Source organism: Dasypus novemcinctus, chromosome 8 (genome assembly GCF_030445035.2).
Source record: "Dasypus novemcinctus isolate mDasNov1 chromosome 8, mDasNov1.1.hap2, whole genome shotgun sequence".
NCBI lineage: Eukaryota > Metazoa > Chordata > Mammalia > Cingulata > Dasypodidae > Dasypus > Dasypus novemcinctus.
This window is the reverse complement of record NC_080680.1, coordinates 89,526,642-90,627,925: the sequence shown is the minus strand read 5'-3', so window position 1 is coordinate 90,627,925 and position 1,101,284 is coordinate 89,526,642. Positions and strand designations below refer to the sequence as shown.

The 1,101,284-nt window shown below is 43.3% G+C and overlaps 12 protein-coding genes, 2 long non-coding RNA genes, 3 other non-coding genes and 4 pseudogenes across 53 annotated transcripts; 10 read left to right on the top strand and 11 right to left on the bottom strand.

Moving 5' to 3' along the window:
- Window positions 1-137,639: 137,639 nt before the first annotated feature.
- ZBTB43 (zinc finger and BTB domain containing 43) lies at window positions 137,640-158,833 on the top strand. 4 transcript variants are annotated; one of them, XM_012528498.4, is made up of 5 exons: window positions 137,640-137,885; window positions 140,985-141,108; window positions 141,803-141,868; window positions 153,201-153,290; window positions 153,528-158,833. In XM_012528498.4, exons 4-5 carry the CDS (start codon window positions 153,281-153,283, stop codon window positions 154,952-154,954), a joined length of 1,437 nt encoding a protein of 478 aa, XP_012383952.1. In that variant the 5' UTR covers window positions 137,640-137,885; window positions 140,985-141,108; window positions 141,803-141,868; window positions 153,201-153,280; the 3' UTR covers window positions 154,955-158,833. The 4 variants fall into 4 exon arrangements, with proteins under 4 accessions (XP_012383952.1, XP_012383953.1, XP_004467289.1 ...); XM_023591349.3 differs by lacking the exon at window positions 137,640-137,885 and adding an exon at window positions 138,170-138,261; XM_012528499.4 differs by lacking the exon at window positions 153,201-153,290 and having other exon boundaries at window positions 137,641-137,885.
- Window positions 158,834-173,917: 15,084 nt separating this feature from the next.
- LOC131279589 (uncharacterized) lies at window positions 173,918-176,771 on the bottom strand. The gene is made up of 2 exons (XR_009186988.2): window positions 176,683-176,771; window positions 173,918-174,552 (listed from the first exon to the last, which is right to left on the bottom strand). It is a non-coding gene; the product is annotated as an uncharacterized lncRNA (long non-coding RNA).
- Window positions 176,772-176,831: 60 nt separating this feature from the next.
- On the top strand, window positions 176,832-199,409 carry ZBTB34 (zinc finger and BTB domain containing 34). Of its 3 annotated transcripts, none has more exons than XM_071216990.1 (3): window positions 176,832-176,916; window positions 179,732-179,852; window positions 197,845-199,409. In XM_071216990.1, exons 2-3 carry the CDS (start codon window positions 179,821-179,823, stop codon window positions 199,367-199,369), a joined length of 1,557 nt encoding a protein of 518 aa, XP_071073091.1. In that variant the 5' UTR covers window positions 176,832-176,916; window positions 179,732-179,820; the 3' UTR covers window positions 199,370-199,409. The 3 variants fall into 3 exon arrangements, with proteins under 3 accessions (XP_071073091.1, XP_023447119.1, XP_071073092.1); XM_071216991.1 differs by lacking the exon at window positions 176,832-176,916 and adding an exon at window positions 178,584-178,655; XM_023591351.3 differs by lacking the exon at window positions 179,732-179,852 and having other exon boundaries at window positions 176,841-176,916.
- Window positions 191,877-192,396, bottom strand: LOC105746972 (cytochrome c oxidase subunit 4 isoform 1, mitochondrial pseudogene; annotated as a pseudogene).
- Window positions 199,410-222,134: 22,725 nt separating the features above from the next.
- RALGPS1 (Ral GEF with PH domain and SH3 binding motif 1) lies at window positions 222,135-691,849 on the top strand. Of its 14 annotated transcripts, none has more exons than XM_058302893.2 (22): window positions 222,135-222,389; window positions 232,895-233,110; window positions 253,737-253,816; window positions 322,171-322,292; window positions 326,892-326,999; window positions 344,989-345,039; window positions 467,539-467,622; window positions 472,470-472,559; window positions 475,822-475,914; window positions 498,891-499,017; window positions 633,552-633,689; window positions 638,840-638,933; window positions 643,936-644,003; window positions 661,998-662,124; window positions 663,380-663,537; window positions 665,955-666,006; window positions 676,840-676,923; window positions 678,831-678,936; window positions 680,817-680,909; window positions 681,111-681,216; window positions 683,472-683,563; window positions 687,316-691,849. In XM_058302893.2, the coding sequence occupies exons 4-22, from the start codon at window positions 322,236-322,238 to the stop codon at window positions 687,343-687,345; spliced, it is 1,758 nt and encodes a 585-aa protein (XP_058158876.1). In that variant the 5' UTR covers window positions 222,135-222,389; window positions 232,895-233,110; window positions 253,737-253,816; window positions 322,171-322,235; the 3' UTR covers window positions 687,346-691,849. The 14 variants fall into 14 exon arrangements, with proteins under 14 accessions (XP_058158876.1, XP_058158880.1, XP_058158883.1 ...); XM_058302901.2 differs by lacking the exons at window positions 222,135-222,389; window positions 232,895-233,110 and adding an exon at window positions 222,877-222,926 and having other exon boundaries at window positions 690,504-690,564; window positions 690,812-691,849; XM_058302900.2 differs by lacking the exons at window positions 232,895-233,110; window positions 253,737-253,816 and having other exon boundaries at window positions 222,178-222,389; window positions 690,504-690,564; window positions 690,812-691,849.
- On the top strand, window positions 256,422-271,247 carry LOC101445678 (coiled-coil domain-containing protein 25-like; annotated as a pseudogene).
- On the bottom strand, window positions 370,235-371,920 carry LOC101446434 (hydroxysteroid dehydrogenase-like protein 2). The gene is given in 3 exon segments (XM_012528497.3): window positions 370,235-370,766; window positions 371,153-371,511; window positions 371,513-371,920. Coding segments are annotated over 3 exon segments (1,257 nt in total). The 3' UTR covers window positions 370,235-370,276.
- Window positions 513,910-548,576, bottom strand: ANGPTL2 (angiopoietin like 2). 3 transcript variants are annotated; one of them, XM_058302907.2, is made up of 6 exons: window positions 548,041-548,477; window positions 541,629-541,828; window positions 534,231-535,096; window positions 520,060-520,253; window positions 518,279-518,549; window positions 513,910-515,704 (listed from the first exon to the last, which is right to left on the bottom strand). In XM_058302907.2, exons 3-6 carry the CDS (start codon window positions 535,045-535,047, stop codon window positions 515,505-515,507), a joined length of 1,482 nt encoding a protein of 493 aa, XP_058158890.1. In that variant the 5' UTR covers window positions 535,048-535,096; window positions 541,629-541,828; window positions 548,041-548,477; the 3' UTR covers window positions 513,910-515,504. The 3 variants fall into 3 exon arrangements, with proteins under 3 accessions (XP_058158890.1, XP_058158891.1, XP_058158892.1); XM_058302908.2 differs by having other exon boundaries at window positions 541,629-541,718; window positions 548,041-548,415; XM_058302909.1 differs by lacking the exon at window positions 541,629-541,828 and having other exon boundaries at window positions 548,041-548,576.
- On the top strand, window positions 555,546-568,444 carry LOC139439513 (rab GDP dissociation inhibitor beta pseudogene; annotated as a pseudogene).
- A 1,357-nt stretch (window positions 691,850-693,206) lies between the features above and the next one.
- On the top strand, window positions 693,207-909,086 carry GARNL3 (GTPase activating Rap/RanGAP domain like 3). Of its 8 annotated transcripts, none has more exons than XM_071216986.1 (30): window positions 693,207-693,354; window positions 719,545-719,715; window positions 746,722-746,791; window positions 803,462-803,536; window positions 821,788-821,887; window positions 823,385-823,503; window positions 829,490-829,554; window positions 832,656-832,719; window positions 836,410-836,436; window positions 842,484-842,559; window positions 843,248-843,346; window positions 849,329-849,432; window positions 857,180-857,288; window positions 859,831-859,876; window positions 860,704-860,810; window positions 864,925-865,040; window positions 866,835-866,939; window positions 868,041-868,115; window positions 871,936-872,047; window positions 876,581-876,679; window positions 877,029-877,145; window positions 878,144-878,319; window positions 881,684-881,842; window positions 884,827-884,893; window positions 899,843-899,950; window positions 901,922-902,040; window positions 903,915-904,053; window positions 905,025-905,240; window positions 906,463-906,589; window positions 908,316-909,086. In XM_071216986.1, the coding sequence occupies exons 2-30, from the start codon at window positions 719,573-719,575 to the stop codon at window positions 908,488-908,490; spliced, it is 3,114 nt and encodes a 1,037-aa protein (XP_071073087.1). In that variant the 5' UTR covers window positions 693,207-693,354; window positions 719,545-719,572; the 3' UTR covers window positions 908,491-909,086. The 8 variants fall into 8 exon arrangements, with proteins under 8 accessions (XP_071073087.1, XP_058158871.1, XP_058158870.1 ...); XM_058302888.1 differs by having other exon boundaries at window positions 693,221-693,306; XM_058302887.2 differs by having other exon boundaries at window positions 693,284-693,354; window positions 719,519-719,715.
- On the top strand, window positions 700,077-701,086 carry LOC101431562 (nucleophosmin pseudogene; annotated as a pseudogene).
- LOC101431119 (developmental pluripotency-associated 5 protein-like) lies at window positions 776,438-776,788 on the bottom strand. Its single transcript, XM_012520138.1, has one exon. It carries the CDS (start codon window positions 776,786-776,788, stop codon window positions 776,438-776,440), a length of 351 nt encoding a protein of 116 aa, XP_012375592.1.
- On the bottom strand, window positions 907,400-912,111 carry LOC131279588 (uncharacterized). Its single transcript, XR_009186986.2, has 3 exons — window positions 911,844-912,111; window positions 911,077-911,161; window positions 907,400-909,856 (listed from the first exon to the last, which is right to left on the bottom strand). It is a non-coding gene; the product is annotated as an uncharacterized lncRNA (long non-coding RNA).
- A 352-nt stretch (window positions 912,112-912,463) lies between these two features.
- SLC2A8 (solute carrier family 2 member 8) lies at window positions 912,464-922,376 on the top strand. 2 transcript variants are annotated; one of them, XM_058302884.2, is made up of 10 exons: window positions 912,464-912,605; window positions 912,694-912,856; window positions 913,131-913,337; window positions 914,746-914,845; window positions 917,686-917,885; window positions 918,692-918,838; window positions 918,978-919,086; window positions 919,906-920,079; window positions 920,519-920,664; window positions 921,737-922,376. In XM_058302884.2, the coding sequence occupies exons 1-10, from the start codon at window positions 912,550-912,552 to the stop codon at window positions 921,872-921,874; spliced, it is 1,440 nt and encodes a 479-aa protein (XP_058158867.1). In that variant the 5' UTR covers window positions 912,464-912,549; the 3' UTR covers window positions 921,875-922,376. The 2 variants fall into 2 exon arrangements, with proteins under 2 accessions (XP_058158867.1, XP_004479809.2); XM_004479752.4 differs by having other exon boundaries at window positions 912,487-912,605; window positions 918,695-918,838.
- Window positions 922,377-924,699: 2,323 nt separating this feature from the next.
- LOC111760976 (small nucleolar RNA U13) lies at window positions 924,700-924,803 on the bottom strand. Its single transcript, XR_002794481.1, has one exon. It is a non-coding gene; the product is annotated as a small nucleolar RNA U13 (small nucleolar RNA).
- Window positions 924,804-938,339: 13,536 nt separating this feature from the next.
- On the top strand, window positions 938,340-951,118 carry ZNF79 (zinc finger protein 79). The gene is made up of 5 exons (XM_004479761.5): window positions 938,340-938,509; window positions 944,455-944,540; window positions 947,255-947,381; window positions 947,935-948,027; window positions 949,789-951,118. Exons 1-5 carry the CDS (start codon window positions 938,494-938,496, stop codon window positions 950,955-950,957), a joined length of 1,491 nt encoding a protein of 496 aa, XP_004479818.1. The 5' UTR covers window positions 938,340-938,493; the 3' UTR covers window positions 950,958-951,118.
- Window positions 951,119-952,196: 1,078 nt separating this feature from the next.
- On the bottom strand, window positions 952,197-955,650 carry RPL12 (ribosomal protein L12). The gene is made up of 7 exons (XM_004479760.5): window positions 955,520-955,650; window positions 954,905-954,978; window positions 953,946-954,044; window positions 953,551-953,632; window positions 952,771-952,857; window positions 952,400-952,512; window positions 952,197-952,247 (listed from the first exon to the last, which is right to left on the bottom strand). Exons 1-7 carry the CDS (start codon window positions 955,554-955,556, stop codon window positions 952,242-952,244), a joined length of 498 nt encoding a protein of 165 aa, XP_004479817.2. The 5' UTR covers window positions 955,557-955,650; the 3' UTR covers window positions 952,197-952,241.
- Window positions 952,937-953,066, bottom strand: LOC111760975 (small nucleolar RNA SNORA65). The gene has a single exon (XR_002794480.1). It is a non-coding gene; the product is annotated as a small nucleolar RNA SNORA65 (small nucleolar RNA).
- On the top strand, window positions 955,626-1,018,362 carry LRSAM1 (leucine rich repeat and sterile alpha motif containing 1). Of its 9 annotated transcripts, none has more exons than XM_004479763.5 (25): window positions 955,626-955,789; window positions 957,863-957,964; window positions 958,735-958,791; window positions 959,727-959,771; window positions 960,811-960,888; window positions 962,471-962,539; window positions 979,239-979,323; window positions 980,269-980,390; window positions 982,393-982,483; window positions 985,974-986,104; window positions 989,927-989,956; window positions 990,327-990,449; window positions 990,811-990,950; window positions 992,324-992,368; window positions 994,202-994,272; window positions 997,348-997,441; window positions 998,837-998,924; window positions 999,968-1,000,042; window positions 1,001,730-1,001,810; window positions 1,003,426-1,003,521; window positions 1,012,502-1,012,600; window positions 1,013,428-1,013,559; window positions 1,014,830-1,014,911; window positions 1,016,052-1,016,197; window positions 1,017,609-1,018,362. In XM_004479763.5, exons 2-25 carry the CDS (start codon window positions 957,893-957,895, stop codon window positions 1,017,732-1,017,734), a joined length of 2,178 nt encoding a protein of 725 aa, XP_004479820.1. In that variant the 5' UTR covers window positions 955,626-955,789; window positions 957,863-957,892; the 3' UTR covers window positions 1,017,735-1,018,362. The 9 variants fall into 9 exon arrangements, with proteins under 9 accessions (XP_004479820.1, XP_004479822.1, XP_012375586.1 ...); XM_012520132.4 differs by having other exon boundaries at window positions 955,769-955,906; XM_004479764.5 differs by lacking the exon at window positions 955,626-955,789 and adding an exon at window positions 955,962-956,131.
- Window positions 961,119-961,225, bottom strand: LOC111760974 (U6 spliceosomal RNA). The gene has a single exon (XR_002794479.1). It is a non-coding gene; the product is annotated as a U6 spliceosomal RNA (small nuclear RNA).
- A 1,322-nt stretch (window positions 1,018,363-1,019,684) lies between the features above and the next one.
- On the bottom strand, window positions 1,019,685-1,069,308 carry NIBAN2 (niban apoptosis regulator 2). The gene is made up of 14 exons (XM_058302879.2): window positions 1,069,159-1,069,308; window positions 1,038,894-1,039,024; window positions 1,034,785-1,034,913; window positions 1,032,507-1,032,612; window positions 1,031,084-1,031,251; window positions 1,026,815-1,026,930; window positions 1,026,209-1,026,313; window positions 1,025,955-1,026,117; window positions 1,024,694-1,024,881; window positions 1,023,626-1,023,781; window positions 1,022,977-1,023,093; window positions 1,022,646-1,022,753; window positions 1,022,388-1,022,499; window positions 1,019,685-1,021,939 (listed from the first exon to the last, which is right to left on the bottom strand). Exons 1-14 carry the CDS (start codon window positions 1,069,211-1,069,213, stop codon window positions 1,021,356-1,021,358), a joined length of 2,238 nt encoding a protein of 745 aa, XP_058158862.1. The 5' UTR covers window positions 1,069,214-1,069,308; the 3' UTR covers window positions 1,019,685-1,021,355.
- Window positions 1,069,309-1,101,284: the final 31,976 nt, after the last annotated feature.

Here is a 1,101,284-nt window from a genome sequence, read left to right as displayed (position 1 = left end):
AGTCCCGGGGCTGCAGCTTAAGGAGGCAGTAAAGGGCCAGCAAATAAAGAGCAAATACAGAGCTTTATTGCTTAAGCTGGTTTGAGTTTAGTCTCTGTCACTTGCCACCAAAGAGTCTTGGCTAAAACCTACACCATCTCACAGGGTTACTGGATGAATAAGTGAAAAAATATTTGCAAGTTTCTGCCATAAAATCAGTGCTCAAAAAAAAAAATAGTAGCTAAAATTATTCTCAGCAGACTGCAGTGACGACCTCTGCACCTTCCTACCGATTTTAAACATCCACCCCACTTTGTTTATACAAGTATGGTTTGTGAAAACTACCTAAAAATGTGCATGCTTTTCAGCTGGTGTTTAAGAGGAGACACGTTTGGGGGCATTCTCTCTGCAGATTCTAGTCAACTGGATATTATCTGAGATTTCCTGAGAACAAATGAAAGCGGTGGTTATTGGCATAACATACACAATGGATGCCACCTGTCGTCACTGCAAGAGCAGTTCTTGCTACCCAGGCTCGTACGCCTCGTGTGGGAGTGCCAGTCCACGCACACGTGGTGCAGGGGCCCCTCCAGTTCAGCCCGAGGTGAGACTGGGAGGCTGCGCGCCAGGGGTAGGCAGTGGGGTACTTCCTAAGCGACAGCGCTCACTTGAAGAAGTGAATTACTGGTACCGAGTTACTAATAAGCAACCAATCACGTTACACCCATCACAAAAATGTCCACAACACGAGCAATTGTGCTAAGAGCAGAAAACCGAAGTCATGCTCCGCCAAATGAAGAGAAGCTCCAATTCTAGAAAGGCAACTAACTGCAATTGATCTTTCTGCTTATAAAATGACCTGTCGACAATGAATAGCAATGGCAATAATGATATCCACAACAATGATAATCGCTGCTGTGAGCTGAGCACTTGTGGGCCTGTGCTCTGTGCGCATTCTCTCATATAATTCTCAGCTCTCTCCATGAGGTAAGTATTCTAATTATTCCCGTTCTATAGATGACAACACTGAAGCTCTGACGGGTAAAGGTCATAGAGCTAGTGAGTGGCAGTTCCTGAGAGCATGTCACCAGTATAAACAAATAATTGTGCCTAGAAGGAAGGCAGAACAGACAGGAAAGTCCTAAATTTTCTGTAATTCTGCTCCTTGGAGAGGTGGGGCAGGATTCACCGGACCAGGCTCTGAGCCAACAAGTGCCTTGGAGTGGATTGAGGGATAGGTGGGGAGACTGCTTCCCAGGGGAACAGAAGTGAGGACTCAGCAGTGGGGCTGAGAGGCATGGCCCAGCCGAAGCTGTTTCCCAGGCACTGGCCAGCGGGCTGGCTCTGACATGCCAGGACAAGAGAAGTGGGGAGACAAGGAGACTGATAGCCAAAGAGCCACCCTCCTCTCATGGCCCAGCCCAGCCCTGGCGCAGGTACCATCTTGTGCCACTTACACTAGGGCTCAGAGTAGTGAGAACCTTGGTAAAGTCATACAACGAGTCAGCACAGATGGGAAGGTGTGAAAGGAAGGGGAGGAGAATGGGTTCATTTTCACAGCTTTAATACCTCTGCTCCCAGAGAGTCCAGGGATTAGATTAAGAGCCCAGAACGTTAGTGAACATTAGGTAGGTCAGGAGGAGAAGCTGGAAGGAGTGGGTATCATTCACGGGGAGACCAGATATAGGAGCAGGTGTAGCTGTCGTGTGCTCAACTGGGTAGATGGACAAGGCCAGCGAGGACGAGGCTGAGGATGCTGTAGAGTTGAGGGAGCCACAGAGGCTTTCTCAGAAGCCTCAGCCAGCCTGAGACTCCTGGGAACTGGACATTCCCTTTCCAAATCACTGGCAAAGGTGGGTACTTGCCTTCGTGGTGACTCCTCAAAGCCAGAGCACTGCTCAGGAGTGGACCTGGCAGGCGACACCACTGCAGGGAGGGATCTCGGTTCACTGAGCAGGAAGAATATTAAGACAAACCACTGTGGTTTTTTGTGTGTGTTCCTCCTTCCCTGGAGTTTTTTCTTTATTCAGTTGACTGCTTTGTTGTTTGGCACAACAAGGTTTATAATTGTTCTATCTTCTTCAGGGAGTGTATCTTTCTTCACTAAATAATGTCCCTCTATGTCCTGCTTAATGCTTTTGGCCTTGAATTCCATCTTAATAATAATATTGCTGCTTCTGCATTCTTTTTTTTCTTTCCTTAACTACTATATCTTTCACTCAGCCCTTTATTTTGCAATCCTTATCATTTTTTGGTTGTTTCTTGTTGTTTAAAAAAGCTTATAACTGGAGTTTATTTTTTAATTTTCATTATATTTGAGACACACAGAATAGAAAATGTAAGCTGATATACATACAAAGAAAAATAAAATGAACACCTATGAAGCCATCGCCCATGGTAAGAACCAGAATCCCACTGAGTCTTCCTGTGTCTTCTGCCCCATCCCATTTCCCCACCTCACCTCTGAAGATAACCACTATTTTGTGATTTGTGTTCATCACTGCCTTTCTTTTAAAAAAGCTAACTCTCGGTTCCCTAAAAAATATATTATGTAGCTACACTTGTTTTTGAACTTTATGTAAGTGATCATACCTTGTGTAGATTTCTGCTAGTTCCTTTTTTTACTCAACACTGTTTCCAGCATTCTCTACACGGATGAATGTAGGCTTTATTCATTCATTTTCATTGCTATATAACATGTAACATTCCGTTGTGTGACTACGTCACAATTTATTTATTCATTTTTACTATTTCAGATATTTGGGCTGTTTCTAGTTCTTCACTATAATAAACAGTGCTGCAATGAGTATCCATCTATATGGGGCTCCTAATGTACATGTGCCAGACTTTTCCAGCACATAATCTGGGAGTTACTGGGTTATCAGGATATGCACAGAATCAACTTTATGAGACAAAGCCAGTGTTTTTCAGTGTTTGTATTCCCACCAGCAAAAATGATATTAATTTGCTGCTTCCTTAATAATGAACATCACATCATATATATATTCTTGTTTCCCTTCTGTGAGATGCCTATTTATGTCTTTTGTTCAGTTTTCTTTGAATTGTTTCTCTTTTTCTCATTTACTTCTTGGATTTGTTTCTATATTTGGGATACAAATCCCTTGCTAGTTATATGTGTTACAAATAATTTCTCCTAATTTGTGTCTTTTTACCCCTTTTGGTAATGTATCTTTTGAAGAAAAGAAGTTCTTCATTTTAATGTAGACTAATTTCTTCTGTATTTCTATTAGCGCTTTTTTTTGTCTTAGTTGCAAAATCCTTCCCTATCTGAGTCATTAAGATAGTCTCTTACATTTTCTCCTTAAATTTTAAAGTTTTAACTTTCACAATTAAATCTTTAATCCATTAAGGATTATGAACCAAGCTCATATTTTTCTATACATATAATCAGTTGTACCACCATTTATTGAATGATCAATCCTTTCCCAGTAATTTGAAATGCCAATTCTATCATACATCGGATTCCTATGTATGTGAACAATTATTACTGTTACATTGTCTATTAGTCTAATCCTGTGTTAAAACCACACTACCTTAACTATTAACACTTTATAATAAGTTTTGATTGCATTTAGGGCAAGTCTTCCCACTATTTTTTCTTTTGGAGTGTCTCAGCTAACCTTTGTTATTCCATATAAATTTTAGAACCAGCTTGTAAAGTACTTTAAAAGATCTTGTTGAAATTTTTATTGAAATTCCTATTCTCTATAGCACAATAAGAAGAGAACTGATAAAATGTGGATAATGAGTCTTTCCCTTCTGGAACAGGATATCCCCATTTATTTATGTCTTCTTTAATGTCTTTCAATAAAGTCATATCATTTTCTGCATCAGGTCTTGTACAACTTTTGATAAATTTATTTTTAGATTTCTTGCTTTTTGTTGCTATGCTAAATGTCCTCTTCTGACTTGTTTAATTTTATATTAAGTGTAGAGGAGAGAGATTTGGTTTTGAATATTGATCTTATATTCCACCATCTTGATAAATTCTCCTAATAATTCTCATAGTCTCTCAGTGGATTATTTTGGATTTTTCTGTGTAAATAATAATTTCATCTGTGAATAATGACCATTTTGTTTCTTCCTTTCTAATTATTATGATTTTGTTCTTTCATTCTTTCCTTTCTTTTTCTCAAACACATTGACTAGTGGATCCAATGAAATGTTAAAATGTAGATTAGGAGCATATTGATTGGGTTCCTGGTCTTGTTCTGTCAAGAAGAATGCTTTTTACTTTTCAGTACTAAGTATTATTTTGCTAAATATTGCAAGTTAAGAAAATTCTCCTATATTCCTAGTAAGGTCAGAATTTTAATCATGGGAGGATGATTTTGATTAAATGCTTTTTCTGCAGTTTCTCTTCTTTAACCTGTTAATATGATATTGTGTGGGTGTGTATAATATGGAATATAATATATATTAATGTTAAACAATCTTTATACTCATTGTATAGTCACAGATTGGTTGTGTTATTTTTATAGTTTGTTGGATTTTTTCCTTGACTTTTGCATCTATATACATGACTGAGGTTGTCCTAGACTGATTTTAGTTATAAGGTAGTACCGGTTTCATAAAATGAGCTGGGGAATGTTTCCCCTTTTCTAGTCTCTGGAATAGTTTCTATAAAATTGTAATATCTGTTCATTGAATGTTTAAAATCACCCAGGCTTGGTATTTTCTCTATGGAAATATTTTAACTACCAATTCAGTTATGTTTAATGGTTATAGAACCATGCAGGACTTTTAGTTCTTCTTTAGTCAATTTTGATAAGTTGTTTTTCAAAGAATTTGCCATTTAATCTATCTTTAAAACTTACCAATGCAAAGTTGTACAAGATATTATCTTTTTTATCTTTTTCATCCCAGCTCTATCTGTAGTAATACCTCCTTTCTTGTTCTTATTATTATATTCATGTCTTGTGTCTTTGTATTCTTTATCAATTTTGCCAAAACTTGATCTATTTTATTAGCCTTTCAAAGAACCAATTTTTGACTTTGTCAAATCTCTACTGTCTTCTTTTTCTATTTCATTAATTTGTGGCCTCCCTTATTCTATTTTCTTTGCAGTTTTTTGTTTGTTTTTTACAATTTATTAAGTTTGATGTTTAGTTCGTTAATTGCCAGCCTTTCTTTTTTTAATGTAAGTATTTAAGCTCTAAATTTCCCTTAAACTACCATTTCTGCTGCATTACACAAGTTTTGATATGTAATATTTTCATTCAGATTCTAAGTACTTTCGAAATTTCCATTGTGTTTTTTTCTTAATTTGCAAACATGGAAATTTTTTCACTCGTCATTTTTACTTTTTAAATTTTTAAATTTTTTAACTCTTTATTTCAACATACTTTCAAGCTGACAGGACAGTTGCAAAATAATATAAAACTCACACAGAAAACTCCAACATACCCCTACCCATCAGATACCCAGATCTCCAATTTTATTTAACATTTTGCTACATTTGCTGTATCATTTATCTATCTATCTATCTGTCTGTCTATCTGTCTGTCTGTCTGTCTGTCTATCTATCTTATTCACAATATTGTGGTACCCTCACCACCTTCCATTACTAAAACTTTCCTATCTCTCAAAGAGAAACTCTATGCCCATTATTTATTAGTTCCCATTCCCCCCATCCCTTTCAACTTATACTCTAATTTCTGTCCCTATGTGCTTGCATATTCTCTGATATTTTATTTGTAGCTACCGTGGGGTTCAAATTTAACATCCTAAATCTATAACAATCTCATTTGCTTTGATATTAACTTAGCTTCAATAATATGTGCAAGCTATGTGCCTATTCCCGTCTGCCCCCCTACCTTTATGTAGTTCTTTCAACAAATTATACATTTATATATTGAGTTCAAAACCACTGATTTCTCATTACATTCTATGCATTTGCCTTTTAGATCCTGTAGGAAGGAAAAAAAAATGGAGTTACAAATGAAGATTGCAATAGTACTGGTATTTATATTTACCCATGTAGTTATCCTCACTGGAGATCTCTCTTTACGTTGCTGCTCTCTAGTGTTTATTGTCCTTTCCTTTCAACCTGCAAACTCTTTTAGTTTCTCTTGCAGGGCCTGTTTAGTGGTGATGGATTCCCTCAACTTTTGCTTACCTGGGAATTCTTAGTCCCTTCCTTCTTTTTTGAAAGAACTTTTGCCAGATATGGAATTGTTGGTTGACAATTTTTTTTACTTTTAGCATTTTAAATATGTCTTCCCACTGCCTTCTTGCCGCCATGGTTTCCCACGAGAAATTAGCACTTAAGCTTATTGAGGCTCCCTTTTGTTAATATGTGACATGTCTCTTCTCTCTGGTGGCTTCCAGAATTCTTTATCTTTGTCATTTGACAGATTTGATTATAACATGGTACAGTGTGGGTCTATGTGAGTTTACCCTGTTTGGAATTTGTTGAGCATCTTGGATTTTTATATTCAAGTCTTTTGTTAAATTTAGAAAGTTTTCAGCCATTATTTCTTTGAATATTCTCTTTCCCTTTCTATCTTCTCCTTCTGAAACTCCCATAGTGCATACGTTGGTACACTTTATGGTGTTCTGTAGATTCCTCAGGCTTTGTTCACTTTTCTTCATTCTTTCTTCTCTTTGCTTCTAAGAACTAATTATTTCAACTGTCTTATCAAGTTCTCTGATTCTTTCTCCTGCCAGCTCCAATCTGCTGTTGAACCCCTCAAGGGAATTTTAATAACTATTACTGTGGTCTTCAGCTGTTTTGTTCCTTTTCATAAGTTCCATCTCTCTGTTGATATTCTCTTTGTGTTCATCTGTCAATTAATGACTTCCTTTAGTTCTTTGTCCATGTTTTCCTTTAGCTCTCTGAGCATATTTAGGACCATTTTTTTAAGTCTTTATCTGGTATGTTCCAGGTCAGGTCCTCTGCAATGATAATTTCTAATGCCTTAATCATCAGCTTTGCCTGGACCACCACTTCCTGTTTCTTTGTATATTTTGTAACTTTTTTTTTCAAACCTGGGCATTATGATTTCTTTGCTTTTGTTTTTGTTTTTGTTTTTTGTTTTTGAGGTGTCAGGGGCTGGGGATTGAACCCGGGACCTTGTATGTGGAAAGCTGGCACTCAACCACTGAGCCATGTTCACTTCCTTGATTTGGTTTTTTCATTTTTTTTCTCTGTTTTTTTTAATTGTCTTTTATCTTTTTAAAAATAAACAGATCACACAAAATGTTACATTGAAAACATAAGAGCGGGGAAGTGGACTTGGCCCAATGGAAAGGGCATCCACCTACCACATGGGAGGTCCATGGTTCAAACCCCCGGCCTCCTTGACCCGTGTGATGAGCTGGCCCACGCACAGTGCTGATGTGTGCAAGGAGTGCCCTGCCATGCAGGGGTGTCCCCATGTAGGGGAGCCCCACATGCAAAGAGTCCAACCCGTAAGGAGAGCCGCCCAGCATGAAAGAAAGTGCAGCCTGCTCAGGAACGGTGCTGCACACACAGAGAGCAGACACACACACAAAAAATGACACAACAAAAAGAAAATCACAGATTCCCATGCCACTGACAACAACAGAAGTGGACAAAGAAGAACACGCAACAAATGGACACAGACAGAAGACAATGGGGGGCGGGGGGGTATTTGGGGGGGAAAAGGGGGAGAAATAAAATAAATAAATAAATCTTAAAAAAAAAAACATAAGAGGTTCCCATATACCCCACTCCCCACTCCACCCCTACTCCTCCCATATCAACATCCCCCTTTATCAGTGAGGCACGTTCACTGCATTTGGTGAATACACCCTGGAGCACTGCCACACCTCATGAACCATAGTTTACACTCTCCCCCAGTCCATCCAGTGGGTTATGGCAGGATAAACAGTGTCCTGCATCTGTCCCTGCAATATCGTTCAGGACAACTCCAAGTCCCAAAAATTCCCCACATCCCAGAGAAAGCCAAAGTAAATTTTCATTTGTTTTTGCTTGTTGTTTGTTTAAGTGGTTTTTTCAGGCAGCACCGGGAGCCAAATCTGGGACCTCCCATGTGGGAGGTGGGTGCTCAACCACATGAGCCACATCTGCTCCCTATGATATTTTAATGTATTATCACTAGAATTTAGAGTCTGGGGTATCTGTTCCTTAAGTTGTATCCAGTTAGTATTATGACAGAGCTTTCCTTGATTTCCAGGAACTGAAGAAGAAGGAGGAGGCAGAGGAGAAGGAGGAGGAGGAGGAAGAAAAACACCTTTCCCAGTCTTTGCAGATTGACCTGTATGAGTGCTCTCCTTCAGGGCTTAGCCATACAATGAGTTTAGAGAATAGCGCCAGGCCGTGTGCTTTGTCCAGCCAGCAATCCCTTGCCCCAGGCAGCACAATTTTGACTTCTTCCCCACAGCATGTGGGATCCACACGAGCAGTGTAGGCCAGCTCTGTTCTGAGCTGGTGAGGGACAGAAGAGAGGCCAGCCAGGATGCCACTAGATCCTACCACTTTTAAGTAGCCTTTTTTCTTTTTTTGAAAGATGCTTTAGATTACATAAGTGTTACATTGAAAATATAGGGGGGAAACAGCTGTGGCTCAATCAGTTGGGCTCCCGTCTACCATATGGGAGGCCCTGGGTTTGCGTCCCGGGGCCTCCTTGTGAAGGCAGGCTCGCCCGCACGCTGCAGAGAGCCACCCAGCCTGCAGACGTGGCGGAGCACTGACTCAGCAAGGTAATGCAACGAAAAAGGGAGACAAGCAAAACAAAACACAGAAGAGCGTGCAGCAAATGGACACGGAGACAGACAGCAAGCAAGCTGCAAGAGGGGCGGGGAAATAAAAATAAATCAATACAGACACAGAAGAACACACAGCGAATGGACACGGAGAGCAGACAGCATGCAAAAAAAGCCACAAGAGGGGGATTAAAAATATATATATAAGGGGATTCCCTGATAGCCACTCCTCCCCCTCCCATACTTTCCCCGATGAACATCTTTCATTAGTGTGGTACATTTGTTACAAATGGTGAACACGTATTGAAGCACTGCTACTAACCAGGGTCTACAGTTTCAGGTAGCCGTTTTCTTGGTTCAGCGCTCACCCCGTGACTGCAGTCCTGTAACTGTTTTCTGGAGCTTTGAGAAAGATGTTTCTGCCAGTTCTTGCTAGTCGTTCAAGGTTTCTACGGGTGGATGAAGCTCCAAAGCATCTCAGTGCCCTCTCTTGTATGGGGCAGGGATCCTGTCATTGACTTTTCTCCTCATACTTCATTTTCTGAATGTTTTCAGTGGGCACACATTACTTTTATATTCAGAAAAATGCAGCTATTTTCATTTTGGAAAAAATTTCATTTTTTAATGATTAATTAAACTTTAAGCTGGTATAAGAAACCAGTCTCTCTTATATACTACAAGGTAGGGTTATAAATGCATAGCACCTTGTCAGATGGAAATGTGGCAATTGTTAGTTTGCCTGAGCTGCTTTCACAAAGATCGCAAGCTGGTTTTGGCTGAAGCTACAGGAATTTATGGGCTCACAGTTGTGAGGCTAGAAGACCAAAATCAAGGCAGCAGCAAGGGGATGCGTTCTCCTTAAAGTCTGTAGCATGCTGAGTTCTGCTGCTGACTGCTGTCAATCGCTTAGGTTCCTTGGCTCATCTCCCGTATCCTGGTGAGGTCCCCTCCTTTCTAGCTTATGTGACATCTGACTTCTCCTCTTAAGTCTTCTAGAGATCTGGATTAAAGTCCACCCTGTTTCAGTTTGCCACTTAACTACAAATAACACCTTGGAAAGGGCCTATTTACAATGGGTTCATATCCACAGGGATGCAAATTAAGATTAAGAATACGTGTTTGTTGGATACATAATTCAACCTACCAGAGTAATACATAATAAAAATAACGTATAATAAACCTGAAGTTCAGTTGATGCCACAATTATTCTTCTGGGCATTAATTCTGAAAAACACTAACATATACCCACAAAGTTATATGTTCAGAAATTATTATTATAGCGTCATTTATTCTAAAATATCTGAAATAACCTAAATTTCCAACAGGACACTGGATGCCCATGGAATAACCTTACATGATATTTACAGCATATTTTTGAAAAACTTTTAATGCCATGGGAAAATGGCTAGATTATAGAAATAGAAAAGGTACATCTTGTATATACTAATCTGTATTTAAGTCAATCTATCCACCTATCCATATTTCTACTTATCATCTCTTTTTCTTTTTAATTGTTATTTTATTAGCGCAGTTGTAGGTTTGCAGAAATGACATGCAGAGAGTTCAGAGCTCCCATTAGCACCCCCCTCAATGCAGTTTCCCTATTATTAACAGTTTGCATGAGTGTCGTACCTTTGTTACGATTCATGAAACGATATTATAATCATTATGCTATTAACTTTACCCCACTGTTTACATTAGGGTTCCCTCTTTTTGTTGCGCCGTTCTATGGGTGTTGTGTATGTGTGTGTTGTGTGTGTATAATGTATATAGACTTAAATTTTGCCTTTTTATTCCTTTTCAAGGATACAATTCACTGATGTTAATTGCAAACACAAGTTTGTGCCTCCATCTCCATCACTCATTGCCAAAACTCTTCCATCACTGCAAATAGCAACTCCATACCAAGTGAACTTCCCATCCCCCTTCCCCACTCGGCCCCTGGTAACCTCTATTCTAGTTTCTGACTTTACAAAAATGCGTATTTTGCTTATTTCATATAAGCGAGATCACACAGTATTTGCCTTTTGGTGTCTGGGCTTATTTCACTCAACACGATGTCTTCAAGGTTCATCCACGTTGTGGCATGCATCAGAGCTTCACTCCTTTTTATAATCCATCGTATGTATATACCACATTTTGTTTACCATTCATCTGTTGATGGACACATGGGTTACTTCCATCTTTTGATAATTGCACACTATGAACATCTGTGTGCAAAAGTCTGTTTGAGTCCCTGCTTTCAACTCTTTGGAGTTTATACCTAGAAGTGGGATTGCCAGGTCATACAGTGATTCTATACTTAATTTTCTGAGGAATCACCAAATTGTTTTCCACAGCAGCTGCACCATTTTACATCCCTACCAACAATGTACAAGTGTTCCTGTTTCTCCACATCCCCTTTAACACTTGCTATTTTCCTTTTTTTTTTTTAACAGTAGTCATCTCCTAATTGGGTGTGAGATGGTAACCTCATCATGGTTTTAATTGGCATTTCCCTGATGGCTAATGACTTTGAGCATCCTTTCCTGTGTTTATTGGTCATTTGTATATCTCCTTTGGAGAAATGTTTTTTCAAGCCTTTTTCCCATTTTTTAATTCCCTGTGTCTTTTTCTTGTCCCATCATTGACTTTTTTTTTTAGGAGATCCCAGGGATTGAACCCAGGACCTCGTACATGGGAAGCAGGCACTAAACCACTGAGCTACGTCTGCTCTCCAGTGAGAGTGATTTTTTCATTTGTTTGTTTGTTTTCAGGAAGTTCCAGGGATTGAAACTGGGACCTTGGACATGGGAAGCAGGTGCTCAACCACTTGAGCTACATCTGCTCCCCTGTCACTGGTTTTTTTTTTTTTTTTTTGAGGTACCCCGGGCAGGGGATTGAACCCAATCCCTGGACCCTCTTTGTGGGAAGCCAGGACTCAAACACTAAGCCACTAGGGTTGCCCTGAATTGATTTTTCTATTTTGCTTATTGTTTCTTTGATTTTAAGAGTCACTGGGAATAGAACCAGGGACTTCCTATGGGGAAAGTTGGTGCTCAAGCACTTGAGCCACATCGGCTCCCCGTTATTGACTTTTAACCTAAGTTAGAGACACATGATCTGTATGATACCATTTATTATTTTTCTGTAAAGATTTATTTATTTATTATTATTTTTAAAATTTCTCTCCCGTTCACACCCCCCCTTTGTCTGCTCTTAGTGTCCAATTGCTGTGTGTTCTTCTGTGTCCTCTTGCATTCTTGTCAGCGGCAACAGGAATCTGTGTCTCTTTGTTGCGTCATCTTGCTGCGTCAGCTCTCCATGTGTGCAGTGCCACTCCTGGGCAGGCTGTGCTTTTTTTGCACAGGGCGGCTCTCCTTACAGGGAGCGGTCCTTGCGCGTGGGGCTCCCCTACTCGGGGGACACCCCTGCATGGCAGGGCACTCCTTGCGCGCATCAGCACTGCACGTGGGCCAGCTCACCACACAGGCCAGGAGGCCGGGGGTTTGAACCCTGGACCTCCCATATGGTAGGTGGACACTTTATCAGTTGAGCCAAATCTGCTTCCCTGATACCATTTAATTATAACTTCTGAGAATTTCTTTATGTTCTAATACTCATTTTTTGTAAATATTCCATTTGTACATGAGAAAATATGTATTTTCTAATTGTTAGATTTATGATTATATCTACATCCATTTGATAAAGTTTGTTAATTGCATGGTTTAAATATTCTATATATTTTCTGATTTTTTTTCCTTGACATATCAATAATTGCAAGAGAAGTGTTAAAATCTTCCATAGTAATTATGGCTCATCATTTTTTCTCTAGATATTGTTCTGTATATTTTGAGGTTATTTTATTAGCTGTATTGGTATATTTTCCAGGTGCACTAAAACTTTTATCATTACGGGGACTTTTTAAAATCTCTTACAATAATGTGTAACTATTTTGTTTTATACTAATAAAGTGACTCCAACTTTATTTTGGATGGTATTATTCTTTTTGAATACTTTTATTTTCAGCCTTTTGGTGTCCTTATTTTTAGGAGTGACTTTTTTTAGGAGTGACTTTTATTGATAGCATGTAGCTAAATAAAATCTGATTATCTGTCTTTTGACTACGGAGTTTAACAGATCCATATTTTTTAAGTTTAGTGATAAACTTAGACTTGTGTCTATCATCTAACTTGTACTTACTTTTTGATTCACCCATCTTTTCCACAGTCTTTGTTTCTCCTTTCTTACCTTTAAAAAAAAGTAATTATTCTTTCCTTCTACAGTGTACAGATTTGGTAGCTATATACTTTTTTTTTTTTTTTTTTCTTTTTTGAGGGTCCAGGGCCGGGATTGAACGAGGGATCTCGTAAATGGGAAGCCAGCCAGCACTGGACCATTAAGCCATATTGGCTCCCCTGAGTTGGTTTTTCCATTTGTTTGCTTGTTGTTTGTTTTTGTTTTCAGGAGGCACTGGTAAATGAACCCGGGAACTCCCACTTTTCTTTTCTTTTAGTAATTACTCTTGAAACTTCACCTTGGAAACACAAAAAAGGCTAAAATTAACCATTACCTTATACCCCTTCTGAATAATATATAAAGGCCTTAAACCTCATTAACTCTAGTCACCTCCTCCCAACTTGTATACTGTTGACATCCAGTATTAGAGTTTGGCCATTTTTTTTACCCACAAAATAAACAATATTGGTGCTATTTTATATAGATCATTTTTGTTTAGATTTACCTACATGTTTACCAACTTCTTTGCTTACCTTTTATTCTTGTATATCAGACTTTCCTTTAGGATCATTTTCCTTTTTCCTGAAATAAAGTCTTAAAATTTCCCTTAGTGAAGGTCTGACATTAGTAAATTCCCAGTTTTGTTCATGTGAATATGACTTTATTTTGTTCTCATTCTCAAAAGATAAACTGGGTATACAATTCTAGGCTGATTATTTTCTCTCAGCACTTTGGTTATATTTTCCTATTTCTTATGGCTTTCCATTGTGACTGGCAATAATTCTGCTGTTGGTCTAAATGTTATTCTTTTGTAGCTGACATCTCTTTTCTCTGGTGGCTTCTAAGATCTTCTCTTTGTCTTTGATCTTCAGTAGTTTCAATACAATGTGTCTAGGTATGGATTCACATCTTTTATCAGTTCTGAAAAGTTCTCAGCCATTATTTCTTCAAATATTGTCTCACCTTTGCTCTTTTTATTCTCTCCGTATGGGTCTCAGTTGTATGATAGACCTTCTCAAACTTCCTTCCATCTCTCTTAACCCTTGTTTCCTATTTTACATCTCCCTTTTTTCTCTATGCTCTATCTTGGGTAATTTATTCGGATCTATTTTCCAGTTCATAATTATCCCTTCAGCATGTCCAATCTGCTATTTAATCCATCTAATGAGATTTTTATTTTATATAATCAATTGCACTTTTATCTATAAAATTGTATTTGATTTAGTTTCAAATCTATCTGGTCATTTTTTATAGGATTTTATTCTTCATTCATTTTTTGTGTGTGATACCATCTCATAGTTCTTTAAACATTTTATTTGTTAAGTCCAATATCTGAGGTATTTAAGGTGATCTATTTTTTTTTAATTTTATTTATTTATTTCTCCCCCCCGCCCCCCGACCCTGGTTGTCTGTTCTCTGTGTCTATTTGCTGTGTCTTCTTTGCCCGCTTCTGTTATTGTCAGCAGCATGAGAATCTAAGTTTGTTTCTTTTTGCTGCGTCATCTTGCTGTGTCATTCTTGGGCAGGCTGCACTTTCTTTGGCGTTGGGCGGCTCTCCTTACAGGGCGCACTCCTTGTGCGTGGGGCTCCCCTACTTGGGGACACCCCTGCGTGGCAGGGCACTCCTTGCGTGCATCAACACTGTGACTGTGCATGGGCCAGCTCCACACCGGTCAAGGAGGCCCGGGGTTTGAACCGCGGAGCTCCCATGTGGTAGACGGACGCCCTAACCACTGGGCCAAGTCCGCCACCAAGGCGATCTAAATATGTTTGTTCTGGGAGGGGGGAGAAGGGGAGAGAAATAAATTTTTTTAAAAAATCATAAAAATAAATAAATAAATATGTTTGTTATTTCTGCTGACTCTTACTCACAATGGCCTATTTCCTTGTAGTTAGGTGACCACTGATTGTGTGCTCATATTTTGTTGAGCTTACTCTGTGGGAATCCTGAGGTCCTAAATGGGAGGTACATTCCTACAGAAAGCATTTGCATTTGCTTCCTTCAGGAGCCAGGGGCTGCTACTCACCTGGGACTCCCTAAAACCCTTTTAAGAGATCCTTGCTCAATTCAGGAGTCTCAAGTTAAGTTCTCCCAACTTACATCTGCCCCAGACTTAATTTGCCTATCACAGTGCTCATTTCAATATTTAGCCTGACTTTCCTGTTGCCTATTAGTCACCACTCCATGCTTTTGCCATGTTTTTCTTGGCAGAGGACATTTATTCCTTGGAGATTTCCCTTACTTTCTAGCAAGCCCAGCAAAGCATTAAAAATAATGATTTGTTCTACATTTCGTTTTGCTTTTGTAATTCATGCAGAGTCTAGATGTATTTTACTGGGAGGGCCCTTCAGAGCACTAGCCCATCATAACACCAGAAATAGAAATCCTGCAGCGCTACTCTTATCCCCATTTTACAGATAAGGAAACTGAAGCTCAGAAAAATAAATGTCTTGGTCAAGACTACAGCGCTAACTAATGGCAGAATCAGGACTAGAACCCAGACTGCATGACTTCAGAGCTGATTGGTAGACCAGAGGTTTGCAAGTCCCCAAACGGGAAGAAACATGTGTACAAGCTTGCCACCTCAGAGGCTAGGCTGCAGAACCAGGTAAACACTCTGGAATGAATGCACGAGCTTCTGCTGGGGAAGGAATGAGGAGACTTAGTCTGGCGCAGGGTGGGCAGGCCCCAGCTATCTCAGCACCAACTCAGCTGGAGCCTACGGGCACTTAGCCGGCAGCTCCCACCCTGGGAAGGGAGCCAGCAGGCGCTTCCTGCACTTGGGTTTCCATGACAACCAGTCACTCCACAAGGCGATGCCGAAGCCACAGGCAGTGAGCGGAGCATTCCTGAATCTCGATTCCTCATTACAGGTGGATCTTCGGCAGCCTTGAAGAGACTATGAGAGGAATCAGGAAAGAGAATTTGTGTGAAGGGGTAATGTTGAAACTAGTCCACAATTCCATTTGCCAATCTCTTTCTCCTCACCCACACCCCAGTGCTGATGCTTCAGGTCTGAGGGAGTCTAGAATCAAGCTGGGGGTTGCCTGGTACTGGGTCCCCCAAAATACCATGTTTCCCCTTTTCATTCAAAACTATCCCTTCATGTGTCCTCCAGCCAGATTCTCAATGAACCTTCAACAAATGAGGGCGCCTGCCACTGGTGAGCAATCAGTTTAGTGCAAGACCCAGACATTTCTAACAACCCATTACAAACCAGGGGGAAAAGCATATTCCAGGGATCACAAGAGGCTAGGAGAGCACAGAAAAGAGGGTACTGCCAAGAGGTCTTCCCCGAGCAGAGTCATTTGAGCTGGGACTTGAGGGGTGATGAGAGCTTAGTTCTTAGAAGGGTTGGAAGGGTATTCCAGGAAGAGGAAACCACATGTGATAGGCTCAGAGGCATGAAAGAACACAGCCACTCTGTGGTAAAATGCCATGAAGGAGGCAGGGAAGGCAGCCACAGAGGAGATCCAGGCCAGAGCTTAAGGGCCTGGAACGTGATGCCGTGAACTCTGGCTTTATCCTGGAAGTAATGGGCAGCCCTTAAAGGGTTTAAAGGGGGGATAACACGCTCAATTGTCTTCTCAGTGTCAAGAATGGATGGGAGTGGGAGAACCAAGCAAGGAGTGCGTTGAACAATGCAGAGGAAAGCGGTAACCAGGACTACAACCGCAGTGGCAGGGATGGGGAGGAGGGGCCGATTTGAGAGATATAGAGAAGGGCAAATCGACAGGACATGGTGAGCGACTGCATGTGAGAGTGTGAGAAGGATGGCGCGTTAACCAGGACAGGGAACGCGGGGCGGGGGGCATAATGGGCCCTATCTGGGTCACACGGAGGTGACCAATTTTCCTCACACAGATGCTGGTGATCGAGCTCCCTGGAGTGTGATATCCACGAAAGCTCCTCCCCAGGCTAATCGAGAAAAAGAATGTTCCCAGGCCTTCTGCGGCGCGGAGGCTCCAGCAGGCTCCCTCCAGCAGGCTCAGGCTTGGCACCCTGCTCTGAACTCACCAGCCGGGGTGTCCCAAAGCCCCTTCAGGGGACAACCTGGGTGGTTGGCATCTCCGCCTGCTAAGCACTGGCCCCCTGGATCTCCCAGGTCAGGGGACTCAAATTTCTTGTTTCCTTCTGGTTATATGCTTGTCACAAAGTTCTGTGGTAGTTGCTCGGTTGTGTAGCCTAGGGCTGTATAACAAGAAGTAAATTGCAGGGGAATCAGATTGGTAGTTCAAATCTGGAGAGAGTGGCCGGGGCACAGACCTGAGAAAGACAGAGCTGGGTTCCAGTCCTGACTCCACCCGAACTGGCTGGCTATCTTCCGGCAGTGCCTCTCCTTCACTTAACTGGATCCTCAAATACTCGGCGCTTTTCTGCTCCTACTTCTCTCCACCCTCAAGCTCCTTCTCCTCTCACACTCCACTCCCTCCTTCCTCCCATGCACCTCCCCTCTCCCTTCACACCCCCTTTCCTTTTTTCACAATCCGTCTCCTGTTCACACTCTCTCCTGTTCACACTCCCTCCTGTTCACACCCCTCTCACCTCCCTCCCCCTCCTCCAGGTCACACTCCTGCCCACAGGCACACATTCCTCAGAGTCAGTAGCTGCTGGTGCTGAGATTGGGTGCGGCCACCCGGGGCAGAGGTCCCTCCACACTCTTCCTCTCTCTAGATGAACCCCGGTGCCAAGTGGTCTTCTCAGACTCCTGAGGGAACAACAGTGTTGGGGCCCAGAGGCCCCACTCTACTCCCTTCATTCCAGCCCCTAACCTAATCTCCGGGCAGGTGATAGGCCTGGGCATCAGGGACCAGAGAAGCCTGCCTGGCTAGACGGGCACACTGGACTGGGGGCGTGCAGGCACCGTCCTGCCCCCAGGGGAGGCTGGTGGAGCCGGCGACGGGCTCGCAAGGCTGGCCTCCACTTCCGTCTCCTTAGTGCCACCTACCCCACCCCCAACACTCCGCCTCCTTAGGCCCTTTCCAGCAAAAGCCGGGGAGCCTGAGGAGGGAGTGTGGCCCGGGCCGAGCCCCGCACAGGGGTGGGGCCGAGCTGAGAAGATCGGAGACCCTCCCCGCCCTACGGAACCAGGCAGCCCCCACCTACCCCAAGAGGGCCCCGGGGAGCCACACCTGGGCGCTTGCTGGGCGCCCCGAGGCTGACCCGCGCCCTGCCTGGCCGGGCTGCCCGGCTGGGGGGAGGTTCCCAGACCCCGCGCCCGCTTCCTCCCCGGGGTGGAGCCGGGCGGCCACGGGCCAAGCGCCGTAAAATTTAAAGAGGTGAGAGAGACACTTCGCAGAAACCTCAGCAGCGCGGGGAAATGAAATAAGGCCTCCCTTCGGGGAGCCCGCCCCCGCCCGTGCGACCCGGGCCCCGGGTTACCCTGGAGGGTCCAGGTGCGGGCCCCGCACTCGACACCCCTTCCCCAGGCCTGGGGAGGAACACGGGCCCCCCTCCCCACCCCGCCCACCGCGCTGTCCCCCCGCGTGCGCGAGCCAGAGTCCCGCACCCCAGGAGCTAGACCCCAGCAACCTGCCAGGTGTCCCAAGTCTGGTCCCTGTCCCCCACCCCCTCCAGGGCAGAGGGTGCCTCACCCCCACGTGGTAAGGCGGACCCAGAAATATCCCTTCCCCAACTGTCTCGAGGCCTTTCTCGGGTGTCCGACGGTGGGTCTGGCTCCCGCCGCCCCCTCCCTCCCCGCGCGGTCTGAGAGCCCCCCTCCTCCGCACAGTCACCCCCTTCCCCCATGATGGATGGAGCCTTCAGGGAGCCAGCGCGGGCGGGCTCGGCTCAGGCGGAAATGAAGAGGATAAGATCTGCGAGCCGAGCAGCCCGTGACACTGTGATATCCGCCGCGCTCGCAGAGCTCCAGGTGATGGATGGGGCGGAGATCCTCACCCCCACCCCGACAGGCCGTCCTGCTGAGGATCCCCGCCCCCAGCGAAGCTGGCGCGCCCACACGCGCGCGCACACTCCACTGCGCCCCCGCCGGACAGACCGCCCTGCGGCCACACACGTGGTCGCCAGACTCCTCACCCCGCCACCCACAGACACACTTGCTGCGGCCGCCCACGCATCTGACAGTGCCGCACCCGGCTTGTATGGGAAGCGGACCTTTCCTCTGGCACTCACATGAGCAAGACTCTGTCTTACAACAGGCGTGTAAACCACACCTGCCGCTTTACCCTTGCGCATCCCGCTGCCTCTCCCTGCAGTGTGATGGACGAGGGTGTAAGCACATACAGGCACATCCAGGCAGGCTGTGTCCACCCCCTACTCGCATTCTGTGGCCCTTCGAGTTCGGTGACCCGGACCACTCATGGAGAGGGTGGGATCACTGCGAAATTCAGCCCAGGGCAACGGTGTTGGAAGAAGCAGGACTACAGTTAATTGCAGTGGGTCTGGGCTTGGCAGGGACAGGGGCAGCTGCAGGGCCAGTACTGGCCAAAGAGGCCTCACCATCAGTGTTGCCATGGTTACCATCTTCCCAGCACTATCACTCCAACTACATCACAGTTACCATGGTTACAGGCACCCTCATCCCCTCTCCCCCTTCTCTACTCCCTCCCACCCCCACAAACCCCCCAACCCCCATGGCTATTTGCTTTCCATTGCTATCACCATGCATTCATTCATTCACTCATCTCAATTTATTCAGCTGGGGATACAGAAGTAAGTTGGTCCCCATCTTTGGAAGCACATAGCTGAATATGGGAGGAGAGAGATAAGCAGCCAGCAGTGTTGCACATTCTGCAGAACTCTGAAGAATGGTTGGGCCTTGCCACATAGATGATTTGGTAGAAATGAGAGGGAACACCCTGTGGGGAGGACAACGCTACGGGGAAACACGCGAAGCCCCAACAACATCATCGCCACCAGGGCTGCTCTGTGTGTTTGGAGAAGAGTCCACTCTTTGGGGCGTCATGGGCAGCCTGCAAGGATGAGGTGAGTTACAGCTCAGAATGAAGGGTCTTTAATATCCCAAGATTCCCAGTGGGACAGTGGTTAAGAGCACAGGTCCGCATGTTTGACAGGCCTGGGTTTGAACCCTGACTTTGTCATCCTCTAGCTTAGGGACTTTAGGTGCATCATTTCTGCACAGTTTTTGGCAACTGCAAGTGCTCTCTGGAAGTCATTGTTTTTTCTACTGTTATTTTTAACCAAAGGAGCTTAGATTTCTTTTTATGGGGAATCACCAACATGAACACATTTGGCCTCTAGAGGGAGCTCGAGTCCCTCTCCTCAACCTACCTCCCACCATCAAAAGCCCCAGGGTGGAAGACGCGTGGTTAAGGCCAGGGCCATTACTGGATGGTGAAGGCTGAGAGTGGGGTTTTTTTAATAAACCAGCCCACATTTGCTAGTTCTCTCCTTTGTCTTTCTGCCTGCTGCAGGACTAGGAGGACTGCAGGCTGTTTCTCATGGGGAATAACCTCCCAGCCTGGCACACGCAAGGTGGGTAAAGGCTTGGGCCCGCTCGCCAGGCCAGGGATTCAACATGGTGATTTGAACCCAAGACCTCAGGAGAGTGTTCTTTAACCAGGGTGGCCCACTGGGAGGCTTTTTTGAAATACACGTGTTAGACTTAGCAGATCTGGGTAGAGCACAGAAGGACGCTTCTAGGGGATACTGATGTACATCTGGTTACTTTCCCAGATGTCTCGGCTGCTTATGTCCCTGGAGACCCTGTGGCAGCATGCAGTGGGCATCTTTGGCACTGTCTGAACAATTCCCCTCCCTTCTTGAAGATGTATATTCATGGCTATAGTTAGCTGCTATGTTCTTACCTGACTCAGTTCATTGGTCCACAAAGGAGCAGCTGACCCAGATAAGCCAATCAGAATCCTCTCCTGGGATTTTAAGAAATTATTTTTATAAAAGTTTAATGTGATAAAATATTTCAAACATATGAGAAAATAAGGAGTGATATAATAAAGTCCTTGTGCTCATTACCCATTTTTAGCAAGCATTAACATTTTGCCACATTACTGCTATTTTGCCTCCTCTAGATACCATTTCACAACTTTCTTCCCCAAACATGACTACTCTTCTTAATTGGCATATATCCTGCCCATCCACATTTTTATACATTTACTGTATATGCAGGTGTCCACAGAAATATAGTATTACCTTGTATACTTTAATTGTCTTATGCTGCTATGTACATATTTGCATGAATGAATCATACTCAACTTTTTTTTAGTCAGTGTTATTTTCTGAAATTTATGCATGTTGACATGTAGCCCTGGGTCATTCATTTTTTTCACCTGATGAAGAGTAGCCCATTGTATGAAAACAGCATAATTTCCTTCTTTACTCTGCTATTGATGGACAGATTGTTTCCTGATTTTGTTGCAATTGCAAAGGATCCTGCCGTGGGCATCCTTGTGTGTCTTTTTGTGTATAAGAGAAAAAATGTCTCTGGTGCATATAATAAGGAATGAAATTGCTGGGTTCTGGAGTATGTACATTGTCAAGCTCTATTTCCAAACTGCTCTCAAAATTTCTTGCACTAACTTATCCTAGCAGCAGAATGTGAGAGTTTTCATTTCTCCACACCCTTACTCAGTCCTGCCAGACTTTTCTATTTTTGCCCATTTGATGGATGTGATATGGTACGTTGTCACTATTTCTGTGTTTCCCTAATTATTAATGAAGTTGACTACCTTTTCATTTTTTATTGGAAATTCTGTTTTCTTCTTTGCATATTAGCTGTTCATATCCTTTGTCCACTTTTTGCTGGTTGTTTGCCTTTTTCATATTGGACAGAAAAAATTCTTGGTGTAATCCGAATATTAATCCTTTTTCAGTGTTTTACTTTGTGAGTATGTTCTCCCACCTTGTGATTTGCTTTTTCACTTTATTTGGGATAACTTTATATTTGCACAGGGATAAGCAAATAAATCAATGGAGCACAAAGGAGAGACAAATTTATCAGTCTTTTCCTTTATGGTTGGTGATTTCTTTTTTCCTTCTTTCCTCCTCTTTCCCTCTCTCTCCTTCCTTCCTCCTTCCCTTCATTCCTTTATCTTTTTTCTTTATTTTTTGCCATGTTTAAGAACTCTTTCCCTAAACAAGAACATAAAAATATTCTCTAATTTTTTTTTCTAATTAATTCAAAGTCTTTGCTTTTTAAATTTAGGCCTTCAAGACCCCTAGGATCTATTTTTACATATGCTTTTCCACTACTATATATATTATTATATATTGGATTCTATATAGATAGTCAATTATCCCAGCCCCATAAATTAAATGGCTTCCCACTGTCCCACAGATTCATGAAGCTATCACTGTCATATACAGACTTCCTATACATGTGTAGCAGTGTTTAGATTCTGCTTTCTGTTCTATTGATCTATTCCTATTCCACTATCACATGGTTTTGATAATTATACCATTAAAAGAAACCTTGATGGATGGCAGGTGTTAAGACTCTTACTCTTATTCCTGGGGCCACAGCAGGGCTACATCTCACAGCCTCCCTTGAAAGTAGGTGTGGCCACATACATGAGTTCTGACCAATGGTGTGAATGAAAATAATGTATATCTTTTCTATGCATAGCTGATAAAAACCACTTGTGCATGATCTCTCATGCTTTTTCCCCTTCCACCAGCTTTATACAAATAAGCATGGTGATCTTGAAAGACGGGAGTCAAAAAATGGAAGGAACCTGCACCTCTGAACCTGTTTGAAGCAGAGCTACATGCACATCACAAACACGTCTTGAATTTTACACAAGCAGAAAATGAACTTCTATCATTTTTGAGTTTTATATATGTTGAGGTTGGTTTGTTTCAGCAGCTAGTGTTATCCTAATACAGTATGGCCAGATCCCTCCCTATCCCCTTGTTCTTCCTCTTTAAAATCATCTTGACTTCTTGGTCCTTTTCCTCCTAGTAATTTTGAGATCAGTTTGCTCTGATATTTTAATTGGAAATCAAATTCTTTAGTGATTTTAGGTCTACTCGAGTGTTCTATTTTTTTCTGAAGTTCTTATTCATAATTTTTGAGATTTCTTAAAAACTTATTTCATATAAGTTTTTAAATGCATTAGCATAAAGTCATGTGAAGTGTTCACTTACAGTCCTTTTCATCTCTGCTGTCTGTACTTATGTCCCTTTTTTATTTCTCTCCTTTTTCCTTGATTAATCTAGCCCCAATTGTCTATTTTATTAGTCTTTTCAAAGAACAAACTTTTGATTTTGTTAGTAATTTCATTTGCTTCTTTATTTTCTAGTTAATTTTTCTATTTTCTTGAATTGAACATTTGGTTCAATTATTTTTAGTCGATTTGGTTTTTCTCATAAAGGTATTTAAGGTTGATGGCAACCTATAAATTTTGATAGAGTTTTAATTGTTCAGTGATAATTTCTGTTATAAACCCATTTTTAAAAATGATGTGTTCATTCTCCCTATTCCAGATTTATTTATTACTTTAAAAAAAAAATGTATCCCCTCCTTCTTCCCCAGATGGTTCTCTTTATCTGTTTGCTTATTGTTTGCTCACCTTCTCCAATAGGCACTGGGAACAGAACCTGGTACCTCCCACATGAGAAGTGAATACCCAACCACCTGAGCCAAACCCACTCCCCACGCTGGGCTACAGAGTCTGCTGGCCAGTGGCACCTGCTCATTTAAATACCTGCTCGTTGCAGCTGGTTGCGGGTTTTTGCTTATCTTCTTTAGGAGGCCCCAGATGGAACCAGGGACTTCCCAAGTTGTAGGCGCATGTCCATCTGGTCGAGCCACATCTGCTTCCCTGTTATAATCCCTTCTTTAACTCATTGGTTAATTAGAGTTGTTTCCCCCACTCTGACTAACCTTTTATTATTAAATTCTAATTTCATGAAATCTGTATGATAGTGCTTATTATTTTTGAGTCTTTTTTTGTGTGTATTATGGGCCCATTTTTTTAAACATTCCACCTACAGATGAAGAGAGTAGGTATTCACTCTTGCTGGGTTCAGAATTCTACACAGGGTCTTTAGATTGAGTTTGTTAATTCTGTTGTCTATTCACCTTGGGCCAGACGGCTGGAAGTGAGTTCCTTAGCCCTCTGCCATCCAGCTCGTTCCACGTCAGCGCGGTCCACTGCCAGCCTGTGCAGCATGTCGAGATAATCGGCCAGATCCAGATCTGGGTCCTCGTCGTGGTCAGCGGGACGGTGAAGTTGGAGAGCAACCCTCAGCGCAATTTCCACCAGACCTTCATCTTAAAGCCGCTCACCTGGTCTGAGGACACTGAGGGGAAGACTGCACACTGCTGCTTCCGGTTTCAGGACTGGGGGCAGTAGGGCAGGACCCCGTGCCTGTCTCTCTTGTGACAGAGCTGCAGCAGCTCTGAGGTACAGCCTGTCTGTTGAGGAACCTGCTGATTATTATGGTTCCTTACTGATGTTTTCCCTTTCCATCTGTTTCTCAAATGAGTTAAAGAATCCCAGTAAAATTGTGGATTTGTTCATTTTTGCTTAATGCATTGTAGGTTATATCAATTCAGGATTATATTTTTGTGGTAAATCAATCTTTACATCATTAACTAGTCATCCTCTTCTCTTTTTTTTTTTTTTTTTTAAAGATTTATTTTTATTTATTTAATTCCCTTCCCCTCCCCCGGTTGTCTGTTTTCTGTGTCTTTTTGCTGCGTCTTGTTTCTTTGTCCGCTTCTGTTGTCGTCAGCGGCACGGGAAGTGTGGGCGGCGCCATTCCTCGGCAGGCTGCTCCCTCCTTCGCGCTGGGCGGCTCTCCTTATGGGTGCACTCCTTGCGCGTGGGGCTCCCCTACGCGGGGGACACCCCTGTGTGGCAGGGCACTCCTTGCGTGCATCAGCACTGCACATGGGCCAGCTCCACATGGGTCAAGGAGGCCCGGGGCTTGAACCGCGGGCCTCCCATGTGGTAGACGGACGCCCTAACCACTGGGCCAAAGTCCGTTTCCCCCTCTTCTCTTAATATTGCTCTTTGCCCTAAAGTTTAGTATTAATATTGCTATCCCAGCTCACTTTTGTTTAGTATCTACCTATTACTGTATGTCTCTTTCCATGTATTTATATGTCTCTTTCCATACATTTACCACAACCCATGTAATTGTTATTGGTGTGTTTCTGGTAAAGAGCATATGTAGCTGAATTTTTTTAACCAATCTGAAATTCTCTACCTTTAATTTATTTTTATTATTTTATTTGGAATTATTTCTAACATCTTCTTTTGTGTCTCTGTGTGTGTCTCAAAACAGTTTAGGAGGTGCAGGAAATTGAACTCAGGACCTTGTACATAAGAAGCAGGCACTCAACCACTGAGCTACACCTGTTCCCCACTTTACTATGCTTTTGTTTGTTTGTTTGTTTCTTATTTCCTTCTTTTCTGCCTTATGTTGAATTAATCAGTTTTCCTTACTCTTGACTTTTCTCCTTTATTGGTTCATAAGTTATATATTCAGTTTATATTGTTTGAGTAGTTGTCATTAAATTTTTAACATCAGTAATGGACTTAATAAAGTCAAGTTATTCAATATAGCTATTCTTTTCTATTTTCCATAATTATATAAGAACTAAGATTTTTAATTCATATATCATCCCCCTTCATCTATATTTTTATTATCTAGAATTTTAGTGTCACCTTAGTTTTCAAACATTAGTTAGTTATTTGTATTTTATAGCAAATATTTGCCATATTTTATCAAACCTAAGATATCGTAAATAATAATAAGTATTGTTATTTTGTGAAACTAAAAAAAAATAGAGGGTAATGGCAACAAAAAATGGATGGCAGAGTAAGGACCTCTAAAAATTCTCACCTCTATAAATGCAATGAAAACCCTGACAAAAACTGTCAGAAACAACTTTTTTTGAAATTCCAGAAACTAACCAAAGGCTTGATGCAAACCAGGAGTGTTGATTAGACAAAACAAAAAAATGAAAATAAAAAACACAGCTGAATCTCAGTAAGAACAGTCACTCTTGTGGTGTTTTAACTTTCTTCATTCCCATACTCTGCTTCCCAGCTCTGCAGTTACCTTTTCACAACAATTACAGTGGAAACCAGCAGCCCAGTAGCCACTGGACAGAGCAGAATGGGTTTGGAGCTCCTTCAAAGGCCCATTCCCATAAATTTGTCATTATTTGACCTGACCGGTGGTTCTACAGAATATCCCACTTGCAAAACTGTCATAATTTGCCCTGACTCAGAGCTCATCCCATGTAAAGAACCTTTTCCTAGAGGATATATATATACAATAATCAAAGGCAATTGTTGAACATCATGGTTGCCTGAGCCAAAAAAATTAAAAAAACATTTGGAGAAAAAATAAAAAGCAAGATGTTTAAAAGGAAAATCAGAAGAAGGAGATGTCCATAGGGAACTTAGAAAATCTCTGACATATTTCAGAATCTAGAAGTACACACACATGCATGGCTGTGAAAGACCTGAAAAGACCTTAAGCTTTCAGCTCTGGATAACCTTGAGGCTCTGTACAAGCAGGGAGTGATAGCTAAGGCAGAGTTGTGTACTTCCTGGCTGTGTTGAAGGCATTCCCCGACATATACACAGAGTACCTTGAAAAGACTAGAGATTAATTGATTCTAGGAATGTAAGGGAATCTCTGTCCAATTATTATCTGACAACTAAATTAACTGCGCAGAGATTTCCCACCTAGAGGGAGGGAGTGGAATCTGATGTCCAGAGTTACCACATTACATTATAATGAAATGTCCAGTTCTCAGCCAAAAATTACAAGACATGCCATGAAACAGGAACTATGACCTGTAAACAGGAAAGAAAGCAATCCACTGAAACTGTCCCTAAGGAAGCCCAGCCATTGGACTTACCAGAAAAAGATTATATTATCAATTATTTTAAATATAGTCAAAAAACTAAAGGAAAACACATGAAATCACTAAATGAAATTACAAGAATGATGTCTCATTAAATTGAGTATCAATACAGTGATAGAAATTATATAGAAAAGAAGCAAATAGAAATTCTAGCCTTTAAAAGTAAAATAACTAAAGTGAAAAATTCACTAAAGAAGTTTAACAGCAGATTTGAATAGGTAGAAGAAAGAATCAGTAAATTTGAAGATAAGTCAATTGAGATTATGCAGTCTGAGGAACAAAAATAAAAAAGAACTAGAGAGACAGAAACAGAATAGCACCTATACATGGCAGGGGAAGCATGGATTGAGAGGTGATGAGGTTTTTCCTTTGCTTTTTTTTTGTTCGTTTGTTTATTGGAATAATGAAAATGCTCTAAAAAGGATTGACATGATTAATGCACAACTATGTGATTATACCGAATACCATTGATTGTACGCTTAGGATTGACCTGTGTGGAACTGGCCCATGCACAGGGCTGATGCACGCAAGGAGTGCTGAGCCACGCAGGAGCGTCCCCCAGGTAGGGGAGCCCCACACGCAAGGAGTGCACCCCGTAAGGAGAGCTGCCCAGCACGAAAGAAAGTCCAACCTGCCTAAGAGTGGCACCGCACACATGGAGAGCTGATGCAGCAAGATGATGCAACAAAAAGAGACACAGATTCCCATGCCACTGACAAGAATACAAGTGGACACAGAAGAACACACAATGAATGGACACAGAGAGCAGACAACTCGGGGTGGGAGGGAAGGGGAGGGAAATAAATAAAAAAATAAATCTTTTAAAAAAAGGTTCAAAGAAATACAAATAGGATAAACTCAAAGAGATTCACACCTAGACATATCATGATAAAACTGTTGAAAGACAAATAGAAAGTCTTGAATGCAGAGAGAGAAAAGTGGCCCACCATGTACATGGATGTCTTGATAAGATTAACAGTTGATTTCTTTTCTTTCTTTTTAGCATTTATTTTTTATTGTATTGTTTTGAAGCTACATAGATCACAAAAAATGTTACATTGAAAAATCTAAGAGTGATTTCTTATTTGAAATCATGGAGGCCAAAGGCAATGGGGTGATATTTCAAAGTACCAAAAGAAAAAATACAAGTCAACCAATAATTGTATATCCAGCAAAACTATCCTTGAAAACTACCCTTTAGAAATTAATACAGTGCCAGATATATACTAAGAGGAAATTTGTTGCTAGAAGACATGCCTACAAAAAACACTAAAGGAAATTCTTGAAGCTGATATGAAAGGATCCTAGATAGTAATACTCCAATCCATGTGAAGAAATAGAGATCACTCATAAAGGTAACTGAATAGGTGAATGTAAGAGAGTATAAATGTATTTTTGTTTATAACTCTATTTCTCCTTCTTATTTTATTTAAAACACACCTGCATAAAGCAATCATTATAAATCTGTGCTGAGGGTCACTCAATGAATAAACATGTAATTTTTATGACAATAATAGCACAAAGGAGGGAAAAGTGAATGGAGCTATATAGGGGCAAAGCTTTTGCATTATATGGTAATTAAGTGGGTACTAATATAAACTAGGTTGTCATAAGTTAAGATGTTAATTGTAATCCCTAGGGCAATCACTAAGAAAATAAATAAATGACAAGTGAATGAAAATGGTACACTAGAAATATACATTTAATTACAAAACAAGGCAGTAATGGAGGAATAGAGGAATAAAAATGTGATAAAACATTAGAGACAAATAGCAAATTTTCAGATGTAAATACTGCCTTATAAGTAATTACATTAAATGTAAACAGATTAAACACTTCAATCGAAAGACAGAGATCGGCAGTATGGATTTTAAAAAATGACCCAACTATATACTGTCTTAAAAAAGACATACTTCAGAACACACAAATAGTTTGAAAGCAAAAGGATGGAAAACAAATAACAAAAGGAGTAGCTATAATAATATTAGACAAAATGGACTTTAAGACAAAAATTGTTACTAGAGACAAAGAAGTTCATTTTATAATGACAAGAAAATATGACAATTATAAACATATATTTACCTAACAATAGAGTCACAAAATACATGGAGCAAAAATTGCAGAACTGAAGGAGAAATAGGCAATTCAACAATAACTTTTTTAAAAACCAACAATAGCTGGAGAATTAGTACCACACTCCCAATAATGGATAGAAAACCTAGACATAAGATCAATATGAAAACAGCATACTTAAACACACTTTATACCAAATAGACCTAACAGACACCTATAGAACAGGTCACTCACCAGCAGAATACTCATTCTTCTCAAGTGCACATGGAGTATTCTTTCCGTTAGACCATATGTTAGGTAACAAAACAAGTCTCAACAAATTTTAAGACAATGCATACAAACTATCTTCTCAATCACAATGACATGAAATTAGAAATCAATAACAGAAGGGAATTTGGGAAATTCACAAATACATGGAAATTAAACACAATAAATGTTAAATAACTAATGGGGCAAAGAAGATATCACAAAGGAAATTTTAAAACATTTCGAGGGAAGCAGATGTGGCTCAACAGATAGAGCGTCCACCTACCATATAGGAAGTCCAAGGGTTTGATGCCCAGGGCCTCCTGGCTAGTGTGGTGAGCTGGCCCACACTCAGTGCTGCTGCACGCAGGGAGTGTCGGCCCATGCAGGGATGCCCCAGCGTAAGGGTGCCCCCCCCAAGCAAGGAGAGGCCCCTGCACAAGGAGAACTGCCCTGAGCAAAAGTGCAGCCTGCTCAGGAATGGTACCACACACACACAGAGCTGATGCAACAATATGACGCAACAAAAAGAGACACAGGATGGAGGGGGCAAGATGGCGGCTGAGTGAACATCCCTGTTAGGGTCTTCTGCAGGGAATCGGCTGGGCGGCGTTGGAGACTCTTTGGGACCGGATTGTTTCGGGATTTTTGCTGGTCCGGAGGTGTCTGGACATCGATTTGGAGGGAAGGTAACAGAGAGGATCCGTCTGTGAAATATACACGGAGATCCCAGGTACCTGTAGAGGATTCCCTCCTTGGGTAGGCGGAGACGAGGCATCTAGCCCCGCTCGGTGGGGCTGAGCCAGGCCGGGCCGCAGCGGCAGACGCCGGAGCCGGGCCGGGCGGGGCCGAGCCGGGCCGAGCCGGGCCGCGGCGACGTGCGGAGCCGGGCGGGGCCGGTCCAGGACGCGGCGGCGAGAGGCGGACGCCGGAGCCGGGCCGGGCCGCTGTAGCGAGCGGAGCTGGGCGTAGCCGGGCCGGGCCACAGCGGCGTACAGAGCCGGGCGGGGCCGGTGCAGGCCGCGGCGGCGAGAGGCGGACGCCGGAGCTGGGCCGGGCCGCTGTAGCGAGCGGAGCCAGGCGGAGCCGGGTCAGGCCCGTGGCGGCGTACGGAGCCGGGCGGGGCCGGTCCAGGCCGCGGCGGCGGGAGGTGGACGCGGGAGCCGGCTGGGCCGCTGAGCGAGCGGAGCCGGGCAGAGCCAGGCCAGGCCGCGGTGGCGTAAGGAGCCGGGCCTCCGCGGCGGGCAGCGGCGGGCGGAGCCGGGCCTGTGGAGGGGTTTCTGATCTTTGTTTTTTTTTTTTAAATTTATTTTATTTAATTTTTTTTTTTTTTTTTTTTGAGCATCTGCAGTACTGGGGAGTTCGTGGGCCCTGGGCGGCCTATTGGGGGTTTGTGGGAAGGGAGGTGCTTGCAGACCCATTTGGGCAGACAGACGGGGGGTTTTAGGGCAAAGCGGGGGGGAAGTTGTTGTTTTAGATAGTGTTGCAATTGTGACACGTGTATACCTGTATCTCTCTTCCCCCTATCCGTTCCCCACCGTTTGCCCATCCTCTTTTTCTTTCTTCCTTTCTTCTTGTCTTTCTTTTTTTCTTTATTATAATTAGTTTTTTTTTTTCGGTTTTCTCTTTCCCTCTTGTCCCTCATCTTCCACTTATTTTATTTTAATTCAAGTATACAATAGGTGCTACAGGGAACACCTCACATTTGCTGGGTTTTCCCATCCTCCACTGCCTCATTTCTGTGTGAACTGATTTAGGCTACCTACACTATCCCCCTTCCCCTGCATCTTGATATCCACTATCATCTACTGTCTCTCCTATATTCCACCCCCCACCTCCCGTTCTTTGATCCACAAAGTGTCTAACTCTTAATTTCTAATACCTTTGTTCTGTTTTCTGTCTGTTATCCACTCTTGAAACTCCTACCTTTCTTTTCTTTTTCCCTCTCTCATGAAAACAATAGCTTTGTAGTTCATACCATATTCCTCCCATATTCAGTCATCTACTTCATAAAAGGTACTCTACCTACAGCTATAACTCTATACAATCTACATGAATCTAACCTCCATCCTCCCAGATCTCATATTCTTGCTTTGTTAACATACATCACCAATACTACTTTACACTTTTCCCTTGCTTACACAATTGCCTTTCCCCAACACTAATACTTTCCTCTAAAGTGAACTTAACCAACAACAAGTAACTAGAATAAGAAGAAAAAAGTGACAAAGAGAAGATATAACACCTATGCAAAAATAACAACTAATTAACCTCCAAGAGCAGACAAAGAAGCTAAGGAACTGATTAAATCTGTCAAAATAAAGAGATGACCAGAAAGCAACAAAAATCTACAAACCAAACCAATAATCAGGAAAACATGGCTGAATCCAATCAACAAACCAATAATCACGAAGGGGAGCAAAACTTGGCACAAGCAATGAAAGATCTCAGAACATTTATCACCGACAAATTTGATGCAGTAATGAAAGAGGTTAACAACATGAAGACATCACTTGGAGGGGAAATTGCAGACATACGCAAAAACATAACAGATATGATGGGAATGAACACCACAGTTCAAGAAATCAAAAATACACTTGCAGCAAATATCAGCAGACTAGAAGAGACAGAGCAGAGAATTAGTGATGTGGAAGACAGTACATCAGAAATCAAACAGATAGTAGAAGGGGTCAATAAGAAGATAGAAAAAATCCAATTAGGATTTAGGGACCTGAATGACAATGCAAAACGCTCAAACATACGTATTATAGACATTCCAGAAGGTGAAGAGAAGGGAAAGGGGTCAGAAGGAGTGTTGCAGGAAATAATGGCTGAAAACTTCCCAAATCTACTGAAAGAGACAGATGTACATATCCAAGAAGCACAGCGCACTCCACAAGTCATAAACCCCAACAGGCCCACCCCAAGACATATACTTGTCAAATTATCCAATGCTCAAGACAAAGAGAAAATCCTAAAAGCAGCAAGAGAAAAGAAAACCATCACATACAAGGGAAGCTCAATTAGATTAAGTGCTGATTTCTCTTCTGAAACCATGGAGGCAAGAAGACAGTGGTATGATATAGTCAAGGTACTAAAGGAAAAAAATTTCCAACCAAGAATACTCTATCCAGCTAAACTAGCATTCAAACATGATGGAGAGTTCAAAATATTCGCAGACAAACAGAAACTGAAAGAGTATACCAACAAGAAACCTCCCCTTCAAGAAATTCTAAAGGGAGTTCTGCAGGAAGAAAGGAAAAAACAGGAAAGGCAAAGTTGGAGGAGAGTATAAGACCAACAACAACAAAAAAAAAGACAAAAAAAAATATACAAACAAAATATGACAAACACAAATCCAATCAAAATATGGCTAACACAAATAATTCCTTGATAGTAATAACACTGAATGTCAACGGATTAAACTCACCTATCAAAAGATTCAGACTGGGACATTGGATAAGGAAATATGACCCATCCATATGCTGTCTACAAGAGACACATCTTAGACCCAGAGACGCATGGAGATTGAAAGTGAATGGCTGGAAAACAATCATACAAGCTAACAATAACCAAAAAAAGGCAGGAGTAGCTATATTAATATCAGACAAAATAGACTTTAAATGTGAAACAATTGTGAGAGACAAAGAAGGATACTACATTTTAGTCAAAGGGAAAAATCTGTCAAGAAGATCGAACAATCATAAATATCTATGCCCCTAACAAGGGTGCCTCTAAATACGTCAGGCAAACGCTGGAAAAACTAAGTGAAAGAATAGATACATCTACAATTATAGTGGGGGATTTAATACACCACTATCAACTCTGGACAGAACATCTCAAAAGAGAATCACCAAAGAAACAAAACATCTGAATAGTATATTAGAGGAGCTCGACCTAATAGACATATATAGATCGCTACACCCAAACACAGCAGGATATACATTTTTCTCAAGCGCACATGGATCATTCTCCAAGATAGATCATATGCTAGGCCACAAAGAAAAGCTGAATGAATTCAGAAAGATTGAAATCATACAAAACATTATCTCTGACCACAGTGGAGTCAAGCTGGAGATTTGCAAGGGACAGAAGCCCAGATTTCACACCACGATTTGGAAATTAAACAGCACACTCTTAGAAAAACAGTGGGTCAAAGAGGAAATCTCAAAAGAAATCAATGACTACCTTGAAACAAATGATAATGATAACACAACATACCAAAATTTATGGGATGCAGCAAAAGCAGTACTGAGAGGGAAGTTTATAGCCATAAATTCATATATCAAAAAAGAAGAAAGAGCAAAAATTGAAGAACTAACTGCACATTTGAAGGAATTAGAAAAACAACAACAAAGTAACCCAACAGGAAGAAGAAGGAAGGAAATAACAAAGATAAGAGCAGAACTAAATGAAATAGAAAATAAGAAAGCACTTGAACAGATAAACAAGACCAAGAGCTGGTTTTTTGAGAAGATTAACAAAATTGACAAACCTTTAGCAACACTAACAAAGAAAAAAGAGAGAAGATGCAAATACACAAAATAAGAAATGAGAAAGGCGATATCACCACTGACCCCACAGAAATAAAGACTATCATAAGAGGATATTTTGAAAAACTATATTCCAACAAAAATGACAATCTAGAGGAAATGGACAAATTCCTAGAAACACATAAGCAGCCCATATTGACAAAAGAAGAAATTGATGATCTTAACAAACCAATCACAAGCAGAGAGATAGAATCAGTTATTAAAAATCTCCCAACTAAGAAGAGCCCAGGGCCAGATGGCTTCACAGGTGAATTCTACAAAACATTCCGGAAAGAACTGACACCAATCCTGCTGAAACTATTCCAAAACATCAAAACAGAAAGAACATTACCCAACTCCTTCTATGATGCCAACATTACCCTAGTACCAAAGCCAAACAAAGACATCACAAGAAAGGAAAATTACAGACCAATTTCTCTAATGAACCTAGACGCAAAAATACTTAACAAAATACTTGCTAATCGTATTCAACAACACATTAAACGTATTATACACCACGACCAAGTATTCATCCCAGGTATGCAAGGATGGTTCAACATAAGAAAATCAATCAACGTAATACACCATATAAACAGATTGAAGGAAAAAAATCACATGATTATATCTATTGATGCAGAAAAAGCATTTGACAAAATACAGCACCCTTTCTTGATAAAAACACTCCAAAAGATTGGAATACAAGGGAATTTTTTGAACATGATAAAGAGTATATATGAAAAACCTAAAGCCAATATTGTTTACAATGGAAAAATCCTAGACTCCTTCCCTCTAAACTCAGGAACAAGACAAGGATGCCCACTGTCTCCGCTCCTATTTAACATTGTCTTAGAAGTACTTGCTCGAGCACTGAGGCAAGAACCAGAATTAAAAGGCATTCAAATTGGAAAGGAAGAAGTCAAAATTTCATTATTTGCAGATGACATGATCCTATACATAGAAAACCCTGAGAGATCTACAACGAAGATTCTAGAACTCATAAATGAGTTTAGTAAAGTCGCAGGTTATAAGATCAATGCGCAAAAATCAGTAGCATTTCTGTACACCAATAATGAGCAAGATCAGGAGGAAATCAAGAAACAAATACCATTCACAATAGTAAATAAAAAAATCAAATACTTAAGAATAAATTTAACTAAAGAGGTAAAGAACTTATACACCGAGAACTATACAAGATTGTTCAAGGAAATCAAAGAAGACCTAAATAAATGGAAGACTATTCCTTGTTCATGGATAGGAAGACTGAACATTATTAAGATGTCTATCCTACCAAAACTGATCTACACATTCAATGCAATCCCAATAAAAATCAACGCAGCCTTCTTTAAGGAACTAGAAAAACTAACTATGAAATTTATTTGGAAAGGAAAGAGACCCCGAATAGCCAAAGACATACTGAAAAAGAAAAACGAAATTGGAGGAATCACACTACCTGACTTCAAAACATACTATAAAGCTACGGTGGTGAAAACAGCATGGTATTGGCATAAGGAGAGACACATAGACCAATGGAATCGAATTGAAAACTCTGATATAGAACCTCACATATACAACCACATAATATTCGATAAAGCCACCAAACCCTCTCAACTGGGAGAGAGTGGCCTATTCAACAAATGGTGTCTGGAGAACTGGATAGCCATATGTAGAAGAATGAAAGAGGATTACCATCTCACACCTTATACAAAGATCAACTCAAGATGGATCAAAGACCTAAATATAAGAGCCAAGACCATAAAAACCTTAGAAAGCAGTGTAGGGAAACATCTACAGGACCTTGTAATAGGAAATGGATTTATGAATATCTCACCAAAAGCACGAGCAGCAAAAGAACTAATAGATAAATGGGACTTCCTCAAAATTAAAGCCTTCTGCATCTCAAAGGAGTTTGTCAAGAAAGTAAAAAGGGAGCCCACACAGTGGGAGAAAATATTTGGCAATCATATATCTGATAAGAAACTTATAACTTGCATATATAAAGAACTCCTATATCTTGAAAATAAAAAGATAAACAACCCATTTAAAAAATGGGAAAAAGACTTAAACAGACACTTCTCCGAAGAAGAAATACAAATGGCAAGAAAGCACATGAAAAAATGTTCCAAATCTCTAGCTATCAGGGAAATGCAAATCAAAACTACAATGAGATACCATCTTACACCCATAAGATTCGCAGCTATGAAAAAAACAGAAGAATACAAGTGCTGGAGAGGATGTGAAGGAAGGGGAACACTCATCCACTGCTGGTGGGAATGCAGAAGGATCCAACCATTCTGGAGGACAGTATGGCGGTTTCTCAAAAAACTAGCCATAGATTTGCCATATGACCCAGCAATACCACTGCTGGGTATATACCCAGCAGAACTGAAAACAAGGACACAAACCGATATATGTACACCAATGTTCATAGCAGCATTGTTCACTATTGCCAAAAGTTGGAATCAACCCAAATGCCCATCAACAGATGAGTGGATCAATAAAATGTGGTATATACACACAATGGAATACTACTCGGCTGTAAGAACAAACACACTACAAACACATGTGATAACATGGATGAATCTTGAGAACCTTATGTTGAGTGAAGCAACCCAGACATTGAAGGACAAATACTACATGACCTCAATGATATGAAATAAACAAGCTGCCCTAGATAGCAAGAGACTGAACAATAGGCTTACAGGAAATCGGAGGGTGGAGGAAGGATATGAGCCGATGTTTGCAAGGGTGGAATTTAAGACGAGATGGTGGTAAGTATGAACACAAAGAAGAGATAAAAGGGGGGCAAGGGGTTGCCTTTGGTTGGGGCTTTGTGGGTTTGAGGGTGGCTGGGGAGGGACGGATGGGTAACGTTGCCCAAAAGTGGGGGGAGGGAGGGGTAGCATACGAACACAGGAGAGGGTCAGGTGTTGGTGGAGAGTAAAATGCCTAGAAAATCATATCAAAATATAATAAAGAGGGTTACCTGTTTAGAATGCTCGGAGGGGAGGGTCTGATGCAGGACGGGCTCCTGGGGAATGTCTAAATGCTCATTCTGCCAGAGTGGGTGACACCATGGGGTAGAAACCCAAGTAGTGAGAGTGGGGGTGGACCCACATCCTGGGGAGGACTAATGCCATCAAATAGAGGGAACTGTATCCCTCGAGAGAAAGGGTGGCTCCCAGGGCATTGGGGCAGTTGAGCAAGTTAGGCCCTGAACACTATTCCATCTATCTCTGGAAGTGGCTCCTCAGGAAACGGAGGTTGGCTGTCACTGTGGGCACCAAGGTGGAAGGGAAAATGGATGTTAAATGTGTGGAACCAAAGTAAATGGGGGGTAAGAGAGGAGTTTCTTGAGAGTACACAAGGATGGATATAAAACATGTAATATTACACCATAACATATAGGAGATGACAGACTGATAATGTAAACCATAATGTAAAACATAGGATAACTAAAAATGTAAAGAACTGTGTATCCTAAAGTATGCACCATAATGTAAGCACAGATGTTACCTTGTTAGAAATCTAATGTCTCAGACTCTGTACATCACTTTAAGTAAATATGATATGAATAGGGCGTAAGAGTATCACTGTGGAAGGGAAAAGGTTTTCTGGTGGATGTGTGGGAGTGCTGTATATTATATATATACATTGCTGTGGTCTAGGACTCCTGTGAAGAAAAGCTGAATAATTAGGGGGGGGAAAAAAAAAAAAAAGAAAAAGATAGAATGTGGAATTTTTTCAAGTCAACATTCTTTATCTAAGTTCTTTATCTAACTTTATCCAAGTTCTTTATCTATCCTTTAAACCCATCGCTATATGCCATTCCCTAGTAAGGGACCATGACATTATATTGGGCTTCAAATTTCGGGGAGTTCTGGATCACAGAGTGTTTCAACAATGGCAATGGAGGGATACTGGTATGGGATACCAATGACAGGTGATATATGGCTGACAGGGAGCTGTACAGAACATATGTCCAGGGTGCATGGTAATGTTTGGATATACTCATAGTGGCAACAATTAAAAACCACAGCAGGGGGGGTACTGGGTTCCTGGCCAGTGGTGCTCTGTCGTGGTCCCTAGGGGAGCAGCAACAGTCTCCCAGGTACAGTGGCGGGGACCGGGAGGGAGTGAGGGTTCAACAGTGAGCCCCTGATGCTAATGACTATGCTTGTGAGCTGATAAACCTAAAATAAGAACAAGGCCTAGAGCAACATTGTGCCTGGGAATTTCCTCCTGTCAGCCTTCATGTTACTCAAATGTGGCCAGTCTCGAAGCCAAACTCAGCATGTAAATGCAATGCCTTCCCCCCAGCGTGGGACATGACACCCGGGGATGAGCCTCCCTGGCAACGAGGGACCACTATCAACTACCAACTGATGATGCAACTGGAAAATGACCTTATACGGAAGGTTCAATGCGGATCAGCAGAATATCCACGTCTACATAAAATACCATGACTTTAAAATGCTGTTTGACCTAAAGTAAGGGGGAAATGGAAAGGAGAAATGAGTTTATATGGCTACGAGTTTCTAAAAAAGAGTCTGGAGGCTGGCAGAAGGATTGCCCTCATGCACAACTGAGCAGAGTCAGAGAGACAGATAAAGCAGATACAACCCCCAGATATTGGTTCCTTTGAGGGCTAAAGAGACCCATGGGAGTTATGGTCATGGCCGATGGGGTTAACTACCAGGGCAGATGGCCCCTCTTTGGAAATGGTGTTTATGTGTGATGAATCTGGACTCAGATGGGATCTCCCTTCATAAGACTTTCATGCTAATGTGCTGGAGGTGCAGTTAATGTTGGGGTTTAAGATATATTTAGGGGATTTGAATCTCTGGACTGACAATGTGATAGCCAGGTCCTGAGCCTCAACAGACTCCAGCACCTACAATCTGATCTATTGGACTTACCACACTCAGCTAAGATGGAGTTGAAGAAGGACAACCACCACACCATGGAGCCTAGAGTGATTACAACTGAAAATGGGAGGATTGCATCCAGCATCCATGTGGAATCTGAGCCTCCTCTTGACATAGAGGTGCAATGGTCACAACCAATCCAATGTCCACATAGAAGAGGTGGCATTGGATTGGGAAAAGTGGACATGGTGGACGATGGGTATGGGGAAAGGCAGGAAGAGATGAGAGGTGGAGGCGTCTTTGGGACATGGAGCTGCCCTGGATGGTGCTTCAGAGGTAATCACTGGACATTGTAAATCCTCACAGGGCCCACTGGATGGATTGGAGGAGAGTATGGGCCATGATGTGAACCATTGTCTATGAGGTGCAGAGGTGCCCAAAGATGTACTTACCAAATCCAATGGATGTGTCATGATGATGGGAACGAGTGTTGTTGGGGGGGGGAGAGGGGAGGTGGGGGGGTGGGGTTGAATGGGACCTCACATATATATTTTTAATGTAATATTATTACAAAGTCAATTAAAAAAAAAAAGAAAAAAAAAGAATTCATCATAATTTAAAAAAAAAAAAAGAGACACAGACCCCCAGTGCTGCCTGATGAGAATACAAGTGGACACAGAAGAACACACAGTGAATGGACACAGAACACACAGCAAATGGACACAGAGAGCAGACAGGGGAGAAGGAGAGAAATAAATAAATCTTTAAAAAATAAAATAAAAATAAAAACATTTTGAGACAGATGAGCACAACATACCAAAATTATGTAATACAGCTAAATAGTCCTGAGGGAAATTTATAATTGTTGATGTTTATATTTAAAAAAAAAGAAGAAACATCTCATATCAATAACCTAAGCTTCCACCTTAAGAAATTAGAAAAAGAAAAACAAACTACACCCAAAGCAAACAGAAAGAAGGAAATAATAAAGGCTAGAATAGAAATAAATGAAATACAGAATAGAAAAACAATAGAGATAATAATGAGATCTTTCTTTGAAAACGATCAACAAAACTGACAAGTCTTATCAAGACTGACCAAGAAGAAAAAGATAGAAAAGTCAAATTGCTAAAATCAGAAGCGAAAAGGAAGACATTATTACCTACCTAACAGAAATAAAAAGGATTATAAAGGAAACCTAACAAAAATTGTATGTTAACAAATTAGATAGCCTAAATGAAATGGACAAATTCCTACAAAGACACAAACTACTGACTCTAACTCAAGAAGAAACACACTATCTGGATAGACCTATAATAAGTAAAGTGATAGAATTAAAATCAAACACTTTCTAAAAGAAAAGCCTATGGGAGCAGATGAGGCTCAAGCCATTGAGCACCTGCTTCCCACAAGGGAGGTTCCAGATTTCATCCCCACTGCCTCCTAAAAAAAAAATTTTTTTTAAAGCAAACAACAAGTAAACAAATGAAAAAAAAAAAAAAACCCAGCAGTTGAGTGCCAGCTTCCCACAAATTAGGTCCCCAGTACCTAAAAAAGAAAAGCCTGGGACCAGATGGCTTTACTAGTGAATTAATCCAAACTTTTAAAGAAGAATTAACTCCAATCCTTCAAACTCTTCCAAATAATAGAAAAGGAGGGAACATTTTGGAATTCATTCTGTGAGGCCAGAATTATCCTAATACCCAAACCAGACAAAGACATCACAAGAAAAGAGAACAATAACGTAAGGTGCAAAAATCCTTCAAGATACTAGCAAACCAAATCTATCAACATTTAAAAAGGACTATATGCCATGACCAGGTGGAATTTATTCCAGGAATGCAAGGTTGGTTCAACATATGAAAAAGAACATATGAGCATATGATAATCACCATTTTAAGAGGACAAAGAACAAAAGCCACAGGATCACCTCAATAGATGCAGAAAGAGCATTTGACAAGAAAGAATAAGGCTGCCAAATAAACCAATATAATGATTTTATTTTATAGGTATTGTAAGACTCATTTTGACATAGATACTTAGAATATATTACATAGATGACAAACATAAGCAAATACATAAATACATAAATGACAAATATAAGCAAAATAAATGTATTAATGTATTCCTAAAACTTCTTTGCATTTCGAGTACAAATCTTCAGAATCACTTTTCAACTCAGAACCATCAATATGCTCCTTCATGCCATTAAGAGCAATAGTGACGCAGTTTACTTTTTTAAAAACAATTTTTCTTTGATTTTATTTAAAGCTTTTAAAATTTTTTTTAAAGGAGGTACCAGAGATTGAATTCAGGACCTTGTACATGGGAAGGAGGTGCTCAACCACTGAGCTACATCCACTCTCCATGTAGCATACTTTTAAAGGGTACTTTCCTATTGTCTTGGGGGTTTTCTTCCAGTCTTCTGGCACCATTATTAAAGTTTTAATGTTGGCACTTTCCTGTTAGACTAAACTTTATTTTTGTCCTTGTCTTCTACTATGTCATTTGTCTTTAGCAACTTTATTCAAAGTCAACAGGAATTTCCTGACAAATGAATGTGTGAGTCATGAATTAGTCATATAGACTCTCATTGATTTGAAACTGTTAAATATATTCCATATAGAAATTTCTCTTACCTTCAGTTTCCTCGTTTGACATTTATTTCAACAGGTGTAGTACAAAAATTAGACATAACTTTATTATGGTGATGACAATATGAACAATTCTAATCAAGTTTTTGCACATGTAGGTATATATATCAATTACATCATGACTGCTCTCTGATAGCAGCAGAAGACACATCAATTGGAATAGGCACCCCAATTTCAGTAATGTTAAAATGTGATAGAAAGTATCTTAGAATCTATAAAATATAGGCATTTTATACACCAACTTTTGAAAACCAGTTTCTTTGTTCACCATGGTTGTTGACATCTACTTTTTTCCTCTAGGTCAACTCTCTTTCTTAATGAAATAGTTCTTTCAGCAAAGAACATTAAGTGCCTCTCCCCCAATTCTTTGAATTTCTTTCTTCTGGAATTCCTATTAAATGTAGGCTAGATTTCTCATTCTTGTTTCCAGGTCTTTTGACTACTTCTTCATATTTTCCACCTCTCTCTTTTTGTGCTATAGTCTAGATGATTTCCCTAAGTTTGTCTCCCAGTTCACTACTTATCTCTTCAGGTGTATCTAATCTGCTGGATAATTCATGCTCTGAATTTTTCATGTCTTGGTGTTTATTCCTTTCCACCCCCACACATCTTCCTATTCTTTTTTTTTTTTGGTATGGGGGATTGAACCTGGGACCTTGTATATGGGAAACAGGCACTCAAACCACTGAGCTACACCCACTCGCCTACCTGTTCTTTTTTTTAAGATTTATTTATTTATTTATTTCTCTCCCCTTCCCCCCACCCCCACCCCAGTTGTCTGTTCTCTGTGTCTATTTGTCTTCCTTGTCCGCTTCTGTTGTCACCGGCACAGGAATCTGTGTTTCTTTTTGTTGCGTCATCTTGTTGTGTCAGCTCTCCGTGTGTGCGGCACCATTCCTGGTCAGGCTGCACTTTCTTTCATGCTGGGCGACTCTTCTTACGGGGCGCACTCCTTGCACGTGGGGCTCCCCTACATGGGGGACACCCCTGTGTGGCAGGGCACTCCTTTCGTGCATCAGCACTGCACCTGGGCCAGCTCCACACGGGTCAAGGAGGCCCGGGGTTTGAACCGCGGACCTCCCATGTGGTAGACGGACGCCCTAACCACTGGGCCAAGTCCGCCACCTACCTGTTCTTTTTTATGTATTCTCTTATTCAAAAATTTTTATTTTCTTCTTTTATCTCTTTTACCTTATCAAACCTATTTACTTTAGTGTCTATTTCAGTTGTAAATATTCCAGTTTGTTGCACTTATTTACTCTCTGCTTCATATGGTTTTTAAATATCTTATTATGACCATATCTTTAGTGAGTTCTGTGAAGGACCTAGTTCCCTGAATGGTGAAAATGTCACTACAGTGTGGTTTTGCAGGAGTCTAGGGGATTTCAATGGTTCAGGACCATTTTTTGTGTGTTGTTAACTTTTGCTCAGGGTTCTCACATCACCCGAGTTGTATAAATCCCAGTACCACACACACATGGGATAGATCTGAGGTTTTGATTTATTGCAGTTGACTTTTCATATTTTTTCCCAAGAAGTAAGAGAGATAGCAGGCTTTTGCTACCTCACTGAGCTGTTGGGAAGTTTTTCTAGTTCTATCTCCTTGGATGAGACAGATGCTTAAGGCTCCAGGCTTGACAGAGGGGGCTCACTCCCAGGATCCCACATCATTGCGCTTGGAGGCTACATTTCCTGTTAGTACATGAATGTTAAATCCAGAGGACCGGGTCTAGAACATATGTCAGGCCTGTAGGCTTGCCTCAGAACTAGCTCCCATTTACCCTCTGGCTTTGATTTCTCTCTTTATTTCTGGCATCTGAGATTTCCCTTTATCTCTATCTTGGCTCTGCATTAAACATTTTTGTAGTGAATGTTGTTATATTTTCTCTGCTGTTTCCATATGTTTGTAGCAGGAGGGGTGCTCTTCCATGATAGCTGGGTCCATCATGTTGCCGGAAGTGTTCCCTGTCATTATTTAACTAATGAATCAAGATCTCTTGTAGCCTGAATTGAAGATGCAAGACTGAGGAGCTGTTTATGGCCATGTTTCCGGCCTCTCAGAGGCAGCCAATATGCTTTCAGTCAGAGAAACAAAGCATACATGCAAAGGAAAGCAAAGAGAGAGAGAGACTCTGAGCGGTGGCATACTTGTTCCCAGATCTCATTGCTCCTGAGCCCAGTCGTGTCCCTGCATCTCGTGGAATCTGGTTGTTTAGGCTTTCTCTTGATTATATGCAATTCCCCACTCTCCTTCCTTTCTCTCCGCATGAACTGGTTTTAATTGAATTTCTGTCACAACAGGAAGAATCCTGTCTAATGCATAGCAGCAAAGCAACCAGGTGAGGATGCAGGGTGGAGTCTCTTTTTATCTCATCAACATTTGATTTAGCTCATCAAGGGAGCAAGAAGATGCAGAGAAGACAAAGTCCTACTGTGGTAAAGTGGCTAATCACATCTTGTGTTAATCTGGTAGCAGATTATCAGGCAGAGGTGGCTGTAGGTTTGGGGGATAACATCCTATGCAAGCAAGACCTGGTCTGGATGGTGTATCTATAAGATGGACATAACAGTAGTTCCTATCCTCAGAGGGATGCTGTGAGTGTTAAATGAGATAACATATACAAGCTTCATGGAACAGGGCCTGGCATATTTTAAGCCCTCAGCGATGGTGACATGATAATAAGGAGGAAGAAGAGTTGGAGGAAGGTTGTGGCGTTATTTTAAAAAATGACCAATATCTATTCAGCAATTGCATCACATAGGCATATGTAATCATTTATATCTGTTATAGTATTTAAGCCTGAAAGCTAAGTTTAGTGCTTTTATCCCCATTTTACACAAGAGGAAGCTCTGCTCAGAAAGATTCAGTGCCTTGTCCAAGCACGTAAAGATAGTAATGGCACAGGAGTTAGACTCGAAACCCAGGTCCTTCTGATGCTAGAGCCCATATTTCTAACTTTCAAGCCAGGGTGCCTCCTGAACTGCAGTGTTCGGTGGGTAGGCTTTGGCTCAATCGAGTCTGGCATAGGTAAGTGGCATGGCTTTCACATCTCCAGTGGTTTTGTTTGGAGGGATATCCTTCCCCCTCCCCAGTTTCTCAGTCAAGGAGGAGGAACAGGCATTTTACTACAGGAACATAGAGCCACGGCCTACTTCAGCTATAAAGAGTGTGTGTTTGTGCAGCTATCAGAGTTTTCAAGAGTCCAGGAGAATTAGAAAATGGTTAGAGAGTAAGGCAGGAGGTGCTCAGGTCTTACTGGGCTCCAGAGACATGGGCTGGGGAGACACTTGGAAGGAGCAGTGTCCTGGGCTAGGAAAGCTGAACAATCTTGCTGGAGCTGGAGAAATATGGGGAGGAGAGAAGAGACTGACTTGTGGAGCTCCCTGGCCCCTGATGCACTTACAGTGTTGCCTGCAGGAGTGTACAGGACGCCACACTGCCTTAGCCTGCTCGGTGGCAAGTTTCAGAAACACACTCTTGGGAGTGGGAACATAAAGGGTATATTCTTATAAAAATACCTGCTGCCTCCTGGAGCCTTGGGCAGGTATGCTGCCTGGCCACAGAGGAAAGGGAAGCAGAGACCAGGAAACTGTCAGGCAGAGAAGTCCTCTCTCTCCATCTCTCATTTCTGCTTCTTCTCTGCCTCTGCTTTATTCCTCTTTTTCTGCAAACTGACATTCTCTGCTTCTCAGGCCACTGGGGGAGTTTATCCCTCGGGGATCAGTCAGGAAGGAGAGTTACTCTGAATGTTAGGGAAAAGGGATTTATTATAAGACACAGACCTGTCAAAATCGTGGGAGGAGCTGGGAAAATGAAGTTCTGGAAGGGGAAGTTGGAAGATGAGAGAAAAAGTAGCTCTCCAGCTCCTCTGGAGCAATGGCATGGGTGGGCACATCGGAGCTTTCTAGGGCATCTAAGAAGTCAAGGTATCCCAGCCACTCAAATGGAACCATGCAGAGGGAGCTCGTGGAGAGGGTTGTGCAATGCTGCCGCCTCTGTAGAACGACTGCCTTTCCAAGGCCACTGCGGAGCATCTGCTGGCCTCGCCTGCTGTTGGCCTACGGGATCAGAAAATGAGAAAAATGTGGATCAGCAAAGAGAGAGGATAAGATGAAGCAGGCTGGGCAGCTCTTCAGCTCTACATCACCATATGTGCCTCCATTTTTACTCCCAAATGTCAGGCAGGTTTCTCTTTTAGCCAGTTTTTTTCCCTAAACAAAATCATTTTTTTATTGTCTTTTTAAAAGAAGATAAATAGATCACACCAAATGTTACGTTAAAAAACATAAGAGGTTCCCATATACCCCACTCCCCACCCCCACACACACTCCCCACCCCCTCCACCCCACCCCGCTCCTCCCACATCAACATCCCCTTTCATCAGTGAGGCACATTCACTGCATTTGGTGAATGCACCCTGGAGCACTGCCACACCGCATGGACCAGAGTTTACCTTGTAGTTCACACTGTCCCCCAGGCTATCCAGTGTGTTGTGGCAGGATAAACAATGTCCTGCATCTGTCCCTGCAGTATTGCTCAGGACAACTCCAAGTCCCGAAAATGCCCCATATCACACCTCTTCCTCCCTCTCTCTGCCCTCAGCAACTTCTGTGGCCACCATCTCCACATCAATGGTACAATTTCTTCCCTTGCTAGAGTCACAACAGTTCTATAGTAGAATATCAGCAAGTCCACTCCAATCCATATTATATTCCTCCATCTTGCGGACACCGGGATGGTGATGTCCACTCCACCTCTAAATCGAGAGGGGGCTTAGAACCCACATGTCTATTAGCCAGTTTTAACCTGGGACCTTATAAGGAAGAGGAGCCTAAGAAACACAGTTTCCAAATAAAAATAGTAAAATCACACTTGCCCCTAACATGATGCAAACATCCGTCATACAACTGATCACACACTAACCCTGTTGGGAGACACTCCACCATGGATCTTTTGTTGGGTATAATGAAAATGCAAGGCCCTGGCCACCCCTTACCTAGGCCATTTCTCCAGGTTGTGGTTGGAGCAAGCAAACTTGAGGGATGAGGTAATCTCTCCCGCTGAGAAAAAGCAGGTTTGCTTACTAGCTGCTATGAAGCAACAGGCTCCCCCAGCTCGTTGTCCTCTCCTGCAGAGCCGTGTGCTTCACATCTCCTGCGATGTCATTCTGCACTTGATCTTAACCAAAAGGCCAAGAAGCAACTGTGATGCCATTCTGATTACAGCTTTGGCTTTCCTGCCCATTAGAGTAACCGTGCCCACCCTGTCTCTGGAGGTCATGTGCCACCCTTTGACCCCATCTCCCCAGAATTCCATCATCTCATTGAATTCAGAGTCTAGTTCCTTGGCAGCATTTCCTACTGTCATCTCTGCCCTGCCGAGAATTGACACTACAGAGCTCTTCAGAATTTCTGCGGCACCCCTCACCGATGTAGTTTTCAAAGCTTCGGTGAGCATGTCTTCTGGGCTTCCCTAGGGGACATAGGAAGGGGATGGGTGCACAGAGCTAACATAATAAATCTGCTAGATCATTCTAATCTCTCTAACCTTCAAATATCAAGAAGTCCTGACATCTCAACTTTATTCAGTCTGGGCCATATTTGAGTTCAGGTTTTAATCAATCACCCGAGCAAACTGTTAGAGGCACTAATACAGTGGCCCCAGAATCTCTGCTTAGTCCATTCATATCATTAATTTCAGCCAGGTCCAACATTATATCTTTTCCACCATAACCTGACACTCTTATGATCCATTCTCATACGTATTCTCCTATCAAAAAGATGTTTCCAAATCTTGCTAGTCTTTGGGTCTGAATGATGCCTCCTCGTGCCACTTTGTACCTGATTCCCTGAAGCTCGCTGGGTGTTGAGTCTGGTTATGCGTACAAGCCATGGGGGGCAGGGGTAGGTCTTGGGGAAGCATAGGTCTGCAAGGATACCACCTCAAGAAAATTTATTGGAGGTTCTTCAAGCAAGGGGAGAATAACTGCTCAGAAGAGGAGGAAGGGTTGCTTGCACTGACAAAAGAATTGGCAGCATTTGAGAAGTCAAGGTGCCCATCTTCATTAAAATCGACCCGTGGGTTCCCATCCCACTTTTGAGGGTCCCACTCCTTCTCAATCAATGTCCTAATTTAACACACGAGGCCCTCCAAGATTGTAAATTCAATTGGTGTTGTAATTCAGCCACCCACAGGATTAACTGCTGGGTCTGGTTTTCAGAAACCTCAATCCCGTGGCTGCAGGAGATAAGGGTTTCTTTGAGGGCAGACAATGATTTCTGGATCTTTACCCATTTCTTGCTCTGGGAATTTAAATCCCTGAGCTCATCACCTTCTTTCTCCAAATTTTCTAGTGTACTTAGAAGCAATTAGCCAATCCCACAGGCTTTTAATCTTTAAACCACTGAAATATTCTGTCGCAGCAGCTACTTGGTCACCCAGAGCCTTCTATAGGCACTTGACTGCAGGGGTCTGATGGAGATAGTTTGAGTAACTGCTTCACCAGCACATGCTGTGGACCAGCAGTGTCCCCTTTGGCCCTGGCAGCAGGCTCATTAATGCCTCTAGATCTACTCAGGTCAGAGAACCTGTGCCCGGTTCCCATCCTTAAGGTTCTGTTCCCCTGGGGCCACTGCCAGTAGCAATAACTATCCCAGTCAAGGCTTGATCAGGGAAGCCAAGCCCCTGTGAGTGTTATGGGATATGGATTTATTACAGGGATTAGACCTGACACAACTGTGGGAGGAGCTGGGGAAATGAAAGTCCAGAAGAGGGAGTTGGGGGATCAAAGGTAAAGCCTCCTGTAAGCAATGGCTCGTGGAATCTAAGAAGCCCAGCACATCCAGCCTCTGACGCAGGACCACCAAAGGGAGGCTTGTAGGGAAGTCTGTGGGAGGTTGTTTCTCTGGGTAGTCATCTCCTCTGTGTGGACCTGGAGCTGCTCCTGGTGAGCGGGAAGAAGAGCCGGTTGTGGAGTGGAGGAGGGCAGGCTGGGCCCCACTGGACACCTTGGCATCTTTCTGTCCCCACATTTGATTACAAAGACCACCAGAGAACAATGGCAGCCTCTGCGCTTCCAACGCCCACATCTCAATCCCCCCTCTGGCCAACTCTACCTGGGAAGGGAATTCTAGAACAGGTGGTTCCCTGCTTAACCAAGTTAACTACAGAATAATCCAGCACAGGATATCTATCTAGAGTGGCTTCACAACTCAAAAGTTTGTTACGAATGTACCACACTAATGCACGGTGCTGGGGGTGGAGACTGGGGTTATAGGGAAACTATTTTCTGCATGATTTTTCTGTAAGCCGATAACTTCTCTAACAATAATTTTAAAAAGCTTTTAAGTTACTATTTCAAACATAGAGTGAAACTAATTTGCTCTGTTAGAGCTCCAAACTGGCATGGAGAGAATCTGATCGGCTGCTTGGCTTAGCTTGGGTCATTGTCCACACCTGATTCAATCAGCTACGATCAAGGAGCGTGAGGCTCATGGGGAAGCGTGGCTTTATTGGCGCTTTTCTGTGAATCAGTTGGTTTATAGACCGTCACAAACCCTACTAGAGCAGGGGTTCTTAACCTTTTTTGTTCCACGGACCCCTTTGCCAGTCAGGTGAAAACCACAGACCCCTTACTAAGTCCATACTATATTGTGTATTATTTAATAAATGTATCACTCGCACCACCACGTCCCCACAAGAATAATGTTTTTTTGAATTTCAATTCAAGCTCATGGGCCCCTTGTTAAGAATCCCTGCGCTAGAGATTTCTTCCTCAAATGGGATTGTATAAAAAAACCAAGAACTTTGGAGAGTTGCTCATTTTAAATGTGGAAATGGGGAGCGGATGTAGCTCAAGTGGTTGAGTGCCTGCTTCCCATTTACAAGGTTTTGGGTTCAATCCCTGGTACTTCCTGAAAAAAAACAAAACAAAACAAAAAAACAAGGGAGGTGCCCTGCTCCCACGAGAATGAATGTTGTTTCCATAGAAAGTGAGCACGCTCCATTCAACCTGTGGTGCCCAGAGGGCAGGAAAGAGGGAAAACTTGATCGATTTTTACTATGTGCCAAGCACTTTTTAGATTAGGAACCCACCCCTTAGGAGTTTCCATGGAGCTTCCAAATGAGGAGATTTTAAGTAGATGGGGATGGCTCAAAGAAGGCAGCAGAAAACTGTGCCAGGGAGACAGTTTTTCAACTCAGCAGGCTCACAGTCTGAGACTGCTCAGCCCCGTCGCCACCACCTACACCATCAGGTCACATCACTCACGCTTCACTCAGAAAATATTTCCCGAAGGCCTGTGGCCACAAGGTCCCAGGAGAGTGAGGGAGAGGATGTGACAGGAGCAAAACCTGAATCAGAGAAACAGACCCAGCGTGTGTTTTGTTCCCTCTCTCCCTCGCTCTCCCTCCCTCCCCCCTTCCCTTCCACTTTCTCTCCTTTCTTTCCTTCCTTCCTTCCTCCCTGCTCTCCTCACCAGGAGAGAGGAGCCTGGGGCAGCGTGTGGCTCCGTGGTTAGCCGTTATATATTACTGGTCACATATTTTACACTCGGCAGCGCGAAAAAAAGGCATAAAACTGCAATTAAATGTCTGAACTGTTGCTATTTTGGAAATTAAAACAGCCCACATTATCCTCCGTGCAAGTACGATTACTGACTCAGGGCGGAGGAGCAGTTATTCCCACCACTTTAACCGACTTCTTTCCCATAAAAACCCATTGTTAATGGGTCCCTAGGGACCTCTGAAAATAACAAGATCTGTAATAAAGAAATTAATAACATGCAGAGCAGGCCACAGCTAAAAAGCTTTTTAGAATACATTAATGGTTCTGTTCTGAATGAAGAATATCGCACCCAGATACCTCCCGCGTTGGACTTCTGATTGGTGTCGGGGAGGTGGGGCGAGCGGGCTCCCTGGCTGCGGTGGTGGGTGGGAGCATCTCCCCGCCAGGGCTCTGGGAGGAGTGGTGTACCCCCTGGTGTCAGGCTCCCTGCAGACAGTGGAGCTTCTGCAGGGTTTTTCTGTAAGCCTCCAACTTCTCTAATTAAAAAAAAACAAAAAAAGTTTTGCTCTGCCTCTTTGCTTCCTTCTGTCTTCCCTCGCATCGTTCGCCCTCGTCCCATCCTATCATCTCTCTCTCTCACTCCCCCTCTCCCCTTCTGTCTCTGCCATCTATTTCTGTCTCCAGTCTGTTCCACCCTTTCTCCTTTTCCTTCTCCCACTGTCCTTCTCCCCCACTCCTCTTTCTTGGCCTCTGCTTCTGCTTCTTTCCTTTGATTCCTCCTTTGTCATTTCTCCCTCGAATGCTGCTTCTGTTTCCAGGCCTCTCTATTTCTCACTGTCTTTCTCTCTCACTTTGTTTTTCTGTTTTCTGTCTTTATCTCACGAGTCTAACTTTCCTCAGTTTCACTGTCTCTGCTTATGATTCTCTGGGGCTCTCTCCCCCTCTCTTCTCACTCTCTCGCTCTCTCTCACTCTCTCCCCCCCCCCCATCTCCACCTACCTGTCCTATACACCTACCTCCTTATCAACCAATACTTTCCTTCTTCGCCTCCAGACTGTCCCTTGAATTAGGTAACACCTATAGCCTTAAATACAAAGGTTGTCTGGGGCAACATGACTAGAAAGCAGCAGACTGGATTTAGGTACAAATGTTATTTTGAAATACAAAAGTATGTCAGAATTTTCTTGGGGAATGAATGTAGCTCAAGTGGCTGAGTGCCTGCTACCCATGTACAAGGTCCTGGGTTTGAGCCCTAGTACCTCCTTTTAAAAAAAAAAGCATTTTCTAAAACTTTTGTTGTGGTATCATGTATACAACACAAATTTTCCCATTTTAACCACTTTCGTGTGTTCGATTCAGTGATATTCATTACATTCACACTGTTATGCCACCATCAACAGCTAGCGATGTAGTATATTCTACAATCTGCTTGCCTGGGCAGCCCAGCCCCTGCCTTCCTGGCTCTCTAATAACAGCAGACCCACACTCGGTTGTCCCTATTCGTGGAGAGGTACCGATGACTGGCTCCTTGGGGCAGCCCAGGGCATGCAGCTGGCCCTCGTGGTTGCCTTTGTACCTACAGAGACCTGCAGAGGCCAAAGGCCTGACCCTGTCCGCCCGCTTGTGGAGGCCTCTCCCCCACCGTCGCGATGCATCTTACGTACCTGGAACTGGTGAGAATCCAAAACCCTTCGCTGCCCTCTTTGACCAGAGGGCCTCCTGCTCTCCTCACTGGGTCAAGGAAGGATGGGAGGCGCACCTCCCTAATCTGTGAAAGGCTCATGATTTCGAGGGAAAGATAAATTCACCTCTGGAATTAGAAAAGGATTGCCAGGAATCCTCTTTTTTTATTTTTATCTTTATCCATCTGAGAGTCCCTTTTAGGTTTTGTGTTGTTATTTTTTTTTCCTTTTTTTGTTTTTTTCAGGTCTCTGTCTTTTGACAGGTAACATTTATTGAGATTCTTGTATATTTGGGATGATTTCTGCCATCTTTTTTGTTTTCCATTTACCTTGCATTTGTAGCTTGCAAAAACGGGCACAAATTATTTACCTCCCTAGGTCTGCCTGCTTCCTTTTACAGGTGACTTCATAGCATCTCCTATCAAGGGACGGAGACTATTTCTCCACCCCTTGATCTTGTGACTTGCTATGACCAGTGGAAAACAACGGGGAGTGGGGTGTGCCAACTCTGAGCCTGCGCTTCCACTCTCACTCTTGGGCCTCCTGCCATTTCCACGAGAACAAGCCCGAGTTAGCCTGCTGAAGGCTCCACAGCTGCAGGGGCAGAGACCAGCCGTCCAGCTAAGCCATCTTAGATCAGCCCGTCCTCAGCCAGCCTGACAGCTGACTCAGTGAGCCCAGCTGAGATCAGCCCGAAGCACTGGCCCACAGAATCAAGAGCTAAGGGACTCATTATTTTAAGTCACTAAATTGGGGCGGGGGTAGTTTTTCAGCTTCTGTCAATTGATCAATTTTTAAAATGCTGTCCTCTGTTAGTTTGAAAGTTATACACTCTATATCTGTTCTTTTAATGGTTTATAAACTTAATAAATTTTTGACACCCATTATAAAGTATATGCTTTTCATAGAATGCCAAAAGTTAATCAGAATCTCTATGATTCACCCAGAAAAAAAAGAAACAGCATTTTCCTTTTTTATTAAAGTTACAGATTTATAATAAAATCATGCATAAAATACAGAGTTCTCCATACACTGCCCTATTATTAACACCTTGCATTAGTGTGGAATATTTGTTACAACCATGAATGAACATTTTTATAATTATCCTATTAGCTGTAACCCATCATTTATGATAGCATTAATTATTGGTATGCAGTTCAATGTGGTTTTTTTTAATTGTTTTTATTCTTGTACCAGATTTAAAACCTAAAATTTCCTCTTTTAAAAACACAGTTCAGTGCAAGAAACTTAAGATTCTTCTGATTCTTCTACACACACACACACTTTCAGTGTTGGAACTTAAACTATTCCAGCTTGTTATTTAAAATATTTTTTACTATGATTAGTTGTTGAAAATTGCCAATATATTTTATTGTTTTATTACTTTGCCATTAATTCATGTAGCCTGCTACTTCCCTCTGGGATCCTTTTTTTTTCTTTGCTGGAAGTCAGTCATCTTTTAGTAGTTCTAGGAAGGCCTGTGAACGGCATACTTTCTGCTTTCTTGTATATCCGAAATGCCTTTATTTCACCTTCAAATTTGAATGATGGTATGGAATTCTAGGTTCAAAGTTATTTCTCATTAGCATTTTAAAGATATTACTAGACTTTTTTCTTTCATTCAGAGTAGCTGATAAGAAGTCTGATGCCAGTTTGAGTATCATTTCTTCATAAGTAATTTATATCTTTTTCTTGGGGGGAGCATCACTTTTATGATTTCTGAAACTATAGTACACAGATGTTTACATTTTTGGATCAAGGGCCATGTTTCCTAAACTCTCTCTCATATTTTCCTTCTCTTTTTCTCTTTGTGTTATGTTCTGAAAAATTATTTCAATTTCAGCTTGATCTTCCTTCTCACTAACTTATGCTTCAGCAAACTTTTTGTAAAAACGTCAATAATTATATATATGTATATGCGTGTATTCATATATGTTTCTTATTTCCAAGCTCTCTGATTGAGTTTTTGTCATAAATCCATTTTCATTTCACAGCTTCCTAATATTGTTCCATCTCTGATAAGATAGAATATGCATCATTCAAATATCTTTTCTGATGGCTCATCCATCTGTTTCCTTAGGTGACACTCTTTACCTGTTGAGCTCACTGCTCCTCTTCTGTAGTTCTGGCCTCCTCAGGTGTTGTGTGATTCTTGGGTGTTAAGTGATCCCCAACTGAGGATCACTTAACACCCAAGAATCTTCCTTAACCTTCTTGCCGGGCCTTTCATCTTTCTTCTTTTAAGGGTTCATCTGTTTCTATTGTGCAGATGATTATCTTGCTTGCTTTTGAGGACACTTTGATTTTTTTTTTTTTAAGGATGTTTTGATCTCAATGAATTCATTTACTTTTCTATCATTTCTACGATTTGAGGAAAGACGGCAAGATTTTAGCACTCACTTAGTCTCTGACAGGAAAGCAGATTTCCTGACCCAATGGTGGTTGAACGTTCAGCGAAAGTGTGATGTCCAAAGACGCGAGGGGCGGGAAGCGGACTTGGCGCAGTGGTTAGGGCATCCGTCTACCACATGGGAGGTCCGCGGTTCAAACCCCGGGCCTCCTTGACCCGTGTGCAGCTGGCCCCTGCGCAGTGCTGATGCGCGCAAGGAATGACCTGCCACGCAGGGGTGTCCCCCGTGTAGGGGAGCCCCACGCGCAAGGAGTGCGCCCCGTAAGGAGAGCCGCCCAGCGCGAAAGAAAGTGCAGCCTGCCCAGGAATGGTGCCACACACGGAGGGCTGACACAACAAAATGACACAACAAAAAGAGACAGATTCCCATGCCACTGACAACAGAAGTGGACAAAAAAGAAGAACACGCAGCAAATGGACATAGAGAACAGATAACTGGGGCGGGGGGAAGGGGAGAGAAATAAATAAAATAAATCTTTAAAAAAAAAAAACAAAGATGCGAGGGGCTGGGCTGTTTGGGCATCCCTGGCGTGGTCCCATCTACCCCTCCATAGTTAGGGCCCGGAGTCCAGGAAGGCCCGCTGGCCTGGGTAAGGTCACAAGGACCCTGGGAAGAGCAGAGCGTCTCTTCCTCCCTCTGTTCCTCCCCCTGCTCTACCACCATCTCCTCCTCTCACTCCTCTCACTCCTCGTTTCCGATGTTCTTGTCCCTCCTCTGCCTCCAGCCCTATCAAATCCTCCCTGTATTAGTTAAAACTCTGGGCTCCAGTTGTTTTTTTAAGACTACCGGTCTGAGCGAGAGGGAAGATGCCCTGGAGGCACCTTGGAGAAGCGGTGAACCATCAGGCTCGGGGCAGGAAGTGGACTGCTGTGGGCTTCTCTTTGCATTTCTTGCCGTTTCCTCACACCTGCTTCAGCTTCCTCTCCTACTACACTTTCCCATGCCCCTCAGTCCACTTGTTCTCGTGACAGACACCTGACACCAAGGGCTCCAGCATTGGCCGTGTTACCACTCCACTGTCCAGAGAGAGTCTTGCTTAACTCTGTCCAGATCCAAAATCCTAACCCTGGAAAAGGACTGATTGGTTCAGCTTGGGTCAATGGCTGTAGCAGACACAGAGAGGCCCTGCTCAGCGCTCCCTTCAAGGAAGAGCCAGCTGCCCTGCCGCAAGGACGGTGACTAGTTGCAGCCTCCAGTTGGTAATTGCTTCAGGTCTGCCTCAGCTTTGAGCCAAAGTGTTTTGGTTTGCTAAAGCTGCTGGGAGCAAGCTACCAGAAATGAGTTGGCTTTTATAATGGGGAAATTTATTAGGGGAAAATCTTACAGTTCCCAAGGCTGTGAAAGTGTCCAAATCAAGGCATCATCAGAGATGCCATCTCACCAAGGTCAGCGGCTGGCAATCCTGGACCACTGCCACGTGGCAAGGCAAAATGGCAGCCCTCCCTCTCGTCTCTGCCTTCTCCTCCAGGCCGCTTTCTCCCTGAGCTCAGCTGTGGGCGATTAAGCACATGGCAGGGCTCGGCTCTTCCGCTCTGAGCTGCTGTGGGGGACTAGCCTGTCAGGCTTCTCTTTCTGTGCCTCTGTGCTCCCCTGAGTCCAGCTTCCAGCATCTCTCTCAGCCTCTCAGGGCTCCCCTAGCCCTCTCTCATGGCAGGGAAAATGCAGCTGTCTTTCTCTGTGTGCTTCTGCTTTCCGTTCTCTGTTTATCTAAGACTCTAGCAAGAAGGCCAAGAACCAACCTGGGTCACACCTCACTGACATAGTCTAATCAAAGACCCTAAATCGAGCTAATCAAAAGTGATCCAATAAAATTTCCCTTAACAGGAAATTTCTAAGGCAGTCAAAGGGTCCCTCACCCATAGGAATGGGTTCAATCAAAGAACATAATCTTTTTAGGGATTCACAAGACTTGGAACTGTCACACAAGGTCATGCCCCTTCTAGGGTCCCCCCAGCCAGTGACTGTGCAAGCTGTGATAGAAGTGCCCAACATGGTACTTCTCTAACTGGCTATCTTTGTTCTAGAACTCTCCATTGAGCCAGCCCAGACTTTGTCAGGTCTGCATCATAACCTAATGGCTCCCCTGACCATTGACACTTCCTCCGCCTTTCTCCTTTCATAGGTTGGCTCCCCAGTAAACCATTTTCACTCCTTGTTCTCAATTTCTGCTTCTACTAGGGTCCAAGTGACACAAGAGCCCCCCACACCCCCCCTTGGCTATCCTCTGAGTTCAAGGAGTTGAGCTCACATTGCACAAAATAGCTGGTCTCATGGAGACCACGTGATTGAGAAGTGGGAATTTCCCAGAATAGCAAGAGGTTAGGACACTTCTTCTCCTGTGCCCACCCCCCAGGTCTTGACTTTTATTAGGATGGACAACCAGCCATCCTCCTGACAGGGTGGGGTTTGGTGTAGTGAATTCTGTGGTGAACTTCAGGACCAGACACTCCCTCACCTTCCATGAGTGTTGCAGGCCACGGACTAACAACTGAATCTCTCTCCAGGAATTGCCCTTGGATGAAGAGACCTGCCTCTCCATCCCCCTGGGACGGCCCCCATCCAGTGACTAGTCGACACAGAGGTAAGAGGCCCAGCCTCCTTGCTTCAACTCAGGGCAGCTCCGAAGAACCATCCCAGCTCCAGGGCTCCTTGTGAAATCAACTGAGGTCTCTGATGTAACTAGATCACAGTTCACCTTCTCCCTCTGCTCAGTCCAGCTTCCCTCACTGCCTCACAGGGTACTCTCCAATACACTGCCTTCATGCAAATCCCCATCTCAGGGTCTGCTTCCCAGAGAACTGTGCCTTTAACACTGAGTTTCCCAAGAAGCCCACTGACTGACGACCCATGGCTCTAAGTGTGGCCCTGGGCAGCAGGCCTGATAGAAAGTCAGACATCCAAGTACCACCCCAGAACCACCTACTGAGAAGTTATCAAGAGCAGATGTTCAAGTGAAAGTATGCACCAATCTCCCCCAAGGGATTCTGGTGTGGGGCGAAGTTTGAGAACCTTTGTGCTAAACACTAGAGCAATTCCAGTTGGACTTGTGGGAGTTTCCAAGCGTCGGCAGCTGCCCAACCTTACAACTCTGGTGTTCAGACACCAGATTTCCTTAACAGGCTCTCTTCCCACCAGTGTGTTCCCAGGACCCAGTCAGCACAGACCCTTGGAGGCACTGATCCACTCCTGTTTACATTTCTTTTTTTTTTTTTTTAAGATTTATTTATTTCTCTCCCCTCCCCATCCCCATTGTCTGCTCTCTGTGTCCATTCACTGCATGTTCTTCAGTGTCTGCTTGTATTCTTGTCAGCAGCACCAGGAATCTGTGTCTCTTTTTGTTGCATCATCTTGCTATGTCAGCTGTCCATGTGTGTGGCACCATTCCTGGCAGGCTGCACTTTTTTTTCACACAGAGCGGCTCTCCTTATGGGGCGCACTCCTTGTGCGTGGAGTTCCCCTACGCGGGGGACACCCCTGCGTGGCACGGTACTCCTTGCACACATCAGCACTGCGCATGGGCCAGCTCACCACACGGGTCAGGAAGCCCTGGGGTTTGAACCCTGGACCTCCCAAGTGGTAGGCAGATGCTCTTATCAGTTGAGCCACATCCGCTTCCCCCGTTTACATTTCAGTTCACTGACGACCTGAAAGGGATGGGCCTGGCCTGGCACTTGGAGCAGCACGGGCATTCGCCTGCTCTTATACTAGTAACGCCTAGACGTCTAGGAGGTTTTGGTTCTATCAAAGGGGACACCTCTCCACTGCCCGTATCCTGAGGTCCACCTTCTGTTCATCCAGGTCTGCCCAACAGTCACAACGGAAAAGCCCCAAGGAACAGGGGAAGGACTAGGGTGAGGCCAGCAAGGTGCCTGCGGCCCAAAATGAAACACCCTCAGAGCCCGGCCCTGCCCCTGCATGCCCCTGAGAGTGAGCGCCTCCTCCTGCTTTGCTCCCTGTGCCCCTCACCTGCCTTACCTAGTCCCAGCCCTGCCTTGTAACAGTAACAACAACATCAACAACAGCAAACTGGACATTTGTTAAGCAAGGACTATATGCCAGGCACTGAGCTAGTCACTTTGCAGGCATTAAATTATTTCATGCACATGACAGCCCTATGAGATGTCCTCATTTTATAAATGAGGAAACCGAGGCACAGAGAGAGACACTGCCAAACCTACACAGAGATTCACTCTCTTCCCGGCCTGGCACCTGGCTATCCTGACCCTGGAGCGGGATCCATTTGTGTCCACCAAGCTACATCTTATTCCCTGAATGCTCCTAGATGCCTTTGCACTGCCAAGTCTCTGCACACACCGTGCCAGAAACCCAGAAAACACTTCTCATGCGACATTTTCCTGAATCCTCACAGCAGCCTTGTGAAGTGGGTGCTCTTGTTCTCCCCCATTTTACAGGTGAAGAAACTGAGTCTCAGGGAGGTATGGTGGTTGCCCGGGGCCACCCAGGGCGTCAGCTGCAGCACTGGAAAGGACTCTCTTCTCCTGTTCCCCTCCCCCAGGACTTCTCTGTGAGACCTTCCACCAACCCTCACCTCATCAGGTATTTATGGTTTTGCCCGTTAAAGGACGAGCCATCCCAATAAGATAGAAACGTTTTATGGGGCAACAAAAATATAGATAAAATTTTATAGTGCAAATCAGGGGGAGGAAAGTATTAAGTTCCACAAACACCTTTAAATTTTAAACAACCCCCATTGCAAGGTCCCCAGAGCCAAACTTAAATAATGGATCAGAAAAGGGATAAATCTCTCTGGTCCCCTGTGTGACAGTGGGAGAGAGCTGATCGACAAACAGACAGGGAGGGGGAGGGCGCGGGCGGTCGCCCGCCCGGTGCAGAGCTGGGCCCTGGCAGGCCGCAGTGCGGGCAGAGAGCCTTGTCTTTATTGTACTTATAAAATATACATGGCCCTTTATTGAATTGCCTGCTGTCGAAATCTGCAAGAATGTTATTGCCTTTTACTGTCCTGGAGAGAAGCAGAGCAGCAACATCTGTGTAATTTCATAAGATGCAGGAGCCATAAATCTGATTGTGCCGGATATAAGATCGATCGTAAAAAATCACGCATTGAACATAGATTGGGGATGCAGGAAAGCAGCAGGGGCCGGAGCAGTTTCGAGGGGCGCTGCTCCCCCATCCCCACCCTAGCGGCTCCAGGTGGGGCGCTGGCCAGCAGGTGCTTAGAGGAGCAGGACCCACTCTGTGGGATCAGAACCTCCCTGAGATCCTGGGCTTCTGTGGGGAAGGAGCTCTTTATGGAGCCAAAATCCGCATTCGGCTCATGGGAGACCCACCCCCAGGAGGGGAGCAAGAGCTGGAGTGGGGGCAGAGGGGGTAGTGTTGCAGGGAAGCAGGATTCACTGTCCTATGTGCGTAAGAGGGGTAGAAGGTTGTAGAAAGTCCTCACTCGTGGACGCCTCCAGTATGAGGGACACCTTGACACACATACCTTTGAACAGAGCTACAGACAAAGGCATGTGCCCTCCAGCCCTCGCCCAGCTCCCCTGGCTCCACCCAGGATCCAGTTGGCTCACTCTTCCTTTCTATGAAAACTTGCTCTCTGTCTTCATTAAAATCGCCATCATTTTGAATACATGTGTTGATGTTTGGGGAGGGAGCGACAAATAAAACCCCTCTCTTTCCCTCCTCATGTTGATTTTTGGAGTGGGAGCCACAAATAAAAGCCTTTTCTTTCCCTCTGAGCTTGGAACCAGTGAGCAACAAGGCACACAGATAGATGAGAGATTAAAGTATCAGCTGAATTACTGATCAGGCCAGATTGGAGGGGGCGGCTTAGACGAGCGAGCTTCCAGTGGGCTGCCTCACACTCCTTCTGAAGGGAATGTCCCCCTCCCACCTGCAGAGCCTTCGGGGAAAGCTTACACCCCCATGAGCAATCCAGCAGCCCCTCTCCCTGACGAGCCATGGGGTCAAGCGCTCCAGAAGGGCTGAGTGGGGCGTGCTCAGTTCTTGTTCCAGAATGTGCCCGTCAAGTCTCACCTCCCTTGAGGCAGCATACGTGAGGGGTACAAGAGAGGCCAGGAGGGTTACTGAGCTGCAGGTTCCTCGTGGAGATGAGAGTTCACATAGCAATGAAGGGATCTACATCCCAAACCTCTCCCCTGAGATGAAGTCCTAAGAAACTCATCAGAAAATGTGAGAAGATGGGGAAGATTTGCACAGAACCTCTCTGCTCTCTGAATGCCGGTGAATAAACTTTAACTGTAAATCACTTCTACTCTTGCCCTATAGATGTGTGAAAGGGGGTAATTTGAAGAGCAGGGAAATGATACAGAGCTAGGGTTTGGTTGCTTCTAAGACACTGGCTTTACAATGGCATCATATTATCCATTGCTGTATAACAAATTACCCCCAAAAGTTAGTGGCTTGAAAATAGTTTCTGAGGGTCTGGAATCTGGGTGTGGCTTAGTTGTGTCCTCTGTTCAGGGTCTCTCAAGGCAATGACCAGGACTGCAGTCATCTCAAGGCTCACCTGGGAAGGATCTGCTTCCAAGCTCACACATGTGGCTGTTGACAGAAGTCTGTTTCTCACGGGCTGTTGGCTGGTTCCTTGTCACATGGGCCTTTCCAACATGGCGGCTTGAGAGAAAGAATATCAGCAAGATGGAAGTCACGGTCTGTTGTCTCCTAATTGCAGAAGTGGTATGGCATCACGTTTGCCATATTCTATTCATTAGAAGCAAGTCACATTCAATGGGAGGAGATTACACATGTGCACAAATACGAGGAGGCAGAGGTCATCGGGGGCCACGTCAGAAAGCTACCTACCACAAGCATGCTGCGAGAAGCTTCTCTTCTCCAGCCACAGTCAGGACCTGGAAGGATCCCTGAGGTTCTGGTTCACGGCATTTCATTTACGATGAGAAAGCAGACATAGTGAGGTCAAACTGGTAAGTGCCATCAAAGGCTACTATGACCAGGGCCAGGAAGAGGTGACCCTGAAATCAAGAGAGGAAGTCTTTAAATCGAAGCATTAGATCTACCTTTGTGGGTAGATGTTATAGCAGGACTGTTCCTGGCTAACCGATCAGCCATTGCCAACCCCATCTTCCCTTGCCACCCTTCACTGTAAGCCAGAGAGCTGGTACTCTTTTTCCAGTCTCCCTTGCAACCAGGATGGTTATGTGACCCAGTTCTGACCAATGAACATAAGTATGCTGGTTCTGGGTAAGAAGTGGCTAGTGCCATCCTTCTCCCTCTCTGTCTTGCCTGGAAAACAGGCATGTCTAGAGGGACAACAGCCTCCTTGTGGCCAACCATAAGATGACAACCATGAGGAGAGAGAGACCCACCTGCTAAGAATATTGAAGCAGAAAAATAGAACTTTGTAGGCATCACTGGGTGTTTCAACCACCACAAGCAACCATCTTTCTCCATGCATCTTTTCACATAAGAAAATAAACATTTTGTTGGAGCCTATGTTAACTGAGTTTTCTGTTATCTACAACCAAACACACCCTCTATCTGGGTGACAGAGGTAGCCAACAGGAAAAAGAAAGCTTTGAAAATGGATCTCCCCCTCTGCAATGCTATGTAGCACACCAGTATACAGATGCAAAAGGGTAGAGTGTGATGAAAGAATTTAAAAAGGAATGCCATCCAATTTGGCAAGAGTGTGGGAAAATGACCATTCCTATGCACAGTTGGTGGAAGAATAAATTGGTTCAGTCTTTTTAGACATAATTTAGCAATACCTATTACACTATAAAATACATAAATTCTCTGACCTAGACAACCTCACTTCTATAAATCTATCCAACAGGCAATTAGACAAGGAAAAAAAAGGCATCCAAATAGGAAATGAGGAAGTAAAACTCTCAGTATTTGTGGATGGCATGATCTTACATTCAGAAAATTCTTAAATATCTACGACAAAGCTACTTGAGCTAATAAACAAGTTCAGCAAAGTGGCAGTGTACAAGATCAACACGCAAAATAAGTAATGTTTCTGGGCGGTGGACTTGGCCCAGTGGTTAGGGTGTCCGTCTACCACACGAGAGGTCCGTGGTTCAAACCCTGGGCCTCCTTGACCCGTGTGGAGTTGACCCATGTGCAGTGCTGATGCGCACAAGGAGTGCCCTGCCATGCAGGGGTATCCCCTGTGTAGGGGAGCCCCACGCGCAAGGAGTGCACCCCGTAAGGAAAGCCGCCCAGCGCGAAAGAAAATACAGCCTGCCCAGGAATGGTGCCGCCCACACTGAGAGCTGACACAACAAGATGACACAACAAAAAGAAACACAGATTCCCGTGCCACTGACAACAACAGAAGAGGACAAAGAAGACGCAGCAAATAGACACAGAGAACACACAACCAGGGTGGGGGTGGGGAGGGGAGAGAAATTAATAAATAAATCTTTAAAAAAAATAAGTAATGTTTCTGTACGCTAGTATTTTGAACAATCTGAGGAAGAAATCGGGGAAATTCCATTTACAATAGCAACAAAAAGACTCAAATACCTAGGAATCAATTTAACAAAAGAAGTAAAGAGCCTATATTCAGAAAACTACAAAACAATGCTAAAAGAAATCAAAGAAGAAATAAAAATGGAAAGACATTCTGTGTTTATGAATTGTAAGACTAAATATCGTGAAGATGTCAAACCTACCCGAACTGATTTATAGATTCAATGCAATACCAATCAAAATTCCAACAGCCTATTTTACAGAATTAGAAAAGGCAATTACCAAATTTATTTGGAAGGGAAAGTACACCTGAATAGCCAAAAGCATTCTAAAAACAGAAGAGCAACATGAGAGGACTTTCAAAGCCTGACTTTGAAACATACTACAAAGCTATAGTTGTCAAAATAGCATGATATTGGCATAAAGATAGAAACATCAATCAATGGAATAGAATTGAGAGTCCAGAAATAAACCCTCACCTCTATGGCCAACTGATTTTCTACAAACCTACCAAGTTAATGTTAACAGAACAAAACAGTCTTTTCAACAAATGGTGCTGGGAGAACTGGATATCCATAACCAAAAGAAGGAAAGAGGACCCCATCTCACTCCCTATACATGAATTAACTCAAAATGGATCAAAGACCTACATATGAAAGGACCATAAAACTACCAGAAGAAAATGTAGGGAAACAACTTAAAAATCTTGTGATAGGTTCCTTGGATTTTATACCCAAAACTCAAACAAGAAAAGAAAAAATAGATAAATGGGAACTCCTCAAAATTAAAAACACTTTTGTACCTCAAAGTCCTTTATCAAAAGGGTGGAAAGGGAGCCAACTCAATGGGAGAAAATATTTGGAAATCACATATCTGATATAAGAGTTTAATATCCATGATACACGACAAGATGCTACAGCTCAGTGATAGAAACAAATGACCCAACGAAAAGATGGGCAGAAGACTTGAACAGGCATTTGTCCAAAGAATAAACACAAATGGCAAAAAAATGTTCAGCATCACTAGAAATTAGGGAAAGCTAATCAAAACTACAATGAGATATCATTTCACACCTATTAGAATGACCACTATTAAAAAGACAGAAAACTACCAGTGTTGGAGAAGATGTGGAGAGATGGGAACACTTACTTATTGTTGGTGGGAATGCAGAATGGTACAGCCACTGTGGAGAACTGTTTGGCAGTTCCTAAAGAAGTTGGATATAGATTTGCCATGTGACCTAGCAATACACTACTGGGAATACACCCAGAAGAACTGAGAGCAGGGACATGAACAGACATCTGCACACCTGTGTTCAGAGTGGTGTTATTCACAATTGCTAAAAGTTGGAAACAACCCACGTGCCCATCAAATGATGAATGGATAAACAAACTGCGGTATATACACATGATGGAATATTAGGCAGCTGTAAGAAGAAATGAAGTTGTGACACATATCGCAACATGGATGAACCTGGAGGACATTATGTTGAGTGAAGCAAGCCAGACACAAAAGAGCAAATACAGAATGAGTGCACTATAATGAACTAAATATATTGTATAATATATTACTACATATGGTATGATTCCATTTATATAAATGTATATATATTTATATAAATGTAAACTTAAATCAATTTATAAAGATGAAATTAAATTAGTGGTTATATAGGGCTGAGGAATGTTAGAGGGATTGAGAGGTGACTGCTAAAGGGTGTAGAGTTTTTCATTTTTGTAATGAAATTGCTCTAAAAATTTTTGTGGTGATGAATGCACAACATTGTGATTATACTAAAAACCATTGATGATACACTGCATAGATTGTATGGTATGTGAATATATCTCAATAAAATTGCTTTAAAAAAATCTATCCTACAGAAATAATCACATGCATGCATAATGTAATAAGCATAAGAATGTTCAATGTAGTGTTGTTTACAATAGCAAAAATTGAAAGCAATCTAGATTTCCCAGTAGTTCAAATTGAGATGTGCTGCAAGTAAAAAATAAATACTGGGTTTCAAAGATTTAATATTTTTAAAAGAATATAAAATATCTCATTAATAATGTTATATTGTTTACATTCTGAAATGATAGTATTCTGTATACATTTGATTTAATAAAATATATTATTAAAATTAAGTCCACTTGTTTCACTTTATTTTTTTCAGTGTGGATACTAGATTATCTTAAATTACATGTGTGGCTCACATTTTGTTTTTATTGTACAGTGCCATTTTAAATATAAAATGGAATACTATATTATACACACATATATAGCATATCCTGATGGATCTAGCTTAGGATCTTTCCATCATCCAAAATGAAGCCGCATACTCATTCACAGTCATTCCCCATTTCCCCTTCCCCCAATCCTTGACAACCACTAATTTACTTTCTGTTTCTATGGATTTGCCTAAACATGTCACATAAATGGAATCACATAAAATGTGGTCTTTTGTACCTTGCTTCTTTCACTTAACATGTTTTCAAGTCATCCATGTGGCAGCACACTTCAGTACACTTCTTTTTATGGCTGAATAATATTCCATTGTAAGGATATACCACATTTTGTTCATTCATCAGTTGATGGGCCTTTGGAGAAGTTATTTCCACTTTTTGAATATTATGAATAATGTGCGTAAGAACATTCGTGTACAAATTTTTGTGTACATATTCTTCTTACCTTCCTGTGAAATCCCTTTTAAAGACTCCAAATTCTCTAGCCCCTTCCACCACTCTTCCCTTTAACATCCCAAAACTCCGATATGAGCCCTCCTCCCACTCTGTCATCAGGAAGGACTGATTCACTGATTTTCTGTGCTTGGGAAGAGCGGGGATTTCTAAGGAATGCTCACGTGCTCCACACACCCATCTGCCCTGAAGTGGCCCACAGTCTCAGGGTTTTCTGCCAGGCGTCCCTTGATGCCTGTTACCTCATCTCTGTGGCTCCCTCCTCAGATTGCTTTGCCCCAAATGTGGACACAGGCACCCCCTCAAGTCTCTCAAAGCAAGCTAACACCAAACACATAACAGAATTTTACTGAAGACTTGAGGGTGGGGCTCAGGAGAGGTGTGGAGACTGTGGAAAACATTAATACTAGATGTGCGACGTCACTGCTCTCAGCGTCTGCAGGGCACAGGAGGGAGGGCGCCCTGCTGGTGGCACAGTGTAGTCAGATGCTACCCTCTGACATTGAGGAGCGAGTATACCAAGTGATTAGAGCAGTAACGCAGCCTGACTGACTCTGATTGCAGGCTTGGAAAGGTTATTAGTTTCTGATTGCTGCTATAACAACTTACCACAAAGTTAGTGGTTTAAAACAGCACAAATGAATTATCTGGCTGTTCTGGAGGTCAGAAGTCTAAAATGCATTGGGAGGGCTGCATTCTATTTGAGGGGAGAATCTATTCCCAGGCCTTTTCCAGCTTCTAGAGGCTGCCTTCATTCTGTCCTGGCCCCTTCCTCACTTCCTCCCACCTCTGCTTCTGCCATCACATCTCCTTCTCTGACTCTTCTGCTTCTCTCTTACAAGGACCTTGTGATTACACGGGGTGCTGGATAATCCAGGGTAATCCCTCCATCTCAAGGTCCTTAACTTAATCACCTCTGCAAAGCCCCTTTTGCCATGTAAGGTAACACATTCCTAGTTTTCAGGGATTCAGACATGGGCATCTCTGGGGCCATTACTCTGTCTAACACACAAAAAAGGGGCACTAAAAAGGGGAGGGTGGAAAAGCATCACTGCCAGGAATACAGACAGGGAGAGAGAAGGAATATGGACTTGTTAGGACCATCACAGGGAGGGCCTGAGCAGTGCTGACCAGGCCTGCCCACCCTAAGAGCTCTGGAGCCTGCTGGACCTTGGTGGTGTCTCGGGACCTGCTCTGTTGACCCACCTCATTTCCGCCGGTATCAGCAATAGAGCCCTCAGCCAGCAAAGGCCTCAGAGGTCTGTCTCTGGGACTAGCAGGAAGTGGGAGCTGGAAGATCACACCTGAGTTCTGTGGGAAGGGTACTCCAGAGGATGGAAAGTGGTAGGAGTTAAGGAGAGGAAGGAGAAAAAACTGAGGCAAGAAATGGATACACAGAGCAGGCCTGGGCCTGAAGAAAAGTCCTGGGGGGTCACAAGCAGGAACCCAAGCGCTGAGCAGAGTGAGCCCCAAGACTGGGGGCTGGTGGGGACAGTAGCCAGCCCTGGTCGAGCACCAGGAAGGGCTCTGGGTGGGGGCGACTGTTCCAAGGAGCAAAGAGGCATCTCAAAGCGGAGCACAGTCACCCGAGTCTCACGAGGGCTGCATGGACCAGTCTCAGGGTTTTGCACACTCTGAATGTGGTTCCCTTAGTTATTGCAGCTAACAAGCCAGGAGAGCACGAAATGGGACAATTACAAGCATTATGGGCAAGCCAAATCACACCATATGGGCAAAATCATGGAAACAGGAGACAAACTAGGGTTTGAGCCCTGATTTCATCACTTGTTACCTGAGTGAGTGAATAATAAAACCTCCTGAGCCTGTTTCCCCATCTGGAAGAGGGGTATAATAACGCCTATTTCAAAGCATTGCCAGAAGGATTAAATGAGGTCATAACGTCGACCGCTGGCCCTTTAGAGCACAGAGGGGCGCAGCCTGAGACTGTCAGTCCTCTCGAGGAGGGAGAGGAACACAAGGGAGTCTCAGGGACGGAGGCTTGGCTAGAGCCAGAAGCACACTCTGAGCAGGTCTGGGGCACCCAGAGAACTACAGGCCGTTCTTTATAGATGAGGGACAGGTACATAGAACCTCGTCTTGTCCCACCTGGTAAAGAAGAACCTCTTCTGTCATGGGAGCTTTTGGTGAGACGTCACCTGAGACAGGAGTATTTTCAGGCTCTGGACTCATTCTGAGAAGTTTTTTTTTTTTTTTTTTTTTTTTTTTTTTTTTTAAATGTAGGAAAATATTTTTTTTTTTTAATTTTTTTATTTTTTATTGAATTTGTAATAATATTACATTAAAAATATATATGTGAGGTCCCATTCAACCCCACCCCCCCACCCCCCCTCTCCCCCCCCCCCCAACAACACTCGTTCCCATCATCATGACACATCCATTGGATTTGGTAAGTACATCTTTGGGCACCTCTGCACCTCATATACATTGGTTCACATCATGGCCCATACTCTCCTCTATTCCATCATGTAGGCCCTGTGAGGATTTACAATGTCCGGTGATTACCTCTGAAGCACCATCCAGGGCAGCTCCATGTCCCTAAGACGCCTCCACCTCTCATCTCTTCCTGCCTTTCCCCATACCCTTTGTCCATTATGTCCACTTTTCCCAATCCAATGCCACCTCTTCTATGTGGACACTGGATTGGTTGTGTCCATTGCACCTTTATGTCAAGAGGAGGCTCAGATTCCACCTGGATGCTGGATGCAATCCTCCCATTTTCAGTTGTAATCACTCTAGGCTCCATGGTGTGGTGGTTGTCCTTCTTCACCTCCATCTTAGCTGAGTGTGGTAAGTCCAATAAATCAGATTGTAGGTGCTGGAGTCTGTTGAGGCTCAGGATCTGGCTATCACATTGTCAGTCCAGAGATTCAAATCCCCTAAATATATCTTAAACCCCAACATTAACTGCACCTCCAGCACATTAGCATGAAAGTCTTATGAAGGGAGATCCCATCTGAGTCCAGATTCATCACACATAAACACCATTTCCAAAGAGGGGCCATCTGCCCTGGTAGTTAACCCCATCGGCCATGACCATAACTCCCATGGGTCTCTTTAGCCCTCAAAGGAACCAATATCTGGGGGTTGTATCTGCTTTATCTGTCTCTCTGACTCTGCTCAGTTGTGCATGAGGGCAAACCTTCTGCCAGCCTCCAGACTCTTTTTTAGAAACTCGTAGCCATATAAACTCATTTCTCCTTTCCATTTCCCCCTTACTTTAGGTCAAACAGCATTTTAAAGTCATGGTATTTTATGTAGACATGGATATTCTGCTGATCCGCATTGAACCTTCCATATAAGGTCATTTTCCAGTTGCATCATCAGTTGGTAGTTGATAGTGGTCCCTCGTTGCCAGGGAGGCTCATCCCCGGGTGTCATGTCCCACGCTGGGGGGAAGGCATTGCATTTACATGCTGAGTTTGGCTTCGAGACTGGCCACATTTGAGTAACATGAAGGCTGACAGAAGGGAATTCCCAGGCACAAAGTTGCTCTAGGCCTTGTTATTATTTTGGGTTTATCAGCTCACAAGCATAGTCATTAGTATCAGGGGCTCACTGTTGAACCCTCACTCCCTCCCGGTCCCCACCACTGTACCTGGGAGACTGTCGCTGCTCCCCTAGGGACCACGACAGAGCACCACTGGCCGGGAACCCAGTACCCCCCCTACTGTGGTTTTTAATTGTTGCCACTATGAGTATATCCAAACATTACCATGCACCCTGGACATATGTTCTGTACAGCTCCCTGTCAGTCATATATCATCTGTCATTGGTATCCCATACCAGTATCCCTCCATTGCCATTGTTGAAACACTCTGTGATCCAGAACTCCCCGAAATTTGAAGCCCAATATAATGTCATGGTCCCTTACTAGGGAATGGCATATAGCGATGAGTTTAAAGGATAGATAAAGAACTTGGATAAAGTTAGATAAAGAACTTAGATAAAGAATGTTGACTTGAAAAAATTCCACATCCTATTTTCCCCCCCCCCCCCCCCTAATTATTCAGCTTTTCTTCACAGGAGTCCTAGACCACAGCAATGTATATATATAATATACAGCACTCCCACACATCCACCAGAAAACCTTTTCCCTTCCACAGTGATACTCTTACGCCCTATTCATATCATATTTACTTAAAGTGATGTACAGAGTCTGAGACATTAGCTTTCTAACAAGGTGACATCTGTATTTACATTATGGTGCATACTTTAGGATACACAGTTCTTTACATTTTTAGTTATCCTATGTTTTACATTATGGTTTACATTATCAGTCTGTCATCTCCTATATGTTATGGTGTAATATTACATGTTTTATATCCATCCTTGTGTACTCTCAAGAAACTCCTCTCTTACCCCCCATTAACTTTGGTTCCACACATTTAACGTCCATTTTCCCTTCCACCTTAGTGCCCTCAGTGATAGCCAACCTCCGTTTCCTGAGGAGCCACTTCCAGAGATAGATGGAATAGTGTTCAGGGCCTAACTTGCTCAACTGCCCCAATGCCCTGGGATCCACCCTTTCTCTCGAGGGATACAGTTCCCTCTATTGGATGGCATTAGTCCTCCCCAGGATGTGGGTCCACCCCCACTCTCACTACTTGGGTTTCTACCCCATGGTGTCACCCACTCTGGCAGAATGAGCATTTAGACATTCCCCAGGAGCCCGTCCTGCATCAGACCCTCCCCTCCGAGCATTCTAAACAGGTAACCCTCTTTATTATATTTTGATATGATTTTCTCGGCATTTTACTCTCCACCAACACCTGACCCTCTCCTGGTTCGTATGCTACCCCTCCCTCCCCCCACTTTTGGGCAACGTTACCCACCCGTCCCTCCCCAGCCACCCTCAAACCCGCAAAGCCCCAAGCAAAGGCAACCCCTTGCCCCCCTTTTATCTCTTCTTTGTGTTCATACTTACCACCATCTCGTCTTAAATTCCACCCCTGCAGACATCGGCTCATATCCTTCCTCCACCCTCCGATTTCCTGCAAGCCTATCGTTCAGTCTCTTGCTATCTAGGGCAGCTTGTTTATTTCATATCATTGAGGTCATGTAGTATTTGTCCTTCAATGTCTGGGTTGCTTCACTCAACATAAGGTTCTCAAGATTCATCCATGTTATCACATGTGTTTGTAGTGTGTTTGTTCTTACAGCCGAGTAGTATTCCATTGTGTGTATATACCACATTTTATTGATCCACTCGTCTGTTGATGGGCATTTGGGTTGATTCCAACTTTTGGCAATAGTGAACAATGCTGCTATGAACATTGGTGTACATATATTGGTTTGTGTTCTTGTTTTCAGTTCTGCTGGGTATATTCCCAGCAGTGGTATTGCTGGGTCATATGGCAAATCTATGGCTAGTTGTTTGAGAAACCGCCATACTGTTCTCCAGAATGGTTGGATCCTTCTGCATTCCCACCAGCAGTGGATGAGTGTTCCCCTTCCTTCACATCCTCTCCAGCACTTGTATTCTTCTGTTTTTTTCATAGCTGCCAATCTTATGGGTGTAAGATGGTATCTCATTGTGGTTTTGATTTGCATTTCCCTGATAGCTAGAGATTTGGAGCATTTTTTCATGTGCTTTCTTGCCATTTGTATTTCTTCTTCGGAGAAGTGTCTGTTTAAGTCTTTTTCCCATTTTTTAAATGGATTGTTTATCTTTTTATTTTCAAGATGTAGGAGTTCTTTATATATGCAAGTTATAAGTTTCTTATCAGATATATGATTGCCAAATATTTTCTCCCACTGTGTGGGCTCCCTTTTTACTTTCTTGACAAACTCCTTTGAGGTGCAGAAGGCTTTAATTTTGAGGAAGTCCCATTTATCTATTAGTTCTTTTGCTGCTCGTGCTTTTGGTGAGATATTCATAAATCCATTACCTATTACAAGGTCCTGTAGATGTTTCCCTACACTGCTTTCTAAGGTTTTTATGGTCTTGGCTCTTATATTTAGGTCTTTGATCCATCTTGAGTTGATCTTTGTATAAGGTGTGAGATGGTAATCCTCTTTCATTCTTCTACATATGGCTATCCAGTTCTCCAGACACCATTTGTTGAATAGGCCACTCTCTCCCAGTTGAGAGGGTTTGGTGGCTTTATCGAATATTATGTGGTTGTATATGTGAGGTTCTATATCAGAGCTTTCAATTCGATTCCATTGGTCTATATGTCTCTCCTTATGCCAATACCATGCTGTTTTCACCACCGTAGCTTTATAGTATGTTTTGAAGTCAGGTAGTGTGATTCCTCCAATTTCGTTTTTCTTTTTCAGTATGTCTTTGGCTATTCGGGGTCTCTTTCCTTTCCAAATAAATTTCATAGTTAGTTTTTCTAGTTCCTTAAAGAAGGCTGCATTGATTTTTATTGGGATTGCATTGAATGTGTAGATCAATTTTGGTAGGATAGACATCTTAATAATGTTCAGTCTTCCTATCCATGAACAAGGAATAGTCTTCCATTTATTTAGGTCTTCTTTGATTTCCTTGAACAATCTTGTATAGTTCTCAGTGTATAAGTTCTTTACCTCTTTAGTTAAATTTATTCCTAAGTATTTGATTTTTTTATTTACTATTGTGAATGGTATTTGTTTCTTGATTTCCTCCTGATCTTGCTCATTATTGGTGTACAGAAATGCTACTGATTTTTGCGCATTGATCTTATAACCTGCGACTTTACTAAACTCATTTATGAGTTCTAGAATCTTCGTTGTAGATCTCTCAGGGTTTTCTATGTATAGGATCATGTCATCTGCAAATAATGAAATTTTGACTTCTTCCTTTCCAATCATTCTGAGAAGTTTATGCATAGACATGTTCTCCAAATCTTGTCATCAATTCTAATACTGTAACTAAGACTAAATAACACCTACTGAACACTTCTTATGTGCTTGGTGCTAACCTAGCACTTTACATATATTACTTCATTTTTTTAAGGATACATAAATCACACAAAAGGCTACGTTAAAAAAATAAGAGGTGCCCATATACCCACTCCCCACCCCCACTCCTCCCACATCGACAACTTCTTTCGTTAGTGTGGTATATTCATTGCATTTGATGAATACATTTTGGAGCACTGCTACACTGCATGAATTATAGTTTACATTGTAGTTTACACTCTCTCCCAGTCCATTCAATGAGTTATGGCAGGATATATAATATCCTGCATCTGTCCCTGCAATATCATTGAGGACAACTCCAAGTTCCCAAAATGCCCCAATATCACACCTCTTTTTCCCTCTCCCTGCGACTCCTGTGGCCACCATCTCCACATCAATGATACAATTTCTTCCATTGCTAGAGTCACAACAGTTCTATAGTAGAATACCAGCAAGTCCACTCTAATCCATATTTTACTCCTCCACCCTGAGGACCCTAGGATGGTGATGTCCACTCCACCTCTAAATCAAGAGGGGGCTTAGATCCCACACAGCTGATGAATGGCATTCTCCTGCTTGCAGTTGAAGACTCTCGTGGTTCCTTGGCATGGTGGTTGACCATCCTCACCTCCCTGTTAGTTGACCTGGGTAAGTCCAACGAACCAGAGAGTGGTTGTTACAACTCTGCAGAGACTCAGGGCCCAGCTGGCACACAGACAGTCCAGAGACTCAAGTCTCCTGAGCATACACCAATCCCAGCACCAACCACAGGTTCAGTAAAGTGACAGAAGAGGCATGTGTAGATAGGTCACATTTGAGTCTAACTCCATCACGCTCAGGAGTACAAATTCCAAAGCAGGGCCCACTGGCCAAGGCACTGAACTCCAGAGCCATCTGCCATGACCATAGGACTTGGGTGTCTCCATAGCCCTCAGGAGCACCACTACTTGGGGTTGTATCTACTTTACTATGACCCCTTGATGTCAGTAATTTTATCCCTATTTTAAAGATCAGGAAACTGAGGCACAAAGGGATTAAGAAATTTACCCGAATGGTCTATTGTTCTAATTCAAGCCTTTAACCAAAAACAAAAATTGAGAGTGGCTCAAACATTGGTCATTGCCCAGGAGAAACTAGGGAATGAAGTTGCTCTAGTTCTCAAAGTTCTGCCTACTCCCTTATCCTAAGCAAAAGTCCAGTTCTTGCTGTTACTGTGCAGTAATCTGCAAATGAGGATCATGTCCTCAGATCTTTTAATCCTCTGACTGCTGGTCTTAAGAACCCCACCATCACCAATTCCATGAAGCCATGGTCATAATTTAAAGGGAAGGTGGAGGCAGGACAGATGTTGCATACTACACATGTAAGCAACTTGTTCATACCAATTTTGTTTAGTTTTTAGGGTCTATGCAGCCTGTCCAAAATGTACTACTTCATTTCTTGCTAGTAGACTCAACCTTGTGGCTCAGCAGGTTAGTTAACATCCAGTTTATCATGGACAATTGGACATGCCTGATATGAAGATGATTCTTACTACCCTCCACTCAACAAGACCCACCCAATAAAAGCTGTGGCTCTTGCTAAAGAAACACAGCCAATCTGTGGTGACCCAGAAGGGAGTGATTCAGAGGAATAAAAATCTTGATCACACATTCCTCTTTGCCTCCTTTCACCCAAAACAAAAATGAAGTCAGAAGGGGAGCCTGCTGATCTAGGCCATCCAGCTCAGCCTCTGGGGACCCAGAGCAGGGTGGAAGATGGATCTAGAAGGGCAAACAGAAGGTCTCCAGCACAGAGACTTGTCCTTCCCTTGCTCCTGGGAAAGCCCCTCTGGTCAATCTTGGGTAATAAAATGTCCTACAGTTACTTTAAGTCACAAAGCACAGTCTCATTGAGAAATTAGGTTGTCTAATGCTGAAGTAATCCAAATTTCAAGTCTGTTCTAAAGTTACATCTTCTTTCTATCCACATCTTAGTAAAGGTGCAATCAAAGTCCTGGTCAATGCGTTCTTTGTTTTTGCTCTTTCCATTCTCCTACATTCATCTGGCTTTGGCTCCTTCAGGCTCAAGGGTGGAGGCAAGGAAACAGAAGTTAAGAGTAGCAAACAAGTTATTCCTTGACTTTGCTGTTGTGAGTTGACATCATACTCTCAGGCAAGGCAGGTGGCCAAAGCTGAGCTTATTTATTGGGTCTTCACATGGGTTCTTCAAACACCTTCAATCTCAGGGTTCTCCCTGCTTGGTTCCCTTGACTCAAGCAAATGGATCTCTATTCCAGCTGCTAGCTCTGAGGAATTGGGTAATGCCTTTAGCTCTTCTCTACGGTGGTTTGTTCAGCCTTCCACAAGCCCTCTTCATGAGGGCCCAAGAAAATCCCATGTCTGGTCCACAAGAAGCAGCTATATATCCTTAGCCATGACAAACCATGGGAGTGAAAACACTCACACAGACCCCTCTCCTTTGGCTCCAGTAGCCAGCCAACCAGGGTTCAAATGCAAGTCCACTGTGGCCCCTAACTTAAGGACCTACATGGCAAGCTATCCAGACGGTTCCATTGAAGGCTTTTCTACGAGGCATAAAGTGAGATCGGCACCCCCTGTATCACCTCACTGGGGAGGGGGGACACACACCACACTAGAGCTCCCTCTCTTGTCCCTTCATACATTCCATGTGGTGAGAGGTTCTAAACAGTTTCTTGGTCACCTACTCTCTCCAGGTCTCACAGGGTAGTTGGTCTCCTAATTCCCATTGATATCTGATACATGCTCAGGACTTGGCCAAAACTTCCATTTAAACATCCTGTAATACTGCTGTTGGCAGCACAATATAAGAATCAGAACTACAGGGAAAATAGCTACCAATTTCAGTAGACAAAACTGGTCACTGACAAAGGAAAGAACAAAAAATTGTCAGCAGACACCTCATTTAACATGCTGAGTGAGAGATAGAATACATTATTTACAGAGTACTGAGAAGAAAGAGTTGTGATGCCAGAATTCTACACCCAGTCAGCATAACATTCATATGAGAATACAAAGAAAACTTTAGATGTACCACTAATATATCCTTTCTGAAAAAGTCATTCAAAGAAGTATCCAGTCAAGATAAAGACTTAAACAAAGATGTGTTCTGCCACAACCATGGGTGAGAAATCACACTGTTAAGCTTGTGGTTGTGAAATTTTGTGCAATCTTTCAAAAAGAATTCTCAAAATACAAGAGGCATATAGTAAAAAAAAATCACTAATAATGCATAGTTTACCTTTTATGATAATTTAATGATGTTTGTGGCATTTGAATGATAAGGAAAGAGGCACCATAAAGCTCTAAAGGACAAATGTAGTTTGAGAAGTAGAGTGGAGGTTATAGATACTGTTTAATTCTTAACGTTATTAGAAATATAATTTCAAGTGTTTGTTAATTTTAAAAGAACACTATGGGTGGCAGACTTGGCCCAGTGGTTAGGGCGTCCATCTACCATATGGGAGGTCCGCGGTTCAAACCCCAGGCCTCCTTGACCCGTGTGGAGCTGGCTCATGTTCAGTGCTGAAGCGCGCAAGGAGTGCCCTGCCACGCAGGGGTGTCCCCATGCAGGGGAGCCCCACATGCAAGGAGTGCGCCCCGTAAGGAGAGCCGCCCAGCGCGAAAGTTCAGCCTGCCCAGGAATGGCGCCGCACACACGGAGAGCTGACACAACAAGATGACGCAACAAAAAGAGACACAGATTCCCATGCCGCTGACAACAACAGATGCGGACAAAGAAGAACATGCAGCAGATAGACAAAGAGAACAGACAACTGGGGCGGGGGGAGGGGGTGAGAAATAAAATAAATAAATAAATCTTTAAAAATAAATAAATAAAAATAAAAGAACACTAGTAGAAAGGCATATGTAGTTACCAAATAAAGAAAGGAAGAAAGAGATGAACTATCAACCCAACAAAAATCAGAAAAGTGAAAAAGGAAGCCACACAAAAGTAAAAGAAATAGAAAATGTAATACAAGATGTCAAAAGACCAATTATTAACAACTATAAAAATTTTAATGGGGAAGCGGACTTGACCCAGTGGATAGGGTGTCCGTCTACCACATGGGAGGTCTGCGGTTCAAACTCCGGGCCTCCTTGACCCTTGTGGAGCTGGCCCATGCACAGTGCTATTGCGCACAAGGAGTGCCCTGCCACGCAGGGGTGTCCCCTGTGCAGGGGAGCCCCACGCGCAAGGAGTGCACCCCATAAGGAGAGCTGCCCAGCACGAAAGAAAGTGCAGCCTGCCCAGGAATGGCACTGCACACAGGGAGAGTTGACACAGCAAGATGACGCAACAAAAAGAAACAGATTCCTGTGCTGCTGACAACAACAGAAGTGGACAAAAAAAAGAAGAACACACAGCGAATGGACATAGAGAATAGACAACTGGGGGTGGGGGCTGGGGGGAAGGGGAGAGAAATAAAATAAATCTTTAAAAAAATTTTAATGATTCCACTGTCCTATTAAAAAACAAAGGTTCTCAGATTGGTAAAAAAAAAATCTAACTTTATTCTTGCTTCAGTGATCCATTACTAAGAAAAACAAGTCATCCCAAAACTTAGCGGCTTAAAATGGCAACGAGTGATCACTTCTCACGATTCTGTGGTCAGTCAGGATTGTGCTTCCTCAAAAAGTTAAAATATAAAATTACCAATGGTCTAGCGATTCCATTCCTAGGTATTTACTCAAAGAAATTTAAAGAAAAAAAAAAAGGACTCAAACAGATACTTGTACACCAATGCTCAGAGCAGCATTATTCACAATAACCAAAAGGTGGAAGAAACCCAAGAAAACATCAATAGATGAGCAGATAAACAAATTGTGGTACAAACCTACAATGGAATATTATTTGGCTGTAAGAAGGAATGAAATTCTGACACAGGCTGTAACAAGGATGAACCTTGAAAACATTATGCTGAATAAAATAAGCCAACACAAAAGGACAAATCCTGTATGATTTCATTTATATGAAGTATCTAGAAGTAGCAAATTCATAGACAGAAGGTAGATTAGAGGTTATCAGGGGATGGCAGGAAGGGGGAATTGTTATGTGGGTAAGGGTATAGAGTGTTTTCAAATTTTGGAAATTTTGTAACAACATTAATTTTTTAAAGCTGGAAGAATGACATTTAGAGGGTGAGTTTCTAATATTATGTTCCTCTTTTATGACCTAGGTTTAAACCAAGGGTGGCCCCAGCAGGGAGCTGTGCAGCAGGTGCAAGCAGCAAGACCTCCAAGAGAAACCCATCTTCCTGGACAGAGAATTGAACAGGGAATCTGCTGAGTCAGACAGTGTGGCGTATCTTATTTTCTGTTTTTGCTCTCTAGACCCTGCCCAAGGGCGAACTCAGGTACAAGATTGCACTTTGGTGGCAGGGGCAATCACATGGATACCGAAAATCCCAAGAGGGCTGTGTGGCTTCAAGAATTAAAAAGTAATATTAAAAAAAGAAGTGAGAAATTTCCTTTACTCTTCTCTGCATTTGCATGAGTGTAGACAAGTCATATGGAACAGTGAAGCAGCGCAGATGGCTAAAAGTCTAAGACAAACTCCACCTTTGTAGTCAGAAAGGAGTCTCTGTGAGCCAGAGAGTGTAGGCTAAATCTCAGATAGAAGAGATCTGGAAAAGGGGATCCTCTGAGTCTGTCCATGAACAGATAAAAATTCCAGGGTCACAATGAGTTACAGGTGTGTGGAATAGATCCAAAGTAGCAAAGCAGGGAAGTAGAAGTCACTCCAGCCATAGGGCTTCTGCCTACCATATGGGAGGACCCGGTTTCAATCTCTGAGGCCTCCTGGTAAAACTGAAAATGAGAAAGCATGCCTGCACAGTGAGCCAGTGCCTGTGCAGCAAGCTGAGTGCCCATTTGGCAAGCCATTGACCATGCGAGTGCCTGTGCAGTGAGCCAGTGCCCATATGGCGAGCCGAGTGCCCGTGCAGTAAGCCAAGTGTCCCTGCGGTGAACCAGTGCCCACACAAGTGAGTCACACAACAAGATGATGACACAACAAAAGAAAGATAAAGGGCAGAGTCAAGGTGAAGTGCAGCAGAAACCATGAACTAAGGTGGCACAGGTGACAGGGAACCTCTCTTCACATCAGAGATCCCCAGAATCAAATTGCGGTGAATCCTAGAGGAGGAAAAAAATTAAAACAAAACAAAACCTAAAACAAAACAAAACAAAACAAAAGTAGCAAAACAAAGTCTTGGAAATCTGACCTATAATAACAGAATCACACAAGTCCCAGAGAGACACATGCACAAAAGAGATGTACAACACAGTAAAGGCTCTAAAAAGAGAGCTGTCATATCTACAAAGAGTGTGACAGAACTTGCCACCTGAAATTAACCAGTTTGATTGCCCGCAAAGCCAAAAAAAATAAGCATTCTCTAGGGAATTTTAACAACAGAATCTCACAACATAGTATTCAAAATGTCCAGGATACATGGGAAACGGACTTTGGCCCAGTGGTTAGGGCGTCCGTCTACCACATGGGAGGTCCGCGGTTCAAACCCCAGGCCTCCTTGACCCGTGTGGAGCTGGCCATGCGCGGTGCTGATGCGCGCAAGGAGTGCCGTGCCACGCAAGGGTGTCCCCGCGTGGGGGAGCCCCACGCGCAAGGAGTGCGCCCGTGAGGAGAGCCGCCCAGCGTGAAAAGAAAGAGCAGCCTGCCCAGGAATGGCGCCGCCCACACTTCCCGTGCCGCTGACGACAACAGAAGCGGACAAAGAAACAAGACGCAGCAAACAGACACCAAGAACAGACAACCAGGGGAGGGGGGGGAAATTAAATAAATAAATAAATAAATCTTTAAAAAAAACAAAAACAAAAAATGTCCAGGATACAAACCAAAAGTACTCAACACCGAACAAGGAAAATGTGACCATTCTCAACAGAAAAGACAAACGATGTCAACACCAAAATAACCCAGATGTTGGAATTATTAGATGGAGACTTTGAAACAGCTATTAAAACCATTCTCCATGAAGCAAAAATGAGCACTTTTGAAATAAATTGAAAGACAGATGTTCTGAGCAAAAAATATTTTAAAAGAATCAAAGAAAATTTTAGAATGGAAAGACATAACGTATGAAAACTTAAAATTTACTGAATAGGCAATAACAATAGAAATGACAGAGATAAGAACCAGTGTTTTTGAAAATAGAGTGATAGAAAGTACCAATCTTAGTCAAAGAGAGGAAAAAAGATGTAAACAAAATTAACAGAGCCTCAGGAACATGTCAGACAATATCAAAACATTGATATCTTAGAGTCCAAGAAGGGAAGGATAAAGAGATTAATGCAGAAAAAGTATTTGAAGAAATAATGGCCAAAATTTTCTCAAATTTGGTCAAAGACATACATTTTAAAACAATTCAAACAAGACAAACTGAAAAAAAAAAAGCTATGAGACATATTAACCACCAGACACATTATAATCAACCTGCTAAAAAAGATTATAAAGGGAAAAATCTTGAAGCAACCAGAGAAAAATGTCATATTATATACAAGGGAATAATATTCAAATGATTGCAGATTTTCCATCAAAAGCCAGAGAGGCAAGAAGATGTGCAACAACATCATTAAAGTGCTACAGAAAAAAAAAAAAACTGTCAAACAAGGATTGCATATCCAGCAAAAATTCCTACGGGAGAGTCAATGAAATAAAAATATCCTCAGATGAAGGGAAACTAAGGGAATCTGTTGATAACAAAGCTGCCCTAAAAGAAATGCAAAAGGAAGCACTTCAACCTGAAGGGAAATGACACCAGAGGAAAACTGAACTTTAGGAATAAAGTAAGAGTAAGTGAAATAGTAAATATCTGGGTAAATATAACAGACTATATTTCTTCTAACTTACTTAAAATGTATAACTGTTGAAAACAAAATTATGGTATTATGCAGTGGGGTATTCAAATGTATAATCATGTAATGCATATGAAAATTGTAACATAAAAAGAGGAGGGTAAAAGGACCTAAATGGTTCAAGACTTCTACATTTTATTTGAAGTGGTAAAATATTAATTCTAAGTAGAATCTGAAAGGTTAGGTATGTATTTGATTATAATCTCTAGGGTGGCCACTTAAAATTACGAAGAAATATAGACAAAAATCCAAAAGATGAATTAAAAGGGAAAACTAAAGACATATTCAAATAATCCAAATGATGTCAGGAAAGGGATGACTTTATGCCCTTAAATACTTTTATTAACTAACAGGAAAGATTACAAATAAACAAAGTATTCAACTCAAAGTTTTAGAAGAAAAAGTAGGAGAAAAGAAAGAATAAATATAAAAGCAGAAACTTCCTAGGTTATATAAATCTCAGCTCCATCACTTATTAACTCTGTTCTTACACAAGTCACTGACTAATTTGGCAATTTGGTTTCTTCGTCTGTAAAATGGAATAATAATAGTACCTAACTCATAAGGTTTCTGTGAAGATTAAATGAATTAATAGAGCTTAGAACAGTGCTTGGCATACAGTCAACACTAACTTAATGTTTGTTATTATATTATCATAATAATTACTACACTACTAAATTTCTGAAAAGTCTGATAAAAAATAAAATGCAAAAAGGCATAGTGACTATGATAGGATTTTTAAAAGAGAAATACAGAGAAAAAAACTTTAAATTATATACTAACATTAATTATCACATCATGCTAATAAATCTGAACTTCTCTAGATAAATGTGATAATTATTTCAGATAACTGAAAGAGATGTTCTCGGCAAAAAAATTATATTCAGGAAACTATAAATGACTGAAACTGACTCAGTAGAAAGAAACTAGAAAACACTAATAACATAGCAAACAAATTAAAGGAAATTTTCAAAATCCCCAGGACCAGAAGGTTTTACAAATGAATTTTTAAAAAATCACATTTTAGGAACAGATATTGTCTAAATTCTTTAAAAGTTTTTCAAAGCACTAAAATATATGAGATGTTTCCAGTTCATTTCATGAATCCTATATAACTCTGACACCAAAAGTTAAAAAATGCATAAAAAGGAAAACTGTTAAAAAAAACTTACCTAAATACAAAAATCCTAAATAATATATTAGCAATAGATTCCAGTAAAAAGAGTAATACACCATTACCAGATTTATTACTGGAAAGCAAGTTTGGCATAAATCTAAAGCGTGGGTTTTGGAGTCAAACTGCCAAGTTTTTTTGTTTTTGTTTTTGTTTTTTAAATTATTTATTTATTTAATTTCCCCCCCTCCCCTGGTTGTCTGTTCTTGGTGTCTGTTTGCTGTGTCTTGTTTCTTTGTCCTCTTCTGTTGTCGTCAGCGGCACGGGAAGTGTGGGCGGCGCCATTCCTGGGCAGGCTGCTCTTTCTTTCCCGCTGGGCGGCTTTCCTCACGGGCGCACTCCTTGCGCGTGGGGCTCCCCCACGCGGGGGACACCCTTGCGTGGCACGGCACTCCTTGCGCGCATCAGCACTGCGCATGGCCAGCTCCACACGGGTCAAGGAGGCCCGGGGTTTGAACCGCGGACCTCCCATGTGGTAGACGGACGCCCTAACCACTGAGCCAAAGTCCGTTTCCCCTAAACTGCCAAGTTTTGACTCTGGCTTCACCACTGACATGGGTAAGTGACACACCCACTCTACGGTTGTTTTCCAGTTTGTAAAATTGGTATAATAATATCTAATTCATAGGCATAGAAGAATCGAATTAAAATAATTCATTTGAAGTACATAACCAAGTATTTGATATACAGCACTCAATTGTTAGGAATCAATAATAATTTTAAGAATAATTTTAAAGCCCCTTGATGATGCAATTGGGAGTTGGCTTGAGTACTTCACCTAGACCAAGTCCTCAAGAGGGGTGGATTAAATTCAATTTCTGCATGGCAGGAGTGGAGGGGAGGGTGAGACAGGGTAGGAAATTCAGACTTAAGAAGAAGGAGGCAACGGGCGGGTCCCTGTGTTCCCAGTACTCTTCGAGTCCGATATCCCCAGCTTGGGTTGACAAAATTAGCAGCAAGTAACCCAGAAGATTCCTGGAGCTGCTCCTGCTATCCTGGAAGTCTTAGCTAACCACAGAACTCAGAATTGTCCCCAGGGATATTTAAACCAGAACAGGAAACAACCACCAGGGGGCAGCAAACTGCGGCTGAGGCAGGGGCATATCCGCTGCCCAAGTCAGACTCCACGAGTACGGACCTGTTGGGAGAGCAGATGTGACTCAAGCAATTGGACGCCACCTTCCCACACGGGAGGTCCAGCTTTGGTCCCCAAAACAACGACCGGGGGAAGGGGAGGGGAAGAAACAAATAAATCTCTAAGAAAAAAAGAGTGCCTGCTGGGGCTGGTTGCTCAGTTTTACCTGTTTTATTCCATTAACATCACAATCATGAAATCTTGCAATTATCCTATGGACTATTTTGAAACATATTTAATGCACTGTGGAGGAGTTTCACTATACCATTTAAAAAGAGGAAAAGAATATGACCATCTCCATGGATATTTATAAATCATTTGATCAAATTCAACTTTCTTTTTTAACTTAAAAAAAAAACTGCTAGTAAACCAGGAATTGAATAAAATAGTCTTACCATGATATCTATTCATTCACCCAACAATTTTTCCCCCAGAATTCACAGCAAATATCAGACTTACCTGTAAAACCTTAGAGTAGCATTTTCAACACTACTCTGTGGAACACTGTCCCAAGAGTTGTTAAACAGTAAAGCATGAAACAAGAAGATTTGTGGGGGCAGGTGTGGCTGAAATGGTTGAGCTCCTGCTTCCCACATGGGAAGTCCACATAGGAAGTCCTGTATTTGTTCCCTGGTTCCTCCTTTTTAAAAAAGGAAACAAACACTAAAACCAACTCAGGGAGCCCATATGGCTCAGTGGCTAAGCACTGACTTCCCACATACAAGGTCCAAGATTAAAAAAAAAAAGAAGATTGATGGTCAAATTTATTAAGGATATGCTACTTAGCACATCTCCCTCCTGGATATCCACAAGGCACATTAGAGTCAAATTCTTTGAGAATCGTTGAACTAAAGAAACAAATTTGTTTCTTTGTTTACCTTCTTGTATTTAAAAGTATTTGGGCCCAGAACAGTTTTGGTTTTTTTTAATCAATAAAGCTATTAGCATCTGTGGATCCTTGTTCTTCTGATGCTGGCTTTGGAAACATTACATTAGAGTCTTTCTATTCAAGGTCTCAACATTTGAAGAGTGCCCGCTCTCACAGTTCTTACTTGGCTTCATTCTGGAGGTGCCAGACAAGGGAATAAGAGAACAAAAACAAAAGAAGGGCACACATATTGGCAAGGTAGAGACAAAATTATTATTTGCAGATGATGAGATTGTCCAGCCCAAGAAGCCAAGATAACAAACTGAAAAACTATGAGAACTAATTAGAACATTGAATAAAGAGCTGACAGAAGGAGATAAATATAACTTGATCAATGTCTGTCCTCTACACCAGCAGTAACAAGTTAGAAAGCGTCAGGGGAGGTGGGAGAATATGCTCGGCAAAATATGAGCAAAGATATATGATGAAGTTGGGTAAAGGACATTAAAAGAATGACTCGAATCAATGGAGAAATAGATCTTGCTCCTAGGCTGTATTGTAAAACTGTCAATCCTCTCTCAAGCAATCTATAAATTTGATGTAATTTCCATAAAAATCTTCATAGGAATTTTTTATCTTGAAAAATTGATTCTATAGTTCATCTGGTAGAGTAATTGCACAAGAATAGCAAGAAATTGAGGAAGTAAAAGAATAGCGAGGGGGGGTACATACCTCACAAAGTTAGTTAAATACCATAAAGTTAGAGTAACTAAAATACTGATAGAAAATTTGGCAAATAGACCAACAGAGCTAAAACAAACAAACACAGAAATAAAACATTTTTGTAGCGATAGTGTCTTTGTCAAGGCTTTAGGGATTCCAAGGAGTAGGAACACATTCAAATTATTTTAATCAAAAACAGGAAATTATTGGAAGATTGCTCTTCCAGAGTCCAAGGTAAAGTTGTACAACCGGAAAGGGCAGGAACCAGGGTTGTTCCAGGGGTGTCAGCAACCAGAAACTTGTGCTCCTCCATCAACTCAGCCCTTATGATCATCTCCTCTCCCTCCATCTGTCTTTTTTTTTTTTTTTCAGGTTTTTTTTTCCCCTTCCCCACCTCCCACCCTGCTGTTTTTGCTGTCTGTGTTGTCTTCTCTTCTCATTTTCCCTCCTCTGGAATTCACCGGGATTCAATCCTGGGGACCTCTGATGTTAAGAGAGGTTCCCTGTCAATTGTGCCACCTCAGTTCCTGGACTCTCTTGCATTTCACCTTGACTCTCCCTTTGTCTCTCTTCTGATGCGTCATCATATTGCTGCGTGACTCACTTGCACAGCCACGGGCTCACCACACGGACACTGGCACAGACACTGGCACACACGCTCACACAGGCACTGCCTCACTACGTGGTAACTGGCTTGCCACACGGGCATGCTTTCTCTTCTCCTTTTTCTCAGGAGGCCCCAGGGATTGAACCCAGGTCCTCCCATATGGTAGGCGGAAGCTCTATCACTTGAGGCACATCTGCTTCCCCCTCTTCTGTCTTTCATGGTAAATCTCAAGCTGCTGATTTAGCATTCCCTGGGCCAGGTATACACTCCTGATCCCACCAGCTACGGGCTGAGGTACAGGGACTTACCTCTGGATGGAGAGGGGGACAGTTCTCAAAGAAGAAGCACATAGGGACCTGGATACCCCAAACGATGCCTGCTGGATATTCCGGGTTATCGTCATAGGCATTTCCAACTCCACTTGAAAAGAAAACTAAGCATGAGATCTTTCCCCACAAACCTGGTCCTCCCCGTGTTCTCTATTTCAGGAAGATACCACTATACGCCCAGTCAGGAACAAGAGGCGCCTTGGCCTCCTTGCTCTCCCCCATCCTGCACAACCAACTGAGCCTGAAGTCCAGCTGATTTTACTTCCTAAATTTCTCAGAAGCTTCCGTCCATCTCTCCTGCCATCATCCTTGTTGAAGGAATTATCCCATTTCACCTGGACCACTTCAGTGTCCTCTTTGCAGGCACTCTTGCCATCTTCCAGTATTCTCCAAGCTGCACTGGTGATCTTTTGCACATGCAAAGCTGATCAAGTTACTCACCTTCTGAAATCTCCCACTCGGCCAGGAAGCCTCTTGCCGATCTCTCCAGCCTCACCACTCTCCTCTAAGCTCCTGGCCCACTGGCCTCCCTCCACCCGCTCGAGTACAGCATATGCCTTCCTGCCTCGTTCCTTTGCTCAGGCCAGGAACAATTTTTATGGTAGTGGGGTCCCCTAGAGTTGTGCAGTGGGGGCAGCTCTGCTCATACCACCCCACCTTCCCCCAGATAATATTTACTCATTTTTCTGAACTCAGCTCAGCACCATTTACCCAGGTGGTGGTTGAAGCTGAATGTACTCCAGAAAAAAACACGCTCTTACATTCATTCCATTCCTGTGATTGTGATCCCATTGTAAGGAGGACCTTTCGATGAGGCTACTGCAGTTAAGGTGTGACCCACCTCTGTCAGGATGAGTCTTAACCCTTTTTCTAGAGTTTCACCTAACTGGGATGAAATTCAGACACAGAGAGACACAAAGTCATGGGAAGCAAGAGGCTGGACGTTGATGGAACCCGGAAGAGAAGGAGACACCGCCTTGTGCCACGTGACAGAGGAGCCAAGGATGGCTAGTAGCCAGTTCCAGAATCCCACAGTCTTTGGGGAAAAAGCATCGCCTGGATGACGCCCTGATTTGGACTCTTCCCCAGCCTCAAACTGTGAGCAAATAAATTCCCATTGTTTAAGTCGACCCATTTCATGGTATTTGCTTGAGCAGCCTAGGAAACTAAAACACCCAGATATGTCTCCCCTAATCAGACATACTTGCTTTCATTGTTGCCAACTTAGCATATCTCACACTGTTAAATGCGTAATTGTTGTATATAATTTTAAAGCAAGTTTATCAAGATAAAATTTGTATACAATAAAATTCACATTTTTTGGATATAGAAATCTATGAGTTTTGATAAACACATACGGTCATAAAAATACCACTCCAGTCAGGATATAGAACATTTCTGTCTCCCCCAGAGCATTCCCTAGTGTCCTTTTGGATTCAATCCCTTCCTCCATGCCCAGACCCTGGAACCACTATCTCCTTTCTGCAATTATACTTTTGCCTGTTATAGAATGTCACGTAAATGGAACCCACACATCACAGCCTTTTGAGTCTGGCTTCTTTCACGTAACCATTGTTAAGTGTTTCTCTTCCCTGCCAGAATGCAAGCTCCATTGAGTGAGGGACCAGGTTTGACTCAGTAGCTATTGTATCACCATAACCTTACACAGGTTTTCTCAACCTTTTTTTCACTATTGCTCTTCTAAGGAGAAAAAATTAATTTAATTTAAACTCTAACAAAAGAGATAAAGAACTAAGGAATAACATTTTTGTCAAAAGCGGTCAAGCTTTGGAGGGCCACAAACCATTCTAATAAAGTTCTTCACCCTCCCCAAAACAAATTTTCACCCCGTTGAACATACATGGCCTAGCACATATTGGGTGCTCAACAAGTAATTGTGAATTAATGAAAGACCGCTCATGACATTGTCACACTGTCAATGTCAGGAAAGCCACCTCACCTTGTTGGAAGGCAGGTCTGGGAATGACTGTCCACCTAGTTGTCCACTCAAATGCTCACTCTTTTCTCTTGAAAACCCCACCATTAACTACAAGGTGCCATGTTAATTTCTTCAGAACTGAAGCCCGGGATCTATATCCTCAGGACAGAATCATATTCGTGCTTCCTGGCTCCAAGCAGGGGAATAGATTAGAGTGGTGAAGTCAGAGGTGGGGTGTGGTGAATAAGAGGCTGATGCAGTAGCCTTGGCAAGAAACGACAGTGATCTCTCCTTGGCTAGTGGCAGTGGAGACAAATGGATGTTGAATAATCATGAGAATAATTTTAAAGCAGAATCAATAGATTTGATATTGTAAAGAGGGAAAGAAAGGCATAAATTCAGATTTCTAGAACAGAGACCTGGGGAAATATGGTTCCAACTACCAAGTTAGGGAACCTGGCTTGCTGGAGACTGAGAGTAGCATGAAGTTCAGTTTTGGACTCTTGAGGTTGAGGTGACTTTGGGTGATTCAAGTGCAATGCCTAGTTGGCCACAGACTATACAGGTGAGAAGTTGAAGAGAACTTTCTGGGCTAGAAGGAAGGATTTGGGAAGTGAATCTAGATGATAACTGAAGCCATAGGAATGGATGACCTTGTCATAGAGCATGAGACATGGGAAGAAGAGATGATGCAGGCTAGATACCAGGAGGACAGCAACATTGAAGGGTGCACAACGTGAAGAAGATATACCATAGGGATATTAACATTTGCCCTGGCATTTACATTTAGATTCTATCCAGTTTTGTTGTTGTTGCTGTTATTGTTGTTGGTTGTTTTGGGTTTTGCTAGTATAAACAATGCTGTAATGAACATATTTGTGTGGAAAGCTATTCCTGCATATAGGTTTATTTTCTCAGGATAGATTCTTGGAAGTGGAATAACTAGGGCAAAGGGTAAGAGCATCTGTGACCATTGATGTAATCTGCCACATTGATTTCCAAAAGCTTATCAATGCTTCCAAAGTATGAATGCACTCTCTTCAACATGGGCAGTCTTCACTCTCGTATATTTAAAAATTCATGACTAATCTAATAGACAAAGAAAGTGGGTGGATGGGTGAAATCCACAGAATTTGGTGAGTGACAGAGATGGAGAATTCAAAGAGGCATCCTTGGATGTCCACTTGGGCCCCTGGGTAGATGCTGGGATGGATAGTGAGGAAGAGAAATTGGTTTGGCATAAAGGCGATGCAGTTTTGTTTTGACCTCTTTGAGTTTGAGGTACCGGTGAGGCATGCATTGGGTCAATTGTGTTTACAGATCTGGAGCTCAGAAGAGATGTCTGGCTTCCAGAAGGGAAGGACTGCAACAGCGGCCTCTCAGCCTGACGTGGAGTGGAGCGTCGCAGTGCAGAGGACAGGTTTCTGAGGAACCCAGGACCCTCCATCCCATCCTCTCTGGTCACCTCTGACTTCAGAGCAGCTGAAGCAACTCCACCTCAAGCACGCTTGACTCATCTTTCTCCAGCACCATGGTTTTATCTGCCTGGAAACACGGGGAATTAGTGCCCATGGGACATCCTTCGCCCAGTGGAAGCAGAAGCCAATAAATACTTCACCCCCATCTTCCAGCAGACACTTCCTGCAGGCATTCTGAATACTTCACAGAGGTCTTGGAGGAGTCAATCCCTTGATGCAGTCTCTCTAATACATCTTTGTGTTGACTTTTCTTCCTTCCTTGCGTCACTCTCCCTATCCCCTCACTCCCACTTCCTGGGATCACATCCCAAATAAACTACCTGCACCAAGTCCTTGGCTTCAGCTGTGTTAAAGGGAAGCCCACAATTCTGGAGAGCTGGCTTGACTGTGCCTTCTCCCCTCCCGTTACAGAAGAAACTGATGCTCCTCACTCCCAGATGCCCATTCCCTTTTGATACCTGCAGAGCAGATATGTCACTGGGCAGGGCAGTTTTTCCTTCCTTTGGTGGGGCCAGCTTTTTGGGGGGAGGGGGCACAGCTGGAAAAACACTCCATCTGCTAGTGAGGGAAAATTGTCAGGATGCAAATACCAGTGCCCATTTTCATCCTGGTATAATTAAGAGTGACAGGTTCCTGCCTCCATGTCTGCACTATGTTGGACACCAGGGCATAGTTTGTGGACTAGTCCTGGTTCTCTGATCTAGTACGGTGGCATGCCATACAGAGGAGACTCATTTCATTCACTCATTCATCCATCCATCTGTTTATTCATTCAAAAACTATTTAGCTTGCTGGCACACATGCTCCCTGGCTCACAGAAATGTTGGGCTCAAACCCCATGACCTCATCGAGTCCTAGAATATTCACCCACGTTCTGCACTTTATCTCCACAGTTGCCTTGAGACATTCATAATGTAGTAAACATATATTGGAGTGTTTTCCTAAACTCTGTCTGTAGCACACATGCCTCCTCCTTGGCCAGAGGTAAACTCTGACAAGGCTGGGCCATCGAGATTCTTCCCTGGGACTATGACAGTGGGACACGAAGGCCTTAGTTGGCAGGATGTTGGCACAAAACCCAGGCTGGGAAGGCCATTTGTCGCCACGTGCAGATTTCAGCAGAGAAAGGCAGTCTGCAGAGGGAAGGAGAGAGGAGAGCCATTTCTCTTGCCCAGATTCCAGTTCCTTGTAGGCGTCCAGTCCCAGCTGCACATGCTGCTCTCTGATTCCATGTCATAGATCTATATTATTCTAAAGATGGCTTCACCTTCCCCTAATTTGAGTCCATTTCTGTTACTTACAAGCGAACACCACTGGCCTCTGTTCCTCCTCTCCCTGACCCCTACTTACTTCCCCCCATCCTGGATCACTGGCCCTGGTAAGTGATTAGAAGGCCTTGGAGGACCAGAGGGAGGTGGAGCACACCTGGGGCTGGACCAGCCTGTGACCCTGCCCTACTCCAGGCCAGGGACCTCCACGGTCATGTTGACAGACCCCGGGACGAGACTCATCCGGCCTGAGGCTCACCACGAAGAAACCAAAGCGAGGGGAGCCCCTCCTTCAACAGGCCCACCGAGGCTTATCTGCCCACGATCCCAGAACCCTGGTCCCGAGTCATTTCCACAGGAAGCTGATCTTTATGCAGCGGTCTCCGGGAGGGGGCAGTCTTGCTCCTCCAGGTGGGAGAGGGTGAAGAATTTCCAGCCTCGGGGCAGTGCTTTTCCCCCAGGCCATCGATGTCTCTGCCTTCCTCCCCGGCTCTCCGTTGCCCCTGGGGTTGGTGAGCCCTCCCCCTCCAATCTCAGGCTCAGCCCGCATCTCTGCGCTGGACCAACAGCAACAGCGCCACCTGCAGCCACCCTGGAGAAAGGTCTTTTCTGAACCCCAGGGTGCTGGCATGTCGGGGTGAGGTGGGAAGGTAGGATGGCAGGGGCTGGGTGGACATCACAAGCCGATGGTGTTGGGGAACCCACTTCGCCTCTCTGAGTCCCATTGTAAAGTGGCAATACCCCATGGGGTGGCTGTGAGGCTGCAGGAAGTTAACCGCTCACACTTAGAACGAGCCTGGCACCACCAAGAGTTCTCTTATAATTTTGGACAATGTATTTGCTTTCGAAAAGCCCCCTAGGTCTTACGAGAAACTTACATAAGCCTTTGGCCCCCGTTTCTTTCATGTTTTTTTCCTTTGCTTTAGACCTTAGATGCACAGAATTAGATTGAGTACAATCCTCAGTTAAGTTCACAATCATTATAGGTCTCATGTGGGTCCTCTTGTGTTTTTGTTTGCTTAATTTTGTCTATTTCTCCAGCCTTCTCCCCATAGGCAAACATTCTTAAGTTGTCAATGTGTGTGAGTGTGTGTATAACCATGAAAATATATATTGCCGCACATAAAAATACTTGCCAGACATCTTGTTTGACATTGCACTTTTATGATCTTCCCATGTTAACACATGTTGTTCTAATTCATTCTATTGAACTGCTGCATGGTCTTCCACCATTTGCATACGCCACCTACAATTTACCCGTCCCTTTATGAGTAGGGTGCTTCCATCTCTTGGGCAGGGCTCTTTGTATACCTGGGTGAGTGTTGCTTTAGGATGTATGATCAGAAGCAGAATTGCTGGGCACGAGTATATGCCTCAACAATGGCTGTGGGACACTCCTGCTAGGACTAGGGTTCCAGTGTCCCTGTGTCGTCACCAGCATGCACCCATCTGATAGTTATAAAGTGGGAGTCCCCTGCCAGTTCCCTCTCCTTTTCTATCCTGGCCATCCCTCCTGGAAGGGCTGCAGAAGGAACCGATGGTGCCCCCTATATGCCATGTGCTCAGCTCCTTTTTAAGACAAGTAGCTCCTATTTTTTAAGACAAGTAGCTCCTACTGCTGGATGCACACACCCGAACCCCTGCCCCATCACTTGCTGTCATCCATTCACTGTGCTCCGTTAGAAGGTGATCCAAGGCACCAATTTGGCCACAGCCAGTTGGATAAGAGACGTTGCGGGAAACGGACTTTGGCCCAGTGGTTAGGGCGTCCGTCTATCATATGGGAGGTCCGCGGTTCAAACCCCGGGCCTCCTTGACCCGTGTGGAGCTGGCCATGCGCAGTGCTGATGCGCGCAAGGAGTGCCGTGCCACGCAAGGGTGTCCCCCGCGTGGGGGAGCCCCACGCGCAAGGAGTGCGCCCGTGAGGAGAGCCGCCCAGCGTGAAAAGAAAGAGCAGCCTGCCCAGGAATGGCGCCGCCCACACTTCCCGTGCCGCTGACGACAACAGAAGCGGACAAAGAAACAAGACGCAGCAAATAGACACCAAGAACAGACAACCAGGGGAGGGGGGGAATTAAATAAATAAATAAATCTTTAAAAAAAAAAAAAAAAAGAGACGTTGCATGAGCCTGAAGACAACCAGGGTGCCTGACAAGCCCCAAAATGGCCTCATTAACTCTGCCCGAACTGAGGGGTGCTTGCATTAATCAATCAAATGCCGTTTGCATGCCCACCACCTCTCTCGAGGAAGTCATATGGGGAAAACACCAGTGATGTGGGTAGTTTTGGCTGCTGTCTTGAGCCCCAGTGAGCAATTTCCTTGGTTGTCTATGACACATGGGGGGCCACCGCAGTGTAGGATGACCTAAGGCCTGGAACTGGGTAACAGTGTCCCCTTCAAGCTCACCCGTATCCAAATCTCTGTAATGCTTTTGCATATAGACTTTCTGAATCGCAGGCTGTGTCCAGAGTCAAATGCCCTGGGTTCAAGCTCCAGCTTAGCTACCTCACAGGGCAGTTGTAAATGACAAGGGCACCGTGCACAGAAAGTGCTTAGCAGGGCTCCTATGGCACATGGGAAGCCTCAGAAAAGGTGATTTATTAACAATTTGTCACATAAGAAATAGACTCTCCACCTTACAGATGATAGAAGTGACACCCAGAGAGGCTGAGTAACTTGCAGGAAAACAGACTTCAAACTCCTCTTCGTCTGCCTGACTCCCTCTACTTCCATCTTCTCAGGCTCCCTGATTTTGTTGAATCCGATCTTCTGCAAAGACCCTGGGCTGGGTCTAGTGCTCGATGCCTTCAAGGGGGTTCCAGGCCCTGGACGTCTTTCTAGATCAGGGCAACAGGCCCTGCAGGCTATCTAGGCAGGGTCCCTTGGGGAGCGGGAGGTTCAGGGCAGACCTGGCTACAGGAGGTCCCCAGGTATTGGGAAAGGCGGCTGCCTGGCAGTTCTCCAACCACATTCAGAGCTGACCCAAGGGAAATTCCGATTCTGTCAATGCTGACTCGCCTGGGGCACACGCATTGGAGACATTAAATATTAAACATGTCGGCCGGCTTCCAAGCTTGGTAATTAAAACTCTTATTTCATATTTTACACTGGATGGACAGGGAGGTCGTGGGGCTGCTCTAAGATGTTTCACCGCTCCCTCGTTCACAGATGAAGTGGCTCTTCTGAGGAAAACCACCTTCTCTCTTGGGACCGAGCTGCCCTATTTATAAAATGATTTCCTGGGAGGACCAGGAGTGGGGGAGGGGGGTGGAGTTGGGGAGTCTCCAGGGTGTGGGGTCCCAGTCAGGGCTCCAAGTTGGGTCTCAAGCTTTCTTTCTACTTCTGCAAACTGGGTTCCTGTTCCCAGGAGCCTGGGGAGGCCTCGTCCTCAGGCCCCTCAGCGACTGCCGTGGCAGCCTGGCTGCTGGAGCTGGCACTGGAAATGGGGACAGGGAATGCACGCCGAGGCAGCACCCTGGCAGGGCCGGTGGGAGGGGGAGTCTTCCCTTAGCTTCCAGCGCCATCTGCTGACCGTGCCCTGAACTGCATTTCTCCCAGAGGCCCGTGGGAGAATAAATTTGAGTTCTGTGCCCCAGTGAGAGAAGAGGGAGCAAGGAAAATCAGGTCTGGTGCTTCCAAAAACAATTTTGAAACAAGTTTAGTGTGAATTTTTCACTCATTCATTCCCCAGGGTCGAGGAAGAAATCAGATTCAGGTCTTTGGGGGCCCAGTCCAGTATGATAGCCAGGAGAACATGGTAACCATGGCAAACCATCACTGGAGCCTACGTGACCTGCATCCATCCTCTCCTTGCAGGGGCTCTGATTGTGCTGTTGTGCCCATTTTACAGGTGAAAGCACTGAGGCCAAGAAAGGACCCCCAAATCAGAAAACAGTTGCATCTTTGATGATCCCCTTTTGTCACCCCCATAGTCAAGGCCTTTCCTCCAAAACCTACATGAACTTTCTCCCATGTAGCTTCTCAGTCCAGGCCACTCTCCCCTCTCTCCTGGACCACTGTGAAAGCTTTCCCCCAGCAGCCACCCTGCCCCCTACAATCTATTCTTCACACAGCAGCAAAGGCAATCTTCTTAAGACGTGAATCAGGTCCATTGGCCTTTGCTCAAAACCTTTGCTGGCTCCCATTGCCTTCAAAATAAAATCTAAGCCACTTGCCATATTTTTAAAAAAGCACTCTAAGCCTGGATGCAGTGTTCTCACTGGGCTCACTGGGTGCAATTCTTCCCTCTCTCCAATCCTATCCCCATGGTCCATCCATGGGGGTCTTTCTGTCCCTCAGATACACCGAGTGTTTTCTGACTTCAGCGTCTTTGCAGAGCCTGCTCCCTTTGCCTGCAGCGCTGTTTCCTTCGTTCCTTCTCCTGTAACTGAAAGTTTTCCACGTCACAGGAACCCCACAAAGAGGTCCCTTCTAACTTCTCTCTAAAGAAGACCTGCCCTGCAATTTGCTATCCCAGTCTCTTGTTCTGTTTTCTTCACAGAACCTATTGTCATTTGCAAGAATTGTTTCCTTTTGACTGTGGGTTTTGTTTTGTTTTTATTACCTCCCCAACTAGAAGATAAGTTTGAAGCAGGCCAGGAGCACAGCTGTTTTGTTCACCATTGTGTGCCCATTGACTGGCATAGGGCCGGCACATAGTAGGTACAACATAGGTATTTGTCGAATGAGTGAATAAGCATTCTGATAGGGCAAGGTCCCTTGGGAGCAAAGAGGAGGGGGGTCAGAGGAGGTGCCCAGAGCTAATGACATCTACACTGATACCTGAAAAATAAGTAGCGGTGGCTCGGGTGAAAAGGGGGTGACCGAAAGGGGCACCCCAGTCAGAGGGAATAGCAGGTGAAAGGGAGGGAAGGCAGGAAGATGGTTGTCCCCTGCCAGAAATTAAATGTGGAAAGAAAACCAGCATGTCTGGAAAGGAGCGCGAGGGAAGGCCCACGATGAGGCTGTGGCAGAAAGCCTGGGCCATTGACCCTCAAGAAAGGAGCATGGCCACCACTGCTGGCTGAGGGGCAGGGAGGAACCGAGCAGCTATGTGTTTGTAAAATATCTCTTGGGGGTGAAGCTTGCAGGGGGCAGGCTGGAGGCAGGAACCAGCTGGGAGGCTACCGCTGTGGTCAGGTGAGAAATGGGGGTGGGGCTCCTGAGCTACGGTGGAGGAAGCAGGAGTGGAGATGAGGAGATGGATGGAGGTATACCTTGGTAGTAGAGTCTTGAGGCCTTGGGAACATATCTGATGGAGAGTCGTGGGAGAAAGAAAAGTATTAAAAGTTACTTTGTATGTCCTTACAAAACTGGACATACGGAGGGGCCTCCATTGAAATGAGGCACAGGTTGTGAAGAGAAAATAAGTGTATTGGCTCTGATTCTTTATGTTGCTGAACATAGGAAATCTAATTCAAATTGGCTTAAATCATTGCAAGTCCAGAGGTAGGGTAAGCTTTGGGGTTTGTTTAGTTCAGAGGCCAGTGATGATCTTAAGGACCCTGTTTCTTTTCTTCTTTGGTTCCGCCTTCCACAGTATCAGTATCTCCCTGAGGCTGCTCTACTCATCGTGGCAACATAGCTGCAGCAGCTCCAGACTTCGTATCTGAACCCACACAGCCTAGAAGAGAAAGAAAAGGGGTGTGGTCTCTTCAGAGGAACAGGATGAGTCATTCCCTAAAGTTCCAGCAAACTTCCCTCACGTCTCATTTGCCTAAACTGGGGCTTGTGCTCATATCTGTTCCAATTACTCTGGCCCGGGGAATACCATGGCCTGAATGCTTTAGACCTGGTTACTTGAACCACTTACCAATGCCAAGGAGAGAAGAGTTTCCTGAGTGGGTTAAAACACACTCTCCATACAGGTTGCACATTAGCCTTTGGGGCTGAGGTACAGGCCAGGGTATTTGATGTAAGGAGCTCCTCGGGTAATTCTAGTCTGTGCCCTGGGTTATCAAACCAGAGCCTCTTTCTTGAGCTATACAAAGGGGAAGGCTAAAAAAAAAAAAAAAAAAAAGAACAAAAGAACAGTAATAATAAACAAAGGAGAAGGCTGAAAAGGAGGTTTAAAAGAAACCTCTGCATCCAACCCATTTCATCTGAGAGAACCTGAATTGCCTATGGACTCCCAATGGCAGGTGTTGCATAGCGTTGCATGAATTCAGGGCTGGGATATTTAACTGGGTGCTTGGCACCTCATCATCACACAATTATCATTAGCAATTAATACCTGACATCTTTTTCAATAACTATAACCTCATTTTATAATTGAATCAATGATGTTTGTATGCCCCACCCACCTGCAACGTTCTGACTACTGATAGAAGGAAGCAATTTTGTGTGGGTGGCTGTTTGGGGATCAAAGCATCTCTGAGCCCTGATCATTGAATTAACTTGTGGTCCCACTAGTCTGAAAGCCATTTGCATTCCAAGATGCAGTGGCATGCATCCCCAAGTGCATTTCCCAAGATGTAGACTGAGCTAGCAACTGCCGTGGTGATATCATCCTACGTGCATTGCATATTTTCCAATTTACCCTGTATCGGTTTTGCTATTACTGCTTAATAAGCCACTCTAAAACCCCGTGGCTTAGAGCAATGTCGAGTCATCATCACTCACACATCTGCGGGTCCACTGGGTTCCGCTGACCTCGAACGGGCTCAGCCGGTCAGCCCTGCCTTAAGCGCGAGGGTCTGGGCTGCTCCACCTCGCTGGCGACGGGGGCAGTTCTGCTTCACGTCTCATTCTCCTGGGCCCAGCAGGCTATGGCCGGCCGAGCTCAAGAGAGCGAAGGGAGACACAGGTGGCCCCTTCCACCCCTGTGTCATTGGCCTGAGTCAGTGGCATGGCCAAGATCAAGTCAAGAGGTGGCGGAACACACTGCCCTTTGTGGACAGGACTACAAATTCATATGGCAAAGGCCGTGGGCACAGGGAGGAGGGAAGACCTATGAAACCCGATGAAGCACAGTTTTTATTTGTTCTAAGTCATCGATGATATCCAGAGATAAAATTGTGGATATTAGAATAGCCACAATCTCCTCCCACACACATCCCCTCCTAAAGAAGCAGCAGCTTTGCTTGCTGGGTCACCTCCCTGGCTGCCCTTTGCTTGTGGATGATTTTGGATAATTGGTGAGTCACGTGTAAAGAAGCCCAAGAGGCTACGGTGATCTACAGAACAGATACGAGAGGAGTGGGAGGCTGGGAAGAAAAGCTCCTGAGCAGGGAGAAAGAATTCGCCTGGTTCCCGGCAGCTTCTTGGGCCCTGTTCCAGGCCTTCCAGCTAAGGTCTAGTTGAATTCCTGCACTTACTTCCTTTTAATAAGTCATTAGAGGATTTTAGGCAGGGAGTGATAAGATTTTTTTTTTTTAAGTTTAATTTCCTTTTCTTTTTTTTTCCTTCCAGAGACTAGTTTTTCTTCAGTCTTTAAGGACGCAGCTTGTGGGGCAGCACCCGCAGGTCTAAGTCAGGGAAGGGGGTTCCATCCCCCCGGGCCTCCTGAGAGCAGGCTCTGACTCCCTTGCTGCGAATGGCACCACTCGTGCAGTAATGCCGTTTCCCACACAGCTTAGGGAGCACCGAGGCGTCAAAGACACTTGCTTCGACAATGTCTCTGGCGGCTGCAGCCTCTGTTACGTTTCTAATGATGGGCTTCTGAACGGCCTTATCCTGGGGCCCACGGCAGGTTCATGCAGCGAACAGGCCTTACGTGGCTGTGGCTCTTTCCAGTACCACCGTTGTTCCTTCTTTGCTTTGCCATCTTGGAAGCAAACACCTGAGACAGGAGTGATAAGACTTTTTTTTTTTAAGACTTATTTATTTATTTATGTCTCCCGCCCGCCCCCGGTGTCTGCTCTCTGGGTCCATTCACTGTGTGTTCTTCTGTGTCCGCTTGTTTTCTCATCAGGCGGCACTGGAGATCTGTGTCTCTTTTTGTTGCGTCATCTTGCTGCGTCAGCTCTCTGTGTGTGAGGCACCTCTCCTAGGCGGGCTGCAGTTTCTCGAGGGGCCGCTCTCCTTGCGCAGGGGCCACTCCCTGCACGGGGGGCACCTTTACGCAGGGGCATCCCCATGTGGGCTGGCACTCCTTGCGCGCAGCAGCACTGTGTGGGGGCCAGTTCACCACACGAGCCAGGAGGCCCTGGGTATCAAAACTTTCAACTTCCCATATGGTAGGCAGGCGCTCTGTCTGTTGAGCCACATCTGCTTCCTAGTGATAAGACTTGAAGTGGAAGGCTGGGGTGCAGACAAGCCCTATCGGTCAGAACGCTCTGGCTGCAAGAATAAAAACCCCCCTTGAATCAGCTAATGACCCAAAATGGGAATTCTGTGTTTCAAACGCCAAAGATCAGAAATGCCACCAGGCCTGGCAGGACCTGCAATCGGGCATCAGAGATCCAGTGGGAACCCACCTCCCAACTTTCGTCCTCCTTCCTTCTTGATTCTGGGTCCATACGGTCACTCCTCTCGGCCGCTCCTCAGTCCGCTGCCTCTCCAGCCACCTGCGTGCAGATGAGTCCCACACCCCGAGCCCCAGCCCAGTCCCCGCTCCTGACTCCCAGACTCTCATGCCCAACCACCTCCCAGATACGGCCATCAGGATGGCCGACAAGGACCTCAAACTCGGCATGTCCCTCCTGTCCCCACCTGGTCCTCTGACCCTGTTCCCATCCCAGAGAGCGACATCACCTTCCATCCCCTTGACCCCGTCACTGATGCCAAAAATCTGGGAGTCACCCTGGACTCCCCCCATTCCCTCCCTCCCCCATTCAAGAGTCACCAAGCACTATCACTTGTTCCTCCTAAATCAAATCTACCCCTTTCTCTCAATCTCCACAGCCACTACCTTAAAAACTTCTCACATGAGCAACCACAGTAGCCTCCTTACCAGTCTCTCTCCACCTTCAATCTTAAAACACAAAGTGGGTTATGTTCCTTCTCTGTTTAAAACCCTTCTTAAGGATAGACATACCATTCAATGGGCTAGAATTGAGTACAGATAATAAATCCACTCATTCATAGTCATTTAATTTTCAACAAGGGTGCCAAGATAATTCAATGGGGAAAAGTATAGTCTTTTCAACAAATGGCACCAGGAAAACTGCATAGATAGCCACACGCAAAAGAATTAAGTTGGATGTCTACATCACATCACATCCAAAAATTACCTTAAAATGGATCAAAGGTCTAAATGTAAGAGTTTAAGCTATAAAACTCTGAGGAAAAAAAAAAAAAACAACAATAGTAAATCTCTGTGACCTTGGATCTGGCAATGATTTCTTAGATATGACACCAAGCAACCAAAGGAAAAATAGATAAATTGAACTTCATCAAAATTTAAAACTTCTGCCCTTCAAAGGACACTGTGAAGAAAGTGAAAAGACAACCCACAGAGTGGAAGAAAATATTTGCAAATCATAACTGATAAGAGACTTGTATCCAGAATATGTAAAGAACTCTTACCCCAACAATAAAAAGATAAATAAACTGGTCGGAGGCCGAGTCCCAGTCTGCCCACCCCAGCAGTACTCAGATGACAAGGAGGATGAGGAGCACGACGTGCAGGGCACCACCTCTGCCACCAAGGCAAGCGGGAGGGGTCAGGAAGCCAGGGTTCTTGAGTCACCGCAGACGGGCAGCTGTCAGTGCTGCAACCCCACACCTTCGCCCCGGCCAAGAAGCTCAAAGAGAGTCAGAAAGACCTCTCGGGTCCTCTGCCCATCAGGACCCACAGCGGGGCCGCAAGTCCGGCTGAGGCAGTGCCCTCGCACGCGCAGCCCTCGCCCACCCAGCAACGCGCGCACGGACACGGTCTCTGAGATCAGCAGTGTCTTCACCTCCCCACTGCCCGCCGCCCATCGGCTCGGCCAACCCAACGCAGCCCTCCAGCCCTGCCACCTCCCGCGTGTCCAAGGTGTGTTTCGGTGAGGACAACAGCCTACTGCCTGTTGCCTGCACACGCTACAACTGCGCTGTATGCGACCTGGGTCCCATCATCTGCACAGGCCCACTGCGTCTGGCCAAGGACGGTGTGCCCAGTCTCCTGGCACCGACAACGTGTGGGAAGGGCTCCTCACCCACCATCAGACCAAGCCAAGGCAACCAGGAGTCTGGCAGCCCAGAGGATGAAGAAGTGGGGGAAGCAGCGGACAGCAGAGAGGAGACAGGCCTGGTCAGGCCGGGGGAGCCTGTAGGTGGGGAGGACTCCCCAGGGAGCTGCTGGCACTGCTAACTGGTGTGGGAGGCTGAGACTGCACGCTATGGGGCCTGCCTCAAGGGAGAGGTGGAGAAGCAGAGGAAGCTCGAGACCGATGACCAGAGAAGGACCCACCACGACAACAAGTTCGCCTGCACCTTCTTCTCCTTGCAGGCCCAGGAAGGGAAGCTGCCAACCTTGTGGAGCAGAACAGCTCAGGGCAGCAGTGCCGAGGGGTTGGCATGGGCCGGCTCCGCAAGAGCAGAAGCCTGACTGGCAGAAACACTCACACCCCTGCAAGGCCAAGCGCCAGTGAGGATCGCAGGCCCTGACTCTGCAGCCTGTTCTAACCATGTGGCTCCCGCCAGGGTCCCCCTTCCCTGCCCTCCTCCCCTTTCTCCTAGTATTACTGCGTAGTTCCAGCCAGAGATCCCTGGCTTTGGGAGTGGGAGCCAGGCCAGGGGTGCACTGCACCCCGGGGCAGGGGTGGTGGGGTCCTTAGTGCTCAGGAAGCAGCAGTGGAGCAGGGCACAGTGATATGCTGCAGGTACCATCACAGCTGGCTGTGGAGCAGCAGGGCCTGCTATAAATTTTATCTATCAAAAACTCTATTATTCTGGGCTCCAACCCATCTTGCCACCGCTGTGTAGACATAGCCAGGAGTGCCTACTGGGCCCAGGCCCCTGCTTCATGCCAGGGTCATGACTGCAGGGTCGCAGCTGCTCTGGCCCCAGTCGCCAACCTGTTCCTATCATAAGGAAGCCAGGTCTGCTCTCTTCATTCCTCCAGGGAGAGCTCCAAACACAGGGACCCAGCTGTTGGGCTGGTTTGAGGGTGGGGTGTCCCAGCGGGGATGGGAAAAACAGCCTGCTGAGGTCCCCTGGCCTGAACAGAGAGAAGGGGTTGAGCTGTTTCCAGGTGGGCTTGTAGAGACTGCTCTCTGTAGCAGGGCTTGGGCTCCTTGCTTTCAGGGTTGTGGCTCTGGCTATGGGACCACCTTGGTCTCCTGGTGTTTGTTCCTGGAGCCTGGGAGCTCAGAAGAGCCTCTGCCCAGGCCCTCAGATGGCATGAGATACCATTTCACAACCTCTAGGATGACTGCAATAAAAAAAAGACAGGGGGAGCAGATGTGGCTCAAGCAGTTGAGCACCCACCTCCCACATAGATGGTCCTAGGTTCAGTTCCTGGTGCCTCTTAAAGAAGATGAGCAGATGTTGAGCAAAAACAATGAGCAGGCAACGAGCAAGACAAAGAGCAGACAACAAACCAACAATGAACAAAGAAACAAGCAGGGAGCAGATATGGCTCGAGCAGTGGAGCGCCTATCTCCCACATGGGGGGTTCTGGGTTCATTTTTGATGCCTCCTAAAGAAAAAACAAACAATGAGCAGACAGCAAGCAAAGAACAAGCAAAAACAAACAGCAAACAGAGGAGGAAGCCATCTGTGGGGGGATAAATTTTTTAAAAAGATAGTGTTAGGGGGCAGATGTAGCTCAGTAGTTGGGCACCTGCTTCCCATGTACAAAGTCCTGGGGTTCAATCCCTGGTAGTTCCTAAAACAAAATAAACAAAAAATTTTTTTTAAAAAAGACAGTGTTGGTCTGCTACTAGGTATGTAAAATGTCCCAGTCCCTTTGGAAAACAGTTTGGAATTTCCTTAAAAAGTTAAACACAGAGTTACCATTTGGCCCAGCAGTTCTGCTCCCAGGTATGTACTCAAGAGAACTGAAAATATATGCCTGTATAAAAACTTGTATACAAATGTTCATAGGGAAGCAGATTTGGCTCAATGAATAGAGCATCGCCTACCGCATGGGAGGTCCAGGGTTCAAACCCAGGGCCTCCTGACCCGTGTGGAGCTGGTCCACGCGCAGCACTGATGTGCGCAAGGAGTGCCGTGCCATGCAGGGGTGTCCCTTGTGTAGGGGAGGCCCATGCGCAAGGAGTGCGCCCCTCAAGGAGAGCTGCCCAGCGCAAAAAGGGTACAGCCTGCCCAGGAATGGAGCCGCACACATGGAGCTGACGCAGCAAGATGATGCAACAAAAAGAGATAGAGATTCCCTGTGCTGCTAGCAAGAATACAAGCAGACACAGAAGAATGCACAGGGAATGGACACAGAAAGCAGACAATGGCGGGGCGGGGGAGGAATTAATTTAAAAAAACAAACAAATGTTCATAGCAGCATTATTCTTAATAGCCCAAAAGTGGAAGCACCCTAAATGTCCATCAACTGAGAAAGGAATCAATAAAATGTGGTATGTCCATACGATAGCATATTATTCAAACATGAAAAGAAATGAAGTACTGATACACATTACAACATGGATGACCTTGAAAAAAACATTATGCTCCGTGAAAGAAGTCAGTCACAACAGGCCACGTATCATAGAATTCTGTTTATATAAAATGTCCAGAAGAGGCAAATCCATAGAAACAGAAGGTAGGTTGGTGGTTGCCAGGGGCTGTGAGGATGAAGGAATGGGGAGTGACTGCTCATGCGCACAAGGTTTCTTTCGGGGGTAATGAAAAGGTTCTTGAATTAGATGGTGGTGATGGTTGCACAACTCTGTGAATATGCTAAAACCATGCACTAGAAAAGGGTGAATTCTGTGGTAGTGAATTATAGCTCAATTAAAAACCCAAAGCCTTCAGTGGCTCCCAATGGCCCACAGGACCTGCCACCATCTGGTCCCTGCCCACCCTTCCAACCCCAGCCTGTGCTAGCCCTTCCCTTGGCCACTTTGCTCAGAGAAGCCGAGCCCTTCGAGTGACTTAGAAATACTAAGGATGTCACACAGGGAGATGACAGTTGTGGGAGCTGGGTGAGCCAGTTTTGTTAGTCTGCTGCTCCTGCGTAGCTCGCGTGAGCCACAGCAGTGCCTGACTAAGCGTGACCACGGCTGCTGCTTCCTCTGCGCCTTCCTAATACCAAGCAGTCTTTTGAAGCCAGACCCACACAGAGAAGGGCACTCTGGGAAACAGTTCCAGCTTCGCTCAGCTGACATCCTTCAGAGCCAACCAGCCTCTGTCCTCACCGGCTGCTCCCCGTGCCGGGAACAGTCCCCGCCCCCCTTTTTCACCCACTCCTGCCTCTCGTCCTTGGAATCTCAGCTTCCACCAGGAAGCCTCTCTGGCCCTTCCTCCAAACTCGGGCAGGGCCCTCCTCTGAGCCCCCAGCCCCCTTGACGAGGTCCACCCCCTCCAGCCGTGGAGGTTGCACATTCACGGTCATTCTAGACACGTGTCTGTAGATGGCCCTGTCCCCGCAGGTGGCGGTAAAAGAACTGGAGCGAGGGGCAGCCTTTTGTAACTCTGACAAAGGAGTTCACCAGCCGTTTCAGGACTGACTGTACTTCCCTTACCTCAGAGGATTGCGCCACCTTGCTCCCTGGCTGTTTCCCTGGCGAGGCGGCGAGCCCCGCCTGGCGGGGACCACGCAGAACTGCTCGATGGGGGTCCCCAGCCTTTAGCAGAGGGCCTAGCACACAGCAGGCACTCGCAGAGAGATGGGTGAGCAGGAGGCTTCAGGAGGTGGGCTGGAGGCAGAAAGGAGAAGGGGCACGGCAGGATAGTTTAGAGCACAGGTTCGGGAGGATGGCACCCATCTTCATCTCCTACCGGCTGTGTGACCTCACGCAAGTTCTTCACCTCTCTGTGCCTCAATTTCCTCATCTGTAAAATAGAGCTAATAATAGCACCTCCCTTGAGGGATTGGTAGGAGAATTCATTAGGCTAATGTTGGTAAAATGCTTAGAATAGCACCTGGCACATAGATAGCAGTAGAGAAGTGTTTGTTAAATACACACAAAAAATAAAATGAAGGAAAGATGAGTCATTTGTTTCTCAGGCAAAGCCAGGGAGAAAGGTAGCCCCTTTAGAGAAGCTGCTGCTGGGGCCTCCCATCTGAGCAGCCAGAAGGCAGTGTAGTGCTCCTACTCTGAAAATATGTAGGTTTAAGAGCATCAAGACAAATTTCCGGGCTGGTAAGAACATCTAGACTAGAGGGTATCACATTAACATACGGTTAGTTAAGGAATTATAGCTCTTAGGATACCAGCTTCTGCACAATAAAATGATTTTTAAAACAACATTTTAAAAACCCGATTAAAACATAATGCTCTGTTTAGTTACTGCCACAAAATGTTTCATTTGCAAATTACAGTCTGGCGGATTTAATTTACTTTCTGCTGACACCCATATTAGACATGATGGACCAGGCAGGCGCTGCAAGGCTGTAGACTCGAGAGCGGCACCGTTGGGACATAAGCTTATTTGGCTCCACTACGGAGTCTTCTGGGAGAATGTGGCATGACCAGGCCCCCCTCCTCCTTGGGCCCTGAGGGTCTCACCAATGGCCTGCACACAGTGGTCCTTATAAAGAGCCGCTTCTTACTTTGGTAGCATTTGGGGCTTGATAGGACACTGTGCTGAGAGCAGATATAGAAAAGTGGTCATCTACAGATCAAGTTCAGCAAACTGATTGTTTACTTGGCTCACACCAGGATTTCTAAAAGTTTGAGCCTACGTATAAAAATCAGGAGAGCTCACTTAATCTGGATGTCTGGCTACTCCTGAAAACTAGGAAGAGCTGGCAACACTGGACCACCGTTGTCATGACAACAAAAGACTGGCACTTGAGAGGTCATGTCTTTCCAGTTTGTCACAGTTCACAACCATTCTCTATTGTCTCCCTCACATTCAGGCTTTTGAAACGCAAATCCAGTTTGTTTGTGCATGTGAGCTGGTTTTTTTGATGTTGCTGTTGTTGTTTGCTTTTGGTAGAGAAGAATTCCCTGTCTTCTGTCTCTCTCTCTCTCTCTCTCTCTCTCTCTCTCTACACATATAATTAAGAGTCCCCGCAGGAAATGGATGGCACACTCAAGTTGGGCATTTGAGGAGGGTTCAAGAATGGGACTATATACAAAATTGTGGACAAGGTTTAGAGAAAGCTACAGGGTATGACATAGCATCCTGGAGCTGGCCACAGTGGGGAACCGTTACCTTGGGCTACAGGGATGCAGGGAGGAGACCTGGAGGCTGCGTCAAGGGGTGCAGCCAGCTCATGCTGACCCACAGGAAAGGAAAGGAACCCAGAAAATAATCCCCAAAGCACCCTCCTCCCTCCCAACAATCCCCTCCAGTGCTCCCCATGGGTCACACCGACTGGAAGCCAGAAGGCAAGGGAGGCCACATGTTTAGCATCCCAGGACAGAGATTGGTGGGGTGGGGAGTGGGGGTGAAGGGGGGATCTGGAGGGCTGCAAATGGCAGAGGCCCAGCAAGCTGCATGTCTATCCAAAACCAAAACCCGAGAAGCAGACTTGGCCCAGTGGTTAGGGCGTCCATCTACCACATGGAGGATCCGCGGGTCAAACCCCGGGCCTCCTTGACCCATGTGGAGCTGGCCTATGCGCAGTGCTGACGCATGCAAGGAGTGCCCTGCCACGCAGGGGTGTCCCCCGCGTAGGGAAGCCCCACGCACAAGGAGTGCCCCCCATAAGGAGAGCTGCCCAGCACGAAAGAAAGTGCAGCCTGCCCAGGAATGGCGCCGCACACACGGAGAGCTGACACAAGATGATGCAACAAAAAGAAACACAGATTCCCGTACCGCTGACAACAACAGAAGCAGACAAAAAAAAAAAAAAAGAACACACAGCAAATGGACACGGAGAACAGACAACTGGGATGGGGCCGGGGGGGGGGGAATAAATTTAAAAAAACAAAAACAAAACCCAAAACAGTACAGAGGACTGAATGGTAATGGAAAACGAGCGTGTATGTCTAGGTGTACAAGTTAAGAATACGTATTCTCGTGTGCTAGCATGCAAATGCCTGGTCCACGCCTCTCATTCTAATCACCCACAGGCACGCAGTGACCTTGGGAAAGTTATCCCCCTCCCCCTGCTCGCTCCCATCCAACCACACTCTCTTTTGGTTTTATTTTCATTCTTCGTCCATTCCTCAAAGAGAAAAGAGCATTAGAGGAAGCGCCCCATCCTCCTCTCCACTCCCTCATCTGTGTGGTCAGGTGGGGAACAGGGCACAGCTCGGGCACAGCTCAGATACCACCCCCGGGACTGCCCCCGCAGACAGTCTGTTCCTTGCTCAGCAAGTGTGGGGGGCCTGCCGCGGTCCAATGGCTCCCCCATGGTTAGGAGAGAAATGCAGTTCAGGGCAAGAGGAGCAGGGAGCGCCGTTGTGGCCCCACGTTCAAGCTGCATTCTCCAATTCAGATTTCCCTTTAGTAAGACTGAGGCCAATATCCCCCTTTGGTCTCAGTTCCTTGTGCCCTAATTTGAACATTTGGCTTGCCTTTTGGCTGCTCGGCCTCAAACCCCATCCTGTGTTTGAGGAATTCCCCTGCCACCCCCACTTTATGAGACTTGGAGGGATACAGAGCCCACCTCCCACTGTAGAAGCCAAACCAGTTAGTTCATTTCCCAGTCGCCCCTGCAGCTAAGAAGCCGGTTTAGGACCAGGCTTGGACTCTAAATTGGTAGCCAGGGACACAGGGAGGCAGCAGTAGCAGCTGCAGCAAAATCTGCTTCGAAGGCAGCAGAGGCAGCGACAGTGCAGACCGGACAGGCCAGCAGCGGCAGTGGTGGTGGCAGTGCCAGTGGCAGCCGCGTCCTGGCCACTCCAGTTCTGTGACCTGATTATGAGTGTGGTTTGGTTGCATAGTCATGGAGCCTGATTTTCCAGCCCATCCAGGGACAGTGCGAGCTACCCCCTATCTTTTTAGTGAATTTCTTTCCTGTTTAAATCAAACAGAGTCCATTTTTGTTCCATACAACTTAGAACTCTGATACATATGCACATGGACTCCGAAAGCTAGACCCTGGAGGAAAAAAAGGGAGAATGGCACCCCAAACACCCTCCAGAGCGACCACCTCACAGATTATATTTCAAGGAAGACTATCTTGATTGTGAAAGTCAAAACAAAACAAAAACAAAGCCTCAAACTGATGAACTTTATTTATGAGACTTTATTCAAAAGGATTTGTGAAGAGAAGAGGTTATTTCAATAGAGGGAGGGGACTGTTGCAATCGGGAGAACACTTGTGTCCCCACAGCCCTCAGCTCCCACACTGGATTGGAATTTCCTTTTGAGTTGTCTGTCTCTCTGCTAGACTGCAAACTTAGTAAGGGCCAAAATTGTGACTGTTGCTTCATTCACCACAGAACCCGTGAGTCTGGCACAGGGCCTGGAATATTGCCAGACCTTACTAAATATTTGCAAATTTTCATTAGTTTCCTTTTGCTGCCATAGCAAATTATCACTAATGTAGGGGCTTAAATGATGCAAATATATTCTCCGGCAATTCTGTAGGTCAGCAGTCCAATATGGGTCTCACCATGTTGAAATCAAAGCATCAGCAGGGTGATGTTCCTTTCTGGAGGCTCTAGGGGAGGACCCGTTCTCTCTCCAGGTCGATAGCAGAATTCAGTTCCTTGTCGGCTGTCAGCTGAGGGCCACTCCCAGCTTCTTAAGGCCACCCACATTCTTTGGCTTGTGACCACCTTCTTCCATCTTTAAAGCAAGCAACGGCAGGTCAAGAGCCTCTCTCACACTTCACATCTCTTCTTCCATCCCATCTTTCAGACCCAGTGGAGAAAATTTCTCCACTTTTCAAGGACTTGTGTAATTAGATAAGACCCACCTGGATAAGCTAGGCCAGGGGTTCTTAACCTTTTTTGTTCCACAGATCCCTTTCCCGGTCAAGTGTAAACCAAGGACCCCGTACTAAGTTTACACTATACTGTGTATTATTTAATAAATAAATCACACCTGCACCAACATGTCTCCACAAGAATAATGACTTTTGAACTTCAATTCAAGCTTACAGACCCCTTGTAAAGAATCCCTTAATAAGGGATCTAGAATATTCTTCCCATCTCAAGGCTGTAACCATAATCACATCTACAAAGTCCATTTGTCCATGTAAGGTAACATATTCACAAGTTCTGGGGATTAGAGTAAGGGTATCTTTGAGGAGCCATTATTCTACTTACCTCATTAATGAATGAAAGTCAATAAAAAATTAGCAGGATGGAGAAAGAAGCCTGGATGAAGGCAGGACACCCACAGGTAGAGTCCCAATACCTGGAGCAGAGCCTGCCTGGCTGGGTTGACAGAAAGGTGGAGGGGGCTGTGGGACCCAGGAGAGGCAGAAGGAGGTGAGCAGGGAGCTGGAAAGGAAGAACCTTTTCCATAGAGAGTAGAATTCTTTGGGGCCAGTGAGGAGGGAAGGTCAAGAAGAATGAAAATTCCACGCAGAATGTCAGATATATGAGTTTTACTTCCCTTGGACTAGAAATTGATCTTCCCAGTTATAGCCCAGCAGCCAGCCAAGCCCCTTAAAATACAAATATGACCTGCTAAAACCTCTTTTATTCTGTGGAGAGTTCAATGCACTTCCAAGTCATATGCTCAGTCATGTGACTTGTTTTCCAATGGACTTCTGTCTTCCATGAGAAGAGCTGCCCCTGGGTAGCTGATGTCCCTTCAGTCTGGCCCCCAGAATAAATACACATGAGCTGAAAATGAGCCAAATCTGCAATGAGTAGCCAAGCCCAGATGGACTTACAAAGTTGAAGCAAGGCTGCCCAGTGAGTTCAGCTTAAATCAGTCAACCCTTAGCAGGAAAACAATTAAAGGACTGCAATAACATTGAGTGCCAAATCAAGAAAATGCACTTTCAAAAGCTGTAGAGATGCTTCTGGCACCCTTGCTGGCAGTGCCTCCCTCACTCCCTCCTCTGTGCACTGTGGAGCCAGCCTGCACTCCCAGTTTGGGTCTTTGACCCTGTTCCAGAGGGAGCAGAATGGCCCTTGTACACATGCTGGGGTGCACGTATGTAACAGTCAGAGGGACTGAGCCAGGAACCTTGTCTCAGGTGTGCCCTTCCACAGTTCGTCCTGAGGGCAGAGAAACAGCTTGCAGGCAGCTGGGGCAGTTGAAATGGTCTAGGGCAAAGGACAACCTCCATTAAGTCGCACAATAGAGCATACAGGAGAGTGTGAAAGTCTATTTCAAAGGAAATAGAGGGGGAATTTGAACTCCTATAAACTATAAACCAGAGAATTCCTAAGGTCAGGAGAAAGCACAGGCCCAGGAAGGGAAGCAGACTCCAGGGCACCACTCGGGTTCAGACAAGACAGAGAGACCCCTGCATTTCACATTTGCCTTAGGCTGATCTTAATAGGAGGGCTAAGCTCTGAAGGAAATTACCAGTCAATTTGCAAACACTGTGAAAGGTGCTTTTGGTTTGGTTTATTTGTTTTGGTTAGCTCTTGGCACTCAAAAAAATCTGTGTCATAAACTAGTTGATACAAACTTAAGGAACAGACAGCTCAAAGATTAAATCCCAGAGTGAGCACTTTAAAACACTAAAATGTGTGCAACAGAACAACTACACACACAAAAAAAAAGAGAGAGAGAGAGAGAGAAAGAAATAAGAAATGATAGTCCATCAAAAGAAACAAGCTAAAATCAGAAATGATTTTTAATCAAGAGGGCCAGACTTTGGACATATCAGACATTGAATTCAATGTAACTATAATTAATAGTAAAATTATAAAAATGTTCTTTCATGAATTATAACAAATATATAACATTAATGCAAGGTGTTAATATTAGGATGGTATATTGGGAAAAAAATACACTTTAATGTAAACTATGAACTATAGGTATATCACAATTATACTTTTAAAAAAAAGATTTATTTATTTATTTACACCCCCCCACCTCATTGACTGCTCTCTGTCCATTCGCTGTGCATTCTTCTGTGTCTGCTTGTCTTCTCTTTAGACAGCACCAGGAACTGATCCTGGGACTTTCTGGAGTGGGAGAGAAGTGCTCAATCCCTTGTGCCACCTTAGCTCCCTGGTCTGCTGCATTTCTTATCATATTTCCTCTGTGTCTGTTTTCATTGCATCATCTTGCTATGCCAGCTCTCCATGTGGTCCAGCACTCCTGTGTGGGCCAGCACCCTGCTTGGGTCAGCTAACCAGGCAGGCCAGCACTTGGCATGGGCCAGCTCTCCACTCGGGCCAGCTTGCCACATGGGCCAGCTTGCCTTCACCAGGAGGCCCCAGAAATTGATCCCTGGACCTCCCATATGGTAGACAGAAGCACAATCACTTGAGCCACATCCACTTCCCTATAATATAATTTTATCAAAAAAATAAAAAAAAAAAACAAAGCAACAAAACAAAAATAAATAAATAAGACAAAGCAACAAAAAATATAATTTTATCAATTATAACTAAGGTACCACACTAATGCAAAGTGTCAATAATAGGGGAGGGGTATATGTGAACATTGTTGCTATTTTTTTTTTAGGAGGAACCACGGATCAAACCCAGGACCTCATACATGGGAAGTAGTTGCTCAACCACTGAGCTATATCCACTCCCCTGAACAATGTATTTTTACATAGTTTTACTGTAAACCTACAATTTCTCTAATTAAACATTTTTAAATGATCCTCAATATGCTCAAAGAGGTAAAGGAAAACACAGAGAAAAAATTAAAGGATATAGGGAAAACAATGAATGAGTAATAAGGGAATCTCTTTGAGCGTCTCAATAGGAATGAAACAGAGACACTAGAGTTAAAGACCTCAATAACTGAAATGAAGAATTCCTTAGAGAATTTCAAGAGCAGATTAAAGATGGCAGAAGAATGAATCAGTGATCTTGAAGACAAAGACAAGACAATTGAAATGATTCAGGCTGAGAAGCAAAAAAAAAAAAGAATTTTTAAAAGTGAAGAATGCCTTAGAGACCTGTGGACACCATCAAACATACCAACATATGCATTATGAGATCCCAGAAGGATAAGAAAGAAAGAAAGGGGCAGAAGGAATATTCAAAGATATGATGGTAAATACTTTCTGAATTAAATGAAAAATGTGAATATGTGCGCTGAAGAATCCCTACAAACCCCAGCAGAATAAACTCAAAAAGGACCATGCCAAGTACATAATAATTAAACTCCCAATGCCAAGGACAAGAAGAGAGTTCTGAAATCTGCAAGAGAAAAGCTACAAATTATGCCCAAGGGACTCCTAATAAGATTAAATGCCAATTTCTCATCAGAAACCATGAATGCAAGAAGGCAGTAATACAAAATATTTAAAGTGCTAAAAGAAAAAAATTGCAAACCAAGGATTTAATATCTGGCAAGATTTTCTTTCAAAAATGTAGGAAAGATTAAGACATTCCTAGATAAACAAAAACTGAAGGAGTTCATCACCACTAGATCTGACCTACAAGCAATCTTAAAGGGAGTTTCTCAGACTGAAAGGAAACGACACTAGATGGTGAACTGAAGAAGCATAAAAAAATAAAGATCTCTGGTAAAAGTAACCATATGGGTAATTATAAATGCCAGTAATACTATCTCATATTTTTTGGTATGTAACTCCACTTCTTACTTCTTACAGGTTCTAAAATGCAAAGACATGAAAAAGTAATGATAAACATACAGTGTATAAATATATAATTTGTAATGAGTGTGGGGTCAGAGGTGCATAGGAACAATGTATATGTATGCTATTGAATTTAACTTGGTATATAGTCAAATATGGTTGTTATAGATTTAGGACATTAAATTTTAATTCCATGGTAACCACAAAGAAAATATATTATAAAATATATATAGTCAGAAAGAAATGAGAAGGCCCTCAAAATGGTACAATACAAAAATAAATCAATAAATACAAAAGTAGGCATTTACTGAAGAACTGAGGGTCAACAAAAACATATAAGAATTATCAAGACAAACTAGCGAAATGGCTTAAGTCCTGTATTATTGGAAGTTACTTTAAACGTAAATTGATTAAACTCTCCAGTCAAAAGGCAGAGGTTGGCAAAAAGGATAAAAAGGCATGACTCAACTGTAGGTTGTTTATAAAAGACTCACTTCATTTTATTTTATTTATTTATTTTTTTAAGTTTTATTTATTTATTTTAATTCCCCTCGTTTGTCTGTTCTCTGTGTCTGTTTGCTGTGTCTTGTTTCTTTGTCCGCTTCTGTTGTCGTCAGCGGCACTGGAAGTGTGGGCGGCGCCGTTCCTGGGCAGGCTGCACTTTTTTTCGCGCTGGGCGGCTCTCCTTATGGGTGCACTCCTTGTGCTTGGGGCTCCCCTACGCGGGGGACACCCTTGCATGGCAAGGCACTCCTTGCGTGCATCAGCACTGTGCATGGGCCAGCTCCACACGGGTAAGGAGGCCCGGGGTTTGAACCGCGGACCTCCCATGTGGTAGACGGACACCCTAACCACTGGGCCAAGTCTGTTTCCCAAGACTCACTTTAAATTGAAAGACACAGGTAGGTTCAAAGTGAAAGGATGGGAAAAAATATACCACGCAACCAAAAGAGAGCTGGTGAAGTTATACTAATATTAGATAAAACAGTCTTTAAGTCACAATTTGTTGCAAGGTACAAAAAAGTTTACCTAAACTGATAAAGGGGCCAATTCATAAGAAGAGGTAACAGTTAAAAATATATATGCACCTACTGGCAGAGCCCCCAAATTTATGAAGCAAATATTGAGAGATTTGAAGGGAGAGCAGACAACTGGCGGGAGGGCGGGGGGAAGGGGAGAGAAATAAATAAAATAATATATATATATATATATATATAAAAAAAAGAAATCAATCAGCTCGACAGAAAGATAAACAACACAATGAAAAATGGACAAAAGTCTTAAAAAGACATGTCTCCAAAGAAGATATACAAATGGCCAATAAGCACATGAAAAGATGCTCAACATTAGCCATTTGAGAAATGCAAGTCAAAACCATTATGAAATACCATATTACACCCAATAGAATTGCTGCAATTTAAAAATGGAAAATAACAAGTGATAAGGATGTGAAGATTTAGGACACTCGTTCTTTGTTGGTGGGAATATAAAATGGTTTGGGGTGATGGAAATGTTTGGTAATGGGTGATGGTGATTGTAGCACAGCATTGTGAATGTAATTAGTGCCACTGAATGGCATACTTGAAAGTGGTTAAAGGGAAAATTTTATATGTTACCAGAATTAAAAAAATTTGTTACCATAAAATTGTACAACACTGAGCCATAAGGTAAACACTGGACTATAGTTAACAGTATAATTATAAGAATATTGTTTCATCAATTGTAATAAAATCTTGACACTAATGCAAAATGTTAATAAGAAAAACTGTGTGTGTTAGGGGTGTATATAGGAACTCTGTACTTTCTGTATGATTTTTCTGTATACCTATAACTTCTCTAATTAAAAAAATACAAATGAATAATTACAAAGTAATTACACAATTGTGATAAGTGCCTTGAAGAAAGAACTGGTTTTGATGAGAAAAATGGGAAGCTACAAAATGAGGAAAATGATAGCATCTGCCTTAAAGGTTTGTTTAAGATTAGCATGGGGGGCTTTAAGGAAAATGGCATCAAAGTAGGTAGGCAGAGCTCAACTGTCTCACGAAAAACAACGGAGAAGGGGCAAAAAGCCTACCTGAGGAACTTGGGAATTGCCCTGAATGACATTGCAACAACAAATACAGACCATTATATAGCTTACCATAAATATAAAATTGTGCAGGAGAGAGTATAAACTACAATGTAAACTATTATCCATGCTTAGTGGCAATGCTCCAAAATGTGTTCATCAATTGTAATGAATGCATCATACTATTGAAGGATGTTAATGTGGGAAAATGTGGGAGGGGTAGGAAGAGGGGCATATGGGAATCACCTACTTTTTTTTATGTAACATTTATATAACCTAAGAATCTTTAAAAAAAAATTTTAATTTTAATTGAAAAAAAAAAAGAAGTGACAAAGCTGCACTTGGAAAAAGAAAAAAAACAACAGGGGAGTGCTGCGCTTCATCCAGGAGGAAGAAAGACAGGGAGACAAAGAGGCCAAAAGAAAACCATGAGTTATTCGCCCCTGTGGCTGGGAACAGCACATACCTCATCCCTGGCCCACAAGGCAAATAACCTCAGTAAAACCCCTGGCTCACTGCAGCCAACTGAGTGGGAAAGAATGTTCCCCGGGAGGAAGAGGGGTCTCGCAGAGGGTGGAGAGGGGTTTCTTTTCAATGAGTTTGGCAGCTGAGCCCCCTTTGAATCTCAAAAAAGACCCTGGCCAGCACTGAAGCAGCCCCAGGGAGAGGGGAGGGGGGATCTGATCAGACAAGCTGTCCCAGCCAGTGGCCCTGGGAGAGAGAAGAACTAGGTCAGTGAGGGGGCGGAGACAGGCACCTGACTAGCCCAGCTCTGGCAAACTGTTAGAAGCCCAACTCACCTGAGGGCACTGGAGGTGTGAAGAGCCAGCTAAGCTTTCAGAAGCCTACTTAACCTGTGTGGTGGGAATAGCTCAGTGAAGGCACTTCTGCCTTGCATATACAAGGTCCCTGGTTCAATTATTCCCTGCACCTCCTAAGAGAAGGGATCCTGAGAGTGACCCACTGGATTATCAGCCACCCAGCTGGCATATTATGACAGAGGGTGTAGACTGAGACTTTTAAGTTTTTTTAATGTTTTTTTTAAAATTTTTATCTTTTAAAAAAAATTCTCTATTTTATTTGCTAAAACTCGGTACCTCATTTGTGGAGGGCAGGCTGAAGGGTGATTGACTGATGAGCACCAGCCACCTGAGATGGTCCCAGGGGCCTAAGAAGGAAGCTTGTTTTCCCTGGGTTGTTTTTGCTTGTCTGTTTGTGTATTAGTTAACCAAAGGGATGCTAATGCAAAGTACCAGAAATCTGTTGGCTTTTATAAGTGGTATTTACATGGGGTAGAAGCTTACAGTTACAAGGCTCTAAAGAGTCCGACTCAAGATTACTTCCTCACCAAAGTCTGTTGCCACATGTTGAAGTAAGATGGCGGGAGACCTCTACCTGGTCTCTCCTTCCTTCTTCCTCTGAAGGCTCTGTGGGCCGTGCTTCTTCCAATCTCAGCTGTGGGCTGGCATAAGGCTTGTTTCTCCTCCTGGGGCTTTGGCTGTTTGAGCCTTCTCCTTCTTGTCACATGGCAGGACCAAAATGACCAAGTTTTCTCCTCTTCTGTATCTTCTTCTGTGTGTCTTCTTGAGTAAGTTTCTGTTTTCATCAGCCCACCAAGGGGGCAGGGACTTAACCCTGAGTCATGCCCAACTGACATGGTTGAATCAAAGCCCTAATCTTAGCATAATTTAATCAAAGTCATCTTAACTGAATCTAATACAATCAAAGGGTATCACATCCAGAGGAACAGACCAGTTTATAAACATAATCCACATGTCTTTTTGGAATTTATAAATAATATCAAATTGCTACAGTTTGTTTTGTTCTGTTTGTTGTCTTCTCACTTTGTTTCCTTTTTTTCCCTTTTACTTATTTTTTCTACTCAATTTCTTTTCCTTCCTTCATTTTTCCATCTTCTGTTTTCTGATGCTTTTCTTTCATTCCACCTCATCTTGTTTGGTGTACATTTTTCTTTTTCTCTTTTTTTCTTTTCATCTTTCTGGCCTTTTAACTTATTCTGTTTTTCTATTTTATTCTTGTTTCATTTTTTGTTTTGTTTTTATTTATTTTTATTTTTTAATTCCATCTTTTTTGTTCTTATTGCTTTGTATTTTTAGTGATTTTTTTAAACTCATATTACTTGTTTCTTTTCCTAGCTGTTATTACAGTTCCTCTTCTACCTTTTAAAAATTATTATTACTATTATTCTTTTTCTCTTCTCTCTTTCCTTTTCTTTGGTACCAATATTTTATTCAAGGGAACACAGACAACTATAAGGATGTAGAATAAGAGGAACCAAGTGTCAAAAAGAACCTTAACACACATACAAAAAAAATAAAATAAAAAATAAATCCCTAGAGTAGAAAGAGAAGCTAACCAACCAAATAAGCCCATCAAGATAAACAACAAAAATTTACAAACCATACAAAGAAACAGGAAAACATGACCCTGTATAATGAGCAAACTAAAAAACCCAAGGAGATAAAGAATGTGGAAAAACTAATCAAGGATGTCCAAACAAATATCATGAAATCAACTTAATGAAGTGAAAGAAGAGATAAAGGATATTAAGATGACACTGAGGGAACATACTGAAGAAATCACAAACATGTGAAATGATAATGGATCTTATGATGATGAATTGCACAATGCAAGAAATCAAAAATATGCTGGAAGCACATAACAGCAGAGTTGAACAGGCAGAGGAAAGAATCAGTGACTTTGAAGACAGCACATCTGTCGGACAAATAGAATAGATTTAAAAAGATAGAAAAAGTCCAGCAGGGACTCAAGGATTTGAATGACAACAAGATTAGCATGGCCTCTGGCACACACTGAACACTTAGTAAATTGTAATTTAACATTATGATGAAGATGATTATGAGGATGGTGAAGTGGTCTCAAATCTGAGGGGCTCAAAGGCTACTACAATACAATGTACAGACAATGAAACCGAGGCACAGAGTTTAAGTGATCCACTAAATATCTCACAGCTTATAAGTGGTAGAGTTGGAATAATGAACCCAGGAAGCTCAATCTTAGCCATCACACTAAACTCTCTCACAACAGTTGCTTTATTTTTGTGTTTCCCTAGCACATAGACATGTTGCTACCACAGCCCTTATTTCATTATATTTTTACCACATTTTACTGTGCCTGTCTTTCCCACTAGACTCTGAAATCCCTTATGCCACCTTTTTATTCTTGTGCCTAGACACCTTGTCTAACATAGAGTAGATGCTCTTAAAACTATTTTAGTAAAAAAAATTTTTTTAAATACACAAGCATAGGCTTAATATATGCTTGCAAGGTAGGGCTTCCTCTTTAGCCCCTGATATCATTGTGTGGTGAACTTCCTCAAGGTAGCTGCTGTCCCTTCAACCTGAGACTGAATGAACACAGGTAAAGCAAATATGACCTCAATGTACAGAGAAAAGCTAAGCCCAGCTAGTGATATAGGTTAAGGAAGAGGAAGAAAATTAAAATATTATTATTTTAATCCACCAATTTGGGATGGTTTATTATTCAATAATAGGTAACTTATGTACTTGCCTTTCACCTCTGCAGCCTCTACTCTCAAACTCTGCTCCAGACTGACCATTGCAGAACACAAACATATTGAGGTCTTCAGCTAAACAGAAAAACCTTCCTGAGATTATTTCCTCTACCAAGATATGTGATTTCATACACTCAGATATGACCACTTTGGAAGGTGGTCATGTTTCAGATTACAATCTTTTATTTTCTATTACTAATGGTTTATCAGTTGGAAATATATTTGCTTGCAATGGAAATCTCCTCAAACAGTGGGCTAAACAAATAAGGCATTCTCTCTCTACCCGCCTCCCCTCTTGCTGTCTATAGATCTTACCAATTTGCCAGAGATTTGTCAATCTTTTTATTTATTTATTTTTTAAAGATTTATTTATTTATTTCTCTCCCTTTCTGCCCCTGCCGGTTGTCTGCTCTCTGTGTCCATTCGCTGTTCTTCTGTGTTCTTCTATGACCACTTCTATCTTTATCAGCGGCACTGGGAATCTGTGTTTCTTTTTGTTGGGTCATCTTGTTGTATCAGCTCTCCGTGTGTGCTGCGCCATTCTTGGGCAGGCTATACTTTCTTTCACACTGGGTGGCTCTCCTTATGGGGCGCACTCCTTGTGCATGGGGCTCCCCTACATGGGGGACACCCCTGCATGGCGCAGCACTCCTTGCACGCATCAGCACTGTACATGGGCCAGCTCCACACGGGTCAAGGAGCCCTGGGGTTTGAACCACGGACCTCCCATGTGGTAGGTGGATGCCCTATCCATTGGGCCAAGTCTGCTTCCCTGTCAATCTTTTCAGTCTTTTCAAAAAACTAACTTCGTGCTTTATTGATCCTCATTATTGAATCTCTGTTTCTATTTCACTAGTATATGCTCTTATCTTTCCTCTGTCCTCCTTTCTTTGGGCTTACTTTTTTTTCCTTTTCCTAGCCTTTTAAGTTAAGTGATTAGCTCATTAACTCCAAGCCTTCTTTCATAAGAATTGAGGGCTATAAATTTCCCTCTTAAAACTCTTTTTGTTGATAGCACAGAATGGAATGTAGTAATTTTTTCACTATCATTCAATACTAAATATTTAATTTTCGTTATGCTTTCTTTTTTTTGGCATGTTAATTATTTTCATTTGTGTACTTATATGCTTAAACATCCAAATACAGAGAATATTTTTTTTGACTCATTTCTTTTTTTCTTATTTTATTTTTGGGGGAGACAGGATTTCATTTATATGCATACACCAGTCATAAAAAACATTCCAATTGTAACTGAAATGTCTGAAAGCCCTCTGGCCTTTGGGAGTACCATTTGCAATATCCAGATAAGATAGATCCATCCCACACACAGTGGAAAAACATTCAATATCCTCATGGTCTTCTACGGGAGTTATATTTTCTTTTCTTTTTTTTTTTTTTTTAAAGATTTATTTATTTATTTAATTCCCCCCCTCCCCTGGTTGTCTGTTCTCTGTGTCTATTTCCTGCATCGTTTCTTTGTCCGCTTCTGTTGTCGTCAGCGGGACAGGAAGTGTGGGCAGCGCCATTCCTGGGCAGGCTGCACTTTCTTTCACGCTGGGCAGCTCTCCTCACGGGGCGCACTCCTTGCACGTGGGGCTCCCCTATGCGGGGGACACCCCTGCGTGGCAGGGCACTCCTGGCGCGCATCAGCACTGCGCGTGGGCCAGCTCCACACGGGTCAAGGAGGCCCGGGGTTTGAACCGCGGACCTCCCATGTGGTAGACGGACGCCCTAACCACTGGGCCAAGTCCGCTTCCCTATATTTTCTTAATCTTCTTACAATGTAGTCTAATTTCTAACCATTACTCTTAGCCTCTCTTACTGATTCTCCTTTATGATTTACTTTCCTTATGTAAGGATGGAGCAGGCAGTGTAGTATATGGGGGAAAGCAAGTTGAGAGAAGATCAGATTCCAAGTACCTACTCTGTGATTTATTATTACTACTCATAAACTAAATATGGAGAAGCGGTTGTGGCTCAACTTATAAAGAGTGTCCTCCTACGATATAGAGGGTCCAGGGTTCAATACCCAGGGTCTCCTGACCCGTGTGGTGAGCTGGCCCATGTGCAAGGAGTGCTGTGCTATGCAGGGGTATCCCATGCATAGGGGTGCCCATGTGGAATGAGTACACCCCACAAGAAGAGCCGCCTGCACAACAAAAGTGCAGCCTGCCCAGAAGTGGCGCTGCACACATGGTGAGCTGATGCAGCAAGATGATGCAATAAAAAAAGTGACACAGTTTCTCAGTGCTGCATGACAAGAATGCAAGCAGACACAGAAGAACACACAGCGAGCAAATGGACACAGAGAGCAGAGAATGGGGGGGAGGGGAAAGAAATAAAATAAATCTTGAAAGAAAAGATTAAACATGGATTAAATTAAATACGGTTTTTTGAAATACATAAAATTATTTTAATGTCAAAGTCACCTTTTTATTATATTTTACCTTGACTTTAATTTTTTATTTAATTATTTTTTATGTTAAGGTTACAAATTAGTAATTTAACACAAGAAATAATTACAATAACAATAAATCCACTTCAGTCAGTGGCTATGCTCCCCCTTTATTTTTGTTCATTCCTCAGTCTTGAGGGATTAAGGACAATGTCTACTCTGAGAGCTTCAGACTAAGAAGGGACATAGATTTATGGGGCAGAGGAATGGCCTTGTTTTGCTTGCAGTTGAAGACATTCCTTGCTTTCAGGATAGGGCCGGTCTATCATCATCATTTTATTAGTTTTCCAGGGTAGGCTTAAAGAACTGGAGAGTGGAAGTTGACAGCATACCTGCTCAGTTTCAGGGCTCAAATACCAGAGGAACAATCTGGAGGCTTTAAGTCTCTGAGAAATAAAGTCAAATAAATTGAAAATTATAGGTTCAAACAAAAAGTAGAAGAATCATGATTAGGATTTACAAATGAGTATAACTATGTTATCTTGGGGAAATAGCTTTTCATATAATCCCTGACAGAGCCTGTGGAGGGAATTTGATTTCACGTAGCCAGCTGGCTGGTTTATGGTGTCCAGATGTCCCTAGGGCCCTCAGGAACACTTTAGTTTGAGGCTTTGCTTACTGTGGCAGTTAGTGAAATCTGGCTGAGAACTGTGTACATCTAACTTTCAGAATGACCTTCCGACTCTCTTTGAAATCTCTTAGTCATAAAACTCTGTTTTATTTAATATTTCCCTCTTTTGAGCAAGGTATTTCTCCAACTGCTTTGCTGATTAACACTTGGTAATAATCCCTTGGTGCAAGGGATGCTCACCCCTGGGAGTGATGTCCCACATCAGCGGGAAGGCAAGGAGTTTATTTGAAGAGTCTGGCTGAGAGAGAGGTCATACCTGGGACTTGTTTCTTTTTGTTAACAATTTCTTACTTAATTTCATTGTGGCCAGACACATAGTCCATATAACTCCATTTCCTTGAAATGTGTTAAGGTTTGCTTTATGGCCTAGAACCCAATCAATTTTTTATAAATGTTCTAAACATGTAATAAAATGATGTACATTCTCTAAATCTTGTGTTCAGAGTTCTATATATGTCCGTTAGACCAAAATTGTGTTTTATTTCTGCTTGATCTGTCAATTACTGATAAAGGTGTGATTTTTTAAAAAAAACAACAACAAATAGTGCTGCAACAACTGGCTATCTGTATGCCAAAATAAAGGGGAGGAGGAGGAGAAGAGGAAGAAGGAGGAAGAGAAGGACAAGGAAGAAGAGGAGGAGAAGAAGCTGAAGCCCAATATCTACCTTGTACTACACAAAAAATTAAGTGGAAATGGATCACAAAGATTTGTGGGTTAGGCAAAAAATTTTTATATGCAACTCCAAAAGCATAATCCATAAAAGAAAACAAATTACTAATTAGACTACATAAAAAATAAGATCATCTCTCCAAAAGACATTAAGAGATTTAAAAGTTAATACATTGAATAAAAGAAAATATCTGCCAATCACATATCCAATAAAGACCTTACATCCATAGTATATAAATAACTCTCAAAAATCAATCACGGGAAGTGGATTTGGCTCAACTGATACAGCATCCACCTACCATATGGGATGTCTAGCGTTCAAACCCAGGGCCTCGACCCATGTGGTGAGCTGGCCCATGCACAGTGCTGCCCCACACAAGAGTGCCGAGCCACAAAGGGGCATCCCCCACATAGGGGAGCCCCACGTGCAAGGAGTACATCCCACAAGGAGAGCCACCATGTGTGAAAAAAGCGCAGCCTGTCCAGGAGTGGTGCCACACACAAGGAGAGCTGACTCAGCAAGATGACACAACAGATTCCCAATGCCAGTGACAAAAATGCAAGCAGACACAGAAGAACACACAGCAAATGGACACAGAGAGCAGACAATGGGGGAGAGGGGAGAGAAATAAATAATAAATAAATAAGCCTCAATCATGAGAAATGAAACAATCTCATTTTAAAAGGTCAAAAGATTTGAACAAACACTTCACCAAAGAAGGCATATGGATGGCAAATAAGCACATGAAAAGATGTTCAACAATATTAGTCACTAGGTAAGTGCAAAACAAAACCAGAATGAGAAGTCACTACATACTTATTAGAATGCCATTGTTATTTTTTTAATTGTGAATACCAAGTACTGCTGAAGATATGGAACAATCAAACACTCATACATTGCTTGTGGTAATGTAAAGTGTTATAATCACTTTGGAAAACAATTTAGTAGTTTCTTTAAAAGTTACATACTATGGGCTGGTAGGGACCAGCTTCCTTCCATCCCAATTGGATTGCAGCTCTAGCCTAAGTCCCAGTCCCACTTCCGGCAGGGAGGAAGCTGGCAGGCCCTGCACCAGCCTCTCCAGGTAACTGCAGATACATTCAGCTGGCACAGACTTAATAGCTGGAAGTTTACCCGGGCACCTGTGGTCATTTTGGACCTGCATAGCATAGGTTGCTGCCCATACCTGCAGCTCCATTCCCACCCCAGGGAGGGGAGGAAATGATGTGAAGCTTTGTAGAAGTTTGATATTATTGATGAATTCCAAAAAGAAATACTGATTATGTTTGTAAACTTGTCTTTTCCTCTGGCTAGTGATACCCTTAGATTGTATTGAATTCAGAGGTTTCACTTTTACTTGATTAAATTATGACTAGGACTTTGATTGGGCCACGTCAGTAGGACATTGAGTCCCCATCCCCTTGGTGGGCAGGGACTCACAGAGTCAATGACGAGTCAGAGGAGAAAGTTAGAATATTAATGCCAGAGCCCCGAGAAGTAAATACACAGAGAAGCAGATACATGAGGAAAGAGAGAAGGCTCCATTAGACATGGCAGAGACCCCAGGAAGAGAGACGAGCCCATTCGCCTGGTAGTTTTACAGCTGGTTTTGTGTAGAGAGTAGAGCAGCTGAGTCCAGAGAGAAACAAGCCCTGGGAGAGAGATAAAACTTCTCCCAGCCTGTGGCTGAAATTGGAAGAAGCAGGGACCCTGGAGCCTTGGGAGGAGGAGGAATACCAAACCCTCACAGACATTGCCCACCATCTTGTGTCAACACATGGCAACACCCCCTGGGTGAGAAAGTATCTTTTATGATACCTTGAGTTTGATTCTTTAGGGTCTTGTGACTGTAAGCTTCTACCACAAATAAACACCCTTTATAAAAACCAACCAATTTCAGGTATTTTGTATCAGCACCCCTTTGGCTAATACAAGCTTCATCAGTCTCTTTGGGCAACTACAATCTAGGCCTTCATGACTTAGTTTATTACACACAGCTGTGGCTCTGCGTCTACCCCTGGCAAAGGAGAAAGTTGGGAGAAGCCTCATTGGTCCCTGGGGCAATGTTGGCTGCTTGAGCCTCCATAGTTTACAGTACCAACTACATCCTCAGCTCTTACTACATAATCAGCAATGGAGAAAGGGCAAGAAAACCCTAAACTAAAGAGAGAAACTGCACCCAGAATAAATACACCTAGTAAACCAGATGCCAAGACACCCAACAAAAAATTATAATCCATACCAAGAAACAGGAAGATAAGGCCCAGTTAAAGGAAAAAGATAAGCCTCCAGATGGCATAAGGGAGTTGAGGAAACTAATCATAGATGTTCCAACAAATCTCCTTAATAAATTCAAAGAGATGGCTAAAGAGATTAAGCATATTAAGAAGCCATTGGATGAGCACAAAGAAGAATTTGAAAGCATACATTGAAAAACAGCGGATCTTATGGGGGTGAAAGATGCAATAAATGAAATTTTAAAAACACTGGAATCATATAATAGCAGATTTGAGGAGGCAGAAGAAAGGATTCATGAGCTTGAAGAAATGGTCTCCAAAAGCTAACATATAAAAGAACAGATGAAGAAAAAAAATGGAAAAAATAAAACAGGGTCTCAGGGAACTACACAACAGCAAGAGACATACAGGCCTATGTGTCATGGTGTCTCAGAGAAGAAGAGAAGGGAAAAGGCGCAGAGGAATATTTGAAGAAATAATGGTAGAAAATTTCTCTATCCTACTGAAGGACATAGATATCCATGTCCAAGAAGCACAACATACTCCCATTTGAATAAATCTGAAGACACCAACTCTGAGATGCATACTAATCAGAAGGTCAAATGACAAAGACAAAGAGAATTCTGAGAGCAATAAGAGAAAAGTAATGCATAACATATAAGGGATACCCAATAAGATTAAGTGCCGATTTCTCATCAGAAACCATGGAGACAAGAAGACAGTGGTATGATATATTTAAGATACTGCAAGAGAAAAACTTCCCACCAAGAATCTTATATCTGGCAAGGTTTTCCTTCAAAAATGAGGGCAAGTTTAGAATATTCACAGATAACAAAAACTGAGAGAGGTTGTAACCAAGAGACTGGCTTTGAAGGAAATACTAAAGAATGTGCTACAGTCTGAAAAGAAAAGACAGAAAAGAGAGGCTTGGAAGAGAGTCTAGAAATGAAGATTATATCAGTAAAAGGAACTAAAAGTCTCAAAAGACTGGTGAAAAAATATGACAGATAAAACCCAAAGGGAAGTGGACCTGGCCCAGTGGTTATGGCATCCATCTACCACATGGGAGGTCCATGGTTCAAACCCTGGGCCTCCTTGACCCGTGTGGAGCCAGCCCATGCACAGTGCTGATGCGCACACGGAGTGCTGTGCCGCACAGGGGTGTCCCCTGAGAAGGGGAGCCCCACGCACAAGGAGTGTGCCCCCATAAGGAGAGCCACCCAGCGCGAAAGAAAGTACAGCCTGCCCAGGAATGGCACCACACACACAGAGAAGTGACATAACAAGATGACGCAACAAAAAGAAACACAGATTCCCGTGCCACTGACAACAACAGAGGCAAACAAAGAAGACATAGCAAATAGACACAGAGAACAGACAACCAGGGTTGGGGGGGGTGGAATAAATAAATAAATCTTTTAAAATAAATAAATAAATCTTTAAAAAAAAAAATCCAAAGGTCAAAATGGGTAATGTAAGAACTGCCTTTACGTAACAACATTGAATGTTAATGGATTAAAGTTCCCAAACAAAAGACACAGACTGGCAGAATGGATAAGAAAATATGAGCTACCTAAATACTGTCTGCAAGATACTCACCTTAGACCCAAGGATACGAAGAGGTTGAAAGTGAAAAGCTAGAAAAAGATAGTCCATGCATGCAGTAACAACAACAACAAAAAAATTATATCAGATGAAACAGACTTGTTTTTTCTCTCCCCTTCCACCCTCCCCCCAGCTGTCTGCTCTCTGTGTCCATTCGCTGTGTGTTCTTCTGTGACCACTTCTATCTTTATCAGCAGCACTGGGAATCTGTGTTTCTTTTTGTTGTGTCATCTTGCTGTGTCAGCTCTCTGTGTGTAGGGTGCCATTCTTGGGCAGCTGCACTTTCTTTTGCACTGGGCGGCTCTTCTTACGGGGCACACTTCTTGCGTGTGGGGCTCCCCTACACGGGGGACACCCCTGTGTAGCAGGGCACTCCTTGCGCGCATCAGCACTGCACATGGGCCAGCTCCACACGGATCAAGGAGGCCCAGGGTTTGAACTGTGAACCTCCCATGTGGTAGGCAGACACCCTATTCATTGGACCAAGTCCGCTTCCCAAAATAGACTTTAAAAGACAGTAGTCATGCACAATATGAGGAGGACATCAGAGGAAAAAATCCATTTACAATAGCAACTAAAAGAATCAAATATTTAGGAATAAACTTAACCATGATGTAAAGCACTTGTATTCAGAAAACGACAATGCTTTGTTAAAAGAAATTTAGAAAGACCTAAATAATTGGAAGAACATTCTATTCTCACAGATTGGAAAACTAAGTATCATGAAGATGTTAATTCTACCCAAATTGACATACAGATTCAATGCAATCCCTATAAAAATTCTATCAGCCTTTTTGAAATAAAAGGAAAACATAATTGTCAAATTTATTTGGAAGGGTAAGGGGTCCCGAATAGCCAGAAACATCTTAAAAAGGAAAAGCAAAGTTGGAGGGCTCTCATAACTCTCACTTCCAGACTTTAAATCATACACCTAGTTAGAGTCGTAAAAAAGCAGCATGGTACTGGCATAAAGACAGACACATAGACCAATGGAACTAAGTTAATGGTTCAGAAAAAGACTTTCACATCTATGGTCAAGTGATTTTTTTTACAAACCCAGCTTGGGAAGAACATCTCTTCAACAAATGATCCTGAGAGAACTGGAAATCCATAGCCAAAAGAAAGAAAGAGGACCTGTATCTCACATCTTACACAAAAAAATAACTCAAAAAGGTTCAAAAACCCAAATGCAAAAGCAAGAGCCATAAAGATTCTAGAAGAAAATGTAGGAAAACATCTTTAAGACCTGGTAATAAGTGGAGGATTCTTAAAGGAGATAAGGGGACTAAAATGATTCCTAATGCTTAATGTATACAGCAGTTTTAATTAGCTTTACTATAAAAGTGTGGAAAAATATAGAGTTGATGGTAAAACATTATTGTGAGTAACAGCTGGTTTATACATGGGAATGTGGCTAGAAAGGGTAGTTTAGGGATGTAAATGTCAATTGAAATAAAGCTAGAAAATAACCTAAGGACTAAATAACAGTAAATGCATAAGTGGATGAGAATTGTGTCCTTTTTTAAATAGAGCACATGTACATCACTACTGCAGGGTGGTGGGAATGTGGAGAACCATAGGAAAAATACAACTGGAGTGACCTATGGACTGTGGTTAACAGTAGTAATAGAATATTCATACCATCTAAGCCAAAGAGGTAATGTGTTGATAATGGGGAGTATGGAAAAACTGTACCAAATGTTCGCTATGGACCTGGTAATAATCTGATAATATCTCATAATCTGTAACAAATGTTCCACCACACTGTAGTGTGTTGATAGAAGGGTGTTGTGTGGGAATTTTGCACATGCACATGATTGTTTTGTAAGTTTACAACTTCTGTAATAAAAATATATTTTAAAAAATAATAAGGTGGATTGGGGGTAAAATACACCAAACGTAAGATATGGACAAAAATCTGTGATCACCTTGGCACTCTGCTTCATGTTATCTTCATTCTGGGACCCAAACTGATGAGGTAGCTGCCATCTGGAGCATTGCTGATCTCCATGCCAGAGGGAAAGAGGGGGTGATGAATCATGCCCTGGCTTTTAATGTTTCCACCTGGAAGTGACATGCATCATTTCAATTCATATTTCATTGGCCAAAGAAAGCTACAAGGTGACATCTAAATTGAAGGGTAGGCCTAGTGTATACCAAGGAGGAAAACTGGAAATACTTGGCAGACAGTACTAATGATTACCATAATCTCCACTATGATGGTAAAATTGTCCATTTTTTCTTATAGTTCTATCAACTTTTACTCTATACTACAGTTTGCAGCTATGTTATTATGTGCATACAATTTAGAACAATTTTGTCCTCCTGGTGAGTTGAACCTTTTCTCATTATAAAAAGTCCTATTTGTATTAGTCATCTTTCACTAAGTTTTGCTGCAGTAACAACATGATAGCATGAATCACGCACTGGCTCTCAAAGCTTTCACCTGGAAGTGACAGGTGTTTCATATTACATTAGTCAAAGAAAGCCACATGGCTACACCTATCTTCAAAATCTCAGTGGCTTATACCAATAAGAGTTCATTTCTCACTTAAATTATTTTGTCCTTTTTGGGATCAGTTGTGGCTCTACCCATTCATCATTCTCTGTTATCTTTCTCCAAAAACAAAGACAAAAGGGAAAACCCATCTGGGACATGCTCTTTTTGTGACAAAGGAAATGAGCAATGATTCTTAAAGCGTCTGCTCAGGACTGCACACAAAACTTCCACTCACATGTCAGTGACGGCCAGGATATGGGAAGTACAGGCTATTCATAGAAAGGGGAAGCAAGTTATTGGGAACAATAATGGAATTCACCATTGTGGAAGTTTGGAATTATTTTATGTATCCCCAAAAGAGAAAGATTGTCTTTGTAAACTAATCTATTCCTCTGGGTTTAACAATTTTAGTCTTAAAGTATATTTTGTTTGAAATTAGTATAGCCACTGCCCTGCAGCTCTCTTTTGGTTGCATATTTTCCCTTTCATTTTACTTTGATCCTATTTGAGTTCTTTCAATCTAAACTGAATGTCTTTTAGAAAGCATATAATTGGGTAATTTTTAAAAAATTCATACTGCCAATCACTTCCTTAATTGGAGACTTTAATCCATTTACATTTAATGTAATTACCCATAAGGTTACATTTATGCCTCCTGTTTTGCTATCCATTTACTATATTTGTTGTCTTTTTCATTCTATTTGTCCCTAACTGCCTTTTTATGTTAAATAGATATTTTCTAGTACACCACTTTAATTACCTTGTCATTTGCTTTTGCTACATAATTTTTAGTTATTTTCTTAATGTATGCCCTGGGGATTACAATTACCATCTTAATTTATAATGATTTAGTTTAGATTAATAACAATTTAATTTCATTAATATTAAAAACTTTGTTCTATTTAGCTCCATTTCCCCTTCCTTTAGGAAATTATCACAAATTACATCTTTATATATTTAATTGTACCCATGAATATAGCTTTATAATTATTGAATTATGCAGTTTTCTTTTAAATAAGATAGGAAAAAAGGAGCTATAAAAATACATTTATAATCTCTTGTATTTACTTACATGTTTACTGGTACTCTTTATTTCTTCATGTAAATTCAAGTTACTTTCTAATTTCTTTCATTTCAGCCTGATGGCCTCCTTTTAGTATTTGTTAGTGATAAACTCTCCGTTGTTTTAAAATCTGGGAATGTCTTAAATTTTCCTTCATTTTTAAAAGCCAGTTTTGCTGGATATAAAATTCTGGTTTAACAATCTTTTTCTTTTGGCATTTTGAATGTTATCCACCTGCCCTCTGACTTCCAAGGTGTGGCAGTTTGCGATTATTTTATAACCAAAACAGAGAAAGATTATGTTTTTAAACTAATTTATTCCTCTGGGTGTGGTACCCTTTAATTGACTGCATTAAATTCAGTTGAGGGGCCTTTGACTAGATTACTTGATAAAATCAATTTAGGCTTTCGCTTGGACTACATCAGTGAGGCATGACTCAGGTTGAGTCTCTACTCCCTTGCTGGATCTGATATAAATGTAAACACAGAGAAAGGTTCTCTCAGGCACAGGAAAAGAAAGCTGGGATATTTGATTCTGCAACGTGAGAGGTCTGCAGGAAAACTGAAGCCATGAGAGCTAAGGTCCAGAAAGAGACAAGCCCTATGCCTGATAGTTCACAGCTGAGCTCCAAGAGATGCTAGAATCCAGAGGGGAAGACAGAGACCTCTGCAGAGATTGGTGGCCATCTTGCTTCACCACACAGCAACAACACCAGGATCAATAGGACTTGATTTTGGTGAGAAAGCATCTCAGCCAATGCCTCAATTTGGACATTTCCTGACCTTGAAACTGTAAGGTTTACCCCCAAATAAATGCCCATTATAAAAGCCAACAGGGAAGCTGATGTGCCTCAAGTGATAGGGCCTCTGCCTACCATACGGGAGGACCCGGGTTCGATCCCTGGGGCCTCCTGGTGAAAAAGAAGAAGGGAAAGCATGCCTGTGTGGTAAGCCAGTGCCCGTGTGGCAAGCCACTGCCCATGTGGTGAGCCAGTGCCCACGCGAGTGAGTCAGGAAGCAAGATGATGACAAAATAAAAGACAGTCAAGGGGGAGAGTCAAGGTGAACTGCAGCAGAAACCAGGAACTGAGGTGGTGCAGCTAACAGGGAACCTCCCTCCACATTGGAGGTCCCCAGGATTGAATCCCAATGAATCCTAGAGGAGAAAAAATGAGAAGAACGTAAAGAGAAATAGATAAGAAGATCACACAGTGAATGGATACAGACAGCAAAAACAGCAGGGCAGAGGGAGAGGGAGGGGAAGGGGGGGAAATTAAATAAACAAACAAACAAACAAACAAATAAATAAATAAATCATTTTTTTAAGCTAACAGATTTCTGGTACATTGCATCAGCAGTCCTTCAGCAAACAAAACAACCACCTATTTCTAACAATGGTTTTTGCCTTAAAGTCTATTTCATCCAATGTTAATATAGGTAAACCAGCACAGAATCACTTTTTCCATTATTTAACTTCAAAGTTTCTATGCCTTGGTGTTTTAAACAGGGTATAGTTTGTTTTTGTTTTTAAATATGATATGACAATCTGTCTTTTAACTAAAAGGTTTAGTTTTGTTTATATTTATTGTGATTACTGATACATTTGGATTAATTTTACTATCTTTTTAAGATTTATTTATCCCTCCCTCTGCCCCATTGTCTCCTCTCTGTGTCTATTCGCTGTGCATTCTTCTGTGTCTGTTTGTCTTTTCTTCACGCAGCACCGGGAACCAATCCCGGGATCTTCTGGAGTGGGAGACAGGTGCTCAATCTCTTGCGCCACCTCAGCTCCCTGGTCTGCTGCATCTCTTATTGTCTCTCCTGTGTGTCTCTTTTTGTTGCATCATCTTGCCGCGGCAGCTCTCCTCTCGGGCCACCTTGCCATGCAGACCAACACTCCTGCGTGGGCTAGCACTCCACTCATGCCCAGAGGCCCCAGGAATTGAACCCTGCACCTCCCATATGGTAGATGGGAGCCCAATCACTTGAGCCACATCTGTTTCCCTGTCTTATTTGGTGCTTTGTATTTTTCACACCTTTTCTCTTCTTTTTCCCTGCCTTTCTTTCCTTCCTTCTTTTCTTCCTTTTTTTTTTTATTCTATTATTTTTCTTCTTCAGGTTTAGTTTATAACTCTATTTCTGTTCTTTTGATGATAATCCTTGAAATTTTAACAATAATATTTAATTAAAAGCCTAAAGTTAATTTATATTTTTATGGACAATGAAAGAACCTTGCATTGATTGCACTAATGGCTCCAATTCTTCACCTCTCCATGTATACAAACCTTTTTCCATAAACTTTTGTAGCTCCTTCCTACTCTAACTCTGGGATCAGTCATATGACTGGCTTTGTTAATAAGACAGAAGAGTCTTGAAAAAATGTGCTTGTGCATTTCCATTTTCTCTCTTTTGTGCCTCTGCCATTGCCATGAAAACATGCCCAGGCTAGCTGGCTGTTGAGTGAGAAACATGTGGAGGAGAATCAAGGTTCCCGGTCAAGGCCATCCTACATCAGCTGATTCCAAACATGTGAGCAAACCCAGCTAAGCTCAGCAGAGCTTCCTACCTTCACTGACCTCCTCCTCAAAAAAACTCCAGATGTGGGAAACAGATTTCGCCCAATGGTTAGGGTGTCCGCCTACCTACCACATGGGAGGTCCAAGGTTCAAACCCAGGGCCTCCTGACCCGTGTGGAGCTGGCCCATGCGCAGTGCTGATGCGCGCAAGGAGTGCTGTGCCACGCAGGGCTGTCCCCTGCGTAGGGGAGCCCCACGCGCAAGGAGTGCACCCTGTAAGGAGACCTGCCCAACACGAAAAAAGTGCAGCCTGCCCAGGAATGGCATCACACACACGGAGAGTTGACGCAGCAAGATGATGCAACAAAAAAGAGACATAGATTCCGGGTGCTACTGACAAGAGTACAAAGTGGACACAGAAGAACACACAGTGAATGCACACAGAAAGCAGACAACTGGGGGGAGGAGGGGAGAGAAATAAATAAAAAATAAATCTTAAAAAAAAAAACAATTCCAGATGTGAAAGCAATAAACACATAGTTATGTGCCTCTGAGGTTTTCTGGCTGTTTGTTAGGCAGCAATTGATAACTGACACTTTATAATGCCTTAATTTCAATAATCCCCTTATAATATATGTAATCATTGCATGATTTTAGTTTTTTCTCTTTTAACCTCACAAATTTTAAATTTTTATTGTTGGGGTTTGGCCCTTGATGGTTTTTTTTTTTAGATTTTTATTTTTATTTATTTCTCTCGCCCCCACCTCCATTGTCTGCTCTCTGTGTCCATTCGCTGTGTGTTCTTCTCTGTCCGCTTACATTCTCAGCAGCACCGGGAAAGTGCGTCTCTTTTTTGTTGTGTCATCTTGCTGTGTCAGCTCTCTGTGTGTGCACCGCCACTCCTGGGCAGGCTGTGCTTTTTTCACATGGGGTGGCTCTCCTTGTGGGGCGCACATGGGGCTCTCCTACATGGGGCACCCCTGCATGGCACGACCCTCCTTGCACATGGCAGCCCTGTGCATGGGCCAGCTTACCACACGGGTCAGGAGGCCCTGGATATCGAACCCTGGACCCTCTGTATGGTAGATGGATGCTCTACCAGTTGAGTCACATCTGCTTCCCTTGGTGTTTATTTTTACTCACATTTGCCATTTCATTTACTTATCATTCCTTATTGTTCCTCAGATCTTCCTCCTGAGATCATTTTATTTCTTCCAGATATATATCTTTTAGAAGTTTCTTTAGTTATGTTTTCTTGGTGTCAAATTTTAGTTTTTTGTTTTAAAGATTTATTTATTTATTCCCACCCCTCTCCTCTGCACCCTGCATTGTTTGCACTTGCTGTCTGCTCTCTGTGTCCGTTCGCTGTGCATTCTTCTGTCTGCTTGTCTTCTTTTTTTTTTTCAGGTGCAATTTTTTATTTATTTTTAAAAGATATACAGATCACACAAAATGTTACATTAAAAAATAAAGGATATTCCCATATGCCCCACTCCTAATAACCCCAGCTTTTCCCACATCAACAATTTCTTTCATTAGTGTTATACATTCAGGGCATTTGATGAATATATTTTGGAGCATTGCTACACAGTGTGAATTATAGTTTACATTGTAGTTTACACTCTCTCCCAATCCATTCATTGGGTTATGGCAGGATATATAATGTCCAGCATCTGTCCCTGCAATATCATTTAGGACAACTCTAAGTCCAGAAAATGTCCTCACATCACATCTCTTCTTCCCTCTCCCTGCCCTCAGCAACTACGGTGGCCACTTTCTCCAGATCGATGCTACAATTTCTTCCATAACTAGTCACAATATTTCTATAGTAGAATACCAATAAGTCCACTCTAATCCATATTTTATTCCTCCATCCTGTGGACCCTAGGATAGTTATGTCCATTCCACCTCTATATTGAGATGGGGCTTAGATCACACATGGTTGATGGATGTGACTCTCCTGCTTGGAGTTGTAGGCACTCTCGGTTCTCTGGTGTGGTGGCTGACCATCTTCACTTTCCTGTTAGCTGACGTGGGTAAGTCCAACGAACCGGACAGTAGGAGTTGCAACTCTGATGAGGCCCAGGGCCCAGCTGGCACATGGCCAGTCCAGAGATTCAAGTCTCCTGGGTATATACCTACCCCAGCACCAACCACAGGTTCAGTAAAAGTGACAGAAGAGGCATGTGTAGAAAGGTCACAACTGAGTCCAACTTCATCACACTCAGGAACACGAATTCCAAAGTCGGGCCCTCTGACAAGGCACTGAACTCCAGAGCCATCTGCCATGACTGTAGAACCTGTATTTCTCCATAGCCCTCAGGAGCACCAGTACCTGGGGTTGTATCTACTTTGGCTGTCTCTGGGATCCTGCCGAGGTGTGCATAAGCATGACCCCTCTGATGACCTCCCGACTCTTTTTTGAAGTCTCTTAGCCATACAATCTCATTTGTCTTTATCATTTCCCCCTTTTATTCAAGGTCTTTTTCTAGTTGCAACACCAGTTACTGATTGGTAGTAATCCCTCAGTGCTAGGGAGGATCATCCCTGGGAGTCATGTGCTTGTCTTCTTTTTAGGCACTGATCCTGGGACCTTTCAGAGTGGGAGAGAGGTGCTCTATCTCTTGCACCACCTCAGCTCCTTGGCCTGCTGCATCTCTTACTGTCTGTCCTCTGTGTCTCTTTTTGTTGCATCATCTTGCTGTGTCAGTTCTCCATGTGGGCCAGCACTCTGTCTGGGCCAGTATTCCTGCACGGTCCAGCATTCCGCATGGACCAGCACTCTGCATGGGCCAGCACTCCACACGGGCCAGGACTCCACGTGAGACTTGTCCCACGTGTATACTTTGCTTACGCCAGCTTGCCATGTGAGCCAGCTTGTCTTCACCAGGAGGCCCCAGGAATCAAACCCTGAACCTCCTATGTGGTAGATGGAAGCCTAATCACTTGAGCCACATCCCCTTCCCAAGTCTTAGTTTTTGCTGATCTGAAAAGTACTGTGTTTTCATTCTTGAAAGATACTTTTGTTGAGTATACAGTGCTCAGCACTTATTTTTTCTCATATTAATGCTATTATTTCATTAATGATATTATTTCATGATATTATCATTGCTTTCATTATTGCCATGACAAGTCAGGAGTTGGTCTCATTGTCATTCCATTGCAAATTACCTTTCCTCTGTATCTGCTTTAAAAATTATCTCTTATTCTTGGTGTTTTGCTGTTTCACTACAATGGTCTCAGATTTTCCTTTTCCTTTTCCTGCCTGGAACTTACTGCTTCCTAAGGATTCTTATCTTTCTTTAATTCTAGAAAATGATCACCCATCATTCTTTGACAATTGCCTTGCCCATATTCATATTATCATCTCCTTCTAATACAGTGATAAGCATATTAAGGGTCTTCTCACTTTTTTCCATTTCCTTGTCTCTCTAGGATGCATTTTAGGCTATTTTCTTCAAATCTATCTTTCAGTTCACTAATCTGTCTTTAGCTGTATCAAATTTGGTATACATAGCCCTTCCAATGACCTATACATTTAAACTGTTTTAATAGGCATTGCCTGTAACTCTTATATGGTTCTTTTTCACACTTACCTGATAATTCTGGAGAGTTGTTTGACCCTCATGTTTTTAGTTCTTTCTTTAACAGGCTTATTTTATTTTATTTTTTACAAGTATACAGTGTTTTATTTTTTATTTATTTATTTTTTTGCATTTCCATAATAACTATTTACTTATTTTTTAATGTTACATTAAAAAAATATGAGGTCCCCATATATCCCCCACCCCCCTCACCCCACTCCTCCCACAATAACCACCTCCTCCAACATCATGGGACACTTCACTGCACTCGGTGAACACATCTCTGAGCACTGCTGCACCACATGGTCAGTGGTCCACATTTAACTTTACACTCTCCCCTAGTCTACACCATGGACCATTGGAGGACACACAATATCCAATAACTGTCCCCGTAGTGCCACCCAGGACAACTCCAAGTCCTGAAAATGCCCCCACATCACATCTCTTCTTCCCACTCCCCACCCCCAGCAGCCATCATGGCCATTTTCTCCACCTCAATGCCACATTTACTTCCATCACTAACACAACAATTTCAGAATAGAGTATTAGCAAGTACAGTCCAGTCCATACTCCACTCCTCCATTCTGTGGACCCTGGGATGGCTATGTCCACTCCACCTCTATATCAAGAGGGTGCTTAGATTCCACTTGGATGATGGATGCTGTTCTCCTGTTTGCAGTTATAGGCACTCTTGGCTGCCTGGTGTGGTGGTTGACCTTCTTCACCTCCCTGTTAGCTGGTTGGGGTAAGTCCAATAAACCAGAGGAGAGGAGTTGCAAGTTAACAGGCTTATTTTATGTTCTATTTCTAGAATGTCTAATATTTAAAGTTGTTATGAATCTGCTTCTACTGCTTATCTTCTCTGCTTACTTCCTCATGGGTTTTGTGGTTTTTGATTGTGAGTTCACATTCATTTGGAACACTATCTGTGGGAATTCCTTGAGACCTGGGTTGACAGTGAATTCTTTCAGAGAGGATTTATGTTTGCTGTGGCCAAATGCCAGAGGCACTACTTACCCAGGTCCATTTTAAATTAAAATGCTCAGCATGTGAGCTTTAGGACCATGCAAACAGTGTAAATTTATCCCTTAAACCAGTTTTATTGCCAAACTTTAGTCATGAATCCTCTAGAGGATTATTTTACCCCTCTACGCAGAGCCAAGGCAAAGAGGAACAACTTCCCTTTCTACTGGCCTCTGTAATACAGATTTATTTTTCTAGTTTATCCTTCCCCTGAGGATGTATTCCTTCTTTGGTCTCAACCTGATGTTTTGATTTGGCTCTCATACCCTTGTATCTGGTAGCACCTTCAGTATCTCCAGACATGATTTTCAAGATTTTGTCACTATAGCAAACCAGTCAGAACAGATGCAGACAGTACCTGTACTATCCTTCTGAACATCGACTCTGCCTCACTTCCTAGGCTTGTGTTCCTGCTTTCTTCCTAGCCTCAGATGATTTTCCTGACTTTCTTGCAAGCTTATCCATGCATTTATAGGGTGTTTTCATTATTTGTTCTAGCAATTTTATATAATTTGCTGCAGGAATATATAGTCCACACTATGACTGGAAATAGAAGTCCAAGTACGAAATTCATTTGGCCCATGGAGTAAAACATCTTGAGGGTGGGAAGTGTATGTGGCTCATGCAGTTGGGTGCCTGCCTATCACACGGGAGGTCCCGTGTACAGTCCCAAATGCCTCCTAAAGAAGTTAAGCAAGGCAGCAAGCTGACTTGATAGGCTGGCGCAGCAAGCTGATGCAACGAGATGCTGCAATGAAGAGACACAATGAGGAAACAAAATGAGAGACACAAGTGAGAGTGGAGGTGATTCAAGCTGTTGGGTGCCTCCCTCCCACATGGAAGGTTCCAGGTTCAGTTCCCAGTGCCTCCTAAAAAGAGGATGAGCACACAACTAACAGAGACAGAGAACAGACAGTGAGCACAAATAATGGGGTGGGGGGGGGAGGGAGGGAGAGAAATAAATAAATAAAAATAAATCTTTAAAAACAAAGCAAAACACCTGGGGGCATAAAAGCAGCCCAAGGCTGGAACTACAACTTAATGCCTTATGCGACCTAGGCATTCTTAATCTTTCTACTTTGCAGGCCTTAGTATTTGGCTTATCTCTTAATAGGTACATGATAGTGGCTGAACTTCCAGGTTTCATGTCTGGTTATGATATGATATGATATGATATGGAGACACATCCAGATGTGTCTTTAAAGTCAATTCCCGAGACACCGGGATTTCAGAGAAAAAGTTGTACAAGCAAAGGAGCACAGTAGGCCTCATGGCCAAAACTGCCTGTACAATTTGCAGAAATTCTAGTATTTTATAACGTCAGGAGGCCAGTGAGTAATTGGGATGGCATTTGCACAGTTTCTTTCATTAATAAACATTAAGGGGCTGAACAGGGGTGGTGATAGTGGTGGAGTTAAAAGTGAAAACCATTTTAAGAGATCAAGGCCAAGGTCAGCTACAAGGTTTTTCATATGGATATCATACAGAAGGTTGGAGTGGTCACCCTTTCAATAGAAATGTCCATATACAAAGGTCAGATCGGTCTGGAGAATTCATTACAATGGCAGGCTTTCAGTTGGAAATGACCACATACAAAGGGTGAATGAAGTCAGTCTAGCCAGTCTTCCGCTAATTTAAAAACTGTATTTTGTGTGATCTATGTATCTTTAAAAGATCTTTAAAAGAAGATAATAAATTTTAAAAAGAGAGAAAAAAACTATAGTAATTGTAGCTATTTGTTAATTCTTAATCTTGTAGCACAGAGGAGGCAAGAAGTAACAGTGGCAAAGCACCTCAAGAGCACACTCAACTAGAAATCCTAGCCCCACCCTTCTAAAGACTTTACAGAAGCCCCACCAAACGTCTTCTGCTAATTTATTGGCCAGAAGTTGGTCACATGATGATACCTAGCCCCATCACTGGTTAATAAGAATGAGACTCCTGAATTATGAGTCATCTCCTCTGGCCTGGGTGAAAGGATCAAGGGATGTCATCCACTATGACAAAAAAATGAGGTTTGTCCTAGTGGGGCTAAAAAGTGAAGGGGATTTACTCGAAAACCCCATCTGTGAGAATTCTTAAGATGCCTGACTTGAGGGTTTATGCCACAGTAGGGCTGGTAAAGGGATTGGAGAGTGTGTCCTTGAAGGAGAATTCTTAAGATGCCTGACTTGAGGATTTATGCCACAGTAGGGCTGGTAAAGGGACTGGAGAGTGTGTCCTTGAAGGAGAATTTCCTTTGACAAGCTGTTTTGCTCCCATCCCCGCTTCTGTGTTTCAATTTCTTTTCTTTGGTTCTGTTTCTCGGAATTTCTTTGTAGAATTCTCTCCTAAGGGCCTAGGCTCCTCTCTGTTGCACTGATGGAAAATGGGATTGAACTCGCCTAAGGATCAGAAGCAAAACTGGCACGACATTGCAAAGCTGGAAATTGGGCTGTTTAAGCTAAGACAGAAAAAACTGAAGCGGCGTGTCCCTCCGACCAATTCCCTGCTGCATTCCGGATGTCACGTTAATACGAATTTGCTCTTTGGAAATGAGCAAACATGGTTAAGAGTCACACCACCTAAAATCTCTCTTCTACACTAATGTGTGTGTATGGGGCCGGGGGTGGGGGGGTGGGGGGGGCGGTTTAAGGAGTATTGGGGAAAAAGGAAATTATGCCGTAGGGGAAGCGTTCCTCTCCCATGATCTTTGTGAACTCGGCGCCCAACACAATGCCAGCCACACTGATAGCACGGATCCTTTCAAAGAACATTTATTGAGCACCTATGTGCCAAAAACCGAGGTGGGGTCTGTGGAGGCAGAATCAAATTTGGCAAAATCTGCTAGACAAACCGAGATGTGTCGAGGTTTAAAAAAGGGTTTGAGGACTCAGCGTCGGCGCCCCAGTTCTGATTAGTGGAACCAGATATCCTAAACCCGAGTGACCAACTCCAGGCCGTTAGCGCTGCACGCTCTCCCGATGCCCCACCCCCGAAATGAGGCCCGCATGCGCATACAGCTATCGCTCGGACGCACCCCCCGGAAGCACTGGCAGTTTCAGGGCGGGACCGGGAAGCGCTTCCGGGGGCGGGCGGCACAGGCTGAGGCGGTCGGCTGCGACAACTTGAACGGGCTGGGTGCTGCCGGCGGAGAGGGCCCCACGGACGGGCTATGTGAGCGCGAAGTCCTTGGTAGGTACGGCGGGGTCCGGACAACGGGTAGGGCGGGGAGCGAGGGAAGCCGGGAATGTTCAAGGGCTTTTCTGTAGGCCGTCGCACTCACCCTGCCTGGCCCATTCAGCCGCCCGGGATGCTGAAGTCGCGCGCGGGCGGTTGGCGTCGCGGACTCCCGGGTCCGACTCTCGTCGTTTTCACCCGCCCCCCGGCGCGCGAGCCGCGACACCGAGGTCCCCGGGGCATCGTCTCGCCCAAGGTCACCCCGCAGCGACCGAGCTCCGCCGTCCGAGCGCTTAGAGATCCCGCCCCCGTAAGCCGGTCGTCTTTGCGGGGGCGTCCGGTGGGCGTGGCTTGGCTCCGTTGGGTTGGAGCCCCCAGCTCGCGACGTCTGGTGAGCCAAGGCCTAGAACAAGGCTGTTAGGGACTTCACTGATTTGTCCCTCTCTCCCGTGTTTCACCTCTGTCACTGTCACCTGTTGCCACCTGCCATTTCTTCCTCTCAACTCGGCCTCTGTCAGCTTTGTATTTATCCTTACTTTGTCTCTGTGCTCTGGAGCTCATCTCTGTATGTCTGGACCCAGTTGATATTTGTCTCCACCCTGCTTCTGTCTCTCTGGAACACGTCTCTGCCTCTCAGCTCTTGGCTTGTCATTCCCTGTCTTTGCCATCAGTCTGTTTCTTTCTCTCAATGTCTGTATCTGCCTCTCCTGTTTCAGTTTCTTCTAACTGGGTGGGGCGGGGTGGAACAGGCCTGCCTGGACCTCTGAGCCATGGAAGGTGACTCATGACCCTGTAAAGCTCCCTGTACCGGTGACTTTCTTGAGTGACTCGGCCAAGTCTGGCCTCAACTCTGACAGGTGGCGCCCATTTAACTGTAGGGGTCAGGAGCACTTGGTGGGCAGATAGGAGGCCTTCTCAGGGCCAAAGCCTGAGATGATCGTTCCTTGCCTTTTCTTGCCTGTGACTTTTCAGGCCTGTACAGCTCCCCACATCCCTTTGGCCCATCCAGTTACCCAAGGATACCCTCCAGGCTCCCAGGAGCTTGCTCTTTCAGTTAGAACTCCTTAACCTGACCTTATTATAGGCTAAGGAAGAGTTCAAGCTGAGCTTTTCTGCCTCTGGGGCTCTTGGAACAGTAGCAGGATTTCTGGAAGAGCTGCATGCTTAGTTCAGAGAATTGTGTCAGTATGTGCAGTTATTAGAAACCTAATAATTAGGAGTTCATTCTTAGCTTTACAAAAGTACTTGCAGGAGACTCCTGAAACTAACAAGCTTTTAAATTACATTTAAAATATGATTTTAAAAAATTCATTCTGTAGCTTTTAGGAATATTCAGTTACATTTACCTTTAGGTTCAAAGTACAGCCAATGGTACAGCAGTGGGTCCAGCTGAGGAGAACACTGAATCTCCGTAGACAAGGAGGTTGGTTAAAACAAAAACAGATTCCTACCCTGACTCTCCTCCCTCCACCTGCCTTGGGTTCAGTGAAAGAATCTGCTACAAGCAGGAAACTTGAGGAAATTTTTACTTTTCATGTGAATAAAATTTGGGGTTGGAAAAATAGCCCTTTTATTAGCATAATGCAAAGCTAAATGTTATTTTTTGTGTGTTTTCTGATGGGGAAGCCATTGTTTTATGTTCTCATTTAAACTCAGTTTGCCTATAGGATAGTTTGTCAAGCTTTCTTTTAAGATGGAGCAGCTGAATTACTACCATATTTCATTGACTCCGAGGTAACGATTGTAAATTTTTATACCACTGAAGAAGAGAAATCACTGCCCATTAAACTATGGCATAATGCTTTCTTACCTTATAGCATAATGCTTTTTATTGAAAAACACTTTTAGACTTATTTAGACATACCTAAAATGGTAATATTCTAATGTGTATATATATATTTATATAAAGGGAAAAAGTAAGTGAAATAAATTGGTTAAAGTGTTCATTAAACTTCTTAGCATCCAAGTCTAAAACTTCTGAATACTTCTGAATTCGGGGTCATTATTTACATCCATGTTTTTCCACACTGGCTATCCTTTATGCCATTAAAAATATTGATTAGGCTCTCAGGAGTGCTCTATCATAGTCTCAGGCACTGGCAGCTATATTAAAACTGCCTCCTTGCTGTCACAACCAGATTTCAGAAATTTTAAAATGTGAAAAAATATGCGTCTTAGAATCAGTGGAATATGCATTATATGGTTTTCATGAACTTTTCCTTATCACCTTATTTATATTTGCATTTAGAATTGAAGGAATTTTGTTTCTATCTGTAACATGTTGGAGGATAAAACTTTCCTTTTATTTGTTATTATGTAGTTAATAATTTTCATGAAATTAGTGCTGTTCCTGCCTTGTGCTTTCTTGAGTTGAGCCACTTATTTCTGAATTCTAATTAAGATAATGATGTAAATAAAAATGTTTCCTTAGCTTTATTGTTTGTTATTGGAGGGTGACAAATAAGTAGGGGTTAATGCCTAGAATAATGCCTTCCCTTTTGAGTCCCAAAGAATTTACCACAGTGAAATTTTTGCACTGGAAGGTTTAAATAAAACATTCAGCTGTAGCTTAAAATTTAAGGGAGTCATGAATCAAACTTCATAAAGTAGTTGTCTTGGCTTTTTTTGTATGTTTCTTTTAATCCCAAAATAGATTTTACCAAGTTTTTTGGCTAAAGTGTTCCAATTAGGAAACCGTGTAAGAATACTGATAGACATTGGTTAGGAGACCAAAATGCTCTTCTGAAGGATAGTTTAATTCTGCAAAATTACAAAGGCATTTACCAGTGTTGGTTTCTTAGTTTTGACAAATAGTAATTTTTTCCATACAAATCTAAGTTGTTAATATTAAAGGAAACTGGGCAAGGAGCATACAGGAACTCTTCATTATCCTTGCAACTTTTCTGTTAATCTAAAATTATTTCAAAATAGTCAATTTTAAAATACCAAGGCAGAAGCTGAGAAGGTACAGAGAAGTTAATATAACCAAAAGTACCAGTCTTGGTTAATTTTCTTTGTCCTATTCACATATGTGTAGTATTTGTTAGTGAGATACATGTGCACAGTAAATGGCACTGGCATCTCTCACATTTTCACCATGACTTTTCCTTTCAGAAGTCGATGTTATTTTAAATTGAAGCAGCACCAAGAAATGGATCTCTTTTCCGCATTCATTCTTACTGCTTTTTGATGACCATGACATAAGGAACTTTATGCCAAGAATACATCTTTGCATTAGGTAAGCTATAAACTTGCTCATAATTACAATTTTTAACTGTATTTATTGCAATGGTTTCTTTTTCAACCAAAATAATGTATTTTTAAAATTGCAGCAGACAGGAAGTTTCGTTACTTATATCTTCTCTTCTGAAGAGGAGATAGGGATTTTTTTTTTTAAATGCTTACCAGGGATTGAATCCAGGACCTCAAACATGAGAACCGAGCTACAGCTCTTCCCCAATGAGAGGTTTTTTGGTTTGTTTTTAGAAGATACTGGGGATTGAACTCAGGTCATGGGAAGAAGGCGTTCAACCACTTGAGCTACAGCTGCTCCCTGCTATGGCACATTTTAAGGCTAATCAGTGCCATACTTTGTACTAAAAGAGTATTTCAGAGAAACTTTGCTGTTAAGTGGTTTTTTTTGAGCACTTAGAAAATTAGACCTTTGTCTGAATCATGACATACAACTTTTAGAATGTGTGATCTTATACAAGTCTTTAAACTTCTTCAAGCTTTAGTTAACTCATCTTTAAAACAAGTAGGGTGAAACAAGCAGTGTTGCAAGACCGACTTTACATAATGTATTCTGTGAACTGTGAAGCATTTGATTAATGTAAAGAATTTTGGTAGGTGTGAGATGTTATTTTTGTGTTTTTGTACCAGTCTTTAAATTTACTAAAGCATTATGTATTGTGCTTAAATGCTTTTTACAGTAAGCATTCAACTTACCATATGCTCAGATTAAAGAAATCCCTGGAGGACTTCAAGACAAGTAGCTGGTAGGTCTCTTTCCCTATTATATTGCTGTCATCTGTGTTTTTATGATGTTTAATTGGTGGTTTCAGTAATATATAAAATTTGACATACCATTCCTAAGCTGTGGCTGCTAACAGTGGCTGCTTTTAAACACATAAAAGTTGGAAGGGATTTTGGAGGTGATTTAGTTCAGTGATTCTTGAATCTGTTGCCTTCTGTTCTCTGCTTTAATAAAGCTATATAGCATCCATGCTGTATGGAGTGAATCCGCTGAAATTGTGTTTATTTTAGAAAGCATGTTGCTACTGGCTTTTAAAAAACAAAACAGGAGCAGATGTGTCTCGAGCAGTTGAGTGCCTGCTTCCCACATGGGAGGTCCTGGGTTCATTCCCCGGTGCCTTGTAAAAACAAAAAAAAACAACAAGCAAACATATGAAAAAACCAGATCAGGGGAGTCAGTTTCAGTGGTTGAACACCAGCTTCCTACATATGAGGTTCTGGTTCCTAGCACTGGTACCTCAAAAAAAAAAAGAAAACAACTCTGTTCAAGGTGACCTATAAAATTGCTAGGACCTTATTAAGTCTGAGGATGGTAAATCATTTGCTCTGAAATTTAAGAATGCATTGTATATTATAGATTATTTGGGTTATTTATATTTGTTTATAAAGATAGTATTCACTTTTTTTTTTTAAGATTTTATTTTTTATTTTTTTCTCTCCCCTTCCCCGCCCCCCCCCCACCCCCCCAGTTTTCTGCTCTCTGTGTCCATTCGCTGTGTGTATGCTTCAGTGTCCACTTGTATACTTGTCAACAGACCCGGAATCTGTGTCTCGTTTTGTTGTATCATTTTGGCGCCATTCATGGGCAGGCTGCACTTTTTTCGTGCTGGGCAGCTCTCCTTACGGGTTGCACTCCTTGCACATGGGGCTCCCCTACATGGGGGACACCCCTGGCGTGGCACGGCACTCCTTATGCACATCAGCACTGTGCATGGGCCAGCTCATCACATGGGTCAGCTCATCAAATGGGTCAGGAGGCCCTGGGTTTGAACCTTGGACCTCCCATGCGGTAGGCGGACACCCTATCTGTTGGGCCAGATCTGCTTCCCAGTATTCACTTTTACCTTCCATACTATTTTACCTCCCATGTTAATGGGCTTGAGCAAGTGCTTTGAATTTAAGACCCAACTCACTACTAGTTATATGACCTTAAGCAAGTAGCTTTGCCTTTTTTATTTCCTGTCCCATAAGAAGGGAGTAAGTTAGATAGAATATTTAAAGTGTTTTGTATAAACTCTAGTATGATGTTTGCATTTAATAAATGGTAGTTACTGATATTATTCCTACTAATAATGATATTTTTCCTAGTCACTCAGATGTGACACTTTAGAGTTGGCATTGGTACCTTAGTTTACCTTGTGTTACTCTTTTTAAAACAGCTTTATTGAGATATAATTCATATACCATACAATAACAAATTTAGAGTAACAGTTCATAGTTTTTTAGTATCTTCACAGGATTATATACCCATCACCCACAATCTAATTTTAGTGTTTTCATCCCCCTTAAAAGAAACCCCATCCCCACTCCCATCTCCCAGCTATAAGCAGCACTAATCTACTTTTTCAAATGGATTTGCCTATTTTGGAAATTTCGTATAAACGGAACCGTACAAAATGTGACCTTTTTTTTTTTAAAGATTTATTTATTTATCTCCGCTTCCCTGCCCACCCCAGTTGTCTGTTCTCTGTGTCTATTTGCTGCATCGTCTTTGTCCACTTCTGTTGTTGTCAGCACGGGAATCTGTGTTTCTCTTTGTTGCATCATCTTGCTGCGTCATCCCTCTGTGTGGGGGGCACCATTCCTGGGCAGGCTGCACTTTCTGTCATGTGCTGGGCGGCTCTCCTTACAGGGGCACTCCTTGCACGTGGGGCTCCCCTATGCGGGGGACACCCCTGCGTGGCAGGGCACTCCTTGTGCGCATCAGCGTTGCATGGTGGGCCAGCTCCACACTGGTCAAGGAGGCCCGGGGTTTGAACTGCGGACCTCCCATGTGGTAGACGGACGCCCTAACCACTGGGCCAAGTCCACCACCCAAAATGTGACCTTTTGTGTCTTGTTTCTTTCACCTGATATAATGTTTTCTAGGGTCATCCATGTTGTAACATGAATCAGTACTTCATGTATTTTTATTGCCAAGTAATATTCTATTGTAGGAGTATACCACATTTTTTAAATCCAATCACCAGTTGAGGGACATTTGGATTGCTTCCACTTTTACTGTTATGAATAATCCTAATATAAATATTCATGTGTAGGTTTTTGTGTGGAAATTGTATGGTTTCATTTCTCGTGGATATACACTTAGGAGTGAAATTGCTGGGGCATATAGTAACTCAATGTCTAACTTTGTGAGGAACTTCCGAACTGTTTTCCAAAGTGGTCACATAATATTATATTCCCACCAGCAATGTGTGAGGGTTCCAGTCTCTTCATAGCCATACCAGCCCTTGTCATTTGCCTGCTTTTTTGCTTATGGCTATCATCCTGAGTATGAAGTAATATCACATGGTTTTTATTATCATTGTTATTAGAAAAGTTGTAGGTTTACAGAAAAATCATGCAGAAAATACAGAGTTTTCATATACCCCTCTCACACATACAGTATTGCCTACTAACAACACTTTGCATTAATATCATACCTTTGTTATAATTGATGCAACAATATTGCTCTAATTATACTACTAACTATAGTCCATTGTTTACAGTAGGGTTCACTGCTATACAGGTCTATGGTTTTCAAAAATTTTTTATTCTTGTAACATAGATACAACCTAAAATTGCCCCTTCTAACCAAATATACAATTAGTGGTGTTTAATTGCATTCACAGTATTGTGCTACCATCACCACCATTTATTACCGAAACTTTTCATTACCCCAAACAGAAACTCTGTACCAGTTAAGCATTAACTTCCCATTCCCTGCCCATACCCTAGCCCTGCTAACCTGTATTCTTGTTTCTGATTCTGGATTCGCTTATCCTAATAATTTTATACCAGTGAGTTGATACAATATTGGTTATCTGCTGTCTGATTTATTTCACTCAACAGGATGTCTTCAGGGTCCAGCCATGTTGTTACATGTATCAGAACTTTATTCCTTTTACAGCTGAAAAATATACCATTGTATGTATGTACCACATTTTGTTTATCCATCTGTCGATGGACGTATGGGTTGCTTCCATCTTTTTGCAATTGAATAATGCCATTATGAACATCCATGTGAAAATATCTGTTGGAGTCCCAACTTTCAGTTCTTCTGGGCATAAACCTAGAAGTGGGATTGCTGGGTTATATGGTAATTCTATACTTTACTTTCTGAGGAACTGGCAAACTGTTTTCCACAGTGGTGTACCATTTTTCAGTCCTATTATCAATGAACCAGTATTCTTATTTCTTTACATCCTCTCCAACACTTATTTTCCATTTTTTAAATAGTAGCCATTCTAGGGGGTGGTTATTTTCATTGTGGTTTTGAATTGCATTTCTCTAATGACTAACTATGTTGAACATCTTTTTATGTGCTTCTTGGCCATTTGTATATCTTCTTTGGAGAAATGTCTATCCAGATCCTTTGCCCATTGGTTTAAATAGACATTTTACTATTGGGTGGCAATAATTCTTTTTATATTGTGGGTACTAGATCCTTATCAGATAGCTGATTTGCAAATATTTTCTCACATTGTGGGTTGTCTTTTCAATATCCTCATATTTTTACATTGCATTACTCGTTCATCTTCTTGCTATCAATTCAGTCAATTTCATCAACTCTGCCCTTCTACTTTCCATACTCACTGTTATTTTCATTCCTTCAAACCTAGACTATACTTGTTGAATTCTTGTAATTAATCTTCTCTTCAGACTTTCTCTTGCTTTGGCCCTTCAAAAGATTAGCTTCTTGAAACTTGTCTCCCAGTAATTACTCAGAAGTTTTCAGTGCTGCTCCCAGTGTCTGTATTTAAAGCTCAAACTCTACCTTCATCAGGGTGGCCCCTTTGCAGGTGTATCTCCCACCATTCCCTGTCACTTGTAGGTGGAAGCATAGGTCACCAGGGGTGGTCTTTATTGGAAGAGACCCAAAAAACACCTTGAGCAATGGCCTTATCTTAGTAATTTTATCTTGGTCTAAGATGTTGCCTTCAGTGTGATAGAACCATTAGTTCAGTAACTTCAGTGTGCCACACTTAAAATACACTCACAGGAGATGGAGTAAAAAACTAGAATGCCACAGATTTCTAGTTTTTCTTTCTATATTGATGAGTGAAATTGGCTTGTAGTTTTATTTATTGTTTCATTTTTATACCAGGATTTTATATAAAATTAATAGAGAGCCAGCTTCTGCCTTTATTCTGTCTCCTTTACCCCACCCCCACCCCAAACAGTTCATATAATATGGGAATTAACTCTTTTCACAGAGGTTTCCTGTAAAACCTTTGAGCTTCATATGCTTTTGGAAATAATTTTTAAGTGTTTTCTCATTTTCTCCACAATTAGTGATCTATTCATTTTTTTTTAATCGCCAGTTCAATTTTGAGAATTTGTATTTTTCTATAAAACTTTTTATAAATAAGATTTGAAAAATTATTGTGTGGAATTATCTTCCTTTATTTCAGTAAGTTTCTATAATGTGATTATATCCCATTTTTTATTCCTAATTTTGTGACTTTGGTATTACAATTTTGATATCTTCATTTTAAGAGTTAAGAATTTTGTTTAGTTTCTGAGTATATGGGTTTTAAAAAATTGATAATTTCAGTATTTTCTAGTTTATAATTGTGTAATCTCATGTAATTAAATGTGCCCTTTGCTTTTCTGCTTTGGGAAATATATTGGCACTCTCTCTGTGACCACTTAAAATGAATATTGTAAGTGTCCTGTAGACACTGGGAAAAAAGATATATTTATAGGATACAGAGGTTAATATATTTCAGTTAAATTAGCTTTATTAATGATAGCAATATGAACTTCCTGATCCCTATCTTTTTTATAAGGATTAGAAGAGAAATAGCTATTTCTTACTACAATTAATTTTCTATTTTTTTAAACCCTTCTACATTTGGCACATACAAGTTCATAAGGTTAACCCCCCCCCCACATTGTGAATTATAGAATTCATAATTAGTAATAGGTTTTGAGGGAATGGATGTGGCTGAAGCAGTTGAGTGCCTGCATCCTACACGGGAGGTCCCGGGTTCAGTTCTATTGCCTCCTAAAGAGAAAAAGAAACAATAAGAGAAAAAGAAAAAAGAAAACAAACATAAAAAACAAAGAGCGAACACAATGAGCAAAACAGACAGGGGAGCCAATTTTAAAAAAATACTTTGATGTATCTATGGCCAACTGATTTTCGACAAGGGTGCTAAATACATTAATTCAGGAAAGAATAGTCTTTCCAATAAATGGTGCTGAGAAAACTGAATATCCACGTGCAAAAGAATGAAGTTGGACTCCCACCTCACACTATATACAAAAATTAACTCTAAATGGATCAAGGACCTAAACATAACAGCTAAAACCTTAAGGCCCTTAGGAAAAAAATATAGGGGAAAACCGTCATAACCTTGAATTTAGCAGTGATTTCTTGTAGTACACCAAAAACACAACCAACAAAATAAAGAGTAGATTAAAAGGACTTCATCCAAATTAAAAATTTTTGTATATCAAAGGACATTACCAAGAAAGAGAAAAGACAGTCTATGGAAGCAGGGGGCATAATTGCTAACCATGTATCTGATAAGGGTTTAATATCCAGGGTATATAAAAAACTGCTACAGCTGAACAACAAAATGACAAATTACCCAATTAAGAAATGGGCAAAGGGCTCAGTAGACATTTCTCTAAAGAAAATACAGAAATGACCAATAGACACATGAAAAGATGCTCAACATCATTGGTCATCAGAGAAAAAACAAAACAACACATAAAATCTATTAGTATGACTTTTAAAATAAAAACAGAAAATAACAACTGGAGTGTAGGTGAGGATGCAGAGAAGTTGGAGCCCTCATACGTTGTTGGTGGGATTGTGAAATGGGTCCAGCGACTGTGGAAATCAGTTCGGTGGGTTCCTTAGAAAGTTGAACATAGAAATACCATGTGACCCAGCAATACTTGTAGGTTTATACCCAAAAGAATTGAAAGCAGGGACTGAAATAGATATTTGCACACTGATGTTGATAGTGATGTTAGACTAACCAAAAGTTGGAAGCACCCAAGTGTCTATCAACAGATGAATTGGATAAACAAAACGTGGTGTATATAATACATAAAAAGGAATGAAGTTCTGATAAACATGGAAGAACCTTGAGGACATCGTATTGAGTGAAATAAACTAGACACAAAAAAGACAAATATTGTATGATTTCACTTATATAAAATACCTAGAATACGTAAATTAAGACATTGTGATACTGGGGGCCTCCTTTTGTCTCTTTGGCCCAGCTGGCAAATAATAACTATGTCTTTGGTTCCTTTCTAGGGCTACAAAGCTCCACCTTCTCATGTCAAGATTTTTTTTTTCTGGTGAGGCAATGTGCAGTGTTTGGTATCCTAGTGTAGCCACCTCTAATGTAGCCAGTCTGCAGAACCTGTCCCAATGGCCACCCTGATGTATCACTCGGCCTTCCAAATGAAGGGGGTGTTTGTCACTCTCTGCCAAAATTGCTGCTACTTGATGCAAGTGGAGTTTAACAACAATATCTCCCTTTAGTCTGGCCTGGTCTCCACTCTATTTTAATTTCTTAAAAGGTGGTGGCATGTGCATAGCACCATCCCCTAGTTTCTGGGACTTAGGCCAGTTTTTCCATACTTCATATATTATTTCAGTCTGTATGTGGTAGATGGGAATAATTCTATACCTACCTTCAAATTGTCATCTTAACTCTGGTGACACCAAAATTTATAGTAATCAGAAATATAACTAGAATAAACCAGGTCCCTTCTTTTGAATTCTTTCTGGGTTTGTAACTCTCTTGTGGTAGTTGTTTCTTTTTGTTTTTGTGTGTGCATGTATGTGTGAATAGTAAACGTTTAATGAGCATTTATGATGTACCAGTTGTGGACATTGAATAGAGTCGTTAAATGCACAAACAACTTTATGAGGTAGGGACCACTATTGGTTTCATTTTTTCCCCTTGTGGTACTTTTATTAGGCTTTGCCTTGAAGGACAGTATTGTGCACATGAGGTTTTCTTCTCCCTTACCAGATTATACTCTTTCTAATGACAGTGACCTTTCTTGATCATCTCCAAATTCCATACCATGCCTTAAATATAGTGTTCTAAAAATTTTTTTTTAGTGAATTAATTTTAATTGCCTCTGGAAATCCTTTAAACAGTTGAAAAAGCACCTATGTTCTTAATATAGGTCACAACTGCCTCTGAATTTGTAAATGTTGCTTATGTAGCAGGAACACTTGTAGGAGAGCTTTGGTCTTTGGATGTTACTAAGAGCAGGTAAAATGTAGATGAGGATTGGGGTGAGGGGGTGGGGGCTATATGGGGACCACATATTTTTTTAATGTAACATTTTAAAAAATAAATAATTTAAAAGATTTAGAAAAAGGAAAGAATAAAAAATAAAATGTAGAAATTTCACTCATCCCAAATTAAAGGCAGAGGTCAAACACAACATATATTTTTGTAGAACCGGTTTTTAAAATCTTATTTTCAGTCATTTAAAATTCCACAGCAGATATTTGAAATCTATGAGGAAAGGATGGGTTATTAATAAATGGCATTGAAAAAACAGGTTAGGGAAGTGGATGTGGCTCAAATGATTGGGCTTCCACCTACCACATGGGAGATACCTAGTTCAGTTCCCAGTGCCTCCTAAAGAAGACAGTGAGCTGGCATGATGCGCACTTGCCAAAAGTTGACGCAACAAGATGATGCAACCAGAAACACAAGAAGAAAAATGTAATGAGAGATACAACACAGGGAACAGAGGTGGCTCAAGCAATTAGTTACTTCCCTCCCATATCAGAGTTCCTGGGTTCAGTTCCGGTGCCTCCTAAAGACACAGCACACAGCAAGTGGAAACAATGGGGTGGAGAGGAGGGATAAATAAATCCTAAAAAAATATATATATATAATATAGGAAACACATGAAGATTTATTTCAAAAAACAAAACCAATTTAGCCATTTTGGAGAGAAAAAGGCTGGGTCCCAGTCTTAGTCCTTAAACCAAAATAAGTTCTTTGTGTATTAAAGGGAAAAGTTTGAATAATTCCTTTTTATTATATTTGCTTAAATAATCTTTGAGTGGAGTGGTCTTTCTAAGCCTGACAAAAAGCCTAGATGCCATAAAAGCAAAGATTGATTACCTTATTTAAGTTTCATTGTGGCAAAAATATTCCATATGGTCAACAAACTAAAAAAAATTGCAACATAGGACAAAGGGTTAATTTCCCGAATTTACACAACAAACAAAAAACACGGGGCAAAGCAATAAGAAGAGGACAGCGCAACATAATTGAGCAAAGGATATGACTGATAATTTATAGAAAAAAGAAATTCAAACTGCCAGCAAATTCAGTTAAGGAATGTCGGTGTCTTTCTAATTAAGGAAATGCAAATCAAAACAACAGTGAGGGAAGCAGTTGTGGCCCAACTGATAGAGCGTCTGCCTGCCATATGGAGGGTCCAGGGTTTGATACCCAGGGCCTCCTGACCTGTGTGGTGAGCTGGCCCATGCACAGTGCCGCCACGCACAAGGAGACAGAGAGCAGACAGTTGTGGGGGGGGGGGGAAGGGGAGAGAAATAAATAAAAATTAATAAATCTTTAATTAAAAAAAAAAAAACCAAAAAACAGTCAATCGGCAGTGGATGTAGCCCAAGTGGTTGAGTACCTGTTTCCCACATACGAGGTTCCAGGTTCAATCCCCTGTACCTCCTAAAAACTAAAGAGATAAGCAAACGAGAAAACCAATTGGGTGTAGCTGGTTTAGCTCAGTGGTTGCATGCTAGCATCCCACGTGCAAAGTCCCAGGTTCAGTCCCCAGCCCTAGCACCTAAAAAACAAACCCCCAAACCAACAGTGTATCATGGACTATTCATTTTAAAGTTTTTTGTTGTTGTTGTTATTTTTAAGATTGATTGATTTATTTTATTTATTTCTTATTCCCCTCATTGTTTGCCCTTGCTGTCTGCTCACTGTGTGCTTGTCTTCTTTTTAGGAGACACTGGGAACCAAACCCAGGACCTCCCATATGGGAGGGAGGCACCCAGTGGCTTGAGGCACCTCCACCCCCGCTTGTTGTATCTCTCATTGTGTTTCTTTGTTGTGTGTCTTCGTTGCATCATCTATTGATTCAGCTTGCTATCTTGCTCATCTTCTCTAGGAGGCACTGGGAACCAAACCTGGGACCTCCCATGTGGTAGGTGGGCACCCAACTACTTGAGCCACATCCACTTCCCACTTTTAAACATTTTGCAAACCTTTTTTTTTCCTTGTTTTATAACAGCCAGTGTTGGCAAAAGTGGGGGCAAGTAGACAATGTCATTTACTGTTGGTTGGGATATACCTTTGTGCATCTTTTCTGGAAAGTAGTTTAGTAATGTAAATCAGGAATGTCAAGTGCATAGCCCTTTGACTCACCTAGAAATTTATCCTTCAGATACTTCCAGAAGGTATACCAATGTAGTTATGCGCAGATGTCCATTGCAACATTGTTTGTAATTTCTAAAACCCAGACAACTGTAATTTCAGAAGAAGAAAACTGCTTAAATTATGATACATTCATGTAGTGGAAAGTTATGCAACCATTATAAAAACGGAGTTAGGTCTTTTTGTACTAATGTGAGAAGATTTCCAAGATATATATAGTAAGTGACAAAAGCTAGGTACTGAATAGAGTGTAGGTAGTAAACCCATTTGGGTAGAGATTTTTGAAGATGTATACATGATTTATTCTGATGTATGTTTAGAGAAGTTTTTAGAAGTATATACAGGAGTTAATGGTGATTTCCTTTGGGGAGACTAGGAATGAAAATGGTGTTTTTTTTTTTTTTTTACTTGTGCATATATTATCCCTGTTCCTTTTTTTTTTTAAATAACTAAAAATGAAATTCCACAGTGGTGAGATCTACCAAAGAATCTGTTCACCCAGATGTAGTTCCCAGAATTTACATAACTCTAGTCTATCCATTTATATAGTTGACTTTTCCTTCTCTAATTAAAAATACTTAAATAATTTGTTTCATGGTCTGTTTTTGTTTTAAATTATTGTGAAATGTTTTAAGATAGATAAAGCCATAAATTGATACTTCATTCTCAAAGCACTCTTTCCTCTTGAAATTGTTAATAACCAATGATCTGGGATTTTGGCATCTTCTTAGAGGAGGCAAAGTGATAGGATCAGAAAAATAGCCTAGGCATTGGAGTCAAATCTCAGTTTAAAACAAACTAGCTTTTAACTTTGGGCGAGTTATTTAAAATAGCTAACTTGAGCATCTGGATCCCTACACTTGCAGAATCATTAAGACTAAGTTAAAAAGGTATACTAACCCTGCATTTAGTAGTTACTCAAGAAACAATAGTTTCTTTTCTATGCATCTCCTTATCACTTGTCTGTTTGGGTTGTTTGATTCTTTTATCTCAAACTTATTAAATTTGATATTTAGAAATGTTTGGGTATACTGTCAGAGCAAGATGACAAACAGCACTGATAAATTTGTTTTTTGTTTTTTAATTTACTAAGGAATTATTGGGTATGAGTAGGATCTTTAGCAGTTTATCTTGATCATTGTCACAAATTATCTGCAATGCTTGATTTATTCCACAAAATATATACACAATCATAATGCAGGTAATCCTTATTCTTTGTTAAATCTTTATCTTCAACTTGATGTTGTTCCATGACAGGGACAATATTTACTACCTCTCTCTGAGAAGTTTTGTGGAGACTACCAGATAAAAATAATATCTAATCTGCTATTTCATTCTTCTTCACATCATCAGAAGCTCTCTCTAGAGAGCTAAGATTCTAATATCAGCTAGAAAATCTTTGTTTGGGGCCTTAGTAACTGCACCCTTTCGGTGCTCAAGGCACAATTGGTCTGGTCCCACCCCTCCAGGCCCCTTGCCCCTCGCTCTCTCATTTTACTCTAGTGGTCTTTCAGATCAGTTCATTCCTGCCTCAGAGCCTACACATATGCTTTTCCTTCTTTACACACATTCCACTGTCACATACAATTTGGCAAAAGTGAGTGAATCTGAGACCTTTAAAAAGTTCCATCATTTTAATATGTATCATGTTTGTTTTAACCAGAAATATTTACTTTGTTTTTCTTAGGGAATTTGTATTGCTTACAAATCCACTCGTCTGTGGATTCTGTTTTCTTACCTGCAGAGGCAAAATCAAGAATTAATGCTATGAAAAGTGGTGAGTGGTTCTGGTTCCTGCTTTGGGCAACATTCACATCTGCAAGCCTTGCTCTGGGCTCTGAATCCTTTAGCACAGATCTAGAAAGGAGGAAAGTGAATAAATGTGCCACCTTGCTAGTGCCCACACATGAGGGAACTACATGGAACTTTGGAACTTATTTTTCTTGATTCAGAAGGGGTTAAAATAAGTTCCTCTTTGAGCTGGAATTAATACTAATTTTTTTTTCTTTTGTAGCACTGAACAAAATTTGTGATGAAATGGAGCCTGGAACAAACTCTTTTCGAGTAGAATTTCCTGATTTTTCCAACACCATTTTGCAGAAACTGAACCAGCAGCGCCAGCAAGGACAGTTATGTGATGTCTCCATTGTTGTCCAAGGCCACATTTTCCGGGCACACAAAGCTGTTCTTGCTGCCAGTTCACCCTACTTTTGTGATCAGGTACTTCTGAAAAACAGCAGAAGAATTGTTTTGCCTGATGTAATGAACCCAAGAGTGTTTGAGAACATTCTTCTATCTAGTTACACAGGACGTCTAGTAATGCCTGCTCCAGAAATTGTTAGTTACTTAACAGCAGCAAGCTTCCTCCAGATGTGGCATGTGGTAGACAAATGCACTGAAGTTTTAGAGGGAAACCCTACAGTCCTTTGTCAAAAACTAAATCATGGCAGTGACCACCAGTCTCCAAGCAGCAGTAGTTATAATGGTCTGGTAGAGAGCTTTGAACTGGGCTCTGGGGGCCATACTGATTTCCCCAAAACCCAAGAACTTAGGGATGGAGAAAATGAAGAGGAGAGCACCAAAGACGAGCTTTCGTCTCAGCTCACTGAGCATGAATACCTTCCTAGCAACTCATCCACAGAGCATGACCGGCTGAGCACTGAGATAGCAAGCCAGGATGGGGAGGAGGGGGCCAGTGACAGTGCAGAGTTTCACTACACCCGGCCCATGTACAGCAAGCCCAGTATAATGGCTCATAAACGCTGGATCCACGTGAAGCCTGAGCGCTTTGAGCAGACTTGTGAGGGCATGGACGTGCATGCAACCTACGATGAGCACCAGGTCACTGAGTCTATCAATACCATGCAGACTGAGCATTCAGTCCAGCCATCGGGAGTGGAAGAGGACTTTCACATTGGAGAAAAAAAAGTGGAAGCAGAGTTTGATGAACAGGCTGATGAAAGCAATTATGATGAGCAGGTGGATTTCTATGGCTCTTCCATGGAAGAGTTTTCTGGAGAGAGGTCGGATGGGAATCTCATTGGGCACAGACAGGAAGGTGCCTTAGCATCAGGCTACAGTGAGAGTATTGAAATGGTAACAGGGATTAAAGAAGAAGCTTCCCACTTAGGATTCTCAGCCACTGACAAGCTGTATCCTTGTCAGTGTGGGAAGAGTTTCACTCACAAAAGTCAGAGAGATCGACATATGAGCATGCACCTCGGTCTTCGGCCTTATGGCTGTGGTGTCTGTGGTAAGAAATTCAAAATGAAGCATCATCTTGTCGGTCACATGAAAATTCATACAGGCATAAAGCCATATGAGTGTAATATCTGTGCAAAGAGATTTATGTGGAGGGATAGTTTCCATAGGCATGTGACTTCTTGTACCAAATCCTACGAAGCTGCAAAGGCTGAGCAGAATACAACTGAGGCTAACTAAAAATAGGATCTGGCCCTTGAGTGGCAGGCACAAAAATAAACTATGGTAATTATGCAAATCTGGGCACAGATGATGCGTGCTACTTGTTATTATGAGAAAAGCTTATAAAAAAAAAAAGGAAGATATTTCTGAAAGACCAGCTCTAAGTAGGCTGATTTAAAAATCTAATTCCTTAAGTTTATGTTCTAGTCCTGGCCTGGAGGGAGTAAGGGGGTATGTTAACTCATCTCAGCTGCCACTGTAAACCTTCAGGCCAGTTGTGATTGAGGCAGGTGGACTTTTTATGATACAGACACCTGCAGTTGGAACTAGACTTCAACCCACTGGTTCCGTTTCAGGTGACAGCAATTTTTAATCATTATTAGAAGGTTATGTTGAAATTTTATTTTGCTCTTACTATAGATCGGTGGTGTGGATTTGTTTTGGTAGCTGCTTCACTGAATGAAATGCTCCTTATGTAAAAGCTACAAATAATGTGATCCCTAGAATGAGAAATTGATTAACAGAGCTCTCTAGACTGGTTTCATTCTTTCTAAAGGGTATTTTCACTGAAACTATGGAGATGCTAAGAGGGTGACATTCTAAATATGAAACAACTTATGGTACACGTTTTAATTTCTGTAAGATGCCACTGTCATAATGTGTTTCAGACTTTTGATAAAACAAAGTTTTTTATTTTAGGACTGACGTTTAGTTTGAACAATAGTATCTAGCTGTAATTCCTAGGGTACCAGAGATGGGTATTTGTAATTTGGTTTGCTGTCCCAAATCCTGTTTGTTTAATTGTAGCATCTACAACTGTGGGATCCATTCTGTGACTAGTAGATATCTAGCCTGTGGGGACTCTGATCAGGGTACCATTGGCTGCTCTACCCATTGCTCTGCCTCAGATTGTGGTGCTTCCCAAAGAGGTCAGTCAGTGATCACAATTAATGGGAAGGAGCCAAAGGTCATGACAGTTATTTGTGAATTTCAGAAACTAATATGAATACTCTGGTGGCACTCCAGTTGTCAGAGGAAGTGTTACAGAGAAGTAGAATTATATGAGTGGCAGGTTATACTTGAGGGGGTTTGAAAAAAAAAATGCCCAAGGAAAGAGGAGTCTTGAAAATACACCGGTGTGTGGATTGCTCTTTTAGGGGGTACACTGAGCTAATACTGCCCATTCTTTGAGTGCTCAAGTGTATTTTAAAAGAGGGAAGGAGTCCTAATTTTAGCAAAGTAGTCTACAGATTCATGCTCCCAAATTATAGATGAAGCTGCATAAATTTACAAGTCCACATAGCTGTACCTACCAAGAAACAACAAGAAAAGCAGCTATTCTGAGACCTTTCTTTTCTGTTCATCAATTAGATGTTTCAGATTTAAAAGAAGAGTATATCCAGAACGCTTTTAAGCCATGTAGTATGCCTGAAGTTATCACCTGGGTAGGACAGGGTGCTGCTGTATGTCAACCTTTCCATAAACTTATCTATTACCTCTAAATTCTAAGAAACTTTTTTTTTTCCCTTAAAATAAAAATAACTTTCTTGGACTTGGGCTGAAATTTTATTTTGAAAGTCTGGCTTTGCTCTAATGTGATAGACATTGCTGGCAGTGGCCTCTGATCCTCGAGCTACTGTGACACCAAGGAGTTTACTGTTGGGCATTTTCTAGTAAGAGGAAAGAAAGTAATTATGTATCAGTTAACTGTTGTAATCAAGATTTACAAAACAGGGATCTATTCACTAACACTGTATCATTCTCAATATATAAAAGCACTTTGTATTTAAAACTTTATATATAAATATATATATATATATATATATTGTTTTTTAACCTAGAAACTAGATAATACCTCTTGGTTGTTTGTCACATTAATATCATCTTCTCTTAGTGTTGATGTCATCAACAGTTTCTTCTCTATGTACTTGACAGAAGTATATAGAGGTGACTGTACAATCCAGCTCAGTTGCTCTTTGTTTTCTCATTTTAGAGGCTGGTGGGTTTTAGGTACTGTCCTAGCTGTTATGTATGAGAATAAATTGTTTTATACTACTAATTTCAGTACTAAGGCAGTGAAACCATTTTGATCTGCCAAAAACTGATTGTCTTCTCCCATAGAATTAGCAAAACATTGTTTGAAAGATTTTATGTGCTGTTTCCCTTTAAAGATTATGTTCAAATGAGCATTGGGACATTTGGGGGAAAAAGTTTGAGAGGTAAAATAAAAATATTGTGGAAAAATCATGGTTCTTCAGTTATGTTGAAATCAGCACAGCAGCCTTGCCATGAACAATGATGAAGAACTTTTGTTCAGTCAGGAATTATGGCTGGCCCCTAGGGGGGGAAGTTTTAGAACCAGTTTTCCTGAGACTTATTTATGTTTTGTGAGGAAGGAACTATCTTCTGTTGAAATCCTTGTACACATCAGCTACTAAATGTAGCTAACTATAAGTTCCTCACATCTGCTATTTTAAGTTTTTTATGACATTTGAAGTTTTGGTAAAAATTGGGTTTGCTAATTGGGTCAACCAGATGATCTGAAATGCTGGCCATGTTCAGAGAGATAGGGAAAGGGGAAATTAAAAATGAATTTTTATAAACTGCATTTTAGGGTTAAGAGATCATCCTACATTACTACCTTTCCTCCCCACCTTGGGTTGGAGTGATAGTCTCTCCTTAGCCTCAATACAGCTTTAGAAAATTTTTGTCCTTCTAGATCAGTTTAAATAGTTATGAATAACATTTTCCAAACAATCTTTCAGGGATCGTTTCAGTGGCCTACAGCCGAGATGTTTTTCCCCTTACTTTGAGTCGTAACTGTTTTCTCCAGTCCTCCAGTGGTATTTAATATTAGTGCATATACCATGCCTTTAATTTTAGATAGACACATTATGGTAATCTACTTGGTAAAGTAGGTATCACTGTCTAAGGAAGGACTGAGATAGCCTTTCCTCAAGTGTGGGTTGCCCTCAACTCCTGGACCCCATCCTGTTCCTTCAGTCTCTTCTTTTGGCCACAACTTTAAAAGAGTCTGCCCAGTCGGGTTCCCTCCATTCTTGTAGGCATTTGCTAACTAAACTGACCCTAGGTTGGCTGCTGGCTATTTGGGAAAGCTGCTTAGCCTTAGTGGCTCCTTTCTTTGGAGGCAAGTGCACCCCCAAGCTGTGCAGAAGTGAAGTTGAGACAGAGCAGAAACAGCGTAGCTGTGCTTTCCCTGGGAAAGGGGATATGCTGCAGCCCCCTGTGACAGAAGGCTACATCATGCTAAATCCAGGTGCTTACATTTATAAGGTCTGATAAATTAGGAATGCTGGAAACCAGTTAACATGCACACACCCCAAATCTGTGCCACTGAGTTTGTAATTTAAGTTGATCTCATGGGTGACTTTGTCCAGTGAAACCAGGGTTTGTATTTTTTGGTTTTTATTTTTGTCTCTTTTGGCTACTTATATACTTAAAGGTACAAGTTTCTTCATATTTCTACTGATCGTGCCCTGTGGGAAGATGCTGGAACACATTTTATAAAATGTGACTTTTTTTGTTTTTAGTTTTGCTTGAAGCCTGTGTTATAATGTCAGTTGCTGCTGCCTTTTTCCTTTTATGAGGTCCCCAAATGTTTCTTCGGGAAAATTACTTGATTTATGCAAGTCAGATTACTCTGAGGCCACAAAACCATTTGATGATAAATAGATTATCATTAGGTACATATCTTACTGATATTTTGTGAAATGTTATGCCTGTGTTGCAGAAGTTGAATAGTTTTGTCTTTATATATTGCTGTCTTCAGTGTACAGCATGGTTTTACTTAATTGAATGTTACTGTTGAATATTTTCTTCTTATAGAAGAGACCATGCCCTTTTGTATGACATGTTTTAATAAATGTTATCTGTCAACTTTGTAAAAGTTTTGTTTTTCACTCTGGGTGAATGACCACATATATTTGTTTTCATTCTGGCTTTTGCCCCTAAGAATAAAAGTTGTATTGTGGCCTTTTGATAAATAAATGCCAAATAGATAGTCCTATCAAATGGGCAGTGACTTAACCATTTATTGTGCCAGGCATTTATGATTATTTTCTCATTTAAAACTCCCACCAACCCCATCAGGAAGTTAAGTGTGCTGAATATTCTCTGCTCCTCAGGATCTCTACCCCTGTGCCTCCAAGAGACTGGCCTCTCTGGACCTGTCCTCCTGGCTTCTGGTCAGGTTCCAACAGAGATGCTGGAAAGAGATTGGCTGATGAGAGGATAGAGAAGTCAGGGAATTTATTCCCCTGGCTCCCTCCTGCCAGGTGGGTTTGCACTGGCTGGGTTTCTCTGCCAAGGGCCACAGCTCCTATCAGGCAGCCTCTGGGTTTGGTAACCACACCCTCCCCTTGCCTCTTCAAGTTGAGGGGTGGCCTGACTCCCTGCTTTTGCCAGCCCTTGGGTATGTCTCTGACCTCAGTTCCTTTAACCCTGCCCACACCCTTGTAAATAGTCCCTTTATGAAACTCTCCTCAGTCACCCCGTTTGAGTGTGCCATCTGTTTCATGCCAAGACCCTGGCTGATCCCTTGGGTATCCTCATTTCACACATGAGCCAGGTCTGATTCAGAAAAGTTACAGCAAATACGGGGTGGAGTCAGAATTCAAGTACAGGACTTCATGGCTACAAGGCATCGTGGTTACTTTTCCCACTGCTAATGCCTCTGTGCTCCTTGGGTCTCTACCTCAACTCATTTGCCCTTTCCTGCCCACCTATTCCACCTCCACCCTCCCCGCTCCGCCCCTCCAAAAAACTGAAGAAGCAGCAGCAATGTTCTTTAAAAGTGCTTTAGGCACTAAGGGCCCCACATATTTCCTAACAACAGCTCATTACCAGAGACACTGCTTGTTTTAGACCAAACTTAACCATCTTCCCACGCAAGCCTTCTGTTACCACTGTTTGTTGTGAAGTTCTTTTCCCCCTCCCTCTGCTGGTTTTGAAGCAGACCACAGATTGCCTTAACTAGCTTAGCCATTCTTTGTAGAAGTTGAGAAGGACTATATCTAGCCTTTATTCATTTCATTGTCTGAGGCAAGGCCTGTCCATCCTGGCAAAGGGCAAGAAAGATCAGCTCAGGCCCTGTGGCACACTGACCTCTCCTACCCCCGTTTTCACCCCCCTTGGGTACCCTCCCTAGGCCCCTGTTTACCAGCAGTCCAGCAATGCCCACCTAGGAAACAGGTATCCCCACAGCACACATCTTCCCCACAGGTGACCTCTGGAATGTGAAGATAAAAAGCACTGTGTTTTTTGTCAGGAGAAAGGAAAAAAGTTGAGTTTGCTCATTTCTATTTGGGAACAGAAGGGGTGGGGGTGGGATGTGAGGGGTGCTACCCATATGGAGCATATAACACCTGTGCAGTTTATTTAGCTTTCCCCATAGTCAATTCAGGGCCTGCTGCTTCCCACCAAACCACTGAAGCATTCCTTGAGGCAGTCTCCATGATGGCATATTGGAAAGGTGCACTGCTCTAGAATGTGCCCACAGTCAATGAACTAGTTAGCAGGTCAGCAACAGGAAATGAGGTAAGCTTGAACTTGCTGTAACAATTATTATTTGGTGAATGATTTTAAATATGCTTCTTGGTGCAGATAAATAAAAGATAACTCTGTGCCCTTCCAAGTCTATTGTTCTTTTTAAGAAAAGTTGGTCAGTGCACTGTGAATGAAGATGACCACAGATGGTTACCCCTCCCCGCTTGAAAAGGCATGGAGTGGGAGAGAGGGTGACGGAGCGGGGGAGTCTCTTGGTCTTTTCTGTTCTGAACTGGTTTGACTAGCTTGAGTCAACACCGAACGATTTGAATTTAAATCTTGTACCACTTTTAATTTCTTCCAAACAGATGAGCCGTTGTGCCTTGCAAGTAGCTTGATGCAATTACAGTACAGTTAGAGCTGTCCTTTCAGGGAGTATATGGGCTATATAAAAATAAGATAATTCATGAGCAGTATTTTAGGTAAATATAGGTTATTTTTTTAAGTGGCATTTTACTTAGACTTTTATGATTACAAGTACTATTTTTTCTTACCAATATTCCAAAATAAACCAGGAGTAAAGCCATTAAGTGTATTTATAACTTAATAAGATACTAGTTACTCCCTGGAGTAAACTGGTCTGCCTAACGTCCCAGCTAACCTTTATTAATGAGAGCTAAAGGCTGCCTCTAGAACTGCCCCTGTTTTGTTAATTTGAGGTCAGCAATGATATGATAAAAATCTTTCTTGTTAGAGTTCTCCACAAAGATCCACAAAAGCACAGCACTCTACTCAAGATGAATGGGTGAATGCCAAGTTGGTAAACTCTGTTAGAATTCTCTGCCGTATCTGGCATAGCTAGAAAGACTTTAAAGTGACAGCAAAGTGACCTTGAGCCGAGCTAGAAAAGATTATTTTTACCTCATTTATATAGAATGGCATAAGTATGAAATAACTTGTCTAATGACTGTATGAAGAATACAAGGGAAAAGGGAGAATTTTTCTTGGAGAGATTTTTTTTTTTAACTGCAGTTCTGTTTATTTATATGTTCCACTTGGGTTCTCAACCCTCTGAACACCATACTACTTGAATAGGTCTGAGAAGAATTGAGATTAGGGAATGAAAATAAAAGCTAAGTGAAGTTTCTTTGCATGCTTAACATGTGCTAAGTACTTAATTTACATTAACTCATTTATTCCTCACAAAAGTTCCATGATGTAGAATTTTCTTCCAGGCTACTTCATGTAGCAGGAAAGGACGGTAACTTCCTATTCTACTGGGGAGATACTTTTTGCCCCCCAGGGAAGCTCCTTTTCTGGGCTAGCAGGAATGCCTCTTTTGAGGGGAGAGATTTGCATAGATGTCCTTCCCCTCTGCAGGGCACAGCCAACAGCTCCTCAGAAGCTTCCCACAGGTCTGCAGGCAGTACCGTCACTCCTTAATATAGCTTACTTTCACCAAATGCCTACTGTGTTTGGCCCTGTTCTGAGCACTTTCTGTGAATTAACTTGTCCACAACACAGGTGCTAGTGCCATCCCTATATCGCTATATAGCAGGGGCAAACTGATTAGCAGAGATAGTGAGAAACTTGCTCATGAGTTGCAGAGCCAGAATTCAAACCTAAGCAAGTCCTGGGCCTCTCACTGAGCTACAGGTGCTCTCTTGATATCCTGTGACTAAGGGTTCAGAACATACAGAGTAAACCCCACTCTGCCTTTCGGTGCCCTTGGTGTTAAATTTTGAACTTAAACTATCAAGGGTTATAAAAGCCAAGGGCTTATCTAGGCCCCTGACCACTGCCTTGGTGTTTATCTCCAGGAGATTGTGGAGCTTAGCACCAGTTGTATCTGCTTTATCTCTTATTGTTGGGCCCCAAGCAGGCCCACCCTATTCCCTTCAGCCTCTGGGAATAGCCAATCCCTCCTAACAGCCTCCACTGCACTCCTACATTGGTTTCCTACTGCTAGTCTTCTCCAAGTCATTCTCTTTCCTAAAAAGACCTGATTTTATCACCTGGCATAAGTCCATCTGATGGGATCTTAACAGCTTGGCATCCAAGGCCTTTCCCAATCTAACATCAGCCTATTTTTCTTTTCTTATCTGCTACTCCCTATTTGGGCACTGGACTACATTCTTTCAGTTTCTATTTGTCCTTGCATGGGAGGTTTTCTCTGCCTTGAATATTCATTCCCTTTTCCAGCCACTTGCACCTTTGTCCTTCTGGCCAACTCCAGACTCTGCAAGCTTCATTTTTGTGACTCTTCCCTGAACAGCCCCCCCAAATTATTCACTCCAGTCCTAGTGATCCCGTTGCATTTTTAAAAAAATTTTTGTTTTTCCATTGCATTTAGAACTTAACTCTGTTTTATCACTTGCCACTGTGTTGCCTATACACCATCTATTCTTCACCCTCTTTCCCTCTCCCTAGGAATACATGTGCCCTGCTGGACAGTGAGTGCCTCAGAAACAGGGACTATGTCTTAATTATCTCTCAACGGCCGTTCCTGGCACTGTCCTGATCCACAGTCAACAAGTACTGCTGACTTTTAAGAGAGAGAGAGAGAGAATGCAGATTCACTGTTGAGTCCTTATCCACCAGTTACAGCCATAGATGTTTTGATTAATCAAAGACCTTAGAAAATCTAGGTACCCAAAAATCTTATCAAGGTGCACTCTTCTCAGTGTCACCTAAATGTTGCAGAAATCATCTGTTAGCTGAGATTTCTGAGGTAAATATAGGTTCTCCTTCCTAGACCAAATGAAAGGTTTTATATTAGAGCAGGTAGTTCACTCTAATGCTGGATACTGATTTATTTAAGTAAAGTCTTTCCGTGTTGGAAAGAGGCACCCAATCGCCTGAGCCAGCTAAGCTCCCTGCTTTGTTGTGTGTCTCATTGTCTTTCCTCTTTGTGTCTCCTTGTTGTGTCACTGTGTTGCATCAGCTTGCTGTGCCTGCCTGTTGTGCCAGCTCACTGTCTTGCTTGTCTTCTTCAGTACACACCAGAAACTGAACCCAGGACCTCCCATGTGGTAGGTGGGAGCTCAATCGCTTGAGCCACATCACTTCTCTGACAACTTACTTTGGAAGTCAAACAAACTGAGTTGCCACTCTCATTAAATATACCCACCCTATTGTTAAGAAAAAATGACTAATTTTTTTGTTAGTTTCTGCTGAGAAGTTTGTTCTCAAAGAAGGCATATTTTTGGTGAGGTTTTGACACAATCTAAAATAGATGGTTACATGTTATTTGGTGCATCATCTAATACTAAAATTTGTGGCAGCTAAGGATCAAAGTTGCTTTGGGGCAACTTTCAAATTGTGCTTATGCCAGCCTAAGCTTTAAGTAACTACAGAATGTAGTCTTAGAAAACACAAAATATAGGTGGACAGAGGATGCATGCAGTACAAACCATGTATTTAGTGTGAATCGGCCCCAAGGCAGCATGGCATGGGCCTTTTCTAATCATTTGAAGTTAGATAGGATGGCAGTGAAGTCTGCAACCCACTCAAGAAACTGTTTGTCAAGTAGGTATTATGCAGTTCTGCTGGAAGCAATTATTTCTGAAAGTACGGGAAGTATGGATTCTGTCCTGTAGAAATGCAGGTTGTGGTGAAGAAAACGCCACTCTAAACAGACGGAAAAATGAGAAGGAAAGCATGGAGGTGGGAAAGTGTGAAAGGGAGCTTCAGAAATACAACAGGAAAGGTAGGTTGGGAGCCGGCTTGTTACCGAGGTACTAGATATCAACTAAAGAGCATTTACTGCATGCCAGGCTCTGTCCTAAGTTCCGCACAAGTGCTATCTCATTAGATCTTTACCACAATCCAGCTTGATAAGTAAGGTGAAACTGAGGCTGAGAGAGGTTAAGTGGCAAAGCAGCAATTATAACCACGTCTGCCTGACTTTGGAGCCCAAGCTTGTGGAAGTTACACCATGCTGGTGCCCAGCATCATGAAAGACAATAGATGCCAGGTCAACACGTGTGGATTTGATTTTATAGGTAATGACCAGAGCTGTCAGGAAGATTAACTTGATGTGGTATTTGTACTGTGTTCCCTGTAGGGGATAGGTGACTAATGATAACCTTGCCAAAGTGATCTCCTGGGTGTGAAACAGGTGCCTGAAGGGAGGAACCACCAGGTGCCTAGTTAGATCAAGTTCAGAGTCATTAATGGACAAGGCAAACCAGACTCCTAGCAGCCCAATGGGGGACTGTTGGTAACGTAGGTAGGGCCATCTGAGAACAAGAACTGTAGAGGTTCCTTCTAAACTTGGTTTTCTTCCATGGGATTTTTTGTCTCTGGCACTAGTCATATACCCTCCAGTCAAGCTCCAATTAGCAGTTCCTTCAAAATAATTAAAAAATTGCCCCACCAGTGTCCCCAAGAATAGGGACCTTCTCTCTATGAAGGATGTCATGAGCTCACAAGTGGTAGGGCAACTAGCAGGAAATCCCAAGAACCATGCTCTGCTCGCCCATAGATACTCAGTCAAGGTCCAATTCCTTAAAGACTCAGAATGTGGCTGCCACCACCCCTGTCCTCATTATCTCTCACCTAGATTATTGCACCAGCCTGATCGTCATCCTATACATTTATCAGCCTCACTTTTCCATTGTATCTAGACTGCTCAGAAACCTCTATGGGGTCCTCAATTCCTACCAATGTAATCCCAAACTCTCCAGATTGTCAGTTTAGACTCCTTTTCTGATTATTTCTTCCTATTTCTCCCTCCTACCAACTCTCCCCTCCGGACAAATCCCATATTCCTTGAATTTGCCTTAAACTTCTCTATATCTTTGAACCTTGCTGATACTGTACTGTCTGCTGAGGATGCCCTCCTTTTCCTCTCCTCCTGCCAGAATTCTGCCCATTATTCAAGATCATTTCTAAGGTCAGGTCCTCTCTGAGGCTTTCACTCTTCTTCCTAGGCAAGTGACATCTCTCCCTTCTTAGAACTCCCATAAAGCTCAGAATTTATCACTCATGCAGGCATCATTTGCATACATATTTTAAAATTCTGTGAGAGCCAGAAGGGTATAAAGACCTGCTTATTTCTTTGTTCCTTACAGCATTGGGCCTGGCACCCAGCAAGTGTTTGTTCGGTTGAAATCAGAACAGTCTCCTAAGGTCTTTAGAAAAGCTTAAGTGTGGCAATAGCAAAGGGAGAGAGAGATTGGGGAGACTAGCATACTCACTGAGATGAAGAGACACCAAAGTCTTGCTCTGGTGAGAGCTAAAAATGTACAAAACTGTTCTGTTCTCAGTTGTATTTCCTCCTCTTGTAAATTCAGTGGGACACTGCTGCACTTCCACTGGCCTGTGAGCAACTGTCACAGCTTATGGTGCGTAGGACCAAGAAGAGTAGTCTACCAGGTCATATACCAGTCACACCCATAGCTAACCTGCTTCTGTTCCTCGTGGCTTCTCCACCCTCTTTGCAAATGGAGGCCTGTAGTAATTCAACTTAGAAAAATGAATAGCTTGGCTGACTTTAAAAACATGGTCTCACCCTTGTTCTTTGAGTAATCTTATCAGAATCACAGACAGCTCCTTTTAGAAATTTGGACCCCAAAGAAACCCCCTGCCATTGGGTAGGATGAAAGTCATCTTGTTATTCTAAATAATGCCCAGAAGGCAGCTTATCCTGTGATCAGAGTGGCACTTGGGGCTAATTCTGCAGGATGGAAGGGCAGTCTCAGAATCTGTGGTTGAGAGCCCCTCCCCGTATATGACCCTTATTTGCCCCAGGTAAAATCGTTACATCTTCTTAAAGATTTTCTGCAGATAATAGCTGTACTGTCTAGCATCTACTGACCCTTGGCCTCCATCAAGAGTAATGATATAGAACTTGTACAGACAGTGATCCAAGGAAAAGATCCTGTGTGACAGTTCCTCCTCTTGTATGCTAGGAAAGTAAAGTTTTTTCTTGGTAATTAAATGACCCCTATGGACACAAGACAGCTGGGTTGAGTATGCCATATCTGACGTTGCTCTCTGAGTTAGTTTAAATGTAAAGATATTTCCACAAAAGCTTGCATTATCATTGTGTCATTCAGTCTTGGATCAGGATTTCCTGCTGGTCACACTCACTTAAAAAAAAAAATTGAAGTATAATCAAGCATAAGAGAGCAAAAATCAAAAATGTACAACTCAATTAATTTTCACAAAAAGCTTACGTATGTCACCAGAACCCAGATTAAAAACAACAACAATATGGAGCTCAAAAGCACCTTCATTACCCTTTCCAAAGGGAACCCTATCCTGGGTTATGGAACCATAGATTTCATCTTTGAACTTTTGATATAAATGGAATCATACAGGGTATGCCCTTTTGTGTCAACATTGTTTTTGAGCTTTATCCCTGTTGTTACATGTGATCATCGTTCTCCACACATTTTTTTTCACAGTAGTTTATCCATTTTTAACAATTTTATCGTGGTAAAATATAGGAAATTTGCTGTTTTAGCCATTTTTAAGGGTACAGTTCCATGGCATTCATTACATTCACAATATTGTGCAATCATCACCACTCTCTGTTTCCAAAACTTTTCATAACCTCAAACAGAAATTTTGTACCCATTAAGCAATAATTCCCCTTTTGTCCCTCCCTGCAGCTCCTGGTAACCTCTAATCTATTTTCTGTCTCTGTGAATTTGCCTATTCTAGATACCTCATATATTTGTCCTCTGTGCCATGCTTATTTCACTCATCATAAATTTTTCCAAGATTCATTTATATAGTAGCAAGCATCTTTAAAAGACCAAATAGTATTTCATTGTATGTATATACCATGTTTTGTTTATTCACCTGTTGATAGACACTTTGGTTGTTTCCACCTTTTGGCTACTGAATAATGCTGTTATAAACGTTGGTTTACAAGTATCTGTTTGAATCCCTGTTTTCAGTTCTTTTGGATCTATACCTAGGAGTGAAATTGCTGGGTCATATGATAACTCTATGGTTAACTTTATGAGGAACTGCCAACTGTGTTCTATAATGGCTGGACCATTCTGCATTCTCACCAGCCATGTACAAGGGTTCCATTTCTCCACATCCTCACCAACACTTGCTATTTTCTGGCCTTTTGTTTTGTTTTGTTTTAATAATAGCCATTCTAACAATTGTGAAGAGGTATCTTATTGTGGATTTTATTTGCATTTCATTTATGACTAATGATATTAAGCATCTTTTCATCTGCTTATTGGTCATTTAAATATCTTCTTTAGAGAAATGTCTATTCAAGTCCTTTACCCACCCACACTCATTTTTTTTTAAGGAGGGAATGGGAACTGAACCTGGGACCTCCCTTGTGGTAGGTGGGTGCCCAACTGCTTGAACCACATCTGCTTCCCCCACACTCATTTTTAATTCATTTATTCTTTAAATGGTCCCCTAAAACTGCAGCTCAAATCCCATCAGAGTACCATGCTTTACAGCAGGCACAGTTTCATCTATGTGTGAGATTGTCATACATAATCCTTATTCTGCTAAAAACAACATTCTTCATCTACAGGAATTTGACACAAACGAGGAAAACAATGTCTATTAGGAGAGATTCTTGGGTGAAACAATGTGGTTTGAACTCTGTTGAGCAAAGAAAGGGTCATGTTCATACTTTTGTCTCCATTTTATTTCTTCTGGGTTTCTGTGTCTCCTGATATGTAGGGCTAAGTTCAGGCTCTCTTTGGAGTGTACTTTAGAATTCAAGAGGGCCTTTCTGCTGAGGAAGTTTAACTGGGAGAGGGATCCAGAGTTGGAAACATCAGCAAAACTTTCAGAAAAGCTTGTACCTTTTATTGAAAGGTCTCTGGAATTCGTTGTTGGTATAAGATTGTTACTGGGAGAGAGGTTGCCACAGGTGACCCTAGGCTCTCCCCCTGCGAGAGAGAATGATGTCCGTTGCATACAGCCCTCAGCTCCTGGGGCATTGCTGTTGATTGTTTCTTAGAAGTTGACCATTCCTCTCTTTCAGTTCTGTGGAAAAGCAGGTTAAGCAGCAGTTTGGGGAGGAGGCTGCAATGAGGACTGTAGAGGGCTGGGTGGTCAGGGATGGTTGGAATGCTCAGGAGGGCTCCATGAACCTGTGTTCCCCAGTTTTGAACCATCTCTGGCAGTGCCCTAGTGGGAGCCAGCTGGTGCCTCCTCTTTATGTCCTTCATTTTTTCCTTATTTTAAAACGTATGGTGAGCATTTGCCTTGTGCCCATCTGCTGTTGAGCAATGGGACCACAATGGGAAATAAGACACAGTCCCTGCTGTCTAGTCAGAGGAAGCCTCTGACAACAGGAAATGTTGGTAACTTCCAAGAATTGTGAGAGAGCGAGACAAGGTCCCTGTTGTTCAGCTGCTTGTGCCTGACGGACTGGTCAGCAGATGTCCAGGAATCTGTGTGATAATTCCCAGGTGAGTTGGACATGATCGAAAAACTTCAGCAGGCAAATTACACCTCCTACTAATAAGCCCCAATGTAGACATCAGAGCTACTGTTTATTGCATGTTTATCATACACCAGGCCCTTTGTAAAGTACTTTGCAATCATTATCTCTGTAATACTCCCAATAACCCTTTAGAATGAGGACAATTATTATCTGTATTTTACAGATACAGAAATAGAAGCTCAGAAAGCTCTTTTAACTTTGTTCAGTAAGTTTTGACCATGTAAACTGTGTCTCAGTTTATTGCTTCTTCAGAAGTTGAACTGCCCCTAACAACAAGATTTCAGGCCTGAAAGTTTGTGGTCTGCGTAAGAAACCAATGCAGATGACCATGTCCACTTTTGTCAAAGCTCAAGAAGATCAAGGAAAAAGAAATGATAAGAAGTTTAAAGGGAGAAGATAATGGTGTCTTACATTGCCAGGGCTGCTAGAACAAAGTACCACAAACTGAATGGCTTAAAAGAACAGAAATTTATCTCATAGTTATGGAGGTTAGAAGTCTGAAATCAAGGTGTTGGCAGGGCCATGCTTCCCCTGAAGGGAGAGAATCTGTGCCATGCCTCTCTCCTAGCTTCTGGTGGGTAGCCAGCATCCATGGTGTTTGTAGGTTTGTGACACCATCTCTGCCTCTATCACATGGCCATCTCTCTCTCTCGCACTCTCTCTTTCTCCCTCACCCCCTTTCTCTCTCTCCCTTTTTCTCTCACTGTGTCAAAATTTTCTCTGCTTATAAGGCCATCAGTTATATTGTATTAAATGTTCACCCTAATCCAGTCTGGCCTAATCTTAATTTACAACATCTTCAAAGGTCCCAGTTCAAAAAGGTGTCATATTCATGGGACCATTGGTTGGGATTTAAACATATCTTTTTGGGGACATGATTCAATCCATAACAATGAGTACCTGAATGTAAATACAGGAGGCAGATATTGGGACAAGTCTTTCTACATAAATTGCCAGCTAAATCATACAGGCTTCCACTCTAGGGAAATAACAAAAGTGCTTTGGTTCCAACCAGGAGGAGGGATCAAGGCACAGATACTGAGATTTTCTCTGTGCAAAGGAGTCCTTTGAATGAGTTTAAGCCACTGACTGGTTTGCCCATGCGTGCCAAGATTTCTGGGAGTTCCAAAAAGAGAAGAGAAAAAAAGTGCTAGAAACAGGGCTTTAGAAACATACAAAAAAGGGCCAAAATTCCCCTGTATTCTTGAGTCTTAACTGACAAGAAAGGCATCCTTCCCTTTGAACACAGACTGTTCTTTAGGCTATGAAGGTGGGAGGGAGGGAGAGATCATTTGAAGAGTTTTCTCATTAAGTGGCCAGAGGGAAAGATTCCACAGAGCTAAACTCCATGATGAAAGGGGAGCTGAGAGTGACAGTATATGAGGTGGGATGCAGGTGGAGGCGTCAGGAGGAGCAGGAGAGACAAAAACAGGGCATATCTCCTCATTGCATTGACCCCTATGCTGCCGCTGCATTGATGCCCTTTGCTCAGCCCCTCACATGTTCACAGCTTCTGTTGATTCAGCACCCATTAAGTGCAAGGCTTTGCAAACTATTTCACCTCCATTATCTTATGGGATTTTCACAACCACCATATAGGGCAGGTGCTATCACCATACCCATTTTACAGATGAGAAAACTGAGGTCCAGAGAAGCTGATTAAGTTACCCAGGTCCTCGTGGTTTTTACCAACTGTGCACTGAATCTGAAACAAAACTAGCCAAGTACTGGGCCAGGGATGGTGGATTGTACCCTACAACAGATGTGGGCAGAGGGACACAGGAGATTTTGGAGGAACCAAACAGATGAGGATTGATGAGAATGGGGCCCCAGCTCAGCATCATCAGGGAGGAAAATCACAGGAAGACAGGTACCATGAACCCCCATTTCCCTGGCCTTTGAGAACATCCTCTTGTCTGATATAAAAAGGTAAGAGCAGAAGTAAGGTAAGAATTGAAAACTTATGTTACAACTTTCTTTTTTTAGGTGGCCTAGTTTCTTCCTTTCCTCCTTCTTCCCTGATTAATTTTTCCATAATGCTCCTCACATCTAACATATAATATATTTTATTTGTTAGTTTATGCTTCTCTTTCCCTGGTGGCATATAAACTCCTTAAGAGGACTTTTTTTTTTTCTCATCTGCTGCTGTATCCCCAGCATGTACATCCCCAGCCATGTTTGGCACTTAGCAAGCACTCAATAAATATCTGTTGAATGAATAAATGTGAGACAGTAATTTTTGTGTTGGGTCTCCTTGGCATTGTGTGCCTCCACTGCCCAGCTGATTCTGCTTTAAGTGTGGTAATCTCACCTCTGCTAGAGGGACTCCCTCAGTTACTGATTTCTGCAGCATAAGCCAGCAAGGCTGAGGATGCAAGGAGACTCTAGGAGGACAGATCAAAAACCAGATGGCTAGATGCCATCTGCAATTTAGAAAGGCAAAAATCAAAAAAGCAAAGTCGTGGTGGCGTTGGTAAAAACTCATTATACTTCAGTAATGTGGATTAAGGGGGAGAAAAAAGCAAAGATTGGACTCCCCTCCCTCTTCCATAATACATGGGACCATCCCACAGCTTCCTGGCGACCCTGTTCCCAAGGCTTCTCTCCATTCTGATTGTTTTAAGGAGAAAGGAATAAGGTAATAGCAGAAGAAAGAGAGGGGGAGAGACATTAAAGAGACTTCCACTCTCCAGATCTTCATATTTGAAATCTTTAGTAAGGCCATCAAACAATCAGATGCCTGATGTTTATTTTTAAAAAAGCTCCCAACTCTTAGAAAAGCATCGAAAGCATGTCTAAGGTCAAAGGAACTATTTGCTCCGGGAAAATTCACTTAGGGGGACAACGTTCAGTTTCCCCAGGCAGCTTTCTAAAGAGTCTTGGTCATCAAAGTCTTCCTGAAAAGGCCTCTGATTTCTGAATGAAGGTGAGCAGCATTTCTGATCTAAGGTTTGATAGACAGGATGTCAGCTTTATTTTAAACCCCTGTGGCGGCGTGAATGCTGCGCACATGCAGTTTGCTCACTTCATTGAAATCCAAGGGGTGCCCAAAGGGCCTGGTTTATAACACTTAGGACACACATTCACTTTTTTAAAACCAGACTAAATCTTTGCAGATGTCTTCCCTTTTCTGACTTTAGTCAGACATCTGCCTGTGAGAAAAAATGATGTGAGTTACAACAGTCCACCTCAAGACATAACTATCAAAAATGCCATTGATTCTGAGATATACTGTGGATTTAATAACCACTTTGGGGTCAAAAAGAAAAAAAAAAACCTACCAAAACCAACACACCCATATTAAGTGTACACATTGATTGTAGGGTGACTTCTGGTTTCAGAAATATTTAAATGTGAACAAGGATGCACCTTTTATTAAGAGGAAATTCAGTAATGTTAGAACCCATTTTCAGAAGAGTAAGAATAACTCAAAATGCTTGTTTTGCACAAAGCAACTGTAGACTCCTCCACGTTATTGACCAGAACACAATACCACAGTATATGTGAGTGCGGGTATGAAACCTTGCAATTAATGCTTTTGCTGAAATCTGGGAGGAAACTGCATTGGGCAAAAATGTAGTTGTGTATCTCCTGGAGTGAAGGCACCCTTTCTGAGAGGGTGGGTGAGTCCTCTGCAGGAACTAGGTTAGAGAGGACCCATGAAGATTTCATGAAAACCTTACTTTCCAAGCAAGGATTCCCTACCATGCAAGGATTCCCTACAAATGTGGAAAGCACTTCTCTCTCCTCTTACCTATCATACTTAGGAGTCAAGGGAAGCTGCAAGATAGGGACTGGACAGCATGAGACCATTTACACAGGTCGGGAGGCCCAGTCTTAAGATATAATGTAGGTAAAAAGGTAAGAGAGATGAGGTTCAGTCTTGCAGTTTATTCATTGTTTCGTTTAGCAAATATTTATTGGTGCCCACTCAGTACCAGGTTCTCTGTGGGGTATAGAGGAAAGTGATCATTAAAATAGTCCCTGCCCTCAAGAAACATAGCCTTAGAAGCAAAAACAGGCAAATGCTCATTATCCCTTTATTCAACAAATACTTATTGAGTGACAAGCACCAGAGAAACATCAGGAAAGAAGTCAGACAAGGCTTCATCCTCATGGACTTAACAAGCTAGTGAGGAGACATAGATATTAAACACATAATTGTACAGATAATTCTGTGGTTACTGCAAAGGAGAAGTATAGAGAGCCAGAAGAGTTGAATACAAGGAGCAATGTTGAGGAACCAGCAGGAAACCAGGAGAGAGCAGACCAGGAAGAAAATTATGTCAGAGAAGAATTCCAGAGCCTGTGCCTGGGCTCCATGGTGTTCAGCAGGGATCAGGTCAGAGGGAGGCTGGGTCTACCTGGAAGCTGGGTAGGTGAGACAGGAGAGGAGCAGGTAGGAAACGGCCTCATGGAAGTGGATGGGGCTCTTGAGGCCATCATTTCTCCCTTGCTTTCTTGCTGACCAAGAATATTTAGTGAATGTGCCATGTTGGAGGCACTGTATTATTATCTTATCTAATAATCCCAACAGCCCACTGAGGTAGAGCCCATCACCCTCCCTACTCAGATGAGGAGGCTGATGCTCAGCGGGATGACATGCCTTGCCCGAGATCAGATCACTGCCTCATGCATAGTCACCTTCTCTAATGCCCAGTCTTGGCTGTGGGAAGGGAGACTCCAAATCACACCCCAAAGCATAATCGCCATTTGAAAGATGAAGAAGGGAAGGCATGGAGAGGTGAACTAACTACCTGGTCCCCATCATACAGGAAGTGAGTGCAAGAGGGGTCCCCAAGAAGGAGTGCTCTTCCTGGTCAGGTGAAAGGAACCCGGACCCACTGGGGATGTTGTAGAAGTAAGTGGATATTTTGAGACTGTTTGGAAAGACAGGCTTCTCCTGCTGGCCCAGAACTACTCAGGTGGTGAGGCGGTGGAATGGGCACACCAGTGGGTCCTGCAGAGGGGAGCGGGAATGAGGAAACTTCACATAATTCACAGAATATCTTAGTGTAAGGGAGACTAATGAGTTATTTTTTTAAGAGATTTTTATTTTTTTATTTCTCTCCCCTTCCCCCGCCCCCTCTTGTTGTCTGCTCTCTGTGTCCATCCGCTGTGTGTTCTTCAGTGTCTGCTTGTATACTTATCAGCAGCACCCGGAATCTGTGTCTCATTTTGTTGTTTCATCTCGGTGCCATTCCTGGGCAGGCTGCACTTTTTTCACGCTGGGCGGCTCTCCTTGTGGGGTGCACTCCTTGCACATGGGGCTCCCCTATGAGGGGGACACCCTGGCGTGGCACGACACTCCTTGTGCACATCAGCACTGCGTGTGGGCCGGCTCATCACACCTAGGACCTAGGTTTGAACCTTGGACGTCTCCTGTGGTAGGCAGACGCTCTATCGGTTGAGCCAAATCTGCTTCCCGAAACTAATGAGTTATGTGCTCCCTGTAAAGACTCTGAGAAGTGTCAACCACAGAAAGTAGGTTTTGCCAACCTCTGGGGATTTCAAGGTAGGCCAGAGCCAAATAGGTGTATCCCAACTTCTGGCAGAAAGTGTCTCTTGGTGGGAGCCAGAAAGAGGAGAGACTGAGATCAGACAACCTTGCCATCTTGACTCTCCAGGAGCTCAGGAATCTTGAATAGATGAAAATGAGAGATTTGGGCTGCATCAGTCATAGGAAGGGGGAAAAAGGAAAGAAGGGGAAGAAATTAACTTTTACAAAGGACACACATATGTCAAGCACTATCTTGATTGACATGTGACATGGTGAAGAGGCTGGGAGATGCGGGTTAGCTGTGTGCCCTGAAGAAGAGAGCACAGAAACTAGTATTGGGTGACAAACGCTTGTCACTGTCACAAATGCTGACCCACATTGTGGCAAAACCCCTCCTTGACTGTGAATTGAAGGTTGGCTCCAGACTTTGATGCCCTGTGAATCTGATAATTTCATACATATTACTGGGAAAACTGGATAACTGTGTGGAATAAATTAAAATGAGGCCTGTACATCACCCACCAGACTCTCTTTTTTTTAAACTTAGACCAGTTGGTCTTTAAATACTTTTTTTTTTTTAAGATTTATTTTTTATTTCTCTCCCCTTCCCCCCCCCACCCCAGTTGTCTGCTCTGTGTGTCCATTTGGTGTGTGTTCTTCTGTGACCGCTTTTATCCTTATCAGTGGCACTGGGAAGCTATGTTTCTTTTTGGTGTGTCAGCTCTCCAAGTGTGTGGGGCCATTCCTGGGCAGGCTGCACTTTCTTTTGCACTGGGCAGCTCTCCTTACGGGGCGCACTCCTTGCGCGTGGGGCTCCCCTACGCAGGGGACACCCCTGCGTGGCACGGCACTCCTTGCGCACATCAGCACTGCGCATGGGCCAGCTCCACACGGGTCAAGGAGGCCCGGGGTTTGAACTGTGGACCTCCCATGTGGTAGGTGGACACCCCATCCATTGGGCCAAGTCCGTTCCCACAATTTAGTCTTTATGGTCATTAATGACATGCAAATACTCTTATCAGCAAATTTAGCAAAAATCAGGTAAAATGGTAAAGCCCAAGGTCTAGAAAGAAACCGGAACTCATTCCCTGCTGTGGACATGCGAATCGGCCTAGTGCTCCTCAGGAAACCTGGCCTGACAAGGTAATGCATTCCTGGGCCCCGGGTCCACTAGTTTCACCCTTGGGAAACATCTTAAGGAAATAGCTCAAAGGAGTAACAATTAGAGAATGAGACTGTCCGTCCCAGTATCTACAGTTAGAGACTGGTTACCTAAAATTCTATACTTGGAATGTTCTGTTGCCAGGGAAAGTAGAGTTCACTGTCTGCAGTCAGAGAGACAAGGGAGTCTATTACAAATTTGCCATGTATTAGCTATGCGACTTTGGATAAGTTACTTAATCTCTCTGAGCCTCAGTACCCTCCTTGATAAAATGGGGATACTAATAGATCACTACTCCCTGGGGTCGTGTAGTAAACGAGGTCATGTACAAAAAGTGTTATCACAGCGTCCTGCAGTGTTTGACAAAGGATAGCTGATATTTGGAAGATGACCACTCAGAAATAACCTAAAGAGAAGAGTTGCTGCTTGCAGATGAGGTAGCATCAGAAGTTTCAACTTTGCATCTTGAAAAGGAGCTGCTATCTTTGACTCCTCATTCATTTTTATTATAAAGTAAAAAAATGAGAAAAATAAACCTCTGCCACAACTACTGAGGAGCCCATCAAAATTCAAAAGAAAGCTATTCAAAGATAGTTAAATTTGTCCAAAGCTGAGATGATGGTTGTGGCCCCCAATCTTACCCCAGGATGTGAAGATAGGGGTGTTTCAGAGTCTGAAAATGCACAATTTTTTTGAGGCTTGCTCTGTACCCGGGGTTTTATAATACTGAACAGGGAATTTTTATCTCCGTTTTGAGGGACAGGAAACCTGCCCAAGGTCATAGGTTAAAGGACCCCATAAAGTAGGTCCCCAGACCAGCGCTCTTAACCGCTGCACCTTACTGCCTTCGCCTGCCCGGCAGGCGCGGCTCGGGTAAGGGGCAGACACCTGAAGGGCCGCGGGTCTGAGGGTCTGGGAAGGAGAGGGCTGGGCGGAGGTCTCCAATAACCGCGGGTCGAGGGTAGTGGGTTCGCACCCAATCGGTTCCGGGAGTTCCGCGGCGCGCCCCACGAAGGGGCCTCCTCCAGCCAGCAGGGGGCGCGGAGGAGCGCATGGGGCGGAAGGCCTTGGTTCCCATAGCCGCGGCCGCACCCGGAGACTGGGCTTCGGGGTCGCTATCAGGGCCACCCACTTACCAGCCGCGACAGCCCCCGCCTCCCGGCCGGGGCCTGAAACCCAGCACCCAGCGCCGCCACCCGCCTCCACGCCTGCCCGGAAGCGCTGGCGCCGAGGGGGCGGGGCCGGGAAGCGCTTCCGGGGGCGGGGGGCGCGGGCTGGGGCGGCAGCCGGAGCTGCGGTGACGGGCTTGGCGCCGGCGGCGGCGGAGGGGGCGCCGCGGGCGGGCGATGTGAGCGCGGCGCTCTCGGCAGGTGAGGCACGCCTGTTCTGGGTCGCGGGCGCCCGCCGAGGCGCGGGAGAACTGGTAGGGCTGGTGGCAACCCCAGGCCGCTGTCCGGCTCCCTCTGGGCGCGGCGGGGCGGGCGCCTCCGTGCCTGGTCAGTCCAGCGGGTGGGAGGCGCGGGTTAGAGTCGAGGCCGGGCGGGGTCTGGAGGCCCCGGGCACCTGCTCGGGCCAGGCCTGCCTCCCCGCGGGAGCACCCGTGCTCGGTCCTGGAGTCTGGGCTCCGCTGGCCGGCCCAAGGGTCAGACTCGGACAGCCGCCCCGAGTTCCCCAGTCCCGGTCCCGGGCGTCTCGGGTCCCTGGCTTCCAAGCCTCGGGCCTCGCGCCCCCGGGGCGCTCCCCTTTGTACCTGGAGACCGGGTGGTTGAGTCCCTGGAGAACAGGGCCCGGCCGTGGGGTCGGCCCTGCTGGCGGCTGCTGCGAAGACCTTGCCCTACCGCCGCCTTTTTCCAGGTAAACAGGCGGCGGCGGCGCGTTATGCTTGGCCCCGGACATCTCCATGGTCACTCTCGCCCTCAGCAGTCCTGCCACTACGGAGGGCTGGGCTGGTGGTGTAAACTGTGCCCTTCTAGGCTAGGCGGCATTAGACTGGGACTGTCTTGGGCTCTGAGCAAGCTTCTTCGCTGGGCCTCAGTTTCCCAATCTGATCAGCAAGGATTTTAGATTAGTTCCCTAGCGGCCCTCCAGCGCTACCATTCTGTGTCGGTCTGAAATTGGAAGGGTTGTCCCTGGCTCAAAAAATTGGACAGTTTCACTGAAGACTTTGCAAATGAGGACTTTTTAAGCCACTTAATGAAGTTTGTTTCAGACAGGCTATAGCATGATTCCAAGAAGCATGTTTAAAACCTTGCTTTAATCATAATTCACCTCTTAATTTTGTCCCTAGTAGTATTCATATTCTGTTGATTTTTTTGCATGCAAAATTTTTTGTTGCTTATATTTGCCAGTTTTCTCTTTGTTTCACAGTCCAAATCCTCTTTGCTTCACATCTGGATTATTGCAACAGCTTCTTAGCTGGTCTCTGACTCCAGCACACACATACACACACACACACACACACCCATCCTTCCTTTATGCTAATGCCATACTTCCTATATAGTAAGTTAAAAAAAATAGTGACTGCTTGTTGCTTATTAAATATCAAAATGCTGTTCTCTTAGGTAGGAGAAAGTAGTAAAAGGTATACTTATAGCCCCCAAGCAGCTTTACATTGGGTTCTGAGACATTACTTGTGGAGTTGATTGATGACACAAAGCAGTAGGATTAAGAGGAAGGAGAGATGGAAGTCACTGTAAGCAGTTTAGTGAGTTTGAGCATAGTTTTAAAGGATGAGTCAGATTCAGATAGGAAAAGAGGTATCAGGCCCAGTGATTATATGGAGTTAGTGAATAGACCAGTCTAGTTGCAAAGAAAGGTTCATTTAGGCAAGGTTGATTGGGCCAGTTCCTGAAAGACTTGGACGCTAGTCTAAAGGCATTAGTGAACGACTTAAGACAAGGGGTGCTTCATGATAATTTGGTGGGAAGGGAGAAGAAAGGCTAGAGGCCAGGAGATCAGCTGGGAGGCCAGGGTAGTTATACCACTGTTCCAAAGTGAGTAATGACCTCTTGCCTGCCACATTGTGTCCAGCCATTGCCCACCCCGTCTTTTCAAGGCTCTTTTGGTCCCACCCGGCCTGGCAGAACCTTATTCCCAGCTTCTCCTCCAAGTGAGTACAGTACTGCCCTTAGGGCTTTACTCCGGTTGTTCTCCTTTCTCCTCTGTGCAAATTCTCACTTCATTTCCTTTAAGCCCCTGCTGAAGATATACTTCCTCCAGAGAGTGTTCCCTGACTGCCCTACCCCCATGCCTTTGTGGCACAGAATCTGAAGTACAAGATTCAGCACTTGTTCCTTGATTATTTAACTTGTTCTTGTTCCAGCTGAAGTGGGACTTTCTTGAGGGCATTGTGCCTTTATACTTACTTCTCTTTGGGTCCTTACAGCATCTTGTTCTGGAGTGGGACTTTTCTAATAGGGACTCAATGATAAATACTTCCTGATTTTTTGGGGAAACTATTTTAGAATCTGCCTCTTTTTTTTTTTTTATGAGAAACTTAATAGTTTTCATCTTTCTCATATATCGCTTATGTGTAATGCTGCCATTCAAAGTGGATATTTTCAGCATTCATTCTTAGGGTACAGGTAACTTAAAATGAATATTTGAAACATTGAAATGTTTAATCCTGATAATGGAAAAAGAAAGAAGTCTTGTAATTTCTCCATAGGAGGCTGTGTGGAAAGAACATCAGATTTGGAATCAGGCAGAACTTAGGTTTGAGTGTCAGCTAAGCTACTGCCTAGCTGTGAACTTGGGCAATTTATGTAATGCCTCTGAGCCTCCTTTTTCTCATCTGTAGGTGGGGATAACAAAATCCATTTCATAGGATTGCTTTGAGTTTTAAATTGAAATAAGTATATGAAGGAGGGAGCAAATTTATAGTGATAGTAACTGCTTAATATATTTATCAGCATAATCATTATCATTATTACTGGGTATAAATTTATCAAGGTAGAGAAATGCTAGACTGTTGGACCTGTGTGTATCCACTAAGTTATAGATTTCTGCATGTGCCTATATCCCACTTCTACCCTCCAGTTGAAGTGCTTGTCAAAAATGTCATTATCGTGAATCCAGAATGCCATTAATATGTTTTATTCTCATTAATTTTCATGTTGCTGTAGTTTAAATTCTGCTTACTTTTTTTTCCAGACTTCTTAATTGTGTCCATTTAATGTTTTGTAGCTGACAAACTGCTGAATTTAGATTAGTGAAGGTCATCAACTGAATGCAGTTTAATTTCTAATGGTTATTTTCTGGTTGATGTTGATGGCATGGAAAACCTCATGGAAGAATGCAATTCAAGGTGAGCTTTTCTAATCCTTTTGTCATAAGAGGCAGTACTTAATGTATTTTCCAGTTCCAGTGCCCCCTGAAATGTCAACAATTAGCAGATAAGATGATACTCCTTAACATTTTTTTGAATTCTTTATCTTAAGAAAGCTTATTCTTTTATCTGAAACAATCCTTGTATTTGTGTAATAAACATGATTAGAATTTGAAACGTCTATCTGGCTACTTCACTGACAGAAGTGAAAAGAATGGACGTTTTGCAGGGAAGTAGCTGCAAACCATAACATATTATGATCCCTTAAATATCAGTGGGTCAGATCCAGCCTGACTTTGTTGGTATAGTGATAAGTCTTTAAATGAGAATTCTCTTTCCACTCAAAGTCGATCCATAAGAATCTGACACCAAAAAAACCCCTTGCATTTCATGAGTATGTCTGGATTAAAATCTTACTCTTATAAGAGATGAGAGTTCTGGCTTTGGAGAGTGGCAAATGTAGGTTCAAATCCTGGCTCAACCACTTAGCAGCTATGACCTCTGATAAGTTTCCTTAGTCTCTCTGAGTTTATTTCCCCACCTATAAAATAGGAATAATTGCAGTATCTATCTAATAGTGTTGTCATGAAGATTTAGTAAACTTATTTAGCATACAGCACACAGTAGGCATCAATAATTGTTAGTCCTTACCATTGCCAGTAACGTAAAAGAGGCCATTCTTTCTCCCACTAGGAAAGCTCAGAAGAGGCTTTTGATATTTCATATAGACTGAAGGACAAATGGTGCTGTCTCAGAATTAGCAGTGTATCTGAGCAGACCTGGAGAATGTTAACGCCTTAGTAGGAAATGTAACAGTTTGGATAAAAATGTTCGTTCAGGCTCACATGAATTAATGCAGTAAGAACTCTAGACTTGTTTTCTTTTAAATTAGGATGAGTGCTTCATGAATATCCATCACAGAATGCCATTTTATTTATTTTTTTCTTGCCTTGGGTTTCAGTGGCACCAGGATGTTTTGTACAGGCCTGGTGTTATTTGGCTGCTGCTTTCTAAAGGATTTGATTGTAATTCAATGACAGCTCAATTTTAGTTTTCATCTAGTCCCTGCAGAAATACCTAGAAAAGTTATTTTTACATAGTTGTTACTGCTGTTACCATGGCTGTCATCTCCAGTGCTTTAATCTGTGGCCTTTTTAATGACTTTTTGTATGAGAATAAAAATTAAGGATCTTCAGGTTTTCAGTGCCTGATAGAGAATGCCTAGTTTTATTTCTGTCTCGGGTATCTGTAAGAGACTGAAGCCAGCAGCTGCAAATCTGGGTTTGGAATCATGAGCATCTTGATTGAGAGTAATTGGTACCTCCTGGTGCCTTAAACAACTTCCAAGTTTGTAACTTTCCTTTCCTTTCTTAGGTGACTAGATATTTTTAAATGAAGTGTAGCATCTTGTGGAGCAAATCAAAGTTTTTATAAGTTAGGTGGGAATAAGCCACCTTGTTAATTTTTGCCTGCTGGCAAAGACTATCCCACATCTCTTAGGTCTTTAACAAGAAGAGTCGGAAGTTGAATGATGTAGCTGTGGCGGTGGTGGTTGGTGGATTTCAAGTCGCCAGCTTGATTTAAGTTGAATCAGCTGTCAGCAGACTTGTGCTGAGAGCTTCTCAGTGTCATACACTGCTGGGCTCTGAGCACACAGTCCCTGCCCTCAAGAGAGTTACAGAGCATGAGTGTGAAAGTTCAGTAATATGTGGAGGTTCAAAAAGTCAGCCCATCTCTAATTAGTTTTTACACTTTTAGTTTTGTTCTGGTTGTCATTGTGGGGAAATAGTTCCAGGGCTTTACCTAAGAATGTTGTAGAGGGTATTTCAAGGCCCAGGTGGATGGTTTGCCCAGATGACATTTAAGGATTCTTTCCCATTTTTAGGTTCCCTTCAAGGTGGATTGACAGTGTGAGAGGATGTCTTGTGTTTAGGATCTGGTTTTGTTCAGATTCCTCATAGCTTACAGAAAGAATAAGCAAAATTCTACTTAAAGATACTAGTCAGTGGAAATGATATTTTAGGGAAAGGGATAGGTATGGATGTTACCCCTTTCATCAGATACTATGTTATAATGTGATAGGAGCAAACACCTTTTCTGTTCTTAGGTCTTTTTTTTTTTTATTTCTTTTTCTGTCCGTGAGTAACCTCATCTTACCTGCTCTCCTGTTACTACTGTTTTTTTTTTTTTCAAAGATTTATTTTTATTTATTTCTCTCCTTCCCCACCCCCCCCCAGTTGTCTGCTCTCTGTGTGTTCTTCTGTGCCTGTTTGCACCCTTGGTGGCACCAGGAAACTGTGTCTCTTTTTTGTTGTGTCATCTTGCTGTGTCAGCTCTCCGTGCATGCGGTGCCATTCCTGGGTGCGCTGCACTTTTTTTCACGCGGGGCGGCTCTCCTTGTGGGTGCACTCCTTGCGTGTGGGGCACTCCTTGCGCATGGCAGCTCTGAGCATGGACCAGCTCACCACACGGGTCAGGAGGCCCTGGCCTCGAACCCAGGACCCTTCCATATGGTAGGCGGACGCTCTATCAGCTGAGCCACATCCACTTCCCAGTACTATTTTTTTTGTCACTCCCAAATCAGTATCTCCAGGTCTAACATTTCTCTACAGCTCATATTTCCAACCACCTGTTGGACAACTCCACACAGTTGCCCAGAGGGCAACCTAAGCTCAACTTGTCTGAGGCTAAATGAACTAACTGTCCTTCTGGACTGATATCTTCCCTCAGTCTCTTAAGTCCTGTTGAGTCCTTCTTTGGACCATATCCACTGCCACCAGAATTTGGTTTGAGTTCTCTAATCTAGTATTCAAGGACCTCCACATTCTGACTGCGGTGCTCCTCTTTCCATTGTCACTCCTTGTACCTGTCCCCTGGCCACTTGTTTCTGTTTGCTATATTCCAAATACCAAACATTTGAAAATTCTTTGCTGGGCTTTGCTTCTGCCATTTCTTCTGTCTATAGTGTTCTTTTCTTTCTTTTCCATTTCAAACACAAGGCCCTATTCAACTATCACTTCCACTGTGAAGTTTTTCTTTGCCCATTTTTATTTTATTTTTTTTAAATCTCTTAGGTCAAAATAATTAGTCTTGTCATTGCTTCTCATAATTATTTATTCCTGCCACTATAATTGTTTGCTTTATACAATAGTTGTCTTTACCGCCTGTCTTTCTCCTCAAGATTCTTGGGTTTGAAAAATTATACATTTTTAGATAAAAAGCTATACTTCTTTACCTTTCAGAGAGACGAATAAGCTAGATGTTTAGAAAATTCAAGAGGTATAAAATAGTCTGTATCCCTTCCCTCTCCCAGTCTTTAGTCCTTCTTTCCAAAAGTGACTGCCATTAATAGTTTCATGAATTCCTTCCAGAAACGTTTTTATGGGTACAACAGCATATATTCATCCCATTAAGAAATGTAGACACACAAATTCCCAATAAGCACTTGAAAAGATGTTCTGTATCATTAGCCATTAGGGAAATGCCAGTCAAACCACCATGAGATTCTACTTCATACCCACTAGGATGGCTATGAAAAAAATGGAAAGTAACAAATGGAGAGGATATGGAGAAATAAGTACTTCTTACATTGCTGGTAAAATTGTAAGTGGTGTGGCTGTTGTGGCAACAGTTTGGTGGTACTTCAGAAAGTTAAACATAGAATTGCCATATGACCCAGCAATTCCATTTCTAGGAACAGATCCAAAAGAACTGAAAATAGGGACTTGAACAGATATTTGCACAGTGATGCTGATAGTGGTGTTTGTCACAAAAACCAAAGGGAGGAAACAACCCAAGTGTCAGTCAGCAGATAAATGAATAAATAAAGCATGGTATATACAGACAATGGACTAGTATTCAACTGTAAAAAGGAATCAAGTTCAAATGCATGCAACGACATGGGTGAGCCTTGAAGACATGTTAAGTGTAAGCTGGGCATAAAAAGACAAATATTTATTTATTTCACTTATATGAAATACCTAGAATAAACAAATTCATAGAGACAGAAAGTAGATTATAGATTACCAGAGGTTAGGAGGAGATTGGATTGGGGAGTTATTGCTTAATGGGTAGAATTTCTGTTTGAGGTGGTGGAAGTTTTGGTAATAGATGGTGGTGATAGCATAGTATTGTGAATTGTCATTAATATCACTGAATTGTATACCTGGAAGCGGTTAAAATGGGAAATTTTGTTGTATATGTGTTATCAAAATAAAAAAAATTAAAAATGTACCCACAAAGAATTACATATATACATACATATTATTCTGTATCTTGCTGTTTTGGGCTAACTCTTAGAGCTTTTTCCATATTTGAGCACCATATCTATCTCTTCTTAATCGTTGTGTAGTATTTCATTTGTTGATTTTTAAATTTTTAAACACTTTCCTTTTGATGGTATTTGAGGTTCTTCATCTACCCACCCACCTACCTTCTCTTATTTTTCCCCAACTATAGTGAAGAAAAATTTAGTGGATATCCTTGTTATGTATCTTAACATACTTTTGCAAGTATTGTTTATTTGTAAGCTTAATTCCTAGCAGCTAATTGTGGATCCAAAGTTTATGCCTTTTACATTTTGATAGATATTACCAAATTATCCCAAGAGTTATACTTGCCAGCTATTTTAAGATGTGTGTGTTTGGTAGGTGAAAATGTTTTCTTTTTATAAATTTTGTAATTTCCATGTCTTTAATTCCTGTATCTTTTCATAAGTATTTTTGTCATTTTTCTTTTCTTTTACTTGGAACTGTTTGTATCCTTTGCCCATTCTTCCTTTGGGTTGTTTGTGCCAACCCAATTTGTTTGATTTATAAATTAAGGACTTTAGAAAGTAGCCATTTGTCAAGTGTGTTAGATGTATTTTTCCTCAATGTGTCATTTATCTTTTGGCTTTTTTGGGGGGAGGGGCATTTTTTGTCATATATTTTAATGTTGTCAAATGCATTTATCTTTGCCTTTATGACTTCTGGGATTTGTGTCATGCTTGGGAAAGCCTTTCTTATGTTAATATTACAAATAAATACACCCAGGCTTTCTTTTAGTTACTTTTTGGTGATAGGCAAATGTTTTTAAATATTGGCATAGGAATATAATGGTATTAAATGGAAAATAATAGGACCCTCCGTACATTTCTTGGTGCTTTATAAGAAATTGGTAAACTTGCAATACCTTCAAAAACTCAGGGGGTTGTGTTTTCCATTAACTGGTTGTTTCTTTTATGTGCACCAATTGAGTTACCACATGTAAGGGTAGTCATTGCCTTTTTTGTCTTTTGCTCAAACTTTTTGCGGGAGTGGGTTAAAAAGAAGAACAGGGTATTGATTAACTGGTATCTATTCACTCTTCTCAGGAACAGCTGTTGTCTTTTGGTCGTCTGGTTTCCCTGTCTTTGCAAAGTAGCTTTCTTGATTTAAAACTTCTTCGATAAAATGTGTTAAATTTGTAGTGAGCTTCAGAACCTGGATTAGGGGCATCATTCCTTGTTCGTTGTGTTTTATAGAAGCATCTCATCTTGTTTCATGGAGAAGGTGATGTATTCACTCTATAGCTTTTTCAAGTGACAACTTGCAAAGAATTTTTCAAGCAGCTTTACTTACTTTGCCTTGTTGTCATATGATCATGCATCACATCTTTTTTTCTTTTCAAAGCATGCATGCATGTTTATTTCTAGAACTCTGCTCCTTCACTTTTCACTTCAGATCTTTGGGAGGAATGTCCCAGGCTAGCTTATACGGTCATTTACAGGACATTATGGCTTTCCCGTGTGGCTTGTGCCCACAGTGCCTCTCTGTGAGTGACCTCTCTTCCAGTAGTTCAATCTGCCTTAACTTGTGTACGTGTCCATTTTCTTTCCAAAGCTCCTCACTCTTCACTCTTGATCCTGTGCCTGTCTTGTCGGCTTGGCTTTGCTTGTCTGCTATTCTCTGGTACTTTCAGACTTGGCTTCCTTGCTGCTTGGTACTGGATAGCCCCTCATAGATTACTCTTGCTTTTTGAAGACCAGTCTCAGTGCTGCTTTGAATTCTCTTGAACTTGGGCTGACTTCTGTGTCTTCTTGGTAGCATCTGCTCTCTGTGACTTTGACCTTCAAACGCCAAATGACCAACTTGAGTCTAAATCAGTGGTGGTTAATTAATTCGAGGTGTTAGTATATAAATATAGTTTTTTATTTAAAGCAGGTAAAATGACCCAGAGTAAGGGACTCTGAGGGAGAAAAGAGAATAAAACCTTGTGAGTATGGAAGGCATAACATGCTTCAGTAGAACCACCTGGGACTTTTTTTCTTAGGACTCTTATATCTGCTTGTGAGTTTTTAAGTGTAGTAATAACCCCTTCTCCTCAACTCCTTCCTCACAGAGAAAGAAGTAGGAGCCCTGCACAGCAATAGGAGGATGTTTGTGCCCTTTTCTTTTCCTTGGCTACTGCCATAGGGCAGGAATGTGATCTTGGACAAGCTGCCTTTTCATTGAGCCTTTTCCTCAGCTCCTTCCTACCTCCTTCTGCTATTCTCCCCCAGGGCAAAATAAACAAGGATAAGGAGTTATTGTGAAGGGGGTCCAGATGGGTAGACTTTGGAACCATCTGGGAAAATCAGCCTCTTGAAGCCTGTTTCTTCATCTCTAAAATGAGGGTAGTACTTCCTATCTTATTGGGGGAGGTCAAGAAGATTCAGTGAAATAATGCATATAGAACCTTTATAACATGCCTAGCATGTATCAAGCATTCATTAAATTAAATAGTAGTTATTAAAAATGCTGCTCCACCTGCTTCAGCTAGAAGAACTTTCCCAAGTAGAGAAAAGGGAGAAGGCTACGTGTGGTAGGAGGTGGCATTGGTCCCCTCTTGCAGTTGCTGAGACCGGCAAGGGGTGGCTGGACACATGGATGAATGTTGGGACTGCCCACATTAGGGGAGGTCCTTCCCAGAACCTACCCCTGAGACCAGCAGTGGCAAAGTCTCATCATCTGGCCACATCAGAGGCAGCCTGTGAAATGAAGGCTGCTTTCACGGGTGTGAAATTATTTTTTCTTTGTAAGAAAGAAAGAAATTCTAAAGTAAGAAATTAAAGACATTTAAAAAGCACGAAGCTTGTTTTTCCCTTGGTTGAATGAGCACTCGTTGAAATTGGATTGTGAAGAAGTTGAGACACTGACAATTTCGAACTTTCCTAACATACCATTTCAATTAAGCCCTCTCCATGTATGTTTTTTAAAAGAAGTTTTCACACAGAGTATACTTAAAAAACAACAAAATAAGTATTGTTAAAATACTAATGGTGCTGAAGAAAAATAACCAGTTTATGTAAGCTTGTTTTTTAAAATTAAAATATAGCCATTTATTTTAGGTATATGCCTAATGTAATTAATACGACAGAAAGACCTATATACTGAGTTAGAGAATACTGATTCAGATGTTTTTGGTGCGTGGAGTAATCAAATTCATAATTATTTTCTAAAGCAGCTGAAATCGTAATCTAAAGGAAAACTAATATAAATCACTGCTCTGCATTCTCAAAAATGAATTCCATTCCCACTTCTCTCTGAGTTTGATATAAGCCTGTATCAAAACACAAGACTGAGACTCTTATTCATCTTCGAATTCCCTTCAGTTTTGTGCATGTAGGAGATTGTTATTGAATGAATATTTCCTATAAATGTTGGAAAAATAATTTAAATCCCCAGTCAATGTGCCATTTAGTGACTGAAATTAAATCTGATGCTTGCAGCATATATGACAAAAGGCTAATTTCCTTAATTTACGAAGAACTCTGACAATTCTCTAACAGGCAAATGTGGCCAAAGGGTATTAATAGGCAATTTAAAGAGAAACTTATACAAATAGTTAATAGACATGAGAAAAGATGATGGACATCATTGATTATTAAATAAATGCCATCAAAACAATGGGATACCATTTTCACCTATCAGTTTGGTAAAAACAAAAATGTTTAATACCCACTGTTGTCATTTACGTGGGGAACATGTTGTTACTGAAAGGGTAATTGCTGATACCTTTTGGAGGGCAATTTGGCATTATTAATTGAAATGAAAAAGTAACACAACAATTCCTTTGCTAGTTGTTGAGGCTACAGATTGATTTACCAAAAAAAAGGCTAAGATATATGTAACATTTATGTAGCTATTAGATGTGTTTGTCATGGCTATTTAGATGGTTTCCTGTTTTTTATTTTTGCTTTGTTTTATTGCTATCAGTTTAGAACTGGTTAAGTAAATTGTGACACAGCCATTCTGGAATACTATGAAGTTGGGAAAGATAATGAGACAGATGAGTATGTGTTACTATGGAAAGATTTTTAAATTCTCATAAATAAAAATTTTGAAAGCAGGAGTGCAGAACTGTTTAAGCTAATATATGTTAAACATTTTCTCTGAAAGAATACCTAAAACCTGTTACAATGTATTATCTTTAGGAAGAGGGACTGGGGATTGAGTTGGGGAAGTGTTTTACTATTCGTTTTATATTTTTCTGTATTAATATTTGAAGTTCTGCTCATTCATATATATATTTTTAAAGATAAGATCAATTAAAAATTAAATTGAACTTAGGTGTAGACCCACTGTCATTTTATGCAGAGGAAATCAAAATCTAGGGTAAAACAGTGAGTACCTCATGCTGGGAAACTGCCAATACAAAGGAGTGGAGGATCATGTTTGAACTTGATGTTCTTACAGAAGGCTCTGACTTCCTTTATCTTGGGACCATTGGACCTGATAAAGCAGGTCATTCATTGAGTGTAAAACTTGTGATTAATTATGCCTTTTGCTCCTTTTAGCCTGATAATGTGCCTAGGACTAAATTAACTGCAAATTCACTGTGTGTCAGTCTTTTAGAAGACTTTAACTCAAGAGTGTTGCTTATTAGCAGCTTTAGGGAGGAGGCTTTGAATCTCATTGTCACTGTGGAAAGGAAGTGTTAATGTTAGGGAGAGGACAGCAGAGCACTTCCTTTCTCATTTTGCAGAAAAATGGAATCCCTTTCTTAGGTGTTAATCATGGTGTTTCATTTTTCTCCTCAGTAATTTTTTTAAGTGTAGTTCTCTACTTTTCTTCCAAGAAGATAAAGGCCAAGCAGGAGAGGAGGAAGTTTCATTGTTGTACAGCTGTTTTCAGTTTTACAGACTATTTCAGAAATACTTTATTGCTGTCCTTTCTCTGCTGGTTTTTGCTCAGTACTCCACACCTTAAAAAAGCCTGGACCCAACTTTCTTTGGTCCTTTAATTCTTTAAGTCACTATTTACCCAACCTTATGTCATGAAAATAACATCAAGAATAGGTAACATTTGAGCACTTATTAGGTGCCAGGCAGTATATGTGGATCTGGAAAGCAGTTTGGTATAGTTAGGAGCTGACCTCTGGAGCCAGTCTAAGTTCATCTGTTAGCTATAGGATCTTTGGCAAGTGCTATAACCTCTTCCTCAGTTTCTTCACCTGTAAAATGAGAAGAAGAAAAAAATCCTGTATCTGCTCTCAGAGTTGATAAGAGGATCAAATTAGTTAATACATATGAAGTGTTTGGCATAAGGTGAGTACTTAATCAATGTGAACTGTTGTTGTACATAGTCATTGCATGAATTTCCCTCATTTAATTATCGCAGCAGTTATGTTGGGTAGTAGGGCTTCCAAGCCCTTTACTCGACAAGGAAATAGAAGTAAACTGATTAGTCCAAGGCCACAGAGCTGTTTATTTATTTATTATTTATTTATTTATTTATTTCTCTCCCCTAATTTTTATTTTATTTTTTATTTCTCTCCCCTCCCCCCCCAGTTGTCTGTTCTCTGTGTCTGTTTGCTGTGTGTTCTTCTTTGTCTGCTTCTGTTGTTGTCAGCAGCATGGGAATCTGTGTTTCTTTTTGTTGCGTCAGCTCTCTGTGTGCGGTGCTATTCCTGGGCAGGCTGAACTTTCTTTCGCTCTGGGCGGCTCTCCTAATGGGGCGTACTCCTTGTGCGTGGGGCTCCCCTATGCGGGGGACACCCCTGCGTGGCAGGGCACTCCTTGCGTACATCAGCACTGCACGTGGGCCAGCTCCACATGGGTCAAGGAGGCCCAGGGTTTGAACTGTGGACCTCCCATGTGGTAGATGGACACCCTAACCACCGGGCCAAGTTTGCTTCCCTACACAGAGCCGTTTAAATGTTTGGTGTTCTTATTTTTGTTAGAAAGTGGCAGAGCCAGGGTTCATATCCAAGTCCAGCTGCAAAGCCAGTTTTCTCTATTATACTATATGGTCTTTCTTAAAAAATGTCTGTAATAGCTAAACTTGAAATCTTTGTGCCAAGTGCTAAGTGATTTCTGTACATGTGTTCCTTATAACAGCACTAAGAGGCAAGGATTATTATCCTCATTTTATAGAGGAGGAGACTGAGACTTGGAAATGTTATAAAGTACCTTGCCCAAGATTTTATCCGTGGAAAGCAGCTAGCATTTGAACCCAGATCTGACTTCAAATTCATGGTCTTAATGGTTATATTATGATCCCTTATCTTTTTAAAGTTTGGGTGAAGTGTTCTAAAATTTTGTTAATGTTAATTGTTTCTCATAAATATGGCTTAGAGATTTTAAGAGTTCAAAAAGATTCAATGGAAGCTGACAGGCTTTCCCCAGTCCCTTCCCAAGAGGCAGTCAGTGTTACTTATATTTCATGCATCATTTCCAGAAACATTCTGTACATACCCAGAGACATTCAAGGTACTGTGTTCAGATAGGTATATTTTGACACAGTAGTGTGTGTGTTTTCATCTCTCTTTACACAGATAGCATATTTTATATACTGTTCTGCAGCTCTCCTTTTTCATTTAGCGGTATAGTGATTGTTCCATATCAGTGTTAAAAGACCTTCCTCATTTATTTTTTCTGGTTGCATAGTAGTCTTTAAATGGACGTATTAACCAGACTTCTCTTGGTGGATATTAAATCTGTTTCTAACTTCCTTTTTATAAACAATGCTGTAGTAAATTCCAACAGTTGAAATTGCTTGGACACAAGGGATGTATAGTTGTAATTTTGGAGTTGCCTTCCAAAGTATTTGTACCAGTTTACTTTCCACTGGCAGTGTCTGTCAGTTTCCGGTCTAATAGGGATTTAAAAATATTTTATTTTTTGTCATTTTAAGTAATATGTGATCACTGTAGAAAGTTTGGGAAATACAGAAAAGTACAAACAAGAAAGTAAAAACCATCTTTAATCTTATGTGTACTGTAAATATTTTGATATATTCTTTAGTATTATCTGTATATATATATATTATATCTTTATACACACTCTTTTAAAAAGATCCTACTTTATAATCTGTTGTTATCTGGTTTAACAGTTTCTTGAGGTATAATAAATTTATAAAATTGTGCAACGATCACCACAATCCAGTTTTAGACCATTTCAGTCACCCCAAAAGAGCTTGCTTATTTCCAGTCAGTCTGTTACCTGATTTCTTGCTGTGTTATTAAATTCGTTCAGCAAATAGTTTTTGAGTGTCTGCTGTGTATCTGGCGTCAATCTGGGAGCTAATTAATAAAACAGATAAAAATTCCTGCCCACATGGGGCTTCTGTTTTGTGGAGCAGGCATTGTATTACTCTTTAACACCATTTTAATAATAACATAGTATTTCAGGATACAGATATACTATAATTTGATAATTCCCTTATTGTTGGACATTTAGATTGTCTCCATTGTTTTGGTATTGTAATCTATTTATGGATAAATTCTTGTTCCTATATTCATTATTTTTTTATGATATGGAATGTTGAGTGAAGGGAAATGCCCATTTTAAGGCCATTGTTACTTTTGCACTCTAGAAAGGTCATTCTGTTATGTACTTTTCACAGTAATGTATGAGAGCACCTGTGTCCCCATAACATTGCCCCCAGGGTTGCCTTTTTTTTTTTTAAGTAAATTGGTAATTTATTAGCATCATTACTGTTTTATATATCAGTTTCCAGTAAATATGTTGAGTTGCATGGAGGTGACAGAACAAGTTAAGTTTCAGATAAATGAACAGGAGGCTTTTATTTTTTCCCACTCATTCTTGAAGTCCCACTTGGCAGAAAACCCCTGGATTGGGCTGACCTTCATCGAGCATCCTCTTGGTCTGCTTGTCCACCCAGTCTTCTTCAAAGGTATGCCAGATGGGGCCATGCACATGGTGCTTCTCCAAGACCAGTATGAGAGCAGTGAAGCCAGTGAGGAACAGGGCAGTGCCCACAACCATCTTCCACTTGTTGGTGCTTCTGTCCATTTCAACAAAGCTCTCATTGAATTTAACGCAGTACAATTTGACTTTTTCATCCATGGAGAGGCTGCTCCAGGAAGTCTTCTCTTTCAAGACTTTCTGGCTGGCAGAAAGGTTCTTGACGTGTCACATCAGGCAACGGCAGTCACACCTGTCAACATTAGTTGGGAGAGCAGAGTCTTCACTCTTTATGACACTTCTGTGTGCTTGCATACACACTGAGGTGGAAATTGCTCGCTTGCCAATTAGGCTAAATACCCTGGTGGCCAACATTTTGCTGCTGCCTGCCACTGCCCGCTACTGCCCGCTGCAACTGCCCTCTACATCCAGCTGCCTGTGACTGGATGGGTTGGATTTTTAAAAATCTTTCCTGACTTGAGAAAGAATTGTGTCTCATGTTAATTTTTGTTTCTTTATTGATGAAATTTTGTTAAACATGTTTCCCTAAGTTTAGTGATTTTTCTTTTTTTAAACATCTGTCCATATTCTTTTGTTACATATGGATTTTTATCGATTTGTAAGAGTTTTATACTTCTCTGCCTTATATGTTGTAAGTATTTCTTATAATTTGCTTTTATCTTTTTGGTGGTAAAAGGTATTTTTTAGACATAAAAGTTTTTGCTTCTTTACTAAATTTGTCTCCTTTACTAATGCCTATTTTTCTTAATTTCTCTTGTTAAATCTTTATTGCTTCTGGTATCAGTCTCTGTGTGCTTAGAAATTCTTTCTCCAGAAGTTAGTTTTGGGTATGCTGTGAAATTATCCAAGCAACATCAAATTATCCAGGCAGCATCTATTTCAATAATTTACCATTTTTCACTGATTTGAAATGTCCCACAAGCCCATTTTGGTCTGATTTTTACCTATCTTGATAGCCTGATGTGGCCTCTTTCCTTCCCCTCTGCCCTTCCCCTTCTCATTCAAGCTCTCCTATGATATTTCTAATTCATCCTTCCTTTCTGTCTCAAGTTATTTATTTCTTAGTACATGTGATGCCTTCTGTCTGGAAAGTTTCCCTGCAATACCTCTCCTCCCCATCCCAACCCACATGTGTATCTGACTGACCTTTAGTCATCCTTCAGGTCTCATCTAAAATGTTCTTTGTCCAGGTTGGCCTTCTCTGACCACTCCTCCATTATGAAAGATCTCATAGTTCTTATCATGATTTATAATGATAGAATTATAACTCACCTGGATACCTAGTGCCTGGCACATAGAAGACACTCAGCATATACTTACTGAATGATTCATAGCCTAGTCATACATTTTGTTATTTAAATGTTCTGCTGTATACTTCTTTTTCTAAAATTTCTTTACTATTTCTTCTTCTGCACTGGCCAGTATAGTAGCCAATAACCACATGTAGCTGTTGAGCACTTGAAATGTGGTTAGTCCATATTGAGACGTGTCGTAATGTGTAAAGTATACATCAGATTTTAAAGACTTAGTATGAAACAAAGAATGTAAAATATCTCATTAATAACTTTATATTGATTACATGTTGAAATGATGTTCTGGATATATTATGCTAAATAAAATATATTACCGAATATATTTTATGGTGTATTTTATTTTTTACTTAAAAATAACGCAGCTACTAGAAAGCATTAAATTACACACATGGCTTGTATTACCTTTCTGTTGGGCAGTAATGTTCTATGAATTTTAAAGTAATTTTGTCAAGTATCTAAGAAAACATTCTAGTGGGCTGCATTATATCATAAATTAATTTTTTGGGGAAAATGTCCATCTTTATAGTATTAAATTTTCCTACCAGAAATGTTTATTTATGCATTTTTTTTTGTTCTTATAAAAGTATTATAGTTTTCCTCTTGTGGACCCTATTTCTTGCTTATCCTTCCATGTATTTTATACTTTCTCCTGTTATTATTGTGACTTGTCCTTTTCTTTCCTAACTTTTTATGTGCAATTATTTTGAAACCCTCTCTGTAGTAGATTCTGATTCTAACAGGTTTAATTTCAAATGATCTTGTGTTTTCTGTATCAATAATCATATCTGTGTACAATGGTAATTTTATCTCCTTTTTTCTAAATGCTATATGTCTTAATTTCTCTTGACTTACTGCTTTGGCTTAAACTTCCAGAACAATGTTAACTAAGAGTAGGGATGGCAGGCAATCTTGTATTGTTCCAGACATTAAAGAGTTTACCTTTCTTTAAATGTTCACCTGAGTGTGCTCCAGGGAACACTATTTCTTTGGAATATTAATATATGTACTTTGAGAGAAGAGGTCCATGGTTGAATTAAAGAGAATTCTTTTCTATTGGATTTTTCTTATAGATCATACTAATTTTTTTTTTTAAGATTTATTTTTATTTATTTCTCTCCCCTTCCCCTCTCCCCCATTGTCTGCTCTATGTCCATTCACTGTGTGTTCTTCTGTGTCCGCTTGCATTCTTGTCAGTGGCACCGGGAATCTGTGTCTCTTTTTGATGTGTCATCTGCTGTGTCAGCTCTCTGTGTGTGCGGCGCCACTCCTGGGCAGGCTGCTCTTTTTTTTCCTGCGTGGGACAGCTCTCCTTGCCAGGTGCACTCTTCTGCATGTGGGGTACCCCTATGCAGGGGGCACCCCTGCATGGCACGGCACTCCTCGTGCGTGGCAGCACTGAGTGTGGGCCAGCTCATACCCAGGTATTGAACCCTGGACCTCCCATGTGGCAGGCGGATGCTCTATCAGTTGAGCCATGTCTGCTTCCCCTCATGTATTTTTGAGTCCTGAAGATGTAGGGATGTTATGGCATGCTCATGGGCTTTTGTTCCAGTAAAGGCATTTTGGGAAATGTGGGCATAATGTTTCCTTTTTGAGGATGATGTTGCCATTTGTTTGCAGTTGATACTGTTTATTGCATTAAGAAAATATTGTTCTTTTCCTTTTTTACTGGCTATGTTTTCCTTACTCTGAAAGGACATTTAACTTTCTCAAATGCATTATTGATATGGTATTGATTTTGTCATGTGATTTTTCTCATTTCATTTCATACTTGTATTTTCCTAATACAGAGCCATCTGTACATTTATGAAGCAGCCTTACTTAGTCATAATATATTATTTTTTTAATGTAATAGGTTATATTTGCTATTATTTTCTTTGGGACTTTAAAAATCTATTTATTTAAGTAAAATTGACAGTTTTTGTCTTTATCCTGTTTGTAATCTTCTGGTATCAGAGTTACACCATGTAAACTGAGATTCTTTCCTTGTTTGCTTATGCATCTAGAACAGTGTGAATGGCTTGAAGATTATTTGTGCCTTGGCACTTCTGTTCCTTTTTTATTCAATTCTGCCAGTTATTCTAAAAAATATGTCCATACTATATAGATTTCAAGTCGTAACCCTAGAATAAGTAAGAACAGAGTATTCTTCCTCTTTGACTAAAATGTTTTAATGCCAAATTTTTTTTTCTGACATGATCTAGCCATACTGTTTAATCCTTTTCTGTCAAGAGTCTTAGTCTGGGAGCAGATAAAGCTCAAGTGCTTGAGCACTTCCCATGTATGAGGTCCTGGCTTCAAGCCCCCGTATCTCCTAAAAAAAAAAAAGTCTTAGATTTGTTGTACATTACCTTTTTTTTTTTTAAGAGTAGATTTTTAATTTTTATTCTTCTCCTCCCTATACCATCCTGCTGTTTTTGCTGTCTTTGTCCATTTGCTGTGTAATCTTCTGTATCTATTTCTCTTTTTGTCTTCTCTTCTTGTCTTTCTCCCCTAGGATTCACTGGGATTCGATCCTGGGGACCTCTGATGTGGAGAGAGGGTTTCTGTCAATTGCGCTTCCTCAGTTCCTGGCCTCTGCTGTGCTTCACCTTGACTCTTCCCTTTACCTCTCTTTTGTTCTGTCATCATCTTGCAGCGTGACTCACTTGAGCGGGCACTGGCTCACCATGCGGGCACTCACGAGGGCACTCAGCTTGCTATGTGGGCATAGATATGGGCACTTGACTCACCACATGGGCAGTCGGCTCACCACAATGGCGCTCAGCTCGCTGCATGGGCACTTGGTTTACCATGTAGACACTTGGCTAACTGTGTGGGCACTTGGCTCGCAATGTGGGCACTCGTGTGAGCACTTGGCTCACCACATGGGTGCTTGGCTTGCCATATGGGCACTTGCATGGGCACTCGACTCACTATGTGGGCACTCGGCTCGTCATGCGGGCACTTGACTTACCGCGTGGACACTTGACTCACTGCGAGGGCACTTGGCTCGCCACATAGGCACGCTTTCTCTTCTTCTTTTTTACCAGTAGGCCCCAGGGATTGAACCTGGGCCTTCCCATATGGTACATATGCTTCCCTGTACATTATCTTATAATTAAAATTTTTTCTTTGTGATTTTATCCAATTTTTCCGATTAATTTTTCCTGCTTTTTTAGGGATTGTTCCTTTTATAACCCTTGAGGTATTTAAATTATTTTTATTCTTATTTATTTTAAGGCATTGACTTTCTCTGCTACAGTTTTGTTGTTTTTGTTTTTTAACCCCACCACCACCACCAATTCATTATTAAAAATTTCAACTGTACAGAAAAATTGAGAGGATTTTTCAGTAAAGATCCATCTACCTATCTCCTGGGGCCTCTAATTGTTAACATTTTATTATGTTTACTTTATCATAGCTATCTGTCTCTCTCTCTTTTAAAATATTTATTTTGAAATAATTTCAAACTTAGAAGACCATTGCAAAAATACAAAACCCCTACAGAAAACTCCAACATACTCTCCACCCAGATACCCAGATCTATTTTATTTATTTTTTTAATGCACCTATAAGTGGAAGACAGAATTTAACTTTACTCCTAAATCTTTTTGATATGAGTTTCTCATTTTCTTAATAGTTTTATTTCATTTTGATTTTTTTCTTTGATGCAATGATTATTCAGGGGTGTTAATTAACATTACTATTGGTTGGGTTTTTGAAACTAAAATGTAATTGTAAGATCTAATTTTGTTGTGTTTTGGCCAGAGAATGAAACCTGAACTATATATACTTCAATAGTTTTGAGTGATTCAGTTCCACTCATATCAGTCAAGTAGAAGGGAACTATCCTAGGGTGTGCCAGGGCTGTGCACAGCAGTGGAGAGCCTTGCACTTTGATGTATCCATCATTTTTTCACTTTTGCTGTTTTAAATAACTCTTCATTGAAAGTGACTGAACATTGCTCTATGAATAATCAATCCCAAGAGGATATAAAGGTGTGCAGAACTGAAGGGGGAAAAGTGAACCTCAAGACAATACTTAAAAATGGTTATGCAACTCATTGTAACCAATGTGCTATATGCTTATAAGACACTGATCAGAAATATAAAAATAAGGCAAAATATTCTTTTGAATATATTTAGATGAATTTATTTATTTTTTAAAATGTACTTCAAATACTTAATAGTAGATGAAACGGAAAATGTTTTCCCAAAGGATACCAAGTTCTCAATTAGAGCTGAAAAAGCACTACTATGTGTAAGATGTTTTAATTTTTATTACGATTAATATTAGACAATTAGAAATGAAGCTAATTGAACATTAGGTTATTTGACTTTAGGTGAATTAACTGAAATTTGAAAGACTAATAATAAGCAAGAGGAGGAATGCTCAGACATACCTTTGAAGGTACTGTAATGGTGGTGTTCTTGCAAGTTTGTGTTTATGCCACTTGTTCTTAGTGAAGAGTCAATGGTGAATTGTGAAAACTCTCTCTCTCTGCAGATTACGCTTCATGTCAGTAGAAATGGACAGCAGCAGTTTTATTCAGTTTGATGTGCCCGAGTACAGCAGCACCGTTCTGAGCCAGCTAAATGAACTCCGCCTGCAAGGGAAACTGTGTGACATCATTGTCCATATTCAGGGTCAGCCATTCCGAGCCCACAAAGCAGTCCTTGCTGCCAGCTCCCCATATTTCCGGGACCATTCAGCATTAAGTACCATGAGTGGCTTGTCAATATCAGTGATTAAAAATCCCAATGTGTTCGAACAGTTGCTTTCATTTTGTTACACTGGAAGAATGTCCTTGCAGCTGAAGGATGTTGTCAGTTTTCTGACTGCAGCTAGTTTTCTTCAGATGCAGTGTGTCATTGACAAGTGCACGCAGATCTTAGAGAGCATTCATTCAAAAATCAGTGTTGGAGATGTTGATTCTGTGACTGTTGGTGCTGAAGAGAATCCAGAGAGCCGTAATGGAGTTAAAGACGGCAGCTTCTTTGCCAACCCAGTTGCAATCTCCCCTCCATATTGCTCTCAGGCACGACAGCCCTCTGCAAGCAGTGATCTTCGGATGGAAACAACTCCCAGCAAAGCTTTGCGTAGCCGCTTACAGGAGGAAGGGCATTCCGACCGAGGAAGCAGTGGAAGTGTTTCTGAGTATGAGATTCAGATAGAAGGGGACCATGAACAAGGAGACCTGTTGGTGAGGGAGAGCCAGATCACTGAGGTCAAAGTGAAGATGGAAAAGTCCGACCGGCCCAGCTGTTCTGACAGCTCCTCTCTGGGTGATGATGGGTACCACACTGAGATGGTTGATGGGGAACAAGTTGTGGCAGTGAATGTGGGTTCCTATGGTTCTGTGCTACAGCATGCATATTCCTATTCCCAAGCAACTTCACAGCCAACCAGTGTATCAGAAGCTTTTGGAAGTTTGAGTAATTCCAGTCCATCCAGATCCATGCTGAGCTGTTTCCGAGGAGGTCGTGCCCGCCAGAAACGGGCTTTGTCTGTCCATCTGCACAGTGATCTGCAGGGTTTGGTGCAAGGGTCTGACAGCGAAGCTATGATGAATAACCCTGGGTATGAGAGCAGTCCCCGGGAGAGGACTGCAAGAGGTCACTGGTACCCATACAGTGAGAGGTTGATCTGTATTTACTGTGGAAAGTCCTTCAATCAGAAAGGAAGCCTTGACAGGCACATGCGACTCCATATGGGAATCACCCCCTTTGTGTGCAAGTTCTGTGGGAAGAAGTACACACGGAAGGACCAACTAGAGTATCATATCCGGGGCCATACCGATGATAAACCATTCCGCTGTGAGATTTGTGGAAAGTGCTTTCCATTTCAAGGTACCCTCAATCAGCACCTACGGAAAAACCACCCAGGTGTAGCTGAAGTCAGGAGTCGCATTGAGTCTCCTGAAAGAACAGATGTATACATGGAACAGAAATTAGAAAATGACGCATCAGCCTCAGAGATGGCCCTAGATTCCCGGATGGAAATTCACACAGTATCTGATGCTCCTGATTAAGATGGTAAAGAAGTGCACCCAAACAAAGCACATTAATCAATGCATATTTGTGATTTGCTTTGTTGTAATCTTTGGTTTTCCCAACCATTTGGAAATCTCTTGGTCTCTTGGCAGATTTTCTAAGGTTTCTGTATGGAAAACTTCATTGTATTAATCCTTCTCCCCACCCTCCTCTCCCAAGGAGCTCAAAGCATGAAGGGCAGTGTATCCAGGGAAAACACAGGCTGACAGTATTCCTCTTTGGCTGAACTTTTTTAATCCAAAATCTGCCAGTGATTTAACCATGCTTGACTGGTTGACCCTACATTCTTTGCCAAGAGGCACACACTGTGTGTGTGTGTGCTGGCACCAGTGCATTTCCATGGAAAAAGAGTAGGATACTGTCAGCTGATATAAATGGGTAATCTTTGTAATTTAAAATTACTTTTAGGGGGTAGTTACACAATTTTTATATATATATATATATATATAATAAAGTGATTATTATATATATATAGCATATATACATTCTCAAATTTGATTTTATTCTGGTTGAGGTGAATGTAAGAGGAATATATAGTTTAATACAATGTGAACAGGGCTTTTGACTCTGTCTCATCCCTACTTAATATGTTAGGGTTTTGCCCCTTTATTTCCCTTATGAAAGAATGTTAATGGGTTTTCATATATATTAATCGTTGTGTCCAAAAGCAAGCAAAGCAAATCACAGTTTTCATAGCTCTGCTTCATAACAAATACATAAACCAAATGCCATAAAATCTACTCAACTCTAGTTGGAAACCATTTGGAATTTTTGTTAGTTGTCCAGTAGGAAAGCTGGATAACCTGTGGTGCTGACCTTTTTACATATTGTAGTGTTATCTTAGCCAACCCCAAAGGAGCAGTGGTTTTCAATGTTTTTACTGGCTTACAAATCTACCTTCATTCCGTACTGTAGAAACATACATACCAGGTAACTAAATTGAATCACTCTCTACCATGAATGAGTTAGCACTCGCACTAAAGGAAAGGAATTTGTAGTTCTGTCTACAAAATTCTCCAAGCAGTGTTGTGTTTTTTGTTTTTTGTTTTCTTTCTCTTTTCAAACTGCCAGTTCAGGTGCACAGCAACTTTTTTCTACATGCAGTTCCCAGGGAAACTGCAGAACTTGGAATTTGTACTTTTTGTAAAGATATACTCTATGGGAATTGCAAGCAATATATCTATCTTAGTATTGTGTGTGCTAATGAGAGCCTCAATGGCTCCTCCACTCTCTCAGTGTTTTCTGCTTAAAGAAACCAACAGTTAAAAAAGCCCTCTAAAATATTCTGTGTGTCACCAAATCTGTGTCACCATTTTTTTTTTTTTTTTGATCATGTGGTGCTATTTTTATGTTAAATATCTTTTAGGTCAGTATAGTGTAGAAATGTGAAATCTAATGGTAATAGTGAATTACAATTTTTTTCCCCCTCAAAAGAGACCTCAAAAGCATGTGCTGGCAAACACATTACTGTATAAAAACATACCTGAGTCCTATTGGAGTAATGTTTTATTAGTACTTTAGGAAATGTCTTCAGTTCTATATTTTGCTCACATGTGTTTCTAGTATACAAAACAGGCTTTACAAGATTGCTTTGGTACTGTATACTCTAGCAGAGAGTAATTTTGTAAATAATTTGGTCCTAAGTTTGCGCTGCAGGCTGCTGTTGGGATGTCAGCACTCCAAACTCTGTTTGAGAACCGTGGCTCCGAAACTCACAACCAGTGCCTCCACAGGAGAACAGTACAACCACCTAAAATGAAAAAAAAAAAAAGAACAGAACAGCCTTCTAGGCTATGAGTTAAATTAGAAGAACACACAACAAAATAGATGTTTGCTAGTTTTCCATGCTTTTTTGGCTCTTAAAATACAAATAATGGTGGGGTTTTTGTTTTGTTTTGTGTGTTTTTGAGAAAAAAATCATTCAAGCCCTTTGTGTGTAATAGCCCCTGGGGGTGGTAGCTGTGCAGTAGCATCTCTTTGGCACACAGGATCTGCTCACGTGTGAACTGCTGCACTACACATCAGTGTTACTACGTACAGATTACACTCTAAATCGCACTGCTCCAGAGGAGCAGCTTTTGCTAAATCGGGTATATAGTATGCCTTTTTCCTCATCAAACTGCCTAAGTAAGGGGTTTGTTTTCTCCTTGAAGCACTTGTTCAACTTCTGTTAAAGCTGCGTGCCTCAAGGGGAGACTGGACCCCAAGTGTTTACCCACTTAAATATGTTCTGGGGTTTCAGGTAAAATGTTTGTGATTTTTTTCCTTACATGAAAAAGTCTGGTTTTGATTTTTTTGTTGTTGTTGAAGAATTAAATGCAAAAAAAATATTGTTTTTTAATACAAATTAAGTTTGTGACAAGAAATGTCCAAATCAAGGACATGAGAGGTCAGGCTCAGGGAAGGAACCTCCTTTTCACTCAGGCTTGGGGCCTTCAGCAAGGTCTCCAGAGCATTCTGTGGTATGAGACAAGTTAGGAGGGGGAGGGCACTTGGGCGAGCACCTTGAAAGTCCTGGTTCTTGTCATTGTGTTAGTCTTAACCTTATTTACATGGAGTTCTTTGTATTTGTAAATTTGTTTAACTGGTTTGAGTTTACCAAAGAGTGACTTATCCAAAATTGTCTCTGACAAAACTATACATTGCTTTGATTGTACAGTTCAGGTTCAAACATTGTAATGGGACTGTTAAGGGGCAGAAAATTGATTGAGTTTCTCTCTAATAATCATGATTCCATATTTTGCAAGTTCTACTTGCTCCCATTCATGTTGCTAACACTTTACCCTTTCCACTGCTAGCAGTGTTAAGAATGAATTCTCAAGCCATAACACAGTACTGTAAAGCTCCGCAGGGCTTCGAGGGAGGCAGTGCGTAGGCCAGCACAGAGCTATGTAGCCTCTCTGAGCATTCGTACCATCATGCTTCCCAGTGTGCGTGACTGGTGAAAGATGAACTCCATTCAGATCGGGCAGCAGCAATTAATTGTGCCTTGTCACATGAGGATGTGCCAGGAGGATTAACGTGACCACAGAACAGAAACATCCTCTCCCCGAAGTTCACTTCACGTCTCCGCAGACGAAGTACGCTGTGTGACTCCTTAGAGCAACTCTTTTTGGAAAGCCAAGTCCCTATTTCTGTACAGTTTTAAGTTAGAAGTTTCATTTATAACAAATGCAGAAATCAATTAAGATAAAGTAATATGTGAAAAAATCTTTTACAGTAAGATATATCCTGAATTCATATAGGCTTGTTCATAATTGAGTCTCTTCTTGAGCTACCTTTTTCAATATGTAGACAATGTGAAATCAGTGACAGCGTCCTTTTCTATAGATGTTTAACCTATTATTACAAACTGTGAAACAAAGAATTTTATACTTTTCCTAATGTTTGTGGTTATTTTCATCCTAATCAGTTTTCCGTCCTATACTTTCTACTAAAGCTATAAATACATTTAGAAATTATATTTGTAAATACAGTATAAGATGACAAGTTAATTTTTTGGTCAGTGGAAAGGCTCCCAATTGGCTCTGCCTTCCTTAAAATAAAAAAAAAGAAAAAAAAGAAAGGATACTGTCAGTTCACTGTTAAGCAGAATATACTGTAAAACTAAATTGATAGTTTTTAAATAATCTTCCAGAGCATGAGTAGATGTATTTTCTAATGATAGCAGTCATAACCAAGTCTTTGTTTTTCCTTTCGCCCAGACCATAGGCCTGCATATTTCTGCGTGTGGTTTTATTTTTATTTTTGTTTTTACAGCCTAGACTCTAGAAGAATTTGCAGGAACACACACACACAGAAGGGCTGGGAGGAAAATCATCTATGTGAATGAGCTTTACTTTAAAGAGATCGGAATATTTTATTTTAACAACTTTTTCTATTAGTTACTGTGATTTTTATGTTGTTGTTGTCATTATTGTTAAATTCTGTAATGGTTTCCTGTGAAGCCTCCACTGAAAGGGACTCAAATATGCAACACCTAAACTATTTTCCAAGGGCACATGCCCCTTGAATGGTGCTTTCTAGACTGGTCAGGGTTATTTATTAAATTTTATATATGAAAGTACTGGGGAATTATGTAAATTCTTTATATGAAACTAGTACATAAATCATAGATTTCATAATACTCAGTGCAACTGAACTAAAGGTTCAGAAAAGTCATTCACTTTGTTCCAAATTTGTAATGGTTGTCACGTCACATACATCTTTTTCAGTAAGTGCCAGAGTGTTTCTACTGTTTCTGCCCAGTGCTTGACTCCTCAGCCTAGAACCTATTTTCTCTGGTTCCCTCCCTGGGTCTGGCACAGACAGGGCTATTGTAGTTCTTGACCAAGTCCTGGTATAAACCTTGCTTGGCATTCCTTGTAGCAGATTCAGTAAACAGACCTCTTGCTGCCCCTTAGTGACAAGTATGCTGTGAATTCAACCTTTGGACTTGGCTGCCCAAGTCTTTGGTTGCTGCCCCAACTAAAGTAAGAGGTAAACTTACCTGGTTTGTTCGAGAATGACCATTTTCCTAATGTGAAAACCATCTCTCTCACCACTTTTATTAGTAGGGCTAACATTTTTTTCCGTTATAAATGGTTGAGCAATTTGAATGACTTAACACAGTGTCATTATCTTGCAATATAAACTGGTAACCTCACAACTCCACACTTCATCACCATATGAAGTAAATGAAGCTAGCTAAGCGGATGCTGTCTCAACTAGTAACTTGCCATCAAGGATTATTTTATAGCATGGATTTAAGACTATTTATTCAAATGATATTTTACTCTTGTATTCATTTTGTTTCAGATTTGTGACAAATATTTCAGTGCTGCTTAATTTTGTTCTGATGAATCCTTGTTTCTTGCTTGTAAATGGCTTTTTTATGGTATAAAGTCAATGGAAATTGCTGTTTGTAAATAAAAATGCTGCTAGAGCAAATGTGCTGTGGTCTCTTTCTGTATTTGCCCTTTCTGGCCTCTGTGAGATTCACTGGCTTTAACAAACATCTGCCATGTCATAGTCTGTAACCACTGTTTTTGAAAGGTTAGGATTTCGTAAGAAACCCTTATTGCTACTACTGTGATGGGAGGAAGAGAAAAAAACAGGTGTGCTTCTGACCTTTTTCTTGTGTTGTGAAGCCTGGATTGTCTTGGGTCCTGGTCTGTGCCCAAGCTTCCCCAGAAGGATTTGCTAGTGAATCCTTTCCCACTTTCCCTCGAAAAGTACCCCACTGACTCCTTTGAATGTTACTTGTTCACGTCTGTTAGAGTTGAGAGTTGCACATGCTGTTTCTTCTGTCTCAAACTGTTTTCACCCTCTTAGCTATTTCACTCCTCCTCCTCCTCCTCCAGATTTCATCTCAGGCTGCACTTTCTCAGCAGTACTTCCAGGCCAGGCCCCTTTAATGTAGACTTTTATGTACTGTGTTGCTGTCTTTCAGAGCACTTATTTCAGTTTGTAATTGCATGTTTATTAGTGTGATTATCCAAGTAATGTTTCCTGAGCCTATAGACTCCAAGGAAACAGGGATCCTAAGCAGTTTTCACTCACTACTATAGCCTTATCACGGGATCAGGCATCATAGTAGGTGCTCAGTAAATATTTGCTGCTTATTCCTTGGGCTGGTATAGTAGCTCAACATCAAGGATGAGGGGTGAGCCTCTTGGGCAGGGTTAAAGGACTATATAAAGAGGAAAGGGAAAGTCCTGGAAGTAGGAGTATCAACTGAAGCAGATACACAGAGTTGGCTCTTCTTTTCATTTGCCTTATCTTTGATTTCTTCCAGTTATAATTCATAGAATTGTTGGCCAAGCCTGCTTGGCTTCAGGGATGTTTATGATGTCCTTTATAATGTCAAAGGACTACCACAGGTCCTTAATTGCTGCTGATGTCCATCTCTGTTACCAGGGTCATTTCCATGAAAGCCCCCCCAAACCTCATAAGATCTTGTATATTTCATAGCAGGCTTAGCTTGCACACCTCTTGTCAGCAAATAGGATTCAAAGCTTTTCAGACTACAAAATAAATGGTAGAAAGAGGACACTGAGAAGGAAACAAATGTAGAACACATCAAGCTTGGGATAATGCCATGGAGCTTCACTGGGTGATTTCTGTCGTGATTGACCAAAGGTGGTGTACAATAAAGCTTGCTGCTCTGAGGGCATATGTGTGTGTGATTTACACACATACAGTGAGTTAGAACGTAAACATAGGGCAATTCTGAGTTGGCTACAGCAGAGTTGCCTTCCTTTCTTCTCTGCTCCAAAAGAGTAAATAGGTTCCTACTCCATCCCTGCCTCTCCTACTTTGTTGTCTTTGAGACAAGTTGTTGATGGAACCTCTAAGGGATAGCTGTATTCATCTTGGGGTGAAGCTAGGTATTGCTGTTGGTTTTGTTGCCCACTCTGGCTACACAAATCTTGCCCTTGTGGCACAGAGAAGCCCATTTCAGGCTTTGCTGCACAGGCTGTGAGGTTGCAGGCACTCAAGGCACTCATCCTTTTTGGGCCCAGCCTTGGTACTTTGATAGTCCTTGCATACTCTGCATTTCAACACGAGCTCTGCCCCTGTTTTTGTCCTTTCCTAGGCTCCCTGGGCTCAACCGATGGTTTTGCATGGCTGCTTCCCATCTTATCCATGACCCAAGCCTCCGAGTCTCCAACAAGCATGAATTGTGTAAGTTTGCTTTTACCACCTTTAGGTGCTCTGTGTGTGTGTGTAAATGTACAAATAAGAGGGTAAGTAATTTTGAATCCTCTACCCTTACAATAGTGGGAAGGGGCCTCTTAGGCTACTACTCCTTCCCCTCTCAATATGGTACACCCATAGTGATCCACATAAGTAATCCTCCACCTTCTGCTTGCTTATGGAAACTGGCTACCTTCTAAGGAGACTGAATCTTTCACAGCTTTCAATGCTAGAATGTTCTTACTTCTGCACCCAAACTCTTCCTCCCTGGAGCTCACACCTTTAGCTCTGTTCTACTCCATAAGACCACTGAGTGCTTTAAACAATGACAGCATTCCAGCTTGACTAGCCCTCTTTTTGGGCTTCTCTAGACTAAATGTGACTCTGGGATATTTTCTTTTCTATAGTCTAGGCCATAGGGACGTATTTCTTTTTTCTGTCTGCCCCTCTTTATTTCAGGGCTTTAACACATATTACTGTGGGACATGTTTCTGGGAAACAATCAGAATTTTGTTGGCACTGAGGTGGTGGAATCCATAAATTGGACGAATGCCTCTTTGGCAAGCAAATTACTTTTGTGTGACAGTTATTTTAACTAGACTTTCTCTCTGCCAGATGATCTGTTCAGCACACATCTGGGTCCCTGGAGCTGTTTCTAGTTGCTTTTTTTCCCCTCCTCAGCGCCTTCACTCCTCCCTTGCTTCTCCAAATATTAATGTGAGAATTGAAAGTCATCCATCCACCTTTACCTTTGGAGGTCTAGGCTTTGAGCATGGATTTCTGATCTGAAATTCCTCTGAGGCCTCACATCTGTTCCCTTGAGAGCTTCTCTTCCCTTTGATGACTGATTCCCCTTGCTCTCCAGGGGTGCTCTGGCTTTCTCAAGGAGCTGAGTTTATGCTCACTGACGCTGGCGCTAACTCAGCTGGGAAAAGGGATTCCTGCTTGCTTGTGTATCATCTCTGCAGAAGGAAGGCACTTCAGCCAGTTGCTGGTTTCATACCACTTCCTCTTTGCGCTTTCGACACAACTTCTTCCCCACACTCTGGCCTCTCACCCCTTCTTGCCTCCTGCACCCTGGCCGGTCTGATGGTGAAATGGGAATATGATTAGGTGTTCAGTAACTTCTTTCCCTCCACTGCACTGTCCCCCTTTCCCCAGAAAGGGCTTCCTGGGGCCTGCTGCCACTAGGCTCTGTTGAAAAGCCCCACTTCCGACTCTGTGGTCAGGGGATGACAAGCTGCATGTGGGCCCTCCCACTATGAGTAAGCCCTGCACCTCTCTACCTACAGCTTGACTCGTGCAAGTGTTTCCTGGGTAAACACCCTTTGTAAAGTGTCAGGCACTATCCAGATACAAAGACTTCAGTCCAGAGGCAAAGGGTTGGGTGGTCTCCCTGGGGGCTCTGTGTGGATAGATAAGGTTTACAGCCTCATTGGTTTCCCTGCCTGCCCAGCCAGCGACAGAGCCTGGTAACTCCCAAGAACTCTCAGAGGGCAGAGGATCCAGGGACAGGGTATTTTGTACCTGAGCTGCTCTTTTGGTCCTGGAGGGCAGAACTCAGGTAGCCAGACCATGATTCCAGGACATCACTTCCTCCTGCTTTCTCAAGAGAGGATTACATTCTTCATGAGCCTTTGCCTGCCCTGGTGCACTGTAGGAATGCATTGAAATGCTGCTGGTCCCAGTCTGGGCTGCAAATTGCATCCTCTGGCTGGAGCCAGTGGACACATCATAAGTGGAGAGCTCAACCTTAAAGCAAAATCCCCTGGGACTAGTATTTGAGATCCCTTGAGAATCTGTTACATCTTGTTGGAGGGAAAAGGAACCGGGAAAGACCTAGTCTGAGGGAGGAGTCTTAGCTAGGTGAAGAGGAAGCAGGGACGTGAAACAAAAATCAGATAAATTAAATAGTTAAATGTAGAAAAATGAAGCCATGAAAGAACTAGAGAAAAACAAAGGGAGGTGAAGATTTATTTGCTTTTGCAGTGAGGAAAACCTTTAAAGGGTTTAAATCCTAAAGGAAAAAAATAAAGTTGAGTATGTACAATTTAAAATATGTAAAACCAAAACTACAGAACATAAACAACATCTTCACAATGCTGTAATATGGAGTCGTTTAAAATGATGATATAAATGTGTAAACTCTGTGGAATGGAGAAATATCCATGACATAGTGTTGAGTGTAAAAAAGCAACTTATAAAAGAACATGTGTAGGTAGTGGATGTTGCTCAAGTGGTTGAGTGCCTGCTTCCCACATGGGAGATCCTGGGTTCAGTTCCCTATACCTCCTAAAAAAAAACAACAAGCAAAACACAAAAAACCAACTCAGGGGAGCTGATGTGGCTCAATGGTTGACTGCCAGCTTCCCATATACAAGGTCCTGGTTTCAATCCCTGGCCCCAGTACCTCAAAAAACAAACAAACAAAAAAACCCCAACCATGTAGAGCATGTGTAGTATGAGACTATTTCAGCTAAAGTATTCATATTTCTCTACAACAGGTATTTAAATTGCATAACAATGGTTCCATATTGGCCTATATATATTAATACCTATAGATATCTATAGTCATTTAATGAGATAATGTATGGCATGTAGTAAATACTTTATAAATGCAAGCAATTAGGAATGAGAGTGGTAGATTGGAGGCAGATGTGGGGTATATTTTATTTCAAGCTAAGAAATTTGGATTTTACCTTGTGGCCATCAGGAGGCAGTAGAACTTAATTTAGTGAACACCGATGGAGCTTCTACTATAGAAATGTCAAAGTTGAAAAGGTCTTTTCCTAGAGAACATTGCTACAGAGAATGAGGTTTGTACCAAGGGAAGGTCAACAAATTGACTCCCCATGGTAGATTGAGGAAATAATCAACTAAATTGAAGATAGAAAGAAGTCACGCTTTCTTGCCTTGATGACTTTATCAGGGCCCGGGGGTAGTTCACAGCCTCAAACACTTAGAAACTAGACTTTGGAACACAAGGGAAATGGGTCTGAATCTATCTATCACAGTTACTAAGTGTAAAGACTGATGTATAGAATAAGACTGTTGTCATATTAAGTTTCAAGGAGAAATGAATATGGTAGCATTCACTAGAATGCTAAAATGTGACATGCTTAGTACATTAATTTTAGACAGATCAACATGGACACAACTGCTGCTATTATTGCTACTATAACAAATAATAGTATTGGCTGTTCTTTAATGAAACAATATACTTCTCATGCATTATTTTACTGGATTCTCAGAGCAAGTCTGTGAGGTTATTATTATCATGTCCATTTTTCAAGAGAGGAAACTGAGACTTCCAGAGATGAGATAAATTGCACAAGGTCATGCACCCTTCAGGTGGGACGTGACTCCCTAGCTTGCCCTACTTTAGGTAGTGTCAGTTATGTGCCAAACTTGTGCTAGGCATTGGGGATACAATAGTGAGCAAAACTGACACAGCCTGGGCCTTGTGAACAACAGTGGAGACAGACTACAGCCTCATTAATCATGTAGCCATACAAGTACATAATCACAAAATGTAATGAAGAAAAAGCAAAGGGAGCTCTGAGAACTTATTGCAGAGGGACTTGACCTCAAGCAGGGATCAGAGAAGGCTTCCCTGATCAAGTGACGTATAGAGACTTGATTATGAGTAGGAGTTAATTAGGTAAAGGGGATGGTGATGAGGAGAAGAAGAGCATTCCAGGCAGAGAGTACAGCATGTGCACAGACTTTGAGCCTGGAGGAATCCTGGCATTTACAATACATTTAAAAAGGCTAACGTGGTTGGAGCACAGGGGGCTAGGAGGAGAGTGGTTTGAAATAAGAGGAGTGGAGGGCAGCGATGATACTGGCGTGAGCTCTGTATTTCCAGTGTTTGCTTTGGTGACCTCAGACCTTTACTATGCTTTGGGGCTAAGCAGTCGGCCTCCTAATAATGCCATTCCCTCCTTAGATATATTACATACACATTTTACATGTTGATACTTAAAAAATTAATTTTGTCCTGAAATTTCCAAAATTTAAAAACACTCTCTACCTCCTAAGCAACAACTCCTTCTTCCCCACTCACTCTATCCCCTGTAATTTCTAATCTACTTTCTGTCTCTACGAATCTGCTATTTCTACATATTCATTTAAGTGAAATCATATGGTATTTGTCCTTATGTGCCTTACTTCTTTCACTCAGCTTAATGTTTTCAAGTTTCATCCACACTGCAGCATGTCTCAGAACTTCATTTTTTCTTTTGGCTGAATAATATTCTGCTGTGTGTATGTACCACATTTTGTCTATCCATTCATTTGTTGACAGATACTTGACTTTAAAGTTTAAATTTCAGGGAATAATCTAACCTGTATGCTTGTGTTTCTGGGGTGAGGAGAGGTGCCTTACTCTAGCCCCAAGTCCTGATACTGCAGTGCTGGGTACTGTGGCCACACAAATGAAGTTTCTGCCTCTGAACTGCTAACAGACTAGTGGGGAATTCAGATTAAAAAATAATTTGTGGGGAGCAGATGTGGCTCAAGTGGTTGAATGCCTGCTTCCCACATAGGAGGGCCCAGGTTTGGTTCCTGGTGCCTCCTAAAAAACAAAAACAAAACAATAAGCAAACAAATGAAAAAACCAACTCAGGGGAGCTGATGTGGCTCAGTGGTTGAGTGCCGGCTTCCTACCTACAAGGTACCAGTTTCAATCCCTGGCCCCAGTACCTAAAAATAAAATAAAATAAAATAAAAATTTTGTGGTAGAGCAGGTGTAACTCAGTGGTTGAGCACCTGCTTTGCAGGTACAAGGTCCTGAATTCAATCTCTGGTACTGCCTGAAAAAAGTAATTTCTGGGATGGACTTGGATTTATGACCTTTGTTAAAACTCATCAAACTATATATATATATAGTTTATATATATATATATTTTTTATTAATTTCTCTCCCCTTACCCCTGCCCCCCAGTTGTCTGCTCTCTCTGTCCATTCGCTGTGTGTTCTTCTGTGACTGCTTCTATCCTTATCAGCGGCACCAGGAATCTGTGTTTCTTTTTGTTGCATCATCTTGCTGTGTCAGCTTTCCGTGAGTGCGGCACCATTCCTGGGCGAGCTGCACTTTCTTTTGCGCTGGGTGGCTCTCCTTACGGGGAGCACTCCTTGCGTGTGGGGCTCCCCTACATGGGGGACACCACTGCATGGCCCGGCATTCCTTGCGCGCATCAGCACTGCGCATGGGCCAGCTCCACATGGGTCAAGAAGGCCCGGGGTTTGAACTTCGGACCTCCCATTTGGTAAGCGGATGTTCTGAGGGGGCAAGGTGGGAAGCCTCATACCTCATCCGAGCCTGGGAATTGATGAGAAACTGTCCCCTGACAGCCTCTTGGGTGAGATGGAGAAAGTGAGTGGGAGATGGCTGAAGGCAACTCCTTACAAGCCTCCCAACCTCTTGTGTTTCAGGAGGATCACAAGCATTCTTCCAAGACCTGGATAAGCTGCAGTTCAGGCTTTTGCCTGCATGGCCTATGATATGTGCAAGGATGTCAGAGTACTGTGGAGGAGCCTTATCCCCTACAGTTGGATCTATTGAGCAGGAAGTAGCAAGTGCCTTAGATGCCTTAGAAAGGTAAATATGAGCCAGATGGTGGAAGATAAATCCTACAAAGATTTAGGAGTCCACACCTCAATGAAGTTTCTGAGCATTCATTGGTCTGAGAGACTGTTAGGATATTTCTTCCAAAGCAAATTAGAAATTTTTTGCCTTATACTGCCTATTACTAAAAAGAGGAACAGTGCTTGGTGGGTCTCTTGGATTTTGGAGGCAATATATGCCATATTTGAGTGGGCTGTCCTGACCCACTTACTAGGTTACCTGTTGGGCTGCTGGTTTTGAGAGCAAGGGAAGGCTCTGAAGGGGTGCAGGTCACAGTGCAAGCTGCCCTGCCACTTGTGCCTTATGATCCAGCAGATTCTATGAAACTTGGAGTTCCTGTGGCAAATGGAGTGCTCTAAGGAGCCTCTACCAAAGCCCCAACAGGAAAATTATATTGTAGTTCTCTACAAAGCCTGCAGATAATTTTCTTCTTTTGAGAAATAGCTCCTGTCTTGCTTCTGAGCCCTAGTTGAAACTGAACACTAAATCCTGGAATGCTGAATGACCATGTGACTAAGCTGCCCATCATGAACTGGGTATTATCTAATCATCCAAGCCATAAGATTGGATTGGGCAGAAGCAATATGTCATCAAGTATAAATGATACGTAAGATATTGGATTTAAGAGTGTCCAGGCAATACAAGTAAGTTGCATGAATAGATGATACAAACACCTATAGCTCTATTCCTGCTGCATTACCTCCTCACCTGCAATCCAAATGCATAGCCTCAATCTATACCTATGCTGGTACTAACTGGAAACGTATGTTGAAAAATTACAGCTCCTCCCAACAGTGCCCCTGAAAAACATTGTGAAGAGAAATCCTCCCAGTGGGCAATGCAGCTGATTGTTCATTTTCTGTGGACTGAGAGATGGCCAGCAGTACAGATATACTGAGATTCATAAGCAATAAATAATGGTTTGGATGGTCAGGAACCTAAAAAGAACAGGGCTAGAAGATGGTCACAGGAAGGCTTAGGGAAGAGATATGTCTAAGATCTCTCAGAATGCACACAGAATGTGAAGACACTTGTATTAGTTATCTATTGCTATATAACAAACCACCCCTCAAAACTTAAAGCAATAACCATTTCATTTTCTCATGATTCTGTGGATCAGCATTTGGGCCAGACTTAGCTGATTGGTTCTTCTGTTGGTTTTGCTTGGAGTTACAGAGTCACCCAACAATTTATCCGGGGCTGGCTGAAAGCCTGTGATGGCCTCACATGCCTGGCAGTTGGCACTGACTATTGACTGGGCTCTGTGCCTCCAGAAGAATAGTTTGGGCTTTTTCACAAGGCAGTAGAAGGGTACCAAGAGGGCAGATGCAGGGACTGCAAGGCGCTTTGAGGCCTAGACCTGGAAGCCTCACAGTGTTGCTTCCACGCCCTTCTATATGTCAAACAAGTCCCCAGGCCAGCCCAGATTCCAGGTGTGGGAAATAGACTCTACCTCTCTGTGTGAGAGTGGCAAAGTCAGAATGCAAAGGGCCATGCATGCAAGGATGAAAGGAATTATGGTGGGAATCTTTGCAAATCATCTACTACAATATTAATATCCTATGTGAAGCCTCACCAAAGGGCATCCACTTTAGAGTAGGGTCTCCCTAGTCAAGTGGACAGGATGAACAGGATGACAGATTTTGTTTAAGTCAATCATCCTCTTTCCTCAACCATCCCAGTGCTTACTCAATGGATGCATGGAAAAGTGGCAATGGTGGAAAGGATGGCTGTACATGGGCTGCACAATATGGACTTACTTCACCAAGGCTGCTCTGGTGATAGCCACTGCTGAGTACGTAACTGACCAAAAGCAGGAAGCCCAATATGGCACCATTCCCCAAGGAGAACTCCTTGCTCCCTGGTGTTACATTGACTGTATTAGACTCTTTCCACCATGGAAGAAGCAATGATTTGTCATCCCTGGAAAAGTGTTCTGAGTATGTTTTTTTCCTTCCTTTCCTGCAATGTTTATGTCCACACCACCATCCATATATTTAAGGAGTGTTTCATTCACAATCATTTTATTCTATTCAATATTGTTTCTGATCTAGGAATTAATTTTACAACCCCACAAAATTGGGCAGACTCATGCAGATGACATTTATTTATTTATTTATTAAAAAGATTATTTATTTTATTTATTTCTACCCCTGTTCCCCACTCTCTGTGTCCATTTGCTCTGTGTTCTTCTGTGTCTGCTTGTATTCTCATTAGGCAGCTCCAGAAACCGATCCTGGGACCTTCCAGAGTGAGAGAGAGGCAATTACTCTCTTGCGCCACCTCAACTCCCTGTTCTATTATGTCTTCTTATTTTCTGTCCTCTGTGTCTCTTGTTGCATCATCTTGCTGTGCTGACACTCCTACATGGGCTGGCACTCTGCATGGGCCAGCATGCCCTCACCAGGAGGCCCTGGGCATCAAACCCTGGACCTCCTATATGGTAGACAGAAGCCCAATTGGTTGAGTCACATCTGTTTCCTGGGATAGAATTTATTGGTCTTACTATGTATACCCCATTCCCAAAAGCAGCTGTCCTGAGAAATGATGGAATGACTAACTGAAATCTCCGTGTGTGTGTGTATGTGTGTATTATTGTAGGTGATTAACTTTATAATTAATTCTTTGGATTAAAGAATATTTAGTTTGACTGTGACTGAATTAGAGGAACAATTATTATTGCCCAGAGATATATACCATGGCTTTTGTTCAGAGATGGTTACTATGACAGTTGAGGATTTTTCTTTTTTTGGGGGAGATTGTCTTTGCTACCAGCAAAAGAGTTGCATCTTGTTTGGTGAAGATACAAAGTTGTTATGGCATGGACATTCAAATATTTGTAGAGTGGTGGGTGTGGAGTAACCGACAGGGTGGATCATGTCAGTTATTTAAGCTTTGACTCACAAAACCCACCATCTACACCTGTTCTGTAGTACTGGAGGTGGGACTCTGAAAACTGCATTTCTCCTTTGACAGGATGGCCTGTTGCCAATAGGGAATATTAGAAGGAGAATGAAAGTCAGAAGGGGAAAAGGAATTCTGTTTGCTTGCTGTTTCTAGCAACATCAGCCAGCAGATGGCCCTCCACACCGGCAACGGCAGTTGTTTCCAACTTTCAGTTTCTTGTGGACTCCCGGAATCAGGCTCATCATTCTCCCTTGGAGATACCAGTACCAGCTGGGCAGTGCCCCTCTTCTGAGTTCTGAGTCACAGCTTCAAGGAGCTTTTTTTTGAACTTCTAGGTTCTGGTAACCCTAGCCTCTTTCCTTTATCCCTTCAGCTCTAGGAACAGGAGCTGCTTCCTTTCCATGTACCTCATTGTTTCATCTTTGTATTTTCAGCCCTTCAACATCTGTCTAACCAATTCCCTTTTTATTAATACTTTTTTCTGTTTTAAATGCCTTGTGTAATTCCTGATTTCCCAAGTGGACCCTAATTAATATATCCATGTTTTGCCAGATTTCAGGTCTCAGCAGCCTATTGAAGAAGATGGGGTCATGTTGTAGGAAATATTGCACAATCCAACCATTCCTCACCACCTCCACTTCTACTCCAATCCAAATCACCTCTCATCTGGATTATTGCACTAGTCTCTTATAAAGTCGCCTGCTTCAACCCTGGTCTCCCTCCCACCTCAATGCAACCACCAGAATGATCCTGTTTGAATATAAGTCAAGTCATGTTACTCTTCTCAAAAAAGTCTTTAATGGGTTTCCATATCTCTCATCACTCAGAGTTAAAGCCAAAGTCATTACCATTGATCATTCACAATCTAGATTCCTGTGAACTTACCTATTATAACTTCTGTCTTCTCAGTCCACTCTAGCTACCCTGGTCTCCTCACTATACTTCCCACCTTGGGGTCTTGAACTTGCTGTTCCTCTGCCTGAAATGTTTTCCCCTAGATATCTCTCACTTTTCTTCAGGTCATTATTGGAGTGACTTCCCCTATTTAAAATTAAAGCCTTACTTTCCTGCCTCTTAAAAAATCAATGGTACTATTACCAATTAATATATTACATCATTATTAAGATTCAGTGGGATCCTCTGGTAAGAGTGCACCCTTTTGGGAGAGCAAGACTGCCAACCTTACAAACCCCAGAGTTGCAGGGAAGGGATACACAAAATCCTTCAGTGGATCATCAGAAATAATGGTGAGGCCACTCTCTCATTCCTGGATCCATGCATTCTTTCTACTGTACTGGTGTCACAGCACCATAAAGAGGTCCTTGATTTAGTAAATACTCTGTGTGTATCCTGAAGGATAGCAACCCATCCTTTCAGAGTGTTTGTTCCCAGGTGGCATTTCAGTTCTACTTTTAAAAGACCATTCCAGCACCCTGTGAGATCAGCTGCCTCTGGGTTTTGTGGTATGTGTTACAATTAGTGGATCCCATGATCATGGGCCCATTTCTACACTACTTCTATTTTAAAGTGAGCTCCCTGATTGGATGCTATGGCGTGTGAGGTTCCAAGCTCATGGATCAGGCATTCTGTAAGCCTCCAGATAGTAATGCTGATTGAGACTCTGTGGGCAGTAAAATAAAACCCATAACTGCAATAGGCATCTCTCCCTGGGTAGATGAAATGCTGGTCCTTTCAGGATGTAAGGAGGCAGTTGTCACTAAGTGACAGTAAGTGGCCAGTTGGTCTCATCATAGAATAGTGCTACAGTGGGAGCTCAGTGTTGGTCTCTGTGGTTGACAAGTTAGGCATTCAGAAGCAGCAGTAGCCAGATTGGCCTTGGTGAGAGTTCACACTGTCGCGCTCCTATGTAGCCTCCATCTCTGCCTCTATGACTACTCTTCATGTACCCATTGTTCCATCTCTGGGGTGGTTGATGACAACCTGTCAACTAGCCAGGTTATTTTGTCTTCTTCTTTGTTCAGTGCCTTTTCCATGGTGGATACTTTCTGGTAGGTATGGACATGTAATATAAAAATCTTTACACTTCCTGGCCATTCCCATATATCTGTCTACATGCATCTACCCTAGATTTCTTTGTCTCTGATTTTCCAGTCCTTTTTCTTCCAGGCAGCCAGGCCATTGGCCACTGCCCAGGAGTATATATATACTCACCTTGAGCTACTTCTCTTTCAACCATTTGTAGCTTTGCCCATGGGAAGATTTTTGCCCTTCAGTATAGTTTAGGAACACTCCTGAATGTGGCCGTAGTACAGTATTTTTCAACTTGTATCCATATATTGAGTCAATCCATCATAATCTGAATTTGGGCTTTTTCTTTTGTTTTCAACTGGTCCTTTATAAACTCCCCCTCTCTCCCTTATGCACTGGTGAAATCTGGGGGTTTGGGATACCTTATTCATGCCTTCTGGTCCTATACCAGCTTGGTCCTGGATGTACCATTTCCAACTTATGATGGGTTGCTGATGAGCCTGTCTGACTTTATGACCTGCAGGAGCCAGCAGAACTCAGTTCATAAATGGGCAGTTCTGGACACATGGTCATTTGATATCCTGTAGTCAAGTGTTCTGTCCAGGGCCCAGTAATACTGGAAGAGCTGTATCTCAAAGGTGTCTAATTCTCTGCTGTGGATGGCATGGTTTTGCTCCAGAATTCCAGAACCCTGCATTGTGATTCTCCCACTGTAATTTGCCATAAACTCCATATTGTATCTTTATTTAAAAGATTTATTTATCTCCTCCCTCCCCCCACTGTTGTCTGCTCTCTGTGTCCATTCGCTGTGTGTTCTACTGTGTCTGCTTCTATTCTTATCAGCGGTATAGGAATCTGTGTCTCTTTTTGTTGCATCATCTTGCTGCATCAGCTCTCTGCGTGTGCAGTGCCACTCATGGGCAGGCTGGATTTTCTTTCGCGCTGGGCGGCTCTCCTTACGGGTGCAATCCTTGCGCGTGGGGCTCCCCTATGTGGGGGACACCCCTGTGTGGCACAGCACTCCTTGGCGTGCATCAGCACTGCACATGGGCCTGCTCCACACAGATCAAGGAGGTCCTGGGTTTGAACTGCGGACCTCCCATGTGGTAAGTGGACGCTCTATCCATTGAGCCAAGTCCGCTTCCCCATATTGTATCTTTTCTCACTACTGACACCTCTAACACCTCTAACATTGGACCTGACAGATCATATGGCCCAAGCAGAAGGGCTGATTGCACCATAGTCTGGATCTTCTGCAGAGCTCTTTCCTGCTTAAGGCCCCATTAAAAGCTGGCAGCCTTCTGTGTCACCTGGTATATGGGATGGAGAAATATTTTTAAGTATGGAATATGTTGCCTTCAAAACACAAAAGAGGCTTATCAGACACTATGCTTCTTTCTTGGTTGTAGGAGTAAAGGTTCAGTAATTTGTCTTTTATTCTGGAAGAGATATCCCAGCACATCTTTGACCACTGGAAACCTAAAAACCTCACTGATGTAGCCAGTATTTGATTTCTCATGTGGTTTTACTTCTCATCCTTTGGAATACATGTGCCTTACCAAGTAAACTAGCCCCTTTTTCACCCTGTCCCAATCAGCATGATGTTTTTGATGTTAATAATCAGTTTGATGTTCTATGGGGTGCTCAAGAAGCCCAGATGTCTTTATCAGAAGAGTTAACATGGCCCTGAGTAAAAACTGTACATGAATATTGTCTACGTGAACTGTTTCTGATCTCTTTTATAATGGGAATAGAAAAGAACACATTCTCCATGTACCTGAGGCCTTATTAATCTGCTCTAGCAATAATACCACACTTGACACTGGAACTGTCACTGGTATTATTACTTGGTTAAATCTGCAATATTCTATAGCAAAGGTCAGAAAACTATAGCCTGAGACCAAATGTGGCCTGCCGTTTGATTTTGTATAGCCCATGACCTAAGAATGTTTTTTATCTTTAGTATAGCTGAAAAAAAATCTAAATAAAAAATAATATTTATGAGCCATAAAAATTACATGAAATTAAAATTTCATTGGCTAAAGTTTTTAAAAAAATACAGTCACACATTCATTTATGTATTGACTACAGCTGCCTTTGTACTACAGTGGCAGAGTTGAATAGTGTGACAGATTATTTGACCCAAAGCCAAAAATATTTACTATATGGCTTCTTGCAAAAAAAGTGGGGTCACCCCTGGCCTACAGTTATTCTTCAAGGTCTACCTGGTGTCTGTGGGAGGTGGACTGATGAAATAAATGGAGATATAATAGGAGTCCTCACTCCTGAATCCTTTTAGTGGCACTAATTTCCTCTATCCCTCCCCCCTCCCCCGAATACAATATTGTTTTTCATTTGCTTAGGGTGAGGGGCAGTTTCAGAGATTTCCCCTTGGCTTTCCCCACTATGATAGTTATTCAACAGAACAGGGACCCAATGTGGAATATATTCCAAGTGCCAAGTATATCAGTCCCAATTATATACTCTAGGAGTGGAGGAATGACCACCATGGTGAGCGCGTGGACCCAGTGGGTCTTCTATGTGCTGGACTTTAGCCAGGACTTCATTTATTTCCTGGTCCCCTTAAATTTCCATTCTGAGGGAAACCATGATGATACCTTGGGTCTCTGTATGTCAATGTCACCTCAGACCCTGTGTCCAGTGGTCTCTAAATGTCTGGCTATTTTTCCTCTTCTCCAGTGCTTAGTCATTTGAGTAAATGGCTATAGATTCCCTTGGGGAAGGACTGAAGGAATCATCATGGTATGTGCTTGCCATGGTGTTGTCCTTTCGCATAGGTCCTTCCTTCTAGGACCTGACCATCTCTTCAGTCAATGGGTTTTGGATGTGAAAATTGGCTCAGGTCTGGGAACTGAGCAAGGGATCATGACTTTTTAAAAACTGTGTTAAAAATACATATACCATAAAATTCACCATTGGCATTCAGAACTTTCACAATCTTGCATAACCATACTACTATCTACTTCCAGAACATTTTCATCACTCCAAAAGGAAACCCCATACCTGTTAAGCAGTCACTCCCCACTCCTTTCACCAATGTCCCCAGTCCCACTAATCTGCTTTCTGTCTCTATGGCATTACATGATCTTTCCTCAGGAGAACCGTGTGAGGAAGGAACTCTGAATATTACCTTCTTCCAAACAATAAAACTGAGGTATAGAGAAATAGGAACAGTTATCCAAAGCCAAGTTGCTAGGAAATGGAAAAGACAGGATTGTTTCCTAGAGCTGACAGAATTCAAAATTATTCCAGTCCTTCCCTGCCACACTTGCTTCTCCTGAAAGCCCCTTGGGGGCACCTCACTATTGCTAGCTGTACTCCCATGGTGGTGTTCTTTTTCTGCACCCTGTCCTCTGTCTCCTGATGCCTTCAAAGACATCAGTCCCCAGCATCTAGAGGAGCAATGTGTTCCAGAATCCTTGTGGCATCTGGGTGCTGATGGCCTCGGCATAGAAGCTGTCTCTTGGGCAGCGTGGACTGGCTCCTATGTTAGTTATCTATTGCTATAGAGCAATTTAATACACATTTAGGGGCTTAAAACAACACACATTTATTATCTCATAGCTTCTGTGGCCAGGAATCTGGGCACAGCCTGGCTAGATCCTCCGCTCAGGGTCTTACAAGGTTGGGACTACAGTCAAATCTGAGGCTTATCAGGGGAAGGATCAGCTTCGAAGCTTACATGGTTGTTGGCAGCATTCAGTTACTTAGAGGCTGCTGGACTGAGGGCCCCAGTTTCTTGCTGGCTGTTGGCCAGAGGCTGCCCTCAGCTTCTTGCCATATGGCATAGGGCAACTCACAACATGGCAAATTGCTTTTACAAACCCAGAAGAGAGAGTTTCCTAGCAGAATGGGTTACAATCTCATGTAACATAATCATGTACATCCCATCACCTTTGCCATTTTCTATTTTAGGAGTAAGTCAGGTCCAGAGTGATATTCAAGGGAAGGGAAGACAAAAAGCTATGGACACCAGGAGGTTGGGATCATGGGGACCACCCTAGAGTCTGCCCACCATCCCCTTCTTATTGACCAGCATTGCTAATGAGAACAAATCCTTAAACTGTCCCATAGCCTGGCTCTCCATAAGGTATGAGTTCATGTGGTTGCAGCTGGGTTGGGGAATTGCCCCTTGGTGATTTCTTCAACCCCCTTTTCCTCCTGTGGGTCATATGTTTCTTCCCTTTATGGAGAGTGACTCATACTCCTAAAATATGCATAAACACAATAAAAATAAAGGATGTCATTTAATAAGCATATATTGTAAGCACTGTGTTAAGCTTCTGGGCTTGCCCAAAGTCACACAGATAGAAATAATAGTAGCAAATATTTATTGAGCTCCTGTTAGGTGCCAAGCCGTCTTCTAAGTGCTTTGCATGTATCATCTCATTTAATCCTCCCAACAGCCTTTCTGACGAGAATGCTACTTTTAGCATACTCGTTTTACAATGAAGAAACTGAGGCACAGAGATGTTAATTAATTTGTGCACATGCACACAGATTGCTGATGGCAGAATAGGATGTGGACTCAGGAATCTAGTCTGTCTCTGGATGTTCTGTACTCAACCCCTACCCTGAGCATTTTTAGTTCAAAGGCTGTGTGCAGAATGGTTTCTTGTTCTCTTTAAGTAAAAAGCATCTTCTTTGCTGATGGTTGTTTTCTAATATAAAATGGTAGAAATCTTCCTCAGTGATCCTATTTACTTAGAAATAGTTTCTCACTTACTCTATTTCTTTTCTTTTCCCTTTTTTTTCACCCAAAGGCTTTGGGAAGCACAGTAGCAAAATTTTTCCATACTCTGATATTACTGCAGAATGATGTTCTGCTTGACTATATGTTCAAGAATGATTGGGAGTAAGGCACGGCATAGGGCCTCCTTTCTGTGAGAGGCAGAAGAGAGTTTTGCTGTGGTTCAGGACTTTCACAGACCTGGCTGTGACTCTCTGCAACTTATTATCTCTGATTATCTAACTTATTTAAACAAATGACTTAACCCCTCTGCTCACCTCATTGTGCTGGCACAGAATAAAGGATCTGCAAGCAAGGAGACAGGAGCCAGACTCATTTCCCGGCTTCACCCTTGTGTGGTCTTGAACAAGTGCCGTCACTCCGTAGGGTCCAATTGTACCCAGCTCTAAGTGGGTTGGACCTGAGGGTTTCTGAGGCCAGGAACGTCCGGCTCTGACGTTTTGAGCTCTGTGCCTACCTCCGCGTTGTAAAGGTGATGTCCCTCTCAACAAAACATTTTTTGTTGAAAATGGTAAGTCCTAGGTAGGGACTTAAAGGGGATATCTCTCGAGTACTGGAAGGACGAATGCGGAATAGGTGTATTGCTCTTTCCAGGAAGGGATGGGCGTGGCGGGGCGCTGAGTGGGGTGTGCGGGCAGCAAAGCATCCTTGCAGGCTGGGAGTGCGTCTACTGACGAGGGCGAAGGCCCAGGTCAGGAGGACCCGCGGCTGCAGCAGCTGCGCACTGGCGCAATCAGCGGGCTAATTTGCGTGTCCCCGCCTCTACGATGAGCTGGTTGGGTAGCTTGGTCTGACACCGCGTGCCGATTGGTTCTGCGGCCCGCTCCTCAGGCCCGGGAGCGGACCGTTCCTACTGCGGCGGGGCACCGGCTGGGCTCCCGCGTCAGCCCGCGCTCCAGCTGCGCCCGGCCCGGCCCCGGCTCGGCTCGGCCCGGCCCCACCTTCCGAGAGAAGGCGCCGCTGCCGCCTGGGCCGCTCCCAGGGTCATGAGGAGGCGGCGGCAGCCACTGCGGCCCGCGTCAAGGTGACCGGCCGGGACTGCGGCGGGGCGGCGGCGGCGAGAGCGGGCGGCGAGAGCGGCGCCCGTGGGGCGGGGCCCTGAGGGCCGGGCCGGAGGGAGCTGCAGGTGCGGGGGGCGGGGCCCGGAGGGGCAGCCGGGCCGGGGAGGGGCCTGGGAGCGGGAGGCGGGGCCGGTGGCGCGGGGCTGTGTCCGGCGGGGGTTACGGGCACGGGGACCGGCTGGGCTCGGGGCCTCAGGTGCACAGGTCTCGGTCGGAGGGTCAGCGGGTGCAGAGGTGGCGGTGGGGAAAGGCCGTGGGTTCGGAGGGCGGGGTTGGGGAGGCGGTTAGGCGGGGCGAGGGGCTGCAGGTGCTGGAGGAGGGGCCAGAGGGATAACAGGTTTGCCAGTGGGTGGGGGCTGCGAGGTAAGGCCAAAGTGGCTGGAGAGCTAGGGCCCGAGGAAACCACAGGTGCAGGGGGCGGGTCTCGGGGGCCCTGCAGGGGCGGGGCCCAGAGTGGTTGCAGGTTCGGAAGCGGGGGTACAGTGAGGAGCGGGCGAAGGGTGAGTGGTCGCTGGCGAAGGGAGAACGCCCTCCGCTGCTCAGGGGGGCTTGGGTGGGGGCGGGAGCTTTGAGCTCTGTGAGGATTCTGGAGACTTCTAGGGTTGCCACTGGGCCAAAAGGGCCGTCCAGGCCTGCTGGTGCCTCTCTTGAGTCGGAGTTGGATCTCAGCTATCCTGGTTTACTAGGCGGCCTGCCTCCCCATTGCCGCGCTGGGCTCTAAGTGGGGCACGCTGTTTCTCGCATCTCAGGGGCTTGCACGGGGCATGACTGGATGGGGTTTGGGGTGGGTGGGTGAGAGGATCCGCTTTTATTCGGTTATTGGCTGTTGAGAATGTGTGTGCTTGAAGAATAGCTACCAGGAACCTTGGAGGGATACTGGCTTTTTGGTTCCTGGTACCAGCTGCTGCTGCAAATCTTAACAGAGCAAGTCTCAAAAATATTGAAATGGCAGCCTGGTGAGGGAGAGAAGAGCAGGAATCAGGATTCAGAGGCTTTTGGTTCTGTGTTTCCTGGAGAATGGGGGGTGTCTTTCACCTCTCTGAGCTTTGTGTCCTTTCCGAAATGAGCATACTGGTGCCTGCCCTGTGTGCCCCCAGAGGCCTTGTGATGATAGGATGAAACAATGCTTAATGAGCACATTGTTGAATAAAGTTGTGTAGTCTCATTCTTCTTGTGCTATCGAGCAGGTAGGGTTCGGGGATTGGGAAGTCTTAAGAGGATTACTAGTCAAGGCATGAGAATGGACTTCTTTCCTGTTACTTGTGATGAGGTTTGTATTTGGGCCCCCAAGAAGACCCAGTCCTATCTCAGGTGGTGACTGCTCCTTCTTGTGAGGCTTCTGATGGAGCTGCTATTCACACAAAGAGCTATGGCAAATGGCGAGCAAAGGAACATTTGTTTGCTGACCTTTAGACCCCAACCCCAGTGAGGGCTCTGCGCTGGAGCTTGAGGTTTAGGCCTGAGTCTTGTGGAATTTCTCTTTTCATCCAAGTAAGAACCCCTATTTTATCATATTCCAGAAGGATGTCACCGAAGAGAAGGAATGCCAGAGCTTCATTAGGGTTCTCACAGGGATGGGGAGAAGAAAGTGAGATGACAGGGTGTTCTGTTCAGAAGAGTGTCCCATGCCCATGTGCCTCTGCTCACTAGCAGTTTAACCAATCCAAATGATATTTCCTCCTATCTCCATTCCATGGGCAGAAGAGAAGGTGAGAGAAGGAGGCTTCTTCTCTACTGCCCTGCATTTTTATCCTTTGGAAGCTCTGGGACTTAGGGGAACATCCAACGTGGTGCTGGATTCCCTTACTACCTATTGTTGTCGTGGTGGTGACCCACAATTGGAGACAGCATCTCAGAAATAGGTCCTTATGGAGCCTGTGCTTTGTGGCAGGTTCCCTGAGGGTCAGGAAGCAGCAGTTCTTCCATTCTGGCCTAGCAAACTGTATAAATGGTTTTCATAGACTTCTGCCCTCTGGATAACTATTTTGCTTTCTAGGTTAAACAGGAAAGCCAAAATTTGGTGGTAAACAAGAGCTAGAACGTGTGCTGGATAATGAGGGGATTGACTTTTTGATTTGTTATTATTGGAGTGGCAACATTCAGGGTTGAGAAATAAACTGCATTAATGGGGAATATTTCATCCTAGGTTCTCTGTGATCTGGCCTGGGTCTACTTTTTAAAATTGATTTTCCTTTACAGTGTACTGTGGAGGGTAAGAGCTCTGACTGGGAAGTCAGACAGCATGTGTATGAGGCCTTACCTCCTGGCTGTGTGAACCAGCACTGGTTTCTTAGTTCTTCAGAGCTTTCGTTTCTTTATTTGTAAAACAGAGATAATCATGCTCACCTTGTGAGATTGTTATGAAGAATAAATAAGACTAGATATGATAGGTACTCAGTGCTAGGATCCCTTTCTGCCTCTTCCTCCTGCCCATCTTTCAACATGAGCTGCTCAGAATAGCACGTAGCATGTAAGGAGACTAGGACTGGGAATTCTGAGGCCTTTACTTCTTGTGTAACCTGGAACCCTTTCCCTCTCCAGACTTAAGATTTCTTAGCTGAGCGAGGAAGGGGTTAGACCATAATGATGTCAAGAGTCATCCTAGCTCTGGAGTTCTGATTAGCATGCTGCCATATTTTCCTGAAAAGCCGGGAGGGAGCAAACTAATGACCTGTTGCTTAGCTTTTCTTTTAAAAAAATCTCTCTAGCACTTTGCTCAGCACATAGTAGTACTCATTAAATACTTGTCGAAGGAACAGATGAAGGTCGTTAGGAAGAAAGGGTGGCAAATTATCCCTGCTGCTTGTATGTATGTTATATCTGTACCTTCAAAATGCATTCTATTTATTACACGAAAAATACTTTAACTTCATTAGTGAACTTAGTGAACCTCAGTGTGAAAGACAAAAGTTTTTTCACAGTTCTGCCTCACCACAAATTAAGTACCTTCGGCTTTTGTTCATGAACATATATAATTTTTCTTGAATGTAATCACATGAATGTGAACATCTGGGAAAGGCCTGGTGATAAATTGTTTTCTTTAAGGGATGTTTTTATTTTATTTTAAGAAGTAAAAAAAAAAAAAATCGCATTGAAAAAAATGGCAAATAATCCAAAGGGAAATAAATTGAGAAGAGTCTTTTTCACCTCAAACTGCCAGTTTCCAGTCCCTCTCCCTAGAGGCAATTGCTGTTACCAGTTTCTTGTTTATTATATATTCTTTATTTTACATAAAACAATAGCATTCTATATATCTGCTTTTCTCTGTTTATGCACTTAATAATATATATTGGAAGTAGTTCCATATTGGTACGTACTATTTCTCCTTAATAAATATTTTTGATTGTTACTGTAAACACAGTTTTGTATTGTGTCACCATCCCCCATGATATTTACTTCGTAACAGTTAATCATTATTTAGAAGAATAACAAGAGATATCCCTTGTTATTCTCTGGGAAAGAAATGTCTTTGGTCCCAGTGATCTTTAGATAATCTGGATGTGAAGCAGTTAGTTGTGATTTTCCTGTATACTACCATATTCTTAACACTCTGTAAAACAGTATATACTATTAACCACAATCTTCATCCACCACTGAAATCACTGTTATACATACCCTAGATTGTTCTCTATCTTCCTTTCAATCGACATTTACGTCCACAGACTACCCCTTTCATCCACAGTCTGATTTATAAATCAGTAGTGTTAACTATACTCTCTTCATTTTCACATTTTTATAATAAACCTTATTAAAAATTCTACATACATTGAGCATCAGCTCCCATTCTCAACCCACATTCTATTTCCTAGTAACCTATACTTTAGTGTTTACCTCCATGAGGTTACTCATCGTATTTAGTTAATATTAAAGAGACCATGCAATATTTGTTCTTTTGTGTCTGGCTTATTTCACTCAGTATATCCTCAGGGTTCATCCATGTTGTCATATGCATCCTGATTCATTTCTTCGTACAGTTGAATAGTATTCCATTGTCTATATATACCACATTTTGTTTAGCTATTTATCAGTTGATGAACACTTGAGCTGTTATCATGTTTTAGCAATTGTGAATAATGCTGCTATGAACATTGATGTGCACATGTCAGCTTGCGCCCTTGCTTTCAGTTCTTCTGAATATATTCCTAGTAATGGGATTGCTGGTTCATATCACAGTTCTATATTCAGCTTCTTGAGGTACTGCCAAACTGTCTTCCACAGAGGCTGCCCTATTCTACTTCACCATCAACAGAGGAGTGTTCCTGTTTCTCCACATCCTCTCCAGTACTTGTAGTTTTCGGTTTTTTTTTTTTTTTTTTGATGATGGCCATTCTATAAGATGTGAAATGGTATCTCATTGTAGTTTTTTTTTTTTAAGATTTATTTTTATTTATTTCTCTCCCCTCCCTCACCACTGTCTGCTTTCTGTGTCCATTCGCTGTGTGTTCTTCTGTATCTGCTTGTGTTCTTGTCAGGCGGCACCAGGAATCTGTGTCTCTTTTTGTTGCATCATCTTGCTGCGTCAGTTCTCTGTGTGTGCGGCGCCACTCCTGGGCAGGCTGTGTTTTTTTCGCACTGGGCAGCTCTCCTTATGGGGTGCACTCCTTGCGCGTGGGGGTCACACCTACATGGGGAACACCCCTGCGTGGCACAGCACTCCTTGCACACATCAGCACTGCACGTGGGCCAGCACATCACACGGGTCAGGAGGCCCTGGGTTTGAACCTTGGACCTCCCATGTGGTAGGTGGATGCCCTGTCCATTGGGCCAAATCTGCCTCCCTTTTGCCCATTTTTAAATCAAAGAAGACTTAAATAAATGGGAGAATATTCCCTGTTCATGGATAGGAAGACTAAAAATCATTAAGGTGTCTATCATACCCAAACTAATCTACAGATTTAATGCAATCCCAATAAAAATCAACACAGCATTTTTTAATGAACTGGAAAAGCTATGAATTTTATTTGGAAGGGTAAGAGGCCCCAAATAGCCAAAGACATATTGAAAAAGGAAAATGAAATCAGAGGAATCACACTACCTGACTTTATTTAAAACATACTACAAAGTATGTTGTCAAAACGGCATGGTATTGGCACAAGGATCGACATACTGACCAATGGAACCAAATTGAGAGTTCTGATATAGGTCCTCACATATACCGTCATCTGATATTCAACAAAGCCACCAAGCCCACTCACCTGGGAGAGAATGGCCTCTTCAACAAATGATGCTTGGAGAACTGGATATACATAGGCAAAAGAATGAGAGAGGATTACCATCTCACACCTTATACAAAATCAATTCAAGATGGATCAAAGATCTAAATATAACAGCCAAGATCATAAAGACCTTGGAAGACAATGTAGGGAAGCATCTATAAGACCTTATAAAAGGTGGCTTCGTGAACTTCACACCCAAAGCACAAGCAGCAAAAGAAAAAATAGATAAATGGGATCTCCTCAAAATTAAAGCCTTTTGCACCTCAAAGGAGTTTATCAGGAAAGTGAAAAGAGAGCCTACCCAATGGGAGAAAATATTTGGTAGCCATATATCTGATAGAAGCCTAATATCCAGCATATATAAAAAAATCCTATATCTCGAAAATAAAAAGACAACCCCTATAGTTTCTAAATATTTTCTGCCATTGAGTAGGCTGCCTTTTTACTGTCTTGACAAAGTCTTTTGAAGAACAGAAGTGTTTAATTTTGAGGAGATCCCATTTATTTATTTTTTCTTTCATTACTCGTGCTTTTGGTGTAAGGTTTAAGAAACTACCACCTACCATAAGATCTTGAAGATGTTTCCCTACATTTTCTTCTAGAAGTTTTATGTTGTAGCTTTTATGTTTATTTCCTTGATCTATTTTGAGTTAATTTTTGTAGAAGGTATGAGATAAGGGTCCTCTTTCTTTCTTTTGGCTATAGGTCCAATTCTTCCAGCACCATTTGTTGATTACACTGTTCTGACCAAGCTAGCATGGGCTTGACTGCCTTGTCAAAAATCATTTGACTGTACATGTGAGGGTCTATTTCTGAGTTCTTGATTTGGTTCGATTGGCCAATATGTCTGTCTTTATGTCAGTACCATGCTGTTTTTATCACTGTAGCTAAGTAATATGTTTTAAAGTCAGGAAGTGAGAGTCTTTCAACTTTGTTCTTCTATTTAAAGACATTTTTGGCTATTTGAGGCCCCTTACCACTTCCAAATAAATTTGATAATTGACTTTTCCATTTCTGCAAAAAGGCTTTTGGGATTTTTTATTGAAATTGCGTTGAATCTATAAATTGGTTTGGATAGAATTGACATCTTAATGATATTTAGTCTTCCAATGCATGAACATGGAATGTCCTTCCGTTTATTTAGGTCTTCTTTGGTTTCTTTTAGCAATGTTTTGTAGTTTTCTGAATACAGGTCCTTAATATTTTGTATTTATAGTTTTCTTAATACAATACTGTAGTTTTGTAGTTTTCTGAATACAAGTCCTTTATGTCCTTGGTTAAGTTTATTCCTAAATATATGATTCTTTTAGTCACATTATAAATGAAATTTTTTTTTACTTCCTCCTCAGATTGCTCTTTAGTAGTATATAGAATGGTACTGATTTTTCATATTAACCTTGTATCTTGTCTGTTCTAGTAGCTTCCTCAGTGAATTTTTTTTTGGATTTTCTAGATATAGGATTATATCATCAGTGAGTAGCAATAGTTTTCCTTCTTCCTTTCCTATTTTGGTGCATTTTATTTCTTTATCTTGCTTGAGTCTTCTAGCTAGAACTTCTAGCACAGTATTGAGTAACAGAGGTAATAGTGGGCATCCTTGTCTTGTTCCCAATCTCAGCAGGAAAGCTTTCAGTCTTTCACCATTGAGTACAATGCTAGCTGTGGGTTTTTCATATATACGTCTTACCATGTTGAGAAAGCTTCCTTCTATTCCTATCTTTTGGAGTGTTTTTATCAAGAAAGGTTGTTGTTTTTGTCAAATGCCTTTTCTGGATTAATTAAGAGGATCATGTGATTTTTCTTCTTCAGTTTATTAATGTTAATTAAACTAATTGATTTTCTTATGTTGAACCTCCCTTGCATATCTGGGATAAAATCCAGTTGATGGTGGTGTATAATTCTTTTAATGTGCTTTTGGATTTGGTTTGCAGGTATTTTGTTGAGGAATTTTGCATCTATATTTATTAGAGAATTTGGTTTGTAATTTTCTTTCTTTAGAGTATCTTTACCTGGTTTTGTTATTAATGTTGGCTGCATAGAATGAGTTCAGTAGCGTTCATTCCTGATCAGTTTTTTGGAAGAGCTTGAGCAAAATTGGTATTAGATCATCTTTGATTGGTAGAATTCACTAGCAAAGCCATCATCTGATCCTGGGCTTTTCATCTTTGGGAGGTTTTTGATGACTGTTTTGATCTCTTTCCTTGTGATTGGTTTGTTGAGATCTTCTGTTTCTTCTAGGGTCAATGTAGGATCAGTGTAGATTGTTCATGTGTTTCTAGGAATTAGTCCATTTTGTGTACATTGTCTAATTTGTTGACATACAGTTGTTCTTAATGTCCTCTTATGAGCTCTTATTTCTGTGGGGTTTGTTCTTTCATTCTTCCTTTCCTTTCTCCAGGGATTGAACCTGGGACCTCATACATGTGAAGCACGTGCTCAACCACTGAGCTACACCTCCTCCACATTTTTCTTTGTTTTAAATGTAAGCATTGAGGGCTATAATTTTCCTTCTCAGCACTGCTTTTGTTGTATCCTATAAGCTTTGATATGTTGTGTTCTCATTTTCATTTGTCTGCAGATATTTATTAATTTCTCTTGCAATTTCCTCTTTGACCCATTAATTATTTAAGAGTGTATTGTTTAATCTGCATCTATTTGTGAATTTTCGCATTTTCTATCCATTATTGATTTCCAGCTTCATTCCATTATGATCAGATAAAATATTTTGTATAATTTCAGTCTTTTTACATTTTTGAGAACTGTCTTGGAACCCAATATGTAGTCTATCTGAGAGAAAGATCCATGAGCACTTGAAAAGAATGTATATCCTGTTGGCTTGGGGTATAATGCTCTAAAATGTTGGTTAGGTCTAGTTCATTTATCATATTATTCAAGCCCTCTGTTTCTTTATCCTCTCTCCAGATGTTCTAACCAGTGCTGAGAGTGGTGTATTGAAATCTCCAGCTGTTATTGTAGAGACATCTATTTTTCCTTTCAGTTTTGCCAGTGTGTGCCTCATGTATCTTGGGGCACCCAGGTTAGGTGCATAAATATTTATTATAGTTGTTTCTTCTTGCATTGCCCCTTTTATTATATAATGACCTTTTAAATCTCTTTAACAGTTTTGCATTTCAAATATATTTTGTCTTATATCAGTATTCCTACTCCAGATCTTTTTAAAATTACTATTTGCATGAATTTTTCCCCCAACCTTCCACTTTCAACCTGGTTGAGTCCTTACTTCTGAGGTGAGTCTCTTGTAGACAGCATATAAATGGTTCATATTTTTATATCCATTCTGTCTGTGGGGATTTCAGTCCATTAAGTTTCATTGTTATTACTGTAAAGGCATTACTTCGTCCATGTTATCCTTTGGCTTTCTGTTGCCAGGGCTGGGGATTGAACCCAGGACCTCATGAGTGGGAAGGTAGTACTTAACCAGTGAGCCAATAGGCTCCCCTGAGTTGTTTTTTTTTTTTTTTGCTTGTTTTTTTTTGTTTTTGTTTTTTGTTTTTTTGGGAGGCATCAGAAACCAAACCCACGACCTCCGAACTGCTCGAGCTCCCAGTAATAATCTTCATTTCTACACTCTTCTCCATTCTCTCACCCTTGTTTTTTCCTTTCAGGCTGTAGCATTCCTTTTAGTATCTCTTGTAAATCTGGTCTTTTGGTAACATGTTTTCTCAGTTTTTGTTTGTCTGTGAAGACTTTAAACTCACTTTGAATGGCAGTTTTGCTGGGTAAAGAATACTTGGCTGCCAGTTGTTCTCTTTCAGTACCTTAAATATATCTTATCATTTTCTTCTCACCTCTATGATTCTCTGTTAAGAGATTGGCACATAATCTTATTGAGGTGCCCTTGCATGTGATGCATTTTTTTTCTCTTGTTGCTTTCAGAATTCTCTCTTTATCTCTGGTATTTGTCATTCTGAATAGTAGGTGGCTCAGAGTAGGTCTATTCAGATTTATTCTGCTTGAAGTGAATCGTATTTCTTGGATATTGATATTTGTGCCTATCATAAGGGTTGGGAAGTTTTCTGCCATTATTTCTGCCCCTTTTCTGTTTTCTTCCCCTTCTGGGATACTGCTAGTGCATGTTTTTATGCATTTCATGTTGTCATTCAATTCCCTGAGACCCTGTTCCATTTTTTCCATTCTCTTCTCTTTCTGTTCTCCTGTCTTTTCAAGTTAGACTGTTCTGTCCTTGATTTCACTAATTCTTTCTTCCATCAATTTGACTCCACTGTTACATGCATCTAATGTTTGGAAGTACTGGGGATTGAACTTGGGGCCTCATACATGGGAAGTAGGCATTCAATCACTGAGCTACACCTGCTCCTGCATCTAATGTATTTTTTTTTAAGATTTATTTATTTCTCTCCCCTCCCCCCACCCCCAGTTGTCTGTTCTCTGTGTCTATTTGCTGCGTCTTCTTTGTCCGCTTCTGTTGTTTTCAGTGGCATGGGAATCTGTGTTTCTTTTTGTTGCATCATCTTGTTGTGTCAGCTCTCTGTGTGTGCAGCACCATTCCTGGGCAGACTGCACTTTCTTTTGCTTGGGCAGCTCTCCTTACAGGGTGCACTCCTTGCACGTGGGGCTCCCCTACGCGGGGGACACCCCTGCGTGGCAGGGCACTCCTTGCGCACATCAGCACTGCGCATGGGCCAGCTTCACATGGGTCAGGGAGGCCCAGGGTTTGAACCACGGACCTCCCATGTGGTAGACGGACGCCCTAACCACTGGGCCAAGTCCGCGGCCCTCCATTATGTCTTTTATTCCCATAAGCTCTGTTACTTTTCTTTGTAGACTTTCAAATTGTTCTTTATGTTCACCCAGTGTTTTCTTAATATCCTTTATCTCCTTAGTTATGTTTTCCTTCAACTCCTTAAAGTGATTTAGGAGATTTATGTGATTATCATTAATTAGTTGTCTTAAATACTGTATCTTGACAGGATTTTTGGTTTATCCTTTGGCTGGGCCATATCTTCCCATTTCTTAGTATGGTTTTTAATTTTTTGCTAATGTCTAGACATCTGAATATGTTGGTAGGTTTTCTCTGATGATCAGTTGCTCTCTCTTGCCTAGTGGTTTTGTTTCATGGCTTTTCTTTGATTTTTGGTTCAATTTATCCTAAGTCTTTAACATTTCCCAGCTTAAGTTATCAAAATAGGGCCAGGGACTCCCTAATAGGGTACAGACCAGATTGCGGAGACTAGGACAAAAGACACTTACAAGTGGTTTCCTCCTTGCAGTTTCCTGGCTGGCCAGCAAATGGTGCTTCTCATTGAATCTTTTCATGGAGGTGACTCTTCCAACTTCCACTTGCCTGTGATTCTGTTCTGGCCAGAGCTGAGATTCAAAGTGGGTTCTGCTGGCTCGATTCACTGAAGAGAAACACTCTCCATCCTCCATTGCCCCCTCCCTCTTCCCAGGGAGGAAGATGTCTGCTCCCCTCTCCGTTGGCTGCAGTGAGTCACAGGTTTTCACCTTGAGGGTGAGGGATGGGTGCCATTCCCAGCTGTGGTGGCTATTAACTCACGGTTTTCATGTTAGCTTCTTTATCTCTCTATTCCTTGCTCTCCTGGGGGGTGTGCAGCATGTTCCTGGACTGCAGAGTCCCAAAGCAATTAGCTTGGACAGCTTTTTGCCCTTCCTCTGTTTTTGTGAGAGAGTTGAGCTCTGCCTACCTATTGTTTTTAAATTAAAGTTAATAGATCACAAGGAGTGTTACATTAAAAAACATGAAAAAACAAGAAACATAAGAGGTTCCCATATAACCCACTCCCCACTCCCCACCACGTCATTTTTGTAAATTGTACTTTTTGACAATATATACATCACAAAAAAAAAAGTTATACTGAAAAAATTTAAGAGGTTCCTGTGTAACTCCCACCCTCCCTCCCCACTCCTCCCACACCAACAACCTCCCTCATCATTGCCTGCCTACTATTTTGATGCCATCTTCCTGGAAGTCTTTTTTCTCAAAACCTTTAAATCTGTTGTGGTGTTCTTTACAGGAGATTTATCTTCTGAACATCAGAGAGGTGGATATGGTGGTGCTTTTAAAGCAGAGTCTAGTGTCAGACTATGGGGGGTTGTGTCCTGACTCTACCGTGTATAAGCCATGTAACTTTGGGAAAATGACCATATTTCTGTTTCTTCATCTGTAGAAGAAGTGTGGTAGTACTTACTTCCATGTGGTTCTTTCAAGAATGCAAGGAGCTGATACGGTGCAGACTTAGCATAGTTCTTGCACATTGTGAGCACCCAGTAAACAGGAATTAAAGGGTTTTAGGGATGCTATTTTGGGTACTTAGCTTTTGTGGTTATTAATTGTCCATGGAAGTTCTATGAGAGTTATTGCAAAAGGAATGTGTAAAACTTGGAAAAACTTGGTGGTAGGGACTGGCAGGAACATCCAGAAGAGCAGGCAGACCTCATTTTGAGGTGGGATAACAGATTGGAGGCTTGAGTCCCACAAAGACATTAGGGTACTGGTGAAGGAAAGGATTGGGTCATCCTGGGGACAGGGCTTCTGTCTCAGGCTGGTTGAAAAATGGGGGGGCTGGCTTCCCAAGTTCTTTCTGTTTGATTTTCTGTGATTCTATGTCAATAATGGGTCTCTTTAGGATTTAAATGTTTGTATTATAAAGTTTTAGTTTAAGGTAAAGACAATTATTTGAGTAATAAGAAAAAAATTTAAATGTTTGGCTTCTACATTCAAGGGTTTCTTTGAAAGGTGTCTTATTAGAGATGAACAGAAGAGTAATTAAACCCTTGTTTATTGGATAAAATGATTCTCATCTGCTCTTATATAGGCCTGTTAACTAGGTCAAGGGAAATCTGGGTTTTCAGAATAATTAAATATTTATGGAAAACAAGTTAATAAATTCAGGAAAAATTTGCTGTGTTGCTTTTTGTGGCCATAAAGTTTGTTATGTTGAATTTGTGACTTTCACTATTTTGAGATATTTCTTATCTTGGGTCCTTTCTGTAATCCTCTCTAAAGTGCCCCCCTCCCTGGCACCATATCCCCAACAGTTTCGGTCTACTGGAATTTATAGATTATTCCTACATTTGACTCCCACAACACTCTCCACACTGACATGGCATGTAGCATGTAATAATATGCGAGGCCATGAGGACCTCCTTAGGACTCCCTCATTAGACTCTGCACAGTTAAGAGTCTGCCTTTGTACTTCACACCATGATTAGGACTAGTATACAACAGCCAGAATTATCCAAGCAGGTCATTCCTTCTCCTTAAGACCCTTCAATGGCAATAGAATGAGGTTAGAAAATGGAAAGCTGAGATTAACTTTGTGCAGAATTGGTAAAAAGGCTGTTTGGAAATGTTTGGAAATGAGTAGAAACGGTGAAAGTACATAAGAATGTTTGCATTTAGTGCTAATATGTGGGTGTGATAGTGGTTGAAAGGGAAAGTCTAAGGTCTGTCTTTCACTAGAAGGAAGGCTAAAAAATGAAACACAGGATTTTAGTATAGTGAACCCTCTTGTGAAAAATGAATATGGTTAATATGCATATGGAAAAATGTTTTTCCTTGAAACAGAACAAATGTATGTTAATGTTACAAGATATAAATATCAGGGTGATATTTGGGCAAAAATACAACCAAAGGACTTCCTGGGCAACATTTCTGAGCTATAGGATCAGGATCTTTCATGATAGAGCCAATTCCCTTCTTTCAGAGCACTGACCCCAGGGTGTAACTATATGTCATTTTTTTGTGAGTGCTCTTTTTTTTTCCTTGGGTAAGTTGTAGCTTTACAGAAAAATCATGCATAAAATACAGAGTTCCCATATACCACCCTATGATTAATGTCTTGTATCAGTATGGTACATTTGTTACAACTGATGAAAAAGCATTTTTATAATTGTGCTATTAACTATAGTCCATAGCTTATTTTAGGGTTCACTCTGTTCACTCCTATAGATTTTTTTAAAAAGTTTTTAAATTTTTGGGAAACGGACTTTGGCCCAGTGGTTAGGGCGTCCGTCTACCATATGGGAGGTCCGCGGTTCAAACCCCGGGCCTCCTTGACCCGTGTGGAGCTGGCCATGCGCAGTGCTGATGCGCGCAAGGAGTGCCGTGCCACGCAAGGGTGTCCCCGCGTGGGGGAGCCCCACGCGCAAGGAGTGCGCCCGTGAGGAAAGCCGCCCAGCGTGAAAAGAAAGAGCAGCCTGCCCAGGAATGGCGCCGCCCACACTTCCCGTGCCGCTGACGACAACAGAAGCGGACAAAGAAACAAGACGCAGCAAATAGACACCAAGAACAGACAACCAGGGGAGGGGGGAAATTAAATAAATAAATAAATCTTTAAAAAAAAAAAAAAAAAAGTTTTTAAATTTTTAATGAAGTATATCATTTATACATGAACACACATAAACAATAAATGTATAGTAAAAATTGTGAACTTACAAAATAAGCATACATAACATCACACAGGGGTCTCATACATAAGCCCTCCACCAACTCTTTGCATTGTTGTGAAACTTTTGTTACAAACTATGCAAGAGCATCATCAAAATATTACTACCAACTATAGTCCTTGTGTTGTTACATTTGGTGTATTTTTCCCCCAACCCATATTATTTTTTAAAAATATTTTTTGTTACAGCTATTATGAACTTGCAATCAATCATACAGATGTGTAGATTTCCCATACAACTCCACACCCTGATGGAACAATTTTTACAGATAATGAGACAATATATCAGACTATTACCAGCAATCATGGTCCATAGCATAACTTTGGCACACTTTTTCCCATATACCTCCATTATCCACACAGTACAGCTTTGGCACTGATGCAAGAATATTATAGTATTGCTGTTAACTACAGTTTATAGGTCACACCAACTGTAGTTTTCCCATGATTCTCCATATTCCCATCACCCTGCAATAGTGATGTACATCTATTCTAGCTCATAGAAGAACTCTCTTGCATTTGTACCCTTAACCACAATTCTCAACCGCCTCTGGGTTCACTGTGTTATTCAGTCCCTAGCTTATTGTTTAACTTTCCTTCTTTTGACATTACTTCCCCAGACTACCTTTTTCAGCCACAATTCCATTTATAAACCAGTTGGTACTCACTAAAATGTGTGACTATCAAATCTACCCATCCCCACAGTTTTACAGTCAAGTTAATTAAAACTTCTACATACATTAATCATCCATAGTTCTTCTCAACCCTTCTCTTATCTCCTAATAACCTATACTCTAGGTTTTAATTCATGTGTTTATTATTTGTATTTAGTTCATATTAATGAGACCATGCAGTATTTGTCCTTTTGTGTCTGGCTTACTTCACTTAGTATAATGTCTTCAAGACTCATCCATGTTATCATATGTCCCAATTTCATTTCTTTTTACTGCAGCATAGTATTCCATCATATGTATATACCACTTTTTAAAAAAAGATTTCTTTTTTATTTATTTCTCTCCCCTACCTCTCCCCCCTGCCTCAGTTGTCTGTTCTCTGTGTCCATTTGCTGAATGTTCTTTTTTTTTTTTTTTGTCTGCTTCTTTTGTTGTCAGCAGCACGGGAATCTGTGTTTCTTTTTGCATCATCTTGCTGCATCAGCTCTCCATGTGTGCAGCACCATTCTTGGGCAGGCTGGACATTCTTTTGCACTTGGCGGCTCTCCTTATGGGGTGCACTCCTTGCGCGTGGGGTTCCCCTACGTGGGGACACCCCTGTGTGGCAGGGCACTCCTTGTACACATCAGCCCTGCGCATGGGTCAGCTGCACACAGGTCAAGGAGGCCCAGGGTTTGAACTGCAGACCTCCCATGTGGTAGACGGACGCCCTATCCACTGGGCCAAGTCCGCTTCCCTATACCACATTTTGTTTATCCTTTCATTGGTGGATGGACACTTGGGTTGTTTCCATCTTTTGGCAATTGTGAATAACGTCGCTATGAACATTGGTGTGCAGATGTCTGTTCATGTCATAGTTTTTAGTTGTTCTGGATATATTCCTAGTAGAGGAATTGCTGGACCATATGGCATTTCTATATTTAGCTTCCTGAGGAACCGCCAAACTGTCTTCCACAGAGGCTTTTTATTTTTACACTTCCACCAACAGTGAAGGAGTGTTCTTATTTCTCCACACCCTCTCCAGCACTTATTGTTGTTTGCTTTTTAAATAATGGCCATTCTATGTGGTGTTAGATGATATCTCATTGTTGTTTTAATTTGCATTTCCCTAATAGCTAGCAATATGGAACATTTTTTCATGTGCTTTTTGGCCATTTGTATTTCCTCTTTGGAGAAATGTCTATTTAAATCTTTTGCCCATTTTTAAAATTAAATTGCTTGCTCTTTTATTACTGAGTTGTATGATCTCTTTATATAGAATGAAATGAGACCCTTATTGGATCAGTGGTTTCCAAATATTTTCTCCCATCGACTGGACTGCCTTTGCACCTTCTTTTTTTTTTTTTTTTTAAGATTTATTTATTTAATCCCCCCTCCCCCCCCCCCCCCCCCCCCCCGCCCCCGGTTGTCTCTTCTCTGTGTCTATTTGCTGCATCTTGTTTCTTTGTCCGCTTCTGTTGTCGTCAGCTGCACGGGAAGTGTGGGCGGTGCCCTTCCTGGGCAGGCTGCACTTTCTTTCACGCTGGGTGGCTCTCCTTACGGGGCGCACTCCTTGCGCGTGGGGCTCCCCTACGCGGGGGACACCCCTGTGTGGCAGGGCACTCCTTGCGCGCATCAGCACTGCGCATGGGCCAGCTCCACACTGGTTAAGGAGGCCTGGGGTTTGAACCGCGGACCTCCCATGTGGTAGATGGACGCCCTAACCACGGGGCCAAGTCTGTTTTCCCCTTTGCACCTTCTTGATGAAGTCCTTTGAATCACAGAAGTGTTTAAGTTTGAGAAGGTCCCATTTATCTGGGTTTTCTTTTGTTGCTTGTGCTTTTGGTGTAAGATTTTATAATTTTGCTGTTAACTCTAGTCCTTAGCTTATTTTATTTTATTTATCTATAAATTTATTTCTCTCCCCTTCCCTGTCCCCCACCCCACTCAGTTGTCTGCTCTCTCTGTCCATTCCCTGTGTGTTCTTCTGTGTCTGCTTGTATTCTTTTTTTTTAAAGATTTATTTATTTATCTCCCCCCTCTCCGCCATGGTTTTCTCTTCTCTATGTCTATTTGCTGCATCTTCTTCTTTGTCTGCTTCTGTTGCTGTCAGCCGCATGGGAATATGTGTTTCTTTTTGTTGTGTCATCTTGTTGTGTCAGCTCTCTGTGTGTGCGGCACCGTTCTTGGGCAGGCTGGACTTTCTTTTGCCCTGGGTGGCTCTCCTTATGGGGCGCACTCCTTGCACGTGGGGCTCCCCTATGCGGGGGGCACCCCTGCGTGGCACGGCTCTCCTTGCGCGCATCAGCACTGCGCATGGGCCTGCTCCACACGGAGTCAAGGAGGCCCGGGGTTTGAACCGTGGACCTCCCATGTGGTAGACGGACGCCCTAACCACTGGGCCAAGTCCTCTTCCCATGCTTGTATTCTTGTCAGCTGCACCCGGAATCTGTGTCTCATTTTGTTGCATCATCTTGCTGCATCAGCTCTTCGTGTGTACAGTGCCATTCCTGGGCAGGCTGCACTTTTTCCACTCTGGGCAGCCCTCCTTGGGGGGCGCACTCCTCACGCATGGGGCTCCCCTATGCAAGGAACACCCCTGTGTGGCATGGCACTCCTTGCGTGCATCAGCACTGTGTGTGGGTCAGCTCATCACTCGGGTCAGGAGGCCCTGGGTTTGAACCTTGGACCTCCCATGTGGTAGACGGATGCCCTATCCATTGGGCCAGATCCGCTTCCCCCTTAGCTTATTTTAGGGTTCACTGTGTTGTTCACGTCTATAGATTTTTAAAAAAAATTATTCTAGTAACATATACAACCTAAAATTTTCCCTTTTAACCATATTCAAATATATTTTTCAAGGCTGTTAATTATGTTCACAGTGTTGCACTACCATCATCACCATCCATTACCAAGACTTTTCATCACCCCAAATAGAAACTGATTATATGCTTTTTAGTGTGATTGCTGCACATTACCCTAGTGCAGAGTGATGCAGTCCTTTGTTTGTTCCCCAGTGCCTAGCGTAGCATCTGGCACATAGCAGGTACTCCATAAATGTTTGTTGAATGAACAAATTAAGTAAATGGGTGGGTGTCCAGTGATTGATTTGAATTTGTAAAATACAAAGATTGGATTGGATCTGAGGTTCCTTACATTATAAAGGATCTCATTAAGTACAGTACTTTACAGCTCTTAATATCTGTTATTTTCCTCCTCATACTGATTTTGCAGGGGTAATGGGGCAGGCTTTGATGTGCAGAGGAGAAATCTAATGGCAGAATTGCCCTAGATGTAGCTATGGGATAGCTGAGGGCTGAGAGATTCTGGGAACCCTGTTTTATCAATATAGCCAATAGTAATAGTGGAACAGATTGAGAGAGGAGCCTGGTATTAATAGAACACTGGATATGAAGCCAGAATGCCATTGTATCAGTTTGTTTTAAGACATCTGCTTTCCAAGTAAATAGGAATATCCCTGCTGTGTGTGCCTTCTTTCTTCAGTAGGAAAGCCTGTTTGAGAAACCATTTGTAAGATTTGAGACTTTCATGAGTGTTGAGTCAGAGTAGAGAGACCTGTATGATTTTAAAGGCTTGTACCAACAAATGAAGGCAGCCTTATTCTTCATTCTTCCCTGTCCTGCCAGATCTGTGTGCCTGCCAGTCTGTCCGTCCATCCATCCAGTTTTTATCAGGTCTTACTACGTGAGTTTGGGGCTACAGTGGAGGAAAAAGACAAAACTGGTCCTTGTTATCTTGCAGTTTCCAGTCTAGTAGCAAAGTTAAATGTAGAAATAAATGTGTGAACAGTAATAAGTCTACAAAAATTTAGTTATGATTTCTACAAATGAGAAGTATAAGATGCTAAAAGACCATAAATAAGATGGTCTTACTTGGATAGGAGTGTCAGAGACATTTTCCCAGAGGAATGGGCCTTCAAGCTGACATAAATTGGAGTTAGGCAGGTGAAGAGGTGGAAATTGCATCTGTACTGTTCCCATTTGGGATAGGGTCATGTGAATTCAAAGAAGTAACACAAAGTCGTATGGCTGGGAGTGAGGAAATGATTAGTGTCTATGCCTCTGGTCACTGTACTGTTTTCCTGAACTATGTTGGAGATCCCTGACAAATTTATATAATTCTGACTCTTCTTTTACAGAATTCTCTATCTCTTCCCAAAAGTATCTATTACTGAAACATTACCTGCATGGTTTCCAAGATAGCAATTGACCTTATTTTATTGCTTTAAAGATTTGTCTTGGCTATTTGAGGGGGTAGTAAGATAATTTGCTCTCATTAGAGCTTTTCATTCATTAAGTAAAATTTTGCTAGCATATAACTGAGCTAGACCACTGCAGTCCTTGCCTTCAGGAGCCCCACAGACTTGACAGATATGAGTAAATAAATAACTAATGCAGTGTCAGGGGTGTTACAGTAGTGGAAATAGATGTTCATGCGACCAAATAAGACTGCCAGGATCTTAAAGAAAGAATTTCAGTTTTCCACGTGAAGAGGGGCATAGGCAGAGGAAACATTGTACAGATTGTACAGGAGGGAAGAGATAGCGTGGAGTGTTTCAAGAATGGTGAGAAGTTGGTGTTGCTGGAATAGGAGGTCCATGGTGGAGGAGGGACGAACTGGTAGGAGAAAAGGCTAGAAAGATAGCTTGGGAACAGTATGCAGAGGGGCTTGCAGGCCATGCTAAGGAGTTTGCATGTTTTTCTGGTCAATGGAAAATTGTTCAAGACGAGTTACAGGAAGAGAGAGGCACAGTGATAATCTGGTGGCAGAGTGGAGGATGGATGGTGTGGGAAGAATATAGAGAATGGGAGATGAGTTTGGAGGCTGTTGTGGGAATCTGGGTGGTAGATGATGGAGTGTTGGGCCTGGCCATGAGAATGGAAAGGAGGAGAAAAGTTTGAGATAAACTGAGGTAGAGACCTCTCCTTGGAGATTTGGTAGGAGGGAGGGGGAAGAGAGTTGAGGATGATTTCCAGGTTTTTCCTTTGTGGATATGAAATGGTGCGGTCATTCAGTGGGATTTAGAACATGATGTGGTATTGGGTTGGGAGAAGAAAGAATGAATTCAGTTTTAGCCATTTTGAGTTTGGAGTACCTGTGGGACAGCTTGGTGTAACTGTGCATTTGGCAACTGGCCTGCTAGTCTGGAGTTCAGAGAGAGGTCTGGGCTGGAACAGTGGGTCTCACATTTTGGTGCTTCAGAATCCTCTGTAGATTTGGAGGAGGGAGACTGGTCATCTGTATATTTAAGATTTTCACAGATGTTTTTGGTGCCTCCCTGGGCTAGGGAGAGAGATGTGGGGTCATTGTATAGATGATACATGATGTAGGAGAAGAGGGGATTACTCAGGAAGGTTATGTGTAGTGAGCAGAGGATCCTGGTTGTACTGCCAGGGAGTGACAGCATGAGCATCTGTTTTCTGTGCAGGCCAAATAGGAGAGTTGAATGGTGATGTGGTGGGAATCACCACCCCTGCATTCTTCAAATCCTTGATGGTGGCACTAATTTCTGCAATCCCTCCAGGAATCTGGTATTGCTTTTGGTTTCCTATTTTGCTAGGTAGGGGCAGTTCTAGTGGCTTCCACTTGGCCTTTCCAACCATAATAGCCCTCATTCCACAAGTCAGGGATCCAAAGTGGGGATTCTGCCAGTTACTATGTCTATTCCAATTATGCATTCTGGAACTAGGGAAATAACCACAGAATGGGTCCGAGGACCCACTGGACCAACTATGAGATGGACCTGAGCTAAAACTCCATTAATCACCTGACTTCCATCAGCCCCTTCTCTTACTGGTGGGCCACAGTGATGTTTTGGGTCTCCTGGAATTAATGTTACTTCTGAGCCAGTGTCTAATAATCCCCCAAATGTCTGATCATTTCCTTTTCCCCATTGCACAAATGGTAAAAGGCCATAGATCTCCCTGTGGAAAGGTGGGAGAAAGATTAACAGTATAAATTTTGGGCAGTTTAACAGGATCCTTCCCCAAGGAGACCCTGCCTTCTCCTCATTCAAAGGGGCTCTGGGTCCATAAACTGACTCAAGTCTGGGAATTAAGGGTTCATGACTCTCTGTGTCTGTAATTTGAGTTAGGGTTTTGTTCACTCAACCTAGAACTCTTCTGTTTATACAGATCCAGAAGAAATTTAGTAGACTGTCCATCTGTTTCACTTCTAGGTACCCATGATGTATTAGCCAACGCTATAACTCTACAGTGACTCAGACTATTTTGAGTTCTTTTTTGAATCTGCCTTTCATTGTGGTAGCCACGCCCACCTTGACTTTGGCGATTAACTGCCGATACTTGACTTTTACCAGACAGACATCTGATCATCCCCATAATGTTTAAGGATTCTAATTCCATCACAGCCCTCCCTACAGTAATATCTGGACTACAGAGAAGAACAACCACAGACCTCTTCAGGGAAGATGGAGTTAGTCTTACAAATTTATTCCTCACATTCCTGGTTAAAGGTGTGTCCTCTGGACATGCCTGGGGTGGATGGGCAGCTCTCAAATGGTAAATCCATTCTAGCATTCCATTCTTCCTAAACCTTTGAATTCCCTTTTCTACTGTATGCCAGGGCAAATTAGGCATCTCAACCTCAGACATGCTAGGCCATATTTAGGTCCATGTTTCAGCCACCCCAACAAACTGTTAGAGCCCTTTCTAACCCCTCAAGTTATAGCACTGAATCCAGAATTTCTGCTTAGTGGGCCCATATCAATAAATTCAGCCTCATCCAACTTTATATTCCTTCCACCATTATCCCATACCCTTAGTATCCATTCCCACACACATTCCCCTGATTTCTGTCTATATAAATTGGAAGACTCCTGCAGTTCTGAGTATACCTTACTTCATCATGGGTCACACTTTGTATTTCACCTTTGGGGGCTTGTGATTTTAGTCTAGTAATAGATCTTGAAGACAAGAGAGGTGGTGGGTGTGGGTAAGGAGAAGGGTTAGAATTCCTTGCAAGCTACTGACCTCAGGGCATTCCCTTGCATTTTCTTCTGGTGAGACAGGATTAATTTCTTCAGGCAGAGTTTGGAAGGCAGTTTCCTCAGGGCAGACTGGAGGCTTGGCAGTGCATGCTGGAGTTTAGCTGGTGCATGCCTCAGGGCTGGGAGGAGGCCCAGACTCCCTGAAGCAGGCTGGAGGCTGGATGATACAAAGTTGATAAAGTGTGGTCTCCACAGGGCAGGCCCTGGCAGGCTTATCTGGTAAAGTCTCAGCAGAATTCAGGATTCCAGTGCCTCCATCAATATCATCATCATCCCATATATCTCCATCCCAATTCTCGGGATTCCATTCTTTTTCAATTAATGCCTTCACTTTAACTGCAGAAACCCTGTGGGGTTGAGATTTTAGTTTTCTTTGTAACTCCACTACTTGTACAATGAGAGTCTGAGTTTGGTTCTCAGATATTTTGAGCCTGTGGCTACAGGAGACAAGATTTTCTTTCAGAGCATACAAAGAAACTTTCACATCATTCATGCGGTGTTTAAGTTTCAAATTTGAAGACTTTAACTCATCTCTTTCTTTTGTAACCGTGTCCAGTATATCTAGGAGGACCCGGCCAACATTATTATACTGTTTGACTCCATAAAACTCCGTTAAGGTGTTGAAAACACTCTGACCCAGATCCTTGCTTCTTATAAGCTTGGAAGTAGGGGAATCCAGTAATGATATTTTGTGTATCTTGATTGCCAACTCATGCCCTGGACTGTTAACAGCCTCTTCATTATTGGAAAGGGAGTTGTCAGTACCCTTGAGTCCAATGAGAGTAGAGAGCCGATTGCAAAACTCCCAGAACCACCTCAGACACTCCATGTTTAAGACTCTGTTCCTCAAGAACCACTCCTGGTACCAAGCTGTATTAGTCAGTGTTCTCTAGGGAAACAGAATCAATAAGAGGTATCTGTCAATAGTATGCATTTTATAATAGTCTCTAATACAACTATGGGGATGCACAAGTCCAGGTTCTGCAGGGAGGCTGCAATCAGGGACTCCAGTGAAAGTTCTTGATGAGTTCTGGGAGACACTGGCTATCAAAGGACAAGCTGGGAAATACTCAATGCTGGAATTACTTCCACCTTTAAAAAAATTTTTTTTATCCCCCCACTTGCAGCTTTTTGCATCCTGTCTGCTCTCTGTGTCCATTTGCTGTGCATTCTTCTGTGTCTGCATTTTTTATTTCCCCTCCCCCCCTTGCAGCTTGCTTGTTGTCTGTTCTCTGTGTCCGTTTGCTGCGCACTCTTCTGTGGTTTTGCTGGTCTCCCTTTTTTGTTGCGTCACCTTGCTGAGTTAGCTCTCCATGGAGCTTGCAGGCTGGCAGCACTCTGCAGTGCTTGCGGGCCAGGCAGCTCTCTGCAGTGTGTGGGCGAGCCTGTTTTCACAAGGAGGCCCTGGGACGTGAACCCAGGGCCTCCCATATGGTAGATGGGAGCCCAACTGGTTGTGCCACAGCCACTTCCCTACTTCCCCTTTTAAGGCTTTCAACTGATTGGATACAGCATCACTCATTGCTGATGGCATTCTCCTTGATTGATGTAATTATAACTAGCTATCTATGATTTACCACTGCAGTAAAGTCAATGGTGGCTCAAGTCCATAAATGCCCTTGTATTACAGTTAGCCCAGTGATTACTTGACCAAACAATTGGGCACAATTACTTGGCTGAGTTGACACAGTTGCCTAAACATCACAGTTATCTTTGCTCTTGTGTGCAAAAGACTTTGAGAGAAACTTTTTCCCGTAGTAGTTTTCAAAGGCTATTTAGCATCCCTCAACGTGGATCTCCTCAAGCAAGTGTTCTATTGCTGGTCCTTTGGACTGAAATCTCTAGCTCCTAAAACTGGAAAGTTGGGGCCACCAGTCTAAATATCTGGGTTTCAGAATGAGTCTAAAATCTTAGTGGAAATGTGTGTCTAGACCCTAGGGAAGACAGCCGATCAGAACTGTTGAAGGAAGTTCTAGGTAAGTGACATCATCATCCAGACTGGACAGATGTGGTATGGGGGAAGGGAGCTGTGTGACTTGGGGTGCATCCTCCGTCCACTGTATATCTTGAGCCTGGGTAGCTGTGAAAAGCCTGCTGTAGAATTTCCAGAATATTGGGGGTGTTAGAGTTAGCTGGGATAAACCAGAATACATGACATCTACCCAGACTGCTAGGTAGATAGGATTGGTCCTGAATTCTCAGTAGTGGAAGTCAGTTCTCCTTGTCAGATTGAGATCAGTTTACAGGACCCAGGTGAAGAGCCTTTAATCTGAAAGATCCAATGGGAAACTGATCTGTGAGCCAATGAGTATCTTGTGATTGTTACTCTGAAGCAGGTGTAGGATGACACAGAGAACTGGTTGTCACTGACCCTGGTGCTGAAAGCCTCAGTGGAGGAATAATGAGATAAGGGATAACTCAAGGGAAGTAGCTGGCCACCCTGGTATTAAGCCTTTTGCTCCTGGAGAAAGAAAAAAGAAAAAGAATGAATGTTTGTTGAGCTGAGAAACCTGAATTCTTGGGCAAAGAGAAGGGAACTGATGGCTAGAAATTGGAGGCAGGATAATGGAAGCACATGCATAAATACAGGACGTGGAGTGCTATTCAGCTTTTGTGGGATGGAACATAATGAAATAGTTAAGAATAGGGGGCAGACTGAGCTGGGTTCAAATATCTTTTCCCAAGGACATGCAGCCTATGTGTCTTTGGATAAGTTGCCCTAAGTCTTTGGGCCTCAGTTTCCTCATTTTAAATGGATATGATAACAGTACCCACCAAGAGAATTATTGTCAGGCCTAAGTGGAACCCAGGAAAAGGAGACAGTTTGCGGGGATACAAGCTGTATGAATAGATTAATTAGCGTTAGGCTTGTACACCTTAAACCCCAGGCAGGCAAGGATACTAACATAGGCTCAGGGGGTTGTTTATGTTTGATCTTCCATGATGTGGGTCATGGGCTGCTGGGAAATCATATCTGGTTTTGGGATTGGGCCCTAAGGAGTGGAGCCAGCAGACCAGTATCCAGTGTCCAGTATCCCAAGGAGAAAGGTGTGTTATCCTTGGGCAGATAGTGTCTGGGAGGTAGTGTCCTGTAGGGGCAGGGGTGAAGCATAGCATGAGAGGGCACACTCTTGGCTGGACATGAAGGCAGGCAGGTATGTTTTGGTTCTTGGCAACCTCTGTATTCATGGGATAGTCCTAGCCTATAACCTGTAAATATTATTGCAGGATCTACCGTATTCTTCCCATTTCCTTGGAGGTTGGCTGTGGAGGGATATCAGGATTTAAAGGGAGTTTATGAGTGGAAGTGAGACCTGAAGTCCAGATGTTGTGGTTGGGCTGACACCCTGTGGCTGTTGGGGAGGCACACACTGAATTCCAGAGGATACTGAGTGCCAGTTCTGTATCAGTGAGAGGAAGCTGGTGACCTATTCTTACTGGTATGTCCCCAGCCACTCAGCAGATGGGGATTTGTGCAAGGGAGGCTCAGTGACTCAGCAGGGGAGATATGGCAGGCCAGGGCGGGTAGCTTGGGCACCCTGCAGAATGATAGTGCCAACCAAACCTCGCTGGGACAGTCTGAAAAGATGGGGTATTCCTAGGAATTGGCTTAACAGTGGCCTCAGGTATTCTTTTTATCTGCACAGCATTTTATTCACTAGGAAACAAATGTCAAGGCATATTAGAGAGCATAGAGATAGCTTTCAAATCTTTCATTCATCTCATTTGAAATAGTGCTTTGTGAATAAATGGGCAGCTAAAAGAAGAGTTCTAGACTCAGCTGATTCATTGAAGTCTTGTGTGCCAGGTCCCTTATGCCTAATCTCATTGCTATATCAATCTTACAAGTCATTATTATTAATCATATTTTACATTGCACCTCAGAGACAGTGTATCATGGTGCTCGGGAGTACACACCCTGGAATTACACTTCCTGGGTATGAATTCTGGCTCTACTCCTTGCTTTGTGAAATAGGGCAAGTTACTTCACTGTACTTTAGTCTTTTCATCTGTTCAATGGGGATAATAACAGCATTATTGTGAGTATTCAGTGAGTCAATACATGTGAAGTGTTTCTAATAATGCCCAGCTTGTACAGTGTTAGTTATTACTGTAGGTCGTTTTTGGTATTATCATTATCAGATAGATTAAGAAATTTGCTGAAGGAATCAATCCAAGGCCTCTCCAGTTCTGAAACAGCAACCCCATTCTACAGAGACCATGCCCTAACTGTATAGCACAGAGTAGGTGCTTGATCTGTAGAAGTTGAAGTGAGCCTGTGTAAAACCACTCTTTAAAGCTCAGAAGAGACTTTGCAATGAAGTGGCTGAAATTCAGTAAGTTAAAAATAACTTTTCCATACATCTGTAGTCACTTGATTTTCAACAAGGATGTCAAGACAATTCAGTGGATGAGAGAATAGTCTTTTCTTTTTTTTTAAGATTTATTTATTTATTTATTTAATTCTCCCCCTCCCCCGGTTGTCTGTTCTCTGTGTCTATTTGCTGCGTCTTGTTTCTTTGTCCGCTTCTGTTGTTGTCAGCGGCACGGGAAGTGTGGGCGGTGCCATTCCTGGGCAGGCTGCACTTTCTTTTGCGCTAGGCGGCTCTCCTTATGGGGTGCACTCCTTGCGCGTGGGGCTCCCCTATGCGGGGGACACCCCTGCATGGCAGGGCACTCCTTGCGCGCATCAGCACTGCACATGGGCCAGCTCCACACGGGTCAAGGAGTCCCAGGGTTTGAACTGCAGACGTCCCATGTGGTAGATGGATGCCCTAACCACTGGGCCAAGTCCGTTTCCCAAGAATAGTCTTTTCAAAAAATGGTATTGGAACAGTGATATCCACATGCAAAAGAATAAGTTGGACCCCTATCTCACATACAAAAATTAACTTAAGGGAAGTGGTCTTGGCGCCGCACACACGGAGAATTGACGCAGCAGGGTGATGCAACACAAAGAGACACAGATTCCTGTGCCGCTGACAAGAACAGAAATGGACAAAGAAGAACATGCAGCAAAATGGACACAGAGAACAGACAACTGGAGGAGGGGGAAGAGGAGAGAAATAAATAAAAATCTTAAAAAAAAATTAGAATCAATTAAGGACCCAAATATAAGAACTAAAATGATAAAATTCTTAGAAGAAAATGTAGGTAAAATTTTCATGACCTTGGATTAGGTATAACACCCAAAACACAAGCAACAAGATAGAAAAATAGATAAATTGGACTTCGTCTAAATCAAAATCTTTTGTGCACTAAAGGGCTCTATCAAGAGAATGAAAAGGCAATCCACAGAATGGGAGAAAATATTCACAAGTCAGATATTTGATAAGGGTCTTGTATCCAGTATACATAAAGATCTTGTATAGCCCAATAATAAAAGACAAAGAACCCAATTAAAAATGAGCAAGGGACTTGAATAGACATTTCTCCAAAGAAGATATACACATGGCCAATAAGCACATGAAAAGATGCTGAACAGTATTAGCCATTAGAGAAATGCAAGTCAAAACCACAATGAGTTGGTATTTCATACCCACTAGAATGGCTGTAATTGGAAAGGTAGACAACATATTAGTGAGGAAGTGGAGAAATTTGAACCCTTGTACATTGCTGGGTAGGAATATAAAATGATGCAGCCACTTCGCAAAATAGTTTGGCAATTCCTCCAAAAGAGAAACAGAATTCCCATATGACCCAGCAATTCCACTTATAGGTATATACCCAAGAGAACTGAAAACATAAAAAATTTTGTTCTAACGTTATTCATAATAGCTAAAAAGTGGAAACAATCCAAATGTCCACTAGTAGATAAATGGATAAATAAAATATGGTACATACTTATAATGGTATGTTATTCAACCAAAAATGTAGTGAAGTACTAATTCATGCCACACATAGATGAACCATGTAAACTTTATGCTAAATGATAGAGACCAGACACAAAAGGCCACATATTACATGATTCCATTTATATGAAGTCTCCAGAAGAGGCAAATCCATAGAGACATAAAGTAGATTAGTGGTTGCCTAGGATAGGAGAAAGGGAGAAATGGGGAGTGACTGCTAATTGATACTAGGTTTCTAATGAAATGTTCTGGAATTAGATGGTGGAAATGGTTGCGCAACTTAGTGAATACACTGAAAACTTGAATTGTGCAGTTTGAAAGTGTGATTTTAACGGTTTAGTATATGAATTATATATCAACTAAAAAAAATTCTCACTGTTAAATGTTAATTGTAAAATTAGCAGTTGTCAACCATTTGAAATAGTTTCTTTCATAAAATGAAAAAATAAGTTAATTGTAGAAAAAGAAGAAAATGAAGATGGATCAAAATAAGGAAAATTAAAAAAGGAAAAAGCCATCACCATTGCACTGTTAATACTTGGGGTATAACATGTCCAGACCTTTTCCTGTATGTTTGTCTCAAAGTTAGATTGACAGACCATTTTATTCTTTCTTTTCTGTTACACATGGTGTGTTGGGATTAACATAGTATACAAGCTTATTCTTTTACTTAGTGCTTTAATCTTCCCCTATTGTTAGGATATTTATGTTAGAAACAGTATTTGGCTACCAGCAGAAACAGCACCATATTTAGAGCCAGAAGACCTGGGTTCCTGCTCTGACTCGCATTAGGTTTGCATGCTTAAGAGAGGCACTTGACTTTACTTATCTATAAAAAGGGACAGTCTCATACTTTGTGATATTTCATCTGCCAGAATAGCTAAAATGAAAAAAGATAGATAATATCAAGTGTTGGTGAGGATGTAGAGCAACTGGAACTCTCATACCTAACTGGTAGGAGCATACATTGGTTTAACCACGTTGGCCAACCGTTTGCCATCATCTGCCAAAGCTGAATGTACACATACCTTATGATCTAGCATTTCCACTCCTAGGTATCCACCCATCAGAAATGAATATGAATGTGCACCAAAAGGCACGTGCAAGAATGTTTTTAGAAGCACTATCTGAACTGGAGGCAACCCACTGTCCTTCAGTAATAGAGTGGACAAATACATTGTATACTCCCACCTGTAAGAATGAACAATGGTTCCATACAAAAATCTGGATGAATTTCACAAATGTAATGTTCATTCACACACAAAGGATTATATACTTTATAATTCCATTTATGTGAAGTCTAAAAGACTATCCTGTTAGTAGTCAAAATAGTGGTTACCCTTGGGAAGTAGTGACAGAAGGAGGTACAAGTGGGCTTCTGGGGGGCTGATGATGTTCTATTTCTTGATCTGGGTACTGGTTACATGAATCTATTCACCTTGTGAAAATTCTTCGAGTCATACACTTATATAATGTTTATTTTTCTGTATGTAATACTTCCATAAAAATTATTTGAAACACTAAAAATGAAGCATATAATCATTGTTCTCGCTATTCTTAAATAATGAGAATGAAAATCTTTATATTGATGAATAAAAATATTTTGAAGTTTATTTAATCTTTGTCACTTCCTTTGAACCTTTGTTACTTGTTCTATAATTTATGTAACACATCAATACATTAGAGTATATTTAATTTAAAAACAAATGTACATATTTTAGCAGTGTTTGCTTAATTTTTTAAACTGTCATTAGTGAAGGATCAAAAAGTTTAGTGAGGGGAGCAAATGTAGCTCAGTGGCTGAGTGCCTGCTCTCCATGTATGAGACCCTAGGTTCAATCCCTGGTACCTCTTAAAAAAATTTTTGATGAGCAGTAGCTCAAATTTGTAATAAAAGAAGGTAGTCTGAGCAGAGGCCTGGCTCTGGGAATCAGCCTGGTGAGTAGGTGACTTCAAGCGGTACAATCAGGGTATCTGTTCTGTATTGGTTTCTTTGATGCAAGAACATAAATGTATGGGAAAGAGCAGAGGCAGCAGGTGAGGCTGAAGAGGGAGGCAGAGGCCAGGCTTCTCAGTGTCTTGGGGTCCAGGGGAAAGAGCTGAGAGGAATCAGGAAGAGGAAGCTCCGACAGGTGAGAGGATGGCAGGTGTCTGAGCAGAAGAGAGAGGAGCCAGCACAGGAGGCCAAAGAGCTTAAGGAGATGGGAGGAGAAAAAGAATAATGAAGTCATTATTAGCAGTATCCTGATTGAGCTGATTTACACCTTAACTAAAGTAACCATGTTAAAAGGTCCTTTTTATGTTGGGTTCACAGGAATGGATTAAGTATAAAAACGTTTTTTTTTGGGGGTGGGACACTTAGCTCCAAGCCACCATAGCTATCTCTCCAAGAGTTAGGGGAGGATTAGGCCACTAGACTGGGCAATTAGGAGGGTCTGGTGACTGGGAGGGAGCAGTGTGTGCCCTGGAGTCAGGTAGGAGGTTACCAAGTGGGTGAGTAGTGAGATGATATGGTGAAGAAGTCAGTGGTGTCTGATGGGAAAGCGGCCTAGAGTTCAAGGGTCAGAGCTGTTTTGGAGAATAAGGGGAATTGATGATGTTCTTGGGCAGAGGAAAGGATCAAGGGAGAGGAGGAGATTGAAATCGCAAGAGAAAACCTAGGTTGACAGTGGGAGCGAGAAGCAGGAATGGCTGGACCTCCCAGCCCAGGGCAGGCTTAGCCCTGGGTCTCAGATGCATGCCTTTTTGTCAGAAGTGAGAGAAAAGGACCAGGTGAAGATGTGGAAATATTTTAGGTAGAAAGAAGCATCTGAGAAGCTGAAGCCACATGAGGCATTTTCAGTGAAGGAGGCGACGGGGCCCCCTGGGTATGGGCAGATGTGGAGTTCCCTTCTTGCCAGTAGTGTCTGAGGTCTTGGTTGATATTTGTTGGCCTGCCAGAATGCATCTTCCCAGGAGTCAGTGATATTCTTGGTAGTAGATTTCCTCTGCAAATCCTCACATGCTCAATGACCATAGCCTGTAGCCATAGCGTGATGGGAAAAGAGAACAGCAGCCAAAGAGGATATATCTATTAAACTGATTTCAGTGATTTTAGGACAGGCTCTTCTACCTCATAGGCTAATGATGATATTAATTTTTTAAAAAAAATAAAGATTTATTTATTTATTTCTCTCCTCTTCCCCTCCCTCCACCAGTTGTCTGTTCTCTGTGTCCATTCGCTGTGTGTTCTGTGACCCCTTCTATCCTTATCACCTGGAATCTGTGTTTCTTTTTGTTGCATCATCTTGTTGTGTCAACTCTCCGTGTGTGTGGCACCATTCCTGGGCAGGCTGCACTTTCTTTCACGCTGGGCGGCTCTCCTTATGGGGTGCACTCCTTGCGCATGGGACTCCCCTACGTGGGGGACACCCCTGCGTGGCAGGGCACTCCTTGCACGCATCAGCACTGCACACGGGCCAGCTCCACACGGGTCAAGGAGTCCCGGGGTTTGAACCACGAACCTCCCATGTGGTAGACGGATGCCCTATCCATTGGGCCAAGTCTTCTTCCCAATATTAAATATTAATATATGGAAATTATATTTAACATATCAAAGAAGAGGTTGAAATTAGATCTTTTTTTTTTTTTTTTTTTTTTTTTTTTTAAAGATTCATTTATTTATTTAATTTCCCCCCCTCCCCTGGTTGTCCGCTCCTGGTGTCTATTTGCTGCGTCTTGTTTCTTTGTCCGCTTCTGTTGTCGTCAGCGGCACAGGAAGTGTGGGCGGCGCCATTCCTGGGCAGGCTGCTCCCTCATTTCACGCTGGGCGGCTTTTCCTCACGGGCGCACTCCTTGTGCGTGGGGCTCCCCCACGCGGGGGACACCCCTGCGTGGCACGGCACCCCCCGCGCGCATCAGCACTGCGCATGGCCAGCTCCACACGGGTCAAGGAGGCCCGGGGCCTGAACCGCGGACCTCCCATATGGTAGACGGACGCCCCAACCACTGGGCCAAAGTCCGTTTCCCTGAAATTAGATCTTATAGCACTATATATGGCTGAGCTTTGAAAAACAAGTGTAACTGTATGGAACATCAATCAAATCAAATTGTTTCCTCTACCTTTACAGTGGCTACTGTTTGGAAAGAGACGGGCTGGGATGGTGTTTCCTATTGGCCTGGGGATTATGAAGCCAGATATGTGTTCCTGGTAAGTCAGTTCACTGCTCTGTAGTGGGGTGTGCTCTCTCAAGCAGATGACATGCTGTATAGGTTCCCAAAGGTGCACGCTGGGTGGTGTTGCACTCAGAGAAACCGCCTACAAATGGAGCCTGAGGACACCCAGGGGCTGCAGAGTGGTTCTTGGGACATCTGGCATCCTCAGTGAGCTTCATGTGCAGAGGGTGCTTTAGGGGCTGCTTCTCACCAGAGTAGGGTCTGGGTTTTTTTTCTGTTGGTTCTCATAACTAAGAATTTCTTCTTTTTTTTTCTCACTCTCCCTCTTTCTTGTGTATACCCCTCATTGCTAATGTGTCATACTGTCACACTTTTGTGTCCATTACCCAGAAGGCAAATGTTCTGTACCTGACTCCCCAGTAGCTGGGGTTACTTGGGAGACCTCCTTGCTCTCCACCTCAGTTGGGTCCCTGGGCCTAACACAAACCCCTCTCCTTTCTCTTTTTCCAGTTAATCTCCCCTCCTCATTTTCATCTGTCCTTTCTGCAAACCCTGATCAGAAAGTACCAGGTCACTATGTAAGCTGTGCTTGGCCTTGGGAGTCAGGTAAAGAAATACAAAAACAAATAAGATGTAATCATTGTCTTCAAGGGACTACAATCTATTGGTCAGCCTCCCCTTCCCCTTCTTATTCCCCAAGAGTCTGTCTTTCCCATTTGGCCCTCTTCTGAAAATGCTCTTCAGTTCTCCCCAGCTGATGGGAACTCTTCTTTCTTCAAACTTTCGTGATACTTGTTTTAACCTCCTGTCATGGCCCTGACTACATTTTGCACTGCATTATGCTTTTCTGATGTACCCTGCACCTCTTTCCTTATCTCCTGGATTAGACTTTAAGCTCTTTTAAGTCAGAGCTGTGTCTTGCCCATTATTGTATCCCATGTTGTTCCTTACTCAATGTCTTACACATAGTTAGAGCTTAATAAATGTAATAGGATTGTAATCAACATGGAATCTGTTATGACTCCTGTCATCTATCCTATTTGTGGCCATGGCCCTCAGATCTTTAGATAAATGAATTTGGCAAAAGGCAAACAGTGTGTGCCTGCAAGAATCCTAGGAGATTTTCCTCAGGTAGAAGCAGTCACAAAAATATTAAAGCTGAAGTATTACAGTATTTTTCAGATTCTCCTAGTAGCCTCACCTTCCTATCACCCTACTGTTACAAAAGAGGCAGAAAATGCAGTTTCTGATGCTTTCTGTCCAGGGGCCTATTCTTCCTTGATATTCCATGATTAACTGTACCACAAGCAATTCATATAATGTAGGGGTTCTTAACCTTTTTTGTCTCACAGACCCCTTTGCCAGTCAGGTGAAATGAATACTACTGTAATTTATTTATTGCATACATAAATAAGTGAAGAAAATGCTAGATTTCATTCACATGTCAGAGAAAATAAAGATAATAAGTTGATTTTTTTTCAATTCAAGTTCATGGACCCCCTGAAATAGTTCCACAGACCTCTTGGGGGGCCATGGACCTCTGGTTAAGAATCCCTGATACAGTGCTTAGAAAAAGCACATTACATAAAACTTACATATTAGTGGGATTGGTTGCCCTATGGAGTATAAATATTAGTTTATAACAAAGACCATATGAAAACAATGAGACTCAGATAAGTAATTTCCCTGAAGTCACATAGCAAGTAAGTGATAGAGTTGGGATCTGAATCTAGGTCAGTCTGGTTCTGGAACTGGAGTTCCTTTTCACCGTCTATGATCGTGAGTCTGATTAAAGCTGAATTCCATAAGTAGAACCGCAGCTGCCCACTTGATTCATATGCCTGCTTGGAGGGGCTGCACAATCCCATTGACCCTGCAGGTCTGAGCTGAACTGCTCTCAGTCCCTGCAGCTGGGAGAGGACTGCCTCTTCAGAGGGTCTGCTCTTAACTTCTGAGCAGGAGGATCACAGTTTGCCAGCTCCTTTCATCTGAGCCCATTTGAACAAAGACTGTCAAGTTGTCTAGAGCCTCAAGTTTGCCACTACCCTAGAAGTGAAAGCAGCCTATCAAGAAGAGGGAATGAGAGAACCTGCACAAGTCAACAGGCAAAGGCAAAAGATAACACATTTAAAGGCCACGCTTCACAATCAAAACAGCGGCTCCTTTTAGGTAAAATGAATGGAAATATGCGTAAGAACTTGAATTTGGGAAGGGGGTCTCCTAAGGAGATGAAAATGTACCAGAGGCTTTCTGATAGTAGAAAACATGACTTTTGCTTTTTTTTCTTTAAAAAAATTAATAGAAGAACTGAAATTAGTGGTTTGGAAGGGCAAATGGAAGAAATATCCTATAACCCGGAACAGTAATCAAAAGAAATGGAGAGATGAGGGACAAGATGGTGGCTGAATAAGGAGCTCCAAAAAGTCAGCTTGACCTACAGGGCAGTTACTAATCACCCAGAGCTATCTAAAACACCTGTTTGGGGGGCCCAGGAGACCAGAAGAACATCCTGCGACATCTTTGAAAGAATGAAAGGAGGATGCTGCCTATCTGCAGTGAAATTGCATGAGTAGAGCATTCTGTGCTGCAAAGGCTGGTACCCAGCCTTCACTGATGGCACAAGCCTCCCTGGGACCTATTCTGTGAATAGAGCTGGAGCTCCATTTCCCAAAAACAGGGAAGGAAGAGATGGTTGGTCACTGACTTCAGCTATTGATTAGTAAAATTGGTTAGCTAAAGTATAATCCTAAGAATGGCTAAAGTTTGAACCTCTCCAAGTTGGAAAGAGGCTGGCAGCTGCCATTTTAATTCTACTCCTGGCATGAGGGGAAGCAGGGCTGATTGAAAATCACAGTGATGGAGGGACCGGTTTCCTTCTATCCAGATTGAACTGTAGCCCTAGCCTAGGCTCCAGCCCTACCTCCAGCAGGGAGGAAGTTGCTGGGAACTGCACCAGCCTCTGTGGATAACTGCAGGCACTTTTGACTGGCACAGTCTGAATAGTTGGATACCTGTGACTCCACCCCCACCCCTGATAGGACAAGAGGGGCTTGGTGTTTCCACAGCTTCTCTGGGTAACTGCAAGTACTTTTGGCCCACACAGACTGAATAGTCCGACACCTCTGGTCCATCCCCACCTCCAGGTAGGATAGGAGGGGAGCTGTTTTCCTTACCCTCTCAGGATAATGGCAGGTACTTTTGGTCTGTAAGGACTGAACTGTTGGGTACCTGTGGATCCACCCTCCCCTCCCCCCAATAGGATAGGAGGGGGCTGGGGTTTCCTCAGCCTTTCAGGGCAATGGGGAGCACTTTCAGCCTGCATAGACTGAAATGTTGGCTGCCTGTGGATCCACTCCCATCCCCCACTAGGATAGGAGGGACCTGGGGTTTGCTCAGCCTTTTCAGGTAACAACAGGCCCTTTTGGCCTACATGGAATGAACTGGTGGGTGCCTGTGCTTCCATCCCCACCCCCTAAAGGGTAGAAGGGACAGTACTTGCTCAGCCTTTCAGGGCAACTGCAGGTACATTTGGCCCATATGGATTAGATTGTTGAGCTTTCCAGAGGGTCCCCTCCCCTGGCAGGGGAGGAAGGGAGCTGGTGCTATGTCAGTCTATCTAGGCAACTATGGTCGTTTTGGACCCACATGGCATAGATTGTTGCCCACACCTGCTGCTCCATCCCCTCCTCAGACAGGGGAGGAAGGGGTGTGAAGCTTCATCAGTCTCTCTGGGCAACTACAGATGGTCTTGCCTGCATGACTTGGACTATTACATATGCCTGCAGCTCTGTTCCTACCCCTGGCAGAGGAGAAAGGTGGGAGAAGCTTCATGAGTCTCTGGGCCAACGTGGACAGCATCAGTCTCCAGAGCTTACAGTACCAACTACATCCTTGGCTGCTTCTGTACAACCAGCAAGGGAAAAAGGGCAAGAAAGCCCTAAACTAAAGAGAGAAACTGTGCCCAGAATAAATACATCTAGTAAGTCAGATGCCAAGACACCAACAAAAAATTACAATCCATTCTAAAAAAGAAAAAGATATGACCCAGTCAAAGGAACAAGATAAGCCTCCAGATGGCATTAAGGAGTTGAGATAACTAATCATAGATGTTCAAACAAATCTCCTTAATAAATTCAGTGAGGTGGCTAAAGAGATTAAGGATATTAAGAAGACACTGGGTGAGCACAAAGAAGAATTTGAAAGCATAAGTAGAAAAATAGCAGATCTTACAGGAATGAAGGGTGTACTAAATAAAAAATACACTGGAGTCATAACAGCAGATGTGAGGAGGCAAAAGAAAGGAATGGTGAGCTTGAAGTATTGGCCTCCAAAAGTGAACATAAGAAGAACAAAGGAAGAAAAGAATAAAAGAAAAGCTTCTAGCCAAGAACCTTATATCCAGCAAGATTATCTTTCAATAAGGATAAGTTTAGAATAGTCATAGATAAACAGAAATGGAGAGAGTTTGTAACCAAGAGATGAGAGAGGGGGTTTGGAAGAGAGTTTAGAAATGAAGATTATATCAGTAAAAGTAACCAAAAGTGTAAAAGAGTGGTGAAAATAAAATTAGATAAAACCCAAAGGTCAAAATGGGTGAAATAAGAACTGCCATTACAGTAATAACATTGAATGTTAATAGACTCCCCAGTCAAAAGACACAGACTGGCAGAATGGATAAGAAAATATGAGCCACGTATAAGCTATCTACAAGAGACTCACCTTAGACCCAAGGATACCAATAGATTGAAAGCAAAAGACTGGAAAAAGATATTCCATGCATGCAGTAAACAAACAAACAAACAAACAAAAAAGCTGGGCTAGCTATACTTATATTTGATGAAATGGGCTTTAAAAGCAAAACTATTATTAGAGACAAGTAAGGACATTATATATTAGTAAAAGGGGAAATTCACCAGGAAGAAATAACAATGATAAATGTATACACACCTAACCAGGATGCCCCAAAATACATGAGGCAAACAGTGGCAAAACTGAAGGGAAAAATAGGTATCTCTACAATAATAGTTGGAGACTTCAATATACCACTCTCAGCACTGGAAAGAACATCTGGGCAGAGGATCAATAAAGAAACTGAGACCTTGAATAATATGATAAATGGACTAAGCGTAAAAGACATATATAAAATATTGCACCCCAAAACAGGATATACATTTTTCTCCAGTGCTATAGATCTTTCTCCAGGTTAGACCATATGTTGGGTCACAAAACAGTTCTCAATAAATTCAATGAGATTGAAACTATACAAAGCACTTTCTCTGATCATAATGAAATAAAGTTGGAAATCAACAAGAGGTAGAAAAAGGAAAATTCACAAATATATGGAGATTAAATAATACATTCTTAAATAATCAGCGGGTCAAAGAAGAAATTGCGAGAGAAATCAATAAAATATCTTCAGATGAACGAAAACGAGAACACAACATATCAGAATCAGTGGGATACAGCGAAGGCATTGCTGAGAGGGAAAATTATAGCCCTCAGTGCTTAAATTGAAAAGCAGGAAGTGGATGTGGCTTAAGCAATTGGGCCCCCGTCTACCATATAGGAGGTCCAGGGTTCAATGCCCAGGGCCTCCTGGTGAAGGCAAACTGGCCCGTGTGGCAAGCTTGCCCACACAGAGTGCTGGCCTGTGTGGAGTGCTGGCCTGTGCAGAGTACTGCCCTGTGCAGGAGTGCTGGCCCACATGGAGAACTGGTGCAGCAAGATGATGCAATAAAAAGAGACATAGAGGAGAAACATAAGAGATGTAGCAGATCAGGGAGCTGAGGTGGTGCAAGAGAATGATCGCCTCTTTCCCACTCTGGAAGGTCCCAGGATTAGTTCCTGGAGCCGCTTAATGAGAATACAAGCAGACACAGAAGAACACTCAGTAAATGGATACAGTGAGTAGACAATGGGGTGGGGTGGGTGAGAAATAAATAAAATAAATAAATCTTTTTTTTAAAAAAAGAAGAAAGAGCTAAAATCCATGACCTAACCATACAGCTGGAGGCACTAGAAAAAGAACAAACTATTCCCAAAGCAAGAACAAGGAATGAAAAAACAAAGATAGAGCAGCAATATATGAAATTGAGAACAGCAGCAACAATACCAACAAAACAATAGAATTAACAAAACTAAAAGTTGGCTTTTTGAGAAGATTAACAAAACCCACAAACCCTTACCTAGACTGACAAAGAAAAAAAGAAGATGCAAATAAAATAAAAAATGAAAACAGGGACATTACTACTGACCCCAGAAATAAAAGAGATCATAAGAGGATACTATGAACAGCTGTATGCCAATAAACTAGACAATATAGATGAAATGGGAAAATTTCTAGGAATGCACAAACAACCTACACTAACCCTAGAAGAAATAGAAGACTCAAAAAACCAATCACAAGAGATTGAAACTCACCAAACAACTCCCGAATTGAACCCAGGACCAGAAAGCTTCAGAGTTGAGTTCTACCAAGCATTCAAAGAAGATTTAATACCAATCTATTCAAGTTCTTCCAAAAAATTGAGCAAGAAGGAACACCACCAAACTCATTCTATAAAGCCAATATCACCCTAATACCAAAGCCAGGTAAAGATATTATGAAAAAAGAAAATTACAGACCCATTTCCTTAATGAATATGGATGCAGAAATCCTCAACAAAATGCTTGCTAATCAAATCCAACAACACAAAAGAATTATTTATCGTGATAAAGTGGATTTTTTATCCAGCCAGCAAGGGTGGTTTAACATAAGAAAATCAGTTAGCGCGGACCAGCAGAATATCCCTGTCTACGTATAATAACAGGAGTTAAAAATGCTGTTTGACCTAAAGTAAGGGGGAAATGGAAAGGACAAATGAGTTTATTTGGCTATGAGTCTCTAAAAAAGAGTCTGGAGGTTGTCAGAAGGATTGCCCTTATGCACTGAGCAGAGTCTCAGAGACAGATAAAGTAGATACGACCCCAGGTATTGGTCCTTTTGAGGGCTAAAGAGACCCACAGGTTTTATGGTCATGGCAGATGGGGTTCACTGCCATGTCAGTTGGCCCTTCTTTGGAGCTGGTGTTTCTGCGTGATGGAGCTGGACTCAGATGTGATCTCTTTTCACAAGCCTTCCATGCTACTTTGCTGGAATTGTAGTTGGTGCTGGGGCTTAAGATATATCTAGGGCATTGGAATCTCTGGACTGACAATATGATAGCCAGGCCCTGAGCCTCAACAGACTTCAGCTCCTACACTCTGATTTATTGGGCTTACCCCACTCAGCTAACATGGAGTTAAAGAATGTCAACCACCACGCCATGGAGCCTAGAGTGCCTACAACTGAAAGCAGGAGGGTTGCATCCAGTATCCATGTGGAATCTAAGCCCCCTCTTGACATAGATGTGGAATGGACACAACCAAGCCAAGGTCCACAGGAAGGAGGAATACAGTAAGGATTAGAGTGGACTTAATGATATTCTCTTCATGAACTATTGTGGTTAATAATCGAGAAAATGTGGCATTGGTGTGGAAAGGTGGCCATGGTGGCTGCTGGGTGTGGGGAATGGGAGGAAGAGATGAGATGTGGAGGCATTTTCGGGACTTGGAGTTGTCCTGGGTGGTGCTGCGGGGACGGTTGCCAGACATTGTGTGTCCTCCCATGGCCTACTGGATGGAACATGGGAGGGTGTGGACTATGGTGTGGACCGTTGGTCATGGGGTGCAGCGATGCCCGGAGAGGTACTCACCAGATGCAATGGATGTGTCATGATGATGGGGGAGAGTGTTACTGTGGGGGGAGTGGTGGGGTGGGGGCAGTGGGGGTGAATGGGGACCTCATATTTTTTGAATGTAATATTTTAAAAAAAATGAATAAATTGAGTAGAATTTGAAAAAAAAAGTTAAAATAATAGTACCCTTAAAATAAAAAAAAAATAAAAAAATCAGCGTACTACACCACATTAATAACAAAGAAGAAAAATCACATGATCCTATGAATTGATGCCGAAAAGGCATTTGACAAAATATAGCATCCTTTCTTGATAAAAATACTATAAAAGGAATTGAAGGAAACTTTCTCAACATGATAAAGGCCATAACCTCCTCCCCCAGCTAACATTGTACTCAGTGGTGAAAGACTGAAAGCTTTCCCACTGAGATCAGGGACAAGTATGCCACCATCACTGCTTTTGTTTAATATACTGCTAGAGATTCTTGCTGGAGCAAGCAGGTAAGAAAAAAGAAATAAAAGGCATCCAAATTGGAAAGGAAGAAGTAAAACTTTTGCTATTTGCAGGTATGCTTCTATTTCGAAAGTCCCGAAAAATCTACAACAAAGCTGTTAGAGCTAATTAAAGATTTCAGTACAGTATCAGGATACAAGATCAATATACAAAAATCAGTGGTGTTTCTATACACTAGTAATGTGCAATCTGAGGAGGAAGTCAGGGAAAAAATTCCATTTAACATAGCAACTAAAACTAAATAAAATATTTAGGAATAAACTTAACCAAGGATGTAAAGCAATGTGAGAAGTGGACTTGGCCCAGTGGTAGGGCATCTGTCTACCACATGGGAAGTCTGTGGTTCATACCCCGGGCCTCCTTGACCTGTGTGGAGCTGGCCCATGTGCAGTGCTGATGTGCGCAAGGAGTGCCCTGCCATGCAGGGGTGTCCCCCACGTAGGAGAGCCCCACGCGCAAGGAGTGCGCCCTGTAAGGAGAGCTGCCCAGTGCGAAAAAAAGTGCAGCCTGCCCAGGAATGGCACCGCACACAAACGGAGAGTTGACAGAACAAGATGATGCAACAAAAAGAGACACAGATTCCCGTGCTGCTGACAACAGAAGCGAACGAAGAAGAACACACAGCAAATGGACACAGAGAACAGACAACTGGGGTGGGGGAGGGGGAAGGGGAGAGAAATAAATAAAAATAAATCTTTAAAAAAAAGTAGGGATTAAAAAAAAAAACCCAATGCATTGCTAAAAGAAATTTAAAAAGACCTAAATAATTGGAAGAACATTCCATGCTCATGGATTGGGAGACTAAATATCATTAAGATGTCAATTCTACCCAAACTGATATACAGATTCAATGCAATCCTGATAAAAATTGCACCAGCAGTTTTTAAACAGATGGAAAACACAATTAGAAAATTTGTTTGTAAGGGTGAGGGGCCCTGAATAGCCAGAAACATCTTACAAAGGAAAAGCAAAGTTGGAGGACTCTCACTTCCAGACTTTAAATCACATTACCTAGGTGGTAAAAGCAGTATGGTGTGGGCATAAAGACAGACACATAGACCAGTTGAACCGAATTGATGTTTCAGAAACAGATCTTTACATCTATGGTCAAGTGATTTTTTTTTTTTTTTTAACAAATCAATTGTATTGTTATATATTAATATAGCATAAATCCATCCAAAGCGTATAATCAGTGGTATTTGGTGTAATCACATATTTGTGCATTCATCACCCCAGTCATTCCCAGAGCACTTTCATTATTCCTACTAATAAACAAAAATCATCAAAACAAACAGAACTCACCACCTCTCAATCTATGCCTCACCTGCCATACATAGGTATTTGTATTTGTATTTATATTTCACATTTGTATTTATATTTTGTAAAAACAGTCGTATATACACTATCCCCCATATTCATGTTTTACATGAGGTTTTACTACCTTATACAGTCCCATCTTACAGTTTTTAGCTTTCCCTCTGGTCAAGTGATTTTTGACAAGCCTCTCAAACTCACCCAGCTGGATTAGAACAGTCTATTCAACAAATAGCCAAAAGAAAGAAAGAGGACCCCTATCTCACACTTGATACAAAAATTAACTCAAAATGGATCAAAGACCTAAATATAAATGCTAGAACCGTAAAGTTCCTGGAAAAAAATGTAGGAAAATATCTTCAAGACCTGCTGGTAGGTAGTGTATTCTTAAACCTTACATGAGCAATGAAACAAAACATTGATAAATGAGACCTCCTCAAACTTAAACACTTTTGTGTTTCAAAGGACTTTGACAAGAAGGTGAAAAGGCAGCCATTCAGTGGAAGAAAAAATTTGGAAACCACATATCCGATAAAGGTTTTATTTCCATGCTATATAAAGAGATCATAGGGAAACGGACTTTGGCCCAGTGGTTAGGGCGTCCGTCTACCATATGGGAGGTCCGCGGTTCAAACCCCGGGCCTCCTTGACCCGTGTGGAGCTGGCCATGCGCAGTGCTGATGCGCGCAAGGAGTGCCGTGCCACGCAAGGGTGCCCCGCGTAGGGGAGCCCCACGCGCAAGGAGTGCGCCCGTGAGGAGAGCCGCCCAGCGTGAAAAGAAAGAGCAGCCTGCCCAGGAATGGCGCCGCCCACACTTCCCGTGCCGCTGACGACAACAGAAGCGGGTGCCGCTGATGACAACAGAAGCGGACAAAGAAACAAGACGCAGCAAACAGACACCAAGAACAGACAACCAGGGAGGGGGGGAAATTAAATAAAATAAATAAATCTTTAAAAAAAAAAAAAAAAAAAAAAAAAAAAAAAAAAAAAAGAGATCATACAACTCAACAATAAAAGAGCAAGCAATCCAATTTAAAAGTGGGCCAAAAACTAAATAGACATTTCTCCAAAGATGAAATACAAGTGGCCAAAATGCACAAGAGAAAATGTTCCATATCACTAGCTATTAGGGAAATGCAAATCAAAATGACAATGAGCTATCATTTCACAGTGTGTAGAATGGCCATTATTAAAAAGCAGAAAACAGTAAGTGCTGGAGAGAAAATGGTGAAATATGAACACTCCTTCACTGTTGGTGGGATTTAAAATGATGCACCCTCTATGGAAAACAGTTTGGTTGTTCCTCAGGAAGCTAAATACAGAACGCCATATGATCCAGCAATGCCTCTACTACGAATATATCCAGAAGAACTGAAAAAATGTGACACAAACAGACATTTGCACACAGATATTTATAGAGGTGTTATTCATGATTGCAAAAAGATGGAAACAACCAAGTATCCATCAACCAATGTCTGGATAAACAAAATGTGGTATTGACGGCGGACTTGGCCCAGTGGTTAGGGCGTCTGTCTACCACATGGGAGGTCCGCGATTCAAACCCCGGGCCTCCTTGACCCGTGTGGAGCCAGCCCATGCGCAGTGCTGATGTGTGCAAGGAGTGCCGTGCCATGCAGAGGTGTCCCCCACGTAGGGGAGCCCCATGTGCCAGGAGTGTGCCCCGTAAGGAGAGTGGCCCAGTGTGAAAGGAAGTGTGGCCTGCCCAGGAATGGTGCTGCACATACGGAGAGCTGACACGACAAGATGATGCAAATAAAAAGAAACACAGATTCCCATGCTGCTGACAACAACAGAAGCGGACAAAGAAGATGCAGCAAATAGACACAGAGAACAGACAACCAGGGTCGGGGGGAGGGGAGAGAAATAAATAAATAAATCTTTTAAAAAAATATGTTCATACGATGGAATACTATGTTACAATAAGCAGAAATGAAATTGGGACCCATGTAATAACATGGATGAATCTTTTAAAAAAATATTTCTCTCTCCCCATCCCCCCATCCCCCCAGCAGTTGTGTGCTCTCTGTGTCCATTTGTAGTGTGTTCTTCTGTGACCACTTCTATCCTTATCAGTGGTACCGGGAATCTGTGTTTCTTTTTGTTGTGTCAGCTCTCTGTGTGTGCGGTGCCATTCTTGGGTAGGCTGCACTTTCTTTCGTGCTGGGCGGCTCTCCTTATGGAGCGCGCTCCTTGTGCGTGGGGCACCCCTACATGGGGGATACCCCTGTGTGGCATGGTACTCCTTGCGCGCATCAACACTGCACATGGGCCAACTCCACACAGGTCAAGGAGGCCCAGGGTTTGAGCCACGGACCTCCCATGTGGTAGGCGGACGCCCTAACCACTGGGCCAAGTCCACTTCCCATGGATGAATCTTGAAGACATTATGCTAAGCAAAGTAAGCCAGGTATAAAAAGACCAATATTGCATGGTTTCACTAATACGTACTAAATAAAAAGAATAAATGCATGGAGTTAAAACCTAAAATATAGGTTATTAGGGGATAAGAGGAAGGCTGTGAAAGAGTCCTGATGCTTAATGTATGTAGAAGTTTTAATTAATTTAACTGTAAATATGTAGAAATGCATAGAGTTGATGGTAACACATTATAGTGAGTAGCAGCTGGTTGATGGTAACACATTATAGTGAGTAGCAGCTGGTTTATAAAAGGATTGTGGTGAAAAGGGAAGTCTAGAAATGTAAATGTCAGTTGAAAGAAAACTGGAGAATAATCTAGGGACCGAATAACACAGTGAACCCAGAAGTGGATGAGAGTTGTGGTTAATAGTACAAATGCATGAATGTCCTTCTGTGAACTAGAACCGATGTATGTCACTGTTGCAGGGTGGTGGGAATATGGAGAAGCATGGGAAAAATACAATTAATGTAAACTATCAACTATAGTTAACAGCAATACAGTAATATTCTTGCATCAATGCCAAAGATGTACTGTGTTAGGAGAGTGTAAACTACACTGTAAACTATTATCCATGCAGTGCAGCAGTGCTCCAGAATGTATTCACCAAATGCGATGAATGTGCCACAATGATGAAAGAAGTTGTTGGTGTGGGAGGAGTCGTGTGGGGTGGGTGTGGGGTATATGAGAACCTCTTATATTTTTTAATGTAACATTTTTTGTGATCTATGTATCTTCAAAAAAATACAATAAAAAATAAAAAATAAAATAATAGGGGGATATTGACCATGAGGTGCAGTGGTGCTCAGAAATGTACTCACCAAATGCAATGAATGTCTCATGATGATGGAGGAGGTTGTTGTTATGGGGGGAGGAGTGGGGTGAAGGGGTGGGGGGTATATGGGGACCTCATATTTTTTTAATGTAACATTAGAAAAATAAAGACAAAAAAATAATAGGGGGATATGGAAAAAATATACCAAATGTATGCAGTGGACCATAGTTAGTGGTAATAGTCTGATGATATTATCTCATAATCTGTAAAAAATGTTCCACAACCATATGGTATATATTAATGAAGGGTTGTTGTATGGGAATTCTACACATGTGCATGATTGTTTTGTAAATTCACAACTGTGTGTGTGTATACACACATATATAAATGGAAATGAAAAATTAAAATGTGAGACATTTGGAGGCCTTATCCAGTAGACTTGGCATGCAAATGAATAGATAAAAAAGTAATAGAAAAATAATAGAAAATTTCACTGAGCTGAGGAAATACTTGGTTCTTCAGATTAAATGTATTCATCAGCTCACACTAAAACCAATACTTAGACATTCTTTGGTGGAATTCTTAAACTTCAAGAAGAAGGAGAAAATTGTAAAGTTTTCTAGGAAGAAAGAATAGGTTGTTTGCAAAGGAAAGTGAGTTAAGCTCTCATTGGATTTCCCGTATGCAACCCTGGAGGCTGGGAGACAGTGGGGGGTGTCTCCAGGTTGTTAAAGGGAGAGGACTGTAGTCTTCCGTATGTCCAGCAAGATATCACTCACATGTTATTGCAAAAGGAAAACATCTTCAAACATGTGCAGACACAAAACATGCTCTGTCGAATGTACCTGAGGTATTATCCAGTGAAATTCTTTAACCAAAAGATATTTGAAGCAGAGCAGAGATACTGAGATGGGGGATAGAAGAGTGCAGGAAATAGTGAGGAACAGTGTACCTTTTAGAACATATTCTTTAATATAAATGGCTATTGCTACTATGAATCGAAGTTTTATTATGTATTAAGAATTTTAAAAATAGAGGATATCTACAATAGGGGAAAACACAATAGGCTGAAATTAAAATTCTAAACCATTTCTGCAAGACCTAAGGCTTTGGGAAGAAGGAGGAGAGAGTATAGAAATAGTTTCACCTTTAGTCAATTAAATTAACATAGATCAAATAAAATATGGGGCATAGTTATTTATTTGTGTTATAGAAAGAGAAATAAGTGTTCCATTTTGACTGTTCAGAATTAGAAGGCATATTAGTTAGGACTAGTTTTGGTTGCGTATAATAGACAACTCCTGGATAACAATGGCTTAAACATATAAAGGTTTATACCATCATATAAAGAAGTACAGAGGTAGGCAGTTCAAAGGTTGATATGGTGGGATCAGAGTCTTCATGGACCCAGGTTCCTTGCATCTTGCTGCTCTTGTACCATCGAAGCTTTTCTTCTGAGCCAATATAGCTGCTTGAGTTCCAGACATCACATCTGCATTCCAGAATCAGTAAGGAGAAAGTAGGGAAGAAGAGTTTGCCCTCTCCCTTTGAGACATACATCTTAAGAGTACCACACAGCACCTATATTTATATTTTTGGGTAGAACTTAGCTACATAGAACTGCAGGGGAGCCATAGGGAGTGCTCAGCTAAAAATAGAAGTTATTTTGCTAAGGAAGAAAAGGAGAATGAAAGGAACTTGGGATCCCTGTCAGAAGCTGATAACTAGAAGAATGCAAATCAAAATATTGAGGAATCTTTTTCACCTTTCCCTTTGGTAAAAAGTTATATAAGAATTGATGAAACCAGTGTTAGCAAGCGATTGGGGGGCAGGAGTAGTGGGTGCTCCTATACATTGCTGGTAGGAATATGAATTGTTCCAACTTTTGGTGCATGTAATTTGAAAATATCTAATAAATATTAGAATAGTCATACCTGGCAACCCAGCTATCACACTTCTAGGAGTCTCTCTCGCAGAAATGAAGCATCAGTGCAACCAGTGCTACATATACAGCTGTTTCCTGTACTGTTGTTTGTAGTGGCAAAAGGCTGGAAAGAATGGGAGTACCCACCTGCAGTATATTAGGTAGCAATTAGAAGAGCCAGTTCTGTATGTATTTACTTGAAGGAAGGTTTAAAAATAAATTGCAGGGGAGTGGACGTAGCTTATGTGGTTGAGTGCCTGCTTCCCATGTACAAGGTCCTGGGTTTACTTCCTGGAACCTCCTAAAAAAAAACCCAACCAAACAACAACAACAACAAAACAAATTGCTGAGTCAAGTCTCCAGGATTACAAACTGGTGGCGCATAGCGGCAGATAATAGTGTGTGCCAGGTTTTATGCCAGTATCTTGTTTATTTCTTACCAGACACTTACAAGATAGGCCCTATTAGTATCACCTGTTTTCTCAGATGAAGAATTTGTAGTACATAGAGACTAAATAACTTGTTTTTATGATCCACCACCCAATAAACAGTGGGCTCAGGATAAGACCAGGGTTTCAGAATCTGAGTTTTTATCAACTCTGCCACCCTGCCCTGGCAACTCTAATTCCACTCCCAGATGCTTTGTGTGGCCAGCTCTATGACACCTGCACCTTCACCACTGATGTGGTCTGCCTTGGCCCCAAGGCGTTTGAAGTCCAATAAAGTATAATTTAAAATAATTAGATATAGAGAACCCCCTAGAGGCTCCTGATACCTTGAGTTTCCAGAGTTGAGTGCAGCAGCTCTGCACAGGAGTCGCTGCACTGCCACAGGGATCATGGTATTCTCCTTTACCAGCAGCAGCATTAATTCATCTGCTTATATTATTTACATGAGAAAGGATAAATATGAAAATGAAGATCTAATAAAGTATGGCTGGCCTGAAGATATTTGGCTTCATGTGGACACACTCTTTTTGGCTCATATATATCTTCAATTACCTAAAGGGGAGAAGCTAAAATACATTCCAAAGGAAGTGCTGGAGGACTGTGCACATCTTGTGAAGGCATTTAAGGCTGCAAGGTGAGCAATGTTAATGTGGTCTAACCTAAGAGAACAACTGAGATGGATGTGGGGCAGACAGGCTTTCACAGGCAAAAGGATGTTAAAATTGTGACAGTGCAGAAGAAAGTGAATGATATATGGAATTGATTAGAAAAGACCAACAGGGAACAGCTCCCAGACCTGGCAGCAAAGAGAGAAGGCAGAGACTGTGAAGAGAGGGATGAAAAAAACAAAACACAACAAACCAGGGAAGTGGACTTGGCCCAGTGGTTAGGGCGTCCGTCTACTACATGGGAGGTCCAAGGTTCAAACCCCAGGCCTCCTTCACCCATGTGGAGCTGGCCCATGTGCAGTGCTGATGCGTGCAAGGAGTGCCCTGCCATGCAGGGGTGTCCCCCACGAATGGGAGCCCCATGCACAAGGAATGTGCCCCATAGGGAGAGCCGCCCAGCGCGAAAGAAAGTGCAGCCTGCCCAGGAATGGTGCCGCCCACATGGAGAACTGACACAACAAGATGACGGCAACAAAAAGAAACACAGATTCCCGTGCCGCTGACAACAACAGAAGTGGGCAAAGAAGAAGACGCAGCAAATAGACACAGAGAACAGACAACCGGGGCGGGGGGGAAGGGGAGAGAAATAAATAAAATCTTTAAAAAACAAAAAACAAACCCCAATTCAGGAAATGAAAAAGAGAAAAAAAAAAAAGAAGAAGAAGGAAATGGATGCGCTTAGGAGCTATTCATCATTAATGAAAGTTGAGAATATGTCTTCAAATCAGGATGGTAATGATTCAGATGAACTCATGTGAATGGTGAAAAGGATCTTTAAAAGATGTGAATTTTGGGACAGTTGCAGACCTTTTGATTTCACCTATGTTCTATATTACCAAAAACCAACAAAAATATTAATTTCAGAGATTTTTTAAAAATTCCCCTTTTTTGGCTGACAGAAGCTAATCATATATGTGTTATATAATTGGACTTGAAGACAGCATGTAACTTTAGGAAAGTGAAAATATTTTTGCCAGAACATCTCTTCATACCTCATGAAAGTTGGCTGCCCTCATTTTTGAGATAGGCTTTAGAAAGAACCAACTCTGAAAAGTATTTGTCATTGTGGTCTCCCTGAAAACAGATGTCTTGAAAAGCTTTTCATATTCTTAAAATATCTTCTCCAAGAATGTGTTGGTGAGCAGTATATGTGAATGTTCCCCCCATGCACCTGATTCCTAATGAGAAAAAAGGAAGCATATGGCTTTGAAGATGATAGTGTTATTTTCAGAAGATTACTGGCATTAATATTTGTGTACCGTTGTCTTAGTCTATCTAGCATAGTGATCCTCAGGCTTTCAGTGTGTCCTAGCTTCTACATCTTTGCTTTTTCTGAGTGAGGGTCTCTATTTTAGTTCCATTGTATTTAAAGAAATAATCTGTGCTAATCAAGGCTGGACCTTGTGGGAGTTTTTACTTGAGCACCAAGTAACCCAAGCCATATACATTACTACTTCCAGGCTCTGGAGTCATTTCTCCGCACTTGAAGCAGGGAAATAGGAGAGGAAGTGCTCTGTGAATCATTTTGTAAATGTAGGTTATGTGCTTTTTTGTCTTGGGATATACCATAAAGCAAAAGTCTACATTATAATTATGATTTTAGAAAGAATTAAGCATTTCACTAGCCAGCCAAATTTTTTTATATATCTTGAAATAAGACATTTTAAGTTGAAACCTGGGGGTTCAGATTTTTCAGTTGTACACTCAGTGATTTAAGGTGTAACATTATTACTGATTTGAACCAACTATCCAGTGTGATTTTGAATAGAAGATATAGTCTTTCTTGCAGAGCATAAGCCAACTCCTGTACAAAGAACAAACAAACCCAAAAAACCATGAGGCAGAAAGAGAACAAAGCTTACAGGACAGGAGGGGCACAAAGTCATATCTAACCACACCCTGAGCTCTATGCACAGCATTCTCATTCTTAACTGTATTATAATCCAGCAAGAATCTCCTACAAGAAATACTCTTCCTGTAACAGCACTTTGATACTGTGGATAAAACCAAAAGACTTCAGTGTTTCAATGTATCCCAAGTTTGTCTGTGGGGTTCAACTGGAAAATTCCCTTAGGGGATTTTGAAGGGGGTATGGAAGATAACTCCAGAGATTAGTGACTGTGCGTGTATCAGTATTCATTCTGGAGTTCTGCAATTTAAGAAGTTATTATAAAGTGTCTTTTTATTTTTATTTTTAAAAAGGAACACCCTAGATAAGCAACTATACCTTTCTTTCTCTCCTTTGTTTCTTCCAAGATTGTCTTTATACATGTCACAATTTAAATAAGAAGACTTGTTTTCCTTTGTGTGAGATGAATCTTTAGGCTGTCAGCTGGGTTAATGTCGGGCATCTTCCTGTTTTTGAACATTTCATTCTTTAACCGAAGCATAAATAGCAGCTCATGGTCCTGCTTTATCAAGAGGGAACTCTGGTCCCATCAAAACATGAGTCAGAGATGATTGATGTGGAGTTGCTCAGAGAAGGGTTCATGAGCCGTGGCAGCCATGAGCTGCACTCCTGACTCTGTGCAACTCTCTCTCACTGGACAGCTGTAAAGGCAGCCAAGACTTTGGCAACAGCTCTGCCAGTCCAGTGAGGAAGATGGGCACATGATTAATGACACATAGGAGTGCTGTGGAGAATTCTGGGTGCTCTGAAAGCATGTGAAAGAATATAATATTGTCCATAGTATTGGAGCCACAAAAGGGCTCACAGAGGAAGTAACACTTAAAATGAAAGTGGAAAAGAGTAAGAAAGAGCCAGGAGAAGAGGAGGGGTGGTGGGTTGGGGAGGGGAGATATTTTAGGAAGAAACCAGCCCCTGTTTAAGCGGGGCAGAGAGGCAGGGGAGCAGTAAAGGCGGTAGGGTGGGTGTGGTCATGGGTGTGGTCCAGCCACAGTGCTGGCCCTTGTTCTTGTCTCTGCCCATCTCTCTTTCCTTTGCTGGGCTGCACATATGGTGGAACCATGTGCCAGGGACTAGGTGGGGAGAGACTGCATGTTTCCAGCACAGAACCTGTTCCTCATCAGGGTCTGTGATTCTCAGTGAGCCTGCTCTAGGGCTAGCATACCTGCGTAGGATGGGTGCCTCTAGGCTCTCCTCTCAGACCCAGCCTGTCTCAATGACCTTGTCTATTGCCCGTCCACTGTAAGGACCAGGGCCTGAGCATTTGGGACTGCGTTGGAATACAGGCAAACAGGGAGAAAGCAGATAGTAAGGACAGGACATGAGCTTCATTGGGAACACTGCAGGGGTACTTGCCTCTGCCACAGCCACCTTTTGTACTTCTATGCCTTTTGTGCAGTCCTTGAGCCTTTTATTGGGCACAGAACCAGGCAGCTGGGGGTGTTGTTGGGGTGTCTTAAGCCTCAGAGTCTTGCTCTGGCCCTGTCCCTTTCTTTGCCATATTAGGTTGGATGAATGGTTCATTTTTATTAAGATTACAACAGACTATACTGGGAACTGAAGATACGATAATATTTGAGACCCTATGCCACCTCCTTATAGGTGGCTTCGATTAAGGGACTTAATACTTAGAGCAGTACTCCTAGGTGCCAACACTTGTTATTAGTTAATCTTTGCAACAGTGGCGTGAGGATGGTACAATACTATTATCCCCACTTTACAGAGGGGAGAACTGAAGCTTAGAGGCTCTTGCCTGCAGTCACACAAATCATAGGGGGCAAAGCCAGGATTGAAACCCAGGACTGTTGGACTTCTAAGACTCGCCCCTCTCCAGTGGTGAACAAGATAGACATGACACTCATTTACAGAGCTCATGGTCTGAGGGAGTAGAGATGTGCATAGAGAAAGTAGTAATTCCATGTCTGAGTGGTAAGGACTACAGAAAGGTAAGAGCAGAGGGCATGCATAGCAGGGTTGCTCAGCCCAGACTTGGGGGTAAGGTAGGCTTCCCCTAGGAGGCAATCTGCAGGGTGAAGGGGCAGGGAACAGTATTCCAGACAGGGTCCTGGGTGTAATCAGTGTCACTCCTCACCCAGGGGTTTTGTCTAAGGCTTCTCTGGGCTTTGGTCAAGAGGCACTTGTTCAGCGGTCTGTGCACCTACTCAGTGCTAATCATTTGAGGGCAGGGATGTAGCTACTTCTCCCAGTCAGACTCCTGGGACCTTTACCTCCAGTTACTCCCACTGAACAAGGCCTCTGCTTCTCTAGCTTGTACCAAGCAAGGTCTACTCACGCTGCTTTATAAATCCCCCGAACTTCTTGGGGACACGTGCAAATGTCTTGAGTCATGGATTTGTGCTACCTAACTCACTTTCACTCTACTTCTGTCCAGCAAATGAGTACATTCCACTATCCCATTGGACTGTTCCATTGCACAAGTAGAAATAAAGGATTGAAACGTCATAAACTTATGCTTGAAATTCCAAGCAAAACGAATTCCCCCATGACCTTGCCACCCCAACAAATCAAACAGTGTTTACACACATCTCTTTCCAGTCTCTCTCCATAAGACAGTTTTGTTTGTATATAATTTTATACAGTTTTGCATCTTGCCTGTTTTGCTACCTTGACATGATCAGAAAGAAGATGGAGCTGTCAGGTACATGACCACCAGGTGGCGCCACAGCATCAGGTGTTCAGATCCCTTCTGGGCTTGGGCACCTGGAGAATCTCCAATACCCGGCTCTGAGCCATCCTTGCAGTGCTTGTCTGTGGAAGTTTATTTTTCAATTTTCTCCTATAATGCTTTGATGGTCATGAATGTTTTCCTTGCTTGTTTTAAAAGAAATTAAGCAATACTGAAGTGTACAAAAAATAGAAAGTAAAAATACCTTATGATGACATCTTAATAAGGATATTCACAGTTTACCGTCTATACTTTTATGTGTGTGCTCACAGGTATGTATCAATATTTAAAACCATGTTCAAATGGACTTCTCAACCTCCCTCCCCCATTTAAAGTTATAATCCTGTCCTTTTTCCATACTGCATATCCCCTTTCCCTGCTTTATTTTTCCTCTCCATCATTTTATTACCACCTGACATGCCATATATTTTCCTGAATGATTTATTTCCTATCTGGCCTCCCACTAGAACATACTAAGAATGGGAATTTCTGACTTTTTCTTCACCGCCCTATCCTCAGCACCTAGAAGGGTGCTGGCATACACTAGACTTTCAATAAGTATTTTATGAATGAATGAATGGAATTGGATATGCCCCTGGGTTTGTAGATATCCTTCTCTGTCAGTAAATACAGATTGCCTCATCCTTTTTAACCACTGCTTTGTCTCCCATTGAATGCATGTACTCTAACTACCTGTATCAAAGCACATTTATGTTGTTTCCCAGTGTGTTTTTTTTTTTTTTTTTTTTTGTAGACAGTGTTTCAGGAAGTGACAATCCTGTAGCATACCTTCTGGTCAGCTATCTGATGATTTCCTTGCTGTGTTCAGATCCTGAGCCTTACAGATAGTCTCATTTAATCCTCACAATAACCCCATTATTTGCTTCTCTCCATTACAGACCAAGCAAGTTGAAATTTAAGAGAAGAAACTGCCTGCCTAAGGTCGGATATCTGTTAGTGTTGAGCCAGGGCTTTTGGAGGAATTCTTTTTACATTAAGGGTATTACTTCATCATCTCTCATGTTACATCACAAATACGCTTTTCCTGGTTTATTGCTTCCTTTATCTTTTTTAAGAGATCTTTTTGTACAGAAGTTTTGCTTTTTGATGTAATTAAACCTCTTAATAGTTTCCTTAGAAAGGACTTATTGACTGCAAGATTGCTGTGGTTTCTGTAATTTTTTAAATATATTTTTTTGTTTAAATTCTTTATCAAAAATTTATTCTTATGTATGATGTCAGGTAAGATATTAAGTTTCCTTTCCAAGTGAATAGTAAATTGTTTCAGCAGCATTTATTGAGTAATCCATTCTTCCTCACTGTTTGAAATGCCACCTTGATCATATATTAATTTTCACAAATCCTTGAGCTTATTTTCTGGACTGTGTTTTGTCCTGTTCATCATCGAAAGAGATGATGTGCCATTTATTGGCTATGTCTTCCTAGCAGATCAAGTCTTTTTCAAAAACTTCTTAGCTAGTTTTATTTATTCTTCCAGACGTAATTTTGAATCCATTTGTTGAGTTCCACAATGAAGCCCCTTAGGGTCTGGATTGAATTTATCCTTTATTTGTGATTAACTGGGGAGAATTCATGTCTTTGACAATATTGCCATCTTATTCATGGGGAGTGAAATGTCTTTAATTTAAATTTTCTGTGTTTTTGTAAAATTTCATAGTTTTCTTCAAGTAAGTCTTACACATTTATTTTAAAGTTTATTTCTAAATATTTCTTCCCTTTTGTTAGTGGACTCATGTGCCATTACGTTTTCTAGCCAACTATGGTTTGTACAGAGAAAATGGGTCTTTTTATGGGATAACACTCAGAACTTTTTCCTCAATCCAATTTTTCTTGCTTCTAATCTTCTAGGAATTCTTAATAATATCTGCCTCATTGATGACATCCTTCCCTGTACTTCAGTGCCACATTGGATTTTTGTCATATTTTTTATTTCTTTGGTCATTTTAATAATATTTAGAGAGAGGTAAGGCAAATGTGTGAATCTAGTTCACTATCTTGATACCAAAATCTACTCATGCAGTTTAATATGAAAATCTCAACCCCTCTCCTATACCTTCTACTTTTAGCACTTCCACCCCATCCCTTATTCCCTATAGCATTCTCCATGGAATGTAAGATTATATTTGAAGATAATCTGAAATTAGGTGGAAATTTTCCTCAAGCTTTCTGCTCCAACCTCTGGTGCTTGTGGTTTATTCCTAAGAGACTTCCTCATGCTGCTGCCCAGATGATTTTTACTCCCTTTCCTCCAGACTACCTTCTTCCTATTTTGGTGGAAAGTGCTAGGCTGTTCTTTTTTGAATATAGAGTTTATTTAGGTAAGGACTTGATAACATTTGCCAAGAAGGCCCAAGAAGGTGGGTATCCTATTCCACAAACATATCCCTCCTGCCTCAAGGTTTCTGTGCCTGATCACAGAAGGAACTGCAGCAAAGGAGAATCTAAAGGGAATTAAAGGAGCACTACTATATGGGTTTGTATCTACTTTGTCTCTGAGATCCTGCTGAGATGTGTGTAAGCATGTCCCCTCTGATGATCTCCTGACTCATTTTGAAGTCTCTTAGCCATATAAACTCATTTTTCTTTACCATTCCCCCCTTTTATTCAAGATCTTTTTCTAGTCGCATCACCAACTGGTGCTTGGTAGTAATCCCTTGGTGCCAGGGAGGCTCATCCCCAGAAGTCATGTCCCATGCTGGGGGGAAGGTAATACATTTATATGCTGAGTTTGGCTTAGAGAATGGCCACATTTGAGCAATTTGAAGGCTCTCAAGAGGTAACCCTTAGGTACTGTGCAGCTCAAGGCAAGTTGAAATTTCAAGTACAGAGGCTCATAAGCATAGTCATCAGTATCAAGGGCCTATCAATGGACCATCTGTCTTCACTGGTCTTTGCACTTGCACTTGGGGGATTTTTGTTGTTCCATTGGGGAATGCAACAGAGCTCCCGAGGTTGGGAACTCAGCACTTCCTCAGTTGTGTGAGACTACCCACTGTCAATACCCAGCGAAAATCTGAACATACATATATACCCTATATGCATGCCCTGGTGAACTTCCTCCCACCCATGGATCTCCCATCAATGACACCCCACGCCAATGTTCCTCCCCAAGTAGTGGTACTCCTGAGGGCTACGGAGACACCCAGGTCCTATAGTCATGGCAGATGGCCCTGGAGTTCAATGCCTTGCCAGTAGACCCTGGTTTGGAATTTGTGCTCCTGAGTGTGAAGGAATTGGACTCAGAAGTGACTCTTCTACACATGCCTCTTCATCACTTTTACTGAACCTGTGTTTGGCACTGGGGTTGGTGTATGCTCAGGAGACTTTAGTCTGTGGACTGTTCATGTGCCAGCTGGGCCCTGAGCCTCAGCAGAGTTGCAACACCTACTTTCCAGTTTGTTGGACTTACCCAGGTCAGCTAACAAGGAAGTGAGGATGGTCAGCCACCACACCAAGGAACCAAGCGTCTACAAATGCAAGCAGGAGAATCCCATCCAACAGCCATGTGGGATCTAAGCTCCCTCTCAATTTAGAGGTAGAGTGGACATTACCATCCTAGGGTCCTTAGGATGGAGGAATAAAATATGGATTAGAGTGGACTTACTGGTATTCTGCTATAGAATTATTATGACTCTAGCAATGGAAGAAATTATATCATTGATGTGGAGACAGTGGCCATGGGGGTTGCTGAAGGGAGGGAGAGGGAAAAAGAGGTGTGTTATGAGGGCATTTTTGGGACTTGGAGTTGTCCTGAATGACATTGCAGAGACAGATGCAGGACATTATATATCGTACCATAACCCACTGAATAGATTGGGAGAGAGTGTAAACTACAATATAAACTATAATGCATGCTGTGTAGCAGTGCCCCAAAGTGTATTCATCCAATGCAATGAATGTACCACATTAATGAAAGAAGTTGTCGATATGGTAGGAGTGGTGGGTGTGGGGAGTGGGGTATATGGGAACCTCTTATATTTTTTAATGTAACATATTGCATGATCTTTGTATCTTTTAAAAAAATATAAAAAATAATAAAAAAGAAATGATGACACATTTACAGGCAAAAGAACAAATTCTCGTAACCATTGGTGAAGAAGACCAGCTCTGGAATTACAGGACAAAGGCTATTTAAAATTATCCTCAATATGCTCAAAAAAGATAAGGAAAATACTGAGAAATAACTAAAAGATATGAGGAGCTTCTCATCAGAGACTATGGAGCCTAGAAGGCAATGTGTGATATATGTATTATTGAAAGACAAAGCATGCCAGTGAAGAATTCTTTACCTGGAAAAACTGGTCTTGAAAAATGTGAGTGAGTGTAAGGTCTTCACAGACCAATAAAAACAGAGATTGCCACCAAGAGACTGATTTCCAAGAGATACTCAACACAGTGCTGCAGACTGAAAGAAAAGATAAGTGTGAGAAGCATGGTAAAGAGTGCAGAAATAAAGATTTTAAGGAAGGGTAAAAGAGGTTAAAAATACAGAATTCAGCAATATATGAAAGAAGAAAGCCAAAGAAAAAATGAAGTAATGCCTTTACAGTAATAATGTTGAATGGTAATTGATTGAACTCACCAATCGGAAGACATAGACTGCAAGAAAGAATGAGGTACTGACACACACAACAACGGGGAATAATTATGAAGACCTTATGTTGAATGAAGTAAGCCAGTCACTGAAGGACAAATATTGTATGATCTCACTAATATGACCTAAGCCTATTGAGCAGACTAATGAGCTAGAGTCTGGAAAATAGGTGAACAGGAGTCAGAAAGGGAATAAAGTGTGGTGAGCCAATGCTGAATATGGTCAAAACCTATGATATGGTGCAAGTGGGTGGTTTGGAAATGGAGAGGGGTGATAGTGATTCAGGGACATGAGTGAGCCCAACAGTGCTAGAATATGGGAGGATTTGAGATGGACTATCCATGGAACTGAGGGCAGAACTGGAGGAAGGAACAGGTGAAATCTGGGATGTGTAGGTCTGTGGTTGAAAACTATAATCGTGGGAATTTTTTGGCAAATATGACAGGGGAGGGTCACTGTTGCAGGGTGTTGGTGGAGGTGGGGATATATGGGAAAGAATACATCCAGGGCATGCTTCTATTGAAAATGAATGTGTTCATCCTGACGTGTTCATTTTGACAAAGGGTATTATCTCAGTGGGTGGAGACAATAAATCTTAATCCCCCCCCCCCAAAAAAAGGGGGGAATTAAAGGACTCTCATTAAGATCTGGGCCAGTATCTGGCAGAGCTGGGTTGGAGCAAGTGACTTAGGCTCATAGCCCCAAGGGGGACCTCCCACTCCCCCAAACCTGAGTGCATCTTGGGCCCTTACCATCTTCTGGCTGTCAGCAGTCTGCAGAAAACTGGCAGGCATGAATAGGGATGCATGTGGGAGTCAGGATTGGGCCCAAGGAGGGGCCTGGTTCACCATACAGATCCTGCAAAGAGAGTGGGACAGATGCTCCTGTTAATGAATGTGGTCCACTGGGTGATCTGGACTGTCCCCAGTCAGATTAGTAACTCCTCTGCCTTTGGCAGGGATTCGGAGGGAGGGAGGAAAAAGAGGGCAGAGCTCCTCTGCAACTTATAGTGATCCGTCTCCTGTCTCCATCCACTGTTCACCTTAGATGGTGTATGTTTAACCCACACATGGTGGGCATAAAATGCTTGAACATCAGCACTCCAGAGCTGCAAACCAAAATTAATGGTTTTGCAGAGGAAATGTTGAGGCCTCTGTTTTTAGGCCTGGTTTTGAGACTGTGTGGGTGTGGGTGTGTGTGTGTGGGGGCAACAGGGTGGCATGTGAGGGTGTAGAACACCTTTTTATTAACAGTTATTTCAAAATGATTTTAGATTTACAGAAAAGTTGCAAAAATAGTACAGACTATTCATATATACTTCCTACCCCCTTCCCCCACCCTGCTGTTTTTGCTGTGTCCATTCGTTGTGTGATCTGTATCTATTTCTCTTTTTTTGTCCTCTCATCTTTCTCCTCAAGGATTCATCAGGATTTGATCCTGGGGACATCTGATATGGAGAGAGTTTCCCTGTCAATTGTGCCACCTCAGTTCCTGGTCTCTGCTGCGCTTCACCTTGGCCTTCCCCTTCGTCTCTCTTTTGTTGCATCATCACCTTGCTGCATGACTCTCTTGCACAGGCACTCAGCTCACCACGTGGGCACTCGTTTGGGCACTCAGCTTGCCATACAGGTGCTTGGCTTGCCGCTCGGGCATACTTTCTCTTCTTTTTTCACCAGGAGGCCCCAGGGTTTGAACCCAGGTCCTCCCATATGGTAGGCAGAGGCCCTATCACTTGAGCCACATCCACTTCCCTGTATATACTCTTCACTTAGCTTACATGTTTATAGCTTATATAACCATGATACAATGATCAAATTAACATTGATAAATTAATATAAGTTCAATGCTATTAACTAAACCACAACCCTTTTTCAAATTTCATTAGTCTTTGTCTCCTTTTTCTGTTCTAGGATCCAATCCAAGATCCCTCATTTATTCAGTTGTGTTTTTTTTTTTTCATTTCCCATTTCTTTTTGCCCCTTCCCCCATGGCACCCTTGGCTGTTTGCGTGTTGTTTTTGCTTATTGTTTTTGCTCATTGTCTGCTCATTGTCTATTTGTTTCTTCTTTAGGAGGTACTGGGAACTGAACCCCAGACTTTTGTGTAGGAGGCAGGAGCCCAACTGCCTGAGCCACATCCCCTCCCAGTTGTTGTTTTTCACCTCTTCTAATTGGTGACACTTTCTCAGTTTGTACTTGTCTGTCCTGTTCATGACCTGAACTTTTTCTTTTTTTCAAAATTGAGCTGTAATTCACATGCCATAAAATATATCCCCAAAGTTTATAATTCAATGATTTTTAGTATATTCACAAGATTTTGCAGCCATCACCACTATCTAATTCAAAACCCCTTACTCATTAAGCACCCAGTCCCTATTTTTTCTTCCCCCAAGGCCTTGGTAGGCACTAATCTACTTTAAGAATCTCTATGAATTTACCTATTCTGGCCGTTTCATATAAATGGAACCATAGAATATGTGGCCCTTTCTGCTTGGCTTCATTCATTTAGCATAATGTTCACAAGGCTTGCCCATGTTGTAGCATGTATTAGTACTTCATTCCCTTATTATTGCTGAATAACATTCCATTTATAGAACATTTGGTTTACCATTCTTCAGTTGATGAACATTTGGGTCCTTTCCAACTTTGGACTATTGTGAATAATACTGCTATGAAGATCTGTATACAAGTTACATTTTTTTAAATTACAGAAGTTGTAGCTTTACAGAAACATCATTCAGAAAGTACAAAATTCCCATATACTCTACCCCCCTCCCCAGTTTTCCCTATTATTTGTATACTAGTTTTTGTGGACATATGTTTTCAGTTCTTTTGGGTTTGTATCTAGGAGTGGGATTGCTGAATCATATGGTAACTTTTTGAGGACCTGCCAAACTGTTTTCCAAAGCAGCTCTACCATTTTACATTCCCACCAGCAGTGTATGAGGGTTCCAATTTCTTCTCACCAACACTCATCATCATCTGCTGTTTTGATTATAGCTGTCGTGGTGGTTGTGAAGTGATACCTCATTGTAGTTTTTTTTTTTAAACCTGGCATAAATCACTTTAATGAAGTGATCACAAAGTTAATAGCACCAACAATGGACAAATTGATACTTTTTGTCCCCTGAAAAGTATTGAGAAGAGCACATCATTTCTTTAGTATTCCCATCAAAAATGCGTAATCTCAATCTAATCATGAGGAAATACAAACCAAGCCCAAATTAAGAGATATTCTATAAAATGACTGGCCTATATGCATCAAAAGTTTTAAGGTCATAAAGGACAAGGAAAACTGATTAACTGTTCCAGATTAAAGGAGACTAAAGAGACATGACAATTGAATACAACTTGTGATCCAGAATTTTCTTCTTATAAAGGACGTTTAAAAAACTATTTTGGGGGGAACGGATGTCGCTCAAGTGGTTCAGCGCCTCCTACCCATTTACAAGGTCCTGGGTTCAATTCTCGGTACCTCCTTTAAAAAAAGCAGAATTAAAAAAAAACTATTTTGAAATACTTTCAAATTTACAAGACAGTTACAAAAATAGTACCCTATACAGAAAACTGCAATATACCCTTCTCCCCCCCAGAGATCCAGATTCACCAATTTTAACATTTCACCACATTTGCAATGTCATTCTAGCTAGCTTTCTTTTTTTAAAAAAATTATTTATTTTAAAAAATTACATTCAAAAAATATGAGGTCCCATTCAACCCTACTGCCCCCACCCCCCACTCCCCCCACAGCAACACTCTCTCCCATCATTGTGACACATCCATTGCACCTGGTAAGTACATCTCTGAGCATCACTGCACCCCATAGTCAATGGTCCACATCATAGCCCACACTCTCCCACGTTCCATCCAGTGGGCCCTGGGGGGATCTACAATGTCCCGTACTTGTCCGTGAAGCACCACACAGGACATCTCGTCCCGAAAACGCCTCCACATCTCATCTCTTCCTCCCATTCCCCAAACCCAGCAGCCACCATGGCTACCCTTCCCACACCCATTCCACATTTTCTCTGTGGACATTGGATTGGTTGTGTCCATTGCACATCTATGTCAAGTGGGGGCTTAGATTCCACATGGATACTGGATGCACTCCTCCTGCTTTCAGTTGTAGACATTCTAGGCTCCATGGTGTGGTGGTTGACCTTCTTCAACTCGATGTTAGCTGAGTGGGGAAAGTCCAATAAATCAAAGTGTAGGAGCTGAAGTCTGTTGAGGCTCTGGGCCTGGGTGTCATATTATCAGTCCAGAGATTCAAATCCTCTAAATATATCTTAAACCCCAGCAGCAACTACAATTCCAATAAAGTAGCATGCAAGTCTTGTGAAAAGAGATCCCCTCTGAGTTCAATTCCATCACGCTCTAGCTAGCTTTCCATCATGCTATCAATTCTTCTATCTTATCTACCTATTTATCAGTCCATTTTCTGAACACTTGAGTGTAGATTTATACATCATGCTCCTTGAACTCTTAACATTACCATGTACTCTTCCCAAGAACATGGTTGTTAAAATTTATGAAATTAAGCATTTATATAAGGCTTAGAGTCTATATTCCATATTTTCATATGTCCCCATGATGTTCTTTTGAACCTTCTCTTCTCCCTTATTAGAACCCATCCAGAATCATGGGTGGGATTGACACTGTCTCTTTAGTTGCTTCTTCCTTTTTTCAAAATTGTGAGAACATATTTACAGCATACACTTTCCCATCTCAACCATCCCCAAGCATTACATCCAGTGCAACTAATCACATTCACTATGTTGTGATACCCTTACCACACTCCATTACTAAGTCATTCCCATCTTCCAAACAGAAACCCTATACCCATTTTTTTAAAAAATTTTTATTATCTTTTTTTAAAAGATATATGGATCACACAAAATGTTACATTAAAAAATATGAGGTACCCATGTACCCTACTCCCCACCCCACCCCCCACTCCTTCCACATCGACAACTTCTTTCATTAGTGTGATACATTTATTACATTTGATGAGTACATTTTGGAGCATTGCTACACGGCCTGGATTATAGCTTATTTAAAAATGTATTTAAGTATATAACTCATACATAACACAAAAAATAAGTGTATAGTAAAAGTTATGAATGTACAAAGCAAACATGCAAAACATCATACAGGGCTCTTATATCTCACCCCAACTACCATTACCTTGCATTGTTGTGAAACATTTTTAAGAAATGATTAAAGCACATCCTCAAAATATTACACTAACCAAAGTATCTTACATTTGGTGTATTTTTCCCCCAACCTGTCCTATTTTTTAATATCATTCATACGTAAACATACATAAACAATAAGTATAGTAAAAATTATGAACTTACAAAACAAACATGCATAACATCATATGGGAGTCCCCTATATCAACCCATCACCAACACCTTGCATTGTGTGATATTTGTTACAAATTATGAAAGAATATCATCAAAATCTTACTAAAAACTATAGTCCATATCTTACATTTGGTATATTTTCCCAACCCACCCTATTATTATTCTTTAAAATGTTTTGTTATAGAAGTTGTGAACTTACAAAACAATCATGCACATGTGTAGAATTCCCATAGAACACCCTTTCATCTACACACCACACAGTGGGAGAACATTTGTTACAGATTATGAGATAATATCATCAGACTATTTCCACCACTCATGGTCTATAGCATACATTTGGCACAATTTGCCATGCTCCCCCATTATCAACACAGTACATCTTTGGCATAGATGCATGAATATAACAGTATTACTGGGAAACAGACTTGGCCCAGTGGTTAGGGTGTCGGTCTACCACATGGGAGGTCTGCGATTCAAACCCTGGGCCTCCTTGACCTATGTGGAGCTGGCCCATGTGCAGTGCTGATGCGTGCAAGGAGTGCCCTGCCACATAGGGGTGTTCCCCGTGTAGGGGACCCCCACGCGCAAGGAGTGCACCCCATAAGGAGAGCCGCTCAGCGCGAAAAGAAAGTGCAGCCTGCCTAAGAATGGTGCCACCCACACAGAGAGCTGACACAACAAGATGACGCAACAAAAAGACAGATTCCGGTGCCGCTGACAACAACAGAAGTGGACAAAGAAACAAGACGTAGCAAATAGACACAGAGAACAGACACACAGGGTGGGGGGGGGGAGGGGAGAGAAATAAATAAATCTTTTAAAAAAAAAGATGTTTAAAACAAAACAGTATTACTGTTAACCACAGCCCCTAGGCCACTTCAGTTGTATTTTTTCCCTGCTTCTCCAATTCCCACCACCCAGCAATAGTCTATCCACTCTAGCTCACAGAAGGACATTCTTGCATCTGTACTGTCAACCCCAGTTCTCTTTCCACCTCTAGGTTCACTGTATTCAGTCCCCAGATTATTCTCTAGCTTTCTTTCAGTTGACATTTACATCCCTAGACTACCCTTTCTGGGCACATTCCTGTTTATAAACCAGCTTTTACTCACTGTAATGTGTTACCATCAACTCTTATTTCCATACTTTCACAGTAATGTTAATTAAAACTTCTACATACATTAAACATCAGTAGTCCTTCTCAGCCCTCCTCTTATCTCCTTTTATAATCCACCACCTACCACTAGGACTTAAAGATGTTTTCCTACATTTTCTTCCGAAAGCTTATGGTAATTGCTTTTATGTTTAGGTCTGTGATTCATTTTGAGTTAATTTTTGTATAAGGTGAGTAATAGGGGTCCTCTTTCTTTCTTTTGGCTATGGATATTCAGTTCTCCCAGCACAATTTGTTGAATGAACTGTTCTATCTGAGCTGGGTGGATTTGACAGGCTTGTCAAAAATCACAACCATAGATCTGAGGGTCTGTTTCTGAACCATCAGTTCAGTTCCATTGTCTATATGTCTGTCTTTATGCCAGTATCATGCTGGTTTTTTACCATTGTAGCTAGGTACTATGATTTAAAGTCTGGAAGTGAGAGTCCTCCATCTTCGCTTTTCCTTTTTAAGATGTGGCTGTTTGTGACCCATTCCCCTTACAAATAAATTAGATAATTATATTTTCCATTTGTTTAAAAGATGCTGGTGCAATTTTTATTGGGATTGCATTGAATCTGTATATCAATTTGGGTAGAATTGACATCTTAATGATACTTAGTCTTCCAATCCATAAGCGTGCAATGTTTTTCCAATTATTTAGGTCCTTTTTAATTTAACAATGCATTGGCTTTTCTGAATACAATTTGCTAACATCCTTGGTTAAGTTTATTCCTAAATAATTAATTCTTTTAGTCGCTGTTGTAAATGGAATTTTTTTCTGACTTCCTGCTCAGATTGCACATTACTAATGCCTTTTAAAGTCCATTTCATCTAAGTATAGCTACTCCTTTTTTTTTGTTACTGCATGTGCAGAATATCCTTTTCTAGACTTTCACTTTCAATCTATTGGTATCCTTGGGTTTAAGGTGACTTTCTTGCAGACAGCGTATAGATGGCTCATATTTTCTTACCCATTCAACCAGACTGTATCTTTTGACTGGGGAGCTAATGCATTAACATGCAATGTTATTACTGTAAAGATAGTTCTTATTTCACCCATTTTGACCTTTGGGTTTTATCTTTCATATCTTATTTTCACTAGTCTTTTGACACATTTAGTTACTTTTACTGATATAATCTTCATTTCTCGACTCTCTTCCAAGACTCTCCTGTCTTTTCATTTCAGGCTGTAGCACACCCTTTAGTATTTCCTACAAGGCCAGTCTCTTTATTATAAATTCTCTCAGTTTCTGTTTATCTGTGAATGTTCTACACTCACCCTCATTTTTGAAAGACAATCTTGCCAGATGTAAGATTCTTGGCTGGAAGCATTTCTCTTAAAATATCATACCACTACCTTATTGTTTCCATGGTTTCTGATGAGAAATCAGCATTTAATCTTATTGGGTATACTTATATGTTATGCATTGCTTTTCTCTTGCTGCTTTCAGAATTCCCTGTCTTTTGTATTTGACATTCTGATTAGTATGTGTCTCAGAGTTGGTCTATTTGGATTTATTCAGATGGGAGTACGTTGTGCTTCTTGGACATGGATATCTATGTCCTTCAATAAGATTGGGAAATTTCCTACTGTTATTTCTTCTAATATTCTTTATGCCCCCTTTTCCCTTCTCTTCTCCTTCTGGGACACCCATGACACATATGTTTGCAAGTCTCTTGCTGTCATAGTTCCCTGAGACCGTGTTCAATTTTTTCCATTCTTTTCTTCATCTGTTTTTTTGTATGTTCACTTTCAGAGGCCAGTACTTCAAGCTCACCATCCTTTCTGCCTCCTCAAATCTGCTGTTATAGGACTCCAGTGTATTTTAAATTTCATTTTTTATACCTTTCATTCCCATAAGATCTGCTATTTTTCTGTGTATGCTTTCAAATTCTTCTTTGTGCTCACCCAGTGTCGTCTTACCATCCTTGGGAAGTGGACTTGGCCTAATGGATAGGGCATCTGCCTATCACATGGGAGGTCCACGGTTCAAACCCTGGGCCTCCTTGACCCATGTGGAGCTGGCCCATGTGCAGTGCTGATGTGCGCAAGGAGTGCCGTGCTGTGCAGGGGTGTCCCCTGCGTAGGGGAGCTCCACGTGCAAGGAGTGCACCCCGTAAGGAGAGCTGCCCAGCGCGAAAGAAAGTGCAGCCTTCCCAAGAATAGTACCACACACACACAGAGCTGAAACAACAAGATGATGCAACAAAAAGAAACACAGATTCCGGGTGCCGCTGGTAAAGATAGAAGTGGTCACAGAAGAACACACAGCGAATGGACACAAGAGAGCAGACATCTAGGGTGGGGCGGGGGGGGGGGGGGAGAAATAAATAAAAAATAAATCTTTAAAAAAACAAACAAAAAGCATCCTTAATCTCTTTAGCCATCTCATTGAATTTATTAAGGAGATTTGTTTGAACATCTATGATTAGTTGTCTCAAGTCCTTTATGAATCTGAAAGCTTATCTTGTTCCTTTATCTGGTCATATCTTCCTGTTTTTTGATATGGATTGTAGTTTTTTTGTAGATGTCTTGGCATCTGGCTTACTAGATGTATTTATTCTGGGTGCAGTTTCTCTTTTTAGTCTAGGGCTTTCTTGCCATTTCTCCCTTGCTGGTTGTATATTAGGAGCCGAGGGTGTGTTTGGTGCTGTAAACTGTGGGTGCTCAAGCTGCCTTTGTTGTCCCAGGGGCCGATGAAGCTTCTTGCACCTTTCTCCTTTGCCAGGGGTAGGGACAGATCTGTTTATAATAATCCAAGTTGTGCAGGCCAAGGCAATCTGTAGTTGCCTGGAGAGACTGATGAAGCTTCATGCCACTTCTTTCCCAGATGGAGCTGCAGGTGTGGGCAGCGATGTGTGCTGTGCAGGTCCAAAATGACTGCAGTTGTCCATGTAGACTTCCAACTATTCAGTCTGTGCTTGCTGATTATACCTTCAGTTACCTGGAAAGGCTGATTTAGGTCCTGCCAGCTTCCTTCCTGCCAGAGGTGGAGTTGAAGCCTGGGCTAGGCTCCATTCTGATCTGGTGGAAATAAGCTGGTCCCTGTTGTCACTATGATTTTCAGTCAGCCCAGTTTCCCCTTATGTTGGGGGTGGAGTAAAAATAGCAGCTATTGACCCCTTTCCAATTTGAGCAGGTTCAAACTTTAGCTGTTCTTGGGGTTATACTTTAGCAAGCTGAATTTACTAATCAGTAGCTGAAGTTGGTGGCCAATTATCTTCTTCCCTTTTTTTTGGGAAATGGGGCTTCCAATTACAGCCACAGAATAGCTCCTGAGGTGACTTGTGCCACCTGAGTAGGATGAGCACCTGTGTGTGGTGTAGTTTCCTGGAGAGGCTGGTGCAGATCCCCCACTTTCTCCCTGCTGGAGGTGGGGCTGGGGCTTAGACTAGAGCTGCAATCCAATCTGGGTGGAAAGGAGCACTGTGATTTTCAGTCTGCCCCACTTACCCTTATGCCAGGGGCAGAGTTAAAATGGCAGTATCGATCTCTTTCTGACTTGGATAGGTTCAAGCTTTAGCTGTTTTTAGGATTATACTTTAGCCAGTTGAATTTACTGATCAGTAGTGGAAATTGGTACCCAACCGTTTCTTCCTCCCCCATTTTTGGGAAATGGAGCTTCCAATTCCAGCCATGGAATATCTTCTGAGGCAGCTTTTGCCACCAGCAGAGTATGGACACCAGTCTCCACAGTGTGGAGTGCTGTACTCATGATTCCTCTCTGCAGATGGACAGTCTCCTTCTTTCATTCTCTCAAGGATGTTGCAAGATGCTCTTCTGATCTCCTGGATCCCCAAGAGTGCTTTAGATAACTCTGGGTGATTTCTAACTGCCCTGTAGCAGAAGCTGACTCCAGGAGCACCTTACTCTGCCACCATCTTGTTGGTTATCCCTGCACCCATTTTGCATTAACTCTCTGTTCCCTCTATCACCCATCTCTGTTCCCTCTATCACCCAGCCCTGGAAACCTGTACTCTAATTTCTGTCTCTGTGGGCTTACATACTCTCTGATGTTTTCTTTGTAGTTACCATGGGGTTTAAGTTTAAATCCTAAATCTGTAACAATCTCATTTGCTTTGATACCAAATCAACTTAAATAGTATGTGCAATATATGGTCCTGTAATCTTTCATTCCCCCACCTTTATGTAGTTGTTTTCACAGATTACATATTTGTGTATGTTGAGTCACAAACTGCATTTGCCATTTAGATCCTGTAGGAAGTAAAAAGTGAGTTACAAACCAAAAATACAATAGTACTGGCAATTTATGACCCAATTGTTACCCTTACTGGAGGTTTTTATTTTGTCATGTGACTTATATTTATTGTCTTTTGTCTTTTCCTTTCAACCTGCAGAAGTCTCTTGAGCATCTCTTGTAGGGCTGCTCTAGTGATGATGAACTCCCTCAGCTGTTGTTTGTCTGGAAATATCATAATCCTCCCTCATTTTTGAAAGACAATTTTGCTGGATATAGAATTCTTGGCAGTTTTTTCCCTTTCAGCACTTTAAAATATGTCATCCTACTGCCTTCTTGCCTCTGTGGTTTCTGTAAGAAATCATCGTTTAATCTTATTGAGGCTCCATTGTACATGACACTTAGTTCTCTCTGCAGCTTTCAGAATTTTCTCCTTATCTTTGGCATTTGACAATTTGATTATAATATGCCATGTTGTGGGTCAATGTGGGTTTATCCTGTCTGGAATTCATTCAGTGTCTTGGGTATTGTATTAGTCAGCCAAAGGGGTGCTGATGCAAAGTTCCAGAAATCTGTTGGCATTTATAAAGGGTATTTATTTGGAGTAGAAGATTACAGTCACAAGGCCCTAAAGAGTCCAACTCAAGGTACCATAAGAGATACTTTCTCACCCAAAGTCACTGGCCATGTGTAGAAACAAGATGGCAGGTGATGTCTGTGAGGGTTCAGCCTTCCTTCTTCTTTTTAAGGCTCTGTGGTTCCAGCTTCTTCCAGTATCAACTGTAAGCTGGGATAAGTCTTGTCTGTCTCCTGGAGTTAGTTCTCTCTGGGTTCAACTGCTCAGGGCTCTGGTCCTTGCAGCTGCAAACTATCAGGCAAATGGCTCCTCTCTCTTTCCTGGGTGCAGGATCCTGTCTAATGAACTGTCTTTCTTCCTCTGTGTTCTCTTTCTTCATGTATTTACTTCCTGGGACTCCAGCACCAAAACCCCAACTCTCTCCTCTGCCATGTCATTTTCTGTATGAGTCCCCACTTGTTAAGGGCACGGGGACTTGACGTCCTACTGATGTGGCCCAATCAAAGCCCTAATCATAATTTAATCAAGTAAAAGTGAAATCTCTGAAGTTAATACAATCTGAAAAACCCAGAGTAACGGACCAGTTTACAAACATAATTCAATATCTATTTTTGGAATTCATGAACAATATCAGACTGCTTCAGGTGTGTATATTCAATGACTTTTGTTAAATTTGGTGTTTTCAGCTGTTATTTTTTTGAATATTCTTTCTGCTCCCCTTTTGTTTCTTCTCCTTATGGGACTCCCACAATGTATATATTAGTATGCTTGGTGGTATGTCACAAGTTCCTCAGGCTCTGTCCACTTTATTTATTTATTTATTTAATTTTAATTTCTCTCCCCTTCCCCTCCCCCCCAGTTGTCTGTTTTCTGTGTCCCATTTGCTGCATGTTCTTCTTTGTCCACTTCTGTTGCTGTCAGCAGCATGGGAATCTGTGTCTCTTTTTGTTGCATCATCTTGCTGCATCAGTTCTCTGTGTGTGCAGTGCCATTCCTGGGCAGGCTGCACTTTCTTTCGCACTGGGCAGCTCTTCCTACAGGGTGCACTCCCTGTGCATGGGGCTTCCCTACACGGGGACACCCCTGCGTGGCACGGCACTCCTTGCGCGCATCAGCAGTGCGTGTGGGCCAGCTCCACACGGATCAAGGAGGCCTGGGGTTTGAACCACAGACTTCCCATGTGGTAGATGGACACAGTATCCATTGGGCTAAGTCTGCTTCCCTCTGTCCACTTTTTGTCATTCTTCTTTTCCTCAGACTAGATGATTTCAATTATCTTCAGGTTCACTGATTCTTCTGTCAGCTCCAATTTGCTATTGAATCCATCTAGGGAATTTTAAGTTTCTGTTGCTGTGGGCTTTGGCTCTATTTAATTCCTTTTTATAATTTACAGCTCTTGATTGCTATTCTTTTTGTGGTCATCTGTTATTTTCCTGATTTCCTTCTGTTCTTTATCCATGTTTTCCTTTAGGTCTTTGAGTATAGTTAGGGCCATTTTTTAAAAAGTCTTTGTTTGGCATGTCTCAGGTCTGGTCCTTCTCACTGATGGTTTCTAATGCTTTAATCCTCTCATTTGCCTGTGTACCAGTGTCTTTGTACATCTTACAACCTTTTGTTGACAACTGGACATTATGATATATTAATGTGTGATTGCTGGAATTTAGACACTGAGATAATCTGTTCCTTAAGCTTGAATCCAGCTAGTGTTATGACAGAACTTTCCTAGAATGCTGGGAACTAACAAAAGAAAAAAAGAAAGAGAAGGAAAAAAGAAAACATCTTTCCTAATCTTTGCAGATAGACTTCTTCCAGTGCTCTTCAGGGCTTATCCATAGAGTGAGTTTAGAGAATAGCTTGAGGCCCAAGCATGGGTTTCTCCCTGATCCTTTCTGAGCAGTTGTCTTGTTTTAGGTGTGCACATGTGGCCATAGGAGTTGCCCTGCTTACACAGATAAAAATGTTTCCCTTCTTCTCTAGGAAACAGTTTTCTTATGGTCCTGGGCACTGTACTCTGTGTCCTACAGGCAGCATAACTTGAATGCTTTACTACAGTTTTCTGTAGGAGAGTTCTGTGAGCTTCCTTTTACATTCAGGGTAAGTTCTGGGATGTCAAGTCCCAACTTTGTCATACTGGTAAGCATAAATTCCAAAGTAGGGCCCTCTGATAGGGTGTCAAACTCTGAGCTGTCAGCCCTGCCTATAGTCCCTAGAGCCCTTAGGAGCCCTGCTATTTGATGCAGTATTTACTGTGGCAGTCAATGAGATTCTGATGAGATGTGCATAGGCTCCCCCTCTGGAATGATCGAATGATCACCTGACTCATTTTGAAGTTTCTTAGCCATATAAATTTATTTGTCTTTACCCTTCTCCCTTTTGGTCAAGGTCTTTTTCCAATTGCATTGCTAGTTGGTGCTTAGTAGTAATCCTTTAGTGCTAGGGAGGCTCATCCCCGAGAGTCATGTCCCATGCTGGGCGGGGAAGGTAATGCATTTATATGCCGAGTTTGGCTTTAGAGAGAGGCCACATTTAAGCAACAAGGAAGGACTCAGGCGATAACTCTCAGGAAGCCTATAGTACTAAGCTAAGGTCCAGTTTAAAAAAAAGGTTCATAAATACAGTTATCAATATCAAGGGCCTGTCAGTGGGCCATCCTCCTTCACTAGTCACTGTCCCTGTACTTGGGGGATTCTTGCTGTACCATTAGAGAATGTGGCAGAAGTCCCCAGGATGGGAGTTAGATAGTCTTTTGTTATCATTTGGATCTCCACCCTCTATGACAGTGCCCCATGAACACTTGAACTCATTTATATGTCTTATTGGTAGCCCCAGGTGAACCTCTTCCCATGTATCTCCCATCACTGACACCCCACACCAGTGATCCTCCCCTGCCACAGTTGTAACCCTTCTGTGATCCAAAATTCTTCCCAAATGAGGCCAATAAAATAGCCAAATAAAATTAGTAAGAAAATGAAATGATAGTTTTAAAAATGACAAATAAAATACAAAAAATTAAAAATAATTTGAAATAATAAAATAAAATTTAAAAAACTTTTGGCATTATATCTTTCATCATTATAAGATCTATTGTCATGTATGTACAGTGACATTTTTTTCCATTTACTGCCCCAGTGTCTTATTTTTTCATTTTATCTTCAAAAAAGTTTGGGTTATAGAAAAGTCACATTTAGAATATAGGGATTCCCATATACTCAACATTCTCCTCCTTTTCCCCTTTCCCCTATTAAGAACATTTTATGTGTGGGTGCTACATTTGTTTTAATTCATGTACAAATATTGAAGCATTGCTACTGACCGTGATCAATGATTTATATTATGGTCTACATTGTGGACCATACACTTTTATACATTTTGATGAAATTTAACATGGTCTGTATCCATTGCTGCAAGACCATGCAGAACAACTCTAGCACACCAAAAATGCCCCACATTCCATCTATTCTATTCCTCTCTCCCCCTCCCCTCAGGACCACAGCAACCACCAAGGTTTACTCTTTGAAGAACAAGATTCATAGTTACTTGCAGTAACATTGAGGGCTTGACATACTGGCCTTTCCTCCCCTTTAAGGTACTGCCTGTGCTCTTGAGAGACTCCATCCCCTCTATTTGAGAACATAGCAGGACTCCCCAGGATGGGAGTCCAACAGCTTCCCATTGATTGTGTGGGCCTCCACTCACTGATGCAACATACTATGACATGATGAACACTCACCTACTCCCTGGAAGTCTGCCCCAGGTGTGTCCTGTCCCACATGCCTCCCCACATCCAACACCCTAAACTAGTACTGCTCCCCTGCTGTGTGTGCCAAAAAAACATTCCCAACATTGTAGTTTGAACCACATACTGCAAATCCCCAGACTTTATCTGCTTCCTACCCCGACCCTCCCCCCAATTCCATGGACAGTGCAAACCCCTCTGTACCCCCCTCACAAGCCAGCACCACCTAACCCAATAGCATCACTGCACCACTGTCATGCATCTACTGCACAACTATACCCTTCCTCCTTATAATTGATTTTGCCCATATGGGCATTGACTCATAACTCTCTACTCCCTTTCTGTCTCCTGTAAACTTGTCTTTCAGACTCAGCTCTATAAGTCTGCTCAGTTTGCTTAATTCACATCCTGATACTACTTTAAGCCTTTCCCTACAAGTGTTCCCAGACCTTCCCATTTTCCCAGAATCTGCTTCCCCTCCCTATGGAAAAATCAGTTCTCCCTCACTAGATGGTGGTTGCAGGTGGGATATTTTTTCTTCCTTCACCTGTATTCTGCTGCCTTGTTTTATAAGAACCTTTGGCTTCAGGAATAGACTGGGTTTGTATGGGGAATGGGAAAGCTCTAGCTGGCCTTTCCATTGGGGTTCTAAAATGAAACCTATCCTGCCAAAGAGAAGATTAGTTTACCTTTGGAAACCCTTTCTTGGTTTTATGAGAAATGAATTTCTTCCATTGCCTTAATTTCCAGTTGATTTCTTGTCCTGTTCAGAAAGCACTGCTGTTGCCCATTCCTGTCCAAAGGGGGGCGAAGGTGGGGGAGAGGTGTTTTCAAGAACAACTGACATTTATTGAATGCTTGCTACATACCAGGCACTGTGCCAACCGCATCTGCATACATCATCCTATAAACTCCTTGAACCTACTGTGAGTGTGGTACCATGATTCCTCCCATTTCATAGATGAGGAAAGGGAGGCTTGGCCAGGTGACACTAAGTGCACAGTAAGTGGTAGGTGAGAATTCAAACCCTGATTCATCTGTTTTCAAAGCCTTAGAGAGATACCTGGGTTGTTTGATTGCCTCAGAGATTGCTCTGTAGTTGTCTTGTTCTTAGCATCTATCGAGCTTGTGATTGCCAGGCCATGGGTTGTGAACCACTGGTGGGTGGATGGTGCTGAGCTACTAGTTATAATAAGGTCTCCCCAAATCCAGGTGTGCCCTGAGCACTGTCTATAGACCGAAGAAGCAGTGCCATAAATATGTCCCACGTTTTCAAATGGGTGTAGATCTATGATTATTAAACCACATGTTCATTTAAGAGTGTTGGTGATTTTACAGTATAGCTTTTTTTTTCAAGGGATTTTTCTCAATCAACAATTGTCAAAAGTATAACTAAAATATTTTTGTGTTGAAAAGGAGGGCCGCTAAAATGTGTTTGTGTGTGTGTGTGTGCATGTGCTCATTAAAATGCTACCCTACACTATAACTGCGTAACTTTGGGGAGAGGTATTAGGGACTGTGGGGAGAGAAGACTTCCTTTTTTATTTTATATCTTTTTATGTAGTTTAAATAATTGTAACATGTACATCTACTGTTTTTATTTTAAAAATTAAGAAAGTCCTCTTATATAAAAGCATTAAGGCTCCCCTAGGCTGAGTTTTGCATTTTCTGAGGATGAGGGTAGGACCTTCTTCATTTCTGCCTTCCCAACTTTGGCACACAGTGCCTGGGACACTCAGTGAAGCCTGATGTATGAATATGCAGATTATTGCCTGTTGGTGCTGGTCCTCACTTAAGTTCCATTAATGTAGGTATTTCCCTTCCCCAAGAAGATGCTTTTCTTGGCCTTTACTCAGTGTTTTCTCAATTTTAGAAATTTTTTCCCTTTTTCACGATGTCTGTGCAGCTGACATCATGAAAAAGGACATCATGAGGTCTTGTCTGGAGACAGACCAGACCTCTCTCCAAGACTTTACTGATTTCTTTCCTCCATGCAGGCATAGCCACGTGTGGCATTTTGGACACAGCGGTGCCTCCTCAGCCATCTAATCTTCTCTAGTGCACTATTTCTTCCTCAGTGAGGAGGAGAGATCTTAGATGTTGAACATCTGGTAGGGTGGTTTGAAAGGAGTGGAGGAGGGAGCTGGTGAAACTGCAGTGAGTGATGGCATTTCAGGTCTCACATGTGCTTACGTGGCCAGGACTTCTCTTTGAAAGCTGCTAGACGCTGCTGCCTGCCAGGGAAAGATGTTTGGAAAGGATCAGGGAGAGGGAGAGATAGCAGCACTGCTGTCCTCACAAGGGGGACCTTCTTGGGCTTTTGGCAGGTGGTCCAGCCCTAGAGTGATGCTTACCCCAGTGGGGAAAGTCTTGGCAATAAAAAATCCTGTGAGTGGTAGCTATGGTTTAGAAAGTCTGGATGTGTGTGTGTGTGTAAGTACGCTTAGGGTTCACAAAGTCAACCAAACAGTTGGAAGGGTTGCAGACTGAGACCCTCTTTGTTTCTTTACTCTTCGTCTTTGTCACAGTTTCTGTTTAAAACATAGGGAGGAGGAGCAAGCTGCAACTGAGTCCACTAAAAGCAGCATGCCCCCGACTTGAGGAAATGGGCTCTTAAATGGTGCTGGGATCCATTTTCATACTTGTCTGAAACATTTGGAAGAAATCACTCTCTTGTAATTCAGCATTCCTGGATGTGTGTATTTTCTTTGAAACAACCTTCATAAGCTTAGGAAAAAGTGATTATTCTACCTTCTCAACAGTGGTCTGTATCAGGCTGTCTCATGTTTTTTCTTGGTTTCCTGAAGCTGAAGCGTTGAAGGAGAATTCTGAAAGTTTGGAAGGAAATCAACATTGCATATGGGATTTTCTTTTCCCTCTTCAGGAGCCCACACACAAGACCAGATTCTGTCATAAGGAGAAAAAAGAGATGTGGGACTGTTCTGTGGTTCTGATACAACTGGCACATTCTTAAGAAGTTACATCATGAGAATTGCTTTTTCTCTTGCACTGTTTTGGTTTCAAGGAGGCGTTGGTGGTTGTGGTGGTGGTGGTGTGTGTGTGTGTGTGTGTGTGTTTAAGAGGTGAGAGAGGTAGATGAAGGGTGAAAAGATTGGGGTTTTCGATGTGGTCCAGATTAATTTGCCAGCACTCAAAAAGCTGGTAAGGACCCAAAGTCCCACTCTTACCATTATGCCAGACTGTTTCCCTGTCTTCTAGGGACACAGAAGTGCAGATGTATAAAAATGTATCCCTACATTAAAGATTAATTCATCTCTCTGAGTCTCAGTTTTCCCATGTGTACAACAGATATTTTATTTTTATTTTATTTGCATGTAAAGCCCTTAGCCAGAGCCTGGCACAAAGTAAATGCCCAATAAATTGTGGCAATGATGATGATCAGACTATGTGAGTTCCTCGAGGCTAAGGACTGATCTGATTTCCTCTGTACAGAACAGGGCCTGGGAAAAGTTTTTACAAAGTTTGCTGAATGGATAAGGGACTGAATAGGAGGCAAGATGCTGTTGCAGTGGTTGAAGTGTTAGATCCATCCATTAAAACCCAAACTCCATGAGAAATGGCCTATTTTATTTGCTTCAGTGTTCCCAACACCTGTCTTAATCTAAGATGAACACAGACCTGGTGTCAGTTGAGAAGGGGAACCTACAGCCTGTGCTGCTGGTACCCTGGCCAATTCACACATCCTTTCATGCCTCTGTGCTTCTGTACATGCTCAGGATGCCTTCCCCATTCTCTGCCACTCTTTACTTGAAACATTCCCACTCATCCTTTAAGACCCCGCTCAAATAATTCTTCTCAGTGATGTCATCTTTGACCTTCAAGTGATCTATTATAGGCTGTGTTCTGTATCTACTTAATCACCTTTCTCCTTCCCACTACACTGCAAGACCTGCCATCTTTGACTCTGAATCCCCAGAGTTGGTACACCAGAGATACTCAGTAGATGGGTGTTGATGGAACAAATGAACAAATGAGTGAACTACTGAGCAGCATGTGACTGTTAGGGCTTCCACCTACCCATTTGTAACATTACCAGACTTAGAAGCTATCCATGATTCCTTTTTTCCTCTCCCCTCACATGCAGTCCATCAGCAATTCTTGCCTATTTTATATCCACCACACATCCCAAATCCATTACATTCTCCCCATTGCTAGAAATTCAAGCCATTGCCATCTCTAACCTCCAGTCTTGCTTCTCAGTTTCCATTTTTGACCTCTAGATTCTTCACATAGTAGCCAAAGTGATCTTTAAAAACATTGCAGATCAGATCATATCACTTCCCTGCTCAAAATCTTCTGATGTAATAGAGAGTTCCCATTGCTTCAAATAAAATCCAAACTCCTCACCATTGTTTACAAGTCCCTTCCTGCTCTGGTCCCAGCCTGCCTGTCTGTTTCTTCTAGTTCACTAAGCTCCAGCTTTGGCCTTTGTCTCCATCATAAAACTGCTAAGCTAACATCCATTTCAGGGCCTTTGTACTTGATTACCTCTGCAAGGAACACTCCCACTTTTTATTTTTATTTTTTTTTATTTTAATGTTACATTAAAAAAAATGAGGTCCCATATAGCCCCCATCCCCCTCACCCCATTCCTCCCACTTGTTTTTATGGCTGACTCTTCTTAACTTTTAGCTCAGATACCACATCCTCAGAGAGTTCTTCCTTGACCACCCTGACAAATAGGGTCTTGCATCCTTTTTTAGTTCTTCAGTGCATTTAGCAGTATTTTAAGTTATCTTTTTTGCTTGTAAGTATTCTCTGATTCCTGCACTAGAATGTATGTTTTTGGAGAGGAGGGACTTTATGCATTTGCTCACCTTCATGTCCTCAATGCCTGGTACAGGGGTTCTTGACCAGATCATCTATGAATTTGGATGGGAAAAAATGATATCTTTATTTTCGCTAACTTCTAATTGAAATTTAACATTTCCTTCAGTTATCAGACAATGAATCATAGTAATTTTTTTTTTTAAAGACTTATTTTATTTATTTAATTCCCCTACCTCCCCTGGTTGTCTGTTCTTGGTGTCTATTTGCTGCATCTTGTTTCTTTGTCCGCTTCTGTTGTCGTCAGCGGCACGGGAAGTGTGGGCGGCGCCATTCCTGGGCAGGCTGCTCTTTCTTTTCACGCTGGGCGGCTTTCCTCACGGGCGCACTCCTTGCGTGTGGGGCTCCCCCACGCGGGGGACACCCTTGCGTGGCACGGCACTCCTTGCGCGCATCAGCACTGCGCATGGCCAGCTCCACATGGGTGAAGGAGGTCCGGGGTTTGAACCGCGGACCTCCCATATGGTAGACGGACGCCCTAACCACTGGGCCAAAGTCCGTTTCCCTGAATCATAGTAATATTAACAGTACCAAGGACTTGTTCACTTAAAGAAGTCATTGATTTTCATGTTACATAATAACAATTGTTATGGGTCTCAAAATATTTATGTGCATAACTACTTTGAAATTATAGTAATCATTAGATCCATCAATAGATCCTATTTAAAGCAATAAATACATATTCCTTCCCATGAAGAATATATATAACTATATTATATATTTAAAAGATATTTTGATAACTACATTTAATATAATTGTTTTCCTAGGTAGTCCTGGGTAATTGGTTTTGAGTAATTTTATTTTATGCATTTGAAAATACTTCTGTGAAAAGGAGCCCATAGGCTTCACCAGAGTATTAAAAGGATCCAAGGGGGAAGCAGCTGTGGCTCAATCAGTTGGGCTCCTGTCTACCATGTGGGAGGCCCTGGGTTTGTGTCTGGGGGCCTACTTGTGAAGACAGGCTCACCCGCACACTGCGGAGAGCCACCTGGGCCCAAGCGCTGCAGAGAGCTGACTCAGCAAGGTGACACAACAAAAAAAGGTAGACAAGCAAAAACACAGAAGAGCGCATAGCGAGTGGACACAGAACAGACAGCAAGCAAGCCTCAAGAGGGGAGGGGAAATAAAATAAAATATAGACACAGAAGAATGCACAGCGAATGAACACAGAGAGCAGACAGTACGCAAAAAGCCATGGAGGGGGGGATAAAAATTTTAAAAAAGGGATCCAAGGGCAGAGTGGGTATAGCTCAGTGGCTGAGCTCCTGCTTTGCATGTAAGAAGTACCAGGTTCAATCCCTGGTACCTCCTAAAAAAAAAAAAATTAAATGGGGGAAATCACTTTTCCATTCATTCTTTTTAAAAAAGATTTATTTTTTATTCATTTCTCTCCCCTTCCCCCACCCCCGTAGTCTGCTTTCTGAGTCCATTTGCTTTGTGTTCTTCTGTGTCCACTTGAATTCTTGTCAGAGGTACCGGGAATCTGTATCTCTTTTTGTTGCATCATCTTGCTGCATCAGCTCTCCGTGTGTGCAGCGCCACACCTGAGCAGGCTGCGCTTTCTTCACATAGGGTGGCTCTCCTTATGGTGCACACTCCTTGTGCGTGGGGCTCCCCTTCGCGGGGGACACCCTCGTGTGGCAAGGCACTCCTTGCGCGCATCAGCACTGCATGTGGGTCAGCTCATCACATGGGTCAGGAGGCCCTGGGTTTGAACCCTGGATCTTCCATGTAGTAGGCGGATGCTCTATCCATTAAGCCAAATATGCTTCCCTCCATGCATTCCTTTAAAAAAAAAAAAAAAAGGGTCCAAGGCACAGAAACAATTAAGAATTCCTTACTGGAACAATGGCTAGCGCGTGGTAGAACTGACTGACTGACTGAATAATTGAATGATATCTATCTCCTTTCAAATGGCTGTGTTTTCAGGGTCAGGTTTTTAGTGGCTTGGAATAAACTTGTTATTGAGGAAATAGCCTTGGTTGAGGTCTTTTGGAAACCTACTCTAACTACTTGAAATTGAAAAAGAGGCATTTATTACAGATCCCTGAGGTGTCCCATTGGCCCCTGAGAATGGGAACCAGAGATGCTGGTTCTTTACTTAACTTTCTGAGAACTGCCAAATTGTCTTCCAGAGCGGCTACACCATTTTACATTCCCTCCAACCATGAATGAATGTTCTTCTTTCTCCATAGCCTCTCCAACACTTGTAATTTTCCGTTAAAAAAAATTAGTAGTGGAAAGTGGATGTGGTTCAGGTGACTGGGCTCCCACTACCACATGGGAGGTCGCTGGTTCGTATCCTGGTGCTTCCTAAAGAAGACAGTGAGCTGGCATGACAGGCAGGCATGGCAAGCTGACACAAGAGACACAACAAAGCAGGCAGCAGAGGTTCCTGGTGCCTCCTAAAGAAGACACGATGGGCACTTGTGTCAAGCTGGTACAACAAGATGGCACAACGAGAGATGTGGGGAGAAAAAACATAATGAGAAACCCAACAAAGCAGGGAGTGGAGGTGGCTCAAGTGATTGGGCATCTCCCTCCAACGTCAGAGGTTCTGGGTTTGACTCCCATTGCCTCCTAAAGAAACAAGGAAGATGAACAGACAAAGCAAGTGAAAAACAACAAGGGGGTGGGGAGAAATAAATAAATAAAATAAATCTTAAAAAAAAATAATAACCATTCTAGTGTTGTGAAATGGTATCTCATTGTGGTATTTATTTGTATTTCCTAATGGCTAATTATGTTGAACATCTTTTTATGCTCTTTTTGGCCATTTATATATCTTCTTTGGAAAACAGTTTATTCATGTTTTTTACCTTTTTTTTTTTCATTGGTTGTGTTTTTGTTGTTGAGTTGTAAGACTTCTTTATATATTCTGGATATTAAATCATTATCAGATATGTAGTTTCCAAATATTTTCTCCCATTGCGTAGGTTGTCTTTTACTTTCATAAGTCCTTCGATGCATAAAAGTTGTTTTAATTTTGATGAGGCCTCATTTATCTATTTTCACTTTTGCTGCTTGTGCTTTGGATGTAAAGTCTAAGAAACCATTGCTTAACACAGGTTCCCAGTACCTTCAGGGTCCTGAAGATGCTTTCCTCTGTTTTTTTTTCTAAGAATTTTATAGTTTTGGTTCTTATATTTAGGTTTTTGATGCATTTTGAGTTGAATTTTGTATATGATATGAGGTTGGGGTCTACCTTCATTCTTTTGCATATGGGCATCCTGCTTTCCCTGCACCATTTGTTGAAGTGACTATTCTTTCCCAATTGAGTGGACTTGGCACCCTTGTGAAAAATCAGTTGGCTGTAAATGTGAGGGTTGATTTCTGAACCCTCAATTCCATTTCATTGGTCTGTATGTCTCTCGTGCCATTACTATGCTGTTTTGATTACTGTTGCTTTAAAATAAATTTTAAGATGGGGAAGTGTGAGTTCTTCAACTTTGTTCTTTTTCAGGATGGCTTTTGCTATTCAGGACCCCTTACCCTTCAATATAAATTTGATGATTGACTTTTCCATTTTGTCAAAGAAGTGTGTTGGAATTTTGACTGATATTCCATTGAATCTGTAAATCACGTTGGGTAGAACTCACAATATCTTAACAATATCGAGTCTGCCAATTTATGAACATGGAATATCTTTTCATTTATTTAGGTCTTCCTTGATTTCTTTTAGCAGTGTTTTGTAGTTTTCTGTGTACAAGTATTTTACATCCTTGATTAGATTTATTTTGGTTCTTTTAGTTGCTATTATAAACAGATTTTTTTTTCTTGATTTCTTCATCAGAAATGTATAGAAACACTACTAAGTTTTGTGTATCAATCTTGTATCCTGCCATTTCGCTGAAATTTTTATTTTGGTTTTAGTAGCTTTGTTATTGATTTTTCAAAATTTTCTGTGTATAGGGTCATGTCATCTGTAAATAGGGAAAGTTTCCAGTGTGGATACCTTTTATTTATTTCTTTTGCCTGATTGCTCTACCTTGAACTTTAGCATAATGCGAAATAACAATGGTGACTGTTATCCTTGTCTTGTTCCTGATCTTAGGGGGAAAGCTTTAGTCTTTCACCTTTGAGTATGATGTATGCTCTTTATCATGTGGAGGAAGTTGCCCTCTATTCCTAGTTTTCTAAATATTTTTATGAAGAAAATGTGCTGTATATTGTCAGATGCCTTTTCTGCATTGAAATGGTTGTGTGTTTTTTCCCTTCATTCTGTTAATGTGTATTACATTAATTGATTTTCTTATGCTAAACCACCCTTGCATACCAGGGATAAATCCCACTTGATCATGGTGTATACTTCTTTTAATGTGTTGTTGGATTCAGTTTGCTAGAATTTTTTTTTGAGGATTTTTACAGCTTTATTCATAAGGGATATTAATCTGTAATTTTCTTTTCTCGTGGTGTCTTTATCTGGCTTTGGTATGAAGGTGATGCTGGCCTTGTAAAATGAGTTAGTGAGTGTTCCCACCCCTTCAATTGTTAGGAAAAGTTTGTGTGGGGTTGGTGTTAGTTCTTTTTGGAATGTTTGGTAGAATCCCACAGTGAAGTGATCTGGTCCTGGGCTTTTCCTCATTGGGAGGTTTTTGCATACTGATTCAATCTTTTTACTAGTTATTGATTTATTGAGATCTTCTGTTCCTTTTTGAGTCAGTATAGGTAGTTTGTTTCTAGGAATTTTCCATTTTATTAAGCTATCTAAAATTGTTGGTGTACCATTTTGTTGGTGTACAGTTGTTCATGGTATCTCTTATAGTTTTTCTTATTTCTGTAGGATTGGTAGTAAGATCCCCTTTCCATTACAGATTTTAATTATTTGTGTCTTCTCTCATTTTCTTTGTCAGTCTAGGTAAAGGTTTGTGATTCTCTATTGTTTTTTCCTCTCTTTCATGTATCTCCACCCTAATCTTTATTTCCTTCCTTCTGTTAGCTTTGGCTTTAGTTTATTCTTCCTTTGTTAGATCCTCCAGTTTTGAGATTAGGTCTTGGATTTGAGATTTCTTCTTTTTTTATGTAATAAGCATTTAGAGCTATAAGTTTCCCTCTCAGCGCTGTTGTTGCTATTTAATACATCTCATATGTTTTTGTATGTTGTGATTTCATTTTCATTCACTTCAAGATATTTAGTAATTTTCCTTGTGATTTCTTCTTTGACTATTGATTGTTTGAGTACATTGTTTAACTTCCACATAATTTGTCAATTTTCAGTTTTTCCCTGTTATTGATTTCTAGCATCATTCCATTATAGTCAGTTGAAGATACATGGTATAATAATGATATTTTTAAGATTTTGAGACTTGTTTTGTGACCTGTCATATGGCCTATCCTGGAGAATGATCCATGTGCACTCAAGAAAAATGTGTAGTCTGTTGCTGTTGGGTGAAGTGTTCTATATATATCCATTAGGTCTGGTTGGTTTAGCTATTGTTCACATGTCTTCTGTTTCCTTATTGATTTTCTGTCTAGATGTCCTGCCCATTGTGCATTGAAGTCTCCTACTATTATTTCTCCCTTCAAATCTATCAATATTTGCTTCATATGTTTTGGGACTCTTCAAAATATATATATTTATAATTGTTATATTGTTTTGTTTAGTTGACACCTTTATCATTATACAATAACCTTTTTTGTCCCTTGTAATCATTTCCTTTATAGTTTATCTGATATTAGTATAGCTACTCCTGCTCTCTTTTGGTTACTATTTGCATGGTGCTCTTTTTCCCCCATCCTTTCACTTTGAACCTACTTATGTCTTTGAATTTAAAGTGAGTCTCTTATAAATGGGTTAGAGATGAGTTGTTCTTTTTATCCATTCTGCCAATCTCTGCCTTTTGACTGGAGTGTTTAATCCATTTATATTTAAAGTAATTACTTGTAATGCAGGGCTTTCTTCTGCCATTTTGCTATGTTGTCTGTGTAAGTCTTATTTATATTTTCTTTTTAATTACCAAGGGATTAAAATTTAATATCTTAAATCTATAGTAATCATATTAGACTTGATAGCAACTTAACTTCAATAGCATATACATATACTGTTTCTTTTTTTTTTTTTTTTTAAAGATTTATTTATTTATTTAATTTCCCCCCCTCCCCTGGTTGTCTGTTCTTGGTGTCTATTTGTTGCGTCTTGTTTCTTTGTCTGCTTTTGTTTCTTTGTCCGCTTCTGTTGTCGTCAGCGGCACGGGAAGTGTGGGTGGCGCCATTCCTGGGCAGGCTGCACTTTCTTTTCACGCTGGGCGGCTTTCCTCACAGGCGCACTCCTTGCGCATGGGGGCTCCCCTACGCGGGGGACACCCTTGCGTGGCACGGCACTCCTTGCGCGCATCAGCACTGCGCATGGCCAGCTCCACACGGGTCGAGGAGGCCCGGGGTTTGAACTGCGGACCTCCCATATGGTAGACGGACGCCCTAACCACTGGGCCAAAGTCCGTTTCCCTACATATACTGTTTCTTTACCCCACCTTCTTTCCACCTTTTTTTGGATTAGTTATAAGCTATATTGTTGTATATTGTATGCCTCAAACCATAGATTTTTCATTACTTTTTATACATTTGCATTTTAGCCCCTACAAGAAGTAAGAAGTGGTGTTACATACCAAAATATACAATATAATGATACTGGCATTTGCAGTTTCCCATATGATCACATTAACTGGAGGTCTTTATTTCTTTATGCCACTTTGACCCAATGGCTAGTGTTCTTTCCTTTCTATCTGAAGAACTCCCTTTAACATGGCTTTTAGGGCAGTTGTAGTGGTAAGGAACAATTGTAGCTTTTGTTTATTTGGGAATGTCTTTGTCTTTCCCTCATTTTTGAAAGAAAGACTTGTCAGATATTAAATTCTTGGCTGGAAATTGTTTTTTCCTTTGGTACTTTAAAAATTTTATGTAATACCACTGTCTTCTTAAATGGTTTCTGATGAGAAATTAGCACTTAATCTTATTGGGATTCCCTGTACATAACGCATTGCTTTTCTCTTGCAGCTTTCTGAACTCTCTCCTTGCTCTTGGCATTGAACAGTTTTATTTCTATGTGACTGGCATGGTTCTTTTATAGTTTATCCTGTTTGGGGTTTGTTGGGTTTCTTAAATGTGCATATTTGTGTTTTTTGTTAAATTTGCAAAGTTTTCTACCATTATCTCTTTGAAATATTATTTCTGCCCCTTTCTCTATTGCTTCTCCTTCTGGGACTTGCATAATGCATATATTGGTATACTTGATGATGTCCCTTAGGTCTCTTAGTCTCTCTTTATCCATTTTTTAATTATTATTTTTTTGTGCCCATCAGCCTCAATCACTTCAGTTGTCTTGTTTCTAAGATCTTGAACTTTCTTCTGCTACCTCCAGTCTGCTGTTGAGACTGTCTAGGGAAATTTTCATTTCAGTTATTATGTTCTGCAACTCCAGTATTTGTTTGGTTCCTGTTGAGAACCTTAAAAATATTTCCATTATTTATTCATTGTTTTCCTCATAACTTTTCATTCTTTCTCCATATTTTCCTTTATCCTTTTGAGCATATTGTGGGTCATTTTTCAAATCTCTGTATGGAGAAGCAGGTGTGGCTTAAGCAGCTGGGTTCTCACCTACCGCATGGAAAGCCCTGGGTTTGTTCCTGGTGCCTCCTCAGGAGAACAAGCATGACAGCGAGCTGATGTGATGGGCTGGCATGATAAGCTGATGCAGCAAGATGATGGCAATAAGATGATGCAACCAAGAGACACAGCCAGGAAACACAATGAGAGACTCAACAAAACAGGGAGTGGAGGTGGCTCAAATGATTAGGCATCTCCCTCTCACATGGGAGGCCTCAGGTTCGGTTCCCAGTACCTCCTAAAAAGAAGACGAGCAGACAGTGAGTGCAAACAATGAGGAAAGGGGAGGGAAATAAATAAATAAGCAAATTTTAAAAACAAAAATCAATTGCTTAAAAAAAAGTCTATGTCTGGTAAGTCCAAAGTCTAGTCCTCTTCATTAATGATTTCTGGACTTTTTTCTTGTTCCTCTGAAAGGCCCCTCATTTTCAGTTTCTTGTCTTGTAATCTTTTGTTGCACACTGTACACTGTAATATTTTAAAGTGTTCACTTTGGGATTTAGTCCCTGAGCTGTCTGTTCCTTAATTTTGTATCGAGCTAGTGATATAACAGAGATTTTCTTGAATGCCCGGAGCTAATCAAGACAAAGCTATAGCAAAAATAATCTTTCACAGTCTTTGTACATTGGCTTTCCTTTGTCTGAAGGTTTCCTTCTTAGCTAAGCTCTCCAATCAAGAAGATCAGCTGGGGAAGCAGATGTGGCTTAAGCAGTTGGGTTCCCAACTGCCATATGGGAGGTCCAGGGTTCGATTCCCGGGGCATCCTGGTAAAGGCAAGATGGCCCACGCTGGGTGCCAACCTGTGTGGAGTGCTGGCCTGTGCTGGCCAACACTGGCCCAAGCAAAGAGCTGGTGCAGCAAGATGACACAACAAAAAGAGACAAGAGGAGAGACAATAAGAGACACAGCAGACCAGGGGGCTGAGATGGTGCAAGGAAAATTGAGCACCTCTCTCCCACTCTGGAAGGTCCCAGGATCGGTTTCTGGTGCCGCCTAAAGAGAAGACAAGGGAGACACAGAAGAACGCATAGCAAATGGACACAGAGAGCAGACAATGAGGGGTGGAGTAAGAAATAAATGAATAAATCTTAAAAAGAAAAATAAAGATCAATTAGAGGCAAATGCAAAATGCAGGGACTTCTCAGTCTTATCTGAGCCTGCTTGGCACTCTGGAGCCTGCTTTTCCTGGGCTTGTGCTTGCTGCTTGCCTTCGTAATTCCCCTATTTACAATTTATAAGTTAGAGTAAATGCCTTCTCTACTCCCTTTGAAATATACTTTCTCCCCCTCAGGGGTGCTCTCTTGTGTGACTTAATGCAGATAGTCCTTTGCCCCAAATGTCTTTGACTTAATTGTTCTCACACTCTCCTAGTTGCCTACAAGCTGCTTCTCTGTCCTCAGGACAAACTCTGTGAGGATGAACTAGAGAAAAGTTCTTTGGCTCTGTCCCTCAGACTTCTACCCAATAAATTTTCGGATTGGTGCTGACATACGTGAACTCTGGTATGTACACAGAGGCTATTCTGCCCCCTTTGGAAAGGGCCCAGGACCCACAATGGAATTGCAAGCTGGGTCCACTCTGAATTGTAGAAGGTGTGGTGGAGAGTCCAGCAAGGGCACCAGGAGCTTCTTCTATAGTTTTTGAGGCAGCACAGTTAATGCAACCTTTTAACAGTTTTCCATAATTTTGAGGAAGGTTGTTCCTTTAAGATTCTTCTGCCACCTTGCCTAAGGGTTTGATACAATGGCAGCCCTCAGTGCTGAACCCTAGCAATCCAAAGTAGCTGATCAAAAGCCGTAAGCAGTGATCAGACCACATACCTGCTTCCCTGGAGTGTGGAGAACTAGGTCTTTATGTTTCACCCTGGCACGGGCAAGCTGTGCCAGGAACCCTAACTGAAGTCCCCACTGCTGCCTACCGTGAGGCTGAGGGATGGGGAATGTCGCCGCTGCAGGGAGGGTGGAACTCATCAGTATTGACTCCAGTTTACCAGTCTCTTTCTCCCCCTTATCTCTGGATGCTGCACAGTGCTCCACTAGACTCCAGAATTTCAAAATAGTTAATTGTATGTTCCTGCCAGTTCAATAGTTATTTTGGTAGAGAGATTGAATCTTGAATTCCACCATCTTCCCACTTTTTTTTTTTTTTTTTTTTGATAGATACTTAGGAATAGAAGTGCTGGGTCTTAGAGTAAGTTTATGTTTAAATTTTAAGAAACTGCCAAACTGTTCTCACAAGTAGATGTACCATTTTGTCTTCCTACCATCAATGTATGAGATTTCTTTTTCTCTTCATCCTTGTCAACACTTGGTAGTGTTTGTCCTTTATTGTTATAGTCACCCTAGTGGGTATGAAGTGGTACCTCATTGACATCTTGATTTGCATTTCCCTAATGGCATTTCCCTTGTTTGCCGTTCTTATGTCTTCTTTCATGAAATGTCTGCATTTTAAACTTGTGCAGCCATGGTATTCATGGTCCTTGGTGATTGGGAGCATCATCTCTCATGGCTTTATTTGGTAGGACCATAAATGGTTAATAAATGAGTATTCTCCATATGTCCCCTCTACCTGCTTATGAAAGAGGATTTTGGCTTTTCCAGCTCGAGGATGGTTTCGCCTTACCTAGCCGGTTCTCCTTTTTTTCTCTTCTATTGTGAAAAGTATCCAGTATTTAGGAAATTTGAAAGACTAATACAATATAATACTGTATACCTTTTTATCTAGATTCAGCATTTAACACTTTGCCATATTTGCTTTATCTCTATTTACATGTATTTTGCTGAACCATTTGAAAAAAATTAAGTTGCAGACTTATTTTATCTCTAAATTCTTTTGCATGCTTCACCTTAGGTTAGGACCTTCTCCTACTTAACCACCACACCACTACCACACCTATGAAAATTAATAGTAATTCAATGATATCATCTAATACTCATATTCAGATTTCTCCACTTGTCCCCAAAGGTTGTTTATAGCTGGTTCTTTTGAGTGTTTTGGGGAGGAAAAGAGAGAAGATAGAATGCTCATAGACTAGTCAGTGCTAACAAAGGGGACAGTTGAAAAGGAAGATATGGGAGCAGTAGTGAGAAGTGAGGAAATGGCTTTTGGCAGTTTGGGTGACATGCAAGGAACCAGCCTGGGTTATTTATTTATTTATCTTTAATTATATTTTGTATTGAAGTATATCATTCATACATGAACATGCATAAACAGTTAAGTGTATAGTAAAGATTGTGAACTTACAAAATAAAATGCCTAACATTATACATGGGTCTCATGCATCACCCCTCCACCAACACCTTGCATTGCTGTGAAACATTTGTTACAAACTATGCAAGAGCATCATGAAAATATTACTACTAACTATACTCCCTACCTTACATTTGGTGTATTTTCCCCCAACCCACCCTATTTTTTTAAAATGTATTTTTATTACAGAGATTGTAAACTTACGAAACAATCAAGCACATGTGTAGAATTCCCATACAACACCCCTTCACCAACACACCACACAGTTGGTAGAACATTTTTTGCAGATTATGACCACCAACCATGGTCTCTAGCATACATTTGGCACACTTTTTCCATATACCTTCATTGTCAACACAGTACGTCTTTGGCATTGATGCAAGAATATGATAGCATTGCTGTTAACCACAGTCTATAGGTCACACCAATTGTAGTTTTCACATGCTTCTCCACAATCCTACCACCCTGCAATAGTGATGTACATCCTCTCTAGCTCACAGAAGGGCACTCTTGCATTTGTACCCTTAAGCACAATTCTCATCAACCTCTGGGTTCATTGTGTTATTCAGTCCCTAGATTATTCTTTAGCTTTCTTTCAATTGACATTTACTTCCCCAGACTACGCTTTTCAGCCACAATCTTATTTATAAACCAGTTACTACCCATTACAATTACCATCAACTCTATTTCCACACTTTTACAGTCAAGTTATTTAAAACTTCTACAGACATTAAGCATCAGTAGTTCTTCTCAATCCTCCTCTTATCTACTAATAACCTATACTCTAGGTTTTAACTGTATGTGTTTATTCTTTGTACTTAGTTCATATTAATGAGACCATGCAATATTTATCTTCAAGATATAATGTCCTCAAGATTCATCCATGTGTCCCAACTGCATATTTTCTTAGAACAGCATAGTATTCCATCATATGTATATACCACATTTTGTTTATCCATTCATTGGTTGATGGGCACTTGGGTTGTTTCCATCTTTTCGCAATTGTGAATAATGCTGCTACAAACATTGATGTGCAGATGTCTGTTCGTGTCATAGTTTTTTTTTTTTATTTTTTTTTATTTTTTTTATTTTTTTTTTATTTTTTATTTTTTATTTATTTATTTTATTGACTTTGTAATAATATTACATTAAAAATATATATGTGAGGTCCCATTCAACCCCACCCCCCCACCCCACCTCTCCCCCCCCCCCCCCCCCCCCCCCAGCAACACTCGTTCCCATCATCATGACACATCCATTGGATTTGGTAAGTACATCTTTGGGCACCTCTGCACCTCATAGTCAATGGTCCACATCATGGCCCATACTCTCCTCCATTCCATCCAGTGGGCCCTGTGAGGATTTCCAATGTCCGGTGATTGCCTCTGAAGCACCATCCAGGGCAGCTCCATGTCCCAAAGCCTCCACCTCTCATCTCTTCCTGCCTTTCCCCATACCCATCAGCCACCATGTCCACTTTTCCCAATCCAATGCCTCCTCTTCTATGTGGACATTGGATTGGTTGTGTCCATTGCACCTCTATGTCAAGAGGAGGCTCAGATTCCACATGGATGTTGGATGCAATCCTCCCACTTTCAGTTGTAATCACTCTAGGCTCCATGGTGTGGTGGTTGTCCTTTTTCAACTCCATCTTAGCTGAGTGTGGTAAGTCCAATAAATCATATTGTAGGTGCTGGAGTCTGTTGAGGCTCAGGACCTGGCTATCACATTGTCAGTCCAGAGATTCAAATCCCCTAAATATATCTTAAACCCCAACGTTAACTGCACCTCCAGCACATTAGCATGAAAGTCTTATGAAGGAAGATCCCATCTGAGTCCAGATTCATCACACATAAACACCAGTTCCAAAAAGGGGCCATCTGACCTGGTAGTTAACCCCATCGGCCATGACCATAACTCCCATGGGTCTCTTTAGCCCTCGAAGGAACCGATATCTGGGGGTTGTATCTGCTTTATCTGTCTCTCTGACTCTGCTCAGTTGTGCATGAGGGCAATCCTTCTGCCAGCCTCCAGACTCTTTTTTAGAAACTCGTAGCCATATAAACTCATTTCTCTTTTCCATTTCCCCCTTACTTTAGTTCAAACTCGTGTCATAGTTTTTAGTTCTTCTGGATATATTCCTAGTAGAGGAATTGCTGGGTCATATGGCAGTGCTTCCTGAGGAACCGCCAAGCTGTCTTCCACAGAGGCTGCACCATTTTACAATCCCACCAACAGTGAAAGAGTGTTCCTATTTCTCCACATCCTCTCTAGCACTTTTTGTTATCTGTTTTTTTTAAATAATGGCCATTCTATGCCGTGTTAGATGACATCTCATTATTGTTTTGATTTGCGTTTCCCTAATAGTGATATGGAACATTTTTTCATGTGCTTTTTGGCCATTTGTATTTCTTTCCTCTTTTGGAGAAATGTCTATTTAAATATTTTGCCCTTTTTAAAATTAGATTGTAAGCTCTTTTATTGTTGAGTTGTATGATCTCTTTGTATAGAATGGAAATCAAACCGTTATCAGATATGTGGTTTCCAAATATTTCTCCCATTGAGTGGGCTTCCTTTTGACCTTCTTGATGAGTCCTTTGAATCCCAGAAATGTTTAAGTTTGAGGAGGTTCCATTTATCCATGTTTTCTTTTGTTGCTTATGCTTTTGGTGTAAGGTTTAAGAATCTGCCACCTACCACTAGGTCTTGAAGATGTTTCCCTACATTCTCTTTTAGGAGCTTTATGGTACTTGCTTTTATATTTAGGTCTTTGATCCATTTTAAGTTAGTTTTTATATAAGGTGTGAGATAGAGCTCTTCTTTCTTTCTTTTGGCTATGGTTATCCAGTTCTCCCAGCACCATTTGTTGAACAGACTGTTCTGTCCCAGGTAGGTGGGTTTGACAAGCTTGTCAAAAATCACTTGGCCATAGATGTGAGGGTCTGTTTCTGAACCATCAGAGTGGTTCCATTAGTCTATGTGTCTGTCTTTATGCCAATACCATGCTGTTTTTACCACTGTAGCTAGGTAATATGAGTTAAAGTCTGGAAGTGAGAGTCCTCCAACTTCAGTTTTCCTTTTTAAGATGTTTCTGGCTATTCGGAGCCTCTTACCCTTCCAGATAAATTTGATAATTGTGTTTTCCATTTGTTTAAAAAATGCAGGTGGAGTTTTTATCAGGATTGCACTGAATCCGTATATCACTTTGGGTAGAACTGACATCTTTTTTTTTTTTTTTAATGTTACATTCAAAAAATATTACATCCCCATATACCCCCCACCCCCCTCACCCCACTCCTCCCCGCATAACAACAGCCTCCTCCATCATCATGAGACATTCATTGCACTTGGTGAATATATCTCTGAGCACTGCTGCACCTCATGGTCAATGGTCCACACTGTAGCCCACACTCTCCCACAGTCCACCCAGTGGGCCATGGGAGGACATATAATGTCCGGTAACTGTCCCTGCAGCACCACCCAGTACAACTCCAATGGCCGAAAATGCCCCCACATCACATCTCTTCCTCCCACTCCCTACCCCCAGCAGCCACCATGGCCACTTTCTCCACACCAATGCCACATTTTCTTTGATTACTTATCACAATAGTTCATGAATAGAATATCAGTAAGTCCACTCTATTCCTTCATCCTGTGGACCTTGGAATGGTTGTGTCCACTCCACATCTATATCAAGAGGGGGCTTAGCTTCCACATGGATGTTGGATGCAATTCTCCTGCTTTCAGTTGTAGGCGCTCTTGGCTCCCTAGTGTGGTGGTTGACCTTCTTCGCCTCCATGTTAGCTGAGTGGGGTAAGTCCAATAAACTAGAGTGTAGGGGTTGCAAGTCTGTTGAGGCTTAGGGCCTGGCTATCATATGGTCAGTCCAGAGATTCAGGTCCCCTGGTATACATTAAACCCCGGCACCAACTACAGTTCCAGTAAAAGTAACAGGAGAGACTTGTGGACAAAGATCACATCTGAATCCAGCTCCTTCACACAGAAACACAAACTCCAAAGTAGGGCCAACTGACATGGCACTGAACTCCATCTGCCGTGACCATAGAACCTGTGGGTCTCTGTAGCCCTCAGAAGAACCAACCCAGGGTTGTATCTACTTTATCTGTCTCTAGGACTCTGCTGAGGTGTGCATAAGGGCAACCCCTCTGATAACCTCCTGGCTCTTTTTGGAGACTCATAGCCATATAAGCTCATTTGTCCTTTCCATTTCCCCCTTTTCTTCAGGTCAAAAAGCATTTTTAACTCCTGGTATTATATGTAGATTGAGATATTCTGCTGGTTCGAATTGATCTTTTATTCAGGGTCATTTTCTAGTTACATCATCAGCTGGTACTTGGTAGTAATCCCTCGGTGCCAGGGAGGCTCATTCCTGGGAGTCATGTCCCATGCTGGGGGAAGGCAACACATTTACATGCTGAGTTTGGCTTCGAGACTGGCCACATTTGAGCACCATGGAGGCTCTCAGGAGGTAACTCTTAGGCACCCTGCAGAACTGACATCTTAATGATATTTAGTCTTCCAGTCTGTGAGCATGGAATATTCTTCCAGTTATTTAAGTCTTTTTAAATTTCTTTTAGTAGTACATTCTAGTTTTCTGAATACAAGTGCTTTACATCCTTGTTTAAGTTTATTCCTAAATATTTGATTCATGTAGTTGCTATTGTAAATGGATTGTACATTACAATTGTATGGAAACAACACTGATTTTTGCGTTTTGATCTTGTGTCCTGACACTGTACGGAAATTGTTTATTAGCTCTAGCAGTTTTATTGAAGACTTTTTGGGAATTTCTAGATATAGGATCATGTCATCTGCAAATAGTGAAAGTTTTACTTCTTCCTTTCTGATCTGGATGCCTTTTATTTCTTTTTCTTGCCTGATTGCTCTAGCTAGAACCCCTAGTACTATATTGAACAACACTTCTGACAATGGGCATCTTCTTCTTATCCCTGATCTCAACAGGAAAGCTTTCAATCTTTTACCATTGAGTTCAGTGTTAGCTGTGGGTTTTTCATATATAGCCTTTATCATATTGAGAAAGTTTCCTTCAATTCCTATCTTTTGTAGGATGAAAGGATGCTGTATTTTGTCAAATGCCTTTTCTGTGTCAATCAATAAGATCATGTGACTTTTCTTCTTTGATTTATTAGTGTGATGTATTATGCTGATTGATACATTCCTGGTATAAAACCCATTTGATTATGAATAATAATTATTACTTTTTAAAGATTTATTTATTTCTCCCCCCCCCCCTTGTGTGCTCTCTGTGTCCATTTGCTGTGTATTCTTCTGTGTCCACTTGTATTCTCATCAAGTGGCACTGGGGACCTGTGTCTGTTTTTGTTGTTTTTGTCTTGCTGCGTCAGCTCTCCATGTGTGTGGCACCACTCCTGAGTGGGCTGCAGTTTTGTGCAGAGCAACTGTCCTTGCACAGGGGCCACTCCTTGAGCAGGGGACACCCTTATGTGGGGGCATCCCTGTGTGGGCCAGCACTCCTTGCACACATCAGCACCGCGCATGGACCAGCTCACCCCATAATCCAGGAGGTCCTGGGTATCGAACACTTGGACCTCCTGTATGGTAGGCAGATGTGCTATCTGTTGAGCCACATCCACTTCCCAATAATTCTTGTAATGAATTTGATTAGCAAGTATTTTATTGAGGATTTTTACATCTGTCGTCATTAGAGGAATGGATCTATAATTTTCTTTTTTCATAATATCTTTATCTGGCTTTGGTATTAGGGTGATAATGACTTCATAGAATGAGTTTGGTAGCATTTCTTATTCAATTTTTTGCAAGAGCTTGAGTAAGATTGGTATTACATCTTCTTGAATGCTTGGTAGAACTCATCTGTGAAACCATCTGGTCCTGGACTTTTCATTTTGGGGTGATGTTTGATGACTGTTTCAATCTCTTTACTTGTGATTGTTTTGTTGAGGTCTTCTGTTTCTTCTAGGGTCAGTGTAGGTTATTTGTTTCTAGGAATTTTTCCATTTCTTCTGTATTGTCTAGTTTTTTGGCATAAAGTTGTTCTTAGTATCCTCTTATGATCTCTCTTATTTCTGTGGAGTCAGTAGTAATGTTCCCATTTTCATTTCATTTATTTGCAACTTCTCTCTTTTTTTCCTAGTCAGTCTAGCTCTAGCTAAGGGTTTGTCAATTTTGGTAATCTTCTCGAAGAACTAACTTTTGGTTTTGTTTATTCTTTCTATTGTTTTGTTGTTGTTGTTGTTCTCAATTTCATTTATTTCTGCTTGGATCTTTGTTATTTCATTCCTTCTACTTGCTTTGGGACTAGTTTGCTGTTCTTTTTCTAGTTCCTCCAGCTGTGTAATTAGGTCATTGATTTTAGCTCTTTCTTCTTTTTTAATGTAAGCATTGAGGCTATAAATGTTTCCCTTAACACTGCCTTTGCCGCATCCCATAGGTTCTGATATCTTGTGTTCTCATTGTCATTTGTCTTGAGATATTTATTGTTCTCTCTCTTTTTTTTTAAAATTATTTATTTATTTTTAAAAATTACATTAAAAAAATATGAGGTCCCATTCAACCCCACCGCCCCCACCCCCCACTCCCCCCACAGCAACACTCTCTCCCATCATCGTGACACATCCATTGCACCTGGTAAGTACATCTCTGAGCATCACTGCACCCCTAGTCAATGGTCCACATTATAGCCCACACTCTCCCACGTTCCATCCAGTGGGCCCTGGGGGGATCTACAATGTCCCGTAATTGTCCATGAAGCACCACCCAGGACATCTCCTCGTCCCGAAAATGCCTCCACATCTCATCTCTTCCTCCCATTCCCCAAACCCAGCAGCCACCATGGCTACCTTTCCCACACCCATTCCACATTTTCTCTGTGGACATTGGATTGGTTGTGTCCATTGCACATCTATGTCAAGTGGGGGCTTAGATTCCACATGGATACTGGATGCACTCCTCCTGCTTTCAGTTGTAGACACTCTAGGCTCCATGGTGTGGTGGTTGACCTTCTTCAACTCCATGTTAGCTGAGTGGGGTAAGTCCAATAAATCAAAGTGTAGGAGCTGAAGTCTGTTGAGGCTCTGGGCCTGGGTGTCATATTATCAGTCCAGAGATTCAAATCCCCTAAATATATCTAAAACCCCATATTGTTCTCTTAAATTTCTTCTTTGACCCACTGATTATTTTAAAATGTGTTGTTTAATCTCCACATATATGTAAATTTTCCCTTTTTCTACCTCTTGTTGATTTCCAACTTTATTGAATTATAATCAGAGACAGTGCTTTGTATAATTTTGATTCTCTTGACTTTATCAAGGTCAGCTTTGTGACCCAACATATGGCCTATCCTGGAGAAAGATCCTTGAGCACTTGAAAAGAATGTATATCCTGCCGTTTTGGGGTGCAGTGTTCTGTAGTTGTCTGTTAGGTTTAGTACATTTATCATATTATTCAAGTTCTCTGTTTCTTTATTGATCCTCTGCCCAGATGTTCTATCCAGTGCTGAGAGTGGTATATTGAAGTCTCCAACTATTTTTGTAGAGATGTCTATTTCTTCAGTTTTGCCAGTGTTTGCCTCATGTATCTTGGGGCATCCTGGTTAGGTGTATATACATTTATGGTTGTCATTTCTTCCTGGTAAATCATCCCTTTTATTAATATGTAAAGTCCTTTCTTGTCTCTAATAATGGTTTGCTTTTAAAGTCTATATCATCTGATATAAGTGTAGCTAACCCAGCTTTTTTTTGGTTACTGCATGTGTGGAATATCTTTTTCCAACTTTTCACTTTCAGTCTATTGGTATCCTTGGGTCTAAGGTGAGTCTCTTGCAGACAGCATATAGATGGCTCATATTTCCTTATCCATTCCACCAGTCTGTGTCTTTTCATTGGGGAGTTGAATCCATTAACATTCAATGTTATTACTGTAAAGGCAGTTCTTATTTCATCCATTTTGATCTTTGGGTTTTATCTGTCATTTTATTTTCACCACTCTTTTGGCACTTTTAGTTATTTACTGATATAATCATCATTTCTAGACTCTCTTCTAAGCCTTTCTCTTCTGTCTTTTCTTTTCAGGCAGTAACACTCCCTTTAGTATTCTCTGCAAAGCTGGTCTTTTTATTATAAACTTTCTCAGTTTCTGCTTATTGTAAATATTCTAATCTCGCCCTCATTTTTGAAAGATAATCTTGCCAGATATAAAATTCTTGGATAGCAATTTTTCTCCTGCAGTATCTTAAATATATCACACTACTGCCTTCATACTTCCATGGTTTCTGATAAGAAATCTGTACTTAATCTTATTGGGTATCCCTTACATGTTATGCGTTGCTTTTCTCTTGCTGCTCTCAGAATTCTCTCTTTGTCTTTGACATTTGACATTCTGATTAGTATGTGATCTCAGAGGTGGTCTATTTGGATTTATTTGGATGGGAGTACGTTGTGCTTCTTGGACACGGATATCTGTGTCCGTCAATAGGGTTGGGAAATCTTCTACCATTATTTCTTCAAATATTCCTTCAGTCCCTTTTCCCTTCTCTTATCCTTCTGAAACACCCATGACACATGTGTTTGCATGTCTCTTGCTGTTAATTTAGTTCCCTGAGACCCTGTTAAAATTTTTCCATTCTTTTCTTCATCTGTTCTTTTGTATGTTCACTTTCAGAGGCCATGTCTTCAAGTTCACTGATCTTTTCTTCTCCTTTCTCAAATCTGTTATATGCCTCCAGTGTATTTTTTTCTTCCCCTCCCCCCCTGCTGTTTTTGCTCTCTGTGTCCATTTGCTGTGTGATCTTCTCTGTCTGTTTCTCTTTTTATCTTCTCTTCTTGTTTTTGTCCTCTAGGATTCACTGGGATTCAATCCTGGGGACCTCTGATCTGGAGAGAGTTTCCCTGTCACTTTTGCCACCTCAGTTTCTGGTTTCTCTTGTGCCTCACCTTGACTCTCCCCTTTGTCTCTCTTTTGTTACATCATCATATTGCTGCGTGACTCACTTGCACAGGCACTGGCTTGCTGCATGGGCACTTGGCTTGCCGTGCGGGCACTTGGCTTCTCGATCAGTCACTTGGCTCGCCACATGGGCACTGGCTTGCTACATGGGCACGCCTTTTTATCAGGAGGCTCCAGGGATCGAACTCAGGTCCTCCCATATGGTAGGCAGAAACCCAATCACTTGAGCCATGTCCACTTTCCTCCAGTATATTTTTACTTTCATTCCCATATGGTCTGCTATTTTTCTGGGTAAACTTTCAAATTCTTCTTTTTGCTCCCCCTGTATCTTCCTAATATCCTTAATCTCTTTAGCTATCTCATTGAATTTGTTGAGATTTGTTTGAACATCTATGATTAGTTGTCTCAATGCCTTTATGTCATCTGCAGGCTTATCTTGTTTCTTCAACTGGGCCATATCTTCCTGTTTCTTGGTATGGATTATAATTTTTTGTTGGTGTTTTTGCATCTGGCTTGCTCGATGTATTTATTCTGGGTGCAGTTTTTCTCTTTAGTTTAGGACTTTCTTGTCTTTTCTTCCTTGCTCATTGTGTAGTAGGAGCGGAGGATGTAGGTGGTGCTGTAAGCTATGGAGGCTGAAGCTGCCCATGTTGGTCCAGAAAGTGATGAAGCTTCACCTACCTTTCTCCTTTGTCACTGCAGCCATGTATAATAATCCAAGTGGGGCAGGACAAAACTGTGTAGTTTTCCAGAGAGACTGATGACGCTTCACACCCCTTCCTCCTCTACCTTCAGTGGGGATGGATCTATCATTGTGGACAGCAGTCTATGCCATATGGGTCCAAAAGAGCACAGTTGCCCATGTAAACTGATGTAGCACCAGACCCCCTCCATGCCAGGGAAGTGAATAGACTCTCTGAAGTGCCCAGCAGTCTAATCTGTGTGGGCTGAATATACCTGCAGTTGCCCTGAAAGACTGAGGGAGTACTGTCCCTTCTTCCCTTTATGGGGTGGAAATGGAACCACCAATGCCCAATAGTTCAGTCCCTGTAGGCTGAAAGTACCTCTCATTGCCTGGAGAGGCTGAGGAAACACCAACCCCTTCCTATCTTATTAGGGCATGTGGTTGGATCCACAGGCATCCAACACTCCAGTCCATGCAGGTCAAAAATACATGCTGTTGCCAGAAGAGTCTGAGGAAACACCAGCCCCTCCTATCTTATTGGGGAGTGAGGGTAGTTCCACAAATACCCACCAGTTCAGGCTGTGTGGTCCAAAATCACCTGCAGTTACCCAGAGAGGCTGGGCAAACACAGTCCATCTCTTGTCCTATTGAGGATGGGGGTGGAGCCACAGGTGCCCAATGGTCTCAGTTTGTGCAGTGGCCCTGTGACAGCCTGAGGGAACACCAGCCCCCTCTGTCCTGTGGGGGGCAAAAGTGGAGATGGACTTGAAAGCACTCAACAAACTAGTTTGTGTGGGCTGAAAATGCCTGCTGTTACCTGCGCAGGCTGAGGAAACCCAGTGCCTCTCCTATTCTATTGGCATGCAGGGATGTAACCCCAGGTGTCTGACTATTCAGTCTATGCTGATGGAGAGCACCTGCAGTTGCCTGGAAAACCTGGTGTCAGTCTCACCAGCTTCCTCTTTGCTGGAGGTGGGACTGGAGCCTAGGCTAGGGCTGCAGTCTGATCTTGGTGGAAAGAAGCCAGTCCCTAATGTCACTGGACTTTCAGTCAGCCAGGCTTCTCCTCGTGCCGGGGGCAGGGTCAAAATGGTAGCCACAGACTCTTTCCAACTTGGACAGGCTTCAAACCTTGGCTGTTTCTAGGAATAATACTTTAGCCAACTGAGTCCGCTAATCAGTAGCTGAAGTCGGTGGACAACTGTCTCTTCTTCTACCATTTATGGGAAATGGAGCTTCTAACTTCAGCCACAGAAGAGCTCCTTAGGTGGCTTGTACCACTAGAGTAGGAATGAGCATCGGCCTCTGCAATGTGGCTTGCATTTTCCCAGAGAGGTGGTGCAGGTCCCCCCAGTTTCCTCCCTGCCAAAGGGGTCTGGGGTTTAGGCTAGAGCTGTAATCTGATCTGGGTGGAAAGAAGCTGGTCCCTACAGCACTATGGTTTTCAGTCAGCCCCGCTTCCCCTCATGCCAGGGGAGGGAGTCAAAATGGCAGCTACTGGCCTCCTTCTGGCCTGGACAGTCTCAAAGTTTAGCTGTTACTAGGATTATACTTTAGCCCACTGAATTTACTGATCAGTAGCTGAAGTCGGTGCCACACCGTGTCTTCCTCCCCCGTTTTTTTGGAAATGGAGCTTCCAACTCCAGCCACGGAATAGCTCCTAGGTGGCTTGCGCCACAGGCACTGCCCTCCACAGTGTGGAGGACTCTACTCATGAATCCTCTCTGCAGATGGGCAGTCTCCTTCTTCCATACTTTCAAAGATGTTGCAGGATATTATTTAGGTCTCCTGGGGCCCCCAAACGTGTGTTAGGTAGCTCTGGGTGATTACAAATTGCCCTGTAGCACAAGCTGACTCCAGGAGCTCCTTACTCTGCTGCCATCTTGGCTTCCCTGCCTGGGTTATTTTGACATTCCTTTTTGATTGCTAGACTCTGTTTTTTTTTTTTTTTTATGGCACCCTGCTCTATGATGGGATTCTGTGGCTGAGGCGTTTGTGAGGATTACAGACCGATTCAATGTTGGACTGACACTCTCTTCTTGGTCTACACCATCTTTCCTGGTGATCTTTGGGCTATATCTTGCTCTCCAGAGTTGGGGTTTTTTTTTTTTTCATAGGTACCATGGACTCAGTATGTCCCAAGTTAAATAATCATCTTTTCTCACAGATTTGCTCCACTACCTCTTTTCCTTTCCTTGATGAAGGACACACCATTCTTTGGATGCTTAAGCCAGAAACCATCTTATCCTGAGATGTTCTTGTCCATCACCTTCTCATCAATTTCTCCTGACTCTGCCCTTACTGTCTCTCAGTCTGTCTTTTTTCCTCTGACTGCTTCTGCTACAACCTTAGCTCAGAGAACCCTCCTCATCTTTTGCCTGGATAATTGTAATTGTCTTCCAATTGGTGTCTTTGTCTTCTCTTTCCCTTTAACCACCTCTACTCTCCTGGTCACTTTCCTGCTTAAAAGCTGTTAATGTCTACAGTTCACCTATAGTGGTAACTGTTCTACAGAGGTGTGTATACATTGGTGTAAGAGCAGCTGATTCTGTTTGAGGTGGTCCAGTCATGACAACTAGAAGTAGTATTTGTGCAGGGTCTTGAAGGATGATAGGATTGTGGGACAGCATGAGCAAAGACACCAAATCATGAGCTGCTTAACTGCTCTGTGCCTCAGTTTCCTCACATGAACTATGGATGTAATAGTAAATCTACTTCAGGATTGTGAGGGTTAGATGAGTTAATGTATGGACAGCGCATGGCACATGAATGCTCCATGGGTTTTAGCTATTATCAGGGTTTATTTTTATGATTTAATGGCAACATGGTAGTATCAGTTTGTCTTCCTTACCTGGTTGCGTTTTAAAACAAAGGTCACAAACTAGTGCCTGCAAGGGCTAGGCAAGTACTAAAGTGGTTGCACAACTTTTTCTTGCGGGTAGGATTAAGTTGGTTTTGAATATTGGTTTTTATGAGTTTTTATGAGTGTCTTTGCCTTGCAGGACTTCTCCAGACAGGTTATGTCACCGGCAGAGGCTGCCCTGAAGCTCCCTGCGGCCCGGAGACTATGTACAAGAGGAATGGTCTGATGGCTAGTGTGTTGGTCACCTCCGCCACTCCACAGGTACAGAGGCTGTGAGGATCGGGACAGTGGGTGGAGGGCCCTTTCAGCTGACCTAGGCCCGAGCTGAGCTTGATGAATACCACCACTCTTAGTACTATTGAGGCCCCTGGCCACACCAGGCATGAGATTTGGGAGGTAGTCAGCCCTGAGGATCTGTATATTTTCTGAAGTCATTCCCTTCAAAGAAAAACAAATACCTGCCTAGTCCAGATGTAGCAAGTGCCACATTCCATTTTGGTGGCAAGAAGGGATGGATCAGACTTCCCAGGAAAAGCTGCTGCTGATTATAAATAAGTCACACATTCCGGAATGAAGTCAGACAGAAGTGATTCCAACTGGCCCTGTGTTCTTATTTACCTTGCTCAGTAAGGAATGGCTATAAGGACTGGTGGTCTAAGAGTGCCCTGGGCTAGGGCCCCTGCCATGGGGTTTTGGAAGTTTGCTTTCCAAGTTCAGTAATGGAACAGAAGTGTGCAGGAGGAGCAGCTGTCATCTGAGGCCTGGCGATGACACCATGTCAAATGTGCAATGCCTAGTTCCTGTGGCACAGTGGAAAAGCAACGCACAGTGTTTTGAGCTCACAAGGCCCTTAGAGTCAAGCTGGGTTGTGTTTTTTTTTTAATTAATTAATTTTTTTTTTATGGTCTTTTTTTTTTGAAGATACATAGATCACACAAAATGTTTCATTAAAAAATATAGTAGGTTCCCATATATCCCACTCGCCACCCACTCCACTCCTCCCACATCAACAACCTCTTTCATCAGTGTGGCACGTTCATTGCATTTGATGAAATACATTTTGGAGCACTGGTACACCGCTTGGATTATAGTTTACATTGTCAATTACACTCTCCCCCAGTCCATTCAGTGGGTTTTTTAACCAGCCAGAAAAGCACAGGAACCAATTTATTTCTTATAAACTTAAAAAAAAAATTCCTTATTTTGTTTCCTGATCCTCAAAGCAGACTTGTGGATATCTTTTTTTTTTTAAATTTTATTTATTCATTTTTTAAAAAAAATATTACATTCAAAAAATATGAGGTCCCCATTCACCCCCACCCCCCCACCCTACCACTCCCCCCCACAGTAACACTCTCCCCCATCATCATGACACATCCATTGCATCTGGTGAGTACCTCTCCGGGCATCGCTGCACCCCATGACCAACGGTCCACACCATAGTCCACACCCTCCCACGTTCCATCCAGTAGGCCATGGGAGGACACACAATGTCTGGCAACCGTCCCCGCAGCACCACCCAGGACAACTCCAAGTCCTGAAAATGCCTCCACATCTCATCTCTTCCTCCCATTCCCCACACCCAGCAGCCACCATGGCCACCTTTCCACACCAATGCCACATTTTCTCGATTATTAACCACAATAGTTCATGAAGAGAATATCATTAAGTCCACTCTAATCCTTACTGTATTCCTCCTTCCTGTGGACCTTGGCTTGGTTGTGTCCATTCCACATCTATGTCAAGAGGGGGCTTAGATTCCACATGGATACTGGATGCAACCCTCCTGCTTTCAGTTGTAGGCACTCTAGGCTCCATGGTGTGGTGGTTGACATTCTTCAACTCCATGTTAGCTGAGTGGGGTAAGTCCAATAAATCAGAGTGTAGGAGCTGAAGTCCGTTGAGGCTCAGGGCCTGGCTATCATATTGTCAGTTGTGGGTATCTTTTAAAATTTCCTGATGGTACCAATACAGATTTAAGTAAAGTTGCTTCATCATCATCATCATCATCATCATCTGTGAATCTATATTTAGTTCAACTTTTCCTTAGACAAGGTCTCTTGTATGAGTGTGTATTTGAGGTAAATGCAAAGGGTTGTTACTGTACAAGTGTAAAACCTGAATTCTCTTCTTTCCTAAGAAACTGGCTTTGTTTGATAATTAGAGGAATCAGACCTGTTTCCACCTACAATTTTCACTTCATCTAGAGTAAAATTTCTTTCTTCTCTGGTCTCTCCCTGTGTGTATGTGTATGTACAAGAATGTGAGTATATGCATATATATGCACACATGTGTGTATACATATATACAATTTTTACATATATGTGTGTATATGCATATATGCATGTATGGATTTGTCCAGCACTTGGTAGGTACTCAATAAATATTTGTTGAATGAATGAATGAATACATGTTTAACTGAAGTGTTCAATAAATTTTGGTGACTGAATGACACATTTATACATATACATACCCATAATTTAGTGCTTACTATATGTCAGGCACTATTTTTGTGTGTTCTACAGTTTTTTCTCATTTTATTTTCACAATACCCCCCATCAGGTAAGGTACTTTTGTTTTATCCCCTGTAATAATAGGTGATCTCTAGAGAAACAGACCTGACAGGATACATACACACACACACAAGTAAGTTTTAAGAGATTTATTGTAGGAATTGGCTAACATGCCTGTGCAGATTAACAAATCTGAATTCCATAGGGGAAGCCACAAATTGGAAACTCAGGTGAAAGTGACATGGAATTCCTCAGGGAAAATGGGCTGACTGAAGTAGAGATAGCAATTCTTCTTTCTGATTGCTGAAAGCCTGCGTTATCCCTTTAAGTATTACGAATTGGATGGTGAGACTCCTGTCATTGCTGAAGGCAATCTCTTTTGTTGATTGTAGGTGTAATCAGTTAATAGATGTAATCACATGCATAATGGTAAAAGTGCCTCTAGAAATAACCTCACAGTAACAATCTGGCCAGTTGATCTAGTAACTGGATACTATAACCTAGCCAAGTTGACATATGGAATTAACCATCACACCCCCATTTTACAGATGAGGAAAATTAGATGTGGAGAGCTGAATAAACTGGCCTTGAAGCACACAGCTAGTCAGAGGTGGGTGAAGATTCAAAGCTAGTGCTTCTAACCATACTACACTGTCCTGGAGAAAATCAGCCCTGTGACCCTGATTTAGCCTTCCAGGAATGGAAGGTGGGTGCAGGTTATAAATAATCGTCTCCTCAGAGTCTGTTTATAAGGCTGGGGGGTAGAACAGATTGCCAATTCCAGAGGCTATCAGTAATTGTGTTTATTACTTTTTAAAAATTTACTCTAAAACAATGATTCGCTTCAGGGGAGAATGTACCAAAATCACCTGTGGAACTTTTAAAAGAGCCATGCCTGAGCCCATCCCAGGACTCTAAGCAGCATCTGCTGGGGAGAGAGATTCTGCTAGTTGCTGTATAAGCTTCATTATATATAACCCATACCACAACCCTGGAAAGTAGGTTTTATTTTACAAATGGTAACTGAGACTCAGTAAAATGAGGTAACTTGCCTTAGGTCAAACAGCAAGTGGTATGGAGTTGTCATTTTGGCCAGCCTGTCTGACTTCAGAGCTCTTAACCACTATGATATATGATTCTTAAGATCATCTTAAATGTTTTTGGTACAGTGGACTCATTTGTAAAACCTTTTAATGACATAGGCCTATTGAAATCTATAGGTTTAAGTTCCTGCTCATCTTTTTAACCTCCCATTTTCAGTTTTTGTTATTGGCTTCTCTCACTGGACTAAAAACACTCTAGTTTTCAGTAAGATTGCAGAGTTTTTCCAGATATAGCCATTTTGGAAAGAGTGAAATAAAGAGGAATTAATAAAAGCATATTCACTAAATCCTGGTCCAAGATGTTGAGGTTAATGGAAACCACAAAATCCCTCTTCATGAGTTGAGACGAATAAAACCATTTATTAATGGGGCACAAATTTTGGGTGGCAAGCATGAATGGTTCACAAAGGTAGAGCTTGATGAAATTAAATGAAATGGAAGAGAAAGTATGTTTAACATTTTGGGATCCTCACAGGGTTGGGTTTCATGACCAGCCACATTTGGGGAGTTTTAATTGCTCTTTTATGGGAGACACTTCTTTACATGCAGGACTCACAGTGCTCTTCTTAACACAAGGAACTCTACTAAATATAACTTTCATGACTGTCTCCAAAGCCATTTGGTTACCTCTCACTTCATCAGTTTACAGGCTTTGAATTCCAAGCAGGCCATACCTGAAATCAGCCTGGGGAGCCAGTTTTACATTTTATGTAACAATTTCCTGCAATGACTTCAAGTAGGAAATAAAAAGGTTGAAATCCAGGTAATGTTTGAAAGATATAATGTAACAAATAATCTCCTCAGGCCTACTAAAATAGGAATGCCTGTTCTCTCTGAAGGAAGAATGTGATGTATCTTTTTACTCTACCACTGCACTGCCAGCTGGAAGCAGTAAGGATGTAGTGATGGAGACTATGTGTTTTAGAGTGAGATAAATAGGAAACTAACTTCAAATTCTAGTGGTTCTTCAGTTTCCTAGTTGAGACATCTTGGAAAAGTAACATTGCTGTCACTTCCTTATCTGTAGAGGTGGAATAATAATAGTGTGTACTCACAAAGTTGTTAAGATAATTAAATGAGATTATTTATTTAATTGCTTAAAGCCCCTGGAATAAAGTGCTAAGCAGTATAAGCTTTTATCAATGTACAGTTCTGTCACTGTAACATCCACAGTTCTAAGGAGGTTTGTGAGTGATTCCAAGTCATACTGTTCATTTGGTGCCATCTCTTCCCAACTTCCACAGGGCAGCAGCAGCTCAGACTCTCTGGAGGGCCAGAGCTGCGACTATGCCAGCAAGAGCTACGACGCCGTTGTCTTTGATGTCTTGAAAGTGACTCCTGAGGAGTTTGCCGTAAGTAACACAGAAGTGACAGGTACTGGGTACCATGACAGGGCACTAGAGGGGGTCTTTTTTTTTTTTTAACCTTTTTTTTTTTTTTTTTTAAAGGAGCTTTAGATTACATAAATGTTACATAAAAAAAAATAGGAGATTCCCATTTTTCCATCCACTCACCCTCCCATACTTTTCCCCCCATTAACAACATCTTTCATTAGTGTGGTACATTTGTTACAATTGAGGAACACATATTGAAGCATTACTACTAATATAGTCTGTAGTTGATATTATGGTTTACTCTTTGTACCACACAACTTTACAGGTTTTAATGAAATATATAATGGTTTGTGTATCTATCACTGCAATATCATGCATAACAATTCCAATGTCCCCAAAATGCCCCATGTTATACCTATTCTTCCTTCTCTCTCCCCTCAGAACCTCTCGTGACCACTGTCTTTATATCAGTGTTACAAGTTCTTCCACTACTAGAATAATAAGTCTACTTTAGTCCATAGTTGCATTTCCCCCTTGTGTCTGTTCATTACTCAGTCTTGAGGATTTTGCGGTAGTGATGAAGGACTTTTAGCTCAGATTAGAAACAATCCATAAACTCATCAAAAGGGGATTGTCGAATATAGTAAAGTATATCTTTTATGTAATACTATGCAGCATTAAAAAGAATGATGTCAACTTAGAAATTAACCACCTTGGAAGAAATTCACTGTATTTATATAAATAGTGAAAGGAGCAGCTTATGGCACAATTTATAGAGAATAATACCATGTACAACACAATGCATTTATTTGTGTAATAAAAGGTCTAGATCTTACGTTTACATATTCATAAATATCTGGATATATAAAGCCAAACATATTATTTACAGTAGTTTCTGATTATAGGATTCTAGGTAATTGGAATTTGTTTTTTTGTTCTTTTTGTTTATTTGTATTTTCTATGTTTTTCTAATAACTTTTCTATAGTGATAAGCAATATTACTTGAAAATGATTTTAAATTTTATATGTTTTAAAATCATTTTTTCTTTAACCAGTGTGTTGCCACTGGTCTGGCCAATGGACTCTGATCCTTGTGGTAGAGCATAGCTGGCTCCTTGTTTCTTTATTTCTTGGTTTCGTTCTTTTGCATTTTGAAAGTGGAGGGAGTATATTGGTTCTGGGGTGATCTTGAGTCTGATTCTAAGGGCTGTGCGAGAGCTATATTTTTCTCCAGAACTGTGGAAGTGTTTCCCACCTGTGCTTACTTCTTCCCTGCCCCAGGTGCTAAAGAGCTAACTTGAACCCATCTCATTGCTTTGCCATCATTGGCTCCCACTTTTACTTTGTGCCACACTACACTGAGCTTGGCACATGCATCATCCTTTGGTGATCAGGGATCCTTTTAAAACTTGCATAAAACCCTCTAGTCGTTTCCTCTTACTAGAATGAGATCCAGATTTCCTCCTGAGTCCTCCAAGGCTCTCTGTAATCTCACCAAGCGTTCTTTCCTGTGCCTTTATCCTTGCTCTTCAGCTATGCATTGGTTGCCACTTTCTTCCTCAGACTCCCTGGGTACCCTTCAGCTTCAGGGTCCTTGTGCTTATTCTCTTTCAGTCCTAACTGCTGTCTTCCAGGTATCTGATAAAATAGCAGCCTTTAGAGAGGACATCACTATCTTTCCCCTCTCTTGTCTGTTTTCTTCAAAAGCTCTTATTACTACTCAACATTACATTATATGATACTTATTTTTATTATCTATTTTCTCCCTTGGAATATAAACTCTCTAAGGCAGGAACTTTACCTGATTTGTGTATTGTTCTTTCCCCATTCCCCAGAATAGTACCTGGCTCATAGTAGGTGCTCCATAAATACATGTTGACTGAAAGAATTCAATCCTCACAAAAATCCACTGAGGCAGATTATTAGCACCTGATATTCTGATAAGGAAACTAATGATATGAGAGATTAATTTACTTGGCTGGATCATACAGTCAGCTATTTTCTTTTCTTTTTTTTAATTAAAGTTAATAGATCACAAGGAATGTTACATCAAAAAACATCAAAAAACAAAAAACATGAGAGGTTCCCATATAACCCACTCCCCACCCCCCCACCACATCATTTTTGTAAATTGTATTTTTTAAAAGATACATACATCACAAAAAAATGTTACATTAAAAAATATGAGGTTCCTGTATATCCCCCATCCGCCCAGCCCACCACTTCTTCCACACCAACAACCTCCTTCATCATTGCGGCACACTCATCACACTCAGTGAACACATTTTGGGGCACTGGTGCACTACACAGATAATAGTTTACCCTGTAGTTAGCACTCTCCCCCAGTACATTCAGTGGGTTATGGCAGGATATATAAAGTCCAACATCTGACCCTGCAGTATCATTAAGGACAACTCAAAATCCCAAAAATGCCCCCACAATATATCTCTTCTACCCTCTCCCTGCCCTCAGCAACTACTGTGACCACTTTCTCCACTTTGATGCTAAAATTTCTTCTATTACTCATCACAATGGTTTTATAGAATAATATCAGTAAGTCCACTCTAGTCCATATTTTATTCCTCCATTCTGTGGACCCTGGAATGGTGATGTCCTCTCCACCTCTAGATCAAGAGGGGGCTTAGATTCCACATGAATGATGGATGCAATTCCTCTGCTTACAGTTGTAGGCACTCTTGATTCCCTGGTATGGTGGTTGACCATCTTCACCTCCCTGTTAGCTGACCTGGGTAAGACCAACAAACCAGAGAGTAGTTGGCTGCTGAGGCTCAGGGCCCAGCTCAGCCTCTATTTTCAAAGCCAGGTCTGGAGCCCTCAGCTCTTGATTATACACTTAAGCCTGAGAGTTAATAATAAAAGCAGCTCCCATTTTTGGATACTCACTATGTCCAAGTCTTGTGCTAAGTGTTTTACATACATTATCTAATTTGATTTTTACAACAGCCTTATAAAAGTAGTTATTATTTTTATTCCCAATTTACTGATGAGCTCACTCAGAGAAGGAAGTTATCTGTTCACAAAAATAGTTAAGTGGCAAAGCAGGGCTTTAAAGCCAGAGCTATTTGATACTCTAGACTATCCCTGTTGAGTAGAAACATAATCCAAGCCACATATGTAATTTTAAATTTTCTAGTAGCTACATTAAAAATGTAAAAGAGGTGAAATTACTTTTAATATATTTTATTTAGCTCGTTATATCTAAAATATTATTTTAACATGTTATCAACATAAAACTACTGGTATATGTATACATATATATATACACACACACACATATATATAAAAACTGAGTCTTCAAATTCAGATATGTATTTTATACTTACACCACTAGCTACATTTGGAATGCTCAATATCCACATGTGCCTAGTGGCCACCAGCTCTAGAATCTGCATTCTTAGCCACAAGCTGCATTGACTCTCCTTTGGAAGACTTCATGAACCTTACAGACTGATGACCCAGCTTATATATTCAATTTACATTTGTTTATTATTATTTTTATTTTAGCTTCATGAAAGGGGTGAACCAGTATTGAGATTTAAAAATCCCTTTACACCATGTAATGGACCCCTATCATGCTCTTTTAAGAAAAAAAATCCTTTACAGTCATTCATCATGCGAATGGCAGAGTTGGGCTTCATTTAGAACAACATTGCCCAGCAGGACACAGTCAGATTTTGGGCCTAGTCTTCTAACCTCAGCTTTAGGGCATTGTTTGGCATGCCACTGGACCGTTCTCTGAGGCTGAGGAAGACTCTAGGTGGGGATAGTGGACGCTTTGAGGGTGCCTTTGGCTGCCCCTGCTAGAACCAGTGTGTTTTTGGCTTAGATGCAGAGCCATGTCCCTTGGAGCCTTTGGTCTGTAGGGAAGCATTGAAATTGACAGAGGTCAGAACTGAATCAGACAACTTGGTATTTTGGTTTCCTGTCTAATAATATGAAAGTAAGAAAGGAAAAAAACCAGGCTCAATAGTCCATTTAAAAAATTAGTCAGTGATTCTGGGAAGATGATAGTGACAGTGGTTTTTAAAAATTTCCCTGAATCCCCACAAATAAACATCCAGAACAACAAAATAGCAAATGCTTAAAGACATGGGCAATATTTGCAATAAAACTAGATGTCAAAATATCCCCATCAATACCAACACCCAAATGGTTGAGGACAAACCATTGACAGTCACAAGACCTGCAGGGTATCACAGTCCATTCAGGAGAGAGCAGAAATAAGGAATGGGACATCTGACAGCCTTGAGAATAGGAAACACTAAAATTACCAATGGATTTTCGCTGGAAAGTTTGCCAGGTCAATAGCACCTGAAGTGGGAGAGATTTTGACCATTCATATAATGGGTGAGTGGAAAGGATCTGTGGTCTAGTCCCTAAAATCTCTAGAAATAAATCAACTAAGATTCCCTTCCAAGACAAGACTCCATACTAAAGGGAAAATGCTGGGAATAGAATCACATTATCAAGATATGGACAGGTATGGTACATGAAAAATAAGGTCTAAATTAAACTGTGTATGTGTGGGTGGGCAGTGGAATGATGTGGTGTGGTGTTTGAAGGTATATGTACCCAAGAAAGACATGTTCTTAAATGAGATCCTTTTCTGTGGGTGTGAACCCATTGTAAGTAGGACCTTTTGATGCAGTTACTTCAGTTAGGATATGACCTGCCTCAATCAGGATGGGTCTTAACCCTATTAGTTGAGTCGTTTATAAGCAGAATGAAATTGAGACAGAGAGAAAAAGCCACAAGAAGCCAAAATGGAACCCAGAAGAGAAGGAAAAGATCAGGAGGTGCTGCAATGTGTGCTACCATATGGCAGAAGAACCAAGGATCATTGGCAGTCAGCCCCAGAATACCAGAGTCTTTGGGGAGAAAGCATCGCCTTAATGATGCCTTGATTTAGACTTTCTTTAAGCCTTAAAATTGTAAGCAAATAAATTCCCATTGTTTAAACCTGCCCATTTCATGGTATTTGTTTAAGTAACTTAGGAAACTAAAATAGGTTAAGTGGAGAGCAGCAGCCAAGAAATTTCAAAAAATAACTGCTAGGAAATCTTGAAAAGCAACCGGTATGTTTTTGAACACTATGTGAAAACAACCAACTAGAGGGTTGTGTGAAGTTAGAAAAACTAACCTGAGCAATGTTCCTTCTGAAAGTTTGGGAAAAAGAATTTTATAGAAATATAAGTAACAAATAGTATTGAAGCCAAATATCATTCGAAGTTATTACAAGAGAATAGCATCCCTATGGATAATGAAAGCATGCCAGAAAGATATGCCACAAAACAGATAAAAATTTAAGCTATTTGAAAATGAACTAAGAACATAAAAACATGTTATAAAACATGAAAAAAAAATCAGAATTAAAGAAATGAGATGACAGAACTTAGGAAAGAATTGAAAACAAAAGAAAAAAATTCTTTCAGAAATGAAGATTGAATTAGAAGAGTGAATACAAGAACAGATAAACATAATACATAATGCCTTAAGGGAGGAAAATTTTATACATCAAATTAAATGAAAGAGATAATAAAACTTTGAGAAAAAGTGACAAAGATTGCCAAGCAAAGAAATTCCAACATAAAGATATTAGGAATCTCTGAAAAGAGTGACAAAGCAAAGGAGCTGAACAAATATTTAAACTATTAATTAAAGAAAATTTTCATGAAATAGGAGAAGACTTGAAAGTACATTTTGAAAGAGACACCATGAAACTGAGAATATCAACCAGGAATGACCAATTCCAAAGACATGTTCTTGTTAAATTATTATATTTTAAGGAAAAAGAAAAATTCCTTTGGACATCTATGCAGAAACAGCAAATGATTTATAAGGGAAAGAAAATTAAATTATCATCAAATCTTGCCCTCAAGCCCCCAACTAAACCCCACACCTTCCTCTTTTGGAAAACTGTCTACTTGGGAGTATTTAAACTTGTGGAGTAGGAGTACTCATTAGCAACCCTTTAAATGTGTTTAGGTTTGCAGTAAAAGGACATAATATTTATAATGTGGTAATTTTACCTAAGTAGCTTGTATCAATACATTCTTGTTCTGGACACTACGTTTTTGTTGGTCAGAGTTGAGAAATTAGATATCAGATTTTTCTGAAAACTCAGATTATGTGTTAAGGACCAGATAGTCTATTTTAAGTCTGATGGACCTCTGTTGTTGTTTGTTTATTTTGAATAAAACACCTGAACACATTTTCTGACTTAAGCTCTGATGAGGGATCAGAATATTTGAAAATTGGAGCCATTAAAACAAAATCTGATGGGCAGTGGACTTGGCGCAGTGGTTAGGGTGTCCTTCTACCATATGGGAGGTCCGTGGTTCAAACCCTGGGCCTCCTTGACCCGTGTGGAGCTGGCTCACTCGCAGTGCTGATGCGTGCCAGGAGTGCCGTGCCAAGCAGGGGTGTCTCCTGTGTAGGGGAGCCCCACACGCAAGTAGTGCGCCCCGTAAGGAGAGCCGCCCAGTGCGAAAGAAAGTGAAGCATGCCCAGGAATGGTGCTGCACACACACAGAGCTGACAAACAAGATGATGCAACAAAAAGAAACACAGGTTCCCGTGCCACTGACAACAACAGAAGCGTACAAAGAAGACACAGCAAATAGACACAGAGAACAGACAACCGGGATATTGCGGCGGGGGGTGGGGGGGAGGGAGAGAAAGAAAGAAAGAAAGAAAGAAAGAAATCTTTAAAAAAAAAATCTGAAATGAATGAGGTTGAAAGGGGAAATTTTAGGTTGTATATATGTTACCAGAATAAACATTTTTAAAAAACAATGTAGGGCTGTACAGCACAAGTAGAAAACCCTAATGTAAACTATGGACTATAATTAAAAGTATAATTATAATATTCCTTCACCAACTGTAACAAAGATGCCACATTAATGTAATTAGGGAAAACACTGTGTTTGTGGAAGTGATGGTGGGGGGAGTTCAGCATGATTTTTCTATAAATCTACAACTTTTCTAATAAAGAAAAGGGATGCTGGAACTTGTCTTTATTATTCATCAATAGATCATTGACATCTTTCCAGGTCAACATGTATATTTTAATTCAGTTTTTAATAGATTCAAAATATTTCAGAGACTGGATATATGATAATTTTTTCAAAAGTCCCTTTTGATTGTCACTGAAGTTGTTTACAGATTTTTTGCTACTACAAATAGTGGTAAGGTAAACATCTGTATTTATATTTCTCTATCTCTTTCTAAAATCTTGTATATCAGTGCTTTTCTTTCCATAGTTATAGGGATTTTTGCATAAAAAATATGCTCATTTCAATTTTTTTGAGATAATATTTAAATGCTATGCATGATTCAAGATCAAGAAAAGTTGCTGTAAAGAACAGTATTGTGATAATTGGCAAAATTTGAATATGGTCTGTATAATAGTGTATCAATGAAAAAATTCCTGAATTTAATGTTTTGCCATAATTTTATCATTATGCAAGAGGATGATCTTGTTCTTAGGAAATCTACACTGAAGTATTTAGGGCTGAAAGTCAGAATATCTGCATCTTACTATCAAAAAGTTCAGAAAAATGTGTGTATATAATTATGTACATAGATACAGATAAAGCACATGAAGCATATGAAGGATTGTGAGAGTTCATTATACTGTTCTTGCAACTTTTTTGTAAGTTTGACATTTTTAAAAAATAAAAAGTTCAAAAACACTTTTATTTGAGAAACTGCCAGATTATTTTCCAAAAATAACAGTTCTATTAGTAGTGATGGCACTGATAAACAGTGAGTGGTAGTAATGGCACTGATGGACAAAGAATGTTATTTTCCTGTTTTATTTTGTGTATCTCTGACTACAATTCTAAAATTGTCAGGTATGTGCTCCTGTGGAATGAACAGACATTAGGGGGGAATGCAACTATGGACTAAAGTAGACTTATTATTATTCTAGCAATGGAAGAACATGTATCATTGATGTAAAGTCAGTGGCCACCAGAGGTTCTGAGTGGAGGGAGAGGGAAGAATAGGTGTAACCTGGGACATTTTTGGGAATTGGAATTATACTGCATGACATTGCAATAATGGATACAAGCCATTATACATATTGTCAAAACCTATAAAATTGTGCAGTACAAAGTGTAAACTATAATGTTAACTACAGACCATGATTAGTAGCAATGCTTCAAAATGTTTTCATCAGTGGACTAAAGTAGGCTTATTATTATTGTAGCAGTGGAAGAACTCTTATCATCGATATAAAGGCAGTGGCCGTCAGAGGTACTGAGAAATGGGAGAGGAAAGAACAGGTGTAATATGGAGGCATTTTGGGACATTGGAGTTGTCCTGCATGCATTGCAGTGACAGATACAGGCCATTGTATATTTTGTCATAACCTACAAATTGTGCAGGTCAGAGTGTAAACTGTATTGTAAACTATAATCCATAGTTAGTAGCAGTGCTTCAATGTGTGTTCATCAATTGTAACAAATGTACCACACTAATGAAAGATGTTAATAGGGAAATTGTGGGAGGGCGAGGGGATGCGGTATATGGGAATCTCCTACAGTTTTTCCTGTAACATTTATGTAATCTAAAGCTTCCTTAAAATTAGAAAAAAAAAATAGATTGAGGATTAAAAATAATAATAAATGGAAACTTTAAGATATCCTTAATTTTAAGACATACCATTTATTTGCCAACTGTTTTTGTTTGTTTCTTTAGGGGCTTGGAGGTAAGGGGAGAAACACTATGTTCAATATATCCAAGAAACATTTTTTTTTCCTTTTTGGCTAACCAGGGAGCTTTCTTTTATTCATGTAATTAATGCCACCTTTTCCTTTAAGTCCTCGTTGTACTTTTTTAATGTGTGGAGATTGATAGTTTTCTTTAAAAGCTTGGAGTTTTAGGGGGCCTTGTCTAGGAGGAAGGGGGAGAAGGGACTCTGATTAAGAAAGGCACTACCAGCTAATTAGTTTAACTAGACATCCTGTATTAATGCATTTGTTTCCAAAAATAAGGCTCAGCCATTGAGTTTTTCGAAGTATCTTGTGTTGATACTTTGGAAACTATATCTTTTTTGGTCAGAGTTGAGAGGTTAGAAATGAGAGAGATTTTTCTAGAAGCCTTCAGATTTTATGAAACCTTCAGATTGTATGTTTAGGACTAGGTAGTCTATTTTAAGTCTGGGGACCTCTGTTGTTTACTTGTTTTGACTAAAGCAACCGAACACACTTTCTGACTTAGGATTTGAGGAGGGATCAGAATATTTGAAAGTGAGATCATCAAAAAATCTGTAATTAAGATCACTATTTTAATAAATCACTTGGAAATTCAGTAGCAAAATCTAGAACTGATGGCACGATGGACAGGAGGTTTTCTCTTATTCTCTTTAGCAAACTTTTTTTTTTTTTTAAAGATTTATTATTTATTTAATTCCCCTCCCCTCCCCCGGTTGTCTGTTTTCTGTGTCTTTTTGCTGTGTCTTGTTTCTTTGTCCGCTTCTGTTGTCATCAGCGGCACGGGAAGTGTGGGCGGCGCCATTCCTCGGCAGGCTGCTCCCTCCTTCGCACTGGGCGGCTTTCCTTAGGGGGCACACTCCTTGCGCGTGGGGCTCCCCTACGCGGGGGACACCCCTGTGTGGCACGGCACTCCTTGCGAGCATCAGTACTGCGCATGGGCCAGCTCCACACGGGTCAAGGAGGCCCGGGGCTTGAACCGCGGGCCTCCCATGTGGTAGACGGACGCCCTAACCACTGGGCCAAAGTCCGTTTCCCACTTTTGGTTCTTTTCCTAAATGACATTGCAAACTTCCTGTTGGTTCTTCTGGATAGGGATTTAACTTGCCCACTGGAGAGATTTCTAAGGCCCTCTGAGCTTTCAGCTTAAATCTCCTGTTTTCACAAGGCATTTCTGTTCCCTAGGATGACAGACTAAATCCAGATATAAGGAGCACTTGGTTTACAGTCTCAGTGGGACTGGCAGAAGCAATGCCAGTCTGTTTGCACTGTCCAGGACAAAGCTCTGGGTCCTGTGGCCCAGACACAGGCCTATAGGCCTTTGGACCTTACTAGCCACTCCACATCCAGATCATGAGTGCCAGATCTATGTTGTACTAATGTCAAATGCCTCCTTGTCATTGGTGGGTGGAACCCAGAGGTGGAAGGGCTCAGATTCCCTCCAAGTGCTTTTTTTCTTCCTGATGCAATCCACTATCTCTACTGAGCTTCTGTTACTGGCAGCCTTTTGCCACTGTGTCTATGAAGAACAATAGCCCTTTGGAGGGGAAAAAGGGGCTTTTGCTGAAGCCACCTGCTGATTTCCCTCTTCTCAGCCCTGAGGATGATTTGCTGTGGCCTGCATCCTGTGCTTTTCAAAAATCTACTGACCTTGCAACACCTTTGAATTGTGCCAGGAGCTGCCCACAATTCCACACCTAAGCTCTGAATTATGGTCACCCTTCACATGCTTGTGTGTATTGCCATTTTTCTCTAATGTATTCTCCGCCCCCCCCCACCTTTTGATTAAATATACATAACGTAAAAATAATTTTAACCAGTATTCAAGTCCTTTGCCTGTTTTTAAATTGAGTTGTTTGTCTTTTAGTTGTTGAGTTGTAGGAGGTCTTTATATATTCTGAATATTAAATTCTTACCAGATACATGGTTCCCCAATATTTTTTCCCCACTCTGTAAGTTGTCTTTTTACTTTCTCCCTATCACATCCTTTGATGCACAAAGGTTTTTAATTTTGAAGTCCATTTTATCTATTTTTTTCTTTTGCTACTTGTACTTTTGATGTAAAAGCTAAAACTCCATTTCAATTGCTCCATTAATGCCTTTTTTTGTGTGTTTAGGTGTTTTTTTGTAGTGTACCATTTTCTTTTCTCTATATTTTTTAGTTTTTTTCTTAGTGATTACCTTTGTAGTTACATTTCCATCTTAAATTAATAATAATCTAGTTTGACTAGTACTTCGTTTCTGTAGATATACAAACTCTCCTGTATATCTCCTTTCCTCTGCCTTTATATGGTTATTGTCTCAGATGATATATTCATACACTGTATGACCTTTAGCCTATACTTAAAATGTTATTTATTTATTTTATTTTTTTTAAAGATTTATTTATTTAATTTCCCCCCCTCCCCTGGTTGTCTGTTCTTGGTGTCCATTTGCTGCGTCTTGTTTCTTTGTCCGCTTCTGTTGTCGTCAGCGGCACGGGAAGTGTGGGCGGCGCCATTCCTGGGCAGGCTGCACTTTCTTTTCACGCTGGGCGGCTTTCCTCACGGGCGCACTCCTTGCGCGTGGGGCTCCCCCACGCGGGGGACACAACCTGCGTGGCAGGGCACTCCTTGCGCGCATCAGCACTGCGCATGGCCAGCTCCACACGGGTCAAGGAGGCCCAGGGTTTGAACCGCGGACCTCCCATGTGGTAGACGGACGCCCTAACCACTGGGCCAAAGTCCGTTTCCCTTAAAATGTTATTTTACACATTTGCCTTTTAAGTCATGGCAGGAGTGGGGGAAATATTACAAACCAATATTACAGGATTTTATATTTACCTATGTAGTTACCTTTACCAGTGTTTTTTATTTCTTCTTCTGGCTAAGAGTTACTATCTGGTATCCTTTTATTTCAGCCTGAAGGACTCTTCTTTAGCATTTCCTGTAGGGCAAATATTCTGGTAACTTCAAACTTTAGGGTTTTCCTTATCTTCAAATGTGTAATTTCTCTTTCATTTTTGAAAGATAACTTTGCCATATATAGAATCTCAGTGGACAGTTTTCTTTAAGGATTAAATATGTCATCCCACTGTTTTCTGGCCTTTAGGGTTTCTGATGAGAAATCCACTGTTAATATTATTGGGGATCCCTTGTATGTGACAAGCTGCCTTTCTCTTGCTGCTTTAAAAGCCTTCTTTGTCTTTGGATTTTGACAGTTTTCTTATGTTTCTTTGGATGGGTCTCTTAAGAGTCCACCGGCTTGTAGTTCATTGACCTTTCTGGATATGTATAGTCAAGTCTTTCATCAGATTTGGGAAGTTTTTGGCCAGTCTTTCTTTTTTTTTTTTTTTTTTTCTTTTGGCCATTATTTCTTAAGATACTTTTTTTGTCCCTTTCTCCCTTTCTTGTTCTTCTGGGACTCCAACATGCTTATGTTGATGTGTTCCATAGGTCCCTCAGGCTCTCTTCATTTTTCTTCATTAGTTTTTCTTTCTAGATAATTTAATTTTTTTGTCTCCAAGTTTGCTGATCCTTGCTTCTACCTATTGAAATCTGTTGAATCCATCTAATGAGTTTTTCATTTCAATTACTGTACTTTCCAGCTCCAAAACTTCTGTTTGGTTCCTTTTTATAATTTCCTTTTGTTCAGATAATGTTTTCCTAATTTCCTTTAGTTCTTTGTAGGTGGATTTCTTTAGCTCATTGAACACATTTAAGACAGTTAATTTAAAGTCTTTGACTAATAGTTCCAAGATATGAACTTCCTCAGGGATGGCTCCTGGCAAAAAATTTTTTTTCTGTAAATGGGCCATATATTTCTGTTTCTTTTGTGTTTTGTATTTTTTTTTTTGCTGTGAATTGGACGTTTGGAGTGTTATGTTGTTATAATTCTGGAAATTTTGTTCTTCCACTTCCCTGGGTTTGTGAGTTATTTATTTATTTATTTATCTTTTTGAGGGCTGGAGCCATCAATTTGTGACTTTTCAAAACTATGTGTGTACCCAAAAGGAGAAAAGGGGGAAAAATAGATACTGCCTCTTTAAGACTCCTCTGCCGCTTTTGCCTGCGGGGGGGGGGGGGGGGTTGAAACAAAGACTGCGCTCCAAACAACCCCCTAGGGATTTGAAGAAGTTGATTTAAAAGTAGTAATCAATGAATAAATCACACATCCCTGGATTTTGGAGGACTATGTCCTTACAATGCATCCTGGCACCAGCAGGCTGTACCAGGAGCATGGTCTGCAATCCCCACTGCTGCCTGCCATGCAGCTGGAGAATGGGGGGTGGTAGCTATGTAAGAGAAGGTGAAATTCCCTGGTATTTACAGCAATTTACCAGCCTCTTTCTCCAGCTCTTCCCTGGATGCTTCCCAGTGTTCCACTAGGCTCCAGTGTTTCAGAAAAGTTGATTCAGACAGTTCCTGCCAGTTCAACAGTTGTTTTGGTGGGAGAACTGATTGCTGGAGCTTCCTACTCTGCCATCTTTCCACAATCCTCCTCTACTGTATTCTTAATACATTGTTTTTCATAACAGTGTTTGTTGGCTCAATGTAACAGCCTTTTTTAAAATTTTCTCTAGAGCAACTTCAATGCATGGATATTCAACCAAATTAATGGTCCCGTATTTCCTAGCTCGTGTATTGGTCAGGAACCATAAGTTCACATACCAGTGCATGGGCCCATCTTTGTGACTTCCCTTTGCCAAACACAAACACACACACACACACACACACACGGTGGAGGGGAACTGTCAAGTGCCAGATATTCTGCATCTTGTCTTGAATTTTTACAGAGAACCTGTAAGATAGAAATTATTGTCACCATTTTCTAGACATGATATCTGAAACTAGGAGAGGTTAAGTCAAGTGTCAAAGAAAATATTTCTGTTAGTGATAGTATCTAGACACATACCCACTGATTTCAGAGCCCTCATTTGCTCTGGATCATATTGTCCAGGTGACTTTGTGTTTAGTGGACAGGGTGTCTTCTCTCATTAACAGGCATCCAAAGACCTTCAGCTCTCCTTTCCTTAGCCTGTCATAAGGGCATCTGTTAATTGACATTTGTTATTCTGTGTGACATATGGAGGTATATCAGCTCAGTCCATCCTGTGGTTTGCAAAATTGTCAGCACAATGCCTTCTCCTACTTCTGCCAGATGAGCCTCCAACAATGGGAACAGCCTTTTTACCTAATGTGTGTTTTCTCTATTAATGATACTAGTGCTTCTCAAGCTAGCTGTGATAAGGACCAGTTTTTTCACTTCCAATCTGTTGAGGATTGATATATATATTTTAAAAATACAATAAAATGTTGCCTTCACCAAAGAAAAGTCCCGGACCAGATGGCTTCACTGATGAATTCTACCAAATATTATATAAGAATTAATACCAATCCTTCTCAAACTTTTCCAAAGAATTTCAACAGAAGGAACATTTCCTAATTTATTTTGTAAGGCCAGCCTTACCCTGATTCTAAAGCCTGATAAAGATATCACAAGAAAAGAAAATTATATACCAATTTCCCTTATGAATATAGACGCAAATATACTTAACAAAATATTAGTAAACCAAATCCAATGGCATAGTAAAAGGTGATTCACCATGACCAATAGGGATTTATTCTAGGAATGCAAGGGTGGTTCAACATATGAAAATCAATCAGTGTAATACACCATATAAATAGAATGAAGGAAAAAATACACATAATTATCTCAATAGATGCAGAAAAGGCCTTTGACAAAATCCAGCACCCTTTCTTGGTCAAAATTCTCCAAAAACTAGGAATAAAAGGGAACTTTCTTAACATGATAAAGTCCATTTATAAAAAACCCCACAGATAACAACATTTTCAATGGTGAAAGATTTAAAGCCTTCTCCTTAAGATCAGGAACAATACAAGGATGCCTACTTTTATTACTGCTGTTCAGTATTGTACTACAAGTTCTAACCAGAGAAATTAGGCAAGAAAAAGAAATTAAAGGTATCCAAATTGGAAAGGAAGACGTAAAACCATCTCTAGTTTCAGATGGCATAATCTTATATACAGAAAATCCAACAGAAACATCCCTATTTGCAGATGACATGATCTTAAATATAGAAAATCCAATGGAAAATCCACAAGAAAACTACTAGAGCTAATAAACAATTTCAGCAAAGTGGCAGGGTACAAGATTAACACTCAAAAACCATTATCAATGAACAATTCAGAGAGGAAATTAAGAAAACAGTTCTGTTTCAATAGCATCCAAAAGAACAAAATATCTAGGAATAAATTTAACCAATGATATAAAAGACATGTATACTGAAAACTATAAAACAATGCTGATAGAAATTAAAACCTAAATAAAGGGCAAGAATTTCCATATTTGTAGATTAGAAAACAATATTATTAAGATGTCCATATTATCCTAAGCAATCTACAAATTCATGGCAATCCCTATCAAAATTCCATCAGTCATTTTAGTAGAAATGGAAAACCCAATTCTCAAATTCTTAAGGCAAGGGGCCCATGTGGTGGTTTGAAGCTGTGTGTTGCTCAGAACAACAAAACATGTTTTTAAATTTAATCGTTCCTAAACCGTAATAAGTAGAACCTTTTGATGAGGATACTTATATTAAGGTGTAACCCATCTCAACCTGAATGGGTCCTAATCTTCTTACTGGAGTCTTTATAAGAGAATGAAATATAGACAGAGAGAGAGAAAACCATGGAAACAAGATACCGAAGTCAGCAAAACCTGGGAGAGAAGGGAGAGACCAGCAGGTGCCACGATGTGCTTTGCCATGTTGCCGAGGAGCCAAGGATGCAGCCAGTCTTTGGGAAGAAAGCATTGCCTTGATGTTGCCTTGATTTAGACATTCTGATGGCCCAAACTATAAGCTAGTAAATTTTCATTGTTGAAAGCCAACCCATTTCATGGCATCTGCTTTGAGCAGCCTAGGAAATTAAATCAGCCCCAAAAAGCTAGACAATTTTGAAAAAAGAACAAAGTTGGAGGATGCCCACTTCCTGATTTCAAATTGTGCTACAAAGCTACAGTAATGAAAACAGTATACTAGCATAAAGATAGTACTAGCATAAAGATAGACCTACAGATCAAAGAAACAGAATTGGAAGACCAGAAATAGACTTGCATATTTATGGCTAATTGGCTTTTTTTTCTTTTTTGTAATTTTTTTGGTTATTTTAAAATACTAATTGTTTTTTTTTCCTCTTACCCTACCCCCTGTCCCTCTGTTTTTGTTGTCTGTGTCCATTTGCTGTGTGATCTTCTGTGTCTATTTCTCTTCTCTTTTTGTCTTCTCTTTTCATTTTTTCTCCTCTAGGATTCACCGAGATTCAATCCTGGGGACCTCTGATGTGGAGAGAGGTTCCCTGTCACTTGTACCACCTCAGTTCCTGATTTCTGTTGCACCTCACCTTGACCCTCCCTCCGTCTCTCTTTTGTTGTGTCATCATATTGCTGTGTGACTCACTTGCGTGGGCACTGGCTCACCATGCAGGCACGCCTTTACCAGGAGGCCCAGGGATTGAACCCGGGTCCTCCCATATGGTAGGCGGAAGCCCAATCACTTGAGAGCCACATTTGCTTTTAATGAGGGTGCTAAGTACATGCAGTATGGGAAAGAATAGCCTCATCAACAAATATTATGCACATGCAAAAGAATGAAACTAGACCCTTACCTTACTCCATAAACCAAAATTAACTCAAAATGGATCAATGACCTAAATATAAGAGCTAAAACTATAAAACTCCTAGAAGATAATATAAGGGGCAAATCTTAATGACTTGGGATTTGGTAATGGATTCTTTGGTAATAGATTCTTAGATATGACACCAAAAGCAAAATTAAGAACTTTTATGCATCAAAGGACATTATGAAGAAAGTGAAAAGATAGCCAACAGAATGGGAGAAAATAGTCATAAGCCACATATAAAATAAGGGCTTAATATCTAAAATATATGAAGATCTTTTACAATGTAACAACAAAAAAAACTCAATTTAAAAATGGGCAAGTGCTTGAATAGATATTTTTCCAAAAATACACAAATGGCTCAACATGATTAGCCATCAGGGAAATGCATATCAAAATCACAATGAGATACCACTTTACACTCAGAAGGATGTGTATTATTTTAAAAACCAGAAAATAAGTGTTGGAGAGTATGCAGAGATATTGAAACTCTAGTGCATTATTATAGGAATGTAAAATGGTATAGCCACCATGGAAAGCAATATGGCGGGTCCTCAAAAAATTAAATTTAAAATTACTCTTCTAGGATATACCAAAGAAAGTGAAAACAGGGTCTCAAACAGATACTTGTACACCAATGTTTACAGCAACATTCATTATTCACCATAATCAAAAGTGGAAACAAACCAAGGGCTCTCAATAAATGAATGGATAAAACAAATGTGGTACGTACATATAATGGAATATTATTCAGCCATAAGAAATAATGAATTCCTGAGACATGCTGCAACATGGAAGAACCTTAAAAATTATTCTATAAGCATGTCACATAAGGACTGATATTATATGATGTCACTTATAAGAGATGCCTAGAAATAGCAAATTTGCAGGGACAGAAAGTAGATTAGAGGTTACTAGGGGATGAGAATTAGGAGAAGGAGGAGTGTATTTTAAAGTGTTGCAACAATATCAAATTGCTATAAAAGTTTCCAAATGCTTGATGTCAGTTTCTGTACTTATCTTCTGGATTGGTGGAACAAGCAGTTGGCAGACGAACACTGGTCTGTGGATGCATCCTGAATTAGAACTCTAATGTATAATTTAGGGGAGGCATAAGCATTGGAAAAAATGTACATTTTATATAAACCATAATTTTAAAATAAATTTAAATTTAGAATAATGGTGTCTCTGTTTAGCATTCTTATTTTCAATGTATGTCTAGAACTTTTAAGAATTACAAAATTAATTCATGCTTGAGATGAAAACTCAAATAGTAGAAAAATGTCCAAACTAAAAATGTTCCCTTTATGCCCAGTCCCATTCAATAAACAACTATTATAAATTATTAAATTGAAAGTTCTTCTCACATTCAAGAAAGAGGGTGTGGATCAAGATTTATGAAGAGGGAAGAGGTGGAACAGACATTTTAAAAATTTACCCTATTTTATACTCGAGTCTACCTTGTTTTTTCATTTCAAGGGGGAATGTATACCTTTTATAAATGTGGTATTACACAGTATTGATCAAAAGTAATATGAAAATTATCTTTGATTTACAGTATTTTCTAACACCAATTATCCTTTTTTGCAGAGCCAGATTACATTAATGGACATACCTGTGTTTAAAGCCATCCAGCCGGAGGTTTGTACTTTGTCCTTTATATTCCTATGTGAAGGTTATAACTGGGAAGAGAGGGTTTACTCAGTCAGTTTCTCTCTTAAAGTCTCCATAAATGCAAGTTATCAATTTTAAAACTGTTAATGAGAGCATCCAGGAACTTTCCATTCTTGACAATGCTCATTCTTTGAGTTTGTATTTGGGTTCTCCAGAGAATGTTATCTCGACCAGTACATGATTGTCAGGATGGAAGCAGTTGGTGCCCACAGTTCTCCATACCTGCAAATCAGGCCATGCCATGCTAATTCTTTTCCTAGGCTTCTCCTGCCAAAAACGTTCACTGCCAAGAAGGTGATGTGAGCAGAATATTTTTCTAGAGAACTTTTCTTCTGTTTGTTGATCCCATATTCTGGTGGTTGCCTTGTTTCTGTTTTAGAAACCAGTTGTCACAGCAAAACCCACACACATGTACATTAAAGGCATATGTATAGTTTTGGAAACAGCTTATTTAATAAAGGGAAAAAGTTGATTCTCATCTTTAAAAAACCTGAAATGTTTAGCAGTTGACAACAAGGCTTTACAGTTATTTCAGTCAGGATTCTTTTTTTTTGTTAGCAAGTAACAGAAATCCATTTCAAAGTTGCTTAATGGAGAGAAGAAGAATTTATTATAAAGATAAAGGGCATCCTTTACATAATTCAATTAGCCTGTAGAGCCACCCAGAAACAGGCAGTCTCTGCTTCTAGACTCTGTTTTTCTCTTTCCCTCTGTTTCCTGCCTTCTTTCCTGTCCGTGCATGTGGGCCAACTTGGTCTCCCCGAAGAGCCCCCATTTACATGTTCCTCATTGAAGCCACTGTCCTAGACTGAGACTTGCAGCTCAGTCCAGCCCAATTTAGCCACGTGGTAAGTACTGGTTCAGTCACCTAAGGTCAGTAGCGTCGGGTCAGGATGAACAAACATGATTGAGGTGACCCAGCCTTGTGGGTGAGGTTCAAGTTTCAGCGAAGACAGGTGTGGGTGGAGAGATATGTCAGAAGGTGTTTGCTAAAACCACAATTTGATGGACACAGAGAGCAGACAGTGAACACAAACAACGAGCAGGGGGAATAAATAAATAAATAAAATAAATCTTTTTTAAAAACCACTACATTTAAAAAACAACAACAACAAAAACAACAAAAACTCCACAATCTGAATCCCAGAACATTCAATGTAATGCCCTTCTTCTTGTGTTACAGTGACTGTAAAGTCTTTAAGAAAGACTATATTTTAACAAAGCCAGACAAACTACCCAGGCCTTCTGAGATCTGGCATCTAACCTATTACAAATGAGGAAATGACTAGCAGTACTAGCTGCCTTCAGCATTTTGTGTGAAGTGGCAGTAATTTGTATTATTGTGTGTACGTATGTGTTTGTGTGTTAAATTTGGGGAACAGAGCTATACTTGCTCTTTTTTTGTTAGAAAAACTGTAGGTTTCCAAAAAGTCATGCATAAAATATAAAATTTCCATATATTACCCTATTATTAATACCTTGCAGTAGTGGGTATATTTCTTAAAGGTAATGAAATAATATTTTTATAATTGTATTATTAACTATAGTTAATATATGGTTTACCTTAGGGTTCACTGTTTTAAAAATCCCATGGATATTTTAAAGAATTATTTATTCTAGTAACATATACAACCTAAAATTTCCCTTTCTAACCACATTCAGATATATAATTCAGTGCTATTAATTACATTCACAATGTTTTGCTACTATCATCACCATCTTCCATCAACTGAAATAGAAACTGTACAATTTAAGCATTAACTCCCCATACCCCTACCCTGACCCTTGGTAACATATATTCTGGTTTCTGACTCTCTGAGTTTGCTTACTTTAATTATTTCATATCAATGAGATCCTGCAATATTTGTCCTTTTGTATCTGGCTTATTTCTTTCAACATGATGTCTTCAAGGTTCATGCATGTTGTTAAATGAACCAGAACTTCATTCGTTTTTATGGGATGAATAATTTTCCATTGTATTTATATATACCACATTTTGTTTATCCGTTCATCATTTGATAGCCTTGGATTGCTTCCTTCTTTTGGCAATTGTGAATAATGCGTCAGTGTGCAAATATCTGATTAAGTCCCTGTTTTCAATTCATTTGAGTGTATACCTATATATTTGTTGGTATAAAGTTGTTCATAGTAACCTCTTATTGTCCTTTTCATTTCTGAAGGGTGGGAGGTAAGGTCCCCCCACTTCTTTTCTGATTTTGGTTACTTGTGTCCTCTTTCTTTTTTTCCTTTGTCAGTCTAGGTAAAGGTTTGTTGATTTTCTTGATCTTTTCAAAGAACCAACTTCTGGTTTTGTTGATTCTGTATTATATTTTATTCTTTATTTTATTTATCTCTCATCCTTTTTGTTTCCTTCTTTCTACTCTTTTTAGGTTTAGTTTGCTCATCTTTTTCTAGATCCTCCAGTTTTGAGATTAGGTCTCTGATTTGAGGTCCTTCTTTAAAATATATGCATTTAGAGCTATAAATTGCCCTCTCAGCACTGTCATTGCCACCTCCCATAAGTTTTGGTTTGTTATATTTTCATTTTCATTCACCTCAAGATATTTCTTACAAATTCATATTTGTAATTTTCCACTTCTCCCTTTGTTATTAATTTCTAGCTTCATTCCATTGTGGCCAGAGAAGATACTTGGTATGATTTCAGTTTTTTTAATTTATTGGGACTTTTTTTGTACCTACCATGTGGTCTGTCCTGTAGAATGACCCATGTGCACTCAAGAATGTGTATTCTGTTGATATTGGGTGAAGATTTCTATGTATGTCTGTTAGGTCTAATTGGTTTAGAGTGCTGTTCAAATCTTCTATTCTTTATTGTTCTTCTTTTTAGATGTTCTATCCATTATTTAAAGTAATATTGGAGTCTCCTATTATTAATATAGAGCTGTCTATTTATCCCGTCAAATCTGTTAATATTTGCTTCATATGTTTTGGGACTCTGCTGCTAGGTGCATATGTGTTTATAATTGTTATGTCTTCTAGTTGAATTGGCCCCTTTATCAATATATAGTGAACTTCTTTGTCCATTATAGCAGTTTTGGATTTAAAGTCTATTTTGTCTGATATTGGTATAGTTACTACAGCTCTCTTTTGGTTACTACTGGCATGGTATATATTTTTTCCATACTTTCACTTTTGACCCATTTTTTTTTGTTGTTGTTGAATATTTTTTTTTTTTTGTTGTTTGTTTTTGTTTTTGTTTTTTTATTATTATTTATTTATTTATTTTAATTACATTATGAAAAATATGAGGTCCCATTCAACCCCACCGCCCCCGCCCCCCACTCCCCCCACAGCAACACTCTCTCCCATCATCATGACACATCCATTGCACCTGGTAAGTTCATCTCTGAGCATCACTGCACCCCATAGTCAATGGTCCACATCATAGCCCAGACTCTCTCACGTTCCATCCAGTGGGCCCTGGGGGGATCTATAATGTCCCGTAATTGTCCGTGAAGCACTATCCAGGACAACTCCACGTCCCGAAAACGCCTCCACATCTCATCTCTTCCTCCCGTTCCCCACACCCAGCAGCCACCATGGCTACCGTTCCCACACCCATTCCACATTTTCTCTGTGGACATTGGATTGGTTGTTTTTGACCCATTTTTGTCTTTGAATTTAATGTGAGTCTTGTAAAAAGCATATATTTGGGTCATGCTTTTTTTAAAAAAAAATCTAATCTGCCAATATCTATGTTTTGAATGGAGTGTTCAATTCATTTAAATTTAAAGTATTTACTGATAATATAGGACTTTCTTTTGCCATTTTGCTGTTTTGTCTTTGTAAATCATACATTTTTTGATACTTAAATCTTCCATAAAGCCTACTTTCATGTTTATTTTTTTGTATTGTACCATTTGTGTCCCTTTTCATTTCTTTCTGAATATATTTTTCAGATATTTGTGGTTACCAAGGAATTGAAATTTAATATCCTAAATCTATAACAGTCATATTTGATTTGATACCAGCCTAACTGAAATGGCACATACACACACACACACACACACACACATACACACTCCTTCATGGACTCATATGAGGCATATATTGGTACACTTGATGGTTCCCAAAGGTCTGTCTCTGTTTATCCATCCTTCCTTCCTCCCTCCCTCCCTCCCTCCCTCCCTTCCTTCCTTCCTCCCTCCCTCCCTCCCTCCTCCTCCTCCTCCTCCTCCTCCTCCTCCTTCTTCTTCCTTCCTCTCTCTCTCTCTCCCCCCCTCCGGCCCTCCCCCCCTCCCTCCCTCCCCCCTTCCTTCATTTCATTTTTTCCCATATAACCCACTCCCTACCCCCCACCACATCATTTCTGTAAATTGTATTTTTTAAAAGATATATACATCACACACAAAAAATATGAGGTTCCTGTATACCCCCTATCCCCCCACCTCACTCCTCCCACACCAACAATCTCCCCCATCATTGTGGCACACTCATTGCACTCAGTGAACACATTTTGGGGCACTGCTGCACTACATAGATAATAGTTTACCCTGTAGTTAGCACTCTCCCCTAGTACATTCAGTGGGTTATGGCAGGATATATAAAGTCCAGCATCTGACCCTGCAGTATCATTTAGGATAACTCAAAATCCCAAAAATGCCCCCACAATATATCTCTTCTACCCTCTCCCTGCCCTCAGCAACAACTGTGGCCACTTTCTCCAACTCGATGCTAAAATTTCTCCTATTACTCATCACAATAGTTTTATAGTAGAATATCAGTAAGTCCACTCTAGTCCATATTTTATTCCTCCATTCTGTGGACCCTGGGATGGTGATTTCCCTCTCCACCTCTCCACCTCTAGATCAAGAGGAGGCTTAGATTCCACGTGGATGATGGATGCAATTCCTTTGCTTGCAATTGTAGGTGCTATTGATTCCCTGGTGTGGTGGTTGACCATCTTCACCTCCCTGTTAGCTGACCTGGGTAAGACCAACGAACAAGAAAGTAGGAGTCACCACTCTGCTGAGGCTCAGGGCCCAGCTGGCACTTGGGCAGTCCAGAGATTCAAGTCTCCTGAGTATGGACCATCCCTAGCACCAACCACAGGTTCAGTAAAAGTGACAGAAGAGGCATATGTAGAAAAGTCACATCTAAGTCCAGCTCTATCACACTCAGGAGCACAAATTGCAAGGTAGGGCCCTCTGACATGGCACAAACTCCAAATCCATCTGTCATGACCATATACACCGTGGATCTCCGTAGCCTCCAGTAGAACCAGTACCTAGGTTTGTATCTCCTTTGGCTTTTTCTGGGGTCGAGCTGAGGTGTACATAAGCACGATTCCTCTGATGACCTCCTGACTCTTTTTGGAAGACTCTTAGCCATATAAACTCATTTGTCTTTGCCATTTCCTCCTTTTTATTCAAGGTCAAAAAGTTTTTGACACTTGATCCAACATGTAGGTTGAGATATTCTGCTGGTCTGAGTTGACCCTTTTATTTGAGGTCTCTTTCTAGTTATTCTCCAGTTAGTGATTGATAGTAATCCCTTGGCGCCAGGGAGGCTCATCCCCAGGAGTCATGTCCCACATTGGGGGAAAGGTAATGCATTTACATACTGAGTTTGACTTAGAGATTGGCCATATTTGAGCAACATGGAGGCTCTCAGGGGATAACTCTTAGGCACCCTACAGCTCTAGGCCTAGTTCATATTTCAAGCACACAGCTCCTAAGCATAGTCATCAGTATCAAGGGCTCATTATTGGACCATCCTTCCTTGTTGATCTTTACTGTCACACTTGGGGGATTATTGTTGTTCTATTGGGGAATATGACAGAGCTCCCCTGGGTGGGAAATGAGCACTCCCTGAGTTGACATTTGTAACTATAACTTCTATAAAAATACCCAACATATAACATATTTATGTCCCCAATATACATGCCCTGGAGAACTCCCCCCCACCCATGTGTCCCCTATCAATAACACCCCACACCAAAGTTCCCTCCCTGCCATAGTTGAACCTCTCTGTGATCCAAAACTTCTTCAACAATGAATCCTAATATATTGCCAAATTCAATTAATAGGAAATTGAAATATAGTGATGGGTTTAAAGTTTAGAAATTGAAGACATAGTAATTTAGAAATACTAAAATAAAGTAAAAATAAGTTGGTGTATTAATAAAATGAAAAATATTATAAAGCTTTGTTTCTAATGTTTTGCCTTTCATCACTGTAATAGGTGTTGCCCTATTTGTACAGTGGCAAGGTTTTCATTTCCTCCTCAGTGTCTATATCCTTTCTTTTTTTTTTTTTCTTTCTAATTTTTAATTTTGGTTTAGATCACAGTAATTCACATACACCATATAGGGAACTCCCAGATATCCAACATTAAACCCTTTTCCCCTTTCCCCAGCAATGATCTTTTTACGTGTTCATGTTGTATTTGCTTCAGCTGATGTACAGATTTTGAAACATAGCTATCAAACATGATTCTATTTTGGTTTACACTATTGTTTATATTTTAGACTGTACAAATTTCTAAATTTTTAGTTTCCTTATGTTTTACATTATGGTTTACATTTTAGTTTATAGACTTTTATACACTTTAGATGTAAGTTAACATGTTCTGTATCCATCATTTCATGATCTTGTGGAGCACTTCCATGGCCCCCCAGTTGCCCTGCTTCCATCCATGCTATACCTCTCTCCCCTGCCCCTCAGGGCACACCGTGACAAACAGTCTCCACTACTTGAGGGACCAGATTTACAGATACTGAAACAATGCTGAGGGCTTGACATACTAGACTGCCCTAACTAATTGAGAGCCAGCGAGTCTCTGGAGAGACACAATTCCCTCTATTTGGGAACATCAGGTCTCCCCAGGATATGGGTACACCCTCACACTCATTGTATGGGTCTCCGCCCAATGTTATAACACACTATGACAACATGAGCACTCACATGCTCCCTAGAAGCTTGCCTCTGTACCAGATGCCCCCCCACTTAAGCACCTTAAAAACATGACCCTTCCTCATTATATTTTCTAAATAATTTTCTCAACCGTATAGTTTCAACCATATACCTGACATTCTCCCATATTCAGTGGTTCCCCCCAGCCCTTCCCCCAAATTCCTGGGGTCATCTGACCCATCCTCCCAACTCTAGCCCCCCTCAAGCCTGCAAAGCCCCACCCAAAGGTATCCCTATGCCCCCATCTTATCCCTTCCCTGTACAAATACTTACCTCCAGTTTATCATAGACTTCACCCATGTAGACATCAGCCGACAACCTTCCTCTCCCTCCCAAATTCCTTCAAGCCTGTCTTCCAGTCTTTAGCTATCTGAGACAGCTCGGTTTGCTTATTTCATATCAGAGGGGTCATGTAGTATTTGTCCTTCAATTGTTGGCTTGCTTCACTCAACATAAGGTCCTCAAGATTCATCCATGTTATCACATGTGTTTGCACTGTATTCCTTCTTATAGCTGAGTGGAATCCATTTGCATGTATATACCACATTTTATTTATCCATTCATCCACTGATGGGCATTTGGGTTGATTCCACCTTTTGGCAATAGTGTATAATGCTGCTATGAACATTGGTGTGCATATGTCAGTTTGTGTCCTTATTTTCAGATCTTCTGGGTATATACCTAGCAGTGGAATTGCTGGGTCATATGGCAAATCTATAGCTAACTTTTTGAGAAACCACTAAACTGTCCTCTAGAATGACTGGATCCTTCTGCATTCCCACCAGCAATGGATGAGTGTTCCCATTCCTCCACATCTTCTCCAGCACTTGTAGTCTTCTGTTTTTTTGATAGCTGCCAGTCTTATGGGAGTAAGATGGTATCTCATTATAGTTTTGATTTGCATTTCCCTAATAGCTCTTGATTTTGAGCATTTTTTCATGTGCCTTTTAGCCTTTTGTATATCTTCTTTGGAGAAGCATCTGTTTAAATCTTTTCCCCATTTTTAAAATGGATTGTTTGTCTTTTTATTTTCAAGATATAGGAGTTCTTTATATATGCAGGATATAAGTCTTCTATCAGATATATGGTTACCAAATATTTTCTCCCATTGTGTAGGCTCTCTTTTCACTTTCATGATAAAATCCTTTGAGATGCAAAAGGCTTTAATTTTGAGGAAGTCCCATTTATCTATTTGTTCTTTTGCTGCTCGTGCTTTGGGTGTGAAGTTCATGAAGCCATTTCCTGTAGATGCTTCCCTACATTGTTTTCCAAGGTCTCTATGGTCTTGGCTCTTACATGTAGGTCTTTGATCCATCCTGAGTTGATTTTTATTTAAGTTGTGAGATGGTAATCCTCTTTCCTTTTTTTGCATATGGATAGCCAATTCTCTAGACACCATTTGTTAAAGAGGCCATTCTCTCCCAGTTGAGTGGGCTTGGTGGCCTTGTCGAATATCAGATGACTGTATATATGAGGATCTATATCAGAATTCTCAATTTGGTTCCATTGGTCAGTGTGTCTATCCTTGTGCCAATATCATGCCGTTTTCACTACTGTAGCTTTGTAGTATGTTTTGAAGTCCGGTAGTGTGATTCCTCCAGTTTGGCTATTTGGAGCCTCTTTCCTTTCCAAATAAATTTCATAGTTAGTTTTTCTAGTTCATTAAAAAATGTTGTGTTGATTTTTACTGGGATTGCTTTGAATTTGTAGATCAGTTTTGGTAGGATAGACAACTTAATAATAATTAGTCTTCCTATCCATGAGCAAGAAATATTCTTCCATTTATTTAGGTCTTCTTTGATTTCCTTAAACAGTGTTGTGTAGTTTTCTGTGTATAAGTCTTTTACATCTTTGGTTAAATTTATCCCTAGGTATTTGATTTTTCTACTTACTATTGTAAATGGTATTTTTTTCTTGGTTTCCTCCTCAGATCACTCATCATTGGTGTACAGAAATGCTACTGATTTTTGTGCATTGATCTTATACCCTGCGACTTTACTGAACTCATTTGTAAGTTCTAGAAGTTTTGTTGTAGGGCTTTCTATGTAAAGGATCATGTCATCTGCAAATAGTGAAATTTTGACTTCTTCCTTTTCTTTATATCTGGGTCTTGCCCTCAGTGCTTGAGCAAGTACTTCTAAGACAGTGTTAAATAGAAGGGGTGATAGTGGGCATCCTTGTCTTGTTCCTGATCTTAGAGGGAAAGGTTTTAGGATTTGACCATTGTAAATGATGTTAGCTGTGGATTTTTCATATATGCCCTTTATCATGTTCAGAAAGTTACTTTCTGTTCCTATCTTTTGCAGTGTTTTTATCAACAAAGGGTGCTGTATTTTGTCACATGCTTTTTCTGCATCTATAGATATGATCATGTGATTTTTTTCCTTCAGTCTGTCTATGTGGTATATTACATTGATTGATTTTCTTATGTTGAACCATCCTTGCATACCAGGAATGAAACACACTTTGTTGTGGTGTATAATTTGTTTAATGTGTTGTTGAATATGATTAGCAAGTATTTTGTTGAGGATTTTCGCATCTAGGTTCATTGGAGAGATTGGTGTGTAATTTTCCTTTCTAGTGGTGTCTTTGTTTGGCTTTGGCATTAGGGTAATGTTGGCATCATAAAAGGAATTAGGCGATGTTCTTTCTATTTCAATTTTTTGGAAGAGTTTAAGCAAAATCATTGTTATTTCTTTCTGGAATGTTTGGTAGAATTCACCTGTGAAGCCATCTGGCCCAGGGCTCTTCTTAGTTGGGAGGTTTTTAATGACTGATTCTATCTCTTTACTTGTGATTTGTTGAGATCATTGATTTCTTCTTTTGTCAATGTAGACTGCTTATGTGTGTCTAGGAATTTGTCCATTTCCTCTAAATTGTCTTTCTTGTTGGAATACAGTTTTTCAAAGTATCCTCTTATGATAGTCTTTATTTCAGTGGGGTCAGTGGTGATATCACCCTTCTAATTTCTTATTTTGTGTATTTGCATCTTCTCTCTTTTTAAGAACCAGCTCTTTGTTTTGTTTATTTTTTCAAGTGCTTTCCTATTTTCTATTTCATTTCTTTTTTTTTTTTTTAAAAGATTTATTTATTTATTTAATTTCCCCCCCTCCCCTGGTTGTCTGTTCTTGGTGTCTATTTGTTGCGTCTTGTTTCTTTGTCTGCTTTTGTTTCTTTGTCCGCTTCTGTTGTCATCAGACGGCATGGGAAGTGTGGGCGGCGCCATTCCTGGGCAGGCTGCACTTTCTTTTCACGCTGGGCGGCTTTCCTCACGGGCGCACTCCTTGCGCATGGGGGCTCCCCCACGCGGGGGACACCCTTGCGTGGCACGGCACTCCTTGCGCGCATCAGCACTGCGCATGGCCAGCTCCACACGGGTCGAGGAGGCCCGGGGTTTGAACCGCGGACCTCCCATATGGTAGACAGACGCCCTAACCACTGGGCCAAAGTCCGTTTCCCTCTATTTCATTTCTATTTCTGTTCTGATCTTTGTTATTTCTCTTCTTTCTTCAGGGTTGGTTAGTTTTATTTATTTTTTTCCTAATTCCTCCAATTGTTCAGTTCTTCAATTTTAGCTCTTCTTTTTTTATGTATGAATTTGTGGCTATCAATTTTCCTCTCAGTATAGCTTTTGCTGCATCACATAAGTTTTGATATGTTGTGTTATCATTTTCATTATTTTCAAGGTAGTTATTGATTTCTGTTGAGATTTCTTCCTTGATGTACTGTTTTTCTAAGATTGTGTTGTTTAACTTCCATATCTTGGTGCCAAATTTGGGCCTCTGGCCCTTGCAGCTCTCCAGTTTCATTCCACTGTGGTCAGAGAAATTATTTTGTATGACTTTGATCTTTCTGAATTCATTGAGACTTTCTTTGTGGTGTAAGATGTGGCCTAGCATGTGGTCTCTCTCGGAGAATGATCCATGAGCACTTGAGAAAAATGTATATCCTGCTGTATGTGGGTGTAATGTTTTGTATATGTCTATTAGGTCCAGATCCTCTAATATATTATTCGAAGTCTTTGTTTCTTTATTAATTATCTTTTGAGATGTTCTGTCCGATGGTGATAGTGGTGTGTTAAAGTCCTCCACTAAAATTGTAGAAGCATCTATTCCTTCACTTAGTTTCTCCAGTGTTTGCCTCATGTATTTGGAGGTGCCCTTGTTAGGGGCATAAATGTTTATGATTGTTCTTTCTTCTTGAAAGGTTATCCCTTTCACTAATATGTAGTGTCCATCTTTGTCTCTCACAACAGTTTTGCATTTAAAATCTATTTTGTCTGATATTAATGTAGCTATACCTGCCCTTTTTTGGTTACTGTTTGCCTGGAAGATTATTTTCCAGCCATTCATTTTCAATCTCCTTGAATCCCTGGGTCTAAGATGAGTTTCTTATAGGCAACATATCGATGGGTCATATTTCCTTATCCAGTCTTCCAATCTGTGTCTCTTAAAAGGTGAATTTAATACATTGACATTTAGTGTTATTACTTTCAAGGAATTACTTATATTAGCCATATTTTCTTTGGATTTGTGTTTGTCATATGTTGTTTGATTTTTTTCCTCTTTTTGTAGTTTTAGTTGTTCTTATACTCTCCTCTAACTCTTTCTCTCCTGTTTTTTTCTTTCCTCCTGTAGAACTCCTTTTAGTATTTCTTGAAGGCCAGGATTATTTTTGTCATACTCTCTTAGTTTCTGTTTATCTGTGACTATTTTGAACTCTCCGTCATTTTTGAATGCTAACTTTGCTGGACAGAGTATTCTTGGTTGGAAATTCTTTTCTTTCAGTACCTTGACTATGTCATACCACTGCTTCTTGCCTCCATGGTTTCAGATGAGAGATCAGCACTTAATCTTATGGAGCTTCCCTTGATTGTGATGGTTCTCTTTTCTCTTGCTGCTTTTAGTATTTTCTCTTTGTCTTGTGCATTGAATAATTTGACAAGTATATGTCTTGGGGCAGGCCTGTTGGGATTTATGCAGTTTGGGGTATGTTGTGCTTCCTGGACATGTACATGCATCTCCCTCAATTGGTTTGGGAAGTTTTCAGCCATTATTTCCTCCAACACCCCTTTTGTCCTCTTTCCCTTCTTGTTTCCTTCTGGGATGCCTATAATGCATATGTTTGTGCATTTTGCATTGTCATTCAGGTCCTAAGTTCCTGCTGGATTTTTTCTATCTTTTTATTGATTAATTCTACTATCTGTTTGATTTCAGATGTATTGTCTTCCACATCACTAATTCTTTCCTCTGCCTCTTCTATCTGCTGTTATTTGCTAGAGTGTGTTTTTGATTTCTTGGATTGTGCTCTTGATCCCCGTCATATCTGTGATCTTTTTGTGCATGATCACAATTTCTTCTGTATGCTCTCCAAGTGTTTTCTTAATATGGTTAATCTCTTCCTTCACGTCATTGAATTGGTCCATGATACATGTCTTGAGAGCTTTAATTACTTGTTCAATGTTCCACTTCTCTTCCTGGTTTTTAGTTTGTTCACTGGATTGGGCCATGTTTTCCTGATTATTGGTATGGTCTGTAGTTTTTTTGTTGCTGTCTGGTCATCATTTTATCTTGTTGGATTTATTCTGTTGATTGTCTTCTTTGTCTAGTCTTGGGTTTAATTAGTTGTTGTTTTTGTGTGCATGTTAAGTCTTCTCTTTGTCACTTTGTTCTTCTATTCTATTTCCTTGTTGTTTCCTTGAAGGAATATATTAGGTCCAGAGAAAGCAAAAGGGGCAAGAAAAGAAAACTATAGTAGTAGTATTGGTAGTGAATGTTAGCAGAAGAACCATGTGAAATCTAGGAGAATGGATATTGAACTCATGTAAGCTGTGTATAGTTATAACCATAAAAAAGTGGAGTACCTATAATGAGATAGTAAACTGAATATGGGGAGGAATATAATATGAATAAAAGGTCAGTGTGGTCAGGAGAGAGGGAAAAAGAAAAGAAAGGACAATAATATAAAGAGTGAATAAATGATAGGAAACAGATTAGAGATATTAGAGATAAAAAGTCAGAAATATTGGGGACTAAACGGAGGTAGAATGTAAGAGAAACAATAAATGATGGAGGAGAGAATGATATAAAGGAAAGGGGATAGCTTTGGTAGCCAAAATCAGTACACACAGAAGAGAGAAAATTGAGGATGAGGAAGCACAGCAAATAAGAAATGTTGCCTGCAGCACTAATATAAAAAAAGAAAAAAGAAAGGAAAAAGAAAGAGAGAAGAAAAAAAAAAAAGCAGAGCAAGAACAAGAGAAGGGAAAAAAAAAGAAAAAGAAAAAGTCAGTGAGGGGGATAAAGAGGAAGGAAATACAAGAAACCAAACCAGCAAACAAGACCAGACAAGGCCTCAGGCAAAGAATCCTCTTTGCAATTGAATAAACTGCTTATTAGTCTGACCTTCCCCCTTTCTCCCTTCCTCACTTCCCTCTCTCCCAAGACAGCAGGAAGGCTGTGTGAGGGCTCCTGTAGCAAATTCAAATGGGTCCCTTGTGAACCAACTCACCTGAGAAAATAATGTCTCTTAATTTCTTGAGAGAGCACACACCCCTTGCCAGGAATCCTAAATATGCTATTGGAAGCCTTTAAAGCACATCCTACTGTCCCTCTCCCTTAGATGTGCTACAAGGGGGCTAGTTAATTTTCTGACTCCACCTTCTCCCAGAACAAGTTTCCTATCCCAGAGTGTTTAGGTAAATCGGGCTCTCTCACCAGATTCGCCTCTCCTCTCTTTCTAGGCTCTCCCCAAGACAGCGGATATGCTCCTCTAAACTCATTAAAAGGAGGGGGGAGGGGACCAGAAAATTGAACGTACACTCCTTGGGCCCCTCTGCACCTCCCACTTAAACTCTCCCACTCCTGGAGTTAGTCTGAGACCAGAGGGGTAGGGCAATGCTGGATTTCTGGGAGTGCTGGGCTCAGGAAACAGAGGCCTGGGAGAATGTGGACTCGGGGTATGTAGGTCTGTGAAACGTGGGCCGTAGGGGTTCAGGGGACAAAGTTTGGGGTTCATGCCTTTGGGGAACATGGGGCTTGGAGACTCCACACCATGACCAGTAGATCTCAGTGAATGCTGAGGCTCTTAGCCCTAGGGGGAAGGGATTTACCTTCCCACGGCTTCCAGGTTCAGTGTTAGAAACCCGCAGTTCTACCTGGAGCAAGCACCAATTCTGCTGTAGTCTCGCTAGATTGATGTCAGACACCTCCCTCCCTGCAGGTTCTTGAAACAGCCTGCTCTGGCAGGACTCCATCACCACACAGCTGGTCCGCTGTGAAGCAGAGTGCAGCCGCTGGTTCCCAAAGCTCTCTGGCCCCCACGGCCTGCCCTGTCCGCAGTGTCTCCAGGGCGGCTTTGTCTGGAATGGCTGCCTGTTTATTCTTTTTTATTGCTGTTTTCTTCTGCCTGTCAGCCTAAATCATTTCAGTTGTTTTGTCTTCAAGATCACTTTTTCTTTCTTCTTGCCTTCTAATCTGCTGTTGAAACTGTCTAGGGAATTTTTTATTTAAATTATTGTGTTCTTCAATACCAGTATTTCTATTTCTTTTCTGCCGTGAATCTTAAAAAGATTTCCATATTGTATATTCATCATTTTTTCTCATGCCCTTTAGTTCTTTCTCTATATTTTCCTTTATTTCTTTGAGCATATCATGGATCGTATTTTAAAAGCCTCTGTCTAGTTAGTCCAAAGTCTAGTCCTCTTCATTGATTGTTTCTGGATTTTTTCTTGTTCTTTGAAGGGCCCCTCATTTCCTAGTTCTTCTTTGTTTGTCTTGTAATCTTTTGTTGCACACTGTATATTTTAATGTTTTAAAGTGTTCACTCTGGGATTTAGTCCCTGAGCTGTCTGTTCCTTAAGTTTGTATCTAGCTAGTGGTATGACAGAGATTTTCTTGAATGCCAAGAGCTAATCAAAACAATAAGAAAACTATAGCAAAAATAATCTTTCACAGTCTTTGCAAACTGGCTTTACTTTGTCTAAAGGTTTCCTTCAGAGCTAAGCTCTCCAATCAAGAAGATCAACTAGAGGCAAATGCAAAGTTCAGGGTCTTCTCAGTCTTATATGAATCTGTTTGGTGCTCTGGAGCCTGCTTCTTTTCCTGGGTTTGTGCTTGCTCCTGGCCTTTGGAATTCCCCTGTTTACAGTTTACAAGAGCTGTAGTGACTGTCCTCTCTGCTCCCTTTGAAATATACTTTCACCCCCTCAGGAGTGTTCTCTTGTGTGACTTAAGGCAGGTAGTCCTTTGTCCCAGGTCTCTTTGATTTGTTTCTTATACTCTCCCTGCTGCTTGTAAGCCACTTCTCTGTCCTCAGGACAATCTGGGAGGGGGAGCCTGAGACAAGTTCCCCAGTTTAGTTCCTTAGACTTCCACCTGATAGATTGGGACTGACATACATTCAATCCAGTACAGGGGCCACTCTGCTCCCTCTAAATGAGATCCAGGGACTCACAATGGGAGTGCAGGCTGGCTCCACCCTGCATTATAGGGGATATGGTGGAAAGGCCAGCAAGAGTGCCAGGAGCTTCTTTGTATGGCTTTTGAAGCTGTCTTTTCTTGGTTAAGCACTTGCAGACCTTTAACAATTTTCCATAGTTTGAGGAAGGTAACTGTTTTTTTTTTTTTTTTTTTTAAAGATTTATTTTTATTTATTTAATTCCCCTCCCCCGGTTTTCTGTTCTCTGTGTCCATTTGCTGCGTCTTGTTTCTTTGTCCGCTTCTGTTGTCGTCAGCGGCACGGGAAGTGTGGGCGGCGCCATTCCTCAGCAGGCTGCTCCCTCCTTCGCGCTGGGCGGCTCTCCTTATGGGTGCACTCCTTGCGCGTGGGGCTCCCCTACGCGGGGGACACCCCTGTGTGGCAGGGCACTCCTTGCGCGCATCAGCACTGCGCATGGGCCAGCTCCACACGGGTCAAGGAGGCCCGGGGCTTGAACCGGGGACCTCCCATGTGGTAGACAGACGCCCCAACCACTGGGCCAAAGTCCGTTTCCCAAGTAACTGTTTTTAAGATTCCTCTGCTGTCTTTACCTGAGGTGGCTTGGACCAATGTCTGCCTTGAGAACCTGCCTCCAGTGATCTGAAATAGCTAGTCAAAGCAATGATCAGACCATAAACACCTGGAGGTTTTAGAACTCGCTGTTTATGTTCTACCCTGATACCAGCAATCTGTGTGAGGAGCCTGAGCTGCTGTCCCTACTGCTGCCCCCTATGAGGCTGGGAGATGGGGGGTTATAGTCACTGCAGGGAGAGTAGAAGTCACCAGTATTTATTGCAGTTTACCAGCCTCTTCCTCCCTCTTCTCCCTGGATGCTGCACAGTGTTCTGCTAAACTCTAGAGTTTCAAAATAGTTTATTCCTATAGTTCCTGCCATTTCAATAGTTGTTTCAGTGGAAGAACTGATTTTTGAAATTTCCTACTCTGCCATCTTTCACTGTGGTCAGTCTTTTGAATTGACTGGCTTTTTATGTTTTGTTCTAATGTGGAATTATCCATTCTTTTTTAAAAAAAATTTATTTTGGTTACACAGTGCAATTTTAAGTTTCCCATTTTAACTATTTTTCAAGTATACAGTTCGGTAATACAATAACATTCACAATGTTGTGCCACCATCACTGTCATCCATTACCAATTCTTTTCCATCAACCAAAATAGGAACTCTGTACCAGTTCAGTGTTAACTTCCCATTCCCCGTCCCCACTCCTGCCCTGGTAACCTGTAAAACTATTCATTCTTTCTAATTAAAAAATAAAAACAAATAAATTCACTAGTAAGTCCATTGTATTTTGGGGGCTTTGGGGGAAATAGTTCTGTGATAATTGCCTTTGTTCTCGACTGATGCTGAGATAATTCTCTCTGATCAGGTTTTCTCTTTGAGTCTGATCTGGGCAGTTTAGGTCAATCGAACTATATTCTTTGTACTCAGCATCAGGTGGCAGACCAGCCAGTCGTGAATCCTGAATGTAGAGTTTCTAAATGGGGTTGTTTTGTGAACTGGTAACTCCTTGACTCACTCTCTGTGCTTAAAGAGGCTGGGATCACTGCCTAGGATAATTGTAGGAGGGAGGGAGGTCTTTCTAATCAGGGACACTATTAGGACCAGACCAAGATTTTCCCCTGAGCACTCCATTTGGAAGGTACCTCATCCAAGTCATATCTTAATTTTCCATCTTTTGTTTTAAGTTGTGATACGATATTAAAATGGAGATTTTTTTATTTTAAGGATTTTAGTGTGGAACAGCAGTTTTCCACAATGGTTGCATATTAGGTTTGCCCTGGCAGCTTTTAAAACATAATATGCTTAAACCAACCCTAAACCATTAAATATCAATCTCTGGTTTGGGAGCTGGAACCCAGTCAACTTTATTTTGTAAAAGCTTATCAGTTGATTTTTAAAAATCATTATTTATTTTAAATTTTATTGAAATGTGTCATTCATACATGAACATACATAAATAATAAGTATATAATAATCACTGTGAACTTAGAAAACAAACATGCATATCATCATATAGATTGCCAGTTGATTTTGATGCATGCTGAGAATGAAGAATTGCTTTGAGGTATCTGGAGGAACCCCAGATCTGGGATCTATATGGTGTTAGCTATAAGATGGAAGTATTTGCTTCTCATTGTCATTGTTAAAATTGTGGTTAACAGGAGGGCCTGGGGAAAAGATTCACCAGATCTTTTGCTGTTATTGTCGTTAGCAGAGTGAAAACTGGAATTTTTCCTCGTGGGGATGCCTGCCATTTATGGCTGGACTACCCCAGAGTTGGAAGGACACAAATAAAACAGTTGCAAGTTTCATGCTGGCAAGGCTTTACAGGAAGCAGAGGTCAGCATCTGAGAGCAAAATGGAAATTGTGAGTGACCTGGACTCCTAGGAAATCAGGAAACCTGTGGACCGGTACTTTTCAACACTGGCTGTGCATCAGAATCAGTTGATGAGCTCTGTGACAATACAGATGCCTATACCCTGTCCTTGAAAATTCTGATTCCATAAGTTTAGAGATGGGCTGGGGATCTGCTTTTAAACAACTTTCCAGTGGTACCTAGGCCAAGATGAAAACCAGAGATACAGATGATTATATATTGATAGTTTGCTTCATGAAATCCTTGTTTCATAATGATTTGTTCTTGCCTAGATACTAACTCAGATTATTCTCAATCCAACCCCACATAGAGAATGAGAATGGTATTGGCCATGGGCCATGAAACCAGGACTTGAATCAGGCCTGTCTGAGCCTAGAACCCAAGCACAGCCTCTACTCCATGTGGATATGGCTTGACTAGTGCAGATGGCTTGACTAGTGCAGAACATGGTGAGTTCTCACCTCCTTTGACATGGATACTGTCATTCTTCTAGGTTTCCAGGCTCTCCAAGGACATTGTATAGTTTTCCATTGTCTGAGAAATACAGCTTATGAGCTCTCCATAGGCCTTTAAGATCCTCCACAGTGGTACTGATGCTGCTGGGTTTGGATGTGACATCTTGGATTTCTGACTCTGGGTGCCATCAACTCTATCTCCTAGTTAGTCATCTCTCTAGTCCTGCCTCAAGTATCTACTTCCTGCATTGTTTGGGTATTGCCAGCGTGAAATTTGCCAATTCTGCTTATTAATAAGGGGCTAGGGCTATTTATCTTGAAGAAAAGAAGGCTCCCAATGGACATGAGTCCCACCTTTGTAGATCTGGAAGTCTTTGAGCTGGGCTGTGAAAAGTTACAGTGAGACCTGGAAGCTTTTGGATGGTATTAGTGATAGTCTTGGAAGAAGAACATTTCAGGCAGAGGGATTAGCATGCAAAGAGGGTGTGGTCAAGGAGACTTGCTTTGATGGGTGCTGGGGGAGATTTGAACATGATGGCTTCTAAAATCTCACAGCCATGGGGGTTCTTTGAGTCTGTGGTGTTGCCAGGTGGGCAGCTTACAATGACAGAGGAGTGGGCAGTCTTTGCCCACTCATGCTCTTTCCTCTGTGTCCTTGGTTGGTTCTAGCCCCCCAGAGCTCAGCCCTGAGCACCCAATGGCTCACTGCTTAAGTATGGGTTTGGAAATGGGTAGGTACTGATGAAGACTCTGTTACTGGGTTCTCAGTTGAGGTGTCCCATTAGTAATGATATAGGTTCTTGGGTGAACAGGCCTGGGTTGTTCCCATTTTCCTAAGCACTTAACTGTGTGTAGGTTCTAGGCTGGGCACCTTAGATGCAGTATATCATTTAATCCTCACAACAACCTTATGATGCAGCTATTCTTATTATCTTTGTTTTATAGATGAGGAAACTGAAGCTCAGATATGTTAAGTATTGTAACTTATTCCATGGTTACTGTATTAGTCCTTTACAGTTGTGTAACAAATTATCTCTAAATGTAGTAGCTTAAAACAACAAGCATTTAATATCTCCCACAGTTTCTGTAGTTGGAAAATACAGGAGCTGCTTAGCTAAGTGGGTCTGGCTTAGGGTCTCTCACGAGACTGTAGTCAAAGTGTTGGCAGGGCTATAGCTATTTGAAGGCTTGAGTGGGGCTGGAAGATTGGTTCCAAGGTGGCTCATTCACAATCCTAGCAAATTAATTCTGGCTTTTGGCAGGAGACCTCAGTTCCTTGGCACATAGACCTTTTCATAGGGCTGCTTGAGTGTCCTCATGACATAGCAGGTTACTTTCTTTAGAGAAAGTGTTCCAAGAGAACAAGACATAGCCAGCATGACTTTTATGATATAGCCTCAGAAATCACACTTGGTCATTTTTGTAGAATCCTTTTGATTACATAGGTCAGCCCTATTCAGTGAGGGAGGGACTACAGAAGAGCTGAATATCGAAATAAGAATCACTGGAGGACTTATTCAAGGATGCCTACACACAGTCACTCAGGTCAGACATTCAAATTCAGATCATCTGATTCCAGAACTTCAGCAATTCTGGCTCTGCCAGTGACCAGCTATGTGATATTAGGTAAATTGCTTCATCACTCTGGGTTTCAATTTCCTTATTCATATAATGGGAATAGTAAGAATACCTCCCTCATAGGGCTATTTGGAGAATTAAATGAGAGAATGTGTGTAAAGCACTTAGTGCAGAGGCTAAAATCTAGTAAAACTTAATAACAGCAATCACAATTGCTATTTTTTGAATGTGTGGCTTGTATCAGGCATCTAAACGTTTTACGTGTGTGTTATCTCATTTTTATCTTCAGTTCATCCTAGTAAGTGCAATTATTACTCTGTTTACACAAAGAGAAAACTTAGGTAGAGGGAGATAATATAACCACCTGGGTAACTTGCCACAAGTAAGTGATAGGAATAAGGTATGAATCCAGGCAACAGGAATTCAGAGTTTATAGCTATTTTTACTGTTGTTATCTTGCCCATGAGTGTCACCTACTAGTACCTCTTTGTGTCCATCTCTGGCTTACTCTAGGATAAATGCCTTCCCTTCTTATCCCCTCTCCCTGCCTTTCTCCTATCCTTCTGCCTCCCAGTTCACTTTCTTCTCCCTTCTCTTCTTTGTAATGTTTATTATTATTAGAACTTTTAAAGATAACACATAAAAAGCAGTAAAGTGAACCGCCATACACCTATAACTCAGATTGAACAATTACCAAGTTTTTGCCATACTACTTCATCTGCCTCTTTTTTTTCTTTTTTTCCTGAACTTTAAAGTATCAAACACCTAATATTGTTTTATTTTCCTTTTTTCAGACTACAGACGCAGCTTTTAAGAAATGGCTATTCCCTAGCATAACCACCATGGTATGATCACACCTAACAAAATTAGCAATAATTCCTTGGTATCAGATAATCAATTGAATTTCAGATTTCCCTAGTTGTCTCAGAAAGCAAACAAAAAACAACAAAAGCAGCAATTACAGTGCCCACACATTGCATTTGGTTGTTATATCTCTTAACTTCTCTTTTTTCTTTATAACATTTAAATTTGAAATAATTTCAAATTTACAGGGGAGTTGAAAAAATAATACAAACATTAAACAGAGAACACCAACATCCCCCCACCCAGATCTACCAATTTTAACATTTTTGCCACCTTTGCCATATGATTAATTTTCTCTCCCTCCCTTCTTTATCTCTTTCCCTATCTCTATCTCATCTATTTTCTGAACGTTTATGTGTACATCGTCTTCCTTGAACACATGCTACTTCCATGTACAATTTCTATGAACAAGGATATCCACTTATGTAATCACCTTATGTGCAGTTATCAGGTTCAAGAAGTTTAACATTAATAAAAATTTATATTCTATATTCAATTTTTTTCTTATTTCCCCCTAATGTCCTTTTGAGACTTCATTCTTAGATCCCACCCAGTAACATGCAATTTATTTAATTACCATCATCTCTTTAGATTCTCTTTCTTTCTTTTAAATTGTGGAAGCATATATATAACATAAATCCTCCCATCCCAACCCCTCCCAGGCAGTCCATACAGTGGGTATAATCACATTCACAATGCACAATATTGCAGTATCCACACCACTATCCATTTTTAGAACTTTCCCTTCACCCTAAACCTATACCCATTTTGCATGAACTTCCCCACTGCCCTGGTCCTCCCCTCTGGTAATCTGTATTCTGCTTTTTGTCTCTCTGGGTTTACATGTTCTCTGATATTTTCTTTTTGGTTACAATGGGGCTTAAATTTAATATCCTAAATCAATAACAGTCTGTTTGCTTTGATATAACTTAATTTCAATAGCATACATAAACTATATTCTCTTATTCACTATCCCCCATCTTTATGTAGTTCTTGTCACAAATTACATATTTATACATTATGAGTTTAAAAACATTTATTGATCATTACATTTTATATATTTGCCTTTAGATGCTATAGGAAGAAAAAGTGGAGTTACAAATGAAAAATACAGTAGTATTTACCTATGTCATTGTCTTTACTGGAGATGTTTATTTCTTCAGGTGACTTCAGTCAATTGTCTGGTGTCCTTTACTTTCAATCATTTATCTAGTGCCTTTTAGCATTTCCTGTAGGGTCAGTCTGTTGGTGGTAAACTCCATCTGGGTGTGTCTTAATCCCTCCCTCACTTTGTTTAGCTTTTTTTTTTCTTTCAGCACTTTAAATATGTCTTCCCACTGCCTTATTGCCTCCATGGTTTCCAATGAAAAGTCAATATTTAATCTTATTAAGGTCTCTTTTACATGACATGTTGCTTCTCTCTTGTGATTTTCAGAATTCTCTCTTTATCTTTGGCATTCAAATGTTGGATTATAACATGGTGTGGCATGGGCCTATTAGAGTTTATCCTATTTGGAGTCTGTTGAGCATCTTCAATGTGTATGTTCATGTCTTTTATTAAATTTGGGAGGTTTTTACCCATTATTTCTTTGAATATTCTCTCTCTCCCTTTTCTCTATTTTTTCTCCTTCTGGGACTTCCATAATGCATATATTGTATGCTTGATGGTGTCCCATGAGTTCCTCGGATTTTGTTACTTTTCTTCATTCTTCCTTCTGCTCCTCAGAATGGATGATTTCAATTGTCTTACTTCATTCAAGTCCACTGCTGCTTTCTGACAGCTCTAATCTGTTGAATTCCTTCTAAGGGATTTTAAACTTTTGTTACTGTGATCTTGAGCTTTGTTTTGGTTCTTTTTCTTAATTTCCATCTCTTTTCATTCATCTGTTGTTTTCTTGATTTTCTTTAGTACTTTGTTCATGTTTTCCTTTAGTTCTTTGAGCATATTTAGGACTGTTTTTTAAAAGTCTTTGTCTGAAATGTCTCTGGTCTGATCCTCCTCATTGATGGTTTCTTTTTTTAAAAAAAAGATTTATTTTTTAGTTTATTTCTCTCCCCTTCCCCCCGCCCCCCGTCTGCTCTCTGTGTCCATTTGTTTTGTGTTCTTCTCAATGGCATTGCATTCTTGTCAGTGGCACCAGGAATCTGTGTCTCTTATTTTTTTTATTTTGAGAGAAAATTATTTTACTTTTGGATATTTCTTACATACTTTTGAATAGGATTCACAAATAGTATTTCTTAAGTAGTTTACTATGTGATTTCAGTGTTAATGCACTGTACAAGATTTTCTTTTTTTTTTTTAAAGGAGAATGCAAAAGAACTTTATTTTTTTTCTTCTTTTTTTTCTTATTATTTATTTATTTTTTCTTATTAATATTTATTTTTTTTATTGATTTTGTAAAAATATTACATTAAAAAAAATATGAGGTCCCATTCGACCCCACCACCCCCACCGCACCCCTCCCCCCCAGCAACACTCACTCCCATCATCATGACCCATCCATTGCATTTGGTAAGTACATCTCTGGGTATCTCTGCACCTCATGGTCATTGGTCCACATCATGGCCCACACTCTCCCCCATTCCATCCAGTGAGCCCTGGGAGGATTAACAATGTCCGGTGATTGCCCCTGAAGCACCATCCAGGGCAACTCCAAGTCCCAAAGGCGCCTCCACATCTCATCTCTTCCTGCCATTCCCCATACCCATCAGCCACCATGTCCACTTTTCCCACTCCAATGCCACCTTTTCTCTGAGGTCCTTGGATTGGTTGTGTCTGTTGCACCTCTATGTCAAGAGGAGGCTCAGATTCCACATGGTTACTGGATGCAATCCTCCTGCTTTCAGTTGTAGGCACTCTAGGCTCCATGTTGTGGTGGTTGTCCTTCTTCAACTCCATCTTAGCTGAGTGAGGTGAGTCCAATAAATCAGATTGTAGGAGCTGGAGTCTGTTGAGGCTCAGGGCCTGGCTATCATATTGTCAGTAAAAAGATTCAATCCCCTAAATATATCTTAAACCCCAATACCAACTACAATTCCAGTAAAGTAGCATGATAGTCTTATGAAAAGAGATCCCATCTGAGTCCAGTTTCATCATGCAGAAACACCAGCTCCAAAGAAGGGCCATCTGTCATGGCAATGAACCCTATCTGCCATGATCATAGAACCCGTGCGTCCCTTTAGCCCTCAAAGGAACCAATACCTGGGGATTGTATCTACTTCATCTGTCTCTTAGATTCTGCTCAGTTGTGCATAAGGGCAATCCTTCTGACAGCCTCCAGACTCTTTTTTAGAGACTCGTAGCCATATAAACTCATTTCTCCTTTCCATTTCCCCCTTACATTAGGTCAAACAGCATTTTAAAGTCATGTTATTATATGTAGACAGGGATATTCTGCTAGATCCGCATTGAACCTTCAATTCAAGGTCATTTTCCAGTTGCATCATCAGTTGGTACTTGATAGTGATCCCTCGGTGCCAGGGAGGCTCATCCCCAGGTGTCATGTCCCACGCTGGGGGGAAGGCATTGCATTTAGATGCTGAGTTAGGCTTCGAGACTGGCCACATTTGAGTAACATAAAGGCTGTCAGGAGGAAATTCCCAGGCACAGTGCTACTCTAGGCCTTGTTCTTATTTCAGGCATATAGGCTCACAAGCATAGTCATTAGTATCAGGGGCTCACTGTTGGACCCTCATTCCTTCTCGGTCCTTGCCGCTGCACTTGGGGGACTGCCACTGCTCCCCTAGGGACCACGGCACAGCACCCCCAGCCAGGGACCCAGTACCCCCCCAGCTTTAGTTTTTAATTGTTGCCACTATGAGTATATCCAAACATTACCATGCACCCTGGACATATGCCCTGTATAGCTCCCTGTCAGCCATATATCCCCTGTCAATAGTATCCTATACCAGTATTCCTCCGCTGCCATTGTTGGACCACTCTGGGATCCAGAACTTCCTGAATATTGAAGCCCCAATATCATGTCAGGATCTCTTACTAGCAAAATGGGATATAGCGATGGGTTTAAAGGTTAGATATAGAATACATGTTGACTTGGAAAAATTCTACATCCTAAGATTTTCTTTATAATAAGTATATAAAAATCCAAAATACCATTAAGATTTTCATTGTTATATAATCCAAAACTAAAAATGTTAAGCAATTGTTAGAGAGATTACATTTTACAAGAGAAGCAGCTATAGAAAAAACTAATTTTATTGCTTGACCCTGATTAACTGCTCATAATAATATTCTTGGAAGAAAAGTAAATGATCAGAGGGCAAACCCAACACAGAATTCCACTTAATGAAGCTTATGTTTGATTAGCTAGCTGTTTTAATAGCAACTTTAAGACTTATAGAGATTAAACATGCATATCCTTATAATACAATAGAGAAGAAAACAAACATTAGATTTTCAACAGGTAAGGTTTTTACTTGTTGAGCTTAGGGTGGACAGCTTTGTGGTTTTTGTTTTTTGTTTTTTTCCCTTTTCCTTCACAGTCTGGCATTAATCTGATTCATTAGTTTCTCCAATTTGATTGCTAGAGAGAGATTACCGTTAATCTTTAATTTTCCTGACATGAATGCTATTGTTGGTTTTAGTTTTCCTGAAAACATTTTTACAAAATCATCAGTAGACATACTCATTACCACATCTGACTGACCAGAGCGCTCTCCATATCCAACATTCCCACCTTTGCTTTTAAGATCAAGAAACCATGTTCCACCATCTTCACCTGAGAGTTTAAACTTAAAGATTGCTTGAGTGGCTTTGACGACATCGTCACTGAGAGATTCCTTAACAATTCTAAATGCTTCTTCCACAGCTCCAGAATGTGATTTCGGTTGTGGCTGTTGCTTCTCTTCTTTAAATGCTGGAATAGCACTGTGTGATTCCATTTTCTTGGCAATTGTATCTGGAATTTCATCTAAGAAGAAATCTAGTAACAAAGGATGGCCTGGCTTAACTGCGTAGACATCAAAAAATTTTTTTTTTTTTAAGATTTATTTTTTTTATTTATTTAATTCCCCTCCCCTCCCCTGGTTGTCTGTTTTCTGTGTCTTTTTGCTGCATCTTGTTTCTTTGTCCGCTTCTGTTGTCATCAGCGGCACGGGAAGTGTGGGCGGCGCCGTTCCTGGGCAGGCTGCTCCCTCCTTCGCGCTGGGCAGCTCTCCTTACGGGTGCACTCCTTGTGCGTGGGGCTCCCCTACGCGGGGGACACCCTGCATGGCACAACACTCCTTGCGCACATCAGCACTGCGCATGGACCAGCTCCACACGGGTCAAGGAGGCCCGGGGCTTGAACCGGGGACCTCCCATGTGGTAGACGGACGCCCTAACCACTGGGCCAAAGTCCGTTTCCCTCAAAATTTTTTATTCCTTCTTCTCTGAAGATACTTTCGTCAATAATAAAGTTGCCACTAAAACTTTTCGGCTTTTTGAAAATGGAATATGCAGCACCTGCAGTGATATCAACTTTTCTACATTGGCTTTCAATACCAGATCCTCCCAGCATATTCATAGCAGCAGTGTGTATGGCCGTTTTAGGCCATAAGGCATTGACTGCAATTTCACCTTTAAATTCTTCTGCTATTCCAAGCACACACATAGATATGCCATACTTAGCAATGGTATAAGCACAGTGTTGTTTGGACCACAAAGGATTTAGATTCAGTGGTGGGCTAAGATTAAGGATATGAGCAATTTTAGTCTTTGTCAAATAAGGGATATACAGGCTTTAGATGTAAGGGAGGTGCTCTGGTGTTGACATTCATCATCAAATCCACTCTCTTAGTAGGTGTTTCCAATGTGTTGGTCAAGCTAGTAGCACTGGCATTATTCACCAAAATATCAATACCTCCAAATTTCTCAACTGCTTTCTCCACTGCACTGCTGATTTGCTGTTCATCTCTCACATCAACAACACATGGCAAGGCCTTTCCTCCAGCTGCTTCAATTTCTTCAGCAGCAGTATAGATTGTGCCTGCAAGTTTGGGGTGTTCCTTGCTGGTCTTCGCAGCAATAACGATATTTGCTCCATCTTTTGCAGCTTTTAATGCAATAGCCTTGCCAGTGCCATGACTTGCACCTGTGATAAAAATGGTACATCCTGCTAGCTTCCCGGGGTTGGGTAGCATGGCTCCCAAAGACCAGAGGCAGCGGTAGTGACTGCAATCCTGTGTCTCTTTTTGTTGTGTCATCTTGCTGTGTCAGCTCTCCGTGTGTGTGGTGCCACTCTGGGGCAGGCTGCGCTTTTTTTGGCGGGGCAACTTTCCTTGTGGGGTACACTCCTTGCGCATGGGGCTCCCCTATGCAGGGGACACCCCTGAGTGGCACGGCACTCCTTGCAAACATCAGGCTACTGGCCTCTTTAGGATTTGGACAGGTTCAAACTTGAGCTATTCTTAGGACTGGACTTTAGCCAGCTTAATTTACTAATCAGTAGCTGAAATCAGTGCCTGACTGTCACTTCCTTCTCCTTTTGGGGGAGTGGAGCTTCTAACTCCAGCCAGAGAATAGTTTTCAAGGAGGCTTGCACTGCCGGTGGAGGATGGGCACCAGCCTCTGCAACGTGGTGTGCTCTATTCATGAATCTTCTCTGCAGAGGAACAGTCTCCTCCTGTTCTTCCAAAGATGTTGCAGGATGCTCTTCTGGTCACTATTCTTTTTGATGCATAAACTGCTTTCTTTAGCCAATAGGGCCCTTTAATCATGTCTCCTATAGCCTTTCAATATGAACCCTTTAGACTTTGATAGGTTGCTTGCTTTCAGGCCCAACAAGTTATCCCAGAGACATATTTTATACTTCCTGCCATAGACCTATGTTTTAGTTTCCTAGGCTGCTTAAGCAAATACTGTGAACTAGTTTGGCTTAAACAGTGGGAATTTATTCACTCATGGTTTTGAGGCTGGGAAAATATTCAAATCAGGGCAGTGCTTTCTTCCTGAAGACTGATGGCCAGTCATCCTTGATTCCACTGCCTCATGGCTAGGCACATGGCAGCATCTACTGGTCTCTACCTTCTCTCCCAGGTTTCACTGATTTCAGCTTCTTGCTGCTCCATCTTTGGCTTTCTCTCTCTTTGTCAGAATTTCATTCTCTTATAAAGGACTCCAGTAATAGGATTAAGACCCATCTCAGTTGAGGTGGGTCACATCTTAACTGAAGTAACATCATCAAAAGGTCCTACTTACAATGGGTTCACACCCACAGGAATGGATTGGAGTTAAGGACATGTTTTTTTTCTGGGATATATACAGCTTTAAACCACCACAACCTGGTATCAGGCATTCCTATAAGGGGTACTGGTTTCTTTTAGTGGGGAATAATACTTGGAAAACACAATCTGGGTAAGGGTATGCCAATTGCTACTGGATTGCCATGCTTTTACAACCTTCAGTGGACACATCTAAAAAATGAGATCATAGTTATTTTAGATGGTATTATATCTATATAATTCTTCCTTCCCCCTTATCATTGTGAAAGCTTCCTTTTGGATGGTGTGTAATTCCTACTTCATTGACTTTGGGCTTGGTACTATGACTTGATTTTGACAATAGAACATGGGCGGAAATGGCTATGTACAAGTGCTGAGCTGCTGTGGTAAGGGAATAGCAAGCTGCCACCAACCCTCTTGGAACTTCTGCTTTCTACCATGTGCTGGTAGCTATTGCTCTTATAGCCTGAGTCCCCAAATAAGATCATTATAGATGACCTGAATCTGATCCAAAACCTGGGTGCCAGGCTAAACTAGCCAAGCTCAAGGGAAGCCAGCAGAAATCAGCTGAACTATAACCACTCTATAGGTAAAAGTGTGAGATAAATATTATTGTAAGCCATTGAGATTTAGTGATTGTTTGATGTACCATGTTATATTATAGAAACCTGACTAATATAATACTGATCTTTCCAATTCAAATCTAACATTACAGGGTTGTTACTTAACTTCTTTTATATTATATGTTTTCTTTGACATGGATAATTTTGGTTCCTAATAACATTAAATAATTACTTTTTTGCATTATGTCATAGCATATTATTATCTTTTTCTTAAAAGATTTATTTTATTTATTTATTTCTCTCCCCTTACCCCCCACCCCGCTTGTCTGTTCTTTGTGTCTATTTGCTGTGTCTTGTTTCTTTTTCCACTCCTGTTGTTGTCAGCGGCACGGGAATCTGTGTTTCTTTTTGTTGCGTCATCTTGTTGTGTCAGCTCTCTGTGTGTGTGGCACCATTCCTGGGCAGGCTGCACTTTCTTTCACGCTGGGCAGCTCTCCTTACAGGGCGCACTCCTTGCGTGTGGGGCTCCCCTTTGCAGGGGACACCCCTGCGTGGCAGGGCACTCCTTGCGCGCATCAGCACTGCACATGGGCCAGCTCCACACGGGTCAAGAAGGCCCGGGGTTTGAACCACAAACCTCCCATGTGATAGATGGATGCCCTAACCACTGGGTCAAGTCCACCACCCCCTGCTGAGTGTTCTTTTTGTCCACTTCTGTTGTTGTCAGCAGCATGGGAATCTGTGTTTCTTTTTGTTGCGTCATCTTGCTGCGTGAGCTCTCCGTGTGTGTGGTGCCATTCCTGGGCAGGCTGCACTTTCTTTCACGCTGGACGGCTCTCCTTATGGGGAGCATTCCTTGCATGTGGGGCTCCCCTACATGGGGGACACCCCTGCGTGGCATGGCACTCATTGCGCTCATCAGCACTGCACGTGGGCCAGCTCCACACGGGTTAAGGAGGCCCGGGGTTTGAACCGTGAACCTCCCATGTTGGATGGATGGCCTATCCACTGGGCCAAGTCTGCTTCCCCATAGCATATTATTAAATACTTTCAAAATAATTTCAATATTACTACTAACCAGCAGATTGCTGATTAAAATTTAGCATTTCTTTATAGTTCTTTTTGTCCTTAGTTCCTTTTCTTATCTTCTCTCCCTCCTACCACTTATACACCCTGGTGGGCCTCCCTTCTTGGCTTTCCTTCCAAAGATCTTTGGAAGTACTTGGGAAGAAAAAAGATAATTATGCTCACTTGTTCCTGGAGGTCTGCGTCCTTAGGGACCCCATTGTAATCCCACTGTCTGGAATATAGTAGATACTCAACAAGTATTTGTTTTTTTTGGTTTTTCTTTTTTTTTTTTCACTTTATTTTTTTCCAAATTCTACTCAATTTATTCATTTTTTAAAAAATATTACATTCAAAAAATATGAGGTCCCCATTCACCCCCACCACCCCCACCCCACCACTCCCCCCACAGTAACACTCTCCCCCATCATCATGACACATCCATTGCATCTGGTGAGTACATCTCTGGACATTGCTGCACCCCATGTCCTATGGTCCACACCATAGCCCACACTCTCCCACGTTCCATCCAGTGGGCCATGGGAGGACATACAATGTCCGGCAATTGTCCCTGGAGCACCACCCAGGACAACTCCAAGTCCCGAAAATGCTTCCACATCTCATCTCTTCCTCCCATTCCCTGCACCCAGCAGCTACCATGGCCACTTTTTCCACACCAATGCCACATTTTCTCGATTATTAACCACAATAGTTCATGAATAGGATATCATTAAGTCCACTCTAATCCTTACTGTATTCCTCCTTCCTGTGGACCTTGGCTTGGTTGTGTTCATTCCACATCTATGTCAAGATGGGGTTTAGATTCCACATGGATACTGGATGCAATCCTCCTGCTTTCAGTTGTAGGCACTCTAGGCTCCATGGTGTGGTGGTTGACATTCTTCAACTCCATGTTAGCTGAGTGGGGTAAGTCCAATAAATCAGAGTGTAGGGGTTGCAAGTCTGTTGAGGCTCAGGGCCTGGCTATCATATTGTCAGTCCAGAGATTCAAATCCCCTAGATATATCTTAAACCCCAGCACCAACTACAATTCCAGTAAAGTAGCATGAAAGGCTTGTGAAAAGAGATCACATCTGAGTCCAGCTCCATCATGCAGAAACACCAGCTCCAAAGAAGGGCCAACTGACATGGTAGTGAACCCCATCTGCCATGACCATAGAACCCGTGGGTCTCTTTAGCCCTCAAAAGAACCAATACCTGGGGTCGTATCTACTTTATCTGTCTCTGAGACTCTGCTCAGGTGTGCATAAGGGCAATCCTGACAACCTCCAGACTCTTTTTTTAGAGACTCATAGCCATATGAACTCATTTGTCCTTTCCATTTCCCCCTTACTTTAGGTCAAACAGCATTTGTAACTCCTGTTATTATATGTAGACAGGGATATTCTGCTGGTCTACGTTGAACCTTTAATTCAAGGTCGTTTTCTAGTTATGTCATCAGCTGGTACTTGGTAGTGATCCCTCGGTGCCAGGGAAGCTCATCCCCGGGTGTCATGTCCTACGCTGGGGGGAAGGCATTGCATTTAGATGCTGAGTTAGGCTTCGAGACTGGCCACATTTGAGTAACATGGAGTGTGGCCGCTGCTGCGGTACCGCGGGCGGATCGCTGCCGGGAGTCAGGCCGAGCCCACGGCCGGACTGGGGCGGCAGCGGGCGGCTCAAGGCTTGGTGGGGACACGCGGTTCGATGGAAGAAAAACCACGGAGACGAGGTCTATGCGCAGGTCTGATTTTATTAGGGAAGTACATGGGGTTTTATAGTCTCGTGGAGGCGGGGAGGTTGTGGGAGGGGCATGTCTGCGGGGCAGCTGAGGATTGGCTGCAGAGGCAAGGGCGGACCTGCGGTTTAGGGCGTAAGCCATTGATGGCAGGGGGGTTGTTTCAGAGGTTGTGCCGGGACGGATACGGGATGAGGGCGGTTGAAATGAGGCAGGGAGAACAGCGATCGGCTGGGAGGGGGAAGATAACAGTGGCTGGGAGGAGGGGCGGAGGGAGGCAGCAGTGTAAGCTACTGCTGAGAAGGACCATAATACAGAGAGGTTACGAAGAACAGGCGGGTAAAGTTTAAGGAAGCGAAAAGCAGGGTGGGAGCAGGGGACAATGGAGGCTGTCAGGAGGGAACTCCTAGGCACAGTGCTGCTGTAGGCCTTGTTCTTATTTCAGGTGTATAGGCTCACAAGCATAGTCATTAGTATCAGGGGCTCACTTTTGAACCCTCATTCCTTCCTGGTCCTTACCGTTGCACCTGGGGGACTGCCGCTGCTCCCCTAGGGACCACGACAGAGCCCCCCCACCCCCGGCCAGGAACCCAGTACCCCCCCAGCTGTTGTTTTTAATTGTTTCCACTTTGAGTGTATCCAAACATTTCCATGCACCCTGGACACATGCCCTGTATAACTCCCTGTCAACCATATGTCGCCTGTCAATAACATCCCATACCAGTATTCCTCTGCTGCCATTGTTGAACCACTCTGTGATCCAAAACTTCCTGAAAAGTGAAGCCCAATATAATGTCAGGTTCCCTTACTAGTAAAATGGAATATAGCGATGAGTTTAAAGGTTAGATATAGAATACATATTGATTTGGAAAAATTCTACATCCTATCTTTTTCTTTTCTTTTTTCCTAATTATTGAGCTTCTTGTCACAAGAGCCCTAGGTCACAGTAATTCATCTATACAATATGTAGTCCTCCCACATATCCATTATAAAACCTTTTCCCTTCCACAGCGATAATCTTTTAACTTATTCATATCATATTTACTGAAACTGATGTACAGATATTGAGACAATAGCTTTCAAACAAGGTAACATTTGTGTTTACATTGTGGTTCATACTTTAGGCTATACAGTTTTCTAAATTTTTTAGTTATCCTATGTTTTACATTATGGTTTACATTATTAGTCTGTCATCCCCTATATGTTTTTGGTGTAATATTACATGTTTTATATCCATCCTTGTGTACTCTTGTGAAACACTTCTTTTGCCCTCACATTTACTTTGGTTCCATCTATTCAATATCTATTTCCCCCTCCCCTTGGGCCCCACAGTGACAGTCAATCTTCATTTCTTGAGGAGCCATGTTTAGCGATACTTGTAGCAGTGTTGAGGGCTTGACTTGCTCAATTGCCCTAATGCCCTGGGAGCCACCCTTTCTCTTGTGAGATACAGTTCCCTCTATTTGATGGCATTAGTCCTCCCCAGGATGTGGGTCTACCTTCACTCTCATTATATGGGTCTCTACCCAATGGTATAACCCACTCTGGCAAAATGAGCATTCAGATATTCCCTAGGAGTCTGTCCTGCGTCAGATTATCCCCTTTGAGTATCTTAAACAGGTAACTTTCCTAATTATATTTTGAAAAGGTTTTCTCAGCATTTTACTTTCAACCAACACCTGACAATCTCCTATGTTCATATGTTGCTCCTCCCTCCCCCCAATTTCTTGGGCGATATTACCCATCCGCCCATCCCTAGCCCCCCTCAAACCCGCAAAGCCCCACCCAAAGGTAACCCTATGCCCCCAAGTATTTGTTGATTAAGTGGAGAATGAATGAATGGCTGAATGAGAGAGGAAGCAAATAGCAGAAAATTATTTGGCTGTATTAAGGCACGGTGCGAAGGGGACTGTACCAGTTGAGTGACTGTTATCACCAGGATGCCTATTTTATGGTGTAAGCACTTCCCCCAAAGTAAGGGCTTCGCCTGGTGAGTTTAGCTTTTTGAAGATGTTACTGATAGCTGAGGGTGGAAAAGTAGTTTGTTGTGTCTTCTTGTTTCTGCAAGGGGGACCCAAAAGCATCATCTCAGGGTTGGGAGGAAGCCAGGCAGATGGTGATTTAAGGCTTAGCAGGGAGCAAGGAAAATGGAAGTCAACAATATGGAACCATAACTTCCTGGCTTCCTGGTGACTCTAACAGGTGGCCAATTTTATAAAAAATTGGTGAGTTAACCTAAATAAATGTTGCAGCATAATTGCTCACAGCTGTTTAACTTACAAGTTGAGTAGTGACTGGCCTAGAACACCATTCCCACCATGGCAGATTGGGTTGTGGGGACTGAGTGGATTGCTGGCTGCCAGGACTCTGGGCATGGGCCACATTGTAAAGGAGGTTTGTCTAGGCCTTCCTGGTGGCAATAATTTCTCAGGAGCCAATTTAAATGTTTTTATCATTAGTTTCAGTGTGGGGCAATGTCAAGGGGGAAGTGTTATTCTTAGAATGTGATGAAAATGAACACTGGGTTTACTCAGTTCAGGATTCTATCAAAACTGAGTTCCTGGGTTCACTAACCACTGACAGTACACTTAAGAGCATGGACTCTGATCAAAGTTGGCCTTGAATCCCACTTCACCCTTCCTAGCTTCAAGACTTTGGACGAGTTACTTTTTCTCTTTATGCTTCAATTTTCTCACATGTAAAATAGGGAAAATAAAAGTTACATGCCTTACAGTGGGCATGTAAGAACGTAGTACAGTGCCTGCATGCAGTAATTTCTTAATAGATTAGGCTACTATTTTTCAGCAGCACATAGTTTGAATAAGCTCTGGCATCATAACATGAAGTCATTGCTCAACAAAACATTCAGGACTGCATGCGTGGGGCCAGTGCCCCAAAGACTTGAGGGACAGAGTGGTTAAGAGCATTGGACTTGGAGTCCTTGAGATCTGGTTCATATCCTGGTACCTAGGATAGCGGGAAAGCTGAAGTACAGATGAAGACTTATACCGTGGCATTCTGAGGGCTCTGGAAACATTGAAGATGAAGACACTCATTCTGCTTTGGAGTCTGGAAAGACATTGGCACTGAGCCTTAAAGGATGAAAGGGATTGTGTCTTATTGGTGATGTGGGGAGTTGGGTGGGAGTTTGGAAGGGAATTTCAGGCAGAATGAACAATCTGTTGAAAAGACAAATAATGCATTTGACAAAATTTTATTTTCCTTTTTTATTATTTTTAAGAAGATTTAGATTATATAAATGTTATAAAAAATATAGGGGCTTCCCATATACCTCATCCCCTTCCCTCCCACAGTTTTCCCCATTAACAGCATCTTTCATTAATGTAGTACATAGAGGTTTTTGTTGTTATTATTGTTGTTTTTAGGAGGACTGGATATTGAACCCAGGACTTCGTACATGGCAAGCAGGTGCTCAACCATTGAGCTACATCTTCTCCCCAATGAGAGTTGGCTTTTTGTTTGTTTGTTTTTAGGAGGGAATAAACCTGGGACCTCATACATGGGAAACAAGTGCTCAAACACTTGAGCTGTATCTACTCCCTGATACATAGCTTTTTTTTTTCTTTTTTTACAAATCAATTTTTTTAATACATAATAAAGCATACATCCATCCGAAGTATATAATCAGTGGTGTTCAGTATAATCATATAAGTTTGCATTCATCACTTCAGTAATTTTTAGAGGATTTTTATTTTTCTAGTAATAATAATATTAAAAAACAAAAACCAACCAACCAAACAGAAACAAACAAAACTCATCATGGATGCAAATGTAGCTCAGGAGATTGAGCTCCTGTCTACCATATGGAGGGTCCTGGGTTCGGTTTCTGGGGCCTCCTGGTGAAAGTGAGATGGCCTGGGTGGCAAGCTGACCCACACAGAGAGCTGGCCCATGTGGAGAGCTGGCCCAACAAGATAACACAACAAAAAAGAGACACAGACACAGCAAACCAGGGAGCTAAAGTGGCTCAAGTGATTGAGTGCCTCTCTCCCACATTGGAAGGTCCCAGGATCAGTTCCCCATGCCTCCTAAAGAGAAAACAAAAAGAGAAGATAAGCAGACAAAGAAGAATGTAGAGAGAATGGACAGAGAGAGCAGACAGAGAGCATAGCAGTGGGGAGGGGAGGGGGGGGAATAAATAAATCTTAAAAAAAAAAACAAAAAAAACCTCATCACCTCTCATTCTTTCTTTGCTTCCCCTACCATATATAGCTGCTATCCTATTTCCTTCTCTCTAGTTTATTTGTATTTATATTTTGTAAAAACAGTCTTATATATGCAATATCACTCATATTTGTATTTTACATGAAGTTTCACTATACAGTTCCTTGTTACATATTTTGGCTTTCCTTCTAGTAATACAAATGTCCTTAGGCCTTCCCTTTCAACCACTATAATAGCTCTGCTAGTCACAAACACCATGATGTGTTCTTACTGTTTCCTTTTTACAAACAACCATCTACCAGTTCTTTACAGATTAACCATCAGCTTTCCATTCTCTACTCTCCTTCTATTTTCTGGGACCTATATTCTGATTATTAATTCCATGAGTTTACATAATATATTTCATTCATAATAGTGCAGTCATACATATTTTTCCTTTTGCATCTGGCTTGCTTCACTGAACATAATGTCCTCCAGGTTCATTCATGTTGTCATATGCTTCACAACTTCATTTCTTCTTACTGTTGCATAATATTCCACTGTGCGTATGCACCACAATTTATCCTTTCATCAGTTGTTGGACACCTGGGTTGTTTCCAGCTTTTGGCTATTATGAATAATGCTGCTATGAACACTAATGTTCAGATGTCTATTTGTGTCACTGCTCTTCGTTCTTCTGGGTATATACCTAATAATGGTATTGCTAGGTCACATGGCAAGTCTATATTCAAATTCCTTAGGAACTGCCAAACAATCCTCCACAGTACCATTCTACATTCTCACCAACAGTAAATAAGCGGTCCTATCTCTCCACATCCTCTCCAACAATTACAGTTTTCTGACTTTTTAATAGTGGCCAATCTAATAGGTGTGATATGATATCTCATTGTAGCTCTGATTTATATTTTCCTAATCGCTAGTGATGTTGAATATTTTTCCTGTGTTTCTTCGACATTTATATTTCTTCTTTGGACAGGTGTCTTTTTAAGTCTTTTTTAGATATGTGATTGCCAAATATTTTCTCCCATTGAGTCAGGTGCCTTTTCACCCTTCTGACAAAGTCCTTTCAGGTACAAAAGTGTTCAAATTTGAGGAGGTTCCATTTATCTATTTTTTCTGTTGTTGCATGTGCTTTGGGTATAAGGTTTAAGAAACTACTGCCTAATACAAGAGCCTGAAGATGTTTTCCTACATTTTCTTCTAATAGTTTTATGGTTGTTGCTTTTATATTTATGTCCTTGGTCCATTTTGAGTTCATTTTTGTATAAAGTGTGAGGTAGGGGTCCTCTTTCTTTCAGGTGTAGCTATCCTGTTCTCCCAGCACCATTTGTTGAAACTGCCCTGGCCCAGCTGGGTGGGCTTAGCAGCCTTGTGAAAAATCACTGAACTCTGAGTTATTGATTTGGTTCTTTTGGTCAGTATGTCTATCTTATGCCAGTACCATGCTGTTTTCCCCACTGTAGCTAATTAATATGCTTTTAAGTCTGGAAGTGAGAGTCTTCCAACTTGGTTCTTCTTTCTTAAGATATTTTTGGCTATTTGTGGCCCTTTACCCTTCCAAATAAATTTGATTATTGGCTTTTCCATTTCTGTGAAAAATAAAACTTTTGGGATTTTTATTGAGATTGCATTGAATCTGTAAATCAGTTTGGGTAGAACGGACATCTTAGCAATATTTAGTCTTCCAATTCATGAACATGGAATGTCCTTCCATTTATTTAAGTCTTCTTTGATTTCTTTTAGCAATGTTTTGTAGTTTTCTGAATATAGGTTTTTTATGTCCTTGGCGAAGTTTTTTCCTAAATATTTGATTGTTTTAGTTGTTATTATAAATGGAATTTTAAAAAATTTCCTCCTCAGATTGCACATTAGTAGTGTATAGAAATGCTATTGATTTTTGCATATTAATCTTGTATCTTGCCAGTTTGCTGAACTCATGTATTTGACAAAATTTAATAACTCTTTTGGTGCCTGATGTTCTGAGGAGAAGAAAAGGATAGTCTGTTTTTCTCTTGGTTCTGTGCTTCTCAAAGTCATCATTGCCATGAATATTGGCACAGGCCAAGGGCTTACCAGAAGTCAGTGTGTCATCCCCTTGCCAACTGGCAGTATGCAGAGTCACAAAGGGAAGTGGATAGGTGTCTAGCAGGCCCAAGTGTACCAGAAAAAAAATTCAGCAGGCACCTAATTCAGTAAGGTAGAAAGCTTCTCTAAGTGCTTGTGTTTTTTCCTATCTTCTTGCTGCTCCTGCCAGCATTGCTTTATCCCCATTCTCAGTAGAGAATGGTACAAAATTCTAGGTAGTCACAGATGCATCTCCCCTCCTTCCCTCCCTCCCTCCCTCCCTCTTTCCCTTCATTCCTCCCTCCCTCTCTCCATCCCTCCCTCTCTTCCTCTTTTCTAAATGCTGGGGAAATGAAGATGAAGGGGATTGGCACAATTCAGTGAGGGGTGTGGGGCAGACATGCAAATAAATAGTAGCCAAAAGGTATTTCGGTCTGTCTAAAGAAGCATCAAGGAGAGAGTGGGCATCAGGATGGGCAGGAGACAGGGGTAATTTCCTAGAAGAGGTGCATTTTTTTTTAGGAGGTACCAGAGATTGAACTCAAGACCTCATACATGGGAAGCAGGTGCCCAACCACTGAGCCATATCCATTCCCCTTGGAGGTGAAATTTTCATAGAAGGAGAAGGGAGGAGGGTGGCCAAGAACTTGAGGAAAAGTAGAGGTTTGAATGTACATGGGTATTTAAGAGCACTGAGACGTTTATTATGACTAGAGAAATGTACATGGGTCTCTCCTGCAAGAAAGGGGACAGATGACCATGAAATAGAAGGACAAATGGTGAGCTGAGTAGCAAAGGAGGTAGCAAGAAGGGAGTGAGCTGCAAGACTTGGGGTCAGAAAGATCCAGAGACTCAGCACTGAAATCTGGGATTGCAAGGTGCTTGGCATCTGTGAAGAACACAGACACATCTTACAGGAGCCAGGCTGAGTGGCTTGTGGATGTGGGTTGGTCAGGGCAGGGTAATGGGGCTTACGCTGAGCTAGGCTGAGTTTGGACTTAAAAGGAGAGTGACATGGACCTATTTGTATTTTAGGAAGTTCACTCTCACTGCCTGTGTCAGAACTGCCTGGAGTGAGGGAGAAGGTTAGGAGGCTTTGACAATGGTTTATGTGAGGCAAGGGTGGTAGCAATGGAGAGAAGGGGAAAACCTGGCATTAGACTAGTTATGAAGCTGCTGTGAGAGCAGAGACGAGAAAAAATAGGCTGTAGATGTAGAAAGTGAAGCGGACTGTGCATTTAGGTAGGAGAAGGATGGAAAAGGGGTAGAGTGGGAGGCAGAAAAAATGGCCCTCGAAGTAAGAGGAGGCCCCAGGATTATAGTATCTTGGAAACCAGTAAGAGAGAGGATCAAGCAGAGCGATCAGCAATGTTTTGGCTGGGGAGGGTGGCCAGGGGCCAGAAAGGCTGATGGCCTGGAAAAATAAAGGACAAAGAGGCCAAAAGTCGAGAAGGGAGCAAAACACAGATTTTGTGAGGAGTATGCAAGTGGAAGGGAGACCAGGAGGTAATGGAAGGAGGGGGATTTCAGAGTTCAGCATCTTTGGGTATGGAATAGCTTGGTGACTGTGCTTGAAGGTGTGATGGCTGTGCCTTTGGGAGTAGAGATGTAAGTCTTTTTGGAGGAGGCTGAGTCATGGTGTGACCGAGAGGTAGGAAGGCCCACCACTCACTTTTGTGAAGTTCATGGAGATGATGGCAGGAGAATGGGTGGAGGGAAAGACCATGTACCAAAACTAAAGGCAGGAGAGCATTATGGGATTAAGAACTGATCCCAGTGTGAGGTGTCAGGAAATAACCTGGGCTTCCCTAGAAGAATGACTATGGGCCTCAACTGTGAGCCACATGAAGTAAGTGACCAGAGTCTCACCAGCACCTGCTATAGGTTTGAGGTACAAGCTCAGTGCTGAGTATTAATTGAAGGCAGGGAAGAGGTGGTTTGGGTGGGCATGCTGATTCTCTTCTATACACTTCACTGCCTGTGGCCCTGGAAGGAAACCTGGTAAGTGATGTTTTAAGGAAAAGGCAGACAAGTTTAGAATAAGGAGATGGGAGCAGGATTTACAGAAATGTTTTACGACAGAAGAGACACTATCCAGATTGAACACATGTCCCTGTGGGGCCAGTGGAGCACTTACTACTATGATTTTGCTTACTCTTCCTTGCATCAGGATTGGAGCTTGAGATCCTGGAACGTGACTTAACCAGCATCTTTTGGGTCCCTTTCTGGTTTGCAGAAAGCCTGTAGGAATGGAAGGCTCCCTGCAGATATCCAGTTTCCTCTGAGCCACATGACACGTTGCAGTTCAGGAAAACACTGCCTGTGGGTTCAGGAAACTGACCCTCTGGCTTTTTGTCTGGATGCCGTTCGCCTGCTCTGAAGCAGCGGGCATTCCAGAAAGCCAAGGTCAGTGTTGGATGTTGGACAAACCCTGTGTGTCTTTGCTGCTCCTTGGAATCACAGTGTTTGGCCCTGCGAGAAGGGAAGTGCATTGCCAGCAGGCAGTCATTTGTAAAGAGGAGATCAGTTTCACTGACATCATTAAAGCCCCTCTCTCAAGTCACATGCTGGGCAGTTTTCTCAGACCATTTCTCTCCACTGCACTGACCTAGTTTAAGCCCCTGCCACCCTTCCTCTGTATGATGGCAGCGGTCATTTCCCTGTCTCCCTGTGTTCAAACCCATCCTCCAACCTCTTTTTTGTAGCCAGAGATAACATCTTTCTAAATCCAAGGTCTGCCTTTGTCCCTGTCCTGATTAGAATCCTCTGTGGCTCCCCACTGCTCCTAGGAGCAGGTCTGCCTCCTTTATGCAGACTGTCAGACAGCAGACCTCCTGGCCTCATTTGGTTCTAGTCCTTTATTCCATGTAGCACTCTAGTCTCACATATTTGCCATCCCATCTCAATGCTTTCCTACATGCTGTACCTTCAGCTTGGAATGCTCTTGTCTTCCCTCTTACAGGCAACTTCTCCTTTCCCTTAGGCGATGGAATGAACTGACTGGAGCTATAGGTTAGCACAGGCTCCCTCATTTACTCTCCATAATACTATCTTCTACTTCTCGAATAGCTCTTTTCATCATTACACTGAAATATTATGACTTTATTAAGTTTAGCTAAATAATTAATTGTCTAAAGTCCATCTCCCTCATAGATAATAAACTCCATGAGCACAGCAATCATGCCGATACTATTCACCAGTGTCCTGTGATCTAGCACAGTGCCTGATGCAAGTAGGTTCCCATTGTTATTTGGTGAATACGTTTGGATGTAATAGTAGTAATAATAATAAGATCACATTGAATTCTCTTGAATACTATGCTATACTGCTTTCTTCTGTTAAAAAACAAAACAAAACAAAACAGCTGGATTAGTAGGCTGGGCAGTCCAGGTTTCCTCAAGTTCGGACCAAGGCATGGAAATGATGGTTGCCAGCATAAGACTCATCAGTGTTGTTGTTAGCACTGGAAGCCTAATCAGCTGTCTCTCTCATCCGTTATTGCCCTGAGACTGCTTGTGTTATTTGCACCTAATTTCCTAGTAATTACTCTATGGCAATTATTTCTTGTCACACTGGAAACAAAGTGGAAAGGGGCTCCATGTCCCCCAACTCCATTCGTGATGGGGATGGTAAGGATAAGGATGTTGGAGTCCCTCATTAGGTCCTAGAAAGGAACCTGCCTGAAGGGTAGGGAACACTCACTCAGGCAGGGGTTGAATCTGGCTGCAGACTCAGGCCGGCAACATAAAATCCAAGGACGCCAGCACTTTAAAACTTTGACACATTTTTTTTTCTTCCCTTCTTGAGTGTGGATGACATTAGTGCTGGTTAGACACCAAATTTCCTTTTTAAATGAATTAATAACACAAAACAGAACCTTTGGTGAACAGCTGTTTTCATCCATGGGAATTTGGTGCCTGGTTGTGATTTTGTTTGCAAGGAAACGAGAGTTGGTTTGGACTCTGGTCATAAGAGAAACTGCATGATTCCAGGCAGTTTGATGTTGCGGGGGAGATCATAACCTTTGGAGGCAGGAAGGTCTGCATTTGAAACCTGGCTCTGCTACTATCTAGCTGGGTGATCATGGGCAATTTCCTTCACTTCCCTGTGTCTCCATTAACTCATTTGTAAAAAGTAGTGTTGGGATGATTCAAGAAGACTGCACAGGCAGAGGGCCTAGTATTGTTGGCCTGGTACATGTTGGAAATGTATAAATTATTTAGTCTCTTTTTGGAGAAGTTGTGAATGTAATAAGGAGAAAATCAATATAGAGTCCTTATAAGTTGGACCCAGCAGTGGGTAAAGCTCCCCAAAGGCGGGACCTTTTCTGTCACTGCTGTATCCCTGACCCTAAGAGCAGTGTCTGGCACATAAGAGTGCCTTGGTCAATACTTGTTGCATAAATGAGAGGCAGGTAGGAAAGTTTTTCTATCTGTATGGCTCAAAGCTTAAGAGTTTGGGACCTGGACTGAGAAGCTTGTACATTCGTATTTATGTGATCTTGATCAAGTTACTTAAACATTCTTAAGTTTCAGTTTCCATCTCTATAACGTGGAAATTATAAGATGACTATCTCAAAAATTGGACATGAGGAATGAACAAGTTATTTTTCAGCTTTATTGAGGTAAAATTGACATATAATAAACTGCATATATGTAAGGTCAACAATTTGATGATTTTTGACATATGTATATACTTGTGAAACCATCATTAAATCAAGATAACAAACATACTCATCACCCCCAAAATTTTTTCTTGTCCCTTGTAATCTTTCTTTCCTACTGCTCCCACTCCCTCTACTGTCTTCATGAAATTAGGTGGTCCAAGTTTTTAAAATTTGTTCTATTTCAAAGTTGTTTTGGCTATTTTAGTCCTTTGCATTTCCATATGAAGTTTAGAGGGAATAGCTGAAGGCTCATTTTGCCAAGGTGGGTTCTACCATTGGGTGGGGTGGACCCATATCCTGGGGAAGACTAATGCCGTTGAATAGAGAGAACTGTATCTCTCGTGAGAAAGGACGGCTCCCAGGGCATTAGATTGGCAGGTGTTGTGGGCCCTAAGGGGAGGGGAAAATGGACGTGCAATGGATGGAACAAAGGTAAATAAGGGGGCAAAAGAGGAGTTATGTGAGAGTACACGAGGATGAATATAAAACAGCTAATATTACACCAAAAACATATAGGGGACGACAGACTAATAATGAAAACCATAAGACAAAACATAGGATAACTAAAAAATTTAGAAAACTGTACAACCTAAAGTATGGACCACATAGTAAGCACAAATGTTACCTTGTTTGAAAACTATAGTTTCGGAATCTGTACATCAGTTTCAGGAAATATGAATAAGTTAAAAGATTATTGCTGTGGAAGGGAAAAGGTTTTATGGTGGATCTGGGGAAATACTGTATATTGTATATATGAATTTTGGTGATCTAAGACTCTTCTGAAGCTGAGATTATGTTGGGATTCACTTTACGGGAAGTTTTGGATCACAGAGTGGTTCAACAATGGCAGCGGAGGAATACTGATATGGGATGTTATTGACAGGATATATATGGTTGACAGGGAGTTATACAGGGCATATGCCCAGGGTATATGGTAATGTCTATATATACTCATAGTGGAAACAATTAAAAACAACAGCTGGGGGGGTACTGGGCTCCTGGCCGGGGGGTCACTGTTGTGGGCCCTGGGAGAGCAGCGGCAATCCTCCAGGTGCAACGGCAAGAACCAGGAAGGAAGGAGGGCCCAACAGTGGGCTCTTGATACTAATGGCTACACTTTTGAGCCTATGCACCTGCAATAAGAAAAAGGCCTAGAGTAGCATTGTGCCTGGGGGTTTCCTCCTGACAGCCTTCATGTTACTCAAATGTGGCCACTCTCACAGCCAAACTCAGCGTGTAGATGTGATGCATTCCCCCCAGCGTGGGACACGACACCCAGGGATGAGCCTCCCTGGCACCGAGGGATCACTACCACATACCAGCTGAAGAAGCAACTAGAAAATGACCTTGAATTAAAGATTCAATGCGGAACAGCAGAATATACCTGTCTACATATAATAACATGACTTCGGGAAGCTGTTTGACCTAATGTAAGGGGGAAATGGAAAGGAGAAATGAGATTATAAGGCTGTGAGTCTCTAAAAAAGAGTCTGGAGGTTGTCAGAAGGAATAGCCCTATGTACAACTGAACAGAGTCTAAGAGACAGATAAGGTAGATACAACCCCAGGTATTGGTTCTTTTGAGGGATAAAGAGACCCACGGGTTCTATGGTCATGGCAGAAGGGGTTCACTGCCATGACAGATGGCCCTTCTTTGGAGCTGGTGTTTCTGCGTGATGGAAATGGACTCAGAGGGGATCTCTTTTCACAAGACTTGCATGCTACTTTATTGGAATTGTAGTTGGTGCTGGGTTTAAGATATATGTAGGGGATTTGAATCTCTGGACTGATAATATGACACCCAGGCCCAGAGCCTCAACAGACTTCAGCTCCTACACTTTGACTTATTGGACTTACTCTACTCAGCTAACATGGAGTTGAAGAAGGTCAACCACCACAACATGGAGCCTAGAGTGTCTACAACTAGAAGCGGGAAGAGTGCATCCAGTACCCATGTGCAATCTAAGCCCTCACTTGACATAGGTGTGCAATGGACACAACCAATCCAATGTCCACAGAGAAAATGTGGAATGGGTGTGGGAAAGGTAGCCATGGGGGCTGCTGGGTGTGGGGAACGGGAGGAAGAGATGAGATGTGGAGGCGTTTTCGGGACGTGGAGTTGTCCTGGATAGTGCTTCACGGACAATTACGGGACACTGTAGATCCCCCCAGGGCCCACTGGATGGAACGTGAGAGAGTCTGGGCTATGATGTGGACCATTGACTATGGGGTGCAGTGATGCTCAGAGATGAACTTACCAGGTGCAATGGATGTATCACGATGATGGGAGAGAGTGTTGCTGTGGGGGGAGTGGGGGGCGGGGGCGGTGGGGTTGAATGGGACCTCATATATATTTTTTAATGTAATTAAAAATAATAATAAATAAATATTAAAAAAAGAATCATCTTGATGAGTTTTACAAAAAAGTCTGCTTGGATTTTGATTTTCAAAATCAAAATAATGATTGAAGTAATGAATATACAACTATGTGATTATACCAAATACCATCGATTGTATACTTTGGATGAATTGTATGCTTTATTAATATGTATCAATGACTGATTTGATTTTTTAAAAATCAGTCATATTTCTCTACACTAGCAATGAACAATCCAGAGAAGAATTAAGAAAATAATTCCATTTACAATAGCATAAAAAAGAATATAACACCTAGGAATGTATTTAACCAAGGAGGTGCAAGACTTGTGTCCCGAAACTTTAAACATTTCTGACAAATTAAAGACCTGAATAAATGGAAAAACATGCCATGTTCATGGATTGGAAGACTTAATATTGTTAGAATGACAATACCACCTGAAGCAATATATAGGCACAATACAATCCCTATCAGAATCTGAATGGTGAGTTTTACAAAAAGGAAAAAAAAAATCCTAAAATTCATATGAAAATTCAAGGAATCCTGAATAGCCAAAACAATCTCGAGAGAGAAGAACAAAGTTAGATGACTCACACTTCCTGGTTTTGAAACTTACTATGAAGGTACAGAAATCAAAACAGTGTTGTACCAGGGTAAGGAAGCCATATACATTAGTGAAATAGAATTGTGACCCCCCAAATAAACTCTCAGGTATGGTCAACTAATTTTTGGCAAGGATGCCAAGACCGTTCAACAGGGGCAAGCACAGTCTCATAAAAAAATGATAATAGAAAAACTGGATAGCCACATGCAAAAGAATAAATTTGAATCCTTACCTTGTACCATATATCAAAACTAACTCAAAATGAATCAAAAACCAAAATGTAAGAGCTAAAACTATGAAAATACACTTAGAAGAAAACATAGGGGAAATCTTCATGACCTTGGATTTGGTCATGGTTTCTTAAATAGTGTTTGACAACAAAAGCACAGGTAATAAAAGAAAAAATAGATAAATTGAACTGCGTCAAACTAAAAAATCCTTATGCATCGAAGGATACCATCAAGACAGCGAAAAGATAACCCACAGAATGGGAGAAAATCTTTGTAAATTATATCTCTGAAAAAGGTTTATTATCTAGAATACATAAAGAACATCTATAAATCAACAACAAAATGACAACTCAATTTTAAAATGTTGGTAAAGGACTTGAATAGGCATTTCTCCAGAAAAGATATACATATGGCCAATATGCAGATGAGAAGATGCTCAACATAATTAGTCATTAGGGAAATACAAATCAAAACTATAATGAGATACCACTTCACACCTAGCAGTATGAGTATAATTTTTTAAAAGAAAAATAACAAATGCTGACTAGGATGTAGATAAATTGGAACCCCTGTACTTGCTAGTGGGAATGTAAAATAGTGGTGTTGCTTTGGAAAAGTTTGGCAGTTCCTCAGAGAGTTTTAACATAGAGTTACTGTATGACCCAGTAATTCCACTTCTAGGTATATACACAAAAGAAACAAAGACAGGGACTCAAATAATTGTATGACAATATTCATAGCAGTATTATTCACAAGTGTCATTTGAAAGGGGAATGGATAAACAAAATGCACTATATACATACAATGGACTATTATTCAGCCAGAAAAAGAAATGAAACTCTGATTCATACTACAGTATGAATCTTGAAAACATCATGCTAATTGAAATAAGCCAGGCACAAAAGGATAGATACATGATTCCTTTTCTGTTGGTCAGGGTTTTGCAGAGAAACAATGGATAGGATAGAAATATATGTTATTAAGAAATATATTATAGAAATTGGCTCATGCAACCATGGGGATTGGCAAGTCATAATTCTATAGGGCATGCTGCAAATGGGAAACCCCAGTGAAATTTTCTATGAATTTCCCTGGACAAACTGGTTGGCTGAAGTAGAAGGTAGAAATTCTTCTTTTGACTGCTCAGATCATGGGTTCTTTCTTTAAAGAGTTTAACTAATTGGATGACTTCTCTCATTTTTTAAGTCAGTCTCTTTTGTTGATTGTAGCTGTAATTAGCCATAGATACAATCAACTGACTAATGATTTAAATTCATGAAATATCATCACAGTAACAATCAGGCCACTGCTTGCTTCGCCAAACAGTTGTACACCAAGGTGACACATGAACTTACCCATTACAACTCTTACATGAAATATCTAGAAACAGAAAGTGGACTTGTGGCTGCTAGGAGCTGGGGAGTTGGGAGAATGGGGAGTTATTACTCATTGGATACAGTTCCTGTTTTGGGGATGGTATGGTTTTGGAAATAAATAACGGTATGAGTTGCACAATGTTGTGAATAGAATTAATGCCTCTGAACTGTACACTTAAAATGATTAAGATGGCAAATTTTATGTTATATATATTTTATTACAATAAAAGAAAGAACTTTTGGTTTCATTAAATTTTTTCTCTTTTTTTTCTTCTAGCCCATTGATTTCCATTCATATTTTTATTATTTCCTTTCTTTGTACTTTGGGTTTAATTTGCTCTTCTAGTTTCTTAAAGTGGAAGCTAGGTCAATGATTTGAGACCTCTCTTCATTTTTAATGTAGGCATATAGTTCTCTAAATTTCCTTCTAAGCACTGCTTTAACTTCATCTCAGACATTTTGATATTTGGGACTCTCATTTTCATTCAGTTCAAAATGATTTAATTTTCCTTTTGATTTCCTTTTTTAAAGGTATATGTTTTTATTGGAGAATTTGCGAGCATACAAAACAATCATGCATAATGTGCAGAATTCCCATACATCACTCTCTGCCAACACTTTAAATTGTTGTGGAACGTATGTTACAGATTATGAAAGAACATCATCAGACTATTAGCACTAACTATGGTCTATAGCTAACACTCGATATGTTTTTTCCATAAACCCCGTATTATTAACACTATTATTATTATTGTACATTTAGTATTGTACATTTGTTATAGTTCATGAGAGAACACTCTCATGTTTGTGCTGTTAACCACTGTCTATCTTCCACCACATGGTTCGCTGTGTTATACAGTCCCATGTCTTGTACATTCTATCCAAAGTGTACACTCAGTGGCTCTCACTTTTATCACAGACTTGCATAGTCATCGATCGGTAAATTTTTGAAAGTTTTTCTTAGTCCAAAAGAAAAAAATCTCCTATTATTGATCCTTAGCATTTTTATAGTACCTTCTTTAACATTGATACAAGAATATTACAATATGGCTGTTAATGTCCATAAGTTACATTAATTGTATTTTCTCCATGCATCAGTTTATTCATACTACCTTATTTTTTTAATAGCAATTTTTTTTATTGATTTTGTAAAAATATTACATTAAAAAAATATGAGGTCCCATTCAACCCCACCACCCCCACCATACCCCTCCCCTCCCAGCAACACTCACTCCCATCATCATGACACATCCATTTGGTAAGTACATCTCTGGGTATCTCTGCACCTCATGGTCATTGGTCCACATCATGGCCCACACTCTCCCCCATTCCATCCAGTGGGCCCTGGGAGGATTTACAATGTCCAGTGATTGCCCCTGAAGCACCATCCAGGGCAACTCCAAGTCCCAAAGGCGCCTCCACATCTCATCTCTTCCTGCCATTCCCCATACCCATCAGCCACCATGTCCACTTTTCCCACTCCAATGCCATCTTTTCTCTGTGGACCTTGGATTGGTTGTGTCCGTTGCACCTCTATGTCAAGAGGAGGCTCAGATTCCACATAGTTACTGGATGCAATCCTCCTGCTTTCAGTTGTAGGCACATAGGCTCCATGGTGTGGTGATTGTCCTTCTTCAACTCCATCTTAGCTGAGTGAGGTGAGTCCAATAAATCAGATTGTAGGAGCTGGAGTCTGTTGAGGCTCAGGGCCTGGCTATCATATTGTCAGTAAAAAGATTCAATCCCCTAAATATATCTGAAACCCCAATACCAACTACAATTCCAGTAAAGTAGCATGATAGTCTTATGAAAAGAGATCCCCTCTGGGTCCAGTTTCATCACACAGAAACACCAGCTCCAAAGAAGGGCCATCTGACATGGCAGTGAACCCTATCTGCCATGATCATAGAACCCGTGGGTCCCTATCAAGTAACAACTGATAATGCAACTGGAAAATGACCTTGAATTGAAGGTTCGATGCGGATGAGTAGAATATCCCTGTCTACATACTACCTTATAATAGAGATGGACATTTGTTCTAGTTCGTAGAAGAACATTCTTGTCTTTGTATTGTTAACCACAGTCCTCATCGGCTTCCAAGTTCGTTATGTTATTCAGTCCTTAGATTATTCTCTAGGTTTCTTTCTTTCTTTCTTTCTTTTTTTTTAAAGAGTTAATATTCTTCTTTAATAATATTTTATAACAAAAATTTAAAAATATGGTTTCATAAAGAATAGTTCAAATTTGGCATTTGAAACCTTATTAATAAACACTTATATACTATTAGATTTACATCCATTATCTGTTTAGCAAAATGAATGTGTGTTGCTTATATGTAATGTTGCAACATCAAGTAGTATTCATGAGGAAAAAATGGTTCACAGAATGAAAAAGATCTTACAAATATGACAGACATTTATATCCCTATACTACCTGCTTCAATCACAATACCATTCATAAACCAGCCATGTTAGTTATACTCACTATAATGTGTTACCATCAATTCTATCCATTTCCACACTTTTAAAGTCAAGCTAATTGGAAAGTCTACAAACATTAAGCATCAGTACTCTTCCTATCTCCTAGTAACCTATAGCCTAGGTTTTAACTCCATGTATTTATTCTTTGTATTCTGTTCATATTAGTGAGGCCACACAATATTTGTCCTTTTGTGTCTGGTTTATTTCACTTAGCATAATGTCTTCAAGGTTCATCCACATTATCATATATGTCCCAATTTCATTTCTTCTTACAGCAAGATAGTATTCCATCATATGTATATATCACATTTTGTTTATCCATTCCTAGGTTGATGGATACTTGGGTTGTTTCCATTTTGGCAATTATGAATAATGCCACTATGAACATTGGTTTGCAAATGTCTTTTTGCATCACTGTTTTCAGTTCTTCTGAATATATTCCTAGTAGTGGGATTGCCGGATCATACTTATTTAGGTTCCTGAGGAATATCAAACTGTCTTCCACAGAGGCTGCACCATTCTATATTCCCACCAACAGTGAAGGAGTATTCGTATTTCTTCACGTCCGCTACAGCGCTTCTTGTTTTGTTTGTTTTTTTTAATACTGGCCATTCTATGAGGTGTGAATTGATATCTCATTGTCGTTTTGATTTGCATTTGTCTGATAGCTAGTGATATGGAACATTTTTTTCCTGTGCTTTTTTGCCATTTGTATTTCCTCTTGGGGGAATGTCTGTTATGTTTTTTGCCCATTTTTAAATTGAATTGTTTGCTCTTTTATTGTTGAGTTGTTTGATCTCTTTATATGGAATGGAAATCAAACCCGTATCAGATAAGTGGTTTCCAAATATTCTCTCCCATTGAGTAGGCTGCCTTTTCACCTTCCTGACAAAGTCCTTTGAAGCATAAAAGTGTTTAAGTTGGGAAGCAGACGTGGCTCAACTGATAGAGCATCCACCTACCATATGGAGGGTCCAGGGTTCAATCCCCGGGGACTCCTGACCTGTGTGGTAAGTTGGCCCATGAACAATGCTGCCATGCACAAGGAGTGCTATGCCACACAGGGGCCCCCTGCGTAGGGTATTTTTTTTTTTGTCTTTTTTTTTTAATGTTACATTAAAAAAATATGAGGTCCCCATATACCCCCCACCCTCCTCACCCCACTCCTCCCCACATAACAACAACCTCCTCCATCATCATGAGACATTCATTGCTCTTGGTGAATACATCTCTGAGCACCGCTGCACCTCATGGTCAGTGGTCCACACCATAGCCCACACTCTCCCACAGTCCACCCAGTGGGCCATGGGAGGACATACAATGTCCGGTAACTGTCCCTGCAGCACCACCCAGGACAACTCCAACCCCCCAAAATACCTCCACACCCCAGTATCTTCTTTTTTTTTTTTTGAATTTTTTTTTCAGATTTGATTATTATTTATTATTTTTTTAAAAAATTACATTATGAAAAATATGAGGTCCCATTCAACCCCACCGCCCCCGCCCCCCACTCCCCCCACAGCAACACTCTCTCCCATCATCGTGACACATCCACTGCACCTGGTAAGTTCATCTCTGAGCATCACTGCACCCCATAGTCAATGGTCCACATCATAGCCCAGACTCTCTCACGTTCCATCCAGTGGGCCCTGGGGGGATCTACAATGTCCCGTAATTGTCCGTGAAGTATTATCCAGGACATCTCCACGTCCCGAAAACGCCTCCACATCTCATCTCTTCCTCCCGTTCCCCACACCCAGCAGCCACCATGGCTACCGTTCCCACACCCATTCCACATTTTCTCTGTGGACATTGGATTGGTTGTGTCCATTGCACATCTATGTCAAGTGAGGGCTTAGAATCCACATGGGTACTGGATGCACTCCTCCCGCTTCCAGTTGTAGACACTCTAGGCTCCATGTTGTGGTGGTTGACCTTCTTCAACTCCATGTTAGCTGAGTTGAGTAAGTCCAATAAATCAAAGTGTAGGAGCTGAAGTCTGTTGAGGCTCTGGGCCTGGGTGTCATATTATCAGTCCAGAGATTCAAATCCCCTACATATATCTTAAACCCAGCACCAACTACAATTCCAATAAAGTAGCATGCAAGTCTTGTGAAAAGAGATCCCCTCCGAGTCCAATGCCATCACGCAGAAACACCAGCTCCAAAGAAGGGCTATCTGTCATGGCAGTGAACCCCTTCTGCCATGACCATAGAACCCGTGGGTCTCTTTATCCCTCAAAAGAACCAATACCTGGGGTTGTATCTACCTTATCTGTCTCTTAGACTCTGTTCAGTTGTACATAGGGCTATTCCTTCTGACAACCTCCAGACTCTTTTTTAGAGACTCACAGCCTTATAATCTCATTTCTCCTTTCCATTTCCCCCTTACATTAGGTCAAACAGCTTCCCGAAGTCATGTTATTATATGTAGACAGGTATATTCTGCTGTTCCGCATTGAATCTTTAATTCAAGGTCATTTTCTAGTTGCTTCTTCAGCTGGTATGTGGTAGTGATCCCTCGGTGCCAGGGAGGCTCATCCCCGGGTGTCGTGTCCCACGCTGGGGGGAATGCATCGCATCTACACGCTGAGTTTGGCTGTGAGAGTGGCCACATTTGAGTAACATGAAGGCTGTCAGGAGGAAACCCCCAGGCACAATGCTACTCTAGGCCTTGTTCTTATTGCAGGTGTATAGGCTCAAAAGTGTAACCATTAGTATCAAGAGCCCACTGTTGGGCCCTCCTTCCTTCCTGGTTCTTGCCGTTGCACCTGGAGGATTGCCACTGCTCTCCCAGGGCCCACAACAGTGACCCCCCGGCCAGGAGCCCAGTATCCCCCCAGCTGTTGTTTTTGTTTCCACTATGAGTATATATAGACATTACCATATACCCTGGGCATATGCCCTGTATAACTCCCTGTCAACCATATATATCCTGTCAATAACATCCCATATCAGTATTCCTCCACTGCCATTGTTGAACCACTCTGTGATCCAAAACTTCCCGTGAAGTGAATCCCAACATAATGTCAGCTTCAGAAGAGTCTTAGATCACCGAAATTCATATATACAATATACAGTATTTCCCCAGATCCACCATAAAACCTTTTCCCTTCCACAGCAATAATCTTTTAACTTATTCATAACATATTTCCTGAAACTGATGTACAGATTCCGAAACTATAGTTTTCAAACAAGGTGACATTTGTGCTTACTATGTGGTCCATACTTTAGGCTATACAGTTTTCTAAATTTTTTAGTTATCCTATGTTTTGTCTTATGGTTTTCATTATTAGTCTGTCATCCCCTATATGTTTTTGGTGTAATATTAGCTGTTTTATATTCATCCTCGTGTACTCTCACATAACTCCTCTTTTGCCCCCTTATTTACCTTTGTTCCATCCATTCCACATCCATTTTCCCCTCCCCTTAGGGCCCGCAACGCCTGCCAATCTAATGCCCTGGGAGCCGTCCTTTCTCACGAGAGATACAGTTCTCTCTATTCGACGGCATTAGTCTTCCCCAGGATATGGGTCCACCCCACCCAATGGTAGAACCCACCTTGGCAAATTGAGCCTTCAGCTATTCCCTCCGGAGTCCGTCACGCATCAGACCATACCCCCTGAGCGTCCTAACCAGGTAACCCTCCTACTTATACTTTGATACGTTTTACTCAACATTTAGTTCTCAACGAACTTCTGACACTCTCCCATATTCGTATGTTGCCCCTCCCTCCCACCTATTTCTTGGACACTATTACCCCTCTTCCCATCCCCAGCCCCCCTCAAACCCAGAAAAGCCCACCCGAAGGTAACCCCTTGCCCCCATTTTGTCCCTTCTTTGTGCTCATACTTACCGCCAGCTCATCACAGATTCCACCCCTGCAGACATTAACTCACATCCTTCCTCCACCCCCCGATTTCCTGTAAGCCACTTTTCCAGACTCTAGCTCTCTGAGGCAGTTAACTTATTTTATATCATTGAGGTCATATAGTATTTGTCCTTCAATGCCTGGGTTGCTTCACTCAACATAAGATTCTCAAGGTTCATCCATGTTATCACGTGCGATTGTAGTGTATTGGTTCTTACAGCTGAGTAGTATTCCATTGTGTGTATATACCACATTTTATTGATCCACTCATCTGTTGATGGACATTTGGATTGATTCCAACTTTTGGCGATAGTGAACAATGCTGCTATGAACATTGGTGTACATATATCGGTTTGTGTCCTTGTTTTCAGATCTGATGGGTATATACCCAGCAGTGGTATTGCTGGGTCATATGGCAAATCTATGGATAATTTTTTGAGAAACTGCCAAACTGTCCTCCAGAATGGTTGGATCCTTCTGCATTCCCACCAGCAATGGATGAGTGTTCCCCTTTCTTCACATCCTCTCCAGCATTTGTATTCTACTGTTTTTTTCATGGCTGCCAATCTTATGGGAGTAAGATGGTATCTCATTGTAGTTTTGATTTGCATTTCCCTGATAGCTAGAGATTTGGAGCATTTTTTCATGTGCTTTTTAGCCATTTGTATTTCTTCTTTGGAGAAGTGTCTGTTTAAATCTTTTTCCCATTTTTTAAATGGGTTGTTTATCTTTTTGTTTTCAAGATATATGAGTTCTTTATATATGCAAGTTATAAGTCTCTTATCAGATATATGGTTGCCAAATATTTTCTCCCATTGTGTGGGTTCCCTTTTTACTTTCTTGACAAATTCCTTTGAGGTGCAGAAGGCTTTAATTTTGAGGAAGTCCCATTTATCTATTTGTTCTTTTGCTGCTTGTGCTTTTGGTGTGATATTCATGAAGCCATTTCCTATTACAAGGTCCTGTAGATGTTTCCCTACACTGCTTTCTAAGGTCTTTATGGTCTTGGCTCTTATATTTAGGTCTTTGATCCATCTTGAGTTGATCTTTGTATAAGGTGTGAGATGGTAATCCTCTTTCATTCTTCTACATATGGCAATCCAGTTCTCCAGGCACCATTTGTTGAATAGGCCATTCTCTCCCAGTTGAGAGGGTTTGGTGGCTTTATCGAATATTATATGGCTATATACATGAGGTTCTATATCTGAACTTTCAATTCGATTCCATTGGTCTGTGTGTCTCTCCTTATGCCAGTACCATGCTGTTTTCACTACTGTAGCTTTGTAGTATGTTTTGAAGTCAGGAAGTGTGATTCCTCCTATTTCGTTTTTCTTTTTCAATATGTCTTTGGCTATTCGGGGCCTCTTTCTATTCCAAATAAATTTCATAGTTAGTTTTTCTAGTTCCTTAAAGAAGGCTGTGTTGATTTTTATTGGGATTGCATTGAATGTGTAGATCAGTTTTGGTAGGATAGACATCTTAATAATATTCAGTCTTCCTATCCATGAACAGGGAATATTCTTCCATTTATTTAGGTCTTCTTTGATTTCCTTGAACAATCTTGTATAGTTCTCGATGTATAAGTTTTTTACCTCTTTAGTTAAATTTATTCCTAAGTATTTGATTTTTTTATTTACTATTGTGAATGGTATTTGTTTCTTGATTTCCTCCTGATCTTGCTCATTATTGGTGTACAGAAATGCTACTGATTTTTGCGCATTGATCTTATAACCTGCGACTTTGCTAAACTCATTTATGAGTTCTAGGAGCTTTGTTGTAGATCTCTCAGGGTTTTCTATATATAGGATCATGTCATCTGCAAATAATGAAATTTTGACTTCTTCCCTTCCAATTTGAATGCCTTTTATATCTGGTTCTTGTCTCAGTGCACGAGCAAGTACTTCCAAGACAATGTTAAATAGGAGCGGAGACAATGGGCATCCTTGTCTTGTTCCTGAGTTTAGAGGGAAGGATTTCAGGATTTCGCCATTGTAAACAATGTTGGCTTTTGGTTTTTCATATATACTCTTTATCATGTTCAAAAAGTTTCCTTCTATTCCGATCTTTTGGAGTGTTTTTATCAGGAAGGGGTGCTGTATTTTGTCAAATGCCTTTTCTGCATCTATAGATATAATCATGTGTTTTTTTTCTCTCAATCTGTTTATATGGTGTATTACATTGATTGATTTTCTTATGTTGAACCATCCTTGCATACCTGGAATAAATCCCACTTGGTCATGGTGTATAATTCGTTTAATGTGTTGTTGAATACGATTAGCAAGTATTTTGTTAAGTATTTTTGCGTCTAGGTTCATTAGAGAAATTGGTCTGTAATTTTCCTTTCTTGTGGTGTCTTTGTTTGGCTTTGGTACTAGGGTAATGTTGGCATCATAGAAGGAATTAGGCAGTGTTCCTTCTGTTTCGATTTTTTGGAATAGTTTCAACAGGATTGGTGTTAGTTCTTTCCGGAATGTTTTGTAGAATTCACCTGTGAAGCCGTCTGGCCCTGGGCTCTTCTTAGTTGGGAGATTTTTAATGACTGATTCTATCTCTTTGCTTGTGATTGGTTTGTTAAGATCATCAATTTCTTCTTTCGTCAGTATGGGCTGCTTATGTATTTCTAGGAATTTGTCCATTTCCTCTAAATTGTCATTTTTGTTGGAATATAGTTTTTCAAAGTATCCTCTTATGATAGTCTTTATTTCTGTGGGGTCAGTGGTGATATCACCTTTCTCATTTCTTATTTTGTGTATTTGCATCTTTTCTCTTTTTTTCTTTGTTAGTCTCGCTAAAGGTTTGTCAATTTTGTTGATCTTCTCAAAAAACCAGCTCTTGGTCTTGTTTATTTTTTCAAGTGCTTTCTTATTTTCTATTTCATTTAGTTCTGCTCTTATCTTTGTTATTTCCTTCCTTCTTCTTCCTGTCGGGTTACTTTGTTGTTGTTTTTCTAATTCCGTCAAAAGTGCAGTTAGTTCTCCAATTTTTGCTCTTTCTTCTTTTTTGATATATGAATTTATGGCTATAAATTTCCCTCTCAGGACCGCTTTTGCTGCATCCCATAAATTTTGGTATGTTGTGTTATCATTATCATTTGTTTCAAGGTAGTCATTGATTTCTTTTGAGATTTCCTCTTTGACCCACTGTTTTTCTAAGAGTGTGCTGTTTAATTTCCAAATTGTCGTGTGGAGTCTGGGTCTCTGTCCCTTGCAAATTTCCAGCTTCACTCCACTGTGGTCAGAGATATTGTTTTGTATGATTTCGATCTTTCTGAATTCATTAAGCCTTTCTTTGTGGCCTAGCATATGGTCAGTCTTGGAGAATGTTCCATGTGTGCTTGAGAAAAATGTATATCCTGCTGTGTTTGGGTGTAATGATCTATATATGTCTTATTAGATCCAGCTCTTCTAATATACTGTTCAAATGTTTTGTTTCTTTAGTGATTCTCTTTTGAGATGTTCTGTCCAGAGTTGATAGTGGTGTATTAAAATCCCCCACTATAATTGTAGATGCATCTATTCTTTCACTTAGTTTTTCCAGCGTTTGCCTCACATATTTAGAGGCGCCCTTGTTAGGAGCATAAATATTTATGATTGTTCGATCTTCTTGACGGATTGTCCCTTTCACTAAAATATAGTATCCTTCTTTGTCTCTCACAATTGTTTCGCATTTAAAGTCTATTTTGTCTGATATTAATATAGCTACTCCTGCCTTTTTTTTGGTTGTTTTTTGCTTGTATGATTGTTTTCCAGCCATTCACTTTCAACCTCCATGAGTCTCTGGGTCTAAGATGTGTCTCTTGTAGGCAGCATATAGATGGGTCGTATTTCCTTATCCAGTGTCCCAGTCTGAATCTTTTGATAGGTGAGTTTAATCCGTTGACATTCAGTTTTATTACGTTTAGAGAGTTATTTATGGTAGCCATATTTTGGTTGGATTTGTGTTTGTTATATTTTGTTTGTATTTTTTATTTTCCCCTTCTATTTTTGTCTTTCTTGTTGCTTTTACACTCTCCTCCATCTCTGACTGTCCTGTTTTTTCCTTTCTTCCTGCAGAACTCCCTTAAGAATTTCTTGAAGGGGAGGTTTCTTGTTGATATACTCTTTCAGTTTCTGTTTATCTGTGAATATTTTGAACTCTCCATCATTTTTGAATGCTAGTTTAGCTGGATAGAGTATTCTTGGTTGGAAATTTTTTTCCTTTAGTACCTTGACTATATCATACCACTGCCTTCTTGCCTCCGTCGTTTCAGATGAGAAATCAGCACTTAATCTTATGGCGTTTCCCTTGTATGTGATGGTTTTCTTTTCTCTTGCTGCTTTTAGAATTTTTTCTTTGTCTTGAGCATTGGATAATTTGACAAGTATATGTCTTGGGGTGGGCCTGTTGGGGTTTATGACCAGTGGAGTGCGCTGTGCTTCTTGGATATGTACATCTGTCTCTTTCAGTAGATTTGGGAAGTTTTCATTCATTATTTCCTGCAACACTCCTTCTGACCCCTTTCCCTTCTCTTCTCCTTCTGGAATGCCTATAATACGTATGTTTGAGGGTTTTGCGTTATCATTCAGGTCCCTAAGTCCTATCTGGATTTTTTCTACCTTTTTATTGACCACTTCTACTATCTGTTTGATTTCCAATGCACTGTCTTCCACATCACTAATTCTCTGCTCTGCCTCTTCTAGTCTGCTGATATTTGCTGCAAGTGTATTTTTGATTTCTTGAATTGTGGTGTTCATTTCCATCATATCTGTTATTTTTTTGCGCATGTCTGCAATTTCCCCTCCAAGTGTTGTCTTCACGCTGTTAACCTCTTTCATTACTTCATCAAATTTGTCGGTGATAAATGTTCTGAGATCTTTCATTGCTTGTGCGAAGTCCTGCCCCCCTTCCTGATTGGATTCTGCCATGTTTTCCTGATTACTGGTTTGGTTTGTAGATTTTTGTTGCTGTCTTGTCAACATTTTTTCTTGACGGGTTTAATCAGTTCCTTAGCTTCTTTGTCTAGTCTTGGAGATTAATTAGCTGTTGTTTTTGCGTAAGTGTTATATCTTCTCTTTGTCACTTTGTTCTTCTTATTCCAATTTCTTATTGCTAGTTAAGCTCACTTTAAAGGAAAGTATTAGTGCTGGGGAAAGGCAATTGTGTAAGGGAGGAAAAAGTGTGAAGTAGTATTGGTGATATATGTTAACAAAGCAACAATATGAGTTCTGGGAGGATGGAGGTTAGATCATGTAAATTGTGTAGAGTTATAGTAGTAGGAAAGTACCTATAATGAGGTAGACGACTGAATATGGGAGGAATGTGGTACGTAGTAAGAGGCTATTGTTTTCGTGAGAGAGGGAAAGAGAAAAGAAAGGTAATAGTTTCAGGGACGAATACCAGATGGAAAACTAAACAAAGGTATTAGAAATGAAGAGTTAGACACTTTGTGGATCAAAGAAAGGGAGATGGAATATAGGAGAGATAGCAGATGGTGGAGGATATCAAGTTGTAGGGGAAAGGGGATAGTGTAGATAGGCTAAATCTATTCACAGAGAAATGAGGCAGTGGAGGGTGAGGAAACCCAGCAAATGTGAGGTATTTCCTGTAGGACGTATTGTATTGTTAAGATAAAATAGTATAAGAAGAATATTGGGGACAGGAAAGAGAGGATTAAAAACAACAACAACAAAAAATAAAATAAAATAAAATAAAAAAATAAAAAAAACAAAGAACAGAACCCCGCCGCCAGGCTCGGCTGGTCTCGGCTGGGCTGGGCTGGGCTCCGGTCCCCCGCCCTCTGCGGCTCGGCCGGGCTTGGCTAGGCTCGGCTGGGCTCGGGTCCCCCGCCCTCCGCAGCTCGGCTGGGCTCGGCTGGGCTCGGCTGGGCTCGGCTGGGCTCGGCTCCCTCGCCCACCGCGGCTCGGCTGGGCCCGGCTGGGCTCGGCTTCCCCGCCCGCCGTCCGCCGCGGCGCAGCGCGACTCGGCTCTCCTGCTCGCCGCCCTCCGCGGCACGGCTGGGCTCGACCGAGCTCGGCTGGGCTCGGCCCCCCCGCCCTCCGCGGCTCAGCTGGGCTCGGCTGGGCTCGGCTCCCTTGCCCGCCGCCCGCCGCGGCACAGCGCGGCTCGGCTCTCCCACCCGCCGCCCGCCGCCCGCCGCAGCTCGGCTGGGCTCGGCTCCCTCGCCCGCTGCCTGCCGCGGCACAGCGCGGCTCGGCTCTCCTGCTCGCCGCCCGCCGCGGCGCGGCTGGTCTCGGCTGGGCTCGGCTGGGTTCGGCTGGGATCGGCTGGGCTCGGCTCTCCCACCCGCCGCCCGCCGCGGCGCAGCGCGGCTCGGCTCTCTCGCCCGCCACCCGCCGCGGCGTGGCTCGGATCCCCCGCCCGCTGCCCACTGCGGCCCAGCTAGGCTACCCTGGCCGCTGCCCGCCGGGCCTTGGCGCGGTGCTAGCTGCCTCGGCTCTGCCTACCCAAGGAGGGAATCCTCCACACGTAGCTGGGATCTCCGTGTATATTTCACAGACGGATCCTCTCTTTTACCTTCCCTCCAAATCGATGTCCAAACACCTTGGGACCAGGAAAAATCCCGAAACAGCCCGGTCCCAAAGAGTCTCCTACGCCTCCCAGCCGATTCCCTCCAGGAGCTAGTAACCAGGAAGTTCACTCAGCCACCATCTTGCCTCCCTTCCCCCAGTATCTTCTTGACATCCTTAATCTCTTTAGCCATCTTATTGAATTTATTAAGGAGATATGTTTGAACATCTATGATTAGTTTTCTCAATTCCTTTATGTTATAACAGCTGGATTTTTTATATTGTTGTTACTTTATGCATTATTTGTAGTTAATATTGACATCAGCTACTTTGTCATAGAATCAAAATCTCTTCATTCTGAAAATTATCTTCTGTGGAAAAAATAATTTTTCTCAAATTATATTTTAAAATTATATCCTCCAAACAGATGTAGCATGGCATACTATGCTACTGATGTATCTCGGTTATGACAGTTTTCATTGTCACTATGTTATGTCTAGAGTATTTTCCCTTTGAAAATAGTTAATGGACATGTACTTTAACCTTGTGATTTTATACTTCTGTTTGCATTTACATTGATCCTAGCTTAAGTTGGAAAATGTCAAATGAAAGAAGTATTGTGAAGCTCACATAAACTTTGGTTTTCCTTTCATAACCAGACATTGAGGCTTCAGTGATAGGATTCTTGTCAGTGGTTGCATGACATCTGCAGAGGGGAAGGAGCACTCCACCTCCCAATGATTCTTAAGGGAGAGGGGTCCTAATTTGTGAGAAGAAGGCTTGACATAGGCTGAAAATTTTTCAAAATGTGGATTTACCCCAACACAAAGGCCTTGTTTTGAAATATCTTTTAAGGTTGCTTATTCCTTTGCTAAGCAAAACAAGTCAACCTGATAGGAGAGAACTTGGTGAAGCCGCTTAATTTGGACATGAGTAACCTTATTTATGGCCAGAGCAGAGGAAAAAGATTTGTACCTGTGTCAAATGATGCCATTTCTAGAATAGATGGCCTATCTTCTGGACATTATTAAGTAGGTCTTGGAAAGATGGCAGGTATGCTATTTGTCTTCCAATGCATTTCGCAACCTGGTAATGATAGTCTCTGCAAGAAGCTCCTGGTGGTATCTGTTACATGCATGTTGTCAGCATCCAAGGACAATTCTTATATTTGCAAACCCTTTTTAGAGATTTCAGAGTCTTCAAAATAGCTTACAGTTTCTTTGCCAAACTAAGTTTTGACTGAAAGGAAAGTCAAAGCTCTCTGTGCACAGATAAAGCACCTACTTTGTCTGGCAACATATATTGTTTCCAACTTGATGAAGCAAGAAGGTCCACCTGCCACGGTGGCTGGAACTTTCTGTGCCAGCATGTTTTGATGTCAAAGGTGCAACAATCCTGAAAGACTACTTTGGATGTCTGCAAATTATCAGGGCTGAGGCCTTGAGCCACTGGCCTTTTCAAGAGTTGTGGTTTTCTTAATGAAATGTAGCAGAACATGAGATTTGCTTCAACTACACAGAAATTCACTGACTTTCCAAAGGAAAGTAAAAATCTTGAAGTGCTTGACTGAACTTCAGACTGAAGTTCTACTTAAGGAAAGGAAAACCCACCAAACATTTTGAGAAAAAAGAATTCATTTGTAATTTGGCTTTCTTACTAGATATTTTGGCCATGTAAATTAGATAAAATTTTCAATTTGCCATTATAGATGTTGCTGAAAAATGGGCATTTTTGGTCACAGTGCCTTCTAGAAGAGGAGACTTGAGTGGACAAGTCTTCAGACTTTCTACTGCTGAAAAAATGCTTATATAATCTGAGAGTGGCAGAATCATGTTAAGTCCCCAGCAGCAGAAAGCTACAGACACCTGGAAGCACTGGCCATCTCTTTTGAAGGGTACTTCTTCTCAGTGAAACATACACAGGGAGTGTGGATTTATGCTTCCTTGGGGACAAACCCATTAATCAAGGAGACTTGACATTGCTTTCCTCAAGGACTCAAGAAAAAAGAAAATAATACAGCATAAATTCAGTTGGAAAATGCTTTTAACGTGGTGCTATTCCTTGACACTTTTATATACAGTGACCTTTGCTAGTGATTTGGTTTATTATTGCCTTCCTGTGGGAGTCAGGGTTTTCAGTATTTGTTGATATCAAAAGAAAAAAGTCAAAATGACTGAATGTCAAGATGTCATGTGTGTTTTATGTCAAGGAGTGTTCCAGAATTCCAACTTCATATTCAATAATAATAATCATTATACCTTTACTGAATGATTACTATGTATGAAACACTATTCTAATAACATGAGTTAACCCATTAAATATTCACAACAGTTTTATAAGGGAGGCACTTTTATTATCCTCATTGTCAAATGAGAAGACTGAGGCCCAGAAAAATTGAATAAACTGTCAGAGGTCGTAGGGCTAGTTAAATGGTGGAGCCAGATTTAAATCCAGGCAGTCTGGTTCCAGAGTTCACACTTTAACCCCTGACAACTGCTTGCGTCATGTATACTGCAGCAGGCTTTGTATTATTGTTCACTTTTTATCTTATTTGCACAATTTGGATTTCTTTTGATTCTTTTCAGGAGGTTGTTATTGATTTTTTTTTTTATGAAAAAATGAGAGAGAGAGAGAGAGAGAAAGAGGAGGGGTATGAGATAAACCTGAAAAGATTTTCATTTAAATTTAATGTTAAGTTGTGTATAGAGCTTCACATATCTTTGTTGCTTGCATTTTATTGGGAGGGAGCCTATAGCTTTCATTAGATTCCCAAGAACCCTCAGACCCAAAGAAGGGACCATATCAACTTTATCTTTGTTTCCCAAATGCCTAGCACTATGCTCTGCACCTAGTATTTGTGCAATAAATTTTCATTGATTCATTGAATAAAAAGTTGATGTGCTTTAAAAGAGGAATCTCCATTGTCTGGAAAACTCAACTTTTTCAAAACATTTCACTTGCAGATAGTTGATTCAGAATAACACTCATTTAGTCAACAACTAGTTATTCAGCACCCACAATGGCTAAATTGTTAATTAAGAGATGTACATACAAAGGTGAATGTAGTAGATTCCTAGGAACTACCCTTGCACATTGCTTATATTCTCTAGAGGAAAGACAAACAATTCAACAAGCAATTCAATAATTAATGGCAAAGGCTGTTGTTAGGAAATTACAAGTGCCACAGGAACACACAGAAAGAGTTAGTCTGGGATCATGTGGGTGTTCTGGAAAGCTTATCTGAGCAAATGACCCTGAGGAATGAAGTAGACCTGGTCGGGGGAAGGCAAGGGAAAAGAGTGTTTACGGCATAGGAAGAAGCAAGGCCTGAGGTGAGAAAGAGCAAGGCAGGGAGGACAAAGCGATAGAAAATGTTCAGCATGGCTCGACCATACTGCAAAGGCTGGTGTCAGAGATGAGCTGGAGAGCCAGTCATGGGTCTGAACTAGAAGACCCTTGTTTGCCAAGTCAAGCAATGGAAAGACATGAAGGGTTTCAAGTATAGGAGGGCCATAATTAGATTTGCATTGTTTTCAAGGATTGCTCTGGCTGCTCTGTGGAGAAATGGACAGGTCGTGGATAGAGGTGAAAAGATAGGGTGTCTTGTGTGAGCATAATATAGTAGAAAGGGGGAAACACACATGGATGCAAGAGATCTTTTGGAATCTGCAGGCCTTGGTGCTAAGTTGGATGTGAATGTTGTGGGAGAGGGAGGAATCAAGGATATCTGAATTTTTTGTCTGGGCGATTGGGTGCCTGGTAGGGAAAGACAGATGATGTGGGATTAGGGAAGAACATGGAGAATTTGGTTTTCCCCATGTTGAATGTGAGGTGCCTATGAGATACTCATGTGAGATGTCCAATGCCGCAAGGATGAGTATGTAAAAGAATACTTTTTTCTTAGAAGATTTGAGTTGGACAGTTCTGTGGACCTAATCTTCATGCCTTCCTGCAGAAATCTAGTTTCTTAGAAGCAGCTGACTTGTCCTTCAACATGAGGATCCTTAGGCTAGTGCATTGGGGGCTGTGTTTCTGTTGGAACTTATATAGTGGCCAAAATATCTCTGGGAAGCTGGAACCCTAACAGGACTAGGAACAAATCACTTAAAGGGCGGCCTTAGGAGAAGTGGCCTTAGTGATAACCAGAGCAACTGGATTGTGGCGAAGTTGAATTCCAGAGAGGAATCTTGGATAGGATCCCTGGTTGCTTAGAACCCTCCAGAAAGGAAGGGGAGGGGTCTTATCTTGGGGAGATAGTATGGCATACTGATTAATAGCATTAATTATGGTTCAGACAGAACTGGGTTTGAGATCCTTCTTCACCACTAACTAGCTGTGTGAAATTGGCAGGTTACTTAATATCACTAAATCTTTATCTCATCTGTAAAATGGTGGTAATAATAGTACCTACTTCATAGGGCTATTGGAACGATTCATGTGATAATGTATTTAAATCCTTAACCAACGCTCTGTCTGGAACATAGTCAATGCCCAGTAAATGGTTGCTGCTGACATTCCTTCATCTCTGTCTCTTTTTCTCCTTCCCTTAATTGTTGTTATCCTCACTTAGATGTCTCTCAGAGATGTTTTTAAACTGGTCTTAATCTTGAATCCCAGTCCTATGGATTTAGGAAGGCCAGAGCTTTCTCTCTAGATCTGTGCAATTTCCTGGGACCTTATTTCTTCTATGTATATCGTTTCTACACTGCACCATAGTAACACAGAGATACACTGCAACACCTCTTCAAGTTCTTCCTGAAGAATCTGTTATACAAAGTGTTAGAGAGCTTTGTAGATTTTATTGAAAGAGAAACTTGGGAACCACCCAAACAGTTTTAACCAGCAGTATAGGTGTCTCTGTTTCTAAAATACCAATTAAATATCCCATCGTTATGGGTCCCTTAGCTGATCCCAGCCTTTCCAGCTGTCCCAGCTTTTTCTTTCCCTCTCATCTTCCCTGCTGGATCACCCCTGGGACTATCCATCTCCCTTCACTGAGCAAAAGAATCACCCTGTGCCTACTGCCCAATGTGCAAATCTGTCAAGGTTCTCAGCAGAACAGAGCATCCTCCATCGAACAGGACCACCCTTCATTAGGGGTTGTGGTTGTAAATAGCCACTTTTTTGGACGGGGAAGGGAGTCCTAGTTCATCATCATCATTACTATTGGTTACAAATGCTTATTTCACCTAGGCCTTAGGGAAAGAAGAGTTAGCAGTAAAATCTACTGAAGGGGTTTAGAGCATGTATAATGGTGTATGGCCTACCTAGGTTGAAACTTTGGCTTTGGGACTGCTGCTGTGTGGCCTTGGGCAATTCACTTTACTTTTCTGAATCTCTGCGCCTCAGAAACCAGGCTGGCTTTTCCCTTCTTTAGTCCACACCATGCCCCAGAGCATATGTCCTCCAGGATGCCCGTGGGATGAGATACTGTTTTAAAACCTCTGCCGTACCCACTTCGCTGAAGAATTAGCCTATAGTGCTGATTCTTTTCAAGTTTAACTGCCAGTCCCTTCTGTTGAGGGAAGCAAAGTTACATATAGAAAATAACAACTGAGATTCTAAAATCCCTCAGAGTTCTCATTCTCCTTTAGAACCCTGTCCAACATTAACATGAAAGATACTGAATGGAGCAGAGAGGGGTTCTCAGTGTGAGAAGGTACCTAAGAGGCAAGTGGTGTATTAGGACAAGGGGACACTTGAAGGACACTGCCTCCATTACTGGCATGTTTGGGAGTGTCTGCTGAGCTCTTTTTTTAAATTAAAAAAAAAATTTTAATTTATTTCTCTCCCCTTCCCTGCCTTCTCCCCGCTCCATTTGTCTGCTCTCTGTGTCCATTTGCTGTGTGTTCTTCCATGTCTGCTTATATTCTTGTCAGTGGCACTGGGAATCTGTGTCTCTTTTTATTGCATCATCTTGCTGCATCAGCTCTCCGTGTGTGCAGTGCCATTCCTGGCAGGCTGTACTTTTTTCGCACTGGGCAGCTCTCCTTATGGGGCACACTTCTTGCACGTGGGACTCCCCTATGAGGGGGACACACCTGCGTGGCACGGCACTCCTTGTGCACATCAGCACTGCACGTGGGACTCCCCTATGAGGGGGACACACCTGCGTGGCACGGCACTCCTTGTGCACATCAGCACTGCACGTGGGCCAGCTCACCACGTGGGTCAGGAGGCCCTGGGTTTGAACCCTGGACCTCCCATGTGGTAGGTGAACGCTCTATCCATTGAGCCAAATCCGCTTCCCTCTGCCTAGCTCTTGACCATTCCTACCTACTTCTCTGGGGACTTGACTTCCAAGGAAGTGCCTAGATTCCTGTTTGATTTCAGTTTTCCTGAAAGAAGAGCTTTCCAAGTCTTAGCCTCCATCTCAGGCTTTTCCTTTCTTGCCCTTTCCTTCATTGAGGTTTCCCAGGCTGAAGGGGCTGAAAGAAGAGAATTATGGGAGACCAGAGCTGTCACGATGTTTTTAGTTTCAATCCAGCTTGACACAAAGGGGCATTTGCTGTGAGGTTTGTGGAATGTCTCATGGACATTGAACTTGGAGAGAGGCTGGAATTAGGGCCGGGAAGGCCAACCATATTCTAGTCTTTCATCCTTCCTTCTGTCTTTTCTCATCCTTCTTTCCCATGGCTTTTCCTGGGCTCTCTGCCTCCCTGGTATGCAAAGGTGGCACAGATAACTGCCCCAGAACCAGTGTCCTTCAAGCGTTCCCTTGTCCTAATACATCGTTTACTTCTTAGGGATCTTCGAGCTCTGAACCCTGTCTACTCCAATCAGTACCTTTTGTATACATGTTATGTAGACTTCTGAAGGAGTCAGCAGTAGTAGTGGGGTGAGGAGCCAGTTGGATGAGTGAAGAGTCCTGTAAATTAATGGCCTCAAAATCATCCATGTTAAGACAGACTATCTTTATTTTTACATGGCTTAGGTCAGATGTAGGAATACTTGGCTTTTAGGTAGTGAGCTTTACACAGCTATTTGTAGTTAATAAAGATCCCCTTTTACAAGAGTTCATTCTATATTTTCCAACCTTTTCCTGTGGTCTGTGATGGCCATGCCTCCTCCCTAAGGGACAGAAGTCTGCTGTGGATGATTCCAGAGAGCCAGTGGCCAGTCTGGACCATTTGGGTTCTGTGGAGGCTCTCCCCCAGACCGCCTAGGGTGGAAGAGTCCCAGTGCCACCATGGGTGGTCATGGAAGCTGTGGCCAGGCAGGGTTGCCTTCCTGGGGAGTGAGGGTGTCTGCCTTGGTAGCTGGGGATGCCTGTGTGTGTTCCCAGACCAGGGGCCCAGTTTTTATGGAAGCACTCTTGCTCTGGACTCTTAGAATTCAGTAGGGTATATTAGACAAATTATAAGTCTAACTAGAAAGATTGCATTTTCAGTTCTTTATTTATGTCTGGCTGATATTTTAAAAAGCCATTTAGGTAACTTCTGACTGGTTTTGTACCTGTATGCAATTGAGACAGTTGGGTTAACTCTCCTTCCCACCAAGATGTTTAAAAAATAAACACTTTTTAATGAGATATTGCATGCCAAGATTTGAGCTGAATGTCAGAAAATAAAAATGGGTTGGTATGTAATGGGAAGGTTAATAGGCAACTAGTCCCCCGTGCCCCCCGTTGCTTGCCAAGTGGTCCTGACAGCCCTTTCCTGCCTATAAATACTTGGGGTTGCCTCATTGGTAGGTCAGTTCATGGGGCAAGAAGCAGTCAGATGATTTTATGATCCATAAATGCAAGAACCAAACATGGCCCAAAATTCATTAGTGTTTTTTTGGAATGACAAATCGCCCTGTGTTGTTTGCCTTCTGACTAGACAGGCGGACAGCCAGGGCATGATGGCAGGGGCACAGAGGGCTCTGAAGTCCCTACTGTCTTGGGAAATAAGAGTTTAAAGTAAACTTTTAATTTATAGCTAGAGATTGTTTCTTTCTCCCGAGTGTAGGTATTGAAAGTTTCAATCTTTAGATGCAGACTGGCTTTTCCTTCAGTGGAAAATATGAAGTTCTTGGATAAAACCTACTCATAAAATGAGTCGTAATCTCGTTTTTTTTCCCCTCTTCTGTCAGGCTTCTTAGCCCTGTATTGTGGATGAACTTTTTGGAGGGGGCAAGCCCCTCAAAATGTTATACCCAGATATTCCCCTGTGCAAAAGAAATTGTCCTGTCTCCCTCTGTCCCTGCCCCACTTTTCAGAGTATAACCCACCCCTCTGTCATCCTTCCCTCCTCTTGGACCTGAAATACTCAGGGTTCAGGCTGTAGCCAGGCCCTGTCTACAGAACCCCATGGTCCATTTCAGACCCCAGGTGATGCTGTGAGTATTGGTGAGGTTGTGGAAGCCTGTAAGCTGGCTGCCCCTCTGAAGGGGAGGTGGTCAGAGCATGGCTGAAGCAATCTCAGCTGTGTGTATATATATATATATATGCTGGAGTCAAGATTAGGCAGCCTTTACAAGAAGAGTAGTATTAATATCTGGAGGAAGGCTGGTGTACAAGGTGGCTGAGGACTCCAAGTAGAATTGTAGTTTTGAATGTAATTAGAGTAGAAATTCTTCCAAATGAAAGTCATGGGGCTTATTTAGGTATTCCTGGGGCGAGATGGTGGGTTCCATGCTTATTATTCAGTCATTTGGCACATATTGACCAGGCATATCCCTGCCTGGTGTTGCAAGATACTTCAAGAATGAATGAGGAATCCCTGCTCTGCTGGGAAAGTTAAGAAATTTACATAAATAATTACAAGGGCCACACTAAAGGAGACAGACTAAGTACTGTCTAGGAAGGGAGAAAATATGTCTAGCTGGGAATAGCAGGCAAAGTATCCTGAAAGGGTTTGCATTTGTTAGTGGCCTAGAAGGATTAGTATGATTTGGACATAAAATAGGAAGAAAGGGCACTCCAGGAAGAAGGAACAGCTTGAGCACAGGTAAGTTAGTTGGGAAGAAAGTGGCATGTATAGGGACCAGTGAGCAGATTTGTTTGGCTAGAACAAAGGAAAGGTGAAGGGCATTGTGGAAAATAAGGCTGGAGAATAGGGTATTCCCACTGTGGAGACCTTGAAGGCCACACCCTGGCTCTTCCAATTTGATTCTGTATGCATTTGCAGAGCAAGGAAGGGAGCCTGTGGTCCCTCCCAAGGAGCTGTGTTTCCTTCAGGAAGCTGATTGGACAGGAGCCAAAGTCTTATTGGGCCTACAGCCACAGTATGCCCCAAATCAAATTTATAATTCTTTCCCTAGAATCCTCTCTCTCTCCCCCTCCTTCCCTCCCTCCCTCTCTCTCCCTCCCTCTCTCTCTCTCAGCTTTGGCACTCAACCTACTAGAAGGCATCTTTACAGCCACTTCTGCCACGCTCTAATCTTTTGTTCACCCCGTAGCTTTAAAATTTCCAACCACGTCATTGACTCTTCAAAAAATGAATGTGAATGGTTTCTGCAGTGCCCTTAGGAACAAGTCCCAAATTTTTAAGATGGGTCTCCTGGTCATGTAAGATCTGGCTTATGCCTTCCTCTCCAACCCTTCTTCTTCTGTCCCTTCCACTTCTCGCTTTACTTACTGTGGCTTCCTTGTAGGTCCTTGAATCTTCATCCAGACCTGTGCATTTGCTCTTCCCTGCCTGGCATGCTTCCTCCACCCCCACACCCCTGTTACATGTCTAACAATTAGTCTTCTCCCCCATCCTCCACCCCTGACCTTTCCTAGCCAAGCCAACTTGCCCGTTATACTCTTACATTGTACCCTGAACTTGTACTTTACACACTTAGTAACATAATTAAGGTCTGTTTTCTCTACTAGAAGGCAAGCATTTCTTTGTTCCCTACTATTTTCCTCAGCCTAGCACAGTGCCTGGCACAGAGGAGGCATTCAGGGAATACTGGCTGGACATTACTGGTAAGTGGGGGCTGGAGACAGAGTTGAGCTCAGAAGGCTAATAGAGCAGGCTGGGCCTGAGGTTGGAAACAAGGCTATCGTTGAGCTCCCTGCCTTAAAAAAGGTGGTTTTACACCACCAGAGGCCAGTGGCTCCAGTGTCTGAAAGGTTTCCTTACAGTTTTAATTTAAATAAGTATCCCAGTATAGATCAAACATTTATAAGGTTGGTTTTCCTTTTAACCTTTCAGGAGAGGAAACTACTTTCCTGAAAGAGTCATTCCTCTTGGTCTACTTTCACACCAGCCATCTGTAGCCATCATCAGACAGTACAAATGTAAAAACAGCCCAGCACCCCTGTAATATGTTCCACTGTGTAGCCATTGCTGGAATTTATCAAAATTCTGGCAATGTTTCCAGAAATCCTGCTCTGTCCAGGGAATTCAAGCTGCTTGTGATCAAAACGCAAGTGACTGGGGTTATGGGAGAAGACTCTTTAAGTATGAAGTGTTGAATGAAAATATTATCTTGATGAATGAAGATTTATCCTGTGGCTCCCTCCTGCAGCTCTGCTTTGCTTTATTCCTAAACCAGTCTTGATATTGCAGGGCAGAGGGTGCCAAGTGTGAATGGCCTTGAGACCAGGACAGCCTTGAGCCCTTGTGCAACCTCCAAGCATATAATTTTCTACAGGTCTGCATGGGCGAGCCTTTTCTAAGTGATGCCTTCCCATTCCCTGGTCCTCCGTCTGGTTACCCTACCTTGTAACTCAGTATTCCTCTGGGGCCTTTTGTACTAAAAGCTCAGGTTCTGGCACCTGTCATTTACTATCTAGATGATTTTGTATAAATTACTTAATCTCTCTGAGCCTCTGTTTTCACATCTATAAAGTGGAAATAGTAAAATCCACTTCATGGTCTGGTTTTTTTTTGAGAATTAAGCAAAATAAAGTAGATAAAAACACATCATACAGTATGTGGAATGTAGGAAACACTCAATAATTTGTAGTTACCTTCCTTCCCTCTCTCTTTGTTCATTTCGTAACCCTTATAGTGCCATTCACTTTGTAGATAGTCAATATAGTCAATATTATATAAGATGTTGGTGAAAAATCATGATATTAATACTTGCCTAGGCTGATGGCAACTCCAAATAGCCCAATTGTTAAGAGCCTAGGCTTCAGAGTTACACCTATTTGTGTTTGAAACTTAGCTTTGTCACTTACTTGCTTTTTGACCCTCTTTGATCACAATTTTACTTACATGCAAATTGAGGGGCAACAATAGTCCTTCCTTATATTAAAAGATTAAGGGGTCTATTCAAGAAAAGTACTTGGCCAGTGCCTGGCATATAGCAAACATACTCTGAGCTGCTGGTGTTATAGTTTTATTATTTTCTCAGTCTGGAACAGGGCTGAGCTCATCTAGAAGGACTTTGCTAGCCTCTCAAAGTGAGGAGGAGCTATAGGGCCTGGAGGTTGGTTATTTCAATGTGCTCCCTTCCTGTCTGGATGTTGGTGAGTTTTGGAGCCACAGTTAGGATCTCAGCCTACCCAGATGGGTCCCAGGTGTAAGGTGGCCAATGCTCTTAAAGTGCAAACCTTCAGAGACTGCTTTTTTTGGGGAAACATGGAAAACATGTGAGATGCTTTATTCATGCTACCCATTTGTTTCTCTCTTTTCCCAAGTTTCTCTCCTGGCCTCAGTCCCTTGCTGTCCACAGTGGTCCCCTCCCATTCCTCTCTCTCTCTGCCCCCTCCACCTGGTTGCATCTCTTGCCTCCTGCATCATGACCTCCTAATATGACACCTCCTCCAGAAGATGTGTCTCTTCACACCTGGAATTTAACCCTTCTGCCTTTGAATGCTGTATTAGTCAGCCAAAGGGGTGCTGATATAAATACCAGAAATCTATTGGCTTTTATAAACAGTATTTATTTGGGGTAGAAGCTTACAGTTACTAGTCCATAAAGCATAAGGTACCTCCCTCACCAAAGTCTGTTACCATGTGTTGAAGCAAGATGGCTGCTGAAATCTGCAAAGGTTCAGGTTTCCTCTTCCTCTTAAGGTTCGTAGTCCCAGCTTCTTCCAATATCAGCTGCAGGCTGGGATAAGTCTAGTCTCTCTCCCAGGGCTGGTTTCTCTCTGGGCTCAGCTGCTTGGTTTTCTCCACAAGGTCGGCTGTAAGCTATCAGGTGAATGGCTCATCAGTCGTCCCCAGGTCTCTGCTGTGTCTAATGGAGCCGTCTGTCTTTCCTCATGTATATGCTTCTCTGTGTTTACTTTCTGGGGCTCCAATATTAAAACGCCAGCATCAAAACTCTGACTTTTTCTTCTGCCCTGTTGTTTCCTCTGTGTGTCTCTGCCCACCAAGGAGGCAGGGACTCAACATCCTGCTGATGTGGCCCATTCAAAGCCTTAGTCATAATTTAATCAAGTAAGACTGAAGCCTCTGCTGAATCCAATACCATATGATATGCCAAGAGGAACAAACCAGTTTACAAACATAATCCAATATCTGTTTTTGGAATTCACAGACAATACCAAACAACTACAAATGCCTTTCTTTCTCTTCATTTTCCTCCCTCCTTCCCTCTCTTCCTTCCTTTATCCCTTCTTCCTCCCTTCCCTTCTACTTTTGCCTCCTTTATGGAACCAGAGTTTGCCCTGGTTGTTTGTATTTTTTCAGTTCATCCTCCTCCATCTGCCTCCCTCTCCCTCTCAACCCCCCCGTGCTCCCTGTCTTCTGCCTCACCAGATTGTCATGTCCAGTTCACCCCTTATAACAGTGCAGTGCTTAGAAGCCCCCCAATCCCTTCTCAACTATGCGTCTCAGCCTTAGCCTCTCCATGCCCCTTCAGACTTGGAGAAAGAAAACTGCTGTGGTTGCTTAGTCTCCAGGGGCAAGTTTTACTTAACAGTGTTTTTATGTAATACCAGATATGTGACTTCTGCTTCTCTTAGGCTCACAGAATAGGAGAATTGGAAGAGATCTTAAAGACCATGCAGTGTCTCTCCCTTCATTTACAGACAGGAAATTGAGCCCCCATGCGTGGAAAGGACTGGCCCAAAGTCTCAGAGGGGCTTTAGGGTACAATTGAGATTACAGTCCAGGTTTAGGAAGTCCCCATAAAAGCATGAAATTGCCAGTGTGGGTGGCATGTGCCTTTCTAGATCTTTTTTGAATTTCATTCCATCTGTAACCCATGCCCCTCTAAAAGCTATAGTGGAATCTACCTAACCCATTAATGACAAGCTCTACCTCCTTTTAAGAGGGCAGGGGATTGGAAATGGGGACAGACCTTAAGTAATGGTCACATACAGTTTCATTAACTGTTCAGTCTTCCTTCTCATTCTGACTTGACCTTCCTCTCTGGTTCTTAGTTCCCTGCCTTGTCTCCCCAGATCAGTCTGGCTTCTTGTCTTGTCTTTAGTTTTCCTATCTTAACAACTCCTTTTCATTAAGTGTACTTTATATTTCTATGTCTTATCATTAATATATTGGCTAGAGTTGTGTTGTCCAATACAGTAGCTTGTGTGGCTTTTGAACATTTGAAATCTCTATTTCAAATTGGGATGTTCTGTAACTGTAAAAAACAGACCAGATTTCAAAAACTTAGGACAAAAAGAGAAAGAAAAATTATCCCATCAATATATTTTTTTAAATTTATAGTGATAACAGTTGAAAAGATAATATTTTGGATATATTGAGTTAAATAAAATAAATCATGGCAGTTAATTTCAACTGTTTCTTTTTACTTTTTAAAATATGGCTATGAGAAAATTTAAAATTTGTGATTCACATTATATTTGTATTGAACAGTGCTAGGTTAGAACTTGTAGGCCTTTCTCAACCAGGGTTCTGTATCTTTTTTTTTTTTCTTTTTCTACATGCATTTTTTTTGGTCTTTTTAAAAAATGTTACATTTGAGGTCCCTATATACCCCCCATTCCCCTCACCCCACTCCTCCCCCCATAACAACAACTTCCTCCATCATCATGAGACATTCATTGCACTTGGTGAATACATCTCTGAGCACTGCTGTACCTCATGGTCAGTGGTCCACATCATAGCCCACATTCTCCCACAGTCCACCCAGTGGGCCATGGGAGGACATACAATGTCCGGTAACTGTCCCTGCAGCACCACCCAGTACAAATCCAAGTCCTGAAAACGCCTCCACATCTCATCTCTTCCTCCCACTCCCTACCCCTAACAGCCACCATGGCCACTTTCTCCATACCAATGCCACATTTTCTTCGATTACTAATCACAGTAGTTCATGAATAGAATATCAGTAAGTCTACTCTAATCCATACTCTTCCTCCATCCTGTGGACCTTGGAATGGTTGTGTATCATTTTAAAATGCATTACCTTGGAGAATTTAGAAATACCACTCAAAAATAATTTTCTGTGTTCTGTGGTTCAGATGAGGAACCCAGTTGAGAAAGGCTATAAACCACCTGTTGCTTCTAATTTTAATTTTAATTCCTATGGCATTTCTCTTAGTTGTATAATGATGGCTGTTAGTTTGAGATTGATATTACTACGTTTCTAGGACATGTTTTTTTCTTTTTTAAATCTCTAATGACTGTTACATTTTGCCAATTACTTTTTCAGTATCTGTTGAGAAAATCTTATGACTTTTTCCTTTTTGATTTATTGATATATGGTGTTATGTTAATAGTTTTCTTTTTTAAAAATTTTTTTGTCTTTTTTTTAAAGATACATAGATCACAAAAAAAGTTACATTAAAAAATATAAGAGGTGCCCATATACTCCACACCCTACCCAACCCACTCCTCCCATATCAACAACCTTTTTCATCGTTGTGGCACATTCATTGCCTTTGGTGAATACATTTTGGAGCACTGCTACACCACATGGATTATAGTTTACTTGTAGTTTACACTCTCCCCCAGTCCATTCAGTGGGTTATGGCAGGATATATAAAGTCCAGCGTCTGACCCTGCAATATCATTTAGGACAACTCCAAGTCCAGAAAATGCCTGCACATCACATCTCTTCTTCCCTCTCCCTGCCTTCAGCAACTACCATGGCCACTGTCTCCACATCAGTGATACAGTTTCTTCTGTTACTAGGGTCACAATAGTTCCATAGTAGAATACCAGTAAGTCCACTTTAATCCATATTTTATTCCTCCATCCTGTGGACCCTGGGATGGTGATGTCCTCTAAATCGAGAGGGCACTTAGATCCCACATGGCTGATAGATGCGATTCTCCTGCTTGCAGTTGTAGGCACTCTTGGTTCCCTGGTGTGGTAGTTGACCATCTTCACTTCTCTGTTAGCTGTACTGGGTAAGTTTAACGAATCGGAGAGTAGGATTTGCAACTTGCTGAGACTCAGAGCCCAGCTGGCACATGGCAATCCAGAGATTCAAGTCTCCTGAGCATACACCAACCCCAGCACCAACCACAGGATTGGTAAAAGTGACAGAAGAGGCATGTTTAGAAAGGTCACATCTGAGTCCAACTCCATCACACTCAGGAACACGAATTCCAAAGTAGGGTCCACTGAGAAGGCACTGAACTCCAGAGCCATCTGCCATGACCATTGAACCTCTGTGTCTCTGTAGCCCTCAGGAGCACCAGTACCTGGAGTTATATCCACTTTGGCTCTCTCTGGGATCCTGCTGAGATTTGCATAAGCATGACTCCTCTGGTGACCTCCCAACTCATTTTGAAGACTCTTAACCATATAAACTCATTTGTCTTTACCATTTCCCCCTTTTATTCAAGGTCTTTTTCTAGTTGCATCACCAACTGATGGTTGGTAGTAATTCCTTGTGTGCCAGGGAGACTCATCCCCGGGAGACATGTCCCATGCTCGGGAGAAGGGTAATGCATTTACAGGCTGAGTTTGGCTTAGAGAGTGGCCACATGCGAGCAACATGGAGGCTCTCAGGAGGTAACTCTTTGGCACCCTGCAGCTCTGGGCCTAATTGAAATTTCAGGCACACAGTCTCATAAGTGTAGTTATCAGTATCAAGGGCTCTTCATTGGACCAACCTTCTTCACTGGTCTTTGCCATTGCACTTGGGGGATTGTTGCTGTTCCATTGGGGAATGTGACAGAGCTCCCCTGGCTAAGAACTCAGCACTCCCCCAGTTGTTGTTTGTAACTCTAACTGCTATGAAAATACCCAACAAATATCCGAACATTTTTATATACCCTTTATACATGCCCTGGAGAACTCCCTCCCAATTATGTGTCCCCCTTCAATAACACCCCACACCAGTGTTCCTCCCCTGACATAGTCGAACCCCTCTGTCATCCAAAACTTTGTCAAAAATGAAGCCTAATATATTGCCAAATTCAATTTGTAGGAAAATGAAATAGTAATGATGGGTTTAAAGATTAGAAATAGAATACATACTGATTTAGAGAGACTAAAATAAAAAATAAATTGGGGTATTAAATGAAAAATATCATAAAACTTTGTTTTTGACATTTTGCCTTTTAATCTCTGTAATAGGTGTGTCCCTGTATGTACAGGGCAAGGCAGTTTCTTTCATTCCTTCCTCAATATCTGCATCCTTCTTTTTTTTAATTTTTAATTTTGTTTTCAAAAAAGTTTTAGATCACAGTAAAGTCACATATACAACATAGGGGTCTCCCATGTATCCAACATCGAACCCTTTTCCCTCTTCTCCAGCAGTGATCTTTTTACATGTTCATGTTATATTTGCTGCCGCTGATGTACGGATACTGAAACATAGCTACCAAACATGGTCCAATTTTGGTCCTAGTATAAACAATGGTTTATATTTTAGACTGTACACTTTTCTAAATTTTTAGTTTCGTTATGGTTTATATTTTAGACTATAAACTTTTATAAATTTTTGGTGAAATTTAATATGTCCTATATCCATCATTGCACCATCTTGTGGAACACTTCCATTTCCCCCCAGTTACCCCTGCTTCCATCTATACTATTCCTCTCCTCCCTTCCCCTCAGGACCCACAGTCACAACCAGGCTTCACTGCTTGAAGGATCAGATTCACAGATACTTGCAACAATGCTGAGGGCTTGACCCATTAGATTGTCCTTCCCATTGGGAGCCACCAATTCTCTCTTGAGACACCCTTCCTTCTGTATGAGAACATCCAGCCTCCCCAGGATGGGGGTATACCTTCCCATTCAATGTGTGGGTCTCCACCCAATGGTATAACACACTACGACAAGATGAGCACTCGTACACTCCCTGGAAGCCTGCCCCTGTGCCACGTGCCCCCCATTAAGTACCTTAAACAAGAAACCCTTCCTGAATTGGGGGTATCATTAGAAGCAGATGAACATGGGAGATTGTTGGGTATGTGGTTGAAACTATAATGTTGAGAAAACTCTTTAGAAAATAGTTTTCTTAATATTAGCTTATTCTTTGTATATAAGATAGTTCTTTTCCCTCTTCTGTATTTGTTAGGTGTTAGGGTTTAGGATTCTTTCTATCACTTTTTGTGTTCTAGAATAAATTATTTAGCATAAGAAGTATGTACTCTTTGAAAGTCTGAGAGGACTCACTGGTAAAATCAGGTGGCCCTGAAGCCTTTGAGTTAACCTTTTCAGTTTCTTGTGTGGTTTTCAGTATACTCACCAGACAGAGAAAAAGTTTCAGTTGGTCAAAAAATGGAAGGCAATGGAAAGACTAGGTCAGAGTTTGCCTTTTCCTATGAAGCAGGTACTTCCAGGAATTTCATTTTGTTGTGTTCCCAACACTTCAGGATGACCCTGCAGTATGTTAAGATTAAGACTAACAGAGATTGAATTGTGATGAAGCACATGATTACTAAATTTAAATTGCAATGGAAACAGTGAGCAGCAAATAGAATATTAGAGAAAACAAAAGTAATGAATTAAAAGACAAGCTAAAAATTTCTCCCAGTACTCAGAGGAGAAACAACAGGAGATGAACATGAGTAAAAAAGATAGAGTTATGGAAGCCATTTCTAGGAATAAATAATAGGAATTCTATAAAAGGAGGGCTAGAGTAGACATGAGAAAATGTTTATAATGTATTAAGGACTCTTTCCCTGCTGCCGCGGAGGTACACGGAGGTGGATGCTCTCAGAATTTCAAAATTCAGCTCCACTTGTAACCCACTGCCATGACCAAGGAAGGCATTGTTGTTGGAGGTGTAATGGACATTAACACTGCATTACAAGAGGTGCTGAAAACTGCCCTCATCCACGGTGGCCTAGTACGTGGAGCTGCTAAAGCCTTACACAAGTGCCAAGCCCATCTTTGTGTGCTTGCATCCAACTGTGATGAACTCATGTATGTCAAGCTGGTGGAGGCCCTTTGTGCTGAGCACCAAATCAACATAATTAAGGTTGACAACAACAACAAACTAGGCGAATGGGTAAGCCTCTGTAAAACTGACAGAGAGGGGAAACCCAGTAAAGTAGTTGGTTGCACTTGTGTGGTTGTTAAGGACTAGGCAAAGAATCTCAGCCAAGGACATCATCGAAGAATATTTCAAATGCAAGGAATGAACAAATACAAAACTTTGCTCTCAAAAAAAAAGTATTAAGGACAAAAGTAGGTGATAAAAACATGGATACAGTATGAGTGCAATTGAGAGAGAGTGTGTGTGCATGTGCATGTGTGCCCTGAGGCTGTGAGTATGGAGGGTAGCTGCACTTGTGGACCGAGGTGCTCTGTGGTTAAAGGTCCTGGCTCCAGAGACAGATAGACCTGGCTTTGAATCCTCGCTCACATAATGACCAGATATGGGAGTGTGAGCAAGTTGCTTAACTTCTGTAACTAAGCTTCCATTTCTTCATCTATAAAATGGGGCAATCGTGGTACCTATCTCACAGGGGTTTTCTTAGTTTGCCGTAAAGCTGCTGATGCAAAGTACCAGAAATGGGTTGGCTATTATAATGGGGATTTTATTTAGGGTAAAAGCTTACAGTTCCAAGGCCATGAAATGTCCAAATCAAGACACCATCAGAGATGCTCTCTCACCAAATTCAGCTACTGGTGATCCTGATGTCCTGTCACTGATAAAAATGGCTGCCACTCTCTGCCAAGGTTCCTGCCTTCCCCTCCAGAATCTGCTGTCTTCTGGAGCTCAGATTTGGGCAACCCGGCATAGGGCATGTCTCTTTAGGGCCTCCTCTCTCAACCATGGCTACCTTCTTCTTCCCAAGTTCAGCTGTGAGCTGTCAGGCATATGGCTAGTCTCTTCAGCCTTGAGCTGCTCCATGGGCCCAGCTTCTTGGAGGCTTCATGCTTAAGCTTTGGTTACTAGGGATCCCTGAGTCCTCTAGCACATGGCAGGGTCAAAAATGGCAACTTCCTTTCTCTGTGTGTCTCTTTCTGTGTCTCTATGTAAAGCTCCAGTCAGAGGGCGGAGACCCAACTTGAGTCACGTCTCACTGATATAGCCTAATCAAAAGGGCTCCACACCCGCAGGAATTGATTAGTTCAAGAACTAATCTTTTTCTTTTGGGGATTCATAAAAGAACTTCAAACTATCACAGGGTTGTTGTAAGAATTCAGTGAGCAATGGATCTATGTGTGTAAAGTGATGTTCATTGTGCTTGGCATTTAGTAAGCACTCATAAATGTTAGTTATTGTTATTATTGCCATTATTATAAACCATAATTTAAACTTTAATTTTCTCTGGTGGTAGGCTAATGGATGATGTTAATTTTCTTCTATGGGCTTTCTGGATTGCCAGAGTTTTCTATAATGAACATGTACTAGCTCCCTAATCAGAAAAACAAAGTGTATTCTTTTAAAAAAGAGAACATGTGGATGATGTATTTGGGAAAAAAAATCCCAAGAATAAGGACAAAAGGAACTGAAATAGTCCCCAGTGTAAGAGCAGAAAATGAAAGTGTGGCCTTGGGGGCCTGGTATCTGGCTTGTTAATCTGGGAGAGCTGAGCTGTTCTCCGTTCTGTTTAATTAGGGCCCTTCCTCTGTCACATGGACAAGAAACTCTTCACAGGGCTGCATTTGGCTGCTGCCCTGTGTTGACAGCTGGTTCTAATTGTGCAGAGCTGCATAGTACTAGGGCTGGAAAGGGAATGTTTTGGGAAATTTGCATCATCTCTATGATTCTGAGTCTACATGTTTTCAAAGCAGATGGTAGTTTGAGGATTTGATGAAACAGTAGTGGCTCTGAGTTATTCTATAGAAACTTAATATGACTGAAAACTGAGAAAGATGAATTGCTTCTACTCATTCAGTGATCTCCACCCCCTCCCACCTCCTGACACACACACACCAGCTTCACTTAAGGTGCCCATTTATCCCCATTTTTTTCCCAGTGATTCTTTCCCTTTTTGTGGTCTGTCTGGCCAGGAGTTTTGAGGCCTTAAGGAGACATAGCACTCTGCACATGTTCATCTCCCTCTGGGACCTGCCTCTTCCCTCTCTCCAAACACAGCCTCTAGTACAGGGGTTCTTAACCTTTTTTTATGTTCCATAGACCCCTTTGCCAGTCAGGTGAAAACTGCTGACCCCTTACTCAGTCCACACTATACTGTGTATTATTTAATAAATATATTACTCGAACCAACATGTCCCCACAAGAATGTTATTTTTTTTACTTTCAATTCAAGTTCACTGACCCCTTGTTAAGAGCTCCTGCCCTAGTAGATGTTTATTTCAAATTACCGAAGTGAATTGCTCACACATGAGAAAATTGTAATTTCCCCGTGTAGTTACCAAACTAGATTAACAGAAGAGTTATTGATAGGTTTGGCCCTACTCTGCCACTCTCTTGGTGTCATGTCAGGTAAATTATCAGGGGAATAAAACCTATATAACACATACAGTATGAAGGTTTGGGGAGATAAGTATGAGTCAAAACATGTCACTCCTCTTCTCAACTTCTCCATTGTCTTCCCAACCACTGAGACTAAAATCTGATACTTATCTGTCCTCTGAGGCTGGGTTATGCTCTGGCCTCCCTGCCCCTCTCTCTTCCTTTCCTAACACTTCTCTCCTTCTGCCCCCTCACTCAGTTCCAACCACAGCCTCTTTGCTGTTGCTCCGATACTCCATGATACTCAGATACTCCTGGCTCAGGACCCTTATGCTTCATTACACCTGGAGCCCCCCTCCTCCCATAACTGCAGAGCTCATTCCCTCCCCTTATTCAACAGGCCTCTTGAAGGGTATGTGTGAAAGATAATCCTCTTCGATTTTCCATTCCTTTACCCTGATTAATGTTTTTTCAAAGGATTTATCATTATCTGACTTACTCAAATTTATTGTCTTGCTCCCCTCCTGTAGATGCAAGTGCCATGAAAACAGTGTGTTTGTTTTGTTCATTGCTGTATTTCCTATCACACACTTTAACTTTGGTGAATAAGTGAGTGTAGACATGCTTTCAGATTGTCAATTACTTCTTCCTTTTTCCTTACCTCCCACTCTTCCAATATCATTATCATCATTAAACAAAAAAAGAGCTGAAGGGTCCTCACCCTGTTGATAGCCAATCAGAAGACTTGGATCTAGGAAATGTCTTTTTCAACTTCAACCTTGGTAATAAAGCAGGAAAATGCAGTTGTCCTTTGTTGCCTTGCCTCATAGTAATTTAAGTTCATGTCTCTCTCTCCTACTGGACAGACATGAGCTCTTCAAGGCCTTGTTTGACTCCCTTGGAACTTCTCCTGCCTCTCCGTGCCTGGCACTTACTCAGCCCTTCTTCCCCCACTCCTTCCTTTCTCCCCTTCCTTTCTCTCTCCCATCCTTTCTCTTCCTTTACTTCTTTCTCCCTTTCCCTTCCCTCCTCTTTTTTTCCCTTCTATTTTTTCATTTACAACTGCTTTTGTTTCAGTAAGTGTTTAAGGCTCCTGGCAGAGAGCTTCTTCATGAAACCTTTACTGATTCCCCCAGATAGTTGCTCCCTTCTTTGGGCAGCCAGGGAACCTTGCATATTCTTTATTAAAGCCTTAATATTCCTCTCTTTGTAGGGCAGGTATGTTTCCCTTGTGTCCACCTGGTCATAATTTTCACAAGACACTCCATCGAAAAGTACAGAAGCATTTAGTGGTCAAGTGAAAACTGTTTCTTATTTATAAATGTTGACACTAATAGGTCATTACATGATTTTATAAAAATAAATATGAATATTCAATTATTAAAATTTAATTTTAGAATGCTTACAATGCATAATGCAATACATGTCAGCTATTAAATTTTTCTCAAAATAAGCTTTCATATAATAATCAAATAGTACAAAATAGCTTCTGAAGAAAAGCCATGATCCCTCACCTCAGTTTGTCTTGCCCCCAATTAGAGGTAAATTCTTTAAACTGTTTCGGGATTTTATTTGGTACACCAGAACCTCCATTTCTTATTTTGTTAACTTGATATAGTATCTGACTGCTCACTTTCCTATGTTTTTCCTCCCCTTCTCCACTTCCCACCTTCTGTCAGTTGCACTTTTACTTGTCAAATTTATTAAATTAACATTCTGACATTCTGCAGCTACAACTAATTCCACCACACTTTTCCTTAGGTTGACTCTAAAAGTTGAAAACAGAGTTCATTATTATTAAGGCTATGTAAATAATATTCAGTACCAAGCTAAGTATTATGTCAGTATTTCATTCTCTAATGACCCTGGGTCATTTAAAAGAGAATGCTTGTGACATCAAAGATTCTTAGGTTTTCTTTTCTTTCAATTCATCAATTGCTTAATATTGGCACATATATTTACATACATATAATATTTAAATATGTACAGTAATTTCTTGCTTAGTTTTTGTATTCCCTTTTTTCTATCATTTGTCTTCATTATATTCTCAAACTTTTTCAAGCATCCTATTATATTTTTATTTTTAGCATATTTTTTATTTGCATTTATATTTCCTCCCAGAAACCTCCTTCTAAGTGCCCTCTGTCTCACTCTGATTCAAAGTTGTTGCTCTTTAATCTTTTGCACACCCGTCATTTTGGAACCTCCCTTCTCAGCCTTCTTTGATTAGGCTGTTTCTTTTCCTTTCTTTTTAAGTCATATTTACTGAGATTAAATTATATCCAACCATTTAACTATTATTGCCTTTAATTATGTCCAAAAGGTTAAAATTCACCCTTTTTTAGTAAACAGTTTGATGAGTTTTGATGAGTATATATTACACTCATGTTTACTACCAAAGTCAAGATATAGAACTAGTCTATCACCTTCAAAAGTTCCTTTGTGCCCTTTGGAGTCAATTTGCCTCTCATCCCCAGTCCCTGTCAATCAGTGATCTACTTTCTCTACCTATAGTTCTTACCTTTTTTAGAATGTCATATACATTAAATCATATAATATTTCTTTCACTTAGTATAAAGCTTTTGAGATTTATCTGTGTTGATGTGTGTGTCAGTAGTTCATTCCTATTTTATTGCTGAGTAACATTTGATTATGTGATGTACCACAATTTGTTAATCCCTTTACCCAAATGATAAAAATCTGTGTTGTTTCCAGTTTGGGGCAATACTGAATGGAACGGCCACAAATATGCACATTCAGATTTTTATATGCACATATGATTGCTTTGGGTAAATAGCTATGAGTGGGATTACTAGGTCATTTGGTCAGTGCATGTTTTATAAGAAACTGTCAAAATTGCTTTCCAAAATGGCTCTACCATTTTACATTCCTCACAATCATATATGAGAATTTCAGTTGTTTTTTAGTCTTGCTAGCATTTGATATTGTCAGTTGCGTGCATGTGTGTTTCAGATCATTGTAGTAGGTATGTAGTAGTGTTTCATTGTAGTTTTAATTTGCATTCCCCTAAAGACTAATGATATTGAACATCTTATTGTGACCTTACTTGCCATCCATACATCCTCTTTGGTAAAGTGACTGAGAAATCTTTTCTCTATATTTTTAGATTGGTTTGTTTGTTTTCTCTTTATTGAGTTGTAACAGTTCTTTATATAATTTGAGTAAAAGTCTCTTATCACATGAGTGTTTTTTGTGTTTTTTTTAAAGATTTATTTTTATTTATTTCTCTCCCATTCTCCCCCCTCCCACCCCCCGTCTGCTCTCTGTGTCCTTTCACTGCGTGTTCCTCTGTGTCCGCTTGCATTCTTATCAGGCGACACCAGGAATCTGTGTCTCTTTTTGTTGCGTCATCTTGCTGTGTCAGCTCTCCATGTGTGCAGCGCCACTCCTGGGTGGGCTGTGCTTTTTTCACACAGGGCAACTCTCCTTGGGAGGCATACTCCCAATGCGGGGGACACCCCTGCATGACACGGCACTTCTTGTGCACATCAGCACTTTGCATGGGCCAGCTCCACACGGATCAAGGAGGTCCTGGGTTCGAACCACAGACCTCCCATGTGATAGGTGGATGCTCTTTCCATTGAGCCAAGTCCGCTTCCCACCCATTTCTTCTTGAATGAGTGTTGGTAGTAGTTTGTGTCTTGCAAGAAATTTGTCTGTTTCATCTAAGTTAACAGATTTATTGGCAAAAGTATTTCATTACATTCACAAATTATCCTTTTAATGTCTGTTGAATGTGGAGTGATATCTCATCTTTCATTCCTGATATCAATAACTTGTGTCATGTCTTTTTTTTTTTTCTTGTTTGGTCTGAGAGTTTTATTGATCTGTCAAAGACCCAACTTTTGATTTCATTGATATTATCTTTGGGCTTTTGTTTTCAATTTTATTCTTTTCTGTTTTTATCTTCATTATTTCTTTCTGCCTGCTTTGGCATTAATTTACTCTTTTTCTAGTTTCTTAAGGTGGAAGCTGTGGTTGTTGATTTGAGACCTTTCTTCTTTTCTAATATGAACATTTGGTAATATAAATTTCCCCCTAAGAACTGCTTTAGTGGCATCCCACAAATTCTGATATGTTGTGTTTCTTCTTTCAGTTCAAAAAATTTTATTATTTCCCCCTTGATAGCCTCTTGGTTCATAAGTTATTTAGAAGTATGTGTTTTAGTTTCTAAATATCTAGCAATTTTCCAGAAATCTTCCTGTTGCTTTTAATTTATTACATTTTGATATAAGAACATATGGTGGATAATTCTTTATTGGGTTTTTGAATTTGTGTTTATCCTGCTTAGCATTCTCTGGGCCTCTAGGATCTTTGTTAGCTTTTTCCCTTAATTTTGGAAAAATCTCAGTTCCTATTTCTTTAAATATATATTATTTCCCCCTTTCTTGTAAACTCCTCATGAAACTACTGTTAGACATATGTGAAACAGACATTTCTTATGGATCTTAGATTCTTTGTTCTGTTCTGCCCTTCCCCCAAAAATAGACAAATACCTATTTTGATTTAAATTTTGATTTAAATTTTTTAAATTACAGAAATAATAGATATACAGAAAAATCATGTAAAAATACAGAGTTCCCATATACACCACCCCCTTATTATTAGACCTTTGTATTAGTGTGTGTCTTAGTTTGCCATAGGGCTGCTGATGCAAAGTATCAGAAATAGGTTGGCTTTTATAATAGGGATTTTACTTAGGGTAAAAGTTTACAGTTCTGGAGCCATCAGATTAAGGCATCAGCAGAGATGCTTTCTCACCAAAGTCAGCTATTAGTGATAATGGTGTCCTGCCATGTGGCAAAACAAAATGGCCACAGCTGTCTGCCAAGGTCTCTGCCTTCCCCTCCAGAATCTGCCATCTCCCTGGGGCTCAGCTGTGGGCATCCAAGCATAGGGCTTATCTCTTTCCAGGTCTCCTCTCTTAGTCTTGGCTGCTCTGCTTTCTTCCCAAGTTCAGCTGTAAGCTATCAGGCACATAACTAGTCTTCCCAGCCTTGAGTTGCTTTGTGAGCCCAGCCTCTTGGGGGTTTCATGCTTAAACTTTGACTGCTAGGGATCCCCAAGTCGTCTCTCACATAGCAGGATCAAAATGGCAGAGTTTCTTTTCCTATATGTGTCTGTGTCTCCGTTTATATTAGACCCAGCAAAAGGGCAGAAACCCAACCTGTGTCATTCCTCAAGGATGTAGTAAAATCACAAGGGTACCACACCCACAGAAATGGATTAGTTAAAAAACATAATCTTTTTGTTTTTGGGATTCATAGAAGAATTTCAAACTGTGACAGAATTGATGAAAGAATATTATAATAGTAGTATTAATTATAGTCCATAGTTTACATTGGGGTGTATTTTTTTTCATTCGTCAGTTTATGGACACATGGGTGGCTCCCATCCTTTGGCAGTTGTGAATAATGCTATTATGAACATTGGTGTGTAAATATCTGTTCAGGTCCCTGCTTTCAATTCTTTTGGGTATATTCCTAGTAGTGGAATTGCTGGGCCATATGGTAATTCCATATTTAGCTTTCTGACGAACTACCAACCTGTCTTCCACAGCAGCTGCACAATTTTACATTCCTACCAGAAATGAATATGTGTTCCTATTTCTCCACATCCTTTTCAACACTTGTAATCTTCTGTTTTTGTAATAGTAGCCATTCTAGTAGGTGTGAAATTGTATCTCATTATGGTTTTGATTTGCATTTCTCTAATAGCTAATGATTACTTAATGGTTAAGTTCATGTGTCAACTTGGCCACATTATGATACCTGGTTGTTTGGTCAAAAAGCACTAGCCTGATTGTTATTGTGAGGTCATTTTGTGTACTTAAATCATCACTAAGTTGATTGCATCTATGGCTAATTACATCTACAGTCAACTGAGGAGATACTTTCAACAGTGAGAGAAAACACGTTTTTTCCATTGAAGGCCTTAAAAGGAGAAGCGATGATTTCAGCAGTCAGAAGGGAGAGTTTCCATCACTACTTAACTTGCCAGCTTCTGCTGGGGAATTCATCAGAAAGCTTCCTTGGAGTTCCCAGCTTGTGGTCTGCCCTGTGGAAGTTGGGCTTGCCTATTCTCACAGTCATGTGAAATAATGTGTATAAAAATTTCATAATATTTACAGATAACTCCTTTGGTTCAGTTTCCCTTGAGAACTCTGACATGCAGATGTTGAGTATATTTTCATATTCTTTTTAGCCATTTGTATATCTTCTTTAGAGAAATGGCTATGCAACTTTTTTGCCCATTTTTTAACTGAGTTGTCTTTTTATTGTTGAGTTGTAGGATTTATTTATGTATTCTGGATATAAACCCTTATCGGATATGTGGTTTCCAAATATTTTCTTCAATTGTGTAGGTTGTTTTTTTACTTTCATAGTAAGTCCTTTAATGAACAAAAGTTTCTAATTTTGATGAGGTCCCATTTATCTATTTTTTCATTTGTAGTTTGTGCTTTGGGTGTAAAGTCTAAGAAAACTTTGCCTGACACAAGATCCTAACGATGCTTCCCTGTGTTTTCTTCTAGGAGTTTTATAGTCCTGGTTCTTATATTTAGGTCTTCAGTACATTTCAAGTTAATTTTTGTATGTGGTGTGAGATAGGGGTCCTCCTTCATTCTTTTGCATATGGATATCTGTTCTCCCAGCACTGTTGTTGAAGAGACTATTCTTTCCCAATTGAGTGGACTTGGCAGCCTTGTCAAAATCAGTTGGCCATAGATGATAGAGACTATTTCTGAACTCTAAATTCTGTTTCATTGGTCTATATGTCTATCCTTGTATTATGCTGTTTTGACACTGTAGCTTTGTAATAAGCTTTAAAGACAGGAAGTGTGAGTCCTCCAATTTCTTTCTTCTTTCTCAACAAGGTTTTGACTATTCAGGGCTGCTTATCCTTCTAAATAAATTTGATAACCGGCTTTTCCATTTCTGCAAAGTAGGCTGTTGAAATTTTAATTGGGACTGTAGAATTGGTATCTTAACAATATTTGGTCTTCCAATCCGTACACATGGAATGTCCTACCATTTTAGAACTTTGATTTCTTTTTGCAAAGTTTTGTAGATTTCCAAGTGTAAGTCCTTTACATCTTTAGTTAATTTTATTCTTACATATGTGATTCTTTTCGTTACTATTATAAATGGAATCTTTTCCTTGATTTCCTTCTTAGATGTTCATTACTAGTATATAGAAACACTATTGAATTTTTGCATGTTGAGTTTGTACCCTGCGACCTTACTGAATTTATTAGCTCTAGTAGCTTTGTTGTAGTTTTTTTACTCTTTCTGTGTATAGGATCATGTCATCTGCCAATAGTAAAAGTTTTACTTCTTCTTTTCCAATTTGGTTGCCTTTTATTTCTTTTTCTTGCCTAATCCCTCTGGCCAGAACTTCCAGCACAATGTTGAATAACAGTGGTGACAGTAGGAATACTTATCTTGTTCCAGATCTTAGTGGAAAAGCTCTCAGGCTTTCACCATTGAGTATATTAGCAGTGAGTTTTTCATATAGTCCCTTTCTTCATTTTTAAGTGTTTTTATCATGAAGGAATACTGGATTTTGTCAAATGCTCTTTCTCTGCATCAATTCACATGATCTTGCTGTTTATTTACCTTCATTTTGTTAATGTGGCGTATTACATTATGTTGAACCATCCTTGCATACCTGGGATAAAACCCACTTTGTTACAGTATGTAGTTCTTTTAATGTGCTGTTGGCTTCAACTAGCAAGTATTTTTTTGAGGGTTTTTGCATCTATATTCATATGAGAAATTGATCTGTAATTTTCCTTTCTTGTAGTATCTTTATCTGACTTTGGTATTCATGTGATGTTGACCTCATAGAATGAGTTAGTGAGTGTTTGCTCCTCTTCATTTTTCTTTTGGAAGAGTTTGAGCAGGATTGGTATTCTTCTTGAAATGTTTGATAGAATTCTCCTGAGTCGAACCATCTGGTCCTGGGCTTTTCTTTGTTGGGAGATTTTTGATGGCTAATTAAATCTCTTTACTTGTAATTGATCTGTTTACATATCTGTTTCCTCTAGAGTCAGTGTAGATTGTTCATATGTTTCTAGCAATCTGTCCATTTCATCTAGGTTGTCTAAATAGTTGGAATATAGTTGATCTTTTTCATTTTGGTGATGTCAGTAATAATTTCCCCCCTTTCAGTTCTGATTTTATTTATTTGCATTGTCTTTCTTTTTTCCTTGTCAGTCTAGCTAAGGGTTTGTCAGTTTTATTGATCTTTTCAAAGAACCAACTTTTTGTTTTGTTAACATACTCTATTTTTTTTTCTCTATTTCACTTATTTCTGCTCTAATCTGTGTTCTTTCTTTCCTTGTACTTTGGGTTTAGGTTGCTGTTCTTTTTCTAGTTCATCCACACATACAGTTAGGTCTTTGATTTTCACTCTTTTTTAAATGCAGGCACTTAGGGCTATAAATTTTCCTTCTAGCACTGCCTTAGATGCATCTCATTATTTTTTATATGTTGTGTTCTCATTTTCATTCATCTGAAGATATTTATTGATTTCTTTTGTAATTTGTTGTTTGACCTATTGATTGTTATTTAAGAGTGTGTTATTTAGCTTCAGATATTAGTTTGGTACAAAAGGAATTGCTGTTTTAGACAATAAATTTTAAATCATTATAACTAGGCTCAAATACATCTTTTTTTTTGTCTTTATTTTTTTAATGTTACATTAAAAAAATTTCAGGTCTTTATTTTTTTAATGTTACATTAAAAAATATGAGGTCCCCATGTACCCCCCACCCCTCTCCACTCCTCCCCCCATAACAACCTCCTCCATCATCATGAGACATTCATTGCACTTGATGAATACATCTCTGAGCACCGCTGCACCTCATGGTCAATGGTCCACACCATAGCCCACACTCTCCCACAGTCCACCCAGTGGGCCATGGGAGGACATACAATGTCTGGTAACTGTCCCCACAGCACCACCCAGGACAACTCCAAGTCCCGAAAACACCCCCACATCACATCTCTTCCTCCCGCTCCCTACCCCCAGCAGCCACCATGGCCACTTGCTCCACACCAATGCCACATTTTCTTTGATTACTAATCATAATAGTTCATGAATTGAATATCAGTTAAGTCCACTCTAATCCATACTCTTTTCCTCCATCCTGTGGACCTTGGAATGGTTGTATCCACTCCACATCTATATCAAGAAGGGGCTTAGATTCCACGTGGATGCTGGATGCAATTCTCCTGCTTTCAGTTGTAGGCACTCTTGGCTTCCTGGTGTGGTGGTTGACCTTCACCTCCATTTCAAACACATCTTTATTAATCAAAATAGGAACCACCATTACAATCAACACATTTTTGCCAACAAGAAATATGTTTGCATATTCCTGTAGCATAAAAATCCATGCTTTAGGATTCCATGAACTCTTGGAAAGCGTTTTCTACATCCTGCTGATGTGGAAGCATTTTCCCTGCAAAAAGTTGCCAAGATGCCTGAAGAAGTGGCAGTGACTTGGCAAGAGTTCAAGTGAATATGGCAGATGAGGTAAAACTTCGTAGCCCAATTCATTCAACTTTTGAAGCATTGGTTGTGCAACATGCCATTGGGCGTTGTCATGGAGAAGAATTGGGCCCTTTCTGTTGACCAATGCCAGCTGTAGGCATTGCAGTTTTTGGTCCATCTCATCGATTTGCTGAGCATACTTCTCAGATGAAATGGTTTCACCAGGGTTCAGAAAGCTGTAGTTGCAGCAGACCACCAAACAGTGACCATGACCGTTTTTTGGTGCAAGTTTGGCTTTGGGAAGTGCTTTGGAGTTTCTTCTTGGTACAACCACTGAGGCGATTGTTGCTGATTGTTATATAAAATCTACTTTTCATCGCACAGGAGAATCTGATAGAGAAATGGTTCATTGTTGCGTAGAATAAGATAAGATGACACTGCAAAATGACAATTTTTAAAATTTTCAGTCAGCTCATGAGGCACCCACTTATCAAACTTGTTCACCTTTCCAATTAGTTTCAAATGCCAAACAACTGTAGAAAGGTCGATGTTGAGTTCTTCAGCAACTTCTTGTGTAGTTTAAGAAGATCAGCTTCAATGATTGCTCTCAATTGGTCATTGTCAACTTCCGATGGCCGGCTACTACGCTTCTCATCTTCAAGGCTCTTGTCTCCTTTGCAAAACTTCTTGAACCACCACTGCACTGTACATTCATTAGCAGTTCCTGGGCTAAATATGTTGCTGATGTTGCGAGTTGTCTCTGCTGCTTTTTTTTTTTTTTTTTTTAAAGATTTTTATTTTATTTTTATTTAATTTCCCCCCCTCCCCTGGTTGTCTGTTCTTGGTGTCTATTTGCTGCATCTTGTTTCTTTGTCCGCTTCTGTTGTCGTCAGCGGCACGGGAAGTGTGGGCGGCGCCATTCCTGGGCAGGCTGCTCTTTCTTTTCACGCTGGGCGGCTTTCCTCACGGGCGCACTCCTTGCGCGTGGGGCTCCCCCACGCGGGGGACACCCTTGCGTGGCACGGCACTCCTTGCGCGCATCAGCGCTGCGCATGGCCAGCTCCACACGGGTCAAGGAGGCCCGGGGTTTGAACCGCGGACCTCCCATATGGTAGACGGACTCCCTAACCACTGGGCCAAGGTCCGTTTCCCGTCTCTGCTGCTTTATGACCCATTTTGAACTCAAGAAAATTGCTTGAATTTGCTTTTTGTCTAAGATCATTTCCATAGTCTAAAATAAATATAAAATAAACAGCAAGTAATAAGTCATTAGGAAAAAAACCCATAAAGCAGGAGATGCACATTAAAGCGATGTTAATATAACCACACTTATTTAAGAATGTATACTGATATCATATGGCTAATTTCAGTAATGTAAAACTGCAATTACTTTTGCACCAACCTAATATTTCTGGATTTTCCAGTTCTCTGCCTGTTACTGATTCTCACCTTCATTACATTATGGTCAGGAAAAATGCTTTTTATAATTTCAGTCTTTTAAAATTTACTGAGATTTGTCTTGTGACCCAGCATGTGGTTTATCCTTGAGAATGATGCATATGCATATGAAAAGAAGATATATAGTACTGTTTGGGGGTACAATGTTCTGTATATGTCTCTTAGGTCTAGTTCATTTGTCATATTATTCAACTTCTCTGTTTCTTTTTTTATCCTTTTTCTAGATGTTCTGTCTATTGATGAGAGTGGTGTATTGAAGTCTCCAACTATTATTGTAGAGGAGGCTATTTCTCCCTTAAGTTTTTCCAGTGTTTGCCTCGTATATTTTGTTGGCATGATGTTAGGTGCATACATATTTATGATTGTTATTTCTTCCAAGTGGATTTACCCTTTTATAAAGGACATAGTGTCCTTTTTTGTCTCTTATAACAGTTTTTAACTCGAAGTCTATTTTGTCTGGTCTTAGCTACCCCAATTCTTTTTTGGTTACTGTTTGCATGGAATGTATTTTTCCATTCTTTCATTTTAAATCTCTTTGCGTCTTTGGGTCTAAGGTGAGTTTCTTGTAAACAATAGATAGTGAATCATCCTTTTTAATCCATTCTGCCATGTTGTATCTTTTGATTGGAGAGTTTAATCCATTAACATTCAGTGTTATTATTTTAAAGGCTGTACTTCCTGAAGCCATTTTGTCCGTCAGTTTTAACATCATATCTTCTTTTTTTGGTCTCTCTTTTTTGCAACCTCCTTTTCTGTAATTTGATCTTTTATGATGTGTCTGACTGACCCCTTTCTCATTTTTCTTTCTGTATATTTTTAAAATACTTTATTTGGGGTTTCCCTGGGATTCGTATTATACAACCTACATTGATAAGCATCTAATTTGAAAATATACCAACTTCGTTTCAATAGCGTACATGGTCTCTCCCCCCATACCCCTCTGTTTCTTCTCTTTATGTTGTTTTTGTCCCATATTGCCTTTTTATATTTTCCATGTCCATAATCAGGAAATATGCTTTTTTTCCTTGTTGAATTGTGTTCTGACTCATCAGAATTAAAGACTAGAGTTTATTGAAGATGGTACCATTGGGTTTTGTACTTAACCTTTTAGTTACGTTTACTAGAGATCTTCATTTCTTTGCACTTCTCTAATTCATTGCTTCTTGTCTTTTCCTTTCAACTTGCAAAACTTCCTTTAGTAATTTTCTTACGGCAGGTGTTTCGTTGACATTCTTGGTTTCTATTTATCAGTGAATATTTTAAACTCTCCCTCATTTTTGAAGGACAGTTTTGATGGACAAAGACTATTTGGCTGGCAGCTTTTGTCTTTCAGTACCTGAAATACATCGTACCGCTGTCTTCTTGCTTTCTGATGAGCAATTGGCACTTTCACAAACAACTTTTTGTAACAACTTTTTTTTTTACACAAACAACTTTTTACCAGTTCTGCACAGATTAAGCCTCAACTTTCAGTTCTCTAGCCACATTCTTTTCTCTGGTGAATTATATTATAACTATTAACTCCATGAGTTTGCTCATTATATTTAGTCCATAATCTGAAATCAAACAATATTTGTCCTTTTGTACCTGGCTTGCTTCACTCAACATAGTGTCCTCCAGGTTCAGGACTTCATTTCTTCTTACAGCTGAATAATATTCAATTGTGTGTATATACCACAATTTGTTTATCCATTCATCAGTTAGTGGGCACCTGGGTTGTTTCTATCTTTTGGCAGTTTGACTAATGTCGCTATGAAAATAGGTATGCAGATATTTGTTTGTATCACTGCTCTCAGTTCTTCTGGGTATATACCTAGTAGTGGTATTGCCTGGTGACAAGGTAGATCTATACCTAACTTTCTTAGGACTCGCCAAACAGACTTCTTTAGTGGAAGTACCACTCTACATCCCCACCAGCAGTGAATAAGCATTCCTATCTCTCCACATCCTCTCCAATAATCACAATTTTCTGTTTGTTAATAGTGGCCATTCTAGTTGGTGTGAAATGATATCTCATTGTAGCTTTGATTTGCATTTCCCTAATAGCCAGTGATGTTGAACATTTTTTTCATGTGTTTTTTCACCATTTGTATTTCTTCTTTAGAAAAATGTCTATTCACGTCTTTTGCCCATTTTTAAAAATTGGGTCATTTGTCTTTTTGTTGTTGAGTTATTGGATTTCTTTATATATCATGGATATTAGCCCTTGTCAGATGTGTGATTTCCAAATATTTTCTCCAATTGAGTAGGCTGCCTTTTTACTTTCTTCACAAAATCCTTTGAGGTGCAGAAGTGTTTAATTTTGAGGAGGTCATATTTATCAATTTTTTTTCTGTTGTTGCATGTCCTTTGGGTGTAATGTTTAAGAGACCCCCACCTACTACAGGATCTTGTAGATGTTTCCCTGTGTTATTTTCTAGGAGTTTTATGGTCCTGGCTTTTTTGTTTAGATCTTTGATCCATTTTCAGTTGTTTCTCATAAAGGGAGTGAAATAGGGGACCTCTTTCATTCTTTTGGTTATGGGTGTCCAGTTCTCCTAGCACCATTTGTTGAAGAGACTGTTCTGTCCCAGAGAAGTTATTTGGTAGGCTTATCAAAAACCAGTGGACTGGGGAGCAGGTGTAGCTCAGTGGTTGAGCACCTGCTTTGCCTGTACAAGGTCCTGGGTTCAATCTCTGGTATCTCCTAAAAAACAAGAACAAAAAGCAGTTTACCATTGTGGCAGTTTGGGATTATGTATGAATTCCAAAAAGAGAGATTATGTTTGTAAACTGGTCTGTCTGGACATGATACCCTTTGATTGTATTAGATTCAGCTGAGGTGTCTTTGATTAAGTTATGTTAAGATTAGGGCTTGATTCAACCACATTAGTATGGTGTAACTCAGGTTAAGTCCTTGCCCCTTGGTGGGCTATATAAACAAACACTTGCTTAAGAAGATACATAGAAGAAGATACGAAAGAGGGGAGAACTTGGTCATTTTAGTCCTGCCATGTAACAGAAATGAGAAGGCACAAACAGCTAAAGTCCCAAGAAGAGAGACAAGCCCTTTGCCCGTCTACAGCTGAGATTGAAAGAAATTGGACCCATGGAGCCTTAAGAGGAAGAAGGAGGGAGAAACAAGGCAGAGGTTGCCTGCCATCTTGCTTTAACATGTGGCAACAGACTTTGGTGAGGAAATAACCTTGAGTTGGACTCTTTAGGATCTTGTACTATAAGCTCCTACCCCAAATAGATATCCTTTTTATAAAAGCCAACAGATTTCTTGTACTTTATATCTGCACCCCTTTGGCTGACTAATACAGCCATAGAGGTAAGGGTTTATTTCCTAACTCTCAGTTCAATTCCATTGATCAATGTGTCTGTCTTTATGTCAGTACCATGCTGTTTTGAACACTGTAGCTTTATAATATACTTTGGGGTCAGGAAATGTGAATCCTCTTCACTCTTCTTTTTTTAGGATGGTTTTAGCTATTTGCAACCTTTTTCCCTTCCAGATAAATTTGGTAATTGACTTTTCTATCTCTGTAAAGTAGGCTATTAGAATTTTGATTGGTATTGCATTGAATCTATAAATCAATTTGGGTAGGTTGACATTTTCACAATGTTGATGTTCCGATCCATGAACACAGAAGGTCTTTCCATTCATTTAGGTATTCTTTGATTTCTTTTAGCAATGTTTTGTATTTTTTCCTCAATACATATCCTTTACATTCCTGGTTAAATTAATTGATAGACATTTGAGTCTTTTTGTTGCTCTTATAAAAGGAATTTTTTCTTGAATTCCTCTTTAGCTTGCTCATTACTAATGTATAGAAATGCTACTGATTTTTGCATGTTGATCTTATATCATGCCACTTTGCTGAACTCATTTATTATCTCTAATAGTTTTGTTGTAGATATTTTGGGATTTTCTAAACATACAATCATATCATCTGTAAATAGTGAGAGCTTTACTTCCTCCTTCCAATTTGTGTGCCTTTTATTTTTTTTCTTGCCTAATTGCTATAGCTAGAATTTCTAGTACAATGTTGAATAACGGTGGTGACAGGGGGCATCCTTGTTCCTGATCTTAGAAGGAAAACTTTCAGCCTCTCCCTATTGGGCACAATGTTGGCTGTGGGAAGTTTGTATATGCACTCTATTATGTTGAGGAGCTTTCCTATTAATACCTATCTTTTGAAGTGTATTTATTACAAAATCCAGGTTGCTGGATTTTACCAAATGCCTTTTCTGCATCAATTGAGGTTTTTCCCCTTTGATTTGTCAATGTGGTGTGTTGTGTTATGTTAATTAATTTTCTTAAGTTGAACCACCCTTGCATAATGGGAATAAAACCAACTTCATCATGAGGTATAATTGTTTTTATTTGCTGTTGGGTTTGATTTGCAAGTATTTTGTTGAGAATTTTTGCATCTATGTTCATTAGAGAGATTGGCCTGTAATTTTCTCTTCTTGTAGTATCTTTATCTGGCTTTGGTATTAGGGTGATGTTGGCTTCATATACTGTGTTGGGTATTCCCTCCTTTTCAATTTTTTTTGTAAGAGTTTAAACAGGATTGGTATTAATTCTTATAAAATGTTCGGTAGAATTCACCTGTGAAACCATCTGGTCCTGGACTTTTCTTTGTTTGGAATATTTTTGATGACTGAGTCAATCTCTTGTGATTGGTTTGTTGAGTTCCTGTATTTCTTATAGAATCACTGTAGGCTGTTTGTGCATTTCTAGGAATTTGTCCATTTCATCTAGGTTCTCTAATTTGTTGGCAGACCATTCTCATACTATCCTCTTATCCTTTTTATTTCTGTTGGGTCAGTTATAATGTGCCACTTTTCATTCCTGATTTTATTTATTTGTATCTTCTCTCTTTTTTCCTTTGTTAGTTTTGCTAAGGGTTTGTTGATTTTATTGATTTTTTTCAAAGAACCAGCTTTTGCTGATTTTCTATATTTCTTTTTGGTCTCAGTTTCATTTATTTCTGCTCAAATCTTTGTTATTTCTTTCTTTCTACTTGCTTTGGGATTGGTTTACTGTTCTTTTTCTAGTTTCTCCAGTTGTTCACTTAGTTCTTTGATTTTAGCTCTTCTTTTTAAACATAGACTTTTAGGGCTATAAATTTCTCTCTCAGCACTGCCTGTATTAGTCAGCCAAAGTGGTGCTGAAGCAAAGTACCAAAAATCTGTTGGCTTTTATAAAGCTTATTTGGGTTAGAAGCTTACAGTCACAAGGCTTTAAAGAGTAAGTTACTTCCCTCACCAAAGTCTGTTTCCATGTGTTGAAGCAAGATGACTGCCATCTCTGGTGGTGACATCTATGAGGGTTCAACTTTCCTTTTCCTCTTAAGGCTCCATGGTCTCAGCTTCTTCCGATATCAACTATAGATTGGCATAAGGCTTTTCTCTCTTCCTGGGGCTGGTCTCTTTCTGGGCTCAGCTACTCTGCTCTCTCTACAAGGCCAGCAGTAAACTATCAGGCAAATGGCTTGGCTCTTTTCCCAGGGCTCCAGTGTCAAAACCAAGCTTTCTCCTCTTCCATGTCATTTTCTGTGTGAGTGTCTGCCCACCAAGGGGGCAGGGACTCAGTGTCCTACTGATGTGGCCAAATCAAAGTGCTAATCTTTAATTTAATCAAATAAATGTAAAACCTCTTAATTTAACACAATCAAAGGTATCATGCCCAGAGGAACAGGCCAGTTTACAAGCATAATCTCTCTATATTTTTGGAACTAATAAATAATATCAAACTGCCATACTGCTTTTGCTATATCTTATATATTTTCATATGTTGTGTTCTCCTTTTCATTCATCTTGAGATACTTACTAATTTCTCCTGCAAGTTATTATTTGACCCATTGATTGTTTGAATGTGTTGTTTATCCTCATATATTTGCAAATTTTCCCCTTTTCCACCTATTATAGATTTCCAGCTTCATTCCATTATAATCAGATAAGGTACCTTGTATAATTTCAGTCCTCTCGAACTTATTGAGTGCTGTGTGATAGCCCAACATCTGGTCTATCCTGGAGAAAAATCCATGGGCACTCGAGAAAAATTTATAACCTGCTGATTTGGGATGCAGCGTTCTGTATATGTCTTGTCAGGTCTAGATTATTTATCATATTGTTCACATTCTGATTCCTTGTTTTTTGTGTTTTTTTTAGATTTATTTTTATTTAATTCCCTTCCCCTCCCCTGGTTGTCTGTTTTCTGTGTCTTTTTGCTGCGTCTTGTTTCTTTGTCCGCTTCTGTTGTCGTCAGCGGCACGGGAAGTGTGGGCGGCGCCATTCCTCGGCAGGCTGCTCCCTCCTTCACGCTGGGCGGCTCTCCTTATGGGTGCACTCCTTGTGCGTGGGGCTCCCCTATGCGGGGGACACCCCTGTGTAGCACACGCGGGGGACACCCCTGTGTAGCATGGCACTCCTTGCACGCATCAGCACTGCAATTGGGCCAGCTCCACACGGGTCAAGGAAGCCCGGGGCTTGAACCCCAGACCTCCCATGTGGTAGACGGACGCCCTAACCACTGGCCAAAGTCCGTTTCCCCTGATTCCTTGTTGCTCTCCTGTCTAGTTCTATCTATTGTTGTGAGTGGCATGTCTAAGTCTCCAACTGTTATTGTAGAGATGTCTGTTTCTCCTTTCAGTTCTGCCAGAGTTTGCCTCATATATTTTGGGGCACCATATTTAGGTACATAGATATTTATGACTGTTACTCCTTCCTGGTAGATTGTTCCTTTTATTAATATTTAATAGCCTTCTGCATCTCTTATCACTTGTTTGCATTTAAAGTCTGCTTTGTCTGATAGCTACTCCTGTTCTCTTTGGTTACTATTTGCATGAAATATCTTTTTCCAGTCTTTCACTTTCAGTCTTTTTGCATCCTTGGGTCTAAGGCAAGTCTCCTGAAGACAGCATATGGGTGGCTCGTGTTTTCTTATCCATTGTGTCAGCTTTGTCTTTTAACAGGGGAGCTTACTCCATTAACATTCAATGTTATTACTGTAAAAACATTTTACCCTTTGGCTTTCATATGTCATATCTTATTTTAGCCCATCTTTTTACCTTTTTGGTTACCCTGTATGATAGTCTTCACTTCTATACTCTCCTCCAAGCTTCTCTTCACTTTTCTTTTCTGGCTGCAGAGCTGGATTCTTGTTTATGATCTCACTTTGTTTCTGTATATCTGTGAATATTTTAAGCTTACCATCATATTTGAAGGACAGTTTTGCTGGAAAAAGAATTCTTGGCTGGCAGTTTTTCTCTTTCAGTTCCATAATTATATCATACCATGGCTTTCTCACATCATGGTTTCTGAAGAGAAACCCATGCTAAGTCTTATTGCATGCCCCTTGTATGTGATATTTTGGTTTTCCCTTGCTGCTGTCAGTATTTTCTCTTTATCTTTGGTACTTGGTATTCTGCATATTATGTTTCTTGGGGTAGATCTATTCTAATTGGAGTATACTGTGCTTCCTGGACATGTATATTCAAGTCTTTCATGAGAGTTGGGAATTTTTGGCCATTATTTCCTCAAATACTCTTTCTGCCCCTTTTCCTTTCTCATCTCCTCCCATATCACATATGTTGGTGCACTTCATATTATCAAATCCTTGAGCCCAAGCTCAATTTTTTCCATTCTTTTATCTCTGTTCTTCTCTCTCTTCAATTTCAGTTGTTATTTCCTCTACATTGCTTATTCTTTCTACAATGATTTTCAAATCTGTTGTGTGCCTCTATTGTATTATTAATCTCACTTATTGGTCTTTCATTTCTGCATTAGTTTGCCAAAGGGATGCCAATGCAAAGTACCAGAAATCTGTTAGCTTTTATAAAAGGTATTCCTTTGGGGTAAAAGCTTACAGTTACAAGGCCATAAAAAGTCCATCTGAAGGTTGCTTTCTCACCAAAGTCAGTTGCCATGTGTCAAAGCAAGATTATTGCTAATCCCTGGCTCATCTCTGCCTTCCCCTCTGGGCTTCCTCTTCTTCTTGAGGCTCCATGCTTAAGTGAAGTCCTCTGTCTCCTGGCATAGGGCTTATTTCTTCCCAGGCCTCCTATGTTAGTCTTGGTTGTTATGCTCTCTCCTGAATGTCAGCTGTAAGCTATCAGTCAGAATGTCTCATCTCTCACCATGGCTTCAGCTGTTTGAGCTTCTCCTTTCTGTCATATGACAGGATCAAAAACAACGAGCTCTCCCTTCCTGTGTGCCAATCTGTATGAGGGTCCATTTATATCAGAACCAGCAAGAGGGTGGAGACTCAACCTGAGTCATACTCACTCACATAGTCAAATCAAAAGCCCAAAGCAGTATTAACAGGTAATCTAATCAAAGGCCCCTCAATTTAAATTAATAGAATCAAAGGGTATTACAATCAGAAGAATAGATTAGTTTATAAACATAATCTTTCTTTTTTTTTGGGACTCATATGTAATCTCAAACTTCCACAATTCCCATAAGCTCTGCTATTTTTCTACCTAATATTTCAAAATTTCCTTTATGCTCACTCAGTGTCTTCTTAGCGTCTTTTATTATTTTAGCCATGTTGTCCTTCATGGCTTGGTTTAGGAGATTTGTGTGAACCTCATTGATTGGCTGTTGCAAGTCCTGTTTCTTGGGAAGCGGACTTGGCCCAGTGGTTAGGGCGTCCGTCTACCACATGGGAGGTCCGCGGTTCAAACCCCGGGCCTCCTTGACCTGTGTGGAGCTGGCTCACGCGCAGTGGTGATGCGTGCAAGGAGTGCTGTGCCATGCAGGGGTGTCCCCCATGTAGGGAAGCCCCACGTGCAAGGAGTGCGCCCTATAAGGAGAGCTGCCCAGCGTGAAAGAAAGTGCAGCCTGCCCAAGAATGGCGCCGCATACACAGAGAGCTGACACAACAAGATGACGCAACAAAAAGAAACACAGATTCCCGATCCGCTGACAACAGAAGTGGACAAAAAAGAACACGCAGCAAATAGACACAGAGAACAGACAACCGGGGCAGGGGTTGGGGGTGGGGGGTGAGGGGTTGGGAGAGAATTAAAATAAATAAATCTTAAAAAAAAAAAGTCCTATTTCTTGTCTGGGCTTTGAGTTTTTCCTTTGCCTGAATCATATCTTCCTTTTTCTTAGTATGGCTTTTAATTATTTGCTGATTCTGATGCTGAGTTTCCTCTGATGTTCAGTTTCTCTCTCTTGCCTAGGGATTTACTCTTAAGTAGCTGGTGGCTACCACTATTCTTTGATTCTTGGCTCGACTCGTTCTAGATATTTGGCATTGTCCCTGTTTAACTGCTCAAACCAGGGCTAAGGACCCAGTAAAGGGGTGCAGACCAGTTTCCAAGTGCCTTGGAGAGGTTGGCAGTAAAGGCACCTGCTTTTATTTGTTTTTCTTTTTTCTTTTTTTCATGCGCTTTTCTGGTCTGGCCAGCAGATGTACTCTTTGACAGGCCACTCAGCTCAGACCCCAGGTGCTAAGGGGTAATGCCTTTAGAGTAACTCCTCAGGTGGGTGGTTGGTACAGAAGTAATGTCCTTAGCACTGGCAAAGCCTCACAAACTTTCTCAGAGGCTGTTTTCCACCTTTGGCCAGCCACACCCTCCTTCCCACTGCCTCCTCAGCAACCAGCCCACTGGCAGTAGGAAGGGTGTTTGAGAAGGCAAATTATCTTTAGCTCCCTGGGGGCTCAGTGCAAACAATGTTGTCACCCCACCAAGTTTGGAAGTATGTGACCCCTCCAATGCAGCAGATCAAATTTGCTGGCCAAAATCTGAATTTGCTGTAGGCTGTGACCTTCCATCTCCCCTTTCTTGGGGAAGAGGAACCCTACAGCCCCCTCAGGCTGTAGCCACTGCAGTCCATAGCAGCTGCACTCCACAGACTATCTGTTCTCGGGTGGGGGGCAGATGGGCACCCATTGCTGCTTTTGCAACTCTACTCACTGGATTTTTCAGCCAGCTGAGACTCCTTTTTTTTGCCTCTCTGCCTTCTGGGTGGTGTCTTGACTTCCTCTGGTGTCCTAAGCCCTAGATAAGCCCTCTGGACAGTCTCTGCCTGTACCTAAGCTATTTTTTCTGCTCTTATGTATCTTTTTAAACCTTCAAACTCTTCTTTTTGATCTTACATTGTCTTCCTAATATCCTTTAGCTCTATATCCACCATTAGTTTATTTCTATCCATATTTTCCTTTATATCCTTGAATTGATTGAGGATATTTGTTTGAACTTCTTTGATTAGTTGTTTCAAATTCTGTCTCCCTTGAAGTTGTATTTGTTCCCTTGACTGAGTCATATCTTCCTATTTCTTAGCATGACTTGTAATTATTTTTGCTAATATCTGGGCATCTGATTAATTTTGATGTGTTACTCTGAAGGTCACTTTTTCCCTCTTGTGCAGGGTTTTGTTGTTGGTTGGTTTTGTGTTAAAGTTCTTCTTTGGTGTTTAGTCTAACATATTTTGGACCTTTAGAGTAGCCCATATTTAATTATTCAGATTTTCTTAACTCTTCTTCATCTGTTTCTTGCCCTGGATATGCAGTATACTTTTTAAGTTTGCACTTTTTGTGCATTTGTTTCACCTCCAGGAGAAAGTTTCCTTCCCTCTGTTCCTTCTGGAAATCTTGACCTTTTCTGTTTATTTTTGTGCAGAAATTTCCCTCATCTCCTCTGATTTGTTTAAATTCTGTCCTTCACCCAGTGCTCCCTTTTTCTTAATACTTTTCAGTTCTGATTCCTGTCCTATCTTACAGCAGCCCAGTTTCCCATTCCCGCCCCCACTTTTTTTCCTGTGGCTTTTCTGCATACGGTTTCTTCCCTGTTTAAGGTACCCTGCTCCAGGGCCCCATATGGAGTCAATCCAGAAAGGCGTGTCAATCCAGAAAGGTCTGTTTTACTTTTAGGTGGTTTAGTCAATAGAAACTGGATTGAGTTGAATGTACCTCTTGCCAACAGTTCGGTCCTGGTCTCTCTCTCTTTCTCTTTGTTCCTCCCACTCCCTGCCCCCCTTTTTTCTGTGACCATCTTTAGTTGCTTTTGCTTTGCCCTGGGCCTCTACATACTTGCACACCTGTGTCTGGATATGTGTGGGATTCTAATTTGCTGCTGTGAGTTGATTGATAGTCTGCATCTAAGGCTGGAAGGACCCAGGCCATGCTGTATATGCTGACTCTCAGGCTGTACAGGACCATTTGAGGGGGAGGGGTCCAGACTGATGACCCTGGGAGGGAAATTTCCTACTTGATCTTTGAAATTATTTTTCTTTTTCTTTGATTCAGCATTTATGGAATTCTTCTCCAGTTCTGTCCTCCAAAGTTCAAATCAGCTGGGATTTGTCCTTTTATTTGTTGATTCTGAGAGAAGACTTTTAAGCTTTTTATTTTGAAATACTTTCAAACTTACAGGACAGTTAAAAAACAGTACAAACCCCATGCAGAGAACTCCTAAATACCCCTATCCTGGCGGCGGACTTGGCCCAGTGGTTAGGGCGTCCGTCTACCACATGGGAGGTCCGCGGTTCAAACCCCGGGCCTCCTTGACCCACGTGGAGCTGGCCCATACACAGCGCTGATGTGCACAAGGAGTGCCCTGCCACGCAGGGGTGTTCCCCGCGTAGGGGAGCCCCACGTGCAAGGAGTGCACCCCGTAAGGAGAGCCGCCCAGCGCGAAAGAATGTGCAACCTGCCCAGGAATGGCACTGCACACACGGAGAGCTGACACAACAAGATGATGCAACAAAGGAAACACAGATTCCCATGCCACTGACGATGACAGAAGTGGACAAAGAAGACACAGCAAACAGACACAGAGAACAGACAACCGGGGGAGGGAAGAGAAATAAATAAATAAATAAATAAATAAATAAATCTTTAAAAAAAAACAAACCCTATCCTCCTATTTACCCATATCCACGAATTGTAACATTTTCTCACATTTGCCATATCATTCTAGCTATCTGTCCATCTGTCAATCAGTACATCTACCGTTCAGTCTGAGTCCATTTTCTGAATACTTGAGTTGTATATCATGCTCCTCGAACACTTAATACTGCCATGTACATTTCCTAAGAACATGATATTCACTTATGTAACCACTTTAAGTACAGTTACCATATTCATGAAATATAACTTTGATATAAAGCCTACAGTACAGTCTATATTCCATTTTTTTCATGTGTTCCAATAATGTCTTTCCTACCATCCAGATCATCTATTGTCTTTAATTGCCATTGTCTCTTTAGTTGCTCTTTTTTTATATTTATGTGGGAGCATATATACAACATAAACTTTTTCATCTCAACCACTCCCAAGCTTTTTATTCAATGGGATTATCACAATCACCATGATGTAGTACTGGTCACCACCTTCCATTATCAAAACCTCCACATTTTCCCCCAGTCGAAACCTTATTCCTATTTTGCATTAAACCCTATTTCCCCTGCCCCTTGTTACTGACAGCCTGTTTTCTAATTTCTGTCTCTATGAACTTGAGTATACTCCCATATTTTCTCTATAGATACCATGGGGCTTAAATTTAACATCCTTATTTTGTAAAAATCTCATTTGCTTTGACAACAACTAAACTTTAATTGTATATACAGACTATGTTCCTATAACTTCCTATCCTCCCATGTTTATGTAGTTCTTGTCACAAATCGCATGTTTATGCATTAAGTTCCAAACCATTGAGTTATCATGGCATTTTATGCATTTGCCTTTGAGATCCTGTAGGGAGTAAAAAGTGGGGTTATAAACAAAAAGTAGAATAGTATTGGTATTCCTGTTTACCCCAGTCATTACCTTTACCAGAGATTTTATTTCTTTGTGCATCTTTGTTTTCCTTTTCTTTCAACCTGAGGAACTCTCTTCAGCATCTCTTATAGGGCTGATCTAGAGGTAATAAACTCCTTCAGCTTTTGTATATCTGAGAACATTTTTTTTTAAATGATCTTTATTATAAGGAAAATACACAGCAAAACAGAGTGGAAAAGTGGGGGGTTGTGGAAGATATGGAAAAACTTATTTTCCATAACATGGGTTTCTGTTGTGGAGGAGAGGGGACTGACCCTTACCTTCCCTGATTCAAAGAAACCTGCTCCTAGCAGGACTGGGACCAGGGAATCCCATTTTCTAATCTCTTTTCTTCCTGGGAGTTTGGGAAAGGTTGTACAGTTTTTGGGCTTTCAAAATAGAGAAGATAGTATGAAGAAGAACAAAGTATGTTACAGCCCTTTGTTCCAATGTCTTCACCAAGCCTCAGTACTTACTGATGCCAAAAAGAAGGACTCCATGGAACTGGGGCAACTTAGACAGCAGTACACTGAGCAATGAGGCTGTGTTGATGGGGAAATGAGTAGCACGTGGAAATTAGCCAGGAGGTAGAGTATATGAGGAGAGATGTTAAGGAACTTGCAGGAAGAGGTAAACTGGAGCCCATAGTCTATTTGCTTCCAGGTGTCAGGAGCTGTGCCTTTCCTAGATCAGGGGTCTCATATGTAAAAAGACATACATAGGCAAGTTATGGATGATGTTTGTCAGGGTCCAGACAATAGGAATGCTGAAGAAGGGGATACTGAATAGAACTACATGCAACAGTCCTACCAAGATGATGCAGGCCAGCCAGATGCCACAGCTACTTATCACTCAAGTATTGGAATTTACTTTACTGTGTGCTACCCCCACATTCATCCTTCTTGTTTCAGAGACCAATTCGGCCTGGGGTTCAGCACTCTCTTCTACACCTCTCTGAGAACCTTTTAATCTCTCCCTCATTTTTGAAAGACAATTTTGTTGGATATAAAATTCCCGTTTGGCAGTTTTTGTTTTCAGTACTTAAAGTATGGCATCCCATTGCCTTCTCACCTCCAAGCCTTCACTTGAGAAATCAGCATTTATTCTTTTTGAGGCTCCTTTGTATGTGACATTTTGCCTCTCTTGCAGCTTTCAAAATTCTCTCTTTATTTTTGGCATTTGACAGTTTGATTTTAATATGCCAGGATATGGATCTATGTGGGTTTTCCTGTTTGGAGTTTATTAAGCATCTTAGGTGTATATGTTCCTGTCTTGCATTAAATTTGGGAAGTTTTCAGCCACTCATTTTTCTTTGCTTATTCTCTCTGTCTCTTTGGCTCTATCTTCTCCTTCTTGGATTCCCACAATGAATATATTGGTGTGCTTGATGGTGTCCCACATGTTCCTCAGTCTCTGTTCACTCTTTTTTATTCTTCCTCCTTTCTGCTCCTTAGACTGGATTATTTCCATGGTTTTATCTTTAGGTTCACTGATTCTTTCTTCTGCCAGCTCCAGTCTTCTGTTGAACCCATCTAGGGAATTTTTAATGTCTGTTATTGTGGTCTTCAGTTCTGTTTGGTTCCTTTCCATAATTTCTGTCTCTATATAGATATTCTCTTTTTATTCATCTTTGTTTTCATTACTCATTTAGCCCCTGCCCATGTTTTCCCTTAGCTCTTTGAGCATATTTGTGACTTAAAAAATATTTTTCTAGTATGGCCCAGATATCATCCTCCTTATGGTTGATTTCTAATGCTTTAATGTTCTCCTTTATCTGAATCATCACTTCCTGCATCTTTCTTTTTTGTAATCTTTTTTTGAAATGCAGTCTTTTTAAAAAAGATTATTTATTTTATTTCTCTCTCCTTCCTCCCCAACTCCAGTTGTCTGTTCTGTGTCTATTTGCTGCGTGTTCTTCTTTGTGCACTTCTGTTGTTGTCAGCGGCACAGGAATCTGTGTTTCTTTTTGTTGCGTCATCTTGTTTTGTCAGCTCTGCGTGTGGGTGGCGCCATTCCTGGACAGGCTGAACTTCCTCTTCACGCTGGGTGGCTCTCCTTACGGGGCACACTCCTTGCGTGTGGGGCTCCCCTACGTGGGGACACCCCTGCGTGACATGGCATTCCTTGCGCACGTCAGCGCTGTGCATGGGCCAGCTCCACACGGGTCAAGGAGGCCCAGGGTTTGAACCACGGACCTCCCATGTGGTAGACAGATGCCCTAACCACTGGGCCAAGTCCACTTCCCAGAATGCAGACATTTCAATAACTTTAATATGATCACTGGAATTTAGACTCTGAGATGTCTGTTCATTAAAGTAATATTCAGCTAGTTTTTTTTTTCACATTTATTTATTTATTTTTTTAAATTATTTATTACATTATTACATTAAAAAAAAATATGAGGTCCCATTCAACCCCACCGCCCCCGCCCCCCACTCCCCCCACAGCAACACTCTCTCCCATCATCATGACACATCCATTGCACCTGTTCATCTCTGAGCATCACTGCACCCCATAGTCAATGATCCACATCATAGCCCAGACACTCTCACGTTCCATCCAGTGGGCCCTGGGGGGATCTACAGTGTCCCGTAATTGTCCGTGAACACTATCCAGGACAACTCCACATCCCGAAAACGCCTCCACATCTCGTCTCTTCCTCCCGTTCCCCACACCCAGCAGCCCCCATGGCTACCGTTCCCACACCCATTCCACATTTTCTCTGTGGACATTGGATTGGTTGTGTCCATTGCACATCTATGTCAAGTGAGGGCTTAGATTCCACATGGGTACTGGATGCACTCCTCCTGCTTCTAGTTGTAGACACTCTAGGCTCCATGTTGTGGTGGTTGACCTTCTTCAACTCCATGTTAGCTGAGTGGAGTAAGTCCAATAAATCAAAGTGTAGGAGCTGAAGTCTGTTGAGGCTCTGGGCCTGGGTGTCATATTATCAGTCCAGAGATTCAAATCCCCTACATATATCTTAAACCCAGCACCAACTACAATTCCAATAAAGTAGTATGCAAGTCTTGTGAAAAGAGATCCCCTCTGAGTCCAATTCCATCACGCAGAAACACCAGATCCAAAGAAGGGCCATCTGTCATGGCAGTGAACCCCTTCTGCCATGACCATAGAACCCGTGGGTCTCTTTATCCCTCAAAAGAACCAATACCTGGGGTTGTATCTACCTTATCTGTCTCTTAGACTCTGTTCAGTTGTACATAGGGGTATTCTTCTGACAACCTCCAGATCTTTTTTAGAGACTCACAGCCTTATAATCTCATTTCTCCTTTCCATTTCCCCCTTACATTAGGTCAAACCGCTTCCCGAAGTCATGTTATTATATGTAGACAGGTATATTCTGCTGTTCCGCATTGAATCTTTAATTCAAGGTCATTTTCTAGTTGCTTCTTCAGCTGGTATGTGGTAGTGATCCCTCGGTGCCAGGGAGGCTCATCCCCGGGTGTCGTGTCCCACGCTGGGGGGAATGCATCGCATCTACACGCTGAGTTTTGCTGTGAGAGTGGCCACATTTGAGTAACATGAAGGCTGTCAGGAGGAAACCCCCAGGCACAATGCTACTCTAGGCCTTCTTCTTATTGCAGGTGTATAGGCTCAAAAGTGTAGCCATTAGTATCAAGAGCCCACTGTTGGGCCCTCCTTCCTTCCTGGTTCTTGCCGTTGCACCTGGAGGATTGCCGCTGCTCTCCCAGGGCCCACAACAGTGACCCCCCGGCCAGGAGCCCAGTACCCCCCCAGCTGTTGTTTTTAATTGTTTCCACTATGAGTATATATAGACATTACCATATACCCTGGGCATATGCCCTGTATAACTCCCTGTCAACCATATATATCTTGTCAATAACATCCCATATCAGTATTCCTCCGCTGCCATTGTTCAAGCACTCTGTGATCCAAAACTTCCCGTAAAGTGAATCCCAACATGATGTCAGCTTCAGAAGAGTCTTAGATCACCGAAATTCATATATACAATATACAGTATTTCCCCAGATCCACCATAAAACCTTTTCCCTTCCACAGCAATACTCTTTTAACTTATTCATATCATATTTCCTGAAACTGATGTACAGATTCCGAAACTATAGTTTTCGAACAAGGTGACATTTGTGCTTACTATGTGGTCCATACTTTAGGTTGTACAGTTTTCTAAATTTTTTAGTTATCCTATGTTTTGTCTTATGGTTTTCATTATTAGTCTGTCGTCCTCTATATGTTTTTGGTGTAATATTAGCTGTTTTATATTCATCCTCGTGTACTCTCACATAACTCCTCTTTTGCCCCCTTATTTACCTTTGTTCCATCCATTGCACGTCCATTTTCCCCTCCCCTTAGGGCCCACAACGCCTGCCAATCTAATGCCCTGGGAGCCGTCCTTTCTCACGAGAGATACAGTTCTCTCTATTCGACGGCATTAGTCTTCCCCAGGATATGGGTCCACCCCACCCAATGGTAGAACCCACCTTGGCAAAATGAGCCTTCAGCTATTCCCTCCGGAGTCCGTCACGCATCAGACCATACCCCCTGAGCGTCCTAACCAGGTAACCCTTCTACTTATACTTTGGTACGTTTTACTCAACATTTAGTTCTCAACGAACTTCTGACACGCTCCCATGTTCGTATGTTGCCCCTCCCTCCCACCTATTTCTTGGACACTATTACCCCTCTTCCCATCCCCAGCCCCCCTCAAACCCAGAAAACCCCACCTGAAGGTAACCCCTTGCCCCCATTTTGTCCCTTCTTTGTGCTCATACTTACCACCAGCTCATCACAGATTCCACCCCTGCAGACATTAACTCACATCCTTCCTCCACCCCCCGATTTCCTGTAAGCCACTTTTCCAGACTCTAGCTCTCTGAGGCAGTTAACTTATTTTATATCATTGAGGTCATATAGTATTTGTCCTTCAATGCCTGGGTTGCTTCACTCAACATAAGATTCTCAAGGTTCATCCATGTTATCACGTGCGATTGTAGTGTATTGGTTCTTACAGCTGAGTAGTATTCCATTGTGTGTATATACCACATTTTATTGATCCACTCATCTGTTGATGGACATTTGGATTGATTCCAACTTTTGGCGATAGTGAACAATGCTGCTATGAACATTGGTGTACATATATCGGTTTGTGTCCTTGTTTTCAGATCTGATGGGTATATACCCAGCAGTGGTATTGCTGGGTCATATGGCAAATCTATGGATAATTTTTTGAGAAACTGCCAAACTGTCCTCCAGAATGGTTGGATCCTTCTGCATTCCCACCAGCAGTGGATGAGTGTTCCCCTTTCTTTACATCCTCTCCAGCATTTGTATTCTACTGTTTTTTTCATGGCTGCCAATCTTATGGGAGTAAGATGGTATCTCATTGTAGTTTTGATTTGCATTTCCCTGATAGCTAGAGATTTGGAGCATTTTTTCATGTGCTTTTTAGCCATTTGTATTTCTTCTTTGGAGAAGTGTCTGTTTAAATCTTTTTCCCATTTTTTAAATGGGTTGTTTATCTTTTTGTTTTCAAGATATATGAGTTCTTTATATATGCAAGTTATAAGTCTCTTATCAGATATATGGTTGCCAAATATTTTCTCCCATTGTGTGGGTTCCCTTTTTACTTTCTTGACAAATTCCTTTGAGGTGCAGAAGGCTTTAATTTTGAGGAAGTCCCATTTATCTATTTGTTCTTTTGCTGCTTGTGCTTTTGGTGTGATATTCATGAAGCCATTTCCTATTACAAGGTCCTGTAGATGTTTCCCTACACTGCTTTCTAAGGTCTTTATGGTCTTGGCTCTTATATTTAGGTCTTTGATCCATCTTGAGTTGATCTTTGTATAAGGTGTGAGATGGTAATCCTCTTTCATTCTTCTACATATGGCAATCCAGTTCTCCAGGCACCATTTGTTGAATAGGCCATTCTCTCCCAGTTGAGAGGGTTTGGTGGCTTTATCGAATATTATATGGCTATATACATGAGGTTCTATATCTGAACTTTCAATTCGATTCCATTGGTCTGTGTGTCTCTCCTTATGCCAGTACCATGCTGTTTTCACTACTGTAGCTTTGTAGTATGTTTTGAAGTCAGGAAGTGTGATTCCTCCTATTTCGTTTTTCTTTTTCAATATGTCTTTGGCTATTCGGGGCCTCTTTCTATTCCAAATAAATTTCATAGTTAGTTTTTCTAGTTCCTTAAAGAAGGCTGTGTTGATTTTTATTGGGATTGCATTGAATGTGTAGATCAGTTTTGGTAGGATAGACATCTTAATAATATTCAGTCTTCCTATCCATGAACAGGGAATATTCTTCCATTTATTTAGGTCTTCTTTGATTTCCTTGAACAATCTTGTATAGTTCTCGATGTATAAGTTTTTTACCTCTTTAGTTAAATTTATTCCTAAGTATTTGATTTTTTTATTTACTATTGTGAATGGTATTTGTTTCTTGATTTCCTCCTGATCTTGCTCATTATTGGTGTACAGAAATGCTACTGATTTTTGCGCATTGATCTTATAACCTGCGACTTTGCTAAACTCATTTATGAGTTCTAGGAGCTTTGTTGTAGATCTCTCAGGGTTTTCTATATATAGGATCATGTCATCTGCAAATAATGAAATTTTGACTTCTTCCCTTCCAATTTGAATGCCTTTTATATCTGGTTCTTGTCTCAGTGCACGAGCAAGTACTTCCAAGACAATGTTAAATAGGAGCGGAGACAATGGGCATCCTTGTCTTGTTCCTGAGTTTAGAGGGAAGGATTTCAGGATTTCGCCATTGTAAACAATGTTGGCTTTTGGTTTTTCATATATACTCTTTATCATGTTCAAAAAGTTTCCTTCTATTCCGATCTTTTGGAGTGTTTTTATCAGGAAGGGGTGCTGTATTTTGTCAAATGCCTTTTCTGCATCTATAGATATAATCATGTGGTTTTTTTCTCTCAATCTGTTTATATGGTGTATTACATTGATTGATTTTCTTATGTTGAACCATCCTTGCATACCTGGAATAAATCCCACTTGGTCATGGTGTATAATTCGTTTAATGTGTTGTTGAATACGATTAGCAAGTATTTTGTTAAGTATTTTTGCGTCTAGGTTCATTAGAGAAATTGGTCTGTAATTTTCCTTTCTTGTGGTGTCTTTGTTTGGCTTTGGTACTAGGGTAATGTTGGCATCATAGAAGGAATTAGGCAGTGTTCCTTCTGTTTCGATTTTTTGGAATAGTTTCAACAGGATTGGTGTTAGTTCTTTCCGGAATGTTTTGTAGAATTCACCTGTGAAGCCGTCTGGCCCTGGGCTCTTCTTAGTTGGGAGATTTTTAATGACTGATTCTATCTCTTTGCTTGTGATTGGTTTGTTAAGATCATCAATTTCTTCTTTCGTCAGTATGGGCTGCTTATGTATTTCTAGGAATTTGTCCATTTCCTCTAAATTGTCATTTTTGTTGGAATATAGTTTTTCAAAGTATCCTCTTATGATAGTCTTTATTTCTGTGGGGTCAGTGGTGATATCACCTTTCTCATTTCTTATTTTGTGTATTTGCATCTTTTCTCTTTTTTTCTTTGTTAGTCTCGCTAAAGGTTTGTCAATTTTGTTGATCTTCTCAAAAAACCAGCTCTTGGTCTTGTTTATTTTTTCAAGTGCTTTCTTATTTTCTATTTCATTTAGTTCTGCTCTTATCTTTGTTATTTCCTTCCTTCTTCTTCCTGTCGGGTTACTTTGTTGTTGTTTTTCTAATTCCGTCAAAAGTGCAGTTAGTTCTCCAATTTTTGCTCTTTCTTCTTTTTTGATATATGAATTTATGGCTATAAATTTCCCTCTCAGGACCGCTTTTGCTGCATCCCATAAATTTTGGTATGTTGTGTTATCATTATCATTTGTTTCAAGGTAGTCATTGATTTCTTTTGAGATTTCCTCTTTGACCCACTGTTTTTCTAAGAGTGTGCTGTTTAATTTCCAAATTGTCGTGTGGAGTCTGGGTCTCTGTCCCTTGCAAATTTCCAGCTTCACTCCACTGTGGTCAGAGATATTGTTTTGTATGATTTCGATCTTTCTGAATTCATTAAGCCTTTCTTTGTGGCCTAGCATATGGTCAGTCTTGGAGAATGTTCCATGTGTGCTTGAGAAAAATGTATATCCTGCTGTGTTTGGGTGTAATGATCTATATATGTCTTATTAGATCCAGCTCTTCTAATATACTGTTCAAATGTTTTGTTTCTTTAGTGATTCTCTTTTGAGATGTTCTGTCCAGAGTTGATAGTGGTGTATTAAAATCCCCCACTATAATTGTAGATGCATCTATTCTTTCACTTAGTTTTTCCAGCGTTTGCCTCACATATTTAGAGGCGCCCTTGTTAGGAGCATAAATATTTATGATTGTTCGATCTTCTTGACGGATTGTCCCTTTCACTAAAATATAGTATCCTTCTTTGTCTCTCACAATTGTTTCGCATTTAAAGTCTATTTTGTCTGATATTAATATAGCTACTCCTGCCTTTTTTTTGGTTGTTTTTTGCTTGTATGATTGTTTTCCAGCCATTCACTTTCAACCTCCATGAGTCTCTGGGTCTAAGATGTGTCTCTTGTAGGCAGCATATAGATGGGTCGTATTTCCTTATCCAGTGTCCCAGTCTGAATCTTTTGATAGGTGAGTTTAATCCGTTGACATTCAGTTTTATTACGTTTAGAGAGTTATTTATGGTAGCCATATTTTGGTTGGATTTGTGTTTGTTATATTTTGTTTGTATTTTTTATTTTCCCCTTCTATTTTTGTCTTTCTTGTTGCTTTTACACTCTCCTCCATCTCTGACTGTCCTGTTTTTTCCTTTCTTCCTGCAGAACTCCCTTAAGAATTTCTTGAAGGGGAGGTTTCTTGTTGATATACTCTTTCAGTTTCTGTTTATCTGTGAATATTTTGAACTCTCCATCATTTTTGAATGCTAGTTTAGCTGGATAGAGTATTCTTGGTTGGAAATTTTTTTCCTTTAGTACCTTGACTATATCATACCACTGCCTTCTTGCCTCCGTCGTTTCAGATGAGAAATCAGCACTTAATCTTATGGCGTTTCCCTTGTATGTGATGGTTTTCTTTTCTCTTGCTGCTTTTAGAATTTTTTCTTTGTCTTGAGCATTGGATAATTTGACAAGTATATGTCTTGGGGTGGGCCTGTTGGGGTTTATGACCAGTGGAGTGCGCTGTGCTTCTTGGATATGTACATCTGTCTCTTTCAGTAGATTTGGGAAGTTTTCATTCATTATTTCCTGCAACACTCCTTCTGACCCCTTTCCCTTCTCTTCTCCTTCTGGAATGCCTATAATACGTATGTTTGAGGGTTTTGCGTTATCATTCAGGTCCCTAAGTCCTATCTGGATTTTTTCTACCTTTTTATTGACCACTTCTACTATCTGTTTGATTTCCAATGCACTGTCTTCCACATCACTAATTCTCTGCTCTGCCTCTTCTAGTCTGCTGATATTTGCTGCAAGTGTATTTTTGATTTCTTGAATTGTGGTGTTCATTTCCATCATATCTGTTATTTTTTTGCGCATGTCTGCAATTTCCCCTCCAAGTGTTGTCTTCACGCTGTTAACCTCTTTCATTACTTCATCAAATTTGTCGGTGATAAATGTTCTGAGATCTTTCATTGCTTGTGCGAAGTCCTGCCCCCCTTCCTGATTGGATTCTGCCATGTTTTCCTGATTACTGGTTTGGTTTGTAGATTTTTGTTGCTGTCTTGTCAACATTTTTTCTTGACGGGTTTAATCAGTTCCTTAGCTTCTTTGTCTAGTCTTGGAGATTAATTAGCTGTTGTTTTTGCGTAAGTGTTATATCTTCTCTTTGTCACTTTGTTCTTCTTATTCCAATTTCTTATTGCTAGTTAAGCTCACTTTAAAGGAAAGTATTAGTGCTGGGGAAAGGCAATTGTGTAAGGAAGGAAAAAGTGTGAAGTAGTATTGGTGATATATGTTAACAAAGCAACAATATGAGTTCTGGGAGGATGGAGGTTAGATCATGTAAATTGTGTAGAGTTATAGTAGTAGGAAAGTACCTATAATGAGGTAGACGACTGAATATGGGAGGAATGTGGTACGTACTAAGAGGCTATTGTTTTCGTGAGAGAGGGAAAGAGAAAAGAAAGGTAATAGTTTCAGGGACGAATACCAGATGGAAAACTAAACAAAGGTATTAGAAATGAAGAGTTAGACACTTTGTGGATCAAAGAAAGGGAGATGGAATATAGGAGAGATAGCAGATGGTGGAGGATATCAAGTTGTAGGGGAAAGGGGATAGTGTAGATAGGCTAAATCTATTCACAGAGAAATGAGGCAGTGGAGGGTGAGGAAACCCAGCAAATGTGAGGTATTTCCTGTAGGACCTATTGTATTGTTAAGGTAAAATAGTATAAGAAGAATATTGGGGACAAGAAAGAGAGGATAAAAAAAAAAAAACAACAACAACAACAACAAATAAAAAATAAAAAAAACCAAACAAAACAACAGAAACCTCGCCGCCAGGCTCGGCTGGGCTCGGCCGGGCTCGGCCGGGCTCAGCCGGGCCCTGGTCCCCCGCCCGCCACCCGCCGCCCGCCGCGGCTTGGCTGGGCTTGGCTGGGCTCGGCTGGGCTCGGGTCCCCCGCCCGCCGCCCGCCTCGGCTCGGCTGGGCTCGGCTGGGCTCGGCCAGGCCCGGCTTTCCCGCCCGCGGCCTGCCGCGGTGCAGCGCGGCTCGGCTCTCCCGCCCGGCGCGGCGCAGCTGGGCTCAGCCGAGCTCGTCTGGGCTCGGGTCCCTCGCTCGCCGCGGCTCGGCTGGGCTTCCCCGCCCGCCACCCGCCACGGCACAGCGCGACTCGGCTCTCCCGCTCGCCGCCTGCCGCGACGCGGCTGGGCTCGACCTAGCTCAGCTGGGCTCGGCCCCCCGCCCACCGCGGCTCAGCTGAGCTCGGCCGGACTCGGCTCCCTCACCCGCCGCCTGCCGCGGCGCGGCTAGGCTCGGCTGGGCTCGGCTCCCTCGCCTGCCGCCTGCCGCGGCACAGCGCGGCTCGGCTCTCCCACCCGCCGCCCACCGCGGCGCGGCTGGGCTCGGCTGGGCTCGGCTTCCCCGCCCGCCGCGGCTCGGCTGGGTTCGGCTGGGCTCGGCTGGACTCGGTTCTCCCACCCGCCGCCCGCCGCGGCGCAGCACAGCTCGGCTCTCCCGCCTGCCGCCCGCCGCTGCGTGGCTCGGATCCCCCGCCCGCTGCCCACCGCGGCCCAGCTAGGCTACCCTGGCCACCGCCTGCCAGTGCTCAGCGCGGTGCTATCAGCTAGTTTTATGATAAAGCTTTCCTTAAAGACCAGGAACACACACACACACACACACGAGAAAAAAAAAAGGAATAAAGGAAAACACCTTTCCCAGTCTTTGCAGACTGACCTGTGCAGGTACTCTGTTTCAGGGATTATAAATAAAAATGAGTTTAGAGAATAGCTTGAAGCCACATTGAAGGGACCTCCCTGATCCTTTCTGTGCAATTATGTTGTCCTAGAGCACATAAGGCTCTAGGAATTCCCCCATTTACGTGGATGCCTATGTACCTTCTTCCCTAGGAAACAGTTTCCTCATGGGTCCTGGACACTGTACTATGTGTCCTAAAGCCAGTAATCCCTTGCCCCAGGCAGCACTGCTTTACAGCTTTCCCACAGTGTTCTGTAAGGGAGTTTCTATGAGCTGCCTTCTATATGCAGGGTACATTCTGGAACAGTTAGCCTGTGATGAGTATTCTGGTTCCCTCCCTCAGGCTGCCACCAGACAGATTGGGCCAGACCTACATGCTTCCAGTATATGCACAATGGTTGCTCTGCTTGGTCTGGAACCAGAACCAGGAACTTACCCTAAGAGTATAGGCTAACTCCAGGCCAAGCTGATGAGGGGACAACGTAGAGATCAGCCACACCATCATGATATCCTACTATTTTAAAATTGTCTTTATCTTGATTTGGTGCTCACCCTGTCACTGCAGTCCTTTAACTGTTTTCTGGAGCTTTGAGAAAGATGTTTTTGCCACTTCTTCCTGGTTGTTCAAAGCTTCTGTAGAAGGTCAGAACCTTGAAGGTTCTTATTCCACCATTGATTGGGGCTGGGCCTGGTTCTGTTCTATTTTTTAAATCACCCTTTTTTCTTTTTGTGTTTATTATCTCTTTGCCTGTTTTTAAATGTACTCTTTCCTCAGTTGTATCCAGTCTACTGATGAGCCCATTGAAGGAATTCTTCATTTCTAATTTACTCTTTTTTTATAGGTTCCATCTTTCTACTGAAACTCCCTATCTGTTCGTACATGCTGTTAACCTTTTCCTCTAGATTCTTTAGCCCATTATTCATGGTGTAAAAGTCCCTGTCTAATGGTTCCAACATCTGGGTTATCTCTATGTATGGCTCTGTTAACTGCTTTATCTTTTTTTTTTTTTCAGGAGGTACTGGGTATTGAACCCAGGACCTTGTACATGAGAAACAGGCACTCAACCAATGAGCTATATCTGCTCCCCAGTGAGAGTTGATTTTTTGTTTGTTTGTTCGTTTGTTTTTTTAGAAGGTACTGGGGAATGAACCTGGGACCTTTTATCTCTTAAGAATGAGTTACTTTATCTTCTTTTTAAAATATTTTTTTTTACCAAATATTAACGTGTGGAAGGACATAATAGAGTAAGGTGAATAGTATTTGCACCCAGAAATAGGCATGCCTCTTCTTCTGCCGGCCTGTTATAGGAATTTGAATTAATCTATTCAAGATTTAAGGGATTAGATTTTGTTATTGTATCACAGGCTTCAAATTCCTCCTCCTTTTCTTAGCTTATACTTTGATTAGGAACGTGTGTTTCCAGAGGATTTTTCTGTGTGCCTATTCTGTGTTCAGCTTTTTAGTAATCCCTACTTACCTGTGCTTTCTCTTCATATATATATCTTTTCCTTCCCCAGTGATAGACTACTGTTGCTTGTTATTTTGGTGTTAGGCTCAAGATAGGATTGGATTATTGTCCTGGTGCACTCTCAGTCTTAGGTTGGTTCCGTGTGCCTGTCCCTTGAGGTTGGGGCTTTCTCAATATCCCTGCCCTTTTTCCTCATGAGAGCTAAACTCTGCCTCTATCTGTGGTTGCTCTTGAGTGAATGGTAGCAGACCTCTGCTTTGTATAGTACAGGATTCTGAGACCAGGGCAGTTTCCTGCCCCTCCTGCTGGGGAAGAGAGCTTTTCCTTCTACCTCTCTCTCACCTACAATGGGTCTTTGAATCTGTCATGCGGATGAGAGGCCTTTCTGAGGTCCACTCAGGCAGACTGACTTCCTGTGTTCAAATAACATGCTATTTTCTTCTTCCAGAGAGAATGATGCCTCTTTACCCTTATTCTCTCTTTTTGTTTGATTTTATCCTTTATTCTCCTTTTGTGCTCTGTCAAAGGGTTCTTGAGAGGGATCTCAGGAAAACGTGTGTGTCTAGTGTATCATTTGAATATGCTACCTATTTTGAGCTTACTACAGCAAGAATTGTAAGTGACTTTGGGTCTGTCATAGTGACAGAGGATAGACAGAATCATCTTCTCCAATTTTAAACCTGTTTTAATCATGAACTACCTGTATTGCTCTCCCAAATATTTGATTGTCTCATTAAGGGTTATTACTGAGAACAAGAAGACATTTGTGTTTACAGTAACATATACAAATAAAGCATTAACACCTTTTAATAACTATTAGGATCTGGTAGAACTACAGATTTTACTCAGGGTCAAGATAATGGTACTGGATGTGCCATTCCTTACCTCTGCTTGATAGGGAGCTCCCTGAAAGGGACCAGAAGAGTGTTCTTCCCAATTGGAATATCCATAAACTGGTTCACTTGTTGCCTAAAAGAACTGGAGACCCTCTTTTGCTTCCCTTAGTCCATTTAGCAGCCTAAGATTATTCTGAGTTCTAGCTTTTCTGACACCAACCAGAGTTTGGGCTACAGATTCAGAGTGAGATTTAAACATCAGTTCCAGCAATTACTAGCTGTGTGACCCTTTAGACAAGTTCCAACCTCTCTGAGTCTCCTCAAATGGAGATATTATACTAGTACCTATCTAGTTATGTTATTTGTGGATTCAGTAATTTGCTGCATGTAAAGCACCTACCCCAGTGCCTAGCAGGCTGTTAACACTTAATAAACACTGACTATGTATCTTGAATTTCTGTTCCTTGGAGAACTCCCTCTGAAGCTCTCTGGTATTTTAGCTGAGGATCCTTTTACCCTTTTTGCCTTTTAAGCCCTGCCTCTGCATTGAGAGGCACCATGCCCCACAGTCTGGCCTTGGCAGCCTGATTCCTGGGCCAGCTCTGATTCAGGCAGGGGTGGTTTCAGAAGTTGCTGCCCAGCCTCAGTTTTGGCCTATTCCTTCACATCGCTCACTCTTCTAGGCTGGGAGCCTGCTGGAACCCCAGCTGAAACCCACAGCTCTATCCTGGCTTTGGTGAGTATAGGCTCCCAGCACTTCTACCACCTGACTGTGTGTATGGTCTGGGCAGATTACTTCACCTGCCTGTTACTTATTTTTTCATTTAGAAACTGGAAATGATAGCAATTGTCTGAGGGCTCTGAGAAGAAGAAATGAGATGGTATTTGTGAAGCTTTTAGCACAGTTCCTGGAATGAAGTAGATGCCCATTAAATCTTGCTGGTGCTTCCCTCTGGCTGGGTCTCGGCCTACATTCTGGGCATAGTTGTAGTCCTAGTGGGCAGGATTGGTCTTCTGGGTGCCTCCTGCCCATCAGACTCCATCTGTCTTGGATCTTCTGTTCCTGCCCCCACCAGCTCAGAGCTGATTTTCCTGTAAGCAGTCTTTTATTTAACAAATATATTAAAAGTGCTTACAAAGTATCATATCATTCTAAGCATGTTATAAATATCAGCTCATTTAATCATTACGACTACCCTGTGAAAGGAAATACTATTATGAATGACATTTTTCAGATGAGGAAACTCAGGCATTGAGAGTTTAAGTAAACTGGCCAGGGCCACACAGCCAGTAAGTGGCAGAGTCCACATGTCAGCCCTGGACCACCTGACTCTTTAACCACTGTTAAAGAGTCTCCCTCTCCTGCTGCCTCTCCTACTGCGACCCTTGTACATTCAGAGCTTACTCTTGAGACTAAAACCAGCCCCTCTGCCAGGTCCATCTGAGGCATCAACTCACTCAGATAGGAGACTCTCACGGGACATATGTAGCAGGGATGGAAGTAGAAGCGGGAGGTCTCCCATGTCAGGAAGGGATGGACATCATTTGCCTTTGTTACTGTGTCTTCCTTGTAGATGACAATCCCTGGAAATCTCTGAATGACATGCCAGCTACTCTCCATTATTTGCCTGTTCCCTGTGTCTGTTATTAACCTTTTCACCAGAGTCTAGGCCCTGAAATACCTCACTCCTCAGTCAGACCCCACTTCCATCCCTGAAACAACTGTACCCCACTCCCACCCCCCAATGCCCAGCTCAGTGAGTCATCCATTCCTAGGGTCCTTTTAGAACTCCTTTGGCTAAGCCTAAAAGCGTGCCACCAGTTCTTCTGAGGATTGTTCGTAAGCCAATTTGGCAGTTTTTTCCTTTTTTTCCTTCCTCCCTCCCTCCCTTCCTTTTTCTGTGTCAGAGGATAAGGGGGAAGGAATGGGAAGAGAATTGGAGGAAAAAGAAAGGGTAAAAGATTAGAGCCGAGCGAAATGGTGATGTGGTGCCATTGGCTGGTCTTAGCCTGTGATAGTGCTGAGGTCTGATTTTGCAATCCTTCCTTGAAGGTGGTGTGTTTTCCATGTGACATGGTTTGGGCAACACTGTGGTCAGGATTAAACATGCATGTGTGGTGGCCTAGATCCTATGGGGGTCTTCTGGGAGTATTTGTCAGCACACCTCAGGTTTGCTCTTGCAGGATCTTGCCTCACCTACCCCAGCCACGGTCAGAATAAGGCCTTTCTCAGGCTACCTCAAGGTATTTGACTCCAAGACCCCTAACCACAAAGCTGGCAGCTTGCAGGGGAGCCTCCTAGAAGTGTGGCCCAGAGAAGATATGCAGGGTGAGCTGAAACCATTGCTGATTCTTGCTGTCACCTAAGAATGCTTGCAGGTGTGGATATTAACGCAAAGTTTTGTACAGGGATTTTTTTCCCCATAGACAGTTTCTTTGTAATAAATATTCTCCTTTGACTGTCAGAATGGAAGTCTAAATAAATCTCACATTGTTATGTGTTTTTTATTTAAGGCAGCTGGTCAGGCACTCTTTTGGTTCTGGGCCTTCTGATTTTGAGGTGCCTATGAAATGCTGAGGAAGCTATGGCTAGGAGACTGCTGAATATCCTGTTCTGGAGCTCAGGAGAGACACCTGACTGGACATAGACATGAGATGGAAGCCATAGTATATGTAGTCTTCCAGTGAAGAAGGTAGACTGCATATTTAGTTGGGAATTGGTGGGAATGGCAGGAAAAAAAGCAACTGCAAAATTAGACTGAAAATAAGGGGCCTAAGAGGTAGGAAGACAGCCAGGAGAATACAGTGTGAAAGGCCAAAGGCAGAGAGTTTCAAGAAAGAGAATGTGGTTAATGGTTACCAGTATGGCAAAGTGGTAAAGATGAGGCCTGAGAAGGGGCGTTGATTTCCTGTCCAGGAAGTTGTCATTAATAGAGGAAAGAGCCAGAGGTAGAGAGGGAAGCAAGCTGAAACAGTGAGTATGGACAACCCTTTCAGAAAGTGGAGCTAGAGGAGACATGAATTCTAGGAAAGGTGTCTTTTTGGAAAATATTATTAATGGAAGAGACTTATGCATATTAAAATGCTAGTGGGAAGGAAATTGGAGAGGAAAAGTTTGAAGAACCATGTATAAAAGAGGGCATTCAGAGAAAGGCCCCTGAGAAGGTGGAGGGGATGGAATCCAAAGCTCAGGAGGAGAATGGGCCATGGAGAGGAAAGGAACCTCTTCCATTAAAGCCAGAGGAAGGGGGAGTATGCAGGTAAATTTGTAAGTTTGGTGGCAGGAAGTTTTCTTCTCACAGTTTCTGCTTTCTCCCTGATGAACCTGAGGAGCATCCACATTATAGAGGAAGTCCCAGAAGAAGCTGGCAAATGGTAGAGTAGTTAATATCATTGTTGTTACCATTACTTGGGTTCTAAATTTTAAGGGTTTGAAGGACTTGACGGTGTCAAGGATGATTGCATTTTCTCCTGTAAATGACTGGAAAGACTGTGATACCATTTACATAAGTGGGGACATCTGGAAGAGGAACTGTGTTTCTTTCTTGCTCCTGGTCATTTTCTAAACAGATCTTCCTATTGCCCTCAGCCAAGCTTCTTACAAGTGCCAGTCTGTGGCTTATAGTTGGGCCCTCATAAATGACACTTGAGGCATAACTGCCCAGCCAGCAAGTTTTATCTTTGGTTGTTCCCACTGTCCTCCATGACCTAGTAGACCTCTGGTCTGCATCCATTCCAGCTGGCTGGCAACAGACTCTTGCCTAAAGAACTCAAAAAAGTTTCAAGCGTGTGCCTAAAAGCGTTGTTAATAATACTGAGGTCTGATATGAACTGAAAGGAAGTCTTGTAACTTTGCAGGTAGCTCCCCAAGGCACAAGCTGAGGAAGACTGGGCATTTGAACAGTAGCTTTTCTGTGGAATTTTTCATATCCCCAAGTAATCACATTAGATTGTCCCTATGATCTCTAGCCCACACCCATCCAATGGGAACCAGCCCCACGATAGGTAAAATTTAGGTAATTTGAGTCTTCAAATTATAATGCTAAAACTACTGGAAAGGAAGAGACAAGGCCGTTGAACAAGATAGTAAAAAGGAATCTCTCCTTCTGTCCCCTTTTAGTTATATGATAGGTGGGAGGGGCCAACTTCAGGAATGAATTTGAGGTAATCACAGAAAGTTCTCTGATTGTAGTCGACTTAGAGTGGAACTTTGTTTGACCCTAAGATGGAGGATGTCATTTTGCCAATGAAATCTGAGATTCTTCAGCCAGATTTTAATTTAAAGTTGGACTGGGGCTCTGGGAGTTGAATTTATGGGGGATGAGTCCTGCTTATCAAAATATGATGTCCTCTCTCAGACAGTTTGCATTGTAAGAAAGGATGTTTAGATCTAGAAAAGCTGGCTGAGTGGCAGTGGTGGGGTTAATGTTGTGGCACAAAAGGCTTGGGAAATGTGGCTAGGATTGTGGAGAAAACTATTTGATTCTATGTCCTTACCTTACCTGGGGGTGGTGGAGTGGGGGTATCCCAGGATGCATGTCCACCTGCTACTCAGCCCTCCTCTCCAGCAGAGGATCGTCATCTCCCACCCTGGTGAAAAGATGAACGGCTAGTGCTTTAGTCCTTCCCTGTCTCTATATCCAAATTCCAATTAGATGTTCCTGAGGTATTTTGCATCCTGACTAGAATCACTGTTGAAATTGACTCTGTGCTTCCTAGGAACTAGCCAGCTGTGGATGGAGTAAGAAGGAGAAACATAGTCTCGCCCCTAATGTTGTGGCCTTTACCCGAAGATTCAATCAGGTAAGCAACACGCCTTGCATGTTCCTGCCCAGATAGCAGTCTGTTTTCCCCTATAGGCTGGGAGCCCCTCCAGAGTTCATTCCCCAGCATCTGGCTTCAGTTCCAAACCCCTCACCCTGAATCATTATCTATTCTTGAGCTATCACAGTCCATTTTCCAAACAGCAGTTACAGCCAAACACACCATTCCTGTGTTTAACTCACTTCATTGGCTTTAAATTATATAGGATATGAGCACCTTATTGTGACCTGCAAGGTACTGCACAATGAATCTAGCTTCTTGCTACCCATCTAGCCACTCACTGCAAGCTACAGCCAGCCTAGTCTTCCTTCTTTTACCTGCTGCACCATATCTTTGTCCCATCAGGCCCCCCATACATATTCTCCTTTCAAATGAAACATCCTTCCTTTCCATTCAGCTCCCAGTCAGATCTCAGCTGAAGTGTCACTTCCTTAGGGAAGTGTTCCCGAATCCCCAGCTAACACAAGATCTCTCTATCATGTGTACCCTCACTATACCCTGTACTCTCTGTTATGGTCTTTTACTCATCTTTTGTAGATCTTTAATCTCCATCTTCCTTGCCAGTCTGTGAGATCCTTGAAGGCAGGAACTATGTCTATCTTGTTCATCACTACATACCCCACTGCCTTGCCCAGTGTCAGGCATACAATAGACCTTCAGTAAATATATGTGGAAGGAATGAAAGAGGTGTTCATGAAACCCTTCTTGAATTTAATATCTTTAAACTTCTGGTAGCCTGGTCACCATAATATTACGTAATTACTACATAATACTACACATTTACTTCGTCCAACCAGAACTTTGCTCCAGATATGAAAGCTCCAGTTCTTGGAATGATGACTGGGGACTTGGGCCAATTGTGATTCCCCAGCCATAGCTGCCCAAACATGACCTTTAATGGATAGCACCCTTGTAAGATCCCATTCAGACAGAACAAAGTCCTATTTGGTACTGCTGATAGTATTTCCTTCATTCTTGTTTTTCTGGCCTCAGATGAGAATGGTGGCCTAGAGGTTGCACAGTGTGTGTGATCAGAGCCCTGGGTGATGGGGTCTGGGTTCTGCTGGGGCCTACCCTCCAGCTCTTGGAAATGCCTGGTCCTGAGCATCACTATTGCTCAGCCCTCCCCAGGCTTCTCTAGCCTCCATCTACCACCCCCTGTATAGTAGGAGCCTCAGAGAGGCTGGAGTTAGCATCATTGTTGTTTTATAAGATGTAATAGGAACTAAGAAAGGCCTAGATGCCATCTGGGATTGGAGCAGCACTCCATGGATCTTGAAAAGAGAAATTCTAGAAACTTTTGTTTCTTTTTTTTTCTCTTTAAAATCATTTCCTTTTCAACTGAGCTTAGTCTTTTAAAACAAAACAAAACAAAACAAAACAAAACAGATGTACTTGAACAACCAGGGGATTCATAGTTTCCTTAACTAAACTATTTGACTGGGAGCCAGCTGAGTCCCCACCTCTGACCAGACGCAGAGCTCCCAGAGGAGGGGCCATTGGGGGGTCTGATGTAATCTGCTTTGCACGTGGATGCAAGGTCAGTTTGGCAAAGAGTGGTGTAGCTTGTTCTCTGAACAACTGTGTTGTGTCCAGCTCAGACCAACTGAGTGAAGCGAGCCAGAAGTGAAGCCACATTTTCTCATACAGAATGCTCTGGGAAATGGTCTTCCTGCTGGCCCATTAGCCACTCTGAGAGCAAGCAGCTCCCGGATAAAGCGCCAGGAGCACTGATTTGAAAACTGGCCAGAGGCCAGACCTGGTCAGCCATTGGGGCTGCTTTTTCTGAGATGAACTCATTGGCATCCCTTCTTGGCTGAGCTTTCGTATACTACAACAAGGTTTCTCATCAGATTCCAGATACAGAAAAGCAGATTATTTACCTCTTGGAACCTTGGTTTCCTTATCTTTAAAAGAGGATAATAATAGTACCACCTTGCACAGTGGTTATGAAGATAAATGAAATTATATTTGAAGAGCTCTTAGCACAGTGTCTGGTATGGAGTGAGCACCAAAGCATCTTTGGGAAAAGGGGGAAATGTGAAGATCAGCTGATTAGAAGGAGATTGCCAGGGAATTTTAGACCTCTTATGGCCAATCCTGGAACCCACTGGTCACTAGGGGCTTACTTGCTTCTCTATGTGGTCTAAGTTCCTTGGGATTTGTTAGTAGAGTGACTGAGAGGGAAGAGCTCAGCTGAGTTCATGAAGTCTGTTATGTGCCAAGCCCTAATGTCTTACTTCAAGGAGTTCACTGTATAGCACATAAGTTCTCAACCTTTTTTGGGTTGTGGATCCTTTTGAAAATCTGATGATACCATATACATGTCTGTCTCTAGAAAAATATACAGATACATAATTTTTCATTTAATTTTAGAGAGTTGGAAGCCTCCTGAAGTTTGTGCATAGACACTTTAGGGGTTTATGGACAACAGACTAAGAACCTGTGATCTCAGAAAAACAGACCAAGGTTCAAGTCTCAGCTCTATAACTTATTAGCTATATGATCCTGGGTTGTTTTTTGGCCTTTCTGAACCTCACCTCCCTCATTCATAAAACAAGAATAATAATCTCAAATGATTTTTAGACAGTTAAATGGGAACCATGTATGTGAAGAGTTTAGCCTAGTACTTGGCACACAGTAAACAATGCCAACTTTAAAAAAGGGTGCAGAGTAGGGGACTATGAAAGGAATGTGAGACCGGACTATGGAGAGTTGGCCTTAAATTCTGGTTTTAGATTGGAATTGTGTCCTGAAGATGCTGAAGGAATTAGAAAAGATGAAGAGGGAATTGGAGAACTTGGTTCTAATCCAGACTCTGCTACTACCCTGCTTTGAAGGCCTTGGGCAAGCCCTTTCCTCTCGCTGAGACTCAGGACCCTTGTATATTAATGGAGATTGGACAGGATTAAAGGTTCCCAACTTTTTGCCCCATAGTACTGCTTTAACTTTCTTCAGGGCTCATGTATGTACTTACTAGTGATTGAAACCCCAACTCAAACTTCCTTAGGCTAAGAAGGGAACTTAATGGTTTATGTAGCAAAGTCAAGAGAGAGATTTCATTGTAAGGGGCAGGTTGGCAGAAGGGAAGGGTGCAGACACAGCTCCTCTTGGAAGGGAGGGGTAAGGAGATTCATGGCCTCTTGCCTCAGTGAAATAGGAGGTGAAGGGGGAAACAATGGGGTGGTAAGATTGAGGGGTTTTGAGAAAGCTTTAAAAAGCCACTCCCAGGGAAAAGGAAAGGAGCTTATTACTGAAATATAGAAGGATTCTTAGGCAGTGGCAATGGCCCAGATGAGATAGAGATTGCAACTTTTATTGTGGCCTCAGTGTATATGGGTGGATGGTTTTCTGGAGGCTCTTCCTCCTCCTCTGGTCATCTCCCAGGCGAGAGCTGTTAGGGTCTGGACTCATAGTACCTAGAGTTTGCACACAGTAAGTGCTTCTTGAACGTTTGTTGAATTAAATTGTTGACTCAGAGTTGCCTCCATACACTGTGTGCTAGAGATCCAGAATCAACTCTGCCATGTTCCATAACTATGCCAGAAGTGTGTATGTGTGATTTTTTTTTTTTGGCATGCAAGACTTTTATTAAATTATACATGTAAATTATCACACTTGAGATTAGGTGTTGTAAAAATGTGCATGTATTAAAATGTTAGTTTTATGGGTATATCCCTTGGTGTCTAGCAAAGCATTCTTCATAACTGGCTAGTAAACATTTGAGGCTGAACTTAATTTTTGGCAATTTCTTGGAAAAAATGATTCTGTGGAGACCCAGGCATGTCCTGGATGAGAAAACATTTCTATAATACTCCTGTTTAAAATAAAAAGTGAGTTTTTATTCTTGGTTTCTCTTTCCTTGTTTTCTCATTAAAAATCGACAGTATTTCCATAAAGAGGATATGTTCTGTTGCAGCAGTAAGCCTGACTTGTTAACTCCAGAATATCCTTAATTGATTTTTCCTCTCTTCACATTTGATTCTACACATCTCTTCTTTGTAGCACTCTTGTTACACTCTTGGGTGTCTGTGTTCCACAAAGAACATCTGTTATAGTAGTAAAACAAATGAGAAATTCTAGCCACCTTCCCAGTTTTTATTGGCATGAAACCCCTTGTGTGTTTTACTGATGTGCTATGCAAATCAACTGTAAGTCACATGCTATCTTCACACAAACATGCCCCTTAACCTGCATGGCTCTATGGAACTTTAAAAAGGCTTTTGTATACTTTAAATTAATGGGTGAACCTTTCCTAGAAAATGTTACAATTGTGGACCTATTGGTGAATCTTTCTTGTCTTGGGCCTGCCTGGGGATATGGATCTCCTGGGTGATACTGCCAGTAAGCATATCCCTTTGTCTGTCTTTTTGTCCATCCATCCATCTGTCCATCCATCCATCTGTCCATCTGTCCATCCATCTATCCATCCATCCATCCATCTGTCTGTCCATCCATCCATCCATCCATCCACCCATTCATCCATCCATGGTCTTCTGCACCTGGAATCCTTCTGGGCAGGAGCCCTGTCTGATTTAGCTCAGAATTCCCAGCAGCACCTTCACAGAGATTTGTGCATTGCAGAAGCTCAATAACTCCCCTAGGAGATGATGAAAGTGCTTTTTTCTCTCAGCAACCCTGTGTATGTTGGGAAGTGAGACAGAAAATAAGGGACTGTTTGTAACTCTAGGCTGTGTGCTCCCAGTTTCCTGACCACTTGGAAACCCCATAACAGTAATGGGCAAGGGTTGGTTACCTTGGTAGTTCTGGCATTTAACAGCTTTTCTGGTGTGTGTGTGTGTGTGTGTGTGTGTTTGACTCTACAGGTCAGTTTTTGGGTTGTACGAGAAATTCTAACAGCACAGACTTTAAAAATAAGGGCAGAAATCCTGAGCCATTTTGTGAAAATAGCCAAGGTAAGCCATTTCATTATTATTTTTTTCTTTCCTTTTCTGTTTACTTTTTCTTTTTTTTTCCTAAAAAAAAATGTGTTTTCTCAGAATGGCCAAAAGGTAGAAATGGTCCAAGTTTCCATCAATAGATGAATGGATAAACAAAATGTGTTATATCCATACAATGAAATATTAGTCAGCCATAAAAATGAATGAAGTTCTAGCACATGCTATAACATGGATGAACCTTGAAAACATTAAGCTAAGCAAAATAAGCCAGACCCAAAAGGACAAATATGGTATAATTCCACGGATAGGGATAGAAACTAGATTAGAGGCCACCAGGGGCTGCGGAACATGGGAATAGAGAGTAATTGCTTAATGAGTACAGTTTTTGTTTTGGGTGATGAAGTTTTGGTAATGAATGGTGTTAATGGTGGCACAACATTGTAAATGTAATTAATACCACTGAATTGTATACTTAAAAATAGTTAAGATTGCAAATTTTGTTATGTATGTGTTTCCACAATAAAAAAAAAATGAACATGGAGACACTTAAGATAGATGCTAAGGTAGCAATTACAGAGTTAATAAGTGGAAAAAATGTGTTTCCTCGGTATGTTGGGCATCCTCATGTGGAAGCTGCTTTGCTCTGGATTTAAGAGGGTGGCTGTAAGATCAGCCTGGCTGCCCGTCTGGACCCTGTGCAAGCATTGGCAGCATGCCTCTCCTCCCGTGTATTTGGCGGCCAACTATTTTTCTTATCTGAGCTTTCACAGAATCTTCATGAGGTACTGGTGGCTACCCTTAGAAGCCATTCATACTCCTATGCCAGATTTAGCTAGACTGGAGGTTGATGGGTTTTTAGTAAGGATCAGAGCCTGTGATACCAGCATATCCTGCACAATTTTGTCTCCAATCAGCAGAGCCTATTTCCACCCCATCCTGAGTATAAGGCTTGGGCCAGATGACCCTGTTGCCCCCACCCCCGCCTCCTGCCTCTGGCCTCATAGATTCTGTCCTTGCTAATTGTTGGTACCAGGCTTATTTATATCTATTCCCCTCCTTTCTCCTCTTCTTCCTTTAACCCTACTAGCCCAGGCTGCCTCTTTCTATAGGGCTGCTCTCATGAATTATATTGTCCTCTGTTCTGCTCCCCTTACAGTGCTCCTAACCACCAGGGCTTACCTGCCTCTCAGCAACAGCGTTGTTCTGTCGGGCCCAGTACTTGCTTTGTGTGCACGTGTGGTATCTTCTCATCTAGATCCTAGGGAAGCTAACATTTACTGAGGCCCTTTATGAGCCAGGCACCCTAGCAGCTATTTTACTTATATGATCTTATTGAATGCTCACAGTAGACCTGCAGGGTGGACGTTATTCTTCCCGTTTCTCGAGGAGGAAGCAGAGGCTTAGAGAGGTGTGCCCATGCCAGGATGCCCCATAGCTAGTTAGTGGCAGAGCAAAAATTGGATCCCACGTCCTGCCTTCAGGGGAGCTGCTCCGCTCTCACAGGAAGGTTAAGTGTATCTGTAGAAAGTCTTTTAGAGACAACAACCACGTTTTACATCCTGTGCATTCTCCTGAAGTACTTGGAATCATGCTGGGCTTAATCATACTTGCTGCTGTTGGTCATTTCTTTGCTGGGTCACAAGAGAAAGCGAGACAGTTCTAGCCCTCACAGTGCTTTCAGTTGGAAATGAATTTATGGTCCCTACCCAAGGAATCCAAAAGGACCCCTCAGTCTCTGTCCTCCTTCCTCATAGTAGATCATCATGTTGGCACTGTGTCCTGGGTGTGTTCTTGTGTAAGTCCCTTCCCTGGGCCTCGGGTTTTCCCATCCATAAAACAAAAGGGGTGGATTAGATTATCTCCCATAGGCCTTTCAGCTCTACAAAGAAACTCTGTGATAGGTATCATAATTCAGATGTGTAGAATGAAATTCAGTTCACTCATAGAATCTTTCTTACAGGAAACAATTAGAGAAGTTTACAAGACATATGAAATGAAGTATTAACTTGTGTGGTAAGGGAGAAATTTCTACATAGGAATAGAGCCGTGAGGACCAGGCATAAGGATTTTCATTTATTCATTTTACTAGCCCTACTATGTGCTGGGTGTTATACTCAGTACTGGGGATATGATGGTGGAAAACTTGGTCCAGGCTCCTAGAAAGCACATGATCCAGGGTGAGAGAGGAGCAAGTAAAAAGCAGTTACAATCCAGTGTGCTAAGGATATGCCCAGACTCCTATGGAAATACAGGAGAGGGGTCCCTAACTTCCTTAGATTTGGGAACATGGCCAGGAGAGGCTTACTAGAGAAAGTGTCATCTGAACTTGAAAGTACCCAAGACAGTGGGGGAGGAGAATCTTCCAGAAAATAGAGACCCACAGTGTACTGAGCATGCACCCTGGTGCCAGACACTAGTCTAGGCAATTTATGTGCACTAACTTATGTAGTGTAGGTACCACAATTACCTTCCTTGGCTTAAATAAGAGGACATCAAGGCTCAGAAGGGTTAGGTGATTTGCCAAAGGACACACAAATAGTGGGAGTTGGGATTGCAACCTGGCCTTTTGATTACATAGAGCCTGCTTACTAACCCAAACTTCAGTGACTCCCAAGAATGAGAAATGGGAACCCAGTCCTATTAGCAAGTTTCTCTCAGCATAAACCAAGAACAATTACATTTTTCTGTACTTCCTCTCAGATGTGTCTCACTCTTTTGACCTCCATAGTTAGAAGTGTGTCTGAGACTGAATTGAGTACAAATGTTCTTACTAATTTGGGGTCTGGTTCAAAGGAGCATGATCAAGTGATTGGGAAGCTAGGGTATTGACTTCCTAGCTAAGAGAGACTGTACAGATTGATAACATCCTTCCTCAACCTCTCTCTCATTCTGGGCATTAAGGCAATCACAGAAGACCTACATTAATATTTTGGGGACAGCCAGGATTATAGTTTACAAAAGGCTGCTGGGATGGTGTTCAGATTCCTCTAAAAAAGAACATAAAGGACATTATCACATCTTATCCCAAGCCATGTCTCTGTTCCTACAACCGGACTAGTTAGCTTATGAAATTTTGCAAAGGTTTTAGATGCAGACTTACCTTTTGACAATTTGAGAGAAAAAGACCATTTGGTTTGCATGAACTTCCTAGAACTATATTTTCTACATGTGATAATTTTAAGTAACTGAATTTCATAAATATGACATTTGGTAACACTTGACTATGTTTTTCTGTTGTTTATAGCAGCAAAATAATCTGTTCCATATCTTCTTTCAGAAACTTCTAGAACTCAACAACCTTCATTCTCTCATGTCTGTGGTGTCAGCATTACAAAGTGCACCCATCTTCAGACTGACAAAAACCTGGGCTGTAAGTTAATCTTCCTACATCTGTGTCTTTGATTTTAACTGTCATTTCATTGGTAAACTTCATTTCTTAAGGCCCAGAAAGCTTTTTCTGACTTTACCTATGACAGAGGATTACTGTGGGTTAAAGAAATATTCCCTGGGCATGCTCTCTCCTTCAGTGACTTTAGCCCCGTTTTAGCACTAGGGAATAGTGAGAGCATTGACGTGGCTGAGGTGGAAGCCCTGTAGAGTGGGCTTTCCTGGATGCTGCGAGATCATACATAACAGCTGGGCAATTAGCTTCCGCCCTCGATTTAGCCAGTATTCTTCTCTGGCAGGCCTCAAATTGCCCTTGGGAAGGGGGAAGATCTCTAGACTGATGGTTTGCAGCTGTCCTGGGTCTCTGGCTCTATAGCTAAGAATTTCTCTAGAGAAACCTGTGATCCTCATGTGGGGAAAAATGATTTTTTTTTTTCTGAAGGCCATGGTTAATTTCAGCTCAGAGGTGGAGTCTGATTGTTACGTAATTGAGTCTGTAGGAAAGTTTTTCTGCTGTAAAAATACTTTAAAAATATCTCAGACCTCTTTATCCTCCTTAGGTTGGCTCAGTGCCTAACATGGGAGAAGTAATATACTATTTCCATAGCTCATTAGCATTCAACTCCTGGCCTGCCTGGTCCAGGGTCTCTCTTACCCACACTACCCAAGGCTTTCAAGACCTGTTTATATCCCACAGAAACCAAAGAAACTGTATGGAATTGTCAGATGTTCTCCAACTAATTTCTGAACTTCCCTCTGCCAACCTGTGGGGGTGGGTTGTTTCATACTTGACTAGTTAATGAACCTTTAAAATATTTAGGTACTATGTCATAGGTGATCAGAAATGACTCTTGTTTTTTTAGGTTATAATTTTCAATAGCTCTAATCCCAGCAAAGTAGAGTGAGGAGAAGTAGCCTAGAATAAAAAAAACAACAACTAGATTTGTGTTCAGGTGCTGTTCAAAGTATGACTTGCATAAGTCATTTTCCTTCTCTGGGACTCATTTTTCCATATCTACTTACAGAATCCGGCTTAGATTAGTGATTTCTATTATTGCTTTGTGAAGCCCTAGGGATTCTTTGGAGCTGCCTTGGGGAGCCAGCAGGGGCTGGGGGAAAGAGTACTAAGCAGAGAGCTTGGGCACTGCTTCCACCAGAACAGCTCTGTTTGTATCAGTTTTATGTACTGGGCTTCTCGGTGAATTTCATTTGAGCAGTGGCTTTGGAGTTGGTCTCTGCAATTGCTGCCAGCCCTGTGCTTCTCTGAGTCAGTCCAAACAGTGAGGCATTTTTAAAAAGCTGTTTGGAGATTCTTTTTCAAATGGATTTTCCATCATTTAGATACTGTTATTGTTTCTTGGATTGCTGAGAACTATGTGAAGACCCTGAGGGATGAATTTTGAATCTTCTCATAATGCATTAGCCTTACTGTCAGTAATATTGTAACACTTAATGACCTTTATATGCTGCACAGTCAGTGAGGGCAAAAATAATGCATTAACACAAGGGGTAGGGGTATCTAATGGTCCTGCACAGAGATACAATCCACTTAGTGATGGGACAAGCTGATGAAGCTTTGGCCAGCCTTCTCCAAATGACACTGTATTGTGCTCAGGAGAGTTGGGCAGCATCAAGCCAGAACAATACCCAGGACCACTCTGTTTGGCTTGACAGAGCACTGCTGCTATTATAATAAGTCTCCCACGGTTCCTCAGAAAGCCTCATATGGAATATCCACCCAGGACCCATTCGACAGCATGGGCTTCCTCACTTAGCCCATTCCCAGACCATGTGGGTCAACGGCTCTTCCTTATTGATTTCTGGAAATAAAAATAAACTTGTCAGTACTTCTCTAAGAGAATTATTCTTCTCTAAGAGAATTATTTATATTAATTCATTTTATCATAACAACTACCCATAAGACAGGTATTGATATTCTCATTTACAGATAAGGAGACAGAGGTATAGAGAGGTAGACTAATTTATGCAGGACCCCACATCTAAGTGACAGAACTGGAATCAAATCCAAGTAGTCTGATTCGAGTCCACCTTCTAACCACCACCCTTTACTGATCTGAAAGTAAGAAGGACAATTCTAGCCTATTACCTGTCACTCAAACAAGAGAAGAGCTCTTTTTTTCTCTCCCTTTATCCAAAGTAAGAACTTGGAAGATGAGGTCAGTAGGTTGTCGATGCCTCTCTAGGCCTTTAAGCCTCTATTTTGGCTGCAGCAACAGCTGGCGTGGCATCTGGTATATGGAGTTCACAGAAAGGGACGTCAGAGGAGGGCCCATCAGGGAGGGAACACACAGCTAGTGAGCTAGAGAGTGGTAGCCAGCCCTTGAAAGCTGCCTAACAAAATTCTTCCTGGCCTCTTACTCCTTCAATGGTTCAAGCAATGGCTTCTGTTGCTCCTCCAATCTCCTGGGATTGGCTTGTTCCTCTGCCACCTCAATGGGCATCTAACTGATGGGAGCTATGGAGATGCCAAGGAGCTGAGATTGCATGTCACCAAAGAACAGGGGATACAGGGTAACACTACATCCCTCTTCTTTTTCTGAAATACCTCTCCATTGCTATATAAGGACTGAGAACAGGGCTACTTCCCTGGTGACAGAAGACCACTTAGTAAGACAAAAGATGGATTGAGGAGGCATCCTAAGAAATAAGAGTGGCAACTGCCAAACTGTTGTATGAGGGAGAGAGGAGGGGTTGGTTTGACACATAGTGTGTGGATTATAACATAGGGTCTCCAAGGTTGTAGAGGAGCTATTTATTTCTTGCTGAACCCACCATTCAACCCTTCATTTCAGAGCAGACCTTCTGTTGTTAAACCAAAAATGTGGTTGACAAAGGATTTGGAAAATAGAAGGGGACAAGCTCATCATGTTTCTCATTCATCTGAATCACCCCCAGATTCAGTGGAATAGCTTCCATTGTCCATATTCCTGAAAGCTCTCTGTCCACACTAGTCAGCACACATAGCATTTGCACTGCAGTTTTTGTTTACATGTCTGTTTCCCCCTTTTGACTACTGTATTCCTTTGTGATGAGACTTGATTTTTCCCTTTATCTCTGGTACCTGGCTTAGTATATGTTTGTTGTTTTGAATTGTGTTGCATTGTGTTGAATTGCCTCCTTCTTTTGCTTATAATGTCTGGAAATAAGATATTGCCATAGAAATGTTTTCAAAAAAGAGTTGTTTCCTCTCTCCCCACCTGTTCCTTGAGTTGAGATTGATGGGATCTAATGAGGCCCACAGAACAGGAAGGGAACAGGAGGCACTGGAGACACCACCCATAACAACCCAAAAGGTCAGGTCTTTTATAGTCCTCATTTTGCAGAGAAGGAAACTAAGGTTCTAAGAGGGGAAGTGATCTGTCCAAGATTGCACAGATGGTGAGTGCAGAGCCAGTGGATGTAGCCTTGCCCCTTCCAGACCACACAGTCCTCCTTCTTGGCCACTCTGCTGGATAGCATTTTAATAAAATCAGGCTAGGCATAGGGCAGGGAGAAATAAGTGTACATGTTGCTTAGGAAATAGGGCTGGAGAAATGAGGCTGGCACACAGACCTTTGGCGACAGGGCATGGATGGCTTTTTGAGTACTGTCCCTAGAGGTTGCATTGAAATCTTGGATGTCCGGTGATTTAATTTGCTAGGCTGCTGAATGTAGATACCATAAAATAGGTTGACTTTTAAGAATGGAAATTTATTAACTTACATGCATACAGTTTTGAGACTGTGAGAACGTCCAAATCAAGACATCATTAAGATGATGCTTTCTCCCTAAAGACCAGCTGCTGGCAATTCTTGGGTCCTCTGCCACATGGCAAGGCATGCGGCGGCATCTGCTGGCCTCTCCCTTCTCTTCCAGGTTTCTTTGCTTTCAACTTCTTTGTTCTATGGCTTTTTTTCTCTCCCTGTATTAATCCTGTTTATAAAAGACTCCAATAAGAAGATTAAGACCCACCCTGGGCCATGCCTTCACTGAAGTAACCTCATGAAAAGATCCTACTTACAATGGGTCTCATATCCATAGGACTGGATTAACTTTAAGAACATGCTTTTCTGAGGGAACATACAGTTTCAAACCACCACATCTGGGAAATTGGGCAGAAGGGGGCCACAGGTATTAGAGGAGACCTGTCACATGTATAACTTCCAGTGAGGGCTATTAGTAGGCAGCCAACCAACTGTCCATTTGGTCATTAGCTCTAGAATAGGGCTGTCACAGCTGACTTCTGAGTGCCAGGAACTGGGTGAGCTGGGACAGGACAAAGACTGATACTACGCATAGGCCTGCAAACAGTAGGCCCTTAATAAATGCAGGCTGGATTTCTTTTTTTTTTTTTTTTAATTTCCATGACTGACCTGGAAAAACACAAACAGGGCCTAATTTATCCCCACACTGGGGCCACTTTGCAATATTGGCCGCCTCAAAGCCATGAAATCTAAGCAAGAAGTTGTATTGGCCAATTCTGATTTCCTGAGTACACATCACCGTGTGGCTCTCATTCATTCCACAAATTAAATATTTATTGAATGTCTCCTCTATGCCAGGCCCGGAGGCTATAGTCAACGCCTCTGTCCTCATGGGCTTTTATGTTTTTCAGGAAAGACAGACACTTTATTCAGGGAGAATAAACATATGCCTAGTCTGGCTGGCACAAGAAGCGATCGATAAATGATTGGGTACCTTTTTTAGAATGGGTGTTCAGGGAAGGTCTCTCCATGAAGGTGCCCTTTAAATCAAGACAAAAAGGAGCCAACCATGCCAAGATGAGGGAAGAGCATTCCAGGCAGAGGAAACAGCCACACAAAAGCTTACAGTGGGAATAAGCTTGTTGTGATTAGGAGCTCCATGGGCCAGGAGATGATGGGTGTGAGATGCAATGGGTGTGTAGTGGGGCCTGATTTTATAGGGCTCACAGCTGAGGGAAGAGTTCGCTTCTATTCTAAGTGCAATACAAGGTTTACAGCAGGAGACAGATGTGATCTTGTTTACAGTTGTTTTTTGGTTTTGTTTTTTGTTAATCACTGTTGCTACTGTGTGGAAAATGAATTGGGTAGAGAGTGCAGTGGAGATCAGCAGTGGAAATAGGGGTCCTAATTAAGAAGTTAGGGCAGAATCTAGGGGTGAGGTGATGTTGGCTAGGATCAGGGTGGTGGCAGTGGACCGATGTGGGATGTATTTTGAAGAAAGAGTTGACAAGGTTTATGATGGATGGCATGTTGGAAATGAAGAAAAGAATGAAGGATAATTCTGAAGTTTTTGGCCTGAGCAACTGAGTAGATGGTAAAACCTTTTCTCTGATCAGAGTGATCCCAAGAGAAACTGACTTATTCTTGAGTGACCTGGGGGTACCGAATTCTTGGATTATAGTTGAGTCACTTGTTATGATAATTACAGTCATGTGCTGCATAGGTCATTTATTCACACACGTGTGTGCATACTTGCTTTATGAGTGTTTCTGTTGTGATTTGTTTTTTCCTGCTGAATTGATCCAAAGAGTTTGACTCATTTGCAGTAGCAAAGTGAAAGTTGACCTTCTTGTCAGGGAGGAAGTCCCAACTGAAGGGTCAAGAGGCCTGATCTGCAAGTAGTGACATGGAAGGGGCTCCATGAACTCTCCTCAGATGCTGCCTGAGAATGGGTTCTCACTCAGGCACATGGAGCAAAGCGTCATTGAGTTCAGAAGTTCACAGCAGAGAAATATTCTCATAAGGCAGATAAATGGTATTCTGGTTTTTTGGGCTATAGAGTCTTTCATCCAGGGATGTATCTCTGCTCCCCTGTACCAGATGCCAGTGCTTCAGAGGGAGACCTTGTTGAGAAGGTGGTGTTATACATGGGCTTCCTGTTTCAAGCTTTCCTGGTTATTGGCTCAGGTGGTGGGGGTGAGATGGGTTAGGGGAGTGAGGAAATGGAGGGCAGAGGAAAACAACACTTACAGTGTCCAGTTATTCCTTCTGCAGTCACTCCTAGTAGCCTTGCCTGGAATTGCCTCTCAGAAGTTCTTAATAATCAATTTGCTGACATTGTCATTCTTTCTTGCTTGATATTGCTGCAACATTGGACACTGTTCATCACCTCCTTCTTGAAAAATCCTTCTTGTCTTGACTAATTCTCTTCCTGCCTATTCTGATAAGCAGCTCCTCCCTAACTTCTTTTGCACCTCTTATCCACTGGATGTAAGTATTCTGCAAGGCTCTGACCTTAGACCCAGCCTTCTGCAATGTGTTTCCCATTCCTTGGTGATCTCATTAGCTTGGAGAGCTTAAACTGTTACCTCTGTGCCCAGTGATGACTGGCTCTTCCATGCTAGTCCCAGCCTCACTCCTGAGTCCTAGAACCATGTTCCAGCTGCCTGTTCACATATTCCTTTGACTGCTCACACAAGATATACTTGTCAGCCAATTTTTATCCATCATTTAGATTTCTAACCCTGAATTTCAGTGATGCCTTAGAGTAAGGGAAGATCCTGAGCTTGGATGAGAGGAAGTGTGGGAATGTCCTGATTAGTGTTTTTGAGGGAAACTTACATTTGGGGCTATGGCACTTGATGAAAGTTCATGGGCACTGAGTGTCTTGCAGCAGGCACAGGACATAATTGAGACTTTTTGGCAATTGCGGCAATTACCAAAAGATTTCATACCTACTTCACACCTACTTCCTTACCCTAAAAGCAAACCATGAAACTTTCAGCTGTGGCCAGCAGAGCATCTGCTACTGCCAGCAACCCAGTGCCCCAAGTCATGTGCGCAAGAGACGCAAGAGTTGGCCAGAGGAATTTCCTGTTAAAGCACAGCCACAATCAACTCATTCTTTCCCTTTATATTAGTATTCACCGTTCATGCTTAGCTGCTTGTGTTTGGCATCCTCTTTGCAAGTTGAGCTGAAGTATACAGAAAAGTAGAATACACAGTCAAAATGATCGTCAAATGTCCAGAGCATCCAAATGAGCCTGTCAAAAATAATCCTTACCGAAAGGCAAGTTTCCATCTCTCACCTACCTTTCCAGTCTTGCTGAATGCCACACATGTCTACATTTCAGCCAAACTGCTACTTCCTTGCACATCTCTATGTATTCTTACCTCCAGGCCACAGCTTATACATTCTTTAATCTCTGGGGCCTCTCTAGTCCCATCTCTATTGGTTGAAATCCTTCAAAGTTTGTGTCCAGGACTACCTCTTCCTGAAGTCCCTCCTTCCCATAGTGGAATTTGTTCTTTCCCTCTAGAGCCTCTCTTAGTGTTTCTGGCCCTTTCCTGCTACAGCTAGCCCTCTTCATTGTCTACCAGGATTGAGCAAATAGGGATTGTACATTTGGTGCCTGACTTCCCTTCACCTGTCCCTCCTACCCATAGACCAAGTAGTCTGGACCCAGAATGGGCCCTCAGCAAATTTAGAGAACCAATCTCAGCATCCTGGCTATGCTCTTAGGACTTTGTGGGAACGTTTCCTGGGGTTGCCATGGGTGGATTTTTTTTTTAATTTAACCAAATTATTGGAAATATATGATAAAAATTGTCCTGTAACAATATGCATTGTATATATATGTGTGTATATATGCATATGTGTTTATAAAAACTGTTAGATTAATTTTTTAAAAGTAAAATCATGCCTCTTATACAACTAAAAACTGAACACTTGTCAAAAGATTTTATTTAATTCATTCAGTTAGCAAAGGGACCAGTAAGATATTACAACTGTACCAAAAGAGAACCCAGAATATCACACTTTTATAGTCAGATAAAGAATGCTGAAAATATTTTACAAATGGATGTAAAACTAGTCAGTATTATCAGGGTAATAATCAGCGGCATTCTACTTCTGTCTGTACATCATTTAAAATAGCCTTAGTCTGGGAAGCGGACTTGGCCCAATGAATAGCTCCTTGACCTGTGTGGAGCTGGCCCATGAGCAGTGCTAATGTGTGCAGGGAGTGCCGTGCCACGCAGGGGTGTCCCCTGTGTAGGGGAGCCCCATGCGCAAGGAGTGCATCCCGTAAGGAGAGCCGCCCAGCGTGAAAAAAAGCACAGCCTGCCCAAGAATGGCACCACACACACGGAGAGCTGACACAATAAGATGACACAACAAAAAGAAACACAGATTCCCGGTGCCGCTAAGTTAGAAGTGGTCACAGAAGAACACAGGGAATGGACACAGAGAGCAGACAACTGGGGGGGAGGGAAGGGGAGAAAAATAAATAAATCTTTTAAAAAATAAAATAGCCTTAGTCAAACAAAAAGCTAGGACACTTACTAAATTTCAAAGTCAAAAGTCTTCCTTATGTTGCTTATGACAATATCCATTGCATCTAATATTTTACTTTAGATATGTGACTTTTTTATTGGGTATGTGAGCTTTTTAATTTTTCAGAAAATGGTTTTCAAAAAAGTAAAAGTTACTTCCAAAAAATGCTCCAATTTCATTCCATACCGATTCCATGCTCAGTCTGTTGAATCCATTGTTCCTTAGATTACCCACAGCACTAAAAATTCTTTTCATACCAACAGTAGACACTGGAATCAAAATAGAATTTTGAGCCAGTTTTAACATATTTGGAGCAACTGGCTTTTTGTTGCAAAGTACTTCCACATACTGAGAGATGTATTCTCTCAAGGCATGGGAACAAGATACCAATATCCTCTCACAGAGAATTTGAAGACACTGGTTTCTTAATTTTTTCCTCCAAGAAGACAACTTTCAGGTTAGAAGTACTTTAAAACCAGAAGAGGGTGATTGTTCATGTTCAGTCAATACAAGGTACTTAGAGCATGATAAGGAAAATTTTCAAAAGCAGTCCACTTCTTCAGATATTTGACCAAGATTTGTGAACTTCCTGGCTTTAGATCTGTGGTTTATGAGTTCCCATATCCCTTGTAGCTGACACTTGGCTTCATGAAAATGATTTGACTTTAGTATGCAAGAGCTTGATTTCTACCTTGTAATTTTAGTTCACTTTGCATATGTGGCTATAGGCCCATTCTTTTTTTTTTTTTTTTTTACAAAATGAGTTTTTTTTTATTGACTTTGTAATAATATTACATTAAAAATATATATGTGAGGTCCCATTCAACCCCACCCCCCCACTCTCCCTCTCCCCCCGCCAACAACACTCGTTCCCATCATCATGACACATCCATTGGATTTGGTAAGTACATCTTTGGGCACCTCTGCACCTCATAGACAATGGTCCACATCATGGCCCATACTCTCCTCCATTCCATCCAGTGGGCCCTGTGAGGATTTACAATGTCCGGTGATTACCTCTGAAGCACCATCCAGGGAGCTCCATGTCCCAAAGATGCCTCCACCTCTCATCTCTTCCTGCCTTTCCCCATACCCATCGTCCACCATGTCCACTTTTCCCAATCCAATGCCACCTCTTCTATGTGGACATTGGATTGGTTGTGTCCATTGCACCTCTATGTCAAGAGGAGGCTCAGATTCCACATGGATGCTGGATGCAATCCTCCCATTTTCAGTTGTAATCACTCTAGGCTCCATGGTGTGGTGGTTGTCCTTCTTCAACTCCATCTTAGCTGAGTGTGGTAAGTCCAATAGATCAGATTGTAGGTGCTGGAGTCTGTTGAGGCTCAGGACCTGGCTATCACATTGTCAGTCCAGAGATTCAAATCCCCTAAATATATCTTAAACCCCAACATTAACTGCACCTCCAGCACATTAGCATGAAAGTCTTATGAAGGGAGATCCCATCTGAGTCCAGATTCATCACACATAAACACCATTTCCAAAGAGAGGCCATCTGCCCTGGTAATTAACCCCATCGGCCATGACCATAACTCCCATGGGTCTCTTTAGCCTTCAAAGGAACCAATATCTGGGGGTTGTATCTGCTTTATCTGTCTCTCTGACTCTGCTCAGTTGTGCATGAGGGCAATCCTTCTGCCAGCCTCCAGACTCTTTTTTAGAAACTCGTAGCCATATAAACTCATTTCTCCTTTCGATTTCCCCCTTACTTTAGGTCAAACAGCATTTTAAAGTCATGTTATTTTATGTAGACATGGATATTCTGCTGATCCGCATTGAACCTTCCGTATAAGGTCCTTTTCCAGTTGCATCATCAGTTGGTAGTTGATAGTGGTCCCTCGTTGCCAGGGAGGCTCATCCCCGGGTGTCATGTCCCACGCTGGGGGGAAGGCATTGCATTTACATGCTGAGTTTGGCTTCGAGACTGGCCACATTTGAGTAACATGAAGGCTGACAGGAGGAAATTCCCAGGCACAATGTTGCTCTAGGCCTTGTTCTTATTTTAGGTTTATCAGCTCACAAGCATAGTCATTAGCATCAGGGGCTCACTGTTGAACCCTCACTCCCTCCCGGTCCCTGCCGCTGTACCTGGGAGACTGTCGCTGCTCCCCTAGGGACCATGACAGAGCACCACTGTAGGCCCATTCTTAATCCTAATGTTGTATATTTTTGCTTTTTGCCTTGTTTGTAGAAGTTTTGCCTGTTTCATTGGCATTTTATAAAAAATTAGGTCTTGAGTTTAATCATTTCCAAAGGTTTAGTGTTTAGTTTTATTTTTAAATTCATCAGTTTCTAATTTTATCTATTAATCTATTTCTCCTACTCGCTCCTTCCCCCAATTTTCTAGCTTCTTGAGTTGAATGTTCAGTTCATTTATATATTTCTTTCTTGTTAAATTATAGAAGTTTAAAACCATGAATTTTCCTAGTATAGTTTTGGCCTCATCACATTGTTTAATATATAGTTTTCTCATTGTTTGTGGTTTGCAAGTAGTCCATATTCTTGGCTTTTATTCCTTCTTTTGCCCAAGAATTATCAGAGTATCTAAAAATTTCCAAGGAGTTGGATTTTTAAATTATCATTGTTATTTCTTTCATTGTTCTTTTGTTCAGTAAATTCAAGGCCATAAACAGTGTTACTTCTGTGTTAAGAACTGCACTAGATGTAGGGAATGGTAGAGCTGATACAATCAGCAGGATCACTGCCTGTGGCAGTTTGAGATTATTTTATGAATCCCCAAATGAAAAGGATTGTGTTTGTAAATTAATCTTTTCCTCTGGGTGTGATACCCTTTGATCACATTAAATTCAGCTGCTAGGCCTTTGATTAGATTATTTGATAAGATTGCCTTGTATTTTTAACTCCACTAAATAAGTAGGCATGACTCAGGTTGAGTCTCTGCCCCCTTGCTGGGTCTGATATAAAGGGACACTCAGACAGTCACACAAGTGAGAGCACTGTCATTTTTTATCCTGCCATGTGACAGAAAGGCGAAGGCTCAGACAACTGAGGCCCTGAGGAGTGATTAGGCATTGGCCTGATAGCTTACAGCTGAGATTAGGAAGAGACCAGAACAGTGGAGACTGATATAGGAGGCCTGGAAAAAAAAAAAGCCCTAGGTCAGGAGAGAGAAGACTACAGGATCACTTAAGCATGAAGCCTCAAAGGCTGGGCCTATGGAGCTCAAGAAGAAAGAGGAGCCCAAAGGGAAGGCATAGACCAGCCAGAGATCACCCACCATCTTGCTTCCACACACAGCAACTGACTAGTGAGAAAACACCTCTTATGGATGCCTTATGTCAGATCTTTTATGGCCTTGGAACTGTACGTGTTGATCCCCAAGTAAACGCCCTTTATAAAAGCCAAAAGATTTCTGGTACTTTGTATCAGCACCCCTTTAGCAGACTAATTCACTACCCTTATGGAATTTACTGTTTGCTAAGTGAGACTACAAATGTAATCACACAATTAACTACAATCATAATAAATAATATAAAAGAAAATCTCAAGGTACCCTGAGACTTAAACTTTACTGTAGAGGATAGTATAGAGGAAGATGGTGACAGACTAACAGACAAAGCTGAATGCTCTCATAAAAACAGTGAAAAAAGAGCCAAAAGCTATCTAAGGGCTTTGGGGGTCAGCAGACCAGGACAGTGCTATACAACTCTCAAGAAGTTGAGGGACAGAGCAACGAAGAAGCCAAAACAACAAACATGAATTACAAAGCCCCATGGTGGCCAGGAAGGGCTACCCTTCCCACCTGGAAGACATTAAGCTGAGGTAAAGCACCAGGCTCACTGCAGCTGGCAGAGGGGTTCAGACATCTTCCTCCCTGTCAGCTGTTTCAAAAGAAAAGAGAGGGGCAGTCAGTGAATTTGGCCTGCAGAGCCCTCTTTGAATCTCCAATCTGGAACACAGAAAACACAGGAACACAGGAAAGCCAAGACTGAAACATCTCCTATCTGCTGACCGGTGTGGAAATTGCAAACTGTTCACCCTTTCTGTATCCAACCCCGGGAGAAAATCTGCACCCCTCTAATGAGGCCCTGGCCCAATTTTGAAAACTTAAACCAGGCCATTTTAAGGGCTGAGAATAAGTTGAACCAAATAACAAAGAAGAACTGTTAAAAAAAAGAATAGGCGAGAGAGAGATTAGCCATCAGGGTAAATTTTTTTTTTAACTTTTTTTTCCCTCTCCCCTTCCCCCCCAGCCCCAGTTGTCTGTTCTCTGTGTCTATTTGCTGCATCGTCTTCTTTGTCCGCTTCTGTTGTTGTCAGCGGCACAGGAATCTGTGTTTTCTTTTTTGTTGCATCATCTTGTTGTGTCAGCTCTCCGTGTGGGCAGTGCCATTCCCGGGCAGGCTGCATTTTCTTTCGTGCTGGGTGGCTCTCCTTATGGGGCACACTCCTTGCACATGGGGCTCCCCTATGCAGGGGACACCCCTGCATGGCACGGCACTCCTTGCACGCATCAACACTGCGCATGGGCCAGCTCCACACCGGTCAAGGAGGCCCGGGGTTTGAACTGCACACTTCCCATGTGGTAGACGGACGCCCTAACCACTGGTCCAAGTCTGCTTCCCTATCAGAGTAAATTCACCAACATTTTCAGATGTCTACACATCAGCAAAAATTACAAGCCATAATAGGAAGCAGGGGGAGATGGCCCAGCCAAAAGAACAAACCAAATATCCTGAAGAGGTATAGGATTTAATACAATTAATCAGTGACTGATCACACAACTCTCCTAAATCAGTTCAAAGAATTGAAAGGAAATATGACAAAAAAATATAGGTTATTGAGAAGACACTGGGAGAGCATAAAGAACAAAGAAAAGTAACATGTATGGAAATGAAAGACACAGTAGATGAGATTAAAAATATATTAGAGGCATGTAAGAACAGGTTTGAATTGCTCAAAGACAGAATTAGTGATTTCAAAGACAGAACATCTGAACTAGAAAAGACAAGAGAACAGAAAGAGAAGAGAATGGAAAAATTGAACAGAGTCTCAGGGAATTGAATGACAATGCAAAATGCACAAACATTTGCATTATTGGTGTCCCAGAAGGAGAAAAGAATGGAAAATGAGCAGAAAGAATATTTGAGGAAATAATGACCAAAAACTTCCCAACCCTTATGAAGGACAAAAATATCAATATCCAAGAAGGACAATGCACCCCAAACAGAATAAATTAGAACAGGCATACTCCGAGACACCTACATTCAGAATGACAAATATCAGAGATAAAGAGAGGATTCTGAAAGCATCAAGAGAAAAGCAAAGCATCATTGTGGCAGTTTGATATTATTGATGAATTCCAAAAAGAAATACTGATTATGTTTATAAACTGGTTTGTTTCTCTGGGCTAGTGATACCCTTAGATTGTATTGAATTCAGAGGTATCACTTTTACTTGATTAAATTATGACTAGGGCTTTGATTGGGCCCTAGTCATAATGGGTGGGTGGGTACTCACAGAGAAATGACAGGGCAGAGGAGACAGCTGGAGTTTTGATCCTGGAACCTGGGAAGTAAGCACACAGAGATGCAGAAACTTGAGGAAATAGAGAAGGCTCCATTAGAAACAGCAGAGGCCCTGGGAAGAGAGACAAGCTGTTCACCTGACAGTTTACAGCTCACCTTGTGGAGAGCAGAGCAGCTGAGCCTGGAGAGAAATAAGCCCTGGGAGAGAGACAAAATTTATTCCAGCCTATGGCTGATATTGGAAGAAACTGGGGCCACAGAGCCTTGGGAAGAGGAGGAGGAAGGCTGAACCCTGGCAGACATTGGCAGTCATCTTGCTCCAACATGTGGCAACAGACTTTAGTGACAGAAGTAACTTATACTCTATGGCCTGGTAACTGTAAGCTTCTACCCCAAATAAATATCCTTTTACAAACCCAACCTAGGGCGGCGGACTTGGCCCAGTGGTTGGGGCACTAATCTACCACATGGGAGGTCTGCGGTTCAAACCCCAGGCCTCCTTGACCCGTGTGCAGCTGGCCCATGTGCAGTGCTGATGCGCGCAAGGAGTGCCGTGCCACGCAGGGGTGTCCCCCACATAGGGGAGCCCCATGCGCAGGGAGTGCACCCCGTAAGGACAGCCACCCAGGGTGAAAGAAAGTGCAACCTGCCCAAGAGTGGCGCCGCCCACACGGAGAGCTGACACAGGATGATGCGACAGGGAGAAACACAGATTCCTGTGCCGCTGACAACAACAGAAGTGGACAAGGAAGATGCAGTGAGTGGACACAGAGAACAGTCAACCAGGGTGGGGGGGAAGAGGAGAGAAATAAATAAATCTTTAAATAAAAAAAAAAAACAACCAACCGATTTCTGATACTTTGCATCAGCACCTCTTTGGCTAACTAATACAATCACATAAAAGGATTGTATTAGTCAGCCAATGTCTCATCAGAAACCATGGAGGAGAGAAGAAAGTGGTATGATGTATTTAAGGTACTGAAAGAGAAAACTGCAGCCAAGAATTCTGTATCCGGCAAAGCTGTCCTTCAAAAATGAGGCAGAGTTCAAAGTCTTCACAGACAAAAACTGTCATAATATGTTACCAAAAGACCAGATTTGCAAAAGATACTAAAGGGGGTACTTCAGCCTGAAAGGAAAAAAGACAATGGCAAGGGATTTGGAAAAAAGTTTAGAAATAAAGATTATTAGGAAGGGTAAACCAAAGGATAAGAAGATAGACAATGGAATGATATGACAACAGAGAGCTGAAGGAGAAAATGAAGTAAGTAATGCCTTTCCAGTAATAACACTTAATGTTAGTGGATTGAACTCCCCAATCAAAAGACATAGACTGATAGAATGAATAAAAAAATATGAGCCGTCTTTATGTTGTCAACAAGAGATCCCCCTCAGATGTAAGGCCACCACCAGATTAAAAGTGAAAGGTTGTAAAAAGGTATTCCATGCAAACAGTAACCAAAAAAACCAAACAAATTAAAAAAAAAAAACTGGAGTAGTCCAGATAATTGTAAAGTAGCAAGATTATAGTATATGAACAGTTTTTAGTGCAACTGGCAAATTGCTCCTGTGATCAGTATTCTGTAATCTTTTTCATGCAAAATAAACACTTCTAATTGAGGAGAACTAGAGAAGAGCTATATTTCTGGATACTTCATTTTTCTTTAACACTTTCTTATACTCTTTAATTAAAATAATCTATCTGGATCAGTGATGATTTAGCATGACTACTGTTGAACAAGATTTTGAGTTTTTCTACCTTTATAAAATTATGAATTGGCAAATTGTTATCTGCTGTAATTCATACCAATAAAATGTACAGAATTCCCAAATAGGAATTTGATTATCTAGAAAGAAGTATGGCCTAAATGGAAATTAAATAACTAAACCAATAATTTATTTCATTCTTAGAGATTATTATGTCCAATAGTTAAAGCTGTTATATAAAAAATTAGAATCATTTTATAATTAATTTCTATTATATTTGAATTATTAATTATATTTATAAAGGTTAGTATACTATCTATTTTTTATAATTTATTATATTAAATCTAACCTGGCCTTGCACTCCCATTTAAAATTTGTAATTTCTTTTTCTTAAATTAAAAACATTTTTTAAAAAGAAGCTTTAGATTACATAAAGGTTCCATAAAAAATATAGGGGATTGGGAAGCAGATGTGGCTGAAGCAACTGAACTTCCACCTACCACATAGGAGGTCCCTGATTTGATTCCCGTTGCCTCCTAAAGAAGACAGCGAGCTGGTGCAACAGGTAGGTGTGGCAAGCTGATGCAAATGATGACACAACAAGAGGCACAAGAAGAAAAGCATAATGAGAGATACTACAAAGCAGGGAATGGAGGTGGCTCAAGTGATTAGCCGCCTCCCTCCCACATCGGAGGTCCTGGGTTCTGTTCCCTGTTCCTCCTTAAAAGCAATAAGAAAAAAAAACAACAAGGAAGACTAACAGACAAAGCAAATGCACACAAGGAGGTGGGGAGAGATAAATAAAAATAAATCTTAAAAAATATGTTTATATAGGGGATTCTCATATGCCCTTTCCCTCTCCCTCCACCACCTTCCCACATTAACAACATCCTTCATTATTGTGGTACATTTGTTACAATTAATGAACATATAATGAAGTATTTCCACCAACCATGGAGTATAGTTTACATTATAATTTACACCCTGCCCCGCACAATTTTGTAGGTTATGACAAAATATATAATAGCCTGTATCCGTCACTACAGTGTCATGCAGGACAACTCCAATGTCCCAAAATGCCTCCATATTACATCCATTCTTCTCTTTCTCTACCCCCAGAACCTCTGGTGGCCACCACCCTTATATCATTGACAAAAGTTCCTCCATTGCAAGAATAATAAGTCTATAATTGAATAATAATGTCTACTTTAGTCTGTCATTCATTCCCCAATCGTGAAGATTCTGGGATGGTGAAATCCTCTGTTTCCAGTTGAGAGAAGGCTTAGATCCCATGGGGCAGATGGATGGAACTATCTTGCTTGCAGTTGCAGGGACTCTCTGTTCCTTGGGATGAGTGTTGTCCATCATTATCTCCTTGTTTGTTTTCCTGGGTGAGACCATTGAACTGGAGAGTAGGTGTTGCAACTCTGCTGCAACTCAGGGCTCAACTAGCACATAGACGGACCAAAGATTTAAGTCTCTGGCACATGTATTTAACAAGTATAGTGCTAATTATAGATTCAGATAAAAGGGGCAGGAGAGCCATGTATAGGGAAACTAAAAATGAATCTGTTACACTGTGAGTATAGATTCCAAAGTAAGGCCCACCGATAGGGCCCACATTCCTGAGCTTGTCTGCCCTGCTTATAGTTTCTGGATGTCTCTAGAGTCCTCAGAATCCCTGCTATTTGAGGTGCTGTTTACACTGGCAGTCAGTGAAATCCTGCTGAGATGTGCATAAGTGTAACCTCTGGAATGACCTCCTGATTTACTTTGAAGTCTCTTAGCTGTAAAAAGTCATTTGTATTTACTATTTCCCCTGTTTGGTCAAGGTCTTTTTCCAGGTGCATTGCTAGTTGGTGTTTGGATATAATCCCTCAGTACCAGGGAGGCTTATCCCTGGGAGTCATGTTCCACATCAGGTGGAAGGTAGTGCTTTTATATGCTGAGTTTGGCTTAGACAGAGGCCACCTTTGAGCAACAAGGGGGCTTTCAGGAGGTAACTCTTAGGCTATATATAATACTAGGGTAAGTTTCAATTTCACAAGAAAAGGTTCATAAGTACAATCATCAATATCAAGGGCCTAGCGTAGTGATCTGTCTTCATTCATTAGGCATTGCCCTTGCACTTGAGGAATACTGGCTGTCCTATTAGAGAATGTAGCAGTACTCGTTTAAAAAATTTAAATTCCTTCAATCTATTTTTGTATTTATTTTACAATTTTACAATAAAGAACTTTTTAACATCTAAAAAAAACCCATTGATTATACACTTTGGATAGATCTTATTGCATGTAAATATAGCTCAATAAAACTGCTTAATAAACAAAAAAACTAGAAGCAAAGTTACTGTTAGATTTAATGACCTTACCCTTCATCTTATTTTCTTCCCTCTTTTGTTTTTCTCTATTTTTTAAAAATGTTACATTCAGAAAATATAAGAGGTCCCCATATACCCCCCCATCCCCTTCACCCCACTCCTCCCACATCAATAACTTCTTTCATCATTGTGGGACATTCATTGCATTTGGTGAATACATTTTGGAGCACTACTGCACCACATGTATAATTGTTTACATTATAGTTTACACCCTCCGCCAGTCCACCCAGTGGGCCATGGCAGGACATACAATGTCCAGCATCTATCCCTGCACCACCCAGGACATCTCCAAATCCTGAAAATGCCCCCACATCATATCTCTTCTTCCTCTCCCTACCCTCAGCAGCTACCGTGGCCACTTTTTCCACATCAATGCTACAGTTTCTTCCATTACTAATCACAATAGTTCCATAGTACATTATAAGTAAGTCCACTCTAGTCCATACTCTATTTCTCCATCCTGTGGACCTTGGGATAGTTATGTCCACTCCATCTCTATATCAAGAGTCTTCCCTCTTTTCTTGAGCATGAATCTACTTTACTCATCTAGGCAAATTATTTATTTTCACGTATGTAATCCTGATCATTTATTCCTGAAAAACCTTCCTGTGCCTTCCCATACACTCTAACATCTAATCTATAGGACCCTCAATTCTTATAAGGTTTGCAGTTTATGGCTCTACTTGTAATAAAAGTTTCAGATATATATATAAGTATATACTATTACTTTCTGAATAAACTAACCTTATATTTTATAAATTAAATCTTCAAAGAAGTTTATCAGCATAATACATATACATTAATTTTTTAAAAACTATGAAATGCTGAAAGGCTTACAATGAGAAGCAATAATCATGTGCTCTGCTTTTCTACATCTCATTCATCCCCCAGAGGCAACCTCTTTCAGTTATTTAGTGGTTCCTTCTGGTTGTGGCTACCACATTTCCACCATTGTGCTCTCACTATAATATCTTGATCCATCCACTTTAGACAGTATCTAGTAATTTCTTTGCATGATAGATGTTGGTTTAATTTTCTTGCATTCCTCATTCTTCAAAAATGCATTACAATGGGAAGCAGACTTGGCCCAGTGGATAGGGCATACATCTACCACATGGGAGGTCCGCGGTTCAAACCCCGGGCCTCCTTGACCTGTGTGGAGCTGGCCCATGCGCAGTGCTGATGTGCACAAGGAGTGCCATGCCACGCAGGGGTGTCCCCTGCGTAGGGGAGCCCCATGCGCAAGGAGTGCATCCCATAAGGAGAGCTGCCCGGCGCGAAAGAAAGTGCAGCCTGCCCAGAAATGGCACCGCACACACGGAGAGCTGACGCAGCAAGACGACGCAACAACAAAAAACGAAACACAGATTCCCGTGCCACTGACAACAACAGAAGCAGGCAAAAAGAAGAACATGCAGCAAATGGACACAGAGAACAGACAACTGGGGTAGAGGGTGGGGAGGGGGAAGGGGAGAGAAATAAATCTTTAAAAAAAATGCATCACGATAGCTCACTTCTGTTAAATAAGTATTCAGTGTTTAAATTATTAGGAATTGGTTTACTGTAAATATGGTTCACTGCATAGTCAAGTAGTAAACTATGACTAACATGTCCATTCTTGAGTATTTTTGTTTCTCTTGGAATTTCTCATTGCCTCTTAAAAAAAGTCTTGCTCCATGTATCCTTCATTATTGTGGTACATTTGTTACAATTTGTGTGTATATATATAATTTTTAAAATTATTTTATTTTTATGATATCTGTCCCCCTCCCCCAAATGTGCTATCACATTATCTTTTCTATTGAGCCTTGTTTTTCTCTGGAGACATCTCTTCCAAGGTTGATCCAATGTGGAATGGTTATTCTTAAGGCCTGCTACTCATCTTTCGTCCTACAACCTACCTTTATTACTGGTTTGGATCTACTGTTTCCTGTAGCCCATGTCTTCCTGTTCTTGGTTTATTCCTTCATTTTGCTGGAGAAAATTCTCAAACAGGTTTAAAATAAATGTACATGGTAAATATATGTTCTAAGTTTTTTCATGACTAAACTTTTTTCTGTTCTCTCTTTCACGTGATTGATGGTCTGGCTGGATTTAAAATTCTAAATTGAAAATCAGTTTCCTTCAGAATTGTGAAAACATTTCTCCTTTGTTTTCTATCATCCTGTGTATTGCTACTGAGAAATCCAATGCTGTTCTGAATCTTGTTTGTAGGCACAGAATGGAGCAGATGAATGAAGTTAACCAGATCCAACCCTTCTGAATGTGTGTGAGTGTGTGTGTAGGTGGGTGGGGTGTTGGTAGGGAGTATGTGTGTAGAGGCAAGGTTAACAGATGGAGGTGTAATCTGGAGGAGCATGGTTTTTCCATTTAAGAAGAATGCAAATATGCCTGCCTTTGGTTGTTCCACTTCTCAAGAACCCCGGTGTTGATTTGAAGTCAGTCTGCATGGTGATCCTCAGAGATGTCCCCCAGGGCTATAACTTCACCTTGGCCTCGTCATATTCATGTCAGGATACAGATGACTGGATGATTACTATCATGGTACCATGAATACAGGCATTTGACAGGCTGGACTGATGGACTGAACGTGGCAGGGGAACATGGACAATCCCCTGGTTGGGTCCAGAAAACCCATGGCATGAGCATTGGGAGCCAGCATGGCTTAGCCACACTGTATGCAAGGAAGATACTAGGATTCATTTGACTGTTGGATGAATATGAATGATTTCCAGAGAAGTTAGTAGATCCTAGGTTATTTTAATAAAGAAACAGTATCCTGAGCGAGGAAAGTGAGGGAACTGCTCAACTTTGCAATAGGTAGTTCACAACTAGAGTATCTGGTTTTGATATGCATTTATATTTTCATTTTGCATATTCTTCATTCTTAAATGTTTATTTTAAATATCCCCTCTTTTCTGGACACCTCCCTTGTTCATAATTTATTATTTATGTGGGTTCTGAGTCAAATTGCTGTAATATACATGTCTTACTCCTCTACTGAATTGTATTCCCAAGGGACTTGGGCAAGTTGCTTAAGCCTTATGGTTGTGATCCTGAAATGGAAGCAGTAGTCCCGTATCCATCTGTATCAGTAGGCTTTGTAAAGATCAAAGGGGCTGTGTGTGATGATGCTTTATAAACAGTGAGTAAAAGAGGGCATTATTTCTTGTTCATTTGTTACTGTGATAGGTAACAGCCTCAAATTAGTAGCACTTAAGCAGCTGTTGTCCCCCTTATCTCTGTGCATCCCCATCCTGATGGGTCCTGAATTTCTCAATGAAAAAAGAAAAACTTGCTTTTTATTCTCCAACTTCTTCAGCAGTAGGACGTTTCTTGTAGCTTACGCTTCTGCCTTTTCTCCCTGAAGACTGCTCCCATTGCAGTGGACTGCCACACAGCTGCATCCTCTGCAGTTACGGAAGCCAAGGTTCAAGGAACTGGACATGACCTGCCCAAAACACGCTGGAGCACCTGGAGACATGACCTGAATCTGGGATTTGCACATGTGGGTCCCAGGAATTGCACTGTATTGGGATGGAAGTTGACTGCACCAAGCTCCACAATGGGATTATCTACAATTGTCTTGTGGTGTCTGTGACAGGGTAGAGTCCCAGCTGAATTGCTTGGTGCCAATTTCCCCTCTGCCCTTGCCTTCTCAGCACAAAAATTGGGATACCACATAATAGATCATTATCAGCACTGCAAGAAGACTGGGCATGTGGGTACAAAAGGGGCTGCCAGTTCAAGGTAGGCAGGGAAGTCTTATAAATGAAGAGATAGTGCTATTAATTATGTATCTAATATGAACTATTCCAAAACACTCAGAATGTTGGTGCAGTCACATCTCTTAATCTGCCCCTCCTGTGAGCAAATATAAGTCCTTAAATACTAGGTAAGTTGCTGGACCTACTGAACTCTAGGGGGTTATGTTGAGTAAGAAAGAAGAAATAGTCCTTCTTCCCCTGGCACAGCAGTCTCTGTTCCACTTCTCTCTGCTGCATTATGGGGCTGTTGAACACTGGTCTGCCTCAGTCTGACACGTGGTAGGTCTGCTGGTCCAGGTCCTTGCAGAGACCAAGGACACTCTAGGCCAGGGCTTCCTCTCCATTTACACTCCTGGACTTAGCCATTGGTACAAATCCCAGAAGCACTGGGCCCTGGCAGCTGGATTTGGAGTAGCTCCCAACATCAGCCATATGCTATGCTAAAGCCAGGCCTCCTCCAATGACCCTTCTTCAATGACTTCTAGATTTCTTTCCTCAAAGCCATTATTCAAGAAGAGTCATTGCCATTTCCTGGCACTGAGCCTTGGTCTAGGACATGCAGGACCACCACAGCCTTGAGTCCTTAGTATCAAGTCTTGAAAAGCAGGAATTCAGGTTTCTATTTCTTCCTTCCCAAAAGGTTCCTTATACACATTGAGCCACCCCTTCTCTGGGGACCAGCTTTATATACTGGTGATCCCAGTCACAAAAGGAACTTGTTTCTGTGATTTCTGGGCTGTGGATACCTGCTCATTCTGTATTTGCTTGACTAAGTCACCCCTTAGGTGACTGAATATGGAAGAGAAGATTGGCTTCTTTTGATTAAAATACCATACTCTGGTGTAAATATGACACACCTATAGACTGCAGAGGGCTGGCTCACATGCAAAACATGCACATGTAAATCACATGAAATTTATTGAGGGCAGTCAGCAATGGAGAAGATGTTGAGGAGAGTGCAAGCAGCTGTGGACTGGAGAGAAAAGGCTTGTGATAGCTATCAAATAACTCCTTGAGTCACCTTGAGTTTTTGCTTTCTGAGCTCCTTGCTCCTATAGGGTCTGTACACTCCTGGAAGTGCTATGCAGGGGATTCTTGAAATTAGAACAGTAGGCTAAGTGACTTTGAAGATATCTTGCAAGTGTGAGATTCTGTGAAAATGATAAAATTGAGACTGAAACTCCAGTTCTGCATATAATGACCTTTTAAAGTCTTTAGTTGTGCCCAGGATTTGACATGCCATAGACTGTTTCTTTTTAGTTTTTATCCACAGTTACCTTTTCACTTTAGCTTCTTTCTCCTTCCTCTCATACTTAGTATCTTCTTCTCACTCCAGCTTTTGAATCGAAAAGACAAAACTACCTTTGAGAAACTGGACTACCTGATGTCTAAAGAAGATAATTACAAGAGGACTCGGGAATATATCCGAAGCCTGAAGATGGTTCCCAGTATTCCCTATCTAGGTAGGAGTCTGAACTGGCTTATTATTTTCAAGAAAACTGCTCAGTGCCAAATAAGCAATTTTTACTGTTTCTAGTTGAGAAATTTCCAGGAAGCAGCCTTGGATAAAAGGCAATGGTTGGGTCCTTGGATTGAAACAGGCTGTTAATACTTCTCAGATAGGGAAACCTTGACGAGGGACTTGAAACAAAAGAGGTTCTACCTCTTATAAAGGTGACCTGTACATCTCAAGCATCCCCATCCTATGACCCAGGAGGTCACAGTTGCAGTAACACGACCTTTACTAGCTCATCCACATCCTCCCAAATTAGGGGAACCCAGGGCCAAAACCCTCTGTTCTGGTTTCCTGGGTGTTACTAGTGTATTTCATAAGAATTGTACAAACAAGATTTAATAACGATGATTGATTTTTGTGATTAGAAAATAATGCATATTCATTGTAAGGAATTTGGAAGAGAAGAAAATTAGTATCATTTGTCATCCCTCTGAGAGATAATCACCTTTTCGCTTTATATCCTTTCATTTTTTTGGTGCATATACATGCTTACTCTAAAGTGAGTATTTAATATCATTATCTATTTTATTATACTATGACTTGGCCCTATTAGATGGCCTTGTCAAACCTTAATCTGCTCTCTAACATTGACCATTAAAGTTTTAAGTTTTTGCTATTATAATGCTGCAATGAACATCCTTGTTGCTGAATTATCTATACATAGTTACGGTATTACCTTATGATGAATTCATAGAAGTGAGATTACTGAGTCAAACCTCATGCAAAATTTTATGCCTCTTGATATGTATTTTCAAAATGCTTTCTAGAGAAGGTGTCAATTTACTGTTTTATCAGAAGGGGATGAGATTGTCTATTCTCCTACTCACACAAAATACTGGGCATACTCTCCCTCTCAAAATACTGAGCATTATTGTTTCTCTCTCTCTCTTTAATCTTTGTAAATTCGGTAGGTGAAAAATGCTTCTTGTAGTTTACAATACAGATATATGCTAATTTTAAGAAAGCAAATTCCTCTATGTCTTTATGAGCTAAAATAATTTTAAGAAAAAGGGAAATTAAGATTTTCAGAAGTGACCCCTAGTATTTTCACTACCCAGGGCAATTTTTTTGAAATACATCTTTGACAACTTTTGAAATGTCTTCCATGGCATTGTTTATTTATATTTTTTCATTCTTGTGAAGTCAATTTGGATATTTTGTATTTTTAGTAGAAAATTGTCCATTTGATCTAAGTTTTCAAAATTATTAGCAGAGAGATTTTTCTTTAATTTTTTTCATCATAGGGTTTTATATAATATTCTCTTATAAATTTAACCTCCTGTGTATATATGGTTGTATTTGCTTTTGTATACCTAATATTTTGCATCTATGTTTTCTCTATTATTTTTAATTTGCTTTATCAGAGGTTTGTCTTTTGATCTTTTGATAGACTAATTGTTTATTTGTTCCTATCAGTTATACTGTTTTCTGTTTTCTTGCTGTTATTAATCAATTTTAGGATTTGCTTTTTTCCCTCATTTTTTAACACCTCTGAAATTGGAATGCATCTTCCAGTTGATGATAACATTGTAACATTGTTTAATTGGCAGCTTTTTTCTTAGTGATACATAAAATAATGATGCATTTTACACTAGAGTAATCTAAACTTGATGTAATATGGAATTTCCTTTTTTGTCTTTTATAATTCCTTTTTCCTGCTTTTCATAGGCTGGTTTGTTGTTTCTGTTAACTACTTGAGTGGAATTATTGGTTCATCTGCATATGTATTATTCTTTCCACTGTAATATGGAAAATAGCTAAAACTATAAATTTTCTTCTAATTGCAGCTTTTGTTACATTTAGATGATATATTCTTAGTGATGTTTTTAAATAGCCTGTAATTATAGCTTCAATATTTCTTTTATTCAAGTATTATTTAAGTTAGTGGTTTTTTAAAAATTTTCAAGGGCTTGGGTTTTCTGTTTTCTGTTCTTTTTTTAAAAACAGCTTTATTGAGATGTTCATTATCATATAATTCCCCATTTAAGGTGTTTAAATATATTCATTAGTATTTAGTATATTCATAGAATTGTGAAACAATCCCACAATCAATTTTATAGAATTTTTATCATTCCAAAAAGAAACCCCCTACTCATTAGCAGTCACTTCATCTCCTGCTACTCCTTCCTCCCCCTAGTTCTAGACAACCACTAATCTACTTTCTGCCTCCATAGATTTGCCTATTCCAGACATTCCATGTAAATAGAACCATACAATTTTGTGATCAGTTTCTTTCACTTAGCATCATGTTATCAAGGTTCATCCATGTTGTAGCACATTTTACTTATCCATTTATCAGTTGATGGACATTTGAGTTGTTAAAATTTTTGACTATTATGAATAATATCGCTATAACTAGGTTTTAGGTTTTTAAAATCATAATCTTCTGTTTTGTTTTGTTTTTTGTTTTTTTTTACACTGGTTCAGGATATGTGACATACACGTTTTCTGGGTTTTTAAAAATATTTTAATTTTGTCTTATGGCATAATAAACGATTAGTTTTGTAAATGTTTCATGGTTGTTGGTAAAGAAGGTATTACCTCAAGATATGCTTAAAATTACATTATTATAATATTCAAATTATAAATTTTGGTAACTTGGTCTACGAAGTACAGAACTATGTGTCAGAGCCTTGCATTTCTAATAGTTTCTGCCTTACCTCATTCAGTATATAAAGGTTTTTATAACAGTTGTAGATTCATTGTGAAGTATCCCATACAAAATGATCTTGGTTCTATTTGTTATTTGCTTTTATGTCTTTGTGTGACATTAATTCTATTGCTTCTTTTATTTTTATTTGCATTTATTTGATAAATCTTTTACTATGCATTAGCTTTAATTGTTTTTTTTTTGTCTTTATTTATTTTTTAATGTTACTTTCAAAAATATGAGGTCCCATATACCCCTCACCCCCCTCACCCCACTCCTCCCCCCCCTCACCCCACTCCTCCCCCCATAACAACATCCTCCCATCATCATGAGACATTCATTGCATTTGGTGAATACGTCTCTGAGCACTGCCGCACCTCATGGTCAACGGTCCATACCATAGCCCACACTCTCCCACAGTCCACCCAGTGGGCCATGGGAGGACATACAATGTCCAGTAGCTTTAATTATTTTTAAGTTGGTTTCTTTTAGTTGTGATCCTTACAAACAGCATCTAGTTGGAAATTGTTTTTGAACCCAATTTGAGAGACCTTGCTTTTTAGTAGGAGATTATAACACTTTCCCATTTGTTGATAAACTCATTTGCTTGGTCTATGTCATATTGTTGAATTGACTTGAATATCATTCTAATGCTTTCCTTTTTCATGCTTTCTTATCATTTCCTTGTTCTTTTCTTATGGCTTGCCTAAAACTACAGTATCTTTCTACTGAGTGACTGTCAAATTTCCATTTCATAGCTACAGATTGAAGGCACATTGATATGCACAACTCCCAAGCTTATTCCTACTTTGCCCGAAGTTAATCAGCTGAGGGATGGGATTGACGGTATTAGGATGAAGGCAGTCCATTCCCTGGTCAGCTAGCAAAGGTGCTCCAGGATGGTTAAAAATGGTCCCCTCTCTCTAATAATAACAGTCATGAGAGTTGCTGTGTTGTTCTAGTTTGCTAGGCTGCCAAAAGCAATATACCAGAAATGGGTTGGCTTTTACAGTGGGGCTTTATTAGTTTACAGGCTTACAGTTCTGAGGCCATGAAAATGTCCAAATCAAGACATCATCAGATGATACCTTCTTCCTGAAGACGGGCTGTTGGCGATCCTGGACTTTTCTGTCACTTGGCAAGGCACATGCGGCATCTGCTGGTCTCCCCCTTCTTTTCTGGCTTTTCTTGCTTTCAGCTTAGCTTCCATGACTTTTTCTCTTGCTTCCATAGCTTTCTCTTTCTTTGTCTGAATTTCATTCTCTTAAAAAGGACTCCACTAAGAAGATTAAGACACTCCCTGAATAAGGTGGGTCACATCTTAAGATCCTACTCACAAAAAGATCCTACTTAAAATGGGTCCATACTCAGAGGAATGAATTAATTTTAAGAACATATTTTTCTGGGGTTCATACAGCTTCAAACCATCACACATATATTGTCTGCATTCTCTGTGCCCTGCACTTTTCTATTTGTTTTATTTCATTATCTCACTGAATGCTTACAATAGCCCGGTGAGGAAGTGGACTCTGATAGGTTGCCTAGGATCACATAATTGGAAAAAGTGGCAGAGCCAGGACTTGGCCCAGATGATCTGGCTATAAGCCCTAAGCTCTTGACACTGCCTTCTTTTGCCTTCCTGCCTTCACTGTTCAGGTCACAATTTTCCTACCCCTCCCTTGCAGTTGGCCACCTGTATGTCCTCTGTCATGTATAAATTGTGGCTTGCCTCCATTGAGTGCTATCTGAAGTTGGGATGAATTGTCTCCACTCTTTCTTGTGACACTCTGTTCCTGGATCACAAAGTTGTGCCATATTGGGCTTCCAAGGGCATTGGTCTCAGCTAAGAGCAAACTGACCAATACTATCTGCCCTTCTTGGTGTGTGTACCTCCTTAGGCCACTGGTCATAGTCTCCTCATGGATCACCATGATAACTTTCCTCAGTCCACAGGACAGGGTGTGTAGCCTGTGCCAGCCCTCAGACCCCTTACCACCCAGAGTTTCTAAACACATGCAGCCTTCCTTGTCCTTGACAGCCTCATCTTAGCTGCCTGTTCTGATAGGTGCTTTCCAAGAGGCTGTATGTAGGCCTTCTTCCTCCTGCATGGCACTACTGGTTTTGACTCTAATGAGTCCAGTTTAATAACTTCTGTGCTCCTATGTCTTCATATTATGAGTATTTCCCTCTCTCCTTAATCCAGTTCAATTACATTTCCGAATCTTGCATCAGTATGACTCCTGACATGTATAGGTCTGAGAGAAAGGGAAGGAGGTGACTCCAAGGTGCTTTCTATTCTTGGAACAGAATATGAGGGTTTATCATGGTGGCTCCGTTGTTTGCATAAAAAATAGAAGCAAGATTCTGCTATGAGGTTCAGTGGGGCCATTAGTCCTGAGGGCAGCTATGGTTCCTACCTGCACATTTAATTAATTGCCTTGGACAGACCCTGTCCAAATCCAGGGTGAGGTTTCAATACTGGATTCCTCTTGAATGCCCAACCTGTTCTGGGGACAAGTTTGTATACCTAAAGAGGAATAGTTCACATAATTCCTGGAAGGTATAATAGAAGAGAAAATGTCTGAAATGTAACCATTTATTTTTCCTCTGGCAAAGTTGTCACTGTAAGTCTTTTCCCCTAGGGGTACGGGTCTTTTCTTGTCTGGAAAGAATTTAGGTCTATCCCAGGTGTCTCAGGTTTTTTGTTGTCTCCACTGCCTGAACCTTGAATCTGTTCCAGGAGTTATTTGCCTCAAATAACAAATAGGGATTTTGTTTTTGTAACAATTCCTTTAGGCCTTCATGGAATGATCTGTGTTTACTGACTTTCTGGGACTATTAATACGTATGTTTCTTACTCCATGTAAGGATACTATCATGTAGGACTAGCAGTTGGTACTAACTGTGTAAGTGTGTGTTCCAACTCTTTTCATCACAAATTTTAGAGCTGGTTGACTGAACTTTGGCCTACTGAGTTCCTTGTGAAACATGATTTAAAAAACACTGAGATGGGGATCAGATGTAGCTCGGTGGTTGAGTACCTGCTTCCCATGTACAAGGTCCTGGGTTCAATTCCTAGTACTTCAAAAAACAAAACAAAACTCAGGGGAAAACTTACTGTTTTAAAAATAGACTCTTTTTATTAAAAAATTTCTTCTAAATTATTTCAAAGTATGAAAATAGTGGTGAGAAAATATCAGATCAGTTATTTGTACCTAATTTTGTCTGATCACCCAGTTCAGACTGAAATGATAAAAGCAGGCAGAAAATTAAGAAGAATGGTTGTACCATTTATTTCTAAATATTGATTTAAGGGGTGTTTGATTTTTACTACCTATTATTCCTTCCAGGAAATAACCGAATAAAATTTGGAATGTGGTGAACTTTAGATGGCTTAGAACTAATTCTAAAAGTAACCTTAGTGTGGAAAATTGTGATCTCTCAAAGAACAAAAAGTAAGCATTCTAACAGTTCTATATATTAGGAGTTCATTTCAACATTCTTAGTAAATTACCAAGACCTCTAATATGTGAAGTAAATTTCTAGAACATAGAAGGAATATAAGCTATTCCTTCAAACAAGTAAACCTTTCCTTTTTTGTAAAATAAGACATTATTTTCAAGTGTAAACTCTGAATTTTAAAATAAAGGCAAGTTGTGGCTGAGTATAAAATAAAATTTCTAACTGAACTGTTAGAACTCTAAAAGGACTTTCAAAAAGTAGCAGTCACTGGAGAATGCTTGCTCTGGTGCCTTCAAACCCCCAGAACAGCAAGGTAAGTGAGGGGCTAATGCTTTGAGCCTGAGGGCAGCATGCAGCAGCCCCTCTACAAGATGGGTATATTCTCACTATTGGTCATTAAATGTGCGGTAAGTACTTTCTTTTGGTGTTTGATTAGTCAGACATCATGTCTGCTCTTATGGAGCTCATAGTCTAGTCCTGATCACCTGCAGTGAAAAATAAATTAAAAGTGCATTGAGCCATGTGACCCAGATTGGTCCAGTGAAAATGAATCCTGGGATTTGTGTGTGTTACCTAGGGAGAGATTTTTTTCTCTTTACCTGCACATATGTTACAGCTGAAGTTGGGGCAGCATCTTACCACCCTGAGTAAAGGGCCCATGTGACAATGGAGCCAACACTGAGAAAGTAGAGTCTAGAGATGGAGATAGAGAAAATGGGACATTGTTCAGTGCCCTGGGTCAACCACACCTGAAGCCAACAAGATCTGTTCAAAGATAGTTTGGTTGCGGAGTTCTCTAACAGTGAGTTGAGCCTTTTGAAGAGAAAGGCAAGATATGATTGGAGCAAATAAAGGGGAACCCAACCCAGCAGTGGCTACCAGGAAAGGTTCTCTGGAGGGAAATGGGAGTCCTAAAGGATGGGAAAAGAGTCTGCTGGGTAAAGAGGTGTAGGAGAAGGAGTGAGCATCCTAGACACAGACAACAGCTTGTGCAAAAACCCTGATGTGGGGAAAAATACGTTTCTTGGAAAAACTGGCTGCAAAGTAGAGAATAAGGGTGAGAGTATCATGAGAAGTAGCTGGAACGGAAGGGAGGGACGAGATCCCTTAGGGCCTAGATGGTAGGATTGAGGCGCTCAGGCTCTGCCCCAATCTGGAAGCAGGAGGGCAAGACTGAATTGAATTTGCATTAACAGACTCATCCGGCAGCATGGTGATTGACTCAGAAAAGGTCATTCTGTTAGGGGATTATGCAGAAGCCTGTGGTGAATCACTGTATTTCAGAAACGTCAAGGTCGGGGAGGGAATGCCCTCTAAAAACAGTATGAAGTAGAACAAAGCTGACTTGGAAAGATTTAAAACAGTTGTCACTGAGCATCTCTCATGTACCTGATGGAGACACATGGCATTTTCCTGCCCTTTGGCTTTGAGAATAAATTTGTATGTTTGAGCTGCGGATCCTCTTAAACTAGAGTTGAAAGGGCAAGCAAAGATCATTTTTGATCTAGACTTACAGAGAGGAGGAGGGATTGAACTGATGGCTGCCGGCAAAGCTTCTGCTTCCCAAGACATGGAACAGAGTAGCTGTTGCCCCTTTGGTGGGGGCTACCACACCAAGTCGAAAGTGCGATGGCTCCCAGGTCAGGGTTTGCAATAGTGTTATCCAGATGAACCCAAGCTCCCCAGCATCAAGGGTGATATACCCAATGAGATGATTCCATATTATGTGATGGCAGGAAATCCAGTCTTTTTTTTTTTTCAGTTCCCCACCTCCAAATGTTTCCAAGCTTCCCTGAACACTCATTTGTTCCACAGATCTATCCTGGTTGTTACTCGGTGCCTCAGCTGGCTGCCTGGCCCCAAACCTCTGATCCCTCCAGTCATCTCCTGCCTCTCCCAACCAGTCTTTCTAGCTGGGCCAGTGTGAAGTTAAACTCTACCTTCCTTAGTTGGGGAAGCACAGTTTAGGGATATAGGAAGGTATGCCAGTGTCACAAAGGAAATTGTGTTTAAATATCTCTGTTTCTATGGAGATAAATTGTGGATTCTGGTTTGCCTGCTCCCAGGGTCCGTGGGCCATATCCCTTCCTCTTCTATGTCTTGAGGGCCCACATGCCTCAGGGATCCACTTGCTGTCCTCCCTTCCACATCTTTGATCAAGTTTCCCCTACCCAGTATTCAGGCATCCAGCCCTCTCTGGGAACCAGCAAGCAGCAAAAGGCTTCCCTTTGACCCTAGTCTCAAATATGCATCTTAATTAACAGAATAGTCTCAACAATTACAGCTCCATCCAAAATGAGGGAAACCTTTTCCATTATTTTGTAGAGTGGTTAGCTATGTGTTATTTCAATTCTCTCCCTTCCAAAAGAAAATTTTGCTTTTACTTTTGCAATGCCAGGATTTCATACCTTAAAAATTCATATTTCTCTGTGACTTCATAGTCAAAAGCCAGTGGAGTTATTAAAATCCCCTTTTTAAAGAATGAAGAAACTACAGTGTGACTTATGATTTATGCAGTGTCATATGCCAGGCAGATACTAAGTTTAATTTGAAATCTTATGCTCATAGCTGAGGTTCCACCCAGCCTTAACTTATGCATCCTTCGTTTAAATATCTCTGTCTCTATGGAGATAAACAGTGTGGGAGGAAAACATGTAGAGGTCAGGAAGGGAGCACTTAGGGGAGAGATTTGTTTCCTGTGTGCTTTGCTGCTTAAAGCTGGAGCACCTTGTTCTATTTATCCCTTCTGGGGGAGAAGGAGGAACTACAGTCAGCTGTTTGTACACCCCCTCCCTGCCCCCCAAAAGGAGGTAAGAGTGTCAGCCCAATTTGTTAAAGGGAAAGTATGTTTTCATAGCAAGAATCTGTATACCCATTAGGGTAACTATTCCTCTGTAATCAGTTTTTCAAGTTCTAGTTAGAAGCTAACAATAATATTAATTACAAACTCACATCTATTCTGTTACTATGTGACAGGCTCTGCACTAAGCACTTGACATTCATTATCTTATTTAATCCTCCCAACACTCCTTCCTCTGAAGGAGGCACTATTTTTAACTTATTTTACAGCTGCAGAAACGGCACAAGATTTACATTTAAGGTCACACACTGGTAAGTGGTGAAACCAGTGTTTATACTCAGATCTGACTGACCCTAGAGCCCCAAGCACTAACCTGATAATATACCACATGTTCCTCCAAAAGGCCTGTACCCTCTGAGAACCAAGGGAGTAGACTAAGAAGAGGAAGTGTTTCCAGGGACTCTCCCAGTGGGAGCTCCTGGAGAAGCAAACTGATTCACAGGGACAAAGAGGAATACGTGGACACTAGTCCTCTACTGACAATTCAGAGTGTTCCCTCAGGACTGGGCTAGCCCCAAGGGACCTCCCAGGATCACCTATCCCAAAAGAAGTAAAAGTTTAGGGTAAGTAAGGACTTGGGAGCTTCTCCATCCTCAGGACTAACACGAGACCTCACAGATGTTTCCTTGCACGGTTTCAGAGAGGGATAATTAGGACAGTGGCCCTGAAAATCTGAAAGATTTCCTGTGGTAGAGAGCCTCTAAGATGGCCCTCAATGATTCCCATCCCCTGGTATTCATGCCTTTGAGTGTGGGCTGACATTTTGACATTGTTCTAACAAATAGAATATGACAGAATATTTGTAAGTGACGGGATGTCACTTCTGAAATTAGAGTTTAAAAATCTGTGGCTTCTTATGTTGAGTGCTCACATTCTCTCTCTCAGATTGCTTGTCCTGGGGGAATCCAGTTGCCATGTTGTGTGGCAGTCCTGTGGAAAGGCCAATGTGGCAAAGGATTGAGGCCTGCCAGTAACTACATGAGTGAGCTTAGAAGCAGATTCTGCCTAAGCTGAGTCTTCAGATGACACCACAGTCTCAGCCCACAGCTGGGCTGCAGTCTCATGAGAGACCTTTAGCCAGAGGTACCCAGCTAAGACACACTCAGATTCCTGATCTACAGAAACTGTGAGATAATAAATGTTGTTTTTGTATAGTGCTCAGTTTTGGGGTAATTTGTCACATAAGAATGAATAGCATACATTACACATCCTTTATCACTACCCCATATTTACTGCTTCGCTGCCCAGTCTGTATTGGGCCAAAATCAGCTATAAAACTGAAAACAGAAAAGACTGTAAGATTGCTCTTTAGGGCATCAGAAAGTGCTGGGTCCCTCTGAGAAGCTAATTCCGAGGAGACAGAATCCTAAAGGATAAAGCAGGTGGTTACAGTTCTATAAGGAAGAAAGTTACTAGGGCTGAGCTGACTAGGGCCTGAGAAGGGCCTATAACATTACCCTTGGAAAGCTGTGGTCCCCTGAGAGTATACCTGGGGCTCTAGAGTGGAATGTGTCGAGGCTTTCAGAGTCCAAGAATGCCTGCTTGGGAAAAACATGGAAATCTCCATTTTTGTGGCCACACAGAAAAGCTGTGCTCAAGAGTGGTATTCAATGCCTATTCATTCTTTTAAAAACTTTTTAAAATTACAAAAGTAACACATTGTTGTAAAAATCATTTATACCAAAGAGAGGTATATAAAGTACAAAGTGAAAATCCCCCCTCCCTTCCTATTCCCCAAAAGCAACCACTGTTAATAGTGGTTCCAGAATTACCTACTTATGCAAATATATGTGTAATTGTGCTTTTTAACCAAAATGGGAACATTTTATACATATAGTTTTGTACTTTTTTCCCCATGTAAATGTCATAGATATTGTTCATAGAAACTCCTCATCATTCCAATAGCTCTGTGGTACCCTGTTGCCTGGATGAGTGCTGACTTTTTTTTTTTAGCTATGATAAACATTTAAGTTGTTTCTTCTTTTCCCCTTTTATAGATAGTGTACTGGGGAACATCCTTATACATGTATCTTTATTCATCTGTGAGAGTATTTCAGAAACAATGATTGCTAGAAATTGAATTGCTAGGGCAAGACTATTTGCAACTTTATTTTTGATTGATACTGCTGGAATGCCCCCAGAAAAGGTAGCATTTACACTTCCACCAAAAGAGGATGAGAGTGCCTACTTCCTCCATTCTTATCAACACTAGCTTTTACCATCCTGTTTTTATTTATACTAAACTGATAGGTAAAAAGTGATATCTTGTTTTAATATACATTTCTCTACCTATCTATCAGTTCCTTGTTCTCTTGGCAAACAAGGTGTTTTTCTACTTTAAGTATATGCTCCCTGGGCTCTTCTGGGCCCTAAGTTAGGCAGTCAGGCCTTCAGGTCTCCGACCTACCTCATCAGCCACCCTCTGACCTAGCCTATGCTTCTTGAATATCTGCCCTGAATCCCCCTCTCTCTGTCCCTGGCACATCTCTGAGCTGCCCCGAGAAATGAGGAAAGGCTGCCTGGATGTTGTGTTCCTTAGGGGAAGAAGCTGATCTAAATCCATGTCTGGACACACTTGCTTAGGGCTTGGTCAGCATTCTGGGCTCTGAAGAGTCTAGGTGCTTCTAATCCTCTCCTTTCTTTGAGATGACTAGGGTATGGGCCTCTGTCACCACATGGCTCTAGATGGGAATCCTAATTCCTTTCCCACTATATTGGCTATTCTTCCTGGCTCTGGGCCATTCCCAGCTCTGCTAAGGATCAGAGCAAATGTGGCCTGTGCATCCTTGCTCAAGAAGAACTCTTCTATTGTGAGATGTCCCTCATCTTTCGGAGGATACACATGGTGCAGCAGGAAGAAAGGGAGAAATCATGGGGCAGCCCATGGAGCCAGATCTTCATGACCATGCAGGCAGGGCATGGGACAGCCAGATGGCCCACCCACCTGGGAGGTGCCACATGTGGAAGTGCTTTGGGAAGGCTACACAGATGGTAGCCATTATCTGTGTCTGGGTCTACATGTGCGAGCGGAGCTGGCCCAGGATGCCCTCAGTCAGGAGAAATGGGATACTTGAATGTCTCAGTGATGGTTGTTACCAATGCATTGTATCCACAAGGAGCAAAATCCCAGACCAGAGCTAGTTCGGGCCTGACTCTGGGCTCAGAGAGATATTATGGTAAGCAAGCCCCAAGCCTGGAAGCGTAAGATGGGAGATGGGTTACCACAACAGGGACCAAATTACCAAACAGTGCAGACCAGGGCTTGGACCAAGTAGAATTGGTGTATGAAGTGACCAGCCATAAGCAGGGAATTCTGAGTGCCAAAGTGTGGGGCTTTGTCTTCAGGTTGCAAGACAAATGGCTCTTTCTACTTTTGGGAAGAGGAGAAGGGCAAGATCCAGCAGCTTTAGCCCTTGCAAAGGATTGGAAGTCCCAAGAAGCTGTGAAATATTCTCCATCACTGCTGCCTATTATTCTGTGCCCACTGCTCTGACATAAATTGCACAAACAGCCAGAGACTTGCCTCCTGACATCTGGGGACCTATTGTCTATCCAACTGCTTCTGCATAAGGTGGGCTGGCTGGCTACCTCACATACCTGGTCCTGTGGGCAAGAGGCTCCATACCACCATAATTCTCAGAAATATTACTGAGTGATGATGGGGTGAAATAAGAGGCTTTTTAGTTTCATTTCATCCTTGGTACAGTGATACAATGCTGTACTATCAGGAGCTCAGTAATCAGACAGACTCAAGTTCAAATTCTGAGTGTCCCAAGCTGTATGCTCTTGGGCAAATCACATGTCTGAGCCTCAGTTTTCTATTATTTCAAACACATAGAACTCACTTCATAGAGTTGTTGTGAAAATTTAAAGAGACATGTATATAAAGTGCTTGTATGGTGCCTGGCACATGGAAAGCACTTCAGAGATGGTAGATGGTGTTAGTATTAATTATTCAGAGCAAAATACAGCTAAGAATAAGCCAGACCCCAAGGCTCTAGCCATGGGGACCTTATTGCATCCTATATGCCGAGGGACTTTGGAGAAACTAGCATATGCAGGAAGGACAATAAGAGGCCCATCTAGGCATATCCAGGTGTTTTGTTTAGGGACCTAGCTAGGTCTGGAAGGTTTGATTATGCTTTCTGGAATAGGACAGGGGTCAGGAGGAGAATGACTTGGAAATAGGTCCTGATCTAATGAGTAATGGGATAAAAGCCATCTAATTAGCAAAATATGGTCCTGAAGAAGGGATGTAGACACAGCCTGTGAGCCCTACTTCTCTGGGAACCTCGGAACTTGCTACCACCTCTCCCACATTCCGCATTGTCCAACATCTTTCCCAGAGCTCCATGCCTTGGGATTTGCACCCAAGACCAGTAACCAGTAAGGTTGTGCCTTATTCTCTATGTCTTACATGCTGCTGTCTAGGTGCGTGGGGAGAGGTGGCTAATATCTGGGGCAAGATTAAGATATTCCATTAAATAGCATTCCAAAAATTTCCTCAAAAACAGAAAAGAGAGGCAAAAACTCACACTTTGTACCTGACATCCAGCATCTTCTGGATTAACTCCTGCGAGGGCATTTTTACCAGTGGTCTGACTGCAAGACTCATTTTCTCTCCTCTATAAAGTGAGAATAGTAATCCCTCCTTCACAGGCTGCTGTGAAGATTATGTAAGAAAATGTAAGTCCAATTATAGGCACATAGTAGGCTTCAATAAACATCAGTCTTTCCCTAGAGACAACTTTACCAGAAATACCTCTCTTATGGTAGTATTGCTTGATCATTAAAAAGAGGGATTTTTGGATCCAAGTGTATAAATGTGTTTTAAGTTTTGTTATATATGTTACCAAATTACTCTTCAAAAATATTGACTCAATCATACTTCAATAAGTGCATGAGAGTACATATTTCTCCATTCTTTTATTAACTTGGAGATCAGCATTATTTTCATCTTTGCCAATCTGATGGGTGACACATGATGGTTTATCCTTGGTTTAATACCTTCTCTGGTTATTACTGAGATTGGACATCTTTTCTTGTTCACTGGCCATTTGTGAGTCTTATGTATTTGTGTACTTTGCCAAGTTTCCTATCACAGAGTTTGTATCTTCTTAATTTGAAAGAATCTTTGGTATAGCATAAATAGTAATCATGTACTTGCCATATATGTTACAGATATTTTTCTCTTGTTTGACATTTGCTTTCAATCCTGGTCATTATTTATTTGGGGGACAGAAAATTTGGGGTGTTCTTTAGTCATGTCCCTTAGTCTTTTAAAGGTTTTGGGGTTTTCTGTCATGCCTAGAAAGACCTTCCTGACCCAAAGATTTGTTTTACAGGAAAACAGTTTTGGCAGCCAGTGTGGAAGTTGAGATTGGAATGAAGGAGATGGAAGCATAAAGTACCTAGTGTGGCGCCTACTACAGTAATTGAGGGGAGAGGAAATGGGAGCCTACACTAAATTGGGCTTGGCATGGAGGGTAGATTGGCCTTGGTTAGTGGAAGGGAGAAGTCCTTGTTTTCAACCTGAGCAATTGAGTAGATGGTGCCATTTGGCAAAATGGGAAGTTGAGGAGGAGAAACAGACCTGGAAGGAAGGTTTCTCAAGTGTTGACTATACTGCCTACAAGGTGCTTCAGGACGTTCAGTGGTGGTATCAGATCACAGCTGGATGTAAGGATGGGGAAATCCAGAGAGCCATCTTGGCCTGAGGAATGGTAGTAACTTCAGAGGGTATCCTTGAAAATCAAAGATAGGGAGAGCGATTTAAATTATTTGGTGGGTATCCTGGTTTTACTTAAGGAGGCTCTGATATAGGAGGTCTCAGGAAGACATTCTAAAACAATAATACATGGTATAGATACATCCAAATAGCACTGATGGCTTTTATTGCAGATTTGTGTCATTACAAGGATAATCTGGGAATATATTAAAAACAAAACAAAAACCCTCCCTTTTATATACACGAAACATGCTACATGGTACATTTTGTGAGAAATGCTGAGGTAATAAGCACACACCCAGACATGGACAGTATCAAATTGTCCAACATCTCGCACACCCCCTGACCAATGTACCTACCAGGGAGGGTCTCACCTTCTTGACTCATCCCCTTCTCCTTTGACAACAGTCCCTATTGTGTGGAGTCTGACACTCAGAAAGCCACATACTGCAAGGCACCAACCAAGGGGACCAGTGGCCTCTGATTGTTCAGTAACTTATAAGAAGTGGCCAGTTCTCATTTTTGGTTGTTCCTGTTCTCCAGAGAAGTATAGTTTGGGGATGAGATGCTGACACTCAAGTTGGCCTGAGAGCATGGGACCTTTGATATGTAGCCATTTGGGGGTCCTGACAATCAGATGATGGTTGAATATCTCCTGGGCAATGCAGGTTATTATTTCTGTGAAGGTTACAATGACATGTAGGCTAAATTGTGAATGGAAAATACAAAACTGCGAATACATTATCTATATGACTGGTGGTTAGCTTTTAGGTCTGACCTTCCCTTTCCTGACCAGAAACCTGGACCCCAGACTGTTTCCCACTCAGAGGCTGAGGAATCTTGCCTGGAAAGAAAGGATGATACAACAGAGAGGTAAGGAATAGGTAGGTGAGGAGTAGAGGGGAACAGAAAATGGGACTTGAACTATAGTGAGTGGCCAGGGACTGATGTACAGAAGGCACTTAATGAATGGTTGTTGAATGAATGGATAAGTCAATGGATGGATAGATGGATGGATGAATGCCGAAAGTCTGAGAATAAGGTAAAGTAAAAAAATGGGAAGGGGAATTTTAAAATTTAATTAGGTATCCAAAGGAATTCTTAAGAGAGAATAGCATTGTAGACACTTCTAGAAGAATCCAGACATACAGACACCAGGGATTATTCTTTGAGTTGGTGTTACACAGTCTGTAGTATACTTTTTGAATCAAGTAATTAAACATGCATGAAAGGCTTTTCTCCTAAAAAGCAAGGTGTTGATAATATCTTTGACATCTGAGAATTGAATATTTGAATATTTGGATATAAATGGCAAGTCTATATATGTATTTAGATATATTACATGTGGTATATATCTAAATGCATATATATTTAGGTATGTGTCTACTTATGTACATAAGTGCACAAGGTAGGCTCATACTCATGTACGTTATGAAGGTATTTTACAGTTTTTATTGTAGGGATTTAATTTATTTAAAGAAAGGCCTGCCTGTAGTCCTATCCTGTCCTGGAAACACAAGGGGCTGTCTGGTGTGAAGAAAAGTAGTAGGGACAGAGAATACTGTATCAATTCAGTTCCATTATCTGCCACAGTGACTTCAGAAAGCAGAATCCAGCATCCCAGTCCTCCCAGCCACAAGACAGATTGAAAAGAAGTTGCTCTTTGTGCTGGGGCCAGTGTGGCTGGGGTGGGCTCTTGGCAATGGCCACAAGATATCAGCAGGAGGAACTGGCTTAGTGGAAGGTGTTAGGGTTGGGCCGGATCATCATCACCACTTTCTTGAGTGAGTAGGACCCTCCTCGGAACTCAGCCCAGTAGACTCCATCCTGGTAGCGGCTCCGGTAATGGCCCCCACGGTACCAGACCCCATTGAGGTTGGAGTGGGCACAGGCGTTGTACCACCAGCCTCCCTTCTGGTAATGGGCACAGTTCCCTGCAAGAGAGAAGGAAGTGAGAAGTTCTCTGGGAGAAGATGATTTATCCATGTCCACTGTCTGTTTGGGGACTATAGTAGGACCCTCTCTAGGAGGCGTTTGGAGTAAGTATGCTTAAAAGATGGACCAATCCCGGGGCGTGGTTAAAGGCCAGGCTTTAGAGCTGTTCAGATCTGCTCCTGAGCCTCAACTTTGTAACTAACTGTGATTTTGGGCAAGTCACTTAACCTCTCTGAGCCACTGTATTCTCATCTGTAAAATGAGGGAAAAAATAATACCTATTGCAGAGGACTGCCATGAGAATTAAATGAGGGCATGTATTTAAGCTCTTAGCCAAGGCCTAGTGCATAGGGGGCATCTGGGGAGGACTCCACAGCACAAGTTTAAGAGAATGGAAACAACCTGAGGTGGGTGGGGAGAGGGAAAGAAGTTTTTCTTGGGAAATTTTAGGAGTTGAAATTGTTGGATCAAGTGTTTTTTTGTAGAATGACAAAGAAAGCATTGGATGAAATGCTCCTGTGTTCTTCCTCTGTACTCCATCCAAATAATTTTTTAAAATTTCACAAAAGAGATTTTCATAAAACTCTTGGCACTATCATATCATGTTGAATTCCGCTGCCAAGGACAAGCAGTTCAGAACAACAGTAAAAAGTGTGGGCAAGGTATAAGCAGGCAAGCAGGGCATTGTACTTCACAGGAAGAAGGAGGAAGATAGCCACTTTCTGTTTGGACTGCTTTTAATTAAGGGTAGGGGTCCCAGTTTCCTGACCCAGGGGGAGGGCTGCCTTAGGCCTGAGGGTTGGGGGCCACCTGCCTCCGCTCCAGCTCAGGCCTTGGGATGAGGTGAAAAGGGAGCAGGCAGGTTGAGGCAGAAAACTAAAAGGAAGACTCAGCACCAGGTCCCCCAGAACTCCAGGTTATCTGGGCCATGACTTGAGGCCATCAGGACCAGTAGCAGTGTTGGAGTTGGAGAGCAGGGAGAGTCATCAAGCATACCACAGTCAGCCTCCCATTTGCCAGTGGAGGCCCCTCCTAGACTTGCCTGGCACTGTGAGGTGGCCTCTGTGCACACACCTCCAGGAACAAGGAACTCACTTCCTCACCACTAATTAGTGTTACTACTGGACATGTCTCATGGCCTTGGATCACAGGACAGTTTCTCCCTGCTCCCTATGATAGCCCTCAAAAAATGCGATAACATAATTTTTAATGTAATATTTTGTGTGATTTATGTATCTTAAAAAAAAAAGATTAAAAGAAAAGAAAAAAGCTATAAAGCCACAGCCCCCCATGTCCCCAGAATCTGACTAGCTTTGAGGGGTCATTTTCCTTCCCTACTCTTCTAGAAACCTTGTTATTGCTAGCCTAAGAAGATGCCCTACTACAGAGGAAGGACCTTTTCCTCCTTATGGACCTTCAAACAGGATCAGATTAGTGCCTAAGTAGTGGGTAGGGGTTATTACATGGGGTAGCAGACCCACAAGGTAGGTGGGTCATGTTCCAGGTGTTCCCCAATGCTGTAAGATCTATTGCTAGAGTGTGGCTGTCTTGGGGACCTGGAGTGACACCATCCCATGTGCAATAAGCACAGTTCCCATAGCTTGCCACTCATTGGAGAAGGAGTTGCCTTCAGACCAGAACTAAGTGGGAAGCTGGGTCAGGAGGGGCTGGGCTCACCCATGAGAACAGACTCAGCCCGGGCCCTGAGGTGAAGCCAGCAATCTGATAATGCTAGCCCAGGCCTGAGAGACTTCACCAACCCATAGGACCCAGAGACCTTTATATCAGGAAATTGGGTGTGGGGCCTTGGGAAGCATTAACTGTTGAGGGGGTTGATGTCTGGACTCAGGGCCAGATGGTGTCTATGCTTCTTATAATTTTCTGTTTTTTCCCTTGTATTTTATTTAACAAAGCCTTTTTAATAAACATCTGGCTTTGAGGCAAGATCTTGGACACATCACTTCATCTCTCCAACACAGTTTCCTCTTAATAATTTCCTTACAGCTTTGTGTTAGCATTTCATGCTAATAAGAGTATTCATAAAGAGCCCACTTGTACTGAACCCTTATTATCTGCCAAGTCCCAGACAAAGCACTTTAGGGTACATTCTCTCAAACCTTCTTACCACCCTGTAAGGTAGGTATTGTCCTTATTTCCAGATGAGTAAACTAAGGCCTGGAGAGATTAAGCAGCATGCGCAAGGACACATGGCTAGTAGGAGGTGGGACCAGCATTGGAATCTAAGCTCTATGGCCTAAAGCCCATGAGATGTGTAGCCCTGACACCAGGCATCTCACAGACGGTGATGTGACTGCACAACCCAGGACAATGCCTGGCTTGATCCAAAGTGGCCCTTCTTCCCCTTCCCTCTTTTGTAAATGCCTTTGTGGAGGGAATCTGTGGTGGTAGTATTGGGAAGAGGGAGGGACATCCAGGAGTTGAGAACAGGGTTGGAGGGCTTGGTCTAGATGCCCACCACCCTGGAATCTTCCCAAGTTCTGGTGTCAAGAGTTCTGGCTCTGGTTGACTGATTTTTCATACCTCATATCTGGGGTTGACACCTTTGGTCCTACCTGTGTAGACATCATGGTCTCTGTCCAGGGTGGTGAACTGCTTGCCATTGTGCCAGGTGAAGGAGTCACCAGCATTTCCATTGTAGCGCCCCAGCCGCAGTTTATAATACTCGCTCTCTGGCTCCAGGCGGAAGCTGGCATACTCTGCAAAGACTTTGCGGCCAGACCAGTCCTCCATGGTCACCAGCAGTTTGTAGTTGCCTTGGTTCGTCAGCCAGTAAATGTTCTCCAGGCCCAGCCAGTACTCACCATCAATGTTCCCAAACCCTTGCTGGGGAAAACCCGGGAAAGCATTAGTGTGGAACCTGCGGTGTCCACAGTTAGCAGGCCTAGGTGTCAGTGCTTAGCCTTGGGCAGAGGGACTAGGGTAGGGGTTCTTATGGAGTCTGTGAGCTTGAATTCAAATTCAAAAAAACATTATTTTTGTGGAGAAGTGTTTGTGCAGGTGTGATATATTTATTAAATAATACACAGTATAGTGTGGATTTAGTAAGGAGTCTGTAGTTTTCTCCTGACTGACAAAGTGGTCTGGCAAAAAATAAAAAATGAAGATCCCCTCAGCTCTTGAAACAAACAGAGCATAAAGCTCATCAGGCAGACCTGGATTCAAATCTACTCCTCCAGTTAATAGTTATATGACTTGGTGAGTCATTTCACCTTTCTGAGCTTCACTCATTCATTCATTAAAAAATATTTAGAATGCCTACTCTATGCTAGGCATTGTGCAAACCCCAGATTCCTGTAACATGGGGATGCTATATTACCTTCCCTAGAGTGTTGCTGTAGGAACACAAGAGAACGTAGAAAGGGAAGAAGACAGGATCAAGGACTGTGCCTTTTGGATCCTCAGGAGAAGAAAGTAAAGACACAGGCTGGTCAGGAGGTAGGTTTAAGGGCATCTGGGATAGGAGGAGGCCCAAAGAGGGGCACAAAAGGGCTATGTGGTGAAGGTGTCACACGACTAAAGGCATTTGTGGGCTTTGGTGTCAGAGACCTGAGCTCCAGTCACTGCTTTGCCACTTTCTATCTGTGCAATCCTGAGAAGTTACTAAAACTTTTCATCTGTGAATTGGATTAACAATAGTATTTCCCTCACAGGGTTGGTGAGAAACTAAGTAATGAACAAAATGCACTTAGCAGAGTGCCTGGCACATGGCAAGCACTCAGTAAATTGAGCTGCTCTTGCTGTTGCTAGTACCACCTCTTTTAGAGGAGAGAGCAATGTTCAGCTAAGCCCCAGCAGCATTTCCTATGAAGATGAGCATTTCAACTCCCTGGGAACTGGGGAGGCCAAAGGATGACTGCTGGAATTAGTACTCAAGTGTTACTGCAGTTCCCTGCACAGGTCCTTTGGGGAACTCTCCTAGGGCCTTGGGAGTCCTAAGGGACTTGCACTTCTGGGCCATGAGAACATGTCTTCTCCCATAGATGCTCTACCTGGGAGTAAGGTGCTCCCCACACCAGGCCTGGAGTCAGGGGCTACCCCATACCTGCATTTCTAAACTCCCACCCCATCTAGTGGGGCTTTTTGTGGTCTCTGCTCCTAACTCTTGTCCTTCTGCAGTGGTTGCTAGTTGGCAGGCAGGGAAGGAGCTGATCCTCACTATCCCTAGGGGTTTGCAAAAATGGCCCTGTCAGTGTCCTTCTCTCTTGAGGTATTTACCATTTGGGGCCATACAGTGCACACCTTCCCTCCATGTGGATTTTTCTCTGGTCATAAGTTCTCTCAGGATGGGCTGGTTATCTAGGGGGCAGCACAGACAGACCCTGCTGGTTCTCACCTTGTACGTCTCCCAGTTCCTGAAAAAATTGACTGAGCCATCCAGGCGCCTTTGGATGACAGTCCAGCCTCCAGGGTCTTGTCTCTGATCACACCACACCTGCATGAGGCGGTTGGTGTTTTCTGGCTTCACAAGGTAGATGGAACTGGTGTCGTGGCCATCCTCCAGGGCCTGCAGGCAATCTCTCCATGGGCCTGGGAACACAAGTGTGCACATGTTAAAGGACTCCCTTTCACCCACCATCTGGGCCCCCCAAGTCACTTTCTCCCCCACTTCTTACCCCTGTATGTACCCCAAACAGATAACAACCTTCAGCAGGGCTCTAGCTAGAACCCACAGGCCTGTAGTTTGAGGGGACCAATTTTTGTTTTGCAAGTTTGAATAATATTGTGATATAAAAACAAGAGACTTGTAATAGGGGTTAGTGTACCTAGACTCCAAACCAAATTTTACCCCTGACTTCTTCACCATATGACTTTGGGCAAACTTCTTTTTCCTAGTTTTTGGTTCCCCTTGATTGTAGCATAAGGATCATATTTGCCTCATTCAAGGGTTGTGAAAATAACTGACATCCTTTTAGTGAAGGTTCCTGGACTGATTTAAGAAAAATTGTTGGTTATATCAGCAAAAAGATATGTGCAGAGGACAACTAGCAGGATGGCAACAGAATAAGGAGCTCCTAGAGTCAGGTCATGCTACAGGGCGGTTAATCAAACAGGGCTATCTAAAGCGCCTGTTTGGGGACCCCAGGAGACTTCCAATTCAGGATGGAAGAGCATCCTGCAACATCCTTGAAAGACTAGAAGGAGGAGACTGCCTATCTGCAGAGAAGATTACTAAGTAGAGCACTCCACATCCTGGAGGCTGGTGCCCATCCTCCACTGGTGGCACAAGCTGCCTCAGGAGCGATTCCACAGCAGGAATTAGAAGCTCCACTTCCCAAAAATGGGGGAGGAAGAGATGGTTGAGTACCAACTTCAGCTACTGATCAGTAAATTCAGTGGGCTAAAGTATAATCCTAAGAACAGCTAAAGTTTGAACCTGTCCAAGTCAGAAGGAGGCCAGTGGCCACCATTTTAACTCCATTCCAGCACAAGGGGAAGCCAGTGCTGGTAGGGACGGACTTCTTCCCATTCAGATCAGATTGCAGCTCTTGCATAGACCCCAGCCCCATCTCTTGCAAGGAGGAAGCTGGGGGGATCTGTGCCAGCCCTTCCAGGAAAATACAGGTCGTGTCACAGAGGCTAGTCATCATCCTACTTTGGCAGTGCAAGCCACCTCAGGAGCTGGCTGGAATTGGAAGCTCCATTTCCTAAAAATGGTAGGAAGACACGGTTGGCCACTGATTTCAGCTACTGATCAGTAAATTTGGCTGGGTAAAATATAATCCTAGGAACAGCTAACGTTTGAACCTGTCCAAGTCAGAAAAAGGCTAGTAGCTGCCATTTTGACTCTACCCCCAGTATGAGGGGAAGCCGGGCTAACTGAAAATCACACTCATGGTAGAGACTGGTTTCTTTTCTTTCACCCAGATCGGCCTGCAGCGCTAGCCTAGGTTTCAGCCCCTCCTCTAGCAGAGAGGAAGCTGGCAGGCCCTGCACCAGCCTCTCCAGGTAACTGCAGGTACATTTGACAGGCAGACTAACTAGTTGGAAATCTACTGGGGCAATTGTGGTAATTTTCAACCCAGGCAGCACAGATTGCTGCCCATACCTGCAGCTTCATCCCCGCCCCCAGCAGGGGAGAAAAGGGCATGAGGCATCATCAGTCTCTCTGGGCAACTACAGTCTAGGCCTGCACAACTTGGGTTATCACACATGGCTGTGGCTCTGTCCCTACCCCTGGCAAAGTAGAAAGTTGGAAGACACTTCATTGGTCCCAGGGGCAATGAAGGCAGCTTGAGCCTCCACAGCTTACAGCACCAAATACATCCTTGGCTCCTACTATATAACCAGCAAGGGAGAAATGGCAAGAAAGCCCTAAACTAAAGAAACAAACTGCATCCAGAATAAATACTCTAGTAAACCAGATGTCAAGACACCAACAAAAAATTACAATCTATACCAAGAGACAGAAAGATATGACCCAGTTAAAGGAACAAGATATGCCTCTAGGTGGCATAAAGGAGTTGAGACAACTAATCATAGATGTCCAAACAAATCTCCTTAATTAATTCAATTAGATGGTTAAAGAGATTATGGATATTAAGAAGACATTAGATGAGGACAAAGAAGAGTTTGAAAGCATACATAGAAAAATAGCTCTTATGGGAATGAAAGGGGCACTAAATGAAATAAAAAATACACTGGAATCATAATATAGATTTGAAGCAGAAGAAAGGATTGGTGAGCTTGAAGAAATGGCCTCTGAAAGCGAATATACAAAAAAACAAATGAAGAAAAGAATTGAAAAAATTGAACAAGTTCTCGGGGAACTAAACAATAGCAAGAGACATGCAAATAATGGTAAAAAAAATTTCCCAACCCTACTGAAAGACATGGATATCCATGTCCAAGAAGCACAATGCACTTCTATCTGAATAAATCCAAATAGACCAACCCAAGACACATACTAATCAGAATGTCAAATACCAAAGATAAAGAGAGAATTCTGAGAGCAGCAAGAGAAAAGCAATGGGAAGTGGATTTGGCTCAACTGATAGAGCATCCGCCTACCACATAGGAGGTCAAGGGTTCAAACCCAGGACCTCCTGACCCGTGTGGTGAGCTGGCCCATGCGCAGTGCTGATGCGCGCAAGGAATGCCATCCATGCAGGGGTGTCCCCCACATAGAGAAGCCCCACGCGCAAGGAGTGCGCCCCATAAGGAGAGCAGCCCTGTGCAAAAAAAAGCACAGCCTGGCACCAGCAGATGCTTCCTTCATTGCCTTGGGCTACTTCCTGTTCTCAGCCTTGCTCAGTGCCCTAGGCAAGGGGAGGACAAACTTCCAGAAAGAAAATTCATGAATGTGAAAAAGGTTTCAGTTGTGTTCAGCCCACATCCCCAGAGACCAAGACAGAGTGCACCAGTGGGCTTGGGAAGCCTCCCAGCTCTTTACCAAGTCAAAAACACAGGAGAAGACTTAGGTATGAGTGGTGGTGATGGATGATTCGTTCGTTAGAAGCCTGCAAAATAATATGCACTGGAAATAAGCAGCCAGATCTCTTTCTGCAGAGTTGCCACAGGGGTCCTTGTGGAATTATCAGATGTAAAGGCTGTCTTTGAAGAAGGCACCATGTAGGGAGAGGCTTTGGAAGCCTTTGGCAGAGTAGCAGGTCCGTCTCTTGGCTCTCAGCCTGAGCTACATTTGTGAATGAAGTTGATGGTTTCAACTTTACCTTTGACATTTCTACAAAGGGCTTAAAAACATTTTGGGGTCACTGGTCCTTTTGAGAATTTGGCCCCTGAATTCAGAAAAATGCAGTCTCACAAAATTTTGCATACAAGTTGAAAAGATAAATGGTCCTTCAGACCCCAGGCTATAAACCACTGGCACTAAGAGAGTCTTAAGTAGAGTAGTAGTATACTACTCCTTAAAATAATAATAGCCAATATGTACTGAACACTTACTATGTGCCAAGCCCTTCCAAGCCCACTCTGTGTATTAGCACACCTGGTCCTCTTGACACTTCTACGAGGTAAATAAGTAGTGTTATTCCCATTTTACAGATTAAGAAACTAGAGCTTGGAGAGGTTAGGGGCAGATAAAGTAAATGAATCCAGGTGGTCTGGGTGATCTCTGAAGAGGCTAAAACCACCAACTTTTTCCCCAACTAGAGTGAACTCAAGGGTAGGTACAGGCTGACTTATCTCTCTGTCCTTAGGACTATTATTAAACTTTACCAATCAGCCAGGTTAAAAAAATAAAAATTTACAATTCTTCTATGTCAAGGTTTTATTCCATTTTTAAATTTTTATTGCTGACTTTTTTCTTTTTCCATGTTTACTTTTTGGTGTCCTTTGCCTAGTTTTCTATTTTTGTGTCTTTTTTCTTTTTTTTTTTTTTTTTAAGGAAAATCTGGCGATTCTTTCTTTTAAGGCTTTTGGGTATGGCATGTTTTCTAGAATCTAGACTAGGTATGAAATACTGTAAAAGTGTTTAATATCTTCTGCTGTCACAGAAAAAGCCTCCATTTTGTCCTCTGTGCCCTACATTTTGCATGACACATAGGACCCATTAGCTTTCATCAAGAGCCACATTTCCAAAAAACAATTTTCCCTCAGAAACCCTTAGTAAAGCTCTAACAAACCTCTAGTACTCAAACACATTTCCCTTTCTTACATTAAAGGCATCAGTGATAAAGATCAGAAACTTAAATGATGGTTGAAAATTAGCCAGAAAACTAATTGGCATTGAAAAATTGGCAGCAGTAACATTATCAAGTACCAGAAAATGGCAGCAGTAAAATCATACAGCACCATTAAAATGGCCAAGTCAAAACATCCTACTTTGATGTGAGATCTATAACTGTTATATATAAATATTGCCATTGTGAAGGGCCAGGTGAAGTGTCTGACTTTGATTAAGGAATCTGTGGAAGAGGATGTGTGGGACTGGGGAAGCTGAGTCAGGAGCGCTCTCAGCTCAGATGTGACATCCAACCTATGCACCGTGTGACTTCAGCAGGTTACTCATTGAGCCTCAGTTTCTTCTTCTGTAAAACAGGAAGGAAAATCCCCCCACCTGTTATGAGGCTTTTACAAACACAAGAGTACCCAGCACAAAGGCTGACCAGGGCAAGTTTTCAGTGAAGATTATCTATTTTCTTTTCTTTGATAGATGAAAGCTGAAAGTTTTGAAATTGTCTCCTCCGCCCACCCCCCAATAAATTACTGTATTTGCTGAAATTGTTACTATATTTGTTTTTTTAATTTCCAAGACTAAATGCAAGATTATTTACTAATAGATGTTTTCCACAAAGGCATATTTTAAGCCACAATTTCAGTGGAAAGGCCACAAAGATTTATTGAAATAAAGACTGGAAATCTTTTTTTGTCAATGAAACTGAATTTTTGATGTGCAGTGGGCAAAGCTCTCCCTTTGGAGCAGTGCAAAGTGCCCAGGTGGTATTTTACTTGGCTCCCCTTCTGAAAGGGCGGCTCTGCTCAGAGCACCAGGCCAACACTAACTCGGCAACATCTAGGCTTAGAATGGAGTGAGCGCCCCAACCTCATTTCTATAAAGACCATATTTAAACTCTTGGCAGGGCTGTGACAGGAGTGTTCCAAGTGAAGGGAAGTGCAGCCGCCATGGCCTAGTTGAGTCTGCATGATTCTGTAAAGAAGCAACATAGGATGTGGAAAGGACACAGAATTTAGAGTCAGGAAGCAGAGGGGGAAAGGGATACTAGAAAATGGGAACATAAAGTATATAGGTTTTGGGCCCTAAACCCCAGTGTAGAATCCTGGTTAGTGTTGTTGGTGATCAGGTTTGGGTGCTTAAATCCCCTCTTCACTTCCTCTTCTCTCGGACTCTTGACAGAGGCATCAAACGCAGAAAGAAAGCCCCCGGGGAGACCAGGAGCCACTTTATTCTGAGTCAGTGCTTACTAGCCCCCAGTACAGTGCCTAATGCGAGGTAAAGCTGAGTTGGAACCTGCAGTTAGACCAGGCCTAAGTGTAACTCCCTATTCCCAGTTTCCTCTCAGTGATCCTAAATGGTCAGCTCCACAGAACCAGCTTCAGTGTGACTTACCAACCAGGTTCCAATGGGGAAATGAACTCACAAACTATATCAACTTTCAGTGCAGTGACCCCCCCCCCATTAGCTCCCCTTAAGCCTGGGAGCTAAGAAGTGGTAGAAAGTGGGGCCTAATTATGGGCAGGACTGATGCTGCTGTTCCTTGGCTGCATATGTGGTACAGGGAGAGGAAAAAGTCCTTCCTGGCCACAAGGTGGACTTGACCATGTGGCCGGCCTGAACTCTTTATTCCCCGAGGCTGTAGGCCATGTAGAGGAAGGACCCTGTAGCCTGAGCAGGGTGAGAAATGTTCTTGGCATCTGCTTCTGTGAATGTTTTGTCCAAAGGTGAGCACTGGGAAGAGGCTTCTATGATAGCACTAAGACACAGCCTGCTATTTCATGAGAACTGTATGCTGTTTTCAATTATTTTTGATGATGGTCTATCTCCAAAAAGTCTTTTCACCACTCCCTGAAATATTTTTCTGAAAGGAAAAATGACTGGTTGTTGAAACTGGATTCTGGAATTTCCTACCCAAATTAATACAACTGAGTACCAAGACACGTGGACTGCTTAGGTGTGAGTTCCCACCATGGCTAGCATCACGACTCACTGGGTGTCCCGTGGGAGGACAAGAGAGCAGGCACTCTGGGGTAGGGGGTAGGGAGGAGGGAACAATTATATATCATGCTTTCAGTCTCATTTATCCAGAAGGCCTAGGGAAATATTTTGGATATGGGCATATATATTCTGTCAGTCGCCACTTTTCAGTGAACAAAAGTAAAAAAGATAACTTAAACATAGGTTCCATCTTAAAAATTTCCAAAGCTGTCTCAAGTTCCCTTAGGGTGTCAGAGTTGACTTTACAATCTAGTTTCTGCTCCTTCTGGAGGTACGGTCCAAGGGCTCCTGCCCACTGCTCAGTCCACTTTAGTCTGCAGGCATGATGGGCACAGAGCCTGTGGCCAGTGAGCTTTTTGGGAGTTTATGAAAATGTTTAAGGTCTAAAAAAATTTATTGGCTCTAAAATATAAAAAGAAAATTGCAAAATTAAAATTTATAAGTGTATGATTAAATGTCTACAAAATTAACATCTTGTCAAGTTCATTTATTGTTCAATTTAGTCCTCATAAAAATGTTACTACATTTTAAATTAAATTGAAAAACATTTGTGGGTTAGATTTTTCTCACTTCTGAAGAGTTCCTGAACATGCCTGATGCTTTCTGAGAAATCAAAGCCAATCATAAACTAGTTAGGTACTCTTGGCCAGATTTCAAAAGCAAAATTATTAAAATCCTTCCCAAATTTTTACAGTAAAATTTATATTAGATGTGTGTGGTGATTCTACTTCAGTGCATTTGATATGCTCCCAGGCCTCCCAAATAAAAGCTCTTAAGACCCAAGAAAGGCTTTAAGGGATCCTGTTTCTTCCTGTTTGACTTCGGGATAAATGGGCATTTGCGGTATTACTTTCCAAGTAACAGAAACATTTTGCCCGTGCCTAGATTTCATCAGTGCACTTGTTCAGGAGAAACAGTAACTTTAAAGCCATAATTTAAAAAAACAATATGTAGACTGGAAGCGCTTTGAGCTCAGAGGTGAGCAACCCACTGTGGCTCCCTGGGACTGAAGGGAATGAAGCCCTGAGGCTTCCTGGAGGCAGTGGTCAGTGGTGCCTGAGGCTGCTGGAGGAGGGAACTCACTGGATGCAGAGGTGGGCAGTGCACAAAGGCTCCTGAATGATCGAGACAGCGATTGGTGGTGGTGGTCTATAGACACATCATGGAAGCGTTTGTCAGACCCACGATCACAATCCCCGAACTCTGGACACTTAGTGTGCTTGTGGTACACCAGCCTATTAACCCTTTCCAAGAAAGGGAATCAGCTTAGTTTGGCTTATTCCTGGGGCTTGTCCTTAGAGAACCTCTCTTGGCTTTTATTGATCACCACTTTATTTTCCAAATGCTCACAAACTCCTCTTTATAATCTTTTCTATAATCTTACTTGGACTTGACCACAAGCCACTTGGTATGTACTTTTCTCTTTCTGAAAACAGGATATTTGCACAGCCTTAAACCTGGTCTTCATGATTTCTTAATGATTGTTCACAGTGGCTCTGAAAGCAATATCTGCAAGGCCCTCAGCCCTTACCACTTCCTCCAGGAAGTCTTCCTTTAACCCCATAAGAGCTACTTAATTCTCCCATAATGCCTTATATATTTATCTCTATTAGAATATAATAATGATGACTACCGGATATCTAGTGCCTTTCACCAGCCAGGTACTTTACATGCTGTTTACTCAGGTCTGCCTTCCAAGCCTTGGTTCTTTGTACTGCCCTGTAGTATAGTAATTGCCAAGCATTTGATTAGTTGAGGGTCTGTCTCCTCATTAGACTGTGGGCTCCTTGGGGCAGGACTTTTTTCAGGAGCAGTGAGTATGTGTTGATCTTCCCAGTCTAGTGCTGAGAGTCAGTGTTCCACGTGCCTTCCTCCATCTCCCAGCTCCTCACAGTGTGTGAACTATATTCCCTTTATTTTTTTCATTCTAGTCTTTCCAGCTTGAGAATAAACAGAGACCCCACCACAGGGCAAAATCAGCATCTAGACCAAACCCCGGAAAAGGAAACCTTACTATGGGGAATCTGGTGGTCTGTACAGTGTGTGTGGGATGGCTAGATGTTGGGATATTCTGTTCATTTGGACATTACTCTAGAGATACCACCTAAAATATCTTAACCTCACCATTTAGACTTTTTTCTTAAAAGATGTATTTGTCATTTAAATTAAATTTCTTTCTTAGAATTTTTTCTGTATATACAGTAACTTTAACACAATAGATTTTTTAACTCAAAAAAATCTATTACTCATTTTTTTAAAAGGTTGACTTAAAGTACTCTAGGTCCTGTAGCTCCACTGGCTTATCTTGAGGTTCAGGGCAGGATCATCAGGATTATTTTCAACATTATGTAGTGATGCCAGGATTGTAGGAAGGACTGTTTGTAATGTAGGAAGGACTGCCTGAGTCCTTTTTACTGATGCTGATAGAAACCACCAGGAAGCATGCATCATTACTTTTACAGTAGCATAATAACGATTGGAGTTGGCAGATTCAACCAACTTAATTTTAGACCCTCTGTAGTATGATGCTATCTTTATCATGTTTGTGTGGCACCTCAGAGTTATGATAGTCATCTGTGTAAATTCACCAGAGCAATCCATTTGTGTGATTAGTGAACTGGCCAGTTACCTCATCTCCAGAATTTTCTAGATTGCTTTCAATTTGCCAATTGCCAAACTTTTGGGAAGTCCAGACCACAAGATGATGCCAAATCATCAGACTTTTACAATGACAAGTTGATAGTTTACTTCCTGGGACTGTAAATACCCTGAGTATTTGGCCAAATGTCTTCCTTGGAAAACCGTCTGAGAAATAGAGGAATAGCTTCCTATCATACTCAAAAGGTTCCTTTGTGATAAGTTCCCCTAAGGTGTCAGAGAGGTGAAAAGAGAAAGCAAAATAAGAAGCAAGATGACCCTTCTTGAACTTGAGTGCCTTCTGTTTATGAAGAAGCTAGCAAAGAATGCTCTTTGAAATATAACTGGATCTTGTAGTTTGTAATGAATTTAGTAATCTTTTGTTTAACAATAAAATGTTAGGGAGAAAGTATAATACAGTGAAAAGACCACAAGCTCTGGTGGCAGGAGACCTGGGTGCTTCTGTGACCTTAAGAGGTGAATCAGTGGTAGCCACAGTCATTCTCACCATCATCAAGATACCCCAATGCTTCTCCAACTCTCTATATTGCTTCACGCTCAGAAGCCCATTCTGCTAGAGCTGATCTGTACCTGGAACCAGTACCTTTTTACCTGAATTGATGATTGCTTAATCTCTGGAAAGAATGGAAAACACAGTGCGATATATTTAATTCTCTATTTTAAAACATACCATTGTTCTAGGGAACCACTACCTAATGTACATATTTCCTACCTTATAGGGGGAAATAAAATAGGGGGGGCGCAGGGCTTGATTTAGGAAACATTCTCTTCAAATTTTCTGTGCCTTCCTGACTGTATACACCTGTGGTGAGGTGGTTTCCATGTGTGCATCATATTATTAGTGAAGCATGTGGTTGTCACCTAATGTGACCCCAAGGGCAGATATTATCTACTGGGATTTAGCCAAACCTTGAAATGTTGAGTAGAAGTAACCCCAGAGAATGTGTCTAGATTTGTCCTCTGCAACTTTGGTTGGGCTCATTTATTAGAAATCAGGTAGATACTATGTTTTCTATTGGAGAACTCAGTTGGTTCCACCTAGGCCTGGGCAAGGGAGCGTACGGTGTTGGTAGGTTCAAAGTGACAGTGTTTCATGTTTTTATAACCAAGAGGGTTCTAATAACAAATCCACCAACCCTGTTTCTAGAGCTTATATTCAAATAGCTGCTTGAAACCTAGTACTATGAAATAGTGATGATGGGTCAGGTTCTAAGCAGCTGACAGCTGGGGCCAAGTCAAGCATTCATATAGTGATTTTCACACCAGTTGCCCTCCAGCTTTTCCTTGGAAATGTGCAATATCCCAGAGTGGTTATGACAGACCTGGGTTTTAGCCTTGACTGAATCATATACTAGCTGTGTAATCTTAGGCAAGTTACTTAACCTTTCTGAACCTGGAAGTTACAAGTCTAGGGACTGATCCTGGCTCTGCCACTGACAGGCTTTGTGATGGGAAAGCTATGCTAGGGGATCTGAGTGTAACTAAAAGTTTTAATATTTTATGGCCCTTTCTCAACAAACTGAACTGGTTGTGTTCTCTTTCCCAGGAGAGAAACCAGCTACTACAGAAGTGCCTACTCCTTTTGCTTTTGAAGATTTATTTCAGACTAGCTCTTACTGTGGCAGTGAGTTGTAGCACTGCCTTCTCCTTCCTGATGAGTCTTCCTAGGATAGGGGCTATGGCAGGAAGGCTAGCATATGTGTGACTCTGCCTGGGGTGAGCTGAGAAACAATTCCAGTACTTTCCAGAACTTATCCTAGAAGAAGACCGGAGCTGAGGCACTCATTCTTTTACTTTGCCTCTTGCCTCTTGGAGAACAACCCCTGCAGCCTTCCTTTTTACGGACCTGATTGACAGGTGTGTATGTGTGTGCATGCATGCAGGCGCACCTGCTAAAAGAGGAGGAGAAAGTCTAGGATTGTATAAGTGTGAGAAAGAGGGAAGAGGAAGGGGAAGGGAGGGAGAGAGGCAACAGCAGGACCCACAGGGAAAGGGGCTGCAGGGTCATTTGGTCTAGGCCTAATAATAAACATCATCCTAACTGAAATTCCCCTAGCTCTGGCCAGACCTGAAAGAGCCAGGACTAGCCCAGGTGAGAAGCCAGGGAGGCTGACACTGCCTGGGTCTCCCTCACTTAACTGACCTGGACCTTGTTACTTTCTCTGGCTGGGAACATGCCAGTGAGTACATTTTTAGATAAGTGGGTGGCAGCTTCCTCATTCCCTTGGGGAAGGGCATGCTGTGGGCTGTAAGGCCCAGACAATGAGGAAGAGTGGATAGCTCTGAGGTTGCAGAATGAAAGATTTATAAGCTGTCAAGATTTGGATGCAAAGGTGTTTAATTGCAAAGGTGTTTCTGGCTGAGCTTTGTCCCAGAGAACAAAGGATCTGTTGGGTTGAGAGTACAGAAGAGGGTTTTGTTTTCCAGGTCCAGAGCCAGTTCGGCAGGCTTTCAGATCAGGCCTGATAAGAGCCCTCTGCTGATTGGCTGAGGCCGACCCACCTGGGTCCATGCTGGCCTTTGGAGCTGGGTAGAGAGGCTATCTGCTTTCTCCTCCAGTTTAGTCTGACACCAGGAAAGAGGAAGGCTCCCTCCAGCCATTCTACTCATGGGCTCTGTCTGCCCATTCAGTTTCTACAAGTGAGTGCTTAATATCAATTATGAGATGGGTCTCAAGAAATCTGTTACTGACAAGTACCAAAATTTATGAGGGCTTTGCTTTAAAAAAAAAAAAAAAGATAAATAGTGCATTCAAGTTATCTGAAAAATAAAATCACCACTATTTCCTTCCATGCGTTCTTATGTGGCAGAAAAAGGGGTAGGGTATTTGCAGTCACCTTGGAATTACACACAGCACACAGGCTCTCTTACCAGTACCACAGCCTGTGTTGGAATATGAACATGAAGAAATAGGGTATCAGACTGCTTAGAATGCCAGGAATAGGGCAGTGCCCCCTGGGTCTTTGCATGGGCTCCAGATACATCAGGAACGCATTAATACTTCATATTTTAAACTCCTAAGCCCACATAGTGAACTCTTACAGATCCTTCAAGATGCAATGCAGAAGTCCCCACCTTAGTTCTCCCTTTCCCTTCTGATACTCAGTAGTGCCATCTTAGTATATCTGTGACCGCTCCTATGCCCCTCTGGGTGGCACTGTGCACAGGCAGTGTTACACAGTGACTGCACAGCCCAGGGTTTTCACTGCATTCCTGATTTCAGGTACTTTGGTATGTTGGCCCTGTCAATTCCTACAAGGTTCTGGAAAACTTGACTTTGCCAAACGCTACCTCCCAGAGAAATCCTATCTCAGACTAGATGTGCTAATTTTAGGGGACAGAAATGATGGGTACTGGATGGATCCCAGGTGCAATGCTGCTGCCACCTCTCCCAGACTGAGTTCCTAGAGGTCAGAAGCCATCGTTTGTTACCAGCTCCCCTACATCTAGTACTGTGATGGGCTTAGAGTAGGGGTTCAGCCAATGTTGGCTATACTACATGGCATAATATTACATAGTTGATTGCACTGAGTTTCCACAGCTACTCTGTGATGTTATAACACTCATCCCCATTTTACAGAGGAGGAAATTGAGACTCAGAGGAATTAAGTAACTTTCTTATGAGTACATAGCTAATAAGGGATAGAGCCTGTATACCTGAATACAAACCCAGGTCTTTACTCCTACACTGTATGCCTTTCAGCTCAATTCAAGGTCAGGAATGACTTGGAATTATTGATTCAGAAACCAGAGATGGGGAAGCAGATGTGGTTCAAGCAATTTAGCTCCTGCCTACCACATGGGAAGTCCCAGGTTTGTTTCCTGGGGCCCCCTGGAGAAGGCAAGCTGGCACAACAAGATGACACAACAAAGAGGAAACAGAATGAGAGACACAAAAAACCAGGGAGCTGAGATGGCTCAAGTGATTGAGCACCTCTTTCCCACATAGGAGGGCCCAGGTTGGTTCAGTTCCTGGTGCCTTCCAAAGAGAAGACGAGCAGACTAAGTATAAACAATGGGGGGGGGGGGTGATAAATAAATAAAATAAATCTTTTGAAAAAATATAGATGCTTAGGAGAGAGGAGATCCTTTATGTAACCCCTGAGACCAGCCAACTCACTGTTAGGATTATGACAACATTCAAGGGCTTGTTTTACCTTCTGGATATTTTACCACAATATATTAGTACACTGTGCCTTCTCTTTTGGAGCTTCTCATTTAAAACAGACTTTTGTATAGAAGAGTCAGTCATCAGCTATAGAATTGCCAAAGCTAGAAAGGGGCTATCTCTTTCTTTTTTGTTTGTTTATTTGTTTTTTATTTTTATGGGGCTATCTATTTCTATTTCCTTGTTTTAAGATAAAGGACCAAGGCCAAAGGAAACTATCAGTCCTAGATACAAAGAGAAATGACCTGAATTCAAATCCAGCCTGAGTATCCTAAGCCTATGAGCAAGTCACTTAACTGCTCTGAGCTTGTCTGTAAATTGGAGCTGCAAGGGTTAATGGTAAAATATACATGAAAATGCCAGTGCAGTATCTTGGCCAAACTTTAAAACCTACTGTGGCTGCTTCCTCTCCATCAAAAACCCCATTCCTCTCTATTCTGAGAATTACCATATTTTAAAATGAAATGTGTATTTAGAAATGTATGGAATCATCATTGAAGATTATAAACAGTAGCAGACTCTAGGAAATGTGTGGGCTTTTGAAGGTACTCATTTCTATCCCCTAGCTCCTAAAATGTGTTTATCATACATTTAAAGTGATAACACTTTTTATTTGACCTGTTTTTTAATTCAGTGAGTATTTACCAAATGCCAGCTCTGTGCCAGGGATGACACTGGAGCCTGGGGTTCACAAGTTTGCAGGAGAGACATCCTGTTTGCCAACACAGAGTATCTAGTACAGAACCTAAAAGACTTCAGGCTTTGGATTCTTTCCTGTCAGAAGTCTGAGAACATTTGTTTCCTTCTAAGACTTTTCCTGCTTCCTAGTTCTACCTTTGAATATCCATCTAAGGATAGATATTAGAGTCCCCCTCTCACCCCAATGGCTCCAGTGACTTGACCCAAGGGATTTCTGGGGAATTGGGCAAGTCTGTTGGCCCACCTCCAACTTGCTGTGGATTTCCTCCCACTTGTGGTCACAGCCAAGGGAAGCCTGGAGCCTGGATCTGAGGCCCAAGTGGATAGAGATCCTGGAAGGACTTACCTGATGGCTTGTCTGTGGAGGATGGGAGGCTGGTGAGGATAGGCATGGTGGGTAGAGGTGGTGGCAGCACTTTCAAGTTCTGGTCACTTTGAATCTCATTGGTGGAGATCTGATTGATGATACGGTTGTAAGTGGGTGGCTGATAGACCCGGGGCGGTGTGGCAGGGGGTGGCTGAGGGATGGGTCTGGCTGCAGGCACCCGCTGGCAGTGCTCCTCAAGCTGTGCAATGATCTCTGATTGGTTGTGGGCCAGTGTGGCCAGGTGCTGGTACTTGTGCTCCAGGTCCTTGTACTTGCTGGCCAGCTGCAGCATGTCCGCTGTCTGGTTGAGGATCCTGTTCTCCAGCTGGGAGAGCTCCAGCGCATTGTCCCGCTTGCGGATGATCTCATGCAGAAGCTGCATGTACAGCTGCGTGACCCGTGAGTTCATGTTGCGGCTCTCCTTGCGCAGCAACTTCACCTCACTCACGATGCCACCATCCACCTCCACCAGCTGCTGCAGCGTTTCAATCTGCCGCTTCTGCTTGAGCAGCTCATTGTTGAGCAGCTCCAGCTCCTGCTTGTGCACTCGGTTCTCCAGGAGCACCTCAGGCTCCTTGGAGTTGACACAGATGGCACCTGTGACCCGCTGCTGGGGCACAATGAAGGTGTAGGTGCACTTGTCCAGGGACTCACCTGCCCGCTTGTACCTATTCAGGTAAATGAACTCATTTTGGGTGCCCTCTTCAGTGCCCTCAAAACCATCTTCCTGCCCTGCAACAGCTCCCATGGTGGCCAGCAGTCCCAGCCACCAGCATGTCACACACAGTGGTCTCATGGTCCTTGCAAGATGGTGGTTATTCTTTGTGAATCAAGTCTATGAAAATCTGAAAGTAAACAGAAGGGGAGAATCAGTGATGGATCCATCACTTCCAGTGACCTGGACCATAAATGATCTCAGCCTTCCTATGAGGCAGATCTTTCTCTGAATACAGCTCAAGAGGCCATAGTCTACTCTCCTGGAACCAGAGAGGAGGGCAACCGTACTGGAAGCAAGAGAAGGGGACAGACAGGCCTCAGCAGAGGTAGAAAGGAAAAGGGAGGGAACCAGGGCATCTAACAGTAGAAGACCACAGCTTTTCTGCTCCTGGATCAAGCTCCATGCTCCTAGCCCTTTTGCTAAGCTCTTGGCCTGGAGCCTGAGCACCACATCAGGGCAGATTGAAGCTGGAGAGGAGAGGTGGAGCAAGGATTGTTTGAGCTCCCTTCTCTTCCTATCTCAGACGGCTCAGATGGCTAACTCTCCCCACTCTACAATTTCTAACCATCCAAAAATTCCTTTTGTGATGAATCACAGTTCCGTTTAATGTTGACATCCTCTACTAGGACTTTAAGCTTCATAAGGGCAGGCACTGTGTGTCTCATTCAATCCTGTATCCCCAGGATATCGCACTAAGCAGGCTTTTAGCAAATATTCATTAAACGAATGAATTGCTAGACACAATATGGAATGCATTCAGATTGTAGTGGGCGATGTCAGTGGAAGGATGTGTCCGGTCACGTGCTTTGGTCTGTGTGTTAGCTGAGCTGCAGAGCCCAAACAGGAACAAACAGATGAGCTTTTCTAAATCCAGATATTTGCAACAGCCAGGAACTGCACAGTCCTATCATTGCAATATGATTAAATCATACGGGAGCAGAAAACAGACACGTGTCTGAGGATTTGTTTCAGTTCTATTCTTGGACTGTTCATTCCTTCACTAGATATCCATTGAGCATCTACTATATGCCAAGCTAGAGATTCAGCTGCATACAGGACATACCCAACCCCTGCCCTCACTGGGCTTACACATCTTTACACTGTTTGTATGTACTATGAAGCAGAAGTCTCATGTTCTGTGAAAGGATAACAGGGCTTCTGACCTAATTGGAGGTTCAGGAAAGCTTCCCTGAGAAAGTGACCTTTATTCTGACCCTTAAGGGATGAGTAGGAGTTAGCCAAGAGGGAGGAAACAGACTTGCTCCCATCACTCCTCTTGCCTACTCGAGGATGTTGCTTTAGCACTTCTCCCCCATCTCTGTTGTATGATCATATTTTTCCTACAGTCAGGCTGTTATTTCTCTCAACTTAAAGAAAATCCTCTTGACCTCAAGTCCCCTTTCCAGCTACTTTTCCATTTTTCTCCTCCCCTTTTTAGCAAAACCCTCTAAACAGTTGCCTACACTGTTTCCAATTCTTCTCTTCCTGTTCTCTCTTGAGCCCTCTCCCATCAGGCCTTACCCCTCCTCTGCCCTCCTGCTGCACAGACAGTATCACCAGTGGCGTCTGTTTGCCTGTTCTCTCTTTTTTTTTTTTTAATGAAAGATTTGTTTATTTATTTCTCTCCCCTTACCACCCCCCCACACCCCCAGTTGTCTGTTCTCTGTCTATTTGCTGCGTCTTGTTTCTCTGTCTGCTTCTGTTGTTATCAGTGGCACAGGAATCTGTGTTTCTTTTTGCTGCGTCATCTTGTGTCAGCTCTCCGTGTGTGCGGCGCCATTCTTAGGCAGGCTGCACTTTCTTTCGCACTGGGCGGCTCTCCTTATGGGGCGCACTCCTTGCGCGTGGGGCTCCCCTACGCAGGGGACACCCCTGCATGTGTTTGCCTGTTCTCAATCCTCATCTTATTCAATACTTTGTCTCTCAGCAATGCAGGCATGGTTGATCATTCCCATCTTGAACTTCCTTTTTAGGATGCCACCCTTTCCTCCTAGCTCACTGGCTATTCCTTTTTTGCTGATTCATGCTCATATTCCTGTCCTTTTAATGCTGTGAGTGTCCCTAGACCTCAGTGCTCAGATCTCTTCTTTACCGTAGTGATCTTGTCCAAACTTTAATTACCTTCAGTCTCCAATGAGTACCACATTCTGCTGTCTGTACCTCTCCTCTTGAGTCCATACTCAAATATCCAACTGCTTTTTTTATATTACCACTCAACTACTAAACATCTCAAATTGAACTTAATCAAAAATGAACTCCTAGCTTTCCCTACACCCCATCCCAATCTGTTCATTCCATTTTTTTTTTTTGTAGTAAATGGCAATTCCATTCTTCTAGTTGCTCAGCCCAGAAACGTTGGAGTCATCCATCGTTTATGTCTCTTTCATATCCCACATCTAAGTCACCACCAAATTATAATAGCAATATCCTAGAAATATTTCCAGAATCCTGGTTTCTCCCCACCTCCCCTTCCACCACCCTGGTAACCCACCTTCAACTCTCGCTGGGCTCCCTAAGCGGGGCTCCCTACTCCTGCCCTTGCTCACTCTACAGTCTGTTTTTAACCTAGCAGCCAGAGTGATCCTTTTAAAAAGTCTGATCGGGTCACTCTTCTACTCAGGACTCTCCTCTGACTCCCCATCTCTGAGAAAAGGCTAACAGGTCTCCAAAGCCCTCCAAGATAAGGCCCTTACCGAGTGCCTACTATGTGTCTGATCCTTCACTAGGCATTATGCAAGAGTTTTCTTACTTTACTGGATACTGACAATGCCCTTTATAAGGTATATACTGTTATTTCCATTTGTAGATTAGGAAATGAGACTCAGAGGCTAAGAGACTTGCCTAAAATCACACAGCTGAAAGATGGCAGAACCAGAACTCAGCCCTTGTCTGATGGAGTCAAACCTTCAAACACTGAATGACCACCCAGGAATTGTACTTAATCTGGTTTTTAATAGTATAAAGGAATTAGCACCACTGCTTTCTGGTTTCATATTAATTTATGCTAAAATAATAACCAGTACAGAAGTTTTGCTTTTCTGGGCCACTTTGGGGCCTTCTCAGGTAAGCAGTCTGGGTCCAGGCTCCATCTTGTGCCAGCCAGCTGGCCGTTTACGAAACAGACTCTGTGCTCCCCAGGGCCTTGCTCAGCTGCTTTCCACTTGAACGGGAAAGCCCAAGCATGATCCTGATAGCTAGCTCAGGCCTTTCCCGTCAGGCAGGAAAAGGTGTGCACGTGTCCTGGTTTGGGTTTTGCTACGAGGTAGGGTTGCAGTGACGTCAGTGGAAACCGGGCTGAGTTTGTATGTGTTTGCCTGGTTTCCAACGGTGCTTTGGCCACTCCTGTGCTGGCTTTGGCCACTCCTATGCTGGCGGCTGTGCCTGCCTGAGAACAATGGGGAGGAGTCACCCGCCCAGCTAGGGCAGGCCTGCCAGGTTTGCTGCCTTCTGCAGGCAGTTCACCTGCAGCAGCTAGTGACAAATACCTCTCTCTGCTGGCGCTGGCCTCCAGCTTAGCCAAGAAGCCACTAAAAAGACACAGGGAGGCAACTTGTCTCGAGGAAAGGGCTGGCTTCCAAGTCTTCCCTGGTCTCAAGACCTAGGAGAGCTGCGCTGTTTATAGTTGAGTTCTGTACCTTCCCAAGTGTGAACTCTCATAGCTTCCCCCAGTGAAGCTCTGTCACTTGGACTTGAGATCCTGAAGGCTAAGCCTTTTCTGTGAAATGAGTGTAATCTAACCTGCCTCTCTCCTGAGGTAAAGAACATGGGAAATTAAAGATTAGAAAAACAAAGACAGCAACCAATAAAACCTAACATGAAGATGCAGAATATGTGTCAGACCTATGTGATGAGCACATCAAAGATGAGCACTTTTCTTATCTTTTTGAATCCTTACAGTAACCTGTGAGGAGATACTATTATTATTGCTATTTTACAGAGGAAGAATTGAAATCACTTGATCCATGTCACAGAGCTAGGCTCTAACCCAGGAGTTCTATTGGCCTCAGATGTTCAGACCCTGAAATAGTCAACTCATTAGTCTGGGCCCTGGATCTCTTGGTGTCTCTAGCTTCTTGCACTGTGCTGGGTACAGGATGAGGAGGCAAAAAATATGCAAATATAATCATAAACCCGTGATGTCTTTAAAGAGCATTTCTTATGACAGATTAAAAAGTAAACCAAACTTGACAACTAACACTTGTTCAAGTGTTAAGGCTTACAAAGCCCTTTGCATACACATGATCTCATTTAATCATTACAAAACATTCAGAGCTGATTATTATTATTATGCCTATTTTGAGGGTGAGGAAATTGAAGCTTATAAAGGTGAACTTGCTCAAGGTTGCATTGCTAGTGGTGAGACTAGTCTTGAAGCTATTTCCATGGGCCTGGGCTTACCAGGAGTGACTTTGAACAGAAGGAAGCAAAGGAACAGGGCACCATGCTGGGTGCCTGACATGCATTGTCCAGTAAGGTTATTCACCGCATTTTATAAATGAAGACTCTCAAATCCAGATAGATTAAGTGATCTGTTCAGAAACACAGCAGATGAGAGGCAGAACTAGGCCTAGAACTCAGATCTGGCTGACATCAAGTCCTGTGCTCTTTGTGCTGCCCTCAGCCTTGTAGTCATTTATTTTCCTTAAAGATTTTAACCTTACTCCCCCCTCCACCCCCCCCCCACACACATACCAGTTATTTGCTAGTTTGGCAGTTCTTAATGGGCAATAATAAGTTTGTTTACTTTCACTCTCTTGATATTTATTCAACTAATTGCATCCCAAGAGAAATAACTCCTAGCATTCCAGCCATCTTAGGCCTGGAGAAGAACTCAACTGCAATCAAAGTGATGCTCTTCAGTTTCTTCCTATGACCAACAAAGAAAAGCAGATCCAACTGTTTTCCTTGGCTTAGAGATTAAATTAAAAACTATTCTTGAAGTTGTTTTTCCACATTGTATTGTGAGGAGTTTCCATTATGTATGGTTTTTCCCTCTCCACAAGTAAGGCCAGTGTAGACCATGCCACGTGATTGCCTTTGCACTCTGGAAGATAGGCTCCCCGGGGCTTGGGTCTCACCTAGACTCTGGTGGGCTATTTCTGAGTGTCCCAAATGGGCCTGGTGTAATGGAGCCACACACTGTGTGTCTACATCCCTCTCACTGCCATGGTCCTATAGCCCAGGCAAAGCCACTTGGTGGCAAGGATCGTTTTTGTAACATTGAAGCTGTTGACCTGGGTAATCTTTTGAGTTCTTACCCCAAAGATTAGGAATTAAGAAAAGTTCAAATAATAAAAATAATAATTACAGCCAATTATTATTGTGACCAAAGCACTTTATATACATTAAATCAATTCTCCACCCGTCCTGGGAAGGTAGACCTACTACTTCAAGGTCACCATGTGTGGTGGCCCAAGCTGTGCACTATGCAACACTAGGGGGCACAACTCACATTCACAGTCTAGGCATTTTATATATTTGTTAACTTTTTAGTCTCACAACAGGGTTGACAATTATCCCCATTTTCAGATGAGGAAACTATTGAGATTTGAAGACCCTGGGTCACTTACCAAAGGTCTCCCAGTTACTGTCTCACAGAGTCAGTAACAGAACCCCAAAATATACCCCAAAATAAAATATATCATGAAGAATGTATAAAAACAAAAGTGCCAAAGTGAAAGGAAACCCCAAAGAGATTGTTCTCTGACTCCCCAGGCAGAAGGAAGATAGGACAGTTCTTGGGATCCCCAGAATAGCTGACCCAGGTAAACCTCCAAATTTAATCCAGCTCTCAGAATGGTATTTCATCATCAGTATGAGATGAAGGACTCACAGAACCCACCTCTCCCCCAGCCAGTCCTATCCCATCATTCGTGGTCACAGATGAGGATTGAGCCTCAGTCCAGGCCAAAGGTGGCATCCCAGCACTTCAAGAGGCCTGAGGAGAGGGCCTCTACTGAGGCATTGTGGCAATCTGAAACTGCTGCCTGGCCTCCAGTGTGCCCAGCTAGCACCTAACATGTGGGTTCTGGACAGCTAGCAACTTGAGCTGAGCACGAGTAGTCTGATTAACTTGAACCTGAATCACGATTGTTAAACCAATATCAGAACAAAATAGATGCAAATCAAAACTTCACAATTGACAACAGTTATTCCTACTAAAACTGGTTGAAATATATGGTTTACCATTGGGGTGGTACTCAAACCAATTGGTAATCCAGAATAGGAAAAGGGTCCAGATAAAGAGAGAGTCCAGAAGAAAAGGCCATAGAGGACCTAGTTAACCACATGACCAGTCGTTTTGATAATAACAGCTTTCATTTGCTTGTTGTAAACTAACTGTGTGTCCAGCTGTGCTCTACCTGCTCTATCTAAACTCTTACAAACCTATGAGTAAGGGAGCACATATGTTATGGTTTGCTTCAATTGAGGCCTGCTGTCTTTTGTAATTATTAATAGCAACCCATTTCACTCAAAAATATCCTGATTGGGGAACAAATTATATTGCCCGCTTACCTAGGATAATAAGATATTATTATCTGTGTTTTGCAGTTGAGGAAACCCAAGTCTGGAAAGATTAGGTTACTTTTCAAAGGTCACTTAACAGTAAATATCAGGAGTGAGATTTAGCTGTCTGACTGCAAGGTCTATGTTCTTACCTCCAGTAATATTGTCTCCAGCCAATATGAATAAAAGGTGCTTGTTCGTATGTTTAATTAGTGGCAGGGATGTAGATCACTTCTTAGTCACTGTTGAGTGAATAAGTAGAAACGGCTTTCAGGTCAGCACAGGGGTAAGTTTTGTTGGATGTTAGAAAAAGCTTCTTGATCATCCAGGTGGTGAGACCTCAAATGGACACCTAAGGTGAGCAGTGGTATTCTTACTTTAGAAATCCTGGAGAAGGGACTATGCATCATTTGTCCTGGGTGATTCACCATCAACCTGGAGGCCAGGGAGGGAGTATCCAGATCTCCAACTGCCACCCCCTCTCAGCCTAATCCTGTGAATTATTCCCCACCAAAAGATTGTGTGGACACTCAGAGAGTCTTGAACCAGTTCTCAGATCCTATCAGCTTATCTTTCATAAGACCTTTGACTAAACCATTTGTATCCCATCCATCCAATTTCCCATCCACCCATCCATCTATCCATCCATACCTGTTTAGTTAGCCTTCCCAAACAGACAGTCAGTTTTGTATTGCTACAATCTGGGCCTGACCTTGCCATGAGTGTTGGGAAGACAGGCATGGACCATAGAAGCTGATAGTCTAGGAGTAGATTTGCCTGTAATAATGAAATTCGGGTGGAGGGACTGGAAGGGGTTCTTCTGCCACTGTTAAGTTGCTGGCTCCAGGGAAGGACTGAGTTTATGGAGGAGGCGGGTTGTGGTCACTGTGAGATCATAGGGCAAGAAGGGATGTGGTTAGGCAGTGGGGAGGTAGTTGCCTTTGCCAGGGGAACAAGGATACTGCTGTTAATTTTTCACAGTGCATTATTTGGGAACCATTTTGAGATTCCCCCAAAGCCCACGCACTGAGCTCTCTGTGCCAGGAGTCTTGGCCAACAGAACTGAGGCAGGGGAGAGTCTGCAGAAGCCATTTCAGAGCCTGGCTTCTGAGTTGGCTGCTGCATTTCCAGTGCCTGGTGTGTGGAGCTGGGGGAATCTTAGATGAAAGGGAGAAGCCAGGGACTGAGTGGGCAGCATTGCCCGAAGGTGACTTCTTGGGAAATCTTGGCTTTCCCTGGATCTGCTCTTTTGGTCCAGGCTGAGTGATTGGCACCAGGACCACCTTGGCCTGTTGGGATGGGCTTTTCCGTGAAGTACTGTAACAAGCACTTTTTGTGCCTATCTCACCAATTCCAGTAACTCTGTAAGGCAGGAACCATATTTATCCCCATTTCACAGATGAGGAAATGAGGCAAGACTTGGAACCAGGTTTATCTACTCCAGAACCAGATTTCTTATCCACACAATCCTCACTGACCTCCTTGCCTTCAGGTACTCTCTCCTCTGCAGTCCACATTGAACATTGCTCCAGGGCTTTCAGCAAAGCCTATTTTCATTCCTCCCTGCCTTTGTACATGCTATTCCTTTTGCTTCAGCCCTTCCCTCACTATCTTCCCTGATGAATCCCTGTCTTCTTTTCTAAGTTTACCTAGAAAGTCCACTTCCCTTTGAGACCATTCATTCTCAGTGAGGTCTCCACTCCCTTCTAGAGCTCCCATAGCTCATCACAGCCCCCAAGACATAGATTGTACTCATGTGGTTGTATACTTCCAGACTGTGAGCTTCATAAAAGTAGGGTCATGGTGAATTATTTCTCTGAATATCCAGTACCCAGGATGGAACCTGGGTTACTAAATAGGAACTAAATAGGAAATATGTGGAAATATTCATTCCACATATTTCCTGAGCTTTTCCCCTCTGCTAGCCATGCTGCCAGCAGCCAGAGATAGAGTAAGAACAAGGCAGGCAAGGCCCCTACCCTCAATGGTCCTACATTAGTAAGTGAGATAGAGAGCAGGCATTTGTAGTGCTGGGTGATCAATACCCTGATGGGTGGCTCAGGTGGCAGTGTGGGCACCTAATCCAGCAGGAGTAGAGTTGGGCAGGGGCACAGTGTGTGAGGGGAAGTATACCAGAAGAGACTTTGGCTGGATGACACATAGGGGCATGGCATGGTGCCCTGGGATTGAAAGGCTTATATGCTTGAGAGCTTGGGTCTGAGATTTGCTGGCTTCATTCATTCATTCATTCATTCATTCATGCATGCATTCCACAGATATCTTCTCTGCTTTGCTCTGAGTGGGTTTTGGAGGTTCAGGAGTGACTAAGACACAGACTTTCCCTCTTGCAGCTTGGAGTGGGAACACCTCAAGCAGGACTTTGGGCATTCCTGGAGTTGGAAGGGTCCTAAGGTATCTCTTAGAGATAAGAACAGAGTTCATTCTGGGCTCCTCTGCAGTGGTCTTAAGGCCTGCCTTCTGGAGGACTAGAAGCAGGGAGACTGAGGCTCTGGGGTTACTGGCCCCAAGACAGGCCAATTTCACCAGTAGATTTACCATGATAGCTTGATTGTAAGAAGCATGGTTCTCCTCATCCAGTGTTTTCACATTCCTATGATCAGAATGTGTCTTCCAATTGATGTGTACATGTAACGGGACATTTTATTGTTTTAAACTCCTCCCCCACAACCACCCAACCCTGTTATTAAATCAATCACATGGCTTATAGTTCATAGCATGTTAGAAGCAAGGGACTATGGTATTTGTCACAAAAACTACTCTCAGAATAAGGTTTTTGTTGTGACCTATCCATCACTGCAAACTCCAAGCTGCCTGTGGCTGAATAATCCTTCTACTTGGGGTGTTCTGTATAAATTCATAGGAAAGGAATGCTATTCAATGAATTGAATTATTCTTTACATTTCTGCAGTGCACTAGTCCAAGGTGGCAGCAGTCTGTAACAGAATTAGCATGGGCTTTGTCAAGTGGATCTGGGTTTGAATTCTTGCTTTTTTGATCACTAATGGAGAGACATTAGGAGAGGTGCTGCACCCTCTGAGCCTCAACTTCCACCCCTATAAAATAGGGACAGCACCATCCATCTGATAGAACTCTCTTAGTGCCAAGTGCCTCTTCTTTACTATTCTTACAGTCGTGCATTTATGTGATTGTTAGATTCACCCCCTACCTCCTCCTGCTGGCAGTGGGCTCTACAAAGACAGGGTAGAGCTCTGCGTTTGTGCACCATTGCATGTCCAGAATACCTGTATTCATACCAGCCCATTCCTTTTCTCTCCCATCTGATTGCTATAGACCATTTCATATTAAATGGGATATGAGTCAGAGAGAGGTCAGATGCTGAATGTACCTGCTGTTACATTTGTTCCAGCTCCCTGATATTTTCTCAGGATTTGCTTAAGTATGGCTTAAATTGACTGAGTTCTGATTTTGACCTGAGTCATATCTGATTTTACAGGCCTAAAGGAATCTCCAAGTAAGGTGTAGAAAATGCATAAATGATGTTTCCTGAGGCTCTGCCTCCACCGAGCTGGTGCCCCAGTTCTGTGGTGCTGATGTGGGGAGAAAGCATTTCAAAGCATCTAAGCACATGGGGTTTGGAAGTCAGGCAAAGCTTGGAGTCCCTGTTCCGCTCCTCACTGACCATGTTACCACAGGCATGCTGTGTAACTGTCCTGAGGCTCTGCTACAAGACAAGAGGGGTAGGCTTTTGTAACAAATGATACATCAAAATCAGCTTTTCATATTGGGTGGCACAGCCTTCTATAGGGCAGCAACCAAAACAGACTTTGCTGCTGGTGGCAGTGGACAGGGACCCAGTAACTAGGGTCAGGATAAAAGGCGAAGTCAGGGCACTTTGCATAGGACCGTGGAGTGAGGTGAGGGAAGGCAAGGGTTTAGAGCCAGAGAAGTCTGAGTTTGCATACTACAAATGACTTATTACCTGTATGACCTTGGGAAAGTTACTTAACCTATCTAAACCTTAGTTTTCTCATCTGTAAAATGGAATGCTTAAACTAGAACCTACATCCTAGGGTTGTGGTGAGCATGAAATGAGATAATGCACGTGTCTTAGTCCCTTGGGTGCTTAAAAAAATCATTATGAGTTGAGGAATGGATGGAGGAATGGCTTTGCCACTCTGCCCATGAACCTGCAGTGATTTTGTGCAGTCTACTCCTGGAACATGTGCTTCACATGTTTTGGTCTGTCCCACCAAGATTGCCCTTATTGAGTAATAATTAATCCCATTTTTGTTAGCCAGACACATGAAGTCAGTCAGAACTCTGTTCAGCTTGCACTGCCCAAAAAGCACAGTGAGCTACCATCATTCCAGGCTGGTGCAGGGAAACCTCAAACTTCAGCAGTCCCCAGAGGCCTTGTGCTAGAAAAGCAAATATTTAACATGAGCTTTCAAACTGCTTCCAAGAGCTCAGGGAATCATTGGAACCTCTAGAGGTTATGGGTCAGAAGCTATTGTTCTGGGCTAAGATGCACCAGTGTTAGCTAGACCCATGACCAGGATGGAGTCAGCTGGTCCTGGCTATACATCGTGGCCAGACTTGGTGACAGGGATAGGGCACAGGGGAGGGGTCCTTGCCTCTCCCTCTGTAACCTCACACAGGTCCAGCCATTGATCCTCCTGCTTTGTAGACCTTCTGCAGCACTGAGGTAGCTTACTTTTCTTATCCACTGAAGTTCTGATGGTGAAACCAACAAGCAGAGAAGTGGTATGCTTGTGGTGGTGGGATGTTCCTACTGTAAGGTTGGTATCAGATGCTCCAAGATCCTTTTATCAGTGTGTCTGTAGACTTTTGCTTAGTGTGGACTTTTAGAATCTGAACATGTTGCAGGGGGCCTCAGCCCCAGGCCCCAGATATAAAGGTTCCCCCACTCTGAGGGTCCTTTCTGGTAGGACCAGAGTTTGATGGTAGGACCAGAGGTTGGGTGGTAGTCGTGGCCATAGCATTGGCTTTACAGTCTGGGATTTTCTGTAAACCCTAGCAGGATGCTTCCAAGACAGGGGAAAGATTTGGGTCTCTACTTTTTCCTCTCTGTGATTCTGATTGTAATGCTTAATAATAATCAGTGACTAATGTTTTCTGAGGGTTTGCTGCACATGAGGCACTATACTAAGGACTTCCTGGGCATGATCATATGTTCTCCGAGAAAGCAGCAGAGTATGGTTCAGAGTGTACACTCGGAAGTCACATTGCCAAGTTCAAATCCTGATGCCGTGTGGCCGAGGGCACGTCATTAACCACTGTGCCTCAGTTTCCTCATCTGTAAGATGAATAACAATACCTGTGTCATAGGGTTTTGTGAGGATTTTACATGTTGGTAAGTGACTGGCCCGGCGTAAATTCAACATAAGTGTTAGCTGTTATTATGAAATGAGCTCTGTTATTATCCCATTTCACAGATGAAGAAACTGAGGCTGAGAGAAGCTAAGTATTATGCCAGCCATTTGGCTAGTAAGTAGAAGAGCCAGGATTTGAACCCAGCTTATGATTACCATCCTGTTCTGTCTTGATTTGGAAAAATGTATGTGGGGAGCAGTTGGCCAGCTTCAGAAGTAGCATTCTCAACTTTCCTCAGAGCCCCAGTGAAAGGAGATCCTTTTCTGAGTAGCCAAACTGGCTTCTGGGAGTATTCATAATCCCACAGCAGAAGCAATAGCTGACCTGTGACACACATGTCACAGAAGGAGAAGGGAGGGATCAGAGAAGAATTTCTGTTTGTAACTCTTATCTAACCCTGAGCACTTTCAAGGGACTTGGTATATGGAGCCCTCACTGTCCCCTCTGCTGGGGTGTCAAGAAAGCAGAGGCCTCCCCCATTTCCCACCTACATCCAGCTGGTTGGATATCTCTGTGGAAAGTTCAGTGCTAGGAGTGATCAGGTGTCCTCTGGCACTGAAGGAAAATCAGGGTAGCACGTTGCCTCGAGTCACAGTGGCAGAAACCTCTGGGATGCCTCTGCTCCTCTCTTCACCAGCTGGTAGGATGTGAGCAGACGCTTCTCAGCTCTAGGGAACTTTCTGAACGAGGGTTAGCAGCTCTCTTAGGACAGTGTTTGCTTTTGCTTTTGCCTCAGCATAGTCTTTAGCTAGGATGCACAGGAACCCAAAGTTTAAAAGCAGGCTTCCCACATCTTTGGGCTACTCCTGCTGTCTGCAACTCCTTTAGCCTGCTGCCCCCCTCAAGCACACACCTACACACAAACACACGGACCCCAGCTGCAGAGTCGTACGCCAGAGCTTGCCTGCCTTCACCCCAAAGGCTCTTTGTCTGAAGGAGAGTGGGGTTTCCTGATGAAACTATGAAATCCTAGCACATGATCTCACACCCTAAAATGCCACCCTCATACATCCTGCCCCTGGCAGATGCTTTGTTTGGCTCCAAGTAAAAGCAGGGAGTGTCCTCCTTTGGGGTCCAGCTGTACACACCCCCAGCTAGACGGGTTGTTGCTTTCAAACCCCAAGCCAGCAGACTAGGTGCTCCCTCTTCCCTCCCTGCCCCCCAGTGCCCACAGAGCTGACCCCTTACCTCTTCCCTCCTGCTTGACTCCCAGGGCAGCTCTTCACATGCTTCACTTTGGCCGTCAGCAGGGCAGCCTGTCCATGGCCTCCTGGAAAGGTCCCCGAGTCACACACAGGCCGACCAGCGGCAGCCCAGCAACCCTGCCTCGTTGGCCTCTGCTCGCTCTGCCTCCACAGCAGCACTCCAGCCAGTTATGGGGCGGGGACTAGCCGGGGGGTCCTGCAGGGTCCGTTCACAGCCTGCCTTGCCTTGTGGTGGGGGCCAGTGGCTGCCTCAGTGCCATGCTCTGCAGGTCTGGGGTTTCGGACAGCTCTGCTCAGGGTTTAGGGTCAATCCACGGATCGTCCGCAGCAGCCTCATTTGAACTCCCAACTCCTTTGTGGAGCCTTTACATGCTGCTAGAGGAAACTGTGAGCACAGCCTGACCCTGGTTGGCTGCAGGCACTTCTCTCCACCCACCAGTGCAAGAGGATCCCCCAGGCCCCAGAAAGGCTCCGGGCCTCCCCTTAGCCCCAGACAGAGGCGGGCCGCCTGGTGATGTCACGCTAGCTCCGGCCCCAGCTGGCCCGGCCCCTCCCGCCCCAGCTTTGGCGGCTTCAGCGGCTCCCCCGCTTCCTTGGCACAGGCAGCCAGGCCAGATCTGCTCTCTGGCCCGTCAGCTTCCAAAAGCTGGGGCTGCTCCCGGTGCACTCTCCCGAGGCAGAGAGCGTCCCCTTTGACTCAGGTAGTGGGCTTAGATCCACCCCAGCTGTGTGGCCTTTAGGGAGCCAGGTCTTCCCCATCACACACACACTGCCCCACTGAGTCCCAGGTGGGTGGACGGGGCAGCCCAGCCCAGACTGCCTCTCCCCATCAGCCGCTCTTCTTGGAGACCTCACTTTCATCTCTCCACCCCGGGAAAGGGAGCCCAAGACTGTCTGCACAGAAGCTAGTCAGTGTCTGCGCTGCTGAACATTAGCTGGAGGCAGTGGTTTAGGACACTGGAAATACCACAGGCTGGGGACAGGGGGCAGCACTTGAGAAAAGCTCCATCACTTACCACCTGAGTGGCCTTGATTAATTCACTTCCACTTCTCTGGGCCTCTCTTTCATGCATCTGTAAATGGGTTAATACTAGTGATCTACCTCCAAGGAAATCCAAGTGAGGATTCTGTGAAGTCAAGGAAAGCACTTGGCACAGGGGCAAGGGCTGTGTCTCTGAAATGAACTCAAGACTCTGAAGTTACTGGCCAGGGGCCATGCTCCCAGAACCTCTGCTGTGTGATCCTGCTCAGCCTCAACATGTCCATCAAAATGTGACCTCCTTTCAGGCTCTTCTAGGAGCAAATCATGTAATGCCATCAGAGTCCTCAGCACAGAGTCTGCCAATTCGGTGGGGCACCATGGATATATGGAATCAGAGCAAGAAAGGAGAAGACAGCAGCAGGCTTCAGAGAAGGCACAGTAGAGGAGGGAAGGCCAGGCCTGCTATTGCAGGGAGGGGGAGGATGATGGGCACTGGGAAGGGAGGATCAGGGTACAGGTTTGTCCCTCTGCTCGCATAACAGGTGTGTAAAAAATATTGACGGTAACTCTTCTTTCCTTTTTTTAAAAAATTCAATGATGCCTGGTGGTGGTGGCGGTGATGTTTGGGTACAATAGGAGGGGAAAGTTTAATGGTTTCTCCCCAGGGCTAGGCACAGTGCATCATGTTCCTTGTCCCTGGGCAAACAGGTCCCCTCCTCCTCTGGACTGCCACTCCTACCTTTGCAGGGAACAAACTTTCTTCCTGCCTCAACTTTTTCCCAGCCTACTCAGATGCTCTACCTTTTCTATCTGTCATTCCTAACCCCCTTTTCAGAAAATAGGTCTTTGCCCAGTATCCTACAGGCCATATTAGCTAGACGGCTGAATTGGGCAGTCAGCCAGAAACTTTCTTGGGGGTGAAGATGCATGCCCACTCTACGGGTTCTGCAGAGGGCCTAGAGGAGGTCCTGGTGGGGCTATGGTAGAGCTGTGCGTGGTGGGGCTATGGTAGACTGGGGCCTCAGGATGAGCTGAAGCACATGGGATGGAGCTGAATTTTTCATCTCAAGCTGTGTTCTTGACAAGATGAGAGCATCCACATTTGATCAGCCTTAAATGAACAGCCTGGAGGTTGGCATGCTTCCCTCTTTTCCCCTCCTTTCCTCCCTCCCATCCTTCCTCCTTTTTTTTCCCTCACCTTCTGTCTCCCAGGAAGTGTTTATGGGAAACCTGCTCTGAGCTAACACCAGGAAGCCAGTCTCTGTCCTTACAGAGCTCACAGTCTAGGTGGAAGATAGACTGAGTGCGGTCCATGAGAAGTGCTGATGCTATGGGAGTATGTAGCCTTGATTAAGCTTGGGCAGGGTGGTCAGGGAAGCTCCCTGAAGAAGTGGTGCATAAGCTGAAACCTGAAGGACAGGTAAGAATTAGCCAGGTGACAAGGTTGGAGGGATGATCTGCACAGAGAGAACAGTGTGTAAAGGCCGGATGGCATGTTGCTTTTTCAAAGATGGCCTTAACAGTATCTCCCAGTCCATAATGTTGCTTTGACACTTCTTCCACTGAGAGGTGAGGTTCTATGCCTCCTCTCCTTGAATCTGGGTGGGGTTGTAACTTGCTTGTACCAGAACAATGCAGCAGAAGTGACACTGCTTGACTTCCAAAGCTGGGTGAGAAAAGGCAATGCAGCTTCTGCCTTGTTCACTGGGGCATTCACTTCTGGAGCCCTGAGCCAAACTGGAGTTTAAGAAGTCCAGCTGCCCTGAAGTTGCCACACAAAGGATGTGTATACATGTAGGTGACAAGTGACAGCCAGCATCAACCCCCAGACACATCAGGAAGGATGCCTTTAGATGATTCCAGCACCTAGCTATTCAATCTCTCCCAGCTGTAGAGTCTTCCCAGACATTGTAAAGCAGAGACAAGTCATGCCACTCTCCATATAATATTTGACCATTAGAATCCATGAATATAATAAAATGGTTGTTTTAGGCTGCTAAGTTTTGGTGTTAATTTACTATACAGCAGTAGTAACTGGAACAGAGTCTGAGGCAAGAGCGGTTGTAGAGAGTTCTTCAGAGGAACTGAGAAGTGCAGTTTGGCTTCAGAGAGAAGGGGAGCATAGAAGAAGAGGTAGGCTATGTTAGGGAGGTAGGACTTTACACCAAGGGCAATAGGAGCCACTGAAAGGTTTAAGCAAAGCAAATTTAGACTTGCATTTTTTAAAAGGACACATTAGTTGCTCAGAGGAGACAGGATTGATGGAAACTACAATTGAGGCTTCTACAGCTGGTGGGAGGTGGTTGCAGTCATCCTGGAGAGGGAGGCAATTGGAGATGATGGGACTAAGCCCAATCCTCCAGCCCCCATTACTGGGTTGGGAGGGAATTCCCACACTTTTGTTGCAGGTGCAGGCCAAGCCTTTTGGTTACTAAAACAAATTCCTTTCACAATTCAAGCTTCCTGGGATCCCATCGTGTGGGAGAGGGGATGATTTGGGGGAGAAGCTACCATGGCAGCCTTACTCTGCCCATCTTTGCACAGCTTCTACCCCTTTGGTGGTCTTGGGTAGGCGAGTGTATTGTTGGGGAGCTTGAGTTTTGGAGTCAAATTCTCATTCTCTCCTAAAAAAAAAAAAAAAGAAAGAAAAGAAAGGGAAAAGGGGAGTGTGTGTAGCTCAGTGGTTGAGCACCTCCTTTACATGTTCAAGGTCCTGGGTTCAATCTCTGGTACCTCCTAAAAAGTAAAAAATCTAATTCTACCACTCAGTAGCTCTAAGCTTGACATGTGTGGGTGGTATAGTGTTCTCTTGTGGTTTAACCCAGTACAGTGGCATGAATAAATGAATGGCCAACACAGGGAAAGTGAAGAGCTGTGGCTGTAAGTCTGACAGACCTGGGCTCAAATCCCAACTTTGTCACTAACCTGCTGGGGTAGTTTGAAGCTTTTGTGGACCCCAGATAATTATGTTCTTGAATTAATCCATTCCAGTAGGTGTGAACCTACTGTAGCTGGGACCTTTTGATTAGATTCAGTTAAGGGCCAATTGATTAGATTACTTCAGAAGCTGAGAGAGAAAGTCCCAGAAGCCAGAAGCTGAACACAACGGAACCCGGGAGAGAGAAAGCCACAGGAGCAGAGAGAAAGCAGGAGGGAGCCAGAAGCTAAAAGCAACAGGAAGTGGAGAACGGAGAGACAGCGGATGCTGCTATTGTGCCTGCCATATGACAGAGAAGTCCAGGGTTGCCAGCAGTCGTGTCTTGGGGGAGAGAGTTTCACCTGATGCCTTGATGTGGACATTTTTCATAGTCTTTGAACTGTAAACTTATCATTTGAAAGTCCACATTGTAAAAGCCAACTCATTTCTGGTATATTGCCTTGGCAGCCTTAAGCAAGCTGAAACACCTGCTGTGTGATTTTGAACAACTTCCTTATTCTTCCAGGACCTCTTTCCTCATTTGTAAAAAGGAGATGCTAATACTCCTCAGCTGGTGGGAGGATTGACTAAGATAATGCATCTAACACACTTAACACAATGCCTGAAGGTCAGCACTTGTTCAGGAAATGGTAGCTGCTGCTGCTGCTGCTGTTATTCTTCGTTGCCCCTAACCTCCTTCCCAACTCTTACACAGAATAACTTCTTCAAGCTTTTAACTTGGTAACTCCTGGAGCTCAGAATCCTCTCATCCAGACCTGCTTCAGGAGCACCATTCCCACATTTCTACCTACCTGTTAGACAACATCAGGTGATTAAAGCTTTTGAGGAGAAGGGAATCATTGTTTTCATTTTTTTTATCACAGTGAAAAATGTTTAATGTTTACATGGTGGCAGAATACAAAGAATTTTAATGTATGCCCCACAATTTGTATAAATAATTTCATGTATTTTATCATCTTCCCAACAGTTCAGTTTTTTTCTGTTTGAAATGTTGGGATTTTCTACTGAGATACTATATGTGTGGTAGGAGTGGTGTAGGGGAGGTGCGTGTATACAGAGAGAGATGGGCTTGGGAGGGAGGGAATTTGCTAGATTTTACAACCTCAGAGTCCCATCAGAACTTAAAATTTCACATATCCCAAATTGATTTTTTTTTTTCTTTCAGCACTTTTAAAATATCTTTCCCATTGTTTTCTGGCTTACATTGTTTTTGAGAAGTGGCCTGTCTTTCTCTCCTTGTTTCTTTGTACTTAATGGGTTTTTTGTTCTCTGCTTTTAAGATTTTATCATTAGTTTACATCAGTTTAACTCTGATGTGACTGAATGTTTATTTGGCATGGGCGTCATTGAACTTCTTGGGTCTGTGGATTAATATTTTTCACCAAATTCAGGAATATGGAGGAAATTTTTGGCCAATTCCCTCACATATTTTTTTCTGCTCAATTTCCTCTCCTCTTCTCTTCTGGAACTCCATTTATGTGCTTGGTGCTGTTTCATGGGTCACTGAAGCTCCATTTATTTATTTATGTCTTTGCTCCTCTTTGTGTTTCAGTTCGGGTAATTTCTATTGACCTGTCCTCAGATTATCTGATCTTTTTTCTACAGTCTAATCTGCTGCTGAGTTCATCCAGAGTCATTTCTATGTTAGATATCATATTTTTCAGTTCCAGAATTTCCACTAGGTTTATTTTTTATAGTTTCTGTTTCTCCTCTGTATTCCCTATCCATTCATTCATTTTATACTTCATTTACTGAAAATCCTATGCACATTTATAATAGCCATTTTAAAGTCCTTGTCTACTAATTCCAACATCTGGGACATTGGTAGGTCTAATTTCATTGACTGGTTTTTTTCTCTTCATTATGGGTCACATTTTCCACTACATTACATGTTTATACTTTTTAATTGTATACTGTACGTTGTAGATAATATATTGAACAGACTTCTAGATTGTATTTTCTTCTTCTAAATGTTGTATTTTGTTCTGACAGGTGTATTCCCTTAATCCTGTGAAGAGTTGATTTTTAGGCTTTGTTCAAGTCATTTTATTTGGATTTTGCCCAGAATCCTGGGGCATAACTGTTACTCTTGGGCTTATTCAAAAGGCATGCATTTTCTGGGATTAAACAGAAAGCCTTGGATGTTTGCTGAGACTTTTTAATTAGGCAGGACTTGAATTCAAAATCTAATCTTTAGGGAAGCTTCCAAAATCCCACCTACTGCGTCCTGCTGGGCTCCTCTGAGTATCTTATCTGTGCATGTACATTTTAGGAGTTAACAAGGATTTCAGGGGAATTTGTACACTAATTTTGATACTCCTCTCTCTGTGATTCTCTCCTTTCTGGCATTTTCCCCCTCAATTTTGAACCTCAGACTTCTACCTCATTCTCATTGGCCCAGCCAGCAAGACTGCTGCTTTCTGTTTAGTTTTATTATCCCATGTATCAGCATGAACTAAGAAGTACCCTCGTATGCTTCCCTTCTTTCAAGGATCATTTCTTCTCCAGTTTCTGCTGCTTTTGGTTGTTTTCTCTTGCTCTCTCCCTCTCTCTCTTTCATATGTGTGTGTGTATGTTGAGACTTTCAATTAACTTGTTTTCATTTTGTCTTCATAACAGTAATTTATAAAGAATATTCATTTGGTCTCTGCCCCTGCTCACTCATACTGCAGCTGATCCTAGGGCCCATCCTCAAGATGGAGACCAGAGAGCAGAGAGAGTAGAGATTTAATTTCAGTTTGCTGAGTTTTATTTTGTCCTCATACCAAAAACATCACAGAAAATTTTCCAAAGATGTTTAAAATCAGCCCCATCATATATATATATATATAAAATTGTAGCTTCTGGAGCATTGTCTTTGTCAGAAAGAACTTTTGTCCCAAATAGGAAACAAAGGGCTGAGGGCACTTTTATGGTCAGTGGGGGATGGATCTTAACCCCCTTATAAAGATACCTGCTGAAATTCACATCCCAAGCATTAACCCAGCTATTGCTGATTTTCCAAGAAATTGAATTTCCAATTTTCCAATAGACTGATTTTCCCAGGCACAAGACCAGGATGGGGTCACCATGCAGAGGTGACGGTGCTGGCCAGCATTTGCAGCTGGCAGGAAGGTAGGCCAGTATCACTAGGGAGGTCTGAGGGCAAAGTCTGGACTATTTTGTTCTGGGCTCTGTCCTGACATCTCACCCAGGGCTTAGCATACAGAAGCACATAGTAAATGTTTGTTGAATAACTAAATGGGAATGGTAGCCTTCAAAAGTTCCTCTCTGTAGTACAGCCAGGGTTCCTGATTCCTTGTTTCCCTCATAAAGTCAGACAAGGACTTCTTTGGGCCCAGTCTGTGCTTGGTCTGGGGCCATAAAGGAAATCAGCCCTTGCCTGACCTTAAGGACTCTTCCATGCCAGCAGGAGAAACAGATAAATCAATAGTCAACTGGACTCCCTCTGAAACTGCTAGAGGCATCTGGCCTGCACACTGGGGAAGACTTCCTGAAGGGTGCACAGGAGGTAGCCAGGGAAGGCACATATAAAATGCAGTTTTCCAGAAGGCATGGGGTAGGCCCAGAAATCAGGGTGGTTGGAGTATAGAGTATGAAGCAGGGAGCAGCTCATACAGGGCCTTGTAGACTATACCAAGGAGATGACCTTTCTCCTGAAGGAAATAGGAGCCACCAAAGAGATCAAAACAGGGAAGGAATGTGGCCAGAGTTGCCCATAGCTAGAATGGAGAATGGACATGAGTGGGAAAGGCTGGAGGCAGGGAGGCTTGTACAGAGAGTTGCATAGCTGAATCACAGCTGAGCAGTGGGCATGGATTCTGGAAAGATGGCAGCATTGGATTGATCAGATACAAGAGAGGAGTCAGGGATGGCCATCTGTTTCTGACTTAAGAAGCTGAGATGGGGGCCTCGGAGGAAAAGGCCTGGAGGGAAGAGCAGAGGAAGCATTAGCCAGAGCCAGAGAGAGACAGGGTGTGAGGGCTCCAGAAAGTCAGGGTCAAATCTAGCCCCAGGTTCTGTGTGTCCCCTGCCCTCAGAGTACACAACTGAGCAAAACAGGATTCCCCTGAGATTAACAAGGGGATGAGGGTAGCAAGAAGTACCATGTGAGAGATTGGATAGGAGTAGAAGAGACAGAGAGAGAGGAGACAGGAAAAGAAAGACAGTGACCTGACATTGTGAGGCTGCGTCCAGACTGCTGAGTTGCTACCCGAGGCCCAGTTCATATGCTGGCTGTGAGTATCCCTGTGTAACTCCCTGTTCCACTGATCTGGCTCCTAGGTACCCACCCCAGCCCTGCCCTCTTCTCCTTCTGCAGTGCTTCATATGCCAGGGAGGTACAGGAAGGAAGGCAGCACCGGTAAGGAACCATTTGTGGCCATCCTGCCAGGGTAGGCAGGGGTGGGGGTCTGGGCAGCAGCAGGACATTTACTTATAGTCCTGGAAAGCACAAATGGATGATGATGGTGTTACAAATATTAGCTCCTTTCCTCTACCCAGTGGGGCCATCCCAAAGTGCTTTGGCATTTGCTAGCTCCCTTAAGCCTCTCAGCAAGACTGGGAGATTAGGAAGGCAATGGTCATTCCATTTTATACTTGAGGAAAATGAGGCTCTGAAAATATTGACATTATTGTTATTATTATTATCATTATTATTATTATTATTGTCTCCATGTCTTAGTAATTATTCCATAGCAGGCATTGTGCCGATCCTTTTACTTGCATCATCTCATTGAATCTTCCCAACATCTCTTCAGAGGGATGTACTACAACCAGGGCCACATGATGACTTTTGTAGGTCCTAGGTACTTTTGCCTCCATAATCTCCTTCCTTCAAGAAAATACTTAAAAATTATCTTTTGTGAGTGCATTGGTATAAAAACATGTATGTTAATATTATATATTAAAACATTTTTTACCTAAATGTTCATTTTTTAAAAAATATTTTTATGGACTCTTAAAAGAATTGTGGGCCCTGGGTCCTATGCTTAACAAACAACTCTGCCCTGACTACAGGTCCACATCCCTTATCGACAATTCCAAAATCCAAAAAAAACTCTAAAGAATAGCAAGCCTTTTTTCAAAAGTTTGATACAAACTCATTTAGTGACAAAGCCTGACTTGAACTGATGTGAGGCTATGTATAGTCTTTATTTATCCAGCTTAATGTCAACATTCACACATTTCCCTACAGAAGGATTAATGTTCATGGGGCTGCTCCTGACTCCACTGGAGATGTTAAAGAATTATGTCGGATGCCCCTTTCTGCTTCCACATCTCTAGTACTTCACAGGACTTATTTACTTGTAGAACTGTTCTTTCCTTAAACTATGAGTTCTGAGAGTACAGAGTCATGCTTGATTAATCTCCATGGATACAGATATTAAACACTCCTTTTTAAATCCATTGTTTCCTTTTTCTTGATGAACCCACAAGGAGCTGCCATTCCTAAAGACTCTATAGCTAGGATTCTAAGTGTGCCTGGAGGGTCTCTAAAGTTGCTTTCTGTAAGTTATACGAGGAGAAGGTTTGAGCTTGAGACCTTAAGAGGAAGAGATGGGAGGGAATGTCATGGGAAATAATAGTAATATATCATTGGTGAGTACTTACTGAGTGCCAGATACTGTACTAAGTGTTTACATGAATTATCTCATTTATTCCTGCAGCAACTCCATATGATAGGAACCATCATTTTCCTCCATTTAGAGGTAAAGAAAATTTCTGTGGGGAACATACACTCAGTATTTCAATAAATTTCAATAAATATTTCAATAAATATTTATTGATCACCTACTTGATCAATGACTGATCTCCAGGCCCTGTACGGGTGCTGGGGACAGAACACTAAACAAGATAGACACAGCTCCTGCCCTTTTGAAGTATATGTTCTCTTCAGGGAGGCAGACAATGAAGATATAATTTCAAAGGCTAATGGAATAGATAAAGATGGCAGTGGTTAGGCAAAAAGGAGGCTTCTTTACTTAAATACGGTGGTCAGAGAAGGCTTCTAGGAGGGAGGTCATGTGAAATGAGACGCAAGTGACTGGAAGAAGTCAACTACGCAAGGGGCACAGAACTTGTAAAAACTTTGTGATGGGAATGAGCTTGGCCTATCTGAGGACTGGAAAGACCTGTGAGGCTGAGCAGAGAGGACAAGAGGGAGGGAGGTGGGTGAGGACATAGGGCTTTATTCAAAGTGTAACTGAGGCCCCTGTGTCCCTCTTGGTGCTGTGTGGAGAATGGTCCAAGGGGAAAAATGGAGCCAGGAGCACCATTAGGAGGCGGCCCTGACCACACCAAGCACTGACAGTAGGTAGTATTCGGCACTGCCTTCCAGGAGCTTGGGGAAATAGGTACTAACAAGGGGGCTTGAATGAGGAGATCTCACCTCAGACTCTCCCAGAAATAACTGGGAGAAACTTGGAAAAAGTTTAAGGTCCAGCTGATGTGCTGGTGAGATCTGTAAGACATTTTTGAATCGCTGTTAATGCGACCTCATGTGTCACCGGAGGCTGGAGTAGATTGGAAAGTCCATTTACTTACCCTACCCCTTCTTGAACTAACCTGTTTTCATCCTTGAGGTAGCTTCTGAGACTGAAGCTCATGAGGTTATTATCTGGAGAGTCATGGACAGCCCAGGGTTGCCTTTGGCTTGCTTCTGGTAAGAACCTAAAGCTCTGCTGCCCCAAACCTGGAGAGGAACTTCACAGCAGACCATGTCAGAAAGAGGAAATAATTTTGTAGCTATGGCCCCTGAAAATCTGAAAGGGATGTTTCCACATCTTCCTCGGTGTAAGACTCTCAGACAGGAAATAAGAGCAGCCAGGGTGAGGTGTTTGCTTCAGGTCTATCAGCCTCCAGATGACCCACTGCCCTTCCTTTCAGCCTCCCTAAACTGGGATGGAATAATCCTAGCTCTAAGGCCTGAAACCCTATAGGGCAGTGATCTGGTTCCCTGTCATGTTGGAAAGTCTTCATTTGCTACCCCAGATCTGCTCTTTAGTACCCTGTGCTCAGCGGCTGACCTGTATGGATTGCCTCAATGGGCTCCCTTACCTTCTGGCCTCAGGCTGAGTTTGTCTAGTGGCCAATACTAGCAGGAAATGAGCAGGCAGGGAGAGAGAAAGGACAGGTGTATTCCTCAGCTCCCCCCTGCTGAACCATAGCTGGCTATGTGATGTAATGGGAGTTGGCCAGGTGAGGATTTGAACTTCACCTCTACCATTTATCAACTATGAGACTTGTGAAATTTACCTATTTTCTCTGACTCTTAGTTTCCTCATTTAAAAATTAGGGCTATAAATGCTTACTTCCCAGGATGGCTGGGAGGAATAAATGAATTAATATAAGTGCTGATGCCCTAATGTAATGTTTGGTACATAGTAGATAATAAATGCTGTCTCCCTTCCTTTAGTAATTTGGAGCCCCTTTCCTTGGATTTCCAATATACATAGGTCCTCTGAAGATCACCAGTCATTTTTTTTTTTTTTAATCTCTCTAGACAGCCTTCCTTTAGTTTTCCCTTTCTGGTTTTCATACTGTTCACTTTTCCCAGAAACATTCCCTGCAGAGTCTTACTACTAACAGTCCTTGGTCGAAGATGTACTTTTCTGCTCCTTCCTTTGCCTGCAGCATGTATATGAAGTATGCAACACAAGAAAATAATTCTATTAACAGGATTCAAAGCAGGTTTATGGAAGGAGAGTGTACATATATACATCCAAAAATAATTTATAACATATACTGAACACATATTGATTCTCAAAACAATCTTATGAGGTAAGTTCTTTTATTATTTCCCAATTTACAGATGAGGAGACTGAGGCTTGAACAGTTAATTGACTGGTTCAGTAAATGATGGGCCAGTGTTGACCTTGGGCAGTCTGGCACATAGGAACCTTCCCTCTCAACCATTATGTTATTTGTCTCTGTGGATAGAGAAACTTCAGCTACTCAGGCCCCAGGGACCAAGTCATTTTAGATAACCAAGTTGGCCAGAAAGCTGTTAACTTTTTAAACACCCAATGGTTTAACTTTTTAATCCATTCCAGTTATGCTTTTTACATAGACACACAGTTGCACATGCACACTAGACCCCTTAACACTTAGCTAATAACACTTGGCCTCTCTTGGTGACTCGGTTGTCTTGAACAGACTAACTTGAACCACAGGCTATCTAGGTGGTGGGCACTGCTTTTTCAAGTCTTGCATCCCCAGGCAGCTGTTGTTACTTTTCTAGCTGTTTCTTCCATGGTAGCAATCATGTTCCCTTCCAGGCCCTTAACCTTTTCATCATTTGTTGCTTCTTATCAGCTGAGGTCTCAAAAATAAGACTTATTTATAAATAAGAGTAGTTGGGAACCCAGTCCAGTTGACCAAAATGGTAGTGTAAGGTGCTCCAATGTACCATTCCCCTACAGAATTTTGAACTACTATATGTCTGGGAATGGTTCTTTTTTAATTTATTTTATTTAGGATTTGTTGGAACTTCTTCTGAATGTGTATATTCATGTCTTTCATTCAATTTGGGGAGTTTTCTTACATTATTTCTTTGAATATTCTTTCTGTCCTTTTCACTTTTCTTCTCCTTCTGAAACTCCCATAATGTGTATATTGGTATGCTTGATGGTCTCTTAAGCTCTGTTTTCTTTTTTTTCACACGTTTTTCTTTCTGGTGCTCAGCCTGAATCATTTCAATTGTCTTGTCTTCAAGTTCACTGATAACTCTCTTCTGCCAGCTCCAATCTGCTGTTGAAACCCTCTAGGAGATTTTTCATTTCAGTTACTGTGGCCTCCAACTCCAGTATTTCTGTTCAGTTTCTTTTTAAAAATTTCTCTTTATTGAGATTCTTATATTGGTCATTCATTATCTTTTGATATACTTTAGTTCTTTTTCAATGTTTTCTTTTATCTCCTTAAACATATTATGGATCATTTTTTAAAAGTCATTGTCTTGTATGTCCAAAGTCTGGCTCTCTTTGCTGATGATTAATGAATATTTGCCTCCTTCCTTTGGATGGACAATCATTTCCTGTTTCTTTGTAGTAGTCAAACTGTAGAATGCCAAGGACATGACGAGAGTTTTGAAAGCTGCAAGAGAAAATCAAGGTGTTTGTACAAGGGAGTCCCAATAAGATTAAGTGCCAATTTCTCAACAGAAACCAGGGTAAGAAGACAGTAGGACAAAATATTTAAAGCGCTGAAAGAAAACATTTGCCAGCCAACAATTTTGTATCAAGCAAGACTGTCTTTCAAAAAGGAGGGAGAGATTAAGACATTCCTAGATAAACAAAAACTGATGGATTTCATCACCACTAAACCTGCATTACAAGGAATGCTAAAGGGAGTTCTTCAGGTTGAAAGGAAAGGACATTAGAGAGTGAGTTGAAGAAGCATAAAGAAATAAAGGTATCTGGTAAAGGTAAATGTATAAGTAATAATGTAGATCATTAGGATTGTACTGTACTTTTTTTGGTATTTAACTCCATTTATTTCTTACAGGATCTAAAATGCAAATACATAAAAGTAATGATGAATCTATGGTTTGGGACATATAATGTATAAAAATATAATTTGCAACAATTACAACACAAAGGTGGGGGAACAGAGCAGTGTTTCTGTGTGCTACTGAAGTTTATTTGGTATCAAATCAAACTTAAGTTGGTATCAAGTAAGACATGATTGTTGTAGATTTAGAATGTTAAATTTAAGCCCCATGGTAACCACAAAGAAAACATCTGTAAATTATATACAGAATGAAATGAGAAGATACTCAAAATGGTACACTACAAAAAATCAAATAGTTGTGAAAGTAGGAATTAACAGAAGAATTGAAAGACAAAAAAGGCATAAGATTTTCAAAGGCTAAATAGAAAAATAGCAGAAGAAAATCTTGCATTATCAGTAGTTGCCTTAAATGTAAATGGATTAAACATTCCATTCAAAACAGAGATTAGTAGAATGGATTAGAAAAAGCATGACCCAGTAACAGATGTGGCTTAAGCAATTGAGCACCTCCCTTCCACATGGGAGAAAAGCAATTAGCAAAACAACAAGCAGACAGATGAAGGAGTCAACTCAGGGGAACCAATATGGCTCAATGGTGGAGTGCCAGCCTTCTACATACGAGGTCCCGGGATCAATCCCTGGTCCTGGCACCTCAAAAAAAAAAAGAAAAAAAAAAAAAAGGCATAACCCAACTACAAGTTTACAAGAGACTAACTTTAAATTCAAAGGTACAAATAGGTTAAAATTGAATGGACAGAAAAAATATACCATGCAAATAGTAACCAAAAGAGAACTGGTTTAGCTATACTAATATCAAATAAAATAGACTTCAAGTTAAAAACTGTTCCAAGGGACAAACCAGACATTATATACTGATACAGGGGTCAATTAAACAAGAGGTCACAACAGTTATGAATATATATTTACCTTATTGCAGAGCCCTTAAATATATGAAGCACGTATTGACAGATTTGAAGGAAAATGCATTAATACTAGGAGATTTCAATATACTGCTTTCAATAACGGATAGAACATCTAGAAAAAAAATATCAATGAGGAAATAGAAAACCAACTAGAACTAACAGACATATATAGTACACTTCACCAAATAGCAGCAGAATACATGTTCTTCTCTAGTGTATGTGGTTCATTCTCCAGGATAGTCCTTATGTTAGGTCACAAAACAAGTCTCAATAAATTTAAAAAGACTGAAATCATAGTGTATCTTCTCTTACCATGGTGGAATGAAGCTAGAAGAAGAACTGGAACAATCACAAATTTGTGCAAATTAAACAATACACTCTTAAACAACCAACAGATCAAAGAAAAAACCACAAGGGAAATTAGGAAATATCTTGAGACAAATGAAAGCAAAAACCCAACCTACCAAAACTTATGGGAAGCATCATAGGCAGTTTTGAAAGGGAAATTTTTATCATTAAATGCTTATATTAAAAAAGAAGGAAGACTTCAAATCAGGGATCTAACCTAATAGCTAGAGGTCTTGAAAAAGAAGAAGAAACTAAGCCCAAAAAGAGCAGAAGAAAGGAAATAACAAATATGAGAGTGGAGATAAAAAAGATATAGAGAATTAAAAACAACAAAAACAATAAAATCAATAAAAATAAAAGTTGGCTTTTTAAAAGATAAGTAAAATCACCAAGCTTTAGTTAGACTGACAAAGGAAAAAAGAGAAGACACAAATAACTGAAATCAAATGAAACAGGGCATTATTAATGACCCTACAGAAATAAAAGAATTTTTAGAGGATATTGTGGGGAAGCAGATGTGGCTCAAATGATAGGGCTTCTGCCTACCATATGGGAGGACCTGGACTCAATCTCTTGGGCCTCCTGGTAAAAAGGAAAAGAGAAAGTGTGCCTGTGCAGTGAGCCAGTGCCTGCATGGTGAGCTGAGTGCCCATGTGGCAAGCTGAGTGCCTGCATGAGTGCCTCTGTGGTGAGCCAAGTGCCCATGTGGTGAGCTGAGTGCCTGCACAGTGAGCCGAGTGCCCATGTGGCAAGCCGAGTGCCCATATGAGTGCCCATGTGGCGAGCCGAGTGCCCATGTGGTGAGCTGAGTGCTTACGCAGTGAGCTGAGTGCCCATGCGGCAAGCCAGTGCCCATGCAAGTGAGTCATGCAGCAGGATGATGACACAACAAAAAGAGAAATCAAGGGGGAGTCAAGGTGAAGTGCAGCAAAAACCAGGAACTGAGGTAGCACAAGTGACAGGGATCCTCTCTCCACATCAGAGGTCCCCATGATCAATCCCAGTGAATCCTAGAAGAGAAAAAAATGAGAAGAGAAGACAAAAAGAGAAATAGATACTGAAGATCACACAGCGAATAGACATAGCAAAAACAGCAGGGAGGGGGAGGAGGAGGCAGAGAGGAAGAAAAACTTTTTTTAAAAAGTGGAAATTATGAACAACAAAACAAATTAGATAACCTAGATGAAATGGGCAAATTCCTAAAAACTTGCAAACTACCTACACTAACTCAAGAAGAAATGGAAGATCTTAAGAAACCAATAACAAGTGAAGAGATTGAATCATTACTTAAAAACCTCCTACCAGGGAAGCATCTGTGGCTCAATCAGTTGGGCTCCTGTCTACCATATGGGATACCCTGGGTTTGTGTCCAGGGCCTCCTTGTGACGGCAGGCTTGCCCACACACTGCAGAGAGCTGTGGAGCGCCACCCGGCCTGCAGATGCCACAGAAAGCCAACTCAGCAAGGTGAAGCAACAGAAAAGGGAGACAAGCAAAAACACAGAAGAGCGTGCAGCAAATGGGCACAGAGAGCAGACAACAAGCAAGCTGCAAGGGGGGAGGGGAAATTAAATAAATAAATACAGACACAGAAGAATGCACAGTGAATGGACACCAAGAGCACACAGCACACAAAAAGCCATTGGGGGGCGGGGGGGGGGGGGGGGGGATAAAAAAAAAATGTCCAGGCTCCCCATTTAGAAAAAAAAAAAACTAACAAAGAAAAGCCCAAGACCAGATGACTTCACTGGTGAAGTTTACCAATTATTCCAGGAAGAATTAGCTTCAGTCCTGCGCAAACTCTTCCAAAAATCTAAAGAGGCTGCTTCCTAACACATGGTATGTGGCCAACATCACCCTAATACCAAAGACAGATAAAGATATTACAAGAAAATTACAGACTGATATCCTTTATGAATGTAGATGGAAAAATCCTCAACAAAACATGAGCACACCAAAAACAACAACACATTAAAAGAGTTAGGTGCCATGAACAAATGAGATTTATCCCAAGTATGCAGGGTGGTTCAACTTAAGAAAATCAATTAATGTAATATAATATACTACATTAACAGAATGAAGAGGAAAATCTACATGATCATATCAAGTGAGGCAGAAGAGGCATTTGAATAAATCCAGTACCCCTTCTTCCTAAAAGCACTCAGAAAACTAGGAATAGGAGGAAACTTCCTCCTATATGAAAATCCCAGTTAACATCATACTCAATGATGTTTCACCCAAGAAAAGGAATAAGACAAGAATGCCCACTTTAATCACTGCTATCAACATTGTACTAGAAGTTTGAGACAACATTTAGGAAAAACAAAGAAAGAAAAGGCATTCAAATTAGAAAGGTAGAAGTAAAACTTTCTCTATTTGCAGGTGACATGATCCTATATATAGAAAATGCTGAAAAACGACAACAAAGCTATTAGAGCTAATAAATGAATCCAGCAAAGTGTCAAGGTATAATATCATCATGCATAAATCAATAGTGTTTCTTTACAATAGTAATGGACAATCTGAAGAGGAAATGAAGAAAAAAAATTCCATTTAGAATAGCAACTAAAAGAATCAAATATCTGGAATAAATCTAACCAAGGATGTAAGGAACTTGGACATTGAAAAGTACAATACATTGCTAAAGAAATCAAAACCTAAAGAAGCAGAAGGACGTTCCACATTCATGAATGACTAGAAGACTAAATATTTAGTCCCAAAGCAATTACAGACTCAACACAATCCCAACCAGAATTCTAATAATAGTCTTCTCTGCAGAAATGGAATCATCAAATTTATATGGTAAGGGGCCCCAAATAGCCAAAAACATCTTGAAAAAAAGAGAACAAAGTTGGAGAACTCACACTTCCCCATCTTAAAACTTACTAAAAAGCTAAAGTAATCAAAACAGTATGGGACTGGCACAAAGACAAACATATAGACCAGTGGAGTCAAATTGAGAATTTAAAAATAAACTCTCACATCTATAGCCAATTGATTTTTGACAAGGCTGCCAAGCTCACTCAATTGGAAAGTAGTCTCTTCAGTCACCTCTGGTGGCTACTACTCAGGTGGACTGAGCCCGGCATTTTGGGCATGCCCAGCACTGGCCACAACTACAGCTTCAGCTTCTTCCAGAGCTTCAGCTTTTGTAAGGATTCTGGCTTCTTCAGCTGAATCAGCTCCACCAAGGCTGTGGTGGAGAAGAAAATTGAAACCCACAATGGGAAGCTGGTGTCCAAGTTGTCCGATGTCCTGACCAACTGAACTGTCACTGCCACCCCTCCCACCCCCACCATGCCTGCCCTGGTCCTTTTGCCCATGTCCCCAACTAAAAGCTGCTTTTATCTCTTCCAAAATAAAGCTTCAGTTCATTCTGCCAAAAAGAAAAAGAATAGTCTCTTCAACAAATGGTGCTGGGAAAACCGGATATTCATATGCAAAAGAATAAAAATGGACTCCTACTTTGGGAAAACTGGATATTCATATGCAAAAGAATAAAAATGGACTCCTACTTCACACCATATACAAAAATTAACTCAAACTGGATAAAGAAGACCTAAATATAAAAACCAAAACTATAAAACTTCTAGAAGAAAATATAGGGAATCATCTTTAGGATCTTGTGTTAAATGGTTGTTTCTTAGACTTCTCACCGAAAGCACAAGCAACAACAAAATAGACCCATCAAAATTTAAAACTTTTGTACATCAAAGGACTTCATGATGAAAGTAAAAAGGCAATCTACAAAATGGGTGAAAATATTTGGAAACCACGTATCTGGTAAGAGTTTAATATCCAGAATACATAAAGAAACCCTACAGTTCAACAACAAAAAGAGAAATAACCGAATTTTTTAAATGGGCCAAAAACTTGAATTGACATTTCTCCAAAGATATACAAATAGCCAATAAGTACATTAAAAGACGCTCAAGATCATTAGTAATTAGGGAAATGCAAATCAAAACCACAGTGAGATCCCATTTCACACCCACTACAATGGTTACTATTCAAAAAACAGAAAAGTGTTGGAGAGGATGTGAAGAAATAGGAACACTTGCTCATTGTTGGTGGGAATGTAAAATGGTGTAGCTGCTGTGAAAAACAGTTTTGTAGTTCCTCAGAAAGTTAAATGTAGAAATATATGGCCCAGTAAGTTCACTCCTAGATATGTACCCAAAAGAATTGAATGTAGGTACTCATATACTTGTATGCCAATGTGCATAGCAGCACTATTCACAATAACCAAAAGGTGAAAGTAACCCAAGTGTTCATCAACGGATGAATAGATAAAACAAAATAAGATATGTGCATACAATGGAATATTATGCAGCCATAAAAAGGAGTGATCCCCACCATCCCTCCCTCCCCGCCTCCTTCCCCACTCTTTTCTTCCAGTCTGAGATGATGGCAGGGTTTGCCTCCTCTTCAGTTCCGTTTTGCTTCTTCTCCCGGCTTGCCTTTTCTCTTTGGCCCCAAAATCATCCTGGGGACTTCCTCCACCTCCACCTTGTTGCTAGAGAGCCCCTCGCTCTCGAGAATCCCTGTTCTTTCTCCTTTTTCTCATCCTTCATCCTCTGCCTTCCCCCTCCATGAATGAAGAGTACAACATGATTGTGCTGGGCAGCAGCCTGATGCAATGTATCCTATCAGGCATAATGTCAGTGAATGGAAAAAAGTTCTTCACATGGATCGGAACCCATATTATGGAGGAGAAAGTGCCTCTCTCATACCACTGGAAGATTTATGCAAAAGACTTAAAATACCAGTAGCACCACCAGCATCAATGGAAAGAGGAATAGACTGGAATGTTGATTTAATTCCCAAGTTCCTTATGGATAATGGTCGTCTGGTTAGGATGCTGTTTTATACAGAGGTCACTTGCTACATGGATTTCAAAATGACTGAAGGGAGTTTTGTCTATAAAGGAGGAATAATCTACAGGGTTCCTTCCACTGAAGCAAAAGCTCTGGCATCTTGTTTAATGGGGCTGTTTGAAAAACATAGCTTCAGAAAATTCCTAGTGCATGTTTCCAACTTCGATGAAAATGATCCTAGAGCTTTGAAGGTTGTTAACACTAGAAGACTGCAATGCAAGGTGTGTATAAGAAGTTTGACTTGGGGAAGCAGATGTGGCTCAAGTGATAGAGCCTCCCCCTATCATATGGGAGGACCCAGGGTCAGTTCCTGGGGCCTCCTGGTGAAAAAGAAGGAGAGAGCATGCCTGCACTGCAAGCCAGTGCCTGTGTGGTGAGCCAAGTGCCTGCATGGTGAGCCAAGTGCCCATGCAGTTAGCCGAGTGCCCACACAGTAAGCCAAGTGCCCACACAGTGAGCTGAGTCCCTACCCAAATGCCCAGGTGGTGAGCCAAGTGCCCACATGGCGAGACAGTGCCTGTGTGGTGAACTGAGTGCCTTCGCAGAGAGTCGAGTGCCCACATGGTGAGCCAGTGCCTGCACAAGTGAGCCACACAGCAAGATGATAACGCAACAAAAGAGAGATGAAGGGGAGAGTCAAGGCGAAGCGCAGCAGAGACCAGGAACCGAGGTGGTGCAATTGACAGGGAACCTCTCTCCACATCAGAGGGCCAAGATCAAATTCTGTTGAATCCTAGAGGAGAAAGACGAGAAGACAAAAAGAGAAACAGATACAGAAGATCACACAGCAAATGGACACCTCAAAAACAGCAGGGCGGGGGAGGGGGGCGGGAAGAAAAAATTCTGAAAAAAAGAAATTTGACTTGGACCAAGATGTTATACATTTTACTGGTCATCCCTTGCACTTTACAGAACTGAAGACTATTTAGATCAACCATATTGTGAAACCATTAATAGGATTAAACTTTATAGTGAGTCTTTGACAAGATATGGCAAAAGTCCATATCTTTATTCACTGTATGGCCTTGGAGAACTGCCACAAGGATTTGCAAGACTAAGTGATGTTTATGAAGGTACCTACATGCTCAGTAAACCAATTGAAGAAATTGTTGTACACAATGGAAGTGAGACTGGTGTAAAATCTGAAGGCAAGATTGCTTGATGTAAGTTGCTCATATAGGATCCCAGTTAAGTAAAAGATTAGGTACAAAAAGTGGGCCAGGTGGTCAGAGTTATATGTATCCTAAGCCATCCAATCAAGAACACAAATGATGCCAATTCATGCCAGATCATTATTCCCTAGAACCGAGTTAATTGGGAATCAGATATCTATGTGTGTATGATTTCTTCTGCACACAGTGGCAGTACAGGGGAAGTATATTGCTGTCGTTGGCACAACTGTGGAAACCAAGGAACCTGAGAAAGAAATCAGACCAGCTTTGTAGCTTTTGGAAACAATTGAACAGAAATATGTGAGTATCAGTGACCTCCTTGTACCAAAAGATTTGGGAACAGAAAGCCAGATCTTTATTTTCCCACACTTATGATGCTACAGCTCACTTTGAGACAACCTGTGATGACATTAAAAATATCTGTAAGAGGATAACAGGATCAGAGTTTGATTTTGAAGAAAATGAAGTGCAAGCAAAATGACATCCATGGAGAAGACTAACAGCAGCACATGATATTATCTTAGTAGGAGAAATTTAAAATTTGGCAACTAATGCATATTGTATGAAATCAATATTGTAAGGCCTGCTTTTGTAATGAAAGCTAAGAGATTGAAGGGTACTGTACCAGTAAATATTCCTTCCCTTCATCCTTTTAATACATGTACTAACTCATTTTCATGGAGTGCCTATTCAGAATTCGCAGGTTACTTCATTCTGTTCAATTTAACTAATACTGGTGGGCTTTGTTTTTTTCCTACTTAAGGATCAGTTTAAAACAAACATTGAAATGCTGATACAGAGTTTGGTTACAGTACCAAAGGCTAATCAGTGTAGGCTTTGCAATTAGGTGCTGCTGCTGCTCAAGAGGTGGATCAGTACCATTTGCGTGCCCTCTGTCCTCTTGACATTACAGAGATTTTAAGTGGGATATTTCATAAGGTAGAAGGCATCCCTAAGTTTTTCCTATAATTTTACATATTGTGTTAAGTCAAGTGTTGTGACAGTGCCCAAATAAAAGCCACAGATTTAGTTTATGTGGGCATACAATTCTAACCAAACTCCAGATTTGAGCCATTTAAGTGGACTAATGGTTCCTTGTGGTGTTTTAATCTAATAAAACTGATGGGAGAAAAGGAGAAAAAAAAATCCTATCATAAAGCAAGAAAAATGAGAAGTGTCTTGTATTCCAGGTATGGCTTTTTCAATGAGCCAAGCTATAATGCAGTATTGATTTAATGGAGCCTGTATTTCAATGATGTCTCTCTCAAAATGGCTCCAAATGATTTCTGTACTGCAAAATAAAGCCAAACTCTGGAAACAAACAATCAAACAAACAAAAGGAATGAAGTTCTGAAATATGCAACAACTTGGATGAACCTTGAAGATATCATGTTGAGTGAAATAAGCCAGACACAAAAAGAAATATAGAGTATGATCTCCCTGATATGAAATAAATTCATAAAATCAGAAACTAGAATATAGGTTACCAGGAGATAGGGAATGGGGAGTTAATGCTTAAGTTAATGGTACAGAGTTTCTGTTTGGAATGAAGGAAAAGTTTCAGTAATGAATGGTGGTGAGGGTAGTACAACAGTGTGAATGTAATTAATAGCACTGAATTACATATTTTAATATGGTTAAAAGAAGAAGTTTTAGGTTGTATATATGTTACTAGATAAAAATGTAAAGAAAAAATAGATCCAAATAGAACTGTACAACACCAACAGTGAACCCTACTATAAACCATGGTATAATTAATAATACAATTATAAAAATCTTTTTACATGAATTGTAAGAAATGTACCACACTAATGCAATATGTTAATAATAGGGTGGTATGTGTATATTTTACGCATCATTTTTCTGTAAACCTACTACTGTAATAAAAGAAGAGAAATTACAATGTGCTCAGAAAAGTCATTTAGGAAACTGGTGTATTACTGTGAAAGTTGTGGGAGTATGAAGATAGCTCTGGATTATTCTAGGTAATAGAATTAATTATGTAGTAGAATTTCCAAGCAGCTTTTTCTAGGAACTAAAAATTTTACTAATATATTACCCTTTTATTAAATTGAAATATTTGAAACAGAAAAAAATAGCAAAAACAGCGTGTGTGAGGGGTTCTGTGGGAATTCTATTTTTTGCATTTTTCTATAAACCTACAACTTGTCTAAAAATTTTTTTGTGTGTAAAAGGGGAAGGATGGGATGGATATCTGGGCACTAAACTAGTCTAAAGGACTATCTGTGAGTAAAGTACCTGAGACTCAATGTCTGAACTTGCTCATGACAGTTTTGGTTGCTCAAAGGCTTTGGGGCTTATAAGATCTGCATTCTCATAAGTGTCAACTCTCCATGTGCCAGGCTTCTTACACTATTTCTTTGCATCCTCAAAAACAGAACCTCCCAGGAGAAGTTCCATTTACTTTTTTTAAAAAATAATTATTTATTTCTCTCCTCTTCACACAACCCTTCCCCACCCCTCGTTGTCTGCTCTCTATGTCCAATCACTGTGTGTTCTTCTGTGTCCGCTCACATTCCTGTCAGTGGCACCAGGAATCTGTGTCTCTTTTAGTTGCATCATCTTGCTGCATCAGTTCTCCGTGTGTGCGGCACCACTCCTGGGCAGGCTGCGCTTTTTCCGCGTGGGGCGGCCTCTCCTTACAGGGCACACTCCTTGAGCGTGGGGCTCCCCTATGCGGGGGGCGCCCCTGCATGGCATGGCACACCTTGCGCACGTCAGCACTACACGTGGGCCAGCTCACCACATGGATCAGGAGGCCCTGGGTTTGAACCCTGGACCTCCCATGTGGTAGGCGGACTCTCTATCAGTTGAGCCAAATTCGCTACCGCCATTTATTTTCTTCCCTTTTAAGTGATGAGATAGCTCAGGCTCAGAAGGTTAAGTCATCTCTCTCTATCCACATGGCCTGGATTTCCTACTGGGCATATTTGAATCTGAAGTCCACACTCACAGACTTCAGTTTAAAGCTCATATCTACAACTTCCCAGCAGTGGACAACTTAGGTAAGCTCCCTGACTCACATTTCTCCATCTGTGGAATAAAACTCTTTATTCCCAGTGTTGCTGGGAAGGTCATTTCAGATGCTGTGTGCTTGACACATAGTCAACTCTCCGTGCGGTTCACTTCCACTCACTGTGTCCTAGGTGGGTGGCTCTCAAGCTTTAGAGGGTCTCAGAGTTGCCTGGGGGACTTGTTAAATCACAGGTTGCTGGGCCCCACCCCCAAAGATTCTCATTTGTATTTCTAATTAGTTCCCTTGTGATGGTAAGGCCACTTGCCCAGGGACCACAATTTGGTCTGAGATAGATGAGTTTGTCGAATAGGTGAGTCTGGGGTGGCCCAGAAGTGACTATAACCTACTTTCTGTGAAGAGGCTTGTTATATTATAAAGGAAAAAATGTGCCGATTTGGCTTTTCCCAGTTACTTCCTGGAAGGTGGCCTGATGTTGCTAGTCTTGCCCTTCCCTCTCCTACCCCAAAGTTCCTGAGAATTATTGAACCTGAGAAAATGTGAGTGTTTGAACAGCATTGTGGTATCTGGACCTTGAAATAAGGTTCAGTCAGCTGATTTCATTAACATGTCTCTGATTTCCAGTTACTTTCCTGGTACAGAATAAGGAATAAAAGATGCATGAAAAAGATTAAAAATCATGTTACAGAAATTACTTTTATAAATTATCTATAGAAAATAAAAAACCTTCTGAAACATCACTTAGACTAGGTATTCTTTTGCTTCACAATTGGAATTTTAGGTTTATTTATATGATTGTGTGCTTAATACAACCTCCTTCCCTCCTGCACCCCAATAAGGGCAGGGTGGGTAACTTCACCATCTCTGATCTCCAGTGCCCAGCACAGTGCCAGGCACATTGCAGTAGGTGCTCAGTCAACATTGCTGTTAGATTGATAAGTGAAAGGCCTGGTGCCCAGTGGGCAGGTGCTAGACTCAGAAGGACCTGGGTCTGAACCCTGGGCTTGCCCTTTCAAGCTGAATGGCCTTGGATGGTAACTAACTTACACTTTGTGCTTTGATTTCCCTCATAAATAATAACCTATATTTCATAGTGTTGTCATAAGAAATAAATGACATAAGGTATCCAAAGTGCCTGCCAATAGTAAGTGCTTTACTTTTTCATCATCATCATTGTATTAATAGTACCAGGCAGCCTAGTGTATTGTAAAGAGTGTGGGCTCCACCACTTACTATGTGACCATGAGCGATTCAGTCACCTCTGTGTGCCTCAGTGTCCTCATGTGTAAAATGGGGATGAAAAACCTTGTAGAATTCTTATGACTGTTAAAGATATAATGCACGTCAGGTGCTTAGCTGCGTGACTGGCCCACAGAAAGGGCTGCTTTTATTCCATTCCATATCTGCAGAAGGGCAGGGAAGGAGCCTGTGGGAAGATCAGTTTGTTTGGCCCAGTGAGGAGGAAGTGGAAGACATGGAGAGAAGGCACAAGGGGGTGGGGAAGCACACTGCTTTTCTCCCCGAACCTCACCCTCAGCCCCACCACCCAGGGAAAAGAGGAGCAGCCAGGCATGGGGATTGCTCCTGGTTAAACACACTCAGGCTTCTTCTGCTGGAAACCCCCTCTTTCTTGGCAGCCCTTGCAAGAGCAACTCAGTCTTCAGTTCCAAGTTAATGAATTCAGCTGGTTTTGATTACGCTCACGAGCTCGAGAGCGTGCCGAGGTGCTGTCTCCCACGCAGAGCCGCTTTTGCTTGCTAACGTCACCCCCTTCCGCTACCTACCAGGCTGGGGCTGCATTGGGAGGGCTGGACGAGGCAGGAACGAGTCACTGCCCTGCTGCCCGCCTGCAGTCACCTTTCTTCCTCAGTCAGGCACACCTCTGCTAGCCCCGGGCCTTGGCCCTCCTCCCAGGCATTGTCAGAGAAGCTTCCAACTCCTCGAAAGCGACCCTGGGGTACCTTCCCCGTCCACTTTAACGTGGAACCCAGACTGTCCTGGTTTCTGAGTGTGCAGAAGCATTTGGTAAACAAAATGCTTAAACTGTGACTTGCTGGAAGGGGCGAATCCCAGCTGACGCCCCAGACGCTCAGCCTATTTTGGGCTTGGTTTCTCTGCCCCCCCCCTCAGCCCGCCCCCAGAGGTCTGTGGTCAGATTATTCATCTGGGCTCCCCCACCCCCACCCCTACCCCCAGCACCCACCGTGGGTGTTGGAGCCTGTTTCACGTTCCTTTCCTGTCTGAGCTTTGGCCCAGCCAGTCTCCCCACCGCCCTGCCCCTGGGCTGTGCCCACTAATGCCTGGTATCCTCTTAGTAAATGCTCTTGTCCTCGCTCCTCCCCTCCCCCCATGAATGCTGTGATTCAGCACACACACAGAGGAGCTTCACTTAAGAAAGAAAGTATTCACGACTGCCATCCAGCTCGGTAGGCGCCGGGAGACAGCGGCCAGCTTCTACCCCGCCAGTATGGGAGCCCCACCCACCCCCTGTACACACAGAGGGGTCTCTCCTCTTTTTTTTTTCAAGACCCACTGTCTCTTTTGGTTGCTGGACTGAATGCAATTTAAATCTATGTTCAAAACACTTCATAAGTCGCAGTGGATCCTAGACTTTGGAAATTAAGAGACCTCCACCCATTCAGCAAATACAGCCACTGTGTGCCTGGCACTGTGCTAGACTTCTCTGCCACAGCTGGTCGTAGCCTTGAGGATGTTCTGAGCCTGTGGCCTGCATTCCTTTCTTCCTCCAAGACCCCTTTGATTACTTCTTCTTAATTCTTGTGTTTTGAAAATCTCTATAAAAATAATGGCAGCCAAGGCCTGTTCTGAAGTTTTTGGTTATTCTGTGTTAGGTACAATGAGGTGCTCTTTATTATCTCATTCCTTCCTGCCCCTGACTCCTTGCCACAGGTACAATGATTCTAATCCCCTTGGTGTAGATGAGGAAAACAAGGCCTAAAAAAGTTAAATGTCTTGTCTGGGGCCACTTAGAGTGAGGTCTTACTCCCAAACTGACTCTGATCTTCATTTCTTTACTGTTACATACTGTCTTGTGAAGCATGCTGCATGTATTAGGTAAAAATAAATGTCTTACCCATTTATTATAAACAACTCATACCTAACAAGACCTTTAAACAACCAATAGTAGCTATGTGTTTGTCAAAACAAAACAAAGGTGATACTTCCCTACCCCAATCATGTCCAACTCCTTCCCTGCCACCACTCCTACCCAGTGGCTCTAAGACAAGCAGTGTGAAAAGCTTCTGGACTTTCAACGAGTGTACTTTTGAGATGAGATAGGTGCTTTCATCTACCCAAATCCAAGTAAGGAGTTTCCCAGAGAAGACTGGGGTGCCTCCTCCAGGAGCAAGACTGGGGATGTGTTGAACTGTGGAACCCTTGCCCACCGTGGGGCATGGGAGAGTCTTTGGGAGCTGCAGAGCAGAGCAGAGCAGAGCAGAGCGCAGAGCAGAGCACAGAGCAGAGCGCAGAGCAGAGCGCAGAGCCTCCCTCCCCCTGTCTGGGAAGAAAAGGAGTATGCCTTGATGTTTGGGTCATATTGAACATAGACCCTGGTAGCTGTTTCTGGTATAGAGATTTCTGAGGTGGAAGTCTGTGGAGTCACCAGGACTTGAAAGGATTTGGGTATCTGGGAAGAGGCAGGTTCCAGTCTATCATTCCAGTTCTCTATGGCTGTTGCAGGACATTAAAAACGACCCCAGAAGTTCCTGTGGCTCCTCTTGAAGGATCATAGGGTTGGTTGAGGGACAAGAGCTGTGGACTACCCTGGTACACACCACACCAAGCAATGGAACACCCAGCCTATAGAGGAGGGGTCAAGGACATGGGCCTTTTGCAGTAGGGGCAGTGGGGGAGGAGACCTGGCTGCCCTTCAGTCATGAGGGGCCAGGGCAAAGCTGTTCCCCTGGGAGAACAGGGATCAAAATCATTCCTTCATAGTAGTGTTGTTGTCAGGATACAGTGAGATGATGGATGTGAAATCCTTAGCTCAGTCCTTGCACCCAGGAGGAGCTCTCTCAACACCCCCATCATCTCATTTTCATGATTACAGGACCCACCATGAAGGAAGATGTGCTCCTCCTTATTTTACAGGTGAAATACCAGAAGCTCAGAAGGATGAAATTCCTTGTGATTAAGGGCCAGGGTTTGGATTCAGGTTTGCCTGACTTTAAACCCAAGCTCTTTTCTATAGCTGAAGTCAGTGGGTGTCAGCACTGCCACTGGACTGTCACCACCATGGAGCTTTTGTCTTTATCAACCTTCCCGGAAGGGAAGAATCAGGACTTTAGGATTGAAACCTGTAGACTACACAGTGTACAGGCCAACCTCAGCAGTTAGCTGTGGAAACAAATGGTTGCAGAAATGACCCTGGTTGGAGGGAGTTTTACCTTAACCTTGGAGGGGGATTACCTTCCTTGGTTATAAGGCTGATAGGATATGACAGCAGAGCTACCAGTGGTGCTATCTTCTGCTGCATGGAAAGTCTGAGTGAATGAGACATGACAAGGGCAACAAGCAGAAGTGGCAAGACAGAGTTAACAGGCAGTAAGCTGTCTGCTTCAACCACCACTGTCACTGGGAATGCACTGGTTTTTTGCAGTCCTCTGATCCTGTGATCCACTCTAGGATTCCTGTAGTCTTTCCCCCTTTTGGATTAAGCTGGTTCCAGGTGGGTTTCTGCCATTTACAATCAAAAGGGTTCTGACATACTTTTTTTTCATTCTTTCATTTAATAAACATTTACCCAGAGCCTGCAATATCCTAGGTACTGTGCTGGGCACTGGGAAGATGACTGTGAGTGAAACAGATAGGGCACCTGCCCTCACAGAGCTGCCATCATGGAGCACACAGCCTAGTGGTGGCAGATGTTGAGTAAGCATCATATAGACGGTTAAGGGCACGGACTGGAATCAGACAGACATGGCTTTGAGCCCCACTCTACCACTTCCTGACTAATATGACTTTGGGCAAGTTGTTTAATTTCTTTGAATCCCATATCCCTCATCTATAAATGGGGACAGTCTAAGGGTTCGGGGAGAAATGCAGGCTGAGCACATAAACATTCTCCTCAGAGAATGGAAACCACTAAAATCTTTTATTAGAATTCTCTAATTACAAAATGATTGTGCAAAGGACAAGCCCCGGGATACTGTGGGAGCTGCAAGTGGAAATGCTAACCCAGTTAGGAGGACAGTGAAGGGCTCTGCAGGGAGTGCTGTATAAGCCACAACCTGAAGAAACAGTAGGCCTTGTTCAGGCAGTAGGGGCAGCTGGAGTAGTGGGCTTATTTCCATAGACTTATACTTTCTGATATGGTGTAACACACTAATCTTAGAATCAAAAGGTTCTTGCCTGTTAGAACTGGAAGTTCCAACCCCCTCATTTACTGATGAGGAAACTGAACCACAGGAAAGGAAGGGAAGCAATGGTTGCATTGTCAGTAAAGCAAAGAGCTGGAATAAGAACCCAGAGCTCTGAATCCTACTCAACTCAGTAAATGTTTATTAAGCACTATCAACCCTTGTGATGGTTAGGCTATTGCGTCATCTCAGCTAGGTAACTGTACCCAATTGTTTGGTCAAGCAAGCACTGGGCTAACTGTAATACAAGGGCATTTATGGACTTTAGTCATCATTGACTTTACTGCAGTGGTAATCATAGATAGCTGGTTATAATTACATCAGTCAGGGAGATTGCCATCAGCAATGAGTGATGCTTAACCCAATCAGCTGAATGCCTTAAAAGGGGAAGTGATTCCAGCATTGAGAGAAAATTTCCCCACTCATCTTTGGACAGTCAACATCTTCCAAAACTCATCAAGAACCTTCACTGGACTTTAATTGCAGTCCCTGGTTGCAGCCTGCCTGCACCTGGACTTGTGCATCCCCATGGCTACATGAGAGACTCTTATAGAATTGCATACTATTGACAGATATATCTTGCTGACTCTCTGTCCCTAGAGAACTCTGACTAATACAACCCTGTTCAAGCGACCAGTGAAAATGAGTATGCCCAGTGAGCTGAGAGTCCAGAGGTGAGAGGGAAAATAAACACTAGTAATCCCAATACCAGTGCAACAGGTATAAACAGGTATAAACCAGGGCAATTCTGGGTGTAGGATCACCCTGTGGAGTGGACATTGGACAAGCTCACAAGTTACTGCATATACTCCAATTATAGAAGTAGCTCCTGGAAAGAAAGAGCCTTTCAAGCCAATTTTCAGCCCTCCAGAGCTACAGTGTCCTATGAAGGTGTGACTGAAGGACAGAAAGACCTGGTCCATACCTCCAGATGCCCATCCTTAGTTGGTGTAACCTCAGATGTCTCAGCATCTCAAGGTTCTTATCTGTGAAGCAGATATAATAATGGTACCTACTGCAGAGGGTTGAGTGAGGATTCCATGGAGATCACTAACGTATATAAAGTCTAATGACTGACATCCACCAGGTATTCAGTTAATGGTAGTTATATTCATTAGTTTATTATTAATATACTAGGGTCATAGTTACTGGTGGGTGGATAATACTTTCACTGGCCTTAAGTTTTAAGCCAAACCTAATCTGAATTCTTTATGTTCTTGTTCTGGTCCTGGAAGAGATGAGGATCCCTAATTTGGAGTTTGCTGGATTCCACAGGACCCCTCTGCTTTCTCCTTGTAATTTGCTCCCGTGGTTTGGCCCCCATATCTCAGCCCTGTCCTTATAAGAAATAGAAGATGATCCTTCCCTGAGAGACAAATCCAAACCTCAGGGCCAGCAGTGTGTTGCCTGGGCTTGCCCTGCCTCAAAGGAAGGTTTGGCCAGAAGGTGGGTCACGCTGTCCTCTGCTGACACAGCAGGCTTGGCAAGGCGAGAGTTGACAAGCCATCCCATACCCCCATCCCCAGGAAGCTGTTGGCATGACCTGTGGCTAGAGGAAATCACCAGACCTGCCATCCCAACTCATTCTAACTAATGAATTGGGAAGTTGTGACTGCCATGGCCTCAGTGGGCTTCCCCATATCCTCTATCTCAGGAAAGGGAGTACTGTACTCAGCAGTTACATAAATGCTTCTGAACTCCACCCTCTGAGTGCCTGGCTCTGCTGGCCAGAACAAATGAACAGGAACAGTAATAGAAATCAGTATCTCAAATAGTCAGTGGCATGACCCATGTGAGGGGCAGGACTCAGAGGATCTGCCCTGGGCTATGTTTAAGTAGCAAGTGAGGTAGAGTCAGTGGGTCGGTAGGGCAAAAGCAAAGGGGTGAAGAAGCAGAACTTTCTTCAGCAGGGACCATGGTCAAGTAAAGGCTCAGGCTCTGGTGTGAGACAGGCACAAGTTCTAATCCCAGTCACCCAGTCGACATAACCTCTCTGTGCCCTGACCTCCTTTGAAGAACAGAGATGATGACATTTTTCTACATGTGGCTGCTTTGAGGATTCAATGAGACAATGAAGTGTTTTCCCAAACTTTGGGTGTGACCATCTTCACGATTTCTACAATTTTTGTCTTAAATTTATTTTATTCATATCTGTGCTATCAAGGGTTTGGTGGGCTATAGTTTCTCTAAGACACTAAAATATTTACCAATATCCATCCCCGTACCACCCCCAATCCTCCCATGGAGTGTGTTCCACTCTTTGGGAATGCCTAGATAGCACATATTAATCACTTGTCACAGTGCTTGGCACATGTGTTTGTTTTTATATATTATTACTGTTGCATTATTATGGCCATGAGTCTTTAGGAGGAAAGGGGGAAGGAGCATTGGCTCCCTTGTCATTGCCATCTCCTCTTCACCACGTCATTTTCCCTTTCCTGCTTTTCCTCCTGCATTAAAAGTTGGCTCCTCCTGTCATTTTCCTTTCCTGCCTTAAAAGTTGGCTTCTCACATCATTTTCCTTTTCCTGCTTTTCCTCCTGCCTTAAGAATTGGTGTGGGGCACCAGGGAAGGCAGTGAAGCAAGGTAGTGACTGGCTGGTGGAGCCAGATATCCATTCCCAGGCCCCAGAGCCATTCAGGCACTTGTGTAAAGTGAAAGCTCTGATTATTGTGCAGTCAGGAAGGGTCTAGGCAAGATATATCCCAGAGGGGCAGCGGGGCCTGCAACCACCCTGTCCACCTCTTGGACCTTCACTGAAAGCATCTGAGGGCATCCAGCCCTTAAGACAATACCTGAGTGCCTCCCCGTGTTGGGACCGTTTCCACTTTCCACTTCAACTGAAGGATGAATCCCCTTGGACCTTCCACACACAGAACATTCTACCAGAAACACCCAGTAGCATATGGTTAATTTGTATAGACAGATGTATATATTTATCTAAGGACACACCTAAATCCTGAAAGTGGTTATTTCATAATAATGGGATTACAGACAGTTATTTTTTTTTAAAGATTTATTTATTTTTCTCCCCTTCTCCCCCTCCCCCACCCCAGGTGTCTGTTCTCTGTGTCCATTCGTTTCGTGTTCTTTTTGTTCACTTCTGTTGTCAGCGGCATGGGAATCTGTGTCTCTTTTTGTTGAGTCACCTTTTGTGTCAGCTCTCCATGTGTGCGGCACCATTCTTGGGCAGGCTGCACTTTCTTTCGCTCTGGGCAACTCTCCTTACTGGGCGCACTCCTTGCACGTGGGGCTCCCCTACGTGGGGGACACCCCTGCGTGGCAGGCACTCCTTGCGCACATCAGCACTGCGCATGGGCCAGCTCCGTATGGGTCAAGGAAGCCCGGTTCAAACCGCGGACCTCCCATGTGGTAGACGGACGCCCTATCCACTGGGCCAAGTCCGCTTCCCAGACAGTTATTTTTTTATTATACATTTTTGTGTTCTATAGAATGAACATAAATCCCCTTTTTAATCAGGAAAGAAGTGTTGTTAAAAATCTTAAAAACAAACAAAAATGATAGGAAGACATTAAAGGCAGGCATCAACATTGGGTTAGCCAAGAAGTCTGTGCTGGAAGAGATGGTAGGGGAAGGGGTCAGAGGTGCATGGAAGAGATGGCCTTGTTCCAGTGATAAGTCCTGGAGGGAAAGGAGGCTGGAGAAGGGATATAGGTAAATAAGGGGGCAGTGTCATTCCTTTAGGAGTCAGGGTGTCCACAGGAAGTGACAGCGGACCGGGGCCAGCATGGAAGGGACAGTTGTAGAGACCAGCCACCAAGAATGGTAGAATTGAGGAGTGGGCTAACAGTCCTGCTGATGTTGGAAATTGGGTTCTGCAATGTTGTGTTCAAGTAACACTTGGCAGCCCAAGCAGAAGCTGAGAAGATGCCTCCTGGGATTAAGGCAGAAATGGGGCTTTGCTGGTTGGCACGTGGTGAAGGAGAGATGCCAGGTCGTTAAGGGTGCTAATAAGATTCAGTTCAGGTGATCAACACTACAGTATTATGTAAAGTTTGACAGAAAAATAGGAAATAGGTGAACTCAAGCTTTAGAATTATGTGCCAAACTGAAATTCCTATTTACTCAACCTTCAAATATTTTTTAAGTTTTAAAGAACACTTAATACCTGAAAATGATCCTCCATCCTGCAGCAGCACAAAGCTTCCTCCCTTCCCAGTCATCTCACCTTTTTTGCTCAGAAGCCATCCTTGGGGGTTTCCAGACCTGGCAGGCACCATGCCAATCACCAGTGTGACCAGCTGCTGGAGAATCAAGTGTGAGCTCAGGCCAGTGGGTCCCAGACTTCAAATTTCATGGACAAGTGAAACTTCAGAAACCAAGTGTGGGTACTCTCACAAGGCTGCCAGCTTTTTTTTTTTAATGGCTAGTAAAGAGAAAAGAAACTACCATCTTTATTTCCTAAAGGATGAAACAGTTTGACACCAACATTGTAGACAGGGCATAATCTCATTGACTTTATTTTAAATTTAATCATGTAATTTATTTTAAATGGTAGCTTTATTAATTTACATTTCTCTGTCCATCCTGTTTCTCTGCACTCTTACACTTTTCATGATTCAACTGATGTCCTGACATGAAGTCTTTTTTTTTTTTAAGATTTTATTTACTTTTTATTTATTTCTCTCCCCTCCCCCCCCATTGTCTGCTCTCTCTGTCCATTTGTTGTGTGTTCTTCTGCATCCGTTTGCATTCTTGTCAGCAGCATCAGGAATCTGTGTCTCTTTTTTGTCACGTCATCTTGCTGCATCAGTTCTCTGTGCATGCAGCTCCACTCCTGGGCAGGCTGCACTATTTTTTCATGCAGGGTGGCTCTCCTTGAGGGGCATGCTCCATGCACGTGGGGCTCCCCTACGCGGGGGATGCCCCTGCACGGCATGGCACTCCTTACGCGCATCAGCATTGCGCATGGGCCAGCTCACCACACAGGTCACAAGGCCCTGGATTTGAACCCTGGACCTTCCATGTGGTAGGCGGATGCTCTATCAGTTGAGCCACATCTGCTTCCCCTGATATGAAGTCTTAATGAGTCAATGATTTGGGGGTTGGATATTTTTCTTGTTTGTATGGGAACTACCTTAGTAGATGTTAAGAAAAAGACAGTTGAAATATGTTTAATCTGTAAGTAGATTTGGTGACACCTCTTGTTTGGTCAAGGACTAAGTAATGAATGCAGACTCTGCTTCTGGAAGTATGTTTATGTCTCATTTGAATTCTGGAAGACATCAGAGTTAACGGTAGCATGTAATGTATAATTTAAGTCAGAGATGAAAGAGAAACAACCCCTTCTTTCTAAGCATCCCATAATTACCAAAGCAGAGGTCTCTAAGTAGGGACAAGAGTCTGGATTGGATAATGTCTGAAGGGAGTTTGAAGGTGAACCCCTTTGTTCTTACCGTACCCTCACCTCTTAGGTACCTGAGAGGTCTGCCTCCCAAGCAGTGAAGGGGGGATTGGGACTGCGAGAACGTCAGCCTGAGAGATGGGCCCCAGACCCTTCCCAGGGCCTCTGCCCTAAAGTAATTGTTGGTGACTGAAGCCCTAGACTTTCTGCCTCATTCTCCCCATGTCACCTCCTTCTCTCCTGCGTGCTCTGTGCTCCCATGCCTATAAGTGCTGAAAGACTGTCTCTCAGGCTCAGCAGCCAATGCTGCCTCTCCAGCTTTGACCCTCAGCTTACCCACTCGAGCAGTGCTTTTTAACAGCTCCCAGCCCAACCCATCAGCAGTGCTGGGCTGGCATCCCTTACAGACAGCCCACAATACAAGAAATCTGAGTTTCTCAAAGTTTAGGCATGTACTACTTGTGGCCCTCATGATTTTAGATGACATGTAGGTATCCTTTCTTACTTTTTTTTTTTAATGATAGTATCTTTTTTTTTTAAGATTTATTTATTTATTTATTTCTCTCCCCTTCTCCCCCCCACCCCAGTTGTCTGTTCTCTGTGTCAATTTGCTGCGTGTTCTTTGTCCGCTTCTGTTGTTGTCAGCGGCACGGGAATCTGTGTTTCTTTTTGTTGCGTCATCTTGTTGTGTCAGCTCTTTGTGTGTGCGGCGCCATTCTCAGGCAGGCTGCACTTTCTTTTGCTCTGGGCAGCTCTCCTTACGGGGTGTACTCCTTGCGCATGGGGCTCCCCTGCGCGGGGACACCCCTGTGTGGCATGGCACTCCTTGCGCACATCAGCACTGTGCATGGGCCAGCTCCACACGGGTCAAGGAGGCTTGGGGTTTGAACTGCGGACCTCCCATGCGGTAAACAGACGCCCTAACCACTGGGCCAAGTCCGCATCCCCTTTCTTACTTTAATAGCTAAATATTTCTCTTAATATAACTATCACATCAAATCCATGATTTCACTAAAAAACTTAGGTAAATATTAATATAGATGCGTTGATGGCAAAAATCATGAAAGTGAGATGTAAATGAGAGGTTAAAATAAAGCAAGATAAGAAATAGAACTGGGGCCCTCATACTCCAGGTGTGTTCTGTTTCTTTTTATTTTTTTAACTTTTTATTTTGAAATACTTTCAAATTTTTGTTTTTTCAGTTACAAGATAATATAGAGGGAACAGAGGTGGCTTAAGCAATTAGGTACCTCCCTCCATCATCAGAGGTCCCGGGCTCACTTCCCACTACCTCCTAAAGAAAGATGAACAGACACATCAAGTGAAACCAATGAGGGGGTGGGGAAAGATAAATAAAATAAATCTTTAAAAAATAATAATAATAATATAAACCCCACACAGAGAACTCTACCATATCTCTCTCCCCCAGATACTCAGATCCACCAATTTTAACATTTTGCCACATTTGCAGTATCATTCTTTCTATCTATCTATCTATCTATCTATCTATCTATCTATCTATCTATCTATCTATCTATCTATCTATCTATCTATCTTTCTATCAATCCACTTTCTAAACACTTGAGTGTAGGTTATATATATATCTATATCATGCTCCTTGAACACTTAATAATTCCGTGTACATTTCCTAAGAACATGATATCCAGTTATGTAACTATTTTAAGTGCAGTAGTCAAGTTCAAGAAATTTAGCATTGATAAAAAGCTCACAGTCTATATTCCCAGTAATGTCCCTTTAACCCTTTAACTTTTTTCTCCTCCCTTGCTAGATCCCATCCAGGGTCATATATTGCATTTAATTGCCTTTGTCTCTCTGGTTGCTCTTTCTTTTTTTCAGTTAATTGTGGAAAAGTATATACAACATAGACTTCTCATCTCAACTACTCCCAAGCATTAACATTCAGTGGGATTAAGCACATTCACAATATTGAAGTACCCTCATCATCTTCCATTACTAAAACTTTCCCATCTTCCCCAACAGAAACCCTATATCCATCCCCACTCCCCCTCACCCCTGTGCCTGGCAACCTGTATTCTTATTTCTATCTCTTTGAGCTTACGTATTCTTCAATATTTTCTTTGTAGTTACCATGTGTTTAAACCTAAATCTATAACAATCTCATTTGCTTTGGTACCAACCTAACTTCAAAAGTATTCACAAATTATGTTCTTTTATCCCTCCTTCCTCCCCACCTTGATGTAGTTCTTGCCACAAATTACATGTTTGTAAATTATGAGTCCCAAACCATTGACTTATCATTACGTTTTATGCATTTGCCTTTTAGATCCTGTGGGAAGTAAAAAGTGGAGTAATGAACTGAAAGTACATTAGTACTAACAATTATATTTAACCATGTCATTACACTCACTAGAGATCTGTATTTCTTCATGCAGCTTAAATCTATTGTCTATTGTCATTTCCCTTCAACCTGCAGAACTCCCTTCAGCATCTCTTGTATGGCTGCTCTAGTGGTGGTAAACTCTCTGAGCCTTAATTTATCTGGGAATATGTTAATCTCACCCTCATTTTTGAAAGTCAGTTTTGCCAGATATAAAATTCTTGTTTGGCAGTGTTTTTTTTTTTTTTTTTTTGCTTTCAGCACTTTAAGTATGTCGTTCCATTATCTTCATGCCACCATAGTTTCCAGTGAGAAATCAGCACTTAGTCACATTGAAGCTCCCTTGACATGGACACATTGCTCTCTTTTGTGGCTCTTGGAATTCTGTCTTCGTCTTTGGTATTCAACAGTTTGATTATAATATGCCACAGTATGGGTATATTTTGGTTTATCCTGTTTGGAGTTTGTTGAGTTTCTTGTATGTGTATATCCTTGCCTTTCATTAAATTTGGGAAGTTTTCAGCCAATATTTCAATATGTCTTCAAGTATTCTTTCTGCTCTTTTCTCTCTTTCTTCTCCTGAGAGGCCCACAATATGTCTTATTGGTATGTGTGATGGTATCCCGCAGGTTCCTCATGCTCTGTTCACCTTTCTGCATTCTGTCTTCTCTCTGCTCCTCAGAAGGAATGATTTTAATTGTCTTATCTTCAAGTTCTCTGATTCTTTCTTCTGCTAGCTCCATTCTGCTGTTGTTTTTTTTTTTTTTTCATCTTCTCATGCCCTTTATTGATGTATATTGGTGTCAAGGGAAAATAAATAATAGAAGGGCAGAAATGACTTAAGACATCCTCAAAGTAAAATGTACCCTGCTAGCAACTTGATTTCTTTTTTTTTTCTATTTTTTTAAATTGATTTTGTAAAAATACTACATTAAAAAAAATATATATATGAGGACCCATTCAACCCCACCACCCCCACCCCACCACTCCCCCCCCAGCAACACTCATTCTCATCATCATGACACATCCATTGCATTTGGTAAGTACATCTCTAGGCACCTCTACACCTCATGGTCAATGGTCCACATCATGGCCCATACTCTCCCCCATTCCATCCAGTGGGCCCTGTGAGGATTTGCAATGTCCGGTGATTGCCCCTGAAGCACCATCCACGGCAGCTCCAAGTCCCAAAGACGCCTCCACATCTCATCTCTTCCTGCCATTCCCCATACCCATTAGCCACCATGCCCACTTTACCCACTCCAATGCCACCTTTTCTCTGTGGACATTGGATTGGTTGTGTCCATTGCACCTCTATGTCAAGAGGAGGCTCAGATTCCACATGGATACTGGATGCAATCCTCCTGATTTCAATTGTAGGCACTCTAGGCTCCATGGTGTGGTGGTTGTCCTTCTTCAACTCCATCTTAGCTGAGTGAGGTGAGTCCAATAAATCAGATTGTAGGTGCTGGAGTCTGTTGAGGCTCAGGGCCTGGCTATCACATTGTCAGTCCAGAGATGCAGATCCCCTAAATATATCTTAAACCTCAACACCAACTACAACTCCAGCACAGTAGCATGAAAGTCTTATGAAGAGAGATCCCATCTGAGTCCAGATTCATCACGCATAAACACCAGCTCCAAAGAAGGGCCATCTGACATGGCAGTTAACCCCATCTGCCATGACCATAGCACCCACGGGTCTCTTTAGCCCTCAAAGGAACCAATACCTGGGGGTTGTGTCTACTTTATCTGTCTCTTAGACTCTGCTCAGTTGTGCATAAGGGCAATCCTTCTGACAACCTCCAGACTCTTTTTTAGAGACTCGTAGCCATATAAACTCATTTCTCCTTTCCATTTCCCCCTTACATTAGGTCAAACAGCATTTTAAAGTCATGTTATTTTATGTAGACAGGGATATTCTGCTGATCCGCATTGAACCTTCCATTCAAGGTCATTTTCCAGTTGCATCATCAGTTGGTAGTTGATAGTGATCCCTCGGTGCCAGGGAGGCTCATCCCCGGGTGTCATGTCCCACGCCGGGGGGAAGGCATTGCATTTACATGCTGAGTCCATTCTGCTGTTGAACCCATTACTGTGGTCTTCAGATCTGTTTGGTTCCTTTTCATAATTTCCTTCTCTATATTGATGTTCTCTTTGTATCGTCTGTCATTTTCACAGTTTTCTTCAGTTTGTTGTCCATGTTTTCCTGTAGCTCTTTGAATATGTTTAGAGTCATTTTTTAAAAAATCTTTATCTGGTATGCCGAGACCTTGTCCTCCTCATTGATGGTTTCTAATGCTTTCGTTTTCTTCTTTACTGAGACATCACTTACTGTTTATTTGTATGTTTTGTAACCTTTTGCTGAAACTAGGACATTTTAATATTTTAATATGTTATTGCTGGAATTTAAACACTGAGGTATCTATTCCTTAAGCTTTTATGCAGCTAGTGTTATGACAGAAGTTTCTTTGAATGAAAGGAGCCAACAAAAAGAAGAAGGAGGAAGGAGGGGAAGCTGAGGAGGGAGACAGGGAGGAGGAAGAGAAGGAGGAGGGGAGCAAGAAGAAAATACCTTTCTCTGTCTTTGAAGATTGTCCTTCAGGGCTTATCCATACAGTGAGTTTGGGGTGCAGGGCAAAGCGTTCGGGCCACCCTGATCCTTTCTACACATGCATTTTGTATTGGGCATAGCATGTGTCCCTAGGTATTCCATATTCCATTATTTCCATGGATACAAATATCCTCTCTTCCCTAGGAAGTAGTTTTCTCATGGCCCTGGGCTCTGCACTATGTATCCCTACAGCTGGCAGTCCCTTGCCCCAGGCAAGCACAACTTGACTGCTTTCTCTCAGCCTTCTGTAGGTGTAATCTGTGAACTGCCTTCTACCAGCAGGGCAAGTTCTGGGGAGGGTAAGTCCCTCAGGCCCCACCAGACAGATAGGACCAGACATATAAGCTTCTACTATGTTCACAAAGGTTACTCTGCTCCCTCCAGAACCAAAACCCAGAGTCTGCATTGGGCCAGTGAGGAGTGGGGAAGGAACCAGCCCGGGTGCCATGAGAGCCTACCTACCGTGTGTGTAGTTTACAATAGGGTTCACTGTGTGGGTACAGTCCTATGTTTTTTCTTTTAAGTTTTATTCTAGTAACATATGCACAACCTAAAATTACCCCCCTTTAACCACATTCATATATGTAATTCACTGTTTTTAATTACATTCACAATGTTTTGCTACCGTTACAACTATCCATTACCAAAATTTTCAATTAGCCCAAATAGAAATTTTTTACAATTTAAGCATTAACTCCCCATTTCCTACCCCCAACTAAACCCCTGGTAACCTATATTCTAGATTCCAACACTATGAGCTTGCTTATTCTAATTATTTCATATCAGGAGCTCATACAATATTTGTCTTTTTCTCTCTGGCTTATTTCATTCAACATGATGTCCTCAAGATTCATCTATGTTGTTGCATGAATCAGAACTTCATTCCTCTTTAATGTAGAATAATATTTCATTGTATGTATATACCACATTTTGTTTATCTGTTCTTCAGTTGATGGATACATGGGTTGCTTCCATCTTTTGGCAATTGTGAATAATGCTGCTGTGAACATCAGTGTGCAAATATCTGTTTGAGTCCCTGCTATCAATTCTTTGGGGTATATACCTAGTAGGTGGATTGCCAGGCTATATGGTAATTCCATACTTAGCTTTCTGAGGAATTGCCAAAATGTCTTCCATGGCAGCTGCTCTCTTTTACATTCTCACAAGCAATGAATGAGTGTCTCTATTTCTCCACATCCTCTTCAACACTTGTAATTTTCTACTTTTTCTTTTTTCAACAGTAGCCATTTTTTAGTGGGTGTGAAATTGTATCTCACTACGATTTTGATTTACATTTCTCTAATAGCTAATGATGTTGAGCATCTTTTTTTTTTTAATTCATTTTTTAAAAAATATTACATTCAAAAAATATGAAGTCCCATTCAACCCCACCGCCCCTACCCCCTACTCCCCCCACAGCAACACTCTCTCCCATCATCATGACACATCCATTGCATTTGGTAAGTACATCTCTGGGCATCGCTGCACCTCATGGTCAATGGTCCACATCATAGCCCACACTCTCCCACGTTCCATGCAGTGGGCCCTGGGGGGATCTACAATGTCCCGTAATTGTTCGTGAAGCACCACCCAGGACAACTCCAAGTCCCGAAAACGCCTCCACATCTCATCTCTTCCTCCCATTCCCCGCACCCAGCAGCCACCATGGCCACTTTTCCCACACCAATGCCACATTTTCTCTGTGGACATTGGATTGGTTGTGTCCATTGCACATCTATGCCAAGAGGGGGCTTAGATTCCACATGGATACTGGATGCAATCCTCCTGCTTTCAGTTGTAGGCACTCTAGGCTCCATGGTGTGGTGGTGGACATTCTTCAACTCCATGTTAGCTGAGTGGGGTAAGTCCAATAAATTAGAGTGTAGGAGTTGAAGTCTGTTGAGGTTCAGGACGTGGCTATCATATTGTCAGTCCAGAGATTCAAATCCCCTACATATATCTTAAACCCCAGCACCAACTACAATTCCAGTAAAGTAGCATGAAAGCCTTGTGAAAAGAGATCCCATCTGAGTCCAGTTCCATCACGCAGAAACACCAGCTCCAAAGAAGGGCCAACTGACATGGCAGTGAACCCCATCTGCCATGACCATAGAATCCGTGGGTCTCTTTAGCCCTCAAAAGAACCAATACCTGGGGTTGTGTCTACTTTATCTGTCTCTGAGACTCTGCTCAGGTGTGCATAAGGGCAATCCTTCTGACAACCTCCAGACTCTTTTTTAGAGACTCATAGCCATATAAACTCATTTCTCCTTTCCATTTCCCCCTTACATTAGGTCAAACAGCATTTTAAAGTCCTGTTATTATATGTAGACAGGGATATTATGCTGATCCACGTTGAACCTATAATTCAAGGTCATTTTCTAGTTGCATCATCAGCTGGTATTTGGTAGTGATCCCTCGGTGCCAGGGAGGCTCATCCCCGGGTGTCATGTCCCACGCTGGGGGGAATGCACTGCCATCTACATGCTGAGTTTGGCTTCGAGACTGGCCACATTTGAGTAACATGAAGGCTGTCAGGAGGAAACTCCCAGGCACAGTGCTGCTCTAGGCCTTGTTCTTATTTCAGGCATATAGGCTCACAAGCATAGTCATTAGTATCAGGGGCCCACTGTTGGACCCTCATTCCTTCCTGGTTCTTACCGTTGCACCTGGGGGACTGCCACTGCTCCCCTAGGGACCATGACAGAGCACCCCTGGCCAGGAACCCAGTACCCCACCAGCTGTTGTTTTTAATTGTTTCCACTATGAGTATTGAGCATCTTTTCATGTGCCTTTTAGCCATTTGTATATCCTCTTTGAAGAAACTTCCACTCAAGTCTTTTGCCAATTTTTAATTGGGTTGTTTGCTTTTTATTTTTGAGTTGTGAATTTCTTTACATAGTCTGGATATTACTCCTTTATTCAATAGTAGTTTCACATATTTTCTCCTGTTGAATAGCTTGTCTTTTTATTTTCAGTATAAGGTCCTGTGATGCTCCAAAGATTTTAATTTTGATGAGTTCCCATTTATCTTGGTTTTTTTTTTTTTCTCCTTTTGTTGTTTGTGCTTTGGGTATAGAGTATAAGAAACGATTGCCTAGCACAAGATCCTGAAGATGGCTCCCTGTATTTTCTTTGAGAAGTTTTATAGTCCTGGTTCTTATATGTAGGTCTATGATCCATTTTGAGTTAATTTTTTATATGATGTGAGATAGGGGTCCTCCTTCATTCTTTTGAGTATCAATATCCAATTCTTATCCAATATCCAATTCTTCCAGCACCATTTGTTGAAGATACTGTTCTTTCCCAATTGAGTGAACTTGGCAGCCTTGTTAAAATCAACTGGCCATAGATGTAAGGTTCTATTTCTGACCTCTGAATTCAATTCCATTTGTCTCTGTATTTATCCCTCTGCCAGTACCAGGCTGTTTTGACCACTGTAACTTTGTAATAATCTTTAAAGTCAGGAAATGTGAGTCCTCCAACATTGTTCTTCCTTTTCAAAATGATTTTGGCTTTTCAGGACCCCTTGCCCTCCCAAATAAATTTGATGATTGGCTTTTCCATTTCTGCAAACTAAGTAACCTGTTTGGAATTCTGATTGGGATTGTGTTCAATCTTTAAATTGTTTTGGGTAGAATTGACATCTTAACAATTGTGACAGTTTGCCCTGAGAGGCTGAAAGACGTACCACAGTCTGGAATCAGCAGAGCACAGAGACACAGAAAGAGGTGCCCAAGGGACTATGCCCATGGGATAGCTCAAGACTGAGGAGGCAAGCTGAGCTGTACGCCTGAAGGCCCACAGCTGAACTTGGGAAGAAAATAGAGCAGCCAAAACTGAGAAAAGAGACCGGGAAAGAGAACAAACCCTATGCCTGGCCAGCCACAACTGGGCTGTAGAAGATGGTGAGCCCAGAGGGTAAGGCAGAGATTGGCACCCGTCTTGCTTCACTACATGGTAGAACACCAGAATCACCAGTAACTGACTTTGGTAAGAAAGGATCTCTGCTGATGCCTTGATTTGAACATTACAGTTCACAGCCTTGGAACTGTAAGCTTTACTCTAAATAAAATTCCCATTATAAGAGCCAGCCCATTTCTGGTACTTTGCATGGGCAGCCCTTTAGCAAACTAAGACAAAAATCCTTGAGTATGGAATGTCCTTCCATTTATTTAGACCTTCTTTGACTTTTTTTTTTTGGCAAAGCTTTATAGTTTTATGAGTACATATCCTTTGCATCTTTGGTTAAATTTGTTTCTAGATATTTGATTCTTTTAGTTGCTATTGTAAATGGAATTTTTGAAATTGATTTCTTCCTCAGATTGTTCATTACTAGTGTATAGAAACACTACTGATTTTTGTGTTTATCATGTACTTCACTACTTTGTTGAATTCATTTATTAGCTCTAGTAACTGTTATACTTTTCAAGAGTTTTTCTATGTAGAATCATGACATCTGTAAATAGTGAAAGTTTTACTTCTTCACTTCCAATTTGTATGCCTTCTAGTTCTTTTTCTTGCCTATTTGCTCTGGCTAAAATTTCCAGTACAGTTTTGAATAACAGTGGTGACAGTGGGCATTCCTGTCTTCTTCCAGATCTTTGAGGGAAAGCTTTCAGTCTTATACCACTGTGTATGATATTAGCAGTGGGCTTTTCATATATGTCCTTTATCATGCTGAGAAAGTTTCCTTCTATTTCTGTTTTTCTAAGTGTTTCTACAAGAACTGATGTTGGATATTGTCAAATGATTTTTCTGCATCAGTTGAGATGATTATATATTTTCCCCTTTGTTTTGTTAATGTGGTATATAATATTAATTGATTTTCTTATGTTAAACCACCCTTGCATACCTGTGATAAATTGTACTTCATCACGGTGTATAATTCTTTTATGTGCTGTTGGCTTTGATTTGCTATTATTTTGTTTAGGATATTGCATCTATATTGATGAGAGAAATTGGTCTATAATGCTCTTTTCTTGTAGTATCTTTATCTGGCTTTGGTATTAGGGTGATGTTGGCTTTATAGAATGAGTTAAGTAGTGTTCCTACCTTTCTGATTTTTTGAAAGAATTTTAGCAGGATTAGTATTAATTCTTCTTGGAATATTTGGTACAATTCACCAATGAAGCCATCTAGTGTCATGATTTTCTTTGCTCTTGTTGTTGTTTTTAATTTTTTTGGTGGTTCTGTAGAAAGTTTAAAATAGAATTCTTTATAAGACCCAGTAATTCCATTTCTAGATAAATACCCCCCAAAATTGGAAACAGGGTCTCAAACAGACATTTGTACACCAGTGTTCATATAACAGTATTATTATTATTCACAATAACCAAAAGATTGGAAAGAATCAGAGTATCCATAAATAGATGAATGGATAAAACAAAATGTAGCATGTATACAATGGAATGTGTAATACACAGTGGCTTTACCATATTCCTTACATGCATAGGGTCTTTCTCCAATGTGAGACTTGATTTGAATATTGTGGCATGTGAAAAATGTAAAGATTTTACTCCATTCCACACACTCACAGGGCTTTGCGGTAATTTTCAATTTATCAATTTCGGTAATTTTCAATTTGCCTTCTCTTTAATATAAGTTCTTACACATTCTGTGAAGTATGAACAATTAACAAAGGCTCTTCCACATTCCTTATATCAATGGGTTTCTGTCCATTCCTATGAATGTAAGGGTTTCTCTCCATTGTGGGTTCACATGTGAATATTAAGGGATGTCGAATATGTAAAGGCTCTCCCATATTACTTACAGAATTTTTCTCCACTGTGAGTTCATATTAAGGCTTATAGAGTGAATTAAGGCCTTTCCATATTTCTTATATTCATAGGCCTTCTCTCCAGTGTGAGTTCTTAAATGTACAGTTGGTCCCAAGGATTTTGTAAAGGCTTTCCCACATTCCTTACATCGATATGATTTTACTCCACCGTGAATTCTTACATGTTGATTAAGACTTGAGGAATTGGTAAAGGCTTTCCCACATTCCTTACGTTCAAGTTTTCTTTCCAGTGTGAGTTCACATGTATAACAAAAGTCCTGAGTCTTGAATGAAGGCTTTCCCTCATTCCCTATAGACAAAGGGCTTCTCTCCAATGTGAATTCTTACATATTCTGTAAGAACATATGAGTCTCAAGGTATGAATGTTCAGTGAAAGGTTTTCCACATTGCTTAGAGTCAAAAAATTTCTCTCCAGTGTAGCTTCTCTCCAGTTTTTTCTACTGAAAGTGTTTTCCCTCAGAAATATCTCTTTGAGGTGCTACACTATGGTTAAGTTGCACGTCCAATTTCTGAAGAATACCTCTTTCTTCTGTTCTCAGATCGCTTCCTTCTAATTGAGAGATCAGACTGGGTTTGCATAATTGGTACCCTGCTAGTGTGACCATGTTCTTGTAGTTCTCCATCATCATATCTCTGTAGAGATTTCTCTGTCTTTGATTCATAAAAGTCTACTCCTCCTGGTCAAAATCTACAGCCGCATCATCAAAGGTCACTAATCCTGAAAAGAATCTGACAGCAACCCAGCCATCATCCTTGCCTCCCTTGTATTCCCCTTATGAAGACACAAAGAGTCATGAGGAAGACAGTCACATGCAGGTGACACATCCATGGCTGCCATCCCGTGAGCTAATGGTATACTAAACATCCATTCTTCTGCTTCCAAGGTTCCTTCGTGGCAGCTTGCAAATTTGGGAGGATAGGTAACCATAATCCCTCTTGCTACAATGGTATCTGGAGCCCATCGGAACAGGCCAGAATCAACAGGTCTGTGAAGACTCTGGATTCAGGGTCAATGTGACCAGAAGGGTGGTAAGGTTTTTCCTTATGAAGAAGGGACACAAACATTCCTCTGAAGGCTTTTGAAGGGAGAGGCAGAAAGAATGAAAAGAGCACATTTTGCAACTTGCTTCTTTCATGGTACCCATGCCCAGAGTAACCAAGCGACCACTGACATGCCAGGAGGCAGTGCAGCCCCGGTGGGGGCAGAATTGTGTTTTTTTTCTTTAATTATTACTACTGATTCAAGCTCTTTACTTGTAATTGATCTGTTGAGATCTTCTGTTTCTTCTAGATTCAGTATAGGTAGTTTGTGTGTTTCTAGGAATTAGTCCATTTTATCTAGGTCATCTAATTTGTTGGCATGCAGTTGTTCATGTATCCTCTTATGAACCTTTTTATTTCTGTGGGCTCAGTAGTAATGTCCCCTCTCACTTCTGTTGTTAGTTGCATCCTCTTTTTTTTTTTCTTTTTCACTTTAACTAAAGGTTTGTCAATTGTATTGATCATTTCAAAGAACCAAATATTGGTTTTCTCAATACTCTCTTTTTTTTTTATTCTTTATGTCATCTATTTCTGCTCTAATCTTTGTTATTTCTTTCCTTCTGTTTGCTTTGGGTTTAGTCTGCTCTTCCTTTTCTAGTTCCTCCAGGTGTTCCATTAGGTCTTTGATGTTAGCTTTTTTTTTTTGTAAGCATCACTTTTTTTCATTTTTTAATTAAAGAAGTTGTGAACTTACTAAACAGTCATGCATTAGTGCAAAATTCACATACATCATCAACATCCCATATTGTTGTGGAACACCTGTTACAGATTATGAAAGAACATGATCAGACTATTACCACTAATTATGGTCCATAGCATACACTTGGTATATTTTTTATACATCCCCTATTATTGACACTATTTTTTTATTGTACATTTGTTATAGTTCATGAGAGAATACTCTCATATTTCTACTGTTAGTCACAGTCCATCTTTCACCACATGATTCCCTGTGTTATACAGTCTCATGCCTTCTATATTCTATCACAAGTGAACACTCAGTGGCTCTCACTTTCATCACAGAGTTGTGCAGTAATCACCCCAGTAAACATTGTTCAGTTAAAAATGTTCAGTTAAAATCTTAAACATTTTCCCTAATCTAAAAGAAGAAAAAAATCCCATACCCCCTATTATTGGCCCTTAGTGTCGATATAGTGCCTTCTTTGATATTGATGCAAGATTATTACAATATTGCTGTTAGCTATGGTCCATAAGTTACATTAATTGTGTTTTTCCCATGCATCACTGTATTCTTACCATCTTGTAATAATAGTGATGTACATTTGTTCTAGTTCATAGAAGAACATTCTTGTCTTTGTATTTTTAACCACAACCCTCATCCACTTCCAGGCTCACTATGTTATTCAGTCCCTAGATAATTCTCTAGCTTTCTTTCAATTGATGCTTACATCCCTAGACTACCCCTTTCAGCCACAATACCATTCATAAACCAGCCATGTTAGTTATATAATGTGTTACCATCAACATGACCACTTTCTCCACACCAATGCCACATTTTCTTGGATTACTAATCACAATAGTTCATGAATAGAATATCAGTAAGTCCACTCTAATCCATACTCTATTCCTCCATCCTGTGGACCTTAGAAAGGTTGTGTCAACTCCACATCTATATTAAGAGGAGGCTTAGATTCCACATGGATGCTGGATGCAATTCTCCTGCTTTCAGTTGTAGGCACTTTTGGCTCCCTGGTGTGGTGGTTGACCTTCTTCACCTCCATGTTAGCTCAGCGGGGTGTGTAGACTCAGGTATTCTGCTGGTCCGAGTTGAACCTTTTATTCAAGGTCATTTTCTAGTTACAGCATCAGCTGGTACTTGGTAGTAATCCCTCAGCACTAGGGAGGCTCATCCCCGGGAGTCATGTCCCACGCTGGGGGGAAGGCAACGCATTTACATGCTGAGTTTGGCTTCAAGACTGGCCACATTTGAGCAATACGGAGGCTCTCAGGAGGTAACTCTTAGGCACCCTGAAGCTCTAGGTATTGTTCTTATTTCAGGTGCACAGGCTTACAAGCATAGTCATTAGTATCAAGGGCTCATTGTTGGACCTTCCTTCTTTTTTAGTCTTTGCCATTGCACTTGGGGGATTGTTGCTGTTCCTTTAGGGACTGTGATAGAGCTCCCCTGGCTAGGAACTCAGCACTCCCTCAGTTGTTGTTTTTAATTGTAATCACTATGAAAATATCCAAACATTTTTATGTACCCTGGATATATGCTCTGGAGAACTCCCTGCCAACCATGTGTCCCTTGTCAATAACATCCCACACCAGTATTCCTCCCCTTCCATTGTTTTTAATTCTGTGAGGGGTGAGATGACATTTCTTCTGTTTTTAGGGCTGTAAATTTCCCTCTCAATGCTGCCTTTACTGCATCCCATAAGTTTTGATATGTTGTGTTCATTCCTCTCAAGATATTTACTGATTTCCATTGTAATTTCTTTTTTGACCCATTGATTGGTTGAGTATGCTATTTAACTTCCATACATTTGTTGATTTTCTAGTTCTCTACCTTTTACTGATTTCCAGCTTCATTCCATTATGGTCAAAGAATGTGCTTTGTATAATTTCAATCTTTTCCGGTTTATGAAAACTTGTTCTGGGGGAAGTGGATGTGCCTTAAGGTATTGGACTCCTATCTACCATAGAGGAGATCCAGAGTTCAATTCCCAGGGCCTCCTGGTGAAGACAAGTTGGCCTGCACAGCGAGCTGGCCTGAGCAGAGAGCTGGCCTGCACAGAGTGCTGGCCTATGCAGGAGTACTGGCCTGTGCAGGAGTGCTGGCACAGAAAGATGATGCAAAAAAAAAAAAAAGAGAGAGACAGAGGAGAGACAATTATAGACACAGCAGATCAGGGAGCTGAGGTGATGCAAGAGATTGAGCGCTTCTCTCCCACGGAAGGTCCCAGGATAGGTTCCCAATACCACCTAAAGAGAAGACAAGCAGACACAGAAGAACACACATCAAATGGACACAGAAAGCAGACAGTGAGCACAAAACAACAAAGGGTTAGGGTTGTAAATAAATAAGTCTTTTTTAAAAAACCCAAAAACTTGTTGTGACCCAATGTGTCATCTATCCTGAAGAATGATCCATGTGTACTTGAAAAGAATGTATAGCCTGCTGTTTTGGGGTGCATTATTCTGTATATGTCTGTTAGGTGTACTTCATTTATCATATTATTCAAGTTCTCTGTTTCCTTATTAATCTTTTGTCTAGATGCTCTATTTGTTGGTTACAGTGGGATATTGAAGTCTCCAACTATTATTGTAGAGGTGGCTATTTCTCCCTTCAGTTTTGCCAGTGTTTGCCTCATGTATTTGGGCACCATATTTATGATTAAATAAATGAGAATGGGATCAGTTTAAATGTGTACACATTTATGATTATTATTTCTTCATGATGGGTTGGCCCTTTTATTGATGTAGAGTGTTCTTTTTTGTCTCTTGCTACAACTTTTGACTTAAAATCTATTTTGTTTAATATTAGTATAGCTACCCTAGTCTTTCTTGGTTACTATATGTATGTATTATCTTTTTCCATCTTTTCACTTTCAATCTATTTTTGTCTTTGAGTAAGGTGAATCTCTTGTAAAGAACATATAGTTGAATTATGCTTTTTTTAATCCAGTCTGCCAATCTGTGTCTTTTGACTGGGGAGTTTAATCCATTAACATTCAGTGTTATTACTATAAAGACAGTACTTCAGCCATTTTGTTCTTTGGTTTTTATATGTCATATCCTTTTTATCTCTCTTTTCCTTTTATTGCAGCCTCTTTTTCTGTATTGTTCTTTTTTGATGTATTTGACTGATCCCATTCTCATTTCTGTTTCTGAATAATTTTTAAATGTTTTCTGGTTACCCTGGAGTAAGTTACAGATGTACAACCTACATCTGTAACTTACTTATTTGAAAAGATACGAACGTAGCTTCAATATCCTTCTGTTTACCCTCTTTATATTGTTTTTGTCCCACATTACCTTTTTATATTTTCTGTGTCCATTATCAGGAAATATGACTTTACTTGTTCAACTGTATTCTTACTCTTATAGGGATTAAAAAGAAGAATTATATATTGAGGATTCAATATTGTTGGGTTTTGCATTTACTCCTTTAGTTACCTTTACTGAAAATCTTCACTTCCTCACACTATAAGCCACTCTCTCCTGTCTTTCCTTTCAACCTGAAGAACTCCCTTTAACAATTCTTGTAGGGCTTGTCTCTGTTTCTGTTTATCTGTGAATATTTTAAACTCTCCCTTATTTTTGTAGCTCAGCTTTGCAGATAAAGAATTTTTGACCAGCCGTTTTTGTCTTTCAGTGCCTTAAACATATCATACTGCTACCCTCTCACCTCCATGGCTTCTGATGAGAAATCAGCACCTAGTTTTATTCAGGATCCTTTGCAGATCCCTTGTATGTGACAAATTACTTTTTTCTTATTGGTTTCATAATTCTGTCTTTATCTTTGGCATTTGACATTCTGATTAGTATGTATCTTAGAGTGGGTCTGTTAGGGTTTATTCTGTCTGGAGTACATTGTACTTCTTGGACATGTGTATTTATGTCTTTTGTAAGAGTTGGGAAATTTTCATCTATTATTTCCCTCGATATTCTTTCTGTCCCTTTTCCCTTCTCTTCTGGGACACCCATGAAATGTGTCTGTTTATATGCATCATATTGTCACTGAAGTCCCTGAAACACTTCTCAATTTTTTAATTCTTTTCCCTATCTGTTCTTCTGACTGTATGATTTTTTTTTTTTTTTTTTTTTTTTTTTTTTGCGGTACTGAGGGCTGGGGATTGAACCTGGGACCTTGTGTGTGGGAAGCCAGCACTCAACCACTGAGCCACATCAGATCCCCTGAGTTGTTTTTTCTCATTTGTTTTGCTTGTTGGTTGTTTTTGGTGTTTTTTTTTTTTTTAAAGAGACACCAGGAATCAAACCCGGGACTTCCCACATAGGAAGCAGGTGCTCAACCACTTGAGCCACATCCACTCCTTTGACGGGATGATTTTGATTGTCCTGTTTTCTAGTTCACTGATATTTCTTGTATCTGTTAAATATGCTTTTATGCCTGTAGTGGGGTTTTTTTTCCATTTTTTCTTTTTTTTTTTAAAGATACATAGATCACACAAAATGTTACATTAAAAAATAAGAGAAGGGAAGCAGATTTGGCTCAATGCATAGAGCGTCTGCCTACCACATGGAAAGTCCAGGGTTCAAACCCAGGGCCTCCTGACCCATGTGATGAGCTGGCCCACGTGCAGTGCTGATGTGCACAAGGAGTGCCCTGCCACGCAGTGGTGTCCCCTACATAAGGAGAGCTGCCCAGCATGAAAAAAGCACTGCCTGCCTAGGAGTGGCGCTGCACACATGGAGAGCTGATGCAGCAAGATGACGCAACAAAAAAGAGACACAGATTCCCAGTACCACTGACAAGAATGCAAGTGGACACAGAAGAACACACAGCAAATGGACACAGAGAGCAGACAGCTGGGGGGCAGGGAAGAGGAGAGAAATAAATAAAAAATAAATCTTAAAAAAAAAAATATATATATATATATATATATATATATAAGAGGTTCCCATATACCACACTCCCCGCACCCCCCACTCTTCCCACATTGACAACTTCTTTCATTAGTATGGTACATTATTGCATTTGATGATTATATTTTGGAGCATTGCTCCACAGCATAGATTATAGTTTATGTTGTAGTTTACACTTTTTCCAGTAGTGTTTTTTTAAATCCCTGTTATTGTGCCTTTCAGTTATGTTTCTTTTTAAGCTTTCAAATTCTTCTGTTTTTTTGTCTTTATTTCAAATTCTTCTTTATGCTCACACATTGCCTTAATATCTTTTAGTTTATTTCTGTATTTTCCTTATCTCCTTGAATTGATTTAGGAGATTTGTTTGATTTTCTTTGATTAGTTCCAAATTCTGTGTCTTCCCTGAAGTTTTAATTTGCTTCCTTGACTGAACCATATCTTCTTGTTTCTTAGAATGACTTGTAATCTTTTGCTGATATCTGGGCATCTGATTACTGTGATGTGTTAAGTCCGAAGGTCAGTTTCTCCTTGTTGTCTAGGATTTTATTGTTGATTGGCTTTGTGTTCGGGTTCTTCTTTGATGCTTGGTCTTGGTTATTCTGGACCTTTAGAGTAGCTTCTGTTTAACTGTGCAGATATCCTCAGCTCTTATGCACCTGATTCTCGTCCTGGATATGTGGTACAATTTTAAGATTGCCCTTTTGTATGCAATATTTCACCTCTAGGTGAAAGCTTCCTTTACTTGCTCCTTCTCTGGGAATCTTGATCTGTTCTGTTTGTTTTTGTGCAGAATTTTCTCCCCAGCTTCTCTAATTTGTCTAAATGCTCTCTCTCACTTAGCATCCCCTTTTCCTTATACTTTTCAGTTCCAGTCTTACTGCAGTTCAGCCTCCCCACCACCACCTTTTTTTCCCATGAGAATTTTCTGCCTCCAATTTCTTCCCTGTTAGGATGTCCCACCCTGGGGTTCCAGATGGGTTCAGTCCAGAAAGTTCCATTTTGCACTTAGGTGAGCCAGCAAACTGCGACTGGATTGAGTGTGTGCAGCTCTTGCCACTAGTTCTCCTGTGTTCTCTTTTTTCCCTGGGGGCACTTTTGTATGTGGCAGTCCTCAGCCCCTTGTGTTCTACCCTGGGTCCCTGCAGGCTTGGGTCCCTGTGCCTACATATACCTGGCACAGATATGCCTCGCTGCTATAAGTTGGCTCTATGGTCTGTATCCGCGGCAGTAGGGTCTCAGGCCATGCTACTTCTGTGTGACTCGTCAACTGCATGGAATTGAGGAAGGAGGAGGAGTCTGGACTGGTGGGTCTGAGACATAAATCTCTTACCTGATTTTGGTGTTTTCTTTTTTCTTCTTCAATTCAGCATTTGTCAAGTACTTCTCCAATTATTATCATACTCAAGAGTTCCAAACAAGAGGGATTTGCCCCTTTATTAGTTGATTCTGAGGGGAGATTTTTCCAGGGGATGTTTTACATTGCCATGTTGATGATGTCCAATTTTACCACTTTTAAGAAGACTTTTTCCTGACCTGGCATTGGCCCTATTGTTGCAGTGCTTTAACTGTTTTCTGGAGCTTTGAGAAAGATGTTTTTTGGCAGTTTTTCCTGGCTGTCCAAAGCTTCAGTGGGGGCACAGAGCACTGAAGTGTCTAATTCTACCATCTAGATTGGGGCAGGGCCCTGTTTCATTATTGAAATCTCTTCTAGAGGAAATTTCAGCTTGGGCTTCAGTGTCTACATAAGGACAGTTACTCTGTGCCTGTCACTGAATAAAGTGCTCTCACTGTGTTATCTCACTGCAACCTCACGGAGGTACTCTGGTTCTCCCCATTTTACAGAGACGGAAGCTGAGGATTAGCTCAGGAGTCCGTTCCTGGAGGCCACAGAGCTGGTCGATGGCAGAGCCAGGTGGACACACCCTCTCACCTCGCCCTGTGGAAACCTGCATCTTTACACTATGGGTTTCTCTGAGGCATCCTGGTTGGGTTGTCACCTACTAGGGACACATGCTGCCTTCATTTTCAAAAAAGGAGTAGTTACTTTTCTGAATCTCATTTTTCAGATTATTTAAGGTACCAGGAGTTCCTCCTCCTCATGCTTTATTCTCGAGTTACATGACCCCATGGCACCAAGCCCTCCAGACTTCTGACTCTGGCTGAGGAAGGCACAATGGCACAAACAGGGACAGCGAGTCTCTTTTGCTCTTAGGCAGTCTTCTGGTTCTGCCTTTACAGTGAGCAGCAGCCCTTAGGCTAGAGACAGAACCCCAGGAGATGTGGGGCTCTCTAAGATCGTCTTGAACTGTTGATGTTAGTATAGTCATAATAGTTACCACTTAGTAAAATTTAGAACCTAGCTCTGCCACTTACCAGTTGTGACCTCAGATTAGTTACCTAACTGCTCTGTTCCCTAGTCTCCTCATCTAAAAAATGTATATAATGGCATTAATTCAAATAAGGGACTGTACTTCTCCTTTGTTGTTCTTATCATTATAGTTTTAATTAAATAACATTTGTGCAATTATTTGCTTAATATTTGACCCTTCCTCTAGGCGGTAAGGGCCACAAAAGCAGAGGTTGCATTTATCTTATTCCTGTAGTATTCCTTGCACTGAGGACATGGCAGGCCCTCAGTAAATGTTTGTTGAATAAAATAATGAATTAATGCCTTAAAAGCATTTAGCACAATGTGTGCTCTTAGATGTTAGTTTTTGTTGTTGTTAGTGTTATAATTATCTTTATTCTTGTGCCAGGTGCTATATTAAAGGCTTTCTTGCAATAGTTCTGATTCTCAAAACAACCTTGCAGGTTAGGAATTATGATCATCTTGCAAAAATGGACATTGAGACTCAGGTAAATTAAATTTATTGCCCAAGTCCCATAGAACTTCTAACAGCAAAGCCCATATAACTTGTCTGCCACCCCAAATTCCAAAACAAGATCAGTATCACTATTGATATAAAATTTCTTGAGCACAGGTGTCTTAGAAATAAAGCTCATATTGTCAGAGGCAGTAGAGCACTTGTAGGTTTAGTATATGAGAAGTCGTATTTGCCCAGAAGAGAAGCAGCTTTCCCAGGCCGCCACCCCCCACCCTGGCCAAGTACAGCAGGACTCCCCAGCTGTAAAGCACCAATCTAGGAATCTCCTTCCCTACCCAAGTAGAAGCCAACTCCCTGCTGAATAGGGGATCCCTCCTCATGGACGAGAAGGACATAGGCATTTTTCCAGTGCTTGATTCGTGAGGACAGACATGGAACACATCTGGTTTTTCTCACTGTTGTAAACCCAGAGCCTAGCACAGCACCTGGCAGAGATGATGCTCAGCAACTATTTGGCAAATGAACAAATGAATATGTGACTGAATGAATGGATGGATGAATGAATGACCAAAAAGATTAACACAGTGTGTCAAGCCCTGTGTCAGTTTGCCATATTATCTTATTTAATGCTCTGTATGAGGTAGGAGAAATAAGGAGATAAGGTTCACAGAAATGAGGTTGCTTATCCAGAGTGAGCCAGAAGAGTGGATGTTCAAATCTGGGTGTCCCTACTCCATATATTGCCCTAAAGAGAAGAAAGAGTTCCCCAGCTCACTGGAATTCCCCCTTCCACAAGCGAGAAACCCATTACAACTCTAGATATGTGGAACCTCAAAGAGGAGGCAAGTGCAGGGAATGAGTTGTTCTCAAGTCTCTCACATCCTTGTACAGCCATGGCTGTGGATGTCACAGGATATGGGAGATTAGAAAAGGGGGGGAAAGGTAGGAAGAAGTGGAAGATGCAGCCCAAGTCCTTGTTTCTCTGTATACTTGGCCTGCCAGGGTTAGTTTTTCCACAAATATCATCACTATCACACTAACCTTTATTGAATACTGATCTTGTGCCAAGTGATATACATATTTTGCTTCATTCCATCCTCACCCTACCTGACAGAGGCACTATTATTACCATCTACTGCCCCCACTTACAGAGGCCAAAACTGAGAATTAGAGGGGTTGAGGACCTATCTCAGGCCCCTGAGAACAAGTCAATGGCAGAGTTGGCCCTTCACCCAGACTGCCTGGCTCCAAAGCCCTAAATGGCACTAATGAGACAGGCTGGCCTCCAAGGGATGCTTAATCCCTGGAGCAGCTGCTGAGGTTCCAGAGGTCAACAGCCCTCCCAGTTCTAAACCCAGCCCATCTGTAGGTCAGCACTGATGTCTTAACATCGTCTTCAAATGTCAGAGCTGAGAAATCTCAGGAGGGCCATTTTCTGAGGTCCACACGGGGGCATTGCAGACACCAGGGTGGATGCCTCTTCCTGAAGGACACTTTTGACTTTGGAGGCCTCAGCCCAGTGACATGTCTGAGCTCTAGGTCCTGTGATCCAGTTGGAATGAGGTTTGGTGGACCAAAAATCAGACTACTTTTCTGCCTGAGCTCTTGGAATTCACTTGGACCCAAGTCCTGTTCTCCAGAGATGTTTCCAACCCCCAGAAGGACATCTGCCTCTTCAGAAGCCAGGGTTATGACTTGGCCCTGGAGCCAGACCCTCCAGGACTGGACTGGGGACCACATTGGGCAGGGACCACAGGACTTATCTCCCAGTTTGAAACTCAAAAAGGAGAGGTTCACTGCTGAAAGACCAAGCCCCCAGAGTCCACCCAGCCATGGCTGGGAGGTTGAAAGAACATAGTTTGGAGCAAGCCAGACCTGGATTCAAATCAGGGTTCCTCCAAGTACTGGCCAGGAGACGTTGGGAAAGTCATTCTGCATTTCTGAGTCTGTTTCCCCAACTGGATGATGGGAGTGATGTTGCTTTCTTTGGAGGTTTATTGGTAGATAAGCTGAGGAGACTGGTCTTTGGCCCAGATCACAAGGTCTCTAGATCACTGAATAAATGGCAGCTTCCGTTGCCCAGCCTGCCAAGCTTCGCACATTCCTCGATTTCTAACCCTGATTTTGGCATGAAGCTGCTGTCCTATAGGGCTAGGATGAGGCAGGGACAGGCAGTGCCACATCATGGTCAGAGCCCAGACTCTCTGGAGTCAGACCTGTGTGGAATCGTAGCTCTGCCACATACTTACTGTATGGTCTTGGACAAAGAATTTCACCTCTCTGAGCCTCTCTTTCCTCTTCTGTAAAACAATAACCCCAAGAGAGTGTACAGATGAAGCTCTTAACACAGAGCCTGGCACACAGTAAGAGCTCAGTAACCATGACATCATTACTGTCATTTGCTTGTCTGCTGCAGGCTCCCGCCTCCTACCCAAAGCTCTGAGACAGCTTTCAGATCAAGGAGTCTCACTGAGCAACTGCCTGCCCGCCCCCTTCTCCCCCCACCAGAGCTCCCTGTTTATGGGCTCTGGGTCACCAGGAGGTCTTGCCAGAAGAACCAGACAAGATCTCTATTAGGAAACCCTGACTGAGCGGGAAGAGCAGGACTACTTCCAGAACAGTGCGTGCTGCAGCCAGGGAAATAGGGCATTCGCAAATTATTCTTCCTTCACCAGTCCCCTAAGGCAGAGTTTCCACTTTAACTGAGACAGGCTTTTTCATCCTCCAAATGGACATGGTTACTGGTGTCCCCAGGTTACCTCACACACATCCCCCCTCCCACTGTTGTCAGCTTCACTAAGTACAGCATGTGAAGAAGGGGCATCATTGTGCCCCTCCAGGGCCAGGTATAAGCTCCTACTGAAGGCCACAGGCCCACATGGCTTTCTGTGAGAGCAGGTGCTCAGGGAGTCAGCTTGAGGTACACTTAATCTGCATGCCAAATTGCACTTGACAAAAATGTCTCTCCCTGGGCTGTTACAGAATATAACTGGGGCAGCCTATCTTCTGGGCCCTGCAGAAAGGTGTTTACCCTCAGAACTAAGCAGTATCATCCAGATATTATGCAAAAACTACCTAAGCATATGCTTTCTTTATTTTTTTTAACCTCCCCCGCTGCTCCCCCCTCCCGCCAATGGCACCCTCATATGTCTGCTCATCTTCTTTAAGAGGCACCAGGAAATGAACCCAGGATCTCCCATGTGGGAGGTGAGTGCCCAACCACTTGAGCCACTTTGGCTCCCTGCTGGTTGCGGCATCTGTTGGTTGTGGTGTCTTGCTGCTTGCAGCGTCTGCTCATCTTTAGGAGGCACGGGGAACCTAACCCAGGACCTCCCATGTGGGAGGTGGGCACCCAATTCCTTGAGCCACATCTGCTCCCCAAGCACATGCTTTCTGATGGTGGTTTGGGCAACATCTGTAGAAGGGGCTTCTGGGCTCCACAGCCTACTGACTACAGAGAATGGGTAGAGCAGGCATAATCTATTAATAGTGAATTCATAAGTTGACATTCTCTGCTGACCTTGGTCTAAGATGGTAAAAAGACCCCATAGATTTAGATGAAAAAAATGTACATGAACCAGATTTTGTGGTATCTATAGTCATATGTTGTCTCTTTGGATCCTTGTACTTAAGCACCATTGTTATTAGGGAGAATATATTTTTCTACCTAAAAAAATCAAAGCAATTGACAAATCATCAGACATTTCAATGCCACTGACATTTAGCACTTAATTTGTACCAGGTACTATATCTAAATGCTTTCATATGTAGTCTTTTTTTTTAATTACACAAATAGTACGTGCTCACTTGAAAATTTTGATACTTACATGTGTATATAATGCACATTTACAAATGTATTTGTAAAGGGGGAAAATGGAACCTCCCCTTTACCGCCCCATAATCTTACTCCATAGGGCCTCAAATTTAAGGTGTACCCTCCTAGATTTTTTCCCATGCCAACACAAATATGTATGTTTAATAAATGAAAAAGTTGGATCTTTCCATGCACAATGTTTGCTTTCTCACTAGTGTATTTTGCTGAAAATCCTTTGATTTTATTACATACATTATTTTTTAAAGCTGTATAATGTTCCATTGTAAAGATGGCTCTTTCCTTTTATTTCACCAATCTCCTATTGCTGGGCATTTTGGTTATTTCCAGTTTTTCACTATTGCAGACAATGTGTAACAGTGTTGAGCATATCTTTGTACACTTGTGAGAGTTTTGCAAGAATAGATTTCCAGGATTGCAATTGCTTTGATATGAGGATTGATGGATTAAAAAAAGAGAGAGAGAGAGACCTTTGAAGCAACTGCATTATCTTAAATGCCCAATGGTAGTGTGCAAGAGTTCCCATTTCTCCATAACCCCCTGCCTCCCAGATATTATCAGTCTTTTTAATTTTTGCTCATCCGTTGAGGTGAATTTAGGCATTTCTTAGTATTTTCATGTTTACCAATCATTCACATTTCCTCTGTGAATGGCCAGTTCATATTCTTTGCCTGCTGCTGAGTAGACTGAGTTTCAAAGAAGTTAAGTGAGCATACACAGAGTGAGTAAAATGGTAGAATTAGGATTTAAACCCATGTCTCCTGACATCATAGCTAATGCCTTTCCCGTTACACAGTATGATTGCTGCACATCCAGGAAATATGTGCTATAACCCAGAATCTTGGCATTTAAAGGGGACTTCAAAGGCAGACCTCTGAAATATTCTCTCTGGACATTTGGAGACTGCTTGCTAACCACAGGGTTTGGTGGATTTGGTGACCAGTATTAGCCCAGGCCAACAAGGCATGCAACAATTTGACTGTTGAAGTTAGAGAAGGGGTCACGTACACAAAGAATAGGCTAGGAAAAGCCCGTTCTTGCCCACCTCCCTCTCTGGCACCACCATAGAGGCAGGGGCTCAGATGCTACCCTCTGATTCGTGGTCCTGGTATGGGAGTCAGCCCTGAAGTTACCAACCTGCACCCACCTCCCTGGGGAAGGAAACTTTAGAGACTTTGTTCTTTACCTCACCTAGGGGCTTTCTGGTCCAAGGTGGGCTCCTGCTTGCTTTTATTTAATCCGTCACCTGTGGTTTGAACAATAGATCAGAGAAGAAACTTTTTCTTGGATCAATTAATTTTTTCTTTCAACATATGGTTATTGATGTCCACAGTAGTCTAGGTTCTGACCTTTCTGGAGACACAGAGACGAATAAACAGTTCTTCCTGCCTTCGAGAATCTCCTCCTCCCACAGGGAAGCAGTTAGGAAACAAGCTGTGTTACTATGCAGCATCATAGTTGGTCCAGTAGCGTGTATGGTTCAATTATAGCAGAGCAAAAGGGGCCCTACAACCTACTTGGAGGGTCAGTGGTCACTGTCATGGTTTTGCTTTGTTTTCTGCCTAGATGTTTGCAGGATTTTTTTTAAATTAAAAAGTGTAGCCAGGATGAGTCTAAGGATGGATCTCTTTCTTGAAACCTGCTAAACTTTCCTGTGGGGACACACCCTTCCCTGGGTCAGCTCACTTTTTTAATCCCCCGTATCCCCTCGTCTTCTTTCTTTCTTGTTTCTTCCTTTGCCCTTTCCCTTGACACTGGGAGAGAACTTGCCAAATTGATCCTCTATATCAATGATGCCAGTTTCTACAGTATTCATTCTGCTCATTACTGCCTCTGATGTTAATTTTTTAATTCTTCTGTTGTATTTTTAGTTTTCTTTCATTCTTATCTCATGCGTCTCTCTTTCCATCTCATCTTCTTGCAGTTTTGTGTCCACCAGTTCCCTCCTTTCACAGAAGCCTTGTCTACTTGTATTAAAAAGAAAAAGTGTCTTGGAACTTTCTTCCAGATCCTGGAATACACTGTTTGGGGAGGTGTGCTCTCATGCTCTGCCCCTCTTACATGCAGTTCAGGCCTTGTTATTTGGCAGTAGTTTTTTATATGCCCTTTGCTGGACTTTCCTCTCCTATAAATGTATCCTGAACATGGTGAATCTATTCATTTGGTATTTATCAACAGGTGGGGCATTTGCGTTTCCCTCTGAGCATGCTTCAGTTCTTTTCTGGGAATGACAGTCTATAAATGAATTTGAGAAGATGGAAGGAAAGAGTGGGTCAGAGCACTCAAGAAGACCTCAGGTCAGCTTCTACTAGGCAGTGAGTCATTGGCCCAAGTTTTCTCTGAGTGTGGGGACCGACATGGGAGGTGCAAATTAGAGTCAAGGTCTAAATTTGCTCAGTTTCTGTCCACTGCATCGGCCCTATAATACATTAACTTTCTTCCTAGCTTCCAGCAACAAGGCCGTCCATCAATCTTAATAAGGTGGTTTTCTTTTTTCTATACACAAGAATTTTAAGTGTTTGGGGTTTTTTCCAAGCAACTGCATTGAGTGCCCACTTTATCCAGAAACTACGCTAGGCCCTTTCATGTGTGTTATCTCTCTGAGTCCTCACCACAGCCCTGTGAGAAAGTGACAGGTATTTTCTCCATTTCCCAGATGAAGAAAACGAGTTTCAAAGAAGTTGAATAACTCACACAGAACAAGTAAGTGACAATGTCAGGATTTGAACCCCGATGTTTCAAGTTTTAATATCTTTCCTCCATGTATTTATTTAGTATAACATCTAACGTAGTTGTTAAGAGTATGGGCCTTAAGTCAAAACACATGGGCTTGAGTGTTACCTCTGCCACATCCAGGCTGAGTTACCTTGGGCAAACCTCTCTGGATTTGAGGAGAGTAGACAAGGCAAGTAAGAGTTGAGTTGTGAACCCCAAGAGAATTAAAGACATGACTAACCCATTTCTGTCTCATGTGACATTGATCATTCCAGAGTCTCTTATAGGCATCTGAGGATAATTCCCCAAAGTATGTATTAGAGAAGGGGTTCATAACAAGGGTCCATGAACTTGAATTGAAATTCAAAAAAATATTATTCTTGTGGGGATGTGTTGGTGTGGGCATGATATATCTATTAAATAATACACAGTATAGTGTGGACTTAGGGGTCCACGTTTTTCACTTGACTGGCAAAGGGGTCCATGGAACAAAAAAGGTTAAGAACCCCGTATTAAAGTATTGTTTTTTAGCAGTTTCATGCCCTTAATTAGCTGTGTAGTTAATGCCTCCGTTTAAAGCCTCTCATCTGCCAGGCTGTATGCCTCAAGAGGGCAAGGATGCCTGTCCAGTGTTTTTATACCCCTGAGTCTGGAATGTGGAAGGCACTCAATATTTGCACTAAGGCCCTTTTGTGGTGACGGTGGGCATCACTGGGTGGGCTGGTGCCTAGACACATCACCCTGTGCCCCTCAGTTCCCTCTCCTCAGGGTACCTCCCACCCACCTTCCCTCGGGCTCTTCCCTCCTCTGTTTGTTCATAAGACATGCTTTTCTGCCACCTTGGCCTCTCTTTTCTCCCATTAAGCATCCTGTTCAGGGTGTAACCAGGGGCACCCTAACAAATGTAGCATAGGCCTCAGCCTGCTGTAACAGCAGTAAGCTATGGAGACAGTAGAGAGCCAAGTCTTGAGAAGACCAAAAGCCTTGAGTCCAAGTGGTCGAGTGTTTCAGGTCACTTTCCAAGGAAGTTGAGTCTAGTGGGCAGGAAACAGGGCAGTACAAGGAGAGTAGGTGTGGGTAGGCCTTCAGGTCTGAGGCATGCCCCAGCCAGTGGTGACCCAGGCTCCTCCACCCTCCTATCCCAACCTAACAGTATCCCAGGCCAGCACCAGCATGACTACTAGTGGGGGCTGAGTGCTTTGCCTATGCTGAATCAGATAGGCTCACAGATTTGGGGGTTGCCCACTGAAGACCCAGGTCCCGCTGCAGACCCAGATCATGGAGTAAGGCTGATAAAGGCAGAGCTGGCCCTGGGCCAGCTGGATCTAGCTGAGCTGAATGCCCCAGGCCTGCCCATAGTATGTCCAGGAAAAGGTCAGAACCCTGCGGAGAGAACCCCCACCATGGGGCAGGAGTCCCCACACACCGAAAGTGGGTGTTCTAGGACAGTCCTATGGTGACTTGCATGCTCTCATCTCTGTCAAAAAAGGCAGGGAAAAATTGAAACACCTGAGCCTGAAAACTACGAATAAATTAGTATCCAGATGCCTTTTTTCTTTCCAAAGAGACCCAAGGATACTTTTAGTATTTCCTTTCAGCAAAATCAGGAACGAATTTGCTTTAAGAAAGTGATTATTTGGATCTAGCTAACCCTTTGAAAATCTTTTGCTTATTTTCCAGAGAATGCTGGGACAGGCCATTGAGGTTTAGAAGGTTGTGTTTTGTTACACAGTTTCCATGAATAAATCTTAAAGTTCAGCATTGCCTCCCTCATTTTTTTGTGTGATACTTAAAGACTAGGTACAGTGTGGTCACAGATATGTGAGCGCATTAGTGGAAGTGGAAAATACTTTGGCGACTGAAGCGGCTGTCTCTGAGCTCACTCTCTGGCTGGGATCCTGGTGGCCTCGGACGTTCAGAGAGTCTTTCTGTGCACAGTAGCAAATATCTGAGCCAGGATTGGAAAGACAAGCTTGGGAGTGTTTTCCTTGGCACATGGGCAGCCTCAGTTCTACCCAATATGAGACAGGTTTCCTAGACTTCCACTGGGGGAATCGTCTTGCATTTCCTTTTGGTGATGTTAGCTGCTCTGGGAGCCCTTTATAGCACTCAGAGAAATATAGATGTTTAGCTTAGAGATACCAGAACATAGAGCTGTCCCTAACAGGATAGCTGTGGAGTGGGTACCCAGCAGCTGTGGCTCTGTTCTTCCACTCTGTAGTGGAATTTCACAGGCCAGGTCAAAGAGAGTATTGCAATTGAATACATTTCTAGAAGTGAAATTGCTTTAGTCCTAGAAAATACATATTTAAAATTTTGGTAGATACTGCCAAATTCTCCTCCCAAAATTTTCTATCAATTTATACAACAGTCAGCCTTGTATAGGAATGACTGTTTTCATACACTCTCATCAATACTAAGTATTATCATTTTTTTTTCTTCTTTTGTCACTAACATGGCAAAAAAAAGTCTTGTTTAATTTGTACTTCTTTTGTTGTTAGTGAAGGTTTGGCATCTTTCCCATGTTTATTGGTCATTTATATTCTTCTCCAAATTCCCATCTCTCTATGAAATTATTTGCCTTTATTGTAGGAGACCTTTACATGTTATGATTATTGAGTGCCTTATAAATTGCTATGTTTTTTCCACTTTGATGTTTGTCTTTTAACTTTGTGTTTGGTGTTTGTTTGTTTTATCATACAGAAGTAGGGTTTCTGTTGTTCGTTTTTTTAAAATTTAGTCCAGTGTATCAGTCTTTTCTCTTATGGCTTTGGGTTTCATGTCACACTTAAGCCTTTCTGTACCCCAAGATTATAAAAAAGATGCTCCTATAACAGATTCTAGTACTTTTCTTACTATTTAGCTCTCAATCTCTAATTCATCTAGTTTATTCTGTTTTCAGGAGTGAGCTTTATTTTTTCCTAAATGGGTAATTTGTCACAGTTTATTGAAGGATCCATTCTTTCCTTACTGATTTAAAATCTTAAACTCAACCTCCATACCTGCTTGGATCTGTTGCTGGGCTTTCTATTCAGTGCCACTGTTTTATTTGTCTAATTCTGTAGCAGTAGTATACTGCTTAATTACTGTAACCTCATAGCATATTTCATATATAATAGGATAAGCCCCCTTTTTATTCTTCTTTTCAAAAATGTTCTGTTTTCCTGCATTTGCTCTTCTAGGTGTACTTTAGAATCAATTTTGGAATCAGATGAAATTTTATATATTTATTAGACAATAATTGAAATCCTTACAATATTGAGTCTCCTAAGCTCTTCACTTATTTACATATTTATATATCTCCTCATTTATTTACATCTTCTTTCATATCCCTAAGGTACTTTTATTTCATAAATTTTTATCATAATTACCAAAGTGTTAAATTCTCATTATGACAACTAAAATACAGAGATAGAGAAAATGTTCATTTTCTTATGAATTGTGCTTTTAATTTAGTAAAATAGATTCTTTAAAAAAGGATTACTAAGCCCAAGGTTATATACATATTTAATTTTAATATATATATTTTCTATAAAATAAATTATTTAGTTTTTGTCTGATCTACGTCTATCTTTTTTAAAAAAAGAATAAAAAAACCCTGTCATATAATGCAAAAAAATTTTTTTATTCATATAGGTCTCACACTTTTCTTTTTAAGTTTATTCCCGGGTGTTTTATAGTTTTGTTGTTACTATGCATAGCACCTTTTTTTCCCACTACATTTTCTAGCTGATGTTGGGGTAAATAAGAAGGCTATTGATTTATGTGTATTTACCTTGAACTTAATTCTGTTATTAGTTCTAGTAGTTTTTCATTTGATTACCCTAGATTCTCTAATCATATAACTAATATGATCAGTAATCCTATCACCTACAAATAATGACAATGTTATGTGTCTTTTTATTATTTATACCACATTTCTTTGTCTCGTCTTATTGCATTGGTTTGTACATCCGGAACAGTGCTAAATGATAGCAGTTATGGCAGGTGTTCTAGAAGACTTTTTCCTACTTAACAGGATTTCAACACTAAGAACATTGTTTTTATTTTCTAATATGCATCCTTTATCACTCTAAGGAACTCTCCTGTTTCTAACTCAGTGCTTTATCAGAAATGGATACTGAAGTTGTCAATGACTTTTGAGCTTCTCTCAAAAGATCTTATGTTGAAATATCATTGCACTTCTGTAATAAAACTATTTGATTTGTTATCTTAATATACTTCTAATTCATTTTGCTAACATTCTGTTAAAACACTGGTAAGTTTTATTTGCTAGTATTTTATTTGGAAGTCTGTGAACCTTTATTCATTAATGAGATTGGTTTCTCTTTTTTTATGCCTCCTCTGTCAGGCTTTGCTATAATGGTTATACTAGGGTGATAAAAGTAATTGGAGGGAAGTGGACTTAGCCCAATGGATAGGGCGTCCGCCTACCACACGGGAGGTCTGCGGTTCAAACCCTGGGCTTCCTTGACCTGTGTGGAGATGGCCCATGCGCAGTGCTGATGCACGCAAGGAGCGCCATGCCACACCGGGGTGTCCCCCACGTAGGGGAGCCCCACACACAAGGAGTGCACCCCATAAGAAGAGCCGCCCAGCACGAAAGAAAGTACAGCCTGCCCAAGAATGGTGCCGCACACACAGAGAGCTGACACAACAAGATGACGCAACAAAAAAAGAAACACAGATTCCCAGTGCCGCTGATAAGGATAGAAGCGGTCACAGAAGAACACACAGCTAATGGACATAGAGAGCAGACAATGGCGGGGGAGAGGGGGAGGTTGGAGAGAAATAAATAAAAAATAAATCTTTAAAAAAAAAAAGGTAATTGGAAATATTTCTGACTTTTTTCTGTGCTCTAGAACAGTCTAAATAATTTTTGGTTTTGCTTTTTAAGGTTTTATGGATGCATTCCATGAAATCATCTGCATATTATACTTTTTAATTGTAGTATCTTTCTCAGTATTTTAAATATTTATTGGTAAGTTGATGGACTTTTTTGCTTCTTTCTGAGGTGATTTTGGGAAGATAGATTTTCCTGATAAGAGTCCATTTCATCTATATTTTCAGATATGTTGGCATGAAAATTACATACTACTATATTTTAACATCTTCAAATTTGGAATCATATCCCCTCTCTCATTCCTGATATTGTGCATCTGTGTTTTCTTCCTCTTTTTTCCCTTTCTCTTATGTACCAAAGAGTGTATACTTTGACTTTTTCAAAGAACAAACTTGCAGTTTTATTTATCACATTACAGGACTTTTTATTTTATTTTTTAATTTTTTCTGGTGGGGTGACTATTTTGCTTTATCTTTTTTTAAACAAGTCAATTTAATTGATACATATTAATAAACATGAGTCCATTCAAAATGTACAATCAGTGGTATTTGGTATAATCACATAGTTGTGCGTTTATCACATCAATCATTATTAGATTGATATGAAAAATATTCATTATTCCAACAATAATAATAAAAAGCAAAAAAAAAGACAAAAAAAACCCTCATCACCTCTCAATCTGTCTATGCCATCCCTGCCATACGAAGCTGCTATTATTTCCATCTCTCTAGTTTATTTGTGTTTATATTTTGTAAAAAGTCTTATATTTGCAATATTACCCATAGTTGTATTTTATATGAGGTTTCACTGTATTGTACAGTCCCATGTCCTTTTTATTTTTTTACTTCATTATTTCTGCTTTTATATTTTTAGTTTTTTACCTACTTTTGCTTTGTTTTGTTCTTTTTCTAGTTTTGTATAATGAATGCTAAGTTTGTTTATTTTTGGTCTTTTATAATTGTTAACATAAGCATTTTAGGCTGTGGATTTTTCTCTGAGTAGAGTTATATAGCTTTGGCTGCATCCTATGTGTAAATAGTTTGTGATTTTTATTTTTATTTCTTCTTTCACCTCCAAATTATTTGGTAGTGTTTTTCCCCCTAAATGATTAATTTTTTATATTTTATACCCCTGGGGCAGGAAAGGGGATGGAATCATTCCAGACCTACCAAAGCCACATGGACTGTGAGTGTGAGAGGTATGATTTTCCACAAAGGAAAATGAGAACCCGTACCAAAAGAATACGGAGTGGATGTTAGGCAGACAAAAACATCAGTTTTTTAATACTGCCAATAGAGTTGTTAAAGTATTAAATGAGATAGTACATTTAACATACTTAGCACAGTGACCAGCACAAAACAAGCCCAATAAGAATAACCAGATGAAGGCTCTCTCCTCACATCCTTCCTTATTGCAATCAGCATCCCAATCCATATTATATGGTCCCTAGCTTTTTGGGGAACATTTATAAACAGTAAGTTACCCCATTGTACCATAGGTTACCCAAGTAATCCCCATGATATGAGGGGGTCTGTGGTTGTATCCTCATTTCACCTCAGAAAGATTTGGAGATTTGATATCCCTGGACCCCAGGTTTCTGTCCAGGCTGCAGGACTTTGTCCATGTGCCTTTGTGATTCATGATCCTCAAAACCAAGAAATAAACGAGGCCATGTGCTCATCCAAGAAGTGTGGTCTCTGACTACCAGACACGTGACTGCCTAGGCCTGCCCTCTTTTCTGTAGACCTAGGAAACATTTGCCTCAATAACAGGGAGCTTCCAACAGATTTTCACACAAGGAATATCCTTTAAATGAGGATTTGTTCTGAGATCTTTGTGTGGCATCATTGGTATTAACTAGCAAGCTCTAATTAAACCTCACAGTTTTCTCCATCTGAGCTGCCTGCTGAGATCACATCTAGAAGTAAATGAAATTATGTTCTGCTCTCTTTAAAACTAAAGAAAAGAAAAAACTCTAATGAGCTACTACTGCTCTGTTATTTCATTTGGAATTTATCAGGACAGTTTATGTGATCAAACCACGCAAGTATAGTTTTAGGTGCCAGCACTCCTCATTTCTGAAGTTTGAAAGTGATCTTTTTTAAGGCAGAACAGGGGAACATGGAAAAAAACTCTTTCATCTCAAACTTTTAAAAAAGGGAGAGAAAAAAATGGAAATGTGGCACATTTTTATGCTGTTGGGAGTTTTTTCCCCTCAACACAGCAGAATTTTCCTTATTAAATAGATAGCTGTGTGAGAAAAACCAAAACCAGACGTGGGATAGAAATGAGACAGGGGTGGCAATCAGAGGAACAAGAGAGCAGTGAGTCTCTGGGCTTGTGGCAAAGCCTGGGTGCCAGCCACAGACTTTGGCTCTGGAAGCCTGCAAGCGCCTAGTTTCAAGTGGGCTCTATGCCATGGAGCATGGGTGTCCTTCAGCTTAAGAGATGTCTGTTCAGGAAAGCATCTTCTTTGCCGACTCTGCACTCCCTCCTTGGGACCAGGACATCTTGTGGACTTCCCTGGTGGGGGCCTGGATTCACTGTCAGGAAGAAGGTTTGGCCACATGCCCCTGGTGTTGGGGCCAGCCCAGCTATTCAGGGCTCCTATAGGAGAGCAAGCTGAGGGCTGCTTGATCTTGGCCCCATGAGGCTATGCCCCACCACAGCAGTCTAGTTGGCATTCATGCTACAGCTACCACAGTGTCACCAGGACCTGTGAGGGTCATGAAAGGACAGAGCAGAACAGAAGCTGGAGGGGTTCAGGGCTATCCCCAGGGAAGCAGGCTCTGGAAGCACCAGGCCAGCTGGCGCAGAATAGAAGGACCCTTGGGCAAAGGAAGAAGGGGGTGCTGGCCTAGCTCCTGTGCATATCTCAACAAGGACAGAGAGACTTTCTGCCTACAGTCTGAATGATCTGGGTAGCTGTCCATCTCAGAGGAGGTCCAGTCTGCGGCACACACAGCCACAGGGCAGATGCCATCTGTCAACAGCGTCCCCAGGACAGTGGCTCACAGCTAGGACCTTTGTGTCCCAGCTCTGTGTGTGGGACCTTCATCCCTGTACCAGCCAATGACTCCCAGCCCATAATATTGCTTTCTGCCCCCAAGTCTTTGGAGTTAAACAGGTTTGAATTCAAATCCTGGTTTCTCTACTTGCACGCTGTGTGATCTTAAACAAGTCACTTCACACTCTCTGCTTCCATTTTCTAATTTATAAAATAGGTATAACAAGAGTACCTTTTGTGAAGAGTCGCTATGAGGATGCCATGGCACAAAAAATGTCCCATACCAGTGGCTGTTACTATTATGGTTGTTTGCTCCAATGCATCTGAACTGAGGCTCCAGCCTCAGTTCCTGGAATTCTTCAGTCCTAAGACAGCCAGGGCCAGTGGCTGGTTCAGTTACTGTCCATCTTATCAAGGCCAACAGCACAGTGTCATTTGCTGCAATAACTTCTATATAACTAGGAAAAGGAACTGAGATGTCCCAGCTGTGCTGTCCCAATCCAGACAGAAGTTCCAGCACTGGCCTGGCTAAAGTGGGTGGCTACCATGTGGTTGGCATCTGGGTACCATTCATGCTTATGGCAAACCCAGCTGGGTGAATCTCACCCATGAGCATCCTGATGCTGCTCTCAGTGAGACCTTGCAATGGAGCCAGGCTCAGGGTCAGCTCAGATTCATAGGCACCTCAGTGGTCCATGCCCTGGGCCAGGAGGCTCCTCACAACCACCATCATTACCCCCATGCCACATCAGGAAAACCAAGGAAGGTGGAAAGGCTTGCCTGAGGCCACCCAGCTTGTAAGTGGCAGAGCCAAGGTTCCAAGTCTCCTGGCTCCGAGTCCCATATTCTCCCACTTGTACTACATATATATATGTATTGTCATATAGCAGAGCTGGTAAGACTCCCAGGCCTTGGTGGGTCCCTGAAGCTGGGACCCGGGATGGATAGTGTCACACTGGGGCACAAGGAAAGCAGTGGAGAGTGTGTGGGGTAATAGATGTAGCAGGGGGAGATAGCCACAGTTAGTCATGAGCCCTCTTGGAGAGCAGTGCCTCAAAAATCAGGCAGAGAGACATAACCTGCGTAGACCCTGACTTCACCTTTGCCCCCATCTTGCCTCACTGGCTGCCAGATACGGAGGATCTAGTTAGGTTAAAATAAGGACTGATAATATGGCAGAGTGGTTAGCTGCCTGGACAGATGAGTGTCCAAATACTGCTTCTTCTAGCCAGCATCATCTAATACCAAAACCAGATAAAGGTATCACAAGAAAAAGAAAATTATAGAACCAAATCCCATATGAATATAGATGCAAAAATCCTCAACGAAAATACTAGCACATTGAATCCAATACCACATTAAAAGGATTATATACAATGACCAAGTGGGATTTAATCCCAGGAATGTAAGGATAGTTCAACATAAGAAAATCAGTGAATATAATACATTAAATTAATAGAATGAAGGGGGAAATCCACATGATCATTTCAAGTGAAACAGAAAAGGCATTTGAACAAATCCAGCTTTCTGTCTTCATAAAAACACTCAGAAAACTAGGAATAGAAAGAAACTTCCGGAAAACGGACTTTGGCCCAGTGGTTAGGGCATCCGTCTACCACATGGGAGGTCCGCGGTTCAAACCCCGGGCCTCCTCACCCGTGTGGAGCTGGCCATGCGCAGTGCTGATGCACGCAAGGAGTGCCGTGCCACGCAAGGGTGTCCCCCACGTGGGGGAGCCCCACGCGCAAGGAGTGCGCCGGTGAGGAAAGCGGCCCAGCGTGAAAAGAAAGTGCAGCCTGCCCAGGAATGGCGCCGCCCACACTTCCTGTGCCGCTGACGACAACAGAAGCGGACAAAGAAACAAAAAGCAGACAAAGAAACAAGACGCAACAAATAGACACCAAGAACAGACAACCAGGGGAGGGGGGGAAATTAAATAAATAAATAAATCTTTAAAAAAAAAAAAAGAAAGAAACTTCCTCAACATGATAAAGGGCATATATGAAAAACCCACAGTTAACATCATACTCAATGTGTATGTGAAAGACTGAAACCTTTCCCCCCAAGATTAGGAACAAGACAAGGATGCCCACTGTCATCACTGTTATTCAGCATTATATGGGAAGTTCTAGCCAGAGCAATTAGGCAAGAAAAATTGAAATAAAAGGCATCCAAATTGGAAGTGAAGAAGTAAAGCTTTCTTTATTTGCAGAGGACATGATTCTGTTTATATAGTATTTATATAGTGAGTACTAAAGAATCTTCAAAAACACCATAGAGCTAATAAATGAATTCAGCAAAGTGGCAAAGTAAAAGATGAACACACAAAAATTAGTGGTATTTCTATACACCAGCAATGAACAGTCCAAAAAGAAAATCAAGAAAACAATTCCATTTATAGTAGTACCCAAAAGAATCAAATATCTAAAACTAAATTAAACAAGGATGTAAAAGACGTATACATGGAAAACTGTAAAACACTGCTGAAAGGGTTTAAACAAGGCTTATATAAATAAATGGAAAGACATTAGTGTTCATTGGTTAGAAGACTATAAATATTGTTCACATGTCAATTCAATCCAGAGCAATTTACAGATTCAATGCAATCCCAATGAAAGTTCCAACAGCCTTTTGCAAAAATAGAAAAGCCAATTATGGAATTCATATGGAAGGGACCCCAAAAAGCCAAAACTGTCTTGAAAAAGGAGAACTAAGTTGGAGAATTCACACTTCCTGATTTCAAAACTTCTTACAAATCATGTCTCTTCCACTTTCCAGCTGTGTGACCTTGGGCAAGTGACCCAACCTCTCCCAGCTTCAGTTTAATTCCTCTGTTAAAATGGAGATAACAGCTCCCTGACTACAGGATTGTTGTTATGAATCAATAATCTGCAAAACTTTTTGTTTAGGACCAGCATATAGTAAGTGCTCAGTAAGTGCTATTGTTATAATCACTTGACTTTTGGTGTCTCTTTCTTCAGCTTCAAAAGGAGGGTAATAATATGTGCTTAGTAAGGTTATTGTATGGTTAAATAAAATATGCTTCCGTTCATGGATTCTTTCTTTCAACTAATGTTTACCAAGTAGCTCCTGTGTACTCTGTTCTAACTGTGGAGGAAGACACAGTTCCTACTCTCAAGGGTTTTAAGTCTGATGGGGGAGTAAGACATTAATATATGAATGATACAAATAAGTATCTAATTATAGTTTTGGTGTGTACTAACTGTATACAGGGCTTAGCACAGAGTCTGGCACAGTACAATTGGGGTGTGGCTCTTATGATTTCATTATGGCTTAAGATTTTAAATATTTTCAGTTATGAACTAATATGATACTGAAAAGATTTCCCTGGGTTTGCACAGTGTTAACTGTAGAAAATTTGCTGCTTCTGGAGCATTTTTTGTTTTGGGAAGTGAAAGGCTATTTATATGGTGGCTCATATCAAGGTATTGCCAAGGCTCAAGGTCTCCACAAGTTACTGGGGCCAGGACGCCTCCTTTGGGAGGTCTACTTAGTCCTCAGCACATCTTGGCTCATACTTTCAGGACCTGGTGAGTAGACAGATGTCTGTGTCTGCATATTTTGTAGAGGAGAGTGTTGAACAGTGAAATTTACTCTCTTATGAAGTAGTGAGTTCTCATACTCCCAGGATACAAGTGGGAGTGGGGTATGACCTTAGAAATGATGTGTCTTCTAAGGTGAGCTTCTCAAGACTACTGTTTGTAGAACACAGCTCAGGAATCCTCTGCCAGGAGTCCTCCTCTAGGGACCCAAGAGAAAGTAGTGGGGCTGACACCCATCCTTATAACCGCACAGGGCAAGCCTTCCCATGTGAGCATGTTATTTGAGAAAGGGCAATTCTCCGTGTGTTTTTCATGACTTGTGGTTAGGAAATACAGGCACTGCAGCTAGACAGACCATGGTTTAAATCTTGTATCACCAATACCGACTTGCTGTGGGGCCTTAGGCAGGCTTCTTAATCTCTCTGGGCTTTAGTTCTCTCCTACTTCACAGGGTTGGTGGAAGGATTGTATGAGTTAATACAAGTAAAGTCTGTCTCAGATCCGCAGGAAGCATCAGTTCTCTCCCCTTTCTCTTATCCTGCCTCTTAAATTTCTTTGTTCCCTGTTTTGAACTTTTTCTCTACCTCCCTGAGTCTGCCGGGTTTAAGTCTACATGCTACATCTGGAAAAAGCTGCCTCGTGTCCCTTGTCCCTTCACCTCATCCTCAACACTAGAGGATATATTTTGTTGTGGTTGAAGCAGTAATGGGATTACAGGATTGCCACCACTGAATCCTTAGGGAGGTAACTGAGTTACGTTCTTGAGAGAGAGGAAAAAAAAGGTTAAGAGAAAGAATAAATCTGTGGATTAGGGATTATGGAGGTAACTGAGTTACGTTCTTGAGAGAGAGGAAAAAAAAGGTTAAGAGAAAAAATAAATCTGTGGATTTAAACCTACCAAATTGGAACTTCTATGAAGGGAAATTCATTGTAATTAATATGATTTTGAAAATATGCTACTGCCAGAAAGAGAGAAGTCGGAAATGGCTCCTATGAGAAGTGCTAGCATATGTTTCTGTGATTTAATGGTTTCCTGTAACAATGTGTAGCTATTTTAAAAGCAGACGAATGACTCATTGTATCCAGCACTAGCAGTACTCTGTGATGGCAGGAAGCATGTACTCCAGAGGAGGCAAGCTTGGTTTTAATTCCTATCTCCATCATTTACCAGCCGTGTGATCTTGAGTGGGTTACCTGTCCTCTCTGAGTATCATTTTCCTCTTCTATAAAAGGAGTTGTTGTAAAGATAAATAATATGATGAATGTAAAGCTCTTAGTACATTCATTGCTCATCTATCCATGCAAAACAAAAAGAAAACCCACAACTTTTATATTAAATATCTGACTAATTTCAATGTTTGTAATAATTTTTAGTTGTTTAATAGTAAAAATTTAATGCTATAAATTTTCCTCTGATTACCACTTTGGCTAGATCCCATAAGTTTTGATATGTGATGTTCTCATTTTCAATGACTTCAAATAGATATTTTATTTTAGTTTTATTGTTTTATCTTTGACCTAAGAGTTGCTTATGAGTGTGTTTCCCAAATTGTTAGAATTTTTTCTGTATTTCTTGCTAAATCCTAGATAAGTTATAGTAAGGCCAAAGAATTTGGATAATATGACTTCTTCCTTTTGGGACTTACTAGAGCTATTCTTTATAGCCTTGTACATAATCAATTTTTATAAGCATTCTGTAGATATTTGAATATAATTATTTTTTATTTGTATAAAACCACATGTTAATTTTGTTACTCAAATACAATTATAAATATATAATTTTATTTATTTGTCAAATTTCTGGAAGAGACATGCCAAAAACTCCCTCTATGGTTGTGGCTTTGTTTAATTCACTTTGCATTTCTAAAAGTTTGGGCTTTATATATTTTGATGCAATGTTGCATTGTGCATAAAAGTTTATAATCATTTGATCCTCTCAGTCAACTATGCTTTTCATTAATGTTAATTACTCCTTTTGCCTTGTTCAATGTTTCCTGCCCTGTGTTTTGCTTTACATCACTATTCTTGTGTGTGTGTTTTTCTGGTCTTTTCTCCTCAATCTTTGCCTTTCACTCATTTTCAACCCTTTCATATCAATCTATAAGTAGAATATAGCCTTAATTTGCCTTTTTACCTAATCTTAGAGTCTTTTTTCTTTTATGGTAGAAATTTAATTCATTCACATTTATTTTGATTACTGATATATTTAGTTTCATTCCTGTCACCTTGTTTTGTTTTTAATCTTTTATTTTGAAATAATTATAGTTTCATAAGAAGTTGAAAATATAGTAACAAGAGGTCCCATGTACCCTTCCCCAGTTTCCCCAAATGGTTGTATCTTATTTAACTATAGCACATTCTCAAAACCTAGAAACAGAGATTGGTACAATGTGTATGTATAGACCTATGCTATTTTATCATATGTGTAGATTTGTATATAAAACCACCACTGCAATCAAGATACAGAACTATTCCATTGATGCCTGGAGAACTGGATAGCTATATGTAGAAGAATGAAAGAGGATTACCATCTCACACCTTATACAAAGATCAACTCAAGATGGATCAAAGACCTAAATATAAGAGCCAAGACCATAAAGACCTTAGAAAGCAGTGTAGGGAAACATCTACAGGACCTTGTAATAGGAAATGGCTTCATGAATATCACAACAAAAGCACGAGCAGCAAAAGAACAAATAGATAAATGGGACTACCTCAAAATTAAAGCCTTCTGCACCTCAAAGGAGTTTGTCAAGAAAGTAAAAAGGGAACCCACACAATGGGAGAAAATATTTGGCAACCATATATCTGATAAGAGACTTATAACTTGCATATATAAAGAACTCATAGATCTTGAAAACAAAAAGATAAACAACCCATTTAAAAAATGGGAAAAAGATTTAAATAGACACTTCTCCAAAGAAGAAATACAAATGGCTAAAAAGCACATGAAAAAATGCTCCAAATCCCTAGCTATCAGGGAAATGCAAATCAAAACTACAATGAGATACCATCTTACTCCCATAAGATTGGCAGCCATGAAAAAAACAGTAGAATACAAATGCTGGAGAGGATGTGAAGAAAGGGGAACACTCATCCATTGCTGGTGGGAATGCAGAAGGATCCAACCATTCTGGAGGACAGTTTGGCAGTTTCTCAAAAAATTATCCATAGATTTGCCATATGACCCAGCAATACCACTGCTGGGTATATACCCATCAGATCTGAGAACAAGGACACAAACCGATATATGTACACCAATGTTCATAGCAGCATTGTTCACCATCGCCAAAAGTTGGAATCAATCCAAAAGTCCATCAACAGATGAGTGGATCAATAAAATGTGGTATATACACACAATGGAATACTACTCAGCTGTAAGAACCAATACACTACAATCGCACGTGATAACATGGATGAACCTTGAGAATCTTATGTTGAGTGAAGCAACCCAGGCATTGAAGGACAAATACTATATGACCTCAATGATATGAAATAAGTTAACTGCCTCAGAGAGCTAGAGTCTGGAAAAGTGGCTTACTGGAAATCGGGGGGTGGAGGAAGGCTGTGAGTTAATGTCTGTAGGGGTGGAATCTGTGATGAGCTGGGGGTAAGTATGAGCACAAAGAAGGGACAAAATGGGGGCAAGGGGTTACCTTCGGGTGGGGTTTTCTGGGTTTGAGGGGGGCTGGGGATGGGAAGAGGGGTAATATGGTCCAAGAAATAGGTGGGAGGGAGGGGCAACATACAAACATGGGAGAGTGCCAGAAGTTCATTGAGAACTAAATGTTGAGTAAAACGTATCAAAGTATAAGTAGGAGGGTTACCTGGTTAGGACGCTCAGGGGGTATGGTCTGATGCGGGACGGACTCCGGAGGGAATAGCTGAAGGCTCATTTTGCCAAGGTGGGTTCTACCATTGGGTGGGGTGGACCCATATCCTGGGGAAGACTAATGCCGTCGAATAGAGAGAACTGTATCTCTCGTGAGAAAGGACAGCTCCCAGGGCATTAGATTGGCAGGCGTTGTGGGCCCTAAGGGGAGGGGAAAATGGACGTGCAATGGATGGAACAAAGGTAAATAAGGGGGCAAAAGAGGAGTTATGTGAGAGTACACGAGGATGAATATAAAACAGCTAATATTACACCAAAAACATATAGGGGACGACAGACTAATAATGAAAACCATAAGACAAAACATAGGATAACTAAAAAATTTAGAAAACTGTACAACCTAAAGTATGGACCACATAGTAAGCACAAATGTTACCTTGTTTGAAAACTATAGTTTCGGAATCTGTACATCAGTTTCAGGAAATATGATATGAATAAGTTAAAAGATTATTGCTGTGGAAGGGAAAAGGTTTTATGGTGGATCTGGGGAAATACTGTATATTGTATATATGAATTTTGGTGATCTAAGACTCTTCTGAAGCTGGCATTATGTTGGGATTCATTTTACGGGAAGTTTTGGGTCACAGAGTGGTTCAACAATGGCAGCGGAGGAATACTGATATGGGATGTTATTGACAGGATATATATGGTTGACAGGGAGTTATACAGGGCATATGCCCAGGGTATATGGTAATGTCTATATATACTCATAGTGGAAACAATTAAAAACAACAGCTGGGGGGGTACTGGGCTCCTGGCCGGGGGGTCACTGTTGTGGGCCCTGGGAGAGCAGCGGCAATCCTCCAGGTGCAACGGCAAGAACCAGGAAGGAAGGAGGGCCCAACAGTGGGCTCTTGATACTAATGGCTACACTTTTGAGCCTATGCACCTGCAATAAGAACAAGGCCTAGAGTAGCATTGTGCCTGGGGGTTTCCTCCTGACAGCCTTCATGTTACTCAAATGTGGCCACTCTCACAGCCAAACTCAGCGTGTAGATGTGATGCATTCCCCCCAGCGTGGGACACGACACCCGAGGATGAGCCTCCCTGGCACCGAGGGATCACTACCACATACCAGCTGAAGAAGCAACTAGAAAATGACCTTGAATCAAAGATTCAATGCGGAACAGCAGAATATACCTGTCTACATATAATAACATGACTTCGGGAAGCGGTTTGACCTAATGTAAGGGGGAAATGGAAAGGAGAAATGAGATTATAAGGCTGTGAGTCTCTAAAAAAGAGTCTGGAGGTTGTCAGAAGGAATACCCCTATGTACAACTGAACAGAGTCTAAGAGACAGATAAGGTAGATACAACCCCAGGTATTGGTTCTTTTGAGGGATAAAGAGACCCACGGGTTCTATGGTCACGGCAGAAGGGGTTCACTGCCATGACAGATGGCCCTTCTTTGGAGCTGGTGTTTCTGCGTGATGGAAATGGACTCAGAGGGGATCTCTTTTCACAAGACTTGCATGCTACTTTATTGGAATTGTAGTTGGTGCTGAGTTTAAGATATATGTAGGGGATTTGAATCTCTGGACTGATAATATGACACCCAGGCCCAGAGCCTCAACAGACTTCAGCTCCTACACTTTGACTTATTGGACTTACTCCACTCAGCTAACATGGAGTTGAAGAAGGTCAACCACCACAACATGGAGCCTAGAGTGTCTACAACTAGAAGCGGGAAGAGTGCATCCAGTACCCATGTGCAATCTAAGCCCTCACTTGACATAGGTGTGCAATGGACACAACCAATCCAATGTCCACAGAGAAAATGTGGAATGGGTGTGGGAACGGTAGCCATGGGGGCTGCTGGGTGTGGGGAACGGGAGGAAGAGATGAGATGTGGAGGCGTTTTCGGGACTTGGAGTTGTCCTGGATAGTGCTGCACGGTCAATTACGGGACACTGTAGATCCCCCCAGGGCCCACTGGATGGAACGTGAGAGAGTCTGGGCTATGATGTGGACCATTGACTATGGGGTGCAGTGATGCTCAGAGATGAACTTACCAGGTGCAATGGATGTATCACGATGATGGGAGAGAGTGTTGCTGTGGGGGGAGTGGGGGGCGGGGGCGGTGGGGTTGAATGGGACCTCATATATTTTTTTTAATGTAATTTAAAAAAATAATAATAAATAAATATTTAAAAAAAAAAAAAAAAGAACTATTCCATTGAGACAAAGATCTTCCTTGTACTAACCCTTTATGGTCACACCCACCCATACCCACCACACCTGATGTCTGGCAACCACTAATTTGTTCTCTGGCTCTATAATTTTTTCATTTCAAGGATGTTATATAAATAGAACCATATAAACTGACTTTTTGAAGACTGACTTTTCTCAGCGTAATGCCCTTAAGATACATCCGAGTTCTTGCGAGTATCAGTAATTTGTTTCTTTTTATTGCTGAGTAGTATACCATGGTATGGAGATATTAATAAAGAGGAACTAGAGGAATATATATATATATATATATATATAGTTCCTCTTTTTTATCCTGTCTATGGTTTCCTTTTTCCTAACTTTTGTTGAATTTTTTATTCCTATTCTCCCCCTATGTTGATTTGAGGGTTCTCCATCCAGTTTCTGTTTTGTTACTGTGAAATTTTTTAATATGCTTAAATCTGTGTTTCTCTATCAGTATCAAAAAGTAAACAATTGTGGTACCCAGAGAGGATACACTGACTGACCAAGGGGATGTGATGGCCCTGGCTCACCTGGATGCATCTTCATCTGTTGCTCCAGTCTAAGTGTAGGTTGAGGAGGTGGGTGCTGAAGTCACCCTCTGCTGTTTGTAGAGTCAGCAAGCCTTTTCCTTGTAGACCCCTGAGACAGAGAGCACATGCATGTGCCAGCCACCTTGTGATAGAGACAGAGAAATAGGAGTGCTGCTGGAGGCTAAGCTGCTGCACCCTCTTACACTGCCAGCAAGAATGTGCCAGGATTCCCATTGCCTTCAAGTCCTCACCAGCCCATATTATTTCCTATGTTTTTCAAATTGCCCCTGTGGTGCACAGGATGTGGTATCTCACTGTGCTTTTGATTTGCATTTCCCTAATGGCTAATGATCTTGAGCCCACTTTTAGTTATTTGTATAGCCTCTCTCTTGAGAAATGTCTATTAAAGTCCCTTCCACATGTTATAAACAACAACCAAAAAAGTAAACAATATCAACATCATGCTGCAATCCCCTCCATGACTTTTAGCTCTCTGCTTATCCCCCATTACTGATTTTCACTTCCCAGATTTTGTTGAAATCATCTGGAATTTTAGTTCCACATTAAATATTTCATTATTTTATTGGTGTCCATAACTATATTATCAACAATTCTTTAGACTTTATTATAAATGCAATTGATTATTTTGCTAATTACTCTTTTCTTGTGGCTCCAAGAGTGGAACATTGCAAACAGAGATAATTTTACTCTTCCTTTAAGGACTTACTTTGTTTTAAATAACTGTGCTTATAGAAGCTACCAGATTTACTGCAACTAGTCTGGAATATACAGTAATAAAGTGGGGTATATTTTCATCAAAACTTCTTTCTGTGACATTACCACCCATGCAACCAGTTTTCACTAGTGAGGACTCAGGCAGAATGAAAATAAAACAAACAAACAATGATTAAAGCACTTTTGCAGCTACAAGTCTAGAGCTGCATCTGGGAGTACATCATGTACTGCAGTTGGCAGGAGGGCAGATCAGCAGTCAGGCTGTAGCTCAAGACCCTCCCAATGGGCCTTCTGTTCCATACAGCAGTGGAAGGGACCTGATCTTTCCTGCAGCTTTTTCCCCACTTAAGAGAGGCAAAACTTTTCCACTGGTTGCAGTTTCTATCTTGTATTTATCATCTGATTTATAGTTGACATCTCAGAAATGAAGTTTGCCCAACTAAGTTGAAACTCCTGTGAGTGGTAACACATATTTTAGTGGGAGGAAAGGAAAGTGAAACAACCTTTGCTAACAGCATACCACTCCAAAAGGAAGGAAAAAAGAAGGGAGGGTAGGTGGGAGGGAAGAGGGGGCAGTGATAGAGAAAGGGAAGGAGGAAGGGAGGGAGAATGGAAAGATGGAAGAGAGGGGAGAAATCTTTTCTGTTGACAGAATACATGTTATGGTTTCAAAAGGAAAGAAAAGCTTCTCCCTTATGATCAAATGATTTGTGTGCATCTGACACTTGTGGAATCTTGGTCACAATTGCTTTATGGAAGCAACGGGAAGCTTTATGTGGTTTCAGTGCATGGAAGGAGAGGCTCTGGCAAGTTGAGAGAACTCCCCAATGATATATACCATGCCTTAATCCATCTTGAGTTATTTATTGATTTAGTTGGAGAACTTCCTTGAGCAATTCTTCCTGGAAATCTTCATGGGTGGAATACTTTCTGAGACCTCTGTTTAAAGATATCTGGCTTTTTTTGCCCCCAAATGTAAATGATAATTTGGCTAAGTTTATAATTCTACAGCTATCAGCCCATTCCTTCAAAATTCTTGTAAATGCTGTTCTATTGTCTTCTAGCATTTGATGTGGCAAATATAAATTAAATGACAGTCTGATTTTCTTTCACTTATAGGTAACATCTAGAACCATAAAAAATTTTTTACTAGAAATTCAGTACTTTTACTAGAATTTTTGTTTTCTTTCAATGTTATCCCCGATTGTCTCCTAGTTCTATAGAATGAAGTCTTCTGCTCAGATGGTTTTCCTCTGTTATTTCTTTAATTATTGCTTTTCTTCCATGCTTTCTTTGTCCTCTTTCTGTAACTCTTATTAAATGAAACTGTCTCCCCAGACTCTATCCTCCTTGTCTTTTTTTTCTTATAAATACTGATGAGAACAGCAAATACTGCTTAAAATACCTTTATTGCACACTTACTGTGTGCAGAGCATTGTTTTAGATTATATGAATGCAAAGATGAATAAGCAAAAGTCCTTCCCTGCAAGGAGCATGCAGTCTAGATGAGATGAGTAAGTCAGAAGAGTGGAGAGAAGAGCAATGGGATGGTCGTGTGCTGGCAGAGAGCTGGTGAGGGTTGCTGTAAATCTCAAGGGGAACACCCAGAACAACCAGATTTTGCTCAGTTCCTGGGACTGAAGAACAGTGTAGGTCATGGTGGAGCTTCATTCCCACTTAGAAGAAGGAAGAGCCTTGTTTGAGCTGTAAATTCACTTTACTGATTGATATGTCAGTTAATGCACCATTAATGACTTTAAGAAATATATAATCACCCCAAAGCTATGTTTCTGTCTTTTCTGCAACATATGAAAGTCCACATTGAGAAGGTATTTTAGTATTCAGTTGCTAAGAAACTTTTTGTTTACCCTAAAAATCTGCTATTTTTCTTACTCTGGCTACTGCTAAGCTTATGACCAAATATGAAGCTGTTATAGTGATTATATTGATTTTTACAGTTGCCCTATTTGCTTTCTGATTTTCTTGGTTCACATTCTTTCTTTCTTTCTTTCTTTCTTTCTTTCTTTCTTTCTTTCTTTCTTTCTTTCTTTCTTTCTTTCTTTCTTTCTTTCTTTTTTCTTCTCTTTTCTTTCTTGTTTACACCCATTTTTTTGTTATATGCAACCCACAAAGCCTCTATTTATCAAGGTGTGGTGAATAATTAAATGCCATCAACATTAGTGTTCGTTGAGGATTCTGCTCTTGGACTAATTGTCCATTCAATCACTCAGCAAACATTGACTCAGCACTAGCCAGCTGCAAAGCTCTTTGCTGGTTGCCATGGAACCTCAGGTCTGACTCAGTCCCTCCCAGCAGGTTGCTACACAGCAATTATAAAGCAGATTTTATGGGATTATTTTTTGTGTGGTTCCTTTTGCCAAAGTCATGACATCAAACTCTACAACTCCAGGAAGACATTTCTCCTGTGGGCCAGTCTCTGCCTGACCTCTGTGGATAGAATCTGTTGAAGGTACAAATTCAAGGGTAGGGCACCCTAGAGCCGGATTTGGTAGGAACTGTATGATGGGGTGCTAAAAATTTCCACTGGGGTAAAATGTGATGCATTCTGTCCTCACATTGTCTTAGGGTTATTTCTTAATGATCAGATCCTACTTTAGAATAAGGTAGATACATGTCCTTGCCCTCCCTTCTCCGTGGAAAAGAGAAAATTGGGCATTCTTGCACAGGCAAAAAAGATGGTCTGTCATCTTGAACAGAGTTTATTTCTTTGCTAGGCAGTAGACAATACAGTGGACCCTCTTGGTTAAGAACATGCATGGGCCCTGCCCATTCTGTTGTCTGACAAAAAAGGGCTCAAACCCATTTGCAGCCATTGCTGGCCAGGTGACCATAGAGCCCTCATCTGTGACCCAGAGCTAACAATGCTACCTCACAGGGCTGCTTGGAGGATTTGCTGAGATAGCACGTCCTCCAAAGAGTTTAGCTGTAGTTATTATCATTACCCTAAACAGAAGATTGGCCTACTGGACAGTTAACAGTTGGAAATAAGGTCTACTCAGCCAGTATATTCTTAGTGAAAGTTAGTACCTTTTAGTGGATGCTCCTGAACTTTAAATATCAAAATGTCAATCCCAGGGAAGCAGGTGTTCTATACAGCAGGGGAAACATAGATTGAGAGGCAAAGAATTTTCTTGTTGTTTGTCTGTTTTTTGTTTTTTATTATTATTATTGAAATAATGAAAATGCTCTAATAATGATTGAAGTGATGAATGCACAACTATGTGATTTTACCAGATACCATTCATTGTGCACTTTGGATGAATTGTATGCTTTATTAATATGTATCAATAAAATTGATTTGTTTTTTTAAAAATGTCAACCCCATAGAGCAAAGTATTTAGGATGCATTTTGCCCACCACTTCTACTGGCAGGGTGCCAGGCAGTAGCTTGCTCATTCTTTGCAAGTGTTGTTGAGGCTATTTTTGGCTAAAGGTATTACAGCTCTTCTATGTAGAGGAAAGCTTTGGCCCTCAACCAGTCTTTCTTTTGGGTGCCAGAGTTGGTTCAAATCCTGCAAAACAAGAAAAATCCTGGTTTCCACCCCTTCTCTCCTCAAACAAGACACAGCTCTTCCTTCCCTCAGGAGCACTTTCACTAGAACAGTAGTTTTCAAAGTGTGGTGTCTGGACCAGCAGTATCAGCAGCAACAGGGAACTAGTTAGAAATGCAGTTTCTCAGGCCCCCCTAAAACTGCTAAACCAGAAACTTTGGGGCATGACTCTGCATTTCATCAAGCTTCCAGGTGAGTCTGGTGCCCAGTCAAGTTTGAGAACCATTGACCTAGAGGATCTCAAAGCTACCCCAGACTTCACTGTTCGCTAATGCTTATTGTCTACATTTTAATGACTAGAAGAGAATAGCTCCATTCCAGTCGCTGGTCAGGGCTGCAGCCTGCAGCTCATGCCCAGGAGTTGTGTTTTAAAGTGAACGTTTACTAAGCAAGTAGTCACCACGTACGAGGCACTGGGTAAGGTGTCAATATATTATCTCATTTTAGTACTCACACAACCCTGCAATGTTTATTATATTATAGATGAACAAAGTGAGGCCTTGCCCAAGGTCACACAACTAGTAGAGAGCAAAACTGGAATCCAGCTGCATGTTTGCATGACCTGGAGGCTGTGCTTTCAACCCCATCAATATGATGGCCACAGTGGCAGTATTCATGAAGGGCAGCTGGAAAATGTGACCTTCATCACCCACCTATGTCTCCAGATAGTTTCAAGCATGGTGCTACAGCAAACCAGACAGCAGAGAGCTGTGTGGTGGATTGAGCTGCACAGCCATCCTCCTCCCCTATCCCCAGCCAGGTGGTTTGTTGTGAATTAGACCTGGAGTGATGTCATCTGGCCATGCCAAGTTGCAAACTAACCTGTTATAGCAAAGTTTTTATATCACACGTTATTTTCCTATTAAAAACACTCAGGAGCATTTTCTATCTAACTTTAGTTCTAAAACTTTGTACCATCTTTTAAACTATTTTTATTTCTGTTTCTATTTTTATTTCATGTACATGATGAATTATGCCACTAACCAAATTGTCCTTTTCTTACTGACTGCTAGAAAGCTTAGAAGCAAATATGTGGCCCCTTCATAGTAAATGTGTGGTCACTATCTTTAGCTCTAGGAGGCGTGGCTCTGTATAGTGTAGGGTAGGTGTGGGCGTAGTAAGAGTAGTAGTAGTACAGTAGTGGTAATGAGAGTGGTAGAGTAGTGGCAGGCACAAAATAAGAGCTCTGTGAATGTTAGCCAGCAACAGAAGCATCTACCTTTTATTCTGCCTGTAATACCATATACTAGGTACTGTCGTAAGGAGTTTTTGAACACTACCTCATTTACTCCACTTGACAACTCTGTCAACTAGATTCCATTATTAGCACAATTTTACAGTTGCCCAAACTGAGGCTTAATGAGATTAACTCCCTTGTTCAGGGTTACATAGCCATTAAGTGTAGATCCAGAACTGTTGCTTTTTGATTTCTTCTTGTGTACCTCAGTTAGTTTGTGAATTTTGGTTGTGTGTGTTATATACAAATAAGATAAATAGCTGAGTAAATAAATTTTTTAAATGAATTCAGTCTAATTAGGTGATCTCCTAAGTCCACCTCCAACCACTTAAATGCCATTGGTTGGTGAAAAACACAAGTATCATCTATTTCATGTCTATTTTCCAGATGGGCTACAAGTAAACTGCTATTTTCTGGTTGGGATACTAGTAAAAACCCTTATTGCTGGAGAGTATATGAACTAGAAATGCTAAAATCTTGCCAGCATTCATTTTGGTTGTTGCAGTTGAGCAGTCTGTGAAAAGTGAGAAGTCAGGATTAGAGCTGAAGTCAAATTTTATCTCAGTTTTCTGTAAATTTCCTTTTTTACCTCCTAGCTGAGCAGTACTGTTTGTGTGTTTGTTCTGACTAACGGTGAGCTCCTACCATCATTAAATGTCTTCTTTAATTTCAGGAATCTATCTTCTGGATTTAATTTACATTGATTCTGCATATCCTGCCTCAGGCAGTATCATGGAAAATGAACAAAGATCCAATCAGATGAACAATATTCTCCGAATAATTGCTGACTTACAAGTTTCTTGCAGCTACGGTTAGTACTCTTAGGTTTTGGTATCTTGAATTCTTAACATCACTGAAATTTAGGATTCATCATCCTGTCAGTGAGAAAGCTCTAGAAACCACATAGTCATCCCAAAGCTCTTCATTTTAATATATTGAGTATCAAATATGTGCTAGATCCTTTGTACAAAGATTTTATCTTCAAAGAGTGCAAACTAGACATTATTGTCTATGTATTGCTGATGAGGAAACTGAGGCTAAGAACAGTTTAGTTACTTAAGATCATACATTATCAAAAAACAAAATCAAACAAAAAAGATCATGCATCTAAGTGGTGACAGAGCCCAGATCTAGCTCCCAAGTCAGTCATTCATTTATTCAACAGCTATGTTAGAGTACTTACACTGTACCTTATCCTGTACTAAAAGCTAAAGATAAAATAAAGAGGAAAAATCAGACACTGCACTTCCCTCTTGGAGCTTAAAGTAAAGAGACATTGATCAAAAAATCACTCAAATAATGTAAATTTGCAACAGCAATAAGTTGGTACAAATAAGGAGTACTTTGTGGTATGATGGCAAAAGAAGGGGGCTTGACCAAGTAAGGGAGTTAAGGAAGTGATCACTAAATAAAATAAGACAAAAGAGTGTCCTTGCAAAGGGAGTAGTAGCCAATGCAAAGGCTCTGTGGTGGGAGAGGACATGGGACATATCAGATTGGAAGAAGACTGGTGAGCTGAGTAGGGACAGCAGGAGGAGCTTATTATCACATGAGACTGGAGAAGCAGATAGGAACCGTCTGTCGTCTTGTTGGCCAAGGTAGTAGGAATTTGGTGTTTTATCCTAAGAACAGTGAAAAGTCATTGAGGTGTCTTTAAAGAATGTGAATGATCAGATGTGCATTCTGAAAAGGATAACCTTGCTGCAGGGTAGAAAGGGGATTAGCAGGAGTCTAGGGAGGAAGCAGAGGACCAAGGCAGGAGGCTGTCTCTACAGGCAGAGCATAGTAGTGACTTCTGTTGGTGGGGATGGGTGTGGATGCTAGTAAGAACTAAATGAATGAAGAGAGACACTAAGCAGTAGCTGGAAGGCATGGGAAATAAGAGAAATGTGGTTGTTACTGAGTTTTGTTTTTTGGGTTTTTTTTCCTTAATGGAAGAAATTTGTCATTTTAGAAGGTAATGGGAAGAATTCAAGAGATAAATATAATTAATAATGTAAAGTCCTTGGGAAGGCAGGAGGGGCAGGATCAAGAGCAGAGATGGGAAGACTAGCTAGTGATGGTGTTAATAGGAGGAGAGGATGGGAAGCGGGCTTGGCCCAATGGATAGGGCATCTGCCTACCACATGGGAGGTCCGCGGTTCAAACCCCGGGCCTCCTTGACCTGTGTGGAGCTGGCCCATGCACAGTGCTGATGTGCGCAAGGAGTGCCCTGCCATGCAGGGGTGTCCCCCGCATAGGGGAGCCCCATGTGCAAGGAGTGTGCCCCATAAGGAGAGCCACCCAGCACGAAAGAAAATGCAGCCTGCCCAAAAATGGAGCCACACACACACAGAGCTGACACAACAAGATGACGCAACAAAGGGAAACACAGATTCCCGGTGCCGCTGATAAGGATAGAAGTGGTCACAGAAGAACACACAGCAAATGGACACAGAGAGCAGACAACCTGGGGGGGGGGGCAGGGGGAGAGGATAAATAAAAAATATTAAAAAAAAAAAAGAGTGTTGCTGATAAGATGGATGATAAACCTAAGCACCATAAGGCACAAACTGAAGACAGGAAAGGGTGGCAGATGGGATGAAAGTAGAGATGAAAGTGGACTGCAGATCTCATGGTGTCTGAGAACAGCTATCATGGGAGTAGTGGAGAAAAAGGAGGCTGTGACTGGAAAGTGGATTCATTTATTAGTGATTTTAGAAGTAGGGCAATTATAGATTATATTAGGGTAGACTGTCATAACAAACAATCCTAAAATATTCATTGGCTTAACATAGTATGAGTTTATTCCTCATTGACACGAGTTTATTTCTTGCTTACACAATAGTCCAAGCAGATGTTTCTTTTGGGCTTCTCTCTAGGACTGCTCTCCTCTAGGCAGATTCAGGGGCCCAGGCTTCTTATCCCTTATAGCTTAGCCATATCCTTGGTCACTGAACTCTGCATTTTTTGGCAGATGCAGGAAGGGAGAGAATCAAACAAGGGTGGTCCAGACTTGAAGTGGCACACATCTCTTCTGCCTAGGGGAGGCTAGGAAATGTAATTTAGCCACATACCTAGAAGGAAAAGGGAAATGGTTTGGTAAACAACTAGCCAGATTCTGCCATACATGACCAGATCCAAAGTGGGACCATGAGAGTGGATGCCAGCGATGGATGGAGGAGAGGGTTGTTGAAGATGATATCAAGGAACTCAGAAGTCAGAATGCTGTGAAAAATGGGTGAAATGAATGTGGACTTTGACAGTGATGATGGTGGTGGATTTTGGGGTATGGAGCTCAACTGCAAACCAATTGCCCAAGTCCTCCATGAATTACCATGAATGACAAAGGGGCTGGTCAGAAGATGTCAGCAATGAAAAGGGGAATGGATGTTAGAAGTGCATGAATGTGCCTTTGAGGGAAGTGGATTTGGCTCAACAGATAGTGCATCTGCCTACCACATAGGAGATCCAGGGTTTAAACCCAGGGCCTTCTGACCCGTGTGGTGAGCTGGCCAATGCTTAGTGCTGATGCGCACAAGGAGTGCCCTGCCATGCAGGGGTGTCCCCCGCATAGGGGAGCCCCACGTGCAAGGAGTGCACCCCATAAGGAGATACACCCAGTGCAAAAAAAGTGCAGCCCGCCCAGGAGTGGCACCGCGCACATGGGGAGCTGATGCAGCAAGATGACGCAACAAAAAAGAGACACAGATTCCCGGTACTGCTGACAAGAATGCAAGTGGACACAGAAAAACACACAGCGAATGGACACAGAGTGCAGACAACTGGGAGGGGTGGCAGGGAAGGAGAGAGAAATGAAAAATAAATAAGTCTTTTAAAAAAATGTGCCTTTGAGAAGCAGAGTACTCATAAGAGGGCAGATTAGTAAAGGTCTAGAAGCAGCAAAGGGGGCAAGGAAGGAAACACCCTATCATATGCAGGGTGTGAGAAAATCAACAGCCTCTATTTTGGAAGGCCACAGGGGAAGCCAGGGTGAAGTTCCTGAACCTGTTTATGAACTCATGAAGGCCTGCTCATGAGTCGCTCTACAAGCATTCCAGCACCAAGAGTGAAGTACACACTTCCAGATCAGCTTTCCTTCTGACAGGAGGAGCAAAGAGGAGCATGTGTTCCTAGTGTAATCCTCACCTGTCTAAGGCCCTTTTTTTTCCTTTGTCTTTATTTATTTTTTTAATGTTACATTCAAAACAGATGAGGTCCCCATATACCTCCCATCCCCCTCACCCCACTCCTCCCCCCATAACCAAAACCTCCTCCATCATCATGAGACATTAATTGCACTTGGTGAATACATCTCTGAGCACTGCTGCACCTCATGGTCAGTGGTCCACACCATAGCCCACACTCTCTCACAGTCCACCCAGTGGGCCATGGGAGGACATACAATGTCTGGTAACTGTCCCTGCAGCACCACCCAGGACAACTCCAGCTCCTGAAAATACCCCCACATCGCATCTCTTCTTCCTACTCCCTACCCCCAGCAGCCACCGTGGCCACTTTCTCCACACCAATGCCACGTTTTCTTCCATTACTAATTACAATAGTTTATGAATAGAATATCAGTAAGTCCACTCTAACCCATACTCTATTTCTAAAGCCCTTTTTACTCACAAAATTGTCCCACTGGCCAGAGGAGCAGTCACATACACAGGCTTTGGGGTCAGACAGACTTGGTCAGACAGCCTCAGGATCAAATCTCCACTCTGCCACTTAGAAAGTCACCTCCTCTTCTCTAAGTCTAAGGTTTTCTATCAGTAAAAATAGGAACAACATACATGCAAATCATTTAGCACACTCCCTGACATTTCATTAGAGCTCAGTAAATGCTCTCTGTATTACTATTACTATCTGCACCTGCATCCTTCCCATTACCAACTTTGTGGTGCTGGTGTCACTATTTCCATTTCAGAAACAAGGACACTGAGGCTTAGTGAAATAAAGTGACCTGTTCAGAGCCATGCTATTAAGGGCAAGAGCCATCAAGTGCTTCTCACAGCACCTGGAATTATTTGCCCCACCTACCCTTCTGTCCTTCTCCTCTTGCTCCTCTTTACAACCTCCTCCACTCTCTCTGTCTCTTCCATTGACTTGTTCTGTCCCACTCTGTGGGGAATAGCAGAGAGGATTATGGAAGGTTTTTGGCCCCATCAGAGGAGTGCAGTACCACAAAGGTCTGCAAAGAGCAGCTGACATCAGGCACTCCAAGAAAGACAGGCATCCAGTGTGGTAGAAGTCTAAGATGACCAGAGGCATCTCTGCCACTTCTTAGTGATGTGACCTTTGTAAATTGCCTCAGTTTCTTCCTTCGTTCAGTGGAACATTGTTTCCCCCGAATGAGGCAGGTGCAAAGGTTAAAGCAGATGATATATATAAATCACCTGGTGCAGGCCCTGGCACAGAACAGGTGCTCAAGCATCTGGGCTCTTACCTTTCTTCCCACGACACAGCACCTCCATTCTGTGGACTGGGACTCTTCAAGATGTGCCCAGATCTGGGTTGGGCCTCTACAAGAGGCTGAATGGGGTTCATTCATTCATTCATATAGCATAGGTGGTGGCAGGTGTGGGAGGTTGCCTGATTACCCCAGTGGAAACCTGTTTCTTGGCACAGACCATGGGCTCTGGTCTCTTCTGGAGGCTGGTCTCTTCCCTAGCCTCTGGACTCTGAGTGGAGGCTTCAGCCCCTCCTTCCCATCCGAGGAACTGTGGTGGCCTCAGAGCATGGTGTTGGTGACCCAACGGTCTGAGGGGCAGTCCTCCAGAGCAGATCCCAGGCCTGAGTGCCCTTGTATGCTCAGCACAGGGCCAGGCCCAAACGAGCCTCTGTGACTCTTGAAAGAGTGAATAGATTTCTCAATATACAAGGAGCATCTAGCATTAAAATCAGTGATTCCTATCTTCTCATTTGGACCCTGGAGATGGGGAAGGACTGAAGCCTCTGGATTTTGTCTGGCTTTTACAGATCACCTCACAATCCTGCCCCACGTACAGAAGTACCTGAAGTCTGTACGCTACATTGAGGAGCTCCAGAAGTTTGTGGAAGACGACAACTACAAGTAAGTCCCCACCCACTCTTTATTTGGGCCAGGCCCACCCCATCCTCAATGTTGCCGTCAGTGCTCAGGTGTCAGCAGGCAGCCTGGCTCTTGGGCCAGTGAGTAGCCACCTGTGGGCTTATAAAAGGTCGTTGCAGGAGCACCTTTCCCCCAACAGAGACAAGCATACACACATAATGTGATCTCTGGCCCCACAGGCCCCACAGTGGAGCTGTCTGAGCATCTCCTCACATTTGCCTCTACCCTACCCTACCCGCATCCCCGCCTATCCTCTCCCCCACCCCAGCTGCCATGGTGCTGAGGAAGGTTTTTTTTACTCCTCAGCATTATCCATATCACATGGATAGGTAAATTTAGATTTCACGTCTATGCATGAGGCAGGTTTGGGATTCTGCATTCTCATGAGTGACTCCTTCCCCACCAACTGTGCTGGATGGAAGACCAACATTTTAGCCACATCTCCAGGCCACAAACAGAATATTCCAAGAGCCCATGTCATGGACAGGAAAAGATTTGCCTCCCAACTTTCTGCATGATTGTTGCTGTCTGACACTGGCCTGGACCCTATCTCCATCCTCTTGGAGCCCTTGTAGAGCAGACCCAGTTCCCATAAAGACCCATGTGGGCCTTCTGACCTCAGCTTCCATCGCCTTGCTTGAGCTTTCAGTTCTTTCTTCATTTATGGCACTTGGGAATTTAGCTAGTATTTCCATGTTTTTGGAGTCAGAAGGAGAATTTTTCATGTCACTCTGCCACATTGTTTGGCTGTCCCTCTTGCTCATTTTGAACTTGAGATCAACTAAACCTTAGTACTTTCTCATATAATCTGATATGGAGACAGGTCTTGGCCATCTTGTCACTGATCATTGATCACCTAAATGCCAACATTACATGTATTCTTTTAAATATCATCTTTCGGTTGCTTCCAACATGATTTTTTTGAATCTCGTTATCCAATATATTTTTTATGTCTTCCAGTTTTGGATCTGCAAATTTGATCAGCCTGATTATTTTCTCTTCATCCAAGTCATTGAAAACTGTATAGAACTGTGGCCTCTCAAGAACCCCCAGATAGCAATGATCCACTCACCAGGACCTTGGGAATGGCTGTTCAAACAGCTGCCCATCTGGCCAGCTCTACAATAGTGGGTCTCAGTCCTGGATGCGAATCAGAATCACCTGGGAAGCTTTCTAAACCATACAGAGTCTGGGGTAAGGCCTGGAAATTTGTATTTTTTCAAAGCCCCCTCGCCCTCCAGGTGGTTCTGATGCTCAGCCATTTTGGAGATCGTAGACATAATATCTTTAGTTGTTATTTATAATAACTTGTTAAAATAGAATATAATATAAAATTGTGATATATTACATAAGAGTAACAACAATAGATGAAGAAAACCAGAGAAGATTACCATTAAATTTTTTTCTGCCACAAATTGAGCTCATTTTGTTTACAAAGTGTTTGCTGTTCCTGAAAAGAGTGAAAAAGAATTCCCACTTAGGTTCTTGATAATATTTTCCATTCATCAGTATTGAGATTAAAGAGACAGTAGTTTTTCATTGATACTAATATCCTTTAAATAGAAAAATGGTCTATAAATACTTCCGACCATGAGATAATCTTTGGACAAGCTGCTGATTATGAGTAATTACTCCTTCCGTTCTGAAGGACATACAACACCCCCAGCACTTGATGCTAAACAACAAAGCAGCCTGGATTTTACAGAGGCCCTTTGATATGGTCAAAGTGGACAAACCCAGGGAGGATGCAAGCATTCTAGCCCCTGGCACCAGACCCAGTGAGGGTGTCCTTTTCCAGCAAGGGCCTGGTTCCAAGAAGCTAGAGGAGGGTGGGGCTTGTGATTCTGCTTGAGGAGCCCATGCTCCATAGCCCATCTCACACCCTGGAGGCTTGCTCCCATCCCCAAAGAATGCAACGATTTAATTATTACATTTATTACATCTCATTTGTAATACCCTGCTACCATATGCTTTGCAGATATTGTGCCAAGGGGCTTTGTTTTCCTTGGTCTTTTTTCTATTTTATTTTATTTTATTTAAGAAAAATTATCCAAATTCCCACCACATAGACTGACCATTAGCATTAACTGAGCATATTTTCAGACATTTTTCTGTGCATATATATATAAAAAAAGGATGGATAGACAGATGGATGAAGGATAGAATTTATTAAAATTGGATCATATTTCACTTGCTCTTTTTAATTAAAAGTATTAACTTTAAATCTATTTTAATTTAATCAGAAAAAGGAACTAAACTAAATAGTAAAGACTTATGTTTTCTTCACCCCAAGAGATATTATTTCCTAAAAGACCCTTCTAAGATTAATAAAAGAAGTCAGGAAAAATGTTAGGAGATTGCCAATAGTATCAGTTGACTCTGGTTATGAAAGATGAGAACATTAATACTCTCCCCTTCCTTCGCCTCTGCTCCATCATCCCCTAATTTTCTGTTAGTTTTATTATTATTACCACATAGTCCAAGTTTATAACATAAACATCATGTTCAGGAATTATGATTCCTACTATTTAGTATTTTCAAACATTCAATACAGATTCAATACGTACCACCCATTGTTTCACCACAGCTTCTCCATTCCTTAAGTTTTTATTTTAAATCAATCACTTATTTAGCTGAATTTCACAATAAAGTAGGTTTTTTCCACCACCAAAATGAGCTCACAGGTCTTGCATTCCCTTATTTCTCTCCTGAAAATGTCTACATCTGCTGGGCCTAGCATTTCTGGGTCATGCCCTTTGCTTCTCTCCCTTGGGCCTTGCAGACATTGCTCCATTTCCTTCTAGCATTGGATGTTGCTGTGGAGAAGTCTGAAGTCTGTCTGATTGATTCCCTCTTGTAAGTGACTTGTTTTGTCTGCTTCCTGAGTGAAGAATTCCTTACAGTTCAAAAGCGTATTAAGCACATGCCTCAGACTAGAGGGTTCTTTACCAAATTTCCCTGGAACATGTTGTGCTATTTCTTCATTTCAGAGAAATTCTTTTGATTTATATCTTTGAATACTTCTGTGTGATTTCTTGGCTCCTCTATTTCAGGATTCCCAGGAACCTTTGTGTTGGACAATCTCTGTGCTCCTTATCCATTAGCTTCTTTCTGATGATCACCATTTTTTTCCCATCAAAAGTCACTCTGGTGGTCTCTTTCTTCTTAATATTCATTTAATCCTCTTTTGTATCCATCTTTGATTTGTTTCTCTAGGCCTTTAATCTCCCTTTTCCTCTTATTCCTTTCTTTTATCATCTCATTTTTCAGGTTATGTTTTATTCATCCAGCCTTGGAACTGCCTTCTAGTTTGGGTTCTTTGGGCAGTGTTACATTCTTTTCTCTTTTCTTTTTTTTTGGTAAGAAGATGTTTGCTTGGTTGCCATACCATTTCATCTTGCTACCATTTGAGAGTCTCCATCCAGATATTCCGTGGCTCTGCTACATGAAGGGAAATGCCTAACCTTCCTCCCATGTATGTGAAATGGGCCAGTTTTCCCCTTCTACTATGTTCTGATGTCCAGGGGTTCCTGGTCTTTCCCTTCTTCTGTAGCTTGAGGGAATGGGAGGAGAGGAAGACTCAGGTTCCATCCAGGCAGTGGGCATGCGGTATCTGTTAGATATGTGGGCCCTACTAATTGGCCTCTGTCAGTGTCTCCTCCATCTAGTTGGGGAGCTGTAACCCATTTCAGAAAGGAAATACCATCAGAATTCAAATCATCCCCCAGTGGAGCCTTCATTTCCACCCGTTTCATCCATTTCTCCCCAGCATCTACTACTGCTACTCACAAGAGGGAAAGATAAGAGCCCCACTCTGAGCTATTGAGAACTCTCAGAGGGCAGGATAGGGACCATGCCATTTTGCAACTCTTGGTCTGACTTCAGAATCCTCTTTCTCTTTTCTTGGCTGCAAGTTTTTGAGTTACGGCTTACGACTATGTCTCTTTCCTTATTTAGTTGCAGCTGGTGAGTTTGTTTACTCATAAGTCTTATAATTGTTTGTTGGTTTTGTTGGGAAAGGGAAAGTCTGGCACATCTGGCCTCACTCTGTGATTTTCACCCAGAGTTCTTATTCAGTACATGAATAAAGCAATATTGAGATACTGGTTCTCATATCCTGTCCATTGCCTTGTGCCTCTCTAGGGGCATCTGATGAAGGGGAGTGAGGTGCAGTGATTAAAAGCCCTGGTTTTGTCTCAGACAGTCCTGAATTTGAGTCCCTGCTCTGCCATTTGCTAGCCCTGTGAATTGAAGGAAGCTATATAACTTTGTTGTTCCTCAGTTTCATCATGTATAAAACAGTGATAATAAATGGACCTAGTTCGTAATTCATAGGGTTGTTGTGAGAATTAACACATCTGTGCTCAGTAAATGATTGGCCTTCATTACTCTTTTTTTTTTTTTAAACATTTATTTAATTTCCCCCCCTCCCCTGGTTGTCTGTTCTTGGTGTCTATTTGCTGCGTCTTGTTTCTTTGTCCGCTTCTGTTGTCAGCGGCACGGGAAGTGTGGGCGGCGCCATTCCTGGGCAGGCTGCTCTTTCTTTTCACGCTGGGCGGCTCTCCTTACGGGTGCACTCCTTGCGCGTGGGGCTCCCCCACGCCGGGGACACCCTTGCGTGGCACGCACTCCTTGCCGCATCAGCACTGCGCATGGCCAACTCCGCAGGGGTCAAGGAGGCCCGGGGTTTGAACCGCGGACCTCCCATATGGTAGACGGACGCCCTAACCACTGGGCCAAAGTCCGTTTCCTTCATTACTCTTTTTACCTTGCCTTTCTTAAGCATTGTTTCTTGGACTTGGAAATCGCCCAGAGACCTCAAAGGGAAGTCACTGTGATCTGGAGCAACTGTTTGGTATTTCTGGGTTCCATTAGGAGAGAAGCCCTTACAAGCAATCCAGTCTCCGTCCCCCCCAACCATGTATGCGGTTCCCTCTCTGATATACCAGAACACATCTGATCATGTGAAAATCTTTGTTTTCAGACTGTCGCTCAGAATTGAACCAGGAAGCAGCTCTCCAAGACTAGTCTCTTCCAAGGAAGATCTTGCAGGTATTGTAGCCACCTTGTGTGGGAGCAAATCCACCAATAGCCCAAATGTGGCTGCCAAAGTTGGCCTTGACTGTGGAGCCAAAGGGCAGAGTTGAGTTTGTTGCCTGGCAGACTTGGCAGCCTCTGCTGTCCCTGGCCACAGCCCTCCCACTCCAGCCTATACAGGTTCCTGATCACATGGCACCTATGGGATGCCTCTGTGCTGGGACTCCCTGGAAGAGCCTGAGTGTTGGAGCCTGGGACCAAACAGCCACAAGAGAGGCAAGAACAGAACCCCAGGTTGGCAGCATGCATGAGGTTGAGAAAATACCAGGATCTTCTCCAAGCCACCTGGACCCTTACTGTTGTGACTGCTGTCCAGATGCAGGTTTATGTGCCTGGAGCATTCCTCAGGATGCCCAGGATATTTGGTGCCACCAGACACAGATGGTTCTGTCTTTCTGAAGCATCAGTTTTATTCCTATATTTGAGAAATGCACAGTCTCCTAGTCATTAAGAGCCCAGGCTTTGTAGTCAAACAGACTTGGATTCAAACTCAAGCTCTGCTCCTCCCTAACTTTGTCACTTTACCTCTCTGGTTTTTAGTGGCCTCATCCACAAAATGGAGGTAGTAATAGTGCTTGCCTTATTGTGTTGCTGTACTGGCTGGATAAGCCTACACTTGTAAAGCACTCTGCTCCTTCCAGGCACATTGTGAAAACACCCTCAGTGTTAGCTGCATCACTGTTATTCTTTGTAACGGCTACCTTTTATTAATATTCCAACCAACTCTCAGTACCTGCTGTTGCCCAGGGAAGAGCCAGATGAGTTGAGAGTGGGGGAAGGTCTATCTGCCTTCCCCTGCTGATTTCTCTGTCTTGTTTTGGGTAAGCTCTTAGTCATACCAACCTGGGTTCTAGGTTACTGCAATCTTGAGCAAGTGATTTAACCTCTGGGGCTTAGATTTCTTACCTGTAAAGCAGGGATAATAAGACCTTCCCAGGACTGTTAGAATGTCGAAACTAAAATGAAGATGCTCAGTGTAGAGTACAACATGGAGTGTGTGGAGTGCTGAGTAAGTGTGTGGTCTGTCGCAAACTACTACCCACTGACATGCCACCCCCAGTCCTATAACTTGTTCAAGCCACTTTCCCAACCCTCCCAAACCAGACCAGTTGCAGCAGTAGTATCTCCTGTTGGGCACAGGGGGTCACAGAGTCTACGAGAATGGGTATTAAAGCCTCCCACCAGCATGCCATGCGAGGTCTCCTTCCCTGACCCTAGGGTTCACTCCAGGGTTCTGGTCCCCTCAGCTGGCTTTTCAAGCCTCTCCTGGCTCCATTTTGCAAGCTGGGTCCTGTTCCTAGCACTCCTGGGGATCCTATAGTAACTTAACAGAAAGAGATCCTAGTTGATGCACAGAGCCTTCGGAGATGCTATTATCCAAACTGTGAGAGATGCTCAGGATCCTGGCCTAAGCTTGATTTGAACAGCCTCTACGAGCCCAACATTAAAATATCTTCTTCAGTCTCCTCCCAGATCCATTGCCTTTCCTATGTAACAGATGACCCACAAGCACAGGTGACCAGGTGGAAAGTCCTGATGCCGGTCTTGTCTCTACCTTCTCATCTCTGTCCCTGTTCTGGAAAACCTACCTCCTTTTAGTCAACATTGTTCCTTCAGATGCTCAGTCACCTATTCTTGACCTATGTTGGGGGGGGGGGGAGGGTAAGGGGAAGGTGGTTTGGATTTCCATGAAAGGGATGTAGGAAATTGCAGAATCCAATTCAAGATTATTTCTTCAGGAGATAATGCCAAAATTCTGGAGTAGAATGAGAGTAGGCTCAAATACAAAAGCATTCTGTCCTTCTGAATTCCTTTAGACTCAGTTTGAATAAAAAGCCTACCTGTTAGGCCTCTCGGCCTTATCTGATTAATACCCTATAGAGAAGAAGAGATATGGTGTGGGGGCATTTTCAGGATTTGGAGTTGTCCTAGGTGGTGCTGCAGGGACGGATGCTGGACGTTATGTGTCCTGTCGTGGCCCACTGGCTGGACTGGGGGAGAGTGTGGACTGCAATGTGGACCACTGTCCATGTGCTGCAGTGGTTCTCCAGAATGTATTTGCCGGGTGCAGTGGATGTGCCACAATGATGGAAGAGTTTGTTGATGTGGGAGGGGTGGCATGGGTGGGGTGGGGGTTATATGGGGACCTCATTTTTTTTTTTTTTTTTTTTTTTAAGATTTATTTATTTATTTAATTTCCCCCCCTCCCCTGGTTGTCTGTTCTTGGTGTCTATTTGCTGCGTCTTGTTTCTTTGTCCGCTTCTGTTGTCGTCAGCGGCCCGGGAAGTGTGGGCGGCGCCATTCCTGGGCAGGCTGCTCTTTCTTTTCACGCTGGGCGGCTTTCCTCATGGGCGCACTCCTTGCGCGTGGGGCTCCCCCACGCGGGGGACACCCTTGCGTGGCACGGCACTCTTTGCGCGCATCAGCGCTGCGCATGGCCAGCTCCACACGGGTCAAGGAGGCCCGGGGTTTGAACCGCGGACCTCCCATATGGTAGACGGACGCCCTAACCACTGGGCCAAAGTCCGTTTCCCGATATTTTTTTAATGTAACATTTAAAAGAAAATTTTTAAAATGAAAAAAAATACCCTGTAGAACAAGTTCAAGTCATATCTCTGGTCTTCTCCAGGTGCCACAAAGTCCTCACAGCCACACTTTCTTTCTACCCTTCAGACAGTGCTAGAGGACTCATGTCCTTCCTGCTGCCTGATCCATTACTTCAACCTCAGTTGGTCCTGGCCCTAGCTCACTGTTCCCTCCCTGTGTGCCGAAGCCATAGAGGGGGCTGGAAGAGATGGAAAGATAAGAGGTCATGGTAGAGGGAAGATGTCAGCCTTAGGATGAATGGGGCCAGCTCCCTCTCTTTAGCAGCTCTCTCCATCCTCAGGCCAACATAGGCCTCATCTCTGCCTGAGAGAAGCAAGATCTCTGGGAATCTTGAACCAGGAAGCAGTTCTCCAAGCACTGAGAATCTGCACGTGTCTGGAATGCTCTTCCCCTCATAATTCTGTGGTCAACTCTTGCTTATCTTTTTAAATTCAGACCTTGTTCTTTCAGATCTTTGTTTCTTTATGGTACTTAACCACAATTTTAAACTATTCTCTCTGTTTACTGTGTCTGACTCATTCCTTGTTGAATCTGCAGCACCTGGCTTAATGCCTACCCTTTGTAGATGCTCCATTCTTCATAGGGTTGTTAAATGTCTGGCCAGACGATTGAATAAAAAATAAAGCTGAGGCTCCAGGTCTCCCTCAGGCCCCAGGAGGAACTTTTGTGCACACTAGAGCACAAGGGAAGTCCTTTAGTTGCAGGCTCAGGCTTGAGGCTTAGAGTCCCATCCTCCCTAGTACTCTCCACGCCCACCAGGGCATCAGCCCAAGTCTCTCATTTGCTGACCTCACCCTCCCTAGCACCAGCCATTCAACAAATCAGCTTTCAGAGAAGACTGCAGGCTGCTCACTCCCAGGGTAGATGGCAACAGAGGCCTCCTCTTCCATCCAGGCATCTATCCGACCCAAATGATCCCTTCTTTTCACCAGCACTAGCACCACTCCCTAAGGAAGAGACCAGGCCTCTGCCTCAGCCTCTGACCCAGCCCAGGTTTATGCCAAGCACCACCAGCACCCCCTACTAGGGCTGAGGAAGAGACCAGAAGGTAGTAGACCAAGAGCTAGGTTTAGAAAACTGAAACTGCTAATTGGGAGCCTTAAGAACTGGGCCACTCACTGAGCCCTGCGGCAGGAAAAGAGTTACTGCCAGCCTCTTTTGACTCCTTTCTATAATGGAAGCCAGTGCCACCGGAACCAGGACCCAGCCCCCAGCCCCGGCCCAGCTTCCTCAAGGTTCAGCCAGACTTTTTCCCTTCCACCCACCAACACCTCCATCAGGTCCTGTCACTTATTAGCCATGTGAGACCAGATACCAGCAAGTTAACTAACCCCCAGCATCAGCCAGAATCCTGACAGGAAACAGAATTGACCCTAGACGGTTCATGAGAAAACTTTAATGAAGTCTTTTTATTAAATAAGGAATGATAAGGCCCCCAGGACCTCTGGTCCCATGCTGAAAAGCATGGGAAAGAAAAAGTGTTACTAGCTGCAGTGATGTTGAACCGCAGAGGAGGGTTGGTTTGACAGGAGCTATGGTCATGGAGGGACACTGCTACTCCCATAAATGCAGTGGTAAAGCAGGGAGGAACTACCTCCAAGCTCTCTCCTCCAGCCCTCCAGTCTGCTGCTAGAGTCTCCCAAGGGCCAAATCCAATTGGAAGCCAGGGACCAAAGTTGCTGAGAGAAGCATCTTGTAGATTAGTCTCCAGGACACTGAGCAGGGCAGAGAATGCATCTGGGTGGGCAAGCAGGGAACACACAGCATACACACCAAGCCTCAATTTCCCCATCTGTAAATTAGGAATTATGATACCTTCCTCACAGGGTTGTTGTGGAGATTTATTGAGATCACTGTGCAAAACACTTAGCACAGTCCCTGACACACAACCCACTCATCAAATTTTGTCACTAAATCAGCCTTTAGGTTTTAGCTGAAGTCTCTGCCTCAGGGAAGCCTTGGGGCTAGCAAACTATGGGCCAATTCTGACCCATTCCTGTTTTGTTTTGCATCTTTTTTATTGGAGCACAGCCACATTTATCCATTGACATATTGTCTATGGCTGCTTTCATGCTACAACAGTGGAGTTGAGTAGTTTCAACAGAGACCCTATGGCCCACAAAGCTTAAAATATTTACTATCTGGCCTTTCACAGAGAGTTTACTGATCTCTGTAGCTCTCTGTACTTCTTCACAGCACTTACCACTGGGGTAATTAGACAGTTATCTGTGTGTTTATTTGTTCATGTCTGTCTTCCTACCATACTGAGAGCTCCCCTGAGATAAGGACCAAATCTGGAATTCCCAGGCCTAGCCCAGAGCCCAGCATGCCAGGGCACTTGGTAAATATCCTTGGTTGCCTACCCTCGCCCTTTCAGCCCTGGCTTCTGAGCTCCTTGCTGGGCTTGGGGAACACCTGATTCTCTGTGGCAACTTCAGAGTGTGCTGACTGCTGACTTGGCACTCCCTTCCAGAGCAGTGCTGATGCTGGCAGTTTTTACACAGTGGAGCAAGCCCTCGCTCATAGGAGTGTTTTCCACCAATTTTCCAAAGCTCTCACTTCGGCCCTGGGAGCAGGATGTTGAGGTATTCATTGACCACCAGACAGGCTGGGAGTATCTGGAGGGTGTCAGACACATTCAGTGGTCTTGGTTTTCTACTTGCAGCCTTAGATGATCAGGAAGCAGTGAGTGCTGTTGTAGCTGTGGGACAGCCAAGGAATCTAGTGGAGAGTGGTATCAGAGGGGCAGCTCCAGGGAAGACTTCCATGGGTCTGGCAGTTAAACTGCATGCATTGCAGGAGCCTGAGCAGACACAGGGGCAGGAATGTGCCCCTTGCAGTCCCAGGAATGGGAGGAACGCAGCCTCCCTCAGCAACTCAGGAGTGGGGATTAAGCTCCAGCTCTGGCTTCTCTTTCTAGCAGTCAGATACCCAATATAATACCTTCCATGGAAAGGCCCCAAGACACATTCACTGTGATTAAAGCACTTGCTATGAGCCAGGTTCCCAGCAAGAACAAGACAAAGTCCCTGTCTTCATGGAGCTCATGTTTTAGTGGAGGAGACAAGCCGCAAAAGCTGTGAGGAGGTAAGGAGTAGCATGTTGAGGAGCCAAAAGGAAGTCAATATGAGCAAGACGAAGTTGGCCAGGCAGGCTCTTGGACCCTTCTTGAGGTTGCGCCTACATCCCTGGTCAGTGTCCCTACCACTGGGATGGGAGACCTTTGTTCTGACATCAGTGGCAGATTTGGTCCTGGGTCCCTTTGAGACCTTGTTTAATATCAAAAGTGGTCCCCAAGCTGAAGCTGTGCCCTTTGTCTCTGGGATGATCCTTGAACCCCCAGAGCACTGTGCCCTCCCCCGACCCCCCAACTTTCCATCCCTGGGGAGTGGTTCTATGGGTAGTTCCACACCAACAAATAGGTTGTGAGAAAGGAAATGGAGAAACCTTCTCAGTTTCTGGGTCGGTAGAGGGAAAAATAAGGCCAGAAATGCCACATTTTCAACTTTCCTCTGTATGTAATGTTTAGTTTATATAAATGAACTAATATTTTCCTGGAGAGCAAAAATTATAGAGAACGTTGACCCCCAGAGAAGGCAAGTAATGTTTATGTGTGCTTTGGAACTAGTGAAGGCATTTCCAGATTTTGTTAGGCCCACCTCCACATAGCCTAACCAAATGACAGGTTTTCTTTGAAGATTCCTTGGCAACAAAATGAGTCCATGGAAAATCTCAGTCTTGGCCTCAGATTTCTGTACTCATAGTATCAGAACTGCTCTCAGGCACACCTTTTGATCTTCCCTTGTCTTATTGCCTAGTGGTTAGAAGCTGAGCTCTAGAGTCAAGCAGACCTAAGTTCAAAGCCTGGCTCTGATGTTTCCTAACTGTGGGACATTGGGCAATGGGCCTAATCCCTCAGAGCCTCAGTTTTCTTACTGGTGAAATGGGAGTAAGAATAATGCTTACTTCACAGGGCTGCTGGGAATTTCACTGAGCTTGTGCTGGAAAAGCCCTTAGCACAGTGCCTGGCACACTTACACCCATCAGTAATATTAGCTCTTGGCCTACGCGTTGATTCTGTCCAACGGAGGGGCAGTAATCTGGCATCTGACACAGCACTGGACAGAAACCAAAGGGCCCTCACCTCAGCTCTAACCCACACACTCAATGGCCATTCCAGTTACTACTGCTGCATAATGAGCCACCCCTAAAACTTAGTGGCACAAAAGAACTATTTTATTACACCTATAGCTTCTGTGAGGCAGGAAGTCAGACAAGGCATAGCCAGGATGGCTTGTCTCTGTTCCACAGCATCTGGGTCCTTAACGGGAAAGACTTGAAGGCTGAGAGTGGCTCAGTGGCCAGGGGCTAGAATCATGTGGAGGCATCTTAACTCACATGCCTGGTGTTTGACGCTCTGGGCTGGAGCTGACCATGCCTGTGTGGCCTCCCCACATGGCCTGGGCTTCCTCACAGAATGGCAGTCTCAGGGTAGTCAGACTCTTACATGGCAGTTGGCTTTCTCGCAGAGTGAATGTCCACAAAGAGCAAGGTAGAAGCTGCATGGCACCTCTGTGACCTAGCTCAGAAGTCACATAGTGTCACGTGTACCATACTCTGTCACAACGTCAAAAGGTCCTGCCCAAGTTGAAGAAAAGGGGACATAGGCCCTACCACTCAATGGGAGCAGTATCAAAGAAGGTGTGGATATGTTTTAAAACCACAACAGCTGTTTTATAATAGGGAAATGGAGGCTCAAAGAGTTAAATAATAGCAGCTCACATGTATTGAGCACTTACTTTCTGCCAGGCACTGTTGTAAACACTTCCTATGTGTTCACTCAGTGAACACAAGTACCCTGTGAGGGGTACCAATATTATCCCAATTATATAGCTGATGATGTTGAGGCACAGAGAGACAAAATCACTCGCCCAGCATCATGCATTAAGTTGGTGGCGGAGCCAAGAGCTGAACCCAGGGTGTGGACAGATGCATCGCGCGTAACCTACATGTGGAACAAGCTCTGTACTCACGTGCACTGAACTCTGCCTCCATTGCTTTTGCAATTGTGTAGTGCAATAATCCCCCTGCCCCTGGATGGCCACCTTGGTTCATCTGTGACTTTCCTACAGCACTTTGAGTCATATACTATCTCAATTTGGTCCTTAGAAGGCTAGTTCTGTGTCAGAATGAGATTTGGTATTAAATCTCTTTCCCTCACCCTAGCTGGGATGCTACAGCTGAATTCTTACGGCAGGAGAGCAGAAGTACTTGGCCCTTGTGCTGCCCTTAGTGTTTTCCCCCTTCTCTGTATTTGCTAATCAGGGCATGGGGGAAAGTACACAGTCTTAGAGGTGATTGCTATTGTCTTGGGGCACCGAACACTCTAGGTGGCAGTTGATTCAGCTGATCTTCTTCTCAAAGGCACTTTCAGGAGTTTTTCAGAGATTCCAGAGATCCCTTAACCCAGGAAGATGCAGATGCATTTTGGGGACCACTTGCAACCTCTTTCATAGTCTGATGTCCACCACAGCTTATTGCTACTTGGATCCCCTCAAGCCCTGTGGGCCAAGACCCCAGCCAGCCTTATGCTGGCTTTCCTTGCGGGGGGTCACCTCAGTCCATGGGAGGCATACATCGTCCTTGCTCCGACTGACCTGGGACTGACTAACTGAAGTCTGGCCAGCATTGTCCTCTTGCCTTGGCCATTTGGCTTCCTTGGGCATGAGTAGGGCACTCATATTCTCCCAACTGCTGGAGACATATTTTAGGCTCCCCAACTGGTTCATGGTGGCCCCCCTCACTTTGCTAAAATACAAGAGGAGTATACCCTCATGGGCAGAGGATGGGGCCTCACCCTTCTCCACCTGTTCCTCTCTCTATAACTCTCCTTTCCCTGCCCTTTTCTACTCTCAGAATGAGTGAGGGTCCCCTAGGTGAGGAACTCAAGGGCTGGGGAAGCCAGTTCTTGCGCTTTCACTGTGGAATTTACACCTGCTTTTTTCTTGAAGTCCCCCACTTTAGTAGCCTGTTACATGAAGGGCAAGCAAAGGAGCTAAGACTCAAACCCAGTTCTGACTGACTCTTTTACCCTGTCATGGCCCAGCTCCTAATGGAGCACAAATGGCTTCCCAGCTTTCCTTTGCTCCATGCTCCCTGTGGCCTGGAAATCTGGGCCTTCTGACTCCAAGGAGAAAGCGTCTCAACTGCACCACAGTCAAAGGGTGATTAGATGCCATTTTTCAGAGGAAAGAATTAGGATATTCTGAGTGATGTGTGAGCTAGATCTTGGCTCACAGTAAGGAACCGTGAGAGTTGCATGTATGAGAAACAAAAAATGTGTGTGAATGTAAAAGTGACCAGCTCCCAGGCTCGACCATGAAACCTGGCCAGAGAAGGGTTTAAACACAAACAGACTTTTTGTGCAGAGAGGCCCCAGTGCCCCAGAGAGCTGCAGGGCTCTGGCAGACCAAAAGAGCCTGAGTCCCTGGTCTGGGAACAGGGCTTTCAGCGTGTGAAGGAAACAACCCAGGAGACACAGAATCGATCCCCTTCAGATTTGGTGAATGTATGCCCTGTGCACCAGACATACAATGTGGCACTTTCAAGTGCTCCAGAATGTGGCAATTGTCATTCCCCTTCTCCAGTGAATAATCTGAGGCTCAAAGGGATGAGGAGACGTGACCATGAGCTCCCAGTTTAGCCCAGGGCAGAGGCTGGACTGGAACCCAAGTCTCCTGACTCCAATTGAGCAGTTTTCCCTTGGCCACAGCTGCCTCCAATTAATTTCTGATGTGCAAAACTTGGCAAACACCCTCATGAGCAGCAGCAGCAGCAGGGCTGCCAGACTGCCTGAATAGGGCAGGGTTGCTCAGATGCTGCTGGAAATCCATGGGAATGTGGCTCCCGGTCCCAGCTGCAGGTCCTCCTTGGTCACCAGTTCCCTTGCAGGTACAAGCACCACACCCATCAATCCAGCAAATGCTTAGGCCATCTGACTGTAAATGCAGCCCTGTGCTTCACCCTAGGAACATAGCCCCTACTTCCCAGAGCTTGTGTCTAGTAGGGGAGAAGGACAGTAAACAAATGTTCACACACAATTCCTTAATTACAAATGAACAAGTTCTATAAAAGCAAGGTACAGGCTTCCATGGGAACATTTGCCAGAAGGAGTTGACCCAGGAGGAGGATGGGGATGACCTCCCTCTCAAAGCCTGCTTCCCCATCAGGTAATGGGAAAGCTAAAGGTCCTATTTGTGAGAACTCAGGGATATGTGTGATGGAAAGCACTTGGCCTCATATCTCAATAAAGTCCCCCTTGTTGTCTAATTTAAGCCCTGAAGATGGGAGATCAGCAGTTCTTCTCCTCTATTTCTATCTTCCCTCCTGAGAGCAATGTACACAATGAAAGGGAGATAAATTTCTGGGGTAATTAGTGTTTGCCAAATATTTCACTTTTGTCTGCTGTGGTCCAAGTGGGATGGACAGAAAAAGACACTGTGGCTCAGGGAGTGCTTTAATGCTGGCTGGCCAATATGGCAGGCCAGGCCCCTCCAGGCTGCTTTCTCTGGAGACCCAGACCAGAGAAAAGAGGACAGCTGCTATGTGTTCCAACCCCAGAAATGCCTGTCTCCTCTATGAGTCTATCTCTGAGCAGGAAGAAGTTACAGCTGAACCAAGGGCTGCAGGGGTAGGGAGAACTGCACATTGCTTCTGAGACACTGTTCTTTAGAATTACGAACGAGGCACAAGATCACCTTCCTCATGCATCTAAACATGAGAATTTCCTCAAATATTTGTTCTTCTGGCCTTGGTTTTTACTTCTCATCCCCAGACATTGGTTTTCTCCACGTTCTGTCCCAGGCCTTTTTTCTTCTCACTGAGCATATACTCCCTAATAATCTTGTCCACTCCTGGGGTTCCACAACTCCCTTATGCTGACAAAGTCATACATGACCATTCCTAGCCATGAGCTCTCTCATGATGTTTCCCATGGAAACTGTACATCAGTTCCAAACTGACCTTCCTATCATGCCCCCAAACCTGTTCCCGATGTGAATGGCACCCGCCTCCACCAAGTGTTACCCTAACTCCTCCCTCCCTCCTCACTCCCTGGCTCCCTGGCTGGGCCACCTCTTAGATACCTCCCATCCACATCTCTTTATCGCAGACTATGGCTTCAAGTCTTGGCCACTTCCTTTCGTTCCCCACACTGCTGCCAGAATGATTTTTCAAGGGTACAAATCTGAGTGCATCACCATCCCTTCCTAAAAATCTCCATGCCTTCCCCTCCATTAAATTCCAAGCTCCTCAAAAGGCCCTGCATTTCTGACCATAGCCTTTCTCTGCTTCATCTTCCACATTCCCCACTTTAGACTGTCTAGCCAGGCTGGCTCTTTTGAGTTTCTCTAGTAGGTTCTGTTATCCATTATTTCTGAGCCTTTGCACATGCTGTTCCATCTGCATATATCACCACTTCTGCTGGAATTGTTGGCTCTGCCTGGATGTCAGACCTTCCATAAGTCCTCTCTGACCCTTCCCCCAAAGGACAGTGCTTCTGGCTCTACCACTAGTCAGCTGCTTACCTGGGGCAAGTTCCTTAACTTCCTTGCACCTCAGGTGCAACATCATAAAACAGAGTTAATAACAATACCTTTGTGGCAGTGTTACTGTGAGGTTTAAATGAAATGAGCTTATATGTACAAAGCATTTCTGGCACATAGTATGTGCTAATAAATGTTAGCCATTGTTATCATTATGCTGCCGTGGTTATTATGATTGCCACATTTATTATCATTATTCTCCTTTGATGAGCATATGTTTCTCCTGGGTATAATTATCTGGTTACTTTTCTCTTTCACCCACAAACCCCATGGCCACAAACCCCATGAAGGCAGGCAGAACAACATCTTTCTAATTCAGTGTTGTATTTACAGTACCTGGCCCAGTGGCTGGCACAGAGTCAGGGTCCAGTAGACATTTGTTGCATGAAGAAAGGAGAGATGCTATATCATTCACTCCTGACAGGGAGACTGAAAGGTCAGGATCACTGTACCTGTTTTGCAGATGTAGAAACTCCGGCTCAGAGGTATGAGGTACTTGTGCAAGACTGCACATCCTGCAAGTGGCAGGCACAAGTGGGAGCCCAAGCCTGTGTGCCTCTAGATGCCAACTTCTTTGCTATTGCTGCTCATCACCTTTAATCCTGTCCACTCCAAGGCTGTTACTAGAAGGCCCTGTACTCCTTTCCCTTCCAATCAATGAGTGAGCTCTTGGGCAGCATGTCGGTTTCTTGAGAGAAATGTAATGAAAACCAGATTTTATTTCAATATGATATCTCGTTCCCCGCAGAGACTGTCAGTTCTCATATGTTCCAATAAAAGTGCTAAAGAAACAGTCATTTAAAGAGCTTTAAAGATTATTCATGGAAAAATTATGCTGAGGAAAAATAGAGCAATCCTCTGAGATAGTCAAGCCACATGGTCAGTTTTTCCAACTGTTCATGTCATATCGGGCTGGGCAGTGGGGACTACACTCTGCTGAGCAAAGTCCAGAGTCCCCGCTCATTATCGCTGCCCTCTCCTCTGCCCCTGCCCCTGCCCCTGCCCCGAGGACATGGAGGAACAAACTTGCCAGCCATCCCACTCAGAAACGGTCCCAGAAGACACATGTTCCTGGTGCTGTCACGTGGTGACCTCCCCAGACTTGGCTGGGCAAGAACACAGGCCTTTGGGCAGTAGAGGGTGTTACTTACTGGCAGAGAGGCTGCTCCCTACCCCCAGGTCCCAGCTGAATGAAAATTCTTCTGCTTTGGTACCAGACCCAGGCTGTTGGTCAACAGTGCAGGAGATGGGAGTGGCTAAAACCAAGGGCACCGAGAGCAGCATCAGCCTTGAAACTGGACCCGGGGGGAGCACATGCTCTCCTGGTTGGGCCCCCACCTTTCCCCCAGCTGAGTTGAGTGTCATTTGAAGTCAGCCACACCACCCAAGGCTGTCCAAAGCAGAAAGAAGAGTGGGGCAGATCTTGGCATAGTTTTGGAGGGAGAATTGGAAGTTAATGGGAGAGAGCAAATACCAAGGACAAGTCCAGAGGCACTGGGAGAGACTGACAACAGGAATCAGAGCCAGGATGCAGAAACCACATGGAGACAGGTGGGAAAAGGAACCGATAGGGAGTGAGCTGGAAAGGACCAGAGAAAGTTACCAGAAGAGCCACAAATCACCTAGCTCTCACCACTAGTGCCAGGTTAAGGGAACAAATCCAGCACCCCCTCCAGCTGTGGGTACTTGGTGAATCTCCAAGCCTCCCTTTAAAATAACGATGACAAAAGTACCTACTGCCCATATGGGGTCCAATGAAGTAGGACATGAAAGTGTTTGTACAAAGTTGGTACACAGTTGGTACATAATAGATATTATTCCCCTTCCTCAAGAGTAGCAATTGGATCTTATCTGTCTTAGATTTCCTGGAGTAAGGGCCCCCTGCTTAAATGGGATCATTGTGTTCCTTCTTCCTCATGTTGTGACCAGTGCCTGACCTTCGAACACTAGCATTCCATTGCCCCTCCCTGTCCCTGCTGCCACCAGGATAGTGGGTAAACCTGGGTCAAATCTTGCCTCTGGCATTTAGTGGATATAGAAACCCTGGCTTTCTTACCTGTAAAGAATATCCACTTCATATGTTGCAGCACAAGCACAAAGCACAGCACCAGGCACATAGTATTCCACCATAATTGTCATCATAATTTACTACCACAATACCATGGAGTCTTGAGTTCCAATTTAAAACCCATAGGGAGGAGCAATGCAATTTGACCTTTTGAAAACACTTTCCTGAACCCAGGGTGAGAGGGAGCCAGAATGACTCAGGCAGTGAGATTTTAATCCCTCATACATGGCTGGTGATAAACAAGACGAATTCCACCCTTTTCATGGATTCATTTATTGAGCAATATGTGCAAAACAAAAACAAAGCAGGATGGTTTTCATTCTTCCTTTTCCTCTCTGGAAATGTCTACAGGCGACATTTTCTCTGTGACAAGGTTTAGAGTCTGCTTTTGGTCCCAGCTTTTTGAGCCTCTGCTTTGTTCACCAGGATTGCACATCATCACCTGGGGAGCTTCTTCAAACTCCCCAGATGAACCCAATGCATTCTCTGGTTAGGAATCACAGCCTTGAAGCTGATGACAATGTGGCCCCACTTGCCTAAAAATGCATATATACACAAAGCGTTGCTACAATTTTAGTACTTCCACACGCTCCTCACAGGCCTTCCATGGATACCCTTTGGGGAGGCTGTAGGGAAATCCCAAGGGACAGTGCAGCATTCCAGGCCTAGAAACAGTGGGGTATGATTATTACCCATAGGCCTACAGGAGTGCAGGGAGGCACTGGTTACCAAAACCCAGAGTCAGAGACGGCTTGAATAGACTGCCACTTCCAGGGGGTGACCCCACAGGGAGGGAACCAAAAGAATCAATGCCCCCCTCACTATCCTCCGCCTCCTCCAGTCTCTGGCCAATGCTTCCCATTGACCTAACTCAGTGGGAAGCCAGAGTACCAGGGAACTTGCTGATCTAGGTCCCATACTGCAGTTCCCTGGTTCATGGCACAGGGTGGAGAAGGGTGGAGAGTAGATCTGGAGCGGAAAATAGAAGAGCCCAGCACAGCCCCTGGCACAGCCCCTGGTAGAGAGTAGATGTCCACTCTAATTTATAAGGTATTCTAATTTATAAGGAAGTATTTAGCACATAGAGAAAAATACAGAAAATGACATCACAGATAACATTTTGCCATATTTGCTTCATATTTCTTTAAGTATTAATAATATTTCAGATAGAGCAAAACTCACTCTCACCCCCATTCTGCCTCCTTTTCTCTTCCTCCTGAGAGGTAGGTACCTACTGTCCTGATAGTGCTTCATGGCATTCCTGTGCAGGTTTTTGTGTTTTGCTGCATATATAATTATGAATAAACATATCTAATATTGTTTTATGTGTTTTCCAAAATTTTAAATAAATGGCATCATGCCATAAATATTCTTTTGCAACTTGCCCTTTTAACATGTTTTTGTGATTTATCCATACTGATAACTACAGATCCAGTTTCCTCATTTTTTCTGTTCTGTAGAATTCATGATATGAATAAACTACCACTTATTTATCTGTTTCCTTACTGAAGGACCCATGGGTTGTTTCTACTTTTTTGCTAGTAAACACAGTCCTGCAACATCCTTATATACACACATATGAGAGTTTCTGTAGGGTAGATACTTAGAATTGGAATCACTGGGTCAAAAAGACACGGCATCTTCTCTTTTACTCAGTATTGCTAATTGCTTTCCAAATAGTTTGTGGTCATATAAGTCCTGAAGTAGAGTTCCTTTTTCTCCATATTCTAGCCAACACTTGATATTGTTAGATACTTTTTTTAATGATTAGGTAGAAGAATATCTCATTTTTACCATAATTTGCATTTCCATTATTACCAGTTAATGTTAATCAACTTCCTTTATATTTATCAGTCATTTTAGTTTTTTGTGAATTCCCTATTCATATTCTTTGCCCATATTCTATGTAGTTTGTCTCTTTCTTAATGGATTTTAAAATTTCTCCTTATGTCTGAATACGAATCCTTTGTTGATTAGGTGAGTAGCTGATACCTTCTCCCAGTCTATGACTTGGCCTTTTAGCTTTGATTTTGTTGTCATTTTGTATGGAAATGTTTAGTTTTAATGTAGTCAAAATTATTCGTGTTTTTCTTTAGAGTTTGGGCTTTTTACTTCTTCCCCCAAGGTCATAAAGTTATTCTCCTACTTTTTTTCCCAACAGTTTGCCTTTTTGATTTTCACAAGCATGACACTAATCCACTGGTCTAATATAAAGTAGGAGTCAAATTACATCTTTCTCTACATGGAATGCAATAATTCTTGCCCTATAAAAAGACCTTCCTTTCCCCACAGCCAGCATAATCATGAAGCAAGTTCTGAGCATTCCTTCTGTTTCATTGATCCATTTCTCTGTCTCTGCCCCAATAGCAAACAGTTTGAATTACTATTGCTTTGGCTACTTTGTCACTTTACTGTATACAAGGGATCATGTTAGACAGAGGGGACGCCATTCCCCCAAGACTGGAGGGTAGGGTGGTGTGAATGGAGGTACTTCTGATAGTTGCAGGAGTAGAAGTGAGAGAAATCAAACCTGACAACCACAGTTTTCTTACTGAAGTAGAGAGTGTGTTATTTAAAAGGGAAGGGGTCTATAAGCTGAGCGAGAAGTTTAAAGAGAGAGGTGATGTTTGGGAATAGTTGTTTAGGGCAACAGTGGGAAATGTTGGCCAAGACCTGAGAAAAGGACTGTTGATAAGACTTCAGGGAAATGAAGGAGAAGGTGTGAGTGCAGAATAGGGTATGGAGAGAGCAGATCAGGAAGTGGGAAGTGAGAATTCAACCGAGAGCAAGAATTCAGAGCTAGAGATGACATAAGTTCCCAAACCTTGTGAATCTTCAGACATGTCAGAAGGGGGCTGGACTTACCCATGGCCACCCAGTGGGTAAATGATAGTTGAAGCTTAAAAGTATGTCTTCTCACCCCAAATCCAGTGCCCTTACTCCTGTGCCCTCATTTAGCCACTTTCTCTCCTTTACCTATTCATTTAACAAAAATGGAACTGAGAGTTTACAAGCTTACAGAGCTTACAGCCTACAGTTTACAGGCTGGGAACATGGGTCAGTTTTTTGGACATTAAAACAAGGATGATTCAGGTAGGCTGGAGGACATGGGAACCCTTAGGTCATTTGTGGATCTATGGGATCTTGTAGTGGAGGGTCTGGAGCTCTGCACAGACCTCAGGCTTCACAGCCCCTAGGGAAGTTCCCAAGCATGGCCAGGCAGCAGACCCCTTGATTTGCTCTGTCTTTGGCTTGCTCTGCAGGAAGTGGCTAAGCCCTTTGTGGATGCCCTGATGTTTACCCCAGGTAGCTAGGGCTGGGCTAGCAGCCGAGGACACCTCCCTTAAATACCTCACTGCTAAAGCCATGGAAACTAACAAGTACAGCAGTGGTCTGGGTCACATCCCTCAAAAATATAGCTCTGGATATAGCCAGCATGCAGGATTTGTGGACTCCTACTTCATTCTCTGCATATTGTGCTCAGTGAGACTTTGTTTTGTTTTTTTTTTAAAGATTTATTTATTTATTTATTTAATCCCCCCCCCCCCCCCCCCCCCCCCCCCCCCGTTGTCTGTTCTCGGTTCTATTTGCTGCGTCTTGTTTCTTTGTCGCTTCTGTTGTCGTCAGCGGCACGGGAAGTGTGGGCGGCACCATTCCTGGGCAGGCTGCTCTTTCTTTTCACGCTGGGCGGCTTTCCTCACGGGCGCACTCCTTGCGCGTGGGGCTCCCCCACGCGGGGGACACCCTGGCGTGGCACGGCACTCCTTGCGCGCATCAGCACTGCGCATGGCCAGCTCCACACGGGTCAAGGAGGCCCGGGGTTTGAACCACGGACCTCCCATGTGGTAGACGGACGCCCTAACCACTGGGCCAAAGTCCGTTTCCCTCAGTGGGACTTTGGACTCCTTAACTCGGTCAGCTTTAATGACTTGGCTGGGGCCAAGGGAGAAGTAAGTATTAGTGCTAACTATGAAAGTGTATGTATGCGTTATCTCCCAGCAACTTGCGGTGTGAGTTTAATTATTCCCACTTTTCAAATGAGGAAACTGAGTCTACAGGAATGAGTTGAGTAACCTGTCCATGGTCATCTACCTAACAACTGGCAGACCTGGGACCTAAACTCCTGCCTATCTGTGTTCTGACTCAGTACATTGCTACCTTCCCCAGTAAGCTGTCAGTCCTTTTTTGTTGAATGAAGAGGTGAAGGACAGAAAGTGACTATATGAGGGCACAGGCTAAAGGCATTGGATTTGGACTCAGAAGACATGCTTTTGTTCTCAACTCTATCACTTACCAACTAGATGGCTTTGGGTAAGTCATGCCATGGGGAAATCGGGGTCAGGCTGCTGATCCCCACATCCGACCGCAGCACTCTCCCTGCAGCTCTGTATTAGCCAAGCAGGGCTGCCTAGCCAATGGGCATTATGCACAGTGAGACACGTGACCAATTGTCAGCTCTGGGTGCTAATTAGGTTGGGAAGAGGGAAATAGTGTCAGTATTTAATTAGTAGGAAGCCATGGGGCCCAGTTTGTGACCACCACCAGGCCAGGGGCGTTACCCCAAACCAGAAGACCATTGCCTCTGAGCCTCCACAGCCCTGACCTAGTTTCCACAGATACCCCTGCCACCATAACCCCTATCGTTGTTCTTCATCTCTGTTCTGTTCGCAGGCCCCTCTGCCAGCTCCAGCTCTGCGAGGTTCAGCCGGAGACCCACCTGTCCTGATGCATCTGTTGCTGGGAGCCTCCCCACACCCCCGGTCCCAAGACACAGGAAGAGCCACAGCCTGGGCAACAAGTGGGTCACTGAGCAGGTCCTCTCCAAGTGCTTTAGATTGGACTGAGCTGAGGGCTGTGGCCTAAAGGAATGCTGAGAAATACTTGCCAACTGGGTCTTTCCCTCATCCCATGCTGGGAGCTGTTGACCTGAACCCTTGATATCTGGTTGGTACTCTCTCCTGCGGCTGGCACAGACTCAGGGAAGAGCTGAAGGGCAGCTGCAGCAGCACAATCTACATACTATTGACAGGTATCACAGGCTTAGTAGCCAATGGAGGAAGAATGCCAGGGGCAGGGAAGCAACAGTGGGATTCCAGAAAGTTTGCCCAAGCTCAGTCAGTGACTCTCTTATGGAGATCCCCAGAGTCCAGTGGCTTTACCAAGTGATTGCCATCCAGGTCAGTTGTAGGCATCTCATGGTACCTGCCAGTGTTGGGACTAGGAGTCTTTCTGCTTGCCAGTTGCTGCAGTCAGCCTACAGAGCAGTGAACCTGCTGGTCTACCCAACCCTGTGGGGCTGACAGTTAGTGGGCTTGCATGAGTCCTTGGCATTACTGGGGGCTCCTGAACAGGTTCATCTATCCCTCCGTCATTTCCCTCCGTCCTTCTCTCCCTTCCTTTCTTCCCTCCGTTCCTCTACCACTAAGGCACAAACCTCAGCCCAATCCAGGCTGGTCCTGGAGATGCTCACAGGCTGGAGGAAAGAGGCAGTTGCTCTCCCAGCATTCAGCGCTTACTCTGTGCTAGATACTCTTCTACATGCCCGTCAAGCATTATCTCATTGAGTTCTCATGCAGACCTCTGAGGTAGGTTCTATTATTATACACATTTTAAGAATGAGTCCAATAAGGTTCAACAAGGTGGAATGCCTTACCTTGGTGAATAAGCATTGGAACAAGGATTTGGATTAGGTGTGTGTGACTCCAGAAGCAGACCTGGTGACCACTTGGTTATGCTGCCTCTTCATTTGCATGTCCTCCATTGCCCACAAGCACAGTCCTACTATCTGTTCACTTGAGCCTAATAATTGTCCTGGGAGACAGGCAGGGCAAGTATTGTTATCCCCATCTGATATTGGGAGAAACTGAGGCTCAGGAAAAAGATGTAATTTGCCCAAGGTCACACCGTGAGATAGTAGGTGTACTTGTACTTGGTTCTGGGTGGAGGTCTTTTTCCTGCAGCTGCACCTTCCGCTTAGGACCCCAGAGCAGGCATAACCACTGTTACTCCATAGATAAGGAGCTTTGCCTTCTTTCTTCCTTTCCATTTTCCAGTATGATGTGTCAGTTGAGTGTAGTTGAGAGTAAAAGTGCGACATTCCCATCGGAGAAAGCAAGGCACCTACTGGACGACAGTGTCCTAGAGTCCCGCAGCCCCCGCAGGGGCCTCACCCTCACCTCCTCCTCTGCCATCACCAATGGACTCTCCCTAGGTAAGCGGCTCTGGCCTGCACACAGCAGGCGGGTAGGCCCACGGGCCCAGTGTGTGCTCCATGTCTATCTCTGTGTTGCTGTGCAGTGCCCAGTGGTGTCATCACTGTGGGGAACCCAGTGGCACCTTATTCCCCTCAGAGAAGGCTCCCTTCAGGAAGAGCCCAGAACCAGGAAATTCTTCCCTTTCTAGCTTCACAGACTTTGTGAAGAGCCCTGGGGTTTGTCCTTGTCCTTTTGATAACCCCCACGTTTGACCGGCAGGTAGAAGGAGCAACCGGAGACACTCTTGAGTCCAGTTGTCATTGGTTGGCAATTCCTAAAGCCTGGACAGGGGGTGCTGCTGTCCCTGGGGAGCCTTGAGCCTCAGGGCTCTACACAGCAAAGCAGTGGAGTCTGCTTCAGAACAGCAGTGGTGGGCTAGGATGCCACCAGGTTCTCACCTTTGTACTTGTCTTCACACTGAAAAGCCAGAATTAGGGAAGATGGAAAATTGATTTTTAAGAATGAAATTTCATCTCTGAGATTTACCAGAAACAGTGCTCATGTCAATGGAAGGGACAGAAACCATGCTGCTGAGACTGGGGCAAGGTGAAGTTGAAGTTAGGATGAGGCTGGCATTGAGCTCTGCTCACAGATCTGTGCCCCTACAGGACCCAGATCAGTGAGGACAGGTGGACACATGCAATCACTATTGCATCAGCCAGTTGCACTCTCTAGTGGCTGTTCAGTGTGCCTGTGCTTCTGCAATCTGTATGTCTGTGTGTCTGTGTGCTTCCCATAACAGGGAGTCCTCCCAGGGCTGATGTTAGGTTAGATGGTTGCCCAGCTGGGACTTGGATCTGGTGAGGACTGTAGGATGGAGGGTCCATGAGTCTGGGGGCTGGGAGTTGGGAGGAAACAGGCAGGGATCTCCTGTCCCATGTCCTTGTTAAACTAGACTGGTCTCAGAGGACATGGACAACTACTCCAGGGGGCAGCTGTCTTTCACTCCTTTTAAGTCTGTAACAAACAAGTTCCAGTCTGCTTCTGTCCTTAGAAGAGATCATCCTATTTGGACCCAACCATGAGTATACAACAGCTTAGGACAATGCATCCCATAGTTCATAGGAGTGCCTAGAAAGAAGAGTTCTGTGTTTAATATTTTTGGAAAGGTTAGGCTAAACAAAGGTAATCAAGTTTCTTTTCAGAGACTCTAATATGCTGCTGCGCATTATGAATCCTCCAAGAAGGCATTAGAGTCTGCAGCCTTCCCACACTGTTTGGTCCTGAAACCTTTTTTCTTGGAGCCTCCTGTAGGACAAGGTTCTAAGGGTCCCACTCTGGGAAATACTAGCCCAAGAGCATTCAGTTGGGAAGCAGAACAACTGTTTTACATCCAGGAAACTTTCTGCACTGTGCCTGAGTGCAGGGTTTGCTATTCTGAGACAGAAAACTGAGTCAGATGCTGTCCAGTAGCCAGGCTGGAGATCACAAGGTGGTTTGGTTCTTGGCTTTTAAAGTCAGGAAACTCAAAATGTTTTTCTGTTTGGAGCTGAAAGCCCTGGAGTAGGTTGCTGTGTGTGCACGTGTACTTTCTGGAACTGAGCTGTTCTTTGCATCCTGTAATAAGGACCATTGCTCACACTGATTTCAAGGCCTCTTTCCTTTCCCCTTTCCCACTGCTTAGCCTCAGTGCCAGAGGGCAGCAGACAAAGAGTGGTTAAACCGAGAAGCCTCTGAGGCCTAAGGGAGAGTACAAAGACATCACATGTGATTAAAGAAAAAAATATCTCTGCTGTCCCTGGGGCAAAGCTAGGCCTCAGAGAGCCCCCGGAAAGCAGGATGTCCCAGTCAGCCCTAAAAGGGGGCAGACCTGGGGGAAAGAGGAGGGCAGCCAAATGGTGGGATGGAGCCTTTCTGTCTACACTGGCCAGGAACCTAAAGGATGCCTCACTCAAGGCTTCTCTGTGATGCTAGGTGGCTGTACTGTGACCAGCATCCAGACAAGCCCCTGGCTTCAGGGAGCGATGTCGTTTTTGCCTCTGTCCTCACCAGGTGAGGCCTGTGCTTGTGCTATCTTCACTTGGGTCAGAAGGGAGACAGTGGCGGGGCCAGGGCAGGCTGAGACAGAGGCCTGAAGGCATAAACCCCAATAGACCAGTGGACAGGCAGCTGCAGCCTTCAGGGGGACAGTGGGAAGGGAATGGAGGACCCACCTGGGAACAGTTTATATGGGACTGGATAGTTCTTTCAGCTTTCCCAGAGCAGAGTTAGAAATACCAGTAGCAAAAATTCAAGTCACATCGATGCCCTCAGAGTCAGGAGCTGTTTCTCCCACACTTCTGTTGGGCTTGAAGGCCTGCACAAAGAGGCCCCTCTGGGGTCAGCACCTCTTCTGCAAGACTGCCACACTCATTGATCTGTGTTCCTTTTCCAGGCAGTAGTGAGAGCTCAGAGTTTAGTGAAGAGATGTCTTCAGGGCTGGAAAGGTGAGTGTGGCCTCTACTCAGCACCTGCCTCACAGGGGAGATGCTCAGGGCCCAAGGAAGCAGAAGACACACTCCGGGCAGGGACCTGCACCCCCACTCCACCCACCCCACTGGCCCAGCCTCCAATGAGGGCTGCTTTGTGGCCCCTGGTCTCAACCTCAGGCACCTAGGAAAGAGGGAGAAAATGCAGGACGGGCGGTTTGCAGGGGGAGCGGTCATCATCATCTGAGCTGAGAGCTAGCCCAGGAGCCTGAGGCCAGCGCCCTTGTTCTCCAGTGGAGCAGCAGGAGACCTTGGAACAGATTTGGTCTAAAATGTGGATTCTCAAAACCAGAAGCCGGAGATCAGTCTAGTCTTGAGATAAGCTCGTGGCTCCACCTGGTGGAGTATGCAAGTGTTGCACCCACACGGCCTCAGGCCTTGGGCTGTTGTCCTCATATGCATTAATTGGGTACCTACCCTACTAGGTGCCGGTGACAAAGTGAAGTGACCACAGCTGCTGCATACCCTCTGGGTCCCTTAGCCAGGGTTTGGCTCCCCATGGCAAACATGCCTGCCTGTAATCTGGCCTTGTGCTCAGGAATTTACCAATTACATATATTCCACATACTGATGCTTTCTGTGCCAGGCACCAGGAGGGCTCTGGGAAGACAGGGGACACCAGAATAGGGTGAAGGGCATCAACATGGTGACTTGAGGTCTGGGGAGAGGTGATGAGAAATACAATGGCACAAAGTTCTGGGAAGTGGCAGTTTGCACTTTCCTTCAGAGCGGCCCCTCTGCCAGTGTCCAAGGGCCTCTGCACACAAACATACATATACTCACAGTTACACATGCTCACACATAAACAAACACACACTCACAGTCTCTCAGACATACACACATGTATACTCTGTCACACATGTATGTACACACTCACATGTGCATGCACACTCACACTGACACATTCACATATACATGCTCACACATGTACACATTCACACACCTCACATGTGTGCACACAATGACACCCATTCTCTCACCATTACACATGCATACTCTCATGCATGTGTGCACAAGCTCACTCTCATACACACTATTCAATGGTGCTGAAGTTTCCTATCTTGTCCATCCCCATAATCATAAAATGACCAAAGAGGATGTAAATCCTGCCTAGCAAATCTTCATAGGGCAATAGGAGGCAATATAATAATACTAACATTTGTTGAGTTTTCACCATGGGTCATGCACTGTCTTAACGCTTTATATGCATTGTCTCACAAAATCCTCAAGCACTCCTACACAGTAGCTATTTATATTGTCCCCATTTTATATAGAGAGGTGAAGTAACTTGTCCTGCTTCACACTGTTCTAGTAAGTGGCAGAGCCACCCAAATCCACGTCTTCCTGACTGCCAAGCCCACCTCTTCATCATCATGCTTCCTGGCCTCTTGCAGAGGGTCGGCTGAGACAGCTACAGGCACTGGCCCCATGGCAGGCCTGCAGTTACATCCTGGAGGATTGGTCAGTCAGACTCTCTGTGTGAAATCCAGATGGAGGGCTGGAAAAGCGGGAGTAAAAGCTCTGTCTCATTGTGGGAGCTCAGGCACACAGAAACACCATCAGGCAAATCTCACTTTTTGGGGTCCCCCAACATTAGGCATGAGAACCACATAGTCATCAGGGGCAGACCTCTGAACTGATGACCAAAAGTTTGGCTTTTCTCGGCACCAATCAGGACTCCTGGGGAGACCCTGAAGAAAAGAGGGCTTAAAGGGAAGCCAGCATCTCCCCTGGCCACTGGCCTGTGAGGGGACATCACATGGGAAACTCAGGCACAGTGCCAAGATCCTGAATAGCAACAAGACCTGGACCTATTCGTTTGTTCATTCATTTGTTCATTCATTCATTCATTGAATACCTGTTTATTAAGCAACTACTCCTTGCCAAACACCAACCACACAAGTTACTGGGGATATAACAGATTTCATTCTTGTTAAGAACCTATGCCTGAAATTAGAGGTATAAAAAAGGAAGGTGGTAAAAGAGAATTCCTTGCTCTCTAGGATGATGGTGTTGTACTCAATTCAGCCATGAACATTATTAGCTATAGCATTTCTATTTATGTCTTTTATTTAGACTTTAGCATTTAGACTCACTATCCATCTAAATGTCTATAGTAGAATCTCCAAGCATTGGTCTCCCAACCAGCTTGTTTATACAACTGCATGTCCAGCCCTGCCTTCAGCAACTTTGGAATAGCCCTGCAAAGAGAATGTCCCTTTTCTCACTCTCTCAGGACCTAACTCTTAGCCCACACTCTCCCTGCTGAGGGGAGCAGGAGGCCCCTGCTTTTGAAGGTTCCAGTACACGGTGATGTCTCTTCCAATTCCTTCCCAGACCCAAGGCAGTGCCGACAGTCGAAATGCTGACTGCCCCCATAGCATCCAGTTCCTGGGGCCCTGGGACAGTGTGCATTTCCATCCTGCACCAGAAAGAATCCATTCCCTCAAAAGCAAGTGAACATTCTAGACTTCGCTGGAAACTCCAAGGGAAGTTGGAGGGCAGGATTTATCTCACATACTTCATGGTGAAATAACTTGAAAATCTTCATTAGACTCTAAATCAGGTTGTTTTTTTCTCACAGTTCAGTGATCTTCATGTTGCCATCTGGGTCTCCTTATTCCTAATCTTTGCCATCCAATGCCCCACTCCTTCTGGGTCCTCCTCCATCCCCTAAGCCTCTCTCAGGTCAAATTGTTCCTATTCAGTAAAGGGGAGTAGATCTCCTTTTCCCAGGAAGCCTAGGTGTTAGCCTGCTTGTGTCCAGAGGTCAGAAATTGCCTAGAAAGAGCCTCCAAATCACTTTTCAACAAAGCAAAGCCTCCCCTCACACATCTATCTGGTGCTGTTAAAAGCAAAGCTTTCTCTCCATCATGACTCTAGTGCAAGTGGACAGAAGCCTTGGAACCAGGGCCAAGAGTGCAGGAGAGGGCTGGGCTACACCCAGAGGAATAAAAGTGTGACAGCTTTTGACTAGAGAGGGGGCCAGTGCTTTGCCCCACTGACCTGGAACTTAGGGACCACAGCCTTCAAATGACTCACACACCAGTTGCCCACCCTGGTGACAATCATGGCCCAGACCAGGAAGAGGAATCAAGTCAGATACCAAGTTGAATGGCAGGGAGACCCCTGGCCGTGATCTCCCCTCCACACATACCATACATAGCCCCGTTGGTTTGAGGGCATACCTTAGTCACTAGTTATGCCTCTGTCTGGTCAAGGGTAGAATCATTTACCCTGTCTTGAAAGTTTTCCTTCCCATTGTTTATACACATGGACATCTTAGCCTGGTGACCCAAAGGCAGTCCTTGGGGGACAACCAGAGGTTAGTCTGTGCCCAGTGCAACCCTGGAACCACTGACCATAAATAGCACCCACATGAGAGCCCACTGTGCCCCCATGGACCCACTGCACTTCTGTCCATGGGGTGGACGAGGAGGAAAGGTGACCATGGCCACTAACCCCTGTTCTTGTTGGGACTGTAGAGAGAGGAAGCAAAGGGCACCCTCTTCATCCTCCTGTCCCCTCATCCATCCCAGCCTTGGCAAGATCACAGGGTCTGCGGGGGTAGAGAGGGGCAGAAGCTGGGCTGAAGCCAGGGCAAAGCAGCCAAAACCATGAAGCTGCTGGCCATTTCTCAGCCCCCAGGCTGCCCTAAAGATCCTCCCCTATCCCCTGGACCCAGAACAAAGACAGGATGGTAGTTCTGGGCCAAGGCCCTGAAGACCTAGACAACCAGGAGACACTGGGGAAAGGGGTGAGGATGGTCTACTCTTCTTTTGAGACTGCCTACCTTCCCCTGGCCTGCAGCTTTTCTCATCTTTCTACCCTGGAAGTGAGGGCAAAGTAGAACGTGTGCCCTGCAACACATTCTCCTTTCCTAAGGGGGTGGGGGGAGGCAGCCCTGAAACAGCATTTTAAACAGGTAATTAACTGGAAAGTAGGACCTGTGGATTTTTTTATCTCGAGTAAACCTCAGGCTTCTGAGATTTTAAGGGAGGAAGGGAGTGCTTTAGCAAGGAACCTCAGTGAAAGGGAGTAGGTGCTTTTTCATGCCTGATTTGGAAAGCAAGTTTTGGAAGTGTTGACACTAAGGTAAGACCAAGAATATCAGCCTAAGTGTTAAAAAAAAAATAAGGTTTTTAAAAAGGGAACAAAATGGACAAGATGGACATGTATGTATATGTACAGGTATGAAAATACCTAATATCATCATCTTGATTATTTCTGGGTTGTAGGACATGTATGTATAAGTACATGTATGAAAATACCTAATACCATCATCTCAATTATCTCTGGGTTGTAGGATTTAAAAAATTTAATGAGGTTTTTAAAAAGAGAACAAAATAGATAAGGTGGACATGTATGTATATGTACATGTATGAAAATACCTAATATCATCATCTTGATTATCTCTGGCTGTAGGTTGTAGGATTATTATTATTATAGGGTTTCTTTCCTTAATTTTTTTTCTGTATTCTCCAAACTTTGCATAGTAGATGAATATTTCTTTTGAACCCAGAAAGAATAATATTTAACCTTTTAAAAGAAGGTATAATCAGAAATGTTTACTAATCAGTTTTTGTTTAAGAAGTGAAATATGAAAGTATGTCACCGTGATCGTTACAAAACACTCAGCCAATCTGTCTTCTCTGGTCTGACATTGCCAGTGTCTGTGGAAGAACCTTCTCATGACAGATGGGAGTGAAAAGTTGGTGGGTGGAAAGACTAGGAGGCAGAGGAGTCCTTGGAGGACCCAGTAGTCAGAGGAGATTCTTCTGGTGGGAGGAGAGGTGATGGAGAGGAATGTGTGACAGTCTTTGAGACAGAGCAGACTCCTCTTCCTTCAGAGGGAGTGGGTGGGGATACAGAACTCACAGAGGAGGTGAGTGACAGAATAACAATGCCAGTCCACCAAGGACCATGAAGAAAATACACAGGACACAATGGGCGTGTTCTACAGGGTGACCCACATCAGGCTCTGAGTTCAGGGATGACTTTCTGAGCCAGAGGTGATGGGTAAGCAGGGGCCCAAGGATATTTGGTGAAGAGGACCACAGTGGATCCTTGAGGGGACAAAGAGGGGCCCTGGGACCTGAGGAGCCTGTAAAGACGTGAAAGGTTGCCCAGGAATGCTCAGTGTCTTGAGGAGTCTCCTGCAGGAGAGATGACTCTATGACATGTCCTGCTCACTGAGGTACTTAGTGTATATTTGCAGTGAAAGATCATGGTCTGGCTTCCAGACATTGCCAGTAGTGCTGGGAGGGACCCAAAGTCAGGTCCATTTACTACTTCAGTGACCTCGAGCACATATCTTAACTTCTCTGACCGTCAGGATCTTCACCTCTACAGTGAAGATACCAGCAGTTAATACTTAGCACACATATGGGGCTGCTACATTTGGGGAACAAATTTTGGGATTTTTATGAATTTTACTCAATAGGTATCTCTTGCCAACAAGAAAGTGATCCAGGGCCTAGATTGAGTGGGAGAGGAGAAAATTCCCCAAATGGCAGTTCCATCCTCATAGGATGGATGAACTGTAATGAATGCAAATTTCCACTAGCCCATTTGTCTCCATCATGCCCTTTTAAGAGATTGCTGCAGGCATTTGGTCCCTATGGGTGCTGCAGGATGTTTGGGAGGTTGGATGATGCTGTTTCTGCCTGTGTGAGGTTTACTTGACCTTTTTAGCTGGTGGAATTGTTCAGAGAACTTGCGGAAACACAAGGAAACATAGCAACAGAATACCAAGCCTGCTACTCCAAAATCAGTATTTAAAGAAATTCATTTCCTTCCTTGAGAAGATCTGAGGAGTTTGGTAGATACCCCAGGTTTGCCAGAGAACAAAAGTACCTCTCAAGCCCCAAACTCCATAGTATTTAGGGAAAGGAAGGCTAAACTCTGGAGGCGATCCTAGAGGTGAAAGGACCGGCCTCAGCAGAACTACAAATGTGAGGATGGCTGTGCACAGGGTAACACACACACAGGCCTCAGCTGCCCCATCTCACCTGTGGCAAAGGCCCAGGGAACCCCCAACTCGTGTCCCTCACCCGCCCACCCCTAGTCTGTTTTTTTAGGTCCATCCTGTTGCCTGTTATCTGATTCTGTTGCCCTGCCCAGCCCCTTGGCAGCCTAGTTGGATGGTTGCCTAGCTTCTGATTTTGTCCCCCTACTCTTTCCACCAAAATGCTATCTCTTACATTGCTCCCTCAGCTCCAAGCATTGAAGTCTGGCAATTGAGGCTCTTCTTAGGAGACTCCTTTGAGAGAGAAGAGTAAGTAGAGGTCAGTGGGCTTCTTAAGTTTCAGAGCTTCTTGCTTTACTCTTTCCTTGGGTCCTGGCACACAGGGACTGGGCCCCCCCTCTGCTAGTTGCTGTTAATTCATGGGTAGCTGAGAAACCTCTGCCCACAGCTTTTCTGTCCAATATCTACCATTCTCATGGAGTCAGGCTCTGGAAAGTTAGCGTTTCATCTTGGGTCTATCCTTCTCTCTGCATATCTGCTTTACTCCCCTCTCTATCACTAGCCTTCTGGACTTATCAGTCACAGAGGAGATAGTCAACTTGCACTCTCAAGTTCACATTATATAAGTTCACCCAGAGACAGAGCCTGACTGTCAGTCTCTCAGATCTGGCTCCTTCTTTCCAGGAGAGAAAATCTGATTGAGGTGACATGGATCAGGTGTTGACCTGTCCATTCAGCTATCAGAAGGATGGGGACATGCAGTATAAACATGGCTCCTAAGGACCCACTCAGTGAATCAGGGACATTTCCCTATGGCCCAGCAGAACTCAGAGTGGCAGGTTCCTGCCTACAGGTGAGGTTAATCAACGGAATGTGTTCGGGACCAAGCCATGGCCTATGAGATTCACTTCCCATCAAGGGCTCACTGGTGTAGGAGGGCACTTGCTAATAAACAGCATTGCCTGGATCCTTCCACAGGTACACCTCTCCCAGGGGGCTGTGTGCTCTAGAGACAGAAAAATGCTGGTATTCCTACTGCTACAACTATGATTACTGAGATATCAAAGTATTACTGTCTCCTTGCTCCCAACCCCCTCGAACAGTAACAGGGACTCATGTCTTATAAAATGAGTCCTAACATATTTACAACCTAATGTGTATATAGGGGAAGATGCCTTGGCTTCACACCTGCCTTGGCTAGTCTGAATGCTCCATAATGCTATTGCCCCAAGCAGTACCCCTGCTGATTCTACCTCATCAGTACCACCCGTTCTTCCTCTTCCTAACCTTGTGACCTTGGGCAAGTTACTTGACCTTTTCAAGCCTCAGCTGCCTAATCTATAATTCAGGAATAATGATCATGCCTACCTCACAATCCTGTGTAATTAAATGAGATAATAATCTAATACTGCTTAGCACATTGCCTGGCACCCCATCATCATCATCATCTCACCACCACCACCACTGTCATCATCATCTTATACACCCTTTGGAACTGAGGTATTCTACCTGCTTGCCAGCCTACATCCTCCCCAGACCTGACTCCCCATGAGCTCCTGGTCTGGACAGGCCTTGATCCATCCCCCAGAGGGTGGACACATTCCTCGGACACATTCTGTGTTCAGCCCCACATGTTCCCAGCATGATGCTGGTCCTCCATGTCAGTCAGAGAAATCCCATGATTTCATTTTGCAGTTTTGGGCCCTGAACATCCAAATAACAAAGCTGGTCCCTGGATGTCTCTGCAGCTTTCCAGCGCCTGAAGATTCTGGCTCCTCTATGCTACCCTATCCAGGCCCAGCCAGAGTTCCCCTGCGCTGTCAAAATCCTGCCTCCAGCTGGGCTCACCTGGGAGGGAGGCCTGGAGCACCACAACTCTAACCTTGACTTCTCCTAAAAGATGGCCCTGGGGGGAAAGCTCAGCATTCTGCTGCTCTTCAAGGCCAGGGTCATTCTCCAAGCCTCCAGGGAGAGCTAACTTTGACTTCCACAGCCTGGAGCAGCTAGACTGACACAATCACTTCGCTCATGCAGTAAGCAAGCCTCCCTTTGTGACCACTCACATTTATATCTCCAATGGCAGGCCAGTGTGGTGGGACAAGTTACTTCACCTCCTTGAGCTTCAGTTTCCTCATCTAAAACAGGATGTGAGAACAGTGGCCCCTCAGAGGGTTGGGAGGATTATGTTTGAATGGTGGGCAGATGATAAATGGTAGCTGCTCTTAAGTGCCAGGTGGCCAAAACCACTAGGAAACTACCCCATCAGGAAAGCCAAGGGGCCAGGGGACCTGGGAGGTGGCTCCACCCCAGAAATCCTTACGCCTAAGAATTTTGTGGCCATCCATTCTCATAGACACAGGATAGCGTTGCTCAGTGTGAGCTGTAGGCAAATACCTACAAGTGCTGGTGCTTCTGAGAGTAGAATGCCAAGAAGGCCACCCACATAGTGAGGGTACCAAACATGGAACCCAACCCACAAGGTCTTTTGATGGATCCCGTGGGATACCCCACCATGGGTGACACCTCTGCCTCTCTCTCCACCCTGAAAGGCAGCATCTCATGATGTGGTTAAGAGGGCTATAGGGTCAGGCAGACCTGGGTTCAAATCCTTACTAGACTCATGCCTCAGTCAAATAACTTCCCATCACTGAGCCTCAGTTTCCTCATATGGGGAGGATAATAGTACTTAAACTTCAATAAGACATAGTAAAGGTGTGGTTCATATGAGTACTCAATAACTAGTGACTCCTTGGTTCATCTGTGATCCGCCCTAATGCATGGGATCCCTGCAATTCACTACCAGTCTAGTGCATTTCAGAGCACCCCACTCATTTAGGAAGAGTATGACTAGTTGGAAGGTGCTTATTTAAAGCTCTGCTTGGACAAATGTCAGTTCTGCTAAACATCTGTTAAATGTGCAGCCATGGACTATCTCAACTACGGCAGAGTGACAATGGAAAGAAGGTAGCAGCACTGTCTGCATGGTTCTGTCTGAAGAAATAGTGGTTAATCCTGATGTTACACTATCATCACAAATGTTCCTTGGGTACAGGGGAAAAAGACTCATGAGAAGAAAGGTGGAGTTGAAGAGGCCAGAAGACTCCAGTTCCAGCTTCAATCAGATAGCAGCTCAGGGCAGAAATCTGGATCAGATGAAGAGGAGACACCCTCTGAGCAGCCAAGCCACCAAGCTGCAAGGGATGTCACCACAGAAAAGTTCATTGTCAGATTCTCCCTGACTCATAAGGAATCTGTTTTGGCTGAGGGGAGAAGTAACCCTGGAGGCAGTCCAGTCCAGATCCCCCTGAGCAATACTGCTTAAGCATAGGATTGTGATTTGTTGTGGTGTCACACTCAGTTGTGAGGTGCTTGATAAGTGTTACCAGGAATGGTAAAATTACCAAAGCATGTGAGTGTTTTACTTTGTATAAATTAGAGCAGATACATCATTGTCTGTGCAATGTCACATTCACTCACTGCATTCCCATGTACTTTCTTGAAGAGAAGAGAGGGAGAAGGCAGTTTGTCCAGTGGTTTGGGAGGTAGACATACCAGAGGCATCTCCCCTCTCTGCCACAGCTCATGATAGAGGTGAGTGGAGGTCAGAGTGTGACAATCATCTGTCACTGGGAAAGGCAGAAACCCATTACATTTGAAGACTTGGGGAGCCAAGTCCATGCCATGGTACCCATCACTAAAAGAGGTGTAAGTGATGGGGTAGAAAGGGAGGGTCCTGGAGCAGTCGTCATCCTAGATGACCATCACACTCCTACCAGCCCTGAGTGGGGGCCAATGGACAGTGAACCCAAGATGATCATCAAGAACAGTTCCTTCTTGGGAAGAAGATGGAGGGGCAGGAAGAGCCTAGGCTCAATTATGATACAATGCCCTTGCTGCAATGAGTGAGGATATCTTCCCACCACCCAGAGGTGTCTGGTGACACATAAGGCAGTGTACAGCAATATTTGGGGAGGAAGTCTGGATATTTGAAGTCTGGGCCTTATCTGACTTTATAAATTGTGTTAAATCATTGCTTGGTCAATGGATAAAAGTTGTAACTCAGAGGTGGGGAGAAGGTTGGAGGGCTATGCAGACACAGGAAGTGATTCTGCTAAGAGAAGAAAGAAAGATGGGATCTCTCCCCAAATAGGTTGAGCTTCCTGTACCCTTCTCATTTTGGAAAGGCTCACTTTAGAAGAACTACAGATGAAAGAAAACCCAGACAGGCAGCGCACGGAGATATCCTGGAGCACAAACTCTTGGATGGCTGTAGCAGGTCACACAGCAAGTTTGCAGGGGCCTGACTGGAACCAGCAAAGGAGGCCATATGGTGGAGAGGAGGCAGGCTGGTGGAGAGGATGTAGCAGAAGAGGGATTTGGTTATGAATGGTGGCACTGCACATAACCCTGGGCCAACGTGCAAGAGGGCCCACCATTCAGTCTCTATTTGCACTTTCAATTTGGGCTACTGTGGAATATATGGGTTATAGGACATTTTCTATTAAATATTGCCACATTGTGGCAAATGGGCTTGTCTGTATTTTAGTCATTCCCTTGACACTGGAAAAGAGGTGAACATTCAATAATAAATTAAGAAAATAATTACCTGGAGATTTGGGGACTTTCACAGATAGAAACTTGCAGGGGTGGGGGTGGGTGTTGGTTTCACTGGCCTGGCTACTCCAGAAGACTGAAGAGTTGAGAGGGGGAGGATTGCCCTGTGAGGCTTCTGGAGCTAAAGACCACGTGGTCTGAGACGCTCTTGCCTCCTTGAGGAGCATCTTTGTCTCCTGTTGCTAAAATCCAGCCCTTTCCCTCTGAAGCAGGGGACGTCTCTATGCCACACTGGGGCCCAACTGGCGGGTTCCAGTTCGGAATTCTCCTAGAACCCGGAGCTGCATCTACAGGTATTCGTTAATTCACTCATTTATTCCACAAATAGTTATAAGATGCTTGTTGTATGTCAAGCACTGTGATAGAGGCTGCTGAGTGAGACATACAGTCTCTGCTTTCATGAGGCTACAGCCACAGAAAAACAGAAACTATTAATAAGCAATTACAGGTATACTAATTGTCCTAGAGAGGAGGTATGGGGTATTCCAGAGAGGATGAGAGTGAGAACTCACTCAAGGAGATCAGGGAAGGCCTCCCTTCAGAAGAGAGTGGAAATATGATAGGTCTTAGCCAAATATTAGGAAGGAAAGAGGGGTGATAAGAGTGTTCCCAGTGAAAGGGAAGCCTACAGGGTGTGTGGCAGGAAGAACAAAGCGATTCATGAGTGAAAGAAAATCAGTGTTGTAAAAATGAGAGAGGGAACAGGGACACAGGATGAGGCTGGAGAGGTGGGCTGGAGCCGCATCCAGTAGGGACTAGGATGGTGGCCCTTACATTAAAACCATTTCGAAGCCACCAGAGTTTTGATATGGGAGGGGTGAAGAAGAGTGTTGGGATGACCCATGCATCCTGGCCGCTGCGTGGACAGCACACGGAGCGGGGCCAGGAAAAAACATCAGCAGTCATTCAAAGGAAACATCAGATTCTAGCCTAAGGGCAGGATAACGGGATGGCTGAATGGTATGGTCAAGACATAGTCAGGGGAAATGGATTTGGCCCAATGGATAGGGCGTCTGCCTACCACATGGGAGGTCCACGGTTCAAATCCTGGGCCTCTTTGACCCGTGTGGAGCTGGCCCATGTGCAGCGCTGATGCGCGCAAGGAGTGCCAGGCCACGCAGGGGTGTCCCCCGTGTAGGGGATCCCCACACGCAAGGAGTGCGCCTGGTAAGGAGAGCCGCTCAGCGCGAAAGAAAGTGCAGCCTGCCCAAGAATGGCACCACACACACGGAGAGCTGACACAAGATGACACAACAAAAAGAAACAGATTCCCAGTGCCACTGATAAGGATAGAAGCAGTCACTGGAGAACACACAGCGAATGGACACAGAGAGCAGACAAATGGGGGAGAGGGGTATGGAGAGAAATAAATAAATAGATCTTTAAAAAAAAAAAACAGACATAGTCGGAACCTGGGGTCATACACCCTTGGGATGAATTAGGTTGCAGGGGAGTAAGAGAGAGAAGACTCCCAGTTTTGTGGCTTAAGCAGCCCATTAGGTGGTGCCCTCTACAAGAATGGGAAGGAAGAGCAGGCTTGGGGGAAGGCACCAAGATGAACAAGGGACTTGAGTTTAGGTGCCAAACTGGAGCTTAGGAGAGCCGTCTGGGCTGGTGATGTATTTGGATGTTTTCACCTATAGATGGCACCCAAATCTCCATGAGAGAAGGTGAAAGAAGAGCTCTAGGGAAGAAGGCGGAGGGAATGGTGGCTTGTAGCCCCCCCCTTGCCACCACCTCTCCCACCTCTCCCAGTTCCTTGGCTGTTAAGAACAGATCCAGGGCCAGCCAGGGTGGGGCCCCACAGGCCCTAAGCTCCTCAGGTGTAGAGGCTCTATCTGCCCTTGAAGCCCACAAGCATGAGCCCAGGGGAAGCCAAGAGGAAACCATGGCAGAAGTATTGGTCAGGATAAGGTGAGGGGTGCTGCTAGAGGCTTGGGTTATGGGAAATAGAGCTTTGCAGCCCTTGGAAGGACAAGGGAGGCAAATGTTCACAGTTGTGGGTAAGCCCAAGGCTACCTTCCCTTCATGTTCTTCTGTGGCCTTGGGGCTTCTCCTCCTTGGCCTTGCCCCAGCACTGTTGGGTCTTTCAGTTCTGTGGCAGTATCACAGACTCCAGGATGTGGACCCCAGTGCATAAGAGGTTGTGTTGTGACCTCTGCTCCTCTTGGGTGATATCTCACTCGTGGTCTCCCCTCAGCCCCACTGGCCCATGCATCTGTTCACTGGGAAGCTCAGCAGCAGTGCCCACCATGGAGGGACCTCTGAGAAGGAAAACCCTGCTCAAAGAAGGACGAAAGCCTGCGGTAAGTGCAGACACCCTTTTATCCAGAGGCAGCATGGGCAGTGGTGAAGGGCCTGGACTCCAGAGGGTTCCAACCCTGGCTCTACCATATTGTGGGCAAAGCCCTCACTTTCCCTTTCCCCATCTATAAATAGGGATAAAATAGTGCCTAGTCCCTAGAGGACTCCAAGAGAATGTCACATGACAGAAGCTGTGATAATTACCTTGAGGGCAAGAACTAGTCCAGAAATTCCTGGAAGTTAGGGTGGATATTGTCCCCTGGAAGGGTCAGCGCAGCCTCAGGAGGCCCAAGTGTTCCAGAATATTTCTACTGCCGGGCTACCGCGGGATGATATGCCAAGATACCGACTCCCTCACTCCCTTAGCAGCATCCTAACATGGGTGGCAGAAGGGACAGGGACATGTATCAGAAGGCCTTTCAGACTACCACCTGTGCTAGATGTGGATGTCACTGGCTTCACGACCCTACCATGGCAGACCCCTTGCAGAGGCCCTGAAGTTATTTCTGGGCATCCACGGCAAGTTGCCTGCAACCCCATTTGTGAGGTGCGTCTCCAGACAGATCTGTTTTGCCTTTTCTCTCCTGCTCTGGCCCCTGCTTGCCCACTGTGACAATTCCAGGGCTCCTGCTACCTCCAGAAGTTCTCAAAGTCTCCTGATTTTAGGTGCCAGGTGACTCATGAGGAGGAGAGTCTTCACCCTAGTTCTGGACCACACTCTGTCACTTGAGTCCAGTGACAAAAGCACCCTATGATGTGGGGTCCTAAACTGGCTCTCTGCCCTGCTGTGAAGACCTGCCTATGTCTCTCCCTTACCCAGAGCCCAGGCCCCTGTCATCCCAAGGCCAGAGCAAGGCAGGTTCCTAAATGCGGCATTTTTCTAAATGCTTGACTCGATAGTGAGTGATGAAGTCAATTCATGGCCAGTATGTTTTAATAGAATAGAATAAAATGGAATGGAAAATGCAGAGTTCATTCCACATAATAAAAGCACAGTTTCATGAAACTTTTTTCAGTTGTACATATATATGCATTTGTGTCCTGGGTTGTGATATAAAATGTACTTCTTCCTGTGGGTATCAGTCAAAGTCTGAAAGCCACTATTTTCACTGTTTGTAGCCAAGCAGCTCCATCCAATATGAAGACAGCTTTGCACATTGTGATGAAGAGCAGTTTGCTACTTGTAGGCTCAGTGCTCTTCCTTCCAGAATGGAATATTTGCTCTACCTTTGCAAAACTGAAAATCCTGTTCAAGTGATTTTCCTCAAACCATTTGGGAAATGGAGGAAAGAACAGAGCTTGCTGAGAAATGGGAGAGAAAGACAGAAACACACAACAATATTTGGTGCACTCTCCCTTAGGCAGAGAGAGGCAGCAGAACACTTTGAAAAGGGAATTGCAGCCTTCACGTCAAAAGAAATGGAAACTTTGTTTACGCTTTGGCTGTGTCACGTTTTCCCACTTTAAGCCATAAAAACTTAAAAAAAAAAAAAAAAAAAAAGGTGGCATTCAATCTCAGCCAGAGACACCATTGCAGACATTATGACATTATGGTTCTTCTAGACTAGGGTTTTCCATGGCCTTGTTTAAAAAAAATTTTCCCCAGGACATTCTTGGGCCCAGGTCACCTGCATACATAGGAATTAGGCCCTTGCCCTGCCTTCAACAAGGTGAGGAGTGAGAGGCACTAATGAGAGAAAAATCTCCCCTTAGGTCCTGGGTGGAGGTGGCATTAAGAAAGGAAGAGATGAGGCCTGCGCTGGCATGGATGGGAGGGTGGCATCCTTCCACCCACATGGCTGAGTCTGTAATCAGGCAGCCAGGCGGGACCTCCACCCCATCCCTTGCAGTATTGTCACTCTGCCTTCCCTTTCTCCTGCAGCTGTCCTCGTGGACCAGATACTGGGTCATACTCTCAGGATCCACCCTCTTGTATTACGGAGCCAAGTCCTTGCGAGGTACAGACAGAAAACATGTAAGTCCCATGAAAGGACCCTCTGTGCTGGAACCTCCTCTAGAGGGGAAGGGACCTCTGAGCTGCCAGGGGTTGGGGAGGAGGACAAGCTAGGACGTATGGGAGGGAAGCCTTGCCTGGTCCATGCCTAACTTTCTTGATGAGTAGAATGCAGTGAAGGTGTGGGCCCTGCCTTCTAGCTGTGTTGTCCCTCTCTTACAGTATAAATCTACACCTGGCAAAAAGGTCTCCATCGTGGGCTGGATGGTACAGCTGCCTGATGACCCTGAGCACCCGGATATCTTCCAGCTAAATAACCCTGACAAAGGTAGGCAGCAGGTCAGGTGCCAGGTACCTGCAACTTCTCTCTATTCTGTTTCATCCTCTGCTAAATGTGCATTTTGAAATATTAGGAACTTTTGAGGCTGCTATTTTCCCTTTGCTTTAGCATCTGATGTTCACAGAATCCCCTTACTAGTCTAAGAAAACTGCTTAGATCATGGTCGATGTGTCCATCATGTAATATGCATGGCATATGGCTATAGGAATCCTTTTTCTGGCCTTGCCTGTGGCTACTGGGGCCTGTCATCCCTGTAGCTATAGCCTCAGAGTATTGGAATAAATAAAATAATGGTGGATGAGGCAGTGGCCATGTGGCTGGAAAAGCCTTAGGAGATTTTAAGGATCCCCTGATATCTTGGCATAGGCCATGAGACTCTGGCAATGTCCCAGCCCAAGGCTGACTCAGAGAAAAACCCTTTCACAAATATTTTATAAGATCCAAATTTATAGTAACTTCCCCAGCTCTTCCTAGTTCTCTTCCCTCCCCCATGACTGAGCTGAGAAGGAGGAGACATTTTGGGTGCCATCCTGTCCAGGAGCCCTGTCTTCACTGATACTCAGAATAGGCTGTAGCTAGTTTCCTTGGTAGCCCATGCCATATAAAAAAATAAAACAGAACAAAATTGCCTAGCACTTGGGTTCAGCCAGGCAAACTTAAAGGGGCTGTAATGTGCCCAGTCATCTTCATATCTTAAAAGGTGTATTCTAATGTAGGGTTATGGTACATTTAAATCAGCTGGGCATCTTGTTAAAACATGGGCTTGGATTCAATAGATTTGGAACAGAACAAGCTCACAGGTTATACAGATGATGATGCTGGAGTTGAATGACTTGACTTTAAATGTCAAAGTTCTAATGTTCTTAGCTGGGAAATAAAGAAACAAAGGGAATCCTGAAAAAGCCAGACTGCCTTAAGGAGCCCAGGGAATGGGGAGGAAAAGTAGATTAAGTTCTCTGTCCTGTCTGAGTGATTGAACCCATGTACAATTAGTAGTGGTCTTAGTTTGGTTGCCATTTGAGTTTATTCCTTAACACTCTGGGCCAGGCAGGATTAGATATTGTTTCATTAGGAAGTAAAGGCCATGCCTGCACCAGCTTGACTTAAAGATCCTATGGTCATGGAGACCACAGGCCACTTTTGGACCTTAACACAGAAGAAAGCATTATCCCTAAGCAGAGGAAAGTGTGACTTGGCTGCAGGGTAGCCGAGGTCCATGGATGAAATTCAAGGGATCCATGAACTTAGATGGGGAAAAAATTATATCTTTGTTTTATTTTCAATTATCTCTAACTACATTAATTATGAAGCATCAAACCACAAGAATAATTAGCAATACCTGTGGCCTTATCTTCCTGACAAATCACAGATATTTTCATGTCACATATTATTGCATACATCTTTTTTTTAAATTAATTTATTTATTTCTCTCCCCTTCCCCCTGCCCCAGTTGTCTGTTCTCTGTGTCTATTTGCTGCCCGTCTTCTTTGTCCACTTCTGTTGTTGTCAGCAGCACAGGAATCTGTGTTTCTTTTCGTTGCGTCATCTTGTTGTGTCAGCTCTCCGTGTGTGCGGCGCCATTCCTGGGCAGGCTGCACTTTCTTTCGTGCTGGGCAGCTCTCCTTATGGAGCGCGCTCCTTGAGCATGGGGCTCCCCTACACGGGGACACCCCTGCATGGCAGGGCACTCCTTGTACGCATCAGCACTGTGCATGGGCCAGCTCCACACGGGTCAAGGAGGCCCAGGGTTTGAACCACGGACCTCCCATGTGGTAGATGGACGCCCTAACCACTGGGCCAAGTCCACTTCCCTACTGCATATATCTTAAACTATTGTTTATGCTCATCACTCCGAAACTACAGTTCAGTAGTACAGATCTGCCACAAATCTTGTTATTAATGCATTAATAAAGAAGCATGTATATAAATGTATTTTTGAATTTCCTGTTTAATAGTTTGATAACTATATTGCAGTATTATTAATTTATATTTTATGCATTTGAAAATGTTATTCTGAGAAGGGATCAACAGGTTTCACCAGACTGCCCAAGATACCCATGGTCCATAAAATGGTTAATAATCCCTGTTCCAAAGACATAGCCCCTGGAGTGTGGGACGCTGCCTTGGCAGTTCTTGACCTCCCTTAGTTTAGTTACTCATGTTCACGTTTATTTTCATGTCATGCCACAGGCAGAGCTTCTCATGGGACCCTCTTCTTAACCAATGGTTTCTTTACCCATCAGGCAATGTTTACAAGTTTCAGACTGGTTCCCGGTTTCATGCAATACTGTGGCACAAACATCTGGATGATGCATGTAAAAGCAACAGGCCTCAGGTAAAGTCACTCAAATCCTGCTTGCCTCCTGAAATACCTTTTCCTGTGGGACTAAGGGCCTTAGAATACAGGGCTCCTTCCTTTCCTCAGAGCCCATCAGCTATGCTCCCAGACATCCTCATTGGTCAGCCTTTTTTCCATGAAACAAGGCATCCCTTGCTCAGCTTAGATGAAAACTTTGAATATGGTTCCTGTGTCTTCTCCACTAAAGGAAATGCCATGGAAACATCCATTGTTTAGAATGTTTAAGCAGGTATGATTTTGCCCAAAGGGCCAGGCTACAGAATCTATTTAGATCATTCTTCCAAAAGTTGATTTCATGGGAATACTCCAGACTGACTAAAGTGCCTCCCCTGTCTCCACAACCCTTAGGGATAATAAATTAGCTAATCTATTATGAGCTAAATATGTGCCAGGCAACATTGCTGATGAATGAGGGGGGTTTCAGGCACCCTAGCATGTTTGAACCAGTGGGATTATACTGATGTGGGCCCCTTCTAGGCTGCTGGGCTTGGGTCATTTTGTGGCTCCTGGCCTCTACTGTGCCCACTCCCTCTCTGGTTCCAGGCCTTATACTCAATGCTACATGCAGGAACTGACTGAATCCTTATATCACTATGAGGTAGATTCTCTTACTCCATTTAATGATGTGGACACTGAGGCTCAGAAAATGCAGACACTTGTTGCAGGTCCCATAGTTAGTAAGTGTTGGAGCTAGGATCTAACCAGGGTCTGCCTGAGTCCTGACTCCATACTTGTCACCCCTGAGTTCTCCTGCCACACACTTCTCTGGGAGCTGCTGACTTGCTCAGCCTTTTGCAGTTGTGCTAAAGACCTGAAACAATAGCCATGGCTATCCAAGCTTGTGAGAAAAATGCTTGCCCTCTCCCCCAGCACCAGAAGGGGGCTGGAGCTTTCTGTTCTTAGGAGGGTCCGGTGGGCAACACTTGGTCTGTTGGTGCTAGGATTGGTACGCCCATCCTTAAGCATTGATGTCTGTGCTCCCCAGGGTCAGTCACTAGAGGGAGATGGGGAAGTTGGGTTCCCCTCAACAGCCAGTCTGGGGGAAAGCACCACGGCATGGAGTAGATGGTGGCAACTTTGAGGAGGAAAGAAGCTGAGAGTATAAGATAAGCCATCTCATTGCAGGCAGCATCTCTGAGGTCTGAGGGAATCTCAGCAGAGGATTTTCATTTGTAATGTGAATGAGGACATACATGATAAGCTGATCAAAATTATAGATGATCAGAACCTATAAAGCAGAATTAACAAATTGGATGACAAAATCAGGATCCAGAAAGTCCTCTACAAGCCAGACAATAGAACAAGACCAATACAGGGATAAACTTGAGGTATCACAGGGAGGCTCAAAATAAATTGCATTTGAATCTTATGACTCAACTATTCTACTGCAAGGAATGTGTAAGGGATATGCTAACACAGATACACAAAAGTATTTGTTTAAGAATGTTCACTGTAGCATTTTTCTTGATAGAAAAAAAGCCTGGAAACAACCTCAGTGACCCTCAGTAAATCCCAACAGTGCAATATTTGATAGCTATTAAAAGGAATGAGGCAGATGTGTGTGATGGCCTAAAAGGATATCCAAGATATAAATAAAAAACACAAAGAGGATAAGAATATGTAAAGGATGACCTCATTTGTATTAAAATACATATGCATATTTATTGTGTATGTTTATATATGCATAGCATATAAAATTCCTGGACTAATATACAAGAAGCTATAATTCTGTAGTTCCAGAAGCACTACATATGTTTTTTACATTAAACAAATGTAATTGCCTGCCTATAAAATGGGAAAACTAAGAGTTTTGGTTGACAGTCATCTCAAGGTATTCCAAAGTGAACAATTTGTTGAGGCTTAAACAAGACTGATGCCTCCTGAGGCTGCATTAATAGAGGAAGATTGTCCTGATCAGAAGGGTGGCAGTCCTCCTCTCCTCAGCACTGGTCACACCATGCCCAGGACCCTTCATTGGCTCCGGATGCCACCCTGTAATTGCACAGGAGGCTGCAGGAACTCTGGGCAGTGGGCTACCAGGATAGTAGGCTTGGGAATGGCTGTGGGATACTGCTTGGAGCAGTCACACGGAGGAGCTACTGCCCCAGACCAGGGAAAAGTCCAAGGCCTTGGTCTCTGCCCCATGGTGCCCATGAGCTATTTTTGTCCAATTTTCAGACCTGGAAAAGGATATAACTTATTTCTTCTACCTTTTCATTTTTTTTTATTTCAAACTTACTTTCAACCAAATATTCCCACTCTCTGCTGTATGTAATAATAAAAAGTTGGCAACAACCTAAATATTCAACACAAGAGAATTATTGAAATACATCACAGTATATCCATGGGATGGAATACAAAGTGGGTATAATAAAGGCTATTACAGAAATGCATCTATTCACATGAAAAATCTCAGTGACTGGAAGATTTGTTTTCTTTCTCATGGTATTGCATTTTTAAAAATTGTTTTGATTAACACGGAATACATTCAAACCTTGTTTATAACATGTGAAGTATAAAGGATGGCAATAACACAAATACCTATGTGTACCCACCACCCAGCCTCAAAAGCAGAACCTCCCAGAGCCTGGAACACCCCTCTCCCTGTTCCTGTCTTCCTCACACCCACCTACACCCCATAACCATTCTCCTGATTTGTAGCTTAACATTCCTTTATAATTTTAGCGTATCTATTTGATTCCTTAAACAATGTATTGTCTGGGGTGTACTTTTAAAAACTCTTAAAAATAGAACCATATGTGCATACTTTCTATGACTTGCTTTTCTCATGCAACATGTCCCTAAGATTTATCTGTGTCAGTGCGTGTAGCTGTCATTCATTTATTTGTATTGATTTTTTTTATCAGTTCCACTGATGATCCCAAGAATGTTTTACAGCTTTTTGCTATTTTGAACAGTGCTGCTGTGACCATTCTTTTTACTTTCATTGTACAAGGAAATACATTTTTCCCCAGTTCATCATTTTGACCAACTTGACACCAAGATGAATTTGCTTTTTGATGAAATTGCTTCTAATCAGATTTTCATGAGCCCCATGGCAAGGAGATCCAGGGCTGGGGTGGAGGTAGGGGGTATTGGTATCATTGAGGGGAGCAAGAGGCAGGTTGATCTTGGGGCTGGTGGTCTCCTCGGGGAAGAGAGCTAAGGGCCTATATAGGGAGCCACCCTGGGGGCACAGATGTGGGAAGGTCTTAGGAGTCCAGATACCCCCAAACTTACTCCTCCTTGTGTTTCCTCTTGCCTATTCCTGCCATCCCCTAACCACTGCACTAGTTTCTCCTTCAGAGGCATATGCCCCATTCCTGAGGGATTTGTCTCCTTACATCAAGCCCAGCTTTATCTTGATTGGAGGGTAGTGGTTGAAGAGCATGGGCTTTTGCACCTCAGCTCTACCGCTTACTCACCGTATCTTAACCTCTTTAAACCCCAGTTTTCTCATCTTTGTAGTAATGATAATTCTAGTACCTGGCTCATGGGGTTGTTGTAAGGACCCAAGGACACAATCCAAATGAAGTACTCAGAACTGAGCCTGGTGCACAGCGATCACTTAACAAATGATGCTTATCATCATCATCATGCCTTCTCCCTACCTGACCTGTTCATTCACATTCTAACTGGGAAAGACCTGGCCCCATCCATTAGAGACCACTCCTCATCCCCTTCTCAAAGGTTGGAACTTTGACAAGAGTCTGAGCCTTCTCTTCTAGGTACCTGCAAACCTTATGTCATTTGAATAAGTCTCTGCAGGACTTGACATGACTTCAAAGGCATCTGGTATCCCAGCCTGGGACTGATGGAGAAGAGCATGTCCTGGGCACAGGCTATTGGCCAGGTCCTGGAGACTCACAGCCAGACTCAAGGGTACGTGGCTTGCAGCCTCACAGTCCCAGAGGACTCCACCGGTGTGGGATCTACCTGACAGTCCCCAGTGACTTTCACGACACTCATTCTGCAGCACCACCTTGCAGGGCAGTGATTGGACCCCAAACTTTATACCCCACCCTCCCTCTCAAGGCCCTCGTCCAGGAGCTGCTTCTGCAACTAGTGAGCATTTGGCCCACGTTGGGATCTCAGTGCTTTCTACTGCACAAAAGAGTGGACAGTGTTAACCTGTGTGAGGTGCCAGAAAGGAGGCTGGGAGCTGTGGAACAGGCTTTTTAAACCCCAAGTGCATGGGGTTGCTCACCCACAGGGCTGCCTCAGATTTTGTACAACCCCTGAAGCGTCCTCTGTGTGTACGTGCTGTATGTGTGTGTGTGTGTGGTGTGTGCGCAAGAGTGTGAACTCTTCGAGAAACATGCATTTTGGCACAAGACTTGTGACATATCACATTTCATTTGCTTTGAGGCCCTGCTTTAACCTTAAGTTACAGCCTTGTCAACCAAGGAAGGTCAGAGTGAGAGCCCGGATTCCTTCTGTGTTAAGGGTCCCTTGCGTTCTTTTACTGTAAACAAACAATGCCTTAAATTGTGTCTTGTTTTCTGTTCCTATGGGTGCTATTCATCTGGAAGGTCTGCTCCCTGGGCTCCCTGGGTCACTTCTAGGTTCTTGTTGCTGTCAGCCCTTCTGAGACAGGATCCAGCTTCAGGACTGTGGACTGGGCCACTGGCCTGCTTGCTTCCTCCCATCTCCTCTCCCTGGCAGGGTCTGAAGACCCTTTTCTTCTCATCCACTCCCACCATGCCAAAATGAGAGTTGTGACATTTTCTCCCAGCTTCATCAGAAGCAGCTCAGAGTCTGCCATGCTCATCGCGAATGGCTACACAGAAGCTGCTTTGCACCAACCTCTCCCTGCAGGGCAGGGCTTTTGTTCCCATCATCTCTCCCCTTTGCTTCCACTGCCAGGGTGGGGCAAACTGGGAACCCTAATTATGCTGGGAAGCTGAGTGACTCGGAGGCCTTAAGCTACCCCAGTCTTGCCCCCAAATGTCCCAAATGCAGTCACCAGCAAGTTTTCCATCATCTAAGTTCAAGGGTACAGTTGTTGATGACCATGATGACAAGACAGCAAAGCCCAGCTCTACATTCAGTTGAAAGCTCTTCACATGAACAATGTCCTTATATGTCACCTTTTGTCATATTTTAAAGTGACTTATTTTGTACAAATACATTTTTATTTAAAATGATGAATAACTTTTTATCACCATAGTTACTTTTTTTTTCTTTTTAATTTGGGTGTCCTAATTCTGAAAAGGAATCCCTTAAACAGTTTTCTGAAAGAGACTGGGTTTCTGGAGTCCTTGTAGCTGTCATGGTTTCAGAGCTCATGCTGATAGGGCATCAAAAACCTGAAAATTTTTCTGGGCAAGATGCTTCAAAACAATATATAAGCCAGTAAATGGGTAAGAGGTCAATTTTTAAACTACCGAAGCATCTATATTTTTATTAAATGGTCACAACGTTTATGAAAATATGAATGAATTCATGAGGAAAGTAGTTTCCGCCAGGCCTTTTTTCATGGTTGATCTTTCCTGTGCTCAGTAACTAACTAACCCTTTGCTTTTCAGCAAAGACTAGAATACCTGGTTCACATTAGGAGTAACTCCAGATGATAAAGTTGACACCTTCAAACTTTGGCCATGGGTGTTTTGCAAACCCACCCATATCTGAGCTCCAGATGTGTATACCTAATTCATGCCAACAACTTACACAAATTAGCACCTAGATGCTGAATGAAAATGCCAAACACTTCAGATACTTCTGACTAGAACCATGCAGTGTTAACACTTTAGTCTAAATTGACTCTAATTCTACTGATTAACTTTAAAAATTAGTCTTACCTTTCAATGAAAGTGCAAGACTGGACCATCAGCTATTTATTTTCCTTTGATTTCTCCACTCTTCACACTGTCCTGGTTTCTCTTACATGAAATATTATGGATGCCAATCCAAAAGACCTCTGAATCATATAATGTTCTCCCCCTTTACACATTTTTCTTTCTTTCTCAAATGTTTTATTCTGAATTTAATTTGAATAGCACAATCACGATTCTTTTCAGTGTTTAGTTTTCTCACTAAGACTGATCCCATCTTCTCTTCAAGAACATTCTTAGCTTGGAATCTTGAAAAATCTGTTTAGACCTTTTGAAAAGGGTCTTTTAGAACCCCTAAGAACCTTGAACACACCAGAAAAGTAACAGAGAAGAAGGTGAAACATATTTAGTTCTCCAAGGAGGGCTCAGGGCCAAGCATGTGAGTATGTTAAATGTCTTACCAATGTTGGTGTATGTCTCAAGCTGTAGATAAGGAGGCCTGCAAAGCCTGGGATAGAGAGGATCAGGCACAAGCCACAAAGAAGAAAAGTTCATAGGTAGATTCTCACCCTTGTGGGAAATATTTCTGTGTTTTGCTCCTTGACTGTACATATTACACAAGTGTTTGTGAAACCATAGAAAGTGAAATGTCTTATATGCATATGCTGTAACCATTGTTTTTAAGCAAACAGATCATAACATCCAAAAATGAAAACTGTAGAATATTCTAGTATGATATCCCAAAAATAGCTCACTCACCTCTCGCTGGGATTTGACTCTTTTGCCCCCTTGATTGGACACATTTTGTAACTCAAGGTCAGCCAAGTGCATTGTGGCAACTGAAATATTTCGTGTAGGGTTGATTTGGTGGAGAGCAGTAGAAATACTGTTCTGAGTATCTCCCGTGAGAGAGTACAGCCTCCATTCCCTTCCATGACTAGAAGTCCCTTCATCACCCTGTCAGTCTGTAGACCCTAAGGAGGAAGATGCTTGAAGGAATTCTGTTTAGGAGAGAACCCATTTTCTTGCCAACTGAATTTATAAAGCATTTTTTTCTTACCAAGCTGGAAAATATTTGTTTCATTATCTTCTTCCTACCTCCCAAGCCCAAGAGGTATATCTTTAGAATGTTCTTTTTTCAGGTGGAAAATGGTCCATGAAAATGGGAAGCCATTTGCAGCAGAGTCTATTTTCATCCCACAGGTAAAGTACAGAGTTCTGTGCCCACATCACTAATTCTTCTAACCACCAGGTGAACATTGCCAAAAACTCTGCTTAGCTTTTGTGTGTGTGTGACTCCAGAAATGATTTTAATCAGCCCCACATCATGTCAACATGTGTGATTTCATGTTAAAAAAAAAAAAAAAACCCTGCAAGATTCCCTTTGAAATAACCAATGCTCTGCACAAAACCATTCATGCATTCATTCACATCCCTATATGCCAGGCAGGCTCTACCAGGGATATAAATGGCTGAGAACAGACCTGATCCCTGCCTTCATGGAGCTCACCACCCAATGAGCAAATAATCTTCACGCATTTCTTCTGGCAAGACCTGCCTCTCCTAGCATTGGATACAAATCTTGTGCACAGATTTTTTCAGAAAGGCTTCATAAGGCTCAACAGACTGAATAGCCTCTATCTGCGTGTTCAGTTGCAATGAAGACTAGATGAAGTTGCTGTCCTAGAGGCTGGTTGGCCCAGAACAGCCATACACAGAATGATGGTTGAGTACACTGAGGACTTCAAGGTGGGATGCGAACAGGGTCAGAATGTTCACAGTATTTACTTCATTGTTTTTTTTAAAATTTATTTCAATGTGAAATAGAAGTACAGCATGCATTAGTGCAATAGCTGCATTTTCTTGGGTGTTGAAAACCTGTACTATGGACTTTAGACCACATCGCAGCCCTATGCTGCATAGACAACCCCGAAATCCCTGCTCACAGCCGCAATGCAATGGATCATCTGTCCATTTTATAACCCTTAATCTCTTTATCCATTTCTGAACGACTGTGACCATTCAGTAAGAAAACAGTAGTAATTAATTAGTACAGTATAATCTTGAATAAATTTTGTGCCAAAATGCATGGTTTTCCACTTAGCATTCAAAATGTTGCATAGAGAATAGTTTTCAATTTCTTATGTATTCTTCAAAGTAAGTTGAAAATCAGTTTCTACATTTTAATTTGTTTGTTAAACCTGTTGCACTCTCCTGGGCTGTCTTCTTTTTTTTTTTTTTTTTCCAGCAGACCCCTGCATGCAGTTGTGTAAAGACTTTCTCTAATTCTTGTGAATTGTCTTACCCACAATAACTACTGAACAGCAGCCCTCTGTGGGATTCTTTAGATTTTTGGTGAAGTATTTTGTTACCTCAGTCTTGTATCAAGTTGCTGTATTTTTCAGCTTGTTACACTGATAATTGTTTCACTAATTAAATACTTTACAAACATCTTTGTTTACTTTGAAATTAAATGTTTTCCAATGAATATTGAATTTATTGGAGTCACATTCATTCACTTAGCCAACAGTTGCTATGTGAGATACAGATATGAAGGAGATGTGGGCATAAAAGAGACATGCGGGGCATAAAGGAGGCATGGGGCACTCAGAGTCCACCGAAGAAGTGACTAAAACATAGATAACATATAGGCGCAGTGCCCTCAGGAAGGGACAGAGTGCTGTGGACACTCTAGGGAGGCTTTAAAGGACATTTGGAGATCAGGTTCACCTTGCACAGTACATGGGTCAGAGGAGGCAGGAAACAAATGAGAAAGAGCAGGATGAAGTTGGGAGAAAGTATATGCTGACAGGAGTTGATGTTAGGCAAAAAAAAAAAAAAGAAGAAATAACCCATCTAAGTTGCTTAAGAAAAAAAGAGAAAATATTACAAGAGTGTCTCAGGGAAACTTGTGGGGAGGACCAAAGTGGGTTCTCAAGAGGGGCTGGAATAAGACACCGAAAGCCCTCATCAGCTAAGGCAGCCATTTCACATCTTTATCCAGGGCTCCCAAGGGCTCCTCTCTGGGCATCCGTTTCATTCTCCCCAGACTGGCTTCTCTGCTTGAAGGTGTAGCAGCAAGGCAGTCCAGGCCTTAGGAAGAAAGCATCTGGAGTCACGGAGGGAGTGTATGCAAGGGAGTGACGATCCAAGTTGATCTTGGGAACCCCAGCGCTGCCCGCCTCAGTTCCCCAGTTAATGCCTTCTAAAGCGGCAGTGATTCTCCTAGGATACTCCCACACACCCCTGCAGGTTCTGCGCCACCGTCCCAGTTCTAGGTCAGCATTGCCCCTCCTTCCCTAGCTGTGGCGAAGTCCTGCCTACAGAGGTGGCCCGTAGCTGACCTCCTCCTCATGATTTAGATGGCACAGAGACACCCCAGCTTTGCTCAGATTGGGTCGCTGCCCTCACCCCCAAAGCAGTCAAGGGCTCTGAGACGGACTTGGGGAAAAGGTAAGGATGGGAGGAGAGAGTGGTCACTTCCTCAGTCAAGACGAACTCACAGCTAGTCTGTAAAGCTCCGACCTGTCAGCCTCACTGCGTCAGGACCACAAATGGCCACCAGGAGACAGCAGTATCTCTCCTGGCTAGATGTGGAGATCCCCGAGCAAACACAGACTTTCCGAAGAAGTCTTAGCCACCAGAACCGCCACCGTACCCCGGCGCGGAGCCGGGCTGGAGGCGGCGAGCCCCGAGAGGTGACAGGATGAGGCGCGCGGGCGGGGCCATGTGGTGTGGGCGTGGCCTGGCTGCGGGCTGAGCCGGGGAGGGGCGGTGCTCTGGGTGGGGTCGGCCCGAGGGTGGGCCCGTCTGGGCCCAGACTAGGGGTTTACGAGAGAAGAGGCGGGGCTTTAGGGGGCGGGGTCGTGCCCCTGGGCGGGACGCGAGGAAGGGCGGCCCCTGGAGCGGGCGATGGAAAGATAGAACGGGCTTGGAGGAGCTGAGGTGAGGATGGGCTGGGCCGTGAGGGGCTCGAGGATACAGAACCTTTAGGTAAGGGCAGGATCCGCCCAGGAGCTCAGTAGCGGAGGGGAAGGTGGGCCAGGCCCTGCTCTGCGCTGACGGGCAAGGGCCGGGAGGGCCGGGGCCGTGGACGGTACCGAGCTGAGGAAGGGTTGGGCGCTTAGGGCCCTGGGCCCCGCAGAGGTGCGAAGGGCGGACCTGGGGCAACCCGGCGGGAGCGGCACTGGAGGGGCGTGGTCGGAGCCCGAGGCGGGCGGGAGCCGGGCCTGGATCTCCCGTAGCGGCGCGGGGAGGGCTGGGCTGGGGCTCGGGGCGGGGCCGGCTGGGGGCGGGGCCTGGTCCCGGTGGAGGGGCGCAGGGCGGGGCGTGGGCTGCAGCGCGCGAGCCGAGAGCCAGCCGAGCCCCGCCGAGGCCCGAGCCCACCCGAGTGCGCCCGAGCCCGCGGCCCCCGCCCGGGGCGATGGAGCTGGAGTCCGGCGGGGCGGCCGCTGCGCTCCTGCGGCAGAAGAGGGCAGCGCTGCGACGCAGGGGGTGCAGCTTCGAGAGCCCCAGGTACCGGGGAGGGGTGCGGCTGGGAGGGGAGAGGGAGCCGGCCACGTGGGGGTGGGGGTGGCGGTCTGAGGAGGCAGAGGATGGCGCGGCCGTAGGGTGAGAAGGGGGCGGTGGAGGGTCTGAGGGGGCTCAGGCGAGGAAGCCTCGGCCGATTGGCCGGGGGTCTGAGGCGTGCTAGGCGGCCCAAGCGGGAGGTTGGGGAGCGGGAGCGCCTCATAAAAACCTGTCGAGTGCCGGGAAGCCAGACCCGGAGAAGTCCTCCAACCGTCGGTCCTGGGGCGGGCTCCGAGCAAACCCTGTGTCTCTAGGCGGTTTACAGGCTGTGAAGAGTGTGCGCTGCCCGCTACTTGTAAATGCTCAAGGACAAGGTCGAGAACCAGCCCCCTGAAGTCCAAAGGAGGTCTCTTTTCTCCTTGGAGGCGCTGGCAATTCTGCGCTAGCCCAGAACTGAGGCCGGCTCCAGCCGCCTCCGCCGGCCCCGCCCTTTCCCCCAGCGTGCAGGGCCACCTCCGGCCGGTCTTCCTCGCCGACGCCTTTCCTGTGCCCGGGATGCAGGTGCACCCCTCTTTCCCCACTCCTTGGATCCTCAGTTCTCTCCTCTTTGAAACCTTGCCTCACAGACGCGTCTTCCATTGCGGGGCTTGGTGCCCCTCCTGCTCTGCCAGACTCATGCCTTCAGGGGGCGGTTTCTTGTCTTGAGTGGATTCTCCAGCTTCAACATTCTGAAGTCTGCCCTACCATTTTTTCAGGCTCCTGATGTCTCCTAGATAACTCCAGCAGCTTCCCAACAAGAGTTTCTGTCTTTATTTTTACACCTCTTAAATCCACATCCTAACTGGCCGCTGAAGGGATCTCACACCAACACCCTGAAGAGCACTCAGTCTCCCACAGCAGCGTTGAGGACTGGGGTGGGAGCCAAGGAAAGGCACTGAGGCAGAAAGGCGGGCTCAAACCAACAGGGAAACAAACCAACAAACCAGGATCCCTAATGTGAGGGGCGAGGCCCTTATCTCTCCATCCTCAGCTCTTGGTATACCTTTGGTGTTCCAGCAATGCTGGATGAGAGTGTAAGCATCATGAGGATAGGGACCATGGCTCTCCTGTCCACTGCTGTACCCCAGAACCTGGCTAAGGGTCTGGCCCATCAGAGACCTTAAAATCTGTTGAATGAATAAATGCCTAACCAGATGGTAATTCCTCCCTTATGCCTTGCTGTCTCATCTGTGCCTTTACTCATATCATGCTCTTTTCTCTGCTTAGAATGTTCTTTCCTTTATTCCTTGGATAACAGCTATCCCTCCTTTTCTGGGAAGCTTTCTGTGAACCCCATGCTGAGCTCTGAGCTGTATCAACAATCAATGTGTATATGTGTTATTCCACATATTATTGTGTGTGATTACCTGGATAATATGTCTCCCCCCTGGACTGGAAGAACCTGAAAAAATATGGTCTCTGTCCTTAATTTAGTATAAGAATTTTCTCACATTTTTAAAGAAAACTTTTAAATTGCTGCACAGTATTCTGTCAAAGGGATAAATTGCAATTTATTTAACCCAACCATTTTTATTGGACTTGTATTTTATTTCTGGTTTTTCATTCTTCCTAAAAATGTAGTGAATCCATGTGCATAAGTTTATATATACAGAGGTATTGATATCTTTAGGATAAATTCATAGAAATGATGGGAATAATTGGATCAAAGAAAATGAACATTTTAAAGCCTTTTGAAGCATAATGCCAAATTGTCCACTAGAAAAGTCGTACCAATTTGCCATTCCTCCAAGAGTGTTCATACACGTGCCTGTTTCTTCCCATCCTCAATATTGGAGATTATCATTTATAAATACTTGCCACAGTGGTACCTTAATTTAATTTGAATTTGTTTAGTAATGAGGTGAAACTTTTTATTTTTTTAATTCATAATTTATGTTTTTTCTTGTTGAAGTATAATGAAATACTTTATTTTTTGTTTAGAATATGTGTCTTTTTATTTTTATTTTTTGTATCTTTTCCTTATTGAATTGAAGCACTTTGTTTATTAAAGGAATTAACCTCTGTCAAATGTATAGCAAGTATTTTTTCCAATTCACTATTTGCCTTTTAACTACCTTTATGGTATTACTTGATAAAGTTTTTGTTATTGTTTTGTTTATTTAGTCAAATCTGTGAGACTTCCCTAATTTAGATAAATATTCACCTGCAATTTCTCCTTTTACTTTTGTTGCTTTAAAAAAAATTACCTCTTTAATCCAGTGATTCTAAAACATGGCTATGCGCTATAATCACCTGTGGAACATCTTACCATACAGGTGTGTGGGTTTGTACCCCAGGTCTATTGATCCAGAAAGTTCAGGGTAATGCTGAGTGTGTTCAGAAAGCTCTGTGGATGATTAAGATGGGCAAGCAGGGTGAAAGCCTCTGCGAGCATGTTGTCAGGTTAGCCTCTCTTACTCCAAAGCCCCAATTACTTTTCGTTTCTTACTGTATCAAGTTTAAATGTCACTGCCTGATGTTTAGAGCCTTTAGAATCTGGTTTAAGCATATCTGCCCAATCATCTTATTGGTATCAGGAGAAAAAAGTATTGTTTTCAGGATGGTGACTGTATTAGTCAGCCAAAGGGGTGCTGATGCAAAATACCAGAAATCTGCTGGTCGTTATAAAGGGTATTTATTTGGGGTAGGAACTTACAGATACCAGGCAATAAAGCATAAGTTACTTCCCTCACCAAAGACTATTTGGAGCGAGATGGCTGCCAGTGTCTGCGAGGGTTCAGGCTTCCTGGGTTCTTAGTTCCTGGGGCTTGCTTTTCTCTGGGTTCAAGGTTTCTTTCTTCCTGGGGCTGGCTTCTCTTTCCTCTGGGAGCTTACTTGCCGGGCTCCAGCTTAAGTCTTCAGCATCAAACTCCAACACCAAAACTCCAACATTAAAAGCCCTCAACTCTGTTCTTTGCCATACCTTTTATCTGTGAGTCCCCTTGGTGGGGACTCAGTCATGCCCAGGTACAGATTAAATACAAGCATAATCTAATATCTATGTTTGGAATTCATAACCATATCAAACTGCTACAGTGACGTTGTGTGACTCTCTTTAATAAAGGTCCCATGTCAGTTCTGTAACTGGTATGCAGACACAGCAAGCTAATGAAAGTAAAGGAGCAAGGACTAGCTCAGGTACTAGGCATTCTGGCAGGTGACAATGGAAAAGACTAGCTGGGAAACCTGAAGAGGCAGCGCTGACTGCAGGCAGTAGGGCAAGATGCTTATGCTATTAAATTGCCTGTCCTAGATGGTTTGCTATCATTCTTTTGTAAGTTAGTATCAGATAGTGGTCAAGAACAAGGATTTTGGAGTGAAATAGATGTAGGTTCAAGTTTCTTTCCTTTCCTTTCACTTACTAGATGTGTGAACTTGGACAAGTTGTTTAACCCTCTGAACCTCAATGAACTCATTTTTAAAATGACAGAAACACCTATCTCACAGTGTTCATGTGTGCTTTAATGAACTACTTACGCAAATTACTAAAAACATGCCTGGTACAAGCATTAAAAAATAATAACTGCTATGAACAAAAACATTCAACATTTATATGAAAGTTCTCATCCCTTCCCCAGCCTTACTAAAATTCTACCTTTGTCCATTTTGTTTCTCTGCTCCCCTGCCCTTAGAGGATAGTTCTGCCTTTCTCCTTTGCATTTTTAAGTTCCAGATTTAAAAAGAGAGGGAGGGAGGAGCAGGAGAAGAGGTACATGAGCATTGGTTAGAATTGGCTGAGAAAAAACTTTTAGAGGATATTTAGAGGTGAGAGGTATAGAAACACCTATTTTGTATGAGAGAGGCTAATAGTAAAAGGGATTTTAAGAAATCTGTTGTTCTTGCTCCTTTGTGGTTATCAAGAAATACAATTAATGAACCTGAGTTATTTGTAAGTTATTCTCTGATCAAAGAATCTCAATATTGGGTCTTCCCTCAGGAAGGCAAAGAAGGCTAAGTACTCCAGGTTTACATTCTACCAATGTACAATCCCAGCAGAAAATAGTGTCTCTTTCTCACTGTCCCAGCACATGTCCCAGGCTTGGGATTCTATGCTTAACCCTGAACAAATCTTTTGTCCAGTAGGGAATGAAACATGCTGATTGGTTAGGCCTGGGTCATGTGTCCAACTCAGAATTGAGGGGTTAGATCAATTCCATCCAGAAGGACCAAAACTCAGTGAATTCCCAAAAGGAAGGGGTATATATACTGGGTCACCCAAAAAAAACCAAACACTAAAACCAAAGTGTCATTGTATCTGGAAAGCTTGTTCAAAATACAGGCGCCCAGACCCACCCCAGAATCACATAATTAGGGTTTTTTGTTTTGTTTTGTTTTTTGCTCTAGCTGTAAAATACTCACCTAGTTATATAATTTGTGGTTACTAAGTTTAGCCATAGTAGGTGCAGAGTCCTACCATAGACAGAAGATTTTGAATTACAAATGAAAAACATCTTTTCTACTTTCTCCAGTACGGCTTCCTACATGGTAGCTTCCTTTCTAGTGAGAACAAATTTGATGCCAAGACAAATGCTTTCTTGTTCCTGGATATTGTTGTTCAGGCGGAGATAAGTTCAGAAAAGAACAATTATCCATTATGCATTGAGCCACCGTCTCTTCTTCTTAAGTTTTTCCTGACTCTAAGATTTATTTTTCTTTTTTTTTTTCTAGGAGACTTATTTTTTCAGGTAGTTTTGTAAACAAGTATTTTAATGTGAGCTATTCTCATATTCTTCATTCCTCTATATTGTGTTCTTTTTGTTTATGCCAGACCCATTATTATTTAATCACAAATAAATCTTCCCCTGTCAGTTTTCTTTTGGAAAAACAGCAGTCTTCCTAGGAGAGACTATTACAAACTGTCTTGTATCAGGCTGACATAATAGGCTCTTAGGGCCAACAGAAGAAAATTAATTTTCATATTATGGCTGTTCCCCTAAGAGAAAGAAAAGAACAATTTTTATTATTCACTAAGATCTTAAGTTAATGCAAACCAGCTTCCTTTCTTGGAGGAAATTAGTTTTGCTTTAGAAGGTTAATATGATATATTATGCTTGGTTGTCTGGTTTCCAAACTTGAGACTCTGAAGAGAGATGAAGTCTGACAGACAATGCTGTAGAAAAATTATAAAAGGATTAGCTTATACAGTGAGACTCCCTGCTTCTTTTCCTGGGGAAAAATTTTCGAAAGCAGCATGTAGAAAATACGAACCACACATCTGGTTGTCTCTGGAGCTAGGATCTTAGAGCACAGAGGATAGTAAGCAAATATGAATTAGCAATAAGCATGGCTGCCCAAAGAGATACATGTAGAAAAGTGTTCACTACAGGATTGTTTGTAATCATTAAAATAAAAAACTTCCATCAGTAGTGTAATAAATATAATACTGTGCATCTGTTCAAGAGATTGATGTGGATATATATTTCTGGGCTGGAAGGAAGTGACTTCTGGTAGTAACAGATGTGTAGAAATACATATGCAGTTTAAAATTTTCTAATAGCCATATTTTAAAAAGCTAAAAGAAACAGGTGAAATTAATTTTAATAATTTATTTTATTTAGTTCATTATATCTAAAACATTATCATTTCAGCATGTTATCAATATAAAACATTATAGTTTACATTTTTGGTACTGGCTTTGAAGTCTGGTGTATATTTTACGTTTACAGCAAATTTCAATTCAGACTAGCCACATTTTTTTAAGTGCTCAATTGTTACATGTGGTTGGTGGCTACCGAATTGGACAGTGCAGCAGACGATGCATGAAGTGCTATTTGTTTTCTGTTTTTAAAATATGACAGTAAATCATGGTGAAGCAGGGAAAGGTGAAAACTTTTGTGAGAAAAAAACTAACAAACAGGGGTATCAGGAGACTTTGGGAAAAAGGAACCAATAAATGAACTTTATCAGCCAGGAAAGGTGACTATGATTTGGTGAACTTTGACTAACTGTTCGTATAAATCTCAAATAAAATTTAGATGAGACTTAATGTGATTTTTAAAATTTATTTTGGGAAAACAAGATTATTATAAATAAATAGTCTTACGCATTTGCCAAGAATGTTTTCATTAATCAAGAACGAAAGTCAGAGGTTCGAAGACGATCAGATACCGTCGTAGTTCCGACCATAAACGATGCTGACTGGCAATGCAGCGGCGTTATTCCCATGTTGCCTAGCTCTGTCCGCCTTCTCTCCCATCTAAGTGCGTGCCCCACCACCCCATGGAAGATTCGATGGACATGGACATGAGCCCCCTGAGGCCCCAGAACTATCTTTTTGGTTGTGAACTAAAAACTGACAAAGATTATCACTTTAAAGTAGATAATGATGAAAATGAGCACCAGTTATCTTTAAGAACGGTCAGTTTAGGAACTGGTGCAAAGGATGAATTGCATATTGTTGAAGCAGAGGCAATAAATTATGAAGGCAGTCCAATTAAAGTAACACTGGCAACTTTGAAAATGTCTATACAGCCAACGGTTTCCCTTGGAGGCTTTGAAATAACACCACCGGTTGTCTTATGATTGAAGTTGGTTCTGGGCCTGTGCATATAGTGGACAGCACTTAGTAGCTGTAGAGGAAGATGCAGAGTCAGAAGATGAAGAGGAGGAGGATGTGAAACTCTTAAGCATATCTGGAAAGTGATCTGCCCCTGCAAGTAATAGCAAGGTTCCACAGAAAAAAGTAAAACTTGCTGATGAAGATGATGACGATGAAGATGATGATGATGATGATTTTGATGATGAGGAAACGGAAGAAAAAGATCCACTGAAGAAATCTATCAGAGAAACTCCAGCCAAAAATGCACAAAAATAAAACCAGAATGGAAAAGACTCAAAACCATCAACACCAAAATCAAAAGGTCAAGAATCCTTCAAAAAACAGGAAAAAAACTCCTAAAACACTGAAAGGACCTACTTCTCTAGAAGACAGTAAAGCAAAAATGCAAGCAAGTATAGAAAAAAGGTGGTTCTCTTCCCAAAATGGAATCCAAATTCATCAATTATGAGAAGAACTGCTTCCAGGTGACTGACCAGGAGGCTATTCAAGATCTCTGGCAGTGGAGGAAGTCTCTTTAAGAAAATAGTTTGAACAGTTAGTTAAAATTTTCTGTCTTATTTCATTTCTGTAACAGTTGATATCTGGCTGTCCTTTTTATAATGCAGAGTGAGAACTTTCCCTACCATGTCTGATAAATGTTGTCCATTTGCTAAGAATGTGGTGTCCAAAATGCCTGTTTAGTTTTTAAAGATGGAACTCCACCCTTTGCTTGGTTTTAAATATGTATGGAATGTTATGATGGGACATAGTAATAGCAGTGTTCAGACAAATGGAAATGGCGGGGAGACAAAATGTACATGTGAAATAAACTTAGTATTTTAATAAAGTAATAAATAGTCTTATAAAAAGAGAAAGAGGGAGTGATTTTATGTGTCAAATGCTGCTGATGGGTCAAGCAAAATGAAGAACTGAGAACTGACCATTGGGTTTAGCATCATCTGGGTAATTGGTGGCCTTTGACAAGAGCTGTTTTGTTGGAGTAGTGAGGAAGAAAGTCTCACTGGACTGGCCTCAATAGATAGTGAAAGGAGAAGAATTAGAAACAATGGATATAATCTTTGCTGGGGTGAGGGGTGGATGTAAGTTGAAAATTTGTTGTTTTCTTTGCTTTTGTTTTTTAAAGATGTTTGTATCTGACAGTAATGATCTTGTAAAGAAGCAGACTTTAGTACTGAGAGTGGGGGTGGGGTGGGATTTATTTGCACTGAGGATATAGTATCTGCCTTCCCACATTTGAAAGAGTGCCATATGAAAAAGGAATTAGGGGGAAGCAGACTTGGCCCAGTGGATAGGGCACCCGTCTACCACATGGGAGGTCCGCAGTTCAAACCCCAGGCTTCCTTGACCTGTGTGGAGCTGGCCCATGCACAGTGCTGATGCGCGCAAGGTGCCCTGCCACGCAGGGGTGTCCCCACTCAGGGGTGTCCCTACGTAGGGGAGCCCTACGCACAAGGAGTGCGCCCCGTAAGGAAAGCTGCCCAGTGCGAAAGAAAGTGCAGCCTGCCCAGGAATGGCGCCATACACACAGAGAGCTGACACATAAGATGACGCAACAAAAAGAAACACAGATTCCCGTACCGCTGACAACAACAGAAGCAGACAAAGAAGAACACTCAGCAAATAGACACAGAGAACAGACAACTGGGGCCGGGGGGAAGGGGAGAGAAATAACTAAAATAAATAAATAAATAAGGAATTAGGCCCACTATGTATAGGGTCTCCACCAAGACCTGAAATAACAATAGGTATAAGCAATAAGAAAACAGATTGGACTCAATACATGCAAGTACTTTCCAGTAGTCAGTGCTGCCTAAAGGTAGGATGACTTACTTTAGGATGCAAAAAATATTGATTACCAGAGTTGTTAAAGCCTCTATGAGTTAGACTAGTGTTTCTCAATTATTTTGTGTTTTCAGTACACTTTTGGATACGATCATTTTGGTGGCACACTTGGAAGGACTAAATGTTAAACAGGTCAGCAATAGTGATAGCACAATCATTACTCCAATATAACAGTAACCTTAAAGCATCCACAATAATATGTTGTTATTTTGGTTGACCTTCAGCACGTCTTTGGTGTGTGAATAAAAATGTTTAATGCTTTGCATAATCTCTCTTTCATGCTCAAAAGGCAACATTTCTATATATTTTAGTAAAAATACACAAGCTCTTTTTGTTGCCCACCAAATCTTATAACTCCTACCAAAAGAAAGTTGTATTCTACTCTGCACAGGGTCAGAAACTGTTGATTTCAAAATCCTTTCTGACCAATAACACTATAAAAGATTATCAGTTAGTAATCTGTTGCAGACAACAGAATCCATTCTACCTATTAGAGACGGATTTAATACTGTCACAGAGAATTAAATGCTTACAAAATTGTTGGAAGGGCAGGAAAGCAGATTCTAATTTGAGGTCCCAGAAATAATTCCTAGTCCCCAGAACCACTCTCCTCTTTTGTTATCAGGAAAGCTGCTAATACCATAACAAGAAGTTGAGCAAGGAAGTGAATGTGGCTTAGGTGATAGAGCTTCCACCTACCATATGGGAGGACCTGGGTTAGATCCCTGGGGCCTCCTGGTGAAAAAGAAGAAAAAACGTGCCCACATGGTGAGCCAGTGCCCACGCGAGTACCCGCGCAGTGAGCCGATGCCGGCACAAGTGAGTCACACAGCAAGATCATGATGCATCAAAACAGAGACAGGGGAAAAGAAGTTGAGCAATCAAGAAGGTGCTGCCACCTTGGGTAACTATGGAATCATGCTACAAGCTCTGTCTTTATCTCAGAAGCTGCCACTGCTGCTTCAGGAGGCTATAGAATCAAGAAGCTGCTGTAATCAGAACCATACTGCCTCTGTTATGATTGGCGGAAACAAAATGATGCCCTGTATCCTCTCCATCACCCTCCCTGTCTCAGTTCCAGATCAGAGTGTTTCCTAAATGTATCTTATTTGTCCACAACTCTAACTTCAAAATATTTTAAGAAATGTAAGTTTTCCAACTTTTTCACACAAGACTGGGATTGAAATGGATATTGATCAAGGTGGTTAAAAAGGATACTGAACAAGTCATTTCATAATATCTGCCTCAAATAGTATTTTTCTTCAATCATAGCAAAAGTATATATATATATAATGGCACACTAGAGAAAAGTTCCCTGTATACTGGTGTGCTGCTGCATTCTGGCACACCATTCTTGGGAGCCACTTTATTGGGTGATGTGATGGCTAGTCTTATGTATCAATTTGGGTAGGCTAAAGTATCCAGCTATTTAATCAAACACTTGTGAAGGTATTTAGTAGATGTGGTTAATATCTACAATCAGTGGACTTTAAGTAGAAGAGTTTACCCTTGATAATATGAATGGGTCTCATTAAATCAGTTGAAGACCTTAAGAGCAGAAATTGAGGCTTTCTGGGGAGGAAAAACTGCCTCAAGACTGCAACATAAAATCCTGCCTGAATTTCCAGCCTACTCTATAAGTTTCAGACTCTCCAATTCCTTACAATAAATCTGTCTGTCTGTCCATCCATCCATCTGTCCATCCATCTATCTGGCCATTTGTCCATCTGTCCATCCATCCATCCATCCATCCATCCATCCATCCATCCTTTTGGTTCTCTGGAGAACCCTGACTGATAGAGATATTGGTATCAAGAGTAGTTCTAGACCAAATGCCCATCAACAGATGAGTGGATCAATAAAATGTGGTATATACGTACAATGGAATACTACTCAGCTGTAAGAACAAATACACTACAAACACACGTGATAACATGGATGAATCTTGAGAACCTTATGTTGAGTGAAGCAACCCAGCCATTGAAGGACAAATACTACATGACCTCAATGATATGAAATAAGCAAGCTGCCTCAGAGAGCTAGAGACTGGAAGATAGGCTTACAGGAAATCAGGGGGTGGAGGAAGGATGTGAGCCGACGTCTGCAGGGGTGGAATCTATGATGAGCTGGCGGTAAGTATGAGCACAAAGAAGACATAAAATGGGGGCAAGGGGTTGCCTTTGGGTGGGGTTTTGCAGGTTTGAGGGGGGCTGGGGATGGGCGGATGGGTAATATTGCCCAAAAATTGGGGGGAGGGAGGGGCAACATACGAACATAGGAGAGTGTCAGGTGTTGGTTGAGAGTAAAATGCTGAGAAAATCGTATCAAAATATAATTACGAGGGTTACCTGTTTAGGATGCTCAGAGGGGATGGTCTGATGTGGGACGGACTCCTGGGGAATGTCTGAATGCTCATTTTGCCAGAGTGGGTTGTACCATTGGGTAGAGACCCAAGTAGTGAGAGTTGGGGTGGTCCCACATCCTGGGGAGGACTAATGCCATCAAATAGAGGGAACTGTATCTCTCGAGAGAAAAGGTGGCTCCCAGGGCATTAGGGCAGTTGAGCAAGTTAGGCCCTGAACACTGTTGCAAGTGTCTCTGGACGTGGCCCCTCAGGAAATGGAGGTTGGCTGTCACTGTGGGCCCCAAGGGGCGGGGAAAATGGATGTTGAATGGATGGAACCAAGGTAAATGTGGGGTAAGAGAGGAGTTTCGTGAGAGTACACAAGGATGGATATAAAACATGTAATATTACACCATAAACATATAGGGGACGACAGACTAAAAATGTAAACCATAATGTAAAACATAGGAAAACTAAAAATTTAGAAAACTGTATATCCTAGAGTATGGACCACAATGTAAGCACAGATGTCACCTTGTTTGAAAGCTATTGTCTCAATATCTGTACATCAGTTTCAGTAAATATGATATGAATAAGTTAAAAGATTATCGCTGTGGAAGGGAAAAGGTTTTATAGTGGATATGTGGGTGTACTGTATATTGTATATATGAATTACTGTGATCTAAGTCTCTTGTGAAGAGAAGCTCAATAATTAGGAAAAAAGAAAAGAAAAGGATAGGTTGTAGAATTTTTCCAAATCAATACGTATTCTATATCTAACCTTTAAACCCATCGCTATATTCCATTTTACTAATAAGGGATCCTGACATGATGTTGGGCTTCACTTTTCAGGAAGTTTTGGATCACAGAGTGGTTCAACAATGGCAGCGGAGGAATACTGGTATAGGATGTTATTGACAGGTGATATATGGTTGACAGGGAGCTATACAGGGCATATGTCCAGGGTGCATGGTAATGTTTGGATATACTCATAGTGGCAAAAATTAAAAACTACAGCTGGGGGGTACTGGGTTCCTGGCCGGGGGTGCTCTGTCGTGGTCCCTAGGGGAGCAGCGGCAGTCCCCCAGGTGCAACGGTAAGGACCAGGAAGGAATGAGGGTCCAACAGTGAGCCCCTGATACTAGTGACTATGCTTGTGAGCCTATATGCCTGAAGTAAGAACAAGGCCTAGAGCAGCACTAGAGACTGTGGCCAGTCTCGAAGCCAAACTCAGCATGTAAATGCAATGCCTTCCCCCCAGCGTGGGACATGACACTCGGGGATGAGCCTCCCTGGCACCAAGGGATCACTACCAAGTACCAAATGGTGATGCAACTAGAAAATGACCTTGAATTAAAGGTTCAACGCAGACCGGCAGAATATCCCTGTCTACATATAATAACAGGAGTTAAAAATGCTGTTTGACCTAAATTAAGGGGGAAATGGAAAGGACAGATGAGTTTATATGGCTATGAGTCTCTAAAAAAGAGTCTGGAGGATGTCAGAAGGATTGCCCTTATGCACACCTGAGCAGTCTCAGAGACAGATAAAGTAGCTACAACCCCAGGTATTGGTTCTTTTGAGGGCTAAAGAGACCCACAGGTTCTAGGGTCATGGCAGATGGGGTTCACTGCCATGTCAGTTGGCCCTTCTTTGGAGCTGGTGTTTCTGCGTGATGGAGCTGGACTCAGATGGGATCTCTTTTCACAAGGCTTTCATGCTACTTTACTGGAATTGTAGTTGGTGCTGGGGTTTAAGATAATCTAGGGGATTTGAATCTCTGGACTGACAATATGATAGCCAGGCCCTGAGCCTCAACAGACTTCAACTCCTACACTCTGATTTATTGGACTTACCCCACTCAGCTAACATGGAATTAAAGAATGTCAACCACCACACCATGGAGCCTAGAGTGCCTACAACTGAAAGCAGGAGGACTGCATCCAGTATCCATGTGGAATCTAAGCCTCCTCTTGACATAGAGATGCAATGGACACAACCATCCAAGGTCCACAGAAAAAAGGTGGCATTGGTGTGGGAAAAGTGGCCATGGTGACTGATGGGTATGGGGAATGGGAGGAAGAGATGAGATGTGGAGGCGTTTTCGGGACTTGGAGTTGTCCTGGGTGGTGCTTCAGGGACAATTACTGGACATTGTAAATCCTCCCAGGGCCCACTGGATGGAACGTGGGAGAGTGTGGGCTATGATGTGGACCATTGACCATGGGGTGCAGCGATTCCCAGAGATGTACTTACCAAATGCAATGGATGTGTCATGATGATGGGAGTGAGTGTTACTGTGGGGGGAGTGGTGGGGTTGAATGGGACCTCATATTTTTTGAATGTAATATTTTTACAAAATGAATAAAATTTAAAAAAAGAAAAGAAAAAAAAAAAGAGTAGTTCTAGAGGAACAGAACCTTAAGAATGAGTTTTCTGAATTAATTCTGGGGTTTCTGAAATTGGTTCTGTAATTTGATTAGATTTAGAGGCACTAGACTAATGGCTCTATTTCCAATAGTAAAGGAGGTACCGATAGTCCATGGTGTGATATGTCAATAAAAGTACCCAAAATATCACCATTGAATACTCCTAATAAAATAATTATGAGGCAGGGTTCTGGGTGAGCATGTATTTGGTACCTTAGAATATTTTGTCAAACTACTGAATATAATGAGATTGGCTGGTTACTCCTAATTGCACTGGAGAAATGGGAAAAGAAAAGGATGACCTCAGGGCTTCAAATTCCCAGTTTAAGAGCCATATAAATAACCTGAACGCTATATCTGCCCCAAAGAAAGCCTTATCTCCTATAGTTGTAGAGCTGAAATTTCTGAAAACCGAACCCAGAATCTTATCCTGTGAGTGGCCAAATTATAGCATAAATTGAATTCCCAATCTCACAGGATGTCTGCTGTTAAAGTAAGGGCAATACTTGGGAAGGAATGTGATCCTGAAAATTTTAATGGGAACAGATGGGCAGATCCTGATGAAACTGAGGACATTGGACCACTAAATTCTACTGAGTCTTTGCCAGTAGAAGCAATCCTGCCACTCTATCTGAAGAGTTTAACCTTGCTTTCCCTGAGAAACCTTTTACGGCTTCCCATAAGTAGTTGCCTTGCAAGACACTGCTGATTCTCCTTAGGACCTACCTCTACCATCTCTCTTTGCCTTTAGACCTATAACTAGGTCTAAGTCCCAGCAGTCCTCAAAAGGTTAGATAGAGGGAAGCAGACTTGGCCCAATGGATAGATGCAACAAAAAGAGACACAGAGGACAGCCAATAATACATGCAGCAGACCAGGAAGCTGAGGTGGCGCAAGAGATTGAGCACCTCTCTGCCACTTTGGAAGGTTCCAGGATCGGTTCCCAGTGCCACCTAAAGAAAAGACAAGCAGGGAAGCGGACTTGGCTCAATGGTTAGAGTGTCTGTCTACCACATGGGAGGTCCAAGGTTCAAGGCCAGGACCTCCTGACCCATGTGGAGCTGGCCCACGTGCAGTGCTGATGCACACAAGGAGTGCCCTGCCATGCAGGGGTGTCCCCCACATAGGGAAGCCCCGTGCGCAAGGAGTGTGCCCCATCAGGAGAGCCGCCCAGTGAGAAAGGAAGTTCAGCCTGCCCAGGAGTGGCACTGCTCACACGGAGAGCTGACGCAGCAAGATGATGCAACAAAACGAGACACAGATTCCCAGTGTCACTGACAAGAATAGAAGTGGACACAGAAGAACACACAGTGAATGGACACAGAAAGCAGACAACTGGGGTGGAGAGGGGAGAGAAATAAATAAATAAATCTTTAAAATGAAAAGACAAGCAGACACAGAATGCACAGTGAATGGACACAGAGCAGACGGGGGGAGGTGATAAATAAATATTTTTTTAAAAAAGAATACATTTTGTGGATATCAGTCTTTTACTACCAGGCACTCCTGTCATTGCCCAGTGGGCTCATGAACAAAAGTGGGCATAGTGGCAGGGATGGAGGTTATACCTGGGTTCAGTAACATGACTTTCATTCACCAAGGCTAGGCTACCGCCACTGCTGACAGCCCAATCTGCTAGCAGCAGAGACCAACACTGAGTAATGGCAATAAGCCAGCTTCCTGGTGGCAAGTTGATTACATTAGACCACTTCTATCATGGAAGGGCAGCATTTTGTTCTCACTGGAATAGACACTTACTTTGATTCGCCTTTCCTGCATGTGATTCTTCTGTCAAAACTATTATGCAAATATTTACAGAATGCCTTATCCACTGTCATGGTATTCCATACAGCATTGCTTCTGCACAGCAAATATAGTGTGGCAGTAGGCCCATGCCCATGTTCTCCAACATCCTGAAGCAACTGGCTTGATTAAATGGTGGAATGGCCCTTTGAACACTAAGTTACAGTGTCTCCTAGGTGACAACACCTGGCATGGCTGGGGCAGTGTTCTCCAGGAGGATATATATGCACTAAATCAGCATCCAATATATAGCACTTTTTCTCCCACACCCAAGATTCGTAGGTCTAGGATTTAAGGGATGGAAATGGGAGTGGCACCATTCACTACTACCCCTGGTGTTCTGCTAGCAAAATTTTTGCTTCCTATCCCTGAAACCTTATACTCTGCTGCTATAAAGGATCTGGTTCAAAAGGAGGAATACTTCCATCAGGGGACATAACAAGTATTCCATTGAACTGGAACTTAAGGCTGACAGCTGGCCACTTTGAGCTCCTCATGCCTCCGAATCAACAGGCAAAAAAGTGAATTACAGTAATGGCTGGGGTGATTGATCCTGATCACCAAAGGGAAATTGGGCTCCTATTACATAGGGAAGGTAAGGAAGAGCACATCTGGAATACAGGAGATCCCTTAGGGCATCTCTTAGTACTACCATGCCCTATGATTAAAGTCAATGGAGAACTACACAACCCAATTCAGGCAGGAGTACTAATGGTAAAGACTCTTCAGAGATTAAGGTTTGGTCATCCTACTAAACAAAGAACCACAAGCAGCTGAGGGAAAAAGGAATATAGAGCTGGTGGTAGAAAAAGTTAGTTATAAATACCAGGTATGACCATGTGACCAATTAAAGAATTGTAATTGGTAAGAGTATTTCTTATTTTGTTACAGATGTTTACATATATATATAAATATCACATATCTTTGCTTTCTTCCTTTCTTTGTCCCCTTATGTAACATAAAATATATGAATAATAGTAACTCCACATCATAGTACTTTAAAAAGAAATTTTTAAAGCTTTAGATTACATAAATGTTACATAAAAAAATATAAGGTGTTCCCATATGCCCCGCTCCCTCTCCCTCCCACACTTTGCCACATTAACAACATCCTTCATTAGTGTGGTACATTTCTTACAATTGATGAGCCCATATTGAAGCATTGTTACTAACCATGGACTACAGTTTACACTATAGTTTACACTCTGCCCCACACAATTTTGTAGGTTATGACAAAATATACAGTGGCCTGTATCTGTCACTGCAATGTCATGCAGAACAAATCCAATGTCCCAAAAATGCCCCAATATTATATCTATTCTTCCCTCTCCCATCCTCAGAACCTCTGGTGGTTCAATGATAAAAGTTCTTCCATTGCTAGAATAATAAGTCTAAAGTAGAATAATAATAAGTCTACTTTAGTTCATTGTTCATTCCCCAATCTTGAGGATGGTGATGTCCACTCTGCTTCTAAGTGAGAGGGGGAATTAGATCCCATGGGGCAGATGGTTGGAATTATCTTGCTTGCAGTTGCAGACACTCTCTATTCCTTGGGATCGGGGTTGTCCATCGTCATCTCCCTGTTGGTTGTCCTGGGTGAGTCTAATGAACTGGAGAGTAGGTGTTGCAACTCTGCTGAAATTCAGGGCTCAACTGGCACTTGGACGGACCAAAGATTTAAGTCTCTGGAACCTATATTTATCAAGTATAGTGCTAATTATAGGTTCAAATAAAAGGGGCAGAAGAACCAGGTATAGAGAACCTATAAATGAGTCTAACTCTGCTACACTGGGGAGCATAAATTCCAGAGTAAGGCCCTTTGACCAGGTACCAAATTCCTGAGCTTTCTGCCCTGCTTAAGTTTCTGGATGTCTCTAGAACCCTCAGGAGCCCCACTATTGGAGGCACTGTTTACTGTGGCAGTCAACATCATAGTATTTAAATGATAGGATATCAAGAAGAGTGAACATCACCAAAGGACTTTGCATCCTCTTCTGCGGATAGGGTTGTACATTTCAGGTTGTTTACAGAATAGTTGTATTATGTTAGCTAGAGGTTTGACTTTGTTAGTGTCTTCATTTGGAGATTAAAAATGATTTAAGGAGTTATGTTTGGGTGCCATGTTGACAAGGGGTGGATTGTGATGGTTAGTCTTATGTGTCAATTTGGCTAAGCTGTAATACTCAGTTATTTAATCAAACACTAATTTAGGTGTTCTGTGAAGGTATTTTGTAGAAATGGTTAATATCTACCATCAAGTGACTTTAAATAAAGGAGTTTACTCTCGATAATATGAATGAGCCTCCCCCAATCATTAAGGCCCTAAGAGCAAAAACTGAGGTTTCCTGAGAAGAAAAAATTCTCTCTAGACTGAAGCAAAAAATCCTGCCTGAGTATCCAGCCTGCCGGCCCACCCTACAGATTTCAGACCTGCGAGCTCCCACAATCACATGAGCCAATTCCTTAAAATAAATAAATATATTTTTTTGTTTTGTTTCTCTGGAGAACCCTGAAACAGGTGAATCAAGTGAATGGGGAATCAAGCATCAGATGCATGCTCGAAGTGGACTTTCCAATCATCAGTGTCAGTGATTCCATAGTTTTAGCACAAATGAAGGTTAAAATATAAATGCTTATCTTGCGTTTTATGACCAGGAAGAAAAGTATCTCTGGAAGCACTGCCAACCATTAAGTATTTCCTGGTGTCATGTCTATATATCAAGCCTGGATTGATGTTTTGCAGATGGATTATCTTTGCTTCCTTGCACTTGTCACAGCCATCACAAAGTAGCTGCCTTGATAAGTAAATTGAATAAGTCACATCAGTCCACTGAAGCTACTGGTGACTTCACTCCAGAAAGGCCAAAACAAACTGATGTCTTCTCCCTACTCCAAATGACTTTTGCTAAAGTTTTTGGTATTCACTTTTTCATTTATTTGTTCAACAAATATTTATGGAATACCAGGATGTGCCAGGTGCTGGGGATACAACCATGAACAAGACAGATGACGTTCCTGCTCTTGTGGGGCTAACATTTCTAGTGGAGGGAGATAGACTATATACCAATAAACAAATGCAAAACTAGAATGATTTCAGATTGTGATAAGTACCATGGAGAAAGCAAGAAGGTTACAGGATAGAGTGACTGTGGTGGGAGGAGAGGAGAATTTGTCTTGTGTCCACTTCTGATTCATCCTTTGACTGCTGCTACTCCACTGTGTCTTTCCAGTACACCCAGCTCTGTAAGGGGCCATTGCTCACTTGGCTGCTGAAGCAGCTCAGATCTCAAAGACTGGTCTCAAGAAAGGCAAAAATGATGAGTTGAGCCTGGTTTAAGGTTGTTTCCTGCTGTCAGAGCAGGGAATGTACAATAACAGGAATGCAAGTGAATGGGTGTGGTTCCCTGATGTTTCCTATCTTCCTCATGGAATTAAGGCTAAAGTTCAGTTTCAGTGGAGACTGACCAAGGAACATATCTGCCAGGTTGAAGGAGCTGAACTGAGACCTTGTTGCCTTTTATACCATTTTTCTGTATTCAGGGATCTCCCTGCTAGCACTTAAGACAGCTCTTGTCATGCCAAAGTTATGCTTATCTTCCATGGTCTGTTTTTTACTGAGTCATTGGACCTCAGCCTGAGGCCATGGCTACCACAGTTGCTGGTCTCTATCTGGAGCTCTAGACAAGTTCTTTTCAGTAGACGACTATTGCTTCTTCACAGTCATCAGCAGAGGATAAATGGGGAAGTAGGTCATATTTCTCTCTAATGCTGTCCCTTTATACTCACAAAACTAGCACTCAAGGCATACTGAAGGATTGGGAGTCACAACCTAAGAGGAGAAAATTGCAAACTGTATGCTTCATAGGGCTGTCCTCAATACAATAGCTGTCCCACACACACAAACACACAAATATTCTACAAAAGAGATATATTCATGGACACCCTCATTTCCTCTTCTTCGGGTCCACTCACTTCCTCAAAAGCACCTCCACTTTCTGAATCCACCTTATTTCCTGCCACTTTCTGGAATTTTTATTCTAGAGTCTTCTGAAGTCTATTATATTATTTGATCGTTTGTTTTGAGAGAATACATGTTCTCTCATTTACTTGAGGAATACTTTTTATACTTGTTAAAAGTCTTTTATCTGCCCCTTGCATACTGCTTTTCATAAGCCCTATGCTAATTTATTTCTGTCTATTCATCTTTGAATGGAAGCAGTTCTATCTGGGTCTACATTTGCTCAAAAATGATATGGGTGCATTCATTGTGACTTCCTTCTCTGTTTATCTGAGCAATGGTTGAATATTTTCTTTCAGAACTTGAGGTGGAGGTCTGGCCATTGATGCTTCTTGAGGAGATGTAGAAAACATGCAGAGGCAGTGGGAATGTGCCATATGATTTTACCATCTCCCCATGCTTTTCCTCCAATCTGCCAAATCTCCTGTCCTGGGAGATAATTGACCTGTGACAACAGAGTTTCCCTTGAATTGTCAACTTTTCCTTCTACTTCAGGGCAAATGGGTCACTCTAATGAGGGTTTAAGTCAATGTGATTTCCCATGATTCATGGGCTTTCTTTTGGTGGGTTCATTTGATTTTGGTTAACATCTTTGAAGAGGTTCAAGGGGTTCTTAAGTTATATTTATCTTTCTCTTCTTCAGCACATCCTCAAACTTCAGCACCCCTTCTTGTTAGAAATTTGGGACAGTGGAGGAAAAAAAAAAAGGAGGAGGAGGAGAATGAAGAGAAAAAGGAGAGGGAGCTTCTGCCCCAGGACTGTCCATGCTTTCAAGACCTCATTGCTCTAAACTGGGCATTCTTAGGCCTTTCTGAACATTCTTACTCATTTTCTTCACATTACATAAAGTATGTAGAATCTTACCCTCTTTAATAAAATGCCCACATTTTATTATTTGCAGCAGATCTTCAGATTTACAGTATGGAATTTGGTCATTGTCTTGTTTCAATAAGGTTACTTCAATATATTGGGCTATTTTTGTTTATTTCCTTGGTTTCCAAGGAAGGGAGTTATGCAAATGAGCCATCTTTCCAAGAAGTTCTTCAACTGCTAAATTCTTTAAATAATGAGAAAATAAAGATAAAATGTATCAAAAGATTAAGAGAAACATGCATTTTTTTAAATTAGAAAATTAAGGCTAGAAAGGAAAAAAGAAATGAGTAAGAGGATTAAAATGAGCAGGAATAAGACCAAATATGAATAGTTAGAAAATCGGGTTAAAGGATTAGATGAAAGTATGAAAGAGAACCCAAAAAATCTAAGGGTAAAGTTCTTATAAAGTTAAGAATGCACTTTTCTGGTAAAAAGATAAAATTAAATTATGGAAAGGTTTATGTGGTGGTTTGGAGCTGTGTGTATCCCAGAGAAACATGTTCTTAAACTTCATCTATTCCTGTATGTGGTGGTTTCAAGCTGTATGTACCCCCAGAAAAATCTAATCCATTCCTATGGGTGCAGAACCATTATAAGTAGGACCTTTTGATGAGACTACTTCAATTAAGGTATGCCCCACCTCAATCAGGAGGGGTCTTAATCTTATTACCAGAGTCCTTTATAAATGGAATGAAATTCAGGCAGAGAGAAAGGGCCATGGGAAGCAAGAAGCTAAAGGTCAACAGAACCTGGAAGAGGAGAGGGAGCCAGGAGAGGTAGCCATGTGCATTGCCATGTGACAGAGGAGGCCAAGACGAAGGAGCCCCAGAACTTTGGGAAGAAAGCATCGCCTTGATGACAACTTGATTTATACTTTTTCCTAGCCTCAAAACCGTGAACTAATAAATTCCCATTGTTTAAGCCAACCCATTGCATGGTATTTGCTTGAGCAGTCAGGGAAACTAAAATAGTTTAAAAGAACTAACATACAACATTTTAAAACAAAATCTTAAAAGTTCAAGGGCTCAAAAACAAAACAAATAATCTTGTATATAAAGATTTAAAAACTAAGAGACAGAATGCAAATTATATATAGGGTTATCTCATTCTGTAATATTCTGTATTAAGTATGTACTTACACTTACTGACGTAGAAAGATGTCTAAGTTTACGGTTTAGGTAGAAAAAGTAAGTCATAGAATATTGTACATAGTCTGTGTATGTATGTCACATAAAGGTTGTGTGCATAGAGAAAGGAATGGTAGGAAGCACACCAAACTGTTGACTGAAGAAATGTTTTTCATTTTTTTGTACTAAGTTTTCAAATCTACCCACATTTCAATTGTTCAGTAGTCACATGTGGCTAGTGGCTACCAAACTGGACAGGACAGCTTCAGTTAGGCTGAAGCTATCCCTTTATGGGACTTTGCCTGAAAATGAAGCCTTACTTGGCTTCTTCCCCTTCCCTGTCCTCCACTCCCTTACCAGTTTCTTTTTGGAGCACTTTCTTAATAAATTTTTGCATACAAGTATTATTTTTGTAATTTTAAAAAATATTTAGATGATTGAAAAAAAAGGAAAATAAGTCTCTCATCCAGAAGCCCCATTTTATTATTTGTTTCATTATTTCTAAAGCCATAAATTCTTTTTTTTTTTTTTAATTTTTATTTAATTCCCTTCCCCTCCCCCGGTTGTCTGTTTTCTGTGTCTTTTTGCTGCTTCTTGTTTCTTTGTCCGCTTCTGTTGTCGTCAGCGGCACAGGAAGTGTGGGCGGCGCCATTCCTCGGCAGGCTGCTCCCTCCTTCGCGCTGGGCGGCTCTCCCTATGGGTGCACTCCTTGCGCGTGGGGCTCCCCTACGCGGGGGACACCACTGTGTGGCACGGCACTCCTTGCGCGCATCAGCACTGCGCATGGGCCAGCTCCACACGGGTCAAGGACTCCCGGGGCTTGAACCGCGGGCCTCCCATGTGGTAGAAGGACGCCCTAACCACTGGGCCAAAGTCCGTTTCCCCATAAATTCTAGTGACACTGGATTTTAGAAGTCTTGGAGTTCGTTTGAGTAAAAAACAGCTGATAATGTACCAGAATTTTGGCTTCTTGCCTTTTGCCATGTATAAAAGGCTTGAGCCTTTTATGACTGTCTAATTGCTGACAGGGTAAGTAGGGATGTAGGCCTGAAGCCAGCCAACTGTTAGATTATCTAGAAGACTAGGTAAGGTATGCAGCATGTGACTTCTCAGGCCCAGAAAAGGTGATGGGGGGAGCTGAGTCCTTAGGTATAAGGGAGGAATACCAGGAGGGCCTGCAAGAGAGAAGATTCAGATGGGGCAAGTGGTTCTTGAATCCTTTCCGTACTAGGCCTCTGTAGTGACTTTGTTTTCTTTTAAAACACCTGCAATCTTGGGCCTGATTGGACTACTGTAGCATCTTGGGAGCAGGCAGTGCCTATTGGCTCCCAAATACCCAAGCTGTGTGAAGTCAGTTCTCTTGGCATAAAACCCAGCAGCAAGATAATCATTGCCTGTACAGACTCCTCTTCTCATTGATAATATTACCCAGAACTATTAATACTAGTTCTTCTGTCTTGTCACAATCTTTATTAAGAAGACATTATTACAAAGAATCCTTTATTTCTTTGAGGTAAAATTCTTGTAACATAATATCAACCATTTTAAAGTGCACTCTTCAGAGGCTTTTAGGTTCCATTCATTGTTGTACAACCATCATCACCTGTATCTAGTTCCAAAGCATTTTCATCACTTCAAAAGGAAACCTTGTACCCATTAAGCAGTCATTTCTCCACTTCCCCCCACCTCCTAGCAACCACTAATCTGCTTTCTGACCTTATGGATTTACCTATTCTGGATATTTCATTTAAATGGAATCATAAAATACGTGACCTTTTGTGTGTGGCTTCTTTCTCTCAGCATTATGTTTTCAAAGTCCACCCATATTTGTAGCATGTATCAGTACTTGAGTTCTTTTTTTTTTTTAAGATTTATTGATTTATTTATTTCATTCCACCCCATCCTCCCACCCCACACCCTGCCCCGTTGTCTGTTGTGTCTATTCACTGTTCGTTCTTCTGTGTCTGCTTATTTTCTCTTTAGGCAGCTCTAGGAACCAATCCTGGGACCTTCTGGAGTGGGAGAGAGGTGCTCAGTCTCTTGCACGACTTCAGCTCCTTGGTCTGCTGCATCTCTTATTGTCTCTCCTCTGTGTCTCTTTTTGTTGTGTCTTCTTGCTGCACTAGCTCTCTGCTCGGGCCAGCTTGCTGAGCGGACCAGCACTCCGGTTGGGCCTGCTCACTGCATGGGCCAGCACTCCACGTGGCCCAGCTCTCTGCTTGGACCAGCTCACTGCACGAGCCAGCATACCTTCACCAGGAGGCCCCGGGAATCAAACCCTGGACCTCCCGTATGGTAGACAGGAGCCCAATTGCTTGAGCCACATTCATTTCCCACTTGGTTCCTTTTATGGCTGAATAATATTCCATTGTATGAATATATCACATTTTGTTTATTTATCAGCTGATAGACATGTGGGTTTTTTCCACCTTTTGGCTATGGTGAACATTTGTTTACAAGTTTTGTTTTGTTTTTAAGATTTATTTATTTTGTATTTATCTCTCTCCCTTCCTCCCCCACCCCAAGTTGTCTGTTCTCTGTGTCCATTCACTGTGTGTTCTTTTGTGTCCTCTATTCTTGTCAGCAGCACAGGAATCTTGTTTCTTTTTGTTGCGTCATCTTGCTGTGTCAGCTCTCCGTGTGGTGCCACTCCTGGGCAGGCTGGACTTCCTGTCACGCTGGGGGGCTCTCCTCACAGGGTGCACTCTTTGCGCGTGGGGCTCCCCTACACGGGGAACACCCCTGCATGGCACAGCACTCCTTGCACACATCAGCACTGCGCTGTGGGCCACCTCCACATGGGTCAAGGAGGTCCTGGGTTTGAACCGCGGACCTCCCATGTGTTAGGCAGACGCCCTATCCATTGAGCCAAGTTCGCTTCCCTGTTTACAAGTATTTTGTTTGAATACTTTGTTTTCATCTCTTTGGGGTATATATTTAGGAGTAAAATTGCTGGGTCATATGATAATTGTTTAACTTTTTGAGAAACTGCAAAACTCTTTTCCACAGTGGTTGTACTATTATTCCCACCTGCAACATATGAAGTTTCCAATTTCTCCATATCCTTACCAACACTTGTAATTTTCTGTTTTGTTTTTATTATAACCATCCTAGTGGGTATGAAGTAGTGTCTCTTGTGGTATTGATTTGCATTTCTCTAATGACTAATGATCTTGAGCATCTTTTCATGTGCTTATCAGATACTTGTATATCTTTGGAGAAATATTCAAGTCCTTTGCCCATTCTTCAATAGGGCATCTTTTGGTTGTGAAGCTGTAAGAGTTCTTTATATATTCTGGGTACTAGACCCTTTTAAGATATATGATTTTTGCAAGTATTTTCTACCATTCTGTGGGTTTGTCTTTTCACTTACTTGAAAATGTCCTTTGATGCACGAAAGTTTTTAATTTTGATGAAGCCAAATTTATTTATTTTTCCTTTTGTCATTTGTGCTTTTGGTGTTGTATCTAAGAATCCATTGCTGAATCCAAGTTCATGAAGATTTTCTTGTTTTCTTCTAAAACTTTGATAGTTTTAGCTCTTACATTTAGGTCTTTAATCCATTTTCAGTTAATTTTTGTATATGATATAGAGGTAGGAATCCAACTTCATTCTTTTACATATGGATATCCAGTTGTCCCAGCACCATTTGTTGAAGAGATCATTTTTCCCTGCTGAATAATCTTGGTACCTTTGTCACAAATCAGTTGACCACAGATTATGGGTTTCTTTCTGGATTCTGAATTCTAGTCCTTTGATCTGTATGTAAAGAGTCCATTTGACCAAAGTGTTATCTAAGTTGGTTATATTTTATTTTTTCTTTTCTAAATAATTGGATTTTGTTTATTGGTTTGTCTGCTGCTTGAGATGGAGAAGAGTAAACACTGCTAATTGGCACAACATAATTCCAATCAGAAGCAAGGATGCCTGTACTTCCCCCAAAAAAGGAGCCCCTTCATCACAGAAGTATTTATCCCATCTTCCTCAGTATGGCATAAAGAAATGTTTAGGAATTTATTTCTCAATTTATTACCATGAACAAACTATTTATTAATTCAGCAAGCATTTACTGCTCACATACTATATGCCATTATCCTTGAATAACTCTCTTTATCTACAGTTGTTACCAGTGTAGCCCTTATTATGATTTTTCTTGGATATTCTGACTAGAAAGTAGGAAATAAACCAAGCACTCTGGGACTACCACAGTGATGGCCTTGAAGTTCCACTAGTTATTCTCCAAAAGCATTCTAGACATAAATTCCCCCTACAAAATACTGCTGCCTTTTTCTAAATAAGTTTGTGGTTGTTTAAATGCTCACTGGTCCTCCTTTTACCTTAGACCCCACTGACTTGACAATGTGGATGACTTACTGATTGCTGAGGAATGTGGTAAGATTTGGACTGGTCCAGAGACACAGTGCCTTCCTCACACCTAGTGTGCATGGGTATTACTTTATGCAGTAAGGTTATGATGCAGTCTTGGTGGGGGACATGGGTCTTGGGGCCTTGGCTTTACCCTCCTCCTGACTTGTATTAATGGGGCTGGTCTCTAGGTAAGAATGCCAGAATGGGCCAGTGATTGGCCTGCTGTTTTTCTTTTCTGTTTCTCAGTGCCTTTCCCAACTCCCTCTATTCAGCACAGCACTTCAGCCTCCAGGTCCACTGATGGATCCACTGATGAAGGGGTCCTGTGGAAGTCAGATGGCACAAACTCTTCTATGGAAAGCAAAGTCTTCTCTCTCCTTTGGCATCCAGCCCCTTCAGACATGGCCCACAAAAGATCCTGAACTAGAGTCCCAGGTCAACCTGTAAGTAAGTAATAGAAGCATCGTCTCAGTTTGGACTCATACTTACTATAAATTAAAATCCCTTAATACTCAGGAAGAAAATGCTTTTTCTCTTTTGGGGGAGACTGAGGAGGGAGAGGGAGTACACTTTTGGTTGGGAGGTTGCATTTCTATTCTTACAGGTGTAGTATTCATGTATTGTTTGTTTACTTAGCAATATTTGTTGAGCACCTGCCCTGTCCAGGCCCTTTGTCAGGCATGGTGAGTGAAATAAATCCAGTTCCTGTCCTCCGGGGCTTATAGCTCATAGAACAGATAGACACTAATCAAATAATCACACAAATGTATGTTAACAAATTGTGCTAAGTGTGATGAAGTTTGTTGCCTTGATTCAAAAACGTTAGCTAAATACTTTCTATGTGCCAGCATCATAGGCTATATATAAGAGAATAAGTCATGTTCCTTACCTTTGAGTATCAAGTAGTATATTGAGGGGAAAAAGAGATAATTCCTTTTTTTTAATGTTACATTAAAAAAATATAAGGTCCCCATATACCCCCCCACCCCCCTCACCCCACTCCTCCCATAACAACAACCTCCTCCATCATCATGGGACATTCATTGCACTTGGTGAATACATCTCTGAGCACTGCTGCACCACATGGTCAGTGGTCCACATTATAGTTTACACTCTTCCCCAGTCCACCCAGTGGGCCATGGGAGGACATACAATGTCCAGTAACTGTCCCTGCGGTACCACCCAGGACACCTCCAAGTCCTGAAAATGCCCCCACATCACATCTCTTCTTCCCACTCCCCACCCTCAGGAGCTACCATCTCAATGCTACACAGAGGAAATTATAATAATAACTAATATATCAGTAGACTCTACCATAGGATGGTAAGTCTTTTCCTGTTTACTCCTTAATCCCCAGGTCTTTGTTAAAGTGTACAATAATCTTGGTTGCCTGAGTGAATAAGAAAATATAGTAAGAAAATACTACAAGAAAGGAGTGTTTAGCCATCCAGGAGAATCAAAGGCAACCACATGCAACAATATGATTGACATAAAAATAAATGAGATGCTTCGCTAACTCAATGCAATAGTTTATTGATACCATGAGGGTAATTCATAACTAGAGACACAGGTCAGAATCGCGCATGGTGCTTAAAAAAACAAATTACAACTGTGGCCCTCCCCCAGAGATTCTGATTCTGTAGATCTGGAGTGGGTGAAAGAAGACTCTTTACGATACATGCCCTCGAGGAACTCAGAGCCTATCTAGGAAGGCAAACAAGTCATCAAATAAGTACATAGCTGCTAGAAAAGAAGCATGTATAAGATACTATGAAAATAAGTAATCTGCTGAGATCACAGAAGAGACAGAGTAACAGTTGAACTCAGCCTTGTAAGATGAGAATTGGTCAGGCAGGAAAAGAGGAAGATCACTTTAAACAGAGGACTCTACAGAGCAAAGACTGGGATCCATGAAGGTATGCTCCAGCCATGTTGGTGGGCATTAAACCAGTGGATCTCAACTCTGGGCTGCACACGAGAATAGTGTGGAGAGCTTAAAAATGTATGGAAGCCCATATCATCCCTTCAAAATGCTAAGGTCTAAGGTGCGACACAACACCAGTATGTTTTAAAAAGCTCCCAGGTGATTCTAATGTGCAGCAAACAACGTGAAACATTGCTTTAAAAAATTTAGGCACACACAGTTAAATAAATACAAAATACTTTTTGAAGGGTCTTGTATGCCTAGTTAAGAGGTCTGTACTTTATGTCTTAGGAAAAACAGCCAATGATAGTTTTTATGATCTTCAAAGGTAATGAAGTTTTGAAATATAAAAGATTCACATAATTTACATAAATTCATGATTGCTAGTTCTGTAGTGGATTCTTCAGGGCAACTAGGGGATATATTGTCATCGTTGGCTTTTGAGAGCTACGACCATAGACTTCTGTAAATTGTCCCTGAGGTGAATATGAGAATTGAGTATCTCCATGATCTGAAACTGAGGTTTGAAATTCCAGTTATTTAATTATCTGAGCGAAATGGTCCTGTTTCTTGGCGGCCCCTGGTAACCGAGGATCCTGGGTGGACCCAGCGCGCCGCCGAAAGCGGTGAGGGAACCCAGGGCCACTTACCAAAGGCGGCGCGGGGAGCGGGGCGGGGGGAAGGGCGGTCGCCCTTCAGACTCGTTAGGAGAGGGAGTTTTGTGTCCAGCCACGGAAGGGAGAACTTTTAGGTTGAGGGTTTGGAGGTATAACCCGAGGGCCTTTCGGCGCTGGCGCTCCAGGCGCGTGCCGGGGGTGAGGGGTGAGAGTCCTCACAGTGGAGGCGCCGGCGCTGCCTCCCGCCTCCTCTTCCCTAGACTACAAGCCCTAGGGTGCACCGCGCGGATGACGCAGGGGAGGGGCGGCAGGGCTGTGGAGCGCCTGGGACGGAACAGCGGTGTGACCAGAGCTGGCTTGCGGGCCAGCGAGAGCGGGGCGCGAAGGGGTGGCGGCGGGCGGGGCACAGGGAAGGTGAACGCTCCCGGGGTAGAACCGAGCAGTGTGGGCACCGCGATCTTTATCGAGGGGCCGAGCTTCCCATTCCTGACTTACATGCCTCAGCGACCCCTGGGGATGGGCGGGGTCAGACCTAGGGCGGGAACCCCAACTCCGGCGCCGAACTCGAAACTTGATTCAACCGGGACCCAGACGTTGGGTTCTCAGGGAAAGCGGCCTAGAAAGATGTGTCTTTAAGAAAGGCTGCCATTTTGTGGGTCACTCCGTTAGTAATTTATTCATTCAACAAATATTTACTGATTCCCTTCCTCGTAGGCACTGGTCCAGACACCTCAAATGTGTAATCTCATTTGATTTTTACAAAAACCCAATGAGGTAGTGTCTGTTTTTCCATTTTACAAAAAAAGAAGCTTATGCCCAGAAAGGTCCAGGAAAAACTGTTTGTATGTGACAGAGCAGGGATTTGAACCTAATTCTTTCTACTCCAGTGCTCATCCCTTAGCCTTCCTGCATTTAGCCTTACTATCAGAAGAAAAGTCTTTGTGGAAGGTCCGGGTCCTCAGGAAATCTTGGTAGATCAAGCGGAGAATATAAAAGTACAATAACAAGCACCAATGAAGTTGACCAACCACTGCCTGCTAGGTACCATGGTAATACAAAGACCTATCTTCTGCCAGTAAGGGCTTCTGATATTTAAAACAATTTACTGAGCATCTCTGTGCTATACTGGGTCTTGTGGTAGGCACCGGGGATGCAAAGACAGTATCACCTTTCAGATTGGGGGAAGGGAGGTGTAACAAAAGTGCTGTTACCTAGCGCAGTCCAAGAAGACAACTTAGTGGAGGAAATACTTGAAGGATGAGAACTTTACCAGTCAGAGATAGGGGTGGCTTTCCCAGACAGAGGAAACCATGTATGTGAAGGCCAGCAGCAGTAAAACACTCTGGTTTTTAAGGGAACCGCGAATAGCCTTTTGGCTGGTGCCTTTTGGGGAGTGGTGGGCAATAAACCTGGGAAGGTAGCCAGAAGCTGAGTCATTGGGGAGTATCAGGGCTTAACTACCCAGCTAAGAAGTTTGACCTTACTATCCAGGCAGGGGCATACCAGGATCAGATTTGCATATTGGAAAATGGGCACCTTGGTTACAGTAGGATGTCAGGGAGATCTATTTACTAGAGTGGCCAGGTAGAAGATTTTTGAAAGTTTTGATGAGTGGCAGGGGTGATTTTAATTCGGAGGAATATTAGAGTGGACCTGGTAAATGTATGGGCGGTGGGGTGAGGAATTGAGCCTCAGAATTTTGACTTGGATAACTGAGTGGTTGATAGTGCCTTTAATAAGAGGGCTATGAAATGTGACAGTACAAATCCAAGATAGAGTAAGACAAAGATCATTAGATAAATACCCTCATAGCTTAAGGAGGGGTACAGTTACATCTTTGGCCAGTGAGTACTTAGGAAAGTCTTCTTGGAAAGGGCAATGTGAAATGGATCTTGAAAGAAGACTGGGTCCTCTCTTCCTTTCTTTTTTCTTGAGTAGGTTTTAACAGATAGAGATGGGGGGAGGGTATTCCATGGGCAAAAACACAAAGCATATTTGAAGAATAACAAATATCCTGATCTGCCGTCTGTGTGGTGAAGTAGTAAGAATTCTGGAAAGTCTAATTGAGAGACATACTGTGAGAGATACTGTACTTAATCCAAGGGACATTGGGAGCCTCTGAATCGTTTTGGGACAGGCATATGATGACTTGAGCTCTGCTTTGGAAAAGTTAATTTGACAGCTCTGTAAAGAGACGAGACCAGGATATCAGTTAAAAGTTGGACTAGAGAGGGGTTCATTGTTTGCAAGTGACAAAAACCCAACTCAAACTACCTTAGACCAAAAATGAGAATTTACAGGTTTGTGTAACCTCAGGAATGACTAGATCCAAGGACTCAAATGCTGCCAAGTAAATCCACTTTTCTCTTACTCCCTCCTCCTCACATCTCTGAACTCTGCTCTCTCTGCATGTTGGCCTCACTGTTTTCTACTACACATGGGTTTTCAACATGAAGCAGGCTGTGTGATCTCAGGCAGCAGGAGTATATTCTTACAACTTTGCAACTTCAGAGAAAAAACCTTCCCCATCAAAAGAACCTGTGGGAAGAACTCTAGTTGCCCACTTTGGGCTACATGTTCATTCTTGGTTCTGTGAAGTAATGTCTGTTACCAGGAGAAGAGAAGATAATGTTTGCTTGCTCTAATGAACAGGGAAGTCTTGAAGAAAAGGGATGGTCAGGGGTCAGGTCAATTCCATTCAAATCCTCTTTTAACAGAAGCCATTGGAGGAGTTTCAAGAAGGAGCTATCTGTGGCTGACCATGAAAATAACTTAGGAAGTTTTGTTTGTTTTTAAAATGTGGATCACTGAATCTACTTAATTGGAATCCTAGTGATAGGATCCAGGACCCAGGATTCTGGGCTTAAAATGTCAGGTACAGCAGAAAGTTTGAAGATCAAATCTAAAAGCTGACTATTGAATGTGATGAGTAGGAAGTCATTGGGTACCTTTGAGAAAGCAATTTCAGTTGGGAAGGGAGGACAGTGATGTGGGCTGTGGGTGGCAGCTGTTCATCTCTTCCTAAATAACCTAAGCTGTGTCCTGACTTGTGGGTGTGGAACAATGAGAGGCTGCAGCCCTGCCCTTGGTGACCATGGCAACGACTCCAGTCCCAGGAAACAGTTTATCAATGCAAACTCTATAAGCTTTAAATATTCAGGGAAAATGCAAACCAAATGTGCTAAAAGCTTATCTAGAATGTATTAAGTCCATGCTAAAAGCTTACCTAGGATTTGGAAGATATATGCTAATTCAAGCACTGAAACAAAAGAAACATTTGGCCCTTCCTCTCTGTATAAAAGGAACTAAAAAATCTTGTTTGGGGCTCGGATTTTGGAATTAGAGGCTCCAAGCCCAGCTGGTCATAAATAAATTGTTTATCCTTCCCAAAACTTATTCCTGAGTCCTGGCCTTTCTATACGCAATTAATAAACCTCTCAACTTCTACAACAACAGAAGGCAAATTGCAAGACTCCCTGATGCGTTCCTTTATTTTACTAATTCATAGCCTTATTTCAGGGCTATTACTGACCCTAAATGAAGCAAAATCCCTTTATAGCTTTATTTTAACTCAAAACAGAAGGTATAAATAAAGGAAAGCTATTAAAAGATAGTTTATTCAGGGCCATTCTGCCTTAAAAGAATATCAGTGATTAGGGAAGAAAAAAAGTTTGCAAAGTTTTTAATCTTCTCTGAATTATTTTGTTTTAATTATCAAGCCTCCCTATGATTAATGACAATATGTTTCAGTAAAGTTGGCATTCTTTAAAATCTGTAATTCAGACTTCCCCCAAATAGGTTGAATTAGCAATAGTTTACTTTTTGATTTTTTGAGGAGAATTTCCATGTATTTAAAAGAGGTTGTCATCAAGGCATACAAATATTATGCATCCTTTTATTTAGACTTTTTTTCTTAATAGTTTCTCAAAGCCTTGAAAGAGCTTTAAGTGAATAACCACTTATTTTTTTTAAGATTTATTTTTTATTATTTATTTATTCCCCGCCCCCCCCCCCACCTTGCCACTGGCACTCACCCTGTGTCCATTCGCTGTGCATTCTTGTGTCTGCTTGTCTTCTCATCTTCTCTTTAGGCGGCACCAGGAACTGATCCTGGGGCCTTCCGATGTGGGAGAAAGGCACTCAGTTGGTTGAACCACCTCAACTCCCTAATTTGTTATGTCTCTCATTGTCTTTCCTCTGTGTTCTTTTTTGTTGCATCATCTTGTTGTGTCATCTTGTTGTGTCAGCTCTCCCCACAGGCCAGCTCACCTTCACTAGGAGGCCCCAGGAACCAAACCCGGGACCTCCCATGTGGTGGATGGGAGCCCAATTGCTTGAGCCACATCCTCTTCCCCAAAACCACAATACTGGAAAATAAACTTTATGGTTTATTGTTAGGGGAAATTCTATTCCCCTTCCCTCTTGTTTCATTGAAGAAACTTATGCTGCATTCCCCTGAAGGAAAGAGGTTGAACAGCTGACTTTCTCCTTTCTTTCCTTTCTCCCTTTTGGGATCAGTTTGCCCACACAGCTTGTGGGTTACGCCTGTCCCTGTTTCCATATAGGAGAACACATCTGAGTCTCCTAGAGTCAGGTATGGAGGCCCATCTGTCTCTCTTTTCCCTCTTGGTGCTTGATAGTCATGAGACAGCAATTTCCCTTGCAACTATCCAAGAAAGTGTCTACCACTCTACAGACCAGAGTTGCCCACAAATAGGTTGTTCCTAGATCTAAACCTGGGAGGAAATAATAGGAAACCCCTTTGGTTATAGGGCTCAGCACATTCCCCAGTGCAGTACTTTCAGTAAAGAAATTCATATTTTGATCTCTAGCTGTCTGACTTCTGTCACTAATTCCAAACAGAGGAAAAAAGAGGGAGATGACTTATTGATAACCTCTCAAAGCTCCAACAGTTGTGAGACAGGTAAGAATTTGCGGGTAGGTCTGGATTAGGAATTTTTTTCCTTATTTTTATATTCCCTTGCTTTTCCCTGTCTTAGCAGAGTACCTGATAGAAGGAAAGTGCTCACTAAATATTAGTTGGGTGTAAGTAAAAAGTAATAGAGCAGAGATGCCAGTTAGGAGTCTTCTGTGATAATGAAGTTCTAAGCTAAAGCAAGGAAACTAGAAATGGAAGAGAAAGAAGGGCTGGAAACTAAAAGATATTGTGGGGAAACGGACTTGGCCTAGTGGTTAGGGCGTCCGTCTACCACATGGGAGGGCCGCGGTTCAAACCGCGGGCCTCCTTGACCCGTGTGGAGCTGGCCCATGCGCAGCGCTGATGCGCGCAAGGAGTGCCCTGCCACGCAGGGTGTCCCCCGTGTAGGGGAGCCCCACCTGCAAGGAGTGCACCCGTAAGGAGAGCCGCCCAGCGCTAAAGAAAGTGCAGCCTGCCCAGGAATGGCGCCACCCACACTTCCCGTGCCGCTGACGACAACAGAAGCGGACAAAGAAACAAGACGCAGCAAATAGACAAAGAGAACAGACAACGGGGGGGAGGGGGGGATTTAAATAAATAAATAAATCTTTTAAAAAAAAAAAAAAGAAAAAACATATTGTGGAATCCTACAAATGTTCCCATGTGCAAAACAACATATGCAAGGTTATGCATTGCAGCATTGTTAGTAAAAGATTGAAAATAATTTCACTAGGGACTGGTTAAATAAAACATGGTACAGCTACCTGATGGTATACTATGTAGCCATTAAAATAGAATATGGGGGAAGCAGATTTGGCCCAACGGATAGGGCGTCCACCTACCACATGGGAGGCCCAAAGTTCAAACCCAGCGCCTCCTGACCCATGTGACAAACTGGCCCACTTGCAGTGCTGATGCGCACAAGGAGTGCCGCACGGGTGTCCCCCCTGTAGGGGAGCCCCATGCACAAGGAGTGCACCCTGTAAGGAGAGCCACCCAGCGCGAAAAAGTGCAGCCTGCCCAGGGATGGTGCGACACACACGAAGAGCTGGTGCAGCAAGATGACGCAACAAAATGAGACACAGATTCAGGGTACCACTGACAAGACTACAAGCAGACACAAACACAGCAAATGGACACAGAGAGCAGACAACTGGGGAGCAGGGGGCAGGGGGAAGGGGAGAGAAATAAAAAATAAATCTTTAAAAAAAAAAAAGAACATGGGATCTTTTTTACTATGAATTAGAAAAATTGCCAAGATACATTAAATGAAAAATTAATAAAAACAAGGAGTAGAATTGGGTATGGTATGTTACTGTTTGAATTTAAAAGGGAGGAAAAGAGAATATGTATTTCTGTTTCTTTGCAAATGCATATGGTAACTCTGAGATACATATAAGAAACAATTAAGAAAGGTATTCTATGAGGAGAAGAAATGGAAAGCTGAGGGCAAGGAGTGTGGGAAATATTTCCCTGCATAGCCTCTTATACTCTGTGAGTTTCGAGCTAAGCGACTGTGTTAATCTCTTCAAAGAATGAAATATACATACATACAAAAATATGGACACACAGCTTTTAAAAGCAACATTTGGAGGGAGCAGTAACAGGGCTTGATGATTAGGTAGATGTTGGATATGAAAGAAAATATGGAAGATGACTTTGAACTTTGTAACTTGAGTGACTGGAAAAGGGTGGCAGTTCAGCTGACTGAGATATAAATGCAGGAATGAGTGCATCTGATTTAGGGCATATTGTATTTTAGAGGCTGCTAAGGCATCCATGGAACTATGTCCAAAAGTTGAAAATCTGAGTCTGCAGTTGGGGAGAAAGATCTGAGTTGGAGATTTGGTTTGCAGAGTCTTCAGCATAGAGGTAATATTTGAAGGCTCTGGAGCAGTAAATTCCTCAGGAATTCCTCAGGAAGGGAGGCAATCTGAATTGAAAGGAACTGACATATATCTCCACCATTCAAGGATGACATAGAGTTAAAAAGATGCAGCTGATAAACAGCAGGTGCATGAACAAGAATTGTTTGTGTTACTTTTCCAATTCCGTGTGATCTAAGAACAGGAAGGAGGATGGGCTTGTTCTCTGTCAGGACGTCCTGGCCCTTTGCTGGGACTAGAACCTGTCTGTTCCTACTCACTGTTGAGCGCCATCAGAGGAGGGGACTGCTGCCACATGAGACCAGCAAAGTACTGGAACTTGTCCTCCACATCCCCTGGAGGAATAACCACTAAAAGCAGTCATTTTTCCTCATAAAGGTTATGCCATTACTAAGAACTATATTCCCTTGACTATTCAAGTTTTCCATTCTTTCAAATTTTATATTCCTCAAGAGCCAGCAACCCTTATTAGGTACTCATCTCAGTACAGTAGAGAACACCATAAGGACACACTATAAATAGTGATTAGATAGTATTACTCTTTTTAATTAGTGCTGTTAAGAGGCGAAAGGAAATAGTTTGGGCCGCTGTGCCTTAAATTAGCCTTAGCTAGCCCTCATTTTTTCTTAAGAATTATTTTTATTTATTCCCACCCCCCCCAGCCTTGTTGTTTGCATTCACTGTCTGCTTTCTGTTTCTATTTGTTGTGTGCTCATCTTCTTTTTAGGAGGCACCAGCAACCGAACATGGGACCTCCCGTGTGGGAGGGAGGCATCCAATGGCGTGAGCACCCCCACTTCCAGCACTCATTTTTATAAATTCCATTTTGACCATAGAAACAGATCAGTTGTTTCCTTGTCATCTCCTATAGTAATATATGTTCATAATTAAAATATGTTTGCTTCCATATTCCTGTAAGTTGATTTTATTTATTATTTTGCTTTCTTTCAAGAACATCCTTCCTTCCCTCACCACCCACCCTCACCCTTGGATTCATAGTCTCATTTTTTTAGGAAACTGTCTCTTAGAATCAGAGAAGCTTAGTGAAATAAACACCTTTGAAAATTTTTCAGAAATATGATATGATCTTAAAAACAGAGAGGAAGCTACTTTTCTGCCACTACATGGCCTAGATATGCCTGAAGGAAAACTGGGCACAGATAAGAATGTAGAGTGTATCTAAACCAGGGGTTCTTAGCCAGGGGTCCACAAGGGTCCACAAGGGTCTGTGGAAAGATTTCAGGAGGTCCATGAGCTTGAATTTTTAAAAGTCCACTTACTGTCTTTATTTTCTCTGATCTCTAACTGAAATCTAGCATTTCCTTTACTTATGAATGTATGTAATAAATAAATTACAGTAGTGTTCATTTCACCTGACTGGCAAAGGGATCCATGGAACAAAAAAGGTTAAGAGCCCCTGATCTAAACTGACCCAGAAAATTAGAATATGATTCAGAGATCGTTTAAAAAGTCACCTTAGGACTTCCGCCTCTCCTGGATTATCTCAAGGCAAAATTCATTTCAGTTCGATAGCATTTATTTTTATGTTTGAGACTAAGAAAGTTCACATATTGTTATTAGCTGTGTTCCTCAAGTAAGAAAACTTCAGCCTACAGCAAATTCTAGCTTGCCACAAAAAGATGTTTTTCTTCCTTGGTATTGGTACTCAAGGCACATGTCTTCCTAATGAGAGTCAAGGATGCATAGCCTCTGTTTATTCAATATTTATTGTGCTCAAACCAGACATAAAGTACTTCAAATGTATTTTCTCATTAACTCCAACAGACCTATGAGATAAATAGGTACCACAGTTACCATTATTTCTTTAAGTAATTCATTAATTAATAAAGCCCCGTTTTACAGTTGTAGGAACTGAGGCCCTTGAAGGGGCTGTTTCTTGGCCAAGCTCAGGCAGTGAATTAGCAGTGGGTTAGACAGAACTTTTTATGCATATATACTTTCTCTACACATATAGATACTAATTTATTTAAGTTTAGATTCCAAGTTCTGTATTTTTCTGTATGACTTTTCAAAAGATTTTTTGTTGTTGTGCGAGCTATAATTTACATGCGATAAAATGTATGGATCTTAAGTATGCAGTTTGATGAGTTTTGACAGTTGCAGTTAATTGACTCTTAAAAAGCAGTTTTGCTGATATATATTCACATACCGCACCATCTATCCAAAGTGTACAATCAGTAATTTTTAGTATAATCACAGTGTTGTGCATTCATCACAACAAAAAGTTTTAGAACAATTTCATTACTCTAAAAAAAAAATTCCACACCCCTTAGCAATCACCTCTCAATTCTTCTATCCTTCCCCTGCCTTACATAACCACTAATCTAATTTCATCTTTATAAATTGATTTTTATTTATATTTTTTATCAGTGGAACCATATAATATGTAATACGTTGTGTCTGGTTTCTTTAATTTAGCACCATGGTTTTTTTTTCGTCTCAACATCTTATAGTATTAACATAAACTAGTTCAGTTTCAAAGTAAAGCAATCTTATATATGCAATTTTACCCATATTCATATTTCACATGTGGTTTTATTGTGCTATATAGTTCAATGTTACATTTTTTAGCTTTCCTTTTGTAATCTACATGACCTTAGACTTTCCCTTTCAACTATTGTCATTAACTGACCTTAATATTATAGTCAGTCAATCACATTTAATTGCATTACCTATTTATTGAAAGGTACCAATGCTTAGATGTAGGAAATATAAACTTCATCATGAACTCATGGCTAACGAGCAATGTCACAGTTTGTTAATTGTGATGGCTCCCCAACATTTTCTTTGTTTGCTCATATTACTGGCATTGTATTAACCTCAGAAATGAATTTTTTTTAGATTAACCTGAGGCAACATTGACGGTATTTCTATGTCTGACTCAAAAACAAATTTCATGAACAAGCTGTTAACTCACTACCAGGAGCAGCTATCAGTGGAATTGTGACCATACAGGAGTGTCTCTCCAGGACTAACCCTAAAGAAAGTTATGAAATAGTCTGCATGTTTGCCCTGCTCCTTTGCTAGGCATCTACACAGTATAGCTGGGCTCACCCTCCCATATTATTAATACTCCTGGCCTCCTTTAAAGAAGGAAAAAAATAAAGGGTGTAGTGGTGTAATGGGCCTCCTCAGGTATTTGAGAGACCCTCCAATGGAAACGATCTTCACTACTTCTGTATGGGCCCAAAAGATTGGCTGACTGGCTGACTTGCTTTCATTCATTTATTCGTTCATTCATTCATTCCCAATTCAACAAAACCCTACAGTGAGCTCACTCTGTGCCAGGTATTATGTTAGGTGATAACTATTTAACACCGAACAAAGCCAACATGTACATACACTTATGGAGCTTATGTTCTAGTAGGAGAGAGACATAATAACCAAACACTGTCATGATAATTACTTTTCTGGGGGTCAGGAAAAAGGAGGGGTTTGGAGAGAGCAGTCTAGGTCCTAAAGTGGAAAGAAGCTCAGCAGGTTGAAGGAAAAAGGAAGAAAAGCAGTACGGCTGGAGTGCTGAAAGAGAGGGGTGAGTGGTACCAGACTGAATAGTAGATGGGGGTGTTTAAGTAATATAAGGAAATTAAAAAATAAAAGGGTGGGGCTGGGGGCTAGATACAGACCAGCTGGGGGAAATTAAGGCATGATGGATTTCATCTCAATACAGAAAAAAGAACACAGTTTAACAGGAAAAATGGATGGGAATAGTGTGTTTTTTTATCACTAAAGCTGTAAGTGAAGACTGGATAGAGAGTTTTCAAGTAGCTGGTAGAGGATACATAATGACAGTTAATAGATTGGACACCAGATGGTCCTTAAGGTCTATTCCAAACTTAAGATTCTATGATAACAGTAACTTCCAGGAAGATGACAGAGTAGAGAGACACAGGACTCACTTCTCTCCCAGAAAAGTAGTTAGACGACAGGCAGAAACGGCCTGGGGGAAAGTGTTCTAGTGTTTAGGACATCAGAGGAAAGCTGGACGCCACCCAGGAGAAAGAGGGGCATAGGAAAAGACTGAGTGAAAAGACTCTGAGTGGAAGCTGCAGCTGCCAGAGCCTTCCCCCATACTCCTAGCAGACAGCTTTGAATTCTCTGGCTTCTGGCTTGCAGATATGGTCAAAGGGGGCCTCAGGGATCTACCTCCCCAGGAAACAGGAGAAAGGGGAATGCAACCCAAGGCTGATACAGCTTTTGGCCAACAGATTTGGTCTGCTGTATCCCACAAGCACTTCCAGGCCAGGTGGGGCCACACCATTCTTTGCCTTGGGAGCTAGCACAGGATTTAAGAGGTCCAACCCCTTTGCCTTGGGAGCTGGCACAGGACTTAAGAGATCCAACCCTCTCAATCACCCTTCCTACAGACTGGGACTGGTTGTTGAGGATGCGGAGAGGAGTAGAATTATTTCCTACCCAGGAAAAGGGAGGCAGCTGCCAGCAAAGGTTTAAGAACAGCCTCTGAGAAATTTTGAATTGTGAGGCTCTTAGCCTCCAGGCAGGAAACTGTCACATTGATCTAGTCCACATGACAACAAGCATACTCTGACCAGGCTTTGAACTGAGAGGATTGCCGAAGAGTGTCATCTTCTGGTCCACCAAGGAAGTGCATGTGAGAAAATTAAAAGTAAATAAGTAAGAGGCTTTTTCCGGCCCTTATAGCTTCCCTCTCCAAGGTCCTTGAAAGCAGGTCTGCAACCCAGTACTGGGTCCATGGCCCATATTTGAGCACATTCATTGAATATGAATGTATTAAATGCCCCAATCAAAAGATATAGACAAACAGAATGGAAAAAAAACCCACAAGCCACCCATATGCTGCCTACAAGAGACTCACCTTAGACCCAGGGATACAAATTGGCCAAAAGTGAAAGGCTGGAAAATGATACTCCACGCAAACTGTAACCAAAAAAGAGTGATAATTATACTAATATCAGACAAAACAAACTTTAAATGCAAAAAAGTTAGATACAGAAAGCCATTATATATTTATAAAAGGGACAGTCCACCAGGAAGAAATAAGAGTCATAGATATCTATGTACTTAACCAGGGTGCCCCAAAATACATAAGGCAAACTCTGGCAAAACTGAAGGGAGAAATAGATGTCTCTACAGTAATAGTTGGAGACAGCAACACCCAACTTACATCATTAAATAGAACAACTAGACAGAAGATCAACAAGGAAACAGAGAACTTGAACAATATGATAAACAAATTAGACCTAATAGCCAGATACAGAATGTTGCATTCCATATCAGTGGGTTATACATTCTTCTCACGTGGTCATGGATCTTTATCCTGGATAGACTACATATTCGGTTACAAGGCAGGTCTCAATAAATATGAAAAGATTGAAATTTTACAAAGCACCTTCTCAGATTATAATGGAATGAAACTAGAAATCAATAATAGACAAGAAAGGGAGAAATTTTCAAATGTGTGAAGGCTGAACAACACATTCCTAAACAATCAGTGGGTCAAAGAAGAAATTGTCAGAGAAATTAGTAGATATGTCAAGACAAATGAAAAGGAGAACACAACTTATCAAAACTTATGGGATACAACAAAGGCAGCCCTAAACACCCTATATTAAAAAACAGAAGAGCTAAATCAAAGATCTTACTGAACAACTGGAGAAACTAGAAAAAAAACAGCAAACCCAAACAAGCAGAAGGAAAGAAATAATAAAGATTAGAGCAGAAATAAATGAAATTGAAAACCAAAAAAAAAAAAAAACAGTAGAGAAAATCAACAAAACCAAATGTTGTTTCTTTGAGAAGATCAGTAAAATTGACAAATGCTTAGCTAGACTAACAAATTTAAAAAGAGAGAAGATGCAAATAAATAAAGGAAAGAGGGGAAAGTTACGAATGACCCCACAGAAATAAAAAGGATCTTAAGAGGATATTATGAGAAAGTGTATGTTAGCAAACTAGACAACCTAGGGAAACGGACTTTGGCCCAGTGGTTGGGGCGTCTGTCTACCACATGGGAGGTCCGCGGTTCGAGCCCCGGGCCTCCTTGACCCGTGTGGAGCTGGCCCATGTGCGGTGGTGATGCGCGCAAGGAGTGCCCTGCCACACGGGGGTGTCCCCCGCGTAGGGGAGCCCCGCGCGCAGGGAGTGCGCCCCGTAGGGAGAGCCGCCCAGCGCGGGGGAGGGGGCAGCCTGCCGAGAAATGGCGCCGCCCACACTTCCCGTGCCGCTGCAACAGCTGACAGCAACAGAAGCGGACGGGGAAACGACGCGGCAAGGGGACACAGAAAACAGACAACCGGGAAAGGAGAGGGGAATTAAATAAATAAAAATAATAAATCTTTAAAAAAAAAAAAAAACAAACTAGACAACCTAGATGAAATGGACAAGTTCCTAGAAATGCACAAACAACCTACATTGGTTCTACAAGAAATATAAGAACTCAATAAACAAGTCACACTTAAAGTCATTGAAACAGTCATCAAAAATCTCCCAACAGGGAAGCAGACTTGGCCCAGCGGATAGGGCATCTGTCTACCACATGGGAGGTCCGCGGTTCAAACCCCAGGCCTCCTTGACCCGTGTGGAGCTGGCCCATGCGCAGTGCTGATGCGCACAAGGAGTGCCGTGCCACGCAGGGGTGTCCCCCGTGTAGGGGAGCCCCACACACAAGGAGTGTGCCCCATAAGGAGAGCCGCCCAGCGCAAAAGAAAGTTCTGCCTGCCCAGGAATGGCGCCGCACACACAGAGAGCTGACACAACAAGATGACGCAACAAAAAGAAACACAGAGGCCACTGACAACAACAGAAGCGGACAAAGAAGAACACGCAGCAAATGGACACAGAGAACAGACAACTGGGGCGGGCTGGGGGGAGGCGGGGAAGGGGAGAGAAATTTTTAAAAAGTCTCCCAACAAAGAAAAGTCCAGGCCAAGATGGCTTCACAAGTGAATTCTATGAAGCATTTCGAGAAGAATTAACACCAATCCTGTTTAAGCTCTTCTAAAAAATAGAAGAAGAGGAAAAACTACCCATGTATTTTATGAAGCCAATATCACCCTACTATCAAATCCAGATAAAGATACTACAAGAAAAGAAAATTACAGACCAATCTCTTTAATGAACATAGATGCAAAAATTCTCAACAAAATACTTGCAAATAGAATCCAATAACGTATCAAAAGAATTATACATCACAACCAAGGGGGATTTATTCCTGGTACGCAAGGGTGGTTCAACATAAGAAAATCAATCAACGTACTACAGCATGTTAACAAATTGAAGGAATAAAACCACATGATCATTTCAATTGATACAGAAAAGGCATTCAACAAAATCCACCATCTTTTCTTGATAAAAACACTTTGAAAGTTAGGATTGGTACTCCGAATACATAAGTCAGTCCTACAAATCAATTAGCAAATGACCAACAACCTACAAAAGGATTCAAAATAGGCAAATCATAGGAAAGGTATCTCAATGGCCAATAAGCATAAGAAAAGATATTTAATCTCGAGTTAGCCTGGGAATAAAAATTGAAACCACATCTCAGGGAGACACCATCATATCCTGTAGACTGCCAAAAAGTAATGTCTGGCAATATCATATGTTGGCTAGGATGTGGTATATGTCGAACTCATACACTGCTGATAGGAAGGTAAAGTGTACACTCATTTTGGAAAGCAAATGTGGTGATATGTGGGAAAACAAAGATGCACATATCATGACCCAGCAGTTCCACTCCTAGGTAGCAGTCTATGGATGCGATGACACTTGTACACACGGAGATATGTAAAAGGATGTTCATGATAGCTTTGTTTGCGATACCAAAAAAATTGGGAACAAATGTTTAACAATAGAAGAATGGAAGAACAGTGGGATGTACAGCATTTTAACTGAGTGAATTAGTTACAGATATCAACATGTACAAATGTCAAAAATAAACTGTTCAACCAAAGAAGCTACTTGCAAGAAAGTATACATGGTATGATATCTATCATTTGTATAAAGTTTTAAAACATGCTAAACAATACTACAGATTTTATATGGTTAAGGTACATAGTACAGATATAGAAATATGAGGAGTGAACATATACCCCTTTAGTGAATGCTTCTGGGAGATGAAATAAGGATCAGGGAGAGGTACCGTTGTGTTCCAAGTGGATCTCTAATGTGTTATTTCTTAAAAAGAAGAAACAAAAGACCTGAAGCAAAGATAGCAAAAAGTTAAAGTTCATAGCTGTACACCAGTGTTCATTATTCTTCTTACTTTTCTGTTTCTTGAAATATTTCATAATAAAACAAATGTGGGGAAAATCCAGACCATTCTGCTATATAGCTACGTTTGAGAGCCATGATCTAAAATCAGTGTTTTTCACATTTTAATATGCATACAAATCCCAGTGAGGATTTTGTTAAAATTGTGATTCTGTTTCATTAGGTCTGGGGTGGTTCTGGAGTCTGCATTTCTAAGAAGCTCTGGTCCAAGGACTACACTAAGTAGCAAGAGTCAGGATGACCTCACTATTCTCTAGGATTCTTGCCTCCAATGGGACTGTACAGAAGCACCCACTCTGGACATAGCATGCCCCTCTTCAAGGTCTGGGTACAGTTTGGAGCAGATTTTCTGAATCCCAGTGGGAAACTATAAGAACCTGGGGAGACAGACTTTGAAGGGATTTCCTGAAAGAAGTAAAACCTGCAGGTGACCAGGGGAGGTATGCTACAACATATGTTGTCTGCTGATTTTTAATTTTTTTACTTTATATAAGTTTTTGTTTAATGCTTTGTAGTCATGCATGTATAGATCTCCTGTGGAGCAGTATTTCCCACACCAAATTATACTCTGGGCTCGAAAACCCTCACATCTTCACACTGTAGAAAAGGAGGAACCAAAGTCCCTGAAGATCAAGGGAGGGGAGAGAGCAGATGTGCAGAATCATTTTTGTAGACAGCATTTTCCTGTTTTCCGGATGGTAGGGCTTGAACTGAGAGGAGTGTGGCAGATCTCCCAGGCTTCTGTTATAGGCACCCACACCCAAAGATTACATATACAGCTTGTGAAGGGTGTGAGAAGAGGTTTTTACAGCTTATCAGATTTGCTATGTACAGGTATGCTTTGCTTGCATAATATTTATGTCCCTGGAAAGTCCTGCATACTTTTTATTTTCTTTCCCACTGCTGTCTAATCTCTATGAAAGCAGGAATCATGTATCTCAGTTTTAGCACCTGGCACAGTACCTAGCAACTTGTTAAGTACTCAACAACGATTTATTGAATGTGTAAAAGAATCTTGACTCGTTACAATGTTTTTAATTAAACTTTTTATTTTGAGGTAATCATAAATTCATATGTAGTTCTAAGAAATAACAGAGATCCCATGTATTCCTTACCCAGTTTTTTGCAGTGGTAGCATTGTACATAACTGTAATACCATATCACAACCAGAATTGGCATGGATATAATATGTTGATCTCATTTATACCTCCCCAGTTTAAATTTTTAAATTTCCCTAGTTTTATATGTTTTCATTTGTGTGTATTTTTTGTTTTATGCAATTTTATCACATTTAGTTTCATTTATCCACCACCACAGATAAGAAACAGAACAATTCTGTCATCACAGAATCCCTTATGATGCCCTTTATAACCACACCCATTTCTTAACCAGTTCCCTCAATAACATGGTCATTTCAAGAATGTTATATCAATGGAATCATACAGAATGTAACATTTTGGAATCATTCAGCACAGTTCCCTTGATATTCATCCAAGTTGTTGCACATATCATTAGTTCCTTTTAATTGCTGAGTAGTATTCCATGGTATGGAGGTACCACAAATTATTTAACCATGCACCCTTTGAAGGACATCTGGGTTGTTCCCATTTTTCCACTATTATGAACAAGCTGGTATGGACATTTGTGTACAGGGTTTTATGTGACCATGCATTTTCATTTCTCTGAAATAAATGCCCAAGAGTGCATTTTCTGAGTCATATGATAATTATATGCTTTATTTTATAAGAAACTGCCAAACTGTTTTCCAAAGAGGCTGTACCATTTTACATTTCCACCCTCAATGTATAAGTGATCCAATTTCTCTGCATCCTCACCAGCATTTGGTATTGTTGCTATTTTTTATTTTATAAATACCATTTTTAAAGAACATGGTAAAGATTATTATTGAAAGGAACCCTATAATGACTTACCATAAGACTTAACTAATAATAGTAGTGTACTGGATAAATTCCAGGGACACATGTCATTGTCAGAAACTTAGTGAAAACACAAACACCATAAAAGGAATGTATTCTATAATGTTAGCAAAAAGAGTTTTAGAATAAGAAAAGAAAATCAAATAATGGTAAAAATAACATCAAATGTTCCTGGAAGTATTTCTGAGAGTATATATCAGGAGAGGGAGAGGAGGAGCCAATCTGTGTTCAAGAAGAACAGAGGAAAACACTTAATTCATGAATCATTTATTCAACAAATATTTATTGAGTAGGCTAGTATGAACCAAGTACTCTATAAGACACATTGGGCATGGTGATGAACAAAACAGAATAACTAGCATCTATTTAGTGGCTACAGTCTGCCAGATGTAGTGCTAAGCACGTTATGATTTGATCCCCCCAGTAACCCGTGGAGACAGATATTTTAACCACATTTTACAGATAAGGAAATAGGCTCAAAGAGAAAAGTAACTTGTTTGAGGTCAAAGAGCTAATATGCGGTGGAGCTGAAATTCATATCCAAATCTGTCTGACTACTTTATGGCTGGTGAATCTTGCCAAGGGAAACTTAAAGAACACATTGTACTCCAGCCCCAGAAACACAATTGGGGGACAGGTAGCTATCTGGGGAGTTACAAGAATCGACGGGATCTCATTTCCAGGACCCCTTTCACTCCAGAAATCTTCCTGCCTACTTATTTCCTCATGTCTTAAATGCCTTCAAAAGAGGACAGAATACTTCCACTTCATCATTAGAATAAAAGGCTTATTTTATAATTGTATGTATGCTTGACTAATCTTCAGAAAGGGAGACAACTGGTCTCTTATGGGCAATAAGCTATTCTAGTACTTCTTCGGAGGTCCTGGACACCCTCCAAGCCAAAATCTATAGTTTGGCACATTTTTTAGCTTCTCTATCCCTCAGCAGGGGGTATCCCTTCTGCCCCTCTTTACTGACTGCTTATCAGGGGGCCTTGGCATTGTCCTGGAGCTCCTGACGCTGAACTTTCCTGTTGTTAGGCTTCTGAAAAACTGCCTCTTGCTTCTCACAAATGCTCTGTGCACCAGAAAGAGTCCCCATTCTCTCTGTTAGCTTTAACGCTTCTACCAGGGCTAGAGAAGTAACGTGGCAGCATGGAAAAAAGCAATAATTGAGGCCCGGATTAGAGGCATCTGGTCAGTAGTGAAGGCCAGTTACTAATCTCCAGTGAGAACCTGTTTAATTGAGTTTGGTTTTCCCTTGGAGGCTACCTGACTCCTTTTTTTAACTGTGTTCAGTTTCAGCAACTCTTGGTTCTTTGGAGAGGGTTGTCCTGATTTCAGAAAACCTTATAATGGCAATTTGTCTAGCCTCTGTGTGGAGCTCCGAATCTCAATTGTCATGCCAGGACATATTTAGAGATTTAACATGGAGGTCCTCAACTCTTTTCATGCTTTTAAAGTGTGATAAGCATCCTCATGCATTAATTTCCTAAAATAGAAGGGTTTATATTTAGGACCACATTGCATACAGCTAACTTGCTCTCTGGTTCTCTTTTCGCCACTTGTCCTGGTGACCTGCTGTAGCCAGGTTTCAAATGTCTCTGCCATCATGACAACAGTGGGACCCTAGTATTCTCTAGGTGAATTGCACAGCTAGGCTAACACTCTTAGGGAAGAGATGTAGTTCTACACATTGATGTTACCATCAATCCTACTTTAGGATGTTGCTTGGTCCCAGATGTACCTTTCAGTTGCAGGGAGAAAAGATATTTTATTTAAAACTTGAAAAAATTTGTAATCAATTTTGCCAAACTCCCCTTCCCAGGAAGTTCATATTAATAAATAGAGCAATAATAGCTAACATTCATAGAGGTTTTTTTTAAGATTTATTTTTTATTTCTCTCCCCTCCCTCCCCACCCCCCGACAACCCATTGCCTGCTCTCTGGGTCCATTCGCTGTGTGTTCTTCTGTGTCTGCTTGCATTCTTATCAGCAGCACTGAGCATCCGTGTCTCTTTTTGTTGCATCATCTTGCTGCGTCAGCTCTTGGTGTGTGCAGCGTCACTCCTGGGCTGACTGCACTTTTGTCACATGGGATGGCTGTCCTTACAGGACACATTCATTGCGCGTGGGGTTGCCCTATCAGGGGGACACCCCTGCGTGGCAAGGCACTCCTTGTGCAAATCAGCCCTGTGTGTGGGCCAGCTCACCACACAGGTCAGGAGGCCCTGAGTTTGAATCTTGGACCTCCCATGTGGTAGGCAGACACTCTATCAGTTGAGCCAAATTTGCTTCCCTCATTGAGTGTTTATCATGCTTAGAATGCTTAGAATTTTGTTTTTTCTTATTTTTTATCTTAATACCTTGCGAAGCAGATAATATTACCAACCACATTTTTTTTTCCAACCACATTTTCTAGATCAGGGAAAGAATGCCCAGAGAGGTTGAGAACCATTCTCTGTGACTAAAGCACGTGCTCTTGAGCACTACCTCATACCTCCTCCCATTCACAGAAAACTTAATGCCTTGTCCTTCTTTCAAAAGCCTACAGAGCAATTAACAGCTTTCCCAGGTATATTAGTCAATGTTCTCTAGGGAAACAGAATCAACAGGAGATATCTGTAAATAGTATAAGACTTTATTCTCTCACATGGCCGTGGAGATGCACAAGTTCAATTTCTGCAGGCAGGCTGAAAACCAGGGGCTCCAATGAAGGTCTTTGATGAGTTCCCAGAAGGGGTTGGCTGTCCAAAGTTAAGCTGGAAAATTCTCTGAATTCTGAAATTCACTCCCCTTTTAAGGCATTCAACTGATTGGATAAAACGTAAATCACTGCAGTATCGTTGGTAGATTGTAGCTGTGATCAACCATCTATGCAGTAAACTCACTGGTGACCAAAGTCCATAAATGTCCTTGTATTACAGTTAGCCCAGTGCTTGCTTGACCAAACAACTGGGCACAATTACCTGACTGAGTTGACACATTAGTCTTATCAGCACACCAAGGATTCCAAAATCATAGAAGCACAGTATTTTTCAAAGTGTTGTTTGTGGACCACTTTCTTCAGAACTCCCTTACCTACTTTTAAAATTGTATGGAGTTGAAGAAGGTCAACCACCACACCATGGAGCCTCGAGTGTCTACAACTGAAAGCAGGAGGAGTGCATCCAGTATCCATGTGGAATCTAAGCCCCCACTTGACATAGATGTGCAATGGACACAACCAATCCAATGTCCACAGAGAAAATGTGGAATGGGTGTGGGAAGGGTAGCCATGGTGGCTGCTGGGTTTGGGGAATGGGAGGAAGAGATGAGATGTGGAGGCATTTTCGGGACGTGGAGTTGTCCTGGGTGGTGCTTCACGGACAATTACGGGACATTGTAGATCCCCCCAGGGCCCACTGGATGGAACGTGGGAGAGTGTGGGCTATGATGTGGACCATTGACTACGGGGTGCAGTGATGTTCAGAGATGTACTTACTGGGTGCAATGGATGTGTCACGATGATGGGAGAGAGTGTTGCTGTGGGGGGAGTGGGGGGTGGGGGCGGTGGGGTTGATTGGGACCTCATATTTTTTGAATGTAATTTTTAAAAATAAATAAATAATTTTAATTTTTAAAAAAATTCCAGACTTACTGAATCACAACTCTTGGGAGCAGGGCCAGGGAATCTGCATTTTAGAAAGTGCCCCATGGAATTCTGATGGATTCTAAATTCTGAGAAACACTCCTATGAAGCATTTTCATTGGTATATTAATCATAGTTAATTGGTGGTCCTGTAACCAAGAATAGAGATTTGTGAGGATATAGTGCAGGGATTGGCAAACTTTTTCTATAAAGGGCCAGATAGTAAAGAGTTTGTGCTCTGTGGGCTCTATGGGTCTCTTGCAACTCCTCCACTCTGCCATTGTAGCACAAAAGCAGCCATAGACAATCTGTAATGAATGGGTGTGGCCATGTTCCAATTTTGTTTTCAAAAACAGTCAGTGAGTCAGATTGGGCCGTAGTTTACCAATCCCTGATATAAAATCATCCTGGCCCACCAGCCCTTTGACAACTTTTTGTGGGAGTTATTCTTGAACTGTTTTGTTACCTATAGAGAGTTGTATCAATTAAGATAAAATCAGCTATTATAATCGATAAATCCTGAATTCTTAGTGACATAAAACAATAAAAGTTATTTCTCACTCATATCACAATCCAATGAGGGTATTCATAGATGGGCGGACTTCTGTGCGGTCATTTAGGGACCAAGCCTCCTTCATATTATGGCTTCACCTCTCTTGTCGTTGGAGTTCTCTCTTTTCAGCCAGTGGATGAGGAAAGACAACAAGGAGTGCTCCTATGAAATTATATGTACTAGGTCTGGAAGAGGTGCCCAAATTTCCACCCACATTTCATTGGCCAGAATTTGTGTTTTTGGGGTCCAGAAACAGCGATTTTTAAAACCTATGAGTGCCTTGGTCCCTGAACTTTGTCTTTTCCCTTATATCTTTGCTTGAAATTCATGCAGTTCTTGCCTGGGTTCATCTCTTCCTTATAAAAAACCTTGCTAAGATCAGCCAATGGGAGCCAGCACATGTGATCACTCTGATTCTTTCCAGTCACTTTCCCTGGAGCTGCAGACTTAGAAGGCACATGGTCTAACTTCCAAATTACTGCAGGTGTAAGTTTAACTAAATATTTTGCTACTGCATAACATGCAGCTCCATCTTTCTAGCCTCTGATATCAATTTCCTCACTGCCTGCTGCCTGCCTAGAAAGTCAGTAAGTCATTGCCATGTATTTTAGGTTGTTACTATGGTAGCACCCCACTTCCAAATACCAAATTCTGTTAAGATAACAGATGCTTTAACAGGTAAACCCAAATTCTTCTTTTTTTTTTTTTTTTTTTTTTTTTAAAGATTTATTTATTTATTTAATTTCCCCCCCTCCCCTGGTTGTCTGTTCTTGGTGTCTGTTTGCTGCGTCTTGTTTCTTTGTCCGCTTCTGTTGTCGTCAGCGGCACGGGAAGTGTGGGCGGCGCCATTCCTGGGCAGCCTGCTCTTTCTTTTCACGCTGGGCTGCTCTCCTCACGGGCGCACTCCTTGCGCGTGGGGCTCCCTCACGCGGGGGACACCCTTGCGTGGCACGGCTCTCCTTGCGCGCATCAGCACTGCACGTGGCCAGCTCCACACGGGTCAAGGAGGCCCGGGGCTTGAACCGCGGACCTCCCATATGGTAGACGGACGCCCTAACCACAGGTTTTTTCCATCTTGAAGCCTCACCCTCCGGCAATTTCTTAGTCTCCATCTGGCTGGCCACAGGGAAGGAAAGCAAGCGCCTCATATGGAATATGTCTGGAAGGTGGAACACAATTATTTCTGCACATATTTTCTTGGCCAGAGCTTAGTCACATGGTCACATTTACTGCAATAGGGGCTAGGAAATGTAGTCTAGCTGCAAGCCAGTAGGAAAAGAGAACAGGTTTGATTGAGCACAAAGTGGTCTCTGTCTGCCCCATAGACCAACAAACACTGTCTGGACCAATGATCTAAGCACCAGTGACTCATCAGGGAGGATGTCAACAGGAAGCCTGCTTTGGTGCTCTTAAGGGGTGCTATCAAGCATTAGCTAATAAGATCCAAAAGATGTGTAAATACCTTCATTAATGCAACAAACATTTACCAGCAGGTCTACTCCATGCCAGGCAGTGGACCTGACACTGGGGACCTGGAAGAGAACAAATTCCTCTTGGAGCTCTCGGGGAACCCCTCCAATTGCAACCCTGTGTGGGTACCTAAAGGCCAGAGACCCTGGGGAGAGAGGGATTTTTTATGTGTCTAGTTTTGAGTGCCTCCTATAATTGAGAGGCATGCTTGATAGAGGACAGGCTAGCTCCCACCATTAGCAAGTGCTTTGTCTGCAGTGCATAGGATGAAAATGTAATTGGAAGGGGAGTAAAAGGGTAACAGATAGAAGACATTCTCTTTATAACTCCCTTGGTTGTTTTCAGAGGACATTGTTTTCCCTCTTGGAGGCTTCTAAGGGAGGTGGCTGCTCCAGAACTTGGGGTTATCATCTTTTTTGTGTTTGTTTTTGACTGTTAGCAAAATTAGAGAGCTGCAGGAGGGTAGACAGCTGGACATCCTTAGTATACGGTGCTGTGTCTTAGAACCCCATCAGTAGTGTGGAGGGCAGCACAGGAAGGGACCCAGAGCCCAGTATCCTTGCTATTTCCATGCTATTGGCCATTTGCATTAGAAGCTGCTGCTGCTGATTACATAGAGGACCTGGCTGAAACTGAAAAGGTGGATTGCGATCTGGGCAGGCACAAGGAGGAAAGGTCATGCAATGCATTCAGTCAACAGCCATGGACATCCACGTCAATACCAGAGCTCTGTTCAAATACACAGGCATTCCTTTCAGTGGAACCCACTGTCTCTTGGTAACTCAGGGTCACAGAAAGGATTGAGGCTGATACATGGGGCAATGGCAGTATTCTTCAGATGGGCTTTCAAGGTAGGGGAAGAGAGCAGGCAGAGAGGACATATTTAACACAGACGAAAATAGGCCATGGATGGAGGTTTTTCAATCTCTTTCAGAGATTTTTTTTATTAAAAAAAAAACAAAACAAAAACATGTTACTAGAAGCAGGAATGTAGTCTGGGTACTAATTGGGATACCCTTTGTTGCATATTTTCAGCTAAGGAAGTGAGGACTACAAAAGGTTAAATTTTTCATGTAAGATTAATTCAGCCATCTCTGAAATGGTGGAAGCAGAATACCATTAGACTCTCTAATCTCATTTCTTTCATGCTGTCTTTCTTGGAGCCTATCAAATAGTGTCCTGGCAGAGAGTCAGTTCTGTGGATGCTAAACATCAGAGTCAGTCTCTTTCTGAATGTGCCAAGAGGTCTGTAATTCAGAAAATGTAGCCTACCTTTTGTGGAAGGATGAAAAGGTACTAAATGCACCTTTCTTTGCATGTTAGATTCCAAATATTTTAGATATATTAAACATGTAATTTCTATGTAATTTTATCTCCTATGTTTGATTAGTTATTTGCATGACTTCTATTAGATCCAAACTTCTTAAAACTGTTTGTATTTCACATCTCCAGTGGTTTTGTGAGTACTGCTTGGGGTCCCAAATATACTAACTAGCCAATAAGATATATACCTTTTGACTGTGTAACTATGCATTCAAGACGCAAATGCAGTCACAATTTTGCTCTTGTTTTAATTGCTTTTCAACAACACATGATTTTTCTTATCTGATTTAAGCCTTTTTGGGGGGAGAGGAGGTGGGAAAAATTAGCTGCTGCTATGTAAAAAACGAAATATACTTGGAAGTAGATTTTAGATTTTTTGTTATTCCTAGTCTTTTTCATACTATAACAAAAAATCTTAAGGGGTGAGGGGAACCAGGCTTTTGAATTTTTTCTCCTACTTAAAATATAGTATTCATTACTTTTGTGTTGAATATTTGGGACAGAGGCTTTCTTAAATGAATGATAATTACAAGATCTGCTTCAGCAGCTTTGTCCCTTGCCTCAAGTTTACTGCAGGGTTTCTATTCTCTTTAGTTATACAGAAATGAAATTATAAACCACCAGCAGCCTTGGAAATTTCAGTCAATTCCAAATAACTAATTATTTAATATAATCATTGTCTGTACTTTCAGGGATGACTCGGGTATTTTTCTTTTTACTGAGCGCTCCATGAAAGCCAGGCTCTGCAATGGCTGCTGAGGACTGTGTCTGTTGCAAGGAGGCTCCCCTGCAGTGAGGAGCTGGGGCACTGCAAGCCTGTTCCTTATCAGCCCTTTTTGCAAATGGTAGTCGATTTTTGCAGAAGGTTTGTGGCCAGATCGCTATGTATAATACTGATGAAGCATTTTTGTTCCAGCTCTGTCTCCGAAGACCTAGGCTGTAGACGTGGGGATTTCAGTAGGAAACATTATGGATCTGTGGAGCTGGTAAGTTTACACTGACTGTTCATGGTAGAACATTGATTAAAATTTAGAGAGGATTGCCAAGCTCATCAGATCTTTTGTTGTATATTTACTGTTAGTCCATATGGGTACAGTATAAAGATTGGATTGGAATAAGTAACTATTGAAAGGCTCTGATAATTCAATCATCTTTATCCATTTGTTTTTATTCTTAGGTACTTTTAATCTTCCGTGTTCCAGTTTGTTAAAAAATATATTGTGTTTTGGTATTTTTCTCAGTTAATGGTGTATATAGTTAAATAAAATAATTTATGAATTAAGAAAGGTAGCATTTGGTTTTTGTATGATATTGTTCCTAAAAGTTTATAGATCTAGTTTCCCAGGATTGCATATTATTGAAATACATATGCTGATTTTCTATACTTTTGCTTTCTGGATGTGTGATAAGAGTTGGAATATTTATGAGATTTTTTTTCCTTTTAAAAAGTATATAGTTGAATTAGATAAATGACTGCAATAGATGATGGGAATCTGGAATAAAAATATCCACAGTTTACTTAATGAGAGACTTCGGAGATTTGTGCTATGATTTTGAAAAAGATATTTTCATTTTGAAAGAGGCATAATGAAGGCATATAATAGCCTCAGTTTTTTTAAAGATAGAATTGTGATTTTTTTTTTCCAGTTGCATGGCAATTTGAACAAATATTCAGGAAAATATATGCTTATAACATTCTATTGGTTAACACTATTAAGAGCATTAAATCTACTATTTCTATTATTTTATAAAAGATGACTTGCTCAAATCCATTTATGTAGTACTCAGTTATACCCTATTAATACAGATTAACTGCATTCTTGCAGGATTTAAGCAGTAGAGAAATTTATACCAGAGTTGTGTACCAATAGCATTCTACTGGAATTCAGGTAGGTATTACAAATTTGACTGTGAAACTTACCCAGAACTGAGTATTCTAGAAAATATAAAATAAATAAAAGATTTGATCCTTGTTTTAAAGGAGCTTACTATCCTCCAGCTGGGCAGATAAGATTGAGGAAATATCTAAAGAGTGAATGTGGTCACTTAAATGACATTGACTCAATCAATGCCTGTTAAATGTTAATCACAGGTGACCCAGAACCCCACCTCTTCTGAAGAAGAGTTTGCATAACTATAATTCAGAATGGGAATTGGTAAATATCACGAGAGATATACAGACGGAGCACCGTGCAGGTTGAAAGAAGGGAGAGGAGCAACCCATTCTAGCCAGGGATCAGAGCAGCAGCAAGGAAGGCCTTGTGAAGGGCTATATGATATGGATTGATGACAACAAAGAGGATATACAGCAGATATGGGCAAAGGACATGATGCTTGGCAGTGATGTGTTTCAAGGTCAGTGAGGAAATGGTCCTGCCTAGCAAGAGGTTAGTGGTTATGAAACTAGCAGGCTTTAGGATCAAACATACCAGCTCTGCCCCTTCTTAGCTCTCTGACCACATCGCATTACTTACCTTCTCTGAATTTCATGGGGCTTAACAAATTGTGCTCTGCAGTCATTCTTCTTTCATCATAACTAGCTGTATGATATTGGGCTTCTTTTGGTCTCAGTTTTCTCATCTGTAAAATGGAGATATTAATATCTACCTCATAGGGTTGTCATGAAGATTAAATGAGATGATGCATACAAAGCACTTAAGCACAGTCCGTGTTAAATAGTGACAGTTAGTAAAGATAAAATTTGGTAGCAAATGTAGAACCTTGACTGTCAGGTGAAGACTTTGAACTTGATCTAATAAGTAATATGGAACTCTTGTAAACGGTGATGAGAGTGGTCTTTTGGAGAGCTAACATAGGTAGGAAAGGTGGACTGTTTATAGACCTGTGGAAATCACAGACTATCAAAATTGAAGGTATTGGAGAACAGTCATTCACAAACTTGAGCCGGTATCAGAATCACCGGCTGGGCTTATTAAAAACACAAATGGCTGGGCTCCAACCCCCAAACTTCTGATTCAGTAGGTCTGGGGATAGGGAGGGTCAGGAATTTGCCTTTCTTACAAGTTCCCCGCTGGTCCCAGGACCACACTTAAGAATCCCTGTCTTAGAGAATCCCAAGCAAGTTATCGGTTATCCTCAGCCTGCTGAGGCAGCTCATTGGCCAAAAGTTCTCCAGTCCATTTGTTCAAGTTTTTCCTCTGGAGTATGATATAGTGAGTGTGAGTATGTTTATGTGTACTTATAATTGACTTTTTAAATATTTTAATAATATTTTAATATAATAGACTAAAAAATATTGTAAAATTCTTTGTATAATCTCACCACTTTATTGCAGCAACTGTTTTCATTTCCTATTAGTACCTGCCAGTTTTTATAGCTACAAGCCTAATTTCTGCATGGTTGTAATCAAATTATATATAATTTTGAAATCTTTTTTCATTCAATTCTACTTTGTAAATGTTTTCTTCTTGCTATATGATCTTCGAAGTTACTGTTTTAAAAAAAATCAAATTTATTGATATGTATTAATAAAGCATAAATCCGGGAAACGGACTTTGGCCCAGTGGTTAGGGCGTCCGTCTACCATATGGGAGGTCCGCGGTTCAAACCCCGGGCCTCCTTGACCCGTGTGGAGCTGGCCCATACGCAGTGCTGATGCGCGCAAGGAGTGCCGCGCCACGCAAGGGTGTTCCCCGCGTGGGGGAGCCCCACGCGCAAGGAGTGCGCCCGTGAGGAAAGCCGCCCAGCGTGAAAAGAAAGAGCAGCCTGCCCAGGAATGGCGCCGCCCACACTTCCCGTGCCGCTGACGACAACAGAAGTGGACAAAGAAACAAGACGCAGCAAATAGACACCAAGAACAGACAACCAGGGGAGGGGGGGAAATTAAATAAATAAATAAATCTTTAAAAAAAAATAAAAATAAAAAATAAAGCATAAATCCATCCAAAGTATACAATCAGTGGTCCTTGGTGTACTCACACAATCTGTGCATTCATCACTTCAGTCATTCTTTGAGCTCTTTCATTATTCCAGTAATAATAGTAATAAACAACAAACAAACAAAACTCATCACCTCTCAATCACTCTATGCTTCCCCTGCCGTATATAGCTGCTATTTTTTCCTTCTCTTTAGTATATTTGTATTTATATTTTGTAAGAAGTCTTATGTATGCAGTATCACCCATATTCTTGTTTTACATTACATGAGTTTTATTATAATACACAGTTCCATGTTACAGTTTTTAGCTTTCCTTCTAGTAATATACATGACCTTAGACTTTCCCTTTATACCACTGTCATACCCATGCAATAGCACTGCTAGTTACAAACACCAGGATATGCTTTAACCATTTCTATTCATTTCCAAAGATTTACAAAAAACCTTTTTACCAATTCTGCCTAGATTAACCCTCAGCTTTCCATTCTCTAACCTCATTCCATTTTCTGGTGACCTATATTCTAATTATTAATTCCATGAGTTTACACATATGTTTAGTTCATAATAGCACAATCATACAGTATTTGTCCATTTGTGTCTGGTTTGCTTCACTCAACATAATGTCCTCCAGATTCATCCATGTTATCATATGCTTCATAATTTCATTTCTTCTTACAGCTGCATAATATTCTGTTATATATATGCATCACCATTTGTTTATCCATTCATCAGTTGATGGACACCTGGGTTGTTTCCAGCTTTTGGCAACTGTGAATAATGCCACTATGAACATCAGTGTGCAGATGTCTGTTCGTGTCTCTACCCTCAGTCCTTCTGGATATTTATACCTAGTAATGGTATAGCCGGGTCACAGGACAAGTCTATATTCAACTTCCTTAGGAACAGTCCTCCACAGTGACTGTACTATTCTGTATCCCCACCAACAGAGATAGCATCCCTATCTCTCCACATCCTCTCCAACATTTATGTAATAAAAAAGTTTTAATAAAACTTTCATTAAAAGTTTTCTGACTTTTTAATAGCAGTCTAATAGGTGTAAAATGATACCTCATTGTAGTTTTTTTTTGCATTTCCCTAATTACTAGTGACAAAACATTTTTTCATGTATTTCTTCATCATTGGTATTTCTTCTTTGGACAATTTTCTTTTCAAGTCTTTTGCTCTTTTTTTAATTTGGTAGTTTGTCTTTTTATTTTTGTGTTGTATGATCTATTTGTATATCTTGGATATTAAACCTTTATTGGATCTGTGATTGCCAAATATTTTCTCCCATTGAGTCGACTCTCTTTTCACCCTTTGACAAGATCGTTTGCAATACAAAAGTGTCTAATTTTGAGGAGGTCCCATTTATCTATTTTTCCTTTGGTTGCTCCTGCTTTGGGTGTAATGTTTAAGAATCTACTGCCTACCACAAGATCTTGAAAATGTTTTCCTACATTTTCTTCTAGTTTTTTTGTTTTGTTTTGTTTTGTTTTATTTGTTTCTTTTTATTTCTTTATTTTTTTTTTAGGAGTTCTATGGTTGTCACTTTTATATTTAGGTTCTTCATCCGTTTTGAGCTAACTTTTGTATAAGGTGTGAGATACAGGTCTTTTTTCTCTCTTTTGGGTGTGGCTATCCAGTTCTCCCAGCCCCATTTGTTTAATAGTCTGTTCTGACTCAGCTGGGAGGGCTTGACCACCTTGTCAAAAATTAACTTGACTATAGATGTGAGGGTCTATTTTTGAGTTCTCAATTCAGTTCCGTTGGTCAATGTGTCTGTCTTTATGCCAGTACCATGCTGTTTTTATCACTGAAGCTAAAAATATGCTTTAAAGTCAGGAAATGAGAGCCCTCCAACTGCATTCTTCTTTTTCAAGATCTTTTTGGTTATTTGGTGCCCCTTACCCTTCCAAATAATTTTGATATTTGGCTTTTCCACTTCTGTTAAACAAAAGGTTGTTGGGATTTTTATTGGGATTGCATTGAATCTGTAAATCAGTTTGGGTAGAATTGACATCTTAATTATTTTCTGGATACAGGTCCTTTATGTCCTTGGTTAAGTTTATTCCTATATATTTGATTCTTAGTTGCTAATTTTTTTTCCTTTTTTCCCCTTCCCCCCTTCCTCCATCCCTGCCCTGCTGTCTTTTGCTGTCTGTGTCCATTCGCTGTATGATCGTCTGTGTCTAATTCTCTTCTTGTCTTCTCTTCTCACTTTTCTCCTCTAGAATGCAGCAGGATTTGATCCTGGGGACCTCTGATGTGAAGAGAGGTTCCCTGTCAGTTGCACCACTTCAGTTCCTGGTTTCTGTTGTGCCTTGCCTTGACTCTCCCCTTCATCTCTTTTTTGTTGTGTCATCATCTTGCTGTGTGACTCTTTTGCACAGGCACTGGCTTACCACACAGGCATTCGGCTCACCACACGGGCACGTTTTCTCTTCTTTTTTACCAGGAGGCCCCAGGATCAAACCTGGGTACTCCCATATGGTAGGCGGAAGGCCAATCACCTGAGCCACAACTGCCTCCCCTTAGTTGTTATTATAAATGGATTTTTTCCCCTGATTTCCTCCTCAGATTGCACATTGGTAGTGTATAGAAACACTATTGATTTTTGTGTATTTTTGTGTATTGTATACCGCAACTTTGCTGAACTCATCTGTTAGTTCTAGTAGCTTTGTAGTGAATTTTTAAGGAGTTTCTAGATATGGAATCATATCATCAGCAAATAGTGAAAGTTTTACTTATTCCTTTCCTATTTAGGTGACTTTTACGTCTTTATTTAGCCTAATTTCTCTAGCTAGAACCTCTATCCAATTTTGAATAACAGTGGTGAGAGTGGGCATGCTTGTCTTGTTCTGATCTCAGCAGGAAAGCTTTCAGTCTTTCTCAGTTGAGTACAATGCCAGTTATGGGTTTTTCATATATATACTTTACCATGTTGAGAAAGCTTCCTTCTATTCCTATCTTTTGGAGTGTTTTTTATCAAGAAAGGGAGCTGTATTTGGTGAAATGCCTTTTCTGCATCAATTGAGAGGATCATGTGATTTTTTTCTTCTTTAGTTAATCAGTGTGGTTAATTACACTAATTGATTTTCTTGTGTTGAACCACCCTTGTATAACTGGGATAAAACTCACTTGATCATGGTTTTTAATTCTTTTATTGTGCTTTTGGATTCTGTATGCAAGTATTTTGTTGAGGATTTTTGCATCTATATTCACTAAAGATATTGGTCTGTAATTTTTCTTTTTTCTAGTATCTTTATTTGGTTTTAGTATTCGGGTGATGTTGGCTTCATAGAATGAGTTTGGTAGCGTTCTTTCCTGTTCAATTATTTGGAAGAGCATGAGCAAGATTGGTATTACAGCATCTTTGAGTGATTGGTAAAATTCACCTGTGAAGCCATCTGGTCCCGGGCTTTTCATCTTTGGGAGTTTTTTGATGACTGGTTTCAGTCTCTTCACTTGCAGTTGGTTTGTTGAGGTCTTCTATTTCTTCTGGGGTCAGTGTAGGTGGTTTGTGTGTTTCTAGGAATTTGTCCATCTCCTCTACATTGTCTAGTTTTTGGCATACAGTTGGTCATAATATCCTCTTGTGATGTCTCTTATTTTGGGGGGGTCATTGATAATGTCCCCCCTCTCATTTCTGATCTTATTTAGCTATGTCTTCTCTTTTTCTTTGTCAGTCTAGCTAAGAGTTTGTCAATTTTGTTGATTTCTCAAAGAATCAACTTTTGGTTTTGTTGATTCCCTCTACTTTTTTTTGTTCTCAATTTCACTTATTTCTGCTCTGATCCTTACTATTTTTTTCCTTCAACTTGTTTTGGGATTAGTTTGCTGTTCTTTTTCTAGTTCCTACAAGTGTAAAGGTGGAACTTTACTATTAGCTCTTTCCCCTTTTTTAATGTAAGCATTTGAGGGCTATAAATTTCCCCCTCAGTACTGCCTTTGCGTTGACACATAGGTTTTGATATGTTGTGTTCTCATTTTCATTTGTCTCAAGATAGTTTCTGAATTCTCTCACAATTTTTTATTTGACCTGCTGATTAAGAATGTGTTGTTTAGGCAGCGGACTTGGCCCAGTGGTTAGGGCGTCCGTCTACCACATGGGAGGTTCGCAGTTCAAATCCCAGGCCTCCTTGACCCGTGTACAGCTGGCCCATGCGCAGTGCTGATGCACACAAGGAGTGCCCTGCCACGCAGGGGTGTCCCCCGCATAGGGAAGCCCCACACGCAAGGAGTGCACCCCATAAGGAGAGCCACCCAGCGCGAAAGAAAGTGCAGCCTACCCAGGAATGGCACCGCACACATGGAGAGCTGACACAACAAGATGACGCAATGAAAAGAAACACAGATTCCTGTGCCGCTAACGACAACAGAAGCGGACAAAGAAGACGCAGCAAATAGACACAGAGAACAGACAACCAGGGTGGGGGGGGAAGGGGAGAGAAATAAATAAATAAAAATAAATCTTTAAAAAAAAAAAGAATGTGTTGTTTAATCTCCATAAATTTATGAATTTTCCCTTTAAGTGTTTTGTATAATTTCAATTGTTAAAATTTATTGAGACTTGTCTTTTGACCCAATATACAGTCTATCTTGGAGAGGGATCCATGAGCACTTAAAAAGAAAGTATATCCTGCTGTTTTGGGGTACAATTCTCTATAGATGTCTGTTAGGTCTAGTTCATTTATCATACTATTCAAGTTCTTTGTTTCTTTCTTTATCCTCTGTCCAGGATACTCTATCCAATACTGAGAGTGGTGCATTAAAGTCTCTTATTATTGTAGAGACATCTGTTTCTCCCTTTAGTTTTGCCAGTGTGTGTCTCATGTATCTTGGGGCACTCAGGTTAGGTGCATAAGTATTTAGTTATTTCTTCTTGGAGCAGTGCCCCTTTTATTAATACATAATGACCTTTTTCATCCCTTATATAACAGTTTTGCATCTGAAATACATTTTGTTTGTTATTAGTATTACTACTCCAGTTAATACCTTTTTGCATCCTTCCACTTTTAACCTGGTTGTGTCCTTAGGTCTGAGGTGGGTCTCTTATAGACAACATATAGACGGCTCGTATTTTTTTTATACATTCTCAGTCTATGTCTTTTGATTGGGGAGTTCAGTCCATTAACATTCAGTGTTATTACTGTAAGAGTATTACTTACTTCATCCATTTTGTTCTTCAGCTCTCTATTTTCTTATCGTTCTTTTGTCTGTCTTCTTACCCTTTAGTTTACCCTTCCTAATAATCTTCATTTCTAAACTCTCTTCCAAATCACTTGCCCTTGTTTTTTCCTTTCGGTTTTTAGCACTCCCTTTAGTATCTCTTGTAATTCTGGTCTTTTGGTAATATATTCTGTCAGTTTTTGTTTGTTTGTGAAGACTTTGAACTCACCCTCATTTTTTTTTTTAAAAGATTTATTTATTTATTTCTCTCCCCTCCCCCACCCTGGTTGTCTGTTCTCTGTGTCTATTTGCTGCGTCTTGTTTCTTTGTCCTCTTCTGTTGTTGTCAGCGGCACAGGAATCTGTGTCTCTTTTTGTTGCGTCATCTTGTTGTGTCAGCTCTCCGTGTGTGCGGTGCCATTCCTGGACAGGCTGCACTTTCTTTCGCTGCTGGGCTGCACTTTCTTTCGCGCTGAGTGGCTCTCCTTATGGGGTGCACTCCTTGTGCGTGGGGCTCCCCTACACGGGGGACACCCTTGTGTGGCAAGGCACTCCTTGCGCACATCAGCACTGCGCATGGGCCAGCTGCACACGGGTCAAGGAGGCCTGGGGTTTGAACTGCCGACCTCCCATGTGGTAGGCGGACGCCCTAACCACTGGGCCAAATCCGTTTCCCTCACCCTCATTTTTGAAGGACACTTTTGCCAGTGTCTTAACTGGCAGTTTTTTCTCTTTCACTGTCTTATTTAGGTTGGTGCAAAAGGAATTGCAGTTTCAGACCATGAATTTTAAATCATTATAGCTAGGCTCAAACACAACTTTATTAATCAAAATAGGAACTATTACAATTAACACATTTTTGCCAACAAGAAATGTTGTGTATTCCTGTAGCATAAAAAGCCGTGCTTAGGGATTTGACGAACTCTTGGAAAGCATTTTCTGCATCCTGCTGGTTGTAGAAGTGTTTTCCGTCCAAAAAGTTTTCGAGGTGCTTGAAGAAGTGGGTTGGTTGCCAAGAGGTCAGGTGAATATGGTGGATGAGGCAAAACTTCATAGCACAATTTGTTCAACTTTTGAAGCATGGGTTGTGCAATGTATGGTCAGATGTTGTCATAGAGAAGAATTGGGCCCTTTCTGTTGACCAGTGCCAGCTGCAGGCATTGCAGTTTTTGCTGCATCTCATCGATTTGCAGAGCATACTTCTCAGATGTAATGGTTTTGCTGGGATTCAGAAAGCTGAATATTATGTTATTACTACTAACCACAGTCCATAGGTCACTCCAGCTGTATTTTTCCCTTTCTTCTCCACATCCCCAACACCCCGCAGTAGTGATATACATTTGTTCTAGCTAACAAAGGACACTGTTGCATCTGTACCATCAATCACAATTTTCACCCACCTGTTGGTTTACTGTGCTATCCAGTTCGTAGATTATTCTCTAGCATTCTGTCAATTGTCATTTACATAACTAGACTACCATTTTCAGTCACATTCCCATTTATAAACTAGCTGTTACTCACTGTGTGTTACCATTCACTATACATTTTCACAATTTTATAGTAAAGCTAATTAAAACTTTTACATACATTAAACATCAGTAGTCTACTCAGTCCTTCCCTTATCTCCTTTAAGAATCCACCACCTACCACCAGGTCTTGAAGATATTTTCCAATAATTTCTTCTAGAAATTTTATGGTTCTTGCTTTTACTTTTAGTTTTCTGATCCATTTTGAGTTAGTTTTTGGATAAGGTGTGAGATGGGGTCCTCTTTCCTTCTTTCAGCTATAGAGGTCCAATTCTTTCAGCACCATTTGTTGAATGGATTGTTCTGCCTGAGCTGTGTGAGTTTGACAGGCTAGTCAAAAATCACTTGACCATACCTGTGAGGGTCTATTTCTGAACCATAAATTTGGTTCCATTGGTCTATTGTGTCTGTCTTTAGGCCAGTACCATGTTGTTTTTACCATTATAGGAAGGTATTATGATTTAAAGTCTGGACATGAGGGTTCACTTTTTCTTTTTATGATCTTTCTGGCTATTCAGGACTCCTTACCCTTCCAAATAAATTTAATGATCACGTTTTCAATTTTTTCTTTAATGCTGGTGGAATTTTTATCAGGATTGCGTTAAATCTGTATATCAATTTGAGTAGAATTGACATCTTAATGATATTTAGTCTTCCAATCCATGAGCATGGAATGTTCTTCCAGTTTTTTAGGGCTTTTTTGATTTGTTTTAACAGTGAGTTGCAGTTTTCTGAATACAAGTGCTTTACGTCCTTGGTTAAGTTTATTCCTGACTATTTGAATTTTATCTGTCATATTTTTGCCACTCTTTTGACACTTTTAGTTACTTTTATGGATATAATGTTAATTTCTAGACTCTCTTCCAGGCCCCTCTCTCCTGTCTTTTCAAACTCTAGCATACCCTTTAGTATTTCGTGAAAATCTGGTCCCTTGCTTAGAAATTCTTCAGTTTCTGTTTATCTGTGAATATTCTAATTTTGCCCTCATTTTTGAAAGACAGTCTTGCTGGATATAAGATTCTTGGCTGGAATTTTTTCTCGTGTAGTATCTTAAATATATCAGATCACTGTCTTCTTGCCTCCATGGTTTCTGGTGAGAAATCAGCATTTTTTCTTATTGGATATCCCTTATATGTTATGCATTGCTTTAATCTTGCTGCTCTCAGAATTCTCTCTTTGTCTTTGGCCTTTGACATTCTGATGAGTACGTGTCTTGGAGTTGGTCTATTTGGATTTTTTTGGATGTGAGTACATCATGCTTCTTGGACAGGGATATCTATGTCCTTCAATAGGGTTGGGAAATTTTCTACCATTATTTCTTCAAATATTCCTCTGCCCCTTTTACCTTCTCTTCTCCATCTGGGACACCCATGACATGTATGTTTGCATGCCTTTTGCTGTCATTTAGTTCCCTGAAACCTTGTTCAATTTTTTCCATTCTTCATCTGTTCTTTTGTATGTTCACTTTCAGAGGCCATTTCTTCAAGCTCACCAATCCTTTCTTCTGCCTCCTCAAATCTGCTATTATATGATTCCAATGTTTTTTAATTTCATTGATTGCACCTTTCATTCCCATAAGATCTGCTATTTTTCTATGTATGCTTTCAAATTCTTCTTTGTGCTCATCCAATGTCTTCTTAATATACTTAATCTCTTTAGCCATCTCATTGGATTTATTAAGGAGATTTGTTTGAACATCTATAATTAGTTGTCTCAACTCCTTTATATCATCTGGAGGCTTATCTTTTTCCTTTAACTGGGCCATAGCCTCCTGTTTCTTGGTGTGGATTGTAATTTTTTTTGTTGGTGTCTTCACATCTGGCTTACTCGAGTATTTTTTCTGGGTGCAGTTTTTCTCTCTAGGTTAGGGCTTCCTGTCATTTCTCCCTTGCTGGTTATACAGTAGGAGCCAAGCATGTAGTTGGTGCTGTAAGCTGTGGAGGTCAAGCTGCCCTTATTGCACCAGGGACCAATGAAGCGTCTTCCAACTTTCTCCTTTGCCAGGGGTAGAGACAGAGTCACAGCTGTGTGGAATAATCCATGTGCAGGCCTAGACTGTAGTTGCCCAGAGAGACTGATGGAACTTCACATCCCTTTCTCCCCTACCTGGGGCAGGGATGGCGCTGCAGGTGTGGGCAGCAATCTATGCAATGCGGGTCCTAAGATGACCACAGTTGCCCTGGTAGACTTCTGATTTTCAGTCTATGCCAGCCAGAGTTCCCTGTAGTTACTTGTATAGGCTGGTGCAGGGCTCCTCAGCCTCCTCCCTGCCGGAGGCAGGGCTGAAGCATAGGCGAGCTGCAGGCTGAGCTGCCTGAAAGAAAATGTCAGCCCAACTTCCAGTCAGGCTGGGGGTGGAGTCAGAATGGCGGCTACTGGCCTCTTTCTAACTTGCGCTGGTTCACACCCCAGGTGTTTCCAGGGTTATCTCTTAGTCAGCCAAGTCTCCCAATCAGTAGCTGAAATCAGCAGCCAACCAGTCTCCTCCTCCCCTGTTTCTGGGAAATGGAGCTTCCAGTTCCCATCACAGAGCAGCTCCTGGGGCTGCTCGTGCCACCAGAGTAGGACAATCACTGGCCTCCAGGGCTTGGCCGGTAATTTCCCGGAGAGGCTGGTGCAGGTTCCCACAGCTTCCTCTCTGCTGGAGGTGGCACAGGGGCCTAGGCTAGACCTGCAATATGATCTGGATGGGAAGAAGCCGGTCCCCACCAGCACTGGGATTTTCGGTCCCCCCTGCCTCCCCTCGTGCCAGGTGCGGAGTTAAGATGGCGGCTCTTTCTGACTTGGACAGGCTCAAACCTTAGTTGTTCTCAGGATCATACTGTAGCCCACTGAATTTCCTCATAGTAGCTGAAATTGGTGCCCAGCTGTCTCTTCCTCCCCCATTTTGGGGAAGTGGAGCTTTCAATTCCAACCGCAGAACAGCTCCCGAGGCGGCTTGTGCCTCCAGTGGAGGATGGGCAGCGGCCTCCATGGCGTGGAGCCTCTACTTATGAGTCTTCTCTGCACATGGGTAGTCTCCTCCATCTACTCCCCCAAGGACATTGCAGGATGCTCTTCTGGACTCCTAGAGCCCCCAAACAGGTGCTTCAGCTAGCTCCAGAGAGCCCTGGGTGTTTGTAGCAGGAGCTCACTCTAGGAGTGCTTTACTCTGCCGCCATCTTGCGAGTTTCTCATCTCTGCCACTTATTAAAATCCCATAAACAAGAATATAGAATATAAACTCCCTAAAAATAGGGACTGTGGCTGTTTACCACTATATCACCAATACCAAGCACAGCGGTTAGCACTAATTACACGGTACATACTGCCTGAATGAATGACTGGTCCAAGTTGGTTGAAATTAGAAAGTAGCCTAACTTATCAAAAATTAAAAAGAAAAAAGTAAAATAAGCCTCTATGGTTTATTTTAAACTGTATTTAGGGAATCACCTACATATACTTGAACTTATAAGCTTGCAGTGTATTCAGTCTAAAATGTATTTTTCCTCTTAATGAATTGAGAATTAGTCTCATGGCAGCATTTGAAGCAAGGCATAGCTATTGCACCATCGAATATTCTTCATCACTTTAAGTCGAAATCTGTCAGAAAAAGCCCAAGATTGTTTGTAGTTTCTATTGATCTTTTCTTGGCCTTTTACTTAGTGGGTAGGAAACAAATGTGCTATAAAAGGTAAATGGTATGAGTACATTATAGACCTCTCCTCTGCCCCAGGCCAGCCACTGATTCTCATACAACTCCACATCTTGATACTTCTAAGGAGAAGTCACAATCTACAGGTAATTTCAAGTCAGAATAAAACAGTATATTTTTATTAAAGTATTATACAGTATATTTTATTTATTAGTATACTGTGCATTCCTCTTCAAACTTGTATCTTAATGACTAAAATCTGCATTTGGATGAGTTGAATACATGCTCCACTGCTGTACAGGGAAAAAACCTAAATGCTTCTCTACAATGATAATATGGTTTCCTTGTTATGCACTCAGGGTGACCTCAAAAGATATCTAACCATGCTATCTACTATCAAAAGAGCAGCTTATGATGAACTTGTTTGGCATCTGCAGATTTTTTTAAACAAATCACTTTTATGGGTACATATTAATAAAGCATACAATTCTTCCGAAGTGTACAGTCAATGCATCTGCAGATCTTAACAACTGAAATTTTGACTGTTTGAGAAGTAATTTGTTGCTCAGGCACAAATTTGAATTGTGCCTGTGGGACTGTTGTGCAGAAAAATGACACTTAGCTAATGACTGATTTAGGTGCCTGTCTAGCATTCCTAACACAATACAGTTTTATTCTCTATTCAAGGTTGGGTAGATTTTTGTTTTCATAGGCATTTTATGGAAGAAATTATATGCTATGTAGTATTATCAATTTGAGAGATTAGTGAAGGTACCAGCATAGTTCCCTCAGGAACATCAAAACATGGAGGCTTCAACATTCTAAAATTACAACCATAATTTTGGCAGATGTTCTCCTATTAACTGGCTTATACCTCTCTTATATAGCAGGTTGACTCATTTAGGTACCTCAAGGCACAAATTTAACTTGGAGCATTCACCAGCAAGTTAACATAGTTAACATAGTTCAGAACTGTGAGTGCTTTGTTGATATTTTTATTGCCTTTGTGGGTGATTTGTAACATTGACTTTGAAACTTTTCCATGTTAAAATTACTGCAGCCATTTTCTGCGATGTACAACTTTGAGATCCTAATCATATAATTATGTATGCTTTAGAATGAAACAAGGGAAGCGGATTTGGCCTGGGAAGCAGACTTGGCCCAATGGATAGGGCGCCCGCCTACCACGTGGGAGGTCTGCGGTTCAAACCCTGGGCCTCCTTGACCCGTGTGCAGCTGGCCCATGCGCAGTGGTGATGCGCGCAAGGAGTGTCCTGCCACGCAAGGGTGTCCCCCGCATAGGGGAGCCCCACGCGCAATGAGTGTGCCCCATAAGGAGAGCCGCCCAGCGCGAAAGAAAGTGCAGCCGCCCAAGAATGGTGCCTCACACAGGGAGAACTGACACAACAAGATGACGCAACAAAAAGAAACACAGATTCCCGGTGCCGCTGATAAGGGTAGATCCGGTCACAGAAGAGCACACAGCGAGTGGACACAGAGAGCAGACAACTGGGCGGGGGGGAGGGGCGGTAGGGGGAAAGGAGAGTGAATGAATGAATGAATGAATGAATGAATGAATGAATGAATCTTTAAAAAAATAAATAAATAAAATAAATCCAGGTCTGTCTGACTCCAAGGATCCCCTGCACTTAATCTCTTAACCTACAAACTCATTTTCTTTTAGCCTTGCCACTTGTAGACTGTTTTCTGAGAAAATTAGGTTGATTTTTAGAGCAGATACCTCTGCCCTTAACAGCATAGCAGATCTTTGCTTTAGGGTTTTGCTCAAACATATAATCTCAAACTCTCTTTAGTACAAATCTTAACAAAAATCTTGATTTTTAAGAAGGTGTTTTTTGAACAATTACCCAAAAAGATGTCCATGCCTTAAATGGTTTAAATTTAATTCCTGGATTGAGCCCAATGATAAGATAGCTACAAACAATTGGCCCACCTTTCTTGGCCTTTCTTAGACCTGCTTTTCTTGATTTTTACCTTGGCATTGTGTCTTTAACTTGCACTGCTGGACAGAGTGGAAAACAGCCTGCGGATCTTGGTGATGTGTCTCTTACAGGATGCTGTTGAAGATTTTTTCTCAGTCTGTCATAAAGTGTTTCCTTTAAGAGAACCTATGAGAAAAAAATTTTCTCAGATCCAGAAAGTACCATGCTTCTCCTGAGAAGCTGGTTTGTTTTTAACTTCATAGGCAGTAAGAATCCTATAAATGACTTTACTTCCTTCTTTGCGTTGACTTCTAGGAAGCTCAGAATCCTATTTATGACTCGTGTCCAACAGCCTTATGGGAACTTTGTGGCATGCAACCTAATCTTATTCTTTTGTTTCAGCTTATTTATCCACACCTGATTTTCCCTAGCTCCGTATCTAATTTTATCCTTTGAGTAAGATATATTTCAGTAATTCACTTTGAATCCTTTTTTTAATGAAGTAGGGCATAAGCAAAAAAGTATTTCTATACCCAACCCTTAACAACATATCCTTCCATCCCCCATTGATGCTGGTCAGATTTATAGAATAGTTTTGACCCTTATCACCTTCCCACCCCACTTTTTTATATAGAGTGATTTTATGAGCTATTTTCCTAGAATTAATACCACCTTCCCAGCTATTTGGTGACTTGATATTTGGGGCACAAAACTCTACCAAAACCACTACCTAAACACATGCAGTAGTAAGGATGCCACACAAGTGCTCCAGATTCTCCCAGATAACATCATCCTGGAGAATAACTACTTCAATAATATGTGATACCAGCATGCTCTCCAGTTTCAAAAACTGAAACCACAGACACTCCATTCCCTCTTTCCCATGGTTCCTGGTTGCTCATGTCTTCCTGGAGGTCACACAAGTTTTCCATTCTTATGTTGCCCAAGTCTTTTCTCTTCAGAGCAATCTCCTCTGTGCCACTGTGCTGTTCCTGCTTTTGCTGCCACCTCAGCCTACTTCAGTCTCTGGCTCCTATGCCTTTTCCTGGTATCCAGGGGTCTTTGTTCTTTGGCTCCAAAGTATATAGTACCCTGGTATACTATAAACACAATTTTTTTTTAAGATTTCTTTTACTCCCCTTCCCCCCCACCCCCACCCCCACCCCCACCCCCACCCCGGTTGTCTGTTCTCTGTGTCTATTTGCTGCGTCTTCTTTGTCCGCTTCTGTTGTTGTCAGTGGCACAGGAATCTTTGTTTCTTTATGTTGCGTCATCATCTTGTTGCGTCAGCTCTCCGTGTGTGCGGTGCCATTCCTGGGAAGGCTGCACTTTCTTTCGCACTGGGCGGCTCTCCTTACGGGGTGCACTCCTTGCACGTGGGGCTCCCCTACATGGGGGACACCCCTGCGTGGCAGGGCACTCCGTGCGCACATCAGCACTGCGCATGGGCCAGCTGCACACGGGTCAAGGAGGCCCAGGATTTGAACCGTGGACCTCCCATGTGGTAGATGGACGCCTTAACCACTGGGCCAAGTCCGGTGCCCTACACTTTCAAATTTTGATCAATGAATTACAGTATATATTTGATACAACCCAAGATACAAACTGTTAACACATTATTTACTTGGTTAATTCTTCAGCACAGGAAATTGAGTAGAACAATTTTCTGTCCTGATTGTGATCTCTTGCATACTCAGGAGGCAAAATTCTCAGGTATGTCTCTAAACATATTCTTTTTTGATGCCTGTTTGATAGTAACTTTTGTCTCTCTCATCTTACTTGTTCCAAAGAAATCTTTGCCCCACACCATGTCCTATCTTGTGCCCATCTCAATTTTCAGATCAGTAAGACCATCCTCAGCAGTATATATCATTGTTGTAGCAGAAATAAGTTTAAAACATAATCAAAAGATATGTTAAATACCTTTGTGTAATGCTCTGATGAACAGAACATATTTTCAGTTTCTTGAAAGTTGGTTTGTAAAAACCCGTGTTTATTTCTGAATGTATGCAGGTGAGCTGTCAAAATTGTAGTATTTGATAGTGTAAACACACGTTCACAAAGAATTTATAAACACTCTTCTTTTGGTGCTGTTAAAGTTGAAAAGGAATTTTGTCTTTTCCTAACCTTTTGCCACGTAGGCTCTGAACATTGAGAACTCTTTTATAAACCCTCAGAAGAAAGTCTATTGATCATTTAACTTATTAACTGCCCCTGAGGCTGCAGGACCCTAGAGCATTTGAAGTTTCAGCCAGCTCTCTCTCAGTGCCCCTAAGCTGAGACCCTTGTCTTCCAGCTTTTTCCAGCCACAGGGAAAGTTCCTGTTTTCTTAGGGTACCTATCCATTCCACAGGGTTAGGCAGCTTTTCTCCCTCTTTGAGTTCTAAAATTTGCTTCCCTTTTTTTCCACTAAATGAATTTAGGGGAAGTCATACAAAAAAATCCAGTGTTGCCTGCCATGATTGACTTGCCAAAAAGGTCTCACGGTTTCAAGTCCCCACTGTTATTATTGAGCCACAACTGAAATTCTTGTTTTCATATTGAACCACTTTACTTATTCAATTAAAGCAGTTACTCTGGATTCCTTTATGTGTATGAAGAGTACTATATGCTTTGGAGCCTTGGCTTTTTAATTGGTCTGTTGCAATTGTCACTGTGTTGCAGTTTTTCCAAATATAATCTCAAACTGTGTTTGCTTCATAGATGTAAAGACTTTAATTATTTTGGGAGTACATTTCAGCCACTCTCTGCATTCTCTTTTTGATGTCAATGATAGTTCCATAATTTCCCTTCTCCTTTTGATGCTTCCCCTTCTTAAACTCCACTGCAGCAGCTCTTACCAAGGTCACTAAAGACCTCCTTGCTAATATTTGATGCTCCTCAAATTTTATCTCATGTGACCTCTCTGCATCATTGGGTCCTGTTTAAACTTTCTCCTCCCTTGGCATCTATGTCTCTCCACTCCCGTATTTTTCCTGCTGCCTCCCTGCTTTACCTTGTCAGCTTCTTGTAGGGGTGCATTCTCTTCTGGCTGACCTTTATATTTGGGTTTTCTTTGGGGTCCTATCTCAGGCATTCTTCTCATGCAGTACAATATCTCCACAATCTTTCTGACTCCCATGGCTTCAGATATGGCCTTTAAACTGGTGACTCCCAGATCCATATATTTGGTACAGATCTCTATCCACAGCATACCAGCCCATTTGCCAAGTGGCCTACTAGACATGTCTAATGGGTTTGCTCATAGGCAACGGAACCTCATCATGCCCAAGACTGAACTCCCTATCGTCCCATTTCCCCCACTCCAAACATTCAGTGAATAAAACTACCTTCCTTGCAGTTGCTAATTCCAGATACTAGGATGTCACCCTAGACTCTTCTTTTCCCCATGCCCCACATCCTACAAATCCTGTTGATTTTATGTTCTAAATAAATTTCATGGCCAAATTGCTCTTTATTCACATGAATGTGCGTGTCCAATGCCAGCAACCTCTTGAGTGCTTTATATAGTAATTAAAATTTCACAAATACCTAATAAATTAACAGATAACTTTTTACAGATGTTACCAAGGTTCAGAGAAGTTAATTAACTTGTCCAAGGTCACACAACTAGTAAGTTGTAGAGCTGGTGTCTTTGCCTCACCAGCAGTTAGGTTATATTTACTTAAAAGTTCCATGATCTTGCCATTGTTATAGGCTGCCCCAGTGCCCCTCAAACTTTATTGTACATAATCATTTTTTTTTAAGATTTGTTTTATTTACTTATCTCCCCCCTCATTGTTTGCACTTGCTCTCTGCTCTCTGTGTCTGTTTATTGTGTGCTTGTCTTCTTTTTAGGAGGCACTGAAAACCAAACCAGACTCTGCATGTGAGAGGGAGGTGCCTAATGGCTTGAGACATCTCCACTCCTGCTTGTTGTGTCTCTCATTGTGCTTCCTCATTGTTTCTTCATTGAGTTATCTTATTGTGTCGGCTCGCTGTACCAGCTCGTTGCGTCAGCTCACTGTCCTGTTCGTCTTCTTTAGGAGGCACCAGGAACCAAACCTGGGACCTCCATGTGGTCGGGCACCAGCTGCTTGAGCCACATCTGCTTCCCCTGTACGTAATCAATTTTGCTTAAAATTTAGATTCTGACTCAGTGCGTTTGGAGTGACCCCAAAAATGTGCACTTTTTTTTTTACAGGCTTCTGTTATGGAAATGACTTTTGTACTTTATGTGTTTTGTATTTGGTTTCTTGAGGAGATAGGAACAGAAATAAAACAGGAATGTTTGCTTCTTATCTTCTTTTTTGTGTATGTGACACTTTTACCAGATCCTCTTTCCCTGAGCTTCTGGCACTTTCTCTTGTTCTGCCTGATTTCTCAAAGATTCCATTCAACAAGTTCTTGGTAAGATCACATCCAGTTTGTCAGTATCCTCAGCTGTAATTAACCTAAGTCTGGGAACTTTGATTTCTTTAAGGCTGTAAAGAGTATTTTCCCTAATGTATGGCTCTGAGACATCATCTTCATGGTTTAAAACAAACAAAAGCCCTTCAGCATCCCACTTTTTATTTATAAAATAAAGTATATATTCTTTAGCTTCACATTCAAGGCTTTCCCTAGTGCCACTCCAGCCTATATTTTGAGACTTAGCTTTAAAGCCCATGATCCAGCTAAACAGACCTTTACCAACTGTCTGGGCTTCCTTGTGCCGTCCCATCCTCCTAGAATGTCCTCCTAAAATACTGCCTCTGCCAAGTGTCTGTTCATCCATGCAACCTTACCTGATTCCCCTATAGTAATGTCATCTTTCACTTTTTAGAGCCTACAGTTCTTTCCATTTCTCTATGGTCCCTGCCATTTTTACGTTGTAGTTATTTGTATGCATTTCTTACCTTTTCTAGTGGCCAGGGATCATGGCCCTTATTTTATCTCCAATAGCACTTAACTCACTGCCAGATATCCCTGTATTAGCTAGAAAATCAGTTTTGCTAAAAATTTGGAGACTGATAAATTCTTTTTTAAAAAATTAATTTGTTTATTTATTTCTCTCCCATTCACTCCCCCACCCCCACACCCCAGTAGTCTGTTCTCTGTGTCTATTTGCTGCGTGTTCTTTGTCCGCTTCTGTTGTTGTCAGCGGCACGGGAATCTGTGTTTCTTTTTTGTTGCATCATCTTGTTGTGTCAGCTCTCTGTGTGTGCAGTGCCACTCCTGGGCAGGCTGCACTTTCTTTTGTGCTGGGCGGCTCTCCTTACAGGGCACACTCCTTGCGCATGGGGCTCCCCTACGGGGAGGACACCCCTGCATGGCACGGCACTCCTTGCGCACATCAGCACTGTGCATGGGCCAGCTCCACATGGGTCAAGGAGGCCCGGGGTTTGAACCACGGACCTTCCATGTGGTAAACAGACGCCCTAACCACTGGGCCAAGTCCGTTTCCCTCTTTCTCTCTTTTTAAATATTACTTTCCAGTCTTTGTTTATTTGTGGGTGTACATGTATATGTGCACACCTAGGTATTTTTAAATACACCTTTCTGATTGTGAAAGGAATACATGCTTATTATGGAAGTTTTGAAATATACTGAAAAGCAGAGAGAGAAAAATTAAATTCCTCTGTAATCTTACCACCTAGAGATAATAACTATTAAGAGTTTAATGTGCATCCCTCTTGTAATTAAATTTATATACAAAAATGGATTTATACTATTCCCTTGTGCTTCTTTACTTAAAACAAAGCATAATCTTTTTTAAAGCACAGATACTCTTCTACAAACAACTTTGTCTCCTCCTAGCCAAATTTCTTATTTGTCTTCATGTCTAATTCCTTTGGCTCTGACCTTGAGTAAATAATAGCCACACCTAGACTTTCAGGTAAGTTTTTTAGGACAGACTATGAGGGTATCTTTTCTCAATCATACATATATCAGAGAATGTCTCTGAGTTATACCTTCTCACAGTGACATCTTGGCCAGCTTCAGAATTACTGAATCATCACTTTTCTCTCTTAAAACTTCACTCAAATTTTCATCTCATATCTTCTACCATTTAGAGTGCTGAAGAAAAGTCTGAAGCAGTTCCAATTTCTTTTCTTTCTTGGTAAACTTTCCTACCAGGGTTTTTCTAGGATTTTTTTTAATCCTTCTATTTAAAAATCTTGCTTATAATTTCACTACATGCTTCTCTTTTCATTAATTTTGTCTTCAAAATTGTATGTATTATATGTAGCTTACAGTATTATATGTAGCATTTTTTCATAGCTCCCATGTTGATATGTTTCTTTTTCCAAAAACAAAGAGCTAGTCAGACCTTGTGTGTGTGTGCTTATTAGTGAAGTTGTGGGTTTACAGAAAAATCATGCATAAAATATAGGGTTCATAGACTCCATCCTATTATTAACACCCTTCATTGGTGTGATTCAGTTGATGAAAGCACATTTTATAGTTGTACTAGTAACTATAGCTCATGGTTTAAATTAGGGTTCACTGTTTGTGTTGTACAGTTGATGATTTTATTTTTTTTTAAATTCCAGTAACATATATACAACCTAAAATTTCCTCTTTTAACCACATTCAAATATATAATTCAGTGCTGTTAATTATGTTCACAGTGTTGTGCTGCCATCACCACCATCCATTACTAAAACTTTTCCACCATCCCAAATAGACTTTCTGTACATATTAAGGATTAACTACCTATTCACTACCCCACCATGTCCCCTAGTAACCTATATTCTGGATCCTGACTATAAATTTGCTTATTCTAATTATATCATATCTGTGAGTTCATACAATATTTGTCCTTTTCGTCTAGCTTACTGCATTCAACATGATGTCATCAAGATTCATCCATGTTGTTGCATGTATCAGAATGTCATTCCTTTTTATGATTGAATAATAACCCATTGTGTGTAAAATCACATTTTATTTATCCATTCATCATTTTATGAATACATGGGTCACATGATAATTTCTGAAGAACTACCAAACTACCTTCCACAGTAGCTGTACCATATTACGTTCCCACCAGCAATAAATGAGTGTTCCTATCCCTTTACACCCTCTCCAAGACTTGTAGTTTTCCAGGTTTTTTTTTAATAGTAGCTATTCTAGTGGGTGTGAAATGATATTTCATTGTGGTTTTGATTTGCATTTCCCTAATGGCTAGTGATGTTGAGCATCTTTTCATGTGCTTTTTGGCCATTTGTGTATCTTCTTTGGAGAAATGTCTGTTCAAGTCTTTTGCACATTTTTAAATTGGGTTGTTTGTTGTAGTTAAGTTGAAGGATTTCCTTATATTTTTGGATATTAAACCCTCATCAGATATATGGTTTCCAAATATTTTTTCCCATGTGTAGGTTATTACCTCACTTTCGTGATAAGTTTGAGGCACAAAAGTTTTTAATTTTTATGAGGTCCCATTTCTCTGTTTTTCTTTTGTTGCTTATGCTGTGGGTATAAAGTCTAAGATACCGTTGCCTAACACAAGGTCCTGAAGATGCTTCCCTACTTTTTCTTCTAGGTGTATTATAATTATGGCTCTTATAGTTAGGTCTTTGATCCATTTTGTGTTAATTTTTGTATATGGTATGAGGTGGGGACCACTTTCATTATTCTGCATATGGAGATCCATTTTCCCCATCACCATTTGTTGAAGAGACTATTCTTTCCCAACTAAGTGACTATTCTTTCTCAACTAAGTGTCCTTTGCCTCCTTGTCAAAAACCCACTGAGTGGACTGGAAGAGAGTATAAACTACAACATAAACTGTAATCAATGCTGTGTAGCAGTGCTCCAAAATGTATTCATCCAATGCATGAATGTACCACACTAATGAAAGAAGTTGATGTGGGAGGAATGGGAGGTGTGGGGAGTAGGGTATATGGGAACCTCTTATATTTTTTAATGTAACATTTTGTGTGATTTATGTATCTTTTTTAAAAAAAAATCAGTTGGCCATAAATGTGAGGTCTGATTTCTGAACTCTCAATTCAATTCCATTGCTGTATATGCCTTCCTTTTGCCAGTATCATGCAGTTTTGATAGCTGTGGCTTTTTAATGAGCTTTAAGAGCAGGAAGTATGAGTCCTCCAACTTTGTTCTTCCTTTTCAAGATAGCTTTGGCTATGTGGGGCTTCTGACACTTCCATATAAATTTTTTTTTTTTTAAGATTCATTTTCTATTTATTTCTCTCCCCTTCCCCCCTCCCCCCTCCCCCGTTGTCTGCTCTCTGTGTCCATGCACTGTACTTTCTTCTGTGTTTTTTGCACATCATCTTGCTGCGTCAGCTCTCTGTGTGTGCAGTGCCTCTCCTGGGCAGGCTGTGCTTTTTTCATGCGAGGTGGCTCTCCTTGTGGGGTGCATTCTTTATGCTTGGGGCTCCCCTATGCGGGGGACACCCCTGCATGGCATGGCACTCCTTGTGCGCTCATCAGCTCTGCACATGGGCCAGCTTACCACACACATCAGGAAACCCTGGGTTTGAACCCTGGAACTCCCATATGGTAGGCAGACGCTCTATCAGTTGAGCCAAATCCACTTAGCCCATATAAATTTGATGATTGGTTTTTCATTTCTGCAAAGTAATTGTTGGAATTTTTATTGAGATTATATTGAATCTGTAAATTGCTTCGTATAGGGTAGAATTGACATCCTAAATATATTCAGTCTTCCAATCTGTGAACAGAATGCCCTTTCATTTATTTAGGTCTTTTTTTTTTTTTCTTTCTTTTTGCAATGTTTTGTAGTTTTCCATGTATAAATCCTTTACATCCTTGGTACGATTTATTCCTAGATATTTTATTCTTTTAATTGCTATGGTAAATGGACTTTTGCTTGATTTTTGTGTTCATATTATTCATTACTAGTGTATAGAAACACTGTTATTTTAGGATGTTGATCTTGTACTTCACCACTTTGATAATTCATTTAATAGCTACAGGAACTTTTGAATTTTTCAGGGTTTTCTGCATTAGGGTAATGTTATCTGCAAATAGTGAAAGTTTTATTTCTTCCTTTACAATTTGGATGCCTTTTATTTCTTTTTGTTGCCTAATTGCTCTGGCTAGAACTTCTAGTACAGTATTGAATAGCAATGGTGAAAGTCAGCATCCTTGTCTTGTTCTAGATCTTAGAGGTAGTAATGCCTTCAATCTTTCATCATTGAGTATGATGTTAGCAATGTGCTATTCATAATATGCCCTTTATCATGTTGAGTAAGTGTCCTTCTATTCCTATTTTTAAAGTGTTTTTATCAAGAAAGGGTGATGGGTTTTGTCAGATGCCTTTTCTGAATTTTTTGAGACAACCATGTGGTGTTTTCCCCCTTCGTTCTGGTAATGTGTTGTATAACATTAATGGGTTTTCTTATGTTGAAATACCCTTGCCTACCGGGGATAAATACTACTTCATTAGGGTGTATAATTCTTTTACTGTGCTGTTGGAATTGATTTGCTAGTATTTTGTTGATGATTTTTGCATCTGTATTCATAAGAGAAATTGATGCGTAATTTTCTTTTCTCATAGTATCTTTATCTAGCTTTGGTGTTAGGTTGGTGATGGCCTCAAAGAATGAGTTAGATAGTGTTTCCTCCTCTTCAATTTTTTGGGAGAGTTTGACCAAGATTGATGTTTTAGTTTGCTAAAAAATGCTGGAAGCAATATATCAGAAATGGGTTGGCTTTTACAATGGGGATTTATTAGGTTAAAAACCTACAGTTCTGGGAAACGTATGTGGCTCAACTGATAGAGCGTCCGCCTACCTTATAGAGGGTCCAGGGTTCGATGCCCAGGCCTCCTGACCCATGTGATGAGCTGGCCTACACGCAGGAGTGCTGTGCCACACAGGGGTGCCCCCATGTAGGGGAGCCCCATGCACAAAGAGTGTGCCCTGCAAGGAAAGCTGCCCTGTGTGGGGAAAAAAAAAGTGCAACCCACCCAGGAGTGGCGCTGCAACATGGAGAGCTGACACAGCAAGATGACACAACAAAAAAGAAATGCAGTTTCCCGGTGCCGCCTGACAATGCAAGCAGACACAGAAGATACAGCGAATGGACACAGAGAGCAGACAATGGGGGAAGGGGAGAGAAATAAAAAAATAAATCTTAAAAAAAAAAAAAGGCTTACAGTTGTGAGGCCATGAAAGTGTCTAAATCAAGGCATCACCAGGACATCCTTTCTCCCCTAGCACAGCTGTGGGCAATCAGGCACGTGGTGGCATCCACTCATCTCTCCCCTTACCTCTGGGCCTCACTGCTTTCAGCTTCTGGCTTAAGTGACTTCCTCTCATCTTCTGTGTTCTGTTGATTTCAGCTTCTGGCTCCCAGGACCTTCTCTCTCTTCTGGGCTCTTCTCTGTCTCTGCAGCTTTTTTCTGTATTTGCAGCTGTTTATTTCTCCATTTATAAAGGACTACATATAAGAGGATTAACAAACCCCTTGGGTCATGCAATCTAGTCAAAGGCCCTTAACTAAAAGTAATTTAATCAAAAGTTTCCACCTACAATAGGTTTGCACACACAGGAATGGATTAGCCCTAAGTCCATGATTTTCTGGGGTCCACGAAAGCTTCAAACTGCCACACTTGATATTTATTCTTCTTGGAATGTTTGGTAGAACTCCCCTGTGAAGTGATCTGTCCTGGGGTTTTCTTTGTTGGGAGGTTTTTGATTACTGATATAATCTCTTTATTTGTAATTCATCTGTTGAGATCTTCTCTTTCTTCCAGAGTCAGTGTAGGTAGTTTGTGTGTTCTTTGTCCATTTCATCTAGGTTGTCTAATCTGTTGGTTTATAGTTGTTTATAGTATCTTTTAATGATCCTTTTTATTTCTGTGGGGTCAGTAGTAATGTCCGCATTCTCATTTGTGATTTTTATTTGTGTTCTCTCTTTTTCTCTTTGTCATGCTAGCTAAAGGTTTGACAATTTTATTGATTTTTTTCAAAGAACCAACTTTTGGTTTTGTTAATGCTTTCTATTATTTTTTTAATTCTCTATTTCATCTATTTCTTCTCTAATCTTTGTTATTTCTTTTCTTCTGCTTCCTTTGGATTTGCTTTACTGTTCTTTTTCTAGTTCCTCCAGGTATGCAATTAGATCTTTGATTTTAGCTCTTTCTTCTTTTTTTAATTTAAGCATTTAGAACTATAAATTTCCCTCTCAAAACTGCCTTTGATGCATCCCATAAGTTTTGGTATGCTGTATTTTCCTTTTCATTCCCGTAGGGTATTTCCTAATTTCCCTTATGATTTCCTTTTTAACCCACTGGTGGTTAAAAAGGATTTTATTCATTTCTAGCTTGATTCCATTGTGATCAGAAAAGATACATTGCATAATTTCAATTTTTTTTTAATTTATTGAGAATTTTTGGTGACAAGATATGGTCTGTCCTGGAGAATGATATATTTATACTCCAGAAGAATCTCTTGATATTGGTGAAGTGTTCTATATATGTCTGTTAGGTTTAGTTGGTTTAAAGTACCGGTCAAACCTTCTATTCTCTTACTGATCTTCTTTCTAGATGTTCTATTCATTATTGAAAGTAGTATTTTAAAATCTCTTACTATTAAAGTAAAACTATCTTTTTCTCCTTTCGGATCTTAAGTCAGTAGTTGCTTCAAATATTTTGGGGCTCTGCTATTAGCTGCAGATACGTTTATACTTGTTAGGTCTTCTTGTTGAGTTAACTTCTTTACCAATATGCAGTGACAGTCTTTGTCCCTTGTATTAGTCTGCCAAAGGGGTGCCAATGCAAAGTATCAGAAATCTGTTGACTTTTATAAAGAGTATTTATTTGGGGTAGAAACTTACTATTACAAGGCACTAAAGAGTCCAACTCAAGGTTGCTTTCTCACCAAAGTCATTTGCACGTGTTGAAACAAGATGGTTACTGATACTTGTCTGGTCTCTCAGGGCTTCGCATATCAGTCTCTGGCATAGGGCTCATTTCTTTCTGGGCCTTCTCAGCTGTTAAGCTGCTCTATTCATTTCAGCTGCAAACCATCAGAGGAATGACTTATCTTTCCCTGGGGCCTCAGCATCAAACATGACGGAACTCTCTCTCTCTCTTCTTCGTGTCTTCTTGAATGTCTGTTTATATTAGCCCACCAAAGGGGAGAGGACTTAACCTGAGTCATGTCTAGTGACATGTTTGAATCAAAGGCCCTAAATTGATTTTATCAAGTAAACTTAAAACCTTTGAATTTAATACAATCAAGGGGTGTCACACCCAGAGGAATAGTTTACAAACATAGTCTTTCTTTGGGATTTGTAAATAATGTCAAACTGCTCCATCCCGCATAACAGTTTTTGACTTAAAGTTTATTTTATCTAATATTAGTTTAGCTACCCCAGCTCTCTTTTGGTTGCTATTTGCATGGTATATTTTTTTCATCCTTTCACTTTCAACCTACTTATATCTTTGAATTTACGGTGAGTCTCTTGGAAACAGCATATGGTGGTATCATGCTTTTTTAACCATTCTGCCAATCTCTGCCAATGCTAGAGAGTTTAATCCATTTACCTTCAAAGTAACTACTGATAATGAAAAACTTTCTTCTGCCATTTTGCTCTCTAGTCTTTATAAGTCTTATATGTTTTTTGTCCCTCAGTTCTTCCATTAACATCAACTTTCATATTTATTTGATTTTTTTTATATTGTACCATATTGAGTCTCTTCTCATTTTTTTTCTAGATGTATTTTTCTCATATTTTCTTGTGGTTACCATGGGGTTAAAATTTAACATCTTTAATATATAGCAATCATATTTTATTTGATACCAATTTGACTTCAATAGCACACACATACACTGTTCCTATACCCTCCATCCCCCACCATTTTTTATAATTTTTCACAAATTAAATCTTGGCACATTGTATGTCTAAAACCATAGATTTATCATTATTTGTTATGTATTTGCATTTTAGTACCTGTAAGAGGTAAGAAGTGGAGTTACATACCAAAAAATGCAGTACAATAATAGTACTAGCATTTATAATTACCCGTATGGTTACCTTTACTGGCAGTCTTTGTTTCTTTATGCTGCTTGGTCCACTATCTAGTGTCCATTCTTTCAGTCCAAAAAGCTTCCTTTGCTTGTGAGGGAGGTCTGTTGATAATGAACTTCCTCAACTTTTGTTTATCTGGGAATGTCATAATCTCTGCCTCTTTTTTGAAAGATATTCTCACCGTATCTAAAATTCTTGGTTGGCAATTGTGTTTTTTCCCTCAGCACTTTAAATATTTCCACGCATTGCTTTCTTGCCTCCAGCACAGCATAGTTGATCCTGAAGAGAAGCTAGGAGGGTAAGACTCCAGTCTTTTACTGGCCTGGTGCATAGCACCCTTAGGCACTGTGAAACAGTGCCGGTCTGGAGGTAATATTCATTGTACATCTGACCGTATCAAGCCATCACCAGCTGCTGCAGAAATCTGAAACTGCAACATACTCGCCATCCACTTCAGGAGCATAACCAGAGATGTAGTAGATACTCTTATTGTTTTAGGGATTAGTGATCAACCTAGCCAATAATTCAAATGGAGAGACATCATGCAGGGTATTTGGGCCTGGCTTGAATGCACAAGAGAGTTTGACAATACTGATTCTATCTCTTTTAATCTTTTTTTTTTAAATCAATTAATTTTTTTGTCTTTTTTTTTTAATATTACATTAAAAAAATATGAGGTCCCCATAAACCCCCAACCCCCCTCTCCCCACTCCTCCCCCCATAACAACAATCTCCTCCATCATCATGAGACATTCATTGCATTTGGTGAATACATCACTGAGCACCGCTGCACCTCATGGTCAATGGTCCACATCATAGCCCACACTCTCCCACATTCCACCCAGTGGGCCATGGGAGGACATACAGTGTCCGGTAACTGTCCCTGCAGCACCACCCAGGACAACTCCAAGTCCCAGAAACACCCCCACATCTCATCTCTTCCTCCCATTCCCTACCCCCAGCAGCCACCATGGCCACTTTCTCCACACCAATGCCACATTTTCTTCGATTACTAATCGCAGTAGTTCATGAATAGAATATCATTAAGTCCATTCTAATCCATACTCTATTCCTCCATCCTGTGGACCTTGGAATGGTTGTGTCCACTCCACATCTGTATCAAGAGGGGGCTTAGATTCCACATGGATGCTGGATGCAATCCTCCTCTTTTCAGTTGTAGGCACTTTGGGCTCCCTGGTGTGGTGGTTGACCTTCTTCACCTCCATGTTAGCTGAGTAGGGTAAGTCCAATAAACCAGAGTGTAGGAGTGGAAGTCTGTAACTTATTTAAAATTTTATTCTTTAATCAGCAACCTTGAAAACAAAATATTCACATCAGGATTCATAGAGGCAACAGTAGAAGCCCCCAAACAGTTGTTTTTTTCCCCTAATTTGTCAGGGGAAAAGCGTTTAAACCAGACCCACTCCACAACATATTCTACTTCCTGGTACCAGTCACTTTGGCTGGAAATTGGCTTCACTGCATCCACGGGCCTAGTTCGAGGGCATTCATGGTTTCCTCAAGTCTGAGCATCCCTTGCTCCTGCCGCTGGCAGTGCCATTCGGCCAGGGACTGGAGCATCCACTTGGTCTGGAGCTTGTACAAGTAGTTGCTGTAAACTACCACCTCAATGAGAGCCAAGGATTCCAGAACCTTCAGCTTGAGCATGGCCTTGCAGACTTGCTCGATATATGGGATTCGAGATCCGTGTGGGCCAAACATAGCTTCCAGCAGCCGCGTCTGGGCCTGGAATACCTCAGGATCTTTCAAGTCTTCAGGAACTTTCACCCACGGTGGAATATCTTTCCGTTCTGGGAGCGTCACCATCTTGAATTGCTCGAAACCGCGCTCGGGCTGAAGCGAGGCCTAACCATGCCTTCGGGTGGCACCGCGCATGGAAAGTCTCTCTTTTAATCTTTATACACTTTTTAAACACTTCCAATGCTTTGCATAACATATTGAATGAACTTAACTATTTTAGTACTTAGCTTTTTACTTCTATACCTTTACTGTGATTATGTTAATTACCAGGTATTTTACATTAGAAGCACAGGAAAGAAAAACTACTTTATTATTCTACGAAAACCTAAGATTCCCAATGGAATCAAAGTTATCTTTCTTTACCACCACTTTAATAGGCAGATTGAGGTGACCTCTGACAGGTTTCCCTGTTATGAAGTTACTTTTTGTTATTAATGTCAATTTAGGTTTCTAATTAATAGTGGCTTCCTGGAATTTGAATTTAGAGCCATTTAAATGCTTCAGTTTAGAAGATGCTTTTACAAACTCCTTTTAATTAACAATAACCACATAGACTGGTTACTTTACCTTAAAATAAGCTTTTAAATTACAATTAGAAACCAATGAAATTTACCTTTATCTTAATTTCATTAAACACAAACTTATAATTTTCATCATTTTAAAGATTTAGTACAATAATGTTGATTTATTTTATTGATAGTCTATAAACCTAGGGAGATAACACCCAAACTAAATAAAATTGAAACTATGAATAATCTTAAAGGCATACTGACTGCTAGATTCTGGAATAATTATAATTGTTTAATTTGTTTTAAAAGACCTTTCCATAGTTTTTAAGGACTTTTTATTTTTACTTATTGAAATTTAGTAATAGGATTATTAGTCACCCTTACAGGACAAACTATGATTTTTAATTCCCCAGCCTAGAAGACAAACTTTCTATCTGTCACACCTCGTCCTTCCCCCCATAGCTCTTGCAAAGAAAAAGACTTGAAGGCTGGGTAGGTCAAAGAGCTTAGGAAAAATTTTCCATTTTCCAATAATTTCTATATCCAGCATTTGTTAATCTGATATTACCATCCCAATGGATGAAGATAGACACTGAACAAATAGGCAGACACAAATAGAGAGTTAGACACGGAAACACACAACCCACTGTTAAAGTCTTATTCTCTTACAAAATAAGGTTAACTGTAAGATAACATTGAAAAGATCTCTTTAAAGGCTATTTCTAATTAATCTTCACTGTGACCATGCAGTTTTGCATAAGAATTTTGTTCTTTTTATACCCAAAATGTTCCCAATGCTTTAAAGTACAATTTTCCTTTACTTCAGAATTTTCCTTTTTTCCCATTTTGACTTTGGCAGATCTTGGATGAGAAACACTAATTCCAGGATATACTCACTGAGGTCATTAAACCCACAGGGAAACTGGTTTCTCTTCTGAATTCCTACTTTTAGGAATCCCAACCCGAGGTGGGAGGCCTCCCTCACTCCCCAGTCCTCAGAGATCACGAGACTCTGGTGGCCACTGTGACTGGAAAAGTGGACGTTCAACCCAGAGGGTCAAGATTTCCACTAGGCAGCAATTTAATCCACACTTGAAGTCATGAGAGAAAAAAGGGTTATTGGCACCAGTGAAAGGACATGAGACAGGGGTGTCTCAAGTTTTCCTTCCCCTGGGCCATAGGGGGCAGAAGTTGCCAAGCTACTAACTGGAGAACAGAGTAGTTACCATCACAAAGGTGAAGGCAACCCTGAAATAACCAAAGCAAACACAAACTCAGTTTAGAATTCCTTTACTATAGTAGATTCTAGGCATAGGTAAGTTCAGTTTATAATTAACGTTACTATAGCAATTTCCAATACTATCCTTCTGCTGTTTTATAATATACAGGCATCTATATAACAATCTTAACTTCTAGTTACAGTTTCTAGGAAGTTTTTATTTTAAAGAAAATTGGGCACCTTTATTAACTAAGCCACAAGAATTTTATGAGTAACAACTTTGCTAAGTTTTTCTACATTTCTAGCAGTTGGACCAATTCCACTTGTGATTTATACATCAAATCCAACTGCAAGACAGCATTGACATTTAAAGACTCATTTTTGGGTTACCTTTCACTGTTATCCAATGTACAACTGGTGAATCCCAAATTTGATTTCCTAGGTACAAGCAGACTAACAAAGTTAAGCACAGATTAAAACAGGAGAGAATTTTATACCCTTAGCATTTTCTAGGAACTTTTTAATCTTAATCGATGGCATCTGAAGAGGTTTCTTATTTTCCAGGAAATCTTTAGTTAGTAAACAGCCTAGATGTTGATCTCCATTCACTCCCCTTTTCCGAGTTTAAAATTGAGAAGGCTGTTTCTAAAACAGAGTTCATGGAAGTTTGAGGTGCATTTCCTCATCTCTCTAAGGAGACATGACCACGTGGTCTCTGGCCCTCAAATCTGCCAGTTCTCTCCTTTTCTGTTACACAAGTTTAAATAGAATTCAGGGTTCCATGCAGAGGCTATTCTCTGCTATACTCTGGTCACATAGACCATCAGTAGGCAGGTTTTCCCAGTCCCTGAGAAGACACCCCTATGGGGACTTTCCTGGAATGCTAAAGACCATGCCATTATTCTAGGAAGAATGAAGACGCAGTTTTATTAACCAAGCGACTAAAACAATTTTATTTGTCAGCTGACCTGGCATCCCAGAGTCCAAGTCTGACTAAACTTTTATCCCTCCAGACTGAAGTCTCCAAAATAGAGGTCAACCACTCAGGGGTTGTATAAGTTTAGGAAGAAATTTGGAGCCGCTGCTCTGGTCTCAGCATTCTGAAAATTCAGGGCCATGCCGCCAACGGGCATCTCTGTGGCGTAACTAGTTCTTGGGAGAGGCATGAACCTGGGATTTAGACCAAAGCTGGGTTTGTGGGAGGCATTGGGAGCAGTTAACCCACAACCGAAACCTCCAGAACATGAGATTCTTAGGTCTTGGGAAATGCCCAAACCTAGAATTCAGACCAAATTCCCCAAGCTGGTTTTGTGGGAGATGTTGGGAGTAGTTACCCACCCACCCCCAACTGAAGCCCCCAGAATACTCTTCCCAGGAAAAGGGGCTTGAAACCCCCTCTTTTTATATATATATATATATACACACACACACCTATTCTTATAGAGGTCTTAGCAAGCAGTCTCACTTTATGGCCTTTCCTGGGAGTTGCACAGCCAAACCAGACATTAAAAGCCCCTTAAGAGATTAGAGATCAATTGTTCCAGCCAACAGCCCTGATGAAGGAGTAGAACCTCCCTATGCCATGGATGGGACCAAACTTCACTAGCAAATGCATTTTCAGTTTCTAAGACATTCCAAAGCATTTTAAAAACCCAAAATGAAGAATTCAGTTGTAGGGAGTAGAAAGATTAAATGTGAAGTTGAGGTGAATTATGAACACAGCCCCCTGGTCCGTGATCCCCCTGGGAAAGGAAACACAGGCCGCCTGGTATACCCACCTCGGTCCTGTCCTAGGCTGGGAGCCAGGTAGGGTCAACAGGAATGCAAGTCGACAAGGTGCCGGGGAGGCAAGCCCCCCAGGATGGGGCGCAAGCCCCTGAAGCTAAAAAGGCTGGGGCTTTAGAGTGGAGATACCCCATCTAGGACAGAAAAGGCGGCTCTGCTGTGCCTGGAACTTGGCCCAAGACATCCTGTCTCGGCAGGGCATTGCTTTGTGCCCCCACCCTGCACCCCTGCCCTCCCAGCCTAGGTCAGGTCCAAAACGACTGGGCATGTGTCACAGACGCAAAAGGGTCCCACACCCTGGTCCCCCACCCTTGGCCTGTGATTATGTCGTGTGGGAGCCCGTAGGGGAACCTGTTTAAAATGAATAACCAAAAGAGGGCATTAAACAGGCTGTAATTCATAGTTAAAATCACCAGTCTTTGCAGGAATAGAGGAAGATTACCTGCTTCTAGCACTCCTGGCTGACTGGTCAAAATGTTTCCAGATCCCCTCTAGGTTCTTTGCTATGTTACATAAAAGATTTTAAGAACATGCCAGTTTAGTTAGGCCAGTAGTTTATTAAGGAAATCAGAGAAGAGAATAGAAATGGGAGAGAATAACAGATTACAGGTCCCCAGGTATACTTGAGAGGTGCTCCAGGCAGAGAGAAAGATTTAGCTCGTACAGATGTTCTTTAAACCATTAATTATTCCTCCCCTTGCAAATGTTTGGGGGAGGGGTCCCAACTGTTTGCTGTTTTGATTGATTACCCCACCTGTCAATTTCCCAGGGGTGAGGGGGCAGTGATAAGCCACCTTTAGAATATCCATGGCTTTTCCTTGATTCTGGATGAAATCTTTTTCCAAATGGGGAATTCTTCTGGGATTCTTCTAGCAGCCTTCTAGTGGGGGTCTTTCCCAATGGTATTCCATGGCCACATGTTTCATGGCCATGTTTTCCTGCCAGGTTTTAAATTCATCTTCCCATTCCCTAAACTAGCCTGCTTCAGAATCTACCACAATTTACCAGCCTCTTCCTTCTGTTCTTCCCTGGATGCTGTGTAGTGTTGTACTGGACTGTAGAGCTTCAAAATAGTTGATTCAGACAGTTCCTGCCTATTTAATCGTTATTTTGATTGAGGGACTGATTTCTAGAGCTTCCTATTTGCCATCTTCCCACAATTCCCACCCAGACCTTATATTTTTCAAAAGACACAACGTATAACTGACCCTCAATTCCCATTGTCATTTTGGGTGCTGTAGCTTCTCTGAGCTAAACAGTTAACTGGCTGATGGTTGTGCCAAACTCACTGATTATTTTCCCATGTCTAGTTTAAGATTATCTTGTAAAGTTCTGCTGCAGTGAGATAGAATGTTTTCCTGTGTCTGGGTTTTCATTGCTCTGAACCAGTGGCTTCAAAATTTATATATAACAGTGGCGTAGGAGTTTATAAGTAGCAGTGTGTTCGTAAGGGAATTTTGAAGTAATGTTTGCTTAATTCTTCACATAAACTTGAGAAACTACCAGATGTCTAGATCAAAAAAGAGATGAAAATTATAAAAAGATAAAATCTTCCCCCACCCCCAGCCACCCTTTGATGATACCAGTGCTTGGTGTATTGGCAAAACTGTACTCCCCAGTACGCTCTGCTGCCAGGACTCTTCCTGTCTCTCTCCCTACCTATGGCATTTTGCTTACAAAGACTGAATTTCATAAGATGGAGTATCTCTTCCTCTTCTTCCTCTCTTCTTGCCTACTCTTTTCCTTGGAGTGAAAAAGAGGTGTTAATTTGGGCAGGGCAGTGCTAGTATGGGTTGGGCTACCTCATAATGCAGTGCAAGATGACTTCCAATGTTTTTTGTGTGTGTTTTTTAAAGTTTTTTTTTTTTAATTTCTCTCCCCTTCCCCCCGCCCCCCCAGTTATCTGCTCTCTGTGTCCATTGGCTGTGCGTTCTTCTGTGACCGCTTCTATCCTTATCGGCGGCACCAGGAATCTGTGTTTCTTTTTGTGTGTGTGTGTGTGTTTCTTTTTGTTGCATCATCTTGTTGTGTCAGCTCTCTGTGTGTGCAGCACCATTCTTGGCCAGGCTGCACTTTTTTTCGCACTGGGCAGCTCTCCTTATGGGGCACACTCCTTGTGCATGGGGCTCCCCTACACGAGGGACTACCCTGCGTGGCAGGGTACTCCCTGCGTGCATCAGCACTGCGCATGGGCCAGCTCCACACGGGTCAGGGAGGCCCGGGGTTTGAACCGCGGACCTCCCATGTGGTGGGCGGACACCCTAACCACTGGGCCAAGTCCACTTCCCAACTTCCAATGTTTTATACTTAACTCTTTATATAGACCCAATGTCTCCTAGCCAGACTAGTGAAGGGAAGAATAAAGTGCTTTACAACTATCTGTGAAAACCACAAATTTGCTCTGTTTCAGGTAATAAAGTCAGTCACCAAATATATTTATCAGTTCTTCTCCATTGGCTATATAGTAAGTAGAAAATGCCCTGACATTCTGGCCATAGGAATGGCAGTCAGTCTTCAGACTCATGAATTGTCATCTTTTATGGTAAATAATCACAGATATTTTACTGGGAAGTTGAACATCAGTGTATTAGTCAGGCTCTCTGGGGAAACAGACTCAACAGGAGATATCTGTAAATATTATGAGATTTTATAAAATTGTCTCATGCAACCATGGGGTTACAAATCTAAATTCCATGGGCCATGTTGCAAGCCAGGGACTCTGATAAAGGTCCTTGATTAGTTTCCCAGGAGAAACTGTCTGAGATATAGATGGAAATTCTCTCTTCTGACTGCTGAAATCACTTCTCCTTTTAAGGCCTTCAACTAATTGGATGAGATGTCTCTCATTTCTGAAGGCAGTCTCCTCATTTGGTTATAGATATAATCAGCCATCGATGTAATCAACTCATTGATGACTTAGGTCCACAAAATGTCCCCACAGTACAATTTGGCCACCAGTACTTGCTTGACCAAACAACTGGGCACCATTACCTGGCCAAGTTGATACATGAGCCTAGCCATCACAGTCTACCCCTTGTCAACTTGGCAGCCATGCACATCCCCTTAAACCATACTTAATCTCTGAATAAAAACATAAACAGACATATTTTTTTTACATAACATACTCAACTGTCCTTCATGTAACTGGAAATGCACTAAATATCTCCAGAATAGGGTACAAGTCCTTGGGTAATATTCACTCTTAAACTTGACACCCCGTAACCTATGTACATGAAACTAATATAACTTATGTCGCATGATAATGGAATAAGGAAGAAAACAGATTTTTTTTATGTACATATACACATATTCATAATAAAACAAAGAAGACATATTCAAGACCATTATAGTCCTTGTTTCTGTAACTGGTCACGTGGTTGTAGTTCATATTTATTACTCCCTTCTTCCACTACTCATTCCATGTTCCCTTTACCCTTAGCAAGCATTTCAGCTGGCTATGGTTCTTTACCTGGTAGGGGGACCAAAACCTTCATTCCTAAAGTTTCTGGGCCATCTTTAGTCCTGCATGGATTGGGTTGTTGCAGTTTTCCACTGACTTTAATCACTGGGGCACGGTAGTACTAAGAGATACCTTAGGGGATCTCCTGTATCCCAGACAAACTCTTCTTTATCTCCATTGTGTAGTTGCAGTTCTCTTTCCCCTTGATAGTCAGAAACCCCAGTCAGTACAATAATCCCCTTCTTTGCCTGCTGATTCAGAGGCACGAAGAGTCAATGTGGCCAGGTGGCATTCTTAACTTCCAGTTCAATGGAATCATTTTGCCTCCTGGTGGCAGCACTCCTCTTTTTGTAACTAAGACCTGTCCTGTAAACCAGCAGAGCTTACGGTTGCAGGACACTAGGAGTCCTAATGGATCACTAGGAGTAGTAGTGAGTGGTGCCACTCCAGTTTCCACCCCTTGATTCCTGGACCCCTGAATCCTGGCTATAGGGGAAACAACACCATAGAGTGGATGCTGATTTAGACTATACACAACTTCCTGAAGAACACTGCCCCAGCCTGGCAAGGTATTGCCACCTGGGTGGCACTGTAACTGGGTCTTCAAAAGGCTGTGCCACCGTTCTACCAATCCAGCTGTTTCAGGATCATGGGGAACATTGTAAAACCAGTGAATTCCATGAGCACATGCTCATTACTGCACATCATTTGCTCCGAAGTAGGTTCTTTGACCAGAATCAATGCTGTGTGGAATACCATGATGGTGCATAAGACATTCTGTAAGTCCACAGATGGTAATTTTGGCAGAAGAGTTACATGCAGAGAAGGCAGACCCATATCCAGAATATGTATCTATTCCAGTTGGAACAAATCCCTGCCCCTTCCATGATGGAAGTGGTCCAATGTAATCAACCTGACACCAGGTAGCAGACTGATTACCTTGGAGAATGGTGCGATATTGGGGGCTAAATGTAGGTCTCTGCTGCTGGCAGACTGGGCACTCAGCAGTGACTATAGCTAAACGAGTCTTGGTGAGGGAAGGCCATGTTGCTGAACCCATGTATAGCCTCCATCCCTAACACCATGGCCACTTTGTTCATGAGCCCATTAGGCAGTGATAGGAGTGGCTGAAAGAGGCTTACTGATATCCACAAAAAAGAGGCTTACTGATATCCTCTTGATTATTAAAATCTTCCTCTGCTAAAGTCACCCTCTGGTGAGCATTCACATGGGACACAAATATCTTCATGTTTTTTGCATACTCAGAAAAGTCTATCCACATGCCTCTTTCCCAGGCCCCTTTGTCACCAATTTTCCCATCCTTCTTCTTTCAAGTCCCTGACCATCCAGCCAAACCCTAGGCGACAGCCCATGAATCAGTGTACAAAAGCACCTACAGCCATTTCTCCTTCCATACAAAATGGTGTACTGCTCAACATTCTGCCTACTTGGAGAACTTCCCCTCACCCCAGTCCTTCAGTGCTGCTGCTGTCCACTTTCGGGTGGTATCTGCATATCATGCAGAACCATCTGTAAGCCAGGCTGGAGTTTTCCCTTCTTTAGTTAACTGATTGTAAGGAACTTCCTATGAAGCCATAGTGGGAAAGAGAAAGTAATGTGGCAGGAGTGGTGTCCATGGGCATTTGGGTCTTCTTCATGTAACTTACTTGTTCCTTCAGGACCTGCTTGAGCCCTATCTCATATATACCGCTTCCACTTTATGATGGAGTGCTGCTGTGTACACCTAACTTTATGGTTTGGTGGGTCAGACAACACCCAGCTCATGACAGGTAACTCAGGTCTCATGGTAACTTGGCGGCCCATGGTTAAGCGTTTATTCTTTCCTAAGGCCTAGTAGCGGGCCAAAAGCTGTTTTTCAAAAGGAGAGTTGTTATTTGCAAAGGATGGCAGGGCTTTGCTCCAAAATCCTAAGGGTCTGAGTTGTGGTTTTCCTATAGGGGCCTGCCAAAGGCTCCAGATGGCATCTCTATTTACCACTGATACTTCCAGCTTCTAGCACCATTGGATCTGCTGAATCATATGGCCCAAATGGCAGTGCAGCTTGCACAGCAGCCTAGACCTGTTGCAGAGCCTCCTCTTGTTTAGTCCCTACTCAAAACTACCAGCTTTTCTGGTCACTCAGTAAATGGGCCAGAGCATGCCCAAATGAGAAATATATTGTCTCCAAAATCCAAAGAGACCAACTAAATGTTGTGCCTCTTTTTTGGTCATAGAAGGGACCAGATACAACAGCTTATTCTTCACTTTAGAAGGGCTATCTCAACATGCCCCACACCACTGGACACTTAGAGATTTCACCAAGGTGGAAGTTTCCTGTATCCTGTATTTTTATTTCTCTCCCCTCCCTCCCCCCGCCCCCCCAGTTGTCTGCTCTCTGTGTACATTCACTGTGTGTTCTTCTGTGACTGCTTCTACCCTTATCAGCGGTACCGGGAATCTGTGTTTCTTTTTGTTGCGTCATCTTGGTGTGTCAGCTCTCCGTGTGTGCAGTACCATTCTTGGGCAGGCTGCACTTTCTTTTGCACTGGGCAGCTCTCCTTACAGGGCGCACTCCTTGCACGTGGGGCTGCCCTACATGGGGGACACCTCTGCGTGGCAGGGCACTCCCTGCGCACATCAGCACTGCTCATAGGCCAGCTCCACATGGGTCAAGGAGGCCCGGGGTTTGAACCACAGACCTCCCATGTGGTAGGCAGATGCCCTATCCATTGGGCTAAGTCCGCTTCCTAAGTTTCCTGTATTTTTGTTGGATATATCTCCCGTCCTCTGACACACAAATGCCTTACCAATAAGTCTAGAGTATTTGCTACTTCTTGCTCACTAGTTCCAATCAACATGATATCATCAATATAATGGACCAGTGTGATGTCTTGTGGGAGGGAGAGATGATTAAGGTCCTTGCGAACAATATTAAGACATAAGGCTGGAGAGGTGATATACCCCTGAGGTGCAGAACAATGAAGGTATACTGCTGGCCTTGGCAGCTGAAAGACTGTCTGTGGTGGTCCTTATTAAAAGCAATTGAGAAAAAAGCATTTTCCAGATCAAAAGCTGCATACCAGTTACCAGGGGATGTGTTGATTTGCTCAAGCAGTGATACCATATCTGAAAGAGCAGCTGCAATTGGAGTCACCACCTGGTTAAGTCAATGATAATCCACTGTCATCCTCCAAGATCAATCTGTTTTCTGCACATGCCAAATAGAAGAGATGAATGGGGATATCATGGGAATCACCACCTCTGTATCTTATAAATCCTTGATGAAGGCATTGATCTCTGCAATCCCTCCAGGAATCCAGTATTGCTTTTGATTTACTATTTTGTTAGGCCTTTCCCACCATAATAGGCCTCACTCCACAGGCCAGGGAACGAATGTGGGGATTCTGTCAGTTGCTGAGTATATGTATTCCAATTATGCATCCCAGGAATGGGGAAATAACCACAAAATGCTTCTGGGGACCGGTTGGACCCACTGTGAGACAGATCTGAGCTAAAACTCCATCCATCACCTTATGTCCATAAGCACCTACTCTGACTAGTAGACCACAGTGATGTTTTGGGTCTCCTGAAATTAATATCACCTCTGAGCCAATGTCTAATAGTTCCCAAAATCTCTGATCATTTCCTTTTCCCCAGGCACATTTACTCTGGTCAAAGGCCATAGGTCTCTTTGGGGAAGACTCTGAGGAAGATTAACAGTATAAAGTTTTGGCAGTTTAACAGGGTCCTTCCCCAAGGGAACTTGGCCTTCATCTCATTCATCTACAGTGTATCAGGGCAGTTCTGGCATTTTGACCTCAAGTAATATCAACCATCTTTTGATCCATGTTTCAGCCAGCCACATAAACAGACTGTTAGAGTCCTTTCTAAACCCTTGAGCTACAACACTGAATCCAGACTCTCTGCTTATTGATTTATATCAATAAATTCAGCCTGATCCAACTTTATATTCCTTCCACCATTATCCCACACCCTTAATATCCATTCCCACTTATATTCTCCTGATTTCTGTCTATTTAAATTGGAAAACTCATGCAGTTCTTTTGGAGTATACTGTACTTCCTCATATGTCACACTTTGTACCTCACCTTTGGGGACTTGTTGCAACTTCAGTCTAGTTATAGGTCTGGGAGATGAGAGATAATAAGGGTGTTGGGGGTGGGTAATGATAAGCATTAGAAGTGTCTTGGAAACCAGTTATTTCAGGACATTCCATTGGCAGTTTCATCAGGTGAGAGAGGATTAATCTCTTCAGGTGGGGGTGGATGGCAGACTCCTTGGGGCAGGCTGGAGGTTGGATGGTTGTCTCCTCAGGGTTGACTGGAGGTTAGGAAAGTGTTTCCTCAGGGTCAACCATTACAAGTTTATCTGGCAAAGGCTTAGCAAAATTTAGGGTTTCAATGCCCCCACTGCCATCACTATCAACCCTTATATCTCCATCCCAATTTTCAGGATTCCATTCCTTCCCTATCAGTGCCCTCACTTTAACAGCAAACTCCCTGCAAGGTTGAGATTTTAGTTTCCATTGTAACTCTGCTACTCACAATGAAATTCTGGTTTTTAGCAATCTCAAGTCTGTCGCTACAGAAAACAAGATTTTCTTTCAGGGCACATATAGAAATTTTCACATCATTCATGCAGCGCTTATGTTGCAAATTTGAAACCTTAGTTCATCCCTTTCTTTTATAACTATGTTGAGTGTATTTAGAAATAACCAGCTGCTAACATCATTGTACCTTTTAACTCCACACAATTCTGTTAAGGTTTCAAAAACACTCTCACCCAGAGCCTTGCCTCTTATAAGTGTGGAAGTAGCCATATCTAGTGGTGACATTTTGCATATCTTTTTTTTTCTTATTTCTCTCCCCTCCCCAGCCCCCTCCCCTCAGTTGTCTGCTCTCTGTGTCCATTCGCTGTGTATTTTTCTGTGTCTGCTTGTATTCTTGTCAGCAGTACCCAGAATCTGTGTCTCTTTTTGTTGTGTCATCTTGCTGCATCAGCTCTCCGTGTGTGCAGTGCCATTCCTAGGCAGGCTGCACTTTTTTCGTGCAGGGCGGCTCTCCTTATGGGGCACACTCCTTGCACGTGGGGCTCCCCTACGTGGGGGACACCCCTCAACCTCCGTGGCACGGCACTCCTTGCACGCATCAGCACTGCATGTGGACCAGCTTATCACACAGGTCAGGAGGCCCTGGGTTTGAACCTTGGACCTCCCATGTGGTCTGCAGATGCCCTATCCCTTGGGCCAAATCCGTTTCCCACATTTTGCATATCTTTATTGCCAGTTCACACCCTGGACTATCAGTAATCTCTTGATTACTGGAATCTAATCAGAGTAGAGAGCCAATTGCAAAAATCCCAAAACCAACCCAGAAATCCCATTTTTAAGATTCTGTTTCTCAAGAACCACTCCTGATACAAGCTGTATTAGTCAGGGTTTCTAGGGAAGCAGACTTGAAAAAAGATACCTGTAAATATGAGATTCTATAAAATTGTCTCATGTGACCATGGAGATGCACAAGTCTAAATTCTATAAGGCAGGCAGCAAGCCAGGAACTCCAATGAAGATCCTCAGTTAGTTCCCCAGGAGAAGCTATCTGTGTGAAGTAGAGATGGGAATTCTGTCTTCTGACTGCTGAAATCACTTTTCCTTTTAAGATCTTCAACTGATTGGGTGAGATATCTCTCATTGTTGAAGGCAATCTCTTCAGTTGGTTGTACATGTAATCAGCCATAGATGTAATCAACTCATTGATTTATGTCCACAAAATGTCCTCACAGTATAATTTGACCAGTACTTGCTTGACCAAACAACCGGGCACCATTATCTGGCCAAGCTGACACGTAAGGCTAACATCACAGTCAGGGACTGCCTGTCAGAAACTGTTTTAATTAGGAAACCAAGAAATATTTTGAGGTGGATAGTTAGATGATAGTTAGAAGGTCATCCTGACTTTCCTCACATTTCTCAGTAAGATAGGTGGAAAGGTCATCTTTTAGAAGAAAGGGTATTCCTGGAGTGGTGATTTGGTGGCTAACAACTCAGGGACAAGGCTGGAGATGGAATGGATAAAAGAATTGTTAGTAGTGAAGTAGTAAAGATGTAGCCATGGTCACATAGCGTGAATTTGTTGTAGGCCTGGTCATATGAAAACTATTGTTTCTTTGAACACAGAACAGGAAGAGTGAAAATTTAGTTGGTAGGGGACAATTGAGTTCAGGGACTTGACTTGGTGGCATGAAAAGAAGTCAGCAGTATCCAAGATCTCTGTATGCTGCTAAGTGCAGTGTTGATATGATTAACTACAGTCCTTGACTAGAAGAGGTATACCAAAAAGAGTCAGAGCAAGTTATAAGCTGACTTTTCTGGTGGCAAAGCTCTGCCAATGTGGGTAAGAGGATGTTGGTATCTTTGGAGTAGATGTCAAAGCAGTAGATTCAAGTGAGGCTATGCAATTTGAGAAGGCAGAAGGACATGAGCTCAAGATATCAGATAGGGGGAAACGGACTTGGCCCGGTGGTTAGGGCGTCCGCCTACCACATGGGAGGTCCGCGGTTCAAACCCCGGGCCTCCTTGAGCGGTGTGGAGCTGGCCCATGCACAGTGCTGATGCGCGCAAGGAGTGCTGCCCCACACAGGGGTGTCCCCCGCGTAGGGGAGCCCCACGCGCAAGGAGTGCACCCATAGGGAGAGCTGCCCAGCGGGAAGGAGAGTGCAGCCTGCCCAGAAATGGCACCGCCCACACTTCCCGTACCGTTGACGACAACAGAAGCGGACAAAGAAACAAGACGCAGCAAATAGACACAGAGAACAGACAACCGGGGGAGGGGAGGGAATTAAATAAATAAATAAATAAATATTTTTTTAAAAAAAAAAGACATCAGATAAATCCTCGTGGTGGATGTTGAATTTGGTGAGAGTGGTGGCCAGGGATGACAATGATAAGAAAAGTCTGAGGCTAGATCTGAGGTCTTGTTGGTTCTTTAGCCAACACTTCTCATCCTGGCTGGAGGGTCTTCTAACTAACGTGGGTGTTCTTACATAAGCCATGGTCCTCAGCATTCCAGCTGCCCAACATCCCAAATCTTTTCCCTCTCCACAGGCACACAAGAACAGGGTCAGGGTGAAGATTTTGGAGGAAGATGGCATCTCCTCTGACCCTTGCACGTGGCTCTTTTTCCTTTCCTTGCTGGCAGTGAAAGTGAACTGAGAGTGACTGAGAGAGAGCCCAGGAATAGAATTCACCAGTCAGAGGATGGCTCATTCTACTATATTTCTGCCTTTCTTTGTCCTCTTTTGTTGGAAACAATATTTAAATTGCCCTTTTTCCCCTTTGTGCAGTATTTTCTTACATCAGTGGAGAGGAGTGACTGTGATTTACATATACCAAGTCTGCTTTCTTGAGCAGTATTTGTAGTTAATTTTTTTAAAAGCTTATTTTGGAAATCATTTCTAAAAGGTTCTGTACATCTTGCAGAATAAATTGCATTATAGCAATGAAATCTTCCCCAGCTTTCTCAGGCAGAATTGTTTTCACCAGCCTCTCTGACCTCCCCAGCACCATGTTCTTGCTTCTGTTGTTATGCCATTTAACCATGTTGTGTTGTGTCTCCCTCTTCCCACTAGGCTTTGCACTCCTCTAGGGCAGGGAGCATGTCTCATTTATCTTTATAAGTTCAGCAGTTGGTACAGTGCCTGTAAAATGGGTTCTCGATAATGTTTGTTTAAACCGGGCTTCCAGGAATTTAAATGCAGAATTTAAATGGTTTGATTATACTAACAATCATAATAATCAGAGCTAGCAGTTATTGAGCACTTACTCTGTTCAGGCACTATTCTAGGCTCTTTGCATGCATTATATTATTGAATCCTCTCCCTAAGCCTAGAAACAGGTATGAACATTAAAGATAAGGAACTAAGGTTTAGAAAGGAAATTTTAAATGATTTGCTCAAAGTCATACAGCTAATAAGTATGGAACTGAGATTTGAACCTGATCAGTTAGACTCCACATTTATAATTCATTTTAAAGAAAGGAAATGGGGGGCAGTATACATCTTAGCTTTCAAGATGTACTTTACATAAACATTTTGTGATGCTTTTTCTAGGTTAGAATATAGTTTTTGTGATTTATATATTTGAATGTCAAGTATACAATACAGGCTAAACAGAGATCACAGGAAATCCTAGCATTGATTGAATAGACATATACTGAATTTAACAAGGTACATACAGAGAATACATACCTTTTAAAAATATCTGTTAGTCTTTAAAAACATATCTGATTTTAGACTGAAAGAAAGCATAATTGAATTCTATAAAATTAAAACTGTGTAAACTATTTTTAATCATAATGCAACGAAATAAGATGTTCATGTCAAAGGGATAAAAATATTGAAAATTTAACAATACGGATCTGAAAAAAAGCTCCTAGTAAAATAGGAAACTAAAATTGGACACTATTCAGACATCAACAATAATGAGAAGAGGGGAGCAGATGTGGCTCAAGCCATTGAGCACCTGCCTCCCACATGGGAGGTCCTGGATTTGATTCTCAGTGCCTCCTAGAAAAAACAAAAACAAGCAAAACAAATGAAAAAACCAACTCAGAGGAGCCGATGTGGTTCAGTGGTTGAGCGCTGGCTTCACACATATGAGTTCCTAGGTTCAATCCCTGGGCCCCTGTACCTAAAAAAAAACAAGACACAATAATGAGAAGAAAACATATTAAACACAGAGTTTATATTTACAGCAAAGTTAATATTCTTAACTGCTTTTATTATATTATTAAACAAGAAAGAAGAAAAAGAATGAACTAAACATAACTTCCAGATGATACAAAAAAGAACAATGAAATAAACTCAAGGAAAGCAGGGGGAAAGAATCAATAAAAATCACAGAAGAAATTACAGGATTAGAAAGACAATTAGAATTGATAAACATATCCAAGAGATCGCCAGCAATCTGATTTTAAAAGGCAAAGAAAACTGCAAGCACGATAGTTCAATCTATCTGCCCTATGGGATTTAAGCCCCCTCTCAATTAGAGGCAGAGTGGGCATCACCATCCCAGAGTCCTCAAGATTGGGGAGTGAACAATAGACTAAAGTAGACATACTATTATACTACTATACCATTATTATACTACTGTAGACTTATTGTTATTCTAGCAGTGTAAGAACTTTTATCATTGATGTGGAGGCAGTGGCCACCAGAGATTCTGAGGAGAGGGAGAGGGAAAAATTAATGTTATATGGGGGGATTTTCAGGACATTGGAATTGTCCTGCGTGACATTGCAGTGATGGATACAGGCCATTACATATTTTGTGAAACTTTCAAAGTTGCATAGGACAGAGTGTAAACTATAATGTAAACTATAATCAACAGTTTGTGGCAATGCTTCAATATGTGTTCATCAATTGTAACAAATGTACCACACTAATGAAGAATGTTGTTAATGTGGGAAAGTGTGGGAGGGGGAAGGAGGGGGCATATGGGAATCCCTTATATTTTTTATGTAACATTTATGTAATCTAAAGTCTCTTTAAAAATAAATAAATAAGTAAAGAAAGAAAGAAAAGAAAAGAAAAGGCAAAGAATGGGAGCAGATGTGGCTCAGGCAGTTGAGCTCCTGCCTCCCACATGGGAGGTACATTCCCGGTGCCTCCTGAAAAAACAAAAACAAGCAACAAGCAAAACAAATGAAAAAAACAACTCAGGGAAGCTGATGTGGCGCAGTAGTTGAGCACTGGCTTCCCACATGCAAGGTCCTGGGTTCAATCCCCAGTATTTAAAAAAAAATAAGGGCAAAGAGCCAACACAAATATACTTAATGATGATAAGGAAAATATCCCTGCTAGTAAGAAAGAAATTCTAAAAAGCATAAAAGAATACTATATAGAACAATCAAATATCAAAAACTTTAATGAAATAGAAAAATAACTAGGGAAACGGACTTGGCCCAGTGGTTAGGGCGTCCGTCTACCACATGGGAGGTCCGCAGTTCAAACCCCGGGCCTCCTTGAGCTGTGTGGAGCTGGCCCATGTGCAGTGCTGATGCGTGCAAGGAGTGCCGTGCCACGCAGGGGTGTCCCCCACATAGGGGAGCCCCACGCGCAAGGAGTGCACTGCGGTGGCTTGCTCGGTCGGTAGAGGTGGGGTCTGGCTGCGGACGAGGGGTCGGTCCAGCTTAGGACGAGGGGTCGGTCCCACTTGGGACGAGGGGTCGGTCTCACAGGGGTTGCGTGGTTCAGCTGACGGGGTCGCCCGGCAAAGCCGGCGACGAAGGGGTCACCCAGAGAAGCAGGCGACGAAGGGGTCGCCCGGAGAAGCAGACGACGAACTGGGGACAAGGGAGGCCAGGCCCTTGTCGGGGGCTCTCAGGACTGGAGGGCGCACGGCAGAAGAACTACCACGGAGACAAGGTAAACACACAAGTCCAACTTTATTGAGGGAGAGGCAACAGTTTTATAGGGGCTGGGGAAGGCTGATTGGTCGAAGCCACGCCCTGTTCTGATTGGTTGCTGGAGAAAGGTCAGTGGGCGGTACTGGAAGGGGGAGGGGTGGTGGTTAGGGATTGGCTGTTGCTGTTGCTGGGGGAAGTGGCAGGGTTTAGGGATTGGTGGCTGCTGTTGCTGGGGTAGAGGGCAGACTTGAGTTTCCCGCCTTGCGCCTGGCTGTTGCTGCTGTCGGGGGGAGGGGAAAAGGCAGACTGGAATCTTCCGCCCTGCGCCTGCGCAGGGAGAAAGAAGAAGAAGGGTGTTGCCTTATAAGGCATCGTGTGGCACTATCCGGGAGGAGGGGCGGCCGTGGAAGCATGGCTGCCGAGAAGGGGAGACCCGAGGGCACTCTGTGCCCATGCTGAGCTCCCTTCCGGGGTGGCGGTGAGTCCGACCAGCCACCCTATTATGGGGGCAGCTACCGCGGCTGCCCCCCCCGCCAGGCCAGCAAACCACACTTCAGCCCGAGGGGTGACCGCAGTGCACCTGTAAGGAGAGCAGCCCAGCACGAAAGAAAGTGCAGCCTGCCCAGGAATGGCGCCGCCCACACTTCCCGTGCCGCTGACGACAACAGAAGCGGACAAAGAAACAAGAAGCAGCAAATAGACACAGAGAACAGACAAACGCGGGGGGGGGGGGGGGGGGGGGGGATTGAATAAATAAATAAATAAATCTTTTAAAAAAGAAAAATAACTAGAAAATATTCACAATTAGGGTTCCTTTTTTTTTTTTTTTTTTTTTTTAAAGTTTAGAAGTTTTTATTCTGGACAGCAGAATCCTGGGGTGGGGACCTCTTGCAGTTATCTTGCAGCCACCGGCGCTCACGTGGATTTCCAGTCAGGTTCCAGATCCATCTATTAATTTTATTTTACCCTTGAAGAGTTTACACCTTTAATTTAAAAGGGGTGCTGAAGGGAGATGATCTCTTTTCTGTAACTGCTTCCTGCTGGCCATGGGCTGTAGTCATTGCCACAATTAGGGTTTCTTTCTCTGCCTTGATCTATCAGAGAAAAATATATTAAAATGTCCCAGTATAATTGTAATTTTATAAATTCCTCCTTTTAATTTTACTAGTTTTTATAATAGTTGCATGTTATTTCCCATTGTGTAAATGTTTATATAATTATTATATTTTGCAGGGATAGTTATATTTGTCCATGTAAGATAATTTTTTTAATTTGATTTTTTCTCCTAAGTTCTACTTTCTGATTTTATTATTGCCTTTACCATTTTATTTTCTTTTTTTAGTTTACCAAGAATATTTTTCATTCTGTCTTTTTTAATGATATTTTTTATTGTATTTAATATGTGTCTCTTGCTTCTAGTTGGATTTCATTTATGTTACCTATCCTTGAGTCTTTTTTCTTTTAATAGAAGAATGTAGCCTGTTCATACTTAATGTGAGTGCTACCCTATTCTCCCCATTGACTTCTAGGAGGAGTATCAGACTTCCCTTTATCCCCTTCCTCATTTTACCCCCCTCTCTCACACCATTCTTCAGGAAAGCAGATCTGGACTTATGAGATTCAAAAACATCTTACTGGTCACTGAACTGGTAGGCAAAGCTATACATATTTTTTTTTTTCTCTTTTCTTTTTGAAGTACCATGGTCTGGGGATTTAACCTTGGATCTTGTAGGTGGGCACTCAACCACTGAGCCACATCGGCTTCCCTGAGTTGGTTTTTTTGTTTGTTTTGCTTGTTGTTTGTTTTTGTTTTTTCAGGAGGCACCAGGAAACAAAACCTGGACCTCCCGTGTGGGAGGCAGGTGCTCAACCACTTGAGCCACATCCACTCCCAGAGCTCTATTTTTAAAGGTCAGAACACACATCCCTTGTTTGAAAACAGGGCCAGATCTGCTCCTTTGTGAAAGGAAACTTGACTAACTCTCTCCTCTCTGCTGACTTTGGAGTGGTAAGATCTTAGACTCCCTTGCTATCTATTTTGTTCCCAAACCTCAGTCAATCCACCTTTTAAAAAAGGAGTTCTTCCCTACTTTTGGTCTTCTTCTCTAGTAGGGAACTTTGCAGAGAGGAGTTAAGTTTATGTAGGCTATAACTTGGTTATTCCTGGGTTCTTCTCCCAAAGACCATCTTAATAACACTCCAGTCCATTATTACTCACACTTTCCACCAGATTTGTTTTCTGTGTTTTTGATAATAACTTTTCTCTATTTATCTCAAACTGATATTCTGATTTACTCTTTGGGGGCATTTTCTTACCAAGTGTCTAGTTTTTCATTTACTGTGGTCACTGCATTTCAAAATTCAGAAACCATGCTTTTTATCTGAAAGCACTTTTCCTTATCACACAGATTATTTCATTTTCATAAATCCAGTATCCTCTAAAATTACAATAATTAGAGATTTTTCCAAAATTTTCTTGTGATTTTTCAGTAAATCTCTTTCATAGAACATTTGTTTTAATACCTTAGATCAGTTTCCACATTTTAAATCATGAACTTGTTATTGGGTCAGTGATTTTTTTTTCTTTGTTCTTCTTTATGGGTTGTAATAATTAGATTAGAACCTCAAAATGCAGTAGCTTAAAAATAATAAGTTTATTTCTTTCTTATATCCAGCTAGGTGTTTTAGGTCTGCAGGTAGCTTTGCTCAACACAGTCATTCGGAGACCCAGGCTCATGATGACGCTGCTGTCTTCAATACGGGCTTCCTAGGTCTTTCTAGTCATAGGATTCTAGCCAGTGGTAACAGAAAGTGCATGGAAGAGGCACCTCCCCTCTCCTAAAGGCCCGGGTGCCACCTGTGATTTTGGCTTACCTTCAAGTGGAGGAGTTTAGTCAGATGGACACCTTGAGGGACGTGTAGTCTAGTCATGTGTTCAGCTACACTTCTCTTACTGTGGAAGATAGTGAGAATGGATTTTGGTGACAGCTGAAACTATGACGCTGGATGAGTTGGGGGAGAGAGCTTCTAAGTTGCGCAGTTGTGGTCATTTAGAGGACTTCTGGAAGAGTTTGTCTGATTCCAAAGGTAAATCTTCTAATGAAGGGAAGAATTTAGATTTTCTGTAGTTTTAATTGGCTAGATTAGAGGATTGGGAGGATTAAGAAAAAGAAAACTACTGATAAGAGACAGCTCTCTGGCAATTTGCTTCACTGCTGTGTAAAAAGGATTTTTTTTTTCTTTCTGCCATGTTAGTTTTTTTCATCTGAGTTAACTGGGACACTGGCTCCTTTCACATCAGCTGGTGTATCGGTCCTCATCAGACACCGGCCATCACAGCACACTTTACTTTGTTTAGCAAGCCACCCAAGCCAGGTGCAAAGCTGAGGGCAGGAGCAGGAGAGCACTGAGGCTCCATTCTGCATGCCAGTGCTGAATTACTTTCTTTTTTTTTTTAAGATTTATTTTTATTTGTTTCTCTCCCCTTCCCCACCCCCCCCCCCCCCCCCGCCTCAGTTGTCTGTTCTCTGTGTCCATTTGCTGCGTGTTCTTCTTTGTCCGCTTCTGCTTGTTGTCAGTGGCATGGGAGTCTGTGTTTCTTTTTGTTGCATCATCTTGTTGTATCAGCTCTCCATGTGTGTGGCGCCATTCCTGGGCAGGCTGCACTTTCTTTTGCGCTGGGCGGCTCTCCTTACGGGGAGTACTCCTTGCGCGTGGGGCTACACGGGGGACACCCTCACATGGTACAGCCCTCCTTGCACGCATGGGCCAGCTCCACACGGATCAAGGAGGCCCGGGGCTTGAACCGTGGACCTCCCATGTGGTAGACAGACGGACGCCCTAACCACTGGGCCAAGTCCACTTCCCACTGAATTACTTTCCAAGTGTGACTGGTAGGCTCTCCTCCCCCCACCCTTCTGCCCAGCACCCACCCTTATCTCACCTCATACCCTAACAGTATGAGCTTAGGAATATTAGTTTGAACCTACCAGATTTGATTATTACTCATGATGCCTTTTCCTCGCACAAGGTGATTCAGGTTTTTCAATCTGTTCTTCACTTTGGTCTTTCTTTCATAATGGACCTAGTAGAACTTCCTTGAAATTTCTCGTATGAGTAAAGAACATTCTCTGGTTTCCAGGGCTGGCATATAACTTACCTCCATTTTTATATTCCTTTAGTCATTTCAGTAAGTATTTGGCATTCATTCATTCACATATTTGTTTGTTTACTAACTATTTAGCGAATGTCTACTATATCAGGCAGTGTGCTAAGCAAACATAGTCCTTGTCTTTATAGACTTTATCATTGGGGAGTAGATGGAGCACATGAGGAAAGACAGTCATTAGTCAAGTAATCACACAAGGAAATGTGAATCACAACTCTGTTGAGTGCTCCCAAGAACTTATATTGGGGTAATTTTCTGAGGAAGTGAGGGCACGGGAACAGTGGGAACTGTTGTGAAACTGGAGGACGAGTAGGAGTCCTTTAAGGGAAGGTAAGAGAGGACATTCCAAACACAGGAGCATCATGCATGGATGCCATGTGTTGGAAAGGAGTGGGGGTGCTGGGATAGAGGTGGGATTGAAGAACATATTCAGGTTTGCAGTTTGCCACCTTCACCTGAGGTTCAGCGTGAAGTGTGATTTGGAGAGGAAAAATGGTGGATGAGTATATAAACCAGTCAGAAGGCAGTTGCAGTCCTTCATCTAGGTGAGAAATGATGCAGGCTTGGATGAAGATGGTGGTAGTTGAGCTGGTAAAGGCGAGGTAGTCAAATATGTTAGCTTGAGGTATGAGTTCAGCTTCTTTGTAGATTTCAAGATCTTATATTCAGAGGGAGCTCAATTCCTTCTATAACCAGCATGTTATTAAACATGTTCTTCCTTTCTTCTGCCTTGAACCTTTTAAGTAATAGAAGCAATAAGTTTCTTGTTCCAGTCTCAAAGGGAAAAGGACATTATTGCAGTAGTATCTGGAATATAGTGGTAGACATTTAATTTATATTTATAATATGAATGAGTCAGTGAGTTGGTAAATGACTCTCAGCACTTCTCCCAGGCTTTTGAGTCCTAGATAAGACTAGCTATACTTAGGACTATATCCTCCAACCTCTAATTTAGGGGTCGCAAGTAAGGGGCATGTGTGCCATCTGCTCTCTTTTTATATACCTATGTTGACTGTAGTGCTCTTTTCTTGCTAAGTCCAGATATGACCCCAGAGTGCTTCTCCAGAAGTTCTTGAGGCTGCCTATACCAATATCACTTGACTTGACTTTGCAATTCCCTTTATATTAATAGACAGTGAGTAGAAAAGCCCATGAGCAAAGAAGATGCTGACACTGAATCTTCTAAACTTTGCCTGTGAAAATGTCAGTGACCCTAAGAGACCTAAGTCCACTTTGCTCATCCACAGCTTATAGACAATAACCTGATGGTATACATGGATAAACATATACATAAAAACTTTTGATTTGTTTTTTTTTCCTCTCTCTTTATTTATTTTTTAAATGGTATATTCAAAAAATATAAGAGGTCCCCACATACCCCCCACCTCCACCTTGCCCCACTCCTCCCACATCAACAACCTCTTTCATCATCATGGGACATTCAATGCATTTGGTGAATACATTTTGGAGCACTGCTGCACCACATGGATAATGGTTTACATTGTAGTTTATACTCTCCCCCAGTCCACCCAGTGAGCCATGGCAGCACATACAATGTCCAGCATCTGTCCCTGCAGTACCTACCACCCAGGACAACTCCAAGTCCTGAAAATGCCCCCACTTTATATCTCTTCTTCCCTCTCCCTACCCTCAGCAGCTACCATGGCCACTTTCTCCATATCAATGCTACCATTATTATTCCATTATTCCATTATTAATCACAATAGTTCCATAGTAGAATATCAGTAAGTCCACTCTAATCCATATTCTATTCCTCCATCCTGTGGACCATGGGATGGTATGTCCACTCCACCTCTATATCGAGAGGGGGCTTATATTCCACATGGGTGGTGGATGCAATTCTCCTACTTGCAATTGTAGGCACCCTTGCCTCCCTGGTGTGGTGGTTGACCTTCTTCACCTCCCTCTTCACTGGCAGGATAAGCCCAATAAACCAGAGGGTAGGAGCTGAAGTCTGCTGAGGCTCAAGGCCTGGCTGTCACATGGACAGTCCAGAGATTCAGGTCTCCTGAGTATACACCATCCCCAGCGCCAACCACCGGTCCAGTAAAAGTGACAGAAGAGGCATGTATAGAAAGTTCACAGAAATTTAATTGAGATATATTCACATACCATACAGTCATCTAAAGTGTACATTCAGTGACTTTTGGTATAACCGCAGAGTTGTGTATTCATCACTGCAATCAATAGTAGAGCATTTTCTTTACTCCAAAAGGAAGCCCCCCACATCCTTTAGCAGTCACCTCCCAATCCCTCTATCCTTCCCCTACATAACCACTAATCTAATTCTGTCTCTATAGATTTATTTATATATATATTTTGTATGGATGGAGTCAAACAATGTGTAGTACTTTGTGTCTGGTTTCTTTCAATCAGCATAATTTTTTTTAATTGATGGAAAAAAAATAATATATTACTCTTCCCTACAGTCCATAGTTTGCTTTAGGTGTATTTTTGCCCAAACACTACCCTATTATTAACATCTTGTACTATTAACATACTTGTGTTCTGATTCATGAAGAACCATTCTTATATTTATACTATTAACCACACTTATTGTCCACAAGAAGGTTCACTATGTGTTTTGTCCTTTAGCTTTCCTTCTAATGACATACATGACCCTAAGTTTTCCCTTTCTACCACTATCATACCCATATATTAGTGCCTCTAATTATATTCACTATAATGAGCTGTCATCACCTCTATCCATTTCCAAACATTTACAATCAACCTTATTACAAATCCTGCACAAATTAAGCCTCAGGTCCCCATTCTCTATGCTCATTCTAACTTCTAGTGACCTTTATTCTTTGATTTTTTTCAAATTTATTTAACTTTTATTATTGTTGATACAGTATGATATATATATACACATTATTTTTTGTTGTGTAAGTTGTGAACTGACAAAAAAGTCATGCATAATGTGCATAATTCCCATAAAACACAGAATTCCCATAAAAGGGCTACCAACACCTTACATTGCTGTGAAACATTTGTTACAGATTATGAGAGAACATCATTGGACTTTTTCCACTAATTATGGTCTATAGGGTACATTTGGTATATTTTTTCCATACCCTCCCCTATTATTAACACAGTATCTCCATTGACATTGATGCAAGAATATTAGAATATTGCTGTTAACTGTTTTTTGTTTTTGAAAATAATTTGCTGTATAAAAACTGGAACTTATCAATGACATTCCATAGAAGATAATTAGGTAGGGTAGTAGTTTGGAGTCTGATTCCCTATGTTCATATCGCACCTCTATCATGTAATTTTACTTTAGCTAGTAATTTTACTTTTCTGTGCCTCAGTTTCATCAATTGTAAATGAGAATAATAATAGTTCCTACCTTATGTTGTTATTATGAGAATTAAATGAGATAATTTATGTAAAGGGAAGAAGAGTTCATGGCACTCAATAAATATCTGACACTGGTATTTTTATATTCATCATGAAAAAAATTATCAATATTTTTAAATAATTTTTCTTGGGAAAATTGGTGGAATTTTCTCTGAAATTTTTCCATTTATTTTCATGCCTTCATATCTCTTGAACACGAATGAAAATATTAGATCATTTTTCTTTTTAATATAGTTTTTTATTTTTTTAAAAAGATACATAGATTACATAAATGTTCCATAAAAAATAAGGGAATTCCCATATGCCCTACTCCCAACCTCTCCCACATTTTCCCACATTAGCAAGATCCTTCATAAGTGTGGTATATTTGTTACAATTGGTGAACACATTTTGGAGCATTGCCATTAAGCATGGATTATAGTTTACATTCTCTCCTACACTATTTTGTAAGTTAGAACAAGATATATAATGGCCTGTATCTCTCGTTGCAGTGTCATTCAGGACAATTCCCAAGTCCCAAAAATGTCCCCATATTATACCTGTTTTTCCCTGCCCCTCCCCTCCACATCAATGATATAAGTTCTTCCATTGCTAGAATCACAATAAGTCTATACTAGAATACCAGTAAGTCTACTCTAGTCCATCTTTCATTCCCCAATCCTGAGGATTCTGGGATGGTGATGCCCACTCCACCTCTAATTGAGAAGGGGCTTAGATCCCATGGGCCAGATAATTTTTCTTAAGAAAATGAGTATCTATTTTACTGGGTAAGCCTTGAGTTAGAGCGATGAAAAGTGCCCCTCTGGGCACATGCATTCAAATGAGTCCAGGATATGGAAATTGGTAGTAAATATTTGCTGTAAATTGTGGGCAGACCTAAAAGGTTTAAAAAAAAGAGATGTCATTTTCCCAGGTTGCTATTGAGAAATCTGGCAGGAGAAAGTAAGTCAAATCCTTAGTCAGTAATTTTAGGACCTGTGTACCAAGCCCTGGTCTCCTTTTCACTCATCTCTTTCAAGCATTGAGCCCATGAACACTGTTTGCAAGCATCTCAGTACCAGAGTGAAAATATAGACTGTCTGCCTTGGAAGGGACCAACTGATGCTTTTGGAAACTGTTTAAAACTCAATGAACCACAGAGATTTCTCTGATGTTATTACAGCCTTATGTTCATGCCAGCCATTAATTGTTCTTTAGCCTTTTCTGTGAAGCAGGCTGAACTTGAGTCTTGGCTTTCTGTTGTACCATCTGTCAGCTACCTACTACTTGTCCACATGTGATATGTATTAAGGTCATTGTTCCAGAAAACATCACTTTAATATTTTTCAGTAATGGAATATATTCAAATTTAGATTTTTTTAGCCTTTTCTTTTGAAGTACTTTCAAACTTATAGGACAATTACAAAAGCAATACAGCTCCCCTACAGAGAAGTCTAACATATTCCTACTCCCTCCAGATACCCAGAAACACCAATTTTAACCACTTTTAAGTAGTCTTTTTCTTTATTCAGCCTCAGCCTTTCTGCAGACCAGAAAGATGTTTATGCTAGGTCTTGCTGGTTGTTCAGAGCTTCTGACGGGGAGAGGAACCCCTGAAGCATCTCACTCTGCCATTTTGATTGGCAAATTTAGATTTGATGCTTTTCTTCTACATTCTTATGGGTTTAATGTTCCTTACTCTTGAGCTCTTAAAGACTGAGTGTAGACTATAGGATGGATATAGACAGACAGTAGAAGCATTTCGAATGGTGACCCAACTACCTAACTGAGCGCTCTTTTTTCCCTAGCTTATTTCCAGTGATGCTGATGGAGCCATTCAAAGAGCTGGAAGGTTCAGAGTGGAAAATGGCTCTTCAGATGAGGTAAGAAAGTCTCCCTAGTTCCCATACTGTCTCCAAAAAAATGATTGTAGCACATGTGATATAGGAGTGAACTTGCCTAAAAGGAGCTTGGAAAGGGGTAAATAGAGCTTCAGAGCTTTGCTAGTAGAAGATGTGAAGATGTACATTATTCTTTGTATGGAAGGCGCTATTAATAGGATGGCACATATCCTTTAAAAGATTTATAATAAAACCATGAAGATGTTCTGCCAGCAATGGAACCAAAGAAAAAATCACGGCCCCAACACCCTGGAATGACCCCTGGAATCCTATCTCTTCACCTTTGGCACTGTCATAAATTGCATAAGCAGTATCAAGGTCCACAAGGGAGATGTGAAAATTATGACTTTAGATGTGATTTTTATTCAGAGAAAACACTATGAAAGGAGGCCATTACCGTCTACTGCTCCAAGCCCTCTTTCTAGGCTCTCTGGTGTTCCTTGCTTGAGGCCACAGGGACTCCCATGACTTTCATTCCTTTTAAAACTGCCACTACCCACTCTATCTCTTGGGGTCTGCCACCCCAAAACTGCAGAGTGGGGTATGAATGCCCCAGTGTTTTTCTTCTTTGCTTCATCTTTGAGGGGTAACTTGTCATCATACCTCAGCAACCCCCAGCTTTGGAGTCAGACAAGCCTGGGTTCAAGTTCTATCTTCCCCACCTTCTAGTTGGGTGACCTTGGGCAACAAACCCAGCCATTCTAAGACTAAGTTTCTTCATCTGTAAAATGGAAACCATCTCAGGATTATTGTGAGAATTCAGTGAGCTAAGCTTTTGAAACTATTAGTACTCTCACTGGCATAGAGTAAGCATTCAATAAGTGATAAGTAATAGCTATAGTAACAATTGGTTATTGTTATTCTAACTACTGCTGCATCACCAGCTTTGCCATCCTGACTAGCTTGTAAAGCTTGACAAAGGGCTATGGCTTTAACTTGAAAGCCACAGCATTCTGGAAGTTCTTGTTTATCTTCACCTTTGGTCTTAAGTTAGCATATTCATTCACCCAGACATGGTACCATGACAGCAAAGGGAGGCAGTCTCATCTTAGGTTGGACCCCATAATAGGAACCCACTTACTTCTTGTCCAGAATGATGTCAGCTTACCCACACAGAAGAAAGAACTCCCAGTGAAATTTGCTTCCAAAACTTGGAAACAGCCTTCCCCGAAGTCACCCATCTCCAGACTGAGGCTGCCAATAGAAGCTAAGCCAGGAGCCATTGTCACCTGTGACTGATAATTCCAATAAGTGAAGTGTTTTTCGTGGATCTGTAACCCTTGTTTGATTTTTCTGCTTATGGTGCACCATGTTTCTTTGTATGCTTGGTTACCTGATTGTGTGCAATTTGTTGTTCTTGTTGCTGCTGTTTGTTGTGTTTGAAGAGTAATATGAGGCCTAGGATGAGTTGCCTTTCTGTTAAGAGGATTTGTATTTGCTTTTGCCAGGCACCTTTAAACTAAATTTCTAGCTTGAGGCTTTTTAAACCAGGTGATGCAAACTGGAGCTGTAAATGTATGTGAAGCCTGGGTTGTGGTCACAGTACTTCAGAGACAATTCCCTGCGCAGGAGCTCAGTATCATGACAACCTTCCTTTAGTCTTTGGTGATAGAGGGAGGAGGGATTCACCCTTCCCCTGAGTGCATAGCCCTTTGGGATCCCAGGTTAATGTGGGGTGAATCCCCATTAGACTTGTGTACTTCAGTGGGTCCGGGGATTTGATTATTTTCTCGCTCCAAAAAGATCACCAAAACCCAAGTTCAGTTTTGCCAGGATTAGCAAATGTTCTCAAGTAAGAAAGGGTTTCTGGGAAGCAGAGGTCCACAGTTCAAACCCCGAGTCTCCTTGAGCCGTGTGTTGCTGACCCATGTGCAGTGCTGATGCGGGCAAGGAGGGCTGGGCCACTCAGGGGTGTCTCACGCATAGGGGAGCCCCACGCGCAAGGAGTGCGCCCCATAAGGAGAGCCACTCAGTGCGAAAGAAAATGCAGCCTGCCCAAGAATGGCGCCGCACACACGGAGAGCTGACACAGCAAGGTGATACAACAAAAATAAACAGATTCACGGTGCTGCTGATAAGGATAGAAGTGGTCACAGAAGAACACCCAGCGAATGGACGCAGAGAGCAGACAACTGGGGGAGGGGGGAGAGGGGAGAGAAATAAATAAATAAATAAGTCATTAAAAAGAGAAAAAAGGGTTTCTGTTCTCCATTTACCTCACTGGATTCCCATTTGCGTTTCAGCTTTGGCTGGTAATTCCTTACTATTTTGATTGTGGTGATGAATGCACAACTCCATGATTATACTGAGAGCCATTGATTGTACACTTTGGATGGGTTGTATGTTGTGTGACTATATCTCAATAAAACCACTTTAAAGAAAAATTCATTAATCTATACACTTAAGATTTGTGTATATCTCAATAAAAAGAAATAAAGAGGGAAGCGATGTGGCTCAGGCAATTGGGCCCCCATCTACCATATGGGAGGTCCAGCGTTTGATTACCAGGGCCTCCTGGTGAAGGCAAGCTGGCCCGTGCAGTGAGTTGGCCTGAGCAGAGAGCTGAGCCACATGGAGTGCTGGCCTACACAGAGTGCTGGCCCACATGGAAAGCTGGTGCAGCAAGATGATACAACAAAAAGAGACACAGAGGAGAGAAAATAAGAAATGCAGCAGACTAGGGAACAAAGGTGGCACAAGAAATTGAGCCACTCCAGAACATTCTCAGGATCAGTTCCTGGTACCACCTAAAGAGAAGACAAGCAGATGCAGAAGAATGCACAGCAAATGGACACAGAGAGCAGACAGTGGGTGGCGGGGGAATAAATAAATAAATCTTTAAAAAAAAAAGAAAGAAACATGCTTTTTTGGAAGGCAGGTTTAAATTATAATAAAACTAGCATTGTATTTCAGGGGGAAATAGGATTTTATATTTTATATTTATGTTAACAGAGGGAAAAACCACGTGTTCAGGTTTGCAGCAAGAACACAAGGAAAACCCAGTAGAACTATCAGAAAATCAGGGTACTATCTAGAACTGGGGAAATCTCTGGCTCGCATCTGCAAGCCAGCATGCAGGATGGATCGTGCCCCTTCTATCCAGCCTGAATGGGTATATCACCAAAAATTGGGAGCTCATTTTCTGAGTCCTGGGCTCAGTTTTTCATTCCGTTTCCATTTTCTTTTGCCAGTCCTTGTGTGTATTCTTGTCTTTACACCTCATCATGTGTGCTTTTAGGAAGGAATGGGAAGTAACTTGTACTGTGAGACTCACACTATTTTGGTGTTGGGTTTTTCCCCTATTTTAGTTAAGTATTCAGTGAATATGAAAGTTAAATAGGTAATTTTTATTTTTAATCATTAAAAGAACTCTACAAAAGAAACCAAAAAATTTTAAAAAAATAAAGAAACTGTACAGGGGAGCAGATGTTTCTCAAGCAGTTGAGCACCCACCTCCCACATGGGAGGTCCAGGTTCAGTTTCCAGTGCCTCCTGAAGAAAACAAATAAACAACAGGAAGACAATGAGCAAAAACAATGAGCAAGACAACAGGCAAACAACAAGCAGACAACGAGCAAAAACAAAAAACAAGCAGGGAGCGGATGTGTCTCAAGCAGTTGAGTGCCTGCCTCCCACATGGGAGGTCCCAAGTTTGGTTCCCAGTGCCTCCTAAAATAAATAACAACAAGTAAACATGAAAAAACCTGACAGGGGAACCAATGTGGCTCAGTGGTTGAGCACCAGCTTCCCACTTACAAGACCCTGGGTTTGATCACCAGCTGCTGTACCACAAAAAAAAATAAGACTCATACAAAATGTTAATAGAGAAAACCATGTGTATAAGGGGGTTGTTGTATGGAAACTCTGTACTCCCTGCATGATTTTTCTACAGATTTTTCTGTAGTTTTTGCAGAAACTACAGCTACTCTAATTTTAAAAAAGAAGCACTTATAATCAACAGTTTATACTCAATAGAGATATGTGGCATACCACCGGCCATGGTTCTTTATCCCGCCCGGGAAGCTGTGCTGTCTCTTGCCCCTCCCTGTATTATTCTGTTCTGCAGCTGCCAGCACTCAGACCTCTAGGAAAAGAGGCAGGCAGGCTTAAGTGCTTCAGAAGGTCTAGAGTAGGGAAGCCATTTTCTATGCCATTAAAACCCTTTGGCAGTCTGGTAAAGCCTATCAACCATGTCTCAGAATAATATTTTTAAATGCATAAATAAAATACATAGGATTACAAAGGAAAACAATTGTGTTGAAATCATTATCAAAATGATTTTTCAAACTTTTTATATCGAGTAATATATATGCTTTTTTAGCAAATCAATTTTATATACATGTTAATAAAGTGTAAATCGATCCACAGTGTACAATCGGTAGTATTCAGTATGATCACATAGTTGTGTATTCATCACTTCAGTCATTTTTAGAGCATTTTCATTATTCCAGTATTAGAAATAATATTAATACTAAGAAATAAACAACAACCAAGCAAAACTCATCACCTCTCAATCTCTCTATGCTTCCCTTGTTGTACCTAGCTGCTATTCTGTTTCCTTCTCTCTAGTTTCTTTGTATTTATATTTTGAAAAAATAGTCTTATATATATGCAATTTCACCCATATTTGTATTTTACATGAAGTTTCACTGTTATAAGTCTCATGTTTTTAGCTTTCCTTCTAATACAAATGTCCTTTGACTTTCCCTTTCAACCACTGTCATACCCATATAATACTTCTACTAGTCTCAAATACTGTGATGTGCTCTCACCATTTCCATTCATTTCCAAAGATTTACAATCTTTTTTAACCAATTCTGCACAGATTAACCATCAACTTTCCCTTCTCTACTATTTCTATTTTCTGGTGACCTATATTCTAATTATTCTTTCCATAAGTTTACATAATATGTTTAGTTCATAATATGCAGTTATACAGTATTTGTCCTTTTGTGTCTGGCTTGTTTCACTCAACATAATGCCCTCCACGTTCATCCATGTTGTCATGTGTTTCACGACTTCATTTCTTCTTACTGCTGCATAATATTCCTTCATTATAAACACAGTTTATTTATCCATTTGTCAGTTGCTGGATACCTGGGTTGTTTCTGCTTTTGGCTATCGTGAATAACACCACTGAACATCGGTGTTCAGATGTCTATTTGTGTCACTGCTCTCAATTTTTCTGGGTATATACCTAGCAATAGTATTGCCAGGTCACATGGCAAATCCATATTCAGCTTCCTTGGGAACTACCAAACAGTTCTCCACAATGGCTGTACCATTCTATATCCCCACCAATAGTGATTAAGTGTTCCTATTTCTCCATATCCTTTCCAGCATTTACAATTTTCTGACTTTTTAATATGCTTTTTTTAGAACAGTTTTAGATTTACAAAAGAATTGATCAAGCTTTTTTTTTATAATTAATTTTTTTTATTTTTAAAAAAGGTTTAGATTACAATATGTTACATAAAAAATATAAGGGATTCCCATATGTCCCACCCCACCCCTCCCACACTTTTCCACATTAATAACGCCTTTCATTAGTGTGGTACATTTGTTTCAATTGATGAACCCATTTTGAAGCCTTGCTACTAACCATGGACTACAGTTTATATTTTATATACTGTTTACACTTTGTCCCACACAATTTTGTAAGTTATGGCAAAATATATAATGGCCTGTATCCATCACTGCAATGTCATGCAGGACAAATCCAATGTCCCAGAAATGCCCCCATAATACATCTATTCTTCCCTCTTCCATTCCTCAGAACCTCTGGTGGCCACTGCCTTTACATCAATGATTAGAGTTTTTCCATTGCTAGAATAATAAGTCTGTAGTAGAATAATAATAATTCTACTTTAGTCCATTGTTCATTTCCCAATCTTGAGGATTTGGGGGTGGTGATGCCCACTCTGCTTCTAATTGAGAGGGGGCTTAGATTGCATGGGGCAGATAGTTAGAATTCTCTTGCTTGCAGTTGCAAAAACCCTCTATTCCTTGAGATCAGCATTGTCCATCATCATCTCCTTGTTAGTTGTCCTGGGTGAGTCCAGAGACCTGGGAGTAGCTGCTGCAACTGCTGAAATTCAGGGCTCAACTGGCACATGGACAGACCAAAGATTTAAGTCTCTGGGACATGTATTTATCAAGTATAATGCTAATTCTAAGTTCACATAAAAGGGGCAGAAGAGCCATGCATAGAGTACCTAAAAGGAGTTTAACTCTTTTATGTTGGGGAGCATAAATTCCGAAGTAAAGCCCACTGACAGAGTGCCAAATTCCTGAGCTGTCTGCCCTGCTTATAGTTTCAGGATATCTCTGGAGCCCTCAGCAGCCCCACTCTTTGAGGTACTGTTTACTGTAGCAGTTAATGAGATCTTGCTGAGACGTTCTTAAGCATAACCTCTGGAATGACCTCCCAACTCACTTTGAAATCTCTTGACCATAAAAACTAATTTGTGGGAAGCGGCTGTGGCTCAATCAGTTGGGCTCCTGTCTACCATATGGGAAGCCCTGGGTTTGCGTCTGGGGCCTCCTTGTGAAGGCAGGCTCGCCCGCACACTGCAGAGAGCCACCTGGCCCACAAGCGCTGCAGAGAGCTGACTCGGCAAGGTGATGCAACGAAAAAGGGAGACAAGTAAAAACACAGAAGAGCGCGCATCTAATGGACACAAAGAGCAGACAGCAAGCAAGCTGCAAGGGGGGAGGGGACATTTTTTTTAAAAACTCATTTGTATTTACCATTTCCCCCTTTTGGCCAAGGTCTTTTTCCAGATGCCTTGCTAGTTGGTGCTTGGTAATAATCCCTCAGTGCCAGGAAATCTCATCCCCAGGAGTCATGTCCCACACCGAAGGGAAGGTATTTTATTTATATGCTGAGTTTGACTCAGAGAGAGGCCACATTTGAGCAACAAGGAGACTTTCAGGAGGTAACTCTTAGGCAGTATTTAATGCTAGACTTTCAATTTCACAAGAAAAGGTTCATAAAATACAATCATCAATGTCAAGGTCCTGGCATAATGGTCTGTCTTCCTTCACTAGACATTGCCCTTACACTCAGGGGATTCTTGCTGTCCTATTAGAGAATGCAGCAGAACTCCCCAGGATGGGAATGCAGTATTCTTTTGGTTAATAATGTGGATCTCCACCCACCGAGGCAATGTCCCATGAACACTTGAACATATTCAAATGTCTTAGAGGCATGCTCCAGGTGAACCCCTTCCCATACATCCCTACATCACTGACACCCTGCACCAGTGATCCTCCCCTGCCACTACTGTAACCCTTCTGTGATCCAAAACCTCTCCAAAAACGAAGCCAACAAAATAACTGAATAAAATTAATAAGAAAATGAAATAATAATTTTAAAAATAATAAAATACAAAAAAATTTAAAACAATTCGATATAATACTTTTTTTTTTTTAATTTTAGGCATTGTGTCTTTCATCATTGTAAGATCTGTTGTCTTATATGTACAGTGACATTTTCTTCCATTTATTCTTCCAGTGTATTGTTTTTGTTTTTGTTTTGATTTTATCTTCAAAGAAGCTTTAGGATACAAAAAAGGCACATAGAAAATACAGGTGATTCCCATATACCCTACACCCTATCCCTTTTCCCCTTTCCTTTATTAATAACATTCAACATGGGGGTGGTACATTTGTTAGAATTGATGTACAAATATTGAAGCCTTGCTACTACCATGGCCAGTGGTTTACAATGTGGTTTACATTTGGATCATACACTTTTATAGGTTTTGACAAAATTTGAAGTGACCTGTATCCGTTATTGCACGATCATGCTGAATAATTCTAATGCCCTAAAAATGCCCTACATTCCATCTGTTCTGTTTTTCCCTCCCTCTCCCCTTTGAACCTATGGTAATCACTAAGCTTCAATTTTTTAAGAATAAGATTCATAGTTGCTTGCAATAATATTGAGACTTGTCATACTGGACTGTTTTCTCTTATTAGTCACTGCCTATATTGTTGAGGGATTCTTGTCTCTCTGATTGAAACCATAGCAGAACTACCCAGGATGGGAGTTTAATATTTTCTTGTTTATTGTGTGGGTCTCCACCCACTGATAAAGCACACTATGACAAAATGAACACTTAGATATTCCATAGAAGCCTGCCCCAGGTGCTTCCTAGCCTGTATACCCCCACACACACACCCAACACCATGCACCAGTAACCCACCCCTGCCTTATTTGCCAAAAGAACATTTCCAACATTATAGGGTTTTTTTTTTTTAAGATTTATTTATTTATTTCTCTCCCCTTCCCCACCCCCTCCTGGTTGTCAGTTCTCTGTGTCTATTTGCTGCATCTTCTTCTTTGTCCGCTTCTGTTGTCAGCAGCACGGGAATCTGTGTTTCTTTTTGTTGCATCATCTTGTTGTGTCGGCTCTATGAGTCTGCGGCGCCATTCCTAGGCAGGCTGTGCTTTCTTTGGCGCTAGACGGCTCTCCTTATGGGGCACACTCCTTGCGGGTGGGGCTCCCCTACGCGGGGGACACCCCTGCATGGCAGGGCACTCCTTGCTGCGCATCAGCACTGCTCATGGGCCAGCTCCACACGGGTCAGGGAGGCCCGGGGTTTGAACCGCGGACCTCCCATGTGGTAGGTGGACGCCCTAACCACTGGGCCAAATCTGCTTCCCATCCAACATTATAGTTTTAACCACAGATCTGCAAATCCCAAGAGTTCATCTGTTCCTTCCCCCAACCCTCCCTCCAGTCCCATGGAGAGTCCAACCCAACTGCCCCACCCTACTCCCCCTCACAGACCAGCACCACTGAACCTAATCATGTCACTGCACCACTGTCAAGCCCATCCACTGCCCAACCACACCTTTCCAGTTTATCATAGATTTTGCCCTTATGGGCATCAGCTCACTCCCTTTCTATCTCCTGCAAACCTATCTTCCCAGACTTTAGCTCTGTGAGTCTGCTCAATTTGCTTAATTCCTGTCAGTGAGGTTGTGTAATATTTGTCCTTCAGTGCCTGGCTTACTTCACTCAACATAAGGTCTTCAAGATTCGTCCATGTTATCCCATGTGGTAATACAGCATTCCTTCTTACAGCTGAGTAACTTTCCATTGTATGTATATATTAATACCACAGTTTGCTTATCCATTCATCTGTTGATGGACATTTGGGTTTCTTCCAACTTCTGGCAATAGTGAATAATGATTGGCCAGTCTTAACAGGTATGAAATTATATCTCAGTATAGTTTTGATTTGCATTTCCCTAATTGCTAGTGATGTTAAACATTTTTTCATGTGTTTCTTTGCCATTTGTATTTCTTATTTAACAATTGCCTTTTCAAGTTTTTGCCCATTTTTTATCTGAGTAGTTTGTCTTTTTATTATCAATCTCTTTATATATCATGGATATTAGACCCTTATTGGATATGCAATTGTCAAATATTTTTTCCCATTGAGTTGACTGCCTTTTCCCCCTTTTGACAAAGTCCTCTGAGATGTGAAAGTGTTTAATTTTGAGGAGGTCCCATTTATCTATTTTTTCTTTTATTGCTCATGCTTTAGGTGTAAGATTTAAGAAACTTACCAACTACCCACAAGATCTTGAAGGTGTTTTCCTGCATTTTCTTCTAGGAGTTTTATGTTTCACTTTCATATTTAGGTCCTTGATCCATTTTGGTTTTTTTTGTTTTTTCTCTTTTTTAAATTTTTCTCCCCTTCCCCTCCCCTACCCCCCCACCCCCCGCCAGTTGTCTGTTCTCTGTGTCCATCTGCTGTGTGTTCTTCTATGACCGTTTCTATCCTTATCGGCAGCACCAGGAATCTGTGTTTCTTTTTGTTGTGTCATCTTGTTGTGTCAGTTCTCCATATGTGCAGCGCCATTCTTGGGCAGGCTGCACTTTCTTTTGCACTGGGCGGCTCTCCTTGAGCATGGGGCTCCCCTACGTGGGGTACACCCCTGCATGGCAGGGCACTCCTTGCGCGCATCAGCATTGCATATGGGCCAGCTCTACATGGGTCAAGGAGGCCCCATGTTTGAACCGCGGACCTCCCATGTGGTAGGCAGACACACTATCCATTGGGCCAAGTCCACTTCCCCCTTGATCCATTTTGAATTTATTTTTGTATAAGGTGTGAGACAGGGGTCCTCTTTCTTTTGAATATGGATACCCAGTTCTCCCAGCACCATTTATTGAATAGACTGTTCTGGCCCAGCTGGGTGGGCTTAGCAGCTTTGTCACAAATCACTTACCTGTAGATATGAGGGTCTATTTCTGACTTCTGGATTCAGTTCCATTGGTCTATGTGTCTGTCTTTATGCCAGTACCATGCTGTTTTTATCACTGTAGCTAAGTAATATACTTTAAAGTCGGGAAATGAGAGTTCCCAAACTTTGTTCTTCTTTTTTACGATCTGTTTGGCTGTTCAGTGCCCCTTACTCTTCCAAATAAATTTGATTATTGACTTTTCCATTTCTGCAAGGAAGGCTATTGGGATTTTTATTCAGATTGTGTTGAATCTGTAAATCAGTTGGGTAGAATTGACATCTTAATAATATTTAGTCTTCCAATCCATGAACATGGAATGTCCTTCCTTTATTTAACTCTTTGGTTTCTTTTAGCAATGTTTTGTAGTTTTCTGAATACAGGTCCTTTATGTCCTTGGCTAAATTTGTTCTAAATATTTGATTGATTTAGTTGCTATTACATATGGAATTTTTTTCTGATTTCCTCCTCAGATTGCACATCAGTAGTGTATAGGAACCCTATTAATTTTTACATATTAATCTTGTATCCCACCACTTTGCTGAACTCGTCTATTAATTCTAGTAGCTTTGTTGCAGAATTTTCAGGAATCTCTAGATATAGGATCATATCATCAGCAAATAGTGAAGGTTTTACTTCTTCCTGTGCCTTTTATTTATTTATCTGGCCTAATTGCTCCAGCTAGAACTTCTAGCACAATATTGACTAATAATGGTGACAGCAGGCATCTTGTCTTATTCCTGATCTCAGCGGGAAAGCTTTAAGTCTTTCACCTTTGAATACAGTGCTACCTGTGGGTTTTTCATATATGCACTTTACCATGTTGAGAAAGCTTCCTTCTAGTCCTATTTTTTGGCATGTTTTTATCAAGAAAGGGTGCTGTATTTGGTCAAATGCCCTTTCTGCATCAATTGAGAGGATCTTGTGATTTTTTTCTTCCTCAGTTAATCAATGTGGTTCTTTACACTAATTGATTTTCTTGTGTTGAACTACCCTTGAATACCTGGGATAAAACCCACTTGATCATGTTGTAGAATTCTTTTAATATCCTTTTGGATTCTGTATGCAAGCATTTTGTTGAATTTTTTGCATCTGTATTTCTAGCAGTTTGAAATTATTGGTGAATTCCAAAAAGAAATATTGGGTTATGTTTGTAAACTGATCTTTTTCCCTTGGGCATATTAGATTATATTGGATTCAGGGATTTTCTTGATTAAGTAATCAGGTAAACCTCTTGTGCCAGTAGGGCATTGAGTCCCCACTCCTTGGGGACTCACAGATAAAAGGCATGGCAAAGGACAAAGTTGAGGGGTTTTGATGTTAGAGTTTTGATGTCGAAGTTTGATGCTGAAGCCCTAAGCTGGAGCTTCAGGAAGTAAGCTCACAGAGGAAACAGAAGCAAGCCCCAGGAAGAGAGAAACCCTGAGCCCAGGAAAAAGCAAGCCCTGGGAAGAGAGGAACTCTGAACCCAGAGAGAAGCAAGACCCTGGAAGAGAGGAACCCAGGAAGCCTGAACCCTCGCAGACTTCAGTAGCCATCTTGCTCCACCACGTGAAAAAAAAGACTTTGGTGAGGGAAGTAACTCATGCTTTATGGCCTGGTATCTGTAAGTTCCTACCTCAAATACCATTTATAAAAACCAACCAGTTTTGGTATTTTGCACCAGCACCCCTTTGACTGACTAATACAATATTAATTAGAGATATTGGTCTGTAATTTTCTCTCCTTTTTTTGTAGTATCTTTATTTCGTTTTGGTATTAGGGTGATGTTGGCTTCATAGAGTGAGTTTGGTGGCATTCTTTCCTGTTCAATTTTTTTTGAAGTGCTTGAGTAATATTGGTATTAGATCATCTTTGAATGAACAGTAGAATTCACTGGTGAAGCCATCTGGTCCCAGGCTTTTCATCTTTGGGAGGTTTTATTTTATTTTATTTTATTTTTGTCTTTATTTATTTTTTTAATATTACATTCAAAAAATATGAGGTCCCCATACAACCCCCACCCCCCCTCACCCCACTCCTCACCTCATAACAACAATCTCCTCCATCATCATGAGACATTCATTGCATTTGGTGAATACATCTCTGAGCACCGCTGCCCATCATGGTCAATGGTCCACGTCATAGCCCACACTCTCCCACGTTCCACCCAGTGGGCCATGGGAGGACATACAATGTCCGGTAACTGTCCCTGCAGCATCACCCAGGACAACTCCAAGTCCCGAAAACGCCTCCACATCTCATCTCTTCCTCCCATTCCCCACCCACAGCAGCTACCATGGCCACTTTCTCCACACCAATGCCACATTTTCTTCAGGTACTAATCACAATAGTTCATGAATAGAATATCAGTAAGTCCTAAATGACTGGTTTCAATCTCTTCACTTGTGATTGGTTTATTGAGGTCTTCTATTTCTTCTAGGGTCAGTTTAAGTGGTGTAGCAATTTGATATGGTTATGAATTCCAAAAATAGATTTTGGATTATGTTCGTAACCTAGTCCATACCTGTGCATGATTAAGTTATGATTAGGGCTTTGATTGGGCCACCCCTTGGTGGGTGGGGACTCGCAGATAAAAGGCATGGCAAAGGACAGAGTTGGGGGCTTTTAATGTTGGAGTTTTGATATTAGAGTTTGATGCTGAAGCTGTAGTCCCAGGGAGAGAAAGACAAAGCCATTTACCTGATAGTCTACGGCTGACCTTGTGGAGAAAACAGAGGAACTGAGCCTAGAGGAACCCAGGAAGCCAGAACCCTCTCAGACATTGGCAGCCATCTTGCTCCAACACATGAAAATAGACTTTGGTGAGGGAAGTAACTTATGCTTTATGGCCTGGTATCTGTAAGCTCCTACCCCAAATAAATACCCTTTATAAAAACAAACCAATTTCTGGTATTTTGCATTAGCACCCCTTTGGCTGACTAATATAGGTGGTTTGTGTGTTTGTGGGAATTTGTCCATCTCATCTACATTGTCTAATTTTTGGCATACAGTTGTTCATAGTATCCTCTTATGATCTCTCTTATTTCTGTGGGGTCAGTGGTAATGTTCCCCCTCTCATTTCTGATTTTATTTATTTCGTCTTTTCTCTTTTTTTCTTTGGTAGTCTAGCTAAGTGTTTGTCGACTTTGTTGATTTCAAAGAACCAACTTTTGGTTTTGTTGATTCTCTCTGTTGTTTTTTTGTTCTCCATTTCATTTATTTCTGCTCTGATCTTTACTATTTCTTTCCTTCAGCTTGTTTGGGGTTAGTTTGCTGTTCTTTTTCTAGTTCCTCCAGGTGTGCAGTTAGAGCTTCAATTTTAGCTCTTTCTCCTTTTTTAATGTAAGTTAAAGGCTATAAATTTCCTGCTCAGCACTGCCTTTGTGGTGTCCCATAAATTTTGATATATTGTGTTCTCATTTTCATTCTTCTCAAGGTATTTGCTGAATTTTCATGCAGTTTCTTCTTTGACCCACTCATTAAGAATGTGTTGTTTAATCATATATTTATGAATTTTCCCTTTTTCTGTTCATTACTGATTTCCAGCTTCATTCTGTTATGATCAGAGAAAGTACTTCATATAATTTCAATCTTTTAAAAATTTATTGAGACTTGTCTTGTGACCCAACATATGGTCTATCTTGGAGAAGGATCCATTGCTATTTGAAAAAAGCGTATATCTTGCTGTTTTGGGGTAGAATGCTCTATAGATGTCTGTAAGGTCTAGTTCATTTAACATATTATTCAAGCTTTCTATATCTTTATTTATCCTCTGTCCAGATGTACTTTCCAATACTGAGAGTGGTCTTTTGAAGTCTCCAACTATTATTGTGGAGACATCTATTTCTCTCTTTAGTTTTACCAGTGTGTGCCTCATATATCTTGGGGCACTCAAGTTAGGTGCATACATTTTTAGTTATTTCTTCTTGGTCAATTGTCCTTTGTATTAATATGCAATGACCTTTTTCATCCCTTATAACAATTTTGCATTTAAAATCTATTTTATCCAATATTAGTATCATTGCTCCAGCTCCTTTTTGGCTGCTATTTGCATGGAATATCTTTTTCCAACCTTTCACTTTTAACCTGGTTGTGTCCTTATGTCTGAGGTGGATCTCTTAAAGACAACACATAGATAACTTTATATTTTTATCCATTCTAGCAGTCTATGTCTTTTGATTGAGGAGTTCACGCCATTACCATTCAATGTTATTACTATAAAGGCATTACTTTGTACATTTTGTCCTTTGGCTTTCTGTTGTCATTTGTACTTTAATTTACCCTTCTTAATAATCTTCTCCAAGTCTCTTGCCCTTGTTTTTTTCTTTCAGACTGAGGCACTCCCTTCAGTATCTCTTGTAATTCTGGTCTTTTGGTAATGTAGTCTATTAGTTTTTGTTTGTCTGTGAAGAATTTGAACTCACCCTCATTTTTGAAGTATAGCTTTGCCAGATACAGAAATCTTGGCTGGCAAATTTTCCCTTTCAGTATCTTAAATGCTTCATATTTCTTTCTTCTTGCCTATGTTTTCTGATGAGAGGTCAGCACTTCATCTTATTCAAGTTCCCTTGTATGTGCTGCTTTGCTTTTCTGTTGCTTCTTTCAGAATTTTCTCTTTATCTCTTAATATTTGTCATTCTGAATAGTAAGTGTCTCATTGTAGGTCTATTTGGATTTATGCTGTTTGGGTTTATTGCTGTACTTCTTGGATATTGTCTTTCATAAGAGTTGGGAAGTTTCCAGTCATTATTTCCTCAAATATTCTTTCTGCCCCTTTTCTTTCTGGGACACCAATAATGCATATGTTTGTGTATTTTGTGTTGTCTTCAGTTCCCTGAGACTGTTCTTTTTTTCCATTCTCTTCTCATTTTGTTCTCCTTTTCCAGTTCAGATGTTCCATCTTCAAAATCACTAATTCTGTCTTCAAGCAATTCATATCTGCTCTTATGTGCCTCTAATGTATTTTTGATCTCATCCATCATGTCTTTCATTCCCATAAGGTCTGTTACTTTTCTTTGCAGACTTTCGAATTATTTTTTATGCTCACCCAGTGTCTTCTTATTATCCTTTATCTCTTTAGTCATATTTTCTTTCAATTCTTTGAACTGATTTAGAAGAATTGTGTGGTTATCATTGATCAAGTCTTAAATCCTATATCTCTTCAGAATATTTGATTTGTTCCTTTGCCTGGGCCATCTCTTCCTGTTTCCTGGTATGGCTTGTAATTTTTTACTGATGTCTAGGCATCTGAATGTATTGGGGGATTTACTCTGATGGCCAATTTCTCTCTCTTGCCTATTTTTTTTCCACAGATCTTCTTTGATATTTGGTTCAACTTATTCTGAGTCTTTAAAATTGCCCGGCTAAAATTATCAAAATTGTGCCAGGGACTCACTAATGGGGAATAGATTTTCTCCCAGGAGTTAATCTGGAGAACCAAAAGCATTTTTGTCCATGCAATTTCCAATCTGGCTGGAAGATGGCATTCATCGGCACACCTTTCCATGGAGCTGTTTCAATCTCTGCTTTCCTGTATTTTGGTCTGGCCAGAGCCAAGATTCAAAGCAGGCTCTGCTGGCCAAATTCATTGAAGAAAATCCCCCTGACTCCCCTCCCTTTTCCCTTGTAAAAGCTGACATGGAGGAAGATGTCCGTTCCCCTCTCAGCTGAAGTGACCCAGGGGTTTTACCCCGGCAGAGTATCTTGGGAGTGGAGGGGAGCCCTTCCTTGCCACTGCAGGGGTTTGGTAACTCACGTTTTCTGTTTCAGGTTCTTCTCTCTGTCCCTCACATTCCTGGGATTTGTGAAGCATTGTCCTGGTCTGCTGAGCCCCAGATGAAATAAAATCCAGTTATTCAGAAACTGATATCTAACACAGTCTCAGTCCCAGGCACTTGCATTGAAAGTATTTATTGTCTAATAAAGATGCAGAAAGGCAGAGTATTCAATAATTAGAACAGGGATAATTGATAAATTATTAGGGGAAAATGAATTCTTACCTCAAAGCATATATCGAAATAAATGCTAGATAAACCAAAGAATGAACTATAAAAATTAAACCATAGAACCTCTAGAAGAATATAGACATGAATATTTTTTCTAATACTGGGGTGTAGAAGGCTTTTTATGTAATGAATTCTAAAAGGAGAAGCCATAAAGGGAAAAAAATAAGAAATTTGTTTGCATAAACATTTTAAAACATCTATATGGCCGAATATACCATAAAGTTTAAGAGCAAAAATTTAATTAGAAATCATTTGCAATATATTTCAAAAATTCTCTTTCATAAATATATCATTAAGCAAAGTAATATGATTGGAAAACTGACAAAGGACATGAACAAGTAACAAAAGAAGAATCGTAAATGACCAATAAAATTATGACAAATATCCTATCCTACCAGTTGCAAAGAAACACAAAAACAACACTGAGATTACATTTTTGCTGATAAATTGTAAAGACTAAATGTCAAGGGTACAGAGAAGAGGGCATCCTCAGCCATTGCTGGTGAAACTCTGATTTTACACCAGTCTTCCTCAATGTCAGATTGACGTTATGTAGCAAATCCTTAATAATGTGATAACTCATTGACAAAGTAACTTAGAATTTATCCTAAGGAAACAAGTGGACAAGTAGTGCAAATGTGGAATTTTAAAATGTCCATCAGGCAGCGGACTTGGCCTGGTGGTTAGGGCATCCATCTACCATAAGGGAGGTCCGCGGTTCAAACCCCGGGCCTCCATGACCCAAGTAGAGCTGGCCCATGCGCAGTGCTGATGCGCGCAAGGAGTGCCGTGCCACGCAGGGGTGTCCCCTGTGTAGGGGAGCCCCACGCCCAAGGAGTGCGCCTCGTAAGGAGAGCCGCCTGGCGCGAAAGAAAATGCAGCCTGCCCAGGAATGGTGCTTTACACACAGAGAGCTGACCCAAGATGACGCAACATGAAGAAACACAGATTCCCGTGCCGCTGACAACAACAGAAGCGAACAAAGAAATTGCAGCAAATAGACACAGAGAACAGACAACCGGGTTGGGGGGGGGAGGGGAGAGAAATAAATAAATAAATCTTTTTTTTTATAATGTCCATCACAACTTTATTTATAATAATAAATAATTGGAAACAGCTTTATTGTTCAATATTGTTAAATAGTTGTGTATGTCTTTTTAATAAAAACTGACATATCTATTAACATTGTAGACATATATTTAATGACATGAAAATTATATTAGTAGGTGACAGAAGCAAACTACAAAACTGTATATTCAGTATGATTCCATTTTGTTAAGAAAAATACATATGTACATACAGTTAAGAAAACAATTAGCTGAAACTCTGCCAATACTTTAATAATGTCATCTTTGGATAGAGGATTCTGTCCAGACTTCCTCAACATGATAAACTGACTGCAGATGTCTAGTAAATCACTATAGGCATGTCAAAATGAGAAAAGTATGTTCCAATAGTTTGTCTTATATACCTGGTACTATATAGACATCACTGGATTCTGATCATTCATTATGTTTATCTATATTCTCCAAATTAAGTGTGATATTTTGAAACAATTTTTTTTAAGTTCCTTGAAGATTATGAACCTAAATAAGATGCTGCAGAAATGTCTTCTACGTAAAATGTGCCTGATACTGCGGTAACAAACATCAGAGGGTACCTCTATAGAGTATACCAGCTCCAAATATTGGAAAAGTGGAAGCTTTGGCCCAGGAAGAGAGAAACGTTATACCCAGTTAGAAAGTAGCTGAACTCATCAGTTCACTTAATTCTTTACCCTAAACCCCAGGATCCCTAGGATGCCTTTGTGATATGGATTTAGACTGGGCATCTTTCCTCATGAAAATCTGTGATTACATCCCCTAGTTGTACCCTTTAACAATTATTTTTCCTTTTCTTTGGCCTTTGGTTCATTGACAGTTGTTTGACTTCTTATTTACTTTCTGAATAAACTTCTTAATGGCACTATTTTATTCCATTATAGAATACACCTGCCCTGCCAGGTACTTGGCGAAGAACAGACGTGCACTTAGAGAACCCAGAATACCACACCAGATGGTATTTCAAGTATTTTTTAGGACAAGGTAATTAGACCATTATGGTGGTTGGGAAGAAAGGATATTTAAAGTGAAAATTCGTGTTGGTGTAATTCCAGGTACTCTATATGAATGAAACTAACCCAGTTAGGGGAACTAACATCAGAGCATTTCATTTCAAAGTCAGTAGGAAACTTTGTAAATTAAAAGATTCTATTAAGAGTTTCAGTGCTAAAAGTTTGTCATGTACTTTTTTTTTTCTGGCCAATTGGTTTTGTCCCTGGGGAGTTAAAGGGGATTAGATAATCTGAATGAGTGAATGGGAAAAAAACAAATCTGCAGAGCAGAAAAGCAACTCCAGATTCAACAAGGCAAGAACCTGTCAATAGTGGACTCTGAACACTTAGTTCATGGCAATGAGGGAGAGTTGGTTCCCTGAGCAACAGGGCTAATATAGAACTAAAGAGGTATTAGACTTAGACTCTGGCATCATTCATTTATCAGAAACAACCGCATCAGGAAATATGCAGAACAGGAGGATACAGTGACAAAGGCAGTCATTATCCCTGCCCTCACGGAGCTTACAAAATAAGTAGGCTCCTGGTCCTGCCATTATTAGCTATAGGACCTTAGATATTTCTCTAAGACTCAGTTTCTTTATCTATAAAGCGAGGGTGTTACTAATACCTACCTAGTAGGTTTGAACAGAAATTTCAATGAGATATGCAGGAAAAACATGAAGCCCAGTGCCTGGCATAGCAAGAGCTCTGTCCCTAATAGCTATGTACATTTAAAGTGAAGGGCTCAAGTGAAGATATAGTGAAAGGTGGAAAAACAGGCATGTGGTTAATGACAGAAGATATTGGGAATGCTAGAATAATCATTGATACAGGGTTAGACATGAGCTAGAGAAATTTCTTATTAGGTTAATGTATTCATTTGTAGAAGATCTGATTGTTGAGCCACAAAATAAGAATGATCAGACCCAAATGATGTCTTTTTAAAAATCTGATTCTATATTATTCTAAGTAGTTCATTAATTTCTCAAGGTATAATTTATCTGGGTGGGAAATAATATAGAAGCATTTATATAAAAGAAAGAAATCAGCAGAGAAGTTGTCATCTTTCCAAGATACTTGAAAGCATAGGGTCTGGAGCACAGTGATGACTTTAGAGAGAAATGGTGCCATCAGCTTAGATTCTTTCAGCAACAAGTGATAGAAAACCTGATTCAAATGGTTTAAATAATAAGGAATATAACCAGGGTTGGTGTGTTCAGAGACTCAATGATGTCATCAGGGCTCAAGTTCTTTCTATTTTTCTGCTTTCCCATCCTTAGTGTGGCAACTTGGCCCATGGGCTGGCCCTGCTCAGGGTCACAAGATGGCCCTGCTCAGGGTCACAGGCTCTATCCCCAGAGCTGGGTTTGGGATATTGTCCCCTGATCATTTGGAAAGGGCTAGGTAACTGCTAAAGTGTCCACCATTACCTGACACTGGGAGAACCAGTTCTGTTCTCACTGTTTTAAACCTGTTTCCTTTCCAGTCCATCAGAATTACATTGGAAATGATACAGAGAAGAGCCCCTTCTTCTTGTCTGTGACTCTTTCTGACCAGAACAATCAGCGTGTCCCCCAATACCGTGCAATTCTTTGGCGGAAAACAGTAAGTAACTAGCTTACGCTGACATTTCGTCATCATTCTATAGTTTAATTAGCATTGTTGTCAGAATGGCTCAGGTAAGCCTGTCTTTATGAAGTTCTTTCAGTTTGGATATTTCAGGATTATATTGTTCAGAAATGGGACCTTCAAGGTCTGACTTCAATAGCAACTATTCCCTTAAAAGCCACTAATGAGACATAATGAGACATTTACACTTCCCTCAATCTTTAGCATCTGGGAATACAGAGCTGTATTTTACAGAATATATTAGTTCATTAACCTTGGCTCTTTGTAATACTGAAAGAAATGAACTGGCTCAACTTCAAGTAAAAGAAACAGTTTATTGGACTATAATGATATTACATAGGTCCTGTTTCCATGAGTCACTCAATCAGTCCACCACTCAATCCTCTGGCCTCCTAGAATTTCATTTAGGCTTAGCCCTTTTTCATCAATTTTGCTTGGTACAAAAACAACTCTAGACTCAACAAGGCAAGAACCTTGCCTATGTGGATTCTGACCACATAGTTCTGGGGGCAGTGAGTTGAAAGCAAGCCATTTCAGCTTAGAGATAGACGCAGGTCTTCCTTCAGCTCTCAAACGTTTTCTTAGGCTCATTATTGTTGCTGCTTTTCTTTTTTCTGAATTTTCTAGTAATTCTTGTATTTGATATCTGTCTTTCATCTTTGCTCTTTATTCTCCTCTCTTAGTATTTTTTTCCCTTTGCTTCTGGGAGAATTTTTCAGAGACATTGTGATACATTGGAAAGAGCAAAGGGTTTGGAGTCAAGCAAATTACTTCAATAACTGACTCATTTTGAATTTGAGGAAATTGCTTAGGCCTTCTGAGCCTTCATTTTCTTCTTTATAAAATGGGAAGAGTGCCAGGCTATGGCTCACAGGGTGTTGAAGATTAAAGAGATGACATTCAGTGAGATCTTGTTTTAAAATTCATGTTTATCTAGTATCCCAAATCATCAAATCTTAAACTGCTTAGAATTGGTGAGAACATTATATGATTATAAAGCAAAAAAAAAAATAAGACACACTTAGAAGATGTTAGCCCTGTTATTTGGTGGGCTCACTTTTTTGGTACATTTGTTGAAATCCAATATTTGAATAATTGCGTGCTGATTTTTATCTCAGCTATATAGTAAAAAAAAATTTCTCTGTAGATCATTTTGGAAAAGAAACAATACAGAAAAAAAACAGTAATTCGATTTCTTTGTGAAATGTGTGTGTATATGTGTATATATACATACATATATAGCAATAAAGCATTGACAAAAGTCCCAAAAAGAATTTCCAGGAGCCACTACAGAGTAAACTGTGGTTAGGAACTTTTTATAATGGTAAAAAGAGTAATAGTAATAAAAACAGGGAAGCGGATATGGCTCAAGCAATTGAACTCCCAGGTTTGGTTCCTGGTGCCTCCTAAAGAAGATGAGCAAGACAGCAAGCTGATCCAACAGGCAGGCGCAATGAACTGACGCAATTGGCAGGCCTGACAAGCTGACACAACAGGAGACATGAGGAAAACATAATGACAGACACAATGAAACAGGGAGCAGAGAGGCTCAAGTGATTAGGCACCTCCCTCCCACATCAGAGGTCCTGGGTTTGGTTCCCAGTACCTCCTAGAAAGAAGACCAGCACACAATGGGCACAGCAAGTGGAAAACAATGAGGGAGTGGGGAGAAATAAATAAAATAAATCTTTAAAAAAATAAATAACAATAAAATCTATCATTTGTCGAGTATTTACTCTATGCCAGGCACCACACTAAATCCTCCAAATGCATTATTTCAATAGGTATTACTGCAGTTCTAGGAGGTTAAATGGCATGGCCCAGGCCACATGCCAGTAGGAATCAGACCAGGCAGAACCCAGTTCTAAGTGGCCAAGCTGTCACTTCTGTAAATAATTAATGTGTAATTCTTTGACTTAATGCTGACTCTCCCCAGAGACTATGAACTCCATGAAAGTAGGAGATGTGTCTTCTTTGTTCTCAGTATCCCCACCACCTATCCCAGTGCCTGGCACAGAGAAGGAGCTTAGTAAATAATTTGTTGAAAAAATTAATGAATGACACCAAAGACCAGCTTAACCTGTTTACATCTGCTTCTGTTTACATAAACTCTCATGTTATGTTTTAGAAATTTTCTATTTTGAGCAGGTTTAAGGTAAAAATCTGTTATAAAAAAATAATTAGGTCTTACTCGTGAATCATTTCCTGCCAAAAAGTTTTGGCACTTTGCCCCATCCCCATAATACTGTAATTGGGGTCAGTCTTACCATCAGCATAGGTGTGCTTGAAGCAAAGTTTATGCAACAGTTTTAGGAGGTAAGATTGGAGAACTGTGTGCCAGTTTTTTCTCAAGTGCCTGTATGATACTCTTTTCTGCTCATTACCTATTGAGAAGTGACAGTGCCTTTGTCCAAAGCCTCTTATCTTCTGCACCAGGCAGGCTGTTTTCTGGCCTACTTTTTAAAATATATTACTTATTTATTTATGTTTGCTAGTTACAGTATTCCAATCTCTTCTGTTTTAAATATTCTGTGTGGGATAACTGTCTCTTTTGAGCAAGTAATCAGTCTTTCAGATTTCTTCCCCTTCTTCCTATTCTTCTTGAAGGTGATATTTTACATACATGAGGAAAAGGTTTGTAATACCTCATGGTGTCAGGAGAAGAGGACCTTTGATCCACATGCAGTCCTCTGGGTTCTTGCTTCTTTCTGCTGTGTAGTGGCTAATCTGGTTCTTAAACTATAACTCAGCCCTCTGACTTTTTTGGGTCATTGGGAAGCACTTACCCTTGAAATCTACAGTCCCAGCCATTTACCCTGTATTATGAAATCACTGCATATTGTGAACCTTTGACCAGATTCCAGGTCTCTGCTAGTCTCTGAACCTCTCAGCTGCTCTAATTTCCCTCACTGAGGCACATCCCTTGCAAGCCATGGGCTGGATGTGAGGAGACAAGAGCACTGCCTTAGCCCCATGTCTCTAATCTTTCTGGTCATCTACTCTTGTAGCTGCTAAGTTACTGCCCCTCACCATGTTGAAATAGATTCTATGTGGACTTCAAGATTCCTCTGAAAAGCCATGCCTGGGAAGTGAGCCTCTAGTCCAGATGTTCTTAGGGGCCTCCAGGTCTTATCTTGATATATTTGCAGCATCTCATCCCCCACTTCATTGCCACCCCCTGCCCTTAAGATCTGCCCTGAGATGAGGAATCAAGAACCCCAGAATCTAACCCCTTAGCTTTTCTGTCATCCTCCTTCTTCCCTCCTTCCCCTGGGTCAGGATAGGATAGGTTTCCCACTTCTACTTCTCTAGAATAAATTTTATCAATGTCATATCTTCTTCCTTCTGGAGTCACCCCACCTCTTCACCTGGGTCTCTTGCCAGGTGCTGGGTGAAGGAAGGTGGGGCATATTCTGGGGAGGAAGATCTGCTTATTTTAATTTCCAAAGATAGTGTATGTATTGCAAATTGTGATAAGCACTGTGAAGGAAACAAATATTGAGAGTGATAAGAGAGACCTGCTTTACATGAGGTAGTTCAGGGAAGGCTTTCTGAGGAGGTTACATTTAAATAAAGACCTAAAGTATGAAAGGGAACCAGCCACAGAAAGAGTAGAAAGAGAGAGTGAAGCAGGCAGAAGGAACAACAAATACCTAACAAACAAGGAGTAGGGGTGGGGTGAGGGGCAATTCTCTATGGGCTTTCTCATAGCTGGTATTAGAGAAGTCAAAGAGATGGGATTTAAACCCCACCAATTAAACCCCAGGACTACGTGAAGGCAGCAAGTCAGCACGGAGCTGGGATGAGAGTTAGTCCCTTTCTATTGAGAAGAGACAATGCCTTCATCCTAAATTATGCATCTAGGAAGGGATAGTGTTTGCTATCAGCTCCAAATAGGAGTGCTGAAGGAAAGCAAGGAACTGAAAATATTCCAGCACATTACTGACATACAGAGTCAGCTATTAAGCTTCTCTTCGCCCAAGAAATATATGTATCAGCCTCTGACCCCATCCCAGAGGCTCACATTTTGTTAGGTAATAAAAAAGAAAAATAGTTAAACATATAACCCTGTTTTCAAAAGCCTAGCGTTTCTCTGCTGTATTTCTTCACACACACACATTTTTTTTTTTAAAGATTTATTTTTATTTATTTAATTCCCCTCCCCTCCCCCAGTTGTCTGTTTTCTGTGTCTTTTTGCTGCATCTTGTTTCTTTGTCCGCTTCTGTTGTCATCAGCGGCACGGGAAGTGTGGGCGGCGCCATTCCTCGGCAGGCTGCTCCCTCCTTCGCACTGGGCGGCTCTCCTTATGGGTGCACTCCTTGCGCGTGGGGCTCCCCTACGCGGGGACACCCCTGTGTGGCACGGCACTCCTTGCGTGCATGAGCACTGCGCATGGGCCAGCTCCACACGGGTCAAGGAGGCCCGGGGCTTGAACCGCGGGCCTCCCATGTGGTAGACGGGACGCCCTAACCACTGGGCCAAAGTCCGTTTTATAAATGATTCATACTCATTGTAAAAATTCCATCCAAGCAATACAGCAAAGTAAAAAGAAGAGGATCAAAATCCAACTCTCCAGAGATAATCACAGCAGGAGCCTTCTAGATATCTGTCCATGTATATATATATACACTTTTGTCTATGTACATTTTTACTTAAGTGGGGTAATGTTTGACATGCACTATGTATCCTTGCTGTGCTCATTTAATGTTGTCTAATATATATGTACTTGACTCTGCCTACGCATTTGACTGTTCCACTGGAAAACATGGAAACTTTTTACTAGAAAGTTTCTCTATATAGCTGCTAAAAGGAGGAGATGGAGAAGAGGAGGTTTACTAGTTTGTGTTAAAGGAAAATACAAACCCACAATCCTAAAGGCCCTGGGTTTCACCTTCATATAGGCAGCTCATGAAGATGTTCCTCTTACCCAGGTATAGATATGGGTCCTTCCCTCTCCTAATCCACACATTCCCCCTTAAGCTGCCCTTGGCTTCTCTTTAAAACTCTTTGACATGTTCGGTGAGAAGAAAATATAGAATTGAGCAAGGGGGTAAATTCAATACACTTCATACAGGTTGACATCCCACACAGGTGAATGTAATGTTAGGTAGGCTGATGCCAGTAAAAACCAAGGCCACAGAAGTAACTCAGGTTTGCAAGAAATGGCCTTACCCTTCTAAGTGTTTGTAATGCCAATTTTGTTTTATTCAAAGTTAGAAAGAACATTTTAAATGTGGATTTTGTGATAATCCTTTTGCTAACTATGTAGTTTAAATCCCTCTGGATTATAAATCTGTGAATCTCTTATATGAAGATTTTTGAAAAGAGAATAGCAGTCTTCCATCCAGGATGGTTTGGTTGTGGGACTGAATCATTCAGGAAATTCTTCATTCATTCCCTTTCATTCAACAAATATTTATTATGTACTTTCTGTAAGTTAGTTATAATGGGTACTCATTTAGAGAAAAGGAAACAGACTTTAAGTAAGTAAACCCAGGTGAGTATAAAAGTACAAATTATGAAACCTTCTATAAAGGATTTTTAGTTCAAAAAATATTTGATTTAGAGAATCAGCATGTTTGGGACCCATTGAACATATGGAGACTTTTCTTCTTATGATCTCTGAAACTTAATATTCTTGGCTCAGAGTCCAAGTTCCTTTCTCCTCTGGTTCATATGGTTCATCTGTTCACCATAGGACCTAAGATTAAGGACCAGTCAGAAAATATGTTGAAGAATAATGTTTAAATCTGTAATTGTTGGGGATGAGGAGGTTGTAGAAGATGCTGTCAAGTCCAAAGAAGACTTTTTCCAACATAGAATGTGTTTATTCATATATATTCTCCTTGAAGAAAAAAGAGAAAGATTGGACATGGGTTTGTTTTTTCTAATAGCCACATGAGGCTCTTTCAGAGACAAAAACTGCTAAACATCACACTGATTTGGTGTTTTAACTTTTCAGGGTACCCAGAAAATATGCCTCCCCTACAGTCCCACAAAAACCCTCTCTGTGAAGTCCATCTTAAGGTGAGTACTAGTGAATGGAAACCTAATATCAGGATTTATAGCCCTTTATCATTTTTTTCCTTGTGATCACTCTATAGTTAGCTTCCTGTTTTTTTGAGCCTTGACTAGGGACCAGACATTTTGCTAAGCACTTGACAGGATTTGCATCATGTAATCCTCACAGCAACACTGTAAGACAGATACTATTATCCCCATTTTATAGGGGAAGAAATGGAGGCTCAGAGAGAGAGAGAAAAACGTCTGTCTAAGATCACACAGCTAGTATGGGTGGTGGAACTGAGACCGGAGTCCAGGTCCAGCTGATTCCAGAACATCACTCTTGGTTTGGTTTGGTTTGGTTTGGTTTGGTTTGGTTTGGTTTGGTTTGGTTTTTTGAGGTACCAGGGTCAGGGATTGAACCTAGGACCTTGTATGAGGGAAGCTGGCGCTCAACCAGTGAGTTACATCACCTCCACTAAGTCAGTTTCTTTTTTGTTTGTTTGCTTGTTGTTTGTTTTTTTGTTTGTTTTTAGGAGGCACTGGGAACCAAACCCGGGACCTCCCATCTGGGAAGCAGTCACTCAACTGTTTGAGCCACATCCGCTCCCCTGGAGCATCACTCTTAAGCGTTTCTCCATACTACATTAGTTGCTTGCTTCTTTTTTCTTGCATGCACTCAGATATTTTGATTTTGCAAAGAAAATCAAGAAATATTTTTCCTTTCCTTTTTGCATTTTGAAATAGAAACCCAGATGTCAGCAAAGCTTATCTGGAAAGAATGTACTTATTCTTTGCCAAACAGAAAGTTAAATGAATGGAACATCCAGCTGCTCCCCATTCAGCTACCTCTAATGACCCTACCTTCCCACTCCCCCTTATATCTACCCCATACTTGGGTGGCAACCCTCCCCAAGGAAGTTCCCCCCTCAGATTGAACTTTTTCCTTTGTTACCAGCTAAGATGTTACATCATAGTAACTATCAGTAGCCTCTATTTTTCAAGAACTCTGCTAAATGCTTTACAAGCATTCTTTCATTAAATCTTTAAGTCAGCTCCATGAAGTAGATCTATTATTATCTCCACTCTATATATGAGAAACCTGAGCCTAAAGGAGGTGAAGGGAATGGACAAAGATGTAATAGCCAAGAAGTCACAGAACTGGGCTTTAAATCTAAGTCCATGTGACTCCAGGGATTGAGCCATTAACCATTGTGCCATAGTGGGTAAAGGATAGAGCTTTTCCTAGTGCCCTTGGAATTTTCCTCTGTATTTGTGTGCAACTAGGTGTGGTAGGAGATGGTATTTTTAATGTTCACAGGTAATGCATAATAGCCACAACTCACACTTAACCAAAATGTCTCTGAGAATGACAAATTTGACTGTCAGGTAGAGATTACATCTGGCTGGTTAAAGGGCACTGAGATTAAGAAGTAATTTTTTTTAACATCACATTTTCAAGCTTCATTTGGTGTCCAGAATACAGACCTTCTCCTTTCTGTTCCTAGGCCTTCTGACTTTTTCTTGAGCAGTCTGACCCCAGAATAAAGAAAGCATTAATAAAGAGATTAACACTTTTGTTGAGCACTAAAATATCTTGCTGCTTCTAAGGAGTTAAAATTTCTTAACTTGTTTTGAGACGAATACTTTGAATTATACTGGCTTAAGATTTCTGTGTATCTTTTTTCCCCCTAAAAATAAGTTACTCCAGCTTCTTTCATCTTTATGTTTAAAGATCAGGAATTGTATTTAATTGTTATTTCCTTCACGTATATGAGTAGGGCCTTAGCTTTTCAGCCTACTACCTATAACCAGAGGAAGTTACAGCAAGAAAATATTTTTAAAGATGTGGAAAACTAAAACTTTACAGTTGTTCCCAATAGATAAAATCATGACCTTGATAACTTAAAAGGAAATTAAAATATAAGTACTATGGATAACGCTGAATTCAAATCTTAACTTTGCTACTCACCAGCTTTGTTATCCTGAGCTTCATTTCCCCCATCTTTAAAGTGGAGATAAAATAGTACTTACCTCATAGGGACTAAATAAGATAATTCAAGTAAAGCATTTAGTTTGGTGCCTTGCATAGAGTAAGTACTGGTAAAGTATTAGTTATTATTTTTAGCTTTCACTTGTAAATATTAGAATTCTAGCTGAAAGGAGCCATAGAGATCACCTAATTCAGCCTCTTTGTTACACTAGAGGAACTTAAGTTTCAGAAAGTTACATTACTTATCTAAAGTAAAACATTAACAAACAGTCTTTAAGGAGGTCTTGTGCCCTCAGTGGCAGAGTAGTTTCCAAAGGAAGAAAGAAATGTCAGGCAATCTTAATTACATTTTGTATTATCATTGAATCTGTAAATCACTTTTTTAGTACATCAGAAAAGAATCTTGGGGAAGCAGACTTTGCTCAACGGATAGAGCATCCACCTACCACATAAGAGTTCCAAGGTTCAAATCCAGGGCCTTCTGACCCATGTGGTGAAGCAGGCCCCATGTGGAGTGCTGATGCTCACAAGGAGTGCCCTGCCATACAGGGGTGTCCCCCGCATAGGGGAGCCTCACACGCAAGGAGTGTGCCCCGTTAAGGAGAGTCACCCTGTGCGATGAAAGTGCAGCCTGCCCAGGAGTGGGGCCACACACATGGAGAGCTGACACAGCAAGATGACGCAACAAAAAGAGACACAGATTCCTGGTGCCACTCACAAGAATACAAGCGGACACAGAAGAACACACAGCAAATGGACACAGAGAGCAGACAACTGGGGTGGAGAGAAGGGGAGAGAAATAAATAAAAAATAAATCTTAAAAAAAAAAAAAAAGAATCTTGAAGATTAATCAAAGTTGCTTAAAACAGATGCACCCAGTTCTTCCCTCCCTCATTATATGAGTTTCATTAGGGGACAGTTATATGAGTAAAGTAGAATGCAGTGTTTGGTTAATCTTCTATACTCATGCATCAATCACTCATTCATGGGTTTATATCTCCTATATGCCAGGCCCTTCAGAGAACGCAGCTCTAATTTTCTAGGACAAATCATGGCACTTCTTTAAAGAGCAGAGACTTGCTCCACATTAAGTTTCCACCACTTTGTACCTCATTCTCTCATTCTGTTTTAGTGCCATGAACCTGGACAAATTTGAGAAAGGTCCCAGAGAAATTTTTCATCCTGAGATACAAAAGGTAACAGAAAGTTTATTCTTAATTTTTGTGTAAAGTCTATCATGGTGTTAATTACAACTGGCAGATCCCAGATGTTTCTTAACTTGGGATACAGAGCAGAATCACCTGTGCACCTTCCAAATAAAAAGAAAATCACGCCAGAAACCGACATGGAGATCCTGACTTGATAGAACTGGGGTAGAGCCTGGGAATATATATTTTTCAAAGGTTTCCTGAGTAATTCCAATGCATAACCTATACTGGAAACCACTTAATGGTATGGTCCTTGATCTGTGGATCAACGCGGTTTATGTTCAGAAGGATCTTATTGGCTTAAAAGCCAGTCCTATCATTGAGTAATGTAGAGTTATGCAGAATGAGGAAGAGATTTTTAAAAGGTAATAAAATAAAAAATGGTTTTATTGAGCTCTATTTGAGTAAAATGCTCTACTGGGTACCATAGAATATCAAAGGTGTCTAGAAAGCCATCCTATTTTCTTAGGACTTAACATTTAAAGGAGAAAAGTCTGCTGGGTAGGAAAAAAAAATATTTAAAGTAATAATCCAAGTAATGATTCATTAGAAAAATGTCAAACTTCTGTCTTGCAGTCGCAACCCATTTAGCTTTGAACCCCCTACCCTACTACCACAGCTATCCCCAGTAGTGTGCCAGCTGTGCATCAGAGCTGAGTTTCAGGGGATGGGCGTGCCAGTGCAGGGTGACAAGGGAAGAGGCTGTGGAACAGGCTGGAATTCTGTCCATCAGGCAGCAGGGAGCTAGTAGAATCTTTAAGCAGAGGAGCATTATGCTTAAATTTGCCTTTTAGAGAAATAGTTTAGACTGTATGGGGAGGATAGATTGGAACATGGGGAATCTTTACCTGCACATCTTTAAAATATAGTTGGCTTTTAAAATAAAGTTATTGGCTTTCAACTTAGCTTAACACAAAATATAGAGTTATGACTTCCCATATATTTTGTTTTAATTTCATTTTTAAGATAATTGTACCCAAATATGGTTGTGTTTGTTTAAGCTTTAAGCAACTTTAAGCTTGCTTTGCATACTATGCTTAAAAATAATTCCTTATAGCAAATTTTAAAACAAATTAGAGGTATAAATATTCCAGTACCAGTATGCCTCTATTGTTCCATTTGTACAGATTGTCTTTCTTAATCCTTTCCTTGTTTGGTCCTGGGTGTGAGCCTTCTAGTACCAACCCCACTTCCAGGCACTGGGCCCCAAACCCAAGAGCCCATTCTCTGATGCTTTTTTCTGTATCTTGCTGCTGAGTGAATTCCTTCAATATAATTCACCTCTGTTCAGACATCCTGATGATCTTCTTTCTCTCTTCCACAAAATAAAAGATGGCAAGGAAAAGAGATATAGCAACCTTCTGCCTATAACTCTGCCTGTATTTTTTAGCAAACAAAAGATATTTCATGCCTTCCCTACATTTATGTTTTGGCTATTTTTTCTTTTTAACAAGGAACCAATCACATGAGCTTTCCCCTCTGGGGAAATCCCATGCCTTCATCCTCTTTGTGTATGAGTGTGCCCATGTGTGAAATTTAGTATCAGTAGTATCGCTGCTATTCCCCTTAGGAACCCTTGAGCAACAGGCTTTAGGTGTAGTAGAAAGATTTCTTAAAATCACAGGATCCAAATAGTGAACAGAAAATAAATCAATTCCATTATAAAGAAGGCATCTTTCTACAAAGTAGAATGTATCTTTTGCTATTTAAAAATGTTGCTGAACTGGACTGGCTGCTATATATAACATTTTTCTTGGCTGAAGATCTTTCCAGAAGCAATGTGTGGTAAGTTAGCTTTAAGTGGATAGAGAAACCTGGGTTTCTGTGTGTTTCTTCCTATCCACCAAATTTGTTTCCAGCTAGTTGTGGTGTAATATGACTTTCCTAAGTGACCAGGTTCTTTATGAAAATCTAAGAAAGTGAGGTATGTAAAACCATGCTGTCTCAAGTCCCATATATATGAAAAAAATCAGTGTCAGTCTCCCAAACTAATGACAAAATCATGCATTCATCAAAAACAGAGCCAGAAAGACTAGATTAAAAAACACCATGACTAGCTAGAAATAATACAAACTGAGAAACAAGCAAAAAGGGAACTTAGTTGAAGCTTACTGATTCAGGAACAAGAACATTTCAAAAACCTGAGGCATGTTAAAGTGGGACATTGGAAAATCAGCACAAACTGCAGGACCACCCACTTCTGAACAAATGTAATCTCAAATAATGAAACTGCAAAATAAATGTAACCTGACAGCTGATGACCTCCCTCCTGATGCAACACTGAATGGTTAAGCTCTAGCCCTGAGCTCAGCCAGGACTCTTGTCCCTAGGCTCTGATTTCTTCAGCTGGCCCACTTAAGATCCACCTTTGTTACTTGGTCAGGGACTGGTTGCAAAAATCCCAGCCCTAAGACTTGCCTGGCTAAAAAGGCATTTGTAAAACTGACAGATGTGAGCTTTTCCTTGTCTTACTCGGGAAGGAACACTGGCAACTTCTTTCAGTCAAGACTACCTAGTCTTCTAACTAGTGTTAGAGCACTAGGTTCAGCTCTTAACATTTACGGGCCATGTGACCCTAACCAAGACACTTTCCCAGCCTCAGAATCCTCATATGTGATTCCAGAACAAGTAAACCACTCTGCCTACATCTCAGGGTCATTGACAAGATCAAAAGAAACTGTGCAAAGAAGGTTTTTAAATGAATTGCAGAGTGATGTGCAAATATGAAGGGACCGTAGTATTTCTAAGTCACAAAGTAAAAACTGTCCAACATAATTTTGTTTTCTTCCAGAATTCAGAAGTAATAGAGATGCCTGAGTTCTGAACAGAGACTTCCTGTTAAATAAAGCACTGCTTTATGTACCTCATACAGTTCTTTGAGAATTACCAGGTTTCTCATTGGCACAGCTCCATCCTAGAGAGCCCTGGTCAAGAAGAGGGGTTGTGAGGGTCCCTTCAGCCTCCATCCTGGTCCTTGCTATTGTCAGCTTCTTCTCAGCTCTGGGTTCTCCTTCCCATCACAGCCGTGCTTCGCTGGGTTCCATCCATTCCCTGCCTTTACTCATCTATTGTTTTCCTTTCAGGGCCTTTGGTTTTGGTGTCTATTTATCAACCAGAATCTACTTTGTTAGAAAACTTTATTTCTGGACAAATGGAATTTCTGTGTAATTAAATTACAAATTTATATATGGAGTGACTGAGAATGAGAAGAAATGTTAACTTAAGGTTGATTAAACCTCTATTGGATACCAGGCATTCCACACACAGTAATTCTTTTTCTTCACAATGACCTTCACAGGAGTTGACAATAATTATCCTTGTATTTTGGATGAGAGAACAGAGACCCATAAAGGTTAAATGACTTGTGCCCAAACACAGGTAAGTATATGACAGATCAAGGGATTCAGTGTCAGGATTAAGTTCACTACTTCATGCTGCCCTAAGGACAGGCTCCTATTAAGGAACTGAGTCTTAGGGGGAAAAAAATTCTAAGGGACTTGGCTCCTGGCTTTGGTCATAATTTTCTTTCCAAAGAGAGTTCTCATAACCAACTTTTATTATTTTCAAATGTCTTAATATAAAACAGTGTGAATAAACTGAAATGTAACTTTCACCAAAAGTTAAATAAGTGGTTCACCTTTAAGCATCATCGTAAACTATTAAAACTTTATTTAACAGGATTTGCTGGTTCTTGAAGAACAAGAGGTAAGTAATTTTATGTAGAAATTTGCTCCTGCTTGTTTTCTGCCTCAATGCTTTATAAATATAGTTCTTTCTTCACCATGAACACAACTTTTTCTTTCATTCAAATCTCTATATGGATTTGCATACTGAGTCCATTATCACTAAAAGACTTTACTGATTTGTTTTTCCAAAATATATTTCAGAATTTTCTTTGCAGCTAGTTGTAAAGATATAAAAACAATCAAGCTATTTAAATAAATCTGCTTGGAAACATTCAAATTTTAACCTTGTAACAGGGTGAGTAATAATGTTAAATTTTCGTTAAATTGAAGATGGGATGCTTGTGCTTTCTTAGCACATTTGCCTCTCTTTTTTTTTTTTTAAGATTTGTTTTTTATTTATTTCTCTCCCCTTCCCCATCCCCAGGTGTCTCCTTTCTGTGTCCATTCACTGTGTGTTCTTCTGTGTCTGCGTGTATTCTTGTCAGAGGCATGTGTAATCTGTGTCTCTTTTTGTTGTGTCATCTTGCTGCGTCAGCTCTCTGTGTGCACGGTGCCATTCCTGGGCAGACTGCGCTTTTTTCGTGCTGGGCGGCTCTCCTTACAGGGTGCACTCCTTGTGCATGGGGCTCCCCTACATGGGGGACACCCCTGCATGGCAGGGCACTCCTTGTGCATATCAGCACGGCATGTGGGCCAGCTCATCACATGGGTCAGGAGGCCCTGGGTGTGAACCCTGGACCTCCCATGTGGTAAGCGGACACTCTATCCGTTGAGCCAAATCTACTTCCCTTTAAAAGGCTTAAATTAGAAGTAGTACGCATTTCTGGAAAACATTTGAAAAATACAGAAAAAATAAAAGTCACTTGTCATCACAGAGACACCACTATTAACATTTTAGACATATGTTTGTATATATTTTATATAAAAGTAGGACTATACTATGTATGGCTTTTACATTTCAAAATTATTCTATTCATTAATTCACAAATATTTATTGAGCATCCAGTAAGTACATATCCAAGCTTGTAGCAACAAATACAAATTTATAAATGGAAAATGTGGAAGTTCCCCCATCCCCCCAACTTTTCCACTTCCATCCCGTCTGAAGAACCTCTCTTAACTGTGTAGTATATATCCTTCCATACTTTTTTTTTCCAGATCTCCAAATTTTTGAAAAATAAATAACTGGTCTCTTTACTTTTTAATTGTATTTCCTTACTAAGGGAATATTTATTTGGAGCAACAAGAGTTGCTTGTTCTGATGCATTTGAGCAGAGGTTACCATCCTTCAGAGCCTTCGGAGCCCTGTGTGGCCGAGGCATTCCTATTTAATCCTTCCAGTTTATCCCAATTTCATCTATTTTAGTAGTAAATTATCAGCTGCAAAGATGGGCAGGAGGAAAAATTAATAAACAACAGTAGAGATGTTCCTTAAAGGCTACCTGTTTGGTGAAGTGATGTGGGTGTCCTGAAACACAGTTTGTTTGTCCACTCCATAGACAGGATCCACCATGAAAGAGCATGACATCTCAAATTATAATACACGTGAAGAAATTGAGAAATGGGTAAGAACATGTGGAGTCATGGAATCATGGAGGTATTGCCTATAACAAAGAACCACTGAGTCTAGTTTTGAATCAGGCCATCATTTCTTGGTTCTAAAAGATTGTTCTGGAATCATTGAGACTCCCATTCTCCCTCATACTTCACTTTTCTCAAAAGAAATATAATGCTTAGCATATTGTTAAGTCACAAGAATATGACTACAAATTGATTTGCAATGTGTTGGGTTTTGTCTCATAAAATTTAGAACTTAAAAATTTTAAAGTTTGTACATTTATGGCCTATTTCTATGTTAAATTAGTGAGCAGGACTTTGGTCAGGGAGAAACCCAGTATGCATGAATTCCTTCCCTTCAGGGGGTCTTGGGACCTTAAGAGCTCTCTTACATTCCCCAAGATCCAGTACTGCAAGTAGCAGCCAACCTCATGAAGCATTAATTATGTTATGTTGGATGGTTTATTAAAATATAATCTGTTGGGGGAAGCAGCTGTGGCTCAATCAGTTAGGCTGACGGCTACCATATGGGAGGCCCTGGGTTCTTGTCCCAGGGCCTCCTTGTGAAGGCAAGCTTGCCCACACGTCATGGAGAGCTTCCGGCCGTGGAGAGCTTCCGGCCTGCAAGCACCGGTCCACAAACACTGCAGAGTGCCACTGAGTCCACAAGCGCCACAGAGAGCTGACTCAGCAAGGTAACACAACAAAAAAAGGGAGACAAATAAATTTAAAAAAAAACAACACAGAAGAGCACACAGCGAATGGACACAGCAAACAAGCAGCAAGCTGCAAGGGGGGGGGAATAAATAAAAAATAAATACAGACACATAGAAGAATGCACAGCAAATGGACACAGAGAGCAGACAGCAAGCAAGCCACAGATTATATAATCTGTGGGGAGCAGATATAGCTCAAGTGGTTGAGCTCCTGCGTCCCATGTACAGTGTCCTGGGTTTGATCACCAGTACCTCCTAAAAAAAAAATCTGTGATGGCTGAGTAACCTCAAATCAAACTACCCCCCCTAAAATATGAAAAAAAAATCATAATACTGAGCAATATCTTGATTTTTGGAGATAGGTGAAAACTCTGTTAGTCATGGAAATCATCATTTGGGAAGCCCTAGAAACAAAATTAACCTAACTAAGGCCCTATAAGTAGTCTCACATACTTAACAAAGCCTTGCAATACCAGTCTTTCTGGAATTTCCACTTGAAGCAGGAGGGTTCTATATAATTTACCATTTAAACCGGGATACTTTTGAGAATAATTATTGATAACAGCATACAAAACTGATATAACTCAAGGCTGTCCTGGCAAATTGGACACATGTTCTCCCTACCTGTAAGTGAACTTAGAAGATTCTACTCCCTTGGGTGCACAGGTACCTGTAAGATCCCTTTCCTGCAACCCTCCATGCCTTATGAACTTTGCAGTTCTTTACTCTGACTCCCAACAACTTGTGATGAAGACTTAACAAGGCCTTGCAATACCAGTCTTTCTGGGGTCTCCATCTGAAGCAACAGGGGTCTCAGCAAGGGTACTGGTAGCAGGGGGCCAACTTCCCAGAGCAGCCCCATAAAAGCTTTTACAAGCTTTGGTCAGTAAACAGGTGACACTGGGCCCCATCTCTGCTTGTAACTTTCAATTTCCACTCAAACTCAAAACTCTTTCGAAGAATGCCATGATATTGGAAAAAGCACTAAATCAAAAGTCAGGAGACACAAGTTTCAGCTTCAGTCCTACCATTCACTTAGTATCCGGCCTTGGGCAGGTCTCTTTCCTTCCCTGGACTTCTGTTGTCCTATTTGTAAAGGCAAAGTATGGAGTCTGTGGACTATACAGTTCCTTCTAGTTCTAGTAGTCTATTGATTTATGACGCATAGCTTTGATCATTGACCGAGTCCTGCTCAGCTGATCGTAAGCCTCCTTGACAGTCTCCTAGTTTGTTCCTCTAGTCCAAGGGTTCTCAAAGTGTGGTCCCTGAACCAATATATCAACATCACCTGGGATTTTGTTAGAAATGCAAATTCTCAAGCCCCACCTGAGACCTACTAAATTGGAAACTCTGGAAAATATGTATTTTGACAGGCCCTTCAGGGGATTCTGATAAATGGTGAAGTTTGAGAACTACTTTTGTCCAAACACTGCTATTCTAACAGGGTCATTTGTCATACTCCAACCTGATGTAGTGCTTTTTCAAGGACCACTGAAAAAGGAAAGCGGCGTCAGAGACTTGGAGACATGGCATTGTTTTCTTTATTTCCAAAATAGAGAAAGAAAAGTTGTAAACTATAAAAACCTAAAGTGACAAAATTCTTAAAAATTTACCAAAAACTGTCATTTGTGGGGATGAGGTGATCATTCAGGGGCAACATGGACTTGTAAAACCATGTTGTATCCAACCAATTATGTTTCTTTTCAAGTAGTTGGGCGCCTGCTTCCCATGAACAAGGTCCTCATTAATTATGCACACAGTCCCTTAATCCATGAATATTTATTAATTATCTCCAGTATGCCTAGCACTGTGGTTTAATATTGGGGATTCAGTGGAAAGTAAAACATGTATGATCCCTCCCTCACAAGACTTATGTTCTTGTGGAATAAACAAACAAATATGCATGTTCAATAAAAGAATTATGGAATGTGAATAGTTCTATGAAGAAAATAAACAAAATGCTAAGATAGAGCATAACAACGGGGGGTCAGGGGCAGGGGCAGGCTTTATACTGGAAGATCAGGAAAGACCTTTCTGGGAATTGGTATTTGAACTGGGGCCTGGCACGGTGGGAAAGAGCAGGCCACACGAAGCTGTGGAGGAGTTCCAGGTGGGAGGATCAGCTTGGCATTATTCCTCCTTCCTTACCCTGTATGGAGAAGCACTACATAGGAATCACTGCTTAGAAAACGACTGTTACTAATGGGCTTGCGTCTGTCTCAGATGTGTTGGGAGTAGAAAGTGTTTAGAAACATTGTCTTAGACTCTTCAATTTTCTGAATGTTAATTCTCCCAGATCCCTGTCTTGAATCCTGGCTTCACCTCCCACCTCTGATGCATGAACAATGCTTTAAAGACCTTTGTTCCTTGTCCACTCCTAAATTGATTACCAGGAATCCCCCATCTAGTGTGGGTCAGACAACCTTGCAAAGGTTAATTCTCTTCCAACATCAGATTTTTTCCCAGATTTTTTTTATTACGAAATACTTCAAACATACAAACAAGCATCAAGAATAATGTAATAAAGACTCATAAACCCACTGCCCAGCTTATGAAAAAAACACTCTAATGATACAATTAAGACCCTGTATACTGCTCTCTAATCCCACTCTTCTTTCTTTCTCCCTTCCCTGTAGAAGCTACTATCATGCATTTGGTGTTTATCTTTCCCACAGGATTTTATTTTAATCCACTATTTAAAATTGATGATGATAGCCTGAACTAGCTACTTCCTGCTTCTTGGTTTGCGTTTTTTTTCCCCCCGTATCTGATTTGTGCCTTCTTGAGAGTAAAAGTTTTTTGTTTTTTAGGAATTGGGGAAAATGAGCTTTCAGTACAAATTGCCTAAAATTTCCATTTCTGTTTCTAAAAGAGTCTACAAGATAGCCTGCGATTTTTGTGATAAACTTTGAATTATAATTAGCTCTCCTTTGCTAACCGGGGTTTGGACTGTTACTGAAGATGATGCTGGTCTTGTGAGTTCCTGTGGACGATTTATTTTAATTACTGTTTCGCTACAGAATGGACATGGCATCCTGCAAATGCTATTGGTAATGAAATTGCAAATGAATAAACACATAAAATTAATCTTTATGTTATAAAAATTTATAAAGGGAAACGGATATGGCTCAAGCAATTGGGCTCCCATCTACCATGCAGGAAGTTCAGGGTTTGATGCCCAGGGCCTCCTGGTGAAGGCAAGCTGGCCCACGTGGCGAGCTGGCCCATATGGAATGCCAGTCCACTTGGAAATGCAGCCCCACACAGGAATGACACCCTGCATGGGAATGTCACCCTGTGCGGGAAAGCTGCCCCATGCAGGAGTGCCAACCAATACAGAGAGCTGGTGCAGCAAGATGATGCAACAAGAGACTCAAAGGAGAGAAAATAAGAAGACATAGCAGAAGAGGGGAGCTGAGGTGGTGCAAGAGAGTAATCACCTCTTTCCCACTCCAGAAGGTCCCAGGATCGGTTCCCGGAGCCGCCTAATGAGAATACAAGCAGACACAGAAGAACACACAGCAAATGGACACAAAAAGCAGACAATGAGGGGAATGGGGGGAATGGAGTGGGGAGAAATAAAATAAATCTTTTTTAAAAATTTATAAAGATAAAAGAAAATGATTATTTACATTGATCAAAATTGGAATGGGGGAAGGAAGTAATCCCCAAGTATCCATTCTGATGACTACAGTTTTATCTTCCTAAACAATGAACTTCTCATTTCACAACTACTTATGCCCTGATGACAAGATTCTTTATTCTAACACCTTTTGTTGTCTTTTATTGTAAGGGCTCTGTCAATTTCAAGTTTGGGGTTCTTTTTGCCAAAGATGGGCAGCTCACTGATGATGAAATGTTCAGCAATGGTGAGTGATTTCCTCTTCCTTTGTGCTGGGTGGAAACCCTGTTCTGCCCTACTGCAGTTTTAACAGTCCAAACTGAACTTGCCTGTTGAGCTGGAATCTTTATTGCAAAGAAACACCTAATAGTTTTGTGAAATTTTAGGGTAAATTTTCAGGTAAATTATGTAGGGCAATTGTTGCCCAGTTGAGTTCTTACATTCATTCAACCTGTATTTATTCATTACCTAATTTGTTTCAGACACTGCCCTAGGCACTGAAGATAGTCTATCTGAAAAATTACATGGGATTTGGAAAATTAACTTCTGTACAGTATCAGTAGTGATGAAAGATTTTTCCCTGTGATTTTTATGATTGTGAGAATTGTAAAATGATATCACCTTCCTATTATTGAGCATTATTTGTGTTAAATACCTGTTTATTATGAATAGCAATAGAAATGTTATCATTGTGTAATACTAAACACCTGTGATCCTAGTCTGTCATTGGTAAGGTTGGTTAGTCTGGTTCTGTAATTTTCTTTCCGTTGAATTCCGGGGAATCTGGAACTTCCTTCATGGTTCCAAAAAGGAAGATAAGTGATTCTGCTTACCTACTACCAAGCCCTAGTTAATTTTCAAAAGCTTTCAATGCAGTTAGAAAATAAGGACTTACTGATACCAACACTTTCCTCATACTTTACCTATTCCTACAGAAATCGGAAGTGAGGCTTTTCAAAAATTTTTAAATCTCCTGGGTGATACAATCACTCTAAAGGGCTGGACAGGCTACCGTGGTGGACTGGACACCAAAAGTAAGTTTGCCTGTGTGTGTGTGTATTAGAGCAGTTGTATGTTTACAGAAAAATCATACGGGAAGTACAGAGTTGCCATGTACCCCCTCTCACACACAGTTTTCCCTATTAACATTTTGTATGTTTTTGAATAAGCTTGCCTCTTGATCTATTTTGTTTTAATTTGTATAACTTGTGTTAGTCAGCTTGACCTGTTTTTGAACTGATCCCCAAGATGCGGGGAGGACAAGAAGGGAGTGGAGTGACAGTCTGACATGAGGTCATTGGACACATTTGGTGGCTCCATTGAGCTTTTCAGACTAAATCAGCCTTCACAGCTCCTGAGTGGTGGCAGGAATCACAGACTGCCCATGAACATCACGTGCCCACTGAGCATCTTCTTTGTGCTGTGACTGTGCTCGGCTCCAGGGATGTAGCTGTGGACAAACCACCATGGTCCTTGCCTTCTAGGAGCCTATGTCCTGTGGACAACACAGAAAAACGGATAATTATCAAGTAGTTTAATCCTAAATACCTCCAAATGTAGAGTGCCAAAGGACATTTTGCCAAATCTGGGAGATTAGGGAAGGCTTCCCTTAGGGAGTGATGTTTGTGACCTGAGAAAGTGATGAATAGGGGTAATTTGAGTGTTCTGAGGGGAGAAAAGAATTTCAAGCAAAGAGAAGATTTTTGAAGTCCCTGAGGCAGGAAAGAGCATGAAAGTCCCTGAGGCAGCAAAGAGAATCTCCAATAGCAGGAGGGAGCAAGGACATGTAATATGGACTAGAGAAGGAGGCATGGGGTAGGGGCCTAACTTGCAGAGAGTTGGAAGTCTTGTTAATTTTGAATTTTATTCTAAATGTATTCGGATGTCATTAAAGGGTTTTAAGTTGGGGAGTTGTGGGATCAGATTTGTACTTTTGAGCAGAACAGTGACTTCAGTGTGAAGAATGGTCCAAAGGGAGTAAGATGCTGTTGTAGCAATACAAACAAAAGATAATTGCCTTGGTTGGGGAGGGGGTGGGAGGTTGGAAAGGAGATGACTGGACTGATTTAAGAACCACTTTAAAGGTAGCAGTGGCAGAATTCTTTGATTCTGTGATTGAACATGGGGTGAAGAGGAGAAAGGAATTACAGATGGCACCTGGATTTATGGTCTGGGCAGCTGGGTCAGTAGTGGGTCTAGCAATGAGTTTGGGAACACCAGTAGAGAAGCAGTTTGGGAGTGAGTATCTGGTCAGGGTTGTATAGAGAAGATGACAAGCTTAGATTTGGGACCACTAATTCTATCTTATATATGTATAGCATTTCTAGGTTTTTCATGTGCTTTTACTTTAGTTGTTTTGTTTGATCCCCACAATCAATCGTTGTGCCTGGCCATAAAAGGCAACAAAAGGAAGATTACTCAGATTTGAAGCCTGTTAAATTTAGGCCAAATGAATATCATAACAAATAAGTGTGCACTATTGCAGGGTGGTGGGAATGTGGAGAAGCATGGGAAAAATACAACTGGAGTGACCTATGGACTGTGGTTAGCAGTAATAATGTAATATTCTTGTATCTATGCCAAAAATGTACTGTGTTGATAATGGGGCAGTGTGGAAAATGTGTGCCATATGTACACAACTTCTGTAATAAAAATATTTTTTAAAAAATAATAGGGTGGGTTGGGGGAAAAATATACCAAATGTGAGATATGGACTATAGTTAGATTTTGATGATATTATTTCATAATTTGTAAGAAATATCTCACAACAATACAAGGTGTTTACATTTTTCCCTCAACCCACCCTATGACAGAAGTTGTAAACGTACAAAACAATCATGCACATGTGCAGAATTCCCAAACAACACCCCTCCAGCAACACACCACACTGTGGTGGAATATTGGTTACCGATTATAAGATAATACCATCTGATTGTTACCATAGTGTACATTTGTCAAAAATCACTTGACCATACTTGAGAGGGTCTGTTTCTGAACCATCAGTTTGGTTCCACGGGTCTATGTGTCTCTCTTTTTGCCAGTGCCATGCTGTTTTTACCACTAGGTAGTATGATTTAAAGTCTGGGAATGAGAGTCCTCCAACTTCACTTTCCCTTTTTAAGATTTTTCTGGCTATTCAGGACCTATTAACCTTCCAAGTAAATTGTTTTCAATTTATTTTTAAAATGCTGGTGGAATTTTTATCAGGATTGCATTGAATCTGTATATCAATTTGAGTAGAATTGATATCTCTTTTTTTTTTTAATTTATTTATTAATTTCACACACACACAGCCCCAGTTGTCTGCTCTCTGTGTCCATTCCCTGTGTGTTCTTCTGTGACTGCTTCTATCCTTACCAGCAGCACCGGGAATCTGTGTTTCTTTTTGTCGCGTCATCTTGTTGTGTCAGCTCTCCGTGTGTGTGGCGCCATTCTTGGGCAGGCTGTACTTTCTTTCGCACTGGGCGGCTCTCCTTACCGGGCACACTCCTTGTGCGTGGGGCTCCCCTACGCGGGGGACACCCCTGCGTGACACGGCACTCCTTGCGCCTATCAGCACTGCGCATGGGCCAGCTCCACACAGGTCAAGGAGGCCCAGGGTTTGAGCCATGGACCTCCCATGTGGTAGGCAGATGCCCTATCCATTAGGCCAAGTCCGCTTCCCAGAATTAATATCTTGATATTTAGTCTTCTTATCTGTGAGCATGGAATGTTCTTCCAATTATTAAGGCATTTTTAAATTTATTTTAACATTGACTTGTAGTTTTCTGAATACAAGTGCTTTACATCATTGGTTAAGTTTACTCCTGAATATTTGGGTTTTATCTGTCATATTTTATTTTCACCACTCTTTTGACACTTTTAGTTACTTTTATTGATATAATCTTCATTTCTAGACTCCCTTCCAGACCTCTCTCTCCTGTCTTTTCTTTTGAAACTCTAGCACACTCTTTAGTATTTCCTGAAAATCTGGTCTCTTGGTTACAAATTTTCTCAGTTTATATTTATCTGTGAATATTCTAAACTCACCCTCATTTTTGAAAGATAGTCTTGCCAGATATAAGATCCTTGGCTGGAAGTTTTCCTCTTGCATTATCTTAAATATATCAGACCACTGTCTTCTTGCTTCCGTGGTTTCTGGTGAGAAATCAGCACTTAATCTTATTGGGTATCCCTTATATGTTATGCATTACTTTTCTCTTGCTGTTCTCAGAATTCTCTCTTTGTCTTTGGTATTTGACATTCTGATTAATATGTGTCTCAGAGTTGGTCTATTCAGACTTTTTTGGATGGGAGTCCATTGTGCTTCTTGGACATGGGTATCTATACCCTTCAGTAGGGTTGGGAAATTTTCTACCGTTATTTCTTCAAATATTCCTTCTACTACTTTTCCCTTCTCTTCTCCTTCTTGGACACCCATACACATGTTTGCACATCTCTTGCTGTTATTTAGTTCCCTGAGATCTTGTTCAATTTTTTCCATTCTTTTTTCATCTGTTGTTTTGTATGTTCACTTTCAGAGGCCATTTCTTCAAGCTCACCAATCCTTTCTTCTGCCTCCTCAAATCTGCTATTATGATTCCAATGTTTTTTAAATTTCATTTATTGTGCCTTTCATTCCCATAAGATCTGCTGTTTTTCTTTGTAGACTTTCAAATTCTTATTTGTGCTCATCCAGTGTCTTCTTAATATCCTTAATCTCTTTAGCCGTCTCATTGAATTTATTAAGGAGATTTATTTGAACATCTATGATTAGTTGTCTCAACTCCCTCATGTCATCTGTAGGCTTATCTTGTTCCTTTAACTGGGCCATAGCTTCCTGTTTCTTGGTGTAGATTATAATTTTTTGTTGGTGTCTTTGCATCTGGCTTACTAGAGTATTTATTCTGGGCACAGTTTTTCTCTTTAGTTTAGGGCTTCTTGCCCTTTCTTCCTTGCTGGTTGTGCAGTAGGAGCCAAGGATGTAGTTGGTGCTATAAGCTGTGGATGCTTAAGCTGCCCTAATTGCCCTAGGGACCAATGAAGCTTCTCCCAACTTTCTCCTTTGCCAGGAGTAGGGACAGAGTCACAGCTGTGTGGAATAATCCAAGTTGTGCAGGCCTAGACTATAGTTGCCCAGAGAGACTGATGAAGCCTCCTGCCTCTTTCTCCCCTGCCTGGGGTGGGGATGGAGCTGCAGGTGTGGGCAGCAATCCATGCAATGCAGGTCCACAATGACCTCAGTTGCCCTGGTAGACTTGAAATTATTCAGTCTGTGCCAGCCAAATGTATCTGCAGTTACCAGGATAGGCTGGTACCTCCTCTCTGCCAGAGGCAGGGCTGAAGCCTAGGCTAGGGCTGCAGGCCGATCTGGATGAAAGAAACCAATCTGTACCATCACTATGATTTTTGGCCAGCCTGGCTTCCCCTTATGCTGGGAGCAGAGTAAAAATGGTGACAACCGGCCTCTTTCCAACTTGGACAGGTTCAAACTTTAGCTGTTCTTCGAATTATACTTTAGTCCGCCGAATTTACTAATTAGTTTTTGGGAAATGGAGCTTCCAATTCCAGCCGCAGAATAGCTCCTGGGGCACTTGCACTGCCAAAGTAGGATGATCACTGGCCTCCACTGCGTGGTCTGTAATTTCTCAGAGAGGCTGGCGCAGGTCCTCCCAGCTTCCTCCCTGCTGGAGGTGGAGCTGGGGCTTATGCCGGAACTGCAGTCTGACCTGGGTGGAAAGAAGTTGGTCCCTACCAGCACTGTGATTTTCAGTCAGCCCCGTTTACCCCTATGCCAGGCACGAGTTAAGATGGCAGCTACCAGCCTCTTTCTGACTGGGACAGGTTCAAACTTTAACCGTTCTTAGAATTATACTTTAGCCCACCGAAATTACTAATCAGTAGCTGAAGTTGGTGCCCAGTCATCTCTTCCTCTCCCGTTTTTGGGAAATGGAGCTTCCATTTCCAGCAGAATAGCTCCCAAGGTGGCATGTGCCGCCACTGAAGGATGGGCAGCAGCCTCCATGGCGTGGAGGGCTCAACTTACAAATTTTCTCTGCAGATGGGCAGTCTCCTTCTTCCATTCCTTCAAAGATGTTGTAAGATGCTCTTTTGGTGTCCTGGAGCCCAGATAGTTCTGGGTGTTTACAAATTGCCCCGTAGTAGGAGCTTACTCTAGGAGCTCATTACTCTGTCACCATCTTGCTGGTTGTTCTAGCCACTCTGTTTTTTGGTTTGCTTGTTTGTTGTTTTTGTTTTGTTTTGTTTTTAAGATACATAGATCACAAAAAACATTACATTAAAAAATATAAGAAGTTCCCATATACCCCACACCCCAACCCACCCCACTCCTCCCCCATCAGCAACCTCTTTCATCATTGTGGCACATTCATTGCAATTGGTAAATACATTTTGGAGCACTCTGTTTTGATGATAACTACCATTTATTCAGAACTTGCTATGGCCAGGCACTCTGCTAAGCACTTTATAAATATAATCTTGTTGAGTCTTCCCAACATCCCTATGAGTTAGATACTATTTTTATCCCATTTTCTAATTTAAAAACTGAGATGCAGAGAAAGGAGAGGCAACTGGTCAAAAGTAACATAGCTAATGAGAAATTGAATTTAAGAATAACTCCAAAGCCCATGCTCTTAATTACTATACAAATCTGTGAGTAATATAATTTCCTTTTGTTTTGTGGGCATAATAATTATCAATATGTCATCTTGTCTTCATTTCATCTGGGCCACCAGGAGTAATTGAAAGGCAAAGAATTATAACACACTCTCCTTTTTAGCTCCAAATTTTCTTTTCATGACCTCCTCTACTCTGAGGCAAGGCATAAATCAGATAGGTAGCAAGTTAGAGAGAACTGATATTTAGGTGATCCATCCTGTTGCTTCGACTCAGGTGGATAACCCAGAGTGATCTCTGAGAATGTGCAGTGTGCTGTATTCCCCTGGTCTGTAAATGAAGACTGTTTCCTTATAGCTTCAGAATTCTCTGTGCCTACTATGCGTATTTGTATTTTACAGATGATACCACAGGGATGCATTCCGTTTATACTGTGTACCAAGGGCATGAGATCATGTTTCATGTTTCCACCATGTTGCCATATTCCAAAGAGAACAAACAGCAGGTAGGTTGTGCACACGCACTCTTTGAGAACAAGCAAATCATCAAAGAGTAGCCTGAATGCAGGGAAGTCACATAGAACTGGAGAATATGACCATTAATATTTAAACTGAACTTCAGACATCAGTTTAGGGATATTATTTACAGTCTGTATATTTGAACTTTCAATGAGCATTAGGAAGAACTGTCTTCACTGATGTTATCACTTTAAAGAGATGAAGGATCAAAAAAAAAAAAGATAAGAATCAAGCTAATGGTTTGTGTGAATATTTGTGTGTGAACATGTATAACTTCATGTGTGTTCATGTGAATTCTGAGAGACTTTCGTATACATATTGTGTTTTCTCTGAGACTATTCTCAGTGTGCCTTATCAGAATGAGACTATCCATGACATAAAATAAGCAGTGTTTTTCAAGTTAATGAAGGAGTTGAACATTGAGTGTCTGCATGACCTATGCTGTGTTGGGGGAGGAGGGGAAGTACCTGAAAACTCTTTACCTATCCAAGAGATTTGCCATTTTCAGGAGAGGTAGCACCATATAGATTCCAGTTAGTTGGAATTGAGACAAAACAATGTTTATGAGAGATTTGGGGAGTTCCATTTAACCTTTTATTAGATTCTTTTTTTTTTTTTAAAGATTTATTTATTTATTTAATTTTCCCCCTCCCCCGGTTGTCTGTTCTCTGTGTCTATTTGCTGCGTCTTGTTTCTTTGTCCGCTTCTGTTGTCGTCAGCGGCGTGGGAAGTGTGGGCGGCGCCATTCCTAGGCAGGCTGCACTTTCTCTCATGCTGGGCGGCTCTCCTTACGGGGCGCACTCCTTGTGTGTGGGGCTCCCCTATGCGGGGGACACCCCTGTGTGGCAAGGCACTCCTTGCGCGCATCAGCACTGCGCATGGGCCAGCCCCACACGCGTCAAGGAGGCCCGAGGTTTGAACCGCGGACCTCCCATGTGGTAGACAGACGCCCTAACCACTGGGCCAAGTCCGTTTCCCCTTTTATTAGATTCTTATACCTTTTTTATATGTTGAAGGCATTGTATGAATATATATCACAAACATGAATAGACAGTTGTTCAGCAAAGATTTGTGAAAAGATGAACCTAGAGAGGGTATATAAAGGGGCTAAAAAGACTTTTTTCCTAAGCATTTATAACTCTTACATCATAAGTTCTGTGTGGGGGAAAGACAAAGCAATCTTTGGGATAGGATGTGCTAAGTATTACTGTCATGGACTATAAAAGGTATATTGATGGTTTGAGGCCTGGAATAAGGAGCTGGTTGTTTGTCTTGTAGGTAATGGCGACCCTCTGCAGGTTTTAAGCTTGTCTTTATTTTAGAAAGATAACGCTGATAAAGGATAGATTGAGGAAGCAGATGTGGTTCAACAGATAGAGCGTCCGCCTACCATATAGTAGGTCCAAGGGTTCTACACTCAGGACCTCCTGGGTCGTGTGGTGAGCTGGCTCATGTGCAGTGCTGCTGTGCGCAAGGAGTGCCGGCCCACACAGGGATGCCCCCACGTCAGGATGTCCGCCGCGCAAGGAGTGGCCCCTGCGCAAGGAGAGCCACCCCGCGTGAAACTGCAGCCCACTTAGGAGTGGTGCCACCCACATGGAGAGGTGACGCAGCAAAATGACACAACAAAAAGAGACACATGTCCAGTGCCGCCTGATGAGAAAACAAGCAGACACAGAAGAACACACAGTGAATGGACACAGAGAGCAGACAGCGGTGGGGGGGGAGTTAAATAAATAAATCTTTAAAAAAAAAAAAAGCATAGATTGAAGTAGGGAGTGCCTGGGTCCAGGAACACTCCTTAAGTGACTGAAAGCTATTTTCTGCAAAGCATCTTCCTTTTATGTGGTTGAAGATTATAATATTATTGTTCCAAGAGTTCACCTTTTATTTATTTATTTTTTAAAGATTTATTTATTTATTTCTCTCCGCTTCCCCCCCCCCGGTTGTCTATTCTCTGTGTCTATTTGCTGCTTCTGTTGTTGTCAGCCGCACTGGAATCTGTGTTTCTTTTTGCTGCGTCAGCTTGTTGTGGCAGCTCTCCGTGTGGGCGGCGCCATTCCTGGGCAGGCTGCATTTTCTTTCACGCTGGGCGGCTCTCCTTACGGGGCACACTCCTTGCACATGGGGCTCCCCTACGCGGGGGACACCCCCGCGTGGCACAGCACTCCTTGCATGCATGAGCACTGTGCATGGGCCAGCTCCACACGGGTCAAGGAGGCCCGGGGTTTGAACCACGGACCTTCCATGTAGTAGGTGGATGCCCTAACCACTGGGCCAAGTCCGGCGCCTGAGTTCACCTTTTAATAGCTAAAAGTCTTATCATCTTGGGATGTGAAGAAGAGAGACCAAGCTGGCCTTCACAATCACTGTGAAATTTTGACCTGTTAGATTTTAACAAGAACATCAAAAAACTTCCATTGAAATATTGTACAACTCCTTCCTTCCATCCCCACCTATTCAGCCCTATACATTCACCAAAATTATCCATGTCCCATGCCAAATAGGGGTATTAGTAAGAAGGAATGAAGTACCAGTTCAGCCTTTGCCCAACTCAAAAGTCTTTCTTTTCAAAAGTCTCATGAAATTTCCCGTAGCTTCTCTTGGGAACTCTTAGCATATTAGGGCAAAACAGAACTCATTGATGAGAACAGTAATATTCACAGATGGACCCTGGTGTGTTGGCTGGCTCCACTTGTCCAGCATCAGTCAATATAAGGAAAATCAAAATTATAGGGAAGTGGACTTGGCCCAGTGGATAGGGCATCCGTCTACCACATGGGAGGTCTGCAGTTCAAACCCCAGGCCCCCCTAACCCTTGTGGAGCTGGCCCACGTGCAGTGCTGATGTGCACAAGGAGTGCCCTCCCACGCAGGGGTGTCCCCTACGTAGGGGAACCCCACGTGCAAGGAGTGCACCCCGTAAGGAGAGCCACCCAGCGTGAAACAAAGTGCAGCATGCCCAAGAATGGTGCCACACACACGGAGAGCTGACACAACAAGATGATGCAACAAAAGGAAACACAGAGTCCCCTGCCACTGACAACAACAGAAGCATACAAACAGAAGAACATGCTGCAAATGGACACAGAGAACAGACAACTGGGACGGGGGGGTGAGGGGAGAGAAATTTTTTAAAAAAAAATTATAAAACTTTTCTCTATTACCAAGAAGGAAATTCAGGAGGGAAGAGAGGCAAAAAAAAAAAAAAAAAAAAATGTAGATGATAGCAAATTATAACAGTGCCTAATCATGGGAGAGTAAAAAAGGAATAATAATTAGGAACTTCTCTCATGGTTTCTTGGGGACCAAAAGTAACAGTAAAAAAGTTAGAGGCCAACCTGGCTCATAAAATCTTAGTGGTTTTTTTCTTTTTCTTCACGTCCTAACATCTAAAACACAGAACCATCCAAGCCACATCCCAAATCTGTAAACTTTCACAAAAATTTGATAGGTTCTGGAGCATTAAAATAACTTCTATGACCTCTCTCCTCCCACCTCTATCACCATAACAAACCATAAAGGGGAGTGGTGGCCAGTGCAGGGAAGGGAGGTAATGTTTGCCTTTTCTCCTTATCCTAATGTCCAGTGAAGTCCAGCACCACTGCTTTAGTTTCCTAGACTGCTCAAAGCAAATACCATGAAATGGGTTGGGGTAAACAATGGAATTTATTTGCTCATGGTTTGAGGTCAGAAAATGTCCAAGTCACAGCATCATGAAGCCTATGCTTTCTTCCTGAAGACCAGCTGCCAGAAATCCAAGGCTCCTCTGTCACATGGCAAGACATGTGGTGGCACCTGCTGGTCCTTCCCTTTTCTTCCAGGTTTCATTGATTTCAGCTTTTTGCTTCCATGGCTTTCTCTCTCTGTCTGAATTTTATTGTTATAAAGGACTCCAAGAATAGGATTAAAACCCATTCTGACTGAGGTGGGGCACACCTTAGCTGAAGTAACCTCATCAAAAGGTCCTACTTACAATGAGTCCACACTCATAGGAATGGATTAGATTTAATCCATTTAAGAACATTAAGTTTTTCTGTGGTACATACAGCTTCAAACCACCACAACCATAGCAAAGGCATAGTCTCCAACCACGACAGATGCCAATAGCAGCATCTACCACCCTATGAAAGCACAGATTCTTGTCAGCCAGATCTAGATCAAATCCTAGTACTGCCACTAACCAGCCATTATGAACATTGTCATCCTCTGGGACTCAGTTCTTAGTCCTCTTTTTTTTTCTCTTTGTAGATGCATTCACTCCCCTCATGATCACATCCAGTCTCCTGGCTTTAATAGCTGTTAATTGGCAATAACACGAATTTCGATCTCTAGCCAGATATCTCTGCAGCACTCCAGACTCGGGTATGCAATCTTCTCAACGCCACCATTGGACTAAACAGCTCAAACCTAACATGTTCAAAACTGAGCTCTTGACCTTCTCCAAACCTGCACTTCCCACAGTCTTTCTTATCTCAGGTGATGGCTCTTCTGTTCTTCCAGTTCCCTGGGAAAAACCTTGGAATCAAACCTTGGGCTCCTCTCTTTTTGACATACCCCATTTTAATTTGTTAGGAAATTCTGTTAGCTGTCTTTTCAAAAATCCACCCACTTCATGTCAATGTCCTCAGTGTCAAAATGCCAGGGTTAAAATATTCTGCTATAATGTTTTTATTTATTAGAGAAGTTGTAGGTATACAGAACACCACCATCATCTCTTGTGTGGATTATTTCAGTAGCCTCCTACCTGGCCTCCCTGCTTTACCCTTGTCCCTTTATAGCCTGTTTTTCAATTGAGCAGCCAGAGTGATCCTTTAAAATGCAAGTCAGATCATGTTCCTTCTTTTCTTTTCTCAAGCCCTCCAGTGGCTCCTAGAGTACTCAGAGTAAACACCAGAGTCCTTACAATGGCTCCCAAGGCCCTATATGACACCTATTCTTTCTCTCATTTCATCATCTACCAGGCTTTTTACTTACTGCATTCCAATCACATTGTCTTCCTGTCCTCCTCCAGTTCACGAGATACTGTTCCACCTGCAGCCTTTGTGTTGGCTGTTCCCTATGCCTAGAAATCTCTTCCACCAGATATCCATTCTGCTGACTAGCTCACCACCTTAAAATCTACTCAAATATAAACACAGACCCTGATGACTCTACTTAAGGTGGAACCCATCTGCCACCAGTGCCCCACAGACCACTTTACACTGCTCTGATTTTTCCATGGTATTTATTACCTTCAAATGTTGTGTTTATTATTTAGTATGCTTCTTTATTATGCTTACTGTTTACCTTTTGTGCCTCCCTGCTAGATGCATCCCAAGAACCAGACACAAAGTAGAAACTCAACAATTATTTTAACAATATATGTAACAATTTTATTAAGATACAATTTGGATACCATACGATTCACCTATTTAAAGTGTACAATTTACTGATTTTTAGTATACTTACAGGGTTGTGCAACCATTACCACAATCAATTTCAGAACATTTTCATCACTCCCAAAAGCAACCCCACTCCTCTTAGCTGTGAATCTCCATTATGCCCTCCCCTCAGTCCCTGGCAACCATAGAAATAGAAAATTGCCTATTCTGTGTATTTCATATAAATGAAATCATATAATATGTGGTCTTTTGTGATTGGCTTCTTCTACATGCATGTTTTCAAGATTCATCCATATTGTAGTTTCTATCAGTATTTCATTCCTTTTTACTATTGAATAATTTTCCATTGTATAGATATACCACATTTTGTTTATCCATTCACCAGTTGATGTATCAATAATTATTTTTTTAACTGAATTTAATTGCGATTATTAGAACCACTTTAAACCTTAATTTCCTCATTTGCAAAATGGGAATCATATCTAATATGAATCAGATAGGTCCTTTGTTTTTTAGGAGCTTATAGTGTAGAGTAGGGGACATGGGATGTACGAAAAATACTAAGCAGGTTTTTTGCTGGTCTCACTTGGGATCTCTCTTGCATTTTCAGTTAACTGGCAAATGAAGCTGGAGTTAATTGGCAGCTCGATGGGGATTCTGGAACAGCTGGGCCTATTGCCCTGTCCAGACATCTTGGCCTTTCCTCTGCCAATGTTTTTTTTTTTTTTAAGATTTATTTATTTATTTATCCCCCACCCCCACCCCCAGTTGTCTGCTCTCTGTGTCCATTCGCTGTGTGTTCTTCTGTGTCTGCTTGTCTTCTCATTAGGCAGCTCCGGGAACTGATCCTGGGACCTTCCAGAGTGGGAGAGAGGCGATCATTCTCTTGCAGCACCTCAGCTCCCTGATCTGCTGCATCTTTTATTATCTCTTCTCTGAGTCTCTTTTTGTTACATCATCTTGCTGCACCAGCTCTTCTCGTGGGCTGGCACTCCTGCATGGGCAGCACTCCACATGGGCCAGCTCGTTACAAGGGCCAGCTTGCCTTCACTAGGAGGTCCTGGGTATCAACTACTGGACCTCCTATATGGTAGGCAGGAACCCAGTTGCTTAAGCCACCTCTGCTTCTCCCCATGGCCCCTTAAGTGGTCTCTTCACATGATCCCTGTAGCAGAATGGCTGGAACTCTAACATGTGACTCAGGGCTCCTCAAAGTCCATGTTTCAAAAGGGAAGAAGCAGAAGAGACAGAGTCATGTACCTGTTCCAGGCCAGGCATATTCAAGGGGAGGGAAAATAAACTCGACCTTTCAGTGAGGGGGGTGCAAAGAATTTGTGACCACGTTTAGTCCACCACAGATCCAGAGCTGAAAACACATAAGGGATCTTTGGAGAATATTGAATCATTTTGTTTGCCTGATTAGACAAAGGTCTAGGGCAGGACTTGACAAACTACAGCCCTTGGGTTAAAATTGGCCTGTCACCAGTTTTTGTAAACAAAGTGTTATTGGAACACAGCCATGCCCATCCATTTATATATTGTCTATGATTGCTTTCATGCTATAATGGCAGAGTTGCAAAGAGAACATATGGCCCACAAAGCCAAAAATATTTACAATCTGACCCTTTACAGAGAAAGTTTGCCAGCTCCAGGTCTAGGAGATCATTTTGGAAAGGTCAGTTGGGATCAGATTACATAGGTCAATTGTTCTCAGCAAGTATGTGCTTCAGAAGTATCCCTGCCATTTATTAAAAAGTACGCATGCCTGATTCCCATCCCCAGACTAGAGTGGGACTCAGGCTAACTGTATTTCTTTTTTTTTTTTTTCTTTATTACAGAAGTTATGAACTTATGAAACAATCATGCACATGTGTAGAATTCCCATAAAACACCCCTTCACCAACACACCACACTGTTGTGGAACATTTGTTACAGATTATGAGATAATGTCATCAGAGGTCATCCATATTTTTAACAAGCTCCTCAAGGAATTCTGATGCATCCTCCTGTTTGGAACCTTGAATGCCAGACTAAAGGGATTTTGACTGAAGGTAGACGTAATCAGAGTGTTAAACATGGGAAAGACTGGTGGTAGGGAGGCTAGTTAGGAGAGACTTTTGCAGAAGGATAGACAAGAGTAAATGTAGGCCTAAATTGGGAGAGGAACAAGAGGAGATAGCCAGGAGAGCAAGAAAGATGGTTAGTAAAATATGGGAAGCAAGAAGTCAGAGATGGCTGAAGTTTGGGAACTCTGTAATAGATTGTTGTTATGTTGTATTGTGTTTTTTAACTCTATGAATGTGCCATGTTTAAAGTGACTTTCTAGTGATGTTATTTATGCTTTCATACAGGTGGAAAGAAAGCGCCACATTGGAAATGATATCGTCACTATTGTGTTCCAAGAAGGAGAGGAATCTTCTCCGGCCTTTAAGCCTTCCATGATCCGTTCCCATTTTACACGTATCCTGTGTATTTGTAAATGCTCCAGTTTTGCAAACTGGTCAGGCTTTTTGGACTTAAAATTACCTGCAAATCAAATGTTATAAATTGACTAGATTCTTACATCCACTATTTAGGAATTTTTCCTAAGCATCATATTTTTCTCTTTCCTTATTCTACCCATTATAGTACTGGATGGATTAATTCTCAGCAAATTCTTGACTTCTGATATATTAATACCTTCCCTTTTCTCAGGTTGTCTATGAAATGAAGTTAACTTCTTACCATCCATTGATAGTAAATGATTTAGAAGAATTATAGGTAATTAGTCCTTGAGAAATTTGCTTTAAGTATAAAAACTTGCAAGTTAAAATAAAATGCCAAAGTAATTTTTCTTTGTTGATTCTAAGCCCTGGTAACAGCTGCTACAGTTACATCTCTTGAAACTTGAGAAATGGTAGAATAATATTTTTATTTGCTTCCACTCTGCTTCCCCTAATTGCTGGCTAACTTAAAATTGCTGGCAAAGTCCAGTGAAGGTACTAATGTTCACTACAATTTCTGAGCTCAGCTCAGCCAGACAGGTTGCTCTGGATCATAGACCATGACAGTGAAATCCAAAGGTGGCTGTACATAATAAGTAAAAGATAAGTAATAACCATTTCTAGAATAAATTCTTGTCTAGTTACTCATATTTCCTGGAGACTACAGGAAAAATGTTTGGAGGCAGGATCATTGTGATTTTCTGCTTCTAAAAACTGGTTGCTCTATATACCTTCACTTGTTCAATATACCTTAACAAATATAACATATAAGGTTTTTTTTTATTTTTAAGTTTTTATTTAATTGTCTTTTTTTTTTTTAAATATATAGATCACAAAAAATGTTACATTAAAAAATATAAGAGGTTCCCATATATCCTCCCACCTCCACCCCCACTCCTCCCACATCAACAACCTCTTTCATGATTGTGGCACATTCATTGCAGTTAGTGAATGCATTTTGGAGCACTGTTATACCTCATGGACTATAGTTTACATTGTAGTTTACACTCTTCCAGTCCATTCATTGGGTTATGGCAGGATATATAATGTCCTACATCTGTCCCTGCAATATAATTCAGGACAACTCCAAGTCCCAAAAATGCCCCATATCATATCTCTTTTTCCCTCTCCCTGCCCTCAGCAACACCCATGGCCACTGTCTCCACATCAATGATACAATTTCTTCCATTGCTAGAGTCACAATAGTTCTATAATAGAATACCAGTAAGTCCACTCTAATCCATATTTCATTCCTCCATTACTGGGGTTGGTATATACTCAGCAGACTTGAATCTCTGGACGGCCATGTGCCAGCTGGCCCTGAGCCTCAGCAGAGTTGCAACACCTACTCTCAGGTTCATTGTACTTACCCAGGTCAGCTAACAGGGAAGTGAAGATGGTCAACCACCACTCCAGGGAACCGAGAGTGTCTACAACTGCAAGCAAGAGAATTGCATCTATCACCCATATGGGATCTAAGCCCCCTCTTGACTTAGAGGTGGAATGGACATCATCATCCCAGGGTTCACAGTATGGAGGAATAAAATATGGATTAGAGTAAGTTTTTCAAAAGTTGAAAATTGCCAAATTTCAACCATGAGGATTAGGAAGAAAACAGATATGCCATGTACCTTAATTATGATTTTTTTTTTCTGTTCTTAACCCTACTTAGTAAGTGATCTCTTGCTTTCTTCACTGGGATTTAAAATTAATATTTCCCCACTCCTACAGCAGCAGAAAATTTCTCCAAACACAATGCAGAGAGGAGAAGAGGTGACTTTTTAAGTAACTGAAAGGTGATCATTATTTTCAGAATTTCCCATAGTTAAGTTTTAAATTAGGGGCTTTGCACATTTGTTTCTGGAAAGGTACAAGCTGATAGTTAATGCAGATTCACTCCACTGAGTCTAGAGATGGAAATACTTAGAGAGATTGGTGGCTTTTTGTCCTGACTAAGGAATCTGGGAGTGAGAGATGATGGGAGGAGAGGAAGAAGAGTAAGAAAGAAAAGCTGGGTGGAGATATTGGTTCTATTGGCCTGCCCCGACACAAGCAAACTTTGCTTAGAGGCTGTCATCAGCAACATCCATTTGTTTTGTTTTGGTTTTTTTTGTCTTGTTTTGTTTACCAAAACCAGGAGGAAAGAGAAAGCGGTTTACAGTGGGCATTTAAATTGCTTTTCTTTTCAAATATGTGACTAATTTCATATTTTAATTGCTCTTTCTGCTTTGTTGGCTGCTTAGTTGTGTAATAGCTTTATTTATAATTGCTTTTCTGATAAATATGGTGAGTTAGCCCTTTTCCCAAAGGATGAACACTCAGAGGTTGAACCTCATCATGGTGTTCTCACATCTTTTCCTCGGCTGTCTCTTTTAAAGAAGTCAAGATTCTATCCCAATGTAACCCTAACCACACAGAGTGCTGGTCTAGAATGATTCTGCACAAGGGATTTTCAAAGCACAAGTTGGTTACTGTGAGTGTCAGGATTGCTAATTAGTTTCTTTAACCAAATACCACAGATATTTTTGCCTTAGTAAGGTATGATCAACAAAATGACAATTACAGGTATGTAGTGACTTTTATCTCAATTGCTTCTTCTAATTCTCATGTTTTCTTGTCAACTGCCATTAATTTTATAAGATTCTTGATATCTGTATTTCTTGTTTGATTTAATAAAGAAGAATGCCATCACCTTACAAAATTTTATTCAAGCCTACCATCTCTTTGGGAAAATTTCATTCATACCATCTTGCCCTGTGCAACCTGTGCTCTGTGAAAGGTTCAGGGCTAGTTTGAAATTTTACTGTGCTTTATAATGGGAACAAATTTGATAAGTTTGGTCTTGACCAGAGTATCCCCTTTTCTAGACTGCAATTTGTCTGCTTACCCTTCTAGTCTCAAAAATTAATCTATTAAAAGGCATCATGATATTGTGAGATAACATGAACTTTAAGCCAAATACATTTGAGTTGGAATCTCAGCTCTGTCAATTAACGTTGAAACTTTGAAAAAAGTATTTGTCTTCTCTGAGCCTCAGATCTCATCTGTAGAATGAAGATAATGCTCCTACTGGGCAGATTTGGTAAGAATCAGAGTTAATCCTTATGGTGTCTAACGGGTCCTCAACATTGGCCATTGCTGTTATTCCTGGGATGTCTGACCTTGAACCACTAAGCATACAAGCAGAGCTGGCCTGTACCCTAAAAGCACAGTGACTGGGCTAAAAAAGGAGAGTTAGATGGGGGCAGAGGCTCTGGTGACCCAGAGATGACACTTTTGCTGTGGAATAAATATACCTACAATATTACATAGGCAACTAGGCAAATTTAGGGTCAAAACATTGGTGATCATTAAAGAAAAAACAAGTAATTTCTGAAATGTTCTCTATGTAGGCTGAAAATATTTTCAGAAGAAAGTGTACCACTCTTTGGCCCACCCTTACCATCCCCACCAGTGTTTACAGACCACCAGGAATTCAGGGACTTTTTGCTAGTGAAATGTAAGTTTCTATTTCTATATGTTTTTGCAACTTGTTCTACATCAGAATACATTTTTCCCAAGATGCCATATTTTAAAAATCATTGCTTAATAATTCCATATATTGTTAATTCTTTACTTAAAACATATTTGGTTTTCTCATTTTCTGCTGCGTCCTCATCTATACCTACCCATCTGCCTTAAAGTTTTTGTTTTGTTTTGTTTTGTTTTCATTTAAATGCCTTGAAGTTTATCCACACTGACCCACTCACAATATCATGGGCCCTCAAACTTTCCTTTTTGCCCGGTGTTCAGATATGGCTATTTCTGAATCTCTGCCGATATATGTATCTGTGCCTTTGTCATAGAGTGGTAAGTAAGTGGGAGGAAGAATAGTTACAGATACTTACTTAGGGATGGATAGAGTTGCTAGGGAGTGCATGTATATCTGTGTATATAAGAAAGTAAATGGGGAAACGGACTTTGGCCCAGTGGTTAGGGCGTCCGTCTACCACATGGGAGGCCCGCGGTTCAAGCCCCGGGCCTCCTTGACCCGTGTGGAGCTGGCCCATGCGCGGTGCTGATGCGCGCAGGGAGTGCCGCGCCACGCAGGGTGTCCCCCGCATAGGGGAGCCCCACGCACAAGGAGTGCACCCATAGGGAGAGCCGCCCAGCGCGAAGGAGGGAGCAGCCTGCCCAGGAATGGCGCAGCCCACACTTCCCGTGCCGCTGACGACAACAGAAGCGGACAAAGAAACAAGAAACAAGACGCAGCAAAAAGACACAGAAAACAGACAACCGGGGGAGGGGAGGGGAATTAAATAAATAAAAATAAATCTTAAAAAAAAAAAAAAAAAAGAAAGTAAATGATGTTTGTGGAACCTGACTGTCCTAGGCCTCACTAGCTTCTGAGTATAAATTTTAGTTCCACTGATAACATCCAATTACCTGACTCTGAGCCCCCATTCTCTAGACCACAAGAGAACTGCCAGATCCCTCCCCAGAGTATCTCCTGATTATTATATCTAGAAACCCAGTGGTGGTACTGTCTGATTGGTGATCAGAAACAAGTCACTCAGGTTCATCCCCTGCATGCTCTTCATGGAAGTTCATTGCTTGCAAGTCATTTGGACCTTGGCAATGCCTCTGCAATCTGTGCCCTTTCTGAAGATGCCACTTTTCTAGCCTTCTTCTAGGCACTATGCATTACAGCCACTTTATTGGCTGCCTCCCACAGTCTTTGCCTAATGCTATCGCTGTTCCTATGTAATTTTGGGGGAAGTGATCCTCTCCTTTCCTCTGAGTCCATCTTGGTCAACTGCCCTAAGGCAGCACTGATTTCATATAAAGCCTCACAAAGTCCCTCAAGAGCAACTTCTTTTTTTTTTTTAAGGTTTATTTTTCTTTATTTCTCTCCCCTTCCCCCCCCCCACCCCAGTTATCTGTTCTCTGTGTCCATTTTGCTGCATGTTCTTCTTTGTCCGCTTCTGTTGTTGTCAGTGGCATGGGAATCTGTGTCTCTTTTTGTTGCATCATCTTGCTGCATCAGTTCTCCGTGTGTGCAGCGCCATTCTTGGGCAGGCTGCACTTTCTTTTGTGCTGGGCGGCTCTCCTTATGGGGCATACTCCTTGCACATGGGGCTCCCCGACGTGGGGGACACCCCTGCGTGGGACAGCACTCCTGTGCACATCAGCACTATGAGCAACTTCTTGATCCTCTTTCTGTCTTAAGTCTAGTTTCATGAGGACCAAGATTAATCCTTCAGGCCAGAACCAAGAACAGACACCATGTTGTCCCACGGTTGTCTTCTAATCTCCCCAGTCTCTCCTTCATAGCCCTGAAAATGCTTCCTCCCTCAGCAAGAATAGAAAAGTTCCCTGTACATCTTCCCATGCAGTTGAGACTTGAAGGGATGAGTGTCAATTAATTCCAGTAAGCAAAAGCATCCTAGCCAAGCCACTTGATTATCTCTCTTCCTTCTGTAAATACTGTCCAATCCCTCACACAGATTTCCACATACTACTAAAACCTCCTTTTTGGAGAATGTTAAAATGAAGGATACCTTTCCTGGGGTTTCCTCTGCTTTCCAGCTGGGCTACCAGGGTTTTTAGCTCACACACTTTAACCTACACCAGGGTCTATAGGTAATAGCTCACTCTGACACAGAAGTAGCAGACACTGCTGTGACTTGCAAAAGATGATGATTTTGTCTCTCCCTTTTTCCAATTACTATATCTCTTATTTCAAGTGCTAGAACAGGGATTACAAACTCAAAAGCCTATAGAGACTGGGTAAGGAATATAAGTGAGTGAAGTAGGCAAGCATAGGACAGTAAGGACTGGTGGGTGCTATGAGAAATTGGAGAGCATATGCTGTGCTCCAGCCAATTGATGCCATTCAGAAACAAGAGCCTAGTGTTGCCAGATATTCTGATTTTTTAAAAACAAGCCAGAAATCTGGAATTTTATGTGATATTGCTTCATCTTTAAAACTGTGGGTTTTGTGTGTTTCAAGTCCAGAGAGGATCAGGTAAAAAGCAAAAAACTGATGTGAAACAAAGAGTCAGCAAGAGAGAATAGGTTAAGCAGCCAGAAGCTGAAAAGAATTCTTAGAAACATGGGATTCAAGTGGTAAGCACTTTGTAGAGTGCCAGCAAAGGGAAAGGAACTACTTAAGGGCATGTAGCTATTTAATCACAGATTATTTACAAGATCACTAAGCAGCACCAAGGGCCGAGTTTATCAACAGAGTGACTTTTTTTTTCTTTTCAGCACCCTGAGAGGCTCAGGGTCAAGTGAAATGAAGGGTTCAGTTGATCTATAAAGTTGGGAGATATAGCAGAAGAAGGGGCCAAAGGAACTGAAGGTTGTAGTGAGAGTATATTAACGTGATGGAGTATGGGGCCAGGAAGGAAAGGAGACCAGGAAGGATTGATGAACTGAAATAATAGGTAGAGACCGAGGAATCAGAGGCTGCTTTGAATTCCAAAGTGGATTTAGTAGGAAGGAAGGAGTAGACAAGGTAAAGACTACTAAATAATGACTAGGAAATGATATTCCAACAAAGATCTTGACTTTTTCCCCTTTATACAGACAAAACAAGACATTTTAAATGGATTTTTCTGGGGTAGTAATGGGAGAAAATCCTCAAACAAAAAATTCCCAATCACAGAATTTAGAGAAAATAATAGCCATGTGTAGTTTATATTCCTTAAGAGATGTTTTTCCACAAACAAGCTCAACGTGCCCCCTATCTAGGAAAGGACTGTCCTCAAGAAATTCCATTTTTCAGTCGAAACACTGCTTCTTTTGGTCCCCTGTGTAAGAAAATTAATAGTTAACATTTATTCAATGCCATGTGTCAAGCACTGTACTAACTCTTTATATGTATTATCCCATTTAAATTCTTATAATAACCCTACAAGGAAATATGGCTATGCCCATTTTTAAGATAGAAAACTTAGACCCCCACGAAGATAATTTTCCTAAAAATACACAGCTAGCAGCAGAGCTTGAATTCAAATGTCCATAGCTATCTTGACTACAAGCTCCTAATCTCTATTGCACACTTCCTGTTCTGTGCTGTAGTATATAACTGGACAATCCACTATCGGCACGTAATATTTGTATACCACTAAAACCCAATTCTTTTCTAGAATAAACTGCCATTAGGCCAAGACTCCGAGGACTCTACCTAGGCAATTACTATTTTTTCTAACAAAATGTAGCAACTATATATATAATCTCTGTTGACTGGCATCTTGGTAATTTGGGCCCCAAGTGTTGGGTGGATGCTTAGATGGATGCATGAATGGATAGAATGTGTGGGGAGGGGGTAGGTCGATGATTGGGTATACAGCTAAAGAGGTGTTCAGGTAATTAGATATAACCTTTGCTCAGGAAGCTTACAGTCCAATAGGAAAGATAAAATAGATATACCTATGGACTATATGAATCTGATGGAGAAATTTAGAGAGTTTTTAAGCATTCTTCCATAAGAAAGTGTACCACTGAGGTAATACCAGTGTTAGGAAAGTAGGTAGCATTCACTGTAAGAAATGTCCTTTGTAAGAAATGTAGATGATCATTCTATAATAGCATGTTAATGTTTGAATTCCCTTTATAACTTGCTTTAGTAATTAATGGTGAAAAAGCCACTTTGGAAACCCCAACATTTGCTCAGAAACGCCGGCGTACTCTGGATATGTTGATTCGATCTTTGTACCAGGATCTGATGCCAGATTTGCATAAGGTAAACCTTGAGTCCATGGTCTTTTTCCTTCTCATGGGGTCTGAGTTGAGAACACATGGCCTAGCAATGAGTTTCTAATTAGAAAATATAGGAGCTACCTTTATCCTTGCTGTCAAGACTGTATTGTGAGTTTCTAATTAGAAAATATAGGAGCTACCTTTATCCTTGCTGTCAAGACTGTACTGAAGCCACCATGGCTGGCATGCTCACATTTTTACCACAATAAAGAGGAATGTTGAGTGTCCAAATAAAGAAATGTGATTTTCTGTTCACTGTGGAAATTGAGGTGCAGGCTGAAGGCATAGTGTAGATCAGCAGTCCCTGGAGCATTGAAGAGTGCTTTTTTGGGTTGGCTGTCCTTGGTGATACTACTCAACATTGCCAGTGCCATGGAGTTTGTAGGTAAGCAAAAATGGGCATTGTAAAGAACGACGGGGTACTTTCTCAAGTTTAGAAAGGAGTTTTACTGACTAGCCCCATATTCAGGCACTGAAATAAGCTTTTACATTTACTTGAAAATCCTCTTTGTGCTAGACACATCCAAGCCTGAGGTAAATCCACATTGATCAGACACAGCACCTCCCTTGAGAAACTCATTGCCTCAAGGGGCACGTGTGCTTTTTCCAGGCTTCCAGACTCAGTGTGAAATCACCAGCTGTCAGGGACTCTGATTCAAAGGAAAACTATCATTGTTTAAAAACGTTTTCCTTATTTAGCAAAGAAACATACAACAAATGAGGAGCCACCCTAGAATCTGTGAATTCATAAACTTCAGTAAAAATAATTGCTAAAGATATGTGTAAATAAACATAACGCCAGGTTTCAGGTATTTGCCCGGGGAAAAGGTAGGATAGTAAAATGAGCACAGTGACCACCACCATTCTGTAGGTACCCCTTGACTTCTGACTGGTCGGTATACCCTAACTACTGGCAAGGACTGGGCCAGACTAACCCCAGGGCCTAGAGAGCAACCCATAATCTGTAATCTGCCAATTCCTTTTTTTCCCTAAGGCCATAGAAGGATATAGAGAGGATACAGAAAGGGTACCAAGCATCTGAAGCATCATTGCCTTACACAGGCCATCCCTGACCCCATTTGAAGCCAAGTCTTTCTGTTAACTGTTCTCATGGCCCTCGTATTTCTCCTTGATAAAAATTATCACATCATAATTATGCAATTAGTTACTTAATTTGTCTTCCTCTTTATACTCTGCTCCACAAGGACACTGTGTCTATCAGATTTCCCGAGTTTGGCTGAGTAGTAGGTCCTCAATAAATGCTTGCCGATTGAATGAGTATATGTCATTCTCTTGGTTTGGATGAGAACTAACAATTACTGAGTATATGCCAAGTGTCTTATATGCATTACCTCATTTAATCCTTACTACACACTTAGGAGAGGAATTAGCCTCACAAAGAAACAGACTCAAAAATTAATTTGCCCAAGGTTACCCACAGGGTGACAGAGTTGCACAATTTCAGGAGGCGCCACTCTATGAGAATGGCATCCCTGGACCTGTGCAACAAGATGATGCCACAAGGGGACACAACGAGGAAACACAATGAGAGACATAACAAGCAGGGAACAGAAGTGGTTCAAGTGGAGCTCCCACATAGGAGCTCCCAGGTTTTGTTCCCAGTGCCTCCTAAAATGAAGAGGAGACACAAAGCAGATAGCAAGTACAAACCAACAGGGGTGGGGGTGAGGGGATAAATAAATCTTAAAAAAAAAAAAGCCAGAGGATGACACTTGTCAACCATTTTTGGAACTCCTAACTTTTTTTTCTTTTTTAGAACATGCTTAATAGACGATCTTTTAGTGATGTCTTACCAGAATCACCCAGGTCCGCACGAAAGAAAGAGGAGGCCCGCCAGGCAGAGTTTGTAAGAATAGGACAGGTGGGTTTTATCCTGAAACTTTTTGTTTTGCTAAACATGTAGTTGTGAATCCCATCTAAACCAGATGGCCCACCTGCAAAGAATTTTGTTTGCATACTTTTTGTAGGAGCTCTGTAATTTCCCCTAGGATTACTGAGTGTGATTCTTAATAACCATGTAGGTATAGTCCTCTGCAGGTGTGAATGAGAGAAAAGCACTCTGCAGAAGAGTTCATGCTACTGACTCGAACCAGAGGCCGTAGTGTCCAGATCTGGACTCCCTTTTGTCAGGGGAGTGTATACCACTTGACTGCCTCCTGGGAATTTTTGGAGGAGTGGGGAGCCAATGTGAGAAAAGCACGTTGAACTCCTCCCTAGCAGGAGTAAGCCCAAAGCAGCAGCATCATTCACAGAAGACCCGAATCTCCACGCTACCACATGGAGGCAGTCGTCACAATTAGGTGTTTTCCAGTCATCACCTTATTCCAGACTTACACATTAAATCACTCTCCAGTTGCCTTGCTCCTATGTGACACTAGTATTTCTCAGTTTCCAGAGGTGACACAGCTTCCTGCCTTGCCCACATCTCAGTAGAAAGAAGGAGGAATACTGCTAGCTGCAGATAATGTTCTTATCCGAAAGCAGATGGCTAAGCAAGGCAGGTGAAAGAAGGAAAGTCCTGTGAGGCAGGAAATCTTAAAGGCAAAGATAACTTTCTCGCAAATCAGTGCAGTATTACAGACATTTTCAAACACTGCTCTTTGTTTAAAGATATCCTACCCTACTTCCAAAGATTCTGACTCAATCCAGTTTGAGGAGGGACCTGGGAATCTGTATTTTTTCAGTGTTTCCACAGTTTGGAAATCACTGTACTGATACATTGATCAACTGAAATGATAGTCTGCATTTGGAGGTAATCTGGACTGGGACACTATAATTAGGGCTTCAACATATCCAGCTGACTTCATTCCTTATCTTAAATAATAAAGCAGGTAGGAAACTGAAAATTATTCTGAAATTACTCCTGCTCTTTTATTTTTCTTTCTTTTTCAAATCATAGTTTTTTATCCTGTTGTTCTTTTACTGTCTGATAAATTCTAAAAGAGATCTCTCTTCTGCTAAGGCACTAAAACTGAAATCCATTGTGAGAGGAGATGCTCCATCAAGCTTGGCAACTTCCGGGATCTGTAAAAAAGAGGTGAGTTGATAATGCTTTCAAGTTGAACTGCCAGTGTCCTTTATCCTTTGTAGAAGAGGGAATGCTACTGACTCAAAGCAGAAAGATCATAGTGCCTTGGAAAGAGGTTGGTTGGGCAGGAGGAAGAAAACTTGTTTACTGCAGAGTCCTCAGGCAAAGCCTCAGATAAAGTCAGGTAGACTTATAGTGAGAACCTCCTCTTATTTCCATAGTGTGCACGTGCCTTTGCATGCTTAAATGGAGCAGAACTGATCGGGCAGGCTAGATTCAGCAGTGCTTCTCAAGCTTTATGTGCATACAACACCTGGACATCTTGGTCAAATGCATATTCTGATTCAGTAGGTCTGGGATGGGGTCAAGCATCTACATTTCTAACGAGCTTTCATGTGATGCCTGTGCCGCTGCCCACAGACCATGCTTTGTACAGTAAGGCTCTAGAGTAGTGCTTCTCAAACTTTACTGTATATTGGAATCATCCCCAGAGTTTCTGGTTCAGTAAGTCTGGGGTGGAGACTGAGAATTTGCATTTCTAACAAGTTGCTAGGTGATGCTGATCTGTTGGTCAAAGGACCACAGTTGAAAAACTACTGCTTAATCTATAGTTTACTCAGCCAACCAAAAAAAATTCTGTGGCCTATCTACTCCTTGTTTCTACTTTCCATGGAAAAAGATCTAGGTTCTAATCAAAAATAGAAGAAGAAAAATACAAACAAGTTGCAATACAAACTTATACACATGATTTTGAATTGTAAAACAACACCTTATATTCTTTAAATAATCTAGTAATTATGTCTATGTTCAGGATATATACAAGTTTTGTTTTGTTTTTAAGATTTTATTTTTATTTATTTCTCTCCCTTTCTTCACCCACCCGCCCCAGCTGTCTGTTCTCTGTGTCCATTCTCTGTGTGTTGTTCTGTATCCGCTTGTATTCTTGTTAGTGGCACTGGGAATCTGTGACTCTTTTTGTTGCATCATCTTGCTGCACCAGCTTTCCGTGTGTGCGGCCCCACTCCTGGGCAGACTGGACTTTCTTTCACACTGGGTGGCTCTCCTTACGGAGCGCACTTCTTATGCGTGGGGCTCCCCTACGCGGGGGACACCCCTGCATGGCACAGCACTCCTTGTGCGCATCAGCACTGCATGTGGGCCAGCTCCACATGGGTCAAGGAGGCCCTGGGTTTGAACCGTGGACCTCCCATGTGGTAGGCGGATGCTCTTCCATTGAGCCAAGTCTGCTCCCCTACAAGTTATTTAAATGAAACAAAATCATAGGCAGCATATCACTAAAGAAGTATCCATCATAAGAATAAAAGAATTATGTGTATATTCAGTTCAGTGATAAAGGTATGGATGATTTGTATTTGAATTGCAGAACTTTCATACTTTCAAGTCTGGTTCCAGGAAAATGATAAATTAAAAATATAGGGGAGGGAAGTGGATGTAGCTCAGTGGCTGAGTGCCTGCTTTCCACAAGGTCTTGGGTTCAATCTCCAGTACCTCTGAAAAAAATAAATAAAATATATAGGGGAGCAGGTGTAGCTCAGTGGTTGAGCGCCTGCTTCGCATATACGAGATCCCAGGTTCAATCCTATTTTAAATTAAAATACATATATATAATTTTTGCTAAAAACTACAAGCAACTTCAGACATGATTGATGGCAAAGCATCCTTTCCAAAGATCACAAAAATTCCACTAACTGCTTTTTCATGCATGTAGTAAGAATTTTCAGTGTTGCCAAGTACTTTATAAGTACCAAATTCCAGTAAGATTTAATTACATTCTTAATAAGAAGCTCTTAAATGTATATAAAAACAAAAGTCTGTGGAACTGTAACTTATTTACCAGTGAACATCAGAGAAAGAGCTTGTACTTTTTGGATCACTTCATAGTCTACCAATGGGCCACAGACCATCCTTGGAGAAATGCTCCTCTAGAGAACATTACGGGCTGCTGTGTAGATGTCTCTACAGAGGCCAAAGTCCCATGCTGTTCCCAAGAATTTTCTATTTCAAAAGAATTTGGCTTTGCCCACCTCCTAAGCATCCATCATTTTGTGAGCTATGTTCTTAAAGGGAGCCATTGAAGAGTCCTATACTTAGGCAGAAAGGCCTGGAGACCACATTCTTACCCTAAAGGATCTGTACCAGGCCCCTTGGTGTAGTGCAATGGCAATGCCATCAAATCTCCAACCAGATCCTGTGTGAGGCCAGATTGCTAATGCTTCATACACTGACATTCAGTGGTTCCTCAGAGGTCACTGAGTCAGTCACTGGCCCCTCTGTGGACCCATGAAAGCAATTGGACCCCCACCCCCTGCCCCATTAAAATGTACAAATGACACATACACACAGCACTTTGAATACAATTTCAGAGGTTTCCTAGACCTCCTTCAGACATCCAGGCATCCTCATAGGGTGTTGGATCTTCTGGATTAGGAACCTCTGTTCTACATAAGTGTTCTAAAATGGCATGCTTTGGTCAGAGAACATTTGTTAGGAGTTGGTCGTTCTGTCTTTGTGTCACCTAGTGCTCTGATGTCTATGTCTGTCTCCTGATTGGCATTCATAATGGCTTTGCTTCTTCATGTCCTCTTGCTATAAATCACAAACTCAGAATTGCCAGAAATCTTTTTGAGGAAATGCCATTTGAATTAATGACCTGCACTTGTAGAGTCTTCTTTCAAATTTATAAAATGTTTTCACATTCTTTGGGTGATCTTTTCAGAACAGTACAAGCTGCATTTTAGCAATTAAAGTATTCTTGTTGAGGCTTATGGGTTTCTTAAAGGGAGAGCATACTTTTCTAAGATAGCAATAATACATACAGTATTTAGACTCAGCCCTGATGACACCCTTGAAGGTGGTCCTTAGAACCTGAGCCTCTACTTTGCATAAAGACACACCTGCTCATGCACACACAGACTCTTATATAATCCTGGGTGGGACATATCAAAGGCTGTTGTGTCTGAGAGTGAAAATCTCAACTTGTTCCTCAGAATCTCCAAAAACTTCCTTTGTCCTTTGCAGCTGAGCCAGGTATTATGGAAGAAAGTTAAAGATTATGTTGAAAATGTCCACAATTCTGATATGACAGTGGCCTGCCAGCTGCACACATCCACACACAGCACTGGGGCAGTTGTGAGGGAGAGCAACTCTTTAAGCCTGAAGTAAATGAAAGTAAGACTCAAGGGGAAAGTTCACACAGTATGAGCATGTCACACAGGGAGAATGTGAGTAGTTTCATTGGCAGAGGTTGCCATTTTATACAAGCAAATGTTATATTTTTCTTTAAGATTTATAGCCTTAAATGGGTCAATAAACATTTTCATCTTAAGACAATATCAATCTTTTGCTTTATGTATAGTTTAATAATTTTTCCTGAATCAGCAACACAGGAATCTGACTTTTTAATAGAATTATGTGGGATTTCCTTCATGATGAGCTAATGTGAATTCCCCCAAAAGTAGGCCCAATTGGCCCAATTTCCAGATGTTCAAGAAATATGTTTGCGTAGAAAAAGTTACCAACACATTGATTTCCCCCGAAGAACATTATAACAATGTAGAAACAGGTCATTGTACCAGAAATTTGTGAATTTATTCATTTCCTATTGCATGCATATTTGAAAGGAGACTTTTCTTCTTAAGAAAGGTGTAACAGTCCTTTCCCCATTTTGCTACCAGGGTTTGGAGTGGCTCTGCTCCCACAGGGTTATCTGTGTTACTGTTTCAGTCATTTTACTGTACATTTCCATTTGATAGGCCGCAGTGTATTTTTTCTGGTGCACTTATTTTCCGATGCTTGTATTGCCTCGCAGCCTTGGGAGCCCCAGTGTTTCTGCAGTAATTTCCCTCACGAAGCCGTGTGTGCAGATCCCTGGGGCCAGGCCTTGCTGGTTTCCACTGATGCCGGCGTCTTGCTAGTGGATGGTTAGTGAGTAGCTGCTCCTACAAATGTCTTTATTTGTGTAACTTGTAGAATTTCTAAGATGGGTAACAACAAACCAACTTCCTTTAGACCATAAATGTGTCTTCAGCAGTGAGGTTAGCAGTTTCATTTTCTTATAAAATTCACCTCTTGTTTTCAAGACAAGCAGAGAGATTATATTCTGAACCAAGCAAGCTGGAGTGTGAGCCCTGAGTGATAGTTCTTCCTTTCCGCAAATGTCTGATTAGACTGTAGAAATCAAATGACCTGCAAAAAGGATCTCCTTTTTCAGGCAATACTTAACCGTGACTAAAACTTTAACTTAAATTACAAGACCATTATTACTTAGAGCCAATGTTTCAGGGAAATGCTCTCTCTTGAAGCCTTTTTTAAAATATTAAATCCTGATTCAAAACTTGATATCCAAAACAAACAATAAGAATCTTAGAAAATCCATGTTTGATTATTAATAGAAATAAAAAGATTTTGACAGGGAGACAAATTTCTACTCAATATAAAATCAAACTTTCTGACAGACCTACCAGGCAAGTAGGTCAGCCTGCCTGGGGAGATAGTTCCCTGTCACCACAGATCAGGCATCAGTTTGGACGTGCCCTTGACAAGGATACTGTTGACTTCAAACAGGATTTAGTTCAACTTCAAACAGGATTTAGCCTCGAGGACTGTGTGGACCCTTCTAGCAGGGAGGCCCTTTGGATTATTCCACATTCCTAATGAATGCTAAATACTGGCAACAAGTCTCCTTGGGGCTTCAGAGGCATAGAGTCATCATCGTCCAAAGGTACTTTCCCAGACTGCACAGAAGCAACTCTGCCCAGTCTCTGGTTATCATAGTGATATTTATGAGAATACCAAAAGCCACTACTGTGAGAGTGACAAAATGACCTAAAACTCCACAGTATCCTCCTTCCCTTCAACAATGACCTTTACTCCCTCCCTTAGACTCTTACTGGGTGCATGCACTAGTACGTGCTGTGTGCTGGGCTACGTGCTAGGTGCCTCTTGTAGTGTGATGAGAGAGGTGGACTGTGCTTTATAATGGACTGGATTCTGACATTATCTGTTATTTTTTTATATATGTTTTAATTGTGTGTCCATAACATAATTGCATATATAACTAAGTTAATGAAAGGCAGATAATTCAAAATCCATAAATCCAGAATTTAAATGCAATATTTAATATTTTAACTACAAAGCAATTAGAATAACTTTAATGGAAAAATTACCTATCCTCTCTAGGCCTCAGGTTTCTCTAAAGTGCAAATAATTTTTTTAAGTGCCTGAAGAATAGTTCATAATAAAAACAAATGAAATAAATAAAATGGGGATAATAGCTACCAAGAGGGATTGTGGGGATTAAATAAAGTTATCTATGTTAAGTGCTTAGAACAGTGTCGGGCACATAGTAATAACTTATTTAATGGCAGCTGTTATTTTTACTGTGTCTCTATGAACTTAGATTTTTTGCTAAAGGTACATCCAAATAAAATAATTTATAAAAATACTTAAACAAAATTGGACCTTAGATTTTCAGTCTAGTCTCTTAGTTTTAGAGATGAAGAAACTGAGGCCTAAAGAACTGATATGTTTAATATAACATTTTGTATGATCTATGTATCTTTTAAAAATCTATTAAAAAATAAATATTAAAAAAAAAAAGAACTAATATGACTTGCCCAAGGTTACACAGCTGATTAGTGGCCCATCTGAAACTAAGACCCAGATATGATTTTAGTCGCATGTTCTTTCCACTAAGCCAGTTACATTTTTTAATTAAAATTCAACTAAACTCTACCAATGTTTTTGTCTTTATTTTAAACAGACTTCCAAAAATATAATCATGGGCAAATAATTATGAAAAATGTTGCGATTAAAAGAGTGTTAAATTTTACCTGCCTTCCTTTTGGGAAAGGAGAAAATATGCTTCATAGTATCTATTTGTAAGGATGGCCTAAAAACAGAAGAAAATTCTATTTGAGTTGAGTTAATGTAAAATCCAAACTAAGATTATCATCTTGCTTTCTGAAATACAGATATATAAGGATTATTTCTATTCTTCAGGAAAATCTTTTCTTCCAGATTTGAAGTTAGCTTTACATAGGCAGTAGCCATGTGCACCTTACAGATTAAATTTATTTTTCAGACTACTTTTTCAGGTCCTGATTATATAGGGATGCTTCCCTGTTTGAAACCTGAGGGTTTCTTTGTATTCGTTGTTCTGCTTTTAAGCCATAATTCTCTTATTTCTTTGTTTACCTTTTTCTTATCTACATTTAATCATGAATGAATCTCTCCATTTGATTTCAGACTGAGTTCTACTCTATCCCATTAGCTTCTCCTTAATTTCATTAGATTTACCCACTCCATGGTCTACTCCTTTCAAGGTCCTTTTCAAAAGTCAAGGTCCTTTGTATTCCAAGTGTAGCAAAACTTACTCTAAAGGGAGACAAAATAGTGATTCAATATGTAAAAACCATTTGTTTTGGTTGTAAAGTAACAGAAAGGCAGGTTCTAAAAGATGATTGGTTTCTTCATAAAAAGATTACAAGCAGGGGAAAAAAATGCTAGGAAACAATCATGGGGATCCACATGTCACTTTCTCATATCCTTACCTCCTGCCTCTACTTCTTGTGCTGTGTAGAAACATGTTCAGCCATCTGAGAAAGATTTCAGGGAGAATAGATGCTAATTTACTCTACACATGGTCTGGCATACAGCATACTTTTCTTTTAAATGTTAAGCGAAGTACTTCTGTCACTTCCTAATTCTTCACAGTACTGTTGCTTCTGTGGTCACTCCATCAGTCCAGAGGGATATGGTGCTGCTTTTATGCTGTAGCACTGATTAAGGGCACAGACTTTGTCCTTGCACAGACCTGGGTTCCACATGCTCAAGGTGTGACCTTGGACAAATTATTAATGCCTCTGTGCCTTAGGTTCCTCATTTGCGAAATGGGAATAATAAAAGTTTCTACCTAATAGGGTCATTGGAACATTTAAATTAAACAACATGTGAAACACTTAACATTAGGATCTGGTGCATAGTGTGCCCTCAGTGTATTTTCCCTGCTGTTGCTGCTGTTATTGTTATCCCACAAATGGAAATTATCATAGTTATTTAGCCAAATATGATGATGTATACTGGAGTGACCATGTGTTTTGAAACATTAAGACTTTCCCCAGCAGAAGTACAAAGACCCTGATGATTGATTTCTTTTTATGAAGGTCTGGGGTAGAGGAGGTAGGAAAGTGGTTGATGGGTTATCACAAAATTTACATTAGCCCCAGTAATTAAGGGAAACCTCAGACTAGCCCTGAGTCAAAAAGATCTGTGCTCTGACAATCCAGAGCACTCACAAGTCTGCTATAGGAGGAGAAGATCTCTTCCCCACTGAGAAGGTCATTAATCCTGATAATAGAAGGTCTTGTCCCTTTTGGGTATCATCCAGGGATGGATGAATTTCCATTCAGACTTAGATTTCTGAAAGAGGCAAGATCCTGAGAGCCCCTTGTACTTAAATTATAACTAGACAAACAAACCCAAACCCACAGCAGAGCACTTGAAGACCAATGTGCAGATCAAAAATGAGATCACCAACTCTCTTCTTGCAATGTCTACATCATCCCTGGGCATCTCTACTTTGCCTCAGTTCTACATCAAGTTCGGAACAGATCCTTTTACTTGTGGCGCAGCCTTAATAAATCTTTTATCCCCCCACCCCCACCCCATGTTCTAGGGTCCCCCAGGAGCAAAGTAATTGCTCCCAATTTTAAAAGCCCAATATGTAAGCTTAAAAACAAATCCTAGGTCTTTAATCATCCATTTACCTGAAATATTCCTGAGCATTTCCACTTAGAGCTGGGGTTTTATCCTGTTATTTGAACGATTTAATTGACCATTTTCTTCCAGTCTGATTTACTTGTTTTTGCTTAAAGAGGAGATTTCTTATTCCTACATGGAGAAATACTGAAAATCTATAGACAAACTACTACTGATAGAGACATAGGATATGTTAGAATTGTATTTATTTTAAACATGGAAAGGAATTTTTAATTTTGCTTTCATGAAAAATATACAAAATTACCTAAGATGTGATGCAATTTCAAATACTGCATAAAAATAAGAAAATATTTAAGAGAAATGGCTGATCTTATTCTTTTTTTTTCACCTGGTGTTCAGTCCTTCAGTATAACCCCAGTAATAACTGGGAATGAGAGGTTTTTCTTTTTCTTTAATGAACATTGAGAAGAATATTGTTTGTGAGCCCTTGCTGCTATGTTCACTGTATAGACTTCTGAATGCCTTTGGGAAGAAAATATCTGTACTTCTCCCTGAGTTGAGAAGAGATTAATGCTTGAACTTGTTGCATAGAATTTAGGAAAGCTCTAGAAGCAACTTCCTTTCTTGCCTAGAGAGACCTGGGGTTCTAAAACTACCTACAGGCACATTTTATTAGCACTAAGGAAAAAACATGGGCATGGTTACAGTGTTGGGTAACTAGGTTTCCTTTTCAGATGACCTTCCATCAGTGCTGGTGTTTGACAAAACTCTGCCCGTGAAGCAGATGCATGTGCTTGAGACTCTGGACCTTCTTATCCTCAGAGCAGACAAAGGTGGTATTCCTCTTCTGTGTGGCATGCTCTGGGAGGTAGGAAGGCATGTAGCCTTCTGCAGGTGGACACTGAAGGTCACATGGGACTGACTACATATACCATGCAAGCTGCATCTTTTCCTGATGCCCACTTATTCCCTGGGGAGGGACAATGGAGACAGAAGAGAGGCTGGGGGCAGGGGTCATCTTGAACTGTTAGGTAAAGATGATGTTAGGTAAAAGGTGTCTGGGACACCTCCTATCATGATTCCGCTAGCAGTTGTTTTCCCTGCATAGTCTGCCCTTTCAGCCTTCTAGGTCATTTAGCTTTTCTATCTTAATTTCCTCCTCCATCTTTTTTATCTCACCAGGAAAAGATGCCCGCCTCTTTGTCTTCAGGCTAAGTACTGTGCAAAAGGGCATCGAGGGGAAACAGACTGTGAAGAGCAAGTATGACTGCAGAGAAAATAAGCTTGAGAAAACAAAAGGTGACTTGATTCTTCATATTTGGTGGCCTCTGTTCACTTAATTTTTTTTTCTTAGACTTGTCATGTTTTACTGGAAATAAAAAATGAGAGGAATTTTATCTTACTGGTTTGTTTTTACTTGGAAGCATCACAAAAATAGCATCACTATTTCCTGAAGAGAAGCTTGAAAGATAGAAAAACATGTTGAGGGAAGTGGATTTGGCTCAACTGATAGAATGTCCGCCTACCACATGGGCCCCCTAACCCATGTGGTAAGCTGGCCCACATGCAGTGCTGATGCACACAAGGAGTGCCGTGCCACATAGGGGTGTCCCCTGCATAGGGGAGCGCCACGTGCAAGGAGTGCACCCTGCAAGGCCACCCCACGTGAAAAAAGTGCAGCCTGCCCAGGAGTGGCATTGCACACACGGAAAGCTGATGCAGCAAGATGATGTAACAAAAAGAGACACAGATTTCCAGTGCCGCTTGACAAGAATGCAAGCAGACACAGAAGAACACACAGTGCATGGACACAGAGAGCAGATAAGGGGGCAGGGGTGTGTGGGGGGGGATAAATAAAAAATAAATCTTTAAAAAGAGAAAAAGAAAAACATGTTGAGGACTAGAGGAAATTCTAGACCTGGCCTAACAAGTTTTAGAGGTGAGCTGAGGCACCATTGGCAAAAATCTGTGAGTAAAGAGCGTTTTATAGACTTTGGTTTCTGGAACTCTGATTACCCTTCAATTTAATTCCTATCATGCAGAAGTTATGAAGCTCAGTTCACAAACTCTAGCGTATAGAGAAGACTTTCCTAGTTTTTCTGTAACTCCACCTAATTTTTATTCCAAACCCCCCCTTCTGCCTGGTGACAGAAACATTCTTAGTTAATTTATGGTTCTCCCCTCCCTCCTCATTCAATGGATTATGCTTAATTTCCAAGGTTGTTACGTGTTATCAAAGCCCGGGGACTTCCAAACCCCTTTGTCATCTGCTCAGTATCATTTATTTCTCTTCCCAGGCTGCCACTTATATGCCATTAATACTCACCATAGCAGAGAGCTGAGAATCATTGTTGCAATTCGGAATAAACTGCTTCTGATCACAAGGAAACATAACAAGCCAAGTGGGATAACCAGCATCTCATTGTTATCTCCCCTGTTGGAGTCACCTGTTGAAGAATTCCAGTATATCAGGGTAGGTTTTCTCTTCAAATCGCTTCTCTCCTGACCAACTGTCATGAGGCAGACTCTCTTTGCACCTAGAGTTTGTCATCCCTTGGGGTTGTCCCACTGTTTGGTAACCAAGGGGAAACCTTCTAGTTTCCCCTGGAAGACAAAGGCAAATGGCTTTCCCCTACTCTGCCCAGCTCATCCAATGATGCTATTCTAGGTGCATTCTAGGTATTAGGGATATAACTGTGAACAAAGCAAAGTCTCTTCTTTTGTGGAAATAGACGGATAACAGAAATAAGCATATAAATATATGATAGCAGGCAGAAATAAGTACTGAGGATAAAAAATAAAGTAGGGTAAGGGAACAAGAATAATGGAGTGGTGTCTATTTTAAAAGGCTATGCTGGAAAGCCCTCTCTGAAAACGTTCTTTGAGCAGAGACCCAAAAGAAATAGGAGAATGAGTGATGAGGCTCTCTGGAGAAAGAGAATTCCAGGCAGAAAGAGCAGCTAGTCAAGGGCTTCGAGGCCCTATTTGAAGCACAGTCAAGAGGATGAGGTAGCTGGAGCAGAGTGAACAGGCAATGAGGCAGAGAGTACTGGAATCAGATTCTTTCCAACCCTGAAGGCCATTGCAAGGATTTTGGCTTTGACTGAGTGAAGTGGGAAGCCATTGGCAGGTTTGAGCCAGAGAAATGTTGTGTTATAAAAAGGTGATTGGGTACTGTGTGGAAGAGAGCAAAAGGAGCCAAGAGTGGAAATAAGGACCTGCTAGGAGGATAATGCAAGGTTCTAGCAAGAGATGATCGTGGCTTTGGTAGCAGTGAAGGTGAAAAAGCAGTCGGCAAAGCTGCCCTGCCCCCTTCATCAGCAGGATTTGTCAATAGATTGAGGTAGTACCTTGAAGAGAAGCCTGCTCAAGGGTTCCAGAACAGGGTTGAGTTCCTTCCATGATCTTCCCTCTTCCCACCTATTATCTTTTTTAAAACTCTGATATATTAAGGTGTGAAACATGTCAAATAGTGAACACTAAGGTGGAGTCTGCCTGCGGGTGAGTCAAGAAATTGTTTTTGCCTGTAGTTAAAGCCTCCTGAATTTAGTATATCAATTTATGCTAATATTCAGTTTGAGGGGAACAGACAGATTAACAGTTAAGTTTATGTGCCTTGAAATCAGATTTGCTGAATTTACACCTTGGCCCTACCACATATAAACCTTTGAGCCTGTTTTCTTTTCTGCAAAACAGAATAATCACCATCTGTACTAGATAAGGTTGTTATAAGGATTCACTGAGAGCTGTGCCTGGTATGTGATAAGTGCTTAACAAGGTTACCTATTATTGGGTTTTTTGTTTTTTGGTCTTTATTCATTTTTTTAATATTACATTCAAAAAATATGAGGTCCCCATTTACCCCCCACCCCCTTCACCCCATTCCTCCCCCCATAGCAACATTCTCCTCCATCATCATGAGACATTCATTGCATTTGGTGAATACATCTCTGAGCATCATTGCACCTCATGGTCAGTGGTCCACATCATAGCCCACACTCTCCCACGTTCCATCCAGTGGGCCATGGGAGGACATACAGTGTCTGGTAATTGTCCCTGCAGCACCACCCAGGACAGCTCCAAGTCCCAAAAACGCCTCCACATCTCATCTCTTCCTCCCATTCCCCACACCCAGCAGCCACCATGGCCACTTTCTCCACACCAATGCCACATTTTCTTCGATTACTAGTCACAGTAGTTCATGAATAGAATATCAGTAAGTCCACTCTAATCCATATTCTATTCCTCCATCCTGTGGACCTTGGATTGGTTGTGTCCACTCCACATCTATATCAAGAGGGGGCTTAGATTCCACATGGATGCTGGATGCAATCCTCCTGCTTTCAGTTGTAGGCACTCTTGGCTCCCTGATGTGGTGGCTGACCTTCTTCAACTCAATGTTAGCTATGGGGGGTAAGTCCAATAAACCAGACTGTAGGATCTGAAGTCTGTTGAGGCTCAGGGCCTGGCTATCATATGGTCAGTCCAGAGATTCAGGTCCCCTGGGTATATATTAAACCCCAGCACTAACTACAATTCTGGTAAAGTAACAGGAAAGGCTTGTGAAAAAAGATCACATCTGAGTCCAGCTCCATCACACAGAAACACAAACTCCAAGGAAGAGCCAACTGACATGGCACTGAACTCCATCTGCCATGACCATAGAACCTGTGGGTCTCTGTAGCCCTCAGAAGAACCAATACCTGGGGTTGTATCTACTTTATCTGTCTCTGGGACTCTGCTGAGGCGTGCATAAGGGCAACCCCTCTGATAACCTCCCGGCTCTTTTTTGGAGACTCATAGCCATATAAATTCATTTGTCCTTTCCATTTCCCCCTTGATTCAGGTCAAAAAGCATTTTTAACTCCTGTTATTACTTCACACCAAAAGCACAAGCAGCAAAAGAACAAATAGATAAATGGGACCTCCTCAAAATTAAAGCATTCTGCACCTCAAAGGAGTTTGTCAAGGAAGTGAGAAGAGGGAAACGGACTTGGCCCAGTGGTTAGGGCGTCCGTCTACCACATGGGAGGCCCGGGGTTTGAACCACGGACCCGTGTGGAGCTGTGTGGAGCTGGCCCATGCGCAGTGCTGATGCGCGCAAGGAGTGCCCTGCCACGCAGGGGTGTCCCCCGTGTTGAGGAGCCCCATGCGCAAGAAGTGCGCCCCGTAAGGAGAGCCGCCCAGCACAAAAGAAAGTGCAGCCTGCCCAGGAATGGCGCCGCCCACACTTTCCGTGCTGCTGACGACAACAGAAGCGGACAAAGAAACAAGACGCAGCAAATAGACACAGAGAACAGACAACCGGGGGAAAGGGGGGAATTAAATAAATAAATAAAATCTTAAAAAAAAAAAAAAAGAAAGTGAAAAGAGAGCCTACACAATGGGAGAAAATATTTGGTAACCATATAAGGGATAGGAGACTTATAACCTGCATATATAAAGAACTCCTATATCTTGAAAATAAAAAGATAAACAATCCATTTAAAGGTTACCTATTGTTGTTGTTGTTGTTGTTAAATCACAAGGCAGGACTAGACTATCTAAAGCTAAAATAGACCTTACCTTTGGATCAATTTTGTATACTTGGTTCCTGGTCTCTATCCTTTTCAGTGGACAGAGGTTTGAGTCTTGAGAACAGGTCATGGAAGGGAGAAGTCTACATTATCCCTGGCCCTACTTACCTGCATGCACTGGTCTCTGCAGGAGCCTGGGGAGGGCATCCGTTTTCTGGTTGGAGGCAAGCGGGGATGGTGTACTGGACAATAGGAGGTTGGCAGGAAGCTGGCTGCTTTGTGTCCTAACCCCTTTCTCCTATGTCATTGTCATTCACACAGGAGATCTGTCTGTCCGATTCTCCTGCAGTGATGACCTTAGTGGATGGGCCAACTGAAGAGAGCGATAATCTCATCTGCGTAGCTTATCGACACCAATTTGATGTGGTAAATGAGAGCACAGGGGAGGCCTTCAGGCTGCACCATGTGGAGGCCAACAGGGTAAGTTGACCTTTAAAGGTGCAAGGGGAATCAAAGAAGACTAGGATATGTTGTAATTTCTAACTTTGTGATACCCTGACTAGGATTTCTTTACTACTATGTCCTATTTATCATATCACTATATGTGATATGCTATTTAGGCTGAACCATGAAGTTGCCATTTTTTAGGTCAAAATGGTTCAATCTAATATAATTTAACTGTCCCATTGTGTCATTCAGTTTTTCCTGATCTCACTCTGCCATTCCATCTTTCTGAAAAAAAAAGAGAAGAGTCAGAAAGCTAAATATAAATACCTAAATACATGGGAATTTTGGGAGAAGAAGGTCTTAGTCCAATTGATCCTTTCCCTGGCAACTGGTTTTCTAAGACTAAAGTGAGAAAAATCACTTTATCAAACTTCTTTCATGTGGTGATTATTACTACTTATTTATATTTAATATCCTGGTAATTCATTGGAATGTTTATGGACTTTCTTTTCTCTTAAGATATGTGAAGGTTCAGGAAAAATTGGATTAAAAACAAGTTTTCCTGTTGACTGTGTATTTGTTTTCCCGAAAGCTGTGGAGGAACAGTTACAAATTTTTCTTTCTTTGATGTGCTTTTTTTTTTAAAAAGGTAGAGTTTTTCCCTAAGGGAAAAATGTTTTGTTTTGTTTTTTTAAAAGCTCTTAAATGGGTTAGAGTGACCAGTATGCATAGCACCTGCTTAAGTAAACTAGCAGCGGATAAATGTTTGTTGAGCCTGTATATGTATTCAATCAGACATAGTTACTTGTCTTTGCAAGGAATTTACTATCTAATTGGGGAGATAAGCTCTAGAGAAAAGGAAAAGTTAATGAACAATGTGTTTTACAACAGCTAATCAGAAACAAACCCTGTGGGAATGGGACAAGTTTTTTTTTTTTTACCAAAATGTTCCTGTGCAGCACAGGCACCGACTACAGTGGAGTCAGGAAAGAAAGAGTTTGACACAACCTAGAGTCATTGGGGATTTCAGTTTAATTCAAATTAAATTTCTCCTTGCTTGCTTTATACCAGGCACAAGTGTTTATTGGGCTGACCTAATTTCCTGTCCCCATTCCTCCTCTCTTCTCTGCTAAATCCCCTTGATTCCCCATTTTCAGGCGTCAGCCCTACTTCAGGGTCTAAGACAATCCTAGCTCAATACAGGAAACATTTAAGGAGCCCTCAAGTGGCGTTCTGGAACTCGACCTCAAGGTAGTTTTACCAACAGGGCTACTGTGACTACTGCCCAGCTCTAGCAGCCAGCATTGGCCTGACTCCCTAAACAAAGGTCTCCTCTAAAAGGAACTGCAGACTTAGTAATTAGATCTAGATCTCACTTATTTCCTGTACTCAAATCCCCATCCTCATCATCTGCCCAGAACCCAACAGGTCTTCACTGGGAGCTTAGCCCAGAATCACATGAGAAGTCGGAATGCTAAACTGACAGTGGCTATCTCTCTCAGCTAGGCCTGGGGAACCAGAGCCAAAGCAGTGGCCCTGGCTGAGGATGCCAGTGGGGATTTCACTGCATTTTGGTGAAAACAGTGAAGAGGAGGGTTGGCTAAGTGGAGGAGGTGTGGGAGGAGCACAGTGCTGACCTAGAGGCAGTTGAGAGCCTGGAAGGGGGCTGGAGACAGGCCAACAGAAGACTACCTGGGCCAGCGGCCAGAGGGCTCAAAAGGAATCTGAGAGACATTGGAAAGAGGATGCTTCTGGACAAGGATAAGGAGAGGGTGGGACCCCTGAAACTTTGTAGATAGTTTGCTAACAAAAAGGAGAAAATTTATAAGGGAAACTAGCTGTATGAGAGATAATAGCCTTTACTGAGTGCTCATTCTGCATCAGGCCCTATACTAAAATCTTTGCCTTGTTTCATCGAATTCTCATTTTACAAATCACTGAAGTAAGTACATAATTATTCCAGTTTTACAGATGAAGACCTGACACTAGAGGTTAAGCCATTTATTACAAACCACACAGGAGTAAATGGTATAGCCAGGATTTTAACTCAGATCTGTCTGACCAGAGTCTGTGCTCTTTTCTACTCCTCCACACTGCCTCCTGCATTTTAATGGCTTAGATGGAATCCATTGTACATTGAGAGAACAAAAAGACTAGAAATATGGACTGGAGCTCCAAGGAGAATGTGTGCCTAAGTGCTTAAATTTAGGAATTTTGAGCATGGTGAAGCTATACAAGTGGATATTTTTCTAAAAAAGAACCAAGAAATGGAAGAATAATCTGAAGGGGGAGTAAATACCATCTATCAGAGGCTGTGGAGAATTGGAGGGAGTAGATGAGCAATAGCCAAAGGCCTTTAGTTTCAGGGTGAAGCAATTTTTGTTGAGCTTGGAGAGGGCAGTGTCCCTAATGGTATGGCAACAGCAGCCAGACAATATGGGTTGAGAATACAAGTGAAGAAGTGAAAGGAGCAGGAGATTTTAGAGGATCAGAGTTTGAAAAAATCAAGAAAGATCAAGGACATCATCAGGTCAAGTAGGAAATGAACCAGAGACCCAGTTCAAATATTGGCTTTAGCACTTAACAGTGGTGGGGCTTGAATAAGTGACTTCACCTCTCTGAGTCTCACTTTTGTCATCTGTAGAATAGGAATGATACCTTCTACTTTCCAGGGTTAATGCGAGGTAAAATGAAATAACCCACACAAATATGCTTTGTGAACTGGAGCACTCTGTATAAGTATAAGGCATTTTAATAGAGGAGAGAAGCTGGGAATAGTTCTCAAAAGGTTTGAAAAGACAGTGTGAAAGCCCCAGTGGAGAAAGAAAAGAGTCATTTCTCCTCTGACATACCTACAGTATATTGTGGTATCATGGGCACTGGTGAGGTAGAAATGACTCCACAGCACCTGAGTTTATGGAGGACCAAAGGCCACTGTCATGCATTCACAACTTGAAAAGTCTTTTAATAGTGTCAGTATCCAGCCTGCCCACTATCATTGCCCATTATCATTGCAGGTTAATTTTGTTGCAGCTATTGATGTGTATGAAGATGGAGAAGCTGGTCTGCTATTGTGTTACAACTGTAAGTTAAGAATTTGTTTTCATCTTTATTTGCTAAAATGGGCTGTTCTTTTTCTGGACAGTTTAAAGGGGCTTACCCTTAGCTTTATCTGATGCATCCTTCCTGTACCCCTAATTGCCCTCCAAGGAGCATCTAAAAAATGCATCCCTACCTGACACCCACCCTGAAAGTCCCAATTTCTCTCCAGACCTCTTTGTGAGTTGTCACATGGTGCTATCTCCAGAATATGATGGCTTCCATTTAGGGAGCTCTTACTCTGTGCCAAGTGTTGTGCTCAGAATGTTATAGTCATTGTCTCATTTGATTCTCAGGATGGCCTTGAGCAGGTGCTGTTATTATTCTTAGTTTAGAGATAAGGCAACAGCCTGGAGAGGTGAACTGCCACTTTCAAGGTCATGCAGGTGGTAAGCAGCAGAGCCAGGGTCTGCAACTGGGGCTTTCTTAACAAAAGCACCCAAAACCATGGTTGCTATTTTACTTTTCAGTATTTTCTTAGGTATTAATGAAATCAGCCTCAACCTGCCATAGCCAGGCCTCAGTTGGGTTAGCTTAGGTTAGGTGGCAGGGTGGGTATTGGGCAGACCAAATGATATTAAAAAGAGCCCTTAAGGATTTTTCACATTTTAAAAGCTATTAATATTATACTTCAATAAAAGGATTTTTGTTGATTTGGGTTTTTTTTTTTTTTTAAGATTTATTTTTATTTATTTAATTCCCCTCCCTTCCCCCGGTTGTCTGTTTTCTGTGTCTTTTTGCTGCATCTTGTTTCTTTGTCCACCTCTGTTGTCGTCAGCAGCACGGGAAGTGTGGGCGGCGCCATTCCTCGGCAGGCTGCTCCCTCTTTCGCGCTGGGCGGCTCTCCTTATGGGTGCACTCCTTGCGCGTGGGGCTCCCCTACGCGGGGGACACCCCTGTGTGGCAGGGCACTCCTTGCGCGCATCAGCACTGCGCATGGGCCAGCTCCACACAGGTCAAGGAGGCCCGGGGCTTGAACCGCGGGCCTCCCATGTGGTAGACGGACGCCCTAACCACTGGGCCAAAGTCCTTTTCCCGGTTTTTTTTTTTGTTTTTTTTTTTTTTTTTAAGGCTAACAGAGTAAGAGATTTTCCTGAGTCAAGGCTGCACAGTAAAAAACAATAGAACCTATTTCTTCAGTCTGGAATTGTATCAGTTTAGAGTCGTGATCCATATCACATGGGTCAAATATTTTGATTAGTATTTGATTAAATATAGAAAGTTTTAATTATCAATAAAGCAATTTGTTTGAAAGACATCATCTTTCAAAACTTGAGATTTTATGGGGAATAAAGGTAGTCATAAGGAGGGAACCATTTCATCAATAAATTGCTCTTTGGGTTATTTTCTCTGTCTAAACCATCCTAAAACAATGGTCTTTAATGGCCCATTTAATGAGAAGGGCCCCGCATACAAGGTAGCAGGAATAGGAAACGCTGCCCACCCTCTGGCGTGGTCCCTGAATGCCAGTCCTCAGACAGCCAGGCCACTGCTGCTGCTGACCTCCATCCCAAGGTTTACAGGAGCAAGGGGAGCATTGGCCCCATGTGTGAAGTCAGGTCCATAAGATGTCATCTCCTTAGTGGGTGGTCTTTTTACTTCATTGAAAAGTCCATAAGAAATCTGGTGGCAGAATTATTTTAAAAACTGATATAAGTGGTTGAGCATCTACTTCATGTGTACATGGTCCTGGGTTAAATCCCCAGTACTTCCTTAAAAAAGAACTGATGTAGATTTTTTAAAATTTCACCAGCTTGATAGGGTGGGAGGGATTTTAGGTGGGAGAGAAGTTAGAATGGAAGAATAGAACAGGTTTTTAGAATGAGAGAATTAGTCCCAAAACGAAAAGGAGAGTGGAAACATGTGAGTGACATTGATTCTATAACAGATTTGAAGTTTATGGACTTGAAAAAGCTACGTTACTTATTCGGTTCCAGCAGGCAGGAGTGAGCCAATGCCCTATACCAGGTGTGCTTCTCTTGGCCTTGTCTTCTCATGGAGCTCTTCTTCAGGAGTAACGTTTCCCCTAACTTTAATCATTTCCTGGCTCCAGGCTCTGATTTCATCTCCTGACACGATCATTCTGTCTGTTTTCACAGATCCACCAACTGTCAGAAAGCAATCCCTGTACTTTAGATACCAAGTGGGTGGAAATCCCATGGGTTCCCAAACCTGCCTCAGTCTTTGGCCAAGCATGCCAGTTCTTCCCATTTCATTGGACAAGGAAACTGTCTTTAGTTTTCTGTCTTCCTCTTTCTCCCAGTAGATTGACAGGTATCTGGTGAACCACCTCAGAAGTACCAGGTGTCTTTTCCCAAAATTTTCTTAGGTCACTTCTATAACTTTCATACACATGCACACAGTGCTTACTGCATTTTACTCATTTCACGTCATCGTCTTGGTCACAGACACTTGTACAATAAATGCCCTTTCCAACAAGGTGCTGTAGAATGATTTTGCTCCCTCCAAAATTTGAAGCTGACTTTTATATCATTTCAGTTCTTTTTATTAAAATAAAAGAAAGTTTAAAACTTCTCAGAACTCAGAGTTTTATATAGGAGTTTTTATCTCAAATATGTTAAAGATGAAAAGGTCTTATAATAGAGATTGTGACTTCCAGTTATATGTTATGTGAGAAAAAATTAATTCAGAAGATAAACTTTTGGGAGGGTGATATCAATCAGTATGCCACTCTCATTTTCTTGTAATTAATTCCTGCCTTAAATACCAAGATCAGTTCTTACCTGCTGGAAAAAAAGGAAGGAAGATAGGAGAGGGGGGAAAGCAAAGAAAACTTGACTGTGACCTTGGCATCCAGTAATCATTCACCTTTAATACAAATAGTAAATGTGAGCGCTGTGTTTGCTAATAATATTTGAAAGATCATCACACAAGGGAAACTAGAAAAGCTCACGAGTACCATTCATTCTCAATGTGACTGTCTTTAACCTCACTAAATATTAACTTCCAGATGACTTCCAGATGAGAATACAAAATTTACTTCATAAGACCACAGACATTTCTATATGTCGAAAGAGGCTTTTTTTTTTTTCCCAGAGAAATGGTGGTTTTTTCTAAAAGATTTATTTTTATTTATTTATGCCCCCCCCACCCTTGCGGCTTATTTTGCTGTCTGCTCTCTGTCCATTCGCTGTGCATTCTTCTGTGTCTGCTTGTCTCCCTTTGTTGCATCATCTTGCTGCACCAGCTCTCTGCGGGATGTGGTCCATCAGCTCTCTGTGGGGCATGGGCTGTCAGCTCTTCTGCCTTCACAAGGAGTCCCTGGAATGCAAACCCAGGGCCACCCATATGGTAGGCGGGAGCCCGATTGATTAAGCTACAGCCACTTCCCAGAGAAATGTATTTTTAAATTAGAAATTGTATCTGTCATCCTTGTTCTCTACCAGCTGGTTGAGGGAAAAAAATCAAAAGTAAAGGTCATGAACTCTGAGCTCATTCTGAAAACTCTGCCTCTTGCCCACATCCCCACTCCCCTCCCCCAGTCTGTCCTTTTTAACCACAGTGAATGGAGGACCTTCTCTGGATCAGGCATACTTTAGTTCTTAGAGTCACAATAGTGAAAGGCACTGTAAGGGACCTCAGTGAGCTTACGGCTTAGGGGAGAGCCAGGCATGGAAACAAGCACATGGCATGTGAATATGCTTCACAGCTCTGGGGTTCGAGAGATATGCCATTGCTTACTTTTCTATATCAAGTTTAATCTGATTTTTAGTTTCCATTCATCAGGTGTAGAGACCACCAGTATTAGTTATGAAGAGGAGAACTCTAATTCCCTGGGATCATGTTGGAGCCCTGGGCTTACTGAATTAGAAAATGTAGTGGATGGGCCTCTGAACTGGTCACTGCCAAGCACCTCCTCATCCACACCCTTATGGCCTTTTTCTAAGGTGGGCATCTCCACACTCAGACAGGCGGAGGCTGGATCTGGCCTCCCTAGGCACATACAGAGACATCCCCCACAGTCCTGGATGCTCTGTGCTCAGAGAGCCCAGGTCTTTTCTAGCTCAAATCCAACAGCAGTTTACTTTTCCCTGGTGGGAGCTGCAGTGAGACGGGGAGTGGTGAGGAGCTATATGTAAGGGACTTGGGCCTTGAGAAACTCCCTCCTCAGTTGGGGTGGAGGTAGAAGAGTCATTCATTCATTCAACAAATATTTACTGAGTACCCGCTGGGCCCTGGGGATTCAGTAGTGAAGGAAATAAACCAAATCCCTTCCCTCAAGGAGTTTACATTTTAAAGGGTCAGGTAGACAAATAAGAAAAAGATTTAGTATGTTAAATGCTGATAAGTGCAAAAAGGAAAATAAATCAGGGAAGAGGAATGGGGATTGGTCAAGGGTGGGAAATGCAGATTGCCAGTTAGATCCAGTGAAAAGGGATAGTCTCACTAGGAAGATGAGACCTGAGAAAAGACCTGAAGGAAGTGAAGGAACAAGACATGATATCTAGGGAACAAGTATTCCAGGCAAAGACAACAGCAAGTGTAAAGACCTCGAGAAGGAAACATTCTGGTATGTTCACGGTGACCCCAATATGACCAGTGTGGCCACAACAGAGTGAGGGTGTGAATGGTTGAGAACGAGATCAGAAAAGAGAATCAGGTTCATGTAGGGCTTGGTAGATGAAAAGCCTTTGGGTTTTACTCTGGTAAGCAAATAGAGGATTTTGAGCAAAGGGGCAACATGAACTGACTTATGTTTAGAATCACTCCTGGCTGCTGTGTGGAGAATAAACTGAAGGGTCAAAGGGCAAAGAGACCAGTTAAGAAGCCACCGCACTAATCTAATGAGAGATGGCAGGAGTTGGACTAGAACGATAGCAGTGGATGTACTAAAAAGTGGTCAGATTGTATATATATTTTCAATATAAGAACCAAGGTAATTTTCTGAATAATCAAATGTGGGGTGTGAGAGAAAGAGAAGGAAAGGAAAACTCCATTATTTTCAGCATAAGCACTGGAAGAGGAGATAGGGAACCTTTGGGAAGAGGAAATTGGAGGGATAAGATCAAGAGTACCTTTTGGACATGTCAGTGGAGATAGTGAGTGATGGATGTTAAAGCCTGGAGCTCACAGGGAGAGGTCTAGCTGGGTGTCATTAGAGACTAAAGAGATTAGCAAGTGAGTAGGGAGGCAGGAGGAACCAGCAAAGGAGACTGTGGAGGAGTGGCCAGAAAGACAGAAGGAAAATCAGGAGGGTGTGGGGTCCTGAAAGCCAGTGCTTAAGGAGGAGGGGAAGGATCAGCTATGTCCTATACCTCAGATAGATTGAATGCCTCAAATTTGAGACCAAGTGTGAAAATTTATTCATGAATTTATCAAGGTGAAGGTTATTAGGATAAGAGCCGAGACTTTGGAGAAGTGGTGGAAGCAAAAGCCTGATTGCTTAGGTCAGTAGAGGATGGGAGGCTAGAAATTAGAGGCAGAGAGTACTCTTTCAAAGCCTTTTGCTTTAAGGGGAAAAAAAGAAAGAAAAGAAAGGGAGGGTACAATAGCCAGAGGAGAAAGAGAGGTCAAAAGGATTTTGCAGTATTTAAAAGGTAGAATAAAAAGCATATTTGCAAAACTGTCAGGAAAGACCCAATAGACGGGAAACTGCTGGTGCTGGACAGAAGGGAGAATTGCTAGAGCAATGAATGTCCTAGAGTAGGTGAAAGAGGAAAGAGGATTAGCCATCCCTTAGAGTGGGACATGTAACAGACCAGGAAGCAGAATGTCGACACAGAGGCAGGTGAGGGATAGAAGCCATAATGGGAGGTCATAGGCATTCTCTCCTGGGTGTTCATTTTCTCAGGAAGCAAGGTCATTAGTTTGATAGTGAAGATACTTTTTTTTTTCTTCCCTAGGGAATCCACTGTAGCAAGAAAAAAACATCTGAGAGCCTATTTAGTTTCTTTCTCAGTAGCTCTTAAACAATTATAAGATAGTAAGATAACTGTTTGCAAGGCATAGTGGTCACATCAAAGTTATCCCCAAGCCCCCAGTAGGGCAGAGATTCTTCCAAGATTTTACAGGGAGAGAGAGATGCCTGTTCCTGGGGTTTACTGACAGGCAATGGGCCGCTGTCAATACAGCCTCCTACTGTTGCTGCTGCCACCATGCTTGCCCTACATTGCGTGCAGGCCTTGGTAAGCACCTCTGGCTTCCACAGCCTTTCTGCTCTCACAGAGCTGAGTATGGCCTCCAATTCTGACACCTGGAGTTTAAAAAAAATTACACTGCAAAAGATTCCATTTGATAGGAAGTCATTGATAGTTTGCTGCCCATAGAGAAAGGAACATGGAAACAGACTGCATGAAAAGTGGAGGAGACAGTCTGCCTCACTAAACCACTAGCACCCAGGAAGTCAGACCATGTCACTCACTCTCTGACACAACGCTTCTGCCTGTAAACTTTGCTGACCTGTACCAAACTTTGTGCTCAGTGCTGAGCCACACCAAAGACAAATCTAAGGACACTTTTCTTCCTCATCTTTCTGACACTGTTGCCCACCCCCTCCTTCTCAAAATTTCTTCCTACCTCTCTGGCTGTGTCTTCTCAATCCCTTTTGAAGTCTCTTCCTCCAACCAGCATTTAGCATCAGTATTCCAGAGGATTCTGACTTTGCCCTTCTCATCTGGTGTGCTCTTTCACACACATGGCTTTGACCACCGTAAGCTGCAGATGACTCACAAGCCTGTCTCAGTCCAGACCTTTCTCCTAAACTCCACACCAGTATATCCCAACTTCTTACTGTGTATCTCCACTTCGGTAGTCCAAAGACATCCCAAACTCATCCTGTCCAAATTAAACTCAAGATCTTCTCACAAAGATGTGCTCTTCCTACTGTATCCCCTGCCCTAGTGACAGGCACTACCATCCACCTGTCACTTAGGCCACAAATCTGGTTGCCACCCTGGACTTCTCCCTGCATTCCCCAGTCACCAAGCTGACTTCCCACGTAAGTTAATCACAAACATCCCATCACTTTATTACTTGTCTTCTGCCTTTTTTTTGGACCAGACCACTCCTCCTTGGGATCACTGTACTAAGCACTGTAATTAGACTCTCTGCCTCCATCTTAAAGAACCTACCTCTCTACTCTCTACACTGCTGACAGAATTATTTTTCTAAATCCCTAATCTGGCCATATCACTTTCCCTTTTATCACTCTTTGGGGAACCCCTCCACGCATTCACTTTAAAGACCATATTCAGATTTCTTAGCCCATGAGCCCTTCACAAGCCAGCCTCTGTCTCCCTACCTTCCTTGCCTCATCTTCTGCCACTCTTAACACATATACTATATTCCAGTTCCATGCAGTCTTTTCTTCTTCACTAGAAACAAGTAGCCTATTTCCTTTGCCTTCACCTGGATAACTCCTATCCTTTAGGACTCAGCTTTGTGTTTCTTCCTCAATGGAGCCTGCCCTGATCTACCAATCTGAAGTATATGATACTGCTGGGCTCCCACAGCCCATCCTGCTTCCTGCTGTGATAGCACTGGCCTCACTGGCCTGGAGTTACCTGTTCTTCTATCTACAACCAGACAGAGTGCAAGACACTGTCTGATTCACCTGCATAACCCAGCACTGAGCACAGATGCCTTCTACAGGTCAATAGTCAGAAAATGTTTCCTGAATGAAGAGTAAGACAACTATATAATTTGTGGAGACTCGTGGTGACAGGGTAACATGGGCCTTGTTTGTGTGGGAAGGCACTGAAGGAGCTGGTTTGGGCTGTGCCACAATGATGGGTGACAATGAAAGCCAACCTAACCAGTCTCATTCTGCAGATGAAGGCTGAAGGTCGAGGAAAATATTCACCATTTGCCTATTGATTGTGCCCTACTGGTTCAAGGTGTGCAGTAAGTTTTATGTAGAAATTAAAATATTATAGAAAAACTGTCATAAAGCTTTATTTAAGATTTTATGTCATAATTTTCGATTTCATAATAAAGATATTATCACTGTTTTTCATCAAATGAGTGATATCACATTATTTTTAATAATATATATATAACTGTATTATATAATCACATAATGATAGATAGATAAATAGAATAGAGAAATAGACCCAAGCATATCTGTTTAATTGATTTTTGACAAAGGTACAAAGGCACTTCAATGGAGAAATGAGAGTGTTTTGGTGGTGGTTGTTTTGTTTTTTAAATATTTTTATTGTCTTTTTTTTTAAGATACATAGATCACACAAAATGTTACATTAAAAAATATGAGGTTTCCATATACCCCACTCCCTACCCCACCCCCTCCTCCCACATCAACAACCTCTTTCATCAGTGTGGCACATTCATTGTATTTGGTGAATACATTTTGGAGCACTGCTATACAGTATGGATTATAGTTTACCTTGTAATTTACTCTCTCCCCCAGTCTATTCAGTGGTTTATGGCCAGATATATAATGTCCTGCATCTATCCCTGTAGTAATCATTCAGGACAACTCCAAGTCCTGAAAATGCCCCATATCACACCTCTTCTTCTGTTTTTTTTAACAAATGATGCTGAAATAATTGGATAACCATATGCCCCCCAAAAAATAAACTGACACATCATATGCAAAAGTTAGTCAAAACGGATCATAGAACTAAATGCAAAACTTAAAACCATAAAATAGTTATAAGAAAAAAGGAGAAAATATTTGTGACCTGAGATTGGCAGAGATTTCTTAGATATAACACCAAAAGCACAATCCATAAAAGAAAAAAATCATAAATTGGACTTTATCTAAATTAAGAATTTCTCCTTTTCAAACAATGCTATTAAGAGAATGAAAAGACAAGTCACAGACTGAGAAAATACTTGCACATCACATATTTGATTTTTTAAAATTAGTTCCAAAATATATAAAGAGCCACCAAATTTTGATAATAAGGAAAAAATTTAAAAAGAAGGCAAAACATGATCAGACATTTTACCAAAGAAGATATATGCGTAGGAAGTAAGTGCATAAAAAGATGTTCAACATCATTAGCCATTAGAGCAATGCAAATTAAAACCACAGTGAGATACTACCACCTCATTAAATGACTAAAATTATAACAACTGACCATAACAAGTGTTGGTAAGGATGTGGAAGAACTGTCACTCTCATGTGCTATTGGCAGGAATGTAAAATATTGAAATCACTTTGGAAAACAGGTTGGCAGTTCCATAAAAAGTTAAATACACACTTCCCACATGACACAGCCATTCCACTCCTAAGTATATACCTTAGACTCTAAGGCTTAGAGAAATGAAAACGTAAGTCCCACAAGGACTTGTACATGAATGTTCACAGCAGCATTATTTGTGTTATCCTCAAACTGGAAAGAGCCCAATGTCCATTGTGGTAGTTTCTAAATATGTCCACAAATTATTTGGTACTTCTCCCTTTTGGGTTGTTTGGAGCTGTATATACCCCCAGAAAAAACATGTTCTTAAACTTAATTCATTCCGATGGGTTGAGCCCATTATAAGTAGGACCTTCTCATGAGGTTACTTCAGGTAATGTATGGCCCCTCTCAGTCAGGAGGGGTCTTAATCCTATTACTGGAGTCTTTTATAAGCAGAATGAAATTCAGACAGAGAGAAAACCACAGGAAGCGAGAAGCTGAAGGTCAACGAAAACTGGAAGAAAAGGGAGAGGCCAGAACCAGGAGAGGTTGGCATGTGCATTGCCATGTGACAGAGGAGCCCAAGACCAAGGATCACCAGCAGCCAACCCCAGAACATCAGCTTTATTTGGACTTTTTCCTAGCCTTAAAACTATGAGCTAATAAATTCCCATTGTTTATGTCAACCTATTGCATGGTATATGCTTGAGCACCCAAGAAAACTAAAACACCCTTCACGACATGAAGCTTAATTCCTCTCCCATTGAATATGGGCTGGACTTAGTGACTTGCTTCTATTAAATAGAACTGGCAGAAGTGGCATTGTGCAATTTCTAAGATGAGATCAATCAAAGTCATTGCAACTCCCTCCCTCCTTGCTCTCTCTTGTATCACTCACTCTGGGGGAGCCAGCTGCCATGTCCTGAGGATGCTCAAGCAGCTTTTGGAGGAACTAAAGCCTTCTGTCAAGAGCCAGGTAAGTGATCCAACACAGAGCCATGTGAGCGATCACTCTTGGAAGCAGACCTAAGTCTAGGCCCAGTCAAGCCTTCAGATGACATCTTGACTACAACCTCATGAATGATCCTAAATCAGAACCACCCAGCTAAGCCACTTCTGAATTCCTCATCCACAAAAAAACTGCAACTTGTTTTAGACTGCTAAGTTTTGGGATGATTTATTGCAGAGCAGTAGATAACTATTACTTCCATCTGTAGGTGAATGGATATCTATACAATAAAAAATAATGAATATACATACACATAATGAAATGCATTCAAAGTAAGTATGCTATGTGTAAGATGATAGACAAAAAGATTCCATTCATATCAAAATTTAGACAATGCAGTCTAATCTATAGTGACAAGGAATGATTTCAAAGGAGCAAAAGGAAACTTGGGAATAACAGATATGTTCATTATCTTGATAGTAGTGATGGTTTCATGGATGCATACAACATCAAAACTTTACTGAACACTTTAATATGTACAATTTATTGTACGCCAACTATACTTCATTCAGTAGACTGTTTGAAAAATCTTGGGAAACAAAACAGAAAAGTAGTACTCATAATTCTTCTACCCCATAGAGCCATATTAACATTTTAGTGCATTTTCTTCCAGTCTTATTTTCATGTTTTCACATAGTTATAATAATGTTATTTGTGTGTGTGTATATATATATATATAAAGTTATGCATGTTATCTTTTTCAGTCAACATAGTTTCCTAAAAATAAGAAAGGAATATAATCATGATATGGAGGGCATAAAAAAAGTATAGCAGACACTAGGTATAATTTGCTGCTGGTACCATATTTCATCTAGCCTAAGACACACTTTTTTTCACATTTAACATCTCTGAATTTGAGATGATGTTACAATTATAGTAAGAACTTTTTTTCTTTTTTAATAATACATTAAAAATGGTGTGTCTTATATTCAGTGACATCTTAGAGTCAGTGAAATATGGTACATTTCAAAATCTAGGTAAAAAGAACTATTTTCTAGTTAAAAGTAAGTTCCTGAAATTATCTCAAGAAATAAAAAGAATACTTGATTGGGTCAGTATACATGGAAGAAATTGAAAAGTTGCCAAAAAATTGGCCTCTCTAAGACTCCCACCCTTAATGGACTTTGCAGTATGTACAATCCAACTTTGCAAACAGATCTAAGGGAAAGTTTAAACAAATGGAGAAGCATACTATGTTCCTGAATAGGAAAACTTAATCTTATAAGGGTGTGTATTTTTCCCCAAACAAAATAACTTTAATGCCATTTCAGTCAGAATCCCAATTTTTTTCGTTATGCCTGTCACATACTACGTACTAAGTAAATATTTCCTGAGTGATTAGATGAATGATTTGCCAGAAATTTTTGAATAAGATTTATGATAAATGATTCTGCTACAAGATGTTACAAATCAATAATAGTTACAACAGTATGATAGTGGTACAAATAGACAAACAGCTCAGTGCAACAGAATAAAGTCCAGAAACAGAATGTGTGTGATGAAAGTGGCATTTCAAATCTGTGGAGAAATTATGGATTTTTAAAAAAAATAGTGTTGGTATTAGACAAGCCTTTGGAAAAAATAAATTATGCCTCCACTTTGAGTTCTAAATGAATTAAAAACAAAATATAAAAAGTAAAAGCCTGGAACTAGTAAAAGAAAATATGGGCAACTGTGTCTCAAATCTTAGCAGTGGAGAGGACCTTTCTAGAGATGACATCAAAGCAAAAATGGTGCAAGACGTTTGAAAATTTTGGTTACATAAAACTTTTAAAATCTTTATATCAAATAGAACCATAAACAAAATTAAAAGAAAAATAACAAACTGAAAAAAATCTGATGTTTCCAAAGAGTTAATATCATTAGCATATAAAAAAGAGGGGAAGCGGATGTAGCTTAACCAGTTGGGTGCCCGATACCACATGGGAAGTCCTGGGTTCAGTCCAGTGCCACCTAAAAGAAGACAGGCAGATGCTACCTCCCACTGCAACAGAGCTAGACTCCACCCCTGCTGCAACAAGCAGAGGCCATAAACCAGCAGATGCCACAGCCCCCAGGGAACAGATATGGTCAGGCTGTTGGGCATTCCCCTCTTGTGGGAGGTTCCAGGTTTGGTTTCCAGTGCCTCCTGGAGAAGGCAAGCAAATAATGAGTAGACAGACCAGAGAACCATCTGGGGGAAAGGGGGCATAAATTTTAAAAAGTAGATTAAAAAAAAATAAATCTTTGAAAAGATCTTACACATCAGCAAGATAAAGGCTAAGCACCTGTGAAAAATGAACAAAGGATATGAGCAGATAATTCACAAAAGAAGAAATGCAAAGAAAACTTACTCTTCATGGAGAATTTTAAAACACAAATTCTCCTGAGCAATGATTTGGTTTCTCAGACTGGCAGCCATGGACCCTCTGTACTGCTGGAGGTGGTCTAGTTGGTACAGTCTCTCTGGAGAAGAACTTGGCAGGATATGTTAACATTTTTAACTGATCCAGCCAATCTCCTCACTGCACATTTATTTTAAGAAATAATCAGCTAAATGTGAATGATGAGTGCTTGATTCTGTCTGTTACAGAATCATTTATAAAGATGAAAGCTTTGGAAACAAACTAAATGGAAACAGTAGAGGATGAAGAAATGCATTTCATTACATTCAAATACTGAAACGCCATACAGTAATTTAAACCCTTGTGTTCTTAAATATTTAAAGGCATAGAAGAAAGTTTACAATATAGTGAAAAAAGCAAATTATTTTTTAATTCAATTTCACTTTTCCTTAGAACATTTTATTTTTAATTAATTATTAATAAAACTATTTGGAAACAGCAAAATGTTATTGATTATTTCTGGAAAGTAGGAGTGCAAGTTATTTTTATGTTTTTCTTAAATTTTCTACAGCAACAAAACACAGGAAAAAATAAAGCTGATAAATATGTTGAATACAAAATAAATATTCAATAGTATATAACATATGAAATAAAATAAAATTGTATGGCTCACCATATGACCCAATAACTCCACTCCTAGGTATCTTATCTACTCAAGAAATGACACAAAGACTTACGCACACATGTTCATAGCAGCTTTATTCACAATAGCAAAAAAATGAAAACAACCCAAATATCCATTAACTTTTAAGTAGATAAACAAAATGTGATCTGTGTACATACTGGAATACTATTTGACAATAAAAACAAAGGAAGCAGGGAAGTAGATATGGCTCAGGCGACTGAGCTCCCACCTACTACATGGGAGGTCCTTGGTTTGGTTCCTGGTGCCGCCTAAAGAAGACAGCAAGCTGGCGGGACCTGCAGGTGCAGCAAACTGATGCAACAAGAGAAACAAGAAGAAAAACATAATGAGAGAAATAACAAAAGCTAGGACCAGAGGTTCCTGGTGCCTCCTAAAGAAAACAAGCAAGATAGCAAGCTGATGCAATGGGCAGGCACAGCAAGATGATACAACAAGAGACACAAGAAGAAAAAGCATAATGAGAAACACAACAAAGCAGGGAACTGAGATGGCTCAAGCAATTAGGCACCTTCCTCATTGGAGGTCCCAGGTTTAGTTCCCGGTGCCTCCTAAAGACACAGCACACAGCAAGTACAAAAAACAAGGGGTGGAGAGAAACAAATAAATCTTTAAAAAAAAAAACAAAGGAAACAGTGATAGTAGATGAACTTCAAAAACATTATGCTCAGTGAAAGAAGCCAGACACAAAAGACCATATATGGTATGATTCCATTTATTTCAAGCATCCAAAAAAGGCAGATAAATAGAGACAGAAAGTACTTTCGCAGTTACCTCAGGGTAGGAATGGAGAATGACTGTGAGTGGGCATGAGGTTTCTTTTTAGAGTGATGAAGATGTTCTAAAATCAGATTGTGGGGAAAAAAATAGGAAAACAAAAAAAGAAAATTAGATTGTGATGTTGTACAACTCTGAAAATAAACTAAAATTCATTGAATTGTACACTTAAAAGGGAGAATTCTATGGTATATAAATTATGATCAATAAAGCTGTTTAAAACTAATTTTTAAAAAATTCTTTGGCTAAAACATGATAGACTTCTGGAATAAAAGGGACCCTTGGTTTCTACATGGACTTTCTCACTCTAAGAGGACCTGAGCCACGTGGACTTGTGTTTATAGCTTGGAGCAAGCCAGGAATTAACCTAGCCTTAAGCTAATTAGTTTGGTCCACCAGGATGATATAAGCGTACAGCTTCAAGTTTTCATAATAGAATGTTGGAGAAGTACGTGGCTCTTGCCATACTTATCCTGAGTGAGGCGCAGAGCATGATCATCATTGCAGGAGGGCTACCCCTACCCAAGGGCCGCTATCAGGTATCCCTTCTTGATCTTTCACAAGTGTAAATATGTAGCATACAGGCTCTTGAATCAAGCAGACCTGTGTTCAAATCCTGCCTCCCCTACATATTACTTGTGGGATGTTGGACAAGTTACTTCACCTCTCCTAGCCTCAATTTTCTCATGTGTAAAATAAGCCTAATAATAACATCAACTTCATAAGATTGTACAGATTTAATGGGATAATGCTTTTAAAGCTCAGTGCCTGGCACATAGTAAATTCTCCAAAAATTTACTATTATTGCTTGTGGTAATGATAATTATTGTTCAGAATGCCTCCTGAGCTCTAAGAATCTAGCTAGCATCATTGTAATATTCATACTGGCTGTTTATAAAGACCTGGCAGATAGGATGCTATTCTTGTTGCCTGCTTTTCACTTATCTATTACAGTGATCTAAGTGTTGTCTCTAACTAAAATGAGTTACTATTGCTATTGTTTCATTGCAGACAGCTGTATCTATAAAAAGGTTTGCCCATTTAATGGTGGCTCTTTTTTGGTTCAACCCTCTGCATCAGATTTCCAGTTCTGTTGGAACCAGGCTCCTTATGCCATTGGTAAGGAAAACTTATCTCACACCCTCCCCTTTTATTGATACTTCTGAATTGTTCAATCCCATGTAAACAAACTCACTGGCTTACTGCTAAATCGCCTTAAACTATGTGAGTATGGTTAGTGCTCAAAGTATTCTCTTCTTTCATTATTTTTTTTTAAGATTTATTTATTTATTTCTCTCCCCTTCCCCCCCACCCCCCGCCCCAGTCTGGGTTGTCTGTTCTCTGTGTCTATTTGCTGCATCTTCTTTGTCCGCTTCTGTTGTTGTCAGCAGCACGGGAATCTGTGTTTCTTTTTGTTGCGTTGTCTTGTTGTGTCAGCTCTCCGTGTGGGCGGGACCATTCTTGGGCAGGCTGCACTTTCTTTCCCGCTGGGCAGCTCTCCTTACAGGGTGCACTCTTTGTGCGTGGGGTTCCCCTACGCAGGGGACACCACTGCGTGGCATGGCACTCCTTGCGCACATCAGCACTACGCATGGGCCAGCTCCACACAGGTCAAGGAAGCCCAGGGTTTAAACCGTGGACCTCCCATGTAGTAGATGGATGCCCTAACCACTGGGCCAAGTCCGCTTCCCATTCTTTTATTATTATTATTATTATTATTTTGGTTCCTCTTTTAGGCTTCCTTTGTTGCCTTTCATTTGTTCCTCCTCCTCAGGGCCTCTGAGCATGTGTGCATTTGAGAGCACTTACACATCATTTCTCATTATGTGATTGACTTGTAGTACCTCATCTTATTTTTCTGGGCTCATTTCTTTTTTCTAAAGTTTGAGAGCTATACATTTGTTCCTTAGAGTCACCAGCTTTAAAACATTGACTGATATCAGGGGAAACACAATGCATTCAGTGCCACTCATACGTTGAAGCTCACAAGTCTAGAACCACAGAAATTGTTCCCTCAAATACTTTCCTGCCATGAACATGTCAGGATGTGAGTGTGGTATTAGTTTTGTGGTTCACGATCAACAATCAGACATCCTTTTGAGAGTCAGATGTTCCAATTAGAATTGTTTTCCTCAAAATAAAACAGTTTGTTAATAGGTAAATGTTAATAGAGTTTTGAGAAGGTAGCAGAGGGACCAATCCAAGAAATACTGGGAAGACTGGCCAGACTTCGATAAAGATTCAATATGGTAAAAAGAGAGGGCAGAGTTGAAATGACTTCTAGATTTTGAGCCACAACACTGGAGGTCACTTGAGAGGTCAAGACTAGGGGCATGGGTGTCACCAGGATGAAGCCAATAGAGTGGATGAGTTCACCAGGGGAAAGAGTGCAGAGAGAGCAGGGCAGGGTGGAGTTCAGAGTGAGAGTATGAAGAGGCCAGTAAAAAAGACGGGTCATCAGAGGGGAGCCAGGGCAGATGCAGTGCCTGGAGGTCCGTAAGTTTTAAAAACAGTTTCAAAAAAGGGGCCATCCTTTAACAAATAACTCAGCAAACCCAGTGAACCAAAGGTATGTCAAGGACTGTGAGGAATAAGATGCAGCCACTGCCCATACATACATGGCAGGAGGAGAACAGAGGAGGAGGGACCAGGTAGCTCAGGGATGCTAGGCTGGGCCTTAAAGAACAGAGGACAGAAAGGGTTTCCAGGCATAAAGTCATGTGCCAAAGGAGAAGGAATGTCAGGCTATAATCTGGACAATAAGGGGGGGAAGTCCTGCGGGAGTTTGGTGGCTGAGTGGCCAGAAGATCCGGTTACAGGGTTTAACTAGGAAAAAAAATGGCAATGAGAAATGGGAAACAGTACACACCTACTTGAAGCAGAAGTTTGGCAACTAAGAGAAGGAGAGAGGGTAGAGAGACTGAAGACTCAGAAGCAGGGGGATATGCATATTTGAAGGAAGAAGAGAAGCAATCAGTGGAATGGTAGAGACGGAGGCTTCCAGAGAAGTCAGGGTAAATTTGGCACAGTCATGACACCACCACAGCCACCCAGAAGCAGGCTGAGCGCTGACATTTCATTTCCTTGCAGTCTGTGCTTTCCCATACCTCCTGGCCTTCACCACTGACTCCATTGAGATCCGCCTGGTGGTGAATGGGAACCTGGTCCATACAGCAGTAGTGCCTCAGCTTCAGCTTGTGGCCTCTAGGGTAAGTAGAACTGAGATTTTACTGCTGTCTGAGGGGCCTTGGGAGCCCCAAGCACCATGAGATTTCTGGAGAACCTCTCATCAAGTTAGGCTGATGACGTCAATACCATTTGTGTGTCCAAATACCAGAACTAAGATGAAAAAAAAAACAGCAAAGGGCCTGATTGGTTGGGTTTTCAGGTGTCGCCTCCTAAAGCTTCAAAATACTCCTCTTTCATTGGAAGAGGTGGCACTTAGGGAAAATCAACTGAAGAGAGAAATCCCCAGTCAGAAAGTGGGTCCGTTGTTCATGTCACTGTTACAGTGGAGGACATTCTAAGGTCTATAAAAGTAAACACTGCAATGCCTCTTTCGTCCTTTGCCTTGTTCTATCCTCAATTTGAGTTTGTATCCCATGAAAGATGGTTAATTTGCTAATATCTAATGCCACAGAATTAGAGCCCACTGAGGCATGTGGGAACAAATATGAGTTCCCATATTGTGTCACTGGCACATAATCCAGCGTTCTAGTCCCCTCCTCTGAGTCAGCCCCATCCAGTCTTCCCCGGCCCTGCCAAATCTGGCTGGTCCCCTGCTGCATTCCCCCGTCACTTCCTTGATCCTGGCATCCATCATATTTGGTGGCAACTGCTCGTTAGTCTGCCTTCCCTCTTGCACTGTCAGTTCTGTGAGAGCGGGGACTGTGCTTTCTTACTAACAGCACCAGTCGTGTGCCAGTAAATGCTTAACCACCAGCTCTCTGGAAAATGGGCACTTAAAGATATAAAAACATCCATTAGTTGATGATAAACGTTACTGATATAAAGATTATGTAGCTCACAATTTACAAATAAAATATACAGTGTTCTTTATCATAAAGTTCATATAGCAAGTTGGTTCTCATAGTATACTTTTGCTGATGTTTACTGAACTTTTATAATTGTAGCCAATCTACAGTTGCAATTCAACTATGATTTTGCAATTGGAGTTATCCTTCAATCCACTAATTATTTTTCCAATAAACTTACTGTCATTAGATCTAATACATGATCTGCTATTAAACTATTTCTCACCGTCATACAAATCATATTCATTAAGTCTAGACAATCAACAAAACAACACATCAAGCTCTGATTTGGATCATTTACTGATTCCCATGATGTAAATAGTCCCACCATGATTGATTCCAGGCTACCAACGTGACGCCACTGATGGGGAGTTGGGAAGAGGTGCACAGCAGCCACCAGTATACAGTGTTACCACCATACAGATACCATAAATATAAATGACCTCAAGAGAATAGATCATAGTAAATGTAGTAAAAACAGAATATAATGAATTTTTATATTTATTACCTTCATTTTAATATAATCTATTTAAGTTTATATAATTTAATTTTTAATAAAGGCTCTGTTTAATAACAAGCTTGCAAAATTCCTGAAAATCAGCTCTCATGAGTCAGTTCAAGCTGGTTCTAGCAAAACCACTGTTATCACCAAACCCAGCACATAATGGGTTTGTTGAATCAGTGAATGAATGCTTAATTTTCCCATTTGTAAAATGGAGCTGAATGAATCCTTAAGAGCCTTTTATGCTCTAGGTGCCTAAAACCCCTGTAGGGAAGTGCATGTTGTGTTTGCGTGGAAAATTGACGATTGTCTATTGTGTAACAACAAATAGAGAAGGAAAGAAGTGGAAATCTCAGTTCTCAGGAACAGTCTAGATAGCCATGCCTGGCTTTGCTCAGGAAGCCCCTGTCCAGGCGTCTGGTACCGTCCCATGCTCCAAGGGATTGCCCTCTGAACAGGAGGACCAGTTGGAGGCTCTGCGGGAGGGCCAGTGGACGCAAGGCCTAGAAGGCCAGGCAGCTCTGTAATATTCTCTCTTCTTTTCTAGTCAGATATATACTTCACGGCAACGGCAGCTATGAATGAGGTCTCATCTGGAGGCAGCTCCAAGAGGGCCAGTGCCCATAATTCTCCTCAGACACCCCCAGGCCGAGATACTCCAGTATTTCCTCCTTCCCTGGGGGAAGGTGAAGTCCAATCTTTATTGTCCTGTTAATAGATATTTTTAATCTGTTCTGATTTCTTTAGTTCCTTGTCAAATATCTACATGTGATACTGCCTTAAAAAGTCACTATTTAAAGTCATTAAAAAAAGAAAAACTTGCAGTCTGGAGTGCATTGACTGCATTCTTTAATAACCTTGTGATAAGAAAAAAATCCATTATGGAAAAAAAAATAGTTTCAGTGGGGAAAAGGGAATTAAGAGCTAGAGAGTTTCCTACTTGCAAAGTTATTTTTCCTTCAGGATGTTAATAATAGTGGGTTTTTATAGCTAAAAGTATATACTTATAAAACCTAGACATTACAAGCACACCCAGTCTTTTCACTCTATCTGGCTTTGCCCATGAATCCCAGAGGAAAAGATACATAGATCACACAAAATGTTACATTAAAAAATATAAGAGGTTCCCATATGCCTCACTCCCCACACCTCCCACTTTTCCCACATCAACAACTTCTTTCATTGGTGTGGGACATTCATTGCATTTGATGAATACATTCAGGAGCACTGCTGCACAGCATGGATTATAGTTTACATTGCAGTTTACACCCTCTCCCAGTCCCTTCGTGGGTTATGGCAGGATATATAGTGTCCTGCATCTGTCCCTGCAATATCATTCGGGATAGCTCTGTGCTAGGATAAAACACAGAGCTCCCCAAACAGGGCAGCTGTGCTGCTGGGTGTGCTGCAGCTTTTTGCTTTTCTCCTGGTATTTGTGCAGATGTGACCAGTAGTGGGTACATTTTACCTAATTTATACATGAAAATGATTCCCTTGGAAACAACAATGCCTTTCAGGCACTGGCACTCATTGGGAAATCAGAGTGTAACAAAATCTTCCTTCACATTAACTATGTTGAAGAACCAGAAATCATCCTCTTACAAATAATATAAACTTTCCTTAATGTTCTGATATTCTGTTCTAAACCATATTTCAGGTGAGAGTCAGTCAAAAAATTTGTACAAGATTCCACTCAGAAACCTTGTGGGCAGAAGCATCGAGCGACCTCTGAAATCTCCCTTAGTCTCCAAAGTCATCACTCCGCCTACTTCCATTGGCGTCGGCATTGCTGCCATTCCCGTCACCCACTCCTTATCCTTGTCTCGCATGGAGATTAAAGAAATAGCAAGCAGGACCCGCAGGGAACTGCTGGGTAATGGCTCACAATTTTTGTCTTCTTACTGTTTATAAATATACCAGCTGGGTTTTATCTTTGGATATTAATCATCCTCAAAAACAATGAGCTAAAAAAAGGAAATTGTCTTAAAATAATTTATAGTATGTCTACATCAAGGAATACTATATGGTTTACCTACCAACAGTGGCATGCAGATATATATTTTTTAGTGTGGAAAGCTGCCAAAACCATGTTGAAAAGGAAAAAGGCAGTCTATGAAAAAGTGTCTAGTATTATATCATACCATTTTAAAAAAATAAAAGTATATGTTTATGATTTCCTAGAAAAGTGTCTGGAAGGATTTATATTCTGCACTTCTTAGATAATCTTTCATATATGTCCCAACATTTCACTTCACCAAATTTTTACTTGTGTGTGTTTTATTTAGTTATCACTTCCCCAGCCCAGAGACCCTGGGGCAGGTCTCTAGAGTAGTACAGATACAAGGTATTTCTTATGCCCCCTCTCTCAGTATATACGTGGAACCAGTCCAGAGAAATATAAAGTACCATAATAATTGTGAAAAGACTAGACTTGTTACAAAGCATTTTGTTCAGATGAGTGGAAATAAAAATAAGGAAAAATTGGAAGTGACATGTTAAACCAGTAAGAACTGGTTTGAGAAAAAGAACTGGGACCTGCATGGCGTAAAACTGCAAGGAAAGTTGGCCTCACCACCCCTGTGCCCCGCAGTAACGTTTCTTGAACAACTGGAGAGGGAGGTTGGAACCACCTGACAGGGCAGGCTTTGACCATGACAATGTGCATTGATTTTAGAAGTCGGTCCCTTCCACTGTGTTTTTAAAATATGTGTATTGCCATTTATAACCCACTATTTCCTATGAAAGCTTGATCGTCCAGCTACAGTTTTATAAAGCACTGTGCTTTTCAGAAACTGAACCTCTAGTTGGGAAATTACAGGGTACTAAAATGTTAACAGTGGTGGGTCTCTAGATTTTTTTTCTCCTTTGATAGGCTTTTCTGAGTCTCATTTTTTTCTGAATGGATATATACTTTATAATCAGAAAAAAAAACCTTCCATTAATATAACCCAATTATTTAAAAATATAAATTTTGTCACCATTCTTCCTGACTCTAGCCCAATAATGCACCAATATCCAATCAAGAAAAAAAGGACATTTTTCTCTTTGTGATAGTCCTGCGATATTGACCCTCCCTCTTCTCCCCTGCAATCCAGGTCTCTCAGATGATGGTGGACCCAGGTTGGAAGGAGTACCAAAGGCCAAATCAAAAACCCGGAAGCAGTTAGAAGAAAGCCAAGGAGCCCACAAGCCAGGGTCAGTGAGATCAACTAGCAGTGACAGGTAAAGAAAGGAAGACAAAAATAATACAAATAATAATAAAAATTTTCTTTAAAAGGAAAGGGAGCAGCCCCTAGCAGCCTCTGCTCAGGATAGCAGTCCTGAGTCTCATGCTGCCCAGGAGACCCTTTCAGCTGACTGATGATGCCATGAACTGGCTCATTTGGCCATTCACAGCAGAGGGTCTGCATCCAGCTCCTCTATGAGGGTCCGCAGAGAGCACAGGCTGTTAGGGACAGCCCAGGCAAATGGGCAACCCCACTAGCAACCAAACAGATGTTCAAGTGTTTATAAAGTGTAGTAAGACTTTTTCTTTTTGTTTTTTTGTTTCTGTGTTTGTTTGTTGCCCACCTAATTGATAGAGATTCTTGAAAACAAATTCTCAAAATACAAAGAAAGGAATTGTTGACTCACTTAAATCATAGCAATTTATCCCATAAGATTCTGAGTCCTTCAAGCAATAGCATTTATGATCCTGAGTAGAGGATAATGGGCTACACGTCCACAGCTTCGTTCATTCATTCAACACACATTCTTGGGGCACCTTGCACTGAGTTGGGTGTTAGAGATATAGAAATAACTAAGACCCCATTCGTGCCTTCAAGGACTCGCAAGCCATGGGGAAGGCCAAGAAGAAACCAGAGTTACGGCATTCAGGGTGCAAGTGATACAGATGAACTCAGTAAGATTGAGGGGTGCCAGTCACCTCAATCCTGACACAGGGAAGGTCCCAAACACCCGGAAAAGCTGAGCCAAATCTCATAAATGGAGTAAGCATTGGATTAGCCCTGCAGAGAGAGGGACAGCACTTACTCATGCTTTAATTTGACATTTATTGAGCCCCTACTATGTGACAAAGTCTCTGCCCTTATGGACTTTACATTCTAGTGTGGTGAAACAGACAATAAACCTGTAAAAAAATAAACAAATTTGATCATTCCAAATGGTGACAAGTGTTATTAAGCAATTAAAAAGAGATTAAGTGATAGGGAGTGAGGAAGTTGGGGGTGGATAGAAGGTCTACTTTGAGAGGGGGTCAAGGAAGCCTTTGAGGAAGTGACATTGAGCTGAGCTTTGAATGAATAAGGAGTTAGGGGAGTAGCACCTCTGACAGCAAGAACAACAGGGCAAGGGCTCTGAGGCAGGCTGGCCTGTTAAGTAAGAGACAGAAAGAAGATCAGCCTTCTGCTCTGGCTTGAGCAGAGAGCCAGGACTTGTGAGGTCAAGAGTGGGCAGAGACTAGAGCATATGAGTTTCTATAAGCCAATGAATACTTGTTGAATGAATGAATTCCTTAAGAAGTGGAAACCAGTTTTGGTCAAATCGATCATGCAACTACCCTGAGAGTCCTGAAGAAGTGGAGAAAACAGAAGGGGTAGGGTGGCCTGGGAGGAGGCTGGAGCAATTAGTGGGGCCAAGTCCCAGAACCTTGGCTGTGAGTAGGAGTTTCAGCCTTGTCCTAAGGCCATGAGGAGCCATGAAAGGGTTTTAGGCAGAGGGTGACATTATCTGAATTTGTAGTTCGTACTTTAGAAAGGTAAATAATACCTCACAAACACCTTCTGTGTGTCAACACAAGCAGGGGTGGAGATGGGCTTAATCCTCACAACAACCCCATGGTGGGGTTTGGGGGATATAATGCAGGGACACCAGCCTAAGGGCTCAGATGAGCAGGAAATTGCCAGAGAAACACCCATGGATCCTTTTCACAGTGACTTTTCTCTTCTAGGATTACATCGGGCTCCTTGGAAAGTCCTTCTACTTCAGAAGCCCATCTCGAGGGGCGATACCACTCTACTAGCTCCGACCCTGACCCAGTGACAGACAGAGAGGGCAGCCCAGTCGCGGGCAGCCCCTTTCAGCTCACAGCTTCCTCAGACGAAGACATTATTGATTTGAAGTAAAGAGTGTGTGAATCTCATTTGCCATCTTTAGTTTTCTTATGGAAGTTTATACTCTTTAAACAATTCTGAAATCAGTCCTCAACAAAATGGGGCTGTTAGCCCATCAGTGATCCTTTGAACTAGATGTTCTGTACATTCAGCCACTCTGTGACTCTCCAATGTCTGGGGCCATCTTTCTTGACCTTTGTTTCTTTCAGTTCAGGAACCATCAGCACCCTTGTAATAAAGGTAGTAGATTTCACTGAAGTTTTAGATAGAAACTTTGAATAAATCAAAAATGTTCCTTCTTATTTATCACAACCTTCTCTTATATTTTATATAGAGGGGAAAATTGTCTTTTATTAGTTTTGATCTATTATTTATTATATGATTATAACATATTTCATGTGTTTCTTTTATAAAGAAAAGCCATTGCTTTTTAAATGTATTATAACTAACAGTTTTCTTTCTGTACCTTTTGGCCCCTGTCACTGTCACTGTCTCAGTTCACTGTGATTGGAACCAGACTCTTTTGAGAAAAGCTGAATGGTTAGATTTTAGGGGTTCTCCCTTCCTCCTTGCATCTCACAAAAAAATAATAAGGTATAGGAGCTTAACAAGAGTCTTAAGTTTATTTTGTTTGGTTTTATTGTTACTCTGAAATCAAAACAGTTACTCCTTGTGGTCAAAATTATTATTCTCAGATTCCCTCCTCTTGTTTGGGTCTGCCTTGCCTCTTTCACATGAACCAAATGGTTATCCTTCCTTGTGTCATTTTATCTGCCTTCCCTACCTCTCTCCTCAAATTAAGAAGAAAGAAAAAATATATAGAATGGGCCATGCACATGAAATAGTGAAATATTAGCCATCAGCAGGGGTGACCAACCAAGGCCAGGGAGTGGGGCAGGGAGGGTACTCCAGTTTCATTGATGTTGTCTGCAAAAATTTTAATATGTGTGAAAAAGATAATTTACCTTTGGCTTTAATCCAACTGGATCCATTTTATTATATCTCCTCTTACCTGCCTATATTACCCATCAAAAGAAACTTGAAATTATTTATCACATGTTAAAAGCAGCTCAGAAAAGTTCTTCTTTAGAACGTTTTTATAAGTGCAGAGAACTGTGCTTGCCAGGACTTTGATGTGACAGATTTTACAGAAGTTTAGATCCCACCTCCTCACGGGCTCCCCTCTCTACCTTTTGCACAAACAGTTCAGCAGAATGAAGTCAAGCCGAAGGCTGCCTGGTTCCTCTTTGGAGAAGAGGCAAAAGCAGTGAAAACAATGCTTTTTAGATGTACCAGAAGGGCTGCTTGTAACCGTGTGTCTTCTCATATTCTTTGCAGCACTCAGCATTCCCATTCTTCCTTTGTGTTTTGTTATGCCCTATTCATACATAGGAGACAGAAAACAAAATCTGCTACATATATATCTTGATCCCACCAACAGTTTCGTGCATTAGGTTTTTTTGTTTTGGTTTTAAGGAAGTTACCAGGGCTTGAACCCAGGAACTCGTATAAGGAAAGCGGGCACTCAACCACTGAGCTACATCTACTCCCCATGAATTAGGTTTTATTATTCCTGTTTTTCAGATGAGAGAACTGAGGCTCAGAAAGGGGCAGTGATTTGAACCTGCAAATTCTCTGAGTCCAGAGTCCTACTCTCCCATCGTCCTACACACACAGCCAGGCCAAGTGCCTGCTGTCAGTTGGATCTGGCTAGCATTTTTCATGTTGAACAAGTTTGTAACCTTTAGGAGCTTCTATCTATTTTTCTTGTCATCTTCTATCTATTTTTCTTGTCTCCCACTGCCCCCCACCCCCCACCCCCCACCCTCCACGCCACTCCAAGGCTTTTTGTTCTCAGCCTGGAATAGAAAAAACAAGAGCTCTTTGGAGCATTCTTCCAAAGAGATCAGCAGCATGAGAGCAACCTCATGATTTGACAAGAGTCACACTCGGAGCAGTGAATGTAGAGGGCAAGAGGCAACCCTACTAATCAGACCGATGGTGTTTGTTTATAAAAAGAGGGCAGGGGGAAGCAGATGTGGCTCAACCAGTTGGGCGTCCACCTACCCATAGGAGGTCCCAGGTTCAGATCCTGATGCCTCCTAAAGAAGTTGAGCTAGACACTGCACCCACTGCAACAAGCTAGATGCCTAAATGAGCAGATGCCACAAGCCCGCGCACACCACAGCCTGCAGGAAGCTGATGTGGCTCAGGCCATTGGGTACTCCCCTCCCATGTGGGAGGTCCTGAGTTCAGTTCCCCATGCATCCTGGAAAAGTCAAGCAAACAATGAGCAGACAGACAAGAGAACCATCTGGGGGAGGGAGGGTAAATTAAAACTTAAAAAAAAAGTAAATACATAAATTAAAAAAAAAAAAAGGCAGGATGAGAGGTTGTTCTGGCAGCAACATTTGCTTACAAAGGCCAAGAAGTGAACACCACTCACTCACGGGGAAGCAGGCCACCAGCCAAAGAGCAGGAGCAGGCTTTAGGAGTCCATGGCTTAGAGGGCTGACTGACAGTAGCTGGGCTCACTGGAGTACCTTGCCCACAAAAGCATCTCAGTATACCCCACTAGCTGAGTACAGAGAAAATCACCTAACTGCAGCAGTCTGCCCATAGAATTTGAGGCATTGGTCCACTCTGCAAACACCGGCTTCCTGTCTGGAGGAGGTACAATCCACTGCGAGAGGGAAAGAAGTAAGCAGGTGATTACAACACAGTGATAAGTACAGAGGTAAGAATTTATAGCTCAACCACAAGATGCTGCAGAAGCAGAGAGGAGAGGCTGCCAAGTCTTTGAAGAGTCTTGTGATCAAGATAGAAAAACCTTGGGTTATGATAGTACAATCAGGTGACTGCAATTGTTCAGACAACTATTGTAATCATACCAGCTAGCATTTGAGTGCTTCCCCTGCTTGATCTTTTATATACATTACCCTACTCACTACCCTCCTGGAAAATAGATAGCAAACCCATTTATAGATGAGGAAACAGGCTCAGAGAGGGATGGATTAGAAGCCAAGCTTCTTACTCCCAATGCCCTGGTTCTTTCCAGAATTATACCAGCATGCCATCGCAGCTGCCTGGACCCAGCGTTGGGTACGGACTGATGCTAGCACAAATGGCGAGATTTTACAGGGCCCTCACCTGATCATCTTCACCTGCAGCAACGACTTGGGGTACAAACGTAGAGGGCTTGGCTATTAAATCTACAGGGGACTCTAAGTAGGAAGATGGAGATTCAAAAGTCAAGTTATCCATGAAGTGAGTGGAATTTAATAGGGAGCATGGATCTCCGTTTAAGCCCTGATCAGTGAGACAAATGCGGCATGGGGGCCCCGCCTACCACAGGTGCTCTGTACCTGGAGGTCTTAGTCCTCATCCGGCTCCTCAGCACACCAGTGAGGGCGCGCTGCCAGTCCTGGCACCCGCGGGAAGAGGGAGGCAGTCCAGGACAATCCGTTTGAAGACCTTTTGCCGTGCTGCCCCCTAGGGGCAAGGCTGGGTCATGGCAGAAGTTCCAGGCGCTCCCACCCAGCCCCAGGACCGTGCTTAAGATAAGCTAGAAACCGCCGGCCAGATCTGGCAGAACAATTGCAGCCACCCAAGTTGGGGGCGGGCAAGTCCTGAGCCCGGAACCACGTGCTCAGCCTTCATCCAACCCCTAGCTCTGTTGTTTGAAGCTGGCTTGAGAGGCGGCTCCAGGTCCAAATACAATTCTCGTCCCGCACCCTCACTGGCCGACTCAATTTTGAGGTAGATTTATCTCTCCGCCTCCGGACTCGCGCCACACTCCTATTGGATGGTTGTGCTCCACGTCCAGATGCAAACTCCGCCCCACCCCTGGTTGGTCTGCCTTGATTTGAAGGGCGGCACCTAGCGCACCGCTGACCCCGCCTTACATTTCCATTGGCCGCCTTGCCGACCTTGGCCGCTTCCGATCCCGCCCAGGGCCGCCCCTCGCCGCCCATTGGCCGGCTCTGCTGTGAGAGGCGGGTACCGGCCGCACTCGAGGAACTGGCGGCAGTTCACGGACCAGAGCCGGCCCAGCCAGCGTCAGCCGCGGACATGACTCCTGAGGCTGGCGAGGAGAGGCAGCCGCTCCTGGGACCGCCGGACGGCAGGTGAGCGGGCCGCGGGGGCCCGGGGCTGCGGCCCTGTTCCCTCCGCCGCTCCGCCCCGGCGGCGTCGCTCACTGCCCTGTCCCCGCAGCGCCGCCCGCGGCCGCCGCGTCTTCCTCGCCGCCTTCGCCGCCGCCCTGGGCCCTCTCAGCTTCGGCTTCGCGCTCGGCTACAGCTCCCCGGCCATCCCGAGCCTGCAGCGCGCCGCGCCCCCCGCCCCGCGCCTCGACGCCGCCGCAGCCTCCTGGTTCGGGGTGAGGCCTCGGGCCCCGCCCGGCTTCCCTCCAGCCCGGCCCGGGGCCCTCCACAAGCACCACTGCCCCCGGCCCGGGACTCTCTACCCCTGCCCTTCCTCGGGCGAGCCCAGGGGCTCCCGCCTCGGCCCGCCTCGGCCCGCCCCGGCTCCCGGGCCCGCGGACGCCCCCTCCCCGACCCGGGAACCCACCCTGGGGCCCCCGGGGGTGGAGGAACAGGCCGGCCGGCGGCCCCCTGGGCGCCCTCCTCAGCCCGCGGCCGCCCTCCCCCCAGGCCATCGTGACCCTGGGCGCCGCGGCGGGGGGCGTGCTGGGCGGCTGGCTGGTGGACCGCGCCGGACGCAAGCTGAGCCTCCTGCTCTGCGCGGCGCCCTTCGTGGCCGGCTTTGCTGTCATCACCGCGGCCCAGAACGTGTGGATGCTGCTCGGGGGCCGCCTCCTCTCCGGCTTGGCCTGCGGCATTGCCTCGCTCGTGGCCCCGGTGGGTGTCCCCGCCTCGCGGCCCGAGACCGAGGAGTAGGCCAGTTTCCCAGACATGGGGTGTGGCTCCCTGGTGGCCCCCCACCGGGAAGAAAGGCTGCCGGCCACCGTGCCCCTGGCCTGCCTTATCTCCCTTGGAAGGAGCCGCTGTTGTTTTATCCATTTTACTGATGAAACTGAGACTTAGAAACGCGAAGGCCTTTCCCCAAGCAGAGACCACACCTTGTCAGTGATGCCGCTGTTACTCAGACTCAGGACTGTCCAACTCAGTACCCCTCTTCTGCTTTACAAATAAGATGGTGTCTGTGGAGGATAGCAGAAGACTCGAGTTGTGGTTTAAAACCCCCCTTTGACATTCAGATCACACACTATTACTTTTATCAGGAAGATCCTGTTTCGGTTTCTTGGACTATTAAAACCATGGGGAGGGAGGTTTTCTGGGGAGAGCAAAGGCTCCTGGGATCTGAGGCTCCCCCTGGCTGCTCACAAACCAGCTCCTCAGCTACCCCCAGCTTCTTTCTCAACCTCTCCTAACTCCTGGCTGCAGAGACAGACTTTGGAACTGCCCACACCTGGGCTCAAATCTTAGCTGTCACCTACCTGGGCAGGGCACCTTTCTGAGCCTCAGTTTCCTCGCCTGTAAAATGGGGATAATGGAATTACTTGATGAGGTGGTTGTGAGGAGTTGTGATTTTGCACATACAGCCCCTGGCCTGGCTTGTGGAAGTGTGTGGTAGCTGTGCTCACTGGGTGAACTGCTGTTAGCTGTGGGCTTGGAGTACCAACCCTCCCCTTCTTAACTAGATCAAGACTGAAAATGTGGCTCAGAATCCTCCCCCATCATCCCTTTGCACTTCCCACTCATTTCACCTGCATTCACTGGGCAGCAGGCAGCAGCTGGGTTGGTTTTTTGTTTTTTTTTTGCCATCACCACCCACCAGGCAAAAACATAGCTGTCTTAGTCAAGGACATAAGATTTGGGATACTTAGAAGCTTGGGTAAGGCCTTGGTGGCCCCTGAGCACAGGGAACAGTCACAGCCACTGATAGAGACTGAGGTGGGGAGTTGCTGCTGCTGTAACTCAAGGTGTGATCCATGGGCCAGCAGCCTGGGTGGTTAGAAATACAGAATCTCAGGCCCCACTCCAGACCTACTGCATTTTACCAAGGGGACTCATGCACATTAAATGGAAGTTTGAGCCATGCACTACGCTTTGTCTTCCCACAGCAGCCACGAACATACCCTTAATCCCCTTAACACCTGCTGCGGCTCACTTGATTGGGGTGTAGGAAGTGATGCGGGGCCTGCAGCATCCCCCATTGGGGCTCTCCTCAGTTCTGGATGGCTGAGGCTTTTTAGTTTTAAGAACTCTGGAACTCCAAGTAAAGCCTCATCTTAATTACCGGCAGGTGTACATCTCTGAGATTGCCTACCCAGCAGTCCGGGGACTGCTCGGCTCCTGTGTGCAGCTGATGGTCGTCTTAGGCATCCTCCTAGCCTACGTGGCAGGTATATTATCTCCTTGGTCTCTGCAGATGGCCACATGGCCAATTTACAGATGCAGAAACAGGTTCAGAGGGGCCACGGGACTTGCCCAAGGCCACACAGTCAGTGCCCAAAGTGCCAGGCTCCCAGACTGCTCCCTGGACCTTGGGATACATGGGTCTGCTTACTGAGTTCCAGGAGAGCTGGAGAAGTTGATGTTCTCATCTTCCAAGGGCAGAAGGGTATGGAGGGGAGTGACTGATTAGGCCAGTACCTGGCTGTGTAGCCATAAGCCAGAGGATTCCAGGGGTGGGTAGGGCACTCCAAAAAATCTTTAGTACAGTAGCTTGACAGGCCTACACATATCTTCCTCTGAAATATCAATGCTGCCTTCACAATGTGTGAAGGAGCAGGTTTGGGGAGCCCTGAGGGGCTAAACTGGGGCTAGCAAGTGGTAGCTTCTGGGGGCAGATGTGCTTTTGCCAGAAATAAGCAAGAGGGCAGGCTTCAAATGTGACAGTCCTGGGCTTAGGACCAGCCTGTGCCACTTACTGGCTTGACCTTGGCCAAGTCACACCACCTCTGGGAGCCTCTGTTTCCCTACCTTAAATGGAGATATCCCCATCTAGTTCCAGGCTGTTGGAGGTTAAATTAAGTGACACATGAAAAGGGTCTGGTGGCAGCCCCAAACAAGGATTGTCAAGGGATGGCCTGAAAGCTGTGGGGGCTTAGGGTCCTGACGAGCCACAGCCTGCCCCACATGTACGTGCCCTCTGCAGTTCAGAATGAATGATACACAGCTCCTTGGTCTTTCGTTTCTACCCACTTAACCATACTGACTCTAATTCAGAATCCAGCAACCTGGATGCCTTGGGAGGCCCAGGAGCATGCTAGAGCTCCTACAGTGCACAGGCATTGATATTTCACGGCTTGGAGGAAAGCTACTTTGGTGTCAATGCGCTGTAGCAATACCTCCAATTGGTCTTAACTTGCACTTGTTTCTTCCTCCACTTTTTACTGACCAATTCCTCTAAGTTTTGATCCACTGGAACAAGTCAATTCCATTCACCCCACAAAGTGACATGGTGGGCATATTAGCCCGAGGGGTACTGATGCAAAATACCAGAAATTGGTTGGTTTTTATAAAGGGTACTTATTTGGGGTAGGAGCTTACAGATGCCAGGCCATAACGCATAAGTTACTTCCCTCACCAAAGTCTATTTTCATGTGTCGGAGCAAGATGGCTGCCGACATCTGCGAGGGTTCAGGCTTCCTGGGTTCCTCTGGGCTCAGCACCTCAGTTTTCTCCACAAGGTCAGCTGTAGACTATCAGGCGAACGCCTCCCCGGGGCTCCAGCTTAAGACTTCAGCATCAAACTCCAACATCAAAACTCCAACATTAAGAAACCTCAACTCTGTCCTTTGCCATGCCTTTTATCTGTGAGTCCCCACCCCTTGGTGCCCTAATCAAAACTTAATCACACCCAGGTACAGACCAGATTACAAACATAATCCAGTATTTTTGGAATTCATAACCATAACAAACTGCTTCAGTGGGACAACTTTGCTTTAGCATATTGGGGCCAAGAATGTACCAATAAAATAGACTTTATGAAATAATTGAGTTACCTATACCTTCTTGCTAAAGCAACTCATTACTTTTCCTACTTTCCTTACCCCTGCTCAGAAAAACACAGGTAATTTGTGGTTATGGAGTTATTTTTCCCCTGGGCACTGAGTATAGATGAGCCTTTGAGGCTCAGGAAAGATTAAAACTTAGAGATGCAGTACCCTAAGTTTATTTATTCCTGGACCCCTTTATCACATAACCCTTTGATATTATATAATTCTGGGTAATTCTGGATTCTTCATAATAAAATCCCGCCTCCTTAATTTTACTTATTCTTTGAATAGGTCGCACAGTGATGTGATTCACTACTTAAATAGTACAAGAATGGAGAGGGTTTGTTTTTTTTTTAAGATTATTTTTTTATTTCTCTCACGCCCCCCCCACCCCGGCCCATTGTCTCCTGTGTCCGCTCACTGTGTGTGTTCTTCTGTGTCCTCTTGGAGTCTTGTCAGCAGCACCAGGAATCTGTGTCTCATTTTGTTGCGTCATCTTGCTGCGTCAGCTTTTCATGAGTGCGGTGCCACTCCTGGGAAGGCTGCGCTTTTTTTTTCCACACGGGCAGCTCTCCTAACGGGGTGTACTCCTTGTGCGTGGAGCTCCCCTATGCAGGGGACAGCCCTGCATGGCATGGTGCTCCTTGCATGCATCAGCACTGTGCGTGGGCCAGCTCACCACACGGATCAGGAGGCCCTGGGTTTGAACCCTGGACCTCCTATATGGTAGGTAGACGCTCTTTCAGTTGAGCCACATCTGCTTCCTGGGAGAGTCTTCTATAATGAGTCTTCCTACTACCTCTGGCCCTGCTTCTCTGGAAGAGCCAGGATTGCCTGTTTCTTAGTAACCTTACAGAGAGAGTCTGTGTGTGGTGTGTAAGGAATAAGCACATTTGTTCTCCCATTCCCTCCTTTTATGTCCTGTCATACCGTGTTAACACATAGAGCCACACCCTGTTCTTTGATGGCTATATAAGTATTTCACTGAATAGATGTTTCGTAATTTACAAACTCACCATCATTTCTGCAACAACAGGTTTAGTTGGCCCATGATGTCTCCATTTATTAGCAATTATAATATTGACACTATCAGTAACAAAAGTGAAGGCAGCCATGCAGAGGTAGGCGCTCCCCATGCTTTGGGCTAGTCAGTCTCAGGGTTGCTGCAGGAGGGGGGGCGACGCAGGCACGCCCCAAGGGTGATCTAGGCTGGTTCTGACAACCCTCCCCACGCCCACCAGGTTGGGTCCTAGAGTGGCGCTGGCTGGCGGTGCTGGGCTGTGTGCCCCCCTCACTCATGCTGCTGCTCATGTGCTGTATGCCCGAGACCCCACGGTTCCTGCTGACGCAGCACAAGCGCCAGGAAGCCATGGCTGCCCTGCAGTTCCTGTGGGGCTCCGAGCACAGCTGGGAAGAGCCCCCCATGGGACCTGAGCACCAGGTGAGGGCCTGGGAGTGGTGGGAGGGGGGGAGGCGGGGGAGGACAGCCTATTCCCAAGCTCACATTCCCTTGGGCAGAGGGGCCGGGTCCCTCCACCATCAGTGAGAATATGACAGGCAGTGTTTCCCTGTCTTCGAGCAGGCAAAGGCCAACTCAAGCCCCACCTGACTGGGCCCTAGCCTCGGGGTCGCTGGAAAAGCCTAAGCCTTGATTCTTACTGTCCCAGGAAGAGAAAGGCCAGGTCAGAGAGAAGTACAGGTACTGAGTTGAGGACCTGAATTTAATTGGAGGGCAAGGGAGAAGGTTACAAGTGGGTTTTGAACGCCCCACTCTGCCACTTACCTGTTGTGTGGCCTTCACATTTTCAAGCCTTAGTTTCCTCATCTGTAAAATGGGAGTCATAGCAGGTACCTTGCAGGATGTGGGTAGGATTCAGTGAAAAGGGTTGTAGGTGGCACTCAGCACCAGGCTAGGCCCATGGCGGGCACTGGACTCAACTGGAGGTTGGAGGTGTTTGGGGTTTGTGGAACACGTTGCTCTTTGCCCAAGCATTCTCTGTTTTTTTGTGATACCCCAATGAATAAGGAAGAGACGTGAGGCAGGTGAGGATTTTCTCATCATACAAATGGAGGGCTAAAGTGATACAGGGTCTAGTTTGTGAACCTGAGGTCACAGGTGGGGCCAAGAGGAGAGGCCGAGCTGGGGCTCGCTCCCCTCCACCAAGCCTTCAGGACAGTTGGCTCAAAGCCCAGGGGTACCCCTCGGGAGAGGGTAGAGAAGCCACTGACGACCTGGTCTTTGTCTAGCAGGGCTTTCACCTGGCCCAGCTGAGGCACCCTGGCGTCTACAAGCCCTTCATCATCGGCATCTCACTGATGGCCTTCCAGCAACTGTCAGGGATCAATGCTGTCATGTTCTATGCAGACACCATCTTTGAGGAGGCCAAGTTCAAGGTAAAGAAGCCCTGCCCCAGCCTGCCTCATCAGCAGGCGTGACAATGGAGCCTCCTCCCAAGGCTGCCACCTCGCCCTGGGATCGCCCTCCAGCAGAGGGCTGGAGAGGGAGGGACCTGCCTTGGCCCTGTCTCCCCAGGACAGCAGCCTGGCCTCAGTCATCGTGGGCATCATCCAGGTGCTGTTCACAGCGGTGGCAGCCCTCGTCATGGACAGAGCCGGGCGGAGGCTGCTCCTGGTCTTGTCAGGTGAGGCCTGAGGGTGAAGGCTTAGCCTCCTGGAAGCGCTGGTGCCTTCAGGCCAGGCTCCCCACCACAGGTGTTGCGGGGAGATGAAGGATGGCCCATGAGCACGAGCATCGTGGGCTAATGAGGCTGTGACTGTAACAACAGCTCTGCTCATGGAGCACTTACTCCAGACCAGGCGGGGGTAAGAGAATTACTGCATGAAGAGGTTGGAACCTCGCAGTGAACCTGCAAGAAGGCTGTCACAGCCCCCACTTTAGGTTAGAGACACCAGGGGCCGGGGAGGTGGAGAGACTCAGAAGCTTGTGGTCTTTTGAGGACTTCACCTCTCTAGGCTTCAGTTCCACTCTGTGAAATGGGGGCAGTGGCAGTGACTCCCCTGGAGCCACTCCACTGTAAGGATCAGGAAATGACCTGCATGTGGCTCTGGGAGCAGTTGGTACACTCCGGTCACTGTGAAGCTCACCGTTGGGATATGGAGGTTAAAATGCTGCTGCTGCTCCTTGTGCCAGGAGTGTCTCCACCCTAGATATTCTGAGTCAGCCGAGGTTTCAGGTCTGGGCCAGGGGTGGGGTGCTGCTCAGGTAGGGCTCCTAAGGCCCGAGTGTCCGAATGCCAAGCCCATTGGGCCCTGCCACCGCGCAGCTGCTCCCAGTGAGCCAGGCCTGCCCTTCTGAAAGATGCCCAGGCCATGTTCTGTGGCCGGGGAGACTCCAGCCCAAGTGCCATGGGCTGTGGGCCACTTCCTCACAGAAAGGTGGTGTGGCAGGGAGGGCAGCTTCTCCCCATGCCCAGCCCAGCCCCCACCCCTCCCACGGGCAGGTGTGGTCATGGTGTGCAGCACCAGCACCTTTGGCGCCTACTTCAAGCTGACCCAGGGTGGCTCCAGCAACTCCTCGCACGTGGACCTCTTTGCACCTGTCTCCATGGAGGCCGTCGATGCCAGTGGGGGCCTGGCTTGGTTGGCTGTGGGCAGCATGTGCTGCTTCATCACTGGTGAGGGGGCCCATGCAGAGGCTGGGTGAGGGCTACCATCCCCCTATCATCTCCTGCATCTTTTTACTGCCCAGTTCCTGCTCCTGCAGCTCCCCATGAGCCCAGTCTTACTTGGTCCCTGGGTTCATAGCTCTGACTATGTGCCAGACACTGAACTAAGCCCTACCTTCATCTCACTTAATCCCCCCAACAGCCCTGTGTTCCAGCCTCACGATTATCCCCTTTTATAGAGAAAAGGCCTGATGCACAAGAAGTGAAATGACTGGCCTCCCAGCAAAGAGATAGAGAACTGGTGGAACCAGACTGGAGTCTAGGGCCCCACTTAGCCCCCAGCTGCTGCCACAGTGCCTCAGCCCAGGGCTTCTCTGGCCAAGGTCGCAGGCTCTGCAGCCAGTCAAGGAGCCTGGCCTTGTGGTATTGATGCCCGTCTTTCCCACAGGCTTCGCTCTGGGCTGGGGACCTGTGCCCTGGCTCCTCATGTCGGAGATCTTCCCTCTGCACGTCAAGGGCATGGCCACCGGCGTCTGTGTCCTCACTAACTGGCTCATGGCCTTCCTGGTAACAAAAGAGTTCAGCAGCCTCATGGTGAGTGCAGGCCCCGATGGCATTCCCCCTCACGCAGTCAGTGGAGGAGAACTTTAAAATGGCCTCACTGTGGGGCCAGTGGCCTTGCAGGTGGCCCACGTCCCTAGGACACCTGCAGTCTTGGTCAGGGATGAGGCAGAGACCGATTGGCCAGGGCAGGCAAGGAACTCAGGCTGTAACCAGCCCCTCAAGGGTCTTCAGTCCTTCTTGGTGGAAGGACAGCTTCACAGGCGTCCCCCACTGATGAGCACCAGGAACGCAGTCTGGGGAACGGATCTGTGCAGGGAAAAGCATGGGCTTTGGAGTTAAGAGGCTTGAGCTCCAACCCCAACCCACCTCCTTGCCTTGTGACCCTGGACATGCTGCCTGCCTTCTCTGAACCAGGTTCCTGGCTGAAGATGGAGGATAATGACAGCACCTTCGTCCTAGGGTTGACAGGAACATCCATTCAGTTCGATATTTTGTCACCATCTCATAGCAGGATTATCATAAACGTGAGCCCTGCTCCTCAGGACTTCCTACCCAACAGGGGACGTTTCTAAAACAGATGACCAAGGCATTAGTTCAATCAGTCACTCAGTCTCCTGGCTTATACCATGTCCAGGCCCTGTCTAGACATCAGAGAGAGCAGTGAACAAGGTGAACAGGGTCCTTCTGACAAGAGCTCGGCAAAGCCCTTGGTGGGAGGGTGAATTGCAGAGAGACAGGGCTGGAGCCTGGGGCCACCAGATCAGCAAGAGGCCCGGATGTACTCAGCATGGCCCGGGAGCACTTGGGGAAGACCAGGACAGAGGCCTGGGGGTAAAAATTGCTTGCTGGGGACTGGGAAGGGAAAGATGCCAAAAAGGGAGGAAAAGAAGCCCAGGAGGAGATGGCAAAGGTCCTAACGGTGGCCTGGGGGTGGGGGGAGTACAGTGTCTGAGAGGCCACGAGAAGGGCTTCAAGGCGGAGGGAGGGGTTACCACTTCCCAGGGGAAGCGGAGCAGAGAAGGGAGGGGTCTTTGGTCCTGGCCTCTAGGAGATGACTGACCTTTTGCCACATCCACATACAGCCTTCCCTCTCTCTCTGCAGGAGGTCCTCAGGCCCTATGGTGTCTTCTGGCTCGCCTCCACCTTCTGTATCTTCAGTGTCCTTTTTACTTTGTTCTGTGTCCCTGAAACCAAAGGAAAGACTTTGGAACAAATCACAGCCCATTTTGAGGGACGATGACGGCTCCTTCCTGTGAATGCCTGCCCCTCCTAGCTGGGCCGGCTTTGGGCTTCGGAGAAGATGGAGCCAGACTGTGGTTCCCTGTTAGGCTTCACCTGGAGCCCTGAACCCCTGCCTGTGCCCAGACTCCAGGAGAGCTGGGATCCAGGACTGCAGCCCCTTGGAGCCCTGGCCTCCTGGGTCTCTCTTTCCTGTCCAGGTCTCTACAGCCCAGCTAACAGGTAGGACGTTTGCCAGTCCCTTGGTCCAGTTCCTGCCACTTCTTAGAGGACTCAGGAGGAGGGTACATCTCAGAGGATCTTTGCAGTTCTGTGGTCAGGCCCACACGTGGTCTCCTTCACAACACAAATGCCGCAGGGGAGGAGATGGACTCGAGGTTCCTCATTTTCTGGCTGAAGTTGCTGCTGGGCCCTGGGCTTGATTTATGGCTTTTCACTCTCACGTGGCTGGATTATCAAGAAGGGAGGAACTTTGCCAAATAAAGATTTCACTTAGAAAATCAGGTCATGGCCTTTTTGTGTGAGTCCCAGTTAGAGAAGAGTACATTCCTGTACCTTCTATAAACTAGGCCTCCCTGGGCCTCACCAAGAACATCTGAATTTACTTTCTCCTGGTCAGCCAAGCTTACCCTTGGCACTTAGAGGTCATATCAGTCATATCTGGGTCCTTCCTTGGATTCGGTTCCCTGGGTCCTTAGTCATCAAATCTTGTTGAGTTTCAAAACAGTTTCTCTCTTTCCTGTTGAGTGTAATGGGGCCAGAAGTCTTTTACAAATTACTGTTATTTTCCATTATATAAGTAGTACTTAACGAATGGTACAAAATTTAGAAAACATTTATTTCTTTCAACATAATAAGTTTTATAGCAGTGAACCACCCATTAGGCACTTTCCTAGGCACTTGCCTAAGCACTTTACAAGTATTAGCACATTTATTTGGATAAGTGACAGCAAAATAATTATTTGCAGTTGTACTTTCCCAGTGATAACCTCTATTAAGAATTTGGTTCTATCTTGAAAGATCACTCTCTTTCTCCCAACATCTGTGCTTTATAGCATCATTACATAGAAGTAGGACCCGATTTCCTATTTCACAACCTACGTTATTCACTTCCCAGGTAGTTTGACCCCAGCATGTGCACACCTTGGCATCTTATAGCAAGGTATGTAATGAGAAGAGTGAGTGGGGGGATGTTTATGAAGGAGAGGAAAGTATCTTGTGGTCCAAGGGTGAGTGGTAGGGAGAGCAGCAATATTCTGTAGCAGCTGCTTGAATTCAGTAAAAGGTGCTAAGTAAACTCTGGACAATTTTCAGCTTCAGCAAAATACAAATTTCTTGGGGCCTTCCAGAAGCTGGGGTCACACATTCCATGTCAGTAATTGCATATCTATATTATCATTCTCAGTGCCTACAGGTGGTCCATTGATTGGCTTGAAAACTATTGTTTTGCATCTCAATGCAGTAATGGCATTAGCAGATTTTCAAACATTTTTTTTCCTTTTCCCAGACTTGTAAAGTGTTATATTTATTTGTATTAAGAAACAATTAAGGGAAACCGATGTAGCTTAAGCAATTGGGCTCCCATCTACCATATAGGAGGCCCAGGGTTCAATATCCAGGGCCTCCTGGTGAAGGCAAGCTGGCCTGCATGGTGAGCTGGCCCACACCGAGTGCTGGCCTGTGCAGGGGTTCCGGCCCATGCAGAGAGCTGACGTGACAAGATGACGCAACAAAAAAAGAGGAAAGACAATAAGAGACTTAGCATACCAGGAAGCTGAGGTGGCACAAGAGAATGATCACCTCTCTCCTACTCTGGAAGGTCCCAGGATCAGTGCCCGGAGCCGCCTAATGAAAATACAAGTAGACACAGAAGAACACACAGTGAATGGACACAGAGAGAAGACAATGGAGGAAGCAGTGGCGGGGGGGGGGGGGGGGGTGGATAAATAAATCTTTAAAAAAGAAAAAATAAAGTAAATAAAAAAGAAAACATCTTCTCAATCCCATTCTCTAAAGTGAAGGCACTATAACGTGTATATCTGACTTTTCTCTATGCATGTATTTAATTTTAAAGCCTGGTTTTGTCGCCCCCCCACTCCCCCCCCATAACAGTACATCATGGCCATGCATGCAAATCTGCCAAATAAAGGTTGCCAAATAAAAAAGTTGACTCAGGCCATTAGGCCATGACTTTTTTTGTTTCAACTCCAGTTTGACAGGGTGGATTCTAACCCCTTACTCTTTTTTTACAAGAATTTAACTTTTTTAAACTTTATGAACAGAAAAGTAACGCACAGTGGGCAGTAGTTTTTGAGTCCCTAAAAAAGCTTTTATTTACCATCACTATTGAATGGTAGTTTCGTTCTCTTGTCTTTTTAGCATCCTCTCTGGCTAATGAAAAGTGTGTTGCCAGTTTATTCTTTGCAGGTAAACTGTTTTTATCCTGTGGAAGCTTTCATAATGTTATCTTTGATGATCTAAAATTTTCTAAGAATGAATCTAATTGTGAATCCGTTTTCATTTATCCTGTGAGTACCTGATTCTGAAGACTTTCTTCTGGGAACTTGTTTTTCTTTTCTTTCTTTATTCTTATATCCCAGTCCCTGATTGTCTCTATTTTCTCATTCTGTAACTTCTTAGAGATACTTTGCCTCCTGGTGTGGTATCTTGTATCTCTTAAATCATCACATATATTCTATCTTCTAGTTTCTTTGCTTTGTGTTCTGGAAGTTTTCTTTGACTATCTTCTGGCTAGTCTACATAAAGTTCTGTTTTGTCAACCATGCTTCAAAATAATTTCAAACTTTATAAAATTTTATTTTTTCACATCAGACAGGTATTGTGCCAGCATCATAACAAAGTTTGAGGGAGGCACATCTCACTCAAATGCATGAATACCCATTCCTCATGCTTATGAATCACAAAAGGATCTATATAAACTTACTGATACTTGTCTTATGGCCAGAACATGGTCTATCTTGGTGAATGTTTTCTCCGTACTTGGGGAAAAAAGTGCATTCTGCTTTTGTAGGGTGGTGGGTTCTATAAATGTCAATTAGATCAAATTGGTTAATAGTGTGGTTTAAATCTCTTCTATATCCTGACTGATTTCCTGTCTACTTATTGAGAGAAGGGTGTTGAAATCTCCAGCTCTAATTGTGGATTTGTCTGTTTCTCCTTGCAGCTATATCAGTTTTTGCTTCATGTACTTTAAAGCTTTGTTATTAGGTGTATGCATATTTAGGACTCTTATCAGTATGAAATGGTCCTCTTTATCCTTGGTAATACTCCTTTTTCTGAGATTACTTTGATATTAATAGAATCAATTCTTGTTATCCGTGGCAGTTATGTTCTATAAAGTCACTGGAAGCACTGAATTAGTGAACACTGAACAACTGCTCCTATGGGAGATACAGGGTTAGGTTTCTGTGAGCCTCTGGCCATAATATTTTCCCCAACCTATCAATATATAACCTTGTTTCATGTGTTTCTGTTTAAAGACTTCTTATGTAATATATACTGTTGATTCATTTACATTGAGCTCACAGAACAGCCCTATGATTCATGCTTAAACAAAGCTTATTTAGCATGCATTATTTTCTCTGTAAGGTACAACACAGCTTTCTTGCACTTAGGAACACTAGACAGCACTTCAGCATTATGGTTGGGGACCATTTTAAACCATGAAATCACCAGCAAAAGGCACAGAAATGCAAAAAAAACAGCACTAAATATACCATGAAAAAGACACCTTCAATTATACTATGAGATCTATAACAAGAAGGCAGAGTATCACCTTATTTCACCTGATCTGAGAATCTGAATTTTTCACTACTCTGCTCGTGTCTGTGAATGACTACAAAAGTTCCATAAATATGGATTATGGGGTTACACATAAATTTTAGTGAGTAGGAGAATTTGCAAACACAGAATTGCGAATAATGAGGATCAATTGCATAACCACTCCTACTTGCTTTTGATTAAGTTTTTGGCAATCATTTTACTTCTTAGTCTCTGTTCCTTTTTCATAGCATCCTATATTTTATTTTTAATAGAGTGCCTTTTTATTTATTTCTCTCCCCTCCCCCCCAGTTGTCTGCTCTCTGTCCATTTGCTATGTGTTCTTCCATGTCTGCTTCCATTCTTGTCAGTGGCACCAGGAATCTGTGTGTCTTTTTGTTGCATCATCCTGCTGCGTCCGCTCTCAGTGTGTGCGGCACCGCTCCTGAGCAGGCTGCACTTTTTTCGCGCAGGGCAGCTCTTTATGGGGTGCACTCCTTGAGTATGGGGCTCCCCTACGCAGGGGACACCCCTGCATGGCACAGCACTCCTTGTGCGCATCAGCACTGCAAGTGGGCCAGCTCACCACACAGGCCAGGGGGCCCTGGGTTTGAACCCTGGACCTCCCATGTGGTAGGCAGACACTCTATCTGTTGAGCCAAATTTGCTTCCCTAGAGTGCCTTTTTTACTTTCTCCAAGGATACATATTTTACTTTAAAAATAAGCTTTATAGAGGCATTATTTACATACAATAAAATTCAATAATTGTTGTATTTGATAACTTATGACAAATGTATACAGTCAAGTAACCACCACCACAATCAAGGTATAAGACATTTTCATCACCCTAAAAAGTTCCTTTTGTTCCTTTGTCATCATTCCCCTCCCTGTAACCATGGCCCTGACATATTTCTGTGTTCTGACCCTGTATAGTTTTTTTTCCTTTTATCAGAGAAGTTGTGCACTTACAAAACAATCATGCATAATGTGCAGAATTTCTGTACATCACCACTCCACCAAAACCTTACATCGTTGTGGAACATTTGTAACAGATTATGAGAGAACATCAACAGACTATTACCAGTAACTATTGTCCCATAGCATACACTTGGCATATTTTTTCCATACACCCTTGATTACCACCATGTATTAGTATTATACATTTGTTATAGTTCATGAGAGAACATTCTCATATTTGTACTATTAACCACAGTCCACCTTCCACCATATGCTTCACTGTGTTAGTACCATGCCTTGTACATTCTATCCAGTGTACACTCAGTGGTTCTCACTTTCATCACAAGAGTTGTGCAGTCATTGCCCCAGTAAACCTTTGAATGTTTTCCTTAGTTCAAAAGAAAAAAAATCCCATGCCCACCTATTATTGACCCTTAGTGTTAATTTAGTACCTTCTTTGACATTGATGCAAGAATATTATAATATTGCTGTTAATGCCCCTATATAGTTTTGCCTTTTCTAAAGTTTCATAAAACTGGAATGATATATAGTCTTTTGTGTTTGGCTCCTATCACTTAGCATTTTCCTATTACATCCATGTTAAATGCATTAGTAGTTTGTCCCATTTTATTGAGAAGCTTTCCTTTTTTTTTTTTCCAATTTTGGGTTATGATGAATAAAACTGCTATAAAACATTTGTGTACAAGTCTGCGAGGTTGCTTACAAGTCTCTATGTGGAGTGGATTTACTGGGTCATATGGCAGGTTTATATGTAACTTTTGTAAGACACCACCAAACTGTTTTCCATAGCGGTGAACGTTTTTCCTTCTCACCAGCATGGGTGTGGAAGTTCCACCTGCCCACATCCTCAGCAACACTTGGTATGCACTATCATGAACAAAACTACCTACATTTTTAACTTTTTGAAAATTGCTTTCTACATTCGGTATCCTCTAGGATCAGTTGACCTGGTTGTTTATTTTGTTCCTTCTCCTTTATGCTTCTGGTTTATCTCAAATATCTGGTGAGCCTTGGTTATCTAATTTAGGAATGAAGACCTAGGGGTTTTCATTGCAGTAGGGAGTATAGTTCCCCCACCCCTTTCTATTCTCTGCTTTGTTCTTGATTTGTTCCCTTTAAACATCTTCATTGTTATTTCAGTGAGATTTGGCTAAGGGGCTGAGGGAAGGACAGATATGTTCAGTCCACTGTCTTGAAAAAATGTTCATCTTTTTAATGATCCTTTTAATGATTGTGTATTATTTATTTGCCTTTGGAGTCATGGTGCCTGGCAAAGAGTAGGTGCTCAAGTATTTGTTGAATGTAGGATTACTTCATTGTATAAATATATTAGAACTTAAATCAATGCCATATTATTCCACATACAGGTTGTTTCCACTTTTCTGTTTGCTGACAATTCTATTATGCAGATATAAATTTAGATAGATGATAGAGAAAGAAAAATAAGAGACAATAGAGGGGAAAATAAGTAAGATAAAAGAAGAGCGATAACATGAAATAGATGATACAGATAGGAGTTAAAGAGATGAGAGAATGAGATTAGAGAGATGGGGAGATGAAAGAAATGATAGTGATAGAGACAGATAAAGATGGAGATGGAGTTAATGGTGGTGAAAGAAATGGAGATGAGGGAAGCAGATGTGGCGCAACTGATAGAGCATCTGTCTACCATATGGGAGGTCCAGGGTGCAAACCCAGTGCCTCCTGTCCCCTGTGGTGAGCTGGCCCACGCACAGCACTGTCATGCGCAAGGAGTGCCCTGCCGTGCAGGGTTGTTCCCTGCGTAGAGGAGCCCCACACTCAAGGAGTGCACCCCACATTGAGCCGCCCCATGCAAAAAAGCACAGCCCACCCAGGAGTGGCACCACACACGTGGAAAGCTAATGCAGCAAGATGATGCAACAAAAAAGAGACACATTCCCGGTGCCACTGAGAATGCAAGAGGACACAACACACAGTGAATGGACACAGAGAACAGACAACAGACAATGGTGGGGAGTGGGGGGGGGGAGGGGAGAGAAATAAATCTTTAAAAAAAAAATGGAGATGAACTGGAGTAATGGTGTTGGGGATTGAATCATGTCCCCCACAAGACATGTTCTAGTCCGAACCTCCAGTCCTGTGGTGTGAACTCATTTGTAAGTAGGATCTTTGAAGATGTTAAGGCGAGACTGAATCAGGGTAGGCCTTAATCCAATATGACTGGAGACCTTATAAGCAGAGTAAATTGGACACAGTAGGAGAAGAAGCCACAGGAGGAGCTGAAAGACTCACCGTGGGATGGAGGCAGAGATTAACTACCAGCAAGCTACCACCAAGTCACTACAGACTTCAGAGAAAGCATGGCATGAATTTGGACTTCTAGCCTCCAAAACTGGGACAATCACTCACAAACTCCCAAAACGGTGTTTAAGCTAACCAGTCTGTGGTATTTTGTTATAGCAACCCTGGTAAACTAAGACAGATGTTGATAACAGAGATAGAGATGGAGATGATGGGAGATAGAGGAAATGATAAAAATGGATAGAGATGGAACTAGGGACAGACCCATGCATAGCTGAACAAAATTTTTCTTAGGATAAAGCCTTAGAGGTCTAATTGCTGATCAAGAGGGTTGTCAAAGCTATTGCTCCATCCTATTAGAAAGTTATACACTATGTCTAAAGGGCCTATTTCCAGGAAGCGGTTATGGCTCAACTGATAGAGCGTACGCCTACCATAAGGAGGGCCCAGGATTTGATACCCAGGGCCTCCTGACCCATGTGGTGAGCTGGCCCATGCACAGAGCTGCCGTGTGCAAGGAGTACCATGCCACGCAAGGAGTGTGCCCTACAAGGAGAGCTGCCCGGCGTGAAAAAAGCACAGCCCACCCAGAAGTGGTGCCGCACACATGGAGAGGTGATGCAGCAAGATGATGCAATTAAAAAAAAAGTGACACAGTTTCCCAGTGCAGCATGACAAGAATGCAAGCGAATGAACACAGCAGACAATGGGAGGGGAAGGGGAGAGAAATAAATCTTAAAAAAATAAAGGGCCTATTTCCCACCATCTCAGAATCTGTTCTCGTGAATCAGCACCAAAGACCAGGGAGCAGGACCTTCAGACAATTTCAGACACACACTAGGTATCTGACGACTGGGCAGCCTTATTGTCTGAACTACTCCTGTCCACAGTTTATAGCTACAACAGACCACATGGGCTTGGGCAAACAGCTTAACCTCTCTGAACCACAGTCTCTGCTCAGGCCACTTCACTCTCAGCTACCTTGCAGAAGACTAATCTTTGTACTGGATAACTTCTCCACATGAATCCTGAGGCCAGAGGGTGTCCCTGGCTTCTGGCTGGTCATCCCCCAGCCTCTGCAATCAGGGGTTGTCGAATAACCAGAGGGAAAGCAGGGGCATGAGTCAGCCCCCAGTGCTACAAGGGAGATCGTTAAAAATGTGGGCAAGAAACACATCATTGTGGCTTCAAGCCCCACCTTGGCCTCTCTGCTCTCTAATCCAGAGGCCAGAAGCCAGCGCAACATGGTGGGTAAGTCAATGTGCTTAGTTCAAGTTCTGTTTGTACTATTCACTGGCTGTGTAACCTGGTCAAGTCACTTAACCTCTCTCAGCCTCAGTTTATTCTTCTGTAAAATGGGCATAATGATGTTATTTCCTTTATAGGGTTGTTGTGAGGCTGAGGAGATAATTACGTAAATCACTTACAATCGAGATAGCACAGATTGTGTTAAATGTTAGCTGTTATTGATGAGACTGTGCAAGTGAGGATGGGAGGTTATGGTGGAGGTGGGGGGCTATATGCAAGGTCAGGTGTGAGGCTGAAGAGATGCCTCAAAAGAAGGGGACATTTGAAATCTTCCAACATTGTTCTCCTTATACTCTCTTTCCTAGCCTATTCCCTCAGCAACCCCTCCCATACTACCTCCTGATCACTGCCAGCACCTCTTACAGTTACCAATGACTTGCAGACTCGCATGCTCTTCAGAAGTCCCTTAGTCTCCCTTGGGGCCTTCTCATCGTTGCACAGAATGTTTCAGTCAGCTGCCCTGTATCTGCTGCAGGAGCCCAGCCCAACACTGGCAGACACAGGGCCATGAAGAAGAGAGGCAGGATGAGGCATCTGGAGAGGCCAGGTTGAGCAGAAGCTGCTTTACCCAGCCCAGGGTAGATAACTGCACTCCCCCTGACTCCCTTCCCTTCTACCCTGCCTCAGTAACTTCCAGGCTAATCTCGGCTTCTGCAAACCTGAGGCAATTGCCCAAAGGCCACACAGTTGTCCTGGGAGGAACTGCATCAGCTGCAGCATGAGGCACTTTGCTGCCTCCCACTGGCCATAGATGGGATCGCATGGCTAAGGCAGGAATGTGGCCAATATGGGGTTAGCACCAGCTGGGCCCTGTGGGTGTGGGCCAAGTTGCACCCACTGGGGCCCCTGCCTTGTGGCCGCGGGCAGGATGACCACTACCTCAGCTTTGGTCCCTACCAGGATAGAAGGTGATTGGTGATCATGGACCCAAAGCCCATCTCACCTGCTCAGGCAAGGCAAGATCAGGAGAAGTGGGTGAGGGAGGTTCCAGCTCCCTGTTTGGTTTCTGGCTGATTCTGCTCTTTTCCTCCTACCCTCTCACAGACCACACTTCCCAGGGCAGAGCACAGATTATGGCTCTTAAATGCCATTTCCCAACATGCTGCTGAGACAACGGAAATGGGCACCAGCTCACCCTGAAGGGCTCTGGGGTGGCGATGTGGGCACTCTGGCCTCATAGGCACTGAGCCACGTGGGGCTGGGGCATCCTAAGTGTCAGCAGAGCCCTCCTTTGGTTAAGGGAGAGACTGAGTAGGGTCTGATCTGACCTCCTCCTGTGGCAGCTGAGTTGCTCTGCCTCAGTCCCTGAGTCATTATGAGTCTAGCAGTGTGCCAAAGGCCCCATTTTTGAAACACTATTCTCAGGCTCTCTTCTGGGAAAGGGAGGCACTCCTCTCCTGACACCAGATGACCAGACACATTTTGGTCTTCAAAGAACAAATCTGTGGAGAAATGGGACTGGGGAAGATCAATCTCTGGGCAGCAAAACAGGAAAGGCTCCCACGGGTTTGCAGAGAAGTAGGTGCAGAGGCTTCCCAGAGAAGACCTTGAGCCAAGACTTGATGGCAGAGATGGGTGGAAAGGGAGGCAAGAAAGGCATCCAAGGAGAGGAAGCAGCATGTGCATGGTAGAGAGGTGGCAGAAGCTTCCATTTAGAGTTCTGCAGAACTAGTGGCTCCTCTCCCAGTGTCCCCTGTTGCCTCCTCCTGCACTGACTGGACTGAGACACTGCTGAGATGGTGCCTCCATTAGCTAACCAGTGGGGAACGGGTGGTGATGTTAGCCATTGGCTAGCCTTTGGGCATCAGAAAAACCTAGGTCCAATTGTTGCCATAGCAACCACAGTCTCACAGATGGGCAGGAGAAGGCTGGGGGTTGAAATTACAAATGCCATCCAAGTTATGGAGGGAAAGGGCCAGAGACACAAGTATAAGGCCCTCCCTGATCCTCCTTGTCTCAGGCTCTGCCCTCAAAGCTGAGATGGGCACTGAGCCATTTCCCTAGTTAAAGAAGCCTGGACTAGGCTAAGCATAATAATCTTTCCTGATCACTTACAGGGAAAATGCTAAGCTTGGATTCAGGAGTGGTGGGGTGAGGAAAGGAGTAAGTATTGAAAACAGCATTGGGGGGCATGATCAAGAGCTCACAGAGAACTGGCTATTCTCAGCTCAGTTCACTTAATCATTCAGCATTTGAGTACCTACTGTGTGTCAGGCACTGTTCTACATACTAGTGATATAGTGGTCACAAAGAACATAGCACTTGCCCTCATGGAGCTTACCTTCTAGAGGGAGAGACATATGATGAGAAGTAAAGAAAAGAATTTATTCAGAGGAAAGTGCTAAAAAGGAAATAAACCAGGCGGTGAGAGAGAAAAAGAGGCACTATATGGAGGTGGCAGGACTGAGTTCTTTTTACACAGGGTGCTTAGTAACATAAGTAATACCCGCCTTCACAGGGGTGACTTCATGATCGAGAAGCAGCCAGCCTTGTGAGTACTGCCAGTTCCAGCCCTGCATGTGCAAAACTCCTGGAAGGAGCTTGGTGTGACTTCTTGAAGCCATTAGAGTCCCGTTTACCTCAGAGCAAAAGGAGAAGGAGCAGGGCAGAGTAGCTCTGGATGAGATTGTGGAGGGAAGTAAAGGTCTTGTGCGTTTCCTGAGAGCTGACTTATTTTATGCACAAAGCTGTTTTTTCTAAGTCATTGGTTCCTAAACTTTAACATACTTTAGAATCACTTGGGAAGATTGGTAAACCACAGATTGCTGGGTCCCACCCCCAGAATCTGTTTCTTAGATGTGTAGTAGAGCCCCAGAATTTCCCAAGGCTGAGAATCCCAAATCCAGTCTCCTGTGGAGAGAAACTGGGCTCAGATGGCTTCAGAGAAGTTTGCTGTCTGAGGAACTTTGTTACCTTGAGGAGAGGAAACAGACCTAGACTGGAATGGAGTTGACCTTTAGGAAAGAGGAAGTGTCCCTTGCCTGCAGCCAGAATGAGGCAGCAGCACCCCTCTCCATGGCCTCCTGAGAAGACAGATCAGAAAGGATATCGGTGCCCCAAGGAAGCAGTGACCTGCTTAAGGCCATCCACCCACACCCGCCAACACCACACATGGAGGTCAGAGAGCACCCAGAAGCAGGTCTCACCCCTCCCATTCCAACATCAGCCAGAGTGCCATGGCCCTGGCTGCCGTTTCCGTCCCTGTGTGACCTGGAACCACTGAAATGACTGTTCTCAATGTGCTGTGTAAATTGGAGCATGCCCTAGCCTCTTTGTCTTTTTTCATGGCCCACATGAGCAATCAGTGTCCTCATCCCGTTAGGGCAGTGGTTCTCACAGTGGGGTCCCCAGCTAGCAGCATCAGGATCCCCTTAGAACACATCACCATCACCTGGAAAGCAGCTCAAACCCACAGATTCAATCCTGAAACTACTAATGCAGTAAGTCTTATCAGGAATGGTCAGTTTCTCACTGCTTCAGCCACCACTGACCCCAGCCACTGTGTAGGGACCTCTGCAAGGAAGATTCTCTTCCTCTTGTTTGCACAAGGAGGGCAGAGTCACCAAATAATTTGTGTGTTGCAAGACCGGAGGCCAGCGAGAGAAGTGCTGCTGCCTCATTCTGGCCTCCACCCCAGGGGCAGGGCGTACTTCCTCTTCCCTGGGGTCAGCTCCATCCCAGTCTAGTTCTGATTCCTCTCCTCAAAGTTCCTCAGACATCAAACTTCTCTGTAGTCACCTGAGCCCAAATCCTTTCCACAGGAGACTGGATTTGGTATTCTTAACCTTTATTTCAAATGCAAAAAACTTGTTTACATGACTTATCGGGAAAATATTTTTCACCTTTAAAAAAAACTTGATTCTCAAAATAACATTTAAAAGAAGGTTTTAAAATATATATTTATCACATTTCTTAAGAATGATATGTTTACAATTTGTTGAAATGAAAATTGTCAAAACAAGTTCATTTGGAGATATTCTACTAATCACATATATTGCAATAAACTAGACATGTATGAATCAGTCACACTGAAAAGAAACTTATCAGATGCAGGAAATGTGGGGAAGTCATTAGCCAAGCCAAAGGTCCCAGTTTAATCAATTAAATACACACATATATATCTCTGGGGAGGAGGGGGAATATTGTAAAGGTAAAAATGTAACAAAATCTTTACTGTTCTAGCATATTTTCAGTAATATATTGGAAAGAATTGATATGAATGCAGTAATTGTAGGAAAGGTTTGTTCAGTTTCTTTCCTCAGTAGCCACCAGGTTGTTTATAATGGAGAGAAACCCTACTAATATAGTGACTCTATCAAAGCCTGCATTCAGAGCTCATTCTCTATTGAATATAAGAGTGATTACACACAAAAAATCTCATGAGTACAATGCATGTGGCAAGGACTTTGAGCTAAAGCGCATCCTTGGTTATGAAGTCTTTCTCCCTCTGGAGAGAGTACCTACACATTCAAGGAGTGTGGGAAAGTCTTTGTTTGGAATCTGACCCTTGTCAGACTCCTGAGAACACATAAAGGAGCAAACTCATAGATATATGCACAGAACAGAGGAAAGCTTCAGCTAAAACCTCCCTCTTTGCATTTGAGAACTCATACTGGAGAGACATCTTATGAATGAAATGACTGGGGAAAGCCTTAGCCAACGCTCATATCCGAGTTAATACCAGAAAATTCATACTGGAGAGAACTTTATGTAGTCAGTACGGGGAGGTTTTTGGCTGGAGCTCAGCCCTCAAAACATATCAGGAGCTTCAAACATACAAGAATCTTGGAGGCAAAACAAATTTGAGAAAACTAGAATTTCTAGTGACTCATGACTCATTCTGATAGCTAAACTTCTGCCAAGTTTCCCTTCTGATCTGCTTAAGAGTAGGTGACGTGTGTCCATGTTTCTACTGCCTGGCCTGTGTTACTCTAGTGGCCCCTTAGTAATGTACCCCCTCATTTAATGGTGTGAAATGATGGTTTCTGAATAAATATCCTCCTCACTTCCCTATCTCTTTTTACTCATCTTTTTACTCCTGTATCCTTGAGTTCACTGAACACCCCTCTTTCACTTCCTCACTCTAGACTCCCTCCCTATCACTAGTCAACAGCTATTCTCCCTTGATTGCTACTCTTCTACCTCTCTCTCTCTTCTAAACCAGTTGGTCCCTGAGGCTTCTTTTTTTTTAAAGATTTATTTTTTTATTTATTTCTCTCCCCTTCCCTGCCCGCCCCAGCTGTCTGTTCTCTGTGTCTATTTGCTGCGTGTTCTTCTTTTTGTCCACTTCTGTTGTTGTTAGCAGCACAGGAATCTGCGTTTCTTTTTGTTGCGTCATCTTGCTGCGTCAGCTCTCCGTGTGTGTGGCGCCATTTCTGCACAGGTTGCACTTTCTTTGGCACTGGGCAGCTCTCCTTACAGGGCGCGCTCCTTGCGCGTTGGGCTCCCCTATGCAGGGGACACCCCTGCGTGGCAGGGCACTCTTTGCGTGCATCAGCACTGTGCGTGGGCCAGCTCCACGCGGGTCAAGGAGGCCTGGGGTTTGAACCGCGGGCCTCCCATGTCGTAGACGGACGCCCTAACCACTGGGCCAAGTCCGCTTCCCGCCTGAGACTTCTTGAAATAATTTATTAGCATCCTATTGCTCTTTGGCTTCTTGACCAGAAAATACTACTTCTGCGTTTGAATAGATTCGAGTTAGCAAATATTTGGGTCTAATATGCTACCAAGGTAGCATTCAAAGAGGCCACTAGTGAGGGCTTAAAGGAAAGTGAGATAAATAGTTTTGGAAATTAGAAGAAAGGAGAGCCTTGTTATGTAGTGTCAGGAACTTCAGTAACACTGTTCATTGAGGTAGTGTGGAAGGTAGAAAATGTACCAAATGAACTAGATGATCTAGCTAAAGTGATTTTCAGGCAGAGTACTGACTGCTGCCCAAAGTCATTCTTGCTGCTCATAGTAAAATGCAAGAGGAGAGAGATAAGCCAAATGAAGCACTGTTAAACAAAAAGGAGGCAGAAATCATTGGATTTGAGAATTCCCAAACTTCTCTAGATGGCAAGTGATACCTAAGAAATAACTTATGGTCAAAGATCAAATCCAGGGCAATCTTGAGAAAACATGGTCTAAACATGAAGCAGAGGGTGCGACTATAAAATCCTTCAATACAACCTCAGAAAGATCCTGCACTGGTACCTCAGAGAATCATTCAGTCAAATAATAGGGTGTCTAACAGGCTTGTGTATTGTATCTTGGCTATCAGTAGAAACCCAAGATAGAGAAGGGCTTATCTCAAAGAGATCTGCCGGTGTAGTAGTCTAATGAAGTGAATCCCAATAAGATTCACAGAAGACCTTCAGAATTAAGAGAATTATATTGGCAAAACAACCCTATCTATGACTGAAAGGAACAGAAACAGTACAAAATGGAAGAATCCTTTGGATTCTGAACTCACCTCTGCTTCCCAGGTAACCCATTCCCCTCATCATCAAAATGAATGTAAAACTGAATTGATGATCAGAAAGGAAGACTTTTCAACAGGCTTGGTGTGTGTGTGTCTGTGTGTGTCTGTGTGTGTGTGTGATTTCATTAATGCTCTGGGGAAACCCATTAAGATACCTCCTGCAGGCCTCCAAGGGGCCGATTATTCCACCCTCCAGATCAGGGCTTTTCCTGCAGCGGTGCTGATCAATCACTAAGAAAATGAACGCCTGCCCCAAATTATGGAAGAAGTTCCCACCTGCTGAGATATATATATATTAATTTGAGGGTTCCAAGTGTGAAAATAAATGGTAAATAACTTTACTAACCACCTTGATTTGCCTGAGCTTCCATTTTATTCAGGGGAGCCACGAAGGAAAAAAAAGAAGGCCAACTGAGCTAAGCCAACATACCAATGAACCCTTATTGAAGTAGCAATAAAGACCCCTGCCCCTGTGAGAAAAGGAAACCGTAGCAACTAAGGCCACTACCAGAAAGTCTACTAACAGTCCCACCAAATGTCCCTTATTTTACAAACACCCTGCTGCAGTTTTCTGATCTACCCACCACTGCTTCTCACTGACTAGCCCATACAGCCCTCTCACTACCCCCTTCTTCAGTCATATAAACTGCTTCTACAGCTTAGCAGAAACTCCGTGTCGTGCTCCCACGCATGTGGCCTTGCTCAATAAAACTACCTTCTTAGTTTTCGGAAAATCTCCCAGTTATTTCTTTTTTCTTTTCTTTTCCTTTTTTTTTTTTTTTTTTTTTGAGATACTGGGGCCAGGGATTGAACCCGGACCTCGTATGTGGAAAGCCAGTGCTCAACCACTAAACCACATCAGCTTTCCTGAGTTGGTTTTAGCATTTGTTTTCCTTCTTGTTTTTTTTTAGGAAACACCAAGAATCAAACCGGAACCTCCCGTGTAGGAAGCAGGCGCTCAACCGCTTGAGTCACATCTGCTCCCCTCTCAGTTTTTTGTTTCAGAGATACAAGTCATCAATTAGAGGCTGCCATGTTCAACAAGTCCTCACTTTGTTTACTCTTCTCAAACTTTCAGTATGGCTCAAGAAGGCCATGAAGAGGTCTGCGGTTAAGCCGCGGAAAGAAATGAGCCCGCGATCTGGCGGGTCCAAGCTGCCGAAGATACTGAAAAGAAATCAGGAGGCCAAGTGCAGCGTAGCTCCGCGCCTGCGCAACCCGAGCGCTGAAACCACACGTCCCAGAATCCTTCATGGGCCAGTCGCTTCCAGTCTCCTTGCAGTCGCCGTTTAATTCGGCTGCACTATGATTGGGAATAGATTCAGGGAGGAAGAACAGGTGCAAACATCTCTAGAAAGTGCGGCCGCAGACATGGCACCTATAAAGATAAAGGGCTTGCCCCGGAACCGAGCCCCAGGGTTGCCTTCTGGGAAATGGAGTCTGGCGAGACAAAGTTGAGGCAAGTACGCATGTCCGGAAGTGCCTCTGTGAAGTGCGTCCCCTTTGGCGCGAGAGCACGGACCGGGCTACCGGGGAGTTCCTAGGACCACAGAGGTTTTGAGTCCGCGCCGGCTTTTTCACCCTGGGTTCTGTTAGATCCCCAGCTGGTGGTTGGCCACGGGCTCCCGAGCTAGGGACTAGCTGTGACTGAGGAGACAGCGAAAGACCCGACTGGTCAGGTCCTGCCGCAGCTCCCAGAACCACAGGCCCAAACCGAGCCTCTGAAGGGAGAGGCCGGGATCGAAGCAGTCAGCGCAGACCTGCAGAGTCGCGGCTGGGGCGCCTCTGGAGCGACACTGATGTCCAAATGCTAGAGGAAGGAGGTGAGGAGGAGTGGTGGAGGGACTGCTTTGCAGAAGATCCAGCTTTTCTACTAATACTGCTGTGTGGCCCGTACCAGAACTCTGTGGTTCTCTCTTCCACATGGGAGTAGGGACAAGTCTCTCTGAGTAAAATATTGCGAGTCAAAAAAGCTTGAAGACCTCAGATCTGGATGATCTCAGGGTATCTTACCCTTTACCCGATTTGTCTGATCGAACGATGGCGTTAGAGTGGAGAGAAGTGGGCTCTGGGAAGGAAAAGTATGTACCCAGGGTCTTCTCTATTGCTTTAGTTTCTCCAGCCCTTTCTGAAGCAGCCAGGGATGCTTGAACCCCGGGACAGGAACCCATTGCCTCCTGAATTTAAGGGTGGGTTTAAAACCCAGTTGGATTGTGAAGTCGTGGAAGATACTGGAGATATGTAAACAAAAGGCCCAGATTCTTGTTTAAGCTGCGGGATACTGCCCAGGTTTCTTAACCGGTGTTTATTCTTGAAGGAAGGGGCAAAACAACGTAACTATGAAGTATTGTAAGCATTAAAATAACGTTTTTGAAAGCACTTTTAACGTGGTACAGAACAAATGTCTATCTAGTCTTAACCACTGAGGCCTGTGCCATCTTCCTCTAGATCAAGTGGTCTTTCTTGGTCCATCACTGTTCAAGTGCATTTTCACATCAGCATTTCGTGTTGTCTTCCTCAGAGACCTAGGAAAGCAGGAAGGATGGTTATCATCCTCCCCACACTACAAAAGAGGAAAGTAAGATGCAGTGGGGCTATGCTATACTAATAGTCTGTACTCAGTATCCAGATCTATTTACTTCTTTTCCTGGTCCATTTTTTTCATACTTTTTTTCCCCCCACTCCCCCCCCCCCCCCACTCCCCCCAATGGCTCCCTCATCTATTTCCTTGTTTTTGCTCATTTGTGCTAGTTGTCTGCTTGTTGTCTTTTTTTCCTTTAGGAGGCACCAGAACCAAACCTGAGACCTCCCAGGTGGGAAGCTGATGAGCAACTGCTTGAGCCATATCCCTCCCTACTCATTTGTTTTTGCGCATTGTTTGTCCTCTTTAGGAGGCCCAGGGAACTGAACCCAGGACCTCCCATGTGGGAAAGCAAGAGCTCAACCGCTTGACTCACATCTGCTCCCCTGAACCATTTTTGGGCGCCCTACCTGTTTAAAATTAAGATATAATTCACACACCATAATATTCACCTTTAAGGTGTACAATTGTAGTTTTAGTATATTCACAAAATTTTGCAACCATCACTATAATTAAATCCCAGAACATTTTCATCACCCCAAAAAGAAACCCAATACCCATTAGCAGTCATGCCCCATTCCTCCTTTCCCCCCATCCCCTGGCAACCACTAACTTATTTTCTGTCCAATGGATTTGCCTATTTTTGGATATTGCATATATAAATAGAATCATACAGTAACATGGCTTTTTGTGTTTGGCTTCTTTCACTTAGCATAACATCTTCAGAGTTCATCCATGCTGTATTTTGCTCCTTTTTATGGCTGAATATTTGAATGGCTATTCCACATTTTGTTTATCTGTTCCTCAGTTGATAGGCACTTGGGTTGTTTCCACCTTTTGGGTATTATGAATAATGCTGCTATGAACATTCATGTACAAGTTTTTGTGTGGGCCTATGTTCATTTCTCTTGGGTATATACAGAGGAGTTACTGTGTTATAACAGAACTCTGTTTAACTTTTTGAGGAAAGATCAAACTTTTCCACAGCAACTGTACCATTTTACATTCCCACCAGGATGCTCAAGGGTTATAATTTCTCCACATCCTAACAATTTTTATTTCATTTTCTTAGTAATAGCCACCATAGTGAGTGTGAAGTATCTCATAATCATTTGTTGTTTTGTGGGTTTTTTGTTAAATTAGAGAAGTTGTAGGTTTACAGAAAAATCATGTAAAAAATACATTGTTCCTTCCTCCCTATTGTTAACAGTTTGCATTAGTGTGGTACTTTTGTTAAAACTGATGAAAGAATATTCTAACTGTACTATTAACTATAATCCATCATTTACAATAGGGTTCATCATGTGGTACAATCCTATGTTTTATCTTTTAATTTTTGTTCTAGTAACATATACGACCCAAAATTTCCCCTTTTAACCACATTCATATATTTAGTGTTTATTACACTCACAATGTTTTGCTACCACCATCAACCTCCATTTCTGAAACATTAGAAATTCTGTAAAAATTAAGCATTAATTCCCCATTCCTTACCCCCAACCCAGCCCCTGGCAGCCTATATTCTAGATTCTAATTCTGTGACTTTTCTTATTTTAATTACAATGTATCAGTGCAATCATGAAATCTTTGTCCTTTTGTGTCTAGCTTATTTCACTCAACATAATGTCTTCAAGGTTCATTCATGTTGTCATGTGACCCATAACTTAATTCCTTTTTAATGCTGAATAATGTTCCACTGTATGTATACACCACATTTTTATCCATTCATCAGTATATGGACACTTTGGCAATTGTGATTAATGCCACTATGAACGTCAGTGTGCAAATAGCTATTCAAGTCCCTGCTCTCAATTCTTTTGGGTATATACCCAGTATAGATTGCTGGTAATTCTATACTTAGCTTTCTAAGGAACTGCCAAACCGTCTTCCAAAGTGGCTGCACCATTTTGCATCCCTACCTCAATGAATGTTATTTTGCCATATCCTCTCCAACACTTATAATTTTGTTACTTTAATAGTAGCCATTCTATTAGCAATGAAGTGGTATCTCACTGTGGTTTTTATTTGTGTGTTTCCCTGATGGCTATTGATGTTGAGCATCTTTTTCATGTGCTTTTTTGGCATTTTTCTGTCCTCTTTGGAGATATTACTATTCAAGTCTTTCGCCCATTTTTAAATTGTCGTTTGTCTTTTTATTGTTGCATTGTAGGATTTCTTTATATATTCTGGATATTAAACTTTTATCAGATATGTATTTTCCAACTGTTTTCTCCCACTGAGTAGGTTGTCTTTTCACTGTTGTGAAGAAGTCCTTTGCACAAAAGTTTTTAGTTTTGATGAGGTCCCATTTATCTATGTTTTCTTTTGTTGCTTGGGTTTTGGGTGTAAAGTCTAAGAAACCATTGCATAGCACAAGATCCTGAAGATATTTTCCTACATTTTCTTTTAGGAGTTATATAATCCTGGTTGTTACATTTAGGTGTTTGATCCATTTTTAGTTAATTTTTGTATATGGTGTGCAATAGGGTCCCCTTCTTTCTTTTGCATATGGATATCCAGTTCTCCCAGTACCAATTGTTGAAGAGACTCTTCTTTCCCAATTGAGTGGACTTGGCAGCCTTGTTAAAAATCATTTGGGTTCTCTTAGCCTTCGCACCATCTTGCTGGAAACCTCTGCACCATGAGGGCCAAGTGGAAGAAGTGAATGCACAAACTGAAGCGCAAAAGAAGAAAGATGACGCAGAGGTCAATGCAAACTGTTAGCATGTGCATCCATGGAGTCGAGGGGAACAGGAATATGGAGTGCCAGAGGCCCAAGAAGCTGGTACAAGTTATTGACTGCATGCTACTGTCTAGAACTGCTGACAGTGGATCCAGAACTTCCAACCATCGTCAGACTTTGTGAACACCTCTGAGACCCACCTTGCTCACACCAAAGCAGTCCCTTTGGTTCTTTGCCCTGGACCTGTGACATTCTGGACTAGTTCTGTTCTCAGTTGTGGCCATGTGTTAACACATGTAAAATAAATCATCTCTTCTGCTGTCTTAGCTGAAGAATCAAAAAAAAAAAAAGTAGACCAGAGAGTGGATGTGACTCAAGCAGTTACATGCCCACTTCCCACATAGGAGGTCCCAAGTTCAGTTTCCAGCCCCCAGTATCTAAAAAAAAAAAATCAAGTGGCCGTAGATGTAAGGGTCTTTGAGTCCATTGGTCTATGTCTATCCTTGTGCCAATACCATGCTGTTTTGAGCACTATAGCTTTGCAGTAAGTTTTAAAGTCAGGAAGTAGGAGTCCTCCAACTTTGTTCTTTTTCAATATGGTTTTGGCTATTTGGGGCCCTTTACCCTTCCAAATATATTTTATAATTGGTTTTTTCATTTATGCACAGGCTATTGGAATTTTTATTGAGATTGTGTTACATCTGTAAATCATTTTGGGTGGGACTGATGTCTTAACATTTAATATTCCAAATATATGAACATGGAATGTCCTTTTTGTTTAGATCTTTGATTTCTTTTAGCAAACTTTTATAGTTTTCCATGTTCCTTTAAATCTTTAAGTTTATTCCTAGATATATGATTCTTTAGTTATCACAAATGGATTTTTTATCTTGATTTCCTTCTCAGTTTGCTCATTACTTATGTACAGAAACACTACGGATTTTTGTGTATTGAAATTGTACCCTGCCACTTTGCTGAGTTCATTAGAGGAGCTTTGTTGTAGATTTTTTGGGACTTTCTATATATAGGATGTCATCTGCAAATATTGAAAAGTTTTACTTCTTCCTTTTCAATTTGTATGTCTTCTATTTTTTTGCTTAATTGCCCTTGCTAGAACCTACAGTTTAATGTTGAATAGAAGTGGCAAGTGGCAAAAGCAGATCTTGTCTTGTTCCCGATCTTAGGGAGAAAACTTTCAATCTCTTGCCATTACATTTGATGTTAGTGCCGGATTTTTCATAGATGCCTATTACCAAGTTGAGGAATTTCCCTTCTATTCCTCATTGGTTGAGTGTTTTTATACGAAAAGATGAATTTTGTGAAATGCTTTTTGTGTGTTTTAGAGACAGTCATGTGGGGTTTTTTTCATTATCCTATTAATATGGTGTATTACATTGATTTTATACATTGAACCAACCTTGCATTCCTGGGGTGAATCTCACTTGCTCTTTCTCTCTTCTTTTGATTAAGCATATGTCTGAGATTTGCAGAGCCACTTTTACCAAAGAACTAAATATAACCAGTCCTCAGTATTTCTAGATTTGCAAACTTGCCTACTCACTGATTTTATTTATAATCTCAAAATCAATACTTGAATCACTTTTGCAGTCATTTGCAGATATGAATAGAATGGTGAAAATTTTGAGTCACCTGACATGCACATTACCAGCTGAAGTCAAACAAGGTGATGCTCTGCCTTATTTCAGTTCTCATACTGTAAAAAAGTATCCTTTTCATTGTACTTTTTTGCATTTTTGTGCTTTTTATTGGTAATTTTGCTGTTAAAAGTGGTCCCCAACCCTAGTGCTGAAGTGCTGTCTAATGTTCCTAATTTTAAGAAGGCTCTGATAGTGTTGTTGGCTGAGTTCAATGTTAATGAATCAACAAATATATGTTAAATAAAGTGTCTTTAAACTGAAACACATAAAATGAGGTTCTTTATTGATTGGTTGTCAAAAATGCGACCAGAAACTCTCAGGAACCTAATGTTGTATTTCTCCCAGAAACTGGTTCAATATTCACAGTGACTTTAGAACATGAGGATTGACTATAATAGGTAATGTTTGTAAACCACTTATCTACTAGGTATTATGCCAACTACTTTCTGCATTTTCCTTTAATAGTCACAGCAACCCTACAAGAGATTATTATCCCCATTTTACAGATGAGAAAAATGAGACTCAGAGAGGTTACATGATTTATTTGCTCAAGGGCACACTACTCGTAACTACGAATCCAGGATGTTTGAGAGTCTGTTATATTCTAATGACACTAATCTTATTGAGTAGATGGAATTTGAGAAAGGGGAACAGGAAAATTTACTTGGTCCTCCTATCCCTGAGGCCCAAAGATGTTGATCCTTCAGTTATTACTCTATTGCAGGTCTGCAAATTCAGCCCAAGTACCCTAGAACTTTCTGTACATAATGAGAATGTGATTTTCTAGCTGGTGACTCAGTAAGCTGCAAACATTTCTGCCTTGCTGATTTCTTTCTCTTCCTCCAGGGCTGCCTTTTCCAGACCCTACGTTTCCCCAAAAGGAAAGCACAGGAGAGGGAGAAATGGCTACTGGTCTCACAGCTGGATCCCAGGTGAGTTCAAAATTTCCTGAGGGGCAGCTTTTTTTTTTTTTAAAGAAAAACATTATTTGTAGGTTTTCTTTTTCCTAAATACAAAAGTAATTTGTATTCATTGAAGAAAATCTGGAAAATATAGCACACACACACCAAAATGCCCTTAACCCTGCAGAGGTAACACGTAACATTTTGTGTCCTTTCAGTCATCTCCTTCCCTTTTTTATATTTTCCCCAAATGGGTTTACCCTGCTTTATAGCCTCCTTTTTATTTAACACCTAGAAGAGCTTGATGAATATTAAGTATTTACAAAATTATTTCCAGTGGCTACATTGTATTCCACTGCACAGTACTTTCATAAGCACCAGAAGTCTTCTCTCCTTTTCTCGACTGTACCAGGTAATGGTTTTTTGGTTTTTTTTTTTAAAGTCTGCTCTTGGATTTCCTCAATTCTATTACTTTTAAATTAATAAATATTAACTTTTTGCTTATTTTTTCACATTTACCTTACAATTTGTTTTTTAGCCTTTTTAATTGAAACTTTGATTCATTTACATCTTTATATGGAAAGTTTTTGTTTTCGGGTTTTTTTTAGATATCCCAAAATTATCATTTTGATTTCTTTGGCCCATTTATAGCTGTCTTTTTTCAATGAAGAGATTATATTTTTTTACTATTTCATTCATGACATTTATGTCTTCATAGTGGACTGTACTTATTAAAAAGTGACCCTAATGTTTTAGATATTTCTTAGTTTTTATAATCTATTTTAAAAATAAACAAAAACATATTTAAAAGTAGTTTTAAAAAATGATCCTCTTTGTTCCATTTAATGCATTTCTCAGTGTGAACAAAGGATTGAAAGGATAAAGTAAAATTAGGTCAGAAAACTATAATATTAGGAAATGTTGCTGGCCTTAAACTAAGAGTGGCTGGGAGAGGGGGGCATTCCAGTGATATTAAGGAGAGCGACTCAATGTAGGGGTGGGCTACAGGAATGCAGAAGATAGCACCCAGGTTTCTGGCTCTGCCAACTAGGTGAATGGAGGTACCATCCCTGAGCTAAGGACAGACAAGGAAAAGCAGGCCTGCAGGAGCAGATGGATTTCCCTATTGGTTTGGTTATCTGGAGGTTCCTGTGGAAAGTAAACTACTGCCTTATGTTGACAATGTGGTGATAGCTAATGACCAGTCTCTCCCCTTTCTGCTTGGCTACCTTACAGACATCTGTATCTGGATGTCCTGTAGTCACTTTAAACTCAGTGGCCCCAAAAAACGTTTTACTTTGCTGACAAGCCTCTTCTACCCATATTTCTTTTCTTAGCTGAGGACATTATCTATCTAGTCTTCCAAGCAAGAAAAGTTTTGATTCATCCTCTTGTCTCTCACTAAGTTCACTTCTGCCCTTGCATCTGTTCACCCCATCTGAGACAGGCCATCTCTCACCTTTTTTTTTAAAAAGATTTATTTATTTATTCCCCACCCCCCCCTCACCCCCAGTTGTCTGTTCTCTGTGTCCATTTGCTGCGTCTTGTTTCTTTGTCCCCTTCTGTTGTCGCCAACTGCACGGGAAATGTGGGCGGCGCCATTCCTGGGCAGGCTGCACTTTCTTTCGCACTGGGCGGCTCTCCTTACGGGGCACACTCCTTGCGTGGGGCTCCCCTACACGGGGACACCCCTGCGTGGCAGGGCACTCCTTGCGCGCATCAGCACTGCGCATGCACCAGCTCCACACGGGTCAAGGAGGCCCGGGGTTTGAACCGTGGACCTCCCATGTGGTAGCCGGACACCCTAACCTCTGAGCCAAGTCCGTTTCCCCATCTCTCAACTTAACACTGATGCTGTTCTTAACCTCCTCTCCCCACCTCCGTCTAAAGGCACTTCTCTCTTCCCTTGGCTCACTGTTGCCTATAGAATTAAAGTACCACATTAAAATTATTGGAGGCTTTTTACGTTCTGGTCTCAACCAACTTTTCTAGGTCCTTCACCCTCATTTGTGTACTGCCTAGACCACCTGCCATTCCCTGAACACACACAGGCTTTCTTGTCTCCCTGCCTTTGTTCATGCTGCCTCCTCCACCTTGGACATACTTTTCTTGTGCATCTGAGGAAGCTTTTCCTTCATGGCCAATTCAGTGACTGCCTTCTCCAGTCTTACCTAATTGTCCCCTCCTTACCTCCTTCTCCCTTCCCCCACCCATTTCTGTTATCCTAACTGGTCCATCCATCTTGATTACAACTGCATACATGTCTGGCTCTCCTACTGTACTATGAGAGATCTGAGTTCACAGGAATATTTGTTAAATGTTCTGAAAATTCAGCTTTCATATCTTTGCTAATTTGCTCACTGTATGAACTCACACATTCTATTTTTTTCTATATTAGCTCTTTTAACTCCCAAGTACCTGTTAGTTTCTGGCCATTTACTTTTCTCAGATATAGTTACCAATATACAGGCACACACTTTTTCTATTTATATATATAGTCTACAGACTTATTAATATAGATGTGTGTAAACAAGAGACTGTCTTATTTTTTTTGATGTTAGGATCCAATATAATTTTAGGTATAAAGAAAGTAAAACAAATGCTTTTCTGGATCCACCCAGAGACCTGAATCCTTCAAAAGACCCTTTCTTGGTCTGCCATCTTTTCTCCACACCCACCTCACCTCCACTTCCAAGATCCTAAGTTCACTGGGTGAGTAGGAATGAATGGGCTTGTTGTTTCAGGAATCCACACCCTTCAGCAATGCCACTGTAGTCTTAACCAATGAGGGGTGGAGGCACCTGATCACTGCTCCGAGGGACAGGTTCGAGGAGGGGATACCAGGAAAGTCCAGGAACCTGGTCCTGCTGGGTAAGGAAACCATTTCTTTAAGATTCAGAATCTGCTTGTTGCTACTTGACTCAATTGTGAAAATTCCCAAAACATTTGTAAGAGCTCTCATGCTCGGAGGCACCAGAGGGGTAGTAGTGTTTTGCCTTTGCCTTTCTGGTAAAGGGCTCTGCATTTCCAGGTGGTAAACAGGCATTCATTTTGCTTCCTCTGAAGCAGTACCTTCCCCATTCTATTTCCTAGCAGAGGTGAAGGAACCTTTAGGTCCATTCCTCCATGTTTAGTAGATTCTCATCTTCCTACATAGTGTGCTTTATGGGCTTGGCCTAACTCCTTGACCTGAACCCACTCTGAAGCTGGCTCTTAGGCTCCTTCTAGAAATGCTTTCCCAAAACCTTGGAGCCATGTCTATCTCATTTACTGCTGTGTCCCCTAGTGCCCAGGTCCAAGAAAGTGCACAGTAAATACTTGAATGAATGAAATGAATGACCTAACTGGCCTGTTTTCCTCTCCTCTGAGGATGGGTGGCCACTTAGTAAAAATCTCTCAAGGCCTTCTTCCTCCCCTTGAATAGGACTTCCTGTTTCACAACCTGGCATGAACTCCCAGCTAGAACAAAAGGAAGAACCCTGGATGCTAGAGGGAGAAGGCCTAAGTACCTGTCCAGGTAAGTAAGCAAGCAATAAGTACATACCTGTCCAAGTAAGGTGAGAGTCTTGGGAACAAAAGCCACTTGAAAACATGTTAGTGCATTTGATTATTGTTAATAACCCTGTGAGGTAGATAGTATTCCCATTTTACTTACAAGGACATAGAAGCCGAGTGTGGTTAACTCTCTGGTTCAATGCCTTACAGCTGGAAAATGATGAAGCTGGGATTTGAAGCAAGGTCTGACTACAAAGCCCAATATTCCATGCCTCCTCCTCAGTCTCCCAGGGCTGGGAGATGTCTGTGGACACATGATATTAATGGCTTCTAAAAGTGCCCATCCTCATTAGGGGAAAATGGAAATCTGCGGACCTAGCACATTCCCTACTTGGGGGTTTGCCTCAGTGAGACTCTCCAGCTGTGATAGCTACTGCTGCTGCCCTGTTGGGCCATCATGGGAGATCTGACTCCCAGCCCTTCCCTCTGCATGGCCAGGTCAGAGTTCTACCTTCTATTTCTAAGCAACCCGCCATGTCACTTCAAGTCCTTATACATGCTGAAACTCTGACAAGGAACCCTACTAGGCTTTGTCCTTTTCCCAAGAGCACTCTCCTTCCCAGAATATTCATATTTACTATGCAGGGCCTTTTAACTTGTGAAACCTCATAAATTGAATGCAGTGTATCCAAAGAAACAGTCACCAATGTAATGAAAAGCTGCAGGTTTATTGAAGGAGAAACTAAGCAGGAAGATCTCAAACCAGGAGAGGGAGGGTCTCAAAATGGCAAGCAGATCACAGTAGCTTTGAAAAGCAATTAGTGGATTTAATTCAGCAATATATAAGATATCCCATCCTGCCATCCCTTTCCCATTTATGCTCTAGAATTAACTGCTTCTTAAAATCAGGCTGATTTGATAGGTAAAAAAAACCTTAAATGTTATCGGCTTAGGTCATCCGCCTTTTAAAGTGAATTAGGGGAAGCGGACTTGGCCCAGTGGTTAGGGCGTCCATCTACCACATGGGAGGTCCGCGGTTCAAACCCTGGGCCTCCTTACCCCATGTGGAGCTGGCCCATGCACAGTGCTTTTGTGCGCAAGGAGTGCCATGCCACGCAGGGAGAGCCCAACACAAAAGAAAGTGCAGCCCGCCCAGGAATGGCACCGCACACACGGAGAGCTGACACAAGATGATGCAACAAAAAGAAACACAGATTCCCGTGCTGCTGACAACAACAAAAGTGGACAAAGAACATGCAGCAAATAGACACAGAGAACAGACAACTGGGGCGGCGGGGGGAAGAGGGGGAGAGAAATAAATAAATCTTTAAAAAAAAAAGTTAATTAGGGGACATGATATAGTTTCAAGTGGTTAAGCGCCTGCTAACCATGTACAAGGTCCCAGGGTTAATTCTTGGTACCTCCTAAAAAATAAAAAAGTGAGTTCTATAAGTTGGGAGGGTTCTTCATAAGATAGCACTAGACTACCTGGTACTTGGTAAGAGCAGAGCAAAGGAGCACTGCATCTGAGGCAGATGGCTTAAGCGAATATCACCCTTTAGCAGTATACAAAAGGAGACTAACAGGGGCTATGGCAGCTAACACCTGAATGTCCCTGGTTTAGAAGAGAAAGTACTAACATTCTGGGTAAAAGGAATCCTTATATGAACCTACAAACCCATTTCTGTTAAAAGCCTGGACAAACTGCTTCAGCTTCTTATATTTCCATAGTATCGTTTATTCCATCAATGAAATAAAGAATTGTTTTTCTAAATTTTTTCAGACTGGAAGATTGTATCCAAGGAACCACCACCAGAGCAAGACATTTCTAAAGAACCATTACAAGACACAAGTGTACAAATTCCTCCTGGGGAGAGACACAACAGGAATGAATTTGGGAAAAGCCTCAATCTGAGACCAGTGCTTTCTCCACAACAAAGAGTTCCTACAGAAGTGAGACTCCGTAAATGTGAAACACATACAAAAAGCTTCAAGAATTCACATATAATTAAATCTCACACGGCAAAACCGTACACATGCAATGAATGTGGCAAAGCCTTCAGCTACTGTTCATCTCTTTCTCAACATCAGAAAAGCCACACTGGGGAGAAGCCTTATGAGTGCAATGACTGTGGGAAGGCCTTCAGTCAGAGCTCATCTCTAATTCAGCATCAGAGGATTCACACTGGAGAGAAACCTTATAAATGCAGTGAATGTGGAAGAGCCTTCAGTCAAAATGCGAATCTCACAAAACACCAGCGAACTCATACTGGAGAAAAGCCCTACAAGTGTAGTGAGTGTGAGAAAGCCTTCAGTGACTGTTCAGCCCTTGTTCAGCACCAGAGGATTCACACTGGAGAAAAACCCTATGAATGCAATGACTGTGGGAAGGCCTTCCGTCATAGTGCAAACCTTACAAACCACCAGAGGACTCACACTGGGGAGAAGCCCTACAAATGCAATGAGTGTGGAAAGGCCTTCAGTTATTGTGCAGCATTTATTCAACATCAGAGAATTCATACAGGAGAGAAACCCTATAAATGTAATGCATGCGGAAAGGCCTTCAGCCAGAGTGCAAACCTCACAAACCATCAGAGGACTCACACAGGAGAGAAACCCTACAAATGCAGTGAGTGTGGGAAGGCCTTCAGCCAAAGTACAAATCTGATAATTCACCAAAAAACCCACACTGGGGAAAAGCCATATAAATGTAATGAATGTGGCAAATTCTTCAGTGAGAGCTCAGCCCTTATTCGACATCACATAATTCACACTGGAGAAAAACCCTACGAGTGTAACGAATGTGGAAAAGCATTTAACCAGAGTTCATCTCTTAGTCAGCACCAAAGAATTCACACTGGAGTCAAACCCTATGAATGTAGTGAATGTAGGAAGGCCTTCCGATGCAGTTCAGCCTTCATTAGACACCAGAGACTCCACACTAGAGAATGACTGGGAATGTGGAGAAAGCCTCAGACATAGCAATAAATCAAAATACCTGGTGACTTAATAAAATACAGTAATTTGAGAGCAGCATTCAAGGATATGACTTTCATGGTAGCCCACAGCCACATGCAGAAAGAAACACCTTTAATAAATGTGTGATCATTTTACTTGTGTGTGGCATTCAGTAAGCAAAGAATTTAGGGAAGTCCTGCAGGACAACCAAGAGCAGGACTTAAGATTACTTCTGGTACCTGTTACCCTTCAAAGTAACCTAAAAATGTACCAAGAGAGGAGTGAAGCTGAGGATAGAAGAGGGAGGACTAGGAAAGGCCAACAGCTGGTTGCTTAGAGTGCTTCTTACCCCAGTCCTCAGGTAGTCCTCTTCCGTAAGGCAGAGATCTCAACCCAGTGTGCACATTAGAACACCTGGGGTGATTAAAAGCCACATTTTTAAAGGGACCAATGACAAAATTAATGGGAACAGACAACTTGTCCAAGGGAAGTAAATTTCTTACAACAATTTAATTCCAAACTCTTAGGATGATACCCAGAAGCCCTCTCCAGGTGCCCTGGTACCTTCTTTTACTGCACACATGGGAGGAGGTCCTGGGCATGTGTCCAGTGCCTCCTAAAAGATAAGCAAACACAGAGCAGACAGCAAGCACAAAGGGGGGGGAGGGGGGGGCAGGAATAAATAAATGGAATAAATCTTTTACTGCCCATGCAATGTAAAAAGGGATTGGATGGTAAGGACAGGCCCTGGAAAGTGGATGGAAAGGGAAAACAACCTAAGGGAAAATTAAAAAAACTTGGGAAAAACATTACAAAAATAGTTACTGTCCAAAGCAAATGGGTAACTGCACATTTGTATCTGTGGTAACTGTTATCATGACACTGATTCTGAACCTTGGCTGCACACTGGAATGGCTAGCAAGGGCCTCTCACCCATAGATTCAACAGGTTTGGGATGAAGAACTTGCCAACATGTTTGTGGCTGAACAGTTGGTTTTCTTTTCTAAGAATGTTTTTTGCTATGGAAGAGCTCCATGAATATTGAAATGTCTGCAAAAAGCAGTGCTTTTTCTCCATGTGTCTTTTTCTTATCTTCTGAGATAACAGTCTGTAATCTACAAAGTACTCACTGCCCAGACTGTTGCTTCTTATATTTTGCCACCTGGGCCCCATCAACCATCCCCCTGAAGAATCTAGCAGCCCCCAGAAAACATACCACATCAAAAAACCTACTGGCTGTCAAATCATCATTTATTGAAATATTTTCCTTTGTAGTTCTTAACTCTGCAGAAAGAAAAAAGAAGCCCTGAGTAATAACACACAGAAAATGCCTCCCATATCACCAGAACTCTCTAGCTTCTATCTGTGAATATCAGCGCCCACCCCCCACCCCCCGGACTTTCAACCCCTAATTTAAACAAACTGATGCCACTTACAGCTGGGCATTCCACTGCACCACTGTTGATGTCATCTATGATGTCATGAGGGTGGCGGCCATCCACATTGCAGCCCACAGACTGGGCAGTCCCCAGAATCTCTTTAATGGTTCCTGTAGAAATTGAGAAAAAGCTGTTATCAGAGGGGTTCTCAATCCCACACAATCCTCAGATATTGCGGGGGGGGGTGTCGATTTTTATAGCAGGCAGGGGGAGGAACAGTTTTTGTGGGAACCAGGAATGATCTCTAATCCTAAAGCTCACATTTCCAACTAGTTAAGTAAATCCTTTGACCTACACCCAATTAAACACATCCAGCCCAAGACCTTGAACACACCACACCTCAATTTTGAGTATTTAAAAGTTCTTACCAGAGAGTTCTCTGGCTAAAGATCGGTGCCGCATCTGTCGAGCAATGCTGACGATCTCATCAAAAGTGATATTTCCACTGTGCTTAACTGTAGAAAAGAAAAATAACAACAGAAGTTTTGCCACAACCACAGCAAACCGCGTTATATCCTCCCTCATTCATTTCCAGGCTGTTCCCATGCTTTCGGCACAGAGTCATCCATATGAAGAACAACCCTGTTTCCTAAGCTGGGGTTTAATATCAGCTCACCACTGGATTGCACCAGCCAACAGAGAACTGGTCAGGTGCAGTGGCGGGTGGCTATGGGCAAACCCAAGTCTTAGCTAATCTGACATGTAAGAGCCTTCTTTTATCTGTTTTAGAGAAATAAAAGTGGGCTTAAATTACTGAACTGTCCAGTGTCACCCAGGTGGGAAAGTCTCCTGACTTTCAATATTCTCAGCTGCCTGACCCCACACCTCATTGCCCAGAACAGGCAAAGATGCTCACTGATGCTCATGCCTGAGATTTTCCTTTCATGGAAGCTTTATAGAATGGAACCTGCCCCACCCAGGTCAAGTGCTAGAGAAAGCAAACAACACTCTGCTGGTGCCTGGCTGTCACAGCCTGCACCAAATCACCCCCCAATTCCCCAGAGTTTCATTAAAGGGGGGAAAAAAGCCCTGTGGCAAACACTGGATACATAACATCACAGACCACTACTAAAAAAAAAATGGGGGGGGGGGGGGGGGGAGAATGGACGACCCGGACAGGACGGACGACATGAATGATGAACACTTACTGTTTTTCTGCTTCTTCCTGTCTCTTGGTGGTTCCTTAAGGGCTTTGATGATCAGGGCAGAGGCAGAAGGTACCACCTCGATCTGCAGAGGAGATTCTTGATGAAGTCCCACCCAACCTCCAATGAAGACAACCAACACTGCCATGCACTTTTGACTCAAACCACAGGCTACACATTGAGGTAACTGTATTCCAGAAATTTTCAGTCTGGTGTGGTCTTTCAGTCACTGCACCCCTGGCATGTTCTGAGTATTAGCATCCAAGTTCAACTCTACCATAACCACACCAGCTGGGATTATGGCTGGTGATAGGTATCTGGGTCAGCAAAAGCCAGGGGACCCCAGAAGGTTGCTACCTCTCCCCCACCCTGACCCCAAACCAAGTACAAATTAATACCTGGGCCTGTCTGTTCTGGATGGTCAGTTTCACTGTAATCCTTAGACCTTTCCAGTCACCAGTTGCCTTGGCAATGTCATCACCAACCTTTTTTGGAGACTGTAAAAATAAGCATAACAATCACACTGTGCCCAATGTTCAACCACAGCCCCTTAAGGTCTACCTGGTACTTCTCACTTGTCAACACCCCATCTTACCCACTCCATCAAGGTTCAAGGCAAGTTATCCCCATAGTAGAAACGGAGAAAATGACACTGAGGGTTAAGTTTGTTAGGGCTGTAAGCTGGAGAGCCTCGGGGCCACTTTAGGGCCAAGTCCCTTAAGGACTATAAAGTAAGTTTTCAACCTTGGTTACATTAGAACCACCTGGGCAGCTTTAAAGATATCTGGTTCTCCTATTAAACTACTAAGTCTGTATGTGAGGGATGGAGTCTGGGCATTTGCTACTTCAAAAATTCCCGAGGGACCCCTAGCCTAAATTGGAGAGAGGTCAGCTGGGCTAAGGACCAAGGAAGAATCGTACACTGGCACTGAACAAGATAAGGGTTTGGGGGACAGACAGAACACTGTCCCAAGAATAAAGGCCAGAGATATTCAGAGAAATAAAATTCAATGCCAGTTTATTAAGCCCTAGGTTTACAAGGTACTATATTAACCAAGATCTTCACCCGTACTGCAACAGTACTCTCATTAAACCACTCCTGATGCCAAAACTCACTTTTGACCTTCTTCGTCCCAGTCCTCACTCTGCAGCAGTTATACGCACACGTGGATAGCAAATTACAACCTCAAAGTACCTGTCTGTATTTTCAAACATAAACTTTTTCCACTAGGTAGTACCAGTTCTTCCCAGGTTCGAGGGTCTGGTCGGAGGTTAACACAACGACCAAATGATGTAGGCACCTCTAGGAATCATGTTTGCACAAGCCAGACCTTAACTCTCCCCGAGGATGACTTACCAGACCGAGGGGGCCGATCTTGGGGGCCAGGGCAGATGTGGCACCGACTTCCCCACCGGTGCACCTCAGGTACACTGGGAGAAATAAAGGATTAGGTCCTCTGCAAAGGTAGCCCCCCGACTGCATCTTTCCAACACCCTTTAGTTCTGCAACCAGCAGCACAAGTTTCGGTCGGGACCTAAAGCCACTCGATCCCCTTCCCCAACTCCGGCGAGCCGCGTCACGGCTTCAGGGTGAGTAGCTCTGCGCGCCACGTGGGGCTGCTGAGCCTCGAACCCGGCCGGCATGGAGAAAGCCCCAGCCTCCACCGAGCCCAGTCCAGGAGAGCAAAAAAGCCCGAAAACAAACCTTACCCTAATGCGTGCGGGCTGCAAACCCGCCGCAGGTCGTCCGGTCCTCCCTCCCCATGTATACGCGGGGAAGCTGAGACCCATTAAGGGTAAGAGAGTGCAGCGCCCTGAGCGCAGAACCCGAGGCTCCCGCCAAGCCTCTGGGAGGCGCCGGCTATAGAGCCCGACACGGGAAAGACAAGCAGAGCAAGCGCCGAAAGCCCGACGGGCCGCGGTGAAGAGGGATGCTCCATCCCGCAGCCCGGGCCACATCTAGAGCACGCACCGACTTTGATCTCGTTGGGGTCGAACTTGGGCGGCATGGCGGAGGCGGCTGGTGTCGGATGAACCCGGATGCGGGACGACCGAAGAAAGTTGCACCCTGGCCTCCTCCAAGCCGAAAGACCGGAAATCACCCGGACCACGCCAAATATAGACAGGAAAGCCCAGCTCTCGCGAGAACCACCGTCTCCGCCCACTCTCTCGGAGACGCCTTGGCTGCCATGTTACTTGTGGGCAGGCGCCGGAGGCTGCCAGATGAGAGCCTGCCACCGCGGTGAGCTGTGGCTGGGGATTCGGAGAGGGGTTCTGGGAAGTTCGCCCGTGAGGGAAGCATACCAGAAGAAGCCGCTCCAGGAATCCCGGGCCTCCCTGTTCCCCATTCTCCCTTTCCGTGAGGATCATCCCTGGGTCCCTGGCCCCCAATCCCTGAGCCCCGCCCCTTTCTTGAGAGGTCCGCGCCCCCATTCCGGGACTCCAGTACCACCCAGGGCCGCCTCCTAACCCTCTTGTTATATGTGTGCATTTTAGTTATCAAGATATATTTATTCGAGTCTAAATCCGTCGGTTCTCAGAGTCTCAGACTTCACCATTCTGGTCTGCATGACTTTCCGAGATTGTGAGTTTCCTCTCCAGCTCCTGCGTTTGCAGGAGACCGGACTCCTGCTCCGCCGGGCTTGTACCCGGTGGTGTGAGGCCCCGAGTCCAGGACCAATCTCCGATTGATCGGCCTGGCTTAGGTCGGGTCCGCCGAGGATCCGACCGTCGGGGACCTCTCCATCCCCAAAGCCAGGTCCGGCACGGTCCCCCGCCCCAAGCCGGGAAGGATGGGTGTGGTTCTACCTATCTGGGCTAGGCGCCGGGACCGGGATGGGAGAGGGCTGAACGTGGGGCTGGAGGTTGGGAAGAGCTGGTCTTTGGAGAGGAATGATCTTTGGGGAGGGCAGGATGTTGAGGAGAGGGTGAGCGAAGGTAAATCCTCGGGCAGTAGGGGGTTAGAGCTGCTCATCAGGGTGGGTTGGGGCAGGGCTGTTTGCGACAATTCCCCATCCCTGCAGTCATCTTGGGATGACAGCTGGAGCTTGGCCAGCTCTGCAGGCCTGACTGCTTTTCCAGACAGCCTATGCCCGGTGGGCGGATGCCTGTGGCCTGTACCCTGCCCTCTGAGAACCAAGGGTGTGTCTTCAACTGCATCTCCTGTCCCTTTTCTCTCTAGCTCCTTTAACAGGTACTGCAGGGCCTGACTTAATGCTTGTTAGCTGTATGGTGCTATGTGGTTAACATTTATTGAACTTTCACTATGTACCAGGTACTGTGCTTTACATTTATGAAATCACTGGATTCTCATAGCATCCAGTGTTGGTGACATTATTGCTCTCATTTTACAGATGGGGAAACAGGTTCAGAGAGGGTGAACCAAGGTGACACAGCTGGTGGGTGGCAGAGGCAGGATTCAATTCCAGTTATATCCCCAAGTCTATGCTGTTAATTATAAGCGACCCTGATGATGGTTTGCTGGCCCATCACTGTCCCTTATCAGAATACTGTGCAAATCTTGGGCAGGCAATGATCTCCTTGCTTCTGAGTTCAGGACAGTGTCCCCTTAGTGTGTGCTAGGTTATTTGAGCACCAATCATTTGGGCCAGTTCTATAAGATCAAGACTCAAAAGGCTAGGGTTCTAGTTGGCTTTGCTATAATCCAGGCTATATAACCAGGCCAGTGAACGCCATGAGCCTCACTTTCTTCACCTATCAGTAGGGCTGTGGTGAGAATCAAATGGAATGATAACTATGAGTGATGAGGTACCTGAGGATTGTTTTATAATTTTCATTTTAACTCAGGGTTCTCTCTGGTTATGATGTAGTTGAGCTTCCCAAGGTCACGGCTGGCTCTAGTTAGTGCTGTTGACAACATTCTGTGTTTTGGGCCCAGAAGTGATTATCAGCCACATATGTTAGTGTCTTCAGAAATCATCCCTGGAAAGGACCTGAGAAAATTTATCTAAGTCAATGCCCTTATCTCAAATGGAAAGATGAGGGCCCAAAATGGGGAAAGGATGTGCCCAAGGTCCCACAGTGGGTCAGTGGCAAATATGGACCAGAGCTCAGGCCACCTGGCTGCCAAGGTGCTCTTTTCACTACATCCTACTGCCTGTTGTTTAGTCAACAGAGTACTGAACACCTGCCATACTGGGCTCAGGGGATGGATAAGATAGACACATTCCCTGCCCTCGTGCAACTCACAGTCCAGCAGATAACCCACCTGTTCTGTGTGACTGTGTTACCCCTCCTGGGAGCTATGGGTGATTTGAGAAATTTCCCAGGCCCTAACATCTCTTCTGTGTCCCAGTGTCCTGAGATCACCCTGGGGAAAAAAAGGATGCCGCTCTTCTTCCGAAAGCGGAAACCCAGTGAGGAGGCTCGGAAACGCCTGGAGTACCAGATGTGTCTGGTAAGGGGAAGAGGGTTTCCTCTGATTCCATCCCCATTGCTTCCTCTGTTCCCCAAAACAAGTTGAGTCCCCTCCCAGCTGTCTTCCCCCATCCCCCAGAGCTGTAAGGACAAATCTATTCTCAGATCAGACTGATGAGGTCCCTATTTGGTCCGTTTATCTTTCCTGGTGAACTTCAAATCTGAAAACAGGGATCATTAGTCTACCTACAAAGTAGACCAGTTGAACCAGATGGTGTCTTCTGGTTCCTTGCAGTTCCTTAATTCTGTGCTTCCTTTTTTTTTTTTTTTTTTTTCAAAGATTCATGGGCAGGCACTCTGCGAGGGCCAGCTTGCCCTCACCAGGAGGCCCTGGGTATCGAACCCTGGACCTTCTATATGGTAGACAGGAGCCCATTTGGTTGAGCCACATCTGTTGCCCAATTCTGTGTTTTTTTGCCTGATTCATCTACTGTGCAAGGGTGTTTTTTTTGTTGTTTTTTTGTTTTTGTTTTTTTTTAAAGATTTATTTATTTTTATTTAATTTCCCCCCCTCCCCTGGTTGTCTGTTCTTGGTGTCTATTTGCTGCGTCTTGTTTCTTGGTCCGCTTCTGTTCTCGTCAGCGGCACAGGAAGTGTGGGCGGCGCCATTCCTGGGCAGGCTGCTCTTTCTTTTCACACTGGGCGGCTTTCCTCACGGGCGCACTCCTTGCGCATGGGGCACCCCCACGTGGGGGACACCTGTGCAAGGGTGTTTTATTTGAACACTTCTTTTTTTATTGTTATCCTTAGGCAAAAGAAGCTGGAGCAGATGACATTCTTGACATCTCTAAATGTGAGCTCTCAGAGGTAAACTGAGGACAGTGTTTGGGCTGTGAATTTGACCTGACCTGTTTTCTTGGACTATGTGTCACTAGGAAAGACAGATCAGGCCTGGGTTTTTGTTTGTTTGTTTTTTTTTGAAGATTTATGTATTTATTTATACCTCCCATCCCCCATTGCTCGCTGTATCTGTTCATTGTGTGCTCTCTGTATCTATCTTCATTTCTTTTAGGAGGTACTGGGAACTGAACCTGGGACCTCCCATGTAGAGGAAGGTGTCAAATTGCTTGAGCCACATCCACTCCCTGCTTGGTGTGTCTCTTATTGTGTCTTCTCATTGCATCAGCTTGCTGCGTCATCTCATTGTATCAACTCATTACATCAGCTTGCTGTCTTGCTTGTCTTTTTTAGAAGGCACCAGGAACCGAACCTGGGACCTCCCATGTGGGATGTGGGCACCCAACTGCTTGAGCCATATCTGCTCCCAGGCCTGGGGTTTCAAAAAGGCCAAAAGCACTCTTCAGGAGATGTTTCACTGGATTTTGTTCTTGCCCCTAAGAATTAAGATAATCCTTTGGCCTCAACATAGTCTCCAAGAAGCAAGGAGTCTTGTTATATGATATAACCATAGATTCCTAGGGGTCTGAAAAAGTCTGAGATTCTCCATCCTCTGAAGAGCACCAGAGACCCATCTTCTGCCCCTGAATTTCTGGGCAGGGAGGAGTTTGTGATGGGGGTGAGGTGGGGTGGGGTAGGATAGGGCAGTCTCCTGCCAGCTGGTTGGAAGGGTGATTTGACCATATCACCAGCCTTTCCCCTGGGCTTAGCACTGTTCTCCACATCAGCGTTTTGCACTTCTTCACCTCCTCGCCGTGCCTCCCTTACATGTGTGCCACTTAGAGAACAAATTAAATAAAAACAGGCAGGAGGCAAGGCACTGACTCTTCTTTATATTTTCTCAGATTCCGTTTGGGGCTTTTGCAACATGCAAAGTTCTACAGAAGAAGGTGAGATGGGTCTTCATTTTCTTCTTATTGAGTTGCTTATTTCATGTTTGCTTGTTTGAAATCATGTGGGCCTTTGGGGGCTGTCTTCCTGGCGTAGCTCCCTCCCTTCTCTCTGGTTTTCACCCTTTCAACCTGCAGCAAGTGTTTTCACAGAAGAGCAGGCTTTGGGGTGGGGCAGCCCTGGGCCACATTGTGGCTCCACCCCCCACTGGCTTCATGATTTGGGCAACTTCCTTAAACTCTTACATTCTAGTTTCTTCATGATGAAATAAAGACATTCATAGTTCTGTCCTCTCAGAGATATTATGAGAATTAAGTGAGTGATAGGTAGCTAGCCTAGATAGATAAATAGATGATAGAGAGGTATAAGTGCACTGAGCGTAATGACACCTCATAGTAAACAATGGGAAACCTCATTGTTAATAATAACTATATTCATTTCATTCTGGTCACTCAGGAGAGATTGAGTGAAATGAATAATTTTTTTTCAGAGCATTGCTATTTTGAATGCAGATAGGTGAGATTATTCTAAATGAGGATAGGTAAAATGTATTCCATCGCAGCAACGCAGGAAGCTCCTTGCTGCTGGAAGTATTAAAGCAGGGGTTGGATGCCAACAAAAATAGCCCTAGATAACGTGGCTTGAGCCCTGGACTGCATGCCAGCTCTGGGCTAAGTGCTTTTTTGTCTCTTCGTTTATTTAGTCGTCATGGCAGTCCTCGAAGCAGGTACTTTATTGTTCTCTATTTTCCACAAGAAGACGCTGATGCAGAGAGAGGGTAAGATCAGGACATCTGCAAAGGGGATCCCTGGTCAGGATGGAAGGTAGAATTAGCCCTTCAAGACCCTTCCACCCTTGAAATTCCAGGTTTTAAGGTCATCTGATTCCACCTTCAGCAATCCCATGATTCTGAACCGCATCCCCTTGTCGTGGTGTCCGGGAGAGACTCTGCCTCTGGCCACCACAGGGCCACTTTGCATCCTGCACTGAGCAGGATGCCTGTTCTTCAACGTAAAGGTTGCAATTCTTTCCACACAGGTGTTGATTGTCCACACGAATCACCTCACTTCCCTGCTTCCTAAGTCCTGCAGCCTCCTAAGTCTCGCAACCATCAAGGTACTGTGACCCTTCTCCCAGGCGCTTGGGACTCTGCACCTTGCCCACAGTCCTGAAACTTGGTGTTTCGGGATGGAGCCAAGTTTCCCCACTCCCTTTGTATATTAAAGTATATGCCAGACACAACTGCTGTAATAGTAAGTGTGGGGTTTGAGCAGCACGGTTTATTTATTTATTTATTTACTTGCTTATGTTTAGTTAAGCAATGACTTTATTTTCTAAGTACAAAAAAAACCATGTGCCTCTTCATGAATTTGCGTGTCGTTCTTTCGCAGGGGCCATGCTAATCTTCTCTGTATTGTTCCAAATTTAATATATGTGCTGCCAAAGTGAGCACCAGCATGACTGACTTATTGAGCACCTTTGAATGCTGTGCATGGGGGACCAGTGACAAAGACCACTAGCCCCAGGTCCTGCCCTCGGGGAGGTTACACACTAGGTAGAGAGACAATCATAAATTCATGTCAAGTAAACTAACAGAGAGTGAGGAAACTGATGGTCCCAAACAAGAAGGGCTAGGAGGGACATCCAGGGCATCGTGTGGTTAATGTGCAAAACCCTGGTAATCTGGGAAGGCTCCCTTCTGAGGGTGAGCTCCTCCAGGACAGGCCCTGTGAGCTGTGACCCCAGGACTGCTCCACATGAACATGAACTGGTGAGAGTGGGTAGACACACCAAGAGGAAAGACTGACAGTATAGCCAGCTAAGTGGTTTTTGTGCTTAACTCTGATTGGTAGAGGTTGGATAGTTTTCACTTCTCTTTATTGTTCCAGTCCAACAAGCATTATTATTATTTTCATGAGCTTTTTTATTTTTAAATCATTGCAAACTTACAGGAAAGTTGCAAAAATAATACAGAAACAAAACATAGAACTCTAACATACACCCTCCACCCAGATATCCAGATTACCAGCTATTAGCATTTTGCCACATTTGTTTGTTCATTCTCTCCCCCTTTCCCTCTCCCTCTTCCTCTCCCCCCCTCATCTTCTAAACATTTGAGAGTAGGCTGTAGACATCATGCTCCTCTAACACTTAACATATCCATCAAGCGTTCATTTTGTAGTCAGAGAAAGTTAACATTTAAAAAATATTAATCTGTATTCTCCTAGGCCTCTTTGGCTCATTTTCATTGTAAAAAAGTTTTTTTGAAAATATTGTTAAGCAAAGAGAGGGAGAAAGAAACATAAAATTTCACTCCCCAGAGAAACCACTATCATTATTTTGCTAGTCTTTTTTCTATGCAGATATACATATATACATATATATATTTATGGGGTTATTTCATTTTCTTTTTAACATGCGACTGTCTATACGTATTGCTTTGCAGCATACATTTTTCACTTAACAGTAAAAATAGACATTTGAGAAAGCAAAGAATGGAATTGTATAATATTTTTGAAAAGAAAGTGAGCTGGGAATGACGAAGGTTTCATTGGACAGGAAGGGCCAGGTGCTCTGCGTTTTGACAACAGGAGCACAGGGTGGCCCCGGGGTACCTTCCTGCCTCTTTGGAGCCTGACATCCGAGGGGTTTTCCCAGTTGGTGATTGGGAGATGGTAATACTGTCTTCTTTCTGCAGGTGCTTGATCTTCACGAGAACCAGCTGGCAGCCCTTCCTGATGATATAGGACAGCTGACAGCCCTCCAGGTATGGCTGTGGCAAACACAAACCCGCCTGGGACTCACCTAAGGGAGAAATTGCAGTCACACAGCCTGGAGTCTTTGGGTTATGCTCTAGCCAGCAGCAGCAGCCGACTGTGCTTTATGTCAGCTCTTAACGTGCCCACTCTCCATTGTAGTCCGGGCTGGGGCTATCTTTGAGTAACTCATTAAATTGATTCATCAAATATTCATGAGCTTCCACAAGAAAAAAGGGCCTACCTTTCAGAATTTAGGAATTCAGCACTCTGACTCATCATCTCATTTCTAATCCTAATCATTTACTCACTGGTCACTGTGAGCCAGGCACTAGGCTAAGTCTTTTACTTGCATTATCTAGTGAATCCTCACAGCCACCCTGTGAGGCAGGTTCTTTCATTGTCCCCACCTTACAGAAGCAGCAGTGGCGCCCCATTGCATTTCCCTTCACCATGATACCCGAGGCCCTCTACCGCAAGCCCCACTGGCCTGAACGGCCTCCTCTCCTGCTCTCTCCACGTTGCTGGCTGCATGAGCACCTAAACCTGCCTGCGCCTCTGCCCTGGGCTGTTTGTGTGTTTGTGTAGCTCATCCTGCAGCTTTCAGCCCAGACCCCTCTTCCTCTGAGAATCCTCTTCCAGCCTCCCTAAGTGGATCCTTGTTGTTAGTCTCTGTCTCAGCACCTGCTTACTTCTCTCAAAGCACTGATGGCAATCTATGATTATTCATTGTGTCTTTACTGGCTTATTGACTGTCTCCCCTCCTGAAGTGTGGTCTCTATAAGGGCAGTGCCTTTACCCAGCACATGGCCTCGCACATGGAGGAGACCAAGAAATGATAGAAATGATCTGAAGGAACAGCCCCATGATGGAGGCAATTGTATCTGCATGTTACCCCAGAGAGGTGACTGTAGTTTCCTCAAGGTCACACAGAAAATAGATGGCAGAACGGTAGTAATTGCCACCACTTAGAGTCATTGTGACTATTTTGGTGTAGATCTTTTGAGACATGTATGTATATATTTTTATAGAACTGCTGCGTTCACTGTTTTATAACTTTTGGATCCCTGACAATAACTCATTAAATATTGATTCATCAAATATTCATCAACCCCGTTAGTTTTATTCGCTGCTTAGCTTTCCATCCTTTTTTTTATGTTGTATTTTAAAATAATTTTAAAATTCCAGGGCAGTTGCAAAAATAATACAAACCCATACAGAAAACTTCAAAATACACTCATATCTCAGATACCCAGATCTACCAATTTTAACATTTTGCCAGTTTTGCTTATCCTTCTATCTAGCCATCAATCTTTTGATTCATTATCTATCTACTCATTTGTTGGTCTTGGTCTATCTATGTCAATCCATTTTCTGAACACTTGAGTGTAGGTTGTATACTTCATGTTCCTGAATACTTAATAATTCCATGTATATTTCCTAGGAACATGGATATTCACTTTATGTGCACTTATCAAGTTCAATAAATTTAACATTGATATAAAGTTTACAGTTGTATTCCAATTTTTTCTTAGGTCCCAAAAATGTCCTTTTGAGCCTTTTTGCCCCCATTCAAAGATCCCATCCAATATAATTTATTGCTTTTAATTGTCATTATCTCTTTAGTTTCTCCTTCTTTCTTTTGTTAATTGTGGAAACATATATACATCATAAATCTTCCCCTTCCAACCCTTCCACACCTACAATTCAGTGGGATTAATTGCATTCACAGTGTTGCAGTACCCTCTATTACTAAAATTCTCTTTACCCCAAACAGAAACCCTACACTCATTTTGCACTAACTCCCCATTACCCTTAGCCCCTACCCCTGGTCATCTTTACTTTGCTTTCTGTCTCTATGAGTTTGTATGTTCTCTGATATTTTCTTTGTTATTACCATGGGGCTTAAATTTAACCTCCTAAATCTTTAACAATCTTCTCTGCTTTGATACCAACTTAATTTCAATAGCATACATAAACTATGTTCCTCTATCCCTCCATCCCAATATCTTTGTGTAGTTCTTGTCACAAACTACATATTTATATTTTGAGTCCAATACCACTGATTTATTATTACATTTTTTTTAGGAGGTACCAGGGATTGAACCCAGGACCTTGTACATGGGAAACAGGCACTTAACCACACCTGTGCCCCTATCATTACATTTTATGCATTTGTCTTTTAGATCCTTTAGGAAATAAAAAAAAAAAAAAAGGAGTTACAAATCAGAAATGCAATAGTGCTGGTATTTGTATTTCCCCATGTCATTATCTTTACTGGAGATCTTTTTTAAAAAAATTTATTTATCTATTAATCTCTCCCTACCCCCTCATTGTTTTGCACTTACTGTGTCTATTCACCTTGTTTCTTTAGGAGGCACCAGAAATTGAACCTGGGACCTCTGATGTGGGAAGGACGTGCCTAATCACTTAAGCCACCTCCATTCCCTGTTTTGTCGTATCTCTTCTTATGTTTTTCCTCTTGTGTCTCTTCTTGCATCATCTTGTTGTGTTGGCATGCTTCACCTGCCCATCATGCCAGCTCACTGTTTACTTTAGGAGGCACCAGGAACCAAACCACAGACCTCCTATGTGGTGGGCAGGAGCCCAATTGCTTGATCATACCTGTTTTCCTTTACTAGAGATCTTTATTTCTTCATGTAACTTCAGTCAGTTGTCTTGTGTCCTTTCCTTTCAACCTGCAGAACTCCCTTTAGCATCTCTTGTACAGCTGGTCTAGTGCTGCTGAACTTCCTCAGCATCTGGGAATGTCTTAATCCCTTAAATTTTTTTAACCCCCCCCCCCCACCCTTTGCAGCTTTTTGCTTGCTGTCTGCTGTGTCCATTCACTGTGCGTTCTTCTGCGTTTTTTCGCTTGTCTCCCTTTTTGTTGGGTCACCTTGCTGAGTCAGCTCCCTGCCCAGGTGGCTCGCCACAGCACTTGCAGGCCGGAGGCTCTCCTTAGCATGCAGGTGAGCCTGCCTTCACAAGGCGGCTCCCATATGGTAGACGGGAGCCCAACTGATTGAGCCACAGCCGCTTCCCCCTTACTTAATTTTGAAAGACATTTTTGCCAGATATAGACTTCTTGGTTGGCAATTTTTTATTTTTGTCACTTTAAATACGTTATCCCACTGCCTTCTTGCCTCCATGGTTTCCAATGAGAAATCAGCATTTAGTCTTATTGAGGTCCTTGTAATTGACATATTGCTTCTTTCTTGTGGTTTTCAGAATTCTCTTTCTCCTTGGCATTCAGCAATTTGATTATAACATGGCTTGATGTGGGTCTATTTGCGTTTATACTGTTGGTAGTTCATTGAAGTGTGCACTCACGTCTTGTCAAATTTGGGATTTTTTTAGCCATTATTTCTTTGAATGTTCTTTCTGTTCCTTTCTCTCTTTGTTCTCCTTTTGGGATTCCCACAATGTATATATTAGTATCTTTAATGGTATCCCACAGATTCCTCAGCCTCTGCTCACTTTTCTTCATTCTTTCTTCCTTATGACCCTTAGATTAATTATTTCAATCGTCTTGTTTCAATTTACTGATTCTTTCTTCTGCCAGTTCCAATTTGCTATTGAACCTCTGTAGGGAATTTTAAATTTCTGTTTCTGTGGTCTTCAGCTCTTTTTAATTCCTTTTATAATTTTCATCTCTCTGTTGATATCCTCATTGATTTCCTTTAGTTCTTTGTTCATGTTTTCCTTTAGCTCTTTGAGCTTTTTTTTTTTTTGAATGTTTCAGGTCTGATTCTCCTCTATGATGGTTTCTAATGCTATAATCTTCTCTTTTGCCTGAGTCATGGCTTTCTGTTTCTTTGTATATTTTGTAATCTTTTGGTGAAACCTGGACATTTTGATATTTTAACATGTTATTCCTGGAATTTGACTTTGAGGTGTCTGTTCCTTCCTATCTTAGCTTTCTAGCAATGCTTTCCTTGAATGCCAGGCACTAACAATGACAAAAAAAAAAAAAAAAAAAAGGAGGAGGAAGAGGAGGGGAAGGAGGAGAGGAAGGAATAAAAGGAAATACCTTTCCCAGTCTTTGCAGATTAACCTGTGCCCAGTGCTCTTCTTCAAGGCTTATCTAGCTCCAGGCCAAAGGGTAGGAACCTCCCTAATCCTTCCTGCCACATGCATCTTATTTTGGGCATGCACATTTGGCCCTAGGAAATTACCCCTTCTACATGCATACAAATGTCTCCTCTTCTCTAGGAAACTGTTTCCTCATGGTCCCCTGTACTCTATGTACTACAGCCAACAATCCTTTGCACCAGGCAGCCACTCGACTGCTCTCCTGAAGTGTTCTATAGCAAACCTCTGTGAGCTCCTTCTATAGCAAGGCAAGTTCTAGGACAGAGAGTCCCTCAGATTGGGCTAGACATGTATGCTCCCAGTATGTGCACAGGGTTAACGGCTCTCTCTGGAACCAGGGCCAAAGACCCACACTGGGAGCACTGGGCAGCTCCATGTCGAGCCTCTGAGAGGTGGGGATGGGCTAGCTAGGGTGCCTGGAGCGCCTCCAACTTTTCAGTTGCCTTTTTCTTGATAAGGTGCTTGTCTTGTACTACAGTCCTTTAACTGGTTTCTGGAGCTTTGAGAAAGATTTTTCTGCCAGTTCTTGCTGGTTGATCAAAGCTCCTGTGAGGGTCCAGAGCCCTGAAGCTTCTCACTCTGCCATCTTGATCAGGGCTGGAGCCATTCTAATTTTTTTTCTAACAAATCAATGTTATTAATACATATTAATAAGGCATAAATCCATCCAAAGTATACAGTCAATGGTATTTGGGATAATCACATAGTTGTGCATTCATCACTTCAATCATTATTAGAGTATTTTCATTATTTCAATAATAATAAAAAAACAGACAAATAATAATAACATTTTCCACCTCTCAATCACTTTCTCTTTCCCCTGATGTAAATAGCTGTGATTTCTGGCTATTCTTGGGTGATTATTTATTTATTTAGCCACTTTGTTGAGATGTATTCACATACCCTACGGTCTATCCAAAGTACACAATGGCTTTTAGTATAATCACAATATTGTGCATTCATCTAAAAAATTTTAGAACAAATTCATTACTCCAAAAAGAAAAAATCCAGACCCCTTAACGTGCCTTCCCCAGTCATATGTAACCATTGATCTAATTTCATCTTTATAATTGATTTATATTTACATTTTATAAAATGGAATCATACACTATGTTACACAATATTTAGTTCATAGCAGCACAATCATACAGTATTTGTCCTTTTGTGTCTGACTTGCTTCACTCAACATAATGTCCTCTAGGTTCATCCATGTTGTCATATGCTTTACGACTTCCATTCTTCTTACAGCTGCATAATATTCCATCATGTGTACACCACATTTTGTTTATCCAGTCATCAGTTTATGGACACCTCGATTGTTTCCAGCTTTTGGCAATTGCAAATAACAATGCCATGAACATTGATGTGCAGATGTCTGTTCGTGTCATTGCTCTCAGTTCTTCTGGGTATAAACCCAGTAGTGGTATTGCAGGGTCACGTGGCAAATCTATAGTCACCTTCTTTAGGAACTGACAAACAGTCCTCCACAGTGGCTGTACCATTCTACATTCCCACCAACAGTGAATAAGTGTTCGTATCTTTCCACATCCTCTCTAGCACTCTCTGTCTTTTTATTTTATTTTTTAAAGATTTATTTTATTTATTTACTTCGGCCCCCCGCCCCCTCCCCGTTGTCTGTTCTCTGTGTCTTTTTGCTGCGTCTTCTTTCTTTGTCCAGCTTCTGTTGTCTTCAGCAGCACGGGAAGGCTGCACTTTCTTTCGCGCTGGGCAGCTCTCCTTACAGGAAGCACTCCTTGCGCGTGGGGCTCCCCTACACGGGGGACACCCCTGCATGGTGCGGCATTCCTTGCACACATCAGCACTGCGCATGGGCCAGCTCCACACGGGCGCGGACCTCCCATGTGGTAGATGGACGCCCTAACCACTGGGCCAAGTCCGTTTCCCTCTCTGTCTTTTTAATAGAGGCCATTCTGCTAGGTGTGAAATGACATCTCATTGTAGTTTTGATTTGCATTTCCCTAATCATGAGTGATGTTGAACATTTTTTCATGTGTTTTTTTGCCATTTGTATTTCTTATTTGGATAAATGTCTATTCAAGTCTTTTGCTCATTTTTTAATTGGGTCATTTGTCTTTTTGTGGTTGAATTGTAACATCTCTATATATCCTGGATATTAAACCTTTATTGGATCTGTGATTTCTAAATAATTTCTCCCATTGAGTTGGTTGCTTTTACACCCTTTTGACAAAATCCTGTGAGGTACAAAAGTGTTTAATTTTGAGGAGGTCCCATTTACCTATTTTTTCTTTTGTTGCACGTGCTTTGGGAGTAAGGTCCAAGAAGCCACCTACCACAATGTCTTTAAGATGTTTCCCTACATTTTCTTCTAGTAGTTTTATGGTCCTGGCTTTTATATTTAGTTCTTTGATCCATTTTGAGCTGATTCTTTTATAGGGAGTGAGATAGGGGTTCTCTTTCATTCTTTTGGTTGTAAATATCCAATTCTCCCAACACTATTTGTTGAAGAGACTGTTTTGTCCTGTTAACATGGATTTGGTAGGTTTGTCAAAAACCAGTTGGCTGTAGAGGGAAGGGTTTATTCTGGACTCTCAATTCTATTCCACTAATCAATGTGTCTATCTTTATGCCAGTACCATGCTGTTTTGACCACCTACCTTTGTAATATGCTTCAGGGTCAGGCAGTGAAATTCCTCCCGTGGTCACTCTTCTTTTTAAGAATGCTTTGGCTAGTCGGGTGCACTTTCCCTTCCAAAAGAATTTGGTTTGCTATTGCATTAAATCTATAAATCAGTTTGGGTAGGATTGACATTTTCATTATATTTACTCTTCCAGTCCATGGACACTGAATGTCTTTCCTTTTGTTGAGGTCTTCATTGATTTCTTTTAGCATTGTTATGTAGTCTTCTGCATATAGATCCTGTACTTTGGTTAAATTGATTCCTAGGGATTTGAGTTATTTTGTTGCTATTGTAAATGGAATTTTTTCCTGAGTTCCTCCTCAGATTGTTCAATACTAGAGTACAAAAACATACTAATTTTTGCATGTTAATCTTTTTTTTTTAAAGAGTATTTATTTCTCCTCATCCCCTCATTGTTTGCACTTGCTGTGTGCTGTCTTTAGGGGGCACCAGGAACTGATCCTGGGACCTCCAATGTAGGAGGGAGGTGCCTAATTGCTTGAGCCACCTCTGTTCCCTGCTTTGTTGCGTCTCTCATCATTTTTTTGCCTTATGTCTCTTGTTGTGTCATCTTGTTGCATCAGCTTGCTGCACCTGCCCATCATGCCAGCTCACCATCCTGCTTATCTTTTTAAGGAGGCACTGGGAACCTCTGCTCCCTGCTTAGTTATGTCTCTCATTATGTTTTGCTTCGTGTCTCTTGTTGCATCATCTTGTTGTGTCAGCTTGCCACTCCTGCCTGTCACCCCAGCTTGCTGTCTTTAGGAGGCACCAGGAACTGAACCACAGACCTCCCATGTGATAGGTGGGAGCTCAGTTGCTTTAGCCACATGCACTTCCCTATGTTGATCTTATATCCTGCCACTTTGCTGAATTCATTTATTTTTTTTTTAAGATTTATTTATTTCTCTCGCCTCCCCACCCCCCGCCCCAGTTGTCTGTTCTCTGTGTCCATTCACTATGTGTTCTTCCATGTCTGCTTCCATTCTTGTCAGCGGCACCAGGAATCTGTGTCTTTTTTTGTTGCATCATCTTGCTGCATCAGTTCTCCGTGTGTGCGGTGCCACTCCTGGGCAGGCTGAACTCTCTTTCACGCTGGACAGCTCTCCCTATGAGGCACACTCCTTTCACATTGGGTTCTCCTATGCGGGGGGGACACCCCTGTGTGGCACAGCAGTCTTGTGCACATCAGCACTGCATGTGGGCCAGCTCCACATGGGTCAAGGAGGCCCGGAGTTTGAACCGCAGATCTCCCATGTGGTAGGCAGATGCTCTATCCATTGAGCCAAGTCTGCTTCTCTGAACTCATTTATTAGTTCAAGGACCTTGTTGTAGACATTTCAGAATTTCCTAAATATAGGTTCATGTCATCCACAAATAGTGAGTTTTACTTCCTCTTTTCCTATATGGATGCCTCTAATTTTTTTTTCTTGTCTAATTGCTCTAGCTAGAACTTCTAGTGCAATGTTGAATAACACTGATGACAGTGGGCATCATTTGTCTTATTCAGGATCTTAGAGGGGAGGCTTTCCCTATTCAGTATGATGTTGGCTGTGGGATTTTCATATGTGCTTTTTATCATACTGAGGAATGTTCCTTCTATTTCTATCCTTTGAAGTATTTTTAACACGACAGGATGTTGGACTTTATTGAATGCCTTTTCTGTATCAATCAAGATGTTCGTGTGCTTTTTTCCTTTAATTTGTTAATGTGGTGTATTATGTTGATTGATTTTCTTATGCTGAACCAGCTTTGCACACCCACTTGATTGTGATGTATAAGTCTTTTGATATGCTGTTGGATCTCATTTGCAAGTATTTTGTTGACAATTTTTTCATCCATGTTCATTAGAGAAATCGGTCTGTAATTTTCTTTTCTTGCAGTGTCTTTATCTAGCTTTGGTATTAGGGTGATGTTGGCTTCATAAAATGTGTTGGGTAATTTTCCCTCCTCTTTCAATTTTAAACAAGACTGGTGTTAATTATTTTTGAAATGCTTGGTAGAATTCACCTGTGAAGCCATCTGGTCCTGGTCGTTCCTTCGTTGGGAGATTTTTGATGACGGATTCAATCTCTGTAAATGTGATTGGTTTGTTAAGTTCTTGTATTTCTTGCAGTGCCAGTGTAGGTTGTTTGTGCATTTCTAAAAATTTGTCCATTTCATCTAGGTTGTCTAGTTTGTTGGCATACAGTTTCTCATAATATGCTTGTATTAGCAGCCAAAGGTGTGCTGATGCAAAATACCAGAAATTGGTTGGTTTTTATAAAGAGTACTTATTTGGAAGAGGAGCTTACAGATACCAGGCCATAAAGCATAAGTTACTTCCCTCACCAAAGTCTATCTTCACATGTTGAAGCAAGATGGCTGCCGACATCTGCAAAGATTCAGGCTTCCTGGGTTCCCTCCCTTCCAGGGTCTTGCTTCTCTCTCCTCTGTGTGCTTACTTCCTGGGACTCCACTTAAGGCTTCAGCATTAAACTCCAACATCAAAACTCTAACATCAAACCCCCCCTCCCAATTCTGTCCTTTGCCATGCCTTTTATCTGTGAGTTCTCACCCACCAAGGGGCAGGGACTCAACACCCTAATGACATGACCCAATCAAAGCCCTAATTATAACTCAGTCATGCCCAGGTACAGACCAGATTGCAAACATAACCCAATATCTATTTTTGGAATACATAACCATATCAAACTACTACAATCCTTTTATGATCTCTCTTATTTCTATGGGGTCCATCGTAACTTCTCCCCTTTCATTTCTGATTGTATTTATTTGAGGCTTCTCTCTTTTTTCCTTTGTTAGTCTAGATAGAGGTTTGTCAATTTTAGTGATCTTCTCAAAGAACCAACTTTTGGTTTTGTTGATTTTCTCTGTTGTTGTTGTTGTCAATTTCATTTATTTCTGCTCTGATCTTTATTATTTCTTTTCTTCTGTTTGTTTTGGGATTGGTGTTCTGTTCTTTTTCTGATTTCTCCAGTTCTGTTAGATCTTTGATTTTAGCTTCTCCTTCTTTTTAATATAGGTATTTTGGACTATAAATTTCCCTCACAAGACTGCCTTTGCCATATCCCGTAAGTTTTGATAAGTTGTGTTCTCATTTTCATTTGTCTCAGTGTATTTATGGATTTCACTTGCAATACTTCTTTGACCCACTGATTATTTAAGAGTGTGTTGTTCAGCCTCCACACATTTGCAAATTTACCTCTTTCCTGTCATTATTGATTTCCAGTTTCATTCCATTCTGGTCTGAGAAAGTGCTTTGTATAATTTCAATCTTTTATATTTATTGAGAGCTGCATTGTTTCCTAACACATGGTATATCCTGGAGAAAGATCCATGGGCACTTGAGGAGAATGTATAACCCACTGAGTTTGGATGCAGTATTCTGTATATGTCTGTTAAGTCTAATTCATTTGTCATAGTGTTCAAATTCTCTGTTTCCTTGTTTATATTCTATCTAATGATATGAGTGGTGTGTTAAAGTCTCCAGTGACTGTTGTAGAGATGTCTTTTTCTCCCTTCAGTTTTGCCAGAGTTTGTCTCATGTATTTTGGGACACCCTGGTAAGGGAAATAGATATTTATGCCTCTTCTATCTTCTTGATAGATTGTCCATTTTATTAGTATATGATAGCCTTCTGTATCTTTTATAACTTTTCCATTTAAAGTCTGCATTGTCCAATATTAGTGTAGCTATCCCTGCTCTTTTTTTTTTTTTTTTTTTTTTTTAAAGATTTATTTTTATTTATTTAATTCCCCTCCCCTCCCCTGGTTGTCTGTTTTCTGTGTCTTTTTGCTGCGTCTTGTTTCTTTGTCCGTTTCTTTGTCCGCTTCTGTTGTCGTCAGTGGCACGGGAAGTGTGGGCGGCGCCATTCCTCGGCAGGCTGCTCCCTCCTTCACGCTGGGCGGCTCTCCTTATGGGTGCACTCCTTGCGCGTGGGGCTCCCCTACGCGGGGGACACCCCTGTGTGGCACGGCACTCCTTGCGTGCATCAGCACTGCGCATGGGCCAGCTCCAGACGGGTCAAGGAGGCCCGGGGATTGAACCATGGGCCTCCCATGTGGTAGACGGACGCCCTAACCACTGGGCCAAAGTCCGTTTCCCTTTGCTCTTTTTTGATTACTATTTTTGTGGAGTATCTTTTCCAACCTTTCATTTTCAGCCGACTTGTATCCTTTGGTCTAAAGTGAGTCTCTTGTGAGCATCACGTGGATGGCTATAGTTTTTTTTATTCATTCTGTCAGCCTTTATCTTTTATTTGAGGAATTTAACCCATTCACACTCAATAATATTACTCTTAATGCACTATTTGCTTCCATCATTTTATTCTTTGGTTTTCATGTGTCATATCTTATTTTCACCTTTTTTCTTTTTCTTATCCTTTGTGCTTTTCTTTCTTCTATTCTCTCCTCCAGGCCTCTCTCTCCTGTCTTTTCCTTTCAAGCTCTATGGTTTCCTTTAATATTTTCTGCAAACATGTATTCTTTTTAACAAACTCTCTTAGTTTCTGTTTGTTTGTGAATATTTTAGACTCACCTTCATATTTGAAGGACAATTTTGCTGGATAAAGAATTCTCGGCTGGCATTTTTTCTCTTTCAATATCCTGATTGTATCATAGCACTGTCTTCTTGCCGCCATGGTTTCTGAAGAGAAATCTACACTAAGTCTTACTGGACACCCCTTGTGTGTGATGGTTTGCTTCTCCCTTGGTGCGCTGAGAATTTTCTCTTTATCTTTGATGTTTGACATTCTGAATATTATGTGTCTTAGAGTAGGTTTGTTTAGATTTATTCTGATTGGGTATGGTACACTTCTTCGACATGTAAGTTCATATCTTTCATGAGAGTTGGGAAATTTTCAGCTGTTATTTCCTCAGATACTCTTTCTGCCCCTTTTACTATTTTCTTCTCCTTCTGAAACTCCCATGACACATATGTTGTGTTTCATATTGTCATTCAACTACCTGAGCCCCTGCTTCTTTTTTTCCATTCTTTCTGTTCTTTTCTGTCTTTGATTTCAGCTGTTCTTTTTTTTTCTTTTTTTGTCTTTATTTTTTTAATATTACATTAAAAAAATATGAGGTCCCCATATACCCCCATCCCCCCTCACCCCACTCCTCCCCCCATAGCAACAATCTCCTCCATCATCATGAGACATTCATTGCATTTGGTGAATACATCTCTAAGCACCGCTGCACATCATGGTCAATGGTCCACATCATAGCCCACACTCTCCCACATTCCATCCAGTGGGCCATGGGAGGACAAACAGTGTCCAGTAACTGTCCCTGCAGCATCACCCAGGACAACTCCAAGTCCTGAAAATGCCTCCACATCTCATCTCTTCCTCCCATTCCCCACCTCCAGCAGCCACCATGGCCACTTTCTCCACACCAATGTCATATTATCTTCAATTACTAATCACAATAGTTCATGAATAGAATATCAGTAAGTCCACTCTAATCCATATTCTATTCCTCCATCCTGTGGACCTTGGATTGGTTGTGTCCACTCCACATCTCTATCAAGAGGGGGCTTAGATTCCACATGGATGCTGGATGCAATCCTCCTGCTTTTAGTTGTAGGCACTCTTGGCTCCATGGTGTGGTGGTTGACCTTCTTCAACTCCATGTTAGTTGACTGGGGTAAGTTCAATAAACCAGAATGTAGGAGCTGAAGTCTGTTGAGGCTCAGGGCCTGGCTATCATATGGTCAGTTCAGAGATTCAGGTCCCCTGGGTATATATTAAACCCCAGCACTAACTACAGTTCCAGTAAAAGTAACAGGAGAGGCTTGTGAAAAAAGATCACATCTGAGTCCAGCTCCATCACACAAGAAACACAAACTCCAAAGAAGGGCCAACTGACATGGCACTGAACTCCATCTGCCATGACCATAGAACCTGTGGGTCTCTGTAGCCCTCAGAAGAACCAATACCTGAGGTTGTACCTACTTTATCTGTCTCTGGGACTCTGCTGAGGTGTGCATAAGGGCAACCCCTCTGATAACCTCCCGGCTCTTTTTGGAGACTCATAACCATATAAACTCATTTGTCCTTTCCATTTCCCCCTTGATCCAGGTCAAAAAGCATTTTTAACTCATGGTATTATATGTAGACTGAGATATTCTGCTGGTCCGAGTAGACCCTTTTATTCAAGGTCATTTTCTAGTTACATCATCAGCTGGTACTTGATAGTAATCCCTTGGCGCCAGGGAGGCTCATCCCTGGGAGTCATGTCCCACACTGGGGGAAAGGCAACACATTTACATGCTGAGTTTGGCTTTGAGACTGGCCACATTTGAGCAACACAGAGGCTCTCAGGAGGTAACTCTTAGGCACCCTGCAGCTATAGGCCTTGTTCTTATTTCAGGTGCACAGGCTCACAAGCATAGTCATTAGTATCAAGGGCTCATTGTTGGACCTTCATTCTTTTTTGGTCTTTGCCGTTGCACTTGGGGGATTGCTGCTGTTCCTTTAGGGACTATGATAGAGCTCCCCTGGCTAGGAACTCAGCACTCCCTCAGTTGTTGTTTTTAATTGTATCCACTATGAAAATATCCAAACATTTTTATGTACCCTGGATATATGCCCTGGAGAACTCCCTGCCAACCATGTGTCCCCTGTCAATAATATCCCACACCAGTATGCCTCCTTTGGCATTGTTGAACCTCTCTGTGATCCAAAACTTCCTGAAAAGTGAAGCCCAATATATTGCCAGGTTCCATGAATAGTAAAATGGAATATAGTGATGAGTTTAAAGGTTAGATACAGAATATATATTAATTTGGAAAAATTATGGTAAAAATAAATTGGGGTATCAAAAAATGTTTAAAAATGCAAAAGCTTTGTTTTTGATGTTTTGTCTTCCATCACTGCAATAAGTGTTGCCCTGTATGCAAATTGGCAAGGCAACTACTTCCATCTTTTCCTCAGTGTCTACATCCTATCTTTTTCTTTTCTTTTTTCTAATTATTAAGCTTATCTTCACAAGAGTTTTAGATCACAGTAATTCATATATACAATATACAGTACTCCAACATATCCAACATAAAACCTTTTCCCTTCCACAGCAATAATCTTTTTACATATTCATACTATATTTACTGAAACTGATGTACGGATATTGAGACAATAGCTTTCAAACAAGGTAACATTTGGGTTTACATTGTGGTTTATATTTTAGACTATACAATTTTCTAAATTTTTAGTTATCTTATGTTTTACATTTTAGCCTATCAGCCCTTATATATTTTTGGTGTAATTTTGCATGTCTTGTATCCATCCTTGTGTACTCCTGTGGAACACTTCTATTGCCCTCACAGTTACATTGGTTCCATCTACTCAATACCTCTTTCCCCCTTCCCTTAGGGACCACAGTGACAGTCAATCTTCATTGCTTGAAGGGCCATGTTCAGAGATACTTGCAACAGTGTTGAGGGTTTGACATGCTCAACTGCCCTAATGCACTGGAAGCCACTATTTCTCTTGAGAGATACAATTCCCTTTATTTGAGGGCATCAGTCTTCCCCAGGATGTGGGTATACCTGTTCTGTCTTTGATATCACTTATTCTTTCTTCTGTCATTTTGAATCTGCTGTTGTATGCCTCTATCGTGTTTTTTATCTCACCTATTGTGTCCTTCATTCCCATGAGTTCTGTTACATTTATATTCAGGTTTTCAAATTCTTTTTTTAAAATTTTTATTTATTTATCTTAAATTTTTGTGGGTATGTACCCTTTACTGATTAATTTAGTTAGCAAATGTTTTTTTTATTTTTTAAAGATTTATTTATTTTTATTTCTCTCCCCTTCCCCACCCTTCCCACCCCAGTTGTCTGCTCTCTGTGTCTATTCACTGTGTTTTCTTCTGTGTTCGCTTGTATTCTTGTCAGTGGCACCTGGAATCTGTATTGCGTTTTTGTTGTGGCATCTTGCTGCGTCAGCTCTCCATGTGTGTGGCGCCATTCCTGGACAGGCTGCACTTTTTTCGCACTGGGTGACTCTCCTTACAGGGCACGCTCCTTGCGTGTGGGGTTCCCCTATGTGGGGGATACCCCTGCATGGCATGGCACTTCTTGTGCACATCAGCACTGCGCATGGGCCAGCTCATCATACGGGTCAGGAAGCCCTGGGTTTGAACCTTGAACCTCCCATGTGGTAGGCGGATGCCCTATCTGTTGGGCCAACTCTGCTTCCCTCAAATTCTTCTTTATGCTTGCTTAATATCATCTTGATGTCATCTATCTCCTTAGACATATTGTCTTTCAACTCATTCATTTGATTTTGGAAATTTGTATGCATCTCGTTATTTAGTCACCTCAAATTGTGCATCTCTTCTGGGGCTTTGATATATTTCTTTTCTTGGGCCATGTCTTCCATTTTCTTGGTATGGCTTGTAATTTTTTGCTGATGTCTAGGCATCTGATTAGGATGGTGAGTTTGCTCAGATACTCAATTTCTCTCCCTTTCTTAGGGATTTTGTGGCTAGAGGTTGTGTGTTACAGCTGTTCTTTGATTCTTGTTTCTACCTTGGAAGCCATGGATTCTTGGGTCTTTAGGATTGTCCCTGTTAGTTGCTCAAAAGTAGACACTGGATCCAGTAATGGGTTGCAGACCTGCTTTCTAGGGCTGTGGAGAACAAGTGTATAAAGGCCAGAAAAAGCCTCTCATATACTTTTAATTGCCTCACTGCACTTTTTTGGTCTGCCAGCAGATGGTGCACTTTGGCAGCCCTCAGTTCAATGCCTAGTCCTAATGTGTTCACTGCAGCAGGGACTGGTTCAGTGTGGTAGAGGATCCTGCCTGGAGGCTAAGAGCCTTGTAATACAAACTTTCTCAGAGATAGTTCTCCAACCATTGCAACAGCTCTCTCCCTTTTCTCAAGTAGGAAATAATTCCACTCCCCTCTGTGACCTCACTAACCAGTCCTGTCAGTAGAAAGGGAGATTGAGAGGAGGGTTGGATCTCTTTAGTCCCCTGCAGGGCTCCCGAGGCAAACAACGGTGCTGCCACCCCAGCCTGGAATGGCTGGTGGGACACCACGGACCAGCTCTGTGAATCAAAAGCTGAGTCAGCCTTAGGCTGGGTCCCTCTCTCTTCCCTTTCCTGGGGAAGTGAATCCCTGAGGCCCCCTTTATCTGTAGCCACTGCTGGCCCAGAGGCCTAAGAGTTCAAAAGTGTCTCTAGTATGGGAGGAGGGTGCCGGCAGTGGTAGCCGTGGCTTTTAACTCACAGTTTTGCCATGGCAACGCTTTTCCTATGGCCCTCTCTCTTCTGGGCAGTGTTCAGCCTTCCCCGGTATCCTAAACCCTAGAAGCCTTTTTCCCCCAGGTTGTTTCTGCCTGTCCTCCACCTATTTTCTGGGAAAAGAAGAGAGTCCCATGTCCTTCTAGGCTGCCATCTTCCCGGAAGTCTTCATTCTACTTTTAATGCCTACTTAGCGTCAGTGCCACATCCTGGAGGGAGCACAGCCTCTACTATGCAACGAGTTTCAGTTCTAATCCCAGTGCCACCACCTGCCAGCATTGAGACCTTGAGCAAATCACACTGCCTTTATGCTGCTCAATCTACTTTTCCTTAACGTTGGAATAATTACAGCCTTATCATGTGGTGCCTCACCCAGGACCTGAATATGTTAGTCCCTTTCTTCCTCCTTCTCTGATCGTGCGGTACCCATTGGGCATTTGCAGGTCAGCATAAGTGATTCGACCAGGTTCAAGCCCTGACTTTGCTCTCCTGAGCATACGACTGCACTGCTCTGGGCCTCAGTTTGCTCGTCTCTCAAATGGGATCATAACAACCTATATCTTTCTCACAGAGCTGTCAGGAGGAGGTAAAGAGGTATGGGAAGTGCCCAGATGATGCCTGGCCTGAAGCAGGGGTTAGGAAATGCAGGGATAGTTACCACTGTCTGTATGTGGATTCTCATGTCCTTTCTACCCTCTTCCTTAGGTCTTAAATGTGGAAAGGAATCAATTGACATATCTCCCACGTTCCATTGGGGACCTGATTCAGCTCCAGACCCTCAATGTGAAAGGTAAGGAGGCCGGGAGGCTGCGATACCCTGAGTCGGCTCTGGGCCGCCTCAGCCAGTATCCACAGGGGTGCACAGCCTGGCAGCCATGGGGCACGAAGGCAGCCAATCTCAAGGTGTCACTTTAAACCTCCTGTTAGGTCAGTCCGTGGTGATCAGAGACAGGGTTTCTGAAGCATTTCCTTGTGGTGAGAAGGAGGTAGTAGTGGACTGACTGAGGGAGAGCCATGCAGGAACCACAGTCAGGGTTCTGAGAAGCTTCACCCTCAGTGAATAGCACCTCCACCTCCGGTGATGTGGTGAGCCTCACGACAACTCCGTGAGGAAGCAGAGGGAGGCGGTTTTATCCCCCAATTTATAGATGAGGAACGTGAGGCCCAGAGAGCCATGACTGCTCACAGGGAGCGTTGACAGCCATGATTCTAATGCGCTCTCCTTACCCTCAGTTAAGTGCTTTCCTCACTATAACCCCTAGCTAGGGATTTTATTTCTTTTCACTATCTTTAGGCACCTTCTGCACAAAATGCCCCGGTTTACCCATTTGCAACATATAAATAATTATTATGGCACTCATCTATTGATCACACAGGCACCTTGCTGAGGAACTCACATATGGTATTATCTCATTGAATCCCTATTCTTGTGAACAACACCAGGTGGCATTGTTATCCCCATTTCACAGATGAGAAAACTGTGGCCCATGGAGATAAAGTCAGCTGTCCAAAATCACTCAGCTACGAGTGGAAGAGTAGGAACTTGAAACCAGGTCACTGAAACTCCAGCATCGTGTTCTCACTCATGGAGCCTCAGATTCCAGGACCTGATGGAGGCACATGCTCCAGGGGTCAAAGTGACACACTGACCTTTCCTCAAGTCTTAATAGGTGTTAGGCATTGAAGCTGGTGATGGGGCCTTGGGGTGTTAAGTATACCATTGGGATGTCTCCAGACAACAAGCTGAAGGAGCTTCCAGACACCTTGGGGGAACTCCGAAGCTTACGTACTCTTGACATCAGTGAAAACGAGATTCAGAGACTACCCCAGATGCTGGCTCATGTTCGAACCCTTGAGGTGAGTAGGGAGCCATTCTCATCCGGGGTCCTTTCTCTGCCTGTCCACCTTCCCACCTTCCCACTTTCCTGAATGCCTCCCGTGGGCACATGGGGCTGAGAGTATAGAGAGCCTATGACATGGCTCTTTGGAGCTTATAGAGAGACTGATGGATGAATATCTGTAAGTATGTGACTTCTGCTGCCAAAATGGAGGCCAAAAAATCATACTTCTAGAGTGAAGAGAGAATGCTGAATTCTGGTGGAGTAACACTTTGTAAAAGAAATGGTATTTGAGACTGAATTTGAAGGAGTAAGATTTTGAGAAGTAGACATGATAACAGGAGCATTCTAGTTGGAGAGAATAATATGAAAAAAGACAGGAGATGGTAAAGAACAGGATGTGTTAAGGGAAGGGGAGGAAGCTGATGTGGTTGGAAACTGCTGTGCTCAGAGAGTCCAAAACATAAAGAGCCCAGAGAGATATGAGGGAGAGAGCTGTGGGAATTGGGTGGGAATCAGCTCAGGCCAGGGGCCTGGGCCTCAGCTTCACACATTTAGAAGCTGGGTTTCCATCACAACTGGTGGTGGGGACACTGGCACAAGGCAAACCACTCAGTCAAAGTGGGCTCGCACAGTCTGGACGAGGAGGTGCCCATCCATGTGATGCTTACTAAGACTAGGCGCTAGACCTGTGTTATCTGCTTGAATCCTCACAGAATTCCTGTGTCAAGTGCTATTATGCCATTTGCAGAAGAATAAACTGAGGCACAGAGATTTTAAGGAACTTGTCTGAAGGCCACACAGTCAGACATAGCAGAAATGGGGCTGAAAATCAGGCAGTCTTAATCCAGGGCCTGTGCTCTTCACTTCTCTGCAACTTGGCCTTCTGGAACAGGGATTTATTCATTCATGATGATAAGCAGTCTGGCCAAACATCGCAGAATCCTCCGAGCAATCAGTGAATTACCTTTCTCAGGACAGACCACTGAGAGGCAGCATCTGCCTTAGGATGGGTGGGTGAGCATGGAGAACAGAGCAGAGGGAGGGGCTGACCTCTAGGCTGATGGTCTCCTGCCCTGGTGGCCAGCCTGAGAAAGGCTTGTGGGGTAGCTGGAGAGGCTAGCCAACAGAACCAGTAGAACTTTTTGCAATGACAGAAATGTCCAAATCAATGGAACGTGGGAGAGTGTGGGCTATGATGTGGACCATTGACTATGGGGTGCAGTGATGCTCAGAGATGTACTTACCAGGTGCAATGGATGTGTCACGATGATGGGAGCGAGTGTTGCTGTGGGGGGAGAGGGGGGTGGGGGCGGTGGGGTTAAATGGGACCTCATATTTTTTGAATGTAATTTTTAAAAATAAATAAATAATTTAAAAAAAAGAAATGTCCAAATCAGTAGCCACTAACCACATAGGGCTAGTGTGACCAAGGAACTAAATTTTAAATGCTATTAACTTTTAATTAGTTTACATTTAAATAGCCAAGTAAGATTAGTGGCTTCCGTGTTGGACACTGCGACTCAGAGCACCCATTTCAGAGCACCTCTTAAAAAATAAAATAAAAAAATAAAAAGTCACATTGTGTATTAAAAATTCAAATATTTAAAAATATTTAATGACGTAAATGCTACATTTTAGAGGAAACTAATTTTGAGTTTGATATATATTTTTTTCCCAATTGTTTTCCATAAATATACTAATGTGAAAGCATTACTATATGTGAAAGCATTAAACAAAACTGGGATCATATTCTCTAGACCTTCTCTTTTTTCACTCAAGCATTTGTTTACCCAAAACTATTAATTGAATGCTTTCCTGTCTGCCAGTCACTGTTCTAGGTGCTAGGAACACAGCAGTAAATAAGACAGGTAACCTTTCCCTGCTGTTATGGTGCTTGCATTCTAGGAAGAAGAGGCAGCCAATACACAAACACATAGATAACAGAATCAGGTAGATTCATATTGTGTTGACTAGTGAAGTGAACAAAACAGATAAAGGGTGTCCCCTTGTGTCTGCAGACTCTAAGCCTCGACGCCTCGTCCATGATCTACCCGTCACGGGAGGTGTGCAGCGCTGGCACCGCAGCCATTCAGCAGTTCCTCTGCAGAGGTAAAGCAGGCAGCCTGCCTCATCCTCCCAGTAAGGAAATGTGACCCACCCCCCAACCCCAACAGCTACATGTGCCGGCCCAGGCTGGATTCTGGAGGTATGGCAAAGACCGAGACGGCCCCAGTCCCTGCCTGCTAGGGGCCCGAGGTCTGGCAGAGGAAACGGGGGGAACAAACAAAACAAAGGGTTATACAAGGAAATATAATTACAGGTTATGGTTACGAGAGAGTATGTAGATCTAAGCCTTCTCCAGGGAAGTGGTTTAGCTAGACCCTGGAGGATGATTAGGAACTTAGGAGAGGAGAAGGATGTTTCTGGCTGAGGGCATTCAAATGCAAGGACCTTAGGGGGTGGAGGAAGCACAGTCCAAGAGACAGCCAGTGTGGGTGGAGGGCCCACAGCAAAGGGAAGAGTGGGGAACATGAAGCCGGAGAGGGCAGCTGGGGCTAGGGTCAGACGGTAGAGCAATGTGGTCAGATTTCCTTTTTACCAAGATCACTCCAGCTGCATGAAGAGAGGGATTTGAGGAGGTCAAAGGGGAAGATGAGAGACCAGTAAGGAGGCCATCAGGGTCATCCAAGAGAGAGGTGACTTGAAGGAGTAGCAGGGCAGCAGCAGGAGCTAAAACCCAGGGCCGGCACTGGTCCGGCTGCCAGGAGGGGAGCGCAGTCACCTGGCTACCTCCTGTCAGTGTCCATGATCTTAACCCAGGGTTCCTGTCACATGTGGAACTTTCAGAACATCGCCAAGACATCGGTTTATGGCAAAGGCACCATTGCAGAGCAGTGGGAAGGGAAGGTCTTTTTACTAAATGACTCTGGATCAATTGGATGCTGAGGTGGGCCTTCCCCTCTTTCTTCAGCAGGAGACAGGCAGTACTGGGAACCATCAAAGAGCAATCAACTGGACTTCATTAAAATAAAAAAAAACTTCTCTTCTTCAAGAGATATCATTTAGGGAAAGAAAAGGCAAGCCATAAAGCTGGAGAAGACATTTGCAATACGTACATACCCAGCAAAGGACTTACATCTAGAATATAAAAAGAACTTGTCTCCTACAAAGAAAAGGCAAACCTCCCAATAAAACAATTGTCCAAAGACTTGAATAGGAATTTTACAAAAGAGAATATTCATATGGCCACTAGCACCTGAAAAAAGTGCTCAACATCATTTTAGTCAACAGGAAAACACAAATTAAAACTGCAAGGAAGTGCTTCTACACACCTACTAAAATGGCCTAAATTAAACTGTCAGTACCAAGAATGAGTAAAGATGAGGAGCAACAGGAACTTTCATACACTAGAGCGACTATAAATTGAAACTCACTTGAAGATTACTTGGCAGCACCTACTAAATCTGAACATTTAAATACCCTACAGCCCAGCAATTCCTTGCCTAGTATATACCCTATAGAAATGTCTGGGAGTATATGCCAAAAGCCATGTCAAAAAATGTTCACAGCACCGTTATTCACAATAGCCCAAACTGGAAACAACCCAAATAGCCATCAGTAGTGGAATGGATAAATAAACTTTTATGCTCATGCAATAGATTTATATTCATACAATGAATATTACACAATCAGAAAGATACTACTACATGTAACAACCTGGGTGTATCTCACAAATGTAACGTGAGTAAAAGAAGTTAAACACAAAGAAGTATATGCTCCTGTCCATCAAGACACTAGCTCTGAACCAATACTGATTCCTGAAGACTCAAATCACCACAGTGGTCCACAAGACAGAGCAGGGAACTGTGGAGGGGGCATGAGAGTTTATTGGGTGCTGGAAATTTTCTGTATCTTGATCAGGGTCAGGGGCATAAGGGTATGTTTGCTTTTAAACATTCACTAAGCCGTGTAAGAAGATTTTTTGCTCTTTACTATATGTGTATTACGTTTCAGTTAAAACAAACAAGTTTACACACACATAATCTCACACAAATAATAGCAAACTAGGTCACAGATCTACCAAATTCTAGCCACAGGTAATTCTAACATGTACCCCTGGCCAGTAGTTGAGATAAACCTTCACTTTATTTTCTTAATTTTTAAAAATCATGTGATATTTAGGTATACAAAAGATATAAAGAACTAAACAATGTGAACATATGTGTGCCCACTATACAGCTTAAGAAATATTTCAATTTATTTATATACAAATTTTATCTATTTTAATTATATAACCAATACATGGCTGCATCTTTATTGTAAAATATTTGTTTTACTCTTTTAAAAACAAAAAAAGAAAAAACCCATAAAAGGTATCATGCTATCCAATTCTTTTTCTATGCCTTGCATTTTTCACTCAAGGATAGGTCTTGGGCACTTTCCTATATCTTAACATATAGATCTGCCTCGTTCTTTTCGACTGCTGTGGAGTCTCCAGAGCTTGTGTAAACAGCCCCTTGTTGTGAACATGGAAGTTATTTCCAAATTCCCACTAGTGTGAACATTCTCATTCACACCTCTCTGACACAGTGTGACTCTTCCTCTAGAGCAGACAACACGTGGAGTTGCGGGGTTAAAGGGAAGGCGCACTCTGTATTGCCCGGCAGTGGTTACACCAGTTTACATTCCATGAGACGTATCCGAGTGGACCCTTTTCTCCCCCACAACATAACTGACACTTGGTATTACTTTAAACTTTAAAAATCTGCTGGGGAGCGGATGTAGCTCAGTGTTGAGCACCTGCTTTCCACGTACAAGGCCTTAGGTCAATCCTTGGTGCCTCCTTTAAAAACAAAAAAGTCTGCTAATCTGATAAACAAGAGAGCCTATTTTAATGTCATTTACTTGATGGTTTGAATATATTTTCATACATCTGCCTATTTTTAGTATTTCTTGTGAACCGCCTATTTGTATCCTTCTCAGGGGAAAAAGGTGAGTAACTGACTACATCAAAATTAAAAATGTCTTTACCTCAGGACACCATCATCAAAGTTAAAAAGACAAGTAATCACCTGGAAGAAGAGAGCTGCAACACATATGATAGGCTCAAGGTTATTAACTGCAATGTCTACAGCTCAGTAAGAAAAAGGCAGACAATCCCATAGAAAATGGGTAAAGAGTATGAACCCTTTCAAATTACACAGGAGAAAACTATACAGGGCCAGAAAAGGAGACCCTCTTGCCCAAGATCACACATACAATAAATTATTGGTAAAGCTGTGTCTTGGACCCAGGCTTCTCTATGAAACTCAGGTTTTTCCTACTGCCTCATTCTTGCTCGGATGGTAAAAAGGCAGATGGCATTCCCATCTTCTCATTTGGCTTCCCTTTCCTGAGCACCTGTCACCTCCCATGCCCAGGACGTAGGACTGGTAAACAACACAGAGTGCCAAGTCTAGGGAAGAGGGATGCGGCAGATGGGGTCATGGATGGGACAGAGAATGCTGGGGAGGAAGGAGAGCAGGGGTGCAGGAGCGGGGCTTTCTGGGTCCCAGCCCTGTCTCTTCCCTCTGATTGGCTCGTGCCCCATCTGTTGCAGAGTCAGGGCTGGACTACTACCCCCCTTCTCAGTACCTACTGCCTGTCCTGGAGCAAGATGGAGCTGAGAACTCCCGGGACAGCCCCGATGGGCCCACGGACAGATTCTCAAAGGAGGAACTGGAGTGGCAGGTAAGGCGCTCCTGCCTGCTGGCGGCCCTGGGAACACGGGAGTGTTGAGAGCTGTAGCCCCTGCATTCTTCCCTCAAACCAGGATTTCACCTCCAATCAGACCCACATGCTTAGATGCTGTTACAAGACCTGCTGTGACTGGCTGTCCTCACTAGCTCACCAGTCATCAGCTGCACCGTGTTCCCCTCCATTCCCTGTACAAAGCATGCTCCTTCCTCACTCAGGGACTTTGAACACTGGTCCCCTCTGTCTGGAATGCCCCCACTCACTTTCTCCTGGCTGTCGCAGCTCTCAGCTTAAATGTCACGTCCTCTGGAAGCCTGCCCTGACGCCAGCCAGATCAGGTCTCCTGTTGTAGGTCCTCATAGCACCCTGTGCATTTCCTTGATAACACTTATCACAACTCTAAATTAAGAAATCCAGTCATCTGGAAACAATATTGTTTATTGTGATCTCTCCACAAATATTTCCTGGTTATGTGCCATTCGCAGTATAGGACCCCGACCATGTGCTAAGGTAGGGTGGAGATGCTCTCGGTCTAGCAAAGGAACCAGACAGCACACGTGTTATCACAGCGACGTGCTGGCCCTCAGGCCCCAGAGGTGATCTAGCACAGGACAGGCTGGAGAAGGAAGCTTAGCAAGCTTCCTGCTATTGGAGCTCTGGCCTCTGCTCCCACACTGGAGGCTCACAAACCAGGGGGCCCTTTGACAGCTGGGAGAGGGAGGGTGGGCACCAGGGCAAGCAAGGAGCACCAGCAGCGGTGGGTTTGGCTTATTGGAAAGCAGGCTATTGCCAAGCTCCTGAAGATCTTCCATTATCTGATTCCCAGCCCCTGCCAACTTAGGGTTTGCTGGCTTTGCAGGGATTTGTTGTTGGTTTTCTGGAGATTTGCTGGGAGGACTGGTCTACCCACTTTCTAGATCTCTCTTCCCTTGTCTCTGGGTTTTCACTTCCAAGGAGATTTTCCATGAGTTCAGTACAGTCTACCTTATATCTTCCAGTGATTTTTTAGTTTCTGGTTCTGATGTCACCCTTCACTGTTTTCCAGTGTTGCTATGAATGCATTTGTAGTTTTGTATTCTTCTGACATTTCAATGAACCTTAGAGAAGGAGGGGCCTGCTCTCCAGGGGAATTGTGCCCATTTATACTCTTAGAAAGTATTTACAGCATACAGACCTGATGAAGGGTTAGCAAACTGAACAGAGAAATAAAAAGCACCCTTTCAAGTGAAGAAGAGAAAGCAAACCATCTCAACAGAAAAAATTTCAACTGCTAAAAAACTAAAACCTACATATGGTCCGATAAACACCAAAAAAAGCCAACTTCACTTGTAATCAGATATATGCAAATTAAAACAATGAAATGCCATTTCCCCCCCTCACATTAGCACAGATTTTTTATGTTTGATCATTTCCGTTGGCCAGAATGTAGAGAGGCAGGAATCCTCATAAGCTGCTCTTGGGAATGGAAGTTCATAGCACCACTTTGGAGGATAATTTCACAGTAAATATAAAATATCTAAATAGGCATAGCCCATGATCCAAAGTTTCACTTCTCAGTATATACTCCAAATAAATACTTCTACGAAAGGGCATTATAAGAATGTTCTTTGCAGCCTTGTTTGTAATATTGAAGTATTGTGTTGTAGTATTTGAGAGAGGTTCAATTATTTGCATATAGAGAGGCCAGGACTCAGGAATGATTTTGAGAAGGAAAAATGGTTTATTGACGGATGGCGGGACTTGGGAGCTTTCTGTTTCAATCCGGAGCCCAGAACAAGATTTTTGAATCCCTTTTATACAGAGAGGAAAGGCCAAATGGTCCCTTTGTTTCGGTTCTCAATAGGCTTGAATTAGCATATATATCTTCCACATCCTAGGTAAGCCTTTAGCATGGACTTCATACATTCTAGATAAGCTTTTAGCATATATGGTTTGCATTTCCCCTGAATACTTAAAGTTTATAGACCTTGCATTGTTAAACTGTTTCCTGGGACTGGAGTGTTGCCATTGTCACCAAGGGCAGGACTGCAGCCTCTTACCGTTTCACACCCACAAGTCAGACAGCTTAGGTTATCTCTGAAGAGACAAAGAGCCTCCCACCCATAGCCCACATCAATTGGATGCCCCCTAAATGTCTATCAGTAGGAATGGGCTCAACTGACTGTGTCTTATCCATACCACGAGATACATCTACGTAGACTCAGGTCACCAGGACTTAAGGATTAGTGAAAAGGGCAAGTTTCAGAATACAATGTTTAAAAAGATAACCCAAAAGAAATACATAAGAAAACATATCAGTTGTTGCCAGGGGCTAGGGTTGGCAAGAGGGAAGTTCTTTGGGTGATGAAATTGTTCTATGTCTTCAGTGTGGGGGTGATTACGTAAATGTATGCACTTGTCTAAACTCAGAGCACTGCACACCAAGAAGGGTCAATTTCACAGTATGCAATTATACCTTGATAAAAATACATTTATGTACATGCACAAACATTTTTTTCAAAGGCACAAATTGTGTGTATGTAGACATATGGGCTTGGGTCTGATAAGGGTAGCCATTCGACATACGGTGTTGTGAGGAAAGGGGACCACAGTTAGACTGGGGAGTGGGCTGTAGGTGTTTTAGCTTTATATGCCAGGCTTTACTTTATTACAAGGAAAGTACATTCAGATATTACCTAAATAATTAAAGATTAATTTTTGAGATTATACTCCTACCATCAGTATAAAAAAAATTCTATTTCCTTGTTAGATGCTGCTTTTACAGCCCAGAAAGAATCTGATCCTGGTCTTAGAGCTGGATAACTAGGGGGGGGGCCATAAATATGTGTATGTATTTATTTATATTTAATTGTAAAAGTAATTCATCTTCCTTATTATAAATTTAAACAATGCAAAATATATAGTGGAGCGAGTGTAGGTCAGTTGTTGAGTGCACACTTGACATGTATGAGGTCCCGGGTTCAATCCCCAGTACCTCCTAAAAAAAAATGTGTTTATGTGTGTGTAAAGTAAGTTAATGTCAACCTTCCCCTGGAGATAATCATCATTAACTAAGTATTGAGTATCTTTTCTGACTTTTTAAAAGCACCTACATAAGTAAGCTGAGAGTTGACTACATATATATGCTGAGAGTTGAATTTTGTGGTTGCTGTTGTCGTTTTGGAGAAATTGTAGGTTTATAGAAAAATCATGAATGAAATACAGAGTTCTCACATTCCACCCTTTGGTTGATGTTGTTTTACAAAAGTGGAATCAAGCTACACACCAGGTGAAGATGGAAGACATCTTTCTCACAGATTCACTTCATTATCTGTCAACTGCATAATAGTCCACTGTATGGATGTACCATGATTTGTTGAAATGGTCACCTATTGAAGGGCATTTGAGTTTTTTCCAGTGTTTTCCTATATTCACTCTTCTGAACAATTTGCAGGAATTTGTACAAACACGTTTGTGAATTCATACTAGTGTTTTGTTAGGGAGAACTGGGTACTGCAGGTTTGTTCTAGAGATGTACAAGGGAATCAGCCAACCCCCTTTCTTGGTCTTCTGTAAGAAGTAGCACACTGTCTCAGTGCTGTGGCCCCAGAACTATCCAGTGGTGGTGCTGGCCACGTAGTAGTGGCCCCGTGGTTCTCAACCCAGGAGGCCCACCCGTCCACTCATCCCCACCCACCCCGGCATTCTGATGCGGTAGGTCAGGGAGGGCTTGGGGGTCTGCACTGTTTCAGGCCACCCTGGTGGCTATGATGCCCATGCCAGCTGAGAACCACTGCTGCCTGCCTCGTCTTGACCACTATCTTTTTGTCCCCCCAGAATAGATTCTCAGACTATGAGAAGAGGAAGGTAAGAAAATGCCTTTTCTCCTCTGTCACTTTTCCTTTCAACTTTTATAAAATATTTGAGGAAATGACTTCTTCCTGCCTCTAAATTAGAAATTGAAGTAATGCTTTCCTCTTACATACTTTGGTTTTGCTCAATTCCCATGCAGCCTTGGGTGGATGGCAGAGTATGCCCATTTGACAGATGAGGAGATGGAGACTTGGAGACATTGACTCCAACTCCAGGCTCTAAATCACTAGCCTCTGCCAAGGCGCAGCCCACTTTATTACAGTCGGGCCCCGGGGGGTGGCCCAGCTCCCAGTGCTAACTCCGAGACAGGCTTGCTTGGTTGTTGGTCTGTGCTGACAGTCACCCAGGATCTATATTCTTACAGGAACAGAAGATGCTGGAAAAACTGGAGTTTGAACGGCGCCTGGAACTTGGGCAGCGGGAGCATGCTCAGCTCCTTCAGCAGAGCAGTAGTCAGAAGGATGAGATCCTTCAGACAGTCAAGGAGGTTTGTGAGCAGGCGAGCAGGGCCAGGCCTTCTGCACCCTCCCTGCTGGCAGCCTCCCGGCTCAGGTTGAGGTCTGTCTGATGTGGGAAGGCAGTATGATTAAGCCCTCCCACTTCCACCCTCCAGGAACTGGGGGGCCGTTACGAATCTCCTAGGCCAGCCTCCTCGTTGTGCAGATGAAGCCTGAGGCCTAGACAGGGAAGGAAGAGCTCAAGGTCACATGAGACAGGGAAAGGACCTCAGTCCTCTCGCCCAATCCAATGCCCTTCCTCCCGCTTGCCGCCCCTCACTGCCCGCTCCTCACTGCCCTTCGTTCTGAGGGAGTCCCAGGGGCTCAGGGCCTCTGCCTCCCCTGCTGCAGGAGCAGTCCCGGCTGGAGCAGGGCCTGAGTGAGCGCCAGCGTTACCTCGACGCTGAGCGTCAGCGACTGCAGGAGCAGCTGAAGCAGACGGAGCAGAACATCTCAAACCGGATCCAGAAACTCCTGGAGGAGAATCAGAGGTGAGGCCCCGAGACCCAGAGACCTTCCCCACATGATACCCTTGGAGGAGCCTGGGAGGGAGGCCCATTTCTCCCTCACGGTCACTCCACTCCTGCCCAAGGCTTCTCTTGTTAGGATCCAATCTTGGTGCTTCAATTTGCATACAACTTAAAGAGAAAAAAAATCTGATCTGGACATTACAAGGACTGGCTTCTTGTCATGGGAATACTACTGATTGAACTTAGGAACTTGGGCACGTGTTTCCCGCTTTAGGCCCCCAATTTCCCGTCTCTATAATGAGTGGGTTTTACAAGATAATTGAGATCACATCCTATTCCAGTATTTTGTGTTCCACGTAACCTATCAGACTGAGGACAGCCATTCACCCTGATGTGAGAATTATCTTCAAAAATCCTGTCCAAAGCAGGAACTACTAAGAGCAGGTTTTCATGGGGCTTGGGAGAAAAGGGGACAGGTAGAATCTCAAGATGCCTGAGAAAGTCTAGTTAGAAGCCCCATTGTGGGAAGATTCCAGAAACAGGCTTCAGCTACATCACCTATTGCATCTTTTTTTTCTATCCCCCAAGACATTTGTCCCTCTATCATCTAGCATTTACAAAGTATCTGAATGAGTCAGTCAAACCTACTATGAGCATCATCAACAAGGGTGTCAAGTAGAGCTATCATTTATTTAGTGTTTACTTTGTACCAAAGACTTTATGTATATTTTCTTTTTTTTTAAAGATTTATTTTTATTTATTTCCCCTTCCCCCTCCCCCTCCCCCCCAGTTGTCTGATCTCTGTATCCATTCACTGTGTGTTCTTCTGCATCCACTTGTATTGTCAGGCAGCACCTGGAAACTGCGTCTCTTTTTTGTTGCGTCATCTTGCTGCGTCTACTCTCCATGTGTGCAGTGCCACTCCTGGGCAAGCTGCACTTTTTCACACAGCGCGGCTCTCCTTGCGTGGAACACTCCTTGCGTGTGGGGCACCCCTATGCGGGTGACGCCCCTGTGTGGCAGGGCACTCCTTGCACCTGGCAGCACTGCGCGTAGGCCAGCTCATCACACGGGTCAGGGGGCCCTGGGTATGGAACCCTGGACTCTCCAAATGGTAGATGGACACTCTGTCAGTTGAGCCACGTCCTCTTCCCTGTATATTTTCTCATTTATTCTTTACAAACACTCCATGAAGCCATTTTTGTTATTCCCATGTCACAGGTGAGGAAACTAGGGCTTAGAGTGGCTGAGCAACTGGCTTGAGGATACAGAGTTTCCAAGGTGTGGGGCTAAGGTCATACCCAGACCACTTACAAGGCCCCCCTCTGTACAGCCACTGCTGTGAGGAGAGAGCGGTTCTCTTGGAAACAAGCTTTTTATGGATTTCTCCACAGGCAAAAGAAAAGTTCTGAGATTTTGAAGTCACTGGAAAATGAGAGGTATGTGTTTTGCTCTAGAGCTTTTTCTCGTCACCCCTTTCACAGAGGTGTGCAACTTTGGAAAGAGAATGTCTTGTGATTCTCCAAAGGATCATCACAAGAGCTTTTATAAACTATAAAAAGGTTCTTCTCCTTCAGGAATATGGAATTAAAAAAGAATCACTACCTTCAATTTCTTTAAAATACATGTACACTTATGGGGAAAAATTCAGAGATGTGCAAAAGATGTATGTATAATGTCCAACTATAGCTCTAGTAAAAGAATTTGGAAAAAATTCACTTTCTAAAAAAAAAGAATTTGATGACATAAATTATGTACAAAGAAATATTCATCTTGTAAAAAAATATTCCTTGTCAAGGGAAAACACTCACAATATAGTGCTACATGGAAAAATGGTACATTAGATTTAAAGCAGTATTTTTAAAGAATCTGTGTAGAGGTGCACAGAAAGTAAAAGGACCCATTCCCAAATGTTAACACTGAATATTTTTGAGGAGTAGGAATTATAGGTGGTGATTTTTGTTTTTTCCCCTTTGTCCTTTTCTGTATTTTCCAAGTTTCATACATTGAGGCATACCAGTCTTGTAATTAGAAAAGATGTTAAGTGGGATCGACAAAGTCTCCCCCTCCCCAAGGTTTTGAACGGTAAGTCCCTCTCCTGTGTTCTGTGGGATTCCAGAAGAACAGCAGACTTCTCACTGTCCTTGTGGGAGCCTTCCCTCCCCAAGTCGGCTCAGCCTTCTGGATGCCTGGGAAGGCCTCCTGCAGCCCTGGGGGAGCCCCGTCATCCCGCCACTTCAGGCATGGTGCTGGTGTAGTCCAGGGAAGTCAAAGCTAAGCTGAATCGTGGCAGGTGGCATCATTCATTCACCTCACACAGACCAAGTGCCCTCTCTGTTCTGGGCCTGTAGCTGGGCCTAGCAGTTGGCGATGCACCAGACACAGTCCAGACAGCATGCAGAGGTAGACAAACGATACGTGCTTCTTCCAAGTCAGCCCCTGCAGGACCACTCAAGGATGATGTTCCCTCCAAGCCACGTTAGCGATTTAGTGTAAAAAGAAAGTGACACATGCACAGCATGCACATATAGACATGTGATCCCAATTTTTTTTCAAAGGTGGTACCAGAGTTTGAATCCAGGACCTTATATATGGGAAGCAGTCACATAACCATTGAGCTGCACTCACTCCCCCATGCAAACACAATTGTTATCACTTATTTTATTGTGGATATATTTCCATGCCAAAACCTTGTAATATGTAATAGAGTACTCCACTATTATGAGTATTTATGTATCATATGATAGATGAATATATCATTATTTAGCTAGCCTTCTATTCAAGAATATTTGTTTCCAAATTTTGCAATTACAAACAATATTACTATGACCATCCTCTAAATATACTCTATGCACCATATGACTATTTCTGAAAAAATTTGTCCAAGGCTCTTCTCAAGTCTTCACCATCATTGCCATCACCAGTGATTATCGGTTTTCTTAATCTCAACCAATCTGATAGGTTGTGATTGCTTTAGTTATCAGTGAGGTTAAGCATCTTTCAGTATGTTTATTGGTCACGTGTTATTTAGGCATCAGTGAATTGGCTGTTTGCCACCTTTTGTCCATTCTTCTCAGGGAATGTTCCCCATTTTAGGCAAGAAACTATGAGGCTGAAGGTTAGCAGGCCCCAAGGGAGGCAGCAGGCAGCGAGAGAGCACATCTAGGTTGGCGCATCAGGGAGGGCCTCTTGGAGAAGAAGGTGGTGTTCACCAACACAATTCCCAGTTGGAAATGTTATGTTTGCTGAGTGGATGGGTGGATGTTTTCTAGAATAAGGATGGAACAGCTGATGTCCATAACCCAGGAGGAGACAGAGAACCTGCGGCGACGCGAGATTGCCTGTGAGTTGCGGGATGGGGAGGGGTGGGGTGGGCGTTGCAGGGATGGGGCCAGCGCTTGGGTGGACAGGGACAGGTGGCCCTCTCTATACTGGTCACATATAGAGGGTGGCAAGGGTTAACCCTGATGAGGGGCAGCAGGGCCCGTCGTGGAGCATGGGCTCTGGGGTCAGGCGCGCCTTGCACGCAGGAGCCCAGCTAGGACACCAGCCCTAAGACCTTGTGGGTGTTACTCATCCCCAGCTTTTATGAGCCTTGGTTTTCTTATCTATAAATTGGGGGAAATGATACTTGCCTACCTCAGAAGGTCATTACGAGGATCAGATGAGATCATGGCTACAAACTGAGCAGTTCACAAAGCCTACTGTTACGGTTTCTGTTATCAAGAACTGAGGTTGACCTCTTCACGATTCTGGAAAGTCTCCTCCGTCCATCCTTCCACATTGTCCCGGCTGGGATGGGTGGCCTCTCCTATCTGATCATGAGAAATGCAGACCTTCTGTCAAGCAAAGCCAGGGAGGCAGTCCCTCATTGTCATTTAAAATAAGAAATGATTCTGTTTACAGAATCATTCTGCCACATTCTTCACCACCTTATCCTCATTGCTACCCGGGAGGTGTCATATCATTAATATCCCTGTTTTAAAGAACACTCTTAGCCACCATTTGTAAAAAGAAAATTGTGTTTATATTTACAGGAAAATCTCCAGAAGGAGATATACAAAAAAGTGTAGCCTATGTTATCCATGGCCTTAAAACTATAAACATTTAAAAATTATTCTTAGAAAATAATCATATAATCAGATGTGCCCAAGGATGTTTGAGCAAGGATGGTCATTGAGATATCACTGAATATTAATACCTGCAAACAAGTCCAAATGCCCCAAAGTAAAAGATGACCTAAATAAACTTTGGGAATCCATACATTGCAGCCGTGGACATCACATTGGGCGCGCTGGCACCATGCCGGCCGGAGCGCGGTTGAGGGTCCGCGGCGGCGGCGGCGGCGAAGGGAACGAGACCGCAAGGGAACGAGGTCGCGCGGTCACAAGGGAACGAGGTCGCGAGGTCGCCAGCGACCGACCCCGCAGCGCCTTCCCGGGCGGGTGGGGACAAGCGGGCCCCGCGGCGGCAGGGGCAGCGAGGAGACGCCGCGCGGCAGCCTAAGCATGTCGAAATTGGGCAAGGAGCAGCTCATGGAGACGACGGGCGCCAGCAAGAAAGGACACGAGGTCGCGCCCGAGGGCGAGTTGCTGGCCGGGGTCAGCACTGGGGCGGCGACAGGGGCGGAACCGCGCCACCCCGCGCCGGGAACCAGAACGGCGCCAGCAAGAGCGAGGAGAACGCGGGGAAAATGTGTGTTGGCTGCCCGAGCTGGAATCCCACAAAAAGGGCCTAAAGGACTATTTTACCCAGTTTGGAGAGGTCGTTGACTGTACAAGAAAAATGGATCCCTAAAAGTGAAAAAAAAAAAAAAAAAAAAAAGGATCCCAACACTGGACGGTCAAGAGGGTTTGGGTTTATCCTCTTCCAAAATGAAGCCAGTGTGGAGAAGATCTTATAACAGAAGGAGCACAGGCTGGATGGCCGTGTCATTGACCCAAAAGGGCCATGGCCATGAAGAAGGATCAAGTGAAGAAAATCTTTGTGAGGGGTCTGAATCCCGAAGCCACTGAGGAGATCAGGGAATACTCTGGTGAGTTTGGGGAGCTTCTGGTGGGTCCACAGTCTAACAAAAGACGGAGCTTTGTTTTCATCACTTTTACTGAAGAGGAACCTGGGAAGAAGGTTCTGGAGAAAACGTTCCACACTGTCAGTGGAAGCAAGTGTGGAATCAAGACGGCCCAGCCCAAAGAAGCCCAGCAGCAGCAGCAGGGCGGCTGTGGCGGCGGCGGAAAGCGCCCCGGAGGGAACCGAGGCAGGAGCGGCGCAGCAAGCGGAGGTCAAGCTGGTGCGAAGTAGGACAGAGCCAGCGGCGCGGCCCGCGGAGTAGCACAGGCCCCCGGAGGCGCGGCGGCCCGCGGAGTAGCACAGGCCCCCGGAGGCGCGGCGGCCCGCGGAGTAGCACAGGCCCCCGGAGGCGCGGCGGCCCGCGGAGTAGCACAGGCCCCCGGAGGCGCGGCGGCCCGCGGAGTAGCACAGGCCCCCGGAGGCGCGGCGGCCCGCGGAGTAGCACAGGCCCCGGGAGGCGGCGGCGGGACGGCGGGCTGAGCCCGTGCCGCTGTGTGTGGCTATCGAGTGAACACAATTATGTACCAAATTTAACTTCACAGTTTCTGTGACCTGTCCCGTGTACATCTTAAATTCTCCCCCTGGAAATCACTCTCCTGTTTACTACTTCCAGAGCTCCAGTCGTGTTAGGCGGCTGTGGGGTGCCCGAGGCCGTGGCGGCATTGCAGGTTCCCCAGAGCCGGGCGGAGGGTCTGCTTCCAGCTGCAGCTCTGCGGCCTGGACCTGGGACCCTGGTGTGAAGAGTCACCTGTATCTAGGAAACCAGGGTCACATTTTTTCACCTTTTAGTTGTATATTTGTGTCATACGTTTCTGTAATGGAAGCGTTAATTTTACTGTACTTTTCGGTCCTTTTTGGGAATCTAATGTATTGTAAGGTATTTTACACATGTCCTGATGTTGCCAATACCTGGATATTGACTATCCAAGCTTTTGAAATAAAAATTTAACCCCTCCCCCCCAAAAAAAATCACGTCACGGAAGGATACTTTGTTGACATGGGGATGTAGTCATCAAAAGTAAAAAGTAGTATGGTAAGAGTGGTACCATTTTAATATTTAAAAATCCATAAATACACATAGAAAAACAACTGTAAATTAGAATGTACTGTTTCTGAGTGACAAGATTATAGAGGATTTTGTGGTTGTGTAATAACGCCTTACAATTAGCCAGCCTGTCAAGTTTACGTTACTTTCAAAGTTTAAAAAGTTTAAGGGTGGCTAACAGGTGGGTAGCCAGGTGAGCCCTACAAGGTTAGCTCCTCAGCTCCGGTGAGCATGCCTGCTGCACCCCTGCCCTGTCGTGGGAATAGCTGCCCCTCTCTCAGTCCTCCCCCGGTGTCTCCACAGCCGCCATGCAGCAGATGCTGACTGAGAGCTACCAGATCATCCAGATGGCCTATGAGTCTCAGAGGCAGAACTTGGTCAAGCAGGCCTGTTCCAGGTAAGGTAAGGAAGAGGCTCTCTGAGTGAGGGAGTTGGGGGGCTGCCTTGGGGCCCAGGACCGGGGGTTCAGAGCCACGGCACTGGCCTCCCCTGCCCCGTGCTGCCCTCTCCTCAGCTGTGCTGTCAGGGCACGTAGTGACTGGTCTTTGTGATTCTGTGTGGGGCTGTGGGGAGGTGATAAGAATCACAACCGTTCTTGTGTACTTACTATTTGCCAGGCACTAGGCTGAGTGACTTATTGTGTTAGCTTTTTGATTCTGTGAAGGTCTATATTGTTATTAGCCCCATTTTACAATTGCAACCTTGAGGTTCAGAGAGGCTGTGTTACGTACTAAGGAAGCAAAGCTAGTGGACAGCAGAGCCAGGATTCCAAGTGCTCTTAACCTCGATGCACCTGTCCAGATCGGAGGGTCCTGCCCAGTTGGGAGCAGGGTGTTCTGGAGGGCCTGGGCAATGGGGTTGCTTCCATGCCAGTGGCCGCTCTGGAATCCGGCTCACTGAGGTTCCTGGAGCACCATGAGCTTCTGCTGAAGGAGCCACTTGGTGCTCAGGAGCCCCAGACAGGGACAGGCCAGCAGCCCTGGTGCCCTCGTGCTTCTCCTCCCATCCGGGTGGCTCTGGCACAGCTGCCACCCTTCCCAGGCACCTGGACCAGGTCAGCTCCCTCATGTCCCTCAGACACAGATATTTCTCCCTCCTCCTCCTACTTACCATGAAATCTTGGCAAAGTTACACTCCCCCCCAAGCCATAATGTTCTTATCAGAAAATGGGGATTTTTATTGTATCTCCCTTGTGGAGCTGTTAGAAGGTTTAATGAGTATTAATGATCATAATGGCACATAAAGGTCCAAGAAATAATAGCTATTATTATGAAACAAACTCAAAACCAGGGCTCCCAAACTGTGTTCATATGTGAGATTGCAGGGTTTGGGTTTTTGTGCTACAATCACTAAACTTGTGTGGAGGTAAGAGGCAGAAGCTCTGGGGTGGGGCATACAGACATTAGTGCCTGGCACGAAGATCTCACGGCCCGGGGGGCTTGCCTGGGAGGTTGTGAGTTCTCCATCTGTGCAGTTAAGTGGGTAGAGACCAGGCAGCTACTTCAGGGGGCATGGGGGGCATTGGAGAGGGGATTCTGGTGGAGCACTGGGCAAGAGGACCTTTGAGATTCTCTCGCCCAGCTCCCAAAACACACTGTCATCTTCCCTCCAGGGTCATAGGGTTTGGTCAGACTGCATGTCTGTGCCCAGCCCAGGGCATGGCCCCCAGCAGGTGCTCCATAAATGCTATTAAATGAATAAGTGGGTTCCCTTCATCCCCTCCAGGGTGGCTGGTATGTAGTAGATGCCCAGGAAATGTTCACAGAGTGAATGAACTTGTTCTTTCTGGCAGCATGGCCGAAATGGATGAGCGGTTTCAGCAGATTCTGTCATGGCAGCAGATGGACCAGAATAAAGCCATCAGCCAGATCCTGCAGGAGGCGAGTCCCAGCCCTGGGGGTGGGGGGTGGGCTCAGGAGCTGGGCCAGAGGGCTCTACGTGGAGCTCATCCTGAATTGCAAGTAAACCCCAAGAAGCCTAGTGACTTTAAAAAGGTACAGACCATGGAGGATGAGGGTCAGGAGGGACCTCGGGTAATGGTTTTCTGTTCGTTGAAATCTGGAGGAGAATCCCCCCTTCCTTCCTGGTGGGCACTTACTTGACATCCTGTGTCAGAGAAGGCTTCAAGGGCAGGAGGTGATGAAGGATTACACCACTGAGGTCAAGCCCAAAAGAGCACAGTGGGACCTTTGACTCACCTCTCAACCTGCCGCCCTTGCTTCTCTCCTTCCACTTTAGCTGGCACGTAGTAAGTGCTCAGTAGGTGGCTATGGAGTGGATGAAACATTATGTCCTCCCCTCCTTTGTCCTTATTGTTTTCTCCTGCAACCCCTGTCAGTATCTCTTTCCTTGACCCTCACCACTCTTCTCCTCCTTGCCTTTCTCTCCCTTCTTCTTCCTTTGTGTGTATCTCATCCCACCACCACTCTGTCCACCTTCCCCTCAACCTTTTCTCCCTAAGTCCAATCTCTCTAGTCTTCCAGAACAGTTTGAGTTAGTATTTCCTGGGTTTGTCTGAGGAAAATTCTGTTTCTTAATGAGGGATTCTAACTTTTTGGTTAAGTGGGAGGCTCTGGAGCTGGAGGGACCTGGTTCAAGTCCCAGGGCTAGTCCCTTCACTTCTCTGACCCTCGCTCTCCTCATCTGTAAGGCAGGGCAGCCCACGCACCTGTGTCCTCAGTGGTTGTAGGAGTCAGTGCCTGAGGCGTGATGAACGCTGAGCAGTGTCCAGCCTTAGTGAGTTCCTAATCAGTATTGTTTTAAAAAAAATTTTTTAAGTTATTTCCCTCTCTCTGAGCAACAGGGAAATCATTCATACGTTAAGGTGTTTTTAAGGCAGACTTTGTCTTTCCCCTTGGACGGGGGCCTACTGGGAAAAGCAAGGGAGGTGGCCACTGCTGACAGTCTGTGGCCTTGGTTGCAGAGTGCAATGCAGAAAGCCGCCTTTGAGGCTCTCCAGGTGAAGAAAGACCTGATGCATCGGCAGATCAGGAACCAGGTGAGTGCTGGGGTCGAGACTCCCCTCCCTAGGAGAGCTGACCTGTCAGCTTCTGGAGAACTGCGGAGGTAGTGTGACAGGATGGCAGTTAAGAGCCAGTAAGGTTTGGATCCTGGCTGCTTCACTTGGTAGCAAGAGGTCTCCCCTCTTGGGAGCTCACTTTCCTCACAGGACCTGAGTGAGAAGGCTGTTGGGAGGGTGCCTTGAGGCAGCACTCCTAAGTGCCCTCTTCCCAGGGCCTGGCCAGAGTCTTGCCCAGCAAATGTGGCCTGTTCTTGTGATTCCCCTCGTGCTCGGTGCCCTGACTGTCAGGGCAGCCTCTGCACTGACCATGCCCCACACAGGATTACCTCGCTGATGAAAAGCAGCGGCTCAGACCCCAACAACCCCATCAGCTCAGACTCAGAAACAGGCTCGAGGGGACTCTGGACAGAGGGGATTTCCCGCTGAGCTGCAGGGAGGTAGACCACCTCCACTGGTCCTCAGGTCTGCTGGGGGGCGGTCTGGGCCTGGGAAGAGGAGAGCTGTGCGCTCATCCAGGGTCAGCTGTGGACCTGCGGGCGGCCCTGGGCCAGCTCTGGCCTCCACGTCTGCCTCTGTCAAATGGGCCGGGCCCCTGCCTCCCTGGGCTTTCAGGAGGGCGAGGTGGGCTCTGCAGAAGCATCCGCAGAACGGTAAGCAGAGCGGGCGTGGGGTCGGAGTTAGCAAGCTTTCAGGCTACGGGAATGCTCAACGCATCATATTCAGCATACTTTGAATTTCATTTTCGCATATTTTTTTTTCTTCTTCTTTCTGTTCTTTTCTTTTTTTGACCCAAACCAACTTACCCTTTTATTTCCCTGTTTAATTTCAATCCCACATTGCCGCACATGAAGCCCATTCCTCTGACCAGGGGTTGTTGGGGTTATCATAGGGATAGAATAGAGAAGCCACCGGCTTCAGGGCTAAAAGCCCCTGCTTACACCTGGAGGGTGTGCGCCGACCCCTGGGCATTCTCCCTGGGGAGTTGACCCACCAGGTCAGCTGTTCCCCTTTAGACCCCGAGTGAGGACATCCTAGGGAAAGAGCCCACTCACTCACCAGCTCTGTGGCCTTGGGCTAGTTACTTAACCTCTCTGAGCCTTAGTTTCCTTATTTGTAAAACGGAGGCAAAGCACCTCCTAACAGCCAAAGGAGAAGTTGATGAAATGATGCGTATAAAGTACAGAGCATAAGGCCAAGCACACAGTAGGTGCTCAATATTATTATTATTATTATTCAGTCACTTCCATTGCCCCCTGCTCTCCCCTTCCCCATGACAGGAGCACTTGACTAGTAAGAGGCTCAGTGGTACTTGTTTGTCTGTTCTTTACTTGAAGCTGACTTGAAGGAAAGCCCCTTGTCCATCCCATAAACCTTGATGTGGCATCCCCTTGGGGACAAGCCTGTGCTCCACCCAGTCGACAGTGTTGCCCAGGACAGGCAGCCCATGCCCCCACAGCTCTCAGAGCCATGCCATAGCTAATGCTTCTTACCCTGTTTATGACGTTCCTGAGGCCTGCAGGTTCCCATCATTCCAGAGCCTCCCCCGCCTCCTCCAGAAAGGTTTCTTTAGATGCCACTTGGCCATCAGATAACAGGTGCATAAAACTGAACCATGGTTAATGTGAATTTAAAAAAAAAAAATCCCGTCTCGTCTTCTGTTTAGATTAAGTTAATAGAAACTGAGTTATTGCAGCTGACACAGCTGGAGTTAAAGAGGAAATCCCTGGACACAGAGGCACTACAGGTATGTAGGGCTCCCTGGCATGCCCTGCCCTTCCCCACACACACTCGAAGAACTGGCCCACGTGGGACCCCCTCCCTGTCCCTCGGCAGCTGCTCTGTCAGACCACATGAGCTAGGAAGTCTCCTGCAGAAAGAGGGCAGGACTTCCCTGTAGCTGTGATGCTGGAGGGTGCCCCCAGCCCAGCACAGGACACCGTTAGGGGTCGGGCCAGCCTGTTGCTAGGCAGGAGGTCAGAGGAAGGAGGGTTTCATTGCCAAGGCTCACCTAGGCCAACGTTTCCATCTCTGCATGTTCTTTGTTTTGGAGCGGGGTTGCTAATGAGCTCCCTGTCTCTTTAAGCCATGCTTCTGGGGCACTGGTTCTACTCACTGGGCTGACATCCTCTGGGGAAGGAGCTCTCTTGGTGTCCCAAGGATGTCTGGGAAGAGGACCCAGCTGTTCCTGTGTTACTCTCTGCAAGCGGCTTCTTTGTGAGCTCCAGCCTGGGTGTCCTGCCCACAGAGAGGTGAAGGCAGCAGGGACTAGCAGACGCTGTGCTGGGCTTCAAGTCTGGGACCTAGGCTTTGTCCCAGCATAGCCTTGCTGTGTGACTGTGGCAGAGTGGGGTTGTTGGGGAGGTCCTTTCCCTTCTCTGGACCATGGGCTCCCCAAATTTACAATAAAGGGGCTGGCTAGATGGTGTGTGAGGACGTGTGCCCCATGGCAGACTTTGGAGCAGAGCCTTTTGTCTGCCTCTGTCCCTGTATCTGTTCTGAGTGGAGTTGTCTCATGGGCTTCGCAATGCAGCGAGAATGTTAGAGTGTGGAGTCCTGGTCTTAGGGCTACTGCACATGTGTTGTGTGGCCTTGGGCAAGTCATTTCCCCTCTCTGGGCCACTATTTCGCCCCTTCATAAAATGGAAATCATTTCGGCCCAGCCCATGTCATGGGGCTGTCAGAGAGGACTGAGCTAGGAAACGGGAAAGCCCTTTGTGAGCTTAAAATAGTCTTCAGAGATGAGGGAGGTGGGGTTACTCTCAGAAAAAATACAGTGGCCGTGTTTGGTGGGTACCCTTGTCTCTTGCTCATGAGAACTCGCAGGGCTCCGATTTTTGTGGCACCATGGGGTTTCCTTGAGGTCCCTGTTCAAGAGTAAGAGCTAAGTGGAACAGGGGCACAAACAAGACTGCAGAGGGTTTGCGTGGCCTACCTTGGCATAGAGCTGTTCTAATTTGATTGGGATTATAACACCACCCACCCTGCCATTTGTTTCTCCCTACATGTTCTGTAGTTGGTGAAACCAGTGTTGTTGATTTTGTTTGATGTGTGTCACCACTCCTCTGTCATCAGTCACTAGGATCCCATGCCTGGCCTCGATGCCCTGGGGAAGGGATTTGCAGGCATGGGAGAAGGTGGGGAGGGGATGCCAGAGCAAGGCCCCCTTGACTTTGTCCTCCAACTGTCAGCCTAGAGACCTTGGGGAAAGCCACATATAAGGGCCCACTGTGGGCCACAGAAGCCAGAACTGGAGACCCCAGGCCATGCCCTTCTAGATCTGCCACTGCAGTATGGGGACTCCTGGGACTGAGGGTGCCCTGAGCTCACAGCTGTGCACTGGGTATGGTTTTGTGTTGTAGGAGATGATCTCGGAACAGCGCTGGGCCCTCAGCAGCCTGCTCCAAGAGCTGCTCAAAGAGAAGAAGCAACGAGAGGAAGAACTCCGGGAAATCCTGGTACGTGCTTGCTTTCTGTGTTCAGCATCACACAAGGATTTGCTTTCCTTAGGACATTTGCCGATTTTAGAAACATGTTTTTTATTCAAGTAATATTTGTTCATCAAAGACAAAATAAAAAGTACAAAGGAAAAGAATTTTGCTCCTGAGATTTATGTACTGCTAACGTTGTGATGAGTATTTATAGCTTATGCATGTTATGTGTTTTGTTTTGTTTTGTTTTGAGGTACCGGGACTGGGGATTGAACCTGGGACCTCATATGTGGGAAGTGGCACTTAATCACTGAGCCACATTGGTTCTCCTGAGTTGGCTTTTTCATTTGTTTGCTTGCTGTTTTTGTTTTTCTTTTTAGGAGGCACCGGGAACCAAACTTAGGACCTCCTATGTGGGAAGCAGGAGCTCAACTGCTTGAGCCACTTCTGCTCCCCTGTATGTGTTTCTTAAAACACAGAATTGTTCATACTCCTCTATAGCCAGCTTGTTTTCATTTAATATATTTTAAACCTCTTTTCATGTCATTAAAATACCTGTCTACAACATTTTTTTTCATGGCTGTATTTGAATGGGCCATCATTTAACCAGTCCCCTGTTGTTGAAAATTTAGATTACTTCTGTGTTTTTTTAACCTTTTATAAATAATGCTCCTGACTATCTTTGTAGTTAAGTATTTGAGAACAGCCATAAGTATTTACTCAGAACCGATTCTGAGAGACGACTTGCTGTGTACTTTAAGAAGCTTTGTTTTGTTTTGTTTTGCTTTGTTTTTCATTATTAAAAATTTATTAAGCATAAAAATTTGGACAAATCAATTATAATTCCCCTATCCTCACTTGACTACATTCTGGTTTAATTCAGTTAAATCTTCCTGAGTGCACACTTACTTTCACAGTTTTATCAAATCTTTTTTATCAATATTTTTTATTACAGTATTTGTACCCTTTAATAATTATTTTTATTGGAGAATTTGCAGCTTTATAGGAAAATCATGCATAAGGTACAGAGTTCTCACATATCACCCTATTATTAACATCTTCATTAATGTGATATGTTTGTTGCAATTGATGAAAGGACATTCTTGTAATTGTACTAGTAACTCCATGGCTTACTCTAGGGCTTACTGTTTGTGTTATACAGTCCTATGGATTTCTAAAGAATTCTAGGAACATATATACAACCCCAAATTTCCCCTTTTAACCACATTCAAATATGTAGTTTAGAACTGTTAATTATGTTCATTGTGTCATGCTATCAGCATCTCCATCCATTAATAAAACATTTCCATCGTCCCAAATAGAAACTCTGTACCAAAGCATTAGATTCCCATTCCCTACCCCCATCTTGGCACCTGGTAACCTATATTTTAGTTTCTGACTGTGTGAATTTGCTTATTCTATTTATTTCTTATCAGTGATATACAGTATTTGTCCTATTGTGAATGGCTTATTTCACCCAACATGATGCCTTCAAAGTTAATCCATGTTGTTGCATGTATTAGAACATCATTCCTTTTTCATAGCTGAATAATATTCCATTGTGTGTTTATGTCACATTTTGTTTCTCCAGTCATTGGTTGATGGGCATTTGGATTGTTTCCATCTTTTGGCAATTGTCAATATTGCCACTGTGGACATCAGTGTGCAAATAACTGTTTCAGTCCCTGCTTTCACTTCTTTTGAGTATGGTAATTCTATACTTAACTTCCTGGGGAACCACCAAAATGTCTTCTACAGCAGCTATACCATTTTACTTTCCCACCAGCAATAAACAAGTGTTCCTATTTCTCCATATCTTCTCCAACACTTGTAATTTTATGTTTTTAGGTAGCCATTCTAGTGGGTGTGAAATGGTATTTCATTGTGGTTTTGATATGAATTTCCGTGATGGATAATGAAGTTGAGCATCTTTTCATGTACTTTTTTGCCATTTGTATACCTTCTTTGGAGAAATGTCTATTCAAGTCTTTTGCCCATTTGTTTTATAGAATTGTTTAACTTTTGTTATTGAGTGGTAGAATCTCTTTATATATTCTGGATATTAAACCCTTGTCAGATATGTGGTTTCCAAATATTTTCTCCCATTGTGTAGGTTGTCATTTCACTTTCTTGATAAAGTCCTTTGATGCACAGAAGTTTTTGATTTTAATGAGGTCCCACTTATCTATGTCTCCTTTTGTTGCTGTCCTTTGGGTATGAAATCTAAGAAATCATTGTCAAAACACAAGACCTTGGAGATGCTTCCCTGTGTGTGTGTGTGTTTTTTTTTTTTTTTTTAGGAGTTTCATAGGTCTGGTTCTTATATTTAGGTCTTTGATACATTTTGAATTAATTTTTGTATATAGTGTGAGGTGGTGGTCCTCCTTCATTCTTTTGCATGTAGACATCCAGTTTTCGCAGTGTCATTTGTTAAAGAAACTATTCTTTCTCAATTGAGTGGACTTGGCACCCTTGTCAAAATCAGTTGGCTATAGATGTGAGGATTGATTTCAGGAATCTCAGTTCAATTCTGTGGGTCTTTATGTCTATCCTTTGTGCCAGTACTGCGCTGATTTGATTATTGTGGCCTTGTAGTAAGTCTTAAACTCTGGAAGTGTAAATCTTCCAACTTTGTTCTCCTTTTTCAAGATGGCCCGTATTTGGGGCCTCTTACCCTTCCATATAAATTTGATGATGGATTTTTCATTTCTACAAAGGAGACTGTTAAAATTTTGATTGGGATCACATTGAATCTGTAAATCGTCTGGGGTAGAATTGACATCTTAACAGTATTCAGTCTTCTACTTCATGAACACGGAATATCCTTCCATTTAGTTAGGTCTCCTTTGAGTTCTTTTAGCAATGTTTTGTAGCTTTTTGTGTATGAGTCCTTTATATTCTTGGTTAGATTTATTCCTAGATATTTGATTCTTTTAGTTGATATTGTAAATGGGATTTTTTTCCCTTGATTTCTTCTTCAGATTGTTTATTGCTATTGTATAGAAACACTACTGATTTTTGGATGTTTATCTAGTACTTCACCACTTTGCTAAATTTCGTTTCCTAGTGCTAGTAGCTTTTTTGTCGATTTTTTCAGTATTTTCTGTATATAGGATCATGTCATCTGCAAAATAGGGGCGGTTTTACTCTTCCTTTACAATTTGGATGCCTTTTATTTCTTTTTCTTGCCTATTTGCTGTCTAGAACTTCCAGTACAATATTGAATAGCAGTGGTGACAGTGGGCATCCTTTTCTTGTTCCTTACCTTAGAGAGAAAGCTTTCAGTCTTTTACCATTAAGTATGATGTTAGCTGTGGGTTTTTCATATATGTCCTTTATCATGTTGAGGAAATTTCCTACTATTACTATTTTTCTAAGTGTTTTTATCAAGAAGCGGTGCTGGATTTTATCAAATGCCTTTTCTGTATCAATTGAGATGATCATGTTTTTTTTTCCCTTTGTCCTATTAATAAAATGTGTAATACACTAATTGATTTTCTTATGGTGAACCACCCTTGCATACCTGAGATAAATCCTACTTGTTCATGTTGTATAATTCTTTTAATGTGCTGTTGGAGTCAGTTTGCTAGTATTTTGTTGAGGTTTTTTGCATCTATGTTATTAATAAGAGTTATTGGTTTATAATTTTCTTTTCTTGTGGTGTCTTTATCTGTCTTTGGTATGAACGTAATGTTGGCCTCGTAGAATAGGAGTTAGGAAGTGTTCCCTCTTCTCTCTTTTGGAAGAGTTTGGGCAGGATTGTTGTTATTTTATCTTGGCATGTTTGGTAAAATTCCCCTGTGAGGTGCTCTAGTCCTGAGCTTTTCTTTGGTTGGAGGTTTTTTAAATTGTTATTTCTGATTCAATCTCTTTATTGGCTGTTGGTTTTTTTGAGATCTTCTATTTCTCCTTGAGTCAATGTTGGTAGTTTTTATTTCACAGTATCCTCTTATAGTTCTTTTTATTCTGTGGGGTCAGTAGTAATATCCCCCTTTTCATTTTTGATATTAGTTAATTGTGTCATCTGTTTTTTTTTGTCAGTCTAGATAAAGGTTTGTCAATTTTATACAGCTTTCCAAAAGGGGGGGAAAAAAGGAAAAAGGAGGGGAAAAAAATCCCAAACTTTCAGTTTGCTTATTTTCTCTATTGTCTTTTATTCTCTGTTTCATTTACCTCCACTCTACTCTGTTATTTCCTTCCCTCAGCTCACTTTGTGTTTAGTTTGTTCTTCTTTTTTCCTAGATCCTCCAGTTTTGAGGTTAGGTCTTTCATTTGAGATTTTTCTTCTTTTCTAATGTAAGCATTTAGAACTATACATTTCCCTTTCAGCACTGCTTTTGCTGCATCCCATGGATTTTAGTATGTTGTGCTTTCATTTTCATTTACCTCAAGATATTTCCTAATTTCCCTTGTGGTTTCTTCTTTGACCCATTGGTTGTTTAAGAGTACATTACTTTCCACATATTTGAGAATTTTCCCTTTCTCCCTCTGTTATTCATTTCTAGCTTTATTCCATTGTGATGAGAAAGGACACAGTGTATGATTTTAAAAATTTTAAAATTTATTGACACTTGTTCTATAACCTAACATATTGTCTCTCCTGGAGAATAATTCATGTGCACTAGAGAAGAAGGTGTTCTCTGTTTTTGTTGGGTGAAGTATTCTGTATGTGTCTGTTAGGTCTAACTGGTTTCGAGTATCATTCAAATCTTCTTTTTCCTTACTATTCTTCTGTCTAGATGTTCTAGACATTTTTTTAGGAGATACCAGGGAGTGAACCTGGGACCTTGTACATGCAAAGCAGGTACTCAACCACTGAGCTACATCCATTCCCCAAATGTTCTATCCATTATTGGAAGTGGTATATTAAAGTCTCCTACTATTACTATAGAACCATCAATTCCCCCTTCAAATCTGTCAATATTTTCTTCATATATTTTGAGGCATTGCTGTTAGATTTATATATAATTCTGTTTTCTTGTTGAATTGACCCCTTTATCAGTGTATAATGACTTCTTTGTCCCTTGTAACAGTTTTTTATTTAAAGTCTGTTTTATATGCTGTTAGTATATGGTATATTTTCCCCCATCCTTTCACTTTCAGCCTACTTATGTTTTTTAATTTAAGATGAGTCTCATGTAAACAGCACATAGTTGGGTTGCACTTTTTTATCCATTTTGCTAATCTCTGCCTCTTGACCAGAGAGTTTAATACATTTACATTTAAAGTAAGTTCTGATAATGTAGGGTTTTCTTCTGCCATTTTGCTATTTAGTCTTTGCAAATCTTTTACATTTTTGATCTCTCAATTCTTCCATTAATGCCTACTGTCATATTTATTTTATTTTTTTCTTTTATACCATATTGAATCCCTTCTCATTTCTTTCTGGATATATTTTTCATATGTTTTCTTTGTGGTTACCATGGAGTTAAAATTTAACATCCTAAATATATAACAATCTTTTTTGTTTGTTTGTTTTTTGAGGTACTGGGGCCAGGGATTGAAACCAGGACCTAGTATATGGGAAGCCAGTGCTCAACCACTGAGCCACATTGGTTCCTCTAACAGTTTTGTTTTTTTTAATAATTTTTAAAATTTCTCTCCCCTTCCCCCACCCCCCCAAGTTGTCTGCTCTCTGTGTCCATTCGCTGCATGTTCTTCTGTGCCCACTTCTATCCTTATCAGCGGCACTGGGAATCTGTGTTTCTTTTTGTTACATTGTCTTGTTGTGTCAGCTCTCCGTGTGTGCAGTGCCATTCCTGGGCAGGCTGCACTTTCCTTCCTGCTGGGCGGCTCTCCTTACAGGACGCACTCCTTGCATGTGGGGCTCCCCTACGCGGGGGACACCCCTATGTGGCATGGCACTCCCTGCACACATCAGCACTGTGCATGGGCCAGCTCCATATGGGTCAGGAGGCCCTGGGTACTGAACCCTGGACCTCCTATATGGTAGACGGATGCTCTGTCAGTTGAGCCAAATCCGTTTCCCTCTGTTGGCTTTAATAAAGGGTATTTATTTGGGGTAGAAGCTTACAGTTACCAGGCCATAAAGCCTAAGTTACTTCCTTCATCAAAGTCTGTTGCCACATGTTGGGGCAAGATGGCTGCCGATGTCTTCCTAGTGTTCAGGCTTCTTGGGTTCCTCTCTTCCTGGGGCTCCATTTCTCTCTGGGCTCAGCTGCTGTGCTCTCTCCTCAAGGCCAGCTGTAGACTATCAGGTGAATGGCTGTCTCTCTTTCCTGGGCTTCTGCCATGTCTAAGGAGCCATCTCTGTTCCATTGTGTTCCTCTCCTGTGTGTTCACTTCCCAGGCTCCAGTATCAAAACTCCAACCTCCCTTCTCTGTGGTGTCGTTTCTTTGTGAGTCCCCACTCACCAAGGAGGCAGGGACCCAATGTCCTACTGGCGTGGCCCAATCAAAGCCTTAATCATTACTTGATCAATTAAAAGTAAAATCTCTGAATCCGATACATTCTGATACGCTCAAAGGAAAAGACCAGTTTACAAACATAATCCAATATTTCTTTTTGGAATTCACCAATAATATCAAACTGCTACAACAGCCTTGGCAAATTGGCTTCACACTGGCTGATGCTCTCCTTCCAAGTTCAGCCGTCCTATCCAGAAGGCTGACACCCGAGGCAAATGCCAAATGCAGGGTCCTTCCTGTCTTTTTGGAGCCGATGTCTTGTCCTGGGCTTGTACTTGCTGGTGGCCTTAGAAGACCCCCTGTTTGCAGGAATTTGGATGCCCGCTCTATTCCCCAGGAAACAGACCTTCTCCCTCTCCTGGGCGTTCCACTGCAAGCTTAAACCTTTGCCCTAGGCTGCCCAGCTTTTGCTGTCTCTAGTTGTTTTTGCGTGGAAGGGCCATTCGGGTTGGGGCTGGGCATGCCAGAGAGGAGGTTTTTAAATCAGTCTTTCCCAGCCAGAACAAGGCCAGGGACCCACAAATGGGCAACGGGCCTATTACAAACTGGGGAGGGTAGGAGGAAGGGGCCAAGAAGGGTGCCAGGACTTCGAAGCTGCATTTTCTTGATTCTGCGCTTGCCTAGTAAATGGGGCACTTTACCTGTTTTCTGTGGTCTTCAGGATGTGTACTATCTTTTGTCCGCTCTGCTCTTTTGCCTGGGGTGGGTTGGAACAATGGCTATCCTCAGAGCTGGGCCTCCAGTCATCTGAAGTAGCCCATCAAAAGCAGTGAGCAGTCTGTACACCCCCAGATCTTGGGGAACAAGGTCTATATATCCCACCCTTGCACCGGCAAGCTGCACTAGGGGCTGAGGTTGAGGACCCCACTTCTACCTGCCACAAGGCTGGGGGATGGGTGACAGTAGCCTCATACCTGAAGTGTACAATTCATCAGTATTTGCTGCAACTTTCCATCTTCTTCCTCCTGCTCTTCCCTGGATACTGCACATTATTCTACTAGATTCCAGAGTTTCAAAATCATGGATTCAGACAGTCCCTGCCTGTTTAATAGTTGTTCTGGTGGAGGAACTAATTCCTGGAGCTCCTTACTTCATCTTCCCACAATCCTGGGCCTTAATAAGCTTTTGACAGGAGTTACCTGGCTGCCACTCGTATCTGGACGGGGTTGCCTCTGGAGCACTTTCACGGTGGCAGAGTACCCTTTAGGGGTAATAGGTTGAGGCAGTTTCCTTCCTCCACCAGTCTCCAGACTAGTGTACACCTGAGTGATGAGGATGGAGCTGAAAAGACCGACTTGGTCCCATGCCATTGCTAATGCAACCAAATATCCTCTGAGCTCCATCTGGACTAAGCCCTGTGCTGGCCTCCAGGGTGCAGGGAAGAGTGAGACCCCATATCTTCTGGAACTGAGCACAAGTCAGAATGGCTTATTTGTGCCAATTAGAAAAGCTGTTCCTGCAGATGCTCTACTGCCATCTCCTATGAATTGTTTCAATCTGAAGTGTGTGCTCTTAGATGTGTGCTGTGGCCCTGCACTCCCACCTTCAGGGGCCTCAGGGACTCACTGTCCAATGGAGACCACCTCTGCAGAACACTACCACCCAGGGAGAGGCATGTCCGCGGCTCAGTGATGGCCAAGGCAAGAGGAGGAGCTGGCTTGGCAAGGCCCAGGAGGACCGCCAAAGGGCAGTCAGGCCCTGAAGGGGATTTGGAAGGGCAGGTATTGAAATCCACGTCCCAGGTCACACCAGGCCGTGACTGTGGTCCCGAGATGGTCCACTTGGTTATTCAGAGCACAGGCTCCGGAGCAGCAGACCTGGGTCTGAATTCTGATCCTGATTTGTATCTAGAACATATATTATTCTGACCTTGGACAAATTACTAATCACTCTGAGCTTCAGTTTCCTCTCTTCATAGAGTTGTGAGAATTAAGTAAAACAACGTATTTAATTGCACACAGTGCGCTGAAAACATTAACTGCTATTATTATTGTTGTTATTGTTATTAGTATCATCTGTGCATTGCTTTGTCCCCAGCACTTAAAGCAGTGCCTGGCCCAGAACAGCCCTCAATGAATATTTGTTGAATGAATGAATGGTTTCCAATACCATTTTTTTACTTCTCCAGCTTTGTCAGAATGGTGATACCTACTCCAGAAGCTGAAAGTATCCTTAGACTCCTGTTTCTCTCCCTTCCTGACACCCAGAAGACTATCTGGAGATTCATGGGAATATAGGGCCATTTCCTGAAGGGCTCAAATCTTGGAGAAGGAGACAGCTGTGTAATGCTTTACTCTTGCCCAAACAGACAAGGTCTCCTTCCCCTGACCAGGTGTGGCCCTGGGCAGGTCAGTTACCTTCTCTGAGATCATTCTCAGGAGTGAAATGGAGATAGGGATGTTTTCTTGCCTTTCTCATTTCAGTAGTTTGAACAGCAGGACAATAAATGGGTAGGAAAATTCTTTGTAAGATACCAACTGCCACCCCCACCTCAGAGGAAGGTAGTTCAAATCCTTACTATCATTAGGGTTTTTATTTCCTGGCTTGTAAGTAACATTGCCTGCTTCTTTCTTGACAGATGGAGTTAGAAGCCAAAAGTGAAACCAAGCAGGAAAATTATTGGCTGATTCAGTACCAGCGGCTTTTGAACCAGAAGCCCTTGTCCTTGAAGCTGCTAGTAAGGACGGCGGGGCCTGCCCTGGCAGGGACAACAGGAGACACCTTCCAGAGGGCCCCCTGGTGCCTTTGTGGCACCCTGGTTTATTGATTTTTTTTCAGTTTAATTCACTTCTTATTTCTGGTGGCTCTACTGTGGTAGGTCCTGTGCTAGGCCCCAGTGGGGGCAGAAATGAGACAGAGGGAGGTTTCATTCTGTGAGGGGGCAGAAGGCCACCAGTCCCCATTGTCTGGAGCAGAGACCGGTGGGCGCACAGAAGGGACGTAGCCTGCTATGGGTGCCAGCGAAGGTGGGCGAGAGCCCCTTCTGTGGACAGGATGCATGTGCTCCATATTCACTCCTCCCCACCACACACATTTTTTTTTTAAGGAGGTGTAGCTCAGTGATTGAGCACCTGCTTCCTATATGAGGTCCTGGGTTCAGTCCTAGTACTTCCTTAAAAAAAAAAATGTAGTATTCTATGTCTACCATTTTGGCAACTTACTTTTTTTCTTAACATTAATCATGGACGTTCTCCAGGACCGTATGTATAGCTCTATCTCATATTTCCAGACAGCTGCATAGTGTTTACCATATGGATGAACCCTAGTTTATTTAAACAGTTCTCTCTTGATGTGTATTTTAGTCGTTCACCATGTTCAAGTTTACAAATAAAGCAGCAGTGAACGTCTACATCTCTGTTTACATGTGTATCTTTGTAGGAGAAATGGCCAGAAAAGGAATACATTTAATCTCTATATATCAACCCTTTGCTTCCCGTTATAAATAATGGGTTCCTTTCTTTCCACTCAGAGTGGACTCAGCCTTTCTCTTGGGTCTGTTTGCAGGAAGAAGGCATGGAGCGCCAGCTGGTGGCCCTCCTGGTGGAGCTGTCAGCTGAGCACTACCTGCCCGTCTTCGCCCACCACCGCATCTCACTGGACACACTGAGCCGGATGAGCCCCAGTGACCTGGCCAAGGTAGGAAGCGGCAGCCCCTCAGGGGAGATTAGGAAGGGCAGGCAAGGTTGCTGGCCTAACCCAGCCAAGGGTTGACTTGCTCCTTATCAATGTCCCAGGGCCACCTTGCTTCCAGATGGCTGGAACACCCTCCCCTTCTACCCCCAACCACCTGGCTGTGCCCTTTGTGCCATCTGGCTAAGAAAACCCAGAGTGTAGGCCCTGCTAACCCCAGACTGGATCTTCAAGTTGGTGACATCTGGCGCAGCGCCACCACGCCCCTTCATTTTATTAGAGTCGTAACATAGTCAAAGCAGCTGCACTTCCTGAGTCCAGGTTATGTGCATGAGCTGAGCTCTTTATATCACATTAATTCATTGACTCTTCAAAATAAAATAATGATGACACTAACACTTTTGTAACCCTTACATGTGCCAGGCCCTGTTCTAAGTGCTTTTTGTACACTAACACACTTCATCCTCACAGCAACCCAGTGAGGCATGTGCTGTCATTATCATCACTTTTCAGATGAGGAAACTGAGACACAGCAAGGTAGTAACTTGCTTGTCACACAGCTGGCAAGGTGGCAGAGCCAGGCCTTGAATCCAGGAGCTCTGGGCCCAGGGTCTGCACTCTTTTCCACTCTGCTATCCTGCTTCTCCCTTGGCAGATGAAGAAGCCGAGGCTCAGAAGGGTTACGTGACTCGTGCAGCGTCATGGAGGCCGTGTTGCCTGATGTTAAGAGCTTGGACTCTGGAGACAGAGGGACCCTGTGATTAAGGCACTGCTGTATCTTGGCAGCTTGGCCTCAAGTGGTGCCTCTCTTTACCTGTCTGGCAACATGAGCTGTGAGAATGAAAGCCCTGATTTACAGGATTGTCGGGGCGTATGTGTGTATGTGTGTGTGTGTGCATGGGCTTGACGTGAGGTCATGCCAGTGCAGCTGCTGGTGCAGTACTGGGCACAGGAGGCACTGGCTAAGCCATAGCTGTTACTAGTGTTGGTTTCCTTTGGGCCTCAGCTTCTCCCCCTGCCACAGGCTCAGGCCTGTTGTGTCATTGTCACAGCTCTGTTACTTTGATGCCTCTTGTTGAACCCAGGCCCCCATTCAGCCCTGAGAATGCCTCCAGACTCCCAGCTGAAGGTGCCAGGAGCCAGGAGTGAGGTGGCCCTGTGGGACTAGGCCCATGCACAGTGGCCCCCTGCTGCCTAGCAGGCTCACCCACATCCTCCCAGGTTGCTCCCCTGCAGCCGCCCAGGCCCTAATCTGTTCTTACTTGGATTGCTGCAGGTGGGCATCTCGGAAGCCGGCCTGCAGCATGAGATCCTACGGAGAGTCCAGGAGCTGCTGAACATGGCTAGGACCCAGCCAGGTACCGACACCAGAGCCTCTCAACCTTCCACTGTGGTTGGGGCAGTCAGTTGCTTACTTTTCAGGATGAGTCCCAAGGGCTGGTTCTCAGCCCTCCAGTCTGTAAATTTCCCTCCTAAAGGATGGGGGTTGGGATCACTGGGCCCATTCTACAAACGGGAAAGCAGGCCACAAAAACAGAAGGCTCTGGGTAGCAGTAGAGGGGCGCTCCCAGCTTCTGTCCCCAAACCTTTCCTAAGCCACACTGAAGACATTGGCCACCACACATACCCAAGATCCTCATTGCAAGGATGGTTTGATCATCTAGTGTCATTGTAACAGCCTTCATCAAATCTTTAGGGCTTTTTCTGATTATACAAATAATACATAATCATAATTCAAACCTCAGAATGAATAAAGTGAAGACTGATCGGGATGGGTATCAGGACTAAGGAAAGGGTCAGGGATGTCAGTGGCACACAGTGCAGGGTAGTAAAGAGACTTTGCCTTTTGTCAGAGCTGGTTCTGATGTCCTGCTTCAGGGCTGACTGGCTGGGGGCCTAGGCAGGGGGTGGGAGTGCTGACTCCAGGGCAGAGAAAGGGGCAGGCTGGGGGCTCTGCAGGGGGCAGGAGGTGAGGCCAGCGTATCCGTGGGGCTTTTCCTGCTGAGCTGGCCCTTCCTCTGGGCCCTGACAGCTCCCTGTCCCTGGTGCCTGGGCAGGCTCTGGAGCATGGGGGCAGAGCCAGGGGCTTGTGCTGCACTCCACTTCTCCACCGCCAGATGGCCAAGTGGCCTTGGGCAAGGGACTCCCGCCCTCAGCTCCAGATGGCTCATCTTCAAAAGTGACTCTTACAGAACCTGGGGATGCTGGGGGTGAGAAGTCCCAATTAACAAATTCAAGGCTACCCCTCTAGCATAGCAGCAGTCCCATGAGATGGTGGGGCCAGGAGAGAGTTCACTCCCATTTTACCGATGAGGGAATGAGGCTCAGAGAAGAGAAATAAGAGGGACTGTGGGAAGGAGAGCCTACCGTCCCTGATTCTGAGATCAGGCACCGTCCACTCTCCAGCTCACAGGGGGCAGGCAGGGCCGGGGTAACTCCTAGGGCTTGGGATCATCCGGGCACTGCCCTGGCTCAGCCTAACCCTCTGGTTCCCACAGAACGAAAACTACCTAAGGGTGAGGCCCTTGGGGCCCTGGAGGCCCCCACCGCTCCCTGGGAGCCTCCTGAGTCTGTGAGGCCATCAGCACCTCCTGCGGAGCTGGAGGTGCAGACCTCAGAATGCGTCGTGTGCCTGGAACGAGAGGTGAGTTCCAGGGCCAAGGAGCCGGGCCAACCTGTGAGCCCCCGCCTCCGCCCTCCCCTCCGCCGCCTCCCCACCGTCGCCTCCACTGCCCTCCCCTCCGCTGCTTCCCCACAGTCGCCTCCCCCCCCAGCCACTGCCCTCCCCTCCGCTGCCTCCCCACTCGCCTCTGACACTGTGCCTGCAGCCCTCCTGAGCCTCTCCAGGCACATTTATTGTTTCTAAATGTTTTTTTGTGTGTGATTAGTTAAGTGTATTAGATTCATTAGAATTTCTGGAAAATAAAGAAAGCAAAAAATACAGGAAATAAAAATTACCCATAATCCCATGACTCAAATATGAACAATGCTAACGTCATCTTCTGGATCTTTTTTATTCTTTTCAAAAGCGGGATATTCCCCCCACTTAGTAAATACATTAGGGAATTTTTCCCAAAGTATTAAATACTCAACAGCCTGTTTTTCCTTGCAGATGCTTTTTAAAATCATCTTTTAAATTATTACAAAATTAATGCATATTGTAAAAATTAAACACTATCATTTCAGTGTATAAAATTAAAATCTTCTCTCTTCTCCGCATCTGAATCCTACTTAGAAAAGGGGACACTGTCAGCAGTCTGATTATTATATGCTCTTTAAGAGACCCAGAGAATGCCACGATACCGAGGGAGCAGCTGGTGGGACGCGTCAAAGCCCTGCTGCTGGGCCCTTGCGGTGGCTTCCAGTCCCTTGACGTCAAGACAGTGCTGGACACAACAGCCTCAGACTCAGTTTGGAGCACATCCTAGATTATTTCCTTAGGATAAATTCCTGAAAAGAGGAAATGCTGAGCAGAGCATAGGCACAGGCACATGGCTTTTGATCATACAATTAGAGTTGTTTTTAGAGCCAAGAGTTCAGGGCTGGGGAGTGGATGGAGCCCACTGGTTGAGTGCCTGCCTCCCACATATGCAGTCCATGTTCAATCCCAGGACCTCCTGAAAAAAAAAAGCTCAGGGCTGGGCAAGTACACAAAAAGCGAATACCAGGGAGTAACCTAACTGTCCAACCGCACAATAGGCCGTGGTCCTCCTTATGCAGGGCGTTCTATGTAGCTGTTCCGCGGAGAGTGACGGGAACATGTACAAGGGAGGCAGCGAGGCAAAGAAAGCAAGCCGTAAAACATACGGAGAATAGGATCCCACTTTTATTTAAGAAAGAGAGAGAGGGAGGGAGGGAGGGATGGTATGTATATGTGGGTATTTAGGTATTATAAACCCTGGCGTGTATGTTTCTGTGGCCCCTGCATGGCTTACAGCGACCCTGCTAGCTGATTTTTCAGGTGAACGACAGCAGAGGGTCCCGGGGCTGGGAATGAGCTGCCCCTCCCTGGGGAGCCAGAGGGACACTGCCCGATGCCGCTCCTCTCTCCACAGGCCCAGATGATCTTCCTCAACTGCGGCCACGTCTGCTGCTGCCAGGAGTGCTGCCAGCCACTGCGCACGTGCCCGCTGTGCCGCCAAGAGATCAGCCAGCGCCTCCGAATCTACCATAGCGGCTGAGCCCCGGCCGCCCAGCCCAGGCCGGCCCCTCAGGGCCTGCCTCTACCCGGGCCGGCCCCGGGCTCCAGCTCACCCCCACTCCAGCAGACTAGTCTGAGGCTTCCCCCTCCGTCCTGGCCCCTGGTCCCACAGCCTGATGGGGGGCCCCCCTTGGTCTCCAAGCATTCCTGGGCCACGGTGGGCGAGTTGCAGATCTATGCCAGACCTGGTCTGGACACCGTGTGCGAAGGGAGAGGGGCTGGCTCTGCTGGTGCCAGGGCTCCTGTCGGCCGAGGGCCAGGCCCGGCGGGGGGAGCAGCGGCCGTGCCACAGCCTAAACTCAGGAATGAGCGTCCTAGCCCAGGAGCCTTGGTGCCCTCCCCTGTAAAGGACAGAGCTTGTGGTGGGTGAGGGGTGTCCTGGCCAAGAACAGGGGAGGCCACAGGCCAGGGGGCTGTCTTCACACTGACCGGCCCAAGGGCTCTGTGCCCAAAAGCAAGGGCAGCTCCTCCTTGCCTGCCTCTCTGCACCCCGACTCTTTGGGCCCCCTCCTGCCTCTCCAGATCTGGCACTCCTCACCCCATGCAGCTTCCAGACAGACAGTGAGCTCTGCAGACGCAAAGCAGTCAATAAACCCACTTCCAGCTTGCCCTGCGTGATCGCTGGGTTCTGATGGGCCCAGGGGGAGGGAGATGAGGCTGGGGGCTGGGGGCGACCCGGGCCTGGTTCTTCTGGGGGAGCGTGCTGCATGCACTTCAGTCCAAGTAGAGAGATGTGGTGGGCTGGGCAGTTACCCAAACCTCCCCTCCATGCGCTGGAGCGCCCGGGGCCCTGAGAGGGGAGGGGCGTGGTGATGACCGCGCCTGCTTCCCCGTGAGCAGCTGTGCTCCGTGGGCACATGGCCGTGTGTCCCTGCACTAGCGCCCTCCCCGGCGAGGGGACTGAGGTTGCCGCAGGCTGAATGTCTGGGGTCTTGCCACGGGGCCTTGGCTGTGCTGGGTTTGGAGCTCCAAACCATCTTGATCCTGAACCCATGCCCTTGGGCACGTTGTTCATCGCACAGCCCTAGAAGGAGCCATTCACTTGTACTCGCTGTAGGGCTGCACGTTTATTCCGCATTTTCAGGCCGATGGGCGTGAGCATAGGGCAGCGTTTCCTCTGGGCTTGTTTGTAGCAGGTCTACTTGAGGTACCTGGGCTGTCTCCAGGTCACTTGGTGACCCTGGCCCATCTCTGGGCCTCAGTTTCCCCCTCCATTCAATTGAGGATTGGAGGGGAACCCAAGTAAGGTTGGCGGTCAGCAGGGGGTGCCAAGTGCTCACCCAAGCAACGCGCCTAGCTGGAAGAGGTGGCAGGTCCCGGGGCAGAAGAACCCTGCCTCCCCCCGGGCCTCAGTTTCCCTACCTCACAAGGATGCAGGGCCAAACAGGACAGGGTCTGTCCTTGGTGACATGAATATTATTTCTCAGAGCAGGAGCTGGGTGCAGCCTGGGGACATCGATGGTTCCCCTCATCCCCCACACCCTCCTGGGCACAGCTCGCTTGTCAGTTGGTCACAGGGGAAGACAGGCCACTTCGTGAAGCCACTTTGCCATGCGCAGCATTTTGCAATCACCTTGAACGCTCACTAGGGTTTCAGGGAGAAAGACCTCATATCGCCCCCTTCAAGTTGCCATCCCTCGTGGCCTCACCCTTGCAGGATGCTCGCCCGGCACAGGGCTGGCTGCAGAAGCTGCCTCAACTGCCGCCTGAAGGCCGGCCCCTCCCCGTGCCCTGGGACAAGTCCCTTCTTCAGAGCCTGTTTCCTTCTCTGTAAAATGGGATAAGAACGCAAACCACCGGCCTAGTTGTACTTGGTCAAGTGATGCGCCCAGCAAGCCAGGGTGTATGAGGATTCCTAGAGGTTTCCAAGGCCAGCCCCTGCCCGCCCCTGCCCTCCCCCCAGCCCACCCCACAGCACACACAAGGCCACTGGCTTTAAATAAAGCATTTATTGATTAGTAGAAGCTTAACAGTTTGCATAATATTTTCAATACAGTATCTGGGAAGGATGATTGGAAAACCCCAAAAGAAGGCACTAGAGAGCATCTTAAGACGGAACGCGTCAGTAGAGGTTAGTGATGTGTCTAAAGTTAGGGCCGGGGCGTCCCTGAGCACCAGCCACCCCGCACGTCTGAGGCCCCACCCTGGGAGGCAGGCTCAGGGGAGGAGGATGCAGGGCTGGGGCGCGGAGGCGGCGTCTGCCCTGCTCCCCCTCCCCTCACAGCAGCAAGGGAGCGGATCTGTGAGGCCCCTTCGTGATGGGGGTGGCCACGCTGGGGCTGCTCTGACTTGACCCTGCCCCCAGGAACAAGAAGCTGAGGAAGAGAGGCCAGGCAGGCCTGGGAGCCCACAAAGACATTTCAGAGGGGCCTGGAATTTTCTGTGTGATGTTACTGGGTGACTCTGAGGCAGCAGGGGTGAAGCCATGGCCTGTCTCGCAGATCTTCAGGAAGGGCTGCCGGGGCGTCTTGGGGAGCCATGGCCCCCCACTCTGGTCCTCAGGAGCACCACCCAGCTCCCTCAACAGTGAGCACCGTGGAGGTGGCCCAGGGAAGACAAAGCCTGCTAGACCTCTGCCTCTGAGCAACTTGCCAACCTCCCCTCACACTTCAGGCCCCAGCCCAAAGCTGGGCACAAAGAAGGGGGAGCAGAGGGAATCCCAGAGACCCGTGATCCCAGGCACGCTGGAAAGAAAGGCTGGGGGCCGGAAGGAAGAGGCGGTGGTGGGGGCCTGCTCTGGCTTCCAGCAACGCTCACGTCTGCCATCTTGGCTTCCTGCTCGAGCACCCCCCCGTGTCTCCCCGAGCTGTCTCCTTGCATCCTTCGGGACACCTGCCCTCCACAGACTAGCACATTCCCTGCCTTTCTCATTCCATCCCCAGGCCTGTCACCCCCCGCCCCGAGGCAGCCCCCTAAAACTGTCCCTACTCACAGCAACCCCCAGCCTGGCTCCAGCCTGACGTCCCCACTCTGCCCAGAGGCGGTGCTCCTCACCCAACTGCCCCCCGCCCCAGCAGCTCCCCGCCACCCCCAGCAGCTCCCCTCCACCCCCAGCAGCTCCCCTCCACCCCCAGCAGCTCCCCTCCACCGCAGGGAGCAAGTGCGGCCAGGGTCCTTCAGAGCCCAGCTGGGAGGAGCGGGGAGGGGGGGGGTCTGCGCGGCCTCGGCACTTCACCCTCTGGGGCCAGGGGCCCTTGGTGAATGGAAGACGACTCACTGGCTTCGAGTCTCAGAACACGATGCTTTCAGCTTCCTCTTCCCACCAAGGATGGCAAGACCCGCGAAGGAAATAGAGGCCACAGAAGAGGGCAGGGGAGGGGGCCCAGGGAGCTCCCCATCCCCGTTCAGAGGTGCCCCAGCTCCTGGCATAGGAAAGCCCTGAAACCAGACCCTGCATTGGACATCACCCAGTGAAGAGGGAATGGCGCAATCAAGTGTTGTGAGACAGGCGGGCCCCTCAGCCCAAGCCCTTGAGGTGCACGCCAGCCCCTGCCCTCCCTGCAAGGCCTATGTGGGTGCCCCCGCGCCTAGAGCGCGCCGGCCAGTGCCTCGGAGGGAGCGGCCCTGCGTGCCGTCCACCAATGCCACAGGGCAGACCGGCCTAGAACTCAGTCTGCACCCCGGCGCTGTCCTCGGTGGTAGTGTGGATGGGGGGGCGGCCGCCGGGGCTGGACACCTGCTCTCCTGTCTCCTGGTCACTGGGCTTGGGAGGCTCAAGGTCCACGGCTTTTCCAGGTGGGAGGTGCCGAAGGGGCGAAGCGGGCGGCGAGGAGGCCTCGGGGCCGGCCTCGAGCTGAGGCCTCTCCTGGGAGGGGGCCCCATTGAGCAGGGGGCCGGCCGGCGGGGGGCTACTAGCCCCCAGATCCAGATCCAGCAGGCCACGGAGCTCAGTGACACTGTCCGGGGACGCGGGTGACGGTGGCTCAGGGCTGGTCTCCAAGGGTAACCCTTCCTCCTCATCCTGCACCAGGGATACCACCTGCTTGGCCCGGTGGCGCTTCTCCGAGAGGGTGGCTTCTTCAGGGGTGCTGGGGGGGGTGGGGCTGCCACCACCCCCGCCGTACTCCTCGCCCCAGTTGATGGGCGTGCCCTCGGCCAGCAGGTGCAGGTTGGGGTCGCTGTTGTGCATGACGACGCTGTCCCGGTACAGGTTGTGCTTCCTCTGCACTGCGGCCTCCTTCACAGCTATGGGGCCGAAGCGGGCGGTCAGGAAGCTCAGCCCCAAGCTCACGGCGCCCGCCACCCCGGCCACGACGCGAGCCCAAGGCCTCCCAGCAGCCCGAGCGACAGGCCAACTGGAAAGTGACCTATTCCAGCCTCCCTGCCAGAAAGGAGAGCTGTGACCCTCCCCAGGGCCTGAGCTACTCTTCTCCTTCTTTAGCCAACCACCCCTCGAATGCTCCCTGCAACACCAAGGACCCCCGGGGAAACAGGCTCAGAGGTGGGATCCTACCCTCCTGAGGCCACACAGCTGGGATGGGCTTAGCCCAGTCACGCGTGTAAGGCTGAAGAAGCTCTTCTCTGCATCTCACTGACCCCACGGGGAAGGCCTCTCAGCTGCCAGCGCCATCACCTGCCCTCCCAGCACCCCAGCGGCAGAGGGGTCTACCCCGCCCGGCCCCCCGGGACCCACCCTGCATGATGTCCTTCATGACAGTCTGCAGCACCACCTCCTCGTAAGTGTTCTCCACCAGGATGAACCGGGCGAAGTCCTCGAAGATCAGCTCCTGGAACCGCGGCAGCTCCTGCCAGGGTGGGACAGGCATGGGGGCAGCGGGGACAGGTCAGGGTGGGGCCGGCGGGGGGGGGGTCCCGGCAAGTCAGGCCTGCTCTGGCTCTCAGGGACCGGATCTGAGACGGTGGCCAAGAGGCTGGGGAGGGGGACACGCACCGACTTGCAGGTGGGGGCCAGCTTCTTGAGCAGGAAGGGGATGGCGATCTGCAGCAGCGCCTCCCGGAAGAACCTCTTGCGCACCGAGCTGCTGTCGTAGTCGTATTTCTGCCGGAGGAGGAGGGGCACAGCGGGGGGGGCTCAAGGTCAGGGGGCACTGAAGCCAGAGCAGTGGGCTCCACCAGCCCCTGGTGGGAGGACAGAAGACCAGCAGCCTCATCTGTAACAGGGGCCGAGAGCGGGACCCCCTCCCAGGCAACAACCGTGGGGGGCGCGGGCCTGGCCGCACGAGCGGAGGCTCCGGGGCAGGGGCGGCAGGGGGCCCGCTCACCTTCAGCACCCGCTCCAGGATCCGCTGAATCGACTTGCACAGCTCCTCCTTGGTAGGCCCCTTCCCCAGCTCCTGGTGCAGGAGGGTCTCGAAGGTGTACACGGCGTTGTCCATTTGCTGCAGGGGACAGCACGCAGCAGGTGAAGCCCCCAGAGCGGCCACAGTCCCTGCCTGTGTGCCTCTGGCGGACTCCCAGGCAGCTGCCCCCAGGTCCACCCCAGAAAGGGAGGCGGCCTGTGTGCTCATTCACTTGTCCATTCACTTATTCACCCACTCGCAGCTACCCAGGGTCTCGCAAGCGCCTGGCACAGGATGGGGCTCTGGGGTCAGTCCCACCCAAGGAGACAGGAAACAGAGGCCTGGGGTCCTGTGCACCTGCAGAAAGGGGCTGGGGGAGCGGGGGGGCTTCCTGGAGGAAGAGGTCTCTAAGCTGAGACCTGAAAGATGAGGCAGCGTTCGCCAGGTGAACAGAGGACAGGCGCTCCCAGCAGAAGGGCAGGCTCGGGCAGCAGGAGGGGCAGGGCTGGCGTGTGGCTCAGCGGAGGGCAGGTGGCCCAGCAGCCAGGCCACGTGGGGAAGGGGCCTCTCCCAGGGAAGGCCACGAGCAGGGACTGTGGGGTGTGCTGGGGGCAGCAGCCTCGGGGCCCACCTCACGCATGTGGATCTGGGCTCGCTGCTTAAACACGGATGTGCTGGACACGTCAAAACGCTGCTGCAGCCCGTCGAGCCGCAGTGGCTCCATCTTCCCGTAGCAGCTCTGCATCTTGAGGGGGTGGTACGCCAGCTGGGACAGCTTCTCCATGTACTGCGGGGAGGCAGGACGTGTGGGGCCTGAACCAGGGCGCCACCTGAGCAGCCAGGTAGCCCCTGCAGTCCCCCAGGACACCACCTGAGTGGCCAGGCAGCCCCCGCAGCCCCCCTACCTTGCCTGGGACTGGCTCCAGCCACCTGGGGGGTTCCCCTTGAGGGTAAGCACCAGAGGGCCTGGGGCGGGAAGGGCCTGAAGGCAGGGTGCACGGCCCAGCAGCAGAGCACCAGGCTCTCATCCCTTCTGGGGCGCTGGGTGACTTTGACCAAGTTGCTCACCTTCTCTGAGCCTTGGTTTCCTCAGCCTCAAAATCAGGAGAGTATTTCTGATGCCCTCTAAGGTCCCTTCCAGCTCTTGAATTGCATGATTTTAATTATGCACTCCCAATATGGGGGCAAGAAACTAAGATGACACAACAAAACTCCGTCTGTGCCTGATAAGTACGTGGGGATCCAGGCAGGAGACCACCCCAAATGGGGTCTGCGGAGGGATGATGACCCAGTCACCAGGTGACTGAGGGCAAGTTAGAGGAGACGGGTGTCTCCATTTACAGAGTGCACGACTTGGCAGACACTGGTGTAGTTTTACCTTGTTAATCACGTTACTTATACCCAAAGCCTGTCTTCCCTCCCTCCCTCCTTTCTCTGTTACGTATTGTCATATTTAGCCAACTTCTTGGCTGGTAAAGGCTGGGGGCCACTTCCCCTAAGGGCTGGCCTCCGACAGGACTTGTAGCCGTGCTGGCCGCGTGCACCCTGCCCTCCGTCTGCAGCAGACCCTCTCCATTCACAGGTCAATGCCACCGGGTCACTCAGCAAGGGCCTGACGGGGCCGAGCAGACCGAGGCCAGCAGGCAGGGGCAGGGCTGCGCCAGGACCCTCCCCGGCTGCGGGGCGCGCGCGGCCTCACCTCGCCCAGCTTGTCAATGCCGCCCTCGTTGATGACGTTCAGGTTCATGTCGGTGACCTCCTTGAAGAAGACGTCGCGCACCTCGGCGAAGCCCTGGCTGGTGGGCGCCATCAGGGCCTCCAGGATGGACGGGATGTAGGGCTGCACGTGGTTCCGCACGCACACCTCCGCCTTGGGCAGGATGAAGGCTGCGGGGGCGGCCAGGTTAGCAAGGGTCCTGCCAGTCACCCCGGAAGCCCAGGCGCTGGCCGCGCCGTCCCGTCCTCTTTTTAAAACACAACCCCTGGTGACCGCGTTGGCAAGCCGAACGCCTCTAGAGAAACAGCTCGTAAAGATAGTAAGTCCGGGCCGTAAGCGTTATAATAGAGGGCTCTGAGACCCGACCCTGACATTTCTGAAACTGTGATGGCCAAGTCCAAAAGCGTCAGCAGTTTTCCGCATAGCTAGAGACGGAGAGGGGGGTTTGCTCCTTCGTTTAAAAAAATAAAGAAAACACTTCAGCAGGAAAAACAGAAAAACAAAACACTTTAGTGGATTCAATGAGCTTTGTGGTTTTGCAAAACCTGAACCAGATCCTGTTCTGGAACGGCCCAGCCTGGCCCTGCGTAATTATGTGAAAGGCCCTGTGGGCCGGGACCATCTCCAGGACATTCTGACAGAGCCATTTTTACACAGGGGTGTTTTCATAGCCACCCCCTCTGCCCAGCTGATGCTGTTTACTCCACAGAAGAAATGCCAAGTCTTGGCCTCCCATCCAACTCAAAATGAATACCACTAGTGCAGAATAACCTGCAGGCAAGTGACGACTGCTAAAACCGCACGTGGCAAAATGTGTGGTGTGTGACAAGCAAGCTAAAGGATCCCATCTGGCTGGGAAGAGAAGGGAGCACATATTGACCTGAGAAGGTCAGACCTGCTGAAAGCAAATCACCACAAAATCAAACTGATGCCTGCTAAAATGACACGGGGTAAAAACTGTGATTAACTGAAGACGAGGAGACGACTTCAACCTCTTTGACAAAAAAACCTGGCCAGTAGAAAGCAGGTTTTAGAAACAGCAGGCACAAAACTACTCACAGGGGTTGGAGGAACAGCAGCTCAAATTATTTTGGTTTTTTTAAATGATCAGCGAATCAACACCTTGCCCTGGAATTCACATGGAAAAGAATCCCACCTGGTATAGGTCTTCACGAAATAAAACCGAGCCGGGCCCCCTGGAGGGCCGGTGGCTTGCGCACGCTCGGCACAGGGGCCTGCCTACCTCGGATCTTGCTGGCCAGGTGCTCCTTGGAGGTGATGATCTGGTCCATGTCGGTGCGGATGACGGCCTCCATGCCCGGCCGGGCCAGCTGCAGCTGGGACAGCACCTCCTCGAAGCGCGCCTTGGCCTGCTCGTACACCATGCGGTACACGGCGTCCGAGATCTGTGGGCAGAGCCACAGTGTCGGCGCCAGGCCGAGGGTGCGGGGCCGGCGGCAGACACCCTGCCCGCCCCCGGGTCCCCGGCTCGCCCACCTGGATCCACTGCCGCTGGCGCTCCTGCGCTTTCCCCTTCAGCCGCGGGGCGAGCTCAGCCTTCAGCTCAGGGCCCAGTTCCTCCATCACCAGGTTGCTCAGGATCTAAGGCCGGGGAGGCGCAAGTCGGGGCAGGGGTCGAAGCACGCCCAGCTGGCGTGGCCTGCCCTGCCTTCCTGCGAGCTCGGCCACCCGAGCCCCCACGGCTTCCCCCACCGCCCGTGCTCGGCCCTCTGCTCCCTGTCTCTGCTGCTTTCTTGGCCCTCTGCTCAGGAGTCCTACCTCAGGGCATTTGCACATGCTGCCTCCCTGCATTACTGCACGTGAAATTGTATATGTCTATTTGTTTCTCCTGCTAGACTGAGAGCTCCCTGAGAGCCAGAGTTGTGTCACCTTGTTTACAGCTCTCCTCAGGCACTTGGCCCAGCCCAGTAAATAAACAAAATAAAGATCACCTCCACCTGGATGACCCACCTCATGCCCCAACCCGCCCAAATCTTAGCTTGCCAGCCCTGCAGCCCCCATCTCCGTGTCCAGCCCCACCCTCTGGACCGAGTTCCAGCCAGGTGCGGTCTGCCGTCCCTCCGCCAGCCCTCCCGGCCTCACCTGCACCTCGTTCCCGCACAGCATCTCCCAGGTGCCATACAGCTCCCTCGACTGGCGGTACATGCGGATGGCGTCGGTGAACGCAGGGCCCTCAACCTTGGACTCCTCAGGGATCCCTGTCCAGGAGAGGGAGGGAGAGGGGTCAGCACGACGGCCCAGCGGCCTCCACCAAGACCGGCTGGCTACCCCGCACGCCCACGCACCCGTGTGCACGCCCTTGCACGCTCAGGAGAGGCCGCCGACTCCCGCCTTAGCAGGAACCGCAGCAGCAGCGGTGGTGGCAGTGCTGCCGTGCCCGCCGCCCGCCCGCCCGCACAGCCACCTTCCTCTGCGTCCACTTCACTTCCTGGAATCCTCCCACCACCACTGAGCCGCGCACCTACTATTAACCCAACTTTAGGATGAAGAGACAGGCACAGAGGTGAGGCCATGGGCGCGGGTCCCAGGCCGGGCCTCCTGCAAGAGGCTGCCCGGGCGGCAGAGCATGCTCTAAAGGCACCCAGAGATCCCTGCTCCAGTCCAGGCACCCCCGTACTTCCTGGATCAAGAGGCTGTAACTGGGAAGCGGCTGTGGCTCAAGTCACTGGGCTCCCGTCCACCATATGGAGGACCTGAGTTTGATCCCTGGGACCTCCTGGGAAAAAAAGGGGAAAAAAAGGCATCCCAGACCTGCGCGGAGAGGCGCGGGACCCCGTGCAGGGAAGTGCCCACCAAAAAGATGATGACGCAACCAGACAGAAGAAAAAAGAAAGAGTCCGTCACTTTTCCTGTAAAGGGTCGGAGAGTAAAGGGCTTTACAGGCCAGATGTTGCTGTCACCACCGCTCAGCTCTGCCACTGTCACACTAAAGCAGCCGCAGGACACACTGACAGATGGGCATGGCTCTGCTCCAAAAACACTTACAAAAATAAGCAGGGGGCCGACTGGGCCCGAGAGCCTTTTCCTACAGCACTGAACCCAAATGGGCCTCAGTTTCCCCTTCTGAACAGTGGGCACAATGGCCGCCAGCCTGGCTGCACACATCCTCTGCGGGTCCGTGGTGGGGGAGGGGGCCGGGCGCCGGGACAGACTGCCGGGTCCGCAGGGCCTGGCGCCGGGAACTAGGCGCTGGAGCACGGAGTGGGTCCCGCCGCCTGCCGGGCCCGGGCAGGCGCGGACGCGAGAAACTTTTCATTCAGGAATAAATGAAGGGGGCTGTCACTGATGACGATTAGGAAAAACAATATTCCCACACTCCGGCTACGGTTGGTGATGACGCAAGCGGCCTAGCCGTCTGGGGGTGCCCTCCCACCCCCAGGACCCACGACGCCGGGGGGCCGGTCAACAGGGCAGGGCCCTCCGCTCGGGGCTGGGGGGCAGCTGCAGGGAGCTGCGGACCCCACACCGCGAGGAGCCGCGCCGGGCCCGGGCCTCTGGCCACCGCCTCCCCAGAGCCGGGGGAAGGGGAAGCAGCAGCCTGTGCACAGAAACCCCGGCTCCTGCAATGACTCTGGGGTGAGTCACCCCCGCAGAGGAAAAGTCCCCCTCGGGGGCGGGGAGGGCTCCTCCCCACGTCGGGCTGACCACAGGCCACCACCGCCCGCGGGGGGGGGGGCGGGAAGGAGCTCGGCAGGCCGGGGCCCAGCCCCCCTACCCCCCCACCCCCCGCCAGCACTGGCTCCTGCCTGGGAGGGGGGCACGAGGGTCCTGAGGGTGGGCAGGGGCCAGGGCAGCGGAGCAGGGGGCGGCCATCTCCTAGAGACCAGGTTTTGCCTGGAAAATCTGGGCTGCGCCTTTACATGCGGCCTCTCCCACGCTGGGGCATTTACATTCTGCCCAGCTCAGGTGTGCTGGGCAGGGCCCCTTTCCGGGTGACAGGAAGGGGAGGTTGGGGTGGCAGGAAGGAGGCTGCAGGCACCCCGAGTCCTGGCTCTGGCTGGGCAGACAAGTGGCCTCGGGCCAGTCCCCAAGCCCTTGTGCCCCCTGGGACCCTCTTTATTCTGCCCGCTGAGCTGCAAGTTTAAGGAGAGTGAGGGTCCCCTGCTGAGCCCACCCTGAGCCCAGCCCTGGGCTGAGCCCTGTACATGCAGCTACTCCTTTAATCCTCAAAATAACCCTGTGAGAGAAGGGCTCTTCTTAGCCCCACTTTTCCAGTTGAGGAAACCGAGGCTCAGAGAGGCAAAGTTACTTGCTCAAGGACACACAGCCAGGGGATGGCAGGGCCATGGCTCAAACCCAGGACCATCTGAGTCCAGACCTGGAGAGTTCCTGCCTTTGGGGTCCTAAGGGCCAGGCTGATAAAGAAAACTGCATCGGAGTCCTGGTCAGACAGAAAGCGTCTTGGCCCCTGCAGGCCAGGCCCACACCAAGGACTCTGCTGCGCAAGTGCCCCGGCTGCCTCTTGCCACCCCCAGCTGCTCCAGGAATGCAGGATGTGAGGGGGGCCTTGGGTCGGACTGGCGTCCACCCAGCCTGGCCTCCCTTCTCCCTCCCGCCCCCCACTTCCTGGCAGCCCCTGTAGTGAGCAATTCCAGGCTCCTCAGATTCCAGGCCCCAGCGTCTGAGTCGGAGGAAGCAGAGAACTTTCCCACAGTCCTCAGGGCGGAGGAAAGGGCCTCGTGTGAAACCAGCTTTGTCAGCAACTACCCTGGGGTAAAGGGGCCCTCTCCCCCACGGCCAACACCCTCCTGTCCCAGGACACCCCTTCCTCCCGCCCCTGTGCCCCAGGCCCAGCAGCGCTCCCCTCCTGCCCACCCACCCTCACCCAAGAGGCTTCCCACAGCCTCCCAGCTGAGTGCTCGCTATGTGCCAGGCGTGGGGCCCAGTGCCCTGCCCAAACCGCGTCTTCCCTCCTCGGAGTCCTGTGAGGCTGAGCACAGCACCCCCACACCCCCACTCACACACGGGAAGCCGAACGAGGGCTCTTCCTCACCTGGCTCTGTCCCCCTCTTGCTCTGACCTCCCCCCTGCCTGACCTGGGGCCACCCAGTCAGGTCAGCCTTGGAAACCTGGAGGGGGTGGAGCTGGGCAGGGGAGGGGGAGGGGGAGGGGGAGGGGCCTCAGGTCAGGCAGCCCCAGCCCTGAGCAGCTCCACCCAGTCAACCCCCGGGGACCTGGGAACAGGAGGCCCTTTGTGGGTGCAGGGCTGGCCCAGGTGGCAGGGTGGCTTGACTGAAGGCCTGGTCCCCCCCGCCCCGCCCCCCCCCCCCCCCCCCCGGCAGATTCCAGGCAGGGCGGGGAGCTCTGGAGAGCTGAGCAGGGCGAGTGGGTTGCACCAAGTCAGCGCAGTGGCCAGCCCGGCCTCCAGGTGTCCAGCGCTGGTGCCCACGGGCTGCCAGGGCAGGAGGACGGGTGGGGGAGCTGCCGCCCTCTCAGAAAGCCCGAGGCCGGGTCATCAGGAAGGAAGTTCAGGCTTCAGGACCGGCCGTTCCTTCCCCAGGTGCCTCAGGACAAACACCGTAGAGCCCTGGGAGGCCGTCCTGACCCGACCTCCCCACCTCGGGCCCCCGCAGTTCCTCCTCTATGCTGCTCCCGCCTGAGGACCTCCCTTCTGCTTGCTGCTACCTCTGTCTGGAACATTCCTCGCCTGCGCGGTGACTCTTCATCACCTCCTCAAGGGAGCCTGCCCTGGCCGGCCCCTCCGCCGCCCCGAGGCTCTCTGGGGGCTCCTCGGCCAGCACTCAGCGCAGCTGTGACTCATCACCTCTGCTGTCCTCATCTGCTTAACATCTGTCCACTCCGCCCCCCACTGGCCGCACAAGGGCGTCCCTCAGTGCCCGGTCCTGGGCCGTGCTTGTTGAATGAATGAGCTGGAAGAGATGAGAACAATGAGACCCAGAACAAGGAAGCAAAGTTCCCAGGTCGTCCCTGCAGGAAATGGTGAAGTAAGAAAAAATTAAAAAGTCATCCAGACTGAGCACTGAGGGGACTCTCACTGTGAATCCTCACAAACCCATGAGACACGGGGAGAGATGATTATCGCCATCCTACGGAGGCTCCAGGAGGTACACTGGTCTCCTAAGGTCATGTTGCTAGAAAGTGGCGGCATCAGGATTCAAACACAAGGACTGTGATCCAGGACTCAGCAACCACACCTTTCTGTGAACGACTTCCCAGGTTTTCTCTGAGCCACATATTTTCACCAAGGGAGAAGGTTAAAGGTGATATTACCCTGGTTTCTTACAACCCAGAGGAAAATCAGAACCCGTAGAGCAGGGTTGCCACGCCACACCCGGCCACCAGGTGTCAGCACACGGCGGCTGACCCTGCCTCCCACAGCCCGGCGCTCACCGTTGTTGCAGTGCCGGATGCAGTCTTGCAGGACCGCCTGCCACTTGTCCTGCTCTGCCTCTGTCATCAAGCAGAAGTAGTAGTGGCGTGCAGAAGGATGCCAGAGGATAAGTGGGAACTGCGTGGGGCACTTGAGAATGGGGGTGGAGCCCGACTTCGACGTGGTCCCTGTGGAGACAGCTCCGGTTAGTGGCTGCCGATGGCAGTTTCCCTCGGCCACAGGACCGCAGGCAGCTGATCCCGCAGCCCCTACCCTGAGAGACAGGCTCAGGCCGCGGAACGGCCCGTCCCGGGGTGACCAGCAGGTGGTCAGTGGGGGGTCAGCATCCTTCCTTCTTGCTGTACTCGCCACAGCCTGGCGAAAGGAACCTCAGAATTCTACAGCATCGTTGAGACCCACGTCTCAGAGCTGGCAATAGACGCGCCTGCACCTCCCTTTGGGTCGGGTTTCAAACCCCGCGTGTAAGGCACAAATGCTGGGTCAGAGCCGAGCTGAGCATGACCTTCAAGGGGTTCCCGTCAAACTTCAGCACGGGAAGCCAAGGTATGATTTACATGTCCAAGTGGGGACGGGGGCCAGGGGTAAAGAAGAAGTATTTCTCTTTCTGTTTTGTAGGACAGTGATATTTGCTTTCCAGTGAGATAAGTGGGCCTGTGGCCACCACTGCCTGCTGAGAAGACAGCGCCAGTGCCCCTCCGTGCCCTGCATGGGCCCAGGCTGGGCCGCGCAGGGCTCGCTACACCCAGGGGCAGTTCTCTTCGTGCTCATTTGCAGATGCTGAAGAAACTGAGGGCCAGAGGGAGGAAGAGGCAGCGACTTGCCCAAGAAGCCAGTGCCAAAACTGGAATCGGGAAGGTCAGGCTCACGGAACAGCCGCCTGCGGGAATGACTCCCAAGTCCAGCCTGAGGGCATAACGCCACCCCAGGCATCTCCTCACGCCCCTTAGCTTCCCCAGCGTCATCCGCAAGGCAGCTGCTGTCCCCGTAGGCTTCTGCAGGGCGGGACAGCATCAGGAGGCCTGAATTCTCCTCACAAACCCCATGTCGACTTGGGAGTTTACAAAGCAGGGTCGCCTGGATTGTCTTCTCTGGGCGTCTCCTCAAGCCCTCCGCGAGGAGGGAAGGGCCAAGGGGCGGAGTCCCTGTTCCCAGCTGCAGGGTGTAAGGCTCAGGAAGCTACTCAAGTGGGGACCCAGCGAGTCCAGCCCGATACCCTACGTGGCCTCAGGCAAACCCCTGCCTCCTGGAGCCCAGGTGGCCCGTCGCTTGAAGGCCCAGGAGGTTCTTGGCTTGCTGACATCTCTAGGCCCAGCTGTTCGTTCAGCAAACACGGGGCCTAGAACTCAGGCTCAGGGTCCCCCGTCCCAGGGCCAACCCCCCGGGCCTGTGTGGCGTATCAGCCGGGGCCGCAGGGCCCTTTACCTGGTAAGGAGCTGCCAACGAGGTCCAGGTACTGGTCCACGGAGGTGAGGATCTTGTAGCCTGCACTGTTGATGATGGCGCGGGGCGCTACCTGCCGCTCATAGGCCTGAGAAGAGTGCGAAAGAGATGGACCCGGGGGTAAGGGGTGGCCAAGCCCCACGGCCCACCCGGCTGGGCTCCAGGGACCCACTCAGTGTGCCTTTTTGAGGGAGGGAGGAGGAAGAGGAGGGAAAGAAGAGGAGCAAGAGCTTGACCACCGCCTCGGCTAGAGACAGCGTGGCCGAGCGAGCCAGCCCCAGGCTCTGGGCTCAAACCCGGGCTCCACGGGGTACCTTCCGGTGCTGCTGAAGTAAAGCTTCCTTAATCTCATCTACAAAACTAGGCTGATACCGGCTCCCACCTCCCAGGCCTGATACTAGCAGCTACCACTAGTGGAATGTTTATCACACACCAGGCGATGTGCTAAGGGCATCACACTTCATTTTACAGAATTCTCACCTCCCAAAAGGTGGGTGCTGTTATTAGCCACAAATCCACAGTGGGTAGACAGCAGGCCTCAGACATACACCAGGTCTGTCTGCCTCCAGAGGCTCTTTGACCAGTATCCTAAACTTCCCACCAGCTGTCTATGTTCTAATTACCACTAAGTCCCAGTCCCCTGTGCGAGAAAAGGGGAATTAGGCCTGGACACTGTTTCACCGCTTCCTTACACCCGTGATTGGGGGGTGGGGGGGTTCTGATGAAACAGCGCACACAGCAGGGCTGTCACGCTGCACCTGACACCAGGTATCACTATTCCACACATTTTTTTGAAGTGACTCAGAACCCCTGGGGCAGTGGTTCTCAAAGTAAGGTTAAGTACGGTTCCTTTTATCAAGAGCAACAGCAACGCCCTGGAAATGCAGCTGGGTTGGCACTGGGGCTTGGCTTACCCTGGACTTGAAGCAAAACCTCTGGGGTGAAACCAGCAATTTGTTTTGAAAAAGTCCTCCAGGGGATTCACTTGAGAGCCACTGCCCAGGGGCGTGAGGTTGCTCCTCTAACAGTGGCTGCCTAGAAACGAAGGAATTCAGGCCTGTCCTTTATGCTGCTCTGAAGAAATGTTTAGAAGAAATCAGGGGACGCGGAAGTGCCTCAGGCGACTGAGCTCCTGCCTACCACAGTTAGGTTTCCCGAACCTCCTAAAAAAAGACAGCGAGCTGGCATGGCAGGCAGGTGTGGCAAGCTAACACAACAAGATGACACAAGAGACCCAAGAAGAAAAATATAATGAGAGACACAACAAAGCTGGAAGAAGAGGTTCCCGGTGCCTCCTAAAGGAAAACGAGCAAAACAGTCAGCTGACACGATGGACAGGTGCAGTAAGCAAGCTGATGCTGATGCAACAAGACACACAAGAAGAAAAAACATAATGAGAAATACAACAAAGGAGGGAGCAGAGGTGGCTCAAGCAATTAGGCGCCTCTCTCCTACATCAGAGGTCCCGGGTTCACTTTCCCGCACATCCTAAAGACACAATACACAGCAAGTGCAAACAACGAGGAGAGGGGAGAAATAAATAAAATAAACCTTTTAAAAAAAGAACCACAACTTAGGTCTGCGGTTTAACCAGGAGGGGCCAAAGCAAAGGTAAGAAACAATCAGCCTCCACCTCCTTAGACCTTACCTAATGCCAGCAAGGCAGGGGCTCCTAAAGGAGGGACCTGGAAGGGAAAAGAAGGAATGACAGCCCAGGGAACAGAGAGTAAAGGCAGACCCCTCCGGGGTAAACTGAGGCAGAGGATGGTCAGACTCATGTTCTCAATGGCTTGCTGTGGCTGCTGAAAAAATCAAGTACGGGACAGGTCACAGGAGCAGAAGAGAGCCCAGACAAGGAGGCAGAGGGTGGGGGAGAGGCGGGAGGGCCAGCTCTGCAGCCGCTGGAGAAGGGGGGATTTGGAGGGACTTTAGAGTGAGGGTCGATAGGATCTGGTGTTGAGCTGGTTAAGAGGGGAGAGACCGAGTCAAAGGTGCCCCCCAGAGAGCGGGGTACCTAGACAGATGGAATGCCATTCTGAGCCCAGGAGAGCAAGTGGGTTGGGGAGGTGGGAAAGTGGGGGAGGCCCTGAGGTTCTGCTTTGCACCTCGAATTTAGGGGGGAGGGGCATGCAGTGATGAGAACGTATTAGCTGGCCAGGGGAAGTGCGTGGAGAGGGGGAGCAGCAGGCCTGCCGGGCTAGGGGGCTGGGGCTCGGGGGCTCAGGGCCCGCGCCTGCCACCTGCGCCCGCCGGGACTCACCACTTTGTTCTCGTAGAGCACTAGCCCGTAGTTGTGGGGCACCAGGCTGAAGCGGTTCCTCCACTTCTTGTTGTCCTCCTGGTACTGGAAGAGGTTCCCCGAGAAGATGATGCGCTCGTCCAGCGGCACCTGGGGCAGGAAGGGGGCGGGCAGTGAGGACCCCTGCCTCCGGTCAGAAGAATGGGGCTCCCCGAGAAAGCGTCAGCCGGCCAGCAGCACCCCGACCTCACCGAGTCTTCACAGCGCCCACCAGGACAGGGTCGCCCGGTTGGCAGACGAGGTAAGGGAGGCTCAGGGCAGTGAAGGGGGGTTGCCCGGGGTCCAGGAGGGGTAGGGTGAGGCCAGGAGGAGAGCCTGGGTGACCAGCCAGGTCAGGGTCTCCTGCTCCACCCTGGCCCTGGGCAACCCAGGCTACCCCAGGCTGGGGCAGAAGCTGGGCCTGGGGGGCCTTCTCTGGAGCGGTGGCAGGCTGCCCCCCCAGCTGCCGCGGCGTGGGCGCAGGCAACGGCGCCAGGCGGAACCACGCAGGCAGGAGCGCGGAGCCCCAGCGCTGCGCTCCCGGGACCTGCCCCCGGCCACAGGCAGGATGGCCTCCTGGATCTGGGTGGGTCCAAGGTCCTGGGCTACGGGCGCCGCTCGTCCCTTGACCAGTGACCTGGTGACACGTGTGGGCTGTAGGTCGGCCACAGTACCTTCGAGCCCCCGTCTCACCATCTCTAAAATGGGGATGGGGCAGCACCGACCGCAGGCGGCCGTGAAGATTCCATGAAATCTGGCCATGACACGAGGCGCTCGGGCCCTGGCAGACCCGCCCGGCGTGGGAGCCCCGTGGCCACCGTGCTGGGGGCTCAGAAACCGTGTCCCCACCAGTCTCAGTGTCCCCACCAGTCTCCGTGGACTGGCTTATTTGACCCGAGGCCTCACAGGGAGCAGGCTTACTCCTGGTGGGCAGGGCTGGGGGAGTCTAGGGTGCCTCTTTGTTTCTCAGCAGGTGCTAATTGTTCTACGAGAAATGCGTGCTTTTTGCAAAAAGAAACACTGACCGTACACAATAATGGGTGGAAATGGTTCTTTTCCTTGTGTCTAGGCCTTGCTAGACCCCTCCGCCAGGCCCCGCCCCCCACCTTCCGCCCCAGCACCGCCCCAGAGCCTGTGAATCTGGACACTCAGTGCCCTTCGCACGTGCCCCCCACCCCAGGCTCCTTCCCCGCTACCCTTCAAGGGGAAACTGCCAAACACTCTTGGAAAATGCGAGCCCATTGTACTCAAACAATGGGACCCCAAGGGCTGCTTCCGACCCGGGATAAAAATATTTACAGGAAAAAAAAAAAGGTAGCCCCTCCCCCCCCCACCCCAGAGTGGGCTTTGCCCAAGTCACCAAGCTGCCGCTTTTTGTCTATATTTAGACCCGAGGCCTGCACCAAACCCAGCCGGAGCCACCCCCTTCCCGGACAGCGCTCTCCGGCATCCTGGAAGGACCCCGCTCCCGGTTTCCTTGGTTTGTGCCCAGTCCCTGCCTGGGCAGGAGCCCCGGGGCCCATTGTCCAGGCAGGCCCAGGCGGGCGGGGCAAGCTCACCGGCACCCTCCCCCCGCACTCTGGGCAGCTTGACATGAGGCTGGCTGCGGGTTTTATTTTTAAGACTTTCAAATGGCAAGAGTCGTGTTTCGATTGGAAGGCCTACAGGAAATGAAGTGGAACCCAGCAGTCCAGGCAAAATACTTTTGAATCCGCGCAGCTCTCAGCTGCCACACTGGGAACCTTTGGTGGCCAGAGCACAGGCCCTGGGGCCAGACAGCCAAGTTCCAGTCTCGGTGCCAGCTCTGCTGCTCCACCTCTCTGAGCCTCAGTTTCCACATCTCATAGCACGTCCTGAGGGTTAAATGAACAGTGCCCACACAAAGCGACTGCCGTTATAATTATTATTTCTAGCTGGATGACCTTGGCCAGTGACATACTTTGACCATCTGTTTCCCGAGTACCAAAATGGGACCAATAAGCCCCGCTTCTCAGACATCACAGGTGATTTATTCACTCTTTTGCTTACCTTACTCTTTTCCTACAATGAACCTCACCTCTCAAGAGAGTTTAAAGGCACGTCTGGCACAAGGTAAATGCTTAGTGGCTGGCAGCCCCTCTCATGTCTGTGTCCAGACAAGGGAGTAGTGCCTGTGCTGCCCACCAGGAGCAGCTCACGCGGGCAGGGCCCCGGCCTTCTTTTCCTACCTCACAGGTGTGCACCTGCCTGACCCCGAGGCCAGGCATCTGCCCCCTGTGCCATCACTGCATCTGGACATTGCCATGACACCAGAAGAACAAACAGCCTTTTCAGGGTCCTTTAAAAGCAAAGGGGCTTGTGATGCTTCAAGAAGCTTGGGCACACACCACTGACCTACCCCCACCACAGGCAGGCTGGAGGTCCCCACACAAGGGGCCCTTGGCTGGGAATCTGGATCCAGCTCTGGTCCTGCCTGCACCCCCCTCCCCTGCCCCATGAGCCATTTACTTATTTATTTATTTAAAAATTTTTAAGGAGGTACTGGGAATTGAACTCAGGACCTCATACATGGGAAGCAGGTGCTCAACCACGGAGCTACACCCACTCCCCTAGGCCAGCCATTTAAACGCCCAGCGCCAGCCTTTGTGCTTGCTTTCCCTCAGTCTGGTATTCTCTTCTCCCAGCAAATGCAAGTGTCACATCCTCAGCTTATATGGCTCTTCTTCCAGGAAGCCCTCGTGGGCCACTCAGACAAAGTCAGGCCCCACTGTCTGTGTTCACCCTGTCATCTCAAGCTCTGCCACCTCCTTGGGTCCCCCCTCACCATGCCCCTGCTCACAGTGCCCCCCTTCCCAGAAGACTTCCCAATAACCCAAACCCTGGCTGGTCTTTAGAGCCCAGTGAAACCCCCATTCCTTCCACAAAGCTGCTCTGACTTCTCTGGTCCAAGCCAACTCTTCTCTGAGCCACTTTGCAGGCAGAGAAACTGAGGCTCAGAAGAATGAAGGCACTTGCCTGAGGTTACCCCGCAAGTCAGGATCCAAACCCCCTTAACCTATGCCTCCCTTACGCCACGCCATTTGCTCCCTCCCTGAAGCCTCGGCACCACCCAGCGAAGGGGGCACTCGCTTGTCAAGAGGAGAATGAGGCCTGGAGGGTGAGTCCACTGCCCGACGGCAGTGGTGAGCACCTGGGGGCCTGAGCACGGGCTGACCCTGGTGGCCGGGAGGAAACCAGCAGAATGGGGCAAGGTGCATGAGGGCAGCGCCACGGCCAGGAAGTGCAGCCACTAAGCTGCGAGCACCAGGCACCGCGGCCACCCCGCCTGGCCAGCCAGGTTCTCCGGGACACATCCGGTCCTCAGGGCCAGGACACCTGCTGAGGGGGCGGGCTGGCGCCCTCCCTCCGCCACCTGCCCAGCAGTCAAGAGGCGGGAAGGTCACGGAAAGGGGATGCCGCCAGCCCCAGCACATGCCCTCCACAGGGCTTCCCCGGGCCCGTGTAGGAGTCCATGCACGCCCCCGGGGAGTAAGGGCTGGGCCTCTCGCCCCAGGCCCCCAACCCTGGGCCACGGCCTCCCATTTTTCTTCCCCCTCTGCAGCGCTGCCAGCCCCGGCCTCATGCCAGGGCCAGCCACAGGGTCCCCTCCCCAGGAGGCTTTGCTCGCTTTCTCCAGCTCAAGCTGACCCTCCAGCGGGAGCCAGGCAATGTCCACTCCTCACAAGACAAATATTTACTGGGCAAGCACGATACCACTAGCAATAAAAGGATAATGGCAAGGCCGGCATTCACCAAGCCCCTTGCCTGCTGCAGGCACGCAGCTGACGGGACTCTCCAGCTTCCCCTCTACCCTGTGAAGGAGGTACTCTCACGCCCCATTTGACAGATGAGTAAACTGAGGCTCTGTGAGGGGAGGTAATCTGTCCACAGGCACACGGCATAAAAGAGGGGGAGGAAGACTCGAGCCCTGCTCTGAGATGAAGGGGTCGAGCTGGAGGAGAGTCACGTACCATGAGCAACGGGGTCTCAAACACTCAACCCCACAACAACGGGAAACTGAGGCCCAGGGAAGGGAAGCCGGTCGCCCAAGGCCCCGGGGCTCGACGCCTCACCTTGCGCCAGAGCAGCTGGGCCTGCGGCAGCCCCGTGCCCTCGATCTCGTGGCGCATGCTGTTGAAGAGCGCGACGCCATACTGGTCCTTGTAGAAATGGAGGAACTCCGTCAGGATCTTTCCGGTTTTCTCTGGAAGGGAAAGACAAACAGCGATGTGAGGGCCTCGGGACTATTTACATGCCGAGATGGGCCTGCAGGCAGGGGCACCCACAAAACCCCAAATTCCTCGTGTAAGTCTGCTCATCTGCCTCTTCCTTCTGGCCAGAGTCGTGCATTTCCTGCGCACACAGTGGGGAAATCACCAAGAGAAAACACGAAAAACCAACAGACCAACGAAAAGATGCTCAGCCTGGCTGGTAACAGCAAGGGGGAGGTGTCCACTCTCCGTTAAGAAAAGCAATTTAAGAATCACATGTCAGGAAGCGGACTTGGCCCAGTGGATAGGGCGTCCGCCTACCACATGGGAGGTCCGCGGTTCAAACCCCGGGCCTCCTTGACCCGTGTGGAGCTGGCCCACGCGCAGTGCTGATGCGCACAAGGAGTGCCGTGCCACACAGGGGTGTCCCCCGCGTAGGGGAGCCCCATGCGCAAGGAGTGCACCCCGTAAGGAGAGCCGCCCAGCGTGAAAGAGAGTGCAGCCTGCCCAGGAACGGTGCCGCACACACGGAGAGCTGACACAACAAGATGACGCAACAAAAAGAAACAGATTCCCGGTGCCCCTGATAAGGGTAGAAGCGGTCACAGAAGAACACACAGCGAATGGACACAGAGAGCAGACAACTGGGGGGGTGGGTAGGGGAGAGAAATAAATTTTAAAAAAAGAATCACATGTAGACTATTATCTCACACACAAAAAAAATGATTCCTGTTTGTGCCGATAAATTACTGCCGCTTGGAGACTTAGAGAGAAAAAGTGGGAAGGCAGCTCGCCTGACTAGTAAGAATGGGACCGCTAGGTGCTGGGACCAGGGACTGCAGACTGAATTTCATTTTCTGCTTTATTCACTTTTATAGCATTTGAGTTATTTTACAAACACAATTCCTCCTATGACAAAAAATGAACATTCTAAAATTAACTAATGTACCAAGATGTCCACCTTTTCCTTTCACTAGCTCTTCTCTTCTGCCGAAGCAGCTTCTGGACGGAGTGGGCCCAGCACCCACCAGGCACCCAGCAGCCCTATCTCCAGAAGGGCCAGGACCGCAACCAGGCGGCCTTCTCCCCGACAGCGGCTTCCCTGGGCTGGGTTGGCACCGGCTCTCCGTGCAGCTCCCCTCTCTAGTCTCGGTTTCCCGGGACCTGACCTTGGTCTCCGGGGACCTGGGGCACCCGACTAGGGCGGCATCTCATTAAATCCTCCCGACAGCCCCAGGAGGTGAGGGTCAACATCACCCCCACTTTATAGAGGAGCAAAACGAGACCCAGAGAGGGGAAGTCTCTGGGTAAGGTCACAGCTAGCAGGGCTGGGAGGCAGTCCTGGGGCCCAGCCAGGAGGTGGTGTCTAAGAGGGAGAGCTGTCCCCACATCCTCACACCCAGAGGCGAGGGCCCGGGGCCTGGGGCCTAAACCCCCCACTTCCCAGTCTCAGTGAGGGAGGGATGGAGGGGGCAGTGGAGAGGGAGGGGCCCTCTCCCTCCAGCGGCAGGGCAGCCCAGGGACCCCCTCCACCCCGTCCCTGCCGACCGGCCCTGCCTGTGCTCCCCTGTGCTCCCCGTCCCTGGAATGAAGGCCCGTTGGTCCAGATTCCCATGCAGGGAGAGGAAGGGGAGAACAAATGAGGAATTTGTTCCGAATGCCTGCTTTTTAAAACCATCAACAACCAGAACTCCCGCAGAGGCCATGGGGATTGCTTGCAAATGATGAGTCAGGGTGGGATGGAGAGCCAGGCGGGGCACTGGCCTGGGCGATAAAAATAATCAGTCATGCCAATCGGCATAAGCGCCTTTTTTGGGTGTTAACCAGGAGCCATTCCTTGGGCACGTTTTACATGTTTACATGTTGGGCACGTTTTACCCTCGGGAGTCAGCGTGGGGCTGAGGAGGCCGGCAGACCCCGCCCTCGAGCGCAGGGTCCCCGGCCACCAGCCCAGCTCGGCCCTGGCACCCAGCGGGCAGTCGAGGGGGTGGACTCCCCAGCAGGGCCGCAGGGTGGCCGAGGCTCTGGCCCCCTCTGGGCTCAGTCTCCAACCCTAAAAGGGGGGCCTGAGCCCACTGTGCCCAAGGCTCCCGGGCAGCCTGCCCCAGCACCCGCCACCCAGCCCTCAGACGGACCCTCACCTCCCGCCTGGCCGGGCCCTGGCGCCCCTGCCCTCGGGGAGCAGGCCGGGGAGAAAGCTGCTAGCCAGGGTCTGCCAGGCCCGTGGCGGCTGGGGGCCAGGCCAGGGCGTAGTGTCCCCGCAGGCGTGGCTGGGTGTAGAAGGCCCCGGGGCTGGCCTGGAAGGGGCTGGCCTGAGGGGGCTGGGAGGTGCAGCCCAGCGGGAGGCGGCCCAGGCAGTGCCCCGGTGGGGGGCGTCATGGCTCGGGTCGGTGGGCTGCCGGCTGGAGCGGACGCTGTGGGGGGCCCTGCAGAGGTGAGAATCGGGAAGGCAGCGACGCGCTGCCTGTCGGGGCGGGCGTCAGGGGCCACGAGAAGGCCTGGGTTTGCGACTCAGAGCCAGGTCGGTGCTGCTGACAGACCAAAGCAGTCAGGGGGCTGAGGGGTCAGGGCGGGGAGGACAAGGATGAAACTCACTCTAGATACAATGCGTGAGGACGCAGGAAGGGTGCCCGAGTGAGACAGTCCAGGAGAGCTGGGGGTGGGCACGGGCCCCGGGGGAGGCCGGGGCACAGTGCAGAGAGGAGAGGGCAGAAACTTGGGGGGGCTCCTCACTTAACAGAGAGGAAAAGAGGCAGCGGCCCCACAAGGAGAGATGGGGGCCCACCCCACTTGTCCTGCACCCCCACAAGCAGCAGAGGCTGCGCCCCGATTCCAGGCAGTTGTAATCACAGGCATGCCTCGCTATACAAACTCAGGCACTCTACAGTGCCGGGTCACATGGCAACCTGAAATCCCAGAAACAAACAAAGCGTGGGATCCTTTCCGTCCAACCTCCTTCTCTGAACCTGGGAGCCAGGGGGACAGGGACAGCAAGGGACGCTGACATTTGCCTAAGGATTCCCAACTCCACGAGGGTGGGCCTGGGTCCCTTTCTCTCGCCACGGGAGTCCCGTCTGCACCGGACGCTTTAACGACCGGGAAGGCGGCTGGGTGGGCGCCAGGACACCTGTGGGCGGGCAGGGGAGGGGCGCGGCGAAGGCGTTCTGCGCGGGGCTAAGGCAGAGGATGGTGCCGAGGCAGCGCAGGGGGCCGCGGGGCTCGGATCAGCTTGGCAGCAAAGGAAGAGCCGGAAACGGAAGCCTGCGGGAACAAGCACGGCTCTGAGATGTCCGAAGACAGCTTGGGAGGAGCTGCCATGTGCTCGTACAACGGAAGTGACACGGGACTCGGGGCACGACCGGGAGCCCAGGCATGCCCGGGACGCCAAGAGGCAGGAGGGGGAGGGGCCCAGCTGGCAAAGGGCTCAGTGGGGGGACGCCCCAAACGAGGTCACCCAGGGGCCCCTCTGGGCAGACGCGGCTGGAGGACCCCAGCCGGCAGCGTGGCACGGGGGTCTTGGCGACAGGGCCGGGTCTTGCCGCGCCTCCGGCTGCCAAGCGCGGGGACCACAGCCCAGGCAGCCCCCGTGCCAGGGGTCCTCTGTGACCCCCACTGTAAATGCTGCCAAGCCTCCACTGACTCCCCTCCTGGCCCCTGCAGCAGCTTTCTCCCTGCAGCGGCCAGAGGGATGTCCCAGCTCAGGCCTGCGGCCACCGCTCCTCCTCTCGCACCTGCCTACACCAGCTCCCCCGGTTCCCATCGTGGCTTCTGGAGACACCACGTGCCCAGGACTTGAGGCAGATGGCAACAGGGGACAGGGCCCCCGAGGCCCAGGCTCCCACCCCGAAGGGGATGCTGAGCAGAGCGGGGAGGGGCTCGGCTAGAGCCGCCAGGCCAGCCGAGGCAGTGGGGACTGGAGCCCCAGCCGGCTGGCCCCCTCCTGGTTCCGGCACCCCCTCCCCCAGAGGACTGACGGGCACAGGCTTGCGGCGCCCCCTCCGCAGGTAGGGCCAGCTTCGGGGTCCTGGGCCAGCAACCGGCAGGCCCCAGCTAGCCTCTGGGAGCTCCCGAGAGGCTGGGGGGAATCGGAGGGTGCATGCCGGCCTCGCCCCCGCCCACACTCTCCCCGCCGTCCTGCCTCCCTCCCTGCCTCACCCCTGGTGCCACCGGGGTGCCCGAGGAGAGGCTGGCAGGGCCCCCCCAGCCCCAGGCTCTCAGCTCTGCAGACCCAGCCGCAAGCTCTGGAAACGGGCATAAGAGGACCTCACAGACGTTCCTGTTAATCAGGCTAGTGCTCGGTTTATAACAACGGTAAGAGGCTATTTGAAAACTTTATTAGCAGGTAATAACTTTTATGGTTTTCAAAAATCCAATAAAGATTATTTTTAAAGAACCAGGTTAAGAATCACAAAATAATAATGATAACGATGGGTACGAAGACGAGACAAATAGGCAAAGGGTGTGTGTGTGTGTCTCTCTCTCTCTCTCCAGGAAAAATCCAGGGCTCCCACTGGGCCTTGCATGAGCTCCTCTGGCATACACCTAGCCTCTGTTAGTGCCCTTCTCTGTGCCCCTCTGCCAGCAACAGAACCCAGAACAGGGCTTACCCTGCTTTCTACTCCAACACACACCCAGATTCTTCAAATGCCCCAGAAGTGAAGACAGGTAAACTAAAACCCCCACTCTGCAGGTACATAAACTGAACCCCAGAAAAGAGTAAATGGCTCATTTCACTCCATTTCACAGTCAAAAAAACCAAGCACCTGGGTGGGCTGCCTTGGTGGGGGGGCACCTGACTCTCCGGTTGGCCCAAGGGGGCAGCCCATGAACTCCGGGAACAGCGTTGAGTGCCCTAAGCTCTGCCCAGCCACCACTTGCCTGCGACTCAGGGAGCCACTGCCACGCCCCCGTCCCCATGCCCACCCCCACCTCACGTCCGTAGTTCAAGGGTATTGGGCTCCTTCTGGCTCTAAAGAGGCCACGTCCCAGGACATGGGGACCAGGATGAAACGCCCACGCTCCAGCTGGAGCTGAGCCAAGCCTTCAAGCAAGCGAGCGGGGAAAAGGGGGGCACTGTGGCTCTTAGGAAGGCTCTGTCTCCACATGGCCCGGAGCCAAGAGCTGTGCCCCCTGGGGTCATCCAGGGTGACCAGAGGGGCCCCCTCACCAGCTGGTCCTCCTAACTCTGCCTCTGGAATGCCGGGAATTTACCAGGTGTGCCTATCCACCAAGCACATTCCACAGCAAATTTAATCCTAACAAGTATTATCACCTCCCCTTTCCAGATAAGGAAACTGAGGCTCAGGGAGACCCAGTGACTTGCTCAAGGGCACAGAGCCTGGAAGTGTTGAGAGGTGGTTTTGAGCCTCTTCTCCCCAAAGCCTGAACCTGCAAAGCCCCCACTCTGCATCTCCTCTTTATCTCAGCCGCCTTGCCCGCTGCGCCACGCTGCAATTTACAAAGCCCTGCATTTACCCTCTCCTGCCGCGTCCTTGCCCAGCGCTGAGGCGCAAGTGAAGCAGGCATTGCTATTTCCATTTGACAGACGAGAAAACAGCCTCAGGGAGGCAAGTGATTTTCCCAAGATGGCATGTCAGTGTCATAAGAGCTGCAGGGAATCTTCACAGCCGCTGCACCCTCTCAGGGCCTCAATTTTCTTATCTGTAAAATGGGTGGGTGGGTCCCTGTCTGCTCAGCTGATCTAAAATCTCAACATGATCTAATCAGTGCTACGCTGGCCCCAGGAGCTGACCAGGATGCTGGCCTCAGCACCTCCACAAGCTGCTGGTGAATCCGCTCTGACCTGGCCAGGGCATGGGGCAGAGTGGGTACACCGCCCCCAACCTGCAAACAGGGCGCCATCTCCCCACGTGCTCATGGGCTCTGGGTTCACCCAGCCTTGCCACTTACTAGCTGTGTGGCCTTGGACAAGCCACCTCCCCTCTCTGAGCCTGTTTCCTCTTCTGCAACGGGGCACGCCCGTACCTATTTGATCAGGTCAGTGAGCCAATGGGCGTAAGGTGCTCATCACCCACTGGCCTCATAAAGTGCTGCTTCTCCAGCACTCCTCTCGCCCTGAAGATGGCCTTGACACTGGGGCTGCAACACACTCGGCCCACCCCACCACCAGCACCAACAGAAGCCAAGGCAGCGGAAGAGTGTTAATCTCTGATTTTCCAAACTGATAAAGTTCAGGATCATGCTACTTCCTGTGCCGGCCTCGAGTTTAGATAGCAGGGGCTGAGCAGGGGCCGACAGGAGCTGGGGAGGCCCCGGCGTGGGGGTGGTGGTCAGAATACGGGGCCCACTGTGCAGGTGGGAACCGCGGCTCGCAGGCGCCGCCGCTCACCGAGCCGAGGAGGGGAGGGCAGGCAGGGGCCCTCTGAGAATGGCCATCCCCCCCCCAACCTCAGCTCAGCCTGGGGCAGGTGGCAATGCACTGGGGTACAAGGAGACCGAGACCCCCGGAACTGAGAGGCCCCCGGCCCAAGCCCACGGGACGACCCCGGAGCCGAGCCCCAAAGCCCACGCTGGCGGGGAGGCCAGGGAGGAGCACGATCGCAGCCAAGGTCACAGTGAGCCTCCATCAACCACGGGGGCCTCCTGCCCCCACGCCTCGTCTGGCCCGAGCCGAGGGTGCTGTGCCAGATCCTGTGCCCGATCCTGTGCCTGGCTCGCCTGGCCCCTCCAGTGGGCTCCCGGAACACACCTCACCCACAAGGCCCGGCCCGGTTTCGGGGCTTCAGGGCTGAGGTTTGCTGACTGAAACCAGGCAGGCAGCACCCTGCAGGGCGGGGCAGCCCAGGACCTGCCTGCCTGGTTCCCAGGACACCAGGGAGTCGGGGGATGGGACAACGACCTCAACCCCACCCACCCCAGAGCCAAGGGAGCAGCAGAGAGGCAGAGTGGGGGCAGGGACTCAGTTTCCCTGTGTTGTGAAGTTATCCAACCTGCCACAATCTCCATCATCCACCAGGGGTGGCAGGGAGAGCTCAAGGTCCAGAGAAGTGGTGACATTCTCCTAGGGTCACACAGCATGTCCCCAAAAGGGCTGGGCGAGTGTGCCAGGCACCAGGTGCCAGATCTAGGGCCTTTCTACTTGAAAACTCCAATTAACATTATTGACACGTAATAGCAGTGGCCATTTATTCAGTGTCTCTGTGCCAGACACAGTGCTTTGTTTGCACATTATTTCATGAATTGTCCCCACTTTACAGAGGACACTGAGGCACAGAGAGGTTAAGTGACTTCTCCAGGGACACACAGCTTATAAATGAAGCAGACCCAGAACAATCTGAGTCTAAAGTTTACCAGGTGACCAAAGTCTGGGCAAATCCACCTCACTCCCCACCTTCCCCTGGGGACAGGGGCTCCTGGCAGCAAGGCCCTGTGGGTGGCCCCATCCGAAAGGCTGACACGGCTTCCGCTCACGACCTGTCATCGGGTGGGAAGCCAGGACAGGGTCCACCAGCTAGCAGGCCAGGGGGGGCTGGCGGCCGGCCAGGGCAGAGCCTACAGAAGCAGCCGGGAGCCCCGCAGAGCCAGCGCCCGAGGGGGCCCGTCCAGATGGGGCACCAGGACCCAGGAGGCGCAAGGGTCACCCTGCGAGCCGCCCCTCGAGGAGAGGCTGCACTCAGGGCACCTGCACGGCAGCCGGAGGCGGAGGCCGCCGGAACCTGCTTCGGAACTGGAGGGGAACAGGCCCCGTTCATCTCCCCTCGCCGCCACGCCCCGCTCCCCCGCGCCAGGCCAGCAGGGTGACCAAGTGGCCGGGTAAGAAGCCAGCTGGGACAGCTCTCCCTGCGCGCAGCTCAGGCCGCCGCCCCCAGATGCGCAGGCGAAGCCCGTCGTAGGCCTGCCACAGCCCCGAACCTGTGCTCCCGCACCCCGGGCCCCCTCCAACCCCCCGCGCAGGGCGGCCAGGGGGATCGTTCTGTGACAAAGCCCTCACCTGACCCTCTCACGCCCAGAAACCTGCCAGGGTTCCCACTGCCTCTGGGCTCAGGGCCGAGCTCGCTGCTCTTTGCTGCCAGGCCTGGCGCGGCTGCCCACCTGGTCTGGAAAGCTGCCCCCTCCTCTTTTCTGAGCTCGTTCCTCAGCTGTCCACTCAGCTGTCCCCACCCCAGGCTGGGTGGGTGCCACAGCCACCGGGCCAGCGACCCCACAGTGGGGAAGGGCCTGCTCCTGGTCGGACTTCCCCTGCCGTGACCACACCGGGACAGAGCCTGGGCCACGGCAGGAAGGAGGCCCAGAGCGGCCCCGCAGTGCAGGCCACCCCGGCAGGGAGCCGCCACCCACTGAGCAGCAACGCTCCCCACACCCCTCGAGAGTCCTCCCAGAGAGGGAGGGGTGTGCCCGAGCCAGGGGCCTTGGCCGGGCCCCAGCGACCAGCGAGTGTGCACAAAGCTGTCCATCCTTGCAAAGGGGGCTGCCACCCACGAGGCTGCCCTCCCTGCCGGCCCCAGGTGCCCTGGAGGGACCCTCTCCTGGGCCACCCCTGCTGTGGGGTCAATCATGAAAAAGGAAAACCCTCTTCCCCAGGCTGTGAGGCCGATAATGACAGCCACCCGACCCCATGCGCGCCCGCTCCGCACCAAGGGTTTCACCCGCGATCCCACTCGACTCTAAACGGCCACCCCGGGGCACAGATGAGGACACAGAGGCACAGAGCAGTTAAGGAACCTACCTAATGTCACACAGCTAGGCAGGCACAAGGCCAGTGACACCTAACTTAGCAGGCCGGCCAGACACTGCTGTTGGGGGTGGGGGTCGTTCCTTGCATGGAGCCCCGAGAACAGCCCCAGGAGGTGGGTACAGGTACCACCCCCATTGAGGAGACAGCTGTGAAGCCAAGTGACTTGGCCAAGGTCAGCTGGCTGTCAAGTGGAGGAGCCAGGGTCAAAGCTGGGGGTTTGAATCCACACTGGGTTCACCCCAGAGCCCAAGGGCAGAGAAAACAACAGAGGACCATCACGAGAAGCACTTTGTCAAGTCGTGCTGGACTGCGAGGGACACGGGCACACGGAACAGAGTCCCAGCTCCACCCTGAGCTCAGCCCCCCTCTCCCCGACCTATTTCCTAGACACAGCAGGCACTTCAACCCCCCCTCGCACCTCCACTGTGCCCTCTGGCTAGAACACCCTTTCCCCTCTTTCCACTCCAAAGCTCAGCCATCCTTCAAGATCCGACCCCAATGTCCTCTCCAAGAGCACAGTGTTTTGCATTTCCATTTGCATATAATTATAATAACTGCAGCATGAGCTAATGCACGTCACATTAGCTCGGTGCCAGGCACAGAGGCAGCCGCCAGTCTACGTTAATAATTAACACACGTGTGATTTCCTTTAACCCTCACCACACGTGGCGGGATGGACTGTCGCACGCATTTTGTAGATGGGCCATCTGGGCTGAGAGAGGGGCACCTGCCCAGCTCGCACAGGCACGAGTGAACCGGGCTGTGAGGCACTCAGGAGTAGTTGTTGACTCTGCCAGAACAGATCCCACTCGACTGGCAGCCCCTCGGGGCGGAGGGGTCCACCTCTGTATCCTGGTACCCCACACAGGGCCTCACCCAGACAAGGTGCTTGGTAGGTGCTGCGTGGAGAGGAGGGGCAGGCAGCCGGGAGAGCGGGGTGGTTTCTTGCAGAGGCAGCAGCGTTTCCAGGGCAAAGCTCTGGGCTTGGAAAAACCCTGAGCTCAGGAGAGCCTTGGGCCTCGGTGCTGTCATCTGTAAAATGGGAACATGATGACTGTCCCCCCTACCTCACGGCGTGGCTGGGGATCCTCAGGAGTGCCTGAGTTCTCAGGAGGTTTCGGCTTCTGTTGTTGGAAGCAGGATCTCAAGGGGGCGAGCCCCACAAACGATGCTGCTCTTTGCTCCACCTTCTGCGCAGGCGGAACCCCCGCCCTTGGGCGTTCCCTCACTTGGGGCCAGTCCCACATGCTGGTAACAGGGCCCGGGACCCGGGAAGGGCCCCCTAAGAGGAAGACCACGCTCTCCACTGCACAGATGAGGAAACTGAGGCTGGGCGGCGGGGAGGAAGCTGCCCAAGCTCCCCCAGCCCTGTCAGTGACCCAGCTCCTCTGGGACCAGCATGGGTAGAAAGAAGCTGGCGGGACTTGAGCACCCAGGGGAGTCCCAGCCTAGACGCCGTCCGCTGCCCACCCCCTCCGCCAGGCCAGGCTCACATGAAGCCTCCTCGGGGACCCCCCAGACACGCCCAGGTCCCCCAGACTCCACTCCCCCAGCTCCTGGACTTCTCCTCGGCACCCTCCAGTGGCTCCCTCAACCGTGACTGCCCACAGAGGGCTCGTCCACCGTGTCTCCCCAGGACCAGCTCCTGCCTGGCCCAGGTGGGTGCTCCATAAACGAGGGCAAAATTAACCACTGCTGGGTGACGGTCATTCGGAGGCCAAAATGCCACCCAGGTCGCCCCACCACGAAGACAGATTTGGAGTAAGGTGGCTGGCAGAGCCCTCAGGAGCCAACGGGACCGCTCACTAAGCTGGCTTTAGAAGTCTTCTCCGTTAGCAAATATTTAACCAAGGCTCAGGGACAACAGGTCTGGCGGGGAAGGGTGGGCTCTGCAGGAGGAGGGCAAGAGGGAGGGAGGCGGCTCAGAGAAAATGCCAAAAAAAGGCAGCCTGAAGACTCGCCCACCAGGGGCTGCCCTTTCCTTTACACCTCGGAGGCCTCCTCCGTGGGAGGAAGTCGATTCCCATCTAGACACAAACAGAGGGAAACAATAGCCCTCTCATCCTCGCCGGCCCTCCCGCCCTGCCTGCTGCCTGCCAGCAACCCCAGGCCCGCAGCCGACAGCCTGTGGCTTGTTCTGGGAGTCCCGACCCAGGCGTCCCGGCATTCTGGGAAACAACTCCAGCTGGGGATGGTGGAGAAGGGGCGCCAGGTCCCCTCCCGCCCCCACCGCGCTGCGGGCAGCAGGGTCCACCCGGGCGGGGCAGGCCCGCCCCACCCACCCTGGCCAGCCGCAGGGGCCAGCGCCATGCCCGCGGAGGGTGACCATTTCTCCCCCGCTCGCGCTCAGCCACGTGTCTCGGGGTTTGGTCCCCGAGGCCAGTGTCCTGTGCCACCCCCTGCCGTGATCGAGGCCACAACCAAGGCCAACAGAGCCATGAAGAGAAGGTTAGAGACCAGGCACCCTGGAGGACCCCCAGAGTTGCGAGACACCCCGGAGGAGTAACCACCTCCACTTCCACACCCCTGCCCCTGCCCCACTTCCCCAGGCGCAGCGAGACGTGGGAGCAGGTCCCAGCTCTGTGGTCCAGCGGCCTCACCTCCCTGAACGTCGCCTGAGGTCTCCTCTGCACGCTGGGGATAATTACAGCTGCCCCCTCATAGGGCTGTTGCTTGGCACAGAGGAAGTGGCTCACCTATGACAGCCAGGAATTTGGTCAACACTAACCAGCACACCACTAACCCCTCACACCTGGTCACCTACTCTGTTAACTTCCTCAGCAACACCCCTCCCCTCCCTTCCGTTCTTCTCATCGTCCATCCCACACACAGGAGCCTAAGCCCTTTAACCTGCAGCCTCTTGTCACCACCCATCCCAGCCACAAAGTAGCATCCCCACGCCACGGTCCCCACGTGTTCTTTGACACATCCCTGCTCTCAGCCACAAGTCCAGAGGCAGAGGCTGGACTGGGGACCCAGGGCACTCTGCCACGGCACACCCACATCACTGGGGGCCCAGCATGGGTCTGGGCCCCTGTCCTAGGCCTGTTCTAGAACCCACCACCCACTCTGCCCTCAGCGTCCAGCCCAGAGTTGGACCTTGAGATGCCAGGACAGAACTTGCTGATCGAGCCCTTCCCCCTGGCAGCCAGGATCCCCCCCAGCCCTTCCCCACCAGCCAACAGAATTTGGTCTTTGGGGCAAAATGGCAGCTGGCAAGAGAACCAAAGTCGGGTGAGTACCTCGGCGGTTTCATACTGCCAGCCAAGAAAGCTTCCGCGTCCTCATTCATTCACTCAGCGGCTGTGAACTGGACATTCAGGAGTGAGCGAGACAAACTCAGTCCTTGCCTTCAAGAGGACACCATGTCTAGTCAGGGAGAAAGACGGTCAACAAAAGACTACAATGGGGTGTGGTAAGTGCCTCAACCAGAAGAAGCATGGGAAGTCACGGGAAGCCAGAGGCAGGGCAGCTAACCCAGCCTGCAGGGTCAGGGAAGTCTTCCAGAAGGACGTGAGGAGGTGCTAGCTAAGGACTGGGGAGGGAGAGTACACCAGACAGAAGACACAGGAAATGCAAAGATTCAGACGTGTGGGAAAGTGTTCGCCCATTCCACCAGCGTGCATGAGTACCTTCTACGTCAAGAGGGGCACTTTCAAGACGTGTGAAGGCTCCGGAGCCAGAGCTCAGTTCAAATGCAATCTCTACTGCTTGCTGGATGGAGGACTTTCTTTTTTTCTTTTTCCTTTTTTCAAAGATTTATTTATGCGCTCTGTGTCCATTCACTGCGTGTTCTTCCTCTTCCGTGTCTGCTTCTTTTTAGGCAGCACTGGGAACCAATCCTGGGACCTTCCAGAGTGGGAGAGAGGTGCTCAATCTCTTGCGCCACCTCAGCTACATGGCTGCGTCTCTTATTATCGCTCCTCTGTGTCTCCTTCTGTTGCATCATCTTGCTGCACCAGCTCTCCACGCAGGTCAGCACTCCACGCGGGCCAGCACTCTGCACTGGCCAGCTCTCCGAGCAGGCCAGCTCGCCGCACAGGCCAGCGCACCTTCACCAGGAGGCCACAGGAATTGAACCCTGGACCTCCCGTATGGTAGATGGGAGTCCAATCGCTTGAGCCACCTGTGCTTCCCAGGGAGGACTTTCTGAATCTGTTTCCTCCACTGTAGAATGAGAGTAGCAGCAGTACCCAACTTGTTGAGCTGTCGATAAGGAATCAGTGAAGTGACTGGCTGGGCGATGAGCAGTCAGGGTGGACAGTGGGGTCACATACTCAGGGGCCCCTCCAGTGTGCCCACCAACGCCAACGGTGGTCTCCTGTAATGTGTTTCATGCCACAAAAAGGGCCCAGCAAAGGGACACTGGGACAGCAGCTACCCAGTCCCGTAGCAGGCCAGTCAGGGGATGGGATGGTGACAGGTTTGGGGTCCAACCTTTCTGGCCCCTTGTCCCTCAAAGATTAATTAATCAGAAAGAGGAAGTGGAGGGAGAAATCAATGAAGACTTCTGAAAGCAAACACCCAAACCACACACCACCAAACCCCAGCAAGCCACACAGCACCGCGGACGGGGCTGCCCCTGCCTCCCCCTCCGTTCCTATAGCTGCTTCACTGCTCGTTTGACATCACCGAGGTGGCACGGGCTGAAAAAAATAAGGGCTCTGTCTCCTTGTCCAGTTCTGCCGCCAACTCACGTGTGGCCCTGGGCAGGTTCCTCGTCTCTCCAAGCCTCCACCACCTTTGGGCAGCCTCGCGGGTGGTGAAGGCTAAAGGGAGAGCCTAGATGAGAAAAGGCTTTGTTGGCACCTTGCCCTAAACTCCCGAGGCGGGGCCCACGAGTGTCTTGCTCTTCCGGTGGCCAGGACTGGTATTTTCCATTTCCTTTTCTCGTTTTATTGCTTAGACCAAGGCATGCCAGTCAATGCTAATGAAAATACCTCTAGGGTTTCATCATTAAGCCTGAGCTTAGTACTTGATGAATGAAGCTTTACCGGACCAAGGACCAGCTACTCAGGGAGTGCTAAGGAAAGGAGGGGGGGCTTCCTCTTCTCCCCACACTGAGGAGCCGGATAATCCGCTGGGAAAACAGACTCTGGAGAACCCAGCCTTAGCCAAGGTGGAGCTTGTTCTCAAGAGACCCACAGAAGACGGATGGGACTCCAGGGCTTCCCCGGTGTGCGCCGTGAGGTGTGCACGCAGAGGCTGGAGGGCCAGTTGGCGCGGAGGCTGTGGAGAGGATCCTGCCCCGGGAGGGAGGGTGGCAGTAAAGACATGAGCTTTGGAAGCAGAAAGACCAACGCCCTCTGCCACTAACTACGGAGCAGGAGCCTCAGTTTCTTGAGCCATAAAATGGGCCAAAAAACAGTGCCCATCCCAAAGAGCTGTTGTGAGGACTAAATAAGATGGTGCGCTAAGAGCCCCATCAGTACCAGCTGCTGCTGTTGACCTCAGCGCCCGTCACTGCGACCCTAACAGAAAAGGGCTAAGCGGATGCACAGACCCTGTGCATTTCCTCAGAGTGCCCTCCAATCCAACGTCCCTTCCACCAAGTCCAGGTCAGGCATCTTCCCAAGCTTCCTTGGGACCCCAGGCCGGACTCCTCCCTGCCCACCCATCACTCCCCCCACCCCCGCCATCAGCTCCTGCCAGCAGCTTCCGGTTCCCTCTGTCCTGACAGAGGTGGGGGTGGGGGTGGCTCTTGCCTTCTTGAAGCCAGGGAGAGGTGGAGGGAGAGAAGGGGCATGAGCCAGCATGAAGACCGGCTCATGTGCTTGCTGCCGGGCGGGGAGCAAACCCAATCCCGGCTTGGAACGCCGGCTCCTCAGCACGGAGAGCTTGATGCACGTGGAAGATGGAAAGTTTCTTCTAACCACAAGACTCCCTTGCCGGCCCTTCGGAGCTGGGCCAGCAGTGGACACAGCCCCTGCCCCACGCTTGGCCCACCAGCTGCACGTCTCCTTGATGCTCCAGAGAGGGCCAGAGGGGAGGTGCAAGAACAAACCTCCTCTGCGCCCTGCCAGTTTTGTGTTCCCTGCTGCCAGGCGCCCGTGGGGCCACGTCTGTGCCCCGTGGGACACCCTCTTCTCAGCCACAGGCCCCAAATGCTGTGTCTGCTTCCCCAGGGAGTCCCTGGAGCGTGAGTGGGAAGGGCCCACTGTGTCCCCATCCCTGGGCCGTGCCGCGCCAAGCCCACGGGAAGGGCTCGGCAAACGTGTTCCTTGCTCTGCTCCAGGTAGCAAGGCAGGATCAAGAGGGCGGGGCCCTGAATCGTGGCCCCTGGCGGTCACTGCACCATCCTGGGCAAGTCCCTCGCCCTTCCCAGCAGGCTGTCTCCTCGTCTGCCCGGTGAAGAGGCTGGACTCCATTTCCCTGGGCCCTTAAGGCCCCGACGCCTTCAGCTATGACCCAGGACAACCTTCTTTTCCTAACACAGGCCCCCACTGGTGGGTCCAGGGGAGGCCACTGCCCGATCTTGATCAAACTGACCCTGAGGTCCCCCGGGCTGGCCCTGGGCGTCACCGCCCCCAGCCGCACGTTCAGGCCAGAACCCCATTAGGAGCCATGGGCACGACTTACCCTCAATAATGAACTGTTCAGTGTCCCTTCCCCCCACAAGGGCAGGGACCCTGTCTGCCTTGTTCATGACGTATCCCAGGACCTAGCACAGCACCTAGCACCTAAATATCTGTCCACTGACTGTGTGAGACTGCACCACGGTGTCTCTATGCAGTCTCCCAGGATCTTAAGACGCTGGAGGAGGATGGGTCTTCCCGGAAAGGGTCACTCAAGTCAGGGGACAGACCCTTCCCAGCCCACGGGGGCACTGCCAACCAGGGGCCCTCCAAGCCCGGGGCCACCCTGGAGGCAGGGCCTTCCTGCGCAGGGCAGCCGGGCGCGGAGAGGGCAGCCAGCCCAAGCTCACACATCAGCAGCAGCAGGTCACCACCCCGGACGCAGACCCAGGCCGTCACCTAAGCTCAGAGCCTCAGTTTTCTCTTCCGGCAGATTTTGTCAAACGATACAGCACCTGCAAAGGCCTGGGAAATTGGAGCTGGGCAGACCCTACACTTGAGCCTCCTCTGCTCTCCCTGAGCTGGTGCAGGGGAAAGGCGCGCGCTGAGAGGCGGGAGGCCTGGGTCCCGCTCCCCGGAGGCAGGCACGTCACTCTGCTTCTGTGTCCCCCGTTAGAAGAAATGAAGCTGGAACACAGATGTGGCTCAAGCGATTGAGTTCCCACCTACCATGTGGGAAGTCCCTGGTTCAGTGCCTGCTGCCTCCTGGAGAGGAGACGCAAGACAGTGAGCTGGTGTGACAGGTTGGCGCGGCGAGCTGACGCAATAAGAGACACAACAAGGACACACAAAGAGCAAACACAATGAGAGACACAACAAAGCAGGGACCGGAGGTGGCTCAAGCGATTCAGTGTCTCTCTGCCATGTGGGAGACCTAAATTCAGTTCCTGGAGCCTCCTAAAGAGAAGACGAGCAGACAGAGAGCAGACAGTGGGCACAAAACAACGAGTGGGGGTGGGGGAGAGAATAAAATAAAAATAAATCTTAAAAACGAAAGAAAAGAAATGACGCCAACAATCCCTGTCCCACAAAGGGACCACAGACGCAGCATTTTGAACCACGGCTATAAAAAGTGTTCACGGCAAGAACCACAGCAAAGCCATCAACTTCTGGTGTCCCCAGATACCTGCACACTCTCAGCACTGGGCCTCTGCACAGCACCCTTCTGCCTGTAACTCTCTCCTCCTTCACCCTCTAGGTATCACCTTGGGGAGAGCCGAGGACAATGAGAGGAGAGCAGAGCACTGCCGAAAGGGTCCACGGCGTCCAGCCTCTTGCCTCGAACACCATCAGCCACCCAAGTCCAGCAGGGACATCCAAGGGCTGGGACATCCAAGGGCTGGAGGACTCTGGTCAGACAGGAGCCCACCCACTCCTCACCACCCCGGTGCCCCCGCCCCCCACCCGGGCCTTCGTCGCCTGGCACAGAGAATCAGTGTTTACAGAATCAACCCACCGTCTCTGGCTCGAGACACCACAATCCCATACCTCTCCCAGTCTCAGGCACCTCCCCAGCCAGGCCCAGGATCGATGCCCAATAAATGCTGCTGTTCTAATAGTAGCAGATAAAATCCTCTTTCTAAAGCCCGGCTAGCAGTGTTGATGGGAAAGCGCTCTGCACTCCCTTTGCCCGGCATGCAAGGCCACATGGGGGCTCCTGTAGCTCCCCTCCAAGGACAGGAAACTGCTAGGCCAACCCCTCCACCGGCCCGTACCCCAATTCTGGCGGCCAAACCCACCGCGTCCTTTCAGACCCAGCTCAAACACGCCCCCCCGAAGCCTTCACTGGCCTCTCTCTCTCCTTCCCGAGCCCTCGTGGTACTTTACACCACCCTTAGGGCCACTAAGATTCTGGGGTGACACAGAGGAAACAATACTACATTCACTGTTAAGAGAAAAAAATCAGGAACGAATAAAGAACAATTTTAAATAATCCATTATCCTACCACCTAAAAAACAATCTCCATTAACATTCTGGTGAATTTCTTCCCTATTTAGACATGTGCACTTTCAGACATACAGAAAGAACACATCTTCACTTTTAACGACGACATATTATTCCATCAACTGCCCTACTGATGGGCACTGTTTCCTGTTTGTGTTTTGTTTTTTTTCCATTTTAAACAGTGCACTTCCCGCTGACATGTCTGTCTGGTTATGTTAGGATAGATCCCGGGGGTGGGGCAGCCGGCGGGTCTCGCCAGGAGCTGCGTGCCATCCTTCTGCTCTTGGCACGTGTGGCGGAACGAATGCCTAGGGCCATCCTCCTCGGGCCGCCGTTGCCGGTCTCGCCTTCAGAAGGGCCCGGTGCTTTAGTTACCCCATCTTTCTTTCTAGGGATGCACAGAGAAAACAATTCCGAAGCTAAAAGCCCAGCTCAGCAGTGCACCTATGCAGTCCCCAAGGCTTGGGTGAGGCATCCTAAAATGCAGGTGATGGCTCACCCACCCCACACCCGGAAGTGGGGCCAGCAGCAGGAACCCGCCTCCCACTGCCCAGTGGAGGGAAGAGGCCTCTCTCAGACAACCTTCACAGCGGCCCTCCGAGATGGGTCGGTTTTGTTTTTTAAGATTTATTTTATTATTTATTTCTTCCCACCCCCTTTGCTGTTTGCACCTGCTGTGTCTATTCAATGCCTTCCTTGTTTCTTTAGGAGGCACCGGGACCTCCCATATGGAGGAAGGCACCCAATCGCCTGAGCCACTTCCATTCCCTGCTTTGTTGTGTCTCTCATTGTTGTGTCAGCTTGCTGCACCTGCCCGTCCCGTCATGTCCATAATGTCAGCTCACTGTCCTCTTGAGGAGGCACTGGGACCTCCGCATCCTGCTTTGTTGTGTCTCTCATTATGTTTTTCTTCTTGTGTCTCTTGTTCCATCAGCTTGCCATGCCTGCCCATCGTGCCAGCTTGCTGTCTTCTTTAGGCGACACCAGGAACCGAACCAGGGACCTCCCATGTGGTAGGTCAATTGCTTGAGCCACATCCACTTCCCAGGTCTGTGTCACTGACAAGGAGCTGAGGCACTGAGGGAAAGGGACTTGCCCTCAGACCCGAGTCCATCTCTTCCACCCAAGCAGCACAAGCTTGGGCAAGTCACTTAGCCACCAGGAGCCTGTTTCATCATCTGTGATGGGAGGCACAACAGTCATTGCTGCGAGGATGCCCCAGGACACACACGCATGAGCTCTCGAGGAAGGGCAGTCGTTTTCTTAAACAATTTTCCCTCCTATAACTGTTTAATTAATGACTGACTGGTATTCATTTGTTCACTGTGTCTCTCCCACAGAAGCCTGAGCTCCGCACACCCACAGCTCTACACGCCCTGGGTGGGCGTGGTTTGGCTGCATCGGGCCCCCAGCATAGGCCCAGCACACAGTGGGTCCTCCGTCAGCATGTGCTGCCCATGCCCAGACACACAGTGAGACTGCAGGGACCCAGGTATTCTGTACCGTCTGTCACACTAGGAGTTCAGTCCCGCACGCCCAGCTTCCGGAGCTGCAGAAGAGTCGGGAACCCAGAACAAGGACCAGGAGCGAAGTCCTCGGCTGCTACCTCTCCCGCAGCCACGCCCTTGAGCTCAAGGACAAGAACAAAGGCCTCAAAACCAGTGAGTCAGGGAATGCGCGCCATGCCAGGGAGGAAGGAAGCCGTGCAGCTGCACGCGTTCCGTGCCTGTGGTCTCAGACACGCTGGGGCCCAAGCACTCCTTCCCCAGGCCGAGGGGAAGGCAGGACCCGTGAGGGCGAACCCCTCCTGTATCTGCCCTGCACCCCAGCTACGTGCCCCCCCCCACACTCTGCACCTAACCAGCTCCTCATCCAAATAATTTCTAGGTCCCTCTGCTGCAAGAAGTTAGAACCTTGCAAGAGTATTATTATTATCATTCCCATTTTACAGCTATTGAAACTGAGGGTGAAAGAGCTAAAGTACGGTCCTAGGGCACTGAGCTGCAATGAGTGGAGCCAGCTCTGAGCCAGGCAGTCACACTCTCACCGCAGGAAAGCCCGCCGCAGACGAGCCCCTGTGGCGCCCGCGGACCAGAGCTAGAACCACGTCTACGCTGAGGTGGGCCACGGGGTCGTGGGAGCCCAGAGAAGGGGTCCCAGCCCAGGCTGCCAGGGGTGGTGGCTAGGGAAGAGTGTTACAGGCTGAGGGAACGGAACATTTGAGGGGGCTGTAGGGGTTGGTCAGTGGGTCTTGCAGGGCTCTTCAAGGGCTGGAACTTGACGCTGGAAGGGTTTGAAGTAGGGTGACAGGTTAGCGAAGTCACTCCTCTGCAGAGTTGGAGAAGCCCTTCCAGGGGCACTCGTCCCACCCTTCATTGAACCATGGGGGAAACTGAGGCCCAGGGAGAAGGGAGGAGTCACCCACAGTGACACAAGGAGTCGGCAACAGGCTTGAGGCTAGATCAAGCTCCCATCCCTAGACCCAGACTGAGCAGCCGAACAAGGGACTGCGGGTAGAGAGGAGGGGAACCGAGGGGGGAGGCCCGAGGGGCTAATCGCACAGGAAGTCCACTGGGCCCCACGGGGGACCCTGGACCAGGCAAGCCCGCCCAGGCCCCAGCAGATCCTCTCAGGTTCTGCCACAGTCTCGGCAGGAAAACAGGAAAGCAGAGCCGGGCAGCCGGCGCTAGCTCAGCCCACGCTGGAGATTTGGCCTCCCAGGATCAGCAGGCAGACTCCTGGGTCACTGAGAAAGTGACCCCTCTACTCAGAGGACAGGCGCTGCCTCCGTCAAAAAGAAACAGAGAGGGTCTAAGATCCCAGCTGGCCTCAGGTCAAGGTAAGAGAAAGGGGTTGCTGTGTCCAGCCACTTGGTTCAAATCCTCCCCTCAATCCTCGCCCCCCTACTCAAGACTTGGGGAAACTGAGGCCCAGAGGCCCCTTGCCAGTCACCTCACGGGCTATGGCCGTCCTGAACTGGGCCTGGCAGTGTGTGGGCCGCAGGCTAAGCCCCAGGGCCAGGCCCGCCCTGCCCGCAGCCTCAGGTATGGGGGTGGGGTGGGAGTGGCTTTGGCTTCGGCTGTTTTTAATCTGACACGACACCTCACTGTGGGCCTGTGGACAGGCCAGGGCTGTCTCCTCACACACAGGCCCATCTGTGAGGCCAGCAAAGGGCCCAGTGCCCTCTCACTGAGGGCTTGTTTACTCTGTTTTCAAAATTATAACCTCCATGGACCCACCCCAGCCCAGTCACTCCTTCCCGGAGTCTCTGCTGTCTGGGGGTGGAGGGAGGGACGCGAAAGCAAAAAGCTTCCTGTGCGGCTCAGGCCCTGGTCCGCAGCCTCGGAGACCTTCAGGGTTGTCCCTTCCTCCTACCAGGCCTCAGTTTACTCAGCAATGACATGGAGGAGGGGATTGGTTAGCCTATTCCAAGGGATCCTTTCTGGCTAGGAGGAGGAAGAGTCTGGGGCCAGAAAAAGAAAGGCAGCCGCGGCCCAGGAGCAAGCTCCAAACGAGCAGAGGGGCCTATCGGCCCGAGTCGGCCACGAGCAACCTTCCGGGGTGCCACCGCTCCCGTAGCAGCCAACCAGGCCTGGATGCCCCAAAACTCAAGCTCCTGTTGTCTTTTCTCTCCTTTACTCCCCAGAGGACACACCCCCCCTAAAGCAAAGAAAAAAAAAAAAAAGCAAAACACAAGTATACCTGTGAAACCGTGAGCTCACTGCCCTTTCCAGCTGGCCTGCTCACACCTTAAATCCCTGACAGGCTAGAACAAACCACACACAACCTCTCGAGAACGCAGCTAAAAGGGAACGGCCGCTTCCCGTGCACCCACCATGCGCCAGGAGCCCTGGGGTGCACCTGACGCCTGCTCCTGCCAGGAACCTGCACACCCCCCAGAGGCAGAGACCACAGTTCCCAGTTTACGGTGAGCGAGGCTCCCAGGAGGTGAGAATCCAGCCCGAGGCGAAGCAGACAGCTGCAGAGCCTCCCAGTCAAGGCCAGGCAGGCTGCTGCTTGAGCCAGTGTTTAAAACTTACACGCACCTTGGAAAAACATAAAGATCCCCTGTCTTTGTAGGACCAACCATGGTGAGTCTAGCCTGGAAGAAATCTTGGCTGGCAAGCCCCCTGCACCTCCTGGACCCTCAGTTACCCACCAGAGCCCACGCCTCTGCATGTGGACCCTGCACCTGGCACCCTGGCCTGCACCCTGACGTCTGATCTGCCTGAGACAAGAGACTCCCTTGGCCAATGTCCTAGAACTGGTAGAAATATTAACTACGTTGGGACCTGATGCTTTCTTAAACACAAAGAATTCTATCCACATTATCCCATTGAACCCTCGCCACAATCCAGCAAGTCTGGGCCACCGTTATGTCCACCTTAACAGATAAGGAGCCTGAGGTCCAGAAGGAGGAAGTACTTGATAAAATGACAGGATAGTCGAGACCGGATCTCAAAGCCAGATCCACGGGTTCCAGGCCCTGCCCTCTTTCCTCTGCCCCTTGGAAGGGAAGAAGGTTCTCATATGTGGAGCTGCCTAGGAAGGGAGTGAGTCTCCCATCACTGGAGGGATGGGAACAGAAGCTTCAACCTACTGGCTGGAAGTCAACCTTGATGAAACAAGTTAGGATCTATCACCCCATCAGACCAAGAAGAAGGGACACCAGCTCTCCCCCAGCCACGTCACCCTCACCAAGGCCTGGCCACCCCCCACCTTCCCACCCCCATCTGCACAGGTCCCGGCTCTGCCTCTCACCGCCGGGCTCACCTGCCAGGGCCATTTCTGCCTAACCACGCTCTAGGGGCCCCCTCTCTGCCAGGGGCCTCCTCCATCCACGCCGCCCCTCCCTCCAGCAGGCTGGCACACCCTCGACCACCCCTTTACACCCTCCCACGGAAGGTCCTCCCTCTTGGGGACACTCCTCCCCGTGAAGGGATTGCCAGCCAGAAAGTGCCACGCAGGCAGGACCGTGGATGAGCGCATGACGCCTCTCCTTAGTGCCTAGCACAGTGCTGGCACACAGTAGGTGCTCAATAACTAGCCACCGAATGAATAAAAGAATGAGTGCATCTAGGGCCAGAGTTCAGCACAGCCCCGTGAGGGCTCACAGGCATGCAGATAGGGACCCCCCACACCTCAATTCCTAACATCATAACCCACCCAGCCCAGCCTTTGGAAGGCAGCTTGAGACCCTGAGGAAGGGTGTTCTGAGCCAGAGAATTCCCAAGAGCAGACAGACTGGTTTTGGGATCACAGATGGGGAATGGCACAGAGAGGCACAGTTATTGATCCAGAGTCACGTAGCAAATCGTCAACATGGTAAAACTCAAGACTTGCATCTAGTTCTTGATACACAGGCCAGGCAAGGGGGGGGTGGCTTCCCATATGTCTTTTCCACCCCTTTATCCTGTGTCCACGTTGGGCACACCATGGAGGTTGCTCAGTGAATGACTGGCTCAGCCGGAGAACCATCGCCGCCTCACTGCCCTCCAGGTAGTCGCTGCACTCCAAGGTGTCTAGGGCATAGGCAGGTGGCTCCTCACTACTTTCTGGAGCACGTGGCAGGGAGCTAGGGGTGCGTGAGGTCCCAGGACAGATCGGAGCGTCTCTCTGGGCGTCAGCTTGCTCCATGCAGTAACAATCGTAACAGCCCCCACTTGCTGCACTCTCACCACGCACCAGTCCTGGGCTGCAGGAGCCAGCAGCAGTCACGCTTGATCTTCGTACCCTGAGAAGCTGGTACTGCCATTCTCTTTTACAGAGGATGCTGAGGCTCAGAAAGGGTCCCCAACTTGCCCAAGAACACCTGTCCACTGAGTGGCAGAGGCAGCATTTAGCACCCAAGCAGTCGGTCTGGCTGCAGAGCCCCTGCTCCAAACATCTCGGCTCCCTGCATCTTCACACTTACCATCCAGCAGCTCATCCTTCCAGACATAGACCAGACAGAGCACATCTCCAAACTGGGACCAGTCCCAGGGGTGGAGTGGGGTACCCTGGAGGGGAGGAGCACTTCCTGCTCTTCCAGTTTTAAAATCTGCGAGATGGGAAGATTGCAGCCCTCCATGACTCAGGCACGCAGACCCTGCATGACTCTGCTCCACCCTCGGGGGTTTTAAACCTAGGCATCTGCCCTAATCCTTCCTTCAAACTCTGCCCAAGCACAGTCTAGCAAAAAGCCTCCTCCCTCAGGCAGGGAAGGGGCAGGGGGGAGGGCAGGGGGAAGGAAACAGCAGCTCAGGAATTTCTGCAACCACGGGATGATGCTGCAAGGAGACCCAGGGTGAAGTGAGTCATGAGCTCTGCCTGCGGAGGAGGAGGAGGGGGGCGAGGAGGAGGAGGGGGGCGAAGCAAAGGAGAGCGGGACTGGTCAAAGGGAGGCTGTGAGTCTCAGACTGAGTAATGACAGGGGTGATATATTTGTGCAACCTACGGGAGCCTTTGACACATGCCGCTCTGTTCCCACTCGGCTCCTCCTCCTTCCCAGGCCCCAGACCTCCTGCCTCTCTTCTCTACATCCTCCCCACAACCCCCCTCAAAAAAAAAAAAAAAATCTGGGCACCAGGAACTGTCCAGTCACAGTGGAGCACAGTTGTAACACAGCTAAGGCCTTGGACACCCTGACTGTGCCTCCCAGTAAAGCAGTGCAGCCGGGGGAAGTTCCAATGAGATAATGCCGGCAAAGGCCTGGCACATAATAAGTGTTCAATTAAGCAGTGGCAAATTTTACAGCTCATCAGTGCCTGATAGGGCTCCTCCCCTCTCCATCAAGCACCCACCCCAGGCAGGAGCTAGAGCCATCCGAGCGGCCAGGTACACGGAGCCACACGCCCAGAGAACCACGGGTATCTGACGGACGTCCCCAGCTCACGGGCAGCCCGGAAGCCACTCCCCCGGAAGGATGCTCAGAGGCGTCAGGGCTCAGGAGGCCTAGGTCCCAAGAAGGGGCCTCCTTTGCCAGGCCCAGGTCAGTAGAGGGGAGAGCGTAGTAGGGCAGGAGGAAAAGTCTGTCATCATCAGCAGGGAAGCTGACCAGGGCAGGCAAGGAAACAAAGGCGGTGACTCAGTTTGCCCCTAAGAGCAAGCATGTGTGTCAGAAATAACAATGTCCACCATGAAAGGGTTGAGAAAAACGTCCCTCTGTCCTCGGATGCAACGAGGCGCATCCCTTCGGAAGGCTTCCGGGGGATTTTAATGACCTGGGGGAAGTGGGTATAGTGCAAAAGCAACACACAAAGTTCAGTCATAGTCTCAGCAATATATAACAAAAAACACAGGAGGAAAGAAAGTGGTAATTGCGGGATGGTGGGACGAGTGATTCCTATTCTCCTCCTTAAACTTCATTCCTCGGGCAACAGAGGGGACAGCCTCGGCCCAGTTTGGGTGGAGAAAGGTCTCTTTGACCACGTGTGGGGGAAGGATTGGAGGGGCCAGGCAGGAGCCCTGGAGGAGGCGGGGCAGCTCCGAGGGGCCAAGGACGGAGTTCAGGCCACGGCAATGGGAAAGGAACAGACCAGAGAGGAACAAAAGCTCGTTATGTAAGACCCGACACAAGAGCCGAGCAGATCCCAGGACGCTTCACCCCAGGGGCTGACCCAGACCCTGGCTGAGGGCAGCAGCCGGGGCACCATTTCCGGCCAGCCCGGTCTCTGCAAATCCCAGCATAGGAGAAGCCACACACCTGGGGGGTGAGGGGCTGGCTGAGGCAGGCGGCCTTCATCCCTTCGTCCCTTGGACCTCCAGCCATTTTCCAAACGTGGAGAGGTAGATTTTTAAAATCAGTTTGGAAAAAAAACACATCATTTGTTTTGCAACACAAATAAATGAGATATCATTTTTCTCATATCTGATTGTCAAGAAGGCTGATAATACCCAGTGCTGATGAGGGAACCTACTGGCAGGAGGGCATGTCAATTGATTGCAGCCTTTTCAAAGGTTATGAGGCCCAGGGGTTCAACTGTGCGGCATCTCTGATTCTGGAAGCTCATGCAGGATTTGTACGAGGATGTTCAGGCAGTAGGGTGAGTACGAGTGACACACTGGAGACAACCCACACGTCCATGACCAGAGGACAGGGTAAATAAACTGGTCCAGGCACAGAAAGGAATCTACCAATAAAAGAACAAGGTAGACCCAAATGTTCTGACACAGAAAGATGTTCACAATATACTGAGTGAGGAAAACAAACCATAGAAACATATAATGTGATCTCTTTTAATAAGTAAAGCTGTGTGAGGGAGTACACAGAGAGATGCATGTCTGGAAACAGTGACATACCAAACTTGAGTGATTTTTTTTCTGGAGAGTGGGAAAAGGAGAAGGCAAGATGGAGGGGGCATTCATTTTTGTACTATAAACACTCCTAAATAGTTTGTCCATGCATTACTTAAAAAAAAAAAAAGATTTTATTTATTTATTTTCCCCCTCATTGCTTGTACCCACTGTCTGCTCTCTGTGTCCATTTGCCATGTGCTCTCTGTGTCTGCCTATATTCTCTTAAGGAGGCACCAGGAACCGAACCTGGGACTTCCCATGTGGGAGAGAGGCACTCAATCACTTGAGCCACCTCGCTCTCTGCTTTATTGTATCTCTCATTGTCTTTCTTCTTTGAGTATCCTTGTTGCATCAGCTCACTGTACCTGCCCATCATGCTAACTCACTGTCTTGCTCATCTTCTCCAAGAAGCACCAGGAACTGAACCCAGGACCTCCCATGTGGTAGGCAGGAGCTCAACTGCCTAAGCCACATCCATTTCCCCATGCATTACTTTTGCAATTAAAATAAAATTATCAGTGGTTGCCTAGGGCCAGGGGGTTGGGGAGAAATGGGGAGTGACTGCTAATGGAAACAGAGTTTCTTTTTGGGGGATGAAAATGTTCTAAAACTCATGATGGGGAACAGATGTGGCTCAATCAGTTGGGCACCTGCCTCCCACATGGGAGATTTCAGGTTTGGTTCCTGGTACCTCCTAAAGATGGGCAAACTCAATAAGCTGACACAATGAGAAGACACAATGAGCAGGGAACAGATATAAATCAAGCAATTGGACACCCACCTCCCACATGGGGGGTTCAGTTTCCAGTACCTCCTAAAGAAGACAAGTCGACACAACCAGCAGAGACAATGAGCAGATAATGAGCAGACAACTAGCAGACAGACAAGGGAGCCATGGGGGGATTAAAACTGATGAGGGGTGATGGCTGCACAACTCTGTGAATATACTGAAGCTATTGAATTGTACCATTTAAATAGGTGAGTTGTATGGGATGTGAATTATATCTCAATAAAGCTGTTATTAAAAAAAGAAAAAATTAACAAGGGGAGAAGGGAATTGGCAAAAGAGAGGTGCACCAAGAACCACAAGGCAACTGCCCCCCCCCCAGCCTCTAGGGGAATAAACCCTAAAGTGGCTGGGAGGGGTTCCTAGGCCCCCAAAATCTCATCCTGGTCAAGAGAATTTCTAGAGCAATGGCTGAGTCCCTCAAGATTGTCCTAAAGGCAGAAGGCCCCCAGCCAATGCCAGAGGCACAGCATCCAGCAGCCGTGGCCCACCGTGGGCTACAGTGCGCCCACTCCCTCCCCTGGTCCATCCTGGTTGACGTGGCCCAGGCCACGTGCAAAGAACTCCTCGGGCAGCGCTGACACGGGCCACCCGGGCTCTTCGCTCTCTGGTCCTAGTCCTGCCCTGTCCTAGGGCCAGGAGGAAGGCATGGGTCGGCCTAATCCACCCACCTCTCCGCCTTCCACTTCCTTCTTCCACTTCTCATATGGTCCCCCAACACTACCCTGTGGGCCTCCAGACGTCCCACACCTGTCAGCAATTGCCAAAGCAGAAGGCACATGGCAATCGAGGCTTCTAAAAACCTGTGTGGATTCTCACATCCGGAGACCCAGCATCCACCCTGACCTCAGGGACTGGGCACACCTGGGAGAAATAAGTGCAAACCACAGCTGCAACTGCCCTGCCCCACTCCAAACACCTGGCCACTCCCCTGGTCCAGAGAACCAGTAAAAGAGAGACAATGACAATGGAACCAGTAACAGAGAAAATGACTATCTCCTTAACAACGACAATTGTTTTTTGAGCACTTACTCTGCCCCAAGCACTGGGCTGAGTTCTTGCATTACCTCATTAAATCTTTACCAGTACCTAGCAGGGAGGTACTATTATCATTCCCATTTTAGAGATAACAAATTTAAGGTTAAGACACTGTCCAAGGTCATGCCAGTCAGCCTGTTATGGAATCTGGCTTGGAAGCCTGAGCTGGCTCAAGTCCACTGAACCCCAGAGCTGGAAGGGACTTCAGTAAGGAGGTAACAAGCACAACCTCCTTCAGTTCACAGCTGAGTCACAGCTGAGACCCAAAGAGAGTTAAGCGACTTGCCCGCCGTCACACAGGCGTCTTGGCTCCTGGGTCAGGCTCTTCCTCCACGCACGCTCCCCCCTGTAAATGGAAGGCAGTCACCCCGCACCAGCCCCGTGGGCCCACTAGTGAGGGAACAAGTCCCGGCTTGTCAGGGGCTTTGAAACCCCAGAATGAAAGGCGGCGTGGCAGCAAAACAGCACCTGTGGGCTGCAGCACGCCTGACCTCTGCCAGGGCTTGCAGGCTGGCATTCACCTACTCATGGCGGACAGACTGCAGGCACCAGCAGCCAAGCTACAGAACCTAACAGGCCTCGGCGCTCAGGGCGCCGCGGAGGGGGAAGTTCCAACACTCTGTTTCTACCCGGGCAGCCCTGGGTCTCTGGGTGGAGAACCAAGGCCCAGGTAGGGAGGGCTCTGGAATTTTAATCGCCTGGTATGAAAGTGTCCACCGCTTGCTGGGTGGGGTGAGGAGGACGCACACATCGCTGGGGGTGGCAGAGGCACGCCCTCGTTCCCCTGACAGATTGCTAAGGCGCTGCTTCCTCAAGAGGGCGTGGGAGACTTCCTTCCCCGCCCCCCCCCCCCCCGCCCCCACATCTCAGGAGCCCCCTCAGGTGAGCCTGGACCAGGAATGTGAGGCATTTGAAGAGGTTTATTAATAGCGCTGAAGTGCTGGGAAGAGAGGGGCCAGCAGGCTCTGAGTGGGCACAACCCTCTTCTGCCCGGCCTGGTACCCACAAAACAAACGCACTCAGTCCAGCAGAGGACACTTCACCTTCTGTGGCCCGTCTCCGCCCCTGCGAGATGGCCAGGGAAGAGGACGGTGGGCCAGTGGGCCGGCTGTTCCAAGCCCAGGAGGTGGGAAGAGGCGGGGAGTCAGAGCAGCGAGTGGGGAAAGGAAAAATCCCACTGAAGGCGCAGTGCACCCCACCCAGGCGGGGTGAGGGGCCCCCACAGGAGGGCCTGAATGGATGGACTGTTACAGAGCCCCAGGAGGCTGCCACCGGCCAAGAGCAGACAGGAAAACTCCGCCCCGGCCCTTCCTTCGCCCAAGCCCGGGGCCTTGTCCCGGGAGGAGGCAGTCGGGCACTTAACCCCCTGCTGGTCCACAGCTAGGGAGGGTCTGATTCATTTCTACATCACCCCTAGCCCAAGGCCCCACCCCAGAACTGGAAGAGCTAAGGCCCTGGGCCCAGGCCCAAGTCACAGCACGAGCTTCCCGCACCTCCTCCGTGCCCAGCCGGGGCGGGGCCCTGGGAACACCTGGTCCCTGTTCTCAAGGGGTCCGAGTTCTCGGGGCACACAGCTGCCAAGCTCTACAGGGCTGCGGGGAGCCAGGAAAGCGCTGCAGACACGGCACTCTGGGCCCACTGGATGGGGAGAGGCAAATTCAGCCTCCCCTCTCCATGGGCCATCCCCACACCCCACACGGGTGGGCACCCTGTATATGGGTGCCCCCCCCCCCAACGCCAGGCCCTGTGCTAAGTGAGCTACATGAATTAACTTGTTTAAGTCTCTCAACAACCCCTTAATAAGAAAGAAGTCATTCACTCCCCTATTTTAGGAGGAGAAAACGGAGGCCCAGGGACATTAAAAAAACTTGTCTAGGGTCACATGGCTGGGACAGAGGCTGGGATTTCACCCTGGGCAGCCTCACCTGGAGCTGGGGAGGTCAGCCACAGAGCTGACTCTGCCAGGCAGCCTGGCATTGCTACTCCGCCTCCCCATTCTTCAGAGGGTGGGAGGAGCCCAGGACCCTGCTGTGGTCCCAGGGCTTCCCCAGGAGCCTTAGGGGCAGCTGTCCCTCTGAGAAGTGGCCATTGTTCAGTGACAGGCTGGGAGGCCGGCTGGCTTTAGTTGGAGGAGCTGAGGACACTGGCCGGGAGAGGGCCGCCTCTGGCTTAACCCCCCCCCACCCCACCCCCACCCCCGCTGCCAGCAGGAGCACCCTGCTGAGTCTGAGTCACAGAAAGGGGACGCCCCGTCCAGTCCTCTCTCCCTACCCAGGCTCAGTCCCCTGCCCGATGGACCCCTCCACTGGAAGCCTTGGCCACGTGTACTGGGGCTGGGGCCAGGGAGAGCTGCCCACTGAGACAGCTGGAGAGGATGAGGAGGGTCAGGACGCTCCGGGTGTAGGGGGCAGATTCCTAGGGGGAGAGGGAGTCGGCTTAATACACTTCCGGGCGGCGATACCCGAGCTGCGGGGCTGCGCGACCCCTCCCAGCGCTCGGTCAGGGGCAGTGGGTCGCGGAGATCCGACGGGAAGCGTCCGGGCAGGCGCGGAGCTCCGCGGGGAGTCGGGTGGGGGCAGCGAGTCCGAATCCCCGTGGGAGCGGGAAGGCCGCGTTCCCGAGGGGCGGGAAGAGGCGCCCAGGGCCGGAGGGAACGAGCTCGGCCGCGGCACCGGGTGCCCAGCGCCTCGCGCCCCGCCCTGGGCTGACTCGCTGCGGTCCCCGGCCCCGCGCGGACCCGGGGGGGGGGGGGGGGGCGTGGCCCGGGGCCAGCCGCGGGACCCCGGGCGCCGCCGCCGCGCTGGGCTCACCTGCGATGTGCTGGCGCCGGGCGTCGTCCAGGTGCGTGGACAGCACGTCCCCCATGGCGAGGAGGAGACGCGGCGCCGCCGCCCGCCGCCGCCCGCTGCGCTCAGGCCGCCGCCGCCGGCGCCATGGAGCCCGGCCCGCTGCCCGCTGCCCGCTCCGCGCTCCCGCTGCCGCTGCCGCTGCCGCCGCTCTCGCCCGCCCGGGCTGCGGCCCCCGCTCGGGCCGCGGCAGTTAGAGCGCACCCCGCAGCCTCCGCCCCCCGCCCCGCCCCCGGCCCGCGCCCCGCCCCGGCCCGCCCCTCGGGGGGCCAGAGGCGCGGGGACCGCCGGAGAGCAGGACAAAGGCGAGGTCGCGAGCCAGACGAAATCGAGGGGAGACGCGGACAGAGGCGCGCCGGACCCGACCCGAGACCACGGCCGAGACCGGGCTGGTGGGGTGCCCTGAAGGAACGGCGATGCCCTGGGGGGCGTCACCCCCTCCCCGGCCCGCGCGGGGAGAGAATCCCGCCGAGGAGGGCCTGCGGGATAGGTCGGGGACGCTAGGGGGCACATGCTGGAATTCGGAGTTCGCACTGCGCTCCCCGCGCCCCCGGCTCCCTACCCCGTGACCCGCTGCCCCCAGCCGCGCCCGCCGCCGCCCTCTCTCAGGAAGTGCCCCGGCCTCGGTCGACCTGCCCCAGAAGGTGTGACCTGCCCCAGAAGGTGTGCTTGTCGGTCTTGCACAACAGCGCACGGAAAGCGAGGGCGGGGCGGGGAGGGCTTGGGCCCAAAGGCACCACTAGTCCAGGGCCAGGCGGCCTTCCTCAGGCCCATGGGCAGCCACTCGGGAGGAGGTTTGTGGGACAGCGCAAATCAGGCATAGGAGAAGTGAAAATGCTTGACAGTTTGCAAAAGACTATTAGGTTCAAAACCCTTGGGCTGGCATGGGCTTGGGGTACCAGGTCAGCAGGGCTGGGCATGGGTGGGTCATGGTCACCAGAGGAATGTGTTTCAGTCCTGCTCCTCAGGACCTCCCAAGCTGGGAGGGAGATGGTCTGGTTAATAAGAGCCTGGGGTGGCAGGAGCCTTCCTTGGTGCTGATGCTCAAGGGTCATCCAGTCTCTTCTTGCTTCCCCACCCCACCCTACCCCCTGGGACTGGGGCATCCCACCCGGTCATTGAACAGCTCTTCCTGTGACTGTGACAGGGCAGAAATGGAGATAACGGAAGCTAACATCACTGAACACCTGTAGTTCAGCTCCATCAACACTGCAGGAGGGAGGTTTGAAAGTGAAGACTGTGAGGCTGGCACTCATTCGGGCACTGTCACTCGTCAGCCATTCAGCAGGCAGGCAGGCAAGACTTTCCGTATGCAGGGCCCTCCACAAAAAGCTGGGGGTGAAAAGACACAGAAGCCCAAGCTGCCCCACACAGTCTGTGACCCTAACTAAACAAATGGCATGACCTCTCTGAACCTCAGTCTCCTCATCTGCCAAATGAGAATAATGACACTTTTTTGGTGAGGATTAAATAAGATAGTGAAGTGATAGCACAGTGCCTATCACACAGTCAATTGTCTCCATAAATATGTTATTCCTCACATTCTTCCTTCAAGAGCATATAGAGACTTGAGCAAGGAGCAGAACATTCTGTTTTGAGTGAAATCACAGAGGGAAAATACCAGAGCTGCAAGTTGCAAAACAAAAATTCTGACAACAGATACTGAGGAATGGCATTCCAGGAGCGAGAGACAGCACAGGCAAAGGCAGGGCCTTTGAAATGCAGCACAGGGTCATAGGTGGAGGTGAGGTCAAGCTGGCAGAGATGGCTAGTTGCCTTTTACAGAGGCAAAAACTGGGGCCCAGAGAGGGAAAGAGACTTGCCGAGGTCACAGAGGCAGAAACCAGTCAGAGACCAAGTCACCTGACACCTGGGGTCTCTTTGAGCAATCAGAAGCAAATGGTACTGGTAGCCTCTTTTCATTTTTCCCATGGCCTAAACTCCCAGAAATTTGTAAGGTCTAGAAGGGCCTGCTCTGCCCAGGGATGGAAAAGAGGCTGCCAGCCTGCCTGGCTAGAGCTAGCTGGCATCTGGATACCCCAGGACACCTCAGCCCGACTTGCGGCCTGGGCCAGTTGGGGTAGAGGTGGGACTGGAAGCCACCTTTCCCCAGCCCGAAGGGTGCACTCTGACTCTAGGGAGGCCTGTGAGCACCCAACACGCAAGCGTCTCAGCATGCCAGGCTGCTGATCGAGGCCTCAGTGACCGTGGGAAGGTGTCCTGGGCTTTTTTGTCTCTGGAGACCAGACCCCATCATCCATATCCCCCTCCTCCTCTGAGCATCCATGGCCTTGCATGTGAAACACAAACGAGATCAAGGAAGTGGAAAAGCATTCTAAACTGTTGGGTGCTGTACCACTATGTGAATGGCTGGTCCCACAACTTGGGACCAGTCCCTCCAATTCAAGATCATTTAATTCACACGCAAAAAACTTGTGCTGTCTGGGGTCAGGTGTGGAGGGGAATTAACGAAAAAAAAAAAAATCAGGAAGGAAATTTTGGAGGGATGGAAATGGTCCACATAGGTCTTGATTTAACAGGATGCATTTTATTGACTGTAAACTACACTTCAATAAGGTTGATTTAAAAATGAACACCTAATATATCAGGCACCTACTATGGGCCAAGCGCTGTTCTGAGTGTTGGGGATACATCAATATTCAAGGGAGTCCAGGTCTCTACCCTCACAGAAATTATTTTCTGTTGCTGGGGAAAAAGAAAGACAATAAACAACATAGCAAGAGGACCAGACAGCACTAGGCATCGAGAAGAAAGCAGAGGATAATGCGAGAGGGTGGCAGGGCGAGGGAGATGCGCCCTTGGGCAGGGTGGTCCAGGAAGGCCTCCCGGGAGAGGAGAGGAAGCCTGCTCGGTCAAGACCCGGGTATCACCGCCGCTTGCGGAGCATGCGTCCTGCGCCAGGCGTCCTCGCGTGCAGTCGTCACCACTGCTGCGGTGGGAACGATCACGCCCGTTGGACAGCTGAGTAAATTGCTGTGAGAAGGAATTTTTTTTTTTTATGATATCCCATCGTCTGCCTATAGAGACCCTTATCTGAAAGTTGGAATAGCTGGGCATGGAGAAGGCATTCCATTTGGATAAAGGTTTCCGTGTGAGCAAAGGCGAGGGAGATGAGTCCCTGTGGGGTCTCCGGCCAGGAGCAGTACTGAGATTTCCCCCGGGGAAGAGGAGATGGGCCCTTGACATGGGTGGGGGGCGGGGAGACTCCTTGGGTTACACAAAACCCAGGTTTTCCACTTTCTTCTGGGAAGACCGTAAAGTTGTTTAAAAGTTCCTGGCTTGCTACTACTTCGTGTCAATAAATAGGGCCAGTAATGACCTTCGGGTGGGGGAGGAATAAAATGTTGCATGTTTTAAGGAAGGGAAAATAATCACCCGCACTAAGAGATAGAAGAAAGGATTCCAGGAAATTAGACATCAGAATTTCTCAATTCTCAAAAATTGGGAGACTGCCCTTCCTCTCAAGGCCAGTTCAACGTAAACTTGTAAGTTTTGAGTCAATGAAAGCATCTTTCCACACACTTACTAGCAGTTTGCATTTGTTACCCATTTCTTTTGCCTGCTTCTCTATTGGGATGTCTGTTTTTTTCCTTATTGATTTGCCCTAGCTCTTTTTATAGCAAGAATTTCTCAGCTCCTTGAGGCAGAGCATCTTGGCTGTTCTAGGGTCTGAGGCTGTGTGCTCTCCACAGGCTCCCAGTCCCTTCCTTGGCCCAGGCCCTGGAGCCTGGCGAGACATGCCAGACAAATGGACAAATGGTTCGGGTATAGAGCAGAGAGGGGAGGCCTCTCCCCTGCCCACCTGCTGGGCCCGCCCTGCCCCAGCAGAGAAGGCTGCTTCGAACCCTGACCCGGTCCTTTGTCCGGTAGTGGCTTCCACCAAACTGCCTTCCTGCAGGACTGCCCCACCCTGCCCCACCCTCAAGAACTTTTGGAACAAGGGACCCAAGGGTGAAGGAGAATACGACTTCACTTTGAAAGGGAGGGTCCAGAAGGTCAGAGCCAGAGCTTGGACCACGGCCCAGAGAAGGGAAGGGATTTGCCCTGGCTCCTCCAGCAGGAGCCCAGGCCAGGCCCACGTCCCAGTGCTGTGGGAAGGAGGAGGAGCCCTTCCTCGCCCCACTGGTCCCTCTCCCTCCCAGTTGGCTCCAAGCCCCAGATCTGCTCTCCCCACAAACCTGTCGGACCTGAAATAGCCCAGGAGGAAAAAAAAAACACACAAAAAACAAACACCTCCGGTAAACAGCAGGGAGTGTGAATGAATCAGGATTTTGTTTTTAAGGAATATCATGTGTCCACCTCTGTTTACCTGGTTGGCATGGTTCACTGTACGGAAGGGCCCCTGGCACCCTGCCCAGACCTCCCCTTTCTATTAACTGTTGGGTGGTGGAGGGAGCCACAGCTACACAGCCTCTTCCATCTGTCACCTGGCCTCGGGCAGCTCAGCCCTCTTCCTCCTTCGGTGGCCAGGCCCTCACCTCTCCTGAGATCCACCACCACACCCAAGTCCCAGCCTCCATCACGCCCAAACTGGGTGACTGTCCAGCCCTTCACTGGCCTCTTCATCCCCTCACTGAGGGGTCAGAGGGATTACTCTAAAACACAAACATGACCATGTCATTTCCCTGATTCCAACCTTCTGTGGCTCCCCACCGCCCTCAAGATGAAGGCAGCCTTCTGAACATTGCGTTCGAAGCTCCTGCCCATCTTGCCAGTGTCCCTCTGCTCCTCTTCCCCTCACTCTCCTCCAGCCACGCTGACCTTCTTTCACATCCTCAAACTAGCCAAGCTCCATCCTACGTCAAGCCTTACGCACGCACTGAGGCGCAGGCACATGATGGCCTCCTTCACCATTCCTCCTTCAGACCTCAACTAAACCTTTTGCTTTGGAAAGACCTTTCCTGTCCGCTCCTGCCTCCCCGTTATTGCTCATCCAGGCGCCCGTATTCCTTCTTCACCACAATCAGCACGATGATATGTGCCATTATTTGTTGCACTAGACCTTGACCTTCCTCTCTGAGGACAGCACTGTCCTCGTTCAACATGACATCCCTAGCGCCAGACATAAAGGGAGCGTGAGTGGGCATCTACAATGGGCATAGGCGGCGCTGGGCGCTGGAGGGGGCTGTGTCCATGAGGCACCCGTCTGGGCCCTGGGACTCAGGGCTTAACAGGCTTGTGCAGAGGCCTGCAGTGGCCACACCCACCTCATTCCCCACAGCTATTGTTTGCATACCTGCAGGGAGTGGTGGACACCACCTCCCCAACTCATTATTTCACGAATGGATGGGATAGCACTGCAGGCAGGCAAGGGGGTGCTGAAGCGCCAGCAGGGAGGCAGGGAGTGGGAAATAACAACAGCAAGGAGGATAAAGACGACCAAAGGCCCCATGCATTGCTGGCCTCAGCAGTACCCAGCCCCACGCTTTACACCCTCTGTTTAATCTCCACTACAACCTGTGAAGAAGGCCCTTGGGGATGGAATGGGGGACGCTCATCTTAGAGAAGAGAAAACTGAGGCTCAGTGAGATGAACTCCCTCATCCAAGGTCACGCAGCAAGTAAGAGATGACGCGAAGACCCACAGGCCTGCTTCAGAGCTACACGGCACATGCCACCTACCACCGACCTTCCAGAAACAATCCTATGTACCATCTGTCTCTCAAGCGCAAAATGGGATTCTGCCATATAACCACTACTTATTCCCCTTTTTGTTTTTCACTTAGCAGCATAATATGAACATCTATCTCTGCCAGTGAATATTTTAAAATGATTTTATTGAGATACATTCACATCTGCCAAGGAATATTCATCTAATTTTAATGGCTATTTAATCTTCTATTTTATGGCTCCATTAAACTGTTCTCTGGGCACCTTTTTCTTAATTATTTTCTGATGGTTAATTTCTGGAAGTGGAATTGCTGGGAGAAATGCCCTTTGAAGGCTTTTGATGCATGGTGACAAACTGCCCTGCTGAAATGGTTATGGCAGCCAGCAGTTGCCCTGCTACTTGCCACGTGCCTATCAGATGCCCCTTGTCAAGAACCCCTTGTGTTGTGGTAAAACCTGTGCACAAGATTTACCTCTCATCCCACTCCACCCTTCAGAGGCTGAACCCCTAAGAGCAGAGACCCCAGACCCGACCAGGGGCTTGACTCCTGCCAGGTCTGACTGCTGAGCCAGTGCTGGGCAGTCCCTCCCACTTCCTCCAGAGCCAGCCAGGAGAGGTTTCGAGCCCATCCACCCCCTGCCCACCCCCTTCCGTGCCAGGCTTGGTTTCCTGCTGGGCCGCAGCTGCCCCTCACCACTGGTGACTCAGAGCCCTCTGAGTGACTAAGCTTGTGGTGAGGCTGGGCCGAGCTCGCGGGGTGGGGCACCCATACCTCCACCCTGGCCTAGCGCTCCTTCCTCTGTCCCTTGGGTCTTCCTGATTTCTGCCCTCTGGGCCTTCTCAACGGGACATAAATACTCCTGGATTTGAGAAAGGGTGGCCCGAGTGCCTGCTGATTGCCAGGGGCCACTGGGACCTGGTTCCTGCCCTCCTGGTGGGTGCTGTCTGGGGAGAAACAGAGAAGCGGGAAGAGAAAGGAGGGCGGGGGGAAAGCGAGAGAGATGTAGTGAGGCGAGGCGGGCGCTGGGCTCTGGGGCGGGCACTGGCCCGTTGGCGTGTGCGGGAGGACCTGGCGGGGACCTGGAGCAGGGAGCTTGCAAGAACGGGGCCACCTGAGCCCGTGAGGGGTAGGAAGGTCAAAGAGAACAGGCTGAGACAGCCTCGCGCCGGGATCCGGGCTGGCTCCGCACAGGCAGCTGGGCTGGACTCAGCGCCCGTGGCCCGCGCCCTGGGGGCTTTGTAGAGGGCGCACCTGTGCAGGGGGGCCTGGAGTGACAAGGCAGCTGCAAGGACAGCACCTCTTCCCTGCAGGCATTTGGAAATGTGTGTATTGGCGGAGACCTTTTTTATTGTCACTATATATATATTTAGTGCCTGCAGGTCAGGGACACTAAACCTTCTGCCATGGTGGCCAGTCCTGCTCAGGGATGAAATCCCGCCCCCTGCCGAGTCCAGGGCTGAGACCTCTGCTCCCAGTTACATTGGAAAGAGGGTCGGGCCGATGGTGACCTTGTAAATGCTTCCTAATGTTCTAAGGATTTTAGGATTCCTTGGCTGTCTAGACATGAATCTTCCCTGGCCGGGGATAGTATCTGAGGTTTTGCATTTGTGACATGACAGTGATGATGGTGACAAGACAGGAATGCCACCAAGTAGCCCCTGTGTGATGGATACTGGCCAGGCCTCTGGACATGTTATCCTTGTGACAGTCCTATGACTGCTGCTCTATTATTATCCCCATTTTGCAGACAAGGAAAACAAAGCTCACAGGGGTGAGATCAGTCACCAGGGTGGGAAGTGGGGAAACCAGTTTTCCCAACTGGGTCTCCTTTACTTCAAAGCACTATGCCCCACTGGTAAGTCCATTTTACAGATGGGGAAATGGACACACAGACATTCTAACTGCTTCCCAACTAGTCACTAGCAACATCAGGCAGAAACAAGTTGTCTCAGCCCATTAATCAAAGTTCTTTCCTCTCCTCCACTCTGTGAAGGGACCAAGTCTGCAAATGTGAGGCAGTTTAATAATGGAAATTAAAAGTCCCAAGGAAAAGCCTTCCTTGAGCCTGGTCCTCTACTCATACTGCCTACTTTCTCCAGGTATTTCCTGCTTTGGAAATTTTGAAGGTAATTCCCTTTACCTTAAGATAACACCACCCCCCAGCTTTCTCCCAGCTATACACACATGCACCTTAAGGGATCTTCCTGCCATTTTGAAAAGCTCCAAAGATGCCAAATCCTTCCTCTCTGCCCACCCAGGAAAAGCCTCTGGCTGCCCGCAGGGTGAGCAGGCAGTGGAGTGGGGATGCTCCCAACTCCCCTGTGGCTATCTCTCATCATCCTGAGCCTCTCACCATCCTGGGCCTTGGTTTTTGTAAAACGGACGTAATAATCTCTACTCTCTTGGTTGTTTGGGATACAGTGAGATCATCAGTGTACAGCACTTGGCTTAGGGTTTGAAACACAGTAGACACTCATCAAATGGTAGCTCTGATGACAGTTGTCAGCACCTAATGTGGAAGCCAGGCGGATCTGTATTGGATTCTAATTCTGATACTCCAAGATGGACTGTGGCAAGTGCTGAGATAGAGGTTTGAGCCAAGGCTCCAGGAGTTCCAAGCTGGGAGGATGAGGCAGAAAGGCTTCCTGATGGAAGAGGTGATGTTTGAGCTGTACCATGAAGGATGGGATGAATTCACCGGTAAAGAAGCCATGTGGCCCAGGTGAGTCAGCGGGGCTGCAGAGCACTAATTTGTGGAAATTCTCTAGGGTGTGCCAGGTGAGAAAGGAAGAACCCGTGGGGCCTGGGCAAGTGCCAATCCGGGAAACAAACAAGGTCAGGGATATAGTTTCTTTCTTTTCTTTTTCTTTTATTTGTTGAAGCACAATTAACATCTGGTCAAATGCACAATTCTCAATGAGGTTTTTATTTTTTTTAATTTTGTAGCTTTATTGAAGTATAATTGCCATACAGTAAACAGCGCATATTTAAAGAGAACAATTTGATAAGTTTTAGATTTTTTAAATAACTTCACTGAAGTATATAATAAACTGCATATTTAAAGTGTACCATCTGATGATTTTTGGCATATGTATACATCCATAAAACCATCACCACAACAGAGATAATGAACAAATTCATCATACCCTCTCCTCTTTGTATTTCCTACCTCCCCAACACTCATCCCCAGGTAAATAAGGATCTGATGTCCAGCCCTATAGGTTAGTTTGCATTTTCTAGACTTTTATAAAAATGGAATCATACAGCATATACTTTTTTTTGGTCTGGATTCTTTTACTCAGCATTGTTGTTTCGAGATTCATCCATGTTGTTGAGTGTATCGATAGTTTATTCTAATTTTTACTGCTAAGTTATACTACACTGCCTGGATATACCACAGTTTGATTATCTATTCATCTATTGGCAGACGCTTGAGTTTTTTCCAGTTTTGGGTTAATATTAAACTTCTGAAAATACTCATGTATAGCCTGATGAGTTTTTATCTCTGTGTACTCATATGTGACCATCTACCAGGTCAAGACAGGAAACATATCCAGAACCCAGAAAGTTCCCTTGTGCCAGGCGATAACCCCCCAAAGGTAACCACTATTTTGACTTTTATCACTATAAATCAGTTTTGTTTGTCCTAGAACTTCATATAAATGGAATTAAACAAAATGCAATATATTCTCTTTTGCGTCTGATTTCTTTTGCTCTACATTATGTTTCTGGTATTAATCCATGTTATTGCCTGTATCAATAGTTCATTCCTTTAAACTGCTGCATAGTATTCCACTGTATGGTTCTACCACCATGTGTTTATTCTCCTATTGAAGGAAATTTGGGTTGTTTTGAATAAAGATGAATAAAGGTATAAACATTCATGTACAAGTATTTTTATGGACACACATTTCTCTTGGGTAAATAGGAGTGGAATTCCTGGTTCACAGGGGAAGTATGTTTATTACCAGAAACTATCAAATCCTTTTTCAAAATGGTTGTGCCATTTTACGCCTCCACCAACAATGAATGAGAATTCCAGTTGCTCCACATTCTTGTCAATATTTGGTATTGTCAGGGCTTTTAATTTTAGCCTTTCTAGTGGTAAGCAATGGTATCACTTAGTGGCTTTGTTTTGCATTTCTCTTATGACTGATGACCAATGATGCTGAGCATGTTTCATATGCTTATTAAAATTTATTTATTTATTTTTAAAGATTTATTTTATTTATTCCCACCACCCTTGCCGCCTGTGCTGTATGCTCTCTGTGTCCTTCCACAGTACGTTCTTCTGTGTCTGCTTGTCTTCTCTTTGGGAGGCACTGGTAACCAATCCTGGGACTGGTAGAGATGGGAGACATAGAGAGAGGCACTCAATCACTTAAGCCACCTCAGCTCCTCGGTCTGCTGCGTCTCTTATTGACTCTCTTCTGTGTCTCCCTTTGTTGTGTCACCTTCCTGTGCCAGTTTTCCGCAGCATGAGCCATCAGTTCTCCATGGCATGGGTCAATTTACCTTTACAAGGAGGCCCTGGGAATTGAACCTGGGGCCTCCCATATGGTAGATGGGAGCCTAATCACTTGAGCCACATCCACTTCCCTAGATTTTATTTTTCATTTAGACTTTGTGTTATTTATTAGAAAATCAAAACATGCTTAATGTAAGACATTCAACTGCAGAAACAAATAAAATACAAAATGAAGAAAAATGTTTTACCTTATTCCTCCAATTTCACTTCTTGGAATTAGCCAACAGTTTGTTATATAGCCTTCCAGATATGCATTCTTATTTATTCTATGCCTACACAAACATATAATTGCATGCATGCATATCTTTACAATTTTAAACACAAAAATAATACCTCTCATTTTTATTGGGTATGTACTATGGGTCAGATTTTAGGCTCAGCAACTGACATGCATCTATCATTGAATCTGTACAAAAAGTAGGTGAGGGGATCTGGGTTCAGAGAGGTTAAGACAGTTGCCACGGTCATATAGCTCATAAGTGGTAGTGCTCACCCTTGAACCCAGGTCTCTTTGACTTCAAAACCCCAGGTTAAGTGAATGGTATCCTCCTGCAATCCTAGAATCACTTATTAATTCAACAAATAGTATCTGAGCCCATGCCAAGCCCTGCCCTGCTTTCCAGAACCCCAGATGAACTGAGAAGTCAGCCAGGCAGACTAACATTATCCAGGGAGAGAGAGCTCCGGTAGGAGTCCCAGTTCTTCCCTGAGGTGCAGTGGGGCTCCAGTGACGGCAGCTGAGGCGGGAGGGAATGCAGCAACACTCAGCGACCAACTTAAGGGGCCTGGACCCACCCCAGGGTAAAGGGGCCCTTGGGAGGGCTGGAGTCATGATTTTCGGATTCCAGGGTTTTAGGTCTTTGATCTCCTTCCCTCACCATCTTATCAGGCACCATGCTCCTTGGGTGGCCCAGAGGCAGATGGGAGCCTGGTGGGAAGCCTGGACTGTCCTCACTCCCAGCACCCTGCTCCAGAATTTGGGCCGCCCTGCAGGTCATGAAGGAACTCATTGCCCCCTGGTGGTAGCTGGGACCCAGCTGTCGAGGGAAACACAGGCCCTGTAGGACCCCAGGAGATCAGGACAGGGCATGGGTTCATGGACTCCGCTTTTCCCCGACATCCCATCTCGGTCACCGCCATCCACCCAGCTGTTCAAACAGGACTCACCCCCCAGCCCTCTCTTTCCTCTGTTGAGGAAATCCTGTGGGTTCCACCTTTATGATGGATTCAAATGTGCAGCCACTTCTCAACTTGTCTGCTTCTCCCCAGGCTGCTTTTCCATCCCTCCCCCCAGATATTTGGCACAGCCCCCCAACAGGTTTCTCTGCTGCTTGTCTGGACCCCTGCTCTAGTCTCTATGTGGAAGCCAGGGTGATTTTTTTTTAAGTGTAAGTTACACACACTCAACATTGCATGATCCTAAATGCACTGCTCAATACATTTTTCACATGTAACTACCATGTACCACCCAGAACAAACTACAGAACACGCCCAGCCCCAGATGTCCCCCTTGTTTCCTCTCCCAGTCAGTACTCACTCCCTCAAAAGGCAACCACACAGATCACTATAGAACACTTTAGCCTGTTTTTGAACTTCAAATAAATGGAATCATCACATAGTGCACACTCTTTTGTGTCTAGTTTATAACACTCAGCATTATATCTCAAAATTTATCCATGGTAGTGAGTGTATTCATACTTAGTCCTTTTTATTACTGGGTAATAATCCTTTGTGTTAATGTACCATCATTTATTAATCCATTTTACTACGACATAAACACTCATTTCTATTGGGTATATGCCCAGGGGTGAAACTGTTTCGCTACAGGGTAGGCAGCTGTTTAGTTTATTAGATACTGCCAGATAGTTTTCAAAGTGTTTGTACCAGTTTACAGTCCACCAGGGATGTATGAGAGTAGAGTGATTTTTTAATTTTTTATTTGGAAATAATTTTAAACTTATAGAAAAAATGCAATAAAAATACTGCAAAGAACATTCTTGTATGTGGTTTTATACTCGGATTAACCTATTATTTTATATCATATATAGATGCATATGTATGCATACATCTATAATATTCAAAGATGTGTATATATATGTATGTACGTATATAATTTTTTCCAAGTTTTTTGAGTGCAGGCTTCATATATCATGGTGCTTTACCACCAAATATTCTAGAGTGTATTTCCTAAGTTTAGGAATATTCTCTTATATAACTATAGTAGTTACCAAGTTAGGTACAACTGGTATTGATACAATATTTTTATTTTATGTGCCATTCATATTCCAGTCGTTAATTGAACCAATAATGTCTTTTATAGCACTCTTCTCCCTCTAGTACAGGATGCAGTCTAAGATCAGGAATTGTATTTAGTTGCCATGTCTCTTCAATTTCCTTCAATCCAACATTTCCATAGTCCTTCTTTGCTTTTATGACTAGAGAAGTAGTTCTCAAATTGGGGCAATTTTGACCCCTCGAAATTTTGGGACAAATGTTTGGGGACACTTTGGGTTGCCACAAAGGGGGTGTGCTACTTGTGCCTAGAGGGTAGGGCTAGGGAGGCTGCTAACAGCTTACGTTGCACAGGACAGCACCTCCCTCCCCAAAATGTCCTTAGTGCCAAGGCTGAGAGATTTGGGCTAAAGTAATCTTTTAAGAATGAGAATCATGTCTCATAATCTTCCTGCTTAAATCCCTCCAATGGCTTCCCAATGCTCCTGGAATAAAATCCAAGCTCCTTGTCATGACCTACTAAGTCTTATGTGACTTGGACCTTGCTGGACCACAGACTTCCTTGCCACCCTCCCTCTTGCTTTTCACAGCCACACCAATCTGCTGTCTGTGCCACAAACACGCCCTGTTCACTTCTACCCCAAGGCCTTTGCACTCCTTGTTTCCTCTGTCTGGAACATTCTTCCCCAAGATGTCTTCTTGGCAGATTCCTCATCATTCAAGGCCTTCTCTCAAATGCCCCCTCTTCAGAGAGGCTTCCTGGCCACCCAGATTCTTTCTTTTTTCACTATACGATTTTTTCCCTCATAACACTTTTTATTATATGAATTTATCTTGTTCATTTAATTACATGTTTATTGCTAGTGCTCACTCACCAGAAGGAATGCAGAATAGAGCAGAAATTTTTACCCATTTCTTTCACTACTATATCCCAAGTGCCTGGAACACATCCTGGCACATAGTAGGAATAAAAAAATACTTGTTGAATGAATGAGGAAGGTCTGATGATTAAGAGAATGGGCCTTGAGTCAGGTAGACCTTGGATTGAATCAGTGCTCTGTCACTTACCAGCTGTGGGACCTTGAGTAAATGACAGCTTTGACCTCAGATTCCTCGTTTGTACCTGGATGCTACAGTGGGGCTCTCTCTCACAGGGGTGCTGGTTGATGTGACGAGCTAATGTTTGTAGAGCACAGTGTGTTGAATACATAGTAAGTGCTTGCTAACTGTTATTATTTATGGACATGGAAGAGAGAGCATGGATGTATGAATGGCAAATGGGATGAAGCCTGTCTAGACTCTCCCACGAGCCCATACACAATCCTTCTTTTCTTGGCCACTTATATTGCATTTGCTAAATACCTCCTTACATGACAGCTGCCTAAGGGCAGGGATACTCCCTGTATGGTTAACACAGCATCCAGCCAAGAGGAGCTAGTATGGAAGGACAGAAGGAGGGAAGGAGGGAGGGAAAGGAAGGAACGAAAGGAGGGAGGGAGGGCATTCTTATCTTGCAGCCTTCTGGAAGAGGAAAAGTCCTCTGCTGAGGTGCCAGTGCTGAGTTGGAGAAGGAAACCAGGATGGGGATGAAGATTCCAGGCTTTAGGAGAATAAAGTGATGGGGAATGGGCAATGAGTAAGAGGGTGCCAAAAATAAAAAAAGGCAGTAATCAAAATAAATAATGGTGTAATGCAGTAATTTTAAAAATAAAAATTAATGCTAAAAATTCGATGATGAACAAAATATCAAAAAATTAAAAACAAAAACAGGATCAGCATTGGTGCTGCGACAAGCCGGGTTGGAGCCTGCCCTCATCTCAGGCTCCTGCTCTTCCTCTCAGCAACCGGCAGGTGGTACGGTTAGCCTTGTTTTGGAAGAGCCTCTAGCCTGGCCTCTGCTTTCCCATGTGTGGGATTTCTGCAGGTAGATGCTGACCTGGGCTGGTTGGGCATTTTTGTGGTCTTAGATAAGTCCCTTCCCCTCTCTAGGCATCAGTTTCCCTACTCGTAAAGGGCTGGAAGTTCAAATTTCATGTCTAGCGCAAACATCCCAGTCCTGAGTGCTCATACACCCTCAATATTCATGCCTCACCATTTGGAATGTAATTATTTTCAATTTAGCACTTCATGGTGGTCTCACACACCATTTTTTGATTGAACATTTAACTAAAGAAACCTGTAAGTTCCTGAAGGACAAAAAGTCCCATTGTACGAGCTGTCAGAATCTGTCTAATATATACAGCATGATACAGGCGCTCAATCAACGCTTCATATATTTTTTCTGGTTAAAAAGTAATTCATGTTTTTCCCTCCTTTAATTTGCTCATCATGAATTAAGTTGGCTATGTTGCTAATGATTTATTCTCTCATCTGGTTGGGAGTGGGGTGTAGAAACCCAAAAGTGAAAATGGTTTATTGTTTCCTTTGACTGTTTCTTTAAAATATATGTATAGGGAAGCGGATTTGGCCCAACAGATAGGGTGTCCACCTACCACATGGGAGGTCCAAGATTCAAACGCAGGGCCTCCTGACCCATGTGATGAGCTGGCCCACGTGCAGTGCTGATGCACGCATAGAGTGCTGTGCCACACAGGGGTGTCCCCTGTGTAGGGGAGCCCCGCACGCAAGAAGTGTGTCCCGTAAGGAGAGCTGCCTAGTGCGAAAAAAGTGCACCCTACCCAGGAGTGGCATCATACACACACAGAGCTGACACAGCAAGATGATGCAACAAAAAGAGAGACAGTCTGAGTACCACTGACAAGAATACAAGTGGACACAGAAGAACACACAGCAAATGGACACAGAGAGCAGACAACTGGGGTGGGGGATGGTGGGGAAGGGGAAAGAAAAAAAAAAGAGCTAAAAAAGTATATATAGATAGATAGATATTAAGACTATGCTAATAAAATGAATCTATACTTTCCTATGGTCTAGAATGATTTTTACAACATAGGAATAATCTGATAGTTGTAAAACCATCTGGGCCTGCTGTTTTTTCCCACCCTGTAACTGTTTTATTTTGAAATAGTTCAAATCTACAGAAAAGTTGATCACTCTTCACCTAGATTCACCGTTAATGTTTTGCTATATTTTATTTAGGTCTTCCTCTCTCTCATACACACACACATAGCGCCATACGCACATGCGTTCACATTCCATTTTGTACTGTCAACTTAACTCAGCAGGAAATATGTTTCCTAGAATTCCCTTCCCTGGGTGGTTCAGAGCTGGGCTGGCCACAAGAGAAATGTGCTCAAAATTTGGAAGGCGCAGCCGTTTTGTATGCTGCAGGCAGTGCTGCAGCTTGCACGTGGCCGTCTCTGATCTGCTAAACTGCCTTGTTAGTCTGGGTACTGCCTGGGCCTGCAGACCCTCCAGTGTCTGCTGGGTGTCCTCCTTCGGCTCTTCTGAGTTACGTGTAGCTCTGCAGCAAAGGACCCCAGCTTCTTCTGCAGGTCCCCTGCATCACTGAGGTTGCTGTGGGTTCCAGTTTGTCCTTCCTCTCCCCCACTTCATGCCCCTTTCCTTTTCAACTGCCAGCAGGTGTAGAGGCCTTGCGCAGCTGCCCAGCCCCCAGCCCCCACAATTGCATGAGGTCCAGTTTCTATTGGCTATCCCTTAATCTGTGTCCCTTATCGTGGTCCTGACCCTCTGGATCAAACCCCATCTCAAACACATGCATAGACACACATTGTTTTTTCAACTATTTAAAAAATAGCTTCTAAGATTTAGGCTATTCACCTACATAACTAAAATTCCATCATCCAACCCAAGAAAATTCCATTATCCTGCCAACCATGAACTAGATATAATAACATCATCTAACACATCATCTACATTCATATTTCTCTAAATGTCCCTATAATATACTTTTTTTAAAAAAAAGATTTATTTTATTTTATTTTTCTTCCCATCTCCCCATCGTCTGCTCTCTGTGTCCGTTTGCTGTGTGTTCTTCTGTGTCCACTTGCATTGTCAGGCGGCACTGGAAAAATGTGTCTCTTTTTTTGTTGTGTCATCTTGGTGCACCAGCTTTCCGTGTGTGCGGTGCCACCCCTGGGCGGGCTGCACTTTTTTCATGCTGGGGGTGGCTCTCCTTGCGGGACACACTTCTTGCACATGGGGCACCCCGACACGGGGACGCCCCTGCGTGGCACAGTGCATGGGTCAGCTCACCACACAGGTCAGGAGGCCCTGGGTTTGAACCCTGGACCTTCCATATGGTAGGTGGACGCTCTGTCAGTTGAGCCTTGTCCACTTCCCCCTATACTATGCTTTTGGCTGTATGTTCATTTGTTCAAAGATCCAGGATCCAATCAAGAATACTGTAGTGTATTTTGTTGTCATGTCTCTTTATTCTCTCTCTCTCTTTTTTAAAGATTTATTTATTTATTTCTTCACCCCCATCCTCCCTCACTGTAGTCTGCTTTCTGTGTCCATTCCCTGTGTGTTCCTTGTTGTCTGCTTGTCTTCTCATTAGGCAGCACCGGGAACCGATCCCAGGACCTCCGGAGTGGGAGAGAAGGGCTCAATCTCTTGTGCCACCTCAGCTCCCTGGTCTGCTGCGTTTCTTATTGTCTCTTCTCTGTGTCTCTTTGTGTGTGTGTGTGTGTGTGCGTGTGTGTGTGTGTGAGATCTTGCTTTGCCAGCTCTCTGCTTGGGCCAGCACTCCTGCGCAGGCCAGCACTCCGCTGGGCCAGCTCTCCACTTGGGCCAGCTCGCCTTCACCAGAAGGCCCTGGGAATTGAACCCTGGATCTCCCATATGGTAGATGGGATCCCAATTGCTTGAGCCACATCGCTTCCCTCTTTAATCTCTTTTAATCTAGAACAATTCTCTTCCTTTTTTTCCCCCCTTTCATGACTTTGATATTATCTTAAAGAGGCCAAGCCAATTGTCTTGTAGAATGCCCCACCATCTTGATTTGTATGCTTGTTTCTTCATGATTAGATTCAGATTAAACATGTAGGGCAAGAATACAAGACTACTACATAAGTGATGTCCATAACTCCTGTTGTGTCATACTAGGAGGCAATTAATGTTAGTTTGTTCCATTATAGGCCTAGAGCCTGTTGTAATAGAATCTCTTTCATTATCTTTCTGATCTCGTCTATAGTTATTGGTCTGTTAAGTTTTCTTCTTAGGCCAATTTTGATAGTATATTTTGTTAGAAAATCGATTTCCTTTTGTTATTCCAATTTATTACCAAAATAGTTTTTAATAATTACTTTAATATCATCAATACCTGCATTTATATCATCTTATTCACTCTTAATATTGCATGTTTTTACTTTCTCCTTGTTTTTTTTTAAAATATTTTATTTATGTATTTCCCCCTCTACCCTACTGTTTTTTGCTCTCTATGTCCATTTGCTGTGTGATCTTCTGTATCTATTTCTCTTTTTGTCTTCTCTTCTCATTTTTTTTCCTCTAGGATTCACTGGGATTCGATCCTGGGGACCTCTGATGTGGAGAGAGGTTCCCTGTCAGCTGTGCCACCTCAGTTCCTGGTTTCTGCTGTGCTTCACCTTGACTCTCCCCTTCGTCTCTCTTTTGTTGCATCATCATCTTGCTGCATGACTCACTTGTATGGGCACTGGCTCACCACACGGGCACTCATGCGAGCACTCAGCTTGCCACGTGGGCGCTTGGCTCACCATGCAGGCACTGGCTCACCATGCAGGCACTTGTGCGAGCACTCAGCTTGCCACGTGGGCGCTTGGCTCACCATGCAGGCACTGGCTCACCATGCAGGCACTTGTGCGAGCACTCAGCTTGCCACGTGGGCACTTGGCTCACCATGCAGGCACTTGAGTGAGCACTCGGCTCACCACATGGACACACATGTGGGCAATTGGCTTGCTGCACAGGTACCCGGCTTGCCGCACGGCACTGGCTCACCTCGCAGGCACGCTTTCTCTTCTTCTTTTTCACCCAGGAGGCCCCAGGGATTGAACCCGGGTCCTCCCATATAGTAGGCAGAAGCCCCTATTACTTGAGCCACATCCGCTTCCCTACTTCCTCTCTTTGCTTTCTTTTCTCAGACTTGCCTTACTTAAGATTTTCCTATTCTGTCTTTTCAAACTAATTTAACTTATTCTTTTAGCATTTTCCCCATTTCTTTAGTGTCAGCTTTTATCTTATTTTTCCCTTTTATTTATTTCTTTTATTGCTGTTTTTCTAGTTTCTTAGGTTGAATATTTTATTTGCTTATTTTTTTTTACTTATTAATAATAAAAGCATTTAAGGCTGTCAATTTCCATCTGAGTATAGCTTTAACTATGTCCCATCATGAGTTTAAGTTTTAGGAATTTTTTTCATTTTTAATGAAGGTATACTATATTTCTTTTTTTTTTTTTTTTTTTTAGGTTTTTATTATTTATTTATCTGCACCCCTTCATTGTTTGCACTTGCATATGCTGTTTCTTTTAGGAGGCACTGGGGACTGAACCTGGGACCTCTGATGTGGGAGGGAGGTGCCTAATCCCTTGAGCCACCTCTTTTCCCTGCTTTATGGTGTCTTTCATTTGTTGTGGGAAACTGGCTTAACTGTTGTTTATAGTAAATGTTACACCTGTTCTATTGTAGATGTTGCAGTTGTTCCCTATTATAGATGATGTTGCAGTTCTAATAGGAAACAGCTCCTTGGAGTTTCCAATAAATATGAGGGTCAAGGCTCTCAGTTTCAGAAGCTGTGAGTCCCCTGGTCCCATCTTTAACTCCTCTCTTGTGTCTTTCTCTCTGTCCTTTATTTCTGTAAGTTTGGCGTCACCTTCCCTTTGAGCCAACCTATTGTGAGCTGATTGTAGCACTTATTATGTTTTTCCTTCTTGTTGCATCAGCTTACCATGACTGCCCATTGTGTCAGCTCGCTCTCTTGCTTATTTTTTTTTAGGAGGCAACAGGAACCTCTGCTCCCTGCTTTGTTGTCTCTCTCATTATGTGTTTTCTTCTTGTGTCTCTTGTTGCATCATCTTGTGTCAGCTTGCCGTGCCTGCCCATCACACCACCTCGCTGTCTTCTTTAGGAGGCCTGGGAACCAAACCATGGACCTCCCATGAGGTAGGCGGGCGCTAGTCGCCTGAGCCACATCTGCTTCCCTACTATACTTCTTATGCAATGAAAAGCAAAGAAAAAAACCACAAAACTCCAAACCCAACTGTAGACCAATTACATCATTTCAGGATTTTCCCTGCCACAGTTAGAAAGCTCAAGAATAAGATAGAGTGCCTACAACTGAAAGCAGGAGGATTGCAGTCAGCATCCATGTGGAATCTAAGCCCCCTCTTGACATAGATGTGCAATGGACACAACCAAGCCAAGGTCCACAGGAAGGAGGAATACAGTAAGGATTAGAGTGGACTTAATGATATTCTATTCATGAACTATTGTGGTTAATAATTGAGAAAATGTGGCATTGGTGTGGAAAGGTGGCCATGGTGGCTGCTGGGTGCGGGGAATGGGAGGAAGAGATGAGATGTGGAGGCATTTTCGGGACTTGGAGTTGTCCTGAGTGGTGCTGCAGGGAGAATTGCCGGACATTGTATGTCCTCCCATGGCCCACTGGATGGAACGTGGGAAAGTGTGGGCTATGGTGTTGAACACGGGACATGGGGTGCAGCGATGCCCGGAGATGTACTCACCAGTCGCAATGGATGTGACATGATGATGGGGGAGAGTGTTACTGTGGGGGGAGTGGTGGGAGAGGGGCGGTGGGGGTGAATGGGGACCTCATATTTTTTGAATGTAATATTTTTTAAAAAATGAATAAATAAAATTTTTTAAAAAAGAATAAGAAAGTAATGATGGATATAGCAATAGCAGAAGACTTGACTGTTTCTCAACTCTGGGAAGGAGACAGACACTGTTTTAGCATGACGGGGTTCAAAAGTTAGACCAGACATCCAAATTGAAAAGGAAAATAAATCTATTATCTATTTGAAGATGGCATTATCTTACCTATAGAAAATCCCAAAGAATCCACAAAAAAACTACTAGAGCTAATAAATGAATTTAACAAAGTTGCTGAGTACAAGATCAAGACTCAAAAATAAGTTGTGTTTCTATACACCAGCAATGACCAATCCAGAAAATAAATTAAGAAAATATTCCATTTATAATGGCATCCAAGGTTGTAAAGGACTTGTATACAAAAAACTACAGATCATTACTGAAAGAAAGATCAAATGAATGGAAAGATACTCCATGATCATGGATTAGAAGACTTAATGTTGTTAAGATGTTAAGATGTCAATACTGTCCCAAGTGATCTACCAATTTGATGTAACCCTTATCAAAATTCAATGGATTTTGTTGTTGTTGTTGTTGATGCAGAAATGGAAAGCTGGTTCTCAAATTCATTTGGAATTGAATTAAATTCAGTTTTTAAAAAAAGTTGGGCCAGCAGTGGACGTGGTCAGGGTGGTAGGATAGGGATACCAATAAAAGTAGACAAATGGCAGGAGAGTCATCTCCAGAGTGAAAGAGGTCTTTCTTGTTTGTTTGTTTGTGTATTAGTCAGCCAAAAGGGGAGCTGATGCAAAGTACCAGAAATCTGTTGGTTTTTATAAAGTATATTTATTTGGGGGTAAAAGCTTACAGTTACAGGCCCTAAAGAGTCCAACTCCAGGCTGCTTTCTCACCAGTCAGTTGCCATGTGTTGAACCAAGATGGCAACTATCTCTGCCTGGTCTCTCCTTCTGTCTTCCTCTTAAGGCTCCGTGGGCCCAGCTTCTGATCTCAGCTGTAGGCTGGCATAGGGCTCATCTCTCAGGGCTTCCTGTATCAGTCTGGCATAGGGTTTGTTTCTTTCCAGGCTGCCTCCGTTGCTCAGCTGCAAATTATCAGGCAAATGGCTCATCTCTCCCTGGGGCTCCAGGATCAAAACTGACAGAGTTCTCTCTCTTCCCGGGGTTTTACCTGTTTGAGCCTTCTCTTTTCTCACATGGCAGGACTGAAATGACCAGGTTCTCTCCTGCTTCATGTTTTTGAAGCGCTCTCTCTTCTGTTGGATCTTCTTGAGTGAGTGCTCATTTACAGCAGCCCACCAAAGGGGCGGGGACTTAACCTGAGTCATGCCTAACTGACCTGGTCAAACCAGAGGCCCTAAATTGATTTACTCAAGTCAACCTAAAACCTTTGAATTTAATACAATCAAAGGGTACCACATTCAGAGGAACAGACCCATTTGGGGGGGGGGGGCGGGGGGGTTATAAATAATCTCACACTGCCACTGTTTGGTTGTTTTAAACATATAACTGAAGAAGATATCAAAAGAGAAAAAGAAGCTGTATCTCAGAATGCAATGCCCTGTCTCCCCTTCTCCTCCATCAGGCCCCATCAACAGAAAGATGGCAGTTGTGGGGGGGTATGCTTGTAGCCTTTCCAAGAAACATAGCTGAGAAGAGCTCATAAATACGCTTAAACAGCTCTCGGGTAGCTGTGCTGTTGCCACTGAAAGTGGCAGAGATTTTTAGGTCCCGGGGTGGGACGTCACAAACAACAGTTCTCGGATTACTGGGGATCCATTTAACAAAATAATCGCTATTATTGTTTTGCATATTGAACATGTACACAAACTGCTCCTTTGTGCACACAGGACTTGGCTGTCATGTGTTCAAAGGGGACTTAACAGCTGGGGGAAGGGTCACAGCTGGGAAGGAAGGGAAGTAGGATTTGGGAGTTCAAATAACTGAGGCATCAGAAGAGGGGAGCAGGAGTTCCTGTGAAAAAGGGGAACGGAGGTCCACATGGGACAACTCATGGGATTGTCCTAAAGGTCTGGGCAGTGAGTCCCAAGCTTGTGAAAATTTAGACCAGGGACCCAAAAGCTGCTTCCCCTGCTCACCCAATGACAGGCATGTGAGATACCTCCAGGGTGGGCATGGGTGATGAGGAGGGGAACTGCTGCCTGGACCCCTTTGTCTACCTGCTTCTGACTCAGGGGAGAGCTAGGGACACCCTGTGTGGCTCAAGGCAAGCAGCCCAGGTTATGCACAGTCAGGAAACAGAGAAACTGATGTGCAGGGGACAAGTAACTGGACAGAGTCACCCAACAACGCAGGGCCAGACCCGGAGAACTGGATTCCTGGCTCTCCCAAATCGAATAGTCCTGCTTGGCCTGCACTTGGGTGGGGTTAGAAGGCGGCTGCTGTCAGGGAGAGGGGTGAGTGGGGAAAAGCGGAGGTGGAAAGACAATAGACAAAAGAAGAGGCAGGGAGGGAGGGAGGAGGGATGTGAGGAGGAGGGAGGGAGCTGGAGGGGCTGGAAAGACAGCCTGTGTTTAACGCCAGTTGGTGGGGAGCAGGCACCTCTGCTGTTCTGAGGCCCCTGAGAGCTTTTTAGCATCTGCTCTTTGGGTCACTGGTGCTGGAGGTAGTGGTGTGATCAGGACACCTAGGGCATCTTATGGCCAGGTAGCCTGCACCTCCCTCTCCCCCCCCCCACTCCACCAAGATGCTCTGGACTCTAATCATGGGGTATCAGCCACCCACCCAGCCAGCCCCCCTCCGAGGCAGGGTGGATCCTGGTTGTATGGAGTCTGGAACTTAGACAATTTGGGGGGCTCTCTTAAAAAAAAAAAAAGACAACAAATACAAAATTAGGTCCTGCGCCTTGGAAGGGGCCTGTGCTTGACGGTACATCCACCTCTGCTCAGAGCCATCTCTGGTTTTCTTCTCCCTCATCCTCTGCAGCTCAAGTCCCACCACTCCCCCTCTGGAAGGGGAAGTGGGAGGGGTGATGCCCAGAACATGAACTTGCGGGGCAGACAAACCTGGGCTGGGATTCTAGTTGTCACTTCCTGTGTGACCATGGCCAAGTCACAGTACTCTTGAAACCTCAGTTTTCTCATCAATAAAATGGGCAAGATAATATTTACCCCCTCAGACCACTAAAAAGATTAAATGAAGTAATAACAGGTATAACACTTAGCACAGTGCCTGATATATCATAAGTTCTCAGTAAATGATATGCCTGATATATCATAAGATTTGATATAGGATCATCCAGAATTGAAAATGGCTCCCAGTTTTACTCTGAATGTCACTTCTTCCAGGAAGCCCTTTATTAAAAAAATCGACGCATAACATATATCCAATAAGGTATACTACTTCCTAGGGGTGAAGGGGGATTAAATGATATTGAAGCATTTAGCAATAAGAACTAGCAGGAAGTAGCAGGTACGATGATGATGATGATGATGATGATGATGATGATGTTCAGCCGCTACATCTCCTCCCCCAGGGTAGGACTCCATTGTTTCTGACCTCAGCTATTGCACCAGCCTCCACTAGGCCTCCCGGGCCCTGGTCCCTCCATCACAGACCCAGCCTCCTCTCGGCTACCAAGTGAGATGTGCCAATGTGAACACGGCTGACTGATCACTGGCCTTTGCCATGCTGTCACCTTGGCTCAGAAAACTCCCCACCTCCCATACCCCTCCTCTCCTAGCCAAGTACAGTTCTGCCTTTGGGTCTCTGCTTTATCCAGGAGTCCTTTCCAGCTCTCAGGCAGGACCGAGGGCCCCTCCTCTGCCCTACCTAATTCATATTGCTGTCCTGGCACAGTACTCAGCCGTGCCACACTGGGAGTCCCCTGAGGGAAGGGATTAGGTCTGTATGTGCACCCGGAGTGCTCAGCACCCAGCAGGCACTTGATGAATATCCAATGTTAAATGAGTAAATATTACTTCCATATTTAAAAATCTTCCATGATTTCCCATGGAGCAATAAGTGAAGTCCAAACCACAGAGTACTGCTTTCTACTGCCCCTCATCACCTCCCACATGCCAGCATTTCAATGCTGGTCCATCACTTGTTGGCTGTGAGACCTTGGACAAATGGCTTGGTTTCCTCATCTGTAAAATGGGTGATTGTGAGGATCAAATGAGCTAATATATGGAAAGAGCTTGGAAAAGTGTTTGGCACACAGTCCTCACCATATATGCTTGCTCTCATGATCATAACTGTCATTGTCATCATCATCACCATGGTTACTACTGTTCTGCTGGGGGAGGGGTAGGCGGCTGCCTATGCTGGGCAAGGAAGGGAATCTGGTAGCCTGACATTAATTCTTTTTTTTTTCCAGTCCCACTCTTCACTCCCACCTTCAGAGGTATGCGATGTAAATGGTTCCTGAATTTTCCCACGGTTCTATGGTTGAGTTGGCTGATATGGTAGTTTGAGTCTTCGGTGGACTCCAAAAAATTGTGTTCTTAAATTGGTCTATTCCTATGGGTGTGGGATCCTTTGCTTGGACTGGATTCAGATGAGGGTCACTTGATTACACTGCTTCAGTGGGGGTAGTCCGGATGAGTCTTGGTTCTCTTGCTGGAGACCTTTACAGACAGAGAGAAAAGGATGCAGAAACAGAGAGAACCCCAAAGGAGCTGTGTCAGAAGGCCCTGGGAGCCAGAAGCTGAGATCAACAGAACACAGAAGCTGAGAGCAGCCACTGAAGCTGGAAACTGAAAGCAGCAAGGCCAGGAGGAGAGGGGAAAGATGAGCAGTCACTGTCCTGCACCTGATCGCACACAGGTGCGGCTCAAGGAGAAAGCATCTCCTGATGATGCCTTGATTTGGACACTTTCCTTCCCCCAGAACTGTGAGCTTATAAGTTAATAAATCCCCATTGTCAAAGCCAATCCATTTCTGGTATATTGCCTTGGCAGCCTTTAGCAAACTAAAACAGCTGTCTCTACTCTTTCTTCTCTATTCAGTCAATAACCCTCAACCACAAGATGTCCATCCCCCAAAGTTCTGCTACTATTTCTTATCTCCAGTTGCCTTCTTTTCTGTTCTTTGTGTCATTGTGTACCTTTTATAATTCCCCTGCTGATATTTTAGTGGGATTTCAGGAGGAAGAGGAATCCGCCTTATATAGCAAGATCTATTTTTCAAAAAACAAAATTCTGAAGCAGAAATAGTAAAAACATTAATTGTTCTTTATTCTGAGGGTTAGAGGGGAGACATAAGGGAGTGTGCTTTATCACCTCTCTCTGTATTTTAAATGTTTCATTAAAAAAAAAGATTCTTCCTCATTTCTAAAAAGGTGCCCTTGATCCAGATCCTCTCCAAGTTATTCAGCCTTTCTTGTCTCTTCGTCTTCCAGGTGGATTAGTTCACCTCCCTCACCTGTCCATCATTCCTCACCTGTCTGCACCGTGACTTTTGCCCAAGTCACCAGTGATCTCTCAATCACCACATCTACTAATACACTTCCTTAAACCTTAGAATTATATGGACACTGACATTCTCATTTCCTCTTCCATATTGCTTTTCTTTCCTTCTTTGCTTTTTATTACATTAGTTGCTGAAAGCCCATCTCCACAAAGCTACAATGTCAGAAAGGAATGTAGCAGAATCTAATGCCGAAACTGAACTACTTCTAGCTAGTAGTTTTCACAATGTGCAACAGATTATGAGTATCACTGTGTTTCCATGCAAAATTTAAAATGTTCTGCTGTACCTCAGGGTGCCTCAGCACACTGTCTGGAAACCACAGACTTGTTTTTTTTCTTTGATTTAATTACCTTTCCCTCTCTTCTTAGCCTTCAAGATGCCACCTTTCCCAGTTTCCCCAGTTGGAAAATTCCTTCCTCTGGGAACCCACAACAGTTTAATCTGTATAAAAGTCATGGATTGTTCTCTGATACCCAAGGTGCAAAAAAATGCCATATTTATTTTTCTAGATCGAATCAAACCAGCTTTACACCCATACTGGCTGAGATCACCAAGACTTCTAATAGGTGGTATTTTTTGGTGGTTCCGTCCTTGTTTCTGGGCTTGTACCAGAATCTTGGGGCTGACAGGGTCAGGTAAATTGAGCTGCCCACATCAGCTGTCCTCAGCAGCCTGCACTATTGTGCTTATCAGTCCATTCAAAAGTGGGCAGCTCTCCTGGCTAAATCCACTGTTCCAGCATCAGGCTGACTGCAGGACCTTCAAAATGGTTCTCCAGACCAAGGGACAAGGCCCCAGTAATTGGTGCCCAGGCATTCCTGCCACCACCCATGTTGTCCAAAGCCCAGCCTACAAGGGGCACGAGTGGGGCCAAGGCAATGCCTGTTTAGAAGCCTGTAGTACCTCCTACTTGTCCTTGGGGGAATCCATCCTCCTCCTCAGTTCCCCAGAGTTTCCCAGCTGGTAGCCTGGGCGCCAGTGTAGCCTCAGATGTGTTTTGTTTGGCCAGTGTAGTGTTATTAAATTTTTAAAAATCCATTCCAGGGAAACGGACTTTGGCCCAGTGGTTAGGGCGTCCGTCTACCATATGGGAGGTCCGCGGTTCAAACCCCGGGCCTCCTTGACCCGTGTGGAGCTGGCCATGCGCAGCGCTGATGCGCGCAAGGAGTGCCCTGCCACGCAGGGGTGTCCCCCGCGTGGGGGAGCCCCACGCGCAAGGAGTGCGCCCGTGAGGAAAGCCGCCCAGCGTGAAAAGAAAGTGCAGCCTGCCCAGGAATGGCGCCGCCCACACTTCCTGTGCCGCTGACGACAACAGAAGCGGACAAAGAAACAAGACGCAGCCAACAGACACCAAGAACAGACAACCAGGGGAGGGGGGGAAATTAAATAAATAAATAAATCTTTAAAAAAAAAAAAAAATCCATTCCAACACTCAAAAATTGAGAGACGTCACATAATTTCTACAATCTAGACCCTTGACTGCTGCAGAGCAACCACTGGCTGCAGCTGAGCACGGCCTGCCACGCTGGGTAAGGCACGGGCTCTGCAGTTGCCACACGTATCATGTTACTCACCTCTGCCTGGCCCCTACAATCCTTTTCAGGGTAGGCAAGGGAGTAGAGTTTATCGAGAAATGAGGGAAAAGAAAAAAAGGACACACCCTCACTGGAGCAAGTGTGGTACAGCGTGAGATGCACACGTGGTGACCCAGAGTAGGACTTTTTAAGATCTTTCTTCCTCCCTGTCCCTAAGGTTGTGGTGGTGGTGGTGGGGGGGCAGCTGTTCATTGTTTGGCCTAGGCTTTTGAAAACGAAGCCGGTTTGATGATGTATTTCAAACACAAAATACTATTAACTCACTCCTGGGACAAGGATGCCCCAAACTCAAACACTACAGGCTTTGGTTGCCCTTTGTAGGTGGGGGTGGGGCAATTACTTTTTCATTCTCTGCCAATGAATTCACAACAGTAAAAAAAGGCAAAACAGAGACTGATTTCCCTGTAACTCATGCCCTTACACCTGCTTTAAAACCAATTTAATTCAGTCTCGTGATGTCATTTTATTTTTTTAAAAAAGATTTATTTTTATTTCTCTCCCCTGCCCCCACCCCCACCCCAGTTGTCTGCTCTCTGTGTCCATTCACTGTGTGTTCTTCTGTGTCCACTTCTATTCTTGTCAGTGGCACCAGGAATCTGTATCTCTTTTTGTTGCATCATCTTGCTGCGTCAGCTCTTCGTGTGTATGGCGCTACTTTCTGGGCAGGCTGAACTGTCTTTTGCGGCTCTCCTTATGGGGTGCACTCCTTGCATGTGGGGTTCCCCTATGCAGGAGACACCCCTGCATGGTGCAGCACTCCTTTTGCGCATCAGCACTGTGCGTGGGCCAGCTCATCACACAGGTCAGGAGGCCCTGGGTTTGAACTGTGGACCTCCCACATGGTAGGTGGACGCTCTATCCATTGAGCCAAGTCCACTTCCCTTGTGATGTCATTTTATTTTATTTTTTTAAAAGATTTATTTTTATTTATTTAATTCCCCTCCCCTCCCCCGGTTGTCTGTTCTCTGTGTCTTTTTGCTGCTTCTTGTTTCTTTGTCCGCTTCTGTTGTCATCAGCGGCACGGGAAGTGTGGGCGGCGCCATTCCTCGGCAGGCTGCTCCCTCCTTCGCGCTGGGCGGCTCTCCTCACGGGTGCACTCCTTGCGCGTGGGGCTCCCCTACGCGGGGGACACCCCTGTGTGGCAGGGCACTCCTTGCGCGCATCAGCACTGCGCATGGACCAGCTCCACACGGGTCAAGGAGGCCCGGGGCTTGAACCGCGGGCCTCCCATGTGGTAGGCGGACGCCCTAACCACTGGGCCAAAGTCCGTTTCCCTGTGATGTCATTTTAAACAATGATATTGATAGCTAACATTCTTTGGGTCCTTACTAGTGCCAAGCACTTACTAAAATATAAATATTATCTTGTGTGAAGCGGATGTAGCTCAAGCTATTGAGCTCTTACCTACCACATGGGAGGTCCTGGGTTCAGTTCCTGGTGCCTCCTGGAGAAAACAAGCAAGACAGCAAGCTGGCACAAAGGGCAGGCCCCATGAGCTGAAACAAGATGATGCAAACAAGGAGACACAAAGAGGAAACACAATGAGAGACACAACAAAGCAGTGAGCTGAGGTGGCTCAAGCGATTGAGCGCCTCTCTCCCACATGGGAGGTTGTAGGTTCAGTTCCTGGTGCCTCCTAAAGAGATGACAAGCAGACACAGAAAGTACACAGCAAATGGACAGAGAGAGCAGGCAGCCAGTGCAAAGTAACAAAGGGGGGGGGGTTGCAATAAATAAAAAATAAATCTTTAAAAAAAAGTTGAACTCCTTAGAAACTGCTTCTCACTGTTCAAAGTGGGTATCTTACTGGTGATCTTGTTAAATAAAATAGATTCTGATTCAGCGGGTCTGGGTGAGGCCTCAGAGCCATCGAGCGCTTGCAACAAGCTCCCAAGTGATAACCAATGCTGGGGACCACACGGGAGTGGCAAGGCTTTAGCCAACACGGAGAGACAGGAGTTATTAGGCCCATTTCACAGAGGAAGAAATGGAGACTCAGAAAGGTTAGGTCTCTTGCTCTGGATGTAATAGACAGGATCTGAATCCAGGTTTGACTAGCTTCAGAGCCAGTGCTGGGAAGGGAATGTGGATACCTTGCTTCCTTTCTCTTCCCCAGCCCGGCATAGGGCCCAGACGCGCGCAGGGGTGGGAGTGGGGAGGGGCGAGCATGGAAAAATGCTGATAGTGATGCAGTTTTAGAGAAGGCAAGCAGGTGAAGACCTGGGGCGGCCAGAGAGGTGGGCCAATCTCCAAACCCAGGTCTCTTCAACAGGCCCCAGGCGAATAGTGGATCCCAGCCAGTGCGCCCTACTGTTTTAGCTCCTCCCCGGCCCACTCCGTTGCTTACTTCTGGATCATCTGTCTCTTCTTTTCTCCCCGGCCTCTCTCCCTCCCAGTCGCCCTCCATCTCTTTGACTGCCGCCACCCCCAACCCTACCCCCAACTTCTCCCTGGCCCCTTCTGTACTCATTGCCCCATATTTCCCTCTCCCGGTGCAAAAGCCAAGCCGCAAGTCTTCTTCCCGCCGTCACGTGCCCGGGCGTAAATCACAGGATACGATACTTCCCACCCCCAGCAGCAGGAGTGCACCCAGCTCTGCAGAGGCTGCGGGCGGCGCATGCGCAGCTGCAGAGCACCTGTGCGCTCAGAGGGCGGTGCCGCAGTCGTCCCTGCGCAGCGGGAGCGCTAAGCCGCAGGCTGCGGGTTCGCCGACCTCGTCCACCCGCTGGGGCGGGGGGAGGGAGACCTGGACCCGAGTGGATCGGAACCCCTAGGGGATTCGAGTTCTCCTTTGCTGATGTGCGCCCAGCAAGCTGTTCACACATCCAAACCTTTCCTAGAGTCAGGGCGCTGGGACTGCGTTCTGGGCTCCAAATGTTCTCCCCCGGGCATCTGGAAGTCTTATCGCGACTCCCGGGTTCAGAGCTTTGTGACCTTGGGCAAGTAACTTGACCGCCTTGCACTTCAAGGAAAATGGGGTAATAATAGCACCAACCTCATAATCCTCCTAGTGAGCATTCAATGAAAATTCCTGAGAGCCTTTTGCGTGGTGCCTGGAATATATCAAACGCAGTAAATGCAAATAAGGAATACGCAGCAAAGGGTAGTACTGTGTGATGGCCGAGGGAAGAATCTGCCCTTTCCTGTAGGTTATCCTGCGAAAGAGGATTGAAAGGCTTTATTGTCCCTGTGTCCCAGACGGGGAAACCAAAGCTCAGAGAGGTGAAGACTTCTTTTTGCTGGCGAGCAGCAGCTCTGGGCCTCGAAGGAGGTCTGGATTCCACATCAAGGGCGATTCCATCGCGACACTCCGGGAGTCAGGGATTCTGGAGTGAGTTCATGGCTACCCTCTTACCATCCCATTTGAAATAATACCCCTTTTGATTTTGGCTGTCTTCAGTGGACATCTCAGGTACACGACTGCAGAAATAGATACCTTTTTTTGTCTTTCCTTCTGCAGAAAGTAAGGAGCTGCTGTATTTTATTTGCCATGATCTCTGAGGAGGTCTCCCCTGCACAAACCCTGTCACAAAACCCAGAAGGCCTGGTGCCCTGCACTGTGGCCCACCACTGGAGGCTCTCCCTCCCACCCTTTCCCTTGGACTTTCTCTCCTCTAGCCACACTGACCACTCTCAACTCCTGGAAGAGCCAAATTCTTTTCAGTCTCTGGGCCTTTTCGCCTACTGTATATTTATCTGCCTAGGTACATCTCTCCAGGTCTCCTCCTGCTAACTTATTCATCTCAGGAAGTCTGCCCTGAATGCATGCAGTCATTAGATTCAGAACCAGAATTCAATGCATGTGCGACTCCTTAATTCCTGTCTGTCTTAGCAAGAGTACCAGCTCTTTGAGGAAAGGAATGGTCTCTATCTTGTTCACTGTTATATACATAGCATAGAGCCCTGACCTTGGTAGCACTCAATGAACCCTTGTTGACTCACTGACTAGATGAATGACAAAAGGAACCCCTGGCCATCCCTCCTTCTTAGCCTCTAAGGAATTATCCAGCTTCTAATTTATATTTTCAAGGCACATGCAGGAACTGTGGAGTCTCTGCTGACAGGTACCAGGCTAGCTAAGGAGGGAGCATGTGGCATCACAAATACATCCCAGGTTCCCCCACCCTTAAAACTACTTTCTCCTTCACATGCACCCAGAGGCTATTACTAAATTCCTCAGATGAAAAGCAGGGCCCAAACACGGAGAGATGGCACACGAATGCTTCCTCCCTATATTAAGCCATATGAAGGCTATGTTGGGGTGGATTGGAGATAGGGTTGAGAAGAGAGTCAAATCTGCTGACCTGGGGCTTGTGGGCCATTGACCTAGGACATGTAGCCTTTTGCCCTGGCTCAACCACTCTGCTTCAGAAAGTCCTCTTTCAGGCCTCAGCTTCTTCACTTGTTGCTCAGTATAATGTAATGGTTCAGAATTCATATTCTAGAATTGGATCTTTCCTTTGACACTTACTAGCAAAACATTTATCATCTCTAAATCTCAATTTCCTCAACTGTAAAATATAATTGTGTTTCTTAATATTATTAAGAAAAGGACCTATATTGTAGAGATGTCCCAAATATTTAATGAGTATTCATTGATTTAACTACAACTAGCTCACCTGTCCTCTTTGGTTTTTATTTGGCTCAACTTGTTTTTCTTTGAAGCCAGAGGCCAGCCCTATTCCATATTTCTAAAGCAATTTCACCCAAACACAAAGTAATTCCAGTGAAAATTGACCTTGGACCACTTTGGCAAAAGTGGTTCCAGGAAGGAGATACTGAGACCAGAATCTGTCCCACACCATATTTCTGTCAATTTTCCAACTCTGAGAGCCAGACAGGAGTCTGAGTCTGTCTTGTTCATAGCTATAGCTCCAGTACCCAGAATAGTGGTTTACACATAGCTGTGGGAGAACAATAAA

Excerpts from the sequence above, each read along its gene's own strand:
- ZBTB34 (XM_071216990.1), top strand. The coding sequence starts at position 179,821 with ATGGAAAACCTCATGGAAGAATGCAATTCAAG. Across the intron at positions 179,853-197,844 it reads ATGGAAGAATGCAATTCAAG|ATTACGCTTCATGTCAGTAG; the intron begins GTGAGCTTTTCT and ends CTCTCTCTGCAG.
- RALGPS1 (XM_058302893.2), top strand. The coding sequence starts at position 322,236 with ATGTACAAGAGGAATGGTCTGATGGCTAGTGTGTTGGTCACCTCCGCC. Across the intron at positions 678,937-680,816 it reads AAGAAGGACGAAAGCCTGCG|CTGTCCTCGTGGACCAGATA; the intron begins GTAAGTGCAGAC and ends TTTCTCCTGCAG. Across the intron at positions 680,910-681,110 it reads GAGGTACAGACAGAAAACAT|TATAAATCTACACCTGGCAA; the intron begins GTAAGTCCCATG and ends CCTCTCTTACAG.
- ANGPTL2 (XM_058302909.1), bottom strand. The coding sequence starts at position 535,047 with ATGAGACCACTGTGTGTGACATGCTGGTGGCTGGGACTGCTGGCCACC. Across the intron at positions 518,550-520,059 it reads GGAACTGGGAGACGTACAAG|CAAGGGTTTGGGAACATTGA; the intron begins GTGAGAACCAGC and ends GGTTTTCCCCAG. Across the intron at positions 515,705-518,278 it reads AGACCATGATGTCTACACAG|GGAACTGTGCCCATTACCAG; the intron begins GTAGGACCAAAG and ends TCTCTCTTGCAG.
- GARNL3 (XM_058302885.1), top strand. The coding sequence starts at position 693,785 with ATGGAGCTGGAGTCCGGCGGGGCGGCCGCTGCGCTCCTGCGGCAGAAG. Across the intron at positions 899,951-901,921 it reads CCAGGCTCCTTATGCCATTG|TCTGTGCTTTCCCATACCTC; the intron begins GTAAGGAAAACT and ends ATTTCCTTGCAG. Across the intron at positions 904,054-905,024 it reads TCCTCCTTCCCTGGGGGAAG|GTGAGAGTCAGTCAAAAAAT; the intron begins GTGAAGTCCAAT and ends ACCATATTTCAG.
- LOC101431119 (XM_012520138.1), bottom strand. The coding sequence starts at position 776,788 with ATGGTGACGCTCCCAGAACGGAAAGATATTCCACCGTGGGTGAAAGTT.
- SLC2A8 (XM_058302884.2), top strand. The coding sequence starts at position 912,550 with ATGACTCCTGAGGCTGGCGAGGAGAGGCAGCCGCTCCTGGGACCGCCG. Across the intron at positions 912,857-913,130 it reads CCGCAGCCTCCTGGTTCGGG|GCCATCGTGACCCTGGGCGC; the intron begins GTGAGGCCTCGG and ends CCCTCCCCCCAG. Across the intron at positions 918,839-918,977 it reads TTGAGGAGGCCAAGTTCAAG|GACAGCAGCCTGGCCTCAGT; the intron begins GTAAAGAAGCCC and ends CTGTCTCCCCAG.
- ZNF79 (XM_004479761.5), top strand. Across the intron at positions 944,541-947,254 it reads GTCTCACAGCTGGATCCCAG|GAATCCACACCCTTCAGCAA; the intron begins GTGAGTTCAAAA and ends TTGTTGTTTCAG. Across the intron at positions 947,382-947,934 it reads CAGGAACCTGGTCCTGCTGG|GACTTCCTGTTTCACAACCT; the intron begins GTAAGGAAACCA and ends CCCCTTGAATAG.
- RPL12 (XM_004479760.5), bottom strand. The coding sequence starts at position 955,556 with ATGCCGCCCAAGTTCGACCCCAACGAGATCAAAGTCG. Across the intron at positions 954,045-954,904 it reads AGATCGGCCCCCTCGGTCTG|TCTCCAAAAAAGGTTGGTGA; the intron begins GTAAGTCATCCT and ends TTATTTTTACAG. Across the intron at positions 952,858-953,550 it reads CAGGAAGAAGCAGAAAAACA|TTAAGCACAGTGGAAATATC; the intron begins GTAAGTGTTCAT and ends TCTTTTCTACAG.
- LRSAM1 (XM_004479763.5), top strand. The coding sequence starts at position 957,893 with ATGCCGCTCTTCTTCCGAAAGCGGAAACCCAGTGAGGAGGCTCGGAAA. Across the intron at positions 960,889-962,470 it reads TAAGTCTCGCAACCATCAAG|GTGCTTGATCTTCACGAGAA; the intron begins GTACTGTGACCC and ends TTCTTTCTGCAG. Across the intron at positions 990,951-992,323 it reads CTCCTGGAGGAGAATCAGAG|GCAAAAGAAAAGTTCTGAGA; the intron begins GTGAGGCCCCGA and ends ATTTCTCCACAG.
- NIBAN2 (XM_058302879.2), bottom strand. The coding sequence starts at position 1,069,213 with ATGGGGGACGTGCTGTCCACGCACCTGGACGACGCCCGGCGCCAGCAC. Across the intron at positions 1,034,914-1,038,893 it reads CCCAGCTGCTCTGGCGCAAG|GTGCCGCTGGACGAGCGCAT; the intron begins GTGAGGCGTCGA and ends TTCCTGCCCCAG. Across the intron at positions 1,024,882-1,025,954 it reads CCTGGCCAGCAAGATCCGAG|CCTTCATCCTGCCCAAGGCG; the intron begins GTAGGCAGGCCC and ends CCGCCCCCGCAG.